The sequence below is a fragment of the Leopardus geoffroyi genome, chromosome E2 (genome assembly GCF_018350155.1).
Source record: "Leopardus geoffroyi isolate Oge1 chromosome E2, O.geoffroyi_Oge1_pat1.0, whole genome shotgun sequence".
NCBI classification, from domain to species: Eukaryota; Metazoa; Chordata; class Mammalia; order Carnivora; family Felidae; genus Leopardus; species Leopardus geoffroyi.
This window is the reverse complement of record NC_059335.1, coordinates 32,777,387-33,930,819: the sequence shown is the minus strand read 5'-3', so window position 1 is coordinate 33,930,819 and position 1,153,433 is coordinate 32,777,387. Positions and strand designations below refer to the sequence as shown.

At 46.1% G+C, this 1,153,433-nt stretch overlaps 17 protein-coding genes and 11 long non-coding RNA genes across 41 annotated transcripts in view; 12 read left to right on the top strand and 16 right to left on the bottom strand.

Moving 5' to 3' along the window:
- The window catches only part of NUP93 (nucleoporin 93), a 104,989-nt gene extending 66,412 nt beyond the window's left edge, over positions 1-38,577 (bottom strand). The window contains exons 1-3 of the mRNA XM_045442813.1: positions 38,473-38,577; positions 19,354-19,546; positions 9,250-9,367 (exon numbers count right to left, since the gene is read on the bottom strand). Of these exons, the coding sequence (XP_045298769.1) occupies positions 9,250-9,367; positions 19,354-19,532 (297 nt within the window). The 5' untranslated portion in view covers positions 19,533-19,546; positions 38,473-38,577. The remainder of the gene's footprint in view (positions 1-9,249; positions 9,368-19,353; positions 19,547-38,472) is intronic.
- Positions 38,578-66,518: 27,941 nt separating this feature from the next.
- Positions 66,519-68,137, bottom strand: LOC123579189 (metallothionein-2). Its single transcript, XM_045442810.1, has 3 exons — positions 68,063-68,137; positions 67,437-67,502; positions 66,519-66,766 (listed from the first exon to the last, which is right to left on the bottom strand). Exons 1-3 carry the CDS (start codon positions 68,088-68,090, stop codon positions 66,675-66,677), a joined length of 186 nt encoding a protein of 61 aa, XP_045298766.1. The 5' UTR covers positions 68,091-68,137; the 3' UTR covers positions 66,519-66,674.
- A 5,380-nt stretch (positions 68,138-73,517) lies between these two features.
- Positions 73,518-75,210, bottom strand: LOC123579190 (metallothionein-2). Its single transcript, XM_045442811.1, has 3 exons — positions 75,071-75,210; positions 74,444-74,509; positions 73,518-73,772 (listed from the first exon to the last, which is right to left on the bottom strand). Exons 1-3 carry the CDS (start codon positions 75,096-75,098, stop codon positions 73,681-73,683), a joined length of 186 nt encoding a protein of 61 aa, XP_045298767.1. The 5' UTR covers positions 75,099-75,210; the 3' UTR covers positions 73,518-73,680.
- A 4,422-nt stretch (positions 75,211-79,632) lies between these two features.
- On the bottom strand, positions 79,633-80,502 carry LOC123579191 (metallothionein-1). The gene is made up of 3 exons (XM_045442812.1): positions 80,365-80,502; positions 79,992-80,057; positions 79,633-79,794 (listed from the first exon to the last, which is right to left on the bottom strand). Exons 1-3 carry the CDS (start codon positions 80,390-80,392, stop codon positions 79,703-79,705), a joined length of 186 nt encoding a protein of 61 aa, XP_045298768.1. The 5' UTR covers positions 80,393-80,502; the 3' UTR covers positions 79,633-79,702.
- Positions 80,503-80,611: 109 nt separating this feature from the next.
- On the top strand, positions 80,612-82,553 carry LOC123579192. The gene is made up of 3 exons (XR_006702676.1): positions 80,612-80,895; positions 82,312-82,317; positions 82,510-82,553. It is a non-coding gene; the product is annotated as an uncharacterized LOC123579192 (long non-coding RNA).
- Positions 82,554-97,197: 14,644 nt separating this feature from the next.
- On the bottom strand, positions 97,198-98,480 carry LOC123579187. The gene is made up of 4 exons (XR_006702674.1): positions 98,430-98,480; positions 98,129-98,194; positions 97,846-97,910; positions 97,198-97,311 (listed from the first exon to the last, which is right to left on the bottom strand). It is a non-coding gene; the product is annotated as an uncharacterized LOC123579187 (long non-coding RNA).
- A 63-nt stretch (positions 98,481-98,543) lies between these two features.
- Positions 98,544-133,169, top strand: LOC123579186. 3 transcript variants are annotated; one of them, XR_006702672.1, is made up of 7 exons: positions 98,544-98,976; positions 100,551-100,660; positions 102,247-102,382; positions 112,051-112,205; positions 112,805-112,901; positions 118,231-118,402; positions 132,997-133,169. It is a non-coding gene; the product is annotated as an uncharacterized LOC123579186 (long non-coding RNA). The 3 variants fall into 3 exon arrangements; XR_006702671.1 differs by lacking the exon at positions 118,231-118,402; XR_006702673.1 differs by lacking the exons at positions 118,231-118,402; positions 132,997-133,169 and adding an exon at positions 116,038-116,343.
- Positions 111,920-114,568, bottom strand: LOC123579185 (metallothionein-4). Its single transcript, XM_045442808.1, has 3 exons — positions 114,463-114,568; positions 112,752-112,817; positions 111,920-112,181 (listed from the first exon to the last, which is right to left on the bottom strand). Exons 1-3 carry the CDS (start codon positions 114,491-114,493, stop codon positions 112,090-112,092), a joined length of 189 nt encoding a protein of 62 aa, XP_045298764.1. The 5' UTR covers positions 114,494-114,568; the 3' UTR covers positions 111,920-112,089.
- A 3,575-nt stretch (positions 133,170-136,744) lies between the features above and the next one.
- LOC123579188 lies at positions 136,745-146,381 on the bottom strand. Its single transcript, XR_006702675.1, has 3 exons — positions 146,268-146,381; positions 141,208-141,331; positions 136,745-137,059 (listed from the first exon to the last, which is right to left on the bottom strand). It is a non-coding gene; the product is annotated as an uncharacterized LOC123579188 (long non-coding RNA).
- On the top strand, positions 144,831-179,030 carry BBS2 (Bardet-Biedl syndrome 2). 3 transcript variants are annotated; one of them, XM_045442806.1, is made up of 18 exons: positions 146,498-146,647; positions 151,343-151,570; positions 156,014-156,139; positions 156,400-156,462; positions 157,283-157,360; positions 160,740-160,844; positions 160,928-161,014; positions 164,015-164,150; positions 164,395-164,534; positions 165,655-165,796; positions 165,884-166,055; positions 166,697-166,826; positions 168,173-168,304; positions 168,790-168,927; positions 169,807-169,919; positions 176,921-177,069; positions 177,793-177,914; positions 178,523-179,030. In XM_045442806.1, exons 1-17 carry the CDS (start codon positions 146,531-146,533, stop codon positions 177,897-177,899), a joined length of 2,163 nt encoding a protein of 720 aa, XP_045298762.1. In that variant the 5' UTR covers positions 146,498-146,530; the 3' UTR covers positions 177,900-177,914; positions 178,523-179,030. The 3 variants fall into 3 exon arrangements, with proteins under 3 accessions (XP_045298763.1, XP_045298762.1, XP_045298761.1); XM_045442807.1 differs by lacking the exons at positions 146,498-146,647; positions 178,523-179,030 and adding an exon at positions 144,831-144,921 and having other exon boundaries at positions 177,793-178,278; XM_045442805.1 differs by lacking the exon at positions 178,523-179,030 and having other exon boundaries at positions 177,793-178,278.
- Positions 179,031-185,104: 6,074 nt separating this feature from the next.
- On the bottom strand, positions 185,105-207,333 carry OGFOD1 (2-oxoglutarate and iron dependent oxygenase domain containing 1). 2 transcript variants are annotated; one of them, XM_045442803.1, is made up of 13 exons: positions 207,101-207,333; positions 205,317-205,462; positions 201,449-201,495; positions 198,477-198,577; positions 194,865-194,981; positions 194,197-194,288; positions 193,860-193,988; positions 193,469-193,582; positions 191,943-192,022; positions 191,363-191,676; positions 186,922-187,044; positions 186,366-186,424; positions 185,105-185,860 (listed from the first exon to the last, which is right to left on the bottom strand). In XM_045442803.1, exons 1-13 carry the CDS (start codon positions 207,252-207,254, stop codon positions 185,699-185,701), a joined length of 1,638 nt encoding a protein of 545 aa, XP_045298759.1. In that variant the 5' UTR covers positions 207,255-207,333; the 3' UTR covers positions 185,105-185,698. The 2 variants fall into 2 exon arrangements, with proteins under 2 accessions (XP_045298759.1, XP_045298760.1); XM_045442804.1 differs by lacking the exon at positions 207,101-207,333 and adding an exon at positions 206,563-207,045.
- A 156-nt stretch (positions 207,334-207,489) lies between these two features.
- Positions 207,490-223,021, top strand: NUDT21 (nudix hydrolase 21). Its single transcript, XM_045442801.1, has 7 exons — positions 207,490-207,782; positions 210,473-210,673; positions 211,577-211,640; positions 216,246-216,335; positions 220,613-220,688; positions 221,299-221,413; positions 222,683-223,021. The coding sequence occupies exons 1-7, from the start codon at positions 207,667-207,669 to the stop codon at positions 222,702-222,704; spliced, it is 684 nt and encodes a 227-aa protein (XP_045298757.1). The 5' UTR covers positions 207,490-207,666; the 3' UTR covers positions 222,705-223,021.
- A 7,244-nt stretch (positions 223,022-230,265) lies between these two features.
- AMFR (autocrine motility factor receptor) lies at positions 230,266-274,814 on the top strand. The gene is made up of 14 exons (XM_045442798.1): positions 230,266-230,705; positions 239,483-239,575; positions 243,148-243,312; positions 244,594-244,746; positions 247,526-247,566; positions 247,731-247,863; positions 250,730-250,863; positions 251,730-251,840; positions 259,674-259,864; positions 262,120-262,223; positions 267,408-267,542; positions 269,258-269,341; positions 272,369-272,553; positions 273,197-274,814. The coding sequence occupies exons 1-14, from the start codon at positions 230,451-230,453 to the stop codon at positions 273,342-273,344; spliced, it is 1,932 nt and encodes a 643-aa protein (XP_045298754.1). The 5' UTR covers positions 230,266-230,450; the 3' UTR covers positions 273,345-274,814.
- GNAO1 (G protein subunit alpha o1) lies at positions 274,510-448,318 on the bottom strand. Of its 2 annotated transcripts, XM_045442800.1 has the most exons (9): positions 447,469-448,314; positions 447,202-447,244; positions 362,689-362,830; positions 303,066-303,226; positions 297,597-297,725; positions 296,255-296,384; positions 283,053-283,206; positions 279,666-279,881; positions 274,510-278,667 (listed from the first exon to the last, which is right to left on the bottom strand). In XM_045442800.1, the coding sequence occupies exons 1-8, from the start codon at positions 447,584-447,586 to the stop codon at positions 279,694-279,696; spliced, it is 1,065 nt and encodes a 354-aa protein (XP_045298756.1). In that variant the 5' UTR covers positions 447,587-448,314; the 3' UTR covers positions 274,510-278,667; positions 279,666-279,693. The 2 variants fall into 2 exon arrangements, with proteins under 2 accessions (XP_045298756.1, XP_045298755.1); XM_045442799.1 differs by lacking the exons at positions 274,510-278,667; positions 279,666-279,881; positions 283,053-283,206 and adding exons at positions 286,239-290,017; positions 292,130-292,283 and having other exon boundaries at positions 447,469-448,318.
- On the top strand, positions 408,307-410,005 carry LOC123579180. Its single transcript, XR_006702670.1, has 2 exons — positions 408,307-409,358; positions 409,898-410,005. It is a non-coding gene; the product is annotated as an uncharacterized LOC123579180 (long non-coding RNA).
- A 222-nt stretch (positions 448,319-448,540) lies between the features above and the next one.
- LOC123579179 lies at positions 448,541-705,609 on the top strand. Of its 3 annotated transcripts, none has more exons than XR_006702669.1 (5): positions 448,541-449,124; positions 450,149-450,247; positions 515,365-515,479; positions 650,002-650,119; positions 705,079-705,609. It is a non-coding gene; the product is annotated as an uncharacterized LOC123579179 (long non-coding RNA). The 3 variants fall into 3 exon arrangements; XR_006702668.1 differs by lacking the exon at positions 705,079-705,609 and adding an exon at positions 672,943-673,472; XR_006702667.1 differs by lacking the exon at positions 705,079-705,609 and adding an exon at positions 650,578-650,776.
- Positions 705,610-708,862: 3,253 nt separating this feature from the next.
- CES5A (carboxylesterase 5A) lies at positions 708,863-740,326 on the top strand. Its single transcript, XM_045442794.1, is given in 14 exon segments — positions 708,863-709,099; positions 710,221-710,425; positions 712,477-712,615; positions 713,968-714,101; positions 714,571-714,724; positions 722,258-722,365; positions 724,138-724,242; positions 725,310-725,450; positions 728,464-728,529; positions 731,127-731,274; positions 737,219-737,368; positions 739,709-739,781; positions 739,872-739,999; positions 740,002-740,326. Coding segments are annotated over 14 exon segments (1,773 nt in total). The 5' UTR covers positions 708,863-708,996; the 3' UTR covers positions 740,121-740,326.
- A 12,374-nt stretch (positions 740,327-752,700) lies between these two features.
- On the top strand, positions 752,701-783,889 carry CES1 (carboxylesterase 1). Of its 2 annotated transcripts, none has more exons than XM_045442796.1 (14): positions 752,701-752,832; positions 756,162-756,366; positions 760,032-760,176; positions 763,262-763,395; positions 765,782-765,935; positions 767,352-767,456; positions 768,414-768,518; positions 771,110-771,148; positions 775,577-775,717; positions 777,299-777,379; positions 777,625-777,772; positions 781,839-781,970; positions 783,187-783,259; positions 783,523-783,889. In XM_045442796.1, the coding sequence occupies exons 1-14, from the start codon at positions 752,778-752,780 to the stop codon at positions 783,704-783,706; spliced, it is 1,701 nt and encodes a 566-aa protein (XP_045298752.1). In that variant the 5' UTR covers positions 752,701-752,777; the 3' UTR covers positions 783,707-783,889. The 2 variants fall into 2 exon arrangements, with proteins under 2 accessions (XP_045298752.1, XP_045298751.1); XM_045442795.1 differs by having other exon boundaries at positions 752,705-752,832; positions 756,159-756,366.
- LOC123579176 lies at positions 771,155-773,976 on the top strand. The gene is made up of 2 exons (XR_006702666.1): positions 771,155-772,374; positions 772,616-773,976. It is a non-coding gene; the product is annotated as an uncharacterized LOC123579176 (long non-coding RNA).
- A 2,768-nt stretch (positions 783,890-786,657) lies between the features above and the next one.
- Positions 786,658-797,457, top strand: LOC123579175. Its single transcript, XR_006702665.1, has 3 exons — positions 786,658-788,627; positions 789,338-789,468; positions 793,903-797,457. It is a non-coding gene; the product is annotated as an uncharacterized LOC123579175 (long non-coding RNA).
- SLC6A2 (solute carrier family 6 member 2) lies at positions 796,980-843,443 on the bottom strand. Of its 2 annotated transcripts, XM_045442792.1 has the most exons (16): positions 843,297-843,443; positions 842,557-842,881; positions 829,994-830,125; positions 827,832-828,069; positions 815,646-815,784; positions 807,792-807,926; positions 807,240-807,347; positions 806,007-806,110; positions 804,185-804,309; positions 803,325-803,437; positions 802,077-802,205; positions 801,479-801,578; positions 799,799-799,899; positions 799,185-799,352; positions 797,689-797,760; positions 796,980-797,089 (listed from the first exon to the last, which is right to left on the bottom strand). In XM_045442792.1, exons 2-16 carry the CDS (start codon positions 842,828-842,830, stop codon positions 797,066-797,068), a joined length of 1,962 nt encoding a protein of 653 aa, XP_045298748.1. In that variant the 5' UTR covers positions 842,831-842,881; positions 843,297-843,443; the 3' UTR covers positions 796,980-797,065. The 2 variants fall into 2 exon arrangements, with proteins under 2 accessions (XP_045298748.1, XP_045298749.1); XM_045442793.1 differs by lacking the exon at positions 807,240-807,347 and having other exon boundaries at positions 843,297-843,442.
- A 36,372-nt stretch (positions 843,444-879,815) lies between these two features.
- On the bottom strand, positions 879,816-950,161 carry LPCAT2 (lysophosphatidylcholine acyltransferase 2). Of its 3 annotated transcripts, XM_045442788.1 has the most exons (14): positions 949,810-950,161; positions 936,116-936,255; positions 933,042-933,259; positions 931,365-931,477; positions 929,393-929,453; positions 928,424-928,482; positions 927,130-927,164; positions 923,762-923,816; positions 914,121-914,203; positions 911,387-911,512; positions 909,448-909,601; positions 889,348-889,446; positions 885,614-885,749; positions 879,816-881,774 (listed from the first exon to the last, which is right to left on the bottom strand). In XM_045442788.1, exons 1-14 carry the CDS (start codon positions 949,978-949,980, stop codon positions 881,590-881,592), a joined length of 1,635 nt encoding a protein of 544 aa, XP_045298744.1. In that variant the 5' UTR covers positions 949,981-950,161; the 3' UTR covers positions 879,816-881,589. The 3 variants fall into 3 exon arrangements, with proteins under 3 accessions (XP_045298744.1, XP_045298745.1, XP_045298746.1); XM_045442790.1 differs by lacking the exon at positions 885,614-885,749 and having other exon boundaries at positions 881,630-881,774; positions 949,810-950,154; XM_045442789.1 differs by lacking the exons at positions 928,424-928,482; positions 929,393-929,453 and having other exon boundaries at positions 949,810-950,154.
- CAPNS2 (calpain small subunit 2) lies at positions 897,457-902,454 on the bottom strand. The gene has a single exon (XM_045442791.1). The coding sequence runs from the start codon at positions 898,633-898,635 to the stop codon at positions 897,880-897,882; it is 756 nt and encodes a 251-aa protein (XP_045298747.1). The 5' UTR covers positions 898,636-902,454; the 3' UTR covers positions 897,457-897,879.
- A 2,125-nt stretch (positions 950,162-952,286) lies between the features above and the next one.
- MMP2 (matrix metallopeptidase 2) lies at positions 952,287-975,543 on the bottom strand. Its single transcript, XM_045442787.1, has 13 exons — positions 975,048-975,543; positions 971,976-972,202; positions 970,880-971,028; positions 969,711-969,839; positions 969,302-969,475; positions 966,719-966,892; positions 965,736-965,909; positions 963,927-964,082; positions 962,600-962,735; positions 960,313-960,449; positions 959,061-959,220; positions 954,668-954,777; positions 952,287-953,192 (listed from the first exon to the last, which is right to left on the bottom strand). Exons 1-13 carry the CDS (start codon positions 975,201-975,203, stop codon positions 953,089-953,091), a joined length of 1,986 nt encoding a protein of 661 aa, XP_045298743.1. The 5' UTR covers positions 975,204-975,543; the 3' UTR covers positions 952,287-953,088.
- Positions 975,544-999,145: 23,602 nt separating this feature from the next.
- On the top strand, positions 999,146-999,888 carry LOC123578410. The gene is made up of 2 exons (XR_006702377.1): positions 999,146-999,435; positions 999,826-999,888. It is a non-coding gene; the product is annotated as an uncharacterized LOC123578410 (long non-coding RNA).
- A 24,386-nt stretch (positions 999,889-1,024,274) lies between these two features.
- On the bottom strand, positions 1,024,275-1,049,862 carry LOC123579167. Its single transcript, XR_006702663.1, has 2 exons — positions 1,049,128-1,049,862; positions 1,024,275-1,025,593 (listed from the first exon to the last, which is right to left on the bottom strand). It is a non-coding gene; the product is annotated as an uncharacterized LOC123579167 (long non-coding RNA).
- A 50,823-nt stretch (positions 1,049,863-1,100,685) lies between these two features.
- IRX6 (iroquois homeobox 6) lies at positions 1,100,686-1,107,347 on the bottom strand. 2 transcript variants are annotated; one of them, XM_045442786.1, is made up of 6 exons: positions 1,106,159-1,107,347; positions 1,104,941-1,105,198; positions 1,104,104-1,104,213; positions 1,103,594-1,103,901; positions 1,102,095-1,102,724; positions 1,100,686-1,101,150 (listed from the first exon to the last, which is right to left on the bottom strand). In XM_045442786.1, exons 1-6 carry the CDS (start codon positions 1,106,201-1,106,203, stop codon positions 1,101,146-1,101,148), a joined length of 1,356 nt encoding a protein of 451 aa, XP_045298742.1. In that variant the 5' UTR covers positions 1,106,204-1,107,347; the 3' UTR covers positions 1,100,686-1,101,145. The 2 variants fall into 2 exon arrangements, with proteins under 2 accessions (XP_045298742.1, XP_045298741.1); XM_045442785.1 differs by having other exon boundaries at positions 1,100,686-1,101,153; positions 1,106,159-1,107,340.
- A 21,625-nt stretch (positions 1,107,348-1,128,972) lies between these two features.
- LOC123578409 lies at positions 1,128,973-1,140,017 on the bottom strand. Its single transcript, XR_006702376.1, has 2 exons — positions 1,139,057-1,140,017; positions 1,128,973-1,129,430 (listed from the first exon to the last, which is right to left on the bottom strand). It is a non-coding gene; the product is annotated as an uncharacterized LOC123578409 (long non-coding RNA).
- Positions 1,140,018-1,153,433: the final 13,416 nt, after the last annotated feature.

Here is a 1,153,433-nt window from a genome sequence, read left to right as displayed (position 1 = left end):
CTGTACAAGTTCTTGGAAGCCGTGTCACGCCCAGCCCCGCGCAGCAGCCTCTGGGCAGTGCTTCCAGGGCTGCAGTTCTCTCAAAAGCACAGGCAGGATTTGGCTGATGGCATCTCAGCCTCACAGCCACTCCACGGGGAGAGGCAAGGCCTCGCCCTTCCGTCCTCCAAGATAATTAAAGTGGCGTCGTTAGCGTTGCAGACCTGGGGCTGTCAGAACTGAGGGCCTTAGTCTCGGCTCGGCTGCCAGCAACCTGAGCTTGAGGGGCTCACTGAACCTCTCCATATCTGAAGTACAAGATGGAAGCCAAGCATCTGTGAAACGGGGGAAAAGCTTAAAAAGAAAGCAATACATACTAGTTCTGAGAGCCCTGCAGCAAAAGAAATTCTAATACAGGTCTTGTCCGTGAAGGATGTTGCCCAGACTTTCTCCCAGCTTCTTCTGTTCCTGGTCCCTGACAAACAAACAAAAAGAAGCAAAACCAGGGGTCTCCCCTGTCTGAGCTCCCTCTCACTTCCTTCAGAGAATGTGGATTTTTAGTGGATACAGTAGGAACCTGGACCCCAGAGTTTTGTTTTTTTTCAACGTTTATTTATTTTGGGGACAGAGAGAGACAGAGCATGAACGGGGTTGGGGCAGAGAGAGAGGGAGACACACAGAATTGGAAACAGGCTCCAGGCTCTGAGCCATCAGCCCAGAGCCTGACATGGGGCTTGAACTCACGGACCGCGAGATCGTGACCTGGCTGAAGTCGGACGCTTAACCGACTGCGCCACCCAGGCGCCCCTGGACCCCCGAGTTTTGTAACCGAAGAACCACACTTTGCAACTGATAACAATGGAAGGAGCCACATCAGGCTACCGGCCTGGAAAGCTTCAGATCGAACAATCCAAAACGGAAGTAAGAGATCACAGGGTGCTGCAGCAAGCGGATCAAAGTGATACACAGGGTCAAGGGCTGCCATTTGAGAACGACGGACTGGTCTACAGTAATGTGTTCGATATTCAATGAGGTTTTAACTCCCATTTAAATTACACTCACTCCAGTATCAAATAGGTCAGCAGATGAAAAGACATGCCCATTTCTGGTTCCTGAAACCAAGCAACTTTTAAAGACACCAGACTGAAGATGACAGTATATGCTCCCCGTCTCCACAGTGCTGGGGCATCAATAGATATCGGCAGGTTAAGAGACAGCTCATGAAGGAGGGAGGGGATGACTCAACTCTGGTTCAAAGGCACCAGGGCCTGGCCAATATTTGAAGTGCTCTATTAAATTCTTAGATAAATATTTTAGCCATGGGCTTCTTCTAAAACACTTCTACAGAACCATTCCAACTTCTTTCTTCTTTAGTTGGTAATTGATATTCCCTTGCTCACTACAGGATATAAGAAACCTCTGAGAAGACAAAGAAGCCTGTCATTTCCTGCTTGCTCAGAACGCATTCAGCATCCATTTACTTGCTTGTTCTGAAAGCCCTGCATTCAGGAGTAAGTGTGAATGGATAAGTAAAAAGGCTGAAATCTTATATCCTTGGCTCACATAAAAGCAGTTTTTCACATTTTCCACAGACGACGCCTTTAACACCCATTTTTATTCCAAAGTTACCATTTTTAATTCCATTCACAGGATACTTTAATGTAATTGCATACTTTCCACCAGACCACAATGCCTACCTTTTCCCTTATCACAGACAGGCAGAAAAATTAAATCATTTCAGTACTTACCCCAGTAATCAGGATCAGAATACCTAATTACAAACACAAAACAGGATGGCATATTAACCAGCTTCTGGGAAGACACTATTTTTTTCTTTTTTACATGTTTACTGGTTTTTACCAGCTCTGAGATTTACACTGGGTCAGGATTTAGCGACAAGGAATAGCAAATATGTTTGTTAAGTGGGAATGACGTGGACACTGCAGTGTTCACACAAGAGACAAAGCCTGGCACCATGACCGCCCTGAACAAGAAGCTGAGGCACAGTGAAATGGAGGTCTTTTCCATATGCAGTCTGGCCACTGCAACTGAATGCTGGCCTAAAACGTACCTGGTGTTTGTTCCAGGAAAAGGTTTCTCTCCAGCTAGCAGGGCTTTGGATCCCATGAGAATTGGATTCATTAGCTAGTGTGAACCCAAGACATTAACTATAGGTTGTTTGATTTAAGTCCAGGATAAGCAGCTGTTACAAAGCTGCAAAGGGCAAGATTGAAATATCCATTAAAGTCCTTTAAAAACTCAAAAGAAAGGTTACCATCAACTTCCCACTGACTCTTTTAGGGGCAAGAGGCATGTAAGCAAGGAGGTCAATAAAGACAAATGCTTAACTAAAAACCTTCACGCTCTTAGATTCTCTTATATTTTTATATTACGTGAGAACAATTAAAGAGCAAGATCTCATTCCTTCAGGGTGCCATCAATTCAAAAATTCTGATCATCCAATTTGGGCTAGATCACCACCACAGAAAAGCCTGCTCAGGCATACTAACAGCTGAAACAACAGGGAAGCTAGGTATATTTTGCCCACTTAAAACATTTCTCAGGACTATTACACAAATTATCAGCATGCAAACAGATGCAACTCTTAATGAACGAACCCCATCTCTTCCTTAAATTTACGAAAGCAGCTCTGGTCAGACCTGTCCTCGGTATACACGCTCAGTAGTTTCAATTTCTAGAAACAAATGAAAAGGGCTACTTAAAAATAATCCCAGAGTTCAGATATCGTCCATCCCTTCAGACTGCACCTTCCCGCAGTTGGCTTAAGCGAGGGAAAGCTTACCACACTTCTTCCTCAATATTAATATTTTGCCAGTAATATTCCTGAAGAGCTGCTATTAGCACACTAATCACTCTAGGCAAGTCTGACCCTCTTTCCAACAAAACAAACTGCCACAGGATTTCTGGAACCAATTCCCCACCAACAACTTGCCAGTACTACAAACACACAATTAGTAAGCAACACAACCACTTTTCTGCTTAGCTGTTATATATAGCTCCATTTAAGCAGCAGTCTCTTAATTCCGAAGATATAAAATTAAAAGATAAACCAGGAAAATAACAATTTAGGTGATAATGGGTTACACAAGCAGTGATTCATTTTTATACTTACTAAAGCTATTTAGTTTCTTCTGATTATTTAAAACATAAGCTAAGAGTGGTCTGAGCATACTCTACATTGCCAAGGCCAAGGGCAGAAAAAGGAAGGAAACAATGAATATTTTATTATGGATGCAACGTGGTAGGCAAGACAAGTGTCTGACAAGTGAATTATTATTGCATCATTAGCCTTGTAATTGATAAATCAGTTTCTCTGGCTCCAATTTTGATACAGTTATTTTATCCACTATTTAAGACTTCATTTTCTCTTTACTCATACAGGGCAGGACATATTTCCATCTGGAAATTTACACAGATTATGAAGAACTTCCGTACAGGATCCTTCTTTCTGCTTTTGTTTTTTTGGGTTTTTGTGTTTTGGGTTTTTTTTGTTTTTTTGTTTTTTGGTAGAAGGATCTGAATAGATAAGAATCACTTATGTAAGATCCAAATGGACTGCTAAATTAATTCGAACATAAGCTCAATTTCTGTTTACTTTGTGGGGAAACATTTGGAAAGTTTTGGTTTTTTCCTAGGCAATAAAACGGACACACTGTATTTGTAGGCTGTGGGGAGAGACCTGAGAAGGCCGCAAAAGAGGCGCACATGAGGAGAGCCTCAAAAGTGAGGCCTCGGACATTTCAGAGGCACTACTCTAGGCTAAAGAAAGGTGGCTGAAGTACAAATATACACATGCACACACATACCCACACATTCATGCATGCACACACACAAGACAGCTCCTTCTACTGCAGTGTGCTACCACTGGCTACCACTGCAGACTCTGGGTCTGGAGTTCTCTCTTGTCCAGCAAGAAAGCGGGATGCAAGATTAAAAATGCGAGAGAGGCTAACGTCCAAGAGGAGACAAGAGCCCCGTGTTAAGGGTCCTTGCTCTGTTTCTGTTAGGATCAGAAGACACAAACGTGGTGATGGGCGTGCACAAAGAGACAATGAAATCATGAACGTTAACTCATGGGTGTGAGGGAAAAGGGGGTTTTGGAGATAGGTGGTGTTAAGGGTTTGGGTTAATACAAAAGAAAATCCTGGCGCTAGGCGGGAGGTTACTTACAGCAGAAGTGAGGCACCACCTCTGTTTACCTAAACTGGTCTAGGGGACAAGAAAGACAGAGCATGCTACCTCAGGGTCAACAAGGCACCTTTCTTTTGCTAACTAGCTCTGCTCTGGGCAACTTCGCCCTGCAGCAGTCTATAGCCCTATTTACCCATTTACCTAATTTGGTCCTTCCTTCCAGTGAAAGCAGCTTTCTGCTATTGTACTAAATTGGGGGGTGTTTCCACCCTGAATACCTAATCTTGTGTACCTCATCTTGGATGTTTTCATCCTGAGATTCCCTATTCCTATACCTTCGTCCTATACTGGAGGCCTTTGCCCCACTTGTCCTATACTGGGGGCCTTTGCCCCATTTATCTAATCTTGTTTACCCAAACTTGGGTGTGTACATCCTATGGTTGTCTAATTCTTTATGCCTTGTTAACCCATTAGTGTAAGCTCAGGGAATTCTTAAGTTTATTCCCCACACTGCAGTAAAGTATCACAAGTTAATCCGACCGATACATACTCCAAACACTAGTATGTAATGCTTTAGAAAAGTAAACTGTTTCTATTTTAAAAACGTCTCTATAGATATCTCTTGGGGTGCCTGGGTGGCTCAGTCAGTTATGCGTCTGACTCCTGATTTTGGCTCAGGTCATGATCTCACAGTTCATGAAATCAAGCCCCATGCAGCATGGAGCCTGCCTGGGATTCTCTCTCTCCATCTCTGACCTTCTCCACTCACGCGCACTCATTCACTCTCTCTCTCTCTCTCTCTCTCAAAATAAATAAATAAACTTAAAAAAAAAAGAAAGAAAACGGAAGATGTTAAACACATTGGTGCGTTAGTCTGTTTGGAAAGAGTAACTACTATTAAACTCTGAAGTCAGATAGGGGTCTTCCCAAAGGCCCCAAAGAGAATGATGAGGGCGAGATCAGATATCTGGTTGAGGTCTGCAATCACTGGAACAACTAGCAATAGATGTCTTAGCCCAATACTCCATGCAGCTATGAAAGAATTAGATTTGATGATGTTTCATTAATTACGGTTAATTTAGTCTTAAAATTTCTGGCACTGTACGTGTAGTGGATTGACCTGTGTCCCCCCACCAAAAAAGACATGTGTAAATCCTAACTCCTAGTCCCTGTGCATATGACCTTATTTGGAAATATGATCTTTGCATATGTGATTAAGATAAGGATCCCAAGATGAGATCATCCTGGATATAGGATGGGCCCTACACCCAATGACTGGTGTCTTTATGAGAGAAAGGAGAGGGAGACTGGACACAGAGGAGGAAAATCTTCTGGAGATGGAGGAAGACACCGGAGTTAAGAAACAGCTTGGTGCCACCAAAAGTTACAAAAGGAAAGATTCTCCCCTACAGCCTTCAGAGGGAGCATGGTGTTGCCAACACCTTGATTTCAAAGTTCTAGAGTCCAGAACTGTGAGAGGACAAATTGCTAACGTTTTAGGCCACTAAGTTTGTGGAAACTTGTTGTGACCGCCCTAGGAATCTAATACAATAAAGTTTAGCAATAACATTATTATATTTTGGTCCCATGCCATTTGGAAGTAATAGAGCCTAATGCAGAGAAACTGCAGCTCCCATTTTTATGGCCAACTCAGGCAATTTCCGCACAGCTTCTTGAAATATACATGTAATTTAGTGAAAAGCCCACAATATAACCAAACTGTGTAAATTCGCACCTTATTACTATATAATACACATCGCCCGTGGTACATTAGGTCCGTTCAGATCATAGTAAAGATGTGCAACCTGCCCTTGGTATTTTTCTTCCAAAGACAGAAGTCAGCACATGGATCTCTGTGAGAAGGCCTGTGCTTGCAAGCACCACGAAGTAACTTAGGACAGAGCAGTACGGTCATCGCGGTGCCCTGCTCTGTTAACAGCCATTGCTCTTCACCTCTATTACACAAACATGCAGGCTTCTTTATAACCATTTCCAAAAAAGAAAACCAATACGTATTTTAAAAAATTCTCCTAGCGTTAGCCATACATATAGATATAAGTAAATTTTTTTAATAGGTTACTTTTGCTGGCCACTACAGTCTTTTAAAATTGCATTTTCAGTGCATGCCAACATCATCAGTCGTGACAAACAACCAAACAGCAACAGTGAAAATCCTCTATTAATTTCACGCTTTCCATGAGAAACAGAAGGAAACAGAATCAATGTTCATCAAACAGAAAAGGACTACACACGTATCTATATGTATATCTACACATGGGGAAATGCCTTTTCAGGCTTCTAAGTAATATAAACAATGGGTGGTACAAAGTCTCGGACAGCATCCATCAAAGGATCCTTCAGCATTTCCCTCTACGAATTTATGAACTGACATAATAAATTCACTCTGATACTCGGCATGTGGGATTAAGATGCATTCGCATCACAAAAACGGCACTGGTTGGAAAAATTTATACACAAAAGTCCATTAGGTTTATGGTATGTGGACTGTATCTCAGTATGTTAAGGGGTGCCGGGGTGGCTTAGTCGGTTAAGTGTCCAACCTCAGCCTAGGTCATGATCTCATTTCATGAGTTTGAGCCCCAAGGTGGGCTCTGCACTGACAGCTCAGAGCCCAGCTTTGGATTCTCCGTCTCCCTCTCTCCTTCTGCCCCTCCCTCATGCCCATGCACACTCTCTCTCTAAAATATAAATCAACATTTAAAAAGATAAAATAAATAAAGCTGTTAAAATAAATGAGAAAAAAAGTCTGTCAAAAAGTACATCTGGCTTTTGTAAAAGCAAAAAACTGAAAATGACCAAGTTGACTCTTCTTGGAACACCAACAATGCAATGAGAAGGATTAAAAGAAAGAATGCTCCATGTTCAGGGTGAAAGCTGACTTGGCACTTACGTCTAACTACTAAACAAGAAGATACTGTATGCACAGGAGGCTTAAGTACAGGTGGGGTGAGCCCCACAATACAAAACTTCTAACCCCTATCAATACTAGAACCATCTCAGATTAAGCCAAGGCCTCAGCCCTTTAAAACTTAAATTGAGTTCTCCTTTGCCTTTGTTGGCAAGAAGATGAAATCAACAGAATATTTTGAAAATAGTAAGTCTTAAATCTTTAGGTCTAGATGATCAATTCCCAATTCATCAAAAGTTCTCTTGGATTGACCATTTTGCATTTTTGGAGCTATTCTGGAAAAGGCTTGAGGTAAAATTCTGAAATGGAAGCACGCTTCCTCTCAAAGTTCAAAGATTTCCCAGTGGTGCAGGACCAAAACTCTTAGCCATGCTCATTCCAAATTAAGAAACTCTCTTTGATGTGACCGAGCATCCACTGCTGGGAAACCATCTAATGGGGGTGTTGAAGCAGAGTGTTCATGCATTAAACAGAAGGTTAGAAGATCATCATGACTCGATACATTTATAAACCTGTCATTAATATCTCAAATCAAAAAAATGGAGTACCACATCAGAGGGAATTCATGAAGTGCATTACTAAATGTGCTGAGTACTCCAAATATGTATTACAGATATGTTAAAGAACATTTAAAAGCTGGTGGTTTAAAAAAAACTTCTTTGGAATTTTAAACATTAAAAACACACACACAACCTTATAGCGAGTGCCACTTCTTCCACACTATTAGGGATTCTCTTCAAAATATATGATTATTCAAATTAATTTGAGCTCTATCCCTTTTGCCCACCTCATCCTTGTTATAAGTATCGGTTTATAGAGCATCAAGCAGTAAAAGAGAAGGGACAAAAAGGTACAGCTAAAAATAAAACAGAAACAACAGTTACACACACATACCATTTTAAGATTACATGGAGGGGCGTCTGGGTGGCTCAGTTGGTTAAACGTCCAACTTCAGCTCAGTCATGATCTCCCAGTTCGTGAGTTTGAGCCCCACGTAGGGCTCTGTGCTGACAGCTCGGAGGCTGGAGCCTGTTTCAGATTGTGTCTCCCTCTCTCTCTGCCGCCCCCGCGCCCTCCACTCTCAAGCACACACGCTTTCTCTCCCTCTCTCTCTCAAAAATAAATAAAACATCAAAAAATTTAAAAAGATTACATGGAAATGAGCAGGCATCTATAAGGTGACAAGCAAATATGATTTAGTACACAAGATTTTAAAAAACTGAAGACTATGGGAACATATCAATAACAGGAAAAATAACATCTATAGTTATTTAACTCAACACAAACACAGGGTTTTCAGTTACTGAAATGGAATAAATGCAGTAGAACGGTGGCCATTAGATGGATAAAAATAGTTCTTGGGAAGGATAGTGGGTAGAGAGTATTAATTCAAACTGAGCCCAAATAATAACACAATTAGTACCCATCTGTACAATGGTTTGCCTTCGTAGAACCTGCATCCTTTCATTTCAAATGTGAATCAATGATTAAAATGACAGTTCACTGTCCCTTCACTCTAACATGAATGCAGCCTCCCAATTCCTCAAAACTAAACGAAGCACAAGGTTTTCCTTAACAATCTGTGTGTGTGCGTGCACACACACGCACATACCAGTTTCTGATTAGATTAAAACAGCAATCAATTATGCCAGTGGCATGTTAGGTTAAATGAGACTGGAGTGCTCTATTAGACCATTTCCTGGTGCCTCTAATGCAGCCAAATACTTCCTAGAAATCGATGAGTACATTTCAGTAAACAGTACTCTAAGTTTTCCCCAGCTCTTTGCCAACCAATACAAGTAAGATGTAGAAAAGAAATGTGGAAGACAAAGAGTAAAATTATTTGAGATCCAGCACAGAAAGCAAGAGAAACTTATAACTAATGTCTCTGTGCCTTGGATTAAGCCCAAGGAAGGAAGGAAAATCTGTTCTCATAATTACAATAATCTAAAAAGCACAGGTCAGAATTGCTTTCCTAAATACAGCCTCTCAGAGCACTCTGAAAGTAACCGATGTTCCCCACCATATCTCCAAAGCAGAGTCTCCCATTCTCTTCATCTCTAGGGAAGAGAATTAACAAAGAAATCTAGAATTCCTACATCCTCTGGACAACAAAGGTCCAGGGCCTTCAGCCTGGTTTGCATGCTAGGGTTCCACCCGCACCAGACCTGGCACCTGGCAGCTCTTACCTGAATGTCTGTATCCTTCACAGGCTCAAGAGGCTCAAAGGTGGTGGCTGCACTGAGACTCTCCAAACGCTGGGAGATGTGGGATATGTCAAGTCCCCGAGACCCGAGGAGAACTGACCTACATGAGCATACAGGGCAGGGAGAAAAAAGCAGGATTAGGACATCTAATATGCTTCATAAAATACTAGAGAGTAATTTTTTTATTCAAAACCTCCTATGTACAGCCCAGACACTTTTATATGGTTTTTTTTATGCCTTTCCATAAAGATCTATCACATGGAATAACAGACACGGTATCGTATCTGGTAATAAGCGATAGTTCTGATCATGCCTGAATTACACTAAAGAACTTGCCTAAATAAAATGATAGAATATCAATAAAATGATAGGCTAGACTACTACAAACATTTTACAGCAAAGTAAATCATGAGGTAAATGCTATTCTCAATCCCCATTTTACATACAGATGGGGGAACTAAAGTGCAAAGAGGTTGACTGACTTATCCAAAGTCACAGAGCCAGGAAACGGCAGAGCCAGGTCATCAGGCTCCAGAGCACAAACTCTTACCGCCATCCTGTATTCACAGTGTCTGTAAAGACAGATTATAGTGAACCACAAATTTTAGAAGCTTCAGGAGTAACCCAGTAGAAACTTTATTCATCAGCTGAGAAAACGAAGTCTGGGGCCATCAATGATTTGCAAAGTGCAGTCAAACCCAAATCCAAGGCTGGTTCCCCATGGCTTCTCTTTAAAAGCCAAACACTAGGGACACCTGGGAGGCTCAGTCGGTTGAACAATCGACTCTTGATTTTGGCTCAGGTCGTGATCTCATGCTTCGTGGGACAGAGCCCCACATCAGGCTCTGTGCTGACGGCACGGAGCCTGCTTGGGATTCCCTCTTTGCTCCTTTCCTATTCCTGTGCAGGTGCGAGCACACACTCTCTCTCAAAATAAGTATTAAATAAATAAATGCCAAATGTCATATCTATCACATCTTCAAGCTCCCTCTCTGTTGCCCAGTCCAATAATACAGGAGCCTGTCACCTAATAAATGCTTTTGAAGAGAGATGGGAAAAATATGGCTGGTTTCACTTCTACTCACCTGGGGCAATGTAACAATGGAAGAGTTGTTTGTTGTTTGTTTGTTTTTTTATAAATCACAGTCTTTCTAATATCTAGAACACTCTCTGGAAGAAAGAAACTTAGAATTGGATGCTTAGACCATTTCTCCTGGATGATGATTTAGTACCCAAAATCCCACCGACAAAGTCCATGTCCCTTCTAACTGAGAAGAAGCTAGACCCCTTGGCGGCACAAATAACCCTAACACTTATAGGGGTGACACCTAAGATTTCCAGTCCTGAACTAACAGACTTACTGGAGAAGAGAAAGGACTCCGTGTTTATTTCTATTCTTCTAAATACTACAGAAATAGATGGTGTGCACCCAGAGGGCTCCCCACTGTAGATTTTTGTCTCTTCCATGTTAGAGGGGTTAACTAGAATGCCATCTCTGAGGTTTCTCCTCCAGGCTACCATGTCAGATAGGCAATCTTAGCTCTCTTCTAATAATCTGTAATAGCTAACTTTCTAATACAGCAGTTCCCAGCCCTGGCTACACATTAGAATCACCCAGGCAACTTTCCTCCCAATGATTCTGAGTAGTGCTGGGTGAAGCCTGGAGCATGGCTATCAGGGTAACACCCTCCTTCCTTTTATAATAGCTTTACTCAGGTATAATTCACATACCATACAATTCAATTGGTTTTAGTGTATTCATAGAGTTGTACAACCATCACCACAATTTTAGAACATTTTCATCACCCTCCAAAACCCTAGCCACCAGCAGTCATTCCTCATGTCCCTTCCCAAACTCCCCACAACACTTGGCAACCGTTCATCTATTTTCTGTCTCTACAGATCTGCCTATTCTGGACATTTCATCTAAATGAAATCATACAATACATCCCTTTTGCGACTAGCTTCTTTCATTTAGCATAACACTTTTTCAAGATTCATCCATGTTGTAACCTGTATCAGCACTTTATTTCTTCTTATAATTGAACAGTATTCCATTATATGGATACATCACATTTTATACTTATGTATGTATCCATTCATCAGTTGATAAGACATTTGGGCTGTTTCCACTTTGGAGCTATCATGAAAAATGCTGCCATGAACATTCAAGTACAAGTTTCTGTGTGAATATATGTTTTCATTTTTCTTGGATATATATACCTTGAAGTAGAATTGCTAGATCATACAATAATTCTCTGTTTAACCTTCTGAAGAACTGCCAGATGGTTTTCCAAAGCAGTTATACCATTTCATATTCCCATCAGTGATGTACAAGGGTTCCAATTTTTTGTACAACCTCACCAATATTTATTACCTTTTTGAATATAGTCATCTTAGTGGGCCCTCCTTTTTAAACCCTTATAGAAAAACACGGGGCACCTGGGTGGCTTAGTTGGTTAAGTGTCCAACTTCGGCTCAGGTCATGATCTCACAGTTCGTGGGTTCGAGCCCTGCATCAGGTTCTGCTAACAGCTCAGAGCCTGGAGCCTGCTTCAGATTCTGAGTCTCCCTCTCTCTCTTCCCCTCCACTACTCGCACTTTCTGTCTCTCAAAAATAAATAAACGCTAACAAATTTTTTTAACTTATAGAAAAATAATTTTAAATACAAAATTAAAATAGTAAACTTCCTTGTACCTATTATCCAGCTTCAACAATTAACATGTCATAGCCTACTCCGTTTCATGTGAATCCCTACCTACCTTCCTCTTTCCACCACCCAGATTATTCTGAAGTAGATCTAAAATACTCCCCAATTATTTCATAATTTAAAAATGTGTGGCTTTTTTGGAATGGGATACAAATAAGGGTCTCTGCTTGTGAATGACGATATGCCTCCTAAATCCTTTTTAATCTACAGGTTGCTCCCCCATCTCATTTTTTTTCTTACAATTTCTTTATTGGAGACTCTGGATTATTTGTCCTGTAGAGCAGTACAACTCAGACTTGAACTGTACACGTGAATCACCTGCAAAGCATATTAAAATGTAGACTCTGATTCGGTAGGTCCGGGATGGGGCGTGAGATTCTCCATTTCTAAAAAGCTCACAATCCTGTTTACCTATGGGACTACGCTAAAAGTAGCAAGGGCATAGTTTCTCCCGTAACAGGTTTTACTGACTGCAACCCCACATGCCGTTTAACATGTTCCTCCAGCCTCTGTGTTTCCTTTAGATTGAAAATAAGCTCTAAAGGTCTGATTGGATTTGGGTGGCATTATTTTTTGCTTAGATTACTTGAGATTTTGATCAAGAAGTCTGCAATGTCTGGTTATTTCTTTTGGAATGTAGGCAGATACTGGTGATCACTGCTGAGAGTCATTAATTCCCAAGGGGTTGCAAAATGGTGGTATTCTATTTTTATCAGCTAGAATATTTCCTTTCAGAGAAACTCTCTTCATCCACTATGGTTACTCTGAATTAGGAGATCGTTCTCCAGCACCCTCAAAGTGACTGATGAGTTTCGTTTTAATGTCATTATGAACTCATAGATATTCATAGATATATGAACCGGAATATATTAAACACTTATTGATGTGTTTCAATCCATTGTAGTTCTACCCTTATGATGCTCAAATTGTCTCTTCAGCCAGTAGAGACCTTCTGAAGATGGTTTCTGAGTTCTTTTGACACGACTCAAGTAGACCTTCATAACTTCCCTCTGTTTGATATGACGAGGTGTCTCTTGTTCATCTTACACAGACCTGCCCCAGACCTGGAGTCAGTTAACTCTCCAAAGAGCCCCAGCTGCTTTTATTAAAAAATGGATTTTAGGGGCACCTGAGTGGCTCAGTCAGTTAAGCATCTGTCCGACTCTTGATTTCCACTCACATCATAATCTCACAGTTTCATGGGTTTGAGCACCAAGTCGGGCTCTGCACACTGACCGTGTGGAGCCTGCTTGGCATTCTCCCTCTCCTGTCTCTCTGGCCCTCCCCTGCTCACGCTTGGTTTATCTCAAGATAAATAAATAAACAAACAAAAAAAATAGATTTCAGAGGCACTAGGCCTGCTCACTGCTACACTCTTTCTAGGCCTTTTCCATAAGCAGAGCTAGACATGAAGTTTTTACTTGTTTCAATTTTCTTAAGATAGATTATATCATGAGTATATACTGATGCTTCCAATTTAAAATTTAAAACACAAAGTTTGGGGTTAACTTCACAGATTTGCTATCTGCATCTCCCACACTAAAAGTTCCAGTTCTCAACATCACCACCCTAACTACTTATTTGCTTTGTCCTATACTATACACACAACAGTCCCAAAACAGCAGTAACAACACCTCCAACATGATGACTGAAGACAGATTATGATATCACTTGGAACTGTTCCTTTATGTGTGGTTATGTCACCAACTGGATTAAGCATTTACTTTCCTTTTTTAGGAACTCCTTTTTTGAAATTTAATTTTGTCTTATAATAATGTAAAATATTTACACAATTCCCAAGTCAAATTTATTTAAAAAAAAAAAAAAAAAAGTCCGTTTTCTCTACTTTATTCCCTCCCTTCCAGTAAGTAACCTTTTGTTTGTTTACTTTTTGTATTAATCATGCCTTTTTATTTTCTGTATCTGATGCTCTCACAACTGGGGCCTTGCTGACATCGGAAGGACAGCCCCTCCCAAGGTTAGCAAATTCCAAGAGACCATGAGCGCAAATTTCAAACATGAACTAAGGAGTCCAGAGTCAATACCTCACCACCTCTACTGGGCCACTAATCATCCCACCAACAGTATAGGGCAGTTTCAACTTTTTCCACATGCTCAACACGTACTATGGTCTGTCTTTGAATGATAGCCATCCTAATGTGTGTGTGAAATGGTATGTTGTGTTTTTTTTTTTTAATGTTTACTTATTTTTCAAGGAGAGAGAGCATGAGTGGGGGAAGAGCAGACAGAGAGGGAGACACAGAATCCGAAGTAGGCTCCCGGCTCCAAGCTGTCAGCACAGAGCCCAACATGGGGCTTGAACTCACAAACCGCGAGAACATGACCTGAGCTGAAGTCAGACACTTAACCGACGGAGCCACCCAGGCGCCCCAGTATGTTGTGGTTTTGATTCGCATTTCCCTGATGGCTGGTGATGTTGAACATATCTTCATTTGCTTGTTGACTGTACATCGTCTCTGGAGATACAGCTATTCAGATCTTCTGTTCATTTTTAAATTGGGTTGGGTTTTTATTGTGTTGTAAGTTTTTAACAATATTCTGGATACAAGTCCCTTGTCAGATAAATAATTTGCAAATATTTTCTCCCATTCTGTGGGTTTTCTTTCTTGTGTCCTTTGAAGTACAAAATTTTTTAATTTTGATGAAGTTCAATTTACCTATTTTTTAATCGGTCGCTGGTGCTTTTGGTTTCCTATCTAACAAGGTTCTGCCTAACCTAGGGTCAGAAAGATTTAGACCTATGTTTCCCTCTAAGAGTTTTAAAGCTTTAGCTCTTTGGGGCGCCTGGGTGGCGCAGTCGGTTAAGCGTCCGACTTCAGCCAGGTCACGATCTCGCGGTCCGTGAGTTCAAGCCCCGCGTCGGGCTCTGGGCTGATGGCTCAGAGCCTGGAGCCTGCTTCCGATTCTGTGTCTCCCTCTCTCTCTGCCCCTCCCCCGTTCATGCTCTGTCTCTCTCTGTCTCAAAAATAAATAAACGTTAAAAAAAATAATAAAAAAATAAAATAAATAAAAAAATAAATAAATAAAGCTTTAGCTCTTTACATTTAGGTCTGTATTCCATTTAGAGTTACGGTGTCCAACTTCATTCTTTTATATATAGATATTCAGTTGTCCCAGCATTATTTGTTGAAAAAAACACTAGATGCTCTTGGCACTCTTGTTGAAAATCAGCTGATCGTAGACACATGGGTTTATTTCTGGATTCATAATTCTATTCAACTGTCTGTCCTTAATGCCAGTACCACATGGTGTCGATTACGGTAGTTTTGTCTGAAGTTACAAAATTGAAACTATAAGCCTTCCAACTTTCTTCTGCCTTTAAAAAATCTGGCCACTCTAGGTCTCTTGTATTTCCACATGGATTATAGGATCAACTTGTCAATTTCTGCAAAAAAAGCCAGCTGGGATTCTAATAAGGACTGCACTGAATCTGCAGATCAATTTTGAAAGTATTAACATCTTAATAATATTAAGTCTTCCAATTCATGAACACTGAGTGTCTTTTACCTGCTTTCTTAAGTAAGAGTACTGTACATATTTCTCCACCTTATTTTCTATTTTACTTGGCAATATCTCCTGGAGTCATTCCATAGTAGTGTACATTCTCATCCTTCTGTACTACTGAAAAGTACTCCATTACAAAGACATACCACATCTATCCAACCAGTTCCCTATGGACGGATGCTTCAGTCATTTCCAATTTTTGCTATCACAAATAATGCCACAATGAATATTGCTGGGCACACGTCTTTCATAGTTTTGCCAGTGTATCTTTGGGATGGACCCTGGAAGGGGGACTGCTGGAAGAGGGACTGCCAAATTCTGTCCCACAAGTGCCATATGTCCACCCGTGGTATGTGGGAATGTGCCCAATGCCTAGGCAATTTTAAGGTGTACAAGGGTTGACAGCCTTGACATGGAAAACCTAGCTATTAGAATAGTCCAAAGAGAAAGGTCCCATCTGAGGGGGTAGCACCCACAGGAACTGTCCAGTCACAGGCAGAAGCCTTGATGGGGAAAGGGAGACGGACTGAAAACTGAGGAAAGGAGCAGGGAATCTAGGGTAACAGGCGGCTTTACAAATAAAGGCTGTACCAGAAACTTCTAGCTTGTAAGGCTAGAAAATCCAAAGGCTCCCTGCCTTATACCTGCCCCAATTTCCGCAAACCAGGCAGCTTCTCCTGAGCAAAGAACCACAGAGGCTGGAGTCAAACACTCTAGTCCCAGAAGAGGAGGACAAAAGGTGTTCTAGGCGCACATGGGGAATAGAAACAAAGTCAGGAGGCCTGGGTTCAAGTTTTACCTGTCACTACTGCCTGAAAATCTTAGACACATCAGTTTTCCAAGCTTCATTTTCTTCCTGTCAAATGTCAAGACAAATCTCTGCCTCTCTCACCTCTCAGGCTCGTGACCGTCAGCCAGGAGAACGCCTATGACAATTCTCTGGGAACTGAAAAGTGCCACAGGAATGGGAGAGATTCGTACTGACCAAGCTGCATTTGAATTCTGGCTTGGCCCTTGCTATCTGACGTTTCTCAATTATAAAACAGAGATAATAAACACTTATTTCACAGGGCTATTTTAAGAAGAAATTATGTAACGCATGTAAAGTGGTTGGCACAATGCCTGACAAAGAGCATGTGCTCAAAAAGGTTGCTTAGTGGTATTACCTCAAGTAAATTTATAATTTACTGAGAAACTGTGGGCACATAAATGTGCATCTATGCTTCGCATGAACATGGAGAGAAGTGTGAAAGAATTAGCAAATTAATAACCCTGGTTACTCTGGGGATAAAGTTAAGGACAGAGAGTGATTGCTGGCTTTCTCTTTGTACAACTCTAAGTTGTTTGGCTTCTGAATCTGACTGGAAAAATCCAGTGAGGCATCTCTGATGGGAAAGGAGGGGGGATGAGATTGAAAATGGGTACCCAGGGAGGGCTTCACAGATACTGACGATATCTATGTCTTCACTGTGCAACGTGCAATTCATTTTATTATTATTTACACGAGGAGTCAGCAAACTTATCCTGTAAAAGGCAGACAGTAAATATTTCAGGCTCTGCAGGCCATACGGTCTCTGTCATAACCACTCAACTCTGCTATTGTAGCACAAAAGCAGCACAGACAATACATAAATAAGTGTGGCCATGTTCCAATAAGACTTTAACAGGCAGCGGGCTGGATCTGGCTCATGGATCACAGGCTGACAACCCCTGATTTACACCTTTATGTATGTTATGCATATTCTTTATGTGTGAAGAAATTTAACAATTTAAAAATATCAAACACACATGCAAAAAAGCTTTCAAATCTGTTCCCTGAAATGAAAAATCCAACAAAGTATATTTAAACAAATGAATTCAGCACAGAACAATTCAATCTTAAATCTACAATTTAATCTGAACTAAAATCTTAAAGACACATTTTCTTTCAAAATTTATTTCATGTAAGAAAATGTTTCCTACTCAGTTCTCTTCTCTGCCTTCACCCTGTACTAAAATATTCACATCACACTTTATGTCTGCCTATCAAGGTGGAAAAATACAGTCATCAGCCCTTTGGTTTCTTTTTAAGCACCTGCCCCACCCTATACCCATTCTTTCAATGTTCCAACTTCCTCCTCCCTAAAATAATGAATTTAAGGTAGAAAGAGATGAGGAAGAATGGAAATTTACAAGAAAGAGAGCATGACTGATAATTGTTACCAAGAAAACATTTTCCCTTTTTGCTCTTAATAGGCTGTAAAGCTGATGCAATTAAATTATAACTATAGCAACTCAGCTGGCATCACGGTCTTTTCGCTCCCGCAGCATCCCTGCACACAAGCACAGAGCCTGCGTGCTCAAGACTGAGGGTAACGGCAGGCGATCAGCAGCAACAGTAAGGAGCCTGCAAGGAGGGCAAGTAAGCAGGTCTGTCTAAAGGCTGGCGGGGGTGTTGGCAAACAATGCAGAAGAGCACCTGGCTGGATGGTAAAATATTCCTGCCAGAGTTCTTCTGACTTGCCTTTACCAAAACCAATGGAATCAAAACTAACCAGCATTTTAAATAAAAATTCTGGGGAGACCTACAGAATCTCCACAAAGTCCTTACTAACTCAGCGGAGCAGCCAAAGCACTCAGCTTTCAAGATTAGTTGGGAGAAGAATGTAGCACTTATACTCACTCTTGTGACATTTGTTACAAACCCAAAATAACATCCTCATGGAAACATCAGTACTTGGGTCTTTCTCAAGTTCAAACAATGAAGACTGAACAGACGATTAACGATTTCCCACATCGCCCACACAGAATCTCAGTGATTTTCCAGACCCACCAAGGTCACAAGTAATAGCACCCCTCCATCCCCCCATGGCCCTTCCATCAAGGCTCTGGACTCAGCCTTACTGGATTTGAATCCTGGCTCAACACTCACCAGGTCTGTGAACTGACAGTTACCTGCCCTCTCTGAGCCCTAGCTGCCCAACTGTAATGAGGGGACAAGGGCCCTAATATTCGTTGAGAGGATTAAGTAAAATTTCTGACACAAGTAATCAGTAAATCACAGTTCTTATGGAAAGCAGCAAAGTTTTGTTTTGTTTTTCCTGTCTCCCAAAATTACAAGCTCCTTGAGGGCAAGAACCACATGTAATTCATGGCTGTAGCGCCAGAAGTGGCCCAGGACTGGCTCGTGGTGCCCCAACCCCCGACTGTGCAATCAACAGCCTGGCGGATGCCGTGTGGCAGCAGGAGCCACTGGCTGGACAGCCAGTCAGCGCTTTTCTTCAGCTGCACTCTCTTGGGCCCACCTACTTTCCTGTTCTATGGGCAACTGGCAGGCACTGCACGTGCAAGGCCTTGCAGAAGCAGCTGTTGGGGTTACCAACAATGACCAGAAAGAATCACCCCTCACTTGAATGGCTTTTTGTCACTGACAGCCCATCAATTTCTTCTGAGTGCTCTTAAAAAGTCTGCTCATCTCGGAGTGCTCCCTGGCTTTGAAGGGAACACTTATCTGTGTAACGGCATTTACTAATACAGCTACGGGAGCCGGTCATAAATATGACCCCGTGGTCAGCAAACCCAATCAGGAACTACTGTAACGGGTTTCTGTGTGATAAAACTCTTCACCTTTTCCCATCCTAATCATCTCTGCCTGTGATACGGGACCATGGCTTGGTCAGGCAGACAGGCTGGAAAACCTGGGGTAGGGAGACAGAGCAAGGCTGCTGACTTGTTTACAAAACCTCTTGAATTCCCAAGAATCTGGCTTGTGTCTGTCATTTACAGACTGCATCCTAATTCAAGGAAGGAAAGAATCGGATCCTGCCCCTGAGCCACCCAGTAGCTGTGCTTCCTCCCCACCAGTACTCACGCCTTGACATCTGCTGTCTCCTGGGACGTGCGTGTGAGGGTGCGGGAACGCAGGCGCTCGCCCGCCTGCTGGATCTCCTGGAGGTTCCGTTCCACATGGGGAAGCTCTGAGATGCCCTCAGTCTCCGCGGCAAGCTGTTCAGCTTGCTGAAGGAGCTCACCAAACCCCTCAGTATCCATTGGAGATGCAGATCCTAGATGGGGGAGGAAAGAGACCTAAATCAAGGGAAAGACAGGCTTCGAATGCTGCCTGAGTCTGTTACAAGCTAAACGGAACACGAGGACTTTTTGTAAACAGACAAGGAGACAGCTCATCAACAAGCAGGATTTGTTCCTGAACAGAGCCCAAGAACAGGCCTGACAGAGAAAATGAGTCAGACTGTGAAGAAATAGATCATTTCTGTGCATATTGACAGCCCCAAGATTGATTTCTGCCATGAGAACAAATGCAAAGATACCGAGCTACAGAACAGAATTCCTGCCTCCTTCCACAGACTCAAAGCCAACAAGGAAATGGAACCACGGTGGCCCCCGCTGGGAAGGCTAAAGAACAATCACCCTGGCACCTCCTATTCCTCCACCTGTCTTAGAAAAACCCCACCATCCACAGACGGCAGGGCAATTTATGAGGCCCTTATATCATATGATTCTCAACAACTCTACGAGGCTCCTGAGTAGACAGGAGAAGCAAGGACAGTCCACACAGAGCTCAGTTCGGTGCCCTGAGCACTCTCAGCTGCAGTGTGGCTGGATGAACACAGCAACACAGGTCTCCTGACTAATCCCGTGTCATTCTCACACACCTGTTCCTCCACTAACCTAAAAGACAGTCTTAAAATTCATGTTCAAGAGTCCATTCACACATTCTTTCACTTACGAGGTTACTGAGAGCAGAGATCCATGTCTGCTGGTGATAGATGATATTCAGGATGTTAGACTCCATTGTTACAGTACCTACTACTTTTAGAAATGCCACTGTTACTAATAATTGTGTTAATATAAATAGCAGCTGGCTTCTAGATCACAAATATTATTAACAAGACCACCTGTTTGTCCAGCAGTTGACAGAGAAAAAGTCCTATGAACAGTGTTACTATTTAATGGATATTACACCTTTATGAATCTTATACATACTGTACATCCCTTGCGTAAGATTCTTGAACAAGAGCATGTTCTTAACACCTACCGCTATTTGTATCGACAGAACGTAAACAGTATCACTATCATTAAAAAAAAACTTACACTGCTAAAAGACTGACAAAATTATTCATTAGAAAATATCTTTAGGGGCGCCTGGGGGGCTCGGTCGGTTGGGCATCCAACTTCAGCTCAGGTCATGGTCTCGCAGTCCGTGAGTTTGAGCCCCACATGGGCTCTGCGCTGACAGCTCGGAGCCTACAGCCTGCTTCGGATTCTGTGTCTCCCTCTCTCTCTGCTCCTCCCCCACTCATGCTCTGTCTCTCTCTGTCTCTCAAAAATGAATAAACGTTAAAAAATTTTTTTTTCAATCTTTAAACAGTAGCCCTTGTTGATCATACTTTTCTTCTTTGTTTTAAACCCATGCTTTCACTGAACCTTTGAAATGCCACTAGTCTAGAATGGTAGTTACAACGGTAACGTAATATATAATTATATCTAAGCTATGAAGCACAGGTTAATGTTTAAAAGGCATGGTTATCACCATAAATCCACAGGAGGAAAATGAGGATTTCTTTCTTAAATGGACATTAAAGGATATTAAATTTATAGGCAAAGGCACAAGGTTAAAACAAATATGGCTCAGTTGGGGTAAACATAAAAACACTTCGGTATTCTTTAATCTTTAGGCAAAAAGTCATATACATGCTAACTCTTTTTCCTAAAGTTTCTAGATAAGCATTGTTTTGCTTTGAACCAATGAAGTGAGGCTGTAATTGGCCATCTCTACCTGTGGGAAAAAGGGGATGGCAGAACTTTCTTCTGTTCTCGGGGACAGAAGAAAGAAACAAGAGTATTTTTTTTTTAACTATATATTTATTTATTTTGAGAGAGAGAGAGAGGGGCAGACAGAGGGAGAGAGAATCTCAAGCAGGCTCCCCACTGTCAGCACAGAGCCTATGCTGGGGCTCAATTTCACGAATCGTTGAGATCATGACCTGAGCTGAAATCAAGAGTCAGACACTTAATCTACTGAGCCACCCAGGTGCCCCTGAAACGAGTATTTTTAAACAACGGCTCCTGTCTGATAGAGAAATGTTTTTCCTGAGAAACCAACAGGGCCAATGACATTCTACTAACTAGCAGAAACATGGTCGCTCACCAGAAAGGGAAAAGAAAAGTAATATGCCGCCAATTCCCCCCACCCCTTTTTACTCTAAGATAAAAATAATTCGTCTAACAGAGCCAAGGAGTAGGAAATACTTTTTTTCTTTCATAAGGAAAATCTTGTAGCTCCTTTAATAAAGAACTGAATGAAACAAACTTTTCTAAGTTTAAAACAGAAGGAAAAGGGGTATCTGGGTGGCTCAGCTGGTTAAGTGTCCTATTTCAGCTCGGGTCATGATCTTGCAGTCAGGCTCTATACTGACAGCCCGGAGCCTGGAGCCTCCTTCAGATTCTGTGTCTGCCTCTCTTTCTCTCTCTCTCCCTCCTCTGCTTGTGTTCGCTCTCTCTCTCTCAGAAAATGAATAAATATTTTAAAAGAAACGAATAAAAAAGGAAAAAAAACAGGAAAAACACATCTAACATTTTGCATCCACGTTGGACAAATTCAGACAAAGGAAACGCTCAACTTCTCAAATGACGTGCCCCTACAAAGACGTAGAATGATGGATATGAGTGTAAATAATAAATGCAAAATAAAAGTCACATTTTACTTTAATGTGACCCCAAAAATAAGACTTTTAAAAGTTAATAGAATTATTTGACCATGATAAAATAAAAGTTGAATCTCTAAAAACACCATCTTAAACTTAATACGTCTAAAGCTGAGCTCTAATCTCTTGTCAACAAAACGCGCTCCTTGGCCTTCTCTGTGTGGAGCCACCACTACTCAGATGCTTGGGCCAAAATCTTTGAAGGCCTCCATGACTCATCCAGGCCAACAAAGCCTTTCAAGTCTACCCACAAAATGCATCCAGAATCTACCTCATCCCACCACCTGCACCCATTCAAGTCACTATCACCTCTCCCCTGGCCTCCCTGCTTCAGCCCTTGCCTCCTACAGTCTAGTTGATCCTTTCAAAGTCAGGCCACATCCTTCCTTTGCTTAAACCTTTTGTACAAAGTGAAGCCCTACAGAAGCAGCCTCCCTTCCTCTTACCTTCCAGACTTATCTCCAGCCCTGTCCCCCTTTCCTTTCCTAGGCTCCAGTCCCCCTGGGGCCCCGCCCCTGTGCTACTCCCCCAACGGGTCAAGCACATTCCTGCCCTAGAGCCTTTCTACCCCTTGTTTCCTCTATCTAGAATGCTCCTCTCCCAGATTCACTCCTGACTGACTCCCTGTCTCTCTGTTTCAGCTCAACTGTCACCTGGCCTTTGATGCCAACCTGGAACAAAATATTTAGGAGCGCAAGCTGCAACTGTCCCTAGCACTCCCCCATCTGACTGTCACCCCAGCTAGAACATAAGCTGCACAAGGACAGGGATTCTGTGTGTTTTGTTCTCTAATGGATCCCAAGCTTCTAGAACAGCACCTGGCACATAGTAGGTGCTCATTTGTGGAATGAATAGTTTTATTCTTCCATTTGTGGAGAGTCTGTTCTTCTTGAAGGCTTCCTGCACTCTCCTGCCAAATCAGCACCCACTGGCAAGCAAAGACCAGAGCAAAAACATTCCCTTCCGACTACCAACTGATACTTAACATTTCTGAGGCTGCACAGCATAAGGCAGTGACAGTATAAATGCCAGGAATTCAGATCACACTTGGTCCAGACTGGTACTTTCCCTCTAAATACCCAGACAAAAACCAGTGGAATTTTAGAAGAAACAGCTCAGTTTTCAGGTGAACAGAATTCCAAACCAGAAGAATAAATATATAGAAAAAATATCATTATTCAACTTCAGAGTTGAAAATAAGCTTGTTCCACGTCTGTCTGAGAGAAAAGACCTATATATTTAATGCCATATTTGGGAAAAACTGGATCTATCCTGCATTATAACTCAACCAGTGGATATTAATTTATAAAAACGTTATGAGGGGTTCCAAATCTATACTGCGATGTAGTCATCATCCCATCCCATTTCATTAAAAATTTTTAATTTACAATTAATATCATAAATATAAGAAAAACTTTATCTCTTCCACAAAATAAATATCTAGTTAGCCATAAAATAAGTGGGTTAAACCAACCAAATACCCATTTTGACTCAAGATACTGAACGATGATCAAGCAAATAACCTTACTAACCTTGTCCAAGAGAGAACTGGGGGTAGGAAGGGACAAAGTCCAAGCTTTATGTTGGAAAACCTGGCCAAGACACATGCAGAGACTGGATGCCAGCTGTATCCTTGGCGAGGTATGGAGGAGGGAGACAGGAAAATGCCACACAGAGGACCCACGGAAGTGGAACGTCGAACAGTCAAGGCAGCAGAATTGGGGCTGGATGGGAAACGGCCAGCAAGGACAAAGCCGCAACACCAGGGCTCCTCTGTCAGCAACGACTGAGCCTGATCAGGAGAGGAATTTGGAAACACTGACAGGTGTTTCAGAAAGCATCGCAGGATGCGAGGGCCCTGAGCATCAAACCTCTCCCATGCTTCGTAGCAGAAGTCTTCCTGAGTCTCCACAGACCTCCTCAGACACCGGCAACCAAAAGCTTTAAAATGAAAGGCTACCTTATCACTGCTATTAGAAAGCAAGACTGGTTACTCTTGGGGGGGGGGGGGGGCGGGGGGGGGGAGACAGAAGGGAGGCTTCTGAGGGGCTAATTTTCTGGTTTTTTTAAGCTGAGTGCTGCTTAACAGTGTGTTCACTTTGAGAAAATTCACTGAGCTGGACTCATGATTCGTGTACTTTTCAGACTGTGTATCATACTTCAATAAAAAAGTTACTCTCAAAATGAAAGACAATAACCCAAGGTTTTTCAGAGGCCACAGTAGGGCACCCCACTATATTAGAAGAATGCTGTTAGTGCAAAGTCCCTGTAATCCAGATCTCTTCACCACACCTAGAGGATGCTGAGAAAATTAAGCAGAGGAAAAAATTAGAGCCCACAGCTTTATAGACAGCTCTTCCCTACAGGTGAAATCAAGGGCTGAGCGGACTTCCATCTCCTCAAATTAGCACTCACCTGTCACTCGCTGCCCAAAAACTGTCCCCTTCTGGACACATACACATCCTTTAGCGAGAGGGAAAAAAAAATCCCCAAATTGCTTACAGGATGAGATGAACTAAATAAAAAGGCAGAGCAAAAATGCATCAAATAATTTCAGTTTATTTGCTACTAAGACGTGTCTTAATTATGAAAAATATGGTGATTTTTACAATCGCAATATAACCATGTTAAATATTTAATCAAGCCAGAAAAGAGTAGTGTAGTATAATAAAAAATTTATTTGGTCTTTGTCTCAGTTCCTGGCACAAAGCTCCTAAAACCCTTGGAATATCCTGAGATTGGGAGTCTTTTGCAACTCACAAGGAGCTCCACCTGAACACACTTGAGCTTATGTTAATGAGGTGACTTGGGGATGGGGCATCCCGGACAGCCTTGGGATGGGGCCAGTCACCAGAAAGACCAAACGATTAGAGGGCTGGAACTCTCAGCCCCGGCCACTCTACAAAAACTCTTGAACGATGAGATCTGCTGAGCTTCTGGGTTGGTGACCACATGCTTGGAGGGTGGTGCCTGGCTGCCAGTTCCATAGGGACCGAAGCTCCTGTACTCAGGGGCCCTTCCAGACCCCACCCTAAGTATCTATCAGGGTGTCCATCCGTATCCTTTATAATAAACTCGTAAACACGTAAGTAAATGTTTCTCTGAGCTCTGTGAGCCCCTCTGGCAAATTAGTCGAACCTGAGGAGAGGGTTGCGGAAACCCCAGATCTAGAGCCGGCAGGTCAAAAGCACATGTAGCAACCTGGCTTCGCGACTGGCTTCCGAAAGAGGGGGATGGGGGGTGGGCACGGTTCTGTGGGACTGGACCCTTAACTGGTGGGATCTGCCGCTATCTCCAGGTACACGGTGCCAGAAGTGAGTTAAACTGTAACAGCCAGCTGGTGCGCAGGCAATCTGAAAATTGCCTGATGTGTGGAAAACCCACACACTGGGTGTCAAAAGTGAAGCGCTGTGGTGGTGAAGTAGAGTAGTGTGACAGCGAAGGAAACACACGAAGGTTATTTTTCCCTTCCAAATGGATAATTAAATATTCAAACTGCTCCACACTTCTAGACCATTTTAAATCAGTATTCTCAGAGTGGCCCCTTCAGGATTCTGCAGATGGTCTGATTCTCAGTTTCTTACAGTATTCATGCTTATTGTATTAAAATGTCTACACATCTGTTTTCTGGTATTAATTATTAGTTCATTAGTGTCTTTTCTTCTAAAGCATCAGCCACAAGTAGAATGTGCCTTCCCACTTTCCCAGGGCTTTGTGGACCCCCAAGCTGGGGAACCACGGTTTGAAAACCACTGGGTCATCTCAGAGGTGGCTGTGAACCCATGATACTTATAGGACATATTTCCATAAACGAGCACCTCCAGTACCTCAAAGCTGACCGAAAACAAAGGAAAGAGTGAAAGAGCCTCATAGCCATCCATCCTGTCTACCAAACTCTTTTCCAGTTTCTAGTCTTTGAGACTGGTATGCTAGGGCAAGGGTCAGCAAGCTTCTTCTGTAACGGGCCAGACAGCAAATTATTTTAGGCTTTGTGGGCCATTCTCTGTTGCACCTGCACAGCTGGGCTTGAAACTGGATGACAGGTAAACAAATGAGCATGGCTGTGCTCCGATAAAATTTTAATCATGACCACTCAAATATGAATTTCATATAATTTTCACTTGTCATAAAATATTCTTCTTTGGATTTTTTTCCCAACAATTTAAAGATGTAAAAACCCTTTTTAGCTTCTCAGGCCTACACGTTATAGTTTGCCAACCCCTATTTCGCCTAGGTAAATCTGAGCTAGACTTGGTAAGTAAATCCAGGTTCAACGCTTACTGGCTATATGCCCCTGGCACAGCTCCCTCACTAGCAGTGAAAACACTACCGTGTAAAGATTAACACAACAGGCCTGTTGTCATCCCCCTTCCCTCTGTAAGGTGTTTATTTAGACAGCAGATTTGGGGGAAGAAATCCGTTTTGTAAATGATGAAATCTATCCAGAAAGTGTTCTTCTGACCTAACGCACAGAATGCTAGAGGGAACTCCCTGCCCTTTTCAAGGACAGGGCAACATATCAAACCCACGTGCATTTTCCCTTTTCCTTATCACCCACAATCCAAACAGAACAGTTATCCGAGGAATGTGAAGGAGTAACAAAGAGATGAAAAGATAAAGCAGGGGCCTCTGTCTTTCCTTCAGTCTTAAAGGAATCTCTCTCAGTTCGGTGACTGCACAGGGAAATGACCCCAACCATTTTCCCTGCAGAATGTCAATACACTCAAGCAGTACTTCCAAGTACTCACTGTGAAATTCTAATCTTACCACACACCCAAATATTATCTCTTTCAACTACAAAGATCTTGGAATCTAAAAAATGCACTTTTAGCCTGCTCTATCTTGCAGATGCTTTTGGGGGGGGGGGGGAGGGTTTTTTGTATACTTCAGAGGAAATAACTGGTGCTACTTACACCTCTGTTCTTCTCTTCAAAATATACAATTAACAGTGTTACTCCTTTTTGAAAATTATTTTTAAAAGTTTTAATGTGGCAGTAAAATAAGTAAAAACACACATATACACATTTAAAACAGAATGGGTAGACGGGAGAAGAGTGGACTCTGAAGCACCTCGTTTGAATCTACAATGTTCACTTACTGGCTTAAAGTAGGTCGATTTACCCCTGGGATAAAATCCAAATCTTTCCTCTCGATTTCCTCATCTATAAAAAGAGGATGATAATCCCTAACTACTTCAAGGGGTTGATGATACACAGAAAGGATTTTATAAACTCTACTGATTTACATCATTGTAAAATGTTATTTTAGCTTTTATTCCAAAGTTGCCAATTTGGCAACATTTTGTCATTTAATTATAAACATCTCTGCTTCAAAAAAATCTTCTAGTAAATATTTGATACTAAATTATAACTTACTTAAGCACAACTTCATTATCATTCAGTAAGAACTTCTGATAGACAGTTATAATTTTTAAATGTATATTACCCACTATCAAATGTGGTTTTTATTAGAACTTCAAGTTTCCACAATGAAGGTGTGATTCAAAAGAAATCTAGCATTTAATTTCAAGAAGAGATCTTGCCCTCAAACCTTCTTATTAATTGGGCTTAATAGGATTAAAACGAAAGAGAAGTGTGTTCAATATTCAGCACCAAAGATTAATGAGTAAAGCCTCACCCGAGGTATCAAAAGTTTAAGACTGGTGCTGCTTTCCTCTCTTCTTTTGAAAATGTAAACCTTGGTCATCATTCCACTTTTTGCTGTATCTGTCAGCTGTCAATTACAACAACAACCAAAGAGAAATACTGCATCTTAACAGATACTATCGTTTCAGATGCCTTTAGGAAAACGATGAAAAAAATCTGTTGTTAGATAATTCTTCCTAGTCCCATGAGACTAAGTAAAAGAGACTTGGATCTCATCATTACTCAGAAGGTAGACTTCTGGAGAAAACAAAGAGCTAAAACAAATCACCCTAGACAGAGTGAAATGAAAGAGCTGGGTGACTCAGTGTTTGCAGTAAAGAAGGCACAGTATCAGCTTTCCTGATACATAAAATGCCCCTTGTATTGTTTCATATCCAGTGAGCAAAGAGGAGCAACCTGGCATCATATAAAAACATCAAGCAAGTATCCCCCAGGGAAGTTTCTGATAAACTCTCAGCAGTCCAGTGGGCTGTCCAGTGCAACAGCAGAGTAGAAGCTGGGCCTGGAATGGAAGAACTGTGCACTGGCTCTGCCCCACATCAGCCTCTGGCCCTGGGGCTGGCCCTTCCCCCTCTCTGGATTGCAGTCTCATCACCACTGAGGTGATGGGGTTGGCTCAGGTAATTCCTAAGAGACCGCTCCTACAAATGTAGAGATTTTAAGTCAGTCTTTTTTTTTTTTTTTTATGTTTATTTTTGAGAGAGAAAAAAAGCACACAAGCAGGGGAGAGGCAGTGAGAGAGAGGGAGATGAAAGATCCCAAGCAGGCTCCATTCTGTCACCACAGAGCCTGATGCAGGGCTCAAACTCAGGAACCGTGAGATCATGACCTTAGTCGAAGTCAGATGCTTAACCGACTGAGCCACCCAGGCGCCCCTTTAGTCAGTCTCTAAACTCACTTAATGTGTCCTTAGAAGGAGCAGCCTCATTTGAGTGGTGATGGAAATTAATGACACCGGCCACATCTTACAACTGGCATAAGCAGGGAAGATCACCAAATCAGCCTCTAAAAGGTCTTTGGCTCTGGCTTTTTTCTCTAAACCAATGTTTCCCAACTGAGGGCAATTTTGCCTCCCCAGAGGTCACTGGCAATATCTAGAGACATTTCTGGTTGTCACAATTCAGGGAGACAGACCACATACCACTGACATCTAGAGGGTACAGGTCGAGGGTGGAGCTAAACATACCACAATGCCTAGCACAGCCTCCACAACAAAGAATTATATGGCTCAAATATAATGCCGAGGCTGAGAAACCCTGCTGTAAACCAAGGAAAGCTTATTGTCCTGAAGGCCATGACACCGACATCAAAGTCACTAGGAAACCCTGGAAATACATGTATTCTGTTTTTCTTAATATAAGAAAAGCACTAGAGCTTTTATCAGATTCTAATAAAAGTCTGAGCCCTCCACCACCACCAAATAATCTTAAAACATAGAGGAGGGCACCTGTTGGGATGAGCCCTGGGTGTTGTATGGAAACCAATTTGACAATAAATTATATATAAAAAAATAAATAAATAAAGTTGAATAAATGCTATGTCACTTTAAAAAAACAAAACACACACAAAACAAACGAACAACAAAAAACACCATTGTATAGACAGAATTATCGCATTTCAGATTTTTATGGCAGCATATTCATACCCTGGTATACCACACAGCAACAGGAAAGACTGAACTACAGCTATGTGGAATATGGATAAATTTTGCCGACACAGTGGTTAACTAAAGCAGCCAGATTTATTTTAAAGAAAAAACACATACTGCACGATTGCATTTAAATGGATTTTAAGAACAGAAAAAACTAAATCTATGGTGGTAGAAATCAGAACACTGGTTCTTCTAGGGTGGGGGCACGGGAGTAACCGACCAGAAAGGAGAACGAAACTTTCCGGGTGCTATCGACTATAAAGTGCCCCTCCAAAATTCCTATGTTGAAGCCTTAAGACCCAATGTGATGGTATTTGGAGAAGGGACCTTTGGAAGGGAATTAGGTTCAGATGAGGTCATGAAGATGGGGCCCTTATGAAGGGATTAGTGTCTTACTAAAGGACACCAGGGAGCTTGCTTCCTACCCACCCCACCACCACATTCAACCAGGAAAGAACATGTGAGCACACAGTGAGATAGCAGCCATCTAACAACCAGGAAGCAGGTCTTCGCCAGGACCCGACCACGCTGGCACCCTGATCTCAGACTCCCAGCCTCCAGAACTGTGACAAAATAAACTTCTGCTATTTAAGCCACCCAGTTTATGGTATTTTATTATGGCAGTTCACGTTGTAAATGTTCCGTATCTCAATATGGTTAGTGGTCACATGATTGGATAAATACGTAAAAATTCACTGAGCTATACACTTAAGATAATTCACAGAAAATTCACAGAAAAGAAACATTACATAGCGAGAAATGTACCTTAGCATTACCTCCAGAAAGCAAAGGGAAGAGTTGGGATTTTCCATCTTATACCTCTGTCAGTCTGAATTCTTTTCCATGGCTATATGTGACCTTGTCTAACTTCAAACAACTTGTTAATTTTTTTTTTAATTTTTAATGCTTATTTCTTTTTGAGAGAGAGAGAGAGAGAGAGAGAGAGACAGAGTGTAAGTGGGGGAGGGGCAGAGAGAGAGGGAGACAAGAATCCAAAGCTGGCTCCAGGCTCTGAGCTGTCGGCACAGAGCCCGCCCGACACAGGGCTCGAACTCACGAGCCTTGAGATCAAGTAAGACACTTAACCGCTTAACTCACTGAGCCACCCAGGTGCCCCAACAACTTGTTCATTTCTAAATTGCTGTACATCCCCTACTTCAGAGCGTTTGTCTCACCAGTGGCCCTGAATCCTCGATGGCAATGACTATCAAATCCACACTCCCACTCTGCGCCCTGCACTCACACTGCAACCCAGAGTTTCCAGGCACTGCCTACGCATTTTCCACTCAAGCACGTAACTGTCACATCTGGCACATCTCAAAATGCAGTAACCCCCCCACCCAGCTCCCCCCGCCCAAGACCTGCCCTCCTCATCTCCTTCACTCTGTCCCCTGGCTTCTCTCTCGCTCTCACTCCCTGTCTCTCTGGTTTTAACTCGCCCTTCTCCTTTACATCTGCGCATGACTTCAGATGGTTTATATACAGGTACTCTCTGACTTCCAGACTCAGAAACCAAAGAGATGCAGATATATTTTTTGAGAGAAAGCAGACAGGTATTTCTCACTATCCAAACCACTGTTCCTCCCTAACAAAAACTCAGGAAACCAAATACTTTAGATTCAGATGACAAGATAGCCTTCACTCTCCAAATCTGCTATCCCAACTCTCATTACTTAACAGATTTAGGTAGCAAAAGGTACTTGCCTTCCTCCCCCAGCTTTATTCAGATATAATTGATACAGAACAACGGGTAAGTTTAAGATCTACAACGTAACATGCGTATCTCTGCCCATATTGGGAGATGACGACCACAATGAAGTTAGTCTAACTGCTGCTTCTATCTTCTTCACCATTACAGGAGGCCGGACTTCCATCCTTTTAAATCCAAGTTCTTGAGAGACACCAGGATGTCTTCGAGCCCCTCCCACTCCACTCCCACGTCACTCTGCTTGCTGTGGCTGCCTCAATCTTTCCACCATCACTTTCCCTATGTTGCTCCTGCTCAAAAGCCTCAATGCCTTCCACTCACAGGGATGCAGACGAGGCACTGCTTTTGATTAAACCCTATGTACCAGTTACCCGATTTACTCTGCTCCTAACCATCCTTACGTACGCCCTGCTCATGCCATTTTCCCCACCTTCCACTGTACCCCTGAGCTCCAGCCAGCCCCTCCACTCTCCGGTGAGGCGCCTTTGGGCAAGTTAATTACTCTTGCTAGGCCCCATCTGTGAAATGGAAAAAGAGCTAGATCTTCTTCACAGGCCACATAATAACCACGCAATAATCCTCAGCTATTATTTTTACCACCAATTCAATTCCTACCTACCAAATGGTTTTCCTAAATATCCATCCCACAAAAATCTCCTCTCACCTAAATTCTGTTCATTTATCTGCCTTACAGATTTCCATGGAGCCAATCCTCAGTTTTGGTGCTCCACAGGGTGTCTGCAGTTGCCTTGTGTCACTGTGGAGCTCTCACAGACCTATTTTTGTCAATATGTGGTTTTTGTTAGTTGTTCTGTTGTTTTTATGTAGAGACAGGCATCAGGACCTCTTAGCTTGCCATTGTGCTGATATCACTCTCCTTCATTTGTTTTATGTTATTGTCTATTTATATCAAGACTCTCCATCTCTTCCAAAAAGCCTAAAGTTTAAAGCATTCTGTGGCTTTACTTTTCTTAACTCCGACGATGTCCTTGAACAGCAGCTAGATTCCCCAACACAGTCACTGACTGACAGAATAAACTTCCACAAACTTTGCCAAGAATATCTAACTGAGATTAGGGAAACAGAAGGGACCCCATGAAAGACTGCGTTTTTGCTGCCTTCATTCTTGCTAAGGCCTGAGCCCCCGCCTTACACACGTCTTATAGTACAGACAGTGCATGTCCTCCTTGTGAATGATTTCTTGATTTAATGATTCTTGAGTTAATGATTTCTTTGGAGTCTTCCAGCACAAGAGACAACATCTAAGGAGTGACCAGTGAGGCTGTTATGTATGTTTTCCAGACCACTGACTCACCAAGACCCTTGGCCCCAGGGCATAAGCGGCTTATAGAGGACACCTAAATACTTGTCCATTTTAACCAGTTCCCAGATGCCTAAAGAAGCACTTACAACGAACGGATCACAATCCTCAGTAAGAACCCCAGCCCCCCAGCATAGATGACACTCCCTCGTCTTTCCTTTCTGAGTCTCCCAGATGCTCCGTTTGTATCTGCACTCTGCGTCTTCAGGAAACTCTGCTCTCACTTCCTCTCGGCTCATGTTTGATTTCTATCTGATGGAAAGACAAGAATCCTCTTGGCTGGTCCTCCTCTGGGTCCCTGGACCCAGCCAGCCTGACTCCTATTGTTTCAATTCCTATGCTGACCTTGTTGGGTCCACCAAAGTCACAGCCCCATCTTCCTTCATTTAACAAATATTTATTAAGCATCTCCCATGCGCTAGGTACTATCTGTTCAAGGCACTGGGGATGGAGCTGTGGAAAAACCAGACAAGGTTCTGGGACTCAAAACACTTGTGTCTGTTAGGAGACCGACAATTAAAATAAACAAATAGACAAATGATGCCAGGTATTGGTAAGTGCTCACAAGGAGATAGAACGGGGAAATGTGGCAGAATGAACAGTGGGACTGCTTTAGCTGGGATGTTCTGCAAAGCTTCTTTAAAAAGGAAACCTTCGGGGGGGCCTAGGTCAATCAGTCGGTTAAGCGTCCGACTCTTGGTTTTGGCTCAGGTCATGATCTCATGGTTCGTGAGATCAAGCCTTGTGTTGGGCTCTGCGCAGACAGCTGCTGAGCCTGCTTGGGAATCTCTCTCATCCTCTCTGCCCCCCCTCCCTCACCTGCACTCTCCTCTCTCTCTCTCTCTCTCTCTAAGTAAATAAATAAACATTTACAAAAAAAGGAAACTTGAACAAAGACCTAAATGAAATAAAGGAGTGAGCTATACTGATATCTGGAAGAATGTTCTTGCAAAGGAAACGGCGATTGCAAAAGCTTCAAGGCAAAAGCAAATTAGCGTATGTGAAGAAGAACAGGAGGCCACATGACTGAAGCACAACGTGACAGGGAAAAGTGGTGGGAGAGGGGTTACGGCAGGGGCTACGTGGTGTAGGTTTCACAGCACATGGTAATAAGAACGTCTGATTTTCGTCTGTGTGTGATGGGAACTACCAAAGGGTTAAGCCTTTTCAAAGGCTCATTCCCACTTCTGCACGGAGAACAGACTGCAGGGAGGAAGGGCACAAAGCAAAAACAGAGAGACCAGTCAGGAGGCTGCTCTTACTACCCAGATGTGATACAGGAGAGTGGTATGGACCAGGATGGTAGTGGCGGAAAAGACTGACTCACGTATACATTTTAAGAATAGATTTCGCGTAAATATGAATCACTTATGTAGAGCGTGAGAGAAAAGAAGTCGAACACGATGCCGAGGTTTTAGGCCTAAGTAAGTAACTCAGGAGCATGAATGTGCCACTTACTGAAATGAGGAAGACCAGGAAGGGAACAGATTTAGACATCAGAGAGCTGTTGTGAGGATGACGTTAGATTATGCAGGCAAAGCCCGTGGCGGGGACTTGCACACAGCCAGAGCTCAGGAAATGATGGTTGTCTTTGGCGGCTTCTCCTGGAGTTCAGGTGTCTCCTCTCCTAAGATAATTCCTCATCAGTAGGGGAAACTGGGTGAGGAGTACAGAGAACTCTGTACTAATCTTACATATTTTCTGTAAATCTAAAATTATTCTAAAATTAAAAGATTAAAAACAATTCCTTGGGGTGCCTGCGTGACTCAGTCAGTTAAGCATCCGACTTCAGCTCAGGTCATGATCTTGTGGTCCATGTGTTTGAGCCCCGCATTGGGCTCTGTGCTGACAGCTCAGGGCCTAGAGCCTGCTTCGGATTCTGTGTCTCCCTCTCTCTCTCTCTGCCCCTCCCCTACTCATGCGTGTGCACATGCGCTCTTGCTCTCTCTCTCAGAAAATAAACAAACATAAAAACAAACAAATCCTCAATCCCACACGTTCCTCCAGCTCTCACTCTCTCTTCAAAAAAAGATGGCCATCCTTTGTCATGCCTCATCCACACATCACCCGCTGCAACCTAACTTCTGCTTGCCTCACTATTTTCCCCATTTCTCTGCAGCCACCACTGACCTAACTGCTAAGTCCAATGGACTTTCAACACTTCCTCTCAGCCTCTGACACCCTGACCATTCCTTTCTTCCTGAAACACTCTCCTCCCTTGACTTGAAGATGCCACCTTTCCCTGGTTCGCCTCCTGCTCTCCCAGCTTTTCCCTCCCTCAGCCTCCTCTGCTGTGGCTTCTACATCTATCCATCCCTTAAATGCCAAGCTTCTATCCTTGGACCTCCTCTTCCCACACTGTGTATTTCTCTGGATAAGATCCACCTTTGGCCATGGCTTCAACTAGAACCCCTACCAGTGATTGTTAATATTTTGAAAGGCCACAGACATCTGTGAGTCTAATGTTCGTGTACACATGTGCACATAACAGAACCACACACACACTCTTGAAGATACAATGGCAGGAGGCTCATAGGACCCCTCCTCCAAAAGGCCACCCAAAGACCCCTGAGGACTATCTGGGCCCAGATAAGAACCCTAATTTATCAAAACAAGGGTTTGGTAGAAATTATTCTATGTCCGGGCCAGCTCTCTCCCCTGAACTAGTACCTCCAACTGTCCACCTGACATCTGCACCTGGATGACCCATGGGTGCCTCAAACTACACGTGTCCCAAACCAAACTCATCACTTCTCTCTTCTCTTAGCTACCAACACCACCAATTTCTCCTCCTGGGCTCCCAGTCTCTCGGTAAAACTATTAGCATCCAGCAAGTCAGCCAGAAACCACCTGGGAATCACATGAGGGTCGCCTTCCTCTGCTCCTGAACATCCAGCCAATATCCAGGTCTACCTCTCAAACCTTTTGCGAAAGGCAATCCTCATCTCTCTCGCCCCCCGTCTGACCCTCAAGCTTTTCTCCTGACTACCTCATTCCTCTAAGTCACCCTCCCCTTAGCAAGAAGTCTTTCTGAAATGCTCCCCTGCCTTAATCTCACCAGGGACACCTTCCATCCTCTCCAGGAGGAAATGCATGCATTCTGACACTGTCACTTTTACCATCCACATCTCTCACTCCCCTTCCCCCAAAGATACCCTAGTAAGTCTCTACTCTTGGGGGTGATTCTTGCTGTTTCCTCCCTTCGTACTCCTGCATATGCAGCTGCATATTCTGCTATAACACATCCCAAGCCTACACTGTCACATGGGGAACTCCTATGTATCCTGCAAAGTCAGCTAGGGCAGTCCTCCCCATCCCACACCCCTCCCACACTATTCTGAACCTTCTGTTACTGTTCTTCTCTGGTGAAATAGTTGTAATTATTTCTTCCCATGTTTGTCTCCTCTACATGGCAAATTCCTGTAAGGCAGACTGCTCAACTCTGAACCCTCAGCAGCCAAGTTTAGCATTAAATAGGTACCAAATACATGTTTGATGAATTAAAGTGGCTTGTTCCCTGAATACCCCTTGGACCCTCACCTCTGGGTCTCTGCTGACCTCTCCCCCTCTTTGGAACATCTGTATTTCTACCTTTTTTTTTTTTTTTTTCAACGTTTTTATTTATTTTTGGTACAGAGAGAGACAGAGCATGAACGGGGGAGGGGCAGAGAGAGAGGGAGACACAGAATCGGAAACAGGCTCCAGGCTCCGAGCCATCAGCCCAGAGCCCGACGCGGGGCTCGAACTCACGGACCGCGAGATCGTGACCTGGATGAAGTCGGACGCTCAACCGACTGCGCCACCCAGGCGCCCCTGTATTTCTACCTTATGTTCTACTTCAGTCCATCAAGAAACAGATTCAGGCACTCAAGCTCACCATTTCTGCAACTGTTCCCACCTCAGGGTCTTGGCACTTGGTATTCCCCTTCCAGGAATGCTCTCGCCCCAGATATTCCCATCACTTGCTCTCTCATTTCAATCTGTTCAGAAATCCTTGTCCTCCTTTTAAAAATAGTCTGATACTACACTCTATATTTGTTTGTTTATTGCTGGCGGTGTCCTCCATAGGAACATCAGTCCAACGAGGGCAGGACTGTTTAATTCATCACTGTATTCCAAGTCTTTAAAGGTGCCAGGAACATTCGTTTATTTAGCATTTATTGAGCACCTACTGCGTGCCAGATCTAGGTGCTGAAGATTATCAGGGAACAAAACAGATAAAAACACTCTGCCCTTCACATTCTGGAAGGGAAAGACAATACACAAGGTAAATAACTAAAATATAATTGCTAAGGAGAACAAGTGAAGCAGAAATGAAGACAGAAACTGGGGAAAGCCTCACTACATGATCCCTGAATAAAAACCTGAAAAAAGTGAGGGAGCAAACCACAAGGATATTGAACCCCTAGCAGAAAGGCCCTGAGGTCAAAGCATGTCTGACATCTGGAAAGGGAGAACAGCAGAAAGTGAGAGTGGGAAAGTAACAGTGGGTCAGATTATGTAAAGCCTTATGGCTCACTAGGAGGCATTTGTCTTTAAATAAGACGGAAACTCACTGGAGGGTTTTTGTGTAAAGGAGTGATATGATCTGACCTGCGTTTCAAAAGGATCCTTCTAGCTGCTGTGCTGAAAAATAGGGCATGAATGCAAGGGCAGAAGCAGGGAGACCAGCTGGGAGACTATTTCAATAATCCAGGTGAGAGGTGGTGGTGACTTGGCCCAGGGTGGTAAGCACTGGATGTGGAATGAGAAAGAAAAAAAGCAGTCAAGGGTGACTCAAAGGTTATTGTCTAGATCTTTTATATTACCGAGATAGAAAACAAAAACAAAAACAAAAAGAAGAGCAGTTTGGGAGGGGAGATGATGGGAAGCTTGCTAGGCCTCTCTTGACAGGTGCAGTCTGAGTTCACTAACTCCATCTCGGTAGGGATAGAAAATAGGTAGCTGGGTAGATGTCGAGGGAGAAGCCCCCACTGGAGATACAAATAGAGGATCTGTTAGCCTAATACATAAGTATTTAAAACTATGAGCCTTGGACAGAAATTCATCATGAATGGAAACTCAAATGTCCCAAATACAAATGCACAAAGAACAGCTGAAAGAAAGAAAAGCTATGATGCCCAAGGACACCCTCTGAGGCTCCGCAGACACAATACAAAAGGTGATCCTTGCTCATGCTGAAAAGCAATTCGGGCAAAACAAACAACAACAAAAAACCCAAATCTCCTTCTCACTTGACAAGGGCAAACCATCGGATCTGTGAAAGGGTGGTCCAAACTCTGACCGAAGGAAGATCCCTGGGGTCCGTCCCGCAATTTTTTAAAGAAACCCAGTAAACTCAGGCATTGCAGCGAGGGCCAAGAAAGTGCAGGCCATCTCCAGGTTCTAATCTCTTGCGTGTCCCTACGTGCGGAGCAGCATTCCCCTGGATGCGGGTACAGCAGACAGGCCAAGGGTGGGGAAAGGCTAACAGGGTCGACACCCCCACCCTTGGAGGGAGGACAGGGTACATCCCCAGGGGCGAGCACGCAGGCGGAGTGCTGTGGCGGAGAGGGGCGCCGCCCCAACCCAGAGTGGGTTCGCTGTGCACAGGGTGGGGGTGGGGGTGCGGGTGTGGGCGTGACGCGCCGCGGCAGAGCGCCGCAGTAAGGGAGGAGGGGAGTCAGGAGGCCAAAGCTCCGTGTTCAAAAAGAGAGCGGATAGAAGGCACTCCAAGGGCGCTGCCAGACACTATAATGGGGACGGTTCGACAGGGAGATGAGTCGCCGGCGTCAAGCGTGCTCGGCTGCCAGACGGCGAACGGGAAGTGAGAGCAACGTGGCTCCGAGCGTGCAGACCGGACTCCGCCCAGCCTCGGGGCCCCGGGTTGGTTCAAGGACAAGCCCCGAGTGGGAAGGACATAGACACCGACACCCTTACCTGACACTGCAGCAGTCTCAGCAGCTCAGGTCCTGGCTGGAGAACGCGGCCGCCGCTTCTCGCGCCGCTCGCCCGCGCTACCTGATTGGCCGAAGTCGGCCCTCCCAGAAGCCCTCGCGCGGCGCGCCGCCAAATAAACTTTATGGAGACCCGCGGAGGAGAACAAGGACACGGGCGGGGCTGTGGCGGGGGCCTCCGGCTGAGCTGCCACGCCCCCCTAGCCCGTGGCCTTGGCCCTCAGCCTTCCCTCCTGGTTAGAGTTGGCTGAGAGCGAATGCACAATCTCTAGCGCGGGTTTCTAACCGTTTATTGAGCACCATCCTAGTGCCAGGTACTGGGGGCACAGTGGCGCTGGGAGCACAGTGGTGACCACGACAGACAAGATCCTTGCCCTAATGGAGTTATCGAGCTGGTGGGAGAAACAAAATTACAATAAATACCTGCCAGTTTGTAAGGAGGGCTATGACAAAAAAAAAGCAGGGTAATGAGAATGAGAATGCCTGTTCCGTCCCAAGGCCTCTCTGAAGAGGTACTGTCCGAGCTGAAACACAATGATGAGGAAGGGCTAGTCTTGCAAAGTCTTGGCTGCAGAGCACTCCAAGCAGACGAACAAGAGTGAAAGCTCCATGGGTAAACAAGCTTGATGTGTGAAGAATAGGAATGGAAAATGGTACAGCCCCTTTGGAAAAGAGTATGGAAGCTCCTAAAAAATTAAAAATAGAATTTCCATGGAATCCAGCCGGCCCACCTCTGGGTACATTCCCAAAAGAACTGAAGGGCTCAAAGAGGTGTATGTACACCCATATTCGTAGCAGCCAGCATTATTTACAACAAACAAAACATGGAAGCAACTCGAGTGTCCAGCAACAGATGAATAGATAATCAAATGAGGTATATACATACAATGAAATATTATTCAGCCTTAAAAAGGATGAAAATTCTGACATATTCTACAACATAGATAAAATTTGAGGACACACTAATTGATACAAGCCAATTGCAAAAAAAAGTAATGCTATGATTCTATTTATACTTATAGTACTTAGAGTAGCCAAAACTATAGAGAGAAGGAAGGATAGAGTGGTTGCCAGGCACTGGATGGAAGGGGAGGAAAATAGTGGGTTCTTGTTTCATGAGTACAGTTTCAGTTTTACGAAGTGAAGAGTTATGGAGATGGATGGTAGTGACGGTTGCACATTATGAAAATATTTAATATCCCTCAACTGTACACTTGAAAATGGTTAAGACAGCATATTTTTTATGTTATTCGTCTTTAACACGAGAATAAAAATTTTCGAAAGGCTGTGGAGCACCTGGGACCATCATATGTTACTGAAGGGTTGGAAACGGGGACAACCACTTTGGAAAACTCACAAAATATATGAAAGCTAAATACACACGTCCTCCAGGACCCAACAATTTTACATGTGTATATATGTATGTTCATGGGATCCATCTTTCTATTTCCAGCATAAATGTGTACATATTTTTACCAAACGCCATACACAACAAAGTTGATAGCACCCTAACCCAAAAGTGGAAACAGCCAAAATGTCCATTAACAGAAGAATGGATAAATAAATTATGGTGCAGATACATAACAAAATACTGCAGTAACTAAGAGAGTGAACATGAATGAATCTCACAGGCATAATGATAAAAAAGAACCAGACCCAAAAGTAGGACTCCATTTCTTTCAAGTTCAAATCAGGCAAAACTAACCTATGGTGACAGATATCAGAATAGTGGTGATTTTGAAGGGCGGAAGGGCTGTTGACTGGGAAGGGAAATGAGAGAATCTTCTGAGGTCTGTTAATGTTCTGTTTCTTAATCTGGGTGCTGAGTGCATGGATGTATTCACTTTTTAAAAATTCATCGAGCTGCACATTTAAGATTTGTGCACTTTACCGCACATATATTATTCATTACACTACAATAAAAAAGTAAAAAATAAGTGAAATATTCTCTATGCTGTGGAATGTTACATGTTTTGCTATCCAGAATTCACAGCACTTCCCCTCCCCCGACTGTTTGCAGTTTGGAACCTTGTTTTATTTCTTTAGACTTGCCCACAATCCCAAGCATGTGGTACTGTGAAGGAAAGCAAGAAATATTTCTTAAATGACAGACAAAATCCAATGCCAGGATTGCCCCCTATCCTGAACTGCACTCCCAGAGATGGCTTCCTAGTGGGTGGTGGCGAATTACATAAAGCTTCTCAAACCGTGGCTGAATGATCAGTAATATTCTTTACAAGTCATTAAAAGCTTAAAAGAGAAGCTTCTCCCTGTGCACTTCAGATGAGTTTTTAAGATTTGTGCGCTTTACTAGATGAAATTATTTCTCAATAAAAAAAATCAATACACTCCAAATTAAAGAAAAAGTGATTCTCATCTAATATTGTGCTTGAACTTTGCAACAACCCAGGGTTAAGCAGGGCAGGGCTGATCATCATCACGTATTCTGTGGGGAACCTAAACTCCAGGAGGATTAAATGACTCACCCAAGGTTACATAGGGACAGTGGCAGACCAGGGACTATACTCTCTAGTCTCAGGATGTCAAGGCCAATATTTCCTAGTCCAAGAAACTCTCAGAGGTGAGCTTAAAAGTTCCTACAATAGGGGCACCTGGGTGACTCGGTTGGTTAAGCTTCGGGCTCTTGATTTTGGTTCAGGTCATGATCTCACGGTTCATGGGTTTGAGCCCTGCATCGGGCTCTGTGCTGACGATACAGAGTCTGCCTGGGATTCTCTTTCTCTTTCTCAAATAAATAAACATTTTTTAAAAAACGGAAAAAAGAAGCTCCTATAAGAATAAGAGCTATCCAGTGAAGTCCTTAAATGGACTTTACTACCAACTTCCTGAATTGGGATTGGAACAAATACCACATTCTTTTTTTTTTTTTTTTTAGTTTATTTATTTATTTGGAGAGAGACAGAGAGCATGTGAGCAAGGGAGGGACAGAGAGAGAGGGAAAGAGAGAGAATCCCAAGCAGGCGCCACACTGCCAGTACAGAGCCCGACGCAGGGCTTGAACTCACAAAACTGTGAGATCATGACTGAGCCAAAACCGAGATTTGAATGCTTAACCGACTGAGCCACCCAGGGACCCCAATACCATAGTCTCATTAACCAACAGCAGCTACTATCAGATGACATTGTGAAGGTGGTAGGATTTATTAAACATCTGGTTGTTTTATTTGTTATTAAACATACTGACTGTTGAGTGAAAAAACCCCATCCTACACATCTCTGCATTGCTGCTGTTTTAAAACAGCTTTGCCGACATCTATCAACTTTGTTTATGTCAAATTGTGCAATTTGTCACTGGATGCTACATTTGCCAAAAGAAAAGTGAAATTGATTGACAAGGCCCTAGGGGTTCTCTCTCTTCCTTTTCAACATTCCAGATGTTTTTGTTTTTTTTTTAAAGTTGGATCCACCCCCTGGAAGGCTCATCTGCAGGGGGGGGGGGGGTGATGTGGAAATATACCAAAGGAGCTGTAGGGGTACGGTTTCAGTTTCTGTAGAAACTTTGCCTCCAAGAGACCCCATCTTCTTGATTGGTTCAAATTACGTTCCATTTTCAATTGCTGCCTTTCAATGGAGCCATCTGTTTCAAGCCCATCTGTCAGGGGCTCTGTTGTGGTTGATTATTAAATGTGTTTGCAGCTGGAGGGGCGGGGGCGGGGGAGACTTAAATCACAAAAGAAAAGTATGTCTCCAAGAATGAAAGTAGGAAACCGAAGCAGACTTCTGGCTATTACCCCTCTTAGAAAGCAGAAGACCTAATCCTTTGCTGCAAACTCCGGAAAAATCAAGTATCAGCAAACAAGTATGGGGAACAATAGTGGACGTGGGTGGCTTTGGGGCTTTCCACCATTCATTCTCCCTTCTTTAGTAACTATACCCAAGAACACCGAAGTTTACTTTGGGAGGAGATTACCTGTTTCACATCGTGGGTATTCTTGCAGGGAGAAGAATAATCTACCATGAAGTGTTATTTTAAGGATTAATTAAAGTAGTTAATAAGCGTTTAAGGCTTAGAGCAGAGTCTTGCATATAGTAGGTGCTCAGTAAGTGTTCTGGCGAGGCCTGTTGCCACAATACTCTAGAATTGAATACAGGCTTCCCTGACCCATCAGGGGAAAGCTGCATACCTACCCATCCCCAGCATAGCATGACATTGCAATTATCCAAAAATTTTCACCCGGATTTGAAGCCCTGGAAGGCAGTGGCAGGGCATTTGTAGCTTTATGTCCACCAGGGGGCGCTCAGTGAATAATGTTAATTGAGAAAATTCCCACTTGACCTTACCTGCCAGGGGACCTCAGAGTGGAGACTCCAGCCCCCCGAATTATCGACTCTGCTCCAAAGCAGAACCTGAATTTCTCAAATAGAATTGGCACCCCCGGCATTTGACCCAAGTGTGCGCTGACCGTGGCGTGTGTGGCATGGCGCTGCTGGGCCAGCTATACGTGTGGTCCTGGTAGTCAGGTATTTCCTGGACGCCGGAGGCATTTCCTGAAACTGTGGTGTGGCCAGACTCTGTCTTGCCTTGAGAGAAAAGACTGCTAAATGCTGGCCACCCAGCAGAGCGCAGGTAAGAGCTCAGGTTTACCACCCAGGTAAATGCCAGAGTTTACCTTTATGAAAACCACTCACACACATCCACCAGGCGGCAGCCCATGGCCGATGGCTACCTTAGATGTCTCACTTTAGGGGTGCCTGGATGACTCAGTCGGTTGAGCATCCGACTTCAGCCCAGGTCATGATTTCGCACTCCATGAGTTCGAGCCCCTCATTGGGCTCTGTGCTGACAGCTCAGAGCCTGGAGCCTGCTTCCGATTTTGTGTCTCTCTGTCCCTGCCCATGTTCTGTGTCTCAAAAATAAATAAACATTTAAAATAAAAAAAGAAAGAAAGAAAAAACCATCCTTAGAAAGTCAAGACAGAGGGTGCTCAGGTGAAAACAAAACTTTATTTCTCCATCTGGCTGATAATTTTTTACTGGAAAAATATGTTTGCTTTTTTAGTCTTCAAGTGTCTTCACAGAATTTTCATTTTTATGATGCATTTGATTTTGTAGTATGAGAAATCTGATCTTCAGTTTCATGGTTCAGCTTAAACTGGAAAATCTGAAAGGAGAAGTTTTTATCCAATATAGTACTGATTTTTTAAATGTTTATTTATTTTGAGAGAGAGAGCACGAGCAGGGGAGGGGAGAGAGAGGGAGAGAGAGAATCCCAAACAGGCTCCATGCTATCAGCATGGAGCCCCATGTGGTGCTCGATCTCATGAACTGTGAAATCATGACCCGAGCCGAGATCAAGAGTCGGAAGCTTAACCAAGTGAGTCAGCCAGGCACCCTGCTGATTTTTACAATAATCAGTTTCTTTGGTGTTTTTGTAACATCTATCCTGTCAAGAAGCAACTGTCCTGGTTGTTGGGGTTTTTTTTCCCCTGAAACGTGTTACTGCAAAAAAAATTAAAATATGTTCATTTCAATGCAAGGCCTTGTATAGAACGAGCACTTAATCAATGTGTCAAATGAATGAAAGAAAGAAAACCTGAGAACAGAAATAACTTCAGTGTTGTGAGTGTGAATGGGTTCGACTAAGCTCATTGGTGCATTTCGCCAGCCGGCAACATTTAGGGAGGATCTATTGCCATTTATTTTGGCAAAAAGGGCTCTTTGCTCCCTGCCTTCCATTCAGCAAGCCGGGTGCATGGGTGTTTGAACAACCAGAGCGCTGCTCCTTCCTGGATTGCTGGATCAGGGTTGCTTTCTCTCTAGCTAGTGAATAATCTTAGCACCATACTTTACACCCAGAAGGGTGCATAATTAGAATATATTGAATTAACAGTTTCTCACTTCTCAGGGACAAGGAACACTGGAGAACCCTATTATAATAAAGGGAAAGTTAGGGGGAAGGAACTCCATATGCCAAAAACTTTATTTATGCTGTTTAATTTAATCCTGCCAAGAACTCTTTCAAAGCATCCCATGTTTCAGAAGAGGAAAGCAGGCTGAGTGGAAGAAGTTGCCCAAGGTCACATAGCTAAGGAACAAAAAAAAAAAAAAAAAAGAAAAAAGAAGAAGAAGAAGAAGAAAAAAAAAAGAAAAAGGATTTGTACCCAGGCTGGTATAAGGCTGCAGCCCTGGGTCTTGCCATTTTCTTTTCAGAACTGATTTTGGGGAATGAGGTTCTGCTGTTTAGAGAGGAGTCGAGCAACACAACCTACAGCAGGGTCTCAGGTGGTGAGACTAGAGAGGTAAGGGCGGGGGGGGGGGGGGAGTTGGTGCATCATGCCAGTGCAGAGAGACAGCACACAACAGTGGCATCTCCTTGCATTTCCCCAGTCCTGGCTCTGTCACACCCCACTGTGAATGGAGGAACAGGATTTTACCTTTATCCCCTTTTCATTTCATTTCCAGTACCATTGTGGTTCCCAGGTATTCCCATGATGCTTTGGGGGGAAAGTCAGGGGATCTGAATTCTGTCTGTGGCCTGTTTGGGACAGGGGGCAAGACGTTTGCCTTCTGAATCTCAGTCCATCATGCATCAGAGGGAGTCAGTAATGCTCATCCAGATTCAACTGGCAGAGTACAATGAGGTCCCAAAAGAGACATGCAAAGGCTGTAGGAAAGTTCCAGATTCCTAAGCTCCTTTCCAAGTAAGGTGTGACAGGGTAACTTCTTGAGAAATTCCTTGGTAGCTGGGCTGGCTGGTTTGGGTTTTGGTTTGGTTTGATGTTTTTGTTTTTGTTTTGGTTTTTGGTTACATCCATCAACCAAAGAATGGAAAGTTGACTTTCCTCCTCTCCCCAACCAAGAAAGCAGCCAAGAATTTGTATTTGATTCAACTGCATAAAACAAACTGAAAACAATAATGATAACAACACCAACACCTATTGGCTTGAGCAAGATAAGACATCCTTTCTCTGTCATATATGAGAAGTCTGAAGAAAGGCCATTCAGATGAGGTGGTGGCTCTCAAGTCATCAAGGACTCAAGCTCCTTCTACATTCTTGCTCCATTAGCATCCTGCCTCACAGCTCAAAATGGCTGCTTAAGCTCCAGCTCTTATGCCCAGGTTCCAGCCAACAGGAAGGAGGACAGAAACCTGAAGGAGCACCTCATCCCTTTTAAGGATACATTTTTAAAGTTTTATTTCCACTTCCGTTCACTAGTTATTAGACAAAACTTAGTCACGTTGGCTCCCCCCAGTTGCAAGGTAGGTTGGGAAATGTCTTAACTGGAGGTACATGTCCCAGATAATTAAGTCCTTATCACAAAAAAGGGGAAGAGGTGGTATGGAGATTTGGTGAAAACCCATTGTCTCTGACCCCTCATGTCATGGGTTCTTAAGTTCTGGGTTCCTTGTTCCATGTGGCAAGTGTGTGTGTGTGTGTGTGTGTGTGTGTGTGTGTGTGTGTGTTCACATGTGTTAAGAAGAATGTGGCCAATGGGGGAATATACGCAATAATTCACCATTATCTGGTAAAGATATGGCTAATAGGCAAAGATTCTTAGAAAACTAGCCCTAATCAAAAGGAACAAAGACAGCCAACTGCTTTTCATCAACAATTAACATTTCTGATCATCAAAAGACACCATTAAGAAAATGAAAAGCCAAGCCACAGACTGAAAGGAAATTTTCCTAATACATGTGTATGGCAAAGGATATGTATCCAGAATACATAAAGGACTTCTGAGAGTTAGTCATAAAAAGCTAAGCTAATTTTTTAATGGTCAAAAGACTTAAATAGGCACTTTATGAAATACTAATAAACACACTTTCATTTTTTTAATGTTTATTCATTTTTGAGAGACAGAGACAGAGCCTCTGGAACAAGGGAGGGGGGAGGAGCAGAAAGAGAGGGGGACACAGAATCCGAAGCAGGCTCCAGGCTCTGAGCTGTCAGCACAGAGCCCGACACGGGGCTGGAGCCCATGCACTGTGAGATCATGACCTGAGCTGCAGTCTGCCACTTAACCAACGGAGCCACCCAGGCACCCCTAGAATGGCTACAGTTTCAAAGCCTGACAACACCCAGTGCTGACAAGAACGTGAAGGAACTGGAGCTCTCCTATTTGGCTGGTAAGGGTGCAAAATGCTACAACCGCTTTGGAAAACAGTTTGGCAGCCTGGAATAAAGGCCCAGCGATCCCACTGCTGGGTTGCCACCCAGGAGAGAGGCGAGCATATGTCCACACAACGTCTTATACAAGAATGCTCATAGCAGCTTTCCTCATAACAGCCCCGAACTGGAAACAAATGTCTATCAAACAAGAGACAAGTCAATCGTGGCACATGCCTATGGTGGAATAATACTCAGAAATATAAATGAACAAACTACTGATACATGCAACAATATGGATGAATTTCAAACACAGCGCTGAGCAAAAGAAGCCAGAAAAAGTGCATAGTACATGATTCCATGTATTTGAAGTTCATAAGCAGACACAACCAATGTGGGATAGAAATGAGAACAGCGCTTGCTGGGTGGGAGAGGGCAGTGTGTCCCAAGGGCAAAGAAAGAAAGTTCTGGGGGGCGCCTGGGTGGCGCAGTCGGTTAAGCGTCCGACTTCAGCCAGGTCACGATCTCGCGGTCTGTGAGTTTGAGCCCCGCGTCGGGCTCTGGGCTGATGGCTCAGAGCCTGGAGCCTGTTTCCGATTCTGTGTCTCCCTCTCTCTCTGCCCCTCCCCCGTTCATGCTCTGTCTCTCTCTGTCCCAAAAAAAATAAATAAACGTTGAAAAAAAAAAAAAAAGAAAAGAAAGAAAGTTCTGGAGGATGGCCATGTCCACCTGGACCAAGGTGTGGGATACATGGGGGGGGGGGGGTGTGCATTTGTCCAAACTCATCAAGCTGCACAGTTGAGATTTGTGTATTTTGCGGAACACAAATATAATTTTTTTTTTAATTTTTTTTTCAACGTTTATTTATTTTTGGGACAGAGAGAGACAGAGCATGAACGGGGGAGGTGCAGAGAGAGAGGGAGACACAGAATCGGAAACAGGCTCCAGGCTCTGAGCCATCAGCCCAGAGCCCGACGCGGGGCTCGAACTCACGGACCGCGAGATCGTGACCTGGCTGAAGTCGGACGCTTAACCGACTGCGCCACCCAGGCGCCCCCAAATATAATTTTTTTAACTTTATTTATCTTTGAGAGAGGGAGGGGGAGAGAGAGAAGGCGAGAGAAGATCCCAAGCAGGCTCTGTGCTATCCGCACAGAGCCCGATGGAGGGCTTGAACCCACGAACCGTGAGATCATGACCTGAGCCGAAATCAGGAGTTGGACGCTTAACCGACTGAGCCACCCAGGCGCCCCAACATGAATGTAATTTTATCTGAAAAACTGAGGGTGTGTGTGTGTGTGCGTGTCACTCACCAACCCTGACCTCAGAGATTCTGATTCATGGAATTCAGGGAATTGGCATTTTGTGACCCAGGAATTGGCATTTGTATCATTTCCCTTCCTCAGGGAAACCAGAGGAGGTATGGAGGTCATGTGGCTCAGAAGGGAATGGCTTCCTGAGATCCAAAGGACAACAAGGTGGGCCTGGGCCCACTGCACACTGATCCCTGGAAGGGGTTCCTTGGATGGAGGCTGGCATCCAAGAATGCACCCAAGAATGCCTGGGGGTCTGGTACCTACTGCTGGGACTTTGGGGGAGCGGGTAGGGCCCCATCACAGGAGGCCTGTGGTGACTGCTGAGCACGGCTGGGAGAGCATCTTGGTGGCCAGCCCAGAGCCGCTGTAGCAGATGGCCAGGGGAAGCACAACCCTGGAGTGGCCTTGCGCAGCAGGAGGCACGGTGACATCAGTGTCCAGGGCTAGCGATCACAATAATACCTAACATTTGTGGAACATTTTGTCACTGCTAAGAGCTTTACACGTATTTATTCATTTCACTATTCCCATTTTATAGATAAGAAAACTGAGACCCCGGTGTGGAGGAGGGGTGTTTAGCAACTTCCCAACTCACACGGCTAGTACTGGAGCCAGGATTTGAACCCAGAAAGTCCGGTTCCAGGACTCATATCTTTACCCTCTATGCTGGTCTGGCCCCTCCACTGCTTCCATTCCTCATTGCTCTCCTGGACATCACACAAATTGCTACAGTCAGAGGCGGGGAGTGGAGCCTCAAAAGATGATTGAGAAGAAAAAAGATGACGGAGGTTAGATTTCTCAAAGACTTTGTGAGTGGGAAGTAACATACCCCCCCAACCCCCGCAGGGCCGGCCAGGTGAATGCGTGGGGCAGGCAGGTGTGAGGCACTAGGGAGTAGTGGGGATTGCAGCATGCACACTTTAAAGGGGGCAACGTTACTGAGACAGTCCCATTGAAGCCATGCGGGAACAGTGGTCCAATGCTCCTGGAGCCCCAGATTTTTAAAGATTTTGATTCTTAGAGTCCACTTCCCAGCCAAAGGAAACATGTGTGTGTATGATGCCACTCAGGAGTGTGAGCTGCAAGGTCTGCTCCCTTCTCCGACCTGGGTCTCTTGCAGCAGGGTGGACAGCACTTCTGTGTCCGTCAGAAAATCAGGGCTCAGCCTTCTAAGGATGAGGTTATTTAATCCCTTAAGAGCCCACCCTAACCTGCCTATTGAACCTGAACTTTGCGAGGCAGCCAAGAGAGTCCCGCGCCACCCTCCTGTCTGTGTGCACCTGTCTCCCTGACAAACCATACCTCCATCCCGGAATCTCAGTATCCACCCACCTCAGGCCCTCCTTTACCCCCCACCAGCCTTTTCCAAAGGCCCATAAATCTGCCAAAGCTCAGGATCATCTTCCCTCTGCCTGCCCCTTTGCCCTCCCCCCACCCCCCGCAGCCTCCTGAAGCTCTCTGACTGATTTTTTTGTTTATGTCTTAAATTCCATTTGAGCCATCATGTGGCCCAATCTTTCATCTCGTTCCATATCTAGCTGCAGCCTGAGCTTGGGCGTTCGTGGGCTTTGCAGCCAGATATGAAAAGAGGAGAGATTCATTTCCTGCCTCCCGCCTCTCCAGCCCCAAATCTTCCAGTTTAATCCAAGAGCTCAGAAGATTTGCTTTAACCTCACAGATAGTTCTTATGAAACCTCACCCATCAATAAGTGTCAATAAAGGTCTCGGGATGCAGGATGTGGGTGTTTGGGCGTTCCACACCCCCCACAGGCCGTCACTCTCTTGTGCCTGACACTGAGGCCTCTGCCTCCCCTTAAGATGCCTGGCAGGTTATGTCCCATTCCCAGGGCAGCCAGGGTCTAACAGATGTGAGAGAGCGAAAGCTCACAGTCCAGCCCATACCTGGACAAGTCAGTCGTATGAGTTTCACTCCAGAACACCCCGGTGGGAAAGGTCAGGCTAGAGAGTCCCTGGCCACACATCCTTGCTCCGCTCTTCCCTTCCCTGTTCTGCTTCCCTCTGTCCTTCAAGAAGTCATGTGCACAGAATCCTTGCCTCCAGCTCTGCATCTGAGAAACCTAAGGGCAGAAGAGGATCCGCTCTAGGCCAAGCAGGGAGCAGGGCAATACCTAAAACAGAATGGCAAGACATTCCTGTACTCTATCGCTAAACGTGAGACATTTAAATCCTATTATCAGCATGAAAAAATAAAGTCTTGATTTTCCAGCAATAAGGAAAAGGTTCAATAAATTACAGCACAAGCTTCTGATGCATATTGAGCCATTATTTGCAGTGCTCTACAGAGCATGGCCAAATGTTGACATTAATGGAGTTGGGGGTGGGGGATGGGTATAGAGAGGTTCATTTCATTATTCTCTCTACTTTTGTAGATGTGTGCAATTTTCCGTAATGGTTATAAAATGATGGATGAAGAAAATGCTTCCAGTTTAATCCACATTTGCATATTTGAATATTTGATATTTGAATATTATTTGAATATTATTCACGCTGTATAGTTAAGTGGAAAAACTGATACTACTAATCCACCTATTTAAAAGAGTAAATCTATATGTGCAATTTTTATTATTTTAATTAAAAATTTTTTTAATGTTTGTTTTCGAGAGAGAGAGAGAGAGAGAGAGAGCAGGCACACGCGTGAGTGGGGGAGGGACAGAGAGAGAAGGAGACAGAGGATCCAAAGCAGGCTCTGTGCTGATGGGAGACAGCCCAATGCGGGGCTCAAACTCACAAACCCCGGGATCATGACCTGGGCCAAAGTCAGATGCTTAACCGACTGAGCCAACCAGTGGCATTTTTTAAATATTAAGAAATTGAAATGTGCATACCCAGTGACCAAGCAATTCCACTTCTGGGTAGAGAAACAAAAGCACAAGGAAGGAGATGGGTAAATGGCCTAAGTGTCTATTAATAGACAAATGGCTTTTTAAATGACTATAATAAATCTTTGAAATATTAGGTAGCACACAGAGAGAAAATTACTAGCTGACACTTAAGGGCACATACCTTCTAAATACTTAGGCATAATGAGCTCATCCTATAATGTTCATACTCTAAGTTTTTATAGATAAGGCACAGGAAAATTAAGAAACTTGCCCAAAGTTCATTGGCCCAGGGGTGGTCCCGGGGTTTGGACCCACATGGCAGTCAGCCTGGCTAAACGGTGCATGCTCTTAGCCACTATGCTCTTTCAGCCCTTAAGAATGAGTTGGTCCCATAAGTATTAACAAATTTATCAACTCTCACATTGGTTCATAGTACCCCTCATGGCAGGGACTGCTTTTTTTTTAAAAAATTTTTTTTTTCAACGTTTATTTATTTTTGGGACAGAGAGAGAGCATGAACGGGGGAGGGGCAGAGAGAGAGGGAGACACAGAATTGGAAACAGGCTCTAGGCTCTGAGCCATCGCCCAGAGCCCAACGCGGGGCTCAAACTCACGGACCGCGAGATTGTGACCTGGCTGAAGTCGGACGCTTAACCGACTGCGCCACCCAGGCGCCCCAGGGACTGCTTTTAATAGTGGATACGCATTATCTCATTTGCCCTCACAACAACTCTTGAGAAAGTGAGATACTAACTACTAACAGCTTTCTTTCACAAAGGAGGCAGTTGACTCACAGAGAGGTTAAGTAGCCCACCCAGGCTCACACAGCTAGGAGGTGGTAGAAACAGGATTCGAATTTATGTAATCAGCTTCCAGAGCCTCCACTCTCAACCCTTTGCCCTAAATCATTAAGTCACACAAGTTGCACATCAGTATGAGCAACACAATTCACACAAATATAAAAACTACAAAATAATATATGTTATGTGTATAAATATATTTTAAAAAGTACTCACGCATGAGGTAAAAAAAAAAAAAGGCAGCCACAATGCTGAATTTGCAGTATAAAATATAATTCCAACTAAAAATAGGTCTCTACTTCTCCAGGTATATAGAGAGCAGTCTGAAATGATATTTATTACCCTGATGGAGTGGTCATCTGGGAGGCAAGGGCTGGAGGGAAGGGACCAGGAATGGGGCTGGCTGTCGAAGGGGACCCAAGACCTATCTATGATGTCTTAATTTTTTACGAGAAGAATATATCTGTGTATTATGCATGATTAAAAATTAACAATGTCAAAAATAGACTGCATGGATAGACACTAAAATGTGAGCGAGGACCATCTCTGGGTGTGAGATTTTCTTAGTTCTATACTTTATCAATATTCTACCAGTAGGAAATACATGACTTCAGCAATCAAGGGGAGGGGAGGAAGGGAAGGAGAAAAAGGAAACTAAAACATCATTATTACCCCCCAGATATGCTTCCCCCTCCCCCCACCTTCTCTTCCTGGTTGTATCCAGTTCATTCGCTCAGGCCCCATCAAGACTTCCTGGTTTCCAGCCCCTCCTTCCCAGAACAGGTTGCTCCCTCCTTGGTGATCTCTGAGCCCCTCAGTGGCACAGACGACATCGACATCGGTCCATGTTAGGTGGATGGTGAGGCGTCTATCACCTGTGCTAGGCTATGAACTTCTCCAGGGCGGGCCTTCTGTGCTGGCCTCTGACCTCCCTGCAGGCTCCTCCCACGCCACACCTTGGCCCTGGCCCTGGGCATGGACAAGCATCTGGTAGAACACACGTTGTTCAGAGTCTTTCAAAAGAGAGGAAAAGCAGTGTTTACCTTTTCCTCCTCACCTGCGACTCCTGGTTCCCCTCACCCCCAGTACCTCCAAGAGTGCATTGCCATCTCCGGCTGCCTTCTCACTGAGCACCTACTATGTGCTGGGCACGATTTGGGGCACTGGATTGGCCCACGGTGACGTGCCTATGAGTGACAGAGACAGAGCTCGGCACCAGGCCTTCAGAGACCACATCCAACGCTGAGCCCAGAACCTCAGGCCCTAGAAACATCAGTGATTAAACTCGCTTTTGTTAGAACCACCCAAGCAAGCACAGCTCATTTCTTGGCACTCATTCTCCAATGTGGGTTATTCTCAAGTCCGGGGCTGCTACCCCACAGCTGCCTTTCACAGTTCCTGTGTCTTCCTTGGCAGAATAAACCCTCAAGGTACCAAGAAGGGGAAATACAGGTCAGATCTCATCGGAGCCTATAAAACCGAGATGCTAGTTTATAATATTGCTTCAAGGACTAAGCAGAAAAAGATTGACCATTTTTACCATAATTTTAAGACATCCTTTACGATAACTATATGATGGCTTATAAATGGTTTCCTTCAAATAATGTACTTGTTTCTAAAGAGAGAGATCTTTAATTTGGAAGGCTGCCGTGTCTGCCTTATTGCTTATGTATACACCCTGTCAATAAATGTCTGCAGTAAGCAAGAATTTTTCCATTGAAAGAAGTCCCTGCTTTCACGGAGCGTGCATTCTGTGATGAGGAGATAGACAAAGTGTCAAAATATATGGGAGATTAGATGACAGTTGCTCAAAAATAAAGCTGGGAAGGGGGGATGGGGTGGGTTTCAGAGGGGGAGGGGGCTGAGTGAAGACTTGGAAAGGATGGGGGATGGAAGCAGGTCCGAGAGAGTATCCCAGGCGTGGGTGGGGGCGGATGGGAGGAACAGGATGTGCAAAGGCCCCAAGACAGAACGTGCTTTATGCTCATGAAGGACAAGACTGAGCAAATGTAGCTCATGGGTTGATGGGAGAGAGTCACCTAGGGCCTTGTGAGCCAATGTGAGGACTTTGGCTTTTACTCAGAAAGAAAATGGTGAATCACCGCGGGGGGGGGGAGGGGTTGGAGAGAGAAGTGACATGTCCTACCAGAATGAGTCCAGCCACTGTGTGGATGACAGACCAAAGGCTCGCTCTCTTGAATTCTCTCAGAGTCTCTTGAAACTTTGCTGTTTCTGCTGTTAAATATCACCCGTATTAACAGTTGTGGAGCTTGGCTTCTGCCCAAACTGAATCTCAGGGGTATCCCACCATCCTCAAGGTCAGACAGCAGACTGAGCATCATAGTGACAGCTCTGAAACCCCATACACTGACTGAGGTTTCCAGGCCTGCTTGCTGTAATGTAACAGTCACTGTTAACTGCTAACATTCACTAAGGCCCTACCTTAGGCCTAGTTAGTTTCTCATTTCAGATGGGTTTGGAAAACACTGCTTTCATACAAGAAGCCCCCATTTTATGACATCCTAAATATGTCTAATTATCTCCAAGTGTACTGCCAAATTCTCAAAAATATCTTCACAAAATGAACTCAAATGCACTTGGTCACAAATTTTAAACACACTCCAAAAAAGACCTTTAGTAGTAGGAAAAGTGGGGGCAAAAATTCAAACTAAGACCTTAGGAAACCGGCAGGTCGCCGCTTATACCAGCTCCTGATATCTCCAAACTACTTTCCGAAGGGCTTGTCTGTCTTAGCTGTCAACTTAGAACTGCTTTCTAGCATCTGAGGAAAGCAAGTCGAATTGTCTTAACTTTTTGATGGGCTGGTTGTTCGACTAGGAACAGTGAAACTCCCTCAAGCTTGCAATGAACAAAATTACCACCAGGTGGCAGCAAACACCCAGTAAGCGAAGTCCGTCCCTTTTCAAAAACCTGTAGAGTACTCAGACTTGCAGATTTGAGCTGGGATTTGTGACACTGGAAGACTACTTAGAATTCTGGGTAACCATTGCCAAATTATGTTGTTGATTTTTAAAAAACGTATCTAGCTTTCAACCTGCCTATGATTTCCACTACTCGCTCCACCCGATTTGGATTTTCATTTTAAGGAAGCACTAACCGGGTAAATGAATCAATGAATTAAACCAGTTCTCAACTGGGGATTGTTTTGATCCCCAGAGGACATTTGGAAAGATCTGGAAATATTTTTGGTTGTTACAACCAGGGAAGTGCTACTGGCATCTAGCAGGTGGAAGCCAGGGATCCATAGGACAGCCTCCACCACAAAGGTCAAAATGTCAGTGGTGTGCAGGCTGAGACACCCAGAATTAAAGCAACAAACAACGAAGTCTCATCTTTGATGAAGGGAGACTGGGGCACGTTAGGTCTCCCCTCTCTGTAGCCTGGCCTTTGGCCGCAGGTCTGGCAGGGAGCGATCAGTCAATAATGCTGCAACACTGAATTGTATAAGAACACGAGAAAATAGATCCTGATTGAAATCTCAGATGCCTACATGGCCAGGGAGGTAATACAAAGGGGTGAAGTGGACCAAAAGACAAGAAAAAGGGGTACAGTCTATGGCGACTTGGAGAATGTGTTTCTCAAGAGGCTAGCTCAGCTATGCAGCAGAGCAGGCTCAATGTTCCTGGACCGTCACCCTTGGGGAATGAAAAGGGGTGACCTTTGGGCCAAAGGACACCAAGGGGTGTCCTTGAAGGATGAGCAGAATTTGGGCAGATGCAGGGAAAATGGGCTAGAATTAGCATTCCAAATAGGGATACCCCAACCAGGCGTTGCAAATTGGCCAAATCTGGTGCTCTGACTTCTCCACTCAATTTTTTTCCCTCTCTCTCTTCTCTTCTAATATAATTTATTTTTACTGTAGCAAAATATACGTAACATAGAATTCACCATTTTAACCATGTTTATATGTGCAATTAAGAGGCAGTGAGAGGGGCGCCTGGGTGGCGCAGTCGGTTAAGCGTCCGACTTCAGCCAGGTCACGATCCCGCGGTCCGTGAGTTCGAGCCCCGCGTCAGGCTCTGGGCTGATGGCTCGGAGCCTGGAGCCTGTTTCCGATTCTGTGTCTCCCTCTCTCTCTGCCCCTCCCCCATTCATGCTCTGTCTCTCTCTGTCCCAAAAATAAATAAACGTTGAAAAAAAAAAATTAAAAAAAAAAAAAAAAAAAGAGGCAGTGAGAATAGTCACAATGCTGTGCACCCGTTTCCAGAACTTTTTCGTCTTCCCAAACAGAAACATGGTATCTATTAAACAATAACTCCGTTCCCCTTCTTCCTCTAACCCCCTGTATCCTCTATTCCATGTCTGTATGAAATTGACTACTCAAAGTACTTCTTGTAAGTGGATTTATACAGTATTTGTCTATTTGTGTCTGGCTATTTCAGTTAGCATTATGCTTTTGGGTTTCCACGTGATCTTTTAAAAACCTGGATATCTTACATAAAAAGCTCGGTTTCCTCAACAGAAGAACAGGGGGTGGGGGGAGGGGGAAAAATTACAGAGAGGGAAGGAGGCAAACCGTTGATGGGGGTGTGGGAGGGAGGGGAAAGTGGGTGATGGTACCTGTTGGGATGAGCACTGAGTGTTGTATGGATACCAATCTGACAATAAATTTCATTAAAAAAAAACTCAGTTTCCGATTTGTCCTCAGAATTTTCAAGGTCTGGCCACACTGAACCCACATGCCACAGCACAGTGGGCTGGAGCTGAGATGTGACTGCCCTTAAGAGAGATGCTCTGAGGACAGCATTGGGTCAGCAGTTGGGAGCCTCTTGAGTATTTATCCACCTTGTGACTTTGTTTATGTCTCAGTTTTATTTCATAAACAATTGCTTTTAATTCCAGAAGAAATGCATGAACTCATTCACTTGTCAAAACCAGAACCTTGTAGGTGAGTCTTAGAGCTCTTTGGTCTCTCAAAGCGGTGGGTTAGTATTTCTATTTGATATTGTCAAACTTTAAAATCCTTGTTAATCTGGTGGAAAGCCACACATCTTTATCATAATAATATCTACCATTTATTGAGCACCTTCTCTATGCTGGGCATTGTTGTTAAATTTTCATAGTCTCATTTGGTGGATGAATAAACTGAGGCTCAGAGAAGCTAAGTATCTTGTCCAGGATCACATAGGCGGTTAGTGGCATAAGCCAGAAATAAAACCCAGGGCTGGCTTACTCCATGCCCCACACTCTTTCCCCTGAACCTTCCTGTGTCATAGTCATCGGTGAGTGGCCACAACAAACGTCCTTCTGTATCACACCAGGAAGTTGTGTAAGAGAAAGCATTTGTTGATGTGAGCCATTATAGGATGGTGTATTCCATGATCGGCCCCTGGGGGCTCTCCCTGTTGAACACAGATGCCCTGACAGGAGGAAAAATACTGTCAGTGCTTTGGCAAAGAGGCTTCTATTTGATTCAACATATCTTTGCACGCTTTTGAGAAGAGACGACAGACGGGGAAACTAAGGTCCCAGGAGCAGAACCAAGTGACTTGAGATCAGGCCCTCCAAAGAGGGGTAAATCCAAAACAGGGCACTGCTCTCCCGGTGTCTGGTCCCTTGTGCATCCTTTCTGGTCTAGCTTGTCTGTACCTTCCAGACCAGAGCTGCGGCTTGGGATCTGAAATGGACCAAAGACTCAGTTACAAGAGTCAAACAGCCCAACTCAGATTGGCCTCAGTGAAAGAGCATAATCACATATTGGCTTGCTTAACTGAAAATCCAGGAAAATTCTAAGCAGACCCATGGGCTGTGGGTGCCCTAGTAACACATCAGGACTCTCTCCAATTCTTGGTCCCGCCCTCCTCTGTCAGCTTCACACTCAGATGCATTTTCTTCCTGTGGTGGTCCCAGCAGTGTAGCAACCCCAGCAGAAATAGACCATCCATGGTCCCAGAGTTCAAGCAAATGTCTCAGAATTCACTCTGATTGGCCTAAGCTGGGTCACATGACCATCGCTGACCCCATAACTCTGGTTGGCCAGGACTGGGTCATGTGCGGGAGAGTCTGCACTGGGAGATGAGGGTGCCAGTACTGAAAGGTGTATGTTGCAACTTTACTTGTGCATTACAATGATATGAATGATTTCTTTGCTGAATCGGATCGTAGTTTCAAATACCAGAAGATCCTTTTCCCTCAATTCTTCCTGCTACTCATAATGGAATGGTTACATATTTCGGATTCAGTCTGCATTATCAGCATTTACTGTATCACTATCTTAAGTCTAGACTTGAAAATTAAGCCCTGGTTTTCAGTGTTTGCCAATTTAGGCAGCGTAAACATTGCCCGATTTCTAGCCACACATTTTGGTCACTGAACACACAATGGGGCAAAGGGACACAGTAATACACCGCTGTATAGCATTTTCACCAATCAGATACAATAGATGTAAACAATCTCAAGAATATCAAGGATCAGTCAGTTATGGCCAGTGAGTCAAACTGAGCCAAGCTTGTCTTTGAGTGGCCTAAGAATGAGTCTGCATTTTTGAAGGGTTGTTTAAAAAAAAGGAGGGTACACAACAGAGACCCTATGCGGCTTTCATCCTGCTCATTAATAAAAATGAAAAAATGAACCTGCATTCTTTTTGGAACTGTATTTACTCATCAATTGCAAGCTATCGATCGGCTACAGATAAAAGAGTTGAGCAAAAATCAGAGAAAGCATTTTGTGAAAATCAATAGACTATATGGATGACAAGAGTACGGTAAAGAGTATTGGATATTTTGTTATTTTTTTCTAAATTGTGTGCTATATATTCTTTATATCATTACAATTTATAATAACTTGGGGCACCTGGGTGGCTCAGCCGGTTGAGCATCTGACTTCGGCTCGGCTCAGGTCATGATCTTGTGGTTCCGGAGTTCGAGCCCCACAGCTGGCTTGCTGTTGTCAACCTGTCAGCACAGAGCCCGCTTTGGATCCTCTGTCCCCCTCTCTCTGCCCCTCCCCTACTTATGCTCTCCCCCAAATAAATAAATATAAAAAAATAAATAAAAATAAAATTTATAATAAATGGGTATATTCATGTATATGAATCCATTTTTTTTTCCTGTGGGGAACGGATCATTAAACATTTACCAGCATTTTCCTGAACTTAACGCATTTCATGATAGGAAGGGTTAATATTCTTAGGACGTCTGCTCTCACTCATTCTCTGCCGTGTGAGGACACGGTGAGAAGGCAGCTGTCTGCGAGCCAGGAAGAGGGCTCATGCTGGCGCTCTGAGCTCAAACTTCTGGCCTCCAGAACCATGAGAAAATAAATTTTTGTCGTTTGAGAGAGGGAAAAATCTGCTGTCCCCAAATTGATCTGCAGATTCAATGCAATTCTGAACAGAATCCACAGGAATTTTTCCATGGAACTATAATAAGGTGATTCTAAAATGTACATAGAAGAGGAAAGAGCCAGGGATAGCCAGGATATTTCTGACGAACACTAGGGACTTGGGAATAGAGGCAGGGGGAGACATCAAGGCTTATTATGAAGTTTTAGAAAGAGGGGGGCGCCTGGCTGGCTCCATCAGAAGAACATGCGAATCTTGATCTCGGGGTTGTGAGTTCGAGCCCCATGTTGGGTGTAGAGATTACTTAAAAATAAAATCTTTGTTGAAAAACAGAGCTCAGAAATGGATCCACATATCTATGGGACTTTGGTACTTAACAGAAGTGGCAAGTCAGGTCAGCGGGGAAGAGAAGGAGCATGCAATAAATGGACCCACTTACTCACCAGGAAAAAGATGAAGTTAGATACTTGTCTCACTACTATATACAGAAATCCCATTCCAGATGGATGAAGGACTTCCATTTAAAAACAAAACTTTACAAGATATATTTTAGATATTTTTAGGCATTCAAATATCTTTCAGACTTCACAGTAGCAAAAGATTTCCTAAACGAGCCACAAAAGAACTGATTATATAATAAAAGTTGATCATTTTAACTAGAAGTACGAATGTTTGCCCATCCAAAGACTCAGACAAAGGTTGAATTTAAAGGGTGTATAATGAATGTCTATAACATAATAAGAAGGGTACAAACAACCCACGGAAAAATGTGCACAAATGGAAAGTAATGAAGTGATTAAAAAAAAAACAAAACAGGAAAGAAAACCCACAATGATAGGGGTATGTCAAAAGGACCCAGGAGACGACTGAAAGAGCTCTCGGGGGCCAGAGCTGGAACAATTTGAGCAACAAAATAAATAAAACGATTCTGGATCCTAACCCAAAGTATAAAATAAATATCTATGAACCCATGCTAATATAAATAAATACTTGAACAAACAAATAAGTAGAAAAGAAACAAATCTCCTGGATGGCATTCCAAATATTTTATGTAGATACTGGCTCTTGAGGAGCTTAACTTCAAGTACAAAGTGACTTCCTTCCAAAGACTACGATGTGGAGATGGGGGCAAAAAAGAATAACCTTACAGTAGAGACACCTGAAAAATATTACCTCGGCCAGGTGGTCAAGGTCAACATCAACAGTGATAAGTTATGTTGATAATATTATACTCTTGAGAAGATATCATGAGGAACTCTGTGGTCCCCACCTACCCCTCTCCAACACCCCTCACGCCCACCCAAACCGATATCCCTAGTCTAGTAATGAGAAAAACAGCAGACAAATTCCATAGAGGGGACACCCCACAAAACACCTGATCAGTACTCCTCAAAACTGTCAAGGTCATCAAAAACAAGGAAAGTCTGAGAAACTGTCACAGCCCAGAGTGGCCGAAGGACACTTGATGGTTAGATGCGATACGGTATCTTCCCTGGAACAGAAAAAGGACATCAGGTAAAAATTAAGGAAATCTGAATAAGGTTCGGACTTCACTTGTTTTCTTTCTCTTAGTGAGCACAAGATATAGACAGGCATTTTTCAGAAAAAGAAGCACGTGGCAATAAACATATGAAGAGATGTTCCATACCATCAGCGATCAAGAAAATGCAAATCAAAGTCACAGTGAGATATCATTTTGCACCCATTTCACTGGCAGAAATTTAAAAATCTAATGCTCTAAAAAAGGATGTGCATCCATAGGCTCTATCCGTGGGTCCTTGTGAGTACTTGGCACACAGAGTGAGATGGAGACCAATGTTGGGTTTTGAGCAGAAGGCCCCTCTGGCTGCTGGCCTGAGTAGAGACTTCAAGGGGCCAAGGCAGACAGACATAGGGAGACCAGGTAGAGACCAGGGTGAGAGCAGATGGCAGCTTGGACCAGCGTGGCTGCAGTGGAGGTGGTGGCCAAGAGGTGGGAGTCTACTTGATTCCATCCTGCCCTCTATCACCCTATGTTGAATTGATTCGTGCACTTGACTCTGCCCACATACCTCCAGTGGACTGAAGACGCCTGGAAGGCAAAGGCTGTCTAATTCATCAGTACTAATCAGTCCTTGTCACTGGCCCAGCACGGCGGAAGTACCCAGGAATGAATATGTGAACAGCAGCAGTCACATTGTTTCTTTGCCCCTTAACCCTCTATGGCTCCCTTCTATCAGGGAAATGATTGAACAAGGCTCTTTTTCCCATGTCCAAGACTTTTCTTGCACTGTCCCCTCCTCCAAGAGAGGCAAGGGCCCACACTGAGGTGGGCAGACTCTAAGAGGAGTCAGTGGTGTTAAGGGCCCCGCACACATGCCCTCTTTGAGCACTTTCCTTCTGAGGGAGTTTGCCTTGGGGACTTGCCTTGTTTTTTCACCTATACCAGGGACCCAGTACCATGTGGCCCATAGGGATATGAGGAGGCTCATCTGATTGGTACAAACTATGAATCTCTGCCAGGAAAGTAATTTTCCCAGGCCTGAAGAGTGGCAGGCCCCAAGGGCAGGAAATGCCTACCTGCCCAGAAAAAAACCTCACCCATGGGTGTGACTTACAGGCCCAGGCAAGAAGGAATGTGGTCCAGGATGGGAGGTGATATCCAGGTCTCTGGACTTGTTCTGCCCTCAGAGTCTTAGGCTCTGGGGGTCCGATGAGGCCAATCTTGGGCTCGGTGGGTGGTCCTATGATGCCACAGACTGGTCCTATGATGCCCCCTTGGCCCACCAACATCTTCCCCAAACTCCTTAAGGGAATTAAGCTAAGCATCATTTGCTGGAATGGGAAAAAGTGGGTAGGGGTGGGGAGCACTGTGGGTCCAGGCTTGGAAAGAGGGCAGGAGCCAAGGAAATGCCACAACGTTGGGGACACAGGATCCACAGGCCTGGTCTCAGGGCCCGAAGAATCTGGTCAGGGCATGTGCCTATGAGGAATATCCTCGGAATTCATTCTAGTCCATGTGTGAGTTCCAAAGGGGAACATCTGATTGGTTGAGGCTCGTTGGGGAACAAGGATCTGAACTTCTACCTTTTTTAGTCAGACTCCTGGGTCTCCCCTCCCTCTGAGGCTGGGCACAATGTGGGCGGAGGGGGTTCACCAGAAGGAAGTTAGAGAATGCATCCCAGACAGCCAGACTTGACCAATGTCCATCACAACCCTGAATGTACCCCCCGGAGAGTCCCTTTTCTGGGTGAAGCATTGCCTTCTCTTTCTGAAAGACAATGTGACTCTGTCAAAGTTGGGGTGATCCTAGACCCCTGGATGGCTTGCTGGTAGAGTATGTAGGTTAGCTTTGTTGTGGGTGGGCACAGGAAGTGCCTTGGAGGGAGTAGAGTCCAGAGGTTTATATATGGCAATACCCCTACCCCCAGCAATGGCAATGATGTGTCAGGCAGGCCAGAATGGCTGGTGACGGGGCTGAGATGCCATCCCCCAGTTTGCTAGGCAATGTCTGGGGACTAGGCCACTGAGTCTTTCACATCACCCAAGCGTCAGTGATGACACCAGCTCTCCAGCCTTGCCTCAGCCTCCTCCCTTGATGCTCAAGAATCGCTGAGTCCCTGCAGACAAAGGCAGAGGCCAGGAGGCTCTCTGACTCGTGAGAAGTCCCCCACTGCTGGCTGCGAGGCAAAAACCAGCCAACCTTTACAACATACCCCAACCTCCCTATCCTTGCTAGATAGAAGAGTCTGCAGGGGTACCTGGGTGGCTCAGTCTGTTAAGTGTCCCACTCTTGACTTTGACTCAGGTCATGATCTCATGGTTAGTGAGTTGGAGCCCCGCTTCGGGCTCTGCGCTATCGGAGGAAAGAAGGGGCCAGGAAGGATCTGGGTGTGGTGGTGAGATGTAGGGGAAAGTAGGGAGGCAGGCTCTGCTGATTTCACGGCTTTGCCCTGGGGGTGGAGGTGGATGTGGGTGGGACTGCAGCCAGCCAGGAGTGGCCTCAGGGATCACTTGGAAAGGATGGTTCAATGGGTATTGTGATGCCTTAGGTGGGGCCAGGTGAGAGTCCCACAGGGACTTAGGTGTGTGATTCAGTTTTTCCTCCACCCTCCTCCTCACGGGGCTCTGAGCAAATTTGCTGGGCCACACCTGCAGGCCTTCTGAGAGACCTCCAATGTCCCACCATGCCTCCTTCCTATCACTGGCCTTCTACCGTCACCCCTGACCCCCTCCCTCCCTCCAGCTCCCTGAGCTGAATTCATCCTTAGATCAGTGAGATTCTTCTAGGGTGCAAGGAAGAGACGCAGCTTTTGTTGATGGAGGCACACTCCACTTGCAAGGTGTGCCGAGTATTTTCCAGATCCACCATCCACCCTCCCCTCTATGAGCCAGGTAGAGGGTGGGAACCTAACGGCATCTGGTTGGGGGAGGGCAGGAGGTCACGGAATGTATTCCCCGGGCTCCCTTGCAAGGTCAGATGCCACCTGAAGGTCACAGCTCTTGTTGGGGCATCCTCTCCTACAGCGACAGCTGCTCTCTGTCCAGTGACAACCCCTCCCTCTGGCTCTTCAGGCGTAGGCCGGCCAGGGCCTCCATTGCTTGGTCAATTCTCTCACTGCTTCCAACTCCTTGGTAAAAAAAAAAAAAAAAAAGAGGGGCACCTGGGTGGCTCAGTCGGTTAAGCGTCTGACTTCAGCTCAGGTCATGATCTCGCAGTTTGTGAGTTCGAGCCCCACGTTGGGCTCTGTGCTGACAGCACGAGCCTGGAGCCTGTTTCAGATTCTGTGTCTCCCTCTCTCTCTGCCCCTCCCCGACTCATGTTTTGTCTCTCTGTGTCTCTGAAAAATGAATAAACCTTAAAAAAGAAAAAAAAAAATCCTTTATTAAACTCTCCCATGGCTCACTGGTTTCCTGCCAGGGTCAGTCTGGGGCATCTGCAGGGAGTCCAAAGGTGGCCAGATATGCCTCTTCCCTACCCCCAGCCAGCTGGACTTCCTGGGACTTTGGGTCTTGGGCAGGAGGCGGAGAGCTTAGTGGGCAGTCTAGAATTCATTTGCAAGAGCTGTGGCCGGTAGCAGTGACGGGGGCAGTGAGAAGTGGAGGTGACCGTTATGCCAACAGCAGTGGCCCAGCCAGGCTGCTCCCGGGACACGAACTGCTGCTGACAGCCCCACCCCCACCCCATTCCACGGCTCCTGCCCATTTTCTGGACCTCGTTCTCCACCCTCCCTATCAGTTACACCGTCTCCTATACCCTTTCAACGAATTTCTTTTTTACCTAATTTGGCCAGAGTCCATTTCTGTTGCTGTCATCGCTTCTCGGCCTTTTGGCTAAGATCAAGTGTATCTGTTGCTGTCATTCAAGGGGCCCTAACTGCTATGGGGTTTGCTTTCAGAGTTCAGAGGGAAGTGAGGTCACTGGGACTCTTCCGGGAAGATCCTCAGCTTTCCGAGTCTCTGGAAGACTGAGAGGGGCAGCAGTGCTCACAGAAAACAAATCTGTAGTTTGGTCGAATCATCCTTGTGGCTACCATTTGGGTGCATTCTTATTGTTCCCATGATGTAGGTCCAATTACAGCAAGAGCTCAAGTTACCGTTTGTTCCTGTACCTGCACCTGGAAACGATGCTCCTCAGGGGAGAGGATCTGATTGGTTCATCTAATACGAAGCATCTGCCTCGGTCAGGGATGTCATGCCAGCCTCCCCCCTTTCCCGGAAGAGTTAACCCCCTACTCTTCCAGCCTACTCACCAATTCTCCAATCAGTTCTGGCCAAAGAGTGACCATGCGAATGAACAAATGAATGAATGAATGAATGGTTTTCTCTGGGCCTCCTGGTCAGATTGAATCACACCCTTCTCCAAGGCTTTCATACCTAGAGTCTTCTCTGCCTTCTCCTAAAGGCAGATATGTTCAGACTCTGTGTCACTCTCTGCCCCAGCTCAGGAGCTGTGTCTAGAAATGATAAATGAAAGCTCCCTGAACTCAACAGGGACTTGAATAAACTCTTCCAGTTTTGCAAAGGGATTGGGTCTTATTTACATATTATCTTCCTCTGTGCCCAGCACAGCACAGTGATTTACATGTAGCAGAGGTCCAATAAGTGTTCTTTGAATCCAGGAGGGAGCATTTATGGATCTACCTACTGATTGTCAGATATGGCGCCCAACCTCACTTTTACTGCCCCCACTTTACAGATGAGAACTACAAGGCACAAACAGGCCCCATAACTTGCCTAAGTAGTAGAGCTGTGGTTCTAGCCAGGCAATCTGGCCCCAGAGCAGCCATGTTTAACTGCCTTACCAGCTAAACAAGGTATTGGCTTCTGGAATTAAATGAGCCATTCTGATGCAATCATATTCATTTAAAAAAAAAAAAAAACTATTGTAAATTAATCTCTCCAGCTGCCACCGTAATGGTCATGCCCCGCCCACCCCTTGGGGAGATGGGGGGCTCAGGGAGGAAGCGAGAAGGCTACTTCACACAGGACTTGAAAAGTAAAACGCTGCAGGCCGATGATTGTGTTTGTCAGGCCGAATGAAAACATTCTGTACCCTTCCACGGAGGGGATTGGCAGCTGTGAGTCCCAAAGGCGGAGTTGTGAAATAACTGGGCCCGTTTGTGACTGTGGCAGCGGGACTTCTGGAGCAAACGTGGCAATAGCACATCACTCTCCTGTCCAAGAGCCACAGGGTCTGTGCCAGGCTCTCACTAGGAAACAGTGACGAGGACACCAGCCCATCCACACCGAGGTGGTGTCTCTGTAGTATGAGCCCCCCCCCCCGGGGGCTGTCCACCCCTTCTGCCTGATTTGGTCTCTACGAAAACACTTGCCACATCCTGCAGGGCAAGGCCTACCCGCCTCTTCCTCCAGACTGACAGGAACCTGGTACCTCCGTGTTCTCTTGGCCCCCAGGACAGGCAGCCACACGTTGGGGGACTTGGCCTCAAATTCCAACCAGGGTGGAAATATTTCCTGGCAGAGGCTCATTTCATTTCACTAAATGCTCCATGTGACCGCCCCAGTGGGTTACAACCTTAGGTCCTTGTTAAAATCTGGGTTCCCCAGCCCATCTTACACCTAAGAAATCAGAATGGAAGCTGGGAAGAGGAAAGGGGGACCCTGGTGTGGTCCTCTCTTCCCCTGTCCCACCTCCAAGTGGCTCAGAGGGCAGCCAGGTGAGGAGTCTGGCAGATGGAGACACGCGGTCTCAGAAGTGAACTTGGAACACTCCATTCGCACACTTACCCAGCCATGTGGGCCTACACATCAGGACCTTTGCTCAAGCAGTCCCCTCTGACAGGAAGGCAGCTCCCATGGCGGGTTTCCCCACTTGGGCTCACCCAACAGCATGCTCAGTCACAGACATGTATTTTCGAATCAGAACTTCTCTCTCCCAGGCAGTCTGTAAGCTCTATGTGACCTTGACAAGTAGAACCCAATGCCTGTGTATTCACTAGATGCACCATAGGTGGCTATTGAGTGAATATGGGTAGTGACACAGATACAACGAAGGATGGGGACATTCTGGAAGGCAGTGGAGGCTGTCATAGTTGCCAAAGAAGGGCCTCAAAGGAGGTGGACCAGCCAGACTGCAGGAAACCCTGCCCTACCCCCACTTCCCATGCCCACCCCTTCAACTTCCCCCAACCCAGGTCCCCTTTAACCCAACTAGAAACAAGTCCCACCTTCCCAACACACTGGTAGACATCTGGAGCCAGAAGAGTCTAGATGATTTATTGTCATTCAAATATCTCACAGAAACAGGAATGTAGCAAACAGGTCATGGTAATATGAAAAAGTAAAAAAAAAACAAAACTGCAGGTTTGTACATGTTGCTCTATTTACATCTGGAACAGGTGCTCCCCCACATCAGGCACAGCAGCTGCACTTGTCCGATGCCCCTTTGCAGATGCAGCCCTGGGCACACTTGGCACAGCCCACGGGGCAGCAGGAGCAGCAGCCTGGGGGAGAAAGGCCCGAGTGGGTCAGAGCCCAAGTGGGTCACCAGGAACCTCCCTTCCCACAGCGGGCCCGGCACAGCTCTGCCCCCAGCCCTGCAGGGCCCTGGGTTGAGGATGGCCTGCTCTGTCCCTAGACAACTGGGTCCTACCCCCTAGCAAGAGGCTGCCTTGCCCCCATCTGATTCCAGGACAGGGCAGAACGCCTGCAGACACAGAGACAGGGCCTCCAGGGACAATGGAGGCTAGTCCTTTGCCCCCCTGAACCACACAGTGACGTGAGGGAAGTCCTCAAGGTCAGAGAGGGGGCACCCCTGCCTACCAGCGCCCAGGAGGGCCAGGGAAGTTCTGGGCTGTCTGCAGAGGAAAGGGCTGCACCAGGTCAGAGACACCACACGTGGTCATCAAATTCATGAACATCAAGTGTCAGGACGCTGGAGGGTTCAGAAGGCAGGAGACCTAGGTTCTGGTGCTGGCTGCATCCTTGACACGATTTGCTGACCTCTCTGCAGGGGCCTCGGTTACCCTGTTCTGGGATGAGGTGGGGACTCCACCATCTTATCTGCAGGAACTTTCAGTGCCAATTCTGAGTCAGGGGCTGAGGGAAGGGGATGTAGAGAAGCTGGGTCATCTGACCCAGCCCAGCCCCCCTGGGAGAACACCCCACACTCACTCTTCTTGCAGGAGGTGCATCTGCACTCTTTGCACGTGCAGGAGCCGGCGCACGTGCAGGAGCCACCTGCCAGGGAGAGAAAGAGACGCGGTGAGCACAAGTGCGGCGTAGGAGCCACAGTGGGTGGGCAACACACGCCCCCTGCGGCCTCCGGGTCGGTGCCCAGCACCAGGAGCTCGCTCCTCACGCAGGGCGGGTAAGGGCAGCCCCACTCCCTGTCTCTGCGGTGCTAGGAAAGGTAGGTCCCCTCTGGCTTTTACTCCACACGGAAGGTCTCGGGCCTTCCGAAGGGCTAAGAGTAGAGCCAGGGCCTGTGGTCTTGAACCCCGAAGAGGCAATGCCCCACCTCCCATCAAGTGCTGGTGGCTCCAAGGCCTGAACAGAGCACTGTGTCCCAGGTCAGCAGCCCTCGACCAACAGGAGGCTTCGACGTGACCGCAGTACCCTCCCCTCTAACACAGGGGGCAGAGAGAGAACGGAAATGCTCTCTGGGGCTTCGCGGGGAGAAAGCACGTGCCCACGACTGGATTCAGCTCAAGTCCAAAACAGTCGCTCTTCTAACCCCAAGAACAGTCGGTCCGGGCCTGGGAAACTGCACCCTAAGACTCAGAGCCGGGGGCCCTTACCGGCGGAGCAGGAGCAGTTGGGGTCCATCTGGAGTCGAGGTAACGACGGAAGTCCAAAGCAGGCGACACAAGAGGCACACCGCTGATGGCTGGAGGCGTGGTGGAGCCTGGGCGCTGGCGGGCCGGCTTTATAGCGGGAGCGGGCGGTCCGGGCGCAAAGGCCCCGCCCCGGCCCTTGCACCCGCCCCGCGGAGAGCGCGCGGCCCGGCGTGTCCTTGGCTGTGCTGTGTGCACCCCGCGGGGCCGGGCGCACGGGTCCAGGAGGGTGGCGGGCTCCGTGCGCACCGCGCGGAGGGGTCGGCACGCGGTGTCCCAGCCGCCCTGCCCGCCCGTTCTCGGTCTCCCCGCGGTTGGCCGCCGCCCCCCGTTCCCGTCGGTTCCGGGAACTCTCTGCCCGTGTGCTCGCCGCCTTCCCCACCCCCGGCCCGCTGCAGGTGTCCCCGGGGTCGCTCTTTCCGGGAGCCCGTGTGCAACCCTGGCCTCTCCTTCCAGACCCAGGCTTGGCGGGGGCAAGGGGCAGAGGGTGGGTGTGCAGAGCCACCTGAGAGAGTTGTGTGCAGAGGATGGGGGGTGGACGTGACCTTTGCCTCCCCTGGCATGTCTCTTCTCCGGCCTCACGTCGGGCTTTCGGACCCTTTTATGCGGTACACCGTTTGGCAGGCACAGACCACTGCCTCTGTCCGTTCTCCACGAGCGAAAGGATATATGGGCGCGATTGTCTGGGCCCTTCTTTGGGTTAAAAGCAGGGCTTGCCACAACCTGCGGATGCACCCCACTCCAGGCGGTGCCCAGTGGGTAAGATGCCCACAACGGAGGGATTCTTTTAGGTGATAGGGAGACCTGACTTTAAATAACAAAGTAAGAAAAGCGGTCATTTCCCTTTCAGCATTCCAAGAATTACCTAGTATTTAGTGACTTCCTCCTCCCTTCCCTGCCAGCCATTGCCTGTCTAGGTCCCCTATTGTGGGCCTTAAGGCATGTTTGTCTTGTACACAGCAACGCCGTGAGCACAGGCCTGTGACTCCCTTCGTTCTTTCTATCCTCTACCGCGGAAGGGATGTGTGGGCCTGTTTGTCCGGGTGCTCCTTCGCCTAAACTTTCTAGGGGCTTTCCTCAGCCCTGCCAATTCACCCCACTCATGATGGAGGTGCCCAAAGCATGGGAAGGGATCTTTGTATGTGATAGGTGAACCCGGCATCCAATAACAAAGTAAGACAAGTGGTTCTGTCCCTCTTTGCGTTCCTGGCAACTGCATAGCATTTAGTCCGTTCCCATCCTTGTGTCTCATCTTGGCTATTTGAACCCTACCAGTGATCCTTTATGTTTTTAATTTCTTTTTAAGTTTATTTATTTATTTTGAGAGAGCACACGCAAGCACAGGAAGGGCAGAGGGAAGGTTAGAGAGAGAATCCCAATCTACTGTCAGCACGGAGACTGATGTGGGGCTCGAACTCACAGAGAGATTGTGACCTGAACAGAAACCAAGAGTCAGTCCCTTAACCAGCTGAGCCACCCAGGTGCCCCCCTAACAGCAATCATAAAGGGGACATTAGTTACGAGCCAGTTTCCCAAAGGCAAAAGTGCACACAGCACATGGAGTTTAAGGTAGCTAAGCCAGGGTCACGGTGCTGGGAGGTGGTACCCTGGATATGGTTCCAGCCACTGCTGGAGGGAAAGAAAGTAAATGATAAAGCCTCCCTTCGGCCCAGAGATATGTCTTTAGCTCCACTCTACTGTGTCAAGCTCAATCTTGGGAGTGACAAAGTGAAACAAAAGGAGTATATATATATATATATATATATATATATATATATGTATATGTATATGTAATATATGATATATATGTATATGTAATCACATATATATGTATATATATACATATATATATGATACATGATTTTCTAGCACACTTCTATGTCTGGAAGTAAACTCATTCTCATTTTCAGTAGTGGTAAAAGACTTTGCTTTTCATATAAATGTATTTCAAAAAATATGAATCATTCAAAAGAAAATGTTAAGTAAGATACGGTTGCAGAGGACAGCAGAGATGGCAAGCATCCATCTGTATCTATTATGAGGATTTGGACTGTCTTGCTCATGGCTTTATATCCCTAGGGCCGACCCTTCTTGTGTGAGAAGAGAGGATAACTCTCTCTGGGCAATTGGTCACATGCTCATTGGGTAGATGGAGACAATACAGGACACGCAGCTAAGCCCACCAGGCTGGGCTTATTTGTCTGGAGGTAGAGAAATGTCTCTTATGCTATGAATGCTATTAATAAAATAATAGCTAACATTATGGATTACTCACTGTGTCTAGGCATCATTCTCATTTCTTTACATGTATTAAATAATCTCATTCTAAGAGCCACCGCCCTACTATTTTTCCCCTTTTATAGTGCAGGAGACTGAGCCACAGAGAGGTTTACCTCACGCATCTGTAAGTGACACGAGAGGGCGTTGCACTCATGCAGGCTGACTGTAGCATCATGCCCTGACCCTCCACCCTGCACCATGACTTCGCATGAAAGGTGAGGACAGAGAGGCACAGAGCAGCAGTGGGAGGAGCACTGAGAGGGCAGTCAGATCCTCTGCAGAGCTCTGTGACCTCTTTGGGCTTCGGTTTCCCATCTCTCCAGATAAGGCACAACTAGACTATCTCAAAGGACCCTTCCAGCTCTGAATGATGAGAGGCAGGATTTAGCATCCAGTGACATCATGATCAGCCAGTGGTGGCCAGAGGGTGAGGTCAGCTGTAGTATATAAATTAATAACTCTGACTAGGAGCTGTGTGACCTGGGGCTGGTTGCTTAATCTCTCTGGTGTTGGCACAATCACTTCAGTCCCTGCATGTTCGCTTTTAACTGTTTCCTGTACAGATCAAACGACGTAAAGGATGGGAAAGATTCTTGTGTCTGTCCAAATGCGGTGGCAGCATCCCGTCCCTAGGGGCTTATTGCTGGACATCCACACTCCCCTGGGCCCCAGGTCAGCAAATTTCTAATCCCATCTCTAGCCTCCAGAGTAATACTTCCAAACCAAAGAGTCTTTCTCTGGAGCATGTTGGGAGCTAGAAGTATTCTCTCTCCACAAATGTCAGTGTGAATATTGTAGTGACCTTAATGACCACTGTTTGTTAAGCCCTAGCCAGGAGCCAGGACACTATCTCACTTAATTTCTTACATTGAAATGTCATCTCCTTTATACAAATGAAGAAATGAGGGCTTCGTAAGTGTCAACAACTTGCCCAGGTCACATGGCCAAGAAATGGCAAGGTAAGCTGTGAACCAGACTGCCTGACAGCAAAGCCCATGCTCCGGGCACGGGCTGGCTTCATAAATCCCCTTTTCACACCAGGCACCCACAGGCAAGCATGGTCCTGATTCAGGGCCACATGACTCACTTTCTCTTTGATTGAACATCAAGTAGCAATTCCCTCCACAAAGAGCCCCGGGGGACTAACCGTTGGCACTAATTACAAGTCACTCAAGGCCTCTCTCCTGCCTAATAAACACCGCAAAGACTTCCAAAGTGCAGGACTGGCCATCACCCTGCACAGACAGACATGAAGTACTTCATCTGGAACCAGTTCTTGGATGGCCTCCCTCTTGTGGGGAAATGGCTGGGCAATTGTCTCCAATTCCCTAGTGACTTTGTTGGTTTCAAGTTGCCAAGGGCAGATTTTGTAGGGGCGGATCCCAGCCTGACCTGGGGAGGAACTTCCAAAGACTCAGAGCCAAGTCACAACAGGGAGCTCTCAGGGGTACTGGGTGTCCTGTCAGTGGCACTAGACAAGCCAACACTGACGGATTCCCTGTGCGGGTGTTGGAGACGGTGCTACTCAAGGTGTATGTGGTCCACACACCTTGTGAATTGTTTCTAGTGCTCAGTTCACACCTTTGATGAATACATGTGTCGTTTGCAGTTTTTAAACGTTTTGTTATTTTGTTCCTCAAAACAAGAGGGAAATTTGTTGAATCAAAACATGGGTTTTGTAAATTGTGCCTTTTAAAGTTTTTTCTTAGTAATTTATTTTGCCAAAAATTAAATCTATGTCAGAAAGTAAAAATTGGGAGGTGCCTAGATGGCTCAGACGGTTAAGCATCCGACTCTTGATTTCAGCTCAGTTTCATGATCTCAGGGTTTGTGGGTTTGAGCCCCACATTGGGCACCTCGCTCTCAGTATGGAGCCTGCTTGGGATTCTCCCTCTCCCTCTCTCTGCCCCTCCTGGCTCATTCTCTCTCTCTCTCTCCTCTCAAAAATAAAAAATAAAAATTGGTCCTTCAAGTGTGTTAGAAGCAAGCCTTGTAAAGAAAAGTCAAACAAGTGGGGAGGTAGATTCCATCCCCAAAGTACTTTTTTTTTTTTGTAAAGATTTTAGTTAAGTAATCTGTACACCCAACGTGGGCCTTGAACCTACAACTCCAAACCCCGAGATCAAGAGTTGCACACTCCTGGGAATGCAAGCTGGTGCAGCCACTCTGGAAAACAGTATGGAGTTTCCTCACGAAAACTAAAAATAGAACTACCCTACAACCCAGCAATTGCACTACTAGGCATTTATCCAAGGGATACAGGTGTGCTGTTTCGAAGGGACACGTGCACCATGTTTATAGCAGCACTATCAACAATAGCCAAAGTATAGAAAGAGCCCAAATGTCCACAGTGGATGAATGGATAAAGATGTGGTATATATACACAATGGAGTATTACTTCGCGATCAAAAAGAATGAAATCTTGCCATTTGCAGCTACGTGGATGGAACTGGAGGGTATTATGCTCAGTGAAATTAGTCAGTCAGAGAAAGACAACAATCATAGGACTTCACTCATATGAGGGCTTTAAGAGACAAAACAGATGAACATAAGGGAAGGGAAACAAAAATACTATAAAAACAGGGAGGGAGACAAAACAGAAGAGATTCATAAATATGGCGAACAAACTGAGGGTTACTGGAGGGGTTGTGGGAGGGAGGATGGGCTAAATGGGTAAGAGGAACTAAGGCATCTACTCCTGAAATCATTGTTGCACTATATGCTAACTAATTTGGATGAAAATTTAAAAAAATAAAAAACAAAACAAAACAAGAGTTGCACACTCTACCACCTAAGCCAGCCAGGCGACCCTCCTGAGTACTTCTGAAGCCTAACATTGCTGAGGATCAAAGCTCAGCAGGGAATCCTAATTAGATATTGAGAAGTTGTAGACCACAAACACTTCCCACAAGAATTGAGGGGAACTGTATTTGCCCCATACTGTTAGGGCATCTAGATACTTTCATTTTCATCCAAGAAACTGATTCAGAGGTAACCTGACTCCCATAAGGCACAGAGTGTTAGGGGCTAATACTTGGGAGTCCAGGACCCAGGTCTCTGCACTTACGGTCCAATCCTCCACTCCAGCCATGGGGAATATGAGGTCCCTTATATCCAAAGCATGAAAAGAGAGCCAGAATAAATTCAACTTTTATTTTATTCAAGTTTTGTTATAAGTCATGTATTTTATGGAAACAGGAATGTAGCAAACAGGTCATGGTAATATGAAAAAGTAAAAAAAAAAAAAACTGCAGGTTTGTACATGTTGCTCTATTTACATCTGGAACAGGTGCTCCCCCACATCAGGCACAGCAGCTGCACTTGTCCGATGCCCCTTTGCAGATGCAGCCCTGGGCACACTTGGCACAGCCCACGGGGCAGCAGGAGCAGCAGCCTGGGGGAGAAAGGCCCGAGTGGGTCAGAGCCCAAGTGGGTCACCAGGAACCTCCCTTCCCACAGCGGGCCCGGCACAGCTCTGCCCCCAGCCCTGCAGGGCCCTGGGTTGAGGATGGCCTGCTCTGTCCCTAGACAACTGGGTCCTACCCCCTAGCAAGAGGCTGCCTTGCCCCCATCTGATTCCAGGACAGGGCAGAACGCCTGCAGACACAGAGACAGGGCCTCCAGGGACAATGGAGGCTAGTCCTTTGCCCCCCTGAACCACACAGTGACGCGAGGGAAGTCCTCAAGGTCAGAGAGGGGGCACCCCCCGCCTACCAGCGCCCAGGAGGGCCAGGGAAGTTCTGGGCTGTCTGCAGAGGAAAGGGCTGCACCAGGTCAGAGACACCACACGTGGTCATCAAATTCATGAACATCAAGTGTCAGGACGCTGGAGGGTTCAGAAGGCAGGAGACCTAGGTTCTGGTGCTGGCTGCATCCTTGACACGATTTGCTGACCTCTCTGCAGGGGCCTCGGTTGCCCTGTTCTGGGATGAGGTGGGGACTCCACCATCTTATCTGCAGGAACTTTCAGTGCCAATTCTGAGTCAGGGGCTGAGGGAAGGGGATGTAGAGAAGCTGGGTCATCTGACCCAGCCCAGCCCCCCTGGGAGAACACCCCACACTCACTCTTCTTGCAGGAGGTGCATCTGCACTCTTTGCACGTGCAGGAGCCGGCGCACGTGCAGGAGCCACCTGCCAGGGAGAGAAAGAGACCGCGGTGAGCACAAGTGCGGCATAGGAGCCACAGTGGGTGGGCAACACACGCCCCCTGCGGCCTCCGGGTCGGTGCCCAGCACCAGGAGCTCGCTCCTCACGCAGGGCGGGTAAGGGCAGCCCCACTCCCTGTCTCTGCGGTGCTAGGAGAGGTAGGTCCCCTCTGGCTTTAACTCCACACGGAAGGTCTCGGGCCTTCCGAAGGGCTAAGAGTAGAGCCAGGGCCTGTGGTCTTGAACCCCGAAGAGGCAATGCCCCACCTCCCATCAAGAGCTGGTGGCTCCAAGGCCTGAACAGAGCACTGTGTCCCAGGTCAGCAGCCCTCGACCAACAGGAGGCTTCGACGTGACCGCAGTACCCTCCCCTCTAACACAGGGGGCAGAGAGAGAACGGAAATGCTCTCTGGGGCTTCGCGGGGAGAAAGCACGTGCCCACGACTGGATTCAGCTCAAGTCCAAAACAGTCGCTCTTCTAACCCCAAGAACAGTCGGTCCGGGCCTGGGAAACTGCACCCTAAGACTCAGAGCCGGGGGCCCTTACCGGCGGAGCAGGAGCAGTTGGGGTCCATCTGGAGTCGAGGTGACGACGGAAGTCCAAAGCAGGCGACACAAGAGGCACACCGCTGATGGCTGGAGGCGTGGTGGAGCCTGGGCGCTGGCGGGCCGGCTTTATAGCGGGAGCGGGCGGTCCGGGCGCAAAGGCCCTGCCCCGGCCCTTGCACCCGCCCCGCGGAGAGCGCGCGGCCCGGCGTGTCCTTGGCTGTGCTGTGTGCACCCCGCGGGGCCGGGTGCACGGGTCCAGGAGGGTGGCGGGCTCCGTGCGCACCGCGCGGAGGGGTCGGCACGCGGTGTCCCAGCCGCCCTGCCCGCCCGTTCTCGGTCTCCCCGCGGTTGGCCGCCGCCCCCCGTTCCCGTCGGTTCCGGGAACTCTCTGCCTGTGTGCTCGCCGCCTTCCCCACCCCCGGCCCACTGCAGGTGTCCCCGGGGTCTCCCTTTTCCCGGAGCCCGTGTGCAACCCTGGCCTCTCCTTCCAGACCCAGGCTTGGCGGGGGCAAGGGGCAGAGGGTGGGTTGCAGAGCCACCTGAGAGAGTTGTGTGCAGAGGATGGGGGGTGGACGTGACCTTTGCCTCCCCTGGCATGTCTCTTCTCCGGCCTCACGTCGGGCTTTCGGACCCTTTTATGCGGTACACCGTTTGGCAGGCACAGACCACTGCCTCTGTCCGTTCTCCAGGCGGGAAAAGATATATGGGCGCGATTGTCTGGGCCCTTTTTTGGGTTAAATCTAGTGCGCCGGACAGCCTTCAGGTGCACCGCACTCCATACTTGGCCCCACTCTTGCCCAATGCGTAAGATGCCCACAAAGGAGGCTTTCTTTTAGGCAATAGGGAGACCTGGCTTGAAAATAACAAAGAAAAGTAGTTATTACTCTTTAAGCATCTCAAGAATTACATAGCATTTATTATGTGCCAGGCCATTTTATAATCACTTTTGAAATTTGTACCCTCACAAAGACCCCAATAGGGAATTACTATTACTTTTGAGCCCTTTTTGTTAACGGATAACTACAGCACAGAGTCTAAATTACTTGGCCAAAGTCACACAGCTAGAAGTGGACACTGATCTGAATCCAGTCAGCTTCCCTGGGGAAAGATAAGCCTGACTTTGACCTAGGTATGTCTATGTTTCTCTACTACTTGAGACCTTTTTAATAAGAGCAAGCTGCCACCTCAAACTATGGGTAGCAAATGAGATGATCCATAAGTGAAATACATATATGTTTATATAGTATATTTTCATACACTATATATACTTTTCTGGCTATCTTCTATGTCTAGGATAAGATTGATTCTCATTTTTAGTAATCATAAACAGTTTGTCTTTCATTTATGGGGCGCCTGGGTGGCTTGGTCGGTTGAGCGTCAGACTTCGGCTCAGGTCATGATCTCACGGTCCGTGAGTTCGAGTCCCGCGTCAGGCTCTGTGCTGACAGCTCAGAGCCTGGAGCCTGTTTCGGATTCTGTGTCTCCCTCTCTCTCTGCCCCTCCCCTGTTCATGCTCTGTCTCTCTCTGTCTCAAAAATAAATAAACATTAAAAAAAATTTTTTTAAAAAAGTTTGTCTTTCATTTAAATTAAAGAAAATATGAATCATTTCAAAGTACAATGTTAAAAAGATGGCAGGTGTCTTCTGGTGCCTGACCTAAGGCACAGAGCATCTTCCTCGTGGCTTTATACTTGTAATTCCAATCACAGGTTTGTGGGGAGACTGAATGATGTTCTCTGCCCAAGGGCCACATTCTCCTGCAATTGATAAAGACCACACAGGACACATGACCTGGCACCCCAGGCCAGGCTGATTTGAGGTAAATAAATACTCCTTGTGTTATGCATGATATTAATAAAGTAATAGCATCCCAGGCCTGGCTGATTTGTCAGGAGGTAACAAATGTGCCTTATGCTATGTATAATAAAAATAAAGTAATAGCTAATATTAATAGATCACTTATGATGTGCTAGACACTGTTCTAAGTTCTTTACATGTATTAACTCATTCAATGCTTTGAGCCCGATGCCTTTCTTTGCCCCTTTTACAGTGGAAGTACTAAGCCAGAGAGGTTTACGTCACATAGCTGTAAGTGACACAGGTAGGATTTGCACTCACATGGGCTTTGCATCATGCCCTCACCTTCCTCCCCGCACCATGACTTCACATGAAAAGTAAGGACGCTGGGGGCGCCTGGGTGGCGCAGTCGGTTAAGCGTCCGACTTCAGCCAGGTCACGATCTCGCGGTCCGTGAGTTCGAGCCCCGCGTCGGGCTCTGGGCTGATGGCTCAGAGCCTGGAGCCTGTTTCCGATTCTGTGTCTCCCTCTCTCTCTGCTCTTCCCCCGTTCATGCTCTGTCTCTCTCTGTCCCAAAAATAAATAAACGTTGGAAAAAAAAAAAAAAGTAAGGACGCTGAACACCTGGCACAGAGCAGCAGTGGGGAGAGCACTGAATTGGCAGTCACATCCTCTACATTAGCTCTCTGACCTCTCTGGGCTTCAGTGTCCCATCTCTCAAGCTGGGGCACCATTGGTCCATCTCCAGAGGCCCTTCCACCTTTGAATCGTGAGAGGCAATATTTAGCACCCGGTGCCATCATGATCAGCCAGCTGTGGACAGGGCCTGAGGCCAGCTGTATTTGTTCAGACCCCTGACTAGGAGCTGCGTGACCTTAGACAGTTGGCTCAATCTCTCTGAAGACAGCATGATTACTCCAGCCCCTGCATGTTCACTCTCTCATTGATTCCTGCGGACCAAACGGCATGAAGGATGGTGAAGACTTTTGTGTCTGTCCAAATGCCGTGGCAGCATCTTGTCCCTGGGAGCCTTAGGCTGGTCATCCACCCTCCTTCCAGCACCAGGTCAGCAAATTTCCAATCCCACCCTTAACCTCCAGCCTAGAGTAATGCTTCCAAACTCTTGGACCCTTTCCCTAAGAGCTTATTGGGATTCAATAGGATTCCCTCTCCATGAATGTCAGTGTGGATGTAATGACCACTGTTTATTAAGCCCTAGCCGGGAGCCGGGAGCCTATCATTTAATCCCACATAGAGACCGAATCTCCTTTCCATGGGGAAATCAAGGCTCAGTAAGGTTGAGCAGCTTGCCCAGGTCATTCCACCTGTGACAAAGGAGGCTGTGAACCCAGACTGCCTGACAGCAAAGCCCATGCTCTGGGCACGGGCTGGCTTCATAAATCCCCTTTTCACACCAGGCACCCACAGGCAAGCATGGTCCTGATTCAGGGCCACATGACTCACTTTCTCTTTGATTGAACATCAAGTAGCAACTCCCTCCACAAAGAGCCCCGGGGGACTAACCGTTGGCACTAATTACAAGTCACTCAAGGCCTCTCTCCTGCCTAATAAACACCGCAAAGACTTCCAAAGTGCAGGACTGGCCATCACCCTGCACAGACAGACATGAAGTACTTCATCTGGAACCAGTTCTTGGATGGCCTCCCTCTTGTGGGGAAATGGCTGGGCAATTGTCTCCAATTCCCTAGTGACTTTGTTGGTTTCAAGTTGCCAAGGGCAGATTTTGTAGGGGCGGATCCCAGCCTGACCTGGGGAGGAACTTCCAAAGACTCAGAGCCAAGTCACAACAGGGAGTTCTCAGGGGTACTGGGTGTCCTGTCAGTGGCACAGTGGCAGGGAGCAAGCCAAGTTCTCTGTGGGGAAGGACATCCAAGACATAGCTACTCAGGTGTGTGTGGTCCACAGCACTGGGGAATTTGTGAATTGTTTCTAGTGCTCAGTGAACACCTTCAGTGAACATATATATGCGCAGTGTTTTAAAATCTCTAATTTTGTTCTTCATGTATTTATTGAAACTATGTGTGTCCAATCTAAATACATGAGCTTCATATTGTTCTTTTATGGCATTTTTGTAAAATTAATTTATTTTTACCAAGATTTAGTCTGTGATGCATAGAAAGTAAAAACTACTCCTTCACCACAGGGGTTTGAGAACCCCATGTAGGATTCAAACAGGTGAGAAGTTGTTTTCCAATTCCCTTTAGTCACTTTTCAAGCCTAAAATCTGGTGAGGATCTGAGGTTGGGCAGAGAAACCATGGAGCATGAGAAATTCTGGATTGACAGGGCACCTGGCTGGCTCAGTCCCTAGAGCATGTGACTCTTGATCTCAGGTAGGAGGTTTGAGCCCCACCTTGGGTTTAGAGATTACTTACAATTAAAAAAATTCTGGATTGAGAAGTTTCTGTGCCATCAACGCTTGACATGATAACAGACGGACCCGATGAGTCCTCATGCCTTTATATCCTCTGGCTCTTCCATTTTACAGAAAGTTAAGCTCGGTGATGTAACCTGACTTGCCTTAAGGCACTCAGTTTATTAGGGACTAACATTTGTGGATAGAACCCAGGTTTCTGCACTTCCAGTCCAATCCGCTACCCCAGCCCTCCTGGGCACGCAAAGGAAAACAGAAGCGAGAAAAAATTTAACAACTTTTATTATAATTCACATATTTTATAGGAAAAAAAAGGAATGTAGCAAACGGATCAGGTTTGTACCAAAAACAAAACAAAAAATACCAAAAAAAAACCCAAAAAACCCTGCAGGTTTGTACACGTTGCTCTATTTACATCGGGGACGGGCTCTCCCGGACATTAGGCGCAGCAGCTGCACTTGTCCGATGCCCCTTTGCAGATGCAGCCCTGGGCGCACTTGGCACAGCCCACGGGGCAGCAGGAGCAGCAGCCTGTGAAAGGGAAGGAGGAGGCAGAGATGAGCACTGGGCACAAAGGATGAGTGATTCCGGTCCTCCCCTATGGGGCCCATCGTGGAGGTAGCACCTTTCCCGAGGAAGGGGCATCAACTATCCTGTTTTAACTCCCCTTGGAGTATGGGCTAGGGGTGGCGGTGGGTAGGGGGTGTACGAGAAAAGATGGCACTCACTCTTCTTGCAGGAGGTGCATCTGCAGGCTTTGCATTTGCAGGAGCCGGCGCACGAGCAGGAGCCACCTGCAAGGAGAAAGGCAGCGGTGAGAACCGAACCGTCCCTGGGGAGGACTCGAACGCGGGAATGGGTGCTGGCAGCCCGGGGATTGAGTCTCAGTTCCACAACCTGCCCGTGGGAAACCGGACAGGCCATGAAGTCCGACCCCTTGTCGGTAGGAGCGGGGCTCGATCAGCCTAGAGAGAGGTACACCGAGAGGCTCTGGGGAGGGGCAGTTAGCACCCGGAAAGTGAGTGATCAAGAAGAGAAGGGGACGTCAGAGATTGCTTCTCTGGCTCTACAACCGACGCGCGGCCCCGAACCCGAGCTTACCGGTGGCGCAGGAGCAGTCGGGATCCATGGCGAGAAGAAGCGGTAGCTGGAGTCCGGAGACGGTTGCAGAGAGGTGGCTGGGCGCTCAGAAGAGGCGTGGTGGAGCGCAGCGCGGCGGGCCGCCTTTATAGCGGGAAGGAGCCGGGGCGAGTGCAAAAGCCCGCCCCGTGCGCCCGCCGCTTGCACACGCCCCGCGCTGAATCACCGGCGGCCGCGCGGCGCACGGGGCTGTGCGCACGGCCGCCGGCCCCGGTTCCCAGAAACCGCCTCCGTACGCCGCGGGCCACCACGTGCGGGAGGGCCGGGTGCAGAGCCGGGACACCGCGTCCCGGGCCGCTGGGCCCTGCGCCCGGCACCCTGCCCCCTGGCCTGTGCTTGAACTCGAGATGTTTGGGGGGCGGGGGAAAGCTGGGGTAGAGGGGTGCGGAGCTGGTCTTGCCCCCCCCCCCCCCCCGAGAAAAATCTGTTGGAAGACCAGATTACAAAAACCTCTTTGTACCTGTCAAGACTTAATAATTGTGTCACAGCACGGTAAGCCCATGGGATGGTTATGGACAACCTATCTAGGCAATGTATATAGAGTGCTTTATTGTGTGCTACGAAGTGTAGTGAGCTAGTGAGCTGTTCTGTGCCGGCTCTCATTTAACTCCCTAACAACTGCTAAAAAGAAAACTACTGACCCCAAGTGGTGTCCCTTAGGCCAAGTCACCAAACGGGGGCTAAATACCTAACCTAAACTGCAGTTTTAACCTTCCCCATAAGTGTAAGTCTTAAGGGTCAATGAGGAATTTTCTGATCAGCGCCACTGAGGCAATCTGTCACAGGGGCCCTCTCTATTTCCCAAAGGAGGATGAACGAATCCACCCTGCCCTTCCACCTAAGGAAGGTGACCTTGCCTAAAACAATCCTTTCTTTTCCTTTGCTCATGACTTTCTTGCCCCGCTTTCTTTCCTATAAAAACTTTCCATTTTGTACAACTCCTCCGAACTCCCCCTTACTTGCAAGATGGGATACTGATTCATGAGTCACTTAATAAAGCCAATTAGATCTTCAAATTAACCCAGTTGAATTTTGTTTTTTAACAACCCTACGAGGTAAGTAGGATAGGGAAAGATCGGATAAAATAGGCAGAGAGACGGAAAGATTAGGACCTGAAGTCACTGCGTGGGGGAAAAAACTTATTTTGGAACAATGCTGGAAGTGTCTGACCGCAGCAAACCCTTCGGGCGAAAGGTTCCTCCTAAGAATGTAGCAGACACAGGGGTGCCTGGGTGGCTCAGTCAGTGAAGTGTCCGACTTCAGCTCAGGTCATGATCTTGCTGTTCAGAGTTCGAGCCCTGTATTGGGCTCTGTGCTGACAGCTCAGACCCTGGAGCCTGTTTCAAATTCTGTGTCTCCCTCTCTCTCTCTGCCCCCTCCCCCGCTTATGGTCTCTCTCTCTCTCTCTCTCTCTCTCTCTCAAAAATAAATAAACATTTAAAAAATCTTTTTTTTTTTTTAATTTTTTTTTTCAACGTTTATTTATTTTTGGGACAGAGAGAGACAGAGCATGAACGGGGGAGGGGCAGAGAGAGAGGGAGACACAGAATCGGAAACAGGCTCCAGGCTCCGAGCCATCAGCCCAGAGCCCGACGCGGGGCTCGAACTCACGGACCGCGAGATCGTGACCTGGCTGAAGTCGGACGCTTAACCGACTGTGCCACCCAGGCGCCCCTAAAAAAATCTTTTTTTAAGGAATGTAACAGACACCACCTACTCCCCCTCAGGTTTCCCAGGAATTTGACAAAAGATCTGACTAAAAATGAGTAGACCGTAAAACCTATGACCCACAAGGAACAGTATGGCCATAGACCACCCCTCATACCATGGAATTGAGCCAATCAGGAATGGACAACACAGCACCTAGAGCTATCAAACCAATAAGGGTAGAACCTGAGAAGGAACAAGAGGGAAGTGGGGGGCAACCAGAACCTTATAAAACAAGGACCCTTACCTATAGTCATGGGTGTTCACCCTCAAATGCCTCCTCTCTGTAAAGAGAGCTTTCCTACTATTTTTCTTTTCTGATCTTATACTCTAATACATTTTGCTGCTCATTTTGTGTGTGTGTTTTAAAATTTTTTTAAATGCTTATTTATTTTTGAGACAGAGCGTGAGCAGGGGAGGGGAAGAAAGAGAGAGGGAGACACAGAATCTGAAGCAGGATCTGAGCTGTCGGCACAGAGCCCAATGCGGGGCTTGAACCCATGAACTGGGAGATCAGGACCTGAGCCGAAGTCAGACGCTTAACTGACTGAGCCACCCAGGCGTCCCTTTTGCTGCTCATTTTGTGTGCATCTCTTCATTCTTCAGAGTGGGGAGACAATGAACCCCAGGTATTGAGGTAAAAAGTTCTGCAACACAAGGACTATCTCTTGGTCCTATTTTATTTTTTAATGTTTATTTTTGAGAGACAGAGAGAGAGAGCAAGCAAGAGAGGGATCGGGGTGCGGGGGCGGGGAACAGAAAATCCAAAGCAGGCTCTGCGCTGACAGCAGCAAGCCTGACGTGGGGCTCGAACTCACGAACTGCAAGATCATGACCTGAGCAAAGTTGACCACTCAGCTGACTGAGCCACCCAGGCGCCCCAACCCCCTTAGTCTTATGTTAAAGAGGAGGAAATGGTGGCCCAGAGAGGTTAAGTAACTTGCCCAATGTCACAGAGCTAATGCATAGCAGAGCCTAGTGATTCAAATCAAAACATCCAGCAGCTGCTAAGGGTAGATCATTGAAAGGTAGACATCAACAAGGGAAAGTAAGGATCAAGAAACTACAAGCCTGGTGCTCAGGAAACTCATAGTCATGGGAGCGGCCCCGTGAGTGCATAGGGAAAAGTGACACCAGGGTCATGGCTAGGATGGAGGTTCATTCAGGGCCAGGGGGAACAGAGAAGAAGAAAGTCAGTCCAGTCTGGGAGGAGGTAGGTAAGGAAGGCCAGAAGGTCTTTGCCAGGCAGGGGAGGGGAAGGAGTTGTACTCCAGCCTGCAGAAGAAGCAGCCAGTTGGACAGTTAGCATTGCCCTGGAGCATTTGGAAGGGAAAACCCCACAAGAAATTTCTTCCCCAGTGTGCTTTGAGGAGAAGAATGGAGGTAGCAGCCAAATTCCTCTCTGAGGAGGCACACCCAGCTCCCTTGCTCAAGTGTGTCTGGCTTCTGGGTAACGGACCTTAGATCATCATCCTGGGAATGCCCAGAGTGTGTCATCAGAGGAGTCAGCAACCTCTGGTCGCTGGAAGGTTCCCGGCAACTTAGGGTATGCTGGTTGCTGCAGCCAGGAGTTCAGTGAGGAGGCGGGCAAGGACAGGCTGTTCTCATAGCATTTACTCTAAGGTCCTGTGGAAACATCACTTCCTCTGGGGAACCCGTCCTGAACCCCATGCTCAGTCAGGATGCCTGTGGAACGTACTGGTAAACATCCTGTCCTCTTCCTTCCTGGCACTTTCCATGTCTGTAATATGCAGGACCTTGTGTGACTGTTGGATTGATATCTGTGTCCCTCCCCATTCCAGCCCGCCACTGAAAACAAGAACGGTCATTGCTCCCCAAAATGTGGCTCTGGCCCCAGGCACAGGGCCAAGTTTGCAGTAGGTGCTTAATCAATATTTGTCAGATGAATTAAAGGCGGTAATCCCTTGAATGTCCCCTCCCTCCCCAGCCCCCACCTTGCATTAGGACCGATTACAAAATGAAAGTAAAAAAACTTTTCCACAGCCCTGGGACCTGTGTGCTCACTCAGATGAAAACACCAAACAGGGCAGGAGAGTTGAGCCATCAGAGGGACTAAATTCTAACAGTCATTCCACTCACTTGCTGATTGACCTTCAGGCAGTTATGTGCCAGGGCCCCTCTGAGCCTCAGTTTACTCATTCTGTCAAATGATCCAATTGTGCTAGAATTTGAAGGGCACATGCAAACTTTCTCTGATTTCAGAGCCAAGGTGTCAGAAATATGTGTCCGGCAGCCCTGTGGACTAGAGCATTGAAGGCCTGCTCTTGGAGCAGTGGACAGACTTTGTTGTTGTCATTTACATATACATGCACATTATATGCAAAATTCCTGGTTTCTAATCAGGTGGTCACTGGCCCACTCAGGGGAAACAATCCAACACTATGAAGAGACAATAGGGCTTGTTTTTGCCCCCAGGGTCTTGAATCTAGCCTTGGGTCTGAGCCATCCCTGTTGGCAGTAAAATTTGCCTCCAGGCCTTAGCTGTCTGCCCGGAATCATTCTGATTCTGTGAGGGGAGGAATGACCAATCAGCAAAGGCAAGGGGGGCCGGCCCTAGTCTTGCTCAGCGACACGCCCCGTGAAAGCCTCACTGTGCTTGGGACACACTAGAGAGGGAAGACCTTGCAATGTCTGCAGCCCTGGCATGCAGGGCTGAGGGAGGGAGATGAAGGGACAGGAAGCCAAGAAGCATTAGATGAGGAAAAATACCCCCCCACACACCAGCTACTCTGATTTAGTCATCAGTGTGAGCCAGTGATGTGGCCCTGGCCTGCATTAATAGAAGTATGCCATCTAGAATGAACGAGGTGAACTTTTACTCTCCTAACTGCAGAGGGGGATGTTTATGGTTCTGCTGCACAGCCATCCATTGATCCTTCCCTTGTGGAGGTACTTTTAGTATTCCTTTGTAGAATCTCCCCTCTCTCCTTTTAGTCCCTGTGATTTGGATGGTGTAGACTCCATCGCTGGGATCCCAAGCCATTCCACCTCCCTGGCCACAGTGATTGGCTCTGGATCACCCAGCCATGAACCAAAAAGAATCACCAAAACTTTTGCTGGGGAAATGCTGGGGAAACGGAAGTCACTCTTTCTGTCTACACTTGAACCTGAGAGAATGTGAAGCTGAATTTCTAAAGCTTTTTCTCTCCATGAGAAGGGCCTGAAAATAAAATCATGACAAAGGAAATGGAGACTGGAACATCACTGGAACACCTGAATCCAGCTATTCCTGAAGCCATTGTGAGTCAATCATTTCCTTTTTAGTTAAATCATTCTGGATAAAGTCCTGATTGGCACCGTTGGTCAGACCACCCTGTGGGTTGTGTTATTGTTGGGCTTCCACTGTCCAGAAGACAGTTGATCACAATGGTCCTAAGACTCCAAACCCTGTCATGTGAACAACAATTGAGAGGCGTGGACAGGTTCATTCTGGAAGAAAAGCGTTACCTTCAAATATTTGGACAGTGGTTGCTCTGATTATCTATAGCTATGCCACAAATGGCCCCAAACTTAGCAGCTTAAACAACCACCATTTTATTGTCTCTCTTGGTCTTGTGGGTCAGGAATTCCAACAGCGTTCGTTTGGGTGATTCTGTTCTTTCGTGTATTACTGACTGAGGTCACTTGGTGGCATTCGGTTGGTGAATGGGCTGGTCTGGAAGACCTAAGACAGCTTCACTTACATAATCTGGCACCCTGGAACTATTGACCAGAGCTCCCACAGGTGGCCTCTCCAGCATGGCAGCCTCAGGGCAATTAGGCTCCTTCCGTTCAGTTCAGAGCTCCAAAGGTGCAAGGACCGAGGACTGAGACACAGGAACAGGAGCTGTGAGTCTCTTAAACCCTGGGCCTTGAAACTAGCACAGATTGGTTTCGCCCCATTCTGTTGGTCAAGCAGTCATAGGCCCAGATTCACGGGGAAAGGAGGAAGGCCCCATGTCTTGATGGGAGGAGTCAGTGATTCACGGGCATCTCTAATCTGCTGGAGTCGTTGTGGGGGAAAATACGAAGCACATGCTGTGCCCCAGGCCAGATGTTAAAGACATCCTGAGTTTATTTCATTTCGACCTCAGCGTAGCTCAACAAGGCAGATGCTGTTATTGTCTCAGATGAGGCCCTGGAGTTACACGGCCTGTTCAGGGTCACACAGCTGTAAACAGCAGCACTGGGATTTGAACCTAGACTTTCTGACTCCACACCCACGTGTTTATGCCATGCTGAAAAGAAGACATTAGACTTGTACTCTGTGGTCCTAAGGGCAGAACCTGGCCACGGGTGGGGCTACAGGGATAAAGGTTCTGCTCTAGATGGCAAAGACCTTCCTTGCAATGAGAGCTGACTATGACCAAAAGGGACCAACTTGGAAGATAGTTTCCTGTCACCACAGCAATAGAAATAGAGGCTGGTGATTCCAGCGTTAGATAGGGGGATAGAAAGAGGTTAGGGCCCTTCCTCCCAGGAGATCCTGTAATTCCGTGGTGCCTGTCCCAGGTACCATCTCTGTGATCTTAGTTCTTCCTTCTCTTTCCACTGATCCTGCCTTCCTTTTGGTGGTGTATTAGTTTTCTATTACTGCATAACAAACTCAGCAGCTAAGACAACACATGTGTCACCTCGTAGTTTCTGCGGGTCAGGAATGCAGGCAAGGCTTAGCTAGGCCCTCAGGCTCAGGGTCTCTCACGGGCAGCAAGCAGGGTGTCAGCCAGGGCCACAGTCATCTCAAGAGTGAACTGGGACAGGATCCGCTTCCAAGCTCCCTCATGGGGTTGTTGGCAGGATTTGGGCCCTTGGGGGCTATTGTGCCAAGGCCTTGGTTCCTTACTGTTGGCCTTTCCTGGGTCCTGGCTACGTGGGCTTCTCCATAGAGCATCTCACAACAGGACAGTGAGCAAAGCAAAAGGGCAAGAGAGAGTGCCAATAGCAAAGTGTGATCAGATGGAAGTCACAGCCACTTTTACACCGAGTGGCATCCCATCGCTTTTGCAACGTTGTATTTGTGAGAAGTCACTAGGTCCAGGCCACACTCAAGGGGAGGGGTCGCACAAGGGCGTGAGTAGAGGAGGATGACATCACTGAGGCCATCTTAAAAGTCTGGCTACCTGGGGCGAAGGCAGTGCTTTCTGCCTTCAGACTCTTTGCGTAAGTTGCTTTCTTTGCCTAAAATGCTCTCTCCACCCCTGTCCCTTTCATCTGTTGGGTCTTAGCTTAAAGGTCATTTCCTCAGAAAAGCATCCCTGCAACCCAAAATATCTGAGTCTATTATCTGCAAACATGCGCCTTCTCCGTAGCCCTTATTACAATGACAGATACTTGTGATAAAGCAGCTAATACTTCCACGCTCTAGATCCTGTGCCTGGTGCTCGGTGCTTTACATGTGCGAACTCACTTGATTCTTCTGACAGCTCCAGAAGACAGGGACTGTTACCACCCACAGTTTCCAGAGGGAGAAACAGGCTCAGAGAGGTTAAGTAACATTGCTGAGAGCCAGTGGCTGGGAAAGGGCCCAACCAGGCTGTCTATCTCCAGAGCCTGTGCACTTGGGCCCTCTACACACAGCCTCTCCCAGCAGCTAGTGCTGTGTGTGGTTTTTTTGTTTGATCTTTGACTCCCCACTAGGCTGTGGGCTGTCTGCTGTGCCCACTGTCCTAGCTCTGGCACTTGGTGCAGTGCCCAGCTCATGGTGGGTGCTTAATAATGCAGAGGAATGGGGAAAATTGAGTCCTGCCAGCAGCCAGGAAGGAGGCTCCTTGCAGGGTGAGGCCTGCCTTGTGGAGAGGCAGCTTTGAAAGCCTGCATTCAGGGAGGTGCTAAACACCTTCTGGTACCACTCCCTTCTGGCTAATCTGGCCTCAACTTCCCTTTTCTGTCCCCAAAGCACTTCTGCCCTAGGATCAGGGCATCCCACACCCTTCTCCAAACATACAGGACACTCCACGCTCCAGGTTTTTGCTCCCTCCTACAGTCCCCAAAAGCCCATTTTTAAAAAATGTTTATTTATTTTGAGAAAGAGAGAGCACAGAAGGGGAGGGGCAGAAAAAGAGAGAGAGAGAAAGAGAGAGAATATCAAGCAGGCTCTGTGCTGTCAGCACAGAGCCCAACGTGGGGTTTGATTCTGCAGACTGTGAGATCATGACCTGAGTCAAAATCAAGAGTAACTAACTGAGCCACCCAGGCGCCTCCAGGCACCCTCCAACTCGAAGAGCCCATTTCAAATGCCTCCTCCTCTAAGGAGTGTTTCCCTGATCTGCAACCTAGTGGAGTCACTCCCTTCTTAAACCCACCAGACCTTTTGTTTGTGTCTCCACACCCTCCCTGGGCTTCACCCTCCCAAACTCTAACATGAGGAGAACCCGGGTGCCACAGTCTGTAAGTTTCTTCCAGCTCGAGAGCATTCAGGATTCTACTCCAGAGTCTTGCGATGGCTTTACCCTCCTGAGTTCTTGAAGGGCTGAGACCATTTCTTTTCATCCATCCTCGGTGTCCACCACAGAGCATGGTGATTTTCAGGCATTCATAGATATTTTTGTGATGAAATGGTTTGGGGGGCCGGGTTGAGATGGCAGCTCAGGGGAGATGTATATCTCCTACGTTGGCTCAAAATTCCATGGAAAGATGGAAAAGATCACTCATTAAAAGCTGAATGATGGAAAACTGTAAAGAATACCACCAGACGGTAGCATACTCCCTGATTTGTTTTTTAATGTTTATTTATTTATTTACTTATTTAGAGAAAACAAGTGGGGGAGGGGCAGAGAGAGAGAGTCCGAAGTACATTCCACCCTTAGCATGGAGCCCAATGTGGGGCTCAATTTCACAACCGTGAGATCGTAACCTGAGCCAAAATCAAGAGTTGGATGCTTAACTGACCGAGCCCCCCAGTGCCCCTCCCTGATTTCAAACTATATTACAAAGCTATAGTAATCACAATAGTATGGTATTGGCAAAGAAACAGTCATATGGATGAAGGGAACAGGATAGAAAGCCCAGAAATAAACTCACACATATATGGCCAATTAATTTACAGCAAAGGGGCCAAGAATAAGCAATGGGGAAAGGAGAGTCTCTTCAATAAATGATGTTGCTAAAACTGGACAGTCACGTGCAAAAGAATGAAACCAGACCACTACGTTACACCATACACAAAAAATAACTTCAAATACATTAAAGATTTGAATGTAACAGCTTAAGCCATAAGACTCCTAGAAGAAAACACGAACGGAAAGCTCCTTGATGTCAGTCTCAGTGATGACTGTTTTTTTGGATTTGACACCGAAAGCAAAGGCAACAACAGCAAAAGTAAACAAATGGGGCCCATTAAACTAAAAAGCTTTTGGACAGCAAAGGAAACCATCAACAAAATGGAAAGGCAACCTACTAAATAGGAAAAAATGTCTGCAAATCATATATCTGATAAGGAGTTAATATTCAAAATATGTAAAGAACTCATATAACCCAATAGCCAAGAACCAAACAGTCTGATTAAAAAATGGCTAGGGGATCTGAATAGATATTTTTTCAGAGAGGACATACCGGTACATGAAAAAATGCTCAACCTCCCTAATCATCAAGGAAATGCACATCAAAACTGCAATGAAACATCACCTGACACCTGTCAGAACGGCTATTAACTAAAAGAAAAGAAATAGCGAGAGTTGGTAAGGATGTAAATTGGTACAGCCACAATGGAAAGCAGTATGGAGTTTCCTCAAAAAAAAATTAAAAATAAAACTACCATGGGGTGCCTAGATGGCTCAGTCGGTTAAGCGTCTGACTCATGGTATCGGCTCAGGTCATGATCTCACAGTTCATGGGTTTCAGCCCCGAGTTGGGCTCTGCGCTGACAGCACGGAGCCTGCCTGGGATTCTCTCTCATCCTCTCTCTCTCTGTCTCTCAAAATAAATACACTTAAAAACCTAATAAAAAAAATAAAACTACCATATAATCTAGTAATTCCGCTTCCGGGTTTTTATCAGAAGAAAATGAGAACACTACCTCGAAAAGATCTATGCACCCCATGTTCATTGCATTGTTTGTAAGAGCCAAAAAGTGGAAACAACCCAAACGTCCACTGATAGACGGAATGGATAAACAAAGTGTGGTATATACATACAACCGAAAATTTATTCAGCCTTAACAAGGAGTGAAAGTCTGCCAAATCTTACAACACGGATGGGCTTTCAAGGTATTATGCTAGATGAAATAAGTCACGAAAGGACAAATAAATACTGTTTGAATCCACTTATATGAGACGCCTAGAGTGGTCAAATTCATAGAGAAAGTAGAATGGCAATTTCCAGGAGCTGGAGAGAGGGAAGAATGGAGAGTTATTGTTTAATGGGGACAGAATTTAGTTTGGGAAGGATGGAAAAGCTCTGGAGATGGATGGTGGTGATAGAGGCACAACCATGGGAACAGATCGAATACTACGAAGCTATACACTTAAAAATTGTTAAAATGTTCCGTTGTTAAAATGGTAGGTTTTGCCACAATAAAACACCTTAAGATGGGCAAAATACTTGAGTAGACATGTCAGCAAAGGAGATATACGAATGGCTTTTAGGCACGTGAAAAGATGCTCAGCATCATTAGTATTTGGGAAATGCAAATTGAAACCACAATAAGGTACCAGTTTACACTTACCAGAATGGCTATAATAAAAAATACAGACATTTGGGGCACCTGGGTGGCTCAGTCGGTTGAGTGTCCCACTCTTGATTTCAGCTCAGGTCATGATCTCAAGGTTATTAGATAAAGTCCCCATCAGGCTCTACACTGGACGTGGAGCCTACTTAAGATTCTCTCTCCCTCTCTCTCTGCCCCTCCCCAGCTTGCTCTCTCTCTCTCAAAAAAAAAAAAAAAAAAAAAAAAATACAGGCATTTAAGAGTGCTGGTGGGGATGTGGAAAATGTGCTACTCCCACACATTTTAGTGGAAATGTAAAATGTAGCCACTTTGAAAAGCAATTTGGCAATTTCCTCAAAAAGTAAACGCAGAGTTCCCATAAGACCCAGCAATTCCACTCCCAAATATCTAACCGAGAGAAATAAAAATGTATGTTCACACAGAGACGCGTGCACAAATGTTCACAGCTGTTTATGAACACAGCTATTATTTGAAATAGCCAAAAAGTGGAAACAACTCAAACATCCATCAACTGGTGAATGGATAAATACAATGGGGGTAAATCCAGACAATGAAACACCATTCAGGAGTGCCTGGGTAGCTCAGTCAGTTAAGTGTGACCTGACTTTGGCTCAGGTCATGATCTCACCATTTCATGAGTTTGAGCGCCACATCATGCTCTGCACTGACAGTGCAGAGCCTGCTTCGGATCCTCTGTCTCCCTCTCTGTCCCTCTCCTACTCTCTCTCTCTCTCTCAAAAATAAATAAACAAACTTTTTTTTTAATAAAAGGAACACTATTCAGCAATAAAAGAATAAATTACTAAGACATGCAACTACATGGAATGACTCTCAAAGACATTATGCTATTCCATTTGTATGAAATGTCTGGAAAGGCAAACTCATACAGAGAGAAAGCAGGTCATTGGTTGCCTAGGGTTGGTGGTGGGAGCAGGGATTAACTGCAAATGGGCACGGTAGAACTTCTGGATGATTAAAATATTTTGAAACTATACTGTGGTGATTGTGGCACAACTCTAAAAACTTGCTAATATAATTGAATTGTACACTTACAATGAGTGAATTTTACAGCATGTAAACTATATCTCGAAAAGTGGGTTAAAAAAAACAAGAGAAAAGAATTTTACCAGAAGGCCAAAAACTTTGAGAACTTTCAGAAAAATAAAAAAGCAGATCAAAAACAAAGGATTAGTGGCCAAAATATATAAAGAGCTTCTACAAATCAACAAGAACACTACAAGCAAATGAATAGACAAATGGACAAAGGACATGAATCAGTAGTTCATAGAAAATGACAACCACTGGCCAATAAAGCATTGGAAAGGTGCTCAACCTTACTTAGATTTAAAATCTAAGATGTCATTTTTCACCCGTCAAATTGACAAAAAAAATTCAAGGTTAATACTCAGGGTCGATGAGGGAAGGGGGCATTGAAAACTCTCAGACACTGTTGGTGGAGTGCAAATAGGAACAATCCCACCAAGAACTTTTGACAAGATCTATTAAAAGGGATCTTTCTTGTGCTCCAGCAATTTGACACATCAGCTTACAGCTCAGAGAAACTCACTGACACATATGCAAGAAGGAGCCATGCTCTGCTTATTGGAAAAAGCCACCTAAATATCCATCCATTAGTCCATTAAGAAAATTTAAAAATAAACTATGATACAATCATATCCACGGTATACTCTATAGTAGTTATTAGCTGTCTATGTCTTAACGTGGATATATCTCCAAGGCAAAGTATTGAGTTAAAAAAAAAAACAAAAACAAAACCTGTGGTATTCACTAGCACACCTAAAAATTAGCCAAACAGAAGTGAATGCAGTCTCTTTGGAAAAGGTTAATATGAATAAAGCTAAAGATTCCCTTGATTGGGAAAATCCCATGCTCCACAGAATATATACAGAATATATATATATATATATATATATATATATATATATACACACACACACATATATATATAGTGCTTATATATATATATATATTGCTTATATATATATAGTGCTATATATATATAGTGCTTTATATATATATAGTACTATATATATATTTAATTGTATGGATATTTTGTATATATATATATATATATATATGTTTTACTTAATCACAAGTTGTGGTGGTTTTTCCAGAGCCTTCCAGAGCCTTAACATAATTCTTTTTTTTATGTTTATTTATTTATTTGAGACACAGAAAGAAAAAGAAAGCAGGGGGAGTGGCAGAGAGAGAGGAGACAGAAAATCCCAGCAGGCTTCATGCTGTCAGTGCAGAACCTGACATGGAACTTGATCTCATGAACTGAGTGAGCATGACCTGAACTGAAATCAAAAGTTTGACGCCCAACTGACTGAGCCAGCCAGGGGCCCCTTACATGATTCTTTTTATTAGGTGGTCATTATGACCATTTTTATGCTTCCCTACTAAAGGGTATTTAACTTGTTTTGAGGCTTCTGCTAATACAATGATGGTATGGTGAACGTCCTGGGTTGAAGATATACACATTTTATGTTTGAGTAGCTACTGTTAAAATGCCGTCCAAAGTGGCTGTACCAATTTACATTCCCTCCAGCAGGGGATGGGGGTTTATAACCATTCCCTCACTCTTAATACAAAATAGCAGTCTTTTACCCTTCTGCCAAACCGGTGGGCAAAATGTTATTTTAATTTGCATTTCCTTGATAGATATGAGATAGAATATTATTTCATTTGTTCTTTGGCCTTTCAAGTTTATTTTCCTATGAATTGCTAATTTATATCCTTGGAAATTTTAAAATCATGTCGTCCATTTCTTATTGATTTGTATTAACTCTTTATATATTATAGATACTGGTCTCCTCCCCTCCCCATCACACACTTACACACACACTGTATTTGTCAGCTCAGAATGCCATGACAAAATAGGCTGGGTGGATTTAACAACAGAAATTTATTGTCTTGCAGTTTTGGAGGCTGGAAGTCCCAGATCAGGATGCAGCTAGGGTTCATTTCCCATGAGAGCTCTCTCCCTGGTTTGTAGGCAGACACCATCTTGCAAGAGAGCTCTCTAGTGTCTCATCTGGGGACACTAATCCTAATCCCATCATATCAAGGCCCCTCGCTCTCGTGATCTCATTCAACCTTAATTACCTCCTCACAGGCCCTGTCTCCAAACAGTCATATCAGGGATTCAGACTTCAGTGTATGAATTTGAACGGATACAATATAGTCTATAGCACACATATATAGCAACTACTTTCTATTGCCGTGTAGCTTTGGTTATTTTTTTAGTTGTGGTAAAAGGCACAAAACATAAAATTTACCATCTTAACCACTTTTATTTTATTTTATTTTTTTAAAGTTTGTTTGTTTGTTTGTTTGTTTGTTTTTAATAACCTCTACACCTAACGTGGGGCTTCAGTTCATGAACCTGAGACCAAGAGTCACATGCTCTTCCAACTGAGCCAGCCAGGCACCCCTGTTAACCAGTTTTAAATGTACAGTTCAGTAACGTTAAGTACATTTAGATCATCGTGCAACCAATCTCCAGAACTCTTTTCATCTCGCAATACTGGAATCCGTACCCTCTAAACAACTTCCCATCCTCTTCTCCTCACCCCCTGGTAAACACCATTCTACTTTCTGTCTCAATGACTTTGACAACTCTAGGTACCTCATATAACTGGAATCATACGGTTTTTTCTTTTTTTTGTGACTGGCCTACAACTCCACGTTGTAGCATAAATCAGAATTTCTTTCCTTTTAATGGTTGAATAATATCCCACCGTAAGTAAACACTATGTTTTGTTTACCCATTCATCTGGCAGTGGATACCTACCTTGCTTTTACCTTTTGGCTATTGTGAATAATGCTGCTATGAACAAGGGTCTACAAATATCTCTTTGAGGCCTTGTTTTTAATTGTTTTGGGTATATACCCAAAGGTGGAATTGCTGGGTTATATGGTAATTCCATTTTTAATTTTTGGAAGAGCTGCCATACTGTTTCCACAGTGGCTGCACCATTTTACATTTCTGCCTGTAGCATACAAGGTTCCAGTTTCTCCACATCCTTGCCAACACTTATTTCGGTTTTGTAGTCATCTGCTATGGTCTGAATGTTTGTGTTTCTTGGGGTCTTTGGGAGGTGATTAATGACGTGGAGCTCTCATGAATGGGACTAGTGCCCTTATAAAAGAGACCCCACAGAGCTCCCTAGTCCCTTCTGCCATGTGAGGATACAATGAGAAGGCTTTGACCCAGAAGAGGGCCTTCATTGGACCATGCTGGCACTCTGATCTCAGACTTCTAGGCTCCAGAACTGTGAGAAATAAATTTCTGTTGTTAATTGCTACTCAGTAATATTTTGTTCTAGTAACTTCAACCGACAAAAACATCATCCTGAGTATGAGGTGATTCAGATTTGCTTTGATGCTCTTTGTAACACAAGGCAAGCCAGAAGCAAGAAAACAAGCATGGTTAGTTGCAAGGGACTGATTTTAGTCAGTCAGCCTGGGTTCAAATCCTGACTCTACCACCTTCTAGCTATATGATCTGTTAAAAACAAGACAACACGTCCAAAATGGGGTCACTTATGCTAAACCCCATGTCACCAAACAGAGACTTAATTATAGTTTTGGTTCTCCTAGAAATGGCATCTTACACCAGTTAATCAGGAACTGCCTGATCAGCACTAGTTAGGTAATATGCCTGATAGACTCCCATCTCCTAAAGGAAAGTAACTTTGCAATAATCAACCTGGGTTTATTTTCTTCCTTTTTTCTCTCCTTTCTCTTCTTTCTTCCTTCCTTCCTTCCTTCCTTCCTTCCTTCCTTCCTTCCTTCCTTCCTTCCTTTTCCGATTATAACTTGATTGTTCCTGCTCCCTTCTGCCTATAAAATCTTTCAATTTTGTGCAGCGCCTTGGAGTTCCTTTCTATCTGCCAGATTTGTATCAAATTTTTGCTTAAATAAACACATATACCTCAGTTTATTTTTTAACCAACCTCATGCAAATTACTCTCAGCCCTATTGCCTCCTCAGTAAAATGGGTATAATAATCACACCATTCTTCTAGAGTTTAAGGATCAAGTAAGATCATGTACTTAAAAGGGCTTAGCACAAAGTAATCTCAAATGTTCGATCTTTTAGGTCTTATTTAAAAGAATCATCTCCACCCCAGAGGAATAAACACTGTCCTATTTTCCCCTTCTAATTCTTTTATAGCTTTGTTTTTGCACTTAGGTATTTAAGTCAATTGAAAAAATTTTTTTCACATGATATGCAAAAGGGTTCACTGACTAGTTCAATTGTTCACTGACTAGTGTTGCCTTTGGCTACTGACCCAATCATCTCTTACTCGAAGCTACACGGGGTCCGTTTTTGGACTCTCCTCTCTGTCCAACGGATCTATTCCTGAGCTGACACCACTTCCTAGACCTTTAGAAAAGTAATGCTAGCAGGTGAGGGCAAACCCTGTCCGTTGTTCCTTTTCAAAACTGGCTTTTCTTGCACTCTGTTTTTCTAAACTCAGCCTATTAGGTCTTAAAAATAAACCCTGGTGGGCTTTTGAATGAACTATCCTGAAAAACTAACTTGGAGGAAAACTGATGTGTTTACAGGATTGTGTCCTCTCACTGGGAAACTTCTGTCTCCCAGAATTCTGTTTCTCCCTTCTTAGCCAACCCAGGTAAATTTGAGTGTTCTCTTTCACCAAGGACTGGATCATAACCACAATGGATAAAAGCTCTTATTACCCTACTTGCCTTTGGAGAAAAAAAAAAGGGGCTGGAGACAAACAGCCAGATGAAGTGATTTGAAAGGAGCTGAACAATCTGTTTTGGGGAGACAGGCTATTCAGGGTGGTGACCTTGGAAACACAGCTGACAGTCTGCCAAGACAGGCCCTTGGGCCTCCTGGACTCTCTCCTCTGATGGCTCCGACAATGGGCAGCTTTGCAGGAGCAACTAGAAAATTCCAGAAATCACAGGGCTTTGGGACTGGGGCCTGGTTTTAACTATCTCCCCCACCAACCCCATTATACAGATGAACAAAGGGAGGTTGAGAGGGGGAAGTAAGAGACAAACATATGGGTCTAGTCTCCCCTCCGTCCCCAGAACTGAGCTTGACTTAGCAGGAGGCTTGAGTGCCACCTGAAGGTGGGGGAGAATGTATTCCGCCCCCAGAGCTCCATCCCAGCCCCAAGAGAACAGTGTCCATGTCTCAGGATTTCAATTTTCAATCGGGCAGTTCCCTCCCATTAGGCTCCCCCTTCCCCACACCTCCTTCCCCTTTAAGAAGAGACCAGTCCTTGGCTTATGCCATTCATAGGGTTTATTGTCACTTGCCAGCAGCTGGCAGAGGAAGGGGACACACAGCCAAGCCTCACCACAGAAGAGATGGCCCTGGACCACCCAGCTCTCCCACTTGGTTCACACGGGGTGCGGGTCCTCACTGGCAGCAGCTACACTTCTCGGCCTCAGCCTCGGTGCCCTCTTCACCTTTGCACACACAGTCCTTGGCGCATTTCTCACACTCCGCCGGGCAGCAGGAGCAGCAGCCTGCAGATCAAATGGGGAATGCCCAGTCTGATGGCCTCTCCCTGCATCTGTCTCCACCAAAAGGGAAAGGGGAAGGGAGGGGTGCTAGGGGCCTAGGCGCTGCCCCCTTCCTAGACTCACACTGCAGTTTGACTCAGCACCTATGGCATGTCAGTTGCATGCTGGGCTACCACTGGGGAGGAGTACCCAGTAGATAGCCCACAGCCCCTTGTGTGGGTGCAGGGGAGTCCCACGGATGGGGTGGGGGTTAGTGCTGGACCTTTAGGGGAAAACATCACAGGGTAAACAATGGCCTTGAAAAGGGACTTGAAGGATGAACTTGGAGGAACAGAGATGGTAGGGGCTCCAGGAGAGGGTGGGAGGTTCTATGGCTAGTCTTACACACTCCCACCTCCTCCTCCCCAAGCATATTACACTGCTTCCAGGGAGACTTGGGGGAGGTCAAGCTGAGGAGATCCTCAAAAGCCTGAGAGGGGCCAAGGGACCCAAACTCCAGAGCTAGCCCCCAGCTTCACCACTCCCTTCTCCAGGTACTTGAGGTTTTGAGGTGAGGGTTTGGACCAGGGTAGAAGGTCTCCATCATAGCTGTCCATCAGAATCTGGGAATATAGAAAAACATCTTGCCACAGGCATGCTGAACCAGTCACTGGGGGCAGGGCCCGAGCAACCGTATGTTAAGGCCTCCCCAGGTGGTTCTGTCCCAGTAAGAGTCAAAAGCAATGTCACAGGGGATCTAGGGGTCTCTCCATCTTGCCTAGGGAGAGGCTGACTTCAGGGAGCAGGGGGCAGGGGCGGGGGGAGGGGTCCCCATACTCACTCTTCTTGCAGGAGGTGCATTTGCATCCCTCACACTTGCAGGAGCCGTTGCAGGTACAGGAACCACCTAGAAGGGCGGACGCCACAGGAAGGGTTAAGGTGCTAAAAGTGGGGTGCGGCCAGGCATAAAGGAGGAGGGGGGGTGCCAAATCTCAGTGCCCTGTGGGATATAGCCATGTCTACTCTTCAACGACGTTAAAAATGGCAAACATGGAGGGTCCCGTCCTTGAGCCCAGGCGTCGGGCATCCGTTTCCTTGCAAGTCAGGGGCGCGCTGAGCGCAGGATGGGGGCGGGGGCTCACCAGTAGGGCAAGGGCAGGTCTCGGGGTCCATGTCCAGAGGAGCTGCCGCTGGAGGAGGTGAACTGGCTTCTCCCGGCAACTGGACGCACTAGTGGCAGCAGGTGGCGAGGCTTTTATAGCCCCAGGCGGGGGCGCGCATGCACAGCCGGCTCGCACACGGCGCCCCCTCTCTCCATCTGGGCACACAGGCTTAGGCGGAGGCGCGCATTGCGGCAGCCGTCCCCCCTCCCCCGCCCTATGCCTGGCCGGGCGCTCCCCCCACCCCACCCCACCCCACCCAGCAGCCGCGTGCGTGCACTACCGGGTGCGCGCGGCGCTCCTGAACTCCCGGCCGGGGCCGCTTCCCGCCGCGTGCACGGAGGGGGGGGGGGGTGGGGGACACTTCCCGTTCGTCCATGTGAGTGCCGCCGTGTGCACCACTGGGGACGGGTCCGCCGCTGCAGCCGGCCAGGACAGAGAGTGCGCACTTCTCTCCTCAAACGGCGGCATGGCATGTTTCCCGGCCCTTCCCTGCCTCTCTTCTTATTCTAGGATTCTGGGGCGCCAGGTTAGTCAAAATGGGGTGCTGAGCACCCTGCTGCGCTGGGACCCCATTCCCTCATCTCTTATCAAATAGGAAAATAATCCTAACACCAGTGGAAGGGCCTTGCAAATTGGTTTTGGGAGGGGCTGGCTCTGGGAAGCCTAAAGGACAGCGCTGGGGTGACTGATGGGAGGGGTGGGGGGAAGAGGGGGTGGCACTAGGTGGCTGCATCCCAGCTTCACAGGGAAGCAGCTTTCCTTTTATCTCTTCCTTCTGCGGAGTCCCTTGTGCCGGTGGCAGGCTGAAAAAGTGGTCCCCAAAAGATATCCATGTCAAATCCCAGAACCTGTGACTGTTACCTTATTTGGAAAAAGGGTCTCTGTAGATGTCATTGAATTAAGGATCTTGAGATGTGATCATCCTGGATTGGGCCCTAAATCCAATGACAAGTGTTCTTATAAGACACACGGAGAATAGACAGATGAGGAGACAGTGTGACCAACCACAGGAGACAGAGATTGTAGTGATGTGGCCCACAGCCACCACAAGCCAGACCCAGAACAGTTCACATCCTTCCTATGAGCCTCGCCGTCCTTGCTCAGCGAATGAAGACACTCAATCCCCAGGACACAGAGGAGCAAAGGAAAGCACTAGACAACTGGTCAAAGGCTATAGAAGGAGAAGAAACGATGCTCATGGTGGCATTTCAGACAGTCAGTCACATGGTGACCCCCATGGGGAGGCCTCACTTTACCTGCTTGTGGTGCAAACACCTTTCACAAAGTTGCGTCAGGTTTCATAGGGACAAGGCTTATCTAGAGACAGAGTTTAAAAAAGAGAGAATAATAGAAAGGAAGGAAGGAAAGAAAGAAAAAAAGAAAAGGAGAGAAGAAGGAAGGAAGGAGGAAGGAACAAAAGTTATCCCAGGATCACTGCAGTTAAGTGTTTGAAAGGTGGAGGCTGGAGGGGAGCACCTGTGGCCTGCCCAAGAGTGGAGGTTCCTCTGCAAAGCCCTCCAAAGAGCTCTTTTCACTTCTCCCACCCTAGCTTCCACTTCTTTAAAAAATTTTTTTTTAATGTTTATTTATTTTTGAAAGACAGAGCATGAATGGGGGAGGAGCAGAAAGAGAGAGAGAGAGAGAGAGAGAGAGAGAGAGAGACTCCAAAGCAGACTCCAGGCTCCGAGCTGTCAGCACAGAGCCCAACGTGGGGCTCGAACCCACGAACCTTGAGATCATGACCTGAGCCGAAGCTGGATGCCCAACCTACTGAGCCCCTCTACTTCTTTTAAGGAGACACCCCCTTAGCACCTGCATCCCTCCCCCTTTAGAGGTGATCCCTTGGCTGCCCCCCAAGGAAGGCAAGTCTGGTAAGCCTTCAGACTGGTTTTGCTGAGTGGGGGAGACTGAGACTCAGAGACTGAGCACTGCTCCAAATGTCGCCCCGAGCAGAGTGAGCCTCTGTTCTAAATCAGAGCTGGACAAGCATTTTCAAATGTCAGTTGGAAACCCACCCTCCTCCAAGATATGAGCTGCCCCAGAGGCCTCCACATGGCCTCATCTGAGGAGTTGAGCTAGCTGGTTTCCCTGGCTTTGCAGGTCTCGCATGTGTTGGTCTGTGAGTGGAAGCTTCAGTAATGGTGGAACAGGAGAAAACCAGAAGAGGAGAACCAAGAGTCCCAGGAGACGCTATCATGTGAAACCTCAAGGTATTATGTGAAGTCCGGGTTGGTTCTCAACATGGGCTTCATGCAATTTCAGGTCACTGAGCCTCACCAACCCTAGCATTACGGTTTATTTCCTGCTTGTTTGTTTTCATGTTGCCTAAGGGTACTCTGGCCCCTGCGGCTGGAATTGCCTATAGTCCTCAAGGCTTCAATATCTAGGACTTTCAGTGCAAGCGAATTATCCGTGCCAACACATTCAGCCAGAGCTGCCCCCGCCCTTCCCCCTCAGGCCTCTCAGACTTCCTTGGGATTGAGGTTTCAGATGTGGGAGAGCAGTCTACCCGCCCCCCCCCCTCCCCCACCTCCCTGGGATGGTGATTTTGTGTGTGAACTCGGCTGGGCTAAGGGATGCCCGGAGAGCTGTAAAACATTATTTCTGAGTGTGTCTGTGAGAATGTTTCCCGAAGAGATTAGCATTTGAATTGGCAGACTGAATAAAGAAGATCGCCCTCACCAGAGTGGGTGGGCATCATTGGATCTGTTCCGGGCACCAATAGGACGAGAGGGCAAATTTGCTCTTTGCCTGAGCAGAGACATCCATCTTCTCCCGCCCTCAGACATTGGTGTTTCTGGGTCTCAGGCTTCCAGACTGAGGCCGAATTATACCACAACTTTCCTGGTTTTCCAGTTTTCAGAGGACAGATTGTGGGACTTCTCAGCTTCCATAATTGTGTGAGCCAATTCTTATAATAAATATGTGAACACAAGTGCTTATTATATACATAAAATATATATCATATTAAGATCCACCAGGCGCCTGGGTGGCCCAGTTGGTTAAGCCTCTGACTCTTGGTTTCCGCTCAGGTCATGATCTCATGGCGGGCTCCTCACTGTCATCTTGGGATTCTCTCTCTCCCTCTCTCTGTGGCCCTCCCCTGCTTGCCCGCTCTCTCAAAATAAACCAACTTAAAAAGATTTTTAAAAAAGGCAGATCCATGTATATGTGGTTGTGTTCTGTGTCTATACACATGTATGTGCATATGCACGTATGTACTGACTCGTGTACCCAGCACATCCAAGGGTTGCCAGGATATGGAAGGGTCTGAAAACCACAACATCCTTCTGAAACACATTACCTAGCCCCGATTCTTCACATGGCTGGCCCTCATCCCTCAGTTCTCAGCTTCTCTGAGCTCCAAAGAACATTTTGGATACGTGTGTCCCTGCAGCGAGTCCCCCTCATGCCCACCTTTATTCCCCTCTGTCCTCTCATTAATTCTCACAGCCTAAAATGATTTGTCTGTGCTCCTGCCTGTGCTGCGCCTCCCCCCAGGGTATCCACAGGGCTCCCTCTTTTCTTTCTTTGCTTCTAAGTCTTTGCTCAAATCTTACTGTCTCCAGGAAGCCCACCGTGATCACCCTACTTAAAATTGCAACACATACCCCAAACCGCCAGGACTCCTGATCCCTCATACCTTGCTCTATCTTTTCTTTTTTCACAGCATTTAACACCGTCTGACAAACAAAAATAATTGACTTGCTTGTGAAGTTTATGCACAGTCGGTCACCTCTGCTAGAATGTAAGCAACACAAGCCTATAAGGGATCATTGCTTTTGTTCACTGATAGGTCCGAAGTGCCTAGAACAGTGTCCTGTATATGGGAGACATTCAAGACACATTTACTGAATGAATAAATGAATGAATGGCTCTCAAGTCAAGCTGGCTGGGTTCACAGTCTGCCCCTGCCATCTACTAGCAATGTGGTAAGTTATTAACATGTTACTTAATGTTTCTGTGCCTTGGGTTGCGCAAGGGTTCCCATTTATGATTCCTAAATGCGGATAATAGTAATTCCTACCTCATAGGTTTGTCTGAGGCTTAAATTGGATGACACTTGGAAAACTTTCTGAGCAGGGCCCTAACCTTGCTGGCTCTTCCCATTTAAGAGTGAGTGTGAGCCTGGGAAGGTCGGGTGAGGATGCTGCAGGGAGCCTGGGATCCCTATGTCTCCTTCAGGACACCCAGCTCCATTGTCCGCCTCAGCTCTGTGCTCCCTGAGTTGCTGCTGCCTCCATCAGACACAGGATTCCAGGTGTCAGCCAGATCCAGCTAAATCACAGCCATTCGTCCTCTTGTTGGGCCCCCACACCCAACCCCAGGGCTTCCTGGGAGAAGGGAGTGCACGAAGACGGTTTTCTTTCCAATTAGATTGGGGCCAGGAGGCGAGAACAGGTAGGCTGAGGGGTGGAGATCAGGCAGGGTGAACCACTAATGGGCAGAAAATCCCCATTTGATCTCAGAAAAAGGCGAGGAGTCCAGCCACTCCCACCCCTGGCTGATATGGATCCTGGCAAGCATTAGACTCTTGCATTGCCCTCAAAGGGTCTCCTAATTGACTATCCTGGGACTGAAGAATTGACCAGGAGTTCGGGAGCCTGGGGAAACGGTGGTATACCAAGAGAGTTTGCAAATACGCTTATCTGCAAATAAAGTCGTTTCTTGGGGAGATCTGGCTTTATTAGTAGAAGGAATGTTAAGCGAGCAGTTTTATCCACAGGGGCAGCTGAAACAGAAGGGGCCCTGGTCACAGAGAGGGTAAGGAGTCAGGGGAGGGGTGGGGGAAGGAGCCTCAGCAGGCCATAGAACAACTTACCTAGAAATGTAATAACCCTCTGTCTCCATGGTTACCTTCTGTTTATGGCAAGTGATTCAGTCTCTCCTCCTTAGTAGTGATACAAGATGTCCTTTTAACATAAATTTAAGTGTAATAATAGACCAGGTGATAGGTGGTTATGGCCAAAATCGTGTAGGTGGCTCTCGAAGGACAGAAGTCAGGGAAATGTTGCCCTATACCAGGCTGGTCCCCTGAGTGCTCACGTCCAACTTGGCTGCTGGTTCTGTCTCCCCTGCCCTCCTGCGCCCTTCCTAGCCAGGCATTGGCCCCTTTTGTGTGGGTCCTAAAGGCCACGAGGAGATTCTATTCTCTCTGATCACACGGGTAGGAGGGGAAGTGTTGGGAGGCGGAGGCAGGGAAAGGCAGCCTCCAAGCTTCCAGGTTTCAGAAGGTGGCCAGGTTGACCCCAGCAACTGTGCCAATACCCTGATTCCTGGGGTTTACTCCTACCTCTAAGAGTTTTCCCCAAGGGGCTCCTCAGTAGAATAGGAACAGAGGTGGTCTGCCGTCCCCTCTCAGTGAGGTCCCTAGGGCAGGAGGCATTAAACCCTGAGGGAGTCGGGGCTCAAGCTGAGCTGAGCTGGGCATTGGTGGGTTGGAGTTCAAGGGCCACCGATTGTGGAAGTTCTTGTGCGTGTTGGGGGCAGAAGCTCTGTGGCTCGGGGCGGAAGATGGGTTATGACGAGGGAAGGGTCCGTTATAGCTGGGGCAGGAGAAAGCCCTCCCAAACTGCAGGAGACACTCTGGGGGTCTGCTGGGCAACCACAGCAGGGCGACAGGGGTCCTGCACTGCTCACAAAACCCACACCACCCTGACATTACTGCCAGAATCTTCTTCCTACATGCAGTGAGTGAAGACTGAAGTCCTTCAGAGTGACTGGCTTTGGTGTCAGACAGACCTGATTCTGAATCTCCTGTTTCCCTCAGCGATTCATTGGGGTTAATCATGCTCCTTACCGCTTGGGTTATAGTGAGATTCTTCATGCATATTGCTTAGCATGTCATAGGCGCTCAACAAACAGTGCTCAATGAACACTTCTGTGTTCAGCAATCTTCTGGGATCTGGAACTAGTAAGTGATGGACTCCAGTTCCCCTTGGCCTACTTTTCCATGCAGAGTCTGGCCCTCACCTACACTGGCAACTAAATGTAATCCACGCTATTCCCAAAATATCCCCCTTAGCTTTCCTGCTTTCATGTTTCTGTGCATACTCTTACCCCTTCTTGAAATGCCCTGCCCACAATTTTTTCCTGCTTGAAATCCTACATATCCTTCGAGGCCCTGCTTCAATGCTGCCTCCTTCGGGAAGTCTTCAGTCCTGCCTGCAGCCAGACATAACCACCCTTCTTGGAACTCCTATGGGGTTTTGCCTAGATATTTTCTCCCCTGTAGGAGAGGAGAGTGGGTAGTCCTACAGTCTCCCTGACAGACTCAGAGGTCCCTAAAGGCAGAGGCTGACAGAGGAGTTTCATTCCTCTCCTCCCTTCTGTGCTTAGCAAGCTCCCTGCACACCTGAAATGTCTTTGAAGGCTGAGTGAATGAATCAGCGTGAGAACTGACCTTGGGGTCACCCCTTTTTATGAGACCCCTTGAAGGCCAGGTCATGAAGAGTCAGGTTAAATTCTATATATGTACTAATGAAGTTGCCCTGTGGCCCCCACCATCCTGCTTTGTGAAATGAGTGTTGTGATGGTGAATTCTCTCCTTCCATGTCACAAACATTTATTGAGCACTGCCTTAATCCAGACATTGTGCTAGGAATGGCAGGTACAAAGGAGAGCAGGACAATGACAACACCCGTCTTTTCTGAGAACCCACTGTCTGGGCAAGGAAGCATTTAATAAGAAATCTACACTTAGTAGGCTAAGTGCTGTCAGGAGAGAGCATAGCAAGTTGGGGCCCCTGCCTTTCTGCATAAACCAATCTCCCCTCCTCTCTCTCTCCCTTCCTTATTAGACCCCCTCCACCACCACCTGCTGCCACGTCTGGGAACAGGCAGCATCGCCTTTTTCCAGAAACAACCCCAGAGCAGCTTGATCCAGCGTTCAAGTTCTATGCCACACCTCACCTTCCTTCAGTATTTCTCTCCTGTTGGGCAGTTTTGCCCCCAGGAGACATTTGGCAATGTCTGAAAACATTTTAGTTGTCACATCGTGTCGGTGGTGGTGGCGGTGGGGTGGGTTGTGATGCTACTGGGGTCTAATGGGGTAGAGGCCAGGGATGCTCCTAAGCCTCCTGCAACGCACGGACAGGCTCCCCAAACAATCTCACATGTCGCTAGTGCTGAGGTGGAGACACCCTGCTGTTTATTCTATAACAACTCCAGGATGATCTGTAGGAACTCAGACATATAGGGAAGGGAGCCAGGGGAATCAGAACACCCGCTTTCCAACCCCGGCCTCATCACCAGCTGGCGTCTTTGGACCTCTGATTCATCCTCTGTCAAATGTGGAGAGCCATGCCTAGCCCTGCTTCCTTGACTAAGGTATCTGGGGACTGAAATACGAGAAAGTAAGTGAGAGCACTTGCCACGGGGAGGCTGAGGGTGAGGCTGGACGTGGAGAGGGAGGGAAGCCTCCATTTAGTGAATGCATATTGAACTGGAGTCGCATGGCCCAAATTTTCCACCACTGTTTCAAGTACTCTGCCTTTTCCTTGCTTCTAAAAATAAATTGTACAATTCAGGCCATCTGTACCTCAGATTAAAAAACATCTGGGTCTGGCTCCCCCCTCCCGCTTCTTCCTTCTTTGTTTAGTGTAGATATTTTGAAAAAATTAAAAAAAAATACATATACAGTCCTTTCAAATATAAAAATAGAAGCCTGCAATATACACTGATTTATAAATTACTTTTTTTCCTTGCTTCTCAGTAGATTACGAACATCTGTCCATGAAATTAGTTTCATTTCTACCATTTTATTTTAGTAGGTTTATTCCACAATTTCCTTAAGTGGTCCCCTCCTTTGACACACTTTTCTCATTTCCAGATCTTCACTATCATAACCCATGATGTGATAAACATCTTGGTAGCTTTTGTGTGTGTGGATTCATGACTTTTTTCCTGAGTATACAACATTGCTTAAACTAGAATTGCTGGCTCAAAGGATACATTTTTTCCCTTTTTCAAACAGTATTTGTTTATTTAAAAAAAAAGCTACTTCAGTAAATTTAGAAAAATTCAGAGAAATAGAAGGAAGGAAAAGGAAAAATTATCTTTTATCTGTATTTGAACACAACCACTGCTAACATTGTAGCATATTTCATTTCCATATTTTGTATATTGTGTGGCTTCTTTTTTATTTTATTTATTTATTATTTATTTTTTAATGTTTATTTATTTTGAGAGAGAGAGAGCACGAGCCAGTGAGGAGGTGGGGGAGTGGTGCAAAGAAAAAGGGAGGCAGAGAGAGAATCCCAAGCAGGCTCCGTGCTGCCAGCCCAGAGCCGGATGTGGGGCTGGATTTTACCAACTGTGAGATCATGACCTAAGCCAAAATCAAGAATTGAATGCCTTGGGGCGCCTGGGTGGCTCAGTCGGTTGAGCATCCGACTTCGGCTCAGGTCATGATCTCACGGTTCGTGAGTTCAAGCCCCACGTTGGGCTGTGTGCTGACAGCTCAGAGCCTGGAGCCTGCTTCCAATTCTGTGGCCCCCTTTCTCTCTGCCCCACCCCTGCTTGTGCTCTGTCTCTGTCTGTCAAAAGTGAATAAACATAAAAAAAATTAAAAAAAAAAAGAGAATTGAATGCCTAAACTGACTTAGCCACCCAGGTGCCCCTGTGTGGCTTCTTTTTAAAAGAAAAAAAATTACTGTGTAACTCATTTGGAGCCTAATATTTACTTAAGATTTTACCATAATTATTTCCTGTGTTTTTGCATTTTTATTGGCTGTTTCATATCCTGTTGTTATGTGTGAGGGCCATTGCTTACTTGAATGATTTCATAGACTTGAGGCCATTTCCAGTTTTTCACAATTGTGGATAGTACTACAATGAACCTTCTTGTGTGAGTGATGCTTTTTTAAAAAAAAAATTTATTTATTTTTGAGAGAGAGAAAGAGAGAGGCAGAGAGAGAGAGAGAGAGAGAGAGAGAGAGAGAGGCCCTGTGCTCACAGCAGCAAGCCTGATCTAGGGCTCAAACTCTTGAACTGTGAGATCATGACCTGAATTGAAATTGGAGGCTTAACCAACTGAGCCACCCAGGCGCCCCTGAATGATGCTTTTTTATTTTCCCTTGAATTTGTGGCAAATTCTTTAGACAGGTTTCCAGAAATGAAGTTACTGGGACAAATGAGGATTTCATGGTTCTTAGACGTACATTGTCCTGGGAATCTGGGTGGCTTACACATTGCCTTTTAATGGGCCCTTGGAAAGTTTTGCCTAATTTATCCTCTTTGCAGCCGTGTCTAGGGTTCTAGGCCCTTTCTGGGATCTCTTGGACCTCAAACCCAGCCAGACTGAGGCGGGAATTAGGACTTCAACTCTTGCACAGTGCCCAGGACTCAGGGCGCACTCCTCCGCACCTGCCTCTGGGCCTCGAGCGCCCCCTGCAGTCCACGGGAGGAACTTCCTTCCCCATCCTGTGACCTGCATTTCATTGCTTCCCCACCAAGCCTTCCTCTGGTTTCCATCGAAGTTGGAGAATGTCCTGAGCAGGTGCAGACTCTGTCACAGTCTCTCAGGGCTCTCTGTTGTCCCTTCGGTAGTACAAGCACACAATGTGTAATGTGCCAGCCTCCTGACACAGTACCTTCCTGCTCTCAGCAGCTCTTCCTTGACAAAACTCTTCTTTATCTTGATGTAAAATCTGTTTCCTTGGTGTTTCCTCACGCTGCTCAAGTTTTACTGCTCATGGCCACCTGTAACTACTCTGCTCACTTTTCACTTCGGCATATCTTCCTCCTCCCCCCCCCCCCCCCACAGCTTATCTTACTTACTCCGTGGTCTTCAAGCGTCTCTCTCAACTAGTCCTGTCTGAGTTTGGGAAGAGATCCTTAACTTCTTTGAGTCTCAGTTTTCTCACCTGTATAATGGAGATAAGAATTCCTATCCTGCAGGGTTGTTGTAAAGATAAAAAATTCATACCACTAAAAAGCCTAGCCTGGAATTTTGGCTCAAGATGGTAGACTGAGCACATGCATTTACCTGTTCTTCCTCCTGAGAATCTACTGAAAGAAACTCAAGAAAGACAAAGAAGGAAAAACTTAATAAAAGAAGTGAGAATTGGTGTGGGGGAGGATGGCTTGGACAGCACATCAATGGATGAGAGGTTACAACATTTTTCTGGAATACTGGAATGGGTCGAATCACACTGATGGATAAATGGGAAGAGAAGAAGCCACAGCTCAGATCAAAAAAGTAGAGACTTTGGGGGTTCTGTCTTATTTTGTTTTGGTTTGGTTGGGGGAGTCAGGATGAGAGAACAGAAGAGGAGGTGGTCACAGAAACCAGGATGGGGACTGATAGAAGACGTAACTGTAGAAGAACCTCATGATCGTCATATTGGCCTCCTTCACAACATCGCCAGATCCCCCCAGGCTGAGGCTGCGAGATGTCTCAGAAGAAATGGAGTAACCAGTCTTGGAAGGGCCAGGGCTCGCAGAAAAGGGTCAGAGGAGGGCCCTTTTGGTTTTGACACTGAGGGGTGGGCCACACCTGCCTGCTAGGTCCCCACCTGGGCATGCTAAAACCAAGCCTGCCAGTCAGCAAGCCTCACTGACACCCGCAGAGCCTGCTTGTAGCTCAAAGAAGCAGAAATAGTTCCAGAAAGAGGAGACTTGATGACAAAAATTAAAAAAGCATTTAGTGCATCAGAGAGATTCAGGAAATGACTTCATTAGAACAAACAAACAAGATATTGTGATAAGTGTTCAGAGAAGAAGTTCTTATATATTAAAATGTGATTGACCAAATTCTCAAAGATTAATAAAAGGATTGCAAAAAGGCTGAGAAATTTCTCAAAAGCTTCTGATGAAAAATAAAGGGTAGGCCATGTTAGTTTTCATAGCAGCAACACCAAATGTGAGAAGACAGTGGAACAATGCTTTCTAAAGTGCTAAAAAAAAAAAAATATCGAACTTCAGATTGGATATCCAGCCAGACTACCAGTCAGGCATGAGAGAAAAATAAAGGTGTTTCCTGATGTTTAGGGAGGAAACACCTCTTCTTAATTCATCCTTTTGGTAAAAAATTGCTTGAGGATATACTCCAGCAAAATAGAAAGGAGCCCAAGAGGATGATGGGGGATCCAAGAAACAATAGATCTAACCTAGGAGAACAATGAAAAGATATCCCAGAATGATAGTAGTGCAGAATATCAAGAAAGAAGGCAATGTATATTAGATTGGTCAATGAGTAGCAAGAGGGAAAAGGCAATTAGAAATGCAAGAAAAAAACCCCAAAAGCCTGATGGTCTCTGATGACCACCGTGACATAGGCTGGTGGAGTTGATGGCTGCTTCCAGCCTGTAATGGGCCCTGGTTTCAGGCCCTTTGCGGCATGAATGAACACCCCGCCCCCCTCAGGGCTTGAGTCCCCCCACACCCCGCCCCACTCTGCTGAGGGTGCTGGTGTGGATGAAGAGTGGACTGAGCCTCCCCTTCCCCGGTGCCAGCCTCCAGTGACTTCAGCCTTCAACACTGTCCATCTACAAAGTTGTTTGTCTACCTCCACTTGCTCTCAGTTGCATGGCTTTGGAGTCTGGATATCTGGATTCAAATCTCCATTCTATAAACTAGCTGTATAGCCTTGGGCAAGTCACTTAACCTCGTGAGCCTTTGTTTCCTCATCTGGGGAAAATGGAGTTGATAACAGTATTGACCTCACGAGGTCATGTTGTGACAATTAAATGGAAACAATGCAGGGGAGATGTTGGGCCCAGTGCCCGGCAAGAAGTAAGAGCTCAGTATTTTAATCTGTTATTAGACCACTTTATTCTTTTAAGTAATAGATACCGTGCACGTGCCTTGGATTCTTAACCAAGATCTCCTCAGGGGTCCAGAGATGACTCAGGGGGCCTGTGAATTCTCTAAGCTCATATGTAAAATTGAGTGAGGGTTTTAGCGTGTGCATTTTTAGGGAGAGGAAGGCTCATTGTTACCAGTGTTTCCTATAGCTGTTTATGGCCCCTGCTCTGCGCAGTCTCTGGCAGGTGCTAGGCTCAGGGACAGCTCTGCCATGAAAGAGACATATGTGGAGTTCCCTCTTTGTCTCCCATTGTGCTTCAGCCATTGATTCTTGTTTTGTCACCATGTTTTTTTTTGTTTTTTTTTTTTGTGGTTTAATCTTATTTTTCCTTCTACTTACTGTTCTCTCTTAAGTGGAAAAAAGGACTTGGCAGAGAATTTACTATATAAGGGGAAACACCATGTTTCCCCAGCTATGTAGTACACTGCCGTGTGTGTGTGTGTGTGTGTGTGTGTGTGTGTGTGTGTGATGCAGTGTGTCACACGTGCTTGTACAGGCAGGGAATATCCCTGGAATACAAGTAAGTAGTTACAGTCACTGTCTTGAGGAGGAGGGACTGGGAGGCAAAGGTGGAAGGAGACTTATACCCTTTGTATCTTTTGTATTTTGTACCTTGTGTATGTCGATTTATTTAAAAATAAGTAATTTTTTTTTAAATCCAGGATTCCTCCATACAACCCACCCTCTTGCAGGGCTATTGAAGGGATTAAATGAGAACGTGTGTGTAAAATGCTCAGCACGGTGGCTGATGCATTATAAGTGCTGCATAATGACATAATGGCAGCACTTAGAATCATTAAGCTTAGTTGGACTTGGGCCAGGGCAGCGAAAGCTCTGATGTCTGTGTCAGCAATCTGGGGGGGAATAGCAAAGACCTCAGATTCTCTTCACATTGACTTCCGTGAAATACAAGAACTTCAGGGAACAGCATCAGTTTCTCCTGGCCTATGTCTACCCTGTCACCCACTCCCAAAGTGAGCCCAAATAACCAAACCAGGGAGCTAACTCCCTCAGTACCTTGGCCTTGGGGGTTTTCTTTAGATCTGCACAGACATCCTACCCTAGGAGTTCATGGACGATTCAGTGCTAAAGTTCCTTAAATATCACTATTCATACAGTGAGGCATTCTGGGCCAACATTATGCCGGAGAGCCTGCCTAAGATTGAGTTAGTTCCAAAGCAGAAGTTTTGTCGCACAAGTTTTGTTGGGTGGGGGATCCCAGGAAGCACTGGTAGGAGAATGGAGAAGTGAGGCGGGGAAGGAAGGAAGGCAATATGGCGTATGTTAAGGAGCAGGTCACCACCGTGGGCTACTGGAGCGCTCTGCTGCTGGGGACTTCTGGAGCATGGTCTAGAACCTGTCACAGATTTGTCCCACTGGAAGGATAAAGATGCTGTGGGTATTCGTCCACCAACTCCTCTTCGTCATTAGCTAAGGGCTGTCCCCAGGGGCGATGATTTCCCAGTACTCCTGGCCTGCTCTGTGCAGGCATCTAGCAAGCTCGTGCAGCAGGAGAGAGCCCCCTGAGGCAGAGTTGCAGGTTTGGGTAATTAGCTGCCATCTGCAGAAGGGATGCGGGCCGGCGCCTACCATGTCTGCAACAGAGTCAGTCCTTCTCCGTCCTGCTGGGTTAGGGTAAAACAGTGCTCTGAGCCATCAGACAACCATGAGCGGAAACTTTATTACTGCAAGCACTTTACATGAATGTCACCAACACCACATCTGAGCAAATATATAAAAAGCATAACCTATGGTACAAGAATTCTAACTTCTCGACTAATGCTCTGTACAGATGCTTCCCAGGCCTTGCCTCCAGCACAACGGATGCATTTCAGGGGCAGCAGCTGCACTTGTCTGAGCCCCCTTTGCAGATGCAGCCCCGGGCACACTTGGCACAGCCCGGGGGGCAGCAAGGACAGCAGCCTGAAAAGGTCACAGGACAGACAGGTGAGTTTGGGGGCCACGCCCCCATCTTTCCACTTCCTCTCCCACCACTTAGAGAAAGCAGAGCATGCCACAGGCTTCTATCCACGTTAGCAGAAGACCACATTAGCAGAAGATCTTCCTACCTGGGGCAGGAAGCTGTGGGATGTTAGAGCCAGAGGGGTCCTCAGGAGTCATCAAGAATATGCCACATGCCCAGAGAGGGGAAGGGGTTTGCTCAAGGTCATTGGTCAGTGGCAGATCAAGACTAAAACTCAGAGCTCATGACTCCAGGCCAGTGCTCCACCCCGTTCACCACTGGCCACAACAGGACCTCCCTGCAGCCCTCTTCCTACGCAACCCCATGGAGGCCCCCATCCCCAGGTGGGCTGTAAGCTTTAGGAGCTTTGCCCCAGGTCTCTGCTCAGCTTTCATTTCAGATCACTCCCGCATGGGTCAAAGGCCTCCAGAACCTGCTTAATACCACCATGGCTGGCTGGAGGGTTGAGAAAGGAGGGAACAGACTTTCCTAGCTTCTGGCCAGCGGTGCCCCCGGTCAGCATAACTCACTTTTTCGACACGTTTTACAGTTGCAAGTCGTGCATTTGCAATTGTCTCCACAGATGCAAATTCCTCCTAGAAGAGAAGACAGAGCCACAAGCGTAAGGACTGAGATCGAACGAGGACACAAGGTGTGCTGCAGATCGTCCCGGTGGCAAGGTTAGTGGTCTGTCCTTGGGGAGGGGCTGGGCAAGAGGATAGAGGATGCTGTTGAGCATCACACAAGTGGCCAGGGCCCCTTAGTGGTTCCCAGTCACAGACCATGGATGGAAACTGGGGTGGCTGTGTCCAGCCCTTCAGCCGGGATACTTGCTAAATTGCAGATTCATGGGTCCGACCCTTGAGATATTCTGATTCGTGAGTCTGGGTGGAGAAAAGGGAATCGTATTTTTTTTTTTTTTTTAATTTTTTTTTTCAACGTTTATTTATTTTTGGGACAGAGAGAGACAGAGCATGAACCGGGGAGGGGCAGAGAGAGAGGGAGACACAGAATCAGAAACAGGCTCCAGGCTCTGAGCCATCAGCCCAGAGCCCGACGCGGGGCTCGAACTCATGGACCACGAGATCGTGACCTGGCTGAAGTCGGACGCTTAACCGACTGCGCCACCCAGGCGCCCCAAGAATCGTATTTTTTTTAATGTTTATTTATTTTTGAGAGGGGGAGGGGCAGAGAGAGAGGGGGACAGAGGATCTGAGGCGGGCCCTGGGCTGTCAGCAGAGAACCTGGATGCGGGGCTTGAACTAACAAACCGTGAGATCGTGACCTGACCCAAAGTTGGGCACTTAGCTGATTGAGCCACACAGGGGCCCCGGGAATCATATTTTAAAAAAGCAACCCAGTCTGATGTACAGTCAGGGTTGAGAACCACTAGACTAGGCCAAGTCCACCAAGCCCCAGGTCCCCCAGGGGCTGTCGGAGCCTTGTATACCCTCCTCACCTTTGCAAGGCATCAGGCAAGATGGCAACCCTGAATGGCCAGGAGAAAGAACCAGGGACATAAATAACCTCAAAAGAGAGTTGCAGCCATAGCTTGTTTTCATACAAAAACCATCTACACTTAAAAAAAAAATCATCCCCCCTATCATTTGAGTGTCAAAATGCTGGAAGCTTCTGTCTCTTTGGCAAGTTTTGGGTATAGACCTAGTCCTGTATAGGACCAGAGAGGCTTGTGAGGATTCTTGATAAAAGACCAGGATGTCTCCAAACTCTGACCTCTCTCCTCCTGTGCTACGTGCTTACGTGAAATTAAGGAGTTTCAGAGACTCGGGAGCCCACGTATGCTTCTAATAACTCCCTTGACGTCTGCAAATGCCTTATGATTTTAACACTTTCATCGCAACAGTGGGAGGTGGGCAGCTGGGGATGAGTGACCCTGGTTTTTGGATGAGGAAACTGAGTGTTGGAAATACTAAGTGTCAGGAATGAATGGCAGCAGTGGACCAAAACCAGATTGCCAGATTCTGAGCCACAGCACTTCCTCAACTCTGGTGGCTGCCCCTGGGGGCCTGACACTAAGTGCCCCCTGATCCAGGGTCTCAATTCTAGCAAATCAGACTGGTAAGCCACAGAGTGGGAGCTGTCCCAGAGGTCACCAGTCCGAGACAAACCCCACTGGCGGCTCCTAATTGGAGGGAGAGAAATATTCATCAGAGCCCTGTGGGTGCCCTGCCGGAAGCTGGTGCAAGGTCCCAGGACCCCAGAGTGGGCATGCTTACTCACCTGACATGCAGGTGCATTCGCCGGGGTCCATGGTCCAGGTGTTCCAGAGGCTCCAGTGCTATCACAGCTGGGGAAGAGAAGCTGAGCCAGCAGCCGCTGGAGGCTCCCTATTTATAGCTGTGTAGGTGTGCACTTGGGCGCACCCCACCTGTCCCTGGGGCCAGACGCCCTGCACACGGCCCGGCCAGACGCTGCGGGCTGGGGGTTGGAGGGAGCGGGCAGAAGGAGGGCAGAGGAGAGGGAGGGCAGTACAGTCACACAGGTGGCTTCTCAGAAGGGATGCAGGTGGCTCATCCACCCATCTGCGTATGTGCCAAGGTGTCAAGGAGCCGGGCTCAGGCTCCAGTGGTGCTCGTAGTGCTCAGATTGGCAGCTGTACCCTCTGCTTTCCAAGTCCTATGCAGTCTGCCATTTCTGCTCCCTTCTTCACAGGGCCTGGCTCGGGGCCTCATTCCATCTCCCTTGGTCCTAAAAGCCCTTACCATGGGCAGAGGGGGCTTCTAGCCAGGGTCTTGGGCTTTAGAAAGCCCCACTGGGGCCTTTTTTGGCATATCCTCCAGACTCCCTGGGTGAGAAGGCCAAAGGTCAGGGGCACGTCCCCAACCGAAGTACGCAACCTCTTCTAGACCATACACATAACACTCTGGATTCTGGAATCTTGTCTCATCCCAAGCTGGCTTGCTTCTGAGGGTTTGCTCAGACCTCTGCCCCAGGCTCCCAAGGGCAGATGGGCAGCTGGTGTGTGTCACTCTAGGCCTGAAGGGTGGCTGGAGGTAGCTGTTTGCTGGGGGTGCAAACAGAGTTTGGATGTGTGGGCTGGGAGCCCGCTGGTGTGCGTGAGGCCTCTTGGAGTGAGGGAAGAGGCTAGGGTTGGGAAAAGAAGGGAGGTGGGCCTTGGGGCCATGGGCAGCTCTCTAGTTGCCTTCCAGTGCGAGGATTTGAGAACTAAACATTTGAAGCTGGTCCTTCAGGTGGCTATGAAGCTCTCTGTAAGGTAGGGGGATGGAATGTATTTTATTTGTCAATTTGATTTATAACTTTTAGATATTTTAGCCAGCGGCGTGTGAACCTCCATTTGTGCTCTTGCTCTGCCCCCCTAAACATTAGGAAGGGCCTGGAACCAGCCTCCTGTGGGCTTGCTTGCTTCTCTTCATTCTCCACACTGCTTCGGAGATAGAACCCCCAAAATAGCACTGGCCCTGTTATTCTCTTGCTATTCTCTTGTTATTCTCAAAACCTTCAGCGGTTCCCACCATCTGCTGAAGGAAGCCCGAACATCTTAGTCTTGCATTCCAAGGTCAACTTACCTTTCTCAGGTCATTGCCCACTCCTCCCTTCTACCTGCCTCACCAAAACCTAAGGACTCCAGGCTCCCCATACTTGCCCCGAACTTTTCCACATCCGGCCTTTGCTCTTGTCAGGTGTTCATCTTTCCCTACTGCCTCGAGTCCAAATAAATCCTCCTCATTTACCGAAGCATGAGCTCAAATGCCATTTTTTGAGTAGTAGAAGCAAGAGGGGCTCTGTGGGAGAACGAGCCCCCCATCTTCACCATAACCTCATTCTCTGATATAGGCAGCAGATTGCTCTTCAGTCTTGTGTAAAGTGCTCCCCTGATGATGCAGCTTCAGGCTGCCCCCCAAAAGCTGCCACCTTCACCCCCTCTCCACGTAGAAATTCTGGAGCTGCCACTGATGACACACGCTCCAGGAAGCTGCCTCTGATCTCCCCCTTTCTCAACTGGAAGAAGTCTTTACTTCTGTGACCCCTCAGTGATGCGTTTGTATGTTTCTCATGACGTTTACTACTTTGTACTATGCTGTGTGAGCATGTCCATGGCTCTTGTGCCCCGTGCCCCAATCTCAGAGCTCTCAAAGGCAAGATTTGTGTCTGATGCCTCTCTCTTCCTCAGCGTTCTGCACAACGTTTAGGAGATGAATGAATACAGGAAGGAGATGAGTGGTCAGAGGACTGAGGACATGAATGAGAGAGTGAGTGGACACATAAGTGGACAAATGAACCAGTGAGTGAATGACAAGTGGACGTATAAATGCATGAGGATCCTGCCTGTGGATACTGAGGACCTCTGCTGAAAAATACCGTTACCAGTCAGAAAGGCAAAAAAAGATGGGGCCTGGCCATAACCAGTGGAGGCAGATCCTCCTTTTTGTAAGTTGCCGGGGTCTCCGTTACTTATCCATAAGGACCAGCGAGGCCTCAGTCTGACCCGTGGAACCATGGGTTTGAGCTGAGAAGTTCTAGTGAGGAGAAAGGGATTCAGCCCCGTGGTCATCAGCAGGACACGGGGAGGGTAGGCAGGGGTGATATTGTAGTGATCAGAAATGGCCTTTGCTTGGAAGGAGTTCACAGCCTTCTAGGGGATCCAGGCATGTTCATCCATTCACTTCCTTCTAAAGGCTGACACTGTGCGGGGCACTGGGGAGCCAAGGGTGAGTAAAACCAGAGCTTACAGTTGTGAAGTTTAGGAGGACATCTCAGCCCGGGAAACCCCTGACTGGGCAGGGCTGCTGTCAGAGTTTGGAGGCTGGCTTCGTCTTCCTTCCAAGTCCATCTCTTGGCAGGGTCAGCTCCCCCGCCTCACCTCTTATGTGTGTGCCCTGCAGCAGATACTAATGCCTTAGAAGGTCTAGCCCAACCCGTGAGCCCAGAGCGAGGAAGGGATTGTCCTTTACCCTCATCTAAGCCATCTCTCCTCCCTCTTTCCTGTCTGAGCCAGGAATGGCTTCTTCCTCGGATGATTGACACTGTGATTTGCTGAAGGCCCCGTCTGAATGATAATCTCAAAATTCTATCCCATAGCATGAAGATATTTCCCAGGTGCTGGGCTGTGCAGATTGAAACAACCATGTGTGGCATGGGGCAGTCGAGTCCATGCTGAGCTGTGCCCCAGGCGGTCCCGTTCATGTTCCGCCGTCCTTCTTCCAAGTGCCTGGAGAAGCACATCCACAGGCCCCTTTTGCCCTTTTGCCTGTCTTCTGGGTCTCAGCTCCAGATCTTTGCATGGAGCACGAAGACAAGAATACACACACCACCCCCAAGAACATGCAATGGCTCTAGGCACAGCTTAAATCCACCCTTAGAAAATTAATATTTGAAAAATGTGTTAATTCATCTTCAAAGAAGTGATCCTTAGCTTTCTGGCGGGACTCAAGGAGCCGTGTGAAAATCTGATGAAAGTTCTGGATCCTCTACGCAGAAAAAAAATGCACAAAACACCACATTTCCTCCCCCCCACACACAAGTTCAGAGGTTTTGTGGGGCTCTTAAATCCCATTGGTTAATGAACTCCCCTACCCCACTCCCACTGCCCCCTCAAACGAGGGGTCTTGATGTAAGAACTTCTCTGCAGAAAAGCAGTCCTGACGATGGCAGCTCTTCTCTCGTCACATAGCAGTTGTAGGTCCTTCGAGCCTGAGTCCTAAATATCTCCATCTCCAGCTATGGCCTCTCCTCCGTGCATATGTCCAGTGGCTTTCTCAGAACAATGAAACAGCTTGTTCCAAAGGAGCAGCCAATACCCCTCTCTTACTAAATGACAGGGTTCTCTATCTTCTCCCTTCTCATGAAGGAAAAAGCTAAACACATGTTCCTGAGCCCAGTGTTTTTTTGCCAGAAATAAGTTTCTGGGACTCATGGTTTAGGAATGGAGGTTCAGCCATTTGATGATGTCAGAGAAGAGTCCTGCGCCATGACTCCACACCCTGGCCCATGTTTTGCTTTTGGGAATCACCATCCTTTCTCCTACAGGGACCCTCTAGATGTATGAGCCCCACCCCCTGGAGCAGCCTGGAGCCATCGGTTCTATTATGCTGGTTTATATACTGACCTCTCTCTCTAGACTGCATGCTTCTCAAAAACGAAGTCAGTCCGTATTAATCTCAGCATCCCCGTGGCCAGGCACACTGAGTGCTGGCACACAGTGAGTACTCAATAAATATTTATGGGCTGACGATGAATAAATGGCTCAATTAACAGAGTTATGCCGAGGCTGTCTTCTCCGGCTCTCGTTGAGGAGATTGAGAGGAACGAGTTGCTCACCAAGAGCAGTCAACAGCTTGAGATCTGGGGTCATGCTGCTTTGCTCCTAATCCACGTTCTGCCCCTTCTTTGCTGCATGATGTGGGGCAAGTTGCTTGACTGCTATGAGCCTCAATATTCTCATTAGCAAAGCCTGGCTAATGAAAATGATAACCCTACGGCACTGTCCTCATGATCGTTAAGTGAGAGAATGCATTTTAAGCACTTATTATTGTAGTAGTGTCATTATCATTACCTGGGCCTATTACAACTTGGCAGATTGGTTTAGCCACCCACCTATTTGTATGTTTCAGGATCATAGACTATTCTTTTTTTTTTTTTTAATTTTTTTTTTTTAACGTTTATTTATTTTTGAGACAGAGAGAGACAGAGCATGAATGGGGGAGGGTCAGAGAGAGGGAGACACAGAATCTGAAACAGGCTCCAGGCTCTGAGCTGTCAGCACAGAGCCTGACGCGAGACTTGAACTCATGGACCGTGAGATCATGACCTGAGCTGAAGTCGGCCGCTTAACCGACTGAGCCACCCAGGCGCCCCTCTTTTTTATTTATTTTTTTAATTTTTTTAATAGACTTCAGCCTGTCTTGGGGTCCTGAACTGGATGCATTCAACCTTCTCAAATACTGTGGCTAAAAGTCTCTGGGTTTTAGTTCCTTGCTTAGAAAACTTTTTTTTTTTTTTTAACATCTATTTATTTTTGAGAGACAGAGAGAGACAGAGTAGGAGTGGAGGAGGGGCAGAGAGAGAGGCAGACACAGAATCCGAAGCAGGCTCCAGGCTCCGAGCTGGAGCACAGAGCCCATCACGGGGCTCGAACTCACAGACTGCAAGATCATGACCTGAACCAAAGTCGGCCACTTAACTGACTGAGCCACCCAGGTGCCCTTTTAGTTCCCTGCTTTTAAACTCAGCCTAATTCCTTTTGGGTCCCAGGGCCTGGGGATGGTGGAGCCCATTCTTTCTGACTCCCCTCGATGTAGTTCTCATCTGTTTGGAGGCAGAGCTGAACTTCCATCTACAGAGCCCTCTTATGGAGTATTTCTGGCCTTATCTGGAAGACTAGGCATGAGAGGTTGGTGGATACCATCTGGGCTGGCAGCGACCCTATGAGGCACCAGCTTGAATCCTGGATGGTCAGCCCTGCAAGAACCCTCAGAAATTGTGGGTCAGCTTCTTGTTGTTCGGATGGGGAAACAGGGTCAACCCCCAGTCACTGAACTTAGGTTGATGGCAGGGGAGGACTTAAACTTGACTCTTCACTTGGTTACCAGTACCTATGTTTTAGGTTTGAGGCATTCCTGACTGAACTCGTCAGCAGTTTGGAGCCTTGTCACCTTATAAACTATTTACTAATTAACTTTATTATTAAAAAGTTCAAACCTACCAAAAAGTACAAAGAAGAGTATTACAACCACCATCGTATCGACCACCCAGAATTAACAGATGTCAACACGATCATATTTGCTTCAGCTCTTTTATTTATAAGAAATAAAAAAGTTAACAGGCTTATGGCTTTAAACACCATCTATGTGCTTATGACTCCCAGTTTACATCTCCAGCCCCGGCCTCTCTTTTGAACTTCAGCCCCATATTTCCGGCTGCTACTCAGCATCTCCATATGGATGTCAAACAGCATCTCAGACTCCATCCCCAACCGCCTCTCCCCACCTCACCTCCAACCAGATTCCCCTATGGTCTCGGTCTCAGTCTCGCCTGCCTTGACCGCCGCCGCCGGGTTTGGGCCACCATCACCTCCCGGGAAGATTCGGCTCCTTTCCTAACTGGGCCCCCTTGCACCTGCTCTGCAGGTGCAAAAATCCTGCAAGGAACATCCCCCTTCATGTCATGTACATAAATATACAAAACTCACTCATCCCTAGAAGGAGGGTGGCTAGGTGGTAGGGGGGACAATCGCTCTCCCAAGATCTTATACTAATCTGCACTCCCTTGAGCAATTTCTGAGAGTTCTTATTTCCCCACTTCCTCCTCCAATACTTCTTCTATTCAGACTTTGAAATGTTTCCCCTTCTGATAAGTGTGAAGAAGTATAATGGTACCTCATTGGGGTATAATTTGCATGCCCCTGCCTCCCAGTGTCACTGTCCGTTCACAACTACAGCCTAGTTGTCCTCGCACCAATTGTGGGTTTCTTGGTAGCCTTTCACACTCTAGCAAGAGAGAGCATAATGAATATTATGGGCAGCGGTCCTTCACACGTTTCCCATTCTGACTCTTCCATCCGCTTTCTATGGAAGCTCCCTTATGTCTGTGAACCTCAACTATAAAATGGGGGTCCCTGGGTCTACTCATAGAGTTATGGTGAGGATTAAGAGAAAATGAAGATCAAGCATTTAACATGCAAGTGCTCGAGCAATGGTAGATATTATTAAGATTTTATGTTTGTGGTGGCGTGCTATGTTTATAGACGGCTTGATGCGGAGTCAGATATACCTGGAGTTTGGCCTCGATGCTTTAGCAAGGCATGTCACCTCTCCAAACATCAGCTTGTCATTTTTAGAAGGGAGATGATAAGTGGAAGGAGCAGGACAGGACAGGAGCAGGACAGGAGATGCTAGGATAGAAAACTCGCCTTCGTAGGAAGCCGTGAAGAACATGAAGGGTGAACATCATTGTCACAAATCTGTCCACAGCCCGGCCTGGAAAAGCATGGTGCAGAGGGGTGACAGAGCCCCAAACCCTGGCGAGTTGGGCTTTGGAGTGGGAGGCTGGTTGAGAGGAGCAGGGCCAGCACCCCCTTCCTCATGCGCTATGACTCCTCCCCTGCTGGGCTAACGAGATGCTTCCCTCTCTGTGATCCAAGTTCTGAAGATCTTATCATCAGGAAGAGCTTCTGTAGATTTTGATAAACTGTAAGGTTCTTCACGTTTCCTTTAAATATATGTCTCTAGACATTTGTTCCATCAGCTAAGCTAAGGTAACAATGCATGTGTGTGTGTGTGTGTGTGTGTGTGTGTGTGTGTGAGAGAGAGAGAGAGAGAGAGAGAGAGAGAGAGAGAGAGAGGAGAGAGAGAGAGAGAGAGACTGAGAAAGCTATACATGCCAGGGAGTCTGGGGCTGTTCTGTCTCAGGATAGCTCCAAGAAAGCCTCTTCACTCCAACCAACATGTATACACACAGAATTTTGTTTTCCAGGCCCCCCCTTCCATTCACGGAGCCCAGGTAAAGAACCCACAACCAGTGCATAACCAGCCTCCCAGGAGGTGGGTCTCAGCTCTGTGGATTGTAAAAATCAGGCCAAGGCTAATTAGGAGCCACCTTGCTCGATGCCCAATCATCTGTGTGCTCGGCAGACTTCACAGACTCTCCAGGGCTTGTGGCTGCTAGTTAATTACACAGGACTCCAGCTCCAGGGCTGTAATTCAGTACCCACTGGGCAAGTGAAACCCTCTGCTTTGCACACGGCCCTAGAGGAAGGATGAGTAAGGTCAAAGCCAACAATTACCCACACTCATTGCCCCCAGGAGCAAAGTGGCTGGCCCAGGTTGGCTGGCAGCCCAGATTAGGGCTTTGGGGATGGGACGAGAGGCTCACATCTGCCCATTTGTCCTTCCTAAGTCCTTTTTCTTCCTACTTTCCTTTCCTTCCTTTCTCCCCCCTTCCCTCCTTCCCTCCTCCCTCCCTCCGTCTCTCCCTTCCTCCCTTTCTTCCTCCCTCCCTCCCTTCCTCCCTTCCTTCCATCAATCCTTCAGCAAACATTCAGGCCCTGCTGTGTACTAGGCTTCAGGTTAACACTCTGGATGAGGTAAGCGAGCCAGACACAGGGACTGGTCATCAGGAGCTTGCTTTCCAGCAGGGGCAATACATAGTTCAATAGCCGTCAGAAAAAGGGAAAGCAAGCAGGATTTCTCTAAAGGCACGCAAGTGCAGGGTGGTGCTTGAATGACCCTGAGAGTGAGTAGCTCCTTAAATTTTGTGCCCTAGCTGCCTGGTCTTGGCCCTTCATTTCTCCCAGTCTAAGTAGAGTCTGGGTTCCTCACGGAGTGTTGGGGTTTTCACGCCGCGCAGGCTCACAGCCCCGGGGATTCAGGGAGGTGTATTGCAGGGGCTGCTGCAGAGGGGATGTCAGGCCTCACCCCTCCTCTCTTCTATTTAAATGGGGCAGCCACTCTTTTTACAATCTGTTTTGTCTTGTGCATCCCGCCCACCTCCTCTCACGTAATGATTTTATCTGGGGTGGGGGTGGTATCACAGCTGGAACCCGTAGGAAAGCCATTGAACACCAGCTTCACCTTCAAGGTTAGTGGCCTTGCCCAAGGGAACAGCGGCACTTGGCAGATTTCTCAGTTGGAACTCTGGGCCAATGCTCTTCCTTGTTTTTTGCTCTCTCTCTTTTTTGAGTTATTATTTTTATTCTGAACGATTTCAAAAACAGAGAATAGAAAATTAAATGTGGACACTTCCAGCATGACCAAATATTAACATTAAGTCCTATTATTCATTTCAATGACCTAAAGGAGCAAAGCAGAGTGGAAACCCTTCACATAAACGTCCCTTATCTCCTGCCTACCCCACCACCAAACCCGGGAACTGATTTTCTCAAAGTGTGGACCATGCCCATGCATGTTTTTCTACTTTTACTACATATATATGTGTCTATAAAAAATTATATGGTCTTGTTTTACAAGTTTGTAAACCTCATATAAAATGGCATCATTCTCCATGTAGCCTTTTACAACTTTTTTTTTTTTTTTTTTTTTTTGCTTTTTTGGCTTAGCATTTTGAAATTTATGATTTTAACTGCCATATAGCATTCTGTTTATTATAAGATGATCTCACAGTTCTATCCTTTTTCTTATTGGCGAGCATTTAGATGTTTCCCCTTTATCGTTATTGTGAACGCTGCTGTAATGGATTGCCACATATACATGGTTCCTTGTGTGACATGTCCCAGAGTTTCTCTGGGAACAGACTTGCTGAGCGGAAGGTCACAGGCTTACTCTACTTTACTAGATAGTCCCAAATTGCTTACCAAAAGTTCATACTCCCGTGTGATCAGTGTCCTCAAGGGACCATTTGCCCACGTCCTTGTTAACACTTGATATTGTCAGACATAAGTTTCATCAGTCTGGCAGATACAAAATGGCATTTTCTTGGTTACTGGTTTACATTCCCCTCATTAGTACTGAGGCTGAGTGTACCATTGTTAAGATTTTTGGCTGCTTGGGTCTACTCTGTGGTCCAGTGTTCTTGCTAACGCGCTGCGTTCTATGATTGCTCAGTGGGCATTGCACTAACCAATCCGACTTTGGGACCAGTTTGTATCACTTTCATAGTCACACGGCCTGTCTCTTTCTTTCCACATTACTGGTTTTTTTTTTTTTTTAATTTTTTTTTTTACATTTATTTATTTTTGAGAGAGCAACAGAGCACAAGTGGGGAGGGGTAGAGAGAAAGGGAGATGCAGAATCCGAAGCAGGCTCCAGGCTCTGAGCTGTCAGCACAGAGCCCGACACGGGGCTCAAACTCACGGACTGTGAGATCATGACCTGAGCCGAAGTTGGACGCTCAACCAACTAAGCCACCCAGGAGCCCCGCACCTTACTGGTTTTTAATAATTTCCCCGTTCAGAGGACTCAAAGTGATCTTGGGGGATGAGGAAGATGAACACCCTGGTACGTCCCCAGGAAGGCCACTCAGGGTCAGTGGGGAGTGGAGGGGCAGCCTGGAGCTGTGTCCACAGCCTTCATGTTCTCTGCCAGCAGTTGCTCAGGCCACGGGGGATTGGTCAAGTTGGCAAAACTCATCCTAGGCTTCTGTGCTTTATACCCTTTGTTTAAAAACTCTTCCTTCCAGTTGAAATTTATTTATAGTAAGGAGTTCTGGATTTGCCCTCTAACACCTCTCAGGAATACCCGAAGAAGGACAGAAGCAGAACTCCTGGAATGAACGTAATTCTAGAATGCCAGGGCTATAAGGGCAATAATGTGGTCTAAACCCTCTCTCAATCCCAAACCCATTTACAGATAGGGAGCCTGAGGCTCCGAGAGGGGAAGGGCCTTGCCTATCATCCCACCCATGGTGCGGATCAGCTGGGTGAGGTGACGCATCGAGGAATAAAACCTCCTGGCCTTTGTAACTCCCATGTGACTATCAAGTGTGGCCATTCGCAGAACCACCCGCTCAGATGAAGCAACTGCTTAGGGCCCCACACGGTGCCACATGCCTCACCTAGGGGTACAAAGAAGGTTTTATGGTGTAATTGGGGAGCTGAGATTCCCAGAGAGATCATTGGCGGGCATCACAGAACCATGTGCTTGGGTGGTGAAATAAACAAGGGTGTCTATCCCCCCCTCCCTCTCTTCTCTTGCTCTCCATTCCTTCCCTTTCGTGTCCTTCCTCCTCCACCTCTTCCTCTTCCTCCTCCTTCTCCTCCTCCTCCTCCTCCTCCTCTCTCCTCCTCTTGTCTCATTCCCCTCTGTGCACACATCTTACTTTTTCTCTTGTATCTTCTCTCTCCAGGGCAACCGAGTCTTCTTAATTCACTCACTGGTGTCACTCACTCACTAATTCACTTCTCTGCCAGGGCCTCAGTTCCCCCCGAAACACTGAGGAGGTGTCCATAGCTAGATAACTGCTCAGGCCCCTCCCAGTTCTGTTCTGGGTGCTGGTAAAGAGAGAGCTGTTGGGAAGGTGCTTGACTCTGTGATTTCTAGAGGGGCAGTCCCCTCAGCTGAAGTCCCAGAAAGGCAGTTTGTATTTAAAAGCATTGGGATTAGGATGCCTGAGTGGCCCAGTCAGTAAAGCATCCTACTTCGGCTCAGGTCACGATCTCATGGTTTGTGGGTTCGAGCCCCGCATTGGGCTCTGTACTGACAGCTCAGAGCCTGGAGCCTGCTTCCGTTTCTGTGTCTTCCTCTCTCTCTGCCCCTCCCCTGGTCACACTCTATCTCTCAAAAATAAATAAACGTTAAAAGTTTTTAAAAAATAAATAAAAGCGTTGGGATCAAAGTCACTTTTTTGAGAAAATTGTTCATTGTCTGCAGGCACTTTTTGGCCAGGCTTTTCCTCCAAAGATGTGGGAGGGAATATAGCAGCTCAGGACCTGTAGCCCCTGCGACGAGCTCTGCCAACAGTGGGCTTGCCAGACCTCCAACGCCAAAATCTCAGCGGGGGTGGTGTCCGTGGACTTCTGTTTGAACAGGTCCCTCAGCTAGATGGACCAGTCCTCTGACCCTACAGCCCCTTCCCACCTGCCAGGGTTCCACTAATAGCTTGGAACTATGGTGCCCTAGTTATTTAACTTGTGGATTACTTCAGGATAAATGCATGGTCCTCTGAAAATAATCAGATCATCCCCAATTAATGTTACAGAGAAAAAAAAACAAAGACAAGAGTTGAAGGGTTGTATGGAAGGAGGATCATTAGTCTCCACAGTCATTTCCTGCGTGGTAGAGGGCTGATGACAGAACTTGTTACCCCCTCAGTCAGTGCCTGTGGGGTTACCGACCTACTGTCTTCACACAGCTCAGGTCTGGGAAGCCGAGCATGAGAACCAGGAGGGGTGGTCACGACAACCCAGCCGGGTATGAAAGCCTGGGTGTGCTAGAATTCCTGGACCAGACACAGGTCTATGTGAGTCTCAGATGAACATTGATTTATGCTTTGATTCCATCCATCTCACTCTCTCTTTCTCTCTGGCTGGGGCAGGCCATTTGACCTCTGTTTCCCTGCCAGTAAAATGGGGATAATAACATACCCTTCTAAGGCTGCCTCTTACAAATAATTGGCCAGTTTTTGCAGGGCACTTTGAAGAAAATTGCTGTGAAGATGTTCTGCTGGCCCTGGAATTTTCCTTGGTGCAAATATCAAACAGACAAGGATGGCCAGTGTTCTGATTCTGGCACTCTCAGCCGAACCATTTTCCCCAATTCAGTTGGAAGAGAAGCAGATGGGGGAGGGGCTGTGATCACAGCCTGGGCCTGCCTGGAATATTAAAGACACAACCCTGCCTTTGATGCTTGCTTGCAACGCTTGTTAATTTTAATAGGAAGCGAGCAGAGGCGGGAAGTTTCTGCCTGGCAGAAGAAAACAGGCCGAGGCCAAAGAGGATTAGTGTCAACTCAATTTGGATCTAGTGTGGCTTTGAAGTCCTTGGCCTGGTGCTGGACAGAGTTGAAGGACAACTCCTAGATGTCAGCTGGGTGGGAGGCAGAGGGCTGGGGAAAGTGGAGACCTGTGGCCCCTCAGTTCCCAGCTCAGCCAGGAGCAGACAGTCTTCTTCTCAATTTGGGAAATACGTTGGAGTCAACAATCTCTTAGGCTGGTGAATTTCTGGGGAAGCTCCAAATAGGGGTCTCAAACTTAAGTGCCTGCAGGGGCTAGGCAGTTAACTCCTAAGAGCAAAGTAAGCTGATTGTATGCCATAGGGAGTGGTGGGGACTGTGGCAAACACAATAAGTTTCAATCAAATATTGAGATTTGCAAATTATGGTCAAATTTTGTTAGCTCTCTTATAGGAGATTTATAGGAGAAATTTATTGCATTTTATAGAAGTTGAAAATTTGAATTGTGTGCAAACCATTCCAATTTTTTAATTTTTGTAAATATTTATTTTGGCGGGGGGGGGAGCGAGTGAGGGGTGGGGGAGGGGCCGAGAGAGAGGGAGACAGAGAATCCCAAGCAAACTTTGTACAATTAGTGCAGAGCCCGACTTGGGGCTCGAACTCACAAGCTGTGATGATCATGACCTGAGTCAAAATCAAGAGTTGTGCACTTAACTGACTGAGCCATCCACGCACCCAGAACTATTCCAATTTTTAAACGTTGGCCAAAGTTGTTTATTATTTTAAAACACCCCCATAGGCCAGAGAAGCCCACGGGGCCCTGTTTTGTGACCTTTGTGTTGGAATGCTAAAACTTTCGGGGTGAAAAATCACTTAAAATTCACGGAGGCCTTTGGTTACTATTTTTTAGAGACTTCAGACCAGTCCTTGGTTGAGGGCATCAGAATCATCCAGTAAGAGCTCTTCAAAAACACAAATTTTGGGGGATTCTGGTTCAGTAAGCTCGGAGTGGGAGCTGGGGAGGGTCTCAAATTTTTGGAAAATTTTTTTAATGTTTATTTATTTTTGAGAGAGAAAGAGAGTGAGTGGGAGCGGGGCAGAGAGAGAGGGAGACACAGAATCCAAATCAGCTCCAAGCTCTGCACCGTCAGCACAGACCCCAACGTGGGGCTCAAACCCACACACCGTGAGATCATGACCTGAGCCGAAGTCGGAGGCTTAACCGACTGAGCCACCCAGGCACCCCATGTTTTTTTTAACTCCTCAGATGATTCTGATGTGCAGAATCAGAAATGGTTGGGGAAATGGTGACCTCATCAGTTCCTCTGAATAATTTTTAATCTTTTTTGAGTCATAAACCCTTTTGAGAAACTAAAGAAACTCATCAACACTTTCCATAAGAAAAACAAAAGATACAGAAAAAATGTCGCCTACAATATCAGGGGGTCTGAGAACTCTCCCACCCACAGCCACCAAAATAAGAACATTAGCAGTACTTGATGCTGGCTGGAATGCCATCTACAAGAGTCATGAAAATGGCTTCCAGGGTCTCACCTGTACTCTTCCAGTGACAGGAAGCTCATTACCTTAGGCAGTAGTCTGTTCCCTTTTGGGGAGCATTATTAGTAAAGTTTTATGGGGTTTTTTTTCTTTAGGGTTTTTTTGTTTGTTTGTTTTTGTGATGAGCAAAAATCTCCTGCCTTTTTCCTCTTCTCCAGCCCCCAGCCACCCTCAAGTGCCACGTTTGTCCTCTGGCCAATCTCTCTTGTTTTCCTGGGATATGGAGGGGAGAGATGTTGCAGGAGGCCGGGAGAAGCTGGGGGATGGCCAACGATGAGGAGCTGTTCCCTCTTGGGATCTGAGATGCTGGGAGCGGATTCTTGACCAGAAGCTGGCGATACCTGTTCACGCCACCTCATCCCTTTACCCCCCCCCCCCACTTCTGGAGACCCCCTCCATTCATCCAATATGAGATGCCAAACCTGAATGCTTACATCTATTCAGCCTCACCATCCTCACCCTGTAACTTTCCCTGTGGCCGACCCCCTTTCAGTGGCTGACTCCCCAGCCTGGAAGGTTAACGTTTTTAACACGAGTTAGGTACAGCTTGGAGATACCAGATACACCAAATGAATGACCGTTTGAATCTGTTTTGCCCAGCACTCTTGCTTTGGCCAGGATCTGCTGGGCACCTGGGGGAGAGGCATGCAATATGGCATCTTATAATATTGGATATCTACAATATTCATGCTGTCATTTATTCATTCGACATCACCAAAGACTGACCACATGGTTGTAAATGGGCCTCCAACCCAGCCTCTGACCTGTCCCCTAGCAATCGGATGCTTCCTTAAACCTGTTTTTATTCTTGACTCATCCTGTGTCTTGGGTAGAAGACATCATAAGGTCCTTTGCATAAAGTAGGATGAGGGAGGTGGCTTGTCTTTGCCTTAAACTCTTAAACTTCAAGGGAGGCTCTCCTTTTCGTGATTGTTGAGATTGGTGTCCATCATCCCCCCTCTCTGCATCCACTTTGGGACTTGCTGATTTAATTGAAGCCAAGCCTCCTTTTCTGCATCTGGAAGAAACCTCACTTTGTACTGTCATCTTGGCGTCTTCTTTGGTTGCTTTAGTCATCTGTCCTTGCCTGACACATGTATCCAGGTATAAATACTTTTAAAACCCCCCTGAAGTGTTCTCGCTCACTTTTTATTCCAGGGCTTCTGGAAAAGGGAGCACATGTGCCTGAGTGAACGCCACAAGAAAACTGGGAAAATAGCATCTACTTACCAACCCCTGGCAGGATGACTGTCTGCTTATTGGATGGACATCCACTGGGCTTGCCAGGGTCCCATTCATGCATTCATTCACACGTTCACGCCAGAAACATTTACCAAGTTCCCAAGGTTTGTCTGGTTCTGGGCTGCATGCTGCAGAGGCAGCAGTCAATAACACTGAGTTTTTGTTGCCCTCCAGGAGTTTGTATTTTAATAGGGGAGACAGAAGACAAGCAAGTAAGCACACTCATGAATAAATACAAGTTGTGATGCGGCCTGGGAGATAGCTATAGATACATTAAGGGGAACCCAATTCAGATAGAGGAAGCCACCCTTCAACTGAGGGTTGTGGGGGAAGAGTGTTCCAGGCAGACAGAACAGCATATATAAGGGTCCTGTGGCTGGAAAGAGTTTGGCTTTTGCAAGAAACCCAGAGAAGGCCAGTGCAGCCAGAGGTAGTAACTAAGGTGGAAGAGGCAGTACAAGAGTTTTGATTCAATTGCCAAGAGGGCTCAGTGGGTTTCACGAATGAGTGAAGGAAGCCGGGTCAGAGACAAGAGGGGGCACTGGGGTCTGTGGCAAATTGGCGAACACGTGCCCTGTGCAAAGGAGGTAGCTGCTGCCCAGCTCCAGCTAGCCTTACACCTAGTGGAGATGGTATCTGTGGGTCCAGTGTTTCCAGACCTTTTGATGTTTCAAGAGAATCCTCAAATTTCAATTTTGCTATAAAAATCTTCTGTTAAAAAAAAAAACAAAACCCTAAGACAATCACAACACATGTTTGAGGGCCGCATGTGGCCTGCCTGGGCTGCCTCATTATAACTCCTGAGCTGGGTAAATGCACAGTAGAGAATTAAAGAATTGTAGAGCAGTGAGGGTCCCCTCATCCATATAGGTAAACTGAGGCCCAAAGTACCCTCAGCTTCCAGCTCTTCCTCTATTGGGTAGTTTCCTGAGAACGGGAACAACCTTTCAGGCTGATTTCCTCTTCGGGCCCCGGGCAAGGACTTAACTTTGGGGCTCAGTTTCCTAACTTGCAAACAGGAACATCGAGGCCCAGTGTGGCGGCTGCCTGGGGCCATAGTGTGTGGGGTAATTAGGGTTTGAAAACCACTTTGAAGCTTCTAAGAGGAAGTACCCAGCAAAGTTCAGAAGGGGGTTGCAAAGGGCTTGTTCCTTCAAGTGCCATAGATGTGTGTGTCCCAACCTCTCCTCATCTCCAGGGGGCTTTACCCAGGCAGGAAGCGAGTAGGTGGCTGCCCTTTGCCGTGGGACTCCAGAAAGCCCGTCGGTACATCCACGTCTCCCTTCCAACCTATCTTTTCCTTCCCCAATATGTTCCCCTCTTCTTCCTTGCCAAAATATTCCACAAGCCCCTGCCAGGTGCCAGTCACAGTGAGTTACAGTGCCAGCTCTAGGAATGCATCCTGGTGGCTCTAGCAGCCAGCAAGGAAAACAGGGTGTCCAAAACTACAGGTGTAGCACATGTTATAAGACAGAACCTGCAGAGAGAGGGTCGTAGGAGCAAATAACCCATTCAGGGGTTCGGGCCCCTGCACATCCCAAATAAGTGAATGTTTCAGCTGAAACCTGAATGTTGAGCAAGAGTCAGCCAGAGTGGAGAGGAGAGGGTGGGAGAGAGTCTAGGTCGAAAGGGCTTCCACCATCAGGGGCCGGGGGAGGGATAAGGGAACCCTGAGCATTCACACACTGAGAGATGCTCACTGGCACGGTCTTGGAGCTGTCGGGGAGTAAGAACTCCTGTCCCCTCAAGGGTCCTTGTAGCTGGACTAAGAATCAAATTGACTTGGGACAGATGAATAGGAGGAAATTAAATTTAATGATGTACAGATGGGGAATCCACACACACATGGGAATTCCCAAAACGGTCAGGCAAAATGAGGTACGTTTGTCATCCTGAACTGAAGAGATGTGCGTAGGGGCCTGGGACTTCAGGGCAAAGGAGTGCGCTTCAAAGGCCGATAAGAAGAAAAGCAGATGTTCAGTAATTAGATGTTGCCCCTGCCATACAGATGGGTGACTCAGATAAAATTTATCTCTGGTAATAACCCTTGTTCTGGAAAACACCCCCAATTTAGATTTTTCTGGGTAGTTAAAGGAGGGGCAAAAGTCTCCATTGAGCCCATAGGGTCTTGATTGCCTTCAGCTCGAAGTAATCTTCATGCCAACGTGGCCCATCTCGGGATGGCCTGCCCTCGTGCCCCTGCCCCCGCCGACACCCCACAGTCCAAGGTTGAGTGGTAGATTGGAGACAAGGAGGTGGACAGAGGCCTGCTCACATGGGGCCTTAGCAGCGAGGGCGAGGATTTACTTTTTTATTTCTTTTACTTTTTAATTGTTTACCTTGAAGGTAATAGCATAATAAGAAGTTTCTGAATTTCAACTCAAAAGGAAGTATTAAGATTTGATTGCATTTTTTTTTTTTTTTTTTTTTTTTTTTAGAACTCAGTGGTTATTTCCTTGGGTTGATCTCCTCCAAGAAAAAGCCTGGCAAACGAATCCCTTCTCATTCTGTCCTTCTGTGATCTCCAAATCCCCTTTCTGCACATTTTCTGTGTCCCAAGACACCAGCACCTTCCTTGAACAATAGGTACTATTGTAAATCCATAATTGTAGGGAGAACACTAGCCCCGAGAGGTCATCTGCTAAGGTCATCCAGCCAGAAAGGGGTAGAGTGGGGAATCTGAACATCAGTCCATTTGCTTCCAAAGCTGGGGCTCTGTCTACAAGAAGGGCGTGATCAAGATAATGACTGACAACCTGGCCATGTCCCCCCTCAGCCAGGTCCTGAGGTAGAAAAAGCCCCTATCTGTGGATATCTTGCAAGTGATGGAGGGAAAAAAAAAAAAATCCCACCTCTAACATCAATCTCTGCATGGAGGAGGTTCAAGGGAAAGCTTGGAGGGGCAGAAGCTGTGTTCTGCCTGTGTTTGAATACTAATAAGGCAGGGACGCCAGTGGCTAATTAACGAGGGCCTGACCTCCAGGGTTCCTAGGATGCCAGCTTTTGTTCAAGTCTTTTTTCCTTTAGAGAACACTGAGCTGGTTCCTGGACCGGATGCACCACAAAAGGGCCTTTCAGGACTTCCTTTGAATGAAGTGTTCTGTTCCCACCACAGCTTTTCAAAGACTGGGGGAGAAAACAGAAACTCAGAGGGACTAAGAAGTTCTGTTCTTTGAGGATGGGCAGGGGGCACGCTGCAAACTCTGAGATCAGGCCTTCATGGGCCAGGCACCAGGGGCTGGCTGGTCAGAGAGCCCGGGGCTGCCCAACCCTGAGCTGAGTCACGTTCCCAGCTCCCATGGTAAATTATCGCCCTTGGTTTACAGCTAGTAAACACAAAAGGAGACTGGAGTCCCTGGGATGGCTGTGGTCTAGATGCACCAGGAGATACAGATCCTCTTCTTTTCAGTCCCCAGAGGGGTCCAAAGAGGGCTCAGCCTGGGATTAATGCCACGGGTATCTCTGTGGGAGGGTTAGGTCTGTGGTAGAAAATTTAAATCATTCATATACTTGCAGGGAGGGATGACAGAATAATACAAATGGCATTTAGAGAAAATGATAAGATACCATCTATGCTTGTCATAATAGAAATGCAGATTGGAACTACAACCAGATATCATTAAAAAAAAAAAATCTATCTGATTGGCAGAGATCCAAAAATGTGAAGCGTGCGGTGTGCGGAGGCAGTGGAGAACCAGATGTGCGCATCCTGCGGGCCAACCGCGACAGCATCCAAAATGCAGGGGCGCCTGGGTGGCTCAGTCGGTTGGGCGGCCAACTTCGGCTCAGGTCATGATCTCGCAGTCCGTAAGTTCGAGCCCCACATCAGGCTCTGTGCTGACAGCTCGGAGCCCGGAGCCTGTTTCAGATTCTGTGTCTCCTTCTCTCTGACCCTCACCCATTCATGCTCTGTCTCTCTCTGTCTCAAAAATAAATAAAAACGTTAAAAAAAAAATTTCAAAATGTGAAAGCATATGTGCTTCCAGGAAGCACCTCCACTTGTAGGAGATTATCCTCTCTATGTATTTATTTACACATTGTGCACAAAGAAGTGGGTGCAATTCATTGTAATTTTGCTTATAAAAGATTGGAAAAGGACTAAACTGTCCATGACAATGGGGATTGGTTCAAAGAATCATGACACAGCAGTGCAATGAAATTCTAGGCAGCCCTTAAAAATATGTCTTCATATAGAGGGATCATGAAGATACATAGTGTTATCTGAGGAAAGGCAAGGTACAGAATGGTGTGCACATCAAGACACGAGATGCCACCATTTGTGGGGAGAAAGCAAGGAGAGGCTACCTAGACAGTCCACGTTCGCGTACGGACAGAATACATCTGCAAGGAGACGCAAGAAACATGTAATGGTGGTGGTTACCTCTGCGAGGGGTGCTGGGGAGCTGAGGAGGCAGACTTATGCTGGAATAGGCATTTATAGCATGTCAATTGCTTTTACCAAAGGGGAGTCTGGCTGGCTCTGTTGGTAGAACATACATGGCCTCTTGATCCCAGGGTTGTAAGTTTGAGCCCCACGTTAGGTGTAGAGATTACTTAAACAACAATGAAAAGAACTAGGCTGAATTACTTTTATCATATTACTTTTTCAAAAGGAAAGGAAGGAAGGAGGGAAGGAGGGAAGGAGGGAGGGAGGGAGGGAAGGAAGGAAGAAAGGGAGCAGGGGGACAGAGGGAAGGGCAGAGGGACGGAGGGAGAGAAGAGGGAGAGGGAGGGAGGAAGGAAAGAAAAAAACGAGGGAAGTATAGATGGGCAAAGAGAAAAAAATACTCAGTGGCAATCCTGCCACACTAATAAGCACTGATAAGATTTTGGCTTATATCTTTCTATTGTTTTTGAATTAATTTCACAGTTAAGGAAAACTTACAAGATTAGTATAAAGAACTCTCATATATCTTTTACCCAGATGTGCATTTTGCCACATTTATCATTCTCTCTCTCTCTTTCTCTCTATGTACATACATATATATACATATTAATGTATATACATATATATACATATTAATGTATATGTATATATAATACATATATACGCATTAATATATATATGTGTATTAACCATTTGAGAGTAAGTTGAGCCTTTGCTGCTAAATACTTCATTATGTATTTCTGGAAAACAAAGATATTAATTTATACAGCTATATTATAATCAACAAAATCTGGAAATTTAATGTTGACACAGTACCATTATCTAGTCTGCACGCTTTAACTTAAATTTTGCCAATTGTCTCACCAACGTCATTGACTGCAATTTTTTTCTTCTGCTCCAGGATCCGATCCAGGACCACCCAGTTACATTTAGTCGCCATGGGTTTCTATTCTCCTTCCGTCTAAAATAGGTCCTCTGCCTCTTTTTCTTTCATGACCTTGACATTTTGGAGGGGTACAGGCCGGGCCACTCAAGGTTTGCCTGACACGTCCTTAGGAGTAGATTCAGGTTTGGCAGTTTGGGCAGCAACACCACGGAAGTGATCCCGGGTCCTCAGTGCATCCTGTTAGGAGGTCTGTGATGTCAGTGTGTTCCCTTATTGGTGTCACACGTAGGGTTTTAGAACATAGAAATTAAATTACATCCAACAAGCTACTCTGTAACCTTTCTCCTTCCCCAGCGATATGCTCTGATCATCTTTATTTAAAAATTTCAGCTTTATTTATTTCTTTTTGAAGAGATAATACAGTTGGATGGCTCAAAATTCAAAGGAAGCGCAAGGGTGTGCGGTGAAAAGTCTGTCTCCCTCCCCTGAGCCAGCCCTGCAGTTCTCTCTGAGGCAACAACTGTTCCCTGGTTTTTGTGTCTCCTTTTGCTGATACTTTATATAAGCATCTGGCGAGAGGCCAGTGTGTGGTGACCATCGATTAAGCAGCATGCGGGACGCCCCCATTCACATCATTGTTTTAGGAGGGTGGCCAGAGGCCTGCAGCTTCCCAGGACCTCTTAAGAGACTCCTTTTGATCCTTCTAGAAACAGTGAGGTTTCTCCTGGAGCCCAGCCTGGATGATGAGCTCAACCTCCTCCCTCTTGGCTCCTCTGCCCCAGGAATTCCTGCTTTGCTGAGACATTGTCCCCCCATAATCCTCACCCCAAACCGCCCTGTCCTGCCTCACTGACTGCCATCTGTGGGAACGGGCTCTTTACATGCACTGTGTCATCTTCAAAGTGCTTTTGGCTTGTTAATTGGCCACAATTCACATTAGGCTGACTAAAGATCCCACACGTTCCCAACACAGGAGGGCTGATGTCACTGGCCTTGGGAACACCTTGTTGGCACCTCACCGCAGAGAGGCTGCTGGCTCTGAGTTATAGCTGATCCTGGGAGAGGATTCCTGGCTTCACCACTTTAATGCATCTCTGGGACCCTCAGTTTTTTGGGTCTGTGAAATGGGGTCGGTGATAGGGTCATCAGGAGGACTCAACATATGAAGTCGCCGGTGTGGGATGGCTGGTCCATTACTGTTGGTTCCCTTTACTCTCAGATGTCCCGTCCTCTACAAGACATTTCTCGTCATCTTTCCTCCACCATCCAGAGCATTCGATTTGTTCCTCTTTTAACACTGATCAGTTCTTGGCCTTGTATTAGGGTAATTCCGCCCCTGCTGCAGCCATGAACTCATTGAGCATGGGGCTTATGTCTAAGGCATCATTATACCTCCCTCAGTAGGAAGCCCGAGGCTGGCATGAAATTCTGTAAATGTTTGCATGCCCGAGAGGCAGCATCAGGACTGCACAAGAGCAAGGGCCCTAGAGCCCCACTCTGGGTGCAGCCCCGGTTCCATCACTAATTAGCTATGGGATCTCAGGCGAGTTACTTACCTCTTCATGCCCGGCAGTACTGACCTGTAAAACGGGACTAATTAATAATAGCACCTACATCATAAGGTTGTTCTGAGGATTAAGTAAGTTAATGTGCAAAGAACAGTAGCCACCACATGGTAAGAGCTTTATAGCTGTCGGCTATTATTATACCAGCATCTAGCAAGGGACCTTTCTCCTGGTGTGGCCTCCATAAACGTTTGTGAAGCCGGACTGACGAGATCGTATCCCCACCCTGTCCTCACGAATACACACACTTGGCGCGTTTCTGAAATTCTACCATTCTTTTTAATTTTTTAATTTTTTTAACGTTTATTTATTTTTGAGAGACAGAGAGACAGAGCATGGGCAGGGAAGGGGCAGAGAGAGAGGGAGACACAGAATCCGAAGCAGGCTCCAGGCTCTGAGCTGTCAGCACAGAGCCCGACGCGGGGCTCGAACTCACAGACCGCGAGATCACGACCTGAGCCGAAGCCGGACGCTTAACTGACTGAGCCATCCAGGCACCCCTTATTTTTTAATTTTTAAAAAATTTAAAAAATACTTATTTTTGAGAGAGAGAGGGCGAGACAGCGTGCGAGGGGGGGAGGGGCAGAGAGAGAGGGAGACACAGAAGAACAAGGATGCTCCCCAAAGCAGATTGTTAAGTGCAAAAAGCAAAATATAAAGCCATGTGTCTAGTATGCCACCCTTTATGGAGTGAACAGAAGCTAGGGAGAAGGGTTCAGGAGGAGAGCACCTACCTGTGTAACTCCAGTCTTCAGAAGGAGAGTCAGAACCTGGTCTTAGGAGGGTCTCCAAGGAGGGGGTTGTATGGCAAGGACTGCGGCGGGAGGGGGACTTCCTTTTCATTGCGTCCTCTTTAAAAATACACTCTTTTGTACTGTGACAAAATACACATAACTTAAATGTTACCTTTTTAACCATTTTAAAATATCCAATTCGGTGGCATTGGGCACATTCACGGGGTCAACTGTCACCACCGTCTGTGTCCAGGACTTTTTCCTCATCCTGTTAAACAATAACTCCCCACTCCGCCTCCTCCGCCCCCTCCCCCTGGAACCTCTGTCTCGATATAGTTGCCTATTTGTGTATCCCATGTGAGTGGAATCATACAATAGTTGTCCTTTTGTGTCTGCCTCATTTCACTTGGCTTAATACCTTCAAGCCTCCTCCACGTGGAAGCACGGATGCAGTACTTTTTATGGCTGAATACTATTCCACGGTAGGAATTTTGCCGATTTATCCGTTCGTGTACTGGTAGCTACTGGGACTGTTTGGCTGTTGTGAATGATGCCGTCTGAACACTGGCGTACAGGTAGCTGTTTGAGTGCCTGTTTTCAGCTCCTTTGGGTATAATCCCCAGAAGTGGAATTTCTGGAGCATATTGTGGTTCTCCTTTTAATTTTTTGAGGAATCATCATACGGCTTTCCACAGCGGCTGCACCCCGTTTTGCAGTCCCACCGACAGGGCACGAAGGTTCCGATTTCTCCACATCTTCGTGTTTATGCTTTTGTATCTTTTAATTGGATACGATATCAAAGTATTACCTATTCAATAATAAAATCTCTCAAGAAGCCATTGTTCTAAAGAGGTTGGGGTGCACGAGTGGAAGCACAAGACAGCAATGATGTCACAGGCAGCAGCCTTGTATTCAGCAGGCACGTGCGCACTAAGAATCCACATCATCCAATTGGACTGTCGATTCTGCATTATAATGGCTGCATTGTCACACTCCCTCCTGGGGAAGGAGGAGGTCAGATGAAAGTGTTGGATCAGGCTCTCCTGACTTCCCTTCCTGCTGTATCTGCGGAGGGGATACCCAGATAGGTGTAAGAGGTGTGGACAGTGAGCCCCTCCAGGCACTTTCTCCCACCTCCCTTGCCTGCGGGCTTCCACTGGCTTAGGCCACGCAGGGGGCTGGAGGGTAGGAGGAGAGAGTGGTGAGGCTCTTCATTGCTCAGCTTCCTCCTGGCTCTGCCACGTCTGTGAATGCAGCTCCAGCCAGGTGCTCCTGGGACGCAGCTCTCTTCTCTGGGGAAGGTTAGGGGTGGTGTGTTAGTTTCCCAGCGTCGCCATAGCAATGCACCATAGACTGGTGGCTTAAATAGCAAATTTATTCTCTTACAGTTTTGGAGGCTAGAAGTCTGACACCAAGGTCTCTGTAGGATTGGTTCCTTCTGAGGGCCATGAGAGGGGTTCCCCTGGCTTCTTGGGAGTGTGTTGGCCATCTTCGGTACTCCTTGGCTTATAGAAGCATCACCCTGATCTCTGCCTTCATCTCTTTACATGGCTTTCTCTGTGTGTGTGTGTCTGTATCCAAATTTCCCCCTTTTATAAGGACACCAGTCATACAGATTATGATACTATAACCACCTCTCTTAACTTGATTATCTCTGCAAAGACCCTCTCCAAATAAGGTCACATTATGAGGTCCTGAGGGTTAGGTCTCCAACATACCTTTTTTTTTTTTTTTTTTTTTTGGTGGTGGTCGGGGGACACAATTCAGCCCATGACAGGTAGTCGTGGCTGCCTCCTTATCCCGTGTTGGTTTCCTAAGTCCTGCCCACACCTCCACACCTCTGTTAATAGTCTCTTGGTTAAGTTTCTCACAATCCTGGCTGAGCATGACTCTGTGTCCCGTCAAGCCTTTGTACCTTGGCCAGTTTGCTTTTGTCTATTTTTCAAGACAATAGCCCTGATCTTTGTTTCCTGGTGTCCCTGCTGGACAATTCCACAAGTGAGGGAAAGGACTTCTGTGTGTGTGTGTGGTGGGGGGTGGGGAGCGGGTAGGGCTCAAAATATATTACGTCTGCAGTCTCCTCAAGCAAGGAGTCATGGTAAAGTGTGCCCTGGTGGGTATGGGAACTAGGAATTCCATGCCCATCCCCAATACACACACCCCAAGGAACCCTTGAAGGGTCCACCTGGGGGTTCTTGGCATAAAGAAGCCACGGAGGGAAGATGATACATCTTCAAATACCCCAAAGGTCATGTAGTCAATCTGTCTGTTTCTACAGAGAGACTGATACGTAGGTCAGTCTAATATAATGAGTAAGAGACTATTTATGTAAGTTTATATAAAAGATATATATGTATAACATATAAAAATATTTATGCACATAATGTCAGTGAGAGATTTCTGAGAATCGTGTTTAAAAGTAATGGCCTCCATGTGAGCTGTGAGCATCTCAATCATGGGAAGTATTCAAATAGGGGCTGAATGGTCAGAAGCTGGGGCTGGTGATCTCTCTGCCCTTTCCGACTGGGAAATGCCATGACTGTAGAATTGGGACTTGGAATTTCTTTAGCCGGCTCTGCCACCTGAAGATATGGTGCTCAGATTTGCAAGGCTGCACTGTGCTGTCAGCTCTAGGGATTCATACCAACATAGAAAAACTCCAGCTTCTAGAGCAGGTGCCCCAGCCGTTGGCTTCCCACCAAAATAGGTAATTACAGAAGCTGAGTCAAGCTTCAGCCAGCGTCTGATGCTGCCCACACCCAGGTATGGCTCCAGGGGGCTATAAAGAGCACACTCCTTGGAAACTGGAACAGACCCCGGCTATCAGCTTTGATCTGTGCCCAGGCGGGGCGGGCTGGGCCAGGAGCTGTTCCTCTGCTCCTTGGGTGCTGGGCTTACCGACTGCATTTGAATCCTGCTAGACCAAATCTCTTCTTTATTTCCCTAAAGAGTCTCTAAATGCAACTTATTGAATCGGTCTTTAAATAACTAAGGATGTGAGGCAGAGCATTGCTTTATTGTGTTATGAAGTCCTCATATGTCCTGGTCCTCATGTGTGGAAATGGGAATCATTTCCTCATGGCTTCCCTTCTCTTCGGGAGTCTCAGGCCCACCCAGAATCATATTCAGAATCATGCATCCCCAACATCTCAGTCATGGTCTTTGTGAGTGTCATGGTGTAAAAACGAGAAAAAGAAGGAGGCACCGCTTCTCAGTGCTTCTTGGTGCAAAACCATACAATCTATTTTGAATTTTTTCAGTGGGAAGAAGTTATGTAGGCCAATGCTATAGGGATGGGGATGACAAAGCAGGGTAATGAGAGAGAGAGAGAGAGAGAGAGAGAGAGAGAGAGAGAGCCCCAGGAGCTCCGGGTAGGCCTCTCTGAGGAGGGGTCCATTGAGCTGAGATTTTATTGACACCTGGAAGCCAGGCTTGACAAGATCTGGGGGCAGAGCACTCCAGGTGGAGGGGGCTGTAAGTGCAAATGTCCTGAGGTGAGGCCACACTTGGTGTGGTGGGGTGGTTCACAGACACCAGAGCTCTGTAGGCCAAGTTAGGATTTGGGGTTTTACGTGTCATGGGAAGCCATTGAAGGCTTTAATGTATGGCAGTGACTTAAAAATGGATTTGAATTTTTTTAAATTTAAAATTAAAATTTAGATTTTAAAAATTAAAAAAACCCTACTTCCTCGAGGTATAATTTACATGCAATAAAATTATTTTAAATGTACAGTTTGATGAGTTTTGACAGATGTGTATGTCTATGTAACCACCACCACAATCAAAATATATAACATTCCTATCACTCTAAAAAATTCCCTTGTGCCCTTTAGAGTCAATCCTCCTTTCCAGGACCATCCCAATCTCCAGCACTATGCCAGACTTCCTGCAGACTCTTCATCCAGTCTCCCTAATGTTACCATCTTATATAACCACAGTACAACTGTCAAAAACACAAAATTAACATGGGTGTAATGTTACTAACCAAACTATAAATTCTAGTCAGACTTCTCCAGTTTTCTCACTAATGTCCTTTTTCTCCTCCAAGATCCAAGCCAGGATTGCATTTCCTAACCATCTGCCCTGAACCTGGTCCACTCTGTGACAGTTTTTTAGTTTGTCCTTGCTTTTCATGATCTTGGCAGTTTTGAGGAGTACTGGTCAGGTATTTTGTAGACTGTCTCTCATTTTGGGCTTATCTGTTGTTTTCTCCTGATTAGACAGGGCTTACGGGTTTGAGGGGAAAATACCACAGAGGTGAAGCCCCGTGCAGGATAACGTGACTTACCATATTACTCATCGTGATCATTCAGTTGAGATGGCATCTGCCGGGTTTTCTACCAGTTCGATGACATGCATGGGCGGTGGGGGGCGGGGTAGCAGCAAACTGGAGTTGAAATTAGTTTCTGCATCTGAAAAATGGGGATAATATTACCTATCTCACAGCACTGCTGGAGGATTAAGTGAGATCGTAATATGAGTAATTTAGCAGTCTGCTACGTAGTGAGTGCTCAACAGATGTTAGCTTCTATTATTAGTAGTAGTGGGGGTACCTTTTCTCCTGTCTACTGACCAGAAGGAGCAATTTCTGTTGTTGTTGTTTTTTTTAATATGTGACATGCTGCTAAGTAAATGGCTTGGAATCTGATTCTTCATTTCCTCACTTCTCGCATGTGTGACATGGGCTAACCAGAGACCCAGATGGACAGCCTCACCCCCATGGCCCGCAGCAGACCCACTGCAGTCAGGTGATGGGAATCAGGTGATGAAGGGTTGAAGGAGGGGACACCTGGGAGGGCTGCTCATAAAGCGTTCTCACAGAGCCTGGCCCTGTGCTGCCCTGCTCTCCTCCTGCCCCTCTGTGCTCTGAGGAAAGATCCTAATGGCCACTGCCCTTAAGTTTGGGGAAATTTCAGACTGGGGTCCTTTATAGGCAGGTTCTGGGGCAATAAGGGTGGGGAGGGGCTGTGGATCTGGATCTCTGAAATTCACAGACATCCTCCACTCGCACACTATATTATCCTTTTTTTTTTTTTTTTTTTTTAGAGAGAGAGAGAGAGAGAGTCAGAGTGAGCAGGGAAGGTAAAGAGAGAGAGAGGGAGACACAGAATCTGAAGCAGGCCCAGGCTCTGAGCTGTCAGCACAGAGCCCGACGCAGGGCTCGAACTCATGAACCGTTAAGATCATGACCTGAGCTGAAGTCGGATGCTTAACCGACTGAGCCACCCAGGTGCCCCTCGCACACTATTTTAAAGTGTGTGTGTTTATTACAAAAGTACAAACTTGCTGTGAAAACAGCAGACATCACAGTGCACAAAAGAAAAGTCCAAAGTCCTCTTCCAGGGGTGCCTGGGTGGCTCAGCTGGTTAAGTGTCTGGCTCTTGATTTCCACTCAGGTCATGATCTCACAGTCGTGAGATCGAGTCCCGAGTCGGGGTCTGTGCTGGGCATGGAGCCTGCTTAAGATTCTCTCTCTCACTCTCTCTCTGCAAACCCCTCTCAAAAAAAAAAAAAAAAAAAAAAAAGTCCACCTCCAGCTGGCCCCCTGCCCCAGTCCACTGTCCAGAAGTCAATCCTGTGACTGACAATGGGAGGCCTTCTGTCCCAAGGGTCCCTCTCAGCTGGCCTCTCTCCAGGCCTGTAATCCAGAGTCCTAAGGCTCACAAACCTCTGTTCTTTACACCTGCACACCCTCTAGTGGGAATGCTTCACATAGCGAGGTGAGGACGTGGGTGGGGGGCAGGCAGGTGGCAGGTGTGGCCCAAGGCCCCTGGGAAGTGGGCATCCCAAGATGGATCTCACCTAGTTTCCACCATACCCTTCTGTCTAGCTAGGTGGGTTTTTCCCACCCCAGGGATAAAAAGGAACCAGGAACAATGCTACTTGCTAAAAAAAAAAAAAGAAAGAAAGAAAGAAAAAAAAAAGACACCAAATTTATTACAGTAGCGATGCTAACAAGCCAAAGGCAGCTTTCTCACCGAGAGGTAATAAGCCCGTAATGCAATAAGAACCATTTATGGGAGCCCTTATTAAGTGCCAGTCATTGTTTTACTTCTATTAATTTGTATAATTATCACAACACTCCCCAGAAGTAGTACTGTGGATATTTCTCTTTTCTAGAAGAGGATGCCGGAGCTCAGGGAGTTCACTGCGGGAACAGTACGTGCAGTGGTTAGTAGTTCAAGCCCTGGAGCCAGACCACCTGCGTTTGCCATCCTTGTTCTGCCACTTACCAGCTGTGTGACCTTGGGCTTGGGTTATAAACCCCCTGTGACTCAGTTTCCATTCTTGTAAAATGGGGATGACAACAGAATCTGCCTCCGAGGCTGGCTGTGGGCATGAAGTGAATAAGTGTGTATGTCAAATGCTTGGCACAGAGAAGGCACTCAATAAGTGTGTACGTTAGGATTCATTGATGGGCCCGAGTCTCAGTGCGTGACTGGTGGAGGAGGAATTTGAACCCAGCTCTTCATACTTCGAGACTTGTGGGCTCATGCACTATGTAGGGCTGCCAACCTAGAGCCCACCAGCAGAGCCCCAGGTCTCACTGATGTGAAGATAACAGGAGTCTTCCCTGAAAAGCCAGTGATTCCTGGGGTGGGGAATCACTGGAGGTAGGGAACACTCTGGGACTACTGGTAGGGGGAGAGGCCTCTCTGGGCCAGCCTCTCCTAGCTGTTGTTCCTTCCTCCTTGGAAAAGAGCCTCCAAGTCCTCTGCTCTGTCCAGTGGCAAAGAGGCAAAAAGGATGGGGATTATCTACCCTTCTGGGGATCCTTGCTGAGTCTAGTTAGGATTGTGATCCAAAGACTCAGATATTCCCAATATGGCAAATACTCCCAATAAATACTCCCTAATTAGGATTGTGATCCAAAGACTCAAATGCTCCCAGATACTCCCCATATGGCAAATGATGTGATTTCCCGGGCCCCTCCTAAATGTAGGAGATATGACTGTCTGGAGTTGTGATGTCCAGCCTGTCCCCAAAGATGGGAGGGGGTTATGAAATGAGGGAAAGGACAGTCCAGGCAGAGGGTAAATGTGAGAAAAGGTAGGGAAGCTAGAGACAGCAGCAGAGACGGGATCGAGTTCGAGGCAAGAGGTGGCAAAAGAGGAGGCTTGCAGAGGCCAAAGGTGGTCAGAATTTGATTTCCATAAGCTGTCAAAGAGCTTGAGCTCTCTTTGGTAGAAAATGGGGAGCCACTGAAGAGTCATGAAGGGAGGAGGAGACAAAGGAAAAGTTTTGTCATCTGTAAAATAGGGTAAAATAGTACCTGCCTCTTAAGGTTATTATAGGATTGAGTGGGATGATCCACATGAAGTCTTAGAAATGATGGCATGTAGAAAATGCTCAATAAATGTCAGTGATGCTGCTGCTGCTGATTGCAATGTCCTGTTAGGAAGAGAAACCATAAAGGTCCAGGCCACCAAGGCAGTACATAAAGTGAGTGAGGCTTCGCTGGGTAAGTGGAAGGCCAGCCTCACAGGGCAATCCAGTTAGACATGGACTTGTCCACCTGCTAAGCTCCTTGGTATGGCTCACAGCCCTAGGTGATGTGACCTCTTTCTCACTCACTAGGTTCCAGCCACGTTGTCTTCTTCCTGATCTTCGAACATGCCCAACCTGGGCCTTTCCCCCTACTGTTGCCTCTGTGTGGGAAGCCCTTCCCCCACACTTTCTAATGGCTGCTGCTTTCTTGTCATAAAGATCCTAGTTCAGGTTTCTCCTGAGAGGCTTTCCCTGAGGCCTACCCAGCACCTCACCCTTATGACCAGACAAAATGATCTTACTTGCTTTCATGGGTAATGTTTGTTGCTCCCTACGTCCTCTAGTTTGTAAACTCCACAGGGGCACAATTACATCTTTCTTGTTCACTGCTGTTTTCATAGGTCCTCTGACACTGCCGGGCATATGGAGACCCTCGATAAATGTCTGTCCGAAACTGATGGCCTGAAGTGATCTCTAGTAGAGATTCATGCCTTTCAAGCTGTTCGTGGGAAAGGTGGCCTATCAAGCTGAGATCAGCTATTAGCAGAGTGGAGTGGATTCAGTCTGATGACAACTTCATGGAAGTAGGGTCTGGGGGTTGAGGGGAAGGATACTTCACAAAACAAAGTAAATTCTGATGGATGAGGGCAGGGGGACAAGCCCAGGGCAATTCCCACTACGGGGAACTCCTAGGAACTGTGATGTCTCCCTAAGTGACAGGGGAAGTGGTAGGGCAGAAAGGGGCTGGGAGAACTCAGAGGCAAGGCCTATCAGAGGAGGTGCAGAGGTCCATTGTCTGAGGTCTGACATTCCGTCAAGGATCTCAAATTTAGTCCTTTGTCATGATCTCCAAAAGAGGTTGTACCTAGTCACAGACACACCGGTAGGCTTTAAGAAAGATGTTCATTTGTACAGCTGTAATTACAAAACCCAAGTAACAAGAACATTTTAGAACTCATCTTTTAAGACCTACTTACAGCATCTGACACTGTTATTTTCCTTCTCCCTCTCTTCACTTGGCTTACGGAACACTATACTCCTGGTCCTACTTCCTCAATGGCTGCTCCTTCTCAGTCTCCTCTTTTGGTTTTTATTAATCTCATCTCTCACTTTTAAATGTCTATCTCCAGAAGGCAGCCAGAGGGAGCTCTCAGGGCCTTTGTACCTGCTGAAACACTCTTCCAGGCTGAATGCCTCACTTCAAGTCCTCGCCTAAATGTCAATTGTCAGTGAGGTCTCTTCCCTCCACTTCCTCCAACCCTCTACCCCTCTTTCCTGCTTTAACTTTATAGTTCTTATTACCAAATGACCTACTACATGTATTTCTTGTTTAGTGGTGGTCTCTGGTGACAAATATGTTAGTGCCAGGAGAGCACCAGTGGAGTAGTAAACGCTATGTTTACTGCTGTACCTCTTTTGTCTAGAACAGTGCCTGACACACTGTGTACTTGAATGAACGATGAGAAGTTCTGTGACGTTTCAATTATGCACGTTTTCAGTTAAAAATATATAGGGAATTTTACAAGCGGGGCCCTAGACTATTTAAACAGGAGAGTCTAAAGCGTGATTAAAAAGATTATCCGGAAAGGATCGTATAGTTGGTGTAGGTAACCACGGTGGTTTGCCTCGACTAACAGTTAAGTCAAAAGGCAGAGCAGGCATCCAAGACACCTTTTCTTGAATTAATGACCCTTTGGGAGTGCGGTACTAGTGTGTGGAATCTGCAGGGGTGCAGCTTGGTTGTGGTGCTAGGAGAAGCCCCGGGGGTGCAACGGCTCAGACCCATTCGTACAGTGGGATGGAACTGGGTCAAGTTAACAGCAACAAAACACGCAACTCCACCAAAGAAAGCGAACCAACCTCAGGATCAGGCTCTCGGACCACGCAGGCGCAGAAGGACCCGGGCGGAGCCTGCGCAGCCGCAGAAGAGGCTCGGCGGGTCTGAGCAGCCACAGAAAAGAGCGGGCGGTTTGGGGGCCTCCTAGATCCCGCACTGTTTCGCGCCAGGTTTGAAGCAGCTGAAGACGGGCTGCTCTGGTCCCCGAGCCCCGCACCGCGGCGGGTGAGGCCGGCTCCGCTACGCATGCCTCGGGCGGCGAGCCCTCTTCTGAGCCGCCGCCATCATGCTGCTGCCTGTGTTCACCCTGAAACTGCGCCACAAAATCAGCCCCCGCATGGTGGCCATAGGGCGCTACGACGGGATTCACCCGTGCCTGGCAGCCGCCACCCAAGCGGGCAAGGTAACCGCTCCTACCACACCGAGCCCGGGTCCCTAGAGTCCCCAGGATCTCCGCAGGCCGCTCCGATGCGACCCGCCCCTCACCCTGCGACCCCGCCCCCAGCCACGGTTGCCCGGCGACCGGGCCGTAGCGTCGGTAGCAGTCCTTCCCGCGCAGAATAAGGAAGAATAATGGGGTCTCGCATGAAGGGCTTTTTTAAGCACTTAACTTTACTTGTCTTCAGGCATTTAGACTTGGACAGTGTTGGAGTTCCTGTGCAGATAGGGAGCTTGGGGAAGAAAAGTCCCCAGAAGGGAAGGGGCTTGGTCAGGGTTAGGAGTGGTAGCCCACCCCAGAGTTGAGTCCAGGGCCTCTGCCTGTCACTCTGGAGCTCCTTCCACTATTTTATATTGCCTCTCGAGCCAAACAACTTTACAGAAAAAAAGGGAAAAAAATACAAAGACCCCTAAGTTAAATAATTAATTTTCACCTGATCTTTATCCATGTACATTTATGTCTTTTCCTACAATTTATTCGCCTAAGTACCCGTTAGACGCTTACTATGTGCCAGATGCTGTGCAAGGTGTGGGAGTCACAGAGGTGAAAAAGACATGGTCATTTAACATTCAGGAAACTTAACACCTCCCTTGTGCTAGATGTTGGGGATTCAGAGATAAAGCTGGAATCCCTGCTTTCACAAAGTTTATAATCCTGCAGGGCTGCAGACAAGGCAAATCAAGGCACTGATGGAGGCATAACCAAATACATGGAATACAGTGACACCAAGCGCAATAACTTTTAATAGGTACAAGGCTTCATTACATTAATTATCTCCTCATCCTTGCTACAATGCCAAGAGTAGCAGCATAGCACAGGTCTTGGCTCTAGTACCTACTAATTTCATGACCTTGGGCAAAGTTCGTAATAATAGTATCTGCCACATAGGGTTGTTATAAGGACTAAATAAGTTAATACATGTAAAGCGCTTGACATATGAGAAATGTAGGCATATAAGCCACTAATTGTTAATTGCTATTTTCTTTTTGTTACTCCTACTTTACTGATTAGAATAGCGGTTCAGAGAAGTTCAAAGTAATGCTTGAGGTCATGCAACTAGAAAGTGGTGGCAATGAAGTTAAAGTACCTGTTCTTGACCCAGTGTGGAGTTTTAAAAAGTGTTTATTTATTTATTTTTGACAGAGAGAGACAGAGACAGAGAATCCTAAGCAGGCCCCGTGCTGTCAGCACAGAGGCTGACATGAGATCTCACATGAGATCATAACCTGAGCGAAATCAAGTGTCAGAAGCTTAACGGACTGAGCCACCCAGGTGCCCCAACCCAGTGTGGATTTAAAATGTGGATTTAATAAGCTAATATTTATATAATGGTTTAAAGTTTTCTTTCTTTTTTTTTTTTTTAAACTTTACGTATTTCGAGAGAGAGCAAGAACGTGCTAGCATGCACAAGTGGGGAGAGGGGCAGAGAGGAAGAGAGAATCCCAAGCAGATTCTGTGCCATCAGTGCGGAGCCCAATGTAGGGCTTGATCCCACCCACCTCAAGATCATGACCTGAGCCAAAATCAAGCGTCGGAGGCTTAACCAACTGAGCCACCCAGGCTCCCAGTTTATAGTTTTCGAGACACTTCTACCTACGTTGTATGTTACGTAATATGCCTTGAGATACATAAGTAGAAAGTCATTACAATTCATTTTCATTAGGTAGTATAATGTAGTAGAGCCCCTAGCACAGAACCTGGCATGTGATAATGTTAGTTACTGTTAAGAGGTACTGACAAATGCCAAAAAGAAATTCGTATAATTCTGTGGGTGCATGGCAGCTAAATAAATGGGCTGAAAAGGTCCCATCAATATTGGCCCCACCCCTAATTTGTTGAGGGCTTACTACTGCCGCACACTGTTCTTAGCTTTGCAGTTGCAAGGTTGAAAGTGACAAACCTCACCCATTTGGAGCTTACATTTGAGAGGGGGAGCCAGACACCAGGGGGAGATAAAATAAAATACGTATATTTGTATTATATTTGTATATTTTTATTTTTTATATTTTATTTATATGTTAACATATATTTATATGTATATACATATAAATAACATCAGATAATGTCTCCATGGGGGGCGGGGAAACAGTAAGGGGATAGAGATGATGGGAGATTGCTATTTTAGACAGAGTGATCCCTAGGCCTCTAATAAGATCATTGTAGATCAGAGATTTGAAGAAAAGGAGGAAACAAGCCCCACATATTTGTGGAGTAAGTGCCTTCCAGGCAGAGAGATCAGCAAGTGCAAAGGCCTTGAGGTGGAAGTAGCTTGGTGTGTTCCAGGGAAGTGAGGGCTCTAACAGAATGAGGGAAGCAGTGAGGTAGCCAGGGGCGGGATCATATAGGGCCTGTAGGCCATGTAAACATCATTGTTTTGGGTGATGGGGTTTGATTAATGTTTTAAAGGATAACTGGCTGGTACTGCAACAGAGATGCAGGGAGCTAAGCCTAGCGGTGGAAGCAGGAAGATCAGGCAGAGGTTTTTATGGAAACCCTTTCATTAGAATGTGATCTAGAGTGAAAGGCAGGGACACTGGAGTCTAGGTCTGTTTCCGGAGTTGGAAAAAAAGAGACAGAGGACGAGAAAGTCCTGTGGCCTGTGTAATTGGATCTTTTCTTTAGAACTTTAAACAAATCTGGATTTATGACCTGATATTTTATATTAAGATTTAAAACGGTAGTATTTTATGATCCAAGTAATACCAGAATATATTCTTTTTTAAAAACAATTAAACATTCCCGGTAAGGCTGAAGCCCTCCTTGACCATTGGAGCTCACGTCTCCAGAAACAGGATTTTGACATTATAAGTAGGATTCTGTTGAGAATGTGAATCTGACTTACTGGAATCTGGCCTCTGAGCCTGAGCAAGGATTTTATTTGTTTTGTTTTGAGCAAGGATATTTTAAAAAGGGGTTTCTTGCAAGATGAACATTAGTGTTTTCCTCTGGGGACATTTTTTTCTCTCGCCTATGGGGCTGAGGGGACCAGTTGGATTTCTACTTTCATTAGTATCCCCTCAGTTAGAATAAATGTTGTGTGAACTTCAGCCAGTCACAGAGAGTGATCCATTTGTTGTGTGACTGAGCTTGGCTTTTTCCATGCCCGAGGGACAAGTAGGTCTCCCGGAACCCGAGAACGGCAGGAGGGAAGCTAGGGACAAGTCGGCTCTTGGGAATCTCAAACTCTTTCTGTTCCAATAGCAATGCACAGCAAGTCCAAAAGTGATTTCTCCTCCTGTTCTCCAGCCTGTCTAATTACTGGGAGACTCTGAAAGAATTCTTTTGTTCCGAACTGTTATAAAAGGAAGTAAGACATCATGGCCAGAGTGTAGGGTCTAGAACCAGATGCCAGGCTTCAGGTCTTTGCCCTGTCACTTAACAGTCGCCAGACCTTGGGAAAGGGCATTAACCTTTTTGACCTCATCTGTAAACCTGAGTTTGCTGTGAGGATCAAATGCAGTAACACTTATTAAAGCACATTACAAAGTATTACACGAATGAGGACATGAACATGATATTCCATAGCTACATACCTTTTCTGTGTATTTCCAGTCAATTCCTTTGAAAATTATTTGTTGTTGAACAGGCCGTCTTGTTTAGGTAATAACTTAAAATTAGTCCTATTTGGATTTCTACCAAAGGGATGAAATACTGATTTAAAATCAGTGGATTTTAAAACTGGAAGAGGCTTAAGGGGTCCCTAGTGCAGTATTTCCCACCCTTTTTTTCTTCGTAGAGACCGTGAAGATTTCCCTAATGAAATTTTAATACCACAGATATACTACATGTCTGTTTTTGTTCTGTGCCCTTTTGGGGCCACAGCCATGTTAGTATCCAATATACCTCTGCCCCACATCCAGTTACCCCTTTTGGGATAACACAGACACACACACATATGTGAGTGTGTGTATGTATATGGTAGTTGAAACTGCTCAGTTTGGATTAATTATTTAATTCCGTCTTACTAGTATGGTCCATGAAACCTTGAAGAAGCTTGATCGTGTGACTCAGTTTACATTTGTAAAACAGATCTACTAACTGCCAGACTTTGAAACTACCAGTTTTAACCCTTAAAACAACCAGTTTTTTTTTAAGTTTTATTTTTTAAGTCATCTTTACACCCAACATGGAGCTCCAACTTACAACCCTGAGATCAAGAGTCACACATTCTTCCAGATGAGCCAGCCAGACACCCCTAAAACAGCCAGTTTTAAGGGCTAGGAAGTGAGTTTATGAGGTGCTGGGATGAAAGATGCTAAAGGAAGTGTTTATTACTGTATGCTGTGTGATATTCTTAGTGTGTAGCAACCACACTGTAGCTGGTAACGCTTCTGGAAGGTTGATCAGGAAGAGGCTAGTTCTTAAGAGTACTTGACATCCTGCTGGTGGGTAGCCTGTAAGCTGCCCCTGGAAGCAACAACTGCATCTTGTCCATTACCTTGTTCTTCGCAAGGCTAAGAACCACTGAATTTCCATAATTCATAGTGGTTGAAAGCTAGCAATACACATAACTGTGTATGAGTGTTTTGTTTTGTAGGTGGTTAAAGTGACCTCTTGTTAGTGTTGATATCTGTTAATACCATGGGTCTCTTAATAAATGTATGTTAATTTTACAGTTTTGGTATTTTAAGGGGATGTAATTAACTGTTTTTAATTTAGGTTTTTATTCACAATCCTCATACCCGGAGTCAGCATGTCAGTGCATCCAGGGTCTTCCAGAGCCCCCTGGAGTCTGATGTTTCACTTCTCAACATCAACCAGGCAGTCAGCTGCCTGACTGCAGGAGTATTGAACCCAGAACTTGGCTATGATGCTCTTTTGGTGGGGACACAGACTAATCTTCTGGCTTATGATGTCTACAATAATTCAGATTTGTTCTACAGAGAGGCAAGTATACCCTTTCATAACCATGATATTCCTGTTACTCATTAATGTCCATTGGCTTTTTATGATTGAAAGAGATCAGACATTTATTTTGGTTTGCTTATTGTATGGCTCTTGTGACGTAAACAACACAGAGATTTTTCCATTTACATCTGCATTATCTGTTTGACACTTACTTGTTTTATCATGGTTGGTAACTACTTGGTGACACTCCGGCTTGTCTCCCATGAGGTATATCTGTGATACCACCATCTGTCAAGATCTATTGAGAACTCAGCCAAGAGCCAGGAAGTCAGTAAACAGACCTCCTGGTGGCTTTGCATTAAAATTTAGTATAGTAGTTTGTAGGAGAAGCGCTTACTGTGGCCTGCCATCTATAGGCTACTGCAGCTTTATTTATTTATTTATTAAAAAAATTTTTTTTAATGTTTATTTATTTTTGAGACAGAGTGTGAGCAGGGGAGGAGCACAGAGAGAGGGAGACACAGAATCCAAAGCAGGCTCCAGGCTCTGAGCTGTCAGCAACAGAGCCTGACATGGGGCTTGAACTCACAGACCGCGAGATCATGACCTGAGCCGAAGTCGGATGTGTAACCGACTGAGCAACCCAGGCGCCCCTAGGCTACTGCAGCTTTAATACTCAAGTTATTCGTATTTATTATAGAAAAGATATGGAAGCAAAAAAAAAATACTCATAATTTCTCCACCTAGAGGTAACACGTAACTCTTAAACTGATTTTTACTAAGTGAAATTATTTATTTATTTATGCATTTTTTTATTTTAGAGAGAAAGCACATGCGAGCCAGGGAGAGAGGCAGAGGGGGAGAGAGAGAAAACCCCAAGCAGGCTCCATGCTCAGCACAAAGCCCAACACTGGCTCGATCCCGTGACCCTGGGATCGTGGCCTGAGCCAAAATCAAGAGTCAGATGCTCAACCAACTGAGTCTCTCAGGCACCCCACTAGGTGAAATTTTTTACGAAATGTGATCATTTTTTTACCCTCTAACTTATATTATTATAATAAGATATTTTAAAATATACTTCACATACCATACAATTCACCTATTTAATGTACAATCCAATAGTTTTAGTTTATTGAGGGACTTACTCAGCTATCACCACTATCAAGTTTAGGACATCTTCATTATCCCTAAAAGAAACCCCATACCCATTAGTAGTCAATCTTCATTGTTCCCCAACCTGTCTTAGGCAACCACTAATCTACTTCCTATCTCTGTAGATTTGCCTGTTCTCGACTTTTCATATAAACAGAATCATATAATATATGGTCTTTTGTGACGAGTTTCCTTTCCTTAAGATAATATTTTCAAGGTTGATCCATGTTGTAGCATGTACCAGTATTTCATTCTTTTTATGGCTGAAGAATATTCCATTTTATGGACATGCCATATTTTCTTTATCCAGTCATCATTAATGGACATTTGTGTTGTCTCTACTCCCTGGCTACTGCACACAGCCTTTTTATTCAATGCTATATTGTGAGCATCTTTATATGAAGTCACTGTATATCCCTGCATCATTCTTACTAGGCTGTATGTTTTTTTTTCATTTTGTTAATATGTTATAATTTGCTTAATCTGTTCTATATTGTTTCATATTTATGTTATGTTCATAGTTTCTGTATTACAGTTGATACTTTGATAAGCATATGTCTTTGCCAATTTCTCTGATTATTTTCTAAGGATAAGTTCCTAGAAATGCAATTACCCTTTTTTTTTTTTTTTGTATTTTAAAATTGAGATAAAATTGTACATACAGTGAAATACACAAACTTTACACGTACTATTCAGTGAGTTTTGATCCCTGTAACCAACATGCCCAATAAAAATACAGAACATTTCCATCACTTCAGGAAATATTGTTGTGCCCCATTCCAGTCATTTCTTCTATCTTACAGACTTTCACCGTTCTGACTTCTGTCAGCTTAGCTTAGCTTTCCCTGTTCTTGAACTTCACACAAATGGGATCATACACAATGACTCTTTGGTATCTGGCTTCTTGCATTTGGCAGGTCTGTGAGAGGCATCCATGTTTCTGCAGAGAGCAGTAGTTCTTTTTGTTGCTGAGTGGTATTCCATTGTGTGAATATTACACAGTTTGTGTATCCCTTCTTCTGATCATAGACATGTAGGATGGACATACTGAGTCATTTCTACTTTTGGTCAGTTATTAATAAAATTGTTAGAAATATTTCGGTACTTGTCTTTTTGTGGGTATATGTTTTAATTTATCTTGGGTGATACCTAGGAATGGTTGTACCATTTCACACCTCCCATCAGCGATGTACGTGAGTTCCAGTTGCTCCATACTCTGTCAACATTTGGTTATGCCAGTCTTTTTAATTGTAGCCATTTTAAGGTATGAAGTGGTGTCGTATTTGGCTTCATTTTGCATTTCCCTCATGACCAGTGATATATAACACCTTTTCTTGTGTTTATTTTCTAGTCGTGTTGTCTTCTTTTGTGAAATGTCTAGGTCTTTTGCCTTTTTTATTGGTAGTTTGTATACACTATTGATTTATAGATTTTCTTTATACAAATATACATATACAAATATACAAAATGCCTTTTTTATTGGTAGTTTGTATATACTATTGATTTATAGATTTTCTATATACAAATTCTTTTATATATAAAACAATGTTTACAATATATATAACAAATAACAATACATGTAACAAACATATTCTCCCAGTATGTGGCTCATTCCAATAAGTACGTGTCTTTTGATGAGCAAAAGTTTTTGATTTTGTTGAAGTGTAGCTGTTCAGTTTTTTTTCTTTAATAGTTGGTGCTTTTTCTGTCCTGAGAAGTCTTTGCCTATTTCAGGATCACAAAGATATTCTTCCTATGTTTTTGTATAAGACTGAAATTGAGTGTAGGATGTGTATGTGTGTATATATACTTCTAGGGAGAGAGAGAGAGAGAGATTGGAGGCTTTATTTTAAGAAATTGGCTCATGCAGTTGTGGAGGCTGGCAAGTCCAAAATATGCAGGTTAGGCAAATTCTCTGGAGATCCAGGGAAGAGTTGATGTTGAAACTTAAGTCTGAATACAGTCTGGTGGCAGAATCCTTTCTCCAGGGGTTCAGTCTTTTTTCTATTAAGGCCTTCAACTGATTGGGTGAGGCCCACCCACCCACGTTATAGAGGGTAGCCTGCTTTACTCAAAGTCTGATTTAAGTGTTAATCTCATTTTTAAAAAATACCTTCACAGAAATGCCTATAATGATGTTTTTGATTAAATATCTGGGTACCATGGCCTAGCCAAGTTGACACATAAAATTAATGGTGTCAAGAATTGAGCTTTGGAATTACTGAGTTAAAAATCTTTCTTAAATGATGAATATTGCTAAATTGTTCTATATAAAGACTACTGTTTTCCACCTTCCCCTCAGAATATGAGAGTGTCTGTTTTATCACACCCCAACCAACAATGGATAATCTTGTTATTTTTCATCTTTCTAATCTTAAAAATGAAAAATGATATATTGGGAGAATGAGGATTTTCATGTTTGGTGGTGATTAGTATTTCTTGTGAATTGCCTTTTTGATTATTTTTTGTTTTTTTCGTTTTCTTTTTGGTTTGTTTGGTTTGTTTTTTGGCTTGGGGTGTTTACCCTTTTCTTATTTATTTGCTTTTTATTAGCTCATTTAAAAAACAATTAGTCCTTTGGCTCATATATTGTAGGTATTTTTTTCCCAGTTTATTGTTTATCTTTTAACTTTGTCTTTTGAGTTATTGGCCATTTAGCAGTTTTGGTTTCTAATAAGTTTTCTTTCTTTTATAGCCAATTTTTAAATAGTTTTCCTACATAAAGATTATATAAATAAGGACTGTTTTCCTAATAATAAACAGTTAGTATTTCCAAAGATTTCCTTGAATTTTCTAAAAATAAGTTAAATTATGCTTGTATACTTTATTCAAGAAGTCTGGGACATTTATTAATTCTGGATGGTTTATTACTCTTTGTACAGAATTCTTAGTAACTTTACAAGTAAAAGGACCAGTAGCAAGAGAACTGGGTAATAAGCAATAAAAAGATTTCCATGCAAAGTGGTTAAAATAGATTACAAAAGTTTGGGTGTTTTAAAGGCGTAAGTTTGATTCTGTCAAGAATTGGTCCCCTAGAACTAGTAGTTCTAGAGAGCCTTGGATTTTGTAGCAGTTTATCGCAGCAGATTAGTGTGAGAGGCCAGTGGCCTGAGTTGATCCTGAATCTGTGCTCATCCTGGTAGAAGCACAGTCAACACTGTGACTGTCCTCAATGGACAGTCCTGGGCTGCCTCTTACGAGACCACGTGGCTTTCCACAAATGACGACAGAGGGATTTGAGTGTCCAAATAAAAATGAGGATCTATTTTATGTCCACTGTGCCTGTGCATCAGTGTATCTGAGATTTTATGTCTTTTTTTTCCTTCTTAGGTTGCAGATGGGGCCAATGCAATTGTGCTGGGAACACTGGGGGACATTTCCTCTCCTCTTGCGATTATTGGTGGAAATTGTGCTCTGCAGGGTTTTGATCACGAAGGAAATGATCTCTTTTGGACGGTATACAGAACAAAACATTCTCTTAATCCTCCCAAACATTTTCACTTAATGTTCTTTATGCGTTGTTTGTTTTACCCTTGGCTGTAATGAATAAGAAAAACAAAATGGAAACATATTTTCTAATTCTGTACATAAAAAAAGAACATTTGTAATTTGAATAACACCCATTGGTGGTTTGTATAATCCTCTTTCATGTAACTAATGCATTTGGATTAAGCGAAAAAAGATGGCATATTAATGAGTTTTGGTTTTATTTTCAGGTTACTGGAGATAACGTTCATTCCTTGGCCTTATGTGACTTTGACGGTGATGGTAAGAAAGAGGTGTGTGGAGGAGGAGATACTTATCTTGTGTGCTCAGCTGAATAATTTCCCCATGACAGTGACATTAGTGGTTAAGAGAAGTTAACACTTCTCTGGTTGATTTTGGTGCTCTGTTGCCTAAATGACAAGCCAACTGGCCTCATTTGCCTTTCTCTTTTGAACAATGAATCAGTTGCATTTGTCTGATGTAAAGATCAAGGCCATAATCAAGGCCATAATGTTGCAAAGACACAGGACGGGGGCGGGGGGGGGGGGTGGGCGTGCACAGAGCATTTGATGGGACCACAGCCATATTCACAATCTTACAGCTGCCTTCGGATGCTTTGAAACCATAATTGTAAGTAGTTTTCAACTGTGACTTTTTCAGGAATCTGAAAGTTTTAGAGATTGGCTCTTAGCCTTTGAAAGTATTCTAATGGTTACTCTATAAGTTAGCTTCTTGAGTAGCCAGCCAAGTGCTGTACTGGGCACCGGCTTACCTGTCTCTTGTCCGTGGATACTGGTCTCTGGCATTTGAAACCGGGCTTCCATCTGTGGGCAGAGAATGGGGAGCATTTTCAGGTGCTTGGTGGAAGAACATATTCTGGAAGGATGTGCAGCCCATATGGAAGGATAGTCTGTAGTGGCCACCTTTTCTTCACTAACCGAAGGTGTTGACTTTCGCAGTAGAAGGAACCTTCCTGACTACCAGATTATAGGGAGCAGATCTTGGGTAGCAGGAGCAGTGTTTTAAGTACTGTGCACATTTTTTGTTTCATTTATGGAAATTTTGCTGTGTTTGCTTGTTGAACTAAATACACACGATTCTTTTTCTTTTCAGCTCCTTGTCGGATCAGAGGATTTTGATATCCGAGTTTTTAAAGAAGATGAGATTATAGCAGAAATGACAGAAACAGAGGTAAGAAGTGCCACCTCAGAATCATGGTAACTGTGGGCAAGATAGATCAGCACAGTGAAATGTCACATCTGACAAGGGTGCTGGGATATCTTCTCACAACCCAGACAGTTTTGAAGTAAAAATTGTGGAGATTGAACAGAACTGCATGTTACAGAGAAAGACGCACTTAAAAATCCTGTATCAAGATAAATTTTCAGAGTTGGGGGGAGGCAGGGGTGGCCGCTGGGGAAGAGAAAAGATACGTTTTGAACAGACTGATTAGAGAAAAATTATTGAGTACCTAAAGGCCTTTCTTTTAATGAGTTAATACATATTAATAAGAACACTAATAATGGTGACCATTTATTGCGCACCTAATATATGCCAGATACTGTTCTAAGTGCTTTATGTAAACTAACCCATTTAATCCTACAACAGCCCTAGTAGGAAGATATTATTATTTCTATTTTCCTGATGAGGAAACTGGTGTTAAGTTCCTTTGTTCAATTACTCAAACACAGTCATGGCTGCGAAGTGGTGTGGTCAGGATTTGAAGATTGTCCGCCTCCTCCTCATCGTGTGTATTAAATGGGCTTGAATGAAGTACACAAACGAGGGTTTTAAAACGTTCCCTCTCCATTCAGATTAAGTACTTCTTAGGCACATTTTTTTAAGGTAAACTTAAAATCAGATGTTGGAGAACTGGAAACCCGTGGGTTTCTCCGTGATTAGGATTGCTCATGGAATAGAACCTGGGATGTTTCTGAAAAGTTTAAACTTCATTTGTCTACAGATCGCCCTTATCCGTTGTAGTTTTGGCATTCTTAGGATATTTATATGCTGCTGGTTCCCCAGGATTGGGCAAGATGGAAACAGAAAAACGAATTAAGATATTCTGAAAAAGGAAGGAGAAGAGGATAAACGAGCAGTGGCTTGTGAATGTTCTAGAGAGGCAGAAAAAAACAACAGAAGGGAGTCTTAGTGGTCAGATTTTGCTGGGATCCTGCAAAATTTATTCAGGTCGTGTTTGGGTCTAGATCAGAAAGCTTGAGGCACCGGCCTCAGGGCCCATCTTGACCACTTGTCTTTGCTTCTTGCCACTTACAAAAGCTGTCTAGGAAAGTCGGGCTTCTGTTCCACTACAAAAAAAGACCAAAAAGCAAAACTTGCATATTGATATACAAAGTGTTATCCTTGGTTTAGCTAATATACCTGTATCTTATAGTGCGGATCATAGATTTTTACTTAGTTCTACTATACTTTGTATATATTCACAGTTATTGGGGCGCCTGGGTGGCTCAGTCGGTTTAGCGTCCGACTTCAGCTCAGGTCATGATCTTACACTCCGTGAGTTCAAGCCCCGTGTCGGGCTCTGTGCTGACAGCTCAGTGCCTGGAGCCTGCTTCGAATTCTGTGTCTTCCTCTCTCTCTGACCCTTCCCCATTCATGCTCTGTCTCTGTCTGTCTCAAAAATAAATAAAAACATTAAAAAAAACTTAAAAAAAAGTAATTTATATATTCACAGTTATTATAATTATAAACTGCTAGTTATAGGTAGAGAAATGACCCTATTGAAAGTTAGGAGGTTCTGTTTAAGTGTATGTGCTTAATGTGTGATTTTTTTGAAGAGAGAATCCTTAGCTTTCGTTAGGTTCTTAACGGGGTTTGCCACTTCCTACCGCCCCCCACCCCCCCAAAAAAAGCCAACTTGAGAGTCACCTGTCAGTAGATGCTGTGTCTTACATTATCGTTTTTCTTTCATTCAAATTTGTAGTAAATCTTTTCCTATTGGGTGGGAATCATTCAGATTTTGTTGGATTTCTGTTTATTGTCAATGCTACATGTGAGGAAGGTGCATTCTTTGGAAATACCTTTTTCCTAAATCCTAGAAAAGGACAGGAGAACATGAAATAGAGCTAGGGATTTGAGGTGACTGTTGGTCCCCTGGTCCATGAAAGAGAGAAACTAGTGAACTAATAAAGGACTAAAGGTCCCACGGAGTCTGGGGCTAAGGTTATGAAAATGTGAACTTTATAAAATTGTTCATTTCAGGGCCATTTTCCTGCCCTTTCGGTTGGATTTTGCTCTTAGCTCAAACGCTGTTTAGCAGATCAGCAAAATTATAATTCATTTGGCAGTTGGATAGTACTGAGTATTGCCAAAAGAATGCCTTGAGCGAAATAATTCTGGAGTCCTACACAGCACTTTGTACTCAGAGTTAAGTGAAGTGGGTGGTTTTGTAGAAAAGCTGTAGGTGTGGAGGAAATTATATAACTATTCTCTGCTTTATACAATTTATTTCTTAATATCTCTGGTATTAGTGTCAGAATTAGAAAGTGGGTCTGCAGGAGCAGAGATATCGTTAAGTTTTGGTTTTAACTTTAAATAAAGGATAATTTTATTCAGTCTCTAAAATTTTATCCTTTTAAGCATATTAAATCCCCAAACAGTCCTGTAAATATTTCTGTATGATGCACACATTTTGTACAGCACAACAGTCACAAATCCAGGTGCTTGGGTTTGTACTTTTCAAAAGATAATGTTTTCTTCTAAAAAACATCTTTCACCTGTAGCAAATAGGAAATTATGTCATAGAAAAGCATGTACATGAAAGATATTCAACTGTGGGTTTTACGAGTCTTTTTATTTTATTTTATTTTTAAGTTAATTTATTTATTTTTGAGAGGGAGAGAGAGAGCACAAGCCGGGAGGAACAGAGAGACAATCCCATACAGGCTCTGCACCGTCAGTGCAGAGCCCGGATGCGGGGCTCAAACTCATGAACTGTGAGATCGTGACCCGAGCCAAACACAAGAGTCGGACGCTTAACTGACTGAGCCACCCAGGCGCCCCGACAAGTCTGTTTATTTTTTATTTTTATTTTTTATTATTTACATGATCTCTCTGCCCACTGTGGGGCACAAACTCATGACCCTGAGATAAGCAAGAGTCACATGCTCCCATGGAGCCAGCCAGGTGTGCTGGCAAGTCTTTAAAATTTAAACTGTAGGATATGGTAAGTTAAGGAAACTGGAACAATCATTAAAACGTTTTGAGTTAGTGTGTATAACAATGTCTGTTGTATATTTTCTATATCCTGTATACTCTATTTCATCCTCAATTGCTCAATTTTATTGGTGTTTTTTTAAACAATTTGCCAAAACTTGCCACATAAGTTTGATTTAAAATAACAAACTTTATGAGTTAATTTAATTCTCATAACCCAACTCTGAAATAGATGACATGGATCATAGAGAAGAGAAATACATTCCCCTCTAACAGATTTAAATCTAATTTTAACATACTCAGTAGCAAGGCATGCGATTTTATAAAGCCATACTCCACATGGAATTGAACTTTAATGAAAAGATGTTGTGTTTTTGTGTGTTATCTCTTGCAGATAATCACCTCTCTTTGCTCCATGTATGGTAGTCGATTTGGTTATGCCCTTTCCAATGGCACAGTTGGAGTTTACGACAAAACAGCCCGATACTGGAGAATTAAAGTTAGTATAATTCAGCCTCCAATATTCAGGGCTTTTAGACATATTGAGAGACTTCTGCACTAATTATTGAAATTCCTTTTCAGTCCAAAAATCATGCCATGAGCATTCATGCTTTCGACCTTAATTCTGATGGAGTGTGTGAACTGATAACTGGCTGGTCCAATGGGAAGGTAAGTCTAAGCACAGAGTTCAGGTATAATTCAGAGGACTGGTTGTCTGAGATCTATTTGCTGCAGGACTCAGCGTCAGTAACATGAAAATACGGACTTGCCCCCCTTTGCTGTACTTTTCAGATTTAACTTCATAATGTTTGTACATTTTTTCTTCCTGGTGTAGTGTCAATACTGCAGAGTGAGTGAGTGTGGACTTTTAGTCTTTAAGGCCCTGTTTGGGAGAAAATTTTCAGGAAGATATTTTTAAATCTCTTCCTTGAAGGAATGAGAAGCAATTTAATCAGGTTGATCTAGGTGTAGGCTACTAAAAAAAAAAAAAAAAAAAGGACTCGTAGGGCTCTTCTGTAATAAAACTTTAAGACTGAAAACTTGGACTTAGTGGGAAGAATCATGATATCATATTGTCTTTCCAGATATGAAATTCAAAATCTTTTTGCTTTCTTTCCTTTTTTAAGTTCAAATCAGTATTTTCTACAGACTTCTGGCAAGTCAGGATTGTCTTGTTAGAAGCTGCCTAAGTAGCTGCCAGATCTCCATGGGTACCATTTGCCCTAGCTTTCTTGTCTGATAGTGCTGGATCGCCTGAAGGAGATCAGCTAATTCCTGCCTTCTCTTCTCTGATTTGTCTTTGCTTTTGGCCAGTACCTTATAACCTTCCTTTGGTGTTGCATGAAGAATAGTTCTATGAGACCCTTATGTTGGTTTCTGCTTCTTTAATTGGTTTTCCTTTGGTATGGTCATATAAAAATTATAAGGGAAGACTGTGGTGTTCCTTAGTAAGAAATGTGACATCTTGGGGTGCCTGAGTGGCTCAGTCGGTCGAGCATCCGACTTTGGCTCAGGTCATGATATCATGGTTCGTGAGTTCGAGCCCCACATCGGGCTCTATGCTGACAGTTCAGAGCCTGGAGCCTGCTTCGGATTCTGTGTCTCCCTCTCTGTCTGCCCCTCCTCCACTCGTGCTTGCTCGCTGTCTCTCTCTCTCTCTCTCTCTTTCAAATAAACATTAAAATAAAAAGAAATGTGAACATCTTATTTGTATTGGATCATATTCTGCGGGAATATAAATTATTATGATTAATTCAAGAATTAGTAACTACTAGACTTGAGAAGTTTTCAGAAGTTGCCTTTTAAAAAAAAGTTTCCTTCAAATATGATTCTGGACCTAGATGTTTTTAGAGTTAAATGTTTTCAAAATTTTAAGGGATTTCTATGATATAATCTCTTCCAGACCATAAAAAAAGATAAGAAAATGAACGCAGTTCATTATATAAGTAGAAAAACTAATATCTACACTGCCAAAAGGAACATATACAGACCCAGCATGTGAATTCAGGTGCAGAAATACTAGATGACTGCAGCCAGTCAATTAACTTTAACCTTTTGTAGGTCATTCGTAGGCTTGGAGGGCCATTCTCTCCCCCAGGGCAAAACCTCCCTGTTGGATAAAGCAAAAGAGCAGAACATCCAGAGAAATATTAATTTGTAGCCTTGCTTCTTAGTTAGTCAATGAACCCTCTTATTTGTAAAACATTGCAGAAATGCAGAAGCAAATTCAGTTCAATCTGAGAGGGTTATTTATTTATTTTTTAAAGTAATCTCTACACCCAGCATGGGGCTTGGACTCATGACTCAGAGATCTAGAGTTGCATGCTCCACTGACTAAGCTGGCCAGGGGATTCTAGGGTTAGGTTAATGTGCTAAGGGCTTTGGTAAATTGCTTCACAGGTTTTAGCATTGATAGTTTTCAGGCTTACATGTTGGTGTTATTAAGAGCATGGATATTTGATTGTGACATTCCATAGGCAAGGGATAGGAGCTAGTAGTAAGCTGTGACCTAAATGACCTTATTTTGTTGTTGTTGTTGTTGCAAAGTTTTGCCCAGAAGAATGTTTGCGAAAAGACAAAAATGGTGAATGGCATTGGCTATTTGAAATGATCGCTCTACCAGATTTTCTGTAGCCACCCTTTTATTTTGTGTTCTTGCTTGAAACAAAAGTCAACATTTTAAGCAGTTATCCTTCATTGTTTTTTAGGTGCATTGCTTTCTGATCATTTATTTATTTGCCTTTCTTGGGAAGAGGAGACTCAGGATAGGAGGGCTGTCTAGGGCATCCCAATAGTTTTTATGTGGAAGAGTAGCTTTTTAAAAAAGTGTTTATTTATATTACAGTGTGAGTGGGGGAGGGGCAGAGATAGAGACAGGGAGACACAGAATCTGAAGCAGGTTCCAGGCTCTGAGCTGTCAGCATAGAGCCTGATGCGGGGCTAGAGCTCATGAGCCGTGAGATCGTGACCTGAGCCGAAGTTGGATGCTTAACCAACTGAGCCACCCAGGTGCCCTGGAAGAGTGACTCTTAAAATCGGTTATTATAAAAGGTTATATGATGGAAGGTTAAGTTAGCTTGGTGTTTTTCAAACTTTAGATGTAGATATATTTTATACACATACACATACACGATAAAGACAAAGCTTTTACGTAGAACTAATGTTTCCTGTATATGTCTATGTGCAGACCCTGTTCTAAGTGCTTTATGTGTGTTAACGTCTTTAGGCCTCATTCCAGCCCTGTGGGGTGTAGGTACAGTTATTTCCCTCAGGTTCTGCTTGTTCTTGACCTCCAGATGAGGAGACCAAGCACAGAATGGTTAAGGGGCATTCCCAAGTTCCCACAGATAGTAAGTGGATATGTACTGCCAACCCATTCCTCCAAATGAAATATCATATAAAGGCCAATATGTAAAACAGCTTTCATTTAAAAAGAAGAAAGTACAGCTGGTTGTGTCCCCTTATTGTCCCCTTGGCCCCAGTGGTCATAAGGTGCCTCCTGAGAGGCCACAGGGCTCCATGGAGCACTCTTGAAAAACTGCTAGACGAGCTGACCTTTAAAGCTGACTTTAACTTTAAAATTGTGTGTGTGTGTGTGTGTGTGTGTGTGTGTGTGTGTGTTTTAAGCTACAGCATAAGCTATTTTTCAAGTTCTTGCTTTATTTTTAGGTCGATGCTAGAAGTGACCGAACTGGGGAGGTCATCTTTAAAGACAACTTTTCTTCTGCAGTTGCCGGTGTGCTGGAGGGAGATTACCGGATGGACGGTCACACACAGCTAATCTGCTGCTCCGTGGATGGGGAAAGTAAATTGGGACGGGAAAAAGCCTCAGAAAGCCAGGTTTTCAATTTGATTGGGTCAGAATGCCAGGAAATTCGTGTATACAGTGTTTGTATTGATACCCTCTCCTCCTAATAAATTCACCAAGTTGAGGAGATGAGAACTTAGGTTTTTGGTTTTTAAGATCAGACAACTGATGATTTGAAAGTAGGCCTGGCTATGCTGGGGTATTCCTCAATCTGGTGAGGGTTTTTTTTTCTTTTGTTCAGTCCGGGGCTACCTGCCAGGCACAGCCGAGATGAGAGGCAACCTCATGGACACCAGCACAGAGCAGGACCTAGTCCGAGAGCTGAGTCAGAAAAAACAGAATCTGTTGCTGGAACTCCGTAACTATGAGGAAAATGCCAAGGTAGGCCCCCATGCTGAAGGGGACATGTCATGTGAAAAGTTGGGGATGGCAAATGTGGAAGAAGACGGAGTATAGCATGTGCCCAGCGGGACTGCCTCCTGCCCACTGGCAGAAGCACGGACGGCCTCAGCCTTTGTGCTGGGGTCACAGTTGAGAGGGTGCGTATCCTTGAATCTGGAAGTCCCACCGCCGTGCACCTAAACTATAGAAATACTTGCACAAGCCCTCAAAGACCTTTACTGCAGCACTGTCTGTGGTAGTGAATGGTTGGAAGCAACAGAAATGTTGACCAGTCGTGGGGCGTGTGCTCGGGGCTGTTCAGCAGCCTGGAAGAATCAAGTATATGTACTCGGACTGATATGGAAGGGTATCTGTGGCATTACTGACTGAAAGAGTGCAAGAACAGTATGTACAGAATATCTGTCATCTTTTTCAAAAGTAAATAACAAAAAGGTGACAAGTGCCAAACCTCTGTGAGTGCGCTTCCACGTGTGTGTTTGTGTGCGTGCGTGTGTGCGTACCAAGTTGGCTGGAAGATAAGCTAGGAAGCCAGACTTTAATTTGTCCTGTCATGTGTGACTGTATTTGAATTTATTACACTAAGTGAATTTGTTTTGCTACTTTAAAAGAACAACACCAAAAAAACTTGTGAAAGGCACGGTGGGGAACAGCGGGCCCTACCCACAGGAAAGGACGGGGTATTTTTCCTTGGGAAGAGGCCGGGTAGAGTGAGGGAGTGCCAAGGAGGTGAGTCCTCTGAATTCTAAAGAATGGGATTAATATCAGATGATTGGGAGTTGGTCTTTTTTTTAAAGTTTTTATTTATTTGTTTTGAGAGAGCATGCAAGTGGGGGAGGAGCACAGAGAGAGAGAGAGAGAGAGAGAGAGAGAGAGAGAATCTCAAGTAGGCTCTGCACTATCAGCTTAGAGCCCCATAGGGGCCTTGATCCCATGAAGTGTGAGATCATGACCTAAGCCCAGATCAAGAGTTGGGCACTTAACCAATTGAGCCACCCTGGCACCCCAGGGAGTTGGTTTTTGAAGCCAAATAACCATATGATTTAAAATTGACATTAGTTCACTGTTTCGGTGACTGAGTCGGAAGTCGGATGTTTCGTAGGCTGAATTGAGTCCACTGAACGAGGCTGATGGGCCTCGGGGCGTCATCCCAGCCAACACCAAGCTGCACACCGCCCTCTCAGTCAGTCTGGGGCATGAGACCCAGCCTGCTCACGTGGAACTGTGCATTTCCACCTCTAACGGTAAGGAGTTACTTGGAGCTGGCACCTGTGGACGCCTGTGCCTCCTGGGAGTGGTTCTGGAACTGCCGTTTTCTCTCTTCCCGGCAGACACCATCATCCGAGCAGTGTTGATTTTTGCCGAGGGAATCTTCCTGGGTGAAAGCCACGTGGTACACCCCAGCATTCACAGCCTTTCCAGCTCCATCCGCATCCCAGTGACACCTCCCAAAGATGTCCCTGTGGATCTGCACTTGAAAACCTTCGTGGGTTACAGAAGCAGGTGACCCTTTGTGTCCAGCCAGCACTTAGAGGGAGGCAAGATGGGTGGATTTCCTACCATGCCGTGGATTTTGGGGGCGCCATTTTGATGATTCTACCCACCTAACCAAGATTTCCCATGACCTTTTCTTCCCTAATTTGAAATCTTTCAAAGATAAAAAATGAAGGCTATGTAACTTTAAGATGGTTGTTTCCTGGTTTTAGTCTGGTGATCTTATAATGACAAAAGTTACAAAAATATGTTTAACTGATGAATTTTCAACTTCTGGTTTTGGCCACTAAGACTACAGAGTTAGGATGCGCTTTCATATTAGGGTTATGTATAACCTCAGCTAGTGAAGGAATATCGCTACATTTGTGGAAGATAAAAGTCATTTCACATTTCTTTTAGGGTGTTTTAAACCCTTGGTGCGTGTATGTATATATGTATAAGACTCATGTTGTCTCTGATCCCAAACCCCATCACCGTAGTACTTGATCGTCAAGTTTTTTGTTTTGTTTTTTTTTTCCCTTCAGTAAAACCCATGAATAACAACTCAATGACCCAGTTAGTGATTTTATAGTTGTTATCTGGGCCTTGCATTTTGAAGTAATATTCCATGCAGCATATTTCTCATCTCGTGTTGCTTTGGTTGACCACAGCACCCAGTTTCATGTGTTTGAATTGACAAGACAGCTCCCCCGCTTCTCCATGTATGCGCTGACTGCCCCCCACTCTGCCACCGAGCCACTCAGCTACGTCAACTTTATCCTTGCGGAACGGGCACAGAGGGTGAGTGTCTGACTTTTTTCTTTCAATATTGTTGCCCCTTCAGCATCCTTTGGATGTTACTTAGAAGGGGAAATTGCATGAATGAGTTATTTGGTAGCAGTAATTACGACATGAAAGAGGCAGGGGAGTTTGGTGTTGGCTTATAACCTGTGACCAAAACACTGTGAAAATCTCTTCTCTCACTTTGAAAAAATACACCACCTTATTTACGTGAGCAGTCTTTAGTTGCAGATAAATTCTTACCAGCTTTTAATTGGTGTCTTTTTGCTGTCATGGCCTTGGTGTACTTGTCCTGACCCAGTGTTTCAGGAGGAACCTGCTTCGAATTGGAAAGAGGGTGGGAGTTTGAGCTGAGAACATTCTGGATTCAGATGCTACCTTAACTAGTTAAATTTTGGTGATTTTCTTAGTGCTGTCAGCCCTCACCCGTCTGAGCCTCAGTTCCCTTATCTGTAAGTGAGGCTAGTCCCGCCTCACAGGGGGCCCCTGCAGATCACATATTTGGTGTGACACTACCTTGTAAAGTGTAAGGGACTAATGCCAGTGGCCTTTAACCTCGGCTGGACTCCGGAAATCTTAGGGAGGCTTTTTAGTCATGTAGATTCTTAGGTTCTTATGTGGTCAAGGTTCCCATGACCTTTACTTCCCTAATTTGAAATCTTCCAAAAATAATAAATGAAGGCTATGTAAGTTTAAGATGGTTATTTCCTGGTTTTAGTCTGATGATCTTATTATGACAAAAAATTACATAAATGTGTTTAACGGATAAATTGTCAACTTCTGGTTTTGGCCACTAAGACTACAGAGCTAGGATGCACTTTTATATTAGGGTTATGCATAACCTCAGCTGGTGAAGGAATACCGCTGCATTTTACATGCTGCTGCTCACCATTATTGTTACGAATATTAAAACTTATTTTTTACTTACGTGGCTGTATCTCTGTGTCTGTGCTGTGTGTGTGCATGCATACTTCATTTACCTTTTTTTTTAAAGGATAGAGTGGAATAGTTTTAAGCAGACTACATCATCAAGAGTATAGCCACAGAAGAGCTACAGTGTAAACAGGCTTAGCACCATACCCAGTTGTTTCTACAATCCATATAAGATTATGTCTACACTGAAAATGCTATAAAGTCATGCATGCTGTGGGGCCAAACATAATTATGAATGTTACTTAAGATCATGTATGAGGTGGGAAAAAGGAATGTGATTAGTGTTTTCTTGGTGGGAGGGGGTGTGAAGTATAATTGTTTTTAAACAAGCAGTAAATCTAGAAAGAAAGGTAATTCTTAAGAATGACTGGACTTTAAAAATGGCAGTTCATTTCATCCTATTCATTTTTAAGGTTGTTATATGGCTCAACCAGAACTTTCTGTTACCAGAAGACACTAACATTCAAAATGCTCCATTTCAAGTGTGTTTCACGTCCTTACGGAATGGTGGCCAGCTGTATATAAAAATCAAGCTTAGTGGAGAGGTAACGTTTACTGTCACAGGCATAGATTTCCTGTGTAATGTTTACCATTCAGTGCAAAGTGAGGTGGGTGGCGATATCAAGGTTGTAAAACTGCATGTTTCAACGTAGTCTGTTAGTGTTAAAAGTGTCAATCGTTTTAGACACTGGGGTATAATCTAGAAGGTGGTTTTCTGTCTTCCTCCATCCTTCCCTTCAGCACTTCCTTGTCTAATTTGGGAAGGATTGGGGATACGGAGGTGAACAAAAAACATTTTCAACGTTTGAATGATTTTGTTGTTTAGTCTAGAAGGCCAGAGGATTGATCTTTTAGCCTGCTGCTAAAATTTATAATTTCCTTCAGGGCTAACACCTATCTGATTCATCACCACATATAAATTTAGGTTCAATAAATGTGTTGAATATGGGGAAATTCAGGTAGTGTTTTAGCTAAGTTTCTCTTTAATATCTGAAGATGCTAAGCTTGTCTCTTATTTTCCCCTGGATAGATCACCGTAAATACTGATGATATCGACTTGGCTGGTGACATCATCCAGTCGATGGCATCATTTTTTGCTCTTGAAGACCTTCAGGTAGAAGCAGATTTCCCAGTTTACTTTGAGGAGTTACGAAAGGTGCTAATTAAGGTGAGGGCACCCGGCGGCTGCATTTGTGAGAACGTGGTAGTCTCATGACATTTGAAATGTGTCTCGGAAGATGAGAGATACCACAAATGTGTGTATGTTACAGGATAGCCATGTTCTTTTTTTTTTTTTTAAACTTTTATTTATTTTTGAGATAGACAGAGCATGAACGGGGGAGGGCCAGAGAGAGAGGGAGACATAGAATCTGAAACAGGCTCCAGGCTCTGAGCTGTCAGCACAGAGCCCGACGCGGGGCTCGAACTCCCGGACCGCGAGATCATGACCTGAGCCGAAGTCGGAAGCTTAACCGACTGAGCCACCCAGGCGCCCCTGGATAGCCATGTTCTAAAGAATTTTTGAAAATTGTTACAGTTGAATTAGTTTGAGAGGGCCCACTAGTTAAAGGGTTTCTTTTATAAAGGTGAGGGGTTTAGCTCCTGACCACCCTGCTTTCTTTGTTTGGTTTACAGTTAAACAAACGTCATATTAACCTCTTCCTTTGCTAGCCACTCATCTTATCTCTTGTATTCACCTTGCTCTTTGGTTTCCAACAACCCAAATCCAAAAGAAAAAAAAGAAAAAAGGATAGTGACTGGTCCTCAGTTATAACCACATTCTCACCCCAGATCTCTCAAATGTTAATATGCATGTTGCTAGGGCTCCCGGTGGAGAGGTCCAGATGGAGTGTCATCTTGAGTGCGGGAGGTGGTATAGACTGATAATTCATTGGTGAGGTGAAACCGTGGGGGAGAGTCGAGATGGTGTAGGTGAACAGGGTAGAGAGAAGGGCCTCTGTGTGTGGCAGGTAGTGTCTTCTCAATCTGACTAATTTTCAAGGAGTCTGTGAGGTCTTTTTCATTCCTGAGTGTTCGTGGTCTCCAGGTGGATGAATATCATTCAGTGCATCAGAAGCTCAGTGCGGAGATGGCCGATAATTCTAACCTGATTCGAAGTTTGCTGGTCCGAGCTGAGGATGCGCGTCTGATGAGGGACATGTGAGTATTTACCTGACAGGTGCGAGTTTAAAAATGTCAGCAATACGGAGTAACAGCTCTCAAATGCTGCTGGTAGGAGTGCACATTGGTACAGTGACTTTGAAAAATAACTTGGCATCATCAGTGAAGTTGAATATTTGTATTCCCTGTGACCCGGGAATTCTACTCCCGGTTTATAACCTAGAAACACTTCTGCACATATACACCAGGATGTTTGTACGAGAATGTTCCAGAGGCATTGCTCATAAGAATCCCAAAGTGGAAACAGTCCACAAAGTACCATCAACAATGTGATGGCTAAATTATAATATAGTCGTACCATGAAATATGGCATCTGTCTCCATGACATATGACAACATGGACAAATCTTACAGGCGTAAGGGAAATTGAAAGAAGTAAGATTCAAAAGAACGTGTACAAAATGCTTCCTTTTATGTACTTTGGAAACAGATGACACTAAAAAGTGTATCATGTGGGAAGCATACATAGGTGAAGAAGATGTAAGGAAACGTAGCGAAGACATTACCACATAAGACAGTATTTTCTGTCAGGGGAGGAGGGACTGTGTTCAGAAAGAGCCCATCGGGAAGCTTCCGGGTTGCGGCAATGTTCTGTTTCTGGACCTGGTTAACAAACATTTGTTGTGTGAACTATTCCGAATGTGTTTTACATTTTACAATAAAACAGTTAAAAAAAAACCCACAAAGATGTGCAGGTCTAGCTTCTTGCAGAATTTGTCTCGGCACTAAAGTACTGAGGTGGATAGAGTAAGACACCAGGGATGGATGAAGTTTGTGTACATTAGAGGCAAGGGTTCACCCAGGGTGCCGCTTAGGCTTTTTCCTGAAAGGCCTGAATTATCGGCATACGTTAAAATGGTGTTGCTCAGAAGTAGGTGATTTTTAAAAGAATTAACATTGTTGAAAGTTTCAGACACATACAAAAGTAGATGAGGTAATACAGTGATTTCCTTTACCCCCGCCACCTGGCTTCAGTCCTGGTCACCCCCTGGCCCATCCTGCTTTATCGCCGCGCTCACCTTCTTCTTCTCCCACGCACTGGACTATCTTGAAGCCAATTCCAGACATCATATCCTTTCGGCCATAAATATTTCAGACAGTGAGCCTTTGAAAAACACTAACCACAATACCATTATCACATTTAGAAAAATGTAAAATAATTTCTTTTTTCTTGTTTTATTTTGTTTTAATGTTTTATTTATTTCTGAGAGAGAGCCAGATGCGGGGCTCCAACTCACAGGCCATGAGATCATGACCTGAGCCGAAGTTGGATGCTTAACTGACTGAGCCACCCAAGCACCCTGTAAGATAATTTCTTAATATCACAAAGTAACCTAGTCAGTGTTTAATTTCCCCAGTTGTCGCACGTGAGCGCGCGTGCACACGTGTGTATGTTTTAAATTGGTTTGTTCAAGCAAAGACCAAAGATTAAGTCTCTTTTAGGGGCACCTGGGTGGCTCAGTCAGTTAAGTGTCTGACTTCAGCTCAGGTCGTGATCTTGGGGTTTGTGGGTTCGAGCCCTGCATCGGGCTCTGTGCTGACAGTTCAGAGCCTGGAGCCTGCTTCAGATTCTGTGTTTCTGTCTCTCTCTGCCCCTCCCCCACTCACGCTCTGTCTCTCTCTGCCTCTCAAAAACAAATAAACATTAAAAAAAAAAAAAATTAAGTCTCTTTTAATCCACATGTTGCTTATTCTTTTTTATTCTTTTTCCCGGCCCTCTCCCTCTTCTGTGGTGTCCCATTTTGGATTTTGCTGATTGCTTCCTTGTGATAATGTTTAGTAGTATTCTTGTCCCCTGGATTTCTGTCAAAATGGTAGTTAGATGCAGAGGGTTGGTTAGACTCAGGTTCAACTTTTTGGCAAGAATAGTTCATAAGTGGTGTTGTGTACTTCTACGTGGGAGCATATAATACCTGGTTGTCTCTTTCTATTCTGTTGCCAGTCGTTGATGATCATTATGTAGATCCATTATTTCTTTAGGAGTTTGCAAAACAGTGATATTCTAATTCTGTTATTTTTTTCTTCATTTTTAGCAAAATACTTCTATGAAGCATAACATTCCCTTACGAATTAATGATTATTTTGCTCCCTGAGGTACAGTTTGTAAGGATTATTTATCAGCTTTAAGCTAATGAGTTGGTTCTCTAGCATCTCTATGCTAACCAGTGAAATTTTTAAATCCTTATAAACTCATATATTTTAACATATTTAACGTGCTCAGTCCATTTTAGTTCCTCTGTATAATGGCCAAATTGTCCTGTCTTAGGCCACTGGAAACCTTTTCAGGTTGGCTACAGCTACCTTTGGACATAGCCAATTTTTCTGTTAGGTCCTTGTTTTCTTGTACAAAATATTTTAGGCTTATCTGGTACATCTTTCTGAATCTGGAAGCAGCCATTTCTTTAAGGAGTCTTGGTTACTTTTAGTGGGAATTGGTATTTAGAGATTATAGTCTGTGCATGAAAGGTGCCCATTGGGCACTGCCCTCTGGGCGGTTACTGTTTCTGGACTTTTCAATGGGTAGAACCAGGAAATGTATATATTTTTATTGTGAGACTATCATGAGTTCATTCTGTTTCCATTTCAGATTTATGAATACGGGCTCTTAGTTTTTATTTTAAGGTATATCTCTTCTTTCTCACATTGAAAAATCTTGGTTCTAACCAGTATCAACGTGACTGTTTGCTAGTATAATACCAGTGTGGCTGATGAATAGTATCAACATCAACAATATGAGTGCTGAAAACAGTAAAAACTTTTTTTTCTAGTTTTTTTTTTTGTGTCTTTAGAGTATATTCCAGTAGGGATTTTTAGTCAAGTTATTGTATCTGAAATACTTCCCCCCTTTTTGGTTATGCCACAAATTTATCTACAGTTAGGTTCATTTGGTTCATTTTGCTTTTGGTCTTGGGAGAATTGGCATTTTTTTCTTTTGGGTTTAATTTTATTACACATTTATTAAAACTTTTATATAGAGTCAGCTCTATAAAACAATATGCAGAAGAGTCTTAACTTTTCTCAGTTGGCTCAGGGTCTGACTTTGGCTCAGGTCATGATCTTGCGGCTCACGAGTTTGAGCCCCGCATCAGGCTCTGTGCTGACAGCTCAGAGCCTGGAGCCTGCTTTGGATTTGGTGTCTCCCTCTCTCTGCCCCTCCCCTGCTTGCGCTCTGTTTCTCTCTCTCTCAAAAATAAAAACATTTAAAAAATTTAAAAAAGTGTCCAACTTCTCATTCCTGTCACCTTCATCCTATTCCCTCCCTTTCACTATAAATAACCAGTCAAAATTTGAATACACACACACACACACACACACACACACACACACACACACGCTCATCTTCTCACTCTATAGATAGATCATAGCATGTTACTCTTTCCCGCCTCGTGTTTTACAATTAAAAATATGGTGCTCACTGCATAGTCACACACAGAAATACTATTCATTGTATTTACGGCTGCGCAGCACTCATGCTCTGGATGTTTGTTCAGCCAGTTCCCTCCATTTAGATTGCTCTTTTGCTCTTATGGATAATGTTGCAGCGCATAGCTTTGTTATATTATCTTTTCATATTTTTGCCGAGATACCTTTGGGAACAAGTCCTGAAATGGAATTGCCAGGATAAATGATAAACGCGTACAGAATTTTGCAGGATATTGCCAAATTCTCTTCCATTAGGTGTTCTGTCATTTTGCATTCTCAGAAGTAATGTATGAGAGTGCCTGTTTCTCTTCAGCCTTGCCAATGGAGTATGTTGGCACACTCTTGGGTTTTTACCAGTTCAGTGGGTGAGAAGTGGTCTCATTGTGGTTTTAATTTTCATTTGTTTTATTGCGAGCAGTGTTGAGCACCTTTTCATTGTTTTAAGGGCCATTGGCTTTTCTTTTTGTGTGTGAACTGTTTATCTTGTCTGTTTATGTATTAGGTTTATTAATCCTTTATCTGTGATAGGAAATGCATATTTTCCCCCAGGTTTTCATTTGTATTTGTCCTTTGCTTATTAGATTTTTAACAATTTATTTTTAGGGAGCCTGGGTGGCTGGCTCAGTGGGTTAAGCGTCCAGCTTCAGCTCAGGTCATGATCTCATGGTTTGTGAGTTCAAGCCCCACGTTGGGCTTTGTGCGGACAGCTCAGAGCCTGGAGCCTGCTTCGGATTCTGTGTCTCCCTCTCTCTGCCTCTCCCCACTCAAGCTGTCTCTCTCCCAAAACTAAACATTAAAAAAAAAAAAAAAAAAAAACTCAGAAAAAAAATACGTAAGTGCCCTGGTTAAAATAAAGGATATTATTTAAAAAATAAAATAAAATTTATTTTTGGTTTTGCCACGTAGAAGTTTTAAGAAAATTTTATGTAGTCAAATTGGCTAGTCTTTTCCTTAAACTTCTACACCGAATTCAGAGTAATTAACCTATTTTTTTAAATACCTGTATGTTTTCCTCTTTTACATTTAAATCCCTGTTTCGGTTGGAGTTTATCCTGGTTTTCAGCATAACAGTGATAAGTTCAGTTTTCTCTTTTTCTGCACTGTTTCAATACTCCTACTTTAAAAGTCCATTTCCCACTGATTTGAGATACCTTTATCATGCATCATGTTTCCACATGCACTTGGGTCTATTTCTGGATTTCCTATCCAGTTTTCTTGGTCTGTCTTGCTCTTCATTTGGGAGTGCCATTCTTTTCCTTACTTTGTGTAGAAAGTGCTTTGTATGTTACCTGGTATGGCTAGGTTGCTCTTCCTTTTCATGGTTTTCCTGGCTGCTTGTGCTTGTCTTTTCCAGTGAACTTTATCACCAGGTTTTTTAGCTCCAGAAAAAAAAGATAAGTGTTTTTACTGGGATCACGTTAAGTTTATTAACTTGATCTGACGTTGTTACAAGGATGTTCAGTCTTACTAACAGCACGGTCTGTCTTCATGTGTTCAAGTCATGTTGTAGGTCTTTCGTATAGGTATCAGACTTTCTTGTTAAGTTTGTGCCTATTTTATTTTTGCAGTTGTAAATAGGATCTTTCTTCCACATTATATCTTGTTGTTTTTTTTTTAGTGTTTATTTTTGAGAGAGAGAGAAGAGAGAGCAAGCAAGGGAGGGGCGGGGGGGGGGAGGGAGGGAGACTGGGAGACAAGGATCTGAAGCAGGCTCTGTGCTGAGAGCGCAGAGCCTGATGCAGGGCTCAAACTCATGAACCTGAAATCATGACCTGAGCCCAAATTGGACACTTAACTGATGAGCCACCCAGGTGCCCCTATATATATATATTTTTTTTGAGTATATGAACACTGTTGATTTTTGTATATTGATTTGATAATCTACTACTTTACTAAATTATGTTACAGTTTTTCCAGATGTAAAATTGCATCCTTTGTAAATCGAGACTGGTTTGCCTCTTTGTAATTTGTTTTCTTCCCATTATTTTCTTTGAGGTATATTAGGTTTCTGCTTTTTCTGGTCAGCTACCTCTAGGGCCCCTGTTTAACTCTGTCTCTGGCTTTTTTTTTTCTTTTCCAGTCAGAGAGCTATTGTTGGCCTTAGGCATTTGACTGCTAAAATGGATGAAAGTGACCACCAACCTCTAAATTCCATTTTTGCTGAATTATTTATATTTCATTTAGAGGCTCTCAGATGTATCTGTTTTATGTTTTAAAGCCAATTTAGTTGATATATAATTTACTATATCCACACAGAAAATTCACCCTTTTAAGGTTTACAGTCCAGTAAATTTTGAGAAACACGTATAACCGTGTTGCTACTACCACAGTCAAGATGTAGAATATTTCCATCGCCCTTTTGTCTCTCTGCATCAGTATCTCTCCTAACCTCTAGTCCCTGGCCATCACTGATCTGATTTTTCTCCCTGTGGTTTTATCTTTTCCAAAATGTCACATAAATGGAATCATATAGTATAGGCCTTTTGAGCCTGGCTTCTTCCACTTACCTTAATGCCTTTGAGATGGATCCATGTTGTTGCATGTGTCAGTAATTTGTTCTTTTTTTATTGCTGGACATAGTACTGTTCCACTGAATTGATATACCATATTTTGTTTATCCACTCACCACTTAATAGACATTTGAGTTGTTCCATACTTCAGTGATTGTGAATAAAGCTACTACAAACATTTGCATACAGTTTTTTTATAGACATGTTTTCATTTATTTTGGGTAAATACTTGATAATGGTATTTCTGGGTCATTTGGTAAGTGTATATTTAACTTCCTAAGAAACTTTGCAGTCATTTCACAAAGTAGCTGTACATTTTGCATTCCCATCAGCAGTGCAGGAGAGTTCTAGTCATTCCACATCCTTATCAGCATTTGGCTTTATCAGTTTATTTTATTTTAATCATTTTCATTGTGTAGTAATATCTCATTGTGGTTTTAATATTATGCCTTTGTTTTTAGTTTTTATTTTATTTAATGTTTATTTATTTTTGAGAGAGAGAGAGACAGCACAAGTGAGGGAGGGGAGAGAGAGAGGGAGACAGAATCTGAAGCAGCTCTAGGCTCTGAGCTGCCAGCACAGAGCCCGATGCAGGGCTTGAACTCACGAACCGGCTCATGAGTTTATGAGCGCCCCTTTATGCCTTTGTTTTTAAAACCTTGATGAAATTTGCAGTTGAATTTACCAGTTGTCTAAAAATATTAAGAATAAGGTCACTTTTGCCCAATGAATGTTAATCAGAAACTGTGAAGCCAGCTTACTGCCTTGCCTACTTTTCTTTACTCCCCCACCCAGCAGGCGTTTATTAATTGTTGGTTCCTAAATTCAAACAAACCGTGGACCAATAAACAAGAAAGGCCATTTGTGTTCCATTTATTTGGAGGAAATAGAATATGTTGATGGAAACTTTCTCAATGTTGTCAAAGCAAACATTTCAAAGCTAAAAAAATTGGTGTCTTTATGTACGTAAGAAGTTTACAGATTTTCTCATGTAAGCCTGCCATATTGGGGTATGATGAGGTTCATACACTGATGTTGATTTACACAGGAAAACCATGAAGAATCGCTACATGGAACTGTACGACCTTAATAAAGACTTGCTAAATGGATACAAAATTCGCTGTAACAATCACACAGAGCTACTGGGGAACCTCAAAGCAGTAAATCAGGCCATTCAAAGAGCAGGTCGTTTGCGGGGTAAGTCTCTTTTTGTAGCACCCTAAGTAGTCTGTGATTTTGGGGTGAGAACCATTAGAGGTAGTGGTGGCTTCAAGAATTCATATTGGGGCCGAGAGCGGCACACCTGTAACACTCAGCTCAGTGGAAGCCACTTGACCTTGGCTGGCCTATTTGGCTTTAGTCAGTCTGCAGACTTCAGAGGCAGGAAAACTTTCAGCGCCTTTTCTTAGGTCTTGCTGTGTCTTCCAAGAAAAACCTAGCGACATATACCCCAAAGGAAAACCTCAAATATACCTATTTTTTTCAAAAGGGAGGCTGAAAATTAATGAGCTAAGTATCCAACTTAAAATTTAGAGAAAGAGTAATAGAATAAACCAAAAGCAGCCGAAATATAGCCAGAGATTTAGACCTGAAATCTGCTGTTTGGGTCAGTGCTTTGACCTTCTTTTAGAAATAACCTTTGCTAGGTAGATAGCTTTGCTAGGTAGATAGAAGCTTTGATTCTTTTCTATAGAACTGACTTCATTTCTAGGTTGTAGATGGTCTGTAGGTGTGGTTTGTGATAAATTCCCTCACAAAGATACCTTTTTTAGGGAGTGGTAAGATAAATCAGTTAAATTTGCACACCATATATCTCTTTTCTTCCCTGGTTTTATGCTGTTTTAAAGCTGACCTCTGATTTATAATGTCACTTTGAATGATCTTTTGGATTGTACTGATTAGATGTTTCATCCCACACAGTCGGAAAACCAAAGAACCAGGTGATCACTGCTTGTCGGGATGCAATTCGAAGCAACAACATCAACATGCTGTTCAGAATCATGCGCGTGGGGACAGCTTCTTCTTAGGAAAGGAAACAATAGGTAATGAAGTTCCTAAAAAGTGTTTTTCCCTAAAATTCTAGGCTAGTTTGCTTTGGATTATATCCCGGTGACCCCAGGTGCTAAGAATGGTAACAGCCGTGGTGAGTGGTACAAATGTAAGACAACGCTCTGCATCTGAAAAGCGTATCCACTTGCTATTTTTAAAATCAGCGGCATTAACCCAATACTAGGTTTGTGTAGAGTGGGTGAACACTTTGAACACTTTGAAATGTTAGCGCTTCAAAGTCCAGTTTTTCTGTATGTATGTATGTATGTAAAGTTGGCATATAGATACATCTTTTTCCTTGAAATTGTAATTGAATTTGTAATTAACACTCTTTTTCATTAAAACTTAAGAGTTACACTTTGTGTTGACCATAAAATCACCACTGTATTAGAATTACATAAACCATTTGTACTGTGTGGAGGAAAACACAAGCATGGATATTCAATTTGTGTGCCTTATCACTGAAAGGGGGGTGGGTGTAAACAACAGATTTGCATTAAGGGAGTCAGTTGAGGGTGATCTGTTGTTGGAGTAATGTTAGCTACTGAAACTAATAGACCTCAAAATTTATCATGACCCATTTATTTCTCCTTTATGTTAGGATTTCTCCATAGTTACTCAGGGACCCAGCTTCCTGTGATCATTCAGCCCTGTCATCCTCTAGAGCAGCCTTTCCCTGAGTTCTCTAGAGAAAGAAGTTTCAGGAAATCAGTTCGGGTGACAATTTTCACATTCATCGCATACAGTGAAAACCTGATGGCACAGGAACCCTGTTGGAGAAGGGCTGTCCTAAGGCCTTACAGGTATTTATATCCCAGTCAGTAGAAAAGGGAAAGCTTTTATCAAAGCTGTGATCTGGAAATAGCACATTATCATTTCCCCTCATGCTCCCTTAGCTAACATGGCCACACCTCACTGCAGAGAGGCAAGGAAGAGAAAGCTGGTGTTTGTGCCAACAGCTAGCAACTCCTTCCCTCAGAGTGAAACTTTGGCCTTAAGGTAGATTCCGGGACTGGTTTAATGTTTAAAACATTCGTCATAGTGTGGCTGTTGTTGAAAGCGCTGCTGTAAACATTGGGGTACAAGTGCCCCTATGAATCAGCACTCCTGTATCCTTTGGATAAATTCCTGGTAGTGCTATTACTGGGTTGTAGGGTAGTTCTGTTTTTAGTTTTTTGAGGAATGGAAAGAGCCTGAATGTCCATCAACTGATGAATGGATAAAGAAGACGTGGTTTATATATACAATGGAATACTACTTGGCAATGAGAAAGAATGAAATCTTGCCATTTGCAACAATGTGGATGGAGCTGGAGGGTATCATGCTGAATGAAATAAGAGAAAGACAGATATCATGTTTTCACTCATGTGAAATTTGAGAAACTTAAGACCATGGGGAAAGGGAAGAGGAAAAATAGTTTAGAGAGGGAGGGAGACAAACCATAAGAGACTCCTAAATACAGAGAACAAACTGAGGGTTGATGGGGGGGGGGTGTGGGGAGAGGGGAAAATGGGTGATGGGCATTGAGGAGGGCACTTGTTGGGATGAGCACTGAGTGTTGTATGTAAGCGATGAATCATGGGAATCTACTCCCAAAGCCAAGAGCACACTGTTATACACTGTATGTTAGCTAACCTGATAATAAATTATATTTAAAAAAAATAAAAAAATAAAATATTCATCGTTTTCACATCTTAACAGCATTCCTAAGTAGCGGGGAAGTGAAGCCATCCTCTTGTGGTAAATTAATTTTGAATGACCTCTTCTATTTCTGAAATGGGAGCTTTGTGGAATCCTAATTTTTATGAGACTGTGCCCTCTAATACCTTTAATTTGCATTTTCAATTTATAAGCTCAAAAGACCCATATATGCTGTGTTCTTTTTCATAATCCCTGGAGTAGAAAAACATTTTACAGGTGCTTCAAAGGTGAGGAAACTGAGGTTTGGGGATTATTTGCCAGAGTCACAGAGCTACTGGCAAAATTCGAGTCCTATTCTTTTCTTTTTCTATCATGACCATAATCTAACCTGTAGCTTTTGGGATTAAAATCTCTAGTTGGTGTTGGTTTTAATTGCATGACACTACTCATTTTTAGGGATCCTAATAATCTCATCAAAGGTCATTCTGTTGTTCTTCAGCCAAAAAACTTCCTTCTTAGACCTAAAAATACTCACGGCAAATCTTGAAGGGGCTGACCTGCAGTAAGATAGCTTTACATAGCCCTGACTTACAGGTTAAAATAGGTTATTTTCACAATAATTTGATCCTCTTGATAGTAGTTATCTCAGCCCAGGCACAATGTTTTCTAGAGTCTCACAGCTTGGTGAGTCGTGGTGTGGGTTTGAAACCAAGGAGCCGTGGCCCCTCCTGCTATTCCAGACTGTTCCCAGTCATGTAAAGACTGGATCAGGTGAAAATGTTCATAAAACATTCTACCATCTGTTTCCTCTCAGAAGTCACCGTGTTCAACTTAAGGATGAGAAAAATGGTTATCAATTATTTCTGTTTTGTTGTCACATGTTTCTATCCTGATAGAATCTGAGTGCCTTCTAAAATGTCACGGCTTAAGCTCCATTTTGTTGCTGAATTTTATTGAAGCTTTAAGTGAACACTGAGCTTTCATTTAAAAGCTGACCTCGGGGGGCACCTGGGTGGCTCAGTCAGCTGAGTGTCCGACTTCGGCTCAGGTCATGATCTCATGGCTCATGAGTTCGAGCTCCACGTCGGGCTCTGTGCTGACAGCTCAGAGCCTGGAGCCTGCTTCATTTTTTGGGTCTCCCTCTTTCTCTCTGCTCCTCCCCCACCCACACTCTTGTCTCTCAAAAAATAATAAATAAAAATGTTAAAAATTAAAAAAAAAAAAAAAAAGCTGATCTTGGGGCGAGGGTTCGGATCCCGTGTTGGGCTCTGTGCTGACGGTGTGGAGCCTGTCTCCATGTCTCTCTGCCCCTCCCCTGCTTGCTCTCTCTCTCTCAAAAATAAAGATTAAAAAAAAAAAAGCTGACCTTGAGGATTCTGGGATCTGGGAGAAAGCTTTTTAGTCATTTTTTAAGCATCCTTTTAAATAAAGTCACCCTGCCCACATCCAGATTAAGGTACTCTATATTTTTTATTTTTATTGTTTTTAAAGTTTATTTACTGAGAGAGGGAGAGAGAGAATCCCAATCCCAAGTAGGCTCTGCGCTGTCAGCACAGAGCCTGATGTGGGGCCTGATCCCCACGAACTGTGAGATCATGACCTGAGCCGAAATCAAGAGTTAGACGCTAAACTGACGGAGCCACCCAGGCACCTCGGTACTCAATATTTTAGAGAGTATGGTTTTTATCATTTCCCACCATGTCTGCCTATCCACATACATCAAGGCTCAGCTCAAATGCTCTCTCCTCAGGAGACCCTTCCCCTCCCATGTCTATTCTTTAACCCTTATTACATTCTGTGTTTAGGTAAATGTTAATCCTCCACTGAGAACAGGGGCTGCGTCTCAATCGCCTTTCTCCTCCCAGTGGTGCCGAGCCAGTGCCCCGAGCACAGAGAGGCACCCGCTGCTTTCCGTGGAATCGCCTGCCTTTAGTCAGCCCATCTGTGGCTTCAAAAATCAAAGAACTAGGGACTTTACAATTATGCAACCCTAGAAGTGCTTTACAAGGATGATTTCTAACATTATTTATGTTTCAAATTTTATAATTAGCAGTTTCAGATCTGCCAGTGCAGAGTCCTGTGATCACAGAACTAAATTATCTCCACTTTTCACTTTGAAACTAAAGTACAGTAAGACACCCATTGCAGCTTGGTGTTTTGCATTTTGCCTCTTTCCCATCTGGCCCCTGCCCACACTAGATGCTGTAGCTCCTGACTCATCTTTTTATTTGTATGGTACAGAAATCTGCTTTTCCTAAAACGATGCCACATGGACAATTCCCAAGTAGTTTTCAGAGCTGTCTATGTGGACTGACTTTGCATCAATCAGAGGAGGAAATCATGTGTTTCTGCGGGAATATTCTGTTCATTAGGGCTGGAGAGCCTGCCTCTGGTGTCACAAAGCGTGACCCTTTTAACAGGGTTTGTATTTTCTCACTCAGTTTGAGTAATATACGAGTAAGTACATAATGGTATTGAAGAGACCCTGGCAGCCAGAACTCCTAGCTGAAGAAATGCTGGTCTAGGAAAGGTAGCCGAGGCATTGATTTTTTTTTCCCCGCTGCGGAAAAGAAACCACCACATTCAGTAGAGTTTGGAAGGTGGTTGGTGAGCAGTAGGAAAGCCAAGTTCAAAACCAGGTTAAAAAACAGCCCCTTTCTCTTCTAGGCTTCATTTTCTACATCTTTAAAACAGTGTACTGAAGTTAGATTATTATAGGGTTCTTCCTTGAACGTTTTATTTTTCCTCCTAACAAATGCTAATATGCTGTCCAAATAACTACGAAAATGTTCTTAATGTCCGTCATTATTAACACGTAAAGGGGATTTGTTCTGGGGGGTTGACCTTACGCAGCTCTAGGAAGTGGCAGAGCAGTCTCTGTGAGGCACATTGTCTCGTGCGGGAACTGGAAGCCCAGAGGACGGGCAGGGAGACCTCGAACGGAGATGCTGAACATCCAGGGGCAGCTGGGACAGTTGCAGCCCAGATGCGGATTCACACCAGGAGGTGGGCTTCTGGCTAAGCAACGTGGTGAGCTACTAAATGGCTACCGCCTCATCCGGGCCCCCCAGATCTTGCACAAGAATTTGTGGCTCACCCTGACTGGGAACGGAATTCTGGGAAATGTGGTTCAGGTTAGCCAAGTCGGTACCTTACAAAGCGCCACAGTGGCTGTGCCAGGATGGCGCGACTCCAGATGAGCTTGCCTTTTTATTTTTACGTGTTTTAATTCTTCACAACGAACGTGTATTATTCATATAATCTGAAAAAATATAAAGCTGTTCTCTTTGAGGCAGGGGAATAATCTTCCTTTGCTAAAAGGAATGATAAGAATTGGAGGTTCACTGTTGAGAGAGAAGATGCCATCTATTACACAGGTGAACATCAACAGCTCTTACCTGAAAGAAGGATTTAAAAGATGCCCGTGTTTCAGTTCCTCTTTTGCCACAACTATTGACACTGGCTTTAAGCCCTGAAAATCCAGGTGAAGAATGAAGTACTAAGGAAAACCAGCTTCTCAATCACTGAGTGTCTTCAGTGCAGAAAAGTGCCCTGCGAACACACCATCTTTCCGGTCGATGATGTAACTGATGGAAACGTCGGAGCCTGGCCCTCCAGGAGTCTCTCCCTTCGGACGGCGAGATCCTTTTGCGTACAGCACAGAAGCTTCTGCTGTGGTGCAGACCTTAAACACACTGAGGTTAAGGAGAAACTAATAAACACATTTTAACGCTTGCGTTGTACGTATGCTAAGAGTTAGACTGAGCGCTCCAGAATTGGAAACGTGGGGTGGCCTCCTAGATGTCACCTACGGCCATGAGTATCTCTTTTCCAAACGCCCTGGCGCTTTCCCCTGGGCCTTCCACTTGCAGTTATGCTACTGACAGATTGTTCACTAGAACCTCATCCCCCTCTCTCCTGCTCATGAAAACACATCAGAAAGCAAGTGAGCGAAAATAATATTGTAGGGATGACCTTTATTCAGTCTGTAGGAACTGAAAAGAAAAGGCAAACTTCGACATGTAAGCCATTATTTACAAAGTTGTTGTAATCCCACGTGTTACTGTGCTGTGAATTCTTTAAAAAAATTTTTTTTATGTTTATTTATTCTTGAGAGAGAAATAGAGCACAAGTAAAGGAGGGGCAGAGAGAGAGAGGGAGGCACAGAATCCGAAGCAGGCTCCAGGCTCCGAGCCGTCAGCACAGAGCCCGACATGGGACTCGAACTCACCAACTGTGAGATCATGATCTGACCTGAAGTCGGATGCTTAACCAACTGAGCCACCCAGGCACCTTTGTGGTGAAAGAATTCTGCTCTCCAAAACAGCAGACATGTAGGGGGTGCCTGGGTGGCTCAGTCGGTTAAGTGTCTGAATCTTGGTTTTGGCTCAGGTCACAATCTCATGGATCTGACAGTGCGGAGCCCGCTTGGGATTCTGTCTCTTCCTCTCTGCCCCTCCCCTGCTGGCTCTCTCCCTGTCTCTCTCTCAAAATAAATAAACTGAAAAAACACCAAATAAACAGTACGCATGTAAACTGGCCCGGTACTGTGTGTGTGTGTGTGTGTGTGTGTGTGTGTGTGTGTGTGTGTGTGGGAAGACGTTAGAGCTAGTTCTAGGTACTTCTTTTTCATCTCACCCGAGAAAAATTAGTGTTTTGTGACAATACTGAATATTCGTACATGTGTAAAATTTCTAGATAGCTATCACTATCTATCTAGATACTATCTATCTGGGGTACAAAATCAAAAAAATCTTGAAACCATCAACCTAAAGGAAGTGAACCTCATTCTCTTCATTTAAACGCCAACTTTAGAGGGAGTACTCAAAGTATTAGGAGATTAAAGAAGATAAAAGCCCAATGCTTTTCCTACTGATTAATAAAATCCCAAATAAAAGCTACAGTAACAGTTGGTAATCAATGTAAAAAAACAGAGAGGAAACGAAAAGACAGTATTGGAACGAGAACAGCATCTTGCAGCTAATGACGCGGCGACCACTACCCCCCCTCGTACACACCCCCACGTATAGGTGGTAGTTGTCACATAAGCCTCACACCAGTTCAGGGAAGAGAATGTAACAAAATGGAGAGCCTCTTGGTATTTTGATATGGCCTTTAGCATCTGTTCTCTTAAAGAAAAACAGGCAACTCATTTTATAGCTGACCCAAGAGTATTTAGGGACGGGAAAGACACATTCAAGGCTAGAATCATCTAGTTATACAGGAGCCACAACTCCAGGATGGAAAAGCAGTGGGTCCAAGGAACGATGACATATGGCACAAGCAGCCACTCAGAAGTCTCAGGGGCCATGTGGTTTGGGGCCCGGTGTTTACCAAGGCAGGAATACCATCATCATTTAAGTCCACACTGTCCTAAGGGAGTCACAGTGAAACAAAGCCATAGGCACTGGGAGGAAGTATAATGAGCCCACCCAGAACAGGACAGAAGTTTCTGTAACTTTCTAAACCGGTATGCTTAGGAAGGACAGAATCAGCAGTCATTTATGAGTATTAAAAAACAAACACTCACTGGAAACATGGATGAACCTCGAAGACTTTATGCTAGGTGAAATGAGCCAGTTGCAGAAGGACAAATATTGTATTGTTCCACTTGTATGAACGGAGACAGAGACTGAAAGTGGCATGGTGGCTGTCAGGGGCTAGGAAGGGGGACGGGGAGTTACTCTTTAGTGGGGACAGTTTCAGTCTGGGAAGATGGCAAAGTTCTGGAGATGGGTGGTGGTGACAATTGCACAACCATGTGAATATCCTTAATGTCACTCAAGTATACACTTAAAAATGGTTAGAATGGTATACTTTATGTTGTGTGTATTTTACTACACACAAAAGCTTTTAAAAAATCACTAAGGAAGTCCATATGGAAAATGAAAAACTGAATGTGAAAAAAAAAAAAGACAAAAAAGCTTTTTTTTTTTTTTTTTTTTTTTTTATCAAGAGAGAAATACCTGGCTCCAAGCTCAAGGCCTAGATTGCAGACAATAACGATGAGTCCTACCACGCAGTTTTGAAGACACGGTCACACAGGCCACCTTGTAGCTCTCCGCGTGATGCCTAGCTCTTCCGCACTCTCCAGTACTGAGGAAGGGTCTCTTTTCTTCAGCTTGGCTCAGCCCTGTCATTCGTAATAGACAAACGAGAAGTCCCAGAAACCTGTTCTATTTGGGAAGGCTTTCTTTTGTTCTAGGCTTCGGTGGTTAATATGCTTGACAAATTTCAGAGTCTCTCTATCTCTGTAGACCAGTGCCAAAGAGTTGTTTTCCGGATTCACTGTTAGAAGCTGAAATAAGTGAATACAGTGTCACATCAGAGCACAGAACTTATTCTCAACTCTTTTCCTCAACGATTCACCACGGAACAGATGGTTTTCACATCATGTACTCAGACTGGTGACAGGGGATCTTTTAAAAGATCCTTTACGAGGAGGCGCTGTTGCTCTAGCTGTCAAGGCATTTCCCAACGGACCCCATTCCAATACATACCCAGAAAGGTTCTACCTCCTGCGTTTATTCCTTACTATATCCAAAGATTTCATGGGAATGCACCATCAACTCTTAACTTCTATGGAATTTCTCAATAGGGTAGAATAAATGCCTAGTGATTACCCTTTGGCATTTTTATTCCTTGCTGAGTACTTACTACTAGAAATCAGAACCAGTGCCAGGCAGACCATCATGCGTTTATCAGCTAAGGACACTGGCAGAAGGTCATAAAAATTGGGTGTGTGAAGAATGAAAGCTTCCTTAAGAAGTAAGAAGGATAGTTTGCTATCAGAAGCAACTTACCTCTTCATCTTCACCTTTGGCAATGTAGGAAGTAAAGCCGCCATATTCTGGCTCCCAGCCTTACAAAGGGAAGACAAACAGCATTCAGAAAGCTTTTCCTACAAGACTTCCATCATCTACTTACATCGCCCATACCAGGCTGCTCTATGACTGAGGGATCTGGGACCTTAGTGGTAACCAACTCTATGGCTTATAAGCCGAATTTACTGTTCGACCAACATCGAATAAGGAGTGAAAACTAAGAATTAAATGTAAAATACACCTGGAAGGAAAATTACATAAAAGATGTAGATCTGAGTGGGCGGGAGGGTTCTTGGAGGGAAACTGTTTTGGTCCACATCCCCCATACCTTAGTCACAGATAGAAATCCTTTTAGTTGGGGAGACTGAAGTTCATGACCCCCAAGATCCCTTCCAACAGGGTGCCTCTGTGATCTGTGATCCTGGCCAAGGTACATCACTTCTGAATTGGGTCAGGTGGAGAGCATCACCGGGAGAGACTGCCCCTCTTATGGAAACAGCTCACTGGTTTCCATAAGTTACTTCCTGACTCTTACCTTCACAGCCACAGTAGAGAAGTAAATCCAGGGCAAATTCAGTCTTGCTGTTGTCATGGATCAAAGTGTAGTGACCAGTCTTCCAACGCCTCAACTCCCCCTGGCATGTGGGAACACTTGAGTCTAAGAAAAAACCATAGAAGGCCAGAAAAAATTTAAAATAACTTGATACAACTGCTAGATTGCGAGGGAATAGTAAGCAGGAATGATCCAGCACTAAAGCGAAATCATTCCCATAATGATTTCTGACCTACTGACCTATTGTTCTGATCTATTACTCCACCAAACCAGCCTTAACAGTGACTGTCAGAAATGTACCATGTCTGACTGTTGGCGGGGGGGACGTTGATGTTCTCTCTTTACAGTTAGTTTCAGATAGAATATTTAGCTGCCAAAATAAAAAAAAATTATAACATGAATAAATACTATAATTTTAAACAGACTGCAGGGGTGCCTGGGTGGCTCAGTTAAGCGTCCGACTTCGGCTCAGTTTGTGATCTCACGGTTTGTAGATTTGGGCCCCATAATGGGCCCTGTGCTGATAGCTCGGAGCCTGGAGCCTGCTAAGGATTCTGTCTCCCCCTCTCTCTGCCCCTTCCCTGCTTACGCTCTGTCTCGCTCTCTCTCAAACATACACATTAAAAAATAAAAATAAAAATAAATAGATTGCCCTACCTCCTGTTTCTCCTTTATTAACATCCTGTCTCAGTGTGATTCGCTTGTTACAATTGACAAGCTGATACTACACGTTATTATTAACTAAAATCCATAGTTTACATTAGGGTTCACTCCTGGTGCTCTACATTCTATTGGTCTTGATAAATGAGTAATGTCGAGTCTCCATCATGACGGTATTGGACAGAATTGGTTTTAATGCCATAAAACCCCCTGTGCTCTACCTAATTCATCCCTCCGTTCCTCCTAGTGCCTTCCAACCACTGATTTGACTCTTTCCTTAGTTCTGCCTTTTCCAGAATGTCATAGAGTTGGAATCATACAATAAGTAGCCTTTTCAGACTGGCTTCTTTCACTCAGTAATAGCACTTAAGGTTCCTCTGTATCTTTTCATGGCTTGATAGCTCATTTCTTTTTAACTTCATCCTGTTGTGGTTAGAGAAGACACTTTGTATGATATCTTAAAAATTTAAATAAAATAAAGATAGGGGCGCCTCGGTGGCTCAGTCGGTTGGGCATCCGACTTCGGCTCAGGTCATGATCTCGCAGTTTGTGGGTTTGAGCCCTGCGTCGGGCTCTGTGCTGACAGCTTGGAGCCTGCAGCCTGCTTCAGATTCTGTGTCTCCTTCTCTCTGTCCCTTCCCCGCTCTCTCTCTCTCTCTCTCTCTCACACAAATAAAAAATAAACATTAAAAATTAATAAATAAATAAATAAAAAATAAATAAAATAAAGATAAAGTCTATTTGATATTAGTATAGCCATTCCTGCTCTCTTTTGGTTACTACTTGCATGGAACATCTTTTTCCATCCTTTGATTTTCAATCTTTTTCTGCTTCTGGGATCTCAAGCGGGTCCCTTGTAGATAGCAGACAGTATTTTTTTTTAAAGAAATTCTTTTTTTTTTTTTTTAACATTTTTAAAAGTTTATTTATTTTTGAGAGACAGCAGGGAAGGGGCAGAGAGGGGGACAGAGGACCCAAAGCGGGCTCCACTGACAGCAGTGAGCCCCATGTGGGTATCAAACTCATGAACCTCAAGATCATGACCTGAGCTGAAGTTGGATGCTTAACAGACTTAGCCCCCGAGGCGCCCCGACAGCAGATAGTTGAATCATGTGTTCCTGTCTGTTTTGTCAATCTCCTTCTTTTGATAGTCATTTATATTTAAAGTAATTACTAATAGAGCGGTGCCTAGGTGGCATAGTTGGTTAAGCATCGGACTCTTGATCTCAGCTCAGGTCATAATCTCGCAGTTTGTAGTTTCGAGCGCTGCATCAGACTCTGCTCTGATGGTGCGGACACCGCTTGGGATTCTGTCTCTCCTTCTCTGTGCCCCTCCCTCGCTTGTGCTTTCTCTCTCAAGATGAATAAATAAAACAAATTTTTAAAAATAATAATTACTAATAAAGAGGGAATTAATTCTGTCATTTTGCTATTTTTAAAATATTTTTATTTTAGAGAGAGAGACAGCATGTGGCAGAGGGGCAGAGGTAGAGAGAATCTTAAGCAGGCTCATGCTCAGTGTGGAGCCCAATGTGGGGCTTTATCCCATAACCCTGGGATCATGACCTGAGCTGAAATCAAGAGACACTCAACCCACTGAGCGACCCAGGTGCCCCTGTTTTCTAAATGCCTTATAGCTTTTTGTCCCCCATTTCCTACATTCCTGTCTTTTGTACTTAATTGGTTTTTTGGCATTGAAACATTTAAATTACTTTCTTGTTTCCTTTTATGTATATTCTATGGCTATTTTCTTTGGTTATCACATGGGTTACATTTAACATCCTAAAGTTATAAAGCCTCTAATTTGAACTTATGCCAGTTTAATAAAATATAAAAACTCTGCTCCTTTATAGCTTGGTCCCCACCCTTTTAAGATGATAAACTTTGCAAACAGTTACTTTTCATGTTTACCTTTTGTATTCCCTGCTCTGCTTTGGTCCAGGGCCTTCCATAACAGTAGACGCTTGGTAATAGAATAAAGCATCTTTTGGCCGCCTACATAGATTTTTTTTTCCTAAGCTGCAGGTTCCCATAAAAATGAAACCAAAAGGAATAGAGGTAAACAAATACCTTTTTAAACAGCCCCTGAGGCTCCACTGATCTTCACCTGATTCCTTTTAGGGTCCAAGTATAGATGCCAGTTTCAATTATCAAGGAAAGCCAACCTCTATCTTAAAGGCCATCTTGGGGCACCTGAGTGGCTCAGTCACTTAAGTATCTGACTTCAGCTCTGGTCATGATCTCACAGTTCATGGGTTGGAGCCCCATGTCGGGCTCTGACAGTTCAGAGCCTGGAGCCTGCTTTGGATTCTGTGTACCCCTCTCTCTGCCCTTCCCCTGCTTGCTCTCTCTCTCTTTCTCGCTCTCAAAAATAAAGTAAAAAACATTAAAAAAAATTATGAAAGAAAGTGCTGTGTATTGACCAGTACAGGAAAAGCTACCTGGGTCTGGTGTTCTAAGTATCTGTGGTGACAAAAGCAACAGGTCAGTCCGTTTGGGAGGCCACATAATCTGCATTACAATGCTTGTGGTTTCCCTGTCACACTGCGGGGTTTGTTTCCATGGCGATCCCTAGTCTTTGCTCTTCTAACTGCATGGGGTCCTTCTCAGGAAATCAGAGCGGAAGCAGGGAGAGTAAAACTGAGGAGAGGAGTTGAGAAACAGATTTTCTGGACTGGTTTAGTAGGTACTGAAACATGTATGTTGAATTGGTAACTACTCAGTCACCAAATCCACAGAAGCCTTCCCTCTTAAATTTCCTATGTTTTTCTCTTTTTCATCTTGTTTGTAGATGATGAAAGACTTCCTCTACTTTTTAAAAAAATTTTTAAATTTTTTATTTTTTTAAAGTAATCTCCATAGCCAACGTGGGGCTCCAACTCAGGACCCTGAGATCACGAGTCGCATGCTCTTGGGGTGCCTGGGTGGCTTAGTCGGTCAGGCGTCCGACTTCGGTTCAGGTCATGATCTCGCGGTTTGTGGGTTCGAGCCCTGCATCAGGCTCTGTGCTGATGGCTCAGAGCCTGGAGCCTGCTTCGGATTCTGTGTCTCCCTCTCTCTCTGCCCCTTTCCTGCTCCCACTCTGTCTCTCTCTCTCTCTCTCAAAAATAAACATTAAAAACAAAACAAAAAAAAGAATCGCATGCTCTTTCAACTGAGCCAGTCAGGCGCCCCTAGACTTCTTCTAGTTTTAATAATCATTTCCTCTGTCCATGTGCCCAAATGCAAACAAGTTTTTCTTAGCCTGCTATTGGTCCTTAGCAGACATAAGCTGCTCACCTTCCTCTCCTTGATGATGTTGTGTTTTAAAGTAGTTTGGGGCACAGCCAGTCCTATTTCTGTCCACTGTTCGTAAATCTTTAGCCTAGTAAAACATACGAGCTGCTCCTCCTATCTAGAATGTTCTTCCCATAGATCCTTGTTATTCCAATCTGAGCTCAAATAGCAGCTTCTGAGACAGGCTCTTCCAACTGCCCATTCACCTCAGAGGCCACTCGGTCGTTCCTCACACGTGACCCTATGAAAGTTTTCCGCATGGCACTTATCGTTATTTGATGTGTCCTTGTGGTTCGTGTACACGTTTAATCTTTGTCCTCTCCTACTAGAATATTAGCTCTAGGAGAGCAGAGACCTTGTTTGTTCTGTCCTCCAGTTCCTGAAACAGGCCTAGCATAGAGCAGATGCGCAATATCTGTTGGGTGAATAAATGATTGACTAGTGAGTGCTTAATGGTACACAAGGACAAATCATATCGACAGCTTACCTCTCTTGGCTTCGTTTTCCTCTGACTCTGGGTCTGTCTGTTCACTGCTCTGTTGGCTGCTGTGGCTGACGGCTGTCTGAGGACTCTGGGGCCCAGGGGAGCTATGGCTAGTCCCTTCTTCAGTGTGATCAGCTGCAGAGGTGCCTTCGCCCTCCTTTTTGTCCTCCACCTCATCTTCCTCTGAAGGGGCCAAGAAGTGGAGTTTCAGGCCTGTGAAGTTGGAGAGCAGCAAGAACAGAGCCTCGGAGCGAAATAATTCCATGCAGTCCTTCAGGATGTTGGGAAGCTTGCTCTCCTCCGCTTTCTCATAAAACCTGGAAAGCAGCGATGCCAAGTTGTTCATCGAAGCCACAGACGTAATATCACGCATGGAATAAAAGCCGATCATTAGCTTTGTACCCCGCTGCCTAAACCTTGGCATAGCTCACTGAATCACCAGTTGTTCTAACAGTGAGGTTCTCTCGGGGCCTGCTACCAGATGGCCGTGGGGATGAAACACCACTGGGGCCAATGTCCTATTATCGGAGGTGAGCCTGGCTGACCAACAGGCAGGTGCTAAATGCAAATGTCTTGGTTCTACCTTTTGTTAGGGGGACCTCGGCTGCTCCATTTCACATCTCCTTTCTCCAAAGCATCACAGACCTCTGCAAATTTCTCAGGCTGGAAAAGGAGCACAGAAAAAAAAAAAAAACAGTCAGGGACTCTCCCTGTAGTCCCACACCTGGTCTTGCAGCTGGAGCAGCTCTGCAGAATCATTCTGGCTGATTCCTAAAAGGGCCAGCCGACACTCACCCCCCCACCCCAGGCCTGATACAGTGAAGCCAGAACAAAGACTGGATAAATCATCAGCATGCCTTAGCCAAGAGATTCGAGTGTTAATCTGGACTATCTCCTTTAGCAGTTGTAGGTCTTACGTCAAATTGCTCAACATCTCAGTCGCCTGCATTTATAAAATGAAGATCACAATACAGACTTCAATCCAGAACATATGAGGGGAAAAAAATTAAGCTGCAAAACAGCCAATGTCATTACAACGAAAATCTCTTGCAGGCCTCACTTTTATTTAATCAGCCTTATAAATATAATAAGCCACGAACAGAGCAAGAAGCTGAATAATCTGTTGAAATATGCTCAAGAGGCTTTCTCTATAGTTGCTTAATGTAGCTTCCCGAGGAATGTTCTCAACACTGCAGTTCTATCGGCTGTAAAACAGGAACGAGGATCACAAAGCCTGATTTAGGTAAGCTCAGTAAAATAGGGTCAAACAAGTTTATTTACTATGCTTCTCAAATTCCTTAATATGCTAATGTCAGCTTTAAAATTCTGAGAGAGAGAGAAAGAGAGAGAGAGAAACAGAACATAGTGTCTCAACCTTTATCTTTCTCATGGAGGAACAGCTCTTGGGACTGCGCTTCCGGGGGGAGCAGGATCACTGTGAAGCACCACACCAGCATCCATGATCTTGTGTGGCCCTCACAGTAACTCCTCAAGACGAGCAAGGCAGGTCCTATTGCAGTTTAATTGATGATGAAATGGAAGCTCAGAGAGATTTAGTGATTTGCTCGGGTTAGTAAAACCATAGAGCCAGGACATGAACATAGAGTCCTTCTGACTTCTGATGTAGTTCCCTTGCCACTGAAATGGGCTACCTCATCCTTGTCAAATGCTCGTTAATAGGGGTTGACCAATTAATAATCTCTCTACTAAAAGCAATGAGCTTATAGTGAACCATATTCACCAAATGAATAGGAAGGAAAATACATACAACTCCCTCAGCCTAGAGGCTAGTTGTGCGTGTCTGTGTGTGTGTGTGTGTGTGTGTGTGTGTGTATGCACCATTAAGATTTTAGAAAACTGGGGAACACCCAAGGGACTCTTAACCCACTAAGCATACAACTGCTACCTATGTTGGCTGCTAGTACTGCTTCCATATTTTATTTGAAGAAGAGGGTGATAAAAATATTCTAATCAGGAATAAAACAAAAAAACTCCTTTAATGATGCCTATACACCCACCCAAGAAGAAAGACAAAAGCAGAAGTTGTTATAACAGTGAGATTTTGTTAGGATGTCCCCAAGATATACTGGACAGGATATGCTGGCTTACCTTAAGGAACTCCTTTAGGAGGATTTCGGACCTTTCTTCAAACTCTTCTTGAATTTGAACTTGGTAATCCATGTCCAGATAAGTAGGGTTGATCCAATCATATAAAATTTCATGCTTAAAAGGAGCAGATGCCAAATATGAGTTCACAGTTCTTATTGCTTTTGCACTTATGTCATTTCATAACAGTAAAATATATGCAAATCCTCACTCTATAATTTCCTCCTTGTTACACATAAAAGTGCCAGAAAACTCTGCCTGAGAAAAGATACTATCAAAAGTTTATCCAAGAAGAGCGGAAGAGCAAACGTAAAGTCTAGTTTCATTACCAGGAAAACAAACGACATGCTACAGCTTCTAGAGAAGAGGCCCGACAACCGGCATTTATCCTTACATCTTGTGGGATGTGCGGGCTCCGAGGTACAAGTGGTTCAAAGTAGTTGGGGGGTCTGGTCAGTGAAGGACCATGAAACCAGCCGCTTATAGACAAACGTGACTTTTCTTCAGACAGGACTTCAGACACCTGAAAAGAAAGGCCAGCAGCACATGAATGAACACACCAGATAAGGGGGAAGGTCACCAGCCAGGGTGCACTGACTTCCAGATCCATCACAACGGATGTGGGCACTATCTGGCCACAGGGGTCCATCGGGAAGCTGTCACATTTTGTTAACGGGGAACTAAAAAGTATGATCCTTACATTCTATATATTTGTGGTTTACAACTGTTACCTGGTGAAAGGATACTGGAGACACTTCAAAGAAAACCAGTGTGTTCCATGAAGGGATAAGAGACTTGACAATCTGCTTCGGCTGAAAGTGTTCTGCACCAGGAGAGAAAACAACCACAAATGTGGTTTCGTTTTCGTTAACCAATTCCAGTCCGCCTTGTTTCACTCCGACAATTCTCAGATTTCTAGGGGGAACTAGACGTACCCTGCAGATCCCAAACCACCACCCCCTTCCATCTGTCTCCCTCATACTTGCTGGTTCTGCTGGGTGATATCTGTTCTCACTACGCCATCCCTCTATTATTGATGAGAGCTGGAATAAATTCAGAAAGTTTTCCAGAGTCAACATTTGGTGTCGGAAATGTAGAAAAGCCCTGGCTTCCTGTCAGATGGATTCACCCTAGCAGACCGACGGTGCAGGCAAATGTACACGCACTCTACCTTTCCGCGGTCAGTATTCAGAAGTAGGGTCTGCCGAGTCCTGTTAATGGACTCTATTTCTGGAGTAATGACGACTTGAAGCACAACTTAGAGGCAGCTGTCAGGGCCGACATCCCTTCCCCTGCGGTTGTCACCCCACTGAATGGCTTCCGCCTCCTTAGATGAGTACACATGTTGTATGTAAGAACTCAGAAGTGGCTAGTGCTGAGGAGCATGCACTTGTCTTACCATCAACGTTGTACAGGTCCAGGGTGCCCCCCAAACTCCTGTCCCAGGGAGGAACCAGGTAAAGAATGAAGGCGATCCGGCGCCCTTCCAGCTCGTCGTCGTGGCAGAGGAGGGCATCTGCAATAGTGCAACGCACACTTTAACGTCCCGCACCGCAAGGAGCAGCTCCAGGAGCAGCTGGAGCTGACTGGATCCAGCATTTAATATCAGTCCATTTGACACTCATCTGTAATGTGAACTCCTCCAGCTGTAAAGTGACACTTATTCTCCTGGTTTATAATTGGAGACATAAAACGGGCAACACGGGGGACTCCAAAAGCACTGAAGGGCACATTATAGGGACAGACCCCAGAGAGAATCACTAACAGTATTTTTGCATATATTCTTCCAGTATTTTTCCTACATACATTTGCTTTTAAAAAAACAGTATCCTACAGTGGTTATTTTGTGGCCTTTTTATTACATGGTAAGTGTCCACATCAGTATACACACCCGTCATGCTTTTTAATGGCCACGTAGTATACCATACGGGTTATGAATTATCTTCCTTCCCCTTTAACTAATCTTCCACTTATTAATTAAGTTGTCTCCATTTGCCTTAATGAACATCACTGTACATAGACCTTTTGGTACTGATTCCCATTTATTTCTTGAGCTAAAACTTCTAAGGGCCATTTGGTGGAACTGAGCAAGGCAGGCATCTGTGTAGGGCAGGGGAGGGAAGGCATGCTATGGTGAACTGAGACTGTTCACACATGGAGGGATCATGATCGATTGATAAAGAAATCTATTGAAGATAATGGAAGCCATGGTTCTTACTGCTGCGGTAGGAAATTACAAATACGGAAATGGCAAAATCTGGGATAAACCTAAAGTGTTGAATTGCAACTGCAGGAATCAATGTGAATTGAGCTTCCTATATGTGTAGATGTTTATATAGATATTTAGATATCTACATATTTCTAGATGTTGAAACACAAAAGTGCAAATGCACGTGTGTGCACATGTGTGTGTATATGTGCATATGTGTTTGCTGCCTCTTTCCCACTGAAAGGCCTGGGAGCGGTGACACCCTAACAGCAAAAACACCTACAGTCCAGATCTTGATTTAAACAAAAAAATTTTTTTAATGTTTATTTATTTTTGAGAGAGACAGAGACAGAATGCGAGTGGGTTAGGGGCAGAGAGAGAGGGAGACACAGAATCTGAAGCAGGCTCCAGGCTCTGAGCTGTCAGCACAGAGCCCAATGCGGGGCTCGAACTCACAAGGTGTGAGATCATGACCTCAGCCAAAGTTGGACGCTCAACTGACTGAGCCACCCAAGCACCCCTTGATTTTTTTCTTTTTTAATGTTCATTTATTTTTGAGAGAGAGTGGTAGAGAGAGAGAGGGAGACAGAGGATCTGAAGTGGGCTCTGCACTGACAGTAGTAGATGTGGAGCTCCAACTCGCGAACTGAGAGATCATGACCTGAGCTGAAGTCAGATGCTTAACTGACTGAGCCACCCAGATCTTGATTTTTAAGCATCATTCTTCACTAAAAGGAACTAGGGTTCTTTGGAAGAACGGCCACTCTGGATCTAGAGCAGGGGAAATGTAAGATAAGCCTGGAAAATCTTGTTTTGCTAGAAAGCAAGATATATTAAGAATGATGGGGACACATCAAAAGGACCCGAAGTCAGTTTAAAGGGGCTCCCCTTGATCAAATCAGGGACAATATGAGCATCAGTATAATGACAGCAACTGCTTATAGCCCGTTACATAAGCAGTAATCCATAAATCCACACCGACATAAATACATGAATAAATGGGAAAAGGGGAATGTTTCCTTTACAGTAGAATAACTAATAAATGTAAAAGAAATGATTTTTTATTGAAAAATATCCCCGTTTGGCAACTAGCAAGAAATATCAGAGGATGCTGGGGCACCTGGGTGGCTCAGTCGGTTAAGCGTCCAACTTTGGCTCAGGTCATGATCTTGTGGTTTGTGGGTTTGAGCCCCATGTTGGGATCCATGCTGACAGCTCAGAGCCTGGAGCCTGCTTCAGATTCTGTGTCTCCCTCTCTCTGCCCCTTCCCCACTTGTGCTCTGTCTCTCTCAAAAATAAACAAACATTAAAAAAATTTTTTTAATTAAAAAAAAAAAAAAAAAACGAAAAACCTGACATTAGCCACCACCTTAATTAAGTAATCAGTTAGTATCATTAGACTATGACACACAGAAACCACATACCACTTGAGACGATGCAGTAAAAACAAAACAAAACAAAACAAAAAAACCCCACATAATTAATTTTGTAATATTCCTACCAAAAACACATGGCTTGAATCTAATCATGAGGAAGCATCAGACAAACTCAAACTGAGGGAAGTTTTACAAAATGACTCCTCTGTAAACCTTCAGAAGCATTAAGACAATGAAAGTCAAGGAAAGACTGAGGGAGTCCAAACAGGCATGACAACTACATGCACGGCACAATCCTGGATGGGATCCTTTGAACATGTATTTTATTTATTTTTTGTTTATTTATTTTTGAGAGGGAGTGAGCATGGGAGGTGCAGAGACAGGGGGAGAGAGGATCTGAAGCAGGCTCCGGGTGACAGCAGAGAGCCTGATGTGGGGCTTGAACTCATGAACTGTGAGATCATGACCTGAGCCAAAGTCAGCCACTTCAAGCGACTGAGCCACCCAGGCGCCCCTAGATCCTTTTGCAATCAAGGACCAAATAATAGAACTTGAATAGAGCCTGAGGATTAGATGGGAATCATGTATTAATCTCAACTTCCTGATTTTGATGGTTTATCATTATCATACAGGAGAATGTCCTTGTTGTAGGAATCAGTTGGGGGTCATGGGGCAGAACGGCAACCAAGTCCAACAGGAAATACGTTATTTGTACTATGCTTGCCACTTTTCTAGAAGTTTGAAGTTATTTCAATTGAAAAGAAAAAGTTTTTTTTTTTAAAAAAGGGCGTATGATAGGACTCTTCCTGTGTACCACTCAGTTACCCTCAAAAAGTTGCTACCAATTTATACTTCCCCCAATTATACTTTATATTGTGTGAGAGTAAACCCAAATCAAAACTGGACTCAGGAACACAAAACAAAATACTTTTTCTTGTAGATAAAAAACCAAACATGTTTTCAAAAAGACATTTACATGCTCCCAAAGGGAACTGGTGACAATGGATCTCTCTGAAGAGATGGGGGACAAAAAGAAAGGGAAGGGGACTGTCAAGGTTTACACTGTATCCTTCTATATTGAGGTTTTTTCCCTTAAGAATGTGGTTCTATGAGTAGAGTTTACAACATCACCTCTGAGTTTCCTGATACTGTACACAAAGCGGGTGTGCATGTGCAATGTCAGCATTTTCCGGAAAATATGGTCAACAGTTTTCATATTTCCACCAAAGACAACCCCTGCCTTATTATACCTTCCAGGAAGGTGGGCGTTTCGGTATATGAGCCGGTCAAGTGTTCCTTACTGAGCAGATTCTAATGCTACGCGGGGACACGCAGCCCAGGATTCTGGCACACTGGTGCTATCTTCTTGCCACTGTTAGTTAAAGCCTTTAAGACTTCCAGATGTCAAGGGCTTTATCTTGCTTACCAGAGAATTCATATTTAGCACAGGACATGTCAATAGTTGATTCCAGGTCAATCTTGGAAATGTCAGCAAGCCAAGTCCGGAAATCTTCAAACAGAACTTTCCTAGAAATGTAAACAAAGATCACTTGTTAGGCTGTAGTGAGGCCTCCATTTGGATCTAGGCCACAACTACTTTTTCCTGGAGGCTGCGGTTTATTCTTTACTTTAAACTTGCACAGTTTAGGACTTGGAACTGAAATAAAGAGAAATAAATACTAATCTATCTACTGTAATCTTTTTTTCTCTGTTTCATTTTACTTTCTTCCTCTTAAATTTATGGCATGCCCTATCACGGCAGTGATTTGGCCTCTGTCATAATTTATTGCACTGATGTTCCATTCCGAGGTTACTGATTTTTAGATATGTTCTTCAGCACTAAAACTGGCTCCAGTGTTTAATGACCACTTGGGTGACACTGTTGTAGATTAAAAACTTTAAGTTGCAATAACGGTCTGTATTATGCTAACTATGTGGCACTCAGGAAAATCTTTCATAGAAGTTCTTTTTTTTAATTTATTTTTTTAATGTTTACTTTTGAGAGACAGAGAGAGAAAGAGAGAATGGGAGAGGGGCAGAGATACAGAGACACAGAATCTGAAGCAGGCTCTAGTAGAGCCTGACGCAGGGCTCGAACTCCCGAGCTGTGAGATCATGACCTGAGCCAAAGTCAGGTGCTTAACTAACCAAGCCACCCAGGTGTCCCTTTCAAAGAGGTTCTGATGCTAGCAGGATACCACTAAAAGATGCCGACCATTTCCATTTACCACCTAATGTGGTTCTTTGTACAGAAATCTCTTTAATACAATTTATAACTCATTCAGCTGATCAACTTTGAAATTCTGTTAATCTCGATGAATTTATATCATTTTGAAAGGATTTACATTAGTTCACATTTTGCACACACAGACAATATTTTGGGGATCCTCTAAGTCCAGATGTACACAATTGAAATTCCCACCAAATGCAATTGTGCTATTCATAAATATCAAGTCTTCAGGCTGATCTGAGATTTTAATACTGAGTACCTCTTCTGCACTATACATTACCAAACCAAAAAATTTCTGTAAACTACTGTGCTATGTTAGTTCACCAAGAAGTGCCACATAACTTTAAAAACAGTTGCAAATTACATGGAATGAGCCAGCAGAGCAAAGTGCTGAACCAGGCTTGAGATGTGGGTGGCAAACATTTCTGCAAAGTCTTGATGCTTTAAACAACTATTACCAAAGCCTTAAATCCTTCTTTTACTGGTAACATTGGCTTCCTCAAGTTTATTCCATAAAAAGCCCTTCCTCTAGTCACTCTGTGAGGGTGTCACAAGGACAGGGTTATTTTCTGTCATTATTCTCACTTGTTAATTGTATTTAAGAGAGAAATTGCAGAATCCAACCGGGAAAGATAAAGGTCACCTTTCTATAAAGACCAAGGACTGCCGTCTCTCACACACCATCCAGCTGTTACCCTGTGTGTGTAGGATGGAACCTCGGTCCCATAGGAAATGCTTACCAGAGGCGTGCTGTGAGCTAATGAGATAATAATGCCTTAAAGCGCGATCACCTCTCTTTGGAACAACAAAAGGTCTAAATAAATATGAAATGTTATGAGTTACAATTAATACATAAGCAATAGTTCAGGATTTGGAAGAAATAACAATCTGTGCAGACTGCCATCATATATAGAAATTCTGTATAGATGAAAACGTTTTTACAAAGTAACACGTGCTAAGGGCCGCTTGTTAAGTGTCCTTGACTCTTGATTTTGGCTCAGGTCATAATCTCATGGTTCGAGCTCCATGTTAGGCTCTCCCCCCACCTCACTGCTGACAGCATGGAGCCTACCTGGGATTCTCTTTCCCTCTCTCTCTGCCCCTCCCCAACTCGTGTGCACATGTACTCTCTCTCAAATAAACTTAAAAAACAAAACAACCCCCCCCCCCAAAGTAACATGTGTTTATTGTAGCAAAACTTGGGGAAAAAAACACTCCAGAAGTAAAAAAAAAAAAAAAAAAAACTGTTAAAAAAAATCTGAAATCCTACTAGCCAGATTTAAACGTCCCATTCTTCTGCCGTTCCGTTGGTATACACACAGCCAAATATATATCTTTCTTAAAATCATTCACACTGTGTGTATTGTTTTAACATCTTTTCTTTTGACAAGTGTATTTCATTGACTCTAATATGCCTTTGTCTGTAAGAAGTAGTATTATTTTACATTTCACTTAAAAAAATGTTGCCAATTAAACTAGAACACCATTTTAATTTGTGAGACACTGGATCTCAACAGTGCTAAAATGGGAAAAAAGAAAATGTATCTTAGAATTGGTGAAATAGGGTTTAACTTTATCATACTCGCATGTTAAAATTCACATATGTCATAGCCAACAGCTGTAGAGTTTTCCACTTTACATTTGTGCCATTAACTATGTAAATCTCAGTGCGTGGCCATTTAATTTGTATATAGTTTTTCACTATTTTAAACAACATTACAACACATAATCTTCTATGGAATTTTTGAGCTCATCCTTAATTATTTTCTTGGGATAAGTTCTCACAAGTGGACTTACACTACAAAATAATAAGCATACTTTTTAGGGTTTTGATACATCTTTCAAAACCATCATCTAAGAAAGTCGGCAGCAGTGCATAAAGGGGTCTAAACGACTGTCAACGCTGGGGTTTTGAATATTTGCCAACTTAATAGGTGAAAAATGCTTCCTGCATTGTTTCCTTGATTACTAACAAGGTTGAACATTTTATCATTGAGAAACTGGGCCCTGGAATCAGACTGATTTGAGCTTGTATCTGAGCTCCCTCAGTTTTCATCTAGGAAGCCTTGAAGAACTTACTTCATCTCTCAGTCTGTTTCCTCCTCTACAAAAGTGTTATAATATTATATAATACTTCCCACACCTGACAAATAGCACCAGTTGTTTACCTTAAAGCACAGATGTGAGGCTCTCTTCTCTTCTTCAAATCATCAGACTTGATCATAAAAAAGAGGAAAAAAAAAAAGATTTCCTTCATATATGAGACACACAGAGGAAAGCAGTTCAGTGAGTGCCCTGGTGGCATAGCATTGTGGGTAACAGCCCAGCCCTGAAGCCAGACTGCCTGGGTTTGACGCATGGTCTCTCCACGTGGCGGCTCTGCGACTCGGGCGACTTCCTTAACCCCCCTGTGACTTATTCAACAAATACTTAAACACTTGTGACAGTGGAGCTTATGTTATTTTTGAGGGAGACAGACAATAAACATACAAAGACAGTGGTCGGTATGAAAGAAGGGGACAAATGCACGGGGAAAACCAGCAGGGTGAGGGAGTAGGCATGCTCAAGATGGGGAAGGGCTTCCAAGTACAAAACGGTGGCCAGGCTAGACCTCGCTGAGGGATGCATAGCCTTGAAGGAGGTTGGGAAACAGTCCAAGGGAATACCTAGGCACAGAGGATTCAAGGTCCTGAGTGTGAAGCATTTCCTAGTCAAGAAATCCAAGGAGACTATGTGGCTGGAACAGAGAGAGTGCGGGGGAGAGTGGTAGGAGATGAGGCCAAGGAGGTAAGGGGTCACCTTAGAGCTGTTCTAAGCACTTTGGCTTTCTGACAAAGAAATGAGGAACCATGGGAATTTTTGAGCAAGGGAGTATTGGGATCCCATGTAAATTGCTAAAAATTGGGATAAAATTCATGTAACATAAAATTTACCATCTTAACCATCCGGAAGTGTGTAATACGGTGGATTTTAGTTTATTCATCATGTTGTGCAACCACCACTGTTGGTTCCAGAACATTTATTATCACCTCAAAAAGAAACCCCGTACCCATCAGGTGGTCACTGCACATACCCTTCTCCCCCAAGTTCCTGGCCACTGCTAATCTACATTCTGCCTCTCTACATGGATTTGCCTGTTCCGGACATTCCATATGGACGGAATCCTACAGTCTGTGGCCTTGCGTGGCTGGCTTCTCTCAGCACATTTCCAAGTCTCCTCCTCTCCTCCATGCTACAGCAGCATTACTACGTCATACCTTTTTCTGGCTGAATAATATTCCATTGTGTGGACAGACCACACTCATTTGTCCATTTGTCAGGTGATGGACATTTGGGTTGATTCCACTTTTTGGATATTCCGAATAATGCTGCTATGATCATTTGTGTACTAGTTTTACGTGAACGTGTCTTCAATTCTTTTGAGTCCACTGTTGTTTTAAAATAACACAACGGCTATGACTGTGGAGCTGGGCAAGGGTAAAAGCAGGGAGACTGGTTAATAGACTGATAGAATAATCCTGATGAGAGACAAAGATAGCTTGGGCCAGGTGTTGGCTGTTGGCATTGGAATGGAAAGAAGTGGGTTTTTCTGGATAGGTTTTGAAGATAGAGCCTGCAGAATTTCCTGACAAACTGGGTATGAGGGGAGAGAGGACCTTAAGGTTTTTAAGCCTGGTCCCTTGGAAAGATCGAGTTGCCATTAACTGGGATGGGTAAAATTGCAGGTGGAACAGATTTAGGGGGAGAAGATCAGGCATTTAGTTTTGGACTTAGGTGTGAGACACTGAACAGATATTCAAAGTAGAGGCAAAGCGAGGGTCTCCCTGGAAATGGCCCAAGGGCAAAGCCCTAAAGTACTCCATCATTGAGAAGTCAGGTACAAAAGGAAAGCCTACCAAAAGAAACCAAGGACTTGCCAGGGAGGTAGCAGGAAGCCCCAAGGCATCCCCACAGTAAAGTGAAAATGTCTCCAGGAGAAAGGAGTAACATAGTAGCTCCAGTGCTGCTGGGAGGTGGAGTAAAATGAGGCCTCAAAACTGACGACTGACTGGATTTACTAACGTAGAAGTCGAGAGTGAGCTTGACAAGTGCAGCTCCAGTGGAGTTGTAGGTGAAAGGCTGAAGAAAAGCGGGCTTAACAGAGAATGGGAGAAGACATATTTAAGAAAAGTACAGACACCTTATAAGGAACTCTACTGTCAAGAGGAGCAGAGAGGGGCGCCTGTGTGGCTCACTCGTCCAACTCTTGATTTAGGCTCAGGTCATGATCCCAGGGTCATGGGATCGAGCCCCATGCTGGCCTCTGCACTGAGCATGGAGCCTGTTTGAGATTCTCTCTAAAAAATTAAAAAAAAAAAAAAAAAAAAAAAAAAAAGAGGAGCAGAGGAATAGGGTGGTGGTTGAAGGGCAAAGTCAGGTCAAGAGCACTTTTTTCTTAACATCTTTCTTTTATATGTCAAAGGGAACGATCCAGAAGAGAAGGAAAAACTGATGTAGTCCCCTCATCTGTAAAAGAGGAATAGTAATGTACCTCCTTCATAGGACTGAGGATTTAATGAATTAATAAAGTACTTAGCATGGCATAAAGCATGCACTCAATAATGTTTGTTCTGAAATATACAGAATATCAGGCAACTCTTAATGACATACTGTTAGGAAGGCTGGAAGGTATCATAGACTCAATTAAGGCAATTCATAGCACAAGCAAAGGGGATACAAACAAAGTCTGAAGGGACAGAAGATTGAAAGCAGGTTTTATATTTACTGTCTTAGGATGAAGAAGTTCAGTCCCAAAGTGAGCATAGTAAATATTATTCACAGCCCAGTAGAGTTCCATCAAACACCCATGTGATCTAAAGTTATCTTTTATTCCCCTCCTCATTACCCAGGGACCTTTTTATTATTTTCCCACTCACTGACTTTACAGTTAGAAGTATTTTCATCCACCAAACTGCATTAAGTAAAAACCAGCTTTATTTCTCAATTTTAGTAATCAGAGATGCATATGGCCCTAAATCTAACAGAGATTTATTGTTATTGAAGTTGATAATAATTACAAAGGCAGATCACTGTGGTTTTAATTAACCTATGTAACTTTACTAAGGATAAAAGCTTAATATTAACTGGATTTCCTGAATTATTAAGAGTTATATTGTGTATTTTATCATGTGGTTAATTCAATCATATGTGTAAGGCCCAAAGATAGACATACTGGGGGACACTATCAGCTCTAGTGCAAAAGAAAAAAAGAGAGAGAAATCCTGTTATTTACTCTCTTATCCCAGATAAAGAGGAATCAAAGGGTAAATGCAAAGAAAACAAAATAGGTCTTCATCTTTTTCATTTTATCCTGTGATTCTTGAGGGTTGATGTCCATGAAGTTTTATAAAGGATTTCTAAGAGTGATGTACACCATGTACTAAAAAGATATTCCCCCCAAAACTGGGGAAACCAATGATCTAGATTTCCATACCTAGACTAGGCCCTGTCTTCTAAGAGTAGAAAATCCAGCCATGATTTTGACATGGTCTTTCCTGCCAAATTAAACCATCCACCAAAAAAGGAATAGACCTAACTCTCCTTGGACATTCTGCAGTGAGCAACATGCTGCAATACATCATGCCACCTAAAATACAGACATGAACTCAAAAATTTAAATGGTTATTATTTTCCAACATACAGTTCTCTTTAGCATATCAATCCCCAAAATGTACCTGATCCCCTTTGTTTATAATGTACTTAACTTACTGGCTTACTGTATTTCTTGACTATCTGTTGCCATCGTTATCACTTCTACTATTTTAGATTTTGAAGTCTTACAGGGCAGAGACTGTCAGAGAGTCCCACGCAATAATTATAGCACCTAATACATTGTTAACACTCAGTAAGCTTATGTGAAATCAATGAATGTTTCTTACAATGTCAAGGCAAGGACCCTCCAAGGCAAACCCAATCTAAAACTTCAAGTCCAAAGGTAATGAATGGCTTTGTGGTCAATTAATTTCTGAAGTGGAAGAGTGAAAGGGACATAAATACCTGCTGGAACTTATATAAATCGTTATACTTTTCATGGAAGTCCAAGTTCAAAAGTTCCTTCTGAAGCCCTTCCAAAAAGTTTTGGCTTTGGATGAAGTCTGGGATCACGCAGTGAAGAAAGGGTTCCATGTCCATGACAATGGCCTCTGTTGGAAGGAAAACATTACTTGTGGCTTTTTCTCCTTTTATATTTTTGACCCCCAAGTGGTATAGCGAGAGAATACAAAAGGGAATGATTGTGAATTCTCAGAAATCAAGTAAGTAAAGTCTAAGATTTGGAGGAAGAATTATAAGCTCTCTTTTTTCTTTACGCATTCAATGCTACTTTTAAAAAATATTGTTCTTAAAATACTAATTCTTAAAAGGAGTACAGGTGATATCACTAAATTAAGGTTCGTACTCCTTTTTGAGTTTTAAAAAAATGTTTACTTATTTTTGAGAGAGAGTGAGCAGTGGAGAGGCAGAAAGAGAGGGGGACAGAGAATCCAAAGAGGGCTCTGTGCTTACAGCAGCAACCGCAAAGCGGGGCTCAAACTCATAAACTGCGAGATCATGACCTGAGCCGACATCTGACGCTTAACCCACTGAGCCACCCAGGCTACCCGCTTTTTTGTTTTCGTTTCTGTTTTAGTTCAAAGATTAGCTATTGAACTGAATATATTTGATTCTTTACTGATTTCCCCCACACTTAAAATGAGAGTAGCAAATTAAAAAAAAAATGAGAATAGCAGCTCAGCTCCACAGTTGGTGGGATCCCACCCCATGTCCAGCTCTGCGCTGGACAGTGCTGAGCCTGCTTGGGACTCTCTGACTCTCTCTCTCTCTCTCTCTCTCTCTGCCCCTCTCCTACTTGTGCTTGCTCTCTGAAAATACATACATTTTTAAAAAGTGACAATAACAACTGCGGCTGGTGATTTTTCGTTGACCCTACTTTTTCTTTCCCCAAGTTACTGTTGGAGGAAGTTACAACATTCTTTTTTTTTTTTTAAATCAGTTCCAGCATAACTTTCCGATGCCTTGATTTCTAGCTCAACATTTTACCCACTGCTTCTAATAATAGTCACCACCACCACGACCGACCACGTGCCAAACACAGTGGTGCTGTAGACGCACGACTTCACTTCATCTCTTCAGCAAGCTGTGGTAGACACGATCCCTATTTCCATCCTACAGCCTAGGATATTGACAAGTCCCTGCGTGTATAGAGCTATCACTTTCTATGTGCATCCAGACACCCAGGACTCACCTCTTTAAAGTTCTTAACAACTGAAAGCAAAATCATGGCAATCTCTAGAAGGGAAAGCATGATGCATTAAGCAGAATTCTTATCCCCTAAGGTGGTATCTGAGGCTGAGGCTGGAATCGTTCAAGGTGGGTTCCTCCCCTTGCTCAACACTTGTTTGCTTTCATAAGTCACGCAGTCGACCTATAGGCGTGTGAAAACGATTAAGCGCAGGTGCCAACTATCTGGCAGCTCACAACAAATGCTCTGGCTACGCTATTTTGGGATAAGCGATCATTGCCCTCGGAGGAACTACGAACTTGCATGCCCTCTGCTTCCCAAAACTCTCGGGCCTACGTTTCTTCCTCTTCTCAGATTTCTAAATCCGAACCGAACTTGGGATGATAGAGGATAGCAGGAGAGTCAGAGGTGGCCAAAGTCATACTGTCTCCAAGAGACTCTTCCCTTGTGGCCCCGCTGCCCAGGGCTCGGCTCGAGTGGCAGGACTTTCAGAGGCCCCCAGACCCCGCGCGGCAGCTCCCCCTTCACAGCACTCGGTTACCGTGACGGAACGGCGTCCTGCGGCTCCAGGCCTCAGACACCTGCTTTTTCAAGGTTTCTTCCGTGACAGCATCCGAAAACTCCGCTATCACCTCCTTCTTTCCCTTTTTCCCCGCACGGCCGGGGCCCGGCTCAGCTGGCCGTTTCCCATTCATCTTCTCTTAAGCTACAGACCCACGCCACACTGATTAAGCAGCTATACTTTCCTGGGTGGACTGCAATTCCCAGAATGCCCCCTATCCCGTGTTTCCCAGCGCTGCCCAATAGGAAGTGCGAAAGTAGGAGGAGGAGGAGCCCATTCCTGATTTACCAATGGAAACTCCAGATATTGCAATCATCTCATCAGCGATTGGCCCAGTGGTGCCGGGCTAGGCCAGCCACCGCCTCTCCACTTCCTGCCGCCAGACGCTCCGGATGCACTTCCGGCGTGCCTTTACCTCCTCTTGCGCTCTCATGTTAATGGCGGGTGGCGTCTGCTGAGGAGAACGCGAATAACCGCTCCCGGCACAGGGAAAGTCTCCCTGCCTGCCCCATTTCCTCTCGCCGCCAGTATTCGAGCTAGCCAGCATGTCCGTGGTGCCGCCCAATCGCTCACAAACCGGCTGGCCCCGAGGGGTCAACCAGTTCGGCAACAAGTACATCCAGCAGACGAAGCCCCTCACCCTGGAGCGAACCATCAATCTGTAAGTGCGGCCTGGCCTTAGCGCGCTGCCTTCGCGGGCACTCCCTTCCTCTTTAGCGCTCCTAAAGACTCCAGATCTTCTGGCGCGTCCCTGGCCCTCGGCGGGCTCCACGCCTCCCCACCATCTCCAGTCCCGCTCGCGGACGCGCGCTTTTGAAGATCCCTCGGGGCCCTTTCTTGGTCCTCGGGCGCCATGGGGTTAGAGTCCTACTTGGGAGGAGGGTTTTCTTTTTCTGGAGAGAAGGCTTGCTCCCCTGCCCCTCCATTCAGTCATTCTAGGAAAATCCCAAGTTTGTTTTGAACTCACCCCCTCCCCACGTCTCCAGAGGTAACCTACTGGAAAAGGTGTGTTTATTTTTCCTGTCCAATGTTTCTGTTTTCACATCACGTTTGTGGTATTGTTTTTGTGTTTATATCTGGTATGAATGGTGTAATGTATCGTTTTTGCAGTTTTCACTTTTCTGTAGCGGTAAGCTTTCGAGATCTCGGTATGAAGCTTAGGTTTAGGTTTTTTTCTCTTAACTGCTTAATTGCATTTGGGCTCTTGAATGCAGCACATTTTATTCCTGTGTTCAGAACTAGCTGGCTTACCCTATGCATTCACCTGCGGCATTGACTGCCGCAGCGACCGGAGTCAACCACCGCGTAGGCCCCAGCTTAGGGTGGATTCTGTTAGGGTTGGGCTTTCATTCAGACCGTGGAGGGGACCAGCCTGCAGCCCCAGAGAATCCACTGTGGCCTGCGTTTTTATTTTCAACACTTTTCTGTTTAAGCCCTTCAAGCCCTTGCGTGTCGATGTCACTCACAAAAGTCATCTTGCAGTGGCGGGTAATTGGCGTTTGGGCTCTGTCTTGATCAAGAAATTGTCAGAGTATCCTTTTCTTTTCTTTCTTTTCTTTTTTTTTTTTTTTTTTTTGCTTTAAATAATATCTTAGAGTTTGTGACCCACCGTGGTGCTGACCCTAATGGAGGAAAGTAGCCAGTTTATACTGGTCAGTATTTATAAGGTACAAGAATTTACTGATACTGGTGTTTCCATGAGAAACTTTAAGTGTTTCTCTATTTTACATTCAAATAAATGAACTTGTTCCCTCCAGCAGTGATTTGAAATGGAAAAGATGGTGGTTGTTATTGTTTTATTTGGCAAAACAGGTGCTGGCTTGGAAAGTTAGATAATAAAAATGTTAGGTTTATTAAATCTGTAGGTAGATAGTGGTGTATGTACAAGCTAATATCTCTAGCTATTACATTAGCATAATAGCAGTTTAATTTCATATCTCTTCTTCAAAACATCTTCATAAGATTTCCGTGAAGTGGAAAAGGTAATTTTTTTTTTTTTTTCTTTTCATGTGAAAGCACAGCTTCTGGATTACTTTGGTAATTAGAGCTAGGGCTCACGGTTTTCTCTTGAGTTAACTTTATTCCTGGACCAATTTGCATCAAATGACTACGTAGAATTAACTTGGTGAAATGTTTTTATTTTTGCCCCATTAAAGTTATGGGTTGATGGGGATGCCTGGGTGGCTCATTCAGTTTAAGTGTCCAACTTTGTGGCCAAAGTCATGGTCTCAGGGCTCTTGAGTTCAAGCCCTGTGTCAGACTCTGTGCCAACAGCTCAGAACCTGGAACCTGCTTCAGTTTTCTGTGTCTTCCTCTTTCTTTGGTCCTCCTCTGCTTGTGCTCTCTCTCTCTCTTAAACATAAATAAACATTAAAAAATTTTTAAAAAGTTGTGGGTTGATGAATTTACAGAACGTTTCCTCTCCTGTATAAATACAGTATTCAGAAAAAAAAATCACTGATGTGAACTCATTTCACCAGGGTGCATTATAATCTAACTTGAAAACACGTCCTCTTCCCCACAATATACTTTATTTTAGGAAATATTGCATAAATGCCTACTTTGTATCAGGCACTGGGCATAATGCTTGGTGTACAATGGAGAAGTCCCTGCTTTGCTAACTGAAGAGATGATGGAAAGTAGTGGCTCGTCTTGTAGAAAAATAGGTATTAGTCTTTAACACTTATAGTTAATAGAATTTCTGATTAGATTGGTAGAGGAGCCCTAGGGAACATTAGTTAGGTTGTCAATATTAGTATGGCAGTCGTGATAAAAAACCAGGGGAGTACCAGACATCCAGGTGGCCACTTCTCTAAGCATTTGAGGGCCTTAAGGATGGTGTTGTCTATAGTTGAAAGTTCAAGTGTGGGTAGCATGCTTGATCTAATGGAAGCTCTGACTTTATAGTCCAGAGAGCTGGATTCTAATCTTTGCTGTCACATTAACTAGCTATGTAACTTTGGACAGATCCTGTGTCTCTGAGTACAACATACACACTTTCATACCATAGTTTCTTTTCTTTTTTTTTTTTTTTTGTTTTGTTGTTTTTTTTTTTTTCAACGTTTATTTATTTTTGGGACAGAGAGAGACAGAGCATGAACGGGGGAGGGGCAGAGAGAGAGGGAGACACAGAATCGGAAACAGGCTCCAGGCTCTGAGCCATCAGCCCAGAGCCTGACGCGGGGCTCGAACTCCCGGACCGCGAGATCGTGACCTGGCTGAAGTCGGACGCTTAACCGACTGCGCCACCCAGGTGCCCCCATACCATAGTTTCTTTATCCGTGGTTGGAATCTGTCATGGTAAATTATTGCCTTCAGTTCTCACGTGAGATGTTTGTCTTTGGATCACAGGTACCCTCTTACCAATTATACTTTTGGTACAAAAGAGCCCCTCTATGAGAAGGACAGCTCTGTTGCAGCCAGATTTCAGCGCATGAGGGAGGAATTTGATAAAATTGGAATGAGAAGGACCGTAGAAGGGGTTCTGATTGTCCATGAACACCGGCTACCACATGTGTTACTGCTGCAGCTGGGCACAACTTTCTTCAAATTGTAAGTGTCACTGGAAATTAACAGCAAGACAACTTTTAGGATTGCTGTTTTATGCAGCTTTGGAATACAGTTTTAGACCTTAGTCATTTATTTCCGCAAACACTACTGTTAATGGAGTCTTCAGAAAGAGGAATTCATAAGTCATTTTCCTCCAGGGTAGTGCTCATTTATTGCCTAATTAGAAATCTGCATGTGTCTGTATATTGCTAATAATTGAGCCTGATAGAAGCCCTGTACAGCAAATAAGTCCAAATTCAATTTCTAGGTATCATTGTAGCATAACTAAGAACAATTGATATTATTTCTTTCTTAGGATGAATAGTGTTTATTTTTCTTAAAATGACTTACATATTTATAGATAACTATTTAGTTTTATCATTTAAACTTATAAATCTCTCAGTATTATACATTTAGTCCACAACTATTTGACCAGATTATACCAAAAAGGTCAAATCCTTAGATAGGAATTCTTGAAAAATGTCCCATTTTTCAGACCTAAAGAATGTGGTCCACTGCCTCTCTGGGCGAATGTCCCATTTTTCAGACCTAAAGAATGTGGTCCACTGCCTCTCTGGGCGTTTCTAGAATCCATTTTCACCAGATAGCTTCCAGAGAGAAGAGATTGGGATGGACTCATGGCCAGCAGTTATATTTGTTATGTTACACGTTTTGTTTGTTTAAAACTAGGGTTTGTGTACTGTTAGTCTGGTGACTTAATACAATGAATTCAACTTTCTAGCACATTCTTTCCCCTCCCTTTACATTTGTTTGCTTTGATTGCCTTAGGCAACATTGAAATATGTGTTATTCAGTTACATGATAGAAAGTAAGCATTATTTTTTTTCTTCCTGTTACCCTAAAATTGTATTAAGTTGAAAGCTGAAATTCTTAACTTTTATACAGACCTGGTGGTGAACTTAACCCTGGAGAAGATGAAGTCGAAGGACTAAAACGCTTAATGACAGAGGTATTTTTCCATTTAACCACTTTTGCATTTTGATTCTTGCCCTGAATACCACCAACTTAATGGATAATTAGGCTTTTTATCTCTTGTGGGAAGGATAAGTTTATTTTGAATAGTTTTCAATAAATAAAACATAAACAACAGTGTTACTACAATGTTTAATTTTTGCAAGTTGATCTTGTGCTTTATCTTAACTTTTTTTGTTGTTGTAATGTTGTTCTAACAATAATGGTTAATAAAAGCCAACATTTATTGAGTACTTATTGTGCTAGGCACTGTTCTGAGTGCTTTACATGCAATAACTCCTTCAACCATCACAACAGCCCTTGGAGGAAGTACTATTATTAATCCCATTTTACCCATTGGGATACTGGGCCCAGAGGTTCAAGTAACTTGCTTGATGTTTACAGCTAGTATGTCATGTGGCTGGAGATTTGAATGTAGTATTATTCCAGTGTAGACCGCTATAGGGTTTTGACAAGAGAATGATTACTGCTAAATACCTATTTTCGTTTTTGCACTTTCATCTTTTAACCTTTACTCAAATTGTGCCACCTTTTAAAAGCACTCTAATGTCTGCCTCTAAAGACTAGGGGCCAAATGTATATAGATGCTGAAGATTTTGAGATTGCAGGTTGTTTTCACTTTTTAGCATGCAATCCTTCCCTCTTTAATTGCAAAACTAATATATGTTTTGTGCCCAAACCTTGGCAGATACAGAAAAGCAGAAGAAAAAACAAAGCTAAAATCACCTGTAATTCTACCACTTTGACCTACTGGTTTATCTTTCCAGTATTTTTTCTAGTGCATTGTAACTTTTAAATAGTGTGCTGTGCTTAGACTTCCATTCATATGTGGTTGATTGGACCTACTTGCTTAGCTCAGCTCCTTCTCAAAACTCCACCAAAAAGGAAGTAAAGAGTTTTTGTTTTTTTATTTAAGATATAAAGTCAGTAGGATTGAAGGAGCGTAAGATGAGACAAAAGCGAAAAAGAAATTTTAGGAGCTAGAAAGCAGATGGGCAAGTCACATCTGTCTTAGCAGAAACTCTCAACAGGAAGGTAGTCCAGGACCTAGCACTACAGAGCAAAAGGTTGAAGGATTGGAAGTGCCAGGTGCCCATGAGGTGCCCATGAGGTGGGGGCATGCATGGACTGAAAACTGGGTTGATTGACAGTTTGTATAGGACATATTTCTATATCTAGGTCATCTTCCCCACTCTGTACAGTTAGACAAAGACTAGCTGGTGATTGATTGTCAGTAGCTATTCACTCAGAGAACACTAAGCATTGAAAAAGTAGAGGAGATGAGAATAAGTGAGAGTTTACATCCTCAGTAGTGAGACTTCTAGACTTCTACTAGACTCATAAAATGGTGACAACTAGGCTTACATACATACTCTGGGCTGAAGGTTGGAGGTTTTGTTTCTGGAGAAAGTGGCCAGTCCAAAACAAACAAACAAACAAACAACCCTCCAGATGATAGTATTTGAGAATCTTTCCAAAGAACAGTGTGATCCTATCACAGAGAGGTGATAGTTAAGCATCTTATTGCTTTACCCCTAATTGTGAGCTAGGCTTTTGGAGAAAGTGTCTTAAGAAGAAAGAGAGTAAAAGAAGCAAATGAAAGTCAACAGAAACAGAAAACTCAGCAACAAAATTATGACTCGTATTTTTGGTGTGATGAAAGGAGATAGCTCATGTGTGGAACACTGTGCCATAAAAAAGACTATTCAGCCAACAAGAATGAACCCATGATATTAAAATGTTAGCAGAAACAAAAAATTCAGTAGAGAGTTAAAAGATTGAATTGGCAAAATCTAGAAAGTAGAATGAAAAGGTAAAACAAAGGTAAGAAAAGACAAAATTAGTGGGTCATTCTAGAAGGACCAGAATAGATTATAGATAAATAGAACAAAGGAGGAATAGCAAAACAATAACTCAAGAAAATTTCCCAAACTCAAATAACATGAGTTTTCAGATTAAAAAAGACCTATTGGCCTTCCCTCTATAATGAATGTTAAAAGATCCATGCAAAGGCATATCATCATGAAATTTTTTTTATTTTAGAGAGAGCATGTGGGCAGAATAGAGGGATGGTGGGGGAGGGAAGAGAGAGATAATCTTAAGCAGGTTCCGTGCTCAGTGCAGAGCCCAACACAGGTCTCGATCCCATGACCCCAGGATCATGACCTGAGCCAAAATCGAGTCAGATGCTCAACCAACTGAGCCACCCAGGCGCTCCTGAAATTTTAAGTATGTAAGGATAAAGAGAAGATCCTAAAAACTTCCAAAGTTGGGGAGGGGAGGAGAGACAGGAATTAAATCCAAAGCATCAAAATTAGAAATGGTATTGTCTTCCTAGAAATTACACCGAAGTTAAAAGGTCTGGGAACATGCCTTTGTAATTCTGAGAGAACATGATTTCTGTCATAGAATTTTCTGTCTAATCAAACCATAAATCAAATGTACAGGTAAAAAATTTATTTCTAGACCTAACAGTTTCCAGAAATATATCTCTTGTACCTTTTCCCAGGAAGCTCCCAGGAGCTTCCTGGGAGGGTGTTCACCACCAAAATGAAAGAAAAAACTAAGAAGATACAGTATTCAGAATATAGAGAGGATCTAACAACACAGGAAAGAGGAAAAGGGAAGTCCTAGGCCTCCAACTGTGAGGCAGGGCTGAGAGCATCTACAGAGTGGTGGAGGGTATAGAAAGTCTGTCAGTGGGGCGCCAGGGTGTATCAGTTGGTTGAGTGATGTCGGACTTTCGATTTTGGCTCAGGACATGACCCTGGGTTCATGGGATTGAGCCCTGCATTGGGCTCCAAGCTAGATGTGGAGCCTGCTTGGGATTCTCATTCTCTCTCGCTCTCTCTCTTTCTCTCTCTCTCCTTCTCCCTCTGCCCCTCTCCCCCAGTTGTGTGTGTGTTCTCTCTCTCTCTCTCCAAAACAAAACAAAAGTGTCTTAGGAAAAAATGAAAGTGATAGAAAATTTGATGTTTTGAGAAAAAATGTAAATTCTTAGGAGAATGTGGAGATGAAGTAGTGATAGTGAATGATATGGATATATGAGATAGTTATTAACTCTGAAAGAAAAGGTTAGTTGCGTACTAACAAAATGTAATTACGGTTTACTAAACACTCTGGTATGTCTGATTCACCTAGTTACAGTAATTTAAGTACCGAATATAAACTTAATCAAATGGTGGAGGAGAAAGTATGAATGGAGGATGTAATTTTTGAGATCCAAATTTTCACCCACAGTAGAGGGTGTTAATGGTTTTTTTTTCTTTAGGTTTATAAAAACATAATAAGGTAATCAAAAAATGCCAAAAAGAATGCATTGAAAGTGTAACGGTAGTGGAGAATCCTGATAAACACTACCTCAGTCGGGTGATCAAGATTAACATCAGTGAAAAGTCCTGCCGATAGAACGTGCCCTGATGTGATGTGATGAGAATGGTACTTTAGCTCTGTGGTCTTCCTCTCCAAACTTCCCAAAATCTATAATCCCAGTCTAATTGAGCATTTTGCAAAATATCTGATCAGTGTTCCTTAAAACTGTGAAGATCATCAAAAACAAGGAAACTTTGAGAAACTGTTACAGTCTACGGGAAAAATTGTGCATAATTTAAATGTAGCTTAGAGGAGATTCTGGGACTAGAAAAGGACATTAGTTAAAAACTAAGGATATTGCAATAAAGTATGGGCTTCCAGTTGATTATAAAGTATCCGTATTGGTTCCTTAGTTGTAACAAACGTGCTGTCCTATTATGAGATGTTAATGATAGGGGAAACCGGGTATGGGATATATAGGAAGTCTGTAGCATCTTTGCATTTTTTTTTTTTTTTTTTCAGTAAATCTGGAGCAGTTTTTTGTTCGTTTGTTTCAAGTTTTTATTTAAATTGTGATTAACATGTAGTATAATATTAGTTTCAGGAATAGAAGTTAGTGATCCATCAGTTGCTCATTACAACAATAATACCCATCACCCATTTATCCCATCATCCTGCCTACCTTCTCTCCAGCAACCCTCTGAAACTTATTTATTTAAAAACAAGGGGAATGCTTGTAAAAATAGAGGCAAGTATTGGAAAACAGCTAAGAGTTGAAAGTTGTAGCCAGTGGAAATTGGGAAAGTGGGACAGGGAACTTCTCATGGTAAACCTTGTAGAACCATGTTCGACCAATAAAAATGTATGGAGTGTGATTTTGATTAAAATAACTTAAGTCTAATGTAATGCTGCACAGATTTATAAAAATGAGAATTGTGAATTTGGAACACTTTTTTCTATAATTTAGGTAGGTGGGTGATTTACATAAGCCTCAGCTTGATTCTGGAAACACTATTGTATGTATGGCATTGGCTGATGTAAGTAATTCATCACCTTTGGTTTTCCATGTGTGGTCAGGATGTAACAACAGATTCGTTGGTCCTGTATAGTTATGTTGATGCTAGATTGCCATTTTGGCACTCATAGTGTATGTCTTGGGCCAAGTGACACAGGTAATATTAGATAAAAAGTCATAAAGAGGAAATCTGTATTTTCACAAAAGAAGGATATAAATGGATTGTTTATTGGGTGTCTTATTTCTTTTTAACAGATACTGGGTCGTCAAGATGGCGTCCTGCAAGACTGGGTCATTGATGACTGCATTGGTAACTGGTGGAGACCAAATTTTGAACCTCCTCAGGTCAGTGCTCATTTATATTTGCTGGGCATTTGGGTAAGTAGAAAACGAATTTAATTCTAGCCATTTGAAAAGAGTGTAGTAGAATTTGACTTGAAATTTTCTTTTCTCTCTCCTTAATTTAGATAAAAAATGAAAAAGCCAAGCATTTGTTCTTTTAAAATTTTTTTTTTTTTTTTTCAACGTTTATTTATTTTTGGGACAGAGAGAGACAGAGCATGAACGGGGGAGGGGCAGAGAGAGAGGGAGACACAGAATCGGAAACAGGCTCCAGGCTCTGAGCCATCAGCCCAGAGCCCGACGCGGGGCTCGAACTCCCGGACCGCGAGATCATGACCTGGCTGAAGTCGGACGCTCAACCGACTGCGCCACCCAGGCGCCCCGCATTTGTTCTTTTAAAGGAAAATTTCAAACATACAAAAAGTAGAAGGAATAGTGAAAATACATGAATCCCATTACCTGTCATCCACAGGTTAACAGTTAGCAACTCATGGTCAGACTTCACCTGCAACCCCATTTCCCCTGCCCTCACCTTGGATTATTTTGGAGCAAATCCTAGGTATCATTTGGAATGTAAATATTTCAGTATGTATTTCTAAAACACAAGGGTCTTTTTAAAAACATGACCACAATACACATTCTCACATTAATAAATTATTCCATGAGCTCATTAAATATGTATATCCCTTGACTAGTTTCAAGTTTTATTTTTATTTTGTTTTCTAATTTGTTTAAATTAGGATAGTCTCTTAAATCTCTTTTGGCTGGTTGGTTTCCTATTTCTTTTTTTCCTTGTAATTTATTTGTTAATGAAAGCAAGCTATTTAAAGTCTTTTGTGTTTCCATTGCTGATTGCATCTGCCTGTTGTCGTTGAACATGTAGCTGTTTGGCTTCTGTCCTATAAACTGGTAGTTAGATCAAGAGGCTGGATTTGGCTAATGAGGGAGTGCAAGGCTTACTTACCATCGGCAGTATATTGTTTATTGCTGCATAATAAATGATCCCCAAACTTAGCAGCTTAAAACAGCAAACATTCGTTATCTTCATTTCTCAGGTTCAGGCATCTGGGAGCTGCTTAGCTGTATAGTTCTGGCTCATGGTCTCATGAAGTTATGGTCAGGTTGTCAGTGGGATTGCATCCCCTCCAGGCTGGACTCAGGCTGAAGGATCTAATCCCAGGTTCACACATGTGTTTGTCAGCGGGCCTCTCCTCCTGGACTGTTGGACTGAAGGCTTCAGTTCCTTGTTGGGTGTTGACCCGAGGCCTCTCTCTGTTACCGTGAGAGTGTCTCCACAGTGTAACTCCCAGTAAGGCAGCAGGCTTCCACTAGAGCTTGAGATCCGATATAGAGATAGTGACAGAGAGAGTGCTCAAGGAGGAAGTTGTGGTCTATTATAACCTAATCTTGACAGTGTCATACCATCACTTACTTCTGTATGCTATTGGTTGCACAAGCCAACATGGTACGTTGTAGGAGGGCACTGCACAAAGGTGTGGATACCGGGAGACCGTGGGGGTCATCTTGGAGGATGGCTGCCTCCGATGGTATCGTGCACTTCCATCAGAAGTTTTTTAATGTCTGGTTGTCTCTTTCTGTAATGTTAGTGGCTCATTGATAATAGTTTTTTGGGTTTCATTACGGTGTGATAGTTTTATTAAGGAAAACTTCTCTCATCAACTATTTGGTTACCGTGAGGTATAGTTTGTATAGGAAAGAATAGATGCGTCTTTTCATAAGAATGAATGAATTTATTAGTATCCTCCAAAGATATTATTCAAGAGAAAGAATAAGACAAAGACTTGGGTACAGACATTTTGTTTGGGAAGTGATCCCAGAAAGCAATAGACTGATGGGAGAGGGCAACCAGAAACAGCAATAGTCAAAAAAAGAAGGGCACATAATTGATTTTATTATAACTGTGGGCAACTGGATCCTGCTGAGGACTGTGAGGAACCATGTGGAATGTACCAAATTGTTTCATCAGAAGGATAGAAAACTGGAGATTCATACCCCATTGGATAGGGGTTAAATTAACTCCATTGCACTTTCATGTTGAGTCTGAGCATTGGTTGATTTTTGGGGGCTTTGGAAATGCTTTGAGGCTGAAAAGCAGAGACTGAGACAGTGGCAGCAAGCTGGGAGCTTTCTAGCACTTCCCAACACAGCTGCCCTGAAATCTGAAGTGGGATGGGATCTGAGGTGGGTGATGAGGGGCACAAAAAGTGTGTTTCATTGACCTTTTAAAGTGTCATATGACCTCATGGATTTAAATACATTTGTTGTGTTTTAATCCATTGTAATGATTGATGATGGTACTGATGTCCAAGTTTTTCACCTTTAACTGATGAGAGCCTGAATCCTATAGACAAGGCTCTATGACTTGGATACCTTCTTTGCATTATGTGGTGTTCCAGGTTAAGAATCATACAAAATATCAACCAAGTAAAGATTAGATTATTATGTCTGTCCTCTTCCTTCTGACTTTCTGGTATAGCTGAAGGATAGGAAGATAAGGCACTGTGGAAGCTGGTGCTAGTACTCACTCCCTGAGGATTGTCCTGGCCTTAAGAAAGTATCCGCTATCTGGAAATAGTGAAGTTCTGGTCCAAAGATACATGAAACAATTATTTTAAACTTTTTATGGTTTCTTGAACATTCTTTGATCGAACTGGAAGCTCAGTAATAAGTTTTCCAGGCTACTTTCTAAATGCCCTCATCTCCCCTACCGAAGTGCTAGGACAGTTACTTTAATTCACTGAACCCTAGGGTTGGCTCTGCTAGCATGAGGTGTAACGCAGGTGTTGTGTGTAGGTGTTAGGTGTTTATTTAATACACTTGGGGTAGTGGTTAGGTGTCAGTGGGAAAAGAGCATGACACCGTCTCCCTGTCTTTTTGTATAAAGTGCCCTTGGCTTAAAATAAACACCAAGAAGAAGACTGGAGAAGAAAAGCTTAAAAGAAAAGGAACATGTAGCCATAAGTAGAAGAAAATTGGGGTAATTAATGCCAGTCACTTTGGTTTGGTCATGGTGTGGGAGCTTCTGTTTTATGTGAACCACAGGTCTCCCATAGCCTGTGCTATTCAAACTACTACTTACCTTTTTGTTTGTTACTGCCAGTGCCTGGTTTTCATGATCATGTAGGGTGCCTCCAAAGCCTGGGATGGTTGTCTTCGTTCATCATACTTTAGGGATGGCTGCGCTGTGTAATTATTCTGACTGGCATACTGAGATAATCCAGTGAGGGGTAGCATAGTGGGAAGTAACAGGCTTTTATAGTGTGATGATGGTTGAATAGATGAGGTTGAATCCTGATGTCACTACTTACTTGTGTAATCTTGGGAAAGACCTTTAGCTTCTCAGTGTAAGTTCTTACATTAAATGTGGGGGATATTACCTTCTTTTGGCTGCCTCTGTTTTATCCTACTCTCCCCTTATATCTATTTTCAGCATTTTTCAATTGCCCTGCCCTCAAATACAACTCCCAAAGCCAAAGTAGATTTTTCTGAATGTATTATGGGGAGGTGCAGGAGAGATCTGTATCCCAGACTTTTAAAATTTGCTCTGTCAAAATTCTTTCTGAGGTTGTAGCCTCCCCTCTCTAATTTTCTTTAGAATCTCTTAAGTTCTCCAAAATATTTTCTGCATTTTCACAAGCAACTTGATTCTCTCCAGCTGATAGGACTCCCCTTCCACTGCTCGTCTGGTGTTCCTGAAGCGTGCATCCGGTGTGTGTGTGGCATCATTGGGGGAGGAGCATCTTGTCAAATACCTCACGGGCCATATTTAAACTTTTAATATAGCAAATGTGTCCACATCAGAATTCTAGAAAATTGAACTTAGTGATTTTTTTTTTTAAAACAACTTTTATTAGAACAGTACTTAATGTCAGACTTCATTGGGTTGTAAATTTCTCAAGCTGTCAATCCTACGACTGCATATTTAATTGACTTGAATGGTTTTCTACTTATTACGTTGTGTTTATTAAGCATTTGTCTATTAGAACATCTGTTAGGTACTAGGTTTTGGTCAAGGCCAGACTAGAAGGGGTTCTAGTTCTCCCAACAGTATACATTGTATTGGGAAATAAACATATAAAGAAATAATTGAAACCACAGGATACATGTTAAGTAAAATTGTGTTGGGATTATGAGAACTTAGTCTCTAAAGGTTGATATTTGATCGTAAGGTATGAAATGGAAGAAGTTGATAAATAAAGGTATGGAGTTGATTAAGGGATGTCTTGGCAAATACAAATTCTTCTCTTTTGCTATTTTAGTATCCGTATATTCCTGCACATATTACAAAGCCTAAGGAACATAAGAAGTTATTTTTGGTTCAACTTCAAGAGAAAGGTAAGTTAGTTTGTTTTCGAAAGCACCCACCTAAAAACTTTTGTAGAGTAATTTCAAGAATACTTCTATTGGTGTTTTCTCCACGTTCCTTAAAATTTTGGATTTATTCTGAAAATAAAAGCACATGCTATGTTTGTACAGAATTCACTAGTTTTTCTTATAGGTGTGCCAGTCATGCTATAGGGGGGAAAGTAAATTTAACTAGAGCATAAAATGCCATTTTGAAATAACTCTATTGATACATTGTAACAAACTGAAAATTTTAGATGATAGATGAACTGATTTTTTTTAATACCATATTTAGATCTGTTGTACATTTTAACAAATAATTATTCCATGTCTTAAAAATGGAATTAATAAATTATAAACCCGAGGCTCTGCTCTTCTCCTTGTTCCCAGGGCCAGCACTTCTAAGGTGCTCTTACTTGTTAGCAACATGAACTATGAACTTTGCCCAGAAGATACAACCGAAAAATGTGTTAATGAGAATTACCTTTTTCCTCAAAAGTTTCTCAAATGTAAAACCAGTGAGTGATGAATTTATGAATGAAGTAGAAGCAGTGATTGTATAAGAATTACAGAAAATGAATACTGTTTTATTTTATTTTAGCCTTGTTTGCAGTCCCAAAAAATTACAAGCTTGTAGCTGCACCATTGTTTGAATTATATGACAATGCACCAGGATATGGACCCATCATTTCCAGTCTCCCTCAGCTTCTGAGCAGGTATAGAAAGTTGAACATTCTGTGGCTGATTAGTCTGAATTGCCAGATTTAAAATATTCTGAGCTGGTTGAGAAGGGGTAATTATGAATTTTGGTTTTTAAGGAAACTAACACGTAGATGGATTCATAGTTAATGTACAAGCCATAGAGTAAATATGACTGACTAAAAAGTGTCCCCAGACTCCTCAAGTTGCAGCATGACATTCTTGTAAATACCAGAAGAGTACCAGCGGTGCTCTTCCCCAAATCTGATTTATTTTTTTTTTTACTGTTAAGGTTGAAGTCTTCATTCAAAGAAGAGATGGTAAAATGGCAGTCAGCAGTGTATAATAAAAACCAGGGAAATTATCTGTATAAAAATGTGGAGAATTGAATCTCTTGGTGTAATATGTTCTCTTTCGTCTTCAAAGCCTGCTATAGTTAGGCCTATTGGGTATGTGGGATTAAGTCTTGAATTTTGACATACATGGAGGTTTTTTGTGTTTCTTTTGGCAGGTAGAGTGATAAGTGCATTAAAAAAAAAAAGTTGGTTTGTACTGTTTGAGGAGCCTTCTATGGATAGGGATCGCAGAACAATGTGGTGGCTAAGAATATAGATTCTGAGGGCAGTGTTTGGATTTGAATTCTACCTTTAATAACTTCTTGGCAGTGTGACCTTGGACAAACTCTACTGTTTGCTTGTTTCTTCACCTGTAAATCAGGGTGGTAGTCCCCACTTCATAGAATTGTGAGGAGTGAGTAAAATGATGCATCTGAAGTGCTTAACAATAGTGCCAGGCGCCTGGCAAATGCTGACATAAATATTAGTTCAAAAACGTTTCCAGTAGTGATTTTGGCTTTCTGTGAAACCTTGTTGATTAGGAAATTGGTCTTTCTATTTTGTTACATGAATCAAACTTTATCTTTGCTCCTCTTGGTCTAATGATGGGTTAAAAGTTGAAGTATGACATATGAAAAAGAGCCCTAACATCACTTATCAGGTATCAGGAACTGTGCTGAATGGCAGAGTACCATGAGGTATAAAAATTTTCCTTCCCACAAGGAACTTGTTAGTGGATAATTAATCAAATGTACACTCTTAAATTTTGTTTTTAGTTGTAAGTATTTAACAACACTTATTTAATGTGTAAGACCAGACAGGTGAGAGAAAAAGTATGTCTCCGTATAGAAAATGCCAGTAATGTCAAAGGAGGGCAGAAATGTTCACAGGTAAAAAAACTTTGTAAATTATGCTGTTTTTAATAAAGATATTGTTCTTTCTAAAATTCAGGTTCAATTTTATATACAACTGAATTCCTGCACAGTGGAGAAGTAAAAGAAGCCGTCTCTGTGAGCACAGCTATAACACATTGTAGAATAAACATGGTAGACAAGGTTTTTTTTGGTTTTGTTTTGTTTTGTTTTTTTATCTCTTCCCCAATCCCTAAATTGCTACCTACTTTCTGTTTGAATAGTAAAGTTAATATGAAGAACTAGATAGTGGTGTAAACAAATGTGATAAAGTTTAATTTACTTTTGGTTCTACTCCTACTTTTTGTACAACATTAAAGAGTATGGACTTCTTTCTATTTGTATTTTTGTTTTTCACATTAAACTTGGAAAATTCTTACAGGTGAGGACTGGTTTTTTTCCCCCCTCGTAGGCTGATGAATATTTAAAGACAATGGCAGATTTAGGTCAGTCAAATTTATGGGACCCTTGTTCTGAGGTCACAGTTGGGGTATACTCCAAGACTGTGTTCTATATTTTTGTGACGAGGAACCTATGTTATTTTTGGGAACTAGATTTGCTTGATGGATCCCAAGGTGTAACTCCTGAAACAAAGCACTCTGAATTGTACTACAGCAGAGCTCCCAGTATATTACTGACTTGTACATTTTATACTGATACGTTCAGACCTTTGTTCGCAAGCAACAGACCTTAAACATACGAGGAGTCATTAAAATTGGCTAGCTTAGGGAAACTTGTGGGAATTGGTATAAAAAGAGACCCATTGAGAGCTGATAGAGATGTTTTTCCTTCACATAATGGAGGTATTAATTATTTGTGTTGTGACATTCTTAGTCATGGTAAAATAGTGGTCTGTAAAGGAAGTTTCTAAAAGTGGGTCTGTTAGGTTTTGAGCTCTTTGGATTGCAAAGTTAGTCATTTCAGTTTATATCCATAGAAACGAAAATTTGGTTTTAGCAAGTGACATAAGCCTTTTCAAAAATATTTTGGAATAATTTGAATCAACTGAAATATAAGGACAGGATAGGGGATAGATTTTATCAGCCTAAGAGAAAAATACCAAATTTTAAAAGCTCTTTAAAATAACACTACTAAATTAGGATCAAATTTTGGGGAATAAAAAAAGACTCCGAGGGCAAAGGAGTTTGTTGGCTGTGTCATAGCTTAATGGCCAAAGTATTTTGTGTATATGCCTTGTAGCACACTTGTTGATGGTAGGTCTGGTGAAAAGGAAATCTTGTAAGATGCAACTACTTAAGACAGATTGCTATAGTTTTTAATAGATACACAGAAATGAACTATTGATTAGTTCTTATATCTTTATGGTAGTGATCACAGGCTTTTTCTCCTGAACATAGGGTGATTTGAAAGGTACATTGCATACTCTTCCCTATTTAGACTTGAAAAAATTAGACCAAGAGCAATTATATTAGTAAAGGTTCAATTTTATTTAGTTGAGGTCCCATCAAACCATCACAAGGTTATGTGTCAAGTAGTGATTGTGACCATGCTCATGCTTTGTAGTAGGTGAGCACCACCAGGCTTTAGGACCAAAAATGATTAGTGATTTTTTTGTTTGTTTGTTTTTTTGAAAAAGCCACTAATTCTGTGGATAGTCATCTCCCTCAAGGGCTAACAGTCCCACTCCTCTGGTTTACATTAATATGTTTATAACTTACTATAATTTTCCTGGTGAGCTCACTGATTAGCTGAGCCCTGTCAAGATTGGGGAAGGCAAAGATGGAGACAGCTGAATCCAGTCCACCTTCTTGGTTGCTTCTGGCATCCAAGTGAAAGGCTACAGTAACCACATTTCAGATGTGTTAGGCTAGTATTTGTCATTTGGGGATGGTGGAAAGAGGTGGGTTCCTGTGGTTTATAAAATGCTGTATAAGTTGAAGAGATCTAATATGAAGGTTCTCATGTCCTTTGTAACATAGGCTTTGACCTAGAAATTCTTGATCACTACTTCACAGTATAAGTACTTGAGTCCATCATTTATATGTTGGGGCCGAGGTAAGAAACACCTTTGATTTCAGCTGTCTGGGTTACTAACCTTAGAATGTAAAAAGATCTGGTTTGGGATGTAAAACTGACAACACACAAACACAAATGTTTTAAACTGTCTTTGAACTGGTCAGTTACGGTTGTATCTCAATACTCTGGTGTTTTAGGTTTCCTGATGGAAATAGTAGAACTAGGAAATTCAAATCTGATGTATTCCTACACATTAGAAGAGGGTACATGGGCATTGCTTAACCCTAAGCTCTTTTAATGTAAGTTCTTAACACACCTCTGCAAAAACTAACAGTCTTAAAATTGTGCATTCTGATTCTCTACATATTAAATACGGAATAATTTTAAAATGAGCTCTTGAACCGATTTTGTATTTTTGAATGGCTTCTCTGTTTCAGGTTTGTTTATAGATGAGAGTCCTCTTTTGCATTGTAGGAGTACAATATATGTCGTGTTATTTTTTTCAGAGTAATCCAAGTAGTGCATATTGTATATAAATCTGCTAAGTGGCACTGGAAAATATTCAATAGCTTGGAGGAAAAACTAGAAGTTTTACTCAGATGTTTTCAGTCATATTTAGAATTGACATCCCTTTGAAGAAAAGTGAAATTTTTTTAAGTGATGAAGACTATTGTGGTTTTTTAATAAGTAGATAATACTTAAAATGGCATTATGATAATTCTCTTTATGAATTTGTACTTTATAACATGAGATATGGAAGATTTTTTATTTTTTATCATCTTAGTTTATATGGTTCAGTTATTATTTTGTTTTTTTACGGGTTCCATTAAATTAGCATGTATTTAGATAAAACATAGTCAAATTCGCCAGTCTTTCTTCATGCTTAATTAGAAGAGAGGTAGGTAGAGGTCCTCTAAATTCAACAGACCAGCAAGCATTAGCAGCTTAAAAATTCCCCTTCTTAAATGATGTGACTCTTATGCTTGCGGTTTTTAATGACTTTATTTTTGAGTACTTGCTCAGTCACTTGAGGTGAAATGCCTAGATTAGCTTTTTCCACGTTGGAGTTTCTCAAACTTAATGTTTTTACTGGTTCTTAGTGTTCAGGACAGTACCTCCTGGTCACTACGACTTTTTGAGACAGTGTGCAGTTTTGTATGCAGCTTCGCCAGAGAAGCTTTAGTGGGTTTTCATTGTACTACAAGTCTGCTTCCCTAGCAAAAGTTTGATTTCCTATAATTGTTCCACTTGCTTTGCATCACTTATTATTTGGGTTAAACTGACTCATTTAAAGTAGTTTGCCTTTGTTGTTTAGATAGATGATGAAAAACAATACTATAATTTGAGCCATAGAAGACATTTTAATATTAGCTCGTATTTATCAAGCTTGTTTTTGTGAAAACAAAACAAAAAAATGGACTAAAACCTAAGTGAGTCTAGATGTAGCCAGTTTAGGTGTAATTTGTATTTTAGTGATAGATTGTACATAGAACTAGACAAAAATGGGGAAAATGTATTATGTTCTCTGTTGAGGGAGAGATCAGTGCACTTAAACACTTAAAAACTTTTGGTTACTGTGTTTACATCATAGTGTACAAGCATTGTTTATGGTTTGGCTTTGAGAATTTTTATGGCATTACACTTACAGAAAATGTATAAAAGAAACTGTTCGAAGTTTTGGTTATATTTTTATATTTGTAAAGTAAAAGTTGGATTAAAATGGTCACTGTTCTTTTTAAATTTTATTTTATTGTCATTTCAATTAAAAAAATAAAACAATGACTCTGTGTGTGGCTACTAACCTTAGTTTGCAATTGGAAATCCTGCATGCTTCTTTTTCAGTGTCCTTGGCTGGGGGCCATTAGGTAAGAGACAACTTGGCAGAATAGCAAGGGCCTGAAGAACTGGGACATTGATATTGCTCTCTCCTGGCACTGTTCCATTGTGTGTTAGCCGTGGTCTTAGGCAGATCTAGTTTCCTGCATTGTGAAGGGGGACACTGGATTTAGAACCTGAACCCTGGGATTTAGAAGTTGTCCCATAATTTTGTTAAGTGTGTTGTTGTATTGTTGGCGACTCAGTTTTCTCACCTATAAAGAGAGTGTTGGTTCCGTTAAGTCTTTTTTTCAGACACCAGGCTTTCTGCTTATGTAATACTGTGTAATGTAATTTCAGCATCTTAAATAGCAACAGCGTGCCCAAAAGATGGGAACGGGTGTGTAATAAAACCACAGCCGTAAGATTTTATATCTGAACAAAAGTTGAATAAAACCTGATAAAGTTACTGTAAGACTTTTCTGAAAATTTTACTGCTTGTGTATTTTATGGCAGGTACCAAAAAGCTGTGAAGAATTATGAAAGAAAAGCCCCAAATTGAAATATGTCCATTAACTTCTTCACCTACAACTTGAGTTGGTTATTTTTCTCCCTCTGCTAGATTTAGTAGAGGGACACATTGGTCTCGCTAATGAAACACCAGAATTCTGTGGGAGTATACTTAAGGCTACTGGATTAGATAATGAAATTCAGTTTCTAGGATGTTGAGAATCTTCAACAACAACAAAACTACTCAGCCTTTCTCACAGTACGGTGAAATCAAATGAAGTCACGAATGTGAAAGGATTTCAGATATTTAAAAAGAGTAAATACCAATAATGTGTCTAGGTGTGAATCTTAATTTACACAAACTGGTTTGTCTGAAGTGATACTTTTAAAAAAAATTTCTTTTAACTCAAGCTAAATCACAGTTACCATCTTATGAAGAAGGCAGAAAATTCAGTCTTTTAGTCATTATTGGGAGACTTTGGGGCCCAAAGTCTCAGAAGAATACAGAAAGCATAAATGGTACTCTGAAATGAGGGTGGGGGTGCAGAGAGCTCTAGATTCCCTCATGGACTCTACAGACACTTTTGTCTAAGCTGGACCAGCTCTTTAAGGTCTGGTGTGGTTGACTTCCTGCCACATTCGGGCCTGAGGACTTAACTGATAAAGGTAGTCCCTGTACCTATGTTCAGTCTTGCTGGGCACACTAAGTATTTATTGCTCTGTGTTTTGCCTTCTCCCCTGGTCCTCTCAGGGAGTAGGAGACAATGCAAAGAACCAGAAGTGCTGGTAGATTTTAGAAGGCGAGTTTTGACCTTGCTAAAAAATCCTTGAGAGAAGAATGTACAAAAGCCTGGCTACCTTCTTGGAGTGGGAGAGCAAAAAAATGTTGGTAGAACAAATACTAATTATTCTAGTGAAATATTCAGGCACAAACCTTTAACATTTTTTAAAATGCTGGGGCACCTGGGTGGCTCAGTTGGTTAAGCATCCAATTCTTGATTTTGGCTCAGGTCATGATCTCACAGTTTGTGAGTTTGAGCCCTTCATTGGGCTCTGTGCTGACAGTTCAGAGCCTGCTTGAGATTCTCTCCCTCTCTCTGCCCCTCCCTTGCTTGTGTGTGTGTGTGTGTGTGTGTGTGTGTGTGCGCTCTCCCAATAAATAAATCTTTTAAAATGCAAATAAAAAATTATTTCATATAGTTAGGTTAATCTCACCTATTGAGTTCTCAGGAAGTTCAAACTTAGACTATAATTTTTATGTAGTCAGAACTTTTAAAAAGTTGCTATTAAGGGTTTTACAAAGTCATTACAGAAAACAGGTTGTCTAAGGTTTAACACTTCGAAAGTAGTGGTTATCTCAATATAGTTCAAGGAAGAGTATAGCACTTTAGAATTCAGATGGTGGAATGTTGGTGGAATATATATATATACACACACACACATATATATACATACGTGTATGTGTGTGTGTGTATATATATATATATATATATATATATATATATATATATATAGGCAGATCTATTAGCAACCCCCCTTATGGTGACCAGACAAGTTTGGTGTGTGGGATCTTGTTACTGTATTTTGACTTGGATTGAATATAGATGGCCCAGTATTGTGATTTAAAAATCTTGGGAGCTCAAATATAGTAGAATGGTTACTTCCCTGGAAAATATCCTCATTTTTCAAAATAAAGCTTTCCTTTATTTTACCAATAAAGTTGAAAGCGGAGCATCTTAATCAAATGGCTATAGGTGGAAAACCAAAGGGAGCTGAAGCCTAAAATTCATATAGACTTCACATGGAAGAGTGTGTGTGGTGTAAGTAATTTCCCCATCCTCCCAAAAGCCAAATTGTGTTCCATCACAGGCCCTTTAATAGGATGTTTCTAACAATTCCAAAGTGGATGGTAATAACCTTGAGAGAACCTTGTATTCTAATTAATAACCTTAAAAAGAGACCTTGAACATGGTTTAGTCCTTTTCTTTTGAAAGTTTGTAAGATTTAACAAATATATACTGAGCACCTACTCTGGAGCAGGCCCAATTCTAGACCCTGGGGATATGATGAGGAGTAAGACCCTCGAGCTAAACATTTTTTTTGGTATAGCACTTTTTTTTTTGGTCACTGCTTTATTAAAGTGTACAGTGAAATGAATTTTAGTATATTCAGAGTGGTGGAGTCATTGCAATTTTTAAAAATCCGTATTTTTTTACCCCCCAATTCCCTCATCCCTGGCCTCCCCCTCCCCACCACACCCTATCCCACCCCTCCCAGCCAGCAACCATTCGTGTGTTTTCTGTTTCTATACATGTATTTGCGCATTCTGCATATTTCATATAAATGGACCCACAGTGTGTGGCCTTTTGTATGAGGCTTTTACTTATTAGCATGTTTTCAAGGTTTCTCCATGCTGTAGCATGTATCATTACTTCACTCATTTTCATGGCTGAATAATAGTCCATTGTATGGGTTATACCTTATTTATGCACCCATCGCTTGAGGAACATTAGCGTTCGTTTCTACCCTTGGCTGTTGTGAATGATTCTGTTACCAACATTTGTGTACAATTTTTTGTGGAGTTAATGTTTTTCATTTCTCTTGGGTATGTACTTAGGAGTGGAATTGCTAGGTCAAATGGTTACTCGTGTTTAACTTTTTGAGGAACTAACAATTTTCCAAAGAAGCTGCATTATTTTATATTCCTATTTTATATTCCTGGTGTATGAGGGAACACATTTTTATTTCCTGCTGAATTAAGTCCGTTGTAGATTCTGCTGGAGGCTACTAGTAAACAATAAAACCTTAAGATCACCTAACTGGCGATACATTTCAGTCTGTTGATTAATATTCTTTCCTTTAGGGTCTAGCCTCTCTTATTCCCTAAACATCATCTCCTCTTTGGACCACGAGGGAAGCTGCTAGGCCCAGTGGGGTACTCAGGGGTAACCCGCCTAAGCGGAACGGGGTAACTGTTAAGGAAACCCAGGGGCGAGTGTCCGGGTCCCCGCGCGCTGCGGACTCGCGACGCTGCCTGGGCTCGACCGCCCGCCGGCGCCGTCAGGCCCGCGTGACGCTCCTGCTCTGCCGGCCAGGCGCCCTGAATGTCCGCGGGCCCGGCCCGGCTGGGGTGTCGGCGGATAGGAAGGCTGGGTGCTGGGCCCCAGAGCCTGTGGCCGGGGCCTTCACCCGCTCCGCGACGGCGCGACTGCTGGGGGCGGGGGACGGAGGCCGCGCCCCCGCGCCCGTCCCGCCCGCGCCCCGCTGGGGGCGGCGGCCCGCCCCGAGCCCGCCGAGGCTCTTCCGCGCCGGCAGGGGCAGCAGCGGGAGCGGCGCGGGGCGGAGCGGCGCGAGCGGCCAGGAGCGGCCCGGCCCGGCCCGGCGCGGCGGCGGCGGCGGCGGCGGCTGCGGCGACGCCAGAGCCCGAGGGCACCGTTCGCGAGGCCGCCGCGGGAGCCCGGCCGCAGCGCGGGGAGGCCTGGGGCCTGGAGGCCGCCGCTGCCGCCATGCCGCTGCTCTTCCTGGAGCGCTTCCCTTGGCCCAGCCTCCGCACCTACACGGGCCTCAGCGGCCTGGCCTTGCTCGGCACCATCGTCAGCGCCTACCGCGCCCTCAGCCAGCCCGAGGCCGGGCCCGGGGAGCCCGAGTCGCCAACGGCCCCGGTGCAGACGGAGGCGGCCGCGCCCGCCCGGCCCAGCGCCGGCGGCCCCCGGGCCCGCGACGTGGCCCAGTACCTGCTCTCGGACAGTCTGTTCGTGTGGGTGAGCGAAGCTGCCCGGGCCGCCGCGGGGGGGGGAGCGGGCGGGGGGAGGGGCGCCATGTCACCCATTATGTGCGGGGGGGGGCGTGGCTGGGCCGGGGTCGCCTCCCTGGGGCCCGGGGTGCGCGGCCTGGGGGGCGGGGCCCTCCCGCCAGCTTGCTGCCGGAGGCTGAGGTGCTGAGGTGGCCCGGGGTGGGGGTGGGGGACGCGGAGAGATCAGCCCGCCCGAGAGCGGGGGCGACCCGAGAGAGGCTTGAGGACGGGGCTCGTGGAGGTGCGGAGGGCGCGAGGGCGCGCGGTGCAGCCGGAGGAGGGGAAGGGGCGAGGTGCTGGGACGGGGGGAGTGACTGAGGGACCCCGGGACGGAAACTCGAAGCCCTCCAGCAGCCGGTTACCCCAGTGGGCCAGTGAATTGTGGAGGGAAGTTGAAAGGCTTTTCTGACTCGGTCGGCACGGAGTGTTGTTAGCGGGTTTCCAGTAAAGAGGAGGGGGCCGAGGCGAATCAGATGTTGGCTTTGGGACAGCTGTACACATTTGGGTGTGCTGGGACATTTCTTTCAGGAAGGAGGCCGGCTCCCACAACTTTTCTCGGTTTGGCCATTTAGGATGTGATTGTCCTGTTTGGGTCAAACACACACACATACAAACCGTGCTTCCTTTCCTGTTGCTTTTACCTGATGATTCGTGACGGTTTCCTTTGATGTGTGAGGGCAGTAAAACATTCGGAGTCAAGAGCAGGCTCATCGTTTTCACTCCGGATCTGTCCATTTAGTGATCCATGTTACAACAGGGTTTTCAGTTTGTCTGTCAATGCAAGATAAGCAGCACCTACGAGCCATAAGTGCTGGTTTCGCTTGTTAGGACAGATAATTTCAGGCTGGGCAGATCAACAGTATTTTGACTAAAGAACTTCGCTTCCACCTTGGCCTTGAATGCCATGTATGTATACACACAGTGATCAGAAAAGTTGCTCCAGGATTTAAGTCTGTCACTTGGGTTTGCTGTGGTGTCTTGGGGCTTGTCTTCTGCAGTTCCCATTTGGGGTTAAGAGTAGGCTGTAAATGACTAAGATTAATATTCCAAGGATAGAGAATGATCTACAACTCATTTGTTATAATTAATCCCTTTGTGCTTCATCAGGAAGCAGTGGGATTTATGAACTCGGGGGGCTGTGGATTACGTCTCTTGGTCCTTCTGATGAAGAGATTAGTAGAAGGCAGTGAAGGGTGAAGTTTTCTTCTTTCACTGCTGTGTACCTGAGGTGGGTACTGTGTAAACAGTAGAGAAGAAGGGAGAAGAGAAAGAACTCAACTCCCGTCTCTCGTCTTATCTCAGATCTATTTTTTCGTTTGAGTTAGCAGGTAGACAGCTTAAATCGATGTCAAGAGTACTTCTGGCAAATGTCAAGATTAAAATGCAGTCTTTGATATAAAAGACATAAATAAGAAGGAACCACTGTAGAATATAGCAGCTACTAGCATTGTTTAACGATTTTTTTGCCCTCCAGGAGATTTTGTTTTTACAAAACCTGTGTTCAAATTCCAAGGTTAACACCTCTTCATTAAACATTGCATAAAGCCTGTTGATTTTCCCACAGAAATTATTTCTTTTACGAACATAGCCATTTTCCCCCATCTTTTTCATTAGAGGTCTTACCTAAAGCAGATTTATCATTCCTTCCTAATCTGATGATTTTTTTCCCTTTTTCAGTTGATCTTCCTACTGTTCTTCTAACATCTTTCCTCATGGTTTTCACACTTTGATGCTGGTCTTCCTTGGTTTCTCAGACCCCCTATAAGTTTTCCTCATCACCCATTGCATAGTAGCTGAGCGGGACTCACAGTCTTCAAAGGCCTGCTTCCTTGGCCTGACAGCATTGTTGAGTGAATATAAGGTGGGGCCTTGGTCCTGCCCAAAGACATTCAGATTCAATTTTTTAAAAACCAAGCAAGACAAAACAAAAACTGATCTTTCTGCCAGTTTGCAAATCCTGTTAGCTGCTGTTTGTCTTATTGGAATCTCTAAAACTTCTCTTTGTGAGCACCATTTAAATCAGTATAGGTCTGATAGCATCTCAGGGCGTTTTTGATTAACAAACTCAGCTCAAAACCTTTCAATGGTACCATTTTTGGGCACTCTGGAAGGCATAGCTGTGAACTCTTTCCCCCTTCCCTCAAAGCAGTCCGTATACAAATAAAGCAAAATTTGATGAGTGATAGTAGATATATAAAGAAGATATGGCAGAGTCTGGGGGAAGGAGAAAGTGATGCCTAGGGGAAGGATGCGTGGAAGATGGTGTTTGAACCCAGCCTCGGGAGGTGAGAAGGATCTGAGCAAGTAGCGGTGTGTGTTCCAAGTAGAGAAAAGAGCCTGTGGAGCTCAGACAGCATATGAAAGGTAGTGCGCGGCCTATGCAGAGCAGCCCATAAACTGGGCTCTTAAATTAAAACTCCGTTGGGTCTTATGATTAAGAGTGAGTTTGGGAAAGTAAAGGGGACACCCAGGAGTCACAGGAGGTGGGCGAAGTGACCAACCCCTCTAAAGTTTAAACATGTATTTCTCAAAGTGTGGACCTGTGGGCCTCTGGCAACCTGGTACTTGTGAGATACAGTTTCTCAGATTCTCTCTAGGGATTGATTCAGGGGGAGGGGCAGAACCTTGGAGTCTTCATTTTGATTAATGTTCCAGGTGATTTTAGGCACACTAATGGTTGAGAAATGGATTAGGGAGAATAGGATGTGGGGCCAAGGTCAGATTATGTAAACCTTGACAGCTCTGTTAAGGAGTATGGACATTATTTTGTGGGCCATAGGGTTTAAGTGGGGGTGGAGGGGAGGAGGGGCTGGCATGATGAGGTGATTTTCTCAGGAGCGACCTGTGGCAGCAGTGGTGAGGACCAAGTCATGTAGAATGGGAAGAGGCCAGGAGATGGCCTCCCCCAAGGGGGGTATCTCCAGGCGGCCCTCTGGGGTGAGCATAACTGTTTCGAGGGGAGGCTACAGGGTTCTTACCCTGGCAAATCCTAGGGATGATGGGATCACTTGTTTCTGCATGTCTTTCTAGAACTTTCGTTCTAAAGTTTCATTTGAGATTAGGTTTCATTATTTATTTCTAGGCTTATTTTACACTTTTCAGATGTCACTTCCCTTATTGATCCATTCTGTTATTGTTTTGAATTGTACAGGTGTTTTTGGCTTTTCCTCTTCTTTATTCTTGTTATTTTCATTGTATCTCCTTCCTGTTTTTTTTTTTTTTTTCTTTTTCTTTTTTACAGATCTGCTTCTAAAATTATGAGAGCAGGACATGGTAGAATGGAGAAATGGAAATACAAAATAAGTGTTAAAGTTCTGACTTAGTTGTATGCAAATCAAATAATTTAAATAGAAGTCTCTAGGGGGAAAAAAATCACCAAAAAAACGAAAATGGAGAAAAGTGACCTGACCGCTATGATCAGGGATGGGCAAACTCCAGTGGCCTATTTGGCCTGGCCCATTTTCTACAAGTCTATTAGCTAATGATGATTTTTATATTTTTGTTTTATTTATTTATTTTAGTTTTTATTTGTTTTTGAGAGAGAGGAAGAGAGAGTGGGGGAGCACGTGGGAGGGACAGAGAGAGGAAGACAGAGAATCCCAGGCAGGCCTTGTGTAGGCAGTTGCAGAGCCCGATGCAGGGCTCCACCTCATGAACCATGAGATCATGAGCTGAGCTGAAATCAAGAGCCAGTTGCTTAACCGACAGAGCCACCTAGGTGCCCCTGATGGTTTTTATATTTTTTTAAGTTTTTTGTTTTTTTTTTTAGAGGGGAAGAGTATGTGACAGAGAGCATGTGGCCTACCAAGCCTAAAATATTTATTGTCTGATAGCCCATTAGAGAAAAAGTTGCTGACTCCTGCTTTAAAGAGTTCATCTTCATATAATTATGAAACTCCAGAACTGAAAGTAATTTATTAGGTTTGAGTCTTTATGAGTTGAATATTCCAAAGAAGTTTGGAGAAAAATGTTAGCTTTAGAAATGTTGGGGCAGCTAGAGAGAAAGACTACACTTTTAAACAAGAGGATATTAGCCTAGATAAACAACTTAGAAATATAGAAAAGATCCTCAGGGTGAGGAGGAGAAAGAGATGATTTGATTGCTTGCTACGTGTATGATGAGTATAAATAAACTCACTTGTTTCCCCGACATTGTGAAAAGAAGAACATTATCATCCGTGTAATAAAGGGGGGGTATGCATCTTTGCATTTTGTCGAGTTTTATACTGGTCACGGAGAGCCTTCAGAGAGAGAACATATTCCACTTGTCCTTATAGAGAAGAGACAGACAAATGGTGTGTGGGGGTGGTGGTTAGTACTGGTGTTAAGTAGGAGACTAAGAAATACCATATTGATCCTGGCCTGGAGACCGTTCCTGGTAGCTTAACTACATTTTATCACAAGCTTATAAATAACACCCCATTGGTGGCCAGCATTTTATAGGATCAAAAATACCTCCAGAATTACACAGTGATAAACATGGCTAATCTGTTTGTTATTGCTTGCTTCTCTTTTCCTCTCAGGGCACACTGTCTTGTAATTTCGTTTCTGTTGTTCTCAAGTAGCATAGCAGAACCACTGTGGGAGGGGAATTTTCTTATGGGGCCTTAAGAGGAATTACATTAAGCCTGATTAAATAGGTGTTCCTCGGGTCACTACTGCCTTGACATTTTCTGTCGTAGACTGCTCAGGAACACACCTTATTTTGTGTAGACTAGATACAAAATAAAGAAGTTTGGTGAGGACTTAAAGAATATTATTTAAAGTTTTTACATTGCTGTAGATACGAGAAACATTTCTGAAGCATTTTAATATAGTAGAAATACCCATGTAACAAGATAATTGAGGCCACCCCATTTGCTCAGTCTCCCATCATATGATGAGAAAAATAAATGTGGAATTTCAGAACTGGTCAGAAAGTTTAATAGACTCTAAACTTTAGAAAAATCAATTAAAAAAATAATACATGATCATGGTACAGAAGTCAAAAGGTACACAAGTGATGTACAGTGAAAAGTAAATCTGCTTCCCTTTCCCAGAAGTGGCCATTACCACTTTCTTGTAATTAGTGCTAGTGTTAAGTAGAGGACCGAGAAACACCCAGGTGATTAAGTCCTTGGCACATTGCGCATCTACAGTTATACAAGTATGTATGCGTGTCTGTATGCACATGCTTTCTCTTTTGCATACAGGCAAGCATATAATAGTTTTTCTACACCTTGCTTTTTTCTCAGTAAGCAAGTGATCTTGAAGGTTCCATACAGTATCCGTAAATAAAAAGCTGCTGAGCCAGTTTTCCTGGCTTCATTGTATTCCACCAAATGCCTCTTTCAGTTTGTTGAACTTGTCTCTCTGATGGACATTTAATTGTGTTCCATTTTTCTGCTGTCAGTCAACAGTGCTCCAGTGAACCCTTTATCCTTACAGTCAAGTTTGGATTCTGCCTGCAAGGAAAAACTAGCTAGCTGCACAGAACAAATAAAATGAAGTTAGTACTTTTACTGTGGTCTGTGTGGATAAAGGGGGTCAGACTGGGCTTGCTAGAGGTGAGCTTCGTTTTGATTATTGGAGGTGAGAAGGTTTGTCCTGGTTCTGTGGATTTACATCTGGGCTAAAGTGTTTCTGTAAGAATATTGCTGGTGACCTAATGGGATCTGATTTGGGATTTGCTTTAATGTATTGATTTAATTTTTTAGAATGCCATACTTTATTTTAGTTAGAAAATACCACTTATCCCCAATAGAAAGAAATTGTCATTTCTTTATCTTTGTCTCCTATTCAGAGGCCCAGGAACAAATGATTTTATACAGTGTGCAGTTTAGCAAATGCTCACACATAGAAGCATGGTAAAAAAGTTTTTTTTTGTGTGCAGGTGATTTTTTTTTAATTGAAGTATAGTTGGTGGGATTTGCTTTTAAGTGGAGAATGCTACAATTAGGTTGCTTTCTGTATTTGCACATTTTCAAGGCTTTGTCAATTTTATTTTTTTATTGTTATTTTTTTTAATGTTTATTATTTACTTCTGAGAGAGGTAGAGAGACAGAGTGCAAGCAGGGGAGGGGCAGACAGAGAGGGAGACACAGAATCCAAAGCAGGCTCCAGGCTCTGAGCTGTCAGCACAGAGCCCGACACAGGGCTCGAACCCACGAACCGTGAGATCATGACCTGAGCCACCTAGGCGCCCCAAGGCTTAATCAGTTTTAAAGTTGAGGATTTATTATATATTAAGTAATTTTTCTATAAATAGACAAAGAATAAATAGTTACTAATAATTGTTAAGGTGTTTTTAAAAATACTTCGTTCATCATCTTAAAATAATTTTTAGTTGCTTCCAATTCTGTGTAGCCTGGCTTTCATATAAAGGTCACAAAAGATTAGCTCTTTCTTTTTACATAAATTCCCTTTCTAATATCAGTGTATTTTCTCAAGCCTTTTTTCCTTTTTACCCTGGCTAATTTTTAAATCTTCCATTGAAATTTAAGTAAGACATGATTATCTATGAGTGATGGGATTATGACAGACTCACTTTTTAAAAAAAATGATGCTAATTTTTTGAACTGTATTTTTGAATCTGAAGAAATGTAACAGAAATAGTAAATAATACTTTATTTTTTGTTTTGCAACCCAAGATGTGCTAGAGTGTGCTTTTGGATAGAGCAATGATTACGTGGCCCTCAATTTACTTTCTTCTCCTGCACCGATGGCTCTCCCTGCAGCCTGCTTGGTGTGTTAGATGCTTACCAAGTTCTGTGTCCTGCAGATTCTAAAAGCTCTTTTAATGCAGGGTGCAGAGCTCCCTCATTTAACGTCCCACATGCCTTGAACAAGTAGGTGCTAAATGTGCGGAGTCATTTCTTTATTTGCTATGCCCACCTGCAAAACCAGCAAGAATTCTTTTTAAAAATTGTGTTATAATTAGGTTGGGGGATGGATGTTTGGCTGATTTAAAAAATTCTTTTCAGGGCACCTGGCTGGCTCAGTCAATGAACATGTGACTCTTGATCCCAGGGTCATGAGTTCTAGCCCTGCAGTGGGGGCAGAGTTTACTTTAAAAACAACAAAAAAAATTCTGCTCAGCTAGGAGATGTGGCTTGAAGGGTTATGGTTGCTTTGTCTTATGAAGTTTTTTAAAATTAACACGACCAAGCTTCCCATTGACTGGTTTAGAGTACAATGATAGTGATCTTTTTGACATCTATTTCATCTCCTTGCAAATTAGTATCCTAAGCTATTTGTTGGACCGTTTGGAATAGGGCTGTTCCACTGGAGTCACAAGTTAGGGATATAGGATGTTTTGGATAACTAATTATTTTTCCTGGTTATTTGAAGGATTTAATTACCAGAATAGTTTCTTTTTTCAGCCAAACTATTTTTTTTTTCAGTTCTTTAAAAATATATCACACATTTCCTTGCCCCATTAGTCAGGCAGAATAGGACTAAACATAATTTAACCTTTTTGTAATGAATCAGGACTGCCATTACGTATGTTCTCCCAGAGGGGTAGATGGTGTGACATACTAAGGGGAACCTGAAGAGCTCTTAAGGAGCTTGTTTTTTTATATTACTTCTTCTGTCATCTTTTTTTTTTTTAAGTTCTATAGTATCATTTGCTTCTTTTAAAAGAAGAGGGAAGAATGACCCAGGAAGAAGAATATGGCCACCTTCCTATAAGCTTAATGAATCAAAGCTTGAAGCAGTCTTTACATGGAGTTGGGGTTAATTTCCATTCATTTCCATCTGTTCCATTAATTTCATTTCTCAATAAAAGTCATGTTTACTGTCTTTATCAAGGTCCCTTTGGCTTTTGGGGTCATGCAGAGTTTTAAAAATCATTTGAGCATCAGTGGTGAGATGTGTCCCCCTAGCCTCTTGGTCAAGGGCAGCCAACTCTTTCATTTTGTGAGCATTAGATTTCTTGTTTAGGTGTAGAGATATCCATTCTCTTAATTACCTAAGAAAAGAGAAGATTTCTCACCTCCTGTTGAAGAAGGCCTTGGTTTTGCATTGGTGTCTCTTGGTTGCCTTCCAGTTCTCAGACCCCCTTGCTAGTTTCCTTCTTCCTTCTTCCTGGTTTCTCGATTCCATTACCCTCTGATGCCCCCAGAACCTTTACTTGAAGGCCAACGCCAAGCATGGGGAACATTTATCTTTTGGTTGGCAGATTATCCCATTGTAGTACATTAAAATACATATATACATACATATGTACATATATATATAAATGAGTTCTCTATTTTTTATGGTCTTGTGATTCTTATGTGACTATCAACCCTCTCCTCCTCACCTGCTATTCCTTTCTGCAGGGCAGAGCAAGATATGTAGATGCTGGATTTTAGTTTATGATAACTTCCATTTCTAGCAAAGTTTTCTTCAAAATCTTAATGTGGGAAGTGATGTACCTAGGAGATACGTATGGCTTACAAGGTGCATATAGTTTTATACATTCAGTACAAAGTTTACCACACACAGTTCAGTAAAGACTGAAGGGGAAGGTGGCCTGCTGGATGGTATATTGGGACAGGGCTCTGTGAATTGGCTGCTAAGCTGGTGCCTCTCCTCCCCATTCCTTATCTCTATTCCCACCACCCATACAAGTGTGCCCCTTCCAATATTACTTGGGTTGGTAGGGAACTGGAGAGGCTCAGTCATTGGAAATGATTGCTGAATTCCGAATACAAAATCTTTAGAGCTGTTTTTATTTTTTAGCAGGAGGAAATAAACTTTCTTTCTTTGGTTTGTGTACAGGTTCTAGTAAATACTGCTTGCTGTGTTTTGATGTTGGTGGCTAAACTAATCCAGTGTATTGTGTTTGGCCCTCTTCGAGTGAGTGAGAGACAGGTAAGTCCAAATGGCAAGGATGGATTCTAGTGACCAGATTTTTTTTTTTTTTTTAACTTTGTGTTTGGTATAATTTTAATTTTTTAAAAATGTTTATTTATTTTTGAGAGCGAGACAGAGTGCAAGCAGGGGAGGGGCAGAGAGAGAGGGAGACACAGAATCCGAAGCAGGCTCCAGGTTCTGAACTGTCAGCACAGAGCCTGATGCGGGGCTCAAACTCATAAACTGTGAGATCATGACCTGAGCCAAAGTTGGATGCTCAACCGTCTGAGCCACCCAGGTGCCCCAGTGTTTGGTATAATTTTAAACTTACAGAAAGGTTGCTTGAATACTCTGAAGCACTTCTATACACCTGAATCCAGATTCACAGTTGCCAATGTTCTGTCCCATTTGCTTTAACATTCACCTTTTATTTATATTAAATGTTTTTTTTCTGATCCATTGGAATGTCAGTTGTGGACATCATCCCCCTGTATCCCCAGATGCTTCACTATGTACTTCACAAGAGCAAGGACATTTTCTTATGTGACCATATACTCCCAGAATATGCACGTATAGGAACAGGACGTGCTTCGGATAAAGAATGTGCCACAAGCGTACTGGACAGATTGGCAGTCCCCCAAGGATTTTAGTGTAGAATGTAGAATGGTGTGTTTTAAAATAAGAATTTAGAACTGGCCTTAACACAACACCACACAAACAGAACTATGTTTTACTTTATCTTCCTCCGGTGATAAGGCACAGGAAGCTGCTGCATGAACCTACATTGGTCTCACTTTTTACCCTTTCAACCCAAGTCCTCTATTAAGTCGGCTGAGGTCCTAGTTCACAGCTGAAATGAGGTAACTGTGTGGTTGAGCCCTTGGATGCTGTTATGAGCAGGACTGTTTGTTCTCCCAGAGAGTTTTCATTAGTGAGTATTGAGCACTTTCTCCAAAATATCAACTCCAGAGGTCTCCCAAATGGCATCAATAGATTGTCATTTCTTTGGTGGGATACAAAAAGCTCCTTTTGATGCCTCTTTCTTTTTTCCCTCCCTCCCTCCCTCCCTCTCTCTCTCTCTTTTCTTTCTTTCTTTCTTTCTTTCTTTCTTTCTTTCTTTCTTTCTTTCTTTCTTTCTTTCTTTCTTAAATGTTTAGAGAGAGAGAGAGTGAGCACTAGCAAGGGAGGGGCAGAGAGAGAGAGAGGTGGGCAGAGGATCTGAAGCAGGCTCTGTGCTCACAGCAGAGAGCCTGATGTGGGACTCGAATTCACGAACCATGGGACCTGAGCCAAAGTTGGATACTTAACTGACTGAGTCGCCCAGGCGCCCTGATGCTTCTTTCTTTTTCAAGAAAAACTTTTGATTTGCAGGCCAGAAATTGGTCAGGCCCAGGCAAGCCGTCTGAATGCTGGTGGACTGACCTGGCACCAGTGGACCTGATCTATGGTTTTTGTTTTTCTAAAATGTTAAATATCAGTTCAAAATTTACAGAAAACATAACCTTGGAGCATTACAGAGACTTTTACAATTCCTAGAGGTAATGAACACATTTGTTACTCTACTTTCAGTTTTTTGGTAGACATCACATCTTTCATTTCATTTATTTACTTATTTAAAACTTCGAATATAGGTAACGCACGATGTTACATTAGTTTCAGGTGTACGACACAGTGATTCAAAATCTCTATACACATTATGCCATTATGGTGTTCTCACCACTGTGACGACTTATTTTTTGACGAATGTCATCCAGGGGCGTTTATCAGGCGCCAGTTTGAGTTAGAACTCTGCAGAACTGACACGGGTTTGCTCTGTAGGTGGTTCAAGGAAGCTCAATAAATAGTCACGTTAGAGGCAAAGACACTGAATATTGAAGACGGGGTAAAAATGGATGGAGGTTTAGAACAAGGAATTTTTTAAAAGCCTACCGTGGCACATGTCCAAGCACAGTACACATGTTTAGTTCCTCCCACAATTCTGTGCTCCCAGAGTAATACGGCCCATCTTACGGATGGGGAGACCAAAGCACTGGAATGTTAAGTGACTTGTCCAAAATTGCACAGCAGATAGATGGTGGGGTGAAGATTCAAAACCCAGCATAAGATGTCCTGGGTTCACCTTGTACTTTACCTGTGCCAGATCTGAAAACAAGCCTTCACCAAAGATTCCTAGTTCCAATTGTTCTCTGTGCAAATGTATAGAGTACAGTGTGTAAAAGTTCTCAAAAGTATTCTCTCTCTGTAGTCATTCACTTGTTATACATTCAGACTCCATTATTTCTGTTTCTATTCAGTTTTGCTTGTTTTCTGTTTCAGTTGTTTGAATCTGCGAAACAAATGGTTCAGAACAATTTATACAAACGTACTTAGAAGTCCTATTTCATTCTTCTTTCCTCAGTTCCTACCCCTCCCACAGATGGCTTGATAGTATATTTTAATATCTGGTGGCTAAACTCCCCTTGTTGCCCTTTGTCTTCAGGGTAGTGAAGATTTTTTTTTTAATTTATTTTTTTAATGTTTGTTTATTTTTTAGAGAGGGAGAGAGAGAGCAAGCGTTAGTTGGGGAGGGGCAGAGAGAGAGGGAGACAAAGAATTTGAAGCAGGCTCCAGGCTCTGAGCTGTCAGCACAGAACCCAACGTGGGGCTCAAACTCACGAACAGTGAGACCATGACCTGGGCTGAAGACGGACACTTAACTGACTAAACCACTCAGGTGTCCCAGGGTAGTGAAGATTTTAAAAACTAGCTATCCTCCCTGTAGGTGATGTACTCTCCCAGTGCTCCCAGGAGCAGTACATTTATTAACTTCTTTGTAAACCAGGTGGATGGTACTTACTAGAAACCATAAAAACATTTGTCACCCTTGATTTCATAATGCTGAAGAAATAGAAACTCCTGCAGAGATATTCATTGCAATATTTTTGGATATTGCACAATATCCAACAGTATTGAACGAAGTTGTTTTTATTGTCTACCTGTAACCACCAAAATGGTGTATTCACAGATTATTCTCTGACATTGGTAAGGTTCTCACAATAAGTGAAATAAAGCAATGTACAAAAATTGTTTTTGCACATTAGGAAGAAGACAAGAAAAAAGCATAAAAATGCTAAGGCATCATTTTTGTTTTGCTTTTCCTATTGATTATAGACTGGCCAATGAGCATATGTTGTTTTTTAATCAAAAAGGTGTTAAAAAAAAAAAAAACTAATCTTTTCTACTGTTTAAGAGTCCAAGAGAACAGAAGTATTAAAAATGATACTTGTAGCCTTCACCATTTTTTAAAATTTTGTGTTGGAAGTATGTCATTCTTAATATACAAGGTACTAGACTAATATCACTCCCTTTTACTGGCTAAAATTTTATAATTGACAGGGTTATAATCCAGAGTCTATAAATTATTTTCTAGAAGTCTTAGCGTTATTCTTCAGAGGATTTATTTTTTTCTTTACCTTATAATTTCTTGTGGAAAACATTAGAAAGCTGAATGTAGAATATTTTCTCCAGGGAGGCCAGTTTTTGTTATGTTAACTCCTCGTAAATCAGTTAGATGTAATAGTACTCACCTTTATAAATATTTTTCTTTTCAGCACCTCAAGGACAAGTTTTGGAATTTTATTTTCTACAAGTTCATTTTCATTTTTGGTGTGCTGAATGTCCAAACAGTGGAAGAGGTGGTCATGTGGTGCCTCTGGTTTGCTGGACTTGTATTTCTGCATCTGATGGTTCAGCTCTGCAAGGACCGGTTTGAATATGTGAGTTTTTAGCCATGCTCTTTGCTTGTTTAGTCACAGGTTTGCCAGGTTTGGATTGTGTAAGATGAATGAGCCATAAAGGGCATGTCCCACAGAGGTCTCCAGGCAAGGTTCCTTGATCAGGTAGCCACTGCCTGTTTCATGAGGGACTTCCTGCAGCAGCCAAGGAATGTAGGAACATGTCTCCTCCCCTACCCAATAGCATATTATGTTACAGCCCATGTGGGGTCAGTTCACCTACACAAACTGTTTAGATCACAGCTCAAGGAAAGCTTAATATATAAACTGAAAACAAGCAGCTGTCTTCCAGATATTTTCTGTTCTAGTCTCCTTCCATTTTTTTCCTCTAATTCTTGGAGCTTTCCTACTGACTGGTTTATGCTGTTTCTACCCCTGGGCCAGGACTCAATTAGCTCTCTTGGCTTCCTGGGTCCCGGGAGAAGCGAATCCTTCTTTGGGTACAAGATCTGCCTCTCCACTTCAGAGCTGTGCAGGCGAACCCACACTCCTGAGGGCACCCAAACTAATGTCATGGATCCTGGGGAAATCTCACCTACAGTTTTGCCCCTCAGCTAAACCCACTCTGGGGCCTTATTTGCCCCTGGTCCCTGCGGACCAGATGGTCCTTGCACCTCTGTGTGAGTTCATCTCAGTCTGAAAGCCGTTAAGGGGTCAAGAACAGGAGCGCCCAACCTCCCTAACTGGTTTGTTATCTCCACCCTCCTGCTCAGAGTCCCAGCCCCAGCCTTTTGTTCCTGGCTGTGGCCTCTCCTTGTATACTATTAACATAGCATTGTGATCTAGGCGCTCTGCACCTGGATTACATTTCTGCTGTCCCAGCCCTAAACACTGTAGGAACGTTCTCCAAGTGAATTTTCAGGAGGAGGGCTCTACAGCAAGATCCAGAAAGAAACACAACAGAACATGATGCAATCTGGAGTGCCGTTGAATGTTGAAAAAGAGAATGATATACCCTTGGAAAATTGCTTGGGGAGGCTTATAATCCCACTGGTAGGAGGATCCTGGAGAATTTGAGATAAAAATATAATGTATATTGTTACTTTCTGTAAATTAAGTGATACAGATCTCTTAAATATCGGCTCATACTCATATTTAGGTTGGTTGGAGAATTTTGACTGTCTGTTAGTGGGATGCTTATGGCCACGCAGCTAAGCACAGATTCCTGAGCAAAGACACCAAGATTAACCTTGAGTTTCTCAGTGAAGCTTAACACTGAAGTGAAGAAGAATGAGCTTCCTTCTCCTGTTTTGTACATTTCAGCTCTCCTTTTCCCCCACCACACCCATGAGCAGCCATGGGCGAGTGCTGTCTCTGTTGATCGCGATGCTGCTTTCTTGCTGTGGATTAGCAGTTGTCTGCTGTGTCACAGGCTACACCCACGGGATGCATACACTGGCTTTCATGGCAGCAGAGGTAAGATGTGGATGCAGGTTTTTGCTCTGATCATATTCCAGTATACTTTCAAGGAAGCGAGAGGATCCTTGTCAGGTTATTTTCACTCATGCAGTGACTGATGGATATTTGGTCTTTTGTTGTTAACAAGCATATTTTGAATTCCTTGCTTTTGTGTTGGATACTGATATTGAAGGGAAAAGTGTGTTACTTTATGTAATCCTTGCTACAACGTAATAAAGTAATTATTTTTGCCAACGTTTTTATAGTGCCTATTGTATGCTGGGGATTGCTCTAAATACCTTATGTGTATTGACTCATTTTATTATTCCTGTTTATGAATGGGGAAACAGGCATAGAGGGTGCAGTGAACTGTTTAAGGTTCCAGAGCGGGCAGTGGTGACATCCAAGGTGCCATCCTTCCCTAGTAGGAAGGGCATTATTCCCCCTCAGATGTAATGAACACTGATTGGTGGCGATTAAAAAGGAAATACTCTATAATTGGGTTTTTTTTATATAGGACATAAATTATTTATTTACATAATATTTTACAGAATAACATAAATAAGTTCTTTTTTTATTTTGGAAGAATAATCTGAGATATTCATGTATATTTTAAATTTACTTTTTGAATATACCAGCTTTTTTCATTAGAAATAAAAATTTGGGGGGCTCCTGAGTGGTTTAGTTGGTTAAGCGTCTGACTCTTGGTTTTGGCTAGGGTCATGATCTCACAGTTTGTGAGTCTGAGTCCCTCATCGGGCTCTATGCTGACAATGCAGAGCCTGCTTGGGATTCTCCCTCCCTGTCTCTCTGTCCCTACCCTGCTGGTGTGTGCACGCATACTCTCTCTCTCTCAAAATAAATAAGCTTTAAAAAAAAAAAAAAAAAAAAGAGAAAAATTTTTTGGATGTCCTTATGTTCATTTGCTATATCTGCTTTTTTCCTCAGGCCAAGGGCAAAATACTTTTATCTTTACCATAATTGGTACTATTAATGAAAAAGAATGAAACAATAGATTGTTAAAGCTAATTAACTAATATCAAAACACTAAGTTTGAACTACTGTTTGGGAATTTGTTAGAATAGGGTTAAAGTTTATTAGAGTACCTGGGTCAGTTGGTAGAGTGTGTGACTCTTGATTAGGGTTGTGAGTTTGAGCCCCACGTTGGGGGTAGAGTTTACTTTAAAATATAAGTTAATAAATGAACAAATAAAATTTTTTTTTTGCTTAATAGCATTGATTTCAGAATATAATGTAGTATAAGTAAAATTAGGAAAGGAGCATTTAAGTATTTAGTAAAAACATTTGCAATTCTAGTTGAATAGTTTCTGCATGTGTATATTTCTCTTGAAAATATCTGTTTAAAAGTTTTTTTGCACTGATTTATGTTACTAATTTGCTTTAAATATATTTTATTATAAATCATTTGCATGATACTCTGGTTTTCTTGCATTTTTTTTTTTTTAAGAGAGGGAGTGTGCGTGCGTGTGTGTGTGTGTGTGTGTGTGTGTGTGTGTGGAGAGAGAGAGAGATAGAATGAGAATCTTAAGCAGGCTCCACGAGTATAGAGCCTGATGCAGGGCTTGATCTTAAAACCATGAGATCATGACCTGAGCCAAAATCAAGAGTCAGACACTTAATGAACTGAGACACCCTTTACTTTTAATATTAGGCCAAACTTTGGAAAAGGTATACTTAAAAATAAAGACATTGAAGTTAGGCCTATTGGATTATACTATAGTACATATTTTTATTTTATTTATTTTTAATTTTTTTAAATGTTTATTTTTGAGAGAGAGAGAGAGACAGAACGCGAGTGAGGGATGGGCAGAGAGAGAGGGAGACATAGAATCTGAAGCAGGCTCCAGGCTCCAAGCTGTCAGTACAGAGCCCAACGCGGGGCTCGAACCCATAAACTGTGAGATCATGACCTGAGCTGAAGTCAGATGTTCTACCGACTGAGCCACCCAGGCGCCCCTTGTTTTAGTTCATTAGTATTGATTTTTTAAGATAATTTATCATGTTACAGATTTCATATTTTAAACTTAATCATATTTTTATATTTATAGTATTTCTCTTTGTAAAATACTTTCTATTTATAAATTGGAATTTCCAGATCTCAAACAATGTAATAGTTCTATTCTGGCAGTTTAAGAGGACTTTTTTAAATATCAATTTCTGTGATACAAAGTTCTACAAAGGGCTTATTTTATTTTTTATTTCCTTCGTTCTTCTGTGTGGGCCAAGGGAGCGCACAAAGTGTTATGTCGAGAGCAGGTACTTATCTCAGACTGTGGTACCTAAACTATGCTCGGGTATAGGGTCACCAGGTATTCAGACGCCCTGTGAGGTGACTGATGATGGTGACTTACTGCTGTATAAAATAGAAGTGATTGTCAGACCACTAGCATGAACCTCAAGATTGCAAAAGGCCTCCCCAGGAGATGGACAAGTGTAATTGGTTGTCACCTAGTAACAGGAAAAGGCTTAATAAAAGTTGGGTTTCTAGGTCATGAAAGTATTCCGTGGAAATTTGAAGCAGATAAAAAATACTTGGTAAAACTGTAGTTGAAGCAGGTAAAAAATAGCTGTGCATGACATCCCCAGTCCTTACTTATCTTGTAACTGGAAGTTTGTACCTTCTGACCACGTTCGTCCAGTTCCCTAAATGTCCCTTGAATAAAGCTGCTTTTTAATTGAACTGAGAAATGCTTGTCTCTTATCTGTTTGTAAAAGTAAGTTTGGCCTGAGCAGTTACAAATTTTACTAAAAAGAAAAAATATACCTTTCTTTATAGTCTCTTCTTGTGACAGTGAGGACCGCTCATGTGATTTTACGGTGAGTAGAAATTTGGGAAGGAGGTGATTGAGGTCTATTCATACTGCTGATTTTAAGATATGACCTGAATGAAATCTATACAAATGTGACTGTACTATATCATGCTTAAGCCAAATTAAGTTGTCACAGTAATTACTGAAAAGATTTTTCTCTGTTCATTGCAGATACGTAATTCACCTCTGGGACCTCAACCATGAAGGGACATGGGAAGGAAAAGGAACCTATGTCTATTACACAGATTTTGTCATGGAACTCACTCTCTTGTCCCTGGACCTCATGCATCATATTCACATGTTGGTAAGCTTCCTCAGAAGGAGCTCTAACAGAGAGCAAAGGTTTTTAGAAACAGAAGCCCTGGTTAGTTCATAGCAAATGCACCATTTGTGGATAAAGGATGTAAAGACCATAAAAATAAATGCAGCTGCGCCCCTCTGTGTTTCTGCCACCGGGTGTAAAGCAATGGCGTGCCTCTTCGGCTGGAGCCCGGCCAGAGGAGGGGTTTGCTGTCCCTCTAGGACATTCGGTTAACTCCTCTGACTAAGTCACTGAGAATTCTTCTAATATGAAATTAGAAAGTGTGCTACACACTGTTTCTATGACTTCTATGTAGCAGTTACTTTGTAGGGGATCATGGGAGCTCTTGCAGTGTTAGCTACTTCATGGATTCATAAATTTTCTGTCTTTACAATTAAAAAGAAAGCACCTGTACTTAATTCCTCCTACTTCGTTGTTTACATTTTACTTAGTGTGCAAGAAATTTGAAACTCTGTTTCAATGGTTAACACTTCAGTGAATCAACGTATTTGGTGGGCAGTTGAATTATTATAAGCCTGTTAAAGTTGCATTTAAAAATTACTGGGTTAGACATAGGACATTTCTTTTTCTTTTTCTTTTCTTTTCTGTGCTTGTACCATTTTATTTTTTTTAAATACTTATTTTGAGAGAGAGAGAGCATGTGCTGCATGAGTGGGCGAGGGGCACAGAGAATCCCAAGCAGGCTCCACACACTGTCAGCACAGGGAGTCTGACATGGGGCTGGATCTCAGGAACCTCAAGATCATGATCTGAGCTGAATCAAAGAGTCGGATGCTTAACCGACAGCCACCCAGGCACCCCAACACAGGACATTTTTTTTTTTAAATTTTTTTTTTTAATGTTTATTTATTTTTGAGAGAGAGAGACACAATACAGGTCGGGGAGGGGCAGAGAGAGGGAGAGAGAGACAGAATCCATAGCAGGCTCCAGGCTCTGAGCCATCAGCACAGAGCCCAATGTGGGGCTTAAACCCATGAACCATGAGATCATGACCTAAGCCGAAGTCAGCCCCTCAACCTTCTGAGCCACTTAGGTGCCCTGACACAGAGCAGTTCTAAGTCTGATTTTTGAAAGTAACTGAAAACATATTAAAAAAAAACACGTAGGGGCACCTGGGTGGCGCAGTCGGTTAAGCGTCCGACTTCAGCCAGGTCACGATCTCACGGTCCGTGAGTTTGAGCCCCGCGTCAGGCTCTGGGCTGATGGCTCAGAGCCTGGAGCCTGTTTCCGATTCTGTGTCTCCCTCTCTCTGCCCCTCCCCCGTTCATGCTCTGTCTCTGTCCCAAAAATAAATAAACGTTGAAAAAAAAAAAAAAAAAAAAAAAAACACGTATAGTTGTTTAAATCCCCTCGCCCCGAAACAAATACCCAAAGATAACTGTTAACATTTTGTTTTTATATTCAGGTATATCCAGTCATAAATTGAGATCATATTTTAGACATGCAGTTCACTTTTGCTTTACTTTTAGCTAATGTATTTATCTCTATTGTCCTGTGCTAGCCACAGTTCTTTTTTTTTTAATTTTATTTATTTTTTTATTTTGAGACAGAGAACGTGAGAGCTGTGAGCAGTGGAGGGGTCAAGTGGGAGGCGCAGAGAGAGAAAGAGAGAGTCCTAAGCAGGCTCCATGTTCAGCATGGAGCCCAGCGTGGGGCTTGACCCCACAACCCTGGGATCATGACCTGAGCCGAAATCAAGAGTCGGACACTTAATTGGCTGAGCCACCCAGGTGCCCCTAGCCACAGTTCTTCTAAACCATTTTAATGCCTTCAGTATAAAAATCCCATCATATAGATGTATGATGATTTAACTAACCTTCGTAATGGATGTTTAGATTGTATTCAGTTGTTTCTTATTTTACATCTTTACATAATTTTTTTTTTTATCACATGTTAGTGTTTTTTATTTATTTATTTATTTATTTAAAAAAAAATTTTTTTTTTCAACGTTTATTTATTTTTGGGACAGAGAGAGACAGAGCATGAACGGGGGAGGGGCAGAGAGAGAGGGAGACACAGAATCGGAAACAGGCTCCAGGCTCTGAGCCATCAGCCCAGAGCCCGACATGAGGCTCGAACTCACGGACCGCAAGATCGTGACCTGGCTGAAGTCGGACGCTTAACCGACTGCGCCACCCAGGCGCCCCTGTTAGTGTTTTTTAAAGTTTATTTATTGTTATTTATTTTGAGTGAGAGAGGGGGAGAGCGAGCGAGCAGGGGAGGGGCAGAGAGAATGGGAAAGAGAGAATTCCAAAGAGGCTCCAAGGTGTCAGCTTGGAGCCCAACACGGGGCTCGATCTTACCAACTGTGAGATCATGAACTGAGCTGAAATCAAGAGTCAGTTGTTTAACTGGCTAAGCCACTCAGGCACCCCACATATGAGTTCTTTTAAGGTAGTTTTATCCTGCCTTTTTCACTTATTTTTCCATGTAATTATTCTTTAAAAAGATTATACGTAAAATACAGTATAATGTTAATATATAACTTTATAATAAATGTAATTAGTGGCTACATATTATTACATTATATGAACCTATTTCCCTACTGGACATTTTGCTCATTTCCTGGTTTTATTTTTTATAATTGCATGGATGGACATCTTTGTGCATAAAGCTTTTAAATTTCTGATTAGTACCTGAGAAAAGACAGCTGGTGATAGAATGGCTAGGCCAAAGAGCATGTGCATTGTTTATGGTCTTGAGGTAAATATATGTGCTTGCTTCCCAAAAGATTGTTCTAGTTCAGCTTTTCCAACAGTAAGAGCTTCTGTTGCACGCCTTAACCTTCGTCACTAGCAAGTTCACATTCATTTTATGGTGTATTCTGTTCTCTTTCCTTCTTGTTCAGTTATTTGGCAACATCTGGTTATCCATGGCCAGCTTGGTCATCTTTATGCAGCTACGTTACCTGTTCCACGAAGTGCAGCGTCGGATCCGGCGACACAAGAACTACTTGCGTGTGGTTGGGAACATGGAAGCCAGGTGAGCGAGCCTGAGCTGATGTTGCCCAAGTGCACTCATTTTAGATCTTTCATAGTAACAGATCCCAGGTTACATGAGGACTGCTTTTGTAAGCTATTTACAGAATGGTGAGGAGAAGAAGTGGAGGCTCTGGAAGACTGCTGGGTGTGGATCCCCACGTAGTTGCTGTGTGATTTGGGGGCAACTTAATTTAAATCTCTGTGCCTCAGTTGCTTCCTGTCTAGGGGTGATAGCAGAGCCTTCTTTTTGGAACTGTTGGGAGGGATCCGGGGATAATGCAGGTAACATACTTAGAACAGTTATGGGTATGTAGTAGCTACTCAATAAATATTAGGTGGTTCTTACTGTGTCATTATTTTTATCATCACTATTATTAAGCAGAAGCTTCCTTGGGCTTCTGCCCTCTATTTTATGAAGTGGGTCTCACTTATTCCTTACTCATGTGTGTTTATGTACATACACGCTCTTAACCTCACCAGAGGAGGGACTTACTCACCAACCTGAGGGTAAACCAAGCCTGACAATGTGAGATTAATGGGTATCCTTTTTGTGTCCAGGGGAACAGTTTGGCTGTTTGAGGGGTTTGCCTAGAATGTTCTCTGAAGTCATTTTTAGCTAATGTGTTATGTGGAAGGAATTAAGAGGAGCTGTTGTTAAGACAGAGTTAGTTTCTGTGTATAAGTTTCTTGCTTCAATGGGCTGTGAAGAGAAAGCAGGTGTAATGTTTTTGATGGTCGGGAATGTTTTACAGAACAAGATGTCAGAAGGGGTAACTGGTGTCAGAAGGGCGAAGTTTGTAAAGTGGCACTCTGTGAACGTGTGTGGAATTGACAGAGCTATCTGCCGGGTGCATTCGTCTCTTACAGGTTTGCGGTTGCAACTCCAGAGGAGCTGGCTGTCAATAATGACGACTGTGCCATCTGCTGGGACTCCATGCAGGCCGCGAGGAAACTGCCCTGTGGACATCTTTTCCACAAGTAGGGACAGGTGTCCTATCCAGGGCATGTGGGTGTTTGTGCTTGGCTCACGACCAGTCCTAGCAGAGAGTGGGGATGTTACCTCAGACTGGTCGTGGAGTGAGTGGTGCGGGCTCTGGGGAGCTTTGGGAGGTTCTCCTCTGTCCCTCAGCCTCTTTCCTACACGGCAGGACTGTTCCCCACTCACAAGTCCACCATCTTAATTTCTGGGTCTGCTAATTATCTTCATGCTCCTTGTCAATTTAAGCTCTGAAGTAGAACAGATATGCCTGTTAAGATTTAAAAGAAAGGGATGGGGGTGGGGGAATCCTTGCTTTCAAACAGCTTCTGTGCTCCCTGGGGCAAGAGAATGTGTATTTTTACATTTTTCACATGCACAAAAGCAGCACCACAACAACACGCCAGCAAAGTGGGCTGAGTTGGGGACTGGACCAGAATCACCGAACAGTCCAGAAGAGCTGTGAATGTATTATCAGGGATAACAACACAGCATCTTCAGGAAATCCTTAAGATTGCACCAGTTCTTTGTGGGGACAGGTTTGTTCCTCTCCCAGGGAGTGATCATTTTTGCATATTGGGAAAGTTTTCATCTTTATATCTTTAACCTTCCTTATTTTAGATTACCAAATTGTTTTTCTTTTCTTTTTTTAATATTGGAAGGGGTTTGGAGCTGGAGTATCAGTAACTGAACACATTTATTGATAGAATTTTTTGTGTGCTGGGTGCTGTGTTGGGGTCTGGGAGTGAAACAGCACAGACATGATCTCTGCTTTCATGCAGCTTACAGCCTAATGGAGGAGACGAGCATGAATTAAGCAGGCACGTTTCTGAATGTATAATTATAAATCGAGCTAAGTGCTCTCAGGGGAAGGAACATAGTTCTTTAGAGCTTGTAGCAAAGGAATCTGACTCAAGCCTGGATGAAGTGACTCTTGGTGATGAGTAGGAGTTGAGTCAGCAAAAGGAGAGAGATCCTCTAGATAGGGCAGAATGAGGTGTGTGGAAGGAATGGGAAGAGATTCTATATGCCTGGGGCTTAGATCATAAGGAGTGGCATTTGCTGATGCAGAAGAAGCAGGCAGAAGCTAGACCCTGCAGGGGCTTGAGGGCCAGTGGAAGAGGGGAGAAGTCATCGAAGGGTTTTAGGAGGGGTTGGGGATCAGATTTGCAGCCTAAGAAAATCAGGAGGACTAGTTAGTAATGGCTGCAGTGGTTCGGGTGTATTTTGAGAGTAGCTTGGGCCACGGTGGTGGAAAAGGGTTGGGGAGCAGTGGACAGATCCATCGGATTGGCCGTGAGAAAGGAATAGAAGACTGGTCAGGGATTCTGGTTTTGTGGCTGTGCAGCTACATGTCTAGTGCTGCTGTCAGTTGAGATTGGAAGACCTGAGAATCCACACCTGTTTCTTCAAAGTTGCTGGGAGACAGTTGGGAAGAACTCCAAGAGCGTACGTCGGTCTAGAAGAAACGTAAAGCACAAGATTGGGTTAAGTTTCGGATTTACTTTTTTGATTAGGGCAAAATTCATACAGCATACAGTTAACCATCGTAAAGTGTGCAGTTCAGTGGCATTTAGTGCATTTCACCATGTTGTGCAACTGTCACTTCTTTCTAGTCTCACAACTTTTTCATCATCACAGAATAACACCTCATGCTCGCTAAAGTAATCACTTGCCATTTCTCCTTTCTCCATCACCGGGCAGCCACTCATGTGCTGTCTGTGGATTTACCTAGTATGGACAGTTCATAGGAAAGGAATCCTACGTTTTGTGACTGGCTTCCTTCACTGCGCAGAATGGTTTCAAATCCCAAGTTGCAGCAAATATCAGCACTTCATTCCCTTTTTTATGGCTGAATTAAAAAAATGATAATTTTATAATAATTAAGCAGCTTACCCATTCACCTATTGTTGGGCTTTTGGGCTATTTCTACCGCTTGGCTGTTGCAGATGATGCTGTGATCAAATTTTTAAACAAGTATCTGAGTACCTGTTTTTAATCCTTTGGGGTATACACCTAAGAGTGCAATTCCTGGGTCATATGTATTTCTGTTTTTAACTTCTTGAAGAACCACCAAACTGTTCTCTACAGCAGCCACACCATTTTATATCCCACTGACAATGTGTGAGGGTTCTAATTTCTTCACGCTTTGTATTTCACATTTATTTATTTTTCTATTTTATAGCTATCCTAGTGGGAAGTGGTATTTCATTGGGATTTTGATTTGCACTTCCTTAATGACCATCGATGTTAAACAGCGTGCTTGTTGGCTATTTGTATATCTTCTTTGGAAAATGTCTGTTCAAGTCCTTGGCCCATTTTTGAATTGGGTTGTTTGTCTTTTTGTTGATAAGTTGTAAGGGTTCTTTATAAATTCTGGATACTAAGCTTTCATCAGATATTATGATTTGCAAATATCTTCTCTCATTCTGTAGGTTTTCTTTTCAGGTTCTTGACAACGTCCTTTGATGCACACAGATTTTTCATTATTATGAATTCCAATGTACCTATTTTTTCTTTGGTTGCTGATACTTTTAGTGTCAAGTCTAAGAATCCAGTGCCAAATCCGAGGTCATGAAGATTTACCCCTGTGTTTTCTTCTAGTAGTTTTATGGTGTTAGCTCTTATATTTAGGTCATTGATCCATTTTCAATTAGTTAAAAAAATTTTTTTTTTTTTAATGTTTATTCATCTTTGAGAGAGAGAGAGACAGAATGTGAGCGGGTAAGGGGCAGAGGGACAGGGAGTCACAGAATGTGAAGCAGGCTCCAGGCTCTGAGCTGTCAGCACAGAGCCTGATACAGGGCTTGAACCCACAAACCATGAGATCATGACCTGAGACAAAGTTGGACGCTTAACTGACTAAGCCACCCAGGCACCCCTTTTTTGAGTTAATTTTTGTACATGAAGTGAGGGAGGGATCTGACTTCATTGTTTTGCATGTGGTTGTCCTGTAGTCTCAATACCATTTGTTGAATCTTGTTTTTATTGAATGGTTTTGGGACTCTTGTGGAAATCAGTTGGCCATAGATGTTTGGGTTTATTTCTGGACTCTCAATTCCAATGGCCTGCATGCCTGTCTTTATTTTAGTACTATGCTGTTTTGATTACTGTGAATTTGTAGTATGTTTTGAAACTGGGAAATGGTGAGTCTTCCAACTTTTTCTTATTTCATATTGTTTTGGCCATTTGGGGCCCCTTGCAATTCTGTATGAATTTGAGAATCCATGTTACCATTTCTGCACAAAATGCTATTGGAATTTAATAGGGATTGTTTTGAATCTGTAGATCACTTTGGGGAGTATTACTGTTATAAGAATATTAGGTGTTCCAAGCCATGAACATTAATGTCTTTCCTTTTATTTAGGTATTCTTTAATTTCTTTCAGCAATCCTTTGTAGTTTTTAGGGTCAAGTCTTTCATCTCCTTGGTTAAATTTATTCCTAGGTATTTTATGCTTTTGGATACTGCTGGAAATGGAATTGTTTTCTTTTTTTTTTAATTTTTTTAAATATTTATTTATTTATTTATTTAATTAATTTTTTTTTTTTTTTCAACGTTTATTTATTTTTGGGACAGAGAGAGACAGAGCATGAACGGGGGAGGGGCAGAGAGAGAGGGAGACACAGAATCGGAAACAGGCTCCAGGCTCTGAGCCATCAGCCCAGAGCCCGACGCGGGGCTTGAACTCACGGACCGCGAGATCGTGACCTGGCTGAAGTCGGACGCTTAACCGACTGCGCCACCCAGGCGCCCCAAATATTTATTTTTGACAGAGAGAGAGAGAGAGAGACAGAGCATGAGCGGGGGAGGGGCAGAGAGAGAGGGAGACACAGAATCTGAAGCAGGCTCCAGGCTCTGAGCTGTTAGCACAGAGCCTGATGCGGGGCTCGAACTCACAGACCATGTTATCATGACCGGAGCTGAAGTCAGACGCTTCGCTGACTGAGCCACCCAGACGCCCCTGGAATTGTTTTTTTAATTTCCTGTTTGGATTATTTATTTCTGCTGTATAGAAGCATAACTGATTTTTACATATTGCTCTTATAACTGTGCAACTTCCTGAATTCGATGATTAGCTCTTTTGTAGTGTCTGTGTGTGTGTGTTGTTTTGGATTTTCTATAATAGGATCATGTCATCTGTGAATAGAGCTGGTTTTACTTACTTATTTTTATTATTTGGAAGTCTTTATTTCTTTTTCTTGCCTAATTGCTCTGGCTAGGACTTGCTGTACAATATTGAATAGTAGTGGTGAAACCAGGCATCCTTATCTTGTTCCTGAGCTTGGAGGAAAAGCTTTTCATCTTTCAGTATTGAGTTTGATATTACCTGTGGGTTTTCATGAATGTCTTTTATCATGTTAAGGGTGTTCTCTTCTGTTCCTAGTTTGCTGAGTATTTTTATCTTGAAAGAGTGGTTAGTTTTGGTAAGTGATTTTTCTGCCTCTATTGAGGTTATCGTATGATTTTTTTTTTCTATTGTTCTAGTGTATGTTATACAGATTCATTTTCTTATGTTCAACCACACTTGCATTCCTAGGATAAATCCCTCTTGTTCATGGTATGTAATCTTTTTAAATGTACTGTTGGTTTTGGTTCACTGGTATTTTGTTGAGGATTTTTGCATCTGTATTCATAAGAGATACTCTTGTGGTGTCTTTGTCTGGTTTTGGCATCAGGGTAATGCTGGCCTCATAGTGTGTGATAGGAAGTTTTCTCTCCTGTATTTTGGAAGATTTTGAATAGGATTGGGGTTCATTCTTGACGTATTTGGTAGAGTTCACCAGTGAAGCCGTCTGGTCCTGGGTTTTTCCTTTCTGGGAGATTTTTTGACTGAGTCAAGTCTCTTTACTTGTTTAAGTCTGTTGCAATTTTCTATTTCTCCTTGAGTCATTTTAGGTAGTTTCTTTGTTGGTAGGAATTTACCCATTTTATCTATATTCTCTAATTTGTTAGATTATAGTTATTTCTAGTATTCTGTTATAATCCTTACCATTTCTATAAGGTTGGTAATAATGTTCCTACTTTCATTTCTTTTTTTTCACACTTTCATTTTTTATTTTAATTATTTGCATTTTTTCTTAGTCCTGCTAAGAGTTGTCAATTTTGTTGATTTTTTTTTTGTTTTGTTTTGTTTTTTAAGAACCAGCTTTTGGTTTCATTGATTATTCCATTGTTTTTCTGTTCTCTATTTTCAGTTACCTATGCTCTAATATTTATTATTGCCTTCCTTCTTCTGGCTGTGGGTTTCTTTGCTCCTTTTCTAGTTCCATAAGACACAAAGTTACGCTGTAGATTTGAAATCTTTTTTTCTTTTTATGCATTTTTAGCTATAAAATTTGCCTCCGAGGCATTGCTTCTGTTGCATCCCATAAGTTTTGGTATGTTGCGTTTTTTATTTCATTTGTCTCAGTATTTTCTAACTGCACAAGGGTTAATTTTTAAAACATTCATCTGTCTTGGTTGAGTGAACAACACATTAATAGGACCTCTTGGTTTGTCCTACTTTGTAGCTTTGGTTAATAGAATGGGAGTGGGATTGTGGAATGATGAGTTGTTTCATGCTGGTCTCAGCCTATCGATAATCAGTATTGGGGCTGCCCTGGCCCTTGTGGTTCTTATTATAATAGCAAGACACCCTTAGCAATAACCATCAGGAAACTTTGGGGAAAAAAGATTTATAGGTACAGGTCTTAGAAAGCACATAGCACACCTGGGGCCATACAGTGAGGTTGTGGGTAGGATGAAAGTGTGGGGCTGGGGTTCTGCTTTTATTAGGGTGGAGGGTAGAGGCCTAGGGCTTCATGGGCTCACTCTTTCTTGGTGAATTTAAAAAATAAGAATATGAGTTTAAAGCACAGGAAGAGAAGACGCAACCTGTCCACTTGATCAGTTTTCAAAATCAACCAAGATCTCTAAAACAAATTGGGGGGAGGGGAGGGGCTGGCTCTTTATTTAGTCATGTGGCTGGCATTGTGTGTATTTGAGATAGTCATCTTTGAAGTGAAGGCCTAGGCTGTCAAAAGCAGGCACTTGCACTGCAAAAAGAAAAGCCGGCTGTCCGGGCTTAACACTACAATAACCAAGGGCAGATTCATTTTAATCTGTGATAAAACTAAATGTCTAGATTCTAGCAGATTGTATAGCTAGATAATTTGTTTTGATAGAATAGGTCTTTGCAAGATTTCATTCAGAGTCCGACAAATATTCTGTCACATTGAAATATCAAACTTAGATGGAGGAGAAATACTCTTTCAATAGAGTATTATTATAGTTATAGAAAAAAATTACATGTTTTTTTCTGAAGTTTGGTTTCTTTAGCTGTGAAAGTCTAGCCTTTTATTTTTAAAGCAACTGTGTCTAGTCCTCACCTTGGAGTTTTCAGGCTGTTATATTTAATGTGGGAGGTTTTTGCAGAATATGAAATTAGGTTTGCTTATGAAAAGTGTGTCACAATGTGGCATTATTGGAGGGTGCCCAGGATCTTAACATACTTTTGTAGTCCCACACAAGGCTCATTTTACTGGTGGTGTGATTTAAGGGTGTTCATTAGGGAAGTGGACTTGTGTTAATTACTTATCTACTTATTTACTCATGAGAAAAGGAAACAAACTTTTAAAATATATAATCATTTATCTGGTTGAATTAAATGATCACAAACAAGTCCTTTATATATAGGTGATGTTTATTTCAAGTGTGATAATGTTGGCCGTACACACTCATTATTTTGTCACATTACTGTCATAAGCTCTTCTGGAGCAGAGATAGTAAGAAATAGCTGCATCTTGGCCTCAGGGAGAATTTTGATACGTAAGTACTGATAGGTTGCCAGAGGCTCAGGGGATCATCACATTAGGGTGAGGCTCTCCTTCATAAATGTACCCGTGTCCGCAGATACTAAAAATGACACCAAGGAAGTGAGCACTTTTTATTCAGTCCCTCCTTGAACTCTTAGAAGAAAGATAATGTGTTATGGGATGGGGAGCCTTCTTGAAATCTTAGAAGAAAGGTAGTATATTGTTATAAAATGGGAAGAAACCTTAGAGATCACATCATCCAACCTTCTTGGTTTTGTTAATACACTTCCCGTTAACGACAGCACAAGTAGTTATCCCATCTGGAATAATTAGGGCATTGTCATCTTCTGAGAGGGGGGCAGAAGAAGCTTCCAGCCTCGTTGGGAGACCAGAGTATGAATAGCAGAGGGCTGGAGAAGCTGAGGTGGCAGGTGTAAGGGAGGGGTTGTAGGTAAGTGAGATGAGGACGGGAGTAAGGACTTGAGGGGTTGTGACGCTAGATGAGGAAGTGGTGGCATTGTGGACGGGTGCTCTCAGCAAATAATGGTCTTGGGAGTGAATTGGAAGGAGAGGAGCTTTAGTTAGAATGAGATCTTTGGAGTCAAAAGTTTGAACAGAAGGCCAGGATTGTGACTGTGTTAGTGAGTGGCTAAAGTAGAGTGAGAACAGATTACTGCAGTAGAAGATTCAAAGACATAAGAGGCTAGAGTGTTGGGTGATTCAGCCTCATGGATTTTGAAGTAGACAATGGAGTTGGAAAGGAAGATGACGGGCCATGTGATAGAGTCTTACTGCAGACAGGTCATGACCAGGAGCTCGGTAGGTGACCACATATGTTGATGGATTAATGTTCACAGCAGAACACACTGGAAGTGTATGAGTAAAGAGGTAATGTCAACAGACGTTTCTCAACATTTAAATCTCACTATTGGTAAATAGAAGCTAAAGTTGCAACACATTTGCTACATTCGGAGTACTTCTGGTGAATTCTTACAAAAAATACTAAGGATATCTATCTTATTTTGGACTTTCCCATAGCTCCTGCCTTCGTTCCTGGCTAGAACAAGACACCTCCTGCCCAACATGCAGAATGTCTCTTAATATTGCTGACAATAACCGGGTTCGGGAGGACCATCAAGGAGAGAACTTGGATGAGAATTTGGTTCCTGTAGCAGCCGCCGAAGGCCGCCCTCGCTTAAACCAACACAATCACTTCTTCCACTTTGATGGTTAGTTTCAACCTCTAAAACCATACCCACGGGTTTCTCCCCTAAGGGGATGCTGGTTGAATTATAAATTGCCCTGCCTAGGCCAATTTAATAGAAATATTTCCATCTCAGTTGAAAGTGTTCAGTAGGCATGGAGAGCACTGGAGAGTTACTCTGTGCCAGGCATTTGCTGGATTCTGTGTGAATATGGGGGCAGGGAGGAGGGGGAGAAAGAGGAGGAATGAATATTGACTCAGCCAGGCCTGTGAGGACCACACTTAATGATAGTTAACCATTGCTGATAATTTATTACATCGGTGTAGTACTTATGCAGGAGCATTGAGTAGACTTTCCAGTGAGTACCAGAAGCAGAATCAGAGCTAGAGCCTTTTCCTTGTCCATAAAATATGAATATTCTGCCCCTTACAGTTTTGCAAGGAGTTGTAGTAAAAACCCCACTTAAAATTCTGAAGCCATGGGCTGCACACCGGGGGCTGGTTGATCATCCTTCTTTAATTCATGTTGCAGTGAGCTGTTGTGGATTCTTATCACTTCTAATACCACTGAGTTCCATGAATTAATATTTGTTACCATGAAATAGGTATCCTTGGGATTTTGTTAGGAGGAGTGTTCTTTTTTTTTAAATATAATTTATTGTCAAATTGGTTTCCATACAACACCCAGTGCTTATCCCAACAAGTGCCCTCCTCCATGCCCATCACCCACTTTCCCCTCTCTCCCACCTCCCATCAACCCTTAGTTTGTTCTCTGTATTTAAGAGTCTCCTATGGCTTGCCTTCCTCCCTCTCTGTTTGTGACTATTTTTTCCCCTTCCCCTCCCCCATGGTCTTCTGTTAAGATTCTCAAGATCCACATATGAGTGAAAACATACGGTATCTTTCTCTGACTGACTTATTTCACTTAGCATAATACCCTCCAGTTCCATCCACGTGGCTGCAAATGGCCAGATTTCATTCTTTCTCATTGCCAAGTAGTATCTCATTGTATATATAAACTACATCTTCTTTATCTGTTCATCAGTTGATGGACATTTAACCTCTTTCCATAATTTGGCTATTGTTGAAAGTGCTGCTGTAAACATTGGGGTACTTGTGTCCCTATGCATCATCACAGGAGGAGTGCAGTTTTGATCTGATTTGAGTTGCCAGGGGGTGGAGCATTATGGGAGCCATGGTGTGTTGATGAGACCCCTCATAGGAGGATGAAGGGCAGTAGAGTCTGGTCTCCGAGACTAGGAGGTGAGGCTGCGTGGCTGGCTGGGCCACGGGTGCCGGAGGGCTGAGAGGCAGCTGCTTTGTTGGCTGTCGATTAAGGCCTCTACCAGGTAGGACTTTGGAAATACGCTAGCAGATCTTGCACGTGGGGCCCAGCTGTATAATCCGTTACCTTATGAATTTGTACTAAAAACTTAGTCAAAATTGAAAAGTCAACTTTGTTTCTCCCTGGGAAGTACATGAAATAAGAACCTAGTTTTTTAACAGGCACATTTTGTTGGGCAGGACCTTGAGACAGCCATTGAACTTGTTTTTATATTCCATGCCTCGGTGCTTCTTTGTGAAGGAAAGCAAAATAACTCCTAAACAGGTAGCTTGATTAACCAATACTTGGAGCTTTAGCTTAGGGTCCCCCCTTTTCTTGGGGAAATGGCAGAAGCCGCCGACTTCTTGGCTCCACACACAAGCCTGTGTTGTCGAACTCTTTGAAAAGAATTTCGAATCGAATCAGAAAACCAAGGTCTTTAAATCAGATGATGCGATAGAAAATACCTTATGAAAATAATTGTGAAAATGATGTCTCCACGTGGGTGGTATTTGTGTACAGTGTGACAGGAGCACAAGCCCCTCTCTTGTAGCAGCTGTAAAGCCTTAAAGCCTTCCTTCTGTGCCAGGTGGAGAACAGATTGACCTGTGGATCCAGGGCGTCTGGAAAGCAGGAGGGCCTAGTGGTGAAGGATTCTGGAACCTGACTGTCTGGTTGCAAATCCACCATAATTGTGTGATGTTGGGCAAGTTACCTGACTTCTGAGTGCCCTCAGGACAAAAGATCATGAGAACTGAGTTTTCTCTGAGAAGAGTGAAACGGGTATAAAAGTAGCGATGATTCAATGAGCTGATCTGTGTGAAACCCTTGGTACAAAAGGCCTGGCACACAGTAAGCCGTCAGTGGAACGAGCTGGGGTCCCCGAGCGGCTGACCCCAGACGGGACCACGCAGGGGACGAGATCTCTAACTTGTGCTGGGTTCTCTTTGTCTTAGGGTCCCGGATCGCAAGTTGGCTGCCGAGTTTCTCCGTCGAGGTGATGCACACCACCAACATCCTAGGAATTACACAGGCGAGCAACTCCCAGCTGAATGCGATGGTAAGGACCGCCGTGCTCCGGGGTGGTTGGTGATCAGGGAGGGGCTGGACGCTGTGTACTGTGTGCTTCACTCTGGCCGAATAGCAGGATTTTCAGGGGTGTGTGACGTAGTAGCTGGGACAACTTCAGTTCATGTGTTTTCAAATTTGAAACCGCTTTGGAAACCAGCTTCCATTTTAGATGTGTGGCAGATCATCTGTCTGTTTCTGAGCACCGCCGGGTTCACTCTGTTGTGATCTAGGCCAATCTTGGGATGCTCCTTGATGCTAACCAAAAATATTTAGAGACTTAGTGACTGGAGAGAATGATGGGCCTTTTATTAAAAGTTGTATGAGACCTGCTAAATGTGTTTTCCTGACCCTGTCCCCTTCCCTCCCCCCAAATAAGTAAATACACGTGTGCACGCACGCACACGCACACACACACGTCTGTGGGTATGCACATATATCTATATGCCTTGAGATATGGAGGCACACATACTGTTAGCTCAAGGATACTGTTCAAATATTCTTTGTGTTTCTCTAAAGCTTTGTCATATGGCGGGTATTTTTGTTTTAGAGAAACGTGTCGTTATCACTGCAATTTAGTGTTCATTGTGATGATGAATGCAGGACTCTTAAAATGCTAACTGCCTTAGTCCTGCTTAGCGCTGCTGGCTGACCTGGGTAAGCCTGGTCAGTACTTCAGAGAGGCACTGGTTCATTTGTTCATTCATCCCTTTATCTTCATGTATTTACTTGACAGATCTGTACTGAAAGCCCACTCCTGCGACAGGCATGATGCAGTGTAAACGGTTGCATAGCACCTGCCAGGCAAACCGGGTAGATGTGGGCCCCACTCCCAGGAAGTGTAGATTTTAGCCGGGGAGACTGGTTATAAACACAAACAAGATCATTGCTGGTGGCAGTGAGTGCTCTGAGGGCAGTAAGGCCGGCAATGTGGCAGAGGTGGAGGTCAGAGCTATTTTAGCGGAGGTGTCTGAGTAGTTCTCTCCGAGGGGCTGATACTTGATCTGAGACAAGAAGGATGAGAAAGAGGCAGTTGGGAGAAAAAGAGGCAGCGGAACCGACAGGTTCAAAGGTCATGAGGTGAGAAAGCCCTGGGGGCACAGCGGTCACTGTGGTTGGAGCCTAGTGAGTCAGAGACCAAGATTGTGATGCACGCTGATTTTGCAGAGCCGGGTCATGGCAGGGGTTAGTAGGCCACAGCTCGGTGTAGATCTTACTGTGAAAGTATTGGAAGGTTGTTCAAGGCCTTTTTCCTCCCACAGGGGACTGACAGGACATTTAACAGAATGATTTACTTCTGAGAGACTGGGTTATAGAGGAGCAGGGATGGAAGCAGCGAGCCCAGTTAGGGGGCTGTGCAATAATGCAGGTGAAAAAAAGAGTGGTTTGGACCAGGGTGTTGGCAGTAAGAATGAAAAGAAGGGGCGGCTTGAAGACACTTTGGGATGATGCGCCAACAGGACTGGACGACACTTTGCTTTGGGTGAGCAGATGATGGGCCCGCGTACCGAGATGGGCGGAAGCAGGACTGAGGACGGGGCTTCGGCCTTCGTTCCGGCCAGAGGTGAGCCATCCGCATGGAGATGCCACGTAGGCATCTGGACCTCGCCGAAGAGGTCAGGCTGGAGGTGGACACTTGGGAGTTCTCGGTCTGTAGGTGCTCCTCGAGGCGGGGAGCAGGTCTCTTCCTGGGAGAGGATGCGGCTCACGATGAGGAGAGGACTCCGGGCCGAGGGCTGGCAGAGAGGGAGGAGCCACATGGTGACCTAGGAGGAGGGAGACCGGGAGGAGGTGCAAGGCGAGCACGTGGGGATTCTTAGAAGGTGAGGTCGGAGGAGGACGTGTTGGATTCGGCAGAATGGAGGCGGTTGGTTAACTGCAGAGGAACAGGCGGCTTCCGTGGCCTGAGGGATGGGATCTTCCCGGTAGATTGGGAAATGAGTGGGCACTGAAGAAACAGACCGGGGCTGGCAGCGTGTTGTAAAAGTGGGCGGAGCGGTAGAAGTGGTAGCTCGCGAGGATTATATAGTGTCAGGGGAGCTTTTGGCTTTTTTAAGATTTCTTTTTTGAAGGTTTTTGAGCAGGTCCTTTCTGCACAAGTTCCAGAAGCTCTAGAGGAGGATCCAGGGAAGTCATGCTCTCTCATCCTTTGGTCCATCCACCCAGTCCCCGGCCCAGGAACAGCTGCGGAATCACAGTTTGTCTCTCTGAGCCTGGCTTATTTCACTTGCCACAGCGTCCTCCGCGTTCATCCGTGTTGTAGCAGGGGTCAGAGTTTCTTCTTAGGCCGAATGGTGTTCCGTCGTGCGTGGAGACCACACACACGTTGCTTACGTGACTCTCCGCCGACGGCCGCTTGGATTGCTTCCGCCTTTGGGCTCTTGTGCGTCATGCTGCGATGGGCATGGCTGTACGAGTTCTGTTCTCTGGTCTCACTTCTTTTGAGTACCCGTGGGTCTTCTGTAAAGATAGATGTGGTAGCATGTTTGGGGTGCAAATGGGAATGATCACTAGAGAGGGAGAGATGGAAAGTGCGGTGCACACAGGGAAGTAAAGATGGAAGAGGAAGCCGGGAAGCTGGAGGGTGGGGTCAGGAGAGAGGCATTCGCCTCTGTTAGGAGGGCGGACGGAGGCAGCTCCAGCGCTTCGTTGAGACGTGGTTTAAGTAGAAGGCCTGGCTCATGATAACCAAGAGGCAGAAGCAGCCTGAGTGTCTGCCAGGTGAATGGATGAATGGATTCCAGAAGTGTGGTACATGCATACAGTGGAATATTAGCCAGCCTTAGAAAAGCAGGAAATCTCATCACGTGCCCCAACATGAAAGAACCTCCGGGACGTTACACTAAATGAAATAAGACCATCACAGAAAGACAAACGCTGCAGGATTCCACTCAGATGAGGTCTCTAAATTGGTCTCACTCTTAGAAACAGAAATCAGAATGGGGGTTGCCAAGGGCCAGTGGGGAGGGCGATGGGGAGTTGCTCCTCAGGGTTTCAGTTTTGCAAGATGGCAGAGTTCTAGAATCTGTCGCACGGTCATGTGCATATGGTTCGCCCTACCGTACACTTAAAAATGGTTAGGATGGTTATATGTTTTTGGTCATAGTAATAACAGAAAAAGTCCTGGGTTCCTGCTGCCTCTTGCTTCCTCAGGGAAGTGCTCGGTCACGTCAGCAGTGTGTGTGAGTGACGACCTAATGGACACAGATGGTCTGCAGTGTGGCGGCCTAATGTGGCCACCCACCGGCTTGTGTCAGGCTCTGTGTGTGGACTTTGGGGTCTGGCAGCTGTTGAAGTCCTGCAGGTGGATCACCTCGCCTGCTCCCTAAAAAAATCAGAATCACGGGCCATGTAACCCTCTAAGAATAAGAATTATTCTTGGAGTTGGTGTGTTTAGCATTCTCTGATAGTCCCCAGTTGGTCTTTCTCTAGCTCCATGATGGATTGGAATAGCCTATTCTTAACATAATTAGTTTACTAGAACCATACGTTTTTTATAAAGATCCAATATTTAATTCACTGGATTTTCTGGAAGAAAAGCTTTGGTCTGGTAAAAATCTCAGGGAAATGAGGGGGAAGCTGTTGAAGAATGGAGAAGAATGTTACCTGATTGTCTAGGTTTTTATGGACTCTTCTTCACTTAGTGTTCATTTGACCCTGGGGCGGGGGGAATGATCAGCCCCCGTTCATAGAAACCCTGAGGGGACCCAGAAGTGCGGGGCTATTGGTCCCGCGGCTGGGCTCTGCCCGTCTAGCCCTCCCACCCCAGTGAGACACTAAGCGAAGCTTTGTGCGTGTTTCACCCTGGTCTTTGCTCTCAAGGCCCTGATGTTGGACACCTTCTCCTTCTGCAGTTACAGTGCTGTGCTCCTGAGGAGCTAATACCCCAGTGGTAGACTTCCTTATGCCTCGAAAGCAATCACATTTTTCCTGCTCTTTTGTTCTTTTGATCATTGGGGCTTTTCCACAATAAAACCATGAACATAAGCATTGTACATTCTCATAAGCATATGTACATTGTACATAAGTATGTACATTCATTTAATGTACATACCTGAAAAATAAAGTCTGGGCCTTTGATGTGTGCTGGGAGACCTGTGCCATCTTCCCCTAGACACAGACTGCTGCTCAGAGCCCCGCCCATGTGGACTCTGAGACGTTTCTAGAGGGCGGTTTGAAACCTACAGCTCTAGTGTTATGAATTTACATTCTTTATGATCTTTTTTCTTCTTTTTTTTAAATTTTTTTTTTTTTCAACATTTATTTATTTTTGGGACAGAGAGAGACAGAGCATGAATGGGGGAGGGGCAGAGAGAGAGGGAGACACAGAATCGGAAACAGGCTCCAGGCTCTGAGCCATCAGCCCAGAGCCCGACGCGGGGCTCGAACTTACGGACCGCGAGATCGTGACCTGGCTGAAGTCGGACGCTTAACCGACTGTGCCACCCAGGCGCCCCTGATCTTTTTTCTTCTGATGGTGGTGTAATAATTTACATCGGGTAGATTCACCCTTCGTAGTATCCGATTCTGTGTATTTTGTCAAATTCATACGGTTGTGTGGCCACCACCATACTCAAGGTATAGAAGAGTTCCATCTACCCCGCCCCAGATTCCATTGTGCCCTTTTGTAAAATTGCTTCCTCTCCCCACCTTCCATCTCTGGCAACCACTTACCAGTTTTCTGTCCCGTTAATTTTGCCTCTTCTAGAATGTCATGTAAATGGAATTACACAGCGCATAGCCTTTGAGCCAGGCTCTTTCACTTAGCCTAATGCATTGGAATTTCATCCATGCGGGTGTGGTATCAGAAATTTGTTCCTTTTCGGCATTGTTCTTTAAGGGGAACACATTTTTTTTACCTGAATTATACCGAGCTTTAAAATGAACACTTTTTAAAATTGGGATATTCTAATTGAACCTGTTTCGGGATCCAGCTGGATTTCCATGCTCTTTTTATTTTGAAATCGAGGCTGTCCCCAGCTACCTGTTTGGCATCCTAGGCAAATGCTAGAATGAGTGAGGTTTGATGGGGATCTGCAGAATAGAGGGGCGCCTTGCCTGTGTTTTCAAGGCGGAATGCCGAGTTCAGTGCTCAGAGCTTGCCATACACTATGACCCCAAGGAGTCACTGTCGAAGGTGAACGTTTCCAAGGCTTCCATATTTGTATTCCTGCAGGCTCATCAGATTCAAGAAATGTTTCCCCAGGTGCCATACCACCTGGTGCTGCAGGACCTCCAGCTGACACGCTCGGTAGAAATAACAACGGACAACATTTTAGAAGGACGGATTCAAGTACCTTTTCCCACACAGGTACACTGGGGTTTTATGCATGAAAAGTGGATTCTGTCTTCACAGAGATTTAATCCTGTAGTTTAACTCTTTAGTTACTTAATTGAATATCACTCATGATTTGATGAAGGGTCTCTATGAATGTCCTCACTTTCCAAAGTTTGAGGGTAGACCCATCAAAGAGGCTCAGATCCTCAGACAAGGACAAGTGTATTTGGGTAATTTTTTGTACAGATGCACACCCCACATCAGCCTGCCCTCGCCAGTCCAGGAGGTCATAACCTTGGTTCCTCTGGGACGAGGATTGGCAACCTTTCTCTGTAAAGGGCAGATAGGCGTAGGCTTTGTGAGCCATGTGGCTCCTGTTGTCGCATCTCAGCTGTGGCTGCTATAGCACTGACACTGTGTGAATGGATGTGCGTAACTGTGTTCTAGGAAAAACTTATCCATAAAAATAGGTGGAGGGTGGATTTGGCTGCAGGCCAAAGCTGACCCCCAGCTCTAGGAGGTAATGCCCTCTGTCCCCGGTTGGCTTTGCACATTGGTGGGATTTTTTTCATTAGCTGTAATAGCTATGATACTTCTGTTTTTAAAAGGACACATTTCCTGGCCCATTATATCACCTCTTTGATGTGCACAAGAACTATTAACATTTGATTTATTTACTCTCATTTTTATTATTGGAATAGAGTTGACATACAATGTTATATTAGTTTCAGATGTATACTAGCGATTTGACGCAGTATTAACATTTCAAAACAAGGTTCCTGGCGGGACCAGGGGATAGATACATGACCAAGAGTCATTTAACAAGAAATTATTCAACTTCATATATAAGACTATGTATAAATCTATTAATAAAATCCGAAAATTTGAGAATCTTTCAAGAGAGAATGAGCCTAGAGCATGGAGTCAAATGGGCTGACATTAGACTTGCCTTATCTGTCCTTCCCTATTTGATGTGGCTGTTGGCTTTGGATTATCCAGCAGCAGAGCCTGGGACAAGGATTCGAGTGCCAGTGGTTCATCTGGGAAGGTTGCAGGAAACAGGCAGCAGGTGGGGCTGTGAGATGGCGGTGCGGGGAAGGCGGCCAGTAAGGGTTTGTTACCCGGCAGGTTACTGTCATGGATGCCTAGAGCTTGATCCCACTGGGGCCTCCCAAGTGGCAGTGAGCAGGGGCATTTATATGCCACTTCCCGTCAGCTGCTGGTTGACGGCTGCTTGAGGGGGTGGGGCTCAGAGTGACCTTGTGCAGCCAGAGTGAGCTCTCAGGCAATGAATTACAGAAACTGGCCGGCCCACACTGACGTGGCAGGACCTGCAGGGAGATGGGCAGGGCCCCAGAGCATCTGTGGCCGTGGCCAAGATCTCAGACTGGCTAAAAATGAGAAGAACGACAGTACCTATTTCATGGGTGTTAAGATAAACGAGATGGTCACGTTGAGTTTCTGCAAGCGTTCAGTCAGTGTTACCTGCTGTCAATCTGTCACCGTCCAGTCACTGTCACTGAGGAGAAACTGAATGCGGTGCCAGTTGATGACTCAGACTCACACTCAGGCTCCCGTGTCTTCTCTTCGATCTTAGTAGCATCTTCATTTCTTTGCTGCTGCAGACTCTGTTAAAGCCCAGACAGCGTTGGGGACCGGAGCTCCCTCTGTACCCCGGGATTTCTCCGGCCCTGTTCCATAAGCCCCTGGGCAGCTCTGTACGGTCTGTGGTGCTTTTTCTCTTGCAGCGCTCAGATGGCATCAGGCCTGCACTGAACAGTGCTGTAGAAAGGCCAAACGGAGACCAGGAGGAGGGAGAAGCTTCTGTGCAGGTAAGGTGTGCAAGGGCGGGGTGTGTGTGTGTGTGTGTGTGTGTGAGAGAGAGAGAGAGAGAGAGAGAGAGAGAGAGAGAGTGAGTATGGGACCGGGGGCAGTCTTGTAGTGCCCAGCAGTGGTCTTCAGTCCTGCCTTTGATGTGCATGAGGCCTCAGGGGTGTCAGAGAAGGCCTCGTGCCACATTGTTCCGGTATGTCAGCTTAGCAAACCCGGCTGTGCCCACGCCATGGCCTGCATTTCCACCTAGGGCCTGCCACCGCCCGCTCACTGGGCATTATCCTTGGGACCTGGAGGAGAACGGAGTCATGCTGTCCCCGGGCCGGCCCTGCCATCTTGACCTTGAGCAGTAGCCCTAGGAGGGGCACGGGAAAGCTGGGCACAGGCAGGACTCTGGGTGATCGGACTCGTCTGAACCCAGACAGGGGCTGACTGGGGCTCGGCTCTCTCGAGCTGAAATCGTTGAAGTCTTCTCCCCAACACCTCCCTTGGCCAACTCAGCGTTTCCAAGTGCTTCCGTGCACTTCATGCCAATGAGACCCTCTGAGTGGTGTATGGGTGGGGAGGAGTGTGGTTATCTTGGGAGCCAGATTGGCCTGGATATCCACTTAGGTGAGTCGAGATGGCCATCCCTTCCAAAGGCAGCTCCTCTGTCTGGTCTCCAGGTCAGAGGCCCCCCCTCCCCCATGCTCTTAGCCCCCCACTGTGGGGGTTCTGGTTCACACCCTTTGTCTGTAATTCCCATTTGCTTAATCAATTACCACACTTTCCAGAAACTTTCTTGAGACTGGAGAATACCCCAGACAACCCCTTCTTTGTGCTTCTGTGCTTGTGACGTGGGGTTTCCCACACACGGGGCTGGGGGCTGACGCTGGTGCTGCCTTGTCCAGCGGTGTTGCTCAGGGTGACGCTGCTCTTCCTGAAGCAGCTGCTTTGATGGGTGAATGACATGGAAGCTGCTTTCACCTCGTACCTCGTACCTCGTGTGCTTTTCCCTGCAAACAGGAAGCTCTAGAAACTAAGACTCTCAGATCCTGTTGCTGAGTTAAATTTTTCACATCCAAATCCATATTTGGATTGTGCAGCATTTGTAAAGTGGTACCTGGCTTCTGGAGAAGGAATTCGGTTTTGCATTCCTGGGTTTTTGGATAACAGGCCCAGCTTAGATTTGAGTGCTGGGCTGGCTGGGGGCCCCTCGGGGTAGAGCACGTTCACTTTCTGTCCTGATCTTTAACTCTGTTTTTGTAGTTAGTGGGAAGATTTCTGAACTTTTTGTAGCACAGTGAAGGGAATGTACTTACTTCACAAGGAACGTGCTGTATAGTGTTTCCAGTAATTCCCAAGTAAGAAGTTCTTGGATAACAGTCCGTTTAGTAAAACCTCCATGTAGCACAAGCGTGGCACTGGCTGTGCTGGTTGGTACCGAATGCGGTCTGTCCCCGGCCTGAGCTCAGGCCTGCTTGGAAGCCAGCAGAACTGGGGGTGCGCATCCGTTTCCTTCCTTCATCTCCCGCATTTACCAGCTGCTCTTTCTACCTCCTCCAGGGTCGGGCTCAGGAGGAGGGCGGGTTAGGACAGGCCACATGACCCCACCATCCCGTGTGTGTGCATGTGCTACATGTGTGAGTGTATCACAGTTGTTACCTGACCCATCTCCCTGTCCCAGCTAGCGGCAGAAGCCTCAGCTGTCCTTCCTCAGAACTTGGGCAGGCCTTTTCTGACCATCCCTCCCTTCATGGAGACCGTATCACCCTCCAGGCGGTCCTTTGGGCCGGGTCTGTTTCAACAACCTCAGGCTGGTTCCCTCCAGCATCTGTGGCCGCCCCGAAGGACACACAGTGGGGCCTTACCGTCGGTGGAAGTTGGACTCGCTCCCCTTTTTTTTATCTGCCACAAGCAGGTGTCTTTCTCTTCGACTCCTTGCGTGTGTTAGTCACCACCAGTCCCCGGGGGCCCCCAAACTCTAGGGAATAGGAGTTTGGACACATGGCTGTCTTGAAGTCCCCTCATTCGTTTGACTGAAGGCAGGGAAGGGTGGTGAGGTTGCGTAACAAGCGCCACACGCCAAGAAATCTTACAAATGTGCCAGTCTCTCAGCCTCTTCCACCTCAACACTCTTGTCACCTAGAGGTGGGTGCTAGGCTGACACTGGCCAACCTGGGTCTGTCTGGTAGCAGGAACATCAATGTTCAGGCACTGGCCTAAGTGTGTGGGGCGCCTGGGCATTGCCGTAGTGTTCAGAGCTTTAGCCAAAACCGAGAGAGTCCCATTTTAATATCCTGATACACAGAGAGTCTTGTGATCTTATATCTGTTTTTAAAAAGATCCTTAGAAGTTACCCTTTTTAGGGGCACCTGGGTGGTTCAGTCGGTTAGGCATCCGACTTTGGCTCAGGTCATGATCTCACAGTTAACGAGTTCGAGCCCTGCGTCAGGCTCTGTGCGGACAGCTCAGAGCCTGGAGCCTGCTTCAGATTCTGTGTCTCCCTGTCTCTCTACCCCTTCCTGGCTCATTCTGTCTCTCTCTGTCTGTCTCTCTCTCACTTTCTCTCAAAAAGAAATAAACATTAAAAAAAAAAATTTACCCTTTTTTATCTGCCTGCCTCTGTTTTCAGAATCAAGTGAGGGTGTAAAATTTGTGTAGTAAATGTGATAAGACTTGTTTAAGTTTCAGAGCGATTAGTAGAGTTGAACAAAAAATTCCCGGAATGTAAATCAACTTGGAGTTAACTTTATTGTTTTCTGAGAGTACAGTTTCAAGGTGTCTGTGTTTTTCATACCGGTGATCATCTACAAAAAATTGCACTAATCTTGAACATCTGGCGTGAGTCAGGTGCTGTTCTTAGTGGCACACAGGCCTCCCAGAGCCCACGCCGGCCATTATTCATACGCCGATGGTTCCCCACCTGGCAGCCTGGCTCCCTGTGGGTGCAGAAGAACACTGTTCGGGGCATTCAGGTGGGGCGGGGAGTCCTAGCGGGAGGGGGGCCCGTGCTCACAGAGGCCCCCTGCTTCCTCTGTGCCCAGACCGAGCGTGTGCCCCTAGACCTCAGTCCTCGGCTGGAGGAGGCCTTGGACTTCAGCGAGGTGGAGGCGGAGCCCGGCGAGGGCGAGGACTTTGAGGCCCGGGGGAGCCGCTTCTCCAAGTCTGCGGACGAGAGGCAGCGCATGCTGGTCCAGCGGAAGGATGACCTCCTGCAGCAGGCTCGCAAGTAAGTTGACCCTCCAGCTCTCGCTCGCGCGTGTCTCCGGTCGCAAGCCGGTGGCCCGGGGACCCTTGTCGCGTCAGGCCCACGTCCTGCCTTTTTAAACAGATTCCAACATTGAAAAGCCATTCAAAACGTTCAGACTCCAAACCTCTCTTGGAAAAGCAAAGGGTCCGGACCTGACCGGTGTCCCCCAGTGAGCTCCCGTGGACGCCTTTGGCCACACCTGCACGGAGCGCCCACGTGCCGTGTGTCCTGAGCCCTCGGCGGTGCTTCTGCTTCTCCGAACTCTCGAGGGGAGCACTCTAATTGCATCCACGTGAGAGGCAGGGCTGAAGGAACAGGCCCAGAGAGGCCGACCCGGCCCGGTGTCTGCTCCCAGGCCGCCCTCCTGGCCACTGGGCCTGCCAATGGAGGTGTGGGGTGGCCCTGTGGTGGCCGGTGGAGAGGCGGGGCCGGACGGCCGCTTGACGGGCCTCCTCCCCGATGCAGGGAGCCTCTGCCCCTCTGTCCGGGGACGGGTGTCTTTTCCACGGGCTGGTGCCAAGTGACCGCAGGAAGGTGCCCAGGAAGCTGTGTGTTTCTGCGTGTGTATGTGTGTGTCCCAGAGCGTCCCTCGTCCCTCACGCGAGGCCTTTGGGTTTTGTAGGCGTTTCCTGAACAGAAGTTCTGAAGTCGACTCGGCCTCGGAGCGCTGCCCCTCGGCAGAAGGCACAGCCTCTGACCCCGTGACCCTGCGTCGGAGGATGCTGGCCGCGGCCGCCGAACGGAGGCTCCAGAAGCAGCAGACGTCCTAGCGCTTCCTCGCCGTCCGCCGCTGCCGCCTCCGAGCAGCGCGCCGCCACAGAGGCCCGGCCCCGCTTCTGCCGCCGCCGGAGGAGGGGTCGGCTGCGCTGCCGCTGTATAAAGCATGTGGTCTTAATAGTGTTTGGACAGCTGACAAACTTAATCCTTTTTTGTAATACTTTCTATGTGACATTTCTCTTCCCGTTAGAAACACTGCACATTTTAACTCTAGGCATGATCTCTTCTGGCGTCGACCGGACTTCTTAGGGGGCGGGGCAGCCGAGAGGAAGAGGGCAGCCAGGAAACCCTGAAGCAGGCTGCTCCGACTACTGGGTTACTGCTGCTTGTGGAGGTCACAGCAGACGCTGGTGTCTTTAGCCCCAAGTCTGGCAGGAAGGTGAGGGGGGGCCAGGATTCATAAAAAGCCGCGCGGAGATGTGCAGCGTGAGCCCGACTCCACCGCCGGGTGGTTTCTGTCGTCAAGCTGCTGTTCTCGCTTGGGCGGCGTTCAGAACGCTACGGAGGCCAGACGAGCGGGGCCAGAGCCCTGGGTTGGCGGGGGCATCTCGGAAAAGTGACTCCTGATTTGCTATGTAGAGCAGAGGAGGGGAAAGCCTGGGGCTGCGGAGCGTGAGGAGGTGACCTGTTGTGTCCCAGGACATCGGGGACTGACTGCCGAGCTCCAGTCTGAAGTTGGCTTTGTTTCTGTGACCACTGGTGCTCCTGCGGCTCACGAGTACCTCTCAGAGTCTGTCCCCCCTCTGTGTTCCAGACCTGGGGAAGGCCAGCCCCGAAAGGACTGAGCAGCAAAGCTTTGGTTTATGGTTCTAGTTCCTTGGTCAAGTCAGTTAGGCAATGCCAGGGGCTGTGGGTTTGGTCCTTTATAGAAAAGGAGAGCCTTACAAACTGAGCAAGTCACTGTTAGAGGGCTTTCTTGAAGACGTAAGAGATCTTTTTTATCTTTCTTCCCCAGAGCCCTTCATTTTCATGACTTTGCTCCTGTTGGTTTAATTAAACATAGAAAGGTAAGATGCTGAATCCATCTGCCTCGGAGCGGACCCAGGTCCTGAACCTGTTCAAATTCTTCCCACATTTAACTTTCAGGATTTGAAACACGCAATCGTAGGCTACATAGTTCAGTTTTATGTTCTGTTGGATTTTTTTTTTTTTTTTTTAAATGTTTGAAAGCATAGTTTTATGGTAGTCCTTCGGGGAAGAATCCAGTATTATCTAAAATGATTGGCTAAGTTAAATGTATTTTACATAACTGAACGTTTTCGGAATGTTGAAACGTAATTGAAGAGAACAATGGGTAAATGTTTAGGCCGAGATAATTTATTTGAATAAATCTTTCAAAAGCCTTACCTTGAAATGCTGTTAGTAAATTTCTGTGATTTTTAAAAAAAATGGTTTTGTTTTGCTGAGAGCATAGCTATTTGTTTTTATTGTACAACAATAATAATAATAAAAAACAAACTCTTCTAGTGTGCTGTGTGTGGCTGGACGCTAAGGCAGTTTTCATCAGAGGTGTCAAAGTTAGACCCCACTTTGATTCTCTGTGTACCGATTTTGGAGAGTTTTTCCCATCCTTACACCTTGCAGGTGGCACACATTAATGATGACCCTAATTCCACGTGTTCTTAGTTGGAGACGTGTGGAAGGAGAGAATGGTTGAGACGCGGTAGAGGGTCCTAGGACCTTGGAATATAGCAACATGACCGTGATCAAGGTGGAGACCTGCCTTCCATAGCTTAAAATGACCCAAGAAGAGCAGTCCTAAATTCACCCATAGGTTTTGCAATTGGACAGCAAAGGATCCTGGGCCCCATACAGTCTCTCGGTTTTTGTCGCTTCTTGGGGGCATCTGGGACAGATGCTAAGGGCGGTGGCGGGAGGCCAGGCCAGGGTCTTGTTACATTGGGTGGGGTCCCGTCCCCAGCCCATTATAACTTCCGTGTCCTGGCTGTCCCCAGGCTCAGGGCGCCTGCCCTGTGCTCAGCCACCCTCGTTTGGAGCTGAGGGCAGGCTGCTGGTTCAGGCCTGTCGGCTGAGAACAAGGCGCCTGACCGGGCGGTGTGGTGAGCGCTGGTTGGGTTGCCCTTGCCCTCTGCCCTCTTCTGCCCTCTCTGGGCTCTTCTGCAAGTGGTCTGTGTTGCTCCCTCCATTGTCCTGCGGGCCTTGTTTTGTTGACATCTTAGCTTCTCCTCAGTAGCCCCCTGCTCCTGAAGTTGGAGGCTCATCCAAACCACAGAACAGTGGTCCTTGTGAATGTCTTGTGTGGCTATAAATCCGAGGTGTCCAGGTGGCTGCTTGGACCTAATTTCCCTCCCACCGGAGCGGTATAGACAATGTGTGCTCTCTTATCTTCAGCCAGCAGATGTCCCCTCGGGGGTGGAAAGCAAGCCGAGCGCTGAAGTGGGGAGCCAGGCCCTGCTGCCGAGCTTGTCCAGGAGTAACCGCCGGCCTGCGTGGAAGGCCCTTCATCACCTGGAAGCCTCTGTCTCTCATCTCATCGCCCCTGCTCCTGTTAGGTTAGAAGTGGTTCCACCCCGACTGCGCATTAGAAACACTCTTGGAGCTTCTAGAAGCCGTGATGCAGGAGTTCTGCCTCCATGTTCCTTGTTCTAATTGAATTGGTCTTTCCCTGCACTCTTTGCCCCCGAATGCTTCCTGACTTCCGTTTTAAGGGAGATAAGGCAAAGATACCTGTTGGTTTTACCTACAAAACTCACTCGAAAGTTAGGAAAGAACACTAGAAGATGGCCCGTTTTTAGGGGAAATTCAGGTAGAGAAAGTCCTGGTGTCCTTTGACTTCCGTCTCTGTCCTGGTTTGCCCCCTTGACCCGTGTCCTGTCAGGTTTGCGGCCATGATGGCAACCTTGCCGTGACGGAAGATGGTGGTGGGCAGCCCCCTGCGGATAGGTCGGGGGTGAGGGTTGCGGGTGGAAAAAGCACTGGAAGGGAGGCTCGGCCCCGGCGGAGGAAGGCCTAGGGTGCCCGATCAGTTCTTGCACACAGCCTCTTGTGAGTCCAGGCTGTCTGCAACAGGCCTGTCCTGCCACCCCCACTAAATCTGAAACCCCCTTTGGGGTGCCAGCAAGAGCGCCTCCCTGGCTGGCAACTGCCATTTGCTGGTGCGTGGAGAGGAGTCCGACGAGCTGACCTCTTCCTGGCCCTCCCGTCTCCCTGGATGGCTGTAGCACCACCGACTGCTTGGCTGACAAGCGATCCTTGTGTGGACACCACACAGGGACTCTGCTGGGCTGTGTCCCCTCTAGGTCCCAGCCTCGAGCACTTGGCTGGTTATTCCAGCAAAAACCTGGTAAGCTTAGGGGAGAGGTGGTGGGGCCTGCAGCCTGGAGGAGAGGAGAATCAGGCTCCCGGTGCCAGGCTGTGCAGACCTCAGGCGCCCCGTGAGATTCGCCTGTGGTGGGTGCCCCGTATCCGGGCACAGGAGGGGAGATTTTTAAAGATGTCCGAGTGGATGGGTGTGGCCCCTTGGGTGCAGAAGAGCCAGGCAACTTGGCCTCATTCTTAGGACCACCCATCCCCCCCTGTTGCAGAACCACTGGTTCAGAAGAAACAAGTTCCTGTCTTAGCGGGAGGTTTGGGATTACCTGCCATTCCATTTATTTCCCCCACCATTTATTTCCCATTTCAGCCCTCAATTCCACCCTCCTCCCGAACCAACTAGGTGAGGAGGAGCCGGGGCCAGGAGGAAGAGGGCATCCACAGGTGGGCATGGCCGATCGCTGGGCCCTCCTTGCTCCCAGGTGGCTGTGCTCAGCTGGCTCCCCTTGGCGGCCACACTGAGTGGGGAGGTGGATATGGAGAAGGTCTGGGTTTTGGTGGGGGGAGGGAGGGGTGGTGGGGGTGGGGAGAAGGTCCTTATCTGGTACCTACAGCCCTACCCACCAGCCTCCCCAGTGTCTGTGGCCCAGTCAAACCCTTCCTTCCCCTCCTGTCAGAATGAAGCCCGAGGGTGAGAGACTCAGAATACAGACAAACATTCTCTTTATTGAGCTACACATGAATTTTCCATTAGTCAGAGAAGTAGACTGGCAGTGTGTAAGATATCACAGAAACCTCACCGATTGGGAATAGAAAGGCTTAGAAAGACCCGTGGGCTTTTTTTTTTTTTCTTTTTTCCTTTTTTTTCAAGTTTTTTTTTTTTTCCATATTTTTGATTTTTTTGTGTGTTTTGTCTTTTCACCTCCTCTTTATCTGAAATGGCCGTGACTGGTCTTCTTCAGCAAATAGTAAGTCTTAAAAGTGACACCGTGAAGAGGTTTGGGGTTTGGATACTAGTCAAAGTAGAAATGACATAGGACTGATCATGAAAACTGGCTTTCGTGTAAACACTACATTCCACCTGTTTTTAAAATTTTTTTTTGTTTTTTCCATCTCATGGTATTTAAAAATTTTTTTTTTGTTGTTTTTGTTCTTTTTATCTGCAGCACAAACATCCCCACATGAGAAGGAGCGGACACAGGTCACTGGAACAAAGGAAAAGGCGGAGAGGGGCACGCACACAAAGGGAGCATCCCTCTGAGAGACTGAGAAGCAAAAGTGTCAGAGGAAAAAAAAAATCCACAACCCCATTTCCCAGACTATGAGAGCTGAGCCGGTATGTGATACATCGTGCTCTTTGGGACACAAATAAAAACAAAAATGGAAACGATAACGAAAAATCATAAAGGGAATCTGTAGAAAGGAGGTTGTGGGAAAATTGTTGTCTGTAAGGGCTCTATTTATATATGTTTGTTCGGTACTCTTTGGCAGCTACTGGCCAGTCAGAGCTGTGCTTTTCCTATGCAAACCTGGAGGGAGCAGGTGGTGGGCAGGGCGTGGGGGTGGGGGGCACCCTGGGAAGCGCCACCTGAACACGCTCCCCTGGGACCCAAGCCCCCAGGAGGGGTGGCTCTGCGGGTGCACTGGGGGCCCCTCTATGCTGGGGATAGAGGTGGCAGGCAGGGGTAGGGGGGGCGCGGTGCGGGTGCAGATGTGTATGCTGCTTTGTTTCCAAAAAAAGAAAAGAAAAGAAAAGAAAAAAAAGACAAATATGGATGAAATGGTGAGTTTTCCTTTTTCCTTTTTTTTTTTTAAGCTACAAAGCACATGAGAAATGTTCTTTTCTTTTTTCCTTTCAAATTCTAAATGTAAAGACTCAACTAAAACCAGATTCTACAGCATTCTACAGAAATACACAGCCGTCAGTCACTCTGGGGTCGTAGGTTGGACAGGGGCTTGATACAGAAAGGCTGTGTCTTACAAAGGCCAAAAGGTCATGCTACCAGGAGATCAACGTCAACAGCAAAGAGTCCGTGAAGCAGTCTGTAGAGAGAGAGATAAGGGGGTCCAGTCTGACCATTTTCTTTGATTTTAAAAACCAACCAACCAACCAAAACAAAAACAAAAACAAAAACCCTAGAATGCTTTTTAATAATGTTGGGGTAGGGCAAGACAGGGCCACACTGCAGCAGGGATTAAGAACCCCAAGGAAGCCCAGCCCAGGCCCAGGCCCCCTGGGAGGCCTTACCCCGCAGGCCTCTGACTCAGGTCAGGCCTCCATATCGGGCCGTCCCCTGCTCCCTACGAGGAGAGCCCTTCTCAAGGGGGCTAGCTTCAACTCTGCAGGCAAATTTCAGCCATGGTTTCAGTGTCCCCTCCCCTCAGCTGCTTCTAGAAAGCAGGCCAAGTCTCCCATTCTCCGACTCTCTCGCCTTGTTAAAATGAATAAAGAAAACTCAGGAGACGGTGGGTTGGTCGGAGCAATGATTCTTCTAAATTCTTGAGATTAACAACCACCGCCACCCAAAAGAGAAGAAGCATCCTTAGTTTTTCTGTTGTTGGGAGTATAGGGTAGGGAGATGCCTAGGGCGTTGGCCATTTTTTGAAGGGCTTTGCAATTTGCCCAGGAGCAGGACAGAACTGAGAACGCAGCCTCAGCGGGTGGAAGCAGAGAAGCCAGACTAATGGCAGGCCTTTCTCTACCCTCCCCCTGCTCACAGAAATGGGTCTCAGAGTAAAATCACGTGGCTGTTCTGGAAAGGGATGGACCCCCATCACGACGTGTGTGCGAGAGCGTGTGCACGCTTGAACGTGCCTGTTCACGTGCTGTCCCAGAAAACCCCTGATGGTCTATGGGATGGTGGTCAGTTCTGTCCGAAGCTCGCTCTAATACAAACTAAAAAGAATTTTTAATATATATCTGTATATATATAAGGTCTTGTTATACCTTTTTAAAGTTTATTTACCAACTTGCATTTGTTAGTGGGGTGTGTGTGTGTGTGTGTGTACGCGCAAGCTTTTCTGAGTGCCGGAATCATTACCAAATAGGTTGCTATACAGGACAAGAGGTCAGTACAAGCCGCAGCCCCGGAGGTTGTTGGCAATGATGATGTCGGTGACAGCGTCGAATACCACCTGGATATTATTCGTGTCTGTGGCACAAGTCATGTGACAATAAATTTCTTTGTTGGGTGAGCGGTTTTTGCTTTCAAATTGTGCTTGGATGTAGGCGGCCGCGTCCTCATAGGTGTTGGGGCCTGCAACAAGACAGAACAGGGCAGGGGCCCCGGTGAGTGACGCGGTGATGCAGGCTGGGATCACAGGCAGAGAAGTGGGTCATGGGTTGTCCAGGAAGCAGGACGAGACGGGGTCCTTACCCCAAGGCATGGCCGCGTTTTACATTAAAGACCACGTCAGCTTAGCGTTCGCCTGGCTCTTGCCTTATTAAGGCCGTTTACTGGATGTACCCAGGAGCCCTGTGGAGGCGAGGGCCACAGGTCACCTCTTTGGCTTTCTGGATGAGCACACCGAGGCTGGGGCCCTCGGGCTGACAGTCACAACACTCACCCGTGATCTAAACCAGTCCCGCTACTTCTGACAAACAAGACAGTGAAGTCTGATAGAAGGGTGACCTGAAGGGTGGTGACCCAGGGCTCCCAGGGTCCTGGCCGTGCCTCCTCTCTCCAGGGCTTTCTCTCCCGAGAGGCGTCCCGGCGGGGCTGGGATGTGGGAACAGTGGTATCCCCTGGGTGGGAAGTTTAAGGGGGCTTGTGGTGCATAACTGGGCCTCACTGCCCTCCACAGTCCCTTGGCCATCCCCTTGATCCTGGCTGGGGCCCGGCAGGGATTTCTGTGGGTAACGTAAGGACAGTTGTCCATCCAGCTACAACCCAAACCTTTGTGGCTCCACCCTGTAGACAACTTTGAATTATCACGAAACGTGGACCAACACCGAACTGCCTAAAACCCGTTTAAGGAAGATGCCCCACTTTCATCAGTGCAGCCAGTATCTGGCCAGCACGGAAATGATCTGATCTTATTTTGAGGGTGTGGGATGAGACCCTCCCCTCCCACCTTGGTCTGCCCTGCCCCATTCTCCAGCTGCGGGGTGTGCGCCGCAGGGGCGGACCGGGGCTTGGGAGTCCTGTGGGCAGATTAGCAAATAGGAGGGGTCAGAGGTAAGGGGCTGGGGATGTCTGGGACGTGGGGGTCAGGGCAGAGACCGCTCTTCAACCCCACTATTGGCAGGGCACCAAAGGCAAAAGGCGCGGCTGTAGCAAAGACATCAAGTTAGTGAACACAGCACCAGGGTGGACCCCATCAGCACCGATGGAGGTGAGAACCCCCAAGGGGCCCCGTCCAGATGGTGGGGATGCCCAGCTGTGGCTTCGTAGCATCTGCTGAGATGGCACCTTGCACAGTCCAGCCGTCCCTTCGAGCCTGCCTCGGACACGCGGCCCCGACCAGCCCCCCGCCTTCCGGCTTGTGTCACGTCCCACAGGCCTTGGTAGTTCATGGCACCGCTGCATCAGTGGCCATTTGTCATCCATCATGGTGGTGTGTGAACTCAAACTGGATTCTCTGGAAGCCCTGGAAAACTCAGATGTTTCTGGATTCCAGAGGCTGACTTTCTTCTGGGGGCACCGAGAGCCCCGTGCTCCGCAGCACCAAGACTGACCACTCTTCGGACCATGTCCCAGGTTGGGGTCCCACAGGGCGGGCCCCTGGGGACGAGGGAGGGTCTTAGGGTTGTGCCTGCCCCCTGAGAAGGTGGCACTGGCCTGAGAAGGCCTGCTGGGGCTTGTGGCTACCGAGCCCCTCTCCGGTCACCACAACTTTCTAAAGACCCGAATCGGTCCCGACGGACCTTAAGCTGAGGCTGCGAGAGACTGGCCAGACTGGCCACAGGCGGGGCCCCCCTCGGCCCGGGCCCATCCGGTTCGTCCCATGCCCGCCCCCCAGACTCCCTCTAGCCTCCGCAACCGCTTTCCCCTCTCTTGGTTTTCATCCTCTGAGCAACACTACTGACAGTGGCAAGTGGGCTTGGCGCCCAGCTCCGCTCCATCTATCTGCATGGCCGCCCTCGGCGCTAGGCGTTCTTGTTACCCGCTGTGGTGCCCAGATGAAAGGCGGGGCACAGGTGGTCAACCTGCCCACAGCTGCGGGCGGTCTGGCCCCAGGAGCTGCTGGGGACTCAGCCTGCACCCCGCCTACGGGGGACTGCGCTGCAGACGTCTGTCAGACGGAGCCCGCACCCCTTCCTTCCCCAGGCACCCTGGGCTGGGCCCCTGCGGGTTCCCAAGCGGTGTGGGGTATCAGTGAGGAGACGGGCTGTGCTCCGAACAAGCTGATGGGCCCTCCTCCCCACGCAAGAGTGACCTGACTCTTCCTCACAGTAGAGATGGATGGAGGGGCCGGCATTCATCTCTTCTGGAATCTGGCTGGGTTCGGGGACCCGGATAGCCCTGGGAGCCAAGTCGATGCCCCTATCTCTCTCCAGGGTCGTCAGTTCGTGCGTTCCTGGCTGAGCCAACTTGTGACACATCCTCGTCTGTAGCCACCCCAGGGGCCCCTGGAAGCTTCCCAGTCCCCGGAGGGATGGTATGCCATCAGCACCGATCCGGCCTTTAGCAGCGGCCCAGAGCTCGGCGAGAGACAGCCGGACACCTCCCCACCCCTTCAGAAAGAGCTTCTTCGTGGGGATCTGTGATGCCTCCTCCTGGGAGCCCGAAGAGAGGGAAGGTGCGTTCCCCAGAGAAGGCGGAAGAAGGCAGGCAGGGATGGAGGTGGCTTGCAGACTGCCAGAGTGCTTTGATTTGGGGAAAGGGCCAGGGGCGTAGGAAGAGGGGGACGGCAGCTATGGGGGAGGGGACGGAGAGGGGGACGGGTGTGGTGGGCGAGGGGTGGAAGGACCTGGCTGGGCACAGTGCACCCAAGCAGGTAGGGGCTGAAAAGCAGCCCGGGCCCCCTCCCAGACCACGAGTTCACCCTTTCTAATTCATGGCAAGGTGCTGTGTGGCCCAGTAGCCTCCCAGTGCAGGGGCAAGGGGAGGCCACCGGTGAGACTGGGGAAGGCAGGAGAGCTTTCCTAGAGGGTGAGCACAAGATGTAAGGGGAAGCCTGTGGTCCTGTCCTGCCTCCTGATTCCTGTCAAGTCGCTCTCGAGTCACTTGATGGCAACACAAATGGGTCAGGTGGGTCCATTTCCCACCACGCCCAGGGCTGTGTCCCGGGAAGAGCCAAACAGGCCCCCACCCTGCTGGGTTTCTCTGCACCCCTGCCCGACTGGGGCAGAGGTGCCTGCGTGCCAGGGCCGGCGGGCGCTGGCCAGGCAGCCTGTCCCCGAGCCCACGGGGCAGCTGGGCTCTGGTTCGTGGCTCTGGAAGAGCCCAGGTCCCTGGTGGAGGCGGGACCTCCCCGACACCCACCTGTGTATTCAGGAAAGCAGATGGTCAAAGGTGACTTCTTGATCTTCTCACCAAAGAGATCTTTCTTGTTGAGGAAGAGAATGATGGAGGTATCGATGAAGAACTTGTTGTTACAGATGGAGTCGAAGAGCATGAGAGACTCGTGCATGCGGTTCTGTAGCCCCATCGGGGGGAAAGAGAGCCAGACAGACAGTGGGAGGGACAGACATGGAGACAGGGAAAGAGAAGAAGAGAGTTAGGTTTGAGAGAGAAGAACAGGGCTGCCCAGCAGCTCAAGTGGGGCTCCTGTGCCCCCACGGCTCCTCTGAAGGCGACAGTAGTCCCGTGACCCGTCACAGCACAGGGCTGCTCAGTTCGGCGTTCAGGGCACCCGACACCATCATTTCGGGGCTAATGGCAGAGACCGGGCTGGGAGCAGCCATGGCTCCCCGGGTGGGGCCGAGGACAGGGCGACATGGACTGTCCCCATCGCATGCTCCCCTGCCACGGAAGGGTCTGCCTGCGTGGGTGGGAGTGTGTTGGTCGGGGGAGGCGGTGCTGGACTGGGGCCCGAGAGCAGGGCTTCGGCACTTCCCGTCCAGGTGTTTCCTCTGGGGCCCAATCTGTGGGTGGAGACGGTGACTCTCCACCCCTCCTGTGGATGGAGGGGAGGTCATGCCAGGCTCCTGCCAGCATCCTCGGGGGCCACCTCTTTGGGGAGATGCTCCTGCCCGGGCTGCTTCCTGGGAGGCTTCTGGGGGACCACACTTCCTCTGGCCGGGGCAAACTCAGCCATGTCTGACCCTGCAAGCAGTTTGAAGCAATGCAGACACAAAGGACTGCCTTGCACACAGAAGTCCATTTAGCCAGCAAGTGACCACCGTGGGCACTCCAAATAAAGCAGAACCTGAGGGGGAATAGCCTTTTGCCCCGGGCAAGCACTGACTTGTGCTGCGCAGGACCGGGCACACAGACTTGGGTCATGTGTCTTGGGAATGCAGGGGAGCACGTCTCTCTGTGAGCAAAGCCATTTCTGCACGGGAAGGTGGTTCCTCCGTGAAACATACCTTCCCAAGGAAAGGGACAGTCACTCATTTTCCCCTCGGACCCTGTCCCAGCCCTGGAAACTTATCCATCCCACACTCAGCTCCATGGGTAACTCCAGGCTACACTGTCCCTCTGTCGTAAGACTGAAACAGGTAATTGCGGAGAGGTGGTGTGGGCATCACTGGGCATTATTCCGTGGGTGAGGAACCCATCCCCGGGGCCTCGCAAGCAGTAAGAGCTGAGTGAGCTTCTGGCTCATTCGCCATGGCCACCTTCCTCTATCAGAGCAGAAGGCGGTGAGGAAGACAGCGGAGTGGCCACCGCTGCTCCCCGGGCCCCACTCTGCCAGAACCCAGCCCAGCACATCACCTGCCTCATGTTATTTAGCCTCATCAAGCATGAGGGGACATTGAGACGTGACAGAGCTGGGGCCTGGAAGAGCGGAGATGTGTACCCGGCTCTGGGCCAGATCCAGAGCTTACGAAACGCAATGGTTCGTCCGGCCAGTATGAGCAGTCTATGGCCTTTAGAGGAATAGACAGGAAGAGCGCCACGACCAGCAATGTGTGCCTCCTGCCGCTCTCCCATGACCGCATTATTACACCGATGGCCTGTGAGAGTCTCAGCCCCAAACCCTGTGCCGATGGCTAAGGCCAGTCGCTGGAACAAGTTCTCCGCTGCCCTTCGGGAGCCTGCAGCCGACTGGCATGGTTGTATTACCCACTCTGGGAGCTGCAGTGAACGGCCTTGTCCTTCTCTTTGCTGGACCAGTAAACAGCTATGACCTTGTTAGCCTCCTGGCCCCAACCAGCACATTCCATTCTCAGCCCCCCCAAAGTTGGCCTGTCACGTGCACCGTTGCACTCAGGGGTGCTGGCGCCACGGGGCCTGTTCAGAGGAGGACGGGCGGAGGTCGCGTGAACGGAAGCTCCCTGCTGAGGGCTGGGAACACTCAGGCCCGATGTGTCACCTCTGAGGGCAGAGTAGGGACGCTCCACAACCCAAGGACTCAATAGGAAAATGCCTCCTACCACACACAGCTGCCTGGTCCCACAGCTGCTCAACCAAGAGCCACAAGCCCGCAGCCAGAGGCCAGTCCCCAGGCCCATTGCACAACAGACCGTCCCGAGCATTGTTTTGGTCTTCAGACACCGGAGGATGTGATGGGGACGTATGCTGGAGGACTCCCAGGACCAGAAAGGATTCCCAGGGTGAACTGAACCGAGGAGGGACTGCGTCCGTTTAGCACATGGGCCCCCGAGCTTAGGTTCGCAGAAGTGCAGGCCAGCCGCTTGGGCCCCACAGCTCCACGAGCCTGAGGCTCAGCCCTTCCGCAGCCTCTGCCCGGGGCTGCAGAGTGTGTGCGTATACACCTGCTCTGCCCAGCAGCACCGATGGATTTGCCTCTGCTGGGCTGCTACGGGGCGGTAGGAACAGCCAGCTCGAGTCCTGCTCTCTGCGAGCTCACAGTCTAGTTGAGGGGACAGGGCACACGCACTGAAAAGGTCTGTGGTCTGGAGAGGCGCCGCGCACAGTCGGACCCGGTTTTGCGGGGAGGGTCTCGCGGTGAGCCTTGGAAGAGGGCTGATCCAGGAGACGCAGGGAGAGCAGTGGGGAGGGGAGGCGCCGGCACTGAGCCCCCCTCCCCACGCACATGCCCGACTGCCATCCCTCTGCACGCTGACCGGAACCCCGCACCGAGCCAGGAGCCCTGCCTGTCCTCCCCAGCTTCCCTGGAGAAAACAGATGCTGCAGTACACGCAAAGTGGAGACAGCACCGCTGGGGGAAAGAGAAAGAAGCCAGAGATCACAGCCAGGCAACAGCCACCCACTCCTGTCCGCGGTCACCTTCCCGTCTCCCCCACCAGCTACCAGCAGCCACAGGAAAGCTCTGTCCGCCCGGCTGCCGCGTCCCCCAGGGCAGCGGTGTGGCCGGCACCAAGCACACTGGGACGGGAAGGTGGGCTCACAATAATCCCAAGAGGTCGGCAGGGTCAGGCCGGTTGCCCGGAAACCTTCTGGCCTCCAGTCGAGAGTGCCCCCTGTGCCGGGCGGCCCACAGTCCTGGCCCTGGGATCGGGCCTGTGCAGGGCACGAGGACATGTGTCATGTGGGTGCACCTGGGGGAAGCTCCTTGGGCCCTGACACAACACACCACACTTGCACTAGAAAAAGCTGGCACTTTTTATTAACGGCAGGTGACTAATAAATACATTACGGTAGCCAATAAATTATTACAATAACTAGAGATTTATTAAACCAACAAGTCACTCTTCTTACAAAATTACAGTTAATACGGGGTGGGCATCGCTGGCAGGGATGGGAGGGGGGACCGCTGTACGCAGAGGGACAGCAGCACCCGGACTCACCCCTGCCTGGGTAGGGGCGGGTGGGGAGGAGGCAGGAGATGAGCAGGAGTGAGTGAGGCCAGGTGGGGGGGGAGGCGGCAAGAAGGGAGGCAGGGGGCAGGAAAAACTTGCAGAATCAACCCCTGGGGGATGACTGTACATGCCCTCGCTCTCAGTGGGGGCCCTGCCTTGCGGGGCTCATGCTGGTGGGAGGGAAGGCCTGGCTGGGGGGGGGGGGGTCTCGGGCTGCCCTGCTGGGGTTCCGCGTGGGGAGGTCCCCCGCCGCTGCTGCCCACCCTGGGGGAGACTCACCGATGCCCAGCGCAGTCACGGAGGGCCTGGGTGTCCTGGTTCCCACAGCGGGGTGGGGAGCCGGGCTGGGGGAGAGGCGGCTCTGCTTGGGCTCAGCCACCGCGCCTGGGTAGTCGGCGCACACGGCTGTGGGCCCTCAGGCTCGGCTGGGGATGGACGGGAGAGGAAGGGCCAGGGCACGTGGCATCTAAGGCCTCCATGGAAGATGGCCATGGAACCCAGACTGTCACAGCTGATGGCGACAGACGCAGAGCTGTGTTTTCTCCTCTGGTCGGGGGAGGGGGGCGGGGAGGGTGGAGCCCACGCCCTCCTCAGGCCAGAGGCCACAGGCTCAACTGAGCCCCGACCTGGGCCTCAGGCCCGGCTCCCTCCAGGGAGGCTGGAGAGCCCTGGGGAACCACAGTTCTCAGCGGGAAGGCCCAGACTGGGCTTTTGTGAGGGCAATCGGTGCAGGGCACAGAACTTGCCCACAGGCATCTAAATGGCAGGCACACTTTTCATGGGTTTGGCAAAGGCGTCCCTCCTAGAAATCCAGTTTCCCCTCAGCCTGCTAAATTAGAGCCATTCATAGAGTTTAAGGCATGGTCCTTTGGGGACACGCACGAAGCCACCATGGATGAGAGACACCACCCCGCCCCCCAATGCCTGGTCTCTCACTCACAACATCGTCCCCTTACATCCATACCCACGACGGAGCCAGAACTCATCTGTCACCCTCAGTCATCCCTCCCCATGCTGGAGCCACCAGTAACGACGTGGACGGGAGACGCAGTGGACAAGGAGGGAACTTTGTCCCGGATGGCCTCTCCGTGTGGGCTTCCGTTAGACGGCCGAGGACTCCACGGCAGGCTAGGGCGGGATGGTGAGAGCACTGCGGGCAGCAGCAGGGCAGCCGGGGCACAGAAGGACAGGAAGGCCCCAGGCAACCTGCCCCTCCAGCCTCCTGGTGCCACAGGGGAGGGTGGGGGCAGCTGGCCGATGGAGAACCCTGGGCCCAGAGGGCCAGTGACTTCCACCTCCAGGGCAATGGCCTTAGAGGTGGGGTTGTCCAAGCATGCCTCCTCTGGGTGGCTGCTTTTGAGTCTGGGGTCACGGGGCAGAGTTAGGGGCGCAGCAGATCACTTCCGGGGTGGGGTGATGCCGGGAAAGACCTGCTACGTCTTCACTGTTGGACAAAATGGCCTCACTGGCCTTGGCTGCTCACGGTAGGACACGGAGACTGTTGGTTCTAGGGGCCTGTCCTCTGCCACGACCCAGCACCTGGTGCAAAGTCCAGCACGCAACAAGGCAAACAAAGCTGAAGTGGGCTTGGGCTGGTGGGGGGGTTGGTCCCTGCAGCCTGGCTGCCCGGTGACTTCCCACAAGGACGGGGGCAGCAGTAAGTGTGCCGGACGAGGGGTGTGGCTTCCCAGTGGCACGCATCCCTGCAGGCATTTGGCACTAGGGAGGATGCCCTGGGTTTCCTGCGCACCACCCAGAGCTCTGTGCCTACCGGAACCAAGAAGCCCAGAGCTGTTGGCACAGGGCTCTTCCTGGCTCTGCGGCAGCTCAGGGGCTGTAGTGGGAGTCCAGGAACAGAGCCCAGAGTGAGGCCGAGAGCACAGAGGGCTCGAGGAAGGGGTCAGAGGCCTCTTAAGGGGCAGCCCTCTCCCCTACCATGGGCACATCTGACTCCTAGGACCGACTGCCAAACAAGCACACAGGGCCTGCCTAGGGTGTTGGCGTGAGCCCGCGGGAGGCTCCTGGGTGTAAGGGAGAGGTATGTTGATTGCCCGAGGCCAGCCAGGGCCTGGGTCACCAAAAGAAGTCACCCCACCCCTTTCTGCTCAGGAATCTCTGCAGCAAAGCCCCTCCAGGGTGTTCTAGGACTCTCTCTCCAGAGAAGTGGGGCGGGGGGTGGAGGAGGTGGGTATGTGTCTGAGCCAGTCTGGGCCCCTCAGGATGGTGGCCCCATCTGTCTTTCCTCCTCTGCCCCTGAGGGCTGGCAGGACACCCACAGCTCTGGACAAACTCTGTTTTCTTCACCAAGACAGAAGGAAGCTGCGCTATTGGCTGCAGGGGCCACATCAACACCTCCCCGGGGCCTCCTCAACCTCAGAACATGGTGCCTGAGGGGCCCCCCCGCCTGGCCTTGCTGGTTTGAGCTGGATTCACTGTGAATCTGAGAAGGGAGAGCACGACTGACTACTCACATTCTGGAGCAGTTGCCAGAGACCCAGGTGATGGGAGAAAGTGAACGGGTCATCCTTGAGCCCGCAAGCACTGGGGGTGAGGCCCCATCCTGGTCGACCCCAGAGCTACTTCCCCTCAGCCTCCCCACCCCTGCCGCCTCCCACCTCCTCCTAGACTTCCTTCCAGGCGCGGGACTCGACCCCTCTGACCATCAACCACGTGCCTTTGCAATAAGTCAGTCTCCGAAGCATTTCCAGACCTACGAGGAGTCAGGGATGGGGGTTCCCCAGAAGGCAATGGGAACCTCCAAAGTGTGCAAGGAGGGATGATGGTCCAGAGAAGAAGGGGCTCGTGCCAGAGGGCCGAGATCCAGGCACAAGGAGGAGGGAGGCCCTCGCCGTGGCCTGAGCCCTGGGACCCACACGTGGTTGGGCTGGTCCCACCCTGGCTTTTGGTGACGCAGCCGCACTTGACCAGAAAAGACCCCGGAGAGGCTGAGCAGTGGCTCCCGTGGCCCCCACCCCAGCCAGCACCCTGCCCCAGAGCCACCCCCACACAGGAGGAGACCCTCGGACTTTGAGTATGAGTCACCAAGTGTAGTGCATGCCCATTCTGGGCCAAATGGTGGCCTTGGCCCCCACACCCCTCTCCCCAGGACAGAATTCTCAGAGATAAAGCGGAGGCCAGTGGTGCGGGCACTCGGCACCCCGGCCCAGGCCCTGTGTTACCACGCCTTCTGATGTCCGGGGGAGGGGCAGCTGGCGGAGGGTGTTTCTTCCTCCTTCCTCAGTGCCAGTGGCTGGCGCTTCTTTGTCAAGTGCAGAGAGCGGTCTGAGAGGCGACGGAGCTCTGGTCCTAGGGGTGGGGTAGGGTGGCAGTCCAGGCAGGGAGGCGGGCAGCTGGTCGGCGAGGCTGGGGCTCAGTAGAGGCCACAGCCCCGCAGGTTTTTGGCGATGATGACGTCCGTCACGGCGTCAAAGACAAACTGGATGTTGTTGGTGTCAGTGGCACAGGTGACGTGGGTGTAGATCTCCTTGTGGGCTGACTTGTTCTTGCTCTCGTACTGGGCCTGGATGTAAGCCACGGCCTCTGTGAAGGCACTGGGGCCTGCAGGAGAGACCAGGTGCGGAGCTGGTGAGTCAAGGCCGCCACCAGGGTGTCCATCAGACCCAGGGCCAGGACCTCCCGCTGACAACCCTGAGGGCAAAACCTGATTGGGGGAGGGCAGCCTGACGGCTCAGCTAAGTCAACAGGGGGCCACGCAAGCAAGTCGGTGGTCCACGTCCAGTTTGAAATGAAGCAAAAAGACCAGATCTCACCGTGCCTCGTTCCTATTAAGGGTGAGTCATGTTTCATGACACTTCTGTTTTCCTTTTAAATCTGTCCCCACTGACTCCTGATGCAAATGTTCTTTCTTACCGTGGGTCCTGCTCAAAGAAGGTGGGCCCCTGGCTGATGCACAGCCTGCAGACAGGTCCTCCCCATGTCACCTCCTTTGGCCACTGCCGGAGGTGAGCCACCTGGGCCTCCTCCCTCCTTCTTCTCACCCCTCCCCTTTGTCACAGTCACCACCTGGGATTCACAAGTGCCTGGCTCTGCCACCTTCCTGGGGAGTGCCACACTGCTCTTCCCAGGTGAGCCCGGGAGAAGCACCTGCTGTCTGGGGAGAAGCGGAACAGGACTCTCCGCTTTGCACTGAGGCCCCCACAGGCTGCAGGAGTCTGGGCCCAGGCAGAGTAGGGCTGCCACGGCCGACTAAGGGCAGCCGGGCAGTGGGGCTGGATCTTGGAGCCACAGTGCTAGGCTAGGGTGGCTGCTGTATGGACGGGAAGCCTGGGAGTGGCAGACCTGGAAGGGGGTCCCAGCCCCTCAGGCACATGAGCACATGGGCCTGGCCTTGAGGGTCTACCAGAGCACAGCTCCTTTTGTGATCTGGGCTGGAGGTGAGGGAGAGCGTCCTTGGGACTGACACATAGGCACTCAGACGTCCTCAGCCCCCAACCAGCCTTGGGGACGGACCCATCCTGCCTGCTTCCGCTATACCACAGGCCACAGCCCAGGTCACCTAGGGCAGGATCCACAGACCAACTCAGGGCTAAGAGAAGGCTGACTGGTGGGCATGAGGGCCTTGTCCATCTTTGGGTGCATGCCACTGGGGGCCTGGCCTCGAGGAAGGGGGGGACGGTGCTGCTAGCCTGGCTCCATCATGACCCCCACATCTACTCTCAGGGAGGTGGGGGCTTAGCCTGGGGGCTTGCCTGACAGGCCTGCCTTGTTGGGACTCTGCCCTCGCCCTGTGCTTTCCAGGCCCGGGGGTGGTCAGGCTGGGAATGCCCACTTCTCCACCCACTCACCCGTCTGCTCAGGCCCTGGCCATCTGGAAGAGCCAGCGGGCACTTGGGCCGTTCTAGCTGCCTCTGCTGGGGCCCTGGTCAGGCTGCTTTCCCTGGCTGCTCGTACATCCCAGTTAGGTGAACCACGGCAACATTAGCAGAGGTGGCTCTGACGTCCACAGCCCCTCTGCCAGGAGGCCAGGGTCTCTGCTGCTTGCAGACCTCCGTCATAGCCAACGGATCATTCCCGTCTTCTAACTGCCCCTGTGGGAAGTGCTCTTATGGCGCTCGTTAGTTATCATCACGACTGTGAGTAATAGCGAATGTTTAGTGAACACTTACTATGTGCCAGCTGCCATGCTAAACACCCCATGCTCATTAGCTCACTTTGTCCGCACGGCAAGTCCTGAGGGAGGGCTGCATAATCACAGCGATTATCCCCGTCTCACAGACGTGTGAGCTCCCAGAAGTTACCTAGCCTGCTGTGAGTGGCGGAGCCGGGCGTGAGCCTCTGGCTGCCTGACTGGAAGCCCTGGCTTCCAACCCCCTCATCATCCTGCTGTTGTCGCCTCACTGATAACCTGTGTTTACAGGTGACGAAGCTGTGGCTCCAAGAGGCAGCAGAGCCAGGACTGTAGCCCTGCTTCCTCCGACCAGGAGGCCCCGGCGGGCTGCCCGGCCCGCCTCACTACGGCACATTCCGGGGGCCTGGAGGCCCGTCTTGTTTTGGGCTGGGTTCTTCCTCCCAGGGTCTGGGGCATCCTCAGAGCACGGGAGAGGTGGACTGGACTCGGCGGGGGCGGGAGGCGCCGCCCCCTCCAGCATTAGCGTGGCCAGAAGCCCGCTGTGTTGTCCCTGCTGTCCCTGCGGGGCAGGGGGGCTCTACCTGTGTATTCAGGGAAGCAGATGGTTAGCGGGGACTTCTTGATCTTCTCTTCAAATATGTCCTTCTTGTTAAGAAACAAGATGATGGACGTGTCTGTGAACCATTTGTTGTTACAGATGCTGTCGAAAAGCTTCAGGGACTCGTGCATGCGGTTCTGCAACAGAGCGGAGAGGCAAGTGAGGGCTGGCGGTGCCTGGGGCCCTGACTCACCGCGGCCACCGACACAGCGGAACAAGCAAAGGAAAGGCCCACCAGCGTGGCTGAACGTACCACCGAGGGACAGAGACAGGGGGACCCACAGGACAAACGGGACACGGTCCCTACTTCATTCCACACGCAGACAGGCTGGGGCAGAGCAGGGCGGGCAGGATGGAGAATGCTGCCCCCCCACCCCCGGAGGAGGTCTGCCCTGGAGGGGACAGAGAAGGCCCCGCAGGGGCTCCGGCTTGCGGACAGGACATGCACCATGCACGCAGGGACAGCACTGCCATCCAACACGTCTACACGGAACCAGGGGCCATGCAGACTTCTCTACTGGGATCCCATTCGGTTTCACCCGCGGGGGTGGGAGGGTGCACGCATTCCATTGGGAAACATTAACCGAGGACTGAGAGATCCTCGAATTAATCCAGAGTTGGAAGCAGCCACCAGGGGGACAGCGTCTAGGGGGTGATCTTGCTGTGGCCTTGGTGCGGTTGGGGGATCGGGTTGGTTGGCTGGGCCGTGGCTGGGCCAGGGGCGGCTCTGGGGGAGCTCGTTGTTGGGGCTGGTTTCTCAGTAGAGCGGCCAGAAGAACCCCAAGAAGAAACCCAGCAAAACAGATTAAAACAGAAAGGAAGATAAAAACCCAGCGGAACACAGGAGAGAAAGAGAGAAAAATGGAAATATTGGTTCAACCAGTCCCGGGGCCAGGAGGTCAAGGCCAGCCCATCCGGAGGCCCCTACGCAGGCCGGCCTAGGCCACGGTGCCCGCCACAGTGCCCGGGGACTGGTGATGGAAGGCGAGGGTGGGCAGGGAGGGCATTCACAGCAAAGTCACCCAGCGGCGCCCTGACAACCTGGTGCTTTCAACTCTTAGCTGATGATTTCACTTGGAGGGAGGCGCTTCATACCTGCCCAGCTTGGAGGGTCTCTCAGAATCTGCTCATGGTTTTGGCCTTGGTTTGGCAAGTTAAGGCCCTGCAGGCAGTGGTGACGGTGGTGACAGTGAAGAAATGGCGGCAGGCTGAGGCCCAAGGCCGCTGGAGCCACAGGCCTGAGGTAGGAGGCCAGGATGTAACCCTCGGGGTGCTGGGGTGTAGTGGACAGGGAGGCCCACTGGCAGGTGGGCAGCCTCTAGCCCCCTGGCTCCTGGCCAGCCTCTAGGAGCCGCCTTCAGACACCTGTCCTGACAGTCCCAACTTCTGCCCCAGGCCGGGGTGGGGGGGGTGGTGGGGACGCGCAGGCTGACCCCAGAGGAAGTCTGAGGACCAAGGACTGGCCAGCAGGGCCTAGCTTTTGCCTCCCGGGGGCCGAGCGTCCCTGTCCTCCAGCTTGTCCTTCGGCCACACGCTTGGCCAGAGTCCCGACAACGGTCATCTACTGCGAGCAGAGTCCTGAGTGCGGGTGTCGTTCTGGCTCCGCATGCGGCGGGTGTCACGGCTGCCCGCCAGGCCGCTCTGCCACCACGGCCACTTTACGAAGGAGGAAGTGGAGAGGCGGCCCACACTCGCCCAGTGGCAGAGGTGGGGCCAGGCCCTGGGCCACGCCCATCTAGCTCCTCTGCTGCCCGATGCTGCTGAGTCCCGGACGCACAGACGTTTGCTTAGCTCTAGAGCAACAGTAGGTATCGTTCTTGCTGCCCCCGCGGCAACGAGCCGCCTGGTGAGCTGTTGTCATGTTGAGAAGCCCGTTCCTGCAGGGGCTGCTGCTCTGCCCAGGAGGTAGGGGCAGCCTGCTTTGGGGAGGAAAGGGCCCCAGCGAAGGCCCGTTCCTGGCCTTGGTTTCCCCAAGGTCCTGGGCCTCGGCGCTTATGAAGAAGGGCAGGGGAAATGGGGCAGGAGGAGAGAGGAGGGAGGGTGGGAGAGGGACAGTAAAGGCAAGAAGGGAAGGAAGGCGCAGGCGGCTATGGGGAGAGCTCCCCAGGGGGTGCGCTCCACTGGGTAGCAGGGCCGGAGCAGGTGGGCAGACGGGGAGGGTACCGAGCACAGTGCCCACGGCTGCCCGGCCCCTCGTTCACTGACAGCCCAGGGGCCAAGGAGCTTGGGGCCTTGTAGCTGTCGGACCCTTTGCTTCTGCCTGACGCTCCAGAGGCGAATGAGAGTCCGGCCCTGTGGCTGTCGAGCCCGGGACTCGGGTGTAAGCTGCGGGCAGCCCTGAGAGGGCAGGCCGCAGGAGAGAGGGGCCCCTGTGCAACCCCCCCCCCCCCCCCCCCAGCTCTCTGCTTTCTTTGAAACCCGTGGCTGGGTTCGCATCAGGTTCACTGTGCAGCCCTGCTTCTTACTCCCGGGTATTGGAGGGAGGAAGGACAAGGCGAGTGGAGCCCCGACCACGTGGGTGGCCTGGCAGTTCCAAAAGCACAGAGTTGGCCGGCGGAACAGCAAGAGATGTGCTGGGAGCGTCCCCTGCGCAGGGACTCACTGTGGGGCCGGCCACGAACTGACCCCAGGCTGTGGGGTGGCCAGCGAGTCCGGGTCCAAGCACAGCCCAGGGTGTGCGTCCACCCCACCCCCAGCTCCAGTGATCTGAGGGGCCACAGCCCGCCGAAGCCCCTGAGAACGACAGCGTTACCAGAAAAAGCTCACAGCCGAGGCCCCAGGAGCCTTGCCCCTGGACGAGCCAGGGCTTCGGGGGCTTTGCCGAAACCCAACTCAGGGGCGCAGCTGGCCCTGAGCAAGGAAGGACGAGGTGGACACACAGGCACGCGGATCACCCACCCGCCCCGCCGACGGCTCCAGCCCCAGTCTGCCGAAAGCCTCACTGCTGTGCCCGTCCCTCCCCACCGCCCACAGCCCACCGGATCTGCGTCGCCGCGCTGTGTGGGGCCAGCAGGCCAGGACTGAGGAGGAAACAGACCCAGAGAGGAGACAAACTCGCTCAAGGCCCTACCATGATGACAAACGGCCTCAAACTCTCAGCGCCGACTTTGAGAGGCTCGGGGCCCCGGGTCTGTGCGCACTGCCCGCAGCAGGAGCTGGCTCATGCCGAGGGAGCGACCCCACAGCCAGGACCCCATGACCCCCGCGAGGTGCTGTGGGCTGGTGTCCGGGGGCCCTGCAGGTGCATCACGACAACACCCGGCTTCCCTTACGGGCTCTGCAGATGGGCCCGCGGCTTGGTGGACAGTCCCCAGGGACAATACAACCACCAAGCTCAGTGCTGCTGTGACAGAAACGGTTCCAAGTATTTCACGCGCGCTCTCATTCTCTCTCCAACGGCCCCCAACGTAGGTACTGTCGTTAACCCACTTTGACAGATAATAGTAACCGAGGTGGGGCGGGGGGCGGGGGTGCAGCCTGAATTGGGCAGCGAACCAGGAGCAGGCCCAGATCAGGCAGCACCCGTCTCCGTCTCCAGGTGACGGCCTCCTTTTGAAGCCAGCCTGGTGTCCTCCGAGGCCCCAGACTGAGGGTGACGCACGGGTGACACAGGCGGGGACCGGGGCTGGCGTCCTCCAGTGGAGGGGCGCTGACCACCGTGCTGCATGCCCTGCCCTCCCCCTGCCAGCCCTGTACCTCTCTTGGCAGCGGCCCGGCCAGCGCATGGGGCAGGCTGTCGGGGCAAAGAGCAGCTATTTCTGTCTTACGTATGCTCTTGCTTGACTGCAACCTTGATTTCTTTTAGGATTTGCTTAATTTTGTTCTGACCTGACGGCCTCTGTGACTCTGCCGTGTTCGCTGAAGAGGCACTAAGTGCCTGAGTCCCAGAGGCTGCAGAGATGTTGGCCATCAATCTGCACGCGGCCCCTGAGCTGGGGCGGGCTGCGGCCGCCCCTCCTGCGCTGGCGTCACGGGGCGTCTGCCCGGCCGCACAGTCGGGAGAGGGAGCGGCTGGCCCTGCCCCAGTGCCCCTGGGGCTCACCCCGCGGCAGAGTGCGACTGGGCCCCTCGGTGCCTCCACAGGCCGGGCGGGCCCGGGGCCACTCACCGTGGTCTCGTCTTCATGGAGCACCTGGTCATAGCCGCTGAGCGCGACACAGAAGATAATGGCTGTGACGTCCTCGAAGCAGTGGATCCACTTCTTGCGTTCAGATCGCTGGCCCCCGACGTCGAACAGCCTGGTGGGGAGACAGGGAAGCTGTCTGGGAGTGGTGGGCGGTGGGGCCCAGGCAGTTGTGGGGAGGCCTGGTCAAGCCCCGAGCCTGCCGAGAAACCCCACTTCAGGTGCTGACAGGCAGACCGTGGCTGTCGGTCCCGTGCCTGGGCTGTGCTCACATGCTGGGACTCAAGCGCCTGCCCTCGCACCTCGAGAACCGTACTGAGGGCTACGCCTCAGCTGCCCCTAGTAAAGGTCTCTGCGGGGCCCTCCTCTCAGGGCAACATGCACATCCTGTTCTTGGCCTTCCGAGTGTGTCTGCTCACATCTGTGGTCTGGGCACACTCCAAACCAGCCTGGGGGGAGTCGGGCAGGTGGGGACTGTCACCTGTTTTGTGGAGGGAAAGGAAGGCCACAAGGGGTTAAGTGCCCGCGGCCCCGGCGAGAGCTGGCAAGGTAGGGCCGGGGTCTGACCCGGATGTGTCCACGGACACAGCCTCATCTCTGCTCTGTGCCACCCCTCCCTGGCAGATGGCTGCCTGCCGCTCCCCCTCCTGGCTTCTCCCTCTGCTCCACCGACACCCAGAAACCACATCTGGAAGGTAGGTGGGGGCAAGACAGGGACTTCCAGACCTCAGTGCATGGAGGTGACCCCAGGTGGGGACACGACTCTCCGGGAGGGCCCAAGAAGTCCAGCCTCATGCCTCAGGCCTCTGTTCTGAGGTGCTCTGGGCTTCTGGACTTGAGTTGTGTTTTGTGCTTAGGGATAGCCTTGCTCTCAGGCCTCGGTTTCCCCACATGTACTCGGAGACGGTGGGTCAGCTGATCTATGAGTGCCTTCTAGCTCTGAGGTAATCTGGGTCATCAGGTCTCACAGATTTTCTTACACTTACCTGTCATTCCCTCCCCCTCCTCACAGGGAGGTCTTTGAGGGGCTACCCCCTCCTCAGAAGTCACCCAGGCACAAGACTACCGCCCTTTGTCTACTCAAATCCTCTGTTCCTTGGAGACTCACTCTAGAACGCTGCCTCTTCCCTGTTCGTCCTAGGCCCCGAACTTGGTAGAAAACAGACACACAGACAGGTCCCTTCTCATATCTGCTGTCTGTCCCCACTGCAAAGCCCCCCAAGGCGGGGCGAACACTGGGTGTTCCATACAAGACAAGGCGGAGAGGCTGGTGGCTCCCATCTGTCCCGGTGTCCTCACCAGGGTTCGGGAGGCTCCCGGGCCTCACCTGAAGTGGAGGTTCTTGAATGTGAAGTGGGTTTCCACGATGCCAGTGGTTTTGACCCTGGTTCGGAGGATATCCTGCTCGGTGGGCTGGTAGTCGGCGGCCCCGATCCGATCCAGGCTGTCCAGGTAGCTGGGGATGGCAACACACAGGGGCCCTGGAACAAGCCAGCCCGGCCCTGGCCAGCGCCCCCTGGGGGCCAACCATGGAAGCGATGGCGCCCCCCCCCCCCCCCCCATCCAGGGGCCGGTGTTGGGGGCAGAGAGTGGGAGGTGCCCACGGAGGAGGGGAAGCTTACTTAAGTCCTGGCCTCACATTCTCAAAGAGCCTCTCACTGAGTCAACGGCTATGTGTGTAGTTCCAGGTGCATTTAGAGAAGCTCAAACTCTTTTTCTTTTTTTTTTTTTAATTTTTTTTTTTTTAACGTTTATTTATTTTTGAGACAGAGAGAGACAGAGCATGAACAGGGAGGGGCAGAGAGAGAGGGAGACACAGAATCTGAAACAGGCTCCAGGCTCTGAGCAGTCAGCACAGAGCCCGACGCGGGGCTCGAACTCATGGACCGCGAGATCATGACCTGAGCCGAAGTCGGACGCTTAACCGACCAAGCCACCCAGGCACCCCTAGAGAAGCTCAAACTCTTACATGAGACCGTTTGTAGTGCTGTTTTGTCATGTCTTCCTCTTAAAATAATAGTGGCCAATAGTTACGTTCGACTCTTTACATTGCGATCGCGTTTCATCCTTAGTTTTCCTGAGTTCAATGTACCAATTTATCGATTAGAAAACCAACGGTCAACAAAGCCAAGTACCTTGCCCAGCCATGCGCCCGGGCTCGAAGGCAGACATCTAGCGCCGGGTCCACCTCTTAACAGTACTCTAGAGTGCTTCCAGAAGGCCCTCTGGGCATCCGCCCACCTTTCCACCCTTGCTCAGAGTCTACCGGGGCATCTGCCGCACCTTCCCATTGGTGCCCTTGGAAGGGAGGCTCAGAGGTCACACAGCTGGGCAGGGGCTGGGCCTTGCGGACCGCGTCTTTGGCATCGGGGCTCTCTTTTCTATCACCACTCGCCCTGGAGACAGACCAGGCCTTTGCATTTTACCCGCCCAGGCCGAGCACCCAGAAGGGCTTTGGGGGTCTGTATGGGTCAGGCCTGAACCCAAAGTTGGGGTGGGAGCTGGAAAACCAGGAATGAGGGAGGTGAGCCAGGCCTGAAGGCCATTCAGTGACCCACAAGGCTGGCTGGGCCATCCACCCCTTGTGCTGGGGGAGAAGCACACACAGCCCACAGGGGAGGAGCCCCGAGGGTCCAAGCCACAGGACGACGTGGGGTCCCGGGTTGCCAGTGGAAGGGGCTGTGCTTCATTAGCACCAGCCCTGGGACACGTGGGGGCCAGCTCCTTGGCTTGAGGACGTTCATGGGGCTGAAGGGTGGGGCGGCTTCACCAATGAGGGTTTCTACTGGTAAACCAATAATCCAGGCCTGCCTCAAATCCTTGTGAGGATTTTCCCTAAGGAAATAAAACCGAATGCTGGGTTCCTAGGCAGAGGAGGCATAAGCTTGAAGTCACGCTGCAAAAAGGAGACACTGCTAGGCTTTGAGCCCGGGTGTGCCTGACTCCAGATACTGTGCTCTTAAACAGGCCTCCAGGCCTCCTCTCCTCTGTGGACCGAGGGGAGCAGCGGCCGCAGAGCAGACCTGGAGGCTCTGGCTGCCTCATCGTATCCTCGCCGGGCCCATGGGGGCGTCTGGGCTCTGGGCTCAGCCTGGAGGAGCTCGTCCCAGCCCTTCCCAATCCTCCTAACCCCTCTGGGCATGGCCCTCCCCCCACTCCCCTGGCCTCTGCTCAGGAGCCACGCTGGTTTTGAAATGACCCTCGTTCTGTTGTCTCCAGCTGGACACCAGGGCTGCGAGCCTCTAGTCTTGGCCCCCCCGCCCCAGCCGGGAAACCTCCTTTAGACAGAAAATCTGGCCCTCCGTCTCTGTGCTGGCCGAGCCTCGCCCAGGGAGATGGCTGAGGGAGAGGCCTGCTGTATATTCCACCTACCCATCGTCCCGGGTGCTGGGAGGAGACCACAAGCAAGACCAACACAGTCCTGCCTTCCTGGAGCCTACGTGTGTGTGCGTGCGCATGTGAGATAATTAACAGCTAAGTAAGCTACAGAGCATATCAGGAGGAAAGACTCAGACGGCTGGTAAGGAGGAGGTCTGTGGAGGGCTGCTATCGGACAGAGGGTGGCTGGGGAAGGCAGGATGACACTGGAGTGGAGACTGAGGGAGCCGGCTCGTGCAGAGGCCGTCCTGCAGTGGAGGAGGAGCCTGGGACGCAGACACGGGACAGGGGTGGGGAGTTCGGAGGCACGTGTGGCAGGAGAAGGGCTGTGGGACTGGAGTGGGGTGACGGAGGCAAGGGTGGGGCATGGCTGGTAGGCCCGTGAAGTGACTCTAGGCACCTCGGCTTTCACTCTGAGTAGGACAGGAAGCCTCTGGAAGGTTCTGATGAAGAGTGTTGGAATAATGGCTCTGGTGCCGTAAGGAGAGCAGATCGGGAGGGAGGAGTAGGGACACCTGTCGGGAGGTTGTTGAAGCCGTGCAGGGGAGAGAGGCCGTGGCAGGTCACACCACAGTGGCAGCTATGCAGGGGCCTGGGGGAGGGTGGGGTGTGGGACGCAGAGCCCATAAAAGCCACCTCCTCGTGGTGTGACAAAGCTGCACTCGGTGGGAGGAAGAACAGAGGCAGAGCAGGTCTGGGGTGGTTGGGAGCCAGGAGTCAGTGGGCACGTACGAATTTGAGATGTGCTGAGGTGTCCAAATGGACACCGAGTAGGCTGAACTCGGGAGGGAGGGCTGAGCTGGTGACATAAATGAGATCTGTCCGGGTGTGTGAGGAATTCAGGGCGACGAGGCTGGAGATCACCCAGGCACTCTGCATAGACTGGAAGAGGTTCAAGGACTCCAGTGAGGGCACAGGCGGAGGGCGGGGAGGTGACCGAGAAAGGGTGGCAGGCAAGGAAGCCTGAGGCACCACCCCCTCTCTGGGGGCACCGTGAGGAGTGGGCTCCAGGAGGCAGTCAAGAGCCCGAGCAGTCCTAGCAGGGGTGTGGGAGCACAGCCTGAGGGGTGGGCTCCTGAGAGAGGCAGGAGAAAAAACAGTCCTAACCAAACCATGGAACTGGCTTGTACAGCCCCTGCTTGGACGGGTGCTCAGATTTCTGGGCTTCTGGGGCCTGTCTCAGGATCGGTCAGAGGGGCGAAGGGAGAGTCTGCTCTGTTCACAGAGGCCTGGGTGCAGGGAGACAGTGAGAGCCTGCACAGGAGCCTGGCCGCACCAGCCCTGGTATCCTCACCTGCAAGTGAGGTGACCGGGCTGGGGACCTAGTGACAGGCTCTGGGCCTTGGGGAGCCACTCACACCATCCCCCTGGAATTGTGCCCTGAGATGGCCCAGTGGGGCTCCCTCTCCCTCTGTCACAACAAACCCACTGTTAACTGTTTTCATATGTCACACCCAGGATTCAGTCAGAAGAGGAGATCTGGCTGCTAAAACCACAACAGCAAAGCCACACCCTGGACCAGGAAGTGTTTAAGCCCTTCTGAACCTGACTGCTGTGGGCCCCTGCCCTTGCCTGCCCTGAGACCCTGTTCCAGAGACAAACACGCAGAGAGAAGAAGGCTGATTTCCTCAGCTGACTTGGGGAGTTGACAAATACTGACTCAAGTTTCTTATTTAAAGTAGTGAAAGTAACCCCCAGAAGATCCACAAATAATGCCCTAACTAGCAAAAAACTGGAAGCAGGGAAGAGACATGGAAGACAGGCAGGTTGGAGGGTCAGGTTTTCCTGGACAACACTGGGACAAAGAAATGGAAATAGTTAAAAGTTGGAGGGGGACAGGCTTGGGAGAATTTACTATTACTTTTATACCTCTCTATACTGTTAAACATTTTTTTTTTTTTTTTTTTTTTTTTTTTTTTTGCGATGAATTCATGTTACAATTCAATGGACAACAACTTAAGTGGAGAGCACAATTGAGGGCATCAAGGGGAGTGGGGGATGGGAAGTCCCTGGACTTGGGCCCAGCAGGGGCAGGGAAGGGGAGAAGGAAGCAGGAATCTCTCCCAACTGGAATGTCTTAGGAGGAAGACCCAGATCTATTGGAGGAGTGACCTGAGTGTGGACACAAACCCCTGGGCTCGCACCCTGGCCCACCAATGTGTCCCTGGGGGCTCCTCTGGGCCTGGGGCCTGGGTCCCTACCACCTGGGGCTCATGGGGCCTAGCACTTACCCAGTAGACAGTCTAAGTGTGCAGAAATGGGAGATGCTTTGGCCTTACTCAAGTCCCTAGTTGGGCCAACAGATATGGCCCAATGTCCATCAGCAGCTGCCATTTTCTGGGCCCCAGCCTCTGCTATGTAGCAGGATTTCTCAGTCTCAGCACTATTGACATTTGGGGCCAGATAATTCCTTGCTATGGAGGTCTGTCTTGTGCACCATAGGATGTTCAGCGGCATCCCTGGCCTCTGCCCACTAGATGCCAGGAACACCACCCTAGTCAGAACAATCAAGACTGTCCCCAGACATTGCCAAAGGTCTCCTGGGGGCAGAGTGGTCCTGGAAGAGCAGCAGGGGTGAGGATGGCTGAATCAGTTCAGTGTCGGAGCGCACGTGGCCTAAGATCGTGGGTTTAAGCCCAGGGGCTCCCACTGACAACCTGGGCACAAGGCTGCAAAAGTGGGGTGTCGTCCCAACATCTCCAGGACAGAAGACATGTTCCCAACCAGTGTGGACCATTCCCAGGGGTGTGGAGCCTCCAATCTAGGGAACAAGGGCATGTAACCCCAGGGAAGCCTGAAGTGACAAAGCTGCTGTCACAGGAAGAGACCCCCCACCCCCACCCCACCAACCCTGCAGGCCACTTTCTTGGCCTCTCCTGTCTTCCCCTTCCAGTGCTCTCTGGCTGTCACTGAGTCTCCTCCCTCTCATTCCCTTTCCTTCTCTCTTCTCTTCTCTAACACACTATCAAAGGATGTCTTCCATTATTTCCTTATTTTTAATTTTAAAGATAAGAGGAATGGAAAGTTCGCCTCAAATGAAACAAAATGCCATCACGTAAATTATTTTCTGCCTCCATGGCTCTCGATTTGTACTTACGGGGTCAGGGCTTCTCCAGGGGGGAAAAATGGTCGTTCTCCTAAAGACCTTCCTTCTGGAGTGCCAAGCCCCGCCCTCTGGGAGCCCCGCGATTAGCGGTCTCTTGTGTCCTCCACCTCCCTGGCCTCGTCCTCATCCAGGGGGTGGGAGAAGCCCTTTCCCACTCCTTCCTGACGCCTGACACCCGAGACAGAACATCTCACGGCACTTCTGACCTCAGCCACGGACCCCCCCCCCCCCCCCCCCCGCCCGCCGTCCCCATCCCCTTCCACGCTCACATCAGAGCCCCGCTGGCGGCCTCCCCGGGCCCGAGACACTCACTATTTGGCGGAATCGTTGAGCTGATACTCCCGAGACCTGTTGAAGCATTCCTGGATTCCTGAGTCACCCCAGAGCCGCATCATGGCAGAGAGCAGTTCTGCGGAGAAGGGCTCGGTGTCTTCCATCCGACTCACCACATCACACACCATCTTGGCGTCGGCCTGTGAGGGGAGATGATGGTGGCTCTGAGGCTTCGGTGGGGTCAGAGCCCCGGCCGGGCACCTGCCGGGGCCCCGGGACAGCGGCTCAGCCCTCAGCCCGCTCAGGAGACGCGAGCCACCAGACACAATCTGGACACAGTCCTGTGTCCGAGGCCCCCGGGGGGGGAGTGGACTCTCTGGAGAGTCGGAGGCTCTTGGAGAAGTCCCAGCACCTCACCATCCCCAGTACCTCGTGCACACATGTAGTACTTAGCAGTTTACAAAGGACACTACAGGGCACACTCACTCTTTGCTCAGAATTTCACAAGCACCTCATGAAGGAGCAGCGGGAGACCGTGTTAAAGGGCCTGGGTCTTCACCCCTGCCCATGTGCATGCCCTCTGCCTGTGTCTTTGCGGTCCCTGCCCCCTGGAGGTAGAGCGGATTTCCTCTGTGCCTGACTGTGACTGGCTGTGGGACAGGGTCCAGCCCTTCAGAGGCCTTGCGTGGTCCCACCTGTCCCGCTGGGCCTCCGCCCAGGCTCTCCTGGTCACTCCAGAAAGAGGATCAGGGATGCGCCGAGCACAGCGTGGAACCCCTGCCTCATGAAGGGAAAGAATTGCCATTGTAAGTGACTGAGTTAGAGAAAGTTTGTTAGTACTATTGTGTGGCGATAACTAGTCACGGTGTTACTATTCCCATTGTACAGGTCAGGAAACTGAGGGCCAGAGAGGGGAAGGCACTCGCCTATGCTCACAAGAGGAAAGTGCCAGAGCTGGGACTCAAGATCAGGAGTGTCCGACCCCAAGGCCAGCCTCTGTGAGGAGACCCACATGTGCTGAGAGCAGCTGCTGACTGACTGTGGCACCTCTGATGGCAATCGGTGCCTGGCGCAGGGGGCACACCAAGGGTGACAGGCATTAACCAGAAAGGTCTGCGACAGAGCCTTGCTCGGATCACTTTCCTGACCCAACAGCGGGAGACAGCCACCGTGTGGCCCCTCTGGCCCGCGATACCCCAGAGGGCTCTGAAGAACAACTCTGCCCCGTGGCTGCCGCCTGCCCCGGGTCCCTGGCTCTTCGTAGGTGCTGTAACGGCCTAGCGCTGGGTGGCATTCCAGCGGTGGGGAGAGAGGTGTGGCTGGGAGTGCAGGGCCAGGCGAGGAGTGGGCGTGGCCGCACGCTGGACCCCACGTGTTCAGAAGCCCACAGTCCCTCGGGCCCCGGCCAGCTTCCCGGGCAGGTCATGGGCCTAGGAAGGCAGGTGTGGGAAGCTGAGGCCAGGAGCGGGTGAACGGCGGCTGGCAGGCACAGGCCCTGCTCTGGGCCGGCTGTGTTCTTTCCTTGGGATTTTTCGGTAGGGCGAGCCTCAGGGGCTGCGCCCCCAGAGTCAGTGGTGTCACCAAGACCCGTGTCCCACTCCTGGAGAAGCCCCTAAGCATGAGGCTACCAGAAAGAAGCAGGAAGCCATGGTGTTCAGGCCCCCTCATCCTCTCTGCAGCCTGGCCCCTCATATATCCCAGGCCCCAGACAAGACGTAGAGCACTGACAGGGGCAGATCCAGGGAGCTGAGTGGGTGCAGGGCAGAGTGGGCCCCGCTGTATGCGTCAGCACCCCTGGGACCCCTCTTCCAGCTGCCTTTCCCCCAGTTTCAGTGTGCACAGGCTGGAGCCCATGGTAAGGCTGAGCCCTTGCTGGGGGTTGGGAGTGGGGTGCCCCAGGCCTGCCATATCCTTGACCTCCTGGGTTCTCTGGTGTCGGGTTTTCTATTCATGGGCATGGTAATCATCACTAGCCCGTCACTCTACTCTCAAGTCCTTTCAACACCCAGTCCTCCGACTGAGCTAGAGGAAACACAGTGGCATGTGGTTCAAGAAGTGAGGGAAACTGCTGGAAATCTGCCGGTGTCCCTTGGGGTGGGAGAGGCACAAAGGAAATGAGGTTAGCACCTGGGCACTGCGTGGCTGATAAAAGATTCTGCACAAAAGGTATGCGGGGCCAGAGCCTTCTGTGGAGACTTTCCAGAACTGAGCTATGTAGCGAGGTAGCTATTTATGTGTCAGAGGCCCGTCTACTGCAGAAGGTAGATGGGAAAGTTCCGGCGGCCGTCTACCCTAGGAAGCAAGCTACAGTTGGCCTGCGGGCTAGCAGCCCAGGCCACAGTGCTCCCTAGGGTTCCCGTCCCAAAGACCCCAGGCTTCGGATTCCCGAGTCACCCACGGCGGACACGGAGGGCTGCCCGCCAAGAGGGGCAGGACTGTGTCGGAGAGGCATCTCTGCAGCATCTGAGCCTCCCCTGGGACACGACCTGGAAAGCTGGCCCTGGCGCCTGGGTGATGGGCACCCCGGGCAGGCAGTGACTCAGGCAGGGTGGGTGAGCAGGGGTGCTGCCTCCACCTGGGGCTAAAAAGAGGCCTATGAATCAGAGGCCAACACGCTGATGCTGCTCCCGAGTGCCTGGTGACCTTGGGAAATCTCAGTCTCCCTCAGCTCCCCCTGTGCCGTCTGTCCTATTTGTGGAATGCGGCTGGGGAACCTGGCCAGAGTGCTCCCAGCTTCTTCCGGTGGGCCCCACCTTTGTGGTTTCTGCCCGATCTGTGAGAAGGGAGTCAGGATGGGGTTGGAGGGGGAGGGGAGGGGGTCGGGCGAGACTCTGCTGGGTGAGAGACACCCTCTGATCTGAGTGCCTTGGAGCTGCACCCCGCGAGGTGTGGTCTATAAACCGCTCTGAACCCTCGGTTGCCCCACCCGTGTCCTGGAGTCTGGCAGCACAGGGCACAGCTCGGGGAAGGCTGGAATGGGTGGCATGCTGGGGGTTCTCCCGGAGAGAGCCCAGGGTCTGGAGCCGTCATCCCGGTTCCATCTCCTCCCCGAGGTGTGGTGGTTGGTGGAGGTGGGGGGCCTGTGCTGGCAGCACCCTCGACCTGCCCTTGCTGTGTCTCCCCCCAGCTCAGCGTCTGGCCCCACCACTGGCCCAGCTCCTCAGACTCAGCCTAGGTGTCACCCTTGGTTCCGCTGCTGCCCTTCCACGTCCCGTGTCCCGCCGGCTTTTCCGGCAGAGCTGTTTTCAGTCAGACCACTTCTCCCCGTCTCCTCATGCACCCGTACCTCCCTGGGTCCCAGCAAGCACCGTCTTTCTCCTCCCAGCTGCCCTCAGTCCCCTCCCAAGCACTCCCTGCCTCCCTCTCCTCTCTCTGGTCTGTTCCTCACACGGCAGCCAGCAGGAGGCTGTTAGCTTCCTCCTGACATAAAGTCTCCCCTTAGAAAAAGAACCGAACACACTGACATCCAAGTAAAAGTCTGCATTTCCTAACTTCGCTGGCAGCTCGGTGTGACCCTGTGACAAGTTCTACCCAATGAGACATAAACCAGAGGGGAGTGCCCTATTTATGTATGTGTGTGCGTACGTATGTATGTATTTATTATTTTAGAGAGAGAAAGCAAGCGAACAGGGATGAGGGACAGAGGGTGAGACAGACAGAATCCCAAATAGGCTCCATACTCAGCAGAGAGCCTGACATGAGGCTTGATCCCAGGACCCAATCAAGAGTCGGTTGCTCAGCCGACTGAGCCACTGGGGCACCCCCAAGGATGTCCTTTTTAAAGGGAAGTTGTACCCTTTTCTCTCACTTCCTCCTTCCTGAAGCTGGAACTTAGATGTGATGGCTGGAGCTCTAGCAGCCAACTTGGATGGTGAAGACAAAGTCTATACCCTAGGGATAGTAGAACAGCGATATGAAAACAGCCTAGGTCCTTGATAACTCTGTAGGCACCCCATGCTTTCTGGATTTTCTTTTTTAGTTTAAAATTAATTTATTACTGAGGCGCCTGGGTGGCTCGGTCAGTTAAGCATCTGACTTCAGCTCAGGTCATGATCTCACGGTTCGTTGGGTTGGACCCTCCGCGTTGGGCTCTGTGCTGACAGCTCAGAGCCTGGAGTCTGCTTCAGATTCTGTGTCTCCCTCTCTCTCTCCCCCTCCCCTGCTTGCTCTCTCTCTCTCTCTCTCAAAGATAAATAAACATTAAAAAGTATATTAAAAAAATAAAATAAATTTATTATTGAAGTCATTATTTTCCAGGGCTCAGATATTCACAATCAAACCTAATCCGAATGAGTACAATAACTCTCCCTGTTGAGACTCTTTCAGTGGGCTCTCATCAGGCCTAAATTCCAAACTCGTTACCTTGGCTTCCAAGCCCCCACCCACCCCTGCGTTCCAATCTCCTCCCACCTTTCATGGGACTCTCTCATGGGGCTCCAAACACACAGCTTTTCTTTCTGCTGCCCAGGTAAACCAGGGTCATCCCACCTCACGGACCTGTGCCTGGGCTCCTCCCATCTCAAAGGTCACTTCCTCAGGAAAGCCCTCCTCGATGCCCCCAGGCGGAGTCTATTCCCACAGCGCACCGACCACACATGTCACAGCTGGTGTCACAGGTGCCTGTTCCTCAGGGCAGGGGGTTTCCTGATTTTTCACAGTACCCCAGGTCTCACACCGTACTTTGTACAGAGCTGGCGCTCAGCAACATTTGTGGAACGAACGGGCCCTTGGCATTTTATCGGGCACAGCCCCAATTTCTCACTCCCTCCTCTCTAAGTTCCCCAACTCTTCTCATCTGCTTGATTTCACCAATATTTATAGCTAATTTAATCATCACAGTAACTGCAGGTCGCCACCCCATTTAACAGATGGAGAGACGGAGGTTCTGAGGTGAGGGAATGGGCCCGAGCCCATGCAGCTAGTAAGTAGGACAGCTTGGAGCCAAGGTCAACCTTCTCTACTGGCTTCTAGTCAAACAGCCTCTTTACCTGAGGCCCGAGCCGAGGACTCACTCGTCCCAGCCCAGCCCCCTGAACAAAAGGGAAGGAGATGGGTAAGAAGGAAGGGTACGAAGGGTCAGGCTTCGAAGGGGAGGAGGGACCTTGCCAATTTGCTCTGGGGCACTGTGGAGGGTGCGAGGCGGGGCCTAGCCCTGTGGGTGCCAAGCTTAACAGCAATTAATAGAGCCAGGGAAGGCCCTTGTCCCTTTGTCTGCCTGTCTTCCGGGGCCCAGGGGATGGTGCTCACACTGGGCCCGACCTTCCCATCCAGGTCTCCTCCTGGGCCAGTAGCGGGAATGTTTTCCAGCACCTCTGCCTCTGCTACAGTCCCCACGGTGCTGTCACCTCTTGCCACAGAATGCCCGGCTGTCTAGGCAATAGGAAGTATGACAAACCACGCACGGGTCCTCAAGACAGACTCACCGGGTGGGACCTACAGAGCTGTACTCAGTGGAGAATGCTGAGGCTAACTTCTGTGGAAAGCACGTGCTGTGCTCTCGCCAGGCAGTGCGAGAGATGGCGGTGGCCAGCCTGGAGGTGGCAGCTCCCTGCCCCCTCCCTTGATCCCATTCTGCCGGACAGCTGCCCTCTCTACTGAGATGCCTTCCACCCCTCGTTTTCTGGTCCTAGAGCCCCAGCCTCCCTGAAGGAGAGACCGTCCCCTGACTCAGCCTGAGCAATTCGGGTGGAGCTGACTCTGTCCCCTGCTTCCAGCAGTGCACACATGGTCGGGGCCCGGCCAGTCATCCCGCTGGTCTCAGTGAATAGTTTGGGGTAGACAACGCATCCATATTTGTTCAATTAGACGACAATCAGTCTCACTGGCCCAACCAGCCCCAGGACATTTGTAGGAACTTTTAGGAAAGAGACACCTGACTGTGGAGCCATCACTGAGGAAAGCAGAGCTGAGAGAGGGAGACACCCCGAGACCCGATAACCTGTCAGCACCTGGATCCAGCTGTGCCTGCAGTCACATATACCTCTGGCTTTCCAGTCACTTGAGTCAATCTCTTGATGTTTTTTTTTTTTCTTTTTTTTCCAAATCCTGTTGAGGATGTATTTTCTTTGTCTGTTTTATTTATGCATTTGTACCCCCAAATAGTCCTGACGATTCCACCTCCTGGTCTGCTAAGACCGTCAGGCCGACCTCCCATTACTGGGACCCACGCAGCTCCTCTGACCCCCCGCCTCTTAGGTCGTGGACCCCGCTCTGGGTGCAGTGCCTGCCTGCACGCTGTCCTCGGTTTCCTGTGTGTGTGGCTGTAGGCATGTGGTGGGCACCGGCCGCATGCTGGACACCAGAGGCAGGTGGGCGGGATTGTGGGAACAGCTCTGCAGGGAGTTTAATTAGGCCGTTCACGGACCTGCACGTCTGACAGCGCCCTGCACAGCCAAGTGCGAGGCAAGACATCCTGCACCATGCGGCTCTGTCACACACCAGCCCGCCTGGCCCCCAACCACTAAATGCCTGTAGTGCCCCAACTGTCACCGCTGACAGAAACACCTCGCATACGTCCAAGAGGCATCGTGGCACCACTTCCCTCAGGGTCACAGCGAGGGAGCCATCTGCTAGGCAGGGGCCAGGGAAGCGGGCCCCTGCCGCAGGGGTGAGGGAGCAGCCCCTCTCGCCACCGCTGCCCCCACTGGCCCAGGACCCCGCTGCAGAGAGGGAGGGAGGGCTCCCCCCTGTGTGTGAGAGAGAGGCCACGACCGCCCAGCCGCCTCAGGTGCACGGGCCTGGGTGGGGTGGGCTGACAGTTGCTGAGTGTCCAGAACGCCCCCCCCCCCTTGCTGCCCACCACTCTCCGCCAGCTGGGACTCCCTGGCTTAGTGCCCAGCTCTCATGCCACCCACCCCTCTGGGGGTCCCCTCTGGCCCCTCCCTCCCCAGGCTCCCGGCCCTGCTCCAGGCAGCCTTCTGGGGGCCTCGGCCACAGGCTTGGGAGCCCGTCTGGGCTTTAATCTTTCTGAGGCTCAAAGCCCTCACCTGAGAAATGGGCATTACAGAACCATCGTTTTCTTCACAGGGCTGTCGTGTGACCAAACGGAAGGCACGAGCACAGAGATGAAACTGAGGGGGGGCCGCTGCCCTACCCCCCCCCCAAGCTGCTGGGGGGCCACAGAGAGACAAGGAGGCCAGCCTGCCTGCTCTTGTGATGCCCACGTGTGTGTGTGTGTGCGTGTCGTGTGTAACGGGGTCGAACATTCTGAGGCACGGCCAGATAGTGTGTTCAGCATGTGAATGTGGGTAAGGCACCATTCTGGGCACCTCAGGGTCAGGAGGCTCTGGAGAGGCTGTGCAGAAGATACCCGCGAGACTCTTTTTTATCACGTCAATGCTTTTTTTTTTGTTTGTTTTTAAGAGAGAGAGCATGAGTGGGGTAGACGGGTAGAGGGGCAGAGGGAGAGGGAGAGGGAGAGAGGGAGGGTAGGAGAGAGAGAGGGAGAGAGGGAGGGAGGGAGGGAAGGAGAGGGAAAGAGGGAGGGAGAGAGACAGAGAGAGAGAGAATCTCAAGCAGGCCCCACTCTCGGTGTGGAGCCGGACACGGGGCTCAATCCCACGACCCTGGGATCATGACCTGAGCCAAGATCAAGAGTTAGATGCTTAAGCGACTGAGCCACCCAGGCGCCCCACCACATCAGTGATTTAAAAACAGCATTAACATGGTGTCTTGCTCATAATGCTGACATACAAATGGCCTGAAGCTGCTCTAGGTGGAGGCGAGGTACCGCTGGGACGCCCACAACTCTGGAGAACCCTCTTGGAAAACTGCATCCGTGAGCATCTGGAGAAATGGGTGGGCAGGGAGGGGGGGCATGTGGAGACAGGGCCCAGGAGACTTCTCCATCGCCGGGTGGGGTGGGAAGCTCAGCACAGGATGCTCCCAGAGGCGGGCTGCCTCGGGCCACTGCCGGGGAGCAAGCAGGGTGCCAGGGTGGTGCTGGGGCAGCTCTGCCCCTCAACTGATTGTACACAGGGGTCCCTCACTGTGGTATACAGGCCAGAGGCCTCCCACGACAAGGTCTGTGCTGATGGGGACTGGCCACGAATGTGCTTGGGAGGCAGCACCCGAGACCCAAAGGGACAATCCGGGCACTGTCCGTGCCATCAGTGGGACTGCACACTGGCGTCCCGGAGTGGGGGGCTCTACTTCCAGAAGGCCATCTGCAATCAGCCAGCTGGTTCCAGGAGCTGGAACCGGTACTACAAGGAGGGGTGAGGCTCCCAAGGTCATTAGGGCCTTTTCCACCTGCCACCCGCCTCCCACCCCTCCCGGGGCTCCCAGCTGCCGGGCCCGAAGCCAGATCCCTGCACTGACTTCTCCTGCCCTCGCATCTCGCGCTCAACCCCCGCCAAGACGTGGCTGGTGCATGTCTGCGCTGTGCCACACTGGGGGGTGGCCGTGAGTGCTGACCACGGGAGGCTGGCGCCAGCCCAGCCGAGCCATTGAACGCACACCACACACTTCCATTCACCTGCCAGACACTGCCAGGCGCTTGAAGTGCTGAAACTGGGGCGGCTAACTGCACTTTTAATTTGATCCTTCGTTCTTCAAAACCTTTCCCTTCTCTTCAGGGCAGTGCGCGCTTTTCAATCAACAGCCGCAAAAAGGCTTGGAGCTACGGTACGATAAAAAGCCTCTGCCCTCACAGGCGATGGGATGCAAAGGATGTGGTGGGGAAGTGAACAGGACTTTTCAGTGAGGCGACCCAGGTTCACGTCCTGGCTCTGCAGCTTTCTAGCCCCGCGACCTTGGACAGCCCAACGGGACCTCTCTGAGCCTCTGTTCCCTGATTAGTTCCCACCTCCCAGGGCTGTCTGTGCAGATGAACCAGGCTAAGGATATGACACAGCTTTGCAACATAAAGAGCCCTGCAAATGTTCGTTATTGTAAGCAAAGATGAAGTCCCTCAGACACAAACAACAAGCTGACATAAAATAAGCCTGCTTTTGTACAAGACTTTCCAGGCAAGCATGATCCTCTTGATAACAATAATCATAGTAATTATAATAATAACCCCTTCCATTTGAGGAGCTGCTTTGGATCTTTCAGAGTTTTTGCTCCATCTCCAATCTTCTAGGCCAAGCGAGGTGTGAGCACATGCGTGTGCATGCACACGCGCACGCACGCGCACACACGCAGTACTCTTTTGAGTTGCAGGGAAAAGCCTCCACCTGATCCCGACCCGCCCGGTGCGCTGCAGTTGTCCTGGCTCCCGCCAGGGGGCAGGAGCACACAGGCCAATGGGAGTAGGAACCAGGGCGGACAGGGGAGCTCAAAAGACCAGGCAGGGCAGGGCCAGGAGCAGTGGGCGTCGCTGTCTTCCTGGGGCTGCTCACCCTGTTCCTCAAGGGAAAGAGGCACAGAGACCCCAGCTGCTGGAGGCCTGGCGGCCGCACTGCAATCCCAGCTGGCGGAGAGTGGTGGGGGCGGGGGGGGGGGGTGTCGTTCTGGACACTCAGCAACTGTCAGCCCACCCCACCCAGGCCCGTGCACCTGAGGCGGCTGGGCGGTCGTGGCCTCTCTCTCACACACAGGGGGGAGCCCTCCCTCCCTCTCTGCAGTGGGGCCCTGGGCCAGTGGGGGCGGCGGTGGCGAGAGGGGCCGCTCCCTCACCCCTGCAGCAGGGGCCCGCTTCCCTGGCCCCGGCCTGGCACATGGCTCCCTCGCTGTGACCCTGAGGGAAGCGGTGCCACGATGCCTCTTGGACGTATGCGAGGCGTTTCTGTTAGCGGTGACAGTTGGGGCACTACAGGCATTTAGTGGTTGGGGCCAGGCATCCTTGGGGCTCTTTCTTCACTTGGGCTTAAGGGTCTTAGTAAGGCCTGTGCCCACAGCATGCTGTCATTCCCCTGGGAAGGGAACCTTCCTGGTTCCCCAGAAAGGTTTGCAGAACCAAGGATTTGATGGTTTCCAATCTTGCCTCCTTTCAAATTTGCCCATGCATGCATGCATGCATCCATCCATCCCTATACTACCTATCTGCGATGCCTACCCGTCAACCATCATACATCCACCCACTCAGCCACCCACCCATCCATTACTTCATCTACCCTTGTTCATCCATTCACTCATGTCCACATCCACCCACCCGGCCCTTTGCCCCCCTTCTATCCTTCAACAGCACCTGTCTGTCCCTTAATTACTCACTGGTGTGCCCATTCCCTTCACTCTTCCTTTATCTATCAAGCCACCCACCCGTTCATCCACCCATTCACTCATTTATCCATTGTACACCCACTAATGAGTGCAGTCTCAGTCTTTAGAACTTTCACGTTTGGCATAAAAAGAACATACTGCTAGGGCACCTGGGTGGCTCAGTTGGTTAAGCATCTAACTTTGGCTCAGGTCACGATCTAACAGTTTGTTGAGTTCGAGCCCTGAAGTGGACTCCACACTGTCAGTACAGGGCCAGCTTTGGATCCTCTGTCCCCCTCACTCCCTGCCCCTCCCTTGCTTGTACCCACCTGCACACACACACTCTCTTTCAAAAATAAATAAACATTAAAAAAAAGAAGAACTGCCTGAATCTCGTCAGCCTATTAGATGGTGCCCCAAATACATCAGGGGAGAACTGCCCCCTTGGCTCTTCCTCCCTCTGCCCAGGGCCCCCATCTTCGTCAGGAGCCTAGAATCTTCAGAGATTTGTCCTAAGCTCTCCTGAGAACCTTCTCTGTTTGGGGCCCAGGCTGCCTCCCGTGAAGGTGGAGAAGGCTTGAGTTTCCTGAAGGATCATACTCTTTCCAGCCTCAAAACCTTTGGATCCTACAATTATTTAGAGGCAGCTCTTCCTGCTGTCTTACTATGTATCTTCAAGAACCGGGGCTCGTGAGGGTGACAGTGGCCTGAGTCCTCTGAGACCCCTTCACCGGTTCCAACACTGACGCCTCGAAGTTTCCACTCAGAAACCGTCCGTCAACCCCTGCAACTGGTATGGTTTCCTACCCCTGGCCCTGGCCCAAGTCAAGCAGAAGGAGCCAGTGCTTGTCCAGTGAGCGTTTCTTCACCACACGCTGGCCGAGCGTCTTCCCATGCTGAGCCCACGGCTGGGTGCTGGGGACACATCAGATAGCAGGATCTGGACCCTGCCCTGCCCAAGCCTGCAATCCAGTGGGGATATCAGACACATCAACTGAGTGCCTCCTGGCAGCCACCGAGTAAGGGCTGGGCCTTATGACAAAACTGGTGTCGGTGGGGAGATGGGAGAGGGGTATGTCTGGGAGCCAGGGGGTCAGCCAGGCCCAGAAGCAGGGCACAGTCCAGAGACTGGTCTTCTCTGGGCAGGGAATTAAAGGGGGGAAGGGCAGAGATCCTAATCAAAGGGTCCTAGAGGGCGTCAGATGCCCCCTCAGCCATTTGCAGGGCCTGAAGATGATGGTGGGGCTTGGAGGTCCATATAATGCTTAGATATTAAGCTGGGAACAGCCACCTTAGGGCTTCCACACAGACTCCATCTTGGTGGGGCTTCTGTCCTGAGCAGCTGTTTGAGTGTGAATGTGTGTACCTCCACGGAGGTGCCTAGGTCCCACGGTGGGGGCAGCTCTGATAGCTGGAGTCCCATGGAGCAAATGCCGATGTTCCCTGAGTGTGGGGCCTGGGGCACTCACTCTCTCCCAGTGTGGCTCCTGGCCCTCCTTAAGGAGCCCCTCCTCAGAGAGCATTAGCATTGTGCCCTGGTCTTTCAATGGGCCCCCCCCCTCCCCCCAACTCTCCCAGGCTCAGAAGAAGCTGCTTCATTTTGTCTATCTCCCAAGGCCACCCCGGCAGGACATCCAGTGCCGGGCTGGGTAAAGGGCAGGAGTCGGTCCACAGCTTCTGGGCAGGGCAGTGCTGAGGCCAAAGCAGAATGGGGTGAAGGCCTGTGGAGGAGGCCTGCCAGAGTGCAGATGGGTATGTTATGCAGGCGACTGGCAGAGTCAGGAGGAGGCAGGATAGAGGCTCGCCTGGGTCCTTGGGGAGCAATGGTATGTTTATGTCACTAAGGCCTCTGACCACCTCAGGTCCCCGAGGATGAAGTGGAGATTCCTGCTAGTCCAAAGCTCCAGTCACTACCCACCTTGGGACAGCCTTACATGGCACCACTTTCTATTAGTGCCTTTCTCTCCTTGGTGGGTCCAGACCTGCCAGTCCGTATTTCCTGGGAGTCTCTCCTAGACAGGAGTGCAGGGGGACAGCTGAACCACCAAGTAGGCACTGTTCAGTCAAAAATAAACTTTAAGGTGAATGGGACAGAAATTTCCAAACCTGTGATACCCTCACCCTCTGCCGCCCTTCTCCTGAGCACAATGTTCTAAGATAGGAGAAAAGAACTAAAAATGGAGAGGCTAAATTTCTAAGAAATGAACAAGGGCAGAATAAAATTACCCACACAGAGCTCAGTCAAAGGGAGAGAAAAAGTGATAATGGCCAACCTCATCTTTTCGGAACACGAAGTGACGAGGCGACGATGGTGAATAGTTTAATTAGAGCCGCCTGGGCCGGGAGATATTAGCAACACAATTATGGGAGAGGGAAGACGGAAGTCGGGCCACCACACGCATGGCAGCGGTTTTGGGGGGAGACGGGCAAGGCTGGAGGATGGCAGGTTTGGCTGACTGGTGCCTCTAGTCAGGCTTATTCATTACCACCCCTTCCTGTCTCCTTGCCCCCTCACTGTCACCATCCACTAATGTGATCAGATACTGCTTTTGTTCAAAACGGAGCGGATCACCCTGCTTCCAGGATCTCAGGGACACGGCATTGGAAGACTTGGCCTGCCTCCAGCTAGCTCTGGGACCCTGGGCAAGCCTCGTCTCCTCTTAAGGTCTGAGGGTCCTTAAATGCATAAGGAAGGGGTTGGGTACAGGAATGTTTCCCCAAGGGTGGTCTGCACCCATGGGGGTCTCTGAGGCCCTTGCAGTGGGTGCACAAGATCAAGACTATTTTCATGATAATACTAGGATGCCATTTGCCTTGCTAACAGTGTTGTCTGTTTGCACTGATACAGCAAAAGCAGTAAGAGATAAGACCGCTAGCTCCTTATCAGGAAGCAGGGACACCAAATGGCACTAGCTGCCATTACATTCTTTGCCACCACGCATTCACATGGCGAATCACAGAAGATGCCACTTTTACTTAAGAATGTCCTTCCCACAAGTCTATGGTCAACTAATCTTCGACAAAGCAGGAAAGAATATGCAATGGGAAAAAAGACAGTCTGCTCTTGGTGTTGGGAAAACTGGACAGCTACATGCAGAAGAATGAAACTGGACCATGTCCTTCACCGTTCACAAAAATAAGATGGATGAAGAACCTGTGTGAGACAGGAAACCATCACAGTCCTAGAGAAGAACACAGGCAACAACTTCTTTGGCCTCAGCTGTAGCAGCTTCTTACTGAACACGTCACCGGAGGCAAAGGAAACAAAAGCAAAAATGAACTATTGCGACCTCATCAAGATAAAAAAGCTTCTGTACAGTGAAGGAAACAATCAACAAAACTAAAAGGCAACTGACAGAATGGGAGGAGATATTTGCAAATGATATATCTGATAAAGGGTTAGTATCCAAAAGCTATAAAGAACTTATCCAACTCAACACCCAAAAAAACAAATAATCCAATTAAGAAATGGGCAGAAGATATGAATAGACAGTTTTCCAAAGAAGACATCCAGATGGCCAACAGACACATGAAAAGATGCTCAACATCACTCATCATCAGGGCAATACAAATCAAAGCCACAGTGAGAGACCACCTCACACTGGTCAGAATAGCTAAAATTAACAACTCAGGAAATAACGGATATTGGGGAGGATGTGGAGAAAGGGGAACCCTCACACTGTTGGTGGGAATGCAAACTGGTACAGCCACTCTGGAAAACAGTATGGAGGTTCTTCAAAAAGTTAAAAATAGAACTTCCCTATGACCCAGCAATTGTACTACTGATTTGAAGGGGCACATATACCTCAATGTCTATAGCAGCATTATCAACAATAGTCAAACTACGGAAAGAACCCAAATGTCCATCGACTGATGAATGGATAAAGATGTGGTATATATAGACAATGAAATACTACTCAGCCATCAAAAGGAATTAAATCTTGCTATTTGCAATGCTTTGGATGGAGCTAGAGTGTGTTATACTAAGTGAAATAAGTCAGGCAGAGAATGACAAATACCATATGATTTTACTCATGTGGAATTTAAGAAACAAAATTCTTAAAATGAACATATGAGAAGGGAGAAAAAAGAGAGAGAGGAAAATAAACCAGAAGAGACTCTTTATGACAGAGAACAAACTGAGGGTTGATGGAGGGAGGTGGGTGGGGGATGGGCTAGAGGGGTGATGGGCAGTAAGGAGGGCACTTGTCATGATGAGCCTGGGGTGTTATTATATGTAAGTGATGAATCACTAAATTCTACTGAGAACAATATTACACTATATGTTACCTAACTAGAATTTAAGTAAAAACTTTAAAAAAAAAAGCATGTCCTTGATGAAGTAGTAAAAATTATGAATTAAGAAAAATCCCGAGTACACATCTTTTTCATATTCTGTGTGATGAAATGGGAAGTATGCATAAGACATTTCAGCAAACCAAAGGATGATGGTTTTCTGGAGGAAACGCTCTTGTAAGATGGAGCCACCAGCCAAAATAGTCCCTTTTTTCATGGGACACCACTTTTACTTAAAAGAAGCCTGACAGACAAACAATGGTAATTCCTATTTGGTCTCTGGAAGACATTTCAGCCGAGCCTATCGTTTCAAGGAAAGCAACTAACATATCTGTCACCAAAATGAAAAAAAAAATACCTAGCTTTCAAGTGAAAGAATTTTGGAAAACTTGTGTTTATCATTACGAGCTCAAAAGCTTCCCAATACCTAAAGACTTTTCTGATGAGGTAGATGTCAATGTTAACACAACGTTGAGTTTTTAATATTGCAGGCTAAAATGTGTTAACATTTGGAAGATCTGCATACTCTGAACTAACACTTTCCAAATGACCAAAATGGTGTTAAAAATCATGCCTGGGCAAGAGACCCATTCAAAGTGCAATGGATGTTTTAAAAAGACTATTTTTTAAAGAGCAGCTTTAGGTTGATAACAAAATTGAGAGAAAGGTAGAAATTTCCCATATACTCCCTGCCGCCACGCATGTCCAGCCTCCCCCACTATCCCATATTCCTCATCAGATAGCCCATTTGTTACCAAGGACGCACCTACATTAACACACCATGATCACCCAAAGTCTATGCTTAATCTCAGGGTTCACGCTTACTGTTGCACACTCTATGGGTTTGGACAAATTTACAATGTCATGTATCCGTAATTAGGGTATCGTGCGGAGTATTTCCACTGCCCTAAAAATCTCCCATGCTCTGCCTGTTCATCGCTTCCGCTCACCCCACCCATGGCAACCACTTATCTTTTTACTGTCCCCATAGTTTTGCCTTTTCTAGAATATCATACAGTTGGAATTATATAGTATGCAGCCTTTTCAGATTGGCTTTTTTCACTTAGCAATATGCACTTAAGGTTCCTCCACGTCTTTCCCTGGCTTGATAGCTCAGTTCTTTTTAGCGTGCGATAATGTTCCATTGTGTGTATGTACCAGTTTACTTATCCATTCACCTACTGAAGGACATCTTGGTTGCTTCCATGTTTTGGCAATTATGAATAAAGCTGCTATGAACACTTGTGTGCAGGTTTTTGTGTGGACCTAAGTTTTCACATTGTTTGAGTAAATATGGGAGACCATGATTTGCTGGATCCTGTGGTAGGAGTACGTTTCATTTTGTACGAAACTGCCAGACTGTCTTCCAAAGTGTGGCACCATTTTGCATTTTCCCCAGCAATGAAGGAGGGTCTCATTGCTCCACATCCTTGTCAGTGTTTGCAGTTGCCAGTGTTCCGGATTTTGGCCACTCCACTAATGTGGGGTGGTAGCTTGTTATTTTAATTTGCATTTCCCTGATGACCTGTGTTGTGGAACATCTTTTCATACCCTTATTTGCAATCTGTATATCTTCTTCCGTGATGTGTCTTAGGGTCTTGGGCCCATTTTTAAATTGGGGTGTTTACTTTTCTATTGTTGAGTTTTAAGAGTTCTTTGTATATTCTGGATATCTGTCTTCTATTAAACATGCTTTTTGCAAGTATTTTGTCCTGGCCCATGGCTTTTCTTCTTATTCTCTTGACAGTGGCCTTCACAGAGCAGTTTTAAATTTCTCTGAAGAGCAGTTTATCTACTTCTTTCATGGATCTTGACTTTGGTGTTGTATCTAAAAGTCATGTCATGCCCGAGGTCATCTTGATTCCCTCCTATGTAGCCTTTGAGGAGTTTTATGGTTTTGCTTTTTACATTTATGTCTGTCTATGATCCGTTTCGAGTTAATGGCTGTGAAAAGTGTAAAGCCTGTGTCTAGACTCATTTTTTTTTAATTTTTTAAAGTTTATTTATTTTTGAGAGAGAGACAGAGCACACATTGGGGAGGGGCAGAGAGAGAGGGAGATCCGGAATCTGAAGCAGGCTCCAGGCTCTGAGCTGTCAGCACAGAGCCCAATGCGGGGCTTGAACCCATGAATTGTGAGATCATGACCTGAGCCAAAGTTGGACAGTTAGCCAACTGAACCACCCAGGCGCCCCTAGATTTTTTTTTTTTTTTTTTTTTTTTTGCATGTGATGTCCCAGTTGTTCCAGCACCATTTGTTGAGGAGATCAGTGGATTTTAATGCAACATCCCAGGAAAAGGTCACTGATACTGTTTCAGATTGCAGTGGTAAGAAACTACCACCTGTCTAGTTCGGGTGAATTTCAAAGAAAAATTATCTGAAAAGGCGAGTAAAATATTCCTTTTCCAACTATGCGTTTATGTGGGACCAAATTTTATTCCTATCCTTCAATCAGAATAACACATCACAACAGACTGAACGCAGAAGTACATACAAGAATCAAGCTGTCTCCTATTATGCCAGCCACTAAAGAGATTTGCAAAAATGTAAAACAGTGGCATTCTTCTTACTGGAAAAATTTTAGAAACTAAAATAATTTTTCATAAAAATGTTATTTATACTAACGTGTAGTAGGTTTATCATCGTTATTTTTAAATGAATGCAATTTGACATTTTTGTGGTTTTAATTTCTAATGCAATAAAAGTCAGTAGCTGTAAGCTACATAAACAAAATGTTTATTGGGGTCCTCAATAATTTTTGAGAGTTTAAAGGGGTTCCAAAACCCAAAAGTTTGAGAAAGAGTAGACCAGCTCATTCTTCCTCGAACATTATGCCCTCGCACCTTTATCACTTTTGCAAAAGCCCTGTTTCACCTGAGTATCACCTACTAATTTTCTTAAATACAACTTCATACTTTATAAACGTCATACCCTTATCGTGGTACTTGGAAAACCTGCGTGAAGTATTTTAAATAGAGATACCCGTAAGGATACGTACAATGAAACATTTAACTAATGTTAAATTCTAGCAGGGTCCTGCTGCCTTTTCCTCTTTGTTAACAAGGGGGGCAGTTCAGGAGTGTTAAAGAGATATTAGCACCAGCCTGGGACTTTCTTCTTGAGCTTCTCAGGCTGAAAGAGAGGAAGGAATCATTTCCCGACTGGGTGAACCCACATTAGTAAACGGGGTGACCCTGTCCACCATCTCACCTCACCACTGACACCAGCGCATCGCACAGAAGGGTGGCAGGCACTTCCACTCGGGAAGGCCCCTGGGCACATGGTCTCTCAAGACCGTGCAGCCAGTACTCGTAAGGGCCAGCTGAAGAGTGACCGATTCATATACCTCATGGGCTGAGAGGTGGGGGAGAAGAAATGAGGCGTGAAGCTAGAGATAACCCCTCTCGGTTAGAAAGATAAGAATTTCGGGTTTCTGCCCAAGCCTGGTGGTGGTGGAAGCTGCCAGGGTTGGGGTTGAGGAGGAAGTTCTGGGGTGAGGACCCAGGGCAGGCCAAACCAACCAGGTCCAGAAGGTCGGCAAGTCGAGGCCACTACGGTGTCTTCTGTGGGCCCTGGAGCTGGAAGCACAGACACCTGCGTGGACACGCGTGCTCGGAGGTCTGGCTGTCAAGGAGGAGCCCTAAGACATAATACCGGTAGCTAGTATTCAGTGAGCCCTTCCTATGTACTTTATTTCATTTAATGTTCAGAAGTATTACCATTTCACCCTTTAATAATCAGAGAAACCAAAGGTCAGATGGGTCACGGGGCTGCCCAAGGTCACTCAGCTAGCAGGTGGCACACCTGGGATTTGAACTCTAGCCGTCTGGCTCCAGAGCTCACTGCATAATTACCACACAGCACTGCTTCCCACCTCCTGCTCTGAGGGGAAAACTGAGGCCTGCATGGAGGAGGTGGGACCTTGTCCAAGGTCACCCAGCAAGCCTGGGGGCAGCGCTGGGCCAGAGCCCTGGTCTTCTGACTTCTCCCCGAGGCCAGGGTCTGGGAAAGCTGGCACCTGGGACATGCTCTTACCGCCACCACGGCATTCCTAGCCCTGTTGCTAAGGGGACGGAGCCCTCAGGGGGCCTGACTGGTGCCCACCCTGGGGACCCAGTGCTGGCTGGTGCCCACTCTGGGGACCCAGTGTTAGTGTGTTGATGCTGGCACTGTTTACATGAGGCAGGTGGGATGGTGACAGGTGTAAAAAACAAGGGTGACAAATGCTCTTGTCAACCAGACACCGTTGAGGCAGAGTGGCACCCGTGGCTGTGCAGCAGCTGGTCCGGGCCACCCTGGGAGCGGCAGGAGCTGGAAGGCATGTTGGGACCAGGTGCGATGCCGGCTCCCCTGACTCCCAGTGCCTGGCCTCAAGAGAGGAGCCCAGGGCAGGGGGAGGCTTGGAACGGAGTGAAGCCTCCGTGGGCCTCTCATGTTAGGAGGGGAGGATGCAGAGAGCCCGGGGCCCGGTGGGTGGGAGCTGCTCCAGCCCGGGTACTACCACCTCAGCGACTTTCCCCAAGGCCTGGGACCAGGGTGCCCGGCCTCCCCTCCCCACTTAGCCCCTGCCATCCTCATCATCTCCCTGACATTGACCCTGGGTGACCATGGGCATGGGGTGAGGACAAGGCCCTAGCTGCACACACCTGGGTATGGAAGGCTGGGCAGGGGCCTCTGTGCCTGAGGCTCAGTCCTGCCCTGCGCTGAAGAAAAGCTGCACACGGCTCGCTGAGCAGAGGGTGGGCAGTGGAACCCTCTACCCAGCTGGGGAGAGGCACGATGCACTGGCTCAGGCGGCCCGCACTCTCTGAAACTGCAGGGCCACAAGGAGGCCACCTGGCGCCCCCAGGGCTCAGGTTCCTCTCCCCTCCAAGGCCGCTCTTGCTTTCCTTTGTCCCTCTGTCTCCTCTCTCTCCTCTCCCATGTCCTCTCCTCCAGCCTCAGCCAGGATAGAAGCCAGCCCACACAGCACCTTTCCGGGGGTTAGGAAAAAAGGAGTTCTTTCCTTCAAGCTACACGGTCTGGCAAGGGGAAGGTGGGCTGGGTTTCAGCCCTCTCGCGGCCCCTGGGTTTGAGACCCTTCTGCAGGCCACCACCTGCCCTGTAGCTGAGCTGGAGGTGTTGGGGTGTGACTGTGAAGTGTGCTGCTTGTGGGCCAAGGCTCCTAAGATGCAAGCGTGCCCTCTGAATGCACGTGATGACAAAGTCCTGGGTGGTGGCGCTGGAAGAGGGAAGATGGAAGGAGCTGGTCCGTGAATCACCGTGTGGAGGAGAGCCACCCACCCGCAGCACCTGCCCTACACTATCAGAGCAAGAAATAACCTTCTGTTGCGTGTGAATCATGAGACATCGGCGATGTCGGCTGCAGTGGCCAGTGGTGCCCTTATCCATGAGTCCTGATAGTGTTCCTCCTCTCCTGGTTTCTGGACAGGAACTAGATTGCCCTCTCAATAAGTTGGACAAGGGCAGAGGCCAGTGTTCTGGAATATCAAAGAATCCGTGTCCCCCTCTATTCCCCTGAACACAAGAAAAAGTGCCCCCCAGCCATGCCTCCCAAGCCTCAGCCACGTACCTGCCGCTGGCGTGATGTTTGTTCACCACTGTATCTGCAGAACCCTGCATGGTGCATAGTAGGTGCTCAATAAATAATGCTAAAATCTGGCCGTGTTTGGATACCACCTGTACTCTAGTGGGCTTAATATTTTTCTTTAGACTTGCATCTACTTAAAACTTACTTTAAGAGAAAGGAAATTTAGTATCGCTAACAACATTTGCAAAAGGATATTTGATAGCTTAGTTTTTTAATCTTTTTCTAATATGCGTTAAAGTAAGTTAATAGCTGCTGAGATAAAAATCAACACGTGCATCCATCGTGCTAGCTAAAATCTGCCTGTGTCCTCCACCTGGGAAGCACCGCCCCGCAGTGAGCAGCAGAGGGCAGGCACAAGGCCAGGGTGTCCCCAGGGTCTCAAGCAGAAGGTGCAAGCCCAGGAGCAATGAATCCGGCTCCAGCCCCTACGCAGGGGGCTGGGAATAACCCACTTCACCGCCCCACGGTGGGCGCCACTGCATGGCCTTGAGCCTCCTCCCACCAGCAGGGCTTCATGTTCTGTGAAACCTGGAGAACTACCCAGATTTACTGGGAGTGTATGCTGCTTGCTGGGGGGCAGCACAGGATGGGGGGTGGCTTGCCATGGGCTCCAGGCTTCGTCTGCCACGGACCTCCTGTCTCCTTCTCTGTCCTCACTTCCCTCCCTGGTTTTCTGGTTTTGGTTTCAGGAGGGAATGAGTCCACTGGTGGCTACAGTTCCCAAGGGGTGTGTGACATTCTCACCGGAAGGGAAGGGGCTCCTGTGCCTTCTTGACTTGGGTGGGGGGATGGCAACAGTGAGTCTGTTCTGACTGACCCCCCACCCCCACGGCTCCACCCCCAGCAGGCACCTTGAGGCCTCAGCTTTGCTGTGATGGTCACCCCAAATTGCTTGGACACAGACACAGAAGAACCAGGGGCTCTGGCCTGCTAAGGAGCTTTGTTGTCATGGAGACTTCTGTCTCCTAGCTGCCAATGTCCTCTTAAAAGGCAGTGCGAAGGTAAGTGCCCAGCACCAAGGCCAGCAGGGAAGACGGAAGGAAGGAGGGAGGGACATCTGTCCTGCCCACCTGTCCCCAGCAGCCTTGTGGCTAAGTGGGCACTTGCCCTGCCGTGAGGTGGGCTGTCCCCCAAGCAGGCGCTATATGACTCTTCTCTTTGTGTGCTGATGGGGGAGGGGCAGAGAATGACCCCTTCCTGGGAGCCACCGAATCCAAATCCAGGACTGTCCCCTCCCAAGCCTCTAACGCCTCACCCAGCCACCAAATGAACTTCAGCAATACCCTTAAAAGAAAAATCACTGTGGATTTCACTCCACATTAGACTTGACCTGCTGAAAAAAGGTGGGGCTCATTGGTCTGGTCCCGACCCCATCTCTGTTGACCTCTCGTCCTGACCCGTCCCGCACCTCCCTTCCATTCTTCCTCTTGCTTCCACCTACACTCATGCTCTGGCCTCCCATCCTGAGTCTGTCCCCAACACTGCTCCCCACCGCAAGCCACTGTCCTCTGTGCTTCCTCCCTGCCCACCTCTCGTCAGGGCTCTCAGTGCCCTCCCTGTCACCAGCTGCCGTCTGCTCACTTCTGTCTCTGGGTGCTGGGCCCTGTGGATGCTGCTTCCTGGGCAGTGTGCTGAATTCCAGGTCACATTAATCCACCGCAGGCCCTCCCCCGTCTCCCTTGTGGGCCCTTATCCCTCCACCCAACGTTTAAGTTCCCGAGGGCTCAGTCCTCAAACCCCTTCTTGCTTTCATAAGTCACCTTCTCCCTTGGCAGAATGTCACCAGATCGTCCTCTGTGCAGGGGGCTGCCGAGTGACCCCACCTGACCTCTTGTTCACTGGCTCCTCTGCTCAGCTCAGCACGCTTTCGGTCAATCCCACCTTCTCCCCGGCGCCTGCGTTCCTATGTCACAGTCTGCAACACTGCCTTCCTTCCCGTCTCAGTCTTGTGATTTCCACCAAAGCAACAAACGACCGCTGCTATTTCCTTGTTTTTTAAAAATGACATCAAATGGGCTCATTTTAAATAATCAGCTTATCTTAAACAATAATATCCATGAAATCAGGGGTCTGGGTGTTAATTTTTCTAATATATGCTAAAACACATAAAAGCACTCAAACAAAAGATGTTGGCCTGTGTGAATGGGTGGCCAGGAATGCCTGCACCACTCTCTGGGGACATGCGGCCTCTTCGCAAGGGTAATTCTGTGCTTCCGGTCACAGAAGCTGGAGAGCCCATGGTCAGCTCTTCTCTCTTCCTTTCCTCTGTCCCTGCAGCCAAATCTGCGGACAGATTCCAAAGAACTGTCATTTACCCCCAGAAAGGTCTGAACTCTGACCCTTTCCCTTTCCCTCCAAGGTCAGCCCTGACTCTCCGGCATCGATAACAGCAGGCATCCAGAACACCCGGTCTCCTGGCTCCAGGCTCTGTCACTTTAATCTGTTGCCAAGCAAACATTTAATCACACCCCAGCCCCCAATGGTTCACAAGTGATGGATCCAAGGCCACCCCGCCCATCACCTACTAGAACTCATTCTATCTGTTGCCCATGCTCCTCAGCCACCTCGCCGCCCTGCCTCCCTTCCGTTGGAGGAAATGGGTAAAGACTTTTGTGGAGAAGAAGATGGAGAACAGAGAGAAGGAATGGGGCAGAGACCTCTGTGGGTGGTCAGGAGCCAGGTGGGTGGGGCAAGTCCAGGGGAAGCAAGTGGGGGGGGGGTCGTGGCACAGGTCACACCAGATTTTTACAAAATGCAAGGATTTTGCCTCCAAGGGTGTGGGCACATCATCTCATTGCTCTGTGGCTTAGTTTCCTCAAGTATAAATGGTGGTGTTCTCCCTGCCATGTTGTCCTCCCATGGTTTGTGAGAACCCAGGGTCCAGGGAAACGTGTTCTCTGAACTGTGAACTGCTTAAAGCATGGTGTGCGGGTGCAGGTGCACACATGGGGATCAGTGCTGGTAGCATGAGTAATAATTACAGTAGCCGTACCTCTGCCTGGGTAAGCCGTCTTTGTGAGCTAACACGGGGTGGACAAGAGGAAGCACGTGAAGGAGCTTCTGAGGGTAGCTGGCTCATCACACCTGGGGCTGCTCTTTCCAGAAAGCAGAACAGTATCTTGCACTTCAGGTGTCTCTCTGGGCCAGCTGGTCACTGCACCTCCAACTTGGAGGCCCATCCGCTGTCTTCCGAGTTGAAAGGGACTGGGATGGCCTCTTCCGGAGTCTGGGAGGGAGGGGGTGGGACTTCTCCACCTTTTGGGCCTCAGAGGCTGGCAGGGAGGAGTCCCCAGGAGGGAGTGGCCCCTCCCCAAGAGGATGCCGGGAGGCTATTACACAAGAACCAGGCCTGTTTCTATAGCACAGGGGGAGCCTGGGGTGGGGCGATGCCTATGGCCAGCTCAGGCCAGAGCTCTGCCCAATAAGTGCCCCCACGATGGCCCAGGCAGGACAAAAGCTCATTCTTCAAGGGCAAGGCCACTGCTTCAATTAGCTCTCCTCCCAGGAGTGGGTCTACTGATCCCCTAAAAGGCACAGCAGGCTCCCGAGGGCTACAGCCCCCTGCGGGCCCAAGCCTTTACTCCAGTCCCAGCCACATTGTGCCCCGAGGCCCCATGCTGCTCTTTTCACTCCCTTTGCCTGGCCAGCGGTAGGCGATTGCTTTGAAGTCGGCCCTCTGTTCCAATTGGAAACTTTGCTCAGAACCAAAATTAGAGAGGCTGCACAATCAGCTTGCAATTTAAAATGCCACCCAGGCCTCTCCCTACACCGCCCCCCCCCCCCATCGCAAAATGTCATCTTAATTAGATGGAGCCAGGCTTCATGTTTCCGAATTTCAAGGTAATTTCTCTAGGACATCTCCCCCCTTGTAGTTATTTTTATCTTCAGGATAAGGTGGTGGGGGGAGGGCACACTGAGGCTACCTGTGGGTCCGCACACGCCTCCATCCTCCAGCAGCGGGGCTCCCCCGGCGGCCGAAAACTCACTGATCTCAGAGTTCTCAGGGAAGGTTGTGTTGTGGGTTCTTCTTCCATTTCATTCAGCACAACACCTTCCAGGCCCTCTCTCCCAGGCAAGGGCAAGGGGCTATGCTAAGGGTTGGGAGGGAACACTGTGGAGGCTGGGTGGCGTGGCCGGCACTGTCCCCAGAACAGTGTTCCCCAAGCCACTCGCCAGCCAGGTGGCCCAGCCTCGCCTGTCACTCGCTTTCCTGCCTAGGTTCTGCTGGCCACCCAGCTCTGCATGGTTGAAGGACAGTCCCTAAAGGACAGGCCACTGGGGACCCTGCATTAATACCACTGATGACACCCAGAGAGGTTTCCGATTCTCTGTCGAGGATTCTGACTAATTGTGGGTAAGAAAATTTCAGTTTGGTACTAAGTCTGTGCTGCCCCTAAACATGCCGATCATCTCTTCCGACCAAGAGGGGGCAACCTGGGTGGGTCTCCTCTGGGTTCTGGAGAGAATTTTACAAACGCTGATCCACAGCCCCAACCTGTCCTGAAGGAGTATGTCAGGGAGGGCCCAGTTATGGGCTGAACTGTGTCCCCCAAAATTCATATATTGAAGCCCTACCCACTCAGTACCTCAGAATGTGACTGTGTTTGGAGGGAGGGTCTTTTTTTTTAGGCATTTTAAAAATGTTTATTTATTTTTGAGAGACAGAGAGACAGAGTGTGAGTAGGGGAGGGGCAGGGAGAGAGGGAGACACAGAATCTGAAGCAGGCTCCAGGCTCTGAGCTGTCAGCACAGAGCCTGACGTGGGGCTCGAACTAATGAACCCTGAGAACATGACCTGAGCCAAAGTTGGATACTTAACTGACTGAACCACCCAGGTGCCCCTGGGAGGGGGGGGGGGGGCTGGTCTTTAAAGAGGTAATTAAATTAAAAGGAGGTCTTAAAAATTTTTTTAATGTTTATTTATTTTTGAGAGAGAGCACATGCGTGAGCACATGAGCAGGGAGAGAGGGAGGGAGCTAAGGATCTGAAGCAGGCTCTGAGCTGTCAGCAGAGAGCCCGATGTGGGGTTCGAACTCATGAACAGTGAGATCACAGCCTGAGCTGAAGTCAGAAGCTCAACAGACTGAGCCACCCAGGCGCCCCAAAATGAGGTTTTTAGATTGGGCCCTCATCTATTCTGGCTGGTATACTTAGAAGGAGATTATGACACCTCCAGAGGGGAGACTGTGTGAGGACACAAGAGAGGACAGACACCCACAAGCCAATGAGAGAGGCCTCTGAGGGAACTAACTCTCATGACACCATAGCCTCAGACTACCAGCCTCCAAAACTGTGAGAGAATAAAGTCCTACTGTGTAAGCCGCCTTGTCTACGGTACTCTGTTGGGGCGGCCCTAGCAAATGAATACAGCTCCGGAGACTGGGCTCTCCTTGGGGCTGGGAGCAGGGCTCTCTATCATTCCAAGCTACCTGCAAAGCAGTGTAGGATCTGGGTCCGGCCTCCCTTTGAACCTCATCCTGAGGCACCCTTGCCTTCACTTACCACCTGCCAGCCACCCTGCCCCCTTCCTAGGCTTTGCCACACACAAACAAGCTCATTTCTGGCTCAGGGCCTTTGCACGGCTCCTCCTAATAGCTCAAGTCTCCAAGACTGGCTCCTTCTTAGTCTTCCAATCTCAGTTTAAATCTAAATCCTAGAGAAAGCTCTCCCTGACTACCTCGTCCCTCCATCTAAAAGCAGGGGCTTCTTGTTCCCACGCCAGCATTCTTTCCTTAAATAGTACTTATCGCAATGTGTAACTGGATATGTGTGTTTCCTCAGTGACTATTTCTCTTCCTAGCAAGACTGTGAGCTCCATGAGGGCAGGGCCTGCATCTGCTCTGTTCACTGTTTAGTTCATTCACAGGGTGATGCTTGTGGGATGAATGAACTCTAGGCCAGAAGCTGAGATGGAGAGCAGATGCCATCTCCCTGTCCTTGGGAGCCCTGGAAGCCCGAGAGCGAGCTGAAGGTGGGATAAGGAAGCAGAGAAGGGACCACCCGGAACCTGCTCTCAAGGTCTCTGCAGGAAACCTGGGGAAGTGAGGTTATGGGGGAGGCAGTGCCCTTCCCGGGTGCCCACCTATGTCAGCTGAATACGGACACAACCACGTATGTGTGCAACGCATGTCCAAGGGACAGGCCAGCTCACCAACTCTCAGCCAGTCCTAGGTGGGTGGTCAGTGAAATCCCGAAACTGAGTCATGAATGATGGTATAGGGCTATTTGCAGGGGTAAAGGGGGCTGTTTTATTATCTCAATTTCAAACTCTCTAATATTCCTCTGAAGAAACTGGCTTGGAATACGAGCATCCTCCGCTTTTTGAAAGTTTGCATTATGCCACCTCTCTCTCTCTTTTGTTTTTTTTTTTTTTAAGTTTATTTACTTATTTGTTGAGAGAGAGAGAGAGAGTGAGTGAGTAGGGGAGGGGCAGAGAGACAGGGAGAGAGAGAATCCCAATCAGGGAGCACTGAGCACTGTGAGCTCAGAGCCCCATGGGGAGCTTGAACTCATGAACTGTGAGATCATGACCTATGCCCAAATCAAGTGTCAGACGCTTAACCGACGGAGCCACCCAGGCACCCCTATGCCACCTCTCTTTTAGGAGAGGCCTATGTCAGTAGCTGTTTTCACGAACCGAAAAAAATCCAAAGACGATTTTCACTTTTACCAAAAAAAAAAAAAAAAAAAAAAAAAAAAAAGCAAAAAGCAAACCCAGCATTCAACATTTCTTCCGTGGTGAGCTGTCATAGAGGCAGCGCACACCCCGAGCAGTGAGCGCCCCGCCGAGCTCCTTCCCTGGGAGCCTCTGCACTGAGCATCTCAGCAGCAAGCCACCAGAGCTTTGAACCGGGTCTCTGAGGATCTGTGCTTTATCTCATTTGCTCTGCGCATCCCTTAGCAAGATGTGCCCCAAGATATGTGTCCCAAGGAAAAGCCTAAAATTAAGGTTACTTTTTGGGTCTAGCGATGCTCAAAAATTTTTCTGTATAAATTAACAGTAATTAACTCTTAGCTTTATGCCATTTGGCTTACAAAAGGGCTCATAGGGATGCTCTGCTTTCGGGTAGTGGGGGAAACCTGTCCTAAAAATGAAAACTGAAGAAAGAACACGAACTTCAGAAAAGCGGAGACTGTTGGCCAACATTAAAGAGAGAGAGAGAAAAAGGAACTGTAAACCGACTTTTGAGCCTAATTCCATAATTAAATCCACATGGGCTCCTTCCTCTCAGGAATTGTGAGGAACCCGTCTTCTCTTCTTACAGTTGATGGACATGAAAGCCTCAGCTCCCAAAAAGTTGGTGTTAATTTTAAAAAGATGTGCTTATGTTCAGTGCATCTAACGTATCCCTTATTTTGAACATTAAATAAACACATTTTCATTAATGGAAAGTTAGTATCTCCCTGGATCCACTGAAAAAATGACGAACACCTCGAGAGCACCAGCTTGGGGAGGGACCAGTGATCTTCCTGCCTGGGATGGCCACAGGTCTTGGTCATCCCTGGAGACAAGACTAGAATTTGGGGCAAGGACTTGAGCAAGGGGTGAACAGAACACAGGTGTCCAGCAGGCGGGCAAAGCCCCCGAGAAGCAAGTGAGGCAGTAACAAGGGGCTCAGTGCCACCCATGAGGGTGGCACTTGAGTGTAGGTCTCATCACCTTCTAGGGTATGTGTTTCCAGATCTCTCCCTGGACCCTGAGGGGTCCTATGCCAGGCTCCCTCTTGCATTTAGGATCTACCACTGAGCTGGGCACCCAGCAGGGGCTCAGTCAACATTTGCTGAACAAATGAACTTGGCAGGGAAAGAGCCAAAAAGCATCATGCCAAGGGGTTGGAAGACATGGGGGTATAGGTATTCTCCCCACTGTGGACTTCCAGGTAGCTTTCCCCTGCTGTACTCCGTGAAGTTAAGTGAGCTGTACCAGGTAGACCAGACCATTGAAGCTGGCTTCAACGTCAGGGCCAAATCTGATCACGGTAGTGGCTCTCTGGGGCACTGGTTACCTGAGAGCAATCAGGTGAGGTTCAGCGCTGTGATGGAGAAGCAGTGACTGCCAGGGTCAAGGGCTGGGGGTCAATGGTAGCTCTCACACCACATCTCTGCCTCTCTTTGGATGTGATCATGCCCAAGGTCACTGAAAGCATCATACTCTGCAGTGCTGTGACAAGCACGCACGTACTTAAAAAGTTCAACCATCAGGAGGGGCTCGCCCGTCCCAGGTGAAATCTCTGCCCAAGGCCTCGCCACCTCAGATGCCAACTCCAGCTCTGCTATATGGGCGTCTTCCCGACCTTGCCCACGTCAGGGTCCCCGGACAAAATGATGGCAACAGTACGGAACCTTGAAGTGAACATGAGAGGGTTCCTTGGGCATGTCTGTAGCCCATTTCATGCACCAGGACACGATGGTGGGGTGTCTCTGTTCTGGGAAGGCTTTGCGCACCGGCTTCCGTACCTGGCTCTCTTCTGAGGTCCTACACCGGGCTCCGGATCGCAGTTGGTTGCTGAATGGGTGTCCTTGTGTCAGTCTTGAAAACAAGACTGTGATCCCTCTTGGTGGTGTCTTCAACCCACCCCAGCCATGGGACAGGGCACAGAGCTGGCCACACAAAAGGTGGACTGAAGTCATGTGAAACCGTCTGGAAGTGGCGGGATTAGTGGTCAAAGGCTGCTTACAACTCCTGTGGCCCTTTTCCACTGATTCCACCTTGATGGCCCATGGAGGTCCCGTTTCAGGCCATGGGGAGTTCCAGAGATGGCGCCAGGATGTCCGTGAGCTGCAGCTGGGAAGCTAGACAATATGCACTGGGTGTTTGTTGGATGCTGGCTCCAGCATTTTATCCTCCCAGAAAAATTTTAGGTGGAATTATTTACAGATAGAAAAAAAGCGTTTTTCCATGACTCATTCAATTAATTATAAGCAGCTGTTTTTATTAATTTGGGGGCGTGTAAGAAAAGGGAAATGTCAGGGCAAGACACACATATAAAGTTGAGGACACAGGTTAGGGGAGGAATCGATATACACAGTGACTGTATTGGTAAGTGTGGGCAGGCTGGTGGGCCGGCCGTGCTCAAGGCCCCTTCTGAGCAGCAGTCAGTGTGGGAACCCCCATCACACAGGGCACTGCTACCTGCTGACCACGGAAAGGAGTTAGACTTCTATTTTGGGTGTGGTGGGAAGCCAGAGGAGGTTGGTGGCAGAGCTGGAAGAGTGGCCACAGAGAGAACACCGAGGAGGCTACTGCAGCCATCAGATGAGAAAGGCTTGGGGGAGTGTCAGAGCTGGAAGGGTGCTTAGAAATGATGCTGTTTATGCCCCCTCACCATACGAGTTGGGAAAGTGAGGCACAGGAAGGGGCCGGCTCAAGGCTATAGGGTCAATGTTGGCCCAGCTGGTAACTCCCAGCACGGAGGCGGGAGCAAGTGTAGCCGGGAAGCGGGAAGCGGGGCTTGGCAGGGAGAGAAGGAGCAGGTGGTGGTGGACCCCCATCGGTCAGAGGCCACAGTTTGCACTGATAAGTAGCCAGGGGCCCAGGGAGCCTCAGCCTGCCTGGGCTGGTGCCGGTGTCCCTGAGAACTGAATACTCCAGGCAGAAAGGGGTGGCAGAGGGGCTAGAAGCAATAGATTCTGAGCTGCAGATCGAGGAGACAAAGTTCACATCAACACGAGGCAGGACGCAGGTGCGGCTGTCGGGATGAGCTGGTGGGACCCGTGGGTGGGGGCGCTCAGGGTCCCAGGACTTTCGGCCCACACCCACACTTCCAGACAGCAACACCATGAGCAGTAATTGGACTTGGGAACCAGGCTTCCTTAGCCTCTTGGAGTCTATCTTCATCTGTAAAATGGGGATGATGAGAGAGTGCAGTCAAGCGCTCAGCGGGACACATAGTAAGAACTCAACATAATGGCCACTGTGGTTTATTAATCGCATCTGTCTAGAGCTGCTTGACTGAACCCTTCAATCAGGCAGAATGGCTGAGCTGGGTTCCACTTGCGACAAACGCACAGTGAAACAAGTCTAAGTCAGGGGTTTAGCTAAAAATAACTCACCGAAACAAAACAAAAAAATTATGGCAGCCAAATAAATAAGAAACCACCAATCTCTCTGTACGCACATGCACACACGTAACAATAATGGAAAAAATTACCTGCCTCTGATAAGTGCTTAGAGAGTCAACAGGAAAATGGCCCTGCCTCCCGGAGCCTCTTCATCCCCTGGATAAACAACTAAGAGCAAGGTTGCGGACGATGCAGTCTAAGGGGTCCCGGAGCTGGAAGCTGGAGCTGGGGTGTGTCTGGATCTTCCCGATCCCCAAAGCCTGTCGGCTCTACCTCGCCTCAAGAGCCTTGATCCTCAAAGGCACATCCGAGTCACCCCAACGGACTTAGCGAAGTGTGTTATGCGGTCTGGTGATACTCCAGGGGGCTTGAAATGGAAAACTGTCAATCAACTGTGTTGCTCAAGTAGGCCTCAACTCCGTTTTCCAGACCACCGTAGCTCTGATATTGTCAACCACTGTCAACACTAACCGCCGTCAGCATCGGCCAGCCTGTATCCATACCGGCCACACGGGCGGAGATCGGAGCTCTCGGAAGTCTGAGGTGGCCTTGCACCTCGGGGAACCAGTAGTGGTGAGTGTCAGGCTTCTGGAACTAAACCTGTTCGCTGGGAACCCTGACAAATTAGTGGGAGACGACCAGGTCAGACCCTACTTTGTAAAATGAGGTTTAAGTGAAACTCCTCGCAACTGGTGGTTCAACTGGTAGCCCAGAAGCAGCCCGAGAAAACTCAGGAATGCCTGGGCTACAGCCACAGATGTGCCATCAGTACCATCAAGAGTGCCCGGGCCAAAAGCAGGGGCGTGATTTTCAGACCTGTTTGTGTAAGAGTTTATGTTTTATTTATTTATTTTTTTTAACGTTTATTTATTTTTGAGACAGAGAGAGACAGAGCATGAATGGGGGAGGGTCAGAGAGAGAGAGAGAGAGAGAGGCACAGAATCTGAAGCAGGCTCCAGGCTCTGAGCTGTCAGTACAGAGCACGAGGCGGGGCTCGAACTCACAGACCGCGAGATCACGACCTGAGCTGAAGTCGTACGCTCAACCAACTGAGCCACCCAGGCGCCCCTAAAAGTTTATGTTTTAAAAGATATTGTTAAAGGGGCGCCTGGGTGGCTCAGTAGGTTGAGCGTCCGACTCTGGCTCAGGTCGTGATCTCGCAGTTGACGAGTTCGAGCCCCACCTCGGGTTCTGTGCTGACAGCTCAGAGCCTGGAGCCTGCTTCAGATTCTGTGTCTCCCTCTCTCTTTGCCCCTCCCCTGCTCATGCTCTCTCAAAAATAATAAATAAATGTTAAAAAAAAAAGATGTTCTTAAAAAATTTTGTTTTGCTCAGTTACCTAGGAAAGCAATATCTTTTTTTAAGTTTATTTATTTAAGGAATCGGTGGGGGGCTTGAACTCACAACCCCAAGATCAAGAGTCACATGCTCTATTGACTGAGACAGCCAGGTGCCCCCAAAAGATATTCTGTTTGCTTCTCTGGGATAAAGCCAAACAGGGAATCATCCTATTTTACATGTGAGAAACCCGAAGTCTGGAGAGGCAAGTATTTTACCCAGAGAGACATCTGGAGGCGGATGACCCTATGTTTTGGTCCTGGTTCTACCACTAGCTGTGTGACCTCACCAAGCCTTAGCAATCCAACCTGTTGGATAGTTCCAACTTCCTGGGGTGTTATGAGGTTGACAGGGATGAATATAAGCCTTTGAGGACAGTGCCGGACACATGGTGAGCAGTCAGCAGATGTCCGCTGTTATATGCCACACGGCTGGCCAAGGGTGAGTTGTGGGAGAAGCCAGGTGGTTACCACCTTGACTTCAAGCAGCCACCCACTTATTGCACCTGCTTGCTTAAATCCTTTGCGTTGTGAGGCCACCATCTGGCTGTTCTTGTTAGTCATTTTTTCTTCTCTGAGCTCTAATTTCCATGAGAATTACTCTTCTCAAAGGCTTCAGCTGGCAGCCTACATGCCTGGCACATAGTAGGTCTTTAATGGAAACTTTTCAGGATTATAGACAGCCCCTCTGAGATGTCATGAAAGCTAGAGGCCCTCTCCTTAGGGAAAGCACATGGCCAAACATACACAAAACCACACCCGGAAGTACACGTCCAAATGCACACGTGTGTGTGCGTATGTGTGCACACCCCTCCCCCATCTTCCTTTTAGTTTTGGGGTTACAGCCCCCGAATCCCTGATTAGGAACCTGATCCAAACGGTTCCTAAGCCACAAGAGCCATTCTGATTGTCTGGGGAGAGGCCGCTCCCTGACGCCTGGGAAAACGGGGCTGATTTCTTGGCAAACTTGCCTGTGTGACTCTTCCTATCCTGCTGAAGATGCTCGTTCCTCACCATGTACACTGTGCAAGAGGCTCCTCTGCTGGCTCCCCATGCAAATTTAATAATGTTCTGAAACCCTGGTCTCACATAAATCTAAATGTGTTTCCAACTCTGAGGTTCGGCTCTCGGGAGGAGGCTTTCAGAAATCATTCAGGGAGTTATTTGATATACTGAGTAGACAGCTTATTGGAAAAAGTGATTCAGAGACAGGAACGAAAGAAGAAAAGGAAGAGCTGGGAGGGACCGGGGAAGAAAAGAAAGGGAGAAAAGGTGGTGGTGGGGGGGCCCTATGGGGGCGGAGCCAGGGGGGGTGGCCAGGACAGGCCGCACAGTGACCGCTTGGCAGTGGCTGCTCTGCCCGTCACATGCAGCGCCACGCCAGGCCCTTTCTGAAAAGGCTTTTATTTGAGAGAATTAGCCGCCGACTGGAGGAAGCAGGCCCAGGGCCCCACCTCCCCAGAGTGGGATTCACCTCCATTAACCTTTCAGTAAAGAACCAGAAAAGCTTCCTTTCTCCGGCAGACAGCCCCAGAAGGGGGCTTCCCCCCACCAGAGTGAAGATGAGAATGTTCACCTGGGCTGTGTGCTCTGAGCCACCCTGGGGCTGCTGACCCGGCCTTGGGAGTCAGGCAGGCCTGGTGCTAGGTCCTGGCTCTGTCATCTGTCAGCTGTGTGACCATGGGTAAGTCACTCCGCCCTTTCTGAGCCTCAGTCTCCTTATCTGTAAAATGAGCAGAATCACAGACTCACCTAGCTCCTCTGGGCAGGCGAGGATCCCCAGACTCCAGACCCCTCTGTCCTGCTTTTAGAACCCCTGGCCTTCAGTGCACAGTGTGACTCTTTTACCTGACTCACTTCTGGAAAAAGTTAAGTCCTTACTTTGGCCTTCTGATATCTTGGCGATCATGAACGGAACGGGCTACATATTTTTTGGATTCCTATTAAAATAGATACGCTACTATTAAAAGGAAGCATGTCAGGGTGACACCAGAAAGGGCAGGGGCTGGCGCAAAGCTCCATTTATGGGGTGGTTGGTTGTTCACTGCCCACCATCATCACTGTCACTCAGAAGTGCGGGCTGAAGAGGAGTTGACGGTGGGGCTTATCCAGGCACTTGCTTCGAGAACCCTCCCCTCCATCTGGGGTACCAATACTCTTTCTGCTAAAGCCTGGGTTTCTGACCCCGACCTGGGTTCTTCCTTCACCTGCTTTTCCCCACCTTTCCCACACTACGTCGTGTCTACACGTTTACACAAAAGCAGCCCCCACAAAGATGGCTACATTTTTCTTGTCTCGTTGTGCATGAAGGAGGGAATCTGCTCTCCCTGGCCCAGCACAGCTGCACACATTTTCCCCATCTTCACCACTCTATCTCCCCAATTTGGTAGAACCTGAATTTCTAAGGAGGGAAAAAGTCCTCCATCCAGCACTGCCTGGTTATTTGTCAATTCTGCCTTGCTGACTAACCCAGAATTTCCTAATTACAACTCCACCGGGAAGCTGTCACAGTTTCGTTAAAAAAAAAAAAAAAGAGAGAGAGAGAGAAGGAAAAAAAAAAAACAAAACCCCTCAAATTCAAACCTTAGAAAAAATTCTCACCTTGTAAAACAAACAAACAAGCCAATCAAACATAGTGGGTGCCCTGTGCCTGTGGCCTCAATGCAGCTGGAGGCTGTGTGTGCAGAAGAAACAGGGTTGGGTTAGACTCAGAAGTCCCAGGCCCAAGTTCGGGATCTGGTCTCACCATCCGTGTGATGCTGGGCGAGGCACTGGACTTCTCTGAGCCTCGCTTGCTAATCTGCACGGGGGTCGAGATGGGCTGGCTCGTGAGGCTGCCCTGAGAACGAGGGGCAGGGTGTGAGTGCCTTGTGAGGTGTGGAGCACCATGCACACATTAGAGGTGCGAAGGTTTTCTGGTGTAAGGGGTGACTTTGGGGCCTGGCCTTGACTGGGCTGGGAGGCAGGGAGAATTTATCCGACCCCACCCCAGGCACAGGGAATCCCATATCCTACTCCCAAAGGGCTGTCTTTTCAGTTGGCTGATGGCTACTCACCCCTGGAAGATGATTCTCTAACCAGGGGTTTTGGTACTTCAACCAGGATTCCTAGAGAACTAACAGTCTTTAAACCCCAAAGGGCTCCATCTCTAACTGGGGAGTTTTAGGCCTCTGGAAGACACTATTGAGCGGGATCCCATCACCACTTTTTGGATAATATGCCTCTTGTAGGAAGAGTTCGGGGATGGTTACAGCTTCCAAAGCACTGGGAGCTTCTCATTTTATTTCTAGCGAAGGAACCTGGGTCCCAGAACCAACTCAACTCGGAGCCTCAGCCAGCTCCAAGGCCACCACATGCTCTGTTTGGTTTTCCAGAAGGTCCTGAAAAGCCAAGGCACTTTGACTAGAGACAAAGGTTTGCTTTCCAATCCCTACCTGAACAGAGACTTTGCTGCCCGGGCCCAGCAGGCTGTGGTCACCTGCTGGTTCTGGGGAGGTTCTGGAGAGATGTGAGCACCTGGGCAGAGACACAGGACTTTTGACGTTTTGATCCGAGGCCTCAGCATGTGTGTGTCCCCTGGGTAGGGGCAGGGAGCAGGCAGAGAGAGCCCAGCCACACTGCTGAAGCTACTCTAAAGGGACCAGTGTGCCACTTCTGTACTCCCGTTCATGCAGGCGCCCTTGAATGAGGCTTTGTTGAGGCCGCTGTAGCTGGACTCCGTATGGGAAACAAATGCCACCCCCTTCAAAGCTGAAGGACTTTGTTTAGCAGAGCTCGATCCGGAGCCTGTCGCCCTGGCAACGGGTCTTTGGGGGATTTACATCTCATGCATCACAACACGGAACAGCCATTCAGCAAGTGGTGGGGGGAACCCACAACACAAAACTGACGTACCTCCCCCTCTCAACCCCAAGAGTGCAGCCACAAAACAAAACAGGATCAACAACAACAAAAATCTCCCACAAGCCCATTTGGCCTTGGCTGGCAATCGGCCAAACAGGAATTCAAACTTAATCAAACTTTCATGTCTCCCTTGTAAAGCTCAGGAAATCAGTAATTGGTTTTATAATTGAATTTTCTGATCACGTATTAAAGGAATGGGTCCTGCCAAAGGCCAAGGAATGGCCTGTCTCCAAGAAGGACAGCCAAGGTCCCTGACGGAGGCTCTGGAAGGTAGGGGAGGAGAGCAAGGACTGGTGGGCTAAGAATAGAGCCTGTTATTTATAACCAGAGAAGAAGCTAGTGGCAGCTGAGCCTTGCCCTTACAAAGTGGTCTCCCCCAAACAGCCACTCCAGGAGCCCCGGGTTTCTGTTCAGAAAGGAATCCTTTGGCAATGGTGGCTGTGGCACGCAGAGTCCATGATGGGAGGAGGCGGAAGGCAGGGCGACCATCTTGGTAAAGAGTTATTCCAAGAGCACCGGAGGGAAGAAGGAAGCCTGACCGGGGCACAGGCCTGCACACAGAGACCAACAAGACGGTTCAGGAGCCATTCTGGAACAGGAAGTGAGGGGAAGGGGGCCCCTGAGCAACCAGGAGGAAGGCGGTGTTTTCAGTATAAAGAAGGAAGTTAACAATACACACATATATTGAATCATTACGTTGTACACCTGAGACCAACATAACGTTTTATGTCAAAGAGAAAAAGAAGGCAGAAGAAGGCTCCTTCACGTGGCCTGGTTTTGCACGGGCTAGGGCTGGGCTGGGGTGCTAAGACAAAGGGGGAGAACGCGCACAGCTCAGCTTCTGTGTGCCCTCGCCCGGTGCTTTACAGTCACCCCCTCATTTAATCTGCGCACCAGCCGAGATGATGATCTGCTGTTGCCATTTTACAAGCCAGAAAAACAAGGCTCAGAGAGCACAGGTGAAGTGTCCACCCACTCGTAAGCCATGGGGCTGAGGCTTGGACCCAAGACTGCCCGATCTCGGAGTCACAAGTGCAAGCCCTAATGCCATACCACCTCTTTGCCTGCAGATGAAGATATCTGAGAGCCAAACAAATAACCAGTAGTGTTCCCGGCACTCAAAAGGGAGGCATGGGCTAGACATGGAAGCTTGAGAGTTCACAAATCAGCATTCACTCATCCATTTACCAATGTTAATTGCAAAGGCAAGCCACAGTCTGGAGAAAATATTCACGGTATATATATCTGACAAAGAACCTGGATTGTGTGTGTGTGTGTGCGTGCACGCGCGCACACACACACACACACACACACACACACACACACACAAGTAGGCTTCATGCCCAGTGAGGTGCTCGAAGTGAGCCTTGAACTCATGACCCTGAGATCAAGACCTGAGCTGAAATCAAGAGTCAGATGCTTAATGGACTGAGCCACCCAGGCACCCTAGGATATATTTTTAAAAAACTCCTACAAGTCATTAATAAGAAGACAACCCATTAAAAGGGAAGAATAAAAGATGTGAACTGATACTTTACAAAAGAGGATATATGAATGGCCAAAAAGCACATTAAAAGGTGCTAAATATCATTAGTCATCAGGAAATGCAAATTAAAATCACAGTGAAATACCACCACGTACAAACCAGAATAGCTGCAATGAAAATTCCAAGTGTCAATGACAGTGTGGCACAACGAGGAACTCTCATACGTTGCTAGTGGAGTTTTAAATAGTACAACGACTTTGGACAGTGGTTTTGGAAGTTGCATATAAGGTTCACATACCTTGACCATGTGATCCAACAATTCCACTCCTTGATATTCCCCAAGAGAAGCAAAAATGTGTCCACACAAAAATCTGTATGTACATCAATGTTTTGGCAGCATTATTTATATTAGCTCCAGAAAGGAAATAACTCCAATGTCCATCAACAGATGAACAGATAACTAGACGATGGTCTATTTATGGGGTGAGTCTGAAACCTGGTCACAACGAAATGCCCAGGTGTTATGGAGAAAAACAGCAGTGAGGTTTCAGAGGCAGGCAGAGGATCTGGGAGGCCACAGCCTGCAGGCTTCTAGATCACATTCTAATAATTTGTTTTTTGTTTTTTTTTTTTTTAAAGCAAAGGCTTCCACAGTGGTTGACGTGAGGATAGTAGCCCCTAACTTCTTCTGTGAGCTGGGTCCTGCACAAAACACTAAGTGGGTCCCCTGCCCCATGCACACAGGGAGTCTGGGGCTCACAGGGGGACGTGCCTGCTTAAAGGGGCCTCCTAAGTTAGTGCCAGAGCCAGGACTGTAACTGCACTCCCCTCGGAGAGCTCAGCTTTGGAGTCAGGCACACCGGGGTCACAGCCTGGCTCTTCTACTAGATGGGTAAGTGACTTAGCCTTCTTTGCTCATCTGTAAAATGGCATTAATAACACCTATGACAGGATTATTGGCACAGGATTATCCAAACTGCATTATGATCCAATTTTTCCTAGTACCAGCGACATTAGTAACTCGTACCTAGTGAGCAGGGGATATGTATTACTTGACACCCTGGGCACCCTAACCTCTAAATACATTATGGGGCCATGCTACAGAGGAGGGAAGCGGGTACATGCAGGCCACACAGCTAGAGAGCACCGAGCCACAGTTCGTCGGGACGGTCCGGCATCTGAGCCTTTCTATCCCGTGCAATGTTCCTGAACTCAATCGTTCATGCGCCACTTTTTTTTCTGTACCAGTAGAGCCCCCAAAATTAGCTTCATCTTCAGTGATAATTTATGCGAAATTATGGGTTTTTATGTGTTAGTGATTTTTTTCCTGATACACATTATCATAAACATATAACCTCAAAAGTAAAAATAAAAAGTTTATATGTATCACTTAATCTCATAGCCTCCAAAGTACGTGTACCACACCAGAGAAACACTGATATAAAAAGGATGAGTCCCTGGAACACTGGCACACAGCACAGGGGCCCCAGCCCCAGAGCTGTCACGCACACCAGCACCGGGACAGCCCCCGTTTACGGAGTTGGGATAAAGGAGACAGGGTGAGAAGAGGACACTCCACCACGATCGCCACCAAGGGGGCTCGTAGCTGTGCTCCACCAGGTCCCAGATGATGAATGCTCCTTAACCTCTCAGCCGGGTCCCAGGGCAGGGCAGGCAATGGGGCCAAAGGAGCCATAGAAGTGGACCTCTCCCCACACTGGAGGCAGTGCTTTGAGGACCTGGAAGCCATGTGGCTACGATTCACATCTGAGCCCTGGGCTAGACATCAGCTCTCTACGGATAAGGGCATTTTGACTTTTCTTCCTGAGGTCACAGCCAGACATCTCCCAGGCCCCCTGGAGTTTGGTGTGACCAAGTGACCAAGTTCTGGCCAATGAAGTGTAGCCTGGCTCTCAAAACCTTCCCTTATAACCTTCAACGTGTCCTCCTTTCCCTGTCTGCCGGCCCAACACCAGGAGTCCAGCAGAAGACCCTGAGGGCCGGGCAAAGCCACTGATCAGAATGGAGGAGCTGGCTCTTGACCACATGGACCAGTGAAACCCTCCACCTCACATCAGACTGATGTGAATAAGGAACAGTCTTGTACTGTGTTCAGCCACTGAGGTTGCGGGGTGGTTTGTTATAGCAGGTGAAGTCTGGCATTTTCTGAAGTGTCAAGGAACTTCTGTAGCTACTGTTCTGGGACTCAGTCCTGGGGACTAAGGCACCCAACACTTCTCTAGTATTTCTGAACAACGCTGGGCCCCTCCCAGAGTAGACATTCACCAAATAGGATTTTAGACTTGTTGCTCATGGGCCAGGTACATGCTGCATGATACTGGATGGCAAATCCTGGCTCCATTTTATCCACAGGGTAGAGAAAATATTAGTGTCTTTGGCACTGTTTTGGGGATGTGATGCGATCGTGCAAAGTACTGAGTATGCAGTGGACACCCAGGGTATGGTGGTCTTCTCGCCCCTTGTCCACACTCATGCCGTGGGACTGTGGCCACAGCTTAGCACATAGCCTCAGAAACCCCCAACCCCGGGGACATCCACAGTCTGGGTGCAGGTCAGCATGCTGGCTGGGTGAGAGCCTGTTGGGAACACAGGGAGAGAATCCCTGTGAAGCAGGAAAGAGCCAGTTCCTATAGCCCCAGAAGAGTGCAAATGCCCAGAGAGCAGGCGAGAAAGATGAGTAGACCAGAAAGGAGGAGGAACGTCCAAGCGAGTGGGCAGAGGCGGAAGTGGGTGGGACTTCAAAGAACACCATCAAGGAAGGGGAAAGACAATCCATGGAATGAGAGAAAATATCTGCAAATCATCTATTTGAGAAGGGACTGGTATCGAGAATACATAAAGAACTCTTACAAGTCAACAGTAAGATAAATAACCGAACCGAAAAATGGGCGAAGGTTTTAATAGACAATTTCTCCAAAGAGCATATACAAATGGCCAAAAAGATATGAAAAGATACTCAACATCCTTAGTCATTAGGGAAAAGATGTCAGAAGTGACAGAGATTTACTTTCGTGCCAAGTCCAGAGCTTGGAGCTGGGAAACACAGGGTTCCTGCCCTTACAGAGGGGCTCACCACAGAGCTATGCAGTTGGTAAAGGCTATAGACATGCCAGGTCAGTTTATCATCAAGAGCCAAATCAGGGTAGCAGGTCGTAAAGGCAAAGTCTTCTTAATAAGAGTCTGTAGACTGAATATATGTGTCCACCCAAAATTCGTATGTTGAAGCCCTAACTCTCAATGTGGCCGTGTGCAGAGTAAAGAAGTAATTAAGGTGAAATGAGATCATAAGGGTAGGGCCCTGATCTGATAGGATTAGTGTCCTTATAAGAAGAGACATCAGAGAGCTTTCTCTCCCTCCTCCCTGCCGCTCTTCAGGCATGTACCTAGGAAAGGCCACGTGAGGATGTAAGGAGAAGGTGGCCCTCAGCAGGTAAGGAAGAGAGCTCTTACCAGAAACTGAATGGGCCAGAACCTTGATCTCTTAGATTCCCTGCCTCCAGGACTGTGAGAAAATAAATTTCTGTTTTTTAACCTACGCAGTCTGTGTTTTGTTATGCTAGCCCAAGCAGACTAATAAGGAGCTTACACATACTAACGTTCTGGGCAGATGTTGAAGCCCTTCCCATTGTCCCAAGCACAAGGTAGATACCACATTTACCCCCATGTTCCAGCTAAAGAAAAGGACAGAGCAGATCGGGAGTTTCCCCCCAGGCCACCCGCTGGTGAGCAGCGTTACAGGGCTCTGCGAGGAGGCAGGCTGGCGTGTGAGCCTATGCATTGTGCCCACGCCATGATGCAGGTGACAGGTCCGTGGGCTCCCCACGTGCATGGACTTGTCCGCTGCCAGCTTGGCACTTACAGGTGCTTCGTAAACACCGGAGGAAGGATGGAGAGATGTCTAGGCCTAGGCAGCGACAATAGGGAGTTCCAGGGCTACCAGGGCCTCTGGCTTCTACACAGCACAGTCTCCATACTCTCACCCAATACCCCAGTGTGTGTGTGGGTGGGGGGGGTGGTATTCTTTAAATCCCAACTCAGGACCGGTGAGTGCTATGGGGAATCCAGGTCAGTAGACTGTGCTTCTCAAAGTTTAATTCTGGTTGGTTCTTTCAGTGACTCTCTCCACCACACCCATGGGAAGCCATCTCCCTGAGCATCCAAGGATGCCGTGATCCCTAGGACCTCAGGATCTACACAATCAGCTGGCCAAGAGACCCTGTGAGAGCACATATTCTGGGGTTTTCAAGGACCACAGCTAGCTATTAGCAAAGCTGGGTCTAAAATCCAGATCTCACACCATCTCCAGCCTCTTCTTAGGCCAACGCTTGGGGAGGAGGGATGGGCCGGGTGTCTGACACCCTGACTCTGCCAAGTCTGCACGTTATAGTGCAACGTGTCTACAGGGACTCTGGACTCTGGGATGGTTGCTTCTGGGGGCTGGGGCACCAGGAAGGCTCAGTAGGGGAGAGCTTGCCTGTAGCTGTTAACTGGGCTCAACAGAGACTTTGGTGGGAGGGATCTTTCGGTTTTGAAAGGTGGGGTGGACCAGAGATATGTACCTTCTGACCCCAGCAGACAACTCAGCACACCATGGGCGAGTGACTGTCTGTGGAGTGGAGTTTAACTGAGCACCTACCTGCTCTGGGGCAGGTGCCGTGTTAGGTCTGGGTACTGATTTCATTTGGAATCATATAGGCCCTGTTCCTTCCCCTGTGGTCTGGCAGGGGATCCAATATTTTACACATACATTTACAAATGTGACAAGGCCATGAAGTAAGCTCCCAGGGCTCTGAGAGCATTGGGACAAAAGGCCTGGCTTGGTGTTGGGGGGGGGGGGGTGTCAAGCAAGGACTCCCAGAGGTGACAGTAGAGCCCAAGTTTACGGAGGTGGGGTGCAGGTGGTGGGGAGGGAGGGCAACAGGAGCAGAAGAGGATATCTCTTGCAGAGGTCCCGGGGCTGCAAAGGTGCAGAATTTAAAGCATAAGAAGCAGACCCAAGGCTGGCAGGGCTCTATTCTGAGGGCCAAGGGTGCCACTGAGGCCTGTTAAGCAGAGGATCAGCTATGCCTTTGTAAAAGCTCCGCAGACTATGGCGGGCAGGAGAGGCTGAGTGCTGGCGAGGAGATTCTTGGGAGCTTGACTGCGGCGGGCAGGGCACTAAATGGGTCGAGGGATATACAGCAGCAGCACTGCCCTCTGGTCTGAGCCCCAGGTGCCCAGATGGTGCTCTGGGTTTGGGGGTGTGGGTCCGTCAACGACACGTGTACAAACTGTTTGTGACAATGCCCAGAGGCGTCCTTGGCGTCACTCCCCCCCCCCCCACCCCGAGCCTGCTCCTTGTGCTCCGTCATCTCCTTCTCATCAAGCAAACGGCTCCTGAAATCTGCCGTCCCTCTCCCCACCACCCAGGGAGCCTTCCAGATTGAGCAGACGGAAACCAACAGCCTCAGCCGGCCATACTGCCGCCCCACAACATGGTTACCCTTGACACGGAGGCAGCAGTGGGAACACCCGACAGTGTTTTTCTGCTCGACTTAGTGGCTTCATCCCCATGGCTTGGTGGCCTATGCGTGCCAGTCCACACTGGGGCTCCCGCGGGGCTGGGACCATGTGCATCCTTATAGCCGCGGGCCCCGGGTGCTTGTGGAGAGCCCCCACCAGGGCTGGGCTGCCTCTGCCTGCCACTAACAGCAACTCCCACCTTGAGAGAAGTCAGTCTCCGACTTCCACACGTGTCCTGCTTTTGAAACTCTGGGGTTCTTTCTCTTTTGGATTCAAGGGAAGAGCCTTGTGCTGGCAATCACCTAACCTTAGCAATTAAGCTCTGCCAGGAGAATTTATAGAACTGTTTAGAATTTATAGAACGAACATGAGGGAGGAGGTGGAGGGGAGATCTTAGAGGCCATCTGCTCCTTCTGTAGGACCCCGCAGGACAAGGGACTTGCCTGAGGTCACACAGCCAGCAGGGAGCAGGGCTGGGTGGGGAACCAGGCTCTTCCATGAAGGGTCCGTGTTCTTGTGCCATGAGCTGAGGCCTGGCATGCCCGTGGCTTGAGAAGGGGGTCCCAGGCAGACTGGGCTCCTGCCCCTTTGGACTCCAGAGTCCCAGTGAGGAGGACTGGCCCCGCACCAGCTGTTCTCCCTGTCGAGCTAGGTGGCTGGTGAGATAAGGCGGTGGGGTTGCACTTTCCCACCTCCCCCACCTTTCCCAGCAGAAGCGAGGCCTGATTCTCTTCCCCCCTGCCCAGCTTGAAAACTTCTAGGACTTGGAGCACAAGGATGTGCTCTGGGCTTGCTTCCTGGCAGGCCTCAGAGAGTGACACTGGAGCAGTCTTTCCACCCACTCACCCCGGTGGCTGGCAAGGCCCAGAAGCCAGCGAGGGCAGAACACTTGCTCTGTCAGCACGTCGGCCTCATCTGCCAGGGGCTGTGGCACGGCGTCACAGTCGGTGGCTAGCTGAGGCTGGCCCTTTCCCGGTTTTCCAGGATTCACTGGTTATCTCTGTGCACACAGCTCAGTGCCTGGTCCCTGACTGTGGCTCCCAGTGACCTTCCTGGGGGGGGGAAGGCCTGGATGGAGGACGTGGTCCTGCCTGCTCATAAGCACACACTCTGGCCCAGACGGCCTGACTTGCCCCTTGCCCACAGCACTGTGACCTTGGGCTTAACTGTTACTTCCTCTCTCTGACCTTCCGTTTCCTCATCTGTAGAATGAGTACAGTAATGGAATCTATGTATCAGTCAGTGTCCCACCAAGAAACAGGATGCCCTCAAAGGGGCCAGAGGAGGGCCAAGGGCATTCACGTGTAGACAGCATTTCGAACAGCGTGGGCACAGGGTGGGTGTTATCAGCTTACAGAGGTGCCCAGGGCTGTCCTTCTCTGTGCTTCTGGGCACAAGCAGAGCGCAAGCGAGGGTAGAAGTCTTAGAGGCGATGACCTTGGACACACTCTAATTCAGGGATGGCAAGAACGAGATCAACGGCCCAGTGCTCAGTGCTTCACTCTCAGTCACAGGGGTCAAGTGCCCCACTGGTGGCAGCAACAGCAGCAGAGGGCAGCGGCCCTGCCCTCCTGGTGTTTGTGGAGACCAGATACAAGGCAAGGCACGTGGGTCGGGGCCGATGGAGCAGGGAAGGAAGATCTGGAACAGTTACTGAAAGCGGGAGCGTGGTTCTTGTGGGGGAGAAGCGTGGGGGAGAAGTGGAAGAAAACCCTTGGTCCGGAAAACTGCTCTGCCGCGGCCTGTGATGTGACCTTGCGCAAGCCTCTCCTCCCACTGTGCCTCTGTCTCCCCTTCTGTAAAAGGAAGGACCTGAGCGAGAACGCACGTTCCAGGGAATGGTTACATAACTTAATAGGATGACTCAAACAAGAAGAAAAGGACTGGAAAATTCTGGATGAGCCATGCATCCACAAACTTCCTTTCCGTAGGGCTCGGCGAGCCTTCGATGCTGTAGTGTGCACTGTGCTTCCCCACGAGGAGATGCGGTCCACGTTCTCAAACTTACTCGACAGGAAGAGCGTGTTTTGCTGGATCACATCACGGGACTGACGTCTGAGGAGTGCCGGGCTAGAAGAGTGTCGACGATTCTTCCAGCAAGTGCTCACTGAGAAAGCTGTGCCTACACTCACGTAGGGCTGCCGCAGACCACAAGGGACGCGGAGGCAGGATGAGAGGAAGCACCAGGGAGACGCTTCCCCGAGGAAGGGCCGGAGGCGCTGGGCAAGGCAGGGGCTCCCGCTCTGGAGGAAGGCTTGCCTCACGGCGGCTGGTGCAAGGGGGTCTGAGCTCTGATGCTCTGGCTCAGGGGAGAGCGGCTGGGCCTGGATGAAAAGTAAATCTGAAGCAAACCGACACAATGCAACAGGTTCCAGCGAAAACGTGCGCCATCCTACCCACCACTTGGTGCTGGTGGGACGTTGCTCGGCAGGGGCTCTTCCCCAGCTCTGACACACCTTGGCCCACACCATGGAGAACTTGTCCTCCTTGGCCTGACACTCAAGGCCTTCAACAATCGAACCCCTCTCCTTTTCTCCCAATGCTCCTGGGTAGCAGGGGTAGCTGGTGCAGCCCCTCGGGCCTGACATGGAAGCAGTGGCCCTGAAGGTGACAGGGCATCTCAGCTGTGGACAGAAGGGCCTGATCCTATGTCACATCCGGGCGGCTGAGGCCAGAGAGAAACGCCTTTGTCTTATTTGCGTCTTGGTTACAGCAGGTTAAGCCCCTATCGTGACTGAAATACACTGGTATTTTTTTTCAAAGATTTTATTTTTAAGTAATCTCTACACCCAGGTTGTGGGGCTCAAACTCACAACCCCGAGATCAAGAGTCACATGCTCCATCGACTGAGCCAGCCAGGTGCCCCTGAGATACACTGGTAGTATTTCCTTTATACAGATGAGGATACTGAGTTTAGGGTATGTGAGGAACCTGTTTGATGTCATAAAGCTGAAAATCGAGGATCCGGTTTTGACCTTGTACCCGACTGAGTCCTGAGCCTGTGTCCTCAGCCCCACGGCACACAGAGCTTCCCTTCCGGGAGGTGCAGGTCCCCTCCAGGAGGGGACATGAGTCAGGGACCTCACCCTCCACCTTCCTGCTGCAGAGCAGGACTCCTGGGTCTGGCAGGGGAGGATCCGGGAGTCAGGGTACTTAACTATGCAGGCACCCGGGGCCCCGAGAGCTCCTTCCTCTCCTTGGCCAGTTGTCATCAGGGGAACCAGCTGGTCTGGGCTCCATGCAGGGAAGTGTGGCAGGAAGGAGAAAGGAAGGAAGACAGAGGGCTGGGAAAGGAGGGGAGGCGCCCACAGAGCTGGAAACGCTGGACCTAATTTGGCAGTGAGCTATTTCAGGACTGCACCCTGGGGACCTCGGAGCAGAGATACTGGGGGAGGGCAGTCTGGGTGTGCAAATGCTCCTGGTCCACGTCTCCTACAGAAGCTGTCAGCTGCTCCTGGGCTGACTCGGGAGAGAGGAAGGAGGGAGAGCGGCCTGCCAGCACTTGTGCTGGGTGACGCGAGCTTGCTGTCTGAGCCAGGAGGGCCTGTGGGCGTCACTGGAAGTAACATGTTCGTGCTGTGTTTGCAGGAGCACATTGCAGGGCAAGAGCTCCCTGTCCACGGTTATTTGATCATCATAATTACGGAATTATCTCTTTTTTACTGATGAGAGACTGGGCCAAGGATAGGGGTTTAGGGAGTCAAGGCCAGAACCTCCAGAAGGGGCTGAAGTCAGGCGTTGGGGTGGGGAGGCGATAGCTCTCCGGATGCACAGAGCTTGGAGGAAGTTCCCCTGAGGACTCCCTGGATGCAGAGAGCGAAGGGGCCAGGGCTGTTGTTGTGCTCAGGGCCTGGGGTCCCATCTGCATTGGTTGAGCTGCAGGGGTGGGGGGGACCTTCATCCACTCGCCCAACAGACATCCACAGGGTTTGGCAGGCTCTGAGCCAGGCAGTGTACCAGGAGGAGTTTGTGGTCCTGTGGGGCAACGTGGCAGTTGCACAAGGTTTCACATCAGGTGGATGGTGGGCAGACTCAGAGCGAGGCCCTGTCCCTTCTTGGAACAGACCGTATCCGTCTCTGTCCCTGGATGCCCACAGTAGCCTCTCTGTTCTTCTTCCTGTTGCCATTCTTGCTGGGGCCTATCCGTTCCGCACCCAGCAGCCACAGGAAACCTTCAGTGGCTTCTTGCTGAACTAGGAACAAAGCCAAAATTCCTTCCATGGCTGAGGAGTTCTTCTCACCTGGCTGGCCCTGGCTCCTTCTTCAGCTTCATCTATTACCCCTCTGCCCCCTCAACCTCTGGGCACCGGTCATGCCGCCCTTCTTGCAGACCCTTACCCTTGGTCAGGGCTCCTCACCTCCTTTGCACATGCTGTTCCACCTGCCTGCCAGGTTCTGCCTCTTCTCTCCTGCTCTCATCTGCCTCCCTCCCGCTGGTCTCTGCTGCTCTTTGTCAGACACCTCGTCCTCAGCACAGGCCAGGCTGGGCCTGCAGCCAGGATGCTCACAGCTCTCTAGAGTCACTCAAGGGGTGTCCATCTTTTCCCAGACTGAGCTCAGTGACGGCAGCACCCGTTTCTGCTCAGCACCGTGTGCCCAGGGCTCGGCACACGGTCACGACACACGTTTCTCAAATGATGGATGAGTGGATGAGAGACAGACGGACGTGGCACCTCGGAGAGGGAGATGACACTTGACGCTGCAGAGACCAGGGAGGGGCTTACGGCGGGACTGTCGTTCACAGGGCCACAGGCACTCACGCTGGCTCAGGGGCACCTGACGTGGTGACCCTTCCACTCATGAGGAACCCCTTCAAGTGCTCCCCAGACAAGTGTCACCTGGTACCATCTGCCTTCTCTCTGTGGCCCTGCCTCTTCTCTCTTTGTCTCTCCCTCGTTTGGCTTCTTTCTTGGGCCTCACCGGGCCCAGGGTCAGGAGCTGTGCTCCTCGGCTCCACTCCTGCAAAGCCAGCAAGAGGGCAGGGGTGAGGCGCCTGACTCTCTCCCTGGAGCTAGAACCAGAGCCAACAGGTCCCTTCGGGGAGGGGGAAGCCACCTCTTCGACCTGCAGTAGTTTGGAGGCCTCGGCACTAACTTTTTACCCCAATTTCAGAATTGGGGTCTTCACCAAACAGGCAGTAAAGTGGGGTAAGAGGAGGGTGAAAACAATAGCTGTTGATTGAGCACTGACCAGGTGCCAGGCACCTTGCTTATCTCTTAACCTGCATAATTTCTTTTAACTAGAACAATCTTGTGGGCAGGTAGTGTTATCATCCTCACTTTATGGATGAGGAATCTAAGGTTCACCGGGCCAGGTGACCAACCTGAAGTCCAATGGGGTGAAAGGCAGGGCCAGGATTCAAGGTCATGTCTCTCTGACTCCAAAGCCCGGCTCTAACCCGTGCTGAACTCTGGTCACAGCCACTGGTTCAGGGATAGGCATGTGATCCAACAGGGCCACCAAGAGAGAGGGACTCCCAGGACTTGGGGAGCTGTTCAGGGAAAAGCCTGCGAGGTGCACCCCATCTCGCAGGAGGGTACATCCCGGGACGCTCAGCGGCCAGGTGTGGTACGAAGAGATAGCAACTTTACTGCTGTAGACATGGTCTGGCAAAGTGAGAGAGAGATTTTGTGGAGTCTAAGGTGAAGACCACACAGAGGGACAGAGTGGAGAGACGGTAAGAAGCCAGGGATGTCATCAGAGCTGCTGAATCAAGCCTCACCTGCAGCTGTACTTCTAGACTTCTTAATCCCTGAGTCAGTTTTGTTTTTTTTCCCCCGTAAGCCAGTTTGATGGTGTGTTTTATACTTGTGACCAAGAGAGTCCTAACTTGCCCAGAGAGGGGTCTTTGGCAGTGATACCAGACCAATGTAGGTTGCCTCACAAGTAATACAAAGGAGGAGGAAATTGAGTAAAGCAGACTGTGAATGTGTGTGTGTGGTTGTCTGAGGGGCAGACGGGTTCCGGTTTTTGCAGGGAAACCACTCCCAACCGCTTGTGTGTGGTACAACCTGTGTACCTCCCTCCCCACTGTTCCACCCCCCCCCACCCCTCCCCTGGCCCAGAGCAGGGTCCCTGAGCTGGGGAGAGAGATGCCATGTTGGCCATCCCCACCTGGCCTATGACTCATAGTCTCACCCACACGGTGCTGCCACCTCAACAAACCGAAGCCCTTTCTCGGTCCCTGACACCTGCCACTGAGCTGGATTTTAGCAAACAGTCTCCTCTACGGTGTACTGGGTCACCGGGAAGGGACCGCGCATTCACAAAGCACTCAAATTTGGGGCTTGGATCAAGTGAGGTAATAGACATAGTCAGGGAGAGACCTCTGCAGTGAGAGGTGACAACGCTTATCATAAAGCTTTCCCCTGTGATCCACTATAGGACCACGTGGCCGGCACGACCCTGTGAATTCATATTCTTACAAATCCTGTGGCTGTTTTTTAGGTAGTGTGACTATATTGTATTGCATCTGAGGTGGGTCCAAGATAAACTGTTAAGCATACACATTTAAAATATACCACGGGGCGCCTGGGTGGCTCAGTTGTTTTAAGCGCCAACTTCGGCTCAGGTCACGATCTCACAGCTCGTGGGTTTGGGCCCCACATTGGGCTCTGTGCTGACAGCTCGGAGCCTGGAGCCTGCTTCAGATTCTGTGTCTCCTCTCTCTGCCCCTCCCCCAATCACGCTCTGTCTCTCCCTCTTTCTCTCTCTCTCTCAAAAATAAAATAAACATTAAAAAAAATTAAAAAAAAAAAGATATACCACAATTTTGTGACCTTGACTTGGGAATTCTTTATTTTTCAATATGCCAGGGACCTCAGAAAATGGCAATGGCCAGGCAGGCCTCTCTTAGCCATTCTCTGCATCTTCTAAGGATGGGAGGTTTCTTTGGTTGCTCCTTTGCCCCCTTAAAACAACTGTGCTGGGCCTGAAGGACGTATCCACTAGGCTCCCTCTGCAAAGAGGAGGCTCACAGGTCCCCCTGTGGGGCGGCCAGGCAGAGACGGGAAGGGTTGTAATGTAGGGGCCTCCCGGACAGTCGTGGGAAGGGCCATTAGCGGGGACCCATGTCAGTCTGGACGCTCTGGAAATTTTACTTGCATAGTTGTAACGTTCTTCCACTGGCAGAGCAGCGTAATGATGGGCTTACGGAGGGAGGGGGACGTAAGCTAGCGCGAGAGAGACACAGAGACATAGAGACAAAGAACATGCAAGGGCAAGGCATCATCGCCTGTGGCTTTCATTGACTGTTCACTGCGTTTTGTTACTGTGGGCTCTCCCACTTATGTTTCCTTTTCCTTTTTTCCTTTTAAAAATCCCACTCCCCTTTCTCCAGGCAACGAACACGTGAACGTGCAAAGACAGCAGTGGCCTGGCCTTAATACCCCTCCACTTGGCACGCCTTGGAGGGGATGTCGGGGGGGGGGGGGGCAGATGGGGGCTGGGGCTGGCTGTGGCCTCGACAACACCCGATGAGACAGAGAAGTTGGGGTGTTGGGGAACGGTGGGGCTGAGGGGGCCTGACTGCTGTGCTCTGCCCAGGGAGCCCTGACCCAGGATCAGCTGGACTGAACTTCCTCCTCAGGACTTCTTCCTCCAGCTTTGCCCTGGCAGGAATCACCCGCCACCAGCTGTTTTCTTGTCTCTGGTGCCCCTTGGGACATCAACCTTCTGAGCCACCATGGGTGCCATAGACTGAATGTCTGTGTCCCTGCCCCTCTGCAAATTCCTGTGAAATGGTATTAGGAGGAAGGTCTCTGAGAGGAGATGAGGTCATGAGGGCAGAGCCCCCCTCACAGAAATGAGCCCACAGAGCTCCCTCATCCCTTCTGCCACGTGAGGACACAATCAGAAGCCAGGAGACGGTCTGACTGTGATCCTGGCCTTCCCAACCCCCAGAATGGTGAGACACAAATTTCTGTTGTTTAAGTCTGCGGTATTTTTGTTATGCCAGCCTGAGGAGATTAAGACAGTGGGGAAACAGAGGCAAAAACCAGAGAAGAAACTACGAGCCACCTCTGCCACTGCCCGGAAAGACAGTTCACCTTGGAGTCCCCATCCACCAGGGCACCCGCTGCCACCCCCATCACCTCAGCACACCCACCTGCACATGCTGGCCTAATTCCCGGCAGTCCACACGCGGTGCCTGGTGCAATCCCCAAACTGCCCTCCTCTCCTGCCTGTGTGTCCCACTAGAGTGGCAAAAAAGGCCACGGTTTTGCTTCCTCCGGTTCCCTGACTGCTAGGCCAATGCAGGGTAAGAAGCCGGGCTGCGCAGCCTCCTGGACGGCCCTGGGCCTGCCGACTCTTGGGCCTCCCTCTCCAGGAAACGACGGCTGTTCCTATGGTTTAGGACGCTGTTGGCTGGCTGTTCTTTTCCTTGCTGCCAAATACATGCTAACATGCACAGTGAAGCTTGGAGTGGCTCGCTTAAGGGAAAGCACTTACTGATTACACTTAAGAGCGCGACCACCTGAAATCCAATGTGTACAACACGTCCCTGACTCTAATGGCAGTCTCCTGGTTCTTCAAGAACCTGCTCAGGGAGTGTGTTCACATCCGGCCTGTTGTCTCCGGGTCAAAGGCCGCAGGGCAGGAAGAATGTGGGCTTTCCCCCAGGTAAACTGTTTTCCCAGCAATGTAGTCCATCCAGAAGGCAAGTTCTTCAGAATGCCCTGGGGCAGCAGATTGAGCCCAACCTCCTGTAAGAATGTCCTTCATTTCTGGGCTTGGACCACAGCGTCTGAATGTCCACAGGGAGGACCCAGAGACCCAGTGTGATCCTCTATCAACCAGCAAAAACCCTGCTGTGTTTTCAACACTAGACTTACTAAAACAGGGAATGGCTTAGCATTCCATCAAGATTCAGAAAAAGGTTTTCGACCATCGCCCTTAGGAATCACCAAAGCTCAGATGAGAAACCTTGTCTTCCCCTCAGCGGCACCTCTTCCTTAAACGCCAATCGTGCGTGAAGTGACTTCTTCAAGCCTGCTCCGACTTTCCTACCGTTTCCCCAGGACGGATAAGTGACAACAGGACAGAAACTAAGCAAAAGCAGTACTTCCCCTATGCCAGTTCTCAGGCCCCTTTCACATACTTTTATTTAGCTCCCACCACCCTCTGCCCAGAAGGCCTGGCTCCCTGCTCCCCTTCACCTGCCAGGCAGAAGCAACCTTTGAAAACTATAATAGCTGTCACTTTGCTTTAAGGCACACAATCCTGATGTTAATTAACCTCTCCTGAGCACCTACTGTGTGCAAGGCCCTGCTCTAAGAGCACACACTTTCTGAGTCATTTAATCTTCAGACAACCCACTGATAGATCACTGTTATTATCTCCATCATCATTACCCACCTCAGGGCTCATCTCGCTGCACTTTCATGAAAATAAAAAACGCTCTCTATGGAAGTGTCTGCCCTCCTTGCCTGTGCCCTTTGGGGGTAGGGACTGGGTCTGACCCACCGCTACACGAGTTCCTGCATGGACAAATAAATGGGGCAATGCAGGAGGCTGCTCCAGCCACCTTTGCCCTCAACATTGAGATCAAGAAGGCATGAAAATAAGTGTGTTCTGTATCTTTCATTCCCTCCTCCACGGGTGTGTCTGTTCGGGGCAGGGGCTGTGTCTGTCTGGTTCACAAGCATATCCCTAGCACCTAGCCCAGCACTTGGCCTCGGAACACCTGCTGGATGAATGGAATCACTCAAGAGCTCAGCTATCCACTGGCCCCTGCTGTGCACTGAACACAATGATGGGGGGAACATGCAGATGGACGAGACTGGTGCTGCCGCCCTGAGCCAAGGTCTCAGCAGCCAGATGTGGGGCTCCTTATGGCAGGGCTTAAGCAATGGGTGTCTGTCCCAAACCTGGAGCCTGAGGTGGTTTTAGACTACAGGGAAGGAGCTGACCTGGCTGCACTGAGTCACGTAGAGCTGGAATGTCAGAGCTGTAGGAAGTCTTAGAAATCAAGAAGTCTACCTTCTCATCTGAGGAACAGGATCTCCACCCAAGCTTGAGAGCCCTACCTCTTTTTATCTTTGTATCCAACCCTGCCGCCCTATGCATGGTCAGCCAGGAAGCGAGTGCTCCGTAAGCGTTTGTGAAATGACTAACTGGCCAACCGAATGAAAGAAAATGAGGCCTCCCATTGGCTGGGTAATTTGAGGCAGACTGGTCAGATGGAAAGAGAAGTGAACCGTGACTCCGGAAACTTGAAGTTCTAGTCCTGGGTCTGCCACATCATCCCCTGAGTAGGTCCCTTTCCTGTTTGGGCCAGATGGGGCCTATTTTGCCCCATCTGCAAAATGGAGCAGTAGAATTAGATGGTCTTAAATGGAGGAGTTTCCAGCTCTTTTGATCTGGGCAGGCAAAAGGTCAGAGCAGGGCGGACAGAGGTGGGCTGGGATAGCCAGAGAGCCTCGTGCGCAGCACGTGACAGGCGTTCTGGCTGCTCCCGGCAGAAGCCTCTTCCTGGCCTCAGGTTTGGGCACCGGCACATGGAGGCCTTCATCTGCGCCTCCCCCAGCCCCCATCAGATCTGACAACCACCAGTGAGCTTTCTCCAGGCCCCAGGGAACTCAGGCAGAACACAGGCCGCAGAACATCCTTGTTTTCGTCCGTTTCAGAATTCAAGCAAACTACAAGGGTGAACCGCGCTATGCCATGGAGACAAGGCCACAATATTTTCCTGATTAAAAAAAAAAAAAAGATAGGGTTCTGAGCTCCACTGTGTGACTTAAATGCCAAGATTTCTTTTACCAGAGGAGATCTGATGACATTCTGGAAACCAAGTGTGAAATTTGATTCTGCCTCCCCAAAGAGCTGCCATTATCTCAGGTTGGTGGGGGGCAGTTCTAATGAAGCCCCTTGGTGAAACAGAAGAGCCCCAGGCTGCAATTCCTGCCAGCACCAGTCTTTAGTCCTGTTTAGGTCAGTGACCCTGCACAGCTCAACTAAGTACCTGTGCCTCTGTTTCTAACATGCAAAATGCAGATACAACTGTGCCCATTCCTCACTAGATTGCTATCAGGATCATTTATCAAGAGTTTATCGATAATTTTAAACAAACAAACAAAAGAACAAGACTTATTTATGCGCTGAGAACTCTGCGTCAGGCCCCCTCCTTAGCACTTGGCATGCATTATCTCATTTAATTTTACAGCAGATGAATGAAGAAGGTATTAGGATGATGCCCATTTTAGAGACAGCAACACTGAGTGTTGAGGAGGCTGAATATTTTACCCAGGGCCATAGAGCTGGTGGTACGGCTGGGATATGAACATAGTATCCAACACTTCTTGTGTCAGGCACCGTACGCAAGACCTGTACTCTGTCCTCAGGGGGCTTATAATTTGATGAGAGAAGTAAGCACATGTACAAAGGGTGAACAAATGAAAACGAGAGTATTTTCAACTGGATAAAGCCTCCTACAAGCTCAAGGCATTACTTCTTCCTCCTGCCCCACTAGTTTACAAGGTATGTTACATATGTAAGTATACACGGATATGCACATAAATGCTATGTACGTTTATATGTGCAGGTGATAAAATCTGTTAACACGGGATTGCTTCTCCATCCCCTCATCGGTCCAAGTGAACCTTCTAATCCTGTAATTGTCTTTCCCCCCCATCCTTTCTTCCAAGGAGTCCAGGCCAGTTCTGCCCCGACAAGTTTCTCTGCTTTTGTGATGCAGATGTAGGCCCTGGGCTGAGCACTGCAGAAGCACTGGGAGGAGAGAGGCTGCTCCAAAGGTTAAGACAATTTACATGATAATGAGCGGGGGTTAGGAAGGAGGGAGGTCGAGAGTGAGGGAAGAAAAGGGGAGAAGGGGGAGAGAGGGAGCAGGAGTGGAGGAGGAGGGAGAAGGAGGGAGAGGGAGAAGGAGAAGTGGAGGGCGAGGAAGAAGAAGCCGAGAAACAGATAGAGAAAAGGGGGAGAGGAGAGGAAGAGAGGGGACCTCTTAGAGGCAGAGAGGAGGAGAAGGAACCAGAGAAAAGGCGGGGGAGCGAGAAGAAGAGGCCAAGAGAGGGAAAGCTGCGGGGAGAGAAGGGTATCTGCAGAATTTGGGGGGCCAGCAGCTCAAGAGAGAGAGTGGAGGTGGGGCAGGCATGAGGAGGACAGAAAAGGACGTCTGAGAAAAGCAGCAAGAGTTACCCTTCGGGTCCCTTTGCATACTTTTAGAGAGACTTAGGATAAAGAACGAGATTTTTTTAAAGATCTGTTTTGCCTGGTTGTGCTGTGCCTGTTTAAGTGGGTCTCTGCTCTGGACCTGAGCCACATGGATTACAGCTTCAACAGGGTTCCCAGCTAGATTAAATATGCACCTATTTTGTCTGCATGACCTGGGGCAAGTCACTGAGCCTCTCTAATTTTTTTTTTTCACTTGTAAAGTAGGGATAACCATAGCACCCTCTGCACAGGTAGCTAGTGTTAGGATTAGATAATTAATGTAAATCGTGTAAACTGGGCCCTGGAATTTACAGATTGGAAGCCACTATTATCAGCATCTTTAGTTCCTAAAGCTTCAGTTCTCTGATCTATGTACTTGCTGATCACTCCTGCTGGGTAGCAGGTAGTAAGTAGCCAGTGAGTTCCAAGGAGACTTAGCACACGGGGCCCAGCCCAGCCCCACCTGAGACTTTGCTGCCAAGGTTTCGCCTTGTTCCTGGTCAGCCGGTTTTCTGGTCTGTGCCCTTCTGCCCTAGTAGCCATCTCAATCCCAGGCCCCTTTCTTCCCCTCATCACCACACACCCCTCTGGCTGCCCTTCCTTTCCAACCCCCATGGAGACCTCACACCCCAGCGTGCCTCCCCCTCCCTCTACCCCCTGCTCGCACAGGAGCCATCATGAGAGTTTCCTTAAAAACCCACTTTCATCCCTCCCCAACTCAAAATCTATCAAAAGCTGCCTGCTCCCAATAGGATAAAACCCAAACTCCTCGGTGCACTTTCCAAGGCCTCCCGGATCTGGACCTAACTAACTGCATCTTCTAACTCTCCCACACCTTGCAGTATCCTAACCTCTGTTCTGGCCACTGGATCTGTTTTGGTAGCTACCAACCCACTGTCTTTACTCCTGTTCTTCCTGCTGCTTCGAGTCCCTTTCCTTACCCACCTCAGTCCCCATCAATCCACACCCCTGCTTCAAGGTCTGTGCCAGCCTCTCTTCCCCGAGAGGGTTTCCCTGACCTCCCACACCTCATGATGGCCCAGCCATTCAGCTTGTGAACCCTGTCTTCCAACGAGATCGGTTCCTTAAAGGCTCTGTCTCACATGCCTCCAAATCCTCACACAGCACTTAACACACAGCCTTTACCCACAGTACATACCCAACCAACATCTGTTCATTCAGTAATGAATTACAGGTACTTCCCCTTTTTTCTCTGACAACGGAGAAAGTTAGAAATGTCATTCTACTCAAGGGATTGTTCTGAAGACCTACAATATTCTGAGCACTGTGCAGGTTTTTATGGGTGAGGAGGGGACCAAAAGATGGAATGACACAAGCCTTGTGCAGAAGGACCCGAAATTATGAGGGATTTCTTATTCTAGGCTCCCCTCGTGGGCTTTATGAGTTCCAGAGCCCCCTGAAATTATAGGCAAAATTTCCCAGATGTGTGCATGGGACAGACAGGAAGCCTCCCCGCTTTCATTAGCTGCTCAAATGGGTTTTGAACACCCTAGAGAGCAAGGGTCATGTTTCTAAGGAAACAGTAACACAACCAATTTTCATACTGGTGGGTGAGTAAATGCTCGATGGAGAGAAAGACTTGAGCTGAGTTTCACTGTCAAGGGGAAGGAAGGGAAAGCCTTCACAGAAGAGAAGGGAGCTAAGCTGGTTCTCAGTCAACAGGAGGAATTCTAGGAGGAAGAGAAGGGGAGAAGGGCATTGGGAGCACAGGGTATGGCCTAAGACAAGGCCTGGAGGCATGGGAGTGTGTGGTATCTTTGGGGAGGGGCCAAAGATACCCCCTGTGGCCCCTCTGTGGGCTTCTGTGGTCTTCTGTGGCTGGGGCATGGGAGGTAGAAGCCCCAGACTGATGTAGGGGGATCCCTGTTACTTGTCCCAGGTAGAGGCTCTTTCAGGAGTGGGCTCATGCACAATCATATGGCCTGGGGTGTCTACATGACAGAGAAGCTGAAAGAGAAACCAGTCACTCCTCCCTCCACTGGGGGCCCAGGGTAGGTGGTGAACCAGCTGCCAAGAGATGTCAGGAACACCTGTTCTAATGAGGTACAGCAAGGAAGCTTCTAGATGCTTCTCTGTATGGAGAGTGCAAAGCTGGCTGGCCCAAGGAGGCTCTGGATATGGGGCTGTCTTCCTCTAGATAATCCATGATGGGTTGGGGGAGGAGGGCAGAGGTGGGGAAGCCAAGAGAGTGAGGGAGTCTTTCTTTCGAGGCCGAAACACAAATCTGGGTCTGCTCTGCATTGGGCGGTTCTCACAACATCCAAACAGCAGACTCTCCAGGTGGGCAGCCCCTGGGGTCCTGAGAGAGGAAAGAGATTGGAGACCCAGCATCTGGGGTCAGGGCATCTGGGCACCACCAACTGGCTGGCTGTAGGTAGACCTGACTGGAAGACTCCAATACCCCAGGGCCCTGCCGCTCTCCCAGGGTGCAGTTCAGGCTTTCTGTCTTCCAACATGCCAGGCTCACTCCTCTGTCAGGACCTTCGTGCTTGTTTGGAACCTTTGTCCCCTTCTGCTCCCATGGCTGTCTCTTTCTCATAGCCAAGTTTCATCACAAATGTCCCTTCCAGATTCAGGGGAAACTGTCTGAAGTAGCTGCCCCTATACCCCCACCCAGATTAATGTGTAGGGATCCCTGCACTCAGCTTCCCAGACTGCAAATCCATGCTGGCGTGCTTCCAGAAAACACCTTCTCTAGCTGCCTGGCTCACTTTGGCCTGAGTCTTGGGTCAACTTTTCTTTTCTGCTCCCCACAGGTGACATAACAAAGGGAGGAGGTGCCCATGGGCCTGGAGGCCTTTGTCAGCCAGAAGGATTGTGCCTGAGGAGCCTGAGTTGCCTTAGGGATGGGTCAGGCACCTGCCATGGTGCCACCTATGACAGGACTGGGCTCTGACCCTACCGTGTCCAATGGACTCTCCAGGGCAGCCCCGCTCTGGTCCTGGTCTCTCTTTGCACTGGCACCTTCCCTGCCCTCCTACGTGAGGACTGTCTTGTCTTGTGTCACAGAGGAGACACAGCCCCAGAGGCCCCAGGGGCCCCTGGCTTAAGTCCTTGATATATCGTATTCCACCCAATTCCCAAGCAATCTCTGTTCAGGGTAATAAAACGGAGAAAAAAAAAAAAAAACTCCACAGGAATAAGTAGAGCTTTCAGAACTGAAGGAGAAAAGCATTCCAAAGTCACAATGACTTGTCTGGGTTTTAATCAGGGCAGGAGAATTTTGGGGAGGAAGAGCTGGTTGGGAGGCAGGCATGGCAGTGAACACACATACCCTTGGGAGATCTCACGGGCCGTGCATGTGTGTGTGCATGTAAGTGTGGAGGGCATGTGCTGTGGGCACATGGGCCTTCTGTACTGTAGCTGTCATTTGGTTAGCAGAGATTTGGGCACCTTGCTCTCTCTTTGGCCAAGAGGCCTGTGGCCTGTCCTTGTCTAAAGATCACACCAGGCACTTCCTGCTCTGGGCTTTAATGCCTGAGTTAACGAAAATGAGTTAATGTATAGAAAATGCTTAACACAGCACCTGGCAGCTAGGAGGTGCTCAGTAAGTGACAGCTCGTCAATTACCACTGTGGCCATTATTATTAACACGAATGGAGCCCTATAGCCATCTTAGCTAATTCTGATGCTCTGAGTAGGTATGCGCTGACTGCCTGGTTTCTTGGGGCACCACCCACTCTGTGCTCATTCCTGAAGCCCCGGCAGCCAGCACCGTGCCCGGCTCGCTGAAAGCCATCAGTTCATGCGTCACGGAAACAGGATTGAAGACCTAGCATTGCCACTCTTTCCACAGGCCCTGGTTCTATGACAGAAACCAAAGCAGGTCCCCCTGGTGGGAAGTGCCTCCTTTGCAGAACCACTGCTGGACTTGGCCCCTCAGAGGAGCAGGGGGCGGGGACCCGGCCCTCCTGCCAGCACCAGTCGTCCCTGTCCCGGGCTGGCCTTCAACACACCCTCCGGCACCAAATACCCCTGTGGAGGAGGAGCCAATGCCTGAGCTGGGATGAGTCTGCCCTATGGAATTAGAATTTTGTGTGTAAATTATTGAATTTTACATGTAAAGCTGTCGGCCACAGATTACTTACCAGACGAGGATAGTTTTCCTCTGTGAGGGAGATGATTTTTAGCAAAGACAGGATATGTACGTAGCACACTACTGAATCACACAGTAATCAGAGATTAATTCTCTCCATCCAGAGGCTCCAGTGTGGGGCCCAGGCGCTCAAAGACCTCCCCACCTTCCCTTCTCCACCGTCCAGGACACAGGGAAAGGATTGCTGGGATTCACGAGCCCACCAGGGCACAAAGAGCCACTCGTGGATAGAATTCTCTAAGGCTGTTTTCCTTCTTTCCCTTCCTCTCTTTTATTTAGCTTTGCAAGGATAGCTGTATATGGTTCAGTCTTACAGTTAATGCAAATGTTTGCAAATAAGAGGCTTTTATGCACTTATTCCATTCACCACTTATCAGACACCTGGAAACTCAACTGAAAAACAGTTCCTTGTCTATAAGCATTGAATCACTAAATTGTACACCTGAAACCAGGATTACAGTGTATGTTAACTAACTGCAATTTAAATAAAACATTCAAAAAAACCCAACAACCCCTATTTCAGGACATCAACTTCCTACAGGAAGGAGAGCCTCTTAGGTCCTCAGACTCACCTGGAAGAATGAGGTGTAAAGGAGGAAAGAGAGTCAATTCAAATGGCTGCCCCCCACTCCCAAGAAGGCAAGCACAGTTCTCCTAAGGAGGGGAGACGGTGCTCAGGTAGTGCTTGTTTGGTTTGAGAAATGCTTTTTCTGTTCAAGTTCATTGCCCAAGGGCAAGTACTCGCACGATGTTGTGTGTTGTAGGAGTTCCAATTTAGGACAGTCACCAACCCTTTGTCATATGCAAAATAAACAAATTCTGTGTCTGCTGTCTTTGCTGGTGACTTTGCTTGGGAGGTGTGCCCATCACCTAAGCCCCTGTTTGACTGTATTTGCCAGGCTGACTGATACACTGGCTTAGGCTGGTGACTAGCCTTCTCTATCACACACAGCAGTCTCTTCCTGTTCCTGGGAGGCAGCCGATGTTGCAAAGAGCACAGCCTCCCTCCCTGAGGTGCCCATGGGCCCCGTGGCCTACCTTTCTCTCTTTGTCACCATATTCGATGCCCAAAGTATCCATGGCCCGGACGATGGCTGCCAGGGACTGGATGGTGTTGCTGTAGACAACAGGCTTGTACTGTTTCACGTCTTCTCCAGAGAAGCCATCTTCGTGGATGATCCTAGAGAAAAACCACACACACATCTGATGAGTGCACTGTCCTCACTTGGCATCAAGAATGCCAGGTGCGTGAAGCCCCCGGGGCCAACCTCCTGGCTTTGCTGGCTGAGGACTGGGTCCGACCCGGATGCTGAATTACTGACCTGCTGCATCAGTACCATAAAATCTGAAGGAAGAACCTACTGAAATTAAGCTGAAACAGAGTAGTGGCAAAAAGAAACGTAGTGTCTTTACACTCCCTATTTATAGTGACAGCAATATCAGTTGGCAAGGTGCTGATAATACTTGAAAGTGCTTAGAACAGGAGGGGCACACATGAAGAACTCAATAAGTGTTAGCTATTGGTATTTTTAAGCAAAGCTCAGGGTCTTAACTTAAATTTCCACTTAGGAGTACATTGATGAAGACCCCAGCAAGAAGCCTGCAAATGAATGATAATTTTTCTTTGCAGAAAACTCACAGTGCTTGAAGGAAAGAGGACTCACTTAAATGAACCGTCGTCATCTCTGACAACAGAAAAACCAACAGAAGGAGGGTGCCTACTCTTCCATCCCTGGCTGGGATTGAACTACCGTGTCACCCTTATTCTGGTGGCTCTGAATAGTGACACGGAGGACACAAATGTGCCATCAGTTCTCAGAGGCCACGCGATACTCTCTGCTCTCCTGTTCTCAGATTCCTCCGAGGTCAAGGTTAAGGCTAGACATGTCCTGATGTCCCTTCTCCCTGCAGAGAGCAGTCACTCGGTACGGGCTTACTGCTGACCAGGTTCCAGGTAGGGGAAAAAACTAGAAAGAGGGGATAAAACCTAAACGTTGCAAGAGTTCTCCTATAGCTGAAGTAACGAGGAAAGACTGAATGGATTTTGAGACGAACACCCAACAGTGGCCACCACCTCCCCCAAGAAAACTGTGTAAATTCTTCTCTGGTCACATTTTCCAGTTCGCAATTAAATACTACTTATGGTATGTACATACATCAATATGAGAGCTGAGACTTCCACATCAACACGGCACTTTTCCATTCCTTCATTACCTTCAGTACAGAAGAAAATCACTAACAATTCTTTTTTTAAAAACAGTTTTACTGAGACATATCTCGCATACCGTTCAATCCACCCATTTAAAGTGTGCAAGTCAATGTGTTTTGGTATATTCGCATAGTTCAACAATGATCACTAAAGTCTAATTTTTGTCCCCCCACCAAAAAGATATTCTGTACCTATTAGTAATCTCCACTCACCCCCCACCTCACAGTAAGCAATCACTAATCTGTATTCTGTTTCTATAGATTTGTCTATTCTAGACATATCATATAAATGGAATCATATAACACGTGGTCTTTTGTGATAAGCTTCTTTCATTTAGCATAATAATGTTTTCAAGATTCATCATTTCATCATGGTACAGCATTTTTCAGTTCGTTCTTTCTTTCTTTCTTTCTTTCTTTCTTTCTTTCTTTCTCTCCTTCCTTCCTTCCCGACTTCCTTCCTCCCTCCCTCTCTCTCTCTTTCACCCTCCCTCTTCCTTCCTTCCATCCTTCATTCCTTCTTCTTTCTTTCTTTCTTTCTTTCTTTCTTTCTTTCTTTCTTTCTTTCTTTCTTTCTTTCTTTCTTTCTTGTAGGCTTCATGTCCAGTGTGGAGCCCAATGCGGGGCTTGAATTCACAACCCTGAAATCAAGAACTGAGGTGAGATTAAGAGTAAGATGTTCAACTGACTGACCCACCCAGGCATCCCTGGACTTCATTTCTTTTTATTGCCCAGCTATATTCCATTGTACGGATATGCCACATTTTATTTATCCATCCATCAGTTGACGGACACTAACAATTCCTGTTGTAAAATTTGACTTGATACTGGGTTGTGAGTCTTTATCCTGGGTTTCTCTAAGAAGCAGATCAGAATGACCCTTGTGACTTTTCATGGACTTTTTATTAACCCTAAATCCATTTCTGTACAAGTTTCTGGAGGGAGTGTACACGTAGCCTGGATCATTGATGCACCCCAGAGGGATCTTAAAGGAAATTGCTAGTTCCCACTGTAAACAATCAGAAAATTGGACAAAATATAAGAAACAAGGAGTTTCAGACACTAGAGAATAAGTAGTACAGGACTGTGATCCAGGAGACAAGGGAAACAAATATGGTAGCCTTGTGATTGCCTCGGCTTTCCAGCTGGAGGCATTTACCAGCTCTTAGCGCAGGGAGGGAGAACCCAAGAAGAGCACAGCTCTTCTGAGTTGATGAGACAACGCTCAAAGTTCAGGAAGCCTGAGGTGGCTGGAATTTGAGGGGCAGAGTAGCAGGGAGAGAAATCTACAGAGAGGGAGCAAGCACTAGATATATGAATAGGGGTCTCCTCAGTCTTTGGCTGAATAGATTGCAAGGGAGGAGAGATTGCAAGGGCTCAGCAAGGAAGAGGCATTGGGGAGCTTATAAGGTGAACAATTCCCAAACCTCACTCAAGGCTGGGAGATATGTGAGTTCTGACCAGGCAGAGTGGAGAGTCCTTGTTGAACAGCTAGATCACTCAGCAGAGACCCTAGAAGGCTCATGCCATAGTAGTAGGTCTAAACCAGCCCGAGTAAAAGCTACTTTAGACCCACCCTGACAAAGCTTAAAAATTTGCTTTAAAAAATTGAGCTGACCCACAAGTAACTTAATTTCCTGACAGAATAAAGTCCAACACTGTTTAAATCAGGACAACAAAATCAGACACTTAACAATATAATATTTTTTAATGTCCGGCACCCAATACAAAATTCCCAGCTATGCAAAGAAGCAAGGTGTGATGCACAACCAGGAGAAAAATCAGTCAATGGAAGCAGACTCAGAAGTGACAGAGGTGATGGAATTAACAATGACTTTAGAAATACCTATTTAAAATATTTTCAAGAAATTAAAGGAAAACATGAACATAACGAGCAGAGAAATGGAAGGTATAAAAAAGAACAGAACAGAATGTCTAGAGATGGAAATATAATATTTGAGATAAAAATTTCACAGTATGCAACTAACTCATAGAAGATTAGTGGCCTTGAACAATCAGCCATGGGAACTATCCAAACTGAAGCAAAGAGAGGAAAAAGGGTAAAAAAACAGTATTGTGTTATTTATAACATATGTAAAAGCAAACTTATGCAACGACGGCACAAAGGATAGGAGGGATAAAATGGAAACACGCTGTTGAAAAATTCTTACACATGAGGCACTTCAAAGTAAAGATGGTAAGTTAAGACACATATTGTAAACTTCAGAACAACTAAAAAGCTATATAAAAAAGCCAGTTGTGGGGCGCCTGGGTGGCGCAGTCGGTTAAGCGTCCGACTTCAGCCAGGTCACGATCTCGCGGTCCGTGAGTTCGAGCCCCGCGTCGGGCTCTGGGCTGATGGCTCAGATCCGATTCTGTGTCTCCCTCTCTCTCTGCCCCTCCCCCGTTCATGCTCTGTCTCTCTCTGTCCCAAAAAAAATAAATAAACGTTGAAAAAAAAAATTAAAAAAAAAAAAAAAAAAAAAAAAAAGCCAGTTGTTACCTAGGCTCCATGACCAGCCTCCCCACAGAGGGTGGGACCTGCTGGGGAACCTGAGAGGTGGAGCCGGGATTTGCCGGTCCCCGTGACACTGTCTCTGAAGAAGTCAGTGCAGTGAGTTTCTCATGCTTCATTTTGGACCAGGAGGCCTTACCACTCTCCCGGAAATACTCTCTAGACCCTTGGCTGCCTTCAGGATTTCCCCTGAAACACTAGGGATGGGGCTATCATTTTTCACACCCATGAGTATCAGTCCTTATGCCACCTAATAAGGCAGGGAGGGGACGTTTTTTATTCTGTTTGACAGAACAGGAAGAGAGTCTGAGAGAGATTAACTACTCGGCCTAACGTCTTCTCAGCCCAGGAGTGGAGTGCGGGTCGACCGGGACACTCTTCTACACCAGCTGGACTGGGTCGAAAACTGCCAGAAAGGTCTCAGCCTGGTGCCTGGGGTGGCCTGAGATACAGAAGCTTCATGTGTGTGAGGTTTGCAGAAATGATGCGATGTGGGAAAAACCTGCTCCGGTCACAACGATGAGTTCCATACCTTGTACAAACTGGCTCATATGAGCTTAAAATTGGACTTCCTGTTTCGGGGTGGGATTTTATATTGCCCTCTAACTACCAAGTAGTAAATGCTAACACTAGAAAATCTGGGCCACATAAAACACCACCAACAAAACCCCCATAACAACCCATATTATCAGTAATCCCGCCACTCAGGGAAAGACGCTGCAGTTTTTAGTGTCCACCCTTCCAGGACTGTTTTCATACCACCTTGTTCATCTTCGCAACCAGCACCACCCCCCACCCCCCAGCATTGATTTGAGTCGTGTGTCCTTACAAGTATCACTTAAGGCCCCTTTATTTTCTATTTCCCCATCTCATTCTGGAGGCAGAGCAGAGCTGTGGTTAGTCTTAGGAGTCACACAGGTGCGGGCAAACCCCAGCTCTACCACTGACGAGCTGGGTGCCATTGGTAAAGGATTTCACCCCTCAGGTCTTGGGTTTCTCATCTGCAAGGAGCTGTTGGGTGAGGAATAAATGGAAAGTGCCGATCGTATATAAGTATATAATAAATGGTACCTATTAGTAATATATATCCTCATTCCACAGTCAAAATCCCCCAAATAGAATTTCCTTCATTGGCAGTATAAAAGAAACAATAATAATAGCAGCTGATGTCTGAGGGTTTGCTCTCTGTTAAGGGCTTTACATGTACCCTCTCATCTAATCTTCAAGATAATCCTAGGAGATAAAAACTATCATCACCTCTTTACAGATGAGACAACCGAAACTAGAGAGATGGAACCACTTACCTGGGGTCACACAGCTGGTAGGTGTCAAAGTGGCATTCGAGACCCTACCTGTGACCACCAGACAGACACATAGAGGCAGAAGTGCTTCTTCTGCTCTGGATCCCTGTATCCAGGTTCCCAGAGGGTCCGGAGATTTCACATACACAGTGAGTATCAGAACATGTCTTATAATATCAGTCCAAGGAGTGTGGGGCAAGGAAAGGAGGAATCTGGTCAGGGGCTGGAGAGGCAGCCCAGGGGAGTCTGAGGTCTGAGCCCTGGAGGAGATAATACCAGGGTTTGGAAAGCAGGAGCAAGGCTGCATGAGACACTTTAGCAATAGTCAGTGGCATCACATTGCAATAGTCCTATAAACTGATCTTCATCCAAGTGCAGAATCAAGTCCCAGAAACATCAATCATTTGAGCCACTAGATCAAGCCATGCCTGAAGCTAACCCTATCTCTACACTTTCGAGTGACAGCAGCCAAATAATTCCCTCTTATTTTTGCCTAAGCTAATTTGACTTGGGTTTCTGTCACTTATAACTAATAGAGTCATGACTAAAACATGATTTGCACCTTGATAATAACAATAATCAGAGATCATCTCCTAGTAAACTTGTTTATTAATTTTCTGTCTTTACCACCAGCCTGTCAGTCCCTGGAGGCCAGGTACCACATCTCGTCTGTCTCAGTTCCTCTTCTCCATATTATTTGGCACAGGACTGCGCTCTGGACAGTACTCAGAGAAAGTGGGACATTAACTATGTGAGTCTGGAGTAGACAGATGCTTTAGACACCCCCCCCCCCCCACCGAAGGAGCCCACTAAAGGAGGCAGGTGTGTGTGTGTGTGTGTGTTGGGGTGGGAATCCACCAGATTTCCTGTGCCTGCAGAGCCAGGGTAGCAAAGCCAAGCTAAGTTAGATGCCACAATGGTGCCCATCCCAAACTCAGAGACTCTGAGGGGTGGACCAAGAAGAAATGGGGAGCAGGCAAGGGCTGACTGCAGACCTGAGTGTTTCCCTTTGGACAGAAGCCACCAGTTAGACAGTTAGACTCTGGAAACCTGGCAACACAACTGAGGGAGGAGACCTCAAGTGCAAACGGGGGGGGGGGGGGAACGGGGGAGGGTGGCATCCGAGCCCACTGGAACAGGTCTGAGCTTTCTGGGAAGAGGCAAACAAGGAGTGACCCTTGGCCTCCCTTGCCTTGGCTCCCCCTCCTTACTGCCTTGGGACCTCGCAGGAGGCCTGGACCAGGGCTCTCTTGTTCTCTGCTTCCCTTCTCAGTGTAGGACTGCACTCAGCTGCAGTGAGACTCCCTGGGCACGGTGGCCTTATATGGTCACAGAAGCACAGGCTCAGGAGCTGGAAAGGACCTTGGAGGATCCTCTGGCCCAGCAGCCACTCTCCTTCTCTGAATCACAGATGCCTCTGAGATTGTGGCAAATGCCCCCACGCACATACTGTTACCCCCAGTTTCTGGAGGTTCAAGAACTCAGGGCCCTAAGCTGCTGGAACACGATTTTTCACACCATCTGCAGGCTGGATTAAACGCCCCTCTGCTCCCCTTTCTCAGCACCCTTTCCCCTGCATTGGAACTGTCTCTCTATCCTCTACCATAGTCCCTTTGGGGATCTAGATTCAGGGGGTGCTTTGGGAGCCAGACTCAAGCTGTGGGGCTGGGCAATCTCTTTCACAGCTCAGTGCTTCAGCTTCCTCAACCTTCCATGGAGACGGGCCTGGTAACAGTAACTCTCCTCGCCAGTCGTGGTTGGTAAAGAGAAGTGCCGGGCATCCAGGGCATCATAAGCACTCAATCAGCCCCACTGTAATTATTATTGTTATCATATTTGGTGAGCAGGGCAGGGTTGGGGTGGAGCTACAGTTGGCTGGCTGCACCATGTCTGTCCTCTTCAGGAGAGGACGTGACCCCGGGGCCACAGGGCAGGGAGGCCAGGAGGTCACAAGAGGACCACTGCCCACCAGGAGGAAGCCAAGCAAGGCCACAGAAGGGAAGATGGGGCAGGGAGAGGGGGGCGTTGTTGGCACTCAAGCAGAGAATCTGCTCATTTACCTAACGAACATCACAGGAGCAGCAGTGGGTTAAAAAGCTGGATTTTCTGACTTGGTCCTGCTCCGTGATGTCATAAAATGTGTTTCTGATCACAGCTGGAGATTCACATGTTGACTGTCCAGGTTAGGTCAGTGCTCGGTGCCTCACTTGTGTGACACTCACCAGGGAGACTGATCAGCAATGGGCATGTGCCCTGGGGCCACGCCTCTGCCGAGCCATGGTGGGAAAGGACCACCTTGGATTCACGGAACACATATTTAATCCAACAGTGAACAGTGAGATGCAGTGATTTAATGGCTCACACACCAGCAATGAGGGGCTCTACAGAACCCATCAGAGAGCATGGGACCTGAACCGGGTCCTAAGGTGAAAACACCAGTTAGAGTACAATGTGTGTGTCCTCTGGGGCCATTTTTATAAAACTACGTTTGCATGTGACGGTGTTGGTAGGAGGAAGGGGTGTGGAGAGAGGAGGGAGAGGGGGAGAATGCTTAACAAAGTATCATCAATAATCACTTTTGGGTGGTGGCATTCAGGGATTTTTTTTCTACTCTGTACGTGTTGGTTTTGTCTCATTAAAAAAATGTGCAATTGGTATTTGAAAGAACAACACATCATTTTCAGTGGGAGACAGACACTTGTGCTTAACAGGGGGACCATTTTGGCCGGGAGAGAGGACCAGAGTAAAAAGGGGTAGAATCATTAATCAATAGGAATTTCCTGACATGTTTCACTTGGGTTCAGCCTGACTTAAGGTCTTGAAGCCTGACTTCAAGACTTTGAAGCCTTGAGGCCTGGTCCCTGCCTCCCCGGGGCTCTCCTTCTGGACGATAAGGCAAGTGTTAAGAATGGCAAGGCTAGCGATATAAAGTGCTATCTGCCAAGGGCCAAATGAAGGGTTTGTGTGTCAGACGTTTTGCCCGCCACCCAACATTCCCGTGTCACCCCAGTGAGTTACTTTCCCTGCCTCCCTTGCAGCTAAGAGTGACCACGTGAGCCAGTTCAAGTAAGATGAAGGGGAGTAGGCCAGAAATGCCTCTGAGAAATGGTTTTCCTTCTTGGTCCAAAGAGAGAGGGTTTTGAGAGCAGTTTTCCTGCCTCCCTAGTCTACTACTTCCTTGACCCTGGCTGTGCCTCCACCGGTCACACCCTGGCTTCTTGCCTTTCTATGTAGTTGTGAGAAAAGTAAATACTGGCACCATGGTGGCCATCTTGTGACTGTGAGGTTAAATGCCATCACCCTGAAAATGGCAGGTCAAAGGGGTTTAGGGGGCTCCCAGTGGCGCTGCTGAACTGCGAAATCAACCCTGGGGCCATCTGATAACAAAGGTAGATCGTGCTCCTACCAGGATGCCCTCTGCCTGGGATAGGGAAATGGTCCTTCCTGGAACCAGCACAGAAAGAGTCATTTTCCAGCTGGGAAACTGACATAGAGAGAAGAGGTTTGCCTACAGGCTTATGGTTAGCTTGTGGCAGAGCAGGGACAAAATTCCCAGAGGCCTTTCCATTGTGCCACAGGCCTCTCACTTCCCGTAGTGCTGCCCTGAGGCAGGGGAGCTGATGGGTCATACCAGGTGAGAAAAACATCTATCATTTGCAAAACAGAAAGATTTGTTTCCCCTTCTGTCTTAAAATCTCTAGTTCCCAATAACTTGGAGGCTTCTTTGAGGGTGTTCTTTGTCCATTCATTCATTCACTTATTCCCTTTTTCACTTTTCATGTATTTTTCTGGTACCTCCTATATACCAGGCACTGTAGCAGATGCTGGGGAGACAAGAGTGAACTGGCAGACACAGTTTCTGCCCTCCTAGAGCCTGAATTCTATTGCAGAAGGTAGATATTGAATAAGTAATTTCACAAATACTTAATTAAATTATAACTGGAGTCAGCACTACCAGGAATTAAAATACCACTGGAAAGAGATCCAAGAGGAGGATCTCCAGCACGGGCTCAGGAAGTATCACGGAGAGTTGAGCACGAGCTGGCTGCACAGACAGGGACAGAGACAGGACTCCACACGGGCGGACAGCACATGCCAAGGTGGCACTCGAGAGAGCCACTTCTCTACATGGTCTCCGTGTGTCTTCCGGAGGCCCTGGCAGGCACACGGGGTGCTGGGGAAATGTACGAAAGGAACAGAAGGCACTTCCTGGGCTGGCGGGTGGGACTGGGAGCCGGAGATCCCAGTCAGGAGGGCTGCTCTGGATCTGGCGCCAGCGTAGGTCTGATGTTTCCTCCCGAGGGAGGGTTCCACCCAACCTCCTGGAAAAAGTAAAAACAGTAAGCCAAGCCCATGTGGGAAATGTCACAAACACCGGCCAGGCTAAGGGTGCTGGCAGGAACAGCAGACAGCTTGAGGCGGGCGCAGCCGACGGGAGGCACCCCAGGATAACAGGCAGAGGGGAGGGTCCTGCTGAAGGCCTTTCTCTTCTTTCCCATTGGTGCTCCCACCAACTGTCACATTTACTTTCATCTGACAAAGAGCCGAAGTGTCGTGCCCGGTGGGGTTTGACCCGCAGGAGAGACCCTGGCTCCTGATTTTGTGATGCCACCAAGAGTAAGGACTAAGCAGAACGGTCAACAGTGGTCCAGAAGGTACTGTGTGGGTGGAGCCAGGGGGTGGATGGGAGGCGGGCGCTTCCAGGACGTGCAGCAGCCCCAATCCCTGTGAGGACACCCTTCCTTCTTTCCTTCCTTCCTTCCTTCCTTCCTTCCTTCCTTCCTTCCTTCCACAATATAGAATGAGCACCCATTAGGAGCTGGACACACACTGACCGTCCTATTCGCTAACAGTGTGGACTGTGGGCAGGTTCTCAATCTTTGTGGGCCCAGATCTCTATTCTGTAAATGGGGATAATGACACTGTCCCTTACAGGCTGTCAGCAGTATTAAAGAACATGTGGGGAGGCCCTGGTACACAGGCCTGTTAGTTGCCAGTTGCTGACATTACTTAAAAGATATAGACCGATTGGTGCTAAAGCAGGGCTAAGCCTCTAGTCTTATATGTCGGGACACGGGTCCCCCTCCTACCCAGTGTAGCAGGGTCTTGACCTAAATGAATGAGTTCGTTGAGGGACCAGAGGGTACTCATGCTTTGAACGACTGGCTCAGAGACCACTGGCTGGGCAGAGGTAAGATGCGTGCGTTTTACAAAGTAATTATGCTGAGACCCTGATTTCTGATTTCCCAGAGTTCCAGGAGAGCAGAGTCACTGGGACCCAGAGGCCCTGACGACAGGTCAGAAGCTTCGCTCTTGTCTAAGCATAAAAGCTGCTTCCTTGATTGGCAAAACCAGAGCTCTCCTGAAGGTGATGCCTTCTTCTTCCTCATCCACACAACTGACCACTACATGTAAGGTGCCGTTCATACAGCACCCAGCAGACAGTGGTGAGCAGGACAGACATAGCCCTTGACTTCAAAGGACTCCCAGTCTAGTTGGGGAAGACAGAGAATAAAGAAGTAAATAAAGAAATAGTATAGAGTGACGAACACAAGAAGCGTAGACTGAGGGGGTTGGGGGTGTGGAGTTAGGAGCCAGGAAAGGAGGTGGCATGTGAAACTGAGGCCTGATTGATGAGGACCGGACCTTGTATGTATGAGAGGAAGAACATTTCAAGTAGAGAGCACAGAGAGCACAGCAAGTGCAAAGGCCCAGGGCACCCTGTGTGTTAGTAGAATGGTGAAGAGCCAGAGGGGCTAGAATAGAGTAAGTACCAGGGAGAGTGGAAGACGAGGTCAGAGAGGGCAGCAGGGAGCTGATCATGTAGGGCCAACGTAAAACTTACGTTTTATCATAATACACATGAAAACAAACAGCAACCTATTAAAACAAAAAACGTATCCCCCACAAACCATTATGACTTCCACCATTGATTCTGCTCTAAGTGTGGATCGCTTTTAAATAGCAGCTTTCCCTCCTCTTTCCCTGACTTCTCCAGCTCTGACTGAAAGGCCTGTTGTCAGAACAGTTAGGGATTCTAACTTACACAGCTAGGCAAAAAAGAATAAGAAAAAAAAAATCGCCATCATCCCACCACCTGGAGGAAGCACCGTCCACATGTTAGTGTACATTTCAGTCCTTTTATCTGGGAGCCCATATGTGTATTGTCTTTCCTGAAACGGAATCACGCCGTGTGCCTCTGTATCATCCAGGAGTTGTCACTGGCTGCCTGGTGTCCCATCACTGGAGTGGGGCCTGAGTCATTCAACCATGCTGCCGTCAGTGGGACGCTCGCGTTGCTTGTGGACGGGAGCTCCCCCCAGCTTCAAAGTCAGCTGTTGGGGAGGCTGCCTGACCATGAGCGAATTTCTCCTAAAAAAGGCAGAAAGCTACAAAACCTGGACGGAACAAGCCAGAGGCTGGGTGACCCCTGGCTTTACGCGCTGGGCTCAAGTGAACTGTGTGAACACAGATGGGATCTTTCAGCTCTTTGAAAAGAAAAGAGAGATCCAACTTAAAACTGGCTATTTAACTGTGGGGTGAAGTTGTATGATACGAGAAAAATTATTTTTTAAAAATAGATAAGATCCCTTAGTAATTAATACTGTATTTAAAACTTGGAATTCTAAGAATAACAGAATAGAAGGGTATTTAAAATAACAGTATTAAACAAATCAGTCCCCCAGGGGGACGACTGGTACAAAACAAGGGATGTGTCCTGTTGACAGTGACTTGCAGAAATCTGTTATAAAGATGCCATTTTTAATAAGGGCTAACTCGGGCCAGAAGCAATGATGTCAGCTGCCAATTGTCACCAGACGGAGCCAGGGGCAAGGCCAGGACTCGTTGTGATTCCAGTACAGAGCCTCTGCTGCCATTATCTGGAAAACAACGTGGACCTTGCCCTTTCCCAAGACTCTCTGTGCAGGGGGTGAGGGGGGGCACAGGCCAGCTCTCATTCCATGGGGGTGTGATGCTCGGAACACTGCCTTCTAGAGCTCTGTTCCTTTTTCTCTTCATGGCAGCATGGTTGGTCTGAATCCTGGGACCCTGGCCTTGGATTAGAGACATACATTGTTGTCTTGCACTTGGGGGCAGAAGACCCAGGTTCTTATGCTATTTGGCCACTAACAAGCATCACAGCCCCAGGTGCAGTGGGGAAGAGAAGTCTCCCGGGAGCTAGGGGCTGTGGCCCACCTTTCTTAGGTCAGCACCATCGCCTCGACCTGGGGCTCCACCTTGGTGTTAGAGGAAAGCCTTTGAGGGAGCTCTGCCTGCCTCCTCTGCCAATACCCTTGGCCTCCCAATCCACCCCCAGACTCTAGCCGCTGGCCCTTCCCATGCCAGGGATTTTAGGAAATGCTGCCATTTACTGTGACAGCTTACAACCTGGTTTTGTCACTCAGGAGATCTGGGGGGTCTGGCCTTGGCTCTACCACTGACCAGCTACAGTGAGCTTAGACGTGTCCTTTGTGTGTTGCCTTAGCTTTGGACTTGGGGTGTGTCAATTCCCTGTGGCCACCCTGCTTCACTCGGGTCAACCAAGTTCCATGGTCATATCTATGTCTTTGCCAAATGCAGTCTTTTTGGAATATCACAGCTCATAAAACACGGGTACAAAAAATTAAAGGGGCTCTTGAGGGACAAAAAGATTGAGCAGCTCTGAAACAGAGACCTGCGTGCCTCGCTAAATCCAGGCTCTGCTCAAATGTCACTTCCTCAGACCACTCTGGTGGTCTCTATCATTCCCTGTCTTTCTCCTGCCTTATTTTCCCTTGTAGCATGCATCACTGCCTGATGTGTATACTTACTTGTATACAGCCTCCCCACATACCAATGAGCTTTACGAGGGCAGCGACCTTGTCTGTCTCGTTCACTGACCACAGTGCCCCCAAGAAGTGCCTAGACTTCGTGAATGATCAGTAAATGTTGGCTGAATGGCTGAATGAAACAGGCGGCCGTTTAGGACCTCTTGGCAGCTCTACACAGGACTCCTTCCTGTGAAGCTGGGTGGCCTTTAAAACTGTGGGCCAGGACAAATGTGCTCCCTGACCCACCGCCACTACCTCAACCCCTGGCTGTTAAACCCATCTCCCGACCTTGGGTGCTCACCAGTCTTCCCCCTTCGGGGCCAGAACCTGTGGCCCTTTTCCCAGTGATGGTAATGAGGATTACTCCCTCACTCACCCGTGCGAGTTCACTCCCTTTTACCCCTCATCTTGGTTCCCGTAGGTTTTCTAAGGGTCAGGACATACAGCCACCTTACGCCGCCCACTCCACGCTCAATTCTGGGAAACTCCAAAGCCATTTTTTGAAATCCAACTGTTAAATTCAGTGGTTACGTTGCAAAGACATGACCGAGAGCTTTATGGCTCCCGAGCCCTTTTTACAATGCCTTATGTAAAGACGTGAGCTTTCATTAAACACGGTAAAAGCCTGTGAGTGAGGCAAATTGGTTCAGCGTTGATTTTACTGCCTAAATCTAAGTAACATTTCTGGTTTCTCATCTCCCTGATTAGGGCAGCCGCTAGACCGCCCTTTCTTCTGCTGCTGACATAATGAAACGGAGTATTCTTATTAGTACATTTTGTTTAGTATATGAATGATATTATACATTGGTGGGCAGCGTGCACAGCTTTTTAATTATGTTTTGTGGAGGAGGCACAAGTGACGCTGCAGAGCTTTGCTCCTCTTGTTCAGTCGTTGGGGGAAAAACCCTTTTCCCCGCCTGTCTACAGTAGGTTTGTTCATTATTTATGATCCCTGCTCACGAGCCCCTGGATGTGGCCTCATGAACCACAGGAAAGAGACAAAAGACCACTAGAACCCACTGTCTCTGGCAGACGGTTCACAGACTAGCCATTCACCAACTGAAGCCATCTAAAGCATCTTCCCTCCAACCCCAGGATGACAGGCTCTGTCACCCAAGCGGACCAGGTGGGACTCTGACAATCTGTGGGAGGGCTCCTATCTGGGTTCCTTGCGCCTCCCTCGCCACTCACCGTGGGGTGCAGTGGTGAGTCACGGCAGAATCCGCCTATGAGCAAGACTGAGCTTTGTAAATGGCAAATGAGGGTTGTAGCGGACATCTGCTGTTTTTGTTTGCCCGACTTCTGTGCTCCCTTCCTTTGGAGAACCATCTCTCCTCCCACCATGGGGACTCTCCCTATCTCTAGCCTCAGTTCCTGGGTGAGCTCCTGCTCCATACCTGCCCAGCCATGCCCAGGCTACTCAGTTGCAGGATCCAGTGTGTTTCCTTTTGTGCTTCAGCCACATGGAAATGATGACGACCACAGAGACATTGCACAGCCTTTGTGAGTCTGTTTGGCACGATGGTGATAGGACGCTGGACTAGCCACAGAGACGTCCTGATCTGAAAGGGGGCTGTCTGGTTTTACTGCATGATTTCTCAGGGCTCTGACGGCTACAGCACTGCAGGAAAGCACCTGTCCCAACTTTACAGTGACCAAGTCAGGCTGGAGGTCACTTTACCCTGAAGGCATTTTTCAGGGACCAGCGGCTCTCAAAGTCTTTCCATTGCCCCATAAGCCATCACCCCCCGCCAAAAAAAAAGCATCAGAACTTCACTCATCTTGCTTCTCTTCTAGATTATAGATCTAGGCAGCCTGGAAAAGGGTTTTCACAGGCTCTTGGTTTTCCCCTTCCTGTTCTTTTTAAATGAGGACTTGTTTTTCTTCCGCTTCTTACCATGTGATTGGGAGGAAGGACACCAAAACACCACCCCCGACCTGCAGAGACAAAGGGGCATGAAAAGAATCCTCATTCTCCAGTTCAGAGTGCTTGGCACGCACCCAGGGGATAACTTTGAGATTTGCCAGAGAGCCTCCCAAGCACTGTCCCAGATGGCAGACAATTCTAGGTGAGTGTTTGCTCTGAAACAAAGAGACAAATAAAAAGCACCCTTCTCAGATCCCTGCCAAGGAGAGTTCAAGACAAAAGGTACAGATCACCGAAACAGGGCTCCTTGGGGGAAATCACATTTCTCATGCCCGCTGGGGGTAAATACTTGTGGTCAGGTCTGCCAAAAGCAAGTCAGAGTCCACATTCCTCTCCAAGGTAACTCACGTCTCCCTCAAAGCAGACAGCAGTGGTCAGTCATCATGCCAACTTTTGCCGGACAAAGAGGACCGTACCTGCACTCAGGTCCCGAGCCTGTCTGTACCGTGGAAGCCACAGTCTTCTGGTTCCCTGCGTGTCATATCTGTGCTGGGTCTTTGAAAGAAGGTGAGGGAGAATTCCAGGTGAGGGCCTCCTGCCTTGCCAGACCGAGAGACACACAGTCACAGAAACACGGAGCAACACCCAGCCCTGCCAGCCCTCCTTCCCTGGTGGTGGATGTGGCCCAGAAAGGATGGCGGTCTCTGTGTGGTGGATTTAAATAGCCCCGCTGTGGCCTCCGGGGCTTCCCGCCCCAGCCTTTCTCAAGCAGATGGAAGCGCCTCGTTAATAACCACTAGGGTATGGTCACAGCGCAAAAAAGAGAGTCCACAGAAATCGCTTTGTGGGCTTCCACATCCATTCGCCTCTCTAGGGATGTCGGGGATGGGGCAGTGAGTTCTGCTCTTCTGGCCAAAGGCACACGGCTCAGGCCGCAGGTGCAGCAGATGCTGGTGGGGGCCCAGCTGTGCCCTCTCGGTGGATTTTCGCCTCGGCTGAGGTTGACTTGCAATGGAATCAGGGTTCAGTGGATGGCTCTGTTGCTCATCCGTGAGGCCAACAGGCGGGTAAGTGGTTCCTGGTCCCTCACGGTCTCTGAGCCTGCGCTGAGGCAGAGACCTGCTTCTGGGCCAGTGGCTGGCAGCCGAGGGGCTTTGAATGTGAATCAAGGCTGAAACTGGTTCAGAATGACATCAAGCGTTCCAAAGGGGATGGGCCTCTCAAGCTGCCATCCTGAGAGAATCTGTTCGCTCGGTCAGACTCTTAAGTGGGATCTCTGGTAAAGAGAAGAGAAATGCGTACTGCCTACTTGTCTGAGCTCTAAGGCACGCCACTCAGCCAGGCCTGGGGCAGTGAGGCTGGGTCCTGGGGAAGGACAACGGTGGCTAGCATCTGCTGAACCCCCGCAGGTGGCCAGCATGTGCTGAGGGCTTCGTGGATATTCACACACTCACTCCTTCCAACAACCCCTGGGCCTCACGTCCCGGCATCCAGCCTTAGTGAAAGGCTTAGTTTTCTCCAAGAAACTGGCTAACAGAGAAGTTAGTGAGCTTCTCAGGGTCAATAAATGGACGTGTTCCCAAGAGTCCAACCTCCTAACCACTCTATGGACAGCCCGTGGGCCACAATTTCCAAGAAGCATTGATGATCTCAAGCACATCCAGGGGGAGAGACCAGGCTGATGAGGGGCAAGAATGCTGGCCAACTGGAAAGGAGCAGGAAAGGCACTTCCATATTAAGAAGGGGTCCCAGCAATCAGGTTTCTTAACTGGAAAGTCGAAGCCCTTGTGAAACATCCAGCGCCTTCAATGAATCCTCATCAGATGAGCCCTGTCCCGGCTCTTCTGCTGACCACTCCCAGTACGGCATCCACTCCACTCAATGCGCTCTACCTGATGTTCCGGGTCCCGGTGATGCGCCTCTGCTCTCTCACTGGGCTGAAAGCCACAGAGCCAGACACAAGGTTGCAGGAGGTGTGAACAACAAACGAATGGACGACGTCTGTCCTGGGAGACCCCTGACACTGCCTCATGTCCCCACCCCGTTCATCTTTGCTTATTATCACCATAGCCAACTGCTGAGACAACCACCCCAGGACACTTTTGCATCCTCTGAGCTTTGAGCTCCAACGTGCATGCTTCTGGGAACAGGGGTGGTTAGGGACTGGGAAGGATGGCGGGAGGGGCAGACGATACACACAATTTCCCAGCATCGGAGGCAAACAGAGTTGCCAAAGAATGGAATTCAACTCAGTAAACACCTTCTGACACCTACTAAGTACAAAGCACGGTCTCTGCCTCTTCGGTGTGGGTCTCGCTCCCTCACGTGGAGGTGGCATTCCTGCAGGGTGTGGGGCTTATGGTGCACTCGCTCTGATTTTGGTGTGTGGCTCCAGTTCCTGATGGGCCTTCCTGGGTGGTGCTGCCCATGCCTTTGGACGCAGGCCGTTCCTCCTGCACAGGCTCCCGCATTCCCCAGCCCCAACACGGGCTTGCTGACTCGCACCGATCACAAATCATCCCTGGGGCTCTTCGGCCGGCTGTGCAAGAACGCCTAAGCAAATATTCCGCTTCCTGGTGCAGGGTCTGTTGTTTCAAGCCTGTTACCGCACTCTGAGCCTCCAATAATGGACCGTCTGAAGCCAAGTGTGTGCCTGGCAGTGCTTTCCACAAAGAACAAAGAGCTGTGTACAAGGGTGGCCTGCACGGCGATGTCACGTCAAAACGCGAAGCACCAACAGGGCTCTGGGGGCCAGAGCCGCAAGGGGCTCCCCTGTCCAACCTCAGACTAAAGCATCTCCCAGCCCTGCTCTCACAGCATGTACTAATCCCTCACTTCTCCCAAAGGGGATGGCAGAAATGCTCCTTCTGTCTCTCTAGCGCCCCTCCATCCTGGATGGGGAGGGCTGCCCAGAGGCTGAGTGTGTCAGGGTCCATGTGTGGGAGGGCGGCCAGCCTCCGACAGCAGCCCACAGGGGAGCAGTGGGGGCACAGCACCGGGTTGTCCTGGAAAGCAGGTCCCAGGACTTTAGGAGTATCATCACTACCATTGCATCATGAACAAAATAAACGTGAGAAAGCGGAGAGAGGCCATTCGCGGTCCAGCCCTGCTGCCTCCCGCTGCTGGAGAGATACAGTGAGGAGCTTCCTACTGTGGCTCGTGTGCCACTGCCCCAGCAGTGACGGATACCCAGCACTTCTTTTTTAAGTTCTCCAAGCATTTCCACAGATATTATTTGAATAATAACAGCTCCTACTGAGTTAGTAAACACCAACTTTGGACTCGGTATTTATGTATGTTATCTCATTTAATCCTCACAACAAATATCAGGGATAAGTAACAGTTATCCCCATTTTACAGGTAAGGACACTGAGGCTTAGGAGGTTACCCAAATGTCTGGCTAATGTCTCAGAGCTGGTAAACAGAACTGGGGATGGAAGCAGGGTTTCCCTCCATAACCTCCATCCCAAGGGCCCTAGCAGTGGCCCCATTTTACAGTCATGGGGTGGGGGGAGGGTATGAGAATCAGAGTGACTGGCTGGCCCACTGGCCCAGCACAGAGGCCTCAAGTTAGCCAGCTGTAGCCTGGATTTGGGCCAGAGAGAGAGAGAGAGAGAGAGAAAGAAAGAAAGAGAGAGAGATGTGTTTTGTTTGGCTTGCAGTGGTTTTGAGGGATTTTTTGTTTAGTTTTGTTTTTTTATTGGAGCAAATGTTTACAAATCAGGAGAATTCTCACAAAAAGATACTGACTTCTGGCTTCTGAAAAAAACCAGACATGCTGATCTGCCTTGTTGAGTGTGACCTGAGTCTGGTTGCCTGCTGTGAGCAGGGTGAATGCACTCCGGCAACCAAACAGGCCCCACTAATCCACAGCCTTCAGTCTTCTGCGTGCTGGTTCTGTTGCCATTGTGACCCCTTCAAAGAGCTGGTTAAGTGACATTAACCACATGTTCCTGGCAGAATAAACATTTCCAGCCTGTCAGCAGGAAGGAAAAGTGCTAAACTAATGGTAGATTTCTTCTTCCATTTTTTTTTTTTTTTTTGGTCACCCTAGTAAATATGGGTAGTAGCCAAGAATTTGACAGGTCCGATGAATCTGGAACATTTAGTGTGAACCATGTTCAAACTTGTGAAACCAGTCCACTTTGCTTCCATCTTTTTATGCACCCTTGTTTGAGGATCCCACACACCCCATGGATCTGACAAGATGCATGGCCGCTCCAGAAGGCCCTGCACAGCTGGACGTTTGGCCACAGTCCATGTTTGCACTTAAGTAAGTGCTGCCGGGTTAGACGCATGGAGCACTAATGACAATCACGTGGTCTCGGCTGCCGAGAAGTGGTCCAGAAGTGATGGGAAGCAAACCTCTTGAGTTAGCCAATGCAAAGGCACTTAGCCAACAAGTGGGAAAGGTACCTATGCACTGGTTGACGATGGGGAAGAACTCTAATCCCTACAACAGTGGAATGCCCCGGGGCTCAGACCCTGGATTGCCTACTCAACATCTCCACTTAGATATGCACTAGGCACCGCAGGCCAAATAGGTCCCTCACTGAACTATTGATTTTCCTTCCAAACCTCCTCCTCTGTCAGCCTTCCCCACCCCAGCTAAAGGCAAATACTGTTGCCTACCAAAGACTCTGAGCATGACACCTGCTCTCTTTTTTGTTAAAAGGGAGATTAATAAGTGCTAAAGAGGTGCCAAAGACATAGTAACACCAAACTCAAGACTTTCTATTTCTCATAATCAGAAGAATGGAAAGAGAATGGGGGGGGGGGGGAGGAGAAAACAACCTTTCTCACCATGGGATTCACTGGTATTGAACACTGTGTCCCTGTTACTAGACCAAATCATCTCAGGGGTCATCAGCAGCACCCAGCTTCAATACAAGGGACTCAGGAGCATATGATTCTAGAATCTAGTCCAGTGTCTAATCTGATTCCAGCAGACAAAAGAGTGGAGAGGGCTTCGGGGGATGGGGGTGGGGTGATAAAGTGCCTGGGTGCCAGGCATAATGACAGCCCGCCCTGAGGAAGGGAAGGGTAGGGGGTTATCCGGTCTCAGCTGACCCACTGAAAACTGAGAGATGACGGGGATCCTGGGAACAGAGCAACCTGAAAGAGATTAGCATCTCCAATCTATCTGCCCATTCCAAACCTGAGAACTACTAAGGCCTTTGGGCAGGTGGGGGTACATGTGGGAGATAAGAGTAGAAAACCAGTGTGGGGATTTCTCCCCTTCACCTGAAGACCAGCTTCAGAGAACGTGGGAACAAGGACCAACAGATGCAGATGCTGGGAAGAGCCTGGCCGAGAGAGACCCGTGGGGCCCAGTATGTGTGTGGGAGTCTGGAGAGGATGGAAGGGAAAGACATCTTTGCTTGACTGGCCCAGGTGTCCCTGGACCCCTTTACGAGTGGGCTGTGCACCCCACAACCCTTGCTTCTGGGGCTGAAGGAGAACAGGGAGGCCAGGGAGAAAAGATTCCTTCAGATGACCCCCAAACAGACTGGTGGCTCACCTGCTTTGACACCACCGGCCCAGAGGGCAAGGGCGGCTCCACCCCACAGTGCAGGGCTACTGCTCTGAACTCCATGACCCGAGGCACCAACAAAGAGCAAAGAACACTCACAACATGCTTCCAAGTCCCAGCAGCAGAAGACCCGTCAGAACAAATAGTACACATGCCTGGTGAAGTAGAGCAGCTCCGAGAGACAAATGACAAGTCAAACAGAAAATTACATGTGCCCTAAAGCAATTCAGAGCAGATATAAAAGGTTTACTGCATATTAAAAAAAAAAAAAAGTCTTCCCAACCATAGTGGATGAATCCTCGTTGAGATGTGAGTTAGCAGCCTGAAAGATCATATGGAAAAACAATCCAAGTATAGAGCAAAAATAAAGAGACAAAACTTGTAAGGGAAAAGATAAAAGACCTGGAGGACAGACCCAGAGAGATCTAACCCAAGAATACTGGGAGTTCTAGAAGAAGAAAAAGGAACTGATGGAGGAGAGCCAGTAATTAAATGACAAATAGAAGACAATTCCCCTGTGTTGAAAAAAGACTTGAGTCTGCAGACTGTAAGAGCTCACAAAGTTCCAGGAAGGATGACAAGAAGAAACATACACGTAGGTTATCCTAGTATAGTTCCTAAACTTTGAGAATGAACACAACACTTTAAAAGCTTCCAGACAGAAAGAACATATTGCCTATAAGAAAATAAAACAACAACAACAACAAATCAGAGTGACATCAGACTTCTCATCTGAAATACTAGGAGCTAAAAGAGCATGTAACACCACGTACAGACTACTCAGAAAAGAGAACCAAAGCCCCTCAAATATTCTGCTCATCATTTTTCAGGGAAAAAAGAAATATTTTCAGATATGCAAGAATTCACAGAGTTTATCACCCACACATTCCAGCTATGGAAAATACTTAAAGCAACAAAACAACAAATGCACCAGCACTGAGACCTTAACGTGGGGGAAAATGATGAATACAGAATCTCACACACTTGCTCCCTCCCCTTTCTCCTAAACCTAAATGGAACTGGCAAATAAGGACTCTGAAAATAGAAGGGCCATACTATGAGGGAAATTCCAACAGAGGCCCAAAGCTAAAAATATTAAATTTTCCTAACAAGATCAAGGATTTGAAGGGGAGGGGAGTAAAAGTCTTCCAAGGTCTCATCCCACTGAAGTAGAGAAAAGTGGACAGGAAATAGGGCATATTGGAGGGAGATATAGTCATTTCATGTTATCCTGTTTTCAAATAATAGTGCAACAATATGTATTTGATTATGAATTCAGGGGAAAAGAATGTAACCTTTAATACGATGGAAAAGTAGAGAACTTCCAAATTAGCGTGTGAAAAAAAGGAAATGCAAAGCAACTACATCAAACCACCACAAACAAGAAGAAAGAACACAGAAATAATGATGGAAGGAAATTAAAAATATACCATTAGGTGGAAGGAATAAAATCAAGTACATCATTTAATGGGCTAAATTTCTCACTAAGAGACAGCAGATGTCAGATTGGTTAAAAAATTAAAACAAAAAGCAAAACCCAGGTACACAATTTTATTAAAAAACTAATTAAAATAAAGGTATGTAGAAATGTTGAAAATAAATGCACAAATAGATACCAGGCAAATGCAAACGGAACGAAAGTAGAAGTGTCAAAATTAATTAGATAAAGTGGAATTTTAGTTAAAAAAATCACATAGGATAAATAAAGATGTTTTTAATGATAACAGGAATGCTTTATGAGGCAGTTACAACCATCTGAAACCTGTAGGCATCAAAGAAGAGAGAAGCTAAATGTAAAGCATGTATTAGAAATGGAATAAATGAAGTTTTATCATGAAATTTCAAAGATGTCTATTTCAGAAATGAACCCATCCTCTAGGCAAATATTAAGGTAACAAAGAAAACGAATAATATAATTTGATTTACTAGAAATATGCAGGACCTTACAGTCCTTGAATACAGAATGGACTACTTTTAGGGACCTGAATCGTTTACAAAAATTGATCACGTATTGGGTTTCAGAGATAAAACCTTAACAAATTTTACAAAGGAAAGTTTTATAGACCACAATATCTGATCACAGTCAACAAAATTAGAAATTAAAAAAAGGTGAGAAGAAAAATATTGACTTAGAAATTAAGAAACCCACTGTAAGATAAATCTAGGATTAAAGAGGAAATCAAAAGGGAAATGACAAACAATCTAGAATGCAGTTAAAGAGAAACTTTCGTAACAATTTCATGAGACAGAGTCATACTCAGAGCAAATTCACAGCTGGTATATTAAAAAAGAAATATGAAGAATAAAGGGACTTAGCCTTCTTCTTAAGAGATCACAAAAAGAGTGGCTTAGTTGGTTAAGTGTCTGATTCTTGCTTTTGGCTCAGGTCATGGTCTCACGGTTCGTGGGATTGAGCCCCGCATCAGGCTCCATGCTGACAGCACGAAGCCTGCTTAGGATTCTCTCTCTCCTTCTCTCTCTACCCCTCCCCTGCTCATGCACACACACACACACTCTCTCTCTAAGATAAATAAACTAAAAAAAAAAAAAAAAAAACCTCTTAAAAAAAAGAGATCAGAAAAAGAATGAACCAAAACAAAGAAACTCTGAAAATTAATAAAGTTAAAAGTAGAAATTAATAAGATTAAAAAACAAAAGAGCAGATAATATAAATATAATAAGCAAAATAAAACCTAATGAGACTGACTAAGAGAAGATCAAATATACATAGATTAGAAATAAGAAAGAAGACCCAACCACAGCTGCAGAAGAGAAAAACAAAATCATAAAAGAACACTGCACGCAGAGCTATGGCCACCAACATGAAAATCTGATAATTCCCTAGCCAAACATAAATTACTAAAATTGACCCAATAAGCAGAAGAACATTTGAAAAAACAAATTACCATAGGAAAAAAATTGGAAAGGTGATTAAAGATCTATTATTGAAAATGGCACTAAGTATTCAATGCCAAATAGATTCAGTGAATTTTATCCAACCGTTAGTGACAGACAATTCCAACTTTATTTCAAGGATCCTAGGTCATACTAAAAGATGGAGAATTCCCCAATTAGTGCTATGAAGCCATCATAACTTTAATGACTAAAACATGGAGAAGTCAGCACAAGAAAGAAAACTAGAGACCATTCTCGTTTATTAGAAGTGATGCAAAAATTATTTTAGAAAATTACCACATGGAATATCGCCAAGTATCATGAGAGAAAACGTGTTACAATGAAACAAGTTTATTCTAGGAATTTGAGTGGTTCAACAGTATTATCTAGGACAACCTCAAAGAGGAAAAAGGCATTTGCTCACCTCAATAGACGCTGAAAATGTACTTGGTCACATTTAAATCACCCTTCATTAAAAACAAGGAATAGATGCTAATGACTCATACAAAATAAAAACTGTTTACCAAAGCCTAACAGAAAATATGATTATAAGCAGTACATTCTATAATCATTTCCATTATAATCTAGAGCAAGATAAGGATGGCAGTAATCACCATTGGTACTTAACGTGATCTGCTACTACCATCCAATGTAGTAGAGCAAGAAAATGGTATCAGTGATGTAAAACAAGAGCTAAAATACCTTTTTAAATAAGTTTATCCGTTTATTTTGAGAGAGAGAGTGTGCGCACATGTGCACACACACGTGTGTAAATGGGTGAGGGGCAGAGAGAGGAGGAGACAGAGAATCCCAAACGGGGTCCAGGCTCTGCTCAGTCGGTGCAGAGCCCAACGTGGGGCTCGATCTCACCAATCGTGAGATCGTGACCCGAGCTGAAATCAAGAGTCAGACGCTTACCTCACTGAGCTACCCAGGTGCCCCGCTAAAATGCCTTTTTGATGGTATCTGGATATCCAGAAAAACTAAGAGACTATTGTTTAAGAAAAAGTCTACTATAATTAATAAGGGAAATGGTAAGGTGGCCGAATCTAAGATAAATATTCAAAAATTAATGTTTTCCCCCCTAGCAGTACGTACCTAAAGCAAGAAAATAAAGCAAATAGCTCATTCATAACAGTGAGAAAATTATACATGCCTAGGGAGAAATTATACAAGAAGCCTTCAGAACCTACATGAAGAAAACTATAAAAATTTACTGCCCAACAGTTCCATTCCTACGTATATATCCGAGAGAAATGTGTACATATGTTCACGAAAAGCCATGAACAGTGCCTAGCAGCACTATTGGTAATACCTCAAAACCAGAAGTCACCTCCATCATTTGGAGGAGGAATAAACAGAACTGTGGTCAGTCACACAATGTAATGCTATACAGCAATGCGGAGGAACTACAACTACATACGCGACAGAATGGATAGACCTGAACGTTAAGTGAACAACAAAACAAAAGAACATACATTGTATGATTCCATTTACATAAAAATACCAAAACAGGCAAAACTCATCTTTGCTGTTGGAAGTCAGGAGGGCAGTTTCCCAGGTGGGAATAATGATAGAAAGAGAGCAGTGCCAGTCACGTTCTACGTCTTGACTTGGGTGCTGGGTATCTGGGTGTGTTCACTTTGTGAAAATTCATCAGGTTGTACATTAGGATTTGTGTGTTTTTACTAGGTATGTTATACTTAAAGAAAAAAAAAGATATGTCACTAAAAGCTACGGAACAGATTTGAAGAAAAGACACATGTTCTTGAATGGGACCGACTTTATATTAAAAAAAAAAATACCAACCCTGTATATTGGAATTTAATACATATTTCAGTTAGAATTTCAACAACAGTTTTGTTTTCATTTTTTGTTTTTTTAACTGGGAGCTCGAGCCCGGGAAGACTTGACATCTCCCTCCCGCTCCCAGCCTAAGGAGGAGGTAAAGGCTCAGTGCTGGCACCCCTCTCCCCCTCAGCCACCTACACAGCCCCCAGCTCTGTTTCCACAAGATGACAGCCTATTAAGTCAGAGCCCCACCTGCCTCTTAGTGGGGGACCCGAGAGGGACCCAGCAGGGTAACATAGAGATCAGCGTTGAAACCAGCTGATTGGTCCAGTGAGAGTGTGCCTGCTTTCACTCACCAACACCACATGGATGGAAAGGGTGGTCAATATCTGTCCCACTGGACTGTAAAAAATATTTTCATTTCTCAAATTCACCTCTGGCTTTCTTTAAAAGCTTCTCAAACACCCAAGCACTACATTATGGGCTATCTTATTTGACGTTCATATATATTCTATTAAGGAAAAGGGACAGCTATCCTCTTTCTCCCCACCTTCCAGAAGAAAAAGACCAAGTTTCGAAAGGTAATGTGACTTGCTCAAGGTCACGAGCTGGCAAGGAGTCGTGCTGGGGCTCCAACTGCGGTCTTCTGACTCCACATCCCAGGCTTCCTTCCTGCTAATCTCTGTGATAAGACAAGTCACATGCTGCCACGGGTGAGGTGGAGGAGTGGTGGGGACGACGGGTCCTGGCAGCAGACCCAGGGTCCTCGAGAAAGCCTTTTCAGGAGAGCTGGCCAGAACCTGGGCCAGGCTAGAGGAGGCCCGGAGGAGGGTGACGCTGTTTCCTGCGCAAACACTTGGCTCCAGAGGTGGCTGCTGCTGCTATCTCATCGGACACTCAGAGGTCAGGAGAGAGCAGCTCCCCAGATGAACTGGAAAGAGGCAAGCGTGTTTGGCCTATCCATCACCCATAAGCCCTACTGCAGCCTCTGAGTCGGACTCTGCGGGGCAACTCCTCGGGGAGCCTTGGACTCCACCTGCCAGGGAGTCCCCATGAGCTGTGGGAGGGCAGCACACTGGAGCAGCAGCAGGGCGTCTCTTCCCTATGAAGAGAGGGCCCACCCAACTGCCCGTGAGGAATAGCAGGACCAGGCCGGGGCCAGGGGCAGACGTGTGGAGGGCGTCCGTGAACCCTCTGGAGTGTTCCCAGTGAGGGTATTGGATGAGCTGCTCCCTGTCTGACAACTCCATGAGGCTGCGGTCTGGTCCGCAGAGAGGGCGCGTACCGAGGCAACATTGGAGCCCCTGGAGGGGGCCCAGAGGCTGGGCTGGGACCGAAGAGGTGGACGGCTTGAGGGTAACGTACTGAGGAACTGCTCTGTGCTGGAGAGTGTGCTCAGTGCATGCACCATCTCATTTCACCCTCACCGAGGAAGCTACTCTTATCCCCAAGTTGCAGAGGAGGAGGTGGAGGCTTGGAGAAATGAACTCACTTGCTCAAGGTTACACAGGTAGTAGGTGGCAGAGCCAGGCTTCTGTTTAACTCCAAAACTCCAAAACCAAAGTGCTAGAGTGCTCCAGCTCGTCCTAATTCCCTCCTGGGCTGGCCCTGCTCTCCCTGCACCCTAGTGACCTGCTGAGTCTGGTCAGTACAGCACAGGGCTCACTGCTTCCCCGAGCCCTCGTCTGAGCGGGTCTTGGCAGAATCCTGGCATCTGGGGAACCAGCTGAGGGACTGGGAGTCAGAAGACCTGGGTTCACAGAGGCTGTCCCACTCAGTCCTGTTACTGCTCTGCCATCCAGAGACTAATCACCAACGGGGACACAGTACAGTACCAACAATTTACTTTGTACCCTCATATATATTCTCAATGAATTATAAGCACAAGTTTCTGGCCTGATCAATTCACTTGCAGTGGGACTTCCCTCTATCCTCTTTGGTGTGGCCCTACTTTGAGGGTGGAGGATGATTTCTTTTTAATCCCTGTAATTTCTGCCCTTGCTCCATCCGTAGGGAACAGGTTTAATTTGCTGTCTTCATGACGGGGCCTCAGAGAACTGGAGACAGTAGCTAGTGCCCTCTTGCCCGAAGCCTTCTGGTCCTATCTGGACCGCAGAAAAAGTACTTACAAACACCCAGAAATCTAACAGGGTGCCTTAGAATCCATCCTGGAGCCACCTCCTAATCACAGGAAATGGCAGCCTGGCTGGCCAACTGGAGTTGAAGTTCAGATGAGGTGGACAGTGGGCAGACAATGCCACTTGGTGGGAAAAGCTCAGGGTACCAACCTTGGGAGCAGACTGAATTCTGCCACGTGATCTGCAGGACTATCAGCTGATGATGGCTTGCACACTGGCAAGGGGTGGGGGGTGGGGAGTGTGAGGACAGTCACCCACGGCAAGCTCTTCTTTATAAAGGAGGCTGTTAGGAAAAGCCAGCGCATACTCGGCCACCTGAGGTTCTATCTTACAGTCCTTCCTAGGACCCATCTCAGCAGAAGGGGGAAATATTTGCTGACTGTTTTGTAAAAGTTAATTAACTGTTATTAAAACATGCCCTTGAGCTTAATGATGTTCTTTATTTTACCATTTACATATCACAAGCCTTCAAGTGACGGTAACTCCTTGAGCTGACTCTTCAACTTGATTTCATTTGTGCAGTTTTGAGAACTTCTCTCTTCAAATATGCATGCAGGCTCAGAGTGAGTCATAAATGTGATGGGCAATTTTCCTGGCAGAGTAGGCTACAATCTTGGTCTTACAGACAGAAGACCTGGATTCCAGGGCCAGATCTGCTATTTCCTATCTGGATGATCCTGAATAAATAATTTAATTTCTCTGACCCTCATCTGTAGAGTGGGCTAATTCCCATCCAGCCACCTTAGGGATATGTGGGGATTAAACGAGGTGCCTGTGCTAGCTTGTTGTAGGGTGTAAAACACGTCAGGGATAGTAGAATAAAATCTGTTAGATATTCCTTGGATGTGGAGGTAGAATCTTAGATTGGATATTTGTGGCTTGGGACTTCCAAGTATTGTGTCACCTTTTCACCAGCTGTGTTCTGGCATCCATAACTCCTCTATCAGGAGTTTGGAGGACCTCCCCTCCCTGGCTCTGGGTCAATGTCTTTGAGGTGAGGTCTGAGCACACTGCATTCCTCAAAACCACGGTGGTTGCTTCAGGGACTCAGGGATGGGGATGTCAGCCAATTAGAATCAGTGAGAAGCAGTAAGCCTTTTCCTGGGATACCCAGTCAGGAAACTCACACTTTGTAAGGGGATTTAAAGTGAGGCCATGGATGGCCTGAGGCTGAGGTGGCCACCGTGTGGCCCTGAGGGGTGAGCCCATCTGAGAGTGAAGTTAACATAGAGGAAAGCAGAGAGATCTGTGGTTTTTAAGGGCCTAAAGACCCTGAAGACGCCTGATTATCTGAGAGGTCCCCAACAAGCTTTGTGATTATGGTTTCTTTCTGGCCTTTCTGCCACACTTGTACACAACTCAACAACCCAGTTTGTCTGATGGATGTACCTTGTATCTCATGCTTCTGTACCTCTGCTCAAACTTCTCATCCCACCTAGAACACCTTCCCTTCCTACTTCTCAGCACCAATTGCTCCAGACAATTCAAGGCTGGGCAGATGCTGTTGGTGGCCAAGCCATCCACCTTGTTCTCTCTCTTCCTTGCTGGCCAAGTAGAATCTGTGTTTTGATGTCTATAACTCTTCTTGACTGGCCTAAGCTCCTCATTTAACTACCTGCCTTGTCAGTGACTGGATTAAGAAGAGAAGTATGACCCAAATCTGTCCAATGAGACATAAAGGCAAGTCTACCACTGGGGATTTTGAAACGGGTAAGGGTTAGGCTCTTTATTGCGCCTGGATTTAGGTATGTGAAACCATGCTGCCTGGAGCTGCTGTAGCGAGGAGCTAGCTTGTGTGAGACTGACAGAATGCAGAGACAGAAAGACCTGGGTCCTTGATGGCTTCACTTGGCAACCTTGGGACTGCTTTAATTTCCAGGCTTCTTGATCTGTGAGCTAACAAATTCCTGTAAGGTTTAAGCCACTTTGGGCTGTGTTCTCAGTTACTTGCAGCCAACAGTCCCCTGATAGGAAAGCTCACTTTCAACATCCTCTCCTCCTTGGAACTTTCCCAGATCACACCAATCATTCGGAATAGCCCCCTCCCCAATGCACACTCACTGGATTTTCCATCAATACTAGGAAGGTGGAACAGTCTTCATCTTAGGAGCGGGTTTCTGAAGCACAGTGTTGAGATGTTGGGCCTACGTTTGAGTTGAGCAGGGGAGAGTGTTGTGGCAATGTCTGCTATGACCTTAGGGGGAGGCATATCTAGCTTCACGGGTCCAAAAAAACTCCTGATTCTGCCAACCAAATCTGTCCCTCCTGTGTTTTTCTATGTCTCAGCGAGCAACATCTCTGTTTTATTAGTTACCTAGGCCCCAAACATTGGATTCACCCTGGACTCCTCTCTTCACACAATCAATAGGAAAGGAAATCCTCTTACCTTCAAAGCATATCCAGAACCTGACTGCTCTATCACCTCCCTAAAGCACTATCACCCTGGTCCAGGCCACCACAGGTCTCTCTTGAGCAACTCCCAACAGTCCCCTAGCCATCTCCCTGCTTCCAGTCCTTGTCCCCAGGTTGTTCTCCACAGTGAGAGTAATCCTTTCCAAAGACTCCCGTCATGCTTAGAAAAAATCTCAAGTCCTTGCTTGAGCCTCAAACATGGCTAACCTGAGCCTCCTGACCTGATATTTCCTGACCCCACCATTCCCCAGACCTTAAACACACCACAAAGGCCCCCACCTCAGGGCCTTTGCTGTTCCCTCTGCTGGGAACACTCTTCCCACTCTCCCACATTTCCTTCAAATCTCTTAGAGTTACCTTGGAAGGGATGTCTCTGACCACCCTCAGGAAACAGCAACTCCCTCTATCCCTCTTCCGGGCTTTATTTTTCTTCATAGCTTACCTGCCCCAGATATATTACTTTTCTCTCTCTTTGGTGGCTGGTCTTATTCACCGCCTCTTCTCAAAGCCCAGAGAAGCTCAAGGCACAGCATGGGTACTTAGTAAACACTCGTTCAGGGGACAAACTCTGTATTTTCCATTGCTCTGGGCACAGGGTTTTATACTTAGTGGGAGCTCAAAAATCTGTCTATTAGATTTCACATTCATGATGATTTCGCATGCGCATCAGCACTCTGATTTCACTTCTGGTAGAAGTGAAAGCTTCTGGGGCACCTGGGTGGCTCAGTCAGTTGAACGTCTGACTTCAGCTCAGGTCATGATCTCACAGCTCGTGAGTTCGAGCCCTATGTCGGGCTCTGTGCTGACAGCTCAGAGCCTGGAGCCTGCTTTGGATTCTGTGTCTCCCTCTCTCTCTCTGCCCCTAACCCACTCGCATTCTATCTCTGTCTCTCTCAAAAATAAATAAACATTAAAAAAAAATTTAAAAAAAAAAAGAAGTGAAAGCTTCTTTGCTACACATGGACAAGGACTGGAGAATATCACAGGAAAACAGAAATAACAGTTAAGGGTGGTGGATGTTTTTATATGATAAATTCTCTGTTGTTATGACAGTAAAAATGAAGGCATAAATACATTATACTGTTAAAAATTGTTTCAAAGAATTGTGCATGTTTTTCTTATCATGTTTTTAAAGTATTATTCTTTAAAGCAAAGCAGTTTGTGTTGTGTTAAAGGCACGGATAAGTGAGACCATGTAGACAAAAACTCTCCCTCACAACCCCTGATCCCCAAAGACACTTACAGAGAGACTTCAAACCTTTATGAGTATTTTTCTGAGAGCTGTGATCCTTATCTAGTATTTGTTAAAGTTCACATTCAATATCATAATTGCTTTGTCTTTACATGATATTTAATTTGCAATTCCAAATATCATTATATGGAAGCTATTTATCAAGAAGTGGCACAGGTTAACATTTCTTTTTGCCTTAGAAACCATTCAGTCCAACCCTCTATCTTGGGCAGAATACTTGCAAATATTCATTCATCCAGGCAGTATTTATCAAGAATCAACCATATTCCTGCCCAAGGAAACTCCGTCTCCCTAGGGAGACCGACGGGTGCCTATTTTTACAGGGTTTCAGGGAAGAAGATGTGAGTTGGAGGAGGACTGTTCAATTCATTGTAATCTAATGATTTACCAAGCATCTGTTATGTGCTTGGTGCTCTGCTTAGGCTCTGCAAATTCAGACATGGGGAGGTCTACAAGAGGCTTATAATCCTGTATGTGAGATAAGATCTAGAAAAAAACTAAGCTTAGTAAAATAAAAAGCAGCAAAATGTGAGATGTTGCAAGAGGAAAGAAAAAGCACCCATGTTCTAAAGGGGCTCAGAGGAGGAGGAAGCACAGCCCATAGAGAAATCAGGTGCGGCTTTGGGAAAAACCATGACACTTTGCGGCCTAGAAGAGGTGGGTGTGACAGGCAGAGATGTGGGACATGTGGGTGGGGTTATTCCAGGTAAAGGAAACTGCACTCCAAGGCAGGGAGATAGCAGAGTGCAGGGCGCAGGCGGTTCTGTGCTGCTCAGAATGGCCAGCCCTAGCCCGCGTGCTCTGTGGAGTGCAGAGTTGTGTGTGTGTGTGTGTGTGTGTGTGTGTGTGTGTGTGTGTGTGATTGAGGGGAGCTGAGCTGGGCAAAGACTACTTCAGCAGATATGTGGATATGGGGACAATAAATTACATTGGGGACACAGGAGAAAAGTGTACAGTTAAAGAGGCTGTCACTCCAGGGGTGGGTCACATAGGACATTTAACTTGGTAAAACTGGCTGTTAATACTTTATATTGATATCATATAGGCTTTTTATACGTACAAAATATTACATAATATAAAGGCTTATTTGATCAATTTATTTAATTAACAAACACAAATTAAAATTTCGCTCTTTAAGACATCTTGTTGTAGAGGCGGACACCCAGGGAAGAGAGACAAGAGTGCTGTGCCGGGGAAAGGGCTGTAGGAAAGAAAAGCAGGGGCAGGCAGGAGAGGAGGGACAGCAGACTGGCCACAGACAGACTGGTGGGGTCCTGAGGACACGTGAGGGAGATCACAAAGCACAGACAATAAAGCCACAGAGGAGTGCTGGGGGCTGTGGGAGACAGCGGTGTTGGGAGTTTTCCTGAAGGTGAATCCTGGGCAGAGGAGAAGCTCCTTTGGTGCATGAACACACTGGCTCCCTGTCCATGGCCCCTGCTGGGAAGTTTCCTAGAGCTGAATTTAGCTGGGAGACCCTGAACTTGACCATCCATTAATGGGCAATGGTAGGGCCCAGAGACACCTGCAATAGAATCCCTGCATCTGTCCCAGATTGTGACTGGGGTATGTCGCCATGAACACCAACTCTACAGCAGGGGTTTTCTTACCGATGCCCTTTGTGATTACAGTTGGCAGATTTAAACAGGGGTTTCCCAAAACATGACCTTGGAGGAAAGCTCAATGACTGTTTTAGGACTTGAGAGTCATGCGCCCTGAGGAGTTGGATGAAAAGGGGAGTTTGGGTGTTAGGGCTGCTCTGACTTCACCTCAAATAGGTGTCTTGGTAGGAGTCAGCCATGTTTCCCACCAGTCAGGCAGACAGGGATGTGCCTGAGGGGTGGCTGGGCTGTGAGGAAAGGAGGCAAACCTGGGGCCTTGAGAGGCCTAACTTGTGTCCCCGACTCACTCATGGACCCTGCAGAGATCTTAGCTGCGAAGAAGCAGAGTCATTACCACTTGGGTTCTGGGTTAGAATGTGCTGCCCTTTCCCCCAACACACTGGATCTAAATTATAACACTCTCATTAGCCTCTCTCCTAAAATGCCTGCATTTTCCGCAATTTGTCATGAGATTCCTTTGTGTGTTTGTTGTTATTCTCTATAAAACTGTATAAGCCTCATTGAGGCACAGGCCATGCTTGTATTGTTCATCATTTTGTGCCTAGGGCAGTACCTGGCACACAGAATTATTCAGTTTGCTAAGTGAATAGATGGACCTGGTGAGCAACTGACGACCTCATTGGGTGTTTCTGGTGCACGTAAAGCACTTGGCACAGTGTGTGGCCATCATAACCACCTAATGGATGGTAACTTCACCTTAGGGCTTCTAAAAAACAAGGAGCTTGGACTGAATTTTCAGAAGTTAGAGCACAAAGTGGCTGACCACTGTCTCACTAGCCTCACCATTTTGAGAATGGAAAACTCAGCACAGAGAGAGGGAGTGATTTACCCGGATAATCTTCTAGGAATTCTCCCCTTCATCTACCCCCTCAGTTTGCAGGCTCCAGGCTTGGCACTCTGTCTCAACTGCTAGGATTCGTGTTCTCTGTGGGCCAGGTTTTGACAGAGAAAGTACACCATATCAGTTCCCAAATCTTACTGATTCCCTAGGGATCAGCTCAAATGCTATCTCCTCCAGAAAACCTTCCTTGGGCCTCTCGCAGCCAATAATTCCTCCTTATATTCAAGCGCCCAGCCCTCCATCTGGCTCAAGCGTTTCCTGCCTTTGCATTAGAGTGATAAGTGCATGCATTTATAAAACATTTACCTTCTTAGACACTTATCAGCTCCTTCTGGGTCAGGAACACATCCACCTCAACTTCTACAGGCTTCCCAAATACCTAGGGCCATCTCTGCTGTGTTTGTGTGTTAATGAATGAGTCAGTGAGCAAGATTTTCTGGCTCCCCTAAGGGCATGCCACTCTCTAACTGGTCAGGGCGGTGAATTCATCTACAAAAGACCTGAGCATCCTCCAGCCAAGCTGAATCAAATGCAGCATCAGGGCTGTGATTACAGGACAAATCCATACAAAATGAATTTAGTAGTTGCACAGGGCAGAAGAAGCAGTCCCCTATTTCTACGAGCAGATAAATGATCCTGATTATCAGATCAGCAACAACAGCCTAAGAAAGGCCACATCTCCCCAGACCAATAGTGGTAGACGAGGCATCTTTTTAAATAAACCAAAAGGGTTTCCTCATCTATAAAAATAAATCAATGTTGTTCAGTGGCTTCATCTTGGCTCCGTTGTCTTTAGACTCTAGTATAGGCTGATCCCAAAGGCACTGTTTTACGCAATGGAAACATTTTAGTAAAACAGGTTTTGAAAATCAGTGACACAGAACACTAGTGCTGGAGTAGACCTGAGGGGCCATTGGTGCAGCCTATACCTCAATTATTCCTAATCTGACTTATTTTCAGAGCTCCCTAGGCATAATGCAGGATGGTGCTAGTGAGTGGGCCTGGGGCCTTGCCTTCTGCTTATTTAAAGAGAAAAAGCGGTGGTGGCTGGGAGAACTGTGGGCCCAGCCCATTTTCCTGACAGCATGGGTGCGCCTGGCTGTGGTGGCCAGCCCCCACCCACTGACCACCTTGGCTCCAGCCTTCCACAGAGAACTCCTGAGTGGTGAGGAGAGGCCTCCTTAGCTGGGATCTGAGTGACCACAGGAAGCCAGGGGTCCAGGGCAGGGCAAGTCCAGTGGGAGTCCAAGGATCTTGGAGAATCACAGTCTGACAAGGAGGTGGAGGCCTCCAGATGAGTGCTGGCCTCTCCCACCAAGTGGCTCAGAAAACAGGCTATGAAGGCTTGTTGCACCACACAGCCCTTCTCAAGCAATGAAGGATTCGATTTCTTACTCTTGCTAAGCACAGTCAGATATGCAACTGCTAATCAGCTTCTCAGCAGCCTGAGGTAACCAGGGCACTGCCCTGGTTGGATGTGATTCCAGCCAAGAGCATAGACGCTCAGCAGTCTCATTAGCCTGTGAGGCCTTTTCACAGATAGGATACCTGCTAGAAATTTTTTTTTTTTTTAATGCTAAAGGTTGTCCACAGACCTGCATTACTACCTTCAAAAACCCCAGGACGGGGCCCTCTTGCATCTAGCCTAAGACATGGTTTAAGAAAGAGGAAACAGGCCCAGTAATGCCATGCCTTAACTGAAGTCTGCATGAATTAGTGTCATCCAGACAATGCTTCTTGGGTGTGCAAGTAGACACTAACTCCCCAAGGACAGAGACCCTTTCTTTTCCGTCTAGACCAGCACAGTGAGTGGCCAAGAGTGGGGGAGGGGTCTGGTACCAGACTACAATTCTCCCTCCACTGTGTGACTGTTACATGACCACAGACAGAGCACTTAAGCTCTGTGCCTTGTCTTCCTTATGTGCTTGGGTAAAAATAGTGCCTCGGGCAACTCTGCCTCAGTTTCTTCTGCTGCAAAATGGGGGATATTCATACAATGAGGCATACCTCATTGGGTGGCTGTGAAAATAAAATGACTTAATATAGGTAAAATGCTTAGACTGGTGCCTGGCACTTAGTAAGTGCTCAATAAATGTTTTTAATAGCTTTACTGGGATATAATTCAGACATCATACCATTCACCTATTTAAAGCATACAAGTCAATGATTTTTTGTATATTCACAGATATGTGCAACCATCACCACACTCAATTTTGGACCATTTTTATTACCTCAAAAAGAAATCCTATAGTCTTTAACTATCACCTTCCCCCACCTCCCCTCTCATGTCCCTTCTTTTACCTAAGTAACCAGTGATCTATTTTCTGTCCCTAACCATTTCTCTATTCTAGACTTTCCTATGAATGAAAACATATAGTATGTGATCTTTTACGACTGGCCTTTTTCACTCAGTACAATGCTTTTAAGGTTCATCCGTGTTATAGCCTGTATCGGTATTTTGTTCCTTTTTATGGTTGAATAATATTCCATGGTATGGAGGTACCACATTTTGTTTATCCACTTGTCTATTCGGGTTGTTTTCCAATCATGACATCATAATGTCAGACCACAGAGTCATAAGGTAACTTTTATGTTCAAGTGTTTGAGGAACTGCCAGATTGCTCTCCATAGCAGCTGCATCATTTTCCATTCCCCCCAGGAGTATACGAGAGTTCTGATATCTCCATCCTTGACCAATGTTAGTTACCTAACTTTTTCATTCTAGCCATCCTACTGGGTGCTAAGTGGTATCTTGGGGTTTTTATTATTTGCATTCTCCTGATGGCTAATGATGTTGAGCATCTTTTCATATGCTTATTGGCCATTTGGATGTCATCTTTGGGGGAAGTGTCTATTTAGATCCTTTGCCCATTTTCTAATTAGGATATTTGTCTTTTGAATTGTGGAAGTCCTTCCTATATTCTGGATACAAATCCCTTAGCAGATATATGAATTGCAGATATGTTCTCCCATTCTTTGGGTTGTCTTTGCACTTTCTTGATGATGTCCTTTGAAACACAAAAACTGTTAATTTTCACAAAGTCCAATTTATCTGTTTTTTAATTTGTTGCTTCTGCTTTTGGTGTCATATCTAAGAATCCTTTACCAAACTCATAAAGGTGTATCCCTATGTTTTATAGTTTTTGCTCTTACATTTAGGTCTTTGATCCGTTTTGAGAAAATTTTCATATATGGTGTGAGGTAAGGGTCCAACACCATTCTCTGGCATGTGGCTATCTAGTTGTCCCAGTATCACTTGTTGAAAAGACTATTCTTTCCACATTGAATGGTTTGGGCACCCTTATAAAAAATTAGTTGGCCATATATGTAATGAGTTTATTTCTGGACTCTCAGTTTTATTCCAATTGGTCTATATGTCTACTCTTGTGCCAGTACCACACTGTTTGATTATTGCTGCCTTGTAGTAAGTCATGAAACGGGAAGGTATAAGTCCTGTTTTCTTTTTCTTTTTTTGTGGTTTTGGCTATTCTGGGTTCTTTGAAATTCCACATGAATTTTAGAATCAGCTTGTCAGTTTCTACAAAGAAGGCACCTGGGATTCTGATAGGCATTGCAATGGATCTGCAGATCATTTCGAGGAGAGTATTCAATAAATATTAACTTTTTCCCCATATTTTTCTTCCTCCTCCTCTTCTTACTACGACCACCACTATTACCTTTTAGTATTATGAGAAGTAAATAAGATAACTCATGTGAAGTGCCAGCATGTAGTATGAGCCCAATACATGTTTATTAGTATTTTTGTAGTCCCTGAGGCTATCCGAGGCTGGCAGGAGAGTGGGCTGAGTGACCTCCACAGCCCCATCCTCCATGGTGACCACCCTGTATACAGGCTGTTCCCAGATATGGTACAGGGAACTCCCAAGTCCGGGGCTTTTTATTTTCCCAAGTGTAGCTTCCCATTAAGGCTCAAGGCCAGGGTCTCTGACAGCACCAGCATGACTTCAGCTCATGTTCAGCTCCCACAGGCCTGTAGATGGGAGCTCCTTTGAGTGATACAATCCACACACACTCAATCAAAATGCCTTCTCAGCTGCCTTGGCAAGAAAGGATGCTGGACTGCATGGTAAGGAACAGGTCTGATTTAGCATTTCTCAGACTTTGGTCACTCAAGGACAACCCTCATGATTTTTGGTCATAGCCATGCACCACCACACTCGATTAGCTTAACAGTTTAATATAATTCTATATACTAGAAACAAATATATCTTATTATTTAAAAAAGAAATTCTATATTGTTGCCTTAAATGGAAAGTCAGTATTACGTGCTTTAAATAGGAGATAACCATGAAGGTAAATACAAAGGAAACAAAACCATGTAATAAAATGCTGTCTGTTAAAAGAAGATTAACAAGCCTTAGAGAAGGATGTTAAAAACATCTCAGTGCCCAATTGAAACTCTTCTCGACTTGATCAGAATGACTGGAAGAGAACAGAAGAGGGGCTCACTTCCTCCCACTTAGTGAGTGAACAGTATGCTATATGTACAGTCATGCCTGTACCTTCAATGTTCCACACTGAGACAGTGTTTTGAGAAGGGATGCTTCACCACCCCCCCACCCCCAAGCTTTGCTGTTCAATCATACTGGCATTCCCTGATGGTGGGAATTATAACACAGGCTCTGGGCATCAGCACTCACCCAAGGTATTCTGGACTTACTGGGAAAAGTTCCATAGGAGCACTGCAGGGTCTGCAGACAAGCGCTGCATGGCTCCTGGTGGGCTGCAGCAGCAGAAATGCTCAGTTTTCAAGGTCTGCCCCTGCTCCATGAAGCAGTGAGGAGAGCCCGGGCCACCTAGCACACACAGTATGAAGAGTACAGAGCCCTAGAGAGAGCTGAATGGTGCCAATGCCACCTTCCTGGAAGGAGCATTGTTCCTCTGGAGGCATCTTGGCCTTGGCTATCACCTGCCTTCTCCCTCTGCACAAGGATGGCCATCCTGTGTGGAGACAAATCAAACTGGAGCCCGTGGAGAACTTGTCCTATTACAGTTTTCCAAATATCCCTCCCACATCTGGGATCTGAAGGATGACATCACTTGAGGAGAACACCTTGGCCTGCTTCACAGTTCACAACCTTGTTACCCTCGGTACCCAGCCATGAGTAGCCTTGTGCTTGGAGAGAGAGAGGAAATCATAATCTAGACCAACCAATTAAACCAAGATCAACTCACGAAGCTCTTAGAATGTTGTGTAGGCATTTCATGGAGGAACTGGCAAAGGTCTACAGAAATGGGAAAAGTTAGATTTTTATATGAGATCCAGATAAAAGTCCTAGACAACAGAAGAAATGCCATCAAACATGTTCAAATTCAAATGTATACACATTTGGGACCCACCATCAAATAAAAGCATTAAACAGGGCCAGGCTAGATTCATGGGACAAAAAAACAAACCATTTTAGGGAAATAAATAGTTGAAAACTGATATCACCCAGGGGAGTGAAATTACTATCATGTTCATACCTGCCTCCCCCACAGACACGCGAAGGCAAGGCAACAGACAGGGTGTCCAATGATGGCTAGCTCAACTAAATTTGGATATGAGGAATAGCAGAACACTTTCCACCACTAGATGGACAAGCAAGGTCCAGGGAATGGTGTCCACAAGACAACATCTCCATGACCGGCTGGTACCTCTCCTGAGCCCTGTACAGACTGAGCCAAAACCAGTGAGAAGGCACTTCCCCAGAGGCTGCTGAGGAGACTTTCAGACACACTTCCCATCTCTTCCTCAGCCATGAGGGGCTGGTTGGAGCCCCTGCCCTGAACCCAGGGCATGTTCTATGAGGCCTCCTGCTTCACTTTCCAGACCAGTCACCTGTTCACATTCTGCAGTTCCAGGAGACAATGACAGGTTGTTTTTCTGATTCAAAAGCTTGACCTACCTTTGTGGAGACAGGACTCCGGTTCTGAATGGCCCAAGGACAGTTGCTAAGACCCTTCTCCTCCAAAGGCACTACCACAGCCTCTGCCAAGTTGTCTATCCTAAGATGCCGTATGCTGTCTTTTAATGAATAAACAGCAATCTTATTTATTCACCTTGGGAAAGACAACCATCGCTGAAGGCTACGGTGATAATTCACAATGACATTCAGAAGGGTCTGGCACCTAGATTGTACGTAGTGAGCTCCCACATTAGCCAATCTGTTCTAAATATGAAAATTCTTAACTTTTTCCCCAGTATAATTAACATTCAGCAATTATCTCTAGAATTTATCACTGAAACAGTCCTTCATTAAAACCAGAAGAATATGATGGCTTAGAACCTCCAGATATAGGCGCAAAAGGGGGACAGATATTATCATCTGGTAGTATCTGACCAGTCCTTGTTGGCTCCGCAGGTAGGGGGACAGGGCCTGTCCAGTGCATCCCTAGGACCTTCTCTGTCCCTGGAGGGTTTTTTCCAGCTGGAGTAAGCCTTGACTGGAGAAGGGAACACTGACCTGGCTGCTTTTTATTAAAGCATCTAATTACTAAAGAGAGTTCTATTAAAGCATTTTCTTTGCTGAGGCAACCTGCTCAGTGCTTCTGAGCAGCACCAAGGCGATTTCCCATGGTATATAGTGGCAAAGCTGGTGGTGTACTTTACAGAGCTGGCCTTCACCTTGGCCATGGCTCATAGCTGATGCACTGAGTGTACTCATAATCACCACTCAGAGGTGGAAGTGTCTCAGGTGGTGTTTTTGTGACTGGCTACTGCAAAACTTTCAAAGGTGCCCAAGATGACAGTCTTTGATGCAATGGTAAAGTGCATTTTCTTTTTAAACTATCTCCTAAGACAACTTTTTTGAAGTTTATTTATTTATTTTGAGAGAGAGAGAGACAGAGAGAGAGAGCAAGCGAGCAGGGGAGGAGCAGAGAGAGAGGGAAAGAGAGAGAATCCCAAACAGGCTCCGTGCTGTCAGCACAGAGCCTGACATGGGGCTCAAACTCCCCAACGGTGAGATCATGACCGGAGCCCAAGAGTCAGATGCTTAACTGACTGAGTCACCCAGGTGCCTCTCCACTTTTCTTAAAAATGTTCATTTATTTATTACTTTTGAGACAGAGAGCATGAGCAGGGGAGGAGCAAAGAGAGAGGGAGACAGAATCCCAAGTGGACTGCACTGTCAGTGCAGAGCCTGATGCGGGGCTCAAACCCATGAACTGCAAGATCAGGACTTGAGCCGAAGTTGGACATTCATCCGACTGAGCCACCCAGGTGCTCTGTTAAGTGCATTTTCTATTGTCACTGCTCTCTAATGGCAAGAAGGGAGTAACAGTAGGAAAGCTCTCTCAATAGGTCCACATAGCACGCAAAGTGCTAGGCAACTGTATTTGTTGGTATGGTAAAATGTTCTATATTAAGTGTAAGGAGGGGCAGAAGCACCTGGGTGGCTCAGTTGGTTAAACGTCTGACTCTTGGTTTTGGCTCAGGTCATGAACTTGTGGTTTTTGAGTTTGAGTCCCGTGTTGGGGGGGGAGCTTTGTGCTGACAGTGTGGAGGCTGTCTGGAATTCTCTCTCCCCACCTCTCTCTCTGCCCCTCCCTGCTCACTCTTTCTGTCTCTCTCTCAAAATAAATAAACTTTAAAAAAAGGTGTAAGGAGGGGTAACAAAATTATGTGTTTGGTTTCATACTAATTTTTGTTTAAGAACACATACACATGCATCAAAAGAAGTCTGGAAATATATACACCAAAATGCTAACTGCTTTCCTGGTTGGAGTCCAGATGATATTGAATTTCTTCCTTTTTTAAGTCTTTATATTCTAACTTATCTACAATAAGCAAGTGTTAATTGTGAATAAAAATGTTACGAAAAACAAATGTGTGTATGGAAGGGCACGCCGGAGCAACAGGTCTGAGCCTACGGCCATCTGTCTTATCCCCCTCAGGGTGGAGAAGACAGGAGCAGAAGTAGAGTTTCGGGGCAGCAATGGCTCTCTGGAACCTATTTTCCAAAAGAAGGACCTTTTCAACATTTTTTAAGTTTATTTATTTATTTTGACAGAGAGAGAGAGAGAGAGAAAGTACAAGCATGGGAGGGGTGGAGAGAGAGGGTGAGAGAGACAATCCCAAGTAGGCTCTGCACTGTGAGATCATGACCTGAGCCAGAATCACGACATAGATGCTTAACCAAGCCACCCAGGTGCCCCTTGACAAATTCTTATCGCTACACTGACATTACTAACATTAAAAAAGAATGTCAATAGGTTGCAAGGCAAGATTCAGAGACTATGGCACTGTTATATGTCTGCCCCTACCTGCCAACCTAGTCTCAGCTCTGAGATGTCAAAGCCTGGCTGTGCCTCTGAATGCATGCATGGGCAAGGACATCTGGGTGTCTTTGTCCAGGATCCACCTTTTTTTTAAAGAAAAAAAAAAGCATCCTTCTAGATTAAGATGGAAGAGAAGGAGCTGCCAACCTATATCTTAGCCTGTATCTCAAGTCCTAGGCCCTGTTGGCACCTCATACATAGGCTGTCACATATCAGGGAAGTCTGACCCTCTCAGTCCCACCCTTTGAAAACCTGGTCTGATGGCCAAGTATAAGAAGGATGCAACAAGACTACTGGAAAAAGTGCTCCCACTTAAGGGTGTATATGCATGTGGGTATCTGTAACGCCATTCATGTGGCCTCTATCACATGAGACTCAGCCCATGTACCTCCTTTCCCTCTCAGTTCCTTAGAACATGGTAAAATGTATTAAATAATGCTTTGGGCTCAAAGCTTTGAGAAAACTGAAGAAACGAGGTTATATCATAGCCAGTTATGGATTACACAGATGAGAATGTACAGGTGGTACCCCCAGGTACCAAGATACTGAACTTGGCTTTTTTATCCATTGTCAGCTGGCCTTGCAATGTGCAGCTACTAAATAAACAAAAAAGGATTCATGTTTTAATTTAGATGACTCTGTGCCCCATAACTTGTCCATTTTTTCCCCCTGGAGCCACGGTGTTTGTTATTTCTTTGCAATTTCAGAAGTTATGAAATGATTCATGGTTTTGTTGGAGCTGAAGTCAACCAAAACCATTCATAATTGTGAACAATCTCTGTTATTGTTAGAGGGAAAATGCCAAGGCATCTGTGCTTCCCAAAAACACTTGGGGGGGGGGGGAGAATTCCAGTTTGGAAATGGAACGGCTGTGTTTTTCCCTCTAGAGTTAAATTTACACAGACTGATTTCCAGGGAGATCATTGCGTTCTTCTGGTTGGAACAGTGGGGTGGCCACCAGAATGCATGATTTCTTCTCTCTCCTTCCTCTATCAGACATAGGGCATCCACGTGGTGACACTCTGCATACTGGTAATTACCCAATAAATGCCTGTCTCCCTACCAAGAGATAGGACTCATGGAGGTAGAACATCTATCTTATTCACCCTAAAATACAGCTCTATGTCTTGTACATAGTTAGTGCTTAAAAGAAATTATCTGTTGAACGACTGCACAAACCCCACCAGGCTAATGTCATTACTCTTTAGTGCTTTGATTCTTCATATTTATTTGTGTTGGTTGATAACATCTACAACTATAAGAGAGATTCATGTAAACGAAAACGAGAGAGAAGAATAAACTGATGATGATGGTGACGTCACAGATGCCGATGCCAAATACTCTCTGAACGCATTTTATGTGCCACCAGCATTCCACTTAATCCTTCTGATTTTATAAATTAGGTCCTATCATTCCCATCTTATAGATGAGGTAAGTGAGGCACAGATAAATGAAGGAAACTTATCCAGGATCACCCAGCAGTGGGCAGTGTAACTAGACACAGGTATCCAAATGTAAAAACACACATGTTCCACCAACACTGCCACTGGCTAAAGTACTTCTGACAACCCTTTCCAGAATGTGTTTGGAATCTGAAAATACTTAATGGTGTTAAAGCTTCATTCTCTATTGGTGAGTCTGGATTTGTGGAACAAACAAAAGCCATTCAAAGCCATAAGGTGTGTGCTGATTACGGACGATCGCTGAGTTTGAGAAAAAAGCTGCTGGTGTGACTATAATGTCATGAGACCAGTTTGCTCTGGGGAGTCGTGGGCCAGCCTGGAAAGAGCACTTCAGGTGAGAGAAGTAACATGGTACAGTAAAGTGGAGCACTGGACTGGGAGTCCTGACTTTTGTTTACAGTTTGACCAAACACTGGTACTTTATCTCTCTGACCCTGGCCGATTAAACTGACTGGGCTGGCCTGGACCAGTGAGGTTCATACCTGTTGGAAATCATATCTGGGAATCTCTAAGGTCCCTAAGAAGGGCACTTCTATTTCCCCTTCCTCTCCTTCAGTCTACCTCTGACAGTTAACCCCACAGATTCAAACTGATCAGTGTGTGTGTGTGTGTGTGTGTGTGTGTGTGTGTGTGTGAGAGAGAGATAGAGAGAGAGAGAGAGAGAGAGAGAGAGAGAGAGAGAGAGAGAATTGTGGGGGGAACAGAAAAGATACAATTTAACATACATTCCCTTCTCTTCAACAGTACTAAAAGTCTTCAATATCAACTACAGCCAGAATTGCCTATATCACTCATTTCTTTTCTTCAGAGGAGATCAATGTGGATTTGCCAGCAAATGTCAACCAGTTCAGCTTCTTCGGGAAAGATCTGAGAAGTAATGATGGGAGAACACTGTTTCCTCTTTACCTATGAAGCAGCATCAAGAATGACTGCCTGGACTCAAATGGAGACTGGGCTGACACAGTCTTTACCTTGAGACCAATGCTTAGCTTCCCTGTGTCAAAATACACTGTGACTCAGACTCACCAGCTCAGGTGAAAACAGGGGAGTCTTGATCCCTCTGTGATGATTTCAAATGACAAAGATTTACCAAGTCCTATACATAAAGTGCCACTCTATTTCCCTCCCTGTTTGACACATGGCCATGAGATGCACACAGGTCCAACGATGAAGATCAATATTTTACCTCCTGCCAAAATCAATGCACATTCCTCTTGGTCCAATAGGCTAGCTGCAAGGTGGGATTACTCTTTTTCTTAGTCCCAGGATAGAGCTAGGTGGTCAAAGGATAAAAGGACACAGAGGCTGCAGCCTGCAGAGCAGAATAGTCAGGGAGGCCTGAGGAAGGCTGGGCACACTCCACATCTCCATCAAAGACCCATGAAAGTGAAGGTTCTCTCTTAGCAAGCATTCCACCATGAGCACTGCCTTTGGAGACAAGTTTTAGATTGGTGTGTGTTCTAAGGGAACACCCTAGGAGCTGAGGGGAAATGACAGACGGCAGAGGCTGCCAGAGTGGAAGCCATTCACCTGCTGTGTGTCCTTGTGGCCTCTGTGGGCATCAGCTTCCTCCTTTGTAAAAGGGTGGGGTGGGGGGTACCTGGGTGGTTCAGTTGGTTGAGTGTCCAACTCTGGATTTTAGCTCAGGTCATGATCCTAGGGTTGTGGGATCAAGCCCCCATTCAGGCTTCATGCCCAGTGTGTGGTGCCTGCTTAAGATTCTTTCTCTCCCTCTGACCCTCTCCCCTGCTCATTCTCTGTCTCTGAAAAAAAAAAAAAAAGATTTAGAAGGGCAGGGTAGTTGCATCCTCTCTTACTCTCTTGAAGCTCCTAACTTCTTTGTGATTCTAAATCTATTTCATGTTTCTTGACAATCTACATGGACTAAGTCTTTTATTAACATCCTGATGCCACATGCCACCAGAGGGAAGTCCTGGAATTTCTTTGAGGGAGTCACACTAGAAGAAATAACTCATCTCAAGAGGGCACAAATCTGATACCCTTTCCCCGGTCTCCAACTGCACCCTCAGAGTTGTGAGCTGTGGCTAAGCATCTCTGCCTGGTCAGAGAATGGGTGTCATCTGTGGATCTCAAGCACCCAGACCCATATTTAAACTCCCTGGGGAGCTGGGGGTAAGAGAGACATGGATAACATTTGCAGGGGAGACTGATGGCTGAATATTCACAAGCCAGGTGCAGTGCAGCTGTAGATGGCCATGCACTTGTCACCCCAAGTGAAACGGGTCTCCGACCCAGACCACTGACCATGGGGAGACAGGCAGACTGGTCTCTTCAACTGTTAGGGCTAGAATGTGCTCTCTTGGGGGAATCTCTGAGTTGGAAAGGACCGTCTGTCTGCACACCCACTGTGGTCCTAGAACAAGAGTGTTGTGGGGATGGCGGGCGGGGGGTGGGGTGCTTGCTGGTCTTCTTCTGAACCATATGCCCTCAAGAACTCCATGCTCTCAGAGAAGACTTTCTGGATATGAGAAGCAAATGACCCAGGGACTGGGGAAAATGGAAGCTGCAGAACTGAGAAAAGCTGAGTCAGCTCTGAAATAGTTCACAGGCTCACCCAGGCTTTTGTCTTTCGTGAGATCTCTCCAAACTGGCTGTTAGAACCCCATGGGAGAGGCTGAGGAATCTCAGGCCTGGCTGATTCACAGCTAACCTCTCTTTCCAGCTGTACTTCCTGAAAGACAGTGTTCAGCTGCAGGCCTCCAGCATTTCTGTCTACCCCCTCTGCAGAGATCAGTCTTGATGTGCATCCCTCCCCAATCCTAAGTATCCCCAGCCTAAGACATTCTGGGCCAGAGGGCTAAGGCCATGAGTCTGGCTGGTCACGCAAGTTTTGCTCAGGCCTTTGCCACTCCATAGACTGGTTGCCACTGGGTCCTCCAGCCAGAGAGGGTGAGACAGGTAGACTCTCCTTGGGGTGTCACCAGACACCAGGAGGGCTGGGCCACTCACAGTCCTTAAAAATACCAAAGTCTAGGTAAACCCTGGCTCCTTTAGGAATAAAACAACGTGGGTGTAGGTGTCTGGATGAACACACTGCCACGGAATGGAGAGGAATCAACCACTCAGCTTAGGTATCCCAGGCAGAGTTGAGGTTACTGAAGGCAAAGGGAGGCCAGGGGCAAATCAATATCACGGCTTCCCAGCAGAGCCGGGTCAGCACAACATCTGGGCTGCTTATTTTGGTCTAGTGCCTCGGTTTTGTTTCCTCAAGAGAAAATAAAATCAACACCAGCAGGCTAAGGGTTCACATGCCATTTTGTGGTGCAAACCCCAGAGGAAGGAATGTGGAGCCTTTGGGGGGCAAGAATGCTAAGGTGGCCAAAGGGCTCTTTGCTTTGACAGCAAGGACTACTTCCCCTTCCGGAAAGCAGCTCCAGAGGCAGCTTCATTCCTGTGATACTGCACAAGTGGTTCTCATGCTGGCAACTCTCTGGCTGGGGCAAACACAGACCTGCATGCAATAACCAGGAATAGAAATCCACAAGGCTTGGAACCTCGAGGACTGAAACGTTCAGATGACACCGTCACCTTCCAGGAAATTGCCTCACGCTCTGCTTCTGAGTTCCACATTGTGACTTATATCCTCTTGGGTGCTGGCTCCCCAATGACACACAGGGAGGACAGGGCAGAGGAAGTGAAAGCCTCGCCCTGCAGAAAGCAGCTCATTTGTAACCTGGTGCCTGCTCAGCTGGAATCTGATTCTCAGAAACATGCTTTGCTGTCCATACAGAGAAGACCATCCATTCAATTTCTCAGTCAGTCAGTGAATCTTTACTAAGCATCTACAATGTGCCAGTCCCTGTTTTAAACACTGGGGGTACAGCAGTGAACAAAACAAAGTTGATGTCTACACAGAGCTCTCATTCTAGTGATAGTAACAGTAACAGTAAGTGCTCAGGAGGTATTGGAGCTGCACTGCACACCATCCTAAATGCTACACATGGATCTCACGTAAACCTCCAAACAGTCTTGGGCAGATACTGCGGGCACCCCATTGAACAGGTGAGGGAACTGAGACTATAGCCAGATGAAATAACGTTCCCTGGTCATGGCAGGATTCAAACCCACGGAAGTGCAATGACACCTGCCTCACAAGCTATGTGAACATCTTTGATGCGGTTTCCTGATGGTGACTTCTTTTCGGCTTGTCTTGAAAGCCATTTGTGTAGAGGACGTGTTTGGCTGTACCCACAAAATGGGAAGAGACCGTAGGCTGTCTTAAGACAATAAAAACAGAATTATAAGTGTAAAGAAGAGATGTCCTTGTGAAGCTGTCATTCTTCTGTCCTTCTAGGAAGAAGAAGCAAAGGCTAGTTGGGGGCACCCTGCCACACCCCTTTTGAGGAGGTCAGTATGACTATTTTTTTCCCCAGTATATTTACTATTAAAGTAAAAAAACCCAGGAGTGTATAAAATAATAAGTAAAAGTTGGGTATTAACTTGAGTGAGTGATATAGTTGGTCTGTGGTTGGAGGAGACCAGATCTGTGAGAGGCCGACAGTTTTCAGGCAAAAAGAGTTCTGAGGTCAAACGAGTGTGGGAAACTGAGTTGTACAAAAAGAGCTGCTGGGAGTTTTTTTAACTACAGAACTTCTCAGAGCCTTTAATATGCTAAAGACCATTGTGTTTCTCCAAGATGGGGATTTAATCGGCAGGATTTTCTAGACTTAACTTGCCTTACAACTATTTTGTGAGGGGGTATAGACCACATGTTAAAAGCTCATGCAATCAGAATTCCAAGCAATATGAACTTGGGAAACACCTGGCCCACTGGAACCACTTTCTTTAGCCTGAAACATCATTTGTCTCACTGGGCACATTTCTGAAAATGTATGAACTTCTCTAGCAACTACCTCAGAGCTATAAGGCTTAAGGGGGTCAGTCATGTTAGAGCAGACATCAGGAGGCCCCTGCCAAGGTTTTGGGGATTGTCGTTGTTATTATTATTATTATTTTTGTAGGGGAGGCTCTAGGAGGGAGAAAACATCAAAAGAGCAACAACAATAGTGAAGTATGAATTTTTAAAAAAAGCAGGTTCTGGTCTGGTCTGAGCTCTGCCGTTGTCTTGCTGTGTGCCCTCAGGGAGGTCCTTTATCCACTCCAGGCACTGGCCCCACTCACCTTTCTGCAATAGATGGGAATGGACCAGATGGCCCAGGGGGCCCCTCAGGCTCCCACAATCTCTTTCTCGCTATGATCTGACACCCGGTGGCAGGCAGCACGGGGTGACACTGTAACTGAGATACACCTGCCTCCTGGGACCAGGCTCACCTTGCCAAGGGCCCTGCCCTGTTAGGGGGAAGCTACTGAGCCTCAAAGGACCAGAGGCCCTTTGGGAAATATAGGTTGGGCCACCAGGGAATCAAAAACCCTTGACTTCAGATGCCAGTGCCTAGTATCAAGCTCGGTGAGTTTCAAAAGACTCAGAGTCTGTGTTCAGATTTATGTAATTGGTTCAGAAATGAGGGGGATATTCACTTCTTTTCCTTGATCCAGTCCCTCCCAGTTGGTCCCCCAAATACGGTGATCTCTCTGATTCTACCCTATCACCACCCCTCCTTCCCACGGCTACCTGACGGTCTGTAAGCAGCTCCATGTGCTCCACATCCTGCAGAGGCCCCCCGCCCACACGCTTCTTCTTGCCCATTCCATATCTCTTGATCTTTCTCAGAACTGCCCGATTCCTCCCAGTACCTCCGCACCATATTTATTTCTTCCGATCCCTCACAACCCCCCATTCCTCCTTTTATTCATTCAACAAATATGCATTAAGCACACAGAACATGCCAGGTACTCTTCTAGGTTCTGGGGATATGGCCGTGAACAAAGCAGACCTGGCCCTGTCCTTCAGGGAACATATGTTCTAGAAAGGGACAACAGAGAATGAGCAAATAAACACATGAGAGGTCGTGGCAGGTGAAGAATTAAGCAAAGGAAGGGGACAGTGAGTGATGAGGGTGCTATTTTAAAAGACAGGCTCTCATTTTAAAAGAAGGCCTCCTGGAAGAGGTGACATTTGGTTAGAGACCTGAATGAAGGTGGATAGAGTGAGTCTGTTCTGAGCCCACCTCCCAGTGGCTCCCCAAGTCTGCCACCCCGGGCTTCAGAGGTTTGGGACCTGGCTGGGCTGGGTCTGAATAGGGACCAACCAAGTTCTTCAGAGACAGAGCAAGCCAAACTGCCCAAGTAACAGCACGTCCTCTTTTGGACTTGAATACTCTCATTCTCTTTGCCTCTTGCTGTGTCTTTGGGGCCTGGTTTCATGATATATCCATGAAGTGGAGGATGTATCAGATCACAGTGGGGCAGGGCCTCAGTTTCCCATCTGTGAAATGTGTGAGCTGGATGGAATCTAAGAGCCCTTCCAGTTGTAAACCACTGTATGCCTCTGAACATGCATGGGTTGTGCTTCTAGAAAGAGGCCAACAAAGACACACAGACTGAAGAAACGTCACCCAAGACCCAGCGGAATGCTGTTACTCCCTCCTTAGAGAGGTGATGGGAAACTCCATCACTGAAGCATTAACCTGACAAGAGGTCCCTTCCCAAAGGCCCTTAGCTCTCCCGACATCAGAGTCTTGTAGGCCAAGTCTCTGCGGTCTGTTTCACATACCATCTTGGACCTCTGGTTTACAGAAAACAAACCATAAAGGTTATTCCAACAGCTTCAGGGCTATTGCATTCTCTCCCCACCCACTCTCTGACTGGGGATGAAGGGCAGAGCTATAAAATCTGCTTGAGAGGTAAGCCCTTATCAGGGGGCCAGGCAAGGCACTGTTTGCTGAAGGCCCCATTCGCCCAGGTGCAGCCACCATCCAGGTCTGAAACAACAGATGGCCCGGGCTTGGAAGTGAACATCCCGTTTCCTCTGGACAAGCCATGTTTACACAGGGGCAAGTGGCACGAGATCCCGCTGAGGGGATGGAAGAGACTAGGCCCCACACCCGGCTCCACTGTGGTCTTTGCACACTGGGCTGGATGACTTCTGGTATATAAAACTCACACCAGGAGCTTACCACCCACGAGCAGCAGCTCTAATGGAAGTTCAAAAAAACAAAACAAAACAAAACTATAATGTAAGTAGCTAAATAATCAAAAGCATCATTTTTACAGTAAAACAAACAAGACGAGTTTGTTTTGTGATATGAATTTCACATGAGGTTTTAGAATAAAAAGCCAGATATCACAGAAACTCTGGGCCTGAAGTAGGCTGCTTCAGGTGATGTCCTTTGACCTCCCTGGGCATACACCCTTCTTCCAGGAAGGCTCTCTGGTCGAAGAGCCCGAGAAGCTTTAGGAACATAAATAGCGGGGCTTTCTTCCATCCCCAGATACTCACTGGGTGCCTGCCATGGTTTTAGGCACTTTCCAGTGAGATTCACTTAAGTTTCTGGGCCAAGTGTTTCTTTTGTTTGTTTGTTTGCTTTGATTCCATAAGATTGAGATAATGAAACTTGCCTCATTGGGTTATTGTGAAGATTAAGTTCTTTCTTTTTGTCTATCACCTCCTAGAACAGTACCTGGTGGTCAGCAGAGATCCCATTACTTGTAGCTTCTATCCCCCAGCAATCAGTAAAGACAACTGTGGTGTCTTCCAACAAAGCAGACATTCCTTAAAATGATTCTACCTCTACTCTCTTAATCCTCCTTTTGAGCATTAAAGTCATTTTTCATTTCTCCTTCATCACAAAGGTTCACTCAGAAGCATTCAGTTATACAGAGAAAAGGAAATTCATTCAATTGACAAATATTTGTTGAGTTCCTTCTATGTGCCAGGCACACAGCAGAGAACAGCTGATCCCTGCTCTCATGGAGCATACATGGGGAAACACAGATAATGAACAAAAATATATATATACATGTCAGAGGACAGTAAGTACTTTCAGGAAGAAAAAGGCAGAGAAAGAGAAGAGGTAGTAACAGTAGGGTGGGATGCTGGTTTACGTGGGGTGGGTGGTCGGAAAAGACCTAAGAGAGAGACATTTATGTGGACCTGAGGAAGTGAGGCAGTGAGGTGAGGAGACGTGCTCACAGCACGCAGCAAACTAATGAGCAGACCTGGGACCTGGAACCAGCCAGGCTCTTCCCACTGCACTAGCCCCAGGCCAGCAGGCTTGGGATGAGAGTGGGTTGGAACCAGAGGGGGTATGCTCCCGTGATCCACAGGGACGTGGGAGAAACACTAACATTTCTAGTCACAGTAATTTGTAGTTAATTTTCCTATTTGTCCCTATGCATTTTAATATATAGAATATAATTACATATATTAAGGATACAGACCCAAACATGTTTTACTAACGAGGGGCAACATCCAAGACGTCCAGGGAGACCTGCTACCTCCCAGGTGTGCTCCACTTATCCTAGTGCAGCCTGGCTGGGCCCAGACTAGGTCTGGGGGAACTTTGCTCACTGGTGGCACTTGGAATACATGAACCTGTCCAGATGGAGGTAGGCCGGACCCTCTCCCTGGCTCTGGAAAGTGCCACCAGCTCCAGAGCAGTGCTCAGTGTCACCTGGTCAAGCCCACTCCAGGGTGAGACCTTCCTGTCGATCCTGCTATGCCACACATGCGTTAAGCAGGTAGGCAGTGAAGCGGTGGGGTGGGGATGGAGGTGGTGGCCAGAGAACACACACTCGTCTAAAGCAATGGCATTTCTTTCTTTGTTCTTTTTTAAAAAATGCCATAGAAGGCAAAAACCGAAATGAAACAAACAAGAAAAGCTCCCCATCTTCAAACAAAACCAAACCAAACCAAACAAAAAACCCAAAACCCCCATACTCCATTCACATCTGAGGGTGGGGTATGGCCTCTAGGCAACCATCCTGCAATCTCTGGTCTGGAGGCTGTTCCCAAACCTACTCAAGACCCACTTTTAAAATCCTAAGAAATGTAGAGCCGAAGATGGCATAGTTTCTGGCTACAACACTTAGGTTCTTGAGAGTGACATCAAACCCAACTAAGTTCAAACTCAGCTCTGCCATTTACTGGCTGTCCAACCTTGGCCAGGGTTTTAGCCCCTTTTATCTGCACGTTATTGCTCTGTAAATGGAGAAGAAACCACCAACCGCACCGGTATTGGAAGGATTGACATTTAAATGAGATGAAGTAGGCACACGCCCAGAGTTTGTAAAACAGATGTCTAATATGCATCTGAAAGTGAAAATGGCCACAGCAGAACCATGTTTGCCCCTCACCACCTCAGTGGAGGTCACCACTACCACGGAGCTGCTCAGCCCGGAGCCCTTGGAACACAGTTCTTGCCTCCTGACCGTCCACAGCGGAACCGTAGTGTGCCGGAGTGGGCTCACCCTGGCTCGCAAGAGCTGCCTGTGCATCACGCACTGTCAGACTGGTAGCCTGGAAGCAGCCATGGTGGGAATGGGACACCACATAAATTGGCACAGTACAAACAAGGGCTTCCCTTCCACTCGGGCTTGCTTCCCAGCACACCACTGTCCTAATCATACTGCAAATATTGCCCAATTCTGGTGATTTCTCACATCTACGGCCACAACCCGGGTCCCAGTCGCCCCCACCTCTCACCCACCTGGAGGACTTTGAGGCCGTCTCCCTGTCTCCTTGGTCCCCCCCTGCTCCTCCACTGCCTGTCCTCCACATGGCAATCAGAGTGAGTATACATCAGACCATATCTCTAATTCACTCCCTCCAGGGGCTTCTCAACACACTTTCTTCCGACAGCCCCTAGGCTCCTCCCAGGGCTGCAGCCTCCCTGCCCCCTCCCCCTCACTCCCTTGGCTTCAGCCACCCCGGTAGCCTTCCCATCATCCGGTCGTCGCCGGATCACCATGTGCTCACCGCTGTCTCTGTCTTTGTGTTCTTCCTGTTTAGAAAGTTCTTTCCCAGGTCTTTGCATGACTACCCCTTCTCATCATTGGGGTCTAAGATTTCCTTCCTCAAGGAAGGCTGGCTCCCTGACCCACTTTAGCTAAAGCAGCTCCCCAGCTGCCCTCCATCACGTTTTCCTTTCTAGTTTTCTCCATGCATTAAGTATCTGTCATCTATTATCTGTGTTGTGTGTCTTTCTGAAACTGGAATGGCGGCTCCCTGGGGGCAAGGACTCTGACTCTTGCCCTTACAGTTTTATCACCAGTGTCCAGAACAGCACACACAGCACACACTCGGTAAGTACTTTGTCGTACCGATGAAAGGGGCTGTCATCACAGCACTGTTTTACCCGTTCCTTCTCTGCTTGAACGAACTCCATCCTCCATCAGAAGGTAGGGGAGGTGGCTCTGGCCCCCGCGGATCTGGACAGAATGCATATACCTACATGCTGACCTGATAGCCAATGAAGCCCAGATCCAACTAGTTAGAGCCCACATAATTCCTGTTAGTACCCTCTGGGTGACCAGGAATGTCACCACTTACCAACCTCCATTTCCTCATCTGTAAAACTGTGAAAAATCATACCTGCCTCAAGGGATTGAAGTGAAAGTAGGCAATACGCAAAAGTGCCAAGCCTGGGCTGGCAAATGGCAGGAACACACGTTAGTTCCCCTTTCACACACAGTACCATACGCCACATCCTCCGTTCCTCCAACAAATTACCTGGTACCCCTGACATTGTGACATTTGACATCTCTTGCCTAGAAAGGAACAATTCAGAGTTTATTCAACTCTTCTCACACAATCAGACACAACAGTGAAGCCGTAATTCCCACGAGACAGGGTATATGCCACGTTCTGCTCTACAGAAATATAATGGCTTTCCCTGTGGTGGCCTCGTGTCAGGGGCAGCCTGGCACAGCCTCAGGGGCCACAGACACTGGGCGCTACTCCGTCCCGCCTTAGCTGGCTCTCACGGAGACAGGGAACACTACCAGCTGTCCAGAAAGATCTCATGGGCTGCCAAGCTGTGTTTAGCCTAAGCAGAGCCAGGGAGCCCTCGGGACAACAGTACATCTCTGTCTGAGGCTGATGTGAATGTTCCTGAACCATCCCTCTGAAACGGGCCTGAAGTCCAGGATTGTCACTTGGGACCCTGGAGATGTCCAGATGGGTTACAAATGGGGCAACTGAGTCCCAAGGAACCAAATGGCCCATGGTCCCATAAGGCTGTAAGTGAACTGGGTACATTATACCCAAGTGCCCTGACTATGCCATGCAGCCTTATGAGTGGGTATCAGGCATCTGGTGGTGTTCTACTGGGGAGCTGCCTCTAGAAATCTATAGAAGCCTGAGCAACAAGCTACAGATAGGCCTTGACGAAGGCTACCTCTAAGAAGAGAGGGTAAGGGGCTCTCTCCTCTATGCTAGTTTCTCTCTCCAAGGCTGTGCCAGGGGCCAGGGTCAGAGTCAACACCACTGTCCCACTGCACTGCCTCTGGCTTGGCCAGGACCACAGGGTCTAGAAACCCCTACAGAAGTAAACAGAGGCTGGCGCAGAGAAAGACATACTGGCCAGGGAGGCACAGGCTACATTCTGGGGCTCTGCCATTACCGGTCACCTGAGGCAGATTCCCTCTCCACTGAGCTGATTTCCAGCTGTGAAATGAGGGGCTTGGACTGAGGTTCTCTCCATCTCTGACATACTCTGAGTCTAATAGTGCTCATACAGGTCATTTTCTCTTTTTGGTTCTTAGTCATTTATTCCACATACATGTACTCAGCATCTTTTCCAGGCAGACACTGTGTTAAGGGCTATGGGGGATGAATGAAATGCACTCTTTTCTCTCATGGAGTTTTGAATGTCATTCCTTGGGCAAGTTACATAATGTCTCTTAGTCTCAACCATAGACCAGGTCTGATAGCAAACCCCACAGCTAATACCAAGTAAACATTCACCACTGTGCCAGGACCTCTGCTGATGGCGGTTACATTCAGTGCTCATAGTAGCAGTCCAAAGGTGGTGCCCTCATCTTCCTTGCTTAACAAAACCAAGAAGTCAAGTGCTCTTCCCTCTCACTGTGGTAAGAGAATAATGAATGGCCTCCTAAAGACAGCCCCACCCTAATCCCCCCTCCCCCCTGCAACCCGACTCTGCAAATGGGACTTTGCAGATGTCATTAAGGTTATGGACATTGAGATGAGGAGATTATCCTGGATTATCCAGGTAGGCCTGATCTAATCACATGAATCCTTTCCCAATTGGGTCAGAGAGCTACGCAATGACAGCAGGGAGACCAGAGAGAGGCAACGGAGAAGATTCCACTTGCCACTGCAGGCTTTGAGGATGCAGGAAAGGGGCTACAAGCCAAGGAAGGTGGCAGCCTCCAGGAATCGGGAACAGCCCTCAGTTTATAACCAGGAAGAAAAGAGGGCCTCCTATAACCCCCAGGAAGTGAATTCTGCCAGCAACCTAAAAAAGCAAGAGATGGATTCTTCCCTAGAGATTCCAGAAAGGAATGAAGGCTGTCAATACCTTGATTTCAGTCTGATGAAACCTGTACCAGACTTTTGACCTATGGAACGCCAAGATAGTAATGTGTATTGTTTTCAGCCACAAAATGTGTGGTGATATGGAAGAGCAGCAATAGGAAACTAATACATTAAGTTACTACTCAGGACCCACCCAGAAGGTACCGGAGCTGAGGGCTGGCGTTCCAGGGCCCACATTCTCCGCAGGGCCTTCATGTATATAACACGGACACCCAACCATGCTATAATGCTCATCTCACGGAGAATGCGTAAGATATTATCAATTCACCATGCCCGGCACACAGCAAGCACTCAAAATATGCTAGCTATTATTATCGCCCTCATCAGCAGTTCTCACAAGTCTAGCAGCAAAGCCATGTCACATTGGTGTCCCATGTGTCAAATGAAGGGGTTGGACCGCATGCTCTCCCAGGATCCGTCTCCTGGGTTTATCCTTGGCCCATTCCATTTCTGCACTTCCACCTGATGTGGAAGCTCAGGCTCCCAGGCTCCAGAGTGAACCTCAAGTCTTCGGCGGGGCTGACTGGGACTCCCTGCACCCGAGAGCACATGGGAGGGGATTAAGATCTCACTGAAGCAACATCTTTTATGCTCTTTTTTGGAGGCCACCAATCCAGGGAATTGTAGAGCTCTAGGTTCTGAGGGGTACCTTCTAATCTAGATTGTCACATCACTCTGGATGTAGAGGGGCAGACCCCGAGCCCATGTTTATCTTAAGGATACCTTTAGACGGGCAGCCACTACCTCTTGCTACGACAACCCTAGTGTCCTGGAATTTCTGGGGCGCATGGGTTCTCTGCCACTCTCGTGGGTCTTTGCAGAAATAATGAAACGGACTGCAAGGCACGTTGCAAACCAAGGAGGCTGCCTCACTTGCCCTCTAGAGCTGTGAACACGTTGCTGCTCCCTTCCTCCCTCCCACTGACATGCTCTGTTCTTAATAAGGCTCCCATACAGATCTCTCCTGTGAGATAATCATAGACTCTCAGGGGCATGCCACTCTTAGCTGTCAGCAGTACTTAGAAAGACCTTATAAAGGCTTTCTAAACCTCCTGTTCATCTCAAAGTTGAGCTCTTAAAAACCCTGTGAAATCCCATTGCAAAAACTTTGGTGTTTAACTCTGGGCTCTTTTCCTAAGTCTCCCCCACATCCCATCTGGCCTCCTGCCATCCCCCACAGAAGTAGAGCACTTGGGTCCCACGTCTCCATTCTCTCTGAGCACCATAGCTGGCTCTGGTGCTGGTCACCCTTCTCTGTGCCTTGGCCTCCTCCCCAACCCTGGGACAACAAATCAGAGACTACGGGACGCTGGCACATGTACAACTTTGCCCAAATGATAACGACGATCACAAAGGCACACGCAGGCTCCCATCCTCTGTTCACTGTGACGAGATGTCTTCAGAGAATTAACAACTCTTCTCAAGGAACAAGGCTATGATATCATCATCTGGCCTAGAGTTTCTTTATCTGCGATCCAGGAGCACCCCAGGCACGGTGTGGCGGGTCCGGGGCTCCCTTTGGGAGACTATTGACCCTGTATGCAGTGTTTCTTCAAATTCAAAAATGCAGGGGCATTTTCCTGAGGAGACTCTTAATGCCTTCGTCAGTTTCTCAAAGGGGTCTGTGACCCGAAGGACATTAACAACCCCAGTTTTAGGCCCTTGCCTCCTCCAGGAGGCTCTGAACACTTGCAGGAGAAAATTCAAGTACCACTCTGTTCCCAAAGCCTGGAACTTATCACAGAGCCTGGCTGTAGTAGGCTCTTAGTGAATCATTTTGGGGAGCACCCTCCAAGGTGATGTCTTCATGGGAGGAGGGAAGTGGTACAGAGGAGGTGGGGATGAAGTTCTGCAGGTGGGTGGGAACAATGGCAGACCCCCAGGCTACCGGGTCGGAGCCCTTGTCCCAGGTCTGCCTCCAGCTTCAGCTTCTTTACCTGCAAAGAGAGGTCCACACAGCTGTCCAAGGAGCTGTGGGAAGGCTTTACAAAAAGAATAGATGTGGAAGAGCTCTGTCAGTGAGTGCCTCCATCTCCTGCCCTTGTCGTGTTTCTGGGGCTCCAACTCCAGTCCCACTGTTTCTCGGCATCAGCCAGATAGACAATCTTCCTCTACTTTGCCGGACTTTTCGACGAGGGTCTTCTGTAGTTCTGGGAATTGAGATTCTCAGACCTTGGAGAGCCCGAGGCACCAGGGCCTTACCCTACTGATGGGAGCTGCGAGACAGGTTTCCCCTCTGCTCTGGGAATTTTAGCACATGCCTCCAGATACTTCTCTCTCAGGGGCTATTTTGTAGGTTGAGAGTTTCAGGACTCTTCCAGAGAACAGAGGAAGTCATGACAGACCGCAGAAAAAGCAGAACATGGCAATGGACAAAGGCCTGCATCAAGGGTCAAGAGATATGGGTTCAAGTCTTGACTGCTGGTTTGCTGTGTGGCCTAGAAAAAGTTAAATTTCCTCCTTGTGTATTAGTATCTTTATCTGGGGGATGGGACATAGGGTGGGAGAAGGAAAGAGCTCCTATTATTTGCTACCAAAGAGAAGCCTTTCAAGACCTCTGGCTTTCTGGAAGGCAATTACAATCATGATAACCTGAGCAACTAAGGGGATTCCCGGGAAGCCTTCTTTTGTGAGAGGGTATAAGCAAAAGCAAAGATGCTATGGGACACCTTAGCTTTCCAAGCCTGGCTGACTTCTCAACCATGCAGGGACTTCCTCCCTAAACTGGGGCTTGCAAGAGAGGAGAGGGTTAATCACAGCAGACCTTAACCCAAAGTGCTAGTTTCAACCCAAGACCCACTGGAATGGAAAAATAATGGTAATCAGGTACCAGTATGCTCCCTGAGTGCATCAACATCTCCACAAGCAACTGAGTCCTTGACCTTAGGACATTTAACATCCTTGACATCTTAAGAGAAAGATGCAACTTGCCTTTGAACCATGGCTGTTATAAGTGGAAGAGTAGGCTGCCTTCTTTAGGCTAAGTCTCCAGGTCTCACGAGGTCCCCTGTGGGGATGCTGCTATTTCTAAGATGCAAATTGTGCATTTCCTAGATATTCCATCCTTGGATTTTGGATAAGGGGTGGTGGGGGGAGCAGGGTGAAACTGCTTACATTATATGATATGGACCAAAATCGTACTTCAAAAACATTTTGATTGTTCCTGAATAAAAACATAAATACATTTCCAAGGAAAAAAAAAATGTGTCCCTCGGGTGCAGGGGCCTCTCTCTGGAATGGGTCAATTCAGAGGTGTAGCTTAGGGGTGGAGGCAAGGAATGGCTCCAACTGAGCACATTCCCTCAAAGTGGTGTCTTTCATATTTAAAAAAAAAAGGTGTAGGCGTATACCCATAATGAAAAGATAATAGAAGGAGCAGTGGGTAGATCTGTTCAATGTGCGAGGGAATACCAGTGGCCTATGGGTTCAGAGAAGGCTTCTGTGAAGTCCTGTCTGTGCTGACGCCTGGGTGTTGAGTACAATTTGGGCAGGCAGAGTAGGGCAAAAAGGGCTCCAGGAATAGGGCACAATGTGGACAAAGGCCTGGAGATGCATGAGAGACCACACAGAGTCTGTGTCAGAAATTGAAGGAAGATCAGCATACAAGGAGGCAAGGTGGCTGGCAAGGGAAGAGGCTGGAGAGGCAGGCAGGACCAGAGTGTGCAGAACCTGGAGCCTGTCCTAGGGAATCGGGCAGCAGGGCGTCAGCAAGTCTCAGCTGAGCTCCCATGGGAGCAGAGCAAATGCCACTCTCAAGTGGCCCGTGGAGTCAGTTAGCATGGTGGGCGGTGTGGCTGGGCCCCAAGTTCACCATCAGGTCTCACCATTTCACATTTTACATGAGAATTTTATGCTGGAAATCTTTCTTGCCAAACTTACTGCAGCAGAACATTAATGCTCTCATCTGGTTTTCTCCACTGACACTGGTACATCCCTACAACTCACACCCCTGCAAGAACCGAAAGGCTGGGTGATGGTCCATCCCTACCTACCAGGAAAGGCATCTGAGGCCCAGATATGAATCACCTCCTGACTCAGGACTGTGTGAACCAGTTGAGCATCCAGCCTGGGGAGGGAACAGCCCTACTTAATGTGATGGAACGTTTGCTATCTCCCGAAAAGGGCAAGGAGGAAAAGAAGAGGGAAGCCACAGTCAGACATTTGAGAGGATGTCCTAACCACTTATGGCTAGTCACAGCTTAATAGCTGTTCTTGACATTTCCTAGAATATCAGAAACATGCATCAGACATTTGGATCACAGTGCGAAACACAACAGAACTGACTTCAAATTATGAGCTCTTTGGCACCTCCTTGCCTCCATCTGAGTAAGTGCCTCTTCCCTCCTAGGAACATACACAGCACATTCTCTGCCCCTTACGAGGCTTTACCCTGTGTTACTGTTTATTTACCTATGTGCTCTCTCTCTCCTACTTGATTTGAAGCTAATCAGAAAAAAGATCCTGGATGTAGCATTCATACATAACACAATGTGAATGGTAACCCTGGAATAATGCAATACAGGGTCCTAGAAAACTCTTGGGATGACATCCAGGCCACACCCCAGGAGGGTGAACTTGGACAACAGATTTGCTTTAGTTTTTCTCATCTGTAAGAAGAAAGTCATAATAAGTAACTCACGGTATAATGTCTGATGACCAAATAATCTTCATGCATGTAGAACACCTGGAACCCGGCAGACTTTCAGCAAATGTGGCCCTCCTACTTCTCTGAGTTCCCTACAGTTTCCAGCCAAGGGCTTCTTCATACGTACTCATTTAAAAAGATGGATGAAGGGGCACCCGGGTGGCTTGGTCGGTTAAGCACTGGGCTTCAGCTCAGGTCATGAACTTGCAGTTTGTGAGTTTGAGCCCCGCACTGGGCTCTGTGCTGACAGCTCAGAGCCTGGAGCCTGCTTCGGATTCTGTGTCTCCCTCTCTCTCTGCCCCTCTGCCACTCACGCTCTCTGTCTCTCAGAAATAAACATTAAAAATTTTTTTTAAAAACAAAAAGATGGGTAAAGAAAGAGTCAACACTCGACTCTAATGATAGGGGTCTCCTGCCCTGCCCCCCCCCCCCCCCACTCCCTGTAGGCAGCACAGAAGCCACTATGTCAGCGGTATGGGACTTTTTAGAATCCAGGCTCATAACAGAAAGATGTAGAGGCTCAGCCCATATAACCAGCATTCTGAATTGAATATGCACACTACCTTGCTGCAAGCATTTAGCTAAATCTGGTGTCCTGTTAAAAATGACTATGCAGCAATCACCTTGAATTGAGCCAGAAGACCCAGTCTGTCACTTTTTCGCTGAATTGTAAATCAGAGAGCTCACAAGTGATGCTGCAGCAGAACTCTGAAGGCAAGGACATGTCACAGGGGGCCTTTATTTATTAAGCAAACTCAAAAGATTAAAGGTTTCAGGATGGAAAAACTTACCAAATACAGCAAATAATCTATCCCAAGACCCAAGTCATGGAAAATATAGCTAGTGCACAAAGCAGTTATATTCAAACGAGACTTTTTTTTTCTGCCCCCAGTCTCTGCTCAATAAAGATGTCCTCTCAAGGCCCAGCAGCCAGCCTTGCTCATGGTAGTATTAGCTACATAATTGAGCCCTGAGCAAAGTTCTTTACCTGGATTAACTCCTCTAATCCTTAGTACGACCCTGTAGGGCAAGTGCTGTCATTATCCCCAGTTTACAACTGAGGAAACTGAGGCACCAGGACAGTAAGCAGGTTATCAAGGCCATACAGCTAGTAAGTGGCAGGGCCAGGGCCAATGAACCCAAGGCAGGCTGCCTCTAGAGCCTGCACACTGAACCACTGGACATTACTGCTCTTCAAAACCTGGGCCCTCAAACACTAGAGGAATTAAGCTGACCTTGGGGGTGTACTTTATTGACGTTTATGTTTTATGGTCCTATGAGACTTTCACATCCATGATCTCATTTGCTACTCCTGTTAAGACTAACACAGGTCTTATCACCAATTTACAGGGGGTAAAAAACCTCAGAAGCTCAGAGAGGGTAAGGGCTTGCTAATTCCTAGCCCAGCAAATGGCAGAGAAAGGACATGAATTCCTGTGCTTCACAGTGGCAAGGTTTGTGCCAAAGAGAGGGCTGTGACCACGAACTTGGGTGCTTGGCAGTTCGGGGCCTCCAAAGTGGGTGCTGGGGCACCCTTTCCCAGTCCTCCACTTGCAGGTACAAATGTGGGGGATGAAGGAAGTTCACAGAAAGCTGATGCTAGTAGTTGAGTGGGGAAAAACTAGGGTGTGGGCATGTCCTCCTCTTTTGAGTACCCCCACCTGCTCCCCACAGAATCAGACTTTCCCAAGGCTGGTAGATTCAGAGGGGCATTGCGTAATTTCCCAGGCCCTTTGTTTAACAAAAAATACTATCACCGCCTTTTAAAGGCTTGAGAAATTGTACATGGAGTAATATATATAGAACAATACATATAGTAAGACACAAAAATCTTAGGTGTACAGGTCCTCAGATTTGATTAGATTAAATGTATAGCCTACATAAGCACTGCCTAGATGGAGATATTACTTCTTTTAGGTTTTTTGCCCTTAGCAGTAGGAAGGCTTAGCATTGTAGCCCTGCCACAAACTCCTCTACTGCTTAAATCTGGCCCTAACGCTTGCTGGAATGAGTTGCAAAGTGAAGGTGTGTAGGGCAAGGGAGCAGAGGCACAGGCCTAGGCTGTGGGGAAGGGAGACAGGAAGGGAATGTAGTCAGAGATGGAAGTTGCCTCCACAGTTGGACAGGCAGCAGAGCCCTTTCCTCTTCCTGCATATATTAAGTGCCCAGTAAGGAGCACTTACTATAGTTTTTCCATCCAGCCTGTGATGTGGTAGGCTCAGCAATTCTTTTTTTTAGTTTTTCAAGTTTACTTATTTATTTTGAGAGAGCGAGAGTGTGTGCGAGCAGGGGATGGGCAGAGAGAGGGAGAGAGAATCCTGAGCAGGCTCCACGCTGTCAGCACAGAGTCAGATGCAGTGCTTGATTTCACAAACCAGGAGACCATGACCTGAGCTGAAATCAAGAGTCAGATGCTTAACCGACCAAGCCACCCAGGTGCCCCAGGCTCAGCAGTTCTTAATCCACTGGGGACCCAAATATACAGGTAATACATACCACGAATGCATACTGAAGTTTCACATAAGCATTGCAAAAACTTCTATGCCCAACAGTTTACAAGAAAACTCAGAGCAGTGTAAATGGGCTACCTGACTTACTATGTAAATTTACCCTGAATATTCCTTTATGCACCTCAGACCTATCTGGCTTATGGGGTAGAAATGATTATGAATCGGGATTCCTTCCACAGGAGGTTTAAAGCCCAGACGAAGAAGCAAGTCTTACACATACCAAGTGTATGTGTATTTGGTGTTTAGTATGGAGCTAAATTCTTTCTACTCTGTTTCACATCATCCTCAAACCTACTTGCCCAGGGTCACAAAGTTAACAGGTGGCACGGCAAGGATTCAGACCAGGCAGAGCTAGCACAAGAGCTGGAACGCTTCCCCACTATGCTCAAACTGCTTCTCTCCAAACGGCTCACGGGCAGAGCTCTCTGCCAGGCCCGCGGTGAGCAAGTCTGTTCTGGTACCTGTGCAAGTGTGTGCGCTCGTGTGTCTGTGACCAGATAAACAGAAGGGCAATCTGTTAGGGACCATGACAGCATGTTTAAAAACTCTAATGCTGTGGTGCAGGCACCCCATACAAAGTGATTTAGAGAATGGAGTGCCCACCCCCCACACACACACCCACCCCCCCCAGAGCGGATGAGAACTGAGCCAGCCCTCAGAGGCCAGGCCTGCACACGAAGAGGACAGGAAGCCTGCCTCAGCATCCAGCACAGAGGCAATATGGAGGCATGGGCATGGGTGGATCCCAGAGACAAGCATTCTATACAGAATGAGAGACAGCTCAGGATCAGTGTGGGAAGCTGGACTGGGATAAGTTCTCAAAGCTAAGGACAGTTGTAGATCCTATGCAGAGGGTGAGAGGAAACCATGAAGTGGTTGAACAGGATGGTGAAGGACAAAAACAGAATTTCTGGAAGACACACGAGGAGATGCTATGTGCAACACCCAGAGAAAGGCTCAGCAAGAGATGGTAGTGAGGGGCCCCAGGCCAGGCCCAGACATGCCTGCCGGGCAAGTGGGGGGAAGAAGATGACTGAGTGGGGCAGCTCATGGGCCTGGGGCTGGGAAAGAGATACTGCTACCACCTACCCAAGATAACAGAGGCGGAGCCTTCCCAAGGCACTCTTTTGCCCCTTAGAGGGCAAGGCCTGCTCAGAATCAGCACTCCCATACTGTCAGAAGGTCTGAGGATAGCACTACCCAAACATTTTTTTGGCCACCTTCATGGCTTTTATGCCTTTGAAAAAAAATGTCCTGCTACTTTAACTGCATCCTAAACCACAATTATTTATAACACCACGGTATTGATGTGTTAGGGACCTTTCGTCCTAAAACACGTTAAAATAAATAGGATAACACACGTGTTCACTTGTATACCACTAAACTTTCTGGCTGTACGTGAGGAGACCTGCCCCCTGGTTCTGGTTCCCGGGGAATCTGTACCTCAACACCATGTTTGCTTGCCTGGTGTGTTTAAGGCCGAGGCCACACCTGGGTCAGCAGCCCTGAATGAGGTCGACTGTAGGACAGCCTCCTGTCCTTGTTCAAGCCTCAGGGCTCATGGTCTGGGAACTGTGCTGTGGCAGAGCAGGCGGCAGAGCCAGGGCCAGTGATGACCTCCTCTGCTAGGAGACCAGCAGGAAGGAGCGGCCCACCCTCTCCCTCAGTGCTGGTCTCCTGAAAGTAGCGACTGGGTCTGGCCTGGATTTGCCAAGTGACCTTAAGTTCTCATGCAGGTGAGCGGATGTCTGTGATGCCCGCCACTGCGGAGGGTTCCCAGGGATGGCCCTGTCGATCACACAGCTGACCCCTGTGGCACCCATGTGTGCCTGTGTCATTTTACAGAAAGGGCCCAGCAGAACCCTTTCACCACAGAGGTTCTTCATACCAGCCTCCTGGCTGCTAAGGCCAGCCCAACATCTTTTGTAGCAAATGACAGTGCATCACTCTTATCTGGAAGCTACTTGTCCAACAATTTCTGTGAATCTGAACCCTGCCAGGAATCATGAAGGACAATGAAGAACTCTGAGCACCAGACTGCACAACAACAGCAACCCTTTCACCATCATGTACATTTGTAGAGCATTTCATGGTTGCCAACTCAGTTTTACATACTTAATGCCATGCCGTTAAGAGGCAGGAGTGCAGAGAGGTCTGGGCACTAAAGCACAAGTACTCTACTTGTAGAAGGGGTCCTCACTTATACCTTATTTATTCTTGCCCTACACACTCTTGTGACAGACCCAGTCACGTAGTTTTCCAGGCCATTACAGATTCAGAGTAGAACAAGAGAAGGGAAATAAGGCTTGAGGTAGGAACACAGAAAGCATCAAGGCATGACAGATGACAGCAAGTGAAGAGACAGGAAAATTATATAAAGCATATCAAAGTGGAGTTAATTGCATTCTAAGACCATGGGGGCAGGGCAGGGGGGCCAGGGGGTGGGAAATGGTCTGTACATCAATTGCCCTGAGGGGCACTGCTGACTTTTAGCACAAAGCAGTAAGGAAAAAATGATCATTTGGGGCCATGAGGACAAAGGTTAAATACTGTGTACAGCATTCAATTACTTTGGGTAACAACATATGACTACTTTCTTTTGTAAATGTCTCTCCTAGTTTCTAAAACGCTCCCTGAATTGATAAACAGAGTTTGAAAGAACATTTACATTTTTAAAAAAGTAAAACCCACTCTCACAAGTAGCACTGTGACAGGACTTCCTGGCTTTTCTCAATTGCTAAAGACCTTCCTCCCATGGATCGCCAAGTAGCCTAAGCTTGCACTCTACCACTGCAGATCCAGGCTGAAATCCAGTCTGTCCCTTCCTTTTCCCCATTAGTCCTCATTGTTTAGCTCCGGAGTTGCATAATTTACAGTCACCCTGTGAAGGGCTGTGTGTTCCCAAGTAGGAAGCTGTCACACTGAATAGAGCACTGCTGGGCTGCGTTCACAAACAGCATTTCACAATTCCTTTGCACAGCCAGTAACAGCAAACCTCCTCTTTGCGTGCAGGCAGCTCCCACCAATCAGTCAGCCTGGGGGAAGGGGTGCCAGGAAGGACTGCAACCATAAATTCTCTCTAGTCCACTGTATAACAAAGTAGAGTCATAAAACCGCAACCATATTTTCAAGTCAGGACCGAAACAAGATGCCCAGGCCAACTCCTAATTTGGTTCCTAGAACCCAACAACTTGTGAACTAATTTTCTCAGTTGGGAGGGAACCATGTGGGGGGGTTCGAGAGGGCAGGATGAAAATGATCTCAGGACTTTGGGTAGGAACTCAACCTAGGAGCTGACAATAAGCAGGCCTGTGTGAGTCTGAAGACAATAGCACAGCTTTATTAGAGGCAGATCTGCACAGGGCGGAGGCCCAGGAGACAGCCTGGTTGAGGGGAGGAGGCCCAAAGACTTCTGTGGGTATCTAAAATCGTATACAGAAGGTGTGCAAACTGGTACATGCATGAAAGAGAAACCTCCAACTTTGGAATGTCCTCTCAGTGATAAACCAAGGTGTGACCCTGAACAAATATTTCGAATAGGCTCTCTGCATCTCACTTCCTTCATCTATAAAATGGGGATAACCAAAAATCAGCCTCCAGTAAGTTAAGTTCACATATGTAGTAAGCACTGTAAATAACAGGTGTTTGGTAAATGTGATTGCCTTCTCCCCAGCTGTGTCCTTCTACCCCAACCCTTCCTGAACAGTCATTGGGAAGCAGAAATGGGAAAAATGGGACCACACTCATTCTTGCTCTGTTACTAGCAAGGCCATGGGAACCTAGACAGGTTACTCCCTTCTCTGGGCCTCATAATCTACAGATTAACCATTAGAATTTATATAAAAATTAAGTAAGGTTGATGAATACAAAATCAATACGCAATCTGTTGTATTTCTCTAGACCAGCAACAAATACAAACTGCAATTCAAAAAAGGCAGTTATAAGACCACTGTAAATATCAAGTATCTAGCTATAAATCTAACAAAAAGTATATGAGATCTCTATGGGCAATGTAAGTATTTCTGAAAGAAATTATGACAACCTAAATAAATGGTGAAATATAACATGTTCATGGGTCAGCAAAACTTAAGATTTAAAGATGTCAAATCTAAAGATGTCAATTCTACCCAAACAGATTAGTATCATAAACCGAGTCTAATATTTACATGCAAACACACAGGGCTGAGAACAGCCAAACATTGATGAAGATGACCATGAGAAGAGACGGGATTTGCTAAACATCAAGACATGTTACAAAGTTGTAGTAATCAAGACAGCATGGCACTGACATAGGAATAGAGTCCAGTGGAATGGTCTAAAGAGACAAGAAACAGGTCTCTGCATATATAAACACATGACTTAAAATAGAGGTGGTTCTACAGAACAGTGCCTGAAAAAATGGCCTTTTGGATAAGCAATGCTGGCACAAACAGGTGTCTATTAGGGAAAAAAAATAAAACAAGACCTCTATCTTATACCACATACAAGAATTACAGGTGAATTAAAAACCTAAATATGGAAGAAAAAAGCTTCAAAGCTTTTTGAACAGGAGGATAAAAGAGGGTAGCTTTTATCACTTAGAGATAAAGAAAGAAAGATTTCTCAAATAGGACACAAAAAACAATAATCAAAAAGGGGAATACCGAAAACTCTGACTACGTTAAAAATAAGAACATCTTTTTATCACAGTTCACCATTAACAAAGCGAAAAACCAAGCCAGAGAATGAATGGGAGGTAATATCTGTAATGAACAACACTGGAAAAGGACTAGTATCCAGAACATATAAAGAATGCCTAAAAATTACTAATAAAATTACAACCTAATTTAAAAAGTAATAAAAGCACAGGTGTTTCTCAAAAGAGGAAATCAAATGTCCAAAAAATATGTGAAAAGCTGCTAGAATTTGTAAAGTAAAAGCACAATGAAATACTACTGCTTACCATCACAGTTGGCAAAAATTTTAAAGTTTGACCATACCAAATATTGGCAAGAATTTAGAACAACAGGAATTCTGTCTGCTAGTGCAAGTATAAAATGGAATAGCCACTTTGGAAAATAATGTGGCAATAATGGTGAAGATTCCCAGTAATTCCACTTCAAAGAACACTTCACATCCTAATGCATGTGCCTTAGGATATATATCCGCATAGGTGTTCATAGCACTATCCTTCACAATTGCCCAAAACTCAAAATAACCCAAAGGTACATCAACAGTAGAATGGATAAATAAATTACAGTATTGTCATAGCCAGCAAATAACAATGTATATTATATAGTAGTGAAGTCAATAATATATAGCATATTCATCAATACACACAAATATTTGTGAATGCTACACAGAAAAATTATAAATATTCAGAAGAGAATGCTATAGCATATTATATAGCAATGAAAATAAATGGACTGCAGTTATGTACAACATGGATGAATAATACAAATGCAATATCGAAGAAAAGATATAAGACTTAATAATATATAACAGTATGATTCTAATTACATCCAGACCAGGAAAAACTGAACTCTATGATTACAGGATACATACATAGGTGGTAAACTCTACAAGAAGGCAAAGAAACACCATGAAAATCAAGGTAGTAGGGATCAAGAAGGGATATTTAGGGAACTTTCCTGGCTATTAGGAACATCCTAGTTTTTTACCTAGTGAAGCTTACATGAACGTTTGCCTTTTAAAACAAATGCACACTTTGCATGTATATTTATGTCACAATAAAAAAGACTTTTTCGTTGTTAAAAAAAAAGACATTTTCTATGTACCTCCTCCAGGAAGTCTTCCCACACCCCAAACTGATGAAGGAATGCCCTCAGCATCCTGGCTATGGTGCTTATTAATTGTAAGGGCATCTCTGTTCTCAAGGCAGAGAACCAGCCTGTCTTGGCTCACCATCACATCGTATGCAGTGTTGAGCACACGGTGGGGGCTCAATAAGTATTTGTTGAATTAATCAATGACTGCATTGAAAGATCTAACTTGGTAAAGAGTAATTAATTAGCCCAGGATAGGGGTGCCTGGGTGGCTCAGTCAGTTGAGTGTCCGACTTCGGCTCAAGTCATGATCTCACAGCCTGTGAGTTCGAGCCCCGTGTCGGACTCTGTGCTGACAGCTCAGAGCCTGGAGCCTGCTTTGGACTCTGTGTCTCCCTCTCTCTCTGCCCGCCCCCTGCTCATGCTCTGTCTCTCTCTGTCTCAAAAATAAATAAAAACATTTTAAAAAATTAAAAAAAAATTAATTAGCCCAGGACCAATCAATTGCCAACCAGTAAGAATGCACTGAGTGATGTGGCGGAAGGAGACACACACCTGGAATCAGAAGAACTGGGCTTGAGTTCCATCATGTACTGACCACATCGTCTTGAATAAATCTGTCTTCTCTGATAGTAAAAATGATATAAATAGCTCACACTGAGTTAATTTCAACTATGTGCTCAGTGCTTTCAGCTCTGTTACCTCATTCAATCCTCACAGCATAGCTGCAGTGTGTTTCCTCTTTATCTCTTTTTAATAATTAAGAAACTGGGGTTCAGGGAGACTAAATAATTCTCCCCAAATCACACTGGTAGTCAACACACGGCAAAGCTAAGATTGCCAAATTTCACACTTCTCTGATACTGCTACACTGACTTCTTTTCATCTCAGTTTCTGTAAGATGGGGATCCAGGGGTGTCTATGCAGCCTGACAGGACTGTTGTAAGGCCCAAAGGTGATAATGAATGTGGAAGCAGCTTGTAAACTCTCAAGTGCCATTCAAATGTAAGGAAAATAATATGTAACAGTATCTACCATGGGCCCACACAAAGGAAGCAGATGGTTTCTACCCACATTGAGTTCTCAAGCCAATTATAAAGGAAAGCTAAGTAAAACAGGAAAACTGGGAACACACATCAATAAACTGATGAGAAAGCCACCAGGTACGGCACATAATATAGGCTCAATCGTGGGACCAGCAGTGGGGGTACTGCTTAGACTGTGCAAGGCCTGTGTGCTCCATCTTCCACAAAGCAGCCAAAGGGATTTTGTTAAGGCTCACTAAAATTTGTTAAACTAAATAATGTACACTTGACAAGTCAGGATTATTGAATTATAATTTGATTAAAGTAAATTCACCCTTTTTAGGTATGCAGTTTGACTAGTTTTGATAAACATAGATGGTTGTGCAACCACCGTATGATTAAGAGACAGATATTTCTATCGCCTCTGAAAGTTCCCTTGTGCCCCTTTGTAGTCCTCTTTCCTGCCATCCCCCCAAAACAGTGATATGATTTCTGTCCCTATGATTTTGCTTTTTCCAGAATGCAGACGGATCTTTTAATACATAAGTCAGGTCAAGTTGTCCCCTATTTCAACCGCCCATGGCATTCAGCATGAAATCTAAATGCTTCTCTTGGCATGGCCACCAGGCCTTGAACAATGGCACCCCACCCTGCCAGCTTCTTTTTAAATGTTTTTTTTTTTTAATGTTTATTTTAAGAGAGAGAGAGAGTGAGAGAGAGAGAGAGAGACAGACAGACTGTGAGCAGGGGGGGGGGGGGGGGGACAGAAAGAGAGGGAGTCACAGAATCCGAAGCAGGCTCCTGGCTCTGAGCTGTCAGCACAGAGCCCGATGTGGGGCTCGAACTCATGGATCATGACCTGAGCCGAAGTAGGACGCTCAACGGACTGAGCCACCCAGGTGCCCCGCACCAGCTTCTTTAATCCCATTTTGTGTCACTTTTCCTTTCCTAAGGTCCAGCCTCTCTAGCCTTCTTTCTGCTCATTTCTGCCTCTGGGCTTCTGCTTCTATTCCCTGTTCCTCAGATCTTTTTTGACCTGCTTCCCTATCCTTCATTTCTGCCGACCACTCTCTTGTTTTTAAGCCTTATTTCCTCCTTTAGAACATATCACTGTCTGAAATGACCTTGCTCATTCATTTACCTGTTTACTATCTCCCTTCTCCAAAACTGTAAGGTCCTTGAGGGCAGGCAGCTTGTCAGTTTTCCTAAGAGCTCTGTTTCTGGAAACTCAGCGCCAACACACGATTGGTCTAACACCAGTACTCACAGAATGAACGGACATGTGCCAAAGAAGTTAGGGAATAGTGAGGTCCACATAGTTGATACTTCTAGGAAAGGGTTCAAAAAAGACAGGCCTTTTTGTACACCAGGGAAAAAAGGTAGAAGACCAGGAATGACTCAGAACCAGATGCCTTTCTACCATCTACCCAGAGCCCCCCGACTGACAGGGCCACAGGGTGCCTGAGAGATAGAGCCAGCACCTCCCTTACACTTGCCCTCAGGCTTGTTTCTCTCCTGAGGCATGGGTCCCTCCAGCTCTTCTTTGCCTACCCTGGCTGGCGCTCCCACACACAGCCAGCTCAGGCTACAAATCTTCTTTCTCCTAGCCATGTGAGCTCACAAAGAGGGGACCCCCAAGGTTGTTTTGTCTTTGCATTCCAGGAACATCTTCAGCACTCCTCCCCAGGGAAAAGCAACATAGGACTCTGGTCTCGTAAACCCTGATACCATTCGGAGTCATATTCCTCCCGCACAGGGCTCCACACTCTCAATGGAGAGTACACGTGGACGCACATGCACTGGTGTCCACAATTCCCTAAGCTGATGTCCCAGTTTTCTTTCTCAATTAGCACTAGACTTCTAAAAGCTTAATTTTGTTATAATTTATTATCTCAGTTGGGGGTGGCCAAGGGAGAAGGCAGGGAATTCCTCTGCCACGAGAACATCTGTTTTGTTGGACAGCAAAATTTAAACTACGACCTCAAGATTTGAGCAAGAGCTTATAGAATATCCGGTCTAGTTTTCTAACGTTATATGTGAAGATACTAAGGCCTAGGGAAGCTCCGGAACTTGCCTGGGGCCACCAAGCTAAATAGGGACTGAGTTGGGGTAGCACTCAGGTTTCTTTACTCCTAGGCCAGACTTATCCACCCTAAAATGTTCTTGAGTTTGGCTTCTCTCCCTTTCCCTCCACTGAAACTGCTCTTTTGAAAGCCTCCATCACCAAACACAATAGCTCCTTCTCAGTCCTTATCTAGCTTGGCAATGCCAGGGAACAGAACCACCATAGAACAGATCCGTGCTGCCACACAGAACTAACCAAGGCACAGTCCCTGCCTGCAGAGCGCCCAGCAGGGTTCTCCTCCACTCCTCTGACTCCCAGCCCCTTTTCCCAGTTGGAGCTTCTTAGGAGTCTAGAGCTTACCGAAGGCAGGTTTCCCAGCTCACCTCCACAACTGGGGGCGGGGGAAGGGGACCCTTCTCCTCTCCATGTGCATACCACCCCAGGGAAACTGCATCTGCTCTCATGGCCTTACTGTGCATGGCAGCTGAGCCCAGTCCTCCTTCCAGCCCTGACCTCCCTTCCAAATGCTAGAATGACTTCCTAAAAAGACTACCGAACACTGGGAGCGGAACATAAATGTTATCCTTCAAGGAGCCAAAATTCGTGCTTGTGGTCTGACTTGCCCTCTTCCTTCTACTATTACCCCTCTCCTTGTTCTTATGCCTCTTAACTTGATGTCATCACTAAACTCCAACACCAGATTCAAAACGTGGAGGACTCCTCTGATCTACTCTTCCCCCATACTCAAGCAGACAACAGGTCTCACCTACTCCGCCTCCAAAATCTCTTCCCCACCCCGTTCCTTGTGGCCCTTCCTTCCAATTTCCTAGTTCAGACTACAAAAATCTCTCTGCTTTTAAGCCTCTTGTCTACTCTTCCTCTTCAAGCTCTGCCAGCTTGGCACCCTACTACCCTACCACAGAGGGAAAGGCACCCTAATCTGTATTCAAAGTATATACACCTTGGCAAGGCGGTCTGGGAACCCTCACAATGTAGCTCCACTCTTCTTTTCTAACCACTTCTCCTTATAGTCCCACAAAACCCCAATGCTTCGGTCATGTAAGACTGCTCACTGCTCCCTGATGGTGCCCTGCACAGTGGAGTACTGCTTCTGTGCTTTAGCTCACACTGTTTCTTCTTCCCGCGTGAAGAGGAGAGAATTCCAGCTCACATTAGTTTATGTAAAAGCAAGGATTTATTAGTTCACATAACTTTCAGGTCCATAGAGGCAGCTTCAGAGATTATAATAATTATCATCGGATGTCTTTCTGGCTTCCTCTGTCTCTTTCTGTCTTCTCCTCATTCCCTCCCTCACGCCCCAGTCTCTTAAAGCCTCAGTCTTTCCCATGTGAAGCGAACTTCCTCCTTGCAGTGTAATGGAGACGTGGAAATGTGGCCACAGGCAGCTCTAGGCTTTCATCACTCCAACCCAGTGAAGACCTTTGATGAAGAGCTTGTTTCCCCTACTGACTATAAAATTCCAAAGAAGGACTCTGTCTGGCTTGGATTGAGTCATATCCCATCCTCCAATCACTGTGGCCAGGAGAATGGGATTTTGTGAATGGCAAGGCCTGAGTCACACACTCACTTCTTATCTTCAAGTGGCAGGGGGCAGTGATGGGCAGCCTCACCGGAGCAGCCTGGAAAGAGTAAAACAATGGGTGTCCGCTGAACTCTCATTTCTCCACCTAGCTGTCTTGAGGCATGTGTAATTCTAAGCCCTTGTCCAAATTAAACTCTGCCATTGTCTCTTCTGTGCTTTCACCGCACCAGTTTGTTTCCTTCAACTGACTCAACTCTCTAACGGCAGGAATTGGATCCCTTGGTGATCAGCAAAAGGTCTTAACCAAAGGTGTGGCTCCAGAAAATCTTTCAGTCTGCAATTACGGTGCCTGAATATTTGTTTATGAAGTTCTTTCCTGAGTCCCCTGGGACTTGACTTGCTTACTTACCACTGAATCTCCAAGCTCCTAGAACAGTGCCTAACACATACCAGGTGCTAGATAAATACTGGGTAAATGAATAAATGAATGGTTTGAATGGAAGAAAGGTTACCAGCCTTTGGTGTGTGCCAGTAAATGAGCACAGCTGCTTTTTAATGCTCCTTACTTGAGAAAAAAAGATAAGGCAGGAACTCCCTCAACATCTTGTGCCCACCATCCGCCTCCAAATTTCCCTATGCACTCCCTATCTCCCTATCCTTACGGCCCCTCTGGCAGTCTCAGGGCAGGTGACACACATTCACATCAACATCAGGTCGCTCAACCATACTCTGCACCCTGTTTCTGCCCATCCTCTTAGGGCTCTGCTCCTTCTATCACTTCTTTTTTCCCATACCTTCAACATCTCCCTCCATCTGGGCTCTTCCTTTTCTGCTTCTCAGTGGATCCAGGTCCCACCTTGCTAGCCAAATGAACAATAAAGCCTCTGCTCAACCCTGTTCACTGCATTCCTGCCTCCCTCTGTCCCTTTCTTTCTAGAACCCAGGTTTCTTTTCCAGGAGTCTCCATTCACAGCCTCCACTTCCTCAGTACCACTTACTTAACTCCTACTGCAATTTGGCTTTTCTCCTGCCACTCCACCGGAATTGCTCTGGCCAAGTTCACCAACAACTTTCCAGACCCACTGGACATGTGTCCGTCTTCAGCTTATTTGACTACTGCAGTATCTGACTCAATTAACCCCTTCCTTCCTTGGCTTTCATGCTGCTGCTCTACCTCGGTTTCTTTTCCATCCTTCAGCTCATCCCTTCTCAGTTTCCCTCGCAGGCTCCTCTTCCTAAATGACTGTCACATCCTGGAGCTGGGGTGTGTGCACGTGGCAGGGGGTGCATCCTCTGCCTTTTCACTCAGCCTGGTGAGGTTACCGACTTGGGAGCCATGGCTCCCACTGCCCACAGCACCACAGAATTCCAAACTGATCCTTCTCCCCAAGTGTGTCCTACACCCTACTCCACATATCTGACTGCCTGCCAGGGATCTCCACTTGGCTGATCCACAAAAATCACCAACGTGAACAAAATTAAGTCTTCATTTCTCTCTCCAAGCCTTCCTTCTCCCTCCAGCATTCCTCCATCTCAGGGAATGGCACTGTCATCCCACCAGTAGCCCAAACCAGGAATCCTGGACCCAGTCTTGTCTATATCCTTTATTTATTTATTTTTTAAGGCAATCTCTACACACAACATAGGGCTCAAACTCACAACCCTGAGATCAAGAGTCTCATGCTCTACCAACTGAGCTAGGTGGGTGCCCCCTTGTCTATATCCTTTAAAATGGAGCTCCTCCCCAATCCCCTTTCAACTAATCAAGTAAGTTCAATTATTCCACTGCCCAAATACCCTTTTCCCATTCCACTCCTTTGAGTTTCTTCTTAATCTATTCCCACCTGGGTCACAGAAATAAATTTCCACATGGTTTCTTAACCTCTGGACATGATTCTCTCTAGTCCACATAGGTGATCTTCCTAAAGTGCAAAAAATGATCCTGCCACCCATTTCCTTAGAACCCTATGGTTCTTGAAAGTTCTCATCACAAGAAAAACATCTGTAACCATGTGTGGTGATGGATGTTAACTGGACTTATTGTGGTGATCATTCTGCAATTTATGCAAATATCAAATCATTACATTGTACACCTGGAAGTAATATGATGTTGTTAATCACACCTCAATTAAAAAAAAGCCCTTCTGTGCCATCTCATTGTATTCAGAATAAAATCTAAAGTTATTAGCACAACAGACAAGGCCCTTCACAATCTATCTCTGTCTCCTCTTTCATCCTTCATCTCTGGACACTCCTCAAATCAAGTATTTTACATCCTCAGCCTGCTTCGTGTGGTGACATATCTTAGCACCTTTTTACATGTTAGTCCCTCTGCCTGGCATTCCTTCTTTTGTTTTGTTTTTTAATTATTATTTTTGGGAGAGAGAGGCAGAGCATGAGTGAGGGAGGGGGAGAGAGAGGGACAGAGACAGAATCTGAAGCAGGCTTCAGGCTCTGAGCTGTCAGCAGAGAGCCTGATGTGAGGCTCCAACTCACGAACTGTGAGATCATGACCTGAGCTGAAGTCAGACGCTTAACCAACTGAGACACCCAGGCACCCCTTGGGATTCCCTTTTCCACCTGGCTAACTACCACTAGTTTTTAGGACTCAGCCGATGTGTCATTTTCTACCCAAACTTCCTGCCTAGATTTGGTGGCCTCCAATCTCCTGTGGGGAGAACTGGCTGCTTGCTCTGAAGAATAAGCGTCTTTTACACGTAACTCCCTTTAGGCTGAATTCCTTAAGGGCAAGGACTGAGGCCTTCCTCTCTACTTCCATGACACCATGCATATGTCCAGCATTTGATAAATGCTCAGTAAATGCTTGTGGATGAAAAGATGGATGGATGGATGGATGGATGGATGGAAGGTGGTTGAATGGATGTATATACTACTATCCTGTCTTTCTCAAGTCTCCTCTGAATCACCTGCTTCTACCAAAGCCAAAGTCTTCAGTGGCAGCACCCACAAATGGCCCACATTTCTGAGGCAGCAACAGAAAATTATTTCAGAGGCTGTCCAGATGAGGGTTAGGAAACACTCTGGTGTCAGAATTAATGTCATATGTGAGGACGGCCACCACCTCCACCTCCAAAAATCCAGCACCAATCAAACACTTGCTATTCTCTCAGCCACTGATCTCAACCAAAGTTAGTGACATCCCATTTGCTGATGGGCACTGGGTCCCAGTCTGCCAGCTCTCTTTTGTCCACACTGGTGGTGGTCTAGTAAGGACCACGTAGTGTTAGAATGGAAAGGACATAGGCTTTGCAATTAAACAAATTGTGGCCTTACGAAGCTGTGTGGTCTCGAGCAAGCCACCCAACTTCTCTGAGCTTCACTTCCTCATCTGTAAGATGGAGTTGATGACTGTATTTCCACATAGGTTGATGTGAAAAAACAAATGAGGATAATGGATTGGATTGAAAATGATCAACGCTATGAGCATCAAAGGCTTTCAATGTTATTATGCTGGCTTATGTAGAAATGAGTTTGCATTCCCTGTGAACCTCATTTCTTTCTCTTTTCTTCATTTAGCAAGCATTTGTGAAGCACCTCCTGTGTGCCAGACATTGCACTCAGTGCTGTATTATGAGCAAAAAGAAGTCACCATCTCTGCTTTAGGAAGCCCTGGTAAGGAAGGGGCACCAAGACTAGAAAAGGAGACAGATATATTAAACACATAATTAATTTACAATGTGTAATAAACATTAGTGCTCTGAGCCTCTGGAGGCGGGTGACCCAGAGTTGATTTTATGACATGGGGAAGCTGTCCCTGTGAAGTATCAATTTTCCACAGAAAGCCTGTCAATTGGCTATGACATGGGCAGAGAATCCAGGGTAAATTCTTGCCATGGAATACTATCCTTACATACTATTCCCCTTTTGTCTTTCCTCCTTCTTGGTTAAGAAATTAAGCGAGTAGGGGGACAAATTCAGGGCACTATTAGCCTTGCAGGATTTTATTTTACTTTATTATTTTTTTGTGTGTGCTATGAAAAGCACAATGTTTTTCCTCTCCTCTGTAAAGAAAATTAGAACTAAAGATGGCTCAGCAGATAAAAGCTGTGGGCGGTAAATACTCCCACTATTCCCCCCTGCATTTCAGGCTTCTAGGTTTCTCTCTGCATTTACTGGATCTTAGAGCTAAGAACCTGAAAGAGGCCTGAGAGATCCTGTGGTGAAAGCCTACGTTCTAATTAAGAGATGAACAAACCAAGGCTCCGAGGGGCTAAACGACCTGCCCAAAGTCGAATCAGAGAATGAGTCAAAACTAAAACACAGTTCTACTGATCCTCCCCGTTTACTGGTCTGCGGGCAGACCCCTGGGATCTGAGGCACCTGAACCCAAGCAAGTTCCTTCACCTGCAGCCACCCCTGGTGGGGCCAGGCTGTCTCTATTTCTAAGACTCCTGGAAGCCACCGACAAACCACTTCTCCCTCTAACATGTCACTGGGGCTCTCCTCCCAGAAACATCCTGTTTTTCACCAGCAGGATACTTTCGGATCCTCCTCTTTGGTTTGAGAACCACATCTGCATGAAGAGTTTGGTTAGAGGTGGTTTCCTCAAAATGCCTCTCAGGACTACGACTTTCTTGGCTGACAAAGCTTTGTGGTTGAGGTCGCTTTTCTACAATCATCTTGGCCTTCAAAGAGCTTTCATGGGTACCCCCTACCCTGCTCCCCACCCCCCCACCGCAGGATGGAACTATAAATGATGCTTTTATGTTTAGAACCTTGCATCAAAGACCTCAAGACCCTGACATGAAGGTAGCTCCCGATTTCATGGGCCACTTAAAACAGGGAAGGAGCTGGGGGAAACAGTACCCCCAGAGGGGCAGGTGGCGGGAGGAGCCACTAGCCTTAACTCCTGGTCCAGTGCTCTTTCCCACTCTTTGTGACATCACTCCAGCTTCTTGGGTTGAAGCAGCTGCACCATCAAAAATGTCACATCAGTTATGACAACACAGTTTATTATATAACTCGTACTGCAGAGCACCAAGGGGGAGAAGCCATAAGCATGAACCACTGCACTCCCCTTCTGGCTTTTAAGGAAGACAAGGCCCACATACTTGAAAAGACAACTCCATATGGGAAGGGAACACCCACTAATCAATCAAAGGAATGAAAACTATAGCTGACGTCTGTATAGTGATTTCTAGAACACTGTTATAAGGGCATTTGCCCACAACAACTCCTTTAGGTGGTGTTTTTATTATCAGCTCCATTTTTATAGGCAAAGGCACTGAAACTAAGGAACAAAAAATAAAGTAACTTGTTTAAGTTACTAACACCTAGTCAGTGGTAGAGCTAAGATTTGATGCTAGGCAGTCTGGTTCCAGCGTCCACGCTCTTAATCACCTCTCAATTTTAGAGAAGCATGCTAAACTCCTTCTCGAAAAAAAAAACTAGCTTTTCTTTGAACCGGTAACAGGCCACTGCTCCTTCCTCTCTTCCCCCTCTACACTAATGACTGATTTGCCGGACGGTATCTTTTCTAACCAGTACTGTGTACTATGCGCAAGAAGCACAGGATAGATAAAATAAGAATGTGATACAAATTTAAACAAATTCTTAGAATGGAGATCATTTGAATACCGTCAACGTGTTTATGGTGATGCAGTCCATAAGTAAGGTAAAGTGCTCTTCTCATACTATCCAGTGTTTTTAAACTCACGTAGCATGTGTGTACACACGTGCTCACACACACACACACACAGCTTCCTTTCGTCAAAATCAAAAGCTGTTCTTTGCTAGTGTCAAGTTTGGGGGTAACCCTTTCCAAAATGTCTTTTTTCATTTTGAAATCATCCGCTTCCCAGCTTGTCTACTGTCTTTCAGATCACGACGTGCTCTTGTGATAATGATCTGTCTAGCTTCATTAGACAGGAGACCCTGAAGACACCCTGGGAGACAGCTAACCCAGTCCCTGCATCCAGATGGACTGACCACATGTCAGAAAAACAGGACCTTATTCTACTCACATTAAATCTCCAGTGTTCATAGAGATAGAGTGCTGTGAGCAGCTGAGAAACATGAGTGACCCCGTCCTATCTTTAGCAGATGTGGTGTACTAAGGAGAACAATCATAATCTGGGGAGTTCCGAGTGGTAAAGAAACAAGCCAGTACTCTGACTTTGAGCACTATAAATGTAATCTAGTCCCACACGGAGAGAGAACAGAAATTCTGATTCCTTTAGAGCCATGGCAATCCCAAATGAAGCCTCATCCATGTAATCTAGTCAGAAACAACCCTTTTAACAAACAGACAGGTTCTACTTCAGAATCCAACAGGTAACTCAAGTTCAAGAGTTCCATGGCTGACTCCTGAGGAGATCAGGTGGACTGTTTGCTACTTTTCTGGCAAGAAGGTCTGCTGGTATTTACAGCTCAGTGAACAGTAAGCAAGGAGAGAGCACCATCCATCAGCGAAGGAGAACTCATCTGCTACTTGATCCGACATTCTGTTTGCGCTCATGCTGTCTCCAGAGAGCAAGGTGCATCCATTTGAATAAACATGGAGAAGGGAGGAAGGGGGAGGGGCAAAGCAGCCAAAGAGATGATTGCAGAAATAACAAGTCCACAAATCTAGAAGGGTGGTTCTCCGGAGTGCTGCCTCAACATGGGACCCTTTGGGGACATGCAGGAAACGCCCTTTTAGATGGCTGCACTTTTTACAGAGTAATGGCTGCAAGTGGCCATTCCCTTCCACTCATTACTGCCATTCGGGAGGTACTGAACAGCAGTGTGCTGACTGAACACAGGCTTGTTGTGAACCTAAGCCAAACAGAAGACACCCTAGTTACAAAAGCAGGGTCAGCTGGTGGGAGGAAGCCACCAGCTTTTGGCAGGAGGTGACATTTTATTTATTTATTTTTTAATGTTTATTTATTTTTAAGAGAGACAGAGTGTGAGCAGGGGAGGGGCAGAGAGAGAAGGAGACACAGAATCTGAAGCAGGCCCAGGCTCTGAGCTGTCAGCACAGAGCCCGATGCGGGGCTTGAACTCATGGACCGTGAGATCATGACCCGAGCTGAAGTCGGACGCTCAACCGACTGAGCCACCCAGGCGCCCCATGGAGGAGGTGACGTTTTAAAAGACTACCTTCTCCAACAGGATGGGGTCTGTCCTCTGAATCATAACCCACTATAAGGGCTGGGATATTTGTACAAGAAATGACGTCTTCACTGGACAAATCCTGGCATTTGTTTTACAATGGCACTGAGCAGGCACCTTGGGAATGAGTGCACATCCAGAGTACTCCATTTTACTTTGTCCATTTATATTTAAAGCCAGCAGCTTGTAAGCCACACCTCATTGCCACCTTCCAACTCCCTATCTCCTAAAAGTCCACCTAATGCTCCAGACACAGGGAGCCTGAATGTGACATCACAGGGAACTCAACACCTCAAATGAGGGCAAACTGCAGTTCTTATAGCACCTCCACAGCTCATTTTACATTTTCATCAGGTAGAATGCCCAAGCACTTGTCACTGTTTGTTCAAAACGGGAAGTCACTAAAAAGGATATTCTATTGATTTCATACTTCACAAACTATAATTCTTTAAGAGATTTCTTGGTAAGGATTTTGGTAATTAAATAAAATGAACACCTCCTTTTAAAATTTTGATTAGTCCAGGGGTGCCTGGGTGGCTCAGTCAGTTAAGCAACCGACTTCGTCTCCGGTCATGATCTCACGGTTCGTGAGTTCAAGCCCCATGTAGGGCTCTGTGCTGACAGCTCAGTTCAGAGCCTGGAGCCTGCTTCGAATTCTGTGTCTCCCTCTCTCTCTGCCCCTCCCCTACTCATGCTCTTGCTCTCTCAAAAATAAACAAACATCAAAAAATAAATAAATAAGTAAAAGAAATAAAAAATAAAATTTTGATTAGTTTGAATAAAACAGTCCCATGGATTGCAAAAATGATGAGGCCCATATCACAGGTGAGGTCATCGGCTCCTCACAAGCACAAGTTAAATACCACATATTTAAAAAGGTCACTGTTCATGGTGTGTGTAAAATTTTATTTGTGCTCTTTCAATGATTGTTATTTCTTAGAACTGAAATGTTTTGGATTGTCTGAGCCAGAACTCCCAAACACTAGCTCACGATCACATATGCAAAAAAGCACAACAACAACAGCCCAGCAAGCTATGTTCAAATGAAACTTTTAACAAATTTAATAAAGTACTAAGAATCAGGCTTCTAAAATGACAGTCTCATCTGTGGCATCTCTTTAATGGCTGTAAGTTTCCCATTACAACATGTATCAAGCAAAAGAATTGCAAAGGTTGGTCTCCTGCAACATTTCTAGGCTGATGTGTGTGCTAATACTTTGTTTTAAGTAGCATCAGTTAGCCCTTTATCATATAACTTCAATTACTATGGCATATATGGAAGCCTATTCCTTCTAATCAGCACGCCACAACATGGATGAGAAAACAGGCTAAATGGAATGCTCTTTGCTCTTCTGAAAACGCTGGTTTAAAAGGGTCTGGAGATGTCTGAATATCAATATTCTTTCTCTCTGTCCAACAGAAACTATTAAGCCCAAGGCCCCCTTAGGAAATCATCAAGTTCTCACAGGGCATCACCCATGGAGAACTCTTTAATTTCATCTACCTGGGTAAAATAAAGCAACATCCGAATTAATTCATATGTATGGCCTGATAGGTCGGTCACTAATCACACTGCACAGACAAGTCCAAAACTGCTTTCTGGAAATGGCACCTACATTTTTGGGCCCAGCCCCACCCACGATACAGGTCTCCTGACTCAAGTGATTCTCAGTCGTGGCGATCAGGAAAATCATCTCTGCAAAGGAGGACTCAAAAGAATTTGTCACTAGGATACAGTGACACCAATCCCACATTTTGTGGTTAATAAAACAAGTCCTGCATCCAGCTTGGCACAAGGCCCTGATCTGATTTATTTCAAGCCAAGCTGGAGGGCTCACAGGAAAAGCTGCCATTCATGAATGCTTCAGGAGGACAGGATGCCAGGGTCCCTTGTGGCAAAATTTACAGGGCCAGAAATCTTTCTGATTGACCTTTTGAACAAACATAGCCTATTTCCTAAAGAGTTGGTGTGTTTAAAAAAATTATAGTTTTACCTCAGTTTTGCCTGACATTTTTCTACAAAAAGGTGTTCTGTGGGAGTAACAAAAGTGGGGAGTACAGGGAAAAGAGAAGAAATGTTCAGATATCTGATTTAACCATCTCAAACATGAAAGGCTTGACTTTTTTGTCTTCCTCAGTGTAACTAAATCTGAGACACATATGACTTTCCGGGGAAGTCTACATACAGCCTTCATTTAAGATTCCCTGCCCCAGTATATAATTAGGAATTTTCATTTTAAAATGGCACACCTATTTCCTCAGAGAGCTCAGCTCTCTTTGAATAAAAAAGGTGAGGTACCCTTTGGGGGAGTCAGTATATATTTTTAAACTTCTTATTAAATCAACCTAATTTATGGGGCATGTTCAGGAAAAGCAGGTAGGGAGTTGCTTTGGTGGACGCAAAGTTAATTTGCAGACTCTAGCATACCTCCCTCCTTCGTTCTCACCCCCCCACCCCGCCCCAGTCCTCCCACGAGTCTTTCCGAATGCCTTCGGCCCCCTCCGAAGCGGCTCGGGTTCTCTCCGCTGGGGCCCCGACTCCGTTCCGAACACTGCCGAGTCCCTCCGAGCCCCGCGCCCAGCCCGCACCGAGCTGAGCCGAGCGTCACCGAGCTGAGCCCCATCGACTTTTCCGGCCTCAGCTGGGCGCTGTCCACCACTCGCAACGCCTGAAACCTCACCCAGCCCCTGTGGCTGGGGCTTCTACCCGGCTCCGAGGCCACCACTGCAGATTACAGACTTCTTAAGTTTTGAAACATCCCCCTTTGGGAGAGAGGGGTGGCGCTGCTTGCATTTACCGACCTGCAAGGGCTCCAGGCAGATGCAACATGCACCTTGTTGCAAAGAGCAATTCCCTCGGCCCCGCCTCTCCATCCATTTGGGCTGCACGAGCTCCAGAGAAGCCCCAGGCCAAATTACCCGTGGCTCAGAGGGGTGCGGCGAGCCGAGGGGCCTCTGCAAAGAAAGCCCCAGGGAGCTCTCTAACGAAAATAAGAATATGTCAAACAGACGGGGTGGGGTGGGGGGAATTGTCTCCTAGTCGCTACTCCCTACCATCATGGCGCCGCCTAGAACCCGCTTGTCATGCCTGTTACACATGCAAGATTTTTTGCATCTTGGTTCTGAAACCGCAAGCATGCTTCGATTCCCACCCACCTTTCCGCCAAAGGGGTTTTTATTTTCCATTGTTTTCCTACGGGATGCAATTACTTCAGCTATTCTGTCAAGTTGAAAAATAATCATTTTTGTTTACTGCACAGCAACCCCTAATTAGGAGCTGTGTGTGCACGAAGGTGTCACAGCAAAGGGACGTGGAATCCTCGCTAAATGGTCTTAACGAACTCCTCCGTCCCGAACTGACAGGCCAACGGAAGCAGCAGGGCCGGGAGGCCCTGAGGGCATCCACCCCTTCCCCGCAGGCCACCCCCTCCCAAGCAAAGCTGTCTGTGGGCTCGCTAGGAATTGCCCAATGGATGGGGCAAGAAGCAAGCCTGAGAGTGAGAAGGAGGGGCGAGGCTCCTTACTGAGAAAGTGTGGAAGGGAAGAAATATCCCATTTTGTTTTAATTTTCAACCATCACTCAAATCCACCCCCAGTTAATTAGGAGGGGAAACTGATATCTAAGGCAGAAGGGGGCGGTGGCAAGTGGGGCCTGAAATCCGCATTGTGGGTAGATTACATGGAACATGGCCTATGCAGAGTGTAAATAAATACATTGATAAAGGCCACAGAGTGAAGGAAAACTGCCGGTCAGGAGACCAAACGCTGGGGGGGGGGGGGGGAAGGGATGAGGGGGGACACAAGGGACAGGCATTCAGCCTCAGCCAGAGTTCCCCTTCCACCTCTGCCTTGGATACAGCTGTGCCAGCCACATTTGCTTGGAAATCCAGCCCCCTCCCCTACCACATAACCCCTTCCCCTGACCCTAGTCCTTTTGGGGGGCGGGGGCAGAAACCACAACCTCCAATTCAGCACCAAATCCATGAACAGCAGACACTTGATCCTCCACCCCAGTCTAGGGCTGGGTCCCTTCCATGTTTTAGCCAAGTTCAAAATCACTGCCCCAGGAGAAGAGCAGGGGGAAGGGACTGTGGATGTGGAAGGGGGAGGGGGTGGAGGGAGGAGGAGAAGAAATACAGAATGAAACAGAGACATATAGATAGAAACGGAGGTAGTGATACATACAAGGGGCAAGAAAGAGTAATGATCATAATCATGCCAATAGTGTGATGTTCTGATCAATATGGCGGACACTGTCATTCATACAACTACAGGCACTCCACTTCCCTCCCCCCTCCGCAAAAAAAAACACCCACCGGGGAGCTGGGGTGGAGGACCCAGAACCAACGTAGGGCGTGGGGGAGGGGAGTCAAATCCAGGTGTGTGTGTGTGTGTGTGTGTGTGTGTGTGTGTGTGTGTACACGAATCAGAAACCAGGCCTGGAGAGCAATGTGTAATGAGCAAGATAATACAAATGACAAAAAATTATTCTTAATAAAAGTACAAATCCCAAGGCCACAGGGACTTACTTCATCTGCTTCACAATGGTGCTTTTTCCTGATTCTCCAGCCCCTGTTGGGACAGATGGGAGGAAAAACTGGTGAGTGTCAGCTTAGGGGAAGGGGGGGGGGGGAGGCATGGAGGTAAGGCATGCGAGAGGATGGACGATCCTAGGCACACAGTGGTGCCAACTCCGGGACCAGGTCTCCCCAGACACGAGTAGGGTGGGAGAGAGGGCAGAGGTGGGTGCGGAGTGGCTGGGGTCGGGAGATGGGGGTGGCAGCCCCGGTCCTTACCCAGCAGGAGTAATTTCACGTCTTTGGCGGCGCTGATGCCATCCTCTTTGAGGTTTTTCTCAATCGCCTTGCTCCGCTCGAGGGCGGCTCTCTCCTCTGCGCTCAGAGTACATCCCATGGTGGCCCCTTCCCTGCCACAGCCCGCACGACTCGGCTGGCACGGCTCCCCGGCTCGGCGCGCCCCCCACCCCCCCAGAGAGCAGAGCCTGGGCTCAAAGGGGAAAAAACCACGATATCCTTCCCTTGGTTGAAAACAAAAATGTCGGGAAACCAGAACCCCCCAAAAAGACAGCCGCTAAGATTCCAGCAGCGGAGACTTGCGGTAGCTGGCGGGTTCTAGGGGTGTCGAGGCGAAGGTGGCCGGGGTCTGGGGCTCCGGGGCCGAGGGAAGAGGCGCCCGCGGTCCGAGGAGGCGCGGGCTGCAGGCACTGAGGCTTGTGCACGACCCAAAATAAATAAAATAATAGTTGAGGCAAGAGCCGCAGCCGGAGCCGGCGGAGGGTGGGGTGGGGGGCAGGGTGGGTCCTTCTGCCGCTGCTGCCAGAGGAGGAGGAGGCGGCGGCGCGGGGTGTGGAGGGAGTGAGAGAGGGGGTGCTGCTAGTGCATGTGCATCGCGGGTCCTCAGCCGTCGGTGCGTCCGCGGCGCCTTCGCCGACCCCTGCGCGCAGGGCAGGGTTGGGCAGGGGGCCGGGTCGGGGGGCAGGTCTCTAGCGGGAGGCGGCGTCGCTGTCTCCCAGAGCTCGCATCGCTCGGTGGAGCCTACCGGAGAGAGAGGGAGAGCGAGGGAGCCGCAGGCAGCCGGGAGCTCGAGGGAGAGAGAGAGAGAGAGAGAGAAGGAGAGAGGCTGGGAGGGAGGGGAGAAAAAATGAAGGGAGAGCCAGCGAGCGCGCGCGCCACAGCCCGGGCGGGGGAGGGGGCGAGCGCAGCGCGCGAGTGCGCCAGCGGCTCTGCGCACCCCGCACCGCAAGCCGCCCGCTGACGTCAGCAGGGCCGCGCGCCGGGCCCCCGGGACAGGGAAGGGTGGGGGACGGGGGAGGCGCGCGCGCCGGGAACCGCGTCAGCCGGCGGCGGCGCGCGCGCGCGCGGCCTTCCCTCCCCCCAGCGCCCCCGGGCCCGCGGCTCCCAGAGGTGGGAGCGTGCGGGGCCTGGCGGGGGCGGAGCCTGGGGCCGGGCGCGCGCCGGGGTGCCCCTCCCCGCCTCCGCCCCCGCCCGACGCGCGGGCTCCGCCGACCTCCTGGTCAATGGGAACGCGGGACTGGGCTGCCCGCGCCGCGGTCAGGTGGGCCCCCCAGCTCGCGCCCCGCGCCGCCCTGCTCGTCCTCCCGCTTCCGCTCCATCTTGGCTCCAGCAGCTCGCCTTCTTGGTTACTCTTCTGCTGTCAGGGCTGTGGCAGCCGAGACCAAGTGACCTCAGCAAACGCGAGGAGACAGTGGGTCTGAGTAAACCCGCGTTCCGGTGAATTCGCCTGGGGCATGGGGGCGGTCGCGGATTGTTCTTTTCCTGCGACCCACCATCATTAATTGAGCACCTAGTATGTGAGAGTAGAGGCTGTGAGGAGAGGAACACAGCAGGATGAGACAAAGCCAGGGCCTGTTCTCTAGGAGCCTCTACCTCCCTGTGCCTTCGCGGACCCTGCTCTGAGATTCCCCGCCATAGGTATCAGCGCAGGAGACAAGTCCCATTCTGGGAAGCTTTTGGTTGGGAGGGACAGGTTTTCATGAGCTTCTAGCACATCATTGATCTTTCAACACAGAATTTAAACGCTTGTGCTCATTTTGAACGGTTTCGCTTGGTTGAAATCTTGGCATTTAATTCCCTTGTCCTGCTCCTTCCCCCAAACACAAATAAATGAATGTTAAGTCGCTTTTTGGTGAGAGAAGAGATTTTCTTCCTTTCTTCAATTTTTTAAAAACACTTCGCCATCTCTTTTTCAAATAAAGACCCAGAAACCCAGGTCAGTTACTCAGCATACAGCTAATCAAGTACCGAGGAAACACGTACACATTTGCCAAAAATCAGGCGTGTTCTGGGTGGTCTCAGATTTTGAAGAGACTAGTTCTCACTGCACAAAATGGTTTTACAGCAGACAGTTCCAGCAGACAGCCCCAGGGGCCCTCCTAGAGAAAGGGGCCAATAGGAAAGGTTGCATGGGGATAGGACAGGCAAGAGGCCAGCAGAAAATGTTTTTTCTAACAGTTGGGCACTTCTATGGCTCTGAAAGCAAACTTGTTTGTTTCATTTCAACAACAGAAAAAAGCACCCCTGTTTTGGAAATATTACCCAGCATAAAAATATATTTGCAATGGGGGTGGAGGGGAAGGCAGTTAAGGCCCACCCAGAAGAAAACATTTTTTCCCTTGAATTTAATGTGTTATTTGTCTCTGTCTATAAATAGCTATGTCAAAAGCTGTATGTAATGCAATTTGAATATTTAAATTTGAATCACATTTTATGTATTCTAGGAAACTGACAAAGGACTCATAAAGAATTGTTTTATAAAATAAATAACTTCTTCGCCTACCCAGACCCCAGCCTCCTTTGGTGTGTCTGTTGAGGAGGGGAGCTTAAGGGATATATCTAGTTTGCTGAAAATTAGTGTGTCATTAAAAGTCAGCCTTCCAGATCCAAAACAGAGCTTAAGGTACCCAACATTCTATACAATCTGTTATTGCCTCTACAGGTTGCTAAGATGATTATGCAGATCTGATATAGGGAAAAACTTCAGCAACTCACCCAGATTCTGCTATCCCTACAAGGCTGCATCCGAAAGACCAAAGAGGTAAGAATATAACCATTTTTTAAAAGATGATGGGTCGTATCTTCTATTTTAATCTTCTTTCATATCAAGTAGTTTTTGAGATCTTAGGCTATTGGGGAATTGTGGCTTATATGGTTGAATCAAACTATCCTTGATTTTAGTTATATTTATTTCTTCTTCGTATCACACCTAGTATGGTGAAGGCATAGACCTGTTTTTGTGTGTGTGTTTTTCTTTACTTCTTTACTTATTAAGCATCTTATCTATCATGCACCAGGTAATGTTCTAGGTACTGTAGATATTGTATTTCAGGTTTGTCTACCCTGTTTTCTTTCTCTGGGTCACTTTGCATCTTTATAACTGGGCTTCATAAAGCAACTAATAATAATGCACTTTGTCTGTATAGTGCTTTACAGTTCATGGAACACTTTTATAAAAATTACCTCTTAGGATCTTCCCATGTAAACCTCAGTTAGACACTGTGGTGTTGGGAGTGTCATGGCAGAGTGGAAAGAGCCTAGAGTATGAATCCAGATCAGCCTGGCTATCCATTTTACAGCTGAGAAAACTGAGCCTCTGAAGGGGTGAATAACTTGTTCAAGGTTACACCATCATTAACTAATAAACCAGGGCTCCTTTTATGTGTTTGTGGATTATTTGAGAAATAACATGTTGTATAAGCATATAAAGCATACTTTCTAGACTCTGAGAATGCTGACAACCCCAGAACCCACTGATATTCACCCCCCCCCCAACAAAGGAAGTGAGCATGAGAACATCTCAGTTTTCTGCAAGTTATTAGTAATTAGATAATACCACAAGTGTTTAATTTGTCCACAATTAATTCCTGTGGGAATAGGGAAATTACAATCCTAACATCAGGAGTGATAAAGGACAAATTCATTTGCTTTTATTTTGTATGATCCTCAGGACTATGTTTCTCTGATTATTGCTGTTGGCCAGAGAATCATGTTAACTTACCCAGTCCTCAGTCAACTCTCTGCCTTGCCATTCTCACACACTGTTCGACATATTTTAAGTTGTTTGTTTGTTTGTTTTGTTTTGTTTTTTTGTTTTTGAGAGAGAGAGAGAGCTCTGGGAAAGGGGCAGAGAGACAGGGAGACAGGGAATCTAAAGCAAGCTTCTCGCTGTCAGTGCAGAGCCTAACGAGGGGCTTGAACTCCTGAACCATGAGATCATGACCTGAGCTGAAGTTGGCTTCTGAACCAGCTGAGCCACCCAAGCACCCCTGAGTTTTAAAATGAATTAGAATGTTTTATAAGAGGAACAACAGCAAAAGCCTATGTTAAGCCTTTTTACTACATGTGGCTTCTAATTGCGGAGGGCAGTAATTTATGATACATGCAAGATCCTCCAGTTTTGACTTAAAGAATGTAGGTTCTTATTAGATGAACCAAACTTCTCTATTTTTCCCTTTTGTAATTAATCAAATATGCATGTATTGACAATCTTTTGTGTTTAATATATTGATTTTGATTCAAAGGAAGGTTTGGATGGGTATAAGCTTGGATTCTTAAAATCCCTAGAATGTTTTATTCAAAACCATTCACATCAGAATTAGCTGGGATGCTACATAAAAATTCAGTTACCCACCTTACTTCTACCAAGTCAGACTCCTCTGCATTCCATATTGATAGCCACTCCCCAGATGATTTTTCTGTACACAAAATGTTGGAGCTTATACATACAATCTGTATGTGCCAATTAATTCTGGTAGGAGCTTACTTTTTAAAAGTTCAGACATCTCACATGTTTCTGAATTCAACTTTTTAAAAAATGTTTTATTTATTTTTGAGGTGGGAGGGGAAGGGGCAGAGAGGGGGTGGCAGACAGAGGATCCAAAGTGGGCTCTGTGCTGACAACAGACAGTTTGATGCGGGGCTGGAAATCACGAACTGGAAGATCATGACCTGAGCTGAAGTTGGATGCTCAACCGACTAAGCCACCAAGGTGCCCCTCAACTTCTAAAATGTTTATTGTTTTAAAAATATTTTTGTCAAAGGAAAACATGAGAATTGCTATCCCTTTTGAATACTACTGTCATGGTAGGAAACTAAGCTAAAACGTGTGGTTCATGAACTAAATGAAACCAAACTAAATGTCAGGTGAATTTGGTGTTTTAGGGAGAATGGTAGATCACTAGAGATTTTAAGTTTCCTTACTAAGGGTTTCTATTATGAAATTGATAGCTTACAATATAACTTAGTGGTCGATATAATTTACAAAAATGTCTGGGTCAGACTAACAGATGACTGAGTATATTCTGATAGATATCTGGTATTAATGAAGGAAGATACTGATCAAATTTTTGTTTCTTTTCCTAGAAGATAGCCCCCACCACCATTTAGTCCATATTCAACACTTCTATGACTGATATTATTTTGAGCACATTTCTCAGACCTGTTGGAACAGTGGTTCTCAAATGTTCCATGGTGCTAAGAATTACCTGGCATGCTTTTAAGAATGCGGATTTGTCGGGGCGCCTGGGTGGCGCAGTCGGTTAAGCGTCCGACTTCAGCCAGGTCACGATCTCGCGGTCCGTGAGTTCGAGCCCCGCGTCGGGCTCTGGGCTGATGGCTCAGAGCCTGGAGCCTGTTTCTGATTCTGTGTCTCCCTCTCTCTGCCCCTCCCCCGTTCATGCTCTGTCTCTCTCTGTCCCAAAAATAAATAAACATTGAAAAAAAATTAAAAAAAAAAAAAAAAAAAAGAATGCGGATTTGTGAGTCTCATCCCTAAAATTTCTGAATTAGTAAGTCTGAGATTGAGCCTGGAAATGTTCATCTTTATAATCCTATCTCCTCCCCTAAGTGATACTGACAAAGTTTGAGAAACATCGCTGGCATGTAAATTCCTTTGAGGCCGAGAGAGTTGTCTTATCACTTTGTGAATGTCCCAGAAGGTCAAGCATGGTCCACTGTCCACAGGTCATCAGTTTTAATACTTGTAAATTAAATTCACCTATCTATAGACAAGAATTAAATCAGATCACTTGTCAGAGTTCTCCCTAGCTCTGAGACCTTTTGATTTTTTCGAATAGAAATTTTGTGACTTGATGACTTGGGAAGATTTTTAAGATTAAGTTCAAAATGATAGTGACTTGCTTTCAAGTAAGGTTCTGAAAACTGAAATGATACTGACTTTAAATAAGCAAGTGGGAGATTTATTGGCATTTAGGAGCTGATAAGAAGAGAATGTATACCAAATGCTTTTGAAGAATCCATCAGAAAATTCTTTGATAAATTTTGTGTCTTGTTTGTTATTTTGTTGAGTTCATGAAAAAAGTAGTTTCTTTATTTATAATGTTAGGAATAAAAGATGCCACGGGAAGAAATAAAGATTTTGTGTATTTTTAAATGAAGGGACTTGCATGAAGGAGCAGATTAAGACTTGTAGGTAATTGAATTGAGCTCTTAAGTTATTGAAATCCATTATGTGGTCACTCTTGAGAACATTATTTGTTGAGTGTGCTTTGATGGTTCAAGAGCCCCAAAGAGGGTGCACTTTGTGATTTTTCTCAATTTAGGGTAGAAAAAGAATCCCCCAGGGATGCATTTGGCTGAGATTGAGTGGAAAGTTTGAGGGGGTAGGACTAGCGCTTTCACATTGATAAGATCGACCAAGTGCTGAAATTGAAGTTGGAAGCTTGGCTTAATATGAAGGTCTTACCTACCAATTGTGGTCTGTGTTGGAATTTTCTTGGAAAATCTTTCTTCAGAACCGAGAATAATAGTACTTTTCAGCCTCCCCCGGCTGAAGTTGACAGATAAGATTAGCAGGTATGTCTTTGTAAAGCATTTATTTAATACTTACTAAGTCCTCCAGAAGACAGGAGATTTCCTGACATGAAGGTTTCTTGCATTATTTATCGTATTTTCTATCTCCATAGAGCCTTTCATGCATGCAGCTCCAACACGTTTTAGACATTATCTCATTTGTCTTCTGTAAGCTTCAAGGTCCAAAAAATTATCAAGTGCTCTCTACAAATAGAAATTTTTGTTGTTGTTGTTGTTGTTGTTCCTGTCAGTTGTATTTGCAAAAGCAAAAAGTAGATGAATTTTATCTGAATCCAGTAAAATCAGTTTGAATTGGCTGTAACAATTATGAGTAGGGGACGAGGAGGGCTTTAATTAATTCAAGTTCATTAGAAGTAGTGTGAGAGTAGAAGTAGGTTGGCTAGACTGATTTAATTCTGTGACTTGTTTGCATCCTCTACATGTGATTTGGGGTGTTCCCAAAGTCTGCCAAATGCCAAGAACATTGTGCTCCATGGGGGGTAACACTGTCTTCAGTTGAGCTGACATTTGGGCATGTTATCTGTTCCCCAAAGGCCTGAAAAACCCTGACCTCTGTGGCAGAGAAAAAGCATTTTATTGAAATTTCTATGTGTGTGATGGGGTACATCTATAAAATTGAAGATGGGCAATTCAGAAAGAGACACATTTTTAGCCAGACAACTATCCCATTGGACTTTTAGCTAGACTCATTCAGAGCTTGAAGTAGGAAGAAAAGAACTAGATTGATTTTCCTCTCAAGCTGTCCCTGCAGTCTGCTGCCTCTTCCCATGGTCACTGTAGCTTTTGGAGAGGGCTAAGAGGAGAGGAAAGAAAAAAGGAGGAGGGGAACGCTGAATTACTTATATCCAATATAAATTTAAAGCAGTGTTATTCTCAGTCACCAAAGAGAGGACATATAAAGATCTCAGTAAAAACACTGAATGCCATAGTTTAAATGACCAAAATTAATGAGGTGGATGCCCAAAAGCAATCTTAAAAAAAAAAATCAATGGTGTGATTTGAGATTAAGAGGTGGGATAAATGGGGCATGGAAAGAATGGGTCAATTTGATCATCCTTTCTTTTGATTCCACCACCTCTCCTCTGTTCTAGGAAAGAAGTGACGCCGATCATTTTTCCTTCTATTTCACTTTCCCCACCCCTGCTCCACTCCTATACTTGGCTTTATCCCCCACCCCATAAACAGTTCTCTGGCAAGAAAATAGTGATAAGAATGACACTTCCCCTATCATTGCCTTTATAATATGTGTGCACTGTGTGTGTACCATGTGACAGACTCTCTGCTTTGTGTTGGGAGTAAACTGTGGAATGCAATGCATGTGGTCCCCTGGCATCATGGTGCACATAGTCTCTGATCTTTGAATTATACCAATCTCTCATACAGTTTTTGATTTTATCCTTTTAACAACCCTTTGAAATAGCCAAAATTTCTATTTACATTTTATGCGTAATGAAGTTAAGCTTAGAGAAGTTCGAGTGATTTACCCAAGACCAGCTGGTAAATTTTGTAATCAACATGGTCACCCTCAATTTTCTATGTTCCAAGACAGTCTTCATGTTATATCATGCTACTTCCCTAGGATCCGTGGTTCAAACATTATATCGAAGTTGCTCTTTTTAAGTAGCATCTAGACCAATTGTATTATTCACATTTTAGTTAGTTTTTACTTTGCTCAATAATCCTCCCCCGCCCCTTGTCAGATAGTATTGATCATCATAAGTGGACTTTATCCAAGCAATATGTGATCCGATGATATTTATTCCAATAAATAATTCCTAGCTCTTAATACAGAATAAATTATGTCCATGTTTTGTGACATGCCCTCTTTCATAAAGATAACAACTAGAAATTGGGAGTAAATTATGTACAACTGTTAAAGGATAATATTAGAAAGCTTTAGTCCCAGTAGGTTTGCACAAATAATAAATGAAATCAAGAAAGGCAACAGAGTGGAAAGAACATTGGACTGGGAATCAAAAGACAGAACTTTTAGTCTTGGTTCAGCCAACTTTGGAAAATTTAGTTCTTTTTCTAGGCCTTCATTCCCTTAATCAAGGAATTGAATTTTAGGCACCTACTGTATTCCACATACACAATTCTAAATCTGACTTAAGTAGACAGAGATCCTGGAGAGTGACATCAGGGAGACTATAGGAGGCAGAGCAATAGGCTTCTCCTATGGAGCAAGGGAATGTTACAAATCCATTTAACCCTTGATTCTGAATCCATCTGTTCCACTGTTGAAATGGTTCCTTTTTCTCTTTTCCTCCCTTCACATCAGGAATGACTCTTTCATAGGTCTTATGGTATTTGCTTTAGAAATAGAACATCTTTGTAACCAAAACAAGCCAATATTATGAAAGGATTGTAGCTTGGCTTTGATTTTTCAACTTAGAAGGGACATCACTTCCAGATATACTGGAGATTTTTTTAAGCCAATGGTGAAAGGTTTTCTCCAGATTGCCTTGTATTCCTTTCAGCACAGTAGGTGGATAATGGCTCATAATCACCACCCAATTGATTTTGAGAGTATTTCTTGGTGGGTGAATGGGATGAGTGGGGAACATCCCACAGGGCTCGGGAGGGATAGCCAAGGGAGTCCCATAGATCCAGGAGTGACACAGTCAGTGGTAAGTAACCAAAGGGGCAGATAAGCCAGACAAGGGGTAGGCCTTATCTCAACACCCTCCACTAGATCTGTTCAGTCCTCCCATTGTGATTTTCTCTGGCATTGGCTCTAATAGTTCTCCCAATGCTTCACTTACTTCCCATACCCCAGAATACATTTGCCAGATTAGTAAGCACTTGGTTAGTGACTACTGTTTGCTCCCTGCCTGTTTGCTGGGTTTCATCAAGGGAATAGAGGAGTTCAGTATAAGCTTTCACAACTTCAGAGATACCAGTTCTAAGCTTGAAAGAACCAAGGATTTATAGGTTCATCCAATAGTGAGATAAAAATTAAAGTTTTTCTTTCACTACAAAACTCATCTGCTATGTTGAAGAAAAGTGGAATTGAACAGAGAACACCTGGGTTCTCTACCCTGGAGTGACTAGGCTATGACATTTCACAATTTTTGAGGGGTGAAGACAACTTGCTGTTGGCTCCAGAATTCAGTTCTCCCCTTAGGGAGCTATTCTAGTTAGGAATCAGCCTCTATCCCTGCTAGCTGCCAGCATTATAACTACTGAGGAAAACCACTATCACTCCTGTGACAACATCAGAATTCAAGTAGGGAATGGGAAATTGAGTCACATAAGTCCTTTCCAGTGGGGCCACTTACCTCCCTGGAGCAAGATAACTCTTGTAGTGGATCCTGGACTGCTCCAGGCCATGAGCAAGGAAATCTAAGAACCCCTAGATACACTGCTTGGTGGCTGAGCATCAAACCAGTCTCTGTGCTGGTCCTTCTGTGAGCTGACCCTGGCCCTACAGAGTAGGCTCTAACCTTGGTCCTTGTGACTGGTTCCAGTAATAGGCTCTTTCAGGTTCTTTCTCAGCCTGCTTTGGGATTGGAGTTCTACTTTGATGTCTTCAACCCTGTGGATATTAGAACCCAATTCCTAAACTTAAGTCTGCATGACTTACTACAAGCTACTATATCTCTGATGCCCATCATCTGTCTCTTTGAAACTTTACCTATTGCTGATCCCTGACTCCTAATACATCTCTCCACTTTTGGTTTCCATCTGTTGACATTGTAGGACCTTTCTCCCACTCCCATTATGTTCTAGATGAGCTATCTGCTTACTGCCGCATTCCTTTAACGCCATGTCTTGCCTGCATATGTGGAGTTTTTCCTTTTGGTCTCTGTTGAGTGGATCTGTTATCCTGCTTAGTTCCAGTGGGATTACCTGTAGTCATTCTCAAACTTTAATGTGCATAAAAATCACCAAGAATGCTTATTATAAGTGCAGGTTCTGGGGCTTCACCCTTAGAAATTGTGACTTAGTTATTCTGAAACAGGATTTAGAAACCTGAATTTAAACATTTATCTTTTAAATTTTGAGGTAAATAGTACAAAAATCATACTTTGAGAAGCTCAATCTAGTTTCTGGGTCTTGATCCTTCCTTAGGCATCCTATCACTAATCAAACCTGATTTTGACAAATCGTGAGAAAATCACTTTTCTGTGAGGAATTTCTAAATATCATAATCACTGTTACATTTTAGGATATTATTTTTTGTTTCTACTTTTCTGCTTATTGAAAACCTTATAGAGGTTCTAATTCCTGGCTCTTGAATCTGGCTAGTAAGTCATTTAAGCATACTGCAATTTAAAGGGTCCAAATTTGGGGGCACTTGGGTGGCTCAGTTAAGCGTCCAACTCTGGATTTCAGCTGAGGTCATGATCTCACAGTTTGTGAGTGTGAGCCCCATGTCAGTCTCTGTGCTGACAGTGTTGAACCTGCTTGGGAATCTCTCCCTTCCTCTCTCTCTGCCCCTCCCCAACTTGCTCTCTCTCTCAAAATAAATAAATAAACTTAAAAATATATATAAATAAAGAATACAGATTTTGCTCTATGCTTTGGGCTCTGACTTCTCTGTGGTAAAGATAATTGAATATTTTAGAGATGCATGAATCAGTGTCTCCACCAGCAGCCTGCATTTTAGGGCAATGGAGGAATGTGTCTTCCTCCTCTTGGATCTGGATTCACACTGTTCTTATCAAAGTGCCTGTGTATGACATTATAGGAATAACATAAATTCATGTATAGATTGGCATAAAGAGAAAGGAGCCAGACACAGGAGCTCTGGAGACAGGAGGAATTCAGGTGCAAAAGAAATTCTGTTGTGGGGTTGTGGCTTATATGAGGCCCACCCTGGTTCAGATGCAATATTCCTCAGATTCAGGTTAAACATTCTTTGAAAAAAATACTTCAAAGGGCATGTTATGTACCTCCTATTCCATTATATCAGGTGTGTGAGAAGGCACTCCCAGTGGTGAAAAAAAATTCTGAATCATTTGGAACCCCCAAGGGACATCAAGAAACCCAGGTAAAGAGTTCTACTTCTGGTCAAGAAGGCACTGCCTATTACTGAAACAACTAGAAAAAAAACTAGACAGAATGCACAAGAATGTATTTCAAGATCTCGGACACCAAGTATTGAGGGACACGAGACAGGAAACAAATGAGGCAACCCTATGATTTCCACAGGTTACTGCCTTGAGGGAATTTTCAGGCTGTGGTACAGGGAGGGAGAATCCAGGTGAAGTTCAGCAGACTCCTTGGGTTGAGAAGATGGAGTTGAGAATCCAGAAGGACCAAGGAAGCTAGAGTTCTCATGACAGAATTCTGGAAGGAGAGATCTGCACAGAGAGAGAACTCTGGATATCTGCAGAGCCCCTCTTGAGTATTCAAATTGCTAATTGTTACATGCATGTGAGGAAACTACCTAAGATTGGGAAAGAACCATCAGAGGATTAGAGGGAACAGTGGCAACACTCACACAGGTCCAATAATAGGATCTGTTCTTTTTAGATAGACCAGAACATCTCATAATTCATGGGGTGTTTGAGAGGGTACTCAGCAGGGTCTTGCCGCAGTAGTGGAGAATAATCAGTTTCAGACTAAATGCTACATTGATCCTACCCAACAAGCAAAATCCAAAATTATCACATAGTTTCCAAGGAATTTTATTGTTATGAAATAAAACTCAAGAATATTTAAAGAAATACAGAAATACTCAGCACCTAAGAGGGTAATACTCACAATGTCTTACACTCAAACACATATTGCCATGCATCCAAATAAATAAGAAAATCTGACCCATAATGTGGAGAACAATCCATCAAGCAAAACCAAATTAGAACTGATACTGGTATTAGAATTAGCAGACAAAGACATTAACAGTTATTTAACTGAATCTTATCTGTAAGTGGAGACTTAGAATATGTCTTTTTAAATGTACAAATTAGGGGTGCCTGGGTGGTACAGTTGGTTAAGCATCTGACTTTGGCTCAGGTCATGATCTCACGGTGAATCATGAGCCCTGTATTCATGAGCCACATGAATTTGAGCCCTGTATTGGGTGAGCTCAAGCCCCACTTAGGTCTCTGTACTCTCTCTCCCTCTCTCTCCCTCCCTGTCTCTGCCCCTTGTGAGATTCTCTGTCTCTCCCTCTCTCTCTGCCCCTCACTCACTCATGCACTCTCTTTCTCAAAAATAAAATAAAAAAAACCTATTTAAACAAATAAAAAATAAATGTACAAATTAAATGTCTAGAGATGAAAATCATAATATCTTAGGTGAAAAATACCCTAGGTGGGATCTACAGCATTCTAGATGTTAAAGAAGAAAAAATTTGTGAACTTGATAACAGAATACAAACTATTCAAATGAAACACACAGAGAAAAAAGAATTTTAGAAAATGAGGCAGACATGAATCCTACCTTATTAGTAATTACATTAAATGTAAATGGGCTAAATACTCCAAGTAAAAGGCAGAGATATGACCCAACTATATGCTGTTTACAAGAGACACTTTATTTCAAAGACACAAATGCATTGAAAATAAGAGGATGAAAAAAAAAAAAAAGATACACCATGCAAATAGTAAACAAAAGAGAACTGTAGTGGCTACACTTATATCAGATGAAATAGACTTTAAGACAAAAATTATTAATAGAAACAGAGGGATATTTTATAATGATAAAAGGAAAATATAACAATTTATAACATTTGGGTATAAAACATTTACAAACATGTATACACTTAACAACAGTGCCTCAAAATACATGAAGCAAAAATGGACAGAATTGAAGGGAGACATAGACAATTCAATAATAATGGTTAGAGACTTCATTAACCTGCTATCAGTAATGAATGAATAACTATGCAGAAGATCAACAAGGAAATAGAAGACTTGAATAACCAGGCCTAACAGGCATCTATAGAATACTCCAGCCAAAGCAGCAAGATACACATTCTTCTCAAGCCCAATGGAATGTTCTCCAGACTAGAACAATGTTACACTACAAAATAAGCCTCAATAAACCTAAAAGGATTGAATCAACAAAGAGCATCTCCAACCACAATGGAATTAAATTAGAAATCAATAACAGAAATAAATTTGGAAAATTCACAAATATGTGGGGGGAAAAACATATTCCTAAATAATCAATGGGCCAAAGAAGAAATGACAAGAGAAATTAGAAAATATTTTGAAATAGGGGCTCCTGCATAGCTCAGTTGGTTGAGCATCCAACTTTGGCTCAGGTCGTGATCTCATGGTTCGTGAGTTTGAGCCTCATGTCAGGCTCTGTGCTGACAGCTGAGAACCTGGAGCCTGCTTCAGATTCTGTGTCTCCCTCTGCCCCTCCCCCACTCATGCTCTGTCTCTGTCTTTCAAAACTAGATAAATGTTAAAAAATTTTTTTAAAAAGAAAATATTTTGAAATAAATGAATGGGAAACACAACAAGCCAACACTTATGAGATTCAGCTAATGCAGTGCTTAGAGGGGAGTTTATAGGTATAAATGCCTGTATTAAAAAATTCCTTTTCTGAAATCAATATCCTCATCTTCCACCATAAGGAACTAAAAGAGAAAAGCAAACAACCTAGAGCTAGCAGATGAAGGGAATAATAAGATAAGTGTGGAAATAGATGAAATAGAGAATAGAAAAACAGAGTCACTGAAGCCAAAATTCGTTCTTTGAAAAGATCAACAGAATACATTTACTTAAACTGATCAAGAAAGAAAAAAGAGAAAAAGACTCAAATTACTAAAATCATAAACGAAAGAACTTATCACTATTCTCAGATAAAAAAGATTACAAAGGAATACTATGAATAATTGTATGCCAACTAACTAAGTAACATAGATGGAATGGACAAATTGTTGAAACTGACCCAAGAAGAAGTAAATGATCTTAGTAGACCTATAACAAGTAGAGATTGGATTAATAATTTAAAATTTCCCAGGGTGCCTGCCTGGCTTAGTCGGTACAGCATGGAACTCTTGATCTTGGGGTTGTAAGTTCAAGCCCCACACTGGGTGTAGAAATTACTTAAAAATAAAATCTTAAAAAAATAAAATAAAATGAAATTTCCCACAAACCCCAGGCTCAAAAGGCCTCACTGGTGAAATCTATCAAAAATTTAAAGATGAATTCTAATACTTTACAAACTCTAAAAAAACTAGAAGAGGAAGGAACACCTTCCAATTCAGCCAATGATATCAATATTACTGTGATACCAAAACCAAAGACATCACAAGGAAACTTCAAACAAACGTGCATTGTGAATATAGATTTAAAAATCCTTAACAAAACAGTAGCAAACTGAATCTGCCCATATGCAAAAGAGATGCACCATAACAAAGTGGGATTTATCTCAGGAATATACCCAAGGTTGAAAACAATGTAACACACCATCTTAATAAAGGAGAAAAACCATAATCATCTCATTTGATACAGAAAAGGCATTTGACAAATTCCAGCACTCTTTCACGTTAAAAGCAAAGGTACAAATAGAAGAGAATTACTTCAGGGCACCTGGGTGGCTCAGTCCCTTAGGCATCTGACTTTGACTCAGCTCATTATTTGTGAGTTCAAGCCCTGCATCAGGATCTGGGCTAATGGCATGGAGCCTGGAGCCTGCTTTGGATTCTGTTTCTCCCTCTCTCTCTGACCCTCGCCCACTCACGCTCTGTCTGTCTGTCTGTCTCTCTCTCTCTCTCTCAAAAATAAACATTACAAAAAATTTTTAAAAAAGGATGTCAGCTATCATTCTATTTAATATTTTATTGGAGATACTGGTCGGGGAAATTAAGCAAGAACAAGAAATAAAAGGCATCCAGATTGGAAAGAAAGAAGTAAAACTCTCTATTTGTAAATGACAAGATGTAGCAAGTTTGCAGGATGCAAGATCAATATGCAAAGCAGTTATATTCCAATACACTAGCAATAAACAATCTGAAAACAAAATCAGGAAAATAGACTGACTGCATGGCTCAATCAGTTAAGTGTCTGACTTCAGCTCAGGTCATGATCTCACAATTCATGGGTTTGAGCCCTGCATTGGGCTCTGTGCTGACAGCCCAGAGCCTGGAGCCTGCTTCACATTCTGTGTCTCCCTCTCTCTCTGCCCCTCCCCTGCTCACACTCTGTCTCTCAATAATGAATAAATGTTAAAAAAAAAAATAAAAAAAAGAAAATTCAATTTACAATAGCATCAAAAACAAAACAACAACAAAACACTTTGCAGTAAAATTTTTAAAAAGAAGTACAAGACTTGCTCATTGAAAACTACACAGAGGGGCGCCTGGGGGGCTCAGTCGGTTGAACATTCCACTTCAGCTCAGGTCATGATTTCGCAGTCTGTGAGTTTGAGCCCCACGTCGGGCTCTGTGCTGACAGCTCAGAGCCTGGAGCCTGCTTTGGATTCTGTGTCTCCCTTTCTCTCTGCCCCTCCCCCACTCATTCTCTCTCTCTCTCTCTCTCTCTCTCTCTCTCCCTCTCTTTCTCTCTCTCTCTCTCTGTCTCACTGTCAAAAATAAATAAACATTAAAAAAATTTTGTAAAATAAAAAAAAAGAAAGTTACATAGAATCATTGAGAGAGTTTTAAAAAGATGCAAATAAATGGAAAGATATCCCATGTTCATGGATTGGAATATTTAGTATTACTAAGATGGAAATACTACCAAAACTGATCTATAGTTTCAACATACTGCCTATCAAATTTTCAGTTGGCTTATTTTGAAAAGATTGTCAAACTGATTCTAGAATTCATGTGGAAATGCAAGGGGCCCAGAATAGCTAAAACAATTCTGAAAAGGAAGAACAAAGTTAGAGGATTCATATGTCTTGATTTTAAAACTAAATACAAAACTGCAGTAAGGAAGACAGTGTAATACTGGCACAAGAACAGACATATAGAGACATATAGATCAATAGAAAAGGATTACAAGTCCAGAAGTAAACCTTTACATTTATGGCCAATTGATTTTTGACAAGAATGCTGAGATAATCTAATAGAGAAAGAATAGTCTAGATACATTCAAAAGAACAAAATTGGGGTGCCTGGGTGGCTCAGTCGGTTAAGCATCCAACTCTTGATTTTGGCTTAGGTCATGATCCCACAGTTTGTGGGATCGAGCCCTGCATCAGGCTCTGTGCTGACAGTGTGGAGCCTGCTTGGGATTTTCTTTCTCCCTTTCTCTCTGCCCCTCTCCTGCTCACATGCACGTGTGTGCACATGCTCTCTCTCTCTCTCTCAAAATAAACAAATAAGCACAAAAAAAGGAGAAAATTGAATCTCTAACTCACACCATACACAGAAATTACCTGAAAATGGACCCTAGACCTTGATGTAAGAGCTAAAATAATAAAAGTTTTAGAAGAAAATGATAGGAGTCAATCTTCATAATATTGAGGTGATGGTTTCTTAGATACAACACCAAAAATACAAGCACAGAGGGTAAATAGGTAAGTTGGACTTCATCTAAATTAAAGCCTTTCATGCTTCAAAGAACACCATCAAGAAAATGCAAGGCAACCCACAGCTGGGTGAAAATATTCGTAAATCATGTATCTTTTAAAGGACTTGTATTTAGAATATATAAAGAACTCTTACAAATAAATAATAAAGAAGACATATAACCCAATTTAAAAATGGACAAAGGATCTGAAAGGAGATTTCTCCCAAGAAGATATACAAATGGCCAGTAAGCTATAAAAAGATGCTCAACATCATTAGGCATCAGATAAACGCACATCAAAACAATAATGTGCTACCACTTTACAGCTACTAGAAGGGCTGTAATAAAAAAGACAATAAAGTATCATTGAGGGTGTGGAAAGATTGGAACCCTCATACATAGCTGTAATAAAAAAGACAATAAAGTATCATTGAGGGTGTGGAAAGATTGGAACCCTCATACATTGCTGGTGGAAATGTAAATGGTGCAGCCACTTTGGTACTTCCTCAAAAGATTAAATGTACGTCATGACCCAACAATTCTATTCCTAGTTCAAGATAAGCGAAAACATACACGCACACAAAAACTTAATCTTTATAGCCACATTATCCATAGTAGCCCAAAAGTGGAGACATCCCAATTATCCATCAGTTGATAAAATGATGAACAAAATGTGGCATATCCACACAATGGAACATTGTTCAATCATAAAAAGGAATGAAGTACTTCTGCATTCTACATGACATGGATGAACCTTGAAAACATTATGGTAAGTGAAAGAAGCCAAGCACAGAAGACCAGATATCATAAAATTCCATTTATATGAAATGTCCATAACAGGCAAATCTATAAAGACAGAAAGTCAATTTGTGGTTGACTAGTGTGGGGGAGTGGGGAGAAGGGGGAATTACTGTTAATGGATGTGCTAGGTATAATGATGGTCTCCAAAAATGTCCATATTTCAATCTTCAGAACTTGTGAATATATGTTACATTACATGACAAAAGGGACTTGGCAGAAGTGATCAAGTAAGTATTCAGACCTTGAGATAGATTATCCTGAGTTACCCACATAAATATATAATCACATGAATCTTTAAAAATGGAGAACCTCTCCCATGTTTGATGGGAGATGGAGATGTAAATGGTCACAGACATGCAATGTTCTGGCTTTTTAGATGGAGAAAGTGGGTCATGAAGCAAGAAATGTGGGTGCCCTCTAGAAGTAGGAATAAGCAAGGAAATGGACATTTCCCTAAAGCATCCGAAAGGGAATGCAGGCCTGCCAACATTTTGACTTTAGCCCAGGAAGGCCATTTCAGATTTCTGACTCCAGAACTCTAAGATAATAAATTTGTGTTGCTTAAACTACCAAATTTGTAGTAATTTATTGCAGCATCCATAGAAAACTAATATAATGAGTATCCTTTGGGGTGATGAAAATGTTCTAAATTAAATAGTGGTGATGGCTGGACAATTTTCTGAATATGCTAAAAATTATTGATGTGTACACTTTAAATAGACAAATTTTATGGTATGTGAATTATGTCTCAATAAAAATGCTTAAAAAAAAGAGTAGAGCATCAGTGAGGTAAGGGAACCAATATATTTATAATTTGAGTTCCCAAAGGAAAAACAGAAAAAAATATTTGAAGAAATAATGACCAAAAATATTCAAATTTTGATATAAACTACAAACCTATAGATCCAAAGATTATAGTGAACTCCAAACACAAGAAGTTTGAAGAAAACTATACTAAGGCTCATCATAATCAAACTGCTCAGAACCAGTGATTAAAGAAAAATTTTAAAGGCAATCAGGGAATAAAGATGCATTATATGCACAGGAACAAAGATAAGGATAAGAGTGATTTCTCTTTGGAAATGAGAGAAATGAGATAGTGGAGTGATATCTTTAAAGTACTAAAAGAAAAATACTGTTAACATAGAATTCTATACTCAGAGCAGAGAATCTCTAAAAAATAGAGGCAAAAAAAAACTTAAAAATATAAAAGGTGTAAGTATTTATCACCACTAGACCCACACTACTAGAAAGTCCAAAGTTGTTCAGGCTGAAGGGAAATGGCACCAAGTCAAAATATAGGTCTCACACAAAGAAATAATATCAGAGTCAGTAGCTACATGAGTAAATGTATAAGATTTATTCTTATATAAATTACTTTGAAAGAATTTATTGTCTAAACACAAATATTAACAATATGTTCTGAGGCTTATAATATAAGTCAATATATGACAAGAAAGGTAAGAGGAGAGAAATAAAAGTATAAATTTAAGAGCAATAATTCTCTTCTGTATAAACTGATATAATATTACTGGAAGGTACACTGTGATTAGCTAAAGATGTGTAGTATAAACCCTGCTAAAATGTAAACAAGCATTACAGCTACATAAGCCAACAAAGGAGATAAAATTAAATAATAAAAAAATAGCCAATTAATCAAAAATAGGCTGAAAAAGGAAAAGGGAAAAAAGAATAATTGGGCAAAATAGAAAGTAAATAGCAAGATGATAGATATAAACTGAACTATATTAGTAATCACATTAAATGTAAATGGTCTAAACACCCCAATTAAAAGGTCAGATCAGATTTTAAAAAGCATGACCAATCTATATATGCAATTGAAGTATAAATATGTTTAAAAGTAAAAGGATTGCAGAGCAAAGAATGTTACCAGGGAGAAAAAAATGTTGTTTCATAACGATAAAGGGATAATTCATCAAGAAAAAATATATATATTAATTCAAACTTTTATGCATATAATTACAAAGCCTTAAAATATATGAAACAAAAACTGACAGAAATTAAGGAAGAAATCCTTAGTTGAGGTTTTCAACACTCCTTTCTCAGTGATTCATAAGATATATAGAAAATTAATAAGAACATAAATGACTTGACAACCACTATCAACCTGCCTGACCTAAATTACATTTATAGAACACTTTCCTCTCCAAGTACTGAATATAAATTCTTTTGAAGCACATATTCTAGGACATAAAATACATTTTCAATTTATTTAAAAAGATTCAAACCACACTAAGTATATTTTCCAGCCATACCTAATTATATTAAATTAGAAATCAGTAACAGAAAGAGGTCTCAAAAATCCCCAGATATATGAAAACTAAATACCGTCCTTCTGAATTACTGTGAGTTACAAGAAATCAAGGTGGAATTTAGAAAATATTTTGAACCAAATGAAAATGAAAACATAATCTACCAAAAATTGTGGGATGTTGCTATGGTGATATTTAGAGGGAATCCTGTATTACAAAATACCTAAGTGAGAAAAGAAGAAAAGTTTCAAATCAATAACCTAACGTTTAACCTTAAACTAGAAGAGTAAATTAAACCTTGAGTATGCAAATGAAAGGAAATAGTAAAAATCAAAATAAAGATCAATGGAATATAAGACAAAAAATAGACAAAAAAAATAAAATTAAAGATGGTTCTTTGAGAAGATCAGTAAAATTGATAAAACTCTAGTCAGACTGATAAGGGAAAAAATATAAAATTACACAAATTACGAAGATCAAGAATGAGAGAGGTGATGTCGAAGATTATGGTGATATTAAGAAGGATAATATGGGAATATAATGAACAACTTAAGTGCCAATAAATCCAACAACTTAGGTGAAATAGACATTCATTCTGAAATACACAAATTACCAAAGCTTACTCTAGAAGAAATAGATACCCTGGATAACCCTATATGTTATTGAAATTGAATTTGTAGTTTAAAATCTTCCCATGAAGAAAATGGCATGCCCAAATGGCTTCGCTTGGGAATTCTACTCATCTTTTAAGGAAATAAAAACACTAATTCTCACAAACCTCCAGAAAATCGAAGAGAAGGAAATACTTCTCTTCTATGAGGTCAGCAAATTACCCTGATAGCAGAACCAGACATTACAGAAAAAGAAAATTACCAATATCCCTCATGAACATAGATACAGACATTCTAAAGAAAAAGGGACTTAAAATTCTTTACTAAAAGCAAAACTCTAATGCCTCTCCTAATTCAGTTGAGATAAAGGTAGGAAATTGGCCACCTCTGTTTATATATCATTAAATTTATCTGACAGTCAAGATAGAATTTAACTTTATGGTGAGCTCATTTTTTTGTTGTTTTTATTGGCCATCATTAAAAAAAATCAGCCATAACTAACACACACAGTTCCAAGGTTTTAAAATTCTTTACTATGACTTATTCCAGAGTATTTTAAATTTATGATATTTAGACAGTATTTCACCCACTTTTATGTCATTTCTGCTGTATTTGGTCAAAGTTTGCAGCAATAAAGGTAAAATAAATATACTGTATATTTTAAAAGCTTATTTTTATATTTTGTTAAGGGCCTAAGATATTGAAGAAACTTAATACTTTTTTTTATTATGTGTATTTTTTTCATGATAATCTTAACAGATGATAATATAAAGTCCACTCATAAAATGATGAACCAAATATGTTTTATTCATATATTATTTTACTAGAAATATTTTGGTTAACTTTTTAATTTATGCCAATCTATCATAAATCTTCAATGAATTGGGTTATTTAAAGTGTATATATAGTACTATCTTTGGTCCACAGAGGTATACCTGGCTTTATTTTGTTACTTTTCAATTTTCACATGTGTTTTAACTGTTCTCCCTGGCCACATAATGTGCTTTTTAAAAAGCAAAGATTCTAGTAATGTTTCACCCATGCTGTTGTTTTATTATTATTGTCACTACCTTTAATTTTGAAACTCTAAACGCTAAATTAGCTCACATTATCATATGGGATCTATGAAAAATACATTGCAATCTATTGTTGTAAATATAGCATTACCGTAAATACTGACACTATTGGTGTATAATCATTTAGATAAAATTATGTTATGATAAAACTACATGTCACTTAAGAATGAAGCAAAAGCTGTTTGGTGAGACACTGAACATTTGATTGTGGTAATTCATAGTACCTTGATTATGCATGAAGATGATAAACAAATTAAAGATGAAGGAAGTGCTATTTTGACTTAATGGCTCTCCAAAGGTTATATTCAAATAATTATGCTTCATTTGTAGATTGATAAAATAATTAAGTTAACAAAATGAGGCCCTAAAATTGTTTTAGAAACCATGACTATAACAACAATTATCATGTTAACAAACAATAATAACAATTATTATTGCTACTAGTACCACCATTTGTTGAACCCCTGCTTTGCACCATTCATTGGGTCAGTCAGGAAAGTACATTCTTTATTTCTTTTAATCCTCACAATAACATAATGTAATATAATGTATATCCTCATTATACATACAGAGAACAGTTTCTCGGTTTTCTTTTGTGGAACCGCATCTCCTCCATTGTTAATCCATATGGGTTAGGTGGGGTTGCTCTAGCCCCAGTTCCAGAGGGGACAACAAGGCTTAGGACTGGCCAATTTGAGAATCTCATCCCCTGGCTGCAACGTTTGCTTTAAGGGAACAACTGGGTTCAAGTTGAGCCGGTTAAGATTTCCCCAAGATTATTTCTGGAGCTGTTGTTATTTTCAGTAACAGTATGGCCTATGTCAGACAAGATCATAGCAAGATAAGATTGGTCATTCAGGATGGGAGATCCAATTGCTGGAGATAGCACTTGTGTTCCTGTGTCTCTAAAGTTATGATGGAAGGGTGGAAACATTCGTGGCCACACCTGAGAGTTGCTCCTGTCATTCATAAGGGCCACATGAAGTAGACTTTATATGGTTATCTGCTTTAGCCTCATACTAAGCCCCAAATCAGTGAAATCGTGGTTTTTATATGCTTGCTTATATTTTTCCTTATACACATTAAGGTGAACACATAACCATTAAGAAAATTGTATCTATGTACCACCTAAAATAATTTCATGTCTTTCAGTGGTCACTTACCATGTTGTAGGAACTATTGGATTAGAGAAGATAGTGAATCATCTGGTGGTGTGGAGGATTCTGCTCCTGTTTGTGCATTTGTATTTAAAGTCCTATGTATACACTTAGATTGTAACAGCTTCCTCCCCCCCCCCCCAAATTAAAAAAGCCACCATGAGGGGCGCCTGGGTGGCGCAGTCGGTTGGGCGTCCGACTTCAGCCAGGTCACGATCTCGCAGTCCGGGAGTTCGAGCCCCGCGTCAGGCTCTGGGCTGATGGCTCGGAGCCTGGAGCCTGTTTCCGATTCTGTGTCTCCCTCTCTCTCTGCCCCTCCCCCGTTCATGCTCTGTCTCTCTCTGTCCCAAAAATAAACGTTGAAAAAAAAAAAATTAAAAAAAAAAAAAAAAAAGCCACCATGAGCAATTAGGGGGGAGGGTAGGAAAGCACACCTAGAAGAAGCAATATTTTAGATTGTACTTGAACTCATATTTTGAGCCAACAGGGATATGAAGCAGTTATAAGGTGGTCCCTTTTTGCATATTTGATAATGTTTTTTTCTCTCGTAGTGCATACCATTTCTCTGGAGCCTTTTCTATAGCTCTGGGCAAAAAGAGGTTATAGCCCAAAGGCTCCCAAGTTAGGATATCTTTCTTTCACTTCCTGTTCAAATACAACTTTTGCTTTTGTTTCCTTCTGTTTATTCTTACAGGTTAGGCTGTAAGGTCTGTGAGGTTAGGCTCAGGTCTGTTTGGTTTACTACCATATCCGTAGTACCATGCCAGTGCTCAGCACAGAGTAGGGACTCAATGAAAATTTGTTGAATGAATGAATGAATGAATGAATGAATGGACATATTAATACAAAGGCTTATCAGGTGAGCAGGTCATATGTCATTGATGGTGGAACTAAGGCAAGAAGTTAGGATGTGTCTTTAATGGCCTATAATCAGTGACCAAATTGGGACTTGTATCTTTTACCCCTTTATAGTGTAGCTCCCTGAAATACACTTGTTGAATATATATTATTTGTTGAATAAGTTACTGAAACAGTAATACATGTTGTTCTCAGTAAACACACTCAGACTTTGTTGGATAGAAGAGAAACATTTTATTTCATTAAAAATAATTTTTTTAAGAAGAAGAACATTTTAAAGAGTGACATACTGCCTTTGCAGCTAGTGTTGTTAGGAACTAGCTGGAGTGGGGGGGAGGTGTAGGAATGAGGGGGAGAGAGTGGGCAGATTTAAAATGACTTAAATATCTTAGAAGTAATTGAACATATTGTGTATCAATGAGAGTAATTTAATGATGGAATAGCAGTGTATGCCTTAAACCAGCTCACAGACCAGTTTTTGTCTTTGTCATAAAATGTGATTAATAAGAAACTTGTTTCATGCTGGAAAATGCTTCTTGTGAAATCTATATTTTGTTACACAATGCACCAAAACATTTGTGTCTATTTACCTTGAAAAAAATCCCCTTCAGAGATAGCATGCGGAGAGGAGCCATCTGTTCAGGATTACACTTCTAAATTGTTGTTTCTCTGAACTCACTGACTCTGTATATGTTAGCTGAAAAAATAAGGACCATTTTCCCATTCGTTTATCAACACTATGGTAAGAATGTATGCGTATTCTAGAATGCATTAGTAACTGTTAATTGGCTATTGAATAACATTAAACTGGGACCCCTGAAGTCTCTGTATTCAGTTGCCGACTGTTTGTACTGTACCATCAGACTTTGAAACAAGTCACTGAATGTATCTTACCTTACAGTATATGATAGACATGTAAAGAACTAAAGACCAACAACCCGAGCTGAAAGAACACATTTTGCATAAGGCAAATGGAAATGATTGTGGATCAGCTATGAGGTTTTTTCCGGTTACTTGATTTGATGAAGTTTCTTATCTTCAAGGTCACCCTCCTATAAAGAAAGCAGAGTTAACATCTGAATTTCAAAGAAAATTAATCACTTCTTCTGAAAGCTGTCCAATTACTCTGTTAGAAGGTATCATTATTAAGAAATTAAAACACAAGTGCCAGTACTTTCTTCCTAAGATTTGATTGGCATGGAGAACCTTCTGCATTCTATTCTATGGTTTGGCTTTTGTGACCTTGGACACATCTAACCTTTTAAAATTCATCTAAAACATGTGGCCTAGAGGTTTGTTTGGGTTTAGAAATACTTTGACATTTTTTGATTAAGTGGTGAGGGGGACAGAAGCTTAAGGAGGCTTGGAGGCTAATGAAATTCTCCTCTGGAAGATCAAGGTACATTTTATTCTTGGATCATTTACTTATTCACCAACATTTATTGAATACCATGTACCTGACCATGACTAGTACCCCTCCACTGTCCCCCTGGTATTGTGCTATCAGATGATGTTTCTGAGAACACAGCAAAAGGCTTTTACTTTCCGTATGGAACGTGAGTACATGGTGGTCATTTGCCAGGACCTCCATCCTGCTGTATAGGTGAGAGTAGAATGTTCTGCCCCCATCCCCCGTATATGATGAGTACTTTACCATACACTGCTTTTTGCTATTAGATGTTTCACAAGCATTTGTTATTAGAAGGTAAGCTCCTTGAAGGAGGAAATCATGGCTTATTTTTCCTCTATTTCTCTACTAAGTATAAAACAATAGTGAGGAATTCTTTACCAGGGAGTCCATGGATGGGTAGGCTTCACAGAACTTGTGAGTCCTCTGATATTGCAAGAATTATTTTTGCATGTTCAGCTTTCTGTGAAAAGGGTTTATCATTTTCATCAGATTCTCAAAGCAGTTAGTGGCTCAATGGCTAGTCACTAGAGGATAACTACTCTAATGGGCTTTAGATGAATACTTGAATGGTAGAAACTACAGGAAGACAGATATGACCTCAATGTATGAGAAACTGTTGTCATGGTTGGAAGGCATGCTTGGTGGTGGCTGTCCATTCCCCAGCACTGGAGATGTTTAGTTGGATAACCCATCAGTGATAATACTGTTGGAATGTTGATCTACTCTTTCTGCTGTATTCTTTGATTAATACTAATTTTCATTAGAGAATACTTCTAGTTTTTCACACTTCCCTGTGACCCTCCATATCCATCTTTGTGTGACTCACTCGTTAGACTATTTTTACACCTAAGGAATCTTTTTGACAGATAACCAGAGGCCTACAAATCAAGCCATGAGAGTTACGACCCTAAGAATATGTGCGAAATACTGAACAGCGGGTAGGAAACTCGGCATGAACTCTAGAAAATAAAGACAAGGTGGCATGATTTTTGAGTTAAGGATAGAAGAATCAGAAGAGCAGTTGACAAGCAGGTCAACACAGTTGCGAATACATTAAACAGAATAGGATTTAATTGAGTACTAAATTGGGCTAGTTACCTTTCAATTTAGGCCTCTGAGCCGTTTCAGTTTGTGCTATAATTTTGCTACGTTTATTCAAAGAAATTAGGACAGTGCAGATCCAGAGATGAGTTTCAGAAGTGCAAAGTGGTAAAAACACATTCATTTTGAAGTATGTACATATACAAATCTGTTCATGAATGTATACCTGTGTGTGATAACATTTTCACACCTCGATATCTATGGGTATATGGATCTATCCACATGAATACATTAACCCACGCATATACCAGATGTAAGCAAGATTAAATATTGTATCTAATGGAACATTTTTACTTGCAGAGAAATGGACTATTTCCAAGCAAATATCCAATGAGCAAGAGGAACATTTTATGTAATATATTGATTGATGCCTCTTTCAGTGTTAATGTCACAAAACTTCACAGGATGTATAGAACTGAATATAGGCAGAACCCTATACTGACAGTCTCATACCAGGAGATATGCTGACAATATACCAGGAGATGGTCTAAGTGAGAGAATTCCCAACTATATCCATTATAATCTGAAGGAAACTGGCCATACTACATGCTCCAGTTTTCCTCTGAGAGGTGTGTTGTTAAATTGTAATCACCAAGAGCTCCAGTCCCGGTTTGTTGGGTTGGGCATGGGGCCCTTTAATTAAATGTTTCCTCAGAATGCTTTCTGGTGATCCCCTGAGCCGGCTGTTTTGTTTACTCTTTAGTATTGTACAAAGTCTCACTTACCATCCTTTAGCTTGTGCATTTTTGATGAGTATGGTATTACTATTTTTATGTACATTTGGAGACTCCTTTGAGGAATGTAGGGGCACATAGAGAGAAAGAGATCATGGTGAGCTTCTTCCTTTACTTCATCCATCCCCCAATCTTGCAGGGACCAGTATAAGGCTGTACCTATAAAAGCTAACTGATTTGCCAAGTGTTTTTGCTCCGAAGGGACATCACCTATTTTTAGCAACAAAGAAGTGTTAGGAAGGGGAGGAAAGCATACCTCAGAAGGACGGATCTGAAATGAAGCCCAGAATATTGAGGAGAGTGGAGTGGAAAAACAAAAGAGTGCCTAGTGAAAGGTCGCTGAAGCAGAGTACAGATCTCATGTTATGGGTGGTTGTAGGAAAACCTCAATTAAGAGTTCTGTTAATAGAGAATTGGGGAAATGTTATTAAAAAGTTCTCTTAGCCAGTCTAATAAAGGAAATCAGGACGTGGCAAGCTGAACTGGTTGTTTAATTTGTTCCGTAATCTGTATTTTTTTTTAGATTGAAGCAAACTATCCACACATGTATTGAGCAAGTGTACTTGTACAAAGCATTGTGCTAGGAAATGTGTGTGAAGAGTAGGAGGGTGGTATTTACACAATATAGGATGAGTGCATGTTCTCCAAAAATACATGAGAAACTATGTGTTAAAAACTGTGTGGCATGTTTTTTTGTATATTATACCATTTAATCTTTAAAACAATTATTAGGAATTAAAACAATTCTTATTTTACAGATGAACAACGTGAGACTCAGAGAAGTTAAGTTCTTCCCTCCCTCCCTCCTTCTCTTCCCTTCTTCTTTTTTTCTTCTTTCTTTCAACAAGGTTAAACTCAAAAGGTTAATAGAATATGGTGCTTTTCTTCCAGGGTTTCACTCTTTCTGCAGGCAGCAGAACCATAGATATGTAATAAGTGCTATAGTAGAGGTATGAACCTAGTAATATAGGAGTTCAGAGGATTATGCTTGGTAATATCAGAGAAGGCTTCCTGGAAGTGGTAATATTTGAGTGGAGTCTTAAAGGATGAGAAGGAGTACATCTCACAGATAAGGAAGATGAGGCAACAATAACAGTGTGACAGACACTGCTGGCTGCCCAGTCAACACCCATTACACTCTTTCTTTTTTTTCTTTTCCTAAACTTTTTTTTAAATGCTTATTTATTTTTGAGAGAGAGAGAGAGAGAGAGAGAGAGAGAGAGAACACGTGCCAGAGTTCAAGCAGAGGAGGGACAGAGAGAGAGAAGAAGACACAGAATCCAAGGCAGGCTCCAGGCTCTGAGCTGTACGCACAGAGCCCAATGTGGGGCTTGAACTCACGAACTGTGAGACCATGACCTGAGCCAAAGTCAGCTGCTTAACCAATTGAGCCACCCAGGTGCCCCCATTACCTTCTTTCTTAATGGAAGAGCTGACATTTTGCTCAGGTGTCTTCTCCCTCCCACTGACCTATCCCTACATTCAGGAGTAAGTGCTGATTGGTTTAAGCCAATTAGGGTAGGTCCATTACTCTTGTTTGATTAGCTTAGGGGTGGGCATACCAACCAGTTTGGACCAATCATATATAAAAGGAAATCTGTTTGAGGGGCTTTAGGAAATGTGTCTTGCTCTTAAGAGGAAACACTAGAAGAGATTGCCCTTTTTTTGTCTCTAGTTGTTGCTGTGCTTGGAAGGGATGCTGAAAACTACTGCAGCCATCTTATGACTATACAGGGAACCAGTCTGAGGACAAATCAAGTTTTCTGAGGATGGCAAAACAAAGAGAGAAAAAGACCATGGTCTTTGATGACATTGTTGAGTTGCTGGACAACCATCTCTGATTTTCAACTTCCTGTTACGTGATATTGTAATTGTCCTTGTTCTATCAGCCAGTTTGAACTGGAGCCTCCTGCAGTGGCATCCTTACTGATAACAGAGCAGATGCAAAGGCCTGGGGCTTAGAGAGGCAATAGGGCACTTAGAAATTGCCAATAGTTCATCGCAACTGAAATGTAGGGTGTTCTGGAGTGGAGAGTGAGGTGATGGCTAGAGATAAGGTGAAATAATAGATAGTAGTCAGATCATGAAGGCCTTAGAGGTGAGAATCAGGCATTTTGACTTTATGTCACAGATAATGAGGAGACATCGAAAAGTTTTAAGCAAGGTAATGGTATAATTAGATTTGTGGTTTGGAAGCATCCTGTAGCAGATTGAAGAGGGTAAGATATCAAGGTCATTCAGCTCAGGAGCAAATGGATTCCCATGAAGATTGGTCTCTCTCCCTTATCCATTCCATTTTAGCTTGGAAAGATAGAGGTTAAGAAAATATGCACAAAGTGGAATATTGGAGGCAGACAGTAAGTGCTTCAGGATTTCAAATCAAATAAGATTATGTTGGGGGTCATGGAGAGTTTCAAAGAGGGGGTTGGATTTGGTCATGTGATGAGAAAGACACTTCCCCTTTGCTGTATTCTTTGAAAAAACCCATAGCCCCAGTCTAACCATGAGAAAAGATATCAGACAAACCCAATTTGAGGAAACATTCTACAAAAACACCTGACCAGTACTCCTCAAAGCTGCCAAGGTCACCAAAAGGAAAGAGACACTGAAGAACTGTCACAGACCAGAGAAGTTTTCACAGATCAGTCACGTGACAACCGAATGCAATGTATTCTCCTGGACTAGATCCTAGCACAGAAAAGAAGACACGAATGAAAAAACTGGTGAAATCCAAGTAAAATTTAGAGTTTACTTAGCACTAATTTACCACTGTTGGTTTCTTAATTTTGACAAACTAACCACGAAATAACAAGAAGCCCCTGAAACTGGGTGAGGATACACTGTCACTGCTATCTTTGCAACCTTCCCATAAATCTAAGATTATTCCAAAATAAAAAATTTGTTTAAAAACCATATATCCTTCATGAGAAGTTATGAGGATTGAATGAAAATATATATTTAAAGCAGCTAGGACAGTGCTTGACACATAGTAGGGCTTCAAATGTTCTGAAACTATGATTGTCAAATTTAAAGTGTATAAAAATCACCTCGAGGGGCGCCTGGGTGGCTCAGTCGGTTGAGCGTCCAACTTCAGCTCAGGTCATGATCTCACAGCTCGTGAGTTCGAGCCCCACGTTGGGCTCTGTGCTGACATCTCAGAGCCTGGAGCCTGCTTCAATTTCTGTGTCTCCCTCTCTCTCTGCCCCTAACACACTCGCATTCTGTCTCTGTCTCTCTCAAAAATAAATAAACATTAAAAAAAATCACCTCAAGGTGTTTTGTTAGAAATGCAAACAAATCCTAGGACCTCAGTCTCAGAGATTCTGATTTAGTAGGTCTAGAATAGAGCTCAGGAATAAGAATTTGTAGTAGGTGCCCTCTAGGGATCTTGACATGAGACTTGCTCCTAGTGACCATGGGGATTCTGGGGTGAGAGCTGTTCATTTCCCCAAGGAGGAAAATAATGGAGATATAAATGCCTGCCCTATTTACCTCAAATGGGTTGAAGGGAGGAAAAGGGGGAAAATGTAGGAGCAAGCACTTCAAAAACTATAAGTTATAATTTAAATCATTACAGATTAATTTGGGATGAAAGAGAGGTCTGATTAGGTAGCCATTTAATAATAAGAGCAGTGTGGCTGAAATCTAATTTTTATTCACTTCAGCCACCTAAAATTATTCAGCTGCTTTTCCTGCTGAAGCACTTAGATGACCCATAGGACAAAGGCACAGTTCAACCCCTTCAATTACAGAAAAGCTAACTGAAGCTGAGAGAAGAGATGTGACTGGTTCAAGGTCACAGAGCTAGTTACTAAAAGAATGGATCAGAACACACTGGTTTTTTTCCAGCTTTATTAAAGTGTAACTGACAAATACAAATTGCATATATTTAAGGTATACAAGTGATGTTTTGATATATGCACACATTGGGAAGTGATAACTACAATCAAGCTAATTAACATATCCATCACTTCACATGGTTACCATCTTTTTTTGTGTGTGGTGAGAACACTCAAAGATTTACCCTCTTAGCAAATTTCAAATATACAATAGAGTCTTGTTAACTATAGTCACCATGCTGTACATTACATCCCCAGAATTTATTCATCTTGCATAACTGAAACTTTGTACCCTTTGGCCAACATCTTCCCATTTTCCCCTCTCCTTAGCCCCTGGCAACCACCATTCAATTCTCTGCTTCTATGAGTATGACTATTTTAGATTCCCCATATAAGTGAGATCATGAGTATTTGTCTTTCTGTGTTTGGTTTATTTCACTTAGTATAATGTCCTCCAGTTTCATCCATCTTGTCACAAATGGCAGGATTTCCCTCTTTTTTAAGGCTAGATAATGTTCCAGTGTGTGTGTGTGTGTGTGTGTGTGTGTGTGAACATTTTCTTTATCCATTCATCTATTGATAGATACTTAGGTTGTTTCAATGTATGGGCTATTGTGAATGGTGCTACAGTGAACAGCGGGGTGCACCTATTTCTTCGAGATAATGATTTCATTTTCTTTGGACATGTAGCTAGAAGTGGAATTGCTGCATCATTTTTGAGAAACCTCCACGCTCTTTTCCATAGTGGCTGTACCAGTTTACATTCCTGCCAATAGTGCACAAGGGTAGAAGCCACTCTCGCAAGCTATAGTTCAAGTTCTTTCTGCTATCAGATGATCATTGGATGCCACAGACTTTTCATGTGGACTCTGGAAAAAAGAGAAAGGATGTCTGACTTATTGAGGAGGATGCCATAAGTTTGTTTACCTAAGTTTTGATGACAGGTTTGCTCTTTGCTCACTGTGCTCTAGAATAACTTCTCACTTCAGCTAGAGTGAAAAAGGATCATCTGAATAGGAAAATGACCGTTTGTGGATGGTCTTCAGTCATGCCCAGTGTCCACAGTCTCAGCCATGTCAGCATGCTCATCAACCTGAAAACGCTCACCAGGCTTTCAGAATTCTGGCTGACACAGCAGGCATCCCCTGCCGCCCTGGCTCAGCTTAACCACATTGCCATGGGCACACTGCTTCTAACTCTGCCGCTCCAAGCTAGCGTGTAACCCCAGGCTGCTACTAGGAAAAATAGAAACTGAGGCATATCACTGTGTGTCTTCCCCATTTATCTAACTTGATATAAGATCAATCAGGTGTAAATTAAGGTCATCCTCTCAGCACGTTTTGCCTTACGCCTCTGCTCACACTGACTCTTCCTGGGCTGTGCTCTGAGAAGTAGGGATGGGCATACCCACCTGTGCTCCCCAAGGCTGTCTATGAGTCATTCCTTGGGGTTTTAATTCCAAGATGGCAGGGCAGAAAATAGACTTTTACTAAGTCTCCACTTTCTTGCTTTCCCCCACCCCCGGATGCCTTCTCCCAGCTCAGAAAAGGCTTTGGCTTCCACCTTATATACTAGGAAATGCCATTACATTATAAATTATATCCTTCCTACACTGTTACTTATACTCCATGTTTTGGGCCTACAAATGCTTTTTTAAAATAACAAATCCTGGCTCTTGCAAATGAAATAAAGCTGGAACTGTAACAGTTTCCTTCTCTGGAATAATCTTTACTTAAGAACCTATCATAAAAAAAAAAAAAAAAAAAAAAAAAAGAACCAATCATGAAATCCAGAAGTTAAAAACTGAAGAAGAAGGGCAGGGAGTGATGCGCTGGATTGAAAACAGCGAGATTAGGTTAAAATGTGCATTTTGAATGATGAAACCCCTCAGCCTTCTTCCTTATCTGTTTACCTTCTCTCAAGAAGCTACAGGAGGATGTGCTCCACCACAAAGAGTGACTGACCGAGAAAGAGAATGTTGGGGATTCGGGAAGCAGCCTTAGGATGGTGCTGAAGGAAGATCCAGGGTGACAGCCATATGTTTAGGCCTAGAAAGCAACCAGTCCAGACTAGAAGGGAAGGTGGAGGGCTCCAGGGTAAAAATGATCCTCTTCTTGCTTTCACCAAATGAAAAGTTGAATTCAGTTGCTCTTAAAGGGTATGGGAAGATCTAGCCACTAGAACAACACAACAACAATAAAAATCTTAGCCAGTTCTGAGGAAGGGCAATTATTGGCTTCAGAGAAAAAAAGTTGCACGGAGAAAGAGGTAATCATAGTCAAGGGCATAACTCAGCAATAAACAATATTTAAATGTTTAATAATGTCAAGTCTGACTCTTGCTTTGATTAAAAAAGAACATATGGAATATACTTATGATAGAAAAATGAGGAAGGTAAGAGGACGGTGGATGTAAGTGAGCTGTATCCTCACCAAAATAGTGTGGTAAGTCAATGGTTGGTGTCCAAAAACCATGAATCAAGACATGGCACTTTAAGCACATTTTTTAGAAAGCTGAAGATGACCACAAAGAGAAACAGCTGAAATAGTTGAAAGTACTTGCCATTGGAGGATGGAATATAATCCCCGATTTTTGTATGGTTGTTTTCAGCAACACTCTCTCTCCAACAAAAAGTAAAATCCACCTGGAAGTTTGTTTAGAAACCAATGCATTGTGTGTTTAAAGGCTGAAACGAACAACTCAGGTAACAGCAGATGCTGGCAAGGATGCAGAGAAAGAGGATCTCTTTTGCGCTGCCGGTGGGTATGCAAACCGGTGTGGCCACTCTGGAAAACAGTGTGGAGGGTCCTCAAAAAATTAGAAATAGAACTACCCTATAACCCAGCAATTGTACTACTAGGTGTTTACCCAAGGGATACAGGTGTGCTGTTTCAAAGGGACTCATGCATCCCAATGTTTATAGCAGCACTGTCAACAATAGCCAAAGTATGGAAAGAGCCCAAATGTCCATCGATGGATAAATGGATAAAGGAGATGTGGTATATATACATATATATTATATATATATATATTATACATATATATGTATACATGTATGTATATAATATATATGTATATATACATGTATACACATATATACATGTGTACATAAATATACACTTATACATGTATAATATTACATATATGTATAATATATACATATAAATGTATGTACGTTTGTATATAAATGTATATATGTATATATATCATATATACACATATACATATATATTTTATATATATATAAAATGCAATAAAAAGAATGAAATCTTGCCATTTGCAACTATGTGGCTGGAATTAGATGGTATTATGCTAAGCGAAATTAGTCAGAGAAAGACTAATATCATATGACTTCACTCGTATGAGGACTTTAAGATACAAAACAGATGAACATAAGGGAAGGGAAGCAAAAATAATATAAAAACAGGGAGGGGGACAAAACATAAGAGACTCTTAAATACAGAGAACAGAGGGGTTGCTGGAGGGGTTGTGGGAGGGGGGATGGGCTCAATGGGTAAGGGGCGCTAAGGAATCTACTCCTGAAATCGTTGCATTAGCATTAGTTGCATGCTAACTAACTTGGATGTAAATTTAAAAAAAGAAAAGAAAAGAAAGAAAGAAACTTGAAAAAAAAAAAAAAAAAAGGCTTGAACTAGCAAAAAAACAAACACGAACAAACCAAGGCACTTCAAACTGCATCTAAATCAATCTGATACTTCACTTGGTTCAAGGCCCCTGATTTACTTCTTACCTAATCTTGGAAGACTTTGGGGAGACAAGGTGTTCACATGTACCGTCATCTGCACCCTCATCTCACTGACATGCCAACCTTTCTAGAGTTGAAAAGAAGCTGTAACTGACAGACACTGACTGTAAGCTTGTGCTGATACCATCTTCTTCCTACTTGAAGTTTTGGCAAAGTCTTTCTCTTTTTACCTCAAACCTACGATATTTTGTGGAAGTCTGCACCATGATACTATTTCCAAAGATTCGTGACATAGACCACTGAACATATGGAGTTCTAGCAGCTCTTAATTGTGAATGATAAAATAGCAACTAATTTTGTTGATTCATATTTACTTAGAGTGCATCGTAAACACAATTAACTATCTTCGATACAATACTTAATTGGCAAAATTGTTACACTTGAAAAAGCCATATAGTTTGTGACTAAATCCAGTGATTCCATCTCAATGCCCCCTTGTGTATATGTTGACTGAATTTTGCTTCTCAATGTATGCAGCGAAAACAGCTCTGATGACTGAGTAGATGTTTCAGTGCAGTATCCCACCATGACCACATTTATTCGATGCACTTAACTTTTGTATTGGTATCACGAAATTCAGTCTGCAGAGTAGTGATCTCATCTTTTTTAAAAAATGTTTTTATTTATTTTTGAGACAGAGAGAGACAGAGCATGAGCAGGGGAGGGGCAGAGAGAGAGGGAGACACATAGAATCTGAAGCAGGTTCCAGGCTCTGAGCTGTCAGCACAGAGCCCGACGCAGGGCTCAAACTCACAGATGGTGAGATCATGACCTGAACTGAAGTCGGAAGCTTAGCCAACTGAGCCACCAAGGGGCCCCAGTGCTCTCATCTTTTATGTTACACTTGTCCTTGTTTACGGTCACTTAAGGGTTTGTATCTTGCACTTCTCTTTGAAGATTCCTACCAGAGCACTTCGCTATTGTCATTTTCAGAAGTTCCCTTTGGTCAACTTCCTCTGCCTTCTCTTCCCCCTCTCCCAGAGCTTCATTTCAGTCTCCTAGTCTTGGTGAGCTCTTCTCTGACGTCTCATTAGCATTTTCCCTAGAATTTCTCAAGTTTTTCACATGTTAGCAATTTTTACTTGTCTTCAAAAATTTTAAATATTTGATTAGGTAGCTAAATATTAAGAATACATAAATTTTTGATACACATAAGATTAGTAAAAATACTTTTGTGTACTCTATTCGATTTTCAGGGGTGCTACATTTTAATGTTACCTAGTAGAAATTCTAAGCTGACTTTGTAAGATTAAGTAAATAAAATCCTGGAAATGTATATAATTCTTTTTTTTTTTTTAATTTTTTTTCAACGTTTATTTATTTTTGGGACAGAGAGAGACAGAGCATGAACGGGGGAGGGGCAGAGAGAGAGGGAGACACAGAATCAGAAACAGGCTCCAGGCTCTGAGCCATCAGCCCAGAGCCTGACGTGGGGCTCGAACTCACGGACCGCGAGATCGTTACCTGGCTGAAGTCAGACGCTTAACCGACTGCGCCACCCAGGCGCCCCTGTATATAATTCTTATAGTTACCTATTACCTGTCAATGTAGTATTTATAAATTAACAGTTATGGAATTTCACTTGACTAATGAATGCTGGCATAGTCTGGAATGAACATGTGAAAGCCATCTCAGATTTTCTGATGGATGGATGGATAGGGAAAAAATTATAGGTAAGTAACTACATAGATTGGTACATAGATTAGTCTGAAGTTTTGGCTTTCTCCCCTCCAAATGTTCTTAAGTTACCCCTTCAGTGATATGGAAAGCTAACAATGCCAGAAAGCTGAGTTCTCTAATTTGTACATTTTTATAGGAATGTAATATTTCAGGAAAATAAAACATTTGAAAATGGGAACTTACAAATAGATTCAAGAGTGGTTATTTATTTTACAAAAAGATTTACCCAGTGTCCTTATTTAAAGAACATTAGATCTCTTGTAATATGCAAGACTTACTAGTCTTGTATTTGTGTTACTCTCGTAGTTTTCATTGGGAGTGATATCTTTTGTCCTTACTAAATTGTTGACTGCCAGCAATTCCAGAGATCAAGTTGAATACAAAATGAATTTAAAAATACATATTTACTGGGGTGTCTGGGTGGTTCAGTCTGTTGAGTGTCCAGCTCTTGATTTTGGCTCAGGTCATGATCTCGCAGTTCCTGTGTTTGAGCCCTGCGTTGGGCTCTGTGCTGACAATGGGGAGCCTGCTTGAGATTCTCTCTGCCCTTCCCCCACTCTTTCTGTCTCTGCCACTCAAGATAAATAAATAAACATTTAAAAAATACATATTTGGGGCGCCTGGGTGGCGCAGTTGGTTAAGCGTCCGACTTCAGCCAGGTCACGATCTTGCGGCCCGTGAATTCGAGCCCTGCCTCGGGCTCTGGGCTGATGGCTCAGAGCCTGGAGCCTGTTTCCGATTCTGTGTCTCCCTCTCTCTCTGCCCCTCCCCCGTTCATGCTCTGTCTCTCTCTGTCCCAAAAAAAATAAATAAACGTTGAAAAAAAAATAAAAAAAAAAATACATATTTACGGAGGTGCTTGGTACAGCATTTTACTGACTGTGCACTGACCTTCTTTCTGACAAGTCCTAGGAGATGAAACATGGCAACACTACTGACTATTTATAAAACCATTTTATCAAATTAAAGTTTACTTGAAAAACAAACATGTTTTTTATTTTAATTAAGGTTTTGTTAAATATGAGGAAAAGTATATAGAATATAGCAAAAACCAATTAACACATATCAGATTTAATAAATATTAAAATGCTGTCATATTTTCTTATGAAATGTTAAGGGGTACCCCTGGCTTATTTTCCTTTCCTACTTAGAAATAACCACTGTGGTTAGAGAGGGAGGGAGCCAAAGCATAAGAGACTCTTAAAAACTGAGAACAAACTGAGGGTTGATGGGGGTGGGAGGGAGGGGTGGGTGGGTGATGGGTATTGAGGAGGGCACCTTTTGGGGTGAGCACTGGGTGTTGTATGGAAACCAATTTGACAATAAATTTCATATTTAAAAAAGAAAAAAGAAATAACCACTATCCTGAAATTGGTGTGTATGAGTCACTCAATGTTTTTGTGTTTTTTAAAAGTTGTATAAATATCATAAATAATATATTCTATGGTTTTGTGTTTCAAATTTTTAAATAATTGGTACCATGCCATATAAATCCTTTTGCAGTTTTCATTTCCTATTTAGCATTAGGTTTTGGAGATTTATCCTTGGAGATAGAGTTCATTCATTTGAACTGATATGTAGAATCTATTGTATACACTAAGCCATTTATTTATCCCTTCCCTCTCCAAAGATGCCAAGATTGTTTCCACGTATTTTGGTATTACAAATAGTGCCATGTTAAACGTCCTTATATATTTATCCTTGTGCACTTGGGCAAGAGTTTCTCCAGAGCAGTGGCTCTCAAACTTGGGCATGCATCACAATCACCTTGATATCTTATTAAAACACAAATTGCTGGCTCTGGAACGGTATACACTCCATCATAGTACAGAAGCTGTTAAATCCAGGCTTCCATAGCTAAGAGCTCCAGATCCATGCCACTTCTGTCATGATTTGTATTAGCCAAATGTATCTCCACATGTTGCCTTTTTGCCCATCTAATTGAGATTAATGTACAATGTATCATGTAACCCAGGACTCTTGAATCTGAAAGGGAGCATTATTACTTTTTTTTCTTCCAAGATTTTATTTAAATTCAAGGTAGTTAACACATAGCATATAGTGTAGCATTGGTTTTAGGAGTAGAATTTAGTGATTCATCACCTACGTATAACACCCAGTACTCATCACAAGTGCTGTCCTTAATGCCCATCACCCATTTAGCCAGTCCCCCCACCCACTGCCCCTCCAGCAACGCTCAGTTTGTTTTCTAAAGTTAAGAGTCTCTTATGGTTTGCCTCCCTTTCTGTTTTTACTTTATTTTTCCTTCCGTTCTCCTACGTTCATCTGTTTTGTTTCTTAAATTCCACGTGAGTGAAATCACATCGTATTTGTCTTTATTTCTCTTAACATAATACACTGCAGTTTCATCCAGGTTGTTGCAAATGACAACATTTCATTCTTTTTGATGGCTGAGTAATATTCCATTGTATATATGTATGTATATATACATATTCCACTTTATATATATATATATATATATATATATATATATATACATATGTACATATGTATACATATATATGTATATGTAGATATATACACATACATACCACATCTTATTTATCCATTCTTCACTTGATGGACATTTGGCTCTTTCCATACTTTGGCTATTTTTGGTAGTATAAACATTGGGGTGCATGTGCCCCTCCTAATCAGTATTTTTGTATCCTTTGGATAAATATCTAGTAGTGCAATTGCTGGGGCATAGGATAGTTCTATTTTTAAGTTTTTGAGAAAACTCAATATTGTTTCCCAGAGTGGCTGCACTAGTTTTCATTCCCACCAACAGTGTAAGGAGGATCCCCTTGCCAACATCTGTTGTTTCCTAAGTTAATAATTTTAGCCACTCTGAAAGGTGTGAGGTGGTATCTCATTGTGGTTTTGATTTATATTTCCCTGATGATGAGTGATGTTGAGCATGATTTTATGTGTCTGTTAGTCACTTGTAGGTCTTCTTTGAAGAAATGGCTGTTCATGTCTTCTGCCAATTTCTTAGCTGGATTATTTGTTTTGGGGGCATTGAATGTGATAAGTTCTTCATAGATGTTGGGTACTAGCCCTTTATCAGATATGTCATTTGCAAACATCTTCTCCAATTCTGTAGGTTGCCTTTTAGTTTTGTTGATCATTGCTTCACTGTGCAGAAGCTTTTTATCTTGATGCAGTTCCAATAGTTCATTTTTGCTTTTGTTTCTGAAAGGGAACATTATTAATCATTATAACATGACACCCTACTCATCACCCAATTTTGGATGAAATCATCTTGTGAGTGCCTCTAATCGGAAAAATCTGATTGGGAAAATGTGTAATTTAACAAATCTATACCTAACAGGGAAGGAGTCTTTCTTTAGGAAGGTACACTTACTCTATTCAGAAATATCAAAATCAGCTGAAAGCCTTCAAAAATTTTTGAGCAAGCCTACTTAACAATGATTACTTTGTAATTATTTTAACTTTTTTTTTTCTGTCTTATTCCATTAGCTAGGACCACCAGAAGAGTGTTGAACAGTTGTGATACCAATCACTTTTTCTCTTCTTTGTCTTAAAAAAATGCTTCTAAAGTTGTGTCATAATTATGATGTTTTCCGTAGTGTTTTAAAATATGTTTTGTCGCTGGGGCACCTGGGTGGCTCAGTTGGTTAAGCATCCAACTCTTGATTTTGGCTCAGGTCATGATCTTGAGGTTCGCGGTTTCAAGCCCTGCTTTGGGCTCCATGCTGACAGGGTGGAGCCTGCGTGAGACTCTTTCTGTCTCCCTGTCTCTCTGCACTTCCCTCATGTGTGCATGCTGTCTCTCTCTCAAAATAAATAAGTAAAATTTAACAATGCTTCGTCATGCTTAAGAAATTTCCTTTTATTCCTGATTTTCTGAGGGTTTTTCTTTTTATTATAACTACGTATTAAATTTAATAATGCTTTTTGTATATATAGTAAGATAATGTTTTTTTCTCTGTTAGTCTATAAATGTGTTAAAATACATTGAAAGATTTTCTAATATTAAACCAGCCTTGAATTCTGAGATAAATTCTACATTGTACGTATATGTGTGTGTGTGTGTGTGTGTGTGTGTGCGCGCGTGTGTGTGTGTGTAAAGTATAAATAGTTTTGGTGTTCTAATATCTTCTTTAAGATTTTTGCACATATGCTTATAAATGAGCTGAGTGACAAATTTCCTTTCTAATACTGCATTTTTTCAGTTTGGGTGTCAAGTTATGCTATCCTCTTTAAAATGGGTTGGGAACATTTCAATGTTTTTATTCTCTGGAAAATTTTAACATGATGATCATTGAAAGTTTGACTGTGTTCCCCTATAAAGCCATCTGGCTCGGTGTGATTTTGGGCAAGGGGTGTATATTTTTAATTATCAATTCCAATTCTTTAATGGATATAGATCTATTCAACTTCTTGATTTTCTTGATTTTGGTAAGTTATCTTTTTCTAGAGAATAATTCAAATTTTGTTATGTTTCTAGATTTACTGGCATCAAGTTACTCAACCTATTTTGTTATGATTTTTAAAAATGTCTATTGTTTTTGTGCCCCCCTTTACTTTAATATCTGTTTTATTTGTTTTCATGTTTTACCCCATGATTAGTCTTAATCACAAAATAGTTTATTTTTTTCTTTTCAGAAACAAGTTTAAGGTTTGTTTCTGTTGTTTCTTTGTTTCCCATGTAATTAATTTCTCCTTTTATATTTATTTTTTCATTCAACTAACTTTCTCCTAATCTCTTGAGTCATTAGTTTTTAATTTTTCATGTTTTATAATTTGTTCATTTAGGTGTGCTCCACACATTTTGAAATATACTCTTTTCTTTGTGAATCAGTTTTAAATATTTTATAGTTTTCATTGTGAGTTCTTCTTTTACTCATAAATTATTTAGAAGTACATTAAAAATTTCTGAATATATGAAATATTTTTAGATATTTTTTCATTATAAATTTCTAAACTTATTACATTTTGAGTAGATATCATGGTCCGTGTGACATTGTCCTTGGTGGTTTTTGAGATTTGCCTGTTTCCTAACATGTGGACAGTTTTATACATGTTCCATTCTTGTTTTTAAAAAGAATGTAAGTTTTCTAATTGTTGTATGCATTATTTTATGTAATTATCATCGTTGCAGCAAGGATATTAATTATGTTATCAAATCATTTACACCTTCAATTTTTTTGTCCTTTGATTACAGAGGCATGTTAAAAAAGCAGTCATGATTGTGGATCTTTCCTTTATCATTATAACTCTGTTTTCCCTGTATATATTTTGAAGCTATGTTATTAGGTTTATACAAGTTCAGAATTATATCTTTTAGGGAATTAATTTATTATTATTATGCATCCCTATACTGTTTTTCCCCATCTATTATTTTTTGTTTGATATTAACATAAATTTCCTTTAGTTAGCATTTGTCTGATATGTTTTCCCATCATTTATTTTTAACCTTTCTGTGTCCTTATGGTTTAGTTGTGGTTCCTAAAATCAACATCGGATTTTATTTTTAAATGCAACCTGAGTCTCACACATCCAGTATTGAAGTTCTTTCTTGTTTAATATCCATGAAATGTGACATTATTGTTATTATTGTTGGTGTTGATGTTTTACGAGCTTCTTACCTATTCATTGCTTCTTTTAGTCCATTCTTTCCACTTGGGTTCAATTTCCTTTTTTCCTTCTTTCTGAAAGTGCACCCTTAAGTAATTCCTTCAGCAAAGCTTTCTGAATGACTTGCTGTCTCACAGCAGAATTTTCTCTATTCAGTGTTCTGGGTTGGTAACAACTTACTGCTTTGCTGAGCTGGTGGGCAGAGTTTTATCAGTTTGGTCCCCATAGTTGAAGCAGTCCTTACAGGGCTTTGGCTTTATGAGGAAGCTCCTGCTTCTAGCCCAAAGCTGTATTTCCTGCCTTTATTGCCGTGCAGCTCCCAGCCTCTAGTACCTACTCTTGGATTTAATATAACTTCTTCATAATATCTCCTACAGTCCAGAAGTTCTATGTGTTTGGAATAGGAACGTTTTATTTCTGTTTAGATCACCATGACCATAGGATTGGAATCCTAAAGTTCTTTTCCAAACACATATGTTTTTATCTCTAATATGATTCTCAATTACACTATATCTTTGGCCATATTTAGGAAATTAAATACTTGGGCACTTGTTTTTTTTAAACTATTTTCTCCCATTTTTCAAGTGAAGCACCTTCTCAATGTTCAGGTATTCATACATTTTTGCTGATAACCTAAAATTCTCCCTACTCCATCCTTCAATGGCCCTCCCTTTCATACCTTTCCATTACCTTCTTATTACATGTCTGGTTTTTAAGTCATTTTCAGCTCCTCACATTGAAAAGTGATATGGAGAACATATAGTTAAGTGACTGAATGTGGCCCTCAAATACCTCCCTTTAAAAATATTTGTTAGTGTTTTTATTTTTGTAATGTTTACTTATTTTTGAGAGAGAGAGGGAGACACACAGAGAGCGAGCAGGGGAGGGATAGAGAGAGGAGCACACAGAATCTGAAGCAGGCTCCAGGCTCTGAGCTGTCAGCACAGAGTCCAACGCAGGGCTTGAACCCACCAGCTGTGAGATCGTGACCTGAGCTGAAGTCAGACGCTCAACCAGGCACCCCTAAATGTTTGTGTTTTAATAGAGGACTGGGAAATACAAAGAACGAGTAAATATTGGCATTGAAGAAGGCTATTATGAGAGATATTTGGGGAACCAATAGTCAAATATTCTCTTCTTGTGCCCATAGACCACATTACCTCACAAACTATTTTGCTATCTCTTTTTAAACATATCTCATCTTCCAAAGAACTCAGTGTCAATTCTTATGGACTTTGATGTAAATAAAACTTCAAAAGTGGGGAAGGGCCAAGATAACAACATAGGGAGCTCTGGAATAGCCTTCTTCCCACAGATGCATCTGATGTACAGCTTCACATGGAACATTTCCCTCTGAGAGAAATCCAGAAACTAGCTGAATGACTCCTACACATCAGATAACTGAGAAAATACATCAGATGAGTAGGAAAGGCCAAGACACACTCTCACCATAAACCCCACCCCTGGCACAGTGCCATACCATTGAGTGGGAAATCTTAACTCCCAGCTTCTTCCTGAGAATCTCAGGGTCTGAATTGCACATCTAGTGCCCCAGCTTTTAAGGGTCCCGCTCAAGGGTTGGGCCCTCCATACACCTATCTCTGAAAGCCAATAGGTCTTGCATCCTCAAGACCCACAGGACTATGGAAAACAAAGTAGTTTTTAACACGTGGGTGAACATTCACTATGCTGTCCCCCAGGTCTCAGCAAATACGGAGTAGGCAAAAATGCTCATCTTCCTATCTTTCCTTGAAAGAGGACTGACTAAATACCTTACCATCTGCTGCCTGAGGGTCTGGCTACTAATTTGCCTACAAATAAGGGCCAGCTGCAGTCTTCACAGAGCCTGGGGGAGTTGGTGTGCACTTTTATCGCCTTCTGCCTCAACCACTCGAATGATAAAAACCAGGTCGCCAACATCTCTTTTGAAGGAGCTTGTACACATGCCTGGCACCCCAGATTTTTCAGTTGTAGCCTGAGAGTTGGACCTCTGAATTACCTGGCTCTGATAGCTACTGGGCCTTGCATTTATGAATCCCACAGGACTGTGGCAAAGAAGCAAAGAAGTTTTTAAATGGATACAGGAGCACTCCTCCATGGCTGTACACCCAGGCTCAGTTTAGAGGGAGCAGGCAAAAATGCCCATCTCCCAGATTCTCCCTGGAGAGGTTTAACTGGTTAGTACACTTTCCTAGGTGCTGCCTGAGGGTCTGGCTTCAAATCAGCCTGCATTTTATGCTAATTGTGATCCTCCTCTTTGGAACACTGACAGGCCTTGGGACACCCTCTACTACTGGAGCCACCAAGAATGAAGACAGTAGCTCAAAAAATCACAAAGTTTTAGAGACAAGCAGGAGCTCAGGCCAGGTTGACTGACAACATTCCTTTTCTACACAAGACCAGTCTGTAAAGACTAGGAGAAGTGACTGTTTTAGCTAATGTGCAGAAACCAACACAGAAAGTAAAGGAAAATGAGAAAAGGAGGGGAATATGTTACAAACAACATAATGAGATAAATCTCCAGAAACCAATTTTAATAAAATGGAGATAATTGATTTAGCTGATAGAGAGTTCAGAATAACAGTCATAAAGATGCTTACCAAGGGCAGGAAAGCAATGGATGAGCAAAGAGAATTTCACCAAAGAGATAGAAAGTATTAAAAAGTACCAAACAGAAATCATATTGCTAAAGAGTACAAAAACTGAACTGAAAAATTTAACAGAGGAGTTCAACAACAGATTAGACAAGTGGGAGAAAAGATTAGTGAACTTGAAGACAGAGAAGTCAAATTTATCCAATAAGAGGAGCAAAAGAAAAACAAAGAAAAAGTGAAGATAGCTTAAGGGACTTATGGGACACCATCAAATAGACCAATATATGCATTATAGGAGTCCCAAAAGAAGAAGAGAGAAAGAAAGGAATAGAAGGCTTATTTAAAGAAATAATGGCTGAAAACTTACCTAACCTGGGAAGAGAAACAGACATCCAGGTCCAGGAAACCCAAATAATACCAAATAAGATGAAGGTAAAGATATCCACATCAATACATACTATAATTCAATTGTCAAAAGTTTAAGATAAAGAATCTTATAAGTAGCAAGAAAAAAAGCAACATACAAGGGAACTCCCATAAAATTATCAGAGAACTTTTCAGCAGAAACTTTGCAGGCCAGAAGGGAGTGGGATGATATATTCAAAGTGCTGAAAGAACTGTCAATCAAGAATATCTTACCTGGAAAAATTGTTCTTCAGAATGTAAGGAGAGATAAAGATAAAGAATTTAAGGAGAGAGTTTTCCAGACAAACAAAACTGGAAGAGTTCATCACTGCTAGACCAGCTTTATAAGAAATGTTAAAGGAGTTCTTCAAGCTGAAATGAAAGGATACTAATGAGTAACATGAAAACATATGAAAGTATCAAACTCACCGGTAAAGGTAAATATATAGTTAAATTTGGAATAATCTAATATTGCAATAGTGATGGATAAAATCACTTATAACTTTAGTTTAAAGGTTAAAAGATAAAAGTATTAAAAATAAATATAACTACAATAATATATTAAGGGACACACAATGTAAAAATATGTACATTGTGATGTCAAGAACATAAAATATGTATATAAATGTGTATGCACATTTTATGTTGTATAAAAATGTAGAGCTTTTGTATGCATTTGAAATTAAGTTATTATCAGTTTAAAATACACTGTTATAATTGTAAGATGTTTTATACCTCTTGGTAACCTCTTGGTAACCACAAAGTAAAAACTTATAGTAAGTACACAAAAGTAAAGAGGAAGTGATCAAAACATAACTACTAAAGAAAGTGTAAAATCACAAGAGAAGAGAGGAAGAAAGGAATGAAGGAACTACAAAAATCCAGAAAATAATTAATAAAATGACAGTAGTAGTCCATTCCTATCAATAATTACTTAAATATAAATGGACTATATTCTCCAATCAAAAAACAGAGTGGCTGAATGGATTATGAAAGAGAAGAGTTAACTCTGTTCTGCCTACAAGAGAGTCACTTCAGCCTTAAAGAAACACATAGACTGAGAGTGAAGGGATGGAAAAAGATATTCATGCAAATGGAAACCAATGAAAACAGGAGTGGCTATACATATATCAGATAAGGTAGGTATTAAGCCAAAAATTGTAACAAGAGACAAGATGATTACATAATGATAAAGGGGCCATTTAAACAAGAGTGTATAATAATTGTAAATATTTATACACTCAGCATCGGAACACCTAAATGTATAGAATAAATGCCAACATATCTGAAAGGAGAAATATATAGAATAATAGGGAACTAGTGGATAGATCATTTAGACAGAAAGACAATAAGGACATATTTGATTTAAGATATACATTAGAACAGATGGATCTAACAGAACATGCCATTCAACAGCGACAGAATACACATATTCTTCTCAAGTGCACATGGAATATTCTCCAGGAGAGATCATATGTTAGGCCACAAAACAAATCTTAATAAATTTAAGAAGATTGAAATCATATCATGCATCTTTTCTGAACACAATGTCATGAAACTAGAAATTAATTACAAGAAGGAAATTGAAAAATCAACAAATATATGGAGATTAAACAACATACTGCTGAACATTGGGTTAAAGAAGACATCAAAAGGGAAATTTAAAAAAATGTCTTGAGGGGGCGCCAGGGTGGCTTAGTTGGTTAAGTATCTGACTTCGGCTCAGGTCATGATCTCACAGTTCATGAATTCGAGCCCTGCATCAGGCTGTGTGCTAACAGCTCAGAGCCTAGAGCCTGCTTCGGATTGTGTGTCTTCCTCTCCATGTCCCTCCCCCACTCACACTGTCTCTCTCTCTCTCTCTCTCTCTCTCTCTGTCTCCCTCAAAATATTTTAAATAAACATTAAAAAAAATTTTAATTAAAAAAATATTAAGACACATAAAAATGGAAACACAACATACCAACACTTTGGGGTGCTGCAAAAGTAGTCCTAAGAATCAAGTTTATAGCAATAAATGCCAACATTAAGAAAAAAATCTCCAATAAGCAATATAGCTTTCTACCTCAATGAACTAGAAAAATAAGAACAAACTAAGCCCAAATTAGTAGAAGGAAGGGGATAGCAAAGAACAGAGAGGAAATAATGAAATAGAGTCTAAAAGACGATAGAAAAGATGGATGAAACTGGGAGCTGGTTTTAAGAAAAGTAAACAAAATTGACAAATCTTTAGTTAGACTAAGAAAAAAAATGAAGAAGACTCAAATAAATCAGAAGTGAAAGAGAAGACATTACAACTGATAACACAGAAATACTAAATATCACAAGGAATTACTATGAACAATTATGTGCCAACAAATTAGATAACCTAGAAGAAATGGATACATTCCTAGAAACATACAACTTACCAAGACTGAATCATGATGAAATAGAAAATCTGAATATACTAAGAAAATCTGAATACTGAGGACATTTAATTAGTAATTAAAACTTTTCAACAAAGAAAAGTCCAGGACCAAATGTCTTCACTGTTAAATTCTATCAAATATTTAAAGAAGAATTAATGCCAATCCTTCTCAAACTCTTACAAAAAAATAGAAGAGGAGGGAACATTTCCAAATATATTACAAGTCCAGCATTAACCTGGCACCAAAGCTAGACAAGGACACTACAAGAAAAGAAACCTATAGGCTAATATCCCGGATGAAAATAGATACAAAAATCTTCAAAAAAATATTTGCAAACCAAATTCAACAGTACATTAAAAAGGTCATACACCAAGATCAAATGATATTTACCCCAGGGATGCAAGAATGGTTCAACATTTGTAGATCAATAAATTAGATACAACACATTAACAGAATGATGGATAAAAATCATATGGTCTTCTCAATAGATGCAGGAAAAGCATTTGACAAAATTTAACATTAGTTTGTGATAAAAACTCTCAACAAGCTGCGTATAAAAGGAATGTACCTTGGGGCCCCTGGGTAGCTCACTTGGTTAAGCATCCGACTCTTGGTTTTGGCATGGTTTGTGGGTTCGAGCTCTGTGTCAGGTTCTGTGGTGATAGCATATAGCCTGCTTGGAATTCTCTGCCTCCCTCTCTCTCTGCCCCTCCCCCACTCGTGCTTCCTACTCTTGAAATAAATAAATAAACATTAAAAAAAAACAAGGGGGCTCCTGGGTGGCTCAGTCGGTTAAGCGTCCGACTTCAGCTCAGGTCACGATCTCACGGTCCGTGAGTTCGAGCCCCGCGTCGGGCTCTGGGCTGATGGCTCAGAGCCTGGAGTCTGCTTCTGATTCTGTGTCTCCCTCTCTCTCTGCCCCTCCCCTGTTCATGCTCTGTCTCTCTCTGTCTCAAAAATAAATAAGCGTTAAAAAAAAATTAAAAAATAAAAAATAAAAAAACCCAAGGAACATACCTCAATATAATAAAGACATAGATGACAAGGCCACAGCTAACATTATACTCAGTGGTGAAAAACTGAAAGATTTCCCTCTAAGATGAGAAACCGGAAAAGGATGCTCACTCTTGCCACTTTTTTTATTATTTTATTTTATAATATTAGAAGTCCTAACCAGAGCAATTAGACAAGAAAATAAAAGGCATCCAAATAGGAAAGGAAGAAGTAAAAAATATTTCTACCGATGCCATGCTATTATATATAGAAAACCTAAACTCTGCCATAAAACTGTTAGAATTAACAAATCAATTCAGTAAAGTTGTAGGATACAAAATCAATATACAAAAATCGTTGTGCTTCTGTACGCTAACAATGAAATGTTAGAGAAATAAGCTAGACAGAACATGACAAAAACTTCATGGTATCACTTTTTGTGGAATTTTTTAAAAAGTCAAAGTCATAGAAACAGAGGGTAGAATGATGGTTGGGGAATTAGGGGTTGGGAAAATTTGGGCGATGCTGGAAAAAGGGTACAAACTTTCTGCTATAAGATGAATAAGGTCTTAGGATCTAATGCATAACAGTGACTATAGTTGATAGCACTGTAATATATAATTGAAATTTGCTAAGAGGGTAGAACCTGGATGTTTTTACCAGAAAAGAAAAAAAAAGTAAATATATGAGGTGATATCTTGATAATCTGTTAATTAACTTGATGTGGGAATCCTTTCACAATGTATACATGTATCAAATCATCACATTGCATACTTTAAATATATTACAATTTTATTTGTCAATTATACTTCAATAAAGGTGAAAAAAATAAAATCATGTCAGGAGCTATTACCTCGAAAAAAAAAAAAAAAAGAAGATATAAGAGAATTAACACCCTCAGGAGAAACATCAACCAAAGGGGACGGTTCTCAGAGGTCCCAGTAGCAGACTCTTGCCTTGCTTTTCTTTTTTTCTTGTCTCACTACTCCTTCACTCCTGTTTGCTTGGATCATCCCTGAATAAATGCCCTGCATCCAAGTCCTGGTCTAAGGCTTTGCTGGGGGCCCCCAGTCTAAGACATGGCTCTCCTGCAATATTATACTGCGTATATGCAGGTGCAGTTCTTTTTAATTTTTTAAAAATGTTTTTATTTATTTTTAAGACAGAGCATGAGTGGGGAGGGGCAGAGAGAGAGAGAGAGAGAGAGAGGGAGACACAGAATCTGAAGCAGGCTCTAGGCTCTGAGCTGTCAGCACAGAGTCCAACGTGGGGCTCCAATTCACGAGCTGTGAGATCATGACCTGAGCCAAAGTTGGACGCCCAACCAACTAAGCCACCCATGTCCCCATGTGTAGTTTTATCACTGATGTGCTTCATGCATCCAGAGAAAAAGTATAGTATTCTTTTTAAACACTATACAAATGGTATCATACCATTAAAAAAAAAACACCTTAAAATGGAAATAATCATCTTTCTAAAAGGAAAGCTTCTCTCTTCCTTTGATTGTTTTCTCCATTCTTTCTCAAAACAAACCAAAATTAAAACAAAACAAAAAAACGAACAAAACAACCCAAATCAAAACAAACACCACTCATAATCAAAACACCCTATTTCCACAAAAATATCTTAAATCTGTAACTCAAGGTGACATCACAAAATGGTGAAAATTGTAGTCTAGATGTAGAATAATATCTGGGCCAGCACTCATCATAGCATACCTATGAAGCCTATTTCAAAGAGAATGAAAAAGGAAGTTGCATTTTAGTATATGAAAGGCTACGTATAAGTATGTGGGGTCTGTCATATTTGTGCATCTAAATCTAATGGGAAATTAAGTAATTCTATAGCTGTACACTGTCAGGAGTTCATCATATGAGAGAATGAAGATGTTTAAAGGAGAACCTTTAGGATTATGCTAGAAAATGTTCCTAAATGTGTAAATGCCTAATTTGGCTACTATTCCTTAAAAAATCAAGCTCCAGTCAGAAGCTGCATCCAGGCTTCGATGTTGAAATTATTATCTCCTGCTGGTCAAGCTGTGACACAGCCAAAGCTATGGCGTAGCTTCTTCACTTAATTCTCAGTGAGCCCTTTCTTTCCTCTTGTGGTGGCATGACATTTAAATTTCAGTTCCTTCATATACACTTATGTACACTGTAAACCATTAGGAGTCTCAGAGCAGATGAGGGCAAGAAATATACTTACTTCGGTCTCTGCCATTATATTTAGAGCATTAGGTAATGAGTATCCTAGTAAAGTCATCAGAGGACAACCAGATTACTTGGGATAATAGTTGACAGGTAAGGGACAGGTTAAGAATAACAGACAGATAGTCGATGATAGGAGTTGTAGAACAGTTTGTAGAGAAGATCTTTCAGAAATGTTCCAATTTATATTCCTGAAAAATATGGCAAACTAGGTAATCTGAATACTTCCCCCCCCCCACAAAAAAAGACACCTGAAATATTAAACAACGTGTAACAAATAGTTCATCTGTAAAGCTAGGGTTGCAAAAAAGTAAGGCAAATCCCTGGGGACCGCAAATGAAGAAGAAGCTGAAAACCAAGGAAAGAAGCAGGTGGTGAAGCCACTGATGCCCAGGGGTGTTTGCTGTTGCAGGTAAGCAAGATGCTCAGTGTTTAACAGCCACATGAAGGTAAGACTTTGTGCTCAGCGCATGGAGAATCAAGGGGAAACAAGGGCCCTCACATGAAACGAATCCTTAAGTACTACATTGGTCATGAAAAGATAGACTAGAAAACAAAACAGTAAAGGGAGATAATAAAGCAAATTCTCTGACTTGGCCTGGTATTACAGTGGGTAATACAGTGTCTCTTGGGAATGTATAACCAGAGGTCTGTCCTCAAACAGATTAGGGGTTCTAATATATACTACCTTGGGCACCCTGGGTGCCTAACAGAAGCAAATGCAAATCTTCTGTGAAGACTCATGTCTTTAGCCCAGACTGCACAAAATTCTTATGGATATAGGCTTGATTGAACATAAACTGATAATGAGACTTGGATCATACAGGAAGAAACAGATTTTCATGTATGTTGCAAGCAGAGAAAACAGCAATTATTAGACCTTTAGTATCTTCAGATAATCAAGCCATCATATAGTGAATAGAAAATGAATTCTATATTTTTAGACGATTTAAGGAAATAATATTAGAAGTAAGATATAACTAAGAATACACACATAGCATAACCAAGACCTAATAGAGTTTTGAAAAACAAAGTAGAACTTCTAAAAATAAAAAATACGAAATTGAATTTTAGAATGGAATAGAAGGGCTATATAAGAAGATTAGACTCAGCTGTTGCTATTTGCAGATGACATGATACTCCACATAGAAAACCCCAAAGTCTCCATCAAAATATTGCTAGAACTAATACATGAATTCAGCAAAGTCACAGGATATAAAATCAATGTGCAGAAATATGTTGGATTTCTATGCACTAATAATGAAGCAGCAGAAAAAGAAATCAAGGAATTGATCCCATTTGCAATTGCACCAACAACAAGATACCTAGGAATAAACCTAACTAAAGAGGTAAAAGATCCGTACTTGAAAACTGTAGAACACTTACGGAAGAAATTGAAGAGGACACGAAGAAATGGAAAAGCATTCCATGCTCATGGATTGGAAGAATAAACATTGTTGAAATGTCTATACCACCCAAAGCAATCTACACATTTATTGCAATTCCCATTAAAATACCACCAGCATTTTTGGCAGAACTAGAACAAAAAATTCTGAAATTTGTATGGAACCGCAAAAGACCCCAAATAGCCAAAGCAGTCCTGAAAAAGAAAAATAAAACTGGAGGCATCACAATTCCGGATTTCAAGCTATATTATAAAGGTATGGTCATCAAGACAGTAGAGTACTGGCACAAAAACAGACACATAGATCAATGGAACAGAATAGAAATGGACCCACAAGTGTATGGTCAATTCACTTTCGGCAAAGCAGAAAAGAATATCCGTTAGAAAAAAAAAAGACAGTCTCTTCAATGAAAGGTGTTGGGAAAAACTGGATGGCAACAAGCAGAAGAATGAAACTGGATCACGTTCTTATACCATACACAAAAATGAATTTAAAATGGATGAAAGACCTAAATGTGAGGCAGGAAGCCATCAAAATCCTAGAGGAAAACACAGGCAGCAACCTCTTTGACCTCAGCCTGACTAACTTATTACTAAACATGTCACTGAAGACAAGGGAAACAAAAATAAACATGAATGGTTGGGACTTCATCAAGAGAAAAAGCTTCTGCACTACAAAAGAAATAATCAACAAACCTAAAAGGCAGCCTATAGAATGGGAGGAGATATTTACAAATGCATATTGGGTAAAAGGTTAAAATCCAGGGGCGCCTGGGTGGGTCAGTTGGTTAAGGGGCTGACTTAAGCTCAGGTCATGATCTTGCGGTTCATGGGTTTGAGTCCTGCCTCGGGCTGTTTGCTGACAGCTCAGAGCCTGGAGCCTACTTCAGATTCTGTGTCTCCTCCTCTCTCTGACCCTCCCCTTCTCATGGTCTGTCTCTCTCTGTCTCTCAAAAAATGAAAAACATTAAAATTTTTTTAAAAGGTTAGAATCCAAAATCTATAAAGAACTAATCAAACTCAACACCCAAAAAAGAAATAATCTAGTGAAGATCACTCAGATGGAATATTACTCAGTCATCAAAAAGAATGAAATCTTGGCATTTGCAATAATATGGATGGAGCTAGAATGTATTATGCTAAGCTAAATAAGTGAGAGAAAGACAAATACCATATGATTTCACTCATGTGGAATTTAAGAAATAAAACCAATGAACATATGGGAAGGGTAAGGGAGAGGAAACAGACTCTTAAGAATAGAGAACAAACTGAGAATTGATGGAGGGAGGTGGGGATGATGGGTATTAAGGAGGACAGTTGTGATGAGCACTGGGTGATGCATGTAAGTGATGAATCACTGAATTCTGCTCCTGAAACCAATATTGCACTGTATGTTAACTAAAATTTAAATTAAAAAAATTCCCATTGAAAAAAGAATTAAAAAAGGAGAAAAAAAGAATTAGCAAACTGGAAAGATCTAAAAGAGGTACCCAAAGTGTAGCACAAAGTTATGAGGGTGGAAAATATGAAAAATATTCAACCTGTGAACATGAAAAGGACAAAGATATCTTGTATTGGCATTCTAGATGGAGAAGAGAATGTGGGGGGGGGGGAGGGGTTGGAAATGTTTGAAGAGATAATAGGTGAGAATTTTCCAGAATAGGTAAAAGACTTGACTTATCTGATTCACAAAGCATAATAAATTCCAAATTCTCCCACTGCACTTTAGCATAAATAACATATTTTTATGAAATATAACTACTCTCAGGGCGCCTGGGTGGCTCAGTCGGTTGAGCGACCGACTTCGGCTCGGGTCATGATCTCACAGTTTGTGAGTTCGAGCCCCACGTCGGGCTCTGTGCTGACAGCTTAGAGCCTGGAGCCTGCTTCAGATTCTGTGTCTCCCTTTCTCTCTGCCCCTCTCCCACTCATGCTCTGTCTCTCTCTGTCTCAGAAATAAACATTAAAAAAAAAGAAATATAACTACTCTCCACAACCAAAAATTTATGAGATTGTTTTAAATTTTGCAAATATCTTTCATGTCTGTCTGGCTTAATAGAAGAAGGCTAGATTCTCATATCTGCTTCTGATTTCAATCTGTTTTAATATCACATATCATATAGCCTCTGGAAAACTCTCAACTTGTGAGAGGAGAATGAAAAAGATGAATCATGTCTTAATATTATTACAAATATAGTTTTGACCTTGTGGAACTTCTGAGGGATTATCCAGTTTCCTTAAGATCTCTGGAGCACACTTTGAGAATTTAGAGTAAGTTCATGTTTGATAAACTTGGTGTTACAAATTTTAAAAAAGGAATCTTCTACGCATATACACATACACATTCCAAATGTGCTCTACCTGAATCATGGTTTTCAGGGAATTAGTATACAATAAAATACACTTGGATCTGAAACGAGACTTGAGGGTTTAATTTCATCTCTCTTCCATGATTCAGAGGATACTTTAGGGTCCTGCAAAGTCATCTTTATGAACGTTAAGTATGTTATGTTGGTAGGTGCTGAAGTCTTGGGTTATACCAGATGGGGTTTTTTGTTGTTGTTTGTTTGTTTTGGTTAATAAGATGGTAGATGGACCACTTGTTACCATAGTGTGATTGAGTGATATGTGTGAAAGATGAATATGAGTCTCTGTTACATAATTACAAAACTTCTCAATAAGCAGAAGACAAAATAAGCCTTCAGGAGACCAAGACAATGGTGTTTCAGAATCATAAGGAAACTGGTACAATGGATGTAGAAGCACTGACTCTGGAGGCCAGTGGAGGATAATTGGAGGATATTTTTCAATTGCCTGGGAAAAGTCTCATTTACACAGCTTGAGTTAAATTTTGGCATCAAATTTTCCTTAACTAATCTCCATCTGATGTTTCTCATTTCCAATTTTATATCATTAAAGAGATGGCCCCCATCTGAATCCGTTAAGGGATCAGATTCTTGTGCTCTGTCACTCTTGTCCACATTGAACAAGTACGATCCATGTGGTTTTCCTTTCTTATTTATCTCATTGTATAAAACCTAAGATTCAAGGCGTTATTTCAATAGTGCCCAAGAGAAGGACAGCTATAATAACCTATTAGACCTCAGATATCTGAATTTCAATTAAAAAGACTAACATTTTCTCTAAATAGAATCCACAAGGCTTAATTCAAATTCATTTTTGCTGAGACATAGATATTAGAAGATTAGCTGGCCCATCTTTAACATGGGGCACCCTGTGACTTTCAAAGCGATGAAAAGGATTAGAAATTGTTTATTCCTCACCTCATTACAAAAAGGATATGAGATAAAAGAATGATTTGTTTCCAGTAGAATTTTATTCATTATACAATATAATGAGTACCTTCTGGGTACAAGGCACTTTGCTAGGCTCTGGTTTGTAAAGATAAATCAGCAACAGTCTTTGCCTTCACAGCCCACTAGAGGAGATATACCTATAAATGAGAGTTGATTTAGAGTGTGGTAAGATTTACAATAAAGATATGTATAAGGTATATTTATGCACAAAAAGTGGTATATTCTGCTTAAGGAATTAGAAAAGGCTTTATCTTTTTGCTGGTTTTGAAGAATAAGTTGGAGCTTTCTAGGCTATCAAGGAGAGTACGAGTATTCTTGGCAGAAAGGACTATATGTGCAAAACCCTTGCATGTCTAGGCATGGCAAGTAATTCAGTTTCGCAAGGCTAGGGTGAAGCGTGAAGAAGAGGAGTTGGAAATGATGTTGGAGAGTGGGTAGAAATCAGTTTATCAAGCATCTGTAGCCAAGCTAGGGAACTTGAACTTTATCACACAGGTCTCTGGTTTTCCATATATGTCTTAGGACACCAGGGGATTCACAGCGATGCCTGAGGTGTTGGTGGGAATGCAAGCAGGTGGGGAGTTTCTATCCTGCTTCAGTAGGAACCATGCAGCTTTACATGTGAGCATGCTTTAAGTTGGACTTCGTTTTTTTTTTTCCATCAGTTGTTTATTGAGAACATACCACGTGCCAGGTCTTGTGCTGACATACAGACAGTTCATGGCCTCCTGATGTGGAAAATATTTCTTTCAAAAAAGTTTGAAATCTACAGGTGTAATTAATGGGGAAACCACTGTAGGATATCAAGCAGGAGAGTGATATGATCAGGTTTGCTTCTTAGAAATCTCGCTCTGGTTGAAGTTTGTACAGTTGGTTAGAGAGCAGAGAAGCTGGGCAGAAAACGAAGGCATAAAATTGGTAGCACTGGAGGTGTATTGGGTATGTGGCATCTTAGGGTAAACCCCAGACTCTGACTCAGATGAATGTGTCTACTACAGGGAGGCTAGGAGAATGAGAAGGGAGCTGAGTAAAGTCTGTGGGGCTTGTAGGGAGATTTTGGAAGAGGATGAACCAGTTAAAGATGCTGAGAAGGGAGGTGGGAGGACAGAGGGGATTGAGAGAAAGCTGAACCAGGAAACTGTGCTACCAGAGAAGCCTTGGAGACTTTCAAGAGGGGAGAGATCAGCAGTGTCCAGAGCCTCAGGAAGACCTCATGAGATAGACTGAGAAATCCTCTCTTGATTTGTCGGATGGAGAGGCTTGGGAGACTTCCACAGGATCCGTTTCAGTGGAAACCAGATTGCAGTGGGCTGAGAAGTGAGTAAGTGGCAAGGAAGTGGAGACAGTGAGACTAGACATTTTCATGAGAATGGCTGTGAAGGCAGAAGGAGAGAGAGCATGGTTGCCAGAGAAAATGCTGGGGTGGGAAGTATGAGTTTATGAATATGCGCAGCAGAGGAATCCAGAAGAGTAGAAAATGGAAGATAATGCTGTGTGTGTGTGTGTGTGTGTGTGTGTGTGTGTGTGTGTGTGTGTGTAACTGCTAAGGGAGGTTTCTGAGAAGGTGGGAGGGAACTAGTCTCTAGCATAGGTCTTTACTGAGAAGCCTTAAATATCTGAGGATTTAATAAGAGTATTTTCAGCACATATGTGTACATGTATCTGTGTATTCACCTATTTGAGATATTTGGGGGGCAAGTTTACTGAGAAAACACTGAAAATAAATTTCAGCTTTATCAGTATACTGGAGGATTTGGGGCATCAAGGAACTGTGGAATCTGAATCATGACTTTTTAGTTATTAAATTTGCCTATTTAGGACAAAGTTTGGAACAACAGAGCCACCTTTGTTGAATTTGTTGATATCTTTGTTGATACCTTAATTATTGGTTCTGGAGTGCTCAGGAAATGCATATGTTTTTGTCACTGGAGACTCCTTAAGAAACTCTTCCCTCTTTCACCTTTTTCCATCCCTTTATCCTTGTTGGCTCTGAGTTTTCCATGAGTCACCCAAAGCTGTTTCCCCTCCCTTGTTAATATACCTTATAGCATTCCATAGTGGTTTTTCACCTGCTGCCTCTGGATCATCTACTTCTTAGATGAAATATTATTTTCCATTCCACAACTGGATTCTATCAGAGATGCTGGTGACCTTCTGAGCCAAACCAGATGTGTGAAGTTATTAGCCTTTGGGGATGACTTTAAAATAAGAAATGGCATTGTATTCTCTAAATAGTTGTTGTTGATTCTGTACTTTAAAAATGTATCATGGATATATAATAACCCATTAGCTGTCATTTGCTATCATCCTGCCTGTAGGGCTTGTGGTGAGGGAAACGGATGGCAAGGTTAGGTTGACACAAAGCTCTAAATGGGACAGGGGCCCTAAAAGCCTGTATTTTTTCTTGAATTTGCTCCTAATTTCCGAGATGGGGGTGGGAGAAATCTAATAAATCCCACTATGTGTCAGGTTCTTACTCTGCATAAAGGAGAGTAATGCAGCATCCACAGGTGGTTCATAGGGGAATGCAACACTTATTTAGCAATTAAGAGGAAGTTTAACGTAATATCATAAAATGTCCCTGAGAGTTGGGCTTGTTAAAGCAGGAAGTGGCCCTTGGGGAGAGCTTCACCTGGCACAAGCTTCACCTGGCCACAGTATTTATTAATGATTATGAGAGTCACTCTGGGTCTCCCAGGCAGGGAGACCCACTTTAATTTACCTAAAGAAACATATTCCTGGTTTATTCAGCACACCAACTCCCTCCACCCCTGGGAACTCCTCCAGTCTGTATTCCAGACTGTATTTCCAGTCTGTATTCCCTGATTTTATGTTGCCAACAGTTACTGACTTAGCTGCCACTGCTAGACCACCTTTCTTGTCACCTGTCTTGGTTTTTATTTTTCCCCAAACCTATAGAATATATTTTCTCTAAACAGCACCGAAATGCTAGATTGTCAAAAGGAAGTTGACAAAAGCATGCTGTGCTGCACACTGTGGAAGGAGCTAATCAAAGCAGCTTTTTAATTGCTATAGTAATGATTTAGATGTGCAAAAAATACTAAAGTTAAATTTACATGACTAATTAATTAAGCAAAGCTCACAATTGACAAACATAATTAGCACATCCAAAATTGAAACCACATCCTGGTTCTCTTGGAGCCAAAAAAGACAACGTGAAACACTCAAAATCCCCTTCCTTTCACTCGCTGTAGGTCTCATTGCCAATTCTCATATTTAGGTTTGTTATGCATGGAACATAGTTAATTGCAAAACATTCATGAGGATCTTACTTCTTTTTTTTTTAACAGAGACTTCTCATGAGTTTTGGCCTAGTCCATCTTTTAGCAGCTAAATTTTATCTGGTAGAGTGGATATCTTCTCAAATAGGGAAAAAGTTACCTGTCTATTCTATTATCTATCTTCCACCTATTCATCTATCTTTCCATAAATTATCAGCTTTTATGGTGCATAAATATCTTATGTGGGCAAGTGGTTTTATCTAGAGGTACTGAAAACTATGTAATGGTAGGTCAAGTTACCATGGAACTCTATCAGTGACGATACATACAGGTTTCCGTGGCAAATTCTTGAGGTACCAAATTAAGCCAGAGTCTCCTGGAGTACTTGCTGAGCCAAAGTCACACTGGGTTCTGAGGAAATAGAGAAACTATCCTTCCTCCAACTCTCTCATGCTCATCCACTGTGTGATATGCTGTATTATCTGGCTACCAGAGTAGAATTACTGTGTTTAGAGTAACATGGGGGAGAAGTCATTTCCCCTGTAGGCTAGATGTACCCTTCCTCTTTTTATAAAGAGACCTCATTTGGACTGAAGGCTAGTATCTAGGTTGGGCACTGTATTTTGTTCCCCACTGTGAACCCTCAAATGAACCTGCAAAACCAAGTCCTCGTTCTTAAGCAATCACAGCACAACAATGGTGGCAAACCTCCACTCATGCAAATTGGCCCTTGAGTGCCCATCCACCAGTGCAACACTGTTCACGCATTTATTGAACTAGTACTTATGGACTACCTGCTTTGTGCAAGATACTATTCTAGACACAGGCCACAGCCTGTCTGAAGCCAGACTGGACCTCTGCCAGTTGCATGTGTGCATCCATTGTGTAGGTGTACACACAGATCTTTATGTGTAGAATTTCATTTCCTTTTAACACCATCTATTCTGATTTTGTGTAGCTAGTAAGAATTTTTCATCCTTCATACATTGATAGCAAGAAGCGTTCATTATATGATTGGAGCACCTGGGTGGCTCAGTCAGTTAAGCATCTGACTCTTGGTTTCAGCTCAGGTCATGATCTCATGGTTCATGAGTTTGAGCCCTGCGTCGGGCTCTGTGCTGTTGACGTGGAGCCTGCTTGTGTTCCTGTCTCTCCCTCTCTTTCTGCCCCTCCTCTGCTCATGCAGATAAATAAATTAACAACAAAAAAAGAAACATTATATGATTACTATTGTGAAAACTTTCAAAAATGCAAAAAACTGCTGAGGGCAACACTGGGTAATATTAATATTAATAGATATAGTTATATATGTATTATATATAATATTTCTATTGTTCTTGAGCTTGGTCCATTTTACTCTATTTACATCTAGTTCATTTTATCTACTATATATTATTCCTTTCTGTGAGTATACCTCAATTTGTCTCTCCTTTTTCTTCTTGTGGCTATTTAGTGTCTTTCCATCTTTTTGTATTACAAGCAATGCTGAAGACTATTTATTATACATGTAGGTGAGAGTTCGCCTAAAGTCTGTACCTGCAAAGTGGAATTATTAGGCTGAATATTATGCACATTTTCCAATATTAGACATTGTTCTCCAAATGGCAAGGAGATTTTGTCAGCGATATATGAGTCCTTCTTCCATATCCTTGCCAATGCTTGTCATTTTCAGACTTTGAAAATTTTGTCAGCCTGATGAGTTTCCTTGATTAGCACCCTTTCACATGTGCCAACTGAGCACCTGAAATGTGGCTAGTCTGCATCGTGCTGTATATCTAAGAAAACCTGCAGACTTTGAAGATTTAATATGAAAAAAAGTAAAATAACTCACTGGTAATTTTTTATATTGATTGTATGTTGGCATGATAATTTGGATATACCAGATTAAATAAAATGTATTGGCTAATTTCTCCTTTTTTTTAATTACTTTTTTTTAACATGCCTACTAGAAAATTTTAAAATGCATATGTGGCTCTGAATACATTCCTATTTGTCAGCACTGCTGTAGAAACCCCAGTATAATGTTGAATAATCATGGTGAAAAGTAACTTCCTGTTTCACTTGTGACTTCAGTGGAAATCCTCCTGAAGATTCACCTTTTTTTCTTTTTTTTTTTTTTTTTTTTTTTTTTTTTAAATTTTTTTCAACGTTTTTTTATTTATTTTTGGGACAGAGAGAGACAGAGCATGAACGGGGGAGGGGCAGAGAGAGAGGGAGACACAGAATCGGAAACAGGCTCCAGGCTCTGAGCCATCAGCCCAGAGCCTGACGCGGGGCTCGAACTCCCGGACCGCGAGATCGTGACCTGGCTGAAGTCGGACGCTTAACCGACTGCGCCACCCAGGCGCCCCATGATTCACCTTTTTTTCTGATGTTTGTTCTTGGTGTTTTGCAGTGACTTTGTCAGACTGAGGAGGCTCTCTTCCCCCCATACTTGCTGAGGGTAATTACAATGGATGAAGCTTAAATTTTGTTGCTTTGACCACATCCATTAGGATGATCATGCCGTTTCTTCATTTAATCTTTCAGTAAGGTCAACTATGTTGATTGATTTTTAAAAATAAAAAAATTTAAATATGGAACCATCTGAGATAAATGTACCTGGCCATTTTGTACTCTTTTATACCCCTACTAGATTTCATGTTTAGCTTTTTTTTTTTTTTTTTTTACTTAGGAATTTTCCATGTATAGTCATAGATAACATTGCTTTATAATATTGATTTCTTTTTTACTCAATTGGTACCAATTTCACAGGACAACTGCTGCTGCGAATAATCAGCATTTATTGAGCCCTTACCAGTGCCAGGGGCTTCACATGTATACTCTCACTGACTCCCCACACCAAACTTGTAAGGTAGATTCTATTATTATCCCCATTTTATAGAAGAAATTCAGATACAGAGGGGATAGTTAGCTTGGCAGATGGTGGCACTCCATTTTGGGCAAAGTGCTGGACTAGATATCCTAAGAAACCTTCCTGATAGGAACATCTACAGATGCTTAATAAAATATTTTTTTTAATATTAAGATGAATTTTAAAGCTGGAAAAGCAAGTAAGGGAAGTCCTTAGATTCCCTGGTAGTTTTCATCCTTTGAACTTCAATTTTAATAGACCCTTGATGGGGAAAAGAAGAGAGAGCTGAGGTCCCCAGCAAGGTGGGGAGTTAGATTGAAGACCTCCAGGATAAATCTAGGACCCATACAGTGATTAAATTGGAAAACACGTCACCCCTTCTGCATTTTTTTTTTTTTTTGAGAGAGAGAGAGAGGGGAGGGAGCAAGTGAGCGAGGCGGGGCGGAGAGAGAGAGAGAGAAAGAGAATCCCAGGAGGGACAGAGGGAGAGAGGGAGGGAGAGAGACAGAGAGAGAGAGAGAGAGAGAGAGAGAGAGAGAGAAAGAGAGAAAGAGAAAGAAAGAAAGAAAGAAAGAGGGAGAAGCGGGGCTTGAGTTCACCTCAAGTGGAACTCAAACTCATGAACCGTGAGATCATGACCTGAGCCAAAGTCAGATGCTTAATGACTGAGCCACCCAGGTGCCCACCCCCTCTCCATCCTTAAAATGGGCAGAAAGGAAATTTGCTTGTCTAGGCCATGACTGTCGGTGAATGGGCTGGGAGAGAAGAGGGGAAAAGGTCCAGGGTTGGTATTGCTACATCCTATAAGTTTTGAAAGAGCTCTTTCAAAGAACAAATATTTTCAGTGGCTTTGGTTCTAAGTCTTTTACAATTCCCATTGTAATTTTTTCTTTAACATTTGACTATTTAAAAATGCAATTTTGATTTCCAAATAGTATAAGGGTGTTTTAGTTTTACTCTCTTTTATTTCTTATTCGTAATTTAATTGCACAGTGGTCAGAGAATGCAAACTGTATGCTATTGATTTTTTTAATTTTGTTGAAACTTCCTTTGTGACTTAATGGTTAATTTTTGTAACTATGCCACATATACATGAAAAATGTAGTGTTCTCTTAATGATCTGTACTATACATCATGTTTGTTAATTGTGTTGTGTGATTCTCTGTCAGACTTGTCTATCAGTGTCTGAGAGAGTTAACGTTAAAATCTCCTACTATGAATGTGGATTATCCAATTTTCTTTGTAATTCTTTTTTTTTTTTTTTTTTTGCTTATATACACCTAAGCTCTACTAGTAGATGCATACAAGTTCATGATAGTTATATTTTTTTCCAGACTTCAAAAAATCATTTTAGAATGAAGCTCTTTATCTCTGTTAATGCTTTAGCCTTAAATTCTGTTTTATCTATGATCACAATTTCTCACTCAAAATCTTTTGCTTAGTATTTTCCTGGGCTATCTTTCTCCATCTCTTTATTTTCTTTATTTGTTTTATGTATGTCTCTTGAAAGTTTCTCATTGCTGATGTTTACGCCTTTATCCACAAAGTAACTTGCTTAACTGAGTTTAATCAGTTTCCATTGATTGTGATTAATGACATAGTTGGACTTATTTCTACCACCTTACGTTATTTTTTATTTACCAAGTTTTACCTACTTAAAAATAATTTCTTGCTCTGTTTTGGATTTATGCATTTTTATTATTTTTTCCTCAACCTCTACTCCAGGAGTTTGAAAATTTTAGATTCTATGTTTAAATTTTTTTTTTTTTTTTTACACTTTTAACGTTCACTTTAAGCTCTCTGCCCAAAGTCTATAACTCTTCAGTCATTCTCTTCTCCTTCTGAACAAGACAAGAAATTTATCAGGGCTTTAATTACCCAAAGAATCCTTTCTTCAATCTGCCATTTTATTGTTGGTTTTACCAGTTTTTAAATTAAGGCAAAAAATTAGTTGTTATGATTATTATTAGCAATCAATATTTATATAGATTTACCAATACATTTTGTTAATTTCTTTGCCAGGTATGTTCCTTATATCCTACTCCTTCCTTCTGGGTTCAGTTTTCTTCTTGCTGAGGGATATCCTGTTGAGACCTACTGCAGTCAGAATGACACTGGTTTTGCTCCATATACAGTTCTCGTTATTTTCGCTTTTCTGCTTGGAAGCTATTTCCCTACCATCTGCTGGTGTCAATTCACCCATGAGAAGCCTGCTTTCAGCCTAATGACTGCCTCTTTGTAGGTAATCTGTCTTCTCTCCTGGTAGCATTTAGGATTTTTGCTTTATCCCTGCTGTTCAGAATTTTCACTATGGTATGCTTAGATATGGATTTATTTTTGTTATTCTGTCTTGGCAGTTGATGTAAACATTCACTCTGAGGACTTGAGACTTTCTTACCTCCTCAGCTTGGAAAATTCTTAGCCATTCTGGGCTCTTATTTCTTCCAATGATGCCTCTTTGATTTGCTCTTTGCCTCTTTACTCCTTCCTCAATTCTCTGCATTTGGAATTATGTGAGGTAATTCCTTTATCTTTTAATACTAGTTATATTTTTATTTTGACAATATCTCAAATTTATGCATGCAAGTTAAGTACCAGTAATTTCCTTTTCACCAATTTGAGAATACGTTGCTAACCTGATGTCCTGTTACCCCTGAATACTTCAGTGTGTGTTTCCTACATGTGAGGGTGTTCTGCTATATAACTGCATTGCAATCATCAAAATCGGGAAATTAACACTGACATATTACTACCTTATAATCCTCAAACCATTCCACTTTCTCTGACTGTACCAATAATGTCCTGTGTAGAAAATGGTTCCAGTTCAGAAACATGTTGACATTTAGCTGTCACGTCTCTTCGGTTTCCTTCATTCTCCCAGGTGTTCCCCGGTCTTTCCTTGACTTTATTTTTTTTTTTTTTTAATTTTTTTTTCAACGTTTATTTATTTTTGGGACAGAGAGAGACAGAGCATGAACGGGGGAGGGGCAGAGAGAGAGGGAGACACAGAATCGGAAACAGGCTCCAGGCTCTGAGCCATCAGCCCAGAGCCCGACGCGGGGCTCGAACTCACGGACCGTGAGATCGTGACCTGGCTGAAGTCGGACGCTTAACCGACTGCGCCACCCAGGCGCCCCTCCTTGACTTTAAAGATCCTGATTCTTCTGAAGATTTAGAGACCAGTTATTTTGTAGAATGTCCCTCAGTTCAGGTATGTCTGATGTTTCCTCATGATCGGGTTTAGATCGTGCATTTTGGCAGGAATATCACAGAAAAGGTGCTGTGTCTCTTTGCTGACATGTCTTGCAAGTTGTGGTGGTACCTTTGATCATGTAGCTAGGATGGTGTCTGCCAAGTGTCTCCACTTTAAAGTTCACATCTTCCCCTTTGTAATTAATAAGTATCTTTTGGGGGAGATACTCTGTGCAAATATCTTGTTTCTCATTTGCTCAATAATTTTAACATCCATCAATAGTTCTTGCTGCTGCAAGTAATATTCTAGTGTTTGCCTACTGGAGATTTTCTTTTTCTTTTTAATGTTTATTTATTTTTGAGAGGGAGTGGTGGAGGGGCAGAGAGAGAGATGGGGAGCCAGAGGATCCCAAGCAGCTCCGCACTGACAACAGAGACCCCCATGCAGGGCTTGAACTCATGAACGGTGATATCACAACCTGAGCCGAAGTCGGATGCTTAACCGACTTAGCCACCCAGGCGCCCCTGGAGGTTTTCTTATTTTCCCTCATTCCTTCTGCATTCATTAGAGTTCTACTGTAAGGAGGAGCCGGACGTTCTCCTCTGTTTATTATTTGTTTTTATTTTTGCTTTCTAAATACACTTAAAAAATTTATTGTGGTAGAATATATATAACATAAAATTTACCATCTTAACTACATTTAAGTGTACAATTCTGTAGCATTAAGGGCATTCACATTGTTGTGCAACCATCACCACCATCCATTTCTAGAAACTTTTTCATCTTCCCCAACTGAAACTCTGTCCCCACTAAACATCACCTCCCCATTCCTGCCTTCACCATTTTACTTTGTGTCCCTGAAATTTACTCCAAAAATGTCATAGATGAGGAATATTACAATGTTTGCCTTCTTGTAACTAGCTTATCCCCTGTTTAATTCTGATTATTTATCTAGACTAATATGGTCTCATGAGTATTTATTGTATATTCTGTGGGTTATAATCCATTACTATTATTTTTTTTCCATTACTATTATTATTATTGTCCTTTTGTTGCTCAAATTGTCCCAGCTTTGGTTATTAAGAGCTCCTTCAGGTTGGCTTCTGTGTCCTTTTAACAGGTCCGTTGCTTTTTTGAGCACTTCGTTACTTTCTGACACATCAGCATTCAGGCTCATCTTGTATTTTCCCTATCCCAGCTGTAGAACTGACCACTTTTCCAAGGAGCCCAGGTCCCCTTCATTGGAGAATGTTACTTAGAAACCAGGGCCTGGGCACTAGGTGTCTGTGCCTGAATGACCGAGCGCCATTTTTTTCTAGGCTCTCTATCAAGTGGACAGATCTAGGAAGTGTATATGTGTGTGTGTGTGTGTGTGTGTGTGTGTGTATGATTTATTTCTGTATGTATCCACCTGTATGTATATTAAAATCCATGAGTTCATGCTGATACCTCTGATTCCAATTTAACACCACATTGTTCTAGCCTTTTGCTTTTCCTGAATTGTAGCTTTTTTCTGTGACAGTTGGAAACCTGACTTTCATTATCCACAGTATATATAATACCATGAAACTTTACCATGGTTCTGAGAGTCAACGTTACATAAAAAGCTGTATTCAGAGAAATATTGCTCCCCCCATCCTTACTACCTGTTCCTCTGCCCCCTTTTTTCTTCTGCCTTTTCTATTCCACCAACAACCACAAAGTAACCATGCTCATTGGTTACTGGTCTATCCTTCCTGTATTCCTTTTGTACAAATAAGCAGGTACATATTTTCCTACATTCCCGTCTTTCTTAGATGAAGGATAACATACTGTAGATATTCCCTTTGTACTTTGATTTTTTTTTTTTTTTTGCTTAATAGTTTGTTCTAGAAATCCCTACATATCAGTTCACAGAGATCTTCCTTTTCCTTGTTTTGCTGCTGCATGTAATGCAGTACTCCATTGTGTGATATACCACCTTTTTTTCAATTAGTCTCCTGTGTATGGGCATTTAGATTGTCTCTAATATTTTGCAATTACAATATTGCAATGAATAATCTTGTCAGTCTGTATTCTTGTATTATTGGAGATCTGTCTTTATGCTAGAATCCTAGAAGTGGAATAGTCAAGTCAAAAGATATGTGCATGTGTACTTTTGTTAGATGTGGCCAAATTCCCTTCCAGAAGGATTCATCAGTTTGCCTTCTCATCAGTAATGTATGTGAGTGCTTGTTTCCCTACAGCCTCACCAAAAGAATGTGTTGTCTTACTTTAAAATTTTCACCAATCTAATAAATGAGAAATGGGATATCAGTGTTTCAGTTTGCATTTCTCTGAGTGTGTTGAATCACTTTTTATATATTTAAGGGCCACTTTAGATCGTGTGTGTGTGTTTGTGTGTTTACCTTCATGTCATTCTTCCATTTTAAGATTTTGTATTTGGATTTTTAAAAATTTTTTTCTAAGTTTATTTATTTTTGAGAGAGAAAGAGAGAGAGTGAGCTGGGGGAGGGGCAGAGAATGAGGGAGACAAAGAGTCTAAAGCAGGCTCCAGGCTCTGAGCTGTCAGCACAGAGCCTGACATGGGGCTCAAACTCATGAACCACGAGATCATGTCCTGAACTGAAGTTGGCCACTTAACCGACCAAGCCACCCAGGTGCCCCTGTCTTTGGATTTTTAAGAGTTCTTTGTATATTAGGGATATTAGCTGCTTGCATGTGGTATGTATGGCAAATGTTTTTGTCTATTTTATCAAAGTCTTTTGACTTTGCTTATACTGTTTTTTCTCTTGCCATACAAAAATTTTTATGTAGTCAAGCTTTATTAATTTTTTTTTAAATTGTCTCAGGGTTTTGAACCATGATTAAAAGCCTTTCTTTAGCCTATAGACTAAATAGGAACTTGCAAACTTTCTCTAGCATGTTTTAATGTCTGGTAAGGGCTAATTCCCCCTCCTTACCACAACCTCATAGGTTTTCTTTTTCAGTATTTTTCTGACCATTCTCGCATGTTTGTTTTTCCATATGAACTTTAGTGTCAACTTGCCTAATACCACAGAAAATCTTGTTGGCATTTCTATTGGTATTGAGTTAAATTTATAAATAAACTTAGAAAGAGCTGACATATTTATGATATTGAATCATCCTATCCAAAAATAGGGGAAACTTTCCATTTGTTCAAGTCTATCTTGTATCTTTCAGGAATGTCTATAATATTTTTATTTTATTTGCTTTAATTGCTATATCAAGTATTGCTATATGTTACTACTTACTGGGATCTTTCCATTGGTGTCAGCTTTCTAGGTTATTTCTAATTCTTTGCCATCTATGCTCCCACATGCCATTTACACATTTGTAGTTAATACCATTTTTTCCCCTTCTTTCTGAGCTCTTCATGGTCGACTTTGTGAAAAGGAGACCTGGAAAAGAGTCTTCTTGTTGGGGACCCTGGCCTGGGTTGGAGAATCCTGGGAAGGATCTACAATCTACAACCTGGTGTAGAGGTAAAGTTAGAGTAGTCTTACATGGAAGGTCTTAAGTGGTCAGTTATTGCAGGAATGAAGTCTTATTTATTGACTAGCTAATAAGCTCTAGCTGGTGGCAATTTGAGATGTGGGGAAAATGAGGGAATAAGACTCAATATAGGGCTGGGGTGTGTAATAGAATGAGCATGGACTCTGGAGTCAGACAATCTGGGTTTGAAGCCAACTGCCATTTTCTGGCAAGTTGAACCTTAGTTTCTCATGTGTGATAGATGTTAGTAGTACCTATTTCAGAGTTGCTGTAAGGAGAGATATGATACGTATAAACCACTTAGTGTCTGCTAGATAGATATAGGCATAGGTGTAGACATAGATATATAGATATAGGTGTAGTTAATATAGATACAACTATAGATAGACGGATACATGAGGCATCTCATCACATAACATAGACCAGACTAGAATAGACCATGAGACAACAGAATATGAGCCTGTGACCTGTAACCTGAATTCTTCTCTTCCCTCATGATCCCGGAACCATGATACACCTTTTAGGCTTTGGGAATATGGAGGACAGCTGCTCATTTCTCTTCAGGATTGGGGCTATGTCTAGGACCTGTGGTTTCTAATGTTGGACAGAAGATTACAGGCTTAACAGGGGTTTTGGTGCCTCCATGGAGCCAATGGAAGATGAATCCTTTGAGTTTGGGGAGTCTTATTCATAGGCTTATTCTTGCCTGGGGATCCTTTCTTCCTGTGGCCTGAACTTTGATTGAATCCTTGACAGTTTGAGCTGTAGGAAACTGTTGTGGGTTTGGCTGGTAAACAAGGAATGATGGAGAGACAGGACTGAAAGAAATAATGCTCTGATTTATATTCTATTGGCTAAGGATTTTGTCACTGACAGAGGTACATAGTGGGAGTGGAGTGAGCGATGTGGCTGGATGGTGGGTCATCTTAAACGTCTGTAGAAGCATCTGAAGTGACAAGACATGATAAAACTTGCAGCCGAGGGAGCTACAGCAGGGCCACACCCCATTCTCTGCTGGGGGTAGCATGTAAGCATATAGCATTGAGGGTCTAGCTTAGCAAACCTAGCAGAGTTAAAAGTGTGGTAGGAAAGGCCTGGATATCCTAGGGATTCCCCTTCAAAGTCAGAAATAAAAGGGCTGTCATTTAGTAAATAAATGTAACTCCTGCTGACAGTGAGGAAGGAAAGGGAGAAGGAAGGACAAAGGGAGGAAGAACTGGAATCCCAGGGACAAAATTAATCAATAAAGTGAAATAATAGGAAGGTCAAAGAGTCAAAATCAAGTGTTATTTTACTTAGTTCAAGACATCTGGCCAGCTTATCATTGGAGAAAGACAACACTATTAATAAATCAAATACATGGAGAACCTCAATTGTCCCGTTAGCTATTCCTCCTCTATCCCATAATTTTTAGTAGATCATATGAGAAGTTAAAATTTGCTGATTTGAATTTCATCTTCTATTTCCTCTGCCCGGCATGTGAAGAGGCCAGTGAACCTTAAAATAACCAAATGGCAGAAAACCAAGGGAATAGGGACAAGCTTAAGTGCCTGGCCTAGATAATTAGTCTTTGAATAATCAAGAATGGGGTGCATTATAATCCTAATACTGGCACAGTAATTAGACTTAGAAGCTTTAAACTATGATGTTAGAATTCCTGTGTGTGGATGTGAAGCTGGATAGTTTGGGGATACTTTAGTTTTTAATTCAGAAACAAAGCAATTGATCCTACCTTTTTTAAACATATGAAAGGTCCATATTTCTGGAAAACCCTCAAAGGATGAAATAAAAATTCAGAAACACTGATACAGTGACCATAGGTGCGCTGTTATTTCACTAAGAAGGTCTCCTCTTCTAGTATTTTGAATGCATAGTGTATCATCCCCAGAGTAGCTCTCAGACTTATGATGTTTTGAGACACAGATGCTCTCAATTATAAAAGTAAAGCAATTATCTGGATTCTCACCCTGCATTTAAGATTATAGTTTTATGTTTATTTATTAAAAATAAAACAAACCAGGCAAACAACTTACTTAAAATGCAGTGCGTGCTTAAATTGATTTAAAGCAATCACAACAGACATATCCCTTGTGATTCTCCAAAATATTCCTTTTCTTCCTCTGCAATTTGAACCCAAATATTCAGCTTTCATTTTGATGTCTCCTCTAAGTTTTGCACCTTACTGGGCTCGTTGCATATTGGAGATGAGGAGAGACAGAGAGCTAAGACTCCCATAATATGACATGTTAAAACTCAAGTTTAAGAGTTATTTTGGTTGACAGTTAAGATTTCTGTTTTGTTTAAACTGAAGTTAGAAGTGCAGTTGTTTATGAAAACACCCACAAAATGGAATCTGAACTTCCCTAAAACAGCATTCCTATCTTACGAAGCCGATAATGCGTTTGTGATTCTGTAGCTCCTACTATAGACTTCAGAGCATCCAGAGAAGTTAATACTCATTCCAGTATCCTTAAAATAGAAGAAACCAGATGAAATACGATTTGAACAATGCAAGTATTCCTTAATTCATTGAAACTCTTTAAAAAAAATTTTTATTGCTTATTTTTTTTGAGAGAGAGACAGAGCATGAGTGGGGCAGGAGGGGCAGAGAGAGAGGGAGACACAATCTGAAGCAGGCTCCAGGCTCTGAGCTGTCAGCACAGAGCCGACACGGGGCTTGAACTCATGAGTCATGAGATCCTGACCTGAGCCAAAGTCAGATGCTCAACACACTGAGCCACCCAGGCACTCCTAATTGAAATTCTTGTTAAAAATAATCATCGGGGCGCCCGGGTGGCTCAGTCAGTTGGGCGTCTGACCTCGGCTCAGGCCGTGATCTCACAGCTCGTGAGTTCAAGCCCCACATCGGGCTCTGTGCTGACAGCTCGGGAGCCTGGGGCCTGCTTCGGATTCTGTGTCCCCCTCTCTGTCTGACCCTCCCCTGCTCACGCTCTGTCTCTCTCTCTCTCTCTCTCTCTCTCTCTCTCAAAAATAGACAAGCATTAAAAAAAAAATTAAAAAAAAAAAATAATCATCTTTGGAGATTAGGTGAAGGAGAAGAATATTCGCAAGGTTAAGTGTCATGCTATATTTTAGCATAAAACATAAAATTAAAAAGACCGAAAACAGAACACAAAAACTGAAACTCCTGCCTGTAGGGCCATCAACTTTACCATGTCTCACAAAGTGGGTCTTTCTTTCCGAAAGGTAGAAATTCCTAAAGCCTTGATGATTTTCCAACAACTCCAGGCTCTTTCAAAATGAAATTTAACATTTATTCTCATTATTTTCCATCCTTTAAGCTCCCTGAACTTAGCAGACATGTTGGTATTGCTCTACTATTAAATCTTATATCTAATTTGTGTGTAATTTTAAACTTCTCTTGCCGACTAGATTATAAGCTCCTTGAAAATAGGGACCAATATTCAACTTTTAAATAAATCACATATAGCATCTAGTAACATACCTTGATATATTAGAAACTCAATGGATAGACTTCATAGACTTCTTCATTGACTTCATTGCTAATATTTTTAATAATGTCATATGCTTGAAAATCTTCCTTTTCTTTAAACATGTGACCTTAAGAGGTTTGCTCCATTCTGAAATGTGATTTCATTACATTGAGGAACTCAGTTCCCAGTTAAATGCATTCTGGTAACTAGGAGATGCCTATACAAATATGCCCCTCCCCCCACTAATAGACACAGAGGCAAAAGTAAATGTAATTGTGGAAATGATGGAGAATGGGGCAAGTCTGTTTGCATTAATTAAGGAGGTCCATGAAAAAATATGCATTGCTGACTACAAAAGGTAGGTAGCCACGTAACTTTGTTTCCTGTGTCAGAGCACAGCAGAAGAGAGGGCTTTGTATCTAAGTAGCAGAATTAAAAACTCCTATACCTAGTTTCTTTGAAGTATATTACTTTGAGGAAATAGAAATTCCATACTCCCAAACATATTTTTCTGTCAAGCCCTGCTGTAGCACCACTGATTTCCCTCTTGAACTCTGATTATGAGGGTTTGCGAGAGCTGGCAGTTCCACAAGCAGAATTAATCTCCTAAATCCAATGTGTACCTTTTGGTGTGGGATAAGGCAGGGGAGGACAGAGTTGTAATATAGTAAATGGCTTCTCTAAGCTGACTTAGGTGGAAACAGGATGTTAGCTACTTCATCCTGATAATGAGCATGATTTTTATTCTCCTCCATTAAAGAGCGTTTTAGGACACGGCTCTTGCACCTTGTGGGATAAACCAAGTCCCCTGAGGGCAAAGGCAACAGAACAATGGCAGATTTCACTCAAAAGCTCAGTCTTCCTTCTAACTTTGGCCATCAGAAAAAAAATATCCATCTTCTTAATATCCACTATTAATAATAGCCCCAGAGTTCAGCTTCATTCAGAAACTTTCCATCTTCCTGTTGCCACTATGACCTGCTGATCAATATCAGCTGCTGGCTCTGGGCATTAATGGAATTGCCAGTTAGTAAAATCAGTGACCATCACTGTCCAGGTTAAACCTTAAAATGAATGAGGTTAATAAAAATACATCATATATATATTTGATTTATTGATGTAATAATATCCTTTCAATATGTGTGGGATGCTTCTGTTACACTTTATCTGCTCCTCTGTTGTGGTTTTTATTACTTTGTGCCCTGTGTTACAGATAATGTGCATATCTCATTTCATCTACTAGACAGTAAGCCACTTGAGGTCAGTGTACATATCTCATCCCTGATGTTGCCCCTAGTTGCTAGCATGCTGCCTTGCATGCAGCCAGTTTGCAGTAAATACTCACTAAATGCATGAACTAAACGGCGGGTGTTACTGATATTTAAGTCTCATTGCTGTGTGCAAAACACTGTATGTGATTTCATGGAGTCTGGCGGACAAGCAGGAGGTGCTTGAACATGCGGGCAGGTTCTGTTTTCCGTGTCTTGGCGCTTAGCCATAAAGCCACACAGCATTTCAGGAGCAGATGTGCCTCCATTTTGATTGAGAGGGCTGAGGAATGGTGGTTTGCTTTCTCTTCTGCTTTCAGTATGCTTCTAGATGGTACCCACATTTTCTGGCTCCAGCAGCCTAACGGGCCACACCGTAATTCCAGGTGTCACTTGTGGGGTCTGACTGGTAGTTCCTACTTTTGCAAGGAGATCTTGGACTGTTCTCTTCCAAATATCCTTTGTGTTGCATCTACCACTCTCTTGCCTACCCTCCCACAAATGGTCCTCCAAACCTTGGCTTTAAACTACCCGGAAGCACACAAGGGTGTCTGCATCAGAGACTGACTGCTTACTTCTTCTTCCAGATCATTTATAAATGTTGAGTCATGTCAGACCTTACATCCATCCCTTATGGGCTTCACTTATTCATCCCGAGAAGCTTGGCTTGCTCTTATTAAAGTTCTCCTTAGAGGTCAGGTTTAAGAGATGGGAAGCGCAGAAGTATCCCGAGTCTCATGTTACAGAAGACTCTGCTGCTGTGGTTTATGCTTACTTTTCCTCTGCTAGAAAAAAAAAAAGGTCTGCGTTCTACAAAAATCCAGCCACAGCAGTGCTAGTTGTCTGGGATTTTCTGTAATCTAATAGAGCAAGTTTGATGACTCAAGAGAGGCCTGCAGCTCATGGCTCATGAAAAGATATACTATGTTAATTTTCTGAACTGGGTCTCTTAGGCCGAATTACATTATTTTGGTAATGCCTCTCCTGAATTAACTGCAGTTATTTGAGCTGCTGCATTTCCAGCTCACCAAGGGAAGGGAATCCCGGGATGTTAGCAAGCTATTGAATTCCAACTGGACCTCATCCTCTGTAGAGGAAAGTGGGTAGTTGATGCAGTCTTAAATGTTCCGGGGCAACATAAATGGTTTTTTTTATGTGGGCGGCACGTTTCTCCCCTACTGATAAAGTGGATAGTGGATGTCATGGGCCTCTCCTTTTAGAACACTTCAGTGCTCCTCATTCTTCCAGGATGAATTCCAGACTCCTTAACACAATGCACAGGGCCTTTTGCCTTCTACTGCCTGCCTTCTGCTCCAGCCTTATCTCATCGCCCCCTCCCTTCTTCTGTCCAGCTGGACTGGTCCACTCTCAGGCCACAAAACAGCCATATTCTTTGTCTCCTCTGGGCCAGTTTATGCAGAGATGTTCTGTGGTCCCCTCCCCACATCTATCTCACTGTTAATAATAACAATGGTAATAGTTAGACTCTGTGCTAACATGGATTCTCTCACTTAATCCTTGTAAGAATCCATGAGTACTATTATTATTCCCATTTTGTGGATAAGGAAGTTGAGGCTTAGTGAGAGTGTAGGAGCCCTACTCAGACTCACACAGCTATTTAGTGGTAGCACAGGGAATTGAAGCTGAGTAGTCTGACTCCTGAGCCCGTCCTACGCCATACTTCCTCCTAGCATGTAAGCTAAACATGGTTGTGTGGCTAACTCCTGGTCATTATTTAGACATTTCTTATTCTAGAAAACCTCCCTAATATGGCCCTACTGTGGGTTATGTGCCCTTCCTGTGCTTGTTCACACGGTATCTTCCCTGTCTGCCTTCACAGCACTTATTATACAAATCCCCCTATAATTGATTGTTTACTTGTCTGTGTCTCCCACAAGCCCTAAGACTCGTTGGGCCGAGTTCTGTCTGCCTTTTTTGCTATTTTATACCCTGCAGTTACCAGGAAGCTTGGTGTTCAGCAGGTGCTGACTAAATGTTTGGTCCTTTTACTAAACTTAGCCCCACTGAAAACCTTGTACAGTTCTTTTGGCAGGAAGAGGTTAATCCTCATCTTACTGATTTTCAGACTTTTAAAAAAAATTCTTTTAATGTTTATTTATTTTTGAGAGAGAGAGAGAGAGAGAGAGAGAGAGAGAAAGGGACAGAGAGAGAGGGAGACACAAAATCTGAAGCAGGCTCCAGGCCATCAGCACAGAGCCTGACACAGGACTCAAACTCATGAACTGTGAGATCATGACCTGAGCCGAAGTCGGATGCTCAACCGACTGAGCCACCCAGGTGCCCCGGACTTTCAGACTTTAATGGAGGAGATACTTAGCAGCTTCTCCTCTCTTTGGGGCTCTGACCTTATGTGACTGGACTAAGGCTTGTGGTTTACAGCCGAGTCATATGGGTCAAGGCTGTCACTCAGCTGGGTTTTTGTTCACTCCAGCTTTCTCCCCCTATTAAATTCTTGTTTACAAAAGAGATAAACCAGGAAGTGGGTTGTTGGTTTACAAAAAGATTCACCAAAGGATTCTCACTTCTTATTTGGCCTGTTACCCAGTCTCCAGTAATACTGAAGCTGGAAGAGACACTGGGCAGTAACTCATCCAGCCTTTTTTAATTGGGAGAGAAAAGGGAGGCGCCAAGAGGCTCAAATTCCAACACTAGTTAGTGGCCAAGCCAGAGCTATAATCCACATGGTTTATTTAAATAATGAACTTCTTTGGAACACTTAAACTATGATTATGTTACAAAATTTTTTTTTACCTTCAAGTTTATAGGAATAAAATTGTTGGCTGTAAAACAACATATAAGTATTTGTACACTTCAGCAGTGCAGTCACAAGAAAATGTTTTCAAAAAATTTGGTTGAAGCTTAACGTGCATTCAGAAAATTGTATAGAGCTTTCATAAAGGGAATGCACCCATGTGACCAGCACTCAGGTCAAGAAATAGGATATTAACAATGGAAGATTTTTACTGTAAGTAATATATGATTACTTTTATATTGTCACCTAACTATATTCTATGAAATATATTACAGGCTTATAACAACAGGAGGTCCTTATGGGGCATGGGTGGGGAGGAAAGGAATGTTTAAAATGACAATTTATCCTCATGTGTGCCTCTCACAACCTCATAATGTAGCATTTAAAGCATATATCCCTGTGCTTTTGTGTAATGAAGATGCAAACAATTTACTAGTTTGCCTTTTTGTTTGCAAAACTAATGTGTATTCATGTTGATACTGTAAAAGTGTAAAGAGTAATCCTTGTGAATTAACTCACATTCGCTATAGTGCTCAGATATTCACTGAGAGCATTTTTTTTTAATTTTTTTTTCAACGTTTATTTATTTTTGGGACAGAGAGAGACAGAGCATGAACGGGGGAGGGGCAGAGAGAGAGGGAGACACAGAATCGGAAACAGGCTCCAGGCTCTGAGCCATCAGCCCAGAGCCCGACGTGGGGCTCGAACTCACGGACCGCGAGATCGTGACCTGGCTGAAGTCGGACGCTTAACTGACTGCGCCACCCAGGCGCCCCAACTGAGAGCATTTTTTAAAAAATGATTTGTCACCTGGGATTTGTAAGGATAGGTATGTGTACTTCATTCTTTTTTATTTTTTTTTAGATAAATATTTATTTTTAAACTTTTAAATATTTAACTTCAGGACAATTTATTTTATTTTATTTTATTTTATTTTATTTATTTTATTTTATTTTTAGGTTTATTTATTTTTGAGAGAGAGAGTGAGTGGGGAAGGGGCAGAGAGAGAGAGAGAGAGAGAGAATCCCAAGCAGGCTCTGCACTCTCAGTGCAGAGCCCAATGCAGAGTTCAAACTCGAACTGTGAGATCATGACCTGAGCCAATCCGGAGTTGGATACTTAACTGACTGAGCCACCCAGGGGCCCCTAATTGTGTATTTTAAACAGCAAACTAATTTCCATCTTTATGTTTCCCTAAGAATATTGTCCAATTTAGTCTAAGTTTTTTTAATTAGAAAAAAATTTTTTAATTTTAATTCCAGTATAGTTAACACACAGTCTTATATTAGTTTCAGGTATACAATATTAGTGATTCAACACTTCCATACATCCCCCAGTGCTCTTCGCAAATTGTGCTTCAATTCTTCTTAAAATCTTGAATCTGTCATTTGCCATGTGTATACTCTGAGCCATGTTGGATTTGCATAGAGCTCATTGTGTGTTTTTGCTTACTTATTCTTTTTGGCAAACTTGGACGTATTTCTGAGTGGACTGACTGGCATCTGATTGTAGAGCTGACCTAACTCTGCTGAGCCAGCTAACCTGTGCATGTGACTGAGCTCATTAGCCCCAGGCTTTAAACATCCAGCTCAATATTACCTGACAAAGACTTTTATTTCCAATGTAGGCATTGCCCAGAACTTTGGACAAATTATTTAACCTGAGATATTGTCTTCATTCAAACTATTGGAGTAACCAGTTCTGTCACATAATTATAATAAATATTTGGGAAATGAAACTTCTGCCTACAATTGGATCAGAATGCTACTCTTATTTGAAAGGCCATTATATCCACATGAACATTATCATTGTACAGTTCAATTAATAGACAGTGACTGGGCAATTTCTTGAAAGTCTCTCATGATCAAAAAGTTGCTTAGCCCCATGGATTTTTAATAACATCTAACATCCTAAAAAAGATTTTTTTCCCCCCAATTCCCTATCTCTACCCAAGGATACAATTCATCTAATTTTTCAGAGCAGTAGCTCAACCTACCTTAGTTCAGAAAAAAAAAAAAAAGTTCTTACCTGTTTTAAACTTACTTCCTACTGTCTACAATAGCCCCTTCAGCAAGCAACATATTAATCTACTTAATTAACATGTATTGTGCCTTCCTCAAGGCCAAGCAGGGTCCAATTATATGCCCTAGCTAATTTTACTTTTTCCTTTTTGTATCTCATTCTGCTTCCCCTCAGCTCCCCCTTAGCTTTATCTGGTTACAACAAAAGCTCAATGGGAGACTAGCAATAGTGTGATAAAATTAAATAGAAAGTCACAAAAAGGCCTGGGAGTGTGAAAGGTTCCTCTTAACTTTAGCAAGGAGACAGGATAACAGGGGCCTGCCCTTGGCTTGGAGAAGTTTATGTGCCAAGTACAGGATAGCCATTCTGTTTGTTTGCTTTTATTGGACACTATTTTTCTTTACATGAGAACCATATCTAAGTGGGATCACTATTGAGCATACACATTCCCCAGTAAAGGGACGTATTGTCATCCTGTTGACGCCACTGAAGCCTGTTAGGACTATTAATTTTGGTGTTCATTTAGGCATGCCTGGTTGCCAAGGCAACAACAATCTCATAGTTCCTTCAAGCCCTCTGTGCAGTGAGCATCTATTGAGAGTCCTATGAAGGTATCATAGTTTCTTCTCTTCCTGTCACAGATTGAACCCCTTGCTTGCTCCCCTTATGAGCCACGTATTTATCAAGAATCCCTAGAGAGAGCAGAAACTCTTTGCTGGAGGCCGAGGAGAACTCCAAATGAGAATGGAGCCCTTTGTTTCCCCGTGGGCTACTGCAGAAGACCTCAGAATAGGTGCTTTGGAAGTCAGACGATTATTAAAAGTCTTGGTCAGCTGAAATGTAAATAAGTCCTTGGCAAAGTTCACAGCCAATCTTTTATACAGGGTTGCCAGGACACTCAGTGTCCTGCTTAAAGCCAAAATTGTAAATTCTAGTGCAAACTCCCAGTGGCAGGCAGTAATAGGATGCAGTCTGTTGCCAACTATTTTTCATAGTCCAAGACCTTCTCCTTAAGAACCATATAGTTTTCAGAAATATGTGTCTGGGAGGGACACTTTCAATTCTTTAAATTTGCTCCTAACCATGGGCTGGTAGTGAAAGCTTACATGTTTTCCAAAAGCCATCTTCCAAGATAACCGTCTTCAAAGACACTATTCAGCACGAGTTCTTGTCTTTGTTCCTGTCCAACTTTATCTCATCTGTAATTTGTACAGTCAGAACTGGAGGAGAGTAACAATTTATAGATAAATTACATACTAGCCAAGTGGAAGGAGCTGAGACAGGGACCGTCTGTCTTTGACAGCTGTTGAGAGGAGATATCTTAAGTCCTGGCAGAATCCTCAGTTGAAACTTACATGTAAATGTTAGGGCATCTGACTGAGCAAGTTTATCAAAACATCATTATAGGTTTCCTACTCCTTCTGTCATTACTCTGATCAAGATGATCAAGAACAGATTTCTGTATTCACTTCTGCAGAGAAGCTTACTCATTCCTCTTCAGAATTTTCTTACCTAATGATACCTATTGTTCAATCATAAGTAATATTTAACAGTAAAATATTTTACTTGGAGTAAATTATCTTTGAAAAGAATTCAACTTGGAATTCTCTACTGATCAAGTAATTGTCATTTCCACCTTTCAGTTTACAGAAGAAACTTCTAGGCTGGATACTATTCTTAGGTGAGAAGGTTAAGTCTGAGTTACCCTAGCTTCCACAAGATAGTATGTTTGGAGGGCTTCTTTTTTGCAAATCTTTATGGGGCCTCCAGGGACCACTTTTTGTAGGATTCTCCCATTCCAACCACTCTTTCTGGACTCTTTTTACTTTTTATCTCAATTTTATCAACTATGAGTTTTTCCTCTTTATTTTATTTTTTTTTTTATTTCTCTAGGATCATAACATTATGGTATGTGGGGGCTGGAAAACACTTTTCATCCTTTCTTACACATTTCTGTCCTCAAAACTTGCAATCCATAATCATGTTCATGTTATCCACTTTTACAACTTGTATACATGGGTTTGTTAACAGCTGAGTGCAAACCATTTTATTATATGCAATTTATTGTACCAGTGTGGTTTGAAAGGAAACAACCCTAAATTACAAATGAATTTTTTTCTAGTTGCAGCTCTGATTTTAATTTATGGAATGACACTGGAAAAATCTTAGTTTTTCTACATCTCAGTTTTTTTTTAATCTATAAAATGAAAATGACATTCTTTTATAACTTACTATGAAGATAATATATGGAAAGCGTGATGTACTATATGTAATTATGAGGTATGTGGATACCCATCCATAATGCCTGTCTCTGGAGTCCACATCAGCCTAGTGATTTTAACTATGTCCTTGACAAAGGTGGCAAAAACCTTATTATAAATGGGTTACAGGGGCACCTGGGTGGCTCAGTCAGTTGAGGTATGACTCTGGATTTCGGTTCAGGTCATGAATGAAGGGTCATGGGATCAAGCCCTTCATTGGGCTCTGCACTTAAGCATGAAGCCTGCTTAGGATTCTCTCTCTCTCTCTCTCTCTCTCTCCCTCTCTCCCTCTGCCCCTCTCCCCTACTCACCCGTGCCTCCGCCAGCACGCTCTCTAAAATAAAAAAAATTGGTTGCAAATGTTGATTTACCTTGAACATTGTTGCTTTACCTTCAACAAATGTTGCAAAATGTTGATTTACCTTGAACAAACAATTTTACTACTATAAATATATACTTCAGCAATATCCACACATGAGCATACAACCACAAATGTTAACTGAAGCATTAAAATAGAAAAACTCTGAACAACCTTAATTTTCCATCAGTAGGAAGAAAGTTAAATAAATATGTATACCATGTAATACACTGCTAGAAACAAATAAGGTTGATGTATTCTGCAAGTTCATGGAAATATCTTCAAGACATATGTGTAAGGAAAACCAATTCCAAAACAGCACATAGTGTATGATCTCCTTTATGATAAAACACATACACAGAAATGAAACAACAAAAACCATACCTATATATGCAAATATATTTGTATGTAAATTTGTAAGGTCCCTATGTCACCTGATGTTCCTATGCCACTCTTATTCTGTTGTGTAGTGTGGATGGTACAGGTTAGGAGATGGGTTCTGTTGTCAGACTGAGTGCCTTTAAATCCTGGTATGACAGTTACTACATATGTGATCATGGGCAAATGACCTACCTGTCTGTGCTTGATTTTCCCACCTCTAAAATGGATTTGACCATTTTAACCTAACTCAAATCATTTTAAACACATGGGAAAAAATCTAGGACACATTTGATTATCCTGAGAAGCAGGATAGTGTCAGATCTTTTATAAAGTTAGAATATATTGCAGTCTAGTTGTTTCCAGTTTTTAATCTCATTTCCCATTTCAGCTTTAACTCCTCACGATGGGTTCTCTAGTAATAGTTTCCCTTTGTCCTCCACCATGACCAGCATAGTGCTGGGAACATGGTACACACTGAAGATACATGTTTTGAAAGAATAATGACATTTTGTTGTCTAACAAAAAATAGGGTTTTGACTTGAGATTGCCTATTAGGTTATTTTTAAAGTTCTTGAAGTCTAATTTTTCTATTAGCCATTCATTTGTTAATAATTAACAAATTTCCCATAAACTCAGCAAACAATTGAGCATCCATTACAGACCAAATATAATAGGTGTTGGTATACAGTAATGATGAAGGGCTTATGTAAATATCCAATTAGGCTGAGTTCTCTCTACCTGTTGGTCTCCACCTGGTACAAAGCTTGGTACCTGGCTTTGAATAGACTTCATACTATTACTTTCAATTCTTCTACCTTGAAGAATACTTTTCAGTGACTCAGATGAAAACTAACACAGAAGCCAGTAAGGCCTTGAGAACCTATGGAGCATGAAGTGCTTCAGGTGATTCTGAAGGCATTTGGACCTTGAAGCATCCTTTCAAGAGAGATCTGGTTGAGAGATCTATAGTGAATGCTCTAGTTAGGAGCAAGGCTGAAGCTTACACAGCAGATCTGGGGTTTAAGCGCGTTACCTCTGGAGCCACACTCCAGAGTTTGAAGCTACTGGAGTTTGAAGCTAAGCACCCCCCACTTACCATGTGGGTAGTCTTAGGCAAAACATGCACACTCTCTCTGCCTTGGTTTCCTCATCTGTTGAATGGAAGTAATAACATGACCTCCTTGGGTTGTTTTGTAGATGAAAAGAGTTGATACATTTAAAGTACCTAGGATAGTGATTGATACACTTAAGCATTCAACAAATGATAGCTATTATTATTATTTTAAAATTAATCTTATAAAAAAACCCAAAGCAGCCAGTCTACCAGTATGGTGCCTCTGGGGCCAGATAAACATGGGGAGGGGATGAGAACAGGAGATGTAAGGAGATAGTGAAAAGTAAGAATCATATAGGTGAAAGTATAATTGACATAGGCTGAAGAATCAGAGAATCCTACAGTTTTAGAGGTGGAACTCATTCATCCATCCATCCGCCCATCCATCCATCCATCCATCCATTCCATAAAGATTTATTGAGCACCTACCATGTGCCAGAAGCTATTCTAATTGCTGGGTCTATGCAATAATATTGCTGCCCCCATAAGCTTTATATTTTATTAGCAGAAACTGGGCCTTCTGGTCCCCCTCTTACCACATGCAGGAACCCTGCTAAAATGCACTGAATGCTGGTCCTCTATCCTCTGTTTTTATATGTCTAGGGAAAGTACATAATGAATTAATGAAGGAGCAGTGTCTTCCATTCTTGGGCAGCTGGAAATGTGAAGTTCTTTTCAAAGTACCTAAGTATAACTATGCATTGAAAATAGTACTGTACTCTGAATAAAGCTAATCTACTTCCTTAGAACAGCATTAGAATGATCCTAGAGGCTCAGAGGAATACAAATTTTGTTAAATACAATCCAGGATTAGAAGGATAGGGAAAAACATCCAGAGATCATCTTGGTGTGTGGCCATCAAGAATGTGACAAAGGGTTTTTTTCTGGCAGAACTACAGGGAAACCCATAGTCTGCCGAGGCAGCACCATGAAGTGTAATGAGGGGGGCTCCTGTCCCCACTGCAGAAAGGTTAGTGGTTTCATATCTGGCTTTCCTCTCAGCCGTGTTTGTCCTGCTCACTACCTCAGATATTCTGCTCTCTGCACTGCTGAAGCTCTCCCTGGGAAGGAGGCAAACCTTCCCTCCAGGGAGGTCACGGAGGATTGCGGTGCTTTGCTTCATGCAAACGTACCCCCAGGGAAGGAGGCTTCACTCTCCCTGCTGTGTGGATAGATTGAGGAGCCCCCAAGGCTTGGCAGCAGGTCAGTGCCAAGCCAAGCTTCCAGAACCAAACAGAGGCACAGATTTTTATCTGAACTTAATTCCTCCTTCAGAAGAGCATTCGTGGCCCCTCGTTTCTTATCTGAATTTAATCCCCCTGGATCACAATTGTGTTCTGTGGATCCATCTAGCCAAACACATGATTCCAGGGCCCTTGGTCCTTGGTTGGCTCACAGAACTCTGAGAAGATCAGCCTTCTCACTGCGGATGAGGAACCAGGACTTGAGAAAGTCAAATGACCAGCCAAGGTCAGCTGGCCAGTTGGTGAAAGCACTGGACTAGAAGTAAGCTTACAAGTTTTTGTCTGGGGTTCTTGCAACCACACTAACACATTTTTATATTAGCAATAGGAAAACCTGCTCAAAAATAACTCTTAAATCTCCTAGAATTGAGATCTTATATGTCATAGGTAAAAGAAGGTATAGAGATTTTGTAGGACAGGCCTCTGAAAGAAGTTTTTAAGTTTTTGAGTACCCTCTCCCTTTATTTTATTAGAACTAATGTCTGAATTGACACAGCAGTGAATCTGAGGTGCGTTCTACTGGAAAGCCTGCATGTGCACCTGTGTGTGTAGGGGTGATGTCAGCATGGCTCCCTGAAGATTTCAAGAGAGTACCTCCTCTTGGGTTTTATTTTGTAGTAAAAATAATCTGTGGTGGTTTTGGTTTTCCTTGTCTTATGAGCTGGGGGAGTCAGCCAGGAGTCCACTGTCTCCTGATTTTCTATGTGGTCATTATCCGTACTCCATTCAGACCACAGTTAAGACCACTGGATCGTAAATGATCCCCTAGGGACTGTTCATGTGGTCATCTGTGGGGAGGGAAAGGGGAGGTATGCAGGCAAGCAACACTGACCAAAATATTTCTTCTGAAAGCTCTCATACTTGCAATGTGAATTCACCATTGGAAGACTGCCATGGTTTCTATTTTAAGGTTCCATGTCCCTTATGTTGCTCTGCTGCTCCTTATTCTGCTGTGTAGTGTGGAGAATAGAGATGACGATAATGGGTCCTGGAACGGGGCTGTCTAACTTTAAATTCTGGTTTCTCATTTACTGATTTTGCGATTATGGGCAAACGACCTCATCTTTCCGTGTTTGTTTCCTATCTGCAAGTTGATTTGATAGCTTTAAGTCAGAGGATCGGTGTGAGGACTGACTAGATAGAGTGTAGACACACTGGCATGCGGTAGCCACTCAGCGGATGTTGGCTGCTACCGTTAGCATCTCCCACTCATGTAACCCAGCATTGTGGAAAGAAAACTGGATCAGTGGGTCAGGAGGCATAGGGTCTGGTCCTGGTCCTCACCTTTACATAGCTGCATGAGCTTGGGACCCTTGATCTCAACTCACAGAATGTAAGACATGGAAGCAGGTATTTGGTCCAAGCTCCTCATCTTAGGAGTGAAATTGGACTTTGGGAGAAGAGGAGGCTCACCCAAAGTCCACAGGGATTTAATACCCACGCCAGGATTGGCCAGCACCCACTCTCTTGACTTCCAGCCCAGACCTCTTCCCATTGTTACTCTGGGGACAGAGACCTTGCCAAGTGTTCCCAACTTTGCTGAAGACCTGAGGACTTTTGGGTTGGCAGACAAATGGTTCCTAACAAGCAGTCTTTGGATTGTGGCCATTCAAGAAGAAACAACCACTGCATTCTATGTCGTGGTTGGTCTAAGTGTCAGAAGCAGAGTGATGTCTTTAAGGGGTTACTGGGTGGAAGTTGCTGCACTTATGGAGGGCTCTGAAAATTCATTCCAGGCCAACAGAGCCCTTAGAGCCCAATGGCTTAATAATTGACCATGTTTTGGGGGTGCCTGGTTGGCTTAGTCCATTAGGCATCTTACTCTTGAATTTGGCTCAGGTTCTGATCTCACAGTTCATGAGGTTGAGCCCCATGTTGGGCCCTGTGCTGACAGCTCGGAGTCTGCTTGGGATTCTCTCTCTCCCCCATCTCTGTCCCTACCTCGCACATGTGTACATGTGTTCTCTCTCTCAAAATAAATAAATCTAAAAAAAATAATGTCGATTATATTTTTTCTTTTCCGTTCTTAGCTGCTGCCAGAGAAATGCACCAATGACTGTGTCTCTATCTGAAGCTGTGGAGGTCTCCTTTACAGCTCTCACTATAGGCCCTTAGCCTCCCTTTCCTTCTGTCTTTTGACTCCCGCTCAGATCCCAGGATTAGAGGTTGACCATATCATCCGCTCTTGGCTACATGGCTTTGACCTGCAAGATCCTCTTTCTGTTCTATATTCTAGCCACAACAGACACTCAACAAAACCAGCCTCTGCTTATTATTCTAAATATATCTCAGGTTTCCGGGTCTAGATTGTTGCATATATTATATCTCCCCATTGATTCTTGCTGAATTCTCTCAGATTAAGTATTACATTTCTATGAAGCCCACAGTGGTCTTCCACCCCCATCCTCAGAAGTGGCCTTCTGTTCCTTAGAGCTTTCAGAGCACCTCTTGATTGTAACCGATGGTTTCTACATGTCTACAGAGGTTCTGTCTCGCTTCACAAGCTCTTTAGGAACCAAATACTGACATCTTTTTGTCTTCCAAAGCATTTAGCAGAATCCCCTGCCCAGTGCAGGACCTCAGTTAGACCTGCTTGAACAATTGTTGACTGGTTAGTGCAGTTGGAGTCAGGGGCTCCAGACTTAGTAAAAGGGTTATTCCTTCATAATCAAAAGGGTTCTCCCCCTAGGTATCATTATAAGCCCATGATAAGTCAGTTATAGCTATTCAAAGGCTCCTTGGAGCTTTGGCAATGCCCAGTCATTTTGAGAATGCTACTTTTTAGAAATCTGGAGTGACACATTTTTTTAAAGTCAGTTAAAATTAATTTTGCTCTTCTGTTTCTTGTTGGCAGAAATTGACGATCCAAGATGGACAAGCAAACCAAATTAAATACTTTGAAAACACGAGTAAAAGTTTGAGGGCATCAAAGGGCGTGATGACCATAAAGGGCCCTGGAACTTGAACTTGCGCACACACCCATTCGCTCAATCGGCAGACGCCGTCCCACAGTCGGACTTCCTGCACTTCAGAAGCAAACACAGTTGAGCTATTTTGTTTACAAAAAATTCCATGGAAACCTCTGCTAGAGCCCTGTGCTTCTGAAATTGTTTGCGAAAATAATGGTCAGAAGCCATTTGTGTTCACAAAACCCCAACTCGGTGTTTCCGGAAGATCAAATATTCCACAGCAGATTTTATCCCCAAATTCGGGGAAAACATGAAAAGAATGCAAAGATTAATCCTTGGAGGCCCTTAAATAAGCCTTTCCTTCCCCCATTTTCTGTTTGCTTTTTAATTTTTTTATTCAGGGAAATAATAGGTGAGCCCTTCTGTGGATAATTAAGACACATGTAAATTGAAATTCTAAGGCCAGTAATTAAACTGAGGAGCTCCCTGGGTAATGTTTACTTTTCAGCTCCCAGATTGTGAGGTCAGTTCCCCTTCAAGCTGCACTTTTTGTTTTTGCTTTCTTTTTTTCTCGATCGCGGAGATGAAAGCCGCCCGAGTCTTAACAATAGCATCTTGTGCAAGAGGAGGTGGGAGATCCACAGTGGGTTTAGTCAGCAATGCACTCTGATGTCTCCAACGTGAAATCCATATTTTGAGAGCCCTGATGTATCTGATAGTATTATTAGATATGTAATGAATGAAAATTTAAGTCCCAAAGCTGGGTCCCTTTGCAGAGAGAAATGCTTGTGGGGAGTGGGTGTTAACATTCACCTCACAGCTCACCCCTGCCTCACGACAAAGCACTTACACCCCTCTGTGTGAAGTTTGTGTGGTGTACGCGTCTCACACTCGTGTGTCCACTCTTCTTTTGGCTGCTGTCCACAAAATTATTAATAGCTGCTAAGCTTGGCTTGAGGCTTTGGGCATTTATTTTGGGTAAGAAAAGGTAGAAAGGGAAAAAGGACTTTCCAGGAACACACTGTTTTGTAGAAAACCCTGCAACCATTCCAAGAGCCCCTCTTTTGACCCTCAGAAATACCTGTGAGATCCAACTATTGTTAAGGATTCATGTCTTTAGGTTGAAATCTGTTGGTTTCACTAGTTTGCTTTCAGGTGCAGCTGCCGTGGTGCCGTTCTAGAAATGTCACGGCCCTTTGTCTGTATTCACAGGCTCCTGTGCAGCAAGAAGCTTTGAAATCCCAATAAATATTGAAATACAAGAATAGATTTCAGGAGTTACCTTCCTACTAAAATCTCAAGACAAAATTCCCTTTGTTCCCGTGAGCCCCTTAGATCACACAGGGCATTTGCATCCAACGGGTCTCAGTAGCTCTTGTTTCTTCTGCGATCACATTGTGTTTATGATGTCATGAGCGGTTACCATGGAGGTAATTGTCATGATGTGGGAGATGTGTGAATTCAGGTGTGGAGAAACTCGGCAGCGTGAGATGATGGGTCTTTGAGAAAAAAGACAAATCCCCTTTCACCCCAACTTCCTTAGTAACAAAAGGGTGAAACAGGAAAAGAGTTGGGGGGGATGGAAATGTGATAACTGAAAATTAGCTGTTGAACAGAGTGCTTTTTATGCTTTGCATGACACATTGGAAAGTCTTCCATTTATTTGTTTACTTTTTAGAATTATATTTCAATCGTATATCTTATAGTATGGTGTTAAAAATAACTTTTGTGTTCTTTCTTGGAGAGAAATATATGGCTTGTGATAGCAGAAGAGAATACTATATTATGAAATCCAGGGTGAACAAGGAAATATTTTGAATGATATATGAGGAAACTCAAAGGTGATTTGTTTCTGCCCGGGGCGGGGGTGAGGGGGGGATCGGGTGGAGAGGGGTGGGGGCAGGCTGCTGCAGTCTGCCAAAAAACTACAAAATAAGATTGAGCCAAGCTAACAATACAGCCAGACTGGCTTGCTGCTGGCATTTGACAAGCTAGGGAAATGAGGCTGCAGAAATCCACAGGGAATTATTTCTTCCTCATGTTAATGAAGTACCATACATTTCTTTCTTGGGATGAGGGGTGGTGGGGGTGAGGGCATGGGTGCTGCTGAGCAAGTATTTTAAGGAAATGATCCAGAATCCCCCGCCTCTGGCTTGGCATAATCAATGTCATTACTGCTTGTTTGGAAGCTTTGTCTTTTCTTGGAAAGGACCCAGGACTGGCAGATTCAAATAGTCAGTGTGGTGACTGGTGAAGGACGGAGGCTGCCAAACCAAGCGCAGGGAGGCTGGGCGCCCTTGAGCACTGGATTCTGAGTAAAGGACCTGGGTTCCAGTCCCAACTTTGCCACTGTGGATTTTCTCTTTTGACCTTTGCTGAGGTCCTTAACAGCTCTGTTTTCTCATCCTCCTGATCAAGTGAGACCATTCTAAAAATAAACATATGGGTTATAAAATATATATATTTTTTAGGCAAGCTACGAATGCAAGCAGTTAAATGTTATTTGGGGTTCCATGTCAGCACAAAGATATATAGCTGTTTTTTTTCATCCAGTGGTATCCTTCATGGACTTTCAGGGAGCAAGTGGGCACTTTGGTGAGCATTGATGCTGGTAGCCAATTCTCCCTGGCATTGCTTTGGGGAAAAGAGAATGTACTAGTGTTTCCAGAGAAAAAGAACCACTAGGATATCTGTTTATATCTGCCTATCTATCTATCTATCTATCTATCTATCTATCTATCTATCTAAAATGAGATTTATTATGAGGAATTGGCTCATGTGATTATGGAAGCTGAGAAGTTCCATGATCTTCCAACTGCAACCTGGAGACCCAGGGGAGACAGTGGTGTAATTCAGTCTGAGTCTGAAGGGCTGAGAACCAGGGGAGCCAATGATGTAAATCCCAGTCTGAGGGCAGGGAAAATGAAATGAGATGTACTAGTTTAAGTAGCAAGGTAGGAAAGAAAGGGGCAAATTCCTCCTCTGCCTATTGTTGTGTTCAGATGCTCAGTGGATTGGGTGATGTCCACCCACATGGGGGAGGGCAGTCCACTGATTCAAATGCTAATCTCATCCAGAAACATCCTCACAGACATGCACACCCAGAAACGATGTTTAATCTGGTCACCCTGAGGCCCACTCAGATTGACACCTAAAATTAATTGGCACAGAGGGTGATGTCCCTAGGCAATGCTGAGCTCCTGCAAGATCAAGTATAAACTTCTTAGCCTGATATTTGGGGTCTTCCATAATCACTCCCCACCCAAACTTCTCAATCTTATTTCTTTACTCCATCAGGTATACCCTCCTCCTTAGTCAAACCTCATTTGTCACTGGACGTACCTGTAGTCTTTTTTGCAGTGTTCCTTCCTCTCACTCCCAGCCAATTCTACCTATTTCCTGGCTCACCCATGCTATATTGACCCTTCCCTGTGAACAACACCTGTTACTGGTGTCACGTATGTGTTGTGCATGGTGGGCACAAGGACATCTGGCCAGGGAAGGGGGACAAAGGCTTAAATCCAGCTAAATCTTATGACTCACTGAGGAGCTGTGTTTGCTTAGAGGACAGGTACCTTTTCCCAATGGAAAAGAAGCACTGGAGAAGGATGGCTCTGTATGTATAGAATTATATACAAGTGATAGAATTAACTTTTCATCTCTTTGTCTTGTATTCTCTTGAGATTATAAGCTCCTTGCAGAGTCAGGCTTTGATTTTCTTGTAGATAATCCCATGAAATAATGCACAATTTAATTCTGAATTATGGCCAGAGCACTGGGTTCTGAGTAAGAGGTTGTGCTAAAAGTTCTTTAAGGATAGAGCTAACTCATTTCTTTACCTATTAGTCCCTTTCACATAAGAAGTCTTTAACAAAAGAGAAATACATCCCCAATAAATATCTGATTGCTCACTTATTTATAGTAACAGTGGGAAAACATCAATACCACTGTCTTTTAAGAATGTTTCAATACCTATCTTAAGTTTATTGGAAGCAGAGCAGTAATGGGGCCATTTTCTTCTGAGGACTCAGAACAGTTTTGAGTTGGGGCTCTTGGGTCTGGGTCTTCATTCTCTCCTCCAGAGCAACATTGCACTGGGACTTCATGGTGGGCTAGAAAAATGGGTCTGAATCCTCCTGCTCATTCAAGAGCCATACTCTTCTCCATAGGCCAAGGAGGAGAGCCACATGTCTCCATAGGCCCAGGAGGAGAGCCACATGTCTGTCCCCAAGGTGTTCCTGGATCATCAGTGTGAAGACATGTAGGGAAGTGGCCACACAATAATATAAGAGGCCCTACAGCAGGAGTGGGTCCAGAGGCCGGAGGGGTTCTACGAGGCAGCAGAGACCCGCTCTCCTTGTATGTGGGCAGACACAGGTAGAGCGACTGGAGAGAGATAACTACAAGTGGTGACATAAAGCGGTCTCATTCATGTCCACATCTCCCGTTAGCCTGTGTGCAGATGACTCTGGACACACACACCTCCATCCCAGGCCCATCACTGGTCTCTCCACTCGGAGGCCTCAAAGTCTCCCCAGAGCCATTATGTCCCAAACTGATGTCAGGATATTTTTACCCAGATCTGGTCATCTTCTAGTGTTCCCTCTTGCCATCCCTCTTGTTTGGCTGGTTTGGTACATGCATTTGCTTAACTCACTCTTCACTCCCAGCTCCCCATTCCAGGTTTACATCCATATCTCTTGCCTGAGATGAATGCTGTTCCCACCTTACTGGGCCTCCATATCTCCTCTGGGCCCTCCAGCCCCTTCTCCACACAGCGGCTGGAGTGAGAATTTCAAAATGCCAATCTGATTATGTCTCACGTTCCCCAAACTACCCTGCTTCCCTGCTCAAAACCTTGTAATGCCTTCTCATTTCTCTTAGGATGAAGACCCATATACCCTCAGTAGAACCTTTAAGAACCCTTGTAGTCTGACCCCTGGCAACTTCTCCAGTTCCACCCAGGACCAGCACCCCCAGCTCTGTGCTCAGTGTGAGCCTTCTTCCTGCTCCTCACCAGCTCCAGGCCCAGGCGGCTCCCTCTGCTGGGAACCCTCTCTTCTGCCGTGGCTGCCACACCCACCTCATTTGCCTAATCATCCCTTCTCATTTTCCACATACCAGCTCAAATATCACTTCTTCAGGGAAGCCTTCTCTGATTCCCAGACCACCTTAGCCCTTCTGCCTCGTACATCTTTGATCACTTTTCCTTTGTCATACATCAGTTTGTAATCATAACCTTATTTTTGTGGATATTTGACTGATGTCTGTTTTCCCTGAAAGGTGGTAAGCTCTGGGGTATCTGGTTGGATTTGCCCTCTGCTACATCCCCAGTGCCCAGTACATTGCCGGATCCACCTTACACACTCAATTAGTCACGCACATGAGTGCTTGAAGGTTGTTTAGGAATGGGGGGCCACCCCGTGGGACCGCAGTGAGCTGTGTTTTAGAGCAGTAGCTCTGAGAGGGGTCTTGCATTGGAGGGTAAAGGGAGACATGCTAGGAGGCATCTGATGAAGATGGCCTGAATTAGAACAGTGGAAAGAGAAATGGACAGGTGAGCACAAATGCTTTCAGTGTTTCCCATTTCCATCCCCCACCCCAGTAGGAAAAGCAGTAATAGATCAAGGGCTTTACATGATTGCAACATATTTTATTTGACCTGAATGTCACTGGTATATGGGGAAGAGAGAGAGAAGGATCTTAAAATTGGTGGGGCAGTAGGCAATGTGGCAGAGTCACGAATCTGTAGATCTTCCTCCTTTCCCGGGCAAAAGTGGCCCATGAAAGTCTGAGGGAAAAGAAAACTCTTTGGACCTACTGCCCTGAGCTGATGGTGAGTTGGTATGTGAGGGCGTGTGAAATCCAGGAAGCCTCCTTTGGGGGCAGACCGATTTGGTTCCTGTCTTCTTGTTCTGATCTGCCAAGTCTGTCATGGCAGCCTGTCTTAACTGAGACTCTGTGAGTGTCTTATAATGGAGGATATTTCGAGAGGGTGATCGTGTGGAGGACAGGGTAGTCTCACGCCCAGGGAGACACATAGCGAAGGGTATTTGCCTCACCCTGAGCTTGGGGCCACATCTCCTGTTTCGCTTAATCTTTTTTATGATTCTTGTCCTCTGAATCATGGTGACAGCACTAGGGTTATATAATGGATCGCTTTACTTTTTCACCATGGTTGACGTAGATAGAACACAAAGTTTAGCTTTTTTTACAAATGTCTTTAATGGGTCTAGCATCCCCTTCTAGAATGTGACCAATATAATAATACTATTGTGCTAATAGTGTTCATGCCTAATGTATCTTATGTCATTGGACATTTTTTAACTACAGGCAGGGCTGCAATATGCCAGTTGTGCTTTGCCCAGTTCTGGCCGGCATCACTCAGGTAGACTCCCATGGGAACAGCACCCCCTGAAGGTGTGCAAGGTGGCACCCCTGCCCATGAAGTGTGCAAGGGAGACACTAGCCTTGTTTTGCTGGCTCAGAATGGTGACATGCCTGTTCAGTGTCATGTGACAGGTAAATGCTGTCACTGCAGCTAGGATCCGGCTTCTGAATCTAAATCCAGTTTTAATTTTGTTGCACCTCCCAGCCGATCACTGCTTGAATAAATGAGTGAATGGAGAAAGACGAAGACTCTGACCAGGAGCCCACACAGGGTCATGACTTATTCTGAAGGTCCTTGACTGCCGTCAGCAGAGCCAGCTGCCCGAATCTGCAGTTCATCCATTCTCTTTGTGCACTTTGCCCACGTGTGGGCCCTGGGTGACATGGCCTTGGTGTTTTTCTACCTTTCAGCCTGAACCCCTTGTGTCTTTGTGGTGCACAAGGCCACACCTCCCCTGCCTGTCCCGTTCCCTCAGGGCCTTGCTTCCGGCTACTATTAGGTCATCCTCTCCCATAAGGTGTTCATTAATAAAGTGGAAGACTATCATTTCAGTTGGGAGTTGCAAAGGATCAAACAGCCTCTAAAGCAAAAAGAAATTACTCTGTGTAATGGTGGAATTGCTGGCTGGGTAGGCGAGTTGTGAATCTGTGGGGTTTTTATGAGGAAGAGCAGGAAAGTGCCTCAATAATCACATAATGCAGATGAGGAAACAGAGGCCTCAAGAATTAGTGGGTTTGCTGGGGCTTGGACTGCGTTTTTTCATCATGCTATGCTTCCTCCAGTCATTTGAGTTGCAGGTCTTTCCTGACATCTTTTCCACCTTACCTGACTGAGGGTGGCCCTGCATTTGGACCGTCTATGTCCCGTCAGTATTGGGAGAACAGGAGGGCAGTGTCTAGGGGACAGGGAGCTTGGTCAGTGGTGTCCTTGGACCCTGGATTGACCCCAGGATCCGGGCTTTTAAATGCTATTATAAAATGCAGTCCGTCTAGAGCTCAGTACCTCTTGCCATCAGACTAATGCAGCCTTGGTGGAGGGCGGGGTGGCGGCTGGCTGCCTGGCAATCTCCTGGAGCCCGGGAGAGGGATTACGCTCGCTCAGGCAGCCTCATCACTGTAATAAAAATGGGAGTTATGTTTATCGACTCATCAGGACTGCCCATTTAGACGATTACCCCATTTCCAATCCCATTTCTAGAGAAAAGAGGATTGCTGGACACTTCCTCCCACCCCCACCTCTGGCAGGGCCCTGTCTGTGGATTCATGGAGGGGGGTGGCGGGAGGGGGGTGGTGGTGATGTGTTGGAGGTAGGCACACAGCAGGCTGCGAGCTTTGCCCTCTTTGTCTTCCAGAGCTGGCAAGCCTCAGCGGGATGGCTGTCCCCTGAGAGATGGGAGAGGAGGAGAAACGGCCCAGCAGGGGCCTGGAGCAGCTGGCTGGCGTCAGTAATTTCCTGTAGGAGATTTTGCCGGCCGGGTACGCGTCACCCTGCTGTTGCCCCCCTGTCTTCTCCCATGCGCTGCTAAAATAAACTAAAGCGACCCTTGGGCTGTGTTCACATAAATGCAGTTATTTAACCTCATCTTTGTGGAGCCCAGGTATAAAACAGCATCACCTATTTGGAATAACACAGGGAGGAGGTGAGACGGAAAGATCCCTGAACAGCTGGAATACACATTGTAAAGTTTCTCCTTCCATACAGAAGAGTCTTTGGGGCCCTTGCTCAGAGACCATTGACTCTTACTTAACGCACAGCTCTAATTAGCTTGGTAGGCTGCTTTCTGACACCCAAGCAGATTGGAAGTGGGAATTAAAGATGGAGGAAAGCTGGAGCCAACGGTTAAGAGCCAGATCAAAGATGTGACATCTGTGAGGACAACTGTGGGTGGGAATCCTCTCTAGAGGGGGACGTTGGATGACTAGCTCAGAAGGTCCCTTCCAACCTTTCAGTTCCTGGCTCTGAGTGTGCCTGGTTTTGACTGTGAAGATGAGGAGCAGGAAGAGGGGGCGCGGGGCATCAGTGAGGGGCCGCACCCAGTAGGAAACGTAGTTTTGTTTTTGGGGGAGAACCTGAGTTCTGGTGCTCAGAAGTACTCACCTGCTTTTGCTGGAGTCCTCCAGATGCAGTGGCTGTTCTTTTTTTCTTTTTAAAATTTTTAACATTTATTTATTTTTTGAGAGACACAGAGCGATAGAGAGTGAGCGAGGGAGGGGCAGAGAGAGAGGGAGTCACAGATTCTGAAGCAGGCTCCAGGCTCTGAGCTGTCAGCATAGAGCCTAATGCGGGGGGCTTGAACTCACGAACCTCGAGATCATGACCTGAGCCGAGTCGTATGCTTAACCAACTGAGCCACTCAGGCGCCCCTACAGTGTCTGTTCTTGATCCTCCTTTATTCTTGCCAGACAGAGTGAATTCTTACGGATGTTTCTAGAAAGAATTCTGTGAGACATCGTAGTGTGATGGAGAGACATGGGCTTGGGATGACACAGGCCTGTGTTCAGATCCTGGCTCCCCACAAAGCTAGCCAGGCGACTGGTAAAATCATTGAGCCTCTGTTCTCATCTGTATACCTATTGTATATATTGTACATCATGCACTTTCCTGCCCACAGCCCCTTCCCCAGCTCCCCATTGCTCCTCAATATTCTCAGGGTGAACTCCAGCCCAGACAAGAGTTTCCAGGACATCCAGTAAAGTTGGACTTTCAGACAAATAACAAATAATTTCTAAGTGTGATTATGCCTCAAATACTAAAAAAAAAAAATTAGTTCTTTATCTGAAATTCAGATTTAACTGGCAATCCTGTATTTTGAAATAAACTTTTTATTTTAGGATTGTTTTAGATTTCTAGACAAATTATGAGGCTAGTATAGGGAGTTCCCATATACATTAACATCTTACATCAGTGTGATACATTTGCCATGATTAATGAACAAATGTTGATATATTATCATTAACTAAAGTCCAACTTTATTAGATTTCTTTATTTTTTCCCAAATGTCCTTTTCTGTTCCAGGATCCTGCCCAGGATTGTACATCACATTTAGTCATCTTGTGTCCTTAATCTCCTTGTGGCTGTGACAGTTGGCACTTGTTTTCGATGACCTTGAGTGTTTTGAGGAGACTGGTCAGGCATTTTGTAGGATGTCCCTCAATGTGGGCCTGTCTGATGTTTTCCTCATGATTGATTCGACTGGGGCAGTGAGTTTGGGGGAGTAGGACCACAAAGGCAAAGTGCCGTTCCCATTCTGTCATGTGACTGGTACATACTATCTGTGTGACTTATCACCGTTGATGTTGACCCTGATCACCTGGCTGAGGTACCGTTCATCAGGTTTATCACCCTGTATTTTTATTTGCTAAATCTGGTAGCTATTCCAGGCCTAGGAATCCTTTATGATGGAAGACAGAAAGATCTGTATTCTTACTGCCTTACCGCTGCAGGCTTTTTCTGCTCCAACCTTAGAACTGCTGGCAATTCCCCTACTGAACTCTCACACACACACACACACACACACACACACACACACACACACACACACAGAGTTTCCACTACTAGGGCCTGGTTATGTGCTGGGCCTCTGCTCTGGATCTGTTCTCGACTGGTAGTGATCTCCTGTGCTTATGGTCCCAATGCATCCCTAACATTTTGCACAGTGCCCGTTGGAACTCAATAAGTAATTGTTGAATAAGTGAACAGTTGGTTATTCCGGACAATCCAGGTAAAACCTCTAGTAAAGTGCCTGCCTAATAAACAGTATGTGTTCAGGAAATACCTGTTTCCTATCTCAATATAGAGGAAATTGTATTTTCTAGATTTGAGCAACTATATTAAGTTCGTACTTGCCCAACATCCCCAACATATGCCCCTACCTGGAGGCAAGATTCTGGAGCAGTGGTCTCCTAGGATTCCCTCAGAGCCACAGTTACCTGCGTCAAAGCGTCGAGGGGGCCACTTAATGACAGAGATGTTTGACTAAGTAGGCTACTCTCGGGCAATTTGCAAATTAAAAAGGCATCCTTCTCCCAATGGAAAAACTGCAAATTATGAACCCCTTGGCCCAAATTTTCATAATCAGCCCCTTGACCCTTTGTTATTTAGTGAAAGGGACCCATCTCACTCTCTTTCTGTGGCCTATACACAGCACATATGTGAATAATGTTTATACCCAGTGTTGCTTATCCTTGATGACTACTATACCTGTAGGTTTATGGGTACATTAACTTTTCTCTTTTCACTCATGCAGTGTAGTTGTGACCCCACTTCTGAGATCCAAAGGGAGGAGATACCTTGTCCAGTAGTCCTAGGAATCTCTGATCAACCACAGAACTAATTGTAATGTCTATCATTTGTTACCACCTGATGGTAGGTGCTTCACCAACCTCACCTGTAATCTCAATAACCCCACAAGTTGAGAATTATTATTTCCATATTTCAAATAAGAAAACTCGGGTTTGAGGTGCTTTAAGAATTTGCCCAAGTTTGTTTGTGGTGGAGTCAAGCTTGGAGCTAGGGCTGTGCACTTCAGAGCCTGAGATCTATCCATTGGGGTTGGCAGCCTCTTCAAGGTTCAGAAAGTTCTGTAAGACAGAGTCAGCATTTCCCAATGGCTTGTGCTCATCAGAATGGTTCTTAGGTCTTTGTATTCACAAGATACCTCACTAAGTCAGGCACCCGTCAATCCATGTCTACACACTTGCCAGAGCCTCCTTCGTGGATTCCTGGACTTGGATTCCTCACCCACAGCCTGATCACTCCCGTGCTGCTCTTGCCCTACTTAGGAACCATGTGGATGCCCATTTGCAGCCTTATATATCCTCTGCCTTGCTTTCAAGACTCTATTCTTCCCCACATCTAAACTTCATCTGAATTAGCCACAGTCTTTTGCATGGCCTGCCTGGAGGCCATCCGCACTCTACGTCAGTGTGCTGAATATGTCCATGGGGACCCCGAGCCTTCTCTCCACTCCTCAGATTCTCCCTTTCCCTTCAGATCCTGGGACAGGTTCCTCCTGAAAGGTATACTGACTAGTCCCTCACCCACTTACCTCTCCTCAGATCTCCATGGCACCTGGCTGTGCAAGGCATAAATCAGTGACCAGTGCCCCTCTGGCTTGTGTGTGATCATAGGGAGATCCCCCGGACTTCTAATCCAGTTTCCCCATCTGAACTGCAGTCTCCTGAAGGACAAAAACCTCTTCATAAAAAATCAACTTTATTGAGGTATAATATACACATGTAATAAAATTTGCCTGTTTTAAATTCTCACTTGAATAAGTTTTGACAAATGTACACATCCATGTAACCACCACCACAATCAAGGTATAGAACATTTCCATCACCTCAAAAGTCCTTCTGTGCCCCTTGCAGTCAATTCCCCCCACCCCCTGACCCAGACAGCTACTCAGTGGATTTCTAATATTACAGGTTAGTTTTGCCTGATTTTGAATTCTACATAAATCTATGGCCCCTTTTTGCTAAGCACAATGTTTTAGAGTTTCTCCATATTGTGTGCATCAACAATTCATTATTTTTCATTGCTGAGCAGTAGTTCATTGGATACATGAAACACAACTTGCTTATCCATTTACCTGTTGGTGGATATTTGGGTTGTTTCCAATTTTAGCTATTGTGAATAAAGGGGCTGTAAGTGTTCATGCACAAATCCGTGTGAGCATGTTTTCATTTCTCTTGAGTGTACACCTAAGAGCAAAATTTCTGGGTCATATAGTAAGTATATATTTAATTTTATTTGAAACTGACAAATTATTTCCCCAAATGAATATACTCTCATATACCCCACTAGCAATGTAGGAAAGTTCCAAAGTTCCAGTTGCTCCCCATCCTCACCCACACTTGACATTGTCAGTCTTGTAAATTTCAGTGAGTAAGCAGTCACATCTTGTTATGGGTATAGTGCAAATTTCCCTGATGGTTAAAGATGTTGAACACCTTTTTGTATGCTTATTGATTATTCATATATTTTCTTGTGTGAAGTGCTTGTTGAAAGTTAATCTGTTCAAAATTTTAGATTATATGTCTTTTGAATTATTGAGTTATGAGAGCTTTTTCTATATTTTTATGGAAGTCCTATCAGATATATGTATTGTGACTATTTTCTCCCAGATGTGACTTGTCTATTCACTTTATTAACTCTATTTTATTTTTTAATTTTTTAATGTTTATTTATTCTTCAGAAAGGGCAGGGGCAGAGAGAGAGAGGGAGAGACAGAATCTGAAGGAGTCTCCAGGCTCCAAACCATTAGCACAGAGTGCAACACGGGCTTGAACTCTCGAACCACAAGATCATGTCCTGAGCTGGGGTCGGACACCCAACCAAGTGAGCCACCCCGGCGCCCCTTAACTGTATTTTAAAGAGAAGTTTTTAATTTTTATGAACATTAAAATTTATCCATTTTAATAATTTTCTAATTTTATGGCAGATATGTTTTCTATACTGTGAAACCTTTATCTGTCCCAAGGTTGTGAAGATTTTCTCCTAAGTTTTCCTGTAGAGATTTTATAGTTTTGTTTTTTACAGTCAGTCTAGGGTATGGTCTATCTTGTTGAATGTTCCATGTGCACTTGAAAAGAGTGTATATTTTGTACTAGGTGAATAAATGTCATTTAGGTTTGACAGTGATACTCAAGTCATCTATATTTTTATTGATTTTATGCCTCCTTGTTCTATCAATTATTGAGAGAGGAGTGTTGAAGACTCCAACTATAATTTAAATTTGTGTGTTTCTCCTTTCATTTCTGTCAAATTTTGTTGCATGTATGTTAAAGATCTGTTATTAAGCAAATACCCATTAAGATTGTTTTTATATCTTCTGGCCTTAGTGAATTGACTCCTTTTTCTCTGGTAATATTCCTTGCCCTGAAGTCTACCTCATCTGTTATGAATATAGCGCTTCTTGCTATCATGTTTGTATGGTGTATCATTCCCTTGTATTTCAACTGTTAAACTATGTATGTTTTTATATGTAAGGTGAATTTCTTGAAGAATAGCTTACTTTTTTGTCCAATCTGACAATCTCTGCATCAGACTTGCTGTATTTAGTCTATTTACATTTAATGCAGATATTGAAATAGTTGGTTTAGGTCTGCCACCCTGCTATTTGTCTCTTTATTTTTTGCTTTTTTCCCCTTGCCTTCTCTTGGATTAATTGAATATTTTTTTGTATTCCATTTTATTATTTCTTCATTTTATTATTAATTGTATATTATCATTTATTTAATTATTTCATTTTATAATTTTCTGGGTGTGTGGTTGCAATAGGAATTACAATATGAGTTTTTAACTACCAAAGTGTACCTTCAAAATATTCTACTTCACATACAATGTAAGATTCTTACAACAGTATATCTCCATTCCTCTTTCAGTGCTCTGTGCTATTATTGTCATATATTTCATTTACACATTTGTTATGAACCTCACAATACATTGTTATTATTTTGATTTAGATAATTATCTTTCAGAAGAATTTTTTAAATGAGAAAAAACATTTTATGTTTACCTACATATCTTTCCTTTCCTGTGTTCTTCATTGTTTTGCATAGACTTGAGTTTTCATTTGGAATAATTTTCTTTCAGCCAGAAAATATTTATTTGGCTTTTGCTAAATGTAATACTGGTTTGCTGGCAATGGAGTCTCTCAGCATTTTGGGTCTTAGTCTTTGAAGACTATATTCACTGGCCATGAAATCTGTGTTGTCACTTTTTTTACTTCATCATTTAAAAATTATCATTCCATTATCTTCTTACTTGCATAATCTATGACAAGGAGCCACAGATACTTCTCATCACTCCTCCTGTGTGTAGTGTATCTTCTTTCTCTGTCTGCTTTGAAGATCTCCTTTATGATTTGCTTTTAGCAATTCAGTTTTGATGCGTATTCATAAAGTGTTCTTTATATTTATCCTGCTTGATGTTAATGGAGCCTCTAGGATCTGTGGGTATATAGTGTTCATGAAAGATTTGTAAATTTTTCATCCATTATTTTTTCAAATATTTACCTGCCTCACCTTCTCTACCTCTAGGGTACCAATTAAACATATGTTAGACTGTTTGGTATTCTCCCACAGGTTGCTTAGGCTGCCTTCATTTTCTCAGCCTTTTTATTCCCCGTATTTTGTGCGTCAGCTTGTATAGTTTTCATTGCCCTGTCTTCAAGTTCACTGACCTTTTCTTTCACAGTGTCAAATTGGTTGTGATGCCATCCACTTAATTTTTTTTTATTGCAAATCTTTCATTTTGAGCTCTAGAAGTTTTATTTGGATTAAAAAAGTAGTTTCCATTTCTCTTCTCATTTGGTTCATGTTTCCATTTAATTCCTTAAAAATATTATAGCTGTTTTCAATCATTGTCTGATAATGCCATCATCTCTCTTATTTCTGGTCTGTTTCTACAGATTGATTTTTCAGTTATGGTTCACATTTACCTAGTTATTTTTGTGTCTAATTTTTAATTGAAGGCAGAGCACTGTAAATGTTAAATTGTTGGTTGAATTTTGTTCTGGCAGGCAGTTAATTTACTGTTACTAGTTGAATACCCATTTAGGTTTGTTGGTAGTGCTAGTTTAACACTACTTTTAAGACTTGACATTTCTAGGGTCTCTACCGAATTCCCTGGTGTTCAACAAATTTTCTTCACTTTAGTTTTTTTGGAACTTCAGTGCTTCCCAGCCACGTGTAACTTGTGATAGTTGTTCAGCTTATAGCTCTCCAATCATTGTTCTTTCTCTGGTAGTTGTTCTCCATGTGGTTTTATGGAGTCACACCCTACATATGCAATTTATTATTTATACAAACAAGGACACCCAGTGAAGATGGCTGGAGCTCTTTTGCATAGCTATTTCTTCTATGGTACTCTGTCCCTCAAATTCCAACCACCTGAACCTCCCTTAACTTTAATCCCTGTCTCTTAGGCTCAGGGAGACTCCATCCTCTAATTGAGTTCCTCTTCATTGTCCAAAAGTCTGATAAATGACTCTAGACAGAAAGCCAGGATAATCATAGGACTCACCTCAATTGTTTCCTTTCTCTTAGACATCACAGTTTTGTGCACCTACTGTCCAATATCTGAAGAATTGTTTTATACATTTGTCCACTATTATAAAAGCATATAATGGCAGGGCTAGTTTGTACATTCCATCGTGGTCAGGGAACCACCTCGTAAACTTCTTTAGTTATCACAGAGTTAACTAAGTGCTGAGCACAAAACAGTATTAGAGAAATACAATGGGTCTGCCCACCTGAGATGTTTTGCTCATGTTCAGGGATAGAACATGACATTGGGACAGGGGTTTCTTAAAGGATCCAAGCCCTCGGGAGAAGAATGTCATAGCTATAAGATATTGGACATCATTCTTCTTTTCCCTGTGAGCTCTTGGAAAAAGTTAGTATCATGTCTAAGAACCATCATAATAGATTCATACAAAGCCAAGTTACTGGAGAATCCAGTCACTACCATGTGGCTCTTTCCAGGAGTAAGTGGTGATTATGCAGTCTTTGAATTTATTCTATCTGCAGATCACACATTGCCCAGCAGTGCAGCAGAAAGGTTGGCTAAGAGAGCTTCATAGAGTTAACTGAGCCAATATGCTCACAGGAGTGAAATATATTTATTTGGTTTGGAAGGGTTAGGGGAAAGGAGGCCCAGGTGGAAGATGACTGCCAAACCCAAGAAGACCTCAGAGCTAAAAAGTCAAAGAAAGAGGAGGGACAAGGCAGTATCATCATGATTTCCTTCATGTGCAGGAAAATGGGGACAGTCTCTCAGGTTTAGAGGGCACAAACAAGAAAAAGAAAGGGAGGATGGACATATTGATCCATTCATTAAATATTTTAAGTGCCTATAGTGTATCAGGCATTGAAAATTTAGTGTCTTCACAGAAATATCTTTTGAGGCACATACATTGCAACTGGCAAAGGAACCAAACAATCCTACTTCCCTTTGTGGGTTCCCATTACTGTATCCTGTTCTCTCTTTGTATCATGGTGAGTTTCATTTTCCTATCCCCCACTCTGCTTTCACCTTTCTGAGGTCTGAATGATCTGAACATCTGAGATTTCCAGTTGCCTATCTAGAAACAGTGAAAGTATGTTTAGGGCTAGGTGGGGAGAAGTTAGGTTCAATCAAGGAAGTAATTACAGGAACTAGTTTAGACTACTTCTATTTAACTGGCAGAGAAAATTTATGTATTCTTAAGATACTGGTTGCTGCCTTTTGCGAGGGATCTCTGGGGGCAAGTAACATTTTATGACATCACTGGGGAGGACTTTCTAGACCCAAGCACAGCTGGGTGTGATATAGTGGAAGTCCATGGGCTTGTCTGATAGCTAATTTTATGTGTCTAATTGGGTCATGGGGTGCCCAGATATTGGTCAAACTCTGGGTGTCTCTGTGAGGGTAGTTTTGGGTGAGTTTAAATTGGCAGTCTGAGCAAAGATTGCCTTCCCTAACGTGGGTGGGCCTCATTCAAATCATTTGAATACCTGAATTGAGCCAAAAGGCTGACCATACCCCATCCTCTTGCTTTGAGCTGGAACATCTGTTTTTTTTCCCTGCCTTTGAACTCAAACTAAAACATAGGTTTTTCCTGAATCTCAAGTCAGCTGGTCTTTAGATTAGAACATGGTCTTTGGATCCATTGGCTCTCCTGGTCCAGCTTGTTGACTCACCCAGCAGAGCTTGGGACTTGTCAGCCTCCCTAATTGTGTACACACACACACACACACACACACACACACAGAGAGAGAGAGAGAGAGAGAGAGAGAGGGATCCTATTGTCTTGTTGGTTCTCTTTCTCTGAGGAACCCTGACTAATACAGCTTAGGAACCTCATGGACATTTCTATTTTCAAATCTCCCCTCTGCCACCTATTAACTATATGATCTCAGATAAGTTACTTTCTTTCTCTAGGACCCAGATTCTTTCCTGTAAATTGTAGATATTTTGCCTCTTAGAGTTGGTAGGAAAGTCAAAAGAGGAATATAAACATTGCCCATTGCTAGGAGCAGAATATGTAGATATCTGGAGGGTTCTTTCTTCTATGGTTTTGTTCCCCCAAACCCTAATCTAGTCAAGAGAGAAGATTCTTGCTGGAGGGAGGGTTGGCAGGGAGACTGCAGTCTCCACTTTCTCTATGCTTCTCAGGTGAGACAGTTGAATCAGGGAAAGAGGCATTCACTAGCAGCTTGGATTCACCTACTAGCAGGACTTTGAGGAAATTGTCCCTAAGGATACCATTTAGGGTTCTTCAGAGAAACAGAACCAACAGGATAAATGTACATATATAGAAAGAGGTTTATTGTGAGGCATTGGCTCACACCATTATGGAGGCTGAGACGTCCCACAATCTGCCATCTGTAAGCTGTAGGCCCATGAAAGCTGGTGATGTAGCTCTAATCCAAACCCAAGGCCTGAAAACACGGGAGCCTATAGTGTAAGTCCTGATTCAAGTCCAACGGCCCAGGAACCAAGAGTGCCCATGTTTGAGGGAAGGAGAAGATGGATGTCCCAGCTCAGACAGGGCAAATTTGAACTTCTTCAGCCTTTTTTGTTATATTCAGGCCCTCAGTGGATTGAATGATGCTCACCCACATTGATAAGTGCAATTGTCTTTTATTTGGTCTACCAATTCAAATTCTAATCTCTCCTGGAAGTCATCTTCACAGATACTCAGAAATAGTATGTTACCGGTCGTCTGGGTATCCCTTAGCCCAGTCAAGTAGACACTGAAAATTTTGTTATCACAGATATTTTAATAACAGTCCCCCTCTATGTCTCTAGTGCACTGTCCTTAAAAAATGCTATGTCTTCTCTACTGGGCCCTCAGATAGAGGCCAGCAGATAGATAATTCCTCCTTAAGTTAATATGTGTATGTCTCTCTCCTTTTCTTCACTCCTTTAATTATTCTTTCAAGAAATACTTACTGAGCACCTGCTATGTGCTAGGAACTGTGCTAGAGGTACTGGAGATCCAGCAGTCAACAAGACAAGGTAGTAAGAGTTCTCAAGGAACATAGAATAATATTAAATAGCTCATGTTTATTAGGGTATAAACAGATAATCACACAACAGCAATGACAAATGCCAGGGAATTTTCACATAGGCCCAAACCACAGCCCAGCAATCTGCTGTTTCCCCCAAGCTATATCTCCCAGCTATTTCAAGTGCTCTCCATACCCCACCAGTCCCCTACCCACCCACCAACTCTGCTGAACTCCCCCTGCACCCATCTACCTTGCATCAGTACTTGGCTGTCCCTCAAACCTTCTCCCCTTCCTGTGTTCCTTGTCTCCAGAAATGTCTCCAGCAACCATCCACCCAGTTGCTCTGAAATTTGGATTTCACCTCTGTTTTCTCACACTCTGCTTATCCAAGTAGTCACTAAAGATGACATATTTATTGAACACTTAGTATATTGCAAGCTCTGCTCCCTGTATCTTACTATCTTGTTCAATCCTTGCAACCCTAAGTAATATAGATTCTCACTGTCTCCATTTTATTGATGAGACAGCTGAGGTCAGAAGATGGTAAGTGAGCCATGGTAGATAGTAAAGTGTAAATGGTAGAGGGAGTAAATGATAGAGTTAGGACTGAACCAAGCTGCCTGTCTCCAGAATCTGTTCTGTTAGTCATTACACCAAAGAGCTTTGTGGTCTGGGGGGAGAGACAGGCAGTAAACCAAGAATTCTGCAAAAAATTATTGAATTACCATGGCAATAAATGCTGTAAAGGAAAAGTAAAGATTTTGTCTAAGATGTCGGAACACTGGGGGAAGGGAGGAGAAATGTTTCCCTGAAGAAGTGACCTTTACATTGAGCCTTGTGATGTCAACAAGGCAGGGGGCAGGACACGGTGAGGGGGAACAAATGTCCATGATAGACCCAGAGATATCAGGCTGGTGCCATCCCTACCACATCCTACAAATGGCCAGCCACCTGTTTTCCTTAATGCACAGTGTGATCTGGTCCCATTTAACTTGATTCTTTTTCATAATGTTGACTGCCAGGAAGTTGCCCCAATTGCTGTCCTGTGCCCTTGACTAAGGATTGGCAAACATTTTCTGTAAAGGGCCAGCTAGGAAATATTTTAGGCTATGTGGGCCAGTCAGTCTGTTGTTTTAGCTATGCAACCTACCTCAGTGGTGCAAAAGCAGCCATGGATGATATGCAAATGAGTGAGCACGGCTGTGTTCCAATAAAACTTATAGACACTGAAATTTGAACTTCATGTACATTTTATGTGTCACAGAATATTATTCTTCTTTTGACTTTGTCAACCATTTAAAAATGTAAAAATGGGCGCCTGGGTGGCTCAGTTGGTTAAGCGTCCAACTTCAGCTCAGGTCATGATCTCATGGTCTGTGAGTTCAAGCCCCAGGTCTGCTGTGTGCTGACAGCTCAGAACCTGCAGCCTGCTTTGGATTCTGTGTCTTCCTCTCTCTCCACCCCTCCCTTGCTCGCACTCTGTCTCTCTCTCTCTCAAAAATAAATAAACATTAAAAAAATGTGAAAACTATTCTTAGCTCATGGGCTGGCCATATAAAAACAGGTTGGGGGGGTGGGTGCTGGATTTGGTGGCTTAAGTTTGCCAGTGCTACTCCAGACCATCTTTCCAGCTACCCTACAGATTATCTTTCTTCCCCTGCCTACCCCATAACTCCCCAAATTAATGTCTCCAAACTCAAGCTCATTACTTTTGATTTCTGTTCCTCCGGGGATGTTGGGACAGAAAAAAAAGGCACAGGAACCACTATTGTAGCCATGCTGGGCTGTTGAAACTTCTCACACCTGCCAGGGCACATTCCTCCCTTTCCCCAGCTTCCGCCTTGTCCCTCTCCTCTCTGCCGCCAAACTTCTCTTAAGACTTGTGTCTACTCCCTGTCACCGTTTCATCACCTCCCACTGCTCACTCCACACCCCCTCCAATCTGGCTTCCACCCCGTCGCACCACAAAAACAGCTCCCACAAAGGTCACCGATGACCTCAGTGTTGCTAAATCCAAAGGACATTCTTCAGTTCTCATCTTACTTGCAACTGACACCGTTGACCACTCTCTCCTTCTTGAACATACTCCTTCTGACTCTGGCTGCCCTTTCTCTTCCTCCTCTGTGCACCTTCTCTCCACTACCTGGACCTGACCCGTTGGGATTCCTAAAGGCTGAAGCCAGGGCCTGTTTGTCTTCTCCCCTGAGCTACTCTTTTTGGGTGGTCATGCATCTCTAGCTCCCATCCCGACCGCTTCTCTGAGCTACAGCCCATCCATCTCTCCACTTTTTACCTGCAGTCTCCTCTCAGATGTGTTAAAGCACCTCAAACTTCACATGTCCCAAACCAAAGGCATCCACTCATCCAACTGTGCACTCAGTTAACAAGCAGTTATTGAGCACTTGCTATCTGTCAGACACCATACTAGTTGCCAAGAACACAGTTTTTAGTAAAAGGAGACAGAGTCCTGCCCATGAAGGGGGCTTAGAGTCTACAGGAGAGACACATGTTAATCACACCGTCACGCACATGATTCCCCACAACTCATGTCTCTACTACACTGGCCCTGTCCTGTTGCCCTTATCAGGGAATTGGCACTGCCATCTGCCCTGTAGCTAGAGGGGTGCTGGATGCCTCCCCTCCCTAACCAAGGCCTCGCAGTCTTCCTGCCAGTCCTGTGCACTTACACTTAACATATCCCTTGAGATCCTTCCTCCCCTTTCCCGCTGCTGTCCTCCCTGTCCTGGCCACCACCCTCTCTCTCGCTGGGCCACTGATTCATTCTCTGTGGTCCTACTCTTCAGCCAAGTCATCTCCCCAGAGCCAAACTCTTGCCACACTGCCTCCTTCCTCCCCTTCGTACGATGACACCAATTGAAGTATTTCTAAGACTTTCATTGTTCTTCGAGTAAAGAGTGGGAGCTTCTCACCAAAACCCCACATGCCCCTGCTGGCTCCTGCAGTTTTGTCTCCACACATTATTCCCACCAAACCGTGATCCAGCCTCCCTGGATTGTTCCAAGCCCTTGTTTTGTCACTTATTTCCCACCTGGAGGCATGCTGCTCTCTCGGGTGGGGATGCGGTCTCTTCTCTCTGCCCAGATGTGTCTGACTGCCCCCTTGGGTCTCAGTTCCACATCACTTCCTCAGCAAGGCCCTCCCTGACTTCTCTGCTAGGTCAGACAGTCCCGTGAGAGCTTCGGACAGTTCCCAGCACCACCCCTCATGGCGTTGCCATACTGCAATCCATGTCTGAAGGTTTGATGCTTTAATGAACATTTGCATTCCCAGTTGTTCCCCAAGGACAGGAATTCTGTCTTTTTACTCAAAAATCTGTTTTCAGCAACTAGCACAGTGCCTGCTAGAAAGTAAGTGCTCAGTAACCATTTGTCAATTGGGTAGATAATTGGATGGGTGGATGGATGGATGGATGTGTGCCATTTCCCTGTCTGAAGCATTTTTCTTATCTGCCCTTCAAGGTCAGTTCAAATGCCACCTCCTACAGGAAGTCTTCCCTGATACTCTTGGTGGAACTTCACCTCCCTCTTGTGTCCCTATGCTCTGCATGTAACTCTTCCACAGCATTGATTGCCTTTTACCTTGTGTTACTGAGTTCACAGCTGTTGTCCCCACGGTCCTGGGTTTCTGGAGATCCAGGACCAGTTTTGCTCATCTTTGCATCTCTCACTTGGCGTGGTGCCTTAGACATCGGAGGCACTCAATAAATGCTTGCAGATTGATTTCTTCATATAGTCCAGGTCATTGTAACTCTGACCATGCTCTATCCCCCCAAACATTATGTTGTAACCGCAGACGGAGGCCGAGCAGCAGAAACGCTGTGCCATTTCTGCCTTTGTCCTGCCACTGCTTCTCTTGCCCTGGGGGCTACTAGCCACCCAAAGGTCTTCTCTCTCCCCAGCTCACTTTAAGAGAGCTTAAAAATGCAAAATTTCCTTGTTCTCACTCACTGTTACTTTTCTGAGTTGGTGGTGGTTCAGCAAGTTTATTAACAAGTTTCTTCACTGCCTAGGGACCCATTTCATTCTGCCTGCTGATTTGTTACGTTTAATTTTTCTAAGAATTCCCTTACCTGTGTCTTTATCAACAGCTGTGTTTACATGGCCTTAATTACTTCCTAATTGTATATATCCATCCCTCTCCCTTTATTTTTCTTGCTGAAGTCTGATGAATAAAACAGGAACACAGTAACTCACTCAGCTTCCTTTCTTTCCCATCATGATGAAAAAGCCTTTGAGAAAGTTGGAATAGCTCATACCTGTTCCTGACCTTATAATTTCATTTAAGAAATTTATAACGTGATTTTGTTTTAGTGCCCCCGGTGTTCTGTCATCCGATTAAATTCAGTTATTACCGATCCCTACTTTGTTTCTGCTCCTGTCTGTACTTTCTTACATACTGTGGGCTCAGATCTGCCTTGCATTTTGGGACAGTAGGGTGTTCTGTTTCATTAAATATTCTGGTTAGCTGAGTTACCATAATTGGTTTATATGGACCCCCGATTTTCATAAAATTAAAAGCACAATAAAAGATTCTTTCACTGTATTGCTAAGCTAATTATTTAAAATACAAGTGATGCCTTCTCCATGCCAGATACTGTCTCAAGGGCTTACCAAGTGTTTGTTAATGTAATCCTGACAGAAATCCTATGAACTGGCTTATGGGGAACCTGCTGCACACAGATGCTAAGTAACCTGCCCAAGGCCACAGGACTAGGAGTGGGGGACTAAGGATTCCTAACTCCAAACGTCTAACTTATGACAGAATGCTTGGTCTATCTTTTCAGATGATCCAGAGGACCCTTTCAGTTGCTCCATGCTTTCCTGAGGAACACCACTTACCACTGTGCAATGACCCAGATGGTGTAGGGGCTTTTACAGGATTGTCCTGCCTTCCTTCTTGCCTTCTGGTCCCCACAGGGGCTTTGAAACTCATGCATTATAAATAGGTTCTAAGGTTCTGGGCCCAAAGGACTGTGGGAATGGAGAGGGTAGTGCATTAAGAGTTGGTTTTAAATCTTAGTTCAAATCCCTTTAAAAAAAATCTAAGAAACTTAGGCTACACTTGATATGGGAGACCCAGATCAATCAGTCCATCAACAAATCTTGATTAAATGCTGCTAAATGCAAGGCCCTATGCTCAGGGCTGGGGGCAGCTATCTGAGTAGCTCTGGTTTTTACAGTAGACTTGTGATTTGCAGCTTTTGATGAAAAGGACTATTTATGGCATGCCAGAGCTTATGGGGCTTATGGCTGTTAAGTCTGTTTAAGCCTGCAACTGAGATTGAAGCTTTTTCGTGAGGGAAGAAGAAAACAAAACTGAGCACCCATCCCTCTGGAAGTGTGTAAGTTGAGCTCTCGTGTTATGAAACAGTGGGAACTGAACTGAAATTGGCTTCCCTGGGGAAAACAATGAACAGGAGGCTACTTGAGCTCACTGTTTCTGCGGGAAGGGTAAGGATGAGATTAAAAAAAAAAAAAAAGCTCAACATTTTCATGGTATGTCTCAAGTACGCCCATTTTCCTTTAAATGACTCTGAACTTATCTTGCCATTTGGAAATGTTAAACTTTGGAAAGGGCAGCTAGCAGGGGATGTGTAGACTGGTTGAGAATATGAGGACACTGTAGGGTGGGGAGCAGAGGGAAGTAACGGATTGCCAGAACTCACAGAGCCGCCTGGAGACATAGTGTCGCATGTACAGACCAGGTTTCAAAGATGAATAGGTGGGAGTGAGGGTGTGGGGGGCACTGCACATGCAGAGAGCCCCAGGGCAGGCCAGAGGGACATTTCGCTGGAGAGCCCTCTGAAAGGTTTGAAGGGCTGCTGGCCAGGCTAGCAGCAGAGCGCCACCACGGGGTGAGGACCCAGTGAGGCTTAGGACTTCTTTTTCCTTTGAGACCCTACATCTCTAAAGAGGGATCTGTGGATAAACTGTGAAGAGGTGTGCACTGCTTTGCCTCCAGTTTGGCTGAGTACTGGCTATTCACATAGTTTCATGGAGTAGCAGGGTGTCAGAGCTCAGCCCGGGGGCTCCGGAGCTAGACTGCGTACATCTGAATCTTTACAAGCCAAGTGACCTGAGGCAAACATCTCAGTCTCTTGTGCTTCCGTTTCTTCATCTGTAAAATGGGGACACTGATGATACTGACTGCAGAGGGATTGCAGGAGGGTTACATTAAATAATAAATGGAAACTGTTTAGAATAGTGCTCAGCACACAGCACACACTTAAAACAAGTGAACTGCTGCTGGCATATTTTTTTAAGTTTATTTATTTATTTTGAGAGAGAGGGAGAGTGAGGAGGGGAGGGGCAGGGAGACAGAGAAGGGGAGAGAGAGAGAATCCCACGCAGGTTCCAGACTGTCAGTGCAGAGCCTGATGCAGGGCTTGAACTTACGAACGTAACATGGTGACCTGAGCCAAAATCAAGAGTCGGATGCTTAACTGACTGAGCCACCCAGGTGCCCCTGTCATTTTTGCTTTAATAATAAAATAATCTCACTCCACAGTGTAGCTGTGAGGGCTTGATTTAGGAGACCAGGTTTAGGCAGGTTTCAGGACTTAAAGCTACCTGAAAGAAGTTGTCAGACACTCGATAGGACTGGCCAAAATGATACAAAGGCTCACTGTGGTCATATATACATGATGGTGATGATGATAAGTTATCAGACACTAGATAGGATTGGCTAAAATGACACAAAGGCTCACTGTGGTCATAGAAGATGATGATAATGATGATGTTGATGATGGTGGTGGTGGTCATGGTGATGATTTTCGTTTCCACTAGTCTTTTGGGGAAGTCTCACCGTTATCTTTGACAACTATTTTTGACAATGCAGTCGTACACAGGGAAAATCAGAAGAAAAACAAAGAGCGTTCAACTTCTGATGAAGTGCTCCTAAATGTAGGTAGGTCATTTCCACTACCCTTCCAAACTGCCTTTATCCTCACAAAAAACAAGATGGGGGAAGGAAAATGGAATACCACAGGTCGCATTGCTGGAGAGTGATTATGACCCCAGAAGCATAGAGGTTGGAATCTGAAAGACTTTTGTTAGAATACCTGAAACTCAGATGTCTTGGTGCCTTTAGGCTTGGATAAATGGCTGCCACATGATTCACTGTCAACATAAATATGCGTTTTAATGGCCATCATATCAAAAGGTGCATAAGGTGTGCTCAGTCTGAGTGCTCAGTGTCCATGATGCCTGAACGAGAGATTTGGGGAGTAGTGTGAATGGTCTGTTATTGCATGGAGAATGGGGTGTTCTCCTCTGAGGTCACATTTCCTACAGCTTTGCGGACATGTCAGGATGGATATCAGGCAGGACAGAGTTAGTCCATGTACTTAATTTATGGAGATAGAAGTGCTGGCCGACCTCAGCCAATAGTTAGGAAAGAGCCCTGAGGCTCTTCTCCCAGGGTCCTCAGAGCCCAGATGTGGTTGGGCACATCCTTATAGAAGTAGTACCAGGAAAGCAGCCATCTCTGAGAAGCCAGAGAGCTGCATTCACTGCATTTGGAGGAGAAAGCTGTACCCTCCATGGGTGGGTGTGGAGGGTTGGACCAAGTCCTAGCCAGATCAGGAAGGAAGCATCCAGCTTCTGGCCAGAGAAGCTAGGGCAAGCTGTAGACCTCAGGAAGAAATGGAGGCTTATGCGGAAACGGGCCTGAGAGAAGATGATCTTGCAGTATCTACAGGACCCAGGCCCTTACTTCTCGCAGTAGAACCTGGTCTAAAATGATGGTCATTTGGAGACCCAGAGAATGGAGCCTCAGACTGTAGTTAGTGCTGACCCCAATTAATATGGTCTGTTTATTCATTGTAGAAGTTTTATATGTTGCTTTGTGACCATAGCATCTGGAAATGGGAAGCATCTTGATCGTGCTTCATGGTCAATGATGGCTGCTGCCTACAATATGAGGTTGCCCCAGAGTTGTTTAGTGTACAACTTGCATGCACATCCTTACATGGTAGCCATGGTCCTATATATTCTTCCTACATTTTGGGTGAAGGTTTAATAAATTAAACCTAAGCATAGAAAAGAAAAATGTAACACCCATTGTTTTCTCTCCCTCTTCAGAAGGATTGTGAACTTTACCCAAACCAACCGGTTTTTTTTTAATATGAAATTTATTGTCGAATTGGTTTCCATACAACACCCAGTGCTCATGCCAACAGGTGCCCTCCTCAATGCCCATCACCCACTTTCCCCTCCCTCCCACCCCCCATCAACCCTCAGTTTATTCTCAGTTTTTAAGAGTCTCTTATGGTTTGCCTTCCTCCCTAACTTTTTTTTTTTTTACCTCTTCCCCTCCCCCACGGTCTTCTGTTAAGTTTCTCAGGATCCACATAAGAATGAAAACATATGGTATCTGTCTTTCTCTGTATGCCTTCAGTTTTGCCTTCTTTTCACATCAATGAGTGGTAACCAGCTATTTGTGTAGTTTGCATTTGGAATGAATCTATTTTTGGGGAGGGGGAATTTTATAATCATTCAGCCTATAGTTGATATCTCAAGTGAGATACTTTACTATTGTGGACATTTCTGCCTCTGGCCATTGCTCTGTCCACAGTATTCACTGACTCTTCCCATGGGTTGACAGGGTTCTAGGATTTTCTTCATTTGGCCCTCTTTGCTGTTAGGGGCCTAGCAGTCATGGAATGGCCCTAAAATGGCAGCTTATGGTCGAGGAACTCACTGTGGCCTCTCTCTATGGTGGTGTGGCAAGTTCTTCTTAATTTTGCTTCAACTATATAGTAGGCTTATGGCTCAGATGAATTTTGGCCAGCACTGGACTTTCTCATCAGCAGAGTAGGAAGCTGTTGCCAGGACATTTTCTTTTTTTAATCTTAGAACTTAGGCTATTAGGCTATTATTTATAAAAATGTCCTCAAGCTGAAAACTCACCTCTGATTTTTTAACTGTTCCCGGAAAATAGCCCCCATTACTGTGATGCCTATTATGGAAAATCCATCCAACTCAAGTTCTGGCAAATTTGAAATATTCTGTTTCCCTCTGTCATAACGGGAATCATGTCTGGATGCCATCCCTCTCACCTTGTTTGGCTTGGTCCATCTTTCATCTAATAAACACCAGCATCAGGTGGAGGCTGAGGAGGCTTGTGGCAGCACCTGTGGGGGCTGGCGATCCAAGCCGCTCAGCCCTGTGCTAGGGCCACAGGACATTGGAAGAGACCCTTGGTCCCCTCCAAGCCCCAGCTTCTGAAGTGAATTCAGCTCTAGTCTATCCAGGGATCTGCATTTTCATGTCTTTAAATAACAGCTCAGCTGCATGGGCTTGCTGCACAGGCTCCAAAACATTCATATATGGTGCCTTTTCTTTTGTATAATTAAAAAAAAGCAAGGCTTTGATACCCCTCAAAGCAAAGTGCTATAGAAATACAAGTCTTTCCTCTCACTTTAAGGAAATATGTACAATACTCAAGACACATTATCTCAGATGCTTGCATTATTTTTTTTTAAACCAAGAAGTCTGTCAGATTTCTTTTCTGTCCTCAACTTAATTTGATCTCCTCATCAAAAAACTATTTCTGCCCACTTTTTATTTTACATCTGGTGCTGCGTGAGTTTGTGCTTGAATAGAGACAACTTGGGTAGCCATTCAGAAGACAGGAGCTGCCCCCAGAGGATGCACTGCCAACAGAATAGCAACCACAGAACAGAGCCATAGAACAGAATAGCAACCAGAGAACCAACACATAAAAAGAAATGAGGAAACCTTCCTGTCATATTGAAGTACAAGACAGTACCTTTTGGAAGAAACCATAAGGAGGACATTAGGTGGACCATCAGGTGTGTATGGTGCTTGGGGCAGAGAGGGAGATTCCTACCTTGTTCCCTCAGCACAGGCAGTCTGCCTGTAGGAGGTGGACACTCCTGACTCCTTCTGAAGAGCACCATTTTGGACATTACGTTTGTGTCCTTACCTTACTATCTTGTAGTTCAGTTCCTATTGTTTCAAGTTGATTATTGTTGGGATGGGGGCTGGCATTCCCCTTACTGGCTGGAAGCCAGAACTCAAGACAGCTGTTTCCTCTGTCAGGTTCTGTTGCACCCACGCCGAGTTGGACATAAAGTCTCAACAAGTGTCAATGCAAGGCTGATAGTGTCTTTTTATTATTTTGGGGGCTAATGTGAGAAACTGAAAGGCAGAAGACATGTGGATAAATGTGGCAGATTGAGTATGTTCTGTACACTCTGCTCCCTCCCCAAACCTCACCAAAATGATGGCAAAGCAAAGGTATAAACTTACAAAGAAAAATGGAAAGAAAATGACACCAAACAAGAAAGACCCACAATACTTTGAGACATGGAAAGTGGGGGTTGAGTGCTGTCTTGGCAGAGTAGAGACTGATGCCCACAGAGGAGAAAGCTAAGAAGAAGGAAACCAGGTAGCAACCAGAAACAGTGGGAAGGTTCAGGAACTAGAGATACCAACCAACTCTCAAAGCTGGGAGAGGGTGGGAAGGAACAGAGGAAGATAGGCAGAAGATTTATCTCAGGAGGTCTCTTTTCCCAGTCCGAATAGCCAGACTGCTGTTCCTCTCCTGCTCCAGTGGCAAGTAGGAGATTTAATCACTAGTAATTGAGCCAGAAAGAATTCAAACTGAGGGAATAGCAGGGAACAGCCCTAAACTGGATAGAAAACAGGGAATAAGATCCAAGTGTCCTTACTGGGGGACTCCTAGGATGCTGACCTGTATTTGCCCACTCCCTCCCAGCAGGGTATTAGAGCATACCTCCAGATACATAGACTTCCCCAAGAGGGAAGTCACAGATTCTGACATGTGAGGAATCCCACGATGAAATGGCTGGTCCCTGCTTAAGAACCTCACAGTGAAGCCACCACTGGTGAGCTGCATTTGGATGCAGAAATCCCAATCACTTTGTAGTGCCTTTTCCATATGTGAGCAGACAGCCAAAGATCAGCAGGAATAAATCACACCCTAGAGTGGGTAGCCTAAGAGAGATGAGAAGATAGAGAATCTATGGAATAAGACCAGGATGTCTTATTCTGCAATGCAGCAGAAGTAAAATAGCCAGAGAATGGGGTCAGAAGAGCAAATTGACTTTGTACAGGAAGTAGAACAAAAAGACAAAAATATAGAAAATAGAGAAAATGATGCAAAGATTAGAGGATTAAACCAGGAGGGCTAGCATCTGGCAGTCAACTGAACAGGGTTCATAGCCTTTTTGTGTGCCATAGATCCCTCTGGCAATCTGGTGAAGCCTTCTGACCTCTTCTTAGAATGTTTTAAAGGGCATAAAATACATAGGACTACAAAGGAAACCAATTATATTCGAGTGCAGTTGTCAAAATATCAGAGAGCAAAATGGTGATATAGTAATACATGTGCTTTTTATGAGCACATTCAAAACCAGATCTAGAGGTGGACTACTGCAATTTGGAAGTAGTGATGAGCATAAGTGATTATGTCCAGCTATTTCCAGCTATCTGCAACAGTGTGATGTGAGCTGCTGGGCTGAGCTTATTTTAGACATGGCATCCCTGGGAGACAAAGCCCGGACAGTTTCAGAGAGCTGCTGGTTTGCTGCTTGGAAGTACATCCATAGTCTTGACATTACCCATGTCTGAAATTATTTCCAAATCTGTCCCTTCATGTTGGCCAAAGGTCTTTCCCGGGGTGTTTGTCTATGTGAGCTGTAGATCTTCTTCTTTCTTGCCTCCATGTGGCCCCAGTGCAGCTGTCAGCCATCGTGCCTGGCTTCCCTCACCACACAGTTGGGCCAAAAAATAGTGTCACATCCCTGGACGCAGCGACTTGTCCAAGGGACGCAGAACCCAAGGCCAGTCGGGGGCCTCCCAAGGAACACGCCGATTGGAGGTGGAAGGCTAGTTTTTCTTAGTTTTAAATCATTAAGGGTTTGTCTCTAGAGTTGCTAGGAGCTATTTTTTTTTTCTGATATGTGGAGAGAGATTTTCTGATGTAAAAGAGAATGGGATTAAAATAGAGACACAGTAAGATTGAGATGGAGAGAAAGAGAGAAGGAGAGAGAGAAGAGAGAGGGTGTGATGTGAGATGAACATGTCTGGGATTCAGATATAAAGAGGAGAGGGGAGGTAGAGCTGAGGAGAGGAGGAGAGAAGGGAAAAGAGGCATTTACTAGGTTTCTAGTGGATTTGCACTTTATGTCTGGGGCTTTCTGTTCCTATAACTCTTCGTTCTGTAAGCCACTCCAGTATCCTTCCCACCCATGAAAGCCAATACCTCCCTTCTTGCTTAAGCCAATTTGAGTTGACTTTCCTTGTGACTTGCAACCCAAAGGGTCCTAATCTACCCTTTGGGGTTCTGCAGATATTGAGGAGTGTCAGAATTTGCTTATAGAACCCCTCTTTCCCCTGGGTGGGGCCTCTGCTGCTCAAGAGCACACAGCACCCTCCAAACTTCCCAGGGTCCTTCCTGGGGCCCTCTTCAGACACACTCCAACAGAGCTATGCCTTGACATCTCCTCTGATTCCAAACCATCATTTGTTCATCTATTCAGCAAGTGTTTATTGAACATAAACGTGGTGGAAACACAGCAACCAGTAGAGTAGAAATAAAGACCTATCTAACTAAGAACCAATGTAAAAAGTAATTCATTTCTTAAAATAAATTAAAAGCTATGGGAGATCAGAGGAAGTAATAGCCATTATGGGTGAGTTCTGGAGAGGCTACGTGGGTGTTGTAGATGGGCTGAGAGGCAGGATTGGGGCAATGGAGTTGAAGGAAAATGTGTGAGCTCAGTGGAGGGTATGGAAGTTCGAGAAGGAAGAGGCCCAAACAATCATAGCAGAAGGCCAGACTTGTAAAGTGCTATGGGGAGGCTCAAACAAGGTGCTGGAGCAGCCCATCCTTTCATGGCCCTGCTATCCAGTTTAGGCCATAAGATAGTCCACTTTGAGCTTGACTGTTAATTCCTAGAGAAAGGCTCTGCATTTTGGTATTTTGATGGTATGAGGAGCTTTTAATCCTCTACCCAAGGGATTGGCTAAGGAAATAGTTTCATGCCTGTGGCGATGGGTGAGATTGTTGCCTTGGGAACCCAGTGGCTTGTTGCCACTGTGTATAGTGCTACTACACCAAGGCTGGCACTGCCACTGCGGCTGTGCTTGGCTGGGTCTGGGTGAGGGCAGAGGCACTGGCTACTAAAGGAGGTTATTGGCAGCATGCCCGACGTCCTGGGCAGGAACCCACCTTCTACCCCTTCTCTTTCTCCAACTGGAATTTTCCATGGTAAGATGGAAATGTGACTTTCCCCCCCAATACCATTTCTTGATACCAAGTCAGTGGGCTGAGAGGGGTTGGCTTCCTATGAGATAAGGAAGAGGACGGTATTTTTAGCTGGTTCTAGGAAGGAAAGATTCAACCTATTTTCTGTGTGTGTGTGTGTGTGTGTGTGTGTGTGTGTGTGTGTGTATGTGTGTGTGTGTGTGTATCTCCCCAGAAAGCTTTTTTTTTTCTGCAAAATAATTTAATGCAGATAAATCAGATAACTTTACTAACGTTTCTTGAAACTAAATAATCCAGAATGGAGTATTGAGGTTCTTTGTTTTTCTTCTGTTTTAAAATTTTCTGTTACTCATAGAGCTTCAATAAGACAATCAAATTAGTTTCATTTTCATTTTCATTTTTTAGAGAGAGAGAGCGCATGCACGAGTGGGGGAGAGGGGCAGAGGGAGAGAGAGAGAGAATCTTTTTAAAAAATTATTTTGAAATGTTTATTTATTTTTGAGAGACAGAGGGAACGTGAGCAGGGGAAGGGCAGAGAGAGAGAGGGAGATAGAGAATCTGAAGCAGGCTCCCTGCTGTTCGCACAAAGCCTGACGCAGGGCCTGATCCCAAGAACTGCGAGATCATGACCAGAGCCAAAGTTGGACGTTCAACTCACTGAGCCACCCAGGCATCCCAATCAAGTCAGTTTTAAAATAACTTGAATAGGGCGCCTGGGTGACTCAGTTGGTTAAACATCCAACTTCAGCTCAGGTCATGATGTCATGGTCCATGGGTTCGAGCCCCACTTTGGGCTCTTGTGCTGACAGCTCAGAGCTTGGAGTCTGCTTTCGATTCTGTGTCTCCCTCTCTCTTCCCCTCCTTTGCTTGCACTCTGTCTCTTAAAAATAAAATAAACATTAAAAAACTTTTTAAATAACTTGGATGATCAAACCTTTCCTTAAAGGTCCAGATTGCAACTGTAGCAAATATGAACCTGCCAAATATTCTCTGCCCCCATCTGGATTTCCAAATCCTGGAAGTCAGCCATTGTACATCCTTGCCTGGGAAGACTAGAGACACTTTCAGGTGTTAAAAGTAAAAGGAGTGCCTTTGGACACCCAGCAGTAAGGCCCACTTCCTTCAGAACACTTCCTGACCATGACGGTCTATCTTCACCTCTTCTTTAGACGATGATGGTGATGATGGTGATGGTGATGGTTATGATGAGGATGAGGATAAATGCAATTAATTGATAGCCTGTTGTGGTCTAGGAGTTCTGTATATATTATCTTGTGGTAATCCCCACAAAGACCCTGTGATGCAGGAGTAATGATAATATAATGATGGTGATGATATGGTGATGTTGATAATGATGGAGCTAGAGGCAGATTTATCATGCAGCTAAGGAAGCTTAAATTTTACCTTTCAGTGTTCCTCACTTGCATGGACCCCGTTTGAGGGCCCAGAAGAACACCCAACAATGTTTACATGGTTACATGTTTTGTAAATTTTGCAAAAGTAAAATCTTTTAACTGCATTCAGTTAAGACTGCTGTCTGTTTTCATGCCAGTGTCCCTCTGTCACCACCTTCTTGTGTTGAGTGGCTCTGTAGTAGCCATAGACATGTTTAGGATGTACCCAGGGAAGTGAGTTTGGATTAGCTTGGGTTCAGTGGGTGTGCTTAAGAGGTGTTCAGTTAATTCACAATCTAGTCAAGTTGTGACATCCAAGAATACTCCTACTATCCTCTGAGCCAAGTCACCCAGTGTAAAGAAATGAGGATATCGAGGATAAGTAATTATGAGTGTTGACTTTTCAAAGGTATTTAAGATGAATCACTTCACAAGGAAACCTGAAATGCCTTGAAATCTTAGTTCATATATAGAAGGGACTTATTCAAGGTTTTTCTATATTTGATCACAACCCTAAAATTCGACATATCACTATAAATAAGAACTTGTAAAGCTGAAAGAAACTTTTCTGAACTATCGATAAGAAAAAAGAAAATTTCTTCAACTGTGTTAGAGCAAGGGCTAAATTTAAGCCTTCTAGCCTCTCAATAGAAAATATCACAAAGTTATTGTTGAATGAGTGGATGATTACAAAGTGTGAAAATGTAGGAAAAAGTATTCTGAAGGTGTGTCAGGCAGTTAACTAACAAAAATATTATATTCTAGATTTTGTAATGGTTTTGGTATTTGTTAAGCTTTTTTTAATTGTATAAATTGTTTTGATCTCTTTTATCATTCTAAATAATCATTTTCATCCCTAAGTTTGTATTCATTATTCTGCATCCTTTTTCCTTAAGAAAAGGATCCCACTTAAAGAGGGACCCTAGAATTATATAAGTATCAGGCCGACAAAGCCTGGACCCAGCCCTGAAGAAAATTCAGGGAAGTCGGAGATAAGGGATTTCTCTTTTTTGTCTAGCCAACCATCTGGCAAATCAGCCCGTATGCTTTGTTCTTCACATGTGTTCTATCTCATACCAATGTAAGAAGGTGGTATTAAGACCTCCTCATCATCAAATATCCCATTACTGTGAATAGCAAAGCTATTTTAAATGATAAGGTTCTAGAAAAATCTTTTTGGGGAGCTAGGAGAGATTATACTTTGTCTAATCCTGTTCCTGTTGTCCACAAGTTGCTTCCTTTCTGGAATCAAGATTGGGTGCTGTTCAGCACTGTCCCATGCCTGCAAGAAGCAGAGTATACCATTTTTCCTAGAAGGTATTAGGGTTTCAGTCATTAAGTAGGGAAGCACTTGGAGACTTTGAGAAGGATGACAGAGCATCCATGCAGTAGACAGCTCACACAGTTGTCTACTAATGTAACTAAGGCTGGCCTTACAAATACAGAGGTTCCTGCACACAGAACACAAATATAAAGGAAACAGTAGAAAAATTTATCCCAAAATGTGCTTCCCCATTAACCAGTCATTAAAAATCCTTATATTAGAAGGTTTCTTGGCTTTTAAGTAAACTCTTTTAAAACATGAACTTTTCTGAGAGGGGTTTTCCCTGGATATTAGATGAAACATTTCTCTGCAAGACTTTCCAAGGTTCCTCTCAAGCTAAATGGTCTTCTTCCCTCAGTCCTTAGAAAAGACAAAGTTGACAGATAGAAATCTTAGCTTTCCCCTGATAAATTTTCCTTACAAGTTTAGCAATGGCAAATGATCAATCATAAAGAGAGAAAATAGGAACTGGGCATTTTTATCCCTTTTCTCTCGTTTTACCTGTTTTCACCTCCACTCCTACACTCTAACCAGTTGGAACCACAGTTCACTTCTCTAGCAAATACGAGAAAGTCAAGGTTTCTCATCTGTCCTGTCTTCCCCTCACTTCCAGGTCCATGTCACCAGTGAGTAGATGATCCCTTTTATAATTTTATGACTATATGTGGTCAGGCTGAATCATCTTAGCACATATCAAATAAATATCTAGAAACCCCCTCAAATAGACAAATTTCAGATGGATAGACCCTACAACTAAAGGTTTTCATAATCAACTGAGCTCACTTAGTGAAGGGCATGTGACTTAGAAATGTCATGTGTGTAAAGAAGCCCTTTTCCTCTCTACAGGAGATACCAGAAGGTGGTTAAGAGCATGGACTCATAAGCACTCAACCAGTCACTTCACTTGCTAGTGTTGTCTTAAGAAAATTGCCGTCTCTTTCTGTGGCTCAGTTTCCTCATCCATGAAATGGGTATAGTAATACTTTGCTAGTCAACTGCTAGTTTGTTCTCAGATCCATCCCTGCAACTTCCTTTGTTGTCCTCTGTATCACAGGGGAACTTGTTTCTGAGGATCCTTTGCCCTCTGCCTTCCATGCAGATTCTTTCACCAATAGGAGGCCTTGACAGAAAATTCCTTGGAAACCAGGCCAGGGGAAGAGAGAGGTCAGGGTATTCCTTCCCCACTCTCTCTCAGCTTCCTGTGAAGAGTTGGTAGCAGTTGTGTCTCCTCTGTGGCTCTAGTGCCCTCCAGATAGTTCCTTCCTCCACAGTCTCAGCTTCCACATGCAGTCCTCAGGATAGTTCTACTTGTTGCCAGTTGATCCCAACTTTCTGGGCATTGGAAACACTAATCCCTCCTGTTGTCTCTGTAGCCGTAGGGTTGGCAGCAATTTCCTGTATTTGCTACTCTGTGAGCGGTCTCACAGCCCCACCCCCCACCCTGTTTGGCTTCTCAGTGATTCTGTTACACACATAACTAATTCCCTGCATTCAATTCCTTCCATTTGAAAGACCTAGAGTGGTTTCCATTTTCCTAGATGGACCCTGATGGCTACAGATACCAAACCCACAGGGCTATCAGAGGGATTGAGTTAAGATCTATAATTTTGTAGTACATGTCCTAGAAAATAGCTATGGTAACTGTCAACATGACCTTCTCAGCAATGATTCTGAGAGTACAGTGGATGGATGATGATGATGATGATGATGATGATGATTACTTTAATCTTAGTGGTTACAATATGACATCACTTAAAGCAGAAAAATCTGAGATGGACACGCCTGCAAGGGAAGACTGTTGAGTGCCTCTAGCTCATGTGCAGTTTCTAGTTTCCATAGAAACCAAGCAAAGAAAATTTGCTAAAGGAAGCCTAGGAAATAAGTAGATTCAGGTCTGTATGATTATGTCTCAAACCCTTTAACATACAAGCAGACTCTTATTACTATTATCTTATTGTCTCTTTAATATCTTTTTTCCTTATAAGATGCAATAGAGCCAGACTCTTTCTATGCAGAGGATGACACAAAGTATAGGATTTCTTTGCCACAGCACATTCTGTATCACATCCCCAATAGGAATGCTTCTGAGGCCACTGTTATTATGTTTATCTGCCAAATTGCTGGCTAAACCCAGCTCTTGCCATTCTGTGAATGTTCAGAGGTTGTTTGTTGTCTGCTGTTAAGATACAGGAGCAAAGAACCAAAAATACTAGTTTAAGCAAAATCCTAGAATGGAGACAGGCAAACTGAAATCCCAATTAACATTCTGGCAATGAGACCTCAGCTAGAATGGAAATATTAAATTCTCCTGCATGAGGAGGAGGTGGGGATTCTTGGGTTATTTGATTACAATTGAATTCCTTGGAATCCCTCTTTAGCCATCAGAATTGAAGGCAGGAATGACAGAGACAGGTCTGAGTCAGACCTGCCAGAATTTGAATCAATAACCAGACAATCATGCCTCTATTTCTAAGCAATTTTACATCTTTTCTTTAAAATACCTTTGAGAAGGAAGAAATTGAAGGGATGAGAGGGAATGGAAGCAACTAGAATACCAAGGTGAACTTCACCACTTTTCTGTGCAAAAAGAGGCTTGCAGGTGTCCACGAGATGACTCCTGGGGTGCTGGAGAGGCTGGGCTCAGTCATGGTTGCTCCTTGCATGATGGCCTCTCTTGGATGGTTCAGTGCACACTTAGCATGAATGGTTCAGTGCATATTTAGCACAGAGAAACTGAAAACAAGCATGGAGGATAAGTCCCTGTACAATAATTATATATATATATAATTATGAATTTATAAATAAATTTATAAATATATAAATATATAAATTTATATAAATTATAAATCATACATAAAATTATCATTATAAATATATAATAATTATATATTATATATAATATATAATGATTATATATAACATATAATTATTATATATAATATATTATATATAATATATAATCCCTCTCTCTCTCTCTCCCTATATATATATATATGTGTGTTTATATGTGTGTGTATATATATATGTATATATATATATATATATATATATATTTTTTTTTTTTTTTTGTTCTAACATTTAGTCTTTGACCCTGGCTCCTGAGGCAGAGCTCCTAAAACCTTTGTAATTTCCTGAATCATGGGAGCATCTGATACTAAGCTCCTAAATCCTTTGGAACTTCCTAGGTGATAAGAATGTCCTTTGTTCTAATAAGGGACTCTTAGTGGGCCCTGGGATAGGGGCAGTTCACCAGAAAGACCAAGCCATGATTTGAAGTTTGGAACTTTCATCTCCTCCTTCCCCCATCCTCTGGAGAAGGGAGAGGGGAGAGGAGCTGGAAATGGAATTAATAATCAATTATGCGTATATGATGAAGTCTTCATAAAAATCCCAATAGTATGGGATTTGGAAAATTTCTGGGTTGATGAACACATCCATGTCAGGAAGGTGTTGCACCCCAACTCCACAGGGACAGAAGCTCCTGAAACTTGGGACCCTTCCAGATCTCATCCTATGTATCTCTTCTTCTGGTTGTTCATCTGTAAACTTTATCATATCCTTTATTATAAAATAAATGGTGAATATGTTTTCCTGAGCAAATGATGTTATCCAAGGAGGGGGAGGGTCATGGGAAATTCCTATTGGTAACCAAGTCAGATAGAAGTTGTAGGAAACCTGGGGACCTGCAATTTGCAGTTGACATCTGAAGTAGGGGACCGTCTATGGGACTGAGACCTTAACCTGTGGGGCTCTGCACTAATTCCTGCTAGAGTCAGAATTGAATTGCACTGTAGGACACTCAGCTGGTGTCACTGAAAATTGCTTGGTGTAGGCAGCCCCTTCCCCTCTGGTGTTAGAAGTGCTGTGAGTGTGGTTAGTAGTGTGAGAGTGGAAGAGAAACACAGGAATGTGGTTTTCTACTACATTCCCCTTAAATGCATATGATTGGGTTGGAGCATGGTTATGGGGGATGGGTGTCAGAGGGGGAGGAGCTCTAGGCTTGGAAGTTCTAGGTGTTGGAAGCTCTGGGGCCATCTTTGTTCTGCCACTTTCAAGCTGTGTGATCCTAGGCAAATCACTTCATTCATTCATGTATTTTTCTCAAGGGTCTTGGGACAGAGAGTATATGAGTCAGTACAAAACACTGCCAAAATTAGAAACGCTTGCTTGTGAGTAAGCACATGATACACAGACAAATACCAGAACATCCATCAATCAGCATTTATTAAACACCTACTCTGAAACCACTATTACTATAACGATGACATTGTGAAAACAACACAGCATTTTCCATACAGGCTGGCTATGAAAGTGGGTGAGAGAAAGCTAATGTTTCCCTGATGGCAGTAAATAGGAACTCCAGATCCGAACCACAGACTCAATGCTTCCTACATGGCCTCTCTCATGCCCTCTCTTGGCAGAGCCCCTGTAGGTATATCTTATTGCTCTTTTAAGGGTCAGTTTTCCACCCATGGCTTCTGCAACCACAGTGTTGTTGCACAGAGTGTGCACTAGCCAGAGTTCTTAAAAGCATCCCACATTTCCCCCATGCCTCTGCTTCCTGCCTGAAAGTCAAAAGCATTCTCAGTGCACTTTGATTTTTAAAGAAGGACAAGTCTTCACCTTATGGTTGAGGTAAGGAATATAGAATTGCACTGAGAATATAGAGATGAAGGTTTCCATCAGACAGGCTTTGATTACCATTGCATCTAGATGGCCACTTAAATCACTCCAGGGAGAGTCATCCCAAAAGGAACAAGGGGACTCTCAAACATGCTATCATTTATGTTCCTTCATTGCAAAGTTCTTCACAATTGCCAATGAGCTAATCCTCCCAACAGGCCTAGCGAGGCAGATCAATACTGTTATCCCTTTTAGAGCTCAATATTATTATCCACTTTAGGGCTCATTATCTTATCAGCCCAATTACTTCATCTTTAAAGTCTCATCAATGTCCTCTCGAAGCAATACCCCATTTTGTGATTGTGAGTCTGTGTTACCTGTGAAACGCTGGATCTGCTCTCCAAAGAGAGGCTGGAGCCAGAGCATGTGTTATAAGAGACACCACGGAGCTGCATATTGTCAGCATTCAGAGTTGCTCAAATGTGAGGATTCTGAGTAACAGGTCCGGGCAGCAACCCAGGGGCCTGGACCACCTGCCCCCCCCCCACCCCCCCAGGTAACCTCAGTAAGGCAGCTTCTTTCTGGGATTCTTTTTGTGCATCTGTAGAATGGAGACCAGAGTAATTCCCATCTCTCCTTCAGCTTCTCTTTTCTCTTTCAGAGTTGTTAGAATAAAATGGTACTATAGCTGTGAATATCCTTGGGAAGGAAGTGCAGTAGAGAAATACAAGAGGTGATAATATTGGTGTATATCAAAGCAATGATATCAACCAGCTTTGTTCTTTGTAGATATTCGGGCCCCAGAGTACTCAGTGGGCTCGATAGCATGCCTAAAATGGCTGATTTCAGTAGGATGAAAATCTGTCTTTGTCAAAGATGAAGAAATTAAGACTTGCTTGAAGTCACCCAGTGGAACAATTGGCAAGGTGTAGAAGTTAGAGTCAAAGGTCTCTTGTAAGTTGACCAACTCGTCTCAGTATTTCCCTGGCTTTCTCAGGAAACCAGGATGTCTGGTCACCCATCTCTGAGGTTGAAACCCAATGTCTGTATCCTCCCTAGACTGAGCCAGTCCGGGTGGACTGTGGCCAGCTTTCTCATATACAGTGCACCCAAGGGAAAGACAATAGATTCTTGGTCAATATGTGGAGAGTGATACCTGAATGTCAGAATCCTTAGTGGTTACCGAGCCCATCTTTCCATCACCAAGACCATCCTGGGTGTTGTTACTTTTCATAAAGACCCAGAGGAAGAGAACTTTATAACCTCTGTGAGGAGAGATTATAAAGGAATGAAGGAGTCAGTGAATTCACCCTCAGAAATGACCTGTTTTCCTCAGATCGTCAGTCTCTGCCTTCAAAGACCTACTTCAGGGCCTAGGCCCTGCCCAGCAGCCTTGTCATATCTATGCTGGCTCTGAAAATCCACCTGGGCCACACACACATAATTATGTGATCACATTCTCTCACTAGGAAAGTTCAAGTACCCTATCAGAAGAAAAATATCCATTTAGGATCTTAACTACATTGCCAGTTTGAGCAGTGTGTAGTTGGTGTCCTCCATATTTGTTCTAGAGGTGTATGTGTATGCCTTAGTCCAAAGCCATGTGACCATTCGAGGGTAGTATTTTGACTTCTATGGTCTTAAGTGGGGATTTGAGGTCCACTCTGCATTTTAAATGGGGCAGTAAAAGAGACCCCACACATGAAGCCTAATGTGGCACTTCCTGTGTAAAGCAAGACAAGCTCCTCATCTTTCTTGGGTATGCAGGGAGAATATATACAACTAAGTAAAGGGGAAATTCCTATGGGAAGGCGACTAGGGAAAGGGCAGGTTTCCCTCTTGGTTTATTAGTCCCTGAACCTTGGCGTTGCCATCACTCCCAACCTCCATCCTGGAAGTGAGTCCCTGGGCCCAATGTCAGAGCCCTCCTGAAGCTGACTGGGCAAGGGTGGCTGGGAGGTTCAAGATGTAGGGTCCTAAAGGCATAGCAAAGACAGCCGTTGATCAGCCAATACTGGGAGCCCCACAGGGAGGAGGGGAGGTGTAAGGAAAGTGTGAAGTGATAACTTGGGGTCAGCAGAGTACCAAAAATTTGCATTTGCAGGTGAGCTCTTCATTTCTAGCAGGTAGCTGGAAAGCAGGGAGTTGGTTCTAGACTTTTGCACAAGAGAACAGACCAGAGCTGAGTGAGGAATCAGGACCCTGGCAAATGGATTCTCATTCTCATAGACCTGGGCTTTTTCCGTTAGTGCCATCAGCCTTCTGGCAGTTTGGTGAGACCTATGAATCCTTTCCTAGAATAACGTTTTTAAATGCCTAAACCAGAATGCATAGGATAACAATTACATTGAAATATAGTTATCAAAATATTTTTTAAAACCTTAATAATATGTGATGTGGTGATATGTGTGCTGCTTTTTTAGTGCTTTTACAATTGTTTTTTTTTTAATGTTTTATTTATTTTTGAGAGAGAGAGAGAGAGAGAGAGAGAGAGAGAGACAGAGTCAGGGAAGGGCAGAGAGAGAGAGAGACACAGAATCCGAAGCAGGCTCCAGTCTCTGAGCTGTCAGCACAGAGCCTGACGTGGGGCTCAAACTCACGAACCATGAGATCATGACCTGAGATGAAGTTGGATGCTTAACCGACTGAGCCACCCAGGCGCCCCTGCTTTTTTAGTGCTTTTAAAATAAAATGAAATAAAATGGTGTATCTATTAATTGCCCAAAGTTTGAAATAATGATGTAAATAAATAATATTTCAAGATATATAACAACTGTAATATGTCATGAAGATATCTCTGATCTCCAGTGGTGACAGTCACAGGTATGTACTATATATACCAGTCTGGTTTGGTGCCTTCTATTCATAATTGAAGGGAATGCTAACTTTCAGCTAGAGCAGAAGTCAGCAAACTTTTTTTCTGAAAAGGGCCAGATAGTAAATATTTTAGACTTTGCAGGCCATATGGTCTCTGCTGCAACTAGTCAGCTCTGTTGATGTAGCATGAAAGTAGCCACAGATAATATGTAAATGAATGTGCGTGGCTATGTTCCAATAAAACTTTATTTATAGACCATGAGTTGAATTTCATAGAATTTTTACAAGTCATGAAATATAATACCTCTTTTGATTGCATTTTCTAACCATTTGAGAATGTAAAAAGACATTCTTAGCTCACAGGCTGTGAGAAAACAGGTGGTAAGCCAGACTTGGCCTGTGGGCCGTAGTGTGCCAACCCATGACCTGGAGAGTAGTGAGATTAAAGACGCAGCCTTTGTTTATACTCCGGGTTTGTATATTCCAGGTTAACAACTGCCACCCTAGAGGAGACTGGGGAAAGTGGCAGATCACTGCTAGAATCTGAATGTTTGCATCTCCTCAAAATTCATATATTGGAAGCTCAGTGCCCATGCTGTTGATTGTAGGAGGTGATTAACTCATGAGGGCTCTGCCCTCAGGAAAGGGATTAATGCCCTTTTCAAAGAGCTCCCAGAGAGCCAGCTCTCTCTTTCCTTTTGCTCTCCAAGGATACAGTGAGAAGTCTATGACCTGGAAGAGGGCCCCCACCTGGTCCTGGTGCCTTCCTGATCCCTTACTTCCAGCCTCCAGAACTGTGAGAAATAAATTCCTGTTGTTTATAAGCTACCCAGCCTGTGGCATCTTGTTAGGCTAAGACAACCACAGAGTGGGAAGCTCATCAGAAATCCAGGCTCATGAACAGCCCACTTTAGGGAATTGGTGGGAGGAAAGGGCAAATGCAATCCTGGAGGCTTTATGGACCTCCACACCAGCCCTGCAAGGGCTGGCTCCTGGGGAAACCGGCTGGGAAACAGGTGGAAGTTCCCATCAAGTGGTGGGTGAAGGATACTGAAATGCTATTGCTGTGGTTGCAATCAGTGCTTTAGGAATCAGCTTATCTCCAGTGCCCAGCACAGGGTCTGGCACACAGTGAGTACTCAAACATTATGTGTTAAATAAACGAATGGAGCCAGCCAGGGTCCATAGGTGGGGTCAGTGGGAGATGCACTTTCGGGAGCTGAGGAAGACAAGGAAAAGAAGGGGTTGGTGATAGTCAATATCTTTTCTCTGACCAGGGCTATGGCCTGCAAGTCAGATCCTCAGATTCTTAGCACCAGCTGCATATGGTCTAACATTTACTTACTTTTACTCCATATCTGTCTTCATATTTAAAGTGGGTTTCTTATAGTCCGTATATTAGTTGTATCTTTGTTTTTAACATTCTGACATTGGTGCATTTAAGACCATTGGCATTCAAAGTGATTATTGATGTAGTTGGATTAATATGTGCCATATTTGTTGCTGTTTTTATTTATTGCCCTTTTTCTTTTTTCCTATTTTTGTGTTCCACTCTTTGTCTGACTTTTATGGTTTTAATTCAGCATTTTATATGCTTCCATTTTCTCTTCTTTCTTAGCATGTCATTTATGTTTCTTTTTTTTTAACTTATTTCATGGTTGTCCTTGAATTTGCAATATACATTTACAACAAATCCAAATTCATATTCAAATAGCACTATATTACTTCACAGGTAGTGTTGACCATCTTGTAATAACAACATAAGCCTGATCCCTTCCTCCTATACCTTGTTTTCACTTATATATAAGCATATATATGTATACATAAGATATATACATAAACACAATCAAATGCATTGTTGCAATCATTATTTTGAACAAACTATTTTTAAATTAATCAGAATAAGAAAAAAGTTTTCATTTTACCTTTACTTATTCCTTCTGCAGTACTCTTCCTTTCTTTATGTAGGTCCAAGTTTATGACCTATATTATTTTCCTTCTCTTTAATGAGACTCATTTATTATTTCTTGCAAGGCAGGTCTACTAACAACAAATTCCTTCCATTTTTACTTGTCTGAGAAAGTCTTTATTTCTCCTTCACGTTTGAAGGAAAATTTTACAGAATACAGAATTTTAGGCTGGGGGGATTTATTTTTTCCACACATTAAATATTTTCCCACCTCTCTTTTTGCTTTCATGGTTTCTGAGAAACTGGATATACTTCTTATGTTTATTTCTCTATAGGTAAGGTGCGTTTTTCATCTCTGGCTTCTTTGGGGATTTTTTTTCTTTATCTTTTATTTTCTAAAGTTTCAAAATGATATGCTTCGATGTAGAATTTTTTTGTGTGTGTTGTTTGTGTTGTTTGTTTCATTAATCTGCTTGGTGTTCTGTGAGCTTCCTGGATCTGAGATTAATTTGGGGGAAATTCCCAGTTACTATTGCTTTAGATATTTCTTCTGTTCCTTTCTCTCATTCTTCTTCTTCTGGTATTCCCATTACATGTATGTTACACCTTTTGTAGTTGTCCCACAGTCCTTGGATATTATATTCTCTCTTTTTTTTTCTTCAGTCTTTGTTCTTTTTGTTTTTCAGTTTTGGAAGCTTCTATTGAGATATCCTCAAGCCCATATTTTTTCCTCAGACATGTCCAGCCTACTCCTAAGCCCATCAAAGGCATTCTTCATTTCTGTCATAGTGTTTTTGATTTCTAGCATTTCTTTTTGGTTCTTTCATAGGATTTCCATCTCTCTGCTTACATTGCCCATGCATTCTTGAATGCTGTCTTCTTTATCCATTAGGGTCCTTAGCATATTAATCATATTTTTAAATTGTTACTCTGATAATTCCAACATCTGTGCCATGTCTGGTTCTGATGCTTGCTCTATCTCTCCAAATTTTGGTTTTCTGTCTTTTAGTATGCCTGGTAATTTTTTCTTGCTAACCAGACATGATGTACCAGGCAGAAGGAACTGCTATAAACTGGCCTCTAGTAATATGATGGTAAAGTGTGGTTTGGGAAGGGGAAGCATTCCATATTGGAATTGCATTGAATTTATAGATGAATTTAGTGAGGATTGACATTTTTAAACTTAAGTTGTCTCATCTAAAACAAGGCATATCTCTCCCATTTTTTCATATCTCATTTGATGCCCTTTACTTGTTTTGATTTTTTGAGTACATAAAAATTATATATATTGTTTGTAAGGTTAATTGGGAGATATTTACAGTTTTATTGCTGTTTTGGCTGATCTCTTATTTTCTAAGTTTCCGGTTGACTGTTGCCAATATGAACTGTGTTTCCTGTAGTAGAAACAGTAAGACAGTCTGTCACACTCTTTCATTTCTCCGCATTGGTGATGAAGGACTTATGTTTACAACCTAAAGGGACGGGGTTCAGGATGTGGTCTTAGCAAAACTGAAACAAAACTGCTAGCTTATATGGAACCTCAAACATAGACATTTAATTAAAGGTTTGAATCACTTAACTATCTGGCTACGGATGTCAAGTCTGAATCCATTTCGAGAACATGGAACTCCAGTGCTGGAGTGGCTCTAAGGGTCATCTAGTTCACCCACTGGATGCTCTTGTCCTCATATGAAATAGCTCAGTGGCTCCCCATCTGGTGCTTTAATGCTTCAGGAGAAGGAAATTTGCCACTTTGTGGAACAGTCCTATCAACATTCTTCAGCTCTCTTGGTACTTTTACCTTCTATTTGACAGTAGATATGTTCTCTTTGTCACTTCTATGTATTATGCCCCACTGTACCTTGTGTATATATCTGCATAGTGTGTATATATTTTATATTGCAGTGATGTGCTCATGTGTTGCACTTTTAGGACTGTGAGTGACTTTGGGGAAGTGGCCATAACTTAGTGGTTTTTCGTTTTTTTGGTTGTTTGGTTTTGTGTTCTTGGGTCTAGCAAGTGTCTGGTACTTAGTAGGCACTAAAAGATATTGAGTAAGGGAGGCTATATAGAATACCTGTTATATACCTCTTCTGATTCTCTTGGTGCCCTGATCTAGACCCTCAGCTGCTTGTCCTCCTCAGCCAACAATATCTTCTTCCCTTATCTGAGAAGCCAGTCACAGTTATGCCACTATAGCCACTGAGTCAGCTTGGGTCTATGTGGCTTCATTTCCTGGTGTCAACCAGTTTTTTGCCCAGTAAACCATCCGCCCCCTCTCCCTTGGCTGTTACTATGCAACGTGGCCAACCGATTATGCATCTAGAGTCTTTGGTTACTCCTACCACTTCCATATTTAGGTGGAATGCCACACCATGGGGTATGGGATGTGGCTTTCCAAGCAGCTGCTGAGGGGCCAGATGATGTAACCTGCAAATGCAGAGGAATTTACTCCCTGTGGGGTCAAAATTGACCAATGGAAAACAGATAGTAGGATGGTAACTATCCTTTCTTAACTTACTTCCACAGACTCTTCCAAGGCAGTTTTGCCATCATATCTTTTTGGAGACAGCCTGTATGACCAAGCAGGAACTCCTAACAAATGACCAACTGTGCCTCCTTCTGGTTCACAACAAAGTATCCCTCAGTATATTAACCCTTCACATGGCATTCTTTCCCTGCCTCACTTCACTTTTCCCTCACTCTCACTGCCTTGAGATTGTACCTCCCAAATAAAGTCTAAGCACTTAATCCATACCTAAGCTCTCTGTCTTCTAGGAAATCCACACTAAGTGAATGCCTATAGAAAAAACTCCAATTCTCCAAACTCATAGCAGTCTTTTAGGAATTTGACCTTAGCTATTATCATTGTATCTCTGCCCCTAAGTAGTGTTCCCCCCGCCACTTCCTTCTCCTCTTTCAGAGTGTCAATCTTTTTTTTTTTTTTTTTCATCTTGAACTCTCTTCCCTTAACCGGATTTAGCTTGTCAATATCCTTCTCAAATGTGGTGCTGAGAATGAAATGCCACCTACAATATGAAGCTTTGCTCTTAAAAGAAGCATAATGTGAGATCATTTGTTTCCTTGCTTTAGAAAGACAAAGAAATACAAGTAAACTGATGTGAGACTAGACTGTGTTAGATATATTGAGAAGACCTCTTTTATGATAATTATTATGGTTGGGGCATAAGGGGCAAGGAATTGGGATATGAGGAAAGACCATAGGTTTCTTGGAGACCTTTTGTAATGTACTTGTGCACTATAAATTCCTTTTGACAAAATATTTTCATCTTTATCTTCATTGACCCCCACAGCCACTGGGTAGTGCAAATATTCTATTCTTTCTTTGATGTCAGAATTTATCACCACACATTTAGAAAGGAACAAACCTATTAATTTTAGGTCTCTCCCCATCACCAAACTGAAGAGTAGCTGATGAAATACCTGGGCTCAGAAGCACCAAGACAGCCTGACTGACATGGTGTTCCTGTGAGAATGACATCAGCTTGTTGTTTTCCCCAAGGCATTGCACTTTGGCTACTGAATCTAATTCCCAACAGGTGCCCCATAGTTGGGAGAAATTAGTAAATAACATTTGACCTCGTGATTCAGGCAGGGTAATTGGAACAGAAGACAATCAGGGCAAGAAAACTTCCTTGTACTGTATCCAACCAGAGAAACTAGAACCTCTGTAAGTGAGAAACCTAAGGCACTTGATGAGACCAGGTTCACCCACATAATGGTGAAAGAACAATATAGCAAAATATAATCAGTGTCCTAAAGTATGGCTGAGACTGTAGGTGCTACAGGGTTTGTATGATACCCATGTGTCATAGCTATCAAGGAAGAAATTAAAGAATTGACTTAAACACTCTGACCTCAATGGTAGCACTATCATAGTTTTTTCTGTATGGCCACATGCAGGCCTCATTTGTCTTTTATACTTTTCTTTTCTAGAGAAGGAACATCCTACTTAGGGTCAAAGACAGAAGATAAATAACCACGTCTTGTAACACAAGGAAAAAAATGTTACGAATTGATAGCCCAGCATGGTTCAATCAATATCACCAAGCAATGTCCATTATGGGTTTCCATCTAGTTATTTCTCAGAGTCAAACCTCTTCTAATGGAGAATTGGTTAACACATCCTCACTCTGTTCTCCTCCACTGCAACTTCTGCTGTTTTAGCTCATGCTCTCGTCATCTTGTGAATGAATTATAACCACAAACCAAACTTGCTTCTTTCCATTCACTCTTTACATTGTTGATAGAGTTATATTTTTAAAATACATCTTAGGGGCGCCTGGGTGGCGCAGTCGGTTAAGCGTCCGACTTCAGCCAGGTCACGATCTCACGGTCCGTGAGTTCGAGCCCCGCGTCCGGCTCTGGGCTGATGGCTCAGAACCTGGAGCCTGTTTCCGATTCTGTGTCTCCCTCTCTCTCTGACCCTCCCCCGTTCATGCTCTGTCTCTCTCTGTCCCAAAAATAAAAAATAAACGTTGAAAAAAAAATTTAAAAAAAAATACATCTTAGTGTGGGAGATTGCATTAATGTCCCCCAACTTCTCATTCCTCCTTGCACCTGTACCCTTTGCCTCAGATTTTGCAGCTCCTCCCACAAAAGGGGAGGAGAATATTTTCCACACCTTGATTCTGGGTTTGCCCATGTGGCTTGTTTCAGCCAATAGAATGTGATGAAAGTGATCATGTGCTACTTCTCAGCCTGGGGATTAAAGAACCTTGGGGCACCTCCTCTTGCTTACTTGTACTTCTGCCATTACTATGAGAGGGACATTCCCTGGCTAGCCCACTGGGTCCAGGAATAGATGAGAGACACATGGAGCAGAACTTCTCTAAGATACCTTAACTAAGCCTGGCCTAGAAGAGTCCCAGCCAAACTGCAGATACATCATGAGTGAACCCAGTCAAGATCAGATCAGCAAATGTAGCCTATAACAGAGCCCTACCTGGTTTGCAGATTCAAGTATATACAAATTACTTTTGCTTTAAGCTACTGAAATATTGGGGTGGTTTGTTATGTAGCAGTTAGATTTGTTATGTTATCAGTTAGATAGTTTGCTATCTTATCATCTTACTTAGACAATCCTTTAGGACTCCTTAATGTATAAAGGATAAAGTTAAAAACCCTCAGCATGGCATTGCATACCCTTCAAATTCCTCTCTATCCTCATCTGCCCCAGCTTTCACGTGCCCCCATTCTTCCCATCCTATACTTGCCATTCACCAAGTCTGTCAAGTGCTTTCCCCACTTCACTGCTCATTCTGGCTCCAGATCTCTGGATCATCCTCTTCTCTACCTGATGAAATCTTGGTCATTCCATAAGCCTAGTGCAATAGTCATTTTCACTGTAAAAGTATTTCTCTGTCAACCATATTAGGTGTCACACAATAATTAATCCCTCATTCCTTTATACTTTCACATCACTTGATTCCTATTTTTGTCACTGCTTCCAAATACTGTATTAGAGAAAAGTAGATTGTTGTGGCAGACTACCTAGTTGCCCACCCAAATCTGTGTTTCCCCAGTCTTCTTTAATGCTACAAATCCCAATTTTGTTCAGGGTGTCAACGTTCCCACGTAGCCCTGAATGCCTGTCCATGTTTTCAGGGTTCTGTTGAATGATTGCAATTCTGATGGATGCAGTGGTTTTCATTTCAGCTTTTTCCAAAAGGCATGACCTTCCATAAGGGCCTAGGAACTAAATCCTAACGATTTTTGCGTCTTTAACACCAAGCAGAATGGTAGGCACAGTAAATCCTCATAAATGCTTGTTGAATTGATTTGAAATATTCACACAACCGGGGAGCTGAAAGTTTGCAGGTTCTATGTCTGCGTTTTATCCTCTAAATTTTTAAATGTTAATTTAAAAGAGAGATAGAGTGAGAGAAAAAAAAATGAGTGGGGGAGGGGCAGAGAGAAAGGGAGACACACAGAATCTGAAGCAGGTTCCAAGCTCTGAACTGTCAGTGCAGAGCCCAATGCGGGGCTCAAACTGTGAGATCATGACCTGAGCCAAAGTTGGACACTCACCCTACTGAGCCACGCAAGTGCCCCAAGTTTCTGTTTTCTTAAGACACAACAACTCCCCCACTCCTTTTATGACTGGTCACTCTCCCTGATGGCCATCCCTTTTTATTTTTCTCCCTTTCTCTCTTATTGTGGCTCCAATTCTTACCCATCCATTCTCTTCTCAATTTGCTGAAACCTGGCTTCAGTCCCATGGTCTATTGTAATGGCTCTTGATAAGGTTTCCAGTGAGTTCCATGTTACCGAGACTGTTGGCTCTTTTTTTCATCTTAATCTTCACCTTTCCCCCATTTCCACTTGACTGTTTGAAATAGTGGATGGGTGACCCACTCCAGGCCCACTTCTCCCAGTAAGATTGCCATGATCATTGCCCATGGTGAGCTCCCCTTTCTCAGCAGAAAACACTGAGCAGTATATTCACCATATGTCTTATGGATATGTTTCTTCTTCTAATACATTACAGGCTTCTTTTTTTAAAAACAAAGTTTTGTTTATTTATTTTGAGAGAGAGAGAACACGAGCAGGAGAGTGTCAGAGAGAGAGAGGGAGAGAGAGAGAATCCCAAGCTGTCAGCACAGAGCCTGATGTGGGGCTCAAACTCATGAACCATGAGATCATGACCTGAGCCAAAATCAAGAGTTGGATGCTTAACTAACTGAACCACCCAGGCGCCCCTACATTATTGGCTTCTTGAGACAGAGACCAAATGTTGAGGAATTTGGTCTCCCTATGGATGGAAGAACCTAGCACAAATATGAGTTCATGAAAGATGCTTAATAGAAGCTTAACATTCTCAATATTGATCAGTTTAATGCTCTCATTTGTCTCTCCTTCATCAAATTTTATTCATGTTTAAATTTATCCTAAGTCTTTTCTCCTGAGGTCATCCCTTCCAGCTAAAGTTGATTAATTCCCTTCTAGAGCATTGATGCTATTGAGGACTGTGGTAGGCCAAATAATGGTGCCTCCCCCAAATCCATGTTTTAATCCCCCAAACCTGTGAATGTTACCTTATATGGTAAAAGAGACATTGCAAATGTGATTCGATATCTTGAGATAGTAAGATTATCCTAGATTATTCAGGTGGACCCTACATGTAATTACAAATGTCCTTATAAGAGAGAGGTGGAGGGAGATTTGACTACAGAAGAGACAGACGTGTGTCCAGGGAAGCAGAGATTGGAGTGGTGTGGCCACAAGCCAAGGAATGCTGGCAGCCACCAGATGCTGGAACAGGGCAAGGTACAGGTTTTCTCTTGAAGTCTACAAAAGAAACCAGCCCTGCCCACATCTTGACTTTGGCCCTAGTGCAACATATTTTGGACTTCTGGCATCCAAAACTGTAAAAGAATAAATTTGTGTTGTTTTAAACCACCAATCTGTAGCAATTTGTTACAACAATCATAGAAAACTAATACAAGGACTCTACATACTTCAATATTGCCTTGACATTTCTTTTGATTAACTCAAATAGGAGATTTTTGCTTCTCCAATCACACTGAAGGCTCCAAGAGGTCAGGACATCCACCCATAATTTCTAACCCAAATTTGGGCACAAAAGATTTTTGGGGTTGAATTTAGTTTGAATCTCTCAAATAGGTAGATCTGCCTCCTAGGTAGAAATATAGTGCTTAAGTTGATCAGAACATGAAGTTGATGGATTTCACTGTGAATTATTTGTCAGTGTATTTATGGAGAAGACTTAAATATCAGTGAGGTCTTCTACTAACTAGATGCTCTCAGAGTTCCTCTTGATTTCAAGATACTTTGGTTCTTTGAATACTGATAGGTGTTCCCTGTGTTGCAGTGGTGATGGCCTCCATAAATCCCAGACCTGAAAGTTCATGCCCTACAGCCAATGATACCATTGTTTACATTGTTACAACAAACTTTCTCATGTGAAAAATACTTCATAGCTTTCAAATCATTTCCCATCCATGATCTCACTTTATTCCCAGAACAAGTCTCTGAGGTGGCATGGCAGGAACTATTTTTCTGCTGAGAAGTTGATCTCCACCAAAGTCAAACATCTTGCCCAAAGTCATGCAGCCACAGTTTTATAGTATCAATGGCACCAAATAGCAATTTCAGTCTGATAGCAATCCTGCCAAGCAATCAGGGAGCCATAATGAAGATAGAACTTGAGAACCTATGTCTCCAGCACTGTCCATCTTGGTGCTCTGAAAGGCAAATTGAACACTTTGTCTCTGCCTCAGTGAAGTACAAATAGAAGAATCTTGAAATTCTAGGACAATCACTCTGCCTCTTGGCATGCAAATGTCTAACAATACAGTATAGAAGATTGTCATCTGTTCTGTACTGTTCTTCGGGGTGAAAGGTCATAGTCAAATGTCAGTTTAAATTTCCATTTTATTATATCACATCAAACCCTTCAATATATCCAATTTCCATTAATCTTGTTTTTGACTAAACTCATATTCTTTTGAGGGGGACTTCTGTAGCCATAAAAACATCTGATTTACATCTGTTCGAGATTGAAATTTGGGGTGAAAGCCATTAGGAAATTATTTCCCACTTTTGTGAGAACATATCTCTGCAGTGAGAAAAAGAAGGAAGTAAGGAAGATGAAGGAAACTTTCACTTCCATTTTCTCTAAGGCTGTGCAGGGATGTAATCCCTTTAAATTACCTGTAAGCTTTATTGTAATGCATTTTAAGGTGTATTTAAGTAATATATTCCTTTTTTTTTTTTTTTTAATTTTTTTTCAACATTTATTTATTTTTGGGACAGAGAGAGACAGAGCATGAACGGGGGAGGGGCAGAGAGAGAGGGAGACACAGAATCAGAAACAGGCTCCAGGCTCTGAGCCATCAGCCCAGAGCCTGACGCGGGGCTCGAACCCACGGACCGCGAGATCGTGACCTGGCTGAAGTCGGACGCTTAACCGACTGCGCCACCCAGGCGCCCCAATATATTCCTTTTTTAAAACAGCTTTATTGAGTTGTGGTTCATATACCATACATTTCACCCATTTAAAGTGGTTGAAATCTTTTGTTTTTGTTTTTTAGTATATTCACAGAGTTGAACAACCACTATCACAAACTACGTTTAGAACATCTTATCTCTCTCTCTTTTTTAAAATATTTATTTATTTTTGAGAGAAAGAGACAGAATGTGAGTGGGGGAGAAGTAGAGAGAGAGGGAGACACAGAATCCAAAGCAGGCTCCAGGCTTCGAGCTGTCAGCACAGAGCCTGATGCGGGGCTTGAATTCCTGAGCAGTGAGATCATGACCTGAGCTGGAGTTGAACACTCAACCGACTGAACCACCCAGGTGCCCCACATCTTATCTCTTTTAAAAGAAACTACTCATTAGCAGTCAGTCCCCTATCTTCTCACCCCATCCCTAGGCAAGCACTAAATACTTCTATAGTTTGCCCTATTTGAGACAGTTGCCCAATTTGGAACATAAATGGAATAATACACTACGTGCTCTTGTAATTGGCTTCTTTCATTTAGCATAATGTCTTCATCCACATTGTAGCATGTAAGTTCTTCATTCCTTTTTTACAGCCAAATAATATTCAATTGCATGGACTTACCACAGTGTGTTTACTCATTTGTCCATTGATGACTATTTGAGTTGTTTCCACTTTTTGGCTATTTGAATAATACTGCAATGGACATTCACATGCAGGTGTTTGTGCAGCCATGTGTTTTCAGTTCTTCTGGGTAGATAATCCGGAGGTTGAATTGCTATTGGGTCACATGGCAGCTATGTTTACCTTTTTGAGGGACTTCAAAACCCTTTTCCAGTATATTCATTTTAAAGGATTGCATGAGAACTTTAGGAGAGAGAAACAGAGAAGAGAGAGAGGAGAGGCCCAGAGGAGAGGAGGATAGGGACGTTCTTGGTGGTGGGGCCTCTGGGAGCTGTAGAGGATGCTCAGCCCAGAGCATCAGGTCCCAGGCTGATTGCTGTCATGGAACTGATCCAAGTTAATCTACAGAAGTGCAGCACATCTCGAGGGGTGTTGGTTGTGCTTTGCCAAGCCCAAAGAGTGGCCTAGAATTAGATCTTTTGATTGGAATAAAGATGGAACAGAAGGTTCATTTTTGACCTTGGAGTGAGATGGGGAGACCAACACATTTTGTTTGTTAGCCAAGGAGATGGCTGTAAACAAGGGGCTCATTGCCAAGTCTCTCTTCATACCAGCCCACCCCACTCCATGGCAGGCTTGGCTGGGATAATGTTTTCTGGCCACCTTTGTCCTTTCATCTGCTTAAGCTAGTTACACTGTCACTTTGAGCTCTGGCTCTGCTCTCTCTGGCTCTGATTCCTCTGGAAAGGCTGCTGTCCAGATGTTTAGGTATTTAGCAAATGCACTTTTCTGATGCCTTGGCAGGGTTACTCTCAGATAGGGATGAATATTTGATGCTGTTGGCTGTTGGGAACATGTACACTGAAATGACCAACAAAGTCCCTGCCTTGAACTCCCTGCATATCTAATTTTTTTTTTTTATAGTGACAGCTGATACATCATTGAAAGGAAACTCACCAGGGAGCAGAGGGAAAGCCACTCCTGGATTTTTTTTTCTATTTGCCTTCCTGTATGGGTGCTACACAAACTCCCTCCCAGATTTTAGAGAAGAGCACTATGTGTGGGTCCCTTCACATTTCAGAGAAGGACAAAATGATTTTTTCTATCTTTGTTTGGAGTTTTCTTTCACCTCTTTTCACTCCTTGCCCATGCATATAAAAATTCCTACCCACTGTGATGCACTGCCTCACTCACTACTTCCATGTTTTTTACCTTTTTTTGACCTAAGATCTTAGAGAATATTTAGACCATCTTCACATTTTGCAGATAGATAAACTGATGCTGGAGAGGGGAAGAGACTTTTTCAAAGCCAATAATGGATCAGTGACAGATCTATGTCCCATAACCCTTCCTACTGCCTCCTTGGCCTCAGGCTTAACCCATCACCATCCTGAGACTCTTTGGTGTTATCCGCCATTATATTCCCAAGTATCTAGCTCAGTCCCTGGTATGTGTTTCTGGGGCCAGACTGTCTGGGCTTGAATCTTGGCTCCAACCTGTGATACCTGTGTGTTCTTGTAGAACTGACTTAGCCATTTGCGTCTCAGATTAGAATAGTGCCTTTTACAGAGTAAAAGCCCAATAATTGTTGGTTCTTACCATTATTATTGAATGACTGAACAAATGAATGAATGAATGGTTCTTTGCTGATCCCATCAGGGGCCATCTTAGTGTCTTCCAATCTATTACTCCCTTTTCTAAACAATCATGTGCTACACCTGGGCTGGGAGGCTGGGCTAAGGATGGCAGATCTGTAGGGCTAATGTTTTTGGTTGGAAGCCTTTTGGGTGTACTCTCTTGGATGTTAGTCTAACTCTGAGTACTTTCATGAGGATTTCATACGGATTAAGAGGCAGAAGCATAGGCTTTGAGGTCTGGATGCAATTCTTTGTTTTCATTTATCACCAATCTGTTATATAGTAGATATTATCTCAGGCACTTCATTCATGCAAAAGCCTTTGGACACTTAACATGATTTTGTGAAGGTTTCTAAGTCCTTTGCGCTTTACTTAGGAACAAAGCAAACAAAGTTTTCAGCATCTCAAAGGGAGGCTTAAACTGATAAGAAATTGAATTGTAGGCAGCTAAAGCTTTGTTGAACATTTCACTTCTGGGTATGCAGAGCAACTGGTCTAACACAAATCTTGATATTTGGAAGTACCCTTGACGCATGATGACCAGTAACCTAGCTGCATAGTGTTCAGGGGCTTGGGGGTCTGTGCAAGAGGGTGTGTGGCCACCACTCCTGAAAAGCAGCTCAAAATATGTAGCACACACAGGACTAGGTAGGGCAAGGGAAGATTGGACAGAGAAACCTGTTTCTGGCACTTTCTCCTCACTGACTGCATCACCTGCCCATCTCTCCTCTAATTCCATGAATTCATAGATGTCTGGGATGAAAGGGATGGATGAAGTCATTGGACCCTTGGACAGAAACCTTCCAAATGAGGATGCTATGGGGCAACGAATGGGCCCTAAGTGTTGACGTTTCAGATGTGACCCTTACACCAGAAAGACAGAGAGGAGCTGAGCCTTTCTGAGACTCTTCAGCTTTTAGCATTTGACAGGTACCTGTGGTTCCTAATTATCAGCCTGGGCCCTGGCTGCAATGGATTTACTTGGGAAGGTTTTGAAAACAGATTTCTTGGGCCCTAAACTTTCTGATTTAGTAAATCTGGAGTAAAGTTTAGGAATCTAAATTTTTATGAACGTTCTCCCAAGTAATTCTGTCACACAATCAGGTCTGTGAAAGCCTAAGTCCATGTATCTCGTTCCTAGCTGGGGAATTCCTGGCAGCACTGCCTGGGGAGCTTTTAACATTTTAACAAAGTCCTGTTGCCTGGGGCTCGCTTCCAGAGTCTCTGATTCAACTGATTTGTTGGGGGAGAAGGCCCTGAGAATTCATTATTTTTTTTAAAGGCTACCTTGTGAATCTAGGTGCAACAGTAGTTGAGAATCTTCAAAAAATAGACAAACAACTACTCCTTTTCTTAGTAAGGGTGGTGCTGAGCTTGACCACTAGCAGTTGTGGCAGTCAGACACAGAGGGAATCCAAGCCATAAGGGGCTTAGAGAACATCCAATCTAGTTGTTCCCAGTCCTCTCAATTTGGTGGACCAGTATAATTGAGACAATATTTTCAGGACAAAGAGTTGAAGATTTGTTTTATCTTGTTTGCCAAGTTAAGACAATAAAAACAAAACAAAGCAAAACAAAACTCTACTACCATTCATTTGCATTGTCATTTAATTTTTTTAAAATGAAGTTTTAATGCTACATATAGGAAAGACCTAAGGTCAAAGTCAAGGACAGTCCTTTAGACTGAATACATTTGGCTCTGAAAGGACTCACTGTATGTTCCCCATCTTTCCTCATTTCAGTAAGAAATTGGTTATGGACCACAGTTGGTTCAAGAGCAGCCTGTTTCCAAGCCAAAGTCATAATTTTACAGATGTGGATATTGAGACCTGGAGAATGGAGGGAACTTGGTTCAGGTTCCCACTAAGGCAGCAGCAGGGCTGGGACCAGAACCCACTCTTCTGATGTCTGGTCACATCCCCTCTGCAGGGTTTTGATAAAAAGCCTGGCATTCCAGGCACCTCCCACTTTTAACATACTTGGGAAAGAGCTACTGGGCGTGCCTGCTCAGTCTTCCTGGCCACAGCCTGTATACTAAGAGCAATACAAAGCTAACACTCAAAGACATGAACTCTGTTAGGAGGGCTTCATCCTTGAACCTCCAGAAGTGATGGAGAGTGTCCAGGTCTGAGTGACAGACGTTCATTTGCTTTTGTTGTAAAATGGGGAGCACATTATTTGAAATGGGGAGCACATTGTTGCTCCATCACGATAGGGTACTGTGCTCTGAAAGCTACAAGTTTTGAAGAATTACTTTCTTGATTGTCTCCTATAAAGTCCAAGCCATCTCTTCCCATCTTATGCTGTTATTTTTAATAAGCCAACAAATTGGCTAATTCTCCTGGAAATGCTTTGATTTGAGGAAATGTGCATTTCACACAATTCCCTTAGAGAAGGAGGAAAACAGATTTCCAAATGCATTACTAGCAAGCAGGACATTTGGGCCCTGTGATCGGAAATGGAGAAGACACAGTGAGCTCTTGGGTTCAGATGTTCAATTCAGTATGCGAAGGAGATGATGGAGAATGGGCACTGGCAGTACGCTCACTCCCTCTGGATGACTGCAGCACTCTGGAAGGGCAGGCTTAAAGCCAACTTGGATCTCAAGTCCACCTGAACTGGTGGCTTAGAATTATTCCCTAACAGAGGCAGGAAGGGACATTCTTGAGTGTGGGCTTTGGAGCTGCCTCTTTTGGAAAGGGCCATGTCCTATTTTGTCCACTGGCACAAGTCTGTTCCTGTGTAGATAGGGATACCTATTTGTTGAAATGAAGTGGCTTTTAGGGACCCAAAGGCATTTCCCTACACTGAAATCAGGTGACATCTAGAGAACTAGACTTAACCAGGGCAGTTTTGTGGGGGCGGGAAGAGTGTGCCTGAGAGCAGTCAGGAGGGAGTTGTGTCTGTCACGAAGCCATTGGATGGCTGTCCCGAAAATGGGTCATGAAGGTGCCCTCGATGGGAGGGAGAAACACAGAACAGAAATGTCACCGACCTCATAATTTTGTTGAAATCTGGCCCTGCTTCCCTCAGCCCATCCTTCTAAAGCCTATTTCCTAGAGCAAAAATACCCCAGGTTTAATACCCCACTCCAAATCCCTCCATTAACTCAGGCTCCTATGGGATCCCACCTAGCAGAGGTAAAGACAGAATGAATTCAGTTTCCTTTAAAAGTATCATCTGACTTCCTTTTGACCTCTTTCCTGATTTCTAATTTAGTCAAATAAACCCAAACCCACATACCTTAAAACCATGCCCTGCACCCCACAGGTGCCTAAACTCATTTTAAGTACCTTTGGAAGGGAGGAAGGGAGCTCCTCAGCCCAGCTGGCTTCCTGTACTTGAGCACCTCTGTTTCTCAGGGACTATAGAGGGGGCACCTCTCTGTCCTTAGGAAGATGAAGGAAGCAGGGGGAGCCCAGAGCCACAGAGGTTAAAGTGTGCACAGAATGAGACCAACATTCTCATTTCACATCAGAGACAACTGGAGCACAGGGAGAGAAATGACAGGCCTCAGTCACGTCAGAAAGTGTCAGGAATGGGGCTAAAACGGGGTTTTGACCCCTACATAGAAGCAGCCAGGTCATTTGACTACAGGAACTCCTGGCTGCCTGGTGGAATGGGCCCTTCTCTTTCCTTTGTTTAAAAAAAAACCTCCAGACTTCCTAACTTTAAACAATAATCTTATTTTGGGGGGAAGGTGTTCAATATAGATGTTAAAAGGCTTAAACTACAGTAGTTTGTAGGGATTCATTTGGAAAATCCCCCCTGTATGTGTGTGCTTGCGTATATATGTATGTGATTGTGTATGTATGTATATATGTGTGTCCCTATGCCTGTGTGTGTGTGTATTTTGGCCTGGATGTGGTGGTGGTGTAATTGTGGTTGGGGGGGAAGGGGGATCAGCAGGGCCAATCCCCAGTATCAGAGGGCCAAGCCCATGCTCCTGAGCAGCTGCTCTGAGCACACACCCAGGAGGGCCTGCCACACCCCTCCAGACTGGCCTGGGTGTGGACTGCAGTGAGGGCACCACTGCCCTCTGCTGTACTGAGAGATGAATATTGCTGATATGCCTGCCTCACCTTGTCCCAGGCGGGGTAGCGAAATGGAGGAGACGAAATAAAAGGCTGTGCCCCATCATGAGTCTCAGCTAATCTACCCCACTTGGGGTCTTTCCATTCTACCTTTGAAGTTCTTAGCTTCAGGTGGTGAAGCAGAAGTACCTGGTGCTTTGGTTGCAGGTGCTTGATTGGGGCAGAAGCAGTCATTGCCCCAAGGTTTTCCCAGAAGGGTCTGAAGATACAGGGATGGTTCTAGCAAAGCTTGCATTGCATTTCTTACCTTCTTGGCCCCATTGGGATCAACATTCAGGATTTTTTCCAGTGCTACAGATTGGATACTCTTTAAAGGTAAAGCCCCTGTTGGCCTTGGGCCAATCCTCTCAATTCTGCAAACACAGTGCCCTGGGGGAAGAAATGTAAGTACTGCTTTCAGATAAGTATACCCCACAGTTGCACAGTGCACTATAATTTGTCAGCTGTGTTCCCATAGCTGTCTCAGTGATCTTCACAAACTTGTGAGTTAAACAGAATAGCAATTATTATTCTCATCTAACAGATGGGGAAACTGAGGTCCAGACGTTTGTCATTCTTTGATTGCCTTGAATTTTAGCTAAGAGATAAAATGTACCTCCAGCTGGAATTGAATCTATCAGTCTTTGGATTAAAATAAAGCAAGGTTCAAGGTAGTAATGCCAAGCAAAATACACAATAATCACTCAGGTATTATGAGGGGAGAATTCACAGCAGTGCTATCTAGTCACTTTCCAACAACTCTGGAGAGTTTGTAGCTTAGCCCCTGAGTTCCAGAGTGTCCATTTTTAACAGGGTCATTAGGATTTCATGGTTGGTGACTAAGAGCTAACAGCTTAACAGCTTTCCTTTCAATATTTAAAATGTTTATAGCTTTTGGTCTTAAATTTTAAAATAATCTCTCTATCTTGCTTTATCCCCCTAATATGTTTGTAATGCAAACGGGGCAGTAGCTACTCTTGCTCCCATTTTGCTGATGCAGAAACTAAGGTCTGAAGAACTTTCATACCTTCATTCAATCAACATTTGTTTGGGTGTTTATTCTGTACCAGTCACTCTGCAGTTCAGAGATTATAGTGAACAGGATGGCCATGGTCCTGGGTCCCATGGAACTCACAGTCAAATTTGAAGGGAGACAAATAGATAAGCACCTACTACAGTAGATGATGAATGTGCATACAGTGAGTGCCATGAAGTTGAACAGGGTGCTATGAGTACAAATGGCTGGAGACCTCACCTAATTGACGCATAGGGGAAGCTTCCTTGAAGTCAGATGGCTAATTGGAATTGGCCCAGTGTGTGTGTGTGTGTGTGTGTGTGTGTGTGTGTGTGTGTGGCAGGGCACTTTAGGTACAGAACAGTCCAGGCAGTGTGAAGTTCCTGAATAAGGAGTTATTTGGGGGTATTCAAGAACCTGAGTGAAAGCCAAATGAGCTAGAACCCAGAAAGAAAAGGAGAGAGTGGTTCAAGGTAAAGCCCATGAAACAGAAGTTAATCTTTGAGCTGAGTTCCATAGCTAGTTAGAGGCAAAGTGGGGGCTATAATTGTGTCTTCTTCCTGCCAAGCCGTAAATCTCTACCTTTCTTTTCTCCCCTGATTCTTCTTCTACTCTCTTTCCAAACCTGATTGCCTTGATTTTCCAGGGCCACAGCTTTTCCCCCTGTGTCATTGCTCCTGCTGTGCTTTCCACCTGGTATGCCTGCCTCCCTGTCTCCCCAAGTCAAAAATCCTACTGACCCTGAAGCCAAGAATTTTAAACACAAATTTATAAGCAGGTGAGGTAAAAGAATGACATGGCCTACTATATTATGAGGTGGTAGGGAGTTGGCAAACTGGGACAGGCATGCCTCCATCATGTACAAGCTGAGTGCTATACAACAGAACTTTTTACAGTGATGGAAATGTTTGATATCAGTAGCCTCCAGTCATATGTGGCTAGTGTAACTGGGGAAGTGAATTTTTAATTTATTTGATTTTACTTAATTTAAATTTAAAATTAAATAGTCACATATGGCTATTGGGCTATCATATCGGACAGTGCAGCTCTGGCTGCCTCTTTCTATTCTGGAGTGTGGTCCAATATTGCCAGCTATGCCAGCTTTTTAAAGAGAAGGCACATCTCCAGATTCTTATTTGAAATCTTTTTGATTTTTAAATTTTGGCAATACATTAAAATTTTAAAGATATACTGTGGATGACTCCCACCTGTGGGAAGATGAAGTAGACATACTTTTCTCTATTACTCCTGCTAAGTACAACTGAAAACATGGACACTATATATAACATAAGAATATGACAACTCTAAAAAGTGGAGAGAAGAAGACAGACTGGCTAGGAATCTTGGGACCAAAGGACTGGCACAGTGTGAGTTCCCTGGGTTTTCTTTGTATGTCATATATCCCAGGTTTGGAATTGAAACAGCAGCCCAAACACCAATGAGGACAAACAAAGCCCCAACAAAAGCCTTCTTTCTCCGGCCAAAGTACTAGGAAAGGGACAGCCTAGTAAGAATACTTTTAGATAATAACCAATCTACACTTCAGCAAAACACCACGGGGGAAAAAAACTGTGGTCCTACCCAACATGTGCCAACACAGGCCAAGTGAGGAGCCTTGACTAACATCTTCATGAGGCAGTAATGAAACACCTAACATCCCTGCTGGCATGGTGTCAGATAAAGCCAAGTAGAGGACTGGGACTTTCATCCCTGTGATCTGGTCACAAGCTTGTGCCCCTCTTTCCCTCTGCAACCATGATGTCAGTGGAGACCCTTGGGGATATTGGGAGCTTGGACTTCCACTCCTACCTGACAGTGATAAGGCTCCCCTTCCCTCCTCCCTGGAACAGTATTTTTAGTGGAAAGTCAGGACTTTCATCATCACCCATTGGTAATAAGGCCATACCACTATGGAGACCTTCTGGGGAGCCAGAGCTCCTGGCACTGCCCATCAGTAACAAGGAGTTCCCTTACCACCACCGCCACTTTGGATGTCAACAAAGGCTGACTGGGAAATCTGGCCTTTTACTTCCAAATGGCAGTAACAAGCAGGTGCCACCCCTTCCCCTTCTGGAGTGGTATCAGAGAAAGGCAGTTAAAATGGAAAGTTTACATAAGATCCAGAGTCTCATAACTTAATACAAAAATGTCCAGGTGTCAATAGAAAATCACATACCAAGAACTGGAAGATCTCAAATTGAATGATTAGAAGACAGTCAATCGATGACAACACTGAAACGATAGAGATCTTTAGAATTATCTGACAAAGATTTTTAAACATCCATGACAAAAATGCTCAATGAGAAATTATGAGCACAGCACACTCAAAACAAATGAAAGATCAAGAAGTCTCAGCAAAGAAATAGAAAATATAAGGAAGAACCAAATGGAAAATGAAAAAGAAAATAACAGAAGGAAAAATAGCTTAGTGTATGGTCTCAATAGCAGAATAGAGAAGACAGAGGAAAGAATTAGTGAAATAGAAGATAGAGTAATAGAAATAACCAATCTGAATGGCAGAGAAAATAGACTGGAAAAAGAAAAACTTCAAACAGCAGAATCTTGGTGACCTGTGGGACTATGATAAAGCATCTCACATTCATATCATCAGAATCCCAGAAGAAGAGAAAGAGAGGGGCTGATGAGTCACTCAAATAAGAAAAGCTGAAAAACCTCCTAACTTTAGTAAGAGACATACACCCACAGATTCAAGAAGCTTACTAACCCCATAATAGGATAAATCCAAAGAAATCCATGCCAAGATGCATAATAGTTGAACTTCTGAAATCTAAAGACAATGGAAAAATGTTTAAAGGAACTAGAGAATGACACCTTACTTGTGGGGGAAAACAAATGGAATGACACAGATTTCTCATTTTAAATCATGGAGGTTAGAAGAAAGTAGCACAGTAGATTTTTTTCCCTCCCAGATATGGAAAGAAAAGAACTGTTAACCCAGAATCCTATACCCACTGAAAATATCCTCCAAGACTGAACGAAAATCAAGACATTTTCAAGTGAAGGAAATTTAAGAGCATTTGTTGCCAGGGAATTGGGGAGGAAATCACAAATGGCTCAGTACTTGGAGAGGATGTGCAGAACACTAGGAATGTTTTAAGCAGCCGAGATTGATTACCTTAGAAATGACACTGAAAAGAAGTTAATGAGAAATAAACACATCTTGGTGAGGAGAAAGGAACATTCCAGGGTGCTGAAAAAGTTCATGAGGAAAATCTGAGGAAAGTAGGATTAGACCACGTTGCATAAATGACTGGGTGAGAGGAGGTATTTAATGATCATCTTCAAGGATACCTTGAGAAATTTTGTATTTTATGATGCAATCACCAAAAAATTTTCCCTAGTACCAGTGTGATTTTTTTCCCTAGACCACTTAAAAAGCAGTAATTTTCTTCTGATGAAATACCCAAAGACTACGAGAAGCATAGAATGATGAAGTGATTTGCCTCAGGTACCACTGACCACAGCAGAGAGATTAGAATATACCTTTTCATCCACTGTGCTTTTCATTACCAAGGGAGTCACCATGTTCCAGCTCCTCGAGTATGGAAACAAGCCTCATATGATTAAGATGGTTTTAAGATTAGATGAGAAGATTTTCCTATAAATGACAGGTGTGAGAGAATGAATCTGGCCAGACAACTTCTCTAAATCTTTAAGATTAAGGTTCTGGGCTTTCAGGACTGTATGCCATATTTTACTTAAAGGCAGGAAGAAGAGTTGGTCTTTGGAAGAAAGAATTTTTAACTTCAGATACACTTGCAGGATAGTTTTTAGAGATAGAGTATTGGGGTAAGTTGTGCTAAAAACCTTTCATTTTCCTCTCCAGGTTCATTATCCATCATTCTCTGACTCAGGAGAATAATTTGTGTGGACAAAATCTAAGAGCTTTCTTGTTCTCTGGCTGATGGGAAGCCTTGCTGGAAAATGCTGAGGGAGGGAGAGAAAGCAGAGTCAGAGCATCTGTTGTCTCCCTATGGTTTCACCAAATAGAAGGCTGCTGCCTTCTCCTGAAAATCATACCTTTTGTTAGATGGTCTTTTCCACATAATGGTTTTTGCTTGTGGATCCATGACTGGTTCCTCTCCCCAACCCTAAAGTCGTGGGTGGTAATTGCCCTGTTATTATTGGTCCTGGGGTACTACATTATCTCTTGTGGTTTTTCTACACTTTGGTCACAGCTATGTAAATATTTCCCTTATTAAGCTATCTCTAATTTAACATGACATGTGTGTGTGCCTTCTATTTTCCTCCATTATTCTGACTGATACGCATATTCAGCCAGGTGAAAGTTCCCAGTGACTGTATTAGAAAGGATAGAGATTGTAGCAAGGGTCTCACCAACTACAAAGTAAATATGAATATAATGCTCTTCCTTTTCTGAAGCTGGGAACTGGAGAAGACACTTCAGGAAGGCAGAGTATAGTGTTCTAAAACAAAAACTATCTGTTATCTGACTCCATTATCAAAGTTACAGTAATCAGATCATAAATCAAAAATCAATAACTGTCTTTATCACTTTTAAGCACTTAGCAATAGTCATCAGTAAGGAGAATGATTCTAATGCCCTCCATATTTAGGGGAATTTGGAAGACTGGAAGTAGAACTACTTTAGAATCAGGATCCTTGAGCTCTGTCTTGATATATGTGGTCTTGGGCAAGTAGGATGCTTAATTTCTCTGAATCTTCTTCTATACATTTGTACAGTAGAGATATTGGGCAAATGATTCTTAAATTCTCTACTAGCTCTAATCGTCTATGTGATTATGAGGAGGTAGAGGGGAGGGTATCGTATGGTATAGGGATGGGTAGTGATGAGGAGTATAGCATGTGGACAGGGAGAACTGGGGAGTGTGGTGTGTAAGGACTCTGCCCTTAGGTCTAGGAACTGAGGTAAAGAATGGTGCTGAAAAGTCCATGTTGAAAGGATATATTTGAGATGCAATTGGGATATTTCTTGATGATGCTGAGCCAATCAGGACAATGACACCACTTCTGATTCCAACTAATACTGGGGCCAGAATGAAGAAATAATTATTGAATTATTTCATGTGGAAGTTACAAGGAAGATTGTAGTGACTCAAGGTTTGCGGACTTGATTCCTGCCACAGGTGTATGAACTGGTCAAGTCTTTTTCCTCTTTGAGTTCTTGGCTTGAAGTAAATAATACCAAATAATCTTTGAGGTCACTTCCGAAGTATAGAACCCTAGAAGCCCATAATACAAAATCCATGTTCTCAAGTAGTGTGTGATCTAACAGGGTGATAAGACAGATTCATATAAAGCAAGAGGTGGGAAGTAGGACTGGGACCAAGGGAAGAATAGTGGTGGGGGTGCAATAGTCTTCATCATCCTATTCCTCAGGCTTATTTTGAGGGCCAAACACTATCTTTCCCCAGGTTTGACATCATGTTGGAAAAGCAGTCACATACTAAAAGACTAATTTTATTTAGGCAATCTTATTTATTCACTGAACCTATTCACAAATATTCAGTACTCCTTCCTGTACGGGGCACATTCAGGTTTTGTGGGGCCTACAGCTTGTACCAAACACTAAAACATATTTTACTTGCACATGACCATGTAAACACATTATATTGGCCTCCCTTAGGGACCTGGAAAGGTCCCTGTGTGAGTGAGGGGACAGGAGCTAAGCTTTATTAGTTTCAAGATACATCCACCTTTGTTCCAGGCTCATGGAAGAATTGCACTTCTTTATATGACTTGGTTATATGACTTGATGTAGTCAAGAATGAAATATGAAAAGAATTGATACGTGCTACTTCCAGGTGGAAGATTTAAGACCTGTCATGATTTATCACATCCATTTTCCACTGGCAGGAGGACTGTGGAAACAGTTGTCACACAGAACCCTCACCATCTGGGTCCCTGGGACTAGGAAGAGTTGAGCCCCACTGCCATGGAAAATGGGGAATGAGTGAAATAGACTTCTGTGGTGTTCACTCACTGAGATTTTGGGGACTGCTTCTTACTACAGCACATCCTAATGAAGCCTGACTAAAACAATATATTATGAGATATTTTCATGGGCATAGCCTCCTTACTTTGTGGGAAGGACATGGGCATTTCTCGTCCCCATTTTTGAGACTGAAGTCTGAGACTCAGAGAGGCTGGGTATCTTCAGGGAAGGTCAGAAGGTAAGTGGGTGGCATGCCTGGACTGGAGCCCACACCTTTTGGCTCTCAGGCTTTATTTTATCCACAATGGGATACTCGTTGCGGTTCATTTGTGTGGCATCTACATTCCTCATTTTCTCCATCTGCCTACCCCAATTCATGATCCCTGCAGAAGCCCCAGCTGCCACTTGGGGCAAATGCCTCAGTTCCCTATGGCCCTGGTTTCTGTAGGGTCCATTCTCATGAAGCTCAGATGAAAAACCCTAAAGAGGGGCCACAAGACAAGAGAATCCTTTCTAGAGTTCAGATAGATTCTAATGTGTGCATTTATAATATAGAAATATCTTGATAGTTAAAAGGACTTTTCTCCTATTTATTTACAGAGTATAAATTATACTTTCATATAGTACCTTATCAACTTTTTCCCTAAACACACACACACACGCACACACACACTTACATGGAAAATTGGGATTAGATGAACACTAGCAATTTAATTGCATTGAAGAGAACAAGCCTTGGTTTGAACTCTTAGTCATTACTAAAATGTTTAATGAGTGATTGGGATGACTTTGACTTGGGGAGAAGGGGTATGTCTTAGTCCATTCTGGCTGTCATAACAAAATACCATACTGGAAGTCCAAGATCAGGGTGGCAGCCTGGTTAGGTTCTGGTGAGGGCTCTTTTCTGGGTTTCAGACTGCCTAGTTATTGCTGCACCTTCACATGATAGAAGGGGCAAGGGAGATTTCTCAGTCAGCTTTTATAAGCTCATTCATGAAGGTTCCATCCTCATGACCTAATCACCTCCTAAAGGGCCCACCTCCTAATACCATCACCTTGGAAGTTAGGTTTCAACATATTAATTTTGGGGGAACACAAAACATTTAGACCATAGCAAGGTAATTTAGGGTAAGAGTCACTTCCATGGAAGTGTAATACAAACCTCCGCGTGTATATCCTGTTCTAATGATAAGGTAAGGGGGAAACAGGTGAGAGAGAAAAATACTCCTATTTGGCTGAAGGGTGGTTAATGTAGGGCATTGATCAAAACACTTCAGTAAACAGCACACACACAGCTTCCCTGATCATCTGGCAGGAGACCAATAGACTTGAGCTGAAATGAAAACCATCTGAAAAGCCAAGAAATATTGCTTGTAGAATTGCATTAGACAGCATTATACTCAATAAAGTTTGGCCTTATCAGCTACTTGCCTTGCCTCAACTTCAGGAAGACTCTTTCTTATATTGGAACTGCCATCGCTGAGGAAGGCAGTTGGACGCATGCAGACTCTTGCTTTATGAGAATTGGATCAAGCCCTATAAACTGCCTGGGGGTGGGGCTTACAAATCCTTTCACTTACAGGTGGGAACTTGATGGTATAGGACTAGAGGTATTACTGTTGGCTCAATTTCCTTCTCCCTCTGTCTCCATCTTTCTGTCTCTGTCTTCCTGTCTCTCTGTATATATCTCTGTCTCTGTATCTCTCTCATTCTCCCCTTTTCTGTCCTTCTCTTGTATCCCTGAAAGCATATCATTAGGTGAGACTTGCCACACCACATCTTGTAAAACATTGTCCATGGCAACCCATATAATATAAAACACAAAACTCAGGAAAGTTAAAACTCAGGAAAGTTAAAACTCAGGAAAAATTTAATTTTTCTCCCCACTATACCCTCTCTCTTTAAAAAAGTCCATGACAAACCCAAATAATTCTTTAGTAATAGAATAAAATTCCCATGATCCAGAATAATTTTTAAAAATGCAATATTCTGTTAAAAGAGGACTGTCATGTATATTACACACAGATTGCCAATGTCCAAATAATTATACTACAATAAAATCTGCTGTATAAAACCCTAAGGACTACTTCTGGTGATTCAGAAGGCCCATCACGGTCTAGTAGGGCCTTGTTACATCATTATGAGTAATTCTCATTATTTAAGACTCCAACTGGGCAAATAGAGGAGACTGAACTGAACCTTTGCTGACATGTGGACTCCCAGGGGAAAATTTGTATATAATCTGTCTGATGTAGGTTTGATTTCTTTGACATTTATCTCTTTCATGAAAGTAAAAGGCTGATTAAAAAAAATGTCTGTTTATTTTAGCTTTACTGTCATTTGGGTTCTGAGAAGCAGGAGGCTTATAATCCTCTGAGCTTCTTACCATATTCCCAATCAATCATTTTCTCATCCACGATTTCACTCTATTATTCTATCTGCCTCTGAGGCTAGAAAGAGGCAATTAGCATCATCCCCACATTATGGATTGGAAAGTAGAGCTCTTATCATAAGCGAGGTGTTTCCCAGGCTCTTCCCCACTTTCCTCCCCCACCCCTGCCCCTGGTCATTTAAATTGGGCCTCTTCATCCATTGCCTTATCATAAAAAACACAGTGGTACAGAGACATCCTTTCTTTTTCCAGGTTCTGTACCATGTGTCCCAACACTCTGCCACTTGGACAATTGGTCTGCAACCTTGGGAACTCTTACTAAAGAGGCAACATAGTGTAGGTGGAAGAAGCACTAAGCTAGGAGTTGGGAAATCAAGTCTCAAATCCTGGCTTTGCCTGAAACTTCTCAGCCTTTACCAAGAGCAATTTACCAAAGACAAGTTCTGATATAAAATGAATGAGCTAATTGGCAGGGAAACCTGTGCAGGGCTAGCTGAATGAGAGGGCTTGGTCTTTATCTGTCTCTGGGACCCACTTTGTGGAGTTTCAGTGGGTGTCAGGTTCTCATGAAGAGGTGTTGGGAGCTTGGTCTGAGCTTTAGCATTTTGCAGGCACTCAGCTGCTTGAGTGATGAAGCGTCTGGGAAGAACTCCCTCTTAGTTGAGGTTCACATTCATCTCTTGATGGGGGTCTGGTGAGGTATGGAGGTCAGTATCCCAGGGAGACTGACCTGACCTCTTGCCACTTAGCTTCTGTCATTTACTCTGACTTTGCAAGTGGCCAGGTCTCACCTACAGATGCAGCATGTGAAAACTCAAGAGGTGTGATTTGAGAGCCTCCAGAAAGTGCTTTTGTTCACATTATCTGCCTATCCTATCTGAATTACACAATCAATGTCAGCACTGTCCTAAAGAACTTTCTGAGATGGTGGGAATGTTCTTAATTGACCTGTCTGATACAGCAACCACTAGCCACATGTAGCTGTAGAATACTTGAAATCTGGCTAGCATGACTGAGGAACTGAATTTTAAAGTTTATTTCATTTTAATAAATTTAAATAACCACACATGGATATTCAGGTAGTGTTTCTCCTTTTCAGTAAGGCATTGTGTCCAGAAGAGCCCTGTTAAATTGTTTGTGTATTATTATTATTATTTTTAAGTGAGGCCATATGGCCAAAAATGAGGTTCTGACATGTGCATGGGGACAAGGGAGGGGGAGAGGAGAGGAAACTTGCAAGGAAGGCCAGCTTGCTGGCTCCCATGAGGCCTGTAGGGGAACATCTGGCTCTCAACCTTGCAGGCTGAGAAACCTTATTTTTCAGGGCATGGAGAATCAAATTGATCTTCAGAGTTGTAAGCCCTTTCATAAAGTTCCCAAAACTAATACAATCAGTCAGAAAGCTAACACGTGGAAGTGCAAGGAAACAAGTACCCACCTAACCATGGTTTTCTTTTTTTTTAAAAAAATTTTTTTTCAACGTTTATTTATTTTTGGGACAGAGAGAGACAGAGCATGAACGAGGGAGGGGCAGAGAAAGAGGGAGACACAGAATCGGAAACAGGCTCCAGGCTCTGAGCCATCAGCCCAGAGCCCGACACGGGGCTCGAACTCCCGGACCGCGAGATCGTGACCTGGCTGAAGTCGGACGCTTAACCGACTGCGCCACCCAGGCGCCCCAATAACCATGGTTTTCTGCATGGAATCTGGAGTCTGCAGAAGAGGTGCTTTGGTAAGCATGGTCCCAAAGCAGGTGTCCATAAGATGATTCAAATGGTTGATGGGGCCATGCACTCATTGCAAAGTAGATCTTATCTGTCCTGGGAATGTCCTGTTTCTGTTTCTGACTACAGTTCTCTTTTCACAAATGGTGGTTGGGTGGTTATCCACATTTTTTTGCATCAGACCCTATTTTCTAAGCTTTTATTGTTGAATACCCCACACCTATTGACACATTATTTCTTTAGTTATGTCCCACATACAGTGAAGTTTCTGTCTTGTATCGCACACCTGAGGGACATTTACCTCTTTAAGACAACTTAGCCTGCCTCTGCTCTGCACAACTGTGGGTTGACTTCACAATTTAACTCTCAGAGGAGAGTTGTGTTTCCCTTGCTTCCAAAGTCCTGACTGACTACATGTATTTGCTGCAAGGGGGAACATATTTATTAGCATATTGAAAAATAGCTCGGTGTGCTCAGGGGCTGATAATAGAAATGCTTATTGGGGCCAGATAGTAACTGAATGAATGAAGAAGGCATAATGGTGGGCCGGTTGGTGTGGATGCCTTAGAAGTAGACAGCTGGAGCTTAGCTGAGGCTGTTTATAGCAAGACTGTGGGCCCAGAGTTGCTGGATCTTCTGATGTTTAAAGAGAAGTTGAACATCTGGAAGTTAATGTGGAATCTCCTGATTTTTCAGGGTTGGAAACTAATTCAGTTAAAACCCAACATTGGGTACAAGCCTAATAAAATATATAACCAAGGTGGATTGAACCCATGGTCACCATCTCAGAATTTCTGGGTGTCATGGGAGGTCCTGGCCTGGGAGTGTGCCTTGTTGGGTCCTAGTCTGAACCCTGAACCCTCTAAATCGGCATGAGGTCTTGGGGAAGATTGGGTAGCTTAAACAACAGAAATTTATTTTTTTCACAGTTCTGGAGGCTAGAAGTCCAAGATCAAGGTGCTGGCTTCTCCTTCTCCAAACCTCAAGGTTTGGTTTCTCCTGAGGCCTTTCTTCTTTGCTTGAAGTTGGGCACCTTCTAACTATGCCCTCACATGGCCTTTCCTTTGTGCACATGCATCACTGGGATCTCTTCTTCTTCTTGTAGGGCCATCACCAGTCCTTTTGGATTAGGGCCCCACCTGTATAACCTCATTTAATCTTAGTTACATCTCTACAGGCCATATCTCCAAATATAGTTACACTGAGGGTTAGGGCTTCAACATAAGAATTTAGGGATGGGAAGACATGATTCAGTCCATAACATGCTCTTTGAGTGGGTACTTTGTTAACAAGGTCACTGAGGCTAGACCATGACTCTGACATCTGTTCTTCCCTTTGCTTCTCCAGATCTGCCCTCCACCTCATTCCACCGTGCCCTGAACCTGGGGAGACTGACTGGATGGTATCAGGGGAGACTGGATGATATCAGTGGGCTTCCTTGCTCTCTGGCTCTGGTTAGGTTCAGCCAATGGAGAAACTGAGAAGTAGATTGGATGGTGAAAGGAGAGTGAAGGTGGAATAATTTGCCCCCGAGCAACCTTGCTTTAAGGTTGTCATGGTCTAGCTGTGCCCCTTGTCTGAAGATCATTGCTCTCATCAGACAGTTTCTCTGTCTCCACTCTTTCCCTGCCCTCAGACACAATGGGTGGTAATGCCTCTACTGTTATGCACCCTGAGACATAGTACCACCCCTACAGCTTCCCTACACCCTACCACACTCTTGAGAAGGGTCTCTTTATTACACTTTTCTCAGATCTCTCAATTTGTGGGTGCTGGTACTTTCATACAATCAGAGTATGAAAGAATCTCATCCTTGGGTCATATGTCTATCCCCTCTTTTTGCATCCTCACCATCCTTGCTCCAGTTTCCAGACAGCTCTGCCTAAGCCAGAGGTTTGGCTGGCTTCCCTCAGGCCACACATTTTTTTCTCTGAGGTGAACCACATCATGACTTTTGCTCTCTCAGTGGGTTTGCTATTATCCCATCACAGTTCCTTTAGAGAAGGATAGAAGAAAGAGCTGGAAAATGCAGCCCTCTGCAGCTGGGCTCTAGGCTCTGTCTGGCTGAGGTGACTGTAGCTTCCTGACTCCTTGCACCAAGTAAGTAGGCATTGCTTCAAGGCCTATGAAATGTATTTAGAATGAGATTTACCCTGTTCGCTCTCATGGTCACAGACCTCTGGGAATAGATCAAGTTCCTTCCTTCATCTAGAATACTCACATTGACAGCCTCCCTCCCCACTTGTCGAAGTTCCCTCCACTAAAGTTTCAGAAACTGTGCTGGTTATAGATATAGATGGATACAGCAAAGCTGATAATGCATTCACTAATCTGAGTGAAGGAAAGGAAGACAAATGCATAGAAGGTAATTATAATACAAGATGGAGGTAAAGTAAACAATGAGTTAGTCAAGTGTTAGGGGTTGGGTGTAGCACCCAGGAGAGTGGTTCAAAGGTAAGGGCCCCAGACTCAGGTTTCCTGAGTTCAAATCCTGCTTCATTATTGAATAATTCTAATACCTTGGGCAAGAAGCCCAACTTCTTAAACTTTGTTTTCTTAATCTGCAAAATATGGGCTGTAATAGGTTGTTTTTGCTAGGAATAAATGATGTATAATGCCTATAATGTGTTTAGCCCAGTGCCTGGCATATCCTAAGTGCTTACTAAATGTCAGCTCTTATATTTACTTAGCAAAATTTGTACAAACAAGGATAAACTTGTTTAGGAATTATTAATCAATCCAGCTGCTATATGAGAGGATGTTTATTAGGAAAAAGGGCAGGAAAAGCTGGTATAAATTATAGCAAAGAGGACAGTGAATTCCAAGGTGAAGGGTTTGTATGTAATTCTATAGGCAGTTGAAGAGCCATTAAAAACCAGGGTTTTAATCAGGGCTATGTACGCATGGGTAAATTTTAAGAAAATTAATCTGGACAGCTTTGTATAAACTGGGTTGAGGGTGGGGGAAAAAGATGTAAAAGTGGGCATTGAGTCTATTATCCAGAGAAATAGTAACAAGACCTTCATTAGGGAAAAGCTGATAAATTATGATCAAACGCCTAATACCTAACAGAACTAGTTTGGCAGGAGGCAGAGCAGCTGGAAACTGAAGTGTTTAGAGCCATTCACAGTCAGGGGACAATTGGAAATTAAAAGGAGGCACTTAAAGCTAATGTCAATCCATGATAAAGTGACAAACACTTCACAAAATTCTATTTTAACACATAATTTTTCAGGAATGAAACTACAGAGCTCACCTGTATTGCCACCAAGTGGTGCTGGCACTAAGGAGTCGAGAACCCTGGCTTGGAGAGAGGGTAGGGAAATGGGGCATAAATGCACATTCTCTTATGTGGGCAGCCACATGTAACAGCATGTGGCAGGAACTCAAGAAGCTGACGACAGTCATCAAAGAGCATGTACACATGTTTGTTCAGCCCCCCTCACAGCTCCTGCCCCATTCTGACGAAGAAGGCTGTTAACATTTAGTCAGTGTTCTATTTAGAAAGATAGTGCCTTGGCTGGTATTTTCACTTGTAAGAGCTGGCTGTCCTAAATGCAGTAGGAAACTGCCCTGAAACCCACACACCAGGCCAAGAAAGGTACAGGGTAGGGCCAGATTATTTTCCCTGAGAAATGAATGTTAGTCAAGAAATACAGTCTTTAGGGTTGGAGCCAGAATAAAGAGCCCTAAGCCCTTTATACTTACCTGGAAGGAAGAAGGATCTCTAAAGAATGGTCAGCTGGAGACTTAGCCACAGGATACTGAAAAGAAACTCAAGTATCTAATCCAGCAAGACTTCTGAGCACTTAGATCCCTCTCTTAAGCCTGACGTTCAATGGGGCGCGCCTTCAGGCAGAGATGGAAATGGTTTCCTTGCCTCAAAGCCAGAGGTTGTCTAAGTGGTCAAGGTCCTCTTCAGAACCAGATAGTCCTCCATAAAGTAGGGTTACCTGGTAAGGCATCCAGCAAGACCTCGGAAATGGCTGACTATAGGAGCTGTCCATGGTGCTGTAGTTACCCTTGCTTGAGCCCATTGGATAGTTTGTATTAGCTGCTGTCTGACAGGTGCCGTGCCAGGTTCTTTACATACATGGTGTCCTTTAATCCTCCTGGCAACTCTGCAAGGTTTATATTGTAATCAGCTACCTTGTTTCTACAGATGAGGAAACTAATACTCTGAACGTCACTTTTTTGCCGTATTCAGTGTGAACAACCTGAATAACTTCTTCAGACATCATATTTGAAGACTTCCAGCCTAACGAAGAGAGGATATCTACTTAATACCCTTTCTCTGGTCTGTGTAAAGAGATATTGTTCCTTTCAAAGATGGTGGCAGTGGAGATATACACCAAAGGTGACAGAATTATGTCACAGGGGAGTCTAAAGTTAATGAGATGGGTTAAGCCTGTATAACCATATTTTAACCTGTTGATTAGAAAGGAGTACAGGATCTTGAAACCTGCTTGCAAAAGAGAAATAAAAATCAACCCCTCCTAATTAGGAGAAAGCGAATCATGGCTTTTTTGTGAAGATTAGCAAGACCTTGTTACTCTTTAAAATTTTTCTCCTTTTTCTTTTCCTGGCTATAGGGTGAAAACATAATAGGTGCCAAGGCAGACAAGGTATAAGTCAGACAAAGGCTATCCTTCATTAAATTGGAAGAAATCTTTGCTAGGGCGGTTGAAACCATAATAAAGGAAAATGCACGTGAGCTTTTGATGCCAGACATTTCTAAATCTCAGGTCCTGACACATTTTTGGGGTTAGGGAAGAAGTTTTCTCAAACTCTAATGTTACAAAGACTCAAGGGGAGAAGCATAGGATTTAAGATAGGACTAGGGTGGAGAACCAAGCCAGAGGTTCTCAGTCTGGGTCCATAGACCCTTAAGGTTGGGGTAAGAAGGGAGGTTTATGAAATGGCTCCATGGGATCTATGCAAACCTTCAAAATGTGACAAAATATTATTTATGGATGCATTTTTTGCAGGAAGTGTTGATAACATCCAAGAGATTCTCAGACTGTCCAAGAATATCTATAAAGTAGAGAGCCATTGGTTTAAATAGTCCACAAAGTTAAGCCTCAGTGAGCAAAACTTCTAATTATACCTACATATTTATATATCTGGGTTTGAAATAAGCAGCCCACTTAAGTATGATATTTATGCTAGTTCAAGTTAATGCCTATACTTGTATATTTTAGTAAAGAGCTCTAGTTTTATACAAAACATATCTAATGAAGTAGAAACTGTGTGTTGTTTTCAATTGGACGTATTCCTTGAGGAGCCTATAGAGTGAGAGAAAACATCAATCAGTCAGGAAATATTTGATGAGAGCTTATGATGTGGGAAGGCTATCACTCACCTGCCTAAAATTCAATAAAGCTTCCCACATAAGACATTCACATTCTAGTACAAATGCTGGAGGTCACCTTATATCTCCATTTATCACCAAGTGGCTCATTAACATTGCCGACACAAGACAGCAGGGGAAACACCAAATGTGGCCCACTCTTCTTGTTGCCCACTCAGCACAGTTGCTTACTGAACTCTGATTGCCAAATATTTTACTCAGCTTAATGCAGATAAGAGTCAGGAGTCAGCTGGATTTTTAAAGCCCACAGATTCAACTTGAAGGAAGAATGGGTGAGTGCATATAAAATTCTCCTCTTCATGCACTTCAATCCTCCATCATTTCTTGACTCTTTCTATATGGTGATTTAAAAGGCTGTGTGTGTGTGTGTGTGTGTGTGTGTGTGTGTACGTATGTGTGAGGTGTGTAGCAACACCATTTACAAAGAATATTTGATTTCTCTCAAGTGTCTTTGACAGCTCAGTGAGCTGACATAACCCAGAAAGCATATGCTGTTATTTTGGGCAGGGAAGAAAAACAAGTATAGTTTAGTCACCTTAGAGCTTCCCCTGAAAAGATCTTACTGAAGGCAAAAGAAGATGTGATCAGTAGGCTGTAATCCATGGGGTCCAGAAGATTTTGGGTACCTATGAAATAGGTGGGGATTCCACAAATGTGGCAGATTTATAAAGGACACAAGCCCTTCAGCGCCATCACATCATGTTAGGACAGAGGCGGGTATGAGTTGGAGGAAGCTGTGACCTAGAATAAGTTCAATCCTGTGTAATGAAGCAGGCATGAGAGCTGCAGATCAGGATTTTCAAAGGCCCAGCAGCCATGATACTCAGCACCTCATTTCCCAAGACTGGTGTTGGGCAAGGTTGCCGGGCTCCTGGATGTCAGAGTCTTAGAACTGGGAGGAACCATGAAGGCCATCCAGGTCAACCTCCACAGGGATTACATGCATCATCTAAGCCAGAACTGGGGCTGGAACCAAGTGTCTTCACTGTCCAGTCATTACTATTGTCACTGCCCTGTATGTCTTAGGTCCTACTCCTAACTATCCTACTTCTTACTCCTCTTTCCTGGCTCAGGAGGACTGAGGCCAGGAGCTGTTCATGGCATGTGTATTTCCCTAGTGAGAAGGACCTGGAAAAGTTATTCTCGTTGGCTGGCTACAGTCTACTAGGAGACAAACCGGTGTGGAGCCAGCTTAATTTTAGGGTTATCTTGGTAGCTTCAGAAGCCCCAGAGCAACAAAATAGCAAACGTGGAATATGTGCCAGGAACTTCTCTAGTGCTTCATATGTGTGATGTCATTTAGTCATCCAATAGCCTCATGGTAGTAAGCAGTGTTACTCTCCCTATTTTATTGATGTGGACACCTATGAACAGAGAGGTTAAGTAATGTGCCTGACTTCACACTGCCAGCAAGTGGCAGAGCTGGGCTTCAAACCCAGACAATTAGGCTCCAGTATTTTAGCCACTATTCCTTGGCTCTTAGCCACCATTTCTTCATTCTTGGAATTGTTTCTTGATTCTTGGAATAAGGCATTATACTGTCCTTTTTCTACATGGTTGTCTTTTCCTCAAACAAACTCTTGTCCTTGCTTACCCCAAACTCTCACTTGCTCAAAGGAGAAAGGAAGGGAAAGCTTTTGGGCATACATCAGAGAACACATCAAAACAAAGAGTCCAAAGTAAACTTTGCTTGGGTGGTCCATTTTAACACTACTTCCCACAAGTCAGGAATGGTGGCTATTTTCTTTTCTGAATCCTACTTGATTGTTCAGCAAGAGAGAAAAGTAATTCATGGTGCTGACTCACCTGACACAGATGAGGATAGCAACCCATTGAGATGATAGAAGGAGCATAATTTCTTTTTTTCCCTTTCTCTTTATTTATTTTTAAAAATTTACATCCAAGTTACTTAGCATATAGTGCAACAATGATTTCAGGAGTAGATTCCTTAATGCCCCTTACCCATTTATCCCACCCCCCCTCCCACAACCCCTGCAGTAACCCTCTGTTTGTTCTCCATATTTAAGGGTCTCTTATGTTTTGTCCCCCTTCCTGTTTTTCTATTATTTTTGCTTCCCTTCCCTTATGTTCATCTGTTTTGTATCTTAAAGTCCTCATATGAGTGAAGTCATATGATATTTGTCTTTCTCTGACTGACTAATTTCGCTTAGTGTAATACCCTCTAGTTCCATCCATGTAGTTGCAAATGGCAAGATTTCATTCTTTTTGATTGCCGAGTAATACTCTATTGTGTGTGTGTGTGTGTACATATACACACACCACATCTTCTTTATCCATTTATCTGTCGATGGACATTTGGGCTCTTTCCATACTTTGGCTATTGTTGATAGTGCTGCTATAAACATTGGGGTGCATGTGCCCTAGAAGGAGCATAATTTCTGAGGGAGCATGGGCCGACCACATCCTAGTGTTAGCAAATGGTCCTGTTCTGTCTGCACCCCAACCTCTGAGGCGGGGAGCCCTTGTTGATACATAGGAACACACATCTCAATACTCAAATCTGGGGGTATGGGGGCCCGCATTGTTGTGAAGTGTCATGTATTCTTAAATAGAACTGCTACTGTCTCCTCAAATTAAAGAACTGAGAACCCTCAGCTTATAAGTCAGTGAGTGGGCAATTCACTTTCTCATGAGCATCATAACTTCTTGCTTATAGTAAATTATAAGCCCTTAATAAGCTACTTAAGGATTAAGGTGAAGCTGAATATTGTTTTTCAAAATCATTGATATAAATGTACGGTGTGGTAAAATTAAGTTATATTACATTCTTAAGAGGGAAGAGAAAAATTCTGATGAAGAGAATTTCCTCTTTCTTAGTGAGTTCTAACAGTGTGTATGCATGATATTAAATCTAAATGTATTATTACATGTCAGCATGCAGTAATGAAGTTTGACCTCAAGAATGAGATATACAGGGAGAAACTGGGGTCACGGTTTCCAGAGGCTCCGGAGAAAAGTCCATTGTTGGGAATCTGAGATTTGATCTTACTCTCAGCCTAGCACCAAGTCATGCATAGCACTAGCCAAAACTGATGACGTTATCACTTAGAATTCTATGAGTGCATTTGAAGTTGATGGCAGATGAGTAAGATTCGGGTCCTACCTCACCCCTTTAGAATCATGAAGTGTCAGAGCTTCAAGCAATCTCAGAGATACTCTTCATTGTCCAGATGGAAAAAGTAAGGCTCAGTGAGGGAGAGTGATTTGCCCAAGTTCACACTGCAAGTTACCAGCAGGGTTAGGAATCCAGGTTAGCTAACACTTTGGGAGCAATGCCTGTAACCCTTGTCTAACTCCAAATTCAGCCTTTCCCTAGAGGTTGAAATGGGATCAATTCTTTCACCCATTAACTCTGAGCTATGATCATGCTCTCCCACCTAATAGCAGCTTCATGGGCCCATCAATATTAATGGGAGGTGAGTGTATGGACTTTGCAGAGCTCATAAATGTAATGGGGGCTGTACTTTATGCACAGAAAGATGTGCCATTTGAATTCTTTGGAGATTTATTTCGATTTGATCCTTGCATTCTTTAGTCTCTAGTCAGCAAAGCAATGAGCTTGTGTGGCTGAAACAAATCAGTCACTGGTCTGTGGCAGCGAACATAGATCACACTGACCCTTGGCCTTCAGAGACATATTGGCAGTGTGGCTCAGAAGGCTGCCATTCAGAAGTACCTGCTCAAAGGCCAGATCTCAACCTTCCCGGTCAGACTTACTCCCCACTGTTCTCTTTAGGGCTCCTTACTTTCAAACTGGAGGCCTTCCTCTTCCTCCCCTTGCCTTCTCCCTGTGGTCTCACTTCAGTGGCCTTGCTTTGATCATCTTATTCTCATTTTCTTCGATGCCCTTACTCCCAAACATGCATATATTCAAGTCCTATTCACCTAGCCTGTCTAAATTCAAGTAATTGTGCTATGTTTATGTAATATATTGATGCCTTTGATGAAATACAGTTTTTTCTGATCCACTTTGCTATGCCCCTTGGCATCTGCCACAGTACCTTATACAGAGGTATTCTTCATTGTGTTTAAGTTGGATGAATGAATGATTAAAGAAATGATTGAACAGAAACACAGTCCTTCCCAGAATCTTGAAGCAAATCAAGGACCACAGAAACTGAAGTTTTGTGATCTGACTTAAAAAAAAAAAAAAGTCTTATTGCTACATTACAAAACATTCCAAAACTTAGTATCTTAAAATACCACGTTATTATTTATTTTGATTCTGTGAACTGAATTAGTTTAGCTTGGTGTTTTTCATTTGAGGTCTGCCATACAGTTTGAATCATGTGGAGGCGGGGGCTGCAGTCATCTGAAGGCTCAACAGGGCTAGATGTCCACAATAGTACAGTTGTATGGCTGGTAGTTGATGCCAGCTATTGGACCCATAGTTCTTGACTAGGCTGGATAACCCAGTGATCTAACAGTGTGTATGATCTTAGCCTCTCTGTGTGGCTGGATAGCTCACAGCATTATAGCTGGGTTTCCAAAGATACATTCCAAGAGTGAGCATTCCAAGACTGCTGGGAGGAAGATGCAAGGTTTCTTATGACCTGGCCTCAGAAGCCCCAGAATGTCACTTCTGCTATATTTTGTTGGTCAAGCAGGTCACTAAGGCCAGCCCGATTTTAAGAAGAGGGAGTAGCATATGTGTATGGAGAAGGAAGGCATTAATGGTGTCCATTTGCTATCCAGCAAATATATTATCCTGGAGAACAACCTACCTCTGTAAGCTCCTTCCTTCATCAGGTTAGCTACTTCACTGCAGAGCACTGGGGGAAGGCTTTAATACTAGGAAGTATTTTGGGAAAGTAGCTGGCAGGAAAAAGGAGAGCAAGAAGTCGGTAGTTTGAGATAACAGTTAAGGAAATAGGCCAGGGAGAGATAATACAGGGTGTAAAATGAGGATATTAAGGAGCGGTGTGGGAGAGCGAATGAAAAAAATTGCCTCCTTGTTTTATTGGCTCAATGTGTGTTAGGAGTGTGTTGGAGAAAAGAGTAAGTACAGTTGATAAAAGTACTGCAGAATGCATTTATTTATTATTTTAATCACATATAATTATGATGATTCTTTTTAAAAAAATTTTAATGTTTATTTCTGAGAGAGAGAGACAGAACATGGGGGGGGGTGGGGCAGAGAGAGAAGGAGACCCAGAATCTGAAGCAGGCTCCAAGCTCTGAGCTGTCAGCACAGAGCCCGATGAGGGGCTCAAACCCACAAACCATGAGATCATGACCTGAACTGAAGTTGGACACTTAACCAACTGAACCACCCAGGTGCCCCTATAATGATTCTTTTTAAAGATGGAAAAATCACGTATGATCCCACCCACTGGTTACAGTTATATTCATTTTTCTTTCCAATCTTAATTCCTCCTATGTATATTTCACATCTCCGTCATTGTCCTGCTTTATTCATGGGTTCTCTACTTTCCATCCAGACTCATTTTATAAATGTTTCTCCATGTTAGCTGTTGTCTTCACCTGCCTTGTTTTAGAGGCTGAATCCAATTCTGGCTGAGGAAGATTTGTCATGGGCCAAAGAACTGAGTGTGATTAGCAAGGACGACTCAGGTCTCTTGTGGTCCTGTCATCCACTGGTGAATGGGTAAGGCTCTGGGGAAGTTGAACCGGATTCTTCCATGCCTTGGGGGACTGTCCCTGCCCAGGTTGCCCTACCTAAATGTTTATAGGTGCCAGTAGGAAATACTCTTCCTTTAAGAGGGGAGGCAAGCCAGGTTTTTTCTTCCCTCTCTCTTCAACCTTCCAAGGAGCTTTTGGTTTCTTAGAACAGTTAAGCTAGGGCACAAAGGTTTAGGTTTCTCATCTCTTACATGAGTTTACATTTCTTCCGGAAAGGAGATTTAATTTTACTGCTGTAGCAATTTTTCACCACAAGAATCTGCTTACTTCTTTTCCTGATACTGAGATGCCAGGCTTGGCACATTCTGGGAAGGTGGAGGGCATCCCCCTCCAGCTGCAATGCCCTCTACTTTCTGCCTGGTTAAATACCACTTCCCGTCATTTTGTGTCCTCCTTGAAGCCTTCCCTGGCCTTTTGCACCTACACTCAGATATATGACATCTGAAAGCATTTACTATTTGCTCATAGTGACATTCTCCTAGAGGCCAGCATGATGTCATAAACAGACCCTGGACTGGAAATCATGTCCCATTGCTATACTTCAAATCATGTCCCATTGCTAAACCATCTGTGTGACCTTGTCGAAGTCTTTGCACTCCTTGGGCCTTAGCTTCTCCAATTTTAAAACAAGCGGTTGATCTTCATTGTTCCTTCCAGCTATGATTTTATGATCTGAGTGCTTTGACCCTAGAGGTCACTCTTGTACACTCTAGAGACTGCAGAAATTTTCCTGGTCAATTCATGCTCATTCTCCCCAAAGACTCTGAGTCTTCCTGCTCATAAGACATCATCTGGACAATGCTGAAATGCGTATGGCGATTGAAAACATGGATTGGGTCTCTTCCACAATCTGCCTCTTGCCCTATGCTCTATTTATCTGCTTCTTGTCATCCAATAAGTAGACTTCGGACCCCCCCCCCTTTTTTTTGGTGGAAGCTCTCAGTCTCTGATTATGATAAAGTACAACAAATAAAAGCCTACTTTCTGAAGGCCATACTTCAAACACTCTATTAATGCAACATGTCACATATGAATCCCAATAGAATGCCCACAAACCAATTTGATTCTCCTTTGATGAGGCAGAGATGCAAGGCAATAACTACTCCTCTAAGAGGGAGAAGTGATTAGCTGGAGGGCAGCTGAATCTCTGCTATCTCTATCACCAGAGCATGAAAGCCCATTGCAAGGACAAGCAGTCAGTCCTGGAAGTCCATGTTTACTCAGATCAAAATGGCTGAAGATTTGGTTATGCTTAAGAAAAGGATTATAGGAACACTGCTGAGGGTTGAGGGAAATAGACACAGTTTGGCCTAAAGTCAGAAAAAGCCAGAGCTTTCTAAGGTGGTTTTTATGTCTTAAAATGTGATGTCCTCTGGAGAAGCCACCATTCTGGTTAGCCAGTGGCCACCAAATGATAGGACCTCCTCAATATCCAGTCAGAAGCCCAGCCTATCTATATGAATTCTAACACATTCCCTTATCCTTCCACCCAAGGCACACACCCTACAGTTCTCTGCCTCCACGTGTTTCCTCACTCTCTTCCCTCTGCTTGGGATGCACTGGTCCACATCACCCCTTATTAACATTCTGTTCACTCTTTGGGGCAAAAAGGAGTTCAAATTATGCCTCTAACATGGGCTTTGGAGTCTGAATTACTTGAGTTAAAATCCTAGTTCTTCTACTTCAACGTTTATTTATTTTTGGGACAGAGAGAGACAGAGCATGAACGGGGGAGGGGCAGAGAGAGAGGGAGACACAGAATCGGAAACAGGCTCCAGGCTCTGAGCCATCAGCCCAGAGCCCGACGCGGGGCTCGAACTCACAGACCGCAAGATCGTGACCTGGCTGAAGTCGGACGCTTAACCGACTGCGCCACCCAGGCGCCCCTAGTTCTTCTACTTCTAGGTCAAATTACTCGGCTTCTCTTAGCCTCAATTTTCTCATTTGTAAAATGAGACTAATAATACATCTTGCGGGCTGTTGTAAAGATAATATGAGATAGCAGAAGGCTTGCAGCACTGAACACAGTGCTTGGCATGTAGTAGGGACCCAATGAGTGGCATTACCATTATTTTCCATTTTACCATTATTTTACCTTTTTAGAGCAGTAACGTAGTATTATATATATACAGACATAGAACTTTATCCCACTGCAAAATAGAAAACTTGTTAAAGGCAGAATTTATTTGACACTCCTGTTTATCACTTTTCTTCGGAGAACTTTGAACAGAGTGGATTCTAAATATATTTTGTTCAAATGAATTAACAATTAATTATTATTATTTTACTTACCTTTTCCTCTTGGTGATACCAAATAAAGACAAGAGAAAGTCAACATTGAAAACACAGGTCAAGAAATTATTTCTACATTTTTAGGTCACATTATATAGAGTTCAGCTTTGGGGTCTTGCCTCTAAAGTTATAAATTCCTGGGAATGGGAAGGGGATTGAGACCATGACCTTTTATGTGTACTTTTGGTATTTAATGCTCTGCAGGGCACTTGCTGAATATTTAAGTGTGTTTCCATTCATGATAAAAGCTTGGAGCAGAAAGACAACTTGGTAATGGTTTTCATCTGAGGCAAATACAGGAGAAAGACTGCTCAGGATTGTAATTGTCCTAACTACTCCAGCCCCATTCTAGAATCCTGTTTTCCCATGCAGCTCTGGAGTTTCTGGGTTTCATTTTTGTCATGAGCCCCCTGGACCTCTCTCCTGCAATTAGAGGCCTGGTGGTTATTCAGCCCCTCTCCTGGCATGTCACAGTAATGTCTTTTGGGCAAGAATTATCTACATTCTCTTTAGGAGTGTTCCAGACTGTGAAGAAGCTGTTACCCAAACTGGGCTCCATGTTGGTGATCCTGGGAAAATAAATAAATTTTTGGGCTCAGCAGAAGCAGTGTCTCACAGTGGTTAAGAGCATGGACTCTGGAACCAGGTTCCCTGGGTTTGCATCCCAGCTCTTCCATTTCCTTGCTTGGTGACCTTGGGAAAATTATTCAATTTCACTGAGTCTCAGTTTCCCCATCTGTCAAATGAGGATGTGATAATAAGCATGTCCACCTCATAAGATTGCAATGAAGATCAAAGGTATTAATGTGCATAAATTACCTAGAGCTGTGTAAGTGCTCTATAAGTGTTGGCTATTATTATTTTTGAGCTATAAGGGCTATTCTCTAAAATTATATGAAAAGCATGAATCATGTGCTTCTTTTGTGCCTCAGCTTGGCTGTTCCTCATCCCTATGCAATGAGATGAACATGGAGGTGGAAAGGGGTCCACAATGGTACAGACAGGAGACAAAGTGAACAGTGGCAGCAAGGATAACTAGAGAGGACAGATTTGGAGATATATAGGAGGAGCCATGGTAGTTACATATGCAGCTGAGGAATGGGAGGATCCAGGGGTGGTTCTCATATGACTGAGACACAGGATCTGTGGGTGGTGATGCCATTAGTGAAATAGGAAGAGAGGTTCATATAGGGAGGGCTTCTCAGGTTTGAGAAGCCAGCAGAATATAGGGATAGTAGGTGAAAATGCCCAAAAGTGCTGCAAAGTTTGACTCTCATATTTGAAAGAGAGATCCAGATAGAGCTATAGATTTAACAGTCACCAATGCTTGCAATGAAGGCCAAGAGAACCAGTAAGAATCTTCAGACAACTTTCAGCCAAGTGCCTACTGTCTAGACTAAGGCAGATAGTAAATATTTCAGGCTTTGCAAGCCATATGATCTCTGTTGTAAGTGTTCAGCTCTGGTATCTTGGCTTGAAAGCTGCCATTGACAATACATAAACAAATGGTGTAGCTGTGTTCCAGTAAAATTTTATTTATAAAAACCCATGAGCCATAGTTTGCCCACCCCTGATCCAGACTAGTCTTACATATAGTAGGTATATAATTAGTATTTGTTGGATTAGTCTACTAGCAAGTGACACAAATTAGAGACAAGCCATTGAGTTGCAAAGTATACAATTGGAGATCTTTTCTGAACTAAGTCCTAGGTCCTCAGCCAAATATGATAGATCAGACTGGTGAATGACAGGGTGATGAGAGACCCATTTGATGTTAGACCCCTTGAGGGCCAGGACTGGTGGGTAAGGCAAGAGGCCTCAGCTTCCAGGAGAAAGCACTCTTAGAGCCCTCAGGATCCTAGATGGCTCCCTTGTCTGGTCTGGGATATTGACTGCAAATGTGTTAAATAATTAAGAAACTACCTACAGGTATTTGTGGCTTCCAGTGCAAAGAAGTGGCGATAAGAGGAAATAGAAAATCAAACAGTAGATAAAGAATTGAAGCCATGAGAGGGAGTAGGCATTTTGCATGCAGGGAGCTAGTCACAGAAAAGTTGAGAGGGAGAGAGAGAGAGAGAAAGGCCCCAGCCCTTTCCTTCAAATGGCAGGAAGATATAGCAGATGATGAGTGGTAGTTAAAACAGCTAACGCCAGGGCTGAAGGATTCAGCTACTAAATTACTGCTGAGCCATCCAGAGGGTGTTCCCACTCTTTCATGTCTTGTACTTTCAGTTGGTGGATCAAACTTCCCAAGTCTGTCTCTTGCTGTTGAAGACTGAAGTCACGCAGCTCAATTCCCTGGCCAGCTTTCTGGAGATTATTTCAGGGTCTTGGATACCAAGGAAGGGGAGAAAGTCTAGAGAAGAGAGCTGATATTTGACCACAGGTTGTGAATGGCTTCTCTGTGTGTTTCCAAAGAGAATGTGTGAGAATGTGATGAAGCTCATAGTTCCTGGGTGTCTGTGTGATTCTCAGGTACAGGTTGTTTGTCTGTGGCTGCAGTGCTGGCAGCAGCTGCATGTCAAAATTGCTATATATATGCATGCATGCATGTATGTATGTATGTATGTATATGTATGTGTATGTACGTATATACAGATATGGGTATACATACATGTATACATATATGTGATATCTATCTATCTATCTATAGATATATATATGAGAGAGAGAGAGCACACGAGGGGCAGGGAGAGGGAGAGGGAGACAGAGGGAGAGAGGGAGAGAGGGAGAGAGAGCAGTATTTTTTAAATGCTTGAATTGGTTGCTAACACAAGGATCCTGCATGTCAAGATCTGTCCTATCTCTGATTTCCAGTAGTAAGTGCTCAGATACAGATGAGTGAGTGCAAGAGAGCAAGCAATTCTGCATTTGCTTCCTGGGTTTGGACAAGGGATTGAAAGGAATACCAGATTTAAAAACCCAAGATATTTTTTAAAATCTAAAGATTTAAAACTTTGTATTTCTGGGCCTGCTTTCCAACATGGCCATGCCCAGTGGAGCTGGGCAGGGATAGCTGACATGGCTTCAGCCTCAGCCCACACTCCACAGTCTGCATGGGCCTGCCTGGCTTGCTTCTCGGATTGGCGGTAGCTGCTTGCCCTCAAGGCTTTGTGATTAGTCCCTTGGCTTCCATGCTCAAGCTCATCTTCCTCATTTTGCCATCAGACTGTTATTTCTAGAACCCCGTTTAAGCAGACCACATCTTGCTTTTAGGGCTCCCCAGTCTTTAAGACTAAGCTGGAGCTCCTTGCCTGGTATACAGGATTTGCCTCTCCTTCATCCACACAGCCTGCTTCTTCTCTTCCAGTTCTAAGCACTTCCCACCACATTCTCTACAACCCAACAACATTAACCTTCTGACTTTTCTAGGAAGTGGCCCTGCTCGCTCATTGCTCATTGGACCATTGCACAGGCTTTTGCCACTAACCTAAACTCCTGGTGGATTTCTACTTATGCTTCATGACTCAACTTATCTGCTACCTTCTGTGTGAATGTTTGCTTTATCTCTACTTCCTCCCCATGCTCCCACAGTCCTCTGTTGATGTTTCTTTAGCGTGCTACTTACTAATATATTGTAATTATCTGAGCAACTGGGGTTAAATCTAGATTTGAATCTTAGCTTTTCAGCTTTCTAGCTGCGTGACTATTGACAAGTTACATTAACTTCTTTGGGCCACAGTCTTATGATCTGCAAAGTGTGGCTGTTCAGACCCATCACAGGGTTTGTTGGGAGGTCTGTGTGCAGTTATGTGTGTCAAAAGGCTTACTTAGCACAATGCCTAGAACACAGTAAGTATTCAGTTATTTTTAACTTTTCTTCTTTTTCTTCTCCACTTGACCTTGAGCTTTTATGGAGATCAGGTACATGACTTGAATATCTTTGTAACCCAAGTTCTTAGCTCTGTGTCTAGTGTATGGCTGGGTTCAATTTTGTTGCCTTGCTTCTGATGAAAATGCAACCCAGTGGAGAGTAGGAAATCAGTGCCCGTTTGGTTGAATGGTGTAGTAATTTGAATGATTGATCCCAAGTTTTTATCCCTTTATAGCAGATAGCCATACCCTTATCGTGGCCTCATGATATTCTCCATTTCTTGACTTTGGAACGATCCACATAACCTTTTGGCCATTGGGATGTTAGAAAATGTGATTCAAGAGGCTTTAAATGTCTTGTGTGAGTGGGTTTACCCTCCTGTGCTTCTTCCATTGCCAGAAAGAAGTCATGTCCTGGAGGCTGGTCTCAGAAGAATGAGGATTATTATGTAAAGCATGCCTGATTCTAACCCATGGCCTGGAGTCAAGTCTAGTTGAGTCCAGTCTAGATCAAGCAAGCTCTGCCCCATCTTCAGTTAACTAAGTGATGTGGTGGTCTCTTACATAGCAAAGGCTGAATTACACACGCTTCTAGTCTGAGGAAAAGAACTGACTGCTACCACTTAGTTTTTGTAGACTGGCTTTAAAGACTAAATCATATAAACATGACACAATAGCAAACAATACATGATGGGGAAAATTGAAAAGGTGGCACTGCTGAAATATGGGAGTGGGGTTGATAAAAAAAATGTATTGAAATTCAGTCACATTAAGGCTGATGGCTGAGTCTGCTGTTTGAATTCTGTTTCCATATCTGGATGAAATCCTCCAATAGCTAGAGTGAGGATTGATCCTCTTCTGACTACCCGTTCCATACATGGACTCTTAGAATCTCCCTACTGGGAGAGATGTCCAGAGTTCATCTAGCCTAGCCTCTTGTCCCCTGAACAAATGAATTCTGTAGCATCCCTGGTAGAAGCTGATCCAAATTTACTTGCTGTATAATCTTGGGTAAGTGCAAAGACTGTGGGGTTTTTGGAGTCAAACAGACTTGGTTCAAAATCCCAGCATTGTGACCTTAAGAACGTACCCCTCTCTGGGTCTCTTACCTCCACTAGAAAATAGAGATAATGAGAATGCCGTCCTCACAGAGCTATCAGGAGAGTTAACTGGACAACAAAATGGCACATGCTGCACAGCACCTATCACCAAATGTGAGGTCTCCCTTCTCGCTTTGGCGTAGCACAGAGTACATCATCCCTTTGCCATATGAAAGCCCTTCTGACATCTCTATAGAGAGGGGGTGGAAAACCATGCTGAGCTCCCAATTGGAGCTCCAGGCCAGATGCTGAACGTGTGGCCTGAATTAGCTGTCTCCCTCCCAGCTCACTTTATGGGACATTTCAATCTAAAATTGTCAGTTGTCAGCACATTTAAATGTCCCAGGACTAAGAAAACATCAGGGGCAATTATTGACCATTTTATTTATTTAATCAGATGGTTTCATAGAAATTATGGTCCATAAAATTCTGGGTTCCCTGAAGTCTTCTACAAGCTGAGTTATAGTGTAACTTAAAATGGAAACTGCCCATCAGCCCTATAAGGTAGGATCTAGAAGAGCAGAGATGGGTCAGTGTGAGCTGAGCTGATGCAGAAAATAGGGTGGGGGTTGTTCAGAGAACAAAGAGAAGTTGCTAAGTGAGCTGGTCAGTGAATCATCGGGGGAGAAGAGAAAATGAGAAAGGCAGGTTGGGGCAGTTAAGGAACACCTTGAATAACGTGAGGAGTTTGAACTTCGTAGGCACTAGGGAACCACTGGAAGTTTTTGAACATGGAAAGAGCATGGTCAGAGCTTTGCTTCAGGAAGATAACTCTGGCAAGAAGGTGAAAATGAATTGCTTTGGTAGGGGACAGAACAACCAGAGGCAGGAGAATACTTAGGAGTCCATTGCAATTGTCTGGATAGGAGTTGATAAAGGTTTTGCTTGGGTCCTGGAAAATATGAAACATACTGCAGTGCAAAATCCACAGGACTTATTAACTGACCAGGAAAGGCAAAGAGAGAAAGAAGGATGACTCAGGTTTTAAGCCTGGGGAAAGAGACCGAGTTACCTAATTTAACATACAGGATGTGAAGCATATCCATTGTCACCAGGCTTTTCTCATTTATTCTCAATGCATTTACATATATAGTTCTGTGCACATATTGAACAGTATAAAATAAATCAGTAGCCTAATATCTTATATACACACATGTACACACACTCACTGTATTGCATTCCAATCTTCATTTACTTTAATTGTATATAAACATGTATGTTGTGCAATGAAGGTCTGAGGCTTTGTACTTTCATCTGAGAAATTAGTTTCCATACTGACAATGTAGGGGATATATTCTAGGATCTTGAAAATACCTAAGCTAGTCCTGCTGATCATAGTAGCTTAATTGACTAAGTATTTATGTGCCAATATTTTTCACACATCACCTTACTTGTCCTCCCAACATTCTATGAGATGAGCACTAGTAAGGGTCTCCCCAAGCCAGTCACAACTCCATCTTCCCTTCCTTCCCATGGTAAAGACTGACCTCTATTTTAGTAGGGGTGGCCACATAATCCAGGTCCAGACAACAAGAATGTAGATAGCATCTGCTTAGAGAGTTCTAGGTCAGACACTGGCTGGCTGGGAGAAGGTAGCAGCATAAGAGGAAACAGCTGGCACTTCCTCTGTTCCCTCCTTCCTGGCCTGACCATGCTGCTTGTGATGGTTAAAGCTGGGACAGATCCTTGTAACCACAGATGGCGCACATGAAGATGAAAAGCCAGTGGCTCAGTCTATCAGAGCAAGAGACAGAAAAGGTGTGTGACCTCAGTGACATCCCTGAGCCACTGAATCAGTCTTGGGACCACTATGTCCAGGTTTCTTGAGAAGTGAAACAGTAAATATCTGCCACATTTAAGCCACCATTGGTTGATTTTTCTGTCACTTGCAGGCAAATGTATCCAGACGTTCAGTTACTTACTTGAGGCCAAGCCTGGAAATAGTGGAGCTGGGATTCAAATTCAGAACTTTCTGACTCGAGTTATGCTATTGACTTCTGCACTTTTTCCTTCTTCAAACACCCATAAAGAATAGTGTGCCGGACTTATTTTATTATATGTGATGGGTACATCTGCTGTCCCTCCAATGGTCTCCCTCTCTTGCTTCTTCCTCCACGGTTTTGGATATCTCCTAGGTGTCAGGCACTGAAGCAAGCCTTAGGAAATAGTAAAATGATTATAATTCAGTCCCTGACTGCAAGTTGTTCACGATTTAGAGGAGGTTTTGGCAAATTTTGGCCCATGGGCCTATTTGGCCCACTGCCTGTTTTTGTGCAACCTGCAAGCTAAGAATGTTTTTTTTTTTTTTTTTTATATATATTTTCAAATGGTTTGGAGAAAAATCAAAAGAAAAATAGTATTTTGCAAGCTATGATAATTATATGAAATTCAGATTCATGTTTTAGTGTTCATAAATACAATTATACTGGAACACAGCCATGGCCATTTTCTTATGTATTGTCAATGGCAGTTCTTGCACTAAAACTGCAGAGTGGAATCATTGCAACAGATAGAATTTGGCCTGTGAAACCTAAAATATTTGCTACCTGGCCCTCTACATTTGCTGACCCCTGCTCTAGAGGAGTTTGGAGAGGGATTTGAAAAATGACCAATTCATTCTAGATGAGAGAAAAGATGTATACTTGAGATACTTAGAAAAATTTCCCAAAGTAAAAGGAGACTCCAAAGTGTTAAGACTTATCTCTAGACTTTTCCCTTTTAAAGATAGATTCTATAAAAGAGGTTGGGGGTGGGAGTAGACTGGGATATTTGCCAGGTTTAGTTACCTTTGTCTGCTGAAAGTCTTGTGTTACTTGTTGTTCCTTAGACCTAGAACTGTATGCTTCAGTAGGTTCGAACTCCACCCAAAAGGAGAAGACAAATCATGAATTTTTTTAGTGCACACTGTAAAATTGTCTTGGAAAAAATTGATTGACCTTTTAATTAACCCTCAGAGCCTCCCACATAATGGCTTTTACCTGAAACTCTTGTGTGCTAGATATTTCTGTGAGTACATGAGCCATTCCTCTTGGATCCTGGTTCCGGTCAAGCAAGTCCTGCTGTCCTGGGGGACACCACATACTTTGTACACACCCCTGGGTTAGTGGAAAAAGACCTTTCCATAAACCCAACTCTAAAACTCAACAAGAAAGAGTGTTTGATTTTCTTTGTGTTTTTTTTTCCCCAAAAGAAAGTAAGTGCCAGGAAGTCTGGAATAAAAGTGGTGGTTGTTGTTTGCACGGTATTATCCAACTTAGAAAGCACTATTCTGTCTGTTTTTATTCTGACTCTTAAGCATGACACAAATAATTTGATTATAACGAAAAATGATGAAACTATATAAAAATATAATTCTGATATACCAACAAAAGAGGCCTTTTGAAATCAATGAACTCATGTCCTTTTTGTCTTCATTTTATAGAGGAGGAAACTGAGGCTTAGCAAGGAAGGCAGCTAATCAATGGCAGATCCAAGCATGTGCTTTCTAGTTATGATGATAATGAAGGCCAAGGTTACTTGGCATCTTTGTCAAACATGTGTGGTCTATAGGTGGGGTGACACTCAATAATTTGTTATTCAAACTGAAATACTTTGGCTCAACAACCATAAAGCAAAACTGTTCACAGAGACCTATGTCACTTTATATATAGATTAAGCAGGTACAATAAGCCACATAGACCTTTGACTCCTTCTGATAATGAGATGTATCTCTAAAGTTTACTTCTACCTCCAGTCCTATGGATCTTGTAACCTTTGCATTTGATGAGAGCCAGGACTCTGGAACAATTTCTTTTCTTTTTTTAATTTTTTAAAAATGTTTTGTTTATTTTTGAGGGAGAGAGAGAGAGAGAGAGAGAGACAGAGACAGAGAATGAGTGGAAAAGGGACAGAGAGAGAGAGAGGGAGACACAGAATCTGAAGCAGGCTCCAGGCCCTGAGTTGTCAGCACAGAGCCCGACACAGGGCTTGAACCCACAAACTGTGAGATCATGACCTGAGCCGAAGTCAGAAGCTTAACTGACTGAGCCACCCAGGCGCCCCTGGAACAACTTCTTAGTAGAAATGCAGTCTTGGTTTTTACCACTGATTACTGGTTTTATGCCACCTCCAGGGCCTGGGCAATAGAGAAACCAGGAGTTGGACCTAGGAGGAGAGTATTGGTGTAACATGTGTTCCTACATTGACATAACCATTCTCTCTCTCCAAGGTGTTAGGATTCCTGTCTTTAGGTCCAGGGAAAATGTTTTAAAACAAATGTGGTGTCTGGTTCTAGACGAACAAGTTAGGGATATCCAGATGGAAGAGAGAAGAGAATGAATTTTTTCTTGACATTGTGTGTGTGTGTTTTATTGTGTTTTGTTTTAGAAAAAAGTAACAGTTAATCGATATTTATCGATTATAACAGTGTCCTCATCTTTGAGCTATGTGGGAAAACTAAGAAACATGACAGGGGAAAGGAAGGGAAAATATAACTTTCCCCTTATTGTTTATGGTAGGTAACGAACTAAGAAAATAGAGTGTTAGAACATTAAAATAATACTGTAAGCAACTATTAGAATAAACATACAAATCTTCCTAAACCTCAGAATAGCTACGCATAAAAATAACAATAAACTACATTTTTATTTATTTTTTTTAATTTATTTTTAATGGTTATTTATTTATTTATTTTTTGCTTTTTTTTTTATTATATGAAATTTATTGTCAAATTGGTTTCCATACAACACCCAGTGCTCATCCCAAAATGTGCCCTCCTCAATACCCATCACCCACCCTCTCCTCCCTCCCACCCCCCATCAACCCTCAGTTTGTTCTCAGTTTTTAATATAGACTACATTTTTAAAAGACTAAGAAATAGCACTATTCAACAGCATCATGGTACCAATAATATGATAGAACAAAGATGAAACATATTTGGATTGTTAACAAAAGTAAATCTTTATTAAGATAAAATAATTTTCAGAATGGACCAAAGCAAACACAGCTCTAAAGAGACACATTTAAAACATATGTTTCTAAAGAGATTCAGAGATTTTTAGAATTAAAGGATTGACAAATATATATTGGAGAAATACAAATACAGAGAAAGCAGGAGTTGCTATCCTAATATCACATAAGGTGGAATTCAGGACAAAGATCATTACATGAGGCAAAAGAGTACATTATAATGTAAGGGGTATAATTCAGTAAAGACAACTTTCTTCCCCAGCTTTATTGAGATACACTGACAAATAATAAAATTATATAAAGGTATACAGTGTGATGATTTCATATACGTGTATTTTGTGAAATGATTACAGTAAGATTAGTTACATCCATCCCTTCACATAGTTACCTTAGTATGTGTGTGTGTGATAGAACATTTACGATCTACTGTCTTAGCAAATGTCAAGTATACAATACAGAATTGTTAACTGTAGTCACCATGTTGTACATTAGTTACTCAGAACTTACTCATCTTATAACTGAAAGTTTGTACCCTTTGACCATCATCTCCCCATTTCCCCCACCCCTCAGCTCCTGGCAACTCCCAATCTACTTTCTGTTTCTATGATTTTTACTTTTTTAAAAACAACATTTATAAATATCTCCACACCAAATAATATGTCATGCACATTTGTAAAACAGAAGGTACAAAAGACTCAAGAAACAGGCAGATGTACACTAGTAGAAAGGGAATTTAATTCACTTCTCTAGGTTTATAGTAGACTAAAAGAACAAAAGTAAGAGTATAGAATACTTAAATAACCAATTGATAAGATAGACCTGATCAAGTCATGTAACCAAAGAATAAAGCCTTTCTCTCCAAAAACTGAGAATCTTTATAGAAATTGATCATATATTAACCCATAAATAAATCTTCAATTAATTCTAAAAGTTAAATGTAGTATGGATAGCATTTTATAACTAGAGTTCCTTAAACTAAAGAGTGATAATAAAGAAGAAAACAAAAAGCTCCTTCCATCTGGGAATTTTTGAAAACACTCTTAAATAACTTTCAAAGGGGAAATAAAAACTGGAATGGAAGACTGTCTTAGGAACCATAATGAAAGTACCTTTTTTTTAAAATCAGAATTTGTGTGATGCAGCTTGTTATGGACTGAATTGTGTCCCACAAATATTCATATGTTGAAGTCCTAACTCCCACTACCTCAGAATGTGACCTTATTTGGAGATAGGATCTTTACAGAGGTAGTCAACTTAAAATGAATTCATTAGGGTAGGCTAATATGACATCCTCATAAAAAGGGGAAATTTGGACACAGAGACACACACAGGGAAACTACTATGAAGACAAAGGTGTAGATTGGGGTTAATCTTCTGTAAGCCAAGGAGCATCATAGATTGCCAGCAAAACACCAGAGGCTAGGCAAGAGGAGCAACATGCTCTTCCTCACAGTCCTCAGAAGCAACCAGTCCTACTGCCTACTGCCACCTTGATCTTGGGCTTCTACCCTGTGGAGCTGTGAGACAATATATTTCTGTTATTTAACCCCCCCCCCCCACCCCCTCACCCCAACTAATGGTATTTTGTTATAGCAGCCCTAGGAAACTAAAACACAGCAGAGCAATGTAAGAGAAAAAAATCATAGCCTTAAATAACAAAATAAAGAAACAAAAGAAAGACAAATTAATTAAGCATGTTACTCAAAATGTCAGGAAAACTATACCAAAATAAACTGAAAGACACCAGAAGTCATTAGTGATGATAAAAGTAGAAATTAATGAATTGGAAAACAGATAAACAGTACTAATAAATAAATCCTAAATGTAGTTCTTTGAACCAATAAAATAGATAAAAACATTAGATAAGATAACCAAGAAAGAAGGATCAGTATATAAATATACTGACTGAGAAACTGAAAGGGATAGGAAAACATCATAATAAAATGTCAATTCTCCTTGATTTAATTTATACATTTAATATTACCATAATAAGATATACAGGGGTTTATTTTTTTTAATCAGATGAGCTTATTTAAAAGTTCACTTGAAAAAATAAACTAGAAGTGCAACCAATTTCTGTACATTAATTTTGTACCCTGTGACTTTGCTGAATTCATGTATCAGTTCTAGCTGACTTTTGGTGGAGTCTGTCAGGTTTTCCTTTGGGACTGCAAACTGGTGCAGTTGCTCTGGAAAACAGTGTGGAGGTTCCTCAAAAAATTAAAAATAGAACTACCCTATGACCCAGCAATAGCACTGCTAGGGATTTACCCAAGGGATATAGGAGTGCTGATGCATAGGGACACTTGTGCCCCAATGTTTATAGCAGCACTTTCCACAATAGCCAAATTATGGAAAGAGCCTAAATGTCCATCAACTGATGAATGGATAAAGAAGATGTGGTTTATATATACAACGGAATACTACTTGGCAATGATAAAGAATGAAAACTGGCCATTGCAGCAACATGGATGGAACTGGAGGGTATTGTGCTAAGTGAAATAAGTCAGGCAGAGAAAGACAGATACCATATGTTTTCACTCATATGTGGATCCTGAGAAACTTAACAGAAGACCATGGGGGAGGGGAAGAGGAAAAAAAGTTACAGAGAGGGAGGGAGGCAAACCATAAGAGACTCTTAAATACTGAGAACAAACTGAGGGTTGATGGGGGCTGGGGGATAGGGGAAATTGGGTGATGGGTATTGAGGAGAGCACCTGTTGGGATGAGCACTGGGTGTTGTATAGAAACCAATTTGACAATAAATTATATTTAATAAAAAAAGAAAAAGGAAACTAGAAAATGAGAAAAATACAGAGAAATGACTGGCCTTACCAGATAGAAAAACCTATGATAAACGTTTAATAATTAAAGCAAGGTTGTTGTGGCAAATGAAGCATGCCCATGAAACAATACAGACAATCTAAAAAAGAGATATAAATACTATGGCAATTCAGAATATGATAAGATATTTCAAACTATAGGGGAAAGGACGAACAATTCGGTAAATGATGTTGGGATAATTGAATAGTCATTTGGAAAATTTTCAAAGGTAGCAAAGGTTTAAATCCTAAATATTAAACCATAAAGGTACACAAAGAAAACATGAAAGAATTCCTTTATAACATTGGAAAGGGAGAGGCCTTTCTAACTCTGACTCAAAATCTAGAAGCCATAAAAGACTGATAAATTAAATTTCATTAAAAACTCAAAAGTCTTCATGGGCAAAAAATATGAAACAGCAAACTGGGAAAAAGTATTTGCAATTCTTAACAAAGATATAGTGGTGATTTCAGTTTTTTTTAAAAGCCTTATCCCTCGTACAACTCAATAATAAAAAGACAAAATGTGGGCAAAGGATCTGAATAGACATTTCTCCAAAGAAGACATACAAATGACTAATAAGCACATGAAAAATGTCAACATCATTAGCCATCAGGGAAATGCAAATGAAGACCACAATGAGATATCACTTTACAGCAACTAAGATGACAATAATAAAAAAGACAGAGGATAACAAGTGTTGGTGAAGATATGGAGAAATTGGAACCCTTATGCAATGCTGATGGGAAGGTAAACTGGCTCATCCACTTTGGAAAAGTGGTCTGGTAGTTCCTATAAATATTAAACTCAGTTACTCTATGACCCAACAGTTCCACTCCTATGTGTATATCTGATAAAATTAAAAACATTTGTGCACACAAAAATTTGTATGCAAATATTCATAGCAGCATTATTCATAATAGCCCACAGGTGACAATATCTCAAATGTCCATCAACTGATGAATGGATATAAAATGTGGCATATCCATATAATACAATGTTATTCAACAATCAAAAGAAAGAAAGTATTGACAGATACCACAACATGGATGAACCTTGAGAACATTTGCTAAGTGAAAGAAGCTAGTCACAAAAGACCACATATGGTATGGTTCATTTATATGAAATATCCTGAATAGGCAAATGCATAAAGCAAGAAAGTAGATGAATGACTGCCTGGGACTGAGGTGGGAGTTGGGGGAAAGTTGGAGAATGGTGGAGAGTTAGAGGGCAATGGCTAAAACGTATGGGTTTTCATTTGAGGGTGATGAAAATGTTCTAAAGTTTATTGTGGTTATGGTTGCACAAGTCAGAATATACTAAAAACCCTTGAGTTGTATATTTTAAGTGCATGAATTAAATGGTTGTGAATTATACCTCAATAAAACACAACTTTTATATAGAAATTAAAGCTGTTAGGTTACCAAAAAGGAAAAGCCTTTATTCATGGTGTCATCCAAAATCATCTTGGTACCACTAAACCACCCCCACATATATCAGCAGTGATATACACCCCAATGTTTGGCAAACATTGAGTACCTAAGTAAAAACATCATGGGGTACACTTAGAACAACTGTTTAAACTGACTCTAATCATGAGGAAACAATCAGACAAACTCAGAATGTGAGACTTTGTATGGGACACCACACCTGCGTTCTACAGAAATATCAGTGTCATCAATGATTTAAAAAAAAAAAGTAGGGGCGCCTGGGTGGCGCAGTCGGTTAAGCGTCCGACTTCAGCCAGGTCACGATCTCGCGGTCCGGGAGTTCGAGCCCGGCGTCAGGCTCTGGGCTGATGGCTCAGAGCCTGGAGCCTGTTTCCGATTCTGTGTCTCCCTCTCTCTGCCCCTACCCCGTTCATGCTCTGTCTCTCTCTGTCCCAAAAATAAATAAACATTGAAAAAAAAAAAAAAAAAAAGTAACTATTCTAAATAAAAGAGATACAATATATGTGACGGCTAAATTCAGTGTGTAATCCTTGAGTGGATCCTAGATTTTTAAAGAAGCCATAAAGACACTTTTGGGGAAATTGAGGAAGTTTGGATATGGACTTAATGTTATATAATATTATCAATGTTAAACTCCTTTTATGTGATAATGGTATTATCAATATTTAGGAGAATGTCCTCATTCATTGTAGAAATATAGTTGACTAATAGGGACTAAAATGTCATGATGTCTTCCATTTAAGTGGTTCAGCAAAAAACCCCTCATATATATAAATACATATATATGTGCAACATATGTGTATTATATATGCACAAACACATGTATATAGCAAAAGTGGCAAAATGTTAAACAGTCAGTGAATCTGTTAATAGGTGAAAGGTGTACGGGTGTTAACATGTATATGTAAATATACTATTCTTTCATCTTCTGTAGGTTTAACATTTTTCAAAATAGAAAGTTGGAAAAATAAATTGAAATAGATTTAAGTATGAAAATATGAAGAACCAAAGCAGTGATAGCCTTTGGCTCACATGATTTAGATAGTTGTCTTAATAGTAGGCTCACTTTTCCTTGTATGTGCATTTCACGTTGTATGACATAATTCTCATTTTTGTTATCACTTTATGAAAAAATATTGTAATTTTATTACCACTGATTCTCCCAAGTTTAACTTGAAAGTAATTTATTATTACATAAAGCTATATCTTGGAATCCAAGTCATATAAGCTCTGCCCCCCCATATTATATGACCAACTTCTTGAAAAAACTTGGTCAAGTTGCCTCCCCATTTTGGGCCTTAGATATCCCATCTCTTAAAAAGAGTATTAAGTGAGTGAAACAGCAAGACACAGAGAGGGAGGAGATGTTTAAAATATAATATCCAGATTATATAAAGAACTCCTACCAAATTAAAAAATAGACAAACAATACAAAAATGTGCAAAAGACTTGAACAGGCACATCATGAAAGAGGATATCCACATGGCTAATAAACACATGACAAGGTGCTCAGCCTCAATAGTCATCAGGAAAAGGCAATTAAAAATACCACAAGATACTTTTCCACACCCATCAACATGACTGAAATAAAGATTTACAAAATCAAGTTCTGGCAAGGATGCAGAGAACTGGACTCCCACACACTCCTGGTTCAACTACAAATTAGAGCCATCACTTTGGAAAATAGTTCCAATATCTGATAATGCTGAATGTTCACCACTCTCTGACCCAGCATTCCTCTCCTAGTTATATATTCAACAGATATCTGTGTACATGAAAACTATTATTTGTATTATCCCCAAACTGAGAAAAACCTACATGTCCATCAACAGTAAAATGGATAAATAAATCAAGGTATTTTCATATAATGGGATACTATACAACAATGAAAATGAATAAATAACTCAACACAGAACAGTGTGGATGAAGTCCACCAATATGATGTTGAAAGAAGCCAGACCAAGAGCACACACTGTATGATTTTACTTATCAAAGTTCAAACACAGTCAAACTTAGTCTATGATATTACAAGTCAGAGTAATAGTTACTTTTGGGGAAAGGGGTGGTAGTAGTGAGCTTGAAGGAGTGTGATGGAGGTTTCTGAGGGGCCATTAATATTCTAATTATTGATCTAGGTGGTATGCGTGTGTTCACTTTGGAAAAATTCCAGTACTTTATGTATGACATGCTGTAATTTAGCGGAAATTTATTAAAATGAAATTTTAGGGGGCGCCTGGGTGGCTCAGTCAGTTAAGCATCTGACTTCTGTTCAGGCTGTGATCTCACAGCCTGTGGGTTTGAGCCCCACGTCAGGCTTCTGTGCTGACAGCTCAGAGCCTGGAGCCTGCTTTGGACTCTGTGTCTCCCTCTCTCTCTGCCTCTCCCCTGCTCACACTCTTTCTCTCCTTCAAAAATGAATAAACATTAAAAAAATGAAAATTTAAAATACTTATTGAAACAGAAGAAAAAAGATTTAAACATTTCTTCTATCAGATCTCACAGGATTACTTGCATCAGGGATATGAAAGGGCGATATATTTTAGTTTGAATTACACACTTATAACATACATCCAGATTACTTAGGTGCATATTTATTTTGTGTATACAATGTATAATGCATAATTAATAACACTTTTGGAACAGTTGCAATTTCCCATTCATTTTCTTATTTAATTCTCATTTAAAAATAGTGTAACAGGAAGGCCAGAAATTATCTCAGTTTTACAGGGGACAAAATTAAGACTCAGAGAGGTTCAGGGACATATCCAAGGTTACCCAGCTAGAATTTGTATGTAATTTAAAAAAAATTATAGGCAATTAGCTAACGGCATATAATCCACCGCATGCTTTTTAGTCTTGTGTCACAGTTCAGAAATCCCAGGCAGAAGGAATTTGAGAGCTGAGATCCTTGGGTGCAGTTCTTCCCCTTTCCTAACACAGCCAGATTGCACAATCTTTCCATGTTGCAGTTGATACCCACTAATAGACTCTGGCTGGAACACGACATTTATCTCCTTCTCATTTGTACCACACAAATGAAGTTAGAATAATGGCACTTTGTTGGCACAAAGGAAAGCCAGTTCCTAAGTGTCCCACTTTTTCTCTTCTGTTCAGTGTTCAGAGTTGACGCAAAATAACAAATGCCCTGGCCCAGTTTGAGAACACAGCCCAGCCCTGTAATAAAAAGACCAGAATTTGTCCTTCCAGTGAGTGCTTAGTCATGGGACTTCCCATCCTATGTGGACATGCCACATCCCAGCCCCTTGGAGAGTGTCCTGAAGTAAGCATCTATGAGGTCAAGTAAGAGGGGGAGACTGAGCTGGTGACTAGGCAGAAGGTCCCACTGAGGCCCCAAGGGAGGTAGTGGGAAGGAGCCTGGATCAGAAGTTGGAGGACCCTGGTTGAAGTCTACTCCAATACCCACTAACTGTGGGAACAGGAGTAGGCCACAAACCATATCATCACACACAAACAGTTCGAATTCTGACTGGGCATCTTGCCAGCTACGTCACCTTGGCCCAATGTGTCAGGATTTCTAGATCATTTTCCTCATCTGTAAACTGAAGGGGCTGTTTGGATGCCCTTGAAGGAGCCATTTTCTGCTAGCTCATATTATGATCTCCAAGGATCCACATCTTCATCTGTGAAATGGAGAAAATTATTCTTGCCTGTTTATTAGGTTGCTTGGAGAGACAAGGGGGCCAGCATGTGGTAAGTGCCTGGTAGGTTTTCTTAGTACTCAGTGTATTTGGCTTGAGAGTTCTTCCCTAGATTCTCAGCAACATAACCATTAATGCTGCCTCCTTTTTTTTTTTTAATTATTTAATGTTTATTTTTGAGAGAGAGAGAGAGACAGAGTGCAAGCAGGGGAGGGGAAGAAACAGAGGGAGACACAGAATCCAAAGCAGGCTCCAGGCTCTGAGCTGTCACCACAGAGCCTGACATGGGGCTCAAACCCATGAACCGTGAGATCATGACCTGAGCTGATGTCATACGCTCAACCAACTGAGCCATCCAGGTGCCCCAACCCTGCCTTGTTTTATGGTCCCTTTGATAGGCTGCATTTTGTAGGCCGTATCTTACATTAGCTGCCTTTATAAGGTCTATTCATTCTTCAGGGGAGAGGCAATTCAAATTCATCACATGGAACCAGCAGAACATTCCACTGGCTACCACAGGGAAGGAGAGGTCCTCTTGTTTCCAATTCCATGTATTCTCTCCTCTTTCACTGCTCAGCCAACTCATGCCTAAGTAGCCCAGAGACCTGGTCTATGGTACCCAGCTCCACAGGAGACTCTAAGAAAATGATCCCTGTCCTCTGCACGCACACACACACACATACACACACACGCACACACATATTGTCTGAAGTTTACTGGGTTGTCTGGGGAGATAGTGAAAGCCAAAGTTATGACCCTCCGCAGAAGGACCAAGGATTCCTTGCAGGAAGTGTCTAGAACAACCAGACATGTGGGAAAGAAGGATGCTGGCTTCAGTGGTCTCCCTCTCTTGAGTTCATATGACTTCAGGCATATCCACACCCTTGTGGTCAGTCTGGGTAGTAGGGATCTTATAGGGTCTGTGCCCTGTGGAGATGGACAGGAGCAAGGCAAGACCTTCCCTCTGAACATGAGGGGACCATCAGATTATCTGGCTATCTGTAAGTGTGCGTGTGCGTGTGTGTGTGTGTGTGTGTGTGTGTGTGTGCGCGCGCGTTTTAAAGGAGGCACAGCGCCCCCCTGAGCCCAGCATGTTAGTTGCAGGAGAGGTCAGAGAAGGTCCCCAGGCTATGAGATCCAGCCATGCTCCCTTATGGAGAGTGTCCCATTGGAGTCCTTTGAGGCTGTGCTGAGTTAATTAGTGTCCTCTAAAACTTCATGTCCACCTGGATCCTAAGAATGTGACCTTATTTGGAAATGGTGTTTTTGCAGATGTAATTAGTTAAGATAAATTCATATTGGATTAGGGTGGGACCTAATCCCATGTCTTTTAAGAAGAGGGAAATTTGCACAGAGGAAAACATAGAGACAGAGGGAAGAAGGCCATGTGAAGACAGAGGCAGAGATTGGAGTGTTGCAGCTATAAACCAACCAATGTCAAGGATTTCTGGCAACCACCAGAAGCTAGGAAGAGGCAAGGAAGGATTCTTCCCTAGATCCTTCAGAGGCACCATGACCCTGTAAACACCTTGATTTTGGACTTCTAAACTTTAGAGGTGTGAGAGAAAAAAAATTCTGTTTTAAGCCACCCAGTCTGTGGTGCTTTGTTATGGCAAGTCCTGGGACACTAATAGAGTCCAAACTTTGATTCTTCTTGTAACTCTGACTATAGCCTTAACCCATGCTTCTCCCACTCTCTGCTGAGCTCTGATTCATTTCACTAGAAGCCCATACAGATATAAATCTGCCTCCCCCAAATCCCTCTTCCAGTGGAGAAAGGCACCCAGTTGCCTGTGGATCAGCTAGCACCGTATCATGGCTCTTTGAACATAAATGAAAAGAGGGACTATCTTGTCTCCACTCTGCTCCCCACTTTGCCCTCATCCTTGCAGGTTTAGGTAAAATCTCAGGGTTCATATAGACCTTCAAGATCCCTGGTCCACACTGATTGCTTGACTTCTCTTGGCAATATCCTCAGCAAGAGGTCATGCTGCCTCCTGTTTGGGACATTCTTGGATCTTTGTAATGTCATATTGCTCCTCCTTTCTCCCTCTTTCCTTTCCTCAAACATTCACTGATTACTTATGCAGTGAACAGACTCAGTCTCCTCCCGCCCATGAGGTTTATATTCCAGTGGAGATTTAATACTGGAAAACTCTTCCTTTGTTGGCCCCTGATCTGCCACCAAAGCAAAGCTGTTCTTAGTCTAGCTAGGTGGGGATTGTGGTGGTGAACACCACAACACTCCCTTTGAGTCTGGGCACATCTTGTTTTCACATCTAGATTGATGCAGGTGTCAAGCAAGGGAAAGACTACTGAAATGGCATCTCCCTCCCCTCTGGTCAGCCTGAATTGCTGTAATTGTTCTAAAATCCATTTCATAAGGCAATTGGTGTTTAAACACTGTAACCACAAGAGGTTGGCAACTTCCATGTTTTAGTTATCCCCAAATCAAATTAAGTATCTATGTGTATACTGGAGGGAATCATCACTTTTATTATGTGAGACAGACATTGTCATATCGTTTTGAGTTTTATTAGCACACATATATTTGAAAAAATGCAATTTACATGATGTAAATTATACAATATGGTCTACTAATTAAATGGATGGTTTCAATATACTATATCTTTTATTATATAAGATAAAATATTTGGCAAGTGTATCAAATTCATTGAACAATCTGAAAACATGTCATGGATGTTTAAAACTGACAAGAACCTTAGTAATTAACTAGGCTTCTCTGATTTTTATGACAGAGGAAACCAAAGTAGAAAGAACTAAACTAACTTGTTACACAAATAGAAATTGATTGGCAACTCAAACTCAGATCTCTGGGCATCTTCCCAGCAGCCTAGTGAGATGGATTCCACTTTGTAAATGAAGTTGCTGAAGTTCTTGAGAAGTGAGGACTTAACTGGTTGGCCAGGATCATGTGGCTGGTGTTTCTATATATGTGAGGTGGACTATGCTTGTTTTTTGAGATATCCACCTTAATCTCAGCTGGATAGAGACTATTTAACATGTGTTTTGTTTTTACTTTAAAGTTGTATGGTGGGAATTGGTCTTCCACTGATGACAGAACTCAGTGGAGAGGGGACCCAACTGACTGTGAGTAGGTCTTCTCTCCACTGCCTAATGTAGTCAAGATGGGTCATTCATTTGCTCTCAACAGGATGGGCCATGTGCTCAGAGAAACTCTCAGGGTTAATGGGGTCCCTTAGCAGGAAACTAGCTCAAGGAACCTATCCTCATGAAGGAGGTCCTAGAGATTATGAGGAATTCAGTTTGTATTATGCTGCTGGTCCAGAAACCAGTTGCCAGAGCTTTGTCCCAAGACCTTTGCTGCAGGGACAAGGCTATAGCTCCTTCCAGCTTCTGATTTGGCTCTCTCAAGCTTCCAGACTGGTGATCATACATGGTTGCCAGAACAGTGACTGAAAGGGTTGAAATGGGGATAAGTCCATGGATGGTTCTGGGAAAGTTTGGTACTTAACATAGGTGAGGCAGTGAAGTGGCCAATTCATTTACTTATTTGATTTATCCATTCAACAAATGTGTACTGAGTGTTTGCCGTGTACCATTCATTCATGCTTCAGGATGCTGCTAGATAACTGCAGTGAACAGACAAGATCTCTGCTCTCATAAGCTCCAATTCTAAAAGAGGAGACAGAAAATAAGCAAGGAAACATTTTCATGTACAATATATTATCACAAAGTGGTATATGCTATGAAGAAACGCCAAACACAGTGGAAGTATAGAGATTAATGAGATGCACAGGTTTAGATGGGATGTTCAGACACCTTTTAAGAGGGCACAGTCAGACAGAGAGCTGAATCAAGTGAGAAAGCAAACTGTGGGTATATTTGGGGGACTGACATTCTAGGCATAGCAAACTGGATGTGTACCGAGAGAGAAGGATGCTTGCTGTGCCAAGGAATAGCAGAGACACACATGTGGCTGGAGAGGGGTAAGCTGGGACAGAGGCAGTAGGAGCAAGGAGCAGAAGCACAGCCTTATTGTGAGCAAAATGGGGAGCCGTTGGAGGATTTTGAGGAGATTCTCTGGCTGTTGCATGGAAAAGAGACCTCCGGGGGCAAGATGAGAAATGAACATCAGCCTAGGATGCTCTGAAGGCATCCTGTGGGTTAGTGGCTGGATGAGTAGAAGTAGTTGTAAGATATTTGGAGGATCTTGTTTTGTGTGAAGAGATAACTTCACTGCTCCATCCTGACAGTTTTCTTCCAATAACTTTCTTCCAATAACTTCTCCCACTCCCTGTGCTCCCTTTGTTCTTCCCCATGGTGGGTGGAAGGAGTACCAGGCAAGGGGTTAGGAAACCTTAATTCTGTTCCAGCCCTTTTATACCTGGCCCATGAACTTGGGCACATCAATCACCATTTCTGAGCCTTCATTTCAGCACTCTTAAAATTAGTCTTATCTTCTCTTTGTTTCTTACCCCAGGAGATGGTTGTTAGTGTCAAAGGAGCTAATGTGAGCATAAGGATTTTATAAACAATTAAGAAGTAAGCAAATGAAGGGGCGCCTGGGTGGCTCAGTCAGTTAAGTGTCCAATTCTTGGTTTCAGCTCAGGTCATGATCTCATGGTTAGTGAGTTCGAGCCCCGAGTCAGGCTCTGCATTGACAGTATGAAGCCTGCTTGGGATTTTCTCTCTCCCTCTCTCTCTCCCCATCCCTGCCTCAAAAAAATAAATAAGCCTTAAAAAAAAAAGTAAGCACGTGTAAAGGACTTTGGTCTTTTGTTTATTTTATCTGTATCCTGGCTATTCAGAAATAACCTTATCAAATGCTAACTGGATGGTGAAAATAGTTACAAGTTATAGTCTCAGTGAAGCAAACTAACAACTAAATAACTAACTGTTAACTAGTTAAACAGAGTCTTTTAAGAACATGGAGATAAGAAAAAGTGTGTTGATGGGAGTTTGGTATTTTTTCTTTAAGTTTTAGAGAATTCAGCTCCAACTCCCCCAAAACCTCCCTATCTCTGGGGGTAGATGGAATCAGTGCTATTCAGAACAATGGTCTTCACTACCCATCATCGAACCAGTATTTCTTTACAATCCCTGAGCTCTGTTAAGTGAGGAAGGAAAGTGATCTTGACTTTATCTTATAGAATCTCAGTAAAGTTTGGAAAGGAAAGCGACTTTATGCCATCTTCCATGTTAGAACTTGTTACTTGTCCACAATTCTTCCTCCTCTATGTCCTGGCCATGTCTTTTGCGTGGCTCTAGAGTATTTCCCTGACCCTTCAAGTTGGGGTTTGGTCATATGACTTGCTTTGGCCAATTGGGATGTGGATGGATTGTTGAGACTGTGAGAGGCATGGTAAGTTTCGCCAGCCCTCTTGGAGCTTCTGTTCTGCATTTAAGAAAAACATGCCGTAGCCCTGTAGAAAGACACACAGAGCAGATCTGAACCATCCCAGCCTGTGGGTCCAGTCTAGTTTCTTGAGCCCAGCTAAGCCTCCCCGAGAATGGCCAACTCCAGCTGACCCATGAGTAGAAAATAAATACTTATTATTGTTGTAACCTAGTAAGATTTTAGGATTGTTTGACATTCAACATTATTATAGCAAAATCTGACTCATACCTTCTGAGATGACAGAAAGCTCTGTTAACCACATTAGCCTGTTCCAAGCTATTTTGATTCCTTGAGGTTACTCTAAGCTGTGTGAGAAGCTTCTCAGGCTTCTGTGGCTTTATCTTATCTATTCACATCAATGAACTTTTACTCCATAGAATAGTTTTAAAGAGCAATCTCCATGCCTTTTCCCAAGGCAGCGCCTCAACCAGAATCAGTCCCATGTTGATACCAAACTAAAAGCTTTAAAGTCAAGATGACCAATAGAATGTTTGGAGATGGAAGGCCAGACTGCAAGTGTATCAGGCCCTTATGGATTCAAACAAGAAATAGATCAAGGCAGTCCAATAAAGAAAGACCATAGAAAATGACCTACAATGAACTGCAATGTCACCTTCATGTTTGAAGAGTGACTCAGATCAAAAGCTTTGAGACTGGGTGAATCTGGAAATAACTTACCTCTTGTCAGAAATTGCCATTAGCTATTGGTTTAAACAGTGAAATTTGAATCTCCAGCCCCTGTATGTCTGGCTATGCCTACCTGATGGAGGACCTAGTGGGTCCTCTAGCTTATTAGAACTGGATAGCTTCCCACAGAACTGACAGTGCAGGGAGAATGTAATGTACCAGCCTGAAGGCACTGGAGATCCCTGGACCAGTCACCTTGGAATTCTCTGGTCTCCAGGACAACTGAGTCATAAATCCTGGGCATTTCAGAGCTGGAAGGGGCTTAAAGATCGTCTGCCAACTCCCTATCCTGATGCTTGAGATCCTTAAAAACATCTGAGAAAAGTCAGGTATCCATTGCACTGAGAAAAACATATTCCTTTTCAAGGCTACATATATCATCTTTGGATAACATCCTGTGCTATGGAATGAATGTTTTTGTCCTCTAAAATTCATATTAAAGCCCTAATCCCAGTGTGGTATTTCCAGATGGGGTCTTTGGGAGATAATTAGGTTTGAATGAGGTCATGGGGGTGGGGCCCTCATTATGGGATTAGTACCTGCATAAGAAAAGACAGGAGATATCTTCCCCTCTCTCCTCTGCTCTCCACCGTGAAGATATAATGAGAGAAGATGGACCTCTGCAAAGAGGAAGCGGGCTCTCACCAGACACCAGATCTGTCAGCACCTTGACCTTGGGCTTCCCAGCTTCCAGAACTGTGAGAAATAAATGTTGTGGGTATTTTCCCCCCAATCCACCCAGTCTATGGTAATTTGTTATAGCAGCCCAAATGGACTAAGATACTCTGGTTGTGGAGCAGTTCTCTCTTCTACCAAAATAATCTCTGTCTTACTCTCATTTGCTCATTCTCTCTTCACTTTTTTGAAGGCTTAGAATAGGAGTTGGCAAACTTTTGCTGCAAAGAGTCTAAATATTTTAGGCTTCGTGGACCATTCGATCTCTGTCACTACTACTCAACTCTGCCATGTAGCAAGCGAAAGTAGTCATCAATATGTAAATGAGTGGGCATGGCTGTGTTCCAATAAAACTCTATTTAGAAACACAGAAATTTGATGGGGCACCTGAGTGGCTCAGTCCGTTGAGTGTCTGGCTTCAGCTCAGGTCATGATCTCACGGTCTGTGGGTTCGAGCCCCGTGTTGGGCTCTGTGCTGATAGCGCAGAGCCTGGTGCCTGCTTCAGATTCTGTCTCCCTCTCTCTCTGCCCCTCCCCTGCTCATGCTCTGTCTCTCTCTCTCTGTTAAAAATAAACAAACATTTAAAAAAATTAAAAAACACACAGAAATTTGAATATAATTAGATTTTTACCTTGCACTAGATATTACTCTTCTTTTGATTTTTTCCCAACTAGTTAAAAATGTAAAAAGCCATTCTTATCTTGTGGGCTGTACAAAAACAGGCGGGGGCTGATTTGGTCTGCAGGCTATAGTTTGCCAGCTCCTAGCAAAGATTTTTCCTCTTCTTCAAGACAGCCTTTCAATTACATATAATTTCTGCTCCATCCTGGACACTTATCCAATAAGTACTGAGCACTCACTATGGGCTAGGGAGCAAGTTTGCATCAGGTGCTGGGGATATGCATCTGAAAATGACATGGTCCCCACCCCAAGGGAACTGGGTAGAGGCACTTTCTAATTGGACCTTCACAGCAGTCCTTTGTGGCACATGCTGTTATCATACAGAAGAGGAAATCAAGGCCAGAAAGGGTAAATAATTTGCCCAAGGTCTAAGAAGTGACATAGCTTGGACTGGAACCCACGCAATCTGGGTTCAGTGTCTGCCCTGCTATCCCATCTCTGCATGGAAATCGAGACAGTCAACTATATTTTACACATCTCTTTTGGGCTGGGCACTTTGCTCCTAATGTCTCAATCCAAATGACGTCTTAGGAGGTAAACATTAGCATTCAAATTTTACAGATGAGACTTATACAAGGCAGTGACTTGCCTGAGGCTATGCAGAGCCTTGAGCATTCCCCACATCCTGTCTGTCTGTCTGTCTGTCTGTTCTTAGCCCCCACCAAGGGATAAGAGAGAAAGGACTCAGAGCTGCCCTCATAACACATATAGTCCTGGTAGGAGACAGATTTACCCAACCCGCCATTAACTTTTGACATTTAGGACCCCTCACTAAGGTATGGAAGACAAAGCGTGCTCATTTCTGTGGCTTCATCCTATGCAGAGACTGGAGAACACTGGGTGCTGGTGCCTGATGGGTGGATGTTGGGATTTAAAAAGAAGGAGGAGGCATTATAAAAGGGTTATGGACTCTTGCTACGTAAAGTGTGGTCCCCAAATCAATAGCACTGACACCATCCAGGTGTACAATCTTCTGAAGGGTCATCCTCTGCAATGTGACAGTCATTCCAGGGCATAGGGCTCTTTCTTGGGTGCCACTGGCCATGCTGAGCTGACCTTGGTCCTTACCCACCCTTTCCTTTCTCCTTCACTTGCCCTATAACTTGGGGCAAGTTCTAAACCTTCTCTGGGCCTTAGTTTCTCTTTTGTAAAATGCCCAGATCACTGTTCTTTTCTCAATCCTGACAGTTCTGTTTGTTACTGGGGAATTTTAAAAGATTTTAATTCTGATGTCCAGGGCCTACAGCCAGAAATTCTGATTTAACAGGTCCTGGGTGAGGCCCAGGAATCAGTGCTATTTAAGATCCCTGAGCCATTATATCGTACAGCCAGTGTTGAAAACCGAGAAGCCAGATCCCTGATTCTCAAACATCTGGATGCGTCGGCATTACCTGGGTGCTTCTTAAGGATTCAGATGCCCAGGCCCACCCAGCACTTCTGAGCCAGAATTTCCCAGTGAGCGGCCCTGGGGCTGGGCATGAGTGTGTTTAACAAGCTCCCAAGATGACGCTCGCAGGAAAGCTTGAGAACTCCTGGAATCAATGGCCTCCGAGGTCTCTTTCAGCTCTGACTCTGAGATTCCCCCAGTCAATGATTCTGTTCTTTCTCCCTGTGCTGGCATCGCCCGCTGGCAATGAGCAGAGGCATCATCAGCTTGTAAGCAAAGCTCCAGTGCCCCCTGAGAATGCAGCCAGCTGGCAACAGTGGAGAAAAGCGATAAACACATTTGACTTTTCTTTATCAGCTGTGCCATGTACATGATGTGCAAGAAGACTGGGTCTCTGTGTCAAGGCCGTCTGAGGCCTTGTGTTAGGACCAAGGGCAGGCCTGGGCCCTGCTCTGTTTGCCTGCTCCCTGCTTTGGCCCCAGGGTGGGTACTAGTGACAGGCTGCTACTGCCTAGATGCCAGACCCCAATCCACTTGAAAGAGGAAAATGAGCCTTAGAGTAGATGCGAATTTTCTCACCTTTCTTTGCCTTTCCGGGTCAGCCCCCTTGGTAGGCTAGATCAATACCTTGACTCCCAGGAGGATCCACGGCTGGAATGAGGAACCCAGAGCCAGGCTTAGAACAGGCTCTAGGACAGGGCTCTGACCTTGCCCTGGCTCAGGGAGGCCATTCTGGAGTCTCCATTCCTTTATGTAGCATGTGGCGATTTAATGGCAGTGAAATTTATTGTGGGTAATGGAGTGTCAAGCTCCTTATTGCTAATGGATGATTTCAAATGTGGAGAAGGATTTATTAAATAACTCAAGCATACGCCTCCAAGAGACGATTACTGTGAGTAAAAACAATTATGTAGTTAAACAAGGAGGAAAGAAATTTTAAATTCATCTTTTTAAAGTTCTCTATATCAGTTTAAATGTGTGATTTTAGAAGGGGGGGGGATTAGTTTCAACAAATTACTCATCAAGTTGTTTTTCTTTTTTTTCCCTTCAATTCCACAGAAACCAATTGCCCTATTTGGCTGCCATTTAAAGAGGTTACAGATTGGTGTTTGGAGAGAAAAAAAAAAATAACTAAGAGAGTGGGACCTAGTTTGGTAACTTCCTGCAGTTCCCAGGTTCAGATTTCCTTGGTGTATAAGTGGCTGTCACCCTGAAATGGAAGGAAGGAGTCAAGGAGGCAGCAGGAACTGTCATGCAAAGAGAAGGATCAGAGATGTCTTCCTGACACTAGACAAGGGCCTTAGAGCTGGGAGGACTTTGGAGGACCAGTTTCATTGTGCACATGGAGAGGCTGAGGCCCAGAGAGGGAAAGTGACTTTGTGAAGATCACACAGCTCGGAGATCGCAAGGCTAGAAGCCAGAGTGCCCCATTGGTCTCTCTGTGAAATGGGATTATAAATAGTGACCTCACAGGGCTGTCTGGAAGGAGACAGGAAACAGGAGGGAAAGTGCTGTGGGAAGTGTACACGTTTAGTACCCAGAAGGGGCTGTTTATGGGGGAAGGACTGGCTGTGAACCTCTGTGGTGGTTCATTTTGGTGAAGGGCTTGCCCCTCAGTCGCTGCAGACATTCTGCAGCCAGGACCACAGCTGGCTGAGGTCCTTGGCCTCCTTTCTCTCCCACTGCGCCGAGGAAAGGCACAGGCAACCACAGCCCCCTGACATTTTCTTTGAGATGGTGACAGCTGGTAGGACTTTTGACTAAAGGCATAAAGAGCAAGCAGGGAAAAAAAATAAGTTACTGTGTTAAAAAGTGGTTTAAAAATGTGCTCTGCCATCTGTTTGGCCACAGTGGCTTTTTGGGGTGGGTGGGGAGGGGGACAGAAACCTTCCCCTCTCCCATTCCTGGGTCTTTCTGTGGTCAGGGCCCACATAAGAAACTTGATCAAGTCTGCAAGTTTTGTTTTCCATGTTTCCTTCTTTCTGCTCCTTTCTGTTCCTGACACAGGCCCTCAGTTCTGCTTCCTGAAAAGACATTTCCTTAATTGCCCCAATTGCTAACGAAGTCCACCCTCTGCCAAAGCCCTGCACTCAAGAGGCAGGGTTTTTTGGTTTGGCCTTTTGCTGAGTCTGGTCCTAGTGTAGAGAAATGGGATTTGAAAAGACAGGTATTTAAGCTCTGCTCTACCTTGCAGTATTACAGCCTTTGTATTTACGCAGGTTTTCCCTCATGTCCTAAAGCTTTTTACTTTTCTCCTGCTGATATTTCTTACTGAGTTTGTCAGAAGCGTTTTTCAGGTTCTGTTTTCTCCTTTTGTGAATAGGGTTATAAAATGCATATTCTAATTAGCCATTGCTGTGTAATACGAAAGTTATTAATCTTGTGCATGGATTTTTATATCTATCACCTTGATGAATTCGTATTTGATTATAATCACCCTTTGGTTTCTGTGGATTTTTTAGGTAAATGGTTATATTGACTGGAAATACTAACAGTTTTATCTCTTTCTGTTCAGTGTTGCATTTCTTATTTCCTTCTCTTGTTTTTCTCCATGGGCAGGCCCATGCTACAATATTGAAAAGTAGCAATGATCATGGGCATCCTTGCTTTGATCTTGACTATAATGGGATTACTTCTGGTAATTTACCATTAACTATGATGTGTGCTGTGGATCAATAGTAGAAAACATTATCAAGTCAAGTTGTTGTTGTTGTTGTTGTTGTTGTTTTTAATCAGAAATGGGTACTGAATTCTATTAAACTTTAGTATCAATTGAGATGATCTGCTGAGATGATTTCAATCTAGTCAGAAACATAGATGGTGTTCAGGTGTTGAACCATTCTTGTATTTCTGCTCATAATGCAGTACTGGTTCTGATTTTCTAATACCTTACTTAGGATTTTTGTATCTTTGCTCATAAATGATATCGGCTTGTGTTTTTATTTCCTTTTGTCTGTGTTTTCCTTGTCCAGTTTTGGAATTGGGTTATGTTAGTCACATAAAATGAATTGGGTGGTTTCTATTTTCTATGCCCTGGAGTATGTATTGCATGGAATTTTGGATTTCCTGAATGTTTGGTGGGATGTTCAAGACTGTAAACTTTTTTGCTTTGTGCATCTTAACAGGATAGAGCTTTAGTTATGATTTCAATTTGTCCTATGATTATTAGTCTTACTTGATTTTCTTCTTTTTGAGCCAATTGTGATTTATTGTTCTCTAGAAAACTATCCAATCCCCCTAGATTTTCAAATGCTTTGGTATAAAATTCTCTTTACTTTAAAGTATGTGTTATCTTTTCTGTCTCATTTCTTATTCTCCTCTTTAAAGTTCATTTATTTATTTTAAGAGAGAGAGAGTGAGCATGTGAGCTGGGGAGGGGCAGAGAGAAAGAGGGAGAGAGGGAGAGAGAATCCCAAGCAGGCTCCACACTGTCAGCGCAGAGCGCGGTGCAGGGCTTGATCTCACGAACCGTGAGATTAGTCAGGACCTGAGCCAAACTCAAGAGTCTGACACTTAACCAGCTGAGCTGCCTAAGCATCCCACATTTCCCATTATTAACATTGTATTTTTCTGTCCCTCTCTCCCATCATACCCTTGCCATAGACTATTCTAGTTTATTGGTATTTTCAAAGAATCAACTTTTAGTTTTATTAATCTACACTATTGCTGTGTTTCCTACTTTGTTAATTCTGCGTTTTATCTTTATTAGCATTTCCCCAAATTTCATTGTTTTAATTTTTTTAACTTCTTGAAAAGCTTAGTTACTCTCCTTTTAACATTTTTTCGTTTTTCTGAGAACTTTAAGACTGTAAGTTTCCCTGCATTAGGTATATGCCTCAGAATTTTGATATATGGACTCTCCTTGTCATTAATTTCTAAACAATAATATTAATTTTCCTTAACTAAGAATTATTTAAAAGAAATTTAACATTTTCAGATGCATAGGAATTTTTTGGCTATTTCTTTGTTATTAACTTTAAATTTTACTGCATTTTGGCCTGAAAATAACTTGCTTGACTTCTTTGTTATGGGATTTGTTGAGATTTCCTTTGTGACCTAATACAGAAGTTAATTTTTAATGTCCCACGTGTGACAGAAAATAATGAGCAGTCTTTTATTAACATCTATGTCTATTAAATCATGTTTTAAAATTATAGTATATATGTTATTCACATCCTCTCTGTACTTGATCTATATAGCTACTTGATCTAAGTGAGTGCTGAAAGCTAACTAACAAAATCTCTTATGATGATTGTGAATTATCACTTCTCCTTGTTCATCTTTTAATTTTTGCTTTATGTATTAAAACTATGTTATTGAGTGCATAAAAGTTTATGGCTGATATATCTTTTCTGTAGAATTTATATTTTATCTGTGTAAAATGTCTCTTAGCCCAGTCCCTTTCATTGTTCTTTGCCTTGATTTTTATTTTGTTTGATATTATTACTACTCTACCTACATTGTTTTTGTTACTATTTGCATGGCATAGCTATTTCCATTCTCTTATTTTTAACTTCCAACCGTCATTTTGCTTTTGTATAGTTTACAAGCAACGTATACCAGGTTTTTATTTTTTAAACCTAGTTTGAGAGTTTCTTTCATCTGGGGTGCCTGCGTGGCTCAGTCGGTTGAGTGTCCAACTCTTGATTTCAGATTAGGTCATAACCCCAGGGTCATGGGATCAAGCCCCACATTGGACTCCATGCTAAGCAAGGAGCCTGCTTATGATTCTCTCTCTCTCTCTCTCTCTCTCTCTCTCTCTCTCTCTTTTCCTCTCTCTCCCTCCCTCTGCCCCTCTCCCCTGCTCATATGCTCATGCTCTCTCTCTCTCAAATAAAAACATTAAATTTTTAAAAAAGAGTTTCTTTCATTAAATAGGGATTTGAACCAGTCATACTTATTGATATTATTGATATAGTTGGATTTACTCCTGTAATTTTTTTTCCCTTTTTTAAATCATGAACTCTTGCTTTACCCCCCTTTATCTCTCCTGCTTTCTTTCTCTTTCTTTCTTTCTTTCTTTCTTTCTTTCTTTCTTTCTTCTTTCTTTCTTTCTTTTTGATTGGAGGATGACTTTTTTGAGTGACTTTTTGTTTTCATTTTCTTCTCTAGTGGTTTGAAGTTATTTATTCTATTTGTATACTTCCAATAAATTATTGTAATACATCAGTGCTTTTTTAAAGAGACATACTGATATCTGGAAATCAATCACTATCTAGATCCTCCCAGTGAAAAATACTAAAACCTTTTACTTTTTTCATTACTTGATTTCTCTTACTACTCTTTCTTTCTCCTTTCTTATACTTACCATGTTGATATAATTCGGTATTTTAGTTACAAAATATTAATTATTTTGTTTTAATATAATCATGTATTTCAATTAGTAAAATCTTAATTTCTTTAGTTGTTTTCTTTTGTTTGTTGTTTTGTTTTGTTTTCCTTAACATTAATTCTTATAGCCCGTGTTTTTCTCTTTGATTCATTTTTTCATTTTATACTGTTTTATCCTGTCTAAGAATTCTTTCTGGAATGTTTGACAATATCTTTATTTTCCCCTTTTACTTCAAAGATAGTTTTACAGGGCATCAAATTCTAGGTTAAAAATAAATTGCTTCAGATATCCGAGATTATTATTGTTCTATTGTCTATTGCCATCTATGGTCCCAGGATGAATTTTGATGATGCTTGATTCTCATTTCTTTGCAAGGAATCAGTTCTGTCTGTATGGAGGAATTTTCTCTTCTGTGTAAAATTTTCCACATGATACCTAAATGTAGATCTTTTTAAATTTAACTAGCTTAGCACTTGATGGACTTTTAAATATGGAGACTTTCATGTTTTTTTCAGGAGTTTTTTTCCCACATCTTACTTGAGCATTTCTTTTCCATTCTCACTATACCCTCTTTCTAGTCTCCTATTACATGGATTTTGTCACTGTTTTGATTCATTCTCCATTTCCCTTAATTTTTTCCTCTTTATCTCTGTTGCTTTCTATGCTTTGCTCTGGGTCAAGTCCTTTGTTCAATCTTGAAGTTTAGTAATCTGCTCTTTAGGTGTGTCTATCCTGATACTCCACCCATATATTGAGGTTTTTATTTCAGTCCTAAAATCTGTCATATCCAAGACCTCTCATTGATTATCTTATATGTTTACAAATAGCTGCTCACATGAAAATACTAATTAAACTTTTCTAAAGGCTTTTTCTATTTGTTTTATTGGTTCTTTCCATGGGTTTTAGTTCTTCAGGTTGTTATTTAGTTCTTTTTGTTAAATTTAGCTCCTCAGATTGTTAAATTTGGTACTTTTCTTTCATGGTGTTGATTTTTTTTTCAAGACCATTTACCCTATCAGTCATCCTTGGGTCCTCCTGCTGACTTCGGTGCCACAAAGCTGCTTTCCCAACTTGTTTGCAAAAATTCTTTCCTTTGTGCAACTGGGATGTGGTTTTCTTCTTCAGTTTTCCCTGTCTTCCTTACTTTTTTCAGGGATTTTTAATAATCTTTGGTCCACAGGGGGCACCTCTTCTTTTGTTCCAACACTGTTTGGGATTTTTATTATTCTTTCTTCTTCTTATATATATTATTTATTATTAACTTATTTATATTGTTGTCATCAGCTATTATTGTTATTGTTATCATTATTATTATTTCTTCACTTTTTTTTTCCTAGGAGTCTAGGGTAAGAAGGAGAATGTAGAACTTCTGCGTAGTTCACAATTGTTACCTGACCTCCTAAGCTTTTTATATGTTGAAGACTGATGTTTTACATCAAGACTCCAAAGGTGAAGGTGAGTTGCGCAACTACACTTAACCAAAGTTGGGTCTGCCCTCTGGGTCTGGCTGACAGCTTCACTGATAGACTCGGGGTCCACAGCGGTGTCCTTCCACCAGGAATTCCTTCTGTGTTTGTTTTCCATTGTTGGGATGTTTTCCTGCCTCACGTCTGGCTGGAAAACCCATGAAGTTGGACAGGGTTTCCATTTGCTGGCCAGCCGTGAATAATGAGTATGGGGCAGAACTGGACTTGAAGCACTAGCCTTCCTGGTGTCTGGCATGAGGGAATGTGGTGTACATTGTGCTGCATCCCCCAGATTCTCCTTCTGGAATAAAGAATCTAGCTGTTGGCCTAGCTGTAGTTTCCCTAGCTGTTGGCCATGTCTCTGGAATACAGATGTCAGCTGTCAGCCCTTTAGGGGTTGCCTCAGATAAAGAGAGTGACTTTGCTTCATGCCGCATCTTCCCACAGGAAGCCAGTGACCCTGTTGCCCGGCCTTCTTGCCCCAACTCAGGTGGTTCTGAAGGATCATCTCATTTTCAGAATTCCCCACACTTCCACTATGATACTACATCATAGTTCTGTGTCTCCCTGGGCCCACTCTGCCTCCTTCCCTTCATCCCATGGGTGTTGATCTCAAGAGCACTCTAATAAACCTCCTGCATGCTAACTTCCTGTCAGAGTCTGCTTCCTGGGGATTCTGACCTAGGACCAAGAATTTACTGGAAATTACTACATCTATCAGAGGAAAGCTGATGTTTAGTTACAGAAATGCTTTAACCTGCCCTGGGCTTAGGTAGATGAGTTATGTAAGGACAAACACAGGAAATCAGAAAGCAAAGGAAACAACGGCCTCTTAAGCATGCCTGATTTGCCCACCCAAATCTGCTCCTTCTACAGCTTTCCCCAGCTTAGAAAATGGTGACATCTTTTCAGTTGCTCAAGATGAAATCTTGGGTTCTTTTCTGACCTTGATCTCTAACACCACATTCACAACCCATCAAGGAATCCTCAGCTTTACCACCACAACTGGTCCCAAATCTGCTTCTTCCTTACCACCCAGAATGACAACCCCTGGTCCCAGTCCCCACTCCTTTGGATTACCGTGATTGCCTCCCAATGTGACCCTCAACCTCAATCTTTTGCCTCTGCAGTTTGTTCTCAACACAGCCAAAGGGATCTTTTAAACCAAAGTCCAATCATGTGTTTCCTTGGTTCAAAGCTTTCTGATGCTTGCCGTCTCATTTGAAGCAAAACCCTAAGTCTTTCCATGGTCCCTGTCAGGGCCCACCAGAGAAGCAGAATCAGTAGGATCCAGATAGATACAGATGATGGGTATAAAGAGGAGATTTATTATAGGAATTGGCTCATGTGGTTATGGAGGCTGAGAAGTCCACAGTCTGCCATACGTAAGCTAGAGAACCAGGAAAGCCTGTAGTATGATTTAGTCCAAGGCTGAAGGCCTGAGGCCTAGGAGGCCATTGGTGTAAATCCCAAAAGCCTGAGAACCAGGAGCCCCATCCAACATCCCAGGAGCTTCACTGTCTGAGAACAGGAGAAGATGGTCATTTCAGCTCGAGAAGAGAGAGAGGAAATTTGCCCTTACTTCATCATTTTGTTCTGTTTGAGCCCTCCATGGATTGGATGATGCCCATCCACACTGGTGATGGCAGGTCTTTTTCACTTAGTCTGCTGAATCAAATGTTAATCACTTCCAGAAACACCTTCACAGACACACTCAGAACTAGTGTCAATACAGTCAAATTGACATGCAAAATTAATCATCACAGCCTTCTAGACCCTACCCCCACACTGTCTTGCTGCCCTTTTCAGCCTTCTCTGTGCCAAACCTGTCCCTGACTCAGGGCCTTTGCACTTGCAGATTCTTCTGCTGGAAAGGCCCAGATATTTTTCTCATGGCTCTCTAATTACTTTCTTCACTTCCCTGATTGTATTAGTCTGTTCAGGTTGCTGTACCAGAATATTGCAGACTGGGTGGCTTATGAATGACAGAAATTTACTTGTCAAGTTCTGGAGGCTGGAAGTCCAAGATCAGGGTGCCTACATGGTTGGGTGAAGGCCCTTGTTCAGGTCGTAGACTTGTCTTCCTTACTGGACAGAAGGGCGAGTGAGCTCTGTGGGGCCTCTACGCTCTTAGTATCATTATTTTGAGGATTAGGATTTCAACATATGAATTTTTTTTAACATTTATTTTTGAGAGTGAGAGAGAGAGAGAGCAGACAGAGAGGGAGACACAGAATCCAAAGCAGGCTCCAGGTTCCGAGCTATCAGCACAGAGCCAGATGTGGGGCTCAAACTCATGAGCCCTGAGATCATGACCTGAGCTAAAGTCAGATGCTTAACCGACTAAGCCACCCAGGTGCCCATAATTTCAACATATGAATTTGATGGTGGTGGGGAAGTGGGGGAGGGCACAAAATTATTCAGACCATAGCACTGATCAAATGTCATCTTCTTTGTGAGACCTTCCTTGACCACCAGCACATGACCCCAACCTCCTTTCCCTACAACCCCAACTTGCCCTGCCCTGCTTATTTTTCTCATGGCACTTACTGCCATATGATTAATTCACTTGTTTACTTATTTATCATCTAACCCTTTCCTCAATAGAATGGAAGCTTCATGAGGGGTGTTTGTTCACTTCTTTATCCCCAACACCTACAACAGTGCTTGGCATGGAGTAAATGCTTAATAAGTACTTGTTGAATAAATGAAATCTTACTTACCTGGCTGTTTGGAGATGTCTCTAGTGGGAAAACTGCATAAGCACGGGTTGTATTCCTTGTTCTGCTGCTTACTTGCCTAATGACCTTCCCCAAGCCCCTTTTCCTCTCTGAAAGCTGAGGAGGCAGGATAAGAGGGTCATCCAGAATCCTTTCCCAAGTCTGATATTTTTTAAAGCTGTGATTTTTTTTTTAAAGCAAACAACCAGCTGTGGCAAAGAAGAGATCAGAATCCTCTCATGTGGTTTTTCTCACTTGGAGATGGGGAGAGGGAGCATTGAGAAAGTTGGGGTTCAGGCTGTGGTGTGCTGTGTAGTTGGAGATAGTTATGTTTTATTTTTTTCTGATTTACACTTTCTCCTTCCCTATAACCCTCCTCCCCAAGGAGATATTATTGCAGCTATGCTTCTATTGCTTGAGTGACTTCCACATGAAGCCTGGCTCCAAGATCCCTCTCTGTGTCATCCTACCTGAAGGAGTAGCTCCAAGGAGCTTGACTCCTTTTTTTCATCTTAAACTTCCTGCCCCTCATGTGTGTTCTGTGACTTGTTTTGGCCTCATGTCAGGCGGAGTGAGTGTCCTTGCCTTTTGATCTGGTCAATGGGATGTGAGCAGATGTGGCACCATCAGTGGCTTGAAATAAGCTTGGACTATGGACTTGTCTTTGTGAGCTTCTTCCACCAACATAAGAGAAACATACCCTGGCTAGCCCAGTGGTCCAGGAAGAATGGAGGGATACCCAGAGCAGACCTGAACTAAACCCAAGGCTGGGACCAAACTCAGCTGAGCCGACCAACCCACACATACATGAGTGAGCATAAATTATTGTTGTAAACCACTGAGTAGTGGGGTGGTTTCTTACATGGCATTATTGTGGTAATAGCTGACTGATACCAGTCTTAACAAAACCCAGCCCAGGGTACTCACTCTTCCAGAAAATATTCCCTTAACCCAGATTTGGCCAACAGTAAGAATTTCAGGTATGTTTCAAGTCAGTGGGGTCACTCGTTTGTGGGGAATGAGAGAGGGACTGTAGCAGAAAGAAGGGAATGGGAGCAGCCAATATTGCTCAGTTGTACCATCTGATGAGTCTGAAAACAAGAAGAGCAAGGATGGAAAGGATTTATAGAGAAGCTGGTATGATGAGGCTGGTATTGGCGTTGTGTCTTGGGGCTTCTTCCTCAAGGCCTCCCTCCAGGTCATGGGGCTATTAACCCTGTCCATGGCCTGAAAGGTAGTCTGACCTAGGGCTCCTGGGTATTTCACATTGGAGCAGCAGGGCACTGCTATTCTGGCAGTGGAGATTATGCCTTCCACGTGGACACTGTGGACATTTAGAATCAAGTCTTGTTAAAATATCCTGATTTGCATATTAAGAAAGTCAATGGAGAAGCTACTTTTTTTTTTCTTCTTACCCATTGAAAAGATGAGCCTTAAGGAGACTTTACTGCAACTACGTTTTTAGGGCTTAAGTGAATTCCAAATGCTACTGTAAATTCCATTTATTATTTATACAGCTTCAGCTCCCTTGTGAAGCTGAGTGCCTTACAGGAAGGAAGGAGAGATCAAATCCATGTGGAATGGAGAGGTCTTAGGGGGTCAGACTGTGTGGCAAAGGGACAGGGTCTGTGGTGTTGATGGAGGTGTCTGTAGGGAGATGGGTCAGGAACCTGGTTGAGTAGCAGTGGGATCAAGATGGACAGAGCTAGGAGAGTCTCTAAGATCATCTGGGCCTAGGATGTTTTGCTAACTTTTCTGGTCCTGAGAATCATGAGTTACTTGTTAAAAATACAGATGTCCAGATCCCTCCCTTGGAGATTCCATTTTAGCAGTTCAGAAGTACGGTCCAAATATACATACTCTTAAGAAGGAGACCAGGTGATTTTGACAACTAAGCATGTGTGGAAAATAGCGATCTATCAAGATGCCTGTTTCATAAATGAGTAAGTTGAGGCTCAGGTAGGCGTCTTGCTCCAGATCCCAAAGGCCCAGTGAATGCTAGAGTTGATGTAGGACAAGGTCTCTGAGACTTGAATGGCATGGTTTAGTATGGCCAATTTACAGCCAGTCTGAGACTGACAGTATAGTCTGCAGGTTTGCTAATCTTTTGATTCTCTGACTTTTGCTGCTCATTTTCTCTTTAAGAGTAGCTGAAGACAGGAGTCATGGAGCCAGAACCCAGTTCAAATCCTATCTTTACTTCTAACTGCTGTGCCACCTTGGGCACATTGTTTAATTTCTCTGAGCCACTGGTATGATCATTAAATGAGATAATGTACCTATGCATAGCAGATGCTCAATAAATATTATTGCCTACAGAGTGCCAGGCCCTATTCCAAGCACCATAATAACCAGCATAACTCATTTAATAATTTAAAAAAAAAATTTTTTTTAACACTTTATTTATTTTTGAGACAGGGAGAGACAGAGCATGAACAGGGGAGGGTCAGAGAGAGGGAGACACAGAATCTGAAACAGGCTCCAGGCTCTGAGCTGGCAGCACAGAGCCCGACGCGGGGCTGGAACTCACGGACCGTGAGATCATGACCTGAGCCGAAGTCGGCCGCTTAACCGACTGAGCCACCCAGGCGCCCCTAATAATTTTTTTATTAATCCCATTATAAAATTAAGTGATGAACACAGAATGAGACTGGCTTGTTCAAAATCATGCATGTAGCAAGTGAGGGGCAGGAGAAGATTCGAACTCAAGCAGTCTGTAGTTGTCCTTTCCTCTGAGGGCTGGCCCAAGTCACTCTTACTCAGTATGCCCCTGGTGTAAGTAGACAGAAGTGCCTGATGAACTCATTTGAGATTTAAAAGGCAGGACAAGAAATGCACTTCAAGTGTGCTTGAGGGTGGGGCAGTTGGAGAGGGACGTCCAGAGGCCTTGGGGGAGAAAGGCCTGTACTCCCAGAAGGTTGGGCAGGGGCTCCAGAACCAATTCCTGGGTGATAAAGACTGATCTCAGGCCAAGTAATTAGTATTGAAATGCGCAGAAGCCAGGAAGTTTCCTCGCATTGTCGTCCGCAATAGAGAAAAATCCAGACTGAACTGGCTGCTTCCATTAGAAGTGATGTAACGAGCCAGCTTTGGCCTAGTTTTCTTAAAGCAGGCGGCCCCCTGGCTCTCCCACACCCTTCTTTCTGGATCTGCAAGTGACAGCTACCGCCATCTAGCGGTCTAAGCGGCACTGCACAGGCACCAGGAAAGGACGGTTGGTTCTGGATCGCAAGGATTTAAAAGATGCCTCTGGCCTGACTTAAAGATAAGAGCCCCTGATCTTGGTAGGGAGCTTTATTCTGCTCAAAGCACGTTGGTGATTTTTACTTCGTTAAGTCTTCTCAACAATCCAGGGAAGTAGGCAGGGACCATTGACTCCATTTTATGGACGAGGCAGCAAGTCCCTACAGGGGAGGGGTCTTTCTTAACAGCTGCATTGCCAGCTATTAATGGAACTAGGACTGGGACCCACGTCTTCACGACTCCAGTTTATTGGACGAGAAGTGACACATAGAGGCTGTCAGGTCCCTTGAAATCACTTTGGACAGGGGAACAGAAGATGATTCTTCCTGGAGGTCCCAGGTACTTCTCAACATGGAGTGGGGTGGGGGGAGGCATGGGGATCCTCTTCATCTCAGTGACTTATGAGAATTTTCTCTGGAATGAGCATTAAGGTGGATATCTGGGCTGATAGTTTTCACATGGGAGGTTTTGAGAAGAGATGAATACTACCTTTCCAGCTCTAGACCCTAGTGCAAGACAACTGGATCTTGTCTAGTCCGGGGCCCTTGTAGTAAAGATGAGGAAACCAACACACTGAGAGGGGGAGTGACCAGGCTGACATCACACAGTGGCAACACCATGATTAAGGACTTCCTCTCCAGCTGTTCTTTCGGGTTTACCTTCTCTGATGTAACAGCTGGAAATGCACCATTCCAGGCAAATATAACTGTTTTAGCCCAGAGTGAAAATCAGATTCCAGCGTCTTGCATGTCCTACCACAAAGGGTGCAAAGGAAGAGAGGAGCCCCTGGACATTTATGTTTGTTTCATCATCTGTAACGTCAGCAGTTCTCAGACTTTTCACATTAAAGCATAGGCAGGACTTGAGTAGGTGGAGGGCATAAAAGTGGAGAGAGTGGTGGAAGCAGACAATCACCCTGCCCCAGGCAGCTCTGCAATGCCTAGGGGTACAGGAGAACACAGGTTGAGAGTCGAGGAAGGAATGTGTAAGGAGCACTGTGGAGTCCCAACACCTGGGCTCTGGTCCTTGCTCTGACACAGGCTGTGTGGTCTTGGGATCCCTTTCTCACTCTGCTCCTCTACCGGTTTCCTCATTCATAAAATAGTCCAATCTTCCCACTTCCCAGGGCTGCTGAGAAGATCGAATGGAGGGAACAGGGGAATGGGTGTGAAATGTTTTATAGAAACATTTCATGAACTCATGAACTAAATTGAGGTAAAAAGTGTATACAATAGAAATGCACCGGTCTTAAAATGTTCAGTTCTATGAGCTTGGACAGTTGTAATCAGCTGTGAAAACATTACCCAAAACAAGATAGAAAACATTTACACCAACCCAGAAAGTTCCCTTGGGCCTGTTGCCAGACAACCTTTCCCTCAGGCAAGTACTGTTGTGATTTCTATCATCTTAGCTCAGTTGTGCCTGTTCTAGAACTTGGCATGGATGAAATCACACAGGATGTAATCTTTTATGCCTGACTTCTTTTCCCCACCATAATGTTTTTCAGTTTCATCCAAGTCGTTCTTTCCTTCAGTGCTAAATAGTATTCCTTCTGTATGGATGTACCTTTGTTTTTCTCTTTTCCCATTGAAAACATTTGAGTTACTTCTAGCTTGGGGGTATTATGATTACACCCACAATGAGCAGTCTCGTACATATCTTACGTGCACTTATGTATGCATTTCTGTTGAAATGGGAGTGGAATGTTGGAGCATATTATAAATGTTTAACTTTATTAGAAATTGCCACACAGATATCTGAGGTAGTGGCACCATTTCACATTCCCAACAGCAGCACTTGAGACTTCCAGTTAGTTCATAAACTCCACCTTGGTATTGTCAATCTTTTTGACGATAACCATTCCGATGGGCATCCATACCTGTTCCCAATCTAAGGGGAAAGCATGCAATCCTTCACCGTAAAGTATAATGTCAGCTGTAGGTTTTTTATAGCTACCCTTTATTACATTGAAGAAGATTCCTTCTATTCCAGTTTCACTGAGACTTCATTATGAATTGGTGTTGAATTTTATCAAATACTCTTCCTGCATTAATTTATATACTCATGTGGAGTTTTTTTTTCCTTTTAAAGTTTGAATATGGGAATTAACTACATTGATGGATTTTTCTAATATTTAACCAGCCTTGTATTTCTGCCTTAAATGTAACTTGGTTGTGTTTTTTCTTCTTTTATGTATTGCTGGATTTGGTGGCTATCATTTTGTCAAGAAATTTTGCTTCTATGTTCATGAAAGATATTAGTCTGTAGTTTTCTTTCTGTCACTATCTTTGTAAGTTCTTGGTCCCACGGTATTGCTGGCTTCATAAAATGCGTGGGGGATATGTTCCCTTCACTTCATTTTTTCTGGAAGAGATTGTGTAGAATTAGTGTTATTTCTTTTTTATTTTGTAGAATTTGTCAGTGAAACCACGGAGCCTGGAAATTTTTTTCTTGAAAGATTTTAAACTACAAATTCAATTTCTCTAATATTTGTAGGACAATTTAGGTTGTCTTTTTCACCTTGAGTGATTTTGTTTTTTTGTGCTTTTCTAGGAAATGTTCGATTTAATCTAAGTTATGGAATGTACATGTATTGGTGTGTTTGTGGTATTTCCTTATTATTCTTTTTAATGACTACAGGATCTGTGATGATATTCCCTTTTTCATTTTTGATGATAATTTGTGTCTTGTTTTGTGATTCTTGCTACACACATTTCTATTTTATTGATTATTTAAGAAAAGAACAACTTTTGGCTTGATTTATTTTCTCTGTTATCTTTCTGTTTTCAATTTTCTTCACGCTGTATTAACTTTATTGTTTTCTTTCTTCTGGTTGCTTTGGTTTTATTTTGTTCTTCTTTTAATAGTTTCTTGTGGAAGTTTAAACTACTGATTTGAGACCTTTCTTCTTTACTAATGTAAGTACTCAATACAGATCTTCCTTGACTTACAATGGGGTTATGTCCCAATAAACCCATTGTAAGTTGAAAATATCATGTCCAAAATTCATTCAATACATCTAACTTACCAAACATCATAGTTTAGCCCAGTCTACCTTAAATGTGAACAGAGCATTTACATTAGCCTATAGTTGGGAAAGATTATCTCATCCAAAACCTATTTTATAACAAAGTTTTGAATATTTAATGTAATTTATTGAATAACATACTAAAAATTAAAAACAGAATGGCCATATGGATACAGAATGGTTGTAAGCATATCGGTTGATCACCCTCATGATCATGTGTCTGACTGGGAGCTGTGGCTTACAAGAGAGTGTTGCCAGCCCTGGAAAAGATCAAAATTCAAAATTGAAAGTAAAGTTTTTGTTGAATGCATATCTCTTTTCCACCATTGTAAAGTTGAAAAATCATAAGTCAAACCATTATAAGCTGGGGACTGTATGTACTATAAATTTCCCTCTAAGCACTGCTTTAGATGTGTCCCACACATTTTGATATGTTGTATTTTCATTTTCATTTGGTTCAAATATTTTCTAATTTCCTCTGAGTCTTCCTTTTGGACCCATGAGTTATATAGAAGCATGTTGTTTAATATGCTAGTGTTTGAGGTTTTCCTCTTCTCTTTCTCTCATTCATTTCCAGCTTAATTCCATTATTGTTTGAGGGCACACTTTGTATGATTTCAATTATTTTAAATTTGTTAAAGTTTATTATTTTAAATGTTCATTTGTTTTTGAGAAAGAGGGGGGAGGGGCAGAGAGAGAGGGAGACAGAGAATCCAAAACAGGCTCTGTCCTATCAGCGCAAAGCCCAGCATGGGGCTCGAACCTACAAACCGTGAGATCATAACCTGAGCTGAAGTTGGACACTCAACTGACTGAGCCATCCAGGTGCCTCAAAGTTTATTTTATGGTCCAGGATATGGTGTATCTTGGTAAATATTTAATGTGCATTTGAAAAGGATGCGTATGATGCTTCTCTTTGAAAAGACAAGAAATCTGTAAATGTCAGTAAGATCTAATTTGTTGGTGGTGGTGTTCAATTCATCTGTATTTCCTTCTCATTCCCTGAGCCAGAACCCAAGAGCCTCTCCTAGAGCTCTGTAGGAGCTAATGCCCACTTCAGGGTTTGGCTGTGTCACGTTCAGGTCCAGGGATACGAGAGCGGGGAAAGGTGTCAGTGGTACTTTGAATCCTTGTCTTATTCCCCTTTCCACCTGTTATTACTTATTTCACAGAGTCCTCAGAATGCTCCATGCATTCTGTCTAGGTTTTAAAACGGACTTTTAGTGGGGGGATCTGAACTACCCCTGTACACTCTCAGTTCATCAGGCAAGAATGGGGGGCCCTCATTCTCAGTTCCATGTGCCCTACTCTAGCCAGTTAATGTATTCTACCCTAAGGCTACAACAATTAGTTGAGGAATGGCCATGTGACTCAAGTTATGCAACAAGAGTTATTTCTGAGACTTTCGTTGAAACCAGTGGGAACCAGAATCTCTTTCCACTGGAGTTAACTGCTAGGAGAGAATCTTGTCAAGCTTGGGCAAAGTTTGCCTGAGAGTGAAAGAGCACATAGAGAGGGAGAGAGACAAATCCCCAATGAGCTTACTTAAGTACCTAGATTCAGCCATTCCTGAAGCTAGTTGGGATCCCCATGTTCTGGACTTGTCAGGTATATGAGCCACAAGAAAAAGTTACCTTCTCTGTATTAATCTATATTAGTGTTCCTATCACTTAATACTAAAAGAATCTCAATACATATCTTAAGTTTCCTTTCAAACCACTTAAGTTCCTTAATCAAGATTCTAGGGACTCATTGTTCCCTTCAGCCCTTGGGTAGCATTCCCTTCCTTGAGCAAGCAAATAGCTGATTTCATAGTTGTCCAAACAGAAATGGTTGTCCTTAGAGAATCTCAGCATGAAAACTGGCCAGAGAAGCTGGGTCTCAGCACGGAGCCAGAGAGTGTGTGTGCATCTGTTGGCAAGATTAATGTGCAAGGCAGGCTGTGGGCCAGGGTTTATTTTTAATAATCAGAAGCCCTTCTTTCTTTTGCAAAATGCTACAGCTTCCTGTGACGAAAGGGAAAAGATCATTCACCCCTCCTTTTCTTTCACTCCCATGGAATCTAAATTTCTGAACATTTGGAGATGGCATAACTTATTCACCCCTGAGACTCAATATTTAAGAAGGAAAAAAAAAATGTGTGAGGGTGGAAAAAGACAGACGTTTTAAAGATGGGAAAAGGAATATTTGTTTCTCTATAGTGGTTTGCTGCATTTGCTAAGATTCATCAGACACCCAAGTAATGGGGTAGGTAACATTTTTGGCATGTCGGTGAGCCAGGCTTGGTTGTCAGGATCATACAACTTTAGAACCACAGAGACCATGAACTTATAGCCCAAGATTTTACTAGTGGAGGAAAAGAGAACCATTGAGGGAAAAGCATGTGCCCCAAATCACGTGGAAAATTAACAGTAGATTGGCATTATGTGCCCGTGTGGATTCCTCCGTGTGTCCCCAAACCTTCCCTTTGTAGCCTGCACAATACAGACCTCACTTACAACTTTCCCACATTACTGGAAGTGTCCCTTGTCGGGGGATTCCCAAGATGTGAATACGCTGAATTGGCTTGGTTACCTTCTGCCTGTCTGTCACTGATCCATCTAGCAGTCCCCATGGGGGTCTGTCTGACATAGCTGAGTTTTATCAGGCAAGGTCTGAGGTGTGAAAAGTGCAACCAGAAGCATGTAACTTGCTTTGGGCAATGGAATGTGAGTAGAAGTGACGTGCGTCACTTCAGGATGGAGGCCTTCAAGTAAGCCTGACTTACTGCTGTGTCATTCAGCCAGGGGTTATTGAGGACCTAGTGTGCGCCACACTCTGTGCTGGGAAGGCCCTGGGTGCACTGTCTGCCTCTGCTCTCCAGGAGCTCACAGCCCAGTGAGGGGGGGCAGGCACGGAAGCCGTTGTTACACTGGGTGATCAGGCTGGGTCAGTGCTATGCCCCAGTCAAGTGGGTCAGCAAAGAGAGCGGCCATTTCTGCCGGGAGGTGGGGGTCACAGAAGGCTTTTCCAGAAAACGCAGACCCTGAGTTGGATCTTGAAGGATGCATACGATTCTTGAGGTAGGCAAGGCAGGTAAGGGAATTGCAGCGAGGGACCTAGCCTCTCCACTTTCCTCTTTTGTGGCATATATGTTACTCTGTCCTTGATATCACCTGTGTGTAGGCCTGGTGACCATTTGCTGCTGTACTTAACATCTTTGTGCCTCAGTTTCTTCATCTGTAAAGTGAGTGTAATAACAAATGCTCCTGATTAGAGTTGTTTTGATGATTAAATTGTTTAATATGTATGAATATGTATGAAGCATACCGGGGGAGTACCCTATGCACAGGAAGCACTCGGTAAAAGTTAAAGCACCATACTTTATATATAATATATGCTCAAAAGATATTTTCTTCCTTAAAGTTTACCTAACTTCCATAATACCTCATCTAAACTAAAAACCTGACTCTGGCTGTTGGGACCTTCGGTAGCCTCATGCCTATCCTCAAAGGGCATGCCTTCCTTGAATGAGCTAATTCTCTGATCTGAATTTGTGTCACTCAGTGGTCAGCCAGGACTGAAGTAATACCTACTTCTAAAAGTCAAGGAGACACAAAGGAAAAATTCTCCAGCCTGGCTCTAAGACTTAAGGGCCAGCTGGAGAAACACAACATATAGGTGGACCCGACCACAAAAAGATACCATAGAACCAGCCGGATTTCCAGCTTGTACATACTTTCACATCAGTGCATTATCACCAGGAAGGTGGGCATGGGGAGTTATCAGATTGGGCAGAGAGATCCCAGTGGATTCTCAAATGGATTCTTCAGCGAGCACTCTGAACAGATCCACTAAGAAAGGGAAGACGTTGGCCTGTGGAGCTGCAAAGACAGCATTGTGGAGAGTAAATACCAGGTCTCTCTTTTCTTGTTCCCTCCCATTAATTCTTTGAGTCATGGGAAATAGATTTCCAAATATGACAGGAAGTCAGGAGTGCTGCTGAGGATGATCCAGAAACAACAGCACAGTTACTGGGGTCTTGGGTGGACTGGAGATGGCAAAGGCCTGGCGGAGATAGGAGAGTTGAGATGCCGCCTCAGGGAATGCCGAACTGAAGTCCTGAGAACATGGGCTCTCCTTTTTGGTGACAGTGAAGGACCCATCTACAGATTGGAATTTTGGCAGCAAAGGCAATTTCAGCTTTTGTGTGTCATTTCTCTGACTCAGTGTTTTTATATGTTGCTTCCTGTTTATTAAATTCTATTCCTGATAATTTTTGATGAGAGTGTTGGCAGGCACGCCTGTCTCATAGTTTATGTGGTCCCAGGAGGACTGGGTGGAATGTGTGTGGAAGTGAGGATACACCAAAAAAGGCATTAATCATTGATAAAGATCACCAGGAGAGTTGATGGAAAGGTACACTGACAGAGCAGTTACACGCAAATATCTACCAAGAGAGAACCTGAGGTTGCCTGAGTTTACCCAAAAAAAAAAAAAAAAGATGTAGAGTTTAGAGCTGGGAGAGAGTAAGCTGGATGGTTCTGACTGGGCCTTGAAGGATGGGTGGAATTAGGTCATTTGAAGGAGAAGGGATGATATTCTAAGATGGGGAACAGAATTTGTGAAGCAAAGTTGTCCTAAACGAATGCTTACTGAGACTCTAATATGGCTCAAGCACTGTGCTTGTCATTTTCTGTGATCTCATTTCACCCCTAGGCTCATGTTGTGGGAAACATTTCAAAATCTGGCCTGTGGATCAATCTTGTATCAGTATTTATGGAGCATCTACTATGGGCGAGAGTCTTCTCCATCCCACCCGGTGGGAATTTCACATATCTGTTTATTTGATCAACAATTATTTACTTAGTGTCCACTAAGTGCTTGTAATGCGTCAGAGGACAAAATAATGGTTCCTGTCCTCTTGACGTTTACAGTGGAGCTGGGAGAGACAGAACGATCAACAATAGATACAGCAAATAAGTTGACTAGATAGTATGTGAGAAGGTGACAAATGCCATAAAAAATGCTGAGTATAGGAAAGGATTAAACATATTGAGGTAGGGTTACAATTTTAAATAGGTTAGTCAGTGAGGCCTTACTATGAAGGTAAAATTTGAGCAAAGAAGGGAGAAGGAGGTGAGGGAGTGAGCCATGCAGATGTCTGGGGGACCACAGACCAGGCTGAAGGAACAGCAGGTGCAAAGGTCCTTAGATGAGAACATGTCTGGTACATTGGGGGAATGGTAAGGAGACTGGTGTGGCTGGCCAAGAGTTTGTGAGGAGGACCAGAGTAGGAGGTCAGGCCAAAGGTGAAAAAGGAGAGGTCAGAGTGTGTAGGGCTTTGTGCTCCATTGTAAGGAATGTGATTTTAACGCTGAGACAGGAGCCCTTGGAGGGTTTTTAGCAGAAAAATGACTTAATCTGCTTTACATCGTAACAGAATCATTCTGACCCCCATGTGGTCATGGTCCAGGGGAAAGATGGTGGGGAGATGGGCCAAAGTAGCAGCAGTGGAGGTAAAGGAAGTGATCAGATTCTGGATATGTCTGTCTCTCTGTCTATATATCTATCTACCTACCTACCTACCTACCTACCTACCTACCTACAGCTTTATTGTGATATAGCATACCATATAATTCACCCACTTAAAGTGTACATATTCAAGAAAGATGCCAAGGTATTTGAGCTGGGCAACCAGAAGCACGGACTTGCCAACAACTAAGATGGAGGAAGAAATTAGGTTCATGGTAGGGAAAGAGCAGTTTCTTTTTGGATGTGATAACTCTATACCCGGTTGCCAAGGCCAGAAACCTGGGAATTATCCTTGACTCTTCCCATTGCCTCCCCACCACCACCTCCCACCCCCACACCTGGTCCATCACGTCAGATCACCTCTGTCTCCAATAATAAATACATTTCTGTGGTCCACAAAGTGCTCATTGGATAGCTCACATCCCCATTTGCCATTTTGCAGATGGAGTCATGTGACTGGTTCTGGCCAATGAATTATGAGCAGAGGTGACATAAGGCACTTCTTGGGCAAGGCAGTAAAGAACCGTGTGCCTCCTTTGCCTCTCTCTTTCCCTGACACGATACATTGGAGGCCACATGTTCCAGGCTCCAAGATGAAGGGCTGCCCTACCCACATTGATCTTTTGCGTGGGCAAGAAATAAACTATATGTACATGTGCTGAGTGTTAATTAACCACTGAGATTTCAGATCTTTCCCTAATACAATTTTACTTCTCTACTTCTACCTGAACATCCACCATTGTTACTGCATTTAGTGGAATGGCCATCTAGTGTCCCCACTTCTGCACTTACATCCCTGAAATCCATTTCTCACATAGCAGCCAGAGGGATTAGAAGTCAGAGCTCTTCAGTGGCATCCCATTACAGTTGTGTTTGCCCTCCAGTCAATATGTGATCCTGATCGCAAAGGCTTTACCCTCATCATTTCCTTTGCTTGGCTCACTCACAGCTGGCTTCTCACCCTTCAGGTCTCACCTAAGATGCCACTTCCTCAGAGAGGCCTCCTTGATGACTCTATCTACAGCTGCCCACCTATTCTCTATTTATTTGAAACACTAATAACAATCCATCCTTTAATGAACCAATTAAAACATCTACTCTGTCTCTCCCATTTGAAGTAAACTTCACAAGAACAGGGACCTCTATTCATCACTATACTGCCTGGGTCTGATACGTATTTCACAAGTAGTAGATACTCCATCACTGTCCTATGATTCAGCATCAGAGATCAGAGGTGCCCAGGGCAAGGTCTCTGTCCTCCAGAAGCCCATGGCGGAGTAAGGAAGCAGGCCATTAAAAGCTCTGAGTGAGAGGCCAGGGCACCTCCCAATCTAAGAGGGGAGGTTGGAAGGGTTTCCTGGAGGAAGGAATGCCTGAGGCAGGCCCTGAAGGACTGGGGACTACTGTCCTGATGAAAATTAAGAAAAGGGCATTTTAGAGGATAGGGGTGGAATGCATGAGGTGGAATATGGTGGGCTCAGTCCAGAAATGGCCATGATGTGGAATATGAGTTGGAGCAATAGGGAATGAAGGTAGAGAGAGAGCAAGGACTGGTATGTCATACTAAGGAGCTGGGACTTGACCTAGAAGCAGTGAGCAGTTATCGACTGACCCAAGTGTCTTGTAGTCTTGGGCTAGCTCATTTTGGGCATCACGGTGAGGTAAAAGACCTCTGATTGAAGACTTTGTGTTTGCTACCCATTAGCGTCCTGGGCTTTTCTTCCCCCATGGCTCTCTGATCTTTTCTTTATGGGGTATCCACATTGGTGATCATGGCCTTGCCCCCTCTCCAGGGCTAAGGGAATTTATAGATAGGATAAGAACACAGCGAGTGTTCCCTTTCTCCTCTAAAACCCTTAAATATTGCCAAATTATCCCTTCAAAAAAATTTTTTACATCACTTTTACTCCCCAACAGAGTACTTGTTTCACTACATCCTTATTTGCCAATGCTGAGTAGTCACAATTTTTTACATTTTTGGTGACTGAGTTACAATGATCTCATTGTTATTTTAATTATATTCCTTGAGTTCTGGCAAAATTAAACAACTTTACTTGTGTTTATTGACCGTCTTTATTTCCTCTTCTGTGTATTGCCCATTCATATGCTTTGCCCATTTTTTGAGGAGGGGAGGTTCTTTGTCATTTCATTGATTGATAGGAGCTCTTTACATATTATGGTGTTATCTGTTATTTCTTGCAAACACTTTCTCCCAGTTTTCCAATATGGCATTGTATTTTGCTCAGGAAGCCTTTTCCCAGCCAAGATTTTTAAAAACTTCCTAAATGTACTTGCAAAAGCGTTTAGGGTCAGTTTTTGTTTAGGTGTATATTTAGGTCTTGCTTTGGCTGGAATGCATGTTTGTGTGTAGTGTGAGGAGGGGACTTTAATTTGAATAATTGTCCCCACTAGGTTTATTAAACATGGCATAGGATGAGGCCAGACAGGTGGCTATTGAGAATATTGCTTGGGCAAGACCTGGGGGTCCTGAGTTGGTCAGGCATTGATCCTTTGGTTGCTGGATTGTGGGAGGTTCTGACAGGATCCTGTGAGAGGAGCTAGGATGACAGGGGACCCTTGGAGTGAGGTGCTGGTGCTTCAGATTAGGAAGTATTCCAATATTTTAACAACCCTGATGGCCATATGGGTGTGTTCCAGCTGGCTACCAGTGGTTAGGATGGAACAGTGGGCAGAGATCCAATCATGAGGACTTAGAAGAGTTTTGCTTGTATCTTGACAATATTGGGAAGGCACTGCTAAGACTGAGGAGAGCGAGTGACCACATTTGGGTTTGTAGGACCAGGACCAAGATGAGGAAGGTGAGGTGCTTGCCTTGGATGAAGAATTTAAGGGGCATCTGGGTGGTGCAATCATTTGAGCATCTGACTCTTGATTTCGGCTCAGTTCATGATCCCAGGGTCATGGGATCAAGCCCTGTGTTGGGCTCTGCACTGAGTGTGGAGTCTGCTTAAGATTTTCTCTCTCTTTCTTCTGCCCCTTTCCCTCACTCACATGCTGTCTCTCAAAAAAAAAAAAAAGAATTTAAGTGGGGGCCAAAAATCAGTAATTAGAATAAATATTTTAATGCAGTATTTAAAATTTTTTTAATAATGCAAAAAAATCCATTATGGACGAAATACCAAAAATTTTTTAATGAAGGCATTTATCCATGTACTTGTAGGATGAGGCCTTAATTTGCCTTAACCCAAACCCCACCTGTCCAAAACTGTCTTTTGTATAAATTTTTGATATTTGCTTATCATGCATATTTTTTGCATTAATTTTGATTTTTAAAAATATTGCGTGAAAATATTATTTATATTGTTTGCTGAGTAATTTTGGCACCTACCTAAATTTTGTGCCTCATCCACCTTACCCTAGTCCCAGCCCTGATTTTGAGGTGGTAACTGAGGCTAGTTGGGGCTGGGGACCTGCAGGGCCAGCGTGGTCGGGAGAGATCAGTGGGGGTGGGGTTCACGTGAGAGATGCTGCCAGATTGTGTGAATGTGGCGTGGAAGGAGATGGTGCGGGCAGGCCTGCGGCTCACTCCCCCTTTGGAGTTGTCTGAGGAGGGGGCAAGAGGGGGATGCTGTCAGCAGCCCATCTGCGCTGCATCCCTGCCAACCAGGCCTGTGAGCCAAGCGCCCACTTCCCTCAGCAAGGCTGCTGGAGAACCATTTTCTCTGAAAGTAGGAAGCGCCTTACGGTTGGACTTGGCCTTGCCTTGGGGTTGATCCCAGGTGGTCCTCAGGAGCAGATGGGCCCCTCTCTGCTCCTTTCCAATGTCCACTCTGACCCACTCTCCTCCCCAGTACAGCACATGTGAGCCCTGTTCCTGGCTATGACTTCTCTCATGTGGTCTGTGTGAAACCCTCCAGCCACAGGCCCTGAGACCCCATGGGCAGGTGGACCTGCTTGTGTCACTGAGATCTGAGATTGTACCCAGACCTTGAACATAACCTACCTCTGTGGTCCTGCAGGCTGTGGCTGGAAAGCAGAGCTTGGACATCCACAGAGGGCCTTGAGTGCATTGGCCTTCAAAAGTCATTTCCTGATGCAAGGCCAGAGTCACGTGGGACCTCTGAGTCTTGAGGTCATGCTTGTCAGGACAGTGCAGGTCACAAGAATGTTTTCCGAGGCTCTGAATAAAGAAATAAGAGGGGCGGAGGGGATAGGGGAAAGACACTGGCTCAGAAGTCAGCAGGCTGTTCTACTTCTGCCTACTGGCCTACCTACTCAGTGTGATCTTAAACAAAGCTCTTGTTTCTCTGAGCTTCAGTTTCCCGATCTGTCATATTGAGAAATTAGAATGGAGGAGTCTTGTTGTTTTTCTACCTGAGTGGACACGAGGTACTGCTTGGGGAGCTCAAAAGGAAAAGAATTTATTGTCCCATTTTTGAGGGTGAATTATTAAGCTGGTGTATTAGCTACTGCCACCGTGATGCTGTGTGACAAAACAACCCCAACTCAGTCTCAGTGACTTGACACAGCAATCATTTATTCTCTTGCTCACAGTCTTGCAGATCAGCTGCCTCTCAGCTGGGCTAGGCTGGGCCCCAGGCTCTAGGCTGCAGATTGGGTACAGACTCATTCCACATGTCTCGTCTTCCATAGGCCAGCAGCCACTGGGGACACGCTCAAGATGTGTGCTCTACTCCATGGCCACCATGGCACCAGACAGTAAGCCAAACTGGGCAAGCAGGTTTCCAGCCTCTGCAGGTTTCACCCCACCCACTATGGAGCTATGGCAAAGATGTAGATATATAACATTGCTGCAGGGGAATGAAGAATTGGGACCAAATTGCCACAGTTAAGGAAGAATAGAATAACCCAGGGAATTTGAAAATGTACTACAACACATCAGGGTGTGGTCACTTCATCTCTATTCGCTCCTTAGCAAATCCGCCTGGTGGCATTGGCATCACGAGCCCGCTCAGACTTTAAGGACACCCAGGTCGGGCGTGGGGTGATGAGACACTTGGAGCCTGCCATGTAGGAGAAAGTTCCAGCTTGTCAGGACCATCCCACCGTGTCTTCATTCCTCTGGCAGCCTTCGTATCACTATGTAGAGCCTGGGAATGAAGCCAACACGAAGTGCAAACTGAGCAGTTTTGAAAAACCAGGTCCTCATACATCATCAGAGCATCTAGATACAGCCTTGCCTGAAGCCAGGACTTCCAGTTACATTAACCAATAAATTCCTTTTTTGTCTTAAACCAATGTTTGAATTGGGTTTTCAGTTACTTGCAATGGCAAGGGTGGTCTGTGCTCAATACAAGAACTTACCTACCCAGGAGGATCTGACGTCAGTGAGTGGGTGGCAGGTACTTTCCAGATGCAGCGTGGTATTGAACCTCACCACACTCAGTGTTAGCATTGCTTGGGGGCTGTTAGAGATGCAGAATCTTGGGCCCTTCCCAGACCTACAGAATCAAAATCTTCATTTTAAATACAATTTAGCTAGACCCCCAGGTGATTTCCATGCATATTAAAATTTAAGAAGTATTTGTATGAAAGAGCAGGACTAGTCTCTTCACCTCCCTGGGCCTTCCTTTGTGACTGGGTGTGACTGAGCAATTGACTGGAGTTGGTGACCAGGGTTCAGATCCTGGCTTTGCTACTTAATATGTTGAGGGGCAATGAATAGGGGTGTTTTAAAATATCTCTGAGCCTCAGTTTTCTCTTCCGGAGAATGAGGATAATAGCAATAGCTACCTCCCAGGACTTTTGAAAGAAGTCAGTGTATTCAACTCACAGAAAGCGCTTGGCACACCTCTAGGCAAAAAGGAAGAGGTCAAAATTTGCCAGGTATGGTTATTTCCACAACTCTACAGTGGAGCTGCTTTATGTTCAGCCCACCTAATAGCTTTTGATCGATCAACAGCAGATGGGAAAACATTTTTGGAAAGTATAAATTGATTAAAAAGTAGTGATTTTTCTAAATCTTAAAAGAAGATAATTCATGGGGCACCTGGGTGGCTCAGTTGGTTAAGCGTCCAACTTCAGTTCAGGTCGTGATCTCACGGTTCATGAGTTCGAGCTCTGCCATTGGGCTGTGTACTGACAAATCGGAGCCTGGAGCCTGCTTCAGATTCCATATCTCCCCCTCTCTCTGCCCCTACCCTGCTTGTGCTCTCTCCCTGTCTCAAAAATAAACATTAAAAAATTAAAAAAAAAAAAGAAGATAATGCACAAATGTTGCTTAACCATTATGTGGTTAATGGTTGTTTTTGACCTGTACCTCTGGGCAAAGGTATGAGGCAGTAAAAGGGTAAGGAGAGGTCACCAGGAAGGGGGCAGTGCTCTGAGCTGAGTCAAAGGGGCAAAAGGGCCCATGTCTTCCAGGGAGAGGGAGGATCAGAGCATTTGTACAGTGAGTCCTGGCTGAAGACAGACCTCAGAGAGCTCTGACAGTAGGCGAGGATGTTGGGCTTTACCCAGCAGGCGCTGGGGATGAAACTAATCATAGTGACACTGGCTTCTCTGTGGCCCTTTGACTTGCTGGATTACAAGTCTGTTTCTCCGACTGCATAGCTTCTGAGTTGCATAAACCTCAGAAGAGCTCTAAATGACGCTCCTTGAAGGCCTGACGCAGCCCAGCCCTACTGCAGGCGAACACAAGATATAGTTGCCTGCAAGCGGGTGAGGGCCATGAAGAGGGGAGGCCTGCTGCCTGGGAGTCGCCTGGCGTCTGTGATAAACACGGCCCAGCTGCAGGTTTGGTCTGTGGCCTGGTGCCTTGTGTTGTTGATTTTGTGTGGGGTTGAGAGATGGGCCACCAGCCCACCTGAGACTGTGAGCTGAGAGAGGAGTGGGGTAGAAAGAGGCCCCGGCAGGGCACTGCTCAGGGTCCAGAATGAAATCTGCCACCTAGTCTTGGAGAGGACACACGATTCTACTCCAGATCCTCCCCAGGGGAGATGGCTCTTGAGATCTGTTGGGGCAGGCACGTCACGGTACTGAGTAAATGCTCAGTGCTCACAACCAGTGTGAGGTACTAGTGATAAAGACACTGAGCCAGATGTAGAGAAGCTCTCCCAATGCCAGCTTCAGGCACAGGGAGGTGTTATATGTGATGAAGAGAATGGAGTAGAAGTCAGGCAGCACTGGGTTCTGATCCCCCTTTTACCATCTGTTTCATGGCTTACTCTGTGGGATCATGGGAAGATCACATCACTTCTTTGTGCTTTTATTTCCCCATCAAAAAAGTAGGTATAAATATGCCCTTTTTGCGGAAGTATCCATGGCAGCACAATTACACAATATTGTGCAGATGAGACATCGTAAAGTGGTAAGGTTGGCTAATAATGATCTCATTCAGAATCTGATGGTCTGAGAAATTAGAACATGGACAGGGTGGTGAATTTAGGAAAGGCCTGTCTGAGGAAGTGACACTTCAACTGAGAGCAAAAGGAGACAGCAGTATGGGATAAAGCATTCATTATAAGAATTCATTGTCTTATAACGGGAGATCCTGGGGCAGTGAAGTTTGGAAGGGAAAGGGTGAATTGAAGGGTCAGAGAAAGAGCCAACGACAGTCCTGAAGCCCCTGTGTAGGTGAATACATTGGAGCAGTGGGGACATCCAAGAAATCAAGCATATCCAGGTAGCAAGATGAGGCCATGAGGAGACTCATGGAGAGGGCTCTGGGGTGCTGTTGCCTCTGGGAATCTACCACCTCCCTGGGGTCACAGCCACACATCTGGACGTGGGCCTGGAGTAGCTGTTGGTCAGTTGTTGGCCAGCAGTTAGGAAGATAAGCTGGACACAAAGCAGAGGAGATATGGACAAACTGCAAGGCTCCAGGTACCTCTGTCTGCTCAGCAGTATATGTGACTTACACGATCTTTCAATAATAATGACTGATGCTTCACTTCCTTCCTCCAAATCCTGTGCCGGTTCCCTCTTTGGCCAACTCTATCCCAGAACCATGCACTAAGGAGATTCTGGGAGATGTAGTTCCAGCTTATCCAAATTGATAGTACACTCCATTCCGATGCTAGTGCACTAGTTACTAAGATAGAGAAAATACGGAGAGGAGCAAGTTTGGGGTGGGAAATGTTAGGAGTTCTTTCATGGGCACGTTTAATTAGAGATGCCTATTTAAGATGGCCATCAATGATCCTGCTCTTCATGCCCTGTGTGATCTTCTCCCCTTGGGGTGGGCTGGATTTAGTGACTCACTTCCAACAAACAGAATTGGGCAAAGAGGATGGAATGTCACTCCTGAGATCAGGTTACAAAAAGACCCTGGCTTCTGTCTTGGGTACTCCTCCTTGTCCTCTTCCTCACTTTCTCTGAAACAAGGCAGCTGCCATGTTGTGAGTTTATGGAGAGACTCCCATGGAACAGCCATGTGAGTGAACTTGCAAGCAGAACCTCCTGCATCACACCTTCTGATGAGACTGCAGCCCCCACTGGCAGCTTGAGAACATCAGCCAGAAGCACCCAGGTAAGTGGCATCCAGATTCCTGACTCACAGAAACTTGAGATAACAAGTTTATTTTTTCAAACTGTTACATTTGGGGGTAGTTTGTTACGCAGCAATAGATAGCTATAGACACCAAAGTGGATATTTATGCTTGAAGCTTAAGGGGAAGGTCAAGGATGGATGTGTTTGTTTAGGAACCATTAGTGTTTGATGGCATTTAAAGCCACGGAACGGACTAATGTTAAGTAGAAACAGTAGTCAGAGAAGAGCAGAGGTCTGAGGAGTGAGCCTTGGGGATTCCCACCGTTCAGTGGTCAGACAAATGCGGGAGATTCAGCAAAGCAAGTGGACACCAAGTGGCTAATGTGGAAGGAGGAAAAACAGAAGGGTGTGGTATCAGGAATCAAGAGAAGGTCATGTATCAAGGAAGTGGGGGAGCTCAATGCTGCTACAGGTCAGTCAAGGTGAAGGCAGAGAAGTGCCTGTTGGCTTTGACCACGTGGATTTGGTTAGCAACCTGGACAAGGCCGTTTGAGTGGAGCAGGAGCTCACGTGGACAGGACTGAGGAAGGTGGGGGTGTTCCGTGCTTAGCTGTGTAGCATGAGGCATGCCCAAACAAATGGGGACTCCCCCTTTCGGTTCTACTATCGCTGTGTTTGCTTCCCTCTCTGGTTCTTGGCTTTGGGAGATGATGACAGAAGATGACAGGGGTTGGGCAGAATGGATGGTGGCTTTGAGGAACAGGAGCAAGTTTGGTAGCACAGCTGGGGAGCTCCAGTGGACATGTTCATTCGCTAAGATCGTTTCTTTGTTTGGTCTGAGCTAGAAATTTGAGTGAAAATCAGTCATTTGACAGACGCTTACTGTGTGCAGAGTCTGCCAGGCAGGAGTGATCTGTCATCGAGTGAAACATTACCCCGAAAGGAGCGGATTCAAGGTCCAGGGGGAGGCACATGTTTAAATAAACATTATAGGACCTTGTGATTAGTCATGTATGACAGAGGTACATCCTGTGCTGTGGGAGAGTAAGAGAAGGAGGGCCTGAGCTTGCTACAGGGGGTTGGGAGTGGGTGGGTAAAGAATGAAGGCTTTCTGGAGGAGGTGGCCCTGGGGCAGAGGCTTAGAGAGTGCCCACTGAGTTTTTAAACTTAAAGTCTGGGAAGATTATTCCAGGTCCCTTCTCTCATCTCCCCTCCAACCTACCCGCTTGCCCTCCTTTTCCAACTCATACCCCTGCCCCTCTCTCCCTCCTTCTCCTCTTCTCCTTCTCTCCCTCCTCCTTCCCTGGCCCATGATGAAAGGCTTTAGTGGCCTCCCAGTTAATGAATTATGCATGCCCTTCAGCGGGTGTGCCTGGCATCCAATTAGGGCCTTGGCCAGGTTGATAACATAGATTAAAATGTAATTCATTGAGGCTGACATTTAAGCCCCAGTGTGAGTGGCAGGAAAGAGAAGCAATGCTTCCCCAGAACCTGGTGTTTTGGGTGGGGGGTGGGGAGGCTCTCAGCTACCAGCATTTGCTTAACTAATGCTGCTTTAGAGTCCAGCCAGCCTGCGGGCTGGGCCTTCTGATGCACCTTTGTGCCGGGGAAAGGTGCAAGGCAGGCTTTGAGTCAAAATAAGCTTTTTTAAAAAAATTTTTATTTAGAAATAATTTGAGATTTACACAAGAGTTGTGATGACAGTACAGAGAGTTCCCATATACCCTTCACTGAGTTTTCCCTCATGTTAACACCTTATGTTACTATGGTACAGTGATCAAAACCAAGAAATTAACATGGGTACAATACCCATTAACTAAACTACTAATGTTTCTTCAGATTTCACCCAGTTTCCCACTAATGTCCCTTTTCAGTTCCAGGACCCAGGATTGCCGGGATCCCATATGTCAGTGCAGGCTTTGGTGACTGCGTCTCAGCATGGACAGCAGTCCCTCTCCACGTGCCAAGCCAGGGGTTCTCAAACTCTTGAGTCCAGGGAGTTTCTGGGGATTTTGTTGAAAAGGCACATTCTTCCCTAGACATTCTGATTCATTAAATCTTGCAGAGAGCCCTGACATCTATATTTTTAACAAGCACCCCAGGCAATGGAGAACTGTTGACCCTGACCAGCACTCCAAGCAAAGTTGGTTTGATTCCTGGTTCCTTTGGCAACCCAGTTGTCAACCTGCAGATTTCCCTCATCCCCCAACTGAGCCTTTGGGCCTCGCAGGGTTATCCTCACCCAGACCCTGGGGGGAGGATGACTAACACGCTGGGCAGGGCAAAATCCCAGGTAAGTCTTATGAGAGAGAAGAAGGAAGAATATTTATCTGCCAGTCATTAATATACAAGTTTTCTCGTTTAATCCACACAACAACCCCTATGAGTAGATACTACTTTCCCCATTTTATAGATGAGGAAACCAAACAATCATGATATTAAGTGTGAGGTTGCCAGATTTAACAAATAAAAAAATCGGAGGTCCAGTTAAACTTGAACCTGAGATAAGGCAATGTTGGGGTTATACTTATATTTTGAAAACACTGTAGTTCATCTGACATGCAAATTTAACTGGGCCTCCTGTATTTTATCTTGCGGCCCTGCTAATATCCTTTGGTTGCAGAGCTCACTAGTAGGCTTCGACCAGATCTGGCTTCAATGTGTGTAGCATGGGGCACCCTGTGCTTACCTGTTTAGTGCCCGTCTCACCTGTTGGACCACAAGCAACAGGAGGTGGGGACCATATGTAATTATCCGCTGCTGTATCTTCAAAGCTTGGCAGTGTGGCAGTAGGTGCCTAGTAAATATTTATTGAATAAATGAATGGCTAAATGCATGCACGAGTAGAATCTCTACTTCCTTTGTACCATCATGGTGGTTGACAGAGAGCTAAGCTGGTGAGGTGTCATGTGATCAACTTGCTGATAGAGATGTGGGAGGAGTTAGAGGGTCCAAGGTGCCATGCCCACATCTGGAACCCTAGCCCTTGCACCCTGAACAAGGACAAAGTGCCAGCTCTTCTCATCTCATCCTCTCAGGGCCTCTGCTCTCCCAACTGGGAAATGAGATTGGGTCCCTTCCAGCTCTAGGTTTCTGCCATTCTGTGATTCCTAACCCCACCCTCCCGTGGAGATAAAAAAAATATGGCCAAATAAGAGGATGTGCTGCTGACTATATTTACTTCCCAGCTCATTCTTATCTCTCCTCTTCTTCCTCTCCTCCCTCCTCCTCCATAATGATTTTCTCCGCACCCCGTGGTGCCTGGCTTTGGGTTCCTTTCCTCGAATGCTCCCTTCCGCCCTGTCAGACGAAATCAGAACCCCAGAGAGACCCAGCACAGCACAGTTCTTCACATTCAAGGGAGACATTGGGAGCGCATTGTATCTTTTAAAATAGACCCGTTGTCGTCGGAATGTATTTTTAGCTGTGGGAGAGATTGGCATGCTCTCCGTGCCACCATCTGCCAAAGGCAGTTGCTAGGCAACTGACACTGACGACAGCAAGGGGATGACTTCATGGAGGATCTGGGGACCCTGATGGCCCCATCCCTCTCCACTGTCTAACTCCTGCATGCGAACAGCCAGGCCCAAGGGAATAAGCACTCCTTGCTTTCTGGGAGAGGCCAGGGAGCTGGTTCAAGGCCTGTGGGCAAAGTACGGGAGATGCTATACAGGTAACAAGAGACAACAGGCCATCACTGCCACCCTGACTGGTGGATTTTCTATTTAGAAATTTAGATGCTATTGTGATTTAGGGCTGGGATCTGGACTCAGTGAATCCAAAGGATACATATCCTTCTTCTCAGCAGCCCCGCAGGCACTGGTTTGAGTCACAGCAGGAGCTGTTTGGAGGTCATCAGCCCAGAGCAGGATTCATGGATGAAGTAGCCAACTGGTGGCCAGAACCCCTAGGTTTTTGCTCTCTGAGTGATTTGGGGTGAGTCTCTGCCCTTCTGTGTCCCCCAGTTTTGTTATCTTCAAAGTAAGGATATTGAGCCAGATTATAATTCACGGATAGGGATAAAAAGCAGAAGAACCACAGAATAGAAAAACCCACGAGCCAGACGTCGGTTTGGAGCCCAACTTTGCCCCTTAAAGCTCATGTGTGACTTGGGTGAGATGTTGAACTTGTCAGTACAGTCTCAATCTGCGAACGACGGCAGTAATGGGCTCATTTTGTGTTGTGGGCATTCAGCAAGGCAGAGCAGGAGGACGCCTTCACTTTGGGGCCCGGTAAATGGGCAGGTAGATTCCATTTCTTCAGCAGAGCCTGTAAAGCATCTGCTGCAATTATTTCCCTTCATGCATATTAACACTTCATGCTGGGCACATTTCCAGCCTCCCTTGCAGCTAAGTTCTCAACAAGGACACGTGAAAGGAAGGGACAGCTGCAATTTCTACCTCCCTCACTTAGAAGAAATTGCTTCCCTGGATGTCCTTTCTCCTTTCCTTTCTGGAATCCAGGGCATGGATAGGCCCGTGACACCACTTTGACCCTGCGGAGCAGGACTATCTGCTTGGGGTAGGGGAGCCAGGGGAGCAACAAGATGAAAGGACCCTGGGTCGCTGTTCTAAGAAGAGGACTGAGCACGTGTGGTTTGTTTGCTTGGGGGAGGGCAAGAGCACTGGCAGGTGAGTGGGGAGGCGACAAAAGGAAGAAAAGGTAGCCAATAAAGGCCAGCCACCTCAGCAGGTGACAAGAGCTTAATTCCCTGGGGAAGCTCTGCAAAACAGAGCAGGCCAGGAGCTTCAGAGATAGCCGAGGGTGAAGGAGCTGGGCCATGTTGCCCCCCACACCCTTGATCCCTGGACCACTCTTCCAGTCTCCTCTGTGCCCATGGGCAGAGTGAACGCCCCCAGTCCGAGGGCAGCCCTTTGCCATCAGAAGCCAGGCTGGTGGGCATGGCAATGATAAGGGGATCTGAGTGGATGTGGCACAGCAAGAGAGCAGCAGCTGAAAGAGAAATAAACTTCTGTGTTCTTCAGGCCACGTAGTGAGGATTGTTTTTTTGCAGCTCGACTTTTACCCTAGCCAATTCAATTTCCAAATGCTATGCATATTAGGAAGTCTCAGTTTTATGTAATCCCTCTAAGCTCCTAGACTCCATGCGACATTCGTGGAGGTTACGTCACGGTCGGGAAAGCAAGGTTAATGCTAAGGAGCACAAGTATCTCAATGGAGCGTGCGTCACATGGCACCGCTGGGATTTGGGGAGAAAATGACGTAGGTCCTCAGAGAAGGGCAGATGAGTATAGACCAGCACAGTCACAGGAGTCTTCTTGGCGGAGGTGAACTGAAGCTGAGCACTGTCGACTGGGGTGGGGGGCACCCTGGCTGAGCCCTGGGTAGCTCTTCCGTGAGGTATGGGGCAAGCAGGTACCTGGCTCACAGCACCGCCGTGTGGTCTCCACCAGTGGACGCTGGGTTAAGCTGCACTGTGCGTTTAAGGAGTGGGCTGCTTGGTGCCTGTTAGCTGGGAGTTCTTCCTGGTGTCTGACTGCAGTCAGTCCTGCTTTACTTCAGGTTTTACTTTAACCTCTAAGCATGGGTTGGGTTTGACGATGACTGCGAGGAGTGGGTTAAAATTAGCAAGCCCATGTCACCCCCATTCTCTGTGGGAAAGGAGGTGTAGAGAAGAGTCCAGCCCTCCCCCCCCCACCCCCATGGATTGAGGACAAATAGGAAAGAATGAGGCAGTCCACCCAGGCTCCCAGAGCCCCAGTCATCCCCAAGGCTGGGAGAAAGAGCAGAGGGCAGCGTCTCTTAGGCGAGTGGACTGTACGGCCTTGATCCAAATGCAGGTAACTCAAACTCACCCTTGCCTGCTTGTTGCCAATGCCACCACCAACTCATGTCTGTGAACATGGGGCATTTCCGCCCCATTCTAGATTTTCCTGGCATTTTATTCTCTTTGAGAAAATAAGAGCAGCTTTCTTTGTTCTCTTTGGGAAATATGTGTGGAATGGGGAGAAAAGAAGGGGTGCAGCCTTTAGAACTGAGGGAAAAGGGAGGGTCTCTCTGTAGCTAGTGCCCAGGGAAGATGGGGACATAGGAGGCTCCGGGAAGCATCCTGTCTCTGGAGAGTAAGAGCCACAGGCCAGGGTACTTACGGCCAATACAAGACATAAGATGGACTAAACTGCGGGGCTTGGGCCCATCTGAATATACCAGAAGCAGGAAAGGAAAGATCGGGGACACCTGGGTGGCTCAGTGGGTTAAGCGTCTGACTTCAGCTCAGGTCATGATCTCACGGTTTGTGAGCCCCACATCGGGCTCTCTGCTGTCGGCACGGAGCCTGCTTCAGATCCTCTGTCTCCATCTCTCTCTGCCCCTCCGCCACTGGTTCTGTCTGTCTGTCTCTCTCTCTCAAAAATAAATTATTTTTTTTTAAAAAAGAAAGGAAAGATCAGTGTGGACTATAATAGAGAGGGCACTATGAACAAGAAATGTTCATGGGATGCTGACCCAGAGGATTTGGGCAAGAACAAGAAGCTGGAGTGTTTAGGGGGAGCAGTGAACACAGCAGAGGCCCCCTGCTCTGAAGGAGTAGGAATGGAGCAGGAGAGTTAAGCTAATTCCGGGGGTGAATGCAGGGTGCTGAGGGAGGGGGAAAATTGGCAAGGAACCAGGCAGGGAAGGGAAGGGAGGGGATGGTTACCCAATTCCCAGGCCAGACAGGAGGCCATTCGGTCAACACTTCATGGGCTGGGAGCATCCATATTCACGTCCCAGGAGCGTTGGGGAGTGAGTGCGGATGGAGAAGCCCAGTGAGTGGGGCATAAAGAAGAGATACGGATTGTCTCTGGTGGATTACGATGTGCCTCAAATCCCAGGAGGCCTGGAGAGGTCCTCGCAAGTCCCACACAGCATGCACATGAGGGACAGTGACAGGCGCTGGATGGCAGGGGGGCTCTCCTCCTGCCAGGTTGAGCTCATGTCTCTCCACCCTGCTCCAAGAATCCCTGCAGTGAGTGAGCTGGCCTTGCCATGTCTCAGAGCAATACCTTTACCAAGGCTGGGGGGAGGGGGTGCTCACCTGAAAGTAATAGGCGTGGAATCACTGTGCTGAGTCTAAAACTCTTCTGTCTGCTGCAGTGTCATTCTGGAGCTGGAGAATGGAATTGTCCATTCTTTCCCATACAAAGCATTTGAAGCTGTCAATAACTTGGATCTCACCTCATTTTTCATTACTATCTTCCATCAGCATCGTCGTCATCACCATCATCATCATCATCATCATGTTAATAATAAAATTAAAATTAACTAGCTTTTGTTGAGTATCTGTATGTGCCAGGAACTCTTTTAAGCATTACACATATAATAGCATTTAATCTTTGTGGCAACCCTATGGGTAGGAACTATTTTTTCTCCTCATCTCACAAGAGGCAACTGAGGCACAAAGAAAAGAACCGGCCTAAGGTCTGTACACCAGCCTGTGACAGGACGGCGGATGTATCAGACGCCAGAACGTATTGCATATGGCGCACATTCGTGCCCCCAGCCTTTCTGCAGGCTGCCCACCATGCCTGGACCGCCTCCCCACTTCTCAGCTTCTCATTCACCTGATGGACAACCATGCAAACCCTAGCCAGCAAGACCTAGCTTAAAAGTCACCTCTTCTAGAAAGTCTTCCCTACCTCCTGGGGAGCAACTTTCTTTAAGCTCCCCCCGCACACCCTGATTATGGTGTCAGTCACATCACATTGCTGGGTTTTGTTCGTGTGCTTGTTATTTCCCACAAAGGAAGAAACCACTCTTTTTTTTTTTTTTTAATTTTTGCACTTTGTAAGTAAACAATTAATTGATATATAAAGAAGCTGCATTTTTGTTCAAGTTCATGCTTTCCCTCTCCCTTCTCCACCCAGGTCTGGTGTAGAGCAAGGCTGCAATAAATATTCATTGAATGGAGATGTCTTTCTGCCCCCACTCAGCTCCTTTCCTGACCACCCTGTTCCCAACTCTTTGCTGTGTGGGAGAATCCAGACATCTTGTACAGCTGCAGCTCAGTGTGGCCCATTTTGGCTGGGATTCAAGGAGTAATTGCAGACAAATAAGTATTATTACAACCCGCATCAATCAACATCCCTCTCCTCAAATGCTCTTGCCAGGAAACGGGGGGTCTCAGTAAGAATCCTTCTTGTTTAAGCTTAAGCATCTTTCTGGTGCCCATGGAGTATGTGATACTCAGAGGGTCACCAGCACTGACCATCTGCAGCCGAGTTTGTAAAACATCCTGCCCATATTATTTGAGATTCCAGGCCCCTAGAGGCAGACATACTTGGATTCAAATCCTGTCAGTCACTGTATCTCTCTGTGAACTTCACAAGGGGCTTGCCTTCTCTGGGTTTCAGTGTTCTCACAGGTAACATGGAATCACTAATACTTCCTGGGTACATGTTGCAATGATGAAATGAGATAGCATGTTTGAAGCATCAGATTTTCTGGGCAATTAATAATTAAAAACTTTCTTTTTCTCTCACTTCTTAGTTAATAATTTCATTCTTTGTACTTTATTGGAGGTAGGGCTTTGTGTCAGCAGCTAAACGTTAAGTTCCAACCCTATCTACATTCCAGAACTTGCAGAGCCCAGAGTAACCAGTGTAGAGAAGCTGTCCTGGAGAAATAGGGGCTTGATCTGGGCATGGGAGGAAGAATCATGTTTAAAATAAAATTTATAGGGGCACCTGGGGGCTTAGTTGGTTAAGTGTATGACTCTTGATTTCGGCCCAGGTGATGATATCACAGTTTCATAGATTCGAGGCCCATATCGGGCTCTGCACTCAGCACAGAGCCTGCTTGGGATTCTCTCTCCCTCTCTCTCTGCCCCTCCCTCACTCATACTGTCTCTGTCTCTCTCAAACTAAATTAATAAACTTAAAAAAGGTTTGAAAAATAAATAAAATTTATAGATCTTTTGTGGGGTGCTAGAGTATTCTGGAGACAAGGAAAACAGGGAATTAGAAGACCCCAACCACAAAACTCCCCTCCCTTGACAACACCTTCAGAACCATCCATGATATTTCTGCAGAGGAAGTTGCCTGTATGATGAGGCCTGGAAGGTGGGTCTGGGGGCACTATGGATGTCCAGGGCAGCACTCTGAAGCTAAAGGAGAAAGAGCTTTCCCTGGGTCACTGGCTCATCTAGCAACCTGTTTTGCAAAATAAGGTTTTAAAACTTAACATTCAAGTGGCCAAGTGGCTCTGTTTGCATGGATGGTGCTTGTGTGTGGTAGAATTTGGCTTCTTTTTGCCAATCGTTCAATTCAGTTGAATAAAATGTCCTGATTACTCTTTTTGGGTCAGACATAGTGCTAAGAGTTGAGGATCCGGGGCAGGAAAGACAACTTGCCACTCTTGTGGTGCTTACTGTCTTCTAGAGTGATCTATGGGAAGGCATGAACTAGAAACATGAGTGCTGACTTCTGCCTGGGGACAAAGGGACACCTGACCTGAGATTTGAAGGATGAGTGATCGGTTATTATTATGTGTCAGGTGAGTGTTTTCAGTTCATTGGCCAAAAAAAAAGAAAGAAAACAGTGTCCTTTAGTCAAACAAACCTGGGTTCAATCCCAATTCTGTCACTTATTAGCTGTGTCACTATAGGCTAGTCACTGAATTTTTCTGAACCTCAGCTCCTTTTCTGTATAATGAGGATAGTTGTAAAAGCTCCTACTTGAAATGGGTTTTGTGAAGATTAATAGAGGCATATATGTAACTTACACAGTGCCTGCGTAATCACTCGATAACTGGTAGTGGGGATGGTGGTAGTGATTTTACCCTGAGAAACCGAGGAATGGAGGCCCAGAATCTCAAAGTTAATGTACAGTTGGTGCTTTATGACGTGTTTTCCCCTGGCCTTCTGATATTTTCTATGAAGCTCATAAATTCTCTTCCTCCTCTGCCATCAATAACTGGCTGACTCACTGCAAGTCAGTTCAGATGTTCCATTATCCGGGTGATCATCCGTGGCAGGTCTAGTAAGAGAGTTACAGAGAAAAAGCACAAGCACAGACACGGTTCATTATTAACTTGTACTTTGACCCCAAATTCCAATGAAATCATAGTGAGTTGGGCTGGACTCGTCTCATGATCAAACCCTTCATCTCCACAGGGTAACTAAAATCCAGAAGCCTCCTATTCCTCAGTTTAAGCCATGATAGGTTTCTTTCTGGGGTGACCAAGTATAATCGGGTTCCCTTATTTAGCAAATACTGTGTTGTTCAAATCATCTCACTATGAGTATAGATTTTTTCAACTTCCTCATATTTTTCTGTCAGTTAACTCATTGTTTCTCCCTTATTTGGGGGGGGTTGTCAGGTTATGCTTTATATATTTTGAAGCTTGTTAGTGGGTGCCTACAAGTTTTTGATTGCATTAAAATCTTAGTGGATTTTTTTTTTAATCATAGAGTTCCCATCCTTATCCTTATTCATGTTTTTCAACTTAAATTCCATTTTGTCTGATTTCACTATTGTGAAATACCTTCTCTATCTTTTCATTTTCAACACTTTTCTTATTTTGTTTCAGGTATATCTTTTGTAAGCTAAGTGCAATCTGGTGACTTCCAACTTTTTTTAATTGAATATATTTGACATATAATGGGTAAATGTAAGGTGTACAGTGTGTTAATTTGATACATTCATGTATTGTAATATGATTGTCATTGTAGCAATATTTAGCACCTTTATCATGTTACATAATTGTCTTTCTTTTTTAATGGTTGAGATAATTAAGTTTTAGTCTCTTAGCAAGTTTGATGATTGTAGTACAATATTATTATCTAATTCATTATATAAGGAATTAGATCTCTATGGCTTATTTATTACTCATTGCAAGTTTGTACCCTTAAACAACATCAGTCTTATCATCCAACCCCCCAATCCCCTAGGCAACCACCATTTTGCTCTATGCCTTTTATGGGTTTGACTTTTTTAGATGCCAAAATAAGTGATATCATACAGTACTTGTCTTTTTCTGTCTGACTTATCTCACTTAGCATAATGTCTCAAGGTCCATCCATGTTATTGCAAATGGCAAGATATCCTTCTTTCTCATGGCTGAATATTCCATTGTATTACATATGCAAACATGTATGTCACTAACATTTTTTAATGACCTCTGACTTTTAATAAGTGAGTTTAAGCCATTTACATCTATTGTGATTACCATTATATTTGGTTTTATTTTCGCAATCTTGTATTTACCTCACCTGCTTTCCTTTTTTCTTCTTTTACTTCCTTTTGTTTGTTAATGTTTTCTTTGTTTTCTCCTTTTTCCTTCCTCTGCTAGTATAAATTCTCTTGTTTCTTGCCTACCTTTTCATGATATTGTTTTGTGAGTTCACATTTGTTGGTGAGAGTTTTTGTTTTCTTTTTTTCTCTCTGTGCTCATCACTGTTGTGTGTGTGTGTGTGTGTGTGTGCGTGTGTGTGTGTGTGTGTGTGTGCATGTGTGTGTGTGTTGCTTCCATTCAGCTCTCTTGGCCTTTAGATTCAGGCCTTATATAATCAGTTATGTGTGTAGGTGTCTTATTCTATATGAATATTACAAACTAAGTGACTGAGCCAGCAAATCACTTAGATAAGTCCATGTTGCCAGGGTTTCTATGCCTGTCCAGCCCCATTTCAGCCAAATAGCTTAGAATGGGACATAGCCCTAGGCAGGAAGAATACCTTTCCCTAGCTCAGATATAGGTCTGAGAGCCTGGCTTTGGCCTCCCAGAGTTCATTGCCCCTCTTAGGCTTCAATAGTTGAACTTTTTGCTTATTTCAGGTCTGGGAGTACAGCAGGTCTGCAACTTCTCTTCATACCTTTATTCTCTCTCTCTCTCTCTCTCTCTCTCTCTCTCTCTATCTCCCCACAAACCTTTAAAACAGGTCCAGCTTAGGGATCTATATCCAAAGGAGTCTCAATTAAGACTGATGAGTAGAAGGAGTAAAATGACCTTCCCCAGGCTGACCTTTTGTCAGAATTGTGAAAGAAGCAGTTATTCTTTGTTACCTCCTCTTTCTTATATCTTTATTTCATCCTTCCTCTCTCAATTCCCTTCTTTCACTACTTCTATATTGACCTGGATTCTTCTTGTCTGAAAAACTCATCCCCTCATCTGGGGGCCTTGAGCTTCACCACCACTCATTCTCCCCCAAGGTATTTGTGTTGTAAAGAAGAAATGACCAATGGTGACATTTGAAGTAACAGGTGGAGATGGAAATTTGGATGATACTCTCCATGTTTTATTATAAATGCAGGGGCATGAGGTTGTATCTGGTGGGGACTACTCTTTTGTATCCTTTGAGTCCCCTTCAAAGGCACTGGGCTAAGGACTCTGACAGCTGTGGATGATGCCTCTGATAACCCTATATATTGTGACTATCTTCTTGGGAATGTTTGAATAGACAATGATTTCACAGAATGTTGGTCAGGACTGAGAGAAGAAACCAAAGTGATCTCTTCTTTCATTTGCTTCGTGTCTTCTATTGAGCAGGTCTCTAGGAGGCCAGTCCGTGTCTTCTGTGGGCAGGTTTCTAGGAGTTCAGTCCTAATGGTCAGTGAAGAAGTTGTGCCATCTCTTTCTGCCTGAGGGTGGAGGACAGCCCTCCTGCTTAACCAAACTGGACATTAGGCAGCATGTAAGAAAATTTCTACTGTCCATTCCAGGCCCCATTGATCATAGCCTCCCCAAATGTCCAGTCACTGTTAGAAAGTAGATGTTCATGTTTCTCATTCCCTACCACTGGCTGTCCTGACCTGCCAGGTGGCAAAGTTTCTGTTTCATTCTAAATGGAGCAGAGGATGTGGAAAATCTTTGGTGGCTTCTGGCAGGCAAAGGATCAAAGCAGTGTTTAGCAGCCAAAGGCACAATCAGAAAGGCCAAGATCAAAGGGGAAGGGCTTCATTTGAGAGTAAACTCTTCTGTTCCTCATTACAGTCCTTGCCAAGGCTTCTATCATTCTGTGTTGAAAGGAACAAGGATGAGGAATTTGGGCTGAGGCTGGCTGCTGAAGCCACGTGCTGACAGACAGTCCTGGAACAGCTACAATTTAATTGTAAACCTTAAAATTAAAATAAAATCCACTGACTTATAAGAGGGAAAGAGGGTCAACACTAGTGGGGTCAGAAAAACCATTTTCAAGAGCCCTTGGGTTGGCCTAAATTCTATATATAAAATGGAAGGTGAAAGTGTTTGCCATGGAAACCATCAGAAGGAAGATGAGGGAATTCAGGTCTTGGAAAGTGATTCCAGTTTTTGTTGTGGGCACTCAGTGCACCAGGGGAAATAATTGAGGCCTTGATAAATAGGAAATCTGGAGAGGCTATACCTGAGGCTCAATGCATTTTGTAAGGGGAAGGATTCCTCACTAAGGATGGGGAATCTGCTTCCCAAACTCTGTGGTGGGTAGCTTAGGATATTTTGTGTTTGTAGGGGTTTATTTTAACTTTATAGGGTAGCTCTCTCTCTTTTTTTTTTTTTACAACTATGACCAAAAAAAAAAAACTTTGAATAGGATGCCACAGGTATCTGCCTGCTGGCTTTTTTTCCTTTTCTGTCTGAGAAAGGACCCTAGCTTGGGTAGGGGTGAGGTGAGAAGCTCTTCTCCTGACTCAGGCAAACCTCTCCCCTCTTTGTGCCTCAGTTTCCCTATCATCCAATGGGGATGTGAGATGAGATGAGTGCTTCCTGGATGCACTTTTTAGAAAAGTGAACAAAACTTGGGCATGGCAGTGGGTGGATGGGGTTTAAGTGTCAAAGTACTAAAACGAGGATGTGCAGGTTAAGTTGGCATGCAAAATGCCACAGAGCTCCCCAGCTTTTGACTGCAGGGTGAGGGAAAGCTTGACTCTTGTTCCTCATCCCAAATCTGCTTCACGCAGACCATCTCCCAGATTCTTCCCAGCTCTGGAAAGCAGAGCTCTTCGACAGGCTGTGTGTCCTCAGCCTCTGGAAGTGGCTGTGGCATCACAATTGCATTTTTCCTGGAGGACAAGTTCCCCTGCACTCCTGCAGGCCCCTGCACAGGCCTTATTATGGGATGGCACCGAGCTCATTCTTTCAGAGTGAAAGGTTCCCTGTCCATCTGAAGCAAAGCTATTATTCCTTGATAGGAAAGCCTTGTCATTCTCAATGTGCTTCTCATATGCCTTTTCTCTCTTCATCAACGTGAGCAGGTATTAATCTCACTTAATTCCCTGCAGCTGGCCTCACTTTGCATGGCTGTTTGGGGATAAGGTTCTTTTGTTCCCCTCTTCTTTTTTCTTAGGCAAACAGATTTTCTTTTGAGTTCTGGTTGAATGTCACTCCAAGTTTTTGGTGGGAAGCAGCCCTCTCAGAAACAACTTCTCCTGGGGCAGAGCATTAGAGCAGCAAATAGGGAAGAAGCATTTCCTGTGGTTGTCCTGCAGTGGAGGCCAGGCTTCTGTGGTGACAGAAAGGGTTAACAGAGGTGAAGGGGGCCCATGTTCAGGTCTGGATCCATGCTTGTTTGCTGCGTGACCTTGGGAAATCCCCTTATTCTCTCTGAGCTACATTCTGACTGTCTTGCAACAGAGATTTGGATTTAATCATTGGCAATGTTTAAGACTACTTTAGAACCCTCTTTTAATGAAAGCTATAGAAAGCCAATATGAATCATGTGAAATCACTGCTTTTGTAAGTCAAAAATGTCAAGTGTATCATATGGTTTATCCCAGGGTTTCTTAACCTCAGCGCTATTGACTACGGGGGTGGATAATTGTGGAAGTCTGTTCTAAGTAGAGTGGTCAGTAGCATCCTTGGCCCCTACTCACTGGATGCCAGTAGCATTCCCCAAGTTTTAATAATAAAAAATGTCGTTAGACATTGCCAAATGTTTCCTGCAATGGGGAGGGGTACAAAATTGCTCCTGGTTGAGATCCATTTTTTTGTTTTGTTTTGTTTTGTTTTGTTTTTGTTTTGAGAGAGAGGAGGAGGAGGAGGAAGGGCAGAGAGAGAGGGGGACAGAAGATCTGAAGTGGGCTCTGTGCTGACAGCAGCGAGCCCAATGTGGGGTTCGAACTCACAAACCACGAGATCATGATCTGAGCTGAAGTCAGATGCTCAACCAACTGAGCCACCCACGTGCTCCAAGACCCACTGTTTGATCTAATAAAATAAAATAAAATTTAATAATTGAGAGGTGAGAGTGTCCTTGGAAGTCGGGGTGGGAAGGAGCATTACCTCGATGGGTTCTCTGTGGCTCCAGAGGCTGTTCTGATATACCAGTGTTTTAGAAGACACAGTTTAAAAACTGATAGACTCAAAGCCCAGAGTGTCTCTCAGCTCAAAACTTCCAGATGAATCCGGGGTCCTCTTTCCAAGTTAGAAATTTAATGTGAAAGGCAGGGGAGGTAGCTCCTGAGGGATAGCCGGCAGCATCCTTAGTGCTCCCAGCTTCCATTTTGGAAGGATGTATAACAGTATAAGCTGCTTTTTCTAGGCATCCTCATTTGGACACCTTCTCCAGGAAGCCTTCCATCATAACAATGAGAGAACATGCTCTTGACTTCTGTATCTGTTCTGAAAGGGACCTGTCCATTCTGTTCCACCAAACCAAGCCTTCTCTTCCTGCAGGCCCAACCACTGAGGCTCTTTGAGATGTTGGCATTGGGACCTAGGGCAGGTACTTGAGCATGAGGATCTCTAGAAAGGCAGGTCAGGCACTTGGTGTGCTTGCTCAGGCTTGGGGCTTGGCAGGAAACAAATCCATGGTTGTATTTGGATCCATGCTGAGTCATAGGCAGTGCCTCTAAAGCCCTTACGGCAGGACCTCTGTCCCAGCCTCCACCTCATTTTGCCAGACCAGCTGTGGGACCTTGGATGAACCTTGCTTCCTCATCTGCAAAATGCAGCCATCAAGATTTCTTTTACATGACGATTGAGAAGAGTAAATTTAGATTACCTACTTAAATACCTACACAGTGCCAGGCACGCAGCAGTCTCTTTGAAAACAATCACGAGTGTGATGATTCCTCTGAAGATTTTGGTGTTGGCAGCCCAGCCCGGGCACCTGGGTCAGGCTATCATCCCAGGAAGCCCCTAGCCCCGCTCTCATGGTGAGAGAGAGCTGGCCAGACTAGGACAGAGATTCCTGGGCTCTGGGTGCCCCCCAGGGACACATCCCTTCATGAAGACTAACCTTTTCTTCCATAATTGGAGATGAGGTTTCAATTCTTACTTGTACTCACTGGATCTCAATTTCCTGGTTTAATGAAACAACCTTATGGGGTCAAACATCTATTCTACAGGTAATTACAGAGTGTCCATGATATAGCACTATACTTTACTTGGAGCCTTCCTTCTTTGTTCTTAAGGATTATTTGCTCTTATGTTGCCTTAATTCTCTCATTCCTCAAATAAAAATAGCCATTTTTTTCTGATTATAAAAATAGTACATGCTCATAATAAATACAGTTGCAAACAATACAGAAAAGTATGAAAAAAGTAAAAAAAAATCACTCCAATTTTTGTCTCAAGATTTTCTCTCTCTTTATATCTTGTGGTGGGCCTTTTAGAGTTTCTGGAAGCACCTACACATGATTTCACATGCACACACTCAAGGAATATTCACTATTTGCTTTTATGTTTTAAGTATAATGTGTAACATGCATACAGAAAAGTGCACAGATACTTAGTGTACAGATCAAATCGTCACAAAATTTTGCTCATGCAACCATACCACCACATCAAAATACAGAGCATTTCCCAGAACCCCCAAAGTCTTGCAGTCATTACCCATGTCCCCGCTATTCTGACTTCTGTCACCATAGGTTAGCCTGACTAATTTTGAACTTTACACTATGGGAATTATGCAGTATATACTCTTTCGTGTCTGGCTTTTTAAGTTTGACATTGGGAGATTCATTCAATCCATGGCCTATAGTAGCACTTTGTTCTTTTTCTTCGCTGTAAACTATTCCACATATATTGTGGATATACCACATTTATTCATCCTACTTGTACATTTATTTTTTCTACTAATGCTGGGCTTTTGAGTTGATTCCAGTTTTTGACTATTAGCAAATAATGCTGCTATGCCTGGTAAGTTAATTGTCTAAACCCTGATGGTAAAGACACCTTGTCATCTCTAAGTACCTCTTAAGCAAAAAGGAAATGTGGAAATACCTGCCCTATGCAGGATCTTGGCTTCTCTGTGGTACATTTAGAATCTTGGAGGAGATAATCTGTCAAGGTTCTTCCATCAGGAACATGAGGGATTTAGGGATTGCATCTTTATATTCAGATGCATGCTTGACCCTTCTCTACTAGAAGGTAGATGTATTATTAGTCAGGGTTCTCCAGAAGAACAAACCCAATAGGATATATGGAGATATGGATATCTATATCTATATCTATATCTATCTATGGAGAATGATTGCAGGTCAGTGGTTGTAGAGGTGAAAAAGGCTCATGATCTGCTGTCTGCAAGCCGGAGAACCAGGAAAGCCAGTGGTGTCATTCAGTATGGGTCTGAAGGCCTGAGAGCTGGGGTGGCTAATGGCTTAAGTCCCAGTCGGAGTCCAATGGCTAGGAGGTCAGGAAAAGCTGCGTATCTCAGCTCAAGCAAAACGCAAAGTGCCCATCCTCCATTTTCTTTGTTCTATTCAGGCCCTCAACAGATTGGATGATGCCCACCCACATTGGTGAGGGCAATCTTTTTACACAGTCTACTCATTAAAATGCTAATCTCTTTCAGAAACACCCTCACAGACACTCAGAAATAATGTCTTACTAGCTATCTGGGCACCCTTTCATCCCTTCAAGTTGACATATAAAATTAACCATTGCAGCAGGCTTCCTTAGGACCTGCCCCTTCTATTTGGGTATTGACTGACATCTTCTAAGTGAAACAAAGTAACTCTTTATCTTGCCCCCCACCTAACCCTGGGTCACTTAAAGGGTCCCAGCACCATTTCTTCCCCTTGCAGAAAACCTCTGCCCCTGGCCCCCAGCCCTGGAGGTGCCTTGGCCTTTTGGCCAGAGGAATGAATAGATCATGACCCCTATCCCCCTCCTCCCCCTTGCGTGCTGGTTCTCCCCTCCCCCCTCCAAGTGCTTTGTTTCCCATTGAGGAGAGCAGGCAGTGGTCCCTGGCAGTTAGATGCTCTTGGCATGGGCCTGGGCAGAACACTTAGCAGTCCCCTGGAGACACAAGCTGGAGAAGAGCTTTTTGCACACAAGTGAGCAGGAGGGCCTTAGGCAGGCCCCTGAGGTGGGACCTGGAGAGGTGGGGGCTACTGTAGGCAAGTGAGAAACCTCCTGGGGCCCCAACTAATAGAAAATCTTCCCTTGCGAATTCATTCCCTGGGACGATTGCCACTCCCCAGGCAGGCAGAGTAAGAGTTAAAAAAACAGGCTTCCCTAATAGAGTGTTACTTTCAAATGCTGACTCTGCCATTCAGCATCCAGGACCTTGGGCAAGACAATAACTTTTTGAAACCAGTTTTGTCATATTTAAAATATCTCCCAGTGTTGTCATCAGGATGAAATGGGACAATGCATATCACCCTTTTGTTCCACGGTGCTTGCACATTGGAGGGTCAGCACCGTCAGGGAGGAAAGTGAGAACCCTCTGTGTAGAGAAGAGTGGTCAGGAGTCAGGAGCCATGGTCCTGGTGTGAGCCCTGACCCCTCTAACCCTCAGCGTCCACATCATTCTGATGAGGAGGCTGGCTTTGGTCATCTCTGAATCCCTCCTAACTGTAAATCCCTCCTAACTGTAACTTTCTTGACATCTGTGTAGCCATGAATGCTGCTTCTAAAGACAAATTTGCAACATAGGGGAATGGGTTAAACAGACTTAGAAGTCTGGGAACTAAATACTTAGTTCCCCTAAGCCTTAATTCTCTCATCTATAAAATGGAGTAGTAATACCCACTTCATACAGTTGTAGGAAGATTAAATAAAGTAACTTATGTAAAGCACTTAGCACCACAGAAGTCATGATAATAATAATGAAACAGTCAATATTACATAATAATTATATAATATTAATATAACCCATAAATAATTTAAAGTTGAACTTTAAAGCTTGACTCCCATGGCCATCATTGAGAGCAAAGGAGTGTGTTGTAATGTAACTACCCCAAAGTAAGTCCAAAAGTATAATGTTTATAATTATAATTCATAATTCATAATTATTCTTTATAATGCTGTTAGGATGTAGAGCTCTCACTCCACACAAGTGGTGGGAAAGCTTAGCCTGAACTTTTTCTGGATTCCCTAGCCCCCTCCCTAGTTCTGCAGATTGGGTCCTAATCCCTGGACCATCAGCCCACGCCATGGCATGGTTTAGGGGCAAGAGGTTTGCAGGACCACCTACTTCTCAATCATTGGTCCACAAAGGGCCCACCATCCATCATCCAGAAGACCTATGCCTTTTGTGAGTTACATTTGGGGCAGGGGACTTGGCCATTTGTGTGATGGCTTATAAGATCTTGTGCCTGGGGACATGTTACCATTCTGGCTTGGGGTCCAGGACTCATCTCCTCTCCATCCAGGAAGCATGACGCAGATCAGGTTTCTCCTTCTCTCCACTCTCCTCCACCGTTCTCTGTTCCTTCTCGGGCATGACCTTTTGGAAACAACAGTGTGGAACTGAAATGTTTGCCGGACATTGATTCTTTTTCTGCCTTGCTACATGCTTTTTATCTTATCGTAAGCAGCTAAGAGCACACTAAAGATACAACATTCTGTCTCAGGAGTTTTAGGGGTTTTTTTTAGGCAGCATCTAACATCTACATACCAACTTCTGTCTCAGTTATATATTGCTGTGCAACAAACCAACCCAGAACATAGTGGCTTTAAAAAAATAACCATTTATTCAGCTCAAGTTTCTGTGGGTCTGGGCACAGCAATTTGGTCTGGGCTTACTCAAGCAGTTCTGTTGGTTTTAGCTGGCCTCACTCATGCATCAGGTCTGCTGTCAGTCAGCTAGGAGACCCCACGATCAGCTGGAGCGATGGGGACACTGGTGCCCTGACTTCCATCATCCAGTAGGTTAGCCAGACTGGTTCACACATGGTAATTGCAGGGTTCTGAAGGGCCGAAAGAGAAGCCAAACCCATATAAGCACTTTTCAATTCTTTGCTTGTGTGATATTTGCTGTTGTTTCATTGTCCAAAGCAAGTCACATGGTGAAGCTCAGCGTCAATGTAGAAGAAGAGTCAATGCCAAGAGTGTAGATATAGGTAGGTGTGGACAAATTTGAGCCTTTCCTGCAATAGTCTTCCAGAACACCTTCCCACTCCTTACCCGCTCCTTAAAAAAAATTTTTTTTTTAACTGTTCATTTATTTTTGAGAAGCAGAGAGAGACAGAGCACGAGCAGGGGAAGGGCAGAGAGAGAGGGAAACACAGAGTGTGAAGCAGGCTCCAGGCTCTGAGCTGTCAGCACAGAGCCCGATGCGTGACCCGAACTCACAAACTCCAAGATCATGACCTGAGCCGAAGTCAGACGCTTAACTGACTGAGCCACCCAGGCGCCCCATGCCCTCTTTCTGGTAAGTGTTGAAACACTATTTCTTCCTTGACACAGCCCCACAATCATCTGGGGTTAGGTATCACAGTTTTAAGGTCAAAGAGGAAGGATAATGTATGAACTACCCTCAAAGCTGTGGAGAGGACTAGGCTAGGAGCAGGGAGCTCCCTGATGAGGAGCCCTGAAGCCACTGGTCAACAGCTCTAGGTGCAAGGGTGAAAAATAAGTGGGTGTCTGCCGTGTTGCCTCGGATTAATCATCTTCCTTCTTTGCACACCATCTCGGTCCAAAATGCAGTTGGGGCAATTACCACATTCTGTCTTCTGTTAGAGTTACCTACATTCACACAGTAACTCCCTCTAAGGTGAAACTTATGCCTTATTTTCCTCCTGCCCTTGTGCCCTCCTGCCCACAGATCCTTGCACATATTAGTTTCTCAGCAAAGTTCACAGGAGGTCCCAACACTCTCCAAGGATGTGTGGAGGGATAATATTTTGAAGTGTCACATTCTCCTGCATTCCTTGTACCTATTTGGCCCTTTCCCCATTCAGTTGGTGAGGCCATTCTGCATTCTTCTCCTCAAGGAAGAATGGCATGGCATAAGGCAGCCCAAATGGGAATCAGTTCTGAACTTCTGAGGTTCAAAACCTTAGCCTTCAGTAGCTGGAGAAGGTGTGTGCTCATGAACATTATTAAGTTTGAAATTTCTGGGTCAGCATATGCTGGGAATTTGTTTGTGCCTCGACATCCTCCTCCGGTCCAAATCCACTGCAATGACAGACAACACAGAAAGGGAACCTTCGGAAGGTGGAGCTCTGCTCAAACTCCAGACCAGAAAAGGAGCAGAGACAAAGAGCAGTGAGCCAGGAGGGAGCTGCCGGCTTGGATCTGAAAACAGCAATAGTGGCAGGTGACTCCACTCTACAGGGTGGTGACGGGCACGCAGTATAGAAATTCAGTTCACTTGGAGAAAAATAGAGTCTCATTTATTGTGCTGCCAAGTTTGGAGAGTGGGATTCACACACACACACACACACACACACACACACACACACCTACATGCAGACGGTATAGTACACCTGGACACTTACTGATTCTTTCCTAGTAGAAATCAGAGACCTCACCTGCACTGGTGAATGGGCTTGTGCTGTTGACAGAGAGCTGAGCCATTCCAGGAAGTGCCCGGTGTGTTTTCAGGGCTGTGGCCTGAGCTCAGGGTTTAGCCACAGGATGTGAGGATGAAAAACTGACTAAATCCAGGGGTTGGCTTTTAGAGCACGCCCAGGGCGGAGGGCAGATGTGGAAGTCAGCAAAGTATCCTGTCTAGCTGGGGTACCAGCATACAAGCTATAATAACAGTGACCCAGGCTTGACAGTGAGTGAATCTAGAAATGGCCTTGACTTCTGACCCTCAGCAAAATCCTTAGAAATGAGACCTCGCTGATTTATCTTTCAGCCAGTTGTTGAAATATAATTTACCTAGAGACAAAGCGTCAGTGTTCAGCTTCATACATCTTTATGTAGGGTGACACCCATGTGATCACCAGATTAAGACACAAAACATTTGCATAACCCTCCAAAGTTCCCGTGCCCCTTTCTGCGCAATTCTCCCCAATGGCATGACCACTATTCTGACTTCTGTTACCAGAGGTTAGTTTTGCCTGTTGGTGTCTGACGTCTTTCAATCAAAAGAATGTTTCTGAGATTCACTCATATTGTACATTTCAGGAGTTTTGTTTATTTTATGGCTGAGTGGTAGTATTCGGTTGTATCCATTCTCACAGTTTATCCATTCTCTTGTCGATGAACATTGGTCTCTAGTTTGGGGCTATTATGAATAAAGCTTCTGTAAACATTCTTGCACAAGTCTTTTTGTGGACACATACATTTATTTCTCTTTGGAGTATAAGTGCTCAGTCACAGGGTTGGTGAATGTTTACCTTATTAGAAACTGATGTACAGTTTTACAAAGTGGTTTTTACCATTTTAACCTTTCTCTCCTAGCAATGGACTCTGCATCCTTGCCAATACATGATATAGTTACTTTTTTTAATTTTATTTTTTATTGTTATCCCTTTTGGTGATGTATAATGGTACTCACTGTGTTTTTAATCACATTACCTTGATGGCTAATGATATGGAATACCCGTTCATGCGCTTATTAACTATTTGGCTAGGTTCTTTTGTACAATGCTTGCTCAAGTCTTTTGCCCAATTTTTAAAATTGAAGTATAATTAACATAGAACATTATACTAGTTTTAGGTGTACAATATAGTGATTCAGTTTGTACACAGTGTGAAACGATCATCGCAGTAAGTTGAGATACCATCCGTCACCGCCCATAGTTATAAAATTTTTTTTTCTTGTGATGAGAACTTTTCAGATTTACTCTGTTAGCATCTTTCAAATATGCAGTACATATGGTTAACTATAGTCACCATGATGTACATTAAATTCTTAGGACTTATTTATCTGATAACTGGAAGTTTGTATCTTTTGATCTTCTTCATCCATTTTGCCCAGCCCTCCCCCACTGTTTTTGCCCATTTTTAATTAGGTTATTTGTGGGAAATCTGACATATTCCAGGTATGATTCCTTTGTCAAGTATATGTATTGTGAATGTTTTCACTCAATCTGTGTCTCATCTTTTCACATTCTTTTTTTTTTTTTTTTTAATTTTTTTTTCAACGTTTATTTATTTTTGGGACAGAGAGAGACAGAGCATGAACGGGGGAGGGGCAGAGAGAGAGGGAGACACAGAATCAGAAACAGGCTCCAGGCTCCGAGCCATCAGCCCAGAGCCCGACGCGGGGCTCGAACTCACGGACCGCGAGATCGTGACCTGGCTGAAGTCGGACGCCTAACCGACTGCGCCACCCAGGCGCCCCTCTTTTCACATTCTTAATGATGTCTCTTGATGAGCAGAAGTTTTAAATTTTAATAAAATACAATTTATAAATGTTTTTCTTTTCTGATTAATGCCTTTTGTTTCTCTCAGAAACCTTTGCCTATTCTAATATTATAAAAATGTTCTCCTGTGTTTTCACATTTAGGTTTTGGTATGTCTAAATTAATTTCAGTATATGATGAGGTAAGGGTCAAGTTACTTTTATAGTAAGTCTTGATGCCTGGTAGTGTAAGTCCTCCAAAATTTTTTAAGGTTTTACATTTTAGAATCAGTTTTTCAATTTATTTTTGAAAAAAAGAAAGGCCTGCTGGAGTTTTTATTTGGGTTGAATTCATTCTATAGATCAATTTGGTTGAAATGACATCTTAATAATACTGAGTCCTTGAATCCATGAACATGGTTTATCTTCCCCATTTATTTATTCATTTATTCCTCTTAGCATTGTTTTGTAGTTTTGAGTCAGAGGTCTTTCAAATCTTCCATTAAATGTATCACTAAGCATTTGATGTTGTTTATGATACCATTATAATTTCATTTTCTAATTTTTTTAAGTAGAAAAAATAGATTTTTCATATTGAAAATAAACATGTTCTCTCAAATTTAATAACAAATGGATTGTTCTATAGCTATGGTAGCAAGTAGCCACCAGAATTGGTTTTAAACTTGTTCAATTGATCAATGACAACTTGCTTCAGTGAACATTCTACTGAAAATCACAAATCATCATTATTTGCTTGCTTTTGAAAATCAGCCATCAGGGACACACTCACTTCAGTAAACACACTTCTGAGGGGCAACCAGTCAACAATAGTCTCACCTGAGTAAGGATGCTTCCAAAGATGATGTCAGTCCACTTACGGTATCTGAAAGTCCTCCAATCCCTGAACTCCAGTGTCTAATTTACTTTGTTATGTGAAGGCGTGTTGCTTAATTTACAAGTGTTTGAAATTTTCTAATTATCTTTTGTTATCAACTTTGGCATTGTGCATATATCAGAGAATATACTTATTTTAATTTAATTTTAATTACTTTAATACCTTGCAATTTATTAAAACTTGATTTAGGGCCCAGAATATGGTTCCTGTTAGTAAATGTTATATGTGCCCCTGAAAAGAAAGTGTAATCTGCAGTTGTTAGTCTAGCATATATCAGTTAGATCAAATTGATTATTAATACATTGCTCAAGTCTCTCTCTTAACTGAAATTTTCCTGCTTATTCTACTAATTGTATGGAGAGAGCTGTATTAAAATTTCTAACTATGATTGTAATATTTTCCATTTCTTCGTATACTTTAATTTTTTTCTTCATTTCTTTTGGCTCATTGTTAGGTGCATCACAATTAGGATTATTTTATTTTGGGGCACCTGGGTGATTCAGTTGGTTGAGCATCCAACTTCAGCTCAGGTGATGATCTCATGGTTTGTGAGTTTGAGCTCCGCGTTGGGCTATATGTGGACAGCTCAGAGCCTGGAGCCTGCTTCAGATTCTGTGTCTCTGTCTCTCTCTGCCCCTCCCCCGCTCATGCTCTGTCTCTTCTCTCTCTCTGTCTCAAAAATAAATAAACGTTAAAAAAAAAAAAGGATTGTTTTATTTTTCTGGTCGCCGTATTTTCTTTTTGCCACTAAAAAAAATGCTTCTGTTTGTCTTTGGTAAGATTTCTTATCTTGAAATCTCCTATATTGAATGCACTGAAAAACCACGGTCTTAACTTGTAGTGTTTAATCCGTTTTTATTAAAAGTGTTTACTAAAGTGGGTAGGCTGAAGTCTATCACTTGGCTGTTATTTCTTTCCACCAGTTCTTTTGTAGTTTCCCTTATTCCTCTTTTCCTATTTTCTTTTAGATTAATAGAGTACTTTCTGTGATTCTTTCTTTGGTCTTTGCTGTTGAATTTTTTAGCTACATAACATAAGGAATTTAATATAATATTATCCCTTTTACCCCCTCCTCTCATGCTTTGTTTTGTCATATATATTACTCCTGTGTGTCTTAGAGCTCTGTCATACATTTGCATTCTATTTGATTTATCATTTCCTTTCAGCCTGAAAAACATCCCATAAGATTGGTAGTAATGTTCCCACTTTCATTACTGACCTTAGTATTTTGAATCTTTTCTCTTTGTGTTTTGGTCTATCTAGAAAAAAGTGTTGTTGTTATTTTCCCCTAATTTTGTTAATCTTCCCAAAGAACCAGTTTTTGTTTCATTGATTCTTATTTTTCTACTCTTTTATCTGCACTCTAACATTTGTTGCTTCTTTCCTTCCACTTGCTTTGGAATTAGTCTGCTCTTCTGTATCTAGTCCCTTAAAGTGGAAGTTTAGATTAGTTTTTTAACATTTATTTATTTATTTTGAGAGAGAGAGAGAGAGAGAGAGAGAGAGAGAACGTGAGTGGAGGAGGGGCAGAGAGAGAGAAGGCCGGGTGGGGGGTGGGGGAGAATCCCAACAGCCCCATGCAGGGCTTGGCCTCATAACCATGAGATGATGAGCTTAGCCGAAATCAAGAGTCAGTTGCTCACCTGGCTGAGCCACCCAGGTGCTCCAGAAGTTTAGATTATTTATTCCAGATCTTCTTCTTTTTTCAACGTAGGCACTTAGAGCACTGCTTTCACAGCACCTCATAAATTGTGCTGTGATGTGCCTCTATCTCATTCATCTCAAAGTATTATTTTTTAAGTCACAAGTGTATACTTTCAGAGAACATCTCAAAGTATTTTTTAATTCCCTGGTGATTTTTTCTTTGACCTGTTGGTTGTTTGAGTGTCTTTCTTAGATTTCACATATTTGTGAATTGTCTGAATTTTCTGTTGTCATTGATTTCTGTTTTAATTCCATCGTGGTAGAAGATACTTTGTATGATTTCAAACTTTTAAAAATTTATTGAGACTTGTTTTGTGGTCTAACATATGGTATACTTTGGAGAATGTTCTATGTGCACTGGAGCAGAATGTGTATTCTGCTGTTGTTGGATAGAGCATGCTATGTGTGTCTGTTAGGTCTAGTTGGTGTTGGTTTGCAAACTGGCTCCTGTACATGGAAGGCAAGGAAAAGACCAAAGAAAGAGGCAGAGCACTCCAGATTGGTGGCAGGTTTAATAAGCAAGGGAACTTACTTTTCAGTATTGTCTTGGGTGGCAACAACATGAGTAGATCTTGGCATCCCCTCACCAGAATCTTACAAGTTTATATGTAGATCTTCTTAACTGGATTCAGTCATGTATACCATCCAGATGGTCTCCACAATGTCTTACTCTGTCAAGGTTCTGTCCTTCAAAATGGCACCCACTGTGGGAACGGTGGGCAGAGTGTATATTTCAAGGACAGGGGAGGGGGTGACGAACCTCCAATTGCCCAGGTCCAGTTCCAAGGTTAACTGGTGGTCACATCCTCTCAATGACCTCCTCTAGCATTCCATACCTTGGGACAGGCTCTTACACTCTTACACACCCCCCACTTCCTCAGTGTGCCTTGAGATGTCAACAAAGGATTTCACTTGCATGTAGGCTGTTGGTTTGGTGGCTATCTGGCTATATGGGAGGCAGATACCACAACAACAATAGAGGCATATGCAAGAGAAAACACAAATCAAGATAATTACCAAAATAAGTGCCTTTTTTTTTTTTCTCCAAGAGCCCAACCACTGATTTATTTAAGTCCCCTAGACTGGGGGTTGATCACTCAGGGCATTTCACTTGTGTCCTCGTGTGATTTAATAAAGATGATACATTAGCAGCCTCATCAGGTATGGACACACAACATTCTATTTGGATAACAGTACAGGTGCCTCCTTGGGAGACAATAATAAGGTCCAAGGCCATCCTATCTTGGAGGACAACTTTTCTTATTATAGACATTTCAGTGTTCAGTAAAGAAATGTTTAGTTGGCTATCATTTAAGGCTTGTTGGATGAATTTAGTAAGGGCTTTTCCGTGTGTTATAATGTCTTCCAGGCCAATGGAGAAAAAAAGATGGTGGCCAAATGATCGTGCCAGTGGAAAACAGAACTTGCCCACCTGGCCTTGAGGAGTGTGGGGTTGACAGCTTTGGGAACTTAGCCTGGCTGTATATACCGTACATGTTGACTGAGAGAGACAGCACTGTCAGGCATGAAGAGATGGACTGGGGGCAGGATATGCCAGATCAGGACTACCACCCTCTCCCCTTTCAATGGTGCGTGTTCTATTGCAGGCCTAGTACTTTTCAACAGATCTGGCTTGCATCAGGAGAATAGGATCCCAGTGGAGACTGAGTAGTTCCCCCTCACCTAGGGGGTGAAGTAACTTGTCCATCCCAATGGGACGTCTTATTGCAAGTTCTAGTGATGATACCTTTCTCTGGCGTGATGGGACTTGGTGTTCTTAGCAGCATATAACACATTGATCCATGGTGAGAGCCAAGGCAATGGCTGCCCACATAGCTTCCATACCTTTACAGTGTTGGGTGTCTGAGCAGGAGTCCCTAGTGTGGCGTATGGGACAACAAGCCCTACTGGTTGATCGCTTAAATGTATTAAAGCCTGGGACAGTACTTTAGTCCATCTGACCAATGTGTTTTACCTGTTAGTAATTTAACTTGCATCTTTAATGTTCCATTCTTTCTATCAACCCTGCTGCTTGCAGGTGATAGGGGGGAATGAAACCTCCATTCAATGGCATATTCTTTTGTCCAGTCTTATATATCACGACCTTTGAAATGTGATCCCCAATCACTGTCTAGTTGACAAGGGTATTTATATATGGTATTCAGCTGGCCCAAGTCCTGAGTGACATGAAAGGGTGCCGGCTTTGAGTGGGGTCTGGAGAGGAAGTGGCACCATGGACCAATCATCCCAGCTATTGAATGATAGGACCTGGCAGGCCTTAGGATATTGGAGATGTTGGGGATGGGAAAAGATGCAGTGTAGAGTTTATGGAAAACTCTAGTGGGAGACTCATGATATAGGTCCCTGGAATTCTGGAGTAAGTCCTTGCTAACTGCAGCAGAGAATTATATGCCCTTTGAGAAGCATCTATTGGAGTCTTACTGACTGGGTCCTGGTTGAGAAGAAAGACTAGATCATGGGCATCAAATGACCATGCATCTGGAATTTCCCATGATGAGGTGGGTCCTGGCTACAAATTCCTTTAGAGAAGGATTGAGGGAATGAATATATATATATAAATATATATATATATATATATATATATATATATATATATACACACACACATATATATATACACATATATATATACACACACATATATATATACACATATATATACACACACACACATATATATATGTATAAATATATATATATATATATATATATATATATATATTTGTACTGGCATTACACAGTTCTTCTTTAAGAAGACCCAGAATCCTTTAATCAATGGATTCAGTAAGTTTGAGAGGTGGTTTATTTATTTAAATTTTTTTCTCAACGTTTATTTAAAAAAATTTTTTTTAAATATTTATTTTTGAGAGAGGGAGAGAAACAGAATGTGAGCAAGGGAGGGGCAGAGAGATAGAGGGAGACACAGAATCCGAAGCAGGCTCCAGGCTCTGAGCTGTCAGCACAGAGCCCAATGCGGGGCTTGAACTCAACAAACTGTGACATCATGACCTGAGTGGAAGTCGGATGCTTAACCAACTGAGCCACCCAGGCGCCCCAACGTTTATTTATTTTTGAGAGAGAGAGAGAGGGAGCGAGAGAACGTGCGCAAGCAGGGGAGGGGCAGAAAGAGAAGGAGACACAGAATCCGAAGCAGGCTCCAGGCTCCGAGCTGTCAGCAAAGAGCCTGACACAGGGCTCAAACCCATGAACCCTGAGATCATGACCTGAGCCAGTTAGATGCTTAGCTGAGCCACCCAGAGAAGTGGTTTAGATCTGGAAACATCTGGTAAGGCATTGTGATCTTTCACTGTTATGGCTGGCATGCAACTTCTGCTCACCAGCTCTTGGCTTTTTCTGGTTTTACAACTGAAGCAACATTCAAGTTGGCTGCCTACTTATTTCTAGGAATACCATGGTCTATTAATCACTGTCATAGATCTCAGTGGGACAAGGCACCCTGGTTGCCACTGCCTTTGCTGTCCATTGAGGTAGCTATTTCCACGTTATCTCTGGTGGTTAAGTAGCACTACCTGGCTTCTGCTATTCCAGATTCACTCACATTGACTGAATCGGAACGAAGCCTATTTTCGTGGTAGCATTGCCTACTGTCAACCTTTACTTACCAAGAACTGTCACCATTGGGCTTCTCAAAGGTATAGGTGCCCTCTACACTGGTACATTCCTCACTACCCTAGTGAAGAGAGTCCCTGGGCACTCTTAGTAAATATCACCAGGTGGTGAGTTCCCTCATTCTAGGAAATAAATTTATTCTAATAGACCCATATCCCGAACCTTCTGATCATGGCAATTCTAGCATTTCCATCTCATTTTTTTGTAGGCTATCATCGTGTTCAAGCTTCAAGAAGCCATTCCTGCAGCATATTAGACCAGCTCGAGACATTCTTTCAGGACAATAAATCCTGAGTCCTGAGAATGTGCTCTTGTGTTAAATTCTCTCCTATCCAGTCTTATCTTCTGCTCCACCCTTCAGGTCCACCACCCTCAGGATTCACTCCCATGCATGTTTTTCTCAGTTTTTACCAGGACATATTGGCCATGTTACACAATTAATTCAGTGAGAAAGCCATTTCCTCCCAGAGAAGGGGCTACATTCCCTTGTTCAAGCTCTGCTGAAACCTGGCTTTCATGACTGGCCAGGGGCAATGCATGAAATCAGGTGATCTTGAAGTAGAAAAGCATTTTCATATGAAACACACATCACAAATCAAGTCTGTCCTCCTCTAGTAAGAAGGAGAGGTTGGTTTCTGCTCGTTTGGAGAGTTTAGGAGAATCTGGATGTTCATGGCTCTCAAACACATCCATCCACATGTCTCCACCCCAGGTCTTGGTGTCCTAATCATTTTACCTGGGCCCTGGCTTTAATATAAGAGATCTTCCACAGCTATGCGTTGAACCTTCTTTGTAGCTCTCTCACTCTTATGTTGAAATCTTGGGCCTCACAGCATGGCCTAACTGTGGTTCAAGGAGATAAGATTATCTTTAAAAGCTGCCAGGAAGCCTACCAATTTTCACTCTGTATTGATAGCAGATTGACCAGAGCCTGTCTTTTTTTTTTTTTCTTCAGAGTTTCCAAGGCAGTTAATGAAATCCACCACAAACACCACAACCCTTGTAATTAGCATCACCTCTATACCTTAGAGATGCTAGGGTTAAGGCATACATCAATGGTCCCCTCCAGCTGGACCGCATCCCAACCCATCCCTGAGAGTCTTTATGACATGATGCTGTCTGAATGGTGAGGGATCCACTCACATATTCCCACTGATAATCTACTTCCTAGGTCTCCTTCTGGTGCCCACTGACTTAGTTTTGTTCCCTGAGAGCAGAGCTTGGGGCTGGGAGAAGAGAGAGAAAAGACAAGAAAGGATGTATTACTGAGACTGCTGCTGTGAGCAATGAGAACTCAATTTTTCTGGAACCCTCTGCCTCCTGAGCAGCACACAGAATGCCTTCAGAGGCTGGAGTGTGTATCTCCCAGGCCTCGTTCTCCCTTCCTTGAGAGTGTTACTCCTGGGTTATTCTAGTTCCAATCTCACTTAGACAAAGTCAGAGGGGGTATTTGTGACAAGGGAGAAGGCCCTGGGGCAGAAAATAGAAAGTCACATGGCCCACCCGTGCTTCAAGTGGTGTGCAGTCAGTGCAAGGTGAGACTGAGCCTGCACAGAACTGTCCACTGCAGCTGTGACTTAAAGCAGAAGTGGCCTGAGGTTATGTGACCAGGAGACAAGTGATATTGGCATCATCATCCTCAGCCTCATCATCATTTGTGGCTAAACAGCCACAGAACGAGGACGGATCATTGTAAATCATATAATAGAAACATTGACAAAGCACACAGGAGGAAAGGAGAAAACGGTTGTAGCACTTGAGAATAAGGGGCTCTGCATGGAGGAGACGGTGTTCCTGTGGGAGCTTGAAAGACAAATAGGATTTTGCCAGGTGAAGAAGTCAAGGCAAAACATTCCAGGAGAGGAAAGTGTAATTAACAAAGGATGGTTGCCAATGGGGTGCAGTGATGGGACCCACAGTGATGGGAATAAATGATGGTAGTATGATGATGAGGTTGTAGGGATGGGGTGAGGTGATGGGGGTGCAGGGATGGGGTAAAGTGATGAGGCTATAGGGATGGGGGTGAGGTGATGGAAGCACAGTTATGGGGGTGCAGCAATGGGGTGCAGTGAGGCATCCATCTAGAATGGCAGGATGAAGCCAGATGGGAAAGGATTTGAACATCCTGTTGAAGCATTTGCATTGAGCAGCAATGTGAAGTGGGATTGAAGAAAGGCTGTGGGAAGGAAGCCCCAGGGTACCCAGCTCTGGGCCCATGTTGGGTGACAGGGGGATTGCCCCCTGTGACCCGAGTCCATCCCAGAGCACCCTCCCTTTGTTTTGTCCACCTGCAGTCCAGTCTGCACCCGAGGCCATTGGTAGCAGGGTCGATTAGCATATGTTTTAAGCCAAAGCTGAGCCTCACACTGAGGTCCTCTCTCATTCCGGTTTCTCCCACAGGGTTTCAGCAGAGCAGTCTGGGAGGACAGAGAGAGCCCATCAAACGTCTGTGTCTCAGGGGCCATCCAGGCCACTGGTCTGTACTACTGATGGGAACATCAAGGTCCAAGGAGGTGACGTCAGGGGGTTACTCAGCTTCCTAGAAGATTAAATGATTTTTAACAGCCCAAGAACTGCAGGAGTCAGTCATACTCCCTGACCTTCATTCCTCCTTCTTTCTCTTCTCTAAATGGCTAAGCCTGCAGTTTGGAAGCAGGAAGTCTGGGCTCAAGTCCCAGCTGTGCTGGCTTCTCAGCCTTGTGATATTTCGCAATTCCTTCTACCTTGCAGAGCCTCAGTTTTCTCATCTGCAAAGTGGGAATAATGGCATTAAATAAGGTAAGGGTTGCAAAACGTTTGCCCAGGTTCTGATAGCCTAGAAAGCATTCCGTAAATGAAAACTAGCATCATTATTACAGGCCGTATTAGTTTCCCAGAGCGCAGGCCCTGTCCATTAGCGGGCGCCTGAGATAATCAGAGGTGGCACCTTGACAGAAGAGCAAATATAGGATACGCAGTTAGGAAGTCATGCCCTCCATAGTTCTCTTTCAGCGCTGGATTTGTAGAAAAGATAGCATCAGTTTGCCCACAGTGTGTTTCTTTTTTTAATCTTTTTTTCAGTTTATGTATTTATTTTGAGAGACAGAACATGAGCCGGGCAGGGAACAGAGAGAGGGAGAGAGAATCCCAAGCAGGCTCCACACTGACAGATGGAGCCCGATGCGGGGCTTGATCTCACTAACCATGAGATCATGATCTGAGCCTAAGTCAAGAGTCAGACCCTCAACTAACTCAATCAACTGAGCCGCCCAGGCACCCCGCAACCTGTTTCTTATATATAACACTTACTAGTTTTTCTTTCTAACAAAGAGAGAACACCTCATCCCTCGTGGTTAATGGTACATATTTACATTGAGCTCTCTCTGGTAAATTCAGTCCTATTCAATAATTTAAACAATCTCTTTAAGTAACATAAGCTTTTTCAAATAAATGCATGACCTCAGATTTGCTTCCCATCCTCCCCGCTCCCCTCCAAGATGGCATCTGGATGCATGAATTGGGGGAAGCTTATGTGACCACACAAATAGAAGCATGGAGGGAGCCTGGCCCTACTTGCAATAGTCCTAGCATTATTGGGCTGTCCACAGCAACTTCCCTGTGCACCAGATTCCTGGGAAGATGATTAATTCTAACATGGCAAGCTTGTGGTCTATCCTGTTGTCTTGGTCAAAGCCCATGGATCCTCAATGACTCAGTGCCCCACCTCAGTTCTGACCAGCTCTCAGCACTGTGCTCCACCTAGGTCAGGCTGTGGTTCACTTTGTCCTCAAGCCCAGGAAGCACCTCTGTGGGTCCCCTGATCTCCTTCTTATCCAGCTCCCAACCATATTCCAAGTACCTCTGAGTTCCCTTCAAGGCCATGTTTGGGGCCCTTCCAAGGACTAACTGATCCAGGATAAGCAGGAGCATCACCTGAGGTCTCTCTTTGCCCAACCTCTTCTACTCGGTTTTGGCTGCCACAGTCTGGCTTAAGGATTTGGGGCACCTCCGTGGCAGTCTTCTCCTGGAGAAACAAGTCTGCCTTCAACTTCCCTGTCTAGCACATCTCCCGCTTTTGGACTTAAGTCTAAGAGGGGCTCAGGGCACCTGGTATCGCTCCCTGTTTTCCCTACCACTGTTCCGTTCTCTTTCCCAAGATCCATGGTGCAGGAGGGGCAGATTCTCCACTCTGTCTTTTTGGGGTCCTCTACACGATACCCTACAGCTTTACTATAATGGTTACCAGAAGTGGGGGGATGATTTTGCAGTATAGAAATGCAAAATATACTGATTTACTCCTTTCAAAACACTATTTCCATTGCATTAGCTATATACAAATTTCTTGATAATAAATCATTTTTTAAGTCATTTTAAAGAAAACTTCTGAGTGAATCGATAGTCAAGTTAGTAGTGGGAATGGTACCAACTGTGAAGTTACAAGGCCAACGGCTAAGTTGAGGGAAACACCAGGACCCACGGAAGAAGCTGTGATGGATACATAAATGGAAAAGACCTTTTGTCTAGGAGGAAGGCAATCCTATTCGCAGGTAATTAGGAAGCAAGAGGGACGAGAAAAGCAATGTTCTAAGGAGTTCAGGAGAATCTAGGAAAGGTTCTTGAAAGAGGTGGGTGTTGAATTGAGCTTTAAAGGGTAAGAAGCTAGAGAAAAAGGCATCAGCATGTGTGTGTGTGTGTGTGTGTGTGTGTGTGTGTGTGTGTGTGTCTTAATAAGCTAGGGTTAGATTCCAGTCTAGCAAATACCACTGACGACCTACTCTATGGCCTGGAGCAAGCTAAGGGCTTTGATGCCTAAAACACTGTAAGTACCTGAACCTAGCAGCAACCAGCATGTCTATACATAGGATTTTGGTATGCTTAATGTTGAGCCTAAACCAGTAAACTCTGCAGGCACATCAGAAACATTTTAGAAATTCCCACCCCATCCCCCATTCATCTCCCAGGATTTGTGATCACTTCAAAGGTGGGCAGTTTGAATATCCAGTCGTCTGGTACAGGCAGTCTCTTTCTTCCTTACTCCTCAACAGCACATGTAGGGCCTGTTCACTGGATTTCAGGGGCAATTTGAGGGATTTTCAAGATTTATTTGAACCATAAGTGATTTTTGCTGAATTAAGAATCAAACCTTCAGAAAGGACTGCGCTCAAGTCCTGTTTCTGTAATTCCTGGTGCTGTCATAGGCGTATCCAAAATGGAGCTGGAATTGAGGTGAAAGATATTATTTGCTGGAAGGCTTCTATTCTGCAGAGGTTTACAGAGCACCTGCCTTTAGCCAAATGCATCAGGCAGCCCCTTGCTCTGAGCTCGAGGAAGCCTTTCCTTGCCTATTATGCAGAGTTCTGTATCCAGCAGGCTCCTAATATTGTGACAATCCTGCGTTTCTCAGGAGGTGACCACTCTGGGAAACCTGTGCATTAGGTTGATGCTTCCCAAACCCACTATGGATATTGTCCTGCCCCCATATCTCCAGGGGGAGTGGAGCAGAAGGACACAACATCAACAAGTACCCCAGATAATTCTGATTCTACCCATCCAGCCCCAAGCATTTGGAAAACACCATCCCAGGCCCTTTACCCTGAGGACAGCGTGGACCCTGTTGGGAGCAGGATGGTGATGCTCCTGGGTCCTGAGCCGGATCTTCTATGACCCACCAGCAGTGCAGCGAGAACCCAGAATGCTAAGGACATGCTCCAACAGAACCACGTATGGTAACTTCACCTCTTTGGGCTTGTCTCCTCATATTTACACAGGGGTGCTGGGTCTAGATCAGAATTGGAGCCAGTAGAAATACTGCATTGTGTTCATATCATGACTTTTAAAAAGTGAGGCTGCATATAAAAATTGAGAGAGATCACAGACTTCTGGTTTGGTGTACCTACATTGTCATAAGCCAAATGTTTACTGGCGTTGAGAAGCCATTGCCCCTTTAAGACAGGGCATGTGCTATCCAGTTTTCCACAGTCCCCACTGCTTCCAATTGATCTCTCTTGGCCAGCTTCATTCACTGCTTGTTTGCTGCCTTCCTGACCTTTGCAGGCACCAGAGCTGAGGTCTTTGACTTACCTGATCCCAAATGTTTTTTCTATTTGTATCATCCCATGAGCCCAGAACCTACCACATTATCCTTCACCAGCTCACTAGTTAATCATCAGCTTCTCCTTATATAAATCAGAACAGGAAAGTCTTGCTTGGCCAATTCCTCTGCAGATCTTGGTCTGATGCCTTTCTCCACCAACCCTGCATCCTGTGTCTGCCTGCTCAACATTTGTTGAGCCCTTTCTTTCTTTGACTGAAGCTCTCTGAGGCCAGCGGAGGCCGTGGATGTGCGAGGAGTTCAGGCGGTCCAGCCGGATGAGTGGGATGTGGGTGCACCCAGGCCAGACCCTGATCTGGGTTCTGTGGGTCCTTGCAGCTGTCATTAAGGGTAAGACACCCAGTGGGAGAGGAGGGCCCTCAGAAGATAGGGTAGGGGGATTTCCTTATCTTGGATGTTTTTTTCTACTAGTGCAAACAAACTTATTTCTCAGAGGTCTCATGGTGCATGGAAAGCCATGTAGTAACCTCGGGGCACTTGACCAATGTCCTGGTGTCACTGAAAGCCCCCCAACAGAGTGTCCTTTGTGGGTGTGGGTATTGCACAGAAGATCCAGGTCCTATCCTTGGGTGCTCATACCTTGTCGAGGCTTGCAGAGCCCTCTGTCCTGGGTACTGGGGAGGGGCAAAGGATAGAGCCCATGCTTTGTGGTACTGGCTGCCCAGATAGGACTTTCACTGTCACAGTAGCAGTGCAGGTAGCACCAAGACACCTGAGTCCTGCCAAGCAAGTAGCTGGGCAGTGAACTTCTCAATGCTCTATATTCTATGTGGAAACCAAGAAGCTTGCACTCTCGGTTTCCCAAAATGTCCTCCTCATATCCTGGAGGTGGATGAGCTGATGTCAGGTGGCATCTGTATGAGAACTTTTTATTTTCATTGACATCTACTTATTTTCATGCGTATTCAAAAGCGTATACTTAACTCATCAGAAGCACAGTTCCGTAGACGTTAATGCTTAGGAATCCTCTAGGTAAGATTTTCTAAGTTTATTAAAACTTAATTTTAAGAAAAATTAAAAAGCTAGTAGTCAGACAGGGGATGCACAGACATGCCAGCAAATGTGATGGTGAGTATGAAAATGACCAGCATGTGGGGACTCTGGGTTAGATGACTTTGTGGGATCCTAGGATCTGCAGCCCTGGCATGTATCAGTTCCAGAGTAAGAGAAGTCTGTGCTGCAGAAGGGAGAGGCTACTTGTGCCCTAAGGTGACCGGAAACTTTTGTGGGTCGGTGCTATACTCCTAGTAGAAACTAAGTCGGTGTTATTATGCAGGTGGCAATCGTGAAGGAAGCAGTGGACCTGGGTTCATTGACGGGGAGTCTAGATACTTCCTGTTGCACCACATCTGGGCCAACAAAGAGTGCCCCCACTGAGGGGAGCTCCTAGTTGAGCTTATTCTGGTTCTCTACCCGGCCAGCATCTGATTCCTCCCTGTGTGTCCCCTCAGGGCCAGCTGCTGATGCACCAGTGAGGAGCACCAGGCTGGGATGGGTCCGGGGAAAGCAAACCACTGTACTGGGAAGCACCGTGCCTGTGAACATGTTCCTCGGGATCCCCTATGCTGCACCTCCTGTAGGGCCCCTGCGATTTAAGCAACCAAAGCCTGCTCTGCCCTGGAATGACTTCCGAAATGCCACATCCTACCCTAAATTGTAAGAGCAGGCTCGGTCCCATGGGTGGAATGTGAACTGGGAATGGGGACAGAGCACTGAGGGGGAATAAAGGTCATGCAGCCCCCCTGGGAAAGGTGGGGAACAAGGAGGAGGAGGAGGGGACGGAGGAGGACGAGGAGGATGAGGAGGAGGGTGGGTACGGGAGTAGACAAGACCTTCGGTAATCTCATGGCTCCCCAGCTGGCTGACCAGCAGAATCAGTGGTGGTGGTGTTCAGAGCATGCAGATTTCTTGGGCTCCCTTCTTGAACTTCCTAAATTGGAATCTCCAGAGCTGGGCCCAAAAAACTAGAGTCACTGAAAGGTCTCTAGGGATTTGTGGACCAATCTGGTTTGGGAACCACTACGACGGACTTACTGAGTCTTTGTCCGGGTGATTCCATGTCACCTCTCACCCAGGCTGAGGGCTTTAGGGTGAAGAACCACCTTGCAAGAGATTTCAGCTCTAGCACTCTGTGCCCAGCGCAGGGAAATCCATAGACACCTATGGAATACGTGAGTGTGTTCTGGGCCGGGAGCTCCCAGTCACTGCAAATTTTCAAGCTGAGTGAGGTGGGTGAATCCCGAGAACTTGAGCATAGGTTGAGATGGGAGACTTGAAAATCCTCAAGAATCTTCTGACACTCAGATTTTGTGAAGTCCTCACATTGGGCCACGCTGGTTCCTTGCCTGGGCGGTCCCAGGCAGAAGGAGTACCCTGGTTTTAGGAAGTGCCCTAAGCCACAAAGGAGACCCCATGTGGCCCAGGGACTGAGGACACTAAGCTGAAACTCATCTGTTCATCCATTCAGTTATTTATTCAACTAATATCCATTAAGAGCCAGCTCAGTAACTTCCTCTCCATTAGGCTCTGGCAGATACCACCGTGGGCTGGTCACAGCTTCCCTGAAGGAACTTGGGGGCTGGTGAGGGTGGCAGGGGTGGAAATAACAGCAATAATTAAAATATAGAGTGACAAGGGCAACCTTAGGGGATCAGAAAAGGGTGCTGAGAAGGAACCACCTAGCCTCACCTTGTGGGGAGGTCAGGGATGGCTGTGTTGAAAGCAGCAAGGGCATGATTTCTGATAAACAACATACGAAAGGGCAAAAAGGCATAAGCACTTGTCTGGGGGTAAATTTGCAGTGATGGTTTCCCACCGCCTAATCTGTACACTATTTTATTAAAAAAACAATTAACATTCATGGAGCACTGAAGTATAGTAGAAATCACATATGTAGACTCCTTCAATTTTATTGCATAGCAAGCAGGCTCAGTGCTAGGGACTATGAAGTACTGAGGTGACCAAAACAGAGTCCTAAGCTTTAAGCTGCTCCCGTTTGAGTGGGAAAGCTGGTAACACCCATATACAAGCCCAGGAGAACTTCTAGGAAAGAACACAACATGTACAGCGGTCTCTAAAGAAGAGCTGTGGTCTAACTGGAGAAATCTCAGAAGGCTTCTTGAAGGAGGTGGCACTTGCACTGAATCTGAAAGAAAGGAAAGAACACGAGCAAACAAACATGAGGAGAGAACAGTCTGGGCATAGGGACCAGCTTGAGCAAAGGTTTGAATGCAGGAATCTCCGTGTACATATACCTCTATTGGTCCCTGGTAGAAAAGCCTAGAGATGTCCTTTTGTTCCTCTGGGTGCAGAAAAGGGAGCTACTAGAGCAATACCTTTGATTTGCAACCCAGGGTCTTGCCCTCTAGTTTGGGGAATTGTTGAGTCATCTTGAATCTCTATGTGTGTGTCTGGGGTTATGGTAGTGGGTGTAGGCATGGGTGGGTACTGGAGGTTAATGGCACAATTATTCTGCACAACATACTTTCCTACCCCCAAACCAGATCAAAGAGAATCATAGTTTGTTTCTTTGTCTGTGCCACTATGGCGGGGGCCGGGGAGACGATTAGACTCTGTACCAATAGCTCCCATATGCCTCTTCTGCTCAGACATAGGACACCAGGCCTCCCTGCCGTCACGGGACCTGGCCCCTCCCAGGCAAGTGTGCTGACAGCAACTCTGACGATTTTTCCTTTTTTTCCTCCAAGATGCTTCCAGGACTTAGAGTGGCTGGTCTCCTATCAACACGTTCTCAAATTGCGTTACCCCAAATTGGAAACGTCCGAAGACTGCCTGTACCTTAACATCTATGCGCCAGCCCATGCGGACAATGGCTCCAACCTCCCTGTAAGGCTGCCTGCCATGCGGGGGGCTCCAGCTAGCAGGTTCTTGGCCAGGGACCCAGGAGGAGTGGCTGGGTGTCTAGAATCCAACCTACCCCCTGTTGGGTAAAAGAGAAATGTAATCACTTGCACATCAATAATTTTCTTAAAAAGTCATTTAATGACAGATTCCCTCTATCTTCCTTTCTGATTGCTTCTTTATTGGCAGCAACTTGACCTTCAATATTTATTTTGTTTTGTTTTTCCCCTCTGTTGAGTATTTAATGGTCTGTAAACATTTAGAAAGACTGCTTACAAGGACTCTGTTTGGGAAATCCTTTAAAGAGGATATACACCTTCCAATTTTTCTGTTTGCAACGAGGACAGGTAATAATACTAAGTATTTCATTTAGGAATGTAAAGTATCTCTGTATAAGTGAGTAGGAAAGCCATCATCTCTCCCCCATGCCACCGCAATGAGAGACTCACTCTATTGGATCATAACAACAACATATATTGAGCAATTGACTGTGTGCCAGGCACAGTACATTATCTCATTTAACCCCCACAGTAATCATGGGTAAAGATTACTGGACCCATAGTACAGATTAAGAAGATGAGGCACAGGGATGGCATAAATGCCTTGTACACACAGTGAGTAGAAATTCCTGTGTCAAAGCCAGTGCTTTGTCTGGTTCTCCCTTATCCCCCATGGCTGGCCCAAGACTTGTAGTCCCTAATATGACCTTAAAAAAGAGAATGAAAAAGATATATTTGTAAGTATATGAATCATGATAGTACCATGTGAATGTTTTATGTTGCCCAGTCCCAATTTTTCTAATTGATATAGTAAAGTTTTCACACTTCTCTTCCCTTTTTTTTTTTCTCTCCTCACTTCGCTTCTCTCTGTAGGTAGTGGAAAGAGTAAAGTTAAAACAGTTTAAGCGGATTTTGCTCTCCACAGGGCTTACAATGATTTCTGTCTTTGTGTGGGTCACAAGTTCAGTGATATTTGGTTAATACTTTCTGAGCACTTGAAATTGTTCTAAGAACTTAAATGCAGAATCTTGTTGAAATCTCATGATAGCCCATAAAATGAGATACTTTTATTCTTCACATCTTATAGATGAGAAAAATGAGCCTCAGAGAGGTTAAGTAATCTGCCCAGCATCACACAGTTTGTCAGTGGCAGAGCTGGGAATCAAACTCAGGCCTCCATGCTCACCCCTTGGCCTTCTTCAAAAGACATAATCTCTCATGCTTTTAGAAAGGAAAGTGAGACACCTATATTTCCCTAAAGAAGGAAGGTCCCAAATGTATAGGGAGGGGGTGTGAATGCCTGGCAGGCCAACTGGAGAGTTCCTCTCCCTTCTACAGGTCATGGTGTGGTTCCCCGGGGGTGCCTTCAAGGTTGGCTCAGCCTCCTTCTTTGATGGGTCCGCCCTGGCTGCCTACGAGGACGTGCTGATCGTGACTACACAGTACCGGCTAGGAATATTTGGTTTTTTCAAGTAAGTGTCCCTGAGAGCTTGACACCCCAGGGCCCTGAGGCACAGCTGTATGGCAGCCATAGGGGATTCAGTGCCCATCTGCGTAAGGAAGAATGAGCCTTCAGTGACACTGAATAACTGTGACCCGAATTAGTGAGGTAATCTTTGCAGCTATAACAGATAAACTCCCAAGTCTTGGTGGCTTAAAACAATAAAAATCTCTTTCTCACTCAAGTAAGGTCCAACTGAGTGATCCTGACTGACAGACATCTTTTCACATGGCCAGTCAAGGACCTGGCTCCTTCCCGTCTTGTGACTCTGCCCTCCTTTCGGGGCCTAGACCCTCTGCATCTGGCCAGCAGATGGATGAACAGCAGGGAAGATCCTGCAAAGGAGTGGCCACCCACCCACAGCCTCCACCTTGAACTCCTTGAGCGGCAGGAAGCAGATTGCAGCCCACTGAGTATTCTCACCCTACTTCTTGCCCCAGCACAGGGGATGAGCATGCCCGGGGGAACTGGGCCTTCCTGGACCAGGTGGCCGCCCTAACCTGGGTCCAGGACAACATCAAGTTCTTCGGCGGTGACCCACGCTCCGTGACCATCTTCGGAGAGTCAGCGGGAGCCATCAGTGTTTCCAACCTCGTGAGTTCTTCTCTTTGGGATTTGAACAGACCTTGGTGGGGGAGGTTACAAAAATGAGGACCGTGAATCACTTATAGCTGACTGGTGCTTTCCTGTGAAACAAACACTTTTATTTATTTATTTATTTATTTATTTATTTATTTATTTATTTATTTTTTTTATTATATGAAATTTATTGTCAGATTGGCTTCCATACAACACCCAGTGCTCATCCCAAAAGGTGCCCTCCTCAATACCCATCACCCACCCTCCCCTCCCTCCCACCCCCCCATCAACCCTCAGTTTGTTCTCAGTTTTTAAGAGTCTCTTATGCTTTGGCTCTCTCCCACTCTAACCTCTTTTTTTTTTTTTTCCTTTTTTTTTTTTTTTTTTCTTTTTTCCTCCCCCTCCCCCATGGGTTCCTGTTAAGTTTCTCAGGATCCACATAAGAGTGAAACCATATGGTATCTGTCTTTCTCTGTATGGCTTATTTCACTTAGCATCACACTCTCCAGTTCCATCCACGTTGCTACAAAAGGCCATATTTCATTTTTTCTCATTGCCACGTAGTATTCCATTGTGTATATAAACCACAATTTCTTTATCCATTCATCAATTGATGGACATTTAGGCTCTTTCCATAATTTGGCTATTGTTGAGAGTGCTGCTATGAACATTGGGGTACAAGTGCCCCTATGCATCAGTACTCCTGTATCCCTTGGGTAAATTCCTAGAAGTGCTATTGCTGGGTCATAGGGTAGGTCTATTTTTAATTTTCTGAGGAACCTCCACACTGCTTTCCAGAGCGGCTGCACCAATTTGCATTCCCACCAACCGTGCAAGAGGGTTCCCGTTTCTCCACATCCTCTCCAGCATCTATAGTCTCCTGATTTGTTCATTTTGGCCACTCTGACTGGCATGAGGTGATACCTGAGTGTGGTTTTGATTTGTATTTCCCTGATAAGGAGCGACGCTGAACATCTTTTCATGTGCCTGTTGGCCATCCGGATGTCTTCTTTAGAGAAGTGTCTATTCATGTTTTCTGCCCATTTCTTCACTGGGTTATTTGTTTTTCGGGTGTGGAGTTTGGTGAGCTCTTTATAGATTTTGGATACTAGCCCTTTGTCCGATATGTCATTTGCAAATATCTTTTCCCATTCCATTGGTTGCCTTTTAGTTTTGTTGGTTGTTTCCTTTGCTGTGCAGAAGCTTTTTATCTTCATAAGGTCCCAGTAATTCACGTTTGCTTTTAATTCCCTTGCCTTTGGGGATGTGTCGAGTAAGAGATTGCTACGGCTGAGGTCAGAGAGGTCTTTTCCTGCTTTCTCCTCTAAGGTTTTGATGGTTTCCTGTCTCACATTCAGGTCCTTTATCCATTTTGAGTTTATTTTTGTGAATGGCGTGAGAAAGTGGTCTAGTTTCAACCTTCTGCATGTTGCTGTCCAGTTCTCCCAGCACCATTTGTTAAAGAGGCTGTCTTTTTTCCATTGGATGTTCTTTCCTGCTTTGTCAAAGATGAGTTGGCCATACGTTTGTGGGTCTAGTTCTGGGGTTTCTATTCTATTCCATTGGTCTATGTGTCTGTTTTTGTGCCAATACCATGCTGTCTTGATGATGACAGCTTTGTAGTAGAGGCTAAAGTCTGGGATTGTGATGCCTCCTGCTTTGGTCTTCTTCTTCAAAATTCCTTTGGTTATTCGGGGCCTTTTGTGGTTCCATATGAATTTTAGGATTGCTTGTTCTAGTTTCGAGAAGAATGCTGGTGCAATTTTGATTGGGATTGCATTGAATGTGTAGATAGCTTTGGATAGTATTGACATTTTGACAATATTTATTCTTCCAATCCATGAGCAGGGAATTTGTTTCCATTTCTTTAAATCTTCTTCAATTACCTTCATAAGCTTTCTATAGTTTTCAGCATACAGATCCTTTACATCTTTGGTTAGATTTATTCCTAGGTATTTTATGCTTCTTGGTGCAATTGTGAATGGGATCAGTTTCTTTATTTGTCTTTCTGTTGCTTCATTGTTAGTGTATAAGAATGCAACTGATTTCTGTACATTGATTTTGTATCCTGCAACTTTGCTGAATTCATGTATCAATTCTAGCAGACTTTTGGTGGAGTCTATCGGATTTTCCATGTATAATATCATGTCATCTGCAAAAAGTGAAAGCTTGATTTCATCTTTGCCAATTTTGATGCCTTTGATTTCCTTTTGTTGTCTGATTGCTGATGCTAGAACTTCCAGCACTATGTTAAACAACAGCGGTGAGAGTGGGCATCCCTGTCGTGTTCCTGATCCCAGGGAAAAAGCTCTCAGTTTTTCCCAGTTGAGGATGATGTTAGCTGTGGGCTTTTCATAAATGGCTTTTATGATCTTTAAGTATGTTCCTTCTATCCCGACTTTCTCAAGGGTTTTTATTAAGAAAGGGTGCTGGATTTTGTCAAAGGCCTTTTCTGCATCGATTGACAGGATCATATGGTTCTTCTCTTTTTTTTTGTTAATGTGATGTATCACGTTGATTGATTTGAGAATGTTGAACCAGCCCTTCATCCCAGGAATGAATCCCACTTGATCATGGTGAATAATTCTTTTTATATGCCGTTGAATTCGATTTGCTAGTATCTTATTGAGAATTTTTGCATCCATATTCATCAGGGATATTGGCCGGTAGTTCTCTTTTTTTACTGGGTCTCTGTCTGGTTTAGGAATCAAAGTAATACTGGCTTCATAGAATGAGTCTGGAAGTTTTCCTTCCCTTTCTATTTCTTGGAATAGCTTGAGAAGGATAGGTATTATCTCTGCTTTAAACGTCTGGTAGAACTCCCCTGGGAAGCCATCTGGTCCTGGACTCTTATTTGTTGGGAGATTTTTGATAACCGATTCAATTTCTTCGCTGGTTATGGGTCTGTTCAAGCTTTCTATTTCCTCCTGATTGAGTTTTGGAAGCGTGTGGGTGTTCAGGAATTTGTCCATTTCTTCCAGGTTGTCCAATTTGTTGGCATATAATTTTTCATAGTATTCCCTGCTAATTGTTTGTATCTCTGAGGGATTGGTTGTAATAATTCCATTTTCATTCATGATTTTATCTATTTGGGTCATCTCCCTTTTCTTTTTGAGAAGCCTGGCTAGAGGTTTGTCAATTTTGTTTATTTTTTCAAAAAAACAACTCTTGGTTTCGTTGATCTGCTCTACAGTTTTTTTAGACTCTATATTGTTTATTTCTGCTCTGATCTTTATTATTTCTCTTCTTCTGCTGGGTTTGGGGTGTCTTTGCTGTTCTGCTTCTATTTCCTTTAGGTGTGCTGTTAGATTTTGTATTTGGGATTTTTCTTGTTTCTTGAGATAGGCCTGGATTGCAATGTATTTTCCTCTCAGGACTGCCTTCGCTGCATCCCAAAGCGTTTGGATTGTTGTATTTTCATTTTCGTTTGTTTCCATATATTTTTTAATTTCTTCTCTAATTGCCTGGTTGACCCACTCATTCGTTAGTAGGGTGTTCTTTAACCTCCATGCTTTTGGAGGTTTTCCAGACCTTTTTCTGTGGTTGATTTCAAGCTTCATAGCATTGCGGTCTGAAAGTATGCATGGTATAATTTCAATTCTGGTAAACTTATGGAGGGCTGTTTTGTGACCCAGTATATGATCTATCTTGGAGAATGTTCCATGTGCACTCGAGAAGAAAGTATATTCTGTTGCTTTGGGATGCAGAGTTCTAAATATATCTGTCAAGTCCATCTGATCCAATGTCTCATTCAGGGCCCTTGTTTCTTTATTGACCGTGTGTCTAGATGATCTATCCATTTCTGTAAGTGGGGTGTTAAAGTCCCCTGCAATTACCACATTCTTATCAATAAGGTTGCTTATGTTTATGAGTAGTTGTTTTATATATTTGGGGGCTCCGGTATTCGGCGCATAGACATTTATAATTGTTAGCTCTTCCTGATGGATAGACCCTGTAACTATTATATAATGTCCTTCTTCATCTCTTGTTACAGCCTTTAATTTAAAGTCTAGTTTGTCTGATATAAGTATGGCTACTCCAGCTTTCTTTTGGCTTCCAGTAGCATGATAAATAGTTCTCCATCCCCTCACTCTCAATCTAAAGTTGTCCTCAGGTCTAAAATGAGTCTCTTGTAGACAGCAAATAGATGGGTCTTGTTTTTTTATCCATTCTGATACCCTATGTCTTTTGGTTGGCGCATTTAATCCATTTACATTCAGTGTTATTATAGAAAGATACGGGTTTAGAGTCATTGTGATGTCTGTATGTTTTATGCTTGTAGTGTTGTCTCTGGTACTTTGTCTCACAGGGTCCCCCTTAGGATCTCTTGTAGGGCTGGTTTAGTGGTGACAAATTCCTTCAGTTTTTGTTTGTTTGGGAAGACCTTTATCTCTCCTTCTATTCTAAATGACAGACTTGCTGGATAAAGGATTCTCGGCTGCATATTTTTTCTGTCTAGCACACTGAAAATCCCGTGCCAATTCTTTCTGGCCTGCCAAGTTTCAAAAGAGAGATCAGTCACGAGTCTTATAGGTCTCCCTTTATATGTGAGGGCACGTTTACCCCTTGCTGCTTTCAGAATTTTCTCTTTATCCTTGTATTTTGCCAGTTTCACTATGATATGTCGTGCAGAAGATCGATTCAAGTTACGTCTGAAGGGAGTTCTCTGTGCCTCTTGGATTTCAATGCCTTTTTCCTTCCCCAGTTCAGGGAAGTTCTCAGCCATTATTTCTTCAAGTACCCCTTCAGCACCTTTCCCTCTCTCTTCCTCCTCTGGGATACCAATTATGCGTATATTATTTCTTTTTAGTGTATCACTTAGTTCTCTAATTTTCCCCTCATACTCCTGGATTTTTTTATCTCTCTTTTTCTCAGCTTCCTCTTTTTCCATAACTTTATCTTCTAGTTCACCTATTCTCTCCTCTGCCTCTTCAATCCGAGCCGTGGTGGTTTCCATTTTGTTTTGCATTTCATTTAAAGCGTTTTTCAGCTCCTCGTGACTGTTCCTTAGTCCCTTGATCTCTGTAGCAAGAGATTCTCTGCTGTCCTCTATACTGTTTTCAAGCCCAGCGGTTAATTTTATGACTATTATTCTAAATTCACTTTCTGTTATATTATTTAAATCCTTTTTGATCAGCTCATTAACTGTTGTTATTTCCTGGAGATTCTTCTGAGGGGAATTCTTCCGCTTGGTCATTTTGGATAGTCCCTGGCGTGGTGAGGACCTGCAGGGCACTTCCCCTGTGCTGTGGTGTATAACTGGAGTTGGTGGGCGGAGTCGCAGTCAGACCTGATGTCTGCCCCCGGCCCACCGCTGGGGCCACAGTCAGACTGGTGTGTGCCTTTTCTTTCCCTCTCCTAGGGGCGGGATTCACTGTGGGGTGGTGTGGCCCGTCTGGGCTACTTGCACACTGCCAGGCTTGTGATGCTGGGGATCTGGCGTATTAGCTGGGGTGGGTAGGCAAGGTGCACAGGGGCAGGAGGGGCAGGCTTAGCTCGCTTCTCCTTAGGTGATCCACTTCAGGAGGGGCCCTGTGGCAGCGGGAGGGAGTCAGATCTGCTGCCGGAGGTTTGGCTCCTCCGCAGAAGCACAGAGTTGGGTGTTTGCACGGAGCGAGCAAGTTCCCTGGCAGGAACTGGTTCTCTTTGGGATTTTGGCTGGGGGATGGGCGGGGGAGATGGCGCTGGCGAGCGCCTTTGTTCCCCGCCAAACTGAGCTCTGTCGTCCGGGGGCTCAGCAGCTCTCCCTCCCTTTGTCCTCCAGCCTTCCCACTTTTTGAGCAGAGCTGTTAACTTATGACCTCCCAGACGCTAAGTCGCGCTTGCTGTCGGAACACAGTCCGTCAGGCCCCTCCGCTTTTGCCCGCCAGACTCGGGGGCTCTGCTTGGCCGGCGAGCCGCCCCTCCGCCCCGGCTCCCTCCCGCCAGTCCGTGGAGCACGCACCGCCTTGCCGCCCTTCCTACCCTCTTCCGTGGGCCTCTCGTCTGCGCTTGGCTCCGGCGACTCCGTTCTGCTAATCCTCTGGCGGTTTTCTGGGTTATTTAGGCAGGTGTAGGTGGAATCTAAGTGATCAGCAGGACGCGTGGTGAGCCCAGCGTCCTCCTACGCCACCATCTTCCCTCCTCCCACTTTGGGCAACAAACACTTTTATACACATTGTCTCCCTCAAGCCTCACAGAGAGAGTTAGGGGCTCTCTGTCATTTTGTGGACAAGAGCTGTCATCAGGAGGAGTTTAAATGAATTACCCAAGATCACATCCTGAGTAATAGTTTGAAGAAAAATCCCTGACATTTATAGGGTAGAAGCCCTGGTGTCCAATTACCAGGACTGGTAATTACTTGTTTAATAGAAAAGTTCAGCTAAAACTTAAAAAAAAAAAGGATGCATATAACATTTTATTTTAACTTCAAAGAGAAAGTGTACATTTCTCTATCAGTGGTTTGGTATATAGTGTGGTATCTTTTCAAGGTTGGTCTGCTGGCTGGAGGTCCAACGTGATTCTCTGGCATAAACCACCCATTGGAATCATGGTCCTCTAATTACGGTTTCAGCTTCTTTACAGTGAGCATGAATTTTAAAAGATGCGTGCTTTGTAGTCTGTGAATGAGGTGCATTTATGGAATTTTCCGCTCCCCCCCCCCACCCCGCCGCACCCAACGTATTTTACTCTTACCTTTTTCACACCTAATTTGCTGGCAGTATTTTTCAGCTACTTGTCTTTATCACAGGTTTCTTTCCCCAAAACATAGTTTTGTTTTCTTTTCTTATACACATACTTCACTGGTTCCCACAGTATTTCATTGATTATGTAATTACAGTAGCAAATGTAACTGACCAAACAAGTGAGGAAGCAAACACACCTGCCTCTTGGCCAGAAACTTGTGGGAATAGAAACCTGTGGTGGTGCTAGAAAATAGCCCACTGGCTCTGAGTGCTTGGCATCTCCAGGGTCACATGTTCATCACAAAAGTCTGTTACATAGAAGTGGGTTAAGAGAGCTTCCACCGTGTAGCACTTGACAATATACAAGATATTTTTGTATCTTCAAAATAATTCAGTAAGGTGAATTATAATAACTCAACTTTACATATATGATGACAACCCCCGTTTTGTGGGTGCATGCTGTCTGACCAGGCATTGTGCAAAGCCTTCTATATTTGTGACTTCTGCTCTATGCCACAATTCTGTGATATGTGCTCCATTTTTCCTTCCAGTTTTGCAAGAAGTAAATTGATGCTCAGAAATATGAAACAATTTGCCTGAGATCCCCCCAGCTAGGAAATGAAGGAGCTAGCAAGCAATCACACACCAGGATGTTTGACCTCAAAGTTCCTGAAGCACCTGGGGCTCAGACACGTTAAATAATTTGTCCATACATCCATGGCTAGTCCTTGAGTCCCCAAACCAGGGCTTTTTTTATTCTGTAAGCACAAAGCTTTTAAGGAGGCTTCCTGGGAAGGTTTCTTTAAGGAAAGGTGGGTGGTGTATGTGCTGGATGGAGAGTCCCCTGCATAACTTTTCCTGGTCTCCTGTGTTCTCTCTCCAGATTCTGTCCCCCATGGCCAATGGCTTATTCCACAAAGCCATCATGGAGAGTGGGGTGGCCATCCTGCCTTTAGTGTTGCTATTCCCTGGTTATGAGAGGAAGAAGGATGTAAGTATCTCGTTAACACCTCTCCTCTACTTGGTCAGAGGAGAATGTGGTCAGGTGTCGATAGACCATGTACTTGGCAGTCCTACTGACCATGGTCAAAAGAATCTGATGCTGGCCAAGGTGAACCTTATTGCTCTAAGGGAGGCCTGGTTTGACAGAAAATAGGTCCCCAGTGAAATACTGTTGGTGTGCGTGAATGTGTGTGTGTGTGTGTGTGTGTGTGTACATGAGTGTCTATGTAATTGTTCTGACATCTTATTCATTATTCTTCACTTAGGATATATAACTCAGTCCCCTGTGTTATATACGGCTCATCTCCTATATCGACTCCACTCTATCTAGAGTACTCTGTTAAGAAAGATTCTTAGGCTGTTTCCAATTCAGTGGGAAATAACACTGTGACTGATTCTTGTTGCCTGGCATGAGATTGTGAGGGGGCAGTGAGGCATATGCCCCAGACTTTTGTCATCTGTCGTCTTGGTTAGTGCTCTAGCAGACAGTGAGGACCTGGAGACCAAGGTCTCTGTATCTTTCATGTCCCAGCATGATTCCTGGTGCATATTAGGTGATTATTGCTGTTTGCTGAATGAATGAGTTAACAAATGAGCTGATTCGGTCAATGAAGATTAAGCACGGGGCTGTGGAGCCACCTCCTGGGGACTATGCATTTTCGTGGTGCATTTGCTTGAACACCTGATAGAAAATGACAGTGCACACCACAAGCAGAGACGTGGAGTCATAATATTGTAAAAATACTCTCAATGCATCGGGAATATTGATTTGGGGAACATGACATACCAACTTTCAGTTTGTGCCTCTGTTTGTTCATTTAGCACACGTACGCTGAGTGTCCATAGTCCTCCCAGCTCTATGCTAGGACCTGTGGGTTTGTAAATGGGAAGGGCTACACTGACTTCAGAAGACCATAATCATTTTATGACAAAGGTTTTTAACCTGAAATCCATGGGTAGTTGGGAGATGGTCCTTGAGCTCCTACAGTTGTACGTTGTGTGTAGATTCTATATGTTTGTGCATTTTCCCAGGGAGCGGGTTTGTAGCTTTCGTTGGATTCTCAGAGCATTCATGACTCCCAGACACTTGGGGGGCCACCACTTTCAAGGGATGAGCTCCCACGGATAGTTCGACGACTGCGCAAGGCAGTGTTTGTGAAAAGGCTAGGTAGAGAAGGTGGGAATCCTTGAGGTAACAGGAAATCAGAGGAGGCAGGGGTTCATGGGAGCTGCAGTGGTCTGAAAGGACATCTCGGAGGAGCTAGGGATGAGTGGAATTGATGTGAGACAGAAAAAGCTGTTCAGGGTATTCTAGGCTGTGGTGGGGGTGAGGCTTAACAGAGCTGACAAGCTGGCACTGAGCCAGAGTCATGCCTCAACTGACAGTTAAGTCATGCTTGCAAAGCTGCTCCTCACGCTTGGGGCTCCTGGCTCCACTCAGCATCCCAGAGTTGGGCGTCTGGACTCAGTGAGGCTTACTGCCAGTGGAGCCAACACCATCGGACTGGTCTCTCCGTGGCCAGGAATCTTGACTCTGTTCCACAGCCACAGGCTGACATACCACCTCCCCCTACTCCAGCGGTTGCTAAAGATGACAAGGAGAGTCAGGCAAGAGAACAAAGAGGTACAGTGCCCGCCTGTCCTCAGGGGGTGGGGAGGGGCAGCAGGCTTCATGTATGAAGGATCTAGGACTCTTTTCACTTTTCATTTTCTTGGCGACTTTCCATGCTGTGCTCTGACCTGGTCCTTCTCTGGCAACAGTTGCAGGTGCTTGCGCATATCTGTGGTTGCCATGCGTCTGACTCTGCTGCCCTGCTGCAGTGCCTGAGGGCAAAACCCTCCGAGGAGTTGTTGGACATCAGCAAGGTGAAGAGGGGCAGGAGGGCTTGGGGGCAGGGTTGTGCTTGGAATGGAATGGCAGACAAACCCCACCACTCTCTTACTTACTTTGATATGGGATTTGGAAAGATGGAGGTTGGGATTCATAGTAATGGCTGTAGAATGTACAGAACCATGATAGGTAATTTAAAGAACTTGATGGGCCAGGGATGCTGCTTAGCCAGGAGAAGATCCAGGAAAACACAAATGTTGTCTTTAAGTCACTGGGAAGAGGGACTTCCCCTGTTCCACATGCTGCCAGAAGCTAAAATCAGTGTCAAGAGTGTGAGTTCTGTTAGGAAGCCATTTTGGCTTGGTATAACCAGGAAATTTCTAAAAACTCTGAAAAAGGGCCAGCACCTTTAGAAGATAGTGAGACACCCACCTCTGTAGGTATGCAAGCAGAGTCTAGATGACCACTGACAAATTTCAGTCACTGGACTGAATGAGCTCTTTGTGCCCCTTCCACTCGTGAGAGCTTCTGATGGTCCTTGGAAGAGCAAGGCCATTATCTGTCAGATTCCAACAATTGTGAAATACTTTGTTGGCATGGATGAAGGGTCCGCTGTGAGTTGTGCTGGAGTCTGGGAGCTGGATAACAAGTCCTTGACCCGATGGAGTGTGAAAGGTCTTCTGTGTGCTCCCCGCCATCCCCACTCCCAAACAGAGACCCCCCCAAAAACGTGGATAAAGCCAGGTGTTTCCTCCTGAGACCCAAGACTCAGCCAGATCAAAGGCACAGTGCTGAGGAGGACATCTCGGGAAGATGCGCATACTAATCCCCACTACTGTGGCCACTCCCCTGTCCCCTGCTCACCACTCTGCCTGCTGCATTTGGTCAGTGGTTCTCAAAGAATTTGAGCCCCTTTGCCTAAGCAAGTGCAGGGCCGGCCAAGCAGAACTGGTACATCAGGATGGGCCAACTGTGGCTTTTTCCTTTCTTAATGTAGTTTGATCACTGCTCGGCGGGTTGGGTCTCCTTGGCTGGGGGCTTGGGGACAGCAGATTTTGTGAACAGAAGCAGATGCTGATTTTTCTCTTCTTCCTTATTCCAGAAAACCACGTTTTCCATTCCAGTGGTTGATGAGTTTTTCTTTCCTGATGAGCCTCTAGCCCTATTGACTCAAAAAGCATTTAATTCAGTTCCTTCTATCATCGGAGTCAATAACCACGAGTGTGCCTTCCTGCTGCCCACGGTAAGGATCCCAGCTGTCCTTCCTGTCGCTTCCTCAGCGGTGTGGCAGCTGTATATGCTTCCACAGCTCAGCACAGCCAGCAAGGACGCCAAGTGTTATGCAGGAGCCCGGAAGCCAAGGACACGGTGATGCCCCTTCCCCTCTCTGAAGGAGGGTAGCTGAGGACTGAGGGCAGCCGGAGTCAGCATCTGCCCGGCTCCTCATACAAGGTTCATGGAGAAAGAAACAACTCTACGAAAAAAGTAAGAGAGGATGGATCCATTTGAGCTTTGTTCAAAACGTCACAAATGATTGTTTCAAATGAGCACAGTTAATACTTCAAAGATGAATTTCATGCAGGTTTGGAAAATGTTCAGGCCTTTACATTTTCGTGTGCGGTTATGAGATTTTGACTTCCAAGGATGCTCTCTGGGTTTGTACAAGTTGCGAAATCACTGAATTGTCTTATTCATTCAACAAGTATGAGGGGAACATTTACTTTACGCTCTACACCCTGGTAAAAAGCAAGCATTCAACAGTGAACAAGTCACGCAGTCCCAGCTTTCTGCAGGCTCACATCCTACTGGGGAGGCCCAGATGAAATGGACAGTTGAAAAGATGGTTTCCGAAAGTATAAGTGCTAGGAAGGACATAAACTGGTGGGAGAAGGTCTTTAGGGAGGAGAAGGGGTGGTCAAGAAAGGCTTCTCCAAGGAGGGATTATTTGTGCTCAGGCTGAGTCCTGAGAAGGAGCCCTGATTTCTTGACCCTGCCATTTAAAGAAGACCCTCTTGATTTGAAAGAAACTTTTCATCTGTCCTCAGAAGGGTAGGAATGCTCAAACCCATAACATCATCACAGCGCAGTCATGGAGACCAACCTCCTCCTTTTAAGCTGAGGGAAATGTGGTTATGAAATCCAGAGGCTTGTCAAGGTTCAAGGCTAGTTGGTGGCTGGTTAGAACCAGAACCCTGAGTTCATCAGGCTATTAAAGGCCTGTTCTACCATTATTAGTGTGACTTACAGAGCAATGTTTTGGAGTAAGTGGGAGTGAGGATCTTTCTGCTCGTGTTGCAAATGAGGCATCTGAGTCACAGACTGTGGCTTCAGCAAGGCCTTTCGATGCTACCAGGTTTGTGCTAGAAAGAAAAAGGCAGGCGCTACCGATGACACCACCACCATAACCACTGCAACCAGTCCCGAGTTCTTCCACGTGCCCAGTGTGTACCGTCTGTCCAACAACTTGCAAATGGGCATTGTTATTCCTGTTTTTCAGTTAAAGAAACTTAGTCTCAGAAAGGCTAAAATTCCTTCCCCAAAGTCTCCCAGCTGGGGGAGGAGACAGTGTTGTGTAATTTCTTCATGCATTTAGGCTCTGCCATTAAATGTTGGGTTCTCTGGTAACCTGCTGTGTGACCTTAAGTGAATTGCCCAACCTCTCTGAACCTTCGTTCCTTAATCCGTGGTATAGGATGATCTTAACTACCTGCTTCACAAGCACACGTCAGTAAATGTTAGCTATTGGAATTATTCAAGTGGCAGGATGGGAATTGGTGCCTGGGTCTGCATAGCTCAAGAGCCTACATCAGTGTGGATAGTTCGTGTGACCTCGCAGTGACATCCACTGCTGACCATTGGAGACCATAGGAAATCCTCCAAAATTCCCTCCAAATCCTTCAGCTGCTGAACATATAGAGAGGTTCTTAGTGGTTGAAATACATGTGTAGATAAATTGAATGATTCAGGAGTTTCCCTCAGATGCCAGGAGACAGAGATGTTTAAATATTTACCCTCGTGATTTATTATCTCAAGATTTTCAGGAGAAAATGTCAAAGCGAAATTCATTTGACAAGTGGAGAGTATTTCTACCCTCTCATGTTTTTAAGCTGTAATACTGGCCAGGGAGGGGTCTTTTAACAAGTAATTACTCCTAGCCCTTACTATGTACCAAGCATAGCCTATGTTCTTTTTTAAAAATATTTATTTATTTATTTATTTATTTATTTACTTAGAGCACGCGTGCACGACCAGGGGAGGGGCAGAGAGAGAGGGAGAGAGAGACTGGGCCCAAGCAGCCTCAGCACTGTTAGTTAGCAAAGAGCATGACGTGGGACTCGATCTCACGAGCTGGGAGATCATGACCTGAGCTGAAATCAAGAGTCAGACGCTTAACCGACTGAGCCAGCCAGGCACCCAAGCAAAGCCTCTGCTCTTAACCACCAGTCTTGCCACCTCACTGGCTCTCTGCAAACTGCTGGCATCTCAGAGGCCCTAATTGTAAAGATCTCTAGAAAGAGAACAATAAACCACTAGTTTGAGATTTTTCTGGCCTCTCTTTGAATGTGGTGTCAAAGCCAAGCTGTAGCCTGTATTAGTTTGCCCGGGCTGCCACAGCAAAACACCATAGACCAGGTGGCTTAAACAACAGAAACTTATTTTCTCACAATCCCAGGGGCTGGATGTCCAAGATCAAAGTGTCAGCAGGCTTAATTTCTTGTGGGGCCTCCCTCCTTGGCTTGCACGAAGTCATCTTCTCCCTGTGTCCCCACATGGTCTTTCTTCTGTATGCACACGTCTGGTGTCTCTGTGTGTCAGAATTTCCTCTTCCTATAAGGACACCAGTCAGGTTGGATTAGGGCCCAACTAAAGTCCTCCCTTTCATTTCATCACTTCTTGAAAAACGTGGTCTCCACTCCATCACATTCTGGAGTACTGGGGGTTAGGTCTTCAACGTGGGAATGGGGGTTGGGGGGCACATTTCAGCTCATAACATGGTCTTTCCACAGGGCAGCCACTCGGGCCCCACAAGGCCACAGGTATGGCAGGGAATGGCTGCCTTTTAGCAAGTGTGAGAAGAGACTGTCATTACTCCGACCCAGTGAGGCCACTCCTGCATGTCGCCCCTTGGGGACTAAATGAGTTCCTGCTCTTCCCAGCCTCCCCTCTAAAAGGCAGGCCCCTCAGCCCTCAGCGAGACCACTTTCCCTTCTGGTGTCTTGAGGTGCTCACAGAGGATGCCCTACTTCTCTCCACAGGAGTTTCCTGAGATCCTCGGGGGCTCCAACAGGTCTCTGGCCCTCTACTTCGTACACACGTTCCTGGTAAGTGAGCCTGGGCAACTGTGACTCGTCAGAGATTCACCTATTTAACAGACCTCCTTGGGGCACACTCAGCAGTAGGGGCTGGGGCTGCAGTCATTCCTCGTTCACTCATTCAGGGAATCTTTGCCAAATAGAGTACCACAGTCCCTTATTCACAATCTCAAAATCCAAGGAGCTCTGAAAAACAGCCTGTAGGACAACCAAACCTTCCTTAGCTGATAGGTGGCCCTTGGTATTTATTGTTCTCATCCACTTCATTCATCCCCCTATTCGTGTGCTTCTCTGATGACATAAGTAGTGTGGGGGCTGGGGCAGCCGCCCCCAGAGCACGTGACATGACACGCAGCCTATATACTGAATTATTTATGCACAGTCAGCAAAGTTCTGAATTCTGAAACACACCCGGAACTAAGGACCTGTATTCACTCCACGCCAGCCGGGCACTGTATTAGGTTCCAGCGAGGCCCAGGACCCTGACTCAACTGTTTATTCATTCACTCCCTGAACAGATGTGTCAGTATCAGGTCTTAAGCCAGACACTAGATGTAGGAATGGATTCCTTTCTCTTCTTCCCTCCTTCTTGCCGTAAACATCCAGTGTGAACTCTGTCCAGTTTCCCTTCGTGCATTTATTCATTGACTGGCTGCTTCTTGAGAGGCCAGCACTCACCTAGGCACTGAGGTACAGTGATGAGCAGGCACTCCTTCTACACTTGCAGAACCTGGAGAGCGTGTGGTGGATGAAGTGAAGGAGGCACTTCAGTAGTGTCTGCAAACCAGAGCAGAGGAATGTTCGAGGCCCTGTGTGGCCCACGGGAGGAAGCAGGTGGCTGCCTCAAGGAGAAGAGCCTTGAAGGATGAGTTAGGTTTGTCTGGCTGGTAGAGGAACAGGGGCCAGGGGAGCTGGAGGTCCAGGCCGGAGGACCCAAGATTAGAAGCAGAGGAGTGTGATGAGGTCAGCTGCAGGGTAGGCTGCAGTAGAGGAGGGTGCTTGCGGCTGCTATATGCTCTGAAAGGAAGGTGAAGTTCATCCCAGGGGCTGGGAACAGAGGAAGAGTGGCATGATTTGATTTCCATTTTGGAAAGAGCCTTCTGGCCACAGAGTGAGCCAGACCAGAGGCAGGGGATCCTTCGGACCCCAAGGCCCAGAGGTAATGCTTGATGAGTCTTGGCTATCTAGTGGTCCAAACTGGGATTAAGGTTTGAGAGATACTTAAAATATATATACACCAGACAGTGAGACCTCGCAGGCTGGATTGGAGATGGCCTCATGGAGGAGGCCATCTGGTTTAGGAAAGGGAAACATTTGAGCAGAGGGCATTTCAAGAGGAGTAGGTATGTTGAACCGGGTCCTAGGAGTGGGAAGTGGGCTTTGTGGGGAGGTGCAGGAGGACTGGAAGGGCACGCAGTCTCTCCTAGGTGGCAGAGCAAGCACTTTTCAAATGATTAAGTTGTTCTCTGATGCAGATGGCATAGCCTTGCTCTGGAACCCCAGGGGTCTGCACTGTGAGTAGCCCACTGGGGCTCACCAGAGGGTCCAGAGAGCATCCGGACCCTCCTTGGGTACCCTGAGCACCTAGGGGTCTGCTGGTCACGTGGTTCAAGTCAGGGGCACTTGCACCAGAGCCTGGACTTGCTCTGGGCCTGATTAAAAACACTCAGCCTTCAGAGGACCCCTGATGAACAAGTCTGAGTGTGCTGTATACTGCCTCCAAATTCCAGAGAAACATCTGCAGGACCATGCTTGTTTTCATGTTGGGGGGTGGGGATGGTGGTTGAGGTGCCATAACTTATCCCAGCATTCCCTAGACCCCCCAGATCCCCAAGAACATCATTGATGTGGCAGACCCTGAATCTTCATGAAGTTTACGTTGCATCCTCTGGCATTTGCGCTGGGGGCAAGTTGAGGGATCGAAGACTGGGAGGCAGCCCAGTGTCGGGCCAAGAAGTCACGGAATGCCCCGTTAAGGGTTTTGGCAATAGGTCTTGAGGGAAACCAATAGAGCAGAAGACCTGCTCTGTGCCAGACAGCATGTTTCTTTCTTCATATCTCATGCGATTCCCAGCACAGCCTGTTTTTTATAGATGAGGGAACTCCAAGAGAGCAACTAGCTCGAATCAGCAAAGGACTGGAGGCAGTGCCACTACCTGAAGCCGGCCTCCTGGGTGTGGGACCTGTGTTGGCACAAAGGTCTACACTCAGAAGAGTTCTACACTTGATTGAATGCTATGTTGTCACCATCTTGAAATTGGTATCATTTTTGAACAACGTTGCCCTGCAAACCATGTTGCCAGTTCTGGCCAGGGGTGGCCGTTTCTGGAGCATCTCAGAGAGGCATGTGCACGGTGATTAGTAGCATGAAATTTGGCTGCAAGTGAAAGAATGGTTGTACCAGTTTGGACAACCCCTTAACCTCTCTAAACCTCAGTGCCCTCATCTGTGAAATGGGGCTAATTTTGATATTTACATCATGGAATCACTGTGTGCATTAAATGAGGCGATGCATGTAAAGACCTCAGAATCATGTCTGCCCAGGCAAACGCTTGACGTGTTGGATGTTGCTGACCTGGATCTTCTGTGGCCATGATTTCTTACAGCATATTCCCACCCAGTATTTGCACCTTGTGGCTGATCATTACTTCTACAACAAGCACTCCCCGGTTGAAATACGAGATAGTTTTCTGGACTTGCTTGGAGATGTGCTCTTTGTGGTCCCTGGGGTGGTCACAGCTCGATATCATAGAGGTGAGTCTCTCAGCACTACCCCCGCTCCCGACACAGCAGGGTCACAGCTCAGCAAGGCCAGTGGCTGCAGGAATTCTTGTTGCCTGATGACTGGCCCTGCTCCACCCTTCTGTTCCCTCAGTTAGAGGGAGTTCCCAAGGATGTCTGGGATACAACCCTGCAGGCTGACCTTTGCAATTGCCGTGCCTTTCAGAGTTCAGGGATGTTGATCAGTTTTTGTTGTTTCTCTTTCTCCTCCTTTGTCAGGACCATCCAGAAAATTCCCACCTCCCCATTATTTTATTTCCCACATTCCTTTCTCTGAAAGAGTCTTCCCAAACATTTTAAGTATCAGCAGTAGTGGAGCAATCATAAAGGGAGTATTACTTGTGGCGACACAAACCTTGTTTCCCTCCTTACCCCTGCCCTGCCCTTATTCTCTCTCCATCTCTCTCTCTCTCTCTCTCTCTCTCTCTCTCTCTCTCTCTCTTCCATTCCCCTTTCCTTCTGTTTCCACAATTTTTTATCAAGAGCCTACTATGTTCCTGACAGTATTCTGGGCCCTGAGGATACATCAGTGAACAAAACAAAGACACCATGTAATTCACATTCTAGTTGGGGAGACTAACAAACAAGTCAAGATAGAATATATATGTGTTAGATGGTAATAGAAGAAAAAAAAAACAGGGCAGGGGATAGCAGTGGCAGGGCACTATAAGATTCTGTATCAAAAGGTCTGCAAAGGTGACAAGGGAATGAGGACCAAGAACGGACTCTTCAATTTGGGAACACAGAGGTCACTGGTGACCTTGACAGGAACTATTGTGATAGGATGATGGGAGTAAAAGCCTGGTTAAAATGGATTCAAGAGAAAATGAGCAAACTGATCTCCAGAGAATACAATCCCAATCTCAAACTTTCACCAGTGGTTTTGGAGAAATGAATGAACTGATTCGAAAAATTTACATGGAAATGCAAGGATAGCCAAAACAATCTTGAACAAGAACACCAAAGTTAGTGGACTTACAAGTTATCTGATTTCAAGTGTTATTTTTGAGTACAATCATTAAGAAAGTCTGGTACTGGCTGAAGAATAGACACATAGAACAGAGTGGAGAGTTCAGAAAATTGACAGTTAACCAGTTTTTGACAGAGGTGCTAAGATAATTCAATGGAGAAAGGAAATTCTGTTCAAAAAACAGAGCTGAAATGACTGGATATCTATGTAGAAAAAGTGAGCCTCAACCCTCTAACTCACACTATACACAAAAATCAACGTGAGTTGAGTTGTAGACCCAAATGCAAAAGCTTAACTTGTACTTAAGCAAAATAAACTTTTTTCTCATCAAAAAACACTATTAACAATGTTAGCAAAAGTGGTGGAGGCGGAAACTCCAAAATCTGTCCCACCACAAAAGCAGTGAATAAATTGGCAAGTACTGTCAGAATCAATTTTACCAGAACTCTGGAAATAAATCAAGGGTGTATAGCAAGCAAATGAGCATTTCATCAAAATATAGACCCTGGAGTCTCAATGAGAGTGTTTGTGGCATGTTAACTTACTCTGCACCATTTCCTGCCACCAGCTAGGCAATGGCCTTAAAGACAGCAGCCCATATTTATAGTCTAGGCTGCTAGTACTGGAGGGAGAAAAAAGAACCTATTCTCAAAGACTTGTGGTTGTTTGCTTTGACCTATCTGGTGGCTCCCTAAACAACTAAGCTAAAAGGGCTTGCTTTTATTTCCCCTAACATAGAGCTTTCTCAGGGATTAGACACCTACCTGGAGGGCATTTTTCATAAACATTTAAAGGTAAATGCATTTGCTGATACCACTAGGGGCAAGGGATAACAGTTGGAATAAATAAGAGACAACACTCAGAAGGAAAAGCTGGGCAATGAGCTGCTCTGGGAATAAAGGATTGAGAAGCTCTCCATATACCTGGGAATTTAGAAGGCCTTGTGCATATTCAGAGTAGGGAGCATGCTCATAAAAGCCCTGAGATGGCCCTAAGCTGTTATATCTGGCTGACCTGGAGGCTATCCTCAAACAGAAAGTGAAAACTAAGTAAGAGTTGTAAACTGTCTGGCTGAGTGTTGAGGGATGTTCCAACACACACACACAATGCCCATCTTCAAAGACTGGGAGATTTTGTTTGTTTGTTTTAGGCTTTTATGAAAACCTCAGCTGACCCATAAAATTATTAGTCGACCACTAAGAAAACAGGAGAAAGACTTTGGTGGCTACACATGAGCAAGAAACATTTATCTTTTTAATTTTTGTAATGTTTTATTTTATTTTTGAGAGAGAGAGAGAGCAGGGGAGAGGCAGAGAGAGAGGGAGACACAGAATCCAAAGCAGGCTCCAGGCTCTGAGCTGTCAGCACAGAGCCCAACGCAGGGCTCAAACCCACAAACTGTGAGATCATGACCTGAGCTGAAGTCGGACGCTTAACCGACTGAGCCACCCAGGCATCCCAGTACAGAAACATTTCTAAACAAACAAACGACCACAACCACAACAAGCAGTAACAACAAACCATGGAAAGGAGGTAGAATCTGATGTTCAGAGTTGCCACGTTATAATATTCAAAATCTCCAGTTTTCAACAAAATATTACAAGGCATGCAAAGAAATGGGAAAGTATGGCCCACAGACAGGAAAATAATTAATAGAAACTGTCCCTGAAGAACCCCAGACATTAGATTTACTGAAGGCTTTAAACCAACTATTAAACATGCTCAAATAGCTGAAGGAAACCACATATAAAAAATTAAAGGAAACCATGAGAATGATGTTTCACCACATACAGAAGCAATAAAGAGAGAATTTATAAAATTATAAAAAGGACCAAATAGATATTCTGGCATTGAAAAATACAACTGGAATGGAAAATTCACTAGAGGGACTCCACAGAAGATTTGAACATAGAGAAGAAAGAAACAGAGAACTTGGACACAAATCCATTGAGATTACCCAATGTGAGGATCAGAAAGAAAAAGGAATGAAGAAAAGTGAACAAAGCTCAAGAGGCCTGTGGAACACCATTAAACATCTCAACATATGCATGATAGGACTTCCAGAAGGAGAGGAGAGAAAAAGAGGTAAAAATAATATTAAAAAAGTAATTATCAAAATGTCTCAAATTTGATGAAAGATGTAAATATTCATGTACATGAATTTCAGGGACTCCCAAGTAGGAGGAAACTCAAAGAGATGTATGTAGAGACATATTACAATCAATCAAAAACCAAAACCAGAAATTCCTGAAAAAGGTAAGAGAGAATAGACTGATCATGTACAAAGTAGTTTCAATAAGATTAACAGCTGATTTCTCAACAGAAACCACAGAGGCCAGAATGGCATATTCAAAGTGCTGAACTAATAATAATAATAATAATAATAATAAAGTGCCTGCCAACCAAGATTTCCATATGTCAAAACTATCTTGAAAAATGAAGGAGTAATCAAGACATTGCCAGATAAACAAAACCTGAGAGATTTTGTCACTAGTAAACCTGCCTGATAAGAAATGATAAAGGGAGTCCCTAAGGCTGAAATGAAAGGACACTAGACAGTATCTCAAACCCACAAGAAGAAAAACCAGCACCACTAAAGGTACTCACATTACTTATGTTTACTTGTAGAAGTCAGTATTAATTCATTTTTGGTTCTCTAATGTCTCTTTTCTTCCTATATGATTTAAAAGACAAGTGTAAAGAACACTAATTTTAAATCTATGTTTTGACATACAGTGCATCAAGGTGCAATTTGTGACAACAACAACATAAAGGCACAGAGCTATAAAGGGGGAAAGTTTTTGTATACCATTGAGACAAAGTTGGTATTCATTGGAAATACATTATTTTAAATTAGGATGTTAATTATAATCCCCAGAACAACTACTTAGAAAATAACTACAAATATGTAGAGTAAAAGAAACAAGAGGGGAATCAAACTGGTACACTAGAAAATATTATCTAACACAAAAGAAAGTAGTAATGGAAGAATTGAAGAATAAAAAATATATGACATATTGAGGAGCAAATAGTAAAATGGCAGAAATAAATCCTTCCTAATCAGTAATTACACTAAATATAAATGGATTCTCTCAAAAGGCAGAGATTTCAGAATGAATGGATTATAAAAACAGAGTCCAACTGTATGCTGTTCTAAAAGAGATTCACTTTAGAAATAAAGATACAAATAGTTTGGAAGTAACAACGGATTCTTGGATATAATGCCAAAAGTGTAATGAAAAGAGAAAAAATAGATAAATTGGACTTCATAAAAATTAAAAATTATTGTGCATCAAAGCACAATATAAAGGAAGTGAAAAGACAACCCACAGAATGGGAGAAGATATTTACAAATCATATACAGTAAAACCTTGGATTGAGAGCAACTTGTTCTGTGAGTGTTCCACAAGACAAGCAAACATTTCTAATAAAATTTAGCTTGATAAATGAGCAATGTCTTGCAATACAAATAGTACATGACACCAAACATCACATGATCACAGCTGAGCCATTGATTCTTCTCTCTCTCTCTCTCTTGCTGTGGGATTGTGGGTGATCGTCTCCCATGCTCAGATGCTCAGTCTCAGGCCAGAGTGTTTGGCAGAAATCAGTGATTTTTCAAAACATTGGAAGGTGCCTACAACTGGCACTAGTATATTTTTTGTCACTTCAAAGCACCTAGGGACAGTCCTTTGCTTTTCCATACAAGAGTAAGCTTAGGAATGCTTTGCTTCATTCTAGGTCAGGCTGCCTGAGATATAGACCCTTTCCTCTGCTGCCTTGCCAGTTACATTAAATACAGTATATGACAAGAGTTTATTAATATTGTGCTGTAGTCAACATCTGTGCGAACATAGACAGTGGTCCCCATGCAGAAAAATGTTGAAAGGAAAGGCAGTAAGAAGGAGATGATTATGGTGGAAGTTAAGGAAATCATTGAGAAAACCACAATGTTATTGAGAATGTGGAGAAACTGGAACTCTCATATATTCCGTTTACACGGAGGTCAAGGACAGGCGAAATTAATCTGTGGTGACAGGAATAAAAACATTGATTGTTTCTTGGTAGAGTGAATACAAAGACACCAAAGGGAATTTTCCAGGCTGATAGAAACGGTCTGTATACCTGGGCATGGTGATGTCATGTCGTGAATGTCAGTGCATTTGTAAAATCTCATCAAACTGTACAATTAAAATCTGCGTTTTTTATTGCCCCTAAATGATACTTCAGTTAATGGAGAGAAAGAGAGAGACAATGAGGGGAGAGGAAGCAGAGATGATGAGTAATGTCAGGTCTTGCTAGAAGGGATTTAGAGAGATAAGGCAGTAACCAGAGGGGAAACGGAAACCAAGAGTACGTGTGTTTGTGTGTGCCTGTGTGTGTGCATGTGTATGTGTGCGTATGTGTGTGTCGGTGCGTGTGTACGTTGCACATGTGTGTATGCATGTTAACGGGAGACTCTGGAAGCCTGTTGGCTACTGATGGCAGTGGTCCAGTAGAGAAAAATTGATGATGCAGGGAAGGAGGGGGGGATTACAAAGCAAAGGCCTTCAGCTGAAGAGAGATGAAACAATGTTGAAAGCAGGGAGTAACTTTGTTCGCTTTGTCTCCAGACAGCCGAACCAGAGTTAGTGACAAGAAGTCACAGGGAGGTAGGTCTTGGCTCAGTAAGAAAGGCTTTTAGAGAAGTAAAAAAACTATTGCCCTCTCAGACTGCCCCGAGGGGTGCTGAGCTCTTGCCACCAGGGACGTAGGGGCTGCTGTGGCAGGAAGTGCTGGCCTCCGACAAAGAAGAAGGAAGTTAGCATGGTTCGAGTCACCTGTCTTCTCCCAGCCATCCCACCCGTGGGTCTGTGGAGCCAGGACCAGCCCGGGTGGGGACGCAGGGCCGCCCCTGCTCCGCTGCGCATGCGCACCGGCCGCAGGCCCTTTCCTGCCTCTCCACAGATGCTGGCGCACCTGTCTACTTCTATGAGTTTCAACACCGGCCCCAGTGCATAAACGACACAAGGCCAGCTTTCATGAAAGCCGATCACTCTGATGAAATCCGCTTCGTCTTTGGAGGTGCCTTCCTGAAAGGCGACGTTGTCATGTTCGGTAAGAAACGGCTTCGGGGGCTTCTGCTCTGGCAGGGACTGGAGCTTGGGATGAGCTGGGGAGAAGGCACTGTTAGCACGAAGTCCCTCAACCGCCCAATACTATGCAAGAGTCCAGAAGACTGGTGGGTTAGGATTTAATCTATGGTTTACAGACATAGCCATTCCCTGGAAAATGCCCCCCTCTTATTTTTAGGAAAAGGAGTTGCCAGCGTTTGCTTGATAAGCGTTTCTCTTCATACTAAAGCCTAAAGGCGTGGGCCCTTGAGGGCACTCATGCAATCTAATTTTCTTGTTTTTAGTTAGAACCTCTTTCTTCCTTCTCTCTGACCACTAGTCTCAACCCTCCTTGCCCTTTCTAGAATCACTGATGCTACCCAGGGCTTTAAAAGGAAAACAAACAAACAAACAAACAAACAAACAAACATGTTTTTCATAATTCCAGCCCAAAGTAGTGGGACCCAGGTGATCTAATGTAGATGCTTGCAAACTGTTGCTAGCAAGGTTAGCTCATTCATTCCTGAATTTATGACCTGTTCAGTGCCTAAAATAAGAAGCCAGTCACATGAGGTTATCAATAGAGAAAATATAGGAACTACACACTATAGATATCACTAAAATATTTTGTTTAAGAAATTACACAATACAGGCTCTTAAGCAGTTCGCGCTGGCTTCTTGACAATGAGGACAGAGCCTCCGCCTAAATATGCGCTCTGTTTATTCATTATGTGATTTATTCATTCCCATCCTTGTAATACAGGTAATGACACAACTACCTCCTACGTTGTCTTAAGGATTAAATGAAACAATTCTCATAAGGTATACAGTGAGTGCTTAATAAATGTCCCTGTTACTATTACTCAGCAGCCATCACTGAGCATATAACTGTGTGATGGGCACAGGAATCTCCAAATGGGAAAAAATGAACCGCATGTGTATCAAAGGCTAAATTCCTTAATATCTAAGGAGCTCTTGGGGCGCCTGGGTGGCTCAGTTAACCGTCCGACTCTTGATCTCAGCTCAGGTCTTGATCTCAGGGTCATGAGTTCAGGCCTCTCACTGGGCTCCACACTGGGCATGAAGCCTACTTAAAAAATATAGAGAGATAGAGATAGAGATAGAGATAGAGATAGAGATAGAGAGATATATGGTATATATATCTATAAATATTTATGGTACATAATATATATAAAGAACTCCTAAAATCAATGGGAAAATAACAACCCAGTCAAACACTGGGCAATATATAAATAGTTTATGGAAGAAGAAACATGTGACTTTTAAGCATGAAAATCCACTTGACCTCACCCATATCAAGAGGATTGAACATTAACCTTGACTGAGGAATTCTCTCTCAACTATCAAGGTTGGGGAGAGCAATACATTTTACATAATATATTTCAGCAGGTGTGGGGAGACCGACAACCTCATATATTAATGGAAAATTTAAAATGCAGATAGTCTTTACCCTAGCAGTTCAACTTCTAGAATTTTTTGCACAATTATATACAGGCGAAGGTTTAGGCACACACTGAAGCATTGCTTCCACCAGCAAAAGATTGGAAACGATGCTAAGATCCACCAAGAGAATATCGGATGCCTGAATTATATATTCATAGATAACTGAATATATACGTACTTACGTGTTATACATTTATAGAACAATAAATGGCAATGAATGGAAGGTTTATAGACAACAGTGTGGGCCTATCTCCTGGATACAGTTTTAGTACAAAGAGAAAGACGCAGGATATATGTTCGTATTATACCGAGTATGTGAAAAGGCATCTGCCAAAAACCCTTGCACGAGGCTAGCCTGCCTTCGGAGGACACTCAAGAAGCCGGTAGCTATGGTTGCCTCTGAGGCTGGTAACTAACTGGGTGTCTGGAGGGAAGAGACAGGAGGGAAACTTACTTTCGTTAGATACCCTGCCTGCATTTTGGATTTGTCCTTTGAGCACGTATTACTTTCTCAAATAGAGAAATGCCATAATTAATTAATTGTTTGAGGGGGAGTGGTAGAAGGAGAGAGAGAGAGGTGGTCTCTGACCCGAGGAAACCTGCAGCCTCATGGGAATTTCTGGAAGAGCACTGGTTAGACAGGGAAGCTGTGTGATCCGCCTCCTCCATTTGGAAGCCAGGATCCCTCGGGCGAACCCTGGCGGCTCTAGGCCTCAGTATGTGCAGACACAAAATGAGCCCAACGATTGAGGATTGAGCGGTGGGCCAGTGAGAGGATCCCGGTGGGAAGGGAGGTGTGAACGAGATTCAGCAGGCCCGAAGCACCTTGGGCTTCTGGCAAATCCGTGTGAGAGCCGGATTTTGTGATTGTCTCCTTCAGAAGGAGCCACCGAGGAGGAGAAATTGCTGAGCAGGAAGATGATGAGGTACTGGGCCAACTTTGCTCGGACCGGGTAAGTGAGCACTGCCTTGGTGCGGGCTTTCCCCACAGCCAGGCGTCTGGGGGGTAGAAAGCTCACCCCCACCTCTGCCCTCACTTCCAGGGACCCTAACGGGGAAGGTGTGCCTCTGTGGCCAGCCTACACCCAGAGCGAGCAGTACCTGAAGCTGGATCTGAATGTGAGCGTGGGACAGAAACTGAAGGAGCAAGAGGTGAAGTTTTGGACAGATACCATCCCCTGATACCCTCCACTTCCACAGCCCTCCCCAGTCCTCCTTCTCCCTTACTCTCCCTTTCTCTGTTCCCGCCTGGCTTCTTCTCTTCTGCTCCATGGGAAGTTCTCTCTGTGTGATTTGGTTTTCCTTCTTCCACAATTTCACCCACGATCCTTAGCTCCGTTTCTGTGTTTAGCTACTTCGTGGAATCAGCTGCTTTCACCGATGTTTTATGGTCTTGAGGGTGATTCTTAGGGGAATTCTTTTCAACATCAAACAATGCTACCGGCCTTAGAAGGCTACCAGATTTCTTCAATAAATCACCGTGATGGCTGGCATATTACTTGATATCATAATGACCTTGTTAGTCAGATGAAACACAATCAGAATGTAAAATATGTACAAGGAACAGAATTTAATTCTGTGTTCAGAACATTCTCACAACCCCCAGCATTCAAGATGATGTGGACTTCCTATGAGACAAGGTGTCTGTGTGTGTTAAGTGAAATGTGAGTGCTTCAGCTCCGATCCAGGCGAGTTTCAGCCACAAGCCAAACATGGATGTCCTGAACACCAATGGCCTGAACTGGATCTTTCCTCCAGCTCAGGAGATATGTGGGGGAGGGGTGGGGGAGGCCAGAGAGCCTCCTTCTCAGCAATGGAAACCAGACATCCTCCAAGGTCAGGGGCCCAGAAGTCAGACACCAGGCAGTAAGGTCAGGTCAGGGAGATACTGAGGAGAAAAGATGTTTGATGGGACTGAGACTAATCCATCCTTCCATAAACCTATAATGGGTGCCTGATGTGTACCAGACATATCCCCACTGGAGCTACAGTGGTAAGCAAGACACGTTCGCCACCAGTGGTAAGCAAACAAACAGTAAGCAAACATTCACACAGACGAATATCTGATGATAGAAATTTGATAAGTTCACCTAGGGAGAGTAAGGTGTTTTATTAAAGTGTAACGGGGGACCTAATTTAGATGGAAGTCTTAGGAGGTTCCCTCTGGAGAAATAATATTTATCTTAAGAAAGGGTGAATTAGAGTTAGCCAGTTGATAGGTAGGGATGCACTTGTACCCTTGATATCCATATAATTCATATTAAAACCACATAATCCCTATTCTATTCATGTCATTTACCAGGGTAGTTAGTTTTTCCTTGTGATTGCTCCAAGAGTGCGTTATGTGCATAGAATAGGAGGGTTCCCGAAATGTCAGTAATGTAGAGTTCCTCTGGGTCAGAGATCTCCTAATCCTAGCCTGAGTTTGGCCCCAAGAAATGCTTTGTTTAGTCCACACATGTCAAAAACATTTTGGAATTAATTTCCAGTTAATATGAAGTTAGGGGAATTTCACTTTGGAAGCCATGTGTCCAGCTTCTCCAGAGTAGAAGAAGAAGGCAAAAAAAAAAAAAAAAAAAAAAAGGAGGTGGAGGTGGAAGAGGAGGAGCAAGAAGAAGAAATCTGGCATCAGCGGAGCTGAATTCCCACCTGGTAACCAGGGTTTCTGACAGCCCACACGTCACCTTTGAGCCAGTTAGAAGGCATTCTTTCTTCAAAACCCTCCACAGACAGACTTCCTCCAGGAAATCATCATTGATAAATAACTACGTCTATGATGTGAAAAATATCTCCTCTGAAGTAGTGCCCCTGTGCAGTGCACAACCTGCACAACTGTTCTCAATGACCCTGATAGAATAAATCTTCAGAACCGGGTAGAGTCTACCCCTTTACAAAGGCATGAGCTCTCAACTTTCTACAGTCCTCACCATTCCCCTTTGTCGTATGCCTGGTCCATTTCACTCATTGATATTACCTGGCCCCAAAGGTGTTTAAGCCTGGGCCCCTGGCCTCTCATTTTACAGAAATCTATGGAGAAGTAAAGGAATTCATCCAAGATCATTCAGTGAATTAGCAGCAAGTAAAAACCAGGCCTTGAGTCTCTTGTCTTTCCAGATCAGGACACTCTGCCATGCTGCCTGCCTCCCTTAGCATATGGTTCAAATCTGTTGGATTGTTTCTGGCCTAGGTGGTTGTGGAAGGGGTAGATCAACAATCCTTGGGGCATTTTATGGTTCTAGGAAGAGGAACCAAGCCACACACAAGCAAGCTGGAAATTCAATTGCCTGTGCAGCTGCAGAAGGCTAATTTCTACATTGATATTTGGCTTAACTAACAGCTAGAAAACACCACTCAACTCATTTTTTAAAATACTATCATATTAAATGACATTACACTTATTTATATACTGCACACAGTCCCAGTATCCTCAAATATGATTCTAATTTTGGTAGGTGTCTTGCAAGAGGGAGCATATTTCCAACTCATCCAGATACAGGGCCCTCTTTCCTCCTTATTCCTGTCCACATGTGATCAGATGTTGTATTGAGTTAAAGTTGAAATATGAGTGTCAGTTGGCATCCTGCTTTTTTCATTTAATTCAGGATTTTCTATCAGAAGTGTAAGTAGAAGAATCACCCAGGGAGCTCTTCCAAAATTCCAGTGCCCAACCTACTCCCCAGTCCAACCAAACCAGAAACCTGTATTTTCATTTGTTGGGCATTTGACACACACCCCTGGTTAAGAGCTGCTGAGTACTCAGTGTGGTGGATGAATTCCAGGTTGCTAGAGGATCTTCAAAAACTCAGCTTACATATCTGCCTGATGTGGCTACATCACAATCTCTAGCTGTTAGTCTGCTCCTGGACATTTATGGATATAATTTGAAAAGCAACTTTTTTTTTTTAATTTATTTTGAGAGAGAGAGAGAGATAGAGAGCAAGCAGGGGAGGGGCACAGAGAGAGGAAGACAGAAATCCAAGCAGGCTCCACACTGTCAGCTCAGAACCCCATGTGGGGCTCGAACCCATGAACCGTAAGGTCATGACCTGGGCCTAAATCAAGAGTCCGATGCTTAACTGACCAAGCCACCCAGGCACCCCTGAGTACTTTTACTTTTTAAAATTGTGTCTGGCATCTGGATTTGTAGCAGTTGGACCCGGGAAAAGGCCCTGCCCTTTTTCAATTGCTCTTATGGTCTACAAATGCACTTCCCCCAAAGGGTCCTTTCACTTCCTCCTCATCAACAGCACAGATACATGTATTTTGCAATCACCTCTGCTTTTCCATCAACATAAAACCAGAAAATTTAATTACTTTCTTATTGTAAATTAAACAACTTACTTTTTTACAGAAAATGTATACTTTTTTTGAACAATCTTGGATCTGAATCACTAAATCAAATCAGATCAAATGGAACAAAACTCTGGAGACAAACCAAATATTTGCCTGTGAGTTTCCTAATGTGCAGCAGAGGGCAGCATTATAAAAAGGGAAAAAAGTGCTTTCCTCCTCTGAGGCTCCTGGGGTGCTAGTGAGGTGATATTGCAGAACTTGGAAGAAAAAGAAAACCAAACGAAATAGTTAGGTTATAAACCAATACCATTTATCATTGTCCCTTTCCTCTGTAACACTTGGAAAGGGGAAAATTCCAACCCATTGCCTCAAAAGTCTAATTTCAATGACTGCACTCACAGGCAGAGCAGAGATTGGGGCCAGCAGGGTTTCTTCTTTCCTAAGTTTTATACTTTCCCATCAAGACCCCAGGGGCCTGCCTTAGATGGGCAGAAAGGTGTCCCTTTCCTGGTGGCTCCCTGTCCCTGCTCCTCTTCCCTCAAAGACCCTTTAGATTCCAGACCTTTCTCCCCAACCCCAAGGCCCAACTCTCAGCCCTGTGGCCCTGGCTACAGGTCACAAACAGGCAGAGGTGGGAGGAGGGGTGTGTTCTCATATCATGTATGACATTTATCCACATAGCATATGGTTATAGTTTTTTATCACTGCCGTAGAGTCGTTATTTGTGTGAATATGCCATAATTTACCCATTCTGCTAGTGATGGACATTTGGATAATTCCTAGTTTCAGGTTATTATGAAAAGAGTTGCCATAAATACTTCAGGACACGCCTTTTAGTAACTACACCCATGCATTGCCCTTGGATATTTACCTAAGAATGGCTTTGCTGGCTCACCAGGGTTGCATATGTCAACTTTAGTAGACACTCCTGTCGTAAACCCTAAGTCTAACATTCTCTTTAGGCCATCAAAGAGCAGGACGTGGGATGAAAAGCGAGAGATGGCTAATATCCAGGAAAAGACAAGAGCCCTGAATAAGGGTCCTTGCCCCATATTTATTAAGATTAGAAGGCTTACAAATGTGATGGGCGTGCACAAAGAGACAAAAAGAAACTGGGAACATTAACTTGGGGACGTGAGGGAAAAGGGGGGTTTTGAAGATATACGGTGTTTGGGGTTTGGGTCCATATAAAACAAAATCTTGGTGCCAGGCAGATGAGCAGATGGTTGTTAATGGCAGACAGGAGTCGCCGTGTCTGTTTATCTTAGCTAGCCTAGGGGATAAGACAGATAGGGCAAATTACCTCAGGGTTAACAAGGCACCTTTTCTTATGTGAACCATCTCCACTCTAGGCTGCTTCCCCTGCAGCGCAGCGGTCCATAGTCCAATTCACCTGTTTACTTAACTTTGCCCTTTCCTCCTGTGAAAGCAGCTTTTCTGATATAGTACTAAATTGGGGGGCATTTTTGCCCTGCATGCCTAATTTTGTTTACCTCATATACCTTTGTATTGGGAGCCTTTGCGCCCGTTCCTATTTTGGGGCCTTTGCCCCTCCCTCTCTATTCTGGGAGCTTTGCACCCCTCTCTATTCTGGGGTTCCTTTGCACCTCCCTATTTTGGGGGTGCCAATCTTGTTTACCCAAACTCGGGTGTGAGCATTCTATGGCTTTGTATTTCTTTATGCCTTGTTAACCCATTGGCGCAAGCCCGGGAGATTCCTAAACTTATTCCCCACAACTCCAAAAAGCTTTCCAGAGTGGGTGCACCCTCATACCAGCAGACTAAAAAATTTCTAGCTGCTCCATATTGTCAATACTTGGTATTTTCTCAAGGATTCTTTCACTTTTATTCTTATTCATTACTGTATTTCCTTGCTTAGCTTTGCTGTAATGCAACAATTGATTTACAAAATTGCATTCCTGAAAATAAGTTACTCAATGGGAAAAGTGGACCACTGATGGTCAGTTAGTAATATAAAGGCAAGGACAACTTTGTCCACTACCATGGCCACTAGTTAGGTGACCAGGCATTGACTTCATCAAGGGTCGTTTTTACTGCAGCCATTACCTTGAAACCTCAGGGAATGTCTTTTGACACTCAGATCTCTGGATGGAAACCACACTATGTTGATGTTGCCAAGGCTCGTTTGATGCTGTCTTGTAAGCAATTGATTGGATTCCCCAGATTCAACCCATTCTGGAACTGGCAGAGGCAGAGCAGAGTAGGAACTTTGGTCTGGAGGTGGATCTCAGAGGGGACAGCCACACCTCCATGTGCGTGGGGGGGGGGGGGTGTATCTCCATTCCCGCTCTCACAGATACACAGTAGCTCTAAATCCAGAGGGTTTATCTACTGCTACATTTTAAATGTGTTTGTCCAGCTGGGGGGAGTGTTCCTCCTCATGCATCGGTTTTCCCTTTCCCTTCTCTAAAAGCAGTCGTCACTCCTCTGTCTACCTTCCTACTTCTAAAATGCTGACTGATGTCATTGTCTCTCCTCTTCCATTCTGTTTGCACACATGCTTGTGGACGTTATTTTTTGACCTTTTAGAAGAATGTGGGGAGGGAGTGGAGATAAATGCAGCCACTGATCCTTCTTTAATAGGAAGTGGCAAAATGCTTTAAAAAAATTTTTTTAATGTTTTTATTTATTTTTGAGAGACAGAGAGACAGACAGAACATGAGTGGGAAAGAGGCAGAGAGAGAGGAGACACAGAATCTGAAGCAGGCTCCAGGCTCTGAGCTGTCAGCACAGATCCTGACATGGGACTTGAACCTAGAACCATGAGATCGTGACCTGAGCTGAAGTCAGATGCTTAACAGACTGAGTCACCCAGGCACCCCGGCAAGATGCTTTTTTATTAAACAATTAAAAATAGATATGTTTCTACATTTTTGACAGCCACACAGCATCCCATAATAGGAATACTTGATAAATTATTTAACCACTCACTATAATTGGTCATTCAAGTTATTTCACAGGTTTTACTACTGTTAGTATTACAGAGGTGAACAATTTGATGCATTCTCCTTTGGGCTCATTCATAATTATTCCTTGTTAGAGAATAACAAGAACGTGGAGATGCCCCTTTGAAGTGTTTGGATGGATTTTTCCAAATTTCCCCGAATAAAGCTTGTACTAGTTTATCACTCATAACAATGGTTCCTGTTTTTCCACACTTCTGTCAATATTTGGCACAAGCACTAACATAGTAGTGGTAGAAATCCTTGCCAGTTTGATAGGGGCAATTTGAGTGTCTGCTTTTAATTTGCATGTCTTTTTTTAAGTTTATTTATTTATTTGGAGCAAGACAGAGACAGTGCAAGTGGGGGAGGAGCAGAGAGAGAAAGATAGAGAGAATCCCAAGCAGGCTCCATGCTGCCAGTGCAGAGCCCGACAGGGGTCTTGAACTCATGAAACTGCGAGATCATGACCTGAGCTGAAACCGAGAGTTGGACACTCAACCGACTGAGCCACCCAGGTGCCAATTTTCATGTCTTGATGTTCGTGTTTATTGGTATGTTGAAATGACATTTTATAGGTGTATAGCTTCAAAGGCCCTTGGAATGTAGGTGATAGGATGAAGGGGGTTGACTCACTCATCCTTCCCTCCACCACAACCTTATGTTCACACCTGATGTGCTCCTGACCTGCTTCCATACAAAAACAAGTAGGCACAGAGCAGACAATGATCTGGGGATGGGGTTACATCTCCCCACCCCTAGCTGCCAACCAGCCCATTGGGCATTCTAAAGATTTCATGGCCCCCTGGACCTTCTAAAGTGAGTGCTGAAGGCCAGCCTTGGTAGATCCTGAGATTTGGGCAAACCATTGTGCAGTCCAGCATTTTGAAGAAGCTTATGTCACTCTTCTTGCTGAGGCCTGTGGGAGCCCAAAGGCCAAGCTTTCTCACGCATGCAGAGAACTTAGCCTTCTCTGGAGAGCAGAGCTCTCCTCCCACCCTTCTCTCATGCATGCAGAGAACTTAGCCTTCTCTGGAGAGCAGAACTCGCCTCCAGCCCCTCCAGTGAATATTTAGGAGGAACCCTCTTGACCTCTCCAGTGGTTTGCCTGCTTCTGCCAGATTCTACTTTCAGAAACACCTTTTTTTTTCTTGTCACTCCCAGAATTAAGGACTTTTGGTGGCTTCCTGTTGTTCAAGGTGAAATCCAGTTCTCCTCAGCTTGCCATTCAAGCCTTCTGACCTCCATTCACCCTTCTGGCCCAAATGTTCTCCTCAAGAGGCCCCCAAATCTACCTTGCACCAGTGACCACGTGCTCTCTTCTCTGATACAACAAATCCTGTTCACCTCTTAATGCCCTCTACAATCAGAAAATCGTGGATGGTTTGGGCATTAATATATATAAACTGTAACAGAGCTCAGAGTAAGAAAACACACAAAACCCTTCTCTCATTCAAGGTCACTGTATCACCCAGATGTCTATTAATACAATCTATAATAATTTGAGTTTGCTGGACCCTTTCCAGAAGAATTTAATTCAATCTTAATTTTCTGGGGCCTCAATTTTTATGTCTTTCTGATTCACCCTTTTTCCTTTTTTACTCTTAGAAGGCTGAAGGAAACCTTTATAGCATAGCCCTAGCAAGCAAGGACTAGGTTTGCGATCTTTTATTTAGAATTTGAATAAAAGAAATACACAAGCTCCTTGTTTACCAAAGTATAGTACACTTATTCCTGGAGTTATGCAAGATTACTTCAGATGGTGCGCAAACAAACTTCAAAGCATTATAAAAATTCTTTTAATGTTTATTCATTTTTGAGAGACAGAGAGACAGAGTGCAAGTGGGGGTTGGGCAGAGAGAGAGAGGGAGACACAGAATCTGAAGCAGGTTCCAGGCTGTGAGCTGTCAGCACAGAGACCAACGTGGGGCTTGAACTCACAAACCGTGAGCTCATGACCCGAACTGAAGTTGGACGCTTAACCGACTGAGCCACCCAGGCATCCCCAAAGCATTATATAATGGTTATGTATCTATTTTGCTATATATTAGAAAAAAGCTCTAATATCAAATCTGTGATTTAATGGATATTAGTATCTGGCAGGAACTACCATTAAAATCTGTCTGACCTTCTTTGGCACACAACCAGACCATATTTCCTAGACTTCCTTGCAATTAGTTTGGCTGTATGGCTAAATTCTTTCCAGTGGGATGTGAGTGACAGTGAGGTATGCCACATTCAGGCCTGGCCCACCCACCCTGTTCACTCCTCTGTGCTTGCCGTCATTCCAGCTGCCTAGAATTGGCACCCATAACAACATTAGAAACTATGAATTAAAGGTGGTAAAGCTGCCATGTGCTAGGTCAGGAGTTAGCAAGCTGCCCATGGGCCAAATCTAGCTGGCCACCTGTTTTTTCAATAAAGTTTTATTAAAACCCAACCATGCCCATTTGCCTGGGTATTATCTATGGCTGCTTTGGCTACAATGGCAGATTGGACAGTTGCCACAGAGACCACATGACCCTCAACAACAAAAGTATTTACTATCTGGCCCTTTACAGAGAAACTTTGCCGACCCCCCTGGTTAGATCACTGGAGGGCAGCCACCTTGTTGACCTAAACAGCACCACATTTCTTCACATCAACATGAAATAAGCCGCTGAAATTCTAGGACGATCTGCTACCATAGTTTACCCTGCTCTCAGTATATTCTTACTCACAACTGCCAAGCTAGGCAGTCCCATGAGATTGCCTGATGGAGACAGCATGGATGTCAGTTGCTTGTGCCTTGTGGGATGACCATTTATGTCCGTGGTGAGTGAAGCACTCCCCTCCAGGCCACACCCCCAGGCCAAAACTTCCCACAGGTGCTCTGCCTCAGTCTACCCTAGGACATGGCTCATATTTCTTCTGGTGTTTGTTCTAGTAGGTGCTCTCCATATGTCTGCTGAGTAATTTGATGGAGAAACTGAGGGGGGGGGTAATTTGGAGGCCTCAGAGTTGTCTTCCCTCCTAAGACCTGCCTAAATGCTTGAGAGTTAAGGCCAGTTTCTAAGACTTTACTCTTTAGACCATCTCGCTCCATAAGAGAAACCTTAGGGAGTTTCCCACAGGAAAAGCAATAATCCCAGTCAAATGCCAATGAAACAAGAAGAACTATATTATTTACAGAGCTGATGTGGTGCAAGGAGAGCGTAAACATTAAGCAAAATTGAGTTCTGGCATGAGGCTTTGTGAACTCCAGCCTCACTTGTGCAGAATCATCGTGAGCCAGAAATGGGCTTCCAGACTGCAGCCAGACATGGCAAGGTCTGGGAATGGCTTTCTCTGTTTGTAGAATTGGCCAGTGTCACAAGCAGGCATGTGATTAAGTGGGACTGGGAGAATAATTCATCCCCACCTTTTGTATTTTGCTAAGACAGCATCCTAGAATTTTTTTATGCTAAAAACCAGGGCTGTGTTCCAGGCTGCAAAGACCAGCTGGCCAGGTCAAAAGGCATAATGACTATGCCTTAACTGGTGTCTGTGTGTGTGTGTGTGTGTGTGTGTGTGTGTGTTCTGCTGATTAGAAAGAGGCTTATTGTCTGCTTAGGAAGACAACCCAGATTGTCCCATGTGGAGAGAGATGGGGTCCTGTTTCTTAGGGTGGTCTTTAGGACTCAGGTTTCTTTCCTGGATGAAAGGGAGGAACCCCAGCCCAGGTCAGTCTTCAGAGAAGCAATCACCTCTGGGGACTGACTCTATTGCTGTCACAATGTTCTCACCCCTATCACAGAGCTCCCCACACTGTCCTGCCACAGTGACTAGAATGAGTGAAAATTAACATCCTTTTTTGAATTTGAGTCTCCTGAAACTTCATTTCAGCTATAACCTGTGGCCTTGGCCAAGAACCCATGAGCTTCCCTGAGTGTCATGTGCTTTATGGCTGCTGGTTGCCCAGTTTTCTCAGATGTCAATACTGGTCTGGCCTGGACAAGGGCAGCCTTGCCAGATGACACCAGGAAAATAGTGTCAGCGTAGAGAAGGCACGGCTGCCTGTTCAAGGCACCAGCCGGAAGACAACTGTCCTCCACATCTGTTTCCTGTCCATTGACATCTCATGTCTCCAGTTCAATGCAGGGGGATCGGGGCATGTGATTTCTGGCTGGACAGCGACTTCTCAACAGCAAGTCAGAGCCAGCAGCAAATGCCTCCGCTGCCGGGCTACCTGTCCCAAGAGCCTGTTTCCACCTGTTTCAACCTGCCATCCCTCCAGGCAGCCTAAGGGCCCAGGAGGTGTCAGTAGGGAGTCATGGGTGCTTTGAAGGGTGGAGGTAGAGATGGTTCCAGGAGAGAGAAGCTACCGGAGCTTACCTACAGGCGAGTCAAGCATGTGCTTAGGGCATCCACACAGTCAGTCTGTCAACAAGGTTTTGACACCACAGCAGAATGGTTAAGAATAGGGGCTGTAACAGGGGCGCCTGGGTGGCTCAGTCCGCTGGGCATCCGACTTCAGCTCAGGTCATGATCTCACGGTTCGTGGGGTCGAGCCCTGCGTAGGGTTCTGTGCTGACAGCTCAGAGCCTGGAGCCTGCTTCAGATTCTGTGTCTCCCTCTCTCTCTGCCCTCCCCCACTCGTGCTCTGTCTCTCTCTGTCTCAAGAATAAATAAATGTTTTAAAAAATTTTTTAAAAAATGAATATGGGCTGTAACATTATGCAGCTTTTGTTCAACCCTCAGCTCTTCCTGTACTTGATGTTCCTTGCCCTGCTGAGCCCCGGGATATCATAGAATCAATTCACGGGGTTAATTTTGAGAACTAAGCGAGGTACAGAATACAAAACGCTCAGCACCTCGTTTGCCACACAGAGAGCTCTCAATAAATCTCTGTCGAATGAAGTCCTGAAAGAATAAAAGTGGAAAATATGAAGTAAAAACACGATGCTGCAGCCAGGAAAATGGCTGTGGTAATACAAATTAGATGTATAACCTTCCAGAACTTTTCCCACGCAAAGATCTGTTTTTACTAAAATGGGATATTAGTATGGAAATAGAATTCATAGACCATACAATTCACCTTTTCCAAAGTGTGCAGTTCAGTGTTCTTTTAGTGTATTCACACAGTTGTGTAACGATCCCCACCGCCCCCCCCCCGATCTAAACCCAGAACATTTCATCACTCCACAAAAAAGCCTCCTACCCATTCTGAGTCAGTCCTTATGCCCTCCCTCCTCTGCCCCTAGCACCCTCTAATCTACTTTTTGTCTCAATGGATTTACTTATTCTGGACTTTTCCTATAAATAGACTTCTATAATATGTGGCCTACTGCTGTCCAGTTCTTATTGTCAGCAAGAATCGTGGTTCCTTTCTTTTCATGGCTGAATAATATTCCATTGTATGGAGAGATCAGACTTGGTTTATCCATTCATCAGTTGAATGGTCACTTGGGTTGTTCCCACTTTGGGGTATTACAAATAATGCTTTTATTTGTGTCTCATTTTGTATGGATATGTTTTCAATGATCTTGGGTATACCTAGGAGTGGAATCGCTGGGGGTATGGTAACTCTACGTTCGATTTCTGAGGAACTACTCAGTCATATCCTAAAGCAGCCGCAGCTATTTCATAACCTGATTTTGCCCCTTTTGCGATAGATCAAGGCTGTCTGTCCTTGCCGATAAAAGGGGTGTGCCTCACTAGTTTGAGGGAGTGCATGCATAATATTTCCTTAGCCAGCTGTACCAGACTGTATTTAACGAATTCCCTTTTGTTGAACACTTAATAATCCTGTGAAAGGGGCATTGAGCGTCTAACTTGTGTCCCCAGCAGATACATGCCACCTTCCCAGGTATATTCAGGGCACTTTGTATCCCCCTGTTGTAGTGTTTTCACAGTGTGCAGTAATCCACTCTCCCCGACACCACGGTGTCTTATCTACTTCATGGTGAGGTCCTTGAGAAGGAACATCCCTTGAATTCATCTCTGTATCCATATCACCTGGCATAGCACCAGGCTTTTGGTAAATGGAGAATAAATGAATAGATGGAATAATGACTAAATGGAAGGGAGGATGAATGCATGATTAGAGCCAGGGACTAGGGAGAGAAAGAGTTCACTTGTGGTAAGAGCTGTCTGCCCAAAGATCCCCATCTGGAGATGTAGTGAGTTCCCTGACCCTGGAGGTATGTGATAGGAAGCTGAGTCACTTGGAGAGAATATTGTAAAGTCAATTTAGACATCAGAAGGGAAACCGGATGAATTTAAGGTGCTTCCAAACTTGACAGCATAGAACTCCATAGAAAAGAAGCCCAGGCAGCTAAGAGATTTGTCGCGAGTTCCTTAGCTGAGCGGCTATGAGGCTGGCAGTTGCTCTAGAAGTTTTCAAGTTTGTTCTGAGGACTTTGGACTAAAGCCTCTCTAAAGGCATCCAATGTTCATGCCTGCTTGTGAAACCCAGAGTACACTGAGGTTAGAGTCCTGCAAGGCAGAAACCCTTATATAACAGGCTGCTGGACGAGTCCGTGGCTATCTGTAATCGGAGAGGCAGTCCTGGCAGTTTGGACGAAGAGGGTAAACTGAGCGGGTGTGGCTTAGAGGCCCTGCCACTTGTGGAGCCACAGAACGGTGGGGGCGGGAGTGGGACCAGGGGGTGGGACCCGCACAGCCTCTATAAGCGTCGTGGACACCTTGAGGCTCTGCAGCTGCAGTCCTTCCATGATGTGGCTCTTAGCTCTGGTCTTGACCTCCCTCACCACTTCCATGACTTGGGGTGAGTCCTTCTGAAACAAAATAGCGAGGGGCGTTTGGAAATTCTTGTCCAGGCACGAGGTGGGGGAGATGCATGAGGGCAAGGGTGTGTGTGGCAGGACTGGTTCCGCAGCAGCCCATGCCCTCCAGACTTGGCGCGCTTGGGACCCAGCGGGTCCCTGCCAACCCGAGACACAGGGGAGCATGAGCACCCTGAGACTGCAGCTGTGTGCACAGGAGGGCACCCAGCTAACCTCATGCCTCATGGATGAGGGTTTCAGAGACTCCGTTTATTTTCCGCTTGATTATTTGCCTGAGTATGGCTGAATCATAGAGGGTGGCTTGGAAGAGTAGTAAGAGTACCCCTGGCTTTCTGCAAGTTGCATTAAGCCACTTTGCTTTTAGGAAAGACCTATATTGGTACCTGTTATCGTAACCCAGAGAAATCCGAAGAGGCTCTTCACTGTTCTGTTACTGTACTCACATAGGTCTTTTTTTTTTTTTTTAATTTTTTTTTTCAACGTTTATTTATTTTTGGGACAGAGAGAGACAGAGCATGAACGGGGGAGGGGCAGAGAGAGAGGGAGACACAGAATCAGAAACAGGCTCCAGGCTCTGAGCCGTCAGCCCAGAGCCTGACTCGGGGCTCGAACTCACGGACCGCAAGATCGTGACCTGGCTGAAGTCGGACGCTTAACCGACTGCGCCACCCAGGCGCCCCTCACATAAGTCTTTTCTAAAAAGAAAGAGGCCTAATGCAACTTGCAGAAAAAGAGGTGGGCGGGGGGCGGGGCAGGGGGGTTGGTCTTCACTTCATGCCATTTCGACTTCGGAAAGATTTCATAGGAATGCTCTACCTTTGGCTGGCACATAGAGAGCCTGGATGGACTGTATATCCAGAGTGCATGGGTTTGAATTCCTAGCTGGGTGTCCTTAGACGCCCTGCTTTAGTTTTCTGTGGCTCGGTTTCCCCCTCTCTAAAATGGGAATGACAGTACCTACCTCCTTATGCTATTGTGAAAGGTAAAACAGGTTGTTTCTAAAAAGTGCCTGCTATGGAGAGTGCAAATAAAGGATTCCTAAATAAAGAAGGTGTTTTCAAATGTAGTGCGGTTGTAGAAAACTTGAGGTATGTTAAGGCCAACAGATCAGGAGCCAGGCGCAATAGCTCGCTACTCACAGTTCCCAGGAGGGGGAGGCATGCCACCAGCATGTTGCAGGGCAAGGTGATGCTCAGGGGGAGTGGGAGGAAGAGGGAGGAGGAAGGAATTTCGGGAATTACCGCAGTTGCCAGGGGAAGGAAGAGGTAAGACAGGATAAGCAAGTTTAGGATTGGGAAACTAACCAATTTCAGGGAGTTCTCAGGCACGAGAGCGGCTGGCTGTTGTTGGGTACCTGGCCCTGGAGGGGTTAGGGCAGGATGGTGGCTTGGCCTGGGAGAGCCCCATAAGAAGGTGGTAGGGGTACGGGTTCTGCTTGCCCAAAGGGAAGTTGACTCCTGTCTCTAGAATTGGCTCCCTCTGAGAGGGGCAGTGCCTCCGGGGTCAGCAAGGCCCCAGATGTCAAGCATCAGCATACACAAAATAAAACACGAGATAACACGAGAGTGTAGTGCGGGACCCCGAATGCATCTGTGCCCGTTTACAGGCAGAGAAACAGACTCAAGAGAGGGAAATGTATTTGCTCCAGGTCAACTGGAAAATCACGCTCTGGAATCTGCCTGTGGTTCGTGAATAGAGAGCCAGGGCTGTGACCATCAGAACTGTGAGGGTCCAGACCTCATCTGCATTTTATCTTCATTCTGATGGGGACATGGTGAGAAACCTGGAACTGCATATAAGGGCAGAGTAAGAACCTAATTAGGAATGGGTCTATCCCTTCCTGCTGGTTACCCCCTGGCAAGGCCATCCCATTTCCATCCTCAGAAAGTCCATACTGGCTGCCTCCATTTCCTCAGCTTCCTCATCTGTAAAATGGGCATATTGTAAAGATAAATGGGAAATGGACCGGAATGCACACGTGGCACATAGTGAGCACTCAGCATACAAACATTACATCTATACTTAGGTCGTACATCGAGTGCGCACTGCTCCTGTTACCATAACCCTTATGCCTCTCGCTCCATCCACCCGCTTTTTCACCCTCGCCGATTGTGCTTCTGTCCACTTCATCTGTCTTGAGGATTATCACTGGATATTCTCCTATAAGACCAAACCTGGATTCTCCTTTTCTGTTCTGCCCTCACATTTTGAGGGAGAAGTTGGCCTTTTGTCTATGCCTAAAAGGGAGCAACTGGAAGGATGCCAGGCTAGAAATGGTTTCAGATGAGAAATTTACACACACAGGCTGCTTGGGGGATGGGCCGTGATCAAGAGTCTGAGCAGCCACTTGCACATGCAAATCCAGAAAGAAACCAGGACTGGGGTGGAAGCTTCAGGGAGACGGGTGAAGCTGGGTGGGGAAGAACTGCCTGCCCAACAAGGGTGGAACAGGTAGGAATCGGACCCCCAGTCTCCCCTCTGGACGACCCTGTGCAGAGCCACCAGAAGAGCCCCCTTCAAGCTGATTGGGTCACTCTGGCATACTCCTGGACTGTTCACTGCCTCTCATTTACCCACTAAATAAAGGCCCAACTGTTAGGCTGGCGCTGAGGCCCTCCCAGGACTGAACCTGACTCATTACAGGCTGCCACCGGCTCCCCAGCGACTCCCTTCGCTCTTTCTCAGGCTGGCCTTGCATTTTGCTCTCAGAGCCTCACCTAGGCACGTTCTCTTCTCTGCTTTATACCTTTACCCCCACTCTCCCCTCTGCTGCTTGTTGGGTCCCCCTCTCCCACTGCCAGTCTCAGCTCCAAGTTCACTGTCCCCATGATGCCACCAATCAGAAGGTCCCCCTGCCTCTTCTGACTCCTGTAGGGCCTCACTGGGACCTCTCTCAGGACACCAACCCCCTTGCTTCCCTCTGAGTGGAGTCAGGTGTGTTTATGACTCATTCTCCCTACAAGGTTCAGAGACACTGAGAGGAGGGAGTGCCTCTTGTTCATCCTCTCCGCCAGCATGCAGCTCAGCGCCTGGGTCCTAATGGATACCTGTTTCTAGAGTCTTCTAAGGGTGGAATCAAAAGGCTTGATCCTCTCAGCAGCTCTTTTTCTTGCATTTCCTTTTTACTTGATGGTATTATACCTCCAATACCAATACCAATCCAGATAGCCCCGAGTAAGGGGCTGTTTACAAAGAAGAAACTGAGGCCCAGAGGGTTTCAGTGAGTCATTCAAGGTCACATGCTGAAAGCAGAAAACCCACCTGCAGTCCAGGTCAAACTTTTCCTCTCTTTCCTCTGGATGTCCGGCAGGGCACCCGTCCTCACCTCCTGTGGTGGACACCTCTCAAGGCAAAGTCCTGGGCAAGCACGTCAGCGTAGAAGGATTTGCACAGCCTGTGGCCGTCTTCCTGGGAATCCCTTTTGCCAGGCCTCCTCTTGGATCCCTGAGGTTTGCTCCACCACAGCCTGCAGAGCCATGGAACTTCGTGAAGAATACCACCTCCTACCCTCCTATGTAAGCTGGCATCTTTTCAATGGGAATGTTTGTCTCAAAGTGATACAGGAAGGAGCCAAGGCAACACCCTGAGTGGCTTTGTTCTGAAATCTCTGAGCTGTTGTAGATCCTTGAAAACCTTGCAGAACTCACAGCATTCTAGGGCCCTTTATTCAACAAACGTTTATTGAGCATGTTCTGGGTTCCTAGGATCCATGCATGAAAATTATCCCTATGTTCGTGGCGCTTGCATTCGAGCAGGGAGAGTTAGATAACAAACAAAAAATATGCAAATTAATAAATTATGTACTATGTTAGAATATGATAAATGTCTTGGGAAAGAATTAGAAGTTGAGTCAGTGAGGGAGATCAGCTGTAATGATTCTGTTTATTCTCTTGTCTCGAACTTTGCTAAAATGGGGGAGCAGGGTGGGTGAAGGAGGTTTGTGGGTGGAGAGTCCTGAGGGGAGCTGACTGGGAAAGTTCCCAACTCCCAGGTGTGTCTAAGTACCTAGTCATGAGCAGAGCAGTGGTTGGTGTGTCCCAATCACCCTGACCAAAGGGGCGCCTGGGTGGCTCAGTCGGTTAAGCATCTGACTTTGGCTCAGGTCATGATCTCGAGGTTCATGAATTCAAGTCCCGCGTCGGGCTCTGTGCTAACAGCTCAGAGCCTGGAGCCTGCTTTGGATTCTGTATCTCCATGTCTCTCTGCCCCTTCCCTGCTCACTCTCTCTCTCTCTCTCAAAGATAAATAAGCATTAAAGTATTTTTAAAATGTATGCATGTTTATTTCCTGATTGCAAAGGTAATAACATACTTAGTACAGAAAAGGGAGGAAGCACAGGTAAGTAAAGGTAAGACAATGAAAATCATACACAATTCCCCCATAGAGAGAACTGCTGTTCACATTCTAGATTCTGCTTTTCTGGTCTTTTATCTATTGCATATTTTCTCCATTAAAAATAGAATCCATAAGATTCTGCACTGAATTCCAACGCATGGGTTTCTTTTCCCCCACATCAAGAAACAATTCTCTGACACCAGCTGTGTGTCCTACAATTCAACTCATTCTTACACTGTTCTGCCCGGAGATGGTGTCAGATCCCACAGGTTAAAGACTCAGCCCCACAAGACTGCTGTCTGCTTCTGATGCCTATCACAAGTAGTCCAAGCTGTCAACTGTGCTTGTGACCTTGGCTCTAAATCACAGGTTCCCATGACCCCCTTCTTGGGTTCTATTAATTTGCTAGAGTGGTCACAGATCTCGGGAAACTGGTTTATTCACTAGATTACCAGTTTATTACAAGGTTTTTAAAGAGTATGTATCAACAGTTAAACGAAGAGATCCGTGGGGTGAGGTCCCAAACAAAGGAGATTCTGTGTCCTTCTAGAGTTTGGGTTCTGGCACGGTGGCCTTAAAACATTCTGATTCAACAACTTGGGAACTCTCTGAACCCTGTCCTGTGGGTATTTTGGGGAAGGCTTTGTTATGTAGGCATGATTGATGAAACCAGTGGCCACTGGCCAGGATTCCACCTCCAGCCCCTCCTGCCTCCCCAGAGGCCAGGGGGCAGGACTGAAAGTTCCAGGCCTTTAATAAGTGTTTCATTTACCTGACAACCAGCCCCCATCTGAAGTGTGATCAAAAGTCACCTTATTAACACAACAAAAATATCTTTGCTGTTTTCTTCACAGAGGAAATGCCAGAGGTTTTAGGGAGTCTGTTCCAGAAATAGGATGGAGGCCAGATAGATATTTCTTATGATAAAAAACAATATCACCTCACACGATAAAGGTAGTTTAGATGCCTGCTTTGCTCATTTATAAATATATCATGAACATTGTTCTATGTCATTAAATATCATAGCCTGACATAGAAATAGCTACATTACATTGAGTATTGAATCATACTTTATTTACCCAATCTCTTATTTGGGGTCATTAAGTTGTTTTTGATAGTATAAATAACACTCTGATGAATATCCCGCAGCTAAATCTTCATGCACACCAATGAATATTTTTGGATAAGTTCGAAGAAATGACATTTCTGAGTAAAAGAGTATGCACCTCCTGTTAAATTCCTTTCCAGAAATGTTCCAACCACACTCTTCCTATTAATATATGAACACCTCCATTCACCAGAACTTTGGCAGTGCGTGGGGTTATTAAAAAATACCTTTGGGCTGTTGGATAGGCAAATTAATAATAATTATTATTATCATTATAGTTATATATAATTTTGCTATTTATTCCCCATTAATTTGAACACTAGTGACGTTGAACACTTTTCTCTCTTTTGACGTTTGATTTTCTTCTTTTATGACTATTAAGCTCCTTGTTCTGGTGATCAGGAGAAAGTCCCCTTATGGTGGAAATTAAGAAGTCACCGTTGGGGGCCCTGATTCTGCCACTTGATAGCTATGTCATCCAAGTGCCTCACGTACCTAATTTACATACGGGGGCAGCGATAGCTGCCTTCTGGTACCTTGAGATCGAGAAGCGTTGCTTATTATGTCCTTAGAAATATAATGCACTACATAGTATAGATCTTTCGGGCTGCGTGACCTTGGGTAGTTCTCTAACCTCTCTGTGCTTCAGTTTTCTCAACTGTAAAATGGGGATAGTAATAGAATCTATGTTATGGGCTTGTCATGGGAGGATTAAAGGGGTTAGTACATAAGGAGTACTTAAAACAGCACCTGGCATGCTGGGAGGGCCATGAATATTACCAGTTTTAATCTATGTTGGAGCTTTAAGATCTGTTATTAGGGAAACCAATAGTGTTTGTCTGGGTTGGATAGATTCTTAGCATGTCAGGGCTGCAAGACCTTTTTTTTTTTCTTTTTTTTTTAATGTTTATTTTATTTATTTTGAGAGAGAGACAGCACAAGCAGGGGAGGGGCAGAGAGAGAGGGAGAGAGGGAATCCGAAGCAGGCTCCGTGCTGTCAGTGCAGAGCCTTAACGCGGGGCTCCAACTCACGAAGAGCGAGATCATGACCTGATCTGAAATCGAGAGTCAGACGCTTAACCGACTGAACCCCCCAGGCGCCCCTGCAAGGCCCTTATAGAAATCCCTTCCCTCACAGAGACCTGGCAGATTCAAGCCAAAGCAGGCAAGGGATTCACCCTGGGTCTCCCAGAAAATTAGTGAGGGAGGCAGGATCAGAACGCAGTTCTCCTGATATGGCCCCACACACATTTCACCCCTGACCTGTTGTGGTCCTTAAATGCCTGCCATGTGAGTGACTTTGCAGGGATTATGGAAGTCTACCATGAACTAGAACATGCTCACCTGGTGGAGGACACGTTTACCTGGAACACGGAGAGCTGGGATGCTTCTGGGACTGTTTCCTCTGGCATTGAAACAGTCCTCTCCCAGGCAATCAGCATACTGGCAGCCTCCTCTCCTTGACCCAGGGCCCCTCAAAGCCTCCAGGAAGGGGAGAGGTGCTTCTCACCGTACCTGGTCCCGGGAGACCTTAGTGAGCCTCAGGCCCCCTACCCAGACTCTCCCTCACCGCCTCTCCTGAGAGAGTCTCCGAACCATTCCAATGTCTCCAGCCTAGTAAGAACAGCTTTACTTATCAGCCTAAACCCACCAGCCCAAGGCCTGGCCTGACCGCAGAAGGCATTTGCTCAGCTCCGAGTGAACCTCACAAGCTCCTCTTTCTTGTCCCCTCCCTAGGTGTTCCCAGGATGCAGTGGGAGGGCAGGTGCTCTCCGACCTCTTTACCAACAGGAAGGAAAACATTCCTCTCAAGTTTTCTGAAGACTGCCTGTACCTAAATATTTATACTCCTGCTGACTTGAGGAAGAAGAACAGGCTGCCGGTAAGCAGAAGCTTCCAGCACTGCGGGTCTTCTGGTGTAGACCAGAAGAGCAAGAAGGCAGCTTGGGTGGGGGCTGTTTCAGGGACCCCCTGCTTCCCTTACCTCCCACGGTCAGACCCCATGACCCCAAGAAACACACCTCAGTCTCCCCTAGTGACAGACACAGGGCCTGTGGGCGAGTTTGCTGGGCCTCTGTCATGCACATTGTGATTTTTGCCAAATTGTTTCTTGCTGATGGAAGGACAAGAATGATTACTCTTAGAGTTAAGCCACCAGCCCAATCCTTCCTTTACAAGTAGAGAAACTGAGGTCCAGAATGGGGGAGGGGAGATCACGCTGTGGGATTGGCAGGATGAGAGCATAGGCCTTCTGAGTCTCAAACCAGTGCTCCCTGGCACAGACTGAGAAAGTGAGCCTGTGGGTGGCCTTTCCTCAGCACTTAAGATGCTCCTCTGTCAACTTCCAGGGTCCCCTGAGAGATGTTAGGGGAAGAGCCTGGGGCAACCCATGAAGCTCTTTCTTTTGCCTCTGGCCAAATTTCTGGGATTTTACTGTAGCTAATCTCCTTCCTTGATTGTCTTTGGCACCGACCTATGACCCCATGAGTCAGCATTTCCACAATAAAAGAGGCCTAGAGGTGGGGCAGCTTCCAAACTCAAGCTGGAGCTTGGAGGAAGGTCTCCTGGAAAAGGAGGTATTCCCTGGGGTGGAGAGGCGTGGGGATGTTAGCACCCAGCCATCTCCCAGAAGCACCCCTGGCATGATGCCCTGGAGTGGGGGGAGGGCATCTGTGGACTTGTGAGCAGGAACTTGCACTGTATATGCTCAGCTCAGTGAGATGGGACAACGTTTCACTCACTCATTCATTCATCCATTCTGTTACGTACTCCGTGCCCTCCCATGCATAGCTACACCTGGGGGTTAGGACAAAGGAGGGACAAAAAGCCATCACCAGACAGCCATTACTGTGGAGGATGACTCCATCTGCAGTATGCTCAAACACTGACCAGCTTCTTCAGTGAATCACTACTGACCAGCCCTTGCCTCAGCCTTCACGCAGATGACTGCAAACTCAGTCCCTCTCGGCAGAGGCGGGCAGGGATCAGAGGTGTGGGAGGAACAGAGGGAGGACCCCTACTTACGGACACAGGACTACAGGGTCTGGTCTTAAGCCTTGGTTCTGCCTTTTACTAGCAGAGAGACCTGGCTCTGTTTCCTTAGAATAGCATTAGTCACATATTCGATGACGCATGTCAAGCTTTGTCTCAGTGGCTGGTGAGTGTGCAAGGCAAGTACTCCTGAAGCATTAGTTAGAGTTGAAGGGAAGCTCTTACTCCTGTCCTAATGGCCAGCCCACTGCACCAGGCTGGGGGCCACACTGCGCTGGGTGGCTCAACGGATGGACTCCAGAGCCAGACTGGGTGGGTCAAGTCCTGCTTCTGCTGCTTATTAGTTGTGTGACTTCAGGCGGGTTAAATGCCTCAGTTTTCCTGTCTGTTAACGGGACAGCATTAGTCCCTACTTCATGGAATGGTACTTGGCACTTAGTGTTATAAATTCTTTTTTTTTTTTTAAGTTTATTATCTTTGGGGACACCTGGGTGGCTTGGTCGGTTAAGCGTCCGACTTTGGCTCAGGCCACGATCTCCCAGTCCGTGGGTTCGAGCCCCACGTCGGGCTCCGTGCTGACAGCTCAGAGCCTGGAGCCTGCTTCGGATTCCGTGTCTCCCTCTCTCTCTGACCCTCCCCCACTCATGCTCTGTGTGTCTCTCTCTCTCAAAAATAAATAATCATTGGGGCGCCTGGGTGGCGCAGTCGGTTGAGCGTCTGACTTCAGCCAGGTCACGATCTCGCGGTCCGGGAGTTCGAGCCCCGCATCAGGCTCTGGGCTGATGGCTCAGAGCCTGGAGCCTGTTTCCGATTCTGTGTCTCCCTCTCTCTCTGCCCCTCCCCCGTTCATGCTCTGTCTCTCTCTGTCCCAAAAATAAACAAACGTTGAAAAAAAAATCATTAAAAAAATTTTAAGCTTATTATTTATTTTAAGAAAGAAAGAGAGAGAGAGAGAGAGACAGTGGGGGAGGGGCAGAGAGAGGGAGAGAGAGAGAGAGACAGTGGGGGAGAGGCAGAGAGAGAGAGAGGGAGAGAGAGAGAGAGAGAGACAGTAGGGGAGGGGCAGAGAGAGAGGGAGAGAGAGAATCCCAAGCAGGCTCCATGCTGCCAGTGCAGAGCCCAATGTGAACCTCCATCTCACCAACTGTGAGATCATGACCTGAGCCGAAGTTGGATGCTTGACTGACTGAGCCACCCAGGTGCCCACCCCCAATTTTTTTTATTAATAAAACTATTACAGTATTATTTTTCAAGCACTCTTACTCCCTGGCTGTGTGAGCGCCTACATGCCAGGGCCAAGCATTATGAAGTGCCGTGTCTACCCTCATCCTCAAGGCTTATCGTGGTCCCTGGCACATAGTAGGTTCTCACATCATATCGGTCAAATGAATGACGACTTACTGGAGGAGGTGGCTTTTAGGCTGGGCTTTGGAAGATGGGTGGGATTTGGGGTTGCAGAGGAGGCAGAAGGAAGGTATATTTGAAAGAAATCCCACTGGGGGCACATGTGCTTCTTGAGACAGTCATTCATGTGCCAGAGCCGTTTAATTCACCACACACGAGGTAAGTAAGATGAGGCTGAAATACAGGGCTGCGGCAGGCAGGGCGTGCAGGGCTGTGGGAACAGTCCGAGCATGAGGACAATGGGAGTGTTGGGTGTTGGGGAGAACGTGGTACTCTCAACCTCGGCTGCTCCCATGATGAAGTTCTCAGCGTGAAGAGCCTGGTGACACTGGAGCTGGGGACCCAGGAAGGGACAGCCAGGGTGTACCGAGTAGGGTGGTGGCCCAGGCCCCGGTTGGGAGCACAGAAGAAAGGAGCACCTGCCTGCTCCCACTTTGCTGGGGACTAGTGGACTTCAGGGATCGGCCCCCTTGGGTCACGGTCAAGAGGTAGGCGACCAAAGCAGATAACCTGTTGAGGCCCTTCCCGGCTTTGCTTCCTCTAACCGGGACGGTTGCTTCCCTCCTGTCCAGGTGATGGTGTGGATCCACGGAGGGGGTCTGATGGTGGGCGGAGCATCAACCTATAGTGGACTGGCCCTCTCTGCCCATGAAAATGTGGTGGTGGTGACCATTCAGTACCGCCTGGGCATCTGGGGATACTTCAGGTAAGATACATTGGCCCCAAAGCAAGGATGCAAGGATTCAGCTCTGATCATGTCAGCCCTCGAGGGGATCTTGGCCAGGTTCCCTAGTGAAGCATCCAAGTCCCTTCATATTTGTGCTCTACCTATCTTCTCCTTCCCCAGCCACACAGGTCCACTTGCTTCTGAGCTTTTTGTAGGTGTATCCTCTCTACCTAGAATGCCCGTTCTACCTGATGGACTTCTTCCTTTTTTTTTTTAATGTTTGTTTATTTTTGGGGGGGAGGGGCAGAAAGAGGGGGACAGAGGATCTGAAGCAGGCTCTGTACTGACAGCAGAGCCTGACGTGGGGCTCGAACTCACGAACCGTGAGATCATGACCTGACCCGAAGTTGGACACCTCAACCGACTGAGCCACCCAGGCGGCGGTACCTGATGAACTTCTATTCATCCTGCAAGGCCCAACCCAAATGTTACACCCTCTGAAATACTCTTCTCTTTCTCGCTTGTGCTGTCCCAGCACATTGCACACATCTATCGAGACAGCATGCAGCGGGCGCTTAGAGGCTACCACATGAGAAAGGAAGGAAGGAACGTGGTCCGGGCAGGAACTCAGTGCATCCTTGTGGGTGAAGGAAAAGGAACGGGTGTCTGGAGCTGAAGGTTGTCGGTGCATCTGACTCCAGTGGACAGCCCCCCTGGGAGGAATGTCAGACCCACTCCTCCCGTTTCCTTTTTTGGAATTTGGCCCAAGTGAGTGAAGGCAAGTGTCTTCCCGATTGAGTCTCCATGGGGCAGGGACCAGTTTCCCTGCAGGACACAGTTACCTCTGTGTTACACAGTCCCTCTGACCCTGAGATGGCTGAAGGGTAGGCCGGGGGTGGGCTGCTCCCAAGAAAGACCCCCAGGGCTGGAGGAGGGCTACCCCAGGTGAGTGCTGCCTCGGGATGAATCGCCATCATTGAGACTCCTCTCCTCTCTCAGCCGTGGCCCGTCTCTCTGCTCCCTGTTACAGTCAAACCGCTATATTAGCTATTTCTCTGCTGCTGCCCCTCCCAGTCTGCCCTCTGCCCACCCCACCCCGGTCAGGGTTCCTCTCCAAACACACCACTGCATTCTGGCCGAGGTCACCAGTGACCCAACAGCTCTTGGGCCAACCTCGGCAGCATCCACACACGACTCTTCACACGAGACCCTCTAACCTCCATGTGCATCTCCCTCTCCGTCTCCACTGGCCCCCTGCGTGACCTCAGGGGCCGCATTCAAAGCTCCCCGTTTCAACCCCTGCCTCTCCTTGGAAACCCAAATGTGTAAGGCATTAACTAGTACCTGCAACTGCTGCCATCTCCACTGGACGTCTGAAGGGCCCCACACTCCACGGGGACAAACTTAACCCTTGACCCCCACCGCTCCTTGCTCCGCACTTTCCTACTCTCCTGACATCGCCTCCTGTTGGCTACTGGAAGCCCCTCCTTCCACCTGCTCCAGATATCAGACTAGCGGGCACCCTTGACTTGTCTTCTTCTCACATCTAGTCGGGTCAGCAAATCCTCTCGGTTCCACCTTCAAAATATATTCAGGATCCAACCACTTCTCGCCTCCACCCTTATGGCCCCTAACCAGCCCTCTGTGTCTCTCTCTTAGACTATTGTAATAACCACCTACTTTTATAACCCTGCTCCTTGTATGCTTACGTCTAATCCAGACAGTAGCCAGAGCGATCATTGAAGACATAAATGGAACCTCGTTGTTGCCCTGAAATGGATTCCCACATTGCTAACAATGACATCAAAGGTCTTACCAAGGCCCACAGAGCCCTCTAGCTGCATGTCCGACACTCCTACTTTTGTCCACTGGACCCCAGGGCCTTTGCACCGGCTGTTTTTTCAGCCTGGCATTCCCTTCTTTGGATATGTGCAAGGCTCACGCGCTCATCCATTCAAGTCTCTACTCAAACGCTACCACCTCAAAGAGGCCTTTCTTGGTCATGTGATCTGAGATAGGACCCAGCTGCTCTACTCCTGCCTTTTCCCTCACCCTGTTTTATTTTTCCTGAGAATACTTTTACTATCTGACATCATATTCTGTATTTATCTGTTTGTGTGTGATCTGTAGTGTGAGCTCTGTATAATCAGAGATTTTTGCCTGCTTCGTTGTCAGATGTGCTCCTAGCTCTTAGAACAGTGCTTTGCATAAAGTAGACACTCAGTAAATAGATCCCAGTTGAATGACTATAGAGCCCTACAACAGAACAAGGCTACAGAAATGAAGACGGGAGACGACCCTTGTGTCAGGGTTGTGGAAGCCCAGTCTTTTACTAGAAGACTCACCTAGGGCCCCCAGCCCCATTTATGGTCCTGAGAGCCCTGCCATGAAGTCTGTGCTCCCGCCTCCACCCTGTTCTTAACAGCACAGGGGACGAACACAGTCGGGGAAACTGGGGTCATTTGGACCAGGTGGCCGCACTTCGCTGGGTCCAGGAGAACATTGCCAACTTTGGAGGGAACCCGGGTTCTGTCACTATCTTCGGAGAGTCAGCAGGAGGTATCAGCGTCTCTATTCTTGTAAGTGTTCCTGGCCTTGGTACGGCTACTGATGAGACTCCTTGGAGCCTTTTGCCCTGTTGGCACCTTTCCCTATGAGATCTGGATCTAGGGCTGCCCCTACTCTGCACGGCATTAGATGGTGGGGAGGGCTAATGGTCCCCGGGAGTCTCAGAGCCCAGGCTAGTGTCCTGGGTCCTTGAGAGTCTCCAGCCCCAGCCACAGCGGCGACATTCCTCCTCTTCTAACGTGGCTGAGCTCCAGCTCTCTCTCTCCTTCCTACTCATCTTAACATTAGGATTCACTGCATTTCTCCTGGAAGGTAGGGTGAGCATGGATTATGAATAAGAGTTGGACAGCGTCGCTATTCGGCCTGAAGCCAGGTCTGCCTGTCGGGGGATGTGAGCGCTCAGAGCAGGGCAGAGGTGGAGCCAGGATGGGGGCAGTGTGTGACCAGGGGAGGGTGGTGGAAGTGGGGTCGGGAAGGGATGGGGGAGCCGTGTGGGCTCCTGGGGCCCCTGGGGGCCAGGTGTGGGGAATGAGGCTGGGGAGCCGCTGAGAGAAGCAGGGATGGAAACCAGCTGACAAAGTGCTAGGAGCCATAGAACACCCTCCAGCCCCTTCACTGTTGAGGGCCAGCACCATTACTGTATTTTGAATGTCATCATCTATCTATCTATCTATCTATCTATCTATCATCTATCTCTGATTGATCTATCTATCATTTATCTACCTAAGATTTTTTAAACAAAACCCTTCCTTAGCATATCTTATAATGGAAACACTTCCCTGAACATTAAACACTCTTCCACTAATATCATTTTGTTGTAGATTCCATGGTATTCCATGGTATAGATTTGCACAGTATTCCACAGTAAGAACGGAAAATGGTTTATTCTCTCAACTGCATGATATTGGAAGCTTAGGTTATTCCCAATTATATTATAAACGTTATGATCACTTTTCTTAGGATAAATCCTGAGTAATGGAAATGGGGAATCAGAACTGTGTCTTTAAAGTGTGGCCAGTGTTTCCGATTCTGTGTCTCCCTGTCTCTCTGCCCCTCCCCCGTTCATGCTCTGTCTCTCTCTGTCCCAAAAATAAATAAACGTTGAAAATAAAAAAAAAAAAAATTTAAAGTGTGGCCAGGAGTTGCCACACTGTGTTTAGATACTTCTGATTGTTAGGATCAGTGCGATCATAACACTTCCTTTTCTCCCCTCATTCTGTGCTGCTGGCTCTCTCCAGCTAAGGTTCTCTTGGAGAAACCAGTCCCAGGATCGGCCTGGGACCAGGCCTGGCCAGGCAAGGACCTGCCGTGTCTACTGAGTGCCAGGGTCTTCAAAGGAATGGGCCAGAGTAGAGCTGTGGATGGGATAGCTCTTGAAAAGCCCTCCACACAAGCAGAAACTCTCTTTCCGTCCACTCTCCTGCCAGGTGTTATCTCCACTGGCCAAGAACCTCTTCCACCGGGCCATCTCCGAGAGTGGCGTGGCCCTCACTACTGCCCTGGTCAAGAAAGACATGAAGGATGCAGCTCAGGTGGGTCACACTGGGTCACCTGACACCCTTTGCTCTGCTCCCCTGGAGTCTTCAGGGGACTTTCCTGCCAGGGCATCCAGAGTCATGAAACTGGAAGGGCGAGGAGATGTTGCAGCCAGCCTCCCAGTTTTACCACTGAGCAAACTGGGGCGGACGGTGGAAGCAGCTTGCCAGGGACCACGAGGGATCGGGGCAGAGCTGGGATTCGAGCACGTGGCTCTGGACTGCCAGCATGGTGCTCTGTCCACTGAGCACTCTTCCCAAAGTGTGCCAAGGCGGGCTGCCAGGCCACACAGTGGGCAGCGGACTGTCCCCACGTCTCGTCTCTCAGGGTCTCAGTTCTGGTGAACCCACTAGCAGGATGTGGGCCTGGAGTGGCTCCTCCTTAAGTGCCTCATGGCTGGGGTGGGTTCCCGGAGAATTCATTCATTCACTCATTCATTCATTCATCACATAATTTGGGGACAGCCGCATGAATTTTGCATTGTAATGGAGGAGACAGATTAATGATTACATAATCACACAGATTATAAAGTCTCAGCTGATAAGAGCAATAAAACAGAGGTGTCTGATGTCATAACGTAATCCAAAAGAAGCACCGAAGCTAGTGTGTAGGGTGTAAGGCTTCCTGAAAAGACATCTGAAACCAGGCAGTGTGGTTCTGGATTCCGTGCTCTTACAGCCCCCCACCCCCCGCCCCGATCCCCCGCCCTGCGCTCCCTCCCTCTAGACGCTCAGCTTGGAGATCGTTACACCCATTTTAACAGAGACAGGGGAATAAGGACAAAGCTTGTCTAATTGGCACAACGGGACCCAGGACCCCCACCTGCTGGTCTAGAGTGTTCTCTGCTCCCCCACCGCTGTCTTTAAAAATGAAGGTCGGGGTAGAACAGCTCTTTATTGATGGAGGGAAGGGACATGGCTCTTGAATTCTGCTGTTCCTTGTGATCTCTGCAGCAAATTGCTTTCTTTGCTGGGTGTAAAACCACCACCTCGGCTGTCACTGTTCGCTGCCTGCGTCAGAAGACAGAAGACGAGCTCTTGGAGATATCGCGAAAGATGGTAGGTGTATCCATTCTCGTGGCCACGCCAGCACTCCAGCCAGGCTTCATTATTTCAGCAGTCCCCTTGACCTAGAAACCTGCCTGGGACAGTGTCTCTCCCCTGGGGAACAGTGTCAGCCTCTGGATCTGAATGGGAATTTCTTTCTTTTTTTTTTTCTTTATTTAATTTGAGAGAGAGAGAGAGAGAGGGAGCATGCAAGCTGGGGAGAGGGGCAGAGGGAGAGAGAGAGAATCTTAAGCAGGCCCCATGCTCATACCGAGCCCAACTTGGGCTTGATCCCATGACCCTGGGATCATAACCTGAGCCAAAATCTAGAGTCAGATGCTCACTCGGCTGAGCCACCCAGGCGCCCCTCTTTTTTTTCTTTTTTATTATGAAATATCTCAAACATTTGCAAAGTTGAAAAACAGCATAATGAACAAATTGTATCATAATCTCTCACCTCTATCAAAACTTACTATTTTCCCATTCTTGTTTCCAAATGTATTTTTAAGAAATTAAGCATTACATATTCCCAGAGATAACTACTGTTCTGAATTTTGAGGATGGGATATTAAGAAAAAAGCTTTTAAGGAAGGTTGTCACAATTTATCTTGTTTAATTTAGAAACTACCTCAATTATATCCCAGTAGTGGCCCAATTTTCTGGCTTTTCTGAGACTCTGCCTCCATTGTGATTCTAGAGCACCCATCCATCCATCAATTCATTCATCATCGTATTTGTCTACTCATCCACCAGTCTGTCCAATTCATCAATGTTCTTTTATCAGTTTAATACCAGTCCATCCCTAACTTTCATTCATTTCAGTCATCTCTACATTATCCAACCACCATGTATCTTCACTTACCATTCACTTATCATCCCAAATCAGTGATCCATCCCTCACCTAGTTATTGTTGATCTATCTACCAATCTGTCCGATTCACCCTTATGCCATTGTATTGACCAACTCCATCCATCATCTATATCCATCCATCTATCTATCTGTCCATCCATCCGTCCCTCCCTCCATCCATCCTAGGTGTATGGAGAAGGGTAATTGGGTGGGTGATGCAGACATTAATCAGATACAGTCCTTGCTTATGAGGATCTGTCCAAGGACAAACACACTCATATACTTCATGGGTTAAGGGTGGTGGGAGTATACAGAGAGGAAACATTCATAATAGTCAGTAGGGATGCTTCACAGAGGAGGGACATTTGAGGACTGATGGATGGCTATGACAGTGTCATCACAAGGACGCCCAGAAAATACAGCATGTAAGCCCAATGGGAACTATTCCCTTTGTGGGAGAAGGGTATGAATGTGAGCTAAGGTGTATCCTAAGCCCCTGGACTCTCATCTGAACCCTCAGCCTCTAAGGATATTCCCGGACCCCCCAGGGCTAGGCCTCTGGCACTGGACTCTGTTTTATTTCCTGGCTTAACTCCAACGTCCAAAGCCTTGGGGCTTGGATCTTGGTTTCTCAGTCTCAAATAAGGTGATCAGTGCATTCAAAGAATAAAAACAGAATTATTTCCGATTCCTGGAAAGAGGTAGTTTTATTTCAGCAATTCTCCATTGACTTAAGACTCAGTTTATAAGGAGAGACTTGGTGATTTTGAGAAAACCCAGAGAAATTAACAGCCCATGTTATGTTTCTGAGTTGATATAGAGTGTCTCCCCAAAACACACCCACACACTCCTCCCCACCCCCCCCCCCACACACAGGCACACAGACATACAACTCACTGACTGGTAGGGCTACAGCCCTAATAAAGAATACCTTACTTGTCACTTGCTACATTCTAGTGAGACCCGTTAGCTACAGTGTAGCAAATATACAGCAAAAAGGAGCATGGGTTGGGGTGAATTTCAGTGAGTTTGCTTAAGTCAGGACTTTCTTATACAAGAGGAGACTCCTCTCAAAATGCCTTGAGTGGAAAAAGAAATGTGTTGTAACAAAATCTTCATGAAACTAACTGAAAACTAAACCACAGTTGAGGAATACATGGCTTCAGGCATGGCTGGATCCAGATGCACATATGATATTAAGAATATACCTGCCCTATCTTTCAGCTTTTTTTTTTTTTTCTCTCAGGCAAGTTTGTTCCCTGGGGAGGTTAAAGATAGCAACAGCATCTAGACTTACATTCCTATCCATTTAGAAACTTTCACAATAATTCCAGCAAAAATTTGGGGGGTAAAGTCTATTGGAGTAACATGGGCCCGTGCCCATACCTGAACTAATCTCTATGGTCAGGGAGATGGGGCACCCCAGGTCACATACAGATGCCTGGATTTATGGAGTGAGAGTGGGGAAGAGGGAGGTCCCCCAAAGGAATACTGGGGTCGTGTTGCCTGGGGAAACAAGTAGGGGAAATGGATGGAGGGCAGGCACAAACAACAGACGTTTTCTCCAGCGCCTCCCTCCCCCATCCCACACCTACACCTGTGCCCCTGCCCAGGGGAGCCAGTGTCCTGCCCACTTCCTCTCAGTCCAGCCAGGGTGGCACCAGGAGGGAGAACCTGACACCTTTGGCTCACCTCTCATGGCTTTTGTCCCTGGAAGCCTTCTCACCCACACCCTCTGCCTTTGTCTTCACAGAAATTTTTCACTATTGATTTATATGGAGACCCCAGAGAGGTAAGGACTTTTGGTTTCTTGATTACAGGTTTCTTGACACCTTTAAGCTCTAGTCAAATAAGAATGAATGAACCCTCCCTTGTGGGCTCTTGGTAACTCCTTGTGTTTACGTTGCCGAGGCTCAGAGAGGGGCAGTGACCTGCCTGGATAACGCAGCCTGGTGGACTAGTCATGGGACTGGAACAGGTTTCCCTGATTCCCAATCCAGAGCTCCCAGTTACCAACTCTGTGTCCCTTGGCCCCAGCCTACTGCCCACTTCTTGTTTACATTTCCTGCTCCCAGAAATTCTCCTCAGGAGGGGGCTGGGACTAGAAACTTCCACCATGGGGTTGTGGAGCTAGCTGGATGAAGCGTTTCTTAAGGAGCCTTCACTGAGGAGCTCACGCCTTTCCCAGGAGGCTGCTGGGTTGATTAGCTGTCCAAGCTACACTGTTGGAGGGGCCGTCCGGAAGGGGCTGAGAATCTCAGTCCTGAGGATATACCACCCTCCTCCCAGCCACACCAGAACTCCATAGCAGCCTCCCCATCTCCTTCCTCCTCCCCTCCTACTTTCCAGCACGTTGACAGGTTCTGAGACATTATCTCTGCAACATTTACAGTCCTGTGCTCTCTGCTCTCTCTTGGGGATGGACAGCAGCACCTGCCTTCAAAGGTGTTGTGAGCATTCAGGGAGATTCATTCATTCATTCAGCAAAGATTTAAGTAGCACTTACCGTGTGCAAGGACCTGATTTAGGAGCTGGGGAAACAGCAACAAAACAGGCAAAGCAGATACAATGCCCTTGGAGTGAGGGAAGAGTACAGTAACAGAAAAGGGTCCTTGTTATGGGGGGAAAGAAAGTGAGAAATGGGTATAGAGTTTGCTGTGGTTTGAATCTGCATAGCAGAGTTAGGGAAACCTCAAGAAGAAGGTGACATCTGGGCCAAGTTCTGGAGGCAGAGAGGAAGGCAGCTGTCAGGTAAACTGGAGGAAGAGTATCCTAGGCAGAGAGAACAGCAGCTGCAAAGGTCCTGAGGCAGGAGGCCTGTGTGGCTGGTGTGGAGGGGGTCAGAGGAGAGAACAGGCTTGAAGCTAGAAAGGAAAGGGAGGTGGGGGCTGTCCCTTTAAAGGAACTGGATTTTCATTTCAAGTGAGATGAGGAAGTGTTGGGAGTGGTTTGAACAGAGGAGTGAGTTGACCTTGGGTTTTACAAAAGGGCTCTTTGATTGCTGCATTGAAATTGAAGGTAGGGGCGCCTGGGTGGCGCAGTCGGTTAAGCGTCCGACTTCAGCCAGGTCACGATCTCGCGGTCCGTGAGTTTGAGCCCCGCGTCGGGCTCTGGGCTGATGGCTCGGAGCCTGGAGCCTGTTTCCGATTCTGTGTCTCCCTCTCTCTCTGCCCCTCCCCCGTTCATGCTCTGTCTCTCTCTGTCCCAAAAATAAATAAACATTGAAAAAAAAAATTAAAAAAAAAAAAAGAAATTGAAGGTAGGGAAGGGTAGGCAGCCCCAGGAGACCATCTGGGAGGCCGCTGAGCTGCAGTAGTCAAGGCCAGAGGTCATGGCAGCCTGGGCTGTGCCCGTAGCAGAGGGGGTGGTGAGACAGTGGGGTGGCATCTGGGTATTTTTGAAGTCGTGGCTGGTGGGATTTGCTAATGGACAGGATATGGGGCAGAAGAGAAAGAGGGTGGTGAAGCAAGCCCCTGGGATTTTGACCCGAGCCTGGGAATGCCCGAGGCCCACACAGGGCAGCCACTGGGAAGCGATCGTGTTGTTCTTGGTGTCACTTGTCAGCCTCCGTGGGACGCCACCTCGGTCAGATCATGGCCCCTCTGTCCCTCTCCTGGACTTTGATTATCTTCCACGTTTCCTTCCCCCCACCCTCGTCCCCCGGTGCCGCAGACTGACCCTTGTAAACACAGGTCAGGGCATGTCACTTCCTTCTTAAAAGGCTGACCTTTCTTACAAGACGAACGCCCTCGCCCCCATGGAGTTATCCCTTCAGGACACGTCCATGTGACTGCTGTGTGCCAGGCATTGTGCAAAAAGTATGCCGCAACATCCGACCCTCCCAGGCCGTGCCCGTTCTGGATTAGGCTTTGGGCGCCGGTCCCGCTGAGCCCCTTCTGTGGCTGCCAGAAATGGCCCGTCGTCTCTTCATCGGCCCTTGCAGGGCAGATGCAGTTTCCTGGAGCCACAGGGGGCTGTCCAACGCCGCCTGCCATCCGGTGGGGGGGATCAGGCACATGGCGTGTGGAGCTGGAAATACGGCTCGTGGAGCTGGCGAGGGCTCCGGAGCACTGCCAGCGAGTCTTAGGAGTGATCTCCAACGTGTATCGAGCTGCCTCCGGGACCAGGTACTGTGCCGAGCATTCTGCACCAGTTGGGTCACTTAATCCCTATTCCAACCCGTCTCACAGATGACAAAACTAAAGCACAAACAGATGAAATAACTTTCCCAAGTTACCAGCCAGTAGGTGGCAGAGCCAGGATTCAAGTCCAGATAATCTGGCTCCAAAACCCACATTCTTAATAACGACTGTGGCCAAATATGCATTATAACCACGCCCAGAGCCGGCTCCCCGGATGGTGACATGGGGGTCAGGTGCTGCTGAATCTGTGCCCATGTAACTGATCTTCATCAAAGGTAAAACCTCAAATGGAGACATTTTTTTTCAATACAATGCGAGCCCATCCCTGATCATTTTATCCATGCTTTTTCTCTCTAAGAAGGAATCGGGTCTCTGTTTAGGCACCTTAAGTGGTGGGGGGCTCACTACCTCCTCGAAGCGAACTGTTTATCAATAGCAGCTTGTGTTTAATTAAATATAGACCGATAAGTACAATTGATTCTTATTAATTGTGAATTCTGTGTTTGTGAATTCATCTACTCTCTAAAATTAATGTGTGACCCCAAAACGGATACTCCTGACACTGCTTTTTTTAACGTTTATTTATTTTTGAGAGAAAGACAGAGCATGAACAGGGGAGGGGCAGAGAGAGAGGGAGACACAGAATCTGAAGCAGGCTCCAGGCTCTGAGCTGTCAGCACAGAGCCCGATGCGGGGCTCGAACCCACGAACTGTGAGATCATGACCTGAGCCGAAGTCGGACGCTTAACCCACAGAGCCACCCAGGCGCCCTGATACTCCTGACACTTTTTACTGTCATTCATGGACATAGAGTGGCGAGAAGGCTGAGAGACCATGTGTAGGCTCCCGTTCGAGATGCAGCAAAGCCTGTGGCTTCTTGTCTCATGTCTCATACTCTTAACACGTGTCCTTTCCACTGTCTACTCAGTGCCACGTTTTCCGCATTTTTGTGCTTTCTGTTGATGGTTTCACTGTGGCAAGTGGCCCCTCAGGCACTGTCCTGTGCTCCCGAGGGAGGGCTTGTTCCAGGCTGTGATGCGCCTTCGTGTGTTAGTTAGATCAGCTTCTTCCAGGGCGGCTGACTGTGCTGTGGGCTGTGAGTTCAGCGGCAAGGGATCAATAAGGCAGCCCATCCAGGAACAGGAAGGGGCAACTTGCCGATCTGTCTGTGAGGCGGCTTGGGAAAGTGCTTAAATACCATCTAGTATGTGATGAAAGCTGTGGGAAATCGGGCACATTCGTGGTTTTGTGAGATGACCACAGATACGAAAGCATAACAACCCTGCCGTGAGGCTCAAGGCGAGGAAGTTCCAGACATGTTCCCGAGGGCCCAGGAAGATGGTGAGGCCTCAGCTGGTGTTTTATTATAAATAAATACTACATATAATGAGTTATTTGTAAGCAACGCATATTCCATCAAGGTGTCTTTAAGCACACGGAAAACGGAGTTGATGAAAATGTGACCAGATAGTTGCAGGAACCTGACGTCATATTTCCCCACGAGCAGTGGCCCCGCATTTGCTAGTTCAGAGCCCACGGTGCCTTTAGAGAACCGAACAGCCACGGATAACAGAATGGACTCTAGAGACCCACATAGGCAAATGTAAACTGCAAATTGAGAGATATAAATTTGTACATATACGTGCGGTATATATATATGTGTGTGTATATATATATGTACACATATATATTTTATGTATTTATATAAAGTTATATAAAATGTATATGTTTATAGATTTTAATACTAAAATATATTTGCATATTTATATATTTAATATATTTATATTTAATACATTTAATGTATGCTTATATGTACATAAATGTATGGAAATATATAGAGATATGTATACATGTATTTCAGTTTGAGTGAGTTTTGCCCCCCTCAGACTTCCCACATGCTAGTTCTGCCTCTGGGGTCACATGCACTTGGCCCTGTTTGGAGGAGCCTGAGTTCTGTGGCCACCGCCTGTGGCCGTGCAGGTGTGGGGTGCTGGCCCCCTGCTCTGACAGGTGGAGAGGGGGATATGCGTGTGGCCTTGAGAGCAGAAGCCCAGACACCATGATGCCCTCCTTCCCAGAGCCATCCCTTCCTGCCCATCGTGGTGGATGGAGTACTGTTACCAAAGATGCCTGAAGAGATTCTGGCAGAAAAGAAATTCAACTTTGTTCCCTATATCATCGGAATCAACAAGCATGAGTTTGGTTGGCTTCTTCCAAAGGTGAGATTGTGGGGTCCCCTTAGGCTCCCCTCCCCCACCCATCACATCACCCCTCCCATCTCTGCTCACAGAGGCTCCTCCTTCTCGAGGCCCCCCTCTGAATCCAGGGCAGCTGTCCCCTTCACATTTCCATGAGGGGAGGGCATTGACATTTCCGTGGGGAAACTTCTCCAGGATGGCCCCACTGCCACCTGGGGACCCCTCTCCCCAAGCACTCTGTCTTCCAATCTAAGAATCCCACAACGTGGGTGCCGGGGGAGTCTGTAAGGATAATCACTGGGCAGATGGGCAGACCGAGACTGGGAGAGGGACGGACTCCCAGTTAAGGAGTGAGGCCTGAGCCCCTGCGGCCCGTCCACCTGGGCTGGTGCTCTCCCTGCCCCTCCATAAATCCCGCACCTGCTCTTTCTTGGTCATCTAACTGGGGGAGTCAGAGGAGCTTTCTCCCTCTGGGGTGAAAGTTCGAAAAGTCAGAAGTGCTCTCCCTCTGTCAGAAATAAACACAGCCAATGCCAGGTAAAGCGGTGAGGACAGTCTTATTTAGTTCTACCCCCGCAGCAGGGAGGAGAGACCAGTGTGAGCTGAACTCAGGTCCCTGCAACAAAAGGCTGGAGCCTGGTTAAAAGCCTGAATGTGCCAAGGAAAGACACTGTGGGGGTGTGACAGGGGCACGGAGGGCGGGGGAGTCTGTCCACGGGACTAGGCCACCTCGATTTGTTAAGTGCTGTTTTTCCAGAAACAAATTTCTGTCTCTTTGTCCAGAGGCAGTGGTGTGCAGGCTGCAGCAGGGTGCCCACCAGAGTCACAGGGACTGAGAGGGAGAAAGGAGACTTAGGGGCTGAATGTCTGCATTTCAAAAGGTGGCCCTAAGGTCCTGGAGGAAACAATTTTGGGTGGTAGATTTACATCTCAAAGGGCAGACAAAGAATTGTAATTGCAAGCTTTCTAAAGTAGCTGCTCTAAAGGGGGTTCAGGGACCTATCAACCTATCACCAGGTTTGGGCCAGAATAAATAATAAACTCCCCTGGTGTCCGGGAGCTCCTTAAGGGGAACTGGGATAATCCTAGGGACAAAATCTTAAACTCTGGCAGTCAAGCTAGAGTTTGGTCAAGTTCGACAGTGCAGAGGTTTGGATGGAGCACAGAAATTTCAGAAGTCACTGATGGACCAAAGCCATAATGGCGGGATTTGATGCTTCCTTGGTCATCTGAGACAGTGGGGGTATTTGTGAGGTTGGTGTTCTTTGTCTCAGAGCCCTCTACTTCAACGCTAGCCAGGCATAAATCTCTCCTGTGTGTCTCCATGTCCAGGGTGGGGATTCTTGCCTATGATTGATACACACACACACACACACACACACACACACACAGTGCAAGGCCCTGGGACAGCTTCTCTTCACATTTACTTTATCCTTTTGCACCTGCTTGGATGTAATAAGCTTGTTTGTCTCATTGATTTTACCCAACTCATCAGGAACCCATGTCTGTCAAGTCATGACAAAGTGACCTTTGGTTGGTTGGTAAGTGTGGTTCTTTGTGCTAATTCTTGATGATTCACACTTGTGTCACTTGTTTTAACAGCTGATGGGTTACCCACTCTCTGAAGGCAAGCTGGACCAGAAGACAGCCATGTCACTCCTGTGGAAGTCTTACCCGCTTATTGTAAGAGTCTGGGGAACCATGGGAACTGGCTGAGACCCAAGGAGGGGCAGAGGCTTGCCCCAAATAGCTGAACAATTCGATGGCAGAATGCAGACTGGGGCTGGAGGGTTCTGCCCCCACTTTTCTGCCTTTCCCACCTCACCACGCAGGGTAGTGCTGGAGAGATTTACCACGAATGCAAGCCATTCTCTGTGTCATTCACTGGGGTGGGGGCTGGGGCCACTTTTACTTGTGCTCCATTTCAGGGCATCCCTGAGGAATTGATTCCACTGGCCGCTGAGAAGTATTTAGCAGGGACAGATGACCCTGTCAAAAAGAAAGACCTGTTCTTGGAAGCAATTGGAGATGTGATGTTTGGTGTCCCATCTGTGACTGTGGCCCGTTACCACAGAGGTGAGTCCCACAGGTTGGGCAGGAGAGGGACACTGAACCCACCAGCTTCACTGTCGGTCCTACTCACTTCTCAGCATAGACAGATATGTGGCAACCACTAATGGTCAAGCCTCCAAGGCCGATTCCATATGGTCGGGGGTGGAACACTGTCGAACTTTGGGTCTGCCAGAAGCCAACTCTGAGAAAAGAATCTGAATGCAAGTAGCTTATTTGGGAGGTGACCCCAGAAAACACCAGCAGAAGAATGGAGACGTGGCCCCGAAAGGAGAAGGAAACCAATCAGACTTCCCTGGACACTTGGAGCTATCGTGTCTCCAGTCACGTCTCGGGGCTATTCCGTGTGAGTGGCAAGGGGCAGAGGTATTTATTCTTTCACTCTCATGAGCCATGAGTTGAAGGCTGTTCCCAAGGGGCTGGTAATTCCCTGGAGCTCTCACCTGCCTCACATACGGGCGGTGTGGTCTCTTGGTGGCCAAAGGGATGCCGGAGGTGGAAGTCAGGCTGGCACGTCCAGAAGTTGGATATGTGGTGAGGCACCAGCAGCACCTGCCACAGGGACCCCTCCCCTGAAGTTACAGTGGTCTGTGGGGCCAGAGGGCAGGTCTTAGAAGATTGGCAGGTTTCCAAGGTCAGAGCTAGCTACAAACTGGTTTGTTAACTGGTAGAGCTGGGGGTAGACTGAAGCCAAGCATATAATCAGGAGGCTTGTCTAGGACCAAAAAACAAACAAAGAAAAAAAGGAAAAAAAAAACAAAAAACAAACAAACCCAAAACAACAACAACAACAACAACAAAACAAAAGAAAACCAAACCAAAATAAAACAAAAGAAATGAGCAGTGGGAGGTGTGGGGGCAGGTGTTCTAGAGAGTGTCCATGTACACAGGTGGCTTCTGTCCGTCCCGATGTGCTGACTCTACCACAGGACCTTCCTGATCCAAGGCTGTGAGGTGGATCCAGGGTTGGATAAGCTCATCTAGAAAGGATGCATCCCTTCGGGGCGTCTTTACGAAGTCCTCACAGGACCCTTCCTTCACCTAGTCTACAAGCCAGGAAATGGTTCTCTATCTAACCATGCCGGAGGGGTTTTAAAATTCAGGACTTTCTGTGCATGATAAAAAAGCAGCTAGAGCTGACCTACCCTGTCCCCAAGCCCTCGGTATAGGAGCCAGTTACTGTCTCTTCCTCCCGGGGGTCCTGATGAAACGCTTCAGCCAGGGGCCGCCTGGGGTCAAATTTGCTCTTTCATAACATTGGTCTTGCCTCTGGATACATGCCTGGCTTGTGGCATCTTCTTCTGCTTCGTCTGCTGGTCCCAGCTATACTGGACTTGTGTTTTTTATCTGGTATCCTATGACTTTGAACTCGGGGTCTTCTTGCCAGGACCACACAGATTTTTGTCAATGTTATTCTTTCATTTTGTATTTGTCTCGATCTCTTTTTGATAAACAGAAAGTTTTCCGAATATAAAATTAATATCCTACACGTGTGGAAAATTTTTAAGATACGGAAACACATGAAGAAGGAAATTAGATATTACTCTAAATTCCTCCACCTAGAAACATCTGCTATACGTTCTCTTTTAAATTTTTTTTTAACATTTATTTTTATTTTGAGACAGAGAAAGACAGAGCAGAGCAGGGAGGGGCAGAGAGAGGGAGACACAGAATCTGAAGCAGGCTCCAGGCTCTGAGCTATCAGCACAGAGCCCGACACAGGGCTCGAACTCACAGATCTCGAGATCGTGACCTGAGCCAACGTTGGACACCCAACTGACTGAGCCACCTAGGCTCCCCTGCTATACATTTTTGATATATCTTCTTTGAATAGTCTTTCCATGTCTTACATATAATTTAGAAATTAATTTGATATCGTATGTCATATTTTTGTTCATAGAACACTATTTGGTGTTCAAAAACAACCACTATTTCATGGAATGATGCATCAAAATTTACTTTAGTATCCCTGTCCCATTGGATATTTAGTCTGGCTGCTTATATTTCGATGCAAGAAAAATATATTATGCTCAGCCTTTAAAGTCAGACTTTAACCAAGTCTCTAATAATTTTCTTAGGATTGGTTATTAGAAGTGAAGTTCCCAAGTGGGGCCGTTAGAGCATTTTAAAGTTCTTGATACATGGTGTGAAATTGCCTTCCAGTGCATGCCTGGGATTTCTTAATTCTCTCACTTGCAAAACTCAGATTAAAAAATAAAGACAATGCTGCCAATTTCACAAGCTCTTCCTTAAAAAAAAAAGGGGGGGGGCCATCCCCATGCTTTAATGGCAAACTTAGATTACAAAGTCTGTCCTTTCTGCTTGTCCTATTCTTCTTCTGCTATTGTCCTATTATCCTAATCTGTGCCCTACTTTCCTTTGAAAACATGTGTTGTGCTTGTAGGAATTTTATACCTCCTCTTGGTTTTAGGCAGAAAGTTAAAAGAGAGAGAGAGAGAGAGAGAGAGAATTCTCTTTTGTGCCGCATGCTGGCTGCCCCAAAGGAGTTCTCTCATTCACAGAAGGTCTTCCCTCTGTGGCAAAGAGCTCCTTTCTAAGACTCCCAAGTGGTGGAGGGACATTACAGCCCTTTCCCTCAGTGAGTTCTGCTTGACCTTGAAGCAGCTGTTTAACATGTGGATTTAAAAACCACAGAAGGGTTGCTTCTTCCAGACAGCACCTCTGGCTAAATCAAGGGTGCACTGTTGGGGGGTCGGGGAGGCATTCCAATAAATTATTCTACCTCCTCATGTGGGGATGGCATATAACGTTAAATCATTTGGGGACAAATATTTAATGATACGGAGAAATGATTTTAGTATATTACAAAATGACATATACACTATCATCCCATTTGTATATGCATAGAAAGATATATGCTAAAATATTAACAGAGGTGTCTTCAAGTGGTGCTAGGATTATAAGTGATCTTTTTGGTCATTTGCCTTTTTTCTGCACTTTCCAAGTTTGTTACGGCACCCAAAGGGGAAAAAAGCTGTATCATTTCTCCTCCAGCCAGACTAGGGACCCAACCCTTCCCCATCAGTCATTCTGCTGTGGGCATTGGGGTCCATGCAAAGTGCCAGTTGCATGAACCACCCTAGACTGGTGGCCCCCAGCTTAGCCCTGAAGGGGCAGGCAGAGTGGACAGCTCTGGATAAAGCTATCTGAGGGAAAATCGACACCTTCTGGGGGCTTGGAGAGGGGGTGCTGAGAGTGGGGGCTGGGCAAGCAGGAGAAAGGCACCGTTGTCCTCCCTCAGAGCCCTCTTTCTCTCTTCTGTCACCACCCCAGGCCCAGCAGGAAGCAAGATATGAGGTGACGAGGTGATGGAGCAATAGAAAATGCTGAGTTTTCGGCTTCCCCAGATACAAGAGACAGATTATGCCCTTCCCCCATGTTTGTATAAATATCTGAGCTGTCAAGCCAGCAACTAGGATTTGCTTCCCTCTTCCCTAGGAATTAGCTGACAAGCACACTGGAAACTCTCCAAACTGGGTAGAATAAAAGGCACCTGTTGGGCTGCAGATAGTCTCCAAAGGGATCAAAACCAGCCCGTTTTTCAATGAAATACAGTAGCGTAAACAGTGTGTATAGAGATGTTCTCGGGTGTGAACCCATCAGTAGGCAACAGGATCTGTGTGTAATTGGCCCAAGGACCCTATAATGATACTATTTTGAATGGATTTACTCAGAATTTCAACATTTCATTCATTCAATCTTCATTCATTGACTCATTCAACAAATATCTGACATAAAGCCAGTTCATCACCGGTTTATCACCAGTTTATCACCGCCAATATCACCTCCACCAACTGTGCATCTGTAAGCAAATCGCAGAGCTTTCCCAAAGCTTTGTTTCTGTGTTGTGCTGGTAACCAAGGGTTTTCTGTAGGGCCACACAACGTCTAGTACACAGTTGGCTCTCACGATGGGCAGCTCTTAATGTTGCTGCTGTTGTGTACCTAGGCCCCGGGTGTGCCACCAATTCCCGGAGCGTTCAGGGCCCCCTTGGTGCCACCCAGGCGCGCATCTGGGGAAACGAACTGTGCGTGAATCCATGTCTCTACAGATGCCGGAGCCCCCACGTACATGTATGAGTTCCAGTATCATCCAAGCTTCTCATCAGACATGAAGCCCAAGACGTTGATAGGGGACCATGGCGATGAGCTGTTCTCAGTCTTCGGGGCACCATTTTTAAAAGGTGATGGCCCTTCGGTGATGACAAATTTGGAGTTAGAAGATCTGGGTTTAAGTCTCAGTTTGGTGGCCATGGGTCGAGTTCCCCCTTCTCTCTTGACCTTACTTACCCAAACACATCGGAGCAGGGCTGAACTATGAAAATTTCCAACCTCTCTCCTACCCTGACACATCTGACGGAGAAGGTATATCCAAACGCCCCTGTTCATACTCTAAGAGTTCAGGCCTGGGTATCAATAAGCCACATGGCAGGTCACCTGCTCAAGCGCTAGAGGGCCCTGCTCTAGCCCTCACCATGCAGGGCCCTGCTCAAGCGCTAGAATGTCACCACTCACTTCCCACTGTGAGTGAGGGTAAGGTTAGAATTGGTGTTGACCTTGAATCGGGACTAATGTGCACGTGTGTGTCTGTCCGTCCAACCATCTAACCACCTAAAATTCCTAACTTTCTCAACTTAATACATTTAATAATATATATAATACTTTATTATTTTTTAATGTTTATTTTGCAGAGAGAGAGACAGAGAGAGAGAGAGAGAGAGCGCAAGTGAGTGAGGGAGGGGCAGACAGAGAGGGAGACACAGAATTCGAAGCAGGCTCCAGGCTCTGAGCTGTCAGCACAGACAAGCTGAGAGATCATGACCCGAGCCACAGTTGGACGCTTAACCGACTGAGCTCCCCAGGCACCTAGATAATATAATACTTTAAAGAAGACCTTTCACAAATATCTCCAATGCCTTCACTATCACCAGTTACAGATGACTTGCGTGTGACCCACCTCAGGCTGTTTGTGGCCGACACAGCAGTGCCTCTGGGCATTTCCTGCTTGGCTGACACTTTAGGGCCACTGCACATCAATGATATTTCAGGTTTTATGGGAACGTGGGTGGGTGAAAGAGAGCGAGCAAAGGCCCAGACGGGAGCAATCCCAAGGTGGGGTCTCTGTAGTGAACATTCTGGGTGTAGCCCTGGAGACCTTGATAGGTGCGGAGAGGCGTGGCTGTCTAGGCACTGAGGAGACTGCAGCCACCCCCGAGTCCCCCATCAGCAACGCCCAAGCTTAGAGTGCACACAAATTCCCCAGATCTTCTTGACATGCAGATTTTGACACAGTGGGTCAGGAGCAAGAGCTCAAATTCTGAGTTTCTAACAAGCTGTCCCGTGCTGCTGGCCATAAACCACACTTTGAGTAGCAAAGGCTTTTTTTCTTCTTCCCCACAGGAGGTGCTTCAGAAGAGGAGATCAGACTCAGCAAGATGATGATGAAACTTTGGGCCAATTTTGCTCGGAGTGGGTGAGGCTGGTGACAGAGATGGAGGAGGGTTGGGACAGGCGGGGGTGTTTACCGGGGAAGGTAGTTCCCAGCCCTGTAGCCCTGACAAGGAGCCGCGAGAGTTCTCTAAAAGTGGACAGGCTGCCTAGGATCCGGTGAGCTCCCTGCCTCTGGAGGTGAAGGAGCCTCCTGGGGGACACGAAACCAAGAAGTCCTGCAAATCTCAAAGTGTTGTTGGGTCCCCACGGTCACTTTGGGCAATTCTCATTTGATTCTGTTCCTAGGAACCCCAATGGGGAAGGGCTGCCCTCTTGGCCGGCATATGACCAGAAGGAAGGGTATCTGCAGATTGGAGCCACCACTCGGCCAGCCCAGAAGCTGAAAGACAAGGAAGTGGCTTTCTGGACCGACCTCCTGGCCCAGGGGGCAGCAAAAAAGCCACCCCACAAAGAGCACGTTGAGCTATGAATGGGTGGCCCGGCTGGCCATGGGCCCTGGGGGAGCCCAGACTGGGGTAGTCTACAGAAGGTGTTTATGAGCCAAAGAGGGATCTTATTGGAGGAGGCTGGGAATATGTCTGGTGGGGGAGGGCAGAGGCCGGGGAAGAGGAATTGTGGCCAATTTAGGGAATAAATGTTCTCTCGGAGACCACGTCAGTGTCTGTGTCTTGGGCTCAGGGAGAGAAGATGAATAGGATGGGCATGATTGTCTGGAAGGTGCCTCCGGTGGGGATGGCTTGGCCCCAGGAGCTGCCAAGGATAATTGTGCATCCGCCCCATGTCTCTGGGCCCTCAACAACTTCCAGCAACAGGATGTGGGGTGGCCAGAATGTAATGTCTCTCTTGTCCATGTGGAGCTACCAGTCTACATATGTACCTGCAGTGGTGGAGAAAGGAGGTGTCGTGGTGACCCTGTGGCACCATCATGTGGCCCTTACTGACCCTTCCAGAGATCCGCAGTTTTTCTTCAATGTACACAGCATCCTCCCGGGCCCTTCCCTGAGGTCATCTCATCCAGCAACTTGTCTGAACCCCTCCTATAGCCTGGATCACTTCAGGATTTATCGTTAGCATATCTGTGCTGGCTGCCCGTTAGAATCACCTGAACAACTTTTTAAAAAATGCCGTTGCCCAGTCCCCATCCTGATTCTAATTCCTTTGGCCGGGGGAGGGTCCTGGACAGCAGGATTTTTTTTTTTTTTTTTTTTTTAACTCCCTATGTTTAGCTGGTGTGCGGCTAGAGTTGAGAACCACTGACCTGGTCCATGAGTTCTTCAAGGCAGGACTCTTTGTATGAGTCTCTATGTCTCCTGGGCCCTGCACAGTGTGTGTGCTGAATATGTGCATGGATGGATGGTTGAATGCATAAGCCAGCCAATAAAGGAGAGTTCCCAGGTTCCTGAAGATTGCAAAATAAATAAGTAAATAAATAAATTATATATCTATATATGGTGGTCAGATGGAACTTTACAAGGTGAAGGTGGGCATCAGCCCTCAGGTATCCGATGATTATACCTTTGAATCCTATAATAATAACAGTAACTAGAAGTTATTGGATATTTATTATGTGCCTTCATAATAAAGTACTTTTTATATTAATTCAGATAATCTTCACAGACACCCTTTGAGGTGAATGCTTGCTATCAACCCTGTGGAAGTTAACACAAGGCCCCAGAAAACTCAACTAGTAAGCGACAGACAAGACCACGTACATAATTTGCTGTGCAATTTTATTAACAATAAAAATAACTATTTAAAAATTGTTAAGAATTTCAAGATGGCGACTGCAGAGTTTTAAAGCCACCGTGAGCCTAGAGTCCTGAGCGAACGCACGGGTCTCGCACCTATGAAGCCCATCCTGGTGACGCAGCTGGAATGTGGCCCTTAGCAGTCTGGCTCTAGAGCTGGAGCCCGTAAGTGCGAAGCAATCCTTCCTTTGTAAGCAGGACACTTCAAAACTCCTATTCTGGGCTTGTCCTGACCTCTCCAGTTCATCGGATTCGGCCAAAGGCACCCATTTGACTGGCGGTTCTTTGCTGCCCTCTAGTGGGCAGTGTCCAGATAGCCGCACTTGCTTCCGGGAGGGATCCAGGACTGTAAGGGGGCTGAGACTCCCCAACTGTCTCCACCGCGGTGACTACGCCTGAGCTGACACGGTCAGGGGCAGCATTCAGATTGGTCTCTTGGCGCCTCCAGGGTCCTAACCACGCAGGGGCAGCTTGGGTAGGAGCTCCTCAAGTCTTATTCCTACTTCAAACTGAGATGAAATGTTTCCTGGCCCTGGTGGTCTCCCCAGCCTCCAACAGAACGAATCCAGTTCCGGGCACCTCAGAAGCCCTCGGAAAACTCCACTGGCACAGCACTTCTCTGCAAAGCGTCTGTCATTTGCCTCTCATCCAGGCTGATGAAAGTCCTAACTAGCCTCCCTGCCTTTTTTTTCTCTGTGCTATAGCGCCAGGGTGATCCATCTGAACGGCCACCCTGGTTTTCCCTTGCTATGCACATCCTTTGCCGTCTGATTTTGCAGCTCCACTCATAAAGAGTCTGGGTTGGCCTCTTCACTGGCTTTGACAATAAAATATGGCAGAAGTGATGCTGTGCCTCAAGAGGTCTTGCACGTGTTCCCACACTGTCTTGAACCCGCATGACTGCCGTGTGAATGAGCCCAAGCCAGCCTGCCAGGAATGAGGCAGCACACAGAGGGGAGTCATCCCAGGAGAGGCTATCCAAGACCAGTCGGCCTCCAGCTGACCCACAGCTTCAGATGCTTGGGTGAGCCCAGTCAGGATCAGCTGAGGCCGGCCGGATCCGCGGACCTTCCTGGGTGGTCCACAGACCCCTCGGCCGAATACACAGCTGTTGTTTTACGCTTTGGACCGGTTTGTTCCACAGCAGTCGCTTCCTGATACACTATGTGACACCCAAGTATGGACATCTGCTCCACTCCTATCGAAAATTTATTAATGACTCCTCATTGCCCTCTGGAAAAAAGTTCCATCTCCCTATTGCAAGTTAGGAAGGCCCTCATCTTCTAGATCTTACTTGCCTCTGCAGCCCTTCTATTTGGAAATTTCCACTGCAAATTTCTTCAGATCCTTGTGTCCCCTGTAGTCCTGCGTGCATCTGTGCTGTCACTTTTGCTAGTCTCATGACCTGGAATTTTCCTCCTGACTCAGCTCAAGTATCACCTGTTGCAGGGCACTCTATGATCTCCCCAGGTGGGGTTCTGTGCATGATTTCTCTGCCAGGTTTTGAGATGGCCTTGTCCCCCTCATCTCTGTAAACCCCACCATCTACTGAGGGCCCACCATGTGCCAGATACTCGTCTCGACACTGGAGAGATAAGTATCAGTGGTTGCTGTCTTCTGTCCCCAAAGTTGCTGGCCCCCTGAAAATTCATTTCAACAAATTGTGGTAAGTTTGGTGAGAGGGGTGGGTTAGGAAAGGCTTTTTAGGGGTGATACCATGAGGGACAGGTAAGAGTTGGCCAGTTTCAGAGAGATGGGGAAAGGCCCCGGGAGGAGGCCCAGGGGGACAGGGTGTCCTTGGGTACACATCTGCAGCTAGTGTAGGGTGACCAGAACAGAGAGGGGGAATGAAATGAGGATAGTCTGGGTTTACTTTGAAGGCACTGGGGAGACGCCAGCGGGCTACAAATAAGCACGCAGTAGGTGCTTAATATACGTTTCCTGATCAGCACACCATCTGCCTCCTCTAGCAGACTGAGAGTTTCTCAGTGACAGGGTTATTCCTTCTTTGTATAGTCCAGTTCCTCCCCGGTATGCACTAGGACCAGGTAGGGTTTTCATCAGTGAATAAGTGAATGAAAGAGTAAATAAATCCACCCGAGAGATAACAATACAAAACCAAATGGATCTTTTCATCCAGACAAAAACTACTCTTTGCTCCCCTGGTTCAGGGAAGTGTGGAAGGTTCGGATGGGCTCTGAGGGGGGTCTAGAGAACAAAGACCCCCATCCTCCTGGCGCCTCTCAGCCTCTAGCAGGAGGAATGTGCATTGGTGCCATCTGGCGGCCACAGCGCCCACATTCTATTTTAATCCACTTCCTCTGTTGCTAAGGTGTGGTCAGGCCAGAGAAGGGAACCTGGGATGGGCAGAAACCTTCTGTCAGCAGACACACATCCCCACCTGCTCAGGCAGCCCCAGGTCTGCCTGTCCTCGCCCTGCAAGACCTGAGCCCTGAGTCCAAGAGAGTAATTGATTTCAGCCCATGGGACAGAGAAGCCCTTATCTACAGCCACTCAGACCCTGGTGCTTTCCACAAGGGCCCCCACAGTTCTCAGCAGATGATGGATTCCAGGGGTGAAGAAGCCACGGGAAAGGAGGCAATGACCAGTGTTTTCCCAATATCCTTCGTGTCTTCTTCCTGAGAGAACCCTGATTTTGTCCAGAGCAGCAATGTACCCAGTTACAAATTCCAGACACCCTGATAGCTAGAAATTGCCATGATGCATGGATCTGGCCCATGAGATACAGGCAGACATCTAGGTAGGGTTCTAGGAGACCCACTCTTCTGAGTAAAGAATCACAGACACAGCTGGCCTCTGCCTTTTGCCCCTTCTCTTTATTTCCCCTCCTCCTGCCTGAAAGGTGGACAAGATGCCTGCAGGTGAATTTGCCTGCCCCCCTTCCCCTGCCACCCATGAGCATGAGAACCACATGCTATGGATGTGGATGGTGAATTGGAAAGCTACAAATAGTCCACATCCTTGACGACTTTTCTTAAGTGTCTCCACAGTCATCCCAGGCTACTGGGCATGTCTGGGCAGAGACCCTCACTAAAGTTCTTCTCCGAGAGCAGACACTTCTCTTCTTCCTGCTGAAGAACATGTCTCTCCCTGACCCATTGCCTATGTGTCACAAGAGCATGAGAAAAATCTCATTTGTTAAGGGACCATACGTAGATTCCTGTTATATTGTCATCCTAACATATAGAGGATAAGGATAGGGAACCCAAGTGGAACCTGTATCCGACATAAAGAACCAGACAGCATGGGATTAAGGTGTGTTCAGAGAAAGCCAGCATAGGTATTTTCTCCGGGAGCCAGGAAATGTCTGTTCAAGATGAACTCTCTTACTGTAATGACCTTGGGCAAGTCTTTTGCTTCCTAGCACATTGGAGGCACTTAAATGCATACATATTTAAATATGTTTGTGTGTATATATACATATATAATGTGTGTACATAAATTACATATGTGTGTACAGATTACAGATTGTTTGTAATGAAGAGGGTGTTGGAACTAGTTGAGGACCATGTCCCTACCGGCTGAATCATGTTATGCCTGTATGGCCAGGGCCCGGAGACAATGGCATACCGGAGTGATTAAGAACACAAGACTCCCAGGGTGCCTGAGTGGCTCAGTCAGGTAAGCGTCTGACTTCAGCTCAGGTCATGATCTCACGGTTCGTGGGTTTGAGCCCCACATCGGGCTCTGTGCTGACAGCTCAGAGCCTGGAGCCTCCTTAGGATTCTGTGTCTCCCTCTGTCTCTGTCCCCGCCCCTCCTGGTGCTCTGTCCCTCAAAATAAATAAACATTAAAAAAATTAAAAAAAAACCCACAAGACTCCCTGGGTTCAAACCCCAGTTTCACCAACTGGTAAGTTATTTCATCTGTTTGTGTCTCAGTTTCCCCCATTTGTAAATGGAGATAATCATGCTACCTCCTGGCCTCATCAGGAGAATTCAATGAGATGAAATTTGCAAAGCACCTGGAACAGTAACTGGCACTGGATAAGCCAATGTTTGGCTAATTAAATGTCAACTCAGTGCATTGGCCTTGTCCAAGGTGCTGATGTTCCTAAGGTCACAGTACCTCAGGGGATCCATGGCTGTGAGACCAGGAGGGCTCCGTTCTCTCTTTAACAAACCCAGGGACTCCTTGGGCCCTGTTTCCCTTCTAATTCCACAACTTCAGTGGGGCCGCTCTAAATGTAACTAACTAACAATTCTAATCTTCGCTGTGATGCTCCCTCATCTGACTCTGCGGCTCATTTGAAATGTCGGAGTTGCCTTGCCCTTCCTTACCTGTGAGCATGCCTCAGATACCACCCACCACCCACTCTCCTCTCCTGATAGGGTGTCATTACTGTCATGTGACTGCAGATGGCGGATTAGGGCTTAATGGCAACTAGCGGGGAGCCTGGGGGGCTGTGACGCAAGAAAAGAAGTTTAGCACGGACCTGGGAATATGCTCGGGTGGACAGCAGGTAGGTGCCCCAATGTTGGGCTGACCACGGCCTCCAAGTCTGCACCAGGCTTCCTGTGGCCAGGGGCTGGGCGTGTTTCAGGCCTCTCCTCTTCTGATTCTGAGTCTGCCCATTCTCAGCTGGTACTCTGGACTGGGGCCCGAAGCTGCAGGGTGTGTGGGGTCATTCTTGGCTACAGAAACGATCCATTTGTGGCCCCTGGGTATGTCCAGGCAATGGACTTTGCTTGGGCCTTCTCAGGGGACAGAGATGGTCTTCCTTGATTTCCTGCAGCCCACCCCCTTACCTCCATGCCCTGCTGGTCTGGCCCAGCTCAGCCCCTCCCAGGCCTGAGGCCGACAGAACCAGGAGCTGAGAAGCAGGACGCCAGAAGTCACTTAGTTGCCAGCTCTTCCAGGAGTCTCTGGTCACCACACCTCTGTCTGCTCCTCCTCTGGGCTGGAGTTGAGGTCAAGGCTGCCCGAGCTGATGCCCGGCTGGGGGAGCCTCTCCCGTGCTATCAGTCTAATGGAGGCTGACAGCAGAGGGCTTGTGGGGCAGGCGGGTCCTGCAGAAGGCTGGCTGTTGGACGCTGGCATTTCCCGAAGCTTGAACTTCCTGCCCGGGGGGGTCACATGCACTGGGGCCCAGGGAGAGAGACTTGGGTTTGGCTACCCAGACCCAGTTCAAACCTCAGAGGCAGCATCTGAAGGAGGGGACAAAGGAACAGAGACCCTGTTTTGGCTGCAGGAAAACCCAACAGTAACTGGGCTGCCTTTGAAATGGGCAGAGATGGGGGAGGGGGAGGGGATAGACGCTCATCATGGAGCTGATCTGCCCTGAACACAAGCTATGGAGCAGACACTATCCTGAACATAATACTAACGTCTAGTCCTCCCCACGGCCCCACCAAGTGGCCACTCAGGCAGAAATCACAAATCGAAGCAGAGGAGGCTAAGGAGACTCCCTCTAGTTTTTGCCCTATTGAGTGATGGGACCAGGGTTCGGATCCAGCCACTGCGGCTCCCGGGATGTCACTCCTAAGTGCACACTGTCTTGTCTGATCCTCCTGGCATAGCTCTCTTATGCACACTTATTCCCGCCCTTCAGGTACAAGAAAGCCTCACATATCTTATTTAACTTTCTCCAGGATTCCACGGCAGGAAGTAGTGGAGATGGGATTCAAACCCAGGTCCAGTTTGCTAAAGAAACCTTTTGTTCTTTCCACCAGACCCAAGCAGACTATAAACTGCAGGCCAAATCCAGCCCCCCAAATGTTTCATAAATAAAGCTACTGTTATGCTATAATAGCAGTCCAATAGTTGTGACAGAGACTTTTACAGAAAATGTTTGCTGACCCCTGCACTAAATCTGCAGGGTGAATGAAAGGCAGCAGCAAACACCTCTGTTTATTAGTGTCTGCCTAGAAAGGTAGTCATTCACATCTTAGTGTGAATTAGTCCATAGGCCCTGTGACAGCTTCTGGAGATATCTCATAGAATCAAAAACAGAAAGGACCTCAAAGTATCACCTAACCCAACCCTTTCTCTCTATTGATGGGGAAACCAATGCTTCATGTTGACTTTTCTAATGTGACTCGGTCCTAACATCAGAGTAGCTGGTCCCAAGTGGGCTCTGAAACTTTTCCATAGCCTTGACTCCTAACAATACTGACCCATCCAGACACACCTTGACTACCCTACTAGAGACTGTGTGACAAAAAATCCTCTTCAGTCCCCTGCAACGTATCCTCAACCTGAATTTCAAGTCCTCATAGCCCCACTGTGTTTTCCCACAGCTCAAGGCACCTATTGGAACTGATCCCTCCCCCACCTCAATTTCAGAGGACACCCCATAATGCAGAGAGCAAACACTCACCCTTCAGTGGCTGTGTGTCCTTGGGTGGGTCACTTCTCAACCCGAGCCCTCAGTTTCCTCATCTGTCCAGTGGGTACATTGTTCTGTTTGCCCCTTACCTCACCTCACAGGGTCATTGTCAGGAAAACAAATGACATGTTGGATGGTGGGATGGATTATGTCATGTTCGCTTGGTTGGAGGTGGTGACCAGAGACCAACGCCGTGTATCATCAGAAGAGGGAGGCCCCCAAAGCTTATATGCACATATACCCATGAGTCTCAAACATCCGAGACTCTGAAGGACACGTGCATTCTTTCTCCCAGAGGAGTAGACACAGACTCATCGAAGACAAAATTTGCGTTTCATTTCAAAAGGTTCTGACATTTTTCAAGTCCATCCATAAACAGCTTTAATAACTCCTGACCCATTATACAGATGGACAAATTGAGTCCTAGAGAGAGAGATGACACATATCAGTGCTTTTGGAAAGGGATAAAAATGAAGCTACGTCCCTCCAAAAGGCTGTGATTAAATGGGGAAAATTTAAAAGACTAGCAGTTGCCCAAAGTGAGGCTCACCGGTGAGTCTTCTCCTACCACATTTGTCAGCCTAGGGCACAGGGTGGCAGCCAGGGTCACCAGGTGCCCCACCGTCCCCAGAAGAGCTGCCCTTTCAGCTTCTGACCCAACCTCCCTCCGCTCCACCCGCAGGGCTGCAGACACTCGTTAAATGTCAGCATGCACAAAGGGAAGGCTGGAAGCATGCCTGCCTTTTGTTTGATTCACTATAATAAACCCCAACTCTGATTTCGGAGTCAAAACCAAATGGTCAGAATCCATAAAACCCTCCCTGGGATGTCCGCCCAGCTGCAATTCAACAGGGCAAACCAGTCCTCACCTCAAGACCCTTGGTATGTGTGTTTACCTGTCCTACCGCTGCTGCGTGAGGTTGGGCTTGTGATTCTCCTAAAAGAAGCTCCACGGAGGGGCCTTTAGAGTTTGTGCACCCTCTCTCCCCTGCCCCTATGTGACACCGAGTCCCCTCCATAACCTACCCAAGAGACATTGCCTGCTTGCATGTCTCCAGTGATGAGGAGCTCACCACTTCCAGCAACAGCCCATTCTCCGTTCTGGTCTAATTTTCTTGTAAGTTGTTTACCACCCATCCCTGACTGCCTTTTACATATTTAAAGACATAGACTGGATTTTTTTTTTTTTTTTGTCAATACCTCATTTATACTGATGTCACTGTGTCTGCTTGTTGACTTGCATTGAAAATCATAATGTGAGCTCACACCTTCCCCAATAATGACAGTACTTAGCAATAAGGACCTACGCGTTAATGTATCCTTCTCCCCAGGAAAGTGTAGTAATAGATTGTGCATTGAATTCAATCGAATTCAGCCCTAGAAATGGAATGCAAAACTAGGTAACTCTGTGTCACTTGGACACAGAGTTATTCATTAAAAATATGTCTTAAGAAAAAAAACCAATGGAGGCTCCTGGGTGGCTCATTTGGTTAAGTGTTCAACTTTGGCTCAGGCCATGATCTCATGGTTCATGAGTTCGAGCCCCTCATTGGGCTTCCTGCTGTCAGCCTGTCAGCACAGAGCCCGCTTTGGATCTCCTGTCCCCCACTCTCTCTGCCCCCCCACCCCAACTCTCATGTGCTCTCTCTCTCCAAAATAAATAAACATTAAAAAAAAAATAAAAACAATGTAACTACGTTAGTGGCTTGAATTTCAATCAATCAAAAAAAATAAACACACGTGTCAATCTCAGAGCTGGGATTTCATATTTAACCCCCTCCAGTCTCCTGTTCCATGGGTTATAAAAAGAGTTATTTGGGTGAAAAGTGGACCACTCTGACCAGAAGCTCTTCCCTACTAGCTGGAGGCTGATCACAGACACTCCCATCTGCCTTACATAGTTCATAGCATTTTACCTTCGTGACCGAGAGAACCCACCACGAGACACACGGCACAGGAAATCTCCTTTATTATTCTGTACACTGATTTTTCCATGAAGAGAACAGCTTTTAAAATAAATCCACACCAGACACAGACACCTGCATGACATGGGAACAGTCCGTGACACAGAGAGGGCACCACTGGGACAATCCTTATTTACACAGAAGTGGAGAAACAGAGGGCTGAGGGCGGGTACCCCAAAAGCAACTTCACGTTCACCAGTGTTTGGGTGCTTTCTGACATGGCGGCAATAAATATGCTGATACCCACACAGCTGTGGATCCTGGGACTCACCGGGGCCTCACATGTTACCCTCAAGATCTTGAGCACAAATGGGTTGGATTTATTTATTTATTTTTAAATACCAAGTGTTTCTGGCATCAGTGGAAGAAATACTGGAGAAGGAGGAACTACTGAATGTCCAGAAAAATCAAAGTTCTGGAGGCCAGAAACCTGATATTTCTCTACTCAGTAGGTTATTGGCCACCAGATCATTCTGGAAAGACTCACAGCCAGCAAGGTGCTTCCCTCATTGCAAATTTAGCACAAGTATGTTGTCGTGGAGACCGGAACGTTTTTTAACTGGATGGGACCTTTGATGATCTGATCTGACCCTTGCTTTTATAGACAAAGAAGCTGAAGCCCAGAGAGATGAAGAGACCCCTCCCTAGGAACCCTGCTGGGCAGTGGTAGACCCAGATCCCTGCAGACTCTGAGAGCTGTGCTGTTTCTACGCGCTTCCTCTCTGTTCTCCATCCCATGGCTTTCAAAGGAAGTAAACATACGAAATGAGCTCCGTGGGCTTCTTTGCTAGGAAATGACATCTTTGGTAAGAGTGCTTCGGTCTCACATCACCAGGGCCGCCATATGGATCATACGGCCAGAGACAGCCTCCCCCCACTCCACCGGGCAGGGGTGCCCTCTGAGAATTAAGGCAGCTTTGGGGACCTTTACTCAGCAGGATATTGGCAAGAGTTGGCGGCTCCCTTCTCCTTTGTCTCATCTGCATCTAGAATGACGATCCACTGACGGGTGGTCGCGAAATGACTAGACATCCAGTAGATGTGAAGGCGATGGTCTTAAACGGAGAGTTTACATTTCATGGAAAATAATAATTCTTTAAAAACCCGGTAAAATAGCAAAAGTGTCATATACAGTACACAGGAACACCCTTATCTCGGGTAACCTCTGCTATCAAAAAAAGGCCACAAAAAAGAAGTCAAACGTTACTCAGGATAAAGCACATACTCCTCCTCCGTTAAGTGTGGGTGGAAGGTGAGCCCAGAAGGCCTGCCAGCACCTCCATGAGAACTTCCAAGGGCTTCCTGGGGCCCCCATCCCCCCCCCCCGGGGGGCCCGGGCTCGGGGCCAGACCCCCCTCACCCCAAGCTCAGGAGCCGACTCCCGAAACAAGGCAGCACCATGGCGTTGGTTTGGTGTTGGGTCAGCTAGCACCGCATCTCTGATTCACCCTCGGGACAGATGCCTGGAGGCAGAAGGGCCACATGCAGATGGAAAGAGAAAACTGCAGGTTCGTGCCCCGCTGTTCCCCAGAGTGACTGAGTCCATCAAAAAGGGGACAGCTGTGAACAGATGACGCCCTCTCCCCTCTTCCCTTCTTCCAATACATTGCTCTTTTGCTAAGAAACACTCCCTGGCCACTTGACTGGGTTTTGTTTATTTTTTAACGACAGCCCTGGGTGGGGTAAACCATAGTGTGCTAGGGATTTCAAAGTGCTCTGGGCTAAGAGGCATGGGATCCGACTTGAGGGTCTGACTGGATCCCTTAGGAGCTGAGAAAACTTGAACAAGAGCGGCCGAAATACTGAGCCTTGGTGTTCCCACCTGGGGAATGGGACAGAAACCAGCCCTGCAATCCTTGCTGGGAAGATGGGAGGTGACGGGGATGAAGAGACTTTGTGTAAAACGACTAGAACACCTAGGGAGGAGTTACTCTTCACGGGAGGATTTGAAGTCGCTTACGGGACCAGATCCCACCTGTGATGGGTCGCCCTTCCCCCATCTCCCTCGCCCCCACCTTATTGTTCAGCTCCGTTGGATGCCCTCAGGCCCCGCCTTCCACAGCAGTCCAAGACACCTGCCACTTGGACTTAGCCTTTGAACTGGCCTTTTTACATAAAAATATCAGAAGTCTTCTGATTCTCCCACTTTTCTCCAAAAAATGACCCAAGGACACTGACTTAGTAGGGAAACCTCAGGACCTTCAGAGAGAAGACCACTTCCCTGCCCCACCACTCCCCCTGCCCCCAACATAACCTTCTTCCACAAACTGCATGATTGATTGATCGGGCTCAGGGACACCCCAGTCTTATGCAAAGTACCTTCTGGATGTGAGTTTTCCTACACTCCCAGTATGAGCAGCCTATTTATTTATTTATTTATGGCCCAAGATTCCTCAATAGGGGCTTCCTCAGTCACAACAAGAACCTCTGAATCTAGATTTCCAAGGAAAGCATAAGAGACTCAAACCATAAACAGAAACCCCAAATAGATGCCACCAACTTCCCAAACTACAAATCTGTTCTCTGAGCTGAAACGCACCACCACCACCACCACCAGAGGGCGCCACTTGCAAATGTGTACCAGAAGTCAACCTGCAAATTCTCTAAAACCATCATCCTGCTCCATCAGCTCAGAATATCTTCCCCTCGACTTGACTGACCAGGTTGCTATCTGCTTGGCTCCACCATGCCCTCAGATGAAAAGTTAAGACCATCAGGAGAGACAAAGGGAGTTTTCAGGGCCAACTCCCCACCACTTGAGAGCCCTGGTCCGTGCTGGGTGGGATTCCCAGGGAAGACCTTTGCAGGTGTCTGTGGACAACAGATAAACAAACAGCCTATCAGGATGCCCTTGGGCATCCATCTGTCCCTGTGAGGACGGCAGAGAATTCCATAGTACAGACACACTTCTGGCCTCGCTGGGTTCCTGTCCCAAGTCCCCCAGAAAGATCTCAGAAGCCGCAGATGGGTTTCTGGGCCCCATGTGCCCGACAGACCAAGCCCTGCACGTGGCCTCTATGAGCTCATCTGGTACTTCTGCAAAACCTCCTCACTGCGGCTCATCTACATTTTGCCTCGTGACATCCATGGCTCTGGACCCTCTGACCACCAGAAGCTGGAAGAATGTTCCAGAACACGCACAAGTCAGATTCAGCTTAGCCAGAGTGAAAACTAACCATGAAGGATTCTTCTCACAAGCCTCCAAAGCATCTATCCAGACCGATGACCGGAACAAACCAAGCCACGCTCCCTGATCAAGGTTCAGACACCAGAATGCTGACTGGGTGGCAAGAGAGAGAGGGGATCCCCTGCCCCAGACGCAGCCGGCCTTTTTGTTTGTGTTCGGTTTTATGGTATCTGGCCAAAAGCGACATCCTCTCTCTGATTTGGCGGGCGGGATTTCTCCTGTGGCCCCAAAGCACAGCAAAGGTAGTGGTGAATTCTGCCCGAGCTGTGGATGGAGCTCAGCTTGGGCCAGATCCCAGGGTGGGTGAGGCTTTCCCAAAGCAAAAGGGGCTCGATGGAAGTCACTTTTCCTGTTCCCTCCCCTCCTCCTCCCCCTCCAGACTTTCCAATCCAAGCTCAAAGCCTCCGGGCCAGATGAACAGAAGGTGAATAAAAACGAGGTCACTAAATCATTTGTAACTGGGGAAAGAGGGGTAGGGATGGAGAGAACATCTTTCGGGAGAGGAGTCCCAAGACTGTGTCCGGGGTGGCAGCAAAGCCTTGGACCTGGACGTCGGCACGGCAGGGTCCCTCCTTGGGGCTCAGATGGCCAGCCAGTGCTGCAGCTGCAGAGAAAGACGGCAGGGTTGTGATGCCAAGGCCAGAGGCGGGTGGGGACGAGAGGACCCGGGGCCCAGAAGGACAGCGGAAGCACGGGGAGGCAGAGAACACAGCCCCTCCCTCCAAAGACCCCGGAGAACGTGCAGGCTGACTCCCTAACCGTCACTTGGGCCCAGAAAGGGCGAGGAAGCCTCGCAAAGTGGCACAGCGAGTCTGAAGCAGGGGGCTCACCAGGACCCTCCCCCAGCCCCCAACCCCCAGGGTTTTAAAGTTAAAGGACTTAGGTCATCCTGTGGCTCATCCTGCGAGATAAGAGATCCCCAGCCTAGGGTGACAACTTACAGAGAGGAAATAAAGCTTCGGAAAGGCTGGACGTGTGGTTTCCCAGGACCAAGGAGCAGAGGGGCAGCTGGAAGCTAGTAGAAGCAGGGGACAGGCCCCTCTCCGCCATTCCTGACACCACACCCCCTGGGACGATAGCCCCACAGCTGCTCAGGGTTTTGTAGCATGTGGTATGTGCAGCCAGCATACAGTGGGGGGCAGCTAGGGCCCCCCGCCCGGAACGATCCGGCCTCCCGCCCAGAGCGGTCCGGCCTGCACCTACTTGGAACTGCCTGACATCCCTCTGGGCCACCAGGTGATGCTCGTTCTCCGGGGTGATGCCATAGGCCAGCCTCTGTGAGAAGACGGGGAGGGGGAGGAGGCCTCAGCCGGGCCCAGGGGCACCTCCCGGCAGCCCAGACACAGGCCACCTGCTATCTGGCCCTGAAGTCCCACAAGGACAGTGTGTGAGGTCCACACAAGACACACTGTCCTTGTTTGTGGCCCGGGTCGGTTCATGCGGACTCATTGGTCTAGTCCGTGTTTATGGGGTCAACTACTGTGGTCAGACACAAGGTGAGGCCCTGCGGCTGCAGAGCTCAAGGAGACGCACGCAGTCTGTGCTTTGGGGAACACACAAGCACACGGGCAATTTTGAAATCACAGCTGAAGTGTTGCAGAGGACAGGCTCGGAGCACAACGAGGGCCCAGAAGATGGAGTAGCATTGCTGGGGATCAGGGCAGGCCCTCCCTGGGGTGCAGACACAGGGCGGGGACTCGGGAAGGCATCTGGATCAATGACTGATCCCTGCCAGGTCGGACGCCCTCCCTGCTCCCGCAGTGTGACAAATAAATTGCGCAAAGCAGATCGTGGTTCTCAGGCCCAGGATGCGCTGACAGAGCACAGACCCTCCCGGTGACCCGGAGGCTCCTGGATGTGGGATTTCAAGGACAGGAAACATGTCACAAGGAGCCGGGGGAGGGGACAGACAAGCCCGGCCTGGGACCCTCTTCCCCCAGCCCTTGTGTGGCCCGCTTCCTGATGCCCTCATTTGTCTGTCTGTCCCCTCATTAGAATGTGAGCTCTGGGGAGTTTCATCTGGTGCCCAGCGGACTGCTGGGGCCGTGTAGACTCACACCAAATAGCTGGAAAGTCAGGGCATGAAGGGATGAAGGAATGAAACTTCATGTTCCGAAGTAAGGACATTAGGAAAAGACCGTCACCATTATTTATGAAAGAAAAGGCCTATCAACGAAATAGGACAGACATAATTTCAGAGTGAGGGCACCGTTCCCTCAACCTTTCTCCGCACACATGCACACACAACGCGTACAAGTAAGAGAGGAAGGTGTCGGGCTCAGGAAGGAGGCAGGTAAAAGCTTCGATGACCAGATCACAGTGAGCTCAGACTGGGAGAGTGGGGGCATCTGGGACACGACAGACCTGAGTGTCACCTCCTCACATAAACATCGGTAGGGACTGACTGCAGTCAGAGCATGTGTGCACCCGACACAGACATAACAGTGGGCAGCAAGCCTTGAACGTGTCCTCTGTGCCCGGCACTGTGCTGAGCGCTTCCTGTGTCTTCTCGAGGTCCATAGCGCTAACCCCAGGGTTACCAGTGTGGAAACTGGGGGCCGGGGGGCGGGAAACAACCTGGCCATGGTGGCGGCTCTGGGGTCCGTGTCCTCGTGTCTGTTCTCTCCCGTCGCATCGGGGATGACCGGGGACATCCCTCCCGTCCTGTCCCCCGCACTGCCTGGTGGCTCCAAGCTTACCTCCCGAAGGGAGCCCCGCGTGCTGAAGAACTTGTAGATGCTGTAGGCAGGCACCAGGACCATGGAGGACAGCGCGATGCCCCATCCAACCCAGTTGGCCCAGAGCGGGAAGATGTAGTCATCGTAGGTGAGTGGCTTGAAGTTGACGACACTCATCACCACCACAAACTGCGGGACAGCGGGCAGTGGGAAGGGACAGGAGGAGGGACGTGAAGACAGAGCAGGACGGGGAGCCACGGGGAGAGGACAGAGGAAGCGGGTGGGAGAGAGGCAGTGGAAGACCCGTGGGAAGTGAGGGGCCAGGGGACGGAGACAAGAAAGAAAGAGAAAAAGAGAAAGGAGGTAGAGAAGGAGGAAGAATTCATTCAGCAAGCAAATGATGACCAAAGGGGACAAAGGGAGCCAGAAACAGAGAAAAGGAGTGGCAAGGTGACCCTGGAGCTGGGCCGAGTGGTGGTGCCACGGCGGGGCTGAGTGTCCTGAGTGTCCCCTCTGCATAACCCGGGCTCTGCTCCCCAGAACCTCCACCCGCAAAGCAAAGATCCCCGCGCCCCGCCCCCCCAGCCCAGACACAGCCCCCTCTCCCCAGGAAGGCCGGGCCACACGGTACGCACCAGGAGGAAGGCGGGGCTCACGAACTTCCAGCACAGTCTCCAGTACAGGCCTGGCTTGAACCCCATCATCTGCTGGATGTCGTTGCTGAACCTGTCCACACCTGTGCACACACAGGGCAGGCCATTACACCGGTCCTTGAGGAGCGCTGGGCCGCCCCCTGCTGCCCTCCCCTGAGAGTCAGGCTGCCCAGGGGGCAGCGGGGCAAGGCTCGGGCACGCTGGCACTTAGGAGCCCCGGGTGCCGGCAGTGGCTGGCGAAGAACAGGGAAGAAGAGACACCCAGCAAGTGCCATTTGTGACAACACGGACGGGCCTAGAGGTCACCATGTCCGCCACAGAGACACAAAGGCCATATGACTTCGCTTCTATGTGGAATCTAAAACACAAACCAAAGGAACACAGTAAAAAAGAAACAGAGAAAAAAACACACACACTCTCGAATACACTGGTGGTTGCTGGAGGGGAGCCAGGCGGGAAAGGGATACAAGATACAGACAGAAGGGATTAAGAGGTACAAACTTCCAGTTAGAAAATAAGTCAGTCATGAGCGCAGGGAAGATAATGAACAGTACTGTAGTGCCATTGTTTGGTGACAGATGGTGACTGTACTTCTCCTGGGGAGCACTGAGTAACGGACAGGGGTGTCCAATCACGATGCCTTGCACCTGAAACTAATGTAACACTGTGTGTCGACTGCATTGCAGTTAAAAAGTTAAGAAAAACAGTATCACCTTTTATGTGCCATTCTGATTTGTTTTTCAGGGGGAACACAGTGCTCCGGGAGCAGAGGGGACTTGCTCCAGGTAACAAAGCCAGGGCGGCCTGGCCCCCAAGCCTGCCGCTTTGCCCTGTTCCCTGTCTTTTAGAACAGTGATGATGGGGGCGCCTGGGTGGCTCAGTGGGTTAAGCTTCCGACTTCGGCTCAGGTCATGATCTCACGGTTCGAGCCCCACGTCGGGCTCCATGCTGACAGCTGGGAGCCTGGAACCTGCTTCAGATTCCGTGTCTTCTTCTTTCTCTTCCCCTCCCCCGTCCACACTCTGTCTCTCTCTCTCTGTCTCTCTGTCTCTCTCAAAAGTAAACATTAAAAAAAAAAAAAAAACAAACAGTGATGAAAGAGTCCAGACTCACGTGGATTAACTCTTTGATGTGACACGTGGGGAAAAAAGAAAACAGAACACATTTGACAGTTTGTAACGCTTTCTCCCTATTCAGCTCCAGAATAAGGTCATCAGAGAAACAGTAAGACACTCGGTTATATCTGAATTTCAGAAAGATAACGGAAGAGATTTTGGTTTAACTCCATCCCATGCAATATTTGGGACATACTTAACAGTAAACCAATTACCAATTACTCATTGCTTATCTGAAATTCAAGTTTAACTGGGCGTCTTGTATTCTGTTTGCTAAATGCGGTGATCTCACTCTAGAACGAGTTGCACGGTTTGGGGATCAGCAGCTCCCTGAGTCCCTTGCTAAAAGCCGGCACTGGGTGCCCCTGGGGGGCTTTGCAGGGTCCCGTTAAAAGGAATTCATGCAAAGATGAGCTGGGGGCTGGAAGACCTATTCCCTGACAAGCCACTTGCTCGACTCTGGAATCAGGCCGTGGCTGCGCTGGAAAAGGAGAGCCCCTTTGCCTCTGCGGGTGGGGGTGAGGCTTTTGCAGGGCCCTGCTCGTACCATAAAACCAGGAGACTCCGATGGCTTCCATGAGCACGGCAAACAGAATGGAGGTCCCCGCCGCAAAGGTGTCCAGCAGGGTCAGCACGTATATCCCGCCCTGGGCACGGAGAGACAAAGCCTGAGGCCATCCCGGCCAGAAATGGCCACTGACCGTCGCATCCACCCCAACTCACCTGCCCCCTGTCCCGCTGGCTCAGAACCCTGTTTGAGAAGGCAGGTGACAAGGTTGTTTGTGGATCTACTGTCTCCATGTTGCGTATTTGCTTTCTACTGAAGGTCTTCTGTAGTCCCTGGGCCTGAGGGTGGGTATTTGAGCCAGCAAATGTGACAGGGCTTTCACAGGGACTTTGGCTGCCCCTCACACAAATAAGCAGTTGAAAGAGTAGCCTGGAATTCTTCAGGCTCAGAGGCGGGAGACTGAGGACACTGGGGGGTTAGCCCCAGGGGATCGGGCTGAAGGGCTGAGGTCCCGCCTCCCTTCCCCGCTGAGCTCACCCTGGCCCTCCCCACCCCAGCTCCAAGGCTGGGGATGCCCAACTGGATTGAAATGCAGCCTCCAGAGCTCCAGGTGACCCAGGGCCCAGCCCCTCCTCACCTTGGTTATGCAGAACAGGGCCAGAAGGAAGGTTCCAAAGGTGACACCAAATGTGAAGAGTTTCCGGTGTCTCTTCAGGACCTGGAAGTCGTCTGCCAGGCCTGTGATGACGGCCTCCATGCCTCCCATCTGCACGGAGCCAGGCAGGGCGAGGAGCACGGATGAGAGACTGCCCACACCTGGGTCCCAGGCCCCAGCTCCCTGGGACCTCCCGAAGCCCAGGGGACACGGGCACCCTGGTGGCGGCCTTGCCTTCCTCCTCATCCTCACCCCACTCTGCCCTGTCCTCAACCAAACTCAGAACTCCCAAACTATGTGGGGGAGGCTGGAAAGTTAACTCCTGTGTCCCTCTGATCACAGGTACCTGTCTCCGGTCCCACACAGTTGGCCTGAGCCGGTACTGATTAGCCCAGGAAGAGGGCAGGGGGTAAAATGCCAAACTGCTCATGCATGGAATCTACCTGCATATAAGCAGAGGGCTTTCTGGAAACAACCACCAAAAGAGCGTTTCCAGTGGCTGGAACTTGAGGCAGCGGTTCTGACAAGGATTTTTCACGCCAGACTCTCAGAGTCGGAAAGGGTCTCATAGGAGTAATAATCGTGTGCTCACTCCAGTGATCCCCCAAGCCTGGGATGGCAGATAAGAGGTGCACACGCTGTCACTCTCTACCTATACGTGTCCCCTGTCCCCTCGGCAGACGGTGTTAATCAAAATCACTATTCCTTCCTACGAGCCTGGAAGCAGCCTCAGAGTCCTTCTCAACACATTTCCCTACGCAGAGACTTCTTGCAAATTTCCAGGCGTCACGTACGGAAGGTGGACACAGACATAAAGAGGTCCGTAGATCTAATCTTGCATATGGGTTAACAAAAAAGAAACTAATGAGACTCAAAGTGTTGTGTCGGCCATTGGTGATGAAATACAACGGGAAGGGTGCTTGGTTAGAGAAGAAAAGTTCCATCCAGGCCCCCTCCGAATTCAGCTCCCCTAGGTGTGAGAGGAGGGTGCCCGGCTGGCTCCGAGGAGGTCTCTTCCGATGTGAATTCTGTGATGCCACCACGTTTCTACTGGGTCTTAACTTTGGCCTAAGTCTTGCCCTTTTTTTGAGTGAGGGCTTGTCTGCATTTAATTAGGGCTTTCTGGAAACAACCGGTAACCAAGCGGGGACGTCAGGCTGAGTAGTTGGGGGATGGGGAGGGTCAGGCCCGGCGTGTGTGTGGTGGGGTACCCCGAGCAGGGTCACTCACCGAGCTGTCAATTCCCAGAGCCAGAAGCATGATGAAGAACACGACAGCCCAGAATGTGGATCCCGACAGGGTGGAAATGGCTTCTGGGTACAGGATGAAAACCAGGCCGGCTCCTGTGAGAAACACCGAGGACCTCGTCAGCGGCTGGGCCCGCTGGTCGGAGATGCCGATGGGACAAGGGTAGCTGAGGCCGTCAGCCCAGCCAGCCCCGTGGAACTTGGCCAGTCACCTGAGGCAGAGCAGCCAAGGGTCTGCGGGTGACAGGAGAAGCTGGATCCAGCTCGTAGTTTGTCACAGTCCTGGGGAGGTTGACCTCAAACAGCCAGGCCAGAGAGCAGCGCCTCACCCGGGCAGCTCCAGGCTCCAGGCCGTGAGGCCCATCCCCGCACACCCTCAGGGAGCCTCCTACCCTGAAAAGTTTGTGGTCCTCGGGGTCCATTAGAGTTCCCTCCCGGGCCTCAACCTCTTTGTGGCCATAAGACTACGAGAAACAGTAGGGAAGGCCAGTCTCCAGAGTCGGACAGCTCAGGGTTTGAACACTAGCACCACTGCTCACTAGCTGGGTGACCTTGGGCAGCTCACAGCCTGATTCTCAGTTTTCTCACCTGTAAAGTGGGCCGATTAACACTTTACCACCCACGGCGGTGTGAGAACTAATGAAGGGATGTCAAGCGCTCAGCTCCAAAATCGATCCTGCCTAGCCCGACTCAGGGAAGGTTCCGTTACATAAGCAGGGGCCAGGACTGCCGGGAACTCCCAACTGACAGCCTCAGAGGCAGCTGGAAGATTTGGAAGCCTCCACGCCCAGCCCTCTCATTCCCACAGCCCCCGTCCTTCGTGGGCTGCATCCGCCCACCCACCTTCGGTGGCAACGTCCTCAATGTTGACCTTGTGTTCATGGGCCATGTAACCAAGGATGGAGAAGATGGCGAACCCAGAGATGAAGCTGGTGACACAGTTGATGGTGCTGGTGAGCAGGGCGTCCCTGGGGGAGAGAAGCACCGTTCATTCAGGTCACCCGATGCCCCACCTGCTCCCTGAGCCCCGCACTGGCTACGCAATGGCTGCTTCAAATGCCACCCCCCCCAGTTTCCCTGCCACCACAGGGACCCCGGCGCCCCAGCGGGTCAGGACGTGCAGGTTCAGGAGACGGACTGACAGCTTTTGGATGAAACACGTTGGGACCAGGGGCTGGTAGCAAGCTCTTGTTGGGGAATCACATGCCCCGCCTTCCACTTCCACCAACTGTCTGTAGCTCCCCTGTGCTTCTCGACTTCAAGGCCTTCAAGAGCTTCATTAAGATGACCCAACTTTGGGGCACCCTAGGTGGCTCAGTTGGTCAAGCATCAGACTCTTGACTTCGGCTCAAGTCATGATCTCGTGGTTTGTGGGTTCAAGCCCCACATCAGGCTCTGCACTGACGCTATGGAGCCGGCTTAGGATTCTCTCTATCCCCGCCCCCGCCCCTCCCCCTGCTTGTGCTCTCTCTCTCTCTCCCAAAATAAATAAATAAGCTTCAAAAAAAAGTGACCCAACCTTCCAGCCTGCCTTCCTTTCCATGATGCAGTCTTAGGACAAAACATACCAGTCGCCTTGCTGGCCCATGAACACAGCATCTCCCTGGCTTCGCTCAGGCGTCTCCCCACCACGCGTGCCCTCCACTCTGTGTCCCTCCGTCACAATCCCCAGCCATCTTGCAAGGCCCACCTCACACTCCCCTCCATGTTCTTGCCGACCACCCCACTTCCCTGGCCTGCCTACAGCCTACCCGCTGGCATGCATCCATCCCACTTTGTCGTGCACCAGAGGATGGTGTGCTTCTGTCTTTTAGAAAAATGTTTACTTATTTATTTTTGAGAGAGAAAGATCTCGAGCAGGGGAGGAGCAGAGAGAGAGGGGGAGAGAGGGAACCCCAAGCAGCAGCCGAAATTGAGAGTCGGACGCTTAACTGACTGAGCCACACAGGCGTCTCTTTTATTTTTTTAATGTTTATTCGAGGGGGAGAGTGAGTGTGCAGGGGAGGGGCAGAGAGAGAGGGAGAGAGAGAATCCCAAGCAGGCTCCACAGTGTCGGTGATGTCTAACCGACTGAGCCACCCAGGTGCCCCAGTGTGATTCTGTCTTAAGCCTTCGCCGGGTGACGGGACCCAGCCCAATTTGTGCCCAAGTCCGAGACTGTCACGGCACTGGGCCCAGGGGAGGCAATGTTAACTGCTGACCTAGAACCGAGCCAGAACGTGGAACGTGGCCTTTTGACTCTGGGGTCCTACACAGACTTCTCTGTCTACCCTGCAGTCTTACCTCTGACCCTGCCAGACCCGCACCTCCCATGTGACCAGTCCTTGCCTGTCTGGGCATCCGGACGGTGTTGTCTGCTCTTGAAAGGCACACGGTGCTCCTCTGCCCCAACTACCCGTCCCCATGACCTCCCAGGTCTTGTGGCCTCACTTTTCCCAGCACCCACCTTGCCTGTTGAAGAGGTGTCCTGAATTAAAATGCATTCGTTAGGACCCCCTTAGGCCATGTCAGAGGCCACCCACTCTGCAGTTCGTGGAAGGTCCACTCTGCCTCATTTGACAGAGGAAGAAGAGTAGACTGGCCTCAGACCGGAACCCTCTTTCCCACCCCTGCAGGAGTCAGTCCCCAGGTCTAGAGTTTTCCAGAGCCCCACCAAGGATCTTACCTGTAGCAGTTGTTGTCAAATTTGTTGTAACTGGCAAATGCAATCAGGACTCCAAATCCAGCCCCCAAGGAAAAAAATATCTGAGTCGCTGCATCGATCCACACCTGAAACAGGCAGACAAAAGCCATCACCCTCTGCTGCCTACAGAACAGCACCACCTCACTGCTCCGGAATGGCTGGCGGGCCCCAGGGATGCTCTTGAGACCTGAGGAATCGAGGTCGGAACCAGCGACGGGCAGCCACGTCACTCCCCCGAAACTTGCACAAAGCGACCTTGGAGAGAGGCCTGCGGTCCCTCTAGCAGCTCCGGCCTTCGGTGGCCACGAATGAGCTCACCCTGGAGGAACTCACTGGTTCAGTTTGATGTCCTGACCTCCAAAGAAAGTCTATAAACTCACAGTTCTAGGCTAGAATGTGGATGGAGTGAGGGCAAAGGGTATGAACATCTCAGGAGTTACAGAGACGGCATCTTCAGAAAAGAGACAGGGACTCCTACTGTCTCAAAACCAGCCCGCAGGCCGCGGTGACTTCCTCGGGGGGCCAGTGGAGTTACTTTTCCCATCTTTTGGGTGATGGAAGCACATGGCTGGAACCCCGGAGATCTGAGCCCCCCTCCAATTTCTAGCCCTGGTCATTTTCACCTCTTTATATACCAGTTTCCTCACCCGCACGGGGTCGGCGGGGGGGAGAATTACACCCAGCTCACTCGGGCAGAGATCTGCACACAGGTTGGACCTCCCTCACGTCTCCTAGGCTTCCCCTACTCTGCAAGCCGACGTTGTAACAAGAGACGCAATCTGACGGAGGAGATTGGGTCTGCTCCCTGAGACAGCCTACGGGCTCAGCGTCTACGCATCTCAAAGACAAGATATTTAAACGGGTGCAGAACAAACCGAACTCCGGCTTGCTTCACAATTTACAAGACTGGTTCGGGTCTTAAGCTCTGTTATCTTTCTGACAGTTACTAAGGAAATAGGTTTCCCTCTTGGTTATTGGACTGTAACACTGTGGTGTGTTGGAGCGTTATCACTATGGGAGGTGAGTACTAAGCTGCGTCCCTCCTAAGCCTATGTGGCTCCCACCTGCCAGGATCGCTGTGGGTTCAGACAGAGTGTGAAGAAGCCTTTGGGAAGAGTGAGGGGCAATGCTGAGCTGCTGTCCCTGAGGCCGGCCTCAGGGAGGAGGGGGAAATGATCTCAGCCGCGGCTGGAAGCTGCTCAAGGCACCGGATACCTCCAACACTCTGATCCCAGCCTCGTTCCACTGCTGCGGACTCCACTCCGCGTTCACCCCATCTTCACTTAGTCTGTGTCTCTGGGTAGGACAGTGAACTGGAGGAGGCTGTGGCAAGGTGGGGGAGAGTCAGCAGGGTCCAGAGCGCCCTGTGGCTGCAGCTGCTGCTTCTGCTGACATCATGGGATGGCAGCAGAGGCAGGGCTGGGGGCTGGAGGCGGGAATTAAGGCTGGGGTGGCTGGGGTGGGCTAGGAGGCCAGAGCAGGTGTCAGGACCCGGGACAGAGCATTGCCTCCCTTTGGAAAGTTCTGCACAGAACACCACATGGAGCCACAGAATCCCGGGCCATCACAGCTGGGAGACCGGCAGGGGCGAATCAAATGGGCGTCGGTCAGACGGAGAAGCAGCAGCAGGGAGAGGGAAGGGTCTACCCTCCATCCCAGGCTATGCCACAAGTTTATGGCAGACCTAGGACCAGGTTGCCTACGGCTGCCCACGCTGAGACCCCTCCCCAACCCTGACCCACGGGTGCGTGGTCCCTCGTCACTGACCGTGGCCTCTCTCAGGCGGTAGAAGTCGATGTGCAGGTAGGCGTTGATGCCGTTGGAGGCACCAGGCAGCGTGATGCCATGGACCAGGAGCACAAACAGCACGAGGTAGGGCAGCGTGGCCGTGATCCACACCACCTAGCGGCGGACAAGCTTGCTGTGAGAGCCGGGCTCCGCCGCCACGCGGGCGCTGGGGGTGGGGTGGGGGTCAGGCTCTCACCCAGGGGGCCGGCCATGCCCTCCCCACTCTTTCCTTCACGTGTGCCACAAGCCCCCTCTTTGGATGAGGCCACTCCCGCGGCTCAGGACCAAGTGGGAGAGTCCACACACCGGGGTAGCACGGCCGTGGAGCGGGGGCAGCCTGGACGAAGACTAGGTTCTCACGGTACCCGGTGCCTCCTCTTTGATGAGCGGCCTCTACTGACCCTTTCAAGTTGCCCCAGGCAGATCTAAGCACACCCACGTCTAATGCTCTCCACCCTTGCTCCCTCCTCCCTCCTTCCCTCCTCCCTTCCTCCCTCCCGCCTCTCTCGGGCTCCTCTTTCTTCATTCAAACATCTCCTCCCAACTCACTGCCCGAGAAGGGAGATGTGGCTGAGCAGAAAGAAGGCTCTCTGGCCGTTCTTTATCTCGGGACAGATTTAGGACGACGACAAACCTCACTGTCCCTTCTCACCCCTGACTACGCATCAGAATACTCTGGGGGAAGGTATGGTTAAAAATGTCAAAGTTCAGATCCTATCCTTGGGGTTTCTGATTTAATTGGCTTGGAGTCTGGCCTGCACTTTAGTATGTTTTATAAGTTCCCCCTCTCCCCCTGCGTGATGTCAATGTGCAGTCAAGGTTTAAAAATCACTGCTATAGGCAGGTGCAGCCATGGAGAGCCTTAGAGAAAGAAGACTGTGAAATGTGCTCAGGGCTGGGTTAGGCAGGACCCAAGAAGACCCAGCTGAAACAAAAGAGGACACATGACGTAAGAACCAGAGAGTCCCTTCTCCCCAAGCCCTGGCACTATGCAGTCCCCAGAATCTTCACACACTCCTGGGGAGAATATGGAAGCCCTGAAACACGACCACAGGTTAAGTTCTTTGCTGGCCTAGAAACATAATAGGCTCAACCCCAAAACTGAGATATGCAAAACAAAATTCTGTTTTCCATACCGACATTGAAGGACTGGGATTTATCCTCTCTGTCTGTCTTTCCTGGTAGACCAGGAGCTCCTTGGAAGCAAAATCCCTATATTTTTCAAGTTTGTACCCTCAGCACATGGCATACATGAATGCTTAAAAAAACATTTGTTGGATAGATGGATGGATGACTGGACAGTGGTACAGATGAATGATTGGATGGGTGGATGGATGGATGGATGATTGGGCAGTTGTATAGATGAATGATTGGATGGTTGGATGGTTGGATATATACTTGGGTAGACAGTTAAGTGGTAGATTTGTGGTTAGGTAAGTGAATTATTCAGCATATGGGTGAGTAGATGGATAAGTGAGTCAGTGATAATTCTGAGGGTCAGTGGATGACCGAGTTAGTCAAAGAACAAATGAAAGAAGGAGCAAGTGAATGAACGAGCCACTGAGCAGGGAATAACTAAACGCATCAGTGATTGGTCATGTCTTCTGAGGGAACCAGAAGAGGAATCAGCATCTTGTTTCATGTTATCCAGCCGTTCCTCCATTGTTCCCTGATTCTATGGGGGGGGGGTGGTCTTTGTGGATATAAGATTTAGGTCTCCATTATTTTTAAAAAGTGCAGGAATGGGAGGACAAATTGCCAAAAACAAATAAGGAGGGAGACATGCCTTGGAAAGTGAAACCATTGCATCTGGGTGGCTCCACATTAATCCTGGATTTATTCCCCTAAACTGGAACAAATGGGTCTAACTCCTTGGTGACAGGCACAGGAGGAGCCCTCACACATCCTTGCGTTGGTCCTAACTGCTGTGTTCCCCTACGCTTCACGTCCCCAGCTGTAGGCCAGGTGAGACCATAATCCACGCATCAAAAAACATCCTTGGTGTGACTCCAAGGCACCTCCCAGGGGATGTGCAGGCAGCACTCATTAGTCATGTCTGAGGCTCCAACATGGATTTAATTTGGAACCTATCAGGACACAAGGACCATGGGGACATGACTGAGCTGTAACCCTGACTGCAGTCAAGCATCAAGAAAGGGGAACTTCTCTTGTCCATGCATATGTATTCAAAGCGAAACCATCTGAATCTTATTGAAAGTTCTCAGAATGGAAGGTGGTAGTGAGTTCAGCTGCCTAAAATCTTGTGTGAAAAGATCCTTGGCCAACTGCGAGCTCATACTAACATGTGCCCAGTCTGTACCCTGAGCTCTGTCATCTCTGCTCTCCAAATTTTAACTGGCAGTGCATCTCTGGCCACAAGAAGCCAGACTTGGTCCATCTGGGACCAGGAGATGAAAAGACAGACAAGCAGCCCATTGTTTGGGCAAAGTGTCCTCAGTCCCCAAGGGAGGCCGCTGCTTTCCACCGCCTCAAATCCAGCTTCTCACCCACCTTGTGCTTCTACGCATAGGGGCTAGAATTTGTCTGGCTCCAGGCTGCCAAACTCAAACCAATGGTTGATAATCACAGTGAAGATCTTCGCCCTATAAAAGGAAGAACTTTCTAATGACTGGATCTCTCTAAAGAGAGAATGAGCTTCCCCGGGAGACGGCACGGTCCCTGTTATTGAAGGTGTGCAAATCTTGCTAGAGATCCAGGCATGGGGCAAAGGATTGCCTACATCAAGATGAGGCCCATGAACCACAGACATCAGCATTGCCTGGGAACTTGTCATAAATGCAAACTCCCACCCCACCCTCACGGAGTCAGACTCTCAAGGAGACACCCAGAAATCTGGGTTTTGACAAGCCCTCCCTGTGATTCTTATGGGCACTAAAGGTTGAGAAGCACTGCTCGGGGTCACCACTGAAGTCTACTGTAACACAGAGATGAGAAATGTCCGTGCTTTGTCACCACAACACTGCACTGATTTAGCCTCTACTGATTCCAAATGTGTGACCCTCCGAACTGGGCTTTAGGGACAGTTGCACTAATAGTGAAGACCTACAAGGTTCATGTGGTGAGGTGTATATACTGATGTTACATGAGAAAACACCAGGGTATAAAAATTGTAGCACATTCATTGCTCCTACGCAAATGATATTCTCCATTATACTGGGTCCAGTCGAGTCACTAAAGCAAGCAAGTCACTAAAGCAAGCAAGGAACCATTAGTGGGAAGACTTGGGTAGAATAATGACCAGAGGGGCAGGTGCCTGGGTAGCTCAGTTGGTTAAGCGTCCAGCTCTTGGTTTTGGCTCAGGTCGTGATCTCACGGTTTGGGGGGTTTGAGCCCCGCATTGGTCTCCTCACTGGCAGCACGGAGCCTGCTTGGGATTCTCTCTCTGCCCCTCCCTAGCTGTTGCTTTCTCTCTCTCCCTCTCTCTCAAAATACATAAGTGAACTTAAAAAAATTATGACTTAAAACTTCCAAGTAACAAAATGACCTTTCTACTTAAAAATTCTAAAACTCAGGGTGCCTGGGTGGCTCAGTTGGTTAAGCATCCAACTTCAGCTCAGGTTATGATCTCGTGATTTGTGAGTTCGAGCCCGGAGTCAGGCTCTGTGCTGACAGCTCAGAGCTTACCGCCTGCTTTGGATTCTGTGTCTCCCTCTCTCCCTACCCCTCTCCACTCCCCCCTCCCCTCTCTTTCTCTCAAAAAGAAATATTAAAAATTTAAAAATTCTTAAAAATAAAAATTCTAAAACTCGGGTGGCTTTTTATTAACCGGTCCAGTTTTCTCCCCAACCCCACCACACTTTGCCAGAATTTGAGGGGTGTTCTGTCTCTTCCCGTCTGCCCAAACAGCCCATAGCCTGGCAGTCCAGTGGGCAGAGCATGATGGCCACGCCCAGCCAGTTCTGTTGTCTTGATTTATCTCCAGGCCTAGGGGAGCCCAAGATGTCTGAACACTTAGTACAATATGTAAACAGAGCAGGTGGGAGCCTGAGCCCGCGCCTCCCTCCAATGCACACAGAGTCTACGGAGCCTTTAGTCCTCTGAGGAGGGGGAAGAGCACTGGAAGGGGTGCTGGGGAAGGAGACAAAGGCAGGATGAAGATCATTTATTAATCAATTTCCATCTGCCAGTGTGGTACCAAGGACCTCTCTTCCATCCTCCCAGTGGCCCTGGAGGTTGGCACAAGTATATCAGTAGAGAGCGGCATTAATTCCAGGGTCACCCAGCAGGAAACGATGGCGCCCAGACTCCAACCCAGGTGGTCTGGCCACAAAGCCATGTTGTCGATCACTCACTCCAGTGTATACATGGGACCCAGGATCAAGTCTTAGCCACGCGAGAGACTGCGGTGAAATCCTGTCCCCCTCCAGGCCTCAGCTTCCCCGTGTGTCCAAGCAGGTTGGAGTAGATGGCCTGAAGGTGCCTTCTGGTCTGACGTTTAGGGGGCTCGGTGACTGGGCTTATGGTTTAAGAGCCAGTTCAACTAAGGACTCATGAGATGGGGGACGGGGGGGGGGGCAGGCAGGACTCCAGGATTGCCAACAACAGTGCCCATGCTTCCAGAGTGACTCCCTGGGGGCCAACTCCCCACTCAAACCTCTGCCCTCTACCCCGAGGTGGTCAATGGGCCAAGGTCAGTGTGTGTGTGATCTGGGGCAGCCCCTCTCCCTGATTCAGACCGTGCCCTGCCCCCCACCATCATAGCTGTCCCATGGAGTCACAACTCCTCCCAGACACAGAGCCTTCACTTGCCAAGACAGGAAGTGTGAACATTTGCAACTCATTTTGGGCCGTCTCTGTGGCTGTGGAAGCCTGCTAAGAACAGCTCCGTCCCGTTCCAGATGTAGTCTGGGCAGATACATGTAACGCTCTTGATTTTCTCATGAGCTAGTTTATAAAAGCAATTCAAGACGGGGCACAGGAACGTCCTGAGTGAAGCTTCCCATTCTGGAAAGCTCCCTCCCCACGGACTGCCAGGGGCCTTTTCCCTTTCAGCCACCAGAGGCCAGAACACTGGGGAGATTTACGCAAAATGTGGGGTGGAGGGTTTCCCTAGGGCAATATCCCCCCCTCCCCGCCCAACTCATTATACTCTGAAGGGGAGGGCTTACCTCCTTAAAGGAGGTGCGGAGGAACTGAGCGGGCTCAGCTGTGCTCTTTCTTATCATCCGGCTCCCTGCAGACAACTCACACTCTGCTCCCAGCAAGTGTTACCCTAGGTGGGGCCGGCTGTACCAACTTCGGCGATGGCTGTCGGGCACTTAACCTTGGGATGCAATGTTAGAGGCTGTGGTGGCCTCAGGCTCAGGCCAGAAGCAGCGGGAAAGATCATGCATCTTGCAATTCTGCCACCCGCAGAGGCCGGGAGAGCCCTTCTCCTGATACCCAGGAAAGGTGCAGAGAGGCTGGACAAGGCTGGCCCGGGCTTCCGCGCCTCTGTGGCTTTACTCAGGCAGTTCCTTCCACTGAAAACCCCTTCCCTCTGTCCCATCCCTACCTGCTCCTGTCCTTAGAGACCTGGGCCAAATGTCCCTTTCTCGTGGTCTTTACGGCCCCTGTCTGGTTCCAAGAGCTCATTCTGATGCAGCATCTCTCACTTTTTTGACCACTCACGGTAAGAAAAAATCTTGAACACCGAGACGAAATCCACACCAACGTGTGGCTCGCTAGGGCTGAAATCCAAATTCTGCAAGCCAGCCAGCTCTTCCTTTACTACGTGCAATGCATTCTGTTATGATCTAGGCCATTTTCTTGTTAAAAAACCGTGGTGACCCGCTAAATCGATATAAGGACAGCTGAAAAATCCAGTTTGTATTTCAACTAAAATGCATCTTGACTCCCGGATGTGAAGGTATCTCCACGGTACAGTAAAAAAGACAAAAAGCAAAAGCAAGCAAACAAACAAAAAACCAGGACATAGAATAGTGGGCACAGTTTGTGACCGTCACTGTTTATTTAGAGGGGACACACATATGTCTCGGGATGAAGACTCAAGAAACTAGTGGCACTGGTTGACCTATGTCTGTCCGTAACACACATAAGACCATAAGCACCTGGAGAAGGAATCTGTCTGGTCTATTCTTGCATCACTAGCATCGAGCCTGGCACATAGTAGGTGTTCATAAATGCTTAGTAAGTTGTACTGAATTCGAAAGAACACTTAATGAGCCTCCCCAACTTATTTATCCACCCATCTTTCTTTCTTTCTGCCTACTTAACCTCCTTTGCTCATGAATCCTTCAATTAGTATTTATTGAAGACCTACTATGTGCCGGGTGTCGGGATGGTAGTGGTCCTAGCCTGGTTTTGCCCTACCTCGGAATTGCTCCCAGCTCCGGTCCGCATTTTATTTGGGTTCCTCCTTGGGGCAGACACTGGGTCTCCAACATGCTGATAGAAAGCTCCACGTCAAGCCTTTCCTGACAGATTTCATCCCCACTGGCTGCTGGACCCCTGCCATTATCTCTGCTCTCATTGGCATTACCAAGGACTCTAGGAATACCAGGGATACCAAGGACTCTAGGATACCAAGGACTCAGGAATACCCTGATGCACACCACTTTCCATATCACTCGCCTAACAAAGCGTCTCACAAATCCCCACCTGCCTGATTATGGTAGATTGCTGCCTCGTGACCCCCAGTGAACCCACACCGGTGTCAGTCCCCTCTGTTACCGACGCTGGGCTTTCCCACAACACTTATCTTGGCTACCGGGCCAACGGCAAGCATGATGCAAGCAGAGGCTGGAAGAGCTGCTTGCACATTGGGGCTTGTCTGCTTGGAACTTGCTCTTGGAACTCGGTGCCATGCTGTGAGGAGCCCAGACCGCTTGGAGAGGCTACGTGGAAACAGCCCAAGATGCTCTGGTTGACGGCTCCAGCTGGGCTCCCAGCCAGTACCAACTGCCGTCCATGAGCACGCACCATCTTGGACGCTCCAGCTCAGCCGAACCCCCAGGTATGCAGCCAGGCAATATCACGGGGGGCAGCAGACCCACCAAACTGATCTCAGTCAACCCACGGGGTCATGAGACGTAACAAAATGGTTACTGTACATCACGGCATCTTGGGGTGCGTTGTTACACAGCAATTGCCAATCAAAACGTGGGAAAGAGGGTTTTTCAACTACAGCCTCTTTGGTACAGTGAAGTTCCACGTGGACCCCACGGGGCCCAAACGGGGTTGTTGTTCTCATGATGCTCCCCAGGCTCAGAATCAACATGGGTCATGAAGCGGATACACTCCACCCCGAGGAACCGAATACAGGGGACAGGAGGAAGGGTCACCCAGGACGAAACGCCAACTCCCGTGGCCCTCCTACGTCATTTTACCCTGTGCCCCTCTCCCCAGGAAACCTAGACCCCTGTGGGCACTCAGCACTGTGCCAGACTATACACACCGACTTTTACAGTGAAGGAAATGGTTATGTTCCAGAGAAGGATGCAAGTTTGCATCAAGTTTGGGGCCAGAATTCATGATTTATCAATCACACATCAATAGGTTGCTTTAGGCCTTTTCTGAGCCCCTTGTGGTGTCCCATTCCCTGGTCTCTGCTATCGGGGAGCTTTGGCTTGAATGTGGGAGCCCTGACGCAACCCCCCCCCCACCCTACTGCTGGGGAGCCTTGGGCTTGGGGAAGGGGAGGGACTTGTCTGGGGTCTCCCGGTTAGCCAGCGGCAGAGCTGAGGTGGGGGCAGACCCAGGCTCTGTCCTTCTACGTCCGCCTTTTCTTTTCCCCAACCAGCTAATTATAGCTAGAAAATAATTGTTGTTTTCCGGCCAACCTCCAAACTGAAAGAGAAAGAAAGGTATTACCTTTCCTGATGTCTTCACTCCTTTCCAGAGGCTAAAAAACAGGATGACAACGACGACCATCAGACACAGCAAGAGCTGCCACTGGGGCAGGCCGATGTCGTGGATCCCGCCGCTCTCGTGAAGGTGCAGGACGCCACGCCTGCCCGGAGGAGGAGAGGGGACCAGGGAAGACGGTGTCGTCACACAGGGTGACCGAGGCCTTGACCACAGGCCGGCCCCCTGAAAGCACACGTTGACGGAAGCCGGCCTTGGGCCGCCCCACCCCCGGCCGCTGCCCTGCATCGTTTGGGCCTGCTCGACGCCATCCTGCCCTGGGCCAGGAAACCATCGGGGAGGTCTTCCCACTCCAGGCTGTCTTTTTTAAGCAATAACAAAAATTTTCAGTGTGACAAAAATCTCTTGAGTGCCACCTGCATGCCTGGTCCTGGAGAGAAGATGGAAATAACAGGAAAAGTCCGGAGGCTGTGTTACTGGCATCTGGAGGATAGTGGCCAGGGACATCCTACAACGCACGGGACAGCCTTCACGTCCTTTCATGGGCAGGACGGCCTCCGACAACAAAGAATTGTCCAGTCCAAAACTTTCATGTTGCTGAGCTTATGAATCCCTTGGTCCAGAAACTGAGATGACAATAAACGTTTCTCATCTAAAAGCTAAAGGCGTGCATATCCCGCGCCCCAGCAAGTCCACGCCTGGGTATTTACTCAGTAGGCATGTGTACGTATGTTCACCAAAACACATGTTCTAGAATGTTCCCAGCAGCATTAATCACAATAATCTCAAATTGGAGAATACTCATATATCCATCAATAGTAGCATGGATCGATCATGATATGTTCATAAAATGGAATATTACAAAACCACCGGCTGTCTGTGGATGGACCCCTCACGTACAATCCTATGAGAAGGAAGTGAACACCGAACCTGAGGAAGTCAGGACTTTCTGTCTGATTCCGTTCGCACAAACTATAACGGGCCAAAGTAACCTAAGGTGTTAGAAGTCAGGAAGGGTGCAGCCAGGGTGGGGATGCGGGTACTGAACGGGAGGGGACACAGTAGGAGTTTCTGGGACACCGGTCAGTTATGTTTCTGGGTGCTTGGGAACACGGCTGTGTTCAGTTTGTGACATTCTGGAACCGTCCCTTACTGACATGCACTCCCCTACAGTATGGCATATCCTATTTTAGAGTAAGGAAAACAAATAAAATACAAACGAGGTTTGAGAATAGCGGGGTTAGAGTAAGGAAAACAAATAAAACACAGATGAGGTTTGAGAAGAGCGGGGTCTCTCACACAATCTACGGTGAAGAAACAGTAAACAGAATCGCACGCAAAATGACCGGCCGCTCATGGCTAATCAACGTCATTAGGGTCTAACCAAACGTCAAGGAAGGCCAACCGATGAAACCGCAGACCGGGGAAGACAAAGAAAGCAGAATTGTTTCTGAGGAAGAGGGAACAGCTTGGTAAGGCGGAGCCATCTGCACCCCGATCATTCATTCCTTAGTGAGTGCCTGCTGTAAACAGCCTCATCCCGGGCCTCGGCAGCACAGTGCCGACTCCTTGCACACAAGTGTGGGGGGCTTATAGTGTAGCAACCGAGGCAGCATTGAATGCACAGTCCCAATAAAGTGTGACAAGTATCGGGAGCGGAGGGAGCTTCGAGGGCACCCAGAACTGGTCCCTGCCTGCCCTCCACAGCACTCCACACTCAGAGGCTGCAAACTGTCAACACCCTTCAAGGCCCAGCTCCAATGTCACCTCTTCTGGGAGGCCTCCGTGATCACCCCCGGCACGGGCCTTTCAACCCTCCCAGTTCCTGCGGCTCCTGGCTCATTCCCCAGGCCATGCCTGCCCCTGAGGCGTTAGGGCTGACCGCATGCAAGGTTCTCCCAGGGTGAGAGGGTGGACGAGCCATCCTGGGTCCCGGGTCTGCAGTGCTAAGCCTGGGCCTGGCACTCAGGCCTGGTTAGCTCAGAGCAGGCTGTTGGATCAGGGACACGTGCTCACCACCTCACTTGCTAAATTCAATAATCCACCTTCTAAAGCAAGAGGACCCAGGAAGGACAGAGGGTCAGCCTCCCCCGCGCCCTCACTCCACCTCTCAGCAGCTCCTCCTCCGACCTGGGGGAGTCCTCACCCTTTGACACCGTCCAGGGCAACCAGCCACTTTCCACGCGGGAACCTAACTTCCCTTTGTCTCGTCCTGCAGGGCCTTTTGCTCTCTGCCAGCGGTCCTTTCAGAAAGTGGCTGATTGATACGCGCACACCAGCGATACAGGCCAGAGGCAGCTTCGCCATCCGTCCTTCCCCACAGTAGTTCACGCAAAAGAAGGTCACACTAAAGGCAAAAGTTCACACGCCCACAGTGGATAAACCGGCGGTAGTCGACCATCTCTCTGCCTGTCTGTATCTCTGTCTCTCTCCCACCCCTCCCCACCCCTCCCCACCCCTCTTCCATTCCCTCCTTTTTCTCCTCACTCACTCCCTCCAGAAGAGAAATATGAGGTACAGAGAATGTAACCTGCAGGCCCATCAACAAAACGGGGTTCTCAACCTGCTCATGACAATCACGCAGAGGGGCCCCTGGGGGGCTCAGTCGGTTAAGCGTCCAGACCCTTGATTTCGGCTCAGGTCGTGTTCTCACAGTTTGTGAGTTCCAGTCCCACTTGGAATTCTGTCTCTCCTCTCTCTGCCCCTCACCCACTCATGAACTCCCTTTCTTTCTCTTGCTCTCTCTCTCTCTCTCTGAAAATAAATAAATAAACCTTTAAAAAAATTACACAGAGAGTCTTTGTGACAATTACTGACGTCTGGGCCCCCTCTCAACCAACTGAATTAGAACCCATGGGGAATGGGCCTGGGCACCAGCATCTTTTAAATTCTCCGGGTGATTCTACTGGGCAGCCAAAGCTGAGACCCCTTGAACAACAGGCCCCCTCAACAAACCTGAGTTACAGGTTTTCCTTAGAGGAAATGTGAGTCTTCCAGAAACTGTCTTTACTTTCCTGGCAAAATAAAATTGGCTTTCTGTGCCTAAGGGGAAGAAAAGGCTCCAGAGCAGCTTAAAAAATGCGGGCTTGGAATAGTTTGGACGCCTGGGTCTCAGAGGAGCCCACAGAATCAGAGGCAGATAGATGGCTGCACTCACTGGGAGCAGAGGCACCGGAAGATGCTACCCTGGTGGGGAAACCCGTACCCTGAGTCTGGAAACTTGGTTAGCTTATCCTTGGGCAGGAGTTTAAATTTGTGGAGGCCACCACCATTTAAATTTGTGGAGGCGTGTTTCATTCACTCATTTGATCATTTACTCATCCATTTCAAGACCGATGTCTATTATTTGCAAGAACGTGAAAGCAAATAGAAGAACCTGGAACAGAACTGGGATCAGACAGACCTGGGATCCCACCCTGGCCCTGCCACCAGTGATGGGGTGGCCCGAACCCTCTCACTGATTCCGCAAACTCATTCTGCACATCTTCTGTGAGCCGGAGAGGGCTGGGGGCCCGTGACACGGCTGCAGACAAGCCACGTGGAGCTCCTGCGGGGTAGCGGGCGACAAAACCTGGTGCCAACCTTCCCCCTGTTGAGCCTTGTTCCTTTTCAGCAACACGCTCTCGTGCGGATTAAATTCCAGAATGTAGACAATGCCTAGAACTCAGGAAATGTTCAATAAATGGTAACTCTAATGATCATGATCCAGTCCCAGCCTTCCAGGAGCAGGAGTGCCCCCAAAGGAGCTGAGGAGTGCCCCCAAAATGACCGGGGAGTTAAGTTAGTCTGAGGGAGTCAGCTGGCAGGTTCACTGAGGGGTGGCCGGTGCCTTCTCTGCAGAGTGCGGGAGGACAGGTGAGCTGAGAGGAGGTGCACAGGTGTGGCAGAAGGAGAGATGGACGGAGGGGGTGTGGGCGGGCACATGCATCTATCTGCAAGTGAGCAAGTGTGAACGAATGGGCAGAGCTGTGTGGTCCACAAAGGCCCATATGTCCCCTCCCCAGATGGCCCCTATCCCTGCGGCCCCCAGGCCAGATGTCATGGCTTTAAAGGACTCACCTAGCATCAGCACGCCCCCCCCCCCCCCATGCAATCAGTTTCAGTGTCTGGCCCGTCCTAATCCCGCCTCCTGGTCTGCTACGACCCCCCACCCTTGCTGCCCTGTCCCAGGCCAGACCCACATTCTCTCCCTTGCTGCTATAGAAGTCTCCCCATCTCCCCATGCCACGGCCCCTTAAATCCATCTGTCTGATCTGCCCTTCTAATCTGTCAGTCTCCTGCCCCTAAGTCTTCCAGGGCTCCTTATCACCTGGAACAGTGGCTCCCACTGCCTCCCCAGGGCTGTTTGGCAATGTCTGGGCTCTCATATCTGGAGTGGAGGAGACACTGCCCGTATCTCATGGGTAGAGGCCAGAGATGTTACCGAACATCCCAAATGCACAGGACAGCCCTGCCCCAATGTAGAATTGCCCAGCCCATAGTGCTAAAAGTGCGGAGAGGGGCGCCTGGGTGGCGCAGTCGGTTAAGCGTCCGACTTCAGCCAGGTCACGATCTCGCGGTCCGTGAGTTCGAGCCCCGCGTCAGGCTCTGGGCTGATGGCTCAGAGCCTGGAGCCTGTTTCCGATTCTGTGTCTCCCTCTCTCTCTGCTCCTCCCCCGTTCATGCTCTGTCTCTCTCTGTCCCAAAAATAAATTTAAAAATGTTGAGAAAATAAAAAATAAAAATAAAATAAAATAAAAGTGCGGAGGTTAGGAAATCCTAGTCTAAAGGATAAAAACATAAACGTTTCAGAACCTGAGACTTTTCATAACTGTCCCCTGCCCAGCGTATCCCCTGTCTCACCATACCCTGCCTTGGGCTTCTGGCCCCAGCGAGCCACTGTCACTTCTCAAGCATATGAGGCTCTGGTTGCTCTGGGCCTTAGAACTTGCTGTTCCTTTCCACCTAGAACACATTTCCCGGCCCAATTTGTCTGCCTGGCAAACTTCTCCCCTTGCTGGTCTCAACTCAAAATCATGTCCTGACTTAGTTTCCTCTCTTATGTCCTGAGAGAGAGACAGGGAGGAGGAGAGAGGGGGAGGGGAGGGAGAGGGAGGGAAGGAGGAGGGGAGGTAGGGGTGGGGAGAGGAGAAACAGCTCAAGGGAAGGGAAAGGAAAGAAAGCAGGTGGGTGCATCCAAAAATTGACAGAGAACTAAAATCAGGTCCTGAACCCACCTGACTCTTAATTCTCCTTCCTCATTGTTTCATGGGCCAAATATTGAATGGTGTCAATAACCCTTTGGCCAATTTGACTATTAAAAGCATGAGAAGCAAAAAAAAAAAAAAAAGCATGAGAAAAAGGCACCGGACCAGCTGTACTTGTCCTGAAAGTTGCTAAAATGACGTGAGTGCGTGTCCAACTGGATGGCTGAAATGCCCCACGCGCGTGTGAAATCCACGGTCAGGCTCGCAGGCTTTGTCTAGAGAGTTTGCTAGTATAAAGGCCAGACTCCTGAGCTGATTCCCAGGAAAAGAAATGTGACCCCAGCCTCTCCCCAGCAGGCCCCGAGCCTCAGGGGTTTAGTACAAGTAACTTGGGTTTGTTGGACTCTTCCAGCAGTTTAATGAAAATGAATCATCGTGAAGTATCTGGTCCAGGCTTTCCAAAGTCCGCGGGCCAAACGGGCTCAGTTTCTTACTTGACATTTGAGCACAGAGGGTTGGTGCCGGGGAGGAGGGAGCTTCTCTGTCCCACCAGGAACAGGCAGGGGGTAGAAGTTTTCTGTCTCCGGAGCATGTTCACCAAGGGTGCCCTTTGGAAAGTTCCAGAGAGCGTCAGGGTTTCTTTTAGCTGCGGGTTGTCTGGCTTCAGGCCCAGAGCCTGGGGGGAATAGTGGTTTTGTTCCCTTGGATGGTTTTTCCAATCCATCAGCCTAAATGAGTACAAGATGGCAACCACACTGGCCAGCGGGCTCTGAGGGAAGAGAAGAAACGACCTAGCCTTCCTCAGGGCTGGCACCGGGGGTCCTACTTGCTGGCTCCCCAGACTGAGATGGGGGTGACTCTCTTAAAGCAGAAACATCTAGATACCAGGGCCATGCGTCATTAAGAAAAATCCACTTGTTGGGGCGCCTGGGTGGCTCAGTCGGTTGAGTGTCCGACTTCGGCCCAGGTCACGATCTCGCGGTCCGTGAGTTCGAGCCCCGTGTCGGGCTCTGGGCTGATGGCTCAGAGCCTGGAGCCTGCTTCCGATTCTGTGTCTCCCTCTCTCTCTGCCCCTCCCCCGTTCATGCTCTGTCTCTCTCTGTCCCCAAAATAAATAAACATTAAAAATAAATTTAAAAAACAATCCATTTGCAGTTCATGACTTACAGACTGCAAAGCACACGACAGCAAGCTCAGGGTGAGAAAGGGGTGTGCGAAATGGGCTGCCGTCTACCTGCAGAGACGCCTGCACTCGGGTCCCCAGCACACGGCCCCAAGACTCTGTCGGGCGGGAGGAGGAAGACCGGAGAAGCCTGGGTGTGGGGTGAGAGCCCTGATCCAGACGACCTGGCTTCGGATCCCAGCCCTGCCACTTGCCGAAAACCCGACACGCCACCTTCTTATCTGCGAGAGAGGAGTCATTTCCAACCCCGCCGCCTCCGAAAACTAAACGGGTCTTGGGTGGAAAGAGATCCGGGGTGCCCAGCTCATGGTGCTGTGAGGCTTGTGGGGGGTGGGGGAGGCGGCGAGCCCTGCGGAGCACAGGGCTGCTGAAATACGTCCCGGATGCCGCTCCCCGCCGCGTGCCCCAAGTCCCCAGGTCCCGCACGGAAGACCGGTGTCTGTGCACCACATTCTGCCCACATCTGAGCCCGGAGGGAGTTTAGGGCTGTAACTGAAGTGACCCGGGTCTCAAGACCCAACTGGCCTCTCTCTCTCCTGCCGGGGCAGACCTGCCGGCCGTTAGGACGTCAGAAGAGGAACCAAATGATGACTAGACTAGAGACGGCCAACGCTATTGTTTTCCATTTTAATTTACAAGGACAAGGGTTGCCCAGAGCAGAAAGAAAAGTCATGTTTTTTTCCTCTAGCACAAGATGATGAAGGGGAGAGCTTGGAAGCAATTAAACGTATCGGCAGCACCCTCTGTCCCGGCTCCTTTGCCGCCTCCTGGTCCAAAACCAAGTTTTAGTCAGGAGGCCTAAAACTTCCATCCGCAAACTCCCCAAAGGTTCTGGGGTTTTCTGAGGCCCCGCTCCTCAGAAGCAGAGTGAAGGAGGGGCGCCTGGGTGGCTCAGGCGGTTGGGCATCTGATTTTGGCCCAGGTCATGATCTCGTGGTTCACGAGTTCGAGCCCCGCGTCGGGCTCTGGGCTGACGGCTCGGAGCCTGGAGCCTGCTTGGGATTCTGTGTCTCCCTCTCTCTCTCTCTCTCTCTGCCCCTCCCCTGCTCACGCTCTGTCTCTCTCACAAAAATAAATAAAACATAAAAAAATTAAAAAAATAAATAAATACAAGTGAAGGCGGCCCTAGATTTCCCACAACAGGACACTGCTGGGATGTCAGCCTGAAGCGGGAAAAATCTTGCTCTGTCTGAGACTGAAGAGCACAGTGGTCAAGACAGTGGCTGTCATAGTAGAATCACCAGAGGAACTGTCAATAAAACCCCCCATGTTCTGGCTGCACCCAGACCGATGAAATCGGCGTCTCTGGGTGCAGGGTCCAGGCATCCATATGTTTCTGGGTGGTTCTGAATCGCTGGGCTGGGAGCCTGGCTTTTCCACCCAGACTTCCTGGGTTCAAACCCATTCCAAATGTCACTTCTAAACTACATGACCCTGGACAAGTCGTTTCCTGCTTGCGCCTGTTTCCTCATTCGTGACACGATGATAGTTCTAGACTGGCCGCGGTGGTCAGGGTGAAAAGGCACCGTGCATAGTGACTGGGACATAATCTAGGCCGGACAAAGGTTAGCTGTGACTGTGGCAATGTTTCTGAGTAGTCATGGCCATTTATAATGGCTCGAATCCAATACGACCCAGAGGTTAGGACTGCAGGCTCTGGATGTCACTGTCTGGCGAGGCAGGGGCTGGGGTGGGGAGAGGGAGGGTCCCAGGGGCAAAGCAGGGGCAGGTGTTCACTCACGGCCTATAGCACAAGCTGCCTGGGCCCATTGTCCTATAAGCACAAGCTGCCTGGGCCCAAATCTTGGCTCTGTGCAGTACTGGCCGTGGGGCCCTGGGGCAGTGCTTATATTCACAGCCTCCTCGTGCGTGCACTTGGGGAGGCAGGGGGTAGTTACAGAAACCTCGTGGGGTTGGGGTGAGGCTTAAATTGAAATAACACATGCAAAGAAGTCAGCAGAAAGCTGGACACACGTGCGTGATGGGGAGGGAGACAGGGATAACACTGTTAATGTAAACGGATGTTTGCTTTAAGCAACGGCAACGCCTCAGTCCTCGAGGGGTTTCAGATGTGCTTCAATCTGCATTTGATGACAACTTTGGACCCTCTCCCCTCCAAGTCCCACACCTATGTCATTTCGCACACGCCTGCTGGAAACCCACAGGAAACACAGATGGTGGAGGGGACATGCAGGTCAGGGACCGGCAAGTTCTCAGCACTGGCTCGTTGAGGGCAGCTCCTAGGCCCTGAGCGCCTAATTTCCCAAGCCCCAGGAGGCACAAGGCTCTCCAGAGGCCACTTTTAACCAAACTGTATCTCTTTGGCCCTACTGCCCTGAGATGGAAGGGATGGAAACTGGCCTAGGATAAGCCCAGTCTCCAGACAATCAGGACGCATCCCCAGGGCCTTGGTGTAGAGAATCCATAGCACTGAAGGAAGCTGGTCCTCGCGTTTTGTCTTTTATGAATCTGTCTTTTCTCATCCTCTGGACCAGAACTATCCAACGTGGTAGCCACGGGCCACATGTGGCTCTTTAAAGGTAAACTGATGAAGATTAAATAAAATTTAAAAATTTAACTCTTCAGTCACACTGGCCATGTTTCAATGGCTCCACTGGCCACATGTGGCCCCTTCTTGAGCTGCACAGATAGAGAACATTCCTATCACTGCAGGGCAGCACTGCTCTAGACCAGGAGTCGGCGAGCCGTGGCCCCCAAGCCAAGCCCAGCCTGTGAGCTAAGAATGGTCTTTCTCTTTGGAAAGGATAAAATGAAACAAAGCAGAATATGCGAGAGACATATATGGTCCTCAAGGCCTCAAATATTTGCTATCTGGTTTTTACAGAGCAGCTTGTCACAGCCTACTCCAGACCCTGTACGCCTCACGAGTAAGGTCCCGGTGAGATTTCCCTGTCCCACCCCACAGCTTGTAACAGGACTTCCTGCTTATCTGTGAACACTTGTGTCTCGATTGCTAAAACAGGGCTTGTCCCCGCCCGAGGGAAAAAGACAACACGAGCTGCATTCTGAAGAGCCCGACGTGCAAACATTTTCACATTAGGTGGCCCAAACCAAGTTGACCTCAAGACATAAAAAGATGGAGTTGAGGATGACAGGGGAACCACAAATAAATATTGACTGTTCTGGATGAAAACCACAGAATACGACAACTCTCCGTGAGCCCGTACAGATGTCAGTGAATGACGGAGGAGATGCAAATCAAAGCCACCATGAGATATCAGAACCTCACACCTGTTAGAATGACCACCATCAAAAAAACAAGAGGTAACAAGAGCTGGTGAGGATGTGGAGAAAAGGAACCCTCGTGCACCGTTGGCGGGAATGCAAACGGGTGCAGCCGCTGTGGGAAAGAGTATGGAGGCTCCTCAGAGAGTTACGAATAGAACTGCTAGCTGATCCAGCAATTTCACGGCTGGGTATTTATCCGAAGGAAGTGGCAACACTAACTCAAAAAGATGTCTGCACCCCTGTGTTCACAGCATTATTTATAATAGCCAAGACATGGAAACAAGATATCCATGGATGTATGAATGTATAAAAACGATGGAGTGTGTGTGTGTGTGTGTGTGTGTGTGTGTGTGTACGGAGAGACAAAGTGTGATATACACATATGTATACACACACACGTACACACACACACACACACATACAAACTATGGTGTATTGTATATATGTATTGTGTAGATACATATATATGTATTAGGCATATATATATACACACAATACAAAATATATATATAATATACAATATTTTTATACTTATATAAACTTTATGTAAGTGTATATAAAATATATAATTTATCTATATACATAAAATATTCACGTGAAAAAAATGGATATCCTTCCATTTGTGACGACATGGACAGCCCTGGAGGGCGTTATGCAAAGCGAAATAAGTCAGACAGAGAAAGACAAATACCATAGGATCCCACTTATACGTGGAAACTAAAACATTTTTTAGAAAGATAAAGAAAACGAACTGGTAGTTGCCAGAGGCAGGGGGTGGGAATGGTCAAACTGGGTGAAGGTGGTAAAAAGGTACAAACTTCCAGAAGCTATAAAATAAAGAAATCATGGGGATGTAATGTACAGCGTGGTGAGTCCAGTTAACAATACTACTGTATATTTGAAAGTTGCTAAGAGGGCAGATCTTGAAAGTTCTCATCACAAGGAAAAAAAAATTGTAACTGTGGGTAGTGATGAACGCTAACTAAACTTATTGTAGGAATCATTTTGCAATATATACATGTGTCAAATCATTGTACACGTGAAACTAGTATGAAGTTATACGTCAATTATATCTCAATAAAAAAATGCATCAGTAAATAATAGAATGAAGGAATAAAGAGGGGGAAAGGGACAACTCTTCCTTACAAAAGAATCCCAATCAATTAATCTAGAGGGAATGATGGGAACGGAGAATCACAATTAGCAAATGCTATGATAATAATCTTTGCTGGCAAGAATCATTGAAGGATGCTGAGGATTTGGGGTAAGGATGATGAGAAACAAGATATTTACGTAACCTCGAGAGGTTCCCCCAGAAGACACTTGTTAATTACAAAGGGAATAATGGTCTCTCCACACAGAAGGAAGCTGGCAGGTACCGCCTTAGCCAAGCGATCAAGGTTACCATCCCCAGTAATAAGAGGCATCGTGTTCCTCCTGATACGATGCACTGAGAAGGACACAGCATTATCTCTATGGTATTCTTATCAAAAATGCCTAACCTCAGTTTAATCGGGAGAAAATAGCAAACCAACCCACACCGAGGGCTAATTCACAGAATAACTGACCAGTACTCTTCAAAAGTGTCAAGGTCATGACACTCAAGGAAAGACCAGAGAACTCTCACAGACTGGGGACTAAGGGGAAGGGACAGCTAAATGCCACGTGGCACTCTGGGCTGGATCCTGGACCAGAAAAGGACATTAGTGGGAAAACTGATGAATTCAGAAAAAGGCCTTTAGCAGGTTAGTTAGCAGTATATGAACGCTAATTTTCAGATTTCAATCATTGCACTAGGGTTATATAAGGTGTCGACAGACGAAACTGAATGCAGGGTGTACAAGAGCTCTACATGTTACTTACCCAACTTTTCTGTATCTACAATGATTTCAACATAAAACGTGTCTTTTTAAAAAAGATATTCTGTCTTCTACCACCAGTCAGTGCCTCTCAGGCACACATGGTCCACATACTTCCCCCGAGCCACACATAGCTGGCCTGCTTCTCGCTTTCTGAATTTCACCGACAACCTTCAACCTGGAAGCCCCAGAGGGACAGCAGCGCAGGTGGGCCACATGGCAGCTTCAGGACCAGTTCCATTTGGGTTCAAGCTCCAGTTCCATCAGCTGCTGGCTGAGCCCCTAGATGTTCCCTTGGCTGGCTTCATCAGTGTTCATGTCACCTCCTCAGACAAGCCCTCCCTGGCCACCCGAGCTAATGGTCCTTTCCCCTCCATATACCTGGCTTTCGTTCTTTAAGAGCACCTACACTCCCTAAAATGTGTTTTATTTCCTGAAGGGCACGTCGACTCTCTAGAGAAACGTTCTTGCTTCCTTACATGTTTACTAGGGTATTTCCCCGCACCCCCACTCTCCCGGGCCGGAACACAGGGTCCTCCACTGCCCTGGCCAGGGCTGTATCCTCAGCTCCCAGCCCAGGGTCAGGCCTGTGGTGGCTTCTCAGTGCCCCCTACAAACGCCGACCGGGGTGGTTTTCCTTAGCGGTCGGCCCAGGTCCTGCCCCGCACAGGTCTCGGTGCGCCCGAGTGAATAGGACAAGGGGTCGATGACTTACTCGTAAAACTCTGCTGCCGGCGTGAACTTGTACTTGGAGTACTTGGTGTGGTTGCCCAGCACAGAGCTGTTGAGGAGCTTGGGGTCGGTGCAGTTGGGGCTGTTCCAGGCGTGGCCGCAGTCAGTCCAAGGCAGCTTGAGGGTGAAGGAGGAGAAGAGGTAGTAGAGAGACCAGGCGATGATGACGTTGTAGTAGAAGCCAACGTAGATGGCGATGAGGATCACAGCGTAGCCAACTCCTGGGTGGGGGCAGAGAGGGATCAGGCGTGGGCTTCCCCGGGCCCAGCCCCAGAGCCACCTCTCTCGGGGAGCCAGACCCAACCATGGCACGACCCAACCCCTATGCCCCTCCTTCTCTGCAGCAGGTTGTCAGAGCCTCACCTCCACGCCCTGGGAGCCCACAACCCCTTCGCCTGAGTGCTCTCTCTTGCCTCTCTTGCCCACTCCTCAGGCAGGCCAGAAGTGTCAGGACCCTCATGTCCCCACGGAGCAGCCAGAGCATATGTACCGGAGCGTATGGAGGCACCAGAGTGTGAGTATCCCAGACCCCTCACCCCCTGGGCCGAGTAAGCGTGAGGCATGCTAACAGTCTCTCCCAGTGGGATGGGCCCCTGCTCCATGGTGGAACAGGCTTGATTGACACACCTTTTATTGGCTGACACCCTCCCTCTGTCCCTCACAGTCTTTCCTAGAATCGACTCCCCAAATAACTCCCTCCACAAATCCTTGTCTCAGGACGCGCTTCTGGGAAACCCCAAACAAGCAGTCCCTGATTAGCACTTCAGTCCTGGGTGTTCTCTGGGCCCTCCTTTCAACCATCTGCTCCATGCGTGGGCCAATCTCATCTTCCGGAATACGCTGGAAGCTCTTCTTGGGCTAGCCAGTACTAGGGCTTTTGCCTACAGTAGACATTTTTTTTTTTTTTTTTGGCCTGTGCAATATTGATTAAGGGAGTAGCCTTAAGTGTTCTTAGCATGTGAGGTTTGGGTGAGGCTAATCCCTCACTTCCTTGATCTGGCTGTAGACACACGACTCAGGCCTGGCCAACCAGAGTTCTGCTTCCCCACAGCCATAGGGATTGGTTGATAGGTAAACATGTGACTCAAGTTAAACCAATGAGAGTCTTCTCTGGGATCTTTACTGATGATAAAAAGGTGTTTTCGATTTACTCTGTCACTGGTAAACTTGGTAGGATTTAATCTTGTTGTTAATGGCCGGTTTTGCTAGCACCTGAGAAGAATATGCCTGAGACGGATGTAAAAAACACCGACTTCAGACGGACAGAGGTGGAGAGAGATTCCAGATAATACTGTTCAAGAACCTGGATCAAGCTGTACCCGAAGCTAGCAGAAACTCTTGGACTGAACCATATCATAAGCCAAAAATTCTTTTTACATTAAAGCCACTTTGAGCGGGATTTCTGGAAGTTAAACTAAAAAATCCTAACTAATACACACGTCTTATAAGCCTCTTACCAGCCTGTGTCTACTACACGACTGAGTACATAGAAGGCAGTCGGGAGACAGGTGCCAGCTGAGAAGAGGCTCATAAGAATCATATTGGCCCTCAGTGCCACCTGGGCCCAGTTCACTAAGCAGTGCTTGGGAGACACAAATTCTGATTCCATACCCTTCTCGTAGACATATGGGGGCCAAGAAATGGCAGTTGCTATGGCTATTTTTCCCAGATGTGCTCCAAGTCCCAAATGCAAGCAGGCTTCATCACCTGTCCCAGATGTGATCGATTAGTCGTGGCTGCTGTATTAAGGACTGTGAGACAATTTCCTAGCTGAGCCCAGAAAGGTCTACGATCTATTTATCATGTCTGCCACGGGAGCAAGAGGGGAGAGTAGAGGCATATGTGTTGAGTACTTCTAGCACTTCTGTAAATATTTCCCATACAGGAAACAGACCCCCTCTGGTCAGTCAGCAGCAGAGGCTCGACTGGTACCCAGGCTCCCAGACTTTCTAGGCTAAGCTGGCCTTGACACACCGAGGGCTCTCCGTGTAGCTTGCAATGGTGGATGCTTTTGACCTTGCCAATGCCTACGAATCCCACAAGAGAGCTGGTCTTCTCCTCGGATCCCACCTTTGGAGCAGTTTCTCCAGGGGCACCGAGGAAATCTTTTGGCCACTGCTTGACTCCCCTGCACCCGTCCTTTACCTTTGAAAAACGGGCAGATCTTCCACACTGTGGCTGCCCCTTCTCGGTTGTACTGGCCCAGAGCCAACTCCATGTAGAACAGGGGCATCCCAGCAATGATAAGAAACAGGGTGTACGGGATCAGAAAGGCACCTGGAGGACACAGAGGCAGAGCGTGACTCCCTGGACCCCTGGCCAGCCTTGCGTCTGCCCCCTGCACCTGCTTGGATCCATGTCTACCAGAGCCTAAGTGTCCTCATTTATCTGCTCCCCGGCCACTTCCCAAGGTGGTGGTGATGGAACTGACGCTGGTAATGTGACAGAGGTAGTTGGTGGTGGTGATGGTGACATTGGTGAACAGTAACAGTAATTGTGGGACCAGGAAAAACCATCACTAGGATAATGAGGTTGTGCGGTCAAATCAGTAAAATCTGGGTTAATCAAAGCTGAACGAGCTTGTTCCTGGCAGGATTCTTCTGGCCTTGGATACACATAGGCACACACTATGAAGCACCATGAAGACGCTTAGAGGTATAGTCTTTACCAAATTCATTTAAATGCAGAACCTTTTCTTTCATGGCTCACCACTCTGGGGAATGCCAGTTGCCCCAAACCCTCCTTTTAAAGGTCAGAAAATTGACATCAGTGAGGGAGAGACAGTGCCCAAAGCCGCACACGATTGAGTCTCTAACTTTGCTTATATTTGTCTCATTTTCAGGTCCCATGGGGCTTTCCCAAACACAACCTCACTGGATTATTAGTTTCACAGCTGCTCAGAGACATGATCAGACAGGGTCATTATGTCCCCCACCTCTGGGGGAAACTGAGGGCAGAGAAGGGAGTTGAATCAGGCCTGTTCTTGCTACTGGTAAGGGACAGAAGCAGGATTCACATTCAGGTCTTCGAACGCATCAGGCCCCCCCTGCTACAGGCGACTGAAGGCAAATAATCCCTAGAGCGAGCGTCTGACCAGGGAAGAAACCCACCCAGAGCATCGCAGAAACCAGTGAGAACCCCTGGCCATGGGCAGCAACTCATCCCCAAGAGAATTCTTGCTGGGATGAGACGTGTGTGAGTCTCAGAGATGATGCTCAGCGTGTCCGGCAGCCTGGGGCGAGCTTACCGGGCTCTGACGCCGTTAGGTGACTCACTGGGATACGTGCCATGTCAGCCCAGGCTGCCAGCGTGACCGAAGCAAAATGCCAGCTCCTTTTCCTGACGCAGCTGGAGGTGGCCAGGCCAGATCCACACTCGTCCCCGCCTCTGGCCTTTGGCGGAGATGCAGTAACCTTGGAAACCAAACACTCTCTGGCCCGCCCACACCAGGAAAGTGCAGAAGCCGGGAAAGATTTAATGACAGTAGCAGGAGGAATATAACATCCTGTGCTGTGTTCCAGGTGCTTTCCATGCAAGGTCTCATTCGACCTTCACAGTGACCCTAAGATGCAGCGATGATTGCTATCTCCATTTTCCAGACGTGGAAACTGAGGCTCCAAGCTAGCGGAGAATTATGCCAAAGTCATGCGGCACCCCAGGTTCAAACTCACCCAGTCTCACTTACTCAGACTGAGCCCCCACTTTCTTCCCAGGGCTGCTCCTCGGGAAGCCCAGGGATCTTAAGGACAAAGCGTGAAGTGTCGGCCCCAGTGCTCTGGGATCCAGTCCCTTCCGAAGCAAGAGAAGGACCAGCACTGGGGGCACAGGAAAGACACTAGCAGGAAGTGAGTCCCTCCTACGTATCATGTAGGCACTGGGCCCTGGACATCCGTGATCCCATCGACCTTACCCAGAAAAGTCTGAGGTAGCAACTGCTATGCCCATTTCTCGGAGGGGGAAACTGAGGCTTGGAGAAATCCAGTGACTTGACCAAGGTCACCCAGCCAGTAAGTGATGGATCTGGGGTTTGGCCCTAGGTCTGCCTGCCTCCAGAGCTCCAGAGCCATTCCCAACATAATTTGTAGACGCCAGAATATTCCAGCTTCAGTGAGGGACGTGAGGCTGAACAGGGTCTCAGAGGGGAGGTTGTCCTGGAACTGGGGATCTGGGGCGAGCTTAGCCATCTCGTCAGTTGGTCATATATACTGGTCCAATACCCCATCCCCTGCTCCCTGATGGACCTCTTTGAATGCCCACGTGCCACCCTCTCTCGTCCCCTCCTCATTTCTTGCTTTCAGACTCTACCTTGTCCTTCTCCCTCTCCCACACGCAGAGAGGGCCGACTTGGTACCTGAGCTCTCGTCTGTCCACGGTGCTGGCAGTAATGGTGGTGGTGATGGAACTGACGCTGGTAATGTGACAGAGGTAGTTGGTGGTGGTGATGGTGACATTGGTGAACATCTGTTATATGACGAGCCACACACTGAGCTTTTATGTAATTCTTCATTTGAAATCATCCCTGAGACATAATTACCGCTGTTTCCACTCAACAGATGAGGAAACTGAGGCTAAGAAAGGTTAAGTGGCTTGTCCAGACTAGAATAATCTGGACATCCCTTTGAGCCCCACTCTGTCTCCCACCGCCTTGCTACTGCCCTCGGGAGACGGGAGCCAGAGAGTAGGGGAAACAGACGCATCTGACTGTTGAATAGGTCTGAAGACTGAGGTCCGTGGCCCGGGGGACGGCGGGGAAGGAAAGAGCGGAGCTCACGGCTCAGATGTTGGCACTGGCGTTCTTTTCCACAGCGAAGGGAAAGAGCAACGTCAGCCAACTAACCAGGCGTCTCACTCGGGCCAATGTCCCCCACTCCAAACCTCCGGGTGGCCGGAGGTTTACAACAGGTTTACAACAGGTAGGTAAATTGCCCAGTTGGACATTCGTCTCCTCTTGTGCTTGGCTGGGAGTGCCAGCAGAGGAGATTAGGAGGGAGGATGACAGGTCTGCACAAGCCCGAGGCTCTTCTCTGTGAGCGCCTGTGATGTGAGCCCAGCCACTGCTTCAGGAGGAAACAGCCCAAGAACACTCCAGAATGATGGAGCAGCTGAGTGTGAAGAAAAACCAGAAAGCTGCCCAGGGGCCAGTGCCTTATTCCGAAAGAAGACACTGACCAGCTGGCTGGGCCAAGCCCCCTTGCAGAAAGATCTGGAGGAAGCTGGGGCAGGGCTGGAGAGCCAGAAAGGGGTTTCAGGGATGCCTGAGGTCAGCTGAGGAGGCCTCGCTTAGAAACAGCCCCGCAGCAGCTCCTGGGAACCTGAGGCTGGACTGCAAACTTTCCAGAAGCTACTGCCCTGCATGGCCCATAACCACCACATCCCCAAGGCCCTGCTACGTCTTCACACGTGGGAGTACCAGCTGCAAACCGGCTTTGCACAGGGTCTGAGAGCTGAGAACCTCAGACGCCACAGCCCACAATCCTGTCTTGATTCTGGAATGCTCTGGTTACGCAGGTCCTGGTGTACAGACCCGGAGAAGCACCCACAGGGCATATCTCCTGAGGCTCTCAGCTCCTGGCAGTCTTCACACAAATGCATGCACACAGATGCACACCCGTGCACACTCGTGACCCTTCCGCACAGTGACACACACGAACACCCGAGGAAAGACCTGTAGGCCGTAAAAGAGACTCTAACAAATGGCCTTCGGATGAATTTAGTAAGGAAAGCGTCCGCCCCATCACCGCTAGCCCAGGGCACACTGCCTGCCACCTCACCATTAAAGAGGCACCGCACTGGTCAGAGAGGGGTTCTGGAATCTTCTGTACAAATGCCAAGCCCTCAGGAAGTGAAGCCCAGGGGCACCAAGTTCCGAGTGGGATGCGCTGGGGCAGATGAGGAGGGCAAATGAGAGGAGCTCAGGAAGGGGGAGGGAATGTCTGCAGGGCCCTCAGCAGGAGACAGAAGGGCCGAGGCCCACTGGGAATCCGGGGTGAGCTGGAGAGAGTGTGACCAGGGAGGGGCTGCAGGAAGGAGAGCTGGGTCCCTCAGGGAACCCACTTCCCAGTCTGCTGAGGGCCAGATTCCTCCAACTGCGCCTTCTGGCCACAGCCTGATATATCAAGAAGTGAAGACTCATGGGACTGTTCCCTCGGCGCCCGTGGCCCAGCTGTGGATGGGCAGCGGCTGTGGCTTTCGCCGGAGTTCCAAGAAAACCTCGGTCAATGCCGAGAGTAGCCAGATTTGTGCCCTCGCCCTGAACACCCTGAAGGCATAGTAGACATAAGGGCGCAAGAGAGGGTGACACCTGCATGAGAGCCGGTGCTGCTCGCGGCAGGCACGCGGGTGGGGCCGAGGGGCAAGGGTGGCCCTGGCATTGGACACTGCACATGGCCACGGTTTTCCACATGACCAATCAGGCTGCACCTTTTAAATCAAACATGCTCTATCTTCGTGCCTCGACAAGTGCACGTTCATAACGGTTCTATCATAAGGTTCCGTTTTGGAGCCCTCGCCTCTGAGAGTCCTGTGCCACAATGGGGCGGTGAAGGGGGGGGCCCCACCTCAGCTCTGTCCAGAGACACGCAAGGCCTTTTGCACATATGTATGGACTCTTGCACATACATGTCTAAGCTCTGTCCACACCCCTGCAGACCACAGGCCTCTGGCCTCCCCTGGGGCCTGCGGCCTGTGCACATTACAGAAGGAATGAAGCGAGAGGCCCGTTCAGACCCAGAAGGAGGTTGGGGCGTTTGCACAGGGAATGACTGGGAACCGGTATCTGGAGTGGTGGCGGGGGTGGGGGGAGGGTGGGGGCAGTGTTCTCGGTGGGCAGGCCTCGGTGAGAAGGGAAAGAGGGCGGAGCAGTGCTGTCTAAAGCACAGGGCCCGGGGAAGACCCCCTGTGACACAGTATGGAACACGGATACAGTAAAACCTTGGTTTGCAAGCAGACTTCATTCCAGAAACATGTGTCCAAATCCAAAGCACTTGTATATCAACGCGAATTTCCCCATAAGAAATAAGGGAAACTCAGATGATTCATTCCACAGCCCCAAAATATTCATATAAAAATGATTACAGTATGGTAACAGGACGCAAAATAAGAAAGAAAATTCAAAACATAAAGAAAAATAAACAGATTAACCTGCGCTTACCTTGGAAAACCTTCGTGGCTGGTGTAAGGGAGATGGGAGAGAGGAGGGTTACTGTGTAGGACGACTTTCACTATCCCTAACAGAATCACTGCTATCTATCGGCTCAATGGAATCTTTTTCTCTTCGCACGACTTTAACAAGGAGCTTATCCAATGACCCAGAAGGAAGCCAAGCATTCCTAAGCTTACTCTGGTTTAGAAAAGCAAAGGACTGTCCGTAGGTGCTTTGAAGGGACAAAAATGCACTAGTGCCTGTCATGGGCACCTTCCAACGTTCTGAAAAATCACTGATTTCTGCCAAACACCGCGGCCTGAGACGGAGCACCTGAGCCTAGGAGACAATTACCTATAATCCCGCAGTGAGAGAGAGAGAGAGAGAGAGAGAGAGAGAGAAGAACCATTGGCTCCGAATCATTGGCTCCGTTGTGATCATGTGACATTCAACGTCACGCACTACTCGTATTGCAAGACATCATTCCTTTATCAAGTTAAAATTTTTTAGAAACGTGTGCCTCGTCTTGCGGAAACACTCGAAAAACAAGTTACTCGCCATCCAAGGTTTTACTATATTTGGTCTCTGCTCTGGGTTTCTGAGACAGAGCTCTTAAAAACCCCTTGTAATTGTCTTCTTCTTCTCTTTTAATGTGTATTCATTTATTCTGAGAGACAAAGAGAAAGAGAGAGAGAGAGAGACAGAGAGAGACAGAGAGAGACAGAGAGGGAGAGAGAACACGAACACACAAACAGGGGAGGAGCAGAGAGAAAATCCCACGCAGGCTCCGCGCCTCTGTCAGCGCACAGCCCCACACTGGGCTCCATCTCACCAAGTGTGAGACCATGACCTGAGCCCAAATCACGAGTCAGATGCCCAAACGACTGAGCAACCCAGGTGCCCCAAACCCTTGTAATTTTCTGAGTGGGGGTGATAGGAATGTCTTACACAGGGCTCCTAAGTCCCTTGGAATTTTCTGGGTGATACGAGTATCTTTCATTCTAATGAGACAATTCCCGGCGAGCTCCTGGACGGGGGCTGGTCACCAGAAGAGCCAAGCCCTGATTAGAAGTTTGGAACTTTCAGCCCCAGGTTGCAACCTCCAGGAAAGAAAGAAGGGCTGGAGACAAATAAAGTTAATATCGATTACGCCCGCGTGATGAAGCTTCCATAAAAAATCTCTGAACTACGGAACCTGGAAAACCTCCAGGCTGGTGAACATCATCCTGTGCCAGGAGGGTGGCACAGCCCAACTCCATGAGGACAGAAGCTCCCGCACTCAAGACTCGTCCAGGACTTGCCCCATACACCTCCTCATTGGTATCCTTTACCACACCCTTTATAACAAACTGGAGAATGTAAGTTAGTGCTTCCCTGAGTTCTGTGAGCTGCTGTGGCACATTATTGACCTGAAGAGAGGATCACGGAAACCCCTGAGTTATAGCCAGGTGGTCAGAAGCACAGGTGACAGCTTGAGACCCATGGGTGGCCTCTGAAGTGGGGGCAGTCTTGCGGGACTGAGTCCTTAACCTGAGGGGTCTGCCAACTCCCGGTCGCCAGTGTCAGGACTGAATTGTAGGACACCCCGCTGGGGTCTGGAGAGCCGGAGAACTGGCCAGTGCATCTCTGGTTTGCTGTGATAATTCGAGACGATGGAGGAGAAGTAAGTCCCTGGCGCTTAGCGGGCGCCCTGTAAACGGGAATCACATCCCACCGTCACACCGCAGAGCGCGCACAGTGCAACTTTGTAAACTGGAAATCGCCAAGTTGACAAGTGCCCGTGCAGGGGACGGTGGCCGGGTCCTGCACGGAGCACAGCACCGAATGCCTGCTGGAGGCTCACCAGCACAGGAGGACTTGGAGGCGGTTCCCCGGACCCTTCACGTCCCTATCCGGAGTGAGGCCGGTTACTCCCCCTGTGGCCGTCCCCCTTTCAGAGGTGCCCACGGCCAGCTGAGGCTCTGCTGAACCTGGCAGCCGACCTCTCCCTCTGGCCGGCACTGCTTTTTCGCCTTCCCCAAATCCCTCCCCCGCAGCCTTCACTTTCCACCTTCTTTTTGTCCTTCGCACCATGGAGAACGGAACAGATCAGTCTTGTCCAAAGCAATGCTGTGCACGCTGGGTGTCGGGCATAGGGCCACCCGCCACCCCCACCCCCAAGTCTCTGCCAGTTAAACAGCTGGCTTCACACGGCCATTTCTTTAGAGAAACACTCCGCTTCTTACAATAAACGAAGCCCAGATCATTCATGTTTGTCAACACAGACTCTGCCCAGGGTAGGATATTGGAACCATGCGGTGGCCACTCATGTCTCCTCCCCCCCGAGACTCATCTGCCCCTGCCCACTGGCCCCAGGATCCCTTTAACCTCAGCCCAAGTGGAGCCTCACAGCTCTTGAGTCCTCCTGACTTTTACTGAGATTGGCCAGGAGTACGGGTGCACCCCTCTGCAGAAATGCCTGCTGCTCTGGGAGGAAGTTCCACACAAAACGAGCAGCACGGTCACTTTAGGGGCTTCCCGCTGACCTCCGGGCCTTCGATCTGAGACCGGGGAACATCCCCAGCAAGGAGAAACGCCCACTTCCTGACGGATTAACACCCCTGCTCCCTTAAGGAGGGCAAAGGGGGTTAAAAGCAGGGAGACTAGCATTGGGGCTCCCCTCCTCATGGGGCGAGTCTCTCTCTGCTGTCAACTTTGCAGGGTCTGACCTGATATTTATTAAGAATTCTGGGGCTTTCCATATAGCTCCTTGAAGGTTCTGGTTTCCTATCTCCATTCTGGTCTCTTTAAAATGAACAAATAAGAGGGCGTTTGGGATGCTCAGAACTGTATTTTGGAAGGCAACACAACTCACAAAGATCAGTAGAACCTCATCCCCCTCATCTGGGATATAATACTTCCAATCACAGGACCCCAAATGATGTTAGCTTTTAGGATGTTTACAATAGACTAAGAGCTCTCTCAAGATGGGGATTGCCTTTTGCTCATCTCCACGTTCCTGGCATATGATGAGCACATCGGAAATGTTTTCTGGTTAAATAAATGGTTCCCAGAAGGGAGTCACAGGGAGGATGCAGCTAATGAAATCCCCAGGGCCTTCCTCTACTTGCATGGTGACCTAATCCTTAGTTAGGCAGCTGGGTCTGGGACCACAGGACAGGGTGTAGCATTTATCCCCACGAAATCCCATCTTGTTGGAAACAGCTTCTCTAGATCTTTTATGGCCAGCTCAGAGCAGTGAGCCCCCTCCTGCTGATGACCCCGGATTAAAGTCTCAGCTCTAGCCCCCGATGAGCACCTCATTCCTGCAAACTCGTCAGCGGAGGGCCACGCCAGCTGGCCGGCTCATGTGTACCTGAGCCGAACCGTCAGTGTCAGGGTCAGGCTTGGCAAGCTCAGGGTGTAGACGGCCTCCTACAGCCAGGCCGGAGGTGAGGGCATTGAGTCTGCAATCCTCTGACCTCTGTACCAGCCACGCTTCACACCCAGCCTCCAGAAGCCCAGATATTTTGGCCGAGAGGGTTGCCCCCCAAGGGCTGTGCATACCTGAGATGCTCAGCTTACTCGGGAAAGGAGGAGAACCCTATCCGGGACCAGAACCACGTCTCACGGGACCTGGTGCGGGACTGTTAATCCCCCTTTTCCAGATGAGGAAAGTGCAGTGGGGCGAGGCTGGACTGCCAGGACCTGGAACAAAGCCTAGGTCTTGCCTCTTGCTTTCCCGTGACCCAGATGTGCCTAATTTCCAGCCTTATTCCCCTTCCTCAGTTCTTCCTTAGAATTAGTTCTGCTCCCTCCGAAACCAGGACGCCACTGGGTCTAGCCTGCAGTTAAAAATCACCCAATGATAACAATAATAGGCGCAGGTCCATTTATTGAACCCCCACTATGTTGCACACGTCATCACCCTGCTGATGGGAAAGTATACTCTTTCCCCTTCTCTGCACAAGAAAACTGAGGCCCAGAGAGGAGGAGTCCAAGACTACATTTCCAGGAAGTGTCAGGCTCAGATGCAAACGTGGGTCTGTCTGAACCTAGAGACCATGTGCCTGACAGCACAGGACTTGTCTCAAACTGAAGCGGCCGTTGCCGAGACCCCTTCCCTGGCAGGGAGGCAGACGTGGGGACCCGGTCGATCTGCCTACGCCTCCCCGGACGTCAGCGCGGCCAGGCCCAAGACCACCACCGGTGCAGGGGGAGTATCTAGCACCCTGAAAATAGCCCCACGGCCCGGCGCTCCGTTTGAGAAGGTTCCGAACCCTGGAAATTTCAAGGCATTCCCCATCGGCAGCTTCCCGTATTTGTGCGTCCCAGCAGCTGGCCTATGGGAAGATGTTCAGGCAGGCTCATCTTTCCCAGGAATTAACTCAGAAAGTATTAGCCGGGGGCCTAAACTCCTGGCACTTTTACCATTTCAAAACACCCTCCAGTATGGGCCAGCGTGAGCAGCCAGGCGCGGAGGTTACTTTGGTAAAACTGGCACCAGAGGAGAACACAGGCCATGAAATAAACAGGGCGGGTGAGTCGGGGCTTAAGTGCAGAGCCGAGCCAGGTCATTGGAGAGGGACAGATCTTGGGGGTCACCTGTGCTCACCTCCAGCTGTAGTGGGGAACTCGGGCGTAGAGACGGGCTGGGCTGTGCCCACAGAAACAGAGCTGGGATTCAAACTTAGGTCTTTTGGCTGCTTGCCAAGCTGCTTGCCCATCTCAGGGGCTGACGTTAGAATTACATTTAAGAATTGATCCTCAAGGAGCAGCCAGGGGGTCTCCGCAGAGATCAAGCTCAGAAGGGGCCAGCTGAGCTCCCCCAGAGGGGTGAGGAGAAAAGGATCTGCCTTCGAGTCTGCGACGGAAATGGGAGGCTGCCTCGCTCCCCTGTGTCATCCATGGCCACCCCAGCCAGAAATGGAAATTCACTGGGACAACTTCTCCACCCCTTAGCCCGGCATTCAAGGTCTCCGGGGCCGGGCCCCAACTTGTCTCTCCGCCCTTATCGCTGATGGCTTGCCCTCCCGCCAGCCCACACTCCTAGTCTCTGCGATGATCGAACGTGCATTCTCGAATAAAATGCCTCCTATCTTCTTCTCAAAGGCTTGTCCATGCACCTCCCTTCCCTTCCTTGGGGCGGTGCTCCAAGCACAGTCCACCTCCGAATCTTTCCCAAGCAGCCCCTCTTCGGGCCTTTAGAGCGCCTGTCACCTCTCCCACCCATGTCACACGTCATCAAAATGTTGTTAAGGAAAAGCAGCAGCTACCTTTACTAAGGCCATGCTCTCTGCCTGGCTCTCCACCGGCATTATCACATCCTTATCCTTATCCTATCCTTATCCTTCACGTCCTTGTCACATCATCACGTCCTTATCCTCTGAGCTGAAAGCCATTCTTTCCATTTGACAGATGAGGACACTGAGGCTTCAGAGGCTGCCCCAAATCACACTGCCAGAAGTTGGAACCCGGGACTCCACGGCCAAGGCCCCTAACTTCTAGATTGCTGGCCCCACCCCTCCCAGAGCATGCTGCCTCTCTGGGTTAGTTAGTGTTTCTGGATAGGCATTAGGTCTCTGAGGACTTGGACCATTTTCATTCATTTATTCACTCAACAGAAGTTTGTTGGGTACCTTCTATCGCATTCCTAGGATCTAGACTTTACTTTGGGCATTAGAAATGGAGGAAGAAGTGACAGTCTATGCCCTCAATGTGCCCCAGTCTGTGTGGGTGACAGATACACAAAGCAATAAATGACCGAACAACGCAGGTGGGTGATATACAGGGCTAGCAGACCCAAGAGAGGGAGCTTCTGGCCAAATTTACCTACAAATTGGAACCCGTGACAAATCGGCTATGTGTGTGCCCTGAGCCCCTGGTATGTCACCTTGCAGGCAGCAGGTGGTCACAATTGGTGGCAATGACCAAGTGAGCACACGGTGTCAGCGGGGCCCCAGAATATCCATCTAGCTGATGTGTGCAGCTGGCCATCCGGGATCCTTGGAGTTTCACCCAACGCTTATAACAGTGGCAGTGGCGTGGGGATGGCATATGACACTTCAGGTGACTGAAGCTCCTGGCAGGCAGGTGTGGTGATGAATCTATCTAGGTGACCCCTACAGAGCCCAGCACTGTGCCTCACACCAGGGAGGAACTTGTAAATATTGCTGATTATTGATAGAGGCTTCTGCTGTCTGGGGACACACGGTCTCAGATGGTCACTGAGGTCATGCTGGATGGCACATCTCAGGGTCTCTCAGTCTGTCTTCCATTCATCACCTCCCCACCTGCTAAAAATACACGGAAGCTGCATTTCCTCCCTTCCTGGGTCCAAAGGGCCAGAATTCTTAAACCTGACCAGAGACTCTTGAGAGGCCACAGCAGCCAAACACGGAAGAGTGTCACCTCTGGGTCACGTTTCCCATTTCTCCACCAAAGCAAGTGTCCAGAGCAAACACTGAAGCAAACAGCTGGGTCCCAGACCCTACGGGGCAGATCACAAGCTTTCCCTTTACCTGGTTCCAGGTAAGCAAACATCTGCCCTGCCTCCCTCTGAGCCCCTGGAGTCCTGAGCTACAGTTACTGCCAGGCGGGCTGGCCCAGGGAATAGAGAGAAGTTTCCAGAGCTGAGCCCCCGTGTGCCAACTTCTTCCTTCCCGTCATTTTTCCAGGCTCTCTGCAGGGCACCCCTGAACTCTAGCAAATGAGCGCAGGACTGGTGTGGTTTAGGCACCCACGAGCAAAGGCCCTCAAGAAGGAGCTAGGGTCTTAGGACCTTGTGTCCTGTCCCCCCAGGCTGCTTCTTCCAGGGCTCTGCCATTTGGTTGGGCTATAGTTGGTCTCTAGACTTGCATCCCAGGCAAGTGGGTATCGTGTCACCCTGCACGGGAAAGGGGAGAGAGCCTCGCTACTTCCACTGGAGTCTTCTCCAGGCCCCTCTCCTACTCCACCCTGCATCGGAGCCAAGGACCCCAGGCAGCGGCAGGGGGCAAAGGCTTCACCTGCCTCAAGCATCGGGCCAGTTCTTGGTCCCTAATGACCCATTCCTACCTAGACTGTGCACTCCGGCCCCTCCATCAAAACAAGCACCAACATGACAGTGGAGCTCTCTGACATTAGCTTCTCTTTGTGGGTCTCAGTTCCAGAGTCTCTGTCCCCAAGAGTGCAAGGCCTCCCAAGTGCCTTCAGGGAACCCACATCCTCTCTCCCCTTCTGGCCCAGAGGTCCCTGCCCCAAGACTCAAAGTGCTGGAGTTAGGATCACTGTGTGCCTGGCTGTCACATCCTGTGCACTTCTGGCACCCCTTCCAGAGCTCTCCAAATCTTCTTGCGAACCATCAAAAGATCACCTACATTCCTCATGCACCTATCACTGTCCAGGGGCAAGCCTCCACTTCCCTTTTCCACTGAGGACTCCAATTCTGTTTCCGTGAGCCCCGTCCAGACCCTTCTGCGCTCCAGACTCGCTCGCGTGCTTCCTCTTCTCCCGCGCATCCCAGCTCCTCCATCCCGGCCCCGGTCCTGGCCACTGCTGCGGTCAGGTAGCCTCCCAAGTCCAAACCCCAGCCCATCAGGGGGCTCACCGCCACCATTCTTGTAGCAGAGGTAGGGGAAGCGCCACACGTTGGCCAGGTCCACCGCGAAGCCGATCACTGACAGCAGGAAGTCGATCTTCTTGCCCCAGGTCTCCCGGGGCTGCTCGTCGCCATCGCGGGACGCCAGGAGACACTGGACGCCGTTGCGCTCTTTCACCACCAACAGCTCCGCGGCTTTGCGCCCTTGCCCCGGCTGCTCCGGCCCCGGGTCCGCCCCGCCGTTCTCGGGCTGCACCTGCGGCTTCATCCGCGCCAGAAGCATGGGTGCGGTTGGCGAGGGGAACGTCAGCCGTACTGGGAGCGCGCCGAGGCTCTGCTTGGATAAAAGGAAAAGATGTGGTCACTAGGCCATCCCGCCCTCCATGCGCCTCCGGAGACCTCCCGGGAGCGCGGGGATAGAGCGGCCAGCGCGCGCACCGAGCGGACGCGGGGTTCCCCCAGACCCGCGCGCGTCTGTTGGTAAAATTTGGAAACAGCGGTAGTGGCGCGGAACTGAGACGGAACTTAGAGTTGGAGACCAACCCTGCCGGCTCTGTGGGTCTGGTCCCGGACCCCACAGCGCTTCCCTCATTCGCCCGCTCCCTCTCGCCCCCAAATGGCTGGGTTGGGACACGCGGAGGCGGAGGTTTCCCAGGGCGGTGACCCTGCCCGTGCCGTTGGCTGCCCCCTGTCCCCCAGCTCGGGGTCTGTGCCACCTCCGGCAGCCCCAGGAGCCTCCCGACACTTACCCCTCCGCACTTCAAAGTCGCTACCGCTCTCGCTCTGCGCACGCAGCCGGGGTCTCCGGCACACCTCGGCCGGGCGGCGCGCAGGGCGCACTCACGTGTCCGGCAGCGCCGCGGTCCCGGGTGCCCCGCCTGGCCGCGACGGGCTGTGGGGCGCCGGCCGGGGCTGGGCTCCGCCGCGTGGCGCTCGGGCGCGGCCGGAGGAGCGCGGGAGGCGCGGGGCGGCCGGCGGGGCGCGCGCTGGCTGCTTCTGGCCGCGCCGGGCGGGGGCCGGGCTGGTAATGTAGCCTGCGCCCCAGGTAACGCGCCGATTGCATTAAGCCCGCGCCGGGCCCGCTCCGTCTGGAGCCTGTTAGCGCTAATGGAGACTGACAGCGTGGCCGGGGCCGGGCAGGGGCGGGGGCGCGGCGCGGGCTCGGGGGGCGACTCGGGGACCCGGGTGCCCGCTCCCTTTCCAGCACGCACCGGCGCGCCAGGCGCGGCTCCCGGGGGCCACCGGGCTCTGGCTTCCCACCGCGGGAAGAGAGCGAGACGCCCAGAACTGGGGTCAGAGTCGCGTCTGAGAGGGGGCCGGGAGAGCAAAGGACCCGAGTCAGCACCAGCTCTGTCGTCTGCCGCAGGCCATTTAAACTTACCCTGCCAGAGTTTCTCCGTCAACGAAGTGGGAATGTTCTGCTCAGCGCATTGCCGCGGTCGGCAAACAGGCAAACACGATGGCCGGCCAGTTGGCCGGCTCGGGTTGAAAGGTCAGGCCCCAACCCTTACTCCTACATCTCTGTTACGGGCAGGCTAGCCCTTCTGACCCTCGTTCTATCAGGCGTCACTCATTTCTGCACGCAGTCATTTACCCCTAACTCATTTGCTCCTATCTGTGCCTGCTATGTGCCAGGCACTGTTCTAGGCCTGCACAACTTAACTCAAAAATCCCTGTCCGGGGGGGGCGTGGATATTCTGCCAAGGAGAGACAAGAGAATCAAGAAGCAAAATAAATGCACACATTCTATGGCATGTGAGGTGAGATTTGCACAGGGAAAAACAGCAAGGTAGGGGATGCGCAGTGCTGTGTGCGGGGAGGGTGGGGAGGCAGTTGGGTCAGGGAATCTGAGAAGGCGACGTTTAAGCAAGTAAATGGACCTGGTATTCACGGATGCATTCCCTTGTTTGTCTATTGGTTAATTGATCCATTCTTCCAACAATCACCTGCTACATGCCTGATCAGTGCTGGTTAATGGAGCTAGTTCCTGCCATCAAGGAGCTAACAGTCCAGTGTGTAAAGCGTCCATCACGACCCAGATTGGTCAGGGCCGGTTGTAACCACAGGGGTATGGAAACTGGTTGGAGCCGAATCGGCAAGTAAGGGGTGAGGTGGTAATCCAGGAAGGCGTCACAAAAGTGACAAGACTTAAGTGGGATGGACAGGAATTTGGATAAACCCAGGCGTGCTGACCTCTCTGTCCTTTAAACATTCCAAGCTCAGACCCACCCCAGGACCTTTACACTTGCTGTTTCCTTGGCCTGAGTTATTCAGATCTCAGTTCAGTGGTCCCTTCCTGTCCAGTCAAACCTGAAATACACCCCCACTCTCTATCATGTTGCCCTGTTTTATTCCCTTCATTACATCAGTACACAAATTTATTTGTTCATTTCTTGTATGTCTTCTCTTGGGTAGCATATGACTCCCTGAGGGGAGGAACCTTGGCTGTCCTACACACCACTCTGTTCCTAATACCTGGAACATACTAGGGCACCAATTAGTATGGAAGCTGAATGGATTAATGGTAGTGCATGGAGGTGCTTAGAGCATTTTCTCCAGGGGAACCAGCAGGACAAATATCCTCTGTGAAGGATGTGGAGAGAAGGGGATGGGAAATGAAGGATGGTGAGCCTGCCCTGGCCTTCTGGAGGCTGATGATGGGTAGAGGCAGGAGGTCAGGGAAAGGACCGAGCAAAGGTCTCAGGAGTGCCCGGCACCACGGGTTCCCATCCACCAAGGATGTTAATCTTCTTTGGCCCATGGACAGTCTTGATAAGCCTGTGAGGAAAGCAGGGAAGAAAACACCTTTCCATTTCTCAGGTCAGGAAACTGTGGCTCTGAGGATCCAAGGGACCTGCCTGAGGTCCCACAGGTTGGAAATGACAAAGTTGAAATGAGAACCCAGGCCTCCCGGCTCCCAGCCCCTGTCCCCTCCACCAGTTTATGGAGGGAGACACTCAGAATGTCTCTAGTGATCACGTTTCCCTCCTCTCCTTTTACCCCATGCCCCACCCAGCTGGCCCTGAACACCCACCTCTGAACACCTCAGCCTTCCCCCCGCCGTAGCACCCCCATGGAGGATCCCCATCGCCTCACTGCAAAAGCCTCCCGGCTGGCCACCTCACATCCAGTATCTGTCTGATCACCTCCCTCTTCCGTCTCCTCCGAGAGACGACACACAAAATGTGATTTAATTAACCGCGGATTGAAGGTCATTTTATTTTCTTCTTTATACTTGTCTTTGTGTGCCAACTTGTCTACAATGAGCATTTGATACTCGTGCAATCAGAAGAAGATAACCCACAGTTTCTCGAAATCCTCCAATCTTTTCGAGATAATATCGAAACACCTTTAGCAGGATGGACAAGACTCTGCCCATCCGTTCAGGTACCCTGGATACCTTGTGCCTCTGGATTTTTAACTATGCCGTTCCTTTCTTCATCTACCCGGAGAACTCCTATTCATCCTTCAAAACCTCAGAAGTCATGCCCACTGTAAAGCCTTTCCTGGTAACCACCTCCTTCTTGATACTGCTTTGTGTATTTGTCTAGTACAGTTATCGGTGTGATTTCCCTACTAGGGGTAAGGAAAGTGCCCAATAGTTCCTGTTACACAGCTTGTGCTATGGAGATGTGTACAAAGCAGAACTAGAAGAGATCTCAATCATCGGTTGGGTTTGGGTTATCCGTCGTTTATGTTGGATTCCTCCAGAAGCCTAACCTGAAACAAAGATTTGAGTTCAAGTAGTTTACTTAGGAGGCAGTTCCTGGAAGCGCTGGTATAGGAGTGGGGAGGAGAGGCGAGAAAGGAAAAGGAACCAAGAGAGGGACGTTAAGGGGCAGTTACAGCTGTGGGCAGCTGGTGTTTAACCCTGCTAGGGACCTCTGGGAGGCTGCGTGGAGCAGGCCTCTGTCGTCCCACTCCTGGGCAAGAAAGTTGGAGTATTTACCCATTAAGGCTGTTCCCAGGGTGCTAACTTGCCAGCATTTCCAGCCTGCCTGGCGTGTGGGCTGAACATGTTCCAGCTGCCAGGAAGAGGCTTCTAGCAGAGTCCGGGTACCGGCGGTGAGGAGCTGGTGGTGGGGTCTGCGTTGGCAGGCACGGCGTGGGCGGGGCGCTGCGAGTGAGCCACGGGGCTGGAGGGAGGCATCCCCCCCCCTCATGCACACCATCAGAGGGCCAGTCAGCAAGCCCAGAGGGTTCCACCTGGTGGTTTCAGAGACTTCTGGGGGACAGCAGTGGAAACAGCAGGCTGGGACTGGGCCGAAGGGGAAGGCGTCTCTCTCCATTTCTGACCCAGACTCCCTGCGCATCTCTCCAAGAGCCACGGGGCCATGTGGCTTCTCTCCATACCCTGCATTCTGCCCTGCCAGGTGGCCTGAGGGCAAGTGGGTGGGCAGACGGCTGGAGCATTATCAGAGCTAACTTGATCTCGGGGGAGGCGTCACTTCCACTTACCATGGCACTTGGTGACACAGGCCATGGGCACAAGGCGATGGCTGGTGCTGTCAGTCCAGCTCTGGACATCTCCCGGCAGACGCCAAGACCCTGACATGCAAAGGATAGGCTGGAGGACATTTGGAAGCCAAGGGTCTGGGTACTGGGTGTGTCTTGAGAACACTGTCAGAACTTGGACCTTCATTGCACGGATGGGGGAACTAAGGCCAGAGAAGAGGAGAGGTTTGCCTGCAAATTTTCTGCTTGCCTGCCTTCCTTCCTTCCTTCCTTCCTTCCTTTTTCCCTCCTCCCTCCCTCCCTCCCTCTCTTCTCTTCTTCCTCCCTCTGTGCCCCCCACTTCCTTCCTTCCTTCTTTCCTTCCTTCCTTCCTTTTTCTTTGCCCGTTTGTTTTGTTTGGTTTGGTTTTGTCTTTTAACCAGGGGCATTAGACCTATGTCCTTGCCCATGACCTGCCCTGGGGCCATTGGTCACCGGCATAACTTATATTGTATTTACAAATAGCATAAAAGTCCCCTCAATAAAAGACCCAGAGAAGCTGAAATCGGTCTCCTCCAGAACACCTCCCACTAAAGCCCCTCAGTCCTTGAGGCTTCTAACTCACCCATAGGCGGCTCAGACCTTAGAGTCTCCTCTGTTGAGCACCTACCCCAACTGGCCACATCCGGGCCCTGGCATGAAAAAGCGTCCATCCGTCACTGACGTCCACGTTTGCATCCTCCGCCTGAATCCAACCACAGCCTGCACGTCTCTACGTGGGTGATAAGAAGCACCTGGAATTCACCGTGTCCGAAATAGAATTCTTGAGCTCCCCTTCCTGACTTTCCCACAAACATGAGAAGGAGAAATCCTTCTCCCTCATCTCAGGTGATGACATCTTCTTCCTTCTAGGTCCTCGAGCCAAAAAACCTTGGAGTTGGCCCTGACTCCTCTTTTTCATTCTTCCACATCCAATGCGATTGCACACTCTTTGCGTCCAAGTGGCCTCACCCCTCCCCACCTCCACGGGGACCGGGCTGCTCCAGGCCATGCCGTCTCTCACCTGGATGACTGTGCAGCCTCCGAGTGGCCTCCCTCACTCTCCCCTTCGCCCTGAAGTTTAAGCCCTACCCCGTTGCCAGACCTTTTGGAGACGAGCTCAGATCCTGTCCCTCTATCTCCGTGCTCCCATCTTACTCGGGGGAAAACCAAAGTCCTTCCAAGGGTGATATGGATGAACAAGTAAACACATCCTTTTGCGGACTCGCCAATGCAAGCCCAGCTAAGCCCTGTGGCCCCCGAGGCGTGGGAATCAGGCAAGGACACAGGCCCTGGGCAAGAAGAGAACGGGACGGGCAGTGGTATGGCCGAAAGAACCCCCGGGGCTGGGAGTCAGCACCCAGGGTCCGGAGTCCTGCTCGGCTTGATTTCAGGCTTTGGGGTAATGGCCAAGTCCAATGACAACATGGGGATGAACCACAGGAAGAAGAAAAACAGAAAAAAGGGAGGTCAGGAGAGGAGCTGGGGAGGGAGAAAAGGAAAGGAGGGGTTCGAGGCAAAGGGACTCCTTCCCTTGGGAAGAAAGGTGGTCCTCCCTCCTCTGCAAGAGCCCCTTAAGACATCCCTTGGCCTTAAGGTAGTCATGAGTTATGGCGACATGGCGCTTACACCTAGTTTGCGCCCATCTCCACGGCAGAGGGGATTTGTGCTCAGCTGAGCAGAATGAGCCATACATAGCCAGGTTGGCACAAGGACTTTGCACCCCTGGGGAATACCAGAGCAAGGGGGAATACCCCCCCCCAGGAACCTTAATGCCCAGGTACCCTCCGTTAGAAGACCAGAAATGCCTTAGGTAATCTGATGAAATGTGGATTCTCCCAGAAATATGCACATACTCACAGCATTTCTAACTTGGTGTGAAATGTATCATATGTGAGCAAAAGTATATAGAACAGGTATGAACAGTTTACAGTTTAAATAATATTAATGACATGAACATAGAAGAACCCACCTCCATGGGTTAAGAAATAGAGCATTTCCATAGTCAGTTAAGCGTCTGACTTCGGCTCAGGTCATGATCTCACGGCTTGCGAGTTCGAGCCCCGTATCGGGTTCTGTGCTAATAGCTCAGAGCCTGGAGCCTGCTTGGGATTCTGTGTCTCCCTCTCTCTCTCTCTGCCCCTGCCCCGCTGACACGCCCTGTCTCTCTCACACGCACAAAAAGAAATAAACATTAAAAAAAAAAAAAAAAAGGAAAAAGAGCGTTTCCGGTTCCCCATCAGCCCCTGTGTGCCCCTCCTCAACAGCCCCCTTCACTGCTCTCCCCCACTCCAAGGCAACCACCACCCCTTGCTTAGCAAGTAATCATTTCTTTGTCCTTCTTCACCACCTACCGATATCTCCCCAGCAATACAGTTTCCTTTTGTCCTTCTTTGAACTTTAGATACAGAGAATCACACTACAGACATTTCTGTGACTTCTTCGGCTGAATATAACATTTCTGAGATTCATCCGCGATGGAGGGAGCTGTAGTTCACTCATTCTTATTGTTGGATATATTCGTTGAATCGGAGGAAGAGTAACTAATTCATGTATTCATTCAGCTGTTGAAGGACAGTTGGATTATTTCCGTGTGTTTAATATTTGAACAACGCTGCCCATAAACTTCGGTACAGACTACTCCTGTGCATGTGTGCATGGGTTTCTAGAGTTTCTATACTTAGCAAATCGCTGGTTTGTAGTGTGTGTGTCTGTTCCGCTTTATCAAGGAATGCCAAACTATTTTCTAAGATGGTTGTACCAAATACAACTCTCTCCAGCAGAGTTATTTCTTCACTTCCAGTTTCTCACATCCTCCCCAAAGCTGGGTATTATTTACACTTTGAATTTTTGCTAGTCTTTTATTATTTTTTAAAAAATGTTTAACATGTATTCATTTTTGAGGGACAGAGAGAGACAGAGTGCGAATGGGGGAGGGGCAGAGAGAGAGGGAGACACAGAATCTGAAGCAGGCTCCAGGCATTAGCTGTCAGCACAGAGCCTGATGCAGGGCTCGAACCCATGAACCGTGAGATCATGACCTGAGCTCAAGTCAGGTGCTTAACCGACTGAGCCACCCAATCGCCCCTGAATTTTTGCCAGTCTTTTACTTTTTGTTCATTTTTTTTCATTTTTTTTAATGTTTATTTATTTCTGAGACAGAGAGAGACAGAGCATGAGTAGGGGAGGGGCAGAAAGAGAGGGAGACAAAGAATCAGAAGCAGGCTCCAGGCTCCAAGCCGTCAGCACATAGCCCGACGCGGGGCTCGAACTCACAGACCGCGAGGTCATGACCTGGGCTGAAGTCGGACGCTTAACGGACTGAGCCACCCAGGAGCCCCTTTGCCAGTCTTTTAGATGTAGCTTTAACCTGCATCTTCCTGACTTCTAATGACGTGGAGTATCTTTTCACATGCGCATTGTCCATGTGTGTTTCTTTTTGTCCTGTAAAATGATGACGTGGTTGGTGCAATTTGCTTGTTTGTTTGTTATTTTCTATTGGCTTGTTCGTCTTTTCTTCATGATTCATAGTAGTTCTTAGTATTCTGGGTACAAATATTTGTCAGTTTTATTGCAAACATCTTTTCTTGGTTGCATTATAAGTCTTTTTTCCCTACGTGGTAGGGAAAACCTTTATTTTCACATAAATAAAGGTTATTAATGTTAATGTAATGTTCATTTAATTTAGCTTTTCTTTTGGTTTAAGTATTTATGTTTCAGTTAAGAAATCCTTCCCTACCTAGGGGACACCTGGGTGGCTCAGTCGGTGAAACGTCTGACTTCGGCTCAGGTCATGATCTCACAGCCCATGATTTCGAGCCCCAAGTCAGGCTGTGTGCTGACAGCTCAGAGTCTGGAGCCTGCTTCCAATTCTGTGTCTCCTCTCCCTCTGACCGTCCCCCGCTTGCACTCTGTCTCTCTCTCAAAATAAAATAAAAACATAAAAAATTAAAAAAAAAAAATCCTTCCCTACCTGATATTTTCCTAAATTACAATTTAAAATTTTCCAGGTTTTCCCTTTATACTCCCCTTCAATAGCTTAACTAACGTTACTGCCTCGGTACAGACTTTCACTTGTAAGATGAGTGCTGGGGCCTAACGTAAAGCATGGTGACCAGAGGTAACAACAGCATGTTACGTATCTGAAATTTGCTAAGACAGTAGAGCTAATGTGTTGTGACCATACCCCAAAAAAGAGAACTCTATGTGAGGTGATGGATATGTTAATTAACTTAATTATGGCAACCGTATCACAATGTGTATGTATATCAGATGATCACATCGTACACTTTAAATACATACAATTCTGTCAATTGTACCTCAATAAAGCCAGGAAAACAAACAGACGAACAGCATTGCTTTGTAATATGGTTTTGCTACCTGATGGGGCAAGATGCTTCAGTTCTCCTTCAGGAGAGTCTTGGCCGTGCTATTCCTCATGAATTTCAGAATCAGCTTGCTGAGCTCCTTGAAAAATCCCACTGGAGGTTCCACCGCGATTATACTGATTGTAGAGATCGATATGGGGAGACCTGACATTTCTACAGGATTCGGTCTTTCTATCCAAGAGCACAGTGCATACCTCTGTGTATCTGTCATCTTTTATGTACAAAGCATTTTATTTTTTTTTAATTTTTTTTTTCAACGTTTATTTATTTTTTTTGGGACAGAGAGAGACAGAGCATGAACGGGGGAGGGGCAGAGAGAGAGGGAGACACAGAATCGGAAACAGGCTCCAGGCTCTGAGCCATCAGCCCAGAGCCTGACGCGGGGCTCGAACTCACGGACCGCGAGATCGTGACCTGGCTGAAGTCGGACGCTTAATCGACTGCGCCACACAGGCGCCCCTGTACAAAGCATTTTAAACAGAGGTTAGGGGATCTTCAGATTCCCACATGCAACCCATCTCAGAATCCCTTGACATTGCCTCCTGCTAGCCTCCAGTCTCTCTTTTCTCCGTGTCATACACGTGAACCCATTCTTACAGCTACCTCTCACCCCCTCCCGGTTCGTCCTTCTGGTGTCCATTCCGAAGAAACTGACCAGCCTCAGCTTCTTCTGCAGCTTGGAGATACAAGAAGGTGAACTGGCTGAAAGCGTGGTTTTAGGAGCCACGATGCATGAGCTCTAATCCTCATTCCACCCCGTACTGTCTGGGAAATCTTGGCCAAGTTCCCCTACTTCTTTTATGTGTCTCAGTTTCTTCATCTATAAAATGGGTGAGATGGGGATGGCAACCGTACCCATCCACAGCATTGTCGAGAGGATTAAATGAATAAATACATGTAAAGCACTTAGAGCCATACACCAGCACAGCGTAACGTGTTACTTCTGTTGTTTCAAAACCTTTATTTCTTATGTCTGTGGGAGATAGGGGTCTCCTCCAGAATTTTAAATCAGGTTTATCGGATGTCACCATTCAGGCCTGGGATGGAATCACAAATATACGTTGATATGACAATGATGAGTGTGGAATTGGAATTTTTTTTTAGAGAAAGTTGGGAGGGTTCAAAGCCTGGATTCACCACTTGCGTGCTGGGTGCCTTTGGTTTCTGAGCCTCAGGTTTCCCACTTTTTTTTTTTTTTTAATTTTTTTTTTTTTAACGTTTATTTATTTTTGGGACAGAGAGAGACAGAGCATGAACGGGGGAGGGGCAGAGAGAGAGGGAGACACAGAATCGGAAACAGGCTCCAGGCTCTGAGCCATCAGCCCAGAGCCTGACGCGGGGCTCGAACTCACGGACCGCGGGATCGTGACCTGGCTGAAGTCGGACGCTTAACCGACTGCGCCACCCAGGCGCCCCTCCCACTTTTTTTTAATTTTTAATTTTTTTTTCAAGAGAGAGTGAGCGCATGAGCGGGGGATGGGGAGTGGACAGGGAGAGACAGAGAGAGGGAGAGAGAGAGTCTCAAGCAGGCTCCACGCTCAGCATGGAGCCCAACGCGGGGCTTGATCCCACAACCCCGGGATCATGACCTGAGCCCAATTCAAGAGTCAGACGCTCAACTCACTGAGCCACCCAGGTGCCCCTCAGTTTTCCTGCTTGTAAAATGGGGGTAACATGGGGCACCTGGGTGACTCAGTCTGTTAGGCGTCTGACTTGGGCTCAGGTCACGATCTCACGGTTCATGGGTTTGAGCCCTTCGTCGGGCTCTGTGCTGACACTTAGAAGCCTGGAGCCTGCTTCAGGTTCTGTGTCTCCCTCTCTCTCTGCCCCTTCCCTGCTCACACACACTCTCAAAAACAAATAAACATTTTATTAAAAAAATTGTTTTTAATGTTTTTATTTGTTTTTGAGACAGAGAGAGACAGAACACGAGCAGGGGAGGGGCAGAGAGAGAGGGAGACACAGAATCTGAAGCAGGCTCCAGGCTCCGAGCTGTCAGCACAGAGTCTGACATGGGTCTTGAACTCACGGACTGTGAGATCATGACCTGAACTGAAGTTGGACGCTCAACCGACTGAGCCACCCAGGCGCCCCAAAAACAAATAAACATTTTTTTAAAATGTTTAAATGGGGGTAACATACCTGTTCGCTAAGATAACCAATGGGAAGGACTTTGATATCATTATTGGAAGAGACCCATTTCTCAAGATTCCACGATGCCAGCTGCCGCCGTGTCCCCAGGGGTCACTGCTTCTTCCTAGAGGCCTTTCCCTCTCTGCCACTCTCCCAGATCCCAGTGCAAAGGTGCAGATTCCTTGGTCCCATCCCAGAGATTTGGATTCAGTGGCTCTGCAGCAGGGGCCTGGAATCTGCATGTTTGCAGTGTGTCTAATTCCTGTTCAAAAAAATATAATTCCGGTGTTAGTGACACGTTTCATAAACTTAGTCCCAGGCGGAGAGTGGCTGTAGCAATTTCCACCTGCTTTGCCTGACCCGAGCTCCTTCTTTCTCTCGCACTGGTGCACTTTTCTTCCTTTTGCTGTGGCCACTGAGCAAAGAGCACACAGCCACTTCCTGGCTGAGCTGTGTTTTCCCTGGGAGGGGTGAACGGGTGCCCTCTAGGGCATGCAAGTGAGAAGAGCTGCTCCGTGCTCATTGTCTGAGCCACAGTCGCGGCCATAAAACACGCAGAGCAGATGCGTCGGATGGGTGAGGGGACAGAGGTGGGAACTGCACCCTCATCAAGGTGATCGTCGTCGAGAGGCCTCAGCACGGGGTTGTTCACAATGAAGCCAAGGGCTGGGGATGTCGCCTCCAGTCTGGGCTGGTCCTGCTCTGCCTTTGTGCCCAGGAACCCGAAGGCAGTTATTGATGGCAGTGCAGGCAGTGGTCCACACTTTGTAGACCACACACAGAGAACACCTGCCCGAGGCATGTCCTTATATGAAGCCTGCCATCTCCTCCTCCCCCAGGGCGAAAGCTGAGTGGTCTTAGGGCAAGGGCAGGGGAACTAGTGAGTTGGGCTCAGGGGGTGGTTTTCTGCCCCTCTTCGTGGTAAATACCATCACCATCCCTTTCCAGTTTTTTAGGAGACCGCAGACCCCCTGGTGGCCGTAGTGTGATAAGCCAGCACAGTGACACTGGACTTTCACACTGAGTGGGGCTTCAAATCCTGGCTCTGTCACCTGGTAGCTGTGTCACCTTGGGCTGATGTGTGCCTGTTTCCTCTTCTACACAGTGGGGTCCATCATCATAGTTATCTCGCAGCGTAGTTGGAAGGTGCGGAAGCATCATGACTCTGAAATGCCCCCGACGTGTGCGGCATATACGAAATACACGTGGGCATTTGCTACATGTCTGGCAGGCCTTCACTGATGGAGCATTTATTGGCTGTAAGGACCACATATGATTGCATAGACTACTCACCGTGGTTATCCCCATTTTACAGATGAGTTCATGCTGGCAGAGGTCAAATGGCTTGTCCCTGGCCGCGTGGGTAGGATGGGACAGGAAGTGGGATTTGAACCCGGATCTGGGCTGGCTCCAGGGCATGTGCTCTTAATCACTGCTCTTTCTGGTGGCTCAGCGTCTGCCTCCTGGGTCCCGGCTGTCTTCATCCTCCCCGCCTCCTCACGGCCCCCTCCCCATCTCAGGAGGACCCTTCTCCCTTTGTGGCTGGGAACCTGGAGGCTGTGGCTGATGCAGTTCTGAACCTCAGCGCCATCAGGAGCCACAGTCTTCTCCCGTCCTTCCCCCTCTGAACCAGAGTCCTTCCTCCCCAAGGCTCCCCTCCTCCCACCCTGATCCCTGACGCACCCACCCTGCCCACCACCTCTGGGACCTGCCTCGACACTACCATGCCCCTCTCCTGCTTTCCCTCTCCTGTCTCCTCCCCTCCATCCTACTCATCTATCCAGGTCTCCCCTCTTTACAGCTGTGTCCCGCTCGCTCCATTTCCCCCCGTGGCTCAAGGAAGAGCCCGTGCTGCGTTGGTGGCCTTTCCCCCAGTCACTCAGGTTAGTGGCAGGACGAGCGCCCAGGCCCTGGCTCCTGTCACATGGTCCAAGGCTCTTCCCACAGCCCACATCCTCTCTGTGGAGCGGTTATCAGACTGGGCACACCCTGAGGGCACAGGACATGGGACAGGGAAACAGAGGAGGCTGGGAAGGAGGGTCCAGACTGGCCGGATCTGGGTGCTCGCAGGGTCCAAGAGAGGCCATTCCTTTCTTTTGTTGTTGTTGTTGTTTTTTAAGTTTTTTAAATAAAATTTTTTAAGTTAATTTATGTTTTTGAGAGAGAGAGGGTGCGAGCAAGGGAGGGGCAGAGAGACAAAGAGAAAGAATGCCAAACAGGCTCCGAGCTGTCAGCACAGAGCCCAATGCGGGGCTCAAACCCATGAGCTATGAGATCCTGACCTGAGCTGAAGTCGGACGCTTAACTGATTAAGCCACCCAGGCTCCCCTAGGCCATTCCTTTCCTGTTCCGAGGGGCACAGAAACACAGCCATCAGCCCTACAAGGCACCGCTTTCCTGGTGAGGAGACAAGGTTGCGGGTTCTCACCGTGCATGGATAGCTGTGGGCTGTTGAGTTCCATTCAGCCCAGGTGCCGCCCCCCACCCCGTCCAACAGTCCAACAGAACCCACTTCTGGGTGCGTGTGTGCGGGGGGTGAGCAGAGGTGGTGGGGAGGGGACTCGTGAGGGGCGGACCCGCTGGCCCGAAGGGAGGGTGTGCTGTCAGAAAGGGGAGGCTGTACTCATATTCTAGGCGGCTCAAGGGCAGGGCCGGAGCCCAAAGCGTTTGCTGTGGGGCCTCAGAGCCCGGCTCCTGGAAGCACAGGAAGGAGTTTAGCGGGCAATGTCAGGGACGGAGGAGGCCGCCTTCCAAGGCCTGAGTGACCCCTGGTTTGTGGTAAGAAATCACAGTGTGGGGCCTGTTCGCCTGACAGTTTTCCAGGCCTCCGTGAAGCTGGGGAAGGGGCCACGGGAGGGGAGGGCAGATGCCGCCAATCATTGCTAATCAGTTTGGTGGCAATAGCCCCTCTGGTGGCTGGGGTGGGGGACAGGGCCATCCTCCAGCCCAAGTGGCGTCCAAGTACAGTTGAATGACAGCATTTTCTTCTCTGTGCGTTTTCTTTTACATTTACCATCTATTTATGACCTTGACACGGGTTTTCGATTTCTGATGGTGATATAGAGTCTCTCTCATACGTTGTGAGTTCTAACTTTATGATCTTAAAATCATGAAATATCGCAGACTTCCATAAAAAGATACCCATCCTGGGGCGCCTGGGTGGCACAGTCGGTTAAGTGTCCGACTTCAGCCAGGTCACGATCTCACGGTCTGTGAGTTCGAGCCCCGCGTCGGGCTCTGGGCTGATGGCTCAGAGCCTGGAGCCTGTTTCCGATTCTGTGTCTCCCTCTCTCTCTGCCCCTCCCCCGTTCATGCTCTGTCTCTCTCTGTCCCAAAAATAAATAAACGAAAAAAAAAAATTATAAAAAGATACCCATCGTATAACAAAGAGCGAGCTAGCTTAAAAAACAAAAACGTTAGCCGTATGACCGATGGTCCTGTGTTCTACTCCCCAGGTGTGCCCCTGTCCTCCCTCCTACATGGCCAACCAGGTTGATTATTCTCAGGCATGAAAGTCATGAATCTATCAATGCTTTTTCTAGGTGGATGGATGGATGGATAGATAGATAGATAGATAGATAGAGGTAGGTAGGTAGGTAGATAGAGGTACAGATATAAAGAGATTGATAAATATAGGGATATATATGGATATATACATAGGAGATATATAAATCCCTAAAATTATAAATGTGTATTTCTAAAATTATCATATACTAACAATTGGCCCTTGACTAATACAGGTTTGTCCACACACGTCCACTAATATGCAGATGTTTTACCGTACCGTTCAGTAAATATATTTTCTCTTCCTTAGGATTTTCTTAATAACCTTTTTTTCCTCTATGTTTACTTTATTGTCAGAATATGGTATATAATACACGTAACATACAAACTGTGTTAATCAACTGTTTACATTATTAGTAACACTTCTGGTCAATAGGAGGCTATTAGTAGTTAAGTTTTGGGGGAGTCACATTTACACATGGATTTTCGACGGAGCGGAAGGGTCAATGTCCCTAACCCTTGCATAGTTCCAGGGCCAACTGTCTTTTTTTTCCCCCCTTTGGGTCAACCGCCTTTATGTGCGTGTGTCTATGAGGCTTAACGTACAGAAAAGTGCACTAATCATAAAGGTACTTTTTACATGGTAAATACATCCACAAAATCACCATTCAGACCATTAAAAAGTATGACCAGCACCCCAGAGACTCTCCTTGTTCGCCCTCCTAGTGAACATCTACCTACTCCAGCCCCCACAAAGGTAACCACTCTCTTGACCTCTAACAGCGTGGATTAGTTTTGCTTGTCTAAACAGTAGAAAGTCTCGTTTTGTGCATGTTTAAAGTTGACACGAATGGCATCATTCTGCATGAATCTTTCTGCAAATGTTCTTGAGATTTTTCCATGTTGATACTTGAACTTCCTTTTAAAAACAAATGTATTTAATTAAGAAGAGTGAGTTGATTTTAAGGAAAACACCGAGGGCATACCAGGACAAGTTGAGCAGAGGGTGCCAGAACTTAGGAAACATTGGATCTAACTCCTCTATCTTCCCCTTTTACAGGTGTGAAAACTGAGGCCAGAGAAGTAAGAGCCATACCCCCCGAGCCACTCTGCAAGTTCATGTACTGCTGGGACAAGGGCCCCAGCCCCAAACGCCTGAGGCCAGAGATCTTTTCCACTACGTCACGTTGGCAAGGAACACCTCCCTCCACCCAACCCCATGGCGACAGATAGCAACTCTATTTCCTAGCCAAGGTTACTTCTTAACCTTGAACTGCAGAAACTAAGCTGTTCTCATTGAATTGTTTTAGAATGAAGCCTGGGGTGGGGCGGTGTGGTGGTGTGGGGACAAGTCAGCTGTCCAGCTTTCAAAGTTATGACAAGTCTTCCACTCGGCAGCCCACCTCGGTGACCTATATTTTAATATGTGCTATTAGATTATTGCTAATGAGACATTTTAGGGCTAAAAGAATTATGCTCGCTGCCCGGGCTGTGGTAAAAGTACAATCGAATTAAGGGCTGAAATCGTTTAGGACTCTGCTAGACAACCTGTCCCCCAGGCTGGGCCTGAATGGAGAGATTAAGCTTTAGAAATTACACAGGAAAAATAAGTATAATTGATCTAAGGTAACTTCACTCGTCTAAATTAAATAATGTGATTGTTACAGGCAGAAAGGATCAGGATGAGGAGCCAGACGGAAAAGGCTCACTATCTGCAAACAAAGTTATAAGTAAAAGCCTTAGGGAATTGACTTTTTCCTGACGAGCTGGACACCCTCCTTGCTGATGGCTCTGAGAGTCCGCTGGGGCATGAGCCGGAAGTGGACCCAGTCTGAGCTCAGAGAATCTGAGCTTTGGGACCCCCGAGCACCATCCTCACATCCCCTGCCTAGTACCTGGGCCCTTCCAGCTCTTCCCAGCCTCCCAAATGGGGGAGCTGACGCCACCCTATCCCCTTAGGCAGGTTGTCCAATGTCTTCACTCTTGGGTGCGAGAGATTTCTCTGCGGGTGGCTGGCCAGCTGCTTTCGTGTGACCGGTGCCCACCCACGTGAGTCCTGCCCCCTGGAGCACCAAAGATCAGGTCCATGCCAACCTCCCTGGAACAAACTCTCCCCCCACCTCCCATGCCACCATTTATCATGGCGCAGTGCCAGCCTGAGACCAGTTCTCGAACGGGGCTGCAGCGTTTGCACAATGGCAGAGGACCTGGTGTTCAGGGAGCTGACTGGCTGAAGGAGAGAAGTGATATCTCCTCTCTGGCTTAAGTGTTTGCATCCCACCAACACTACCCTTGGTTCTACGTCATTGGGGAAGCGGGGGCGGGGTGGGCAATGTCAGTCCTGGTGCTGTTCATTCAATGGCAGATGCTGTCGGCAGGAATCTCCCTGCTAACCTGTGAGGGCAGAGACTTCTCACCTCATCCATCTATCTCGTCTGCTCAGCCCCCTTTGCCTCCCAGAGCTCCTGTGTGTCCTACTCCTAAGCGAAGAGTGGGCGGCCCTGGAAGGGGAGATTTGGGGGCTCCCAAACTCCCCCCAAATATTGCTGCATCTAATGCTTTCAAGCCCATAGTTAACCCTATTTAAAAAAAAAAATTCCTGGGCACCTGGGTGGCTCAGTCGGTTGAGCATCCAACTCTTGGTTTCAGCTCAGGTCATGGTCTCACAGTTTGCAGGTTCGAGCCCCACGTCAGGCTCCATGCTGTCCGCACGGAGATTGGGATTCTCTCTTTCTCTCTCTCTCTCTCTCTGCCCCTCCCCTGATCCCTCTTTCTGTCTCTCTCTCAAAATAAACAAATAAACTTCAAAAAAAAAAATTCCAGGGTGCCTGGATGGCTCGGTGGGTGGAGTGACCGACTCCTGATTTCGGCTGGGGTGGGATCAAACCCCAAGTCAGGCTCCGTGCTGAGTGTGGGAATCTTGCTTAAGATTCTCTCTCCTCTGCCCTCCTCTCCCGTTCACACTCTCTAAATTAATTAATTAAAATCTTTTAAAAACTTCCAGTTAGTCAACATACAGTGTTGTACTAGCTTCAGGTGTACAATATAGTGATTCATCACTTCTGTACATTACTCAGCGCTCATCATGATACGTGTCCTCTTAATCCCCTTCCTACCAGTTTCACCTGTCCTCCCACCTACCTCCCCTCTGATAACCACCAGTTTGTTCTCTGCATTTAAGAGGCTGGGTTTGTTGGTTTGTTTGTTCGTTTGTTTTTGCCTCTTCTTTCTTTGTTCACTCGTTTTGTTTCCTTTTTTTTTTTTAACAATTTTTTTAATGTTTATTTTTGAGACAGACAGAGAGCGAGCAGGGGAGGGACAGAGAGAGGGAGACACAGAATCCGAGGCAGGCTCCAGGCTCTGAGCTGTCAGCACAGAGCCCAGCTCGGGGCTTGAACTCACAGACCACGAGATCATGACCTGAGCCGAAGTCGAACACTGAACCGACTGAGCCACCCAGGTGCCCCCATTTGTTTTGTTTCTTAAGTTCCACATATGAGTGAGATCATATGGTATTTGTCTTTTTTCTGGCTGACTTATTTCTGTTAGCATCATACTCTGTAGATCTATCCATGTTGTTGCAAATGGCAAGAACTCACTCTGTTTTTACAGCTAAGTAACATTCCATTATGTTATACACCACATCTTCTTTATCCATTCATCTATCGATGGACACTTGGGTTCCTTCATATCTGGGCTACTGTAAATAATGCTGCAATAAACATAGGGATACATACATCTTTTCAAATCAGTGTTTTTATATTTGTTGTTTAAATAGCCAGTAGTGGAATTACTGGCCCAGAGGGTAAGTCTCTTTTTAATTTACCGAGAAAGCTCCATACTGTTTTCCACAGTGGCTGCCCCAGTTTTCATTCCCACCAACAGGGCATGAGGGCTCATTTTTCTTCACATCCTCACCAGCCCCTGTTGTTTCTTGTGTTTTTAATTTTAGCCATTCTGACAGGCGCGAGGTGATATCTCATTGTGGTTTTGATTTGCATTTCCCTGATGAGGAGTGATGTTGAGCATCTTTTCATGTGTCTGCTGGCCATCTGGATGTCTGTTGGAAAAAATGCCTGTTCATGTCTTCTGACCATTTTTCATCGGATTATTTGCTTTCTTTGGTGCTGAATTGTATCAGTTCCTTATATATTCTGGATAGTAACGTCTTAATCAGATATGTCATTTGCAAATACTTTTCCCATTCCCTACGTTGCTTGTTGATATTGTTGACTGTTTCCTTTGTGTCACTCTCCAGGTTAAAAACGAACTAGAACACGGGGGTGCCTGGGTGGCTCAGTTGGTTAAGTAGTTAAGCATCTGAGTTTAGCTGAGGTCATGATCTTGTGGTTTGTGGGTTCGAGCCCCACCTCGGGCTCTCTGCTGACAGTGCAGAGCCTACAGCCTGCTCAGATTCTATGTCTCCTCTCTCTGCCCCTCCCCTGCTCGCACGCTGTCTCTCTCTCAAAAAATAAACATTAAAAAAATTAAAAAACAAACTAGAATATGTAGATGCAAAGGATTTCCTCCCTCTCACCATCCTTTCTTTTTTTCTTCTCTCCACCCCCTTTATTCCTTCCTTCCTTCCTTCCTTCCTTCCAACAGATATTTCCTGAGCAACTACTATGTGTCAAGGACAGTTCTATGACACAGGACTATAGTGGTAAACAAGATGGCTAAGGCCCCTGCTTACACTCAAGGAGGGGGAAAAATCTAAAATGAATAAACAAGCAAATAAATAAGATATCAAGACATACTGACAAGTGCTTGAAGACTACACTAGAGTGTGAGTTAATTCAGAAAGCTGGGGAGGGCCCCGGGCCAAGCAGGTACTCAGGGAAGCTTCTCCAGGGCCTCCCAAATTGAGAGATCAGAAGTTGAGACGGGCTGAGCCCTCCAGAGAGCAGGGAGGAGAGACTAAGGCAGAGAGTGCACAGGCAGGGGTTGGAGCAGACAGAACCAGCAGGAAGGGGAGGCTTCCAGAAGAGACGGTGGGAAAAGGAAGGAAGGGGTGGGCAACGGCCTGATTTTAAGGCACCTGTTGGCCAAGGTGAGAAGGATGGCGTGTGTTAAGGAAGCCATTGGGAATGGCTGAATGGGAGAGCGCATGATCGAAGTTGTATTGAAAGGGTCTGTCCGGCCGGTGCGTGCAGAGTGGGGCAGGGACCTGGTCCAATGGCTCTGGAGTCACCAGGGGAGAAGAGGGGCTGTGAACAGCTGAGACCCCTCCCGGTCAGGAGGAAGAGGACTGGCAGGAAAGGACAGTCTGGGGACAGTTTCTGATCCTGAAAAACATAAAGAGACATAAAGAGTAAACAGACAGGCTCTCTCCAGTTCTTTAGAGATACGACTGTCCTGGCCCAGAAAACTGCCCACCTTGGCCCGTCCTGCTGGGAACCATCTTGGAGCCCGTCTGTGTCTTTCAAAGTGGGACAGACGGGATCAGCGACAGGGGCCGCGGTCCTCTGAAACACCCGCTCTTTGAATGGGTCTGTGGACAGGGCAGAGCACAGATCTTGACTGCTCTTAAGTACATCTCCAAACCTCACTCTGTCAGCAAACAGGTGACTTTCAGTTTGTGGAACAGGAGAGATCTCTGTTCCTCAAAAGCCTGTGACCGAGTCCGAGAGACTCCCGTATTCATTCCTATCTTTGAAAGCAGAAGTGCAAGCTTGAACTTGGGCAGTATAAACCTCTTTCTCTCGTGAATTCAGGAGAATTCTCTCGTGAATTCAGTCCTCCCCGTTGCACTTGGCACAGGGTCTACTCTTTGGGCCTCAGCTTTCCTTTCTGTATAATGGGCGAGATGATTTCCAGTGTTCACGCCTGTCTGACATCTATGTCCTCCCTGAAAGGGAGGGATGAGGGGTAAACTTAGGGGCAGTATAACAGGGGGCAAAGTAGACAATTCTGAATAAATCGTGGGCCCTCTGCCCATCTCACTGTGTCCCGGGGTGGGGGGCTGCCATTGACCAGGCAAGAATCCGATGAGAGGGGAGGGCCAGGGGGAGGATGGGCTGGCTGCCACAAAGGACCCACATAGCAGCGTGTAATTACATTTTCCCGACTTCTGTTGTTTTGGTCACCTGAGGGCTTTGCAAAGCTTTCGTCGTTCTTTTTCCGTTGTCTGATTTTCTTTTCTCTTTTTCTTTTCGTTTTTTTCCTGTTACCTTCAGACACTGATATTAGCTCAGTGACTCAGCCCTTTGGCTCCTTATTAATTCCAGGCTCCTGTGTCCTATCTGCCCATTCTCCTTCCTGCTTCTCAGAAGCCCGGCTCGCGCTTTGGTTCTTCGCGGGCAGCGAATGCTGTCCACGATGCCCTGCTACCTTCCTCTCTGAAGTACCGTGGGTCTGTGGATTTCCTGTGCTGACAGCTCCAAGTCCCATTGCTAGTGTAGACAGAAAATTCTGAAGTCGCTGCATATTTTCTAAAACAACAAGACCCCCAAATAAAGCAGGGCAATGGAACATCACAAGGTAAGCCGCAAAATTTTTAGGACGGAAGAGACTCCAGAGTTCATCCAAAGCAGCGTGTCCTCTCCACTGTATCACCCCCTCAGCAGTGGCCATTTAACAGGTGCTTGCATGCCTCCCTTGATGGAGTGCTTACTTCTTGCAAAGGCAAACGACTGCACCTTTAGACTTCACTGACTGGTAGGGAGTCCTGTGGTCAAGCTGCCGGCCCTGGGTTCAGCCCTTGGAGCCACACAGAGGATGGTGACCCCCTCCTTCTGCACAACCACCGCAGATATTGGAGGACAGGGATAGCGAGTCTCCCTCCCCGACTCCAATGCCACTGCCATCCACCTTGGGTTCTCTCTTATCTAGGCCAAGCATCCAGCCCCAATGCCTTTAAGTCTTACAAGAGACTTGATTCCAAGTCACAACTCCTGGCCTTGCCTTTGGAATTCAGCAGCTGCCAGGGACATCACAGCTAATTGCCTAAGAGGCCACGGGGACACATTTCTTCCCCTCCCCAGTCATTGACTTTCTCGGGTTTCGTTGATCCAGTTTGTATCGATTGCATCCCGGTGAAACGCAGACACTTGCACGGTTTCACCGCCCCTGAGAGACCTGCCTGTCATCTCGAACCGGGGCCAGACCAAAACCATTCGTGATCACTCGGGAAGGTGCCCGAAGGCGACTAAAGCAGCTGTGGCATCAGCCAGCCAGTCCGGGTGAATGGCGGAAGGAGTTACCTGGGACAGGGAGCCACCAACCAGCACCTTGTGGGCCACCTGGAGGCCATGGAGTTGTGGTTGATGCACCTGCTACTTCGCAAATCAGGAACTCTCACACGAAACTCAGAGTCTCTGGTTTCTTCTAAAGCATCGGGAGCTCTGTCCGGCCACTCTGAGTTTGGGGGAAGGCACGATCTCTCCAGCTGAACCCAGACTCCTTACTTCTCTTTGGTCCACTCACTCCCCTTTCTGCCCACTTTTGTGCTGTGAAGAGTTTGCAGCCCCTGCCCGGGGCACTTCTGCCTCTCCTGCCCCAGAATTTCCACCTCTTTGGCACCAGGATGGTGAAAGAACAGGACAGATGCCCAGAGAATGGAGTCTTGGTTGGGGACAAAAGGTAAGGCAGAAAAGGGCACCTTGTTCTTCCCGATGGAGAACTTGGCCTGGAGGACAGAGGCCACAGCTGTCGGTCTGACCCTGGAGGACTCATCAGCCAGTCGGCCACTAGGCTCTTTCCGGTCAGGGTCCTGCCAGTCTTTCCAGGCACTGCTCTCCCCTCCTCTCTCTTCACACCCTTCACTCCCCGAAAGCTGGGCCTCCCCGTTCTTCCTCCACGCACAGGTCGGTCCCTCTGTCCGGAAACTCCCTCCTTTCCTCCTCTTTGCTTGGAGAATCCCACTTCCTTGGGACTTCATTCCAACTCCTCAGACCCCACAGCCAGGTCAGACCCCCTTGGTCTGTGTTCCAGCTGTCCCCATACCTCGAGTGACAGGCCTTACCCCACACGCCAGTGATAACACCGGTGCCCCCTGCCAGGGGACCAGCTTGTTGAGGACTGAGACGGGGTCTCGTTCACCGTATACCCCCTCCACCTCCGGCTGCAGGCAATGTCATCCCCATCCTGTTTTGTTGACCGTCTGACACGGCTTTTGGGCCTGACCTGATGTTGTGCTGAACAGGAGGGAGCAGGAAGGATCCTGAGGGTGACCAGTCCCATCTGCGTGTTACCTGGTTGCCCTGAAAAGGTGTGGTCACCCGCTTCTCCCGCAGAAGACAGAGGGTCTGGAGGGCTGTTGCCAAAGCTTGTTCAGCGCCATCTTTGGAAACCATCGGTTTACAAAAAAGTACCGTATTAGTTTCCTACGGCTGCCGCAGGCAACCACAGACGTTTGTTGTCTCGCTGTTCTGGAGGCTGGATGTCTCAAATTAAGGTGTGGGCAGGCTCTGGCTCCTTCTGAGGGCTCTGGGAGAGAACGCTTCCTTGCCTTTTCCAGCTTCTGGAGTTTGAAGGCAGTCCTTGACATTCCTCTGCCTGGAGCTGCGTGGCTCCAATCTCTGCCACTGTCTTCATGTGGTGTCTTCTTTCCGTGGTTGTCTGCATCCCACTGTTTTCTTTTCTCCTAAGGACACCAGTCAGATTGGATCAGAACCCATCCTCGTGTTAACTAACTGCGTGTGTCAAGACCCTATTTCCAAATAAGGTGACATTCTGCGTACCTTCTGACATTCTGAGTTAAGGCTTCAGCATGTATTTTGGGTGGGGGGGGGGGCACATTTCAATCCGTAACAAGTACCAGAATCTCCGTCACTCCTAGCCTTTGTTGTCTCCCAGCCGATGGCCGAAGGATGACCTCAGTGACAAAGTCAATGGAGGTATTGCTGCGAATGACCCAAGACTAACAGGGCTCCTCAGCCAACTCTGGTTCTCCCAGAGGTCCACGAAGGGACAAACCTGGATGCTGTCTGGGTGTTTCCTCATTCCACATAGGCCGTAAGCCACGGGTGCAGCCAGGATGTCTGAGCAAGCCTGGTGCTCGAAACCAGCTGATCTGGGCAGGACGTGGCTGCGTGCCAGCACTGAGGACCCTGAGAGCAGCCATTTACTTTTGGTTCCCTAAAGAAGAGTAAATGTTGTGAGTTGTTCCGGAAGTAGGCTGGAAGCTCTCTGGTGGCCTTTCCTGATCGAGCTCAGATTCAGAACTGCAGATCTCCGGTGGTATCCTAATCGGGAGTATTATTTTTTCCTTGGCAAGACGTAACCTCAGCCTTGGACTAAAACCCACTCAGTTCAAATGATGTATTGACATTTGGATTTTTTCCCCCCCATATACGAGTTATGAAAAAAACCGAAAACGTCGATTTCTACTGGAATGGATTTATTAGTAGGTGTTGGGGATGAGCAAGAAGTCATACGTGAGCTTTCCTTTAGGGGAAAAATATTACTGGTTTGGCTCAAGCTTTAGAAAATGAGTTTGATGCCCCCCCACCCCCACCCCATAGTTTGGAATTCTGGCGTGTCACATACTGTTTGACACGATTGAAAACATGCTTGTTCTGAGCAAAGCCATCTAGACTCTCTTAAAGTTGTCAGTAGGGGGGCACCTGGGTGGCTCAGTTGGTCAAGCGTCCAACTTCGGCTCAGGTCATGATCTCGCGGTCCATGAGTTCGAGCCCCGCGTCGGGCTCTGTGCTGACCGCTCAGAGCCTGGAGCCTGTTTCAGATTCTGTGTCTCCCTCTCTCTCTGACCCTCCCCCGTTCATGCTCTGTCTCTCTCTGTCTCAAAAATAAATAAACGTTAAAAAAAAAATTTAAAGTTGTCAGTAGGGCGTTGAGTACCCAGCACCTCGCATGTGGAATACACCCACCCCCCCTCCACCACCCATTCAATGGCACTGAGAGCCATCGCTTGACCAAATCAGGGCTCCGTCAAAGTGCCCCTTCATTCTGTTTCTCCTTGGCTGCCATTTGGAGGTGGTGAGAAGAACGAGCACCTGTCTCTCTAGGTCTCCTTGGTCTTACCTCTGCTTTTCTCGATACATCTGTAAAATGGGTGTCCCAGGGTATCAGAAGGATAGCCCTAGGCGTGAGCTCTGAGATCCTTGGGAGAAAAATATCAGATTATATCCACCTGAGTCTCCTGATTTTCCAAAGCTCAGACGGTAATGTCAGCTTTCAAGGTAATACTTTCCATCCGATGTTACACTTCGAAAGATTTTCTCTCTCATTCTCTCAGTCCCTGCCTCTATCTCTCTCTTTCACATGCGTACACACACACACACACACACACACACACACACACACGTTTGGTCTGAACTGACTCCCTAAAGCTCCGTGATGGTATGTAGATGAAGTAATATCCCCATTTTACAGAGGAGGAAACTGAGTCCTAGCAGGCTAAGGGATGTGACAGTAAGTCAGTGAATGAACACAGCAACTGGAACTTAAGTACCCTGAGCCTGGCATTCTTTTCTCTGCACTACAGGCCCACCCAGAAAATGGTGAGCAGAAGCAAACATGCACGGAGGGTGGCAGGGGAAAGGCCCGAGCCCCCAGGTGCCTCCCAGATTCCCTCCCATGCCATCACCCTCTGTAGCCTCTTCTGGCAACGAGCAGGTCTCCCCTCCCTCAGACGCGCACGGAAGCCCTGGCCCCAGCCTGGCCATCAAGCTCTCTGGGAACAAACAAGGCCTTTCCTCCAACCCCAGAACACTCGATCTCTCCTCTTGTGCCGACCCCACCCTGGGGAGCCATGCGTCATTGCTGTCAACACACTGGGGCTGGGTGACCGCCACAGGAATTCATCCATAAACACAGACAATGGCTGAGGAAGTGCGGGCCTTTCATGTGGCTTGAGGGCCACATGTGGGGGATCAGAGCCAAGGGGGCCTCCATTCCAGGTCATATTACCACTTGTACCCTTTATGTGTGGCCTCTCATGAGCCCTCTGGTCTCATTGGCTCTCTCCAAGGGTCCTATGCGGTAGACAAAGTCACAGTTATGATTTCCTCTTAGAGATGCAGAAACTGAGGCGCAGAGAGATTGCAGTGGCTTAGGGGTGCTGCATGAGACTCAGAGCTGACCTGGGGTTAGGGGACTAGGCCAGCTTTGCCCCCAGAGCACGACCTAGCAGTGACTTCACTTCCCAGGGTCTAGCTTCCTCCTTTGCAAAAGGGGGAATATTGCTTCTTTTGAGACACTTCTTGGGTCCAAAGAGGTAGCTTCTTTTTGACAACACTTTGAGAATTATTATGTTTTCTTAAATCACACAGGGACACCTGGGTGGCTCGGTTGGTTAAGGGTCCGACTCTTGATTTTGGCTCAGGCCGTGATCTCACAGTGCATGAGATTGAGCTCCACATCAGGCTCTGCATTGTCCTCTCTCCCTCTCTGCTCCTCCCCACCCACCCCCCAAAATAAATAAATAAGCTTAAAAAAATCATACAGGGGCACCCGGGTGGGTGGCTTAGTTGGTTAAGCTCAGATCACGATCTCATGGTTCGTGGGTTTGAGCCCCGCGTCGGGAACTGTGAGATCGTGACCTGAGCTGAAGTCGGACGCTTAACCAACTGAGCCACCCAGGCGCTCCGAAATAAGTAGTTTTTAAAAACTAAAAAAAAAATCATACATAACTTTCTGGCCCCATTATTCAAATGACCTACGGAATCAGTGAATGAATGGGGGCAAAACTAAGGTATATTTGTGGCTGTTCTGAGTGAATGAGCTCCAGCTAACAACAAAATCATTCTCCTAAAATATCCTCTGAGGATCAGAGAGCCATAGAACATTCCACAAGACCAATTATCTGGTTCCTTCTCTTGTGAACCATTTGTGGATTATATTTAAACGTTCCCACAACCCTTCTCCATTTGCCAAAGTTGTTAGTAATGTTCATGACGCAGGCCTTGCAGGGTGATGGTGGGGAAAGAGGCCGTCTGCTCAGGTTTCAAGGCAGGTTGGGTTCCTGTTTACATACAATTTAAACTAAGAGCCAGGCTGTCGCTGGGGAAGGTGACAGCACTTCTGTCTTGGGATTTCTATGTTTTGGTTTTTCACTACGAAACTCTTGGGCTGAGGATATTTGGTTACTAATTTGTATCTAATATCATGGCCGAATGGAGGAAGGAGCATTAGGCCTAAGTGTGTGGTAATAGTTGGACGAAAAGAAAACGTGGCATGGTGAGACAAAGCCCAGACGGAAGGAGAGGGCTCAGGGTTTAGTGAACAAGGGCTGCATCCTGTGGCGGGTCGGCCCGATTTTCTGGGTTCAAATAAATTAGCTGTATCAGAAGGCTTTTTTGGCTTTCCAAGCTTTTCCCTGTCCGTTTTACTGGAGCTTCGACAAGTCATGTGTCAGCCTACCTGTCTGAAAGTAACCCTGAAGGGAGTGCAAAGGGACTTCGGCGGCCCCGTCAACGCCCCTCTCGGTCGGGCCTGTGTTTACCATTCAAAGGAAATGGCTTTTTCCTGAGGACTGTGTGGAGTACAGAGATTTTGCTTCCATTATTTCAGTTTAATTTGGAGCTCCTTCTAACTTAAAACCCTGACAAGCAGAGGACTGAACCCAAGAAATCTGGGAAACTGTGCAAGTTTATATTGTGAATGTCACCGAAGAAAACTCTGTGTGTGTGTGTGTGTGCGCGCGCGCGCGCGCGTGTGTGTGTGTGTGTGTGTGTGTGTAATAAATTTAGGGGAGGGGCTCCTGGCTGGCTCCGTGGGTGCAGTGTGTGACTCTTGATCTCCAGGTCATGAGTTCAAGCACTAACATAATCCATCATTAGAAAAGGAAATATTTAAGGGGCACCTATGTGGTTCAGTTGGTTGAGCGTCCGACTCTTGATTGTGGCTCAGGTCATGATCCCGGGGTCGTGGGATCAAGCCCTTGCGTCGGGCTCCACGCTCAGCGTGGAGGTGGGTGTGGTGCCTACTTAAAAAAATTAATAAAAATAAATAAAGAAAATAAATGGGGAAACTTCAGGCCACTCAAGTGTCTGTCAGCAGAAGCAAGGATACGAAAATTGAGGCAAGCCTTACACTAGAACCCTACTGTGTAATAGTGTTCACCAATATAGATGAATCACAGTTACTATCTGCAAAAGAAATGGGACACCTGGAAGAGTACACGCTTCATGTACTTAAAGCATGTACCTTACAATTTCATTTATACGGATTTTTAGGACGGGCAGGCTAATCTGTAGCGATAGAAATCAAACTAGTAGTCATCTCTGTGGTGACGGCGATTATTGAATGTCAAGAGATTCATAGGAATTTTTTGAGACAAGGGTATGGTTTATACGAGTGTATCCAGTTAATCTGTGCATTTCATCGTGTCTGTATTTTATTTAAAATAACTATAAAAATAATAATAAACTACATGAACAAGACTCCTTAAAGATTCAGATATCATATAATATACTTTTTTCTCTTTGCATTTCTATGTTACATGATAATGAATGCTCAAAAGCCCATTATTAATCATCTACCACAATTCTCTTAATCTTTATGTGTGTTTTAGATCTTCTACTTTGAATGTAGTGAATTGAATGCATTATAAATTCTTACTACTATCAAATACAAAGGAAATTAACATCGAGCTCATCGGAAATGCATGTTAATAAGATGGGTAGGTTTTCTCTCTACCTCATGGTTCCTCATCAGTATTATTCCCATTTTTATTTTTATGGATGTAAGCCCTGAAGAGTTTATTTACCTGTGTAAAAGGTAGTAATGGAAGAATTTGTTATAGAAAATTATTTAGGGGCGCCTTGGTGGCTCAGTTAAGTGTCCGACTTCGGCTCAGGTCATGATTTTGCCGTCTGTGCGTTCGAGCCCCACATCAGCCTCTGTGCCGACAGCTCGGAGTCTGGAGCCTGCTTCGGATTCTGTGTCTCCTTCTCTCTCCGCCCCTCCCCCACTCATATTCTGTCTCTCTCTGTCTCTCAAAAATGAATACATGTTAAAAAAACATTCTTTAAAGAAAATTATTTAGATTATTTTCAAGTCATTTGCCAAAAATCACATAGTATCTACTATTAAAGATTATTTGTAATGATCCACCAGCTAACAAACCGGTTGGTCCTCCTTCAATTTTATTGCAAGCAGTTAATTAAAACCCTTACCATTAAATACATACGTAAATTAGTCAAATAACACGGTTAAGTCTTTCTTATCCAATTATCTCCCCACTCTCCTTCTTAATACTCTGTCAGTATTTGAAATCGCTCCTTTGTCCCATGCCCAGAGTATTCTTATACCCCGAGAGTAAGGTGTGATTTTAAGACTTAGAATAGGTGCAGGGCACACCTTTTTGTCCTGTAAAGTACAGGAAATGTAAATGTGGCAGATGTCTCTTTGAAAGACTTGCAGTGAATTTTAAAGAGGCCAGTCACCCTGGTATCTTTCTACCGCAACCAGACTAGATTTCTGTTAATTCCATGAATAAGCCTTCCTTTCTCCTGCACGTTTTGTTGTTTCCGGAAGAAACACTCCCTCCTTCACTCTTTAGCTTCTAGTCATCTTTCCTGGCACGGAGGGCTTCCTCCATCAATGTTAGTTATCGCTGCCATTTGTCACTTTCCCAAAGTACCTGTTGTCGCCTGTTTTGTAACTTCATCACACGTAGCGTTACTACCGTTTTAGTGATTTGTCTTCACAAGGCTGTGTATCCCATGAGGATGAGGACTGTTTGTTTTGTTCACCATTGTATCCTGGGATCTATACCAGGACCTGGCACTAGTTATATGCTTAATACGTATTTATGAAATGAATCTAAATGAATGAAGAAGGTAAGAAAAGTACGGTGGAGATCTTTCACCCGGCTGGCTGTTACTCCGCGGTCCACCTTATACTCGCACAATCTCTCTTGGTATCACTACAGCTTTACAATACCGTTTTATACCTGAGGTGGCAATTCTTCCGTCTCAAACACATGCAATTTGGGGGTTTTTATCTTCAGAACTTCTTGCTATGTGTAACTCTTTGTACTTCTAAATACATTTTACAGTAAGCTTTTTAGAATCAGCTTGTCTGGGGGGCGCCTGGGGGGCGCAGTCGGTTAAGCGTCCGACTTCAGCCAGGTCACGATCTCGCGGTCCGGGAGTTCGAGCCCCGCGTCAGGCTCTGGGCTGATGGCTCAGAGCCTGGAGCCTGTTTCCGATTCTGTGTCTCCCTCTCTCTCTGCCCCTCCCCCGTTCATGCTCTATCTCTCTGTCCCAAAAATAAATAAACGTTGAAAAAAAAAAATTTTAGAATCAGCTTGTCTGGTATACACACACACACCCCATGTCATGGAGGGATCTTGACTGCAATTGCTCAAATTTATAGAACTATTGGTGGAAATTTCACATGTTTATCATATCAAGTCAGCCTATAAATGTAATTATTCTTTCCACTTAGCCCTTATTTAACATAGTTTTAATCAAATTTCATAATTTTATCCAAGTTCTTGCAAATGTATTTTAGATTTGTTTTCAGATATCTATTATTTCCTTTTATTTTTAAATTTATATATATATATATATATATATATATATATACATTTTTTTTTGAGAGAATTGTATGATGTGAGAACAGCTCTGTCTTTGGTAGCTTTGAAGATGGAGATGGGCCACAAGCCAAAGAATGTCGGTGGCCTCAGATGGAAAAAAAAAAATTCTCCCCTCACGTCTCCAGAAGGAAGGAATACAGCCTTACTGACACCTGGCTTTTAGCCCAATGAGTCCCGGTGACCTCCAGAATAAGATAAAAAATTTATATCATTTATGCCACTGAACTTGTGGTAATTTTATAGATGCAATAAGAAACTGATATAGTATGAATGTAATTTACTTAAAAATATTTTCCAATATTAAACCATCCTTGCATTCCTAGAATAAATCCAACTCGATCATGAATTATTTGATACATTGTTGGATTGGACTTAATAAGAGAATCTATATTCATACATAAAGCAGAAAAGGTACTGATCATTCCCTTATTGCCCTCATATCAAGGTTATTTTTCTCTGTTAAAGGATGTATAATATTGGGATTATCTGTTTCTTAAAGATTTAAAACTTGTCTGGAGCACCATCTAAGGGTTCCTTGGGCGGGGTTGATTTTAAGCTACTTATTAAATTTCTATAACGATTATAGAGCTAGTCAGGATTTCTCTTTAGTCAATGTCTTGATTTGGCTTTCATCCTTAGTGGAATGAAATTTCATAAAGCAAAGACTGATCAGCTGGATATGATCAAAGTCAAACTCTTTTCTCTGTGAAAGACCCTGGTAAGAAGATCAAAAGACAAGCTACACGTTGGGGAAAAAATACTTGCATATCACATATCTAACAAAGAAGTATCTAGAATATATAAAGACCTCCCCAAATGCAAGAGTAAAAACAAAATAAAATAATCCAATTAAAATATGGGCACAAGAGGGGCACCTGGGTGGCTCAGTCGGTTAAGCATCTAACTTCGACTCAGGTCATGATCTTGCAGTTCGTGGGTTCTAGTCCCTCTGTGCTGATGCTCAGAGCCTGGGGCCTGCTTCAGTTTCTGTGTCTCTCTCTCTCTCTGCCCCTCCCCCACTTGTGTTCTGTCTCTCTCTGTCTCTCAAAAATGAATAAATAAAAAAAATTAAAAAAAAAAGAAAGAGAAGAGTGACCACACCAAATATTACAAGGATGTGGAGAAACTAGACCACTCATCGCTGGTGTGAATGTAAAATGGTACAGCTATGGTAAATAGTTTGGCAGTTTCCAAAAAAAAAAAAAAAAAAAAAAAAAAAAAACACCAAAAAACCAAAAACAACAACAACAAAAAACAACACTCTGTGCAACACTCTGTTCCTCAGCAATTGCACTTTCAGGCATTTATCCCAGAGAAATGAAAGCTTATGTTCACACAAAGCCTGCCCATAAAAGTTTATAGCCGTTTTACTCAGAAAATGATAATAAACAGGAAACAACCCAGATGTCCACCAGTGGGTGAAAGGTGAAATAAGCCGTGGTACATCCATGTCACGGAATAGAAAGGAACACGTTCCTGATAGAATCAGCAGCCCAGAGTTACATACTGTGTGATTCCATTGATGTAACCTTCTTGAAACCACAAAGATACAGACATGGGGAAAATATGCGTGGTTGCCCGAGGCTAAGGGGAGATGGGAATGGGGGGTGGGGGGAAAGGGCCAGGTGGCTGTAAAGAGCCAAATGAGGAATTCTTATAGTGGGTGGAATATTCTGTGTCTTGACTGTATTAATGTCATTACCCTGGCTGTGATATTCTACAGTAGTTTTACAAGATGTTACCGTTGAGGGAAATCATACTAAAGTTTCTCAACACTAGTAATAAAGAAAAAATGTAAAAAAAAAAAAAAAAAAAAGTAGCCCAGTGATAAAAATACATTATATACAAGAGAACCACGAAAAGAATTCCTTTTGACTTCTCATCAGACACAATGAAAGGAAGAGGTCAATGGAATCTTTACAGAACTGGAAGGAAAAAGGAAGTCAACACAGAATTCCGTATCTGGCAAAAATAAGTCTTTAATGAAGGCAAAATCAAGACATATTTAGACAAAAGAAAGCAGAGAGAATTTATTGTCAGGCATCTTGCCCTCCAAGAATTGCCCAAGGACATTCTTCAGGCTGGGGAAAAATGATGGAAAGGTAGAATCATACCAAGAAATTGAAATAGAGAGTGCCGGAAATAGTAAATATGTAGACAGACCTTTTTTCCTCAAGTTTTTACTTGACCGTTTTGAACAGAAATGGTAAATGTGTCTTGTGGTGTTGAAAACACATAGAAGATACATGACAAGGGTCCTAATGGCAGGACAGAATGAAATGAAAGCACACTGAGCTTCCTACATGATAAGGGAAATAACATACTTGTATTTGAAAGTAGACAATATTAAGCGAAAAGTATATATTACAAGCTCTGGAACAACCACTATTTACTTACTAAAAGTAAGTAAGTATAGCTAATGAGCCAAAAGAAAATATAAAATGACAAGATACTAAAAAAAAAAAAAAAAAAAAATTAGTCCAAAATAAGTCAGAAAGAAAAAGATCAAAGAAAAAATGGAATAGAAAACAAAAAGCAAGATGATATAGACTCAAATCCAATCACATCAATAATTCTATTAAATAGAAGGAGACTAAATGTTCCAATGAAAGGACAGAAATTGCCAGACTAGATAAAAAGTAAGATCCAAATGGACCACAAAATACTCATTTTTTTAAAGCTTATTTAGTTTGAGAGAAAGAGAGTGAGCGAGTGGGGGAGGGGCAGAGAGCAAGGGAGAGAGAGCGACCTCAGCCAGCTCCTGACTGTTCAGTGCAGAGCCTGTAACGCGGGGCTCGAACTCACGAACCTTGAGATCATGACCCGAGCTGAAGTTGGACACTTAACTGACTGAGCCACGCAGGCACCCACACAAACTATTTAAGAGATGCATATTCAGTATAAAGACACAGATGGGTTAAAAGGAAAAGGAAGGAAAAAGATAAACCAGGCAAACACTAGTCCTAAGAAAGCTGGCATGGTTAAGCAGTTACTTACTGACAGCATAAGTAGTATTATGGAATTACAGAGAAATATTCATAACGATAAAAGGGTCAGTTCATCAAGATGACATAACAATCAAAAATGGTCATGAACTTAATGGCAGAGCTTCAGACAAACTGACAGTTGATAAAAGAGTTTTCAACATCCTTCTTTCAGTAACTACTAGAATCGACAAACAATCAGCAAGGTGGAGAGGACATCTCGAGTTATCAAGTCACTGGACCTAACTTACATGTAGAGAACATTACCCCCAACACTTGTCGAATCCTCATTCTTTAAGGTACACATGGGACAGTCACCAAGATGTACCGTAGGCTGAACCATAAAATGAGTCTTAAAACATTGAAAGGGACAGACATAAAAAAATAAGAAGAAGAAAGACCAGAGGAAAGTTTTCACCCCTAGCCTAGAACCCAGGCCAAGACAGAAAAACTCCCTCATTAGTCTTCCTTTGCCAGAAGTTGCATTTTTCTGGTTTATTCTTCTCCTGAGAGTATAGCCCTTCAGGCATCTGTGTGTCTCCCCTGAGACCTTGGTCCCAGATCCTCACCTCATTTAAAAACCTTGTCTTTTGCCTCGTAGGGCAGCAAAATACTAAGCCCCTTGTTACTGAGACTGACAAATGTCCGCCTGTGACCTGGAACTTTTATGCCTTCACATAGTTCTGGTTTCCAACTCTCTTTCCGTTCTTGGCCGGCAAGGGTTTCCCTTTCTATTCTGCATGCTCAGCTAGCATTTTGAACATGTTTGTGACATTTTGCTCAGCATTCTATGGGTTTTGTGGCCAGAGGGTTCTCAGATTATCTAGTTTCCATGTTTCTGGAAACTGAAACCGGCCACATAATTCTCTAGTTATTTTATGCACTCAAGTTACCTTGGCCCCATCAAAAGTCCCCTCTTTTAAAGCCAGACAGGCTTGGGTTTGAATTCCAGCCCGGGTACTTGCCGGTTATGTAACTCTTGACCAAGTGATAGAACCTCTCTGCATGAGTCTAGGGATCTCATAATGCCAGGTTTTCAGGTTTATTGTGAAGATGATCTCTGTTCTCATATAATGCGAGGCACATGAAATGAAACCTAATGTTATTGTTGTTCATTCACAAAATAGTGTTTGCTCTGTGTAAGGCACACCTGTTAAGTGGTAGGAGTAAGAGACAGTAAATATGCAAACAAATAATGTCACAGAAGTTTAAATTCAAGTGCAGCAGGATTCAGAATGCCTGTAGAGGTAGAGTGGGCTTTTTTGATGGGCAGTGGGGGATTCCTATTTGATGACCTGATGTTCGATTTACAATCTAAATAAACTCAGGGTGCCTGGATGGCTCAGTCAGTTAAGCATCTGACTTTGGCTCAGGTCATGATCTCACTGTTCTTGGGTTTGAGCCCTGCGTCAGGCTTTGTGCAATAGCTCGGAGCCCCACGTCAGGCTTTGTGCAATAGCTCGGAGCCTGGAGCCTGCTTCCGATTCTGTGTCTCCCTCTCTCTCTGCCCCTCCCCCACTCATGCTCTGTCTCTCTTTCTCTCTCTCTCAAAGATAAACATTAAAAAAATAAATAAAATGTAAATAAACTCAAACATTCTAAAAATTAGATGTGATAGTTGTACAACTCTGAACATTCTTAAAAAAGCACTGAGTTGTACACTTTAAATGGGTAAATTGTATGATGTATGTAAATCATGATCTCAATGAAGCCTTTGTTTCTTTTTTAATCTGAATGAAGAAAAGCGAACCAGGTGAAGAGACAGAAGACGGTTAACGGTTGACGTCTACACCTCCAGGGGGGCCAGACCATGTGGGGCCTTGTGGGCCATGTGGAATATTTGGGATTATATCCAAACTGCAATGGGGAGCATTAGAAAGAATTTAACTGGAGAAGTGATAACTGGTTTGCGCTTTGTAACAGTCACTGTTCTCTCTGCCCGGCAAGGGAATTTATAGGAGGCCGAAGGTGTAGGCGAGAACAGCAAAGGGGGTGCTCCACAACAGTGTGAATGAAGGTCCTAGATACTACAGTTGTGAGTTAGTGCTCAGTTCCCTACACTCGACCTTGATGATCATATGACATTATTCTGCGAGCAGAGATGTACTGTGTCCCACAGCAGAGGGACCCAGAAGAAGCAGGGGATTTATGCTCCTTCACTACCCACAAAGGAAAAAGATTACTGTAGCGTCCTGAAGTTGACCCTGCCATTGATTGACAGTCCCTTCGATTATTCATATGGGAAGGTTTCTGGATTTTCAGCCCACCTAACCTGGGTCTCAGTTCACCCATCTTTTCCCATCCCAACCACCTCTGTCTTTCTTCCATTTATGAACTCAGTCAAAATTTGGTATCTAGACCCCACATATGGCAGACATTACTCTATCAATTCTAGAAATCAGGCAATGGTGATGCTATATGTAAATAATTAAGAAGCCTGGCCTTTGGAGTCAGACAGAACCCAAAACGAAAACCCAACTTACATGTTCAGTATGGAAGAATGATCACACGTGTCATCTTAGTGCTATCTGAAGAAACATTAGGTACACCGAAAAATTCACATTTGCAGGAAAATCAAATGACCTTGGAAAACGTCATATTCCAAGTGAAACAGTAGAGTGTAGAATACCATGCACGCTCTTATCTTGAGAATGTAAGAATATTTGGGAAAAAAAAGTGAAATAAAACGTCAAAACATTCGTAATTGCAGATTTGGGGTGGTGGAAGCAACCGTGATTTTTCTGTTTATTCTCTTCTCTCTCTTTTTGTTTTTATTTTTTCTAATGTACAGAGACTCTTTCAGAGGAATGATAAGAAAACGATAAGGTCCACGTTAGAAAAACTAGCGAGCTGATATCCCAGTGTCGGGGAGACAGCTGGTTAGAGCCCCATACACACACACTCGACAAGGTGACAGGTGACCTAGACACAAGTGCTACGTTGAAAGGGCTAAAAGGGACATGAGCTCTTCGGGCCATTACCCTGTTTACTCAGGTTTGTGACGTGTGTATTGGCAACATAGCAAGAACTTCGCGAGGGCCTTCACCTCTGTCAAACCACAAGCAGTGCTGATTTAATACTCTGGTATAACAACAACCACAAAAATTGAAGTCTCTTCAGGAGAACAGGAAGAAGAGGGGAAAGATGGTAAGTAGGTCTGCTTCCCTGCGGAGTGGTTTCTCACTGGTGGCTTCTTATCCACTTTGGTGATTGGTATATACAAACAAACACACAAAGGGTTTTGGGGTAGGGAGCCCACCTGTCCACCTCGCCTGGTGGGCCGATTCCCCATCTTGCATTTGCGGTAGCGTGAAGGGGAGGGTCCCCGAGTCTGGGAATCAGATTTCTGTCCTGTTTGTGCCTCACGCGGACCGCAGACCGTACGTCTTCTAAAAGGGAGGCGGTCTCTTTGAAATATCCGTGATGGGTACCACTACTAACAGGCACGGCCAGCCCTCTGAAACTCGAGAAGCAGCGGCAGAGGGGTATGAAATACGCATAATGCCAGCAATTTGGTCTACAAGCATTCAGCACATCATTGTTCTTCAACAGAACTGTTCTGATCGAAACCTTTCGAGTTTTTTGGATTTTTAATTTTTTTTCAGTTGCATTTGTTTATTTATTTTTGGGAGAGGGAGCGAGAGAGTGATCTGGAGGGCAGAGAGAAAAGGAGAGAGAGAGAGAGAGAGAGAGAGAGAGAGAGAGAATCCCAAGCAGGCTCCACACTGCCAGTGAGGAACCCAATGTGCGACTCAAACTCATGAAACCACGAGACCGTGACCTGAGCTGAAATCAAGAGTTGGATGCTTAACCAACCGACCGAGCCACCCAGGCGCCCCTGTAGTTTTTAGGTCTTAGGATCTAGTATTTCTCCTTTCAAAAAATAACTTTTTTTTTCAAGCTATTATAGGAAACCACAGTGCATTTAACTGATTTAATGAAACTTAATTCCTTACTTCAAGTTCTAAGAGGAGAAAAGGCTCTTTGAAGGCAATCTTTGCTATGATGGCTTCAAGAAGAACCTAGACTGTAGGGATACTGATGATCATGACTGTGTTTAGACACATGCCACTGGCCAAAGTCAACTTCTTTAAGAATAGGAACTATGGCACCTTTAGCTAAAATTTGAGTTTTTCATTAGAGTAAGATCATGCCTGACATTTCATAAAGCTTAAAGGCAAACAAGAATGATTAATCACGTTCATAAATATGCAAACACATTCAAACCATGATATTAAAAAGGTGTATTACCTTTGAGACAAAATGGAAAACCAGAACTTTTTAATTGCCAAGAATTTTACGTAGCAAGTTTATTTATTCAGTAACATAATAAAATAGGGATATTACATTGGCAGAAGTGGACTTAAGGAGCACAAAATGTTAGCTTAAAATGGGAAAACAGTGGGATCTTTTTCAGGAGGCTCATAGGAAACTTTCCATTTATAATGCTACTTTTTCGTAACTAATAGGAGTAACATGCAGCCTTTCTATGATAAGCAGCGATCGTGGTACCTGAGTAGTACATGCATTCTCTCGCACACTCAGACACTATTCGGGACAGATACTTTTCTAATTACTTAAGCAATGCTTTCCAGCTCATTCAATACTTTGTCTAAACAGCTTTAAGGCATATGAAAAAGCAAACGATCATACGTGCTTAAGTATAAAACATTTCGGGAAGCGATGCTCCGAATGTACTCATTCACTTAGAGCACCAACTGCTTCATGTGTAAAACCGGCTTGAAATGATCACCCACCTCTCGTGAGGCTTTCCAACTTCAATAATGGCATTAAAAAATGAGTTCGGGGGTAAATCGCCAATATATTCAGAAACACAGCCCAAACAAAGGGACTGGATTCAAAGACAGAATTCAGAAGTGAGCCAACTATTTTTGTACATTATAGTAACTGGGTCTTCGTTCAAAATTTCAAACACAGGTGATATTAACCATGTGTACGATGCATGACATCCAATCAAAATGGCACTTGAAGGAAGTTGCTGCCTAACCTAAAGGAAAGATGTCACTGCCAGATTCCCGCATGGGGGTTAAATTCTTTACACTAGTAAAGTAGGTTTTCAGATTCCCTAACTTTCGATATTTTGGAACCCTTTGTGTTTTCCCTGTAGACCTCTCAGACAAGCTGTAAAATTTGTGAGGACGCTTACCATCCCACTTGGATTGTAAAGTATGTCAATTCTAATACTATATAAGGAAGGCAGATCTGACTCATTTAGTGGGCAAGCCCTACATTCTGAACTATGCAACTCAAACTAGATCCTGTGGCAAATGATTCGTTTTCTCAGCAGGTAATTAAGGTTACCTGCAATAAGGCAATTCCCACTTGGCCTTTGGCCGCAGCCTGGGTCTTTAAAACAAGGTTCTAAACTGTAGGTCATGCAAAATGGTATAATTTCCTTAGCAGGCGGTTAAGGAAATCTTCCATAAAGGTGCAAGAGAGAGAATATGAGTTTTAAGAAGGCTCACTGAATTAATGAAGCTCTCCCTCCCTTCCAATCCAGCAAATTCAGTGATCCAAGAAACTGAATTGGAAATAGAAATAATGCATCTGTGAAGTTAAAGGCATGAAATTCCACAATGTTCCTTAGACTTGTCACTCATTTCCAGAACGGGAAGGGATTCGAGATAACAATATTACTTCATTTCTTTAGAGGGAAGTAGGTTTAAAAAGTGTTTACCCTCTTTAAGACTTTTTACAGTGTTGATTAGCACTCATCAGTAAATAAGTGAGACCGTTGCATTCATTTGCATATGCAAATTAAGCTGGGAAATCCATAAAAACGTATTTATCACCAGTAAACCAACCAGCACAGCACAACATAAAAGAAAGGGAATATACGTATTCCCTTCATACGTATATTACTTCATATACGCATAAGAATAAAAGCCTTTTAATTAAAAAATCTATCATTTTTATTTCAAAAAAGCTTTCCATTTTAAACATCATCATTACTCAAAAGTCACACTGAAAATGCTATCAATAAGTGCCTTTACAACTTCAAGTAAATGACTTTCCTTGTGAATATTTGCTTTTAATCATCCTTTTTGTCTGAGGTGCTCTCGTCGTGATTTTCGGGACTGACTTTATTGCTGGCGATCAAGGGAGCTGCCTGGGCTTCTTTTGGTAATGAAAACACATGGCAAGTCTGGAGGTCTAAGTAGGTTGTAAATATCTTCGCGTATTCTGGATGCTTTAGGGCAAAACTTTTAAATTCCTCTAGAAGAGAGAGAAAAAAAAAGCCCCATAAATAGAGACGCATCTTCTTTTGGCACGATGCCGATTAATATAGGACCTTAACGATACAATCATTGCAAACTCCCATGACTCGACTCTTAGGAATCATACAGCCACTTTGGAAGACAGTTTTTCCATCATTTAGTAGAGTCGAGGATGTACATACGCCGTGACCTGTCGATTCTCTTCTGAAGTCTATAACCTAGAGAAATTTGTGCATGGTGTGTTCTGGGAGACATGAATAAGACTGTTCACAGCGACCTTAGTTATGACGGGTGACAGTGCCAACGACTCAAGTCTGTCGGCAGCAGACATGGGGATGCGTAGCATTTTCATGGAACAGAGCAGTCTACGGCAGAGAAGATGAACAAACAGTTGTGTTGTAGCCATGTGGTCGGATCTTAAAGCCATAACGTTGAATGAAAACAGCCAGATACAAAAGAATGCATATTCGTATGAGTCCGTTATATGAAGTTCAAAAACTCGGCCAAAGCTAACACATGATATTTAACGATGGTACTTTGTGGTGAGATGCTAACAAGTAAAGCGAGGTAGAGAGTCCTTTGAACGTCAGGCTAGCTAGGCACACGTGGGTGGCTCAGTCCGTTGAGCGTCTCACTCGTGATTTTGGCTCAGGTCATGATCTCATGGTTCGTGAGAACAAACCCCATGTTGGACTTTTAAAGTCAGGTCCGTCATGCCCGCTTTAGGAGAGAGAAAGGGGTTGTCCCTGGGAAGGGATGCACAACGGTTTCCTGAAAAGCTCTATTTCTTTTTTTTTTTTTTTAAGTTTATTTACTTATTTTGAGAGAGAGAGAGAGAAGGGAGGAGGGGCAGAGAGACAGGGAGAGAGAGATTCCCCAGCTGACAGCGCAGAGCCCCATGCGGCGCTTGAACACCTGAACCGTGTGAGATCATCACCCGAGCCAAAAATAAGAGTCAGACTCTCAGCTGACTGAGTCACCCAGGCTCCCCGAAAAGCTCTATTTCTTGACCTGAACATTGGTAACATAAGTGTTCACTTTACAAAAGCTTGTGATGCTCTATGTTTATGATTCATTCAATTTTCTCTATTGCTGTTATTTTTTATAATAAAAAAATGCTTAAAAATGCTATTGCTCATGACTTTTTCTTACTGGCTTTTCAAACGATTTTAACCTTTAATTCTGGTATACAAATTCACAGTCTTGAGAAGCTGAGCCCCGACTTATGATCAATAAAGACAAGTAGAAGGTACAATATATAATCATCCTATCATGAGATCCCTGAGTCGTGGGCCTCTTTCTATCTTTGGGGTCTTGGATTTACGAACTGAGGTAGAGGTTTAGAAGGCTAACTAAGTTAACCATCAGAGTTTGCATGTCAAGCTTCCGATAACCTGATGTTTCTGAAGTATAATGCCACCCTCAATTCTGAAGCCCCTCTATCCTCTTCTGTTTGGATGGAGAGAACTTTATTGAGTTTATACAGCAAAAGGAGCCTAGACTTTGAATCAGCTAGCTATCCAAATAAAAGGATTTTTAACCCCATGTTCTAGTTCTATTTCTTTTTTAAAAATCCTCTGATAACCCAGAGTCTATTTCACAGCACGTTAGACTAACAAACAACTCCTGGAGAAAGAAATAGGTCTCAGTGATGGGAAAGCTACCAGACTGAGCCCAAATCATGCTTTGCAACAGCAACATTATTTTGCATTAATAGACCACTTTATGTTTCTGAATCAGGCAAGCTATTAACATGTTCTTTGAATGTTCTTTTTTAACATCCAAAATAAAGGTTCATCTGCAGGAGTCTGTCTCAGTGATGAAGGCACAGGGGACTTAAGTGACTTTTACGGAAAGTAAACAGGAGAGTTTGATCTACTGAAACCAAGGTCTTTCAAGACTTGTGCTCTATTCAAAAAGTCAAGGTCTCTGTCCTCTTTGGGGATGTCAGTGGCATTAAAAAGCAACTCATTTCTAGAAGGAGTGCTGTGAACTGGCTAATCCGTGGAATTTGGGCATTAATTTGGCTAATGGAAAACCGAGAAGGAAAATAATTTAAATGGTCACATTCTGGTACATTTCAATAGCTATTCTTTTATAAAATCATACTTAAATGCTTCCAAACATTTTTGCAAAAAAAAGGAAACAGGTATGATATCGGGGAAAGGGAGATACGGTGTGTATTCTAAAAAAGAAAAAGATTAAACACCGAAAAACAAAGCAGATAAAATTATTAAAATTGGCAGGTAAAGTTATGACTACCTAACAAATCATTTTTGGTATAACTGCCACTGAAATAGTTACTCCAAATAGTTGTTCTGAATTTGGCAACCAAATAGTTGTTCTGAGTTGTTCTGAACTCAGTAAGCAGTCTTACTTGTGAAAGGAAAATGGTCAGAGAATGAGTACCCAGGGGGTTTATGACTCATACATTTTATCTCAGTATGTACTTCCCATTTTTCCTCCTTTCCTCCCTCCCTCCCTTCCTTCCTTCTTTGCTTCCTTCCTTCCTTCCTTCCTTCCTTCCTTCCTTCCACTCAATAGAGCAAGTGCCCTAGGCATTTAATTACCTAACATAGAATGAAGGGCAGGCAGAATGATAGTAATTAAAAACAGAGAGGAAAAGAAGTTTGCGATCTAATTCCCCCATCCCATGAAAGTTAACAAGCTGAAACTCTCTGCACCATAAGGAAAGAGGCCCTCAAGAGGAATCCCCCTGCAGCCTGCAGGAGAGGCTGGGGGAGGTACGCCAGCCTGACGTGAATGGCACAGCTGAGCCAAGCCAGGGAAGGAGTCACCTGGGCCTCTCCACTCAGCTGTTTCTCAACAACTGTACCGGGAAATAACGCGGAAACCGACGGACCATCCTTCAGCCCTAGGGGACTTGTTTTGATGTGTAGACTCAAGCCGTCTGGAGAAAGCTTGGTCACTGATGGATGGACCTGCCGTGTGGCCACAGGGTCTTCTTCTGCCGCGAAAGTCCCGGCTTCACAGCGGTGCCATCAACATGATGGAAGAAAACAAGCCTGCGTGAAAGCTTAGCTAAGTTGCTGACGGTGAACATCAATAGATGGTTTAGCTGCTATTATCCTTGTTGGCACCTCAGTCCCCACCGCTCTACTGAGGTTACACCCGCTTCAGTTGACTTGCTCAGTTTTGCTCAGCCATGGAGACGGTGGAAGGGAAAAGACTCTTCTGGGAGGGGCAGCGGATGACAGGTAAGGTGGGGAGGGCAGAGGGCAGGCTCTAAAACCAGACTGTCGTGGCTTTTGAATCCTGGCTCTGACATTCTCTAGCTGATGCCCTTAGGTAACTTAGTTAAATGTTATGCATCTCAATCAAATAATAATTAAGAGTGCTGATTAGGGGCGCCTGGGTGGCTCAGTCGGTTGAACGTCTGACTTCGGCTCGGGTCATGATCTCGCGGTCTGTGAGTTCAAGCCCCACGTCGGGCTCCGTGCTGATGGCTCACAGCCTGGAGCCTGCTTCGGATTCTGTGTCTCCCTCTCTCTCTGCCCCTCCCCTGCTCATGCTCTGTCTCTCTCAATAATAAATACACATTAAAAAAAATAAAAAAGTAAAAAATAAGAGTACTGATTAAATAGGCCTGCTAATAAATAAAGATTTATTAAAAAATGTTTAGAAGAGTGCTTTAGCATCTAAGCCCTCAGTAATTAGATACTCTTAGACCACTACCACTGTTACTATTACTGTCAACATCATTATTACTGTTATTTCTGTTAATAGAATTAGTGGAGGGACCTCCCTCCCGAGGGTCCATCTGTAGTCAGGGATGGCTCCTGGTAAACTAAAGCAGAAACCAAGCTGCCCACTCACCATACGAAACAGAATCCCCCTGGGCTATTTCCTTGAAGAGACCGGAAACATCCAGGTCGGGCACCCCAAGGGAGGCCTGCAAAATGGTGGAAAACTCTTCCTCTGTGATGAAGCCGTCCTCATCAACATCAAAGAGCTGAAGGAAGAGGAAAATAAAATGTAGGAATGAGTGCTGGCAGAACAGAAATGGGATGGAGTAATCCCAGAAAATCTTTAATAATTCAAACCGTTATTGTGCCGGGGGCAAGGGAGATGCACGTGAAGTTAGAATGGTCTCTCCTGCCCATGTAGCTTGGGCATGGAAAGAGACAGAATTAAAACAGGGGTGACAACAACAGTAAGTACAGAGGACGTGGGAGGCCTGTGGAGAACAAGATGAATCCTACGGGAGAGGTCGGGGGGAGCTTGACCCAGCTGACACGTGAGGTGGGTCTCAGAGCACAAAGGGATACTCCTGGAACATACAAGGACTGGCAGGTGAGTGTCGGGGACTGGAACCAGGAGACTGACGGACAAGCAGGACTCACGCCATGACGGGTGTGTGACACCTCACCTAACCCTGTGGGATTATGACAGTGGGGGACGCGCTGGGATCATATGTGAATTCAGAGCAAGGAGGATGGATTGGGGTCAGAAGGTTGGAAAGACTAGAGGTGGGAGAGCCAATTAAGGGTGGCGTGGAGGGGGGCCTGGGCGGCTCGGTCGGTCAGTTGAGCCTCGGACCCTCGATTTCGGCTCAGGTCGTGATCTCCCAGTTCGTGAGATGGAGCCTTGCCTCAGGCTCTGCACGGACAGCACAGAGCCTGCTTGGGATTCTCTTTCTCTCCCTCTTTCTCTGCCCCTCCCCTACTTATGCTCGCATGCTCTCTCTCTCTCAAAATAAATAAATAAACTTAAAAAAAAAAAAAAAAGAGTGTGAGGGGGAGGAGTGGGAAGGACAGGAAGGGGCAGGATTTACAAGAAAGGAGGGGCAGGACTGGCATGGCAATCGGGGCCCTCGGGGATGGATGGGAAGGAGTGTGAGTGGGCAGGGGTGTTGTAGCCTGGGCACCTGGGATGAAGTGGGTGCCCTACCAAGAACGGGAGAACAGGGGTCCCCCGAGACCTAGGAGCTGGACCTGGGGGCGTAAAACCTGAGTGGGAGGAGATGAAGCGCCTCAGCTCAGGACAGTGGTGAGGCCTGAGCCGGGGATTCAGCAAAGAGCTGAGACGAGGTGTGTGTCGGAGCTTATCTGCAGGGAACGCACACAGTAAGGCAAAGCCCTGGGACAGCACGAGGGGAAGTACTTTGGAAGAAGCTGCCAGAGAGCTGGAGAACCGGAAATGAAGAGCATGCGACTCAGCCCCAACAGGAGGGAGAACAGCACCAAAGGGAAAAGCGAATGAGCATTTGTTTTTGCAAAGGGTGGCCCGGGGCTCAGCAGTAACTGCCAAGGATCTCGTCACACCCGGCTCCTCACAAGTGCGAGCGCAGCTTCCTTCCCGGACCTTCCATCCCTAAACAATCCTCGGCAACTCATCTGTCACATTTGGTGCTTTGGTGGCTCTCACTTCTGTGGCAGTTCCCTTCACGTGTCCATACTGGGGGCCTTTACTTCTTCTCCATCTGGCCTCTGTCATCACTACTCCAGATTGCGCCCCTCACTGAAATGTTCAATTTCCCTCAACTACTCATCGCTCCCAGTAGTCTCCCTGCTGCAGAGTAAATCCCACACTCTGGACTCCAGTAGAGCGCTCAGCACCCCGATTTCCTTAGGAGGAGTGGAATCTCCCCACTGCATGGACTACGGTGGGACTCTGAGCCAAAACACCCCGTCTTTCCAGCAAGCACACGCTCTTTACAGCAGGACCAGTTGGACCCTCCCTGGAACGCGACTGAGGACAGAGGACAGAATTGGAGGTGCTCATTCTAACTGGCCTCTGGGGTCGCTGCCTCTGAGTCCATCCTTGAGCCCCCTCCCCGGCCATATGGTGATTTTTGCAGCCACAGTCCACGCCTGTCTGCTCAGGGCTAGAGAACGCTAGCTAACACTCTACCCCTGAAGGTCACTGTGGTCACGGAATGGGATCAAGGACGGGGAGTTACCTGGGAAGTGCTTCCCAAGTAAAGGATTGGATCCCGTGCGTATAAACGGATACTACTAAATGAAACATAAAAGTGTGCCAAACTATTTCTTTAAACACCAAACACACCTGGAAAAGGAGGTTGAAAAATAGCCACAGGAAAGCATGACCCTTGTCTTACCGGAAAAAGAGTTAATTATAGTGTCAGGTCCTCCTTGCCTGCCTCTGCACCAAACCGAGGTCTAGGCCAGAGAAAAATCTCACGGCGTCTTTAAAAACAATAATTACTGTGATTGAGGGCCAAATTTTCTACCGGGTCTTTCATCGGTGAACCAAAAGTGACCATTTACTCAGCTAAACTTACAATTATGTATGCAGTCCCAAAACAGAAACAGAAATATCTGAATTGGAATCAGTTAGCTATGTGTATAATTTTAGGTTTTATGATGAATAAGTCTGTCAAAGCCAAACGTTTTAAACTTGGAAAAAGTTCTGGCCCTTGCCTTCTGACCATCTGCTAAGCATCAACCACTTGGGTTCTTTATAGGCCTAACAGTTAACTCCGTTTTAACCAATCTGAGATAAAAAGCCAGCTTGGGGACTTCGCCGTCGATGACAGAGCACGTGAACATTCCTGAGGCTTGCCCTGGTGGCCCCTAAAACGTAAGAAAGGACTCTCGGAGGAAGAGAGTCTTTTCTAGACAATAGAAGGGAAAGAAAACCTTGTGGGATGCTCTTCTCAGAAAATCCGGAAGAGAGGGAAGTAGGAGCAGGAACAGGGAAGGTCCTCGGTGGTCATGGTGGGTGGAAACAGGGAGACCTCCACGCGGCTGAAGGATGAGTCAATACCCACAGCTAGGTACCAAGACAAGCAGGGAGATCAAGTTTTTGTTTTACTTGAGAGCAGACGACACAGCCTTAGAACGGGAAGGGAACATCCTGCATAAATACTCAGTAGATGCAGCACCTTTTATCTCAGAAAAACGAAAAACACTTTGGGAACGTATTCTTCCAGCTCCTCTTGGGGGCATGCAGGTGATACACGGGAGTCGGGGTCGTCACAGCTCAAACCTCCACCAGGTTGTGCTGAGCACGGGACCATGCGTGCTATTCCTCTGCCCCGCCCCCCTTCCCTGATATTGCCGTGAAAGTACACGTGATACCCCAGGAAAACACACAGGGTGGGAACTTGGGACATTTAGCATGACGCTCACCTGACATCCCACAATAAAATAAATTCCATCAGGAAAAGAGCACTTAAAATAGCTCTGACACACAGAAGGAGAAAATATGAAGATAGAGGAGAACTTTCCGGATGGTGAATTAGGATGACTAGTGGCAGGTGGTGTTTATTTATACACCACACTTCGGGGCTCCAAAACAGACAGGCTGGAAAGAAAGAATTTTTAAAGCGAATTTGTTAAATTCACCGGCTCTTCAATTTTGATGCTATTAGTTAAGCTTCTCCCAAAGACTTCCTTTTTGCTTAACCGGATGCTTGTGGTTTCTTTCGTCTCGGTGGCAATTGTCTTAATCACATTACCCCTGTGTACACGTCCCAGCAGATCTATAAATTCAGGTAATGGATTCACTGGTTTTCACATAATGCACTTAGAGTCAACACTTGTTCACGAGGCAGACGAAGATGTTTTCAGCGGGGCTGACAGTACCTTAAATGCCATTTGGATGATGTCCTCCGTGTTGGCAGGGTTACACAGGACAGCCAGGCCAATCACATACTCTCGGAAGTCAATGCTGCCATCATGGTTCTGTGAAAGGAGGAGAGAAATCAATTAGGAGAGCCACCAGTTGAATTACCATTAATCACAGGGCAAAGGTGGACTCCAGGTATGTCACAGAGCTTGGCATCATCACGTGCTGAGCTTACTTGGAAAAAAAGTTCCTACTGAGAGGGAACAGCAGGCCAGTGGCCTGCCCATTCCCAGTTCAGAAGGAAGGAAAATATATTTCTGCTTAGTAAGAAATAGAAACATTTAATCACTGAGGCCATGTAGAGCGGCTCTGGGGCACCTGGCGTGGGTTCTTGAGCCAAGGCCTGATGGAAGCCCCTCTTCGAGGCAGGCTCTAGAATCTTGGTGGTGGCCCTGCCATGATGGCCAACACCAACAGGTCACTAGAGAGTGACCAAGGTCACTAAGCAACTCTCTATGTGTAGACAATGGAAAGGAAAGGAAGGGAATGGAAAGGAGAGGAGAGGAGAGGAGAGGAGAGGAAGGGAAGGGAAGGGAAGGGAAGGGAAAGGAAAGGAAAGGGAAGGGAAGGGAAGGGAAGGGAAAGGAAGGGAAGGGAAGGGAAGGGAAAGGAAAGAAAGGAAAGGAAAGGAAAGGAAAGAAAGGAAAGGAAAGAAAGGAAAGGAAAGGAAAGGAAGGAAAGGAAAGGAAAGGAAAGGAAAGGAAAGGAAAGGAAAGGAAAGGGCAGACTCAGGCAACAATTGCAGACAGATTCTTTCTTCCTTGCAGGCTTTGTCTGCAATAAGCCAGAAGCAAGTGTGCAAATCTGAGCCACTTCAATGGTCCCATGATGATGTGAGGCCGCAGAAGATCCAGAACTCTGAAGCATCTAGCTACTATATTAGTATCTCTGTACCTCAGGAGGTGTGGCATGACAATATAAAAGAAGGCATGGATAATTCTAAGCCAGGTTGACTGAGTGCGCTGTTTCTTACACATGAACTACTCGTCTAGACAGGAACGCTGAGGCCGAAGTGGGGAGAAGGAGATTCCGAGAACTGCAAAGAGGCCCCTGCGATTATAACCCCAGGGTCTTAGAAGCACTTGGGCGGCACAAAGTCTTCAAGTGATGAATTCCCAGATAAAGTGTGAACTGGTAACAATAGAGCTAGCGTGGTACTTCGCACTTGAACAAATGGTGTTCGGCATCACCAAGAGCGTAAGCTTTACCTGTGACCGAGTATCTACATTTCGACCATCAGGAACTCCTCTAGGGCAAGGATTGCTTTCTCTGTGCGGCACTGTATTTCCAGTGCTTAGCGCACATAGGTAGGCACTAAAAACAATACTGCTTTTTCTCCTTGACTCTTACCTACTTTGAGTTCACTTGAAAAACTAAAGCGCCTGGTGGCTCAGATGGCGAAGCGTCTGACTCTGGATTTCAGCTCAGGTCACGATCCCACGGTTCATGAGATCAAGCCCCACGTCGGGCTATGTGCTGACAGTGTGGAACCTGCTTGGGATTCTCTCTCTCCCTCTCCCCCTTGCACGCTCTCTCTCTCTCTAAAAAATAAATAAGTAAAAACTTTAAAAATAAATAAATAGAACTGAAGTAAGTGCTCTTCACTGGGGTTCCACGGATGAGCTTGGGGAAAGGGGAGGCCGTGAAGCCCCTGAAACGGTGTGCAGTTTGTGTGTGTGCATTTTTCTAGGAAAGAAAATTGCAGCTTTTGCCTGCTTCTGGAAGCAACCAGGACTCAAAGGATCAAGAGTCACTTTTAGCATGCTGCTTTATCTTACTGCAGGGTGGGAACTAAAAGGAGAAGCAATTTAACTTCCCTTTCCCATCAGAGAAAATAGAAACAAAGATATTTCAAGACTTCCCTTAAGTAACACGGTTTATTCCGGAGACAAAAACTCAGGTCCTCTGACTTCCATTTTTGTCTGGTTATCTACAAAGGCGATTTCTTCCTTTTCTTGAATCAGTTTGTTTGAAAAAAAAGTTGACTTAAGAAAATGTATCATTTACATTTGATGAAAAGCACCCATTTTATTTTTTTTAATATGAAATTTATTGTCACATGGGTCTCCATACAACACCCAGTGCTCATCCCAACAGGTGCCTCTTCAATGCCCATCACCCACCCAACCCTCCCTCCCAACCCCCCCCCCCCCATCAACCCTCAGTTTGTTCTCACTTTTTAAGAGTCTCTTATGGTTTGGCTCCCTCCCTCTCTAACCTCTTTTCTTTTTCTCCTTCCCCTCCCCATGGTCTTCTGTTAAGTTTCTCAGGGTTCACATATGAATGAAAACATATGGTATCTGTCCTTCTCTGTCTGACTTATTTCACTTAGCATCACACTCTCCAGTTCCATCCATGTGGCTACAAAGGGCCAGATTTCATTCTTTCTCATTGCCACATAATACTCCATTGTGTATATAAACCACAATTGCTTTATCCATTCGTCAGTTGATGGACATTGAGGCTCTGTCATTTGGCTATCGTTGAAAGTGCTGAAAAGCACCCATTTTAAATGTGCAGTTAAGGTGTTTTGACAAATGCATACACCAGGGTAACCACCACTGCCACAATCAGTATCTATGACATTTTCATCACCCCAGAAATTTTAGAGACGGTAGAGTTTTAAGTGACATCATTTTCTTCTTGGGCCAGCACCAGTTTACTTCCTTATGCACCATGGAGAGCTGCTGTTCATCAGCCTTAGAGGCCGAGCAGAGCAGCTTTCCAAACCGTAGATGTATTATTCAATATAGGCACATTTGTTCCGCAGGTGGCTTTCTTGATGAAGCAACACAGGGCCTTGGATAGAAGTTTGGAAGAACGGACAGAAGAATGGTCTGTGGACACTGAAGACGTCATAGATTGTGTGCCTGGGCCTGTGCTTTTAAATTTATGTTGTGTCTCTATTGTGAGGCATCCAATTTTTATCTTTACCACCGAATCCTACGTAAAACACAGGTCAAGTATCAGAACTCATTTTTCAGAGGGACAAAGAGAAATATAAAGGACTCTTCACATTACCACTATTCACAAAACGAGGTAATGTTCCGGACCTCTTCTCCAGGAGTGGTCTTGGCTGACAAAAAGAAGCAGACCCTTGATAAAGGATGTTAAAGCAGACCTTGCTAATCAGACACATGAGAAATTATATGTTACATTTTCATCGTAGTAGTGTAAGGAGGGGAAAGCAGTGTGGAAATCATTCTTAGGTGTTTTATTATTGGATGAATAAAACGATACATTGTTAAGGTTCCAAGTTAAAAATAATAAGACTTGGAACTGGAAGGAACCTTAGAAATCATCCATTTGACTAATTCAGTTTTACTAATAAAAAAACGAATTCATTTTTACTAATAAAAAAAATGGGAGATTTTGACGTTTAAAAACGTAGATGGCATAATTTCACATGATTTTTAAAAATCACTGAGTATTCTTTTCTCTTTTTAAAAATTATTTATTTATTTATTTATTTATTTATTTATTTTTTATTTTGAGAGAGAAAGAGAGAGAGAGCGAGAGCAGGGGAGGGGCAGAGAGAGAATCCCAAGCAGGCTCTGCACCGACGTGGGGCTCTGTCCCGCTTCACTTGACATCACAAAACTTGCTATTATCATCAACTACAATTAAAATTTAGGTAACTGGATTCCGAATCATTCAAATTAAGGCAAGTAGTTTAATAAAATAGATTCAAAAAACAAATAATAAAAAAGTATACGATGAGGGACACTCCTTTCATTTTTTAATTTCAAATCAGTTCCAGGATAAAGATTAACCCTCAGATCTGTGGGGTTAATTCTTTAAAAACCTATTGAACTTCTCTGGAAAAATTAGACACTTAAAAAAAAATCTAGGCTTGAGAATATTTCAGGGCCACATTTAGAAGGAGGAGACCAGCTTTCTGGAAGGAGACCCTAATCCCTCCATAATCTGTCCTAATCTGGAGGCCAGGACAGCCCCGAGTAGGAACCACGGATTTGCGCTGGATCACTGCAAACAGAAGGGGTGACCAAGCCTGGACGAAGCTCCAGACGGTGGGCCCCGTCCCTTCCCTGGTGGTCAGCAGGATCAGAAGAGCATGGAAGTGAGGGCTGACGGTCACCGTGACCTCACGGCACCCCAGCGCCCTGCGAGTCCCACCGTCACTCGACACTAGCTTCTAGGACCAGCGGGAAGTTCCAAACCACATGTTCAAACACGGCCCATTTAAAATTGCAGAAGGGACAAATGGTGATTTTCCTGCATCTGATTCTCAGGTATCGTTCCCTAAAGCTTTTCATAGTTGGATTCGTTCAACATTTTTATTTCTACAGAAGCAGGTATGTTTAACAACATTTGAAGTCCAGCAACATTTAAGGATATGGGTGTGAATACATTTTGAAATGGCAAACCCCCAAGGACAGGACTATATTCTCTTTGGTATGTTATCATTGGTACCACCCCTGAAGGTGAGAGATCGTCAATACCATCAAAATAATTTAGAAATGCTTCCATAAAAACAGAACTTACTATGCAGCAGTCAACAGAAAAATGCCTTGAGTCCTTGAAGATACTCTACAAATCCAAAGGAGTTCTATTATTAAAATACAGTAAATTCTCAGTTTCCCAGAGGATTCTGGGGAGAGGCATTTTGTTGGCTCAAATATTCTTATTAAGAGCGTATTTCTACCCACATATGTAATTGTATTACCAATTTTCCAGGAATTAAATTGCTTTAATCCACTTAGCATTAAACGCAGACACTTTTAAGAAGTGATTCTAAAAGCACCTCAAGATCAATAAACATGTTAAATATCAGGACCCTGTAGGCGTATCTGTGAATATTTTTTAAGGCCCCACCATGGGTTAGTTGTGCAATATTACTGATGGAATTTCTGACTTAAAAAAACAGTTTTTAAAAACACAAGCACTACTACTCAAAAGATATTTTAAGTGGCCTTTAAGATGATGTATACATTTTGAACATTCTCAGAGGTTTGCTTTCCTTAGGTACAGAGCGTGTAGTTCTTTTTCCTGCTGTTACAGGTTACAGAATCCAATGATTATATCAAGATAAAGATGTTTTTCCAAATCAAGTGGCAGATTTTGAAATTAAAAAGTGTAGATGGTACAATTTCACTTGCTTTTTTAAAATCGCCGAGTATTCTTTTCTCTTTTTAAAAAACATTTATTGATTTATTTAGTTTGAGAGAGAGAAAGAGAGAGAGCGTGAGCAGGGGAGGGGCAGAAAGAGGGAGAGAGATCTGCACTGTCAATGCAAAGCCTGACTCGGGGCTCTGTCCCACAAACCATGAGATCATGAGCTGAGCTGGAATCAAGAATCAGACGCTTAGCCGAGCCACGCAGGCGCCCCACTGAGTATTATTTTCAACTTAAAACATCGATCGTATAGCTTAATGTTAGAAATTGAAAAATAATGGGATGAAATGATATGAATCAAAGACCTCTGTCTTAGGCTATAAGTAGTCTTCCATGTAGAAATGGTAAATTTAAAAAAGCGTATCACATAAATACTCCCTCTTACATTGAAAATGTGCCTTTAGGGGCTCCTGCGTGGCTCAGTAGGTTGAGCACCCGACCTCGGCTCAGGTCATGACCTCACAGTCCGTGAATTCAAGCCCTGTATCGGGCTCTGTGCTGATGGCTCAAAGCCTGGACCCTGCTTCGGATTCTGTGACTCCCTCTCTCTGCCCCTCCCCCCATTCATGCTCTCTCTCTCTCTCTCTAAAAATAAATAAACATTAAGAAAAAAGAACACTTGGGGCACCTGGGTGGCTCAGTCGGTTGAGCGTCCGACTTCAGCTCAGGTCACCATCTCACAGTTCACGAGTTCGAGCCCCGCATCAGGCTCTGTGCTGACAGCTCGGAGCCTGGAGCCTGTTTCAGATTCTGTGTCTCCCTCTCTCTCTGCCCCTTCCCTGCTCATGCTCTTTGTCTCTCTCTCTCTCAAAAATAAACAAACATAAAAAAATTAAAACATCAACTGTTGGATAAAAACTAAGAAATTCAATTACTTTGTGGCTATTGCTTCTGCACAATGCCAAAGTTTGGGGTACTTAAAAAAAATCCAGAGCTTGGATTGGATTGTCCAATGTCCACTCTAGTGACTGGGGTTATCTATACAAATGTTCTACAAATTCAGAAGAGAAGAGAAGAGAAATGTAAGTAACTGTGGGATGTTCTGCCCTGTGCAGTCAGGAAGAGAATCGTAAGGGCAGATAATCCCTTGACCCGTGAGGAGCAAGAAAAATACTTAATACCGCCTCCCACTTGAGGTAACTGTCTTAACTTCCAGAAAATATTTAGAATTAAGTGAGGAAAAAAAAAGTGCAGTGCAGTCATGCTGCCCTTTCTACAACCATCACGCAGAAAGGTTAAATAATAAGCTTAACATTCTGAGACCTTAAAAGGCATCTTGGCGGCTTTCCCCTTTCTTGGCTATATTCCTATGCTCATGCCTAACATCTGAATGGGCGGACTATAAACTAGGGATCCTGACATTAACGTGTGGTTGCTGGCGGCAGCCTCATTCTGATATGACCACACCTGGTCTAAGCAGCACACCAGAGCAGGCTTAAATTACAAAGCCCCTGGCGGAAGGTGGACGTGGCGGTCTCTGTGCTTGGTTCAGGGCAGGATTATACGCACGCGGTGGTGCGTAAATAGGATATGATGGTGATGATGGTGAGCAAAGAGGCCAAAGGCCGACCTCTCCTAATTTCACTGGGGATTGCTCCCAGGCAGCCGCGGGCTGTTAACAGGGGAGTTACGTCGGGCCTATAATTAAACTCTCCTCTAAATGAGTCAACAGAGGAAGGAAGAATTAATCTTCAACCTCGGGAGGACCCTCCAAGGTAGCCTTGGAGAGAGGGGGAACGCATGAAAAGCCAGAGAAGCAGGAGGGGTAGAAGCCAATGAAACAGCAGGCGAGGGGACTGGACGGTTGCCCACGCAGCCCCCGTAGCTGAGTCTACTGGATCCGGCCTGCCCCACCATAATCACCTGAATCAAAATGAAAGAGCCAAACCGAGGGCCACACGCAAGAAAGCACGACTGCCCTGCCTGGCAACCGTGGGTGCTTGCTGGAATCATCTGGGGGAGCTTTAAAAGTACTCATCTCTCCAGGGCGCCTGGGTGGCTCAGTCGGTTAAGGGTCCGACTTTAGCTCGGGTCACGGTTTATGGGTTCGAGCCTTGCTACGGGCTCTGTGCTGACAGCTCAGAGCCTGGAGCCTGCTTCGGATTCTGTCTCTCTCTCTCTCTCTTTCTCTGCCCCTTCCCCACTCGTGTTCTGTCTCTCTTTCTCCCTCAAAAATACATAAACATTTAAAAATAATAATAATAATAATAATAAACCTCATCTCTGGGCCCTACCTCTAGAGATAGATTTTTCTCTAACTCATTTGGAAAGGGAGTCAGATATCAGTATCCGTGAAGAGTTCTCTCTGATTCTGAATTGCAGTCAGGGCTGCGAACCACTATAATAATAATAGTCAACAATATTTATAAATCTTTATGTATCTCTATATTGCTTCATATTCCAAATAACTGACGGCAATTTAGGTAAGCTCTACTTTTGTTTTGTTTTTCTTTGCTTACTTCTTTTCCATCTGCAGTTTTCTAAGAGGAGCAAAACAAATATTCCTAGCTCTGAGGCAGGGCAAGACGTGACAAGAGCCAGCCAACATGAACTTGGCATGCCTGATTTTGTATACGTGCGTGTAAGAATGATTAAGAGTGACATTTCGGATTACAGGTCCGCCCTTCATTCTCCAATGCCCTGACCCTCTTTACAAATACATCAGAACAAGGTTGCCGCATGCTTACTTTACTAGAGAAACAGGAATAAAAGAATTCTGGAATGTTAGAGAGCTACATGTATCTACCCCCCTCCTGTGAAACTGCTTCTTTCCTCATTTCTGAACCTGCTCCTATACAGTTAAATAGGTTTCCAGGAACACAGCTTTTTTTTTTTTTTTTTCTTACATAATGTAAAGAGCAGATGTGAAATGAGAGGAAAACAGATTTTGAACTTTCCTCCTCCTCACCTTTTTAAAGGGAAAACAGATCTCTGGAGGGCTTTTTTGATTTATTCCAGGAGTTTTTCAAAATTTCACTCTCAATAACAACAAATTTCCTGCTCCTTGGAACTCACTCGCCAAATAAGCGACGGCCTGTTAAAATCTGCTCCGCTGGGGCTCTGCCCCGCCCCGCCCCACAGCACACACGCATCTGTCCATATATGTCCGGTACCTCAAAAAGCTGACATACAAACCACTCAGAACATCCTTCATTAAAAAAAAAAAAAAATCTGTTTTAATGAAGCTGTTTAAAGGGCCGCCCCAGTTCAGAAGCATTCAGGCCGGTGCAAGAGTGCAAGAGCTCGCAGGAAATGACAGCTGTTGGGCAGGGTATCAGCCACCGTGCAGACGGCGCGGCTAGGCTCTTGGCGGTCCCGTCCTCCGGGAGGGCGCTGGCTTCTCGCTGCCCGCTTCAGGAATACATGGTCAGCTGCAGCCATTCTTGGATGGACACCTGAACCAGGCCGCCTGCATCTCTATCCAGAGACTTGAAGGCACGGAACATGGCATCCAGGCGGACCAGGCAGCTGATGAAATTGTTGAAATCCATGCTTCCATCCTCGTCGGCGTACCGGCGGATGATCATCTGGTAAAGTTGCTCGTTCAGCTGGAAACCTGCTGCCTGGAGAGCCCCTCGCAGCTGAGAACTTCCCAGAGACCCAGAATGGTCCCTGTCATACTGCTTATAAACGCACTGCCATTTCTTGATGTTGTTCCAGAGGTACTTAAATTCTTCGAAGCCCAGCTTGCCGGTCGTGTCACTGTCCATCACAGACACGATGCTCCGGCAGGTGTCAAGACTAAAGCCGTCGGTCTTCAGGTCCTTGTGCTTAGAAAGGACTTTGTTGAGAATATTCATTAGGTCGGTGGCACCCACCTCCATGTCCGGCCCAGCCAGCTGTGCAAACTGTTGCCGAAACCGACGAACTTCCTCACTTTCGTTGGCCTCCACGTTGGTGAAATGCTGCTGAGTGGGAGGGGGTTCTGGGGTGTACTGAGCTGCCGCAGCCTCGCTGATGAAATTCACAATTCCTCCAACTATGCCGCCAATATTGCTTCCTCCTCCACCTCCTCCTCCTCTTCTCTGACCGCCTCCTCCAAGAAGGCCTCCAAGAGCTTCCCCAAGACCCCGATCAGCCCCTTCCAATAAAGCCTTTGCCAGAAACATGCTTTTGGTTTAACGAGCAAGTGTAAAAGCTGCTGATACCTTGCAGATGGCGTGGAGAGAGCTGAAATGGAGTCTCATTAGCTTATAGGTGGAAGAACTGGCTTTCCTGTACCTGCTAACAGGGCACCACGCCCCATGGTGCTATGTCTCCCCTCCTACTGAATACTTGATTTCCATTAGGTCCTAGCACCTGCCAGTTTTTACAGCACCTCAGTAAAATATTCGTAAGCTATTGTGTGCATGACGAATTACCAAAAGTACTATTTTAAAATGTAATATATTAAAATACATGCTTCTATACATCATTGACTTCTCCACATCTGAAAGATGACAATGCATTTCCCCAACAGAAGCTAAATGACTCAAAGATGTCAAGAATGTCTTTCCTAAGGAAGATTTGTTGTTAGAGCAGAACAGAATTCTTGATCATTGGGAGGATAGTTCTCTAATCCCTCTCCTTTAGCAAAGATTCCCCAAGTCCAGTGTTCTTAAGAAAAACTTGGAAGAGGGTAGGGGGATTAAGATGCAGGGTCCCTAGGTCCCATCCTCAGAGATTCTGATTCTGTAGCCTGCTGTCGGGCTCATGATGTACATTTTTGGAGTCTTTTCTGAAGTGTAACAGGCATATGTAGAGCTCAGAGAATTTCACACACTGTGCACGCCCATATCTTCACAGCCAGATAAAGAGATAGAATATTACCACCCCCAGAGCCTCATCCCTCCCAAGGGTAACCACTATTCTGATGACGAACACCATCGATCAATTGCTTTGCTGTACCTTAAATATATGGAGTCAAACAGTACACACCTCTTGGTGCCCTATTTTTAAAATTTGAATTACATTTCTAAAAACTGTGGTGGAATACATATAACATAGAATTCACCATCCTGTTTTTAAGAGCTCAGTTCCATGGCATGAGGCACCTTCATATTATCGTGCGACCATCACCACCATCCATCTCCAGAAAACTTTTCATCTTCCCAAACTGAAGTTCTGTCCCCATTAAACACTAACTCCCTGTTCCTACCTCCTGCCAGGCCCCGACAACCACTATTCTTACTTTTTGTCTCCATGAACTTGACTGTTCTAGGGTACCTCGTGTAAGAGGAATCACATAGGATTTTGTCCCTTTGTGACTAGCTTATTTCACCCAGCATGATGTGTTCAAGGTCCATCCGTGTGGTAGCATGTGTCAGAATGTATTTCCTTTTCAAAGCTAAACAATATTCCACTGTATGTACGGAACACATTTTGTCTATCCACTCGTCTGTTGGGAAGCAACCAAAAGGTTGCTTCCACTTTTTGGCTTTTGTGAATAATGCTACGAATGTGGGTGGACACGTATTTCTTCAGTTCCTGCCTTCAGTTCTTTTGGAATATATACCCAGAAGCAGAAGTGTCGGGTCATGTGGTAACTCGGTGTCTAATTTTTTGAAGAACCTCCATACTGTTTTCCACAACACTCCTTCCTGCCCTCCCTTCCTTCCAGCCATCCTGACGGGCGGCAGTCGTAATGAGTATGAGGTGCTAACATCTCATTACGGTTTTGATGTACGTTTCCCTAATGATAATAGACTGTCCTCTCATTTCTGATCTTGGGTCTGGCTTTTGTTGCATTTGGGAGATTTGATTTGATTTTTTTCAGTAAGTATCCAAAGTCAGTCTATGATGAGCAGTCCCGCACATTACTTTGAGAGACTCTACCTTTGATGCTAGCTAGAGAGGGAGGGTACCAGCCCGTCAGAGGTCTCTGGAAGGTCTACCAGTGAACTCAAGGAAAGGTGGCCAGGACATAATAACTAAACCATCACATTGCTTAGCATTTTGGAAATCAATTTCAAATCTGCAAAATGATGGTTAATACCATCTCTCTACCTATTTCCTAATGACTCAGGGTCGTTTGTTAGGTATCAGGACGTGGGCTCAGTGTTTAGGATCCAGAGGTGAATCCATCAGGACTGCTGTGCTCAAGGATCGAGGACGCCCCCCGAAAACTAGTTGTAATTATAACCTGACATCTACGTTCACATTTCTACTATTAATACTAAACTATTACATCTGCATATAGTATTCTTTGGTATTTAGGTATCACAGAATTCCTCTGAAAGACAAAATAGTCGCGATGAATAAAGAAAAATTCAGGGAAGGTAGGCTACTGAGGAAAGGTATGGTGCTGTATTATGAAGCATGGGGGGTGCCCGAAAGGGGTGCGATGAATTCTGCCAAGGAGAGCATTTACCTACACACGAGGTAACGTGCAGGCCTGACTACAGGGCAAGCCAGAGTTCTTCAAACAGACGACGGATGTGAAGGGACAGCGTAGTAAAAATACAGAGGAGCTAACAGGATGCATGGTCTTTAAGTGACGGACCAACGTGATGACAGTCCCTTGCCCGACACGACAGGCCATAACGGCAGATCCGCAGAACAGACTCAGGCTGGAAAAGGCTTTGAACCGCCAGGTGACAGTCTACCTCTCAGCAAGAGCTGCCGAAGCTCATTTATAAAGTCGAAAGGAGATGAGATGTGAAATTACTTTGTAAGTTGTGCAATTCTAGAATTGAATTATGATTGTTCTAGCCAGTGTCAGGGAGAGAACAGTAGCTGGGGGACACTGCTCTGTTCAGGACATGGGAGCGATGTCTCCTTCTGCCACACCCAGTGATTTGTGTAAAACACTCCCAACAACGGTTTTGTGACACAGCGACTCCAATAACTGGTCTCATGGGCACAACGAAATGGCCTCTGCGAACACCAAAGGCCGAATATCTTCCCTAACCACACAGAAGAAAGCACCACAAAAGGACCATCTTCCTTTTAGGGGATCACAGGGCCATCTGGCCTCGGACAGAATTGAATCCATTCACATGAGCTCCTCTCAGAGGAAATCACATGGGCTTTGTTTTTATAATATTGCAAATTAACCTGATAGCAACCACGCCACATAAAACACACCTCCTCAGGCCCAGCTGAAGTGGTTTTCGCCGAGGTTTAAATCCAGTTCCCCTCCTTTACTTTCCATGAAGATGGAGGGCATTTGGCTACGAGTTTCTCATAAGCCATCCTGGAATAAAACACCGCTATTAGATTAACAGGCCTTTTCTTCTCTGGACTATTTAACCCCCTGAGGCTATTTATTAGAACATTACTAGTAACTTTGGTTGCTGTCTGTGGGAACTCTACTGTCCATATCTGGAGGAAGAAAGAGTAAGGGAAGAAGACACATCTGCTGGAAAATTTAGCCTCCATTTGAGGGGGAAAAGCTACCGAACTTAAATCGTAAACAGTAATACGTGAATGCTATTAGCCACATTATTCGTAAGGGCCCCAAAGTAGAAACAACCTGAACGTGTACCAACCATTGGTGAATAACCCAAACGCAGTATATCCATACACTGGAGGGTTGTTTGGCAACAAAAGGGGACAAACACTGATCCATGCCGTGGCAAGGACGAACTGCAAAAAACATTACGCTAAGTGACAGAAGCCAGACACGTGACACCATATACTGTATGATTCCAAAATATGGAGACGTCCAGAAAGGGCAAATCTGTAGAGACAGAAAGTCTTTCTCCTAGACTAGGTCTAGAATCATACTTTAGGACTCACAACTCAGTAGTGGTTGCCTATGGCTGGGAGACAGCTGGTGACAGGAGCTAACACTTAATGCCACGAGGAGACACAGTGGAAATGTTCCCAAACTGATTTACGGTGATGGGTGCACAACTTGGCAAATTTACTCTAAAAATCACTGAATTGTAGGCTTGAAATGGGTGAATGGTATGATACGCAAAATAATGCCTCAAGAAAGATATACACACACACATATATACATATACATATACATATACATATACATATACACATACATAGACATATATATATATACATATACATATATATATATACATATGTAGGGCCCAACTGTGTCTCAGTAAAACTAGCAAAACAGGCATCGGGCTAGATTTGGTCCATCAGCTGTAGTCTGCTGACCACTGCTCTATTTCCTAAGCTGATGAAAACAAAGCATGTTGGTAAGGTTTAAGGACTGGTTGAGAGACTGTAGTCAGTGCTTAGAGTGCCTACTATTAGTTTGTAGGATATCCCACATTTGACTTAAAAAATACACACACACACACACACACACACACACACGACATACATAAAAAAGTCAACAGCGATGGTTTAAAGTAAAAAGAATACCGATGAGCAGCTCTAGTCTCAGTCCTGCAACTGACTAGCCCTGTAGCCCTGAGCACCATACTTCTTCTCTCTGGCTGGCGGCCTTCTGCGAAATGAAGAAGGTGGGCAGTTTGACAGGAAGGCCCTGCCAGCGCTAGAATTCTAGGAGTCTAGAGTTTCGTGTGTCCTGCAGTGGTGACGGTGGTGTCGTTCCTACCTTGCATTTCCTTTCCTTCTCGTGCCCAAGTGTTTTCATGCTACATGTTGACTTCATCTTCCTTTGTCTTGGGTCTGGCTGCACCACTTTTAAGGACATACTTACCCTCACCTCCACTTTGACACACTGTCTGCTTTTCAGAAGTATTCCTGGTGGTGACCCACCCAGCATGGTGCTCCTCCTCCAAAGAGAATGCCGAGATGGGGCTGCTGAACCCAGAAGGACATACAAGCTCCCACTTGCAGGGAATCCTTTCCATTGGAGGCGGGGCGGGGTGGGGGGTGCTTTCACCTAACTGCACCATGATCTGGACCAGACCTTCCTCATTTATTGATGAAGATGTCATGTTGGATGAAATCAAAGCCTTTCTAGAGCCCATATAGATAATATCTATTCCTTCTTCTTTATCATCTTGGACCGTCACTCTGTCAGAGGAGGAAATTAAATTGGTCGGACCAATTTGCTCTTTACAAAGCTCTGTTCTTTACTTCCTGATGCTCACAGAGGAGGCCAGCAATTGCTCGCTTGTGCTAATAAAAAAAGTTAAGCTTTAACTCATGCAGCCTCCCTTCTGTTTCTTCTGAGCACCTCCTAGGTATACTTGCATTGAGGAGCCAAAAATAAAGTGTATAATTCTCACGCTTAAGTGGATATTCCTAACGGGACAACACTCAGTGAGAGAAAATACTATAATGGATTGAATGGAGCAGCTCAGTCAACCTGAGACGTGAAGAAGGAAATGGTCAGACATACAGGACCACCAAACATTTAGGACGACTTGTATGACTGCACAGGAAGAAGGTTATGGCCTTTTTCTGTTAATTGTGTCATATACGCTACAGGTACATTTCGTATAACAAATCCTGATTAACTGAGATTTAGAATCAACAGGAGTTCTTTAGAATCAACAGGAACTCTGAGAAACTACATTACAAATCAAACCAGAACTGGAAATCGAAAGGATAGAAGACTTCACGGTTGGTGAGTGTTCACCTCTACCACTGTAGAGAGAAAGCAGCCATAGGCAATCCATAGACGGATGGGCACGGCTGTGTCTCAATAAAACTTTATTAAACAAAACAGGCATCAGGCTGGATTTGGTCCATCGGCTGTAGTCTGCTGACCACTGCTCTATTTCCTAAGCTGATGAAAACAAAGCATGTTGGTAAGGTCTAAGGACTGATTGAGAGACTGGAGTCCGTCCTTAGAGTGCCCAATATTAATTTGTAGGATGCCCCACATTTGATTTAAAAGCGATCACTCTGAATCTTTATTCTCATCTCCTCTGTCTGCCTCTTGCTGATACCCTCCCTTGGTGCTGCTCGTGTTATTTGTCTTTATAGATGAGAGAGACTGATTTCGAATTCCTCAGCTATAGATAGTCCAACATGAGCTCATTATCTGTTTTACCAACAACATTGCCTAACAGACCACCACCTGATAAAATTTAGGTAGGTGGTGATTCTTTCAATTCTGTAAGGAAGTTTTGAAAACTGTCGTGATTTTTCCCCTTTCTGTCCGCCTTCTAACTGGTACTTAGTTCTTCTGGCATTCACTATGTCCTTTGTTGAAATATTAGACAGGAAAGCGTGTGTGCACTTCAGCTCTTTGACACTCCGGCATTTTTGGCTATTGTAAGCTTCTGTAGATCTTTTATTGCCGTTTCACATTATGTGGAATGAATGCGTTTCTTTATCCCGAGTTCTTTCCTGTCTGCCCGGTTCTCGGTCTTAGTGCCAGCGTTAAATCACGAGTGCCAACAATAACAAGCATCTCGGCTTGCCCCTTCCTGTCCGACAAGGTGGGGTGCCGCAGCATGCGGGTTTTCTGCTCACGCTGAGAGTCAGGACCGGGCGCTTGCGCAGCTGATGTGACTGGCCGTAAATAGAGAAACCTTTCTGAGTAGGATGAGATGAACTTTTCTGTTCCGTTGTACAAGTTGCCCTGAAACTTTGGGGCCATAAGCCCCGCAAAGCAAAAAGTATTTACCATCTGGCTCTTTACAGGAAAAGTCTGCTGACCCCTGACATACAGCTTCTGCCACCAGTGAGCTTGCATAGTATTGGAGTGATGGATGCCGACGACATACTAAGCTGAGCGTGTCACGAGATGCGGCGAGGAGACACTGGCCTTGCTACCAGTGAGAGGTAAAGGGCAGATGACATGGCACACTGTCAAGCTAGCAATGAAGATGAGCTGTGCTGTGGGGGACGTGAGGACTCCGTCTCACAGGTACATCAGAGACTGCTGGTGAGGCGGCGGCACACAGGTCTGCTGGGGACGCAGCGCTGGAGGAGGACGAAATCGACAACTCCGAGACCCCGTTGTAACTGTAAACACGACGGCGTTCCAATGATTTCTGGTTGAGCCAGTGTGGTTCCGAATCCCATTAAGTACACTTCAATCCCTTCAAGAGTGCTGGCAAAAAAACCCCTAGTATTGAAAACGGGATTATGAATATAAAAAATGTCGAGACACCACGATCGTCTTAGCCTTCGACTCTGACTCATCTGGACACCCGACTCATCGGAGGCAGAGTTCAGTGTGCGTTCATAAAAATAAAGAAGCTAAATTCGACGCCAAGATGAAAAAGTTCTTTTCTATCTTTCAAAGTGATCAGACCTCTCCAAAGGAAATGACCCTAAACTAGGTAACTCTGGTGCGCTTTGGATCACGAATACCATGCTTCTGTGGGACCTTACCTGCTGCCACATACATACCTGGGAGTCTGAAGGGACCTGTCAGAGTGTCAACAGGGGGCCAGACCAACAGTGTATTTTTTAGGGATGAAACTGAGACAAAACCATTATGTATATAGTAGCATTACCAACGATAGCCAAAGTATAGAAAGAGCCCGAATGTCCATTGACTGACAAATGGATAAGGAAGATGTGGTGTATCTATATGCAATGGAATACTACTTGGTGAAATCTTGCCATTGGCAACAACATGCATGGAACCAGAGTACATTATGCTAAGTGAAATAAGTCAGGCAGAGAAAAACAGATATCGCATGATTTCACTCACATGTGGAATTTAAGAAACACAACAGAATTTAAGAAACACGCAGTAGGGGAAGGGAAGGAAAAACAAAATAAGATAAAAGCAGAGAGGGAGGCACACCATAAGAGATTCTTAAATACAGAGAACAAACTGGGGGTTGCTGGAGGGGAGGCGGGTGGGGGGATGGGCTAAGTGGGTAATGGGCATTAAGGAGGACACTTGTTGGGATGACCACTGGGTATTGCATGTAGGTGATGAATCACTGGGTTCTACTTCTGAAAGGAATACTACCCTGTATGTTAACGGACTTGAATTTCAATTAAAAAAAAAAATTACAAAGTTTTTATAGACTAGCCATAGAATGCACATAGAAAGAGTAAGGGAATGTGGGGAGATAGGTCTCTTCCCCCATCCCCCAAATACCAACACAACCACATTAGACTCTGGGAGAGACTGAGAGAGGCTTCGGGCAGCTGTCTGCACTGCAAACATTTCCAGCTGCTGGAAGAGCCACAGGAACACCCCGCCCTTTCTCGTTCCCACCCTTCCTCCCCCTCCCCTCCTCCTCCCCCCCCCACCCCGCCCCCCATGAAACATTGAGTTTAGCAAGATAAGCTACTCTGAGGGAAACACACTATGGCGTTACTGAACTTCTTGTCTTTCCCCTGGAACATTCCCCAGCTAAATCACTTAGAGAGACTGAGAAAACAAGCCCAGGGTGGGAGTAGCTCACCCGCACAGGGCGTGGCAACAATTGCATAATTCGCATTCTCAAAACAAAGCAAATCTTCACAGGCACAGACATGCGGATGTGTTAAAGACAAAAAAAAAAAAAAAAAAAAAAAAAAAGGAAAGAAAGACAAAGACAGAAAGGGGAGAAGAGAGGGAAAGAGGAAAGGAAGGTCACGGGCGCTAGTCACTAATTCCCCAGACTATTTTGTCTACCTTTGGAGATCAAAAGGAAAGTGCTGGAGAGACCATCTCACTGTCTGCAGCGAAAGCCAAATCACACTATACAAAGAAGCGACAAACCCAGTTGTAAGTGATGTGTGAACCCGTGGAAGCAGTCCACGCGGGAATGTGATTGCCCAAACTGGCTGCCAACACTCACCAGTCTAAGTGCCTGGAGCCCACTGTACCCTCTAGTTCAGAGGGAACCGGCTCACCGGGGGGTCATTGTGATACTTGTGCTGCTCCCTTCCCCACTTCCGATCTGCCCGTACTTAACACTGCCAGAGAAACGACGGGGCGGCCGGCAGGGACTGTCAGTGATCGACAGCCAGATCCTCATGATCTGTGGTCCTCACAACCCCGGAACTGCTGGCGGTGACAGTTTGACACCTGAAGGGAGGGCCGCCTCGACAGACATTGTTTCTAATTTTGATCAAATATCCCGATGAGCACAAGGTCTAAGATGTGCTCGAAACTTCCTCCTTGGTTCCTGCTTCACGGCACTTCCCATTTCCCCATCTCCTGTCCTCATTTGTACATCCCTGCCATATTCTTTCCTGTCACCACGTTCATATTTATAGAAGCTTCATTTAAAATTACTTGCCTGGTATCTAGAGTCAAAGAGGAGGATGCGACACAAATCCCACAGAAAGACTTGTAACAGTCCAAGCGAGAAGTTCTTCTGTTTTCCCAACTTGCATGGGTGGAGCTGATGACTTACTTCTCCTTTCTCCTAAATCTTCATCATGCTTTCTAGTAGTGCCACTGCAGTGTCAGGGACAGGGAAAGATTACTTGTGTGCCGCAAGCAAGCCAAGGAAAGGGCACTGGGCACTACCCAGAGAAGGTGGCTGAAGTGAGTCATGTTAAAGAATGATGAGTCTTAGAGATCACAGACGAGCTCATTAGGAACGTGAGTGTGCTCTGGGTAAAGGGAAAAAGAAGCCGTGTCCTCGTTGCTGTCATCAGGCTGTCATTTCCTCGTGAAGTATCTTTTCCCAGCGGTCAATAGAGAACGGGGACTTCCGGTGCCAGCCAGGAGGGACTAAGTCCAGTTGGGCCTCCCTCTCCTTCCAATTATAATTAGAAACTCTCATCAAAACACAGAAAGCAACTACCTCTGGACAAGACACCACGGCAGGAGGGTTGGTGAGGAAAGCCACAGCCAAAGAACAAGGTGTGTAAGGCAGCAAAGTTGTGGGAGACCGAAGGCAGTATGACGTCATCATTAAATTGTTGAAAGGGAAGAGCTAGCAACTCAGCTCTATTCACCACGCAAATAGCCTTCAGGAATCCGTGTAACATAAAGTCACTCTCAGATAAGGAATAACAAGACTGCAGTCCTAGGTATGTACCCAGGTGAAACGAAAGCCTACATTCACACAAAAACCTATACAGGAATATTCACAGTTTGTATTCTTAATGGCCCCAAATTGGAAACAAACCAAACCCTCCTCAGTTGGGGAACGGATAGGCCAAGAATGTTGCGTCCATACAATGGAATACCACTCCGCAAGAAAGGGGAACAAATTACTGATACACACAACAGCACGGCTGAATTTCAGATGCATTATGCCAAAGAAGCCAGACTCAAAAGGATATGTACCCTTCGATTCCATCTATATGGCGTCTAGAAAGGGCAAAAGCTGTAGGGTTGGAGTGACTGTTGGGGGTTAAGGGTAGGGCAAGGATTTGACTATAAAAGAATAGCCCCAGGGGATACTTTTTTGCACCTGTGATATATCTTGAATGGAGTGGTAGTTATATGCCTCGATGCATTTATGAACCCTCGTAAAACTGTAACCAAGACAGTAAACTTCACTGTCAATTTTATATGTTAAAAAACACATTAAAAATAGAGAACTTGAAACCTTGATACATTTTTCCTAAGGAGACTCCGTGACAATTCAGTTATCTAACTGCATGTACTGACATATTCATAAGCAGAAAATTTGTACCCCCAATACAATGGCTAACAGCCAAGCTTTAATTGAAGCCTTTGTCCTAAAATGTTATTTGAAAAGAAAATCTACTTGGTGGTCACACATTTTGGGGGAAGTCCAAAACCTTCAGAACAGAACAGTACCACCCCTGTCATCAATGTATGAATTTTGACATAAATATTTAAGTTCCTGCCAGTTAAAGAGGCCTTGGCAATTTCCGTATTACAAACATGGTTTGTATGGTCACAATCTTTACTTCTGACTTAGTGTTTAAAATAAATAGATACTATCATAACTGTTGCAACACACACGTGCACGCACACAAGCACATCATGATATTACTACTGCTCTCGTTTATTAAGGGGAACAAACAAAATCATGAAATTAAACCACACATTCGGCCTCGCTTCCTCTAACAGCGACCTGCCAAGTTCTTCTAATGCCGTACTGATTTATGCCCCGTGGAGACGGGCAGAGTATGAATGTCAGCAAGTTGAAGATCGCGTTTTAACATACCCTGTCAAAGAGTGCGAAGAGTTGTCTCAAGACATCTGAAACAGGCAACTTTAAATACTCTGCAAATTCGTCAATTCCGATTCTTCCTCCTTTGGAACAACAGGCAATGGTTGCGTACTCGTCCAACTGCTTACGAATGCTATCCCAATCTAACCTAAGCAAACAAACAATCAGAGATGCGTGTTGTCAGCCCCTTACAATCCACAAGGACATTTTACGAACATTCGTTTGTCTGAGGGAAAAAATATTGTACATCGTTACATTTGAAAATGAAGATAAAATGGGTATTTTGGGATACCTACGGAACATGTATACAGGTTTCTGAGGGTTTTTTTTTTTTCCTGTTTATTTATTTTTGAGAGAGGGAAAACAAGAGGGGGAAGGGCAGAGAGAGAGAGGGAGACAGAGAATCTGAAGCAGGCTCCGGGCTCCAAGCTGTCAGCACAGAGCCTGACACGGGGCTCGAGCCCACAAACCATGGGATCATGATCTGAGCCAAAGTCGGACGCTTAACCGACTAAGCCACCCAGGCGCCCCCCAGGCTTCTGAGTCTTTTAAAGGATATCGGTAAGACTAATTTCCCCCAAATATCTGTGCAAAAGAAAAGTAACTGAGAAGAGCAATGTGACAGAACAAGAAATGACTCATGAAAAGAAAATAAGAAATCGTATTGTAATCCAAATATTACTAATTAAGTCAAAAGTACTTATTGAGTTGTTAAAAAAAAAAAATACCACTCTTAATTTCTAAGGAGCTTCCAGGCTGATAATGAACGCACATTTCACAAAATGTTGTGTCAGGGAGATTCATTAGATAGGACACACTTCCTCCGATGTTAGTTATAAAAACACTAAAACACCAGAAAACGTACCGTAGCTTACAGCACAAATGCCTTTGTCTTGTACTAGTAAACAGGTGACTTAACACATAACTGCTTTCTTCTGTATCCAATTTCAGTAACTATCTAAACTTTTCAAATTTATACGAATTTTGTAAATATAACATCAAAACATGTTTGCTATCTAGAAGATATAAATAATACTTGCTCTATTATCTTTAAATATTGACCTCTGGGGTGTCTGGGTGGCTCAGTTGGTTAAGTATCCGACTTTGGCTCAGGTCACGATCTTGTGGCTTGTGGGTTTCTGTGCTGACAGCTCAGAGCTTGGAGCCTGCTTCAGATTCTGGGTCTCCCTCTCTGTCTCTTACACTCTGTCCCTCTCTCTCAAAAATAAATAAGTATCAAAAAAATATTTAAAAAAATAAGTAAATATTGACCTTTAACACAATAACTGCTTCTGCAGCTCCCTCCTAAGGAGGATGCCAAGGCCAAGGGAATCAATACATTCTGCAAATCCCTAATAGGGCTGAAAACAGAATGAATGGTAGTAAGTGGGAAACCAGGGGTGACACCTTTCATAGCAGATGGTTCAAATGGGTTGTTCATAAAAGCACAAAGGGGGGTTTTGGCCTTAAAAAAAAAAAAGTATGTACCCAGAAGAAAAAGGAGATTGAGGGTAAGTACTTAAAATTCAGCGATGGTCAGAATTGCTTCTCTACAAGTCAATTCATTTTTCACACGAGAAGTTCTGACCACCGCATGCCAATCCCATCTAATTACGCCATCCTTGCAAAGGGCAGCGGGGTAGGCTGACTGCTCTGAGACCCTTCTGGGCGGAGGCAGATCTGTGCTGGTCCATATCCACTCTCTCTCAGTCTCCTCCTGTGACCAACACATATGTCTCTGAGTTAACTGTCCTTGAAAAAACACAACTGGATGAACTAAGTAGGAGATAAATTCACAACTCTGCCTTCCTTAATAAACACCATGGAGGTTTGAGAGCCGAGCATTAATGAAACCAGGGAAAATAAGTGTAGAGGAGTTCAGATCTCTTTGGGACACCTTTACAAAACTGTAGCAATTTAAAGGTATACTTACTTTAATTTCCGGCTAATTTTGGTAAATTCCACCAGCCCAGCTTCCATGGGCAATGTTAGCTGTCCTGCTGAGATCATTAATCTGCAGTCTTCATAGGTGTGGTCTGTTACTGGAATTCCCAAAGCTCTAAACAGCATTTCAAAGCAAACAAATTCAATTTTTTTTTTTTTTTTTTAAGAAAGGTAATGATTTTTTCATTAGGCCTGAGCTGGTGAACGAACAACAGTAAACAGGAAAGTATTTACTACTTTTTAAACCAGTAGCTTTGGCTTATTATTGCAAAAGAGACGTATTTCTCTCCTTCTGCACAGACTTCCTGGTTGTTTTGTGTTTTAACTGTGACAATAGTTGACTTCAGTCTCAGGGAAAGGAATAAGGCTTATGTTCCAGTCCGGTGGAGTCTTTCACCAGCCGTGGACCTTTTGGCTCTTAACCTAAGCCTCGCTCTTGTCATCTGTATATAGGAATAATTACCCTACTTACTCTGCAGGGTTATCTATTGTAAAGATGGGCCGAAAATGCCTGTGGGAGTACCATTTGAACAGATACATTTGTCTGTACACAGTGTAAGTGACTAAACTACTCAAATCGCTAGCCATCTGCGTTTTTCCATCTCTCGAAACTGGAGATGACTTCTTGCTACATAATCTTCTGAAAATACTGAAGAGAACTGATAAGAGGCTCAAGATTTCTTCCAAACCTAAACATCCTCCACCCTCAAAGGAGCACATAACCCCTACTAGCTCCCTCCTGCTCAGAGATCTGATAATGAATTAGATTGGAAATATATATATATATATATATATATATATATATAAAATGACTTGAAAAAAAACTGAGTACTGAGAAGAAAGCCTGGCCAGAACATGAAATAATTTCCTGAAGATTCCTCTTCACAAAACTTTCATTCACAAATATTCAGTGAGACTCATGAAGTTAGATCTTCAACGGTATTTGGTTTTGTTGAATCACCGTGAAGAACGTGACATTTTCAATGAATGGGATACGAATAAAGTATTTTTTTCTATCTACAACTAGGCTCTTTTTGATGAGTAAACATTCTGGTATAAGAATACTTAAACGGGAAAATAAACATCTTAACTATTTCAAGAATGTATAATTTATCATGCTCCATGGGTACAGCATGCTCGTTAAGAGCTTTTGGGTTTGGGTAGCAGGTGGGGATCTGAGTCCCAGCCCAGGCCCTCACTGTCTGCTATGATCTTGGGCAAACGACTTCCCTCTCTGAATCTCAGGTCCCTCGCTTGCCTCCTAGAAGTGCTGTGAGGGTCACGTTAGCTACCCAGAGTAACAGCCTGGCACAGTACTCGGTAAGTATTTATCAAGAGTAGTAGCACCACCACTTTACCACTTTCAAATGCTTCTGTCATACACTCTCCTAGGTGACTCTCAGGATAAGCAAAACCATCAGAGAGGAGAGATGAGTATTCTAACTCCAACTTTACACAGGAGGAAAAGGACCCCTCGAGGGACTTGTCTGTCCATGGTTGTGCAGCTAATGGAGGCCTTTCCTACTCTTTATCCAAGACCCTTAAATCTCCACGGCTCCAAATTCAGAAAAAAACCAAAAGGGCTGCCTAATCAAATCCCTGCTCTGTTTTTAGGCAAATTATTGGGAGGTCAAAATACCTGGTATAAATTCCCTCCATTCCCCAAATGTATCTTAGTTCCTAACTTTTGGACATGAGCTTATATGAAAACATAAGGAGAAAGGGAAGAAAACAGTATAAAAGCAAATTTTGTAGCTAATGTAGAAACTGGGAAAATCAAGTACCTATAGGTACACATAGTAAAATTTTTTTGAACATTTGAAAATTTATTGTTTTGAAAATAAAGTTCTTCTCCTGTGAAATATTAATATGTATATAATATATACGTAATAAAAAATATAATCTTGCTTATAATACCAAATTCAGTCATGAAGCTCAATTCGGAGTTCTCATTTGAATGTTTACTGGGGATAAATATCGCCGGCCTATGAGCGTCAACCCTCCTACTGGAAGGGCGGAAAGAGGTGGCACCTGGCATGAGGGTGAGCACCTCATAGGGCTGCCTGGGAGGTCGGACAGTATGGCATGCATGCTTTCATTACAGGACGGGAGGAGACTGATCTAATCAGAGCAATGGGCAGTTAAAACTCCCTTAAGCGCAGGATAATACTTGCCTCCCGTTTTGCGATTTACAAATCCTAAACTTATAGCCATTCCGAATGGGGGTGACTCCCCCCCGTTTCTGTGCCTCCATTACGTTCCCTTGCAAACTTCCTCCTTTTTGTTGCTGTATTCATTAATGCCTTTGAAACACCCAGCGTTGGCAGCTCTGTGGAGGCTGGGCCATAGGAAGTGGACCATGAAGGGCTCAGACCGTCACAAGGCTTTGTCAGACAGCCACAGGCCAGCTTAGGAGAATCCACCCCGTGGAAGTCACTGGCTGGTCTCTTCTGGTTATGGAATCCTCCCTGCTCCCTTTCTGGCAAAGACACATATCCATTAGTTTGGGGCTGCATCTGGGGAAAATATTCGTAGATTGTTTTACCACATTCCCCGGGCACATTTAGAATTTCTAACCAGAATGACTTAAGAAATGAGACCCTCGGAATTAAAAAAACAACAAACAAACAAACAAACAAAAAAACAAATCCTAAAACTATATAAAAACTATATATTTACCATCATTTAAAAACTGTTGATTATGATGATATATAGAAACTTACTCTGCCATTAGACTCCGGACTCTACAGGCAAAAAGGATGGGATCGCTTTTTTCTTCATCATTTGGTACTTGAACAGGCATAAACTGAAAGACAAACGTAACTTTCCATTACAACTGTTAAGCCTAAGCACTAAATGTTACATACGTTAATTTACAAGCTGTCTGTCATTATATTAAACCCCCCACCTTCCTGGCGCATGGGTTACATGCTAGACAGGGAACAACACTGTGTGTGGACTCAGCGGATCCATAGTTCAGCCCTGCGTCTTTCTGTGTGTTAACTGGTAGGTCTCTGGAGTTTTCTTCACTGTTGCCTGGACCCTAACAAGAGGGCTGTGATCGCCCACTCACTTCAGTGCGACGAGGATGAAAGAAGCCAGTGCCCGGAATATTCTGGAAGTTGTAAAGCTGTAGGTTCTGAGATCTTATTCTCCAAGCGGTACTTCCTACCACTTCCAGCCCTTTGTGTGAAAATGTTAGTACCAGAAGTAACCCGTTTCTTGTGATTTATCTTCTCTACCCACGCCTGTGTCAGCCATATTTTTATCATTTGTTCAAATGTCACGCTTTGCATTTCTTCTGCTCTCTTTTAACCCTTAGCATGGGCTTTCTAGCTTTTGCAGAGTATCATGTGTTATCATTTTAAATTTTACTTTTTTTTCTCTACTTGATATTCGGTAATGTCTCATTTGTACTGTTCTTGTTTTATTTACAGTTTTCTAACATTTAACAAGATTTTGGTGCTATATTGAACTCATTGCATATTTTTTGAGCACCTACTATATACCAGGCAAGATGAACAGGACTCTATTCCTGCTCCAAAAAAGATCTGTATTTTACTAGGATAGACCAACTAACTTAGGTTCAAGTTATAAAGGTCACATGACCAGGACTCAGCCCAAGTCCTATCAGATTCTAAAACCCTTGTTTTCCCCACTCAACCATCCTTCCTGGAGTATGAGAGCAAGGGATAGGAAATGATTAATTCGGCAGGGGGCAGGGAAAGGCAGCCAAAGAAGCTTTACAGAAGAGCTAATACTTGATCTTGGCTTTTTAAGGATAAACATGATCTCACCAATAGCTACTGTTCATTGAATTATAACTATGGACCAGGCACCATGCTAAGGGTTTTATATGCATTATTTTCATTCCACCAGTCCTCTTGATTTTAGTCACAGGATTGGGACTCACATTAAAAGACCTGCTTAAAACTTCATGGCCCATTTTCATTCAATAAATATTGCTGAGGCACCTCCTGTATGCCAGGCATTGCACTAAACCCAGAAGACAGGACAGCAAAGCCCCTGCCCTCAAGGAGCTCTCCATGCGGTGGGGTAAAAGTTATGATAGATGAGTGCAGTCTACCAATGAGAGCTACCATCCATTAAGCACGTACCATAGGCTGGGTACGTGCCGGGTACTGTATATTAGGGGCTTTATAAGATTAACTCTCCACAATTCCTTGAGGTCAGTTCCACCACTTGCACTTGACGGGTGAAGAAAGTAGCTTGAAGAGGTTAAGACCACACACCAGTGGCAGGATCGCGATTTGAAAGAGAAAGAAGACTGTATAAAGAACACCACTTTTGGACTCATGTCGACCTGTTTTCAAATCCTGTTAATCACGTCAAGAAGCCTTTGGGCAAGGGTGATTCAGAGATGAAGTGTGAGCCACGGGCTCTTGTGACCAGGTCCAAGCTTTTGAGCAGAAACATGGGTTGGTAGGAGTGGACAAACCAAAGAGGAAAAGGCTAAGAGCAGGGAGAAGCCCTGGAGGGTCTGGAATCACCCCGTGAGAGAAGGAAAGACCACGAACAGAGGGAGTGAGGGTGCAGAGGCAAGCATGGATGCAAGTGGTACGGGAGGAGAAACTGGACAGGAATCGTAGGACCGTGCACTAGGTGACTGACTGCCATTGACCGCTATGTGACACAGCCTCTCCCAGGGGACGGTGGCATGCTGTGCAAAGAACACTGTTTCGGCTGCTTGCTGTCTTGTGTCTGCCGTGAGGTCCCGGGAAAGTCATTCAGCCCTGATGAGACTCAGTTCCCCCTCTTGTCAAGCGAGGAAGTTCGACTCGATGTTCTCGAAAGCCCTCTCCAACTGGAATTCGACGGCTAGCTTTCCACTTAGGATCATTATTCTTGAAGATGGAAAAACACGCTAAGCCACCAGAGGTCCCCACATCACTTATGTATCCAGAGCAACATCCGATCTTTGCAGATAAATCTTTCTCAAGTGTCCCTCCATCCTGTTCTAAATTTGAATTTCTTATGCGTGCTTAGTAGGAAATCCAAGGAAGAAAACAAGACGTTAAAAATCAATGTTCATAAAACCTCTAACAAAAGAATACAAAAACGTTTTAAACTGCCATATAATTCTTCACTTTAAAAAAAAAAAAAGCCACATGATCATTTGACACACGCTTAATCTGTAGGTTATAAAAGCACATCCTTGAAAACCCTGAAAAATAAATACGGCTACACTGTTAACCAAACATAATACGACGAACTGTGGGTTTAATTCCTTTTACTGCAGGTAATATTTTCCGTGAAAGAATTTTTAATAACTCTCATATTGGCATGGCATTTTATTCTCAATGAAGAAAATTCCACTGAGAGTACAAAATAATTAAAAGCCTGTATTTGACCCTCACGGGCCTTGGAGGCCTCCCATGCCTCCTGAGAAGCAATTCAATGGAAATTCTCGTAAGAAGTCACTTCTCCTTGGAGCGGACCTAGCCCTCTTTAGCACATTTCCATTTTGCATGTAGACATTCAAGGCTCACAGCATATACGTGTCCTCTATGCGGGTAGGGAGACTGGCTGAAGACAGAAAAACGTGATTGTTGTTGTCTGCTACTGTCCCCTAATACACAGCTCAATACCGCAGGGTCTTCAGGACCCCAAATTTTCTTTTCTACCTTCACCTTCTCTCACCATCCCGAGTATCCACATGGACGGTTCATCAGACATGTTGATCTCACGGCTCTCCACCTGGCCACAGGTGTTCTCAGCTGTGCCTCAGCCAGGGCGACAAACATAGGACGCTAACCTTCTCTGGCAAGTTCTTCCATGAGAATTTCCCTTCGTCGCCTATTAGCTTTTACTTCTCTAACCTGGTCCGGCACAGACTGTAAGAACCTGCTAGTGACCCTCAGGACATGCTCGTCCCTCCCTTCCTGGCAACAGCTGCCTGCCTGTCCCCACTGCCCTTCAGGAGTCAGACACCTCCGTGTGGACTTTCTGTCATCCAGAATCTCCCCCTTCTGCCACACCCATGGCGCCAACCACATACCCACGATCACCTCTCTTGCTCCTGCCTTCCCATCCCTGCTAGAGACCACTGCGGGATGCTAAAAAAAGGTGCACAATCTTATGGGCTGAGGCTCCTCCGATCCATGGGAAGCTCCATAGGGTCCTTACAGCTGCTTGAAAATTATGTGATTTTCCCCAGGTGACCATACCGCCTCCAGACTCAGAAATAGTTTTGTTTTGCCGAAGGTCTTCCCTTTTCCTTTTAATCATGCAAGTGTGCCCCCAAATGTGATCTCAATACTGAGTCTGTTTCCTTAGTGTCTGTGTGACAGGTGAGGATCAAGTTACTTAACATGAACCTCACTGCGGCTTGGATATCTGTGCTGCATCTGCTGCCGTCATATCTAAATGTTTCAAACACGGTCTGTGCTTCTCAGGTTGCAGTCCTACTTTTCATCCCAATGGTACTTCACGCTCAACTTTAGAAGGAAGACAGTGAAAGAGTTAAGGACATGCGACCCCAAAACATACCGCTTTGGTATACTGATTATTTTGAGCTGAAGACACTTGGAAAATAGCCAATGTGGGGAGACGTTTTCTCTGAACTTCCCTTACCTCCCTAAAGTCAGCTACTCCGAGAGGAACTCAGTTGTCCCTCATCTGTCCTCAAGTCCCTCCTGGGGAGTTTCACCCAACAGGGAAGATGGACTCTTACCACAGGTGACACGACTGGAATTCGACATCACACACAGACAAACGTGATCACACGCTATCATAGCTCCCGGTCTATTCTTCCCAGGGCCCACCAGTCTTTCCTAAAAACCACTGACTCTCCCCTGCGTGGCCTACCCCCTCCCTCCCCTTCCTCACTACTTTTTGTGATATCCACTTTTTATTCCCCATGATGCCTTGTACACATATTAAAAGTGAATAGATGTGTGTATCCTTTCCCCTATTAGTCTGCCCGCCATGAGATTATCTCACAGATCCAGCTATGGAACCTCGGTGGGGAGACGGCAGGCACTGCCTCCCCACAACAGCCCAGGTGAGCTTCCCCAGTTTTTTCCCATTGCTCCCGAGACTGGCTCCGGGCCTCGCTTCAATGTGCTCTGTTCCTCCCCCCCGCAGGCTCGGCACCACCCTGCCCCATCTAAGGGGAGGCTAACCGACATATTTCCCATGCTAACACCTCATTTGTCCTGCTGGTCTGGGAGTGCCCTACCTCCTCCCGGGCCTTAGGCTGCACGCAAGATAAAGTCAGAATTCTTCAGCCCGTTTTGAAGGCGATCCGATATCCAGAGCCAACCCTTTACATGGCTACTCAGGCCCAGCAAAACTGCCTTATTCATTGTTTCCTGACCACGCGGGGCACATTCCTTTCTACTAAAAGAGAAAGACTGATGAGTGACGATACTACAATCAGTCTTTTCTTCTTCCAAGTAACAGGAAAGGACTTTAACGAATCACTCTCAACAAACGTGGAGTTCTGGCTCTTCTCGTGATTCTTCTTTTAAGTCTTCAAGAAAGAGCAAATGCGAATCAAGGAAGGCATTTACGAACTACCATTCACTGCTTTCTTCCCTGAAGAACAGAGACATTTAGAGGATAAGGGAAATACAAGTGAATGCTTATTGAACACCTACCACGTGCTAGTACGTAAGTAACCTTATTAAATGCTAACCACCCTATAAAAGAGGTGCCATTATCCCCATTTTACCACTGAGAACACAGGCTAGGAGAGGCTTAAGTCATTCACTCGAGCACATACAGGTTGGTAGCAGCAGAATTGGAAGAAAACCCCAGCTAATATTCTTTATATTAACATTCTATTTCTTTTTTTAAAAAATAATGTTTATTTATTTTTGAGAGAGAGGCAGTGTGTGAGCAGGGGAGGGGCAAAGAGAGAGGGAGACACAGAATCAGAAGCAGGCTCCAGGCTCTGAGCTGTCAGCACAGAACCCGATGCAGGGCTCAAACTCACGAACCGTGAGATCATGATCTGAGCCAAAGTCGGACGCTTAACTGACTGAGCTTAACTGACATAAACATATCTGAACCTTCCCTAAGTAATACACTCTTTGGAGATTTGAAAAGTTGTATTGGGGCGCCTGGGTGGTTCAGTTGGTTAAGCGTCCGACTTTGGCTCAGGTCATGATCTCTCAGTTTGTGGCTTCGAGCCCCGGGTCGGGCTCTGTGCTGACAGCTCGGAGCCTGGAGCCTGCTTCTGATTCTGTGTCTCCTTCTCTCTCTGTTCCTCCCCTGCTCACGCTCTGTCTCTCTCTCTCTCTCAAAAATAAATGAAAATTAAAAAAAAATTTTTTTTAAATAAATAAAAAGTTGTATCTATCTACAGGGATTGGTCATAACACTCACTATTACAATCCTTTCCAAAATCAGAATTGTTTTTTTAATAAAAAAACAATGACCTTCTCTTACTTGTGACAATGGACTACCATAAAGTACTGTAAGTCCAATTTTAGCCACTAGAAGCTTGCTTTAAGCTTTGCAAAAGAATTTACTAAAACAAAATGTTTCTGTCTGCCTACAAATCATTTTTCTGTACCTGTATTATAAAGGATAGCTCTGAATACAAATAGAGATATAACCTATGAAGGAGGAAACAGACTGATGATCACTGTGAATGCCCTGTTTCCATCCATAAAACAGCTGTTGTCCACATAGTGCCCTATAATCTGGCTTTGCGTGGATTCTCTTTCATGAGATTCACTAGCAGGCTGTTGATTTATGTCACATTTGGGGATGTTTCCTACTAGCTATCTTCTTCCCTATGCCCCTAAGCCAGATGCTTATAAAGACATACATGTGAGGTAGCTAGCCAATAAAAGTAACCACTCAAAGACAGTTTAAACACATCCACTATGCCATTATGATCCAGAGAATAACTTTCAGGAGAACCTTCTGCGGACACACATGGCATCATTGTTCAAGGATGCCGGAAGACCAATTATAGAGGGTGTGAGGTTTGGACCTGATTGTATTTTTAAGACTCAAGAGTCAAGGAAATAATGGCCTTTTCAAAAGCAAGTCTCTGTTGAGAAAGCAGAGAGGGAGTGAGGGGAGGAGACATTACACTCCCTAGGTGTTAACTATCCAATGGTTTCGGTAACTACAGAGTTGGAAAATCATCATCAGTGAGGAGTGAGTTGTAAAAGGAAAGAATACAGCTTTCAGCATCCAGAGATGTCCTATGACTCACCAGTGCAGTGTCTAAAAGGATACCAAATGATCCACTCAAGTTCATTTTAAAAACTGCAAAACTTGGGGTGCCTGGTGGCTCAGTCGGTTAAGCTTCTGACTTCAGGTCAGGTCATGATCTCACGGTTCACGAGTTCGAGCCCCACATCGAGCTTGCTGCTGTCACTGTAGAGCCTGCTTTGGATCTTCTGTCCCCTCCTCTCTCTGCCCTTCCCCTGCTCGTTCTGTCTCTCTCACTCTCTCAAAAATAAATAAACATTAAAAAAGTAAAAAATAAATAAAAATAAAAACCGCAAAACTTGAGACCACATTCTTGAACGGTACATCTTAATTAAGCTTAACTGGTTACTAGAAGTTCTAAAGTTCTAAAAACATATGTAAAAAATAATAACTAGGATTTCCATCAGTTGTAATGAACATGGACGCTGGGAGGGGGTGCTTCTGAACAACCAACACGACTGTAGCTGGCACAACTAAACACGCCGAGCCTTCTAACTAAGCTACATGTGTGGCAGCTCAAGTCGGGCATCCCCAGATGTGGTGCAGAAGCCGGAGTCTTGACACAGCGCCCAACTCTCCAGGGCCCTGAGCCAGGGTGTGGACACAGAGAGCACCAGACGGGCTGTGGGATACATTTTTCAATTGTGCCCAACCGGGGGGAATGAAAATACTCAAAAGTCATAAAGTGGTGAGAAGTCCCCAAGGTGAAAGGTAGCATCATGAATCTAAAATAAATATAATTAAAATAAGAAGACTACATGTGAAGGCCACAGAGTCCCATCCTCTTGCCCTGCACCACAATTCAAACACATTGAATCTTACCAATTCAGCTATTCTAAACCAGGTGCTAGCCATTTTGTTTGTGAAGTTATCAAAGGATATATTCTTTCTTTGCCAGCAAGTATTATTCAAACAGGTCTAAGAACTGGCTGGAGAATGCAAACACTGTAATGGAAAAGAAAGAAGGAGGGAATAAAGGGGGAAGGGAGGGAGGGAAGGAGGGAGAAAGAGAGAAAGAGAGAGGAAAGAAAGAAAGAAAGAAAGAAAGAAAGAAAGAAAGAAAAGAAAGAAAAAGGAAGGAGGGAAGGAAGGGAGAGTAGAAGGGAGAAAGAAAGAAAGAAAGAAAGAAAGAAAGAAAGAAAGAAAGAAAGGGAAGGAAGGGAAGGGAAGGGAAGGAAGGGAGAGTGGAAGGGAGGAAGAGAGAAAGAAAGAAAAAGAAAGAAAGAAAGAAAGAAAGAAAGAAAGAAAGAAGAAAGGAAGGAAGGAAGAAAGAGAAAGAAAGAAAGAAAGAAAGAAAGAAAGAAAGAAAAAGGAAGGAGGGAAAGGAAGGGAAGGAAGGGAGAGTGGAAGGGAGGGAGAGCGGAAGGGAGAGAGAAAGAAAGAAAGGAAGAAAGAAAGAAAGGAAGAAAGAAAGATAGAAAAGGAAAAAGGCCATGACACAGAAAGGAAATGTGGTAATAATGGTCAGGACACAAAAAATGAGGCCTTTGCATACCTCTGTTGTAATAGTTTGACCACTGAAATATGTGCTAGACAGTTCTAGGTGCATTTCCACATCTGTTGCTAGATCTTGTTTTAGCTGGGGAAGGGTAAATTTAGAGGAAGGGGCAGCATATATATTATATAAACAACATCTTCCAATTTTGCAGAGAAGACAGGGTGGGTGTTTTAAGTATAAGTTTTCCTTCCTTCCTTCCTCCCTCCCTCCCTCCTTTCCTTCCTTCCTTCCTTCCTTCCTTCCTTCCTTCCTTCCTTCCTTCCTTTTTTTAGAGAAAGCAAACAGAGCTAGTCTATCTGCACAGCTATGAAAGATGGAAGAGCACGCTTGGAGTACTTAGAAATAATATAATATTTCTTCCTGACAGGGCTTCCCAAAATATATCCTATGGAACACCGCTTCCAGGAGGTATCCAGAGAAAAAGGGATATGGTGGTCACACCATCTCAAAGGCACTGACAGGTCTTGAGAAAAAGAAATCTGATTGATTTTATTTACACTGGTATTTCTCAAACTTATTAGAGTACAGATTACTGTTTTTCTCTGGAAACATCTAAGTATATTCTAAAAAGTAGTGTTTTTTTGATCACATTGAGAGAGACTGAACTGGTTTTAAAGGGGGGGAAGTGTGGCATACAATTAATAAATAGATTGTTTCCTGGCAAGCAGACAACCTGTAAGTCTCCAGAAAAATTTCACCAAAGTGAAACTCATTTCGAAATGCAATTTGCCCCCTACATCATTTGGTATTTCTGACCTCTATGTGGCTAAATGACTAAGCTATACAACAACAAAAAACCAGTATTCTTGTGACTTAAATTCCATGTCCTGTCACTGGGAGCATGGGCCCCCACTCAGGACTCCGAATTAACATATGCAAACTTAGAGTTCTCATTGCACAATCTACGGATGCAACTGGAAAATGAAGGCAAGAGCCTGACTCGCTCTTCGGACCCTTCTGTCTTCAGAGGCTCCCTGAGGGTATCACTAGAGCCAACTCTACTGACTCTGCATTTATGAGTCCATTCCTCATCATTGCTAGCATCTAAGAACGGTTCTGGAACCATCGTTCAGAGTCTTAAAAATCTGGCCAGGATTTTCAGAACCATCTAATTGCTCCCGCACTCCCTGCCTGTCTCTGCAACTCAAACCCAAAGATGGCCAAACCAGGCCAAAAGAATGCTGACATGAGCTGCCTCCCAGAGAGGATTTCCTCAGGCTTTCCAGGTGCAGAGTGAGTCCAAAGTGAGGGCTTCTGACGTCTGTGCCTCTCCCCAGAGTCCAAGTAGCACCTCTCCGCTCTGACAGAAAGTACTCTTCCAGGAGCTGTGGGGCTCCATCGGCTACTGTATGCAGCTCCTTTTGTCAAGATGTGAAGCACACCATACCGTTCAACCAGGCAGAGGTCAGCATTGAAAGGAGGATGATAGAAACCAGTTATGCAAATCTGGTCAGCCAGGGTGGTCGCCTATGAAAGTTCCCAGAAGCCAGAGGTTTTTCCTGATAGGATTCCAAGGGCTGGATCTGACAGCCAGGTGGACAGTTTGTAAAAGACCGGCGCCATGGCGGATTTAACTGCCAACCTTTGTACAGTGGGGCTCTCGAGACTAGAAGTGCAAAAGAAAAGGAAAGGCCAAATCTCCAGTTCCAAGACTGTTTTTGAATGACTTACCTCAACTTCCACCTTTGTGAAGAGCTGGCAGAAAGTGAGCATACAGAGCTGAATGCTGAGGAGAAAAAAGAACAGGCCATCTTTATACGGTAACACAAGTATCATCTATATTACCCGACGGTCCTTTCTTTATAGGCAAACACTGCCACGTCATACTTCATATATATATTTTGTGCTTATGAATGCCACACGGCAGCTGTAACACTCCTTGGGCTTAAGCAAGTATTCTTGATATTCCAAAGTTAAATCACCAAGTACAACACCAAATATGTACTTGTGAGTCAGAGCTGCAGCTCGGCAGACTAAACCCCAAATGTGAAGTCTCCTTGACAACTCAGGCTTGTAGGCCTACGAGCCTAGAGAAACTACCAAGGCCACATTTTAAGGTACATAAATGTGCTTATAGGAAAACTCCTGAAGTAAACATTACATTTCGAAACTCTTCTCTGATATTAAAAACAAACAAACAAACAAACAAACAAACAAACAAACAGTGGGCCTTTCCCTAAAAGCAGAAACTTTATCATAATTGTCCCAATTAATAATCAATATTTTATTTAAGGAGAAATTTTCTGAAATGTTTCAAATTTCATTGTAAAACCAGATAAAGGCTTTCTTTAAAGCGAACGGTTAAAGCCAACCCTCTCAAAGATAATTTCTGAAATAGTTGTTTCTATGTACCTTTCTAATATATATTTAGATTCTCTGGATAGGATTTCTATGGGATTTTTATTTCACCTCATGTAGACAGATGACCCAAAAATCTGGCAGAGTGGATTATACTACATGAAAGAAATCAACCAACCTTTTTTTGTGTTTAAGAAACTAAAATATGATTTAGCTATAAAAGTTATTTAAAGGGGCTTACTTAAGATAAGAAATTTAGAAATTTAAACAAGGAACTTAGTTAAAAGAAGGAATGTAAGAAATAGATGTACCAATTCCGTATATAATTATAAGTTGTTAAGTATTGGTTGTCAAACTTCACATCTGAGGGGAAAAAAAACTTTTACTATTAACTCCAAGCAAATAAAATCAATCCACATTGTCTACTATAAAGTAAATTGTCCCTGAGTTATTTATTTTATTTTATTTTTTTTTAATTTTTTTAACGTTTTATTTATTTTTGAGACAGGGAGAGACAGAGCATGAACAGGGGAGGGTCAGAGAGAGGGAGACACAGAATCCGAAACAGGCTCCAGGCTCCGAGCCGTCAGCACAGAGCCCGACGCGGGGCTCGAACCCACGGACGGCGAGATCATGACCCGAGCCAAAGTCGGCCACTCAACCGACTGAGCCACCCAGGCGCCCCGTCCCTGAGTTATTTAAATTGAACTTTTGAATTTGGTGATTCACACAGACAAATCTGTTCTGAAAATTCTGAGTGAAGGAAGGAAGGAAGGAAGGAAGGAAGGAAGGAAGGAGGAAGGAAAACGAAACAAACCAGGCATAAGATCTCATTGAACCTGTGTTGTCCAAACAACACTTCTCAAACCCACACAAAATGGCTTTTCCATAGCTGCCCTTTCTCTGAGTGTATTCCCCAAGTTTATTAACTCTCTCCCTTGGGCTGTCTGTCTTGGTATAGAATCTCTTCCTTAGAATCTGAGTCTAGACTAGCCCTTGGAGCAGGAGCAACTGAGAAAACTGACTTAAGAGTAACAGATTCAGTGCTAAATATGGTATGAAGCCCACTGGAGGATTCGGGCAGAAATGAGAGTTACCACAGGCCAAGCACAATGTGGCATTTGGACAAAACAAAGCTGTGCCTTTTAAAGATTTTGTGTTTATCACTCCTAAGAAATCTTTAACTCCTCAAAAAGTGTTTTCCTCTCTTTTCTGAATTCTCTCTCCTATTTTCTTCTTCCCTTTGTCACACTTGTTAGAAGGCTGGTTTAACCAGAACACTCCATTTTCTATCCTGATCCCCCTTCCAAGAAGGCGTTCTCCTACTTGACCTTCATGCCTACCTGGACTGATGAAAAAGTTTGAAAAAGACATACTGAGCGCACTGTGAATCTGAAGTCACTATCTCTGCAAGGCACTTAAATTGTCAGGGCCCTAAGGATGACACAACTCAGGAACTATAAAGACACACTATATCCAGTTTGTAGGCACTCCTCTTTCTAAAATACTCTCACACTATTTGTTTCTTCTCACTTGCTCTCGTATAAAAAGCTGAAAACCAGGAACCCAAGATCAACAGTGGCACAAAACACGTATTCTAGCCAAATAAATAAACTGATTTCCTGAAGAGTTAAAGACCACATAATGCCTAGATATTCTTTACAATTTGTGGTCTTTATTTTGAGTGTCGTTTACTTAACTTCAACTATGAAGGACTGAAGCGTAATAGGAACATACACGTTTCACATGTTAATAAACACTAACACATGTGAATGGCCCATCAGTTACCTATTCTGATTTAAATTTATTATTTTGATGCAATTCACACATACAAAATGGAGAAGATTGGCATGCACCATAAAAAAAAAACTGACTTTCATACATTGTTTGGATTATCTAAGAGGTATGCAAGGAAGTCACAAGATACTTGAAGGCGAATGAAGATTCCCTTTTAAATAGGTCCAAGTGGTTGTCTATGCATCGACGACGTTATGTAAACTCTCTATGTAATAGTATCAAAAGGCATTGCTGGGTAAGCCCCAGGCAAAGTCCTCACATCCAAGCATTTTACATGGCTCTCACCAAATATAAACCAGCTCAGACTTATCCAGGGGGAACTCGACAAAAACGTCTTGAGAGAAAGTACGATTGTACATGCTCTGTTCTTTTTAAAGGCCTGTTTCAGTGCAGCTTTGCTTAATGGCGAGCTGTATTCCTCTCCTGTCTTAAATGTTTATAGAAACTGCTGATCCCTCTGCTTTTAAAATCCAGGAACGGAACTGAAAGCTTAGCTATTTTCTCAGCTCAGATCAGACACATCACAGCTATTTTAGGCCATATGACGCAATGACTCCGGACTGCTTAAACCGATATAGTAAAACAACAATGGAGACACCAGATAACATGCTAAATCTGCAGTGGGAATAAAACTACAAGATTAAAGCTAAGTAGGGTACAAACTGGGTCACTGGACTGTTTCTTAAGGATTGGTAGCTACACACATGAGACCCGCAAGAACACGGCAGACAGCCAGAATTCTACACGTGGCCGGCGCTGGGGGCTAACAGGAAAGATAGTGATGCTCTCTACAGACTTTCTCCTTTACAAGATTCTAGGATCTGATTAGAAATCTTTACTTTTACAAAAACAAGGCTTTTTTTTAAAAAAAAGGAATAAATAATTTTTCTTTTTCTTCCCTGAACAAAATTTATAGAAACCAATAATAGAGAGAAGCAACTTACAATGTATACCCCTGCCATGTCCACGTCACGGTATCCTACAATAACAAAGGTGTTTAGACTGTTAGTTCAGAGAAAAAAATAAAAGCTAAATAAAATCGAAATCTTATTTTCATATTGGTACTCATATACGTCCCTGCTGAATTAAAAGCAGTATGTTGAAAAGTAAAACAAGCCTATTAAACGACAGCAAATTGCTCTAGGAATTCTTGGATTATATCTCTACATGGCAAAAATCTGTTTTCTATACGTAGCCACCTATCTTTTCATGAAATTAAGTTGCTTTTAATTCTTAATAGAATTCTGAGCACGCTTAGCTATTTTTTCTCCTAATGTGAACACATCTGGATAATTAATTTGCTTATAAAGCCCAGAATATATCAGTTCCCAAAAAAAAGGGAGGGGTACATGCTTGGGAGAAAAGATTAGAGTAGTACATAGTGAAAGGATTTACATAAATGCCAAATAGGCAGAAGTACAATTAAGTAAATCTTGATAGATATTAATTTTTTAACTAGGGGATGTCCAAAGGTGAGAAGACAGCCACTGAAAGGAAGTTGAATTGATCGAGAACTCTTGATCTTAAGTGACATAGATAATGAATCATTACATTCTGCTTGTTCATGGAAAGTCTCTAGTAGAGAAAGTTCCTCTCAAGACAAAACAGATTCCAAAAATTCTTTCTTTAGGAAAACAGTGGCACAATAATATCCAGAAGACAGCGGTGTGCCCAGCTGGAGTGGAAGTCCCTGTTTCCTGAGCCAACCGTCCACCTTCTATAGGATGACAGCTTCTTTTCATGTATCTTCTTATTCACGTTACTTGCCAAGAGTCCCACAGCTAGGAAGTACTGAGCCAGTAATGAAACCCCAAGCCAGTCCCAGATTTATCCTGCGACACCAGCTATCCCTCCAGTAATGACCGCTGAATCAGGAAAAGTCTCTTTGTAGGCTCAGTGCAAATCACAAATCTATGCACGTTTCCTGCTACCCAGGCCAATAGGAGCCTGAATCTGAGACTTCATTGGACCATCACAGTAACAACAGAGGAGAAACTGGGGAAATGCCTTCCTGGAGCTTAGGAATACCAGAGACATCGTGTAATATTGGTGTCCACAAACACGTGCCTCTCTTGGCAAACTTCTAGAAATGAAATGTGGCACGGGGAATGGGGTCTACCCATGTGCTTCCAACCTCTGTCTATTCAGAGCTTTCTTCAAATTCTAAAAGGGGTCCCGGAGGATTTGTGCTGTTCGGAATGTTTGAGATGTTTTCCCACGGTCAAACACTATGCTTACCAGCTTGTTCGGGTACCTAAGGAGGATCGGCTGCACAGGAACCCCTGGAATGAAGGCCCCTAAAACCACATTGAGACATTACATCTTCATATATGACATGAGGATTACCATAAAGAGAATTAATAATAAACGGTACACATATACTTTACTGCTTTAAGAATACACACAAACTGTGAAATGTTGGCAGGATCCCTAGTGCTTTACCAAAATGAGAGAGTTCTAAAATTCAGAATTAGGAAACCAAGATATTAAATGTTATGCCCAAGTCACTGAAAAGATTTATTTACATCCCCACATGTTTTCATTTTCTAAATACTTATTATACAACAGGATTAAAAAAATAAAAATAACGGCAAAGTCAAGACAAAGAGAAAATGGGGAGAAGAAAATCTAAATCAAAGCAAATACTTGCAGCAAGAACGAGCCCCACTTGCTAGAAGTGAGTTCTAACTTGGGCTCTGAGCATTCCAGCAGCCCATACAAACACATGTTAAAGTATTATCAGTTACTATGAAATTACGTATGAAATTATACATCGCTATGAAATTTATGACTTTATAATATTAAAAAAAAGAGCGAAGTGTAGAAGGCATCTGAAGGCATTACAATGATCACTTGTTTTCTATTAGAAAACACAGGACCTGGGGTGTCTGTGAGGGTAGCCTTGAAGGAAAAGAAAAATCTGCCAGTGGTTTCTGCGTGTGCATGGATATGTGTGTGCATGTGTGTGCGTGTGCATGCACACACACACGCGCGCGCACACACACACACACACACAACTATCCAAGGAAGAAGGGGTTGTGATACCAAAAGAGAAAGTAAAGGAGTTCTGCAGATTCACTGTATTAAAAACTTTTTATCGGAAAAGAAACACCCAGAACAAACTAACAGATTGTTTTGTGTATTAGTATCCAATCATTTGAGAAATCTTCCATAGTTTGTTATAGTACATAATTTAATTGATCTCACCTGGTTTAAAAGTAATCAAACAGGAACGATTAGTACAAGTACCTTCTGGGAAAACTAGTATCTTGGGAGAAAAGGAATACATAGATTTAATATTTCAGTCTAATGAATCGGTTACCTCTTTACTCAGTTTCTTACGACTTCACAAATAGCTGCCAATTCTTAGAAGACGAAAATGAAATAAAAGGCTAACACTTGATTCTACCGAAAACTAGAATCAGATTATTCAGTTTTCCTCTAAAAGAACTGTCGTCTGACCATTAAGGTAATTAGAAAACGGATTAAAGCTTTGAATAGAAAATACACTTAGCAAATGTTTCTTAATGATGATGCTAATGATCTGAAATAAACTTAAAAGAAGATATAGACCCTGAGACCTGGTCAAAGAGCACATTAGATTCTTTCCTCTACTGCTATACATCCTTCACCAAATCGTTCCTACTTCCTTGTTTCTGTTTTCCCTGTTAAATGATATTCCCTCCTACAACACATAGTTTATGGATATACGGAGGAAGCAAAAAGGAGGAAATACTTGTAGTATGCTTTACGCTCCCTTGAATTAGTAGACATATGGAATACAGTTTAGTATCTTGTTTGAGAAAGTGTTTTTAGCATTTAACATAGGCCTTTGTGTTCTTCAAGTGAAAGACACAGAGCACAGTTAGTTTCCCCATTAATGGAACAGGCTGGATTTGCTAAGGATTTCAGGATTTGGCAACGAGTAAATTGCCAAGTACACAAAATAACAAAAAAGAAAAATCCTGCACCCACAGCAGTTAGTATGTGTACTTAGTTAGTATTTGCATCGTTTAATAATTAGAAAGGGAAAACTTAATCAGCCTAATGTGCCACAATGACAGGCTACTTATAAAATAAAAATTGTGTGTGCAATTTCATCCCCCAATTGAAAAACAAAACAAAACAAAAAACAAAACAGGTTTCCTATTACAACAAGATACACTATCAAACATGGTTCGTTCAACGGAAATTCTACAGCTACTCCATTAACAATGAACGGATATAGAGTAAATCATAAAATCTCAGATCTGGAAGGGGCATTAAAAGCCATATAGCCTTTCCAGTGCTTGAATTCTTTCTACAACACTCCCCTCCCCCCGCTCAAGTTGTTGCTTAGCCAGTGCCTGAAAATTCTAGAAAAGGATTTCAGATCAGATCATTCTGTCTCTGGACAGAGAGTTCCTTGAGGTGGGTGAAATGAGCTGAAATCTTACCTATTTGTTAACTTTTGCCCACAATCCTAGATATAGTCCTTGGATCCAAAGAGAAAAGTCAAACCCTTATTGCAAGTGTCACTTCCTCCTGGTCACTTTTTAAATCATTCCTCACATCCCTGGGTTTCTGAAACCTCCTGCTGGGTGATACTCCTCTTGGTATTTTAACATCTACGCATCATCATGGGTGGCCAGATCACAGGGCCAAGGTAGAGCGATACTTATCAGAATTATCCAGTAACTGCTGCCCCTCCCCTTACCTTCCAAAGGCATTCCAGGGGTTGGAGGTAGTGAGATGGGAGAGTCTGGAAAAGTTCTGTAGGTGATTCCTTATATACCCCTTGATCTGAAAAGCTCTGTCTAAATATACTTTGGATAAGACTAAGATCATAATCGTTTTTTTTCCCCCAATAAACGTACCATACTGTTGAGTATAATTGAGCTTTGATAGGCTGTCTTTTAAGATTATAAATAAATTCAGAGAATGTATTTTTTTATGACACAAAGTAAAAATTGGTTCAAAGTGTCCGGAGAATAAGAAAGAATGATACATTTAATCCCACGGGATATCTCCTGGGGAAGAAGGCTTCTGAATACTCACTCATTTATTCTGCTTCTATTATGCTGAAGACACCTAGCATAGGTGTCCCCAGATACTGCCATCTGTGGAGCCAAACCATTTCCAAGTACACAAACAAGAAACAAACTCACAGTATTCTAAATGAACGTCCCCTGTGTTTTACCTGCGGCCACTGTCCTCCTGATGTTGCTCGCCTTATTATTTCATTTATTGTGTTTTTTCGAGAATCCGGATCTACACGGGACACCAGCACTGGCTGCACAGCTCGTAAAAGTCCTTGAAAACAAACAAAAGGTCACAACTGAGTCTTTTTTTTTTTTTGACTAAAGCTATCACAGCAATGATACTGTATGAATCATAAAACAAGTGTTATGTAAAATTAAAATACAGCAAATCAAAGAAAACTTTTTTAAAAAAACCCTCCAATTTAAAGTTTATAAGAATTTAGCTTCCAGAGGCGCCTGGGTGGCTCAGTCAGTTAAGCGTCAGACTTCGGCTCAGGTCATGATCTCACAGCTTGTGGGTTTGAGCCCCGCATCAGGCTCTGTGCTGACAGCTGGGAGCCTGGAGCCTGCTTTGGATTATGTGTCTCCCTCTCTCTCTGCTCCTACCCACTCACACTCTGTCTCTCTGTCTCTCTCTCAAAAATAAATAAACACTAAACAAATTTTGAGAAAAAAAGAAAACTGATTATGTGAATTCACAGTGCATACGAATAAGGGGCAATTATTAATTTTACTAAAATTTTCAGCACGACAGTCTTCTGAGTAGGTAGCTTCCTCAGGCACGCAAAATAAACCTCAATTTGCCAAAATTCCATTGCTAAACAGCTTTCCAGGAAAATGCCATATGATACAAAGCACTGCGGCTACACTGAGGAAAAAAAAAAGAATGAGCGAAAGAAAGAGAGACAGAGAGAATTTTTCTGAGCCGAATGACAAAGCTGAGGACACGACTGTTTCTCCAAAGCGCCAAGGCAACCTCAGGCAACCTCCACACCCACTCTGTCACCACTTGTGGCTTGCAATAACCTTGGGGCAACCGGGACCAGTCACTTAGAGACTCACACCCTAGGGAGAGACCATAGCACCTGGTGGGATAAGCATTTCATTTGCTTCATTATTTTATACGGCAGGAAGTACTTATAGTTCTACATCATAATTTTCAAAGAGTTTCAGGTCCTTCATGGAGATTCTGGGACAATAGTAAGAAAACAGAGTTAAGAGGAAAGACTCCGTGTGAGTGTGAGCCTAATACTCTCAAGAGAAATTCGTGAAATAGCACGTAACACAGTGTTTTCACCAGTTCTTTGGTTCAATTCTCCCTCCAGAAAATCAAGCATGTTTGGTACTTGAAACTCGGTCTTTCTAGCTATATAAGAACAAAAAGAAGTGACTGGACCCTGATAAAGATATGAATTTATTAAGAATTATAAGGGTACAGGTAGGGGAGTCTCTAAACTTTATCACAAACTCATTCTGAAAATATAGTTCCTCATTAAAAGTAAGAAAATAGGGGCACCTGGGTGGCTCAGTCGGTTAAGCATCTGGCTTCAGGTCATGATCTCGACGTTCGTGAGTTCGAGCCCCGCATTGGGCTCTCCGCTGCCAGTACAGACCCCACTTCGGATCCTCTGTCGCCCTCTCTCTGTCCCTCCCCTGCTCTCTCTCTCTCTCTCTCTCTCAAAAATAAATAAACATTTTTTAAAAAGTGAATAAATCGCTTTGAAGTGTTTCATTATTTTAAAGTTTTTAAAAAGCCTACCGATAAACTATATATGATTTTTCACAAATTTGAACCCCAAGCATGAAAATATCTATATTGTCTTACAAGTACTTACTGCCAATCAGAGGGACCTGTGCGTTCTCGTTTCGAGACACCATGGAAGGTAACCCAGCTACGACACAGGCGATTCCATCAAAGAATGTTGAATGAGGGGCAGCGACAAAAATTGGTGCCTCCGCAGGACTTGCCACCTTTCCTTTCACGGTAACCATGAATCCCATGGATAAGAACATGGCATGACCCAGAAACTTCAAAACTGGTTGAGTAATTTTCCTTTGGAAATTAATATTAAAAAAAAAAAAGAAAAGACACAATTAGCTTTGTTAATCTCAACTAACAGCAGGGCTTTACTCTAAAACACAATACAAAAACCCAAACATGTCAGAACACTTCATTTTAAAATATGAGCTAAGAAGAATATAGCTAACAGTTACATGGGGTTCTTTTTTGCCGCGTACTATTCTAAGTACTTTACATTTATTAATTTATTTAATCTTCAGCCCAATTGTATGAAATGGATTTTATTTTTTAGCATCCTCATTTTGCAGATCAGAAAACTGAGGCACAGAGAAGTACAATTTCCCAAGGACATATGGCTACTAAGTGGCTCCATGATTCTATGACTACAGAGGGATAAAAATGAATCTTCAACACACGTCCCCCACTGAGAAATCCAAATCAGTATTGTTCTTCACAGGAGTGACCTTGGGAATGCACATTTGTGTAACAATGATGCTATCTCCCCAGACACTTTTAGAACTCTCATGCTGCATCAGTCCTCAGTTATTTTAGGAATAATTTTTTAAAGCCTTATTACCTATGTCATTATAGCTCTTAGACATCATCAAAAATCTTAAAAGCTAAAGTCACCATGTTGCTTTCCTGGAACGTAGATGCACTTACACAATTTCAGAAATCTAACTGCTTACTTTTTTAAAAAGAATTTATGTCAGGGGCGCCTGGGTGGCTCAGTCGGATGAGCGTCCGACCTCGGCTCAGGTCATGATCTCACGGTTCGTGGGTTCCAGCCCCGCGTCGGGCTCTGTGCTGACAGCTCAGAGCCTGGAGCCTGCTTCTGCTTCTGTGTCTCCCTCTCTCTCTGCCCCTAACCCACTCGCATTCTGTCTCTGTCTCTCTCAAAAATAAACAAACATTTAAAAAAATTTAAAAGAATTTGTGCCATTAAAGACTAATTAATTCATCAAACTGTGCCAGGACCTCTGCTGGACACAGAAGACTAAGACTATCCAGTCCCTGTCCTTGATAAGCTCAGTTGAGTTGGGAAGCAGAAACACATTCCTAGAAATGCAAACACAGGATGGATATCTGAGTATGTGAAGAGGCATGCAGTTTTCATGGAAAACAAAGCATGTGTCTTTCCCGTAACACATCTAATGAGAGCTTTAAAAAGCAGACTTCCTGTCTAATTCTCTCAGTAGTCTTGTAGCAATACAGCGAGGGGCTATTAAGCAACTAGTCACTGAGGAAGTTTCTCTGACTTTTATTCCACAGTAAGGAGAAGTGAGACACAGAAAGCCAATGTACTTTTCCAGAGGGCACAGGGAAATGACCGTCTCTCTCCTTCTTGCTGTTTAGAGTTCAGAGTCTATTTTACATAAGGATAAAAAGCTCACCCCTTTACCGAATTTCCACACTTATTTTTGATTTAAAGTGGTGTAGATTTTGACAACCGCATTCTAAAATATCCCATATTCAGAGCTGTTAAACACTTTTTTAAAGGATTTTAAAAGGGCTAAAAGTTTGGGGCTGCATAATTAATTTCAATGTTACCTGTTTGAGAGGAAGTAGAAATACTTGCTTAATTGGAAAAAATGGAACTTTCTTTTTTTTCATATTTATTTTATTTTTGAGAGAGAGAGAGAGATAGAGAGACAGAGAGACAGCATGAGCGGGGGAGGGACAGAGAGAGAGAGAGAGGATTTGAAGCAGGCTCCAGGCTGAGCTGTCAGCACAGAGCCCGACATAGGGCTTGAACTCACAAAGCGAGACCATAACTGAATCGAAGTTGGTGCTCAACAGACCGAGCCACCCAGGCCCCCAGAACGTTCTTTTCTAACACTTATTTAATCTGTTTTCTGGATTCTTAGACGACTCCTTCCATCATGATAGGGCTTCATAAGCTGTTAACAACAGAAACCAAAGAGATAATTGAAAGGAATTGGCGAGTCATGAAAAAAAATCTCTCTTAAAGTATTTTTTAGGGACACACGGCCTTGAATCATAAAGCAAAGGATTATGATTTGCAAGGATTGATGTGGTATTATTCTCTGGGGACACTGCCAGCCTTGTATTCACTTCCACTGGAAACCAGTCTTATGCTGAATGTTGACATTATTCACTAGAACATGAACTGAAGAGTAAATTGCATATTTCTTTAAAAGTTTCTAGAACAGTGATCTTCAAAATTTTTGGAGGACATTCTCATTTGAGATTTGGAAGAAAGGAATAGACCCTATGTAGCATACAAATTTTAAACAAAGTGGACAATTTTAGAGAGTTCAGTGGTGCCCTGCACCTCACCTACGGCTTTCTATTCCAAGGAGCCCACCTTACAAGCCTTCACTCTCAGGACATACTTACGGCAACAAGTTGGCTCTGTCCAATGGGAATGAACTTTTACCAGTAACTATTAATTGGTGATGAGTTTATTCTCAACTACCCTGCTGATTAGATAAATATTCAAAAATACACTATAGCTGATCCACTTACTTGCACCACGGCAGAAAGTATGTAGTTACTACAGAGGGACAAAGGTAAATGTCATGACTGAGGGACAGCAGAGGAAAGACACATAGTTTTCAGCTGTAAAGGTTTCAAGTGTACTAGTTGGGTTTCCCAGAATCAGGGACCTCTCACTTTTTGGCAATGACTCGGAAAACAATATTTTAATATTGGGAAATTACAACTTCAACAGAAAATTATCATAAGGCGCTTGGGCAAAAGTTTCTATATGTGATGAATTTAAGAACCGTTTCGTCTGAGAAAAAGAAAATAAATGGTTAATAGTGAGTAGGCAACATTAGATAAAACTACTGATTGATGACTAAACCACAGTAATTGCTTCTTTAATCTTGATTTAGCTAACATTTAGACATTATTATTTCTTACCTCCTCCAACCAGTTATTGGATTGGTCAGCTTTTCAGGACAGCATGCTGTTGAAATTGCAGCAAATGGCCATGCCAGTAATATAATTAATGCAACCAGTAAGACACGGATTGGAAGCAGGATAATTCCAAGAAGGAAAATCTGAAAGTGAAAATTGATTAAAAAAAAAAAAAGATGAGTGGACAATATTGGAATGTTCTGGCTATCAGACTGAAACACGTAAGAGGAAAGTTTTGTGTTATTCACGTGTTCACTGAAGGATAAACTGAACATTAACATGAACCAGACGTGAAAATCTAAGCACAAGGGAAAAGAAACTACATCTGGCAAAAGCAACAGTGAATAAAACCAGGTACTATAATGACAACTTGATCTATTTATCAAGGAAGGTGATAGAAACAAAGTATCTGACTTAGCAGTCAGGGAAAGCTTCCTGGAGGAGTTGAAGGCTGAATGGTCTCAAAAGACAAGCACAGGGGTGCCCGGGTGGCTCAGTCAGTTAAGCATCCGGGTCTTGACTTCGTTTGGCTCAGGCCATGATCTCACGGTTCATGGGTTTGAGTCCCGCATCGGGCTCGGTGCTGGCAGTGCAACAGCCTGCTTGGGTTCTCCCCCTCTCTCTTTCTCTTCCTCTTTCTCTGCCTTTCCCAGCTCATGGACTCTCTCTCTGTCTCTCTCTCTGTCTCTCTCTCTGTCTCTCTCTCTGTCTCTCTCTCAAAATAATAAACTTTAAAAAAAGAAAGAAAGACAAGCAGAAGCTAGCAAAGTGAGAGGGGAAATCGCTTTTTGAGAGCTGAGTGGAAGGAAGAGTGTTAATGAAGGTGTTAGAGTGTAAAGGAGTAAATGCATGATTTTTATACCTGCCAGCCCTTTATAATTGATAACAATAAGGAGATGGAGAAGGGAAAAGTACAAATAACAATAAAAAAATAAGGAAGAAGAATGAAAACTAAAAATAACCAACAACACATGAGGGCTTACTAGGAAGCAGGCACTCTAAGCACTTGGCAGGTGGTGACCTATTTGATTCCTATGACCTTAGGTTGCTTTACCTCCAGGAAGGGATGGCAAAGAGGAAGCTAAGTGAAGCTACTTTAAGATCACAGTTACCAAGTAGCAGCACCAGGGTTTGAACCCGGCGTGGTTACAAAGCCCTTGATCTTCATCCTATACCATCTTGACTTCTAAATACATGGCCCTTATGCATACCAGATTACCTTTCTTCTATTAGCCAATTGCACTCGTCACACGGTGCTGTCCTTCTGCCTCTATTGCCCCTTGATGGAAATCTGAGCATCATCAAACAATTTATGAGAGACACCAAAATTGTTCCACTTTCCTATCAAAGGATTTAACATACAATTCAATCTCTATCAAGTTATCTGTGTGCATGTGTGCATGTTTGAAGTCAAAATTACATATGAGGAAAATGCACAGATCTTAAGTACATAATTCAGTGAGGTTTGATAAATATGTACCCTTGCAACACCAATCAAGGCACAGAACATGTCTACCATCCAGAGAGTCATCTTGGGCCTCTTCCAGTGAATCCCTACCCTTTCAGGCAACCAATTCTGGATTTCCATCACCATGGATTAGTTTTGTCTGTTCTTGAACGTCATATAAATGAATCATACATCATGCATTCTTATGCGTTGACCCTCTCCCAGTTAACATAATGGGTTTTGAAATTCAACTATGTGATTTTGCAAATCAGTAATTCATTTTTTTTTATTGCAGAATATAGTTCCAGTGTATTGCCTACATGACAATCTGTTGATCTATTATTTGTTGATGAATCTTTCGGTTGTTTCCAGTTGTGGGCTCTTATGACTAAAGCCACTATGAACATTCTTCTAGGAGACTTTTTGTGGATGTGGGTTTTCATTTCTCTTAAGTAACTACCTAGGAGTGGAATTGCTGGGTCATAGATAGTTTAACTTTATCAGAAATTGCCACACCACTCTCCACAGTGGTTGTATCATTTTAAAGTATTACTGGCAATGTATGGGAATTTCAGTCATTTGTACATCCTTACCAACATTTGGTCTTAGTATTCTTTTTAATTTTTTTTAAATGTTTATTTATTTTTGAGACAGAGAGAGACAGAGCATGAACGGGGGACAGTCAGAGAGAGAGGGAGACACAGAATCTGAAACAGGCTCCAGGCTCTGAGCCGTCAGCACAGAGCCCGACGTGGGGCTCGAACTCACGGACCGTGAGATCATGACCTAAGCCGAAGTTGGACGCTTAACCGACTGAGCCACCCAGGTGCCCCGGTGGTATTCTTTTTAAAAAAAAAAAATCAGGGTTCCTGGGTGGCTCAGTTGATTGAGCACCCGACTTTGTTCGGCTCAGGTAATGATCTCACAGTTTGTGAGTTTGAGCCCCACATCAGGTTCTCAGCTGTCAGAGCCTGCTTCGGATCCTCTGACCCCCTCTCTGCCCCTCATGCTCTATCTCTCTCTCAAAAACGAATGAACATTAAAAAAAAAACTTCTGGGGTGCCTGGTGGCTCAGTCAGTTAAGCGTCTAACTCTTGATTTTGGCTCAAGTCATGATCGCATGGTTCATGAGATCAAGTCCCACATGGGGCTCTGTGCTGACAGCACAGAGCCTGCTTGGGATTTTCTCTCTCCCTCACTCTTTCTCGAAACTAAGATAAATATTAAAAAATCAACTTTATTAAGGCATAATTTACATAAAATAAAATGCACCTATTTTAAGTGTAGAGAGCATGAGTTTTTCAAATATATCCTTATGCAAACACCACCACAACCTGGATATAAAACAGTCCAATCACCCAAAAAAGTTCCTTTGTGCCACTCAGCACTTAGTATACCCTCCCTGGCCCTCGGTAACCACTGACAGGCTCTTTTTCACCCTAGTCTTGCCTGTCCTAGATTGTCACATAGAGATCACACAGTATGCATTCTTTTCTGTCTGGCTTCTTTCCCTTCATATTTTTTAGATTCTACCTGTCGTCATTATGTACCGAAAAGACATAATGTCAATACATAACATGGTAAAGTCTTTTAAATTGCAGAGTATTATTCCACTGAATGAATATATCATGATTCATTTATCCATTCATTTGCTCATGGACATTTGGCCTATTACAAGTTTTTAGCTATTATGAATATAGCTCCCATGGACATTAAAGCTCAAATCTCTGGTGCTCATACATTTTCACTTCACCAGGAGTGAAGCCATTGGGTCAGAATGGATAAATTTATAAGACACTGCCAAACAGTTTCCCAAACGGATTGTATGATTTTATGTCTCCACTGACAAAACATGGAAGTTTCTGTTGCTTCATATCCTCACCAATATTCGGTGCTGTCAGTCTTTGTAGGCATTCAAGGCGGCATAAAATAATATCTCAACGTGGTTTTAATTCACATTTCCTTGATGAACCATGATGTTGAGCACATTCTTCATGTGCTTACTGGTCATTCCTCTAACTTTTTATGTTAAGTGTCTGTTCAAATCTTTGGTCTATGTTTATTGGGTTGTTAGTCATTCTCTTACCAATTTGTAGGAGTTCTTTATATGTTTCACATACAAGACCTTTGTCATTATACGTATTAAAATATTGAAATATTTTCTTCCATTCCATGGCTTGCTTTTTCATTTTCTTAATGATTATCTTCTGATGAGAAGAATTTTAAATCTGACGCAGACTAATTTATCAAGTTTTAGTTTTAGTTTTCTGTGTCCTTTCTAAGAAATCTTTACTTACCTCAAGGTCACGATGATATTTTACATTCTTTTCTAGAAGCTGTATGGTTTTGGTCTATGACCCATCTTAAATTACTTTCTGTGTGTGGTGTGAGGTAGGGATCATGGTTTGTTTTTGTCCACAGCTTTATCTAGCTGTTCCAACATTATTTGTTGAAAAGACCTGATACTCCATAATGACTTTCTTGGCAACTCTGTTAAAAATCAGTTGAACACAGGGGCGCCTGGGTGGCGCAGTCGGTTGAGCGTCCGACTTCAGCCAGGTCACGATCTTGCGGTCCGTGAGTTCGAGCCCCGCGTCAGGCTCTGGGCTGATGGCTCAGAGCCTGGAGTCTGCTTCCGGTTCTGTGTCTCCCTCTCTCTCTGCCCCTCCCCCGTTCATGCTCTGTCTCTCTCTGTCCCCAAAATAAATAAACATTGAAAAAAAAATTTTTAAAAAAATCAGTTGAACACATATGTGTGGGCTCTCTATTATGGTTCATTTATTGGTTGATATGATTGATTCATCTATTCTGTCAATACCTCATCCTCTCCACTTCTGTCACTCTTTTTAGTAAGTCTTGAAATCAGGTAGTATATGTTCTGCAGGTTTTTCTTCAAACTTTTTTTGGGTTAATCTAGATCCTTTGCATTTCATCCATACATACATTTCAGAATTAATTTTTCAGTTTCCACACAAACAAAAAAGTCTCTTGAGATTTCAATGAATCTATAGGGTTTATTGAATCTATAGATTGATTTGGAAGGAATTATCACCATAATAATATTGATTCTTCCAATTTATAAACATGATATATCTCTCTCCACTTATGTTAAGTTTCATTAATTTCTCACAATGGTGTTTTGTTGTTTTCAGTGTACTGGTTTTACATATTTTTGGTTAAATATATTCTTAATTATTTAACGTTATTTTATTGCTATTATAAATAAGGTCGTTTAATTTTATTTGGCAATTGCTTGCTACTAGTATATAGACCTATAACTGATTTTAAGTTTTACGCTTATACCCTACAACCTAGTTAACTTCACATATTAATTCTGGTTGCTAGTCATTTTGCAGATTCTTTAGGATATTCTACATATACAAACATGACATCTGTGAATAAATACAGTTATACCTTTTCTGCTTTTTTATTTTTAATTTTTAAAACTTTAAAATTCCAATATAATGAACATACAGTGTTACATTAGTTTCAGGTGTGCAATATAGTGATTGAACAATTCCATACATCACCTGATGCTCATCAAGACAGGTGCCTCAATCCCCATCACCTATCTTATCCACCGTCCCCACTCACTTCCCCTCTGGTAACCATCAGTTTGTTCTCTATGGTTATGAGTCTGTTTCTTGGTTTGTCTCTTTTTCCCCTTTGCTCATTTTGTTTGTTTGTTTCTTAGATTCCACATATAAGTGAAATCATATGGTATTTGCCTTTCTCTGACTGGCTTATTTCTCTTTCCTTTTTAATCTGTATGTCTTTTGTTTCTTTCTCCTCCTATTTTATTGCACTGACTGGGACCCCCACTTCAACGTTGAATAGAAGTGTTGAACAAGATATTTGTCTTGCTCCCAAACTTTGGGGGAACAGGTTCACTATTTCACCATTATGATGCTAGCTAAAGGTGTTTCATAGATACCTATTATTACATTGAGAGAGTTCCCTCTTATTTCCATTTTCCTGAAAATTTATTTAAACATCAGTGGATATTGAATTTTGTCAAATGAGTTATCAAAATTTCTGCATCCATTGAAATGATCATATACTTCTTATCATATGTTTGGCTAATATGATAAATTACATTGAAATATAAATTTGTGTAGGTTAAACCAACCTTGTATTCCTGGGATAAACCAAACATGGACAGGATATATTATCCTTTCCACACATTGCTATATTTGACCTGCTAATAGTTTAAGAGTTCTTATATCAGGATCATGAGGGAAATTGGTGTGTAACTTCCTTTCCTTATAACATTTTTTTTTTCCAGATTTTGGTATTAAGATGATGCTAACCACATATGTTTTTGTATAGTGTCTTCATTTTCATTCATCTCAAAGTATTTACTAATTTTTATGATTTCGTCTCTGAATCATTTATTTTTAGGGGTAATTTAACTTCCACATATTTGTGAATTTCCCAGTTTTTTTTTTCTGTTATTTTTTTCTTTTTAAAAAAATTTTTTTAATGTTTATTTATTTGTGAGAGAGAAAGACACAGAGAGAGTGTGAGTGGGGGAGGGGCAGAGAGAGAGAGGGAGACACAGAATCTGAAGCAGGCTCCAGGCTCTGAGCTGACAGCACAGAGTCCGATATGGGGCTCAAACCCACGAACCGTGAAATCATGACCTGAGCTGAAGTCGGACACTTAACTGACTGAGCCACCCAGGTGCCCCTCTGTTATTTTTTTCTAATTTAGATACATTGTGGTTGAAGAACATACATTATATTCTTGTAATTCTTTTACACTTACTGAAACATGTTTTATGGCCTACTATAATTCTCTGTCCTAGAGAATGTTCCATGGGCACTTGAGAAAAATGCATTTTCTGCTGCTGCTGGATGGAGTGTCTATATATATATATACATATATGTATATGTATATATATATATAGACATGTATATATACATATATATATCTTAGGGCTAGCTAATGTGTTGTTCAAGTTTTTTCCTTGTTTATACTCTGTTTCACTGTTCTACTATTGAAAGTAGGGACTTGAAGTCTATAACTACTATTGTTGAATTGTCTATTTCTCCCTTCAATCTGTTTTGCTTTGTGTATTTGGGGCTCTGTTGTTAGGTGTATATATGGCTCTAATTGTTATATTTTCCAGATGAATCAACCCTCTTATTATAAAGTGTCCTCCTTTATTTCTAGTAACAATTTCTGTCTTAAAGTCTATTTTATTTAATATTAGTATAGCCCCTCCAATTGTCTCTTGGTTACTATTTGCATGGTATATCTTTCTCTGTCCTTTTATTTTCAGCCTATTTGGGTCTTTGAATCTGAAGTGTGTCTTTTTAGATAGCATAGAGTTGGATTATATATTTTTAATCCATTCTTCCAATCTCTGCCTTTTAATTAGTGTGTTTAATCCATTTATACTTAATGTAATTACTGATAAGACTTAATCTGCTCTTTTACTATTTGCTTTCTACATATCTTATGTATTTTCATTTCTATATTTCTCCATAAAGTTCTTTTATGTTAAACAGATATTTTTATAGTGTACCATTTTAATTCCCGTGTCACTTCATTTAAAATTATTTTCTTGGGGCGCCTGGGTGGCGCAGTCGGTTAAGCGTCCGACTTCAGCCAGGTCACGATCTCGTGGTCCGTGAGTTCGAGCCCCGCGTCAGGCTCTGGGCTGATGGCTCAGAGCCTGGAGCCTGTTTCCGATTCTGTGTCTCCCTCTCTCTCTGCCCCTCCCCCGTTCATGCTCTGTCTCTCTCTGTCCCAAAAATAAAAATAAAACATTGAAAAAAAAAAAAATTATTTTCTTAGTGGTTGCTGTAAGTGTTCCCATCTTCACTAACCTAGTTTGGATTAATACTAACTTAATTGTAATAGTATACAAAAATTGTGCTTCTATATCTCTATCTCCTCCTTCCTCCTGTTTGCTTATATTGTCATACAAATTACATCTTTATATACTGTATGTTTATCAACACATATTTCTAATGCTTTATGTAGTTGTCTTTTAAATCACATAGAAAACAAAAGGATTTACAAGTGAAAATTATTTTTATATTGTTTTTTATATTTATACATGTAGTTATCTTTACCAGTATTTTTTTTTATTTCTTCATTTGGATTGGAGTTGCTCTCTAGTATTATTTCAACCAAAGTTCTCCCTGTAGTATCTCTTTCAGGGAATGTGTGCTCGTGACAAATTCTCTCAGTTTTTGTTTAATTTCTCTTTTACTTTTGAAGGAGAGTTTTTCTGACTCTATAATTCTTGGTTGACAACCTTCTACTTTCAACACTTTGAGTATATCATCCTAGTGCCTTCTGGCCTCCATGGTTCCTGATGAACAATCAGACATTAATCTTATTCAAGATCTCTTTGTATATGATGAGTCTGCTTTCAAGATTCTCTCTTCTTCTTTGGCTTTTAACAGTTTGATTATGATGTGTCTGGGTATAGTTTATCTTTGAGTTTATCATGCTTGGAAGTCATTAAGCTTCTTGGATGTGTAAATTAATGTTTTTTTTTCACTGAATCTGGAAAGTTTTCAGCCATTTTTTCTTCAATTATTCTTTGCCTCCTTCTGTGGCTCCCATTATGCTTATGTTGATACACGTGATAGTGTTCTATGGGTCTCTTTTCTGTATCTTTTTTCTGCTCACTTTTCTGTATCCTTTTTTCTTCATATTCCTCATACTAGTTAATCTCAATTGCTCTATCTTTAAATTTGCTGATTCTTCTGTTTGTTCAAGTCTGCTGTTGAGTCCCTCTAGTGAATTTTTCATGTCACCTATTGTACTTTTTAATTCCACAATTTCTATTTGGTTCTTTAAAAAATTTTTTTGATGTTTATTTATTTTTGAGAGAGAGAGAGAGAAAGAGAGAGAGAGAGAGAGCTAGTGGGGGAGGTGCAGAGAGAGAAGGAGACACAGAATCCGAAGCAGGCTCCAGGTTCTGAGCTGTCAGCACAGAGCCCAATGTGGGGCTCGACTCACAGATTGCGAGATCATGACCTGAGCCGAAGTTGGATGGTTAACTAACTGAGTCACCCAGGTGTCCCTTGGTTCTTTTTTATAATTTCTATCTCTATCTCTATTTGGTGATACATTGTCTCATATTTTCTTTTAGTTCTTTAGACATGGTTTCCTTTAGTTATCTGAACATATTTAAAGTATCTAATTTAAAGTTCTTGGATAGTAGGTCCAATATCTGGGCTTCCTCAAGGATAGTTTGTATTGACTGCTATTTTTCCTATTTATGGGACATACTTTATTGTTCTTTGCATATCTTGCAATTGTTTTTGTTAAAAACCATTTTAAGTAATATGACAACTCTGAAAATCATATTCTCTTCCATCACCAGGGTTTATTGTTGTTGCTGTTTGTTGTTGTTATTTGTTTGCTCAGTGACTTTTATGAACTAATTCTATAAAGCCTGTATTTTTTGTCATGTGTCATGTGTGGCTACTGAAGTCTCTGACCAATTAGCTTAGTAGTCAGCTAATGATTAAATAAGATTTCCTTACATGCCTAGAACCAATAAGTTTCCCAGTGTTTGCAAAGAATCTCTTGTGTGTATGTTGGAGCATATCTTCAACACACAGCCAAGAAGAAGTTCACAGCTCTGCCTTAGCTTTTACTTCCTGTTTGTACAAAGCCTAAAGATTAGCTAGAGGTGAGAGCTTAGGGTATTCTGTTGTTTTGTTTTGTTTTGTTTTCAGGTCACATGTATAGCCTTGGGTATACACACAGACCGATATAAGTGGATGCCCTTCTAGATTCCTATGAATATGTCAAATCTTTTTAAAGTCCCTTAAGGACATCTCATTCCCTAGCTTTTTCTTGTAAGGTTTTTGGTTAAGCCTATTGTTTGTTCCAATCTTTATTCACTGCCTCAGGCAGCTGTCATGTTAAGCAACTGCCTCTGATTGTTTTTGACAAACACCAGTGGAGAAAAGACTGTTTGCACTGGGTGACCTCCAAGGCAGGTCAAATAAGCCTTGCAAACAGTCTTGCAAATGACCTAGAAATAACCTTTACTGCAAGAAAGTACCATAGCATAGACCCTGAACAGACAGTTAGAATGAAGTTATAATATATTCATACAATTTACTCACATTCACAATTAGTAGCTGATACAAAATTTAATTAAGTTGTCAAACATTGGGCAACTTTTTTATGTGCCATTTCCAGGTTTGCAACAAATAATGGTATTTAACAGTAAATAAACCATTTTTGAGGAACCTTTTGACAAATTAAAAGGATTCTCCACCATATTTCCATTTGGTACATCATCTCTGGAGGGAGGCCTTCTTCCAACACTCTCAGGTTTATCTCCTCTGGATTTTCTTCATAGGACTACTAAAACATGGAATTTCATATTTTTTGTATTTGTTTAACTTTTTCAGTGAAACATAAGCTTTAGATAGGCAGGGTCCTTATTTCTCTTGTCCACTGTTGTATCTCCAGAAATTAGAGTTGTGCCTGGTACATAATAGACATCCAAAAAATATTGTTGGAAAAAAAATATATATTGTTGGTATGGTAAGTGCCCCACAGTTACTACCAAACACTCATTTCAATTCCATATTCTGTTGAGGAAATGAAAGCCAGGCAACTTATTTCCATGCCACTAAGCGGCAGACCCTTAAATTGTCAGAAAGAGAAGAGGAAGGGCAAAGCTAAGTCTTACAGGGAGATACACAAGTGACAACAGTCCTTAAGCGAGATATTGATCATTATTCAAGGTTAAGTTGAGTCTGAATTGATCATAGTAAGTCATACTTAAATGAAAGTATATCCATCCACCTTTTAAACTTGGTAATATAGATAACATTGTTTTTCAACCAAGTCTAGTTAAATCTTCCCTTTGCCCAGACTGTTCAAGACATTGAAACCTCTCTGGTATCTCTGGTCTATATTTTTAATTTAAAAAACAAAAGCAAAACAAAACAAAAAACCTAGACTATATTCAACTCCGTTCAATACAAGTAGTAAATTTTAGAGTATAAAATTTGTAGACAACAAATAGCATAGCTATCAACATTAAGATCAGCAAACAGTCCAGATTCTTTCACACATTATCCCACTTAATTTTAACCCTCCTTTGATGTAAGACTATCCCAATTTAATCAATGAGGAAAGTGAAGTTCAGAGAGGTTAAGTAACTTGGCCAAAGTCATACAACTAATAAATGGCGGGGCCTGAGCAGGTTTTCTGACTAAGACTAGTGATCTTTCCATTATACTACAGCTCTTGTAGAGTTATTTGAAAGGGCTCTCCAAACTAAGAACAAACTGAGGGTTGATGGGGGGTGGAAGGGAGGGGAGGGTGGGTGATGGGTATTGAGGAGGGCACCTTTTGGGATGAGCACTGGGTGTTGTATGGAAACCAATTTGACAATAAATTTCATATATAAAAAAAAAAAATGAAAGGGCTCTCCAAACAATAACAGGTCATGTATAAAAAGATAAACAAACAAAACCATTTACTCTAGATGTAATATAAATATAAATAAATATAAATATACCACTTTGACCCTCTCTCCAAAATATAAAGCCAAATAGACATACTTTCATTGAAGAATGACTGATTTGACCAAATCAGACTAAAATTAATCCTGTATGATAATCAATGTATTTAGAAGTGTTTCAGAAATTTTAAGATACAAAGGGAATATCTGTCCATTTAAAGACACTAGGGTCAAATTTTTAAACATTTAGCTTCTTTACAAAGAGGTATTACTACATTATCTTCCTCTTCCTCTCTCACACCCTTCTTCAACAGATGCCCATTACTCTAACCTGCCTCCACTGTGGAGGACAATGGTCTCAGCACATATAAGTGGGCTATGCAAATATTGCACTATTTCAAATTTGAAGTAAAGAAATGTGTGAGATGGACAGGAAAACATGAACCCCCCCCCCCTTTTTTTTTTCATGCAGAACACACAGGACAAATGTAGCTTGCACATTCTATCTTGTTCTTTGATCTCTAACTTTACCAAAGAGGAAGTCCAAAGAGGGAGTTGTAACTGCTAATGGTAAAAGCAGCGCTTTACAAGAAAAAGGAAAGAAAAGGAAACTTCCTTTTTGTATTCAGCAATTTTTAACAGTGGAAAAAAGTTTGAAGAAGTGTTGACTCTAGAAGTGTTGGAGTGAAGAATGATCCAGGGTGATGACTTTTGAAACACGTTAAGCTGACCCACGTTATCCCTTTTCCTAGATTCGGATTTCCTCCCCTTGATGCCCCTGTTCAGCTAGATCATCCCAGCCTTACTTCTTTCCTTGTTCTAATTCCAGACCCGGGTTCTCTGCGTTCTCCCTCACTCTTCACATCCCAGACTGCCTCCTCTCCTTCCCTAAGGCAAAAAAAAAAAAAAAAAAAAGACTTCCCCAAGCCCACTCTCCTATAGATTGCCCACCCCCTGCCCCCCCCCGCCCCCACTCCACACTAACAAACTCGAGTTGAAGTTCTTGTCACAGATTCATCTCCCTTCTCAGCATGGAATGTTTCCTGTGCCACTGGCCTGCTCAGTCTTCTCTTGTTTAGGACTCACCTCTCAGACCCACATGTTCTTTGCATTTTCTCTTCTCACACACCTTCAGACCATCCTCCACTTGTCCTCAATTCTCACACCTACACCTCCGCCCCTTCCAGACTTGTGGTCCCTTCAAAAGCCCTCACTTCCTAGATCCCACATCTCGTTCTTCCTCAGAGCCTTTGCTTCTCAGACTCACACGCCACCCCCCCCCCCCCGTCACACCCACACTCCCCTCCGACAACTGTCCCTGTCATATCAAGGGCCCTCCCCTGGATCTGCCTCCCCTCTCAGACCCACATCCCTCCCCTGGATCTGCCTCCCCTCTCAGACCCACATCCCTCCCCTGGATCTGCCTCCTCTCTCAGACTCACATCCCTCTCTTAGACCTGCCTCCTCTCTCTGACCAACATCCTTCCCCTGGATCTGCCTCCTCTCTCAGACCCACATTCTTCCACTGGATCTGCCTCCCCTCTCACACCCACATCCCTCCCCTGGATCTGCCTCCTCTCTCAGACCCACATTCTTCCACTGGATCTGCCTCCCCTCTCAGACCCACATCCCTCCCCTGGATCTGCCTCCTCTCTCAGACCCACATCCCTCCCCTGGATCTGCCTCCCCTCTCAGACCCACATCCCTCCCCTGGATCTGCCTCCTCTCTCAGACCCACATCCTCCCCTGGATCTGCCTCCCCTCTCAGACCCACATCCTCCCCTGGATCTGTCTCCCCTCTCAGACCCACATCCCTCCCCTGGATCTGCCTCCGCTCTCAGACCCACATCCCTCCCCTAGACCTGCCTCCCCTCTCAGACCCACATCCCTCCCCTGGATCTGCCTCCTCTCTCAGACTCACATCCCTCTCTTAGACCTGCCTCCTCTCTCTGACCAACATCCTTCCCCTGGATCTGCCTCCTCTCTCAGACCCACATCCCTCCCCTGGATCTGCCTCCTCTCTCAGACCCACATCCCTCCCCTGGACCTGCCTCCCCTCTCAGACCCACATCCCTCCCCTAGACCTGCCTCCCCTCTCAGACCCACATCCCTCCCCTGGATCTGCCTCCTCTCTCAGACTCACATCCCTCTCTTAGACCTGCCTCCTCTCTCTGACCAACATCCTTCCCCTGGATCTGTCTCCTCTCTCAGACCCACATTCTTCCACTGGATCTGCCTCCCCTCTCACACCCACATCCCTCCCCTGGATCTGCCTCCTCTCTCAGACCCACATCTTTCTGCTGGATCTGCCTCCCCTCTCAGACCCATATCCCTCCCCTAGACCTGCCTCCCCTCTCAGACCCACACCCCTCCCCTGGATCTGCCTCCTCTATCAGACTCACATCCCTCTCTTAGACCTGCCTCCTCTCTCTGACCAACATCCTTCCCCTGGATCTGCCTCCTCTCTCTGACCAACATCCTTCCCCTGGATCTGCCTCCTCTCTCAGACCCACATTCTTCCACTGGATCTGCCTCCCCTCTCACACCCACATCCCTCCCCTAGACCTGCCTCCCCTCTCAGACCCACACCCCTCCCCTGGATCTGCCTCCTCTCTCAGGCCCACATCCCTCACCTCTCTTTCCTGGCTCCGCCTCCCCTGTCAGATCCACGCCCCTCCCCCAGATCTGCTTCCTCTCGGCCTCAAGCCCCTCACCTACCTCTGCCTTCACCGTCAGACCCACGCCTCTCCCCTTGTGCCTCCTCCTCGCCCCTTGTTCCGCCGGCTCCCTCACCTGGAGGCGACTCGCCGCGCCCATCCGTGTCTGCTGCACGAACGGGTTGGGCACCGGCGGCGGGAAGAAGGACGCCTGGCGGGGCACCATGGACGGCCGCAGCCCGGCTTTCCCCATGCCCGCGCCCGGCACCGTGGCCGCCACCGCCGCCGCCTCCGCGCACTTGCTCATGGCTCAGCAGGGCGTCGGACCGGACCCAGCGACTGTCGCGAAACGCCGGAGCGAGCACCCGTCGAGACCTCCTAGGGGGAGCTTCATCGGAGTCCCAGCCCTCGGCGCTGTTGCGGGGCCACCGCGCAGGCGCGAGTCACCTAGAGGCCGTCAAGCCTCGCCTCTGGCTCTGCACTCCCTAGCTCTGGCTCCGCCCCCTGAGCGCTAGCCCCACCCCTTTAGGTATCTGGCTCTTCCTCTTTGGTCACATAACTCCGCCCCCCCACGCCCCGAAAGTTTCTCCTTCAGAGCAGGGCACCCCAATGAGAGACAGTTTAGGCGGGGTTCTCTGCTTGAGGGTCACGCCCACCTGGAGTACCAATCTCTTTTACGGGGCCTGTTGGCCTAATCTCGCTGGCTCCAGGAGCCTCAGTTGGCCCCTTCTGTAAAATGGGATAAACAGAACTCAGATAAACAGAACCCAAATCCAGCCATCCCTAGGATGTACCATTTAAGTGAGTTAGTATATCCAGGGTAGGTTTCGTTTTATGTGTTTAATTTCTGGTATATGTTTCAGTTTTGCTTAAACCAGTTTGAGGTGGATGTTTGCCAGTTACAGCTGAAAGAGTCATGACAAGAGAGATATTGGTACCTGGAGTGGAATCTTCCCCTCAAAACATGGGCCAACAGTGGAAGATGGTTCTCCAAAAGAAAATCGAGCTTTCCCAATGCTGTTAATAGAAAAAGAATGATTGCCAACTATTGCCTTCCACGCTTGATGAGGAACTTGGCCCCCAAAAGGGAAATAACTTGGGCCGTGGCTCTATTTTACCCTGAGGAAGTTCAAGGGCCTATCTGGAACTATATGAGTAGTGGTGGGACTGGGGAAGATAGACAGTTTCCCAGGATCTGAGGCCAGGTGGTCAAGCCTTGGGTGCAGACAAGCAAATACTGGAGATGGTAACTTATAATTACTGGTCAACGACTCACACCAGCCTGGAGGGCCTGGTGAGAATCCGAATCAGGACCCTGGGACAGCTGGTGTTTCACACTTAGCTACTGCATAATCTCAGAATCTTCCAACCCTACTGGATAGATGTGTGGCCTTCAGCTCCTCACTTAACCTCTGAGCTTGTACCCTCATCTAAGAATGGGAAAAAATTAATTTCTACTCCATAAAGTTGTAGTAACAATGAAAACAAAATGAAACATGTAGTGTTCATAGGAAAGCAGTCAAGAAATGGCCCCTTTTAGGTATTACGTTGTGGAGCCGCGGAATGTTCTCAGTGTAACAGAGCATGTTAATAATAGTGTATTATAGTCATGATGTAAGCTTCCTTAGCCTCGGGGGTCTTCAAGTAGGGGCTGGCAGTCCCTTGTGTCTCTTTAGCCAGGAACTTGCACAAAAGGCTATCTCTTCAGGACCCTCAAGGACCTGAGCCATTGGGCAGGCCATAGGAGAAAAGATGACTCCCAGGCCACAAAGGTCACCTCTAGAGAGTCCTGTCCAATCACCAGCCTCACCATGAGAGGCCTGAAGCAATCAGTCTGTCAGAGCCAGAAGGGGCCTCCGAAATAATCCCAGGCTTTCAATTCGTTTCCCAGCAACTCCAAACTTCCTATATAGAAGGGGATTAGGGGTGGGCAACTTGGTGGGAAGGAGAGATAAAGAGCTTAAACATTAATAGAAGCTGTGTTTTGAAGGCCCACTTTATTTCTCCCTTAGTTATGTTTACTTAGGGTGGCTTTGGGGGCAGTAGAGGGTAATGCTGCTGATGGAGATTCTGGGCTGGGGCTAGAGCTCTTTCTCTAGGTCATCTTTGGCCTTGACTTGGGTTGTTACCTGATAGCTATGGTACCCTGGGCAAGTTGCTTTTCTCTGGGCTTGTTTCCTCATCAGTAAAAATTGAGCTAATCATTAGCCTCCCCTTCTGTACGCTGTTGTAAAGGTTAAATGAAATGCTGCATGTCAAGTGCCTGGCACATAGTAAGCACTCTATTAATGGAGGGGCGTTTTTGTGGTTCAGTAGCAGTAAACTGAGCCTCAGAAAGGAAGGGGACCTTGAATGAGACCCTGCCAGCACAGTGACAGAACCAGTGCTATTTCAAAGGCTCTTCCTTCAGGACAGAGGGACTCCAGCTCACCCACTTGGAGGGTCTCCTGCTCTTTATTTTGGCAGCTCTGACCTTTGCCGCAAATGTCACCCGGGCCCTGTAGGGAGCAGAGATTTATAGACTTTTTAAGTTTCTTCTTCTGCCGGGGGCTGTAGCCCCTCTCTAGGCTCTGCAGATTAAACAAAAAACAAAAAACAAAACCCTGCAAACACTGCCACTCCATTGGTGTCTTTATTCATACTTGTTGACATTTCCCATGGGGAACTGTTGAAGGAAGGTGGGGGAGGGCTGAGCGGGAGCCATGGCTTGGTTTTCCTCCAGCCAGTGGAGGAAGTGATGGGGTCAGGGACGTACTAAACAGAGTGAACAAGAGAACCATCACTATGTGGGCTGAGATGCATCATGGAGTGACTTCAGACAGCCTGAAGTCCTTCTGTCAAGAAATTCAAAGTGGAACAATCAAGTCGATCGAGAGAAAAGAACAAAGTGCATACAAAGCAAACTGCTAACGTAGAAGAGGTCCTAAGGCGTCCGGCAGTGAGAAGCCAGGTGTGCAGGGTGGCCACGTGACCATGCCCCTGTCCCACTGCCCCGTGCCAGGCTGGGCTGTCGGGCCACCAGTGCCCTCTTGAGACAGTCTCTCTCTGTTGGCTCCGAGGGTGCTGTAAGCCACAGAAAGTTGTGGAGGGAGAAAGAGCCCGAAGTGTGGCAGCACCAGGGCAGCCCAAGGCAGGGCTGCATTGAGAATATCAAAGCATCTCTTTGGGGGTGGCTCTGGAGGGCTGGTGGGGTATGGAAGGGGGATGAGGGCGCCTGGCAGGGGTACAAGCAGCACCGTTCCTGGGGCACAGGGCAGAGCCGCCCTTCAGAATCTTAAATTACCAGGTAGGGGTGAGAACGCTGATTAACTACAGAGCTGAAGGCTGCCAGGCCCTTCCGGGTCCTTCCCTGGCGCTCAGGGCCTGGTTTTGCAGAAGACGTGGACGCGCGGGGCCTGGAGGAGCCAGAGACGGCTCAGCAGCCCAGCCAGTCGGATTTGATGCTTCCAAATTTCACGCTCTTCAGACTCTGGTTCTCCAACTTCAGGTAATACGCGCCCTTGAAGAAGTAGCTGTGACCTGGGACGAGACAAAGGGAGGTGGTGACCACCCCATCCTTGGACATTAGAGCACATGAAAGGGTCCTGGGAGCCTCCCGTAGGGAAGAAGCCTTTAAACCAGAGAAGACCCCCCCCCCGCACCCCGCCCCAACCTCTGAGGCCGGAGGAAGGGGAATGGCTGGGGAACTAAGCTCTCTTGAGTCTCTGTTTCTTCATCTGTAAAATGGGGGTGAAGATACGGACCTCTTAGACCTTTGGGCAAGGATCAAATCGGCTAATACGTGCTATTATTAATGTAAACAACCGCGCTCCACTGAGCACAGGCACAAACTAAGCACTTCCCAGAGGGGGCAAATGAGGAGGCTCCCAGGCCTTTCAGGCCGACAGCTGGCTATTTGGCTTACACAGATGCCGTGTTTTGTTTTGTTCTGAATGAGTTGCCAGCGTACAAACATCTGGAAACTTCACATGAAAATACGCATTTCTTGCTCCCTTTTAAAACAGCTAGACTATCTGAACGATACTGGGCCCCCATTCTTGCAGCAGCCATCAGAAGAAGGTGGTTGTAAATCAGCCAAGTGCCTTCTGGTTCACCACAGACCTCACCCTTCCCCACTGTCTGCCTTGCCTGCTTCATTCATTCGTGCTATTGGCCTGGCCCCTACGGGCTGTGAAATGTGCGATTCCTGACGTACGTGATCTCCTTTCCTTCTTTCAAAAGGCCGGCACACAGTAGGTGTTCAATAGATGTTTACTCTCCAAGACAATCCTTAACCTAATCCCTAGATTATGTGCTGCTCTTTCTTGGACATGTGAGATCTTTCACCACCGGAGCGTAGGGCCATGTGCTTAGCATATGATAGGGGCTCCAAAGAAATCTTTGTGGAGTTTAATTGAAACCTCCCGTAAAAAGCCAACTGGACTCATTTCCAGGACCCTGCAGACCTCACAGAAGCCTCCTCAGAATATGGTTTTCAAACTCCAAACTCTATCCCTTGCTGATACGGGGTTGTATTGTATTCAGCAAGGGACCGGGGGGCAGATTGAGTTGAGTGGGAGAACTTTGCCACATCAGCAAGAGGGCAGGACAAAAATCTGTCCTGTCTCCAATGGAGCCATCCTTCTGCTAATGGGAGGCAGTCACAAGGCCTCCTGTGGAACCTGAAAGGGCCTGGACCAAACCCCGGAATGAATCCAGGGCGCGGAGCCCACGTTTCTTGTTCCAGCAGGCCTCCTGCCCTCCCCTCCCCTGGCTCCAGGCCCTGCAGCTGTGAGGGGCCTTTCTGGGTCTTACTGCCTGGAGCCAGCTGAGTGAGCAGAGGTCAGGGGTCTGGATGCCTTCCCAGCCCTGGGCTGAAGGGGCTGGTTTGTTTTCCCCGGGCTCCGCTCGCGGCTCTGCACAATGAGGGAGTGTGTGCTTGTGAGGAGCTGGGCCCCGGGGCTGGGGGCGGGGAGGCAGGTCCTAGAAAGCGGACAGGGGGCTGGGCCGCTCACCACCGCCCTGCAGGTCGACCACGGCGTCCAGGTTATCGGGGATGGCGTTCCAGGCATCCGCTATGAGCTTGGGGAAGCCAGGGTCCATCTTCTTCTTTACTTCATTGTACCTGCAAGCAAACAGCAGATGAGGAACCGGGGGGGCGTCCCTTAAGGCCAGCCCTCCCCCAACCTGGATGGGAGGGCCCAGCGGCTGGCTCCTGGCTGAGCCTGGAAAACCAGACCTAGCCCTGCAGGGAGGCGGCCGGCTGGAGTCAAAGGCCAGGGAGCCAGACTGGGTCTGGATCCCAACCCCACTACTCATTAGTTATGTGACCTTTCAAAGTCCCATAAAAGCAATCTCGTGATTACTGCTAATGTGTAAGCAGTGCCTTAACCACTTTCCATATATTTCCTGTCAATCTTTGTGAGAATCCCAGGACACGGTTATTACCGGAACACTCATTTTGCAGCCCAGAGGCTTAGAAAGTGCACCCAGCTCCCAAGTGGTAATCCAACCCAGGCCTGCCTGGCCCCCCAGCTGCAAGGTGCTCTCTGAACCTCCGCTTTACCAACTATAAAATGGGGTGGTACTGAACATCTTGATTAACGTATGTAGGAAATGAAATAACATATGCAAAATGCCTACCTCCCTGTCTGCCGTTTGGTATTTGGGAAGTGTTAGTTCCTTTACACACTCTGATCCCTGCTGCAGTGTGGGGAGCACTGGACTCAGAGTCCAGGGATGGGGTCCCGCCTCCACATTCTTTCACTGAGAGGCTTTGACAAACCACTGCTTCTCCATCCAGGTGGAGGTGACCGTCCGCATCCTGGGAGATGATCTCATCTGGGACAGCCAGGTTACATGAGTGGTACGCGAATCCAAGCCCTTGTTAGTCACAGGGCGGGCCTCCCGCCCCCTCCGTCCCTGATGTAGCTTACAGGGCACATAGTTATCCTGGGCCGTGCCTTTTATCCAGATAAATACTTTGAGAATTAGTTGGCATAGTCTTCTTCCTGGCTAGCGATACCTCCATCGTTTTCCTTTTTTGGAGATTTTGTTTTAAATGCCGGGGCCACTTTGATTCCTTTGCTTTTCTACTTACACTCAACCTACTCATTATTCTCTAAATATTTAATGACCTACTCTTCCTGCCTGTGGATACTGCAGCAATCAAGATAAAAGTCTTGCCCTTGTGGAGCTGATTTTCTAGACAGACCTGTGCTCAAATGCCATTTTGGGGACAGCCGAGCTTTCCTCTGTGGGGCCTCAGAGCGGACCCTCTTCCCCGAGGCCAGCCCGACCAGCCGATCCTAGACACCAACAGTAGCTTTCCCTGTGGGTTTCCCTTTCCATCCCTCACACCAACCACCATTTCCACTTCCCCCTCTGCCCACCACCCTGGGAACCGTCAGGAAAGCCCTTCTTAACCCCAGCTGCATCATAAGACTTCTTGCAAAACCTAATATGCTTCCTCGTGACCTGGTCTACCAAAGCCAAGTCTTCAGCCCAAAGTCCCAGCACCTCATCCACACCACCCCCTCTGACGCCCCCAACACTACATTCTCCCAGAGTGGTAACGGCTCCGACTCTGTGTCCTATGCTTGAACTCGCCCTCATTTCTCTCTCAGTCTACCCACAGAGGGTAGGCAGGGCAGGAAGCAAGCCCATTTTATAGATGTGGAAACCGAGGCTCGGAGAAGTGAACCAATTTGCTTCCAAGTTCTTTTCGGCCAGGAAGAACAAGGCATCAGGGCATCAGAAGGTGCTGGCTCTGAAGGGGCCCGAAGCTCTTCGTCTTCCTCTCTGTCTGCAGGTTCCTACACTGCCTGAAAAGGTTTCTTTCTCTGTGACACTCCATGCCTCCCCACCGCTGTGGAAACTGGCAGTGCAGAGCAGGTGTTAAGAACACAGACATTTGTGTCCCAGCTTTTCCACGGGGGTACCCTTGAGGTACTTTGGCCTCAGTTTCCACACCTGGAGAACGGGGCTAACATAGGATCTACCTTTAAAAAGAAATAAAGGTGAGGGGCACCGGGTGGCTCAGTTAGTTAAGTGTCCGACTTAGCTCAGGTCAGGATCTCAGGTTTGTGAGTTCGAGCCCCGCATCGGGCTCTCTGCTGTCAACGGAAAGCCCACTTTGGATCCTCTGTCTCTCCCCTGGTCTCTCCCTCTCTTTCTCCCAAAAATAAGTGAACATTTAAAAAGATAAATAAAGGTGAAATGCACAGCCTCAGGCCTGGGATAAGCCTGTCACGGAAGCCATCGTTGTTCTTTTCAAACATGTTTATATCTAGTTCCCTCATTCGACCGTAAGCTCCACAAGGAAAAGCATGACTATTTCTTGACCACTGTCTTCCAGCACCCAGCTAAGTGCCTGGCACATAGGAGATACTGAGTATACATTTGTGCACTCGGTGGAAGCTTCCAGAAGCAGGGGCTGAGAACGCCCTGGCACAGACGAGGGCATGCCAGGCTGGAGGCAGATGCCTGTCCTCTGTCATCTGGGGCTCTCCTTCCTTCTCCAGCAGGGAGGTCCCGGAGGCCTCGGAAGCCTCGGCTCCAGAAACAACGTCTCAAGCTCATTGACTACGTCTTCTGGAAACCCAGTCCAGAGCTTCCAGAAAGGCTTTTAGCTCTGCTGCTTTTAAGTCAGTTTCACTGACCTTCTAGAGCAGCCTGTGCATTCTGGACCCCAGCTTCGGAAGGTGGGCTCGTTGCAGAAAGGGACTGGGAAGCAGATAACTCTGCCCGAATCCCAGCCAGGTGCCGCCACAGCCCGCGTGTCCGTGTGTGTGCGTATGCATGCGTGCTTGGGCACACTTGCGTTCACACGTGGCTACATCTGTCCTATATGTTCACATACACAGGGGGCCCTGGAGGGGGAGCACAAAAGTCCTTCCAACACCATGGTTTGTAGACACAAGTGCCGCTTTATGGTTCGAAGATTCACGTTTCTGCCTGTCTGTGCTGCTCACTGTCCGCATTCTAAGATTTAGAGATTCAGGGCGCCTACCGCGCTGAGATGCTATTTGTAGTACGTGCTTGTGCAGAGGAGTGTTTGGGAGCCTACGGGCAGAAAGCCCGCTCCGAGGTTTCCTGGCTGACTGTGTTCTTTCTTGAGGCTTGAGATATCCATCAGCTTAAGTTGCTAAGCATCTTAGCAATATGTCTGGACTTCCTCCCTGACACGGGCAAACAGCTTCTGAATGCAGGGCAGCTGGGGGCAGGGCGGGTGGGAAGGGCAGGGAAGGGGGAGAAGAGGGAGGCCTGGGAGGGAAGCAGGACTGTTTCAGGGATGGCCGGCAAAGGGCCCGGGTGCGGGAGCAGCCACAGGAGGAAGGTGCCAACCACCCCTCGCCCCAACCACCCCCTCCACTGACTGAATGACGCGGAGGGTAGAGTGGAGGGGCTTGGGGTTTGGGGCCAGGAGAAGCAGTTACAATCCTGGTTCTGTGGCCAACACACTTGCATTTAAATAACGTAGACAAGGTATTTAATTTCTTTGGACCACAGCTTCCCTGTCTGGGAAATGTGAAGCTTTCTAATCAAATTCCGGAAGTCCGGGTGGCCTTTCACTGACCATCCACGGATACATGGGCCCTGACCATGGCCTCTTGGAATTGAACCCTTTCCTTTTGATGACCTAGAGCGGTGAGTAACCTCCTTCTGAACTGGCCCACTGCCAGCCTGCACCCACAGACACTGGCCCCGTGGCAGACATTTCACAGGGTGCCTGCTGCTTCCCGTGGGGCCTGATCTGGATGCTTCTGCGGGCAACTGGTGGACCTATCTCTGTCTTCATCATATTTTGCCCTCTGCCACCCCCGCCTTCACCACCCCCATTTCTGAGGACCCCACTCTCCCAGGTACAATAGAGAATAGGGAAGAATAAATAGCATGGTCTCTAGGAGCCAGAATTCCCAGGTTCGAATCCCAACCTGCCACGACATGGCTGTGTGACTTTAAACCAGATACTTAACCTCTCCGGACCCCCAGGTTCCTCATCTGTAAAATGGGAATAATAACAATACTTATCTCATAAAGCCCCTTGGAATAATGTCTGGCATCCAGTGTCATTAGTAGCAGCTGCTACCTTTATTTTTTCGTCTTCAGTGAGTCACTCCCAAATCGGAGGCCCCACACCAGACAGCCATGGGCCCAATCGAAAGACTTCGGAGGAGGAAAGGAGGTTCTGACCGGACCCCTAGCAGCAATGTGCACAAGGATGCTTCATCCTTCAGGGACTTCTCACAGGGCCTGCAGCTCTGGGAGAGGAGAGGCGAGGGAGGGGGCACCCGTGGCCCCAAACCTCCGACTCTGACCCAGGAAACAGGAAACCACACAGTGTCTTCTCTTCGTCCACACAGATGGCTGTGCTGTTCTCCTTTCTACTCTGCCCCACCCCCTTACCTCCAGAACTTGTCTCCAGCAAAGATGTAGGTCTTCCTGTTCTTGCTCCAGTTAAACGCAGCATCTACCCGCTGGACGTCAGGGGGCAGCCCCAGGCTGGTCAGCGGCTTGGGGTACCCTCGCTCCAGGGTGCTGGCTGAATAGACCCAGTATTCATTCCCTGCGGCGGAAGCAAAGCGTGCGTCGGTGACTGGTGCTGAAATCCCTCAGGCGGGCCTGTCCCTCCCGTCCTCTGTCTGCCGGGGACCCCACCGTGCCCGTTCTCATCAGGGACACAAGGTCCTGCTCACTTCGGGCTCAGTGCCCAGAATCAAGACTCACATATACGGTTTCACAAATTGCTTATAGAAGTTGCCTGGCCGAGGAGGTGAGTGGAGGGGGGTGGGGGGGTGTGTGCCTTGCTCCCTCACCAGGCCACGCAGGCTAAGTGCCACACTTACCATGAAGACCTTTTCCTAATATTGCATCACAGCCCACGAGCACTCTGGGACGGAGGAGGCGGGGAGCTGGCTGGCGGAATCTGTACCTTTGTGCTGCTAAGACTTCAGCTCCTCCAGAAGGCAGTCCTTGTGCCCACCCCTCGGACCAGGGCAGTTTCCTATGAGTCCTCCCTCCCCTATGATTATAGCCTTACTGCATTTCCTCCTGACAGCCCGCTTTTCTCTCCCCGCACCCCCCGCCACCCCGCTAGCTTGTGAGCTCCGTGAGGGCGGGGCTGGATCCCTGGCACGCTGTAGGTTCAAATGAATGTCGAAGGAGCAGGGTTTCCCCGATGTCAGCCGTGTGACGCTACCTTGATGATTCTTAACCACTTACAGAGACTTTTCCTACTATCGTTTGCTTAGTATTTGGCTTTCAGGGAATTCATCCTGAAATCCATAGAAAATACATTTATTTTCTTGAACTAAGTTTTGAATGTTAAAAATGAAATCACCTTTTAAAAAATTCTAACTCAAAACAGTCAAAGGCTCTAGCTTTAGGAAAGTGTTGGAGGCACCAGCACTGAACTGTAATTTTCCTTCTAGAAAACGGATCAGAAGGATTGAAATTAAAAGGTAATGAAATGTTCACACGTGGGCTAATGCTATTTGATGCTGGGTGTCTGAGCCAATCTCCCAGATGAATCCCATGCTTTTGGAAGTCATGGTTGAGAGAACGGATCCATTAAAGAGAGGGAGCACCCACAGGTGCACAGGAACCACGGTGCAGACCCCCGTGGCGCCAAGGGCGAGGCAGGCCCCTTCCCACACACCTGCAAAGAACACAGCCTTCTCCTCCTGTGGGGCCTCGTATACAGCATCAATCTTTTCCGGGAGCTCAGGCCAGAATGTGGCCACCAGCAGGGGCCCCATGGGCTTGCTACGTGGTGTCACTGTTCGCCAAATGAACCTGGAAATGGGGCAGGGGACACAGAAAACCACACCTTGGGTCACTCTGCAGCTATTACCACATGTAATATTAGCTCCCCAAGCCCACTCAAAAACTTCCCAGCGATGACGCCCTTGGAGAAGGAGTCAAGATCAAAAGGAAGCTTGGAAAGACTGGAGAATGGGCAGAGCCCCCTCTGCAAGATGCCAGGGCAGAGAAGCCACTTTTTTGCTCCCTGTCTTGCTTCCTCCTCCAGGAAGCCCCCCCTAACTACCTCTGTCCATACCATATTCGTGTCCCTCTGAGTCTCTCAAAATCATCAACACTGGGTGCCTGGAATAGTAGTTTGATTGTTGTTGTTGTTGTTTTTAAATATCTTTTATTTAAATATCTTTTATTTAAAAACATCTTCAAATATCTTTTATTAGATCAGAAGCCAATTGAGGCAGGGGCTTATGGTATTCACAGAATGTCTTGAATTGAAAGGCAATGGACTCGTGCACCTTGGCAAGAGTGACAACTATCACTTCTGGAGGGCCTACTAAGTGCCAAGCACGTTGTGTACCTTACAAAACGAAATCTTCATAATGTCACAAGATTGCAGGCACTCTTGGTGGTGTACCAACCCATTACCCACTTCTTCCCCTACCATCCTTCCTCACACAACTCCGGTATTCATGATCCAAGTTTGCCCACCGGTGGACCCAAACCCCATTCCGATTAGCTTAAGCCACCGGTCTCAAAGTGTGCTCCCCAGACCAACAGCATGAGCATCATCTGGGGACTGGGAAACACAAATTATTGGGTCCCACTCGAGACCTATGGGCCAGATTCCCTGGGCTTGGGGCCCGGCAATCTGTTCTGACAAGCCTTCCAGATGATCCTGATACGTGCCAACCTTTGAGAACCACTGGTCTAAGCTTATCAGAGCTTAGCATTTCTTGGCAATTATTATTGGTTCAGTAGTTGCTATATGATTCATGTGAGCCTAACAAGATTGGATAGACTTGTATTTCCTATCTGGGGACTTCTCTCTCTCTCTCTCCTGCTGGATGTGGGCAAGGAAGCCTGCAGCCACTGGCAGCCATTGTGTGACCATGAGGGACCCAGCCTGGAGATGAAATCAACGCGGAGGATGGCTATGGACAAAGATATCATTGAGTCCTGCCCCTGGAGGCAGCCCTACCTCTGGACTTCATACCACATATACATAATTAAATTGCCTATAATCATGCAACCGTTAGGAGCAGGTCCAAGATTCCAACCCAGGGAATCTGGCTCCAAAGCTCATTCTGTCACCTACCACATTCTATGGATGGATGGATGCATGGATGGGTCGACAGACTGATGAATGGATGGATGATGGATGGATGGTGACTGACTGGTAATAGATAAAGGATGATGGATGGATAGATGATGGACAGATGAATTACGGATGGGTATATGTATATGTGTATGTACAGATGGACGATGGAAAGACCTTTTAATGCAGTCCTAGATACTGTCTGCCATTCTCCAGGAGGGCTAGGGCAGCTGGGTGAATCTCAGCTCCTGATCGATTGAGTGGAGGCCTTTATCTATAGCATAAAGGATACCGCCTCTCCCCTGCGGTTACTTGATCCCCACAGAAAGAATGATTTGGCTATTTGAGGTCAAGGCCATTCCAGGAGAAAGCCTGTGGGAGCCTGGATTACTGTTTCCAATTCTTCCCTCCACCCCTATTTCAGAATTACACACCCATGTGCATTTGCCATGTGACCTCTCAGTGCCACCCTCTATAGTGGGTGTTGGGCCTGGCCATGTGATTTGCTTCAGTCAATGGAACATTCTCAGACATGATGTGAGTGGAGGCTTTAAATGCGTTTGTGTGGTTTGATTTGGCCTCTTGTGTTTGTCATCTGCCACGAGCAGCTGCTAATCCCAGGAGAGTGAGTGATACGCAGAAGATACCCGAACCCAAACCGCAGCCCAAAGCCAAGACACCTGGTAGACCCATAGACTAGGAAAGAGTAATAGAAATGCCCATTGCGGTAAGCCACTGACATCTGGAGGCTGTCCAATACATAGGACAAGCTGTCTGTACGGGCCATTCTGTGAAGCAAAGGTTGGGGGCACAGGGGTAACGGGACATGGGCAGAGGGCAAGGACGAGAAGCAAGATCCTGTACTCACCTGTCCTTGAAGAAGAAGATCTCCCCCCGGATCTGAGAGATGCCATCAAAAACAATGTCCTGTTTGCAGATCTCAGGAGTGACGGGGCCGAGAGTTGGGGTGGGGCCGGTGCCAGTGTCAATGTCAGGGGAGGCCCCTGGAGGAGGACGTGACCTCAGACTCTCGCCAGCTCCAGGGGCTCTCCCCACCACGCTGAGCCCCCAAGGCTGCCCACCCAACCTGCTAAGGGTCAGAAGAAATAGTATTCTGGCCTTGGAGTGAGGCCGGGCAAGACACAGAGATGATGTCTGGACGTGGCAGATCAGTGAAGAGAGACCAGGGTCCCCACCAGCTGGTTGGTACTTAACAAATGCTATTCACTGACATCGCCTGAACCAGTCCTCACCATGGCCCTTGCAAGGAGGCACCGTTATTACTCCCATTTTACAGATGGGGAAACTGAGGCCCAGAAAGGTGGAGCGACCTTCCCAAGGATTCAAACCCAGAGCTCAGGTTCTTAAGCCCAAAAGAGAGTCAAGGCCAACAGCGGCCACCAGTGTGTCCAGCATCAGGGGTGTGGAACCTTCTCAAGCATTCATCCCTTTGTTCCTCGTGGCAACCCGTCACAGTTTAGAGAAGAGAAAAGTGAGTCCAAGGAGGTAAAGACCTGCTCCATCTCTTGCTGTGGGTGAGGGGCAGATGCACTTGAACTTGGCATCTCTCCCTTTGACTTGGTCCGGGCACCGGGACCATTTGATACCTTTTTTTTTTTTTTTTTTTTTTTTCTTATTGGACCTACTCTAGCCTCATCGTAAGCATTAATAAATAAATCACTGTTTTCAAGCTCTGGTTGAATTACGCCTATTACACATCAAGATAAAAGAATCAGGTATGAAAAACAAACACCTTGGGTCCCCTCCCGGTCTCATCAGGATCTTCCGTACACTGGGACATTCGGCTGTGTATTTAGCTCCCTCTCCTGGATTCTAAACCTAACTTGGTTGCTTTCCTGGTGACCCTGGGCCAAAAGGGTTACCTTCCTCAGGCCTCAGTTTACTCACCTAGAAAATGGAGAGCCAGTTTCTCCCCTGCCGACCTCACAGAGTGGCTCTGGGGAGCCAAGAAGGGCATGAATACTGGTGCTATTTGGAAAGGAAAGGGACTATCCAGGGGTCCCCTTGAAGGGCTGCTCTGATACCCCCAGACATGATCAGTGCTCCTGTCTCCTGCCTTTGGTCTCCTGCAGTCCTGGAGAGACGGGACCTTGCTGGTCCCCAAGCCCTGGCCTCCAACTTGGGCTGCGTGACCTCCCCAGACCCCCATCCCGAAGCCCCACACGGAGGGTTACCATAGAGCTCTTGAATGCCCTTGATGTCGTCGTGGGACAGGCGGAAGTTCTTGGTGTAGGTGTAAATGGGTGCCATCAGGGCCCCAGGGTCCTGAGAGTGCTCCAGCCCCATTGCATGGCCAAACTCATGGGCTGCAACCAGGAACAAGCTGTACCCTAAGGGCCGCAGGAGGGGAGGGGGGCAGAGAGACAAGGGAGGATGAGGGTTCTGAGGACATCCCCATGGTAGGGCCGAGAGCCTTGCAAATGGCACATATTGATTTTTCCTTCTCCCGAATACTCTGGGACTGAGATACTATGCCCATTGCTTCCAAGTCGGGTCAGCCAAAGTCCCTTTGTCCCTTCCCATGGTGGGCGGCTGCTGTGTGCTATAAAGAACAAATAGCAGCTGCAAATCCTCTACTTGGGGTCCCATTTGATAAAAAAAAAAAAAAAACAAACTTGCACTATAGGGTCTCCGAAGAGGAAAGAGACTGGGCTCACCCTTCCTGCCCCAGGGGAAGTAATGACAACCATTCCCTCTTGGAGTGATTGCCCAGGCTTAGCCACAGACAGAGGGCAGGCTGTAGGATGAGGGGGGTCTCCCCAAAGTAGAGGTTCAGTTCCTAAGACTGAGCTCCCGTGACTGTGACCTTATATGGAAATAGCATCTTTGCAGATAAATTAAGATGTAAGTTAAAAGGAGGTCACACTGGAGCAGGGTGGGCCCTTAATCCAGTGTGACCCGTGTCCGTGTAAGAGGAGAAGATACATAGAAGGCCACATAAAAACAGAGGCAGAGACTGGGGCCATGCAGCCTTCAGAGGGAAGGTGGCCATACCAATGCCTTGATTTTAGACTTGTAGAGAATACATTTCTGTTGTTTTAGGACACCCAGTTTGTGGCACTTTGTTATGACAGTCCTAGGGAACGCAAGTATGCCACAACAGCTCTGGGGTCTTAAGCGATTCCAGCAGATGGAGAATCCCACCTTTACGTAGAAGCTGGAGCAGGGCAGGTAGTATCAGGATATGTCCTAGAGTGGCATTGGCAGGGGTTAAGAAAACGTCTTTCGGCCAGTGTCTGTCGGTTAGCCGTTACCCAAATACCACCCCGTTGTGAGTAAAAAAGAAGAAAAGTAACATAAAAAGAGGCTGATCTAATTCTGGCCAGCCCCGGACCAGACCTCTCACCTGGCCATCTGGAGCCATCAGGGAGCTTTAAGCCCAATCCACTGGGCCCTGCAGACTAGAGTGGGCGTAGTGCCCCCAAACACCTTGCTCACTGCACTGACCACATAGTAAGGTCATGGCCTATCTCCTGGTCATGCTCTTGCCCCAGCCTGTGAGCCCTGGGGGGCAGCACTGTCAAGGTCCCCCCACCCATTCACAACTTGGCAAAAGAGGGTGCCAATGGGACACGGAGGGCTCTGGGGACTCTCTTGTGCTACCTGGAGGGTGGTGTTGGAGAAAGGATGACGCTCCTCCTGTTTTTCCTCTCTTTTCCTGCCCACCCAGCTCCTTGCAGGCAGCTCCCCACTGGAGGGGAATGCCTTGCAGGGGAATCATTCTCTGGAACAGGGTTACCCTGCGCTCGGCACTGGGATGTTTTGCATAGCCACAGCCCCGCCTGGTGGGGCGGTCAAGGCGGAGGAGAAGAGCGCCATCTCCACGGATGGGCGGGGCCTCAGCCAAAGCAGCGTGTCTGCCAAGCACAGGTGGGTGTCTGGGGGTGATGTCTATGCCAGAGGTGGGTGGGGGCCCAGGAAGGTTTCCAGTGCAGGGGCGGGGCAGCATCTGGTGTTTCTGCCCAACGGGCGGAGCGCTGTACCTTGGTCGGGGCAGAAGCCCCACTTGCGGTCATCGTCATAGTTGGCTGTGGTCGCACACCACATCTTCCCATCGCTGCGGCCCGCGCTCGTACAGCTCTCATGCTTGTTGCCCAAGAAGGTGAAGGGGAAGACACAGGGGGCACCTTCTGAGTTCCCGCCAACAGTGGACATGGCTGTGGAGCGAGGGACACGGGTGAGGGGGCAGTAAGGCATCTGAGGCCACCACCAGGGAACCACACGATGTGGGCATTAACAAATCACGCTTATGGAGCACCCGCTTCAGCCCTGGGCACTGGAGAAGCACGTCTCTATAACCCTGTGCAGTAGGGACGGTAAGTCACCCCCATTTCGTGGATGGGAAACTGGAGCTCAGAGACATTAAGAAACTTGCCTGAGCAGATACTGCTGGAAGCGTCAAACCCACGCAGCCCGATTCCAGAGCTTTATTAGCCTCCCGTGGATGGGGCTGGAGGGGACCAGAGGCAAAGGGTGCTGGGCACAGCCAACGGGGCCAGCGTACTTAGACAGTGAGCTCCATCACGCGGGCTCCTGTGGAAGACCTACCTGTGTCTCCTGCAGAAGGCAGGTGCTCAGTAAAAATCAGGAAGGAAGGGAGGGAGGAAGACAGGGAGGGAGGGAGTCCTTACTGAAAAACAGAAGCCAAAAGACAGAGACACAGACTACAGCAAAGAAAGGCAGGGAAGACATACTTCAAGATGAGACAGAGAGAGAGAAAGAGAAACGATTACAAGGAAGCTGAGAGTGGGTGGGCCATTCACAGAGGGTCCTGAGCTGGCCTGACGTGAGGGATCACCATTTCGGCTGAACTGGCTATTGTTCTGATCAGCATCTGTTCGGATTTTGGTGCTCAAGCTGTACCCGCTGCTAAGGACTCTGAGGAGTTGCCCCGGACAGGGGGAGGGGGCTCTGGTAGCTTTTCTACCAGAGGACAGACTTTTCCATCAGAGGTGGAGACACCCACCGGTCTCGGGGCAGAAGCCATACTTCTTGTCTCGGTCGTAGTCTTCCGTGGTCCCGCACCAGCGGTAGCCGTCGGTACGGCCCTCGGTGGTGCAGCTGTCGTAGGATGTTCCCTGGAAGCGGAATGGGAACTTGCAGGGCTGTCCGTCAGCATTGCCACCCATGGTGAACAGGGCTGGGGGTGAGGGAGAGACGGAGAGAGCATGAATGCGAGAGGCCACCCACCGCCCAACCGGGAATGAGCTCAGCACCTGCGTGGGCGCAGGGCTGGCTGGGGGCCAACCTGCCAATTCATACCAGCGAAGATATAGCATTGTTAAGATGTGAAAACCCGTCTATGCTGGTAGCTGAACTGCTGCTCCTCTGGTCCCCTGGAGGGTACTCCTGCCTCCCCAGCCACCTCGATCCCTCCCCTGGGACCTTATGGGCCACCCCTCCTCCCACCAATGAAATGGTTGAAACCTGGCACACAGCATGGGGCCTCCAGAGCCCTGCCCCTGACCCAACCCCAAGGTGACTGTCCACTCTGCCTGGTCTGTGCCCAAGCCATGCAGATTGCTAAAAATATCATCCACGGTGGTCAGCAGGACCACAGATCTTCGCATTCGAGAGAAAGGAAAACGGAGGTTCTGAGAAGGCTGGTTCTGGAACTGCTCATGGTCATCTCTCTCTTGCTCACACCCTTTGCCACACACACACACACACACACAGAGAAAGCTTCACCTCCCTTTCAACCCCAGGCACTTTCCTGGATGGCCCTCCTGTGGTCTCTGTAGGAGAGAGAGGAGGAAAGGAGGGGGAGAATGGAAGAGAGGTGGCGTCTCCAGACACCTTCTAATATGCACTCCGAGCTCCCACTCTGACCTCCCCAAGACAGAGGTTATGCCTGGGGAATTTGGGGAGAGTGGGAGTCAGAGTCTGGGCTTGTCTGTCTTGGGTTTCCCCCCTGCTCCCCCATGCCTTCATCCACCCCCAAAGCTACAAAATGGTGTATCTCTGAAATTGCCAACTAGCAAAACCACAAGTGCGTAACAAGGACCATCTGTGCACGACGGCGCCAGAGGTGACCTCATCCGCCCTCATTAACTCCACCGTGGCCAAAATGGGGGCCAGGGACCACAGGATCAGGGTCCCATATCCTCACTACTCCCCTCTCCCCAACCAAGAGACCTTCCCCCCGCAGTGCCAGAAACAAGGAGACCAAGAGAAGAGCCGAAACTGAAGCCAGACGCCTTGGTGGCCTCAGAGAGGGAAAGGCAACGTGTTAACCTTGAGGGAGGCCAGCCTCTGTCTCTGGTCTCCCAACAGCTGCATTTCTACCACCCAGGAAGCCCCCATCCCCTTTCAGATCCTGCCCCCAACAAGGATGAAGAAAAGCAATCATTGACTCAGCAGTCAGGAGGGGCTGAGTAACCAGAACCTCTATCCCAAGACCGAACACGTGCATGTTGTATGTACTTGAATCTGGCTAAACACCAAGTAAATGGCTAATGTCCGATGCAGGGAAAAACCAAACTTATGAATTACAGCTGTTTCCACTTCCATGATCAAGGCATTCTCTTCTAATCACAGGGACTGACACATGGCAAGGTTATCTCTGCTCGAATCCCTACTGGGAAATGCCAGAGACATAAAATATCTTTGTTTAAAAATTTGACTTATTAATGGTCAATGACTTGAACTCTTACTTAATACAAACTATCGCGTAAGCTTTGAGATGTATACGCACTGTTTTTGTGATTTCTGGTTATGAAGTGTGTGTCATCGTGAAGGATCTATTAAAAAAGGACTGGGTGTGTTATGTCAATACCCTTACCCCTTAAGGAAACTCCTTGCTCTATATGGCTTCAAAATATCTAAACATTCTGTCACAAGCATCAGCAAAAACACAAAGATACTGAGTCAAGCCTAATGCCTTTGGCGAGACACAGAGATGCAGACACAAGAAAGGGAAGACAGAGACCCGAGAGGCGCATGGAACAGTCCCACACCCAGACGTGTGCACGCAGCTGTGCACGCACACGCGCACACATGCACACACACACACACACACACACACACACACACACACTGGAAGAGTCAGCATCAGAACCGGAAACGATGGCTGAAATTCCCAGGGCTGGTGTCCCCAAGCCAGATCGGGTACCGGCCTCGGTGTCTGAGTCTCGCCTCTGAATCCCACTGCTAGGCTTCCGATCCACCCCCCCCCCCCAGCCTCTCCTCGTGTCCCTGAATCCCCAGTTCTGGCCGGAGGACCACTGGGCATCTTAGTAATTCTAAATTCATTCTCATGCACATTAGAAAAAAAAAAAATAACTAGCACATCAAACCTGTGACTTCGCAAGTATTTCTGCTAAGGGCAAAACAAAACAACTGATTTCTTGCAAGTATTACGTAGGTAATCGTGCCGATGAGAAGGACACAGCAGTGGCTCAGATGAGGCTGGTAGGGCCTGAATGAACGAATGAAGTGAGGCACACTGGCCGCGTCCGGCCTGGGGTGGGGGTGCGGAGCACAGAGGGTAGTGGGGAGCCTGGGAAGGTGGAGGCTGAGGTGGAAACCCCGGGGCCAGGTGGACGCTCACCTTCATGGGGGCAGAAGCCATATTTGCCATCCTTTTCAAAGTTGTAGGTGGTGGAGCACCAGAGGAAGCCGTCGCTGCGGCCCGTGTCCGTGCAGCTGGTGTATTCCTTGCCGTTGAACAGGAAGGGGAACTTGCAGTACTCCCCGTCGGCGTTCCCGTACTTCACGCGGACCACTGAGGGCAGCAGGGGGTGGATGGAGTGTGAGCCTCTCCGGGCCCTTCTTTGGAGACCGGGACTCTGACTCACCGGGCTACATGACCTCCCTCCCCCTGCCGTCTCTCCGGTCCCATCGGAGCAGATGGAGGTGCGCACGGCGGCCAAGGGAGCCACGGTCCTGGTTGCTAGGGACGGCGAGGCTCGCGGAGGACTGGGGAGGAGACCCGGGCGTGCGGATGTTCACTTTCTCACCTTGCCCTTCTCCCAGGGTCCACAGCTCATCGTCGTCAAAGTGGGAGTCTCCCCCGACGCCAGGGCCCGGGGCAAAGGCGTGAGCCAGGAGCCCGTCCTTGCCATCAAAGGGGTATCCATCTCCGTGCTCTGCAACACAGTGGGTCTCAGCTTCTAGCTGCCCCGGCCACACCCAGCCACGCCCAGACCACGGTCCTACAGCGGCCCTAACGTCTGTCCCCTTCCCTGTCCCGGTACGGTTATCCGGCACCGGGAACACGGCATCTCCGCAGAGGGCTCCTAACTTGATCGTCACCATCCCACGGTCTTCGGTACCCCTCAAGTCCATATGGCCCCCAGTATCTCTACCACCGACCTTCACTAACGACGTTACACCTACACACAGACTAACATGCCACACCGGCGTCCTCACCACTCACTCACTGTCCCCACCTCTACACCATTGGCTATATCACCTACCGCACGTTCCCTGCCATTTTGGCCCTAGCGCTTCCCCTCAGGTCACACCATCACCAAGATCCACAACATTAACCCTCATGCCTACTTTGCCGCCCAGGTCCGCACCATCCACCCACACGTCAACACTGCTGCCTGCGCCGGTGCCTTCACCCACGTCACAACGCCACTCACGATGTCCACACTACCTCCCTGCACGTCTACACAACCGCCAGTGTTCACAAGGCCAACCCACATGGTGTCCTTGATCCCAGGTTCTATTCTGCTTACTCTGGCGTCTACACTGCTCCGTTGTTTCCGAGCCACCCTCACATCCAGAGTTGCTCAGTGTCTCCCCAGCATTAGCCAGTAGAACTTTCTGTGATGATGGGGATACTCTTTGTGCTGTTCAATTCAGTAGCCACTAATGTCCTGTGGCCATTAAGCACCTGAAATGTTGCCAGTGTGGCCGAGAAACTGAATTTTAAGTTTTATTTAAATTTAAACGGCCCTATGTACCCAGTGGCCACCATGTTGGGCAATGCAGGTAGACCACTTGCTTTCAGGGCACACCCCCCTGTCATGTCACCTGCCTCCACATCAGCGTGGCTCTCCAGTGTCTACAACTTCTACTCTCCTGTCTAAGCTATGCTCAGGACTCCGGTGCCCCTCTAATGGCCAGACTGCCCCCCTGGTCTCCACCCTGGCCCCCTGCTGACCCCTCTTCTGCCTACCCCAGCGGCCAAAGTTGATCATGATGTCCGCCTCTCCATCGTGGATACGAGAAAACCTTAGCGGGGTTACATCACTCCAGACTTGGAAGGCACGAGCAAAGGCGTCATCCACTGTCTCGGGGTCCAGATCAGGCGTGTAGCCAATGATCCTGGAGGAGATAGAAACACGTGTGAGTGTGCCTGTGTGTACCAAGGAATGTGAGTGTGCATATGCACACGAGCATGGACATATAGGTGCAAGTGTGTATATGCAATTGTGTGTGTGACCATGCCTGAACGTGTGTGGATGTGCACGCATGAGTACAGGTGTGCGAGTGTGTGCTTAAGCAGGTGAGGGGTGCATAGACTTCTGCACGCACATACGAGCGTGTATGAGCCTGGATGCACGGGCAGGTATATGTGTGTGCGTGTTGAGCAGAGCCTGCTGGGAGAACAGTCCACCCAGAATGCCTTGGGGTTCTGTGGAGCCCTAGCCCAGCCCATGTCTCCACGCCCTGGCTCAGAAGTCTCATTCCTCACCTCTGGCTGGCGGGCGAGGAGGCATGAATAATGTGTTAAGGGGCGCAAGGCAGAGATCTCCCCCTTGGAATCCAGCACGAGCCAGACAGAGCAACGCGCGCAGCCCAGTTCACAATCAGTTATAACAACTCTTTAATATCATATAAAACTCAATTAGCAACCAATCATCAAATTCCCTCCACCTGCTCCAACGCCCCCACTTAGTAATAATAGCGTATTATTGTAATAACAGTGCATATAACGTGACGAATGACTAGCATTCACTACGCTCTTACCGTATGCTGGACGTTGTGAAATCCCCTTTATTTATGACCAAGCTTAGTTCCCAACAACCTACTAGGAAGTTTGTGTTTTAGCCCCATTTTGTAGACTGGAAAGCCAAGGCTCAGAGCACTAGAAACTAAGTTGGCTGATGCCCCAAGGCTATTAGTAAGTGTGGGATTCAAGCTGTGGTCCATCTGACTCTGTTTCCTAAGAATTCCAGGCCCCTCGCTGGATACCCCCTGGGTCCCCAAGAAGGGAGAAGCAAGGCCCGGAGACCCACTGTCCCCACGGCCCAGGGGCCCTGCCTTGGCACCTGTATGTGATCTGGTTCTTGTCCCACTTGGGCTTGCGGGGGAAGAAGTTGTAGTTGGCCACATCAGGGTTGCCACAGCGAGGCTTCCGCATGGTCTCAATCGTGCTCTGGTCAAGGTCACCCGTCTGGGGCAGCCCGAAGAACTTCTGCATCTTCTTTAGTGTGTCCTTGAGCACGAACAGGTTACAGCTCTCCTTGGGGCAGCCGTAGAAGGTGTTCAGATATTGCTGGAAGACAGGAATACCCGGAGGCAAGCAGCCACGTCAGGATGGCACAATACTGACCAAAGTAGTCAGGGAATCCAACAGCACTGGGTACAATCCCGGGTTCCCCAACCAGCTCTGTGACCCACTAGTTGAGTCACATCAAAGTTGTAAAGCATGGCTTGCAACACGTGTTGAGTGCTTACTATATGCCCTATATGGTTATTGTTACTATCCCCATCATCCAGATGAAGAAACTAAAGCTCAGAGAGGTTAAGAAACTTGCCTAAGATCCCACAGCTCATGAACGGAGGAGCTAGATTCGGATCCAAGCAATCCGGCCTCTGGGTCCACACTCGGAACTCTAACTCTCTGCCCCTCTTCTTCTCCTCTGTCATCTCTTTTAATTCACCTAACGGCTGACGACATAGAAATTGTTTTTCTCGCTTTTCTTATAAGGAGTTTCATGGCTTATGTGCACGGATTCCCGTCGCAGACAGACCTGGGTACAAATCCTAGATCTGTCATTTCCAAAAAAGAAAATCATCTTGTCTTTCCGGATCTGAGCAGCCAGCTCTGCCCTAACCGAGGCCTAAACCAAACAGACCCCTGGGGAGTCGCAGGGACCGACCAGCTCATTTGTCTCTTCACCAAATGTTTTTTTTTTTTTTTTTTTTAATTTTTTTTTTCAACGTTTATTTATTTTTGGGACAGAGAGAGACAGAGCATGAACGGGGGAGGGGCAGAGAGAGAGGGAGAAGGGAGACACAGAATCGGAAACAGGCTCCAGGCTCTGAGCCATCAGCCCAGAGCCTGACACGGGGCTCGAACTCACGGATTGAGAGATCATGACCTGGCTGAAGTCGGACACTTAACCGACTGCGCCACCCAGGTGCCCTCACCAAATGTTTTTTTGACGGCTGCCTTGTGCCCAGCCCTGTGCCAGTATTATTGGGGATAAACTGGTGAACACGACAGATGTTTCTAGTCTCCAGGGTTCAGATCCCAGTGTGGGGAGGCTGATAGACCATAGTGGGTGCAATATTAAATATGTGATCTGTGTTGTAAAGACAGCCAGGAGACCTTATTACGGGGGCCCTAACCTTGTTTGGGGAGCAGTTAGGAACGGGAAATAGAGGGTATAATAATAGTGATAATGAGAATGATAACAAAGGTTATCCCTTATTGAATGTTTACCGTGTGCCAGGAACCCTTCAAGGTGTCTAGGATTACTTCCCCCTGAGACAAGCATCACTATTATCTTGTCTGCGGAAGCAGGTGAGATTGAGAACTTAAGTCACTTGCCCAAGCAGGTCAGTTGTTAGAGTCTCTCTGATGTGAACCTAACCAGTCTAAGTCTAGAGGAGGCTTCTCAGGCCTCCTACTGCATTGCCTCTGGGCAACACGGACTTCCAGGTGCTGTAGGAGGTGTGGGGACCCAGGTAGCTTTGTCAGGGCTACAAAGCTCACCTTCACCCCCAACCGACAGCCACGTCAACATGCCGGCCAGCTCCAGACCCTTGTAAAAAAAAGTAGCCCCCTAAAAATATAAGGTCTCCCAACCCACTTACCCAGCTGGGACAGAGGTCTATATGTAAGAAATGGGAGTGGTGTTATCACATCCTGAGAAGGGGCACCTAGGGTGACCAGAGGGGACCAAAGTCCTGTCCTGGACAGGATGGGGACCAGGATGAAGGAGAATGAGATTTCTGGGGTAGGTGAAGCAATAAAGGAGCAGATGTCTGTAAGGCGGGAAGGAACATCCGGAGGGGTCCTCAGCCCCAGGGGCTCTCAAGGTGAGGAGAGGTGCCCCTCGGGTGCCTCCAGGCCCCTTGTGTAACGTGTAACGCTGCCGCGGTCGGTCAGGGAGCCCTTCCAGCCAGGCAAGCGAGTGAGTGAGCGCGCTGGCAAAACAACGTCTGAGCCACAGCTCGGAGCCCCGCCAGGAGGGAGGGCTGCCTGGCGGCTCTCCGGCCGGGGCTCCTGGCGCTCAAGGCTCAGTCCGCCCCCGCCCCACGCGCCTGGCCCTCCCGCGCCGCCCCTCCCTGCGCCGGGCGGCCAGATCTCTCCTCGGGTCCTCAGCCCTCTCCGGAGAAGTTCGAGGAAACTTTCCGAGGTGCAACCCTTGACCTTCCTGACCAACTTGTCCATTGCGCCAGGTGAAAACGACGCGCTCTCTGCTTCCCTCCTGCCCCAAATATCTGCCAAAAGATCCCCTCCAAGGCCTCTCTCCAGATGTATGCCAAAGGTTCCTCGACGTTGGCCAAGCTCTGCTTTACCCTGAATTCCTCTCCACATGTGTGCAAAAGTTAACCCAAATTGTGTGCCAAAGGACCCTCTTCCCGAAGTCCTACAGAGGTTTCGAAAGAGCCTCCATTTTCAGAAGAGACCCCTTTTAGGCCTTTGGCCAAAGGTCTCCGACTCTCGCCAGGGGCCTGTTAGCCAACCCCCCAGATGTGTCCAAAAGTTGTTTACAAAGCTGCCCCCTTGCCAAATCCCCCAGATACTACACAATGCCCCTGCTATTTACAAAAGGGGTCCCTTCCAGCTGTTTGCCGAAGCATTCCCTGCCCTACCCCCGCTGGTTTCTCGCCCCCCCCCACCCCTGCTGTGTCCTAAAAGTTGCCAAGTTGTTTATCAAAGGCCTTCTCCAATTACCAAGGATCCCCCAGGGTTTGCAAAAGAGATTCCCTCCTTCAGCTAGCCAAAGACCCCCCAAGTTGTTTCCTGAAGCTCCTCCCCAAGCCGTGTGCCCACCGCGGGGGTGGCTTTTCCGGAGACCCGGAGACCCCCCCCCCCGCCCCCGCCCAATCCTCGGCCTCCGAAGTTTCTCTGAACTTGACTCCTGGAGGCCAGCGCAGCGACTCACCACGGCCAGCTCTTTGTCCGTTTTGGGGGCCACATCTCCAGGGAACTTGATGATGGGCGACGGCGCGGCGGCGGCGCGGCCCAACAGGCAGCCCAGGACGCAGAGCGCCCGCAGCGGGCCGGCGAGTGCGCCCCGGGCCCCTCGCGCCTCGGTCATCGCGCTCCCGGGCCCCGCGCGTCGCCCGGGGGTCGCTGGCTCGGTGCGGGTGGCCGCGTCGCCGCCTGGCTGGCGCCTGCTCCGCCGCGCGGCGCTGCGCTCCGAGGGGCCGCTCGACTCGGTGGCCTGGGCTTCGCCCGGCTCAGCGGCGCATGGTCCGGCCCCCGCGCCCCAGCCCCGCGCCGCCGCCGCCCGTTCCCGCCGGCCCCGGCAGTCCCTTTGTATGTTTAAAGCCCCAGATGCGCAGCCTCCAGCCACCGCCGGAGGAAGTCTGGATGCAGCGGAAACAAGGGAGGGGGCAGCCGCCAGATGTGGCCTGCTGGGCTGGGAGGGCGCTGGCTGTGCTGGGAGGGGGGCGCGCTCAGGCCCGGCCCTCTCCGCCCCACCCCACCCCACCCCCCGCTCGCCCTCCTCCTCTTTTCTCCTCTCTCCGCCTCCTCGCCCCGCCGCCAGCCGCTCCCGGCCTTGGCGGGCACCGGCAGTGCGCGACCTCTCCACCCCTACCCCCATCCGGGCGCCAAGACTAAGGACCCCCTGCGGGGGGACATCTGGCGCGACCACTCTAGACTCGTGACGTCCAGAGGTTGGAGAGCAGCGGTTCTTGGAGGGACGCCCGGGGTGGGGGCGAGGGCAAGGCTGCCTTCCGTCCGAGATGGGGAGGAAAACCCCGAAACATCTTCAGATTGCGAGATTGTCAGAGGAAGAGATTTTAGAACTTTAGAGGTGAGGACAGAGAGCAGTGAGAGAGCCGGACAGAAAAGAAAAGAGACAGAGGGATGGAAACAGAAGTGGAGGGTCCCTCCTCTCCTTCCTTCCTCCCTCCCTCCCTTTCCTTCCTTTCTTTCTATGGCAAATATTTAAGCATTTGCCTGGCCTCAGGCATGATGCTGGGTGCTAGAGGTATATACACTTGGAAACCCAGCAGTTGTGGTCCTTGTCCCCGAGGAACGTCACCTCCCTCTCTCAGGAAAGAGAATTGGGTGCGAAGGAGAACTCCAGCAGACTGTGGGAACACCTGCCCTCAGCCCCTAAAGTAGTGGAGGTGGTCAGGGAGGGCTTCCTGGGTGAAGGGGCTTCTGAGCTGAGACCTGAAGAGCTACCTACAGAGACATAGGAGTGTTAGGTGGGGGGGGCTGGAGTGGGAGGGCTGGTTCAGGCACAGTCTAGGCAATGACACACGCAAAGGTCCAGAGATGGAAGAGAGCAAGGCGTCCTGGAGAAGAAAGCCGGCGCTGTCTAAAAAAAGGTGGGGGCAGGGTGAAGAGATGGGACTAGGGGTCAGTAGGGACCAACGTAAAGAACAAAGTCACGGGCTGAAAGGGCCAGGAACAGTCTGCCAGTGAGGGCCTTCGGAGGCCACGGTGATAAGCCTGGACTTTCTCTTGAGAACCGGAAAAGCCCCCGCAGCTTGGGTCTCAGTGGGCTCCCGGCATGTTCAGGCTTGCCTGGCAGGCCTGTGCTGCTGGTCTGCCAGCACTCGGTCTGAAGGGGGTCCCTTGAGAGGGGCTTTGTCCCGCAGGAGGGAGCCGGATCCAGGGAGAGGCCCTGGCTATTTGGGGGAGGGTGAATCCCAGGGCGGTGGGGGAGGGGGATTGTTCCTGGCTCTGCCCCATTTGACACACGTCCATGTCCCGCGGACGGCCAGGGAGTTAAGCGGAGAGCTGGCAAGACGGAAAAAGTTGTCTCACTAAAGCAGGGCTTGCAAACCCGTGGCCTGTGGGCTGAATCCAGCCTCAGCAGCATTTTGAAACGGGGGAAACTTCACGTAAAAAAAATGTGACTTTCTGGTGTTTCTTTAAAAAATTCCCGAAGATCTGGCAACCCTGGGTGCCAATTTTCACATGGCACTAAATAGCAGCCGCCCGGTTGAGATGAGGCACGCGCCTCGGTTTGCCACAGTCCCCACCGTTCTCTGCTGCCTCGCACGTGACTCGGCTCAGTTCTGCTCATTTACGTCGCTCGCCCCATTCAAGGTTTAACCTTTTCCCGCAAGGCTCTGGGAGACACTGGGGCCTAAACAGCAGAGCTTTGGGGCTCCTCCCAAAAGGGGAGGAGGGAAGATTTCGCGGTGCCTCTTCATGACCTGTGTGGCTTTGGCATTCCAAGGGCGCTGGGGTCCAGCCTAGGTGCTCGATGTTTCTGCTGCTTGGCAGAAGCCGCTGCCCGTGAGAGACAAGTGGCAGTGCCCTGCAGAGACCAGAGCCCAGGGAGCCAGGAAAGCACAGGTCGCCTCTAGCGGTAACGGACTTATGGGTGAACACATGAAATCCCTGTGTACCCCTTTCACTCTCTCCCGCAACAACCCGTTGTGGTTATCCTGGTAGCCCCAGGCTGGTGTGGTAGAGCCCCGAAATGAAAGCAGCCAGACCTACTTTTGCGTGACATCCTCCAAAAGTTGGAGCTGTGTCACCGCGGCATCTTCTAGCCAACCCTAATACAGGTCGGCGTAGAGGGGCTGTGTCATGGGTAGGACGGTGTCCCCCCAAAAGGGTATGTTCCAATCGTAACCTCCAGTGCCTCTACACGTGTCCTCCTTGGGAAATACGGTGGACCCTTGAACAGCATGGGTTTGAACCCACGTGGGTCCACTTCTAGGCAGACACAGGACCGTACTGTAAATGTATTTTCTCTTCTCTGCAATTCTCTTCACAACATTTTCTTTTCTCTAGCTTCCCTTATGTAAGAACATAGTGTGTAATACATATAACACCAACACGGTGTTTATCTGTTTGTCTGGTTGGTAAACTTTCGGGTCAGCGATAGGTTATTAGTAGCTGAGTTTATTGGGGGGGGTGGTGGTGGTTAAAAGTTATACTGATGTTTTTTCAACCGCACGGCGGGGGGTGGGGTGACCCTGGCTGCCCCCTGAGCTGTTCAAGGGTCAATGGTAGTCTTTGCGGATATAATCAAGGTAAGAGGTCAGAATCATGCGGTTGCATGCCAAGGATTGTCTGGAGCCACCAGACCCTGGACGAGCCGAGGAAGGATCCTTCCTAGAGCCTTCCGAGGGAGCCTGGCCCTTGCCAAAACTTTGGTCTTCAACCTCTGAGCCTCCAGAACTGCGAGAGATTACATTTTGGAGGTTTTAAGCCGCCCAGTGTGTGCTACTTTGTTACGGCAGCCCTAGAAAATCGATCCGGGCTGCAGTTAGGAGACACCAGGAGAGGGCATCAATCTCTGTCATTCATTCAACCATCTGGGAAAACTTTAATGAGCTCGGTTGCAGGTGCTGGGGCATAATGGCGTCAAGATAAAGGTTGCATTGATGAAGATCAAAAACAACAGTGTGAAATACGAAGCATTAGGTGATACCGGGGGAGGTGGTGGCCCTCTGTGGTTTATACCTTCCAAATGCCCTGTCCTCTCTTATTTTTGGAAGCTGCCCCTTCATTTTCCTTTGGGGAGCCTCTTCTCCCCAGCTCTTGGTCTACGAGGTCCAGTGGGTTTGTGAGTCCACTAGAGCCGATGAAAATGGATTCTGGAACCTTTGCTGGAGATATTTGAGATGCGGCCTACACTTTAAGCTGTAAATGAAGTTGGGTGTCATTCAGAGGGGGAGGTGCCCTTAAGGACAGAGGCTTTTTAAATTTTTTTTTTTTAAGTTTATTTATTTTGAGAGAGGGAAAGAGAGAGAGAGAGAGAGAGAGCAGGGGAGGGGCAGAGAGAGAGGGAGAGAGAGAATCCCCCAAGCAGGCTCCACACTGCCAGCGTGGAGCCCGATGTGGGCTCGAACCCATGAACCGTGAGATCACCGACTGAGCCAGGCAGGTGCCCCAACCCCGAGCTATTGCCGTCAGCTCCTGGATCCAGCCTTGCCTGCGGCCAGGGCATCCTTAGCTTTTTTGTGAGAGCCTGTACATCCTCTCTTCCTAACTTTGCGTTTTGTTTTGTTTTTCTTCAGCTGTTTGCCTTGAGTTTCTGTCGCTTGCCACCCGAGAGTCCTGACTTGACATGGGGAAGACTTAGCTGAGCATCCAGGTAGGACTCATCAAACCCTCTGCCTGAGATCATGGGCTGCCCTCATTTTGTACACACTCCTGGTCCCAGGAACATCTGAGAAGCACCCTTGGGGGCACACGGGGGCTGCCAGCACATACAGCCCTGGAGGAGCAGAGGCAGGGACTTTCTGGGGCCAGGAAATCCCGTTCCCTTTGGGTTTCCCGCTGGGACTCCAACCCCAGACCCAGGTCTATGGATTCCAGGCTCAGAAGCTCAGAAGGTTCGGCTACTCTCTGCTTCAAATCCTTTAATGACTTCCACACACTCCTGGGAAAAACCCCACTTTCTCACTGCGGCCTGCGGAACCCTACATGACCTGCCGTGGCCTCTCTGCGGCAGTCAGGGACCCAGGAGGGAGCAGATGGCACCCCTGGACCAGGATAATTCGAAGAAAGCTTAACGACAAAAGGGATTAAATCCAAAACATGTGGGCGGAGCGCTGGGCGAGCCAGCCAGCCTGTGGTGCAGTAACCTGGGCCAGAAGCTCTGGGACTGGGGCTTGCAGGCCCAGAGGGTTGACAGGAGAGGGGTTATAGGAACCAGAAAGTAGAAGGAATTGCACCGAGCAGGGGCCTTGAACAAAGCAGACAGTCCAAAAGACCCTCTGGTGGTGGGGGAGGGGGCGGGGGGGTGGAAGGGGGGGAGGGGGTGGGGGGTGTCCAGCAATGAATTCCCCGATCTCTTCCTTCCAATCCTTTTCTGAGCCCCCCCGGGCCCAAAGCCAGGGGCGCAGAGCTGGGCCATGCATTCTGGAAGGGGCGGAGTGGGCGGTGGGGGCACCGTCTGCAGAAGCACACAGAACTCCCAACTGCATCCTAGAATGTACTTCCCGGAAGGCCCAACTGACACCCTGTCCACCCCCCGGGCCTGCAAGCTTCTTTTCTGTTAGGTCTCAGCTGAAATACAGCCTCCTCTGTGAAGCCCTCCTTGATTGACCATCTCTCAACGGGATACCTCCCTCCTCCATCCCGCGTTATTTTTTTTCCTGTCAGCTACAATTGTCTTGGAACAACGTTGTTACTTTAATTTCTTATTTGTTCCTTGCCCCCTGCACTAGAATGTCAGCCGCAGTCCCAGTCCCTGGAATAGGGCCTTTCACCAAGCAGGTAGTCAGTGAAGATTTGTCAAATAGATGGTTGAATTAATTAATGCTTCTTCCCTAGATGTGGGGAGATAGAAAGGCTCAGTAATCAGGGGAGGGAAGGGTGGGGTGGTCCCCAGAGACAAAGGGAAGGCCAGAATGAGCACGTGGGGGCCCTGACTTGGGCTATGGAGAAGTCATGTTGGATGACCCAAAAACTCTGGGGCTTCTCTTGTCTTATAAAGGCCAGGACTCCGTCCTAGGTTTCCCCGTCCTGCCATGTGGATGGGGTCAGATGAGGGCAGACCGCTTTAGACTTTGGGGAGTCTGAGGGCAGAACTGTTCATTTGTGACCAACAGCAGGAGAAACTTAGGGTAGACTTCAGGCAGGACTTCCCAACCGTGGAAAAATGGAATGAGGCCTTAAAGCGTCCATGAGGTAGGCTGAAACGATTGCTTCCCTAAGAGGCAGACACAAAGGGCCAGCCAAACCACGTTTGACCTTTCTTGAACTAGATGGATGGACACAAAAACCTTCAGACAGCTTAAAGATCCCGTCTGGGCTGGGAAAGACAAGTGGGCCGTTGGCTTCCTTTCTTGCTGCCCCCACCTTGCCCGTTGGCCCTTCATTCTCCCCGCCCCCTCCACGCCAACATGAGTTCTCTGAGTCCTGAGTCACTGCCTCCCCCAGGGCGCTGCCCCTGCCCAGCTCCCCTGTGTCTCCGCCTGAGCGTTTAGCCACAGCCTCTGCCTTTGTTTTTGTCCAGATGTGTGGTCTCTGGCTGGGATGGTCAGGACACAACGTGGCGCTCTTTGGGGCTGCTCAGCCCATTCTCTCTTGTGTTCACAGCTCACCTCCTTCCGTGGGGCCCAGGCCGGGCTGGCGGGAGCATCGAGCCCCTGGGAGCACAGAAGCCACTTGGCAGTTTCTATCTGAGGGGGCAATGCCGGCCTCAGGCCTCAGGGCGGAGCCGGGAAACAGAAGACACAGACTTGGGGACCCTTTCTGAGACCCCAGATCTAGCCTCACTAGGAACCAATCTCGTCTTGGATTTTTCCATTTGATGAGTCCTTTTAGACTTAATGCAATTTGAGTCGCCTTTCTGTTGTTTGTACCTAAAAGCGCCCGGAGGAATGGATGTGATATCTGAGAATGGTCCGCCCCTGAGCTGTTTCTGCGGGCGGGGTGCAGCTGGAGGGGTGCAGTCCTCCGTGGGTCCCAGGACATCAGCGAGGAAGGGACCACATTCCCGCCGCTGCTTGAGCAGGCGAGGAGAAGCACACGTTACCAGAGGTAGTGAGCTCCCCGTACTTGGATGTGTTCGAGGAGGCTGGGGCTCCCTGCAGAGAGGACTCCTGAAAACTGTCCTCAGCAGTGGGAGTGCGGATGTACCACTGGGCTCGCATCCACCTTGGCCCAGAGGACCCGTTCCCCCAGCTGCAGGCCAGCGGTTAACCCTTTGGGAGCTGTCTTGGCAGAAGTGCATGGACCCCCCTCCCCACCCCGGCCCCCCAAGGCCACGCCCTCTTCCTGGAGCAGCATTTACCGTTGGCTGGTGCAGGGATATACAGCCTCCATCCCTGTGCCCCACTGGATGGCTCCTAAGGCGTCCTAGTCTCTGGGACCATGAGGCATGGGTTCCTTTGGGTTAAGGCACTGTCCCCTGGGTGGGATGGGGCTGGGGACGATGTTCTTCCAGAGGAAAGGAGTGTTTGGGGAGCCCATGTATCTGTTGCATTGTATATGCTGTATGGCCGGCTGGCCTTCCTGGAGCAGGGAAGGCCGCATGTGGTCTGGGGAGGAGGACGCCCAGATGAGGGGCATAGCCAGAAGTTCTGGAACTTGCTCACGTACTTGGGGCACTGATCGTGAATACCTATGACAGGCGGGTATAAGGAAGGAGAGAAAAAGAACTTGCTAAGTAAAAACTAACTAGCGTGTCAGATCTGGACGGATCCTAGAGACGGTCTGATGATGCCTCTCTGTTTATTGGGAGGTCACCGCTGGAGAATAGTCTGTGCACGGATAGCATGCCAGGCGCCGCACTGGGTGTCTTAGAGACGTGGAATTTCCGGAGATTCCTTTGAGGCAGGTGGTTAGCGCCCCCATTTTATAGTGGAGAAAACTGAGGTGCAGAGAGGATACCTGCTCAGGGCCATACGCCCAGCATCAGCACCCCCTGGGGGTCGCTGACGCCAGAACCCTTGCACCCAACCACGACACTACACGGCTGCCCTGGAGAGATGGGGAAACGGAGGCATAGAGAAGGATTTTCCCAGGCCACATTACAAGGGAAAGAAAACCAGCAGCTGGGAACTGTGGCAGGCACCTTCACCCAGGTCGCTGTACTCAGTCCTCCCAGGGAACCTGTGACCAGGCTATTAATATGGAGATAAGGTGAGCCCAGAGAAGTTAAGAAACTTGACCAAGGACACACAGCATGTAAACGTAGCGCTGGAACGTGAGTCTATTGACTCCCTTGCAGCAGCTGCTGGGTCCTCTGTCAGCCGGCTCCCCGACCTACGTCTTCCACCCGCTTCTAGCACCCCTGCAGCCAAACACCTCCGGCCCCTTCACCACCCTCAGCCCACTGGTTTCTCCTTCGCTCAGGGGCGTTCTTCCAACAGCCTCGCTTTGCCGGTCCGTGGCTCTCCCCTACTTTAGAGCCTGCTCAGGACTCACCCCTAGGAAGCCCTCCTTGGTTCAGAGCCCTTGCTCTGCAACCACACTCCTGCGCTGCCTCTGGCTTCCTGACCATGACCATGACCATGTGATTAACTGCAGGAAGCCTCACTCCCCTTATCTGTCCAATACTCCTAATAACTATCTCTCAGGGCTGCGGGAAGGATCTGTGAGTGTAGATTGAATACTTAACACAGTGCCCGGCATGCATGCAGTAGGCACTTAATAATTAAATGATCACTATCTTTATGATAATTGTTTTCCACAGGACTCACCAAGTCGGCTTGTATGGATGCGTGTGTATCTGTTCAAGTGAGCAAAAGTCTTTGTTGAGCGCCTACTGAGGCCACAGCCTTTACACTAGGCGCGGGTGCTAAGACCAGGGGCAGATGGGGTTCTGATTGGGACAGGGGGTTGAAATAGAACCCTGAAATAGAACCGGGCCTCCCCTGGCCTCAAGACTCCTTCTTGCGGCTCCCTTAGCAGGGGAGGATGTGTGTGCAGCCCTCAGACCACCGATTCCGTAAGGCGGGGCGGTCCGCTTCCCTGCCCCGGCGGAGGTGTGGCTCCTTCTGAAGACAGACTGCGCCATCTGGTGGCCGCTCCTGGCGAAGCGGCCTCAGGGCTCCGAGCGGCCGGGGTCAGACCCTTTCTCTGGGCTCATGGCTCCATCTAGTGGCATTAATGCGCAATCACAGTGTGAACCTCAAAAGGAGGGGAAGCTGCTCTTTGAACATTCCAGGATTCCACTTTAGAGCTATTGAATCAGAATTTGGGTGGAGGGGGGATGCTTTCTTAGACCCTCCATTTTAGACAACATTCGCAGGTTATTAAGCTCTGGGAAAGGTTAAGTTTGAGAAGCATGACTTTAAAGGAACTTCTGCAGGTGTGTTTGTAGCCGCTCCCCACCTGTTCAGTAATGAAATAGCCGCCCGCTTCACACCTGGGATTCTCACCTCCAGGAGGAGGAAACTGAGGCACAGTTAGTGGGCGCTGACCCAGGCAATCTGCTCTGGAGCCCACGCTCCTAGTCAGCTGACTTCCAGTGCCCCAGGGCAGGCGAGGCTTGGCTTCTGACCCTGAATGCCATCATGGTCTCCTCTCTGGGCGCCCTTGGCCAGGCCACCCACTCCCCCTGTCTGGGTCTTTTTGTTCCTAGTTGCTTATTTACCTAGTAAATGCGTATGAAGCCCTGTGCCGGGCACTGGATCTACAGCTGGTTAACCATAGTCATTGCTTTCATGGTGCTTACATTCCAGTGGAAGGAGACAGGCAACAAAAGCAGACACATTAATAGACGAGGTAATTTTGGATGGTTGGAAGGCCTGTGAAGGATGGCATCGAGATGATCTGATGCGGAAGACTTGGGAATGAGTGGTGACGGTGGGCGGGGGGGCTTTGAGGGGGATTCATTATAGATCTGATGAGTCCTGATAAAGGAAAGGAAAGGAAAGGAAAGGAAAGTCCTGATGAAAGGAAAGGAACCAGACATGTGCAGAACCAGGGGAAGAGTGTTCTAGGTAGAGAGAATAGCATATGCAAAGGCCCTGTGGTGAGAGCAAGCTTATCATATTTGAGGAACAAAAGAAGGACAAATGAGTGCCGCAAAATGAGTGAAGGGCACAATGGACATTTGTGGGTTTGGCCGCCAAACATCTTTCCCCTCTTCCTTTGGGGAGTTCTGTCCCTTCCCACTGAGGACAGTGTTGCTGGGAAGGTAAAATGGGGCACTTGCCTTCCCTCTTCAGAGGCCAAGTGAGTCTTTGAAGCCTTCTTGGCCAGGCCTTTCCTCTTGCTACCCTACAGGTGGGCTTACGACCTAGGCTCAGCCAAGGGGATGCCCAGGAAATCTTGAGTAACACAAACATAAATGGCTCTGCCGGCTGTGGGGCCCCACGGACTGGTGTTTCCATCTTGGCATCTGCCCCAGTTGGGAAGTTCTTGCCCCCACCTCTGTGATCACCCCAAGAACCCCCATTGCCCTTAAGTTAGAGTGTATTTCTGTTGCTTGCACCCAAACAACCCTAGGGGTTCAGGGTGGCGATAAAGGAAGATGAATCTGGGGTGTCAGTGGGGCCAGATCATGCTGTTTGGCTGAGCTAAGGAGCTGGATTGTGTTCCGAGGGCAATGGGAAGCCGCGGGTGCCTCTGACACTGCCCTTCTGCGGTCCCACGGCAGCGTGTCGGTGGCTTCTTCCTTGCAGGGGTGCCCTCATTCCACCAGCCCCCGTCCAGAATGCCCCCCTTCCCCACGGAAGCCCAGGCCTGTGCCCATTCTACAACTAACAAGCACCTGCCTTCAGCAAGCGCCCAGCCAAAGGACAAGGAATGGCTTTGAGATGGTTTGTCTGCCTGTGGTCTCTCACGGCTCAGGTAAATGCCTCTGAGACTTTATCCCCACCACACACCCCAGCAAATGAAGAGCGAAGTGAGAAGGAAGGAAAAGCGACAATCAGAATATCCTGCATGTTGTGGGTCCCAGGTGGGGGCTGGGGAGAGGGCTAGGGAGCCCGAGGTTGACCCAGGGTCCCGAAGTGCCTCCTGCCCTTGAATTCCAAAGCATCAGGAACCAGTCATTGTATCAAACAGACAGCTGGTGACCCCAATCCTTCTGCCCCAGCTACAAGCCCTGCCTATTGTTTTTCTAAGAACCCAGAAAATCCCTTTCCTGTAAGTACCACCCGCCCTCCCCCAGTCGGCCACAGATGCGGCTTGCCTCCCCTCTGCCGCCCAAGGCTTCAGCTCCCTCCTTCCCTGTAGCTCAGCTTCAGTCCACTGTCCTCCCCGCCGCAGCCCAGAGACCCCCAGAGCCCGCCCGGGTTCCTGGAGCCCCGACTCTGATGCCCAAGTTAGTCTCCACATCTGGAACTTTCTCTGTGTCCTGTTCCCACTCATCAAACTCGCCTAGTCCTTGCTTCCCCCCTCGGTGACCAGCTCTAACGGGTTGACACCTCCCCTTCTTTACCTGATAGAGGCTCATTGAATAAATGCCTCTGTGCAGAATCCAGGAGGGGTTTGCGGTGGGATTGCAGATGGGCAGCTAGAAGGGGGGCCTGGGATCGGGGTGGGGGGGTCCACAGTGCACCTTGTGGGCAATGCCCTGTCTTCCTAGGGAAGAATCACCAAGCATGTCCCCCCAAAGGGGCAAAGCAGGAGTGAGGGAACCCAGCCTACTGCAAGGTCGTTAGGCTCCGCTTAATTCAGATTCCCAGGGGACCCCCTCCCCACCTCACTGCCAGGGACTGTCATGGGCCCCTGTGTGGGGGACAATAAGTGTGATGAGAAAGGGGAGGGATAGTTTTAACATCTTCCTTCACAAGTATCACCTTTCCCTCTTAGCTCCTGCACACAGCCCCTGGGCACTCACAGGGCTGACAGGTGAAGACCCTTCCTTGCTCACGTGGTGGGGAGGGGGTAGTGACCAACAGGTGCCAAGGGACCCCCAGGTCAAAGCAGAGGCTGAAGAAGGGGGGATCCCAAGGGCTTCAAGAGTTGCAGAAAGAACAATCTCAGTCAAGGGAGGGGATCAGGGAGGACTTCCCAGAGGAGGCATCACTGGAGTGGAGCCTTGAAGGCTGACGAGGGGGAAGAACTTTCCAAACTGGGGGACAGGGGTCGAGAAAGCCTGGGCTGATTCAAGTTCTGATGTAGGTCACGTTTAGCCTTGAACCAAGGGCCCTGGCTGGGGTGTCGAGTCGGGTTTACGTCCGGCTAAGACAAGACCTGACATGCGTGTCTGCCCGTGGCTGCTGGAGGGGGCTGTTTCTAATTCACACAACAGCAAGGCCTTGGTGACAGAGAAAGATCTAGCTGTAGGATCCAGCTCGAGAGGATCCCGCCTCGACCTCTGGGCATCTCTGCCCTCTGAGCCTGGGATGCAGGCTCTGGAGTAAGAGCTTTGTAGACACGGCGGTGGGGGGGGGGGGGGGGGTGGAGTGGCTGGAGGACCGGACGCAGCCTGCCCAAGTGTTCTGTCCGGTCCACAGAGTGTTCAGACCATGTTGTATCCGAGGAGGGAGAGATTTCAGTTTAAGATCTTGGGGCTCAGAGCTCTTGGGTGTCACGGCCCCAGATATATGGAGCGCGGGGTCGGGGCTGAGGGAGAGATGGCTGGATGGGGCCTGCTGAGTGCACAGGTGGTCCCGGTGGCTGTGCATGAGTGGGGGTCACTGAGGCCACCGTGGCCCCTGCAGTCAGCATGACCTCCCGCGGGAAGGACAGAGCAGGTGGCAGGGTATGAAACGTTCAGAGGCTTCCTCCCCTCTCCCCGACCCCAGCAACTTTGAACTGATGACGCTTGATGCTTTGTTGAGCCAGAAATGTTTCCTGAGTCTCTGGTCCCTTTATTTTTTTTTGGGGGGGGGGGGAGGACAAGGATGTCAGCATAGAGTTGTTTAAAACATGAATTAATTATTATATCGGTTAGCTATCACCACGTAACAAATGACTCCAAAACTCAGGGGTGTGAAACAACAATTTATGTATCTTTTTTAAGTTTAGTTATTTACCTTGAAAGAGAGCCGGGGGAGGGGGAGTGGGGGCCATGAGATCATGACCTGAGCCGAAGTCAGGAGTCGGACACTTAACTCACTGAGTCACCCAGGCGTCCGTAACAAACATTTATTATTTGTCATTAGTCTATAGGCTGGCTGGCTGAGTCGTGGCTCTTTCCTGTTGGAGTGGGCTGGTCTAGGTGGGCCAGGCTGGGATGGCCACATGGTCCGTTCTGCGTGGTCTCCGACCTTCCAGCAGGCAAGCCTGGGCCTGTCCTCACAGTGGAGACAGACTCCCACAAGGGAGACGGGTTCAGGCAAGGCCGCCTGAAGCCAAGGCTCTGAACAGATGTCCTTTCATTTCCGTTACAGTCAAGGAGATGTCGATGAGCAGACTCAGTGGTGGGAAAGTGGACCCCGGCACATGATGGGAGGAGCTATGAAGTCACATGTAAAGGGCTTGGATCCAGAAAGACGTGGGGCTATTTCCACAATCGATCTACCAAGATTCTAGCTTCTCGTATCCAGCTGGGAGATCTGGATTCTCCGGCACAGTGGACTGGAGCCACGTAGTGGCATCTCTTTCGATAGGGGGTGCTTTCTCCGGCTTCTCTCCAGGCCTGTGTTACCCAACTGTAGGCAATAGAGTTGCCTACCTCTGTCCCCAGTGCCACCAACTCATGGTCATGGACCGTGTCTGGTTCCCTCTTATCAACAGGGGAAGGTCTAAGCACCTTAGCTTGGCGTTGAAAGCTCTGCATCGTGACTAGGCCGGGCTTACCTCTTGCCTCTGCCCCAGAGCCTCACCTCCCCCCCTCCCCTGCTTCCCTTTACACCATAAGCCCTTGTCACACATCTGCAAACACAAGACACTTTCTTCGCACACTTCGGGATTTGTCTACTTCACAGGCTGTTCCTTCCTCCGGAAATGTTCTTCCTCTGCCTGGAGAAACCTACTCATCCTGCAGGGCTGGGCTCAGTGTCATGTCTACAGCGTGATCCTTTTGGGCCCCCCTGGATGTCACCTTCCCCATCCTGACCTAGCACAATGAATCCCTCCTTCCCTTCCCCGCCCCGTCTCCAAGAGTGCTATAAACACAGCCCTCTCGCCTCACTTCCTGCCACTGCCCGCCACTCTCTTCCCCTGCAGTGAGCCTGTGAGCCCCACACGGGCCAGGAATGAGGAGCTATGGTGAGAACATAGCCAGTGCTGGCTGCACTACTCACGAACCCAGTTACCTTGGGCAAGTTGTTTGATGATCTCTCGGAAGCTCAGTTTTTCCCCATCTGTAAAATAAATTCACAATATATCCACCTCGAGGGGCTGTTCTGGAAGGCCTCATTGCGGCAACACCCAGAATATACTCAGTACGATGCCTGGAACGCAGTAGATGCTCAGTAAATATTTGTTGTGTGGACAACCTGTGGTTCCGTCCCAGGTGCCTGGAAGCCCCTGCCGCCCCCACGCCCTTCCCACCAACACCCACGAAACCCTCCTCATTTCCTCGGTGACAACAGCATTTCTGTTCTCTGATCCATGTCAACTTCTTAATCACTTTGCGAGGATGGAGTGAGGGGCGCAAAACATGCCCACAAAGTACTTGAAATCATTGCCAGGCAGGGATCAGAAGACAAAGGTTACTTGCCTGTTTCTGTCTCACAAACAAATTAACGGAGTGGCAGCTTTTGGCACAAAATACGATTCTTGTCGAAAGGATTAGACACACTAAGTCCAACTAGAATATGCCATGATCTTGTGTGTGTATTTTTTTTTTTAAGCAAAGCTGCAATAATCGTAAATTTACGACTAATAAATTGGGTCCTGTAATTCCTCTGCAATAAGCCTTTGAAATATAATCTGTCATTTCAGACTTACAGAACATGACTTTTCATAATTATAATTCTCCAGCACACATTACTACTTATAATTAAATTCACTTTTAAGAAATCCAAAACGTTTTTTTTTGGTAGATTATCTGTTCGTACGATGTCATGATGGTAAAATTAATGTGTAATCTGTTGAATAAATTTGGTTAGTTCTTATATAAGAAACACACACTCTGCTACCAATCGAAAGCTGGAAAGACAGATAAGGTGAACAGAATACACACTATTTCTTAGCAGCAGGCTCATACAGAGGCAGGGCAAACCCAAGCCTCTCTCCCCATCCCTGCCTCTCAAAATGGGCAGCGAGCCCCATGAAAGGAGTGTTTGAAATAGTTGAAAGAAGGCAAATGTTAAATCATGGCCAAATTATCTGTTGAAGAGCATGCAGACCCACATGTTTGGAAAAACAGTTGAATAAAGACCCCAGCCTGGATGACCAGAAAACAGACCCTCGAAGGTCCCAAACCAGTGCAAGAGAAAATGTAGACCCACCACCTATGACACAAAAGAAAAGACAAGCAGATAAAGCAAATAGGAATCTCGAACTCAGAGCAACAAACACAGAGAAAGCAGGCGTGCATGTGCATCCTGAGTTCTCGATACAGAATGGCCTAGAAGCCGTGTTGCATTTTTGCAACCCCGGGCATATTTGAGCCAATGCTTTACTAGTCAGCCTGAGGTCAAGGCCGTGTTCACCCACGACTGGGTGTGCGTGCTCCCTCCTTGTGCCTCGAGAGAAGTAAATGCTTCCTCAAAGACGGGACTTCAGGAATGGCAGCCTTTTTTTTCTCCATCAGTGTAAATGTCTTTCCAGGTTTATTCCTTGCTAAACATGTGACAGTTTTTCCCGAGGGGCGGCTTGAATGACAGTCAAGCACGTAGCACCAACTGGGCTCCTTGCAGAGGGGTGTGAGGGAAATGGCTTCTCCTGCCACCTGGGACCGTGAGCCTGCGTGGGAAACCTGCGAGCATTGCCGCAAGAGTGGCCTCTGGGAGCTGAAGGTAAGGGTGTGTGTGTGCACGTCCGTGTGCACACGTGTGTCCACGTATCCGTGTTAACTGTCTGTGCATGCATGAGGGTCTGTATGTGTGTATCCGTATCTGAGAGGGCGTGTGTGTGCGTGCATGTGTGTGTGAAGATGATAAGAGGCAGAAGAAAGGAACAGGCTTCCAGCAAATCCCTTCTCTTCTCTGATCCTTAATCCGCCGTCAGCAAAACGGCGTTTTCCCCCGTGGGCCAGTTAATCTCAAATGTCACACCTACTACGTGCCGTCTCTGTGCTGGGCGCTGGGGACATAGACGTGACAAGTCAAAGTCCCTGCCCTCACAAGGGGTCAGTGACGTCAGGGAGGGGGACACCAGGGCTCACATCTTCCCGAGGCCCTCACCGCAACGAGGAAGGCCACCACCTACAGAGCAGGGCCCGCCTTGCACAAGCGATTAAAAGACCCCGCGCCCCCCTGCCCGCCTTGCCAACAGACGGGTGTGTCTGCACACACGAGCAAAATCTCTTCTGAGTGCACTCCAGGAAGTCACTTATCTTTGAGACGATGGATGCCACTTTCCTATGTTCTCCTTTGGCTAAAAGCATATAATGCCAACAATTCAGCAATTATGGAGGCATTTCCTGTGGTTATGGTCCAGGCAGGACACGGGGAGGAAGTCCTGACACATTCAGGCGGGTGAGCCTCTTAAGGCCAGCTCACCAGAGGTGATGTCGTTAGCGTCGGCCTGGGGCCTGATGTGAGGTGACGAACCAGACCAGGAATGGTCACTGCGACAATTTAAAGTCTCATAAGAGAATCTTCAGCTTGTGCCACGAGAAAGAGGGGAAGGCAGTAATCGAAGGTCCTATGCAACCTAGAAGCCAAGACAGGTCTATCAAAAAACGTCGCCTTTTAATTCCTCGTCTGTGCTGAAAACACACACAATATTATTTAAATACTATATTTGGCTGCCTCCCGCTCTCGGAAGCCGGGATAGGACCAGGATGGGACTGGAGATAAGACTGAACTTGGGGTTAGACTCATTTCTGTTTCTTTCGTATTTGCTGGTACCTGGAGGCATTGGTGAATATTCAATGGATGATGATACATACATGGATGGATGGATGGATGGATATAGAGATTAAGGAAGGGACAAGCCTGGGGCCCAACAGTCCCCTCCCAGACTCAAGTTCATCCACACATGTTTCGTTTTGGCCATACGTTGACCCATGCAAAGGTTTTGAATATTTAATAAGTACTCAATGCAAAATGAGGAGATTTCACATTCAAGAAAGGCAGATTTCGAGATTTTCTTGAAAAAAAAAAATCAGAAGGGAGAGCGATGGCAGGTTTGCACTCCCACATGGAAACAATCTCAAAACTGCCTAGCAACTGCCCCTTCTGAGGGGACGATGATTTCTAGTGCTAGGCAGTCCCCACCACACCCTCCTACCCGGCACCTTCCCCACATCCTCCATTCCATTACTGGTCTAGCCCCATAGGTATCTGCATTTTGGATTCCTGAGTTAAAAAAAAAAAAAAAACTCCTATGTCTCTCTTTTTCCCTCAGTTCACTGATGCTACACCCAGCTGGTCTGAGGCTGGTGTTTTCTCTTATTTCCCCCCACCTTTCCACCCCACCTCCTTGTTCTGCAGTTCGAGGCCAGGCACCCAGATACTCCTAATCCATGCCTCCAACTCAGGCAGCTCAAGATACAGAGAAGCCCCAAGCAGGAACCTGCAGCCCACCTGCCTCCGGTCTCCCATGGAGATGCTAAGCGTCCAGACAAGGGCTCCCCCCACGGCAGAGTAGAACGGTGGGTCGGGTACCCAGCGGCCAAGCCAGCCAAGGGAAGGAACAGCCAGCCACTCGGAAGTTAAAAGGGAATGATTTCTGAGAACGTCCCCTATGCACTTTTGTATTTCATTGACATTTTAATTAAGGCTGGAGCACTCTTTGGGGAGCTCTGCTCTGAAGTTGAAATCACTTTAATATGCTGCCCTAGCATAAAGCTAGATGAATGGAGGCCTGGGGTTCTCATACGTTTCCTGGCACTCGGTGATTCTTCTTCACAATGCATTATGATGTTAAGACGGTTTATGAGTTTCTATTGGCTAAGTGCAGCCATAGCAAATCATAATTTTACTCAGTCGATTTTGCTCTAAGAAGATTAAAGGACACCCAGGCCTTACCCCGTGGGAAGGAGGTCCCAGGAGTTAACATTGTTGCTGGTGAGGTGACCTCCAGTCGAGAAGGCAGTTACCGGGTTAACATAACAGAAGGTCCCAGAAGCTGTCCTAGCTGGGGGTGAATCCACGTGTGCTAGGAATCGAATCCCACACGAGAACCTCCTCAACCCTCACGTCGTGTGAGTTTTTGTTCACAGAGCTATGCACTTTTGTATCTTACTCTAGTATTCAGATTTTTCCACTTCATGGCTAACACCTGAACGCAGAGGTTTGCAATGGGAAGTATTCCCACAGCGTTTTTATTGACGACATCGGTCTGGGGTGGCTTTCTGGTTGGCATACGCTCACGGCCCTTGTTCCTTATCAAAAGTGTTTTAGCTGCATCACCTACACTGTGTGGAGGATGGCTCCCACAAGCATTGTGAGTGATATTGTCATTGCGAAATAATTATGTAGCCTCCAAACAACGAAATACATGTGGAATACTGAAGCTGCTACCAAGATTTGGGAGTCTTGAAGAGGTAGGGGAAAGCTGGCTTATTTCATAGATGTCTTTGGAAGGACTGCGTCGTCATCTAGAAAAAATGTACAGTTGGACCCCTACGTCACAACTTGTGTCCAAATAAATTCCAGATGAGTGCGAGGTTTTATACATTCAATAATATGAAAATGAATTGGAAGCAGATAAGGGGGAACTTTCAAATAATCTCAGGATGGGTAAGAGTTTTCACCATATGACTGAAACACCAGAAGCTATAAAATATTGACCAATTGGGCTTTATTTTTAAGGATGCGTAACAAAAAACAAAGATTAAAAGCAATCCGGATATGGAAAAATATTTGCGTCTCCTATCATACAGAGACGAATTTACTGAATATACAAAGAGCTCCTATAAATCAATAAGAAAAAGTCATAGACTGAACAGAAATGTATTTTAAGACTGTGGACAGGCAAGTCAAGAAAAATCAAATACTGTTTTTCATCGGTCAGGGTGGCAAATACCACAAAATTTGATGAAACCTTGTTCCGGGAGGTTCTGGAGGAATAAGTGGTCTCTTGGTACATTCGTCACGTTTTCTGGATGGACTCGTGAGAAACGAAGGTCACCGTCTCTGAGGAGAGAAACTGGGTAGCTGGCTAGTGTATGTGAAAGATATCTTTCGTGATTAGGAAGTGTTTTTTGCTGTTGTCGTGGTTTTCGTTTTTGCCTTACGTACGTATAACCTACTAAAACAGAAGATTTGGGTCTACGTATAGACCGGCACCCACATCCGCAGCCACAGTACTTCCGGCTGGATGCTGGAACTTCTTCTTTCGAGAAGGGTTGATAATATAGGCTCGAGCTCAAGAAAAAACGTTTCGGAACCAATTCTATATTAAGTAACAGCACTATTCTCTCTTTGCTTTTCTCCTCTTCCCCCCAGACTCCTCACAACCTCAGGCTGAAAAGAACGGACACCACTCTCTTCCCACTTTTTATAAGACTAGGTCCCGAACATCCAGCCTTCTCAGTTTCAAAAAGAGAAAAATTAGGTGGAAACAAACGCCAGGCCACTTGGTCCAGAGAATGACAGGTAGCAATGGTTTAGTCTACCTATACAACTTTGGGCAAGTTACTTAAACCCTGTGGGTTTTTTGTTATTGTTTTTATTTATTTTTTGAGATACTACTGACGTACAACGTCGCATTACTTTTGGGTGTACGAATAATTGTTTGATATATGTATATATTGGGAAATCATGACAACAACAAGTTTCGTTATTATCCGTCACCACGCATAGTGACAATTTTTTTTCTTGTGGTGAGAACTTTCAAGATCTATTCTCTTAGCAACTTGCGAATACACAATAGGGTGTTGTTAACTATTGTGGTCGCCGTGATGTACATTACATCCCCAGGACTTCTTTATCTTATACCTGGAAGTTTGAATCTGTTGACCACCTTCACCCATTTTGCTCACTCCCACCGCCCACCAATCTATTCACTATTCAACCACCAATCTATTCACTATTTCTATATGCTTGTGGTTTTTTAGGTTCCACGTGTAAATGAGATCATACAGTCCTTGTCTTTCTGTGTTTGAGTTATTTCGCTTAGCATAATGCCCTCGAAGTCCAGTCATCATGTTGTTGCAAATGGCAAGGTTTCCTTTTTCATGGCTGAATAATATTCCTGTGTGTGTGTGTGTGTGTGTGTGTGTGTGTATTGCATTTGCTTTATCCATTTATGTGTCAGTGGACACAGGTTGTTTCCATGTCTTGGCTGTTGTAAATAATGCTGCAATAAATGTGAGGGTGCACGTATCTTCTTGAGACAGTGATTTTGTTTCCTTCAGAAAAACACCCAGCAGAGGCATGGCTGGATCATATGGTCGTTCTATTTTTCATTTTTGGAGGAACCTCCATACTGTTTTCCGTAGAGGCTGCATAAACTCTTTGAGTCTCTGTTTGCTCGTCAGTATAATGGAGATAATAAGAACTACCTCTTTTTTTTTAAGTTTTTACATTTATTTTGAGAGAGAGAGGCTGAGAGCAAGGGAGGAGCAGAGAGAGAAAATCCCAAGCAGGCTTCACACTGTCAGTGCAGAGCCCCACACGGGGCTCAAACCCACGAACTGTGAGATCCTGACCTGAACTGAAACTAACAGTCAGATACCTAACCAACTGAGGCACCCAGGTCCCCAGTACGACCTACCTCTTAGGCACCTGGGTGGCTCAGTCAGTTAAGCATCCAGCTTCAGCTCAGGTCATGATCTCATGGTTCTCGAGTTCCAGCCCCACATCGGGCTCCACGCTGGCAGTGCAGAGCCTGCTTGGGATCTTGCTGTCTCCTCTCTCCCTGTCCCTCCCCTCGCGTGCACTTTCTGTCTGTCTCTCTCTCTCAAAATAAATAAATGAATTAAAAAAAAAAAAAGAATTACCTCTTAAACATGATCAGCAAATGCTAACTAAATTGAATAGAGTTCTTATCAGCAAAAGGTCACAATTGAGATTTGAAGGGTGGGAGGCAGGTAGGGGGTCGGTGCGGTGGTCTGGGGGGGTGACAGAAGACAAGCTAGAAGCAGAAATGTTGGGGTAGGTGGGGAATGGGGTTTATACAGGACTTACAGACCTTCAGCCCAGGCAGCTTTTGATACTTTTATGCTAAGTTGAGTCAAGACATCAGAAATGTAAGGCGCTATGAGTGTTTTTTATTTTGCAGGCTTTTAGATCCTTCTGTTTATTTGGATCTCTGTGTGTCTGTATTCCCAACAGCATGCACTTGTGTGGACGCCTGTGCGTTCATGCACACACATGCATAGTTAGCAGGAAACCACTGGAACCAGGACTCAGGTTCTATTCCCGTTCCGCTATCTCATACCTGGAAAATCTTTGAGGGTTGGGGCCGGTTTCTTCATTTGTAAATAGAGAAAAATTTCCCTCCTGACCTCACTTTACACAGTGTTTTTATCTTTCTGTTTAAGAATCTAGGGGCGCCTGGGTGGCTCAGTCGGTTAAGCGTCCGACTTCAGCTCAGGTCGTGATCTCACAGCTTCTGAGTTTGAGCCCCGTGTCGGGCTCTGTGCTGACAGCTGGGAGCCCGGAGCCTGCTTTGGATTCTGTGTCTCCTTCTCTCTCTGCCCCTCCCCCGCTCACCCTCTGTTTCTTAAATAAATAAATAAATAAATAAACATTAGGCTAGACATACATTAAAAAATAAAATAAACAAACATTAAAAAAAAATTTTGTTTAAAGAATCTAATGAGGTGATGGATGAGGAAACAGTCTACGCCTTGGAAAGACCTACGCAATTATAATTAGTGGGGCTTTCCCGCCTTTTGCTCAATTTCAGGCTTTGGCTCCTGTTAAAAACACCAACTCTCTGACCCTCCTGCCCTGCCTTTCGTATTTCCCCCTGCTCTTAATTATGTGTGCCTCGGGGTAAATAAATAGGTTTGGCCAAGGAGAGTGTAGGGAAGAGTAAGTAATAGCACTAGAAATCATCATCATCATCATCATCATCATAATTGCAACAGCAACGATAATTGCAGTAGTGACGTGTGTTGAGTGCTAACTCCGTACCAGAGTCAGGGGAGGCTGGTCCTGAGTGTGGGAGGTCCAAGAGGGGAAGAGAAGGTAAATTACGGCTACTTCAGAGCAAACTTGCTGCAGGAGGGCTCTGACCCTCATTACGGTGTGTGTGTGTGTGTGCGCGTGTGTGCGCGTGTGCTTGTTAGAGTGTTGGCTTCTTCCCATTTCCTCCCCACAGCCAGAGGGGTGAGAAGACACGGTGGGAAGAAGGCTTTGGAGCAGGCTCTGGTGAGCAGCCCTGGGGCGGTTGGGGGCCTGACAGTTCAGCCCTGGTGGTGTAGCCATGAGATCCCAGGCCTGAGATATCCGGGTCAGAGTCCCTGTTTCGCCCGTGCCTTGCTCGGTGTTTGGCCAGGTCTCTCCTCCCTCAGTGTTCTTATCCGCTCTGCTGACATGAGCAGGTTGCTAATCCCTTCGGCGAGACACGTAGGTCACCATGGTAACAGGCGTCTGTGGTTTCGCCCCCAGCCCCAGCCTCCATTCTCAAGTCCAGGCAGGTTGGGCCGAGAAGAATCCACCCGCAGCTCCGGGTGGACTTGCAACCTGGGGCACTGGGATTGGCTCCACGATGGGCAAGCGACTCCATCAGAGCCGGAGAGATGCCCAATGGCTGTTGAGACTTCTGGACAGAAGTAATCAGTAATCAGAGGACCCAACCTCAGAAACACGAGTGACTGCAGCTTCTGGCAGCCATTTTGTCACCATGAGGAAGACATCCATTTGAGTGGAGTCAACACAATCAAAAGTGAAGCAGAGAGACAAGAGAAACTGCGTCCTAGGGACCTGGTCAGATCACCTGGATCCACCTCTGTACTCATAAGTCACGTGAGCTAGTAAACCTGATTGCTACCGCCATTATTTGCCGAAGCTTATTTGACTTGGCTTTCCATCGCTTAGAGCCCAGTGACTTAGTCTTGAGTTATGCAGTCATCATCATGTGCCTTTCAACTCAGGAATCCGAAAGCTTAGTGCCTCGTGTGAGTCCCCCGAAGGGAGCGGGGGCTGGCTCTAAGGAAACTGGGTCACAAGACTTCAACCACGCTTGCCCCGCTCTGCCAGAAGACATTCCTGACCTGCCGGGAAGGGGGGGGGGGGGGAGGCGGGGGAGGGCTTCCCTGCCCTGGGGCCCTATGGGGAGAAGGAAGTGGTGACCAGTCCTGTGATGCAGAAGTATTAATGAGTTTGTGTCACTTTGGTCCACAGCCCACTTGGGGATATCATATAATACATGGCAGTCGTGTCGTATAATCTTTTCTGAATCAAGTTTACTTTATGTATTTTGAGAGAGAGTCAACGGGAGGAGCAGAGAGGGGGGTGGGGAGAGAGAGAACCCCAAGCAGGCTCCGCACTGCCAGCACAGAGACCGATGGAGGGCTCGAGCCCACGAACCACGAGATGGTGACCTGAGCCAAAACCAAGGGTCGGTTGCTTAACCGACTGAGCCACCCAGGCGCCCCTTGTGTAATCTTTTTTTTTTTTTTTTTTTCAACGTTTATTTATTTTTGGGACAGAGAGAGACAGAGCATGAACGGGGGAGGGGCAGAGAGAGAGGGAGACACAGAATCGGAAACAGGCTCCAGGCTCCGAGCCATCAGCCCAGAGCCCGACGCGGGGCTCGAACTCCCGGACCGCGAGATCGTGACCTGGCTGAAGTCGGACGCTTAACCGACTGCGCCACCCAGGCGCCCCTGTAATCTTTTTAAAACCTGAAAACTTCTGAGTACTGAAATATGTCTGGTCCCGACAGATTCAGATAAAGGCTGGCGGCCTTGTAGTGACCTCTACTCGAAACACGGAAGCTTTCGCATAAAAGCGTTCCCACATTTCTGGCTTCCTCGAAGGGGTAGAAGGTCTGGCCTTGCCCCACAGCGCCATCGGTACGCACCCCTGGGGTGACAGCGGCCTCTGCCCCCTTGCACGCAGCCTGCCCCTTGCTGTGGGTCCACAATCCGACACCACCCAAGAGTAGAGGCAGTTTGGACAGTCCTCTTTTCATAGGAGGTGGTGAGGGCTGTGGCGGCCTGCGGGGAGGCTCCTCGGCTACCTCCGTCTCTCCGAGCTGTGAGCTACCAACCATAGCTTGGACAGAGGGCCGAACACATCGTGCCCACACACCCTTAGGCACTGCCGGGGCAAGTCACATCCCTTTTGAGCTCTGGACCATCGTCGGATGGTCAACCAGCAGAGACGACTGGACTGTGGGACCCCCTCCCCCACCAACCTGGGAAGGAAGAGAAGAGAAGAGGACAAGGACCAACCAGGAAAAAGCCAACAATCAGAGTAGACGGAGCATGTGAAAGTGAGGGGCTTTCGGATTATTTGGCTCAAGGTTCTCGTTTTCTCCGTGGGGAAAGTGGAGAAGGTCCCAGGTTCCAGGCCTCACGGTTGTTTGGAATAGAGAAAAAGGCTTTACAGGGAACAGATTCTGGAACCTAATAGTTAACTCTGGGCTTTGCCATTTGACACCTTCCACCCCCGGCAAACCTCATTACCCTGCTTTGCAGACAGAAGGTGGGGGTCTCAGCCCTCTCACTTCCGCCCCCTTGCCCCTTGGCCTTTTCCCCTTGGGGGATCTTTCCATCACACTCGCCCTCTTTGGACTTTGGGAAGTGAAAACCCAGCCCCCACTGGTGCGCAGCCACACTGGAGCCCCGAGGAGTGTTAAAATTCAGCTGGAGAGGCACGTAGTCTTCCAGAAGCCCAGATAAAGGAAAAGGATCTCAGGCAAAAGAGGAAAAAATAAAATAAAGAGGCAAGACTTAAAATGTCCTGTGAAATGGAGAGCATTTGGCCCCCGGCACACGTTGTCTGCGGGAGATGACTCAACTCCTTTCTAAAGCGGTGAGTTTCGTGTGAGTACAGATGCATTTTGTTTTCCTAGGAGGAATCAATGATTAAATTATCAGAAACCAAGCTAAAAACCAGGCTGCTTGTATATTTCTCACACCTCCCCAGTGTCTCCCGCTTATGAGGTGCGGGCTTTATCTCGGAAGCTTTAGTTTAAATGTCCAACACATCTTATTAATGAAAGTAATAAGCTGTTGTTTATTATATGTCATAATGGGGACTATGACTATTTAATATAAATCTGACATTTAAATTCCACTTAGTTCTGCGATGTGGACAGTTTCGAGGCATAACTCTTTACCCCCGAGTAAAAACTCCCTGGGTCTGCATTTTAAAAGCATTGAAGTTTTCAAAGTAATCAGGTTCCTTTTTTTTTTTTTCCAGAGGAACCAAATTGTGAAGACATCTGTTCTGTTATTAATTTCACATAAATCTTAAGCTCCTCAAGGCCAGAAATGAGGCTTCATTCACGTCGAATTAATGAAACATGATTGTAAGTCCCTTGCATGGAAATGCTGTCACACAATTCTGAGCTGCTTATAAGCACTGAGTAATCTCACAAACTACCAGGGGACAGCCCGGCAAAATCCGCCCTCCCCTCCCCCCGCCACCCGAAAACAATATCTGAAAATATCACAACACTAACTGTATCCTGAAAGATTAATAGCAGATGAACATTTCTGGGAAATGAATCAGACTTTCTTGGTAAAGGATACAAATATCGGGGGTGGAAGCAGATTGCACAATGCAAGAGCGCTTTGGATACAGTTTAATAACTGCAGCCCTGTGTGCAGCTCGGGGGGAGGGCCCCTTCCCCCTCCCCCCCCCCCCCCCCCCGGCCCCCGAGATGTCCCGCAGAGGTGTCTTTGGGGGGGATGTTGAAGACATAAGTTTGAAACGGGAAACCTTCCCTGGCCAAAGCGTGATACGGGTGTCACACGTGTGGGAGAATGTATGTGCGTCTGTGTGTGCAGAACTTGTGTGTGAGTGCGCGTGTCTGTGGTGCGTGCATTTGTGAGTGTGTGTGTAGGAAAGATACGTGAGTCTGTATGGACACAGACACACACACACACGTAGACAGAACCCTCTCAGGATAGACACAAATCAGTCAGCGGGATACGGATCTTAAGTAATAGCTCAGCACAATCTTATGCCCGTTTGAGCTCTTGAAAGGAACTTGCTTCTGGGATTTTGAGTGTGAAGGGCATGATTTTTTTGTCAAATAACCGAAATTGCCAGCAGAAAGATTGTCTGGAGGGAGCCGTGGAAAGGGGAGCCTGAGATTTCTTAATCAAACTTCCAAGTGTTATTTTTGGTCTTCCGCTGAGCTGGGACCCAAAAAAGAATCTGCATATGATATTTACATCTCAAATCTTCAGAGCCTCATTAGCTTTGATATTTATTTATTTATTTATCTGCAAAAAGGAATTTAAATCAAACAGAGAGGCACAAAAGCAAAACCTTTGAATGCAGTGCAAAATTAATTAAAACCGGCAGCCGATGGATGAGTAGCGTGGAATACAATGGAACTCGGAGAAAAGACAATGAAACTAATTAGACCCTGATAGGAAACTTTTTCCTCTTTTACTGATCATCCGTTGGTAATTACTAAGTCACCAATATTGGTATTAGAAGAAGTCGCCAGGATTTTATCCCCCTGTTTTTTCTAGACGTTTCCTTCGTTTCCTTAGACTCTGATCTTCCACACTGAGCCAATCAAGTTATGCGAGGTTGTGTTTGTTTTGTTTTGTTTTGTAGAAAGCAGTCAAATTGATCCCCAGCAACTGCTGAGCTCTTACCAGCGTCCCCAAAATAACACATAGGTGGGCTGGATGTAACAGACAGCAGAGGAGGACAGCAGGTCTCCAAAGGCAAGGGATGCGGAGCTCCCACAGTTGGCGCTCACCCGAGTGGTGGATCCAATTTGTCTATACCAACACATACAGTCCCTGCTACATTGTTGCCCATGGACACTCTGAGGCTTTGCTTTACCATCCGTGCTTCACAGATCTGTGAAAACCATTTCCAACCACCCAGCTGAAAAACCCTTGACCCACAATATGAGAGACGCTTTTAGCTTTGTGTAGCATAACACATGCAGCAACACAAACGTCCGACTGTCACAGTGGGACAATTTAACGCAGAGCCCGCCTGTCACAAAGTTTTAAAGTTTCCGCTTCTTTGAGAATCTCCCTCCGACCACCCTCCTCCCTGTCAGCCCAGCACTTAAGTCCCTCAGGATGACCCTGGGTCATTGCTAGCTTAAGGAGAGCTTTGAGAAATACCTTGCTGAACCTGTTTGATTTTAAAAGATGGATCCAATGCTAACGGCGGAATTTCAGGCTTTAGGGAGGTTGGAGAAAAGGGACAGTTTTGAGCAAAGAATCGTCCCAAGTGATTCCTCAAGAACAATTCTCCTCCAATGCGTGGAGCTGGCCGTGTTTAGATAAGTGGGTAAATTAAGCAAAATCTCAGTTTTTCTCTGTGTAAAATGGAAGCAACTGAATTGGAACTAGAATGATCCGAATGATTTCTTAAAGGCGATGCAATTCATGATTCTAACACACACGCATCACATATGTGTGTGGCTATATATATATATATATGTGCGTGTGTGTGTGTGTAGATTGAGAGAGAGAGAGAACTTTGCTTATGTACAAAGAAAACACGAAAACCAAGGCTCTTTCTTATAATCAGCATATGGATTCATTCATTCACTGCGCGTGTGTGTGTGTGTGTGTGTGTGAGAGAGAGAGAGAGAGAGAGATCTCTGGGCCGGGTCCTGCCTCACTCAGTTCTTCTACATCGTTTCATTTAACCCTTACAACAACCTTTCAAGGTGGGTATTCCTACCAAGAGTGGTAGTCAATCTATGTAAAGATCCATAAACCATGACCCTTGCCAATCAGAAAGACACTGGCAGAGCAGTGGATGCCCTTGTCTGCACCAGGTACCCACTGCAAGATGACAAGAGGTGGAGTTTGGGGGAGGAGGGGGAGGAGCCGGGGGCTGGCAAGATGGAGGGTGTCGGAGGGTGTTTGGAATGTTTAGCAACTGGCCTGAGAAGTGCTCTAGTTTTTTTTTAATGTTTATTTATTTTTGAGAGAGAGAGGGACAGGACCGAGCATGAGCACGGGAGAGGCAGAGAGAGAGGGAGACACAGAATCCGAAGCAGGCCCCAGGATCCGCACTGTCAGCACAGAGCCTGATGGGCGGTTCGAGCTCACGAACCGTGAGAACATGACCTGAGCCCAAGTCGGACGCTTAACCGACTGAGCCGCCCAGGCGCCCCTTGAGGTGCTCTCATTTTTAAACAACGAATACAGGCTGTACCGTTGGATATGGCTGAATATCAGCCTTGGTTTTCAGTCTCCCCATTCTGCAGAGGACAAACCTGGGACTTTGGGAGGTCAAGGAACCTTCTCAAGATCAACCCACTAGGTGGCGACTGCCCTGAGGTGGAAGCCCCTTTAAGTTTTTAAGACTCCCAAGTTCACCTTCTTAACCACTGTGCTGGCTCTAAAGATCTCTCTAAGCTGACCTCAATATGTCCCAGGCTGGCCCAGCATTTCTTTATAAGGAGAGGCCCCAGAATCCTCTTTGAGTGGGGGTAGAGTTGCCAGGTTTAGCAAACAAACACAGGACACTCCATTAAACTTGAATTTCAGATAGACAACGAGAACGGTCTTTGTATATTTTTAGCATATTGCGTGGGACACACTAAAAAATTATTCATTATTCATCTGAAATTCAAATTTAACTGGACACCTTCTTTTTATCGGCAGCTCTAAGTGGTGAGGGGCAAGGGGGTGGTCACAGGGATAGTGAGACATTTCGGTCTGCAGAAATTTTTTCTTTTCTGGGGACTCCCTCCTCCAAAGCCAACGGGTCTCACCTGCGGTCACCTCATTCGCTGTACCTTCTTGATTCTAAAGTGGCAGTGCCAAGGTAGGGGTCATTTAAGCCAACACCCTGCCTCTCCCTGTCCTCCCTCCACTCAAGAAGGCAGAACCCATAGCCCAGTGGCTTGGCTTTGAAGCCAGGGAACACGGTCCACGAGGCGTGTCCTTCTCTCCAAAGCACATGGAAACTATTCCCTTCCAGAAGGCCTTCATGGTTAGCCTGCTGCAAGTCTCATGGTTTTTCGTCTGCAGTTATAATTTCTGTGGCACCCCCGCCCCAGCTCAGATGGTATTTATTAGAACACATTGCTTTTGAAAAAAAACAAAAAAAAAAAACTCCAAACACTGCATTTTAATTAAAGGTTGGCGATCCAAAGCCTGTTTGCAGATGAGCAAAATAAAACAACCACTAAGAAGCAGGCAGCGCGCCTCCTCTGTCGGTGAGAATACCACCGTCTACACTCGGGGTGGGGGCGGGGGGGTCTCCTATGTGTCAGCCACCCCATCATCATGGGGTGCTTTGCTGCCCAACTAATGGAAATGAGCCACAAGGCTTAAAAGGAACAGCTTTCAGAGCAACATGGTGCCTGGGGGGCGGGTGGGAAGTCAAGGAAGGTTGTCTGGTGTCCAGAAACCAGCCCACTGGCCATGCCAGTGGGTCAATTTCTGAGGTCAGGTGGAGGCGGGGACAGTCTGGCTCTGCCCCGCCTCTGAGCCAAGACGAAATAAGCTGACGTTTACAAATAAAATGCCCCTTCCCAGGGTGGGGCTCATTAACTTGGATTTCATGGAGCAGAAGCTCCCTGAAAGATCCGTGGGGGGATTTCTGGGAGCCTGTGAGCTTGCGCGGGAAAAATTCACACACACACACACACACACACACACACACACACACACACGTGTTTTCTGGGCGCTGGTTTCTAACTGCAAGTTGACATTTCCTTCAGTTCTGAAGGCAGGCACCCAACCACAATTGTATCAGCACTCCTTGTGACCTTTGTCACCAGTAGAAGTCACAGCTATTTAATACCATGTCGGCTCAGTACTATCTTGAATTTGTAACTACTCGCCCCACCTCTCCCTCGTGTTTTTGAAAAGTTAATAAAAGCACACAGATTACCCTATCTTTGTAAAATTATTTGGACTCAGAGTTTGTTTTCTTTGTAGCCCTGTTTTTTACCGTATGCTTGTGAGAATTTATTTTGTAATAAAACCCGAGGATGGTGCTGAGGGAAGTCAGCCAGGCACAAAAGGACACATAGCTATTCGGTCCCACTCAGACGAGAGACTTAGAGGAGCCAAATTCACAGAGACAGAGAATAGAATGGTGCGAGGGCTGGGGGGAGAGGGGTGAGGGAGGAGTTAGTGTTTGATGGGGACAGAGTCTCTGCATGGAAGTGATGTTTGCACAACTGTGTACGTAAGGCCACGAACGGTATGCTTAACCCTGGTTAGAATGGCAAACTTTGTGTTATGTAGATTTTCTCACAATTTACAAACATTTTCTTTAAATGTTTATTTTTGAGACAGAGAGCACGAGTGGCGGAGGGGCAGAGAGAGGGGGACAGAGGACTTGAAGCAGGCTCCGCAGCAGCCCCACGCGGGGCTCGAACTCATGAGCCACGAGATCATGACCTGAGCCAAAGTCAGACCCTAACTGACTGAGCCACCCAGGCGCTTCTAAAATTTGTTTTTTAATGTTTATTTATTTTTGAGACAGAGAGAGACAGAGCATGAACGGGGGAGGGTCAGAGAGAGGGAGACACAGAATCTGAAACAGACTCCAGGCTCTGAGCGGTCAGCACAGAGCCCGACGCGGGGCTCGAACTCACAGACCGCGAGATCATGACCTGAGCAGAAGTCGGCGCTTAACCGACTGAGCCACCCAGGCGCCCCATAAAAATTTTTTTAACGTTTATTTATTTTTGAGAGAGAGAGCGTGCACGCGAGCAGGGGAGGGGCAGGGCAGGGGACAGATGATCTGAAGCGGGCTCCATGCTGAGAGCAGAGAGCCTGATGTCGGATTCGAACTCATGAACTGTATCTTATCACAATTGTTTAAAAATCCACGGGAACAATACAGATATTTTCATATCACACTGAAAAAAGACATTTCCTGTAAAGGGGCGCATAGGCCTCACTGGAGGGGTCCTCATCACAAGCAAGGCTAAGACCCCCTGATTCTAGGGGGAGTCACCCTTTTGAACGCCTGTATGCTGTTCCACACCTACTTTGCCTGGAGGAATACTTCTACCCTCTCGAGGGCCCGGCTCAAATGCCACTGTCCCCGTGGCCTCTGTTCTGTTCCCAGGGCTCACCTGAGGCTATGGTCCTCCTGTCCCACTAAGCATGCTCCTTACATCCCAGATGGACCCTGCTACCTGTCAGCGAGCCCAAGGCCTTGCTGTCTGCCTACGTCAAGGGTTATTTGGCAAGTGGCAGAGCCACATAAAGTACCAAACTGAGACTTCCCTCGTGTGCAACAGAGAAAATCGAGGCACTATTACTTAACGCTGTGTCCATGCATGACTGACGTACATCTCAAGGTGATGGGGTGAGGGTTCCACTCCCTTTTGTTGGGTATTATCAGAGACAGCATTTTGCAGACGAGGAACTGAGGTTCAGAGAGCTGAACCTGTCTGACCCCAGAGATCTTCTGCATCAGACCTCTTTCTCTTAGTGATGTTCCTCCTTAGGAGCCCGGGGCTGCAGTACGTGGAGATCACGTCTCGTTGGAGACTGTGGCTTTGAACTTGTCAGAGAAAAGTGAGGCACTAGACAAGCAGGGACTGTCTGACCCTCAGAGTTGGAAGGGCCATCCAGTTTCAGCCCCCTGTTTCCGATGAGGAAACTGAGGCACAGAGAGAGCATGCTGGAGAGCTGAGGCCATAGTGCCTGGGTCTTAGCACCCTGGCACTGGCACGAGGGGCTGTCTGTTTCTTCTTCAGTCTGAGTCCTGGTGCTGGAGTGGGTGGGGGAGAGGGTCTGGGTTTTGGAGCACGTCCCTTGTCTCAGGATCCATGCCACGGCACCTCTTGAACCGACACCAAACACAGCAATCGTAATCACTCTGCCAACCCCTTGACGTGGATTATCTCGGTGATTCCAGAACTTCCACCACTTGTGATTCCCTTTGTAAATGTGTCCGTATCTGCAACTTATCTACTTAGTGATTTTTTTCTTCCCCCTTGAAATGGACCTACTTTTAAGACTTAGATCTACTTAACTTACAGAGCAAATTCTATCTCACTACTGTAAATACAAAACCCGAAATCATACCAATCGCTTCCATCAGAGGAAAATATTTCTTAAATTCTACCTTCATATTGCTGCCTGGAATAGACTCAGAGACCGATGCATACTCGCTCTTTGTTAAGACACAAAGCAAACCACAGAAATAATCAGCACGTGTTGGCTGCTAAAGACGCACCAGCATCAGAGGCTTTCTTGATGTAATTGGTAGGGGCCAAAGGAAGTTGAAAAGAGCCATAATGTATTCACTATGTGAGTCAGTGCTATTTAATGTCTTGTCTGAGTATCATTACTCAGGGAGGGGAAGGACTTGGAGGCAGGGGAATGGAGAGAAGGAGAGGAACTCAGGGTCTCCAGCTGCAAAATGGGGATAATGAAAGCTACTGCACGGGGTAGGTGACTGTCGGCAGGATTTCAGCACATAGTAGGCTCTTTATCCCCTCCCTCCTCTCTCATACACCCCCTCCCCACCCATGCGTGTGTATTATTTAAATTTAAGGGGCCTCTGGGTGGCTCAGTCAGTTAAGCGTCTGACTTCAGCTCGGGTGGTGATCTCACCCGTCATGGGTTCCATCCCCCTATCAGCACAGAGCCCACTTCAGATCCTCTGTCCCCCTATCTCTGCCCCTCCCCGCCTCAAAAATTAATAAACATTAAAAAAAATAATAAAGGGAACATAGGGGGGTTTGTAGCAGGGTTTGAGCTGACAGGGGAATCCACAGGACACATGGGACGAGCAACGCCGAGAGCCCGAGCCCCCTATTGCTTCGAGGCAACTTTACCAGAAGCTGGAGCAAGGGGTCCCTCAAGAGGTTATCATCTGCCATGAACCCAGCAGTCCCTCCCGGCCCGACAGCCTGCGACCCCACCATTAGAACCTCATGCCTCTGAGTCTGGCGTCCCCTCACGTCTGCAGGTTCCCCAGAGAATCGCAGGAGCTGGCCATAAAGGAGAATTGCAGATTTCAGGTGCTTTTTTGCAGCAGATCCCCCAGGAAACGGGGGGTCCCCGAGAAAGGGAAGGAAGGGACCCAGCACAGGTAGACGCCGCTCCCTCACACATGGCGCGGAGGGGTCCCGGGGCTCTGCTCCCGCCTAAGAGGGGGAGGCCAGGCCTGCCAAAGGCCACAGATGAAAGACCACAGAGGAGGCCCCTCCTGCGGTGCGTGACTGTGCGTCAGTTCCCTCCACGCCGGCCTCTTATCTGCCGTGGGCGGAAAGGCGGCCTGATGAGAAGGCCAGATTACAGCCCAGCCCGGGCCTGCTTCTCATCGAGGGCAGACCACTTCCGCGGGCTGCCCGGAGCCCGCCACATCTGGCCACCTGGTGTGCTTTCCCTCTAGGACCAGGGAAAACACAAACACAGCAGCGCGGGCGTGCAGGCTGTATAAACACAGCCGAGGTGTGCAAGGCCAGCGTCGATGGAGGAGGAGCCCGGGGTGTGTGTTGGGGGGGGGGGGGGGGGGAGTTGCCGAGGGTCTAACCTGCGCCGGGGGCCCAAGAAGCCTGTCTCCTCCCTGGGCCTCAGTTCCCTGAACTGTAAAATTGTGGCCCGGAATCCAGCCTAGCCAGGTGTCAGAGCGCCTCTGGTCCTTAAAATTCAAACAAAAAATAATGATCCGGACCCTGCTCTCGGATGAAAATACAGATCCGCAAGGAACGCCCAGAGAGGCAGTCATGAATCTTGTTGGCTACTGAAGTTCTGTCTTTGCACAGCCGAACACCTAGGTGTTAAGAAAAATCCGACTCAGTGACAGAATCTTAATTCTCAGCCGAAAAGAGGGAGTCATGGTGCAGACTTCAGGGCCATATTTATTTGGTCTGAATGAATGAGCTTAATCTGAGCTCGGACAGCGGTGGCCGTCTTTATTTTGCACTGCATGGTGTCGTATAAAAACTGAGCAAACATTTTAACGACAGAAGGTTTCCCATGAAAATTCCCATACGTGATGTCTCTAGGAAAAGCTGCACAGAGTGCCGGCCTGCGGTGGCCACGGCATGCTCGTCCTGTCCCTACCAGGTGACATTTTGGCAGTCGAGTTTGAGACCGGACTCTACGGGGAGAAGGTCCGGATGTTCAAGACAGAGACGGGGATACCCGTCTTGGGGATGTTAGTCTCCTCCCTGGTGACTGATGCAGACACAGCCATGAGCCTGCTCTGCCTCGAGATGACCAGCCCAGGAGCCACAGCCCAGAGCCGGCCTTGCCTGTGGCCCCCTCCCCATCTGTTGGCCAAGAAGGAGGCCCTGCGTGTGGCTGTCTGAGCCCTTGGGAAGCAAGTGTCAGCCTGCTGAGGGCTGGGGCCCATATGCGTCCCAGAAACGTCCCAACCTCCCATTTGATCTGGCTTTGCCACTCAACCTCTATAGCATCTCCTGCCAACTGGTGGCTTTTCATTTCTTCTGCCCTGGGCCTTTTTCCAACGCGCCAAATTGCTCTCTTTCTTTCTGCGGGTAGGTTTCCACGCTCCGTGACAGGGTTCTGCCGATGGAGGCTTGGGCAAAAATGACTTTCAGGGTTGAGGCCTGTGTCTGTCTGACTTTCCAGACTCCTCCTCCCTCGTGGTCTTAACTCTCTGGCTCGGCCTTCCCGGTTTGCCGTGCCTAGGGGACGGAGTGGCGGGCGGGGGTGGGGGGTGTGGTGACAGCCAGAATAGGCTTCCCCAGGAGGGAGTGCCTGAGCCTGGTCACGGGTCCACAGCTAAACACAGCAGGTAAGTCACATAAGGGAGCGAGAAGAGCCTGTGGCACACCCCTGAGGTAGGACGGTGCCAGCTACGTTCTGGGGAGAGGCGGGAGCGGCAGGTTCCTGGAGCATCTATTTTAGGGATGGTGAGGAATGGATGGTAGGCAGGGCGAGAGTGCCGAGGGCCGGGGACGCCCTGGTCCACTTTGTCCTGAGGTCCCCGGGAGCCGTTGCAGGTTTAAAGCCACAGATGATGCTGTCAGATCTGCGTTTGGGAAACAGCAATGTATTGATTAGAAGAGAGACAGAAGGAAGAGAAAGAAGGTAACAGCAACGATCCACATGGCAGGCAAAGGCCGAATAGGAATGGTGGCGGCATGACTGTGGGTCTCAGGGGCCGGAAGGGAGCAGTTTGGAGGCTCAGGGCGGGCCGGCACGAGGGATGCTTCTGCATCCTTGCCTGTGAAGGTCGAGAGAGAGGAAGGAATGCCTAATCTGGGCTCCAGGGCACTGTTGGCTCCAGTAAGACAGGCGGGGCCGGGGCGGGGGGGGTGGGTGCAGAAACCAATGATTCTGGTTTTACATGTGGATAAATAATTAATATGCAAAAGACAGCTGCAGTGGGGGGGGGGGTATCAATTTGCACAATCTACAGCCTATGGGTGCACACGCGTGTGTTTTGAACGCATAAAAGATCTTGGGAATCAAGGAAAAGTCATTTTCTTTCTGCCTTCGCTGCCGGGAGAATCACGTTCAGCTGGCTGAAATGTCGTCTCTTCCAGGCAGAACTCTGGGCTTCCCTCTACACTCCCGTGTTCTTATTTCACGGCAGTGCTTATCTCATGGACCGAGAGTTCACTGCTTCTGACTCTGTCTCGATGACGAGCTGTTGATTTCATCTTTACATTCACCATCTGGCACAGTGTTTAATATACAGATATTGTCACTAAACGTTGAAGAAAGAATAAATGATTTTTTTATGTTCTTCTTATGGCTTTGGATTCAAGGCACAGAGAAACCCAAGCACTTGTCCTAGATCACACAATGATCTTAGACCAGATCCCGAGGGACCTTTTTCACCAGCTTTGCCTTTCTCAGGAGACTTGACATTCACATTGTACAAAGGATGTATTTAACTATTACTAACTATTAACTATTAACTATTTAACTATGTATGAAGCATAGTTATTTATAAGTTGGAGCCCACATAGAAATTGAGAGACTTTACACTAAGCCTGAATTTCTTCTTGTTTCTTTAACTTTTTTAATGTTTTATTTATTTTTGAGAAATAGAGAGAGAGAGAAAGAAAATTCAAGTGGGGGAGAGGCAGAGAGAGAGGGGGGGACAGAGGATCCAAAGCGGGCTCTGTGCTGAGAGTAGAGAGCCCTATGCGGGGCTCCAACTCACAAACCGTGAGATCATGACCTGAGCTGAAATCAGACGCTTAACTGACTGAGCCACCCAGATGCCCTCCTTTGTTGTTTTTTTTTTAATTTATTTTAAGAGAGAGAGAGAGAGAGCGAACATGTAAGTGGGAGGGGCAGAGAGAGAGGGAGAGTCAGAGTCCCAAGCACAGAGCCCAAAGTGGGGCTCGATCTCATGAACCGTGAGATCATGACCTGAGCTAAAATCAAGAGTCAGATGCTTAACCAACTTAGACACCCAGGCACCCCTGAATTTCTTGTTTCTTTTGATAATTCAGATCTGGAGACATTGTGCAGGCTCTTCCCTTCAGTTTGCCACACTCCCCACCACTCCCCAAGGTTACCCCCACACTGGGGTGGGAGGACAGCTGTTACATAGTATTAGGCTTGCATTGTTGGTATTTTCCCTCATAGAGGAACATGATTCTATAGTTATGGCTTTAAAGCAGCAAATTGAAGCTGGAGCAGGCCTGGTGTTTGGAGAAAGAGAGAGCACATACTCTTTCCGGTGGAAGTAAAGATTCCTAGCTTTAAGGCGCAAATGACCCCCTCCTTCACTCTCTTACACCGCGACTCCTATGCCCAAGGACTCAGGCACCAAGGCCATCCCATAGAGGCAGTAGGGCATCCCTGATTCCGGGGCTGCAGAAGAATTCCACAGGCAGAGTCTGTGACTTCTGTAATGATGACCTATGTCAAGTTGTGGTCTGGAAGGGGCACTCTCCTCAGGCTAGAACCAGGTGTACATGACCCTGACAGTGGGTGAGTTCATAAATTTTGCACCCTGGTGCCTCATTTGCTTCACCTAGTCCCTGTCCTGCCGTAAATCATTTAGAGTAGACATTCCTCAGACAAGGATTTTTTGGATTAGTTGCCCCCTGCTCTGTCTCCAGTACCTAGAACAGCAGCGAACACACAGTAAGCCCTTGACGGATGTTTACTGAATGAACAGATCTGTCCTCTTACAGTTCAAGCTACAGTTGCCTCTGCTGGAGATAGCTGGTGGTACAAACCAGAGGTATGTGGTCCTAGATGTCAGACAGCCAGTGTTGCCAGAAGGGACCTCGGAGATCAACTGGGACAGTTTTTTCCAAACCCAAGACATTCGAGTCTCACCACCAAGAGGTCTGCCTTATCTGTATCCCTCTTGAACTATTCGTTATTTCTATCATCCAACTATCCTCCCTTGACATCCATTCGTGTGGACTTTACTCACATACTTTTTTGTGACAAAAAAATCTTTAAAAAATCAGTCCTGTAAAGGGAAACCAATGATTGCTTGCCATCAATAGGTAACTGTAAAAATAAGGGCAAAGGAAAGAAATCGTGCCCTGCCTTATGGAGGGGATGGGAACTTGAGCCCTCCCCTCTTATAATAATGAAAAGAGGTTCAGAAACAGAAGAGAGGGGTTAAAGTCACAGTGCCTTTGGACTGAGACTTTCTCTTCCTGGGAATCAGAAAGCTCAAAAGATAATTCAAAAGTAGTCCCTCTGCATCAATATGATTTACTGCCAGATTCACGTTTATCGCCCAATCCCATCCCGATGGTACCCAACCATCATGGTGTCCATCCCACTGGGGAAACCTGCAGCCGGTCGGACCCTCTCATGCTTGCAAGACTTAGGCCCAAAGGAGAAGGGTTTACCCAAGGTCACATTTCACTTATTCATTCATCTATTTGTTTGATGTGTATCCATGGGATACAATCTATATGCCTGGCACTGTGAACCAAAAAGGCCAAGTCCCGCCATCATGGAGCTATCATCCTAGGGGCAGAGAAGGGACTGTATCCCAGGTCTGCTGACTCCTAGTCTAGTGCTCCTTCCCGGCCCCTTCCCACCTGGTAGAAGGTGTTTTCATAATTCCCGTCCACACACTGCCAGCATAGGTGACTTGGGCCCTGGGTGTTACATTAGCATTTTTTCATTTTAATCAAGCAACTCCATTTGCACCCCCCTCCTGGGCTCCCTGTCCCTCCAGCATGCACTTCGAGAGCGCTGCTAATTTCAGCGTCTGGCTTCCAGACCCAGACGTTCAAACAACTACCTTTCATCTCAGGTTTGTAACACAGAAAACCTCCAATATTGGGAACAGATAGCCTCGAAGGTGGGTTCATATCTCTCAGCAAGATTGCTGTAACTTTACTCTCCCGTGCCCGATCAAGGCTTTCTCTCTGCCTCGTAGGTATTTTAATACAAATGTTCCTTTCATTTGACTGATTGAAGGTCTCCAACCTGCAATAAATGAAACATCTGATCCCCTTGAATCCAAATCACTTTTTCTTTGATTTTCTTTTACTTCTATTTCTTCATCCTTTGTTCTACAGCTCGAGTCAAATTTCCCTTTAGAAATTGAAAGAATGTGTGTGGGTTTTTCCTGCCTTTTTTTTTTTTTTTTAAACCAGGCTCTGGTGCAAGTGCTGGCTCATGGACTAGAATATTAAGGTCGAATTCAATGGCTGACTGTCTCCAGCAACGTGCTTGACGCGCCATGGTCATCACCCCCCCCCCACCCTCCCCACCCCCAGTTTTAGGCAATGGCTGTACAAATTAGCCTCTGTATACAAGTCGCTAAAGCTGGCTTCCTGAATAACCCCTAGGCTTGGGGAGAAAATAGGACTAGAGAGTTTTTCCCCTGCTGAAAGAGTTAAGACATCCATGCACAAAGGCCTGCATGTTGGCATTTAACTATGGACGTAAGCAGTTAATTGCCTCTGTAGTGACTTAACGGGGGCCAGTGGAGACTGTCAGTCTCTGGAATGACCGGCTTGTCCATATTAGCGATTTCAAAAGGTGAGCAGTGCTTTTTCAGGAGCTGGAAAAGCCGTCTGTGTGTTCACATCCCTGATTGTGCCCTGTGTCCATACTTAGCTAGGATGTTTGTCTGCGCAGTGGTCTTGGCTTTGCCTCTGGGGAGGCTTGAGCTGTGTGTGCTGTGGGTGCCATTATGTGCTAATGAAACTGTCTTTCTCCCCGAATTGGTGGAAAGGTTCATTCCTTAGTGGTGAGTGGGTAGGTAATCCAGGGGGTAATCTCAAGGAACGTGCTGTTGCACTCTTTACCCTTTGACCTGCTGCTGTCCAGGGCCAGTGAACCTTCCTGAGCTTGTGGGGTCTTCCAGCCTTCGAGAGACTCTCTCTCCAGACGATCTGTGTCTAATCCCTGCCTCTCATTTACCTATCTGCGGTCCGTAGTCAGGCTTCACGATGGCCCGCGGAGATTCTGACTCCTGGTGCTCACATTCTTGCTTAGTCTTCTCCTGCTTTGCATCAGGGTTGGGCTGTGTAGCCAAAACAAAATGGCAGAAGTAATGGTGTATGTAGTCTGAGAATGGGTAAAAAAAGACTGGTTTCCATCTTGGGTGCTCTGTGTGTGTGTGTGTCTCTCTCTGTCTCTATCTTTGTCTCTCTCCCTTCCCTGCCTACTCCCCTTGGATCTCTTGCTCTGGAGAAAGCCAACTGCTATGTTGCAAAAAGCCCTCTGGAGAGACCTTCCCGGCAAAGAACCGAAGCCTCCAACCAACAGCCAGTGAGAAGCTGAAGCCTGCCAACAACCATGTGACGAGTCTAGAGGTGGGTACCTCATCCCCAGCTGAGCCTTCAGATGACCGCAGCCCCAGCTGCTTGTGAGAGCCTCATGAGAGACCCAGAGCCACCCAGCTTTGCTACTTGTGGATCCTGACCCTCAGAAACTGTGTGATATAATGCATGCGCTGTTTTAAGCTGCTAAGTTTGGGAATACATTGTTATGCAGTGATAGACAACCGATAGGCCGGTAAACTCATCGCAAGTGTCTCTGCGGTATTCTAGGTCAGCTTACTCAATCTGTGTGACAGCTTACTCAATCTGTGTCCCTTACTATGCATTTTCTGTTCTCCCTCCATAAGAGAGACCCCCTAGCTTTTAAATGGCTGCTTAGCTGCCTGGAATAGTATATTGTTCAGCTTCCCTTGCAGCTAGATGTGACCGGTGACTACATTCTGGTAGGTGGACATATGTGGGTATGGTACCTGCAACTTCTGGAGAGTGCCTCCACTGGAGACACTGTCTTACATCTTCCTTTCTTTACATCTTCCTCCTTCCTGCAGGCTGCAGCTGTTGCTGCTAAAGGTTGGTGCTCCAGAAGCCGCCTTGAATGATGAAAAGCAACAAGAGAGAAGACCCAAAGGTCCCCAACGGTGACAAGTGCCAAGTCGAACCGCAACCACCAGCCCCGGAAGTTTTATATGGGAGAGAAAGAACCCTCTCCCCTCCCCATGTCATTGTAAGCACTAAGTGAGTTAATAAATGCACAGTGGTTAGAACACATAGGCGGTGCCAGGCACATAGAAAGTGCTATGCACTCAGACTCTAGAGCTCCTACCAAGGTCTTGCTTTCACCTAGCGGTCCAAACGGTTCCTTAGAAGCTTTTTTCTCTTCTAGAAGTTTAAAATGCTGAGGCATTTTCCTTTCCTTTCTCTTAGAGACCTACATTCTGCTGTCTTGTGCAGTCTCCTCTCTGTATGACTGGTCTCCGGAAGCCCGTCCCACCCACCCATTCTCTCTTTCCAGTTGTTCACTCTGCACTCATGGGTTCAGATCAGTTGGTCCCTGGGGACAGGGTCTGGGCTCAAATTTCTGGACTTGTCAAAAACATGCCTCCAAAGCATTTGGCTGGATCGACCAGGTGAGTGGTGGTACCATTGTTTGGATAAGAAAGATCTGGGGGATGGTGAGGGAGAAGGTTTGGATGGAAAATGTCAAGATCATAGATCTGGCCATGTTGAGTTTGAGATGTCTATTGACCTTTCAAGTCAAACTGTTGAGTAGTCAGGTGGGAATACAAGTCTAGAGAGGAGAGGGTTGAGGTCAAGGATAGGGACATAAATCTGAGTATAGCACATCCTGGTCATTCTGTATGTCAACAGCAGAAGACCTTCACCTTCCAACTTTGCTGGCAGCGTGGACAATGCTGACAAGTCCAAGCCTAAGCAAGGGCCAAGTCTAAGTTACTCTAGTATGAAAGGTATGAAAGGAACATTAACCGGACTCTGCTTTCCCAAACACACAGGATGTCAGCGAGGAGGCCACGTGGCCATTTTAAGATGGATATGAATGGATATTATCCGAAGGAGCTCGGGTTTTAAAATCAGAGAGCCCTGGGCTGGACGTCTGGCTCCATCCCTTAATAATATATGACCCTTGGTCGCCAATTAACTCCTCTGAGCCTCAGTTCCACCATCTGTACAATAATGACAATAAAGTTGTTGGGATAGTAAGATTTAAAAAAAAATCATGCCACAAATGATGCAACGAAGAGAAGGGACTAATGCATCTTACTCAATCCTCCCACCTCCTGGAAGGAAAAACCTATTGCTATCTTGCCCCTATATATTTCTTCTATAGTTTCTAAACAATGGTTTTCAGCCAGTGTGGTGAGTGGAGGCAGGAAGGTGTTGCAATGGTACAAGGGCTTTGATCTCCAGTTGGCACCTTGGAATGTTCCAGAACATCTACTGCTACAGTATAAGCCCAAGATGGGGCGCCTGGGTGGCTCCGTAGGTTAAGCACCCGACTTTGGCTCATGTCATGATATCATGGTTCACAAGTTTGAGCCCCAAGTCGGGCTCTGCACTGACAGCTCAGAGCCTGAGGCCTGCTTCAAATTCTGTGTCTCCCTCTCTCTCTCTCTGCCCCTACCCTGCTTGTGCACGCGCACTCTCTCTCTCTCTCTTAAAAAAAAAAAGAATAAGCCCAAGATGATTTGGGAGCCACACACTATTAGCCTCCCACCTCCACTACAATAAAAATTTGGGGAGAACGAGAGATCAACAGACGGCTTCCCCTTAGCACCTGAATGCCACCATGACTGGCAGCCCATGTCACACACTGAATCGCAAATACCAGAGCCGGGCATGAAGGTCTCCGGATAGAGACCAGGTCCCCTGGCTGGTGAAAGTGACTACGGGAGCCAGTGGGGGGGGGGGTGCAGCGTCCCGGACGGGGGTGTCATCCCAGCTCAAGTGCATAAAGGAGGGCCTGTCCCACCTGGAAGGACCCCAGCTCAGGCCCATATCCGGCTGATGCACCCTTAGCCGCTCAGCCCAGGGCTGTGTTGGGGGTGTTTCTAAGCTCTTTGACATGTCCTGTAGTCAGTTTTAAAGGGTCTTGTCGCCCTCGAAATCTCGCTAAACAACAATCATCTCTCTCCTCCTCTTTGACTTCCTTTCTTTTTTTTTCTTTCTCCTGTTTCTTTTTTTTTTTTTTTTTTTTTTCATTGCTGGATTTGTTTCAAGCGTGATCGGAAACCTGCTGTTGTGAGTTTGCGTGGAGGAGGTGAAGGCTTCCCACGTCCTGCTTGTTACTTGCAGAAAGGCAAACATCAAAAGGCCCCGCGCCGGCTCCCCACGTGGCCCAGCTCTTCCTGTATAATGTGCAGAGGAAACCGGGGCCTTTGTGCTTCCCTCGCTCAGATCATATCAATTCCGTTTTCCCCTTCGCTTAATTTGTAGCTGGAGTCGTCCTCACAGGCCCGGCGCGGTGGGTGAGGAGGAAGGTCAGGACAGGAGAGGGAGCTGGCTGGATGCCGGCTGGTAAAGATGCCTGCGGATTTGGAAGCGAGAGGGGAGGGAAGGGCTAACAAAAGGGGGGCCAACCTCTGGTCCAGGGGATTGGGAAGGGGCAGTAGCATTAACCCGGCTGCTCCTGGCCTCCCTGGGGCTCGGCCGCCTTTCCGTTTTGAATCCGTAAAACAAGGAGCTGGTAACTGATGCGTGTGAGACGCCTCTCCAGCCATTAGTGTGTGATTCTACATCCAGTTCTGTCTCTTAACATATGGCCTTGTCCTTGCCACTTCATCTCCAGGGCTCCATTCCCTCATCTCTACAGAGCAGTTGCCGGGTGGGGGGGCCTCGGGAAAAGAATACCCACAAAGAGGCGGAGCCGGTGCCTGCAGCCTAAGAGGGACCCAATAAATGCTGCTTCTGTACACGTCCCTTCGCCCCACCTCCCGCGGGCACAATGGGAGCGCCCGGGGGATTTGCGATTCCATATGCTTATTCCAGTAAACATCGTAGGCTCTGTGGGTTGTGTGTAGGGTCCTGTGGCATATTCCAACCCCCCCCCCCCCAACTATTTAACGATGTAAAAACCTTTCTCAGCTCGCAGGCTGTACGAAACCACCGTAGTGGGCTGGAGTTGGTCTGTGGGCCATGTTCGCCAACCCCTCTGCTTGCAAAATCGACAGTTCGGGTCCGACTCTCCCAGCTAGCTGTGTGGCCTCGAGCAAATCGTTTAACCTCTCTGATTATCAGTTTCTTTAGCTACCGAGTGGGGCTTATAACTACCATTTCCAGAGTGGTGCTTTAGGGATTATACACACAGGTACAACATTTAGCAGAATATCTGGGATACGGCTAGTTATTATTAATGTTGTTACGAATCGGCAGCTGAGAACTTGGAGCCTGCCTGGATGAGAGTTCAGGTGGGGACAGGGCTTCATTTTTCTCGCCACAGGATCGAGGGAAAAGGAGTCTTTGGGCACAGGGTCCAGGGCATCTCTGAACCAAAGATTCATTCATTCATTCATTCATTCACTCACAAACATTTATTGAGAATCTACAGCATACCAGGCATTGTAATCAGAATTGAGGATACAGCAGAGTACAATATAGACCAAATCCTTGCTCACAAGAAGTTCGTATTCTCATGGGGGGAAATAGATGCTACACATCTAAATAAATGTCAGAAAGTGATAAGGACTCTCAGGAAAAAAAAAAAAAATAAAGCAGAGTAGAGAGGGTTAGGAAATGCTACAAGGGGATGATGATTTTTTTTTGTACGGAGATCAGAGAAGGCCTCCCTGGGAAGGTGTTATATGAGTAGAAACCTGAATGAAGAGAGGGAATCAGCCATGTGGATATTGGAGAACGAATTTGGGGCACAAGGAGCCGCAGGTGCAAAGGCCCTGAGGCCGGACTGTGTTTGGCCTGTTGCAGGGACACTGAGGAAGCCAGAACACCAGGAGCACCAGTGAGGCCAGAGCTAAGTGTTCCAGAAGGAGGTGGCAGAACGGATGTCAGCGAAGGAGAGAGGGTGGGTAAAGGCTTCAGGCCATGCCAGGCCTGACAGACTGTTGCAAGGTCTTTCATGTACAAGGATGCTGGGGACGCAGCCAGATTCCTTGCTCATTCCCGTTGAAGCTATCTCTTTTTTCACCCAACCCGTATCCATGTAGCACCCACACTATGCCATAGTCGCGTACCATCGTCTGTGCTCTCAAGGAACTCAAAGTCAAGTTGGGGATAAACAGCCACTAATTCAATAAAGACACAAAAATCAAGACCAATGCCCTTTAGGGTGGTGGGGTAAGAGGCTTTGAGGGAAACTGAGACTGGCAACCAAGGACGACTACCCCAAGGAAGGAGCCGTGGAGGGGAGGCAGCGTGGTCCCTCCAGAAACTCAGAGAAGGCCAGTGTGGCTGGCAGGTGGAGAGCGATAGGGGGCATGGGAGGTGCAGTAGACGCCGGCTGGGTGTCCCACACCTTGTGGGCTGCGTAGGGATCCTCCTTTCTCCTGAGAGCAAGGAAGCCTCCGAAGTGGGCAAAACAAAGACGTGACCAAATATGCAACTGGACAGGATCACTTTGGCTGCGCCCGTGGGGGGGAAAGCAGACAGGATGTGGGGTCTCCCGTTAAGAGGTCATTACAGTTAGCAAGCTGCAAATTTAGCAGAGAGAGGTGGATGGCCCCTGGCAATGTTTTGCAGGTGGTGGAAGATTAGCCGTGAGGAGTAGAGAGAAGAGGCATCGAGACACCTCTGAGGCTTGGGATCTGTGCCCTCAGAGGGAGGATGGGCAGGGTGCCAGCTGGAGGGCAGAAGCCTTGACCCTTGCTGCTGTCATGCTCTGCCAGAACAGGCTCCTTGAAGGTAAGGACCAAAGTTAGCTCCCTCCCCAGCACCTGGCTCCTGACCTGACGTCGACAGGTGCTAGGTCAGGGTGGCCCTGAGATCCTTTCAAGCCTCCAGGAGTTAGGAAAGAGCCTGAAAACACCCTGACCTGGCCAAAGTGCAGTGACATCGAGATTTAGTCTGGAAGTGAAGAGAATAGGGCTGAAAAAAATCTGTGGGGTTTCGACCATCAACTGGGACAGTGGCTCCTGGTTTTATCTGTCAGTTTCTCAAGGTGACTTTGGACTGCCTCAGCTCCCTCCCACCCTGGGTCCTTTCCCTCAGCTTCTCTCCTCCTCCATCGTCTCCACTCCCTCTCGAGCCTATTTCCATAGGCCACCCTGGAGGGGACGCGCCAAGCTCCTTCCTACCTCGAGGCCTCTGCACACACCGCCACTTTATCGTGAATGCCTCTCCCGTCCAGCCCACCGCACCTCCCTGAGCTCTCCTCATGCCTCCGTGCCACCTGTCACCTGCTCAGGTGCCTAATCCTGGATCCCCTTCTCTAAGTTCTTCATTCCTGGAGCATCCTGTACTTTCCGTGGGTGGCCCTGCTCACAGCTGTCATTAGCTATTGTCCTTGTCCTTTCATACCCCTCTGGGTAATTTGTGATCCTTGGTGCCTAGGGCTATGCTGGCCAGTTGCTGAATGAATGAATGAATGAATGCATGCATGAATAGGCAGGCAAGGCTTATGCACTCTTAGGTCTGGATGAGCCAACGACAAGCTCATATTATCCAAGTGTTTTAGAAAGAAGAGATTTTGCTTCCCATCTCCGAGGCATAGCTGCATTTTATGAGACGAAGTAAACCTGGGGCTAAAGGGACGCCCTCTTGTGATGGAGAAAATATTTTAAAAATATTAAATGCCTGCGGTTTTCATCCAAGCCCTCTATACATAACGTTGTCCACAGCCATTGTATCATGCTTTCTCCAGTGAAGGGTGAGTGCCACCTTGGGAAGGAAGGTGATATGAGGCAGGAGAAGTCCCTGCGGACGAGAGGGGGAAGGCCCTCCCGGTGAGCCATGAGAGGAGAATGGGCAGGAAGGGAGGCAAGCCAAGAGCCACCGGAGTTCCGACCGCCGTCCCCAGCAGGGCCACGTTCTCCACATGAGCCACCCCTCGAATGTGCAGGTGGGATGGATCGCTGGGAGGCCCTGGTCCCGCGGGCAGGAGGCCACCCCGGCGACCGCTGGTGCCAGCAAGTACTCAGAGGGCACAGTGCGGATGTGACGTCCCCTCCCTCCAGTGCCATAAGCGTGAGGATCAGAAGGGACGATGTCAACTGAGAGGAGACGCTCCAGCCTGAGGAAACAGAGCCATCTTTAATTAGGAAGCTCACCCTATCCACTCCTGAACCAGGAATGACAGGAGGCTTCGGGGAGATGATAAGACCAAGCATCTGAAAGAAAACAGCAACATTTTCTTTGGACAGTTAAGTGGTATTCTGACTCGCCCTCCTTCCGCACCCTCGTAAGCTCGCCCCTTAGGACCAGACCCGCTTAATATTACACGGTATGATGTCTGCCCGTTGGTGCCATCCCAGCAGCCACCCTACGGTCCCCAGCATGCCTCCTCCTCCAGGTTGTCCTCCTCTTCCATATCCTCTGTAACGAAGATGCCCAGCACTGAATGACTATCGTGGTCCAGTAGCAAACAGGAAGTGGGGGTCTTGGGGCTGAGGCTCAGCTTCCCAGCCTCCCAGACTCTTTTACCTGATGCACAGGAGACAGCGGTGACCAAGGCGGGGGGGGGGGGCGGGGGGTGGTGGTGGCAGCGTCCCTCCCTGCTTCCTTATACGCAAGACGGGTTTTCTCTGCCTCGCCCCGTCCACACGCAGACGCCGGGTCCTCATTTTCATTCAGCCGGCGCCCCACAGATCCAGTACCCTTGGGCTTCTTAACCGAGCACACTTAACCCTTATCCTCTCGAGTGGCCGCTCCCGCCCACGAATCCCGTGATAACTGAGCAGGTCTTCCGTTCCTGGCTCATCCTCCAGCCCACTCCAATTACCCTCTGCTCCTCCTAGGAGTTAAATATTCCCGTTGTGACTTGACCCCCTTTGAAAATGTCTGATGGTCGTATCATAAAACAATGGCGAGGCAGTTTAATGGAACCTTCTTTTTTTAAGTGCGTACTGACATCCGATGCCGAATAATAATGCTTGGCACTCACGCAGAACTTTTCATCTTCAAAGCACTTGGCTGCCATTAAAGGCCGCATTTGCTGAAGATAGACTCGCTTTCCTGTGTCACACCGGATCGCATCAGATTGAATTTGGAGGGGACAGGGAGCAGGCGACTCCCTAAGAGCGCTGAGTGGTGCTTGCAAACAGCCTGAGAATAAGCACCAGGGAGCTGAAGGTAATTATCATTTCCTTTCTCATTCCTCACAATTGTGTCCCTGTCCTGCCTTCTCATTTCTATTTGTGGGCAGCACAGGTTAGGTTATGCTGCGGTAACAAGCAATCCCCTGACCTCAGAGGCTTAAGCTGTCAGAAGTTGATTTCTTTAAAAACAAATTTTTTTTTTTTAATGTTTATTTATTTTTGAGAGAGACAGAGACAGAATGCGAGTGGGTTAGGGGCAGAGAGAGAGGGAGACACAGAATCCGAAGTAGGCTCCGGGCTCTGAGCTGTCAGCACAGAGCCCGACGTGGGGCTCGAACCCACGAGCCGTGAGATCATGACCCGAGGTCGGTTGCTCAACTGACTGAGCCACCCAGGCGCCCCAGAAGTTGATTTCTGAGTCATCCTACAGATCCAGTGGGTCACCTGGGGCTCTGCTCCATATCTCCTCTGCAAAAGGGACCCAGAATATAGAAGTGGCCACCACTTGAAATGGTGACGAATGCCACTTAAAAAGGAAAGAGAGAGGGTGGGCAATCACACACACTCACGGGCCGTTAAAGCTTCCGCCCGGAATTGCCACATGTCACTTCTGCTTACAAGACATCGACAAACAAGTCACATTGCCACATCTGCCATAAGCCTGAGACCTATCACAGCCCCCTAAATATCTCTCTTGAACCTGCTCGCTTGTCGTCCTCGACATTTCTACTATTCCCACCACGGCCAGCTTCTCTCTTTGCCTAGACTTCTGCAGAAGCCCCCAACCGATGTCCCTAATTTCACCTGTGCTTCTGTCCCCTGATCAGCTCTCCAGACTCCAGAGTGGGCTTCTCAGTATGCAAATCGTCTTTCACTACCCTCACCTCAAGTTAAACCGCTCTTCATCACGGCGGAGCCCTGACATGCCCACCAACCGCATCTCGGGCCACGCTTCTCATTCCTGCCTTTCCTTCTGACTCCTTGAACCACAGGTTCTTTGCCCTTGATGCCGTCTCCAGGTGGAAAGCTCCTGACCCCAACTCCGTTCCCCCAGGTAGCTCCCAGCCAGGCACGCCTTCTCCGGACAAGTCTCTCTGATACTTGGCGAGTCTGCCATGAGCCTCTCTTGTATATCGCTCCCTGCAGCCAGAACTGTATTTCTGTGGAGGACTCATGGATTCGAAGCTCCACAAGGGCACGGACCTTGTTGTGTTTCTGCTCGGCTGTATATTCTCAGCCTAATGGTATAGCGCCTGGTGCTCCATAAATATTGATCGAATGAATACATGAATGAGCGAGTGAAGGAACTTCAGTCTCTGCCATTTCTATCTGCCCAAATATCCACCTTATTTTAGCGTTCAGGTCAAAGGCAAAGCCCTTCGAGTGTACTTTCCTTGTGATCCTTATCACGTTTCCTTATTCCACCGTCGTTGTGAACTTGTCTTTCCTTCCCCCGTGGAGCCTGGTGCCTTCAGAGCCTTGCCTGGTTTGACACCTAGCACATGGTTGTTACACGGACTTAAAGTAGCTAAACTCACCCTTTCCGGTTCCGATGCAGAATGAAGTCTGCGTGGCATGCCTGTCATACGTCACGGGGTGCGGCTCTGCCCGGCTCCCTGACTTCATGCTCGACTCTTCCTCTTCGCCCCGTTCATCCTTCTCCAGCCACAGCAACCTTCTGGCTCTTCCTCAAGCAAACTGCAGGCCCTTTGCACTTGCTGTTTGCTCTTTCCAGAACACTCTATCCTCAGGTCTTTGTATGATTGTCTCCCTCACTTAATTCAGGTAACTGCTTAAATGTCACCTCTCCAGAAAGCTCTTCCTGATAAAATAATGGCTTACCCTAATTTCTCTCTCCCTAAAAATTGTTCTCTGCTTTTTAAAAGGTTTGTTGGAGCTTTCAGTGCGGCATGCTGCATATTTATGTATTTATTTTCTAACCCTTCCCTGGGATGTATGTTCCACGAGGGTAGGAATCCTCTGTCTTGTTCGCCACGGTATCTTCAGTCTCCTCAGCTTCTAGAATGGTGCCTGGCACTCAGGGGATCAAGGAACACCTGTGAATGAATGATTTTTATGATGTTGGCTCACTGGCTAGTTTTGTCACCTGGGGAGACAATGAAGACACTTAACCTGATTGTTTGATGTTTTAGTTGCACAGTAACAGCTATTTTCTAGTTGTTCTCGTAAGAATAGGAGGCATTGTCTTCCAAATTTCAATCTATTTTTCTTTCCATTCCTGCCTGTCTTCCTGACTCTGGCTCTCACTTTCTCAACCAATCAAAGTCACATACATATATACACATACATCTACTCCGAACAACTTTATTAGATCATTAGCTGAGCTGATGGAAAGTTGACGCTCTTTGATTTTGTTCTTCATGTGTTGTAGATTTCAAATAAATTAAGTTAGTCCCAAGAAAACAAAGTATGAATTTTGCAATTTTCTGAGAATTATTGGAACCAGGTCTTCAACACGAGATACGAGTCTATAAATATTCTCAATGCTTAAAGCGGTAATTACATTTCGGTGCTGATTCGCACGTAAATGTTTTCGCCTTTCCGCCACATGCATGTTGGAGTGTACATATTTTTCTTTTTTCTCTTTTTTCTTTCTTTTCTTTCTTTTCTTTCTTTCTTTTTTTTTTTTTTTTATAAGAAAAGCACATAAAATACAAATCTTTCTACTTCAAAGTGGCAGCAGAGGAGTTAGAGTTCTAAATATTCTCTGATTTGGAATGGTGTTCCACTAGCATGAAACCAACGTTTCATCAAAGTGGCTTGCTTCAATCAGGGTTGTACCGGTGAGATATAAATTATAAATCATATCTTCTGTTTTACATGAGAAATGGGAGCTCTGAGGTGGATCGTGCTCGAACAGATGGACTCGAGGTGGTTTCATGTCTTCTGCTGCTTATGTTTTGCTTCTAATGTCATTTTCAAAGATTCCATCATTAACTTCAGAGGCACTCAGGCAAGGTTCTTTCAACAACTAAATATGGGTTTTGGCAAGGGTTCCAGCAGCCAAACAAGGCAGGGTGGCCCGGGGTAGCACAAACGGGCCAGAGGGGTGGGCACGGGGAAGGGGACTGAGCAAGGGACAGAGAAGGGACATCCCCCTACTGCCTTCCCAGTGCCGTTCCCTTAGAGAGGGAGTGTCAGGAAGGAGTATCGGACGGACTCTTGGGTCCAGTTTCGTCTGCGACTCATTGTTAGCTGTGGGCTTCAGCTTCCCGGCTATTCAGTTTCTAGAATACAAGGAGCTTGGACCAGATGCCGCTGTACGGATCGCTCAGCCGTGGTTCCGCTGTACGATTTGTTAATCGTTGAAATTCTGTTCAGTAAGAAGTTTCTGAGAGCTGCGGTAACAAATAGCCATGGGCCGTGTGGCTTTAGCTCACCGTTCTGGAGGCTAGAAGTCCAAAGTCAAGGTGCTCGCCCTGAAGGATTTAGGAGGGAGTCCTTGCCTGCTTCATCTGACTTCTGGTGGTCCCAGATGTTCCCTGGCTCGTGGTTGCATCAGGCCAATCTCTGCCTCTGGATGGATTTCCTTTCTCTGTGTGTTTCTCTGTGTGCTCTTCTCTCCTTATCAGGACAGCAGCCATGGGATTCAGGGTGCATCCTTAGCCTGTTTCCAAATAAGACAACATTTCTGAGGTTGTGGGTGGACACGAACGGGGGGCAGGGGAGATACTATCCAGCACATAACACCCCTGAATGCCTCTGCTGTCCTGGCTTTCTTGTCTCCTCCCTTGGACTCCATGAAGTTCCCCTGAACCCAGCAAGTGGGTTCATTCATGGCACAGCAGGAGACCTAGGGACCCTGCTCCCGGGCTCTGGGCAGGACTGGAGGATCCCAAGGGCTCTGGCTGCTCCAGCACGCTGACCCAGTCAAGCAGCAAGGACGGCATAACGAGAGAGCAGGGATGAGTCTGGTGAGGACCGAAGAGACGTCAGATGTAGACAGAGGGAAGAGGATGGATGGGGGGCGGGGGGGCGGTGGATATCCTGGAAAGACTGGGCCCCAGTGTCATGGTGTGTACGTGTGTGTACATGAGCGTGTGTGCACGTGTAGCCAGTGGGGGCGTGTGCTGAGAGTAGCCTCTGCTTGGCCAAACTGGATGCCTTTGCTATGTGTCTGGGCAAAGAGTGCTTTCCTGCACCTAAACATTTGCCCATGCTGTTTCTCTGCCTGGAATGTTCTTCTACTTTCTCTTAAGCTATATTCTTTATCCTTCAAGGCTCTCTGGGATTTTGCTCATGCCTGTTGTGCCAAGACTGTATTCCCCATCCTTCCTCTGTTCTGCACTGCAAGAGAGGGAGAGTGGGAGAGACAGAGAGAGAGAGAAAGAGAGAGAGAGAGTCAGAGAGCCAGAGACCTGCAGGCTACATGTCCCCAGGTCCTGAATCAGCTGGCCTCCAGCTGGAGTCAACCAGCGGGAAGGACTGCAGAGGCCTGGAGGGGGTGAGGGGGGGGGGTAGGCAGAAGCCTTCATATTTCTCCCTTTCCTCCCCTGCTGCTGCTGGAACTTCACAATCCCATATTTGGCTTATTTCTATCATTGGTAACCAATTCCCTCCAATAAATTCCTTCTGTTTTAAGTACTCAGGCTGTTTGACTGAAATACCGTTCCTGTAGCCCCAAAACACGCTGCATAGCCATTTCTTTATTTACCTCTCTGCCTCCCCAACGGGATGGTGAACTGGTAGAGGGTAGGACCCGTGTGATGTTATTTTTCGAAACTTCCCCCGTCAGAGCCTTCCTCTCCCACCCAACCTTGTCCTGTTTTTTGGTGCATAGGGAGGTCACAGTAAATGTCTGTTGATTGAATGAATAAGCGAGAGGAAAAAAATAAGCTTTCCAGGAGCTTGTCATTGGCAAGCAGACATTGTCTTCCATTTCCTTGACACAACTTACAAGAGTCTGTTCTTTGCCTACAGAGCACTCATCATAATGTAGGATCGTGTCGCTCTTTGACGCGTATTTGATTGTCTGTCTCTTCATCTTCCAGGAACAAAGCTTGGAGTAATTTTGTTTAGTTTGCTACATCGTCCCAGCACGGTGCCTAGCAGAGAGCAAGTACTCTGTGAACTCTTTGTTAAATGAACGACGGGTGGCCCGGGGAGGCCTTCCAAATTTCTAATTGCTTTGAACTTAAAAGAGAAAACTTAGTTCCACCTACTTTGGAATACAAGGGAAAATGTGTTAGAAAATAAAACTGAAAGACAAAGAAAGTGTTGGCATTACCAAATAATATTTCCTTTTGCTCTCACAGACTACTAGAGGCCCGATCCACTTTGATGTTAAAGATACCTGTTAAACAGGGAAGGATAAAGATTATGTTTCCTGGGGCACCTGGGTGGCTCAGCCGGTAAAGCGACCGCCTCTTGATTTCAGCTCAGGTCTCGATCTCGAGGTTCACGACTTCAAGCCCCGTGTCGAGCTCTGCACTGACCGTGTGGAGCCTGCTTGGGATTCTCTCTCTCTCTCTCTCTCTCTCTCTCTCTCTCTCCCTCTCCCTCTGCCCCTCCCCGACTCATGCTCGCTCTCTCCCTCTCGAAATAAATACACTTTAAAAGAAGACTGCTTCCAAGCTTCAGAAACATAGACCAGGTTTCTCTTTTCCATCCTTCCACAGCTCCCTGGATGGCTCTCTGCCAGAGCCAGCGCTGATCAGACTCCAGGGTTTTGTGGATTTACACACCTGGATCTCTCACTAGCTGTAACCTCCCAGAGGACAGGAGCTGTGTTGGGGTGGTCATTGGTGCTGACCACAAACATTCCAATTCTTTCCTCCTCTCGGCACATAGTAGGATTGCATTCCCTGGCTCCCCTTGAAGTCAGGCAGGGGCAATCACATCCTCATAGAAGCGATGTATGTCAGCTCCAGGAGGAAGCTTAAAGAGCGCGTAGCGTGATTTACTAGGCCCCTTTCCCACTGCAGGGGAAATGCCAAAGCACCTGCCCGGCCGGGGTCTCAGCGACTCGGAGGAGCAGCGCCCCCTGCTGGCCGGTGACGGCCACGCAGCACGAATGAGCGGTCAAGCCACTCTTGGAAGTTTCTGAAACTGTGAGCTTGCTTGTTTTTGCAGCAAGACGGAGCCTCTCTAGACTGGTAGTCAAGTCTCGTTCACTTTTTTAGCTCCCAGATCCAGTATGGTACCTGACTTCTATCCTGTGGGCTCTTAGGAATTTTTTGCCGAATTCACAAATGAACAAAGACACTCAGCCTGACTCAGCACCAGAGCTGGCCTGCAGACTTTGTGGGTAGTTTCTAGAGTCAGAGGAGACAAACCCTCTCATTTCTAGGCCAGGAAACCAATTCGGGTGCAGACGCGCGACTGCCTCAAAGTCATTTGGTGAATCGGAGTCAAAATCAAGACTAGCATCCAGTTCTCCGGGTCTGCAAAATTCCAGGAGGGGCCTTTGCCCAAATCACACGGGCTTTTTAAAAACCTGGTTTCGAACCGACTAGCAAAAAGCTCTTCATGTTGATTGTGGGTGGGTTTTTTTTGTTTTGTTTTGTTTTGTTTTGTTTTGTTTTGCTTCAAATCAAAACCAATGAAATACGAGAGTCAGAAACACCAGGCTGAAAGGCGCCTTCTCGAGACCCCTCAAGACTCTCCTTGGTCTGACATGCGTACATAACGCAGACCTGAGCTCTGGGCCCACATGCCGAGTGGACGTCTTGTAGCCCTGCATGTCAGTTGCACACAATCAATATGGTGGGTGTTTGTGCAAGCACCTCTGAACGCCAGAAGTCCGGGAAGCAGGTGGCTAATTTTGCAGTGGGGGAGGAGGCAAGCAAGCCCTACCAGGTATCTGTTACTCGGAGACAGATGAAAGAGGTCTCAGCAGGCCCTTTTCAAAGCTGAAAACAGTCTGCCCAGGCCGCTCACGTGGACGGCCAGCCAGCTGGGCGACAGGAATTTCTTCCACTGCGGTTGACCAGACCAGGAAAACTTCTCTGGGCTGCTTGTTGTTAATAGGTTGTTAATGATTGATGCGGGGGCCTTTTAAGTCGCCAAATGAAAGGCAGAAACAGGGCCTGGCTTGGGAGCTGATGACTACACCAGCCCTTGCTCGGCGCGAAAGGCGGAATTTTAAAACATTTATGTCGGCTGAGCTTGCGCTGGGCTACACACCAGCTCGTTGAAGGAATGAAGCGATCTTGTCTTGTGTCCGCCTTCCTTTGTTCTTTCACTCAGACATTAAAAATACAGCAGGCTAAAAGGAGAAAATAAATTTCAAAGATCCCGCTGGATGGCAGGCTCAAAGAGGAGGCGAGATGTGGAGTGAGTTTGCTAAACAGATGAAGCAAGTAGGTAGGAGATGAGGGGTGGATTCTTTGGACACAGAGACTTAACTCTCTCTTGGGCTCCTCGCAGCCTCCTTGGGGGATTTCTTGTACATGAGCCGGGTGCACCTGCTGTCCCGACCCAGTGGTTTTTACAGAGGATCTAGAATAGTCCAGTGAAATAGCCGTTCTCTGTGCTCTCGGCTCAGCTAAGCTGAGAGTTGCCCAAAGTAGTGCAGCTCGTGTGCTTAAAAACAATAACCTTGCCTGTTGACGTATAACACACGTACAGAAGAGCATCTTCCGTAACTCATGAACGCGCATCTTTCTGTGTGTTGTATATGCGTTCACCGATGGAACACACCCGTCAGCCCCCACTTGTGTCAGTGAGCAGAACGCTAGTTTGGACACATTGTCCCCAAAGGACCAGATGATTTCTTTGGAACCCTTCCCATGGCCGATCGGATTCTCTCCTGGATAACTGCTAACGAGTGGGGTGACCGTATAACTTACGCCAACTGGGACCCCTCTGGGAATGAAAACGTGTAACGGGCATAAGTGGGAATCGTCCCAGGAAACCAGGATGGACGACCTCCCTGCCGATAACGACAGGAAACACGTATGAAGCACGGTGCTCTTGATTCCCTGTTTGCCACTGCCTCACCCCCTTCACCCTGTGCCCTTCTCTCCCTGCCCTGTGCTCCGGAGAGTGGACTTCTGTGCACCACATCTCTGTGTTTCATTGCCCTCTGGCTTCTGCCAGTGGGAAGTCTAGCAGGAGACTGGAGGGCGGGAGGAGAGGGACGTCAGAGTATTTCTTTCCTGCTACCTCCTTACACTGCCGTGGCATCTCTGGGAGTGCCTTGCTCCTTCTAGCTCTCAGCTCCCGCCAGGCTGTTCTCCCTCCAAACCCCAGCCCTCTCTGGCCTCTGGTTCCTCTTCAGCACTGGGGGATGGAATCAGTTTTTCTCCATCGCTAGTCTCCAGGGGCCTCCACATCCCTCCGTGGTTCCCACAGCCCCGCCCACACCTCTGTGAGTCGCTCCTGCATTGCAGCCTTTTCATTAGAACCCTCTGGTTGAGGGGCGCCTGGGTGGCTCAGTCGGTCGAGCGTCCGACTTCGGCTCAGGTCACGATCTCACTGTCCGTGAGTTCGAGCCCCGCGTCGAGCTCTGTGCTGACAGCTCGGAGCCTGGAGCCTGTTTCGGATTCTGCGTCTCCCTCTTTCTCTCTCCTCCCCCGCTCATGCTCTGTCTCTCTCTTCTCAAAAATAAATTCAACCCTCTGGTTGAATTCCTTCCTGCCAGGATCCTGACTGCTACAATTGCTTGTGAGGAGCTGGCATTTTGTGCCCGTCGTCTCGCGGAGTCCCGACCGCGGTCCGGGAGGTAGTGACTGCTGTCATCTGAGATGACACACACCGAAGACAGAGAAGTCAAATCGTTAGCCGAGACGCACAGGTAGAGATCGGGTCTCACGCGCACGACGGCAGTCTGGAGACTCGTGTGCTCCTGCCGCAGTGATACCGGTGACTCAGACCGATGGCTCGGGGGGTCTCAGACCACATCCAGGAGGAGCCAGGTGGCTCCAGCTGTTCAGCGCAAACCCTGCAGGTCAGAGAAGAGGCTCAGATGCGTGTAAGACTCAGGCTGGCTTTCTGCGGATGAAGCACCAACCGAGCCCGTTTTTCTCTTTTTGAGCCGTTGCTTTAATACCGAGGACCAGTAAGTTGCCCGGAACGGCAGCATCAGAATAGCTTGTTAAAAACGCCAAACCCGGGGCCTCACCCCACACCTACAGAATCAGATTACCTGCAGTGTTCCACCAGCAATCGATTTGAACAGGCCCCCCAGGGGACGCTGATGCCCTGGCCCTTGGGCTCCTGCGGCTTTTGCCTGGCACTGTCTGACCTCGGGACCTCCCAAATTCTTTCTTCGTCTAATGGGATTGAGAACAGGTGAGAAGATGACATGAAAAGCCCAGGTCCCCTGTCTCCCTGCTTCCCCTGGGGGCCCCTCTCTATTTGCACAGCTGTTAAAATCCGCGAAGCAGTTGTTCATGAATATTTCAGGGCCTCTGACAAATCCTGAGCCTGATTAGCAAGGCACAGAGGCAGGAACCCAGAACCGCCTGACCTTACAGCCTGTTGCTAAGAGAAGCGGTTATTTATTCGTTGAATCCTAGTGGGACCCCCCTGAATCTGGAAGGAGAAGGCCTTAGTAAACATGGAACCCATGTCTGATGGGGGTAGTGGTTCTGACTGAACTTCGCCACGCTGAGAAATTTCTACGTGAAAAGTGACGGGGGATAGTCCCAATACTGTGGTTTAAGTGGGGTGCTCTCACTTGGTGATAAGTAACAGAAACTAGGGGAGCCTGGGTGGCTCAGTCGGTTAAGCATCCGACTTTGGCTCAGGTCATGATCTCACGTTTTGTGGGTTCAAGCCCCGCGTCGGGCTCTGTGCTGACAGCTCAGAGCCTGGAGCCTGCTTCGGATTCTGTGTCTCCTCCTCTCTCTGCCCCTCCCATGCTCATGCTCTCTCTCTCTCTCTCTCTCTCTCTCTCTCTCTCTCAGAAATAAATAAACATTAAAAAAAATAAGTAACAGAAACTAACTACATCAAGGGAGAAATAAAAGAAGTTTATTAGAAAGTGTGTCAATCAGGGTTCAATCCAAGGAACAGAACCAGGAGAAGGCAGATAGTAAGAGTTTTATTTCCAGGAATCGGCTTACAGCGGGCTGGCTAGGCAAGTCCTACCTCCGTAGGGTAGGATGTTGGGAAGATAGGCTGGAACACTAAGGCATGGATTGTAGCTGCTATCCACGGGCAGAATTTCTCCTCTTCCGGAAAGTCTCCATACTGTTCATAAGGGCTTTCACCTGGTTGGATCACGCCCACCCACATGATCTGGAATCAACTCACTTCCTTAAAGTCAACTGATCAGCGACTTTAATCACATCTACAGAATACTTCACTGTAACCTCTAGAGTTGATTAAATAACTGGGGACTATAGCCTAGCCACGTTGACACATACAGCTGACCATCACGGAAGGGCATGGAGTAGCTCCAAGAATAAAGGAAAAGCCACGCTGAAAGGACCAGGGACTGTTCTGGAAGTCCTAGTGGTGAGAACACCTGGGATGCTTCTGCCGGGAGCCATACTAGGGACAACAGTTCCAACCAGTGTTGACCTCCTGTCGTTGCTGCTCAAAGTGACGATTCCTGAGTTTATACGATGCCTTCACACACACACACACACACACACACACACACACACACACACACACGCCTCTCTCTCACAGTGAGAACACGGGTCCCACCGATATTGATACATCACTCAATACGCACATACTAGTTAGTTTCAGAACTACTGCAAGGTACCCCCACGAACAGAAAACACTCGAAACAAAGTGAAAGATGTCTTCACTCTTTCTCAGTTCCTAGACTATGTCCTCCTATAGATGTGGACATTCGGAATATATTCAAAAGTTGCTAGAATTACTTTCCGTGTGGGTATGTGGTTATAGTATCGCTATGATACACAGTTCAGGGCACCCATTTCTGTCTGAGTTCAAAGTTAGGATTTGCTTTCCAGACCCTTTTACATTTATTTTGTTCTTTTAAAATATTCACAAGTTTCAAGTGTCGGAGCCCTTTTATGAAGAGGACATGTAAAGGGAAGTTTCCCTGCCACCCCCCGCCTCCCTTCCTCCTTTCCCAGCCCAAGCCCATAGGAAACCATCTTCGGTCATTTCTGGTTTATCTTTCCCGAGTTTCTTTTTAGAAAAATACGCAAACACTGTATATGTTCCTATTTTCTCCTGGTTTGTACACAAAAGCATATTATCCATACTTAAACATCTTTAAAAACTGTGGTTAAAAAAAATACATTACATGAAGTTACCACTTAACCATTTTAAGTTCACAGGTCCATCCTGTCAGGCGTGCTCGCTCCGTGGTGCGACAGAGCCCTGGAACCTTCCCTCCTGCCAAACTAAAACTCTATCCCTGTTAAACAGTAACTCCACTCCTCACTTCCTTTAGCCCCCAGCAACCACGATCCTTGCTGTTTCTATGAATTCTACTACTTTAGGAAGTGGGATCACACAGCATTTCTGATTTATGCCTGGCTTACCTCACTTAGCATAATCTCCTCGATGTTCCATATCCATGCGTTTGTACCTGCATTTGTGACTTTTAAGATTTTCTGGAAGTCACCCCGTGTTCGGTTTTGTGACTGCATAATACTCTGTTGTATGGATTTGCAATTTTTTTTTTTTTCAGCCAGTCTTCTGTGAATGGGCATTTAGGTGGTTTTCGATATTTGACTGTAACAAAAAAAATGTCACAGCGAATAACGTCTTCCGCATGCGATTTATATTGGCAGAAGTGTATTTTCTGGGTAAATTCCGGGATGTGGGGTGGCTGTGGCAGAGGGTGGAGGCACCCTTGCTTTTGTTGGATGTTGCCAAGTCCCCTCCGAAGGAGGCTTGCCTTACAGCACTTCCTCCAGCAATCCGTGAGACTCCCCGTTTCCCTGCAGCGTCTCCAGCAAAGTGTGTTGATACGTTTTTGGATTTTTGCCCATGCGTTGGGCGAGAGACAGCATCTCAGGTCAGGTTCTAATTGGCATTTCTATTATGACAAGGTCGAGTGAGCATCTTTCCACGTGTGCCAAGACCATTCGTACGCCTTCCGTTGTGAGTCACGACATAGATTTGCCCGGTTTTGGATTTTCCTCTTCTCCCTCAACTTTTAGAGCGGAGACGGCTCTCTTGGCGACCGTACTTGCTACAAATAGATAATAATGTAAAGAAGGGACACGTTTATTGTTGTTATTTCTTTTTTTTCTGTCCAGCATTCAGGTCTTCCCTCCTGAAAGCACCACGATCTCCTTTTTAGGGAAATGTCCCACTGCGTGGAGGCGGAATGGGCCGCGTCTGCCTTCCCACACCCTGGCCCGGCTCCCTGGACCCTGACACTTGGGCAAGTGCCTGCAATTCCAGGGGGTCATTTGTCACAAGTGGCAATGGTGGGGAGCTCTTCCATCAACGCTGCTATAATTTGCAGCCCAGCCCTCCTGAGATTGCTGCATTCCTGTTGGTTCCCGGCCCCCTATTCCTGGCTCTGGCCGGGTCTTCTCCAACCTTCCAGGTAACCACCTGCTTCTGCCCACGCTCTCCAGAGTCAGTTTCTGTTGCTTACTCTCAATAATCCAGAATCATTCTTTCATTTGACGATAATTATTGAACTCCTACGAATGTATTATGTTAGGCATGAGCAGTACGGCTGCGAACAAAACAGAAAACGTCCTGCCTTCTTGGAGCTTACATTCTGATGGGGGAGACAGGCCATGCAGGAGAGAAATACGAAAGACAGACGGAACACGGGGAGGTGGTAAGTGTGCCGGAGAAAAACGAAGCAGGGCAAAGGGAAATGGGGGTGGGTTGGCAGGATTTTTTTTTTTTTATGTTTATTTATTTTGAGAGAGACAGAGTGCAAGCAGGGGAGGGGCAGAGAGAGAAAGAGACACAGAATCCGAAGCAGGCTCCAAGCTCCCAGCTGTCAGCACAGAGCCCGACACGGGGCTCGAACTCACGGACTGCGAGACGGTGACCTGAGCCGAAGTCGGACGCTTAACGGACTGAGCCACCCAGGCACCCCAGGTTGGCAGCAATTTGAACTGAGGTCGTTGGGGGAGGTTGCAGAAGTTGGCAGCTGACTGAACACTTGCCGAGCTGAGAATACAAACCACCCAAAACGACTGGGAAGAAAAACTTCCAGGCATAAGAGACAAAAGACCCATTGGTGCGGAGGCAAATGAGCATGATATTTGAGGACACCGTGCCTAGAGATGGGTGAGCGTGGGGGAGACCAGGAGGTGAGGTCCCGGAAGAAGGGTGGTGGGCGGGGCCAGTGGTGCAGGGTCATTTACATCATTGTAAAGACTTGGGATTTTGCTGGGAGGAAGACGTGAGCCAGGGAGGGTCCTGAGCAGAGGAGTGGCAAGATCAGACGTCTCTAACGGGATTCCTCTGGCTCCTAAGCGTAGAATAGACTATAGGAAGCAAGACGGGGCGGGGCGGGGTGGGGGGTGGGTGGAGAAACAAGGTAGGTAGGCAGGGATACCAGTGAGAAGACAGGAACTATGCACTTTAGAGCAGGGTGGCCATAGAAGGTGGACATCATGAAAAGGCGGTTTAAGTGTCTCCCTGTACTGACATTATCTCATATGCTCTCTGTGTTATGTGTGTCCACTTGGGGAATCGCCGTACTACAAAATGTAGATTTACATTTCCCACCACGGACCAGAAATCTTACTGAGTTGGAAGGAGAAGAGAGCCCCATGGGTGGTTGGCCTTCAGGGTCTCAACTGTCCTCATAGTAACAGGCAGAGCGGAACTATTATTAAAATGGTACAGAGGAAGAAACGGAGTCTTTGGGCTCTAGTGGAGGGAATCAGACCAAAAAAAAAAAAAAAAAAAAAAAGAAAGGAACTAAATTAAAAACTGGTCAGCTTTCCTAAAAGCCACGAGAAAGGATAAAATGAAGCTGGGCTAGGAATTGGGAGAGAGAGAAAACCTGAGGTTTGTATTGGAAAGAAAGAGAAGGAGTCAGCCAAGAAAGGAATGGAGAGAAGAGGGGGTCCTAGCAGGTGGTGGGAACAGCGTGTACAAAGGCCCTGGGGCAGGAATGTGTGGCTATGCCAGAGAAACCAAAGGAATGGGGCTTGGATTTTTACTCTAAGGGACAACCTCTGTTCATCTCCAATTTCACATGCACATACATGTGCTGCATTAGCTCTAGTTCAGCTGTTTTGTTTTTGGGGGGTAGAACGTGGAGCCATTTCTTAATTGCTCTATATTTAGCTTTGTTTAAAAATCTATAATTTAAAACCCACCGAGGGCTGGGCTGGTAATTCAGCGTCCATGGTCCATTTCCTCTCTGGCCTTGGCTGCTGTGCCAGCCCACCAAGGTGACAGCATGCGCCAGTCACGATGGAAGTGTTTGTGAGCAGAACATCTGCTCCCCCAGAGCTGGCCTGGCTCTACTTGCCAAACCCCAGAGCTAATCCCAGGGCCCCTTGTTTTAGTTTCCTACAAAGGGGGGTGGCAAACGGGGACAGCGGAACGGCTGGGGCTTAGTGGAGGGAGGTGGCGAACAGCATCACGGGCCCTGGGTCATTTCAAGTCTAGGCTGTGCTATTTAGCAATCACATCACTTCCTCTCTCAGGGCCTCAGTTTGCTCGCCTGTCAAATGGACTGGATGGAATAAGAGGCTCTTACTTACTGGAAGCATTCTTATTTACTGTTAGTGGGAGTGTCATTTGGCGTTCCTTTCTCGTAGGGTCATTTGACAATAGCACAATTTTTTTTTAATTTTTTAATGTTTATTTCTTTGGGGGGGAGGGGCAGAGAGAGAGGGAGACACAGAATCCAAAGCGGGCTCCAGCCTCCGAGCTGTCAGCACAGAGCCCGACGCAGGGCTCGAACTCACAAACCGTGAGATCATGACCTGAGCTGATGTCATACGCTCAACCAACTGAGCCATCCAGTTGCCCCGACAATACCAGTTTTAAAGGCACATCCTGTGATGCAGGAGTCCTAGCTCTAAGGGGCTCCGTGGGAGGCCGGGTGGCTCAGTCGGTTAAGCATCTGACTCTTGGTTTTGGGCTCTGGTCCTGATCTCACAGTCCGTGGGATCGAGCCCCGCATCGGGCTCTGCTCTGACAGTGCAGAGCCTGCTTGGGATTCTCTCTCCCTCCCTCTCTGCACCTCCCCGGCTCGCCCTCTATCACTCTCCCTCGAAATAAATAAATACACATTTAAAAAAAAATAAGAGTCTTTCTTCCAGATGTGTTCACACTCGTATGGTTAAGGAGGCACGAAGACGTTCACATTAGCACTATTTGTGATAACATAGATGAGAAGCAACCTAAATGTCCACCAGTAGGCAACTGGTTATATAAATTATGGCGCGTCCTACAAAGGAGTAGTGTGCAGCCTTTGAAAAGAAGAAGACAGATCTATATGCAGACGATAAGAAGACAGATCTATATGCCTAAAATATAGCTGCATAAAATGGCAAATGCCGTGTACGTTGAGTTTTTAAAAAAGGTGATGACGTCATATGCTTGCATCCGTGTGTGGCTTCTTTAGACACAAGAAATCTAGTAACAGTGGTTGTCCTGGGAACAAGGACAAGATGGGGTGGAAGGGAGGCTTCCTTTCCACAGTACGATCTGAAACGTTCGCCACAGGCACGATTAAATCGATACATTAAATTTTAGAATGTTTGAAATGCCCACAGAACCAGATAGGCGGCCTCACTGGCCGAAACGGGCTGAGTGTAACACAGCAGGCAGCCGTGGGGGACGCTGGTGATCTGGAGCGCTCAGCTTCACCCAGAGGGACAGCTGTCACTCAGCCCTCGCAACACGGCCACGGCTCGTGTGGTCAGACCCGACTTCTCAAGAGACACCGAAATTCACATTTTAACGTGAACTCTTCTGATGCTTACGCGTTCGCACCTGATTTACGCCGTTACAAAACCAGATGGCGTTTGCCCCTGTTTGCATCCAGCGTATGACCGCTGTACTCGGTGACCTCCAAACGTCCTTTCAATTTCACCCATCCTCCGCCTGGGACGCTTACAGCCACGGCACACGTATTTGCTTGCACACAACGGGTCTTCTTTAGGTTGGTGCGGGGGATTCTTCGGTGGGTGGCCCGGCCAGTAGGACACAGTGACATCTCCACGCCAGCGGCCATAGGAAGTGGGAAAAGCATTGGGCTTTGGTAAGCACAGGAAGCCTGGCCTGTGGCAGTCCGCCTTGGTGTCCTCATCTCAGAAATGGGGACCGTCGCCATCCTGCCCTGCCAGGAAAAGCTGAATGTAAGTGCCCTCTGACCTCGGCAGGACACGGGCATCGCGTTGCTTCAAGGACACAAACCTGGACAGCCAGCCCCAGGCCTCCTGGTAAACGTCCTCCCTACCCTGGGCTCACGGGGCCCTGGAGAGTTTGCTGCCCTACGGAGGAAGTTCAGAGAATCCGACGTCATGCACATCCAGACCCCAGAAGCACCCCCGCAAACTCACAGACCCCCAGCGGATAGTGAGACACCCACCCCTGTGTTCTAGCACGCATCCTCCGAACGTTCTAGAACGGAAAGACTACTTCATTAAGAACGGCGTGTGAGCCCAGCAAGAGGTGATTTTCCACCGCCTGTGGAATGACTTGACACGGAAAACAAAAGTGTTTAAGTCAGAGCTGAAAGGACAACTTGCACAGCAGGACAAAAATTTCTCAACCGATCCCTGCTTTTGCCACCCGTATCAACATGCTTTTGTTGTCTACGTTCATTATGTTTTTAAGTTTATCTATTTTGAGAGAGAGAGAGAGAGAGCGAGCGAGCACGAGAGGGGCAAATAGAATCCCAAACAGGCTCTGCACTCCCAGGGCGGAGCCCGATGTAGGGCTCGAACCCACAAACCCTGAGATCATGACCTGAGCTGAAATCAAGAGTCGGACGCCCAACCGACTGAGCCACCCAGGTGCCCCTATTGTCTACATTTAGACAACAGAGAAAATGAGAGCCTCCTTCAGTGTGGCTGAGGTTCCGAGCTCCACGAGAAAGACGTGAGAAGTGCACGGGCCATAAATAATGTATTAAAAAGCAATTATTTATTTCCTTCCCTCTAGTGGCTAGTAGCTGCCTGTTTCCCCTTGAATGAATCTGTTTCCTGGACCGCCGCCCTCAAAAAACCGTAATAACAAGACAGCCGGCCTTTCCGCACAAGACGACTGATTACGGAGGCCACTTGGCCAGGTTCGCAGAGGCTGCAAACCGCGAGGAAGGATAATGCCCGTCAGCGCGGAGCAGGGAGGTGATTATCCATTCACACGAGACTCCCCCGAACAATCCGGGAAGAGCAGCCTCAAAGACATACTTGAGAGGTGATGCGAAGGCGGAAACGATCAGCCTCGTCTCCCCAGTTACGGGACCGGTGCAAGTGGGAAGAGAGAGGGAGCTCTTTGTGTATAACACCGGCAGGCAAATCAACACCTGAGCCTGTGAGCGCCCCCCCCCCAACCCCCACCCCGCGCTGCCGGATTGAGATGTGCGGGGAAGTGACGCCACATTTCACATCGCTAATGAACGCACAGCCTGGCAACTGAGAGCCTCTCATCCCGTCCGCCCGTCTCTCCTCGCCTCCTGTCCAGCCAGCCTCCGGAGGATGAGATGTTTGTTTGGGAACAGAGAGAGACAGCTTCAGGATCCGGACCATCAGTACCCGGATCCTTTCCACTGAGAGAAACCCCTGGCATGCAAGGCCGCGGCCCACATGTCCCTTCCTATATCTGCAGCGACGCCACTCCAGCCAGACGGCCTTCCCACTTAACCATTTCTGGGGTGTTCCTTGAACCACTTTGCCAATGCCCTTGCCCTGGGATTCTCCGGCCTCGTCCCTCCTCTCTTATCTTGCTCGTGGTCTGCCACGGCTCTGGGAAGCCTGCCCTCTCCTCCTTATGGTGGGGTCTCCTGCCCGGTACTATGGTTCGCTTGCACGTCTGAACCGCCCCCTGTCCCCACCAATACTTCACAGAGCAAATCCATACATGCCAACATCCCATTTTCCCCACAGTTTTTGTTCGGCGATTACGCTTGGCCCCGAAGAAACGGGTTGAGCGAGGCAATGCTTCCTGGTCTCGCTTTCCTGGTCGTAATGAAGCGGACGACCTTGTCCGGCTCACAAAGTTCTTGGTGGGAAGCGGGGGGGGGGGGGGGGGGGGGGGGGGGGGGGCGGACCATGAACTGAAGAACTGCAAGCCATGCTTTAAACTTGCAAAAGAAGTTGATCATTGCAAGGATTTACAGGTTTTGAGTTTCCCTCCATCACATCTTGCCCTTCAAACGCTCCCACGAACAGGGTGTGGGAGAAAAGGATGTTCCCAGTTTTTATAGATGGGGAAACAGGAGCCTGTAAAGGCGAGTGACTGACTTAGGGAAGAAACAGAAATAGAAAGAGAGCCCCGAGAGGGTCTTTAACATCCCAACCTCTTGCTTTTTCATTAGATTACAGGGCCTCATTAACAGCCCTTCTGTTCTCATTCTCAGAGAAATGGTCATTTTAATAACTCACATCCAGAAAGCTTTTAGTGAGTAGCTACTTTGCACCAGGAGGAGACTCAAAGGCCTGGGCTGGCTCAGGGAACCTTAGTCAATGAGTTCCAGCCCAGGAAATGAAGCCTCTGACAGGCACCCCGGGTGGCTCAGTCGGTTAAGCATCCGACTTCGGCTCAGGTCGTGATCTTGCGGTTCGTGAGTTCGAGCCCCCGTTTGGAGCCTGCTTCCGATTCTGCGTCTCGGTCCCTTGTGCTCTGTCTCTCTCTCTCAAAAAAAAATTTGAAAAAAAGAGTACCTCTGAAGTCTTAATCCTCGTAAAGTGCACAGAACAAAGCCAAGCATCTGTAGACTATTGTCGATTTGCCCAACAAATATTTGGTGTCTTCAGTGTCCTAAGCATTGTTTTAGGCGCCACGCATTCAGCACTGACCAAAACAAAGCCCTTGCCCTCAAGGGGCGTGTTGGCCCATAGAGAGGCAGGGAATAAACACACAAATGAACAATCTCAAGTCATTTGGTTAGCTTTTCTTAACTGCCATTTCATAGATTATGACATTTTTCATTTGATTTTATTGGCAGAGAATGTGAACACTTATTGGGTCATTGATTTTAAATTTCTACATGACTTGGCTTCTAAAGATCCCAATTTGACTGTCAATGTCTCATTGCCGATCGCTCACTGGTAAGCCAATTCAACTGTAGCCTAGAACTAAAACCCATTTAGGTTTCAGACCCTAAACGGTATAAACGCAGGGTTTGCTTAAATTAGGGCTTGCACACTCAAGTGTTTGCTGAGGTCAGGTGAGTCCCATAAAAAGGGGCAGCTGACGGGAGGTCACTGTCACAACGGGGAAATGCGCGGGTGTTGGGGGGGGCACCGAATTTTCCGGTCTTTTTCAAGACTACGGCAATTCAGAATTAAAAAAAAAAATTTTTTTTAATGTTTATTCAGTTTTGAGACAGAGACAGAGTGCAAGCAGGGGAGGAGCAGAGAGCGAGGGAGACCCAGAATCCGAAGCAGGCTCCGGGCTCCGAGCTGTCAGCGCAGAGCCCGATGCGGGGCTCGAACTCACAAACTGTGACATCATGACCTGAGCCGAAGTTGGACGCTTAACCGACTGAGCCACCCAGGCGCCCCTTTGGAATTTTTTTTAAAAATAAAATGTCTTGATTTTTGTTGAGTGGAGACAGATTCACCTTGAAGATGAAACCATCGAACTGGACCAAGTGTGGGGAAAAACTAAAATCTTCTGCAGGCCTGAGCTTCAGCCTGAGCTTTTGCAAAGATCCTTTGTTTATAACATTGTGCGTTATTTTCAACTTTGTCCGAAACTGCCCTGCCTTTGAAAGACACCGCGGTTTTGTTCCTTTTGTCTGTCTCTTTTGCCGCCATCGTCCGTGACAGCGGTCGCTATAAGCAGATTTTGAGGGCCAGACCATGGCACGTTCTTGGGCATTGAATCCTTTCCACGGTAGCCCATTTTTTGGTGGAGTCCATCCGAGCATGGGGGAGAGAACCCGTTCCTACTCTCCCGACTTGAGTACTCACTGCCTCTTTGTACTTTCCTTCTTTCTGGTGATGTTTGTTTTCCTTGCATATGAATGTGTCCCGCAGCAGAAGGCTGGAATCCAAAAGGGAGCAAGTGTGGGGCCTGAGTCTGTCTGGCACAATACAGATGAAACCGGAACCCTCGGGCCTCCCCTGCTTGCCACAGACATCCAGGAGACTTTGGCTCTGTGTTTCCCTGAAGACAACAGGATCAGAGTAACGGGTCGCCCGGTCCCAGAGTACAGCCGGCCGCGGGGCTGAGCGGGGCTCAATTCTGCACCAATGGTGAGTGACTGGTGGAGAATTTGGGGCCAGCCCGACATGCGAGTGTGAGTGAGCCTTTATTCCTGGGTTCTCAGAGCCAACCAAGGCAGCTTCGAATCATAACAAGCTTTTCAGGGCTTTGGACTCCGGCCTTCACCAAATGCAATTCAGAAGGGATGAGTTTAAGGTTTCGGTGCCTGTGTTTCAAAGAAGCCGTTCAAGTAAATGCACAAATCTGGCACCTCCCGAGGTAGGGGTTCTGAAAGCTGAGGGTGTGGGGGCCTGAGGACACAGGTTTCTGCCCCCACCCTTGGCACCCTCCACATTTAGCTTCGGAAGGTCTAGGATAGGGCCCAAGAAACTTGCTTTTCTGGCAAGTTCCGAGGTGATGCCGATGCTGCTGATCCAGGGACCACACTTTGAGGAGCACTGTTCTAAGAAAGTGGCAAACGGTTTTCGAAAAAGTCAGGAATGCACGCTCTTGAAACACGTGTTGCTCTGAATGACGTTTCGAGGCTTCCAGTCTAGTGGAAATCAAATCAGGAAATCTGGATGTCAGCCCTGACCTTGCGTTACCAGCTCTGTGGCCTTGGGCAAGACCCTTGCCTTCTCTGAACCTCAGCTCCCCAAGCCCCGCCCCCTGAACCGGAAGCTGAGATTAAGAACTCTGCAGCCCTACTTTTCAAACAGGGGTGTGGGGAGACACCCGTGCTCAAGACCCTCCGTGAGGGACATGAGGGACTGTTATTGGGACCTTGGGGCTTTGAATTGGGGGTTCTGTTTGTGTCTTTCACTGTGGGGAGTCCTCTGCCCAGAGACTTTTTTTTTTTTAATGTTTATTTATTTGTGAGAGAGAGACAGAGTGTGAGCGGGGGAGGGGCAGAGAGAGGGAGACACGGAATCCGAAGCAGGCTCCGGGCTCTGAGCCATCAGCACAGAGCCCGCGACGCAGGGCTTGAGCTCACAAACCTCCAGATCATGACCTGAGCCGAAGTCGGAAGCTCACTTGACTGAGCCACCCAAGCACCCCTGCCCAGAGACTTTAAAGGTGGAAGTCCCTCAGAATTTGAGATCAATAGGTTCATTTTCATGAAGAATTAATCCTTACTCAGAAACAAACAAACAAACAAAAAAACATTGTGACTTTCTCAGTCTCCAAGAACCTCTCCCAGCCTGAGAAAGAGGTTCGCTTCCGAAGTAGGCAAAGGTCTCAAAATAATGGCAACGTGTACGAGCGGATGGGGCTCCTCTTCGTGTGGAGGGTTGGTTTCAAATATTGCGTTAAAAACAAAGATTGTCGACTTGAAAAATAATTCCGCATCAAGGAAGAGCTTAATTAGGCCAAGACAATAAGCAGATGTTAGAATCATGGAGAACACCACGGGGTCTCTGCGAAATGGCTAGGGCTTGGCTCACCGAGCACGTCTTGGGCTGTCTTGTGTCTTCTCCGGCACAGTGGACAGAAACTCTTCCGTAATGAGCTCTTGATTTCTGTCTTGATTATAAATAGACATTTCTTCTCCCTATTGGCCCAGCGCACATCCATGCTGGGCAAACTAGATTTTTCTCTTCCATTTCCAGGATCCTTTGCAATATCAAGCCCGAAGGCTGGGCTGAGTCGGCAGCTGGGTGTCTGGCAGGCTGATGGGGGCTGCACAGGGTCACAGCAGAAATGAAGGTGGCAATGAGAGTTATGAGACAAGTTCAATGTCTCACTTCCCGCTCCTAAGCACCAAGTCCCAGGATCGTCTGAAGCCGGGTTGTGGCTTAACAGGCCGATTGATTTCAGGTGTGCTGTGTGCCCAGTATGGGCCAGGTCTGAAACAAGTCTGTAGCCAGATTAATTATAAGTTGACTCTCACCCCTCAATTTTCAGCTGCGGAGCGGGCAATTTAATCACAGCAAAGCGGGGGCGCCTGGGTGGCGCAGTCGGTTAAGCGTCCGACTTCAGCCAGGTCACGATCTCGCGCTCCGTGAGTTCGAGCCCCGCGTCAGGCTCTGGGCTGATGGCTCAGAGCCTGGAGCCTGTTTCCGATTCTGTGTCTCCCTCTCTCTCTGCCCCTCCCCCGTTCATGCTCTGTCTCTCTCTGTCCCAAAAATAAATAAACGTTGAAAAAAAAAAAAAAAAGAATAATCACAGCAAAGGGGAAGAGAATATGAAATGACCTCCTGCCACCAACGGCTGCACATCTATAGTGTCAGCTGTTCCTTTAATCGAAGGTTAGTAGTGTGACGGTGTGTGTTTGGAGTGAGCCTGAGACTTTCCAAAGGGTTGGGATAGAAGACCGGGTGTGACGAACTAACCGCCTTGGAATCCTGAAATTGTGCCGCGTTCCAGTCAGAAGAACGTTTACACACCACGGCGTCTAGCCTCCTTACTTTACGGATGGCGAAACTGAGGCCCAACGCTGGGGGAAGGACACGTCCAAATTCACTTGGGTTTTAGTGAAAGAATCATAGACCTGAAAGTCAAAGCTGGAAGGGCTTCAGGGTCATCCAGGCAACCTCCCCATTCAGCGGGTAGCCAGCAGGTGGCAGAATCCCTCTCTACGGCTGGAATCCTTCCTGCAAGAGGGCACTCACTGTTTTCAGGAGTATATCGTTCCTTTCTCCGATAGCTAGAAGCATTGGAAAATCACTGCTTTATTTCTGTCTTCCTGTGGTTTCCTAGTTCTAGCCTAGGGGACACCTGAATAAATCTCAATCTTTCCTTTAATTGCCATTCCTGTGGCTATTTGAGGCCATCTATCATATTTTCTATAAATCTCTTTCCTTACAGAGGACAAGCGTCCCTTATGCCTCCTGAGATTCACTGTCCCTTTCTCTCAGCACCCAATCACTCTGCTCACGTTTATCTGCGTCCCTCTTGAAAGTACGAAGCTTCAAACTGAATACAACCTTCCTGTGGTCTAATGAACACGACTACGTTCTTTGTTCTAAAGTCTTCATGTCTATTAAATCATCCTAAGATCACACTGACTGCTCTCAGAAGAAATCATTTGGGATCCTTTGGTTGGAAGTGATGTGAATTCAATTCTAAGCAGCTTAAATGAAAGTGGGAATTTAATGGCTCACGCAACCACAGAATCAGAGTCGAACTTCAGGTATGGATGGATCCAGGGGCTCAGGCAACATTCGCCTGAGGTAGGTATCTCTGTAGCCATGGCTCAACTTTTCCGATTGTTGGCTCCCTTTCCAGGCAAGATAAATGCCAACCACGCTGTCCTAGTCCCTTGAGGCTGTTATAATCATATGCCACAGACTGAGTAGTTTTGTAAATAACAGCAATTCATTTCTCGCGGCTCTGGAGGTGGGAAAACCGACATCAGAGGGCCACCGTGGTAGGGCGAGTGCCGTTCCCGGACTGCGGACCTCTCGTCGTGGTTAAATGGGCTAGGAACTCTCAGGGGCCTCTTTTATAGGAAACTGATCCTATCCACGAGGCCTCCACCGGAATGGTTTAAGCATCTCCCAAAGGCCCCACCTCTAATAACACCATCTGCAAAGATTAGGATTCTAAGGTATGAATTTTAGGAGAACGCATTCAGACCACAGCACATGCCAAACTTAAACCTTCAAAGTTCCCAATACATGGGAACAAAAGAGAGGGGGCCTCTGAATTGCTTTGCTGGGGCTGTCATCGCAGGGACCACACTCTGAGCGGCTTAAACGACAGAAATCGATTATCTCGTGGTGCCGGAGACTAGAGGTTTGAGACCACAGTGTTGCCAGGCAGGACTGGCTCTGTAGAAAAGTTTTTCCACTACCCTTCTAGGTTCTTTTGGCTGGTCTAGTAATGAAATGGACAGAAGACCGATGAACAGGAAAAGAACTAATTTCGTTACCTGCTTACGGGAGCCCCATGAGAATAGGAGACCCCCAGGCTTAATGGAAGCTTATATATATTCCCATCCTCAGCTAAGGAGAAGGGGGGAGTGGTCTGGGGTTCAAAGAGGAGGAAGACAGTCCACGGGAAGAAAGGAAGGGCCAACGTTCCGTAAACAAAGGTCCGCCATGCCACGCACACGGAGAGGAATTTGGTCTCCGGGGCCGGACGGGCTTCCCCGCCTCTCCCCCTACTTAGCCCGTATTCTTTGTGGCTATTTCTGGTGATATTCCCTTTCTGGACCAGGCCCTTTATGTGAAATATTTTAGGCAGTTGAGGGGGAGGTAAAAGCTCTTGCCTGGTCTCTTGGGCCTCGATCGACTTCAGCCCCCAGTCATCTGCATGCCACAGTGGCTTCTCTGGGGGAGCCTCAATCCGACCCCTTTCAGCTCCTTAGGAGGCCCATGAGGAAGAATCCGTCCCATGCTCTCTTCTAGCGGCTGGTGATTTGCTGGCCGCCTCTGGGGGTTCTAGAAGCACTATCCCTCTGGTGTTCTCCCTATGTGCTCATGCGTCTGTGTCCCAATTTCCTCTTTTTTTTTTTTAATTTTTTTTTTCAACGTTTATTTATTTTTGGGACAGAGAGAGACAGAGCATGAACGGGGGAGGGGCAGAGAGAGAAGGAGACACAGAATCGGAAACAGGCTCCAGGCTCTGAGCCATCAGCCCAGAGCCCGACGCGGGGCTCGAACTCACGGACCGCGAGATCGTGACCTGGCTGAAGTCGGACGCTTAACCGACTGTGCCACCCAGGCGCCCCCCAATTTCCTCTTTATATAAAGATGCCAGGCACTCCGGTAGGACCTCCTCTCAACCACTCGCATCTGCAACAGCCCTAGGCCCAGAGAAGGGCACGTTCTGAGGAGCACGGGGAGCTAGGACTTCAACACACATATTTGGGGGTGGGGAGCGGGGGGGAGGGGGGACACGGTTCTGCCCACAGCAGCCTCGACTCAGGACAGTATTGCCAAAGACGCTCAAGGCTGCATCTCCCGGATTTCTACGGAATCACACCCCCATCCCTGAAGCGATTAACCACCGTGGTGCCAGAACCAGTGGTGAAGCCAACACGACCCGAACCACCGGGAAAGGGGGAGGGGAGACACTCGAGGGAGATAAAGGCGCCCTTAGAAGCACGAATGGGGACCAGGCAAAAGCCAAACCAGCAGACGTTCACCCCACAGGGATGATGGAGCAAGCCAGGACCCATGGCCCGGGGGCTGGGCCACAGCTGAGGCTCCAGAAATAGGCAACTTCAAGGACGGGCTTGCCTTTATCCCCTTAAAAAGAAATCGCCTGTGCGTGTGTCACGAGTCAGAAAGGGAAGCCGAGCCGCCAGGCTGTTTTCGGTTCCTACAGAGCATCGTAGAGACTGCTGCGGCCCTTGGTAGCTGTGTGTTTTGCATCCGTTTTCTTTTCATATTGGAAGATTAAAACAATAGCTCCTGGTTATCATCCGGCGCATTATTGATTAAAATCCTTGCCCGAAGACTTTCCATCTCACTTTTCAGCATGGCGCGATTTACTTTTCTTTTTACTCCCTGTAACATATGATTAATGCTGATCTCCCGAGTCCCGGTGAGATGAAGCCGGGTGTCAGGCACGATTTGTCAGCTTGGAAGTATAGATTATTTTATGTTTCTCGAACTTTGTGGCCAAGGGAACACAGCTCTTGATTGTTAAATCCATCCACACTTTCCCCTGGGCTATGAAATGCCAGAAACATTAAATAGCCCACTTAATACATAACCTCATTCTGTACGCTTGACTATTTTGTTTTTAATTTTTCTTCCCTTTCCCGGCTGCTCACACGAAATGGGATCAAAGAAAAAAAATTATCCTCGCTGGATTTTGTTAAAATATTAATAGGTTAGGGTTGACTGGCTAAATTGAATATCTTTGCTGATCTCACTTGCATGTTTAACTTGTGCTTAGGAAAATATGTTTCCTAGGTGATAACCTTTTATGTACCAGCCTGACTTCATTGAAATGCATAGAGATAAAAATATGTCACGCTCAGCGGCTATGCTATTCTTGTGTGGCACTGTGATTATTCAGATGGTAATTGACCCCCACCTGTAGACAGCTCTTACTCTGTAGTCAATCATTTCATTTGATATTAAAATATGTCCAAGTCCAATTATATAATTTACATTACAAATCATGCTGAATGCCAGGGGTCTCTGAACCGCTGACAAATGCAAAGGAAGCAAAGGAATCGGGGGTGGGGGGGAGAGAACCCTGGTCAATAAATGAAGTGAATTCCACCGGGCGGAGGGTTCAACTTCCCTTATTTGTGTCCACAAGAGCTTTTGTGCATGTGTCATTGAAAGAGTAGCTATGGCCTTCTCGCTGCACCATAAATGGCAGCGTGTGAGACGCCTTTCTGAGGACCGTCTCCCCCCTTTCCTGGCAAAGAATCGCTTCTCCCATTAGGTGAAGAAGTGAGGGCTTGTCCAGGCCTGGAGGGAGAGCAGATCTATTCAAAGGAAGAAGGCGTCAGGTCTGGGAGGTTAAGGTGGCTCCTTGCGGCCGAACCCAACACAGGCACGGAGGGTAGACTAGTAAATTAGGCTTGCGTGTTTCCAAACCCCAGATCTTGGCCATCACACTCGGCACTTGCATGGCTATTATTGGGAGTCACAATATTATTACTTACCTGGTATTTAATATGTGCCCGGCACCGGGTTGAATATTTCAGATGCGTTGTCTGGGTGGCCCTCACGACACAGCCACGTGAAGTAGTAGGTCTGCTGTTGGTACCCTTTTCCAACGAGGAGAACGGGCACAGCGGTTCCAGGGCTCGCCCGGGGCCATTGGGTTAGAAGGCGGCCCAGCAGGCGGTGGCAGAGCTGGGGTCAGTGACCACCCTGCTCTTCTGGATCAGGCATCAGATGCCTATGGTGACCACGCAGGACTGGGAAGGTGCACAGGACAGGGTCTTAACAGGACTCAGTGGGGCTTCTGGGAGAGCAGGAGGGTCTGGGTGGGAGTGGGGATCCTCGGTGAGGGGGATCCAGGTAGGGAACTCACCAACCACGGAGTTTCCGATGGATGTGGGCTATCCACTCGATGTGACACGTTGGAAGGGCCAACGCCTGTCCCGCCCCAAGGCCTTCAAAAGCTCTTCTAGGCCGGGCGGGGGGGGGGGGGGGGGGGGGGGGGAAGGCATGACGATTTCTCCTGCGGATACGCAATACTTCCGGCATGGGGGCCACGCAAAGCCAGACTTCCTTGCTCCTTCTTCTGCCACATTCCAAAGTTGCTGGGCTCAGCCGTTGCCGGGGCCACTGGCTTCCAGAAGCGAGTGCCGGACTGGTCCAGGCGCATGAAAGAAAAAGCTCTACTCCCCACAAAGTGATTTGGGGCGCCTAGAGCTGGGTTGTGTTTCTGATGCGGACACCTGATCCTTGAAATGTGCTGGGAGTCCTGCCCTGCTGGCTACGAACCACGGGTTTGCTGCCAGTGCGTCTCCCACAGGGGCGAGCTTTGGAGCGACATCCCCTGGCAGTCCTGGGGAAGAGTACCTGGGGCAGATGCCCATCAGCCGACAGTCCAGCTCGTGATGTTTATATCCCGTCCTCCTCCACTCCTAATCACTTAGAATAATTGTGAAAAGCACTGAGTCCGCAGACACACCCCTGGGTTCAAATTCCTGCTCTGCTGTCTGCTGGCTGTGAGATCCAGGATAAGTTACCCTCTGTTTGCCTCGGTTTCCTCATTTGTAAGCAAAGTGAACAGCAGTGCCTGCCTTATACAGTTGTAAGAATGGAGAGTTAGGGGCACCTGGGTGGCTCAGCCGGTTAAACAGCTGACTTTTGATTTCGGCTTCGGCCTTAATCTCACAGTTCGTGGGTTCGGGCCCCGTGTCGGGCTCTGCACTGATGGCACGGAGCCTGCTTGGAATTCTCTCTTTCTGTCTCTGTCTCTGCCTCGCTCTCAAAACGAATAAATAAGCTTAAAGAAAAAGAACTAAGAGTTAAAATGCAATTGGAACAATGCCTGATAAATAGGAAGAGTGCACGTGAAGCGTTAAATAAATTTGCCTTTTTTCTTAAATAAAGATTGTTTTTCTGGGGCGCCTGGGTGGCTCAGTCGGTTGAGCGTGCGACTTCGGCTCAGGTCATGATCTCACGGTCTGTGAGTTCGAGCCCCGCGTCGGGCTCTGTGCTGACAGCTCAGAGCCTGGAGCCTGCTTCGGGTTCTGTCTTCTCCTCCTCTCTCTGCCCCTCCCTGCTCGTGCTCTGTCTCTGTCTCTCAGTAATAAAATAAACGTTAAAAAAAAAAAAAATAAGGGGCGCCTGGGTGGCGCAGTCGGTTGAGCGTCCGACTTCAGCCAGGTCACGATCTCGCGGTCCGTGAGTTCGAGCCCCGCGTCGGGCTCTGGGCTGATGGCTCGGAGCCTGGAGCCTGTTTCTGATTCTGTGTCTCCCTCTCTCTCTGCCCCTCCCCGGTTCATGCTGTGTCTCTCTCTGTCGCAAAAATAAATAAACGTAAAAAAAAAAAATAAAAAAATAAAAAAAAAATAAAACAAAAAAAGATTGTTTTTCTCACCCAGTTGTTATATGCCATCTATATTTATTTCTTATCATCTTTTAAAAAAACCCATATGCAAGTACTAAATATTGTTTTAAATTCTGTGCACGGACTGTCAGTGGACTGGGCACTGCACTATGGGGCATCTCCCAAAGAGTCAAGTTCCAGCCCCTCTTTGCACATTGCCTCCCACTGACAACTCACCACATACCTGTACCTTGTGCTCTGTTGATTTAGGTACTTAAAGAATACGAAGCTGTGTCCTTACTTTGTGAGAGGCAGGATAGCATAGCGGTTAAGTCCACTGCACAGGTCTAGAGCGGAAGGACACAGGTTTGCGCCCCAGCTCTGCCATCTTGGCTGAGCAGCACCATTACTCTCCCCGGGTGTCTCAGCTTCCTCATTTGGGAACTGGGGACGGTAATAGAACCCACCTCTTCAGGGCGGTCACAAGAACGGAACGAGTTAATTCGAGAAAGTACTTAGTTCAGGGCCGGGCCAAACGAGTCCTCCCGAAGTGTGAGCTCAGCGGGTCTTTGGTATTTCGGTCACATTTATATGTTAAATAAAAGCCCTTAAGCCTGCGTAAGGGCCCAAAGAATGAACCAGCGACTTCCCTGCCCAGGCTCTGGGAGAGAGCTTTTTGAGGGGGCTCCACAGCCCTTTCTCCCCCGCTGGAGATGCACAGCAGAGAGCCAGAGACTCGGGAAGCTAGCTGATCTGGGAATGAGCCGGTCATTCCTCCTTTGAATCAGAAATCCCGGCAACAGAAATCACCTCTCTGTGAATGAGCCAGACGCTCTGGCCAGGGAAAATTTCCCAGGCACTTTCCGGAGACTCATTTTGAAAGTGAATTGAGACATTATCTTTAATTAAAGCGGCAATCTGCCCCCCATGAGTTTCCCATCCCTAGATGCCCAAGCGATGGCCTCTGTTTTGTCCCCTCCCTGCCTTCTCTACCTCCTTTTAATTTCAAGCCCATCAGCAGGCCAGTTTACTAAATTGGTTTTAATGGAAATTTAGCCAGCATGAATAATAATGAAATGTAAAATTATTCCTTAGCTAATGAACAGCCAGCGGCTTTGGGGTTAATCGTTTGCTTCTGGTGTCAGCTTATTTATATTGAAATAGAATTGTAATAGGATTCCAAACTAAAACTGTTTCACATTCTTGATCACCGCTTACCTTAGGGTTTATTCTTTATCATTAGCCATTGTTCCATAATCGCTCCCACTTTGGACCTACTTGTGAATTAATTAATTACTTAGCTAAACTTGAGTGGTATTTTCTTTAAAAGACAGAAAACTTGTCTTATTTTACCTTAGCATTGTGTTTTTGTTCCAAAGGTCTCCATACGCACAGAAGTATCTTCTTCCCTGACCAGCTGGTCATCTTGATAAGTGCGGAATCATGACCTCTGGCTGTCTCCACTGATCCCCTCAGAGGACTCAGGGACAGACGGGAGAGGGATTGTCCATTTCTAGAAACTCATTTTCCTTTCTGAGGACTCAGGGTCCCCATTAGAAAAATATATGGGGTTAGATCACTAGAGCAATGTTTTTTACACCTGTGGAGGTTCTTCAGGAGTTGTTGCTGGCGGACATTGGTAGACCAGGGATGGATGGATCGGTTACTCACTTGGGAGGGAACTGGTTATCCGATCAGTTCTTTCTTTTACAGATAGGTTTTCTGACTGAGTTTTTGTTTGGAAAAACAAAAAAAACCGGAAGGTGAGGCTTACCCTGTTTTTTTTAAAGAAAGCTTACACTCTGGACCAGATTCATAGTTTCCAAATCTGGCTACGTTGAAATCACAAAGGTAATAATTTCTTGGATGTAACACCAAAAGGACAGGCAACAAAAGAAAAAAAAATAACAAATTGGACTATCAAACTTAAAAGCTTCTTTGCATCAAAAGACACTATCACCAGAGTGAAAAGGCACCCCTCAGAATAGGACTGCAATCCTGTGTCCAATGAGGGATTAATATCCAGAAGGCATAAAGAACTCCCACAACTCAACAACAAAACCCCAAACAACTGATTCAAAAATGCTCAAAGGACTTGAACAGCTATTTCTCCAAAGAAGATACTCAAATGGCCAAATAAGCAAGTGGAAAGACTTGCTAATCATGTCAATTAGGGAAAGACCCCTAATCATGGGGGAAATGCAAATTAAAACCGCCGTGAGATATCACTTCACACCTACCTACCTACCTCAAAGGATGCCGGTGAGGTTTAATGATAAAATATGTGGAAAATATTTAGCCCAGTGGAACATTAAATAAATTATTGATACGTCAATTAGTTCCCCTGATGCGTATTGAGCACCTGCGGTGTGTCGACTAAGGTGCCCTGTGCTGGTGATCTGGGTTCCGGGGACCATGTCCTACCAATGAGCTTGCAAGAGGGCTCGGAGAAAGGTTAGATGGTAATGAAAGACAAAACTGTTTAAAGGAATTAGTAGTTTCTGATGACAGGAATTTAGACTGGGCTGTCCTTATTTTTCTTGATTTAGAAAGACCAGGATCTTGAAGAAAAAAACCAACAAACACACAGAAACTACGCCATTTCTCAGCTCTTAAGACTGTGTCTAATTCCTAAAACCCCTGGAAGTGAATTCAGCCCTGGCCACCTGGATTAGGCCTCGCTTCTGTTACTCCCATCTGGAATTTGCTAGAAGGCCAAACCCAGGCCCTTTCCCTAGGCCCTTCCCGCAAGGCAGAATTAAGTTGGGCTATTCCAAGCTGAAGTCAGGACCGACCCTCAGCCAAGCTGCCCGCCATTGTGATCAGAGCCTGAAGGGGCCCTTGAGGTCTGGCTCACCCATTTCATTCTAGAGCCGGTGGGGGGGGGGGGGGCGGGGAGGGGGTTCCGTGGCCCTGAAAGGGACCCCAAGCATCACTCAGGGATTTATGGCACAGAAGGGGGTGCAATTATGCTATTCTAATTGTCTGCTCATCTGTCTTTGTATCATACCCTAGGGAGCACCTCTTCCCCCACGGGGGCCTCTGCCTCTCCCATACTCAGTGACCTCCCATCCAGTCCTTGTTGAAATTTACTTTTCCTTAATCCCGCTCCTTAGAAGGGTTATAAATGACTAAAGAAGACAATTTGGGCGATACAAACTAACTTTACGTAACACTTCATGAAGTGGGCAGTCTCCGTTTCCAAGGGTTGAGTGAACTGCAAAATGGAGGCAAACAGCGGGAAGCTTATATGGGATAAAGAGAAAAGAATGAGGAAGAGAAGAATAGAAAAATGAATAAGGAACAAAGAAGTGAGTATAGGCAGAGCTGGCTTGGCATCTGGGGCTTGGCTGACTGGATATACTGTTTCTCATCAAGTGGGACATTTACAGGGGCGTGACAGTTATCTAAGTGTCTGTTTGCTAACGTGCCCTTCCCCCCCCTCCACCCCCCGGGGCAGGGGCCTCTCCATCTTGGGCCTGGAGATGTTTTTAACGTAACAGTTTGCTCATTCTGATTCACAGTGAAGGGTAAATTGTGCCCTTGATGGGGACACTGTAGAGGGGTTGGAAGGGCTTTCTGAGGCTAGGGTCTGTGGTTTCCTCCTGCGGGCCCCCACAGGCAGCCTCTGTCCTCTCCCACAATGCACTGCAGCATGGCCACCCCTGAGTCTGTTAACAGCTATGGAATTGAAGGGCCCAGAGACTCTTGAGTACATGTTTCCCAGATTTACCAGACACTCAGGATTATCTAGCATGCTTTCACAAAGGCTAGGATTCTGAACCCCTGTGCTTTGGAAACTCTCATTCGGTAGATGCCATGTGGAAACTGGGAATCTGTATGTTTGACACCCCCCGGGGTGATTTTTAGACTTTGTCCAGCGAAGGCAGTATTTCCTGCCTTTCTTTTCTCCCATGTAACTTGCAGATAAGAAGATTGAGCCCCGAAGGTAAGAAGTAATATTTTTAAGTGTGTAAAAATTGTTCTAGAACCCCACCTACCTTTTAAAAAATGATTTCTTCTTCTGCCCAAAAGCCTTGAGGAAGGCCATAAAAGGAAAACCGTTTCTTTGTCATTCACAACCTTGACAGTTGGACAGCTCTTTCTCTGGTCTCTCCTTCGGGACAAGCATTGTCATTTTCCTTTGGCGACAACCTTGTAGTCACCCCGCCCATGAATCCTCTATAACCACCCCCCCCCCCCACCCACCCACCCACCCACCCCATGTCAGTTCACAGGGAGGAGTAACAACGTGCCTGGGGAAAAAAAAAATCTCTCCTAAAATTATGAAATAAAAACATCAGCTCTAAATATATCATCCATGATGAGGCTTCTATTTCTGATCCATTGTGGCATGGCTGTGATATCCAAGAGCTACCGGTCTGCTAAGCTTTGCTGAAATTAGACTGCAGATATTAAAAGCAATTAATGTTCTTCTCTCTCGCCTTATTTATTTATTTCTAAGTTTCGCAATGCAATTACTTAAGAGGCCTTCGGAAGAAATCCCAAGAATCATTTTCAATCAGCAGAATGAAACTGTCGCCTTTTGTGATTTGGCAAATAAACGACATGTAGAAATAACTCCCTTATATGCCGCTGTGTACTATTCATTAAGGGCTAATTGCTGTGGTCTCTAAATGAAATATGGCAAACTGCGCCACTTCTGTGCCAGTTTGTTTAAAATCTGCAAAGCTTTATTATTAACACTATTTAATTATGAGAATGTCAGCCATGGAGAATTCCAAACCCACACTTTCCTTTCATCATTAGTAACAGGGCAAAAATGAAACACTTTCAACAATGAAGGGTTCATATTTCAAGCTTATACAGTAGCTGCTAAAAGGCTATACTCAGAAAATCAATTTTATTAAAGTCCTTCGAGCACTAAAGGGACTTGCATGCAACTAGGCAATTTTAAAAACATGTCCAGGAGCCGCGACTTTTTGATTCATGTTTTTAGTGAGATTATTTTCGACTATTTTCAATATGGTCTCCTTACAGTGGGGTCAGGAGTGATTTGAGGAAGGGGCAAGCAAGGCAAAAGGAACATGTCCTCCCAATTTCTCCCTGCCTCTATTTCCATGAGACATGGGGATCTATGGGAACAGGCAATCCGGAAGAGCAATGGTGTGTTAAGACCAGGAATGGGGGAGGAAGGGCAGGGACGGAAAGGGGACCGCCTCGTCCCGACTTCATTTCGTTTTATATTTTTCATTTTAAACTCAGGAAAATAATAACTAACTATGCATTTCCGCCCCAGCTCTACCAGCCTGGGTTTCGAAGCCTGCAGGAAGCCTTCCCAGCCACGCGAGTTCCAGAAACGCGTTCTGTTCAAATTCCGCCCTCGGCAATTTCATTTACTGCCTTCCTACAATCGTCAACGTCACCTACTTTTGTCTCTGAACTCTTCTGTTGGTGATCTGTGTGTCTCGTCTCCTCAAAAAGATCTTGAATGTTTTGAGGGCAGAGACCCCTGGATCCGTGGTCTTGGAACCAGGAAGCCAACCGACTCTCTCCCCGAATAAGTACTTTCCTCTTTAATGACTACTTGTCTAGTTGCCTAACTATGTCTCTTCTCCCCAGCCTTTCTTGCAAACCCTTTGGGGAGATGTGGCTTAAGTCATCACAGGGTTTAGAAAAGTGCTTGGTGGGGCGCCCGGGTGGCTTGGTCGGTTAAGCATCCGACTTCGGCTCAGGTCACGATCTCATGGTCTGTGAGTTCGAGCCCCACGTCGGGCTCTGTGCTGACTGCTCAGAGCCTGCAGCCTGTTTCGGATTCGGTGTCTCCCTCTCTCTCTGCCCCTCCCCTGTTCATATTCTGTCTCTCTCTGTCTCAAAAATAAATAAACGTTAAAAAAAAAATCTTTTTTTTTTTTTAAAAAAATAATAAAAAAAATAAAAAAGAAAAGTGCTTGGCACATGTCAAATCCTCAGTAGATGTTGGTCGAATCCCTTGGTGTATTAATAATCAATGGCTCCATTTCTGTGGATTCCATGTAGCCTGGCCCGGGGCTTCTGTTTTAGTAGGTCCACAGTGATTCCTTTCTGTATTGTTATTTCAGTATTTTAACGTCATTTAGTATTTTAGCATGATTGCTTTCAGGCTAAGTGGCAGGACAACGTGGGAACCCCAATCAGACAGCCGGGGTCTGAATCCTGGTGATGCCTAGTTGCAGCCATGGGATCTCCCCAGAGTGGATTAACGACTCCTCGAAGGCAAGAACCGGGTCTTATGCTTCCCAGCGTCTCTCCTGGTTTAGAACAGCGGTAAGGAACCCGGGTTACGGCATCACATGGGCCTTCATTTGAAGAGGGATTTCATTCTGTAGGACCTGGGCCACCCTGGGCTACTCCCCTGACCCTTCGAGGCCTTGGTGTCTTTACGTGTAAAAAGTGCCTCTTCCATAGTATTGCTCTCAGGATTAGATGAGATAATGCACGTGCAGCATTCGTGCTGGGCTGGGTGCAGAACAGGTTCTACAAACGGAGGCTTTGGATGACAGCAACAAATACACCATGGTTATTGTCTGGTTGAGCAGGCAAGTTGGAGGTTTCGGTGTGAAACTACGGTTGAGAAGCCAGGACATTTGAGTCCAGTCCCGTGTCTGGCTGTGGGCAAGACCTTTCACATCTGTTTTATCATCTTTGAAATGGGTACAGTTTCTGTTTGCCCTGTTTGCCTCCCACCGTTGTTGGGAGGCTAGGAGAAGAGAATAGATCTAAAAGGAATGGCAGTGTGCACAACTGCCCAGCTTCTGTCTAAAATATGTATTTGGTGAGGGCTGGATGACCTCACCGGCGTCTACCATTGTGAGGACGTGTATGATCGAAGTCCTGTCCTCCAGGGTAAGGTAAGGCTAACCCTAAGCCTAACAATAAACTTAACCTTACTTGAGCACTTGCCACGGGTTGGTAGTTCATTTAATCCTCATGAAAAACCACTATGGCAATGTTATTTCCGGCTTCTTTTACAGATGAAGACATTGGAGTTCAGAGAGGGACGGCGATCTGCCCAAGGACGCACAGCTAGTGAGTGGCAGAGCTGAGATTCAAACGCAGGGAGTCAGCTGTTTGTTCTGTGGTAAACTGCTTCCCCTCGCTGGGTCTCTGGGTTCCCTTTCTCAAGATGAGCGAACAGCTTTCCACCCCGTGCTCCTTAGATCCCAGAAGGCCTTGGCCACAGAGGACAGGAGTGGAAAGGGATTGGGGCAGGAAAGGTGGGGAGAGGCCGAGGAGAGCAGGGCTCTATTTTAATAAAAACGGAATGTTTTAAGTTGTCAAACCATTAACATTTCATACACAGCTCCTTTCCTTGTGTGGATATTTCCTTGTGTGGATATTTACGGGATCATCTCCAGTTCAAGGTCAGACAAAAAAAACCCCTCCTTATCATCTGTTCTAGTTCTTGCTTTGTTTTAGTTTTACACTGATGCCTTTAATTGGACTGGGATTTATTCGGTATAGGAAGTGAGGTGAGGCTCTAACCTTGTATTTTCTAAATAGTTAATCAATCTCTTTGGCACGATTTCATTAAATCATTATTAATTTCCTAACTTATTGGAAACGCTTCCTTTATCAAACAAATGAATATGTAAATTCAACTGTGTTTCTGAACTTGCTCTTCATCTGTGGACATCTGTCTACTCATGTGTCAATACCACAATGGTTGTTGCTCGTTGATCAAAATAAATCCATATCCAATGTCTGCATGTTAATAATATTCAAAACCGCCAACTTTGGATGTGAGGTCAAAGACAACAGGGACCCGTTACCATTAGGACTTTGCATGCCTGGGCAACCTTCCATCAGAATAGTGCTGTGGTATATCAAGGCTCTGGAAACATCGTTTGCCAATTAGTCATTTGACTCATTGTCCAAATGGTTGGTGGGAAGTCTTGGCAACCATCATTAAACATTTGTAAAAGATAAGGACAGACGAGCGGGTCAGGTGGGGAGCTAAAAATGTGGTGAGCTCTCCTGGTTTCCGAGAACCCGAAGGGGCATTTGGAGATGGGTTTCCCTGTTGACCTAGTGTCAGCCCATGATACAGATTTGGGCAGTAGAAGCCACTCCAGTATCACTGGAAATCCACTTCAGTGGAAAAATCCACTTAGCGCAGGGCAAACATCTGGGAAGAAATTCCCACTGCCTCACGCTCAGTGCTGTGTCCCTGTGTCCCTGAATGCCCGTTCTATTTAAGAAAAAATATGCTTGAGTAAAGTATTGGCATTTGGTAACCTCTCAAGCTAGGCCCACAGGAATGGAACGCCTTGGGTCTTGTCCTTTCATGGCAATCCAGGTAGGCGTTGAGTGGCCTTTCTGCCACACCAAGATTTTGTTTATTTCTTTCAAGAGAAAGAGCGTGAGCAGGGGAGATGGACAGAGAGAGAGGGAGAAGGGGCAGAGAGAGAGAGAAGGAGAGAGAGAACCCCAAGTAGGCTCTGTGTCATCAGCATGGAAACAGGGCTCGAACTCACCAACCGTGAGGTCATGACCTGAGCCAAAATCAAGAGTTGGGAGTTCAACCGACTGAGCCCCCCAGGTGCCCCCCCCCCCCAAGATTTGATGTCATGGAGTTTCACACTAAATTCCTCAAAATAACTATCTCTTCTCGTATCTTCACCTGTATTTCTTCCATTCTCTTTTGAGCCCAGTCCAATCAGGCTCCTCTCCACCGAGAAAGCTCCTTTCAAGGTCATATTGTTAAAGCCCGTGGCCAAGTCTCAGACCTCATCTTACTCAGCTCCTCTACAGTGTGTGACCTCGTTGATCATCCTCTACTTCAGGAAGCACTTTCTTTGTTGGCTTCTAGGATACCACACTCCCCTGGATCTCACCCTCCAGCAATGGAAATGCTTTCTTAACTGGAGTTCTTCCATGATCTCCCCAACTGTTAAATGTTGGGCATTCCTGAACTCAGTTCTCAATTCCTTCCCTCCCTCTCCCATTCCTGCCTTCCTCTCACTTTCTCTCTTGTTTCCTTCCTCCCCAACCCTCTCTGACTCTTCTCTTCTCTTCGCTGTTCATACTCATGCGTTTGTTGATTTTCTTCTCTGGCTACTCATCCAGTATCATAGCTTTATCTTGAAACATATCTTTAGATGAGACCTCTCTCTCTCTCTCTTTTTAAAGTTTATTTATTTTTATATTGAGAGAGAGAGAGAGAGAGAGAGAGAGAGAGAGAGAATGTGCAGGGAAGAAGCCAAGAGAGAGGGAGAGAGAGAGAATCTCAAGCAGGCTCTGCATTGTTAGTGTGGAGCTCAATGCAGGACTTGAACCCACGAACCATGAGATCATGACCTGAGCCGAAATCAGGAGACTGATGCTCAACCAACTGAGCCCCCCAGGCGCCCTGAGACCTCTCTCTTGATCTTCAGGCTCATATATCCACTTGGGTGTCTAAAAGGCATTGCAAACTTAGCACATCCAAAACCAAATTCCTGAATTCGCCACCCGTTGGTGGTCCCCTCGCAATCCCCCCATTTCAGAAAATACCTCCATTTTCCCAATCATTTAAGCCAAATTCCTGTTGACTCTACCTTCAGTATATATCAGGACCTCTCCTACTCACCCTCTCCGTGCTACCAACCAAGCCACCAATATCTCTTAGAAGGATGACAGAGATGGCCTCCTATCTGGTCTCCTTCCTTCCAATCTTGTCATAGTCTTTTCAACATTAGGAGTCTGCATCATTCTGTCAAAATCTGAATCTGATCCTGTCATTCCTCTGCTGAAAGCCCTCCAATGGCTTCTCGTCTTACTTGGAGGAAAAATCAAATCCTTACAATGGCCTATAAGGCCAAAAATAAGCTCCTTCACTGTCCCCAACATAATTTTCCATTTCCTCTGTCACGTTTTCTGCTCAGCCAGACTTGCCTCTTTGTTCCTCTTGTCTCAGGACATTTTTGTTTTTAAGTTTATTTTTTGAGAGAGTGAGAGAGAGAGAGAGGGAGAGAGGGAGAGAACGAGACGGGGAGGGGCAGAGAGAGAGGGAGACACAGAATCCGAAGCAAGCTGGAGGCTCTGACCTATCAGCACAGAGCCCAAAGCAGGGCCAGGCCCAAGAACCATGAGATCATGACCTCTGTTGAAGTCGGACGCTTAACCAACTGAGCCACCCAAGTGCTCCATTGTCTCAGGACTTTTGCACTGGCTGTTTCCACTGCCCAGGGTGCTTTTCCATCAGCAACAATCCTGTGTTCCCCAAGTCCCCCCAAGTGGTGTGTGTTGGGGGGGGGGTGCAGAGCTGTCCCCAAGCCTCCGAGGTGCAGATCCTGGTGATGGGCCTGGCAGGATGGGAAGGCTCGAGGTTACTGTTGGCCTGGCAGGCATTTGGACACAAGCCTTGAAAAGGCAACAGAACGACTTCACAAGGGAGAGCAAAAGCCAACCAAGCAGGCTGCCATCATAAACTGCCCAGCTTGCTGTCCTAGGTTTGTAGAGGATTTGTCTGGACTGATTTCCTCCGGGGAAACAGTAATGTGTGTCAGCAATTACCCTTTCAAGTCGAAACACTATCTTTATCACAGGGCGCTCAGGCGCTCACTCGCTCGGAGGGTTGTATGAAGGGAAGGGGACGATAACTGAGGCCTTCCTGGGCCTGGGGCGGGGATGGGGGTGGGAGAGGGCACAGGACCCGGGCCCCCGCCGTCTGGAGGGACCCCAGCCTGGGCAGCTCACCTGAGACTCAGGGGCACCCCTGAGCTGGAGCTCGGGAAAGAGAGCCAAGCCACACAGGGCCGGTTTTATGCTTTTAGTTCTAAGCTAGCGATCGTGGGGGAAAATTCCCTGCGTTTGTGGAATCATAAATTTTTTAAAGTCTCTTGGCTCCACTTTTAAATTTAGTGCCTGAATAAAACGTTGGCTCGAGCTCCATATTCGATTATTAAAAATCATACTCAGGCCTGGGAGACGAGTATTTACACATCTGCCTGCTCGTCTGAAGCCCCACATATCAAAATGTGGCTCACATCACAGCGCGGTTTCGTGGGAAGAGAGGCACGCGGGAACCCGGCACCGCGTTTGTTCGATGAGCAAGTTGGACTACAGGGTCTTTAAGACTCTTTCTTGCTCTAAAATTTGTGAGTACTCCTCGCTGCACTTTTACCAAACTCGTGGTTTGTTTTCTTTCCCTTGATTTTTAAAGAAATACATGGATGCTTATGTACATGTGTGCGTGCGTGTGTGTGTGTGTGTGTGTGAGTTACTAAAGGAAAGATCTGGAAGGATACAGACCAGATTGACTAACAGTGGTTACCTCTTACGAGAGAACAAGGATGGGAAAGGGTGTGGTCAAAGGAGACGTTAACCTTGTACCTGTGTTTAATTCTTTTTTCTAAGCACACGTAGTGGCATATTGATTAATTATTTTTAAGCCAGCGCATGATTGCTGTAGATCGTCCAGAAGCCATAGAAAGGCATAAAAATGAAAATCAAAAATGAACCCTATTTCTGCCCCCCCTCCCCACCCCCAGTGATGACGCTTTTGGCGTTTTGCCCTTTTGTTTCCAGAAACGTGTCCCAGGGAACCAGGCCCACTGACACAAGGTGTTCGTGTCAGGGTTATAAGGACATAGCATCTTGAGACAAGGCACAGCTTTGGTTTCATTGCCAAAAGGGATGATACGTACATCTTTTCCCCTAAAATAAAAATCAACCATAAAATACCCCGAGGAGTGAGATGTGAAAAGTGTCCATTTTGGCCCATTTAAAAAAAAACCCCAAACATCTGTACATTTTATTTTCGTGGATTATGAATCATCAGGGTCCCAGACATGATAAGTATTTACCCAAAGGAGGGAGAGGGAAGTCACTAACAGGAAAAGGAGACAAGGAAGGCTCCAAGATCTCTGAGATAAGGAGGAAGCTTCTAATGTTTGCTTTAGAGGAAGTTTAGTAAAAAGACAGCTGCCTCCCAATGGCTCCAGGAGGCCCACAAAAATGCCACAAAAACACCTGTGGTTCAGGAATGGCTGACGTAACAAAATACATAGATTCCTTCAAAAAAAAAAAAAAACAACAACAACAAAAGAGCCTATAAACAGCTAATCTGTATTTTGGAAATTGTTTTCCATGAATTTTAACTGGACTTCACCAACAGCAACTGAGCTCATGCGTAGGCGCGTGCCCACACTTTAAAAGCATCACGGTGGAAAAACAAACACCATTAACTGGAAGAAAATTCTTTTAATATTAAACGATCCTCAAAATAATGCCCCGACCATGAATGCCATGTACAGTGGTGATTTACAAACATCTCAAAAAAAAAAAAAAAAAAAAGGGCCGAAAGACGCGGCAAGGTCATTTCTGTGGAGAATGTAGGAGAGATTGGCACACTCCGCCTCCATTTTAGAAGGAACAGAGGTTCTGGGTTGAGAGAAGGAGAGAGACTGGCCCCAGAGTTGGGGACCCCATACCGCGTGGGAACTAGCCAGGAGAAGAGGCTATAGTCAGAACCCCCAGCTGGGCCTCCTGACACCCACTTAAAGCAAACCTTGGGGGTAGCGTCCAGATAGTGACTCTGCCCCAGTTCTAACTGGCCTCCAACTCTGGGACTTTGGGAGCCAAGTTGCTTTTCGAGGAGTCTCCCAGCTTATGCGCAAGCTCTGGGTAACAGGAGAAGTGCGTAGGGCTTTGGGGCTGGGAAGCAGGGGCCATACTCTTAAAGGCAGTATCTCTATTTCTTTGCTTTAAGCACGGAATCTGTCATTTTAATTGTCTCCATAGCAACTCTACCCTCATAAACATAATTTCTCTGCTGGAAAAGCTGGGTCACAAATGAGAGAGACCTGATTCAAACACTAACCTCTTCATCCTGAAAACAGATTCATCATGGCTCAGGGTTAGCAGGAATGTCAAGGGTATCTAGTTCAACCTGCACCTGCTGCTTGAATCTCCCTGATGACATCCTGTTAGACACTTTCGTCTTACACGCCCACAGGGGAGGGGAACTCATTACCTCCTCACAACCGAGAGAGTCGGTAACTTTTCTTCCCGCAGAGTTAAAATCCAGCTCTAAAAATCCTTCATCCAGTGGTCTACACACTGTGGGGTCTCCATGACAACAGGCTGTCACATCTCCCTAGAGTCCCCCTCTGTGTTTCTTCAACTATTCCTCACATGTGTTTTTCTAGGTCCCTTTCCTGTGAGCTCATGGCCCTACCCCCTACTCACCCCACCCCACTCCACCCTGCCTTAGCTGAGAACCCCAGAACCGCGATGAGTATCCACAATTCAGATGTTCAAGGCAATCTACAGAACGGATTGCATTAATCAGGACTCCTGTGACCGCAACCCAGCTCAAAAGAGCCCACGCCAAATTAGGGAGTTGACTGGTTCGCACCACTGAAAAGTCCAACAGTGGGTCTCAGGCATGGCTTGATCCGTGGGCTCACTAGTGTCTCAGGGCTCAGGCTCATTACCTCCATCTATCCCCTCGGTTTCCTTCTGTGGGAGACCAGAGTGGCAAGATGGCCACCAGCAGCTCTGCGCCTGGCGGAGGAGAGGGCTCCCATCACTGATGGGTTGGGCCACAGTTCTAGGTCTGACTGTCACTGGCCTGAGTTGGATCACGTGCCCATCCCCCATTGTCCTAATGGAGGCCACGAGCTCTGGCTGGTATGGGAGTCAACTTCTCCCCAGACCCATGAACTGAGAATGGGATTTGCCAAAGGAAAAGAGGAGACCAGTTACCAGAAGGAGGGGGAATGGAAGCTGGGGGCGTGAATGACCCTTACACCATCTGAAGACATGTAGTCCCTGTTCTGGGATCACTGATGGGGACAAAGAAAAGATCCTTGAGGAGGTAAAGGAGGGCTGTGGTGGGTTATCCCTGCAGGTCAGCATGTCCTTTGTAAGCACAGAAACAGTCAGCTTTCTCCCTCGGGGCTTTGGATAAAAGCTTTTCCTCACAAGTACCCCAGCTTTAGCTCCGCCATTCACAGCTTTCAGGTTGTTGCCACATTGTTCAGAAGGAAAGTTGATTTTTGCACTTAAATTAGGTTGCTTAAAAAAAAAAAAAAACAATAACACTAACTCCTCTTCCTTTTCCCACCCACTCCTCACTTTGTTCAAAGACGGGACCCACTAGAGACTTCGGGTGCTAAATGTGTCTCACGAGGATAGGAAAGGAGTCCAAGTGGCACCATCAAAAGCCCCTAAAGAGTGTTGGTTTGAGAAGGTGGGTGGTGCTGGGGCTCCAGGTAGGGCTCTGATATGAAGCAAAAAGATCTTAGGGCGCTTGGGTGGCTCAGTCGGTTGACCATCCGACTCATGATTTTGGCTCAGGTCATGATCTCACGGTTCTGTGCTCTGAGTGTGGAGCCTACTTGGGATTCTCTACCTCTACCCCTCCACCTCTCTCTCTCTCTCTCTCTCTCTCTCTCAAATTAAAAAAATATGTATTGGGGCGCCTGGGTGGCGCAGTCGGTTGGGCGTCCGACTTCAGCCAGGTCACGATCTCGCGGTCCGTGAGTTCGAGCCCCGCGTCGGGCTCTGGGCTGATGGCTCAGAGCCTGGAGCCTGTTTCCGATTCTGTGTCTCCCTCTCTCTCTGCCCCTCCCCCGTTCATGCTCTGTCTCTCTCTGTCCCAAAAATAAATAAACGTTGAAAAAAAAAAAATATGTATCTCCGAAAGTCATGAAAGTGAAACCCTATTGGACTGCCTTCTGCGTCCCCCATCCCCCACCCCACCCCAGGAACAACAGTCTTGGGGACAAGAATAAACAACAATGTGATTGGCCAGTTACCAACGACCGAAACCCAGAGTCAGATGAACAGCACGCCAAGCTCGTGTGACTCTCACGTTTTGACTAAAATACGAGAAGACCACACACACAGTACAGGTGATCTGTCTCAGTTAACGCAGTGACAAAACATCCCAAGTGTACACCACCCTCTTTCAAGGTTGACGGAAACAAATACCCCGGTAGAAAAAAAAAAAAAAAAAGTAAAAGACTTAACCAGCCACTTCGTAAATGAATAAAAACGGATGAAGATTCAACCTTCATACCAATCAAGGGATTTAAAACAACAAGATGTAATATTTGGGGCCTATCTAAAAGCTAAAAGTATTTAAAGTGTTGATGCCGAGGGTTGGTGGAAATGTGGGCATATATTCTCGTGTATTCTGCTCAGGAGAGTAGGAAGTGGCCCACCTTTTTCGGAGGGAGTTTCGGCAGTTTCTACACGAAGCTTCAGAAATAGGCATGCCTGGTGACCGGGCAAGTCCACATTTAGGAATCATCCAGATGCAATTATCATACATATTTATAAAGCTTTACATATAAGAACAATTACTAAAGCCTTACTTGCAGCAGCAAAATATTAACAAAATTAAATTTCCAAAATTAAAATATTGGCTAAAAGAGCCATGAAAATCCCATTTCGGAAGAATCTGGTGACACAGGAAATGTTTATAATATACCAGAAATTAATAAGCAAATTGTGTGTGTGTGTGTGTATGTATATGTGTGTGTGTGTGTGTGTGTGTGTGTGTATTCGGAAGAAAGATTAGAAGGATAATGTCCAGAATATTAACTATGGTTATCTCTAGGTTTGGGATGATGAGTGATTTTTTTTTGTCTGTATTTTTTATATTTTCTGTCGTAAGAAAATAATGCTGACAATGGTTATTATTTACTGAGGACTTATGGCATGCCAGGCATTGGGAGAAACTTCTCATGGGTTAATTTACCACGTCTACCACCTCGTGAGAAAGATATTAAAACTGTACCCGCTTTACAGATGAACAAACTGAGTGGATGTGCCCACTCAAAGTTCATGCCCCGGCTACACAGGAGCCCAGCGTTCCCTGCCAAAAGGGCCCTGCTGTGGGTGAGCCTACAGAGCAGGACCAGTGAGGAAAGTGGGAGAGAGCTCTCCCTATGGTCCAGGTCCCTTTTTGTGAGTAATGCCCATCTGGTGTGTATTCTGAACCTTCTTTCTCTGCCCATCTTTGCCTGTCAAGAAAGAAGCAGGGCACAGTGAAGGGAGCACCCCGTAGAATTCCAGCCCTACGTTGGCTGTGCGACCTTGGGCAAGTTACTCCCCCTCTCTGAGCCTCAGAGTTTCTAGCCGGGGTTAAACCTGCTGTCCGATGCTCAATGACACTACTCACCAAAGAGGATCTCTAGAAAATACTCAGGGGGATTGGTAGGAACTGGAATAAGCCAATTCTCTTTCTTCAGGCCCCAAACCCTTGGAGCCCAGTGAGAAACAAATTCTGAAATCCATGCACCCATCTGCTCATTCCTACAACGAACTCCTCTGTACCCCTTTGTCGCACAGACATTCTTCCCTCCACAAGGGCTGTACTGACTGGGTGGGTATTAGACGAGTTGCTGTTGACCTTCTGATTTGGGGAGAGAGGTACGTGTTGATGTAGCTTCATCAGCCACGAGATAAGAAAAATCAAAGACAATGAAGATTTTCCCGGGGTCCGTTTTGAACCTTCCTGGTGAGTTGAGTTTCAGCATCGGCTCTTGGTTAATATGCCTTCATGCACCGACCTGCTGAGCACAAGTGAGGTCTGTGGGGAGCACCCAGAGTCGGCTGGCGTCCACAACCCGTGCATGGGGATTCAGCGGAGTCCTGACCCACCCCTCGGCCGCATGCACACTGATGAGGCAGCTGCTGTGGGCGTACATTGTATTAAGTGGGGGCTGCGACAGGAGAAGCCTGGAAAAGTAGGGCCCCCGTGAGTACGCGCGGCTCCATGTAAGCCCCATGCTTAAAACCCTCCCAGCAGCAGCCCCTGGAGTTTGGGCTAAAATTCAGGCCCGTCCCCTGGGGGCCATTGACTCCATGTGAAGCCCAGCCCACATATCTGCCATCACTGTACTTCCCCCCACCCCCCCCCCCCCCCCCCCAGCACTTTCAGCTCTAGCACCCTGGCCTTCTTTAGGCTGCAGGGACATACCAGTCTTATTCCCACCCTGTGACTCTTGTCACTTCTGTCCCTTCTTCCTGGAATGCTCTTCTCCCAGAACTGGGCATGGCTGGGTTCTTCTGGAATTGACATTCTAGTATCCACAAAAAGCCAGGGAGACCTGGGGTGTCTCCACTGAAGATCTCCAGCACCTGAAACACCACGTGGCACATAGTAGGCCCCCAGTAAAATTTTGAGACGGGAGTAATTCTTCCAGGAGACATCCCCAAGGTCTACCTGGAGGAGGAGGCATGTGAGGTGGGCCTAGAACACTTAAGCAGCCCGCTGGGCCCCCCTTCCTCTGGACACACCCTCCCTCCCTCCCTTTTTTCCATCTGGACACACACTCTTTCCTGGGATGACCTCATCCATGTGTATACTGGATTTCAGCTACTATCTTTGCCCCACAATGCCATTTCACTCTTCTCCCCCCTCCCTTCCCCCCCTTCCCCCCCCTCCCCTCGCTTTTGTCCATTCTCAGCTGTCCTATTTCTGGTGCTTAATTACAGTCCTGCTATGCAGACAATGACGATGCCATCATTCTCAAAAGATGATTGTGTCTGCTCGTTCTTTTGTCCAGAACAGAAAGACAGCAAGACCGTCCAGGTCACAGAAACGAGTGCCGTCTTAGTTAGCAACCATTTCGGAAAGCACTCGGAGGACACTGTCCCCAGGCTCTCCCAAATGGCACACGTAGCTTCTGATCTACTACTCCAGGCGGGATGTCTTATTAAATTAATTACAATTTTAAGATCTGAACCCCCCCCCCCCGCTTTTTTTTTTTTTTAGAAGCTTTTAAAACAGGTTCTGTTTTGTTTTGTTTCTGTTTCAACGTCAGGAACTGGAGTTTTTCCAGGCAGGAGCAAATTTAGACACTAAATAGTTTGGGTGGGAAACGTGCTCTCACGTTCAGGTCCTGTTTAGGTTTTGGCAAACAGAGCCATTGCCTTCACAGGACACGACAGGCAAAGGGCCAGAAGCTCAAACTTTTCAAGGCCCTTCAAAAATGTTTGAGACCTAGGGGTAAAAAAGTCACTGTTAGAAGCAAAACCAGAAAATTCTTTCCCATCCTGCACAGGGTGGGGGGGGGGGAGGTGGAAAACCCCCCAAACTTCCATCTACCGTGGGATGTGAGTGTGTTTTGTTTGATGTGGCCTCGGAAGGGATAACACAAGGAAGACAAATTCGGTGTGTAAGGAGTCTTTCAAGGCCTGACTGCTAAACAGGGTCACCGTTCTCCTGTTCTCTGGTCTCTCGACCTCGCCAGAAGCCACTTGAATGCTCCGGACAGAAAGCATTTGTAGCGGTGTAGGAGAGGCTTTTATTTCTCCACCATAAACGGAGGAGTTTAAACGTCACTGGCAAGAGGAAGATTTAAGAATTAAAATGATGAAAACTTATAAAATCTTTCCAACAGGACGGTAATTGCAGTAATAATCCCCCTTTGTTATAGAAGCTACTGTATTATGGGTGACCTTGACTTCTATTATGTACTGTTACCTTTAGCTCAGAATCTATAACTCAGGGGACTATTAATTATCTTGCCATAAGTGCCCGTCCGAGTGGGGGACTTTCTGGAGAAGTAAATGCCACATCAATATAAAGTGGAGCTTCTCCGCTAGCCGCTTGACGGCTGTTATCAGTGATTAGGGTTCAGCAACCCACGGTCAAAGCCAAGGGATTATTCCCGCTTGGGTTCCACGCCATCTCAAACTTTTCTCATCGCTGTGACCTCTATCTGTGATTTACCCAGCATGCAAAACACAGCAGTTTACACACACCATTTAAACACCTCCTCCTTTTCACCCATCAACTGCCTCCCTGGGGTGTGCTCAGACTTTCGTAAAAATAAAACACTGTTTTCAAATAATTTTTTTTTCCCTTGCGGTATTTTCTTCCAGTTGATGGTGGAATTAGGTATTCCCCGTGGAATTAGGTATTCCCGTCTTCCGTCGTGTATTACCATCAGGGGACAGAATGTTAATTAAGCCTCTATCCAGCTCCATCAATGTGGTATATGTTGGGGGCAACACGAAGAAGACCGTTTCCAAAAAAATAAGCTAGAAATCGGGTAAAAGAAGGGCATTTTGTCTGCCATCATTTTCTTAAAAGGGCGAGCCCGAGCCAATGTTCTGACTGCCCGGCATCCGTTGGAAATTTTATCCTTCGATTTCAGTCTTCGGTTACAGCCAAGGAACTATCCCGAGAAGTTCTCAGCAATCTTGACTAACTAACCCCAAAGCGAAATTTCCATTCCCCCGCCCCGTGGTGCCCTAATTGAATTTAGGGGTCGGTTATGTTTTGCATAGGCATTCACCCCACATCAATGGCATACATTCAAAAAGAGTCTTACGGAGGGGATCAGATAAACATGGGCTGCAAATGTGCTGATTTACCCCAGCTTGTAAAACAAAACAATTTACGTACACAATTTAAACATTCTTTCTAGTTTTTCATAAACCACATCCCTTGGGTGTATAATTGACATTTCCTTGCCACCCAGAAGATAGCGAGATAGTCCGCTGGGCTCGGTTCCCCTTCTGCGGGAGGGCGGCTGGAGCCGAGCGCCCCTGGTTAGCAGCTGCAGATTCGCCGCCGTCAGATGCTGGACCCGCCGGCGACGCTAGGGGGCAGGCTGACACCAAAGATCTTGGGTGTGTCGCAGACACCAGAAGCCCCATCTGAAGAGGCGGAAGCCCCTGCAAACGGAAGCCTCGTCCGTCTTCTTTATTCAGGCTCTGTGTTTTGCCGAAGAGCGGGAGAAGAGAGAGAGCTGCTGGGAGCGGAGGGAAAGGGGACACGTTTCATGCTCCAAGGGCTTGGCCAGCTTGAGCCAAACTGCCAGGAACAGGGTCCTCATATAAAATAGAGAGCCACTGCCAAGGAAGAAGGGATTTTTCTACCTTGCTTCTCCAATGATGGAGCCCCGGAGGAGAGGCTGTGGCCTGTGCAAGTACCTGAAATCAACTTCCGTGATCAAAGGAACCCGGGCACCTTTTTCCTATGTATCAGACATCAGAATAACCGTAGTAAGCCGGCTGACTCTGTCCATCAGTAGGGGAATAAATGAGCAGTTAACGGCTAACGAGCTAATAAAAACCAAATCGTATAGTGGAACGTTGAAAGGGATGCATCAGATTGTCAAGTGCAAAAAGCAAGTTGCAGATTTTACGAACACCCCAAGTGATGCTATGCCTGGCGGGTGGGGTCTCTGTAGAGGGATGAAGGCAAGAAGGAAACAGACAACCTTCAGTCCAGTCTCTGGAGGAGGTGGAGGGGAAGGAGAGAGGGTCACGGGGGGGGGGGGGGGGGGGGGGGGGGAGAAAAGAGAGCAGTTTTATGTGCATTGTTTAATTTTTATTAAAGTAATCTGAAGCAAATATGACATTTAAAAAATATTTGTTCTTTCTGGGTTGTGGAAGGTCGTTTGTTTTTTTATTCTTTGTACTTCTTTTTGTATTTAAAGCAATGTGGGTTTTTTGTTTGTTTGTTTGTTTGTTTTAAAGAAAAACAGTTGGAAACATGAGTGTGTAAACCACAGACAGAAATTCAATTTCAACAGAGTTTAGGCCTTGGGTCCATAAGCCCCCAAATCAGACTGTGGTTCAGCAGTTGTAGAAGGCAGTCACCTTTGGAATTTTAAATTGCACCATTTGGGTGTAATTGAGTCCCTTTCTGCCCCCTCCCCTCTCCTTTTAGTCAAATTAAACTTATTGATTAGAACCCATTAGTATGTAATGGATTGTTAATTTGACTCTTTTTACAAATCATATTTATCTGCACCAATAAAATATTTGGATTTAATATGCATATGTCACATTTATGGTGATGTTGATTGAGGACCAAGCAATTTGAAGTGAAAGCAGACCCTTTGTCCTTTACTCACACAAGGGAAAATGCACAGTTCGCTACATGAACCCTTCCAAAGGTGGGAGGCTTACATATAAAGACAAAACAAAAATTAGGAAAAAAAAAAAAAATTAGAGGAAAGGAGAGAAATGCCCCACCCCCACTTTTTTTTTCCCCCAAAGTTGAGAGAAACTCTGTAGAGTGCATGCTTTTCAGCAAATACACCAGAATTGGGGCACCCAGTGTGGTATTCGATTTATTTATCATGTGCTCTGCTGGGAACGAGAATCGGCTTTTTGGTGAACATCAGTTGAGCTGTGGTCTCATTTCTCCTATGGGGCAAAATAGAGCCCAAAGAAAGATCAACCCCTTGCTTCCTTTTTGGCTGGTGGAGGGCACTTAGCAGGCAGGTGCCTGAAGGCAAAACAGGAATATATTTTCTGCGTAGTTCAAACACAGTATATATTAACTGAATGCTGCAGGTGATATGGTTGCTGGGATAATTTTCTTTCTTTCTTTCTTTCTTTCTTTCTTTCTTTCTTTCTTTCTTTCTTTCCTCCTTCCTTCTTTCCTTCCTTCCTTTCTCTTTTTTTGCTTAAAAAAAATTCTATGTTTATATCTGCACCAGTCTTAATGCATATAGTTTTCCTGTTTTGCTTTGGTTTCTGTTTTTGTAAGCCATCCTAAACCTTTTGAGAAGCAGGCAGGGTATACATGTAAATAAATAAAAAATAAATACATGCTTTTCCTGATCCTGGCCAAATCCCATTACAAAGAGAACCAAGGCACCATCAGAATTCCTTTGTTGCCTAGGGGTTGTCCTATCAATATTGTATAAAGCGAGCAGGTCATTGGCTAGGCCTTTGGATTCTCTCTGTTATTTCAAGGGTTTGGGGTGATATTTGTTGTAAAGAGAGCCAATCCGTAAAAATAAAATTTCTTTCTTTGCCAGGTGGTAACAAAAAAGGTTTGCACAGCCAGTGACGGGCTATGACAATATTTGGCCCATGGTCTTTGCAGACAAAGAGCTTGGCTGGTCATCATTAACGATAAGCATGATTGCTACAACTTTTTTGACAGCCAGCTTCGGTAGAAACTATATGCAGCCTATTGTCAAGTCATTTTACTGAGCTCAGGAAATTTCCATTTGTCACTTAACAGCCATGTGTCAGAAGCAAGATGCTTTGAACGCGATTTGTGATTTTTTTTTTTGTTACCTTCTAAAAACGCATGTTCTTTCACTAGTAGGAAATGACCTAATTTTTTAACCTTTATTTAAAAAAAACCTATTAACATCCAGGTTTTCGAGTCGAATGCCGTCTTAATTTTTTTTCTCTCTAAGGAACCCAACCCCCTTCATGAGCAGTCATTATTCTAGATAAGTATATGGTGAGCCAGGATATAGAGAGGAAGCTGGAAGTTTCCCTGGACTCAGCAGAAATTTGGTGGTAGAAGCAGAAATAACCCCTTGTAAGCGCCTGGCTAATAGTTATGTAGCTCCTCCTTTTCTGCCCAGGTTCTAGGGGATAGATTTTGACAAGATGATGTTATGGCTGTGGACCGAAGTCTAAAATCCTAGCGGACGGGGAAGAGGTGACATTGTCCATTTCTGTCTACAGGACCTAACAAAATAAGTATTTGTCCATTGCATGCTAAGTTCGGGGATGAGAAATGTCCTTAAGATCTTGACTGAGTTACTTCAGACTCTGGCATCACTGTTTCATCGTGTCCGGACTGAGGGTAATGCTATTTTGAAGATTATTGAAATGTTGGGTAGTCCTTGGGGCTGTTTGTCTGTTGAGGAAACAGAGCAACGAGGCAAAAACATTTATGAAATACATAATAATGATTTATACGGTAAGTTTACCCCCTCGGGCGAAGACGTTATATAAAGCACAAAGTATTTGGCCACTGCAACACTTAAAATATCTTAAGATGCTTAAATACCATGAGATTTATCAATATTCTTAGTACTTACATGAATTTCACTTTGGAAGTTACCCAATATTCTATGAGGTTTGAGACTGGAGCCTGTTTTTCTTTTTTGTATTTGAATGTGCTCCATTTAGATAGATGCAGGCGTGTTAGTATGGGTGCTTAATGGCATATCATAAAGGATTTAACTTAATTCCACCATAATGAATTAATTCTCTCAGTGACACTGTTTTCATTATAGATTTAATGACATCACCTTGGCCAGGATTCAGGAATTCAGAACTCTAAGTTGCTCTGAATTATCTAAAAACGAAACTGGAAAGACGATTCTGCTTTGTGGGTGCGTTTCCTCCAACTGTGGATCAGAGCACGTGGGGGACGCCTCTGATTTTGAGTAGTCGAGTTAAAAATAAAACTCTTAACACCCGTGAGGAAATTGGATTCCGCATTCTCTTAAATTGTCTTTAGGGACATTGGTTTTATAAAACATGAAACCAGGAAAAAAGAAGAAAGCCCTCGTGTTTCTTTTCATTTGCTTATGTCATGATTATCTGTTGGAAGCATAAACGGATAAATATGCGATCTCAAATCATAATTCAGAAACAGGTTTTCAGCAGCTAAAGAAAGAGAGGGGGTGGGTGTAAAAATATTTATGCTGCATTTTCGAGGACCGTGCCTGATTTCCTTTCGGATTTGTTGATTTTGTGGAATTAGAGGGATGGTGCCTCCTATTTTTACAGGCTTGTATTGTTACCCCAGGAATGCTTTGGCAGACGCAAAATTAGAAACAAATTTCGTGTGTTTCTCCAGTGCCTTTTCAGACCTTAAAGGACAGGAACAAAGTGTGGCGGTTTGTCATCGGAACTCCAGGAAGCCACAAGGAAATGGAGCTTACAAACCAAATTGCTCAAAATGGGAAAGAAATGAAAAATACACAGCAGATGCTCCCAGCCTAGGAGTGGAAGCTTCAAGAAGAAGGGACCACCAGTAATGCTAACCGGTCTTGAACGATGGCTGTTTGCACCGAGACATGAGGCAGAGTCCCGTTTCCCTCTGATTCTGTTCCATAGACATCTTTCCAGGATTTGAAATTGATAATCGTAGACACAAAGATACACTTGGCCTAATTTGCCAGCCTATTGGAGTCACGGGTGATCACCCGACATGTCTACACGTGCGCAGATGGTTCCTGCCAGGTTCAATCAGATTGGAAAACGCAAAATGTGTGTATTGTTTTTTTCCTTCAGACTATTGAAAGGGGCTGGTTGTCAGTGCCCTGGGTGTTGAAATGAGAAATATTATGCTGATTTTTTTAGAAGTGTTTCTTACGCTTATAGACCAACGACACCAAAAACTTAGTTATCTGGGCTAAATTCGGGGATGGGGAAAATAGAGCCAACCAGCAGAGGAATCAAGCTGGAATTAGTGAATGCTTGAGCAGGGCAGATATTTCTGATTTCCATGTGTCAACAGAACTTCTGCTTTAATCGGTTAAGTATTTCCGTATTAACTCAGTGATTTCCAAACTTCACACAGGTATGGTTTCTTGTGTCCGAGTAGCTTTGGTACTACCATTGATCTGTTTTTCTGCTCAAACAGACTTACTGTTTCAATCGCCTACATTTGTTTTAAGAAGAAAGTTTACATATCACGTCCATGAGTGGAAAAAAAAAAAAAACCACTCACAAAAAAACCCAACGATGTCTCTTACCACCTGTACAGAGGCACCATTAATATAATTGTCGTTTGCCCAGGCTCCCTGAGCCTCAGGCCTTCCCTTTCTTCATTATTGAATTTTGTAGCATGCCCCTACGCTCCGGAAGAATTTGGAAAATGGTTAGCTAATTAACAGCTACTATTTACTGAGTGCTTGTTGAGCACAGGCACGGAGCTAAACGTTTCGCATGTGCTCTCATATGTAAGCCTCGCGCCAAATCCAACGGCACAGGTAGCCCACATTACCTCAGATGTGGAAACTGAGGCCCAGAGAAGTTAAGTGGCCCAGAGGCACACGGTGACAACCCAATTTAGGCTGCCTACGGCCTAGGAAGTGTCTCAACGTCTATGTTTTTACCGTAAAATAAAGTGTGATTTATATTTGGTATTTTGTCGATGGAAAAATAGATGCTCCCTTCTAGAAAAACACCCGCCCTTTGTATCGGTTAGTTATGGCCGCCACAAACCTGCATAACAAGCTTGGCCAGACCTCAGCGGGTTGAAACAGCAATCATTTGTCATTGCTGGTGGGTCCTCGAGCCAGCTCGATTCCACCTGGGCGGCTCTGCTTCAAGGGTCCCTCATCCTTTTCCTGGGACGGGTAGGCTAGCCGGGATATGATTTTCCGAACGATGGCAGAGAAGCGAAAGAGCCAGCCTATCTTTGCAAGCACAGGCCCACAGCCCATGTCAAGCCTCTAGTCACAGCATGGCTGGTGAACCTTCCATCGGCCAGAGCAAATCACGGGGCCGAGCCCAAAGTCGAAGGGAAGGGAAGTATACCATAACTATATGACGAAGGGCATGGGACACAGGGAGGGCCCCTGATGCAGAATCTATTCCTTCTTTTGAAGCGCAGAAGTATCTCTCTCTCTTGTTTGTGGTTACGCCTTTGTCGGTTTCTTGCTGGTCTTTTCAAATACAAGAAGTATCTCAGTCCAGCCTCCACCCCTTCCCCCATCAGTTGCAAGAAATCGAGCTACAGATAGGTGGATGTTGTAGTTCCTAAGTGTCTCTACTGCAGCTCTCTTGGTCTCCAACCTGAAGAAACTCCAAGGAGAGAAAAGTCCAAGGAGAGAAAATGTCTTTTCCAGGTCAAGGCATTGAATGAGTGGTAGGGGGAGGAACAGACCCAGATTTCCTGACTCCCGCCTAGCCCGCCTCCCACTCTGCAAAATCAATGGGGTCAGAATCAGTGAGATTTTCCTGATGCTTTTTTCAAGTAAACAAGGGAGTTATCGAACTCCGCGGAGAACAAGATATCTTACTTGAGTTAAAAGAGCAGCCCAATAAAAATGTTTAAAGAAGTTACTATGGAGGTATTTTGGATTCAGCCCTTCATTGTTTTTGTGTTTTTTTTTTTTAAGTTTATTTATTTATTTTTGAGAGAGAGGCAGAGAGCACGTGCACGGGCAAGCAGGAGAGGGGCCGAGAGAGAGGGAGACAGAGAATCCCCAGGGGGCTTCAAATTGTCAGCACGGAGCCCAAGGCGGGGCTCCAACCCACAAACCGTGAGATCGTGACCTGAGCTGAAATCAAGAGTCGGACACTAACCTGCCCCAGCCACCCAGGCGCCCCTCATCCCTTCGCTGTAACTGAAATTAGATGTCGCCGATGAACACAGGCTTGCGTTTACGCTAGCGACTTTGGAGATTGATTCTGTCCTGCTTTAGAGTGTTTTGAAAGCAAAACAATATATGAGTGAAATCAATGTCAGTTTAAATACGCTTCACTTCCGGGCACGGAAATATTTTCATCTGGGGCCTGGATGGGGTTTCCCTCTTCTTTCCTTGATGGTATACAGTGGATTTCACTTTGGTAAGATTCACTCCGAAGTTAGGAAAGAAAGCAGCATGGTCGTGGAAAAGGAAGCACGGAGAACTGAGCCCCTGCTTTGGCAGAGAGAGACCTTGGACCCGGAGACTGAAGACCGAGTGTATTTTCCCCAGACACACCTGCCCTCCCCCAGGGTACGGCGGCTTGTCCCAAGTCTGGAGCAGCGGCCGGGTCATCTGCTCGCCCTGCTTTGTCAGGATCATCCTACACGTGCTCTAGCTGTGAGCAGTCAGTCCGAGCGGCCTCGAGTTATTCGGAATCCCTGCCCGAAGACACGGACCACAACTGGGGCAGCATCAGAATTTCCAGAGCTGGAAAAATCTGAAAGATCGTCTGGATGGAGGCTCTCATTTTTAGGGGGGGAGTAGGGGCCCAGAGAAAGAGAGCATCTTGCCCGAGGTAGCACAGCTTGGTAAAGGGTTCAGCAGGACTTTGATGTGGCGATGGAGTTTATGGAGACGTTGTGGAGCTCTCCATAGGGAGAGCTCCTCGAGGGCTGGGTTTCTGCTGATTTCATGTCTGTTATCCCTATTAACGTATTAGTGTCTTTAGGATTGACACAAGGATTCCAGGCTGCTCTGTGAGTTATTCCCAGGGCACTTAGTACAGTTCTGTGCCTGCTCCGGGCAGAACTTGGTAAACGTGAGCTGAAACCAGTCCCTGATACCCTTGCGTTACATTTTGTGGGTTGGTTTTTTTTTTTTTTTTACGATTTATTTTTGAGAGAGAGAGAGAGAGAGACAGAGTGCGAGTGAGGGAGGGGCAGAGACAGAGGGAGACACAGAATCAGAAGCAGGCTCCAGGCTCTGAGCTGTCAGCACAGAGCCCGATGCGGGGCTTGAACCCATGAACCATGAACTCATGACCTGAGCTGAAGGCAGATGCCTAACTGACTGAGCCACATAGGCGCCCCAGATTTTGTGGTTTTAAAAAGCATTTTCCAGGGGCGCCTGGGTAGCTCAGTCGGTTAAACTTCTGACTTTGGCTCAGGTCATGATCTCACAGCGCATGAGTTCAAGCCCCACATCCGGCTCTGTGCTGACAGCTCCGAGCCCGGAGCCTGCTTTGGATTCTGTGTCTCCCCCTCTCTCTGCTCCTCCCCCACTCATGCCCTCTGTCTCTCTCTCTCTCTTTCTCACTCTCCCTTTTTCTCAAAAATAAATTTAAAAAAAAAAGGAAGCTGAGACCCGGAGAAGGTAAGCAACTTTCCCAGGTTTACACACCTAGTAAAATCCAGAAATGGCTGCTCCTCAGTCCACACCCTTGGCCACTGTGCCGGTCTCCCAAACACACTCAATAATAAGAAACCCATGTGGTCCTGAAGAAATACAGATTCCCAGGTGTCCCTCCGTCCATCAGGAGTCAGGAGTTCTTGGGTGGGGCCCGGGAATCTGGATTTTAAGAGACGCCTATGTGATTCTCCTGGTGCTGTAACTATACTGTCTCATTTTTAAGACACCAAATGCAGAGACTGTCCAGCAAACCCAAACCTCCTTCCTCCTTGCTCTCTCCTACACCTGAACTCAGACCACGCCTCTGAAAAGTGAGGTTAGCCGAGCACAGGCCAGTCTTCGTGTCCTGGGGAAAAGCATGATTGCTTTCTTCTCAATGCAAGGAAAGGGGAGGTGAGAAATGCACTTAAGTGGGCATTGTGAGGAAAACACTAAAAAAAAAAAAAAATCCCCCAAATCAAACCCAAGAATCACAGTTGCCCCTGGGAATCATTAAAGCTCTATTCAAATATACCCAAGTTTCAGAATATTCTTTAGCCCAAATGTCTTACGGGAAGAGGTACCCTTACTGCTGCCTTTATTTTTATGATTCCTATCTCGTGACCAGGACTAGGATAAATAACTCGCTTGAGACAACGCGCTGTGACAGAATAGCGCCAGACTGAGACCCGGGAGATCTGGGCCCCCTTGCTAAATGGCATCCTCGAGAGGCTCTGGCCTCCGTTTCTCAGGCTCTGAAATGGGCGGCAAGAGGACATGGCCCCTGCCATCTCTGGCAACTGTAAATTAAACAAAGCTACAAACCAAAACCAATGACAAATAAAACCAATAAGACAAATGTAAAAACAAGCAAGAACTCACGGCACCCCCAACCAGCATCCGTGCCCATTTCGGAAACCCTTCCTAGTGGGGTCAGCCCTGATATATTTTTCTGAGAAGGCATTCAGCAAATGCTACTTAGATCCCTTTTCTGTGCCAGGCGACTAGGGTAGGACCTGGGGACAAAACAACAAGGCTTCCCTAACCTCACTGAAAGCAAAGCCGAACCAAACTAAATATTCTGGTCTTAACGTGTTTATAGTGTAGTCAGGGGTCAGGGGACGATAATTAATGAAACACATAAATACAATGGATACATATTATAATGTATATTATACCAATATGTAGAAACTCCAATAACATATTCATATTATTGGCATAATATTGGCACAGTGGTGAGTGCCATGAAGAGAACAGGGTGGTACTATGAGTGTGTGGGTCAGGAAGGCTTCCTGGAGGAGGTGATAATGTTGCTGAGAATGGAAAGGAAACTTGGAAGTTTTGGCTCGTGATGCCTTAGAACATAATGGCTGTGGTCTCACCTGATTTTAGATGAATGGAAAATCCCAAAGAAAATAACTCAAGCGTGAAATAATCTTTGTTCACGATCGGGAAACTGGCTCCCGTTCCAGCTTGGGCCACCTCGCACGGCTCACAAGAAGTAATGGCTGAATTTTCAGGAAGTTTCTGCGTTGGTTGTGAAAGGCAACCATTATTAAAAATTAAACCATACAACCTTTCGGTTCAGTAAATCATTAAAAACAGAGGCGATAGATACCCGAAGCATCACTTCCTAGTTATTTGTACTATACTGATGGTCTTTAGACTAGTCACGTCCGTTGCGTGTGCATCTTGGAAATGCCATACGCGGATGTGCTATTCCAACTGTGTGCCTCTTCCCAACTTCTCACTTGGCGAAGGCATACTGGGGACTTGAAATCGGTCACGGGAGTATTTACACCACAGGATTAGCCAACACTAGAGATCAGGGCTCCCCTTTTTCTCCGCCCTGGGAGCCAGCCAGTTGTTAGACCAGTGCAACCGCTTCCCCTTCGGAGCTACTCACTCTGGGTGGCCATCGAATCACTCCGTCAGGTCAGTCGGTTGACTGCCATGGGAGAGCCAATCAGAGGGGTTACAGTTCAGTTCTTTTTTTTTTTTTAATGTTTATATATTTTTGAGACAGAGAGAGACAGAGCATGAACAGGGGAGGGGCAGAGAGAGAGGGAGACACAGAATCCGAAGCAGGCTCCGGGCTCCGAGCTGTCAGCCCAGAGCCCGATGCGGGGTTCGAACCCACAGACCGCGAGATCATGACCTGGGCGGAAGTCGGACGCTCAACCGACTGAGCCACCCAGGCGCCCCTACAGTTCAGTTCTTGTAGAGGTTTGTGTCCAACTCACCCTGGGGAATTTCAAGAACCACTCCTTAAACATTCATTCATTCATTCATGCACATGGCTTAAGAACTTTGAAACCAAGATTGATGAGAAGGGAAAAGTAGAATCCTTTCTTTCTCCATCCACTCCCCAGCTGTGGCTTTGTATGCCTTCCAGAACTTTCTACGCAGTGCCACATCTCTTTCCCCCTTCCAACTCACTATGTGTTGGTCAGTAAGTTGCCTTTTTTTTGTTGTTGATTTTTGTCCACTTAATAACGTCGCCGGGCTCTGCAGAGAGGGCAGTGCAGCCTGGCGTTTAGACCATCATTATGGAGCCAGACTGTCCTGGTTGACCAGCTCACCGGCAGTATAACCTTGGACAAGATCCTCCCCTGCGATGCAGTTTCCTAATCTGTAAAATGGGAACAGAGTAAAAATACCTGTCCCCTAGGGTTTTGCATGGGTTCTGTTAATGAATACATGTTGACATGTTGAGCATTCCACAGGAGGAAGCCTGTGGTATCTCCCTCTATCCGATCATTTTTCTCATTTTATTTTTTGTCACTTACTATTCCATTTTCTAAGCGTACTAAAATACACTTAAGGAGCTTCCTTAACATTGAGATTATTTCCGTTTTTTTTTTTTTTTTTGGCTGCTACATACTCATGTGAATGTATTTGCACAATTGTCTGAGTTTATTCATGAGAAAAATTCCCGGAATGGAGACTTCTGGCTCAGAATTTGATAGCTATGGCCAGGGACTCCAAATCAGGTTGAAACAAATACACGCTCTCCCAACAGAATGCGCGAACACCCTACTGCGTTTCAAACGCGTTAGCCAACCTTTCGTGTTGCCAATGCAGAGAGGGAAAAGTCGTGCTTGATCGCTTACTCTGCGTTTTCTAACTTTCCAAGAAGTTTAACTAGCTATTCATACTTGCATTATCCATTAACGTTTCTTCTTCAAAAGACGAAGTGTTCCTGTATTTTACCCTCCATATTTTTGCAGCTTGTCTTTTCTTTTTGGCCACACAAAATATTTGTACGTAGTCAAATGAATCCGTCTTTTATTCAATGGTTTCTGGGTGGTATGCCACACGGAGAATAGACTTGGATTGACCTTTTGGTAAAACAAAATTATTTAGGTTCCCTTTAAGTTCTTTTAGGGTTTTACATTTTATATCCAAATATTTGAGACCTCTGTAATAGTTGTAAAGAGAGCATTAATGATGAATTTCATTTTTTTTCCAAATATTTAGCCAGTTTTCTCAGCACTATTTTTTGATTTGGGTTTTTTTTTTTTTTTTTAATAATTTATTGTCGAATTGGCTAACATACAGTGTGCTCTTGGTTTTTGGGGTGGATTCCCGTGGTTCATCGCTTACGTACAACACCCAGTGCTCATCCCAGCAAGTGCCTTCCTCAATGCCCATCACCCATTTTCCCCTCTCCCCCAGCCCCCCATCCCCCTTGCTTTGTTCTCTGTATTTAAGAGTCTCTTATGGTTTGCCTCCCTCCCCTTCTGTTGTAACTATTTTTCTCCTTCCCTTCCCCCATCGTCTTCTGTTAAGTTTCTCAAGATCCACATATGAGTGAAAACATAAGGTATCTGTCCTTCTGTGACTGACTTATTTCACTCAGCCTAATACCTTCCAGTTCCATCCACGTTGCTGCAAATGGCAAGATTTCATTCTTTCTCACTGCCAAGTAGTATTCCATTGTATATATAAACCACAATTTCTTTATCCATTCATCAGTTGATGGACATTGAGACTCTTTCCACAATTTAGCTATTGTTGAAAGTGCTGCTATAAACATTGGGGTACAAGTGCCCCTATGCATCAGCACTCCTGTATCCCTTGGGTAAATTCCTAGTAGTGCCATTGCTGGGTCGTAGGGTAGATCTATTTTTAATTTTTTGAGGAACCTCCACACTGTTTTCCAGAGCGTCTGAACCAGTTTGCATTCCCACCAAAGGTCAGCACTATTTTTTGTATAAGCCATAGTTTCTCCGTCAATTTGAAATGGCACTTTGATGACGTATAAGATCCCCATGTTTATTTAGCTTAACTTCTTTTAGTAGTGACTTTTTATTTCTTATGTTTTTATTTATTTTTATTTTAAAATATTTTTTTTTCAACGTTTATTTATTTTTGGGACAGAGAGAGACAGAGCATGAACGGGGGAGGGGCAGAGAGAGAGGGAGACACAGAATCGGAAACAAGCTCCAGGCTCCGAGCCATCAGCCCAGAGCCCGACGCGGGGCTCGAACTCACGGACCGCGAGATCGTGACCTGGCTGAAGTCGGACGCTTAACCGACTGCGCCACCCAGGCGCCCCAATTTATTTTTATTTTAGAGAGAAAGTGAGAATGGAGGAGAGGGGCAGAGGCAGGGAGAGAGAGAATCTTAAATTTTTTTTTAATGTTTTATTTATTTTTGAGACAGAGAAAGAGAAAGACAGAGTGCGAACGGGGGAGGAACAGAGAGCGGGGGAGACACAGAATCTGAAGCAGGCTCTGTGCTGGTCAGCTCAGAGCCCGACGCGGGGCTCAAACTCACAAACCGTGAGATCATGACCTGAGCTGAAGTCGATGCTTAACGACTGAGCCACCCAGGCGCCCCTGGAAGAGAGAGAGAATCTTAAACAGTCTCCGTGCTCAGTGCAAAGCCAAACTTGGGGCTCGGTTCCATAACGCTAGGATCATGACTGAACTGAAACCAAGAATTGGATGCTCAACTGACTGAACCACCCAGGCACCCAGACTTTTTAAAATTTTTTAAATTTTTGCTATTTTTTAAGGTTTATTTATTTTTATGAGAGAGAAAGAGCACGAGTGGGAGAGGGACAGAAAGAGAGAGAGAGAGGAGACAGAATCTGAAGCAGGCTCCAGGCTCCAAGCTGTCAGCACAGAGCCCCATACGGGGCTCAAACTCACAAACTGCGAGCTCACCACCTGAGCTGAAGTTGCCCCTGGAGCCACCCAGGCGCCCCTGACCCATTTTCTCTTTTATTCCTCATCCTGATGCTGGCAATCCCGGGCTCCCTTTACAGGTAAAAAACCCGAGGCGCAGAGCAGCGATGGCCCTTGCTTGCAGTCACCCAGCCAAAACAGGGGCGGTGTCCTAAGGTTCACACCCAGAGTTTTCTGACTCTAAATCCAGAGCTCTTTCCACCGTCTCCAGAGAACGATAAATGAAGGAATTCGTTAAGAGAAGTGGGGGGAAAAATTCCGTCTTTTAAATCGAGAGTCAGCAAGGAAATCACTTGGAATCCAGGTACGTGTTGAATTACACAACACGTCACGTCAAACGAAGCCACCCGTCCACGTACAATTCTGACCTTCCTCGGGTTTGTCCCGATGACCAACTCTGGAGCCGTTATGAGCAGCCAAGGCTCCAGAACTTTTTGCTAATATTATGTATTAGGTACAACCACACTGCTGCTTTGGGCTGCTTCCTTAAGAATGGAGGAAAAAAAATAAGGCTGAGACTTTGATCTCGTGTTTTCAATCTGTCTGTTATAAATAGAATTTCAGCTTAAGTATACTAATGATTTTTTTCACTATGCAAATGATATTGGTTCCCTAGCAACAGAACAAATAAGTGTTTCTCCTCTAATTCTGTGTATGTTAGTTTAGAGAAGGCACACAATAAGTTAATTAGAGAGTGGTTGGGGGTGATTTGTAAATGTCATATTAACATGCTGCTTGCCTTTGCAGCACCCAAAGATTTTAAAATATACGGATGCCATTTCTGGCATGGTTGATTCATTTTTGTGTCTCTAGCACCTTTCCCCCAACTAATATTTGGAATACAGATTGGGGAGTGGCATGTGATGTCTTTGGTGGCAACTTCTAATTACGGATGCACTCGGTTTGGAGGAAAGCAGATCTCTAAAAACCGAACCTGAAGCTAAAGATAAATCAGGGCGTTACCGGAATCCCAGTGTATCAGAGGTGGACCGCAGAGGCCTTTGATTTCGCCGAGGTGAGAACCGAGCAGTGACTTATCCAAGGGCCCGGGGTCTGTAGTTGGCTGTGCTTCTAGCCAAATCCAAGACTCCCTATTCTGTCCACTAGCCCCCTCTTGTGCCAAGGCTTGCCCTATATTCCTTAAGCAGCCAATGCTTTACTGTTTATTGGTAAGGCTCTGTGTATACTTCTGGCTGTTTTCCGTTCACCTGGGGCTTGATTTCTTCTTTTCTTTTTTTTTAACTTTTTAAAATGTTTATTTTTGAGAGACAGAGCACAAGCTGGGGAGGGGCAGAGAGAGAAGGAGACACAGAATCTGAAGCAGGCTCCAGGCTCTGAGCTGTCAGCACAGAGCCCGACTCGGGGCTCAAACTCACAAACTGCGAGGTCATGACCTGAGCCAAAGGCGGACGCTTATCCGACTGAGCCACCCAGGCGCCCCTGGACTTGATTTCTTCTAAAAGTCACCCTCTGCCCCTTCTGCCCACCACAGATGACTGGCCTGTATTACATCTGATTCGTGAACTGTTTCCAGGGAGGGGGGTAAAGAGAAGGGGGTGCATCGAGGGATTCTATCACATCCGGGATGAAGTCTGAGGTAGAAAAGCTGAAAAGAACTTTGACAACAACAACATCAATTAATTTATTAAAACAACAACATGCTTTCTATTTGAATTCTTTCAATCGCACAACTCAAAAAGTTTTGATGTTTCTATCTGCTTAAACCCTCACCCTTCTTTTGACTGTTAAAAAAATGTAAGGCAAAGATGTACCTTCATATTTTACAACACCTAGCGGGCGAGGAAAAAGAGTTACACGGAAAAGGGTGCAGGCTTTGTATTCAGAGACAAAATCAAATTTTGTGCGGGTTAGGAATGCATTTGGGCTGCAAGTCACAGGAAACCCAACCGATAGCGGCTTAAACCACAGGACTAGTCATCGCCTACGTGACATGAAGTCTGGACGTGTGCGGTCACAGTATTGTTCGGAATATAAATGACGTTGGGGTCGCAGTTGTGGTGATAGCGGGCACCGTCGCCCCATGCCGCATGATGTCACATGACCCATCCAAAGGCAGGAAACACAGGGAGGCCAGGAGGTGAGGGGTCTCTTTATATATGTCTTTCCCTGAATCAGGAAACAAGTCTTTCCCAGAAGCCCCTCTTTGGCTACAACAAAGCCACCCTTAGCTGCAGAGGAGGCTAAAGACGCCTTCTTGCTGAGAGGTGGGCAAGGACGAAGGGGTTGGGCACGCTGCTGCCTGGGGAATGCCCAGCTCCTCTCCCCCTTGACATTCACCCTTCTGTGTACCTGCCGTTGCTGTGTTCTACTGGGGGCAGCTGAGGGCTTTCTCTTGGCTGCAAGTTGGCAAGGCCTGGGTGCTGGGGACTTGTACCCCCTGTGTGCAAGTTGGAAGTGAAGGACAAATGGGAGACAGAAGGTTTATACCCCAGCTGGCTCCCCCTTGAGTGGGACAAGTTAAAGGCATATTTCACATCTGTTCTTAGGGGTTCCTGGTGGGGTAATGACCCAGCTGCCCACAGAGGTAGCTCATCTGTCAATACACCTTGAGGTCCTTGCCTTGCCTTCTCTGTCTTGCTTCCCCATGTCTTCTGGGACCACCTTCCGAATAAATCACTCGTGTTCAAGTCTTGCTTTAGAGTTAGCTTCCGAGGGCAACGCAGCCTGTGATGCTGGCTATGAGAGCCTCCTTACCTTCATTTCTTCGAGCCGTGGAAGGGAGATACCAACCTTCATCAGGGTGGCCAGTTGGGAGGGCCAGTGAAAAAACATCCATGAAAACGTGTTGCAAAACGCAAAACATTAAAGACACAGGGGTAATGTGGGCTGGAAAACACCACGTGCCTTTTCCCCCAACCCATCAGTTTGGATTCCATTTCTGTAATTTCGCGCATACTTGCCAGGGACTAGGTCTTTGGGCAGAGATCCCTTCCTTTGACAAATAAAGGAAGTGTAATTGCTAAAGTGGTATTTCCCCTCAATCTCAGCTAAGAGCCTTGCTTTTATGGCTGTTACTCCACTAGGATTCCAATTAGCTATTATTCTTTAGAGAAGGGGGTGGTGGTGACAAAATGGTCCACACTGTTGCATTAGAGTTTTCAATATTCGGTACATTGACAAAGATAAACAGTTCATTCTCTGTCGCAGGTACTCAGCCGGAGACACTTGGGACTGCCTCAAACATCTTTACTCCCTGGTTTCATTTTCTCCATAGGAAGAAAAAAAGGGCACATCGATGTATTGGGTACAATCACCTTAATGAAGCCAGGCTTTTAAAAATAAGAAGCAAAGTCATCTCTTTCCATGCAGTTGAAATTCTCATCTAATATGGCCTGCAGTTTCTTCTCGTTGTTGTTGTTGTTGTTGTTGCTGTTGTTGTTTTTCTTGACTTCCAGGCTGGGAAACTGTGGATCCCATTCTTCTAACTCCTATCACTTGTTTGATGCTATTCTTCTGGCCTTGTTGTGACCTCCCGCAGTAGGGCTGTGCTGCAGCCTTCTCCTTCTGAACATAGCCTGTGTTGGGTATTTCCCAGCCACCCCTCCACACTCAGGCTCCCATTATTTCCCCTGCTCTGTGTCCCTGGAGGTTGACTTCTATAGTCTGCATCACCAGGCTCCCTTGTTCTCTGGCTTTCCACTCTTTCCACTGGAGAGGATTAGCAGGAACCCGGAGAATCTGACGAGGGAGGATTGGGTGTTCAGCTTCTCTGTACACTCCTGTTGAATTACTCTTCAGCAGTGGCTTCCTTGTTCCTCTATCTACCACGCCGGCTCGCTCAGGCAGCCCCTCTCCTACAGCTCTCTCTTGTTCTACTGATAACTCCCTTCCTAGGGACTTCCAGCGAGGGGTGGTAATGACTTTCCATTGTTGCTGGTCTCTGGGTGCAACACCCCCCCACCCCGGCTCCCTTAGTCTACACCTCTGTAAATAGTGCTGTATTAACCTCTCTGCAGTCACCGCTTCAAGGGGGCCCTCTGCTTCCCGATGGCTGAGACAGCACCCCAGTTTCCCTTTGAGAACTTACCTTTGTCCCACGGGATAGAGGTAGTGGGACATCATAATCAAGGTGCCCTGCCTTTCCTCAGCCCGAACAAGGAAGGTGCAGAGGAACACATGGTCCAAGCAAGTCCAAAAGGGATTCTGTCTCCCTGGGACTTCAACCGACAGCAGAGAAGCCACATTCCTCTGGCAGCCCAACCGAAGGGGCTGAGGAGCAATTCCTATCGCTCAGACTTCCAGAGCTGCTCTGGTGGGTGACTTTTCCAGGCCTGGTTCTGCAACCTTCCCCTCCATCCTCTGAGTCCTTCTAGAACCTTCCAATCAATTCCTTATTTTGCTCAAAGTGAACCAGTATAGGTTTCTGCTGCTTCGCCCCAGAGAATCTTCACTGATGCATCTCTGAAGCCACTTTTTCCAAGACTTGCCTTCCCCAAGCATCCGTATGGCTTAGGGGCCTTCCCCTTGGCCCCTGTTGGGGGAAATCGATCCTTTTACCTGCTTCCGGTTACTGCACCTGCTACTCGTTGACTTCTGAGAGCTTCCTCCTTCCTATTTACATGTGCACCCATAGTCTATCACAGTAACTTCTTTTGATATTTCCCGGATTACCCCACCTTTTGCAGTTGTTGGGTTTTGCCTGTGATTCCTGTTTATAACGGTACAGGATCTCCAGACCAGAGCCCTATCAAAAATTGCCCAATGTTTTAAAACCGTGCCTCAAATTAGTTGACATCTGTGACTCTTAAGTATAAAGCTGGCTGAGGAAATGCTATCAGCATGACACAATTTGAATGTGGGCACACATGTTAGGTTTGAAACGAAAGGGTGTGGTTGGCTTTTAGACAGATATTTTTAAAATGTTGGGGGCATCCAAGTCTGGTAGTGACAGCAGTGTGGTCAACCTTTAAACATCTGTCAATACTGTGTTCAGAGTGTGGGATATGAGCAGTTTCGTACACTGCAGAGAGGGGACATGTCCAGTTAGGGTCACTTTAGGGGACAGTTTCATCTGTTAAAATGTTAAAGCACATTCCCATGATCTATCTAGTGTACTGGTCAGATCCCACTCGAATAGACACGCTTGCCTATGTGCCCAGGGAGGTGCGTATAAGATGTTTAATCCATCAGTGTTTATAAAGATTAAATTTGGTTGGGGGGGATTGAAAACAAATATACAAACGTTCATCAGCTGGAAGATGGGCTAAATGCACCTTGAGAAATTCACCTTTTGGGTCACTGGTGAGCAATTAAGAAGAATGGGCTATATTTCTACTCACGACTGGGTGCAGCTCAATCATAAAGTTGATACCATTTATGAAAGAAACACGCAAACACCAACGGTACCTCCGTAGGTCTGCATGGACTTATACATATTTATGTCATGCAGAGAAAGGCTTAGAAGGTATCACATCAAACTGACAGAAGTGCCTACCTCTGGGGAAGAAGAGATCAGGATTTTTTGAGGAGTGGGGCATGTGGTCAAAGGGGATGGTGGCAAAGACTGGCTGACTCATGGTCAAACCTATTCCTCTCTTTTCTGATAACCCAGCTACACAGCATTTTCCTTGCAGTTGAGTGTGGCCGTGTGATTAAAATCTGGCCAGTGGAAAGGGGGTGAAGAACGCGTTACCACCTTCCAACAGGCAACCCTTCCTGCCTTTTCCTTCCTCTGCAACCTGGAAGCTACATTTCAAGATGGCGGAGCCACAGATGAGGAAGCTATGTTCCTGGACCTCTCTGCCTGGGAGACAACTGCTCGCAGGTCAGGAACACCGGATTGGATTTCATGAAAGCAAGAAATAGATTGCTGCTCTGTTAAGCCACTGAGATTTTAGTGTTCATCTGTGCTGGGAACTAGCTTTACCCAAACCCACATCACGATTTTAGTGTTAATTCAAGTGTTTTTACTTTTTAAAAAAGAAGAGTGCATTCACGTATCACTTGTGCAGTTAAGTTTTCAAAGAAAGATGGAATGAGAGCAAATCCTATCTAAGAAGGACTTAGGATTCTATGTGAGTGACCGTGGATGCTTTTCTGGATCCCTTACGGCTTCAGGTAGAGTCCTGCCATGTACCAGCCAGAAAAAAAATCACTCTCCATTCTTGTAGAAGGTCATGAGTCAAGAAACCTGAATTCCAGTCCTAACTCTTGATTCCGCCACCCATGGGGCCTTGAGTAAATCACTTCCCTTCCTTGGGTCTCAGTTTCCTGGCCTGTAAAAAAGAGTGAACGTTTAGGGCGAGTTCCCCGAGAAGCAGACTCTGAGACTCTGAGGTTGACTGGGGAGTGTTCTTGACAGGTGAGAAGTGAAGGAAGCAGGACTGGGCAGAGGGAGAAGTTGGATTGTGATGTGGTTGGAAAAAAACCTCAGTGGATTCCATGCGGAGCTGGGATGGACTGTTAGAGTTATCCCAAATTGGGGCAAAGTGGACAAGCCTTTGTCATCATCTCTAATGTGGGTACCAGAATCCCAGGGAAAAATGAAACCACACAACATTAAGTCCAGAGAGGTGCCAACAGAGGCGGGTCCAAATCAACTTCATCTAGTAACTTTTCTGTGCGTATCCATGTAGTAATGACGAATGATTTACTAGTGATGAATGGCGAAGTTGTCGGTGCCCCTCTGATGGTCTGAAATTAACAGGGACCTGGCATCTGTCAGGAAGGTGAGAGCCATGGTCATTTCAGGGTGGGGTTGAGGTAAATATACTCTGGATGTTCATCCATACTGTGATCCCCATCTGTCTGATTAGATTAAACCCGAAAAGTAAAACCACTGCTGTTTGAGTTTAAAGCCAAGACCGCAGTGCAGCTTTGGAGATGTGAAGACTTTAGCCAGGAAGCGGCAGGTGCTAGAAAAACGATGCCAGGAGGTTGTACATCGATACCTTCACAATGCTGTGCAGTGTTCCACAGATGTCGGATTTGACCCTGGAGTTCTTATTTCCAGCTCTTGGAACTTGGCGGCCCCCGGGGCAGGGTTGGGGGGGTGGAGTGGGATGCCCCATGTTGATTCTAGAGCTGGCTTTCTCCAAAAAGTACCCAGTGCTTTCCGAGGTGGGGGCGGGGGTGTAGTTGGATATGATCCTCGGGGATACCAGATGCACATGTTAGAGTTTCTGCTTACTTTCTATCTTTTTTAAATAAATATTTTTTATATATTCACATCATATACACTCGTATCATAGTATATACATGTAATTTAGGAACAAACAAATGCACCTATATGTGGGGTGCACCTCTGAAAAATTTTTCCAATGGTAACATGCACCTTTTAATTTTTTTAATCTTTATTTAATTTTGAGAGAGAGAGAGACAGAGTGCGAGTGGAGAAGGGGCAGAGAGAGAGAGAGAGGGAGACAGAATCCAAAGCAGGCTCCAGGCTCTGAGCTGTCAGCACAGAACCTAACGTGGGGCTCGAACTCACAGGCCGCAAGATCATAACGTGAGATGAAGTCGGACGCTTAACTGACTGAGCCACTCAGGCGCCCTTAACGAGATTATTTTTAACGGCTTTATTGAGGCATAATTGATATACAAAAACTGCACGTAGTTAATGGATACGACTTGACGAGTTGAGACATATATGTGCAGGAGTGAAACCATAATCATGTTCAAGGTAATAGACATAGCCATCACCTCCCAAAGTTTTCTTGTGTCCCTTTTTTTGTTGGCTTGTTTCTTTTTTGTTTTTGTGGTAAGAACCCTTCACATGAGATCTACTCTCCTAACAAACTTCCAAGTGCCTAGCAGAGCATTGTTAACCGTGGGCAGATTTTTCTTAAATAGGAATGAGGCAGATAAATCACACTTCAGCATATATAACCAAAAATAAATAAGCCTACCCATAAACACTCAGGTGCCCAGGATCTTGAATCCAGGGCAGAATCTGGGGCTCATTTTTCTTCATATGGCTTTGGTTTATTGTCCAACTTTCTATGAAACATTCCCTTCCCTGGATCCTTTCCTCTCTTCCTTTTCTGACCTTCCTCTCTCCGTTCTCATTCATTCACTTTTCCACGTTGGGTTTTCTGGGACATCTACCTCGAACCAGTCACTGAGCTTGGGGCAGAGAGCACGGTGGACTGCCTGTTCCCTGCCGTGGCCGCTTTCGGTGTCTCCTCCCGGGTCGATTTCATTCTGCCCTCTCTTTCTTTTCAGTGCCCGGTCGCTGTCACCGCATCCTACCTGCAGGCCTCCAGCTTTCTCTTGTAACTTACACCTCTAGAAACATCCCCGCAGGCGGGTGCCTTCGGTCAGTACTCCATGAACCGGCAGCTTCATGAGAGGCCTCTCTCCGCTGAATTTATGGCTTGGCAAAGCCGTATCATAAAAAATGATTAATGATAATTAACATTTTAACTTCAGGCCATTTAATGGCACCCGACAAAGGGGTCAAGTGAAACTCATGGGTGTCATATGTCAAATGTCACGGTTATGGGAGGGGGCTGAACAGGAGCTGAGGACGAGCCGTGGAGAGCGCGTGAGGAACCATGCAAGGAGCTTCCTTCCCCACCCACCCTGGGCTGCCTCCTCTGCCCACAGTCAAAGGGCCGCTGCCCCCACCCGGGATGTGAAGTATCTGTGCTTCAGTTTGAACGTGTGTCTGGGAATTCAGTTCCTAACAAATGTAATAACGCCAGACTCCCTTCGGCCCCCTGTGTTCAATGCCCAGCACGCTGCCCATTCAGGAAAGCCCACCGATGTTAAGCACTAAGAGACCAGCCCCAAAAAAGTTAGCAGAAAGCGAGACCAAGAACCAAAGCATTGCAGAACCGGAGGCCTTCCGCGAAATAAGGAGATGAATGACCAAGGCCCAGACAAGATGGCAGGTGCCACACACTGGATCTTGCTGTCCCCGAGATGGGAGCCTGGCGTGGAGACAACAGCCGGTGATGAGAAGGAACACACGCCGAGGTGAGGGAGGAGGTCGGTTCCCAAGGACAAGAAAAGTAGGGTAGCCAAACAAAGCTTTGGTCACAGAGCCACCCCGCACGCCAGGATTCCGTCTTCGGGAGCGGCTCTCTGCTGACAGAATTGGGACCTCGCAGTGGACGCCTGGGACTGTAGTCCGCGTCACGATCTCCGCACGGACACGACTGGCAAGCTGCGGCTGCGTGACACTCCCCAGGAAGGTCACCCGCGCTGGAACGCGTTAACGCAGGAATTGCCAACATTTATGGAGCGCGTGCACCAGCTTCTGAGCTAAATACCTAACGTTCATCAACGGAGTGAGTCCTCACCTACACCCCCTGACCCAAGTTCTGGTTGTGGTTGTTGCTAAAGCAGGCGTCGCGCTCAGGGTGGAACCCAAGTCGGGGCTTGAACTCACGACCCTGAGATCAAGACCCGAGCTGAGATCGAGAGTCAGACGCTTAACCGACTGAGCCCTCCAGGCGCTCCAAGTTCTAGCTTCACCGCATTTTATTTACAAAAACGCCGAGGCTCAGAGAGCTTAAGGCACTTGGGTACCATCCCCCGGGTACCAAGCCGTGGGGCCACCCCGTGAACTCAGTTTGCTCGGCCTGTTTCCACATTCTCAGTCGCCCCACCAAGCTGCCTCCTGGACAGCTGAGCGTGTCACAGTGACCTCACGGTAAGGGAAGGGTAGAAAGAACCAGCCGATAGCAATCTGAGGCTTCCTTTCAAAAACATTTACTTAAAAACACGACAGCGAGTCTACTTAAAGAGAAGTATCAATGGAACACGGTACAAGTTCGAAAACGGCCTGGATCTTGAAGGCAAAATGAAAAGTAGCAGAGGCTGGAAAGCTCTGACGTGTACGTAACAGGCCTCAGTTAATAGTGCTGGTAGCGTGTGCGTTTGAGGAGCGATCGGGCATGATGAGGAATTTTCCAATGCACTGAAAAAATCCCCACTGTCAGGCCCGCAGTAACAGTCCCCGTGGTCGGCAGCTTTCTGACCTTGCCTCGAATGTCAATGTCAATAGCTGTTGTCACCAGTCAATGGGCCTCCCTTTTGGTACTTAGAGATTCTCTTTATGCACTTAAAAGGCATCATTAGTACCAAGTGGCTATTAAAGCAGTCTTGCTGTTCAGAATGATTTTCTGAGGCAAATGCAGAGGAAACGTGTTGAGGGTTGAAGTCATTAGCTGTGACCACAGAAGGACCGACCGTGGGCAATGGTGCCATTAATCTTGATAAGGGGAAGTGTGCACAATTCATAAAACCTACTTGGTGAGGTTTCTCCCTAAATGGACACCCGGCTGAATGACCCCATGTCTTTGCTCTAGGTAAGAGGGACACGCGTGAGCTCCGACACGGACCGGGGATAACGGTCGACGCAGGCAGGGCTGCTGGGGGTGGGGACACCACAGTGATTCCAGGCCGCGTGGGGAGGCCAGGGAAGCTGGAGGGTAGTGGGGCAAGAGGAGTTCCGGTGGGCATTTTAGCTAATGGTCACCAGGGACCAGGCACAACGCTAATGCTTATGTGGCAACTGCCTAATGCTCATGACCATCCTGAGGTGGTTGTGAGACCTTGTGACTTCCACCCAGACCTCGTGGATTACTTGCTCTTGGAACCTAGCTGCCATGAAGTGAGGCACCTCAAGCATCCCTTGGAGACAGTAGAAACCTCTGAAGGGGGCAGAGCCCCAGACCCTCCTTGGAAGTGGATCCTTGAGCTCCAGTCGAGCTGCCCCTTCTCCTACCGCACAGATCATCCTCGCTTAACCCTACCGGAGAGGCAGATCCGTCAACAAAATCAACGACTGCTGATGTTTGGGATTTTCGTGGCCTGGGGTACATAGCCCAGGTTTGGTATAAAAAACTGAAACACAACAAAAGACCTTTCTAGCTTAGTTAATGAACCACAGAGGCTGAGGACTGTTGCTCTAGACTCGTCACCATTATCACTGTTGGCATCAATGTTCTAGGGCCCACTCTCTAATGTCTTAAATAAAGCTACGCTGGCGTTTGGAGATGGTCCCAGGCAACGAGAGAAGATGTCAGTCTCTCGTGGTCTCGTAAGTAATAGTCACCCTCCACACGAATACGGATTAATTCACCAAAGAGTGGAATGGGCACCCACCAGCATACCACTAACGCTGGTCACAGCGTTAAATAATGCTGGATCTCAGAGTGACCCCAACTATCCACTTTTCAATTCTCTTTCAATCCTCTGATGACACAAAGATGACAGATCATATATATATGGGGATAATACATCATTCTATATTACACTATAATATAGGTATATACACTATATATTACTATATATATTATACTAAATATAATATGTATACTGTATATAATATTTATTCTATATATAATATGTATACTGTATATATTATATATAGTATAATATATACAGTATGTATATAGTATATATACAATATATATACATGTATTATATATATGTATAGTATATATATACAATATATATAATATAATATATACAGTATACATATTATATTTACATACAATATAACACACTATATATTTCAATCCTCTGATTACACAAAGATAACAGATCATATACATATGGGATAATACACCATACTATATACACACTATAATATATACACACTATAATATACTATATATATATACACTATATATATAGTAGTATACTGTATATATATATATATAGTAGTATAGTGTATATATATATAGAATATTATATTATAGTGTATATATAGTGTATATAATATAGTATATATATGTATATATGTATATGTATATATGTATGTATATATGTATATATACACATATATGTATGTATATATGTATGTATATATGTACATATATATAATATAGTATATATATGTACATATATATAGTGTATATGTATACATATATATAGTGTGTATATATATATATATATATATATATATATATATATATACACATATATATATCTGCCCCTGGTTCCTGGCACAGAGCTCCTATTTTTATTTTTTTTTTTTTTAAACATTTATTTATTATTGAGAGACAGAGAGACAGAGAATGAGCATGGGAGGGGCAGAGAGAGGGGGAGACACAGTATCTGAAGCAGGCTCCAGGCTCTGAGCTGTCAGCACAAAGCCTGACGTGGGGCTCGAACTCACAAGCAGTGAGATCATGACCTGAGCCGAAGTCGGATGCTTAACTGACTGAGCCACCCAGGCGCCCCAAGGCACAGAGCTCCTAAAAGCCATGTAATTTCCTAAGTGATAAGAACACTAGGAATATCTTTTGTTCTAATATTTTGTCTTTGACCTCTCAGTTCCTGACACAGCGCTCCTAAATCCCTTAGAATTTCCTGGGTGATAGGAGTGTCTTTTATTTTAATGAGTTGATTCTTGGTGGGCTCCTGCTTAGGATCCTCTGTCCCCATCTCTGTGCCCCTCCCCCTGCTTACACTGTCCCCAAAATAAATAAAAATTTAAAAGAAGAAGAAGAAGTTTCTGTGCTCTGGGCTCTCCCAGACCTCATCCCATTACCTCCTCATTTGGCTGTTCATCTGTACCTTTAATCATGCCCTTTAATAAACTGGTAAACGTAAACGTGTCTATGAGTTCTGTGAGCTGCTCCAACAGATTAATTGAACCTGAAGATGGGTTTGTGGGAACCCCTGATTTGTAGCTCAGTCGCCAGATGTTGTGGGTAACTTGAGGGCGCACTACTTGTGACTGGCACCTAAAAAGAGGGAGGTCTCGTGGGCCTGAGCCCTTAACCTGCGGGATCTGATGCGATCTCTACGTAGACAGTGTCAGACCTCAGGTAAACTGTGGGATACCCAGCTGCGTCACAGAATATCACTTGGTGTGGAGAAACGTCACACACGGCTGGTGACTAGAAGTGCCAGAAGTGAAGACAATGTGGAGGTGGTGAGAAATTAAAGAGGTTGAAAAATTTCCAACATGGCGCCACCTTGGCTTCGACATCTCTCTAACTCGTGGCAGAAATCAGGGAGGTGGTGTGCCACCAACCAAAATTCAAGAAACACCGATCTAATAAGTCCTTGTGCCCACAACAACTAAGTGAGAGAACCAGAGAAATCATGAAAGAGCCACATGGTTTATGACCATCCCAGAAAACTGAGTCTCTGAGACACTTGGTGACTTGTCCAAGGACTTGGGTCACTGTTTCTCCCCCATCTTCAACTTAACGTGTAATGAAGAAAAATGACATCACTAGAGGGGTCCTCGGCCATATAATTGGTAAATAGCCATTAGACTCCATTTGTTTTCTTTAGAGAGAGTGAGAGAGAGAGCACATGAGCATGAGTAGGGGAGGGGCAGAGGAAGAGAGAGAATCTTAAGCATGCTCAGCATGGAGCCCCACATGGCGCTCGATCCCACAGACCCTGGGATTATGACCTGAGCTGAAATCAAGACTGAGACACTCAGGCACCCCCATTAGATTCCATCTTTACTCTGATCTCAGAATAAGGGCCAAAGAAGCTCCAAACGAGATGGGGAGAGAGGAAGGGGAGGCACAGAGGGTAGGAGACAAATTTCAGAAGTTACATGGAGAAGAAATTGGTTCAAAAAGGAAGAACTTTCTAATGCCAAGGCTGCAAATGACTACGTCAAAAGACAGCGGCAGGCCAGCCAACCCCCCCCCCCCATTGGCTCTTTTATTTGCCTGAGATAGAGTCTTCCAACCTTGGTGTTGGCTTTTCCCGAGTATGTAGGGATTCTGGACCACATGTTCATGTTTGGGGACAGAATTGTCTCCCGCACCGAGGTTACAAGTGACTCGTATGCTGCTTACACCCTGAAATCCTAGCGGGTCTTCAGACAGCTGGGAGTGGCCTCTTCCCCCTCTAATCACTACACGCCTTGAGCTTCAGGATGGTGGGGGTGCGGGTATGGGTGTGGGTGACTGAACCGGATGAGGAGAATGAATGTGAATGCAGATTAAATCCGGGAGGAAATGTTGGCATCTGTTATTGGGATGTGATTTACTTGTGGCCAGCAGCAGGGACTCTAAGCACTCATGCTAAGCTTAGGGCTTGGCCAGTGCTACCCAGGTTAAAAGCCCACCAGACCACATAGGGTGTTTGTTACAAAGGCAGATCTCCCAGTGTGATTCTTTAGCTGTGGGCTGATTCTCATGGTAGAGATCCAGGGGCTACATTTTGCCAAACACTGACCTGGGGTGTCTCAGCTGCGTCCCAGGGACATGTGGACAGGGGGAAAGGTGATGGATGCTCTCAGCCAGGAAATGCGGGCTGTGCCCAGGAAGCACCAAGAGTCCTTTCCCATTGGACATTCCTGAGACGGAAGGAGCTCCAGTGGCCTGAGACAATAGACGCACAGGCACTTAGAATCTCAGAAACACAGGCTCTTATTCATAATGGAATAAAAGCATCTTAAAATAATAGAGTTGCAGGGCGCCTGGATGGCTCAGTTGGTGCAGTATGTGACTCTTGACCTCAGGGTTGGGAGTTCAAGCCCCACGCTAGGCATGGAGTCTACTTAAAAATAAATAAGAAAAATAATTTAAAAAATAGGATGCATTAGCAGTCGATCTCAGCTGTTAAGAATAAGTTGTATTCAGAGTTTAACTTCTTTACTTCATTAGCTGAATAGCTGACACTGAGTTACTTCATCTTTCTGAGCTTCTGCTTCCTCCTTCATTAGATGGGCCTCCTAAGGAGTATAATATAATGCCCTCTCGCACGGTTGTGACATATACATGAGTCAGAGCGTTTAAAGGACATGGCGTTGAAGGTGCTACAGGGGAAGGGGTCCAGAAACTCTTATTATCGTTGCCAAGGTCATAGGATCTTAGGACCAAAGGTGATCACAGAGATTATCTAGTGAGTCCAGGGGCCATGCAGAGAGTGACTCCCAGTGGAGATGAATCAATAACGGAAGAAGCCACTGTTGTGCGAGGCTCCCTTGGTCCAGCCTCTCCTCTCAACCTAGTGGTGGTGGGTGTTCTCCAGCCGAGGAAAGAAAGGAAGTTTGGAGGCCCATCTCCTCGAGACCGTCCCAACCTGACACCCACCGCCTTTCCTTGTTTCCTGACACCTGCCTTGCAGAGCTCGCACACCTCCCGTAGGTGGGCACCAGCATCAGCCGAGGAGAGCGGGGCTGTGTCCTCCCTCCCCTTGCTCTGGTATTTAATCAAGACAGTATTCAAAATATGATTCTGGGAGATTATATTGGGAGATTTGCGGGAGGCTCTCAGTGGGGGCAGCAACGGCGGGAACAGATTGCCACTGGGGGCCCAAGGCTGGGATAATCGGAGGCTCAGACGTGCCTTTCTCAGGCCTTCACCCTCACTCCTGGAGCCCACCCCCAGCCCTGGAGCAGCCAGCACACCGGGATGGAGAACTAAATCATTCCCCATATATTACAGCCAGGGAAACTGAGGGGGGGAAGGGGCTTGTCCACAGCCCCAGCCAAGTAGCCATGGCGTTGAGATGCTAAAGCTCTTTTCTGGGATTCCAGCCGCTCTTTTCTGCCCTTCCTACACCCACCGTCTCCAGCCAGGATCTAGGCCTGGATCCTGGGGCAACCCTGGGCTGCCGGCTGGTGGTGCTCTGGGTGGGGGGAGATGAGGAGAAACTAGGCCTCACAGACAGGAGCTGGGGAGACAACTTCCTGAGTTCCTGAGTGGGAAGGCAGGCAGATACCTGGGCCTCTCTTCCCAGGACTCACGGTTCCATAAAAGGCTGGATGGCTGGGAGAACTCCCTTCTCCCCCCTGCCCCCCCCCCCTCCGGGGGCAGGGGGGCTCCTGAACTCTCTGGATCAGCCACACGACCTGGGGCTCAGGTGCCTCTCTGCTCTCTGGCCTTCACTTTTCCTGTCTCCAAGTGTCTTGGTGTGATGCTAAGGGTCCCTCTACCCTCCACAAAAAGGCTCGCCGGAGCCCCACTCCCAGCCGAGGCCCTCAGAAGGCGCTTCTGCTGACTCCGCAGCCTCCGGAGGGGTCTACCTGGCCCCCCAGGAGGGGGTGGGGTCGAGAGCGCCTTGAAAGAAACCTCCAGCTAATGCTCTTTATTACAAGCGTTAATCCCGCAAAGCCGACTGGAAATAATGTTTATCTTTTCGCAGTTTAATTTCCCGGACCCTAAGCCTCGGGTCAGTGAGGGCGACTGGAGGTCCCCCGGGGAGCCTGGGGGTGGGAGCAGCTGGTGCCCAGAGCAAAGCGAAAGCAGGGAAGGGATCATTCGGCGGAAGCGAGGGAAAGGAGCATGAACCGGAAAGAGGCAATGGACCCTGAGTGGAAAGCTGGGGGTCCCCTCTCCGCCACGGATTCCGTGTGACCCTGAGCCAGTCCCCTGCCCTGCCACTTGGCCTCAGTTTGCTCATCTGGGGAAGAGGTTTGTCCTTTGTCAGCCATGATCGCTAAGGCCCCTTCCGACCCCGGGGTCATTCTATAAAAAAGAAGACAAGGTGGGGGTTGGGAGGGGGTCCGCCGCCTGTTCCCCGGTTCTTCCAACCGCTTCTTCTCCGCAGCCTCCGGGAGGTCTGACAATCTCCCCGCCTCCGACCCCCCAGGATGCGATGATGCGGGCGGGGCGGGGGTAGGGGGCTTCCCGCCCCCCGCTGCAGTGCCAGGCGCTGATTTAGCAGCCGCCACCCGGTCTCAGGGGCCCGGGCCGAGCCCAGCGGTGGAGACGCAGCTCCCCCAGGATCCGGTCTTGGGCGCACACCCCGGCTGCCCTTCTCCTGACTTCCCGCCCGCATCAGCTCCCCGCAGCTCCCCTCTGGGGCCCCGTCCCGGGTTCACCTCCCCCTCTCCCCGTGGGCAGCGGCCAGCTCCCTGGCAGGCTCCAACCGAGGCCAAGAGGCCGGGGACGCGAACTCAGGCCGGTCGCGGGCGGCTTTCCATCTCTCCGCCCCCCGCCCCTGCTCCAGACGCGGCTCCCCGCGGGGCACCGAGTCCGGTTCCCTGCCCATCGGCTCCCATTGGTCGGCCTGTACCGGAAGTGATTGCCGACACTTGGTTCCATAAAAGAATGTCTCCTCTTGCCTCCCCGGGACCCAGCAAGCCGTCACACTTTGCCGTTTTGTACGACGGGAGGAGCGCGGGGATCCCCGCTGCGTGCCAAGGGACGGCCAAGGTTATCCCCATCCCCCGTCCTCCCAAGAAACTAAAACCCAAGTACGAGCCCGGAAACAAATGCAGCTTCCAAATATGCTGACAGCTCCCCGACCTCCGACCTCACCATTCCCGCCCCGTTGCCCCAGTGCACAAGACCCCGCCGCCTCGCGTCACCCTGCTCGGCCAGTTGGGTACAGGCAGCGTCAGGTAGACAGAGTTAGGCGCCCTCAGGGCCCCGGCCTTAACCTCGCCAGCCTCTCTTCTTGCGGTGAGAGGGACTGAGGTTGCAGCTCACGCCGCCCTGGCCCCAGATCCCTGGCCTCATTCCATCCTCCCGTCCGCCCTGGCCTCTCCCAGCGCCCCTGGCACAGACACGCCACACGGGTCGGGTTTGATGTGATTTTTTTTGAGGACACAAGGAATAAGGACGAGGAGAAGACGCAGGCGGTCCTTAGGGACCAGGTCGGCGCTGAAGTTACAAAGTGAAAGGGGGTAGGGTGGGGGTGAGCGAGAGAAGGAGTTGCTGCAGACCCTGAATCAAGAGGAGGGAGGCCGACTCGGTGTCCCGAGTGGGTGCGCAGGACCGACTCGCCCGGCTGTCCCACCCGGCCCTCCTCCGGGTGCCCCGCGCCACCTCCTCCAGCGGGTCTGGCGAGATGCACGTCCGCCCGCCACTCCCAGCTCTGCGTGCAAGAAGGGCCGGGGTAAGGGTTTCTGTGAGTCTGTCTCTTAGGCGAAGTGAGAGCCCCCAGTCCCTGGCAAGGTCTCCCAGCTTCCGAGCGTGGAGGTGAGTTCCAAAAGTAGGGCGTATTTCCGAGATTCTTCCGCAAATCGCAGCCATTGCGCTAACCTGCTGAGAGAGGAAAGGTTGATTAAAACCCGAAGGCCGCTTGGCGCTGATTCCTAGGAAATGGAAGGTCGGTGGTGTCCCATCCGAAGGGAATCAAAGGTCTAGAGGCAATTTGCTTGCTAGAAGGAACATTCGGACCCCGTTATGTGCAGATTCAAATAACAGCGTAACCCAGTTTTCTAAGCCAGTAGCTAATCCTGAGAGAAATTACTACAAAGCAGAATCTGACAGTAATTGCCGGAAGCTGCCTGATGCTGGGGGGGAATGTCCCTTTGTGGGGTGCGACTCCCTTCCGCCAGGCACAGCCAGAGAACCAGCCAGGGCCAGTAGACAGTGATTGGCAGTCACACCCGGCTGGGGCTGAGCCCTTGGGGGTGAGCGCTCTCCAGGGACAGCCCCAACCCTCGGCCACCCTCCCCAGGGGCTTCAGCCGGCCCAAGGCAGGGCTCCAGCTGGACTTAAGCGCTGGCCTTAAACCAAGTGCACGTATCTGGCCCGTCCTTTCAGGCTTCTTGGAAGGCCCTGGTTCCGGCCCAGCCCTAGCAAACTCTTGGTGCAAAGCACAGCAGGGGCCAGCTGGCCTCCCCCGAGGGGCGGGCAGGGGGCAAGGGTGTCTCTGCCAGAAGGTCGCGATGGAGCCCACCTGGCACATTTGCCAGCACATTGGGCACCGGGGCGCAGAGGTCTAGGTTGACGACTTGCTCAGTGCCCCTAGGCAAGTTACTGTCTCACTCTGAGCCCATTACTATTAAGTTTCAAAAGGAGGCCGAATGAGTGCTTTGGTGCCTAAGCTGCTGTTTTCAGGAAGCGCTGTGGGACAAGCCCGCTCCAGGTCCCAACGTGGCCGCGCCCCAGAGGCCGAGAGGCGGGACAGTGGCCGGGCGGCACCGTGGGCAGCCCCGTCCTTTGGACAGACACACCCAGCGCCGTTGGGGACCCACTACCTTCTGCTCCAGACGGGTACTGGCACCGCACTGCAGGCTCCCTCCGCCGCGGGCAGGGCGCACAGTTCATCGGCGGCGCCTGCAGGGCGAACGGGTGGTTTCCAAAGGCTTTGGCTGCGCGGGAAGACTCTTCGCCCGCGGAGTCTCTGGGGACGGCGGGTGGGCCGCCGGAGCCCGGAGGCGGTCCCGGAATCAGACGGCACTCGGGACTTCGTGGCCTGGGAGGGGCTGGCGCTGCCCCGTCGACAGCGCTGGCGGCCGCAGTGTGCGCCAGGGACCAGATGCGCGGTTTCTCGCGGCACGGGTAGTGCAGGGTCAACGTGGGGCCCCCAGGCTCCGCCCGGAGGAAATCCGCTTCTCCCGACCCGGGGGGCTCAATGAACGAGAAGGGGCGCGCCGCCAGGCCGCACTCCCGGCGCTCCAGCCGGGCCTCTCGAGCCGCCGCGGCGGCGTATGGTGCTGGCTGCGCCTGCGAGTCTTTATGGAACTCAGCCAGCCTGTCCGTAGCGGTGGCCACAGCCTCCTCTTCTTCGGCCTCCTCCTCTTCCTCCTCCTCCTCCTCCTCCTCTTCCTCCAGGTCTTCCAGGTCACTCAGCCGGAGCCCTCGGGCCTCCTGGCTTGCAGAAGCATCTGCGGGAAATCAGGACCGAGTGAGAAAAGCCCCAGGCCCCAAGGGAAATCCGCGGGAGTGCCCACCCCTGAGAAGCTTTTAGCAAGATGGCTGTGACTGAGGGCATTCTCAGGGTTGCTCACCGGGCTGGCCAAACCCGTCTCTTACAGTCGTCCCAGCGCTCCGGCTTGCCCCCCGGGAAAGAATGTAGGCCCCAGCCCTGCCCCCACTCCTGGGAAGACTCCTCTCTGGTGCAAAGAAACTAACGCTTTCTCCTGCCTACGACCTGGATCTCAGTGTCTCCACCGTAAAGCAAACAGACATACACCCAAGGGGACATTTTCCCCTCCAATTCCAGCATCCACAGGTAGCTGGTGTGTGTTATTTAATTCAGCAAATATTTATGGAGTGCCATCTATGGGCCAGACGTCATTTAGGCACTTGGGTATTAAGAATTTAGGGAATACAGCAGCGAGTAAGAGACACTGTCTGGTGGAGGTGATGTTCTGGCAGGGGGAGGCAGACACGGACCGGACCGCCTTCCCACAGTGATAGGTGTGGCAGAGGAAATACAATAGGCCGATGTGATAGAGAATAACTGAGGGGCTAAGTGAGCTTGGGTGGCCAGGGAAGGCTTTGTCCAGCCCACACTATAGAAGTCAAGAAGAAGCCAGTTATGTAGGGAATTCCAGGCAGAGGGAACTGTAGAGGCAAAGGCTCAGAGGTGTGTGTGTGTGTGTGTGTGTGTGTGTGTGTGTGGTGGGGGAGGAACACAAGTGCAAGGGTAAGTCAGGGAGCGCCTCCAAAGAGGCTGTTGTCCAAGGCAGCTCGCCAAAGTGCCATCAGCCCGCTATCTAGCTGGGAAAAGGTGGGGTAACATTCTGGGTACCTTTGGCGTCACCATTCAGGCAGCCCAGGGACTCCTCTGCTCCACTCTCAGCCCTCCTCTCCTCCCCGCCTTTGCTCTTGGGCGCCCAAGTCATCTTGTTCTCCTTCTTGAGGCGCCGGCGCGCGTTGGCGAACCAGGTGGACACCTGGGTGAGGGTCATCTTGGTGATGATGGCCAGCATGATCTTCTCGCCCTTGGTGGGGTAGGGGTTCTTGCGGTGCTCGTTCAGCCAGGCCTTGAGCGTGCTGGTGGTCTCCCGGGTGGCGTTCTTCCGGCGGCCAGTGCCACTCAACTCCACCGCTCCATACCTGGGGGGGGAGAACCTGGCTCACAGTTCTGGGTCTGAGAACCTGGGGCTGCAGGCAGGAGACAGTCTGAGGCCGGGAAATGAGGTTCCGTGCTCCCCCCTCCTCACACACCCTCCTTCCCAGGCTGTTCCCAGATGGGCCCTATGGCGGGAGGCGGGGGAAGGACCTGTAACGCCAGCTACCAAGGCACCCCATGCCTTACCGGTCGTACTGGTACTGCCCCAGGGTCGGCTCATAGGGGTAATAGGCTCCTGCTTGTGCCAGGCCAGGTGTAAAGTTCCCTGCGGCCTCTTTAAATTCATACTGTGGATTCTGGTGGGGGTTGGGGTGGGAAGAGAGAATTCAGGACGACGAGGCAGTATAGTTGCTAAGGGAGTGACCTCTGGAGTCCAGTCCGGTCCTACCACTCCTCCTGGCTATGCGACCTTGGGCACACTTGTTTACTCTGTGCCTCAGTTTCCCCTTGGTAACTGGGAATAACAACAGTACCTCTAGGGTATGGAAGAAGCACCCTTGGCAGAATCCCTGGTGCAGAATAAGCAGTGGTTAAACGCCAGCTCTCCTGGTTATTACTGTCACCACTTGTGACTACTCCCAATCCCCCCCCTCCCTACCAGCTGGGGACCTTCCCTGCCTCACTCTCCTTCCAGAGCTATTCTCTGACCCTCTGTATCTTCGTGGCTTTGGGCAAGGGCTTTGAGCCCCTCTTCATTTCAGTTTCCTGTAACTGAAGTCTGTAAACTGAGGCTCCCTACCTCACGAGCGAACAGAAGCACAGATGTTTTGTAATCAGGACGGACTTCTGCAAAGGGTCAAACTGCCGTAAAGAGGTGTTTTTCCTCCCGCGCTTTATAATCCTACCCGTTTCCCTTCCTCGGAGTTTCGCCTCCTTCCTCGATGTCCAGCTCCAGGCCCCCCCCCCCCCAGACGTCTTACTGGATTTCACCCGCTGCTGCCTTGTTCATGCCCCCCACCCCACCCCACCCCCGGGCCGGATGGGTTTTGGCGAACAGACCCAGGCTCCACCCGGGGTACTCACCAGCGCCCCGTACAGCGCGGGCGGCTCTGGGCTGTAGGGCAGGTAGCCTGGGTAGCTCTGGGCAGCTGCGGCGGCCGCGTAGGGGGCTCCGTAGATGCCCAAGGCCGCGCCCAGCTCGGGCCGCGCACTGCCCAGTAGCCGACCGTCGTAGGGCGCGCAGCAGAGAGCGGCCGCCGGGGTGGAGCCTGAGGCCACGTCTGGGACCGAGCGCGGGGCGGATTCGCAGCAAGTGGCGCTGGAACTTGCAGACACCAGAAACTACGGGGGTGAGAGAGGCGCACCGGAGGTCAGAGACCGGCGCCTCGGGCTGGCGGGAGCCAGCGGCAGAACAGCCCGATCGCTGCCTCATTCAACATTAACTAAATGCCACCCAGAGCTGAGCGAGCACTCTGCTGCGATGGAAATGATCTGAAGACGTAATTTAGCCAAACTGCCCTCATAGGTACTTCTAAAACGTTGCTCAGGCTCCAGAGTCCCCGGGGTCGAGGCGATGGCACGGTCTGAAACCCGAATTACAGAAGCCAAACTCCTCTTGTTCCCTCGCCCACCCCTCCTCCGCCCCCATCACAGGATCTTACAAAGGCAGAGCTAGAAGTTAGGCTTAGCCACCACCACCATCTCTTACTCCAGCTCCCTTTTTTATAGATCCGGCACGAGCACCAGGGAGACTTGTCCAAGATCCCAAAGCGGGTCAGAGGTCAAGTGGGAACTAGACCCCACAATCTAGGCAGAAACTGGAGGACAGCGGTGGGTGTCCCCAGGAAATCCTTGTCACTGCCCAACACCCACCGTAATCTGGAAAATCCAAGGAGCCGGAAGCAGAGAGCTTGGACCCGGTCAAAGAAGGGAGAGGATAAGTACAGAAGTCAACAAGCAAACCACTGAACAATGCTGAGGTGGAGAGATCCGGGTCACCTCGGATATCTGTACAATAAGGAGGCCTGTCTGGAAGATCTCTGAGATCCCACCCATCTCGCTTAGCGCGTGGTTAGTGCCCAAGTTTCGGGTCACACGATCTTCCGGCTTGCACTGGGGGAGTGGAAGGTTCTCGGCCAGAGGTTGGGGATGTCGGAGGGGTCTGTGGTACATTACCCTGGTCCCTGCTCTCTCTGTCTTCTCCGGAGACTCGTGCGAAAGGGGGGCGCTCAGCTGCAGGCGCGTGCACTGGGCACCCCCTCCTCTGTGTCAGCCCCCATCCCCCATGGAGGCCCTTCTTACCTGGGAAGCGCTGCCGTAAGGGTGTCCAAAGTGCGGGAAGGACATGGTAGCTGTCCCTGGCCCTCCTTCCCTTGCGAGTTCCCGCCTCAGCCCCGCGATTCTGCGCCTCCAGCCGTGCGCCGCCTCGGTTCCTTACACGGCTGCTGGTGCCCAGCGCCCGGTCCTCCGCCCGCTTGGCACGACTGGAGGCAGAGCCGAGGGCAGTCCGGCTGCCGAGCCCTGCGCTCCAGAAGGCGCCCCTCCGGCCCGCGTGGTCCGGAAGACAGAAGGGCCCATGGATGGGCAAGGAAAGGGAGAGGATGCGGGTTCCCAAAGTCGCGCGGTGGCGAGGCAAGGTGAGGCGCGGCGCCGGGCTGTGAGGCTTCAGAGGTGTCCCAGTCCAAGGTGGCCAGAGGCTCAATGTGACGTCACGGTAATCCCGGGCCGCCAGGCGGGCCCCCGGGCCCTGGGGCCCCGGGCCACCAAGCGTGCCAAGCGCAGCCAGCCCGTGCGCGCGCGCGCACTCTCACCCACGCTCACACTTGTTCCGGGAGGTTTGTGCAGCTGGTGAGGAACGTCAAAGACCCTGACCCTCTGTGTTTGGCGCTGGATCCTACCCCTTTTCGCCTTAAACTCACGCGCGCGCGCGCGCGCGCGCGCGTACACACACACACACACACACACACACACAACCTCTCCAAATTACCCGGGAGAAGTAGGAGAAACGCCTCCCTCTGTGCCGCGCAGGCCCCGGGCGCAGCGCGTTTACCTCCTCCCCTGCGGCCCGGAGGAGGAGAGAAGCAAGCCAGGCGGCGAGGGGGGAGAGAATACAAAAGAAGAGACAGGAGAAAAAAGAGAGGAGAAAAGTGGGGGAGAAAGGCAAGAGGGAGAAGGAGGAGGGGAGAGGAGAGAGATGAGTCCAAGCGAACAGAGGCGCGCGGGGGAGGGGAGGGAACTGGGGTGGGCGAAGGCTGGGCGCAGGTTGAACACAGGCAGGTGGAGGAGAGCGGCGGCTCGGGGGACTAGCCTCCAGCCCGGCTCCCCCGCCCCTCCGCTGCAGGAAAGTTTGTTCTCGCCACAGGCCCGGCACTGGTTGGGGCCGCGGCCGGGGAGCGTCGGTGGTTCCCACTGGCCCGCCCGTCTTTGTGCTTCGGAATCTGATTCCCCACCCCAGCCTCCCCAGGACTGTAGCTAGATTCAGGCTCTCGGGGCCCGGGTCTTTGCCAGGGTCTCGACCCAGGGGCTTCTCTGCAGCCTCTGGCGTCCGAACAGAGCGAATAGCGCCCCCTCGAGGCCAAGATTCAGTTCCGCTTGGACTCGGCCTGGAAACGCGCTAAAACTGACCCTTGGCATCCGCAGACAGCTGGCGAACACCCCTGGGCATCTCCTCCGAAGACGACGCTTGGTTGCTTCCTGCGCACAGACCGCTGTGTCCACGGGGGAGCCGGGGAGCCCCACAGGAAGGTGCAGGGGCCGAGCTGCAGCCGCTGCGCTCCGCTGGGGGTGGCGCTGGCGAGCCGCGGTTCAGCTCGCGGGGAGTGAGGCCCAAGCCCGGCGCTCCGCCGCGACGCCGGGTTGGGCCCAGAGATCTGACCACCCCCCTCTATCCCAGGGGTCCTCAAAGGGGCGCTGATGGGCGGAGGAGCTCGTTTGTGCCCGGGAGGGGGCTGCGTGCTCTAGGCCTGGCACGAGACCAGCGGCCGCCAGTTTGTGAGCACTGTAGATCCTGCGCACTCAAGGCTCAATTCCCCAGGCCTGGAGCATACCCACCGAGGGCCACCAAACCGCGACGCGAGGTTGGGGAAGGGGGAGGGGCGGGGGGGGTGGGGGAAGGACGGGGCGTCCAGTCTAATGGGGGAAGGTCTTCGGGGGATGCTGCCGAGATCCCAGTGGAACTCAGGCTCTGGGGCTTGCAGGCCAGAAACCTCAGCAAGTCTCGCCTTTCACTCACAGGGTTACAAAACGCTCTCCCAGGTCCTCACTGCACCTCCTCAGAGGAATCCAGGGGGTTGGTTCAAGGACCCAGTTTTATTTTCTAGTTGAAACGCAAGAACGTGTGGCTCAGATGTTAGGAACAACCCGGGACTCTGCCCTGGGATTTTGCGAGGCGAGGAGGAAGCCCAAAGACCATGCAAGGTCTAGGGCCCTGGCCTGGGATCCCTGGCCGCGAGCTTCCCTCTGGACTCTCGCAGAGGGAACTGGTAGGCCCAGAAGCCAGCTACCTGTTTGGAACAACATCGGCTCGCCCACCTCCCCAAACAGATTCTGCAGAATGAGCAAGGCACAGAAGAAGCCGCCAACCGCAGACCCTTCTCTGCCTGGGATGATTATTATGAGGACAAGCTCCATTCTCAATATTAACGAACCCAGCTGGGTTGCCTGGTCCGTTACCTTGGAGAAACCTTGGCGTTCAACCCCGGGAAACTCCCAGTTAGAAAAAGAATCATAGTCCTCGCCAGATTGATTTAGTGATAAAAATTCCCCGTAATAGATACATCCCTTGATTTTTTCAAAACGCACTTTGGAGCTCTCCACACATTTGCAGCTTGGATACATCTAAGCTATTTTTTTTTTTTTTTTTAAGGGAGCATTGGAGAGAATTCATTCAATTAGTCCCTTGGGGAAGATTACTGCTAATTAATTAATTGCAAACATTTCCAGAGGGAAGGTATGTCAATTGTAAAGTAATAACATTAGATAGTTGAAATACTTATTCAGCAACTTCGATTGCCCCTTCGTTCCTAAGCAGATTTTTTTTTATGACAGAAAGATGGGGGTGGTGGTGAAGAAAAAGCATTAGTTCCGTCCCCTGGCGATCTGGTTGCAAAGGAGAAGCTGCCATATAGAACGTATTGATTTTTTAGCTGATTTATAAGACCTCTGCGGGAGCAATGCCGCGTGCAGGGCCTCCAGGCCTACCTCTTGTCTTTGCGCTCTAGGATTAGAGAAAAGCAACACGAGTTTTCAAGAGAAAAAAGAAAAAAGGAGGAAGAACACTGGTGAAGTACATTGGAGGCTAAGGCAATGAAGGTCCCTCAGCGCTTTTCTTCTTACGGAGAGAAGGACAAGCGAAAGAGCAGGTTTTATATTAAGGCACCTTTCTATTGTCTCCAAAGTTACTTGACAGTATCAGAGTGTCTTGGGGAGGGAGGCTGCCACTTCCAGACACGGGGGAACCTTGGTTTCGTAGTTCCTTCTATTGCTACGCCCACCACAAGCCTGTCAGGTACCCTGCGATTTGATGTGACACCACCAGCATTAGGTGGGGCTCCCTAAAAAACAGTTCTTAGGAACTGTGTTCTCTTCCCGCGATTTTCAGAGCCATGTAACAAAACACAGCCGGTGGGTACAACCGACATCAACCTTTGTCTGGCAGAGACCTGGGGGGTGGGGGTGGGGGTGGGGGAGACAAGGAAGTCTCTCTTCGAGGGCCTGAATGAGGGAAGCGGCCGTGGAATCTGCTCTCATCCTCCTGACTGTTGACAGACCCTCACTTTGGCAGCCGAGTGCTCTGGCTTCTCATTGCTTTGTTTAGCACGGATTAATTCAGTTTTGGGAAAAATGCCCGATGGTGCGTATGTGTGTGAATTTCACTGAAGCTAGTAGACAAACCTATGCGATGCAGACCCTCCCTGTTCTATTCGAGGGGGACACTCCACCCAAAGTATTTTCTACAAGTGGGCCAGACTCTTTTGTTGTGTTATGCAGTAAGCTCCCATATGTCCTTTAGCTGCTCATTAAAACAAATATGAAGAGTCAAAGGCCTATTTGGAGCAGGGAGAGTCCTCATCCGCATTGTTTATTTGAAGTTCATGTTGCTTTGCTTTAAATTCGTTGAAGATCCCGAGCAGACAGAGAGAAGGATGTGTCTTTGAGCAAGAAACAGACTCTTAACTAGAGAGAACAAACTGGTGGTTACCAGAGGGCGGGTGGGTGGGGGATGGGGAAATAGGGGATGGGGATCAAGGAGGGCACTTGTCCTGACGAGCACGGGGTGACGTACGAAACTGTTGAATCACTGTATTGCACACCTGAAACTAACATTGCACTGTGTGTTAACTAACTGAAATGAAAATCAACACTTTTAAAAAAAGGACGTGTTGGGGCGCCTGGGTGGCGCAGTCGGTTAAGCGTCCGACTTCAGCCAGGTCACGATCTCGCGGTCCGTGAGTTCGAGCCCCGCGTCGGGCTCTGGGCTGATGGCTCGGAGCCTGGAGCCTGTTTCCGATTCTGTGTCTCCCTCTCTCTCTGCCCCTCCCCCGTTCATGCTCTGTCTCTCTCTGTCCCAAAAATAAATAAACGTTGAAAAAAAAAAAAATTAAAAAAAAAAAAAAAAAAAGGACGTGTCTTTGACAATAAACTTAAATGCAGCATGCCCACACACGAATCTTATTGTATTATTTGGGCTTAAATATCCATCATTTCCTAATATTTTATAAAGATGGAAGACTTTACAAAGGCTGGGGTGAGTAACAACCCAGAAATGCCCAAATCAAGTTCAAATGCCTCAAATCACAGATGCAATGTGTGAGTGTATGGGCATAATAACATAGATGAAAATGGGTTAAAGTTATATTTTTTAAGTACGGATTTTTTTTTTTTAGTGACTGTTTTTGCACTGAGAAGGATGAAATTTCCTCAAATCTGTGCACGAATGGACAAGTGCATCTGGACAGATACATCTATAATTTATACTCATCAGTCACCGCAGGTCTACCCGAGTAAAGCCGAAATGAACACTAATTGTTCTGACTCAAGTACTGTGCGTGGCATCTGATTGGGAAACACAGGGAGCCCCTGCCTGGCCTGAATACACACTGTCAACAGCAACCTTGGCATCAGGAGGAAAAAAATAAAAAGGCAAGAATTCCCAGATGAGGGTGCTAATGCTGTTTATCAAGAAGGTGGCAACTAGAATGAATTTCTGAATAAAGTAAAAAAAAAAAAAAAAAAAAAAAAGACACTCGGTGCAGAGGTCCTGGTGTGTCCACAGACCAGGTACACCTGAGCTTAGTTACAAATCATGGCGTGTAAATAATAAAATTCCCTTGCATTCGTAGCGTGCTTGGGAGCTATCCCAAACACCTCTGCTTTATCTCTTTTAAGGTTTAGGGTAAGGAAATTGGAGACGGTGGGAAGCAAATCCAAGATCACGGAACCCAGTAGATGACAGGGGGGGGGACCAGAATCCAGACCCCCAGACTTTGGGTCTTTTCCACAAGACCGAATTTCAAACACACATAAAGGCAGACACAGCCAGGAGATGTGGTTTAACTCCAACTGGACCCAGAGAATTCACATGTTGTGTCCACACACAGTGTGATTTAGCAGAGAAAATATCAAAAGAGGGACCGGTATACACAAACAAATTCTGGATCTTTACCACATGCTTTTCTATCAGCCTGTATTATGAAAGCACTTACACAATATTTGGGGAGTTTTAGAAATTTGATGTGGATCCTTAACTAAAATAGAAAACAGGAAGCAGCCCCAGCTGCGACTGATAAATATATGAATCAAAATAACAACAACAAAAACACTCCAGAAAATCTAGCCAAGTTCGGGTCTCTCTACCTACACTGGTTTAAAAAAAAAAAAAAAAAAAAAAAAAGCAATGAATGGAATTTAGTTACTGACTACTGTCAGGGTAGGATATATATATATATATATATATATATATATATATATATACTTTTTAAGCTTTGCTTAAATAATATACATATATTAAATAATATATGTATATATATATAAAATATATATATTTTTTAAGCTTTGGCCTCGGGGGGGGTGCAGTTCGGTGCATTAACTTCTTGCTTGTAAAGCAGTTTTTTTTTTTTTTTTCAACGTTTATTTATTTTTGGGACAGAGAGAGACAGAGCATGAACAGGGGAGGGGCAGAGAGAGAGGGAGACACAGAATCGGAAACAGGCTCCAGGCTCTGAGCCATCAGCCCAGAGCCTGACGCAGGGCTCGAACTCACGGACCGCGAGATCGTGACCTGGCTGAAGTCGGACGCTTAACCGACTGCGCCACCCAGGCGCCCCAAAAGCAGTTTTTGTATATAGAAAGTCTTGATGATTTTTATCCTGTGGATGGTAACATCTTTCTCATGATAAGCTTAAGGCATCTAGTGTTTTCAAGGAATTAAAATGGAAAATAAACAACAGGCGTGTGGATTAGAAAACCAGAGAACAACTTAAAACATTTTTTTTTAAATGTTTTTATTTATTTTGGGGAGGGGAGGGTGGGGCAGAGAGAGAAGGGCACAGAGGATCCTAAGCGGGCTCCGTGCTCATAGCGGAGAGCCCAATGCGGAGTTCGAATCCACGAACCACAAGGTCATGACCTGTGCTGGAGTCGGAAGCTTAACTCACTGAGCCACCCAGGCGCCCCAGAGAACAGCTTCTGAAGACAAAGTCTAATGGAGAGAAACGCATGTAAGAAATAAGCATCTGAAAAGGACCGCATGTTTGGATCCGCTGGGCTAAGATGCCATGGCCTTTCCCCCTTTGTGACAGGGCCTAGGGGCGGTCCTGACTGTGCAGTTCGGGAACAGACTCGTGGCCTGGACCCATGGGGAAGGTTGCTCCCGAAGCGCTGACTCGGACGAGAGCCAGGGACGGTGCAGAGTTGGCCTACGGCTCTTTGACTAGGACACTTTGACCAGGCAGGTGATAAGGTGGGTCCTTGGTTATTCTTCCTGCTTTAGGATTTCGTTGCCGGAGACTTTTAAGGCTTCGGTTAAAACGTGCAGCTCCAAGCCATAGCCATGTTTGTCCCACTGGTGATATTCCCCGGTTTTCTCTGTCACCGTGGCTTCTCCTACTTGTAACGCCGAGCATTAGAATGGGCCAGGAGCCTTGTTTTTTGCACCACCCGGGGCCCACTACTCGAGGGAAGCTGAGACCATTTGTGATGTCACGTGCTGGCCCCAGTAATTTACAGCAAATCGTCGCAAATCAATAAAAATATGGGAAGTATATCATTTTTAAAGGGGAAAAAAAGAGAAACACATGAGACATGCCCATTAAGGGCAAAACCATTCTAATACCTGCTTGTCTGCTTGGGTCTGCAATTAAAAACATTCTGATAATAAATCTCCTTGCAGGCTCTTTTAATGCTTTTAACTTTCCTGAAGGTTCAAATTGGTATCCCAAAAATGTGCCAGGACTTTCACAAGGTATTTTATAGACTCATAAATAAATACGGCAATTAATCCGTGCTATATTTCTTTCATATTTGATGACAATTTATTATGGCGTTCACCGATTCGGCGCACAAAAACTCTAATGCACTTAAAATCGGATTTCAAACCAAACATTTTATGGGAAAATATAGTATTGATCATCCATTTAAAGATATCATGAAGATGATTCATAACCTGCCGTAAAAAAAGATCTCACGAGGGTCTTACAAATGAGTGGGGTTCTGGAACAGTCTATTCATAAAACCAGAGCTATTGAATCTGTTTCTCTTGTTTTCTTCATCTATCTTCGAGTCTTCCAGCACTGATTACTTCTGCATGTTGCTGTTTTGTAAGAAAAATCTCCTTCCGTGGCATTTTTCATAGTGACAGAAGTCGTGGAATTTGGGAGTGAATATTTTCTATTGCAGTGTTCTCTTGAAATTCTGTCCGCAGGAAGAGTTTCAAGGGCAATCGAGGTGATTCTGATATCTTGGAGTCAAAGCTATGGTATGGCCCCCATCACATTGGGTGTTCTTGACAGATCACCGTGGTCCTGAGCAATCTCATGCCCCTGATAGTCCATAGTCCTAAAGTACTATGAATGCTAGAATATCTTCGGTGCACACACAGTACAGGGTGCCAGTGAGGACAGAAGAAAATCCGAGGGTGCTGGCCCTTCTATTCGAGTGGCACACAGGCCTGTCTAGGAAAAGCAACATATATGATTTGCTCAACAGACACATACTGTGTGTACTGAATGTTGGGCATGATGGTTAGGAGGCAAGGGTTGAGCACCGAACTGAAGACTTTCCTGCCCTCATGCAGGCTACATTCTAAGAAGTTAAATACTTTCAAGACATCCTGAAATCATGTATCGCTTGCGAAATGTGCATTTAGTGGCCAGCAAGGCCATTAAAATCTCTGAACCCACGGAGCTTAGGGTTTAGCTATAACGCCTGCCGCAAATTGGATAGTACTTGTTTCATTTTATAGAATCTAGAGCCTATGAGAGTTGACCTTGCCTAGTGTAATGGAGCTCGTACTGGACTCAAGCTGCCGGCCACAAAGTGGTGGGAGAACAGCGCATTCAGATTGCCACGTTGAATTGTCGAGACGATGCAGTTTCAAGAAATAACCACCTCACCCAACATGTAGTGGATCCGAGCGGCTTTGTTTCTGGTCTATTTGTGTGGGTTGGGTCCCCTTACCCTTTGATGTCTACACAATACCGCGTATCGGCATAGAAATGAAAAAAAAAAAATCGGGGCACTCAGATAGACGTCTTGGTCTCTTCGACGCTAACACCTAGAATTCTCAGCTGGTATATTTCACAGTTGAGACTAGGGTCATATATAATGTCTGTACAACAGGGGAATGCGTCTCAGAGATACTGGTTGATGGGGATAGGGGATGGGACACAGCTGGGTTGGGAATTTAGGACCTCAGTGACTCAGCTGGTTCAAATCTACCCACGTTACCGGCTAATGTATCGTACATTCATAACTTGCTCTCTTGCACTTTCCCAACTACACTGGGGGTTAAATAGGTGCGTTTTCTTACCCTCTTTCCACAGGTGAGCAGCTGAGTTTCAGAGGGATTAACCCACTGGCTCAGGTGACATAGCCGATTAGCATTTGAGACAACTCCCAAGAGCCACTGGGTCTTCGAATGGTTGTGTGGTCCACTTCCGGGCCCCAGGACCTTTTGCGAGAAAGCATCAAGTCCGACCTTGGTGCTCTATACGGGCGGGCGTTGGGAGGTACCGCCTGGCGGGTCTTCCCATCTCTGGGATGGTGACACCTTGTTCTTCCCTTTTGGTTTTGTGATTGGATCTCCCCTGGCAGTTTTAAAGCCCCACGTGCCTCTGTTTTGTGGTGGTCCAGGTTGGCTGTGACCATGAGCTCAGAAGAGAAAGTTTGCCGTGTCCACAACAATCACACAGGCCAGATGCTGAGAACGACGCACGTCATCAACAATAATAAATCCATCAACAGGACCTTGGTGTGAGTCTTCTCGCCCTCATTTCTGAAAGTGTCTGTCCCAAAATCGGCTCACAAGATCTTTCAGAGGGGTGCCTAGGTTTGCTCCAGGCACAAACTGCTTTGAGTCTGTGGAGATGGGAGCACTGGACCCAGCGTCTAACTTGTGGTGGAGGGAAAATGGACTTGACAGAGACAGCATGAAATACATGAGCAGGATTAGACTGTCAGTGTAGACCGGAGAACATAAACCATTTCCTGTGCCACTCTCCAGCTCAAGGGCAGGGGCAGAGCAGAGGGGAAGCCTGCAACTATAATTACAAAATATAAATTTATACATATATAAAGGGAAAGGCTGAGGGTAGATGTTAACCACTAAAACTCCTTTTACGTTATAAACACCACAGGGATATGGAAAAGCGGCATGGGGATTAAGGACATCTTTTTGCCTTGGGACTAATTTATTACGCTAGATTATGCAGTTAACAGAGAAAGGAAAAATTGATAGGTGGCTGTTTTTCTGTAAAAGTTAAATGTGAGTAATGGGAGGGTCCTGCCCCTGGCTTTAAACACCTGATGATGGAGACTAAGGTGGCCAAGAGCTGAAGAGAGCAAGACGCTGGTTTGAGAGACAAGGCTGGGACCTAGCCTGAATCTACCACTGATTGGGAGGCTTTGGACAAGACTCTCTCTCTGCCTCTGGGAGCCTCAGTGTACCCATCTGAAAAACGGAGAGCTTGAGCTCAGTGATCTAGGACTCCTGGGCTTACATCTTTATGGGAATCAGGTCACATTTCCTTTTCCAGGACTCTAAAATCTCCCTGATGCCTGGTAAGACTCTCTGAAAGTTCTTTTTTTTAATCATGGATGGTGCATCGAAATCTTTGGAGCATCTTTAAAAACCCACACATCCCCAGCCTCACGCCATGAGATTCTCAGCAGGCCTGGACGTTTGTATTTCAAGAAAAATATATAATAAAAGGAGAACATGCACCTGGTAAAAAGTCAAACTACCTGTGGGAGAAATGATGGATTGTCTAACTGATACCCACGCTGCTTCTTTCCGGCTAAGCACATCCGGATGTTGTCTGGGATGGCCATGTAAAGTCATGGCCACTTGCTGCTGGCTTTCTAGCATCTTTTACTTGGGGGGGGGGGGCGGATGATGGGGGAGAGGAGTATACCATGTGAACCAATTTTGGTTAATAAGGCTTAGAGGAAATCTGCATGGAGGATTCTGGGAAAACATTTATTTTCAGGATAAAAGAGGTCCGAGGCAGGGCTGCCCCGCCTCGTCTTTTGAGTCCGTGAACGTGGATGTGATGACTGACGCCGCAATGTTCGTTCATTCATTGGTTCAACACTCATTTCTTGAGTATTTACTCTGCACCAAGTAGGAATCGGAGATGCTGGGATACAGCCGCAAACCAAACAAAACCCCCATCCTCATCGAGCTGACGTTGTAGAGCCGAAGACGGACAGGGTGCAAGGCACGCAGGTAAAATACAGAAATGTCGGATGAGGATACACGTAAGTAAGTCAGTAAGTAAGTAGATAAATAAATAAATGAAGCAAGGGAGAGGAGTTTCCATGAGCACAGGGTCAAGACGATCGCGCAAAAGTAGCCGTCATATCAGGGAGCCAATAAACCCCTGGCTCTGGGCTTCTAGTTTGTGTCAGACAAATAAACTGGTTTTGTTTAAGTCTCTGTTAATTGAGTTTTCTATTACTTACAGCTGAATGAATTCCTAAGACAGCGGAGTGGGGGTGAAAGAGACACATAAGTCATCTGATTATTTCATCCCCACTCTCCAGCGGCGTGGACTCCTAACAGTTTCTTGGCTGCCTTCCAGAAACGTTCTATGTTAATACAAGCCATATAAACATAAGCTCTATATACAATCTCTCCCTCTGTCTCTCCCTCTGTCTCTCTCTCTCTCTCCATCATACGCACGTACACACCCACCCACACGTAATTAATGACAACATAGCATGGTGGCTGAGGGCCCGTGTGCCCACAGCCTCTGTAGCATAGCATGACACAGAGTCCGGCTGCATAGTGGCTCCACCCTTTACCAGCCATGCTTTCTGGAACAAGCCTCTTAGTCCCTGTTTTTCAATTTCCCCATCAGGAAAATGGGGATAAGAAGCCTGCCACACGGGCTTCTTCTGATGATTTCATAAATTCCTACGTAAACCCCGGCACCGTGTGACCAGCCAGAAGTGTTAGCTCTGCCCCGTGCAACGAACACCACTGTGCTCGCTTAACCATCTACGGCACGTCTTTCAAATGCCCGGAGATGTTTCTCCTTTTTTTGACACATGGGTAGTATTTCTCAGCGTGGAGGAGATCTGTAGCATTTTTTTTTCCCCTCTTACTATCCATGGGACATGCCGATGAGCACCCTTGATGGAGGACCATGTTCTAAAAAGATCTGTGTGCCCTCAGAGCTGGCTCACGGCAAAAGGAGAATCTGCCGAGATTGGCCTTCTTTCCTTCTTTGTTAGCTTTCTTTCCCTTTACACAGCTCGCTGTCTCCTGCGCACTCAGCTCCCCCCACATCTGTACAGTTTCCCCTTAATTCTATACGGGGCCACGCACGCTCAGGGGGCAGCATTTATGATACATCCTACTTCAACATTTAAGAGCTAGATCTTTGTAGACTTTTCTCCCATGAGGCTGCATCTCTTTAGGAAGGACTTAAAAAAAAAAAAAAAAAGGAAACAAACCCCCAAAGTCCGCTTTGTACAGAGGCAATGATAGCTAATTTGGCAGCATTCATCCTATGAACGAGGGGGTAAATACCAAGTAGTCCAATGGGGGGCACAAACGTGAAATAAACCAGATAATAATAATACAACATGTTAAGTGCAATGAGAGAGAATAAATGTAACGGGCAATGGGGGTAACTAATCTTAACTAATCGTGCCTTGTGGCTGTGTGCAGAAGATCAAGCCATAATCTGGCTGTGACAGACAAGCTGGGTTTTTAATGAGGGGAGGAGGGGGGGGGTTCCAGGTAAGAGAGGAAATGGCACATGCAGAAACACGGAAGGAGCTATTTGGGGATCATAATAGAAGCGATGGGAGGGCATGAATGGGAGGGGGCCAGAGAAAGCGGTCAGGGGCAGACTAAGAAGGAGGGTGGGTCCCACTGAGTCTGTGATTGGTGCCTCCGGGTCCTGGCAGGGTCAGGCATAGCAATGCTGATGAGACGTAGAAACTTCTAGAGATCTAACTCTTGCCCAGGCCCGTACGCTCAGCGGCTTCTCTGTTTCACCCACCCAGCTGTACCGTTCCGTAGGGTTCCAAAAGAAAGTAGGTGACGTTGCCAGGTTTTGGGGAGAAATACAGAAAAATAGCTAATGGGAAGGCTGAAGAGGAGGTGCCTCTGTCTTGAGGGTGGATGGGCTAACAAGTTAGTCAAGATTCTTTTGTTACTGGAACAGATGGACACTGGCTCAGTCAAGTGGGACAGAAGGGTAAAAGGGAGGTAGGATATAGACATCCAAACTTGGGGAGACACATTCAGAGATTGAGAGCAAGAGGCTGGGGGGAATTTCTCTCCAGGGGCTGCCAGTAAAGAGTCTTGGCCTCCAACACTGTCTCTTTTAATAAGTGTCATATTTCTAAGAAAGAGAGACAGAGAAAGAGGTGGGGGGGGGGTGGGTGGGGAGGGAGAGGATTTAATTGGTTCATTTCTGGTCCAGTATCTTTGTGACCGGACCAACCAGCTCTGGGTCAGGGGGACTTATTGTGAGCCAAGCAGTCCTGCTAAAAGCTTCAATCCAAAATGGTGGACGGAAGAGTAAATCAGGGCAACCCCACAAAGGAAGCAAAGCTGTGTTCCATTCCGTGCTTGGAGCAGGACAGTTAGAGCTACCCCTGCTGGATCCAGGCCCTAAGAAACTTGGACTTCATAATTTACGAAGGCAACAGGGAGCCAACAAATCCATTCAGCGCACATGAAATATTTCAAGCGAGGCACAAGGGACCCGGAGCAGGTCTTAGAGAAGATGGATTTACATCTGGCAATAAAATCCCAACTCCAGTAACCTTTGCACTTAGGTCTGGATTTTGTCTGGATCTTAAAGCTTTTATAAGTGTTTAAGAGCATGAACTCTGCAGGGGTTGGAATTTCTCTTGCCTTCTCTCCCTCCAGGGATTGGGCTGCCAAGATGAGGCTGGGGGCCCTATTACCTTTCATTCTCCTTGGCTTGGAACTCTTTGCCTCGAGGGTGTTTCATCTCTGCCCATGGATGGAGTTGGCTCCATGGCCTCTTGAGTGATGTACTTAAACTTGCTGAGCTCTAGTGTCGTCCCCTGTGAAATGGAAGTGTCCCTACCAACCTCGTAGGACCGTCATGAATGCAAAGTCCAGACCACATTTGAGCGGATTTTGTAAAGTAACAAATGAGTGAATGCAGCTATTTTGTGATCTTGTTGGATGGAGTTTGGTTTTGGAGGTGGAAAAACATTACTTTGGGTCCCAGCTCTGGCTTGGGAAAGTTGCCTTGCCTCTCGGAACCAGGGTTTCCTCATCTATAAACCAAGTGGTGTTGTTGTGGAGGTTAAATGATAATGCGTGCAAATGGTCTTGTAAGGGTCTGAGCACAGGTCAAGGCACAGCGCATGATAATTGTCCTTGTCTCCCACAAAAGTGTTCAAGAAGCCAAAATAACATTCATGGGGGACGCAGGTCTCTCCAGGGACTAAGACGGCTTTGGAGTCCCTATTTTCTAGTGCTCACCTACATACACTTCTCCTTTCCTTCCTGGACATGCTGGCTAGAAAGAACACTTCCAAGCCTCCTTAGAGTTAGACTGGGCCACAAGGATAGGAGTCAGGTGAATCACTCGTGGGCCGAGGAAATGAGAAATCTCTATAGGAGATGCCCGGTTTTCTCTCCCTTGCCTCTGCAAACATGCAGAACTCATGCTGACGTGGGAAAGCCCCCGGGGTGTTGGAGTCACCGCCTGGCGAACGGTTGGCCCCGAGATCCTCAGCCCTGCAGCAAACTTTGCAAAAGTCAAGCCTTCGAGGTTTGGGAGATGTTTGTCATTGAAGCATACCGTAACCTCTCCTAACGAATGTACTATTATTATCGCTTCTCATCTGTGTGGTCTTGGGCAAGTAGCGTGAGTCTTCATTGGTTTAGCTGTAACATAGGATCAGTACTAGCACTGACTTCCAAGGTGATTAAACGAGAGGACTCATGCAAAGTGCTTAGCTCTGGCTTTGGCACACAGAAGATGTTCGACGGACAGTGGCAGTAGCGATGACGAGGGTGTAGTGGGATGACGGTGACGGCGATCGCTGCTGGCGGTTTGGAAGCTGGGGGGTGGTGGCTGGATTCAAATCCTTCTATTTAAGTAGAAGAACCCGCACAATCTCCCACCCTGGGTAGTGGGTGAGAACTTGCTCTGGCCCAGGCTGGTGTGCAGTGAATTGCATTTTGAGGTGCTAATATGGTGCCGGGATCTGTGCCCGTCTCCGCAACTTCCCGGCCTCTGTGCAAAAGGATAAATACAGTAACATTTGCCTTCTTGGGAAAGTTCTTCGGTAGAGAGCGCGGCCAGCAAAGCACACTTCTATTCCCAGGGCTGTTAGTTACTTTTCTCCTTTGCCAAGACGGTGAAGCCGGGCATCGTGCTGAACATCGCCTCTGTAGGGATGAATGAGAACGGGTGTGTGGCCTCAAGGAGCTCGCAGTCCTTCCGGTGCTTATCATGATGCCGCTGAGCTACTGTACGACAATACGTCTCATGTCTCCACCCCCCACTTTGCCTCAACACCAGCTTGTAGGGTAGCGTGATGCTGTGGAAGGAGCTTGGGCTTTGTGGACAGAGGGATGAGTCTGAACGCCGTCTCTGCCATTTTCTAGCCGTGCCCTTGGATAAAATTCTTGACCTGTTAGCCTTGGCTTCTTTATCTTTAAAAAGGGGAAAATGGGGCGCCTGGGTGGCTCAGTCGGTTAAGCATCTGACTTCGGCTCGGGTCATGATCTCGCGGTCCGTGAGTTTGAGCCCCGCATCGGGCTCTGTGCTGACCGCTCAGAGCCTGAAGCCTGTTTCAGATTCTGTGTCTCCCTGTCTCTCTGACCCTCCCCCGTTCATGCTCTGTCTCTCTCTGTCTCAAAAATAAACGTTAAGAAAAAGAAATTAAAAAAAATAAAAAGGGGGAAATGATTGCTATCATGTTATGAGAATTAACTATGATACCTGTAACACCCCTTGGGCAGAGCTTAGCATGTAATAGGTGCTTGATAAATATTAGCCCTTCCTGGAGATTCTACATTATTCTGTACTCCCAACATCTGGACCATAAAGAGTGCTCTTTATGTATTTATGGGATGGCAGGCAGAGAAAATTATTGTCCACAGGGAAGTACTTTTGGGAGGAAATACTTGTGGTGGTAGTTGAAGTATTTGTATATTTCAAATCCACTTTAGTTTATGCAGAAAAATTTTTTAATATTTATTTATTTTTGAAAGACAGAGAGACCGAGCCCGGAGGGGCAGAGAAAGACGGGGACACAGAATCCGAAGCAGGCTCCAGGCTCTGAGCTGTCAGCACAGAGCCCGCCGCGGGGATCGAACTCCCGAGCCGTGAATGACCTGAGCTGAAGTTGGACGCTTAACCGACTGAGCCACCCAGGCGCCCTGTAGTTTATACAGAAATTTTAATTAATTAATTTTTTAAAGATTTTTTCAACTGTTTACTTACTTTTGAGAGAGGGAGCGACAGAGTGTGAGCAGGGGAGGGGAAGAAAGAGAGAGGGAGACACAGAATCCGAAGCAGGCTCCAGGCTCTGAGCTGTCCGCACAGAGCCTGATGCAGGGCTTGAACCCATGGACAGGCAGATTATGACCTGAGCCGAAGTCAGACGCTTAACTGACTGAGCCACCCAGGTGCCCCAATTACTTTATCTTTAATTAATAAAATTTGGACCTCTGTCTTGGATTATATTACTCACTTTTTTGACTTCTCAGCCAATTACCATCATTGTTTGAGTCAAGCCCCTTCCTGCTAACTTTATTTTTTCCTCTTTTGGTGATTTCCCTCTCCACTCCCCTTCCCCCGATAAGCATAATGTCAAAGGTGTAGTGTGGCGCTGTGTGTGTGTGTGTTTAACTTACATGAATTGGACTGTACTGAAAATCTGATCTTCTTTTCTTCTTCTTCTTCTTTTTTTTTTTTGAGAGAGCCTATGCAAGCGAAAGGGGGAAGGGCAGAGAGAGAGAGAGAGAAAGGGAGAGAATCCTAAGCAGGCTCCACACCTCCGCATGGAGCCTAACGTGGGGCTCAGATCTCACAACCCTGGGATTATGACCTGAGCTGAAATCAAGAGTCAGATGCTTAACCGACTGAGCCATCCAGGTGTCTCACTTTTCTTCTTTCTTCACGAAGCATTCTGTTTTTGTGACCTGTTGACATTCTTGTAAGTACTTCTAATTTATCGTTCCTCACTACTATATAATATTCCAGGGAGTCACTTTTTATTAACCAGAAAATTGGATTTGCCAGAACATCTTTATCCCCCAGCCAAGACTGCTATACGAGAAATATTATCTTCATTTTGCACCGAGTAAATCACTCACTAAATTGCGACCTTATGATGCTATTACAGCGATAACAATGGCACATGCCTGCTTGCCCACACCAAGAATTATGGCAGGAAATTACGGTAGGAAAGAGCTAAAAGCAAGTCGTTTGATTTTTTTATGGCTCTATGCTGTGCGTACACGTGAACACGTGCATGCGTGCTTTGGGCTACATTGTCCTTTTCTGTGTTTTAAATAAATATTCCAATTTGCATAATTGAAGTGAATTTCTGTGGTGCATGAAAATATAAACTCGGGGCTATGATGTCAATTAGGACAATTCGTACCCCGCAGTAAAAGCCTTGGGTTTAGAGGCAGGCGATCCGCATTCGAGTTTGGGTTCTGCCTCTTGCTAACTGAGTGATGTCAGCCAAGCCGTCCAAACCCTGCTGTAAGGCAGAAAATAAGAAAACAGGTTGTCGTGGGAGTAAGATGAGCTAACAGTTAGCCATACTAGAGGAATGTAGTATGGTGTCATTTTTGTCTGTTTCAAAGAGGAAGTTTCAAAACTGAATGACATTCGCGGACATCTGAGTCCCTGCTGTGGAAGGTGTCCCTTTTCCATCTAGTGCACGATAAGACCTTACTAATTGAAGTGACACCATTTTCAGCTTAGTGCCCCAGTAAGACTACCAACAGGCTAGGGCCAACTGGTACCCCACATTTTTATTTTTGCCATTCCTGATTTGGGCCCACTGAGGAAGAACAGAGGTGAACACGTCCCCAGATTTGCCCTCAGAAAGCCTACAGTCATGCGGGAGAGACAGACATAACTCCAAAACAATGCAAACTGTGATTTGATGATAAATCATCAGAGTGCTAAGGATACACAGAAAAATGAGAGACTGGTCTTATTGATGGTCATTATTGAAAGTTTTTTGGGGTTTGTAGCATTTCAGCTAAGCATTCAAGGTCAGAGATGATTGGGGGTGGGGGTGTAAATGCAGTAAAGAACATTCCAGGGAAGGGGAAGGGCATAATCAAGTTTAAGATGTGAGATGTGCAAAGTATGTATGGAAAACATCTCAGTGTGGCTTAAATCCAGGCATAGGATACTGTAAGGTAAACAGGATACACTGAACATTTTAAGAGTTTCGAGTATTTTCCTCAGCTGATGCTATTACAATTAGTACGATTACTAGTACTAATTGGTGTTTATTGAGTACTTACACGGTTCTAGACACCATAGGTGCATTATCTCACTTGAGAACTATGAAAGTCTATGAAAGAGTGTATCGGTCAGTTATCGCTGTGTAACAAACTATTCCAAAAGTTGGGGGCTTAAAATAACAATCATTTATTATCAATCGTGAGTCTAGAAAGGTTTGCAGATCTAATCCAAGAAGGCCTAAGCTGGACAGTTTCTGTTGAATGCTTTCTTATCCCTTCAGCAGGCTAGTTTGGGCTTGTTCACATGCAAGAGACAGGGTTCTGAGGTGTTAACAGGAAAATGCAAAGCCTCTGAGGCCTAGGTTTGGAGTTGGCCCACAGTCCCTATCTCGTTTGGCCAGCCCAGATTCAAGGAATGCGGAAATAGATTCCACCTCTGAGTGGAAGCTGTTGCGAAGTCACATTGTAATCAATCTACCACAAGTAGTTGCTGCCATTATTATCCGTATATTATCAACGGTGAAACTGCGGCTACAGGAGGTCGAGGCCTTGCCCAAGTTCACGTAGCTGGTACGCGAAGAGCCCGAACTTGTACTTGGCTCAGTAGACGGTGGAGAGCCTGGAAAGATCCTGAGCGGGAGAGCGATGCTGTCAGCAGAGATAGAAGGAGCCGGTATTTCTCTGGCTACATGCTGGCAGCACGGAGAATGCAAATCTTGATCATTCCGACATCAGTTCATCCCATTTCCAACTCAAGCGTACTGCCTTGGGACATCACGTTCTCTGCAGTGGTGGTATCGACTTTGAAAGACACCCTTGCTGGGGTTGGTCTTACTCCAGCCTTTGAGAAAACCAAGCTCTGTCCCTTCAGGGCGCCTCCCGAGCACGGCCTGTGGCTGTTAGCCAAAAGGGCCTGTCACTGCAGGTGACGCTGGAAGGGCTCACGCAAGTAGTTGCGTAAGAGTGCCGCAGGGAGCCGCCATTGGCTGAGCGCTTTGGAGAATGGACAATTAGCATGGACCCAGTATCCCAGCCGCCTTACTTGTCATTGGCTGGAGGTCGAGGCAGGGCAGCATGGGACCCCTCCCGGAGCCAGACGCAAGCCGGAAATCCAACCTTGATCAGACCTGGGCTCCCGAACCGGAGACCTGCTAATTCTCATGACTGGACGCATAAAGCCAAACAGTGGCTTGATTTTCTCCCAGGTCAAGGACAACGGACCTTTTCTAAGTAAGACCGCTCTCAGATCACAGGTTCTGAGCCATGTTCATTAATTACAAGGTGGCCCCTGGCCTAGGAGAGAGTCTGTGAAGCTTGGTGGAAGGTTACGAGAACGTGCTTTGAAAAAGAGGTTAAGAACGCATATACACCCCGTTTCCTTTCTGTGTGTATCTTAGACAGGGGCCTTGACCTCTCGGGGCCTTGGTTTCCTCTTCATACATGAAGATGGAAGATGGAACATCTACTTTTTAGAGTCGTCACCAGAATTCAGCGATCGGGGGTGTGGAAGGCCTACCGACGGCCATTGTGATCAGGCGCGGCCCTGCATCATCAGAAGAGGGAAATCGGAACCTGGCCACGCTGCCCAGGACAGAGCCAAGCGTATGCAAGGAATCAGACCCCCCCTCACTGCTTTCAGCGTTAATATTTGATCATTAAAGTTCTGCTCACTGTGCCCTGCTTGGGGACACCTGCCGCATCGGTGGGTTCTTGAGACTGGCCGCGCGTTACAATCGTTTGGGGAGCTTTAAAAGATCTCACTACCCAGGCCCATCGATGCCATCAGAACCTCTGGGGTGTGGCCCAGCGACGGGTGTTTGTAAAAGCTCCCCGATAGGGTTGGGACCAGGGGAAGGTGAACGGGCCGCCTCGTGTGCACAATGTAAGGGGGGACCCCACAGTCAGGTGCCGCCTGCTTGCAGGGCCCTGAGAGAGCCCCCTGGGTACCTCGCTCTGCTCGCCCTGGCCCTTAGATCTGTTCCCCGGGTGATTCCAATGGTCAGTGAAGGTGCTAGTAATTGGGTTTTTTGTTTGTTTCTTTGTTTTAAAATTTATTTATTTTGAGAGAGTACAAGCAGGGGAGGGCAGAGAGAGAGGGAGAGAGAGAATCCCAAGCAGGCTCTATACTGTCAGTGCAGAGCCCCTTGCGAGGCTCAATCTCATGGACTGTGAGATCTTGAGCTGAGCTGAAATTCAGGCACCCCAAGTGTATGTTTTTAAGTAATCTCCACACCCACTGTGGGGCTCAAACTCACAACCTCACATCACGAGTGGCTCTTCTGATGATTCAGCCAGTCAGGCACCCCAGGAGGACTTACTCTTCAATGCGTCTCACGGCACGTTTTTTCTCGACCTTTCTCAGAGGGACCCCCTGCGCTCCGGTGACCAAAATTGCCTTGCAAATAGCACTGGGCTTTCCACCAGAAGGGTCTCCTTAAACAAACAAACAGACCAACCAACCCAAAACCAAACCCTCTTTATCTCATAGCCCCTGATGGTTACGTGTATCGTGTGTGACATCATTAGGTTCTTCCCGCGAAAGTAGGCATCACGTTCGCTCGCTGTTATGATATCCCATCGTGTAGAAAAGGGCGTGACACGTGGAGTCATTTTCCAAAACAAGAATAGGGGCGCCTGGGTGGCCCAGTAGGTTAAGCGTCCGACTTGGGCTCAGGTCATGATCGCACTGCTCGTGAGGTTAAGCCCCGCGTCAGCCTCTACGCTATCAGCACAGAGCCCGGCTTTGGATCCTCTGTCCCCCTCCTCTCTCTCTGTCCCTCCCCCGCTCTCACTCTCTCCTCCCCCCTCTCTCTCAAAAATAAATAAAAACATTAAAAAAAAAAAAAAACCAAGTATATGAATGAATGAATGGACCTAGACTCTATTTTGTCTTCTCCCTTTGGACCTCGTGGTCTGATTTCGCCGGCCTCGCATCCACACCTTGCACGCAGTAGGAGCACAGAAAACACTGAATGGAGTCCAGGGCAAGCACCCAGAGCCCCCCATCTCAGCCTGCGAGTCACTCAGAGATGCTCTGGAGAAAAGGTGCTGAGAAGCTCGCAAGCCCTTGTGCAGAAAAGCCTGGTGCCGAAAACAGGAGCCTGCTACCCACAGGTGGCCGGCAAGGCTGGACCAGGCTGTGCTGGAGACTGGGTGGGGGGGAGAGGGGGCCCGGGGAAGCTCCCGGGCTCGTGTGGCCCGGAGGGGAGCAGAGAGGAGGCTTCCTCTTTGCTCTCCACTTGGCCTCCGAGGGCCCGAGGTGGAGTTTTGGGAGGAAAAAGGTTGGCGGAGGGGCCCGGAAGCTCAACTTAACATCAGATAGGTTACCGGCTGCCTGTCTTTGAGGACCTTTATCTATGAAAGAGGCCCCGTGATTCAGACCCGTACAGCAGCCAAAATCTTTTCTTTATTAAAATGCTTTGTGCTCCAGGATACCAGGGTGTTAAGCTGATCTGTCTCTGAGAGTGTGTTTGCCGAGAGCGCACTATTAGATACTTTGTCTCCTTTAAAATAATACTAAGAGACGGCTTTGCATCCCTCGGCTCCTGCCCTGTGTGGCTGCCTGCAGAACGGCGCCGGGACAACACATGGCCCTTCGGAAAGGGCCTTGGGGGACCACGAAATGAGGTCTTCCTGACTGCCTCGGTCCCCGGCAGTTTGCAAGCTGGAGAAAAACCAACCGCTTTGATCCTGAACGTGTCATTTGTGAAGACAGCGTTATCCCCCAGAATGAAGATGATGCCCGGGTGTCGGCATCTCTCGTTGCAGATGCTACCGAGTGGCTCACGGTAGCACTCCTCGTGGATAAAATATTGCATCGAGATCATTTATTTATAAAGAAAATAGTGTCTATCCTGGCATCATGACCTCCTCCATCTCTCACCCCGTGTTCAAACCCATTGGTATTTGGAAGCTAAAACGTATACATCTGATTATCCCTTGGCACCTCGTGATTTAAAAAAGGAAGAAGAAGGGGGGGGGGCGGGGAGAAGGAAAAACCCTGACAGCAAATCCTTTAAAGGGATTGCTTTTTATGGGCCCCGTGCACAGAGTTTTGTGTTTCTCTGAGCATGTAAAGGCATCTCATAACACATACAGTGTCGGTATCCTCGGCAGGCTGGAGTCGTAAATAACCACCCTCTTAAGCGGCGCGATATGTATTATTTTTCTCCTGTGAACCTGGGGCCTCCCACACACGATTCTTCCATTGCAAATAATAAAATGTGGGCGAGATCGGGGTTCCTAATTCAAGAATAAACCAGAAGAAATGTTGTATTTAAAACTGCATGAACGCTGGGGTTTTCAGAGCGACACCAGCGAGCCGCGAGCGACATCTCTTTCTGCCCAAATCTGAACCGCCTCAGCCCTGCACTTCGCCATTTAAATATCTCTTGCTCGGGTTACCACAAAGAGCCTTTGTACAATATTCTGCAAAGCCGTAGGCATAGGATTATGTGTTCTTACATGTCTAATTTTAGGCATCAGCAGCAAAGTATACCAAAGGCAAATTTATGTTTAGAACTATCAATAAAACATAACAGAGAGTCTGCTAAATTAGTAATCATGGAAAACCCGCCCGGTTCTCTCTCACGCGCGTTCTCGCTCTCTCTTCTCTTTTAATATTACAAAGCAACTTTTAAAGTATTTGCCTTTGGTGTGAGGGTGGTCTCAGAAGACGACGTGTACTTAAACATCTCAGAGGTACCTGAAGGCCTTATTTTTGGACGAGGAGAGTGTCAAGGGACAGCTAAACAAAAATCTAATAATGGTTTTAAGTTAAATGCCTTCAAGTTAAATACCGTCAAGAGCTTTTGCAATCAAATGTCCGTCACGAAAGGCGTAATGTATCAGCAAGATGGGAAAGATACTGTTTGTCAGCAGTTGTGATTAACGCAAATGAAAAGATAGTCTTGCCCAGGCCTCAACGAGCTGCGTTTCAATCTCACGGACACCAAGAGACGGCACGTGAAACTATTTAGCCAAGAGGGAAAAACCATGCCCCGTCTTACAGCAAGGCCGCTGGATTTTCTAAGGGGAACGTGAGCAGGAAAGGCCAAAGGGAAGATGCTCCCTCTGAGGCAGTGGAGGGTGAGGTCCTGGCAAAGAAGAAACCCCTTTCTTTGTGATGGGTCTCACACTCGGAGGGAGAGCTTTTCCCATCAGGGGGGTGGGTGGTGGAGGGGACAGCCATCTGGTCCCCCCAGCAGGCAGCATGCAGACAGGCGTCTGGGTGTGGTTTCTCTTTGGTGCCGGAATCATTTGCAAGAGGCCGAAGGACTAGGAAACACAGACCATCATCTCTCCGGGCTGCTGGGATGTGAGCGCTGGAAGGCCTCCGAGATCAGTTGGCAAAGTGGTTTTCGTTTTCCTTTGAGCCTCAGAACTGTGTCTTCCCTCAAAATATTATGCAGAACCCTGATTATAAAAGAGATAAAAGCAGGATGGTCTGGTTAAGGTGGGGCTCGGGGGGCTCGGAATCCCACCCACCGAGCCCCCGACCCTCCTCCTACGAGGGCTTCTGAAGGGTGCCTAAGGGCTCAGCAGAACCTAATTTTAAAACCACTGCCCGTTAACTTCCCTTGCCCCCAATCACAGAGGAAGGAGGGAAGGCTCAGTGAGGGGGAGCGACTTGTACAAAGTCGCACAGCTCACTAAGGGCAGAGAGGGACTGGCAATGCCCCCAAGGGCTTTGCATGCGATAGTTGTTAAGATTCAGAGCAGACAACCTGTTCTGGTGGCCGGTGCCTTGCCCGCGACCATGCTTTGCCACCTGCAGAAGCCGTGCATATATATCCATGCCGTTCTGTCTTTACCGTCTCTTGCTTTATTCTTCCTGGCAGCGAGCAGGACCACTTATTACTAAGCAGATTTCAAGATGAAAAATAGCCCTAGTGACTATTTGCACCTATCATTTTTTTTTTTTTTTAAACATTGGATGCTTGCCATGTCTGTTTCATCCTTTTGGTTTCCCTTAAGGATAGAGAAGCTGGGGCTTTGGCTACCGTTCGGACTTCCGTGGTGCCCTCGGCTCAACGCCTCCCCACAGTTCTTTAACCCCACTCGAGCCGTGTGGCTCAGGCCACCCAGCTGTTGCAGAACGCCAGCCCGCTGACCTCAGTCGACCAGCCTTCACACCGGATAGAACCACAGATACGAAATGCAGAAAGTGTGGCTCAGCCGTATTCCACCCCAAGGAGGACTGACTCTCTTTGCCGTGAGAGAATGAATTCTACCTGCTGAGGATGAGTCTGAGGAGGAGAGAGTAAGCCCCGGGATCCACTTTTTCAGCTTTCACTGTGGACAAGTTCCACCGGCAACCAGAACCCTCACTTGTCCATCCGTCTTACCCTTCCTTCCATGGTGCGCAATCAACAGGGCACCGTGGCTTGGAAGTGGAGGGTTCGGGGTCTGGAATCATGTAAACAGGGTCACCACTAACTCTTGACTTAGGACAAGTCAGTCCGTTGCTCCTTATGTCTCAGTTTTTCCATCGATCGAGGGAGGGAGATAACGGTACTTGTCTCAGAGAGCTTGAGGAGAGCTGAGTTTCTGGCACTTGGTCCTGGAAAATCATCCTTCATGTTTCACTCCGTCTCTCAGTTCAGGAATGCGATGCTGTGTGTTAGCAGGGAGGGGGCAAGAGGCTACAGGAGAGTCAGGGCAGATGAGGGCCAGGAGGGTATTCACCTTGACCCCAGTTCATTCCGTGTGGAAATGCCAAATGGAGCTCCCTATACCTGGTCAGTACTCTGTCTGTGCAGGTGGATCCCTGTCCAGGGCTGGGGACTCTGGGGGCCCTAGTGAATGCACCCCTGTAATCTTCTGCTCGGCCTAGCGTCTCTACACATTCCTGAGTCCCTTGGTATTACGAAATCTTAACAGTCTCTGAATCTGTGAGCATCTTTTTATCCAGAATACCACCTTCTGGGACGTCCGGGTGGCTCAGTCGGTTCAGCGTCCAACTCGTGGTTTTGGCTCAGGTTATGATCTCACAACTTTGTGGGTTTTTGAGCCCTGCGTCGGGCTCCGTGCTAGAAGCATGGAACCTGCCTGGGATTCTCTCTCTTTCCCTCTTTCTCTGTTCCTCCCCAACTTGCACTGTCTGTCTCTCTCAAAATCAATAAACTTAAAAAAAAAATACCACTTTCCCATGGTGACTAGCATGCTATTATTTTCTTTCCATACCCCCTGCTAACTAGTTTGAGTTGGGGTTTTAGCCTTTGTAACCAAGGGAGCCCTACATTTAGATACATCTGCTCCCTAATTCCAACACCAGAGATGGAATCCCTTCCCTGTTGCCCTGCCCCCCCCCCCCAATGTTTTACTGAAATACCACGTTGGATCGGGTTGCTCTGTAGGCAGAAAAGAACTCATTGTCTCAAACATTTCCTGAGTGCCTCTAGCAAAGTAAGAGGCAAACAGCAATACAGCCTATTGAGGGCTCCTACAGAGAGGGCAGAGAAAGATCTGGGGGATTGTAAAGGAAAGGGGATTGCTTCTAGCTCGGGGTCTTAGGAAAGGGTTCACAAGGCAAGGTGGCTTTGCTCTGGGTCTCGAGGAGAAGGGCACATCGGTGACAGAGGTTCTGGTCAGGACAGTGCCGGGTAGACTGGAGGCAGTGACATCCCTGTATGAGCATGTTCAACGTGCAACATCACTGAGGGACAGATTGGGGTCTGTCCCTACTGATAGTAATAACACGTAACATTACTTGAGTTCTTACTTGCCAGATTTCTCTTACTTGACTTACAGATGCTCCTTCGTTGGCTGCTCCCAGCACTCTGCAGACAGATCCTGAATTTGTTCCCCTTTCACAGGAGAGTTCACGTGTGTAAGCGGCAGAGCTGGGATTCCGACTTTTGCCAAGTCATCTGATGCTCATTACCGCGACATCGTGGCTCCCAACGCACAGGGCCATGCCCTGCGGAGAGGCTGGGACAAAAGTGACCCTTGCCCTTCCGAAGCTCACACTCCAGTGAGATTTCACTCTTTCTCGTGCCATTGTTTTTATGAATACCAGTTAGGTGAGAATACCAGTTTTATGAATACCAGTTACCTGGAGCGGTGTGTGGTTTTTGAGTTTGTGCGAGGACGTTTGTGGTTATATCTCCGGGACGTCAGCGGGTCTGATCATATTGGTTTTCACGTTTTGTCTGGGAGTGCTAACACAAGATTCTCTTTCTTCCCCTCAGGGGCATGAACAAAGACACAGGAAGCGGTCCAAGCTGCTGAAAGTCCTTTTGGGACTGGGAGAGGAAATGTTTGCTGACGTTAGAGTCATCACCAAGCACATGGAGCAGAAAAGTGAAGAGAGAAGCTGGATCGGGGTGACCTCACTGGGCTCCTGGATCATGCCTCACCTGAAGCAGGTCCAGCCCTGGATTTTAGAGTCACAAAAGTCAGTTTGAGTCAGGCGTCCATTGGAAGACGGAGCTTATAGTTCAGGAGGCTGCGGGGGCCACGGTTGGTTTGGGAAAGTCTCTTCCGAGTCCCAGTTTGACACACGGTCTTTTCGTGACCTCTCTTCTCCAGGTCTCAATTTCTTTATCTGTAACATGAGAAATTCAGATAGCAACAGCAGTAATGATGAGGATGATGGTCACGATTACCACTTATCAGGCATGTTCTGCTTGCCACCTGCTCATCTGCTCTGCGGAGGGTTTGTATATGCAATATCTCATTTAGTTGGGGCAGCAGCCTCAGGAAGTAGTAACACAAGGCAGCTGATGCCCAGAGAGATTGAATCACTTGTTCAAGGCCACGCAGCACAACTGGTAAATAACAGAGCTGAGATTTACTTCAGGCATCTAACCCGATGGACCCTGATTTTTTTTTTTTTTTTTGAGACCAGCTTCTTCATGGTAAAACCCCTCTCATGGTCTAGGAGGGCTGGGGCCACCGCTGTCATTCATACTTTATTCTCCCAGCACCAAGCTTAATAGTCGGCAAAACGTAGACATCTAATACATATTGTTTGAATGAATGAATGAATGAATGAATGAGTGGCGAGATGAATTTCGGGAGCCCACGCGGCCCTAAAGTTCTTTGAAACCTGCCTTATGCTCTTAGCCTAATGAGGGCTCCCAGAAGATTTCTTGGGTGAAGGGCAAACCCCCTTCTCTTCCTCTGAACTAGTGTTTGCTCTACTGGCTGTCCCCCACTAATGAGGGGACACAACCCAAGGGGACTGTGTCTCCAGGCTAATTATTTTGTGGTTGCTCTGACCACACCATTCAAAATATTCAGGCTATAGTTGGTGTTTTACATCTTGCCACAGTTGCCCTTGTCAACTTCCAAGGGCATGAAGCCATGGCCCAACGGGCTAGCCCTTTCAAGGTCAGCTTCACAGCAAACACAAAGTTAATTGAGCTGGAATAATAATTTTTTCCCCCTTTACTTGATGTGCAGGTGACAATACTTAAAATATCGACATGCCTTAATACTTTTAAATTCAGTTGTTTGCTGATCAGCAGCTCTACTTAAATTGACCAATCTATCTTGCCCGGCTGGAGATCAAGGGATCAGCACTTAATTTCATTCCCTGAATAAAGAATTTTTTTTTTTTTATATCCACACGGAAATATCAGAACATGAAAGGTTAAATCAATATGGAGTTTTACATTGCTTAAAGGGCATTTGCATCAAAGCAGCCCTGAATGCAATTCACTTGTTTAATGAATTTTTTATGCTTATTTAATGAATTTCACAAAGGTTTGGTGTTTTTCATAAAATGGATAAGGACTTCCAGTTTTATGAAATAATAAAAATGGAACTGAAGTTATGAAATGAGCAATCTCATTAGTTAGGCATGATATATTCATATGAAAATGTACATGCCTTCCTGTTATTGCCGGGGCACCATTATGCGCACGGTGGCTTGTTATAATAGCACGGCAAATATTCTTCTAGTTAAGATATCAAGAAGTGACAGAAGGAAATTGCATTTTCTCCCCATTTCTAATAATGACATAATTAATGCTCATTTAAAATAATTACCTGGGCGTTGTTTCCCAAGAGGGCTGAGGCCTAACTCAACGGTAAACGCTCCCTGGGATGCTTTTGCACCCCGGCAACCCAAAGGACGTCCCATGTTTTTTAATTTGTTATTTGTGCAAGTCACAGTGATTGCCTGCCCGACAGTGATTTAACTGTCCTGGCGTCCCTGCAGAAAGCGCCGGACTCGATGTATCAAATTGTCCCCATACCGAAGACATAGAAGAAATACCTGTGTCTGATGGAGAAAGAGATTGTGTGCGCGCGTGTGCACGTGCGTGTGTGTGTGTGTGCGTGTGAGAGAGAGAGAGACCGTTTGATTGACTGATTGTGGTATCAGTTCTCCCTCCCTTGACTTTTTTTTTTTTTTTTTTTTAAGGGGTCGCATATTGCTTTAGATCGCGGGCTTCCTGTTGTGTTGCCAGAATTTGGAGAACCGGTCAGGTACCGTGCGCTGACTCGCCCTTGACGTTCAGAGGTCAGAAAGCGTCCCCAACAACGATTTAGGCTTTGAAACGCAGCCCTGTGCCTGACAACTGTTGGACCACGGGCAAGTTACTTGACCTCTCTGAACCGCAGCTGTCAAATGAGGATCGGACTTGGTAGTTCCTGTCTCCCAGGGTGGTGGGCGAGACTCAGGAAGCCGGTGCGTGAGAAATGCTTAGCGCGGCGTCTGGCATCCGGTAGACGCCCCGTAGCGTCGGCTGTTGCCATAGATGCTGTTGGTGGGAAACCGCGCCTGGCGTCTGCCGCCCGCTCCGGTACGGAGTCTGAACAGAAGTCATGAATCAGAGCTGCGCGGGGCCTCACTGGGGAAACTTGAAACTTTCATCTCTCTCTCTCTCTGCCTATTCAAGAGGACAGGCAGCTGGAATGCTTCTCCGGCATTCAACACTGATATCAATCTCAGCAACATTAATAATACAGTGCAACCAAATTAATTGTGGCTTCTCTGATTTCACAGAGCAGACAAATTCAGATGAACAGTTCAGCGAGCATGTGCGGGGGCGCCCGGTGGGTGCTGGGCTCCAGCAGTGGGGCCCTAAAAAAAAAAAAAAAAAAAAAAAGGCGAGGAAAAGCAGAGCTCTTCGTTCTCAAGGAGTCTGTCACGTTGTAGGGCAATTTGGAACAGGCAGGATACAATTTTATTACCAATAAAACTTCTATCTGTATAGCACTTTGTAGTTTACAGAAACTGTTCAAGTTGTGGGACCCACTGATCCCTTAGGACTCTTTTGACAGTAGATTGAAATAATTTCATTGGACACAGAGAGGTATTTAGTGCTGTGGTTAGCAAATTGGTTCCTGCAGTTAGAACTGAATTTCAGCATTGGCTTTGCATAGTTCCAGCTGTGTGGCCTCCTGTAAATCACGTAACCTCTCTGAGCATCACTTTCCTGGTCTTTCCAATGGAGATGATAAAAAGACCCACTAAATGTCCTGGCATAGAAGATACGTCTGCCCCCCTTTCCGCCACGCTCTTAAAACCCTGCGTCCAATGTGCCCATAATCCAGGTAGAAAGGAGAGTTGAAGAAAGTAATGGAAGATGCTACCCCCTAGTGGTGGAGTCAGGTAATTCAGAACTTCACAGCAAGGATAAGAGAGTGCGCCATTGCCTTTTGACAGCGGTAGTGGTTGGTAAATTTTTACTTCATAAATTTAAAAAACAAAAAACAAAACAAAACAGAACAACGTAACAAAGAAAAAACCCCACCGCAGGCCATATGGCTGACTGGAGTTCGAATTACTTCCGCTATTTTTTGGATTCGCCGATGTGTGGGTATGTATATTACGTATATGTATATATGTTATATATGTGTATGTAATATTTATGTGTGTACACACATATGTATATGTAATATATATAAATGCATATATGTGTATATATACGTGTATATGTAATTCTTAAAGCTGTGCCATCTCATACTTTTGAAAGAGCTGACCATTACTACTGAATATCCAGACATTACGATTTTCTACTGATTCCAATACGCAGTCTACTGTGTAATAATAACACACAAAGCAGTGAAATTATAAAAATATTCCTTCCCTTGTAGAGTCACTTTAGTATTTATTTTTGAGAGAGGGAGAGAGAGTGCAGGGCAGGGAGGGGCGGGGGGCAGAGATCCGTCAGCACGGAGCCCGATGTGGCACTTGAACTCAACAAACTGGGACAGCGTGACCTGAGCTGAAGTTAGACACTTAACCAACCGAGCCACCCAAGAGCCCCTTAATTTCACTTTTAATATAGAAACAGTAAAAGTACTCAATTTCTTCATCTTCCTCCAAATTTTCTTCTCTGGAGAATTAGGGTAAATCTCACTTAGTAAGTTACGCTAATGATAATAAACATAATAATATTTCTTTCGGCTCAGGTCTCAACCCCCGAGGTCAGAGATCCTTCTAAGACAGGACACTGCCTCTCCTCTCCATCTCTTACCTTCACATGTCTGCATGCTTCCTTCCACACCTCCTATTCTGGATCAGAGCATGCCTGAGATGTACCTGGAGACTTTTGTGACCAACGCAAGCTCCCTGCTCTAGGCGGGGGACTCCCCTGCACAACTGAGGGCCGCACCCTGGCATCTGTGTCACGAAAACGCTCCCCTTGTAATTCTGATTGTCCCCCCACTCCCCGCCGAGATTCTAAAACTAGGATTCTAAAACAATCGGGCAAGAAATCCTGAAAGAATGTGGCACAGACTCTCAACAAAAATGATGAAGGGATAAACTGCTACGTTTTAAATCTGCCTCTACCCACGTCTGTTTATTCAACAAGCGACCCCTCAAGGTCAAGAATAGCCTCATTATTTTATAAGGGAAGCTGCCTCGAATCACAGGTGAGCTCCCCTGTCCCGCCCCGCACCTCCACGTCCCGCACTGGGTCTCCAGGTGCTTGCGCCCCAACCTGGCCGTCATCCTGGACTCTGTCTCTCCCCCTGCACCCTCCCAGCACGCACCCACCCCCGCACCCACACGCACACATCAACAAATCCTGCTGGCCCTACCGCGGGAGTCTGTCTGGAAGCTGACCACTTCCCACCCCGTCCAAGCCTCCAGTTTGCCACCTCATTCAGCCTGGATCTTGCGGTAGCCTCCCACCTGCCTTGCCCTTCTCGCTCTGTTCCCCTCCGTCCGTCCAGTCCCCCGAGCAGGAGCCAGAGTGGTGCTTTTAGATGCAAATCAGATCACATTATGCCTCTGCACAAAACCCGTCTCATTCAGAGCGAACTCCTAAGTCCTTAGGGCAGCCTGGCTAGGGTCCGGGTCTCCTTCAAACTCGCATGCACTCGCCCACTGTCCACGCGCCTTTCCCTCCCTGCCTGGGGCTCTCTTCCCCTTCTCTTCCGCTTTCAGTCCCATCCCGGGGAATGCCTGTCCCTACCTTGTGCCCCGGAGCTGTTTTATTTTTCTTCGGAGCACTTAGAGTCACTTAGCAGAGTACATGTTTAGAATTTCCTTGTTTATTGTCTGCCTGACTTCTTCACCAGGATATGGGGGCTCTGTGCTCACTGCCTAGAGAGGTATACACTGTAAGGGTTGGATGACCACTGTGGAAGGAAGGAAGGAAGGAAGGAAGGAAGGAAGGAAGGAAGGGAGGAAGGGAGGGAGGAAGGAAGGAAGGAAGGGAGGAAGGGAGAAAGGAAGGAAGGCAGGAAGGGAGTAAGGGAAGGAAGGAAGAAAGGAAGGAAGGAAGGGAGGAAAGAAGGGAGGAAGGAAGGAAGGAAGGCAGGAAGGGAGGAAGGAAGGCAGGAAGGGAAGGAAGGCAGGAAGGGAGGAAAGAAGGAAGGCAGGAAGGGAAGGCAGGAAGGGAGGAAGGAAGGCAGGAAGGGAAGGAAGAAAGGAAGGAAGGAAGGGAGGAAAGAAGGGAGGAAGGAAGGAAGGAAGGGAGGGAGGAAGGGAGGAAGGAAGGAAGGCAGGAAGGGAAGAAGGAAGGGAGGAAGGAAGGAAGGAAGGCAGGGACGCACGAACGAATGCTTGGGCCCCAGGATAACATTTGTTCAACGTCTGCAACTATTTCCCTGTCTCTGCCCGTCATGATTCAGGATGAATCTCCATCCCGGAGACTGGAGACCCGTTTCGGTCGGGCCTTCTTTCTGACTTACTCTCCAGGCCTGGGGCTGGGAAGTCCGAAGCGTGGAGAGTGAGTTGAATGAGAGCCAATCCCAGGCCAGCCCATTCACAGCCTCAGAGACACAGGCCGAAACAGAAGAGAAAGCGTCTAGTCCTCGGGCTCCTCCCCTCTCACTCGCCTTGTCCTCCTTCGCGTAGAGAGTCGTTTGTAAAATTCAGCCGGACGAGGTTTCCAGCTAATTGAGGCTTCCCTGACTATCCTATGTGATGCATTGATTAAGCGCCCCTATATGCTCTGCGCCGCGCCGGAGGGCTGGGAGGTAAAAAGAAGCGAGCAAGAGGAGGCCTGTGCCCTGCAGGTGCTGACAACTCCAGCGGGGAGAGAGACAGACACACAAGGACTTCTAACCCAGGGCAGAAAGAAGACGGAGCTAAGTAGGCCTGACAGCCCTGTGCTCGGGGTCAAGAGGATCCATTACATCAACTCTTGTTTGGTCCAATTTATTACCACCACTATTACTAATCTAATAATCATTCTAGTAGGCCTGCCTTCTTTGATATCAAAGGCGTATTTTTCTACTGCCAAAATTAATGATAAAGGAAAACAATCCATTGGAATTAAAAGCAGTTGTGCTTGCTGGTTGTTGAGAGGGTCATGGGCTTCTCTTGGGCGGATGGTGGAGGGGGGGGCGGAGGGTGGGTAGGCTCGTGAATATCCCGCGAAGGACCCGCTTCCCCAAGGACCCCTTCCAGCAGAGCATCCGGGCACTTGCAAAAAATTAAAGTCACCCTGCGTCCGTCTCTATCAGCTCTGCCATTTAATGTTTAACATCTGGGAGGGAAAATATCCTGAAGCTTTTCCAAATACGCGAGGCCCTGCACTCCAGGTTTGCGGGGAGAATCCTAGGCAGGGGCGGCATCTCACGTGCCACGGAGGCCGGTGCCGGCCAAGGCGGGGTCCAAGGCCACTCACGGGAGGATCTGGGCGGATGGATTTCTTGGAGGCTGGTTTGCCTCTCCGCGGTTCCTGGATCGCCAATCGCTCGAACAGCGGCCGGCATTCTCCACTCGCGCCTTCTGTTCCATTAGCCCTGGAGCCACATCACCAGACTCGTCAAACAAGTCCCGGATCGCTGGAGGAACGGATCCGCCGCTAGATAGCGGGGCCAACGCTGAAAACAACTATGATGCAGTAGAAAGCCGGCTTTTCTCCTTGCCTGTGACTCATTAATGACGTTGGCATGTTACGTTTCAGGTGTCTCTGGTGAAAACGCCCACGGGGCCATCGAGTAATGGGGGTGAAGTGGGCCAGGCTTCAGGACCCGCAGGCGTTTCGTGGGAGGCGGGGCCTTGGCCAAGCAGGAGGCCCTGCCTCCGCATCGGAGAACAAACCATTGCTGAGCTCGGTCAGCGGTCAGCGGCCCGCCAGGCAGGAACGTGCTGGGCCCAGGCAGGAATTAGGAGCTTTCCCGTGATGCAACAGCCGCAGGAAACGTGCCCGGAGCCCACTAGAGGCGCAGTTTGCAAACACTCTTCCCGATCATCAAAGCGATCTCCCAAACTTGATACCTATTTGGCATTTACATCTGTAAACGGTCTGCCCCCTTAGGTGGTGTGTGAGGCCCGGTGACACAAATACGCCTTCCCGGTCGCGTGGGAGGCGCAGGGAACACTTTCATTTTACAGGCGAGGATGAGCTTATTTAGCGATTACCTGGGTGCTCAAAAGAGGCGGGGCGGGAATCCCAAGCCTAAGTTCTTTCTCCAAGTGTAACATGCTTTGGTTTCGTCTCTGCCGTTTGGGTATGCAACCGCGGGGCACTGGGGATGGCTGGAAATCTGGGGACGCCTTTCCCATCAGCGATAGGTCCCTCGCCCCCTCGCCCCGCATCTGGGTCGGTCTGGAACGACTCCGACCCACAGGGCGCAGTGAGACTGACGCCAGGCTAGCTCTGGGTGGGTGTGGGTTGCAAGTGTGGACTGGTGGTTTCTGCTTCCTCTTTCTTGGAGTCTTGGGCTGCTTTGTGACACGTCTGACCAGCCAGCTGGAGACGGGACATGGGGAGAAGCTGGACTTTGCATGTAGAGGGGCAGGTCGGGCTGCACCAGCCTCGCAACCACCCTGCGAAGGGGCCAGGCCTGTGAGGGTTCACTCACACTCCACAGTCACGCTCCTCGGTCCCTCCAGACCATCCAGCTGCCAGCTGAGTGCCATGGAGGGGCCCCATTCGGTGGCACATGGAACAGAAACCTCTCCCGCCTGAGCTCGGCCTGAATTGCTGACATATAAAACCACACGCAGTAATAACTTGGATGTTGTTTTAAGTCCTTAAATTCCAGGGAAATGTGCCATGCAGATAACCAAAACTCAACTGCATAGCACCTCTGGATACTATGTTCTTTCCCCCTCCCTTCCTCCCTTCCTTCCTTCCCTCTTTCCTTCCTCCCTTCCTTCCTTCCCTCTTTCCTTCCTTCCTTCCTTCCTTCCTTCCTTCCTTCCTTCCTTCCCTCCTTCCTTCCTTCCTTCCTTCCTTCCTTCCTTCCTTCCCTCCTTCCTTCCTTCCTTCCTTCCCTCTTTCCTTCCTTCCTTCCTTCCCTCTTTCCTTCCTTCCTTCCCTCTTTCCTTCCCTCTTTCCTTCCTTCCTTCCTTCCTTCCTTCCTTCCTCTCCTCCTTCCTTCCTTCCTTCCTTCCTTCCTTCCCTCTTTCCTTCCTTCCTTCCTTCCTTCCTTCCTTCCCTCTTTCCTTCCTTCCTTCCTTCCCTCTTTCCTTCCTTCCTTCCTTCCTCCCTTCTTTCCTCCCTTCCTTCCTTCCTTTCTTCCTTCCTTCCTTCCCTCTTTCCTTCCTTCCTTCCTTCCTCCCTTCTTTCCTCCCTTCCTTCCTTCCTTTCTTCCTTCCTTCCCTTCCTGCCTTCCTTCCTCCCTTCCTGCCTTCCTTTCTCCATTCCTGCCTTCCTTTCTCCCTTCCTCCCTCCCTTCCTTCCTTCCTTCCTTCCTTCCCTCTTTCCTTCCTTCCTTCCTTCCTTCCTTCTTTCCTTCCTTCCTTCCTTCCTTCCCTCTTTCCTTCCTTCCTTCCTTCCTTCCTTCCTTCCTTCTTTCCTTCCTTCCTTCCTTCCTTCTTTCCTTCCTTCCTTCCCTTTTTCCTTCCTTCCTTCCTTCCTTCCTTCCTTCCTTCCTTCCTTCTTTCCTTCCTTCCTTCCTTCCTTCCCTCTTTCCTTCCTTCCTTCCTTCCTTCTTTCCTTCCTTCTTTCCTTCCTTCCTTCCCTCTTTCCTTCTTTCCTTCCTTCCTTCCTTCCTTCCTTCCTTCCTTCTTTCCTTCCTTCCTTCCTTCCTTCCCTCTTTCCTTCCTTCCTTCCTTCCTTCCTTTTTTCTTTCTTTCCTTCCTTCCTTCCTTCCTTCCTTCCTTCCCTCTTTCCTTCCTTCCTTCTTTCCTTCCTTCCCTCCTTCCTTCCTTCCTTCCCTCTTTCCTTCCTTCCTTCCTTCCTTCCTTCCTTCCTTCCCTCCTTCCTTCCCTCTTTCCTTCCTTCCCTCTTTCTTTCTGATTTATACCAGTATATCAATATCAACATAGTGAATTTGAAGGATGCAGAAAAGCACAAAAAAGAAATGGTCTTCTACCTAAAGCTTACCACTATATTTTTTATTTGTCTCTTCAGGTCTTTCCCCGTTTCTTTTTCTTAACAAACCTGAGATCATCCTGGGCTTCCTGCTGTGTCATTTGTCCTTCTCACTGAGTATGTGGTGAACCTTTTCCATGTGATAAAACATTTTTTCAATGGGATTTCTAGTGGTTGCACCGAAAATTCGTGTTATGGATAGACTATGATTTAGGCAACCAATTTCATATTGAATATTTAGCTTGGCCTCCAGATTTTCTGCGTTATAAATATTGTTATTATTCATATCCATGTCACAGCCGCTAGTGTGCATCAGTGATGGGATTTTAGGACCCACGTTTGTACTGTCAGGCTAACAACTCAAGGACGTCCATTTAATCACTGGGTCTACTTTACTTATTTTTTAGATTTTATTTTGAAGTTTATTTATTTGTTTTGAGAGACAGGGCGAGCGAGCAGGGGCGGAACAGAGAGGGACGGAGAGAGAGGATCCCAAGCAGGCTCCACGCCGCCCGTGCAGAGGCCCCTGAGGTGCTGGAACCCATAAACCATGAGATCATAACCTGAGTCGAAACCGAGAGTCCGATGCTTTACTGATGGAGCCACCCAGGACCCCCCGATCGGGTCCATTTCTTCAAAAAGGAAACTTTGGGCGCCTGGCTGGCTCAGTCGTGGAGCACACAACTCGATCTCAGGGTCGTGAGCTCGAGCCCCATGTTGGGCGTGGAGATTACTTAAAATAAAATCTAAAAAAAAATAAATAAATAAAAAGAAGCAAACCAGACTTCAGGAAGATTAAATTGTATGTCTGAAGTCACACACTGATTTGAATCCAGTCTTGTCTGATTCTACACTCTCAACTCCTCTAACATGCTGCCGTTTAGTAGTAAAAAAATAAATTATTAAAAAGAAAATTGTTTCTCTGTTGTATAGTGAAGCCAAACATTTTTCTGTATCTTTAAGCCATTTGCATGGCTCCTTTGGTTAGTTACCTGTTCGTGTCTTTTGACAATGATTTTATGTTATGTTCATGCTTTTCTCATTTATTTGTAGGTGTTCTTTACATATTAAGGGCGTTACGCTGTTGCCCAGTCTTCTCTCAGTGTTTCGTTTTACTTTGTTACTTCAGTGTGCTGCTTCTCTACTCATAAATTTTAAAATTTAAAGATGTTTTCTAGCAAAGCGACAAAGCAACATTCTCCAAGTCTGCAAAACTTCAGAGCCGGGAAGAACTTTGGAGGTTATTTAATGTTTACTTAATGTTCACATGTGAAAAGAGAGACCTGGATAATGAGGTGACTGCTCTCTAGGAAAGCACTCAGAGAAAACTGCTTCAGGAAAAACTGCATGTTTTCTTGCGTACCTTTGTGTATCAGAGGGGGAGAAGAAACTTGTGCAATCTAACAAATCAAAATTTCAGAAACAGAATCTTATGCCTCTGGTTTTTCAATTCCTTGGCCAAGGGGTGAATTCATTTAATGACTCAGTTAGACCATCTCACACAACATCGACATTATCTGGTACAGGGAACCCTTTTAAAATTAAGTCTTACAGGGAAGTTCCATACCAACTCAGAGTTGCCCAGGCTTATGGACAGATCTCCAACCGGTTCAGATCAGGGCCACTTGGGTGTGGGGTGAAGCTTTCCCTTCTTGTCCCGGGGCCCACAGGGGCTGAGTTCTCCACCCTCAATTCGGGATTCTGCATGGGTGGCAGATATTGGGGGTGTTAGGGGTGGAGGTGTCTACACTGGGCTGTCCGCACAGAGCCCGACGCAGGGCTCGAACTCATCAACAGCGAGATCGTGACCTGAGCCAAAGTCAGACGCTCAACCGACTGAACCACCCAGACGCCCGAGTGAACACCTTCTTCTACCTGAATCACCATCTGGCTTCTCCTTTCCTTCCCCCACCCCCTTCTTTAGTCTTTAGAGTGGAAAAAGGTACCCCCAAACCAGGAATCTTTTTCCGCTTTAGTTATCAACTGGGGGAGTGAAAAGTGGCCCGTGAGAAGGGTCTGAGAGAAGGAAATCAAACAAAACAAACAAAAGACAATACTTTGAGATGCACCCCTGCAGTAGAACAAAGCAGATACAAGCACAGTTGTTGTGGGGGGCACTTTTATGTTTCCAGGTCAATCCTCATTCCCTTCCCTAACCTGCACTAGCAGTTTCTACAAGAACAACCTCATGGGAGCAAAAGACTGCACAAGAAAATGTAAAACCCTGTGGCATAGTCCACTGTCTCCTTTTAATTCAGGATGCTGAAGCCCAGAGAGGGGAATGCACTTGCCTGAGGTCACACAGCAAGTTAATAGTTTGGCTAGGTCTTAAATTCAGCTGACCATTCCAGTGCTCTGTTGCGGGTAATACTTGGCCAGCCAAATAGAGATCAAAAGACGCCAAGTGAAAAATAGTCATTTTAGGGGTGCCTGGGTGGCTCAGCTGGTTGAGCGTCCGGCTCTTGATTTTGGCTTAGGTCCCGATCTCGTGGTTTGTGGGTTCAAGTCCCACTGCAAGCTCCGTGCTGACAGTGCAGAGCCCGTTTGGGATTCTCTCCCTCTCCAAATAATCACAAAAAAAAAAAAAAAAAAAAAAACACAAAAAACAAAAAAATTTGTAAACAGTCATTTTATTAAGAAAAACTTCACAACAGCATACATGTAGAGAAACGATATCACGAATCCCCACGTATCTATCTTACAGCATCAGCAATTACTAACTCACATGTACAAAGTCAGTCTAAAGCTGCCAGGTGCTATGTAGCAACATGCCCGGAGTCTAGCTGGACAGGAGGCTGGGGTACAGAGACTTAAGCGGTTTCTTTTAATTAAGTGGCTTCTTAGCACTCTGGCAGAGGAGGGCTGTGAATCAAGAAAAGTTCACTTCTTCCTCTCCAACATGTACACATTTTAGTTTGTTTTCTTGTCCTAGTACCCAGGTTAGGACCTCTAGTACCCTGTTGAATGAAAGTGAGAATTTGTCTAGTTCCCGATCTTGTAGGAAATAGGTTTAGCTTTTGGCCATTAAGTATAAACTTAGCTATAGATTTTTGCACAGATGCCCTCTCATACGTGCCCTTAAAATTTTTCTTCTGTTCCTAGTGTGTGGTGAGTTTTTACTACGAATGGGTACTGAATTTTCTCAAACATGTTCTCTGAATCTATTGAAGTGAACCTATGACTTTTTCCTTTGCTCTATTAATGTGCTGAATTAGGTTGATTTTCAAATGTTAAACCAATTTTGCAATCCTGGAATAAATTCTACTTGGTCGTATTGTATTATGCCTTTTTATTTATCGCTGGGTTTGATTGCTAACATTTGGTTAAGAATTTCTGTGTTCGTGTTCCTTAGGAGGGTTGTTACCTAATTTTTTTGAATTGCCTTAGCATCAGGTTAATGCTGACTTCATAAAATGAGTGAGAATGTAACTCCTCTTTACCTCCTGAAAGAGTTCGTGTGGAATTGTATTATTTCCTCCTTAAATGTTTGGGAGAATCATTAAAGTTACTGGGTCTAGCATTCTTCTGTGGGACACTGTTAGTTTTTTAATGTTTATTTACTTTTGAGAGAGAGAGAGAGCGAGAGAGAGCAAGGAAGGGGCAGAGAGAGAGGGAGACAGAGAATCCTAAGAAGGCTCCCCACTGCCAGCATGGAGCCCAATGCAGGGCTCAAACTCACGAACTGTGGGATCATGACCTGAACCAAAATCAAGAGGCAGATGCTTAATCAACTGAACCCCTTTGTGGGACAATTTTAAATTATAAATTCAATTTCCTCAATAGATATAAAGCCCTTTAAATATTATTTCTTTTTTTTATTTATTAAGTGATATGTTCACGGAATTTGTCCATTTCATCTAAATTGTCAAAAGTGTTAGCATGAAGTTATTAAAAATTTTCATTATCATATTTTTAATGTCTGTAGAAACTGTAGTGATGTACCCTTTCTCATTTGCAATACTAGTAATTTGTTTTGCTTACTCTCTCTCTTTCTCTCTTTTCCTTCTAACCCTTTTCCTTTGAATAGCTTAAGTTGAAATTTATCACTTTTATTGATCTTTTCAAAGAACCAACTTTTGGTTTCATTAATTTCCATTTTTGTTTGTGTATTTCTGATGTTCACTCTTTATTTCCTGCCATTTCCTTTGGGATTAATGTCTTATTTATTTCTCTTTCTTCTTACCATAAGCTTTAGACCTTTATGCTTTTCTTTTTTTTTTTTTAAGTTTATTTATTTATTTTGAGAGAGAGAGACAGAGACCATGCACACGTGCATGTGAGTGGGGAGGGACAGAGAGAGAGGAAGAGAGAGAATCCCAAGCAGGCCTTGTCCTGCCAGCACAGAGCCTGCTGTGGGGCTCGAACCTTTGAACCATGTGATCATGACCTAAACTGAAATCAAGAGTCAGACTCTCAACTGACTGAGCCACCCACGTACCCTTCTGCTTTTCTAATATAAGCAGATAAAGCTTACTATTTCCCTCGAAATTCTGCTTTAACTGAAGGCCACAGATTTTCTATGTTGTATGTTCATTGTCACTTAGTTCAAAACACTTTCTTTAAAAAAATTTTTTTTTAATGTCTATTTATTTTTAAGAGAGAGAGAGAGAGAAAGACAGAGTGTGCACAGGGGAGGGTCAGAAAAAGGGAGACATAGAATCCAAAGCAGGCTCCAGGCTCTGAGCTGTCAGCACAGAGCCTGACACAGGGCTGGAACTCACAAACCACAAGATCATGACCTGAGCTGAAGTCAGACACTTAACCGACTGAGCCACCCAGGCACTTCTAATTCAAAACATTTTCTAAATTTACTCCTGATATTTTCCTTGACTAATAGGTTATTTAGAGTGTGTTCTTTAATTTACATGTAGTTGGATATTTTCCATATGTGTTTTATTATTAATTTGTCCCCCCTTCCTGCTTTGTGGCCAGAAAATGCCAGGTAGAAAGCTAGGGTGAGTTCACCTCCTATATCTTTCTCCTCTCAGAGGTAGAGTTGCCAGATAAAGTACAGAATACCCAGTTAAATTCAAATTTCAGATAAACAGTGAATTTTTTTAGCATAAATATGTCTCAAATATCAGATGGGAAATATTCATACTAAAAATTATTCATTGTTTATCTAATATTCATATTTAGCAGAGCATCATGTATTTCTTTTACTAAATCTGGTAACACTACCCAAAGATCACACAGTTCTACTTTGCCATTGGTTCAGTGTCAGAAGACAGTTGATTCAGGTCTTTTTTTCCTCTCAGTTTTCTAGTTGTTTATCATGGGAGGGAAAGTCTGGTACTAGTTACTGTCTTGGTGAGGATCAAAAGTCTCACGTCTCCTTTTTAATTTTTATTTCATTAAATTTTTTAAAAATGTTTATTATTTTTGAGAGAGAGAGAGAGAGACAGTGCAAGCGGGGGACGGCCAGAGAGAGAGGGAAACACGGAATCTGAAGCAGGCTCCGGGCTCTGAGCTGTCAGCACAGACCCTGATGCGGGGCTCAAACTCAACGAATGCCAAGATCATGACCTGAGCCAAAGTTGGATGCTTAACCAACTGAGCCACCAAGGCGCCCCAGTTCCATGTACTTTTAATACAAGTCCCTTATACTACTCTTGTCTATTTTTCTCTTGTTCTCATCTGGTCTGGTACATAGCTGTTACTTGTGTTTTGTTTGTTTGTTTGTTTGTTTTGTTTTTTTGGGACTTGCAGAGATTTTTGTTACTTAATCAAATTTGTCAATCTTTTCTTTTATGACATCTTAGCTTCGAGTCACAATTAGACAGATCTTTGCCCTTCCGATAAAGAAATATTCTATCCTTTTCTTCCCGAATGCTTATGACTTGAACCTAAAAAATGTAAGTATTTGGTCAAGTTTCAATGGTTCAGGCGTGAGGTATGCAGCAGCTTGATAACTTTTCTTCTCCACATGGATTGTGAGCTTCATGTGTTGGGCAGACCATTGCTTCTCTGTTGCTTCGAGATGTGGTGGAGACAGTCAATTTAGGGTAAATTCAGCCAATTCGTATTTTCCCCCAGGAAACAATAAATGGTTTGCTGCCTCCCTTGTCTCCCCCGGAGGGGTCCCCTCCCCTCTCTGGAGGTCCTCTTACTCCTTTAGATCTTGACTTGCATTGGGCTGATCTTGTTTGCTATTAAGCCTCTTGTTCATGACATTTAGGGCTGCACCTTTTAATTATTTTTTTTTTTGTTTTTTTGTTTAATATGAAATTTATTGTCCAGTTGGTTTCCATACAACACCCAGTGCTCATCCCAACAGGTGCCCTCCTCAATGCCCATCACCCACTTTTCCCTCCCTCCCACCCCCCAACAACCCTCAGTTTATTCTCAGGTTTTTTTTAATGTTTTTTTTTTTCAACGTTTATTTATTTTTGGGACAGAGAGAGACAGAGCATGAAGGGGGGAGGGGCAGAGAGAGAGGGAGACACAGAATCGGAAACAGGCTCCAGGCTCTGAGCCATCAGCCCATAGCCTGACGCGGGGCTCGAACTCACGGACCGCGAGATCGTGACCTGGCTGAAGTCGGACGGTTAACCGACTGCGCCACCCAGGCGCCCCTATTCTCAGTTTTTAAGAGTCTCTTATGGTTTGGCTCTCTCCCTCTCTAACTTTTTTTCCCCCTCCCCCTCCCCCATGGTCTTCTGTGAAGTTTCTCAGGATCCACATAAGAGTGAAAACATATGGTATCTGTCTTTCTCTCTCTGACTTATTTCACTCAGCATCACACTCTCCAGTTCCATCCACGTTGCTACAAAAGGCCAGATTTCATTCTTTCTCATTGCCACGTAGTATTCCATTGTGTATATAAACCACAAGTTCTTTATCCATTCGTCAGTTGATGGACAGTCAGGCTCTTTCCATAATTTGGCTATTGTCGAAAGTGCTGCTATAAACATTGGGGTACGAGTGCCCCTATGCCTCAAGGGCTGCACCTTTTAATATTCCAACCTCAGAACCTCGGGTTTCGGGAGCTTAAGAAGTCTGCTCTCAAACGATGGCTTTTGCCTTGAGAGTGCAATGTCTGTTTCGAAACCGAAACGAGACTGTTCTCTTTCTCTCTCCCTTCTGCACCCTGAAGGCAGTCACCTAGGATGCTGGCCTCTGCGGTCGGTGTTGGGGGGTGGGAAGATGGGAGGCAGGGGTGGCACGAAATTGAGATCACGGAGACCCCGGGCCAGTATTTCAAAATATGCCTCCGTGACGCCACATCAGTTAACATGGTTCTCTGGAAGGTTGGAGGCTTAAGACCTTTCCTTCATTTGAACGCTACGAAGCAGAGCCCTGAAGGCCTCTGCTAGCCCTGACTCTAGCCCCGCTCCCACCAGATCACCACGGGAAAAGTGTGCCACTGTGTGGTCTCTGAGCCTCAGTTTCCACATCTGCACTGTCTCTTTCCCAGGCTCCCCGTGAGAATCCAAATACGTCAACCAAGGCTAAAAGCACGACACACATGTGAGGCATTACGATGATCTTCATTCTCATCAAAAACATTTATCCAGACCCCCCCCCCCCCCGCCATGTTCAAAACGCCATTCCAACGCATCTGTTCTAACACATAACAAATACCCCTTTGAGATGTTTTTAATTGCACGTTACTTCCTTTCAGACCTGATTCATTTCTGATCCGAAGAGCAACAAAGAGAGCTTTTATCGCCGAGGTTCATTTCTGGAAATTAAATTTCCATTTTCAACACTAATGCTACTGTAATGCATGCGGGTTTCTGTCTCTTATTGTGTCTGACGGCGACCGGCCTGGCAGCGTAAGTGACTGAATGCGAGTATGTAAATGGACAACATAAAAAGACATTTTTGAAAAGCGGGCGAAAGAAAAACATTTAAAGTAGGAAATTAGAGCAGTTATTGGATCCCACACCATGGTTAATGAGTGCGCGGAAAGCAAACAGTTTCTGGCTCTGGGACCCCAAGCGTTACGGCCAGGGCAACACGTCTCCTGTTTTTGGAAGGAAATCAGTAATAGCCTCCACACATGGGAAGCCTTCAGTTTGCATTTTTTAATGCCTCCAGGGAGGACAGGGTTTCTGGTTTCAAATCTGTTAAATTTTTCTTTAAAAGACGGGTTTTGTTCAGAAACCCAAACAGAAATTAGCATATTACGAATATACGCGGGTCACGGGTTTGCCCCGGCGCTCAAAGATTTCATCAAGCGTGGCTTGCAAAACATGAGTGAGTTCTCGAGAAGCAGGATGGGACTCGGCCACTTTGGCCTAATTAGGTAAAATCCCTTAAAAGCCCCACGCCCTGGTTTTTATTAAGTCTTATGTGTATAAAAACTGGCCAAATGCCCATCAGTATGTTAAAAGCGGCTGGGGAGTTAGGAGCTATTTTAATTTTCTTCTTCTTGTTTTTTTTTTTTTTTTTTTTTTTTTCAACGTTTATTTATTTTTGGGACAGAGAGAACAGAGCATGAACGGGGGGAGGGGCAGAGAGAGAGGGAGACACAGAATCGGAAACAGGCTCCAGGCTCTGAGCCATCAGCCCAGAGCCCGACGCGGGGCTCGAACTCACGGACCGCGAGATCGTGACCTGGCTGAAGTCGGATGCTTAACCGACTGCGCCACCCAGGCGCCCCATTCTTCTTCTTGTTTATCCATGTTTTCTAACTTTTTTTTTTTTTTAATAATAGAAGAACGTGGCATTAGAAACAAGGAAAAAAATAGGAGGTACTTAAGACAAAGCAAAATGAAAACTCACCAATAGTTCTGCTTTTTTTTTTTTTTTAACATGAAATTTATTGTCACATTGGTTTCCACACAGCACCCAGTGCTCATCCCAACAGGTGCCCTCCTCGATGCCCATCACCCACCCTCCCACCCCCCATCAACCCTCAGTTTATTCTCAGTAATAGTTCTGCTTTTGAATTCTGCCCCTGGAGCACTGATCTTAAAACAGGTGCCACCTCAACTCCGTCCAAATTAATAAAAGCTCTTTTGTGCTTTTCTCCTGTTCTGATACTCATCTTTGTTTTTACTTTCACAAATGAGTCTTGCGCGGGCCGAAGACCGGATGGCACCTGGTGTGAAAGTGACATAGGGATTCGTGAAAAAAAGAAAAGCCCTTCCTGCCTCCCGTAAATACAGGCCGAGCGTGTCTTACCTATAATACTCTAAGTGTTGGAGTGGAACTCCTAAAAACGTGCCTATTCTGTTAAACTCTGGAGCACAGTGGTTCTGGAGTCACGACTTAGTCCCATCTTGCTGTACGAACTTGGTCCAATCATTCGCTTAGATTCTTATCTAAGAATCTAAGATTCCAATCTTTCCAATCATTCGTAGATTCCAATCTAAGATTAGATTCCAATCATTCGCTTAGACTGACTTAGCGGTTGGGATTAGGTTCTGAGAAGTAGAACCTGGAATGGGGGTGTCCAACTATGGGGGGGGGGGAGAAGGAAAACGAGAGAGGAGAGAGTCACATTGAGTTGTTAGGGATTGGCCGAGACTCTGGGAGAGATGGCTCCCTGCTCACCAAAAACCCACTGTCCTCCTTCTCCTCCTCCCCCTCCTCTCCCTCCTTCGCTCCCTCCTCCTCCTTTTCCCTCTCTTCTTCCTTCTTGATTGCTGCCATCATCATCATCATCATCATATCACAGATTCCATTCCTCAGTAACCCCCCCCCCCCCCACACACACACACACTTAGGTTTGGCCACGGGACCGAATCCCAAGCCAACAGAATGTCAGCAGATTTGATATCTGCTGGGGCGCCTGGGTGGCTCAGTCATTGGAGCCTCCAACTCTTTGGTTTTGGCTCAGGTCATGATCTCACGGTTCCCGAGTTGGAGCTCCGCATTGGGCTTTGACAGCCTGGAGCCTGCCTGGGATTCTCTCTCTCTCCCTCTCTCTGCCCCTCCCCTGCTCTCTCTCACGCGCGCTCCCTCTCCCCGGATAAATAAACAAACCTAAAAACATAGAAATGATACGTGCCGTTTTGGGCCAGGGATGTGTGGAAGCCTCATGTTCCCCCGCCCTCCCATCTTCCGTCTCCCCTTCCTCTGGTGGCACACTGATTGTGGCAGGACTGTTCCCCGCCCAGGAGCTGCTAGAGGCACACAACGAAAACAGGTGAGGTCCCCGAATCCCAGCAGGGAGGAAAGTGCCCCCTGATGGGGGAACATCCGCCTAAGGCTCTTACTTAAGGACTAGTAAAGGTTCTTGAGGCATCATAAACCATCTGTCACCCCAGCCAGGCTGCCTAACCGGTGCAGAATCGAACACCAACACCCAGAGCCTGAGGCAGGATCAGTGGTGTAGAGCCAAGAGGTGGGTAATATGGGGCCTGAGTGACCTCCTATACCAACACGTAGGTCAGTAATATGACAGATAAAGACAAAACTGTGGAGGGTCCTTGGCCGGCCTTGATGAATCTGTGGGGGTCCTTAAGAGCCAGGGGTCGCTTGGTGCAATGAGCTCCCCTAGGACTCTGTTTCCTCATCTGTAAAATGGGGCTGTTGGGCACGATTAAGAGTAGCAAGGGGCTACTCACGGGGCACCTGGGTGGCCCAGTCAGTTAAGCATCTGACTCCCGATTTCGGCGCAAGTCATGATCTCACGGTTCGTGAGTTCTGCCCCTGCATCGGGCTCTGGGCTGACCACGGGAGGCTGCTTGGGATTCTCTTGCTCCCTCTCTCTCTCTCTGCCCCTCCCCTTTGTTCTCTCTCACTCTCTCTCTCTCTCTCTCTCTCTCTCTCAGTGCACTTCATTTTGAGGACCAGCACTGATAGATTGGAAGGGCTGCTTAGACCACCGTGTTAAGAAAGATTCTGAGGTTCGGTCATGGATCTGTGGGCGGGCACCTTAGCCAACTAAGGGTACAGGTCCAGGAGCAGAGAGAGAAGGAACTGTACCCTCACGCTAGACGTTCTCTGCCATCTACGAGTCTCATGGCGGGCAGATCGCTTCAGGGCTGGAGTGGCAAATGTATCCAGCTGAGGGTCACCTCAGAGACTGGACAGCTGGGGTCAATCCATCTCTAGAAGTGTCGACTTCAAAGATGCCAAGCTGTCTGCATTACGGATGCCTGGAAATTCTATCCAGGTTTGCATTTTCATTTTTGTGCTAGGCTATTCTAAAAGAGCTCAGTGAAAGAGAAACGCGAGTGAATTTGACCCTGAGAAATGTTTCAATTGGGTTCTAAGGAGGTCAGACCGATTCAGACAAAAACCTCTAAAAAATCCGAGATGATGCGGTCAGAGGCCCCGGAGTGAGCAGATACTCTTGATGTAATTTGGAAGGATAAGCCATTCTACCAAAGCGGCCCAGAGGAAGGAAACGAACTCATCTTTTCAAAGCCTAGGAGAGTTGTATCCTGGAGGCACTTGACTTGGCGACCGCAGAGCCAGGAGGCAGGGCTCGAGTTCCAAACTTGTTGCCAATGGGCTGTGTGACCTTACACCAAAGGTATCCCCTCTCTGAGCCCCGGTGTCCTCAAAATGGGGGTTGTGGACTAGATGAGTGGTTTCTGAATTGTGTTCTGTGGATCCCAAAGGTTCAGAGACAATGGAGGGGGGGAGGAGGGTACCACTGAGCGGAGGCAGGAGTGAGCCGGGCTCTGCTCCAGGAGCGGGGACTGCCGTCTGAATGACGGTGCAACTCCCTAAATATTTTGTCCTCAGGTCCCTCCTCACAACCGCTGGTGCTCTGCCTCATCTCCATTAAAGGAGCGCTCTCATTCTGCCTCTGGCTTTTTTGGAGGTTCATAGA

Bases quoted from the DNA above. Each gene is read 5' to 3' on its own strand.
- LOC123579189 (XM_045442810.1), bottom strand. From the start codon at position 68,090: ATGGACCCCAACTGCTCCTGCTCCGCCG. The intron at 67,503-68,062 runs GTAAGGGCCCCC...TCTCCCTGGCAG, and splicing joins CAACTGCTCCTGCTCCGCCG to GTGGCTCCTGCACGTGCGCC. The intron at 66,767-67,436 runs GTGAGTGTGGGG...TTTCTCCCCCAG, and splicing joins ATGCACCTCCTGCAAGAAGA to GCTGCTGCTCCTGCTGCCCC.
- LOC123579190 (XM_045442811.1), bottom strand. From the start codon at position 75,098: ATGGACCCCAACTGCTCCTGCTCCGCCG. The intron at 74,510-75,070 runs GTAAGGGCCCCC...TCTCCCTGGCAG, and splicing joins CAACTGCTCCTGCTCCGCCG to GTGGCTCCTGCACGTGCGCC. The intron at 73,773-74,443 runs GTGAGTGTGGGG...TTTCTCCCCCAG, and splicing joins ATGCACCTCCTGCAAGAAGA to GCTGCTGCTCCTGCTGCCCC.
- LOC123579191 (XM_045442812.1), bottom strand. From the start codon at position 80,392: ATGGATCCCGACTGCTCCTGCGCCACCG. The intron at 80,058-80,364 runs GTAAGCTCGGGT...TTCTCCTTGCAG, and splicing joins CGACTGCTCCTGCGCCACCG to GTGGCTCCTGCTCGTGCGCC. The intron at 79,795-79,991 runs GTGAGTGCCATC...TCCCTTTCACAG, and splicing joins ATGCACCTCCTGCAAGAAGA to GCTGCTGCTCCTGCTGCCCC.
- LOC123579185 (XM_045442808.1), bottom strand. From the start codon at position 114,493: ATGGACCCCGGCGAATGCACCTGCATGTCAG. The intron at 112,818-114,462 runs GTGAGTAAGCAT...CTTCTCTTCTAG, and splicing joins CGAATGCACCTGCATGTCAG to GAGGAATTTGCATCTGTGGA. The intron at 112,182-112,751 runs GTGAGTTATGCT...TGACCTTTTCAG, and splicing joins CTGTAAAACGTGTCGAAAAA to GCTGCTGTCCTTGCTGCCCC.
- BBS2 (XM_045442806.1), top strand. From the start codon at position 146,531: ATGCTGCTGCCTGTGTTCACCCTGAAACTGCGCCACAAAATCAGCCCC. The intron at 164,535-165,654 runs GTAGGCCCCCAT...GATGTTTCGTAG, and splicing joins ACTATGAGGAAAATGCCAAG to GCTGAATTGAGTCCACTGAA. The intron at 177,070-177,792 runs GTAAGTCTCTTT...CATCCCACACAG, and splicing joins AAGAGCAGGTCGTTTGCGGG to TCGGAAAACCAAAGAACCAG.
- OGFOD1 (XM_045442803.1), bottom strand. From the start codon at position 207,254: ATGAATGGGAAACGGCCAGCTGAGCCGGGCCCCGGCCGTGCGGGGAAA. The intron at 194,289-194,864 runs GTAAGACAAGTG...CTCCTGGTGCAG, and splicing joins GGACCTGTACAACGTTGATG to AACACTTTCAGCCGAAGCAG. The intron at 193,583-193,859 runs GTAAGGATAAAT...GCTCCTTTTAAG, and splicing joins GCCCGCACATCCCACAAGAT to CATGAAATTTTATATGATTG.
- NUDT21 (XM_045442801.1), top strand. From the start codon at position 207,667: ATGTCCGTGGTGCCGCCCAATCGCTCACAAACCGGCTGGCCCCGAGGG. The intron at 207,783-210,472 runs GTAAGTGCGGCC...TTTGGATCACAG, and splicing joins CTGGAGCGAACCATCAATCT to GTACCCTCTTACCAATTATA. The intron at 220,689-221,298 runs GTAAGTTAGTTT...ATTTTATTTTAG, and splicing joins GGTTCAACTTCAAGAGAAAG to CCTTGTTTGCAGTCCCAAAA.
- AMFR (XM_045442798.1), top strand. From the start codon at position 230,451: ATGCCGCTGCTCTTCCTGGAGCGCTTCCCTTGGCCCAGCCTCCGCACC. The intron at 247,864-250,729 runs GTAAGCTTCCTC...CTTCTTGTTCAG, and splicing joins TGCATCATATTCACATGTTG to TTATTTGGCAACATCTGGTT. The intron at 272,554-273,196 runs GTAAGTTGACCC...TGGGTTTTGTAG, and splicing joins CTCCTGCAGCAGGCTCGCAA to GCGTTTCCTGAACAGAAGTT.
- GNAO1 (XM_045442799.1), bottom strand. From the start codon at position 447,586: ATGGGATGTACTCTGAGCGCAGAGGAGAGAGCCGCCCTCGAGCGGAGC. The intron at 297,726-303,065 runs GTGAGTGTCTCG...TGCCATCCCCAG, and splicing joins CTCAACGATTCCGCCAAATA to CTACCTGGACAGCCTGGATC. The intron at 292,284-296,254 runs GTGAGTGGCCCC...GCTCTGTTGCAG, and splicing joins TCCATGAAGACGAGACCACG to AACCGCATGCACGAGTCCCT.
- CES1 (XM_045442795.1), top strand. From the start codon at position 752,778: ATGATGTGGCTCTTAGCTCTGGTCTTGACCTCCCTCACCACTTCCATG. The intron at 771,149-775,576 runs GTAAGGACTTTT...CCTCCTTCCCAG, and splicing joins TATATGGAGACCCCAGAGAG to AGCCATCCCTTCCTGCCCAT. The intron at 775,718-777,298 runs GTGAGATTGTGG...TTGTTTTAACAG, and splicing joins TTGGTTGGCTTCTTCCAAAG to CTGATGGGTTACCCACTCTC.
- SLC6A2 (XM_045442792.1), bottom strand. From the start codon at position 842,830: ATGCTTCTGGCGCGGATGAAGCCGCAGGTGCAGCCCGAGAACGGCGGG. The intron at 799,353-799,798 runs GTGCGTACCGTG...GCTGTCCCGCAG, and splicing joins TGAGCCCCGCCTTCCTCCTG to TTTGTGGTGGTGATGAGTGT. The intron at 797,761-799,184 runs GTAAGCTTGGAG...GTCTTCTCACAG, and splicing joins CGCGGGGCTCCCTTCGGGAG to AGGCTGGCCTATGGCATCAC.
- CAPNS2 (XM_045442791.1), bottom strand. From the start codon at position 898,635: ATGTTTCTGGCAAAGGCTTTATTGGAAGGGGCTGATCGGGGTCTTGGG.
- LPCAT2 (XM_045442788.1), bottom strand. From the start codon at position 949,980: ATGAGCAAGTGCGCGGAGGCGGCGGCGGTGGCGGCCACGGTGCCGGGC. The intron at 931,478-933,041 runs GTAAGTACTTGT...TTTGTTTTCAAG, and splicing joins ACAGGTCCCTCTGATTGGCA to GACTTTTACGAGCTGTGCAG. The intron at 889,447-909,447 runs GTATGTTAAAAC...CTCCTTTCACAG, and splicing joins TCTTCGCACTCTTTGACAGG to AACCATGATGGCAGCATTGA.
- MMP2 (XM_045442787.1), bottom strand. From the start codon at position 975,203: ATGACCGAGGCGCGAGGGGCCCGGGGCGCACTCGCCGGCCCGCTGCGG. The intron at 972,203-975,047 runs GTGAGTCGCTGC...CCTGTCTTCCAG, and splicing joins CGGACAAAGAGCTGGCCGTG to CAATATCTGAACACCTTCTA. The intron at 969,476-969,710 runs GTGAGAAAGTGA...TGCTGCCCTCAG, and splicing joins GACCCTGGGAGAAGGGCAAG to TGGTCCGCGTGAAGTACGGG.
- IRX6 (XM_045442785.1), bottom strand. From the start codon at position 1,106,203: ATGTCCTTCCCGCACTTTGGACACCCTTACGGCAGCGCTTCCCAG. The intron at 1,103,902-1,104,103 runs GTAAGGCATGGG...CTCCCCCCCCAG, and splicing joins GGGCAGTACCAGTACGACCG to GTATGGAGCGGTGGAGTTGA. The intron at 1,102,725-1,103,593 runs GTACCCAGAATG...GATTTCCCGCAG, and splicing joins CCTGAATGGTGACGCCAAAG to ATGCTTCTGCAAGCCAGGAG.